General features: G+C 40.4%; 3 protein-coding genes, 4 long non-coding RNA genes, 1 other non-coding gene and 1 pseudogene across 17 annotated transcripts, besides 26 other annotated features; 5 read left to right on the forward strand and 4 right to left on the reverse strand.

Moving 5' to 3' along the window:
- Positions 8,336-8,630: a silencer, noted in NCBI's record as "tiled region #4348; K562 Repressive DNase matched - State 5:Enh". NCBI's record gives its function as "represses a minimal TATA promoter and a strong SV40 promoter by Sharpr-MPRA in K562 cells {active_cell/tissue: K562}" and the evidence as "EXISTENCE:reporter gene assay evidence [ECO:0000049][PMID:27701403]".
- Positions 32,192-32,741: a silencer, noted in NCBI's record as "silent region_19389". NCBI's record gives its function as "represses an Ori minimal core promoter by ATAC-STARR-seq in GM12878 lymphoblastoid cells {active_cell/tissue: GM12878}" and the evidence as "EXISTENCE:reporter gene assay evidence [ECO:0000049][PMID:35858748]".
- CPQ (carboxypeptidase Q) lies at positions 32,317-530,576 on the forward strand. Its single transcript, NM_016134.4, has 8 exons — positions 32,317-32,477; positions 171,939-172,405; positions 222,048-222,255; positions 266,873-267,080; positions 353,010-353,121; positions 416,478-416,569; positions 453,084-453,285; positions 530,095-530,576. Exons 2-8 carry the CDS (start codon positions 171,973-171,975, stop codon positions 530,256-530,258), a joined length of 1,419 nt encoding a protein of 472 aa, NP_057218.1. The 5' UTR covers positions 32,317-32,477; positions 171,939-171,972; the 3' UTR covers positions 530,259-530,576.
- Positions 106,488-106,988: an enhancer, noted in NCBI's record as "H3K4me1 hESC enhancer chr8:97731641-97732141 (GRCh37/hg19 assembly coordinates)". NCBI's record gives its function as "activates a minimal SCP1, AML or CMV promoter by ChIP-STARR-seq in naive H9 embryonic stem cells {active_cell/tissue: H9 hESC(naive)}" and the evidence as "EXISTENCE:reporter gene assay evidence [ECO:0000049][PMID:30033119]".
- LOC124901985 (uncharacterized) lies at positions 162,004-180,417 on the reverse strand. The gene is made up of 3 exons (XR_007061019.1): positions 180,382-180,417; positions 178,617-178,934; positions 162,004-162,229 (listed from the first exon to the last, which is right to left on the reverse strand). It is a non-coding gene; the product is annotated as an uncharacterized LOC124901985 (long non-coding RNA).
- LOC101927066 (uncharacterized) lies at positions 338,939-833,572 on the reverse strand. The gene is made up of 3 exons (NR_125390.1): positions 833,201-833,572; positions 806,145-806,243; positions 338,939-340,685 (listed from the first exon to the last, which is right to left on the reverse strand). It is a non-coding gene; the product is annotated as an uncharacterized LOC101927066 (long non-coding RNA).
- On the forward strand, positions 537,574-571,610 carry LOC105375655 (uncharacterized). The gene is made up of 2 exons (XR_928434.3): positions 537,574-537,747; positions 552,956-571,610. It is a non-coding gene; the product is annotated as an uncharacterized LOC105375655 (long non-coding RNA).
- Positions 558,696-558,990: an enhancer, noted in NCBI's record as "tiled region #10694; HepG2 Activating DNase matched - State 6:EnhF". NCBI's record gives its function as "activates a minimal TATA promoter and a strong SV40 promoter by Sharpr-MPRA in HepG2 cells {active_cell/tissue: HepG2}" and the evidence as "EXISTENCE:reporter gene assay evidence [ECO:0000049][PMID:27701403]".
- Positions 592,580-593,379: an enhancer, noted in NCBI's record as "OCT4-NANOG-H3K27ac hESC enhancer chr8:98217733-98218532 (GRCh37/hg19 assembly coordinates)". NCBI's record gives its function as "activates a minimal SCP1, AML or CMV promoter by ChIP-STARR-seq in primed H9 embryonic stem cells {active_cell/tissue: H9 hESC(primed)}" and the evidence as "EXISTENCE:reporter gene assay evidence [ECO:0000049][PMID:30033119]".
- Positions 593,380-594,179: an enhancer, noted in NCBI's record as "OCT4-NANOG-H3K27ac hESC enhancer chr8:98218533-98219332 (GRCh37/hg19 assembly coordinates)". NCBI's record gives its function as "activates a minimal SCP1, AML or CMV promoter by ChIP-STARR-seq in primed H9 embryonic stem cells {active_cell/tissue: H9 hESC(primed)}" and the evidence as "EXISTENCE:reporter gene assay evidence [ECO:0000049][PMID:30033119]".
- Positions 594,976-595,270: a silencer, noted in NCBI's record as "tiled region #2413; K562 Repressive DNase unmatched - State 8:EnhW". NCBI's record gives its function as "represses a minimal TATA promoter and a strong SV40 promoter by Sharpr-MPRA in K562 cells {active_cell/tissue: K562}" and the evidence as "EXISTENCE:reporter gene assay evidence [ECO:0000049][PMID:27701403]".
- Positions 601,835-602,067: a silencer, noted in NCBI's record as "fragment chr8:98226988-98227220 (GRCh37/hg19 assembly coordinates)". NCBI's record gives its function as "represses an EF-1alpha promoter that drives an FKBP-Casp9 reporter gene in an ReSE screen in K562 erythroleukemia cells {active_cell/tissue: K562}" and the evidence as "EXISTENCE:reporter gene assay evidence [ECO:0000049][PMID:32094911]".
- Positions 619,100-619,707: an enhancer, noted in NCBI's record as "OCT4-NANOG hESC enhancer chr8:98244253-98244860 (GRCh37/hg19 assembly coordinates)". NCBI's record gives its function as "activates a minimal SCP1, AML or CMV promoter by ChIP-STARR-seq in naive and primed H9 embryonic stem cells {active_cell/tissue: H9 hESC(naive and primed)}" and the evidence as "EXISTENCE:reporter gene assay evidence [ECO:0000049][PMID:30033119]".
- On the reverse strand, positions 660,563-665,003 carry TSPYL5 (TSPY like 5). Its single transcript, NM_033512.3, has one exon. It carries the CDS (start codon positions 664,917-664,919, stop codon positions 663,666-663,668), a length of 1,254 nt encoding a protein of 417 aa, NP_277047.2. The 5' UTR covers positions 664,920-665,003; the 3' UTR covers positions 660,563-663,665.
- Positions 664,040-664,541: an enhancer, noted in NCBI's record as "H3K27ac-H3K4me1 hESC enhancer chr8:98289193-98289694 (GRCh37/hg19 assembly coordinates)". NCBI's record gives its function as "activates a minimal SCP1, AML or CMV promoter by ChIP-STARR-seq in primed H9 embryonic stem cells {active_cell/tissue: H9 hESC(primed)}" and the evidence as "EXISTENCE:reporter gene assay evidence [ECO:0000049][PMID:30033119]".
- Positions 706,262-706,780: an enhancer, noted in NCBI's record as "OCT4-NANOG hESC enhancer chr8:98331415-98331933 (GRCh37/hg19 assembly coordinates)". NCBI's record gives its function as "activates a minimal SCP1, AML or CMV promoter by ChIP-STARR-seq in naive H9 embryonic stem cells {active_cell/tissue: H9 hESC(naive)}" and the evidence as "EXISTENCE:reporter gene assay evidence [ECO:0000049][PMID:30033119]".
- Positions 711,896-712,190: a silencer, noted in NCBI's record as "tiled region #7239; K562 Repressive non-DNase unmatched - State 22:ReprW". NCBI's record gives its function as "represses a minimal TATA promoter and a strong SV40 promoter by Sharpr-MPRA in K562 cells {active_cell/tissue: K562}" and the evidence as "EXISTENCE:reporter gene assay evidence [ECO:0000049][PMID:27701403]".
- Positions 721,763-722,369: an enhancer, noted in NCBI's record as "H3K27ac-H3K4me1 hESC enhancer chr8:98346916-98347522 (GRCh37/hg19 assembly coordinates)". NCBI's record gives its function as "activates a minimal SCP1, AML or CMV promoter by ChIP-STARR-seq in naive H9 embryonic stem cells {active_cell/tissue: H9 hESC(naive)}" and the evidence as "EXISTENCE:reporter gene assay evidence [ECO:0000049][PMID:30033119]".
- Positions 722,370-722,975: an enhancer, noted in NCBI's record as "H3K27ac-H3K4me1 hESC enhancer chr8:98347523-98348128 (GRCh37/hg19 assembly coordinates)". NCBI's record gives its function as "activates a minimal SCP1, AML or CMV promoter by ChIP-STARR-seq in naive H9 embryonic stem cells {active_cell/tissue: H9 hESC(naive)}" and the evidence as "EXISTENCE:reporter gene assay evidence [ECO:0000049][PMID:30033119]".
- Positions 745,340-745,549, forward strand: SNORD3H (small nucleolar RNA, C/D box 3H). The gene has a single exon (NR_145760.1). It is a non-coding gene; the product is annotated as a small nucleolar RNA, C/D box 3H (small nucleolar RNA).
- Positions 879,462-880,018: an enhancer, noted in NCBI's record as "OCT4-NANOG hESC enhancer chr8:98504615-98505171 (GRCh37/hg19 assembly coordinates)". NCBI's record gives its function as "activates a minimal SCP1, AML or CMV promoter by ChIP-STARR-seq in naive and primed H9 embryonic stem cells {active_cell/tissue: H9 hESC(naive and primed)}" and the evidence as "EXISTENCE:reporter gene assay evidence [ECO:0000049][PMID:30033119]".
- On the forward strand, positions 900,120-906,388 carry LOC105375657 (uncharacterized). The gene is made up of 3 exons (XR_928437.3): positions 900,120-900,239; positions 901,157-901,234; positions 906,115-906,388. It is a non-coding gene; the product is annotated as an uncharacterized LOC105375657 (long non-coding RNA).
- On the reverse strand, positions 1,011,239-1,012,177 carry RPS2P33 (ribosomal protein S2 pseudogene 33; annotated as a pseudogene).
- Positions 1,015,222-1,015,431: an enhancer, noted in NCBI's record as "active region_27666". NCBI's record gives its function as "activates an Ori minimal core promoter by ATAC-STARR-seq in GM12878 lymphoblastoid cells {active_cell/tissue: GM12878}" and the evidence as "EXISTENCE:reporter gene assay evidence [ECO:0000049][PMID:35858748]".
- Positions 1,018,067-1,018,376: an enhancer, noted in NCBI's record as "active region_27667". NCBI's record gives its function as "activates an Ori minimal core promoter by ATAC-STARR-seq in GM12878 lymphoblastoid cells {active_cell/tissue: GM12878}" and the evidence as "EXISTENCE:reporter gene assay evidence [ECO:0000049][PMID:35858748]".
- Positions 1,018,427-1,018,486: an enhancer, noted in NCBI's record as "active region_27668". NCBI's record gives its function as "activates an Ori minimal core promoter by ATAC-STARR-seq in GM12878 lymphoblastoid cells {active_cell/tissue: GM12878}" and the evidence as "EXISTENCE:reporter gene assay evidence [ECO:0000049][PMID:35858748]".
- Positions 1,026,939-1,027,238: an enhancer, noted in NCBI's record as "active region_27669". NCBI's record gives its function as "activates an Ori minimal core promoter by ATAC-STARR-seq in GM12878 lymphoblastoid cells {active_cell/tissue: GM12878}" and the evidence as "EXISTENCE:reporter gene assay evidence [ECO:0000049][PMID:35858748]".
- Positions 1,030,847-1,030,956: a silencer, noted in NCBI's record as "silent region_19390". NCBI's record gives its function as "represses an Ori minimal core promoter by ATAC-STARR-seq in GM12878 lymphoblastoid cells {active_cell/tissue: GM12878}" and the evidence as "EXISTENCE:reporter gene assay evidence [ECO:0000049][PMID:35858748]".
- Positions 1,031,109-1,032,089: an enhancer, noted in NCBI's record as "H3K27ac hESC enhancer chr8:98656262-98657242 (GRCh37/hg19 assembly coordinates)". NCBI's record gives its function as "activates a minimal SCP1, AML or CMV promoter by ChIP-STARR-seq in primed H9 embryonic stem cells {active_cell/tissue: H9 hESC(primed)}" and the evidence as "EXISTENCE:reporter gene assay evidence [ECO:0000049][PMID:30033119]".
- Positions 1,031,137-1,031,596: a silencer, noted in NCBI's record as "silent region_19391". NCBI's record gives its function as "represses an Ori minimal core promoter by ATAC-STARR-seq in GM12878 lymphoblastoid cells {active_cell/tissue: GM12878}" and the evidence as "EXISTENCE:reporter gene assay evidence [ECO:0000049][PMID:35858748]".
- On the forward strand, positions 1,031,259-1,117,335 carry MTDH (metadherin). 10 transcript variants are annotated; one of them, NM_001363137.1, is made up of 13 exons: positions 1,031,259-1,031,962; positions 1,048,147-1,048,248; positions 1,073,743-1,073,827; positions 1,074,504-1,074,680; positions 1,076,113-1,076,178; positions 1,078,027-1,078,263; positions 1,083,279-1,083,368; positions 1,086,829-1,086,927; positions 1,093,701-1,093,825; positions 1,100,737-1,100,844; positions 1,106,124-1,106,264; positions 1,109,954-1,110,110; positions 1,111,675-1,117,335. In NM_001363137.1, exons 1-13 carry the CDS (start codon positions 1,031,582-1,031,584, stop codon positions 1,111,743-1,111,745), a joined length of 1,839 nt encoding a protein of 612 aa, NP_001350066.1. In that variant the 5' UTR covers positions 1,031,259-1,031,581; the 3' UTR covers positions 1,111,746-1,117,335. The 10 variants fall into 10 exon arrangements, with proteins under 10 accessions (NP_001350066.1, XP_011515671.1, NP_848927.2 ...); XM_011517369.4 differs by lacking the exon at positions 1,106,124-1,106,264; NM_178812.4 differs by lacking the exon at positions 1,083,279-1,083,368.
- Positions 1,031,867-1,031,936: a silencer, noted in NCBI's record as "silent region_19392". NCBI's record gives its function as "represses an Ori minimal core promoter by ATAC-STARR-seq in GM12878 lymphoblastoid cells {active_cell/tissue: GM12878}" and the evidence as "EXISTENCE:reporter gene assay evidence [ECO:0000049][PMID:35858748]".
- Positions 1,032,090-1,033,068: an enhancer, noted in NCBI's record as "H3K27ac hESC enhancer chr8:98657243-98658221 (GRCh37/hg19 assembly coordinates)". NCBI's record gives its function as "activates a minimal SCP1, AML or CMV promoter by ChIP-STARR-seq in primed H9 embryonic stem cells {active_cell/tissue: H9 hESC(primed)}" and the evidence as "EXISTENCE:reporter gene assay evidence [ECO:0000049][PMID:30033119]".
- Positions 1,032,220-1,032,388: a silencer, noted in NCBI's record as "fragment chr8:98657373-98657541 (GRCh37/hg19 assembly coordinates)". NCBI's record gives its function as "represses an EF-1alpha promoter that drives an FKBP-Casp9 reporter gene in an ReSE screen in phorbol 12-myristate 13-acetate-treated (for megakaryocytic differentiation) K562 erythroleukemia cells {active_cell/tissue: K562(+PMA)}" and the evidence as "EXISTENCE:reporter gene assay evidence [ECO:0000049][PMID:32094911]".
- Positions 1,065,573-1,065,773: a silencer, noted in NCBI's record as "peak7115 fragment used in MPRA reporter construct". NCBI's record gives its function as "represses an SCP1 promoter by STARR-seq MPRAs in K562 erythroleukemia cells {active_cell/tissue: K562}" and the evidence as "EXISTENCE:reporter gene assay evidence [ECO:0000049][PMID:32103011]".
- Positions 1,117,336-1,147,952: the final 30,617 nt, after the last annotated feature.

Here is a 1,147,952-nt window from a genome sequence, read left to right on the forward strand (position 1 = left end):
AGGGCCTTTTCTGACCATGGAATCGTGGCAACTCTGAGAGCAACTTGGTTTCCTGCGAATTAGCTGGAAGGGTGTAACCCAAGCCGTCAATCCAACCCGCAAATAGCAGAGTGAAATGTTAGGCTTTGGTGCTTCAGAGATGCTGAGTGCAAGATGCATTTATTCCAGTTTTGTTGGCAAAATAGCATTCAAAAAACAAATGCTTGTATGTGCAATCCATCAGAAGTTCAGTCAAATATTTGCCTGACTATGCACTGGAAACTTAAAGAAGCAGAAGGTATGGCGGTGAACTACACAGACAAGGACCCTGCTCACGTGGAGCTTTCATGAACTTGGTGTGGGTTGCAGAGTGGAAATAAAATCAATAAATGAAAGTGACAAATGGAAATTATCAGTTGGTAATTTCCACAATGGACACAATACAATATAAGCTAACGTGTTGGGACTGAAGGGCTGTAACAGTCCAGAGAGGCTAGGTATGCTATGGTAACAATCTGAAAGTCTCAGCAAATTAAAACAGCAAAGATTTCTTTCTTGCTCCACTCTGTGTCCCATTGGTTGGTTGATGGGGAGCTGTGCTCTGGATAATTGTCATCCCCTCTTCAGGGCTCAGGCTGATGGAGTAGCCATTATCTGAAACACTGGTGGTCACTGGTAGAAGGAAAAAGGGTGAAGCACACAGTGGGATCTTAAAGCTTCCACCCATACTTAATTTGCCAAAGCAAGTCATATGGCCACATCTCATGTCCAGGGTGCAGAGAAGTGCAGTCTTACTTTGTGCCCAGAAGGAGAGAGATGGAATATTTGTGAGCAGCCAACATTACTACTATAGCTGAGTCAGCAAAGATCTCTGAGAGGGGAAGGCCTGAATGATGTGTAGCCAGCTGTGCTAAAATCAGGACAAGCATGATTTTAGCTGTGAAAAGATTCTGAAGAGGGAACAAGCTTGGCATGTTGGAGTAACAGGGAGAAGACCAGTAGGTGGTGAGTGGGGAGACAGAGGTAGAAGAGGTGGAAGAAGAGGGCTGAGAAGTACAATCCCCCCTTGACTGGTCTTCTTCCTCTTTTGTTCCTTTGTACTTTATTTCCCACAAGGAAGCTAAACTGATCTCATTAAGGTAGAAATTAGTTTATGTTGCTTTCTCCAATGGCTCCTATAGCACTTAGCTAAGCCCCTGCTTCTTACCCTTGCCCTCAAGGTCTGCAGGAACTGCCCCCTGAACAATGCATTATAAGTGGACACAGTGGCGGTAGCATGGCTAGTTGGGAGGTCATTATAGTCACCTAGGGAAGAAATGGTGGTGGCTTGGCCTAAGGTGGTTATAGTGGAGATGGAAAGGAACTGTTCGGGGAGGAACAATCAGTAGGTCTTTCTAAAAGGTTGGAAGAAGTAGGAAGTAAAGAAAAGAATCAAAGAGGGCATTGCCATTTTTGCCTGAGTAGTGGGTGAATCATGTTCTGAGAAGGAATACCATGGGGAATTGGCTGCTAAACCAAGGTTTTCTATTGGGCCATGTTAAATTAGAGAGGACTATTAGACAACCAAGTGGAGGTGTCAAGTGAACGATTAAATGTCAGAATCGAACTCAGAGAAGAGGTCCTCTCTTGGAACTGGAGATACTAATTTAGGGGTAGTGTTAGTGTTCATTTGCCTGTTGGCACTCTGATTCATTTCCTGCTCTTTCATGCTCTACTCTGTATGGCTTGAGGATGAGGTGCTACCAGGAGAGTGGGGTGTGCAAGGTTGACCCACACAAACTACATCTCCCAAGCTTCCTTGCCAACTGGCCTCTGGGAAAGTTTGGCCAATGGAAGACACTGGCAAAAGACCGCAGTCAGTAGGAGAGGAAAAGCCAGAGTACTTTCCCCTGTCTTTGCTCTGGGCAACATCTCTAGCATGAATGCACTTCCTCTGTAGTTAAGTCACCACCAGGCAAGCCCTCCTGCATGGCCCTAGCTCCCACTATTCCTAAACTCTTATAACTCCACTTTCCTCCTTGGTTTCTCTACTCCTAGGGAGGCATCAACTTCCTGATGTTGGTATTCTCTGAGTTATTTCCCTGTCTCCAGTTTGCCCTTACAACTTTGTCAACATCTTTGCAACTGACTGGTATTAAATTCTCTCTATTGCACTACCAGGTGTGGGTTCTGTTTTCCTTCCTGGACCCCTGGTGATGACACAGGAGTGAACAGCATATAGATGGTATTAAAAGCCATGGGATTAGATGAGATTATTTACACAGGTAAGTACAGTAGCACCCTCGCTTATCCAAAGGGGATACATTCCAAGGCCCCCAGTGGATGCCTAAAACCATGGAGATACCTAGCCCTACACTGTGTGAAAGTTGCTCATACAAACTGGGTCATTTTTTTCATACCCAACCAATTCAGAGTCAAGGAGCCAGAGAGAAAAAGAACGTACGGCATACAACTTTGCTCTGAGAATGTAATTCTCTGCAAGGCTGGCTGCTGAAACTGCCTGTTGTAACCTGAAACTAGTTTTATCAACAGCTACCAAAACAAGCTGCTGTGTCTCTAAGACTAGTTTTACCTACCACAGTCACTCACCAATCAAAGCTTGCCAGCTCCCCAGAACCTTACTGGTGCCAATGAACTTTCTTGAAAAGAAGTAGGTAACATTTCTTCTTTTTATAAAACCTCCAACCTTCTCTTGTTCTTTGGACATACGGAAGACCACCCAGTCTGTGTGCATTCCTTGAATTTCAATTCTTGCTTCCCATATAAAACATTTTATTTTATTTTATTTATTTTATTTTATTTATTTGAGATGGAGTCTCACTCTGTTGCCCAGGCTGGAGTGCCATGGCGAGATCTCGGCTCACTGCAACCTTCGCCTCCTGGGTTCAAGCGATTCTCCTGCCTCAGCCTCTCAAGTAGGTGGGACTACAGGCATGCAGCACCAGGCCTGGCTATTTTTGTGTTTTTAGTAGAGACAAGGTTTCACCATGCTGCCCAGCCTGGTCTCAAACTCCTGACCTCAAGTAATCTGCCCATCTCGACCTCCAAAGTGCTGGGATTACAGGAGTGAGCCACCGAGCCTGGACTAAAACATTTTAAATTTAGAGATTCATCTCTATGTTTTATTTGACTTTGACAACTGTAAAAACTATGTTTTTTCCTACACTTACATACCTATGATAAAGTTTGATTTACAAATTAGACACAGTAAGATATCAGCAACAACAATAATAAAACAGAACAGTCATAACAATATAGTGTTCATGATTTCACAGAAGACTCATTTTGACCTTAGATCTCAGCAACCTCAGTATACAATATTTTTCTTTCCTTATAAAGTTGGCAACTTTCACCTTTTCACTTAAAGGAAGCACTTTATGGCTCTTCTTTGCATCTCTAAATTATCAGCATCACTACTCTTGCACTTTAGGGCCATTATTAACCAAAATAAGAGTTACTTGAGCACAAGCACTGTGATACTGTGTCCGTTGATCTGATAACCAAGATGGCTACTCAGTGACTACGCAGTGGAGAGTGTCTACAGCATGGGGACATGAGACAAAGGGAGGATTCATGTCCCGGGTGGGATGCAGCAAAATGGCAGATTTCATCACACTACTCAGAACTACACATAGTTCAAAACTTATGAATTGTTTATTTCCAGAATCTTGCATTTAATTTTTTTTTTTGAGACAGGGTCTTGCTCTGTTGCCCAGGCTGGAATGCAGTGGTACAATCTCAGCTCACTGCATCCTCTGCCCCCACCAGGTTCAAGCGATTCTCCTGTCTTTGCCTCCCGAGTAGCTGGGATTACAGGCACCCACCACCATGCCGAGCTAATTTTTGTATTTTTAGTAGAGGTGGTGTTTCACCATGTTGGTCAGGCTGGTGTCTAACTCCTGACCTCAGGTGATCCACCCGCCGTGGCCTCCCAAAGTGCTGGGAATACAGGCATGAGCCACCACGCTTGGCCTATTTAATATTTTTGGACAGCAGTTGGCCTCAGGTAACTGAAACTGTGGAAAGTGAAATTGCAGGTGGGGGGACTACTGCAAATAGAGAAGGATGGTCCTGGGTCTGCCTTCTAGCAGTGTGACTATCTTTTTAGGTGAACCAGTACCTGATTCACTGTTGAGCACTGGTTTGCCATGTTGGCAGATGCTTTGCAGATAACACAATCTTTCATTGCAAGGGAGGAAAGTCCCCATAATGCACCACTGACACATTTTTGAGAAAATTAATAGGTAGGTAAAGTATCCTCTTCTACCTGGTCATTAATAACATAAAATCTGAACTGTTTTTAAAATAGAACATAGTAGTTGGGTGGAGGAGTAAGAAGTATTTGAATATCAGGAAGTGCCACTATTATCTGTGTTTACAATGGGAACATATCAGCAAATAAAGCAGTGAGTAATTCTCCCACTTGTAGCTTTGTCCTAAAGTCATTGAAAGCATGATTTTTGCCAACCTTAATTACATTCTGCTTCAGTAAATGCCAGAGTATGCTTGAATTCCTCTGTCGAGATCAATTACAGGGACGAGCAGTAAAGAGGGTAAAAACGTAGACAACTTGGCTCTATGTCAGATCCAGGACTTAGAGATCATGAAGTTTCCTTTTCTGATAACCCCACATCTTAGTCCTTTATGCTTTTAGTATCTGTTACCCGTTTTTTTCACTTAGCTCATTTTTTTCATGTGTAAAATAAAGATAATAATATCCACCACATTGGCTTCTTGGGAATTCAATGAGGCAATGGAAGTGATGCACTTAGCGCTATATCTGGCCTCTGGGAGATGCTCAATACCCACACCTGTAATCCTAGCACTTTGGGAGGCCGAGGTGGGAAGATTGCTTGAGCCCAGAGTTGAGACCAGCCTGGCAACATAGTGAGACCCTGTCTCTACAAAAAACTTTAAAAAAAAATTAGCTGGGCATGGTGTCATGAGCCTATTGTCCTAGCTACTTGGGAGGCTGAGGTGGGACAATCACTGAAGCTTAGGAGATGGAGGCTGCAGTGAGCCATGATGGCACCACTGGACTCCAGCCTGGGCAACAGAGCGAGATTATGTCTAAAAAAAAACGATAATTTATTCTTCTCCCAAATACTTCCTGAGCACTTTGCTGGGCACAATTTCAGTCCCTGGGAAGAGACAGACAATAACAAATAAGTTATATAGTCATGTGCTATGTAACATTGTTTGTGTCAATGATGGATGGCATATATGATGGTGGTCTTATAAGATTATATTACCATATTTTTGCTGTACTCTTTCTAAGTTTATATATCTTTACATACATTAATACGTAATGTTGTGTTACAGTTGCCTACAGTATTCAGTATGGTAACATGCTGTACAGGTTTGTAGCCTAGGAGTCATAGGCTATACCATATAGCTTAGGCATGTAGCAGGCGATGTCATCTAGGTTTATTTAAGTTCACTCTATGCTGTTTGTACAACAACAGAATTGCCCAATTATGCATTTCTCAGACCATATCCTCATCATTAAGTAATGCATGAGTGACTGTGTGTCAGTGAAAAGGTGACATTTGCGCAGAGTTGAAGGTTGGTGAGGGATTGAGCCATGGTGTGTGGGGAAGGGGAACCAGGGCCTTGGGGGATCTGGGAAGCATTGCAGGCAGAAGGAACAGCAATTGCCAAGGCCTAGAGTGTAGCCAAGGAGCAAGTGAGCTAGAGAGTAGAGTGGTGGGTAGTCAGGGCTGTATCCATGAGCCAGACCGCATATGTATGGCCTTGTAGTCATTGTGATGACTTTGAGGAGCAGGATTTTGAGCCAAGATGTGACATGATCTGACCTATGCTTAAAATTGGTTCTCAAACCTCAGCAGGGATCAGAATCATCAGGAGGTCTTGTTAAAATACAGATTTCTGGGCCCCAGCCCTGGAGATTCTGATTCTGAGAAACTCGTGGGTGGAACCTGAGAATGTGCATTTCCAACAAGTTTCTCAGGTGCAGCGGCTGCTGCTCGAGCAGGGACTTCTTTTTGAGAAGCAGTGCGTCAAAGGGATCACTGTGATTTTACTTGGATTACCATGTTGACAATAGGCTAATTGGAGGTGGCAGAGGTGAGCAAAAACACAACAGGGAGACTAGTAAAGCTATTGCAGGACTCAAGGAGAGAGACAATCATGGTGATAGAAGTGGTCAGATTCTAGAGAGCCAGGGTAGCCTCAAAGTCAGGAAATCCAGATGAATACATAATAAATGGTCTGTTGATGTTACATTACAATATCTGATAACATAATATAATCTGTGTTTTCAGGCTTTATGGTCATTCCATTTTTTGAAGATCTAACCAACCAGATTTGCTAACAAATCCTGGGTGACCCTCTCTTCTTCTTCCAGATGGCCACACATTCCATTATCCTCTCCTCTTCTCAGGATATCGGGAACTACTGTCATTATCCATTCCCTCAATCAACCTCACTCCTTTTCCTTCACTCCTTTAGCTTTTAACATTATACCTTGTCTGGCTTTGTGTTGATGGATGATATAGATATAGATGTAGATATAGATGTAGATATAGATATCTACTTTTGCCTTCAGTTCTAATTATACTGAGGACCTAGATTATGTTTGATTCACTTTGCCATCCCCACCCCACATACCCCCAAACCTCCTCACCCCCTTCTGCTTCCCATCCTCACTACCACTACCATTCTTAGTACTAGCCAAGTTCCAAACATTGCATGCATCATCAGATCTCCTCCATTTCTCTGTGAAATTTGGTGGGATCCCATATATTTGGGACATTCAGCCAAGCAAAACAAAACAAACAAATGACCGATGTCCTGTCAAGTCTAAAGAGAGTTGAAGGAACTAGGTGTCCACAGATACTTGTTAAACCCTGGGCTTGTACTTCACCTCCTTAAGGCACAGAAAGTGCTCTGATGAATTTACAGTTTTCTTCCAGATACATTTTAGCATTTGGCAGATAAATATTTAGCATTTAAACAGGGAGCTGATTAGTGTTTTTTTCCCTTTGTTCTTTCAATATTTCCGCCATTGTGCCACATAATCACCACGCTGGATCCAGGCTGTCCCTGAGATCAAAAACTACCCTTTTTATGACCCGTTCTCCCATTTATGTGAAGGAGGCTGGGCTGTAAACATGGTATGAAAAAAATTCTTATATGCCATCTTGATTGCTAACATCTGTTCAAATTTCCATTCATAAATTTAAAATTCAGGCTTCTGTAGCCATCTGTTTTCTCACAACAATCTGAAAAGAAGAAAAGCCCAAGGCAGATGTGCGGTTGGGAGAAGAGCTTCTGCCCGGCTTGGCCAACTTTTGAGAGTTTTTACTTTGTTTTTGTTTTTCCTCCCTAGCAGGGTAGGCATGACTTTTCTCCCTTCAGGGAGATTTCAGTCCCCGTGTCTCAGTTTCCTGTTAGACAGTGGGGTTAGAAAATGGCTTTTATCTCTCTGTCCTTCCTAATTCCCTCTGTCTCCCTCTTCCCCCACTCTCTGTCTTTCTGTCTCTTTCCCACGTGTATGTGCACATGTGTGTGTGCACATACACTCACAAAAATGCCCATCTATGAACAAGAGGTAGGAACTGAAAACTTTCTGCTGACTTTCTTAAAGTTGCCCAACAATCTCAGCACACGCTGGTGAGCTAGAACCCACTGCTTGCCTGGATCATAGGCAATTTTCTGGCTTGGTGGGCCTCTCATTGGGAATTTCTCCACGGATTACTTCGGCATAGCTAATGGATATGATTTGGCAGCTGCAGGATCCAGATGCCAAGCCAGGCAATGGCCCTTTTTTATTTTGCTCTTGGCAGTGTCATCTATGTCTAAGGGACTGGGCTTCTTCTAAAGCCACCTGGCTTTGTTCCAGCAGTGCTGTTGCAACAACTGTGAAATGCCTTCGAAAGCTGACATGACATTTTGGAGGCCTGCTGGGCTACAGTACTCTCCTAAATGGGACCTAGCTTGGGACTCACTTTTAGCATCAAATACTTTTTTTTCCCCCAGTTTATGTTGAGAAACAAGTTCTCAGCAAACCACATTCAAAGTCTATTTTGCATCCTAATGTCCACTCTGAAAACCTCAGCACTATGGATCAAGGCTCCACCCATCCCAAACTTGAGTTTAACAGTTCTGCACGCAAGCTGGTGGTTTGTGGGATCATCTTGCTGGGTTATATGTGCTCATTTTCACTTTACTCTGACATTGCATTTATATATAACTCATGACTGATGTCCTGGGCCTCACTGTGTGACAAGTCGTTTAACCATTCTGAGCCTGACTTTCTAAAATGTCAGTGGAATAGAAGATATTGATACCTTACCTCCCCTTGCTTGCTAATGAGTGGATCACTGGGGTGTAAGGAAGGGCCTGACAGGCATTGATGATGTGGGAATACTTGACTTATAAATTACCCATACTTCTGAACAGCTGTTATCCCCACATCAGAGCTGCCCCAGCCATTGATTTCATCAGGGCCTCCCACACTGTCGCTGAAGCCTCTCTAGTATCTACTTCCCCTCTCTGCTCTCTGTATCGTTCTCCTGTCCTCTTCCCCTACTCCCTAGACTCCTCAGCGCTCAAGATTGAGGAGTACTCAGAGACAGAGACAAGGTCACTGGAGCAGAGATGACAAATATCTGGTTTTTGGTCTTCTTTTCCTATTTCTTCAGACATCATTAATTGATTCTAGTATGCACTCCTTCTAAGGCCAACCTCAGAATTCTTCTCCAGACAGGGATCCCTGCAGCCACAAGTAATCAGTTGGAATTGGGTTGGGAGATTAAACTTATCTACCATCTTCTATCTAGAGGGACACTGGTATTGGGGCCACAGTGGCTCTGAATCAGCCATGTTGTGAGTTAAATAGTTTTGGTCTACTTAGATAGGTTGACCTAAGGAACCAAACCTAACCTTAATACTGTAATACTGTTTTGGGGGGAAACACATTTGGAACTTGAAACATTATCTTAGAAGGGAGCTTTTGGAAAGCCACTGGCACCTAAATCAGAGTTCACCTGTACTTGGTTATGGCATGATGAGAGTGGCACGTGGGTAGAGGCTGAGAGCATGGACTGCTTGGTTGTAATCCTGGCTGTGCCTCTTAACTGGCTGGCTGACTGGGCAAAGTTAAAGTTAACTAACGTCTCTGTGGCTTACTTCTTTTGTCTGTAAAATAGAGATGTTAATAGGATCATCCTCCTCATAGGATTACTGTGATGATTAAAAATACATTATTTGTAAAGCACTTAGAACAATGCCTGGCATACAGAAGGTTTTTTTTAATTTTTATTTTTATTTATTTATTTTTTTTTGAGACAGTCTCGCTCTGTTGCCAAGGCTGGAGTACAGTAGTATGATCTTGGCTCACTGCAACCTCGGCCTCCCAGGTTCAAGGAATTCTCCTGCCTCAGCCTCCTGAGTAGCCGGGCCTACAGGCGCATGCCACCACGGCCGGCTATTTTTTGTACTTTTGGTAGAGATGGGGTTTCTCCATGTTGGTCAGGCAGGTCTTGAACTCCTGACCTCAGGTGATCCACCCGCCTCAGCCTCCTAAAGTGCTGGGATTATAGGCATGAGCCACCGCGCCCAGCCAGACGTTTCTTATATATATTCTTATTTTAAACCCAGAATTTAGCAGCTTATTTTTGACCTCATATATATTCTTATATTGTAGTATAAGAAATTGTGAATAAAAAAACCAAATTCTAATCTGAACTGGAAGGCTATATCTGTTTTCATCTTCTTTATGAAACAAGAAAAACAGAGATGATCACAAATTTTGTATTTGTAGAACATACATGCTGTTGGCATCTATTAAATCATTTATTCCACACTTTCCAGATATATTAACTCATTTAATCCTCCCAATTGCCTTTTGAGGCAGGATATTCATCCTCACTTTACAGGTGAGATTACTGAGGCATTTCTACATGGTATTACAATTTACCAATACAGTCATACAAACGCCTTAGACATCTCTCCAACACCTGTAGCAGAATCGGCAACCCTATGTCAGAGGCAAGGAGATGCTTTTCAGGGACTTTGCCTGAATGTCTTCAGTAACATCCATGTGTCCCAGTTGATAACAATGTAAGTTATTGAAGGTTGTGAATACCCACGCTATGGACTCTTTTTCCCTAATTGTGTTATTTAAATTTTACTTTAAAAGGTATCTTTTACTAGTACAGAAACAGGGCATGTACATTGTCACACATTTGAAAATAAAACAAGCAAAAATAAGAGAATAAAAAAGTATTCCCATTGCTCAGTGAGGACTAGCACTAGGTTACTATGCTAGTACATTGTTTGTGTTTCTTTTTTTTTCCCACAAAATGAGAGCACCTGATACTACTGCTGTTCTATTCTCTGCTTTTTTTTTCAGTCACTGATCCACATTTTTCCATTTCAACACGTTTCATCTCATGTAATAATAAGTCATATATAAATTTCCCAGTTATCTCTAAACTGTGTGTTATAATTGGTTTATGCAAATTTGAATCCCACCCAGGACCACATTTGCACCTGCTTGGTATGCCCCAGATGCCTCTTTTAATCTGTCCCTTTGATATGACACAGATGTGTTGAAGAGACTGGACCAGTTATCCTTCATTCTTGACTTTTTAAAGAAAATTGGAAACAGTCCCAGATTTACAGAAAAGTTGCAGTACAAATAATAATTTTTCTTTCCTGAAGCATGTGAGAGTGTGTTGCTGACATGAAGCCCCATCACTCCTAGATTTTTAAGTATGTATTTCCTACAAAAAGGACATTCTCCTATACAACCACAATACAAGCATGAAATCAGGAAATTAACACTGGTACATCACTACCATCTACTCTTTAGACTTTGTTCAAGTTTCTTTTTTTTTTTTTTTGAGATGGAGTCTCACTCTGTTGCCCAGGCTAGAGTTCAGCGGTGCAATCTCGACTCACTGCAAGCCCTGCCGCCAGAGTTCAAGTGATTCTCCTGCCTCAGCCTCTCGAGTAGCTGGAACTACAGGTGCATGCCACCATGCCCAGCTAATTTTTGTATTTTTAGTAGAGACGGGATTTCACCATGTTGGTCAGGCAGGTCTCGAACTCCTGACCTCATGATCCGCCTGCCTCGGCCTCCCGAAGTGCTGGGATTACAGGTGTGAGCCGCTGCACCCAGCCTGTTCAAGTTTCTTAAGTCGCCCCAGTAATGTCCTTTAGGAGAAGAATCCAGTCTAGAATAGTGTGTTGAGTATTGTTGTCAGGTTTCTTTAGTCTCCTTCAGTATGAAACATTCTTCAGTCTTTCCTTTACTTTCGTGGTCTTGACACCTGTAGAGATAAAAGGCTAAAGGGGGGGTAAAAACATGTCCTTCAATTTCGGTTTGTCTAATGTGTCTTTATGATTAGAATCAGGCTATGCATCTGCCAGAAATGTCACAGAACTGATGCTGTATTCCCATTGCATCCCATTAGGTGGCATAGGATTTAGATTTGTCCCATTACTGATGACGTTAACATTGATCATTGATTAAGGCGGCATTTGTCAGGCATCTTGCCCTTAATAGTTATTATCTTGTGGAAAGATACTTTGAGCCTATGTCCATAACCTGTTTCTTATCGTACTTTCAGTTTGTTATTTGTTTATATCAGTTTGGACTCGTATGCAAACTATTCTATTTTATTTCATGGATCATAACCTATTACTAGCATTATTTATTTTCATGCTTATATTGGTCCATTTTTGGCTAGTGGGAGTCCCTTCAGTCTGGTTTCTATGTCCTTTTGATGTGATATGTCTCTAAATTCTTTGAGCACTTTCTTACTTTCTGGTACAAAAAGAACTTTCAGGTTTGTATTGCAAGTTAACTAGCCCAGCTTTGGAATCAGCCATTTATCCAAGGATCTCTTGTGTCTTTTGGAATGGTGTGTAGAAACCAAAATCTAGACACTCATTATGTTCCTTGGTATTGGAGTGTCACTGCTTCCAGACCCTCTTAGTGCGCAGACCTGGGAAATGTGTATATGTCTCTCTGTGTATACTTTTATATTTATTTTTTATCTATATATATCTATCTACTTAAATCTTGAAAACTATGCATTCACATCCTTAACTCCAATTCTAATGCAACACCACGGGATTCGTTCTAGTTTTCCTTTTGCCATATTTGTAAACCCCTCTCCAACAATAGGACACCTAGCTCTCCTTGTCCTTAATATATTTACTTACTCGTATGTAACAAATCCACCTGTATGTAACAAATCTCTCATCTTCTCTCTTTACATCACTTGGGCTCTAACATGCCCTACTTGGCCAACCTACCATGTAGATGTCCTGTTCACTCTGCCCAAGCACTGCCGTCTCATACCAGGCAGGCCTGTCTGCATGGATGTCCTCCTCAACTGATTGAGGCTCTGATGCTCCATGCCAGCCCCAGCTCACCCCAGTGTGAATGCCTTCCTCACTCCTCTTGTCCTCTGACACAATGCTGAGCCACTCTGCCTGCTGTGTGGGTGTCCTCCTTACGCTGCTCAGGCTGCCACACCCTATACTGGGCTACACTCCTGTGGGGGGAGGGATACCCTCCTCAATCCATTCTGGCTCTGACACCCCACACAGAGCCCTCCTCCCTCACAGAGACCCGTCTCACCCCACTCAGCCCTCAACACCTCACAAGAGGCAGCCCATCCACATAAATGTCCTTCTTACCATTTTTGGATAAGGCTACCTCATGCCAGGCCACCCCCTGTGGACACCCTCTAGGTCCCTGCCCTGGGCCATCATGGCTTACTACCCACTCCCAGCCCAACACACACACACACACACACACACACACACACACACACACACACCCTTGCTCGATCAGCTTCATCTAATGACTTTTGCACAAATTATTCAGGAAGGATAGAGGAAGGGAAAGAAGAAGAGAAGGGAACAGCATTGGCTCTTGAGGAAGGGAACACTGGCTCTTTACCACTAGGCCCCCTCTTCTTTTCAATGACTGAAACCCCAGACCCTTCCCTTAGCCATTGGCCGAATAAGATAATGCTTAGTGATTACCCCACAAATACCATGGGTTTGCTTTCTGTGGGTATTTGAGTAGGGGGAGGTGAGAGGAAGGGAGCCAGAAAAAGATTTCTATTATTCTTTCCCAAAGGATCTGGTGAGAAGAGATGCCAGTTTGCTAATAATTAGTGGGAGACATTATTAATTTTCTAGGGATACCATAAAGAAGTGCCATAGACTGGGTGGCTTGAAAACAGAAATTTATTTCCTTAGAGTTCTGGAAGTTAGAATTCTGAGATCAAGCTGTCAGCAGGGTTGGTTTCTTCTGAGGCCTCTCTCGTTGGCTTGTAGATGGCTGTCTTCTCCCTGTGTCTCCACAGTCTTCCCTCTGTGTATGTCTGTGGCCAGATCTTCTCTTCTAGTAAGGACACCAGTCATATTGGGTTAGCGTCCACCCTAATGACTTCAGTTTAACTTAGTTACTTCCTTAAAGACTATCTCCAAATACAGTCATGTGCTGAGATACTGGGGTTTAGGACCTCAGTGACGGAATCTGTAGTGGGAACATAATTCAGCCCAGAGAAGGGACATCCTCCCCGAGGACACGTTTTACATTCTTTTTTGTGTGGCAAGAGTGCCTTATGCACTGTATATTTTCAGGACTTCCTTATTTGAATGATTAATCTTCTCATAAAATCTTATTCTTTCTTATCCCTTCCTAGCAAAAATTCCTATTACCAAACATGGGAAAAGTCCTGAATAATTTATTGAGATACATAGGAGGTTTTTATCATTGGGTTTCCAAGTCATATGCATTAAAGCTAAGAGAGATGACATCAAAAGAAGGTCTGTATCTATTAAGGGGACCTGGAAGGTTTGCTGCAGGGCCCACTTGAGGAGACAAAATGACTCACTTGTTCTTGCTTATGGAAAGACATCTGACTCAGGGATCCTTGGCTGTGTGCAGAAGTCAGAGATGCTGCCTAGTGGAATAGCAAGTGTGCTGCCCAGGGTTCTTGGAAACACTACAATCAGGGTGAGACTGAAAGAGAAAGCCAGGCTCAAGGTACCATGAAGTGTCAATCTAAAGAGATCCAGTTACCAGGACACAAGACAGAAGTAGAGATAAGGCACCAGAGCAAGAGGGTTTAGCATGGAAAGTACAAAGTGGAACCTGAACCAATTTTCTAAACCAATGGGACATAACTGTAGGAGCTGTTTACAGGACTTCAGCAGCTTTAGCCATGGGTGATGAGGGAGTTGTTAGACTGACCAAATCAATTCTGATTGATACGATTTGGCTTTGTCCCCCCCAAATCTTATCCTGAACTGCAGTTCCCATAATCCCCACATATTGTGGGAGAGACTTTGTGCAAGGTGATTGAATCATGGAGGTGGTTACCCCCATGCTGTTCTCATGATAGTGAGTGAGTTCTCATGAGATCTGCTGATTTTATAAGGGGATTTTCCCTCTTTGCTCAGCACTTCTTCCTGCCTCCATGTGAAGAAGGACGTGTTTGCTCCCCTTTCGGCCATGACTGTAAGTTTCCTGAGGCTTCCCCAGCCGTGCAGAAGTGTGAGTCAATTAAACCTCTTTCCTTTATAAATTATCCAGTCTTGGGCAGTTCTTTATAGCAGGATGAGAACAGACTAATACACCAATACAATAAAAATCAAGACTCTTTTGAAAGCAAATGACAGAAATGCTAACTCAAATAAACCTAAATATAAAATGAATTTATTGGTGCATGTAGCTGAAAAGGAGCAAATTTAGCTTCAGGCACAGCTGGATCTTGGGGTTCAGACGGTAGCAGCACTTTCTATCTGCTCTCTGCTTACCTCTACCTCCCTCCTTGGTTTGGCTACATTTTTTTCACTACGTATGGCTTTTCTGGTGTTGGGAAAGATGTTTGCAAATACAACAACTTCACTTTCCTCACCTGTCTAGAAGAATACACCCTCACTCTTCCAGCATCTATATTAATTTTTTTTGAGACAGAGTCTTACTCTATCACCTAGTTTGGAGTGCAGTGGCCTGATCACTGCTCACTGCAACCTCCACCTCCCAGGCCCAGGTGATCCTCCCCCCTCAGCCTCCTGAGTAGCTGGGGATACAAATGCACACCACCATACCCAGCTATTTTTTTGTGTGTATTTTTTGCAGAGAGGGGGTTTTGCCATGTTGCCCAGGCTGGTCTCCAACTCCTGGACTCAAGTGATCCACCCATCTTGGCCTCCCCAGATCCTGGGATTACAGATGTGAGCCACTGCTCCCAGCCATGTATTAAATTTTAAGGAAGAATCTGGCCCACTTTGGGTCACATACCTATTTGAAACTAATCACATGGTCTGCAAGATGGGCTATTCTGAGTGGTCATTCTGGGTCTGGGGCTGGGGAGGGATGGTATCAGAATCATATGGAAAGAGAGCAGAGGAGCTCTAGAAAGGTACCAAAGTGCTGTTACTAGAAAAATGGAGAATGAGTTCATGGTAGGCAAATGCATTATCCATCACAGACAACTATATCCAAACCAGGGAGTACACACATTTTCCATGCCCAGGACACCTATCCTGACTTATTTTGTGTGCTACCTCATCCCTAACATGTAGGAGAATGACCCTAAAAGAATAACTCTGAAGGCTCCATAAGACATCCTGGAATTTCTTGCTAAGGCACTGGCATCCTTTTAAGTCAGGCCCTGTCTCTACCTGCTACACCAATGTCCACTCTGACCCATGTTTGCTTGTCATTTTAGTATACCTGAAGAAGCCAGTGAGCAGTTAGCTTGACTGCCGCACATGTAGTAGGCAAAGTGCATCCAGGCTCAGCCACACAAAGAAATAAATCTTTGGGTCTCTGGTGAGATGGCTCCTGCCATACATGCCTACTGACTGTTTTTGCCTCTGGTAGAAAATGTTATAATCTACTCATGAATAAGGGGAGAAAATGTCAACTTGTCTTTCATTGCCCTTCCTTCCTTCCTTCCTTCTTTCCTTCCCCCTTCCTTCCCTCCCTCCCTGCCTTCCTCCCTCCTCCCTTCAAACTATCCATCCATTCATGCGTATGTATCTACCCATCTATCTTCCTTCTAAAGTCTTTGACACTTACATAGCATTCACTGTGTGCCAGGCACCATTCTAAGTGCTTTTTTTAAAAAAAAATTATTTTTGCCAGGTGCAGTGGCTCACACCTGTAATCCCAGCACTTTGGGAGATTAAGGCGGGTAGATCACTTGAGATCAGGAGTTTGAGACCAGCCTGGCCAACATGGTGAAAACTTGTCTCTACTAAGAATACAAAAATTAGCCGAGTGTGGTGGTGGGCACCTATAATCCCAGCTACTAGGGAGGCTGAGGCATGAGAATCGCTTGAACCCGGGAGGCAGATGTTGCAGCGAGCCGAGATCATACCACTGCACTCCAGCCTGGATGACAGAACAAGACCCTGTCTCAAAAAAATTTTTTTTTTTACAAATATCAACTATTTTTTCTACATAATCTTCATATCCTAACAGTTCCCTTTGTGTCCCAGTTGAGGACAGGAGTTTTCTTCTGCAGGTTTATGAAAGTCCACAGGTTGATCTTGAAGATTTGAAGAGTCAACGTAATCAACAATTAAAACTAACAAGGAGAAACTTAGCTTAGAAAAAATCAAGACTACCGTAGAAGAAGAAGGGGTTGGGGGGAAGAAGGAGGAGGAGGAAAAGAGGAAAAAGAGAAAATGTTACGTACATACTCACTGAAGTGTTTAGCCTCTGAGTCTTTTGAAAATCGTAATTCAAGACACTCTTCTGGATTACTTGAATTGGATATAAATAGATTGAATTCAATCAATGTTATTAAGGGTCTTCTATGTGATAAATACTGTGCTAAAAAATGTACCCAACTTATTTGTGCTTAGTGAATGACACAGTTCCTGCTATTATAAAATATACTGTCTAGTGAGGCTGGGCATGGTGGCTTATGCCTGTAATCCCAGCACTTTGGGAGGCCAAGGCAGGAGGATTTCTTGGGCCCATAAGTTCAAGACCAGCCTGGGCAACATAATGAGACCTCGTTGTTACAAATAATAATAATAATAATAGCCAGGCATGATGGTGCACGCCTGTAGTCCCAGCTACTTATAGGGAGCTGAGGTGGGAGGATGATTTCAGCCCAGGAGGCAGAGGCTGCAATGAGACATGGTTGCACCACTGTACTCTAGCCTGGGCAACAGAGTGAGACCCTGTCTAAAAAGGAAAAAAAAGTACTGTCTGGTGAATAATAGTCATATGTGACAGACTGATAAATATCTTCTGTTTATTCCATCTTTCTTCCTGTTAGTAATAAAATATCTAAAAGTTTTAGCTGGGTATATGGTTGTCAAGATAGAAATGACTTTTTCAAGTATCCTTTGTGACTAGGTTTTGCTATGAAATTATGTTTTGGCCAATCAGGTTTAAGTAGAAGTAATGCATGCAATTCTCAGGTCATTTTTTTTAAAGAGTCTCCCTGATTTCACTTCTTCTCTCCCCCATACCATATATTGTGGGTATATGGTGCTGGGGTCCATCTTCCACCACGTGATAAGAACCACACTCTAGCAGCCTTTCTCAACTGGGGTTCCTGTAAGAGAATTAAACCTTCCAGAGAATGATTTCAGTAATTCTTATCTACACTATTCCAAGGAACCATCCTTGGAATATAGTAAAGCTATACTATTCTAGATGCATAGAGGGAAAGTTAATTTATAATTATAATGGAAGCCTTAAAGCATTAAAGCTTAATTCTCTCAAGAAAATTCCACTGGAAAAGGCTTATTGAGAACATACGAGCAAGAAGATGGGAGGAAAGTGGAATTGTGCAGCAACATAGGACTCAAGAGGCTTGAGATTCAAAGAGCTGTGAGATGTTGGGCAGGTTGGGTTCAATCTGAAAAGATAAATAAGAATGCTCTGGTTATTGTCTCTGGCACAATTTTTCTGCTAAGAGAGGCCATTTGGACGGAGCAGCAGCTGCAGACCCGGGGAGAACACACTCTCAAGCAATGCCAGGGGGCGCTTCTCCCATGTGCCTCCTGCCCAGTGTTGGCCCTGACCCTTCTGGATTAAATACCCCTCTTATCCGTGAACCAAAAATTCAGACTGCCATGGAATCAAGTGTATGTAGAAAAGAACTGCCAGATCAAATACATATTAGCAAATGACTGGCCTTTCTTATGGGAGACACATCTTTTCCCCAAAGACAAATAGCTGTAGTTACCAGCAGAGTGAGTGTTGATAGATATCTTGGGAAAATGCTGTATCTGGGTCCTATTGGATTTTTGTTTCTTTCCAGTATGGTAATTTTACAGCACCACAGTCCAACCGCTGATCTCCCTTCCATAGTTCTTACTAATAGAGACAGGACACACTAGATGTAGCTAGCAGTCAGAGGGTCTTAATTAGCATTGGTGCCTGAAGTACAAAGCCCCAATATCACATGCAGTTCTTATAATCTCTTATAAGGTGAGGAGGTATCAAAACAGATTTTTATGGATGAGAAAAGTGATGGCCAGAAAATTTTAAATAACTTGGAGAGAGGCACAGAGCTATTAAGTGATAGTCCGTGTGACTCCACAGCTAGTACTCCTTCTATTACACCATGCAGTCTCTAAGTACTGAATAAAAATGGTCTCTATGGTAGATTAAATTCTTGTCCCCAAGTTTTCACCACTCCTTCTATCCACACTCTTTACAAGTGAGTTTATAGTTTGTCCCACTAAAGGCATAATGGACTTCCCTGCCTATTGACTCTGAACTCAGCTACATGACTTGCTTTAACCAATGAATGTGGGTGGAAGTTACTATGCACCTACTCTGAGCCTAGGACTTAAGGTGAACCCCAATTTCTGCTGCCCTCTGGGGCCTCGGCCATTGCCATGAGAAGAGCATGCCCTGGATAGTCACTTGCTCAAAAACGATGAGAATGCCCCTTAGGCATCTGCTTTCCCTTTAGCTTGGGCCCCTGAATGAACCTACACGGAAAAGACCCAAGCCCAGCCTACAGGAAGGAACTGAGACCAGACAGTCCTGCAGATTGAAGCAGAGCAGCCCAGCCAAGTCCAGTCTAGATCAATCCTGGCCAACATACAGACATGTAAGCAAGAATAAATAAGTATAGTTTTAAGACACTGAGTTTTTGGGGTGGTTTGTTATATACCAACAGCTGGTTGAGATCATCTCTGAAAAAATTTTAGCCACTGTGGAAATATATTGGACTGTCCTGAAATTGGAGGAGAGATAATACTATTCTGCTTATAATTCTTAAGTGGCTCCCTATATGACTCCTTTGTGATAGTCTGTACCCTAATTGATCTCCAATAAACTTTCTTGGACCTGATCCCTGCCTGACTGTCCACTTCATCTCCTCCTCTATATATCCATTACTTTAAGCCCCACATGGGTCATGCTGTTTTACACCTCCAGGTCTTTGTGTACTCAGTTCTGTCTTCCTAGAATGTCTTGTCACCTTCTCTGTCTAATTAATTCTAATCTTTCCTCAAGATGAAGCTGAAACATCCCCTCCTCCAGGAAACTTTCTCTGCCCTCCATTGTGACTTAGATGTCCCCTTAGATGTGCTTCCCTATACTGTAGCCCTTATCACACCATATTAAAACCAAATACTTGAAATTCTGGATTTATTTTGAAGGTACAGCCAGCATTATTGGTTGATGCCTTGGATGTAGGTGTGAGAGAAAGAGAGGAGTCAAAATGTTACCATAGTTTTTGGCCTGGGCATCTAGAAGGTTGGAGTTGCCAACAGATATGAAGAAGGCTGCAGGTGAGACATATTTGGACATGATAAGTTGGAGGAGATGCCTATTAGATATCTGTTTTAATTTGTTTAGTGTTACTATCACAGAATACCTGAGGCTAACTTACGAAGAGCTTTACTTGGCTCGTAATTCTGGTAGTTGGAAGATTCAAGATTGGGCAACTGCATCTGGTGAGGGCCTCAGGCTGTTCCAACTCAGGGCAGAAAGCATAAGGGGAGCAAATGTGTGCAAAAAGATCACATGGTGAGAGACGAAGCAAGAGCACTGAACTGAGGAAGCTCTTTTTAATAACCGGCTGTCTCAGGAACTAATCCATTCCTAAGAGCAAGAACTCACTCGCCCCAGATGGCGGGCGTTAATCTATCCATGGGAGATCTGTCCCCATGACCCAAACACCTCCCACTAGTCCCCACCTCCCAACACTGCCATGTTGGGGATCAAATTTCAACATGAGTTCCAGAGGAGACAAACTATATTCAAACCACAGCAATATCCAAATGGAGAAGTGAAGTCAGCAGTTGGATATACAAGCCTGGAGATGGGATGGAGAAGAATACATGAACTTGTTCAAGGTATTAATACATCATAAATGCTCTGTGAATGCCTTCCAAACCCTAAAAATCTGGTGGATTTTTATTTTCCTCATTTTAAAATGCAAACTAGATACTTCCCAAATGCCCATCAACAGTAGAATGGATAAATAAATGGTGGTATATGTGTACAATGTAGTAATACTGTATAGCAATGAGAATGAATGAACCACAGGTGTGCACGATAATATGAGTGAATCTCCCAAACATATTTTTAAAATGATAAAATTTTTATAGCCAATCACAGTGGCATCAGCCTGTAATTCCAGCTACTTGGAGGCTGAAGTAGCATGATCACTTTAGTCCAGGAGTTTGAAACCAACCTGGGCAACAGAGTGAGACCCTGTCTCAAAAAAATTAAAAAAAATTTGTTTTTCTTTTTTTTTTTTTTTTGAGAGACAGAGTCTTTCTCTGATGCCAAGGCTAGAATACAGTGGCATGATCATAGCTCACTGCAGCCTCCAACTCCTGGAATCAAGGGCTCCTCCTGTCTCAGCCTTCCAAGTAGCTAGGACTACAGGTGTGCAGCACCATGCACAGCTAACTTTTTTTTTTTTTTTTTTTTTTTTGGTAGAGATGGGATTTCACTATGTTGCCCAGGCTGGTCTCAAACTCCTGGCTTCAAATGATTCTCCTGCTTTGGCCCCCCAAAGTGCTGAAATTACAGGCATGAGCTACTGTGCTTGGCTTAATTTTTTAAAATTGTAGTAAAAAACCATGTAACAAAATTTACCATCTTAACCATTTTTAGGCGTATAGTTTAGTAAAGCATATTCACATTGTTGTAAAGTGGAACTCCAAATCTTTTTCATCTTGTAAAACTGAAACTCTATATCCATTACATAAGAACTCTTCATTTCCTACTTCCTCCAACCCTAGGCAACCATCATTTTGTTTCTATGAATTTAACTACTTTAGATAGCTCATACAAGTGGAATTATACAGTATTTGTCTTTTTGTGACTGGCTTATTTTACTTCCCATAATGTCTTCAATGTTTAGTGCCATCCCCTTGAGAGTGTCCTCCTGATAGTGAGTGAGTTCTCATGAGATCTGGTCATGTAAAAGTGTGTGGTACCTTCCTCCCACTCTCTTGCTCCTGATTTTGCCACGTGATGTGCCTGCTCGCTCTTTGACTTCTGCCTTGATTGGAACCTTCCTGAGGCCTCCCCAGAAGCAGAAGCTGCTATGCTTTCTGTATAGCCTGCAGAACCATGAGCCAATTAAACCCGTTTTCTTTGTAAATTACCCAATCTCAGGTATTTTTCTTTATAGCAATGTGAGAACAAACTAATACATGTAGCATGTGACAGGATTTCCTTCCTTTTCAAGGTTGAATAATATTGAGATATAATATGTATATGCTACAACTTGTTTATTCATTCATCTATAAGTGAAATGTCCATTTGGGTTGCTTCCTTCTGCTGGCTATTGTGAACCATGTTATTATGAACACAGGTGTGAAAATCTCTCTGAGATCCTGCTTTCAATTATTTTGCATATACACCCAGAAATGGGGTTGCTGGATCATATGGTAATTATATTTTTCACATTATGAGGAATTGCCATACTGTTTTCCATAGTGCTGTACCATTTCCTTGCCAACACTTGTTATTTTCTGTTGTTTTTTTAATGTAGCCATCATAACGAGTGTGAGGTGGCATCTTATTGTGGTTTTGATTTGCATTTCTCTAATGATTAGTGATGTTGAACATCTTTTCATATGCTTGTTATCCATTTGCATATCATTTTTGGAGAAATGTCCATTCCAGTCTTTTGCCCATTTTTTGTTTTTAATTTTTAAAAATTTTAATTTTAAAAAGATAGGGTCTTGCTATTTTTCCTAGGGTGGACACAAACTCCTAGGCTCAAGTGATTCTCCTACCTCAGCCTTTCTCCCAAGTAGCTGGGACTAGCAGCGTGAGCCACTTTTTGTGTTATTATTTATTTATTTATTTATTTATTTATTTATTTTGCTGTTGCATTGTAGTTCTTTATATATTCTGGCCATTAACCACTTATTGGATATAGAATTTACACATACCTTCTCTCACTCTGCAGGGAGAAATTTTTACTCTGTTGGTTGTATCCTTTGATGCATAGAAGTTTTTAAGTTTGATATAGTCCCATAGGTCTATTATTGCTTTTGTTGCCTATGCCTTTAGTGTAATATTCAAGAAATTATTGCCAAGCCCAATGTCATGAAGGTTTTCTTCAATGTTTTTTTCCCTAGGAGTTTTATGGTTTTAGCTCTATATTTAGGTCTTTAATCCATTTTGAGTTAATTTTCATATATGGTATAATAATGTCAGAGTCTGACCTCATTATTTTACATGTGGACATCTAGTTTTCTCACATCATTTGTTGAAGACATTGTCCTTTCCCCATTGAGTGGTCTTGGTATCCTTGTCGAAGATCATTTGACCATATATGTGAGGGTTTATTTCAGAGCTCTCTATTCTATTCTGTTGGTCTATATTTCTGTCATTATGCCATCGAACATATTTTTGAATAAACGAATCCAGACACAAAATGACACTGTATGATTCAATTTATATAACATTTAAAAATATTTAAATCTAATCGATGGTATTAGAAGTCAGGCTGAGGGATAGCCTTGTGGGTGTAGGTGATGACTAATAGGCAGTATGAGGGAGACTTTGGGGGGCACTGGTACTATTCTGTTTCTTGATCTGCATGCTAATTATATGAGTGTGTTAACTTCGTGAAAATACACAGATATAGTCATGTACTGCATAATGCTATTTCAGTCAGCAACAGACCTCATATGGATGGTCAACTTCTAAGATTATAATGGAGCTGGAAAATTTCTAATTCCTAGAGACACTGCAGTCATCATATTACTCAAATGTTTGTGGTGATCCAGGTGTAAGCAAACCTATTGCACTGCCAGTCATATAAAAGCATGGCACACAATTATGTACAATACATAATTTTGATAGCAATAGTAAAAGAGTATGTTACTGGTTTATGTATTTACTATACTATACTTTTTATCATTATTTTAGAGTGTACTCCTTCTACTTACAAAAAAAACAGCTTTAGGCAAGTCCTTCAGGAGGCATTACAGAAGAAGGCATTGTTATCATAGGTCCATGCATGTTATTGCCCCTGAGGACCTTCCAGTGGGACAATATGTAGAGGTAGAAGGCAGTGATATGGATGATCCTGAACCTGCATAGGTAAAAAAAGTTAGCTATTATTAACATTTATTGAGTAACTAGCATGTGCCAAGCTTGCTAGTAACTTTTATAAGGTTAATTAAATCTAATCCTTGAAGTAGGTTTTGTTATTTCCCATTTTATAGATAAGAAAATGAATGCTCAGAGAGGTTAAGTGATTTGCCCGTGGCAACACAGCTAATAAATGGCAGAGCCAGAGTTTAACTTCCAAGTTGTCTATTGTAAAGCCCTGGTTTTCAAAATGCTTTGGCTAATATACTCCTTGGCACATTTTTGTAACATTAAAAAAAATAAAATTTCCAACATCTTATAAATATTGACATTTCAACATAAAACTGTTACATCTCTCTTCTAAATGTATCTAATGGAATTTAGATTCTGCAATAACCAGATACTCCCCATGGTACACTTAAAAAATACCTGAAAAAAGCTCTTTAATTGTCAGAAATTTTATGCTGTTCCTTTTCTTCCATAAAGTTGTTTTTCTATTCCAGTGCTCTCCATTCTGGGTTTTATCTCCCCAGTTTTTATGCTTCACAATATTTTGTTGATTTCCCTATCATAGTTCTCCACAACAAAAAAATACACATTAAAATATAATTTAAAAATTTTTTGTCCAGGTCCTGAATGTTAAAAATTTTGCTGAATTGAATTATCATTACGATTACTAGTATTATATGATTTATTACAACAATATAAATACATTACATATTTAATAAATACGTATTGAATACAAGAAGTAAGATATTGGAAGTGAATCTTCCTGAGGCAGATGAGGGTCACGGGTACTGATGGAACTTAGATTAATGGAATTATCGAAGTGTCCCTTGGCTTGACACATCTTTTCTTCCACCAGACAATGCACCTCAGAGAGATAGAGGATGTGTGAGAAGAATTCTTTCTTTTGAGAAGTGGAAGAAAGGTAATCATGAAAGGTACCTTGTAGGCAAATTTGTTTTGGAAAGAGGTAATATGGTGTTCGAGGTTCTGGATCTTGAAACTGATTCTTTACAACTGTCTCTGCCTGGCTGCTCCTTGGGAAGTTCTTAAGCACTACCACGACCACACATCCCTCTTTCATGCCTCTCGTCTCTCTGTTACTCTCTGTCTCAGTTTCAGTGGTAAATTATTGGTCATCCCAGTGAGTACCCCTTGTCATTCCCCTTCTCATTCCCAAGGTGAACATATATTTAGATTTGAAGATGACGCTTGAAAACCAAGGAGTGCCTATGTCCTATTTCTTTTTTTCCTATTAAGATTTTAAAATATTCATTGCATACCTACTATGTGCCACACACTATATTAGGTACTTCGATATATATCTCATTATCAAAATTATCATGTGAGATATTTTTATTATACCCTCCCCCTTTTAAAACATTTTTAAAAATCCTGAAAACCTAGAAGGTTTAATTGACTAGTGATGGCTAATAAGTGGCTGAACCAGAGCCCAAACCTGGGTCTCCCTGTTTCTAAAGCCTTTTTTTTTTTTTTTTGAGACAGAGTCTTGCTCTGTCGCCCAGGCTGGAGTGCAGTGGCGCGATCTCCACTCACTGCAAGCTCCGCCTCCCAGGTTCACAACATTCTCCTGCCTCAGCCTCCCAAGTAGCTGGAACTACAGGTGCCCACCACCACGCCCGACTAGTTTTTTGTATTTTTTAGTAGAGACGCGGTTTCACCGTGTTTGCCAGGATGGTCTCCATCTCCTGACCTCGTGATCTGCCCGCCTTGGCCTCCCAAAGTGATGAAATTACAGGCGTGAGCCACCACGCACCGCCTAATTTATTTTTTTAGATGGAGTCTCGCTCTGTCGCCCAGGCTAGAGTGCATGGTGTGATCTCGGCTCACACCAACCTCTGCCTCCCAGGTTCAAGCGATTCTCCTGCCTCAGCCTCCCAACCAGCTGGGACTACAGGCACACACCACCATGCCCAGCTAATTTTTTTTTGTATTTTTAGCAGAGATAGGGTTTCACCATGTTGGCCAGGATGGTCTCGATCTCTTGACCTCATGATCTGCCCACCTTGGCCTCCAAAAGTGCTAGGATTACATGCATGAGCCACTGCACCCGGTTTTTTTTTTTTTTTTTTTTTTTTTTTGAGACAGGATCTCACTCTCTCATCCAAGTTGGAGTGCAGTGGTGTGATCTCAGGTCACGGCAGCGTTGACTTCCTGGGCTCAGGTGATCCTCCCACCTCAGCCTTTCAAGTAGCTGGGATTACAGGCATACATCACTGTGCCCTGGAGACCCAGGGACTAGACCTGGATTTCAAGAAAAGCCTATTGTTGAAATCCAGATCTAGTCCCTGGGTCTCCAGGGCAGGCAATGCCTTGCATTGGTGTCCTTTCCTGGGGCAGGAGGTCTTACCTCATGAAACTTGGGTTGTGGCTCAGTCCTCCTCACTGCCAGACTGCTCTTTTGCCTATCAGGCTCCCTTTAACAAATGTTTGTACTTTCTCGTAATCCTGGTTCTGTTCACCAGCATCTCTTTCCTGGGTGACAGCACAGTGCCAAACTATTCAGTGATGGCAGCCAGAGCAATTTCTCCAAATGCTAAATTAAATGCACTGGATGTAAGCCAGTCCAGTGTTTTCTATAAGGATAAAGCCTTAACCTCGAAACAAGATTGATACGGCCCTTTTTTCAAATGCACACTTCAGCCCTACTAAACTTTCTTCTCCTTCCTTGTCCACACCCCGACTCCTCTCATCTTGCCTATTGTTGCCCCACACACGTCTCCACCTTCCGGAATCATTTTTGATTCATGCTTCAGATCTTAGATCTCTGAAAAGTTCCCTGGGTTTTGTGCACCACTCTCTGCCCCACTAACTTTGATGCCCTTCCAGTGGTGTGCTGAAGCCGGCTGGTACAGGCTCTCGAAGCCGACTGTGCATATCACTTCCCAGCTCCAGTGTTGCATGACATCACTTTGGCATCTGGAAATTGGCCATGATGGAAGTATTGATAGCATGGAAATCAACAAATGGTACAAATGAGGGTTTTATTAAAAAAAAAAACAACTTGTTGGTAAGCATTTACAAGCACACCACCATGCCCCTCTTATATTTTCATAACACTCTGAGCACTGTGTATTTCTTCATTTGTTCAGTGAATATTTACTGACTGTGTATTATGTGCCAGGCACTGCCCTCTATACTGAGGATATAAATGTGGGTAAATAATATCGTTCTTGCCATAAAGGAGCTTAGAGTTAAAAGGCGGAGACTGCCCTTAGTCAAGTAAGTAAGTAAATAAATAAATATTCAGTGATAATTACGTTAAGAACTAAAAATGCTTTCAAAATATATAATAGGGTATTTGACCTCATCTAGGAAGGTTTTCCTGAGCTAAAATCTGAAGGACAATTTTGAGTTGAGGAAGGAACAAGGTGAGGGAACAGCATTCCAGGCCAAGGGAACCGCATGTGCTATGGTTGGAGGGAGCATGCCTCCTAGGAGCAAGGAGATAAGACAAGTTTGGCTAGAAGGGAGTCAGAGAGTTTCGTGTGAGATGCAGCTGAAGAGTTAACCAGGAAGCAAGCCATGCAGAGTTTTGTAGGCCCTACTAAGGAGTTTTGTCCTATCCTAAAAGCAGTGAAGTGTTTTTTGTTTTCTTTTCTTCAACTTTTAAGTTCAGGGGTACCCATTACTGGGTATATACCCAAAAGAATATAAACCATTCTATTATAAAGATACATGCACGCATATGTTCATTGCAGCAGTATTCACAATAGCAAAGACATGGAATCAACCCAAATGTCCATCAATGATAGACCAGATAAAGAATATGTGGTACATATACACCATGGAGTACTATGCAGCCATAAAAGGGAATGAGATCATGTCCTTTGCAGGGACATGGAGCTCCTTTAGGAGCTCTTGAAAGGCAGGCCTGGTGGTGATGAATTCCCTTAGCATATGCTTGTCTGAAAAGGATCTTATTTCTCCTTCACTTATGAAGCTTAGTTTGGCTGGATATAAAATTCTGTATTGAGAATTCTTTTCTTTAAGAATGTTGAATATTGGCCCCCAATCTCTTCTGGCTTGTAGGGTTTCCACTGATAGGTCCACCGTTAGTCTGATGGGTTTCACTTTGTAAGTAACTTGGCCCTTCTTTCTGAGTGCCTTTAACATTTTTTCTTTCATTTAGGCCTTGGAGAATCTGATGATTAGGTGTCTTTGGATTGATCTTCTTGTGGAGTATCTTACTGCAGTTCTCTGGATTTCCTGAATTTGAATGTTGGCCTGTCTTGCTAGGTTGGAGAAGTTCTCCTGGATGATATCCTGAACTATGTTTTTCAACTTGGTTTCATCCTCTTTGTCTCTTTCAGGTACCCCAATCAGTTGTAGGTTGTCTTTTTACATAATCCCATATTCTTGGATGTTTTGTTCATTCTTTTTTATTCTTTTTTGCTCTATTCTTGTCTGCTGGTCTTATTTCAGAAAGATAGTCTTCAAGCTCTGAGATTCTTTCCGCCACTTGGTCTATTCTGCTATTGATACTTGTGATTGCATTGTGAAGCTCTTGTGTTGTGTTTTTCAGCTCCATCAGGTCAGTTATATTCCTTTCTCACCTATTCTTGTTATCTGGCTATCAGCTCCAGTATTGTTTTATTATGTTTCTTAGCTTCTTTGCATTGGGTTACAACATGCTTCTTTAGCTCAGGAAAGTTCGTTGTTACCCACCTTCTGAAGCATACTTCTGTCAGTTCAGCCATCTCAGCCTCAGTCCAGTTCTGTGCCCTTGCTGGGGAGGGGTTGTGGTCATTTGCAGGAGAAAACGCACTCTGGCTTTTTGGGTTTTCAGCATTTTTGCGTTGATTCTTTCTCATCTTTGTGGGCTTATCTACCTTTAATCTTTGAGGTTGTTGACTTTGAATGAGGTTTTTGTGGGGTCTTTTTTGTTGATGGTGTTGTTGTTGTTTTGTTTGTTTTTCTCTTAACAGTCAGGCCACTTGACTGCTGCAGTTTGCTGGAGATCCGCTCCAGACCCCAGTTGCCTCACTTTTTCCTGTATCTGGAGGTATCACTAGTGAAGGCCACAAAACAGCAAAGATGGCAGCCAGCTTCTTCCTCTGGAAGCTTCATCTTGGGTGGTTTCTGATCTGTTGCCAGCCCTCATACACCTGCAGCAGGTGGTTAGAGACCCCCATTGGGAGGTTTCACCCAGTCAGGAGGAACGGGATTAGGGACCCACCCAAAGAAGTAGTCTGGCTGCTTTTTGTAGAGCAGGTGTGCTGTACTGGGAGTGGGGGTGGGTGGGGCCCTCATAGTCTGGACCACCTGTATTCTCCACAGCTGGTAGGCTGGATCAGCTGAGTCCACTGAACCATAAAGATGGTGGTTGTCCCTCTCCAAGGCAACCTGTCCCAGGGAGATATCAGAGCTCTCTCCATAGCGCCCTGGCTGGAGTGACTGAAGCTCCTGCAGGGAGGACCCACCCATGAGGAGGAATGGATTGGGGTCCCACTTAAAGAAGCAGTCTGGCTGCAATTTGGCAAGGCAGCTGTGCTACATTGTGGGGGACCCTTCCTTGTATGGTCCATCTGTATTATCCACAGCTGGCAGGCTTGAATGGCTGAGTCTACTGAACTGCAGAGATGATGGCCTCCCCTCCCTCCAGGAGCTCTGTCCCAGGGAGAGATCAGAGCTCTGTTCATAAAACAGTTGCTGGAGGGGCTTAAGGAGGTCCTCTCTAGCGAGGAGGAATGACTTGGGGTCCCGCTTACAGAAGCAGTCTGGCTGCTTTTTGGTAGGGCAGGTGTGCTGCATTGTAGCAGAGGGAACCCTTCCTAGTTTAGACCGTCTGTATTCTCCACATCCAGGAGGCTGCAGCAGCTGAGTCGGCTGAATCACAGAGACGGCAGCTGCCCCACCTGCTGGGAACTCAAACCTGTCTCAGGCAGACTCCTATCCACTGCCATTGGCTGGCTGGGATTCCAAGCTGGTGGGTCTTAACTTGTGGGGTGTCATGTAAGTGGGGCCTGAAGAATGGTATTGCTTGGCTCCCTGGATTCAGCCCCCTTCCTACAGATGGATTTCCTGCCTTGCTGATGATTGTGGCCAGAGTATGTAAAACTTCTGGGCCTCTTTGTATGTGCCTGAGTGGCTGCTCTGTCAAGACAACACACAGCTCTGTGTATCAGACTCAAGGCCCTGGTGGTGTGGAGTCATGAGGGGGTCTCTTGATCCACAGGTTGCAAAGATTCATGGGAGAAGCATGGTTTCCTGGGTTGCACAATCACTCACCACTTCCCTTGGCTGAGGGTGGAGGTTCCTTTGGCTCTGTGCTGCTCCGAGGTGGGCTCCCCACCCTGCCCAACTTTTCTTCATTCTCCATGGGCCGGTGGTTTGCCTAGTCAGTCCCAATGAGAGAACCTGGATATTTCAGTTGAAGGTACTGAATTCACTTGCCCCTTCTCATTCCTCCCTGAGTGCTGCGGGCAGGGGCTTCTAATTGGCCATTATGGATTGATCTCCCTGCAGTGAAGTGTTCTAAGTAGGAAGAACACATGGTATTGTGGAAAATCAACATAGCATGGTGGCTCAGAAATAGATTCTGGAGCCAGGCAGGTTGCTTGGTTTGGAATTCTGGTCCTGCAACTTACTGCAACCTCTCTATGCCTTAGTTTCCTCACAGTTTAAAGAGGGATAAAATAATATCTATAGGTCTATTTGCGAGGTTTTAAAATTCTTGGAATAGTACCTGGCTCATTATACATGCTATAGAAATGCTTATTCAATTAAATAAATAAAAGCATCTTTGGTAAGATAACTCTGAACATTGTATGGTTTAGTAGAGGATGCTGACAAGAATAAATAATTAAAACATATCATGAAGTAAGCATAAAAGATAGTGGTAATGCAAAGATGCGAATGAGCTCTGCTTCCTGTGATTAGTGTGAGCAGACAAATTCACTGTACTCAGAAGCTTAAAGCCTAGCGTGGGAAGCTGACATGAATGAAAACCAACGGGAAAAAATGTTAGAGTAGAGGTGTAAGCAAGAGTGATTAATTTCAACTTGAAAGCAAATGGGGGAGGTTTCACAGAGAGGGGCCCAGCATGTTGGTTGATTGCTTGGGCTCCAGAATCAGGCCAGCTCAGTTTAATGCTGACTTTGTACCTCACTGGTTTTGTGACTTGACCTCTCTAATCCTCCATCTCCTTATCTGTACAGTGGGGGGAAATAATAATGATAATAATAGGTAGCTCATAGGACAAATAAGAATTCACAGTTAATGCATCAAAAATCTTAGCACAAGGCACTCAATAAATGTGAAGCTTTTATTGTTATTACGAGTTGAAACTTGAGTGGGAAAGAACTTCGTTCACATTAAACATGAGAAAAGGCCCAGAAGTTGAAAAGCATTTGACATAATTAAAGAACAGCAAGTCAGTGCCACTTAAACGGTAATCCAACCACCGCCAGTCAGTGAACAGCTTTTTACTGCTCCATGAACAGGTAAGTATAGAAATTGTGAGTAAGCATTTAGAAATAAAAACAACAACAACAACCAATAATTGAAAAACTAATTTTATACTTTTTGGCATACTCATTGTACACTTGTAATAAAAACTGGGCTTGTAGTTTTTGTCTCTTTTCTTATTTGCTAGCAGGTTTTGATTTGTATTTTACAGAAATAATGGTCCATGTCAGATTGGAAATAATAAAAACTTGTCTTTTACCCTTGATAGTTTGAGAAAAAAGTAATTCAGTGGGGTTAGATATGGCATCCGAGAGATGATTCGGGAAAGGTGGGCCAGGGCCATGTTTATGTGGACCCTCCAATGCCTCAGAGTTCACACTTGTTTCAGTGGGCAACAGGACTAGTAAGGTTTAGAGGGACTGTTAACCGAAGGTGAGTGGACTTTGCACATTTTATGGTATTTTTTTTTTCCCAGTAGGCATGTGCTTATTCTTTCTTTTCTTTTCTAATTAAAAGTTCTGTTTGGTTTTTTTAGTTAAGAGGAGAGACTGGAACTGCTCAGTGTTTCACAAAGATAACTGTTTGTATTTGATAAGAGTTTCGTTAAACAAAGGAATTTGCACTTATCAAAACATAAAGCATTGAAAACACTGAGCACATACTCTGTGACCAGAATGCGTGTGACTTGTTGAGATAAGCCACACCGGGTAATCAGATGAGTCTCCTTTCTTCTTGGGCACCCTCATATAATTCAGGCACAAACGAAAGAGAAAACGCTTTTTCTGATCTCTCAGTTCGGGTCATCTCTGCCTTCCATCATCACCGCCTAACAATCCTACACCTGGCAGGGTGGGAAAACGGTTTAATAATCTCTTCCCTTTGGGAGGCGTTTGACAGCTCAGAAAGCATGGCCTTTACTCAGGCTCAGAGACACACAAAAACCTTTCACGTTTTCCTTTCAGCTTCGCAGCCCCGTCCTTCTCCACCTGCACGGGCACCCACTGAAGCACAGGACCCTTCTGCCAAGCCATGAGCCTTCTCAGGCCCCTGCCGCCCGCCTCGCCTGAGGCTGCGCTTCTGAAAAGCACGCGGCCCTGGCCTGCGCACCACCCAGTCTGAAGGCGACGCCCCTGCACGAAGGAGTCAGGCCTAGGGGCTCGGGACCCAGGGCGACACTCAATTTTCTAACAGGAGCCACAGCCCAGAAGCTGAGAAGCCTTCCGGCCGATCTGTGGCCCTGAGGTCGCCCTTGGAGGGCGAGTGAGAACCCCCCAGGCGTTCCGGAGGTGGCCCCCAGCCCGAACCCGGCGCCCGCCCCGGCTTCCCGAGTCAGGTCTTTGCCCCGCCTCTCGGCCCCGCGGCCTGGCCGGCAAGCAGGGCTGCAGTCACGGGGCGGCGCGGAGGGCCCCAGCCCAGTCAGGGGTGTGGCCGCCGCCACCGTAAGGCTAGGCCGCGAGCTTAGTCCTGGGAGCCGCCTCCGTCGCCGCCGTCAGAGCCGCCCTATCAGGTGTGTTTGCAGCCGAACTGGCAGTGCCCGCGGGCGGCTGGGCCGAGGCCTTGGCTCCTACCCGCGGGGGTCGGGCGGGCTGAGGCTGGAGCAGGCCAGGGGCGGGGGCAGAGGGGGACGGACTTCCAGCATCGCTCATTCGGGGGCGTGACGGGAGGACCTGGCTGGGGAGCGGCGGGTTGGGAGCCTGTGGCTGCCCCTTCGGTGACAGTGGAGTCACCGAGCCTAGAAATGGGGAAGCTGTGACGTGGGGGTGGTGGAGGGTGCTGCGGGACAGCAGCGAGCACGGCCCTCAGCCGTCCTTCCCAACACGGTTTCACTTCCCCTCAGCTCCAGGGCTCAGCCCCAAGCCGCCCCCTTCATCCCCCATCTGCAAACAATCCTGGTCCCCCTGAGCCTCCAATATGCCTTATGCAGTTCTTTTGGGGTTCCTTTCGCATTTTACCGTGTACTTTCGCTTTTGATGCGTCTAGTTTCTGCTACTGGACTCTCCTAGAATCGAAGTTCCATGAGGGCAAAGTCCCATCTGACTTAGGACTCAGAGCTACTCAATAAGTAATTGAATGAGTACCTATGCCGTAGAACTGAGTGAATTAACAAATGAGTAAGTGAATAAATGAGTGCATACGAGATACAGCTGAATCAATCAGTGCATGAGTGAAAATAAAGATGTATGAAGTGGAAGCAGTGGAGACGCAGGCTTACAACTCCTGTTTTTTGATAGCTTTCCAAAAAGTTGTGTGAATGTCGCACTTTTGCAAATGGAGGCATTCTGATTGGGACCACTTAAAAAGAGTTCTATGCTGTTCAAATGGTCTCTGGAAACGCCCCCTGGTATTTCCATTTTTGTTGGACTTGGCTATATGTGTTTGCTTAAAACAAAATATGCCTAGGTTTTTTCTTGCTTGTGTTTTGTTCACTTCTACTTTGGACGTTTAAAGAATCATTGTCACTATAATATTATTTCATGTATTTCTTAAAGATAAGGGTGACTCTGAAGGCAGAACCATATGACTCTGACTTGTTTGTAAAACCAGGCTTTTCTTTTGAATTCAGAGTTGTTAAGAATCTTGTCTGTTTTCCTGAGACAGGTGCTGGCTGATTTGCAGGTGACTGAAGAAGGCTACATAAGGCCCAGAAAGACGCTTATCTGTTTGTAAACAAATAGGCTTAGCACATAGCTTTAATACAGTTGGTCACTGCAGCCGTTCTTACTTGCCAGGTCCAGGTTCCAGAAGAGCTGGATGACCTTGGACTTGCCACTTGATCTCTTTAGGTTTTAATTTCTTAATCTCCAAAATGAAGATGTTTAGCTAGGAACCCTGCCTGAGTTAAACCTCTGGGATTCTTTTGTATCAGGGTTAGAAGGTGAAATTACAGATGATTTCATGGAGTTCTGCTTACTTCACCTCCCATAGCATTTTGTCTCTGCTCTCTTCTTTGCTGTTTACAGCTCATTTCCTTTCTTCTCCACATCTGCAACAAGAAAGCCTGGGAGCTCAAGATAAGTGTAATAAACCCTAGGCTGGTGGGGAGAAAGGAGGGTAAGATTTTCTTCTACATTGTCACAGGCTCCTGGTCCTGGGTCTGACTTTTTTCCAGTGCAACCCAGTCTGACAATGCCATATATTCCCAGTATATCTGGGGAACTGCATCACTATTTCTTCGCATGCATTTGAGATTAGTTATCATAGATCACATTTTGGAGCTGGAAGGACCTTGGAGATTTTTTAAAGGCACTTCAAAAGTCATTATACATACATATTTAAATATTTTTGCATGCTACATTTAACAAACACAAAGTTCCAAATGTGTTAAGTAAAATGAAATTAATGTTACCTACTTCAGTGAATTCAAGTTTATAAGGAGAAGTGGAATACACATGTTGCTTGGTGAAAAGGGCCAACTTTCTCACACTGTTTTCCCAATGAGGTCATGTGTCATACAGGCATGGAATGTTACAAAGCTGATATTTATGGGGCACTGACCATACACCAGGCACTGTTATATTTAACCTTTTTACTTATATTGCCCCATTTAATCATCACTATATATCTAAGAGCTAGATACTATGGTAAGTCCTATTTGATCTTCTTAACTAGAAACAGTACATGGAAAATGGGAGAGTTAGGACTCAAAACTCAAGCAGATGGAAACAGGGTTTCTCCCAGAAACAAGACAATCCTGCCAGGAAAAACTGTGTGACTTTGAAGAATGTGGTCTCTGTGTGTGTTCAAGCATATATACAAACCCTGGGTTATTTGGGTAAATGAATTTAGAATGAGAGCACAGGGTGAAATGATGAAGACTGAATTATAGGGGAGTTGGTTGTTTTATCATTTTGAAAATTATTGAATTCCATTGAGATTCCAGGAGACTCTGATACTTTGACCTAGGTGCCCATGCATCTTAATTTTAAATGTGTTCAGACTTACCAATTTAGGGAATATAAAATGAGTGACATCGACAGCTGCCATCAGTGAATGGCACTTAAGGGCTTTGAACCATGAGTGCTAAGCAGTGTTGTTTCTTGGACTAGCTTTGTGCCCTTGGTAAGGCACTGCCTCCCAACCTCTTTCTTTATAAGACCAACAACCCCTAGTATAGACAAAGAACAATGCCTACATCTGTGTAATCCAGAGACAAGAATGCAGGATGGGTTTCCAGAACCCTTATAATTAATTGAAGAGAGCAAAAGACGAAAAGAGAGGCCCATAAAATAAATGGGAAATTATTTTGTTTCTTTTTCGTCAGCCAAGTTTAGCCCCATGGAAAGCAGAGACCAGTTGTGGCCGCCTGAAAAACTAAGAGCTGATGCCAGTTTGATTTAGCTCAGGAGGCTGAAACTTTCTGCCCCGAAGGCTGGTGTGATGGAATAGACCTTCCCATTGCTCACAATATTATGAAAAAAACATTAAAGCAACAATTTTTATTACTTGCCCTGCAGCTAGAGCTTTAAAATGTACTTTCTTCTCCCCTACCCTCCCTAAACCACTTAGCTTTTAAAAACAAACAACCCATTCATGTGTTTGTTACAGTCACATTATTAGTTCTTTCTCTTTATTCCTGGGCCCTTTTCTTTAATGCAGCAAAGTATTTGGAGGGATGTACTTGTGGATCTGTGGAATTTTACTTTATTTTATTCAGAAAATATTAATTTCAATAACCATTTATTGAGTGTATACTATGTGACAGGTAAAGATGAATGAGAACAAATCTAAATAGGAGAGTGACCCATCTGCAAACAATTGCACCACAGGGTAATGTGGAAGTAGTGGCCACTCACTCTTCCAGGAAAGAGGTATGATTGGAACTCAGGAAGACTTTGCAGAGAAGGTGAATTTTGAACTGTGTTTTAAAGCCTAAAGACCAAGCAGAGGGAGAAGGGTATTCCAAGAATGGAGAACAACAAGAGCAAGGAAAAGGAGGCAAGTATGAACATGGCATTCTTCAGGAGATGGGAGTTCAGTGTGGCTGTGGTAGGGAGGTGTGGTAAGGTTAGGGCCAGACAGTGATGGTCCTTGAATGTCATGTTATTTAAACTTTATCACAGTCTAGATAATCCTTTTCAGCATTATTTTTGTTTTGTTTTGTTTTGAGGCAAGGCCTCTCTCTGTCACCCAGGCTGGAGTGCCGTGGCAAGATCTCACTGCGACTTCCGCCTCCCGGTTCAAGTGATTCTCCTGCCTCAGCCTCCCAAGTAGCTGGGACTACAGGCACACACCACTACAGCCTGGCTAATTTTTTTATTTTTAGTAGAGACGGGACTTTGCCATGTGGGCCAGGTTGATCTCGACCTTCTGGCTTCAAGCTATCTGCCTGCCTTGGCCTCCCAAAGTGTTGGGATTACAGGCATGAGCCACTGTGCCTGGCTCTTTTCAGCATTTTTAAGCTGAATTTTAAACAGAGGAATGATATGATTGGATTTTCCTTAGAAAATAGCTACAGTAATAATGTTTCAGAAGAATTGGGGAAGGAAGAGCCAGAAGGCCACAGGAAAATGAAGATGCTATTGCCATAGGTCTAATGAAATAGGATAAGGATCTAAACTAAGATAGGTTTGAGAGACTATTTGAAGACAGAGCAGGATTAATGACTAGCTGGAGCTGGATATGGGAAATATGTTTGAAAATAATCTGAGGTTTTGGAATTGCTTAACTGGGTGAGTGGAGATGCCACTAATGAGGGTAAGAAATATAAGGTGAGGAAGAAGTTTCGGGAGAAAGACGGTGAGTGAGCAGAGGTAGCTGTGGAACATCTGGGTGGAGATCCCAGGATATAGCCTTTTCTGTAGCTGTGCTGTGATGTCACACAGTCAAGACCTTGGCCAAACATTACAATAGGGCCTCAGTCTAAAAAGACACATCAATTTAATAACTCACTTAAAAAATACATCATACTTATCTAATGACCATTACATTATATTTCAGGCAAGTTATTAGAGAACTCTGATTCTTATGTAAGTGCCAGTGAAGGAAAAAAGATTGGAGACTCAAACAATGAGGAGTTATTATAAGCTGCCAGGAGAAACTGAAAAAGAGAAATACAGACCAGAGTCATTCAAAGGAACAAAGATAAGGAAATGGCAGGAGTGTTGCAGAAAGCAGTGGTTTCTGAAGACACAGGTATAGGCAGATATGAAATACAGAGAAGAAATTTGAGCTGGCGCTTCCAAATAACTGTACTTCTTTAATGGTAAGATATCCCAAGCTTTGATTTCTCATCTTATTCAGTTTGTCAGGAAGAGACAAACAGGTGTGGGTGCTGGGCAGAGGGCTTGATCTCATTTTGCAGAGAAAGTGTTTGGAGACTTTGAACTAAGCAAAGAGTAACAGGGAAAATAAGATAAAAATGAAAAGGGTAATGATTCGGAGAAATTTTTCAGAGAATTTAAGGAATTCTATGACAAACAGGTGTTAAAGAAAAAGGCAGATCAACGCAGTGTTCTCTTGATATAGTGGTATTAGACTTCCTTGGAAAAAAGATTCGCATAGCGCCTTATATTTAAAAAGCAATTTTATATTTGATTGTTACAAGAACCTAGGAAGCAGGTGCAGCCAGGCATTATTATCTTTCTTTTATAAACTTAAAATCTGGCATGAAGGAGGCTGCAGTTTGTTTCATGGCTCAGACGGCTCAGATCCCATGGCTGGCAGGGACTCAGAGCCTTCTGACTTTGGGTCCATTGCTTTGTCCATTGTATCAACGCCTTGCCTTACCTTGGAACCTTGGCCTTCTGCAGTGTGCCTCCTTCCCTTATCATATCATATCACATAAATGTAAAAGTAAAGCAGATGGTATTTGAAGACCAAAAGAGCCAAGATCTCTGGGGAGACAGGCAGTGATGTGAAAGGATCCTTAGCACTGATTATGCTATATACAATAGGGATGTTCATGAAGAGTTGTGCATAGAGTGTTATCTACGTAAATCAAATGACACTTTCAGTGCAGTAGGGGAGTCCACAATATCCAAAGTGTTATGATTAAATTTTTTATGAGGCAAATAATCCCTTTATAAAATGAACAATCAGTCACTCCTTGATATATTATCTGAATAAATCCAGATTTTCAAATATGGGGTTGACTTAAAGCAAGATACATCTCTAGTAGCCTACATCTATATTTATCATATATGAAGATTTTTCTGACTTGGGTATTGAATATGAAGATGGGGATCTGGAGCTGGATCCTCTAATTGTTAGAGACCATTTAAAATACAATGGACATCATGACTTGCAGCTAAATCCATTCAGCTACCTTTACTGTTTACCAAGCACCTAACAGGTATGCCATTGGATGGGGCAAAACTCAGCTGGGAAATGGAGAGAGAAGCCCAGCACTGGCACTGCCTTGAGTCTGACAGTTAGACCACAAGAAAGTCATAAATGTAAATTCACCAATATAGTGAGCCAGGGTAAGAAAACTAGAAACTCTTATGGTCCTTGAATTCTACATCAGTATTAAAATGAAACCAAGTATATTTCAAAGCAAAGACTGTTATATTAGACCCAGAGTTATTCTGTACTGACAAAAGATAATCTTTGTAAGGAAGAAGAGGTAGTTGTGACTCTTTATGCATCAAACATTTAAAAATGCATATCTTTAAAACATGTAAAACTAATGATTAGATCTATGAGAAATAAGCGAAGCTATTTGTAGGACACTTTAGATCTGTTGTTTTACATGACAAATCAAGTAGACAAAGTCAAATGGTAATACACAAGATTTGAATAATATAACTAATGAGGTTGAATAATATAATTTATGAGTGAATAGGGATATGGAACATTTAATAGTATATTTTATTATTAATCAAAAAATTATGTTATGTATGAATATATATGTACATGATATATATTGGGATATATATGGGGTATATGTATGTATATATGTCTCCTTTTTTGCATTAATAAGTTCTTTTTTATTTTACTGTAAATTGGCAAATTATGGTTGTATATATTTATGAAATACAAAGTAATGTTGATATATGTCATAATACAACCTTCCATACAATGTGGAATGATTAAATCAAGCTAATAAACATACCCATCACCTTAAATACTTATCATTTTTGTGGTGAAAATATTTGAAATTTGCTCTCTTAGCAATTTTGAAATATACAACACAGTATAATTAACTATAGTCATCATGCTGACAATATAATCTCAAAAAATTTATTCCTCTTGTTTAATTGAAACTTTGAACCCTTTGGCATTCCCCATTTTCCCCAACCCCTCAGACTTTGGTAAGCACCATTCTACTCTACGCTTCTTAGTTCTGTTGTTTAGATTCCACGTAGAAGTGAGATCATGTGGTATTTGTCTTTCTGTGCCTATGTCTGGCTTATTGCATTTAGCATAATGTCCTGCAGCTTCATCCATGTTGTCACAAATGACAGAATTTCCTCATTTTTAAAGGCAGAATAGTATTTCATTGTGCATATGTGCCACCTATTCTTTAGCCATTTATCTGTTGATGGACACTTCGGTTGATTCTATAATTTGGCTATTGTGAATAGTGCTGCAGTGAACATGGGATTGCATATGTCTCTTTAATATAATTATTTCAAATCTTTGGCTATGTACTTAGAAGTGGGATTGGTGGATCATATGATAGTTCTATCTTTAGTTTTTTTGAGGACCCTCCATGAAGTTTTCTGTAATGGCTATACTAATTTACATTCCCATCAACAATGTATAAGAGTTTCCTTTACTTCACATTGTCACCAGAATTTTTTTTTGTTTGTTTGAGACGGAGTCTTGCTCTATCGCCCAAGCTGGAGTGCAGTGGCGCCATCTCTGCTCACTGCAAGCTCCGCCTCCCGGGTTCACGCCATTCTCCTGCCTCAGCCTCCTGAGTAGCTGGGACTACCGGCGCCCGCCACCATGCCCGGCTAATTTTTTTTGTATTTTTACTAGAGACGGGGTTTCACTTTGTTAGCCAGGATTGTCTCGATCTCCTGACCTCGTGATCCGCCCGCCTCAGCCTCCCAAAGTACTGGGATTACAGGCGTGAGCCACCGCACCCGGCCCCAGAATTTTGTTTTTGAGGCAGGATCTGGTTCTTTTGCTCAGGCTGGAGTACAGGGGCGTGATCTTGGCTCACTGCAACCTCTGCCTCCCAGGCTCAAGCCATCCTCCCTCCTCAGCCTCCTAGGTGACTGGGACTACAGGTGTGCCACTGGGCCTGGCTAATTTTTGTATATTTGTAGAGAAGGAGTTTCGCCATGTTGCCCAGACTGGTCTCAAACTCCTGAGCTCAAGCAATCTACTCTCCTTGGCCTCCCAAAGTGCTGGATTACAGGAGTGAGCCACAGTGCCTAGTACATTTGTCATTTTCTGTCTTTTTCATAATAGCCATTCTAACTGGGGTGAGATAGTCTCATTGCAGTTTTGATTTGCATTTCTTTGATAATTAATGATGTTGAGCATTTTTTAATATATCTGTTGGCCATTTATATGTCTTTTGAGAATTGTCTGTTCAGGCTCTTTGTCCATTTTTTAATCAGGTTGCTTGTTTTCTTGCTATTGAGTTGTTTGAGTTCCTTATACAGTTCATCCTTGAGCAATGCGGGGCTTAGCGGTGCTGACTCCCTCTACAGTTGAAAATTCTAGTATAACTTTTGATTCCCCCAGAACTTAACTACTAATAGCCAACTGTTGACTGGAAGCCTTACCAGTAACATAAATAGCCAATTAACACATATTTTGTATGTTACATGTAATATATACTATCTGCTTACAATAGAGTAAGGTAGAGAAAAGAAAATTTTATTGAGAAAATCCTAAGGGAGAGAAAATATATTTACTATTTATTAAGTGGAAGTGAATCACCATAAAGGTCTTCACTCTTGTCATCTTTATGTTGAGTAGGCGGAGGAGGAGGAGGAAGAGAAGGGATTGGTCTTGCTGTCTTAGGGGTGGCAGAGGTGGAAGAAGCGAGGAGGTGAAAGGCGAGGGAGGAGAGGCAGGCCCACTTGGTGTAACTGTCTGGAAATACATAATAATTTCTGTATGGCTACTTTTCTCTTTCTAAAAATGTTGTAAAGTTTATCTTAAAATGTTTCTATACAGTATCAGTCTTTCTTCTGCTATTTGCATTAGCTTCAGTGCCCATATCATAGAAGCGTTCATGTCATAAAAGAAGTCAAATGCAGTCTTAAATAATCAGAACGCTTCTGCCAGATTGTCTGATGTTAATTTGCTTTTTGGTACTTTTATATCCTCCTCATCATCATAAGGCACTGGTTCAGAAGCACTCCGTCAAGTTGTCTTCTGTCAATTCCTCTGGTGTGTAGTGTCTATTAGCTCTTGAATTTCTCCAAGATTCATATCTTGACACCTTCATTCACCACCTTTTTTCCCACTATATTTACAATCGCTTTCATTATTTCCTTGAATTGGCTTTGTCATAAACCCTGTGAAGTCATACACAACAGCTGGGCACAGTTTTCTCCTGCAGGAACTTATTGTTGGCTTGATGGCTTTCACAGCTTTTTCTATAACAATGATGGTGTCTTCAATGGGGTAATCCTTCTAGGCTTTCATGATGTTCTCTCTATCGGGGTTCTCTAACATAGCACTGACATCCTTTCCATAGAGTACTGTGTATAATGAGCCTTCAAGGTCCTTATGATCCCCTAATCTAGAGGATGATTAGAGATGTTGCGTTTGGGGGCAAGTAGGACACTTGGATGTCTTTGATGTTGAACTCATGGGGTTCTAGGTGGCCAGGGGCATTGTCTAATATGAAAATAATTTTAAAAGGCATTCCCTTACCAGCAAGATACTTTCTGACTTCAGAGAAAAAGCATCAGTGGAACCAATCCAGAAAAATAGTTCTTGTTTAAGCCAAAAGACTGGTAGCTGATGTTTATCTTTTTCCATCAAGGCTTGGAGGTTAGCAGCTTTATAGATGACAGTCCTGACCATAAACCTGACTGCATTTGCATGAAACAGTAGTTAGCCTATGCCTTCCTACCTTAAATCTTGGTGCTCACTTCTCTTCCTTACTAATAAATGTCCTTTGTGGCTTTTTTTTTTTTTCCAGAATACAGCATGTTCAGCTGCATTAAAACCCTGTTTAGGCAGGTATCCTTTCTCCTCAATGATTTTTTAATGGCTTTGCAATATAGTTTGATATCAGGCAGTGTGATGCCTCCAGTTTTGTTTGTTTTATTTAAGATCATCTTGGTGATTTTTTTTAATTCCCTATGAATTTTAGGGTTATTTTTTCTGTTTCCTTTTAAAATATACTTTCTGGCCATTTTTCTCTCTCTTCGTCTTCTGAAATTATGTGAAGATTAGTTCCCTTGACTGTGATTGTGTCACATAATTCTTGTAGGTTTTCTTCATCTTTTCCATTCTTTTTTCTTTTTGCTCCTCTGATGAATAATTTCAAATATTCTGTATTTAGCTCATTGATTGTGCTGCTTAATTGAGTCTGCTGTTGAAGATTTCTATTGCATTTTTCAATTAAGTCATTGTATTCTTTATCTCTTGGGTTTCTTTTTTATTGTTTCTACTTCTTCTATATTCTCATTTTGTGTATTGTTTCTCAAATTTCATTTAATTTTATATCCATATATTCTTGTAGTTCACTGAACTGCTTTACAAGGATTTTTCTGAATCTTTTTTCTGCCACTTTATAGATCTTCATTTTTTAGTCTGTTATTGGAACTTTGTTAGTTTCTTTTGATGATTACAGATGCTCTTTGACTTACAATGGGCTTATGTCCTATTAAACCCATAGTAATTTCAAAACTTTGTAAGTAAGAAATGTGTTTAATACCCCAGTAAACCAATTGTAATGTCAAAAAATTATGAGTTGAACCATCATAAGTGCAGATGCTCCTTGACTTACAATGGGGTTATATCCTGATAAGTCCGTTGTAAAGTTGTATAGTTGTAAGTTGAACCATCATAAATTGGGGACCGTCTATATTTGTAATCCTTGTGTTCTAGCATTGGTGTCTGCACATTTGAAGAGACAGCTTCCTCCTGAGTGCAGTGGTATAATGACAGCTCACTGCAGCCTTGACCTCCTGGGCTCATAAGATTCTCCCACCTCAGCCTCTTGAGTAGTTGGGACCACAGGTGTTTGCCACCATGCCTGGCTACTTTTTGTATTTTTTGTAGAGAGGGGTTTCACCATGTTGTCCAGGCTGGTCTTGAACTCCTGGGCTCAAGTGATCTACTTACCTTGGCCTCCCAAAATGCTGGAATAACAGGCATAAGCCACTGCATCCAGCCCCAACAGCTTGCTCTTCTGGTCTTTACAGGTATTCTTTGTCAGGGATTGACCTTTACTTCTTAGTCTAGGCTGTGATTCTAGTTGGGTCAGGTGGTAATGACCCCATGCAGGCAGAGCTCGCTATAGTTGGCTGGGTGCTGCCTTTGCTCTGAGGTCTGATGGGGCTGCTGGCTCGGCTCCCATGCTTCGGGGAGACCACTGGCTGAGCTCTGCTATAATTTCTGATTGGACAAGGTTGTAGGGTGTACTTCCTGGCTGGGTGGTACTACTTTTTTGGTTCAACAGTTGAGCAGGGCTGCAGGCTGGACTCTGAGTTTAGGTGGAGTTGCTGCTCAGGATGGATGGGGTCTGGAGTATATGCTGCATAGAACTGCACAGTTGAGGATTGCCTGTCTCTGGGCAGGGCCTTAGAGTGGGCTCTGAGTCTGGATTGAGTCACTCTTTGGATTTCTGCGTCAGGCAATTCCAACCCCTATGATCCACAGAAATGCCCTGTGATGGTCATCTCCACATCTCCCGCCTGGGTAAGGCATTGAGGTCGCCTCTGAGGCTGGCCGTCTAAAGACTCAAAGCAGGCTGACCTTCTCATCATGTTTCTGTGAACAGTGAACTTGGCTTTGCAAGTGAGCCATACCATTGGCTGGTATCTCTGATTGTGCACCACCACTGGGAGGAACATAGAGCCATCACCAAAATTTGCACACTGGTCCCTGTGAGCTCTGCCTCCTTTCTTTGTTTATACCTAACCCAGGAGGTCTAGCCATGTCATTACTGCCAGTATTCCCCATGAGGTCAGATGGGAGTGGGCTTTCTGGGAAGTGTCTCAGAATGCTAGGGAGCTGGATGTCTAGAAACTCTGGTTACCTTTTTTTTTTTTTTACTGTATGGGCCCAGTTAAAAAGATCCTCTTGGCTGGGCACAGTGGCTCACGCCTGTAATCCCAGCACTTTGGGAGGCCGAGGTGGGTGGATCACGAGGTCAGGAGATTGAGACCATCCTGGCAAACATGGTGAAACCCCGTCTCTACTAAAAATACAAAAATTAGCTGGACGTGGTGGTGTGCGTCTGTAATCCCAGCTACTCAGGAGGCTGAGGCAGGAGAATCACTTGAACCCAGGAGGCAGAGGTTGCAGTGAGCTGAGATTGTGCCACTGCACTTCAGCTGGGGCAACAGAGTGGGACTCTGTCTCAAAAAAAAATCCTCTCTCTGTGTGTCACCATGCTGATCTGGGGGAGCAGGAGGGGCAGTGTAGTCAACGTGAGATTGTTCCTCTTCTAATGTGGTTTTTATTTGATTCAGTGGCCTATTCATTCAGCTGTCTCCGTTTCTTTCTCAAGTTTGTAAGTTTTCACAAAAGTGTTCTTGTCTTTGGATTGTTGCTTGTTGGACTTTCTGTAGAGGGAAGTGAAGCCAAGTGAAGCCTGGGACTTCCTATTCTGCCATCTTGCTGATGTCATGCCTACATGTTTACAGAAAATTCACATCCTCTTATAACATTTATGAGACATTGTAAAAAACAAAACAAAACAACAACGACAACAAAACCCAAAAGCCTTAAATGAAGACTTTAGTGAATTCCAGAGTCCTTCTTACTCTTACTGGCCTTGTGCCTTAGCCCTCTGGTTTAGCCCCTGTTTCCAGCTAGCTTTTAACAGGTTGAGATGATGAAAAGAAAACATACCTCTCTCCTTTCATAATGCTGTGAAGTAGCTCATATAATTCATCTTCCACGTTTATATACGTATGTCTCTTTTGTGCCCAGAGCATCATTTTGAGATTCTTTTTTCATTATCAAAATACATTGGATCTATGTTATTCATAACTAATCTGAGGCTGTATTTGTTACATTTGAGTATTTTAAATCATTAATGCCATATGTATTGTATACCAAAATTTACCATCTAAAACACCTGGCTATTCTTTTGTAGGGTTTTTCTTTTCATTAGCTTTTTTGAGCTAAAGCTTAAAGAAAATCAGGGACCAAAGGAAGGTTAGAAAGTGGCTGGAGGTATCATAAACACCAACTAAGTTCTTTGAGAAGCAGAAGGTGCATCATGGAAATCAGCATTATTCTGACTTCATTTCATTGCCTACTCAGTCCAAATTTTAGGGTTTACAACTTAAACTAATAACTCACTGGCACCTTGCATTTCCTGTGGCTTAATGGTTAAGAACATGGGCTTTGAAGTCATTGTCCTGAGTTCAAATTTGAGGTCTACCACCATCACCTATGTGACTTTGGGCCAAACACATATACTCTTTATACCTCCATTTCTTCATCCATAAAATTGGGATAAAAATTATAACTGTCTGCAGTGGGCAGAATACTGTCTTCCCTACCACCCCCTACGGTGTCCATATCTTAATCCCTGAAACTGTGCATGTTAGATTACATTGCAAAGGGGAATTAAGGTTGCAGATAGAATTAACATTATTAATCATCTGGCCTTAAAATAGGAAATTATGCTGGATTATCCTGGTGGGCCCAATGTAATCACAAAGGTCTTTAAAAGTGGAAGAGTGAAGCAGAAGAAGTCAGAGAGTTAGGAAGATGTGATTATGGAAGAATGTTCAAAGAGAGACAGTGCCACTGGCTTTGAAGATGGAGGAAGGGGGCCATGAGCCAAGGAATGTGGGTGGCCACGAGCCAAGGAATGTGGGTGGCCACTAGAAACTGAGGAAAGCAAGGAAATAGATTCTCTCCTAAAGCTTCCAGAAAGGGATGCAGTCCTGCCGATACCTTGCTTTTACGTGATGCATACAGTGTCAGACTTCTGACCTAAAGAACTGCAAAATAATAAATTTGTATTCAGATACCAAATTTGTGGTATTTTGTTACAGCAGAAATAGGAAATAAATGCACCGCCATATGGGGTTGTTGTAAGGGTTAGGAAATGTAAACCTTTAAGATAGACCTGCCACATGGTAAATGCTCAGTTAGTATTAGCCACTATTATTATCCATTGGTACTTTAGTTTCCCTTCTGTCTTTGCTCTTTTGTGGTAGTTGTCTTGTAATTACCCAAATTTGTGGTTATCTTCCCTACAAAGACTATGGCCCTAGGTGTTTTTCACTCTCATTTTAGTCTATACTCAGCCTCCAGTAATTTGTCAAAATTACCATTTCAGAGTTCCTACCATTTTGTGGTTCCAGCAGCTTCTGTTCCAGGTGAGTAGATCTTGGCTGTGACTCTCTGGATTTGCCTGTCTCTCCAGATTTTAGGGTGGTAGTTTGCCCTGCAACTTCAGTTCTGTGGGGCATCCAAGGAAAGTCGCTGGTTTTCACTTTGTTTTGTTTCATTATTGTAAGGACATGAGTGCTGACTTCCGAGTTCTTTACATGTTGGTACTGAAATTGGAAGTGTGGGCAGTGCTCTTTACCCTACGGCTTTAATAATCTTTCTATACACATGAGATCTTCATCTCTACACTTTACTTCTTTCTGATTTCCATTATCTGGTTTTCACTTCATTCATTTCATTTCCAAACATGCTTTTTCTGTATTTTCTATTTAGGTTAGTGGCATCTCAATCCAAGGGATAGTAGTTAATTTGATGTGTCTGAAATACAGGGTACAAAACAGGCTCATAGTCGGGGAGATTGCCCTTAACTCTCCACCTTTCCTGAATCCTTTTCTTCAGAATTAGTAAGTCGCCAAGGGCTGTTGTGTCTATGAATTTTGCCCACATCCTTGCTGTCATTACGCTAGTCCTAACTCTTGACTCGGCCATGCAGAATATTTTAAACCACTTTATCCTCTACACTGCCTCAGAGTTAGATCATAAGTTGGATCATGTTACTTCCTCTCTCAGAAGACCTACATTTTGAAAAATTGCTTGTGGAATAAATCCCAAACTCCTAATTTGGCATTTAAGGTTCTTAAAGATCTGTAATTAAGGTATATTTCTAGGTGGATTCATAGTGCATGTACCTACTGTATTTGCTAGTGCTACCACAACAAAATCCTGCAGACTGGGTAGGTTAAACAACAGAAATGAATTTTCTCATGGTTGTGGGGGCTGGAAGTCCAAGATCAAAGTGTCTGCATGTTTGGTTTCTTCTGAGGCCTCTCTTTTTGGCTTGCACGTGGCCATCTTTTCTCGAGGTACTTACATAGTCTTCTCTCTGTGCATGCACACCCCTGATATCGCTCTGTGTATTCCAGTTTCCTCTTCTTATATGGACACCAGTCAGATTCTTTTAGGGCCCACCCTGATAGTCTCATTTTACCTTAACACCTCTTTCAAAGCCCCATTTTCAAATAGTCACAGTCCAAAGCCCTGGGGGTTAGGGCTTTAACGTATGAATTTTGGGGAACACAATTTAGCCCATAACACCGACTGTATCCCTCTATGTATTCTGTACTCATGAATGTATAATGGATCACCTAGGAAGATTTAGAAAATACTGATTTGGGGGTCTCACCCAACTTCTTGTAGGTTCTGAATCAGTAGGTCTGAAATGGGGCTGAGAATACATTTGGTGTGTGTGTGTGTGTGTGTGTGTGTGTTTATACTTCTCCCTAGTGCTTTCCCAGCTTTCCTAGACTCTTTAACATTATTGGTGAACATACTATAAATGTTCATACCTTTGCTCATATTTGTTTTTTAACTGAAAATTCTCTTCCTACCATACCTATGAAATTTAATATCTATGAAAATTAATTCAGCCTTCTAGGCTGATCTGAAATATCATCTTTTCTGTTATCTTTTTCTTATTCTCTCCAGAGATAATCCTGCAATACTTTGTTGTGATTTTATTTTACTTTATATAAGTACTGAAGAATTTATTTTGTTTTATATGATAGTCATTTGCCTTCTTCTTTCACTAGCTTTCTGAGACCAAAGAGGACATATTCTTTATTTCTGTATATATGAAACAGTGGCAGTTGCTCTGAACATAGTAGATAATTAATCAATCTTTGCAGTGTGAAAAATGAACTAGTTAAGAAATGCTAATATTTTTATTGTGACTTTTTATAAAATGGAGATCATTGGGTAAAAAATGAACATATCAAATGTAAAACAAGTGGCAGACTTTTTTTTAAAAAAGACTTTACTTTTTTTTGAAAAGCAGTTTTAGATTGAGAAGGTGTAGAAATATCCCATACACTACCTGCCCCTCACATGTGCATTCCCTACCAGAGTGGTACATTCGTTGCAATTGATGAACCCATATAGACATATCATCATCGCCCAAAGCCCATGGTTTGTATTAGCGTTCACTCTTGGTGGTGTGCTTTCTATGGGTTTGGATTGCCCTAAAAATCCCCTGTACTCTACTTGTTCATCCCTCCCTTCCCCTCACTCCTGGCAACTACTGATCTTTTCTCTGTGTTCGTAGTTTTGCCCTTTCCAAGATGTCATATAGTTGGAATCATACAGTATGTAGTCTTTTCAGATTCGCTTCTTTCACTGAGTAATATGCATTTACTTCTCCTCCCTGTCTCTTTATGGCTTGATAGCACATTTCTTTTTAGCTCTGAATAATATTCCATTGTCTGGGTGTGCTACAGTTTATTTATCCGTTCACCTACTGAAGATCATCTTGGTTGCTTCCAAATTTTGGCAATTATGAATAAAGCTGCTCTTTACATCCATGTGCAGGTTTTTGTGTTTACATGTTTTCAATCCTTTTGGGAAAATATTAAAGAATGCCATTGCTGGATTGTATGTTAAGAGTATGTTTAGTTTTTTAAGAAACTGTCAAACTATTTTCCAAAGTGGGTGCACCATTTTACATTCTCACCAGCAATGAGTGAGCATTCCTGTTGCTCCACATCCTCACCAGCATTTGGTGTTGTCAGTATTATGGTTTTGGGCCATTCTGCTAGGTCTGTAGTGGTATCTTGTTTTCTTTTCCATTTCCCTGCTTACATATGATGTGAAGTATCTTTTCACATGTTTATTTTCCACTTTATATCTTCTTTGGTAAGGTGTCTGTTAAGGTCTTTGGGTCATTTTTTAATTGGGTTGTTTGTTTTCTTGTTGCTGAGTTTTTAAGAGTTCTTTGTATATTTTGGATAATAGTCCTTATATTTAATATGTCTTTTGCAAGAGTGGCAGAATTTTTGTTCATTATTTTTTTCTTGAATTAAATATCCTTAACATTACACATAAACAGTATTTTTAATGTGTATTTTCAATTTGGAACTTTTAACATTTAAAAATTTCTCTTGATGAAGATATGTGATAATAAAATGGGGGGCAAAGTGAAGACATTGTAACAATTTTTGATAATCGCATCTTCTTCTGCATTGCATTTTTCAGGGCAGAGTATTAATGGTCCAGTTCTTAAAGATAAATGGATTCCTCAATGTTTATTTGTAGTATATCCTTGTTTATTCTCCTAATGAAGAACTGCATCCTTAAAGCTGGCATAATTAGGTAGACTTGTCTATTAGCTGAGCTACTAAGCTTTATTTTCCTGGGCCAATGAATAACAGAAACAATTCTCAAAATAATTAAATCTGTTAAGACCCAGTTTTGGGGTAAGGAGCTGGGGTCTGGCATTTCCTTTTTGTTGGTTTTTCAAAAATTATTAAAACTTCAATGCTTGGCCAGGTGTGGTGGCTCATGCATACAATCCCAGCACTTTGAGTGGCAGGCAGATCGCTTGAGCCCGGGAGTTCAACACTAACCTGGGCAACATGGCAAAACCTCAACTGTACAAAAAATATGAGAATTAGTTGGGTGTGGTGTGGCACTCCTGTGGTCCCAGCTACTTGAGAGGCTGAGGCGGCAGGATTACCTGAGCCCTGTAAGGGTGAGGCTGCAGTGAGCCAAGATCGCACCAGCACTCCAGCCTGAGCTACAGAGCAAAGCCCTGTCTCAAACAAAACAAAACAAAATCTCAACGTTAAACTTTCTAGAGAATGGGTAATCACCTTTCAAGTCATTTTTCCAAACCCATTTCTGAACCAGGACAGGCAATAACAGAGATTGGCAGGGGAAGGACTGATGTCTCCTCACAAGGGAAAAAGGACTCTGCATTGAAAACACAGATGAGCCTTTGGATGTGGAAATTTACAAGGCTCAGAGAGCCCCGAAACATCTTCAGAAGTGGAGCCCAGCAGAATAATGGGAGGCTGTGTGCTGGCTTGGCACTGGAGACTGTCTGGCACAAACTACACTGTAAACAACTCCTCAAACATTTTCATCTGCATACATGACATTAGATTCTCCAAATGTCCAATTAAACACTTGTCAATGGAAGAAATGTTTGTTTCCTCAGCTGACCTGTTGTCAGCCTTGGCCTTCCTGATGGGGAAGCAGTTTCAGCTGATACTGTTGTATGCTCTTCCTTTCTGGGCCTGATCTTGTCCCTGTTGAGAACTGTGGAGACTGTGCCAAGCTGTGGACCATGGGATTAGGTTAGGTAACTAAAGAAAATATCCAGGCTGTGAGCACTTTTCAAACCTAAGAAAATCTTTAGTTTCTTTTGCACAGTTGTAAACCGTTTGTGCTTAAAAAATTATAAAAGTGATTGCAGTTGAGATAGAGAAAAGAGCAGTGCTGATATGTGTTTATATACTTCTAAGGGCTGACTTCATTTTTTTCAACATCTTAAACTTCTATTGAACAAATATTGTGTGTGTAGGTGTGTGTTTGTGTGTGTGTGTGTCATCATCTCTGTTGACAGAAATGCTCAATGATAAGTCTCTGTGACTGGAAGAGCAGTGAAGGACTTGGACACATGCTGTAGAAACATAAAGGAAGTGAGGAAGGCAATATTGGAGAAGAATCAAAGGAGTTTAAATTATTCTTTGGAAAAGTTGGAGTTTATAAATTAAAAAAAAACTGTATGACCTTGAGCAAATTTCTATTTTTACTAGTGTCAGTTTCCTAATCCATAAAATAGGGAATATAATGTCAAGAACATCGAAGGTTATTATTAAAATTAAATAAAATGATCTATGTAAAATGCAGCAACACTTGCCACATTGTAAATTCTCAAGAAATGCTAGCTAATATTGAAATATGAAATAATACTTCTTTGGTCCAAAGATGTTTAAGCATTCCTATTTGGTAAAGAGAAGGAGCAAAAGAACAAGAGAAAAATTAGATAATTGGTACAGTATGAACAGAGTATTTGGCTTTGGAAAGGAGGGTGGGCAGTTCTTTCACTGGGACAGGAGCTCAGAATGACTCTATAGGTAAAGGGATAGAAGAACTTTAAGGTGAGGATGAAGAAAGACAAAGCATGTCATGGTCATTCTATTGTCTCTTCAGTTACGTAGAAGAGGAGAGCTTTTTCTGAGCATGAGGGGGAATAGGAGTGAAATTTGAGGCTTAAAGAGAATGGAAAAGTTTCATAGCAGCTGCTGTGGAGAATTTGATACGTGTCAACTGAAGATAAATATAAGGGTTGTGCAGCAATGCAGAGGATATGGCTGAGGTCAGACAGCCTTAGTTTATAGTGGCATGATTTTGGGAATGTAGATGATGGCATTATGTACCCTGGAGCAAACACAGAGAAAATTCAAAATTACCTTTGAGGAATAAGAAAGGAGGTGAGGAGTAAGGGTAAAGGCGTCCTAAGGTGCTAATGAAAATGCTGTTGAAATCATTAACCACCAAGTAAAGTTGTGAGCCAAGATTAATCTGAAATGGTGATTTGTGTGGATAGAAGTACAAATAGACTGGAGGTGGGGAGGCCCTTCACTGGACAGGCAACATTAATCTAGCTGCCATTGTACCGCACACATGCTGAATGATGATGATACAGGAATGAAGGAAACATAATTCACTTGGGCAGCTCAAGAGCATTTTTTTAAGCTCTTAGTATATACTGGCTAGATCATCCATATGACAGCAATGCTTCCCTTGAAAAGCTTTAAGTCTAGTGATATGCTCTGGATAATTTAAACTCAGACTGTGGGGTACTTTGAAGGAGGTAAGCAGAGGGTCCGAGGAAACAATAGAAGAGGACATTCAACATGACCTGTGAAAAGAAAGGGCAGGTCAGTAAAAGTATCCTGGAAAATATCTTGCTTGAGCTGAATCGATTGTAGAGAGCCAGGGTAAAGAATGGCAGAAAGGGAGAGGCAAAAGCAAGGGAGAAAAAGCAAGGAAAAAACAGAGCAAGGGAGTGATTTGGCTAGGGCAGACAAAAGATTTCAGAGAAGGGATAATTAAGATGAGTTACATATGATACTATTACTAAGTGAGAGAAATAAGGAAGACATGAATGAAAGTGATAAACAATGTGTTGGTAGGAACAGAAGAAAGAATGTCAAGAGAACAGAATGATGAGATTTAATGACTGATTGAATACGTGGGGAATGAATGGGTGATTTTACACTCTTGATCCTGAATTATAGGGACAATTATGGTTTCCTTAACAGAAAGAGGGAAATCCCGAGTTAGGGAAGATTTAGGGGAAGGTGATGAGTTTGGAGATGTTGAATCAGAACATATGGTTTCAAGTGAAAGTAATTCAACCAAGATGGGATTAAACCAAATGAGAGAATTTGTGATGTTCATAATTAGTAAGTTCATAGGTGCTTCTGGATTTAGGCATACCTGGCTCTCCAGGGTTCAAATATGATATGGGCTTATCTCTATTCCTATGATCTCTGTCTCTTAGATTAGCTTGTCTTGCTTGTTTTCATTCCAAAGACAGGCTCTCAGTATATGGTAGGCAAATGGGTACCTCCAGGTTCACATTCCAGCGATCCCGGTGGAAATAACTTTTATTTGCAACATCCATATATTTTAAATGTAGGTTTTATTATTATTCAGATATGGTGAGGCCAGGAGATTAGGAGAAAATTGCCAATGGAAAATATAATTTGTTACTCATATCTCCTATGATATGGGGGCACACAATGACATGCAGACCACACAGGGAAGCACCAGGGTCAGTTAGGAAGCAGAAGGAGTGAGGGAAAGAGCCTTTATTGTGGGGTTTGTGGGAAGGAATGGATGAGTCAAAGCAAGTAGGCTTAGGTTTGGCTAGTTTGAATGATTTTCGTGGGCTCTGGGTTGTAGAGTTCTTTAGCAAGACGTCTGGTACCTAGCCCTGTGGTTATAAAGGCAGGAGAATATTGGCTAGGTGTATGAGGATTTGATAAGGGAGGTCATGCTGGTGGGATGGGCTTTGGATTGGCTAGTTTCTGTATGAAAGGCATGCTTACAGGGGTGTTATTTGCTATCACTAGCAATTAGCTAATGCTGTGAGGGACAGTCCCTCCTGGTCCATTGAGTCCCTGGATGCCAGAACATTAAGAATACAGAAAATAAGAGAATATAGTTAATACATTGTATACCAACGCCAGGAAAGATTCTGATTTGCCTTACTTGAGTCATTCCAGCTCTGTAGTTTAGGTGCAGAGTACAGGGTGAGGAATGGTATTGTGATTGACAGTCAACCTAGACCAGAGTGTAGGGATCAGGGAGGACTACCCTAAAGAAAATAAAGCCAGAACATGGGAAAGTATGCTGGTAAATCAAAAACTGTATCGACTGGTCTATCACAAGGTGGCTAGAGCCGTCTTGGTTGAGATGACCAGGTGGCCATTCAAATATGGCTCTTGGCCTCTAGACTTCGAAGAGGCTAAGGATTTTTATTTTTGTTTTAGCAGCTCTCGTACACCATGTATTGCTCCCGGGCTTGATGGCCCTCTTCTGTCCTGCTTTTCTAAAGCCTATATAGTTCCTGAGCTCAGTGTTAAAAACCAAACTGGAGTTTTAGGCATCATTTAGGTTTTCTGATTCTCTTGGTGAGGTACCAGTGTTTTCCTCAATGCCTACCTCAGAAACCTTAGCTTTGACTCCCTTCCTTTCCCTTCTATCAAGTCATTTATCTTCTTCTGAAATAGCTCCCAGATTTACTTCTTCCTTACTCATATTAGCTGTTGCCTTTCTAGTCTCTCTTTTTTAATACGGCTTTCTGAATATTGCCAGAGTTATCTCACTGGGGAAACATCATCCCCACTTCTCCCACAAAAAAATCTACCCCGCCATTTGGACATTACAGAGAGTAAATGGTGTGTACATATTACATGGGTGAGTGTCTGAAGACCTAGATTCAAGTCACTTCACGTTCCTCCTCTGCATTTTATTAAAGATATTTGGTAGCTTACATAAGAAAATGCATGTTTTAAAACTTTTTATAAATCATAATGTAGTTCAGATGATGGTGATTTTTTGATTTCTCTAATTTTGAAATTCTAATTTTCAGGCTTATCTTTTTCTTTTTTTTTTTTTTTTTGAGAAAGTCTCACACTGTCACCTGGGCTGAAGTGCAGTGGCACGATCTCGGCTCACTGCAACCTCCGCCTCCCGGGTTCAAGCAATTCTGCTGCCTCAGCCTCCCATGTAGCTGGGATTACAGGTGTGTGCCACCACGCCTGGCTAATTTTTTTATATTTCTAGTAGAGACAGGGTTTCACTATGTTGGCCAGGCTGATCTCAAACTCCTGACCTCGTGATCTGCCCGCCTCGGCTTCCCAAAGTGCTAGGATTACAGGTGTGAGCCACCGCACCTGGCCTTATCTCCTTTTCTAAATGAACCTCTCCGTCGCCACACTTAGGCCAAGTTTGTTTCTATCTTTATATCTTTCTATATTGTTCCCAACCCGAAATCCCCTTCTTTGCTCTACTGTCTGCCAACTAAATATTAGCTATCCTTCAAAGTGTGTCTGAAGTCCTGTCTCTTATATGAAGTCTTGTCTAATTATCTAGATCACCTGTATTCTCTATTTTTCTTACACTTCAATTTCACTACTGATTATTTACCTTTAATTATTATATATCTTTTATTCTCCACAATATGTTTGATGCTTCTGAGGGCAGGGATCCTGACTTTTACTTATTTTGTATCATGGACAGTTCTGGGCATAAATTTAAAAAAAAGTTGCTAATGATTAATTATTAATTGGGGAAAAGTACTAATTTGCAATAATCACACTTTGGATATAGTTTGTGAGCTTCCCTTTTCCTCATGGGGAGAAATAAGTTTGGATTGATTGGACTGACAGATGTTGAAACAATTTGGTTCAGTTAGACAAATTCTTATTGAGTTCTAGGACATATGGGTAACTGCTGAATAAATATTCATTTGTTCATTTATTCAGTCAACAAATATTTATTGGATATCCATTGTCTGCCCCACACTGTGCAAGTTACCATAATATATGTCTGCAATCAGACATTTAGATATTGAAAATCTAAACATGAATCTTACATGGTTCTCATCTTCAATTTGCTTTATTACATGACCAAGGATGAGATCATTGGGTGATTATAAAGCATTGCAGAAAAGTAAATGATATGCTTGTGGACATTTGAAGAAGGGAGTAATTTATTCTGACTCGGGTAGCTCAGAAGAGGATTCAAAGAGACCATATTCAGGAAAAAATGAAACATGTAGAAAGGAAATATTAACACTCATGTTTGCTTTGTGAAAATTTTGCATTTTACACAGTGTGTTGTTAAAAATTAACGTGTTGGAGAGTTTCCATTTCCAGGAAGATGGAGTAAATGTAGTTTTTCCTATTTGTCTCCTAAGTGCAACTAAAAACCCTTGACATTATATATATAAAACAAATATAAGAAGACTCTGAAAGGTGGAGAGAATAAGGCAAACCAGCTGGAGACCTCAGGACCTGAGGAATGACACATTACTGAGTTCCCTGGGTTTTTCTTTTTGCCTTGTATATCTCAGACTTAGAGCTGAACAAATGGGTAACTTGGAGATGCCAATGGTGCAGACAAAAAAAAAAAATCTCCAGCAAAAGCCTGTTTTCTCTAACAAAGGACCCAAAAAGGGATAATCCAGCAAAACAAAACTTTTAAAAAGTAACCACTCTATTGCAAACAAACAGAAAAAATTGTGGCCCCACCCTTATGTATTCAGCAAAGACTGAGTGGATATCTTAGATGTCTACTCTAATAAGGCTGTGATGAGGTATCTGAATATCCCTGCCAGGGTAGGGTCAGAGAAGACCAAGTAGAGGTACTTTCCTTCCCATCAACCAGTAATGAGCCTCCTGCTGCCCCCACCACATCCCCACTTGTGATGTCAGCGGGGATCTTGGACTTGTGGCCTAATTGACAATAATGCACCTCTCCCTTGCCCTGCTGGCATGATGTCAGAGGAGATCTAGTGGACTTTTACCGTTTCCCAGAAGTATTGAGGCCATCTTACCACAGTGTCAGTGGATACCACATGGAGGATCTACAACTCTCACTTTCACTCAGAATGTATGAGGAGACCCTGCCCCTCCTTGAGTGTCAATGGAACCTGGACTTGTACCTCTATCTGGCATTGATGAGGCAGTGACACCTCCCACTCTCCATTGCCCCTGCAGTAGTGTCAGAGAAATCCAACTAAAATGGATGTGGAGTCTCATAACATAATATAAATATCTGGGTTTCAATTGAAAATTACTTGTCACAGAAAGACAGGAGGAAAAAAAACCTAGAGAAACAAAAAACAGAGAAGAAAAATAGAAAATAAGAAATAAAATTGTGGACAAGTTCTAATATATCAACAATTACATTAAATGTTAATGGCGTAAATGTAACAATTTAAAACAGATTGCCAGAATGGATTGAAAAACATGATCAACTCTATGCTATGTACAAGAAACTTACTTCATATGTAAACATATAGGCAATTTGGAAAGGAGAGAAAAACATATGTAATTGATTCTTGTTAATCATGGTAGTTATGTTCTGTAAAACTGCTGTGAATGCTGAATTTGTAAATACTAAACTGCTGTTCCTAGGGGAAATACAGAGCTAGATTCCTGCAAGCCTCTGGTCACATTTTTCTCAACTGGTCAATGAATAATTTTATTTTATGTGTTCTGTTTAAAGACACCTTACTGAGTATATATTATCGATTCATTAACTTTGAACTCATTGCCAAGAGCTCTAGAACTCATATCTGAACAAAGCTTATCGCACACACATGTTTTCTCTGTAAGGTACATCAGAGCTTTCATTTGCTTAGGAACAATAGGGCTTTAGTACTATGCTTGAGGCCATTTTAAACAGTAAAATCACCAACAAAAAGTACAAACATATCAAAACCGTGGCACTAAATAAACTGTGAGAACAGTTGTTTACAGCATGAGAGCTAAAACAAGAAGGCAAAGTATTTACTTGTTTGACCTAGGCTAGGAACATGTGTATGGAGTGACTCAATTTTTTTTTTTTTTTTTTTTTTTTTTTGGCTGTACTGCACTTGTGCACAAATGACTGCAAAAGCAATGCAAGTATGATTTTGGGGTTACAAATAAATTTTAGTGAGTAGGCAAATTAGCAAATATGGAATCCACAAATAATGAGGATAGATGGTGTCATGCAAAGATCAATCAAAGGAAAGCAGATATATTAATATCAGATAAAGTAGACTTCAGATGAAAGAAAATTAACAGAGACAGACATTATCTAATGATAAAAGCCTTATGCTAATGTTTATAACAGCTTTATTTGTAATAGCCAAAATGGAAAGAATCCAGTTGTCCTTAAATTGATGAATGGTTAAACAAACTGTGATATATCCATACTATGGAATACTACTCAGCAATAAAGAGGAAAAGATTATTTATATAGGCAATGACCTGGAAGAATCTTTAGGGAATTCTGCTGAGAAAAAAATCAATCATAAAGGTTATATACACGTTTCTATTTATATAACAATCTTTAAATGACAGAATTATAGAAATGAACAACAAATTAGTGGTTGCCAGGATTTAAGGAGTTTGGGTGGGGGTGGGAGTAGAGGGATGCGTGGGTGTAGCTGTAAAAGAGCAACAGGACGGACGGATCCTTGTGGTGATAGACATGCTCTATGTCTGGACTGTCTCAATGGCAGTATCCTGCTTCTGATAAAGTACTGTAGTTTTGTAGGATGCTGCACTGGGGAAACTGGGGAAAGTTTACATAGGATCTCTCTGTATTCTTTCTTATAACTCAATGTGAATCTACAGTGATCCCAACATAAAAACTGTAATTTAAAAAACTTAGCGTACTTTACTGTATGTAGCTCCTTTCCTTGTACTTGATAACCTTAAGTCTTTTTGTCAACCAGTGATACACTGGTCTACAAATATTTATTTTGAATTCCTGCTTCGTTCTCAGCATTATGGTGGCTGGAACTATTAGGAATACAATTACAGAAGCATAAGATTTAGAGTACATATAAAAAAGCGTGTGTGTGTGTAAAGCATATGCAAGTATGTCTGAGAGAGTAAACATAATTCTCATCTTTCAAAATTTTAGTGTTCCACTGTAAATTGTAAAAGCTATAGTGTAAAGTAGCATTTGTAATCCTATTCAGCTCTTAACTTGCCAAGAATATCCTCTCAGGATGTGTTGCTTCACTACAGTACCAACCATTGTGTTGTCAAATCCATGTGAATTATGCAAAACAAAAGAAAAACAAATGGCCTACCTAAGGTTTGGCAGCTGCAACAAGGAAACTATCAATTTGAGGTTTATTGTAATACATTAAATTTGAAAGAATATTCTTCCAAGTAATTCTAGGGCTTGGAATGAATGAAGGATCATTTGAAAAATCTGCAACTCATTTCTAAAAGATTAGGAAAAAAGAGAAAAGAACATAGTTGCCAACTTCTCCTTGGTTTGTATTTATGGAATATATGAAGGTTTAGCATTTTAGATTCTTTCCTAATTCTCAGTTAATTTACCTGTAGAATCTCTTTGAAGAACTACTTTTACATTTCTTTCATTTTGATGAGAAAATTGAAAACTTGGGGCAACTAAAAAGAAGTGTTTAGCTTGAGTGATAGTTCATTAATATGATTTTTAGGGGCCTGGCAGAAACAAATAGATCCTAGCAGGTCTTGTGATTTAGAGGATTATTAGAGATTTGGGTGAAATAGATAAGTATTTCTCCTTTGATAGAATCAGATAATTGTCTCTCTGTGCAATGTCCAACACCAGCTTTCTATGTAATAAAAATAAACTATGAAAACAAACAGGAGGCAAAAATAAAGCTTCATGGGCTTCTTAAACTGTTTGTGAAAGTTGTTGTTCTAGAGATCATAAGGTAGGGAGTTAATAAATACTTTGTTCCTTGACAGGGCTACCCCATTGTACCACTCCAAAACCATGGGAATGGTGTCCTGTGAGGTTGTATAGTACACAGTCAGCCTTGTTCTGTGCAGCATCCCTGGGACCTGCCATGTACTAGACACTGTTCTAGGTACTGGGGATATAGCAGTGAACAAAACAGATGAGAAATATCCCTGCCTTGATGGAATTTCCATTCTAGACTGGAAATTGAGACAATGAGCCAAATGGATAAATTAATTTTATAGCATGCTTGGAGGTGGCATATTCTATGCCAAAAAATAAAGCAAAGGAGTTGGAAAACAATTGCTAGGATTGGGGAGTTGTTTCAGTTTTAAATAGGGTGGTCAGATCACTTGAGTGCAGGAGTTCGAGACCAGCCTGGCCAAGATGGCGAAACCCCATCTCTACTAAAAATACAAAAATTAGCTGGGCTTGGTGGTGCGTGCCTGTAATCCTAGATACTCTGGAGGCTGAGGCATGAAAATTCCTTTAACTTGGGAGGCAGAGGCTGCAGTGAGCTGAGCTTGCATCACTTTACTCCAGCCTGGGAGACAGAGCAAGACTCTGTCTCAATTTAAAAAAAATGGGGTGGTCAAGGAGTGCTTCTTTGAGAAGTGAATGTTGTTTCTTTAAAATTTTTTTTTAAAATGTTAGATTCAGGGGGTACATGTGTGGGTTTGTTACATGCATATAGTGTTTAATGGTGAGGTTTGGGCTTCAAGCATAGCCATCACCCAAATAGCAAACATTTTCAACCAAGATGAAGGTGTACTGTTCACTCTGGGTAAGAGTGTGCCAGGCAGAAGGAACAGTTACTACCAAGGTACTGAGGTGGGAATATTGCCCTTCAGCAAAGAGGCTAGAGTGACTGGAGCAGAGAAGGGGAATGGTAGATGTTACCAGTGGAGTCTTGACTAGGAGTCATCCAGGTTCTTGGCAGTTTGAACAAAGAATTGGACAAAACACACACAAAGCAATGAAAGAATGCAGCAACGGAAGTACAGATTTATTGACGTGAAAGTACACTCCACAGAATGAGAGTGGACTTGGGCAAGCAGCTCAGGAGCAGTGGTTACAGAATTTTCTGGGGTTTAAATACCATCTAGAGGTTTCCCATTGGTTACTTGGTTACATCCTACATAAATGAGGTAGTGGGCCATGACCAGTCTGATTAGTCGCCTTTCATGATCAGTCAGAGACTGAAGTGGTTACAAAGTTACACCCCTATGCAAATGAAGACTAGGCCTGTGACCAGCCTGATTGGTGGTGGGAGGGGACAAATCAGAGGTACTTTCCATTTTTCATCTGATACCGGAAGGGGTGTGTTGTAAAGGGAGTAGCCTCTGATACTTTTGTTACATGGGCTTGGAAAGTTGGGGTTTTCCTTATGATTTAGTTCTAGGAAGTCAGTGTGAATTGGCCTTAGGGTCCCTGCCTCCTGGCGCTATTCTCCTGCCTCAGTAGAGATGAGATCTGAACATAAGATGGGACTTGTGGGACATCCATAAGACTTCAGCTTTTATTCTGAGCAAGATAGGGTGCAATCTGAGGGCTCTAAGCTGGGAGGTGACATTAGCTGACTAGATAGCTGTGGGTAGTGTGAACACTATATTGTCTGGCTAGTTGGGAAGTGGCTCAAATATCATATTGAATAAATCGCAATAAAATGCTAAAGTTGGAGCTGTAACTGAGGAAAATGGTGGTTAGAAAAGAGAAATGAAAAACAAATAAACCCGTGACAAGACTTTTCTATTACTTGTAAGAAAGTGGAAGTGGAGGAGGGGGGATACTGTCTTGTAATAAAAACTTAGTCTTATTTCTAAAAAGTAATTGTTCAACTAGAAGCAACAAAACTAATCATAGGGAATCTGTTTTAGTAGGTAATGCAGTATGTCAACCATTTTTAGAGTATCTCAAAATTTTCAACATTGGCAAAATACCCAAAGCTGGCATTACAGCTTGGATTCTTCCCAGTGGAAAACCAAGTTGGACACAAAGTTCTGAAGAGGAAAGGAGTCTGAGAAATAGAAAGAACTGAGATGCGTGTATTTCCTGAACCTTTTTTCCCCCTGTCCTTAATGATGTTGTGGTTAAAACACTTTTGTGGGTTTATTGAGACTGATAAATACGCTCATTTACATCTCATTAATGTCAAATTGATGTGGCTGAATAGCATAGTTTGGTAGTCTCTAATGTGTGAGACTTCATGACTTAAGTAAACTTTTCTATTACTCTGAATTAGTGTCACCAAGGGCATAGGTTTTTTAAAGAAATGCTTGTAGAGACTTTAAAATAATGAAAAATATTCAACACACCTGGCTAAGAGTGATTGTATTACATTCCTGTTTCTTTAGATAAAGGTCTGTCAGCACATCCATTACAGGCACATCTTTTCAGGTTGAAACTTGGCATAGCAGTTCTAAAGAGGAAAGAGATTCAAACAAAATGTGAACAAAATGTTTCTTTTGCTTGAAGAAGACATTCCCTTCATACCCTGATGCAGCTACATCCCATAAAACTTTGAGAATCTTATTTTCGTTTTGTTTTTGGTAAAATAAGAAGCGCCTTTGAAAAACAGTTTATCTTTGGACACGAAGGTAAAGAAAAACCTTTTGATGTTTGGCAACAGATTTGCTTAAGAACAAAAATGATTTAAAGGACTTTTTGAAAAGAGTTAGTGTTGTCTATTTTTATTTTCTCAGACAGACCATAATCACAATGACTATTGAAACACCGATACCCTTAAGGGCTAAATTTATCCCGCCTGTCCCTGGAACAAAACAAGAATATCCACAAACATGACACCCTCTTTGGCAGAATAGACACTAAGTGCATATTTGTTGAGAATTGAGAAGATGCATAAGTCAGAGAAAAGAAATTATATTTAAAAAGGCTTTACAAATTTTTAGTTTTTGAGGTAATATATACAAGTGGAACACAACTCAAAAAGAGTATGTAGTGAAATGTAAGTTTCCTTCTTCCTCCTTGCTCTAAGCCACCACTGGGTTACCCTCCACAGAGACAAGCACTGTTATCAGTGTCTTATGTGTCATTTAAGAGAGCATATTCTTTTTTCTTTTTAGTTAATTGGTAGCTTTACATTTTATTCTGCACCTTGCTTTGTTCTCCTGACATTTCATTTTGGAGGCTGTTCAATATATGTATGTAGAGAGCTACTTCTACTGCATTCTTTTTAATTAGCTTCATGTTCTAATTGGTACGTTACATGTACCAATACACATAGATGTACCATGATTTACTTAGTCTATACATAAACATTTAAACTATTCCTAACTTTTCCTATTACAAACAGTGTAACACAACATCCTCGTGCACAGATCATTTTGTGTGAGTGTATCTGCAGGATAATTTCTAGAAGAGGAATATTTATGTTAAAAGTATATGCATGTATGTAGACTCTTCTCCATAGAAATTGTACACGCCCAGCAGCAATATGGAAGTGTGCCTATTTCTCCATTCCCTTTCCATCACAATGTATATCAAAAACTTAGTAATGTGATGGAGGGGAACAGCACTCTGTTTTAGTTTGTGTTTTTATCATGAGTAATGTTGAGCATCTTTTTATAAGTTTAAGAATCATTTGTATTTTCTATGAACTGTTTATATATTTTCTTGCTTTTAGAAAATATTATTGATCCTTTTCTTATTGATATGTGAAAACTCTTTTTTAAAATAAGTGTTTTCTCAACACACACTAGTGCATTTTTGGTGTATGTAAGTTCCAATTGGCTTTTTATCATACCAAAAATGTTTATTTTTTCCTATTTTTATAGATTAATAATAATTGTACATACTTATGGAGTATGTGTGATATTTTGATACATGCATACAATGTGTAACAATCAAATTGGGATATTTAGGATATCTATTACCTCAAACATTTATCATTTCTTTGCTTTGGGAACATTTCAATTCTTTTAGCAATTTTGAAATAATAAATTATTATTACTATGTCACCTTACTATGCTGTCCAACACTAGGACTTATTCCTTCTACGTTTCTGTATATAACCAATCTCTCTTCATCCCTCCCACTGCCTCACACCCTTCCCAGTTTCTGGTAACCATCATTCTACTCTCTATCTCCATGAGATAAACTTTTTTAGCTACCACATGTAAGTAAGAGCGTGCAATATTTTTTCTTTATGTGAATTTATTCCTGGGTTTTCTATTCTATTCCATTGGTCTATGTGCCTGACTTATTTCACTTAACATAACGACCTCCATTTCCATCCATGTTGCTGCAAATGACAGTATATCATTCTTTTTTATGGCTGAGTAGTATTCCATTGTGTATATATATGCCACATTTTCTTTATCCAGTCTTCTGTTGATAGACACTTGGGATGATTGCATATCTTGGTTATTGTGAATAGTGCTACAATAAACATGAAAATGTAGGTATCCCTTCGATATACTGATTTCTTTGTTTTGTATTTGCTTTTTTAAAAGTAATTTTTATTTCAATAGTTTTTGGGGTGCAGTTGGTGTTTGGCTACATGGATAGGCTGTTTAGTGGTGATTTCTGAGATTTTGGTGTACCCATCACCCAAGTAGTGTTCACTGTACCCAATATGAAGTCTTTTATCCCTCATCCCCTTTCCAACCTTCCCTACTGAGTCCCCAAAGTCCAGTATATCATTCTTATGCCTTTGCATCCTCATAGCTTAGCTCCCACTTATAAATGAGGACATACAATACTGGTTTTCCATTCCTGAGTTATTTTACTTAGAATAATGGCCTCCAGCTCCATCTAACTTGCTGCAAAGACCTGATTTTGTTCATTTTTATGGCTGAGTAGTATTCCATGGTCTGTATCTACCACATTTTCTTTATTTACTTGTTGTTTGATGGGCACTTTGGTTGGTTCCATATCTTTGCAATTGCAAATTGTGCTGCTGTAAAAATGCATATGCATGTGTCTTTTTCCTACGTGACTTCTTTTCCTCTTGGTAGATATTCAGTAGCGGGATTGCTGGATCAAATGGTAGTTCTACTTTTTGTTCTTTAAGGAATCTCCATACTGTTTTCCACAGTGGTTGTACCAGTTTACATTCCCACCAACAGTTCTAAAAATGTTCCCTTTTCACCACATACACACCAACATTTATTGTTCTTTGAATTTTTAATTATGGTCATTCTTGCAGGAGTAAGGTGGTATCTCATTGTGGTTTTGATTTGCATTTCCCTGATCATTAGTGATGTTGAGCATCTTTGCATGTGTTTGGTGGCTGTTTGTATGTCTTCTTTTGAAAATTGTCTATATGTCCTTTGTGCACTTTTTGATGGGATTTGGATTTTTTTTGATGGTTTGTTTGAGTTCCTTTTAGATTCTGTATATTAGTCCTTTGTCAGATGCATAGTTTGTGAATATTTTCTCCCATTCTGTGGGTTGTCTGTTTGCTCTGCTGATTATTTCTTTTGCTGTGCAGAAGCTTTTTAGTTTAATTGGGTCCCATTTATTTATTTTTGTTTTTGTTACATTTGCTTTTGCAGTCTTATTCATGAATTCTTTGCCTAAGCCAATGTCTAGAATAAGTTTTCCAATGTTATCTTCTAGAATATTTATGGTTTCAGGTCTTAGGTTTAAGTTTTTGATCCATTTGAGGTGATTTTTATATAATGTGAGAAATGAGGATCCAGTTTCATTCTTCTACATGTGACTTGCCAGTTTTCTCAGCACCATTTGTTGAATAGGGTGCCCTTTCCTCAATTTATGTTTTTGTATGCTTTGTTGCGGATCAGCACTTACTTAATATATTTGGCTTTCTTTCTGGGTTCTCTATTCTGTTCCGTCGGTCTACATGCCTATTTTTATACCCCTACCCTGCTGTTTTAGTAACTATAGCCTTGTAGGATAATTTGAAGTTGGGTAATGGGATGCTTCCAGATTTGTTCTTTTTGCTTATCTTGCGTTAGCTGTGAGGCCCCTTTTTTGGTTCCATGTGAATTTTAGGATTATTTTTTCTAATTCTGTGAAGAATGATGATGGTATTTTGATGGGAATTGCATTGAATCCGTATATTGCTTTGGGCAGTATGGTCGTTTTCACAATATTGGTTCCACCTATCCATGAGCATGGGATGTGTTTTTATTTGTTTGTGTCATCTATGATTTCTTTCATCAGTGTTTTGCAGTTTTCCTTGTAGAGATCTTTTACCTCTTTGGTTGATATACTGATTTCCTTTCCTTTGGATAAACACCCAATAGTGGGATTGCTGGAGTGTATAGTAGTTATATTTTTAGCTTTTTGAGAAACCTCCATGATGTGTTTCATCATGGCTGCACTAATTTAGATTCCCACCAACAGTATATAAGCGTTCCCTTTTCTTTGCATCCTTGCCAGCATTTGTTATTTTATGTCCTTTTGAAAATAGCCATTCCAACTAGGGTGAGCTATCTTTTATTTGCATTTCCTTCATGATTAGTGATGCAAAGCATTTTTTCATATACATGTTTTCCACTTGTGTATCTTATTTTAAGAAATGTCTCTTCAGACCCTTTGCCCACTTTTTAATGGGATTATTTGGGCTTTTTTTTTTTTTTTTAGCTGTTGAGTTGTTTGATTTCCTGTTATGTTCTGGATATTAGTTCCTTGTTGGATAAATAGTCCGCAAATATTTTCTCTCATACTGCAGGTTGTCTCTTCACTCTGTTGATTGTTTTCTTTGTTCTGCAGAAGATGTTTAGTTTACTGTGACCCCGTTTGTCTATTTTTGTTTTTGTTGCCTGTTTTTGAAGTCTTAGCCATAAAAATCTAATGTCCTGAATTGCTTCTCCTATGTATTCTTCTAGTAGTTTTATACTTTTGGGTCTTATGTTTTAGTATTTAATCCGTTTTGAGTTTATTTTTGTATATGTAGTAGGGGTCTACTCTCATTCTTCTGCATGGATATTCAGTTTTCCCATTTGTTGAAGAACTGAATGCTTTTTCTATGTCTACTGAGATGATTCATATGGTCTTTGTCCCTCATTCTGTTGATGTGATGTATCATATTTATTGTTGGTGTTGAACAATCCTTGCATCCCTGGGATAAATTCCACTTGATTGTGGTGTATTGTCTTTTTAATGTGTTGTTGGATTTGGTTAGCTAGTATTTTGTTGAGAATTTTTGCATCTGTGTTCATCAGGGATATTGGCTTTTAGTTTTCTTTTTATTTTTTAGTGTGTCCTTGTCTTGTTTTGATTTCAGGGTAATTTTGGCCTCATAGAATGAATTAGGAATAATTCCCTCTTCTCCAATTTTTTTGAATAGTTTGAGAAGAATTTTTGTTAGTTCTTCTTCATGAGTTTAGTAGAATTCAGCAGTAAAGCCATCTGCTCCTGGTCTTTTCTTAACTTGAGACATTTTATTAATGATTATTACTAATTTTTATTCTGCTCAGGCTTTCTGTTTCTTCCTGGCTCATTCTTTGTAGGTTTTATGTGACCAGGAGTTATCCATTTTCTCTAAGTTTTTCCATTTGTTAAAATATAGCTGTTTATAATAGTCTCCAGTGATTCTTTGTATTTCTGTGGTACCAGTTGCAATGTCTCCTTTTTTTTTTTGTTTCTGATTTTATTTACTTGAATCTTTTCTTTCTTTTTCTTGGTTACTATAGCTAGCAGTTTGTCAATTTTACTTATATTTTCAAAAACCAACTTTTCATTTCATCGATCCTTTGTACTTTTTCAAGTCTTGATTTCCTTTAGTTTTGTTCTAATGTTATTACTTCTTTCCTTCTGTTAATATTAGGTTTGATTTGTTCTTGCTTTTCTAGTTCCCTGAAATACATCATTAAGTTGTTTATTTGAAATCTTTCTACTTTTTTGAGGTAAGCATTTATTGCTATAAACTTCCCTCTTGGCACTGCTTTTGCTGTATCGAATAGGTTCTGGTATGTTGTATTCACATCTTCATTTGTTTCCAGAAATATTTTAATTTCCTTCTTTATTTCCTCATTGATGCAATAGTCATTCAGGGGCATGTGGTTTAACCTTCATATATTTGTACAGTTTCCAAAGTTCCTCTTGTTACTGATATATAGTTTTAGTTCATTGTTGAAATTCCCAACTGATATGGTTTGGCTGTGTCCCCACCCAAATCTCATCTTGAATTCACACGTGTTGTGGGAGGGACTCAGTGGGAGGTAATTGAATCATGGGGGCTTGTCTTTCTCATGCTATTCTCATGATAGTGAATAAGTCTCATGGGATCTTATGGTTTTAAAAACAGGAGTTTCCCTACACAAGCTCTTTGCCTGCTGCCATCCATGTAAGACATGACTTGCTCCTCCTTCCTTTCCACCATTATTATGAGGCCTCCCAGCCCTGTGTAACTGTAAGTCCATTAAACCTCTTTATTTTGTAAATTTTCCAGTCTTGGGTATATCCTTATCAGCAGCGTGAAAACAGACTAATTACAGTAAATTGGTACCAGGAGTGGGGTGCTGCTGAAAAGATACCCCAAAATGTGGAAGTGGCTTTGGGACTGGGTAACATGCAGAGGTTGGAACAGTTTAGAGGGCTCAGAAGAAGATAGGAAAGTGTGGGAAAGTGTGGAACTCCCTAGAGACTTGTTGAATAGCCTTGACCAAAATGCTGATAATGATATGGACAATGAAATCCAGACTGAGGTGGTCTTGGATGGAGATGAGGAACTTGTTGGGAACTGAAGCAAAGGTTATGTTTTAGAAAAGAGACTGGTGGCATTTTGCCCCTGCCCGAGAGATCTGTGGAACTTTGAACTTGAAAGAGATGATTTAGGGTATCTAGTAGAAGAAATTTCTAAGCAGCAAAACATTCAAGAAGTGACTTCAGTGCTGTTAAAGGCATTCAGTTTTAAAAGGGAAACAGAGCATAAAAGTTTGGAAATTTTGCAGCCTGACAATGCAATAGAAAAGATAATCTCATTTTCTGAGGAGAAATTCAAGCTGGCTGTAGAAATTTACATAAATAATGAGGATCCTAATGTTAATCCCCAAAACAATGGAGAAAATGACTCCAGGGCAGGTCAGAAGTCTTCATGGTAGCCCCTCCCATCACAGGACCAGAGGCCTAGGAGGAAAAGGTGTTTTTTTTGGCCAGGCCCAGGTCCCTCTGCTCTGTGCAGCCTAGGGACTTGGTACCCTGCATTTCAGCAGCTCCAGCCATGGCTAAAAGGGGCCAAGGTACAGCTTGGGCTGTTGCTTCGCAGGGTGAAAGCCCCAAGCCTTGGCATCTTCCACATAGTGTTGAGTCTGTAGGTACACAGAAGTCAAGAACTGAGGTTTGGGAACCTCTTCCTAGATTTCAGAGGATGTATAGAAATGCCTGGCTGCACAGGCAGAAGTTTGCTACAGGGGTGAGGCTGTCATAGAGAACTTCTGCCATGGCAGTGTGGAAAAAAATGTGGGGTTGGAACCCAACACAGAAACCCTACTTCAGCATTGTCTAGTTTAGCTGTGAGAAGAGGACCACCATCCTCCAGACTGATAGATCCACTGATAGCTTGCACCATGCACCTGGAAAAGCTGCAGACACTCAATGCCAGCCCATGAAAGCAGCCAGGAGGGGGGCTATACCCTGCAAAGCCACAGAGGCAGAGCTGCCCAAGGCCATGGGAGCCCACTTCTTACATCAGCATGACCTGGATGTGAGACATGGAGTCAAAGGGCACCATTTTGGAATGCCCTGCTGGATTTCGGACTTGCATGGGGCCTGCAGCTTCTTTGTTTTGGCCAATGTCTCCCATTTGGAATGACTGTATTTACCCAATGCTTGTACCCCCATTGTATCTAGGAAGTAACTAACTTGCTTTTGATTTTACAGGCTCATAGGTGAAAAGGACTTGCCTTCACTAAGATGAAACTTTGGACTATGGAATTTTGGGTAAATGCTGAAATGAGTTAAGATTTTGGGGGACTGTTGGGAAGGCATGATTTGTTTTGAAATATGAGGACATGAGATTTGGGAGGGGCCAGGGCAGAATGATATGGTTTGGCTGTGTTCCCCACCCAAATCTCATGTTGAATTCTCATGTGTTGTGGGGGGGACCCAGTGGGAGGTAATTGAATCACGAGAGTGGATTTTTCTTGTGCTATTCTTGTGATAGTAAGTCTCACTTACTCACTCGTGATAGTGAGTAAGATCTGATGGTTTTAAAAAGAGAAGTTTCCCTATACAAGCTCTCTCTCTTGGCCTGCTGCCATCCACGTAAAACGTGACTTGCTTCTCCTTGCCTTCTGCCATGATGGTGAGGCCTCCCAGCCATGTGGAACTGTAAGGCCATTAAGCATCTTTCTTTTGTAAGTTGCCTAGTCTTGGGTATGTCTTTATCAGCAGCATGAAAATGGGCTAATACACCAACTATTGTTGTACTGGAGTCTGTCTCTCCCTTTATATCTGATAATATTTGTTTTATATATCTAGGTGCTCTGCTGTTGGGTGCTTGTATGTTTGGAATTGTTATATTCTCTTTCTGAATTGATCCCTTCATCATTATATAATGACTTTCTTTGTCTCTTTTTACAGGTTTTAACTTAAAGTCTGTTTTATCTGATATAACTATCACTATTCCTGCTTGCTTTTGGTTTCATTTGCATGGAATATATTTTTCCATCCCTTTACTTTCATTCTATATGTGTCCTTACAGATGAGATGAGTTTCTTGGAGACAGCATAAAATTGGGTCATGCTTTTTATCCATTCAGCTTGATTATATCTTTTAAGTGAAGACTTTAATCTGTTTACATTCAAGGTTATTATTGATAAATGAGGAAATATTCCTGTCACTTTGTAATATGATTTTTGGTTGTTTTATATATCATTTGTCTCTTTCTTCCTTTTTTATTTTTTATCATTGTGGTTTAGTGGTTTTCTTTAGCGGTAATGTTTCACTTCTTTGTCTTTCTCATTTGTGTATCTTACTTTTATACTTTCATGTGTTTTTATGATGGTAGAGATTATCCATTTGCTTTCAGATGTAGGATTCCGTTAAGTATTTCCTGCAGGGCTGATCTAGTGGTGATGAATTCCCTGTTTTTGATTGTCTGGGAAATACTTTATTTCTTTCATTTCTGAAGGACAGATTTGCTAGGTATGGTATTCTTAGATGGCAGGGTTTTTTCTTTTGGCACTTTGAATATATCATTCCATTCTCTTCTGGACTGTAATTTTTTGCTGAGAAATTTACTGTTAGTCCTAATCAGACTTGTATATGATAATCCCCTTGTATATGACTTGGCACTTTTTCTGTTTTTAGAATTCTCTCTTTGTCTTTGGCTTTTGGCAGTTTGCTTATAATGTAATTTAGAGAAGACCTTTTTGGATTATGTCTATTTGTGAGTTTTTGTGCTTCTTGTACCTGGATGCCTAAATCTCTTGCAAGATTTGGGAAGTTTTTAAGTATTATTCTGTTAAACAGGTTTTCTATGTTGTTATCTATCTCTTGCCCTTCTGGAACTGCCAGAATTAGAATTTTTTTCTTTTTATGGTGTCCCATATATTATCTAGGCTTCCTTCATTCTTTTAAATCCATTTTTTCTATTTTTTTCTTTTCTCTTTTGTCTGACTGAGTTATTAAAAAAAAAAAACCTGTCTTCATGTTCAGCAGTTCTTTTCTGTGCTTGGTATACTCTATTGTAGAAGCTCTTGATTGTATTTTTTATTTCATTTATTGAATTCATCAGTTCCAGGCCTTTGGTTTTGTTCTCTTTGGATATCTGTCTCTGGTATTTATCATTCAGCTCATGAATTATTTTTGATTTCTCTGTATTATTTATCTGTGTTTTCTTGTATCTCACTGTGTTTCTGTAATATTATTCTCTGGAATTCTTTTTTAGGCATTTTATAAATTTCCTTTACTTTGGGATCTCTTACTGGATAATTATTGTGTTTCTTTTGAAGTGTCATGTTTCTTTGCTTTTTTGTGTTTTTTGTATCCTTACATTGATTTCAGTGCATCTGACATAACAATTGCTTCTGATTTTATGCATTGGCTTTCATGGAGAAAGACTTTTTCCTGTAGATAATCTATAGTGTTGGTTGGGTAAAGTGCTTTGGTTTTGATTCTGGTTGGGCACGGTAGTATAGTCTGCATGATTTCTTTGGCTGTAATTAGCATCAGTGTTTTCTCTGAGTTCCTCAGTGGCTTAGACTGCAGTTGTTAATGGATGTTGTGGTGAGGCTTTGCTGGAGATGGGCATGCCATGCAGGCTGGTCCTTGGGTACCAGTGGTGTTGGTGAGGCATGCCTGTCCTCAAGTCCCTGATGGTGGATGCAGGTGTTAGCTGTGGCAGGTACGGTTAGGACTGATCCTTAGACCCCCACACAGTATGCTCGGGTGCAAGCAATCATGGTGGTGGGTGGGATCGGCTTGTCTTTAGGCCCCAGATGATGTACTTGGGTGCCATCAGTGGTGGCAGTGGATAGGGTAGCCCTGTCTTCAGGCCCCTGGATGGAACATGTGGGTGCCAGTGGCAGCAAGAGGGATGGGTTGATTTCCAGGTTCTTGGATTATGTGCACAGATACCAGCAGCAGGGAAAGTGAGCCTGTCCTCAGGCCCCCTGATAGTGTGGGGAGGTACGAGCAACAGCAGGTGGAGCAGATTGATTTAAGAGTTAGCTCAGTGTTGGCCAGACTTGGTGGCTCACGCCTGTCTCCCAGCACTTTGGGAGGCTGAGGTGGGTGTATCACGAGGTCTGGAGTTCGAGACCAGCCTGGTCAACATGGTAAAACTCCATCTCTACTAAAAAAAAAAATACAAAAATTAGCCAGGCATGGTGGCGCTTGCCTGTAGTCCTAGCTACTTGGGAGGCTGAGGCAGGAGAATCACTTGAACCTGGGAGGCGGAGGTTGCAGTGAGCTGAGCTCGTGCCACTGCATTCCAGCCTGGGGTGATAGAGTGAAACTCCATCTCAAAAACAAACAAACAACAAAAAAACAAAAAACAAAAAACAGAGTTAGCTCAGTGTTTTATGATTTATAAATATTTTCTTAATTTTCTAGGCATTTGTGTTTTGATTTTTTGTTATGAAATACTTTTTATTTCTATTTTTATTAGTCAAATTTATCAATTTTAATGGGTTCTGAGTTTTTTGACAGAATTAGAAAATCTTTATTGCTCTGAGATCTTTTTTATAAACCATCTCATTTTTTAATGGTACTTTAAGGGTTCTTATGTTTAAATCTTTAATCTGTCTCAGATTTATTTTGGTGTAAGGTGTGTTATATATATCTAGCTTAATTTTTCTTCGATTAGTTATCAAGGTTTTTTTGTTTTTATATCACTTTTTGAAGTTCATTTTTTCCGATGGGATTCAAATATACTTATGACATTAAAATTTTCTAACTATATTTGTGTCTATTTCTGGGTTCTCTGTTCTGTTTCATTGATCTATTTTTCTGTTTACAAACCAGCAACTCACCATTTTAAATAATAGCTTTACAACAGGTTTTTATATCTTGCATTGCTAATCCCGATCATTTGTGTTCTTTTTCAGAATGTTTCTTGTTATTCTTATTTTTCCTGTGAACTTCAGAATCAAATCAATTTCTTTTGTTTCAAATAGTGTTAATTGTGTGTGTGTGAATATGTGTGAACATATTAAATTTATAGAATAAGTCAGGTAGAACTGACATCTTTAACATTTAGAGTTTTCTTATCCATCAATATCCCTCACTTTTCCATTTGTTTAATTCTTGTGGGTCCATCAGTAACATTAAAAGTTTTATTCACATATTTCTTGTTATACATTTTTCTAGTTACTCTATAATTTTGGTTGCTACTTTTAATGCAATCTATTCTTACTTTGGATCTCCTATTTGCGTTGTTTGTATGTATGAAAAGTAGTGGTGTCACAATATTATTTTTGTATTCATTCACTTAACTGAATTCTGTCATTATTTATAGTTTTCCAGTTGATTCTCTTGTGCTGTCCAGGTAAATAATCATATAGTTTCCAAATAATGATATTTTAGTTTTATCTCTTAAAATTTTACCTGCATTTTACTGTCTAGTTATGTTATTCAGGACCTCCAAAAAATTAATGGTGGTCATAGTAGACACTCTTGTCTTCAACTTATTGTTAATAAGAATACTAATAATAGAGTTTTCATTAAGCATGACATGCTGGCTTTTGAGATGCAACAGAGATATTTTGTCATATTAAGAGAGGAAACCCTTTTTTCTTGGTATAGTACATGATAAGGATTTTTGTCAAAAATAACGTTGAATTTTATCAAAAGCCTTTTCATAATTTATTGAGATGGTATTTTAGTTTTCTCTTTTTATTATTAACATGGTAAATTATATTAATAGATTTATTGTTATACATTATTCTTTTATTTGGTGCATAAACACCACTTAGTAATGGTATATTATACTTTAATGTGATCCTGGATTCTATTTGCAAATACTCACTTAGGGTCTTTTTTCATGATATTCACAAGTGAGTTTAGGCTATATTTTTATTTTTTTTCTGTGCTTTTTATTGTGGATTTATATGTTATAAATATACATTTGAAGATTTTCTTTTTTTTTCCTATGCTCTACAACACTTTGAATGGCATTAAAGTTAGGTGTTTCTTAAAAATTTGTCAGTATTCCGCTAGTGAAACCAACTATGTGTTGAACTATTTTGTTGGGAGTAAATTGACAATTTGTCCTCCTTTTAAAACAGATAGTGATATGTTAGATTTTCAAATTTATCTGGGATGTGATTTCTTAGAAAAGCATCTTAATTCTCAAATTTACTCACACTGAATTGATCAAACTGGTGTTATAGGAGTCTTTTAATTTTTTTTGTTTCTGGGATCTTCCTCATTGTTTCTTGTTCTTTGTATTTGTATTTTCTATCCTTATAATTAAAAATGTTTTGGCGAGTTAAAGGTTTTGTTTCGTGTTATTTCTCCTCCTCCACCCATGAAACATCTGTTGGGTTTACTTATTCTTTCACATTCCATTTTTCTTTTCTTTTCTTTTCTTTTCTTTCTCTTCTCTTCTCTTCTCTTCTTTTCTTTTTTTCTTTTTCTTTTTCTTTTTTTGAGACAGAGTCTTGCTTTGTCACCCAGGCTGGAGTGCAATGGTGCAATCTTAGCTCATCGCAACCTCCGCCTCATAGATTAAAGTGATTCTCCTGCCTCAGTCTCCTGAGTAGCTGGGATTACAGACGCACACCACCACTCCTGGCTAATTTTTGTATTTTTAGTAGAGATGGGGTTTCACCATATTGACCAGGCTGGTCTCGAACTTCGCCTCATGATCTGCCTGCCTCGGCCTCCCAAAGTGCTGGGATTACAGGTGTGAGCCACTGCACCTGGCCACATGCCATTTTTCTAATTCATTATTTCACTTTTTATGTTTATTAATTTCTTTTTTTCTATTTTCCTGTTTTTCATTTTATTCTAACTTCTTGAGTGCTTATATTATCTCTTTCATTCTTTCTTGTTTATTAATATTTCAGCTATATCACCTAGATAATTGTATATTGTTCTTTCTTCGATTGTTATTTCCCAGATATCCTATAATTTCAGTTTTGATTTTATATTTGATGCAAAACTTAACAGAATTTTAAAATATCCTGATAGTAGATTATTTTCATTTTCTGGGTTTGTTATTTTTAAGTTTTATTACATTATGAGCACAGATGTATACATTGTTTTTCCTTTTTGAAAACTGTCAAAGTTTTTTTTTGTTTGCAAATGGGCAGTTTTGTGAATGTTCCATGGAAACTTGGAAAGAAGGTGTAGTCTCTATTTTTAGAGTAATGTATATCACTTAATTTTATTTAGGTTTTCCATATTCTGAAAAAAATTTTTTTTTGCTTATTCTGTCATGTCCTGAGAGAAAAGAAAGTTTCCTATTGCTGAGATTTTATTTTCTAATTTAAGACTTCTGTTTTCTGTAGGTTTTTCTTTATTGATATTGCTTCTGTATTACTGGGTAATTAGATAGTCATAACATTTAATCTACATTTTGTATTGTGCCCTTTAGCATTACAAGGTGTTTATCTTTTTTCATTGAACATATACTATGCTGCATTAAAACCCATCTGATATTAATACCATGAACGTTATTTTCTTTTTACTTGCTCTTGCCTGTTGTAATCTTTGCCTTTCCTTTTATTTTCAACCCTTCTTGGTTACTTATTGATTTGTCGTATTCTTGTGTGCAGCAGATATTTGGATTTTGCTTTGAGGCCCACCTCATTTTTCTTTTAATGAGTATGTTTAGGCCATGTGTAGTTGTAGAAATAAGTGTTTACTTTTAATTCTGTCATTATATCTTATCACACTTTGTTCACAGTATGGACTATTTCTGCTTTGTGGGGCGTGTGTGTATTTTCTGATTTGGAAGATTTGTAATTTTATGCTACCAGTTACTTTATAATTATATCTTTATGTGACTCTCTATTTCCTACTATTAGCATAGATGAACTTGGCAATTTCCATTTTCTTCCTTCTACTCCTACTGCAAAATTGACGGTACTATATTTCTTCATGTATGCCTCTTTATATTTCAATGTACTGTAATTCTGTTGCTTGACTTACCAGTTTTAAATGATCTCTTTTGATTGCTAGTATATCAATTAGAATATTTTCATTGATAAGTAACTGAAAAGCCATCTAGTGGTTGCTTAATCAATTAAGACAATTGCTACCTTAATAATAATGTTAATAAGTCCAGAAGTAGGATAGTTCTAGTATCTCAACAATGTTTTTAGAATCCAGTTTTTCCATATTTTTCTTGACCATTCTCAGCATGTAGGCTCTTAACCTCATTGTTGTTTCTTCTTGGTTACATTTATAGGCATGAATTTATCCTATAGCAGCATAAGAGACAGAGAAAAATGCTGTTTATCTTCTCAAATTTCTTCATAAGAACTGAGAAACAAATGTCTGCTCATGACTCATTGGACAGAATTGAATCACATGTTCATGCTAAAACCAGCCAACGTTAAGAGAAATAGATTTCCCAAGACTAGCTTATGCTAATCACAAATCATTCTGTGGAGCTGGGGAGAACCTCCTAGTTCTACAATACAGAAGCAGAAAAGGATAAATTTGTGTAGGTCTCCAGTGGTGTCTGCTACCTCTGTCTCTATAAAATGAAGAAATCAGCAGAAATATACTGCCACCAATTTTCTTGCCCCCTTGCTGTGTCAAGTTTTGTTAATTACACATTGTTACATGTCAAGGCTTCTAACCTATTCATTCTATCCTGTAACCATAATGTATTTGTTTTGGTCTTCGTTATAGAGAATTCAGTACAACTATTAGTCATTTTGCCAGAGATTTATCATGCATTTCTTGATTGACTGAAGTTAATGCACTAGCAATTTCTTCCAGAAATGGAAAAAGGGAAGAAGGGAACCAAATTCTGTGGATTATTGCATGTTAAAAAAAGTTTGTCAGCAGTCATTGTACTTCAGCAACAGTTCGATTGGATATAAAATTTTTTCTTATTTCCTTGAGGACTTTTCTCTAGATGGGAAAAATTATGTATTGAAACCTGTTCCTTCCATTGTTTTGATTACACTTTTTGGGGACACTAGTTGTACATATGCTTGATTTCCATTTTCTCTCTCTTCCTGGCCTTTTGGCTAACATCAAGTGTAATTGATTTCCATTTTCTGTATATATCCTTTTTTCTATAATCATTAAAAAATTTTACTTTTGCTATAATCCTTTTTAACTTGGTTATTTACATTTTATTCTGATCACTTTTTAAATTTGTGTCCTTCATAATTCTTACTTTGTTTTCAGCAGCATTTACTCTGTTTGGATTGTCTCCAATATGACCTTCATTTCTCTGATGGTTTTATTTTTCTCTCCTGTTTATGAGCTCTGCCAGTCCAATCATCATCTCCTTGTATTGCCTTGCCTTATTTTACTTGGGCTCTTGTATACTTAGTTTGCATTTTTAATTTATAGAGGTATGTGCTTATTTTTTTGTTTATATCATTATATTTGGTCACAATTTTTATCTGTTCTGTGGCAATATTTTTTGGATGCCACTTTCCTCTGTTCCCTATTTTCTCCTTTTGTGGCTCTTATGCAAGTTATTCCTTTTAAAAAATAATCATCTCTAACTGAGGCACATTTTTTCTGGATCAGCTACCTGTAAAAGGTTTGTGTGAGAGGGGCACCCCATTGTGTTCTAGGCTAATAACAATTGTCCTTATGATTTAATGAGTATTTTTTTTAATTTAGCTTTTACTCTCTTCCCCATTGCCTTGCCTTCAGACAGATTTCTGAAAATATAGCTTATACATGTGATTTGTTATTCAGTCTCAGTTACTTGCTTTCTTTAGTGCCAAGTTGTGTCCAGGAAATCTATTGCCAAGTTATGCAACTACTATCATTATTCCTAACAAGGGATTGTTAGTTTTTCTGTTAGGATGTGATGCTTACTTTGGAAGATTGTTTTCTGCTGTAGCCATATGTAGTTTCTTTTGACATCTTCTTGCAACTCCGTTTGAGCTGTGATACAAAGTTTACATGCCCAGTGCAGGGGAAATGATGTGTGTCTGCCACTTTTGAGTGCTATGATTGTTCACTTCTTTAGATTCTCATAGTCTGTCCTGATAATTGCAGGAATTAGAAAAGGCTGGCCTAGAGTCCTTTCCTCACCTATGACTTTAGGGCCACATTATGGCTTCCTTTTCCCATTTCATGAAAATATGACTACATCTATGGTCTTTTATGAAAAACAAAGTAAAATGCCCTGCTAGCAACTGGCAACCCAAATCCAAGAGGTAACCAGATTTTCTTTAGGAATATAAGTTTTTCCAAGGCAATATCCATGTGTGAGACATCTTTGGAAGAATAAATGTACAGAAATTGGTTGTATTAGTTTCCTAGGGCTGCTTTAACAATTTACCATAAAACCAGTGGCTTAAAAGAACAGATATTTATTCTTTCACAGTTCTGAAAAGCTGAAGTTCTAAATGAAGGTAACAGCAGGGATGCTGTTCCTTCAGAGGTTCTAGGGGAAGAATTCTTCCTTGCCTCTTCCAGGTTCTAGTGGCTCCAGATGTTTCTTGGCTTGTTGCTGCATAACTCTAATCTCTGCCTCAGTCTTTATATGGCTTTCTTCCTTATGTTCTGTCTTCTCTTCTGTCTCTTATAAGGATACTTATCATTGAATTTAGGGCCCATCCAGGATGATCTCATCTCAAGATCTTTAACTTAATTATATCTGTAAAGTCCCTTTTTTTGAATAAGGTTATACTCATCAAAAGTACTAGGGGTTAGGACATGGATGTATATTTTGGGGGACCATTACTCAACCCACTCCACTAGTGTTTCTGTGTCATCTCTCTTCATACATTTAACAGTTATATATATAGCAATGTCTTTGTGAGTAACACTGTTCTGGGGGTTTCAGAGTATTGACTATCTTTTCCTTAAAATGTTTATAATTTACTTGAGGACTCAAGATCTACATTTGGACAATAATATAAGTTAAAACAAAAAATAAAGCGGAGTCATTTTGGTAACTGGTGTGAGAATTCCATTGCTGGGAAATATGTTCTTGATATGATACTTTGATAAGCTTGGGTAGAAGTTAGCCTCCAAAGCCCAGCTAGTCCTCAGGTTTCTTTGATGCTGGTATGAGAAGTGGCTTTTCGGTAGAGGCAAGCCTAATGGGGATTTCCATGTAAAATGCTGTTCTGTGCACTCTGACCCTTCCTTATTACTCCAAAATATGTCCAAAACCATATAAATAACAGTGAAAATAGGTTGAGTGTATTTCTTTTGGAAATCACTGAACACCCTGGGCATTATCAAAACATACAATTACATATAATTAAATAAGACAATAATACTATTAATAAGTCATACAGTTCTGGAAAACAGTAAGGTCTCTCTGGTTGGAGTTGTCTCTGGAAAATGAATCTTGAGTTGAATGTTAAAATTGGGTGGAATATGATTGAGAAAGGGTATTCTAGAAAGGAGAATGATATTGGTAAGTGCAGGAGTGTACCTAAGACAAGCTTGAGACACCAAGTGAGTGGTCTGATCCTGCTGAATTACAGTAGGCTTTCAGTAGAAGTGCAAGATTGTACCTTGCTTGTAGGTGTGTAATAGAACTATTGTGAATAAAGTTGTGGTTCATAATAATTATTGAACCCTAGGGCATTAAGCAAACATAGGCAGTGGTCAGGTAGTTACAGCAGGCCTTGGGTGAGACCCAGTGCTATGCTGGCTTCAGGTCTGACCCAGCACAGTCCCAGTGTTGGTGACTGCAGGGTTGCTTGTGCCACCCCTCTCCCAGCTCCAGGCAGCTCAGCATAGACAGACTCTGTTTGTTTGAGAGAAAGTAAGGAAACAGAGCAAGAGTCTTCCTGGTAATCCAGAGAATTCTTCCGGATCTTATCCAAGACCATGAAGGCGATAACTCTACAAGTCCACAGGAGCCACAGTTTTACTAAGCTTTAGGTGTCCCCTAATGCAGATACAGCTGCAATGACCAAAAACTTAGACCACAACACCCAAGTCCTTTCAAATATTTGAAAAGCCTTCCTAAGAAGGACAGGTACAAATAAGTCCAGGCTGCAAAGACAACAATAAATATTCAATTCTTCAACAGCCAGAGACCAATGAACATTCACAAGGATCAAGACCGTCCAGAAAACATAATCTCACCAAATGAACTCAATAAGGTGCCAGGGACCAATTCTGGAGATACAGAGATAGGTGACCTTTCAGAAAATTCAAAATAGCTGTGTTGAGGAAACTCAAAGAAATTCATTGATAAGGAATTCAGAATCCTATCAGATAAACTTAACAAAGAGATTGAAATAATTAAAAAGAATCAAGCAGAAATTCTGGAGTCCAAAAAGGCAATTGACACTCTGAAGAATGCATTAGAGTATCTTAACAGCAAGAATAGATCAAGCAGAAGAAAGAATTAGTGAGCTTGAAGACAGGCATTTTGAAAATACGCAAAGTAGACAAAAGAAGAAAGAATAAAAAAGATTGAAGCATGCCTACAGGATCTAGAAAATGGCCTCAGAAGTGCAAATCCAAGAGTTATTAGCCTTAGAAAGGAGGAAGGGTAGGGAGGGGGGAGAGAGGGAGAGAGAGAGAGTAGGGTAGAAAGTTCATTGAAAGAGATAATAACAGAGAACTTTCCAAACCTAGAGAAAGATATCAATATTCAAGTACAAGAAGGTTATAGAACACCAAGATTTAACCCAAAGAAGACTACCTCAAGGCATTTAATAGTCAATCTCCCAAAGGTCAAGTATAAAGAAAGGATCCTAAAAGCAAGAAAAAAGAAACAAATAACATACAATGGATCTCCAATACATCTGGCAGCAGACTTCAGTGAAAACTTTACAGGCCAGGAGAGAGTGGCATGACATATTAAAAGTGCCAAAAGAAAAAATCTTTTACCATGGAATAGTATATCCAGCAAAAATATTCTTTGATCATGAAGGAGACATAAAGACTTTTCCAGACCAAAAAAAAGGCTGAGGGATTTCATCAACATCAGACCTGTCCTACAAGAAATGTTAAAGGGAATTCTTCAATCAGAAAGAAAAGGATGTTAATGAGGAATAAGAAATCATCTGAAGGCAAAGGACTCAGTGGTTATAGTAAGTACACAGAAAAAAATGGAATATTATAACACTGTAATTGTGGTTTGTAAATTACCCATATCTTAAGTAGAAAGATGAAAACATGAGGTGATGAAAAATAATAAACTGCAACTCTTCAAGATGTAGGCAATACAATAAGATATAAATAGAACAATAAAAAGTTAAGAAGCAGGGAGACGAAGTAAAAGTGTAGAGTTCTCTTTTTGCTTGCTTGTTAGTTTGTTAATGCAGTGTTAAGTCACCAGTTTAAAATAATGGGTTATAAGATGGTATTTGCAAGCCTCATGGTAACCTCAAATCAAGAAACATAAACAAATACACTAAAATTAAAAAGCAAAAAATTAAAACATAGCACCAGATAAAATGACCTTCACAAAAAGGAAGACAGAAAGGAAAGAAGGGAGGAAGGAAGAGAAGACCACAAAACAACCAGAAAACAAATAATAAAATGGCAGGCATAAGACCTTACTTATCAGTAATAACGTTTAATGTAAATGGACAGAACTCTCCAATCAAAGGACATGGAGTAACTGAATGGTTTAAAAAAAAAAAAGACCCAATTATCTGTTACCTGCTGGAAACACAATAAAGAAATATCAGACTTAATCTGCACAGTAGATCAAATGGACCTAATAGAAATTTACAGAACATTTTATCCAATGGCTGGATAAGACACATTCTTCTCCTCAGCATATGGCTCATTCATAAGGATAGACTATATGTTAGGCCACAAGACAAGTCTTAAAACCTTTGAAAGAACAGAAATTATGTCAAATATCTTCTCTGACTACAGTGGAATAAAACTAGAAGTCAATAACAAGAGGAACTTTGGAAACAACAAACACACAGAAGTTAAACAATGTGCTCCTGAATGACCAGTGGGTCATTGAAAAAATTAGGAAATTAAAAAAAAATTGAAGCAAATAATAATGGAAACACAACATACCAAAACCTATAGGATACAGTGAAAGCAGTACTAAGAGGAAATTTATGTGTATAAGCAGCTACATAAAAAAGAGGAAAAACTTCAAATAAACAAACTAATGGTGTATCTTAAAGAACTAGAAAAGCAGTTTTTTCCAATTCTGTGAAGAAAGTCATTGGTAGCTTGATGAGGATGGCATTGAATCTGTAAATTACTACTTTACAGTGCATATGGAACCAAAAAAGAGCCCGCATTGCCAAGTCAATCCTGAGCCAAAAGAACAAAGCTGGAGGCATCACACTACCTGACTTCAAACTATACTACAAGGCTACAGTAACCAAAACAGCATGGTACTGGTACCAAAACAGAGATATAGATCAATGGAACAGAACAGAGCCCTCAGAAATAATGCCACATATCTACAACTATCTGATCTTTGACAAACCTGAGAAAAACAAGCAATGGGGAAAGGATTCCCTATTTAATATATGGTGCTGGGAAAACTGGCTAGCCATATGTAGAAAGCTGAAACTGGATCCCTTCCTTACACCTTATACAAAAATCAATTCAAGATGGATTAAAGACTTAAACGTTAGACCTAAAACCATAAAAACCCTAGAAGAAAACCTAGGCATTACCATTCAGGACATAGGCATGGGCAAGGACTTCATGTCTAAAACACCAAAAGCAATGGCAACAAAAGCCAAAATTGACAAATGGGATCTAATTAAACTAAAGAGCTTCTGCACAGCAAAAGAAACTACCATCAGAGTGAACAGGCAACCTACAAAATGAGAGAAAATTTTCGCAACCTACTCTTCTGACAAAGGGCTAACATCCAGAATCTACAATGAACTCAAACAAATTTACAAGAAAAAAACAAACAACCCCATCAAAAAGTGGGCAAAGGACATGAACAGACACTTCTCAAAGGAAGACATTTATGCAGCCAAAAAACACATGAAAAAATGCTCATCATCACTGGCCATCAGAGAAATGCAAATTAAAACCACAATGAGATACCATTTCACACCAGTTAGAATGGCGATCATTAAAAAGTCAGGGAACAACAGGTGCTGGAGAGGATGTGGAGAAATAGGAACACTTTTACACTGTTGATGGGACTGTAAACTAGTTCAACCATTGTGGAAGTCAGTGTGGCGATTCCTCAGGGATCTAGAACTAGAAATATCATTTGACCCAGCCATCCCATTACTGGGTATATACCCAAAGGACTATAAATCATGCTGCTATAAAGACACATGCACACGTATGTTTATTGTGGCATTATTCACAATAGCAAAGACTTGGAACCAACCCAAATGTCCAACAATGATAGACTGGATTAAGAAAATGTGGCACATATACATCATGGAATACTATGCAGCCATAAAAAATGATGAGTTTATGTCCTTTGTAGGGACATGGATGAAATTGGAAATCATCATTCTCAGTAAACTATCGCAAGAACAAAAAACCAAACACCGCATATTCTCACTCATAGGTGGGAATTGAACAATGAGAACACATGGACACAGGAAGGGGAACATCACACTCTGGGGACTGTTGTGGGGTGGGGGGAGTGGGGAGGGATAGCATTGGGAGATATACCTAATGGTAGATGACGAGTTAGTGGGTGCAGTGCACCAGCATGGCACATGTGTACGTATGTAACTAACCTGCACATTGTGCACATGTACCCTAAAACTTGAAGTATAATAATAATAAATTAAAAAAAAAGAACTAGAAAAGCAAGAGCAAACTGAACCCAAAATTAGTAGAAGAAAATAAATAATAAAGATCAGAGCAGAAATAAATAAAATTAAAATTAAAAAATAGTACAAAAGATCAATGAAGTGAAAAGTTGGTTTTGTGAAAAGATAAACAAAATTTACAAACTTTAGTCAGGCTAAGAAAAAAAGAGAGACTACCCAAATAAATAAAATAAGAGATGAAAAGGAGACATTACAACCAATACCACAGAAATTCAAAGGATCATTAGAGGCTGTGATGAGCAAATATGTGCCAATAAACTTGAAAACCTAGGAGAAATGGATCTCATTCTAGATACAAACAACCACAAGATTGAACTATGGAGGAATCCAAAACTTAATCAGATCAATAACAAGTAACGAGATGGAAGCCATAATGGAAAGTCTCCCAGCAAACCAAAGCCTGGGACTTGATGGTTCCATGGCTGAATTCTAACAAATGTTTAAGGAAAAACTAATACCAGTGCTACTCAAACTAGTCCAAAAAATAGAGGAGGAAAGAATACTTCCAAACTGGCCTTCTATGAGACCAATATTACCCTGATACAAAAACCAAACAATGACACATTGAAAGACAAAAACAAAAAATTACAGGCCAATCTCCCTAATGAACACTGATGCCAAAATTCTTAACAAAACATTAGCAAACTAAATTCAATGATACACTAAAAAGATTCATCATGACCAAGGGGAATTTATCCCAGGGATGCAAGTATCCTCAACATATGCAAACCAATTCATGTGATACATCATATAAACAGATTGAAAAACAAAAAATCATATGGTTATTTCAACTGATGCTGAAAATGTATTTGATAAAATTCAGCATCCCTTCATGATAAAAACTCTGAAAAACTGGATATAGAATGAACATAGTTCAATGTAATAAAAGCCATATATGACAGATCTATAGCTAGTATCTTACTGATGAGGAAAATCTGAAAGCCTTTTCTCTAAGATCTAGAACATGACAAGGATGCCCACCTTCACTACTGTTATTCAACAGTCCTAGCAAGAGCAATTAGACAAGAGAAAGAAATAAAGGGCATCCAGATTGGAATGGAAGAAGTCAAATTATCTTTGTTTGGAAATGATGTGATCTTATATTTGGAAAAACCTGAAGACTCCACCAAAAAAGTATGAGAACTGTTCAACAAATTCAGTAAGGTGGCAGGATACAAAATCAACATATAAAAATGAGTAGTATTTCTATATGCCAACAACAAACAATCTAAAAAGAAATTTAAAAAGTAATCCCACTTACAGTAGCTACAAATAAAATTAAATACCTAGGAATTAACCAAACAAGTGAAAGATCTCTACAATGAAAATGATAAAATGCTGATGAAGGAAATTGAAGAGGACACAAAAAATGGAAAGATATTCCATGTCCATGGATTGGAAGAATCAATACTGTTAAAATTTCCATACTGTCCAAAGCAATCTGCAGAATTAATGCAATCCCTATCATGATACCAATGACTTTCTTCACAGAAATAGAAAAAACAATCCTAAAATTAATATGGAACCACTAAAGGCCCAGAATAGCCAAAGCTATCCTGAACAAAAGGAAAAAAATGAGGAATCACATTATCTGACTTCAAATTATACTACTGAGCCATAGTAACCAAAACAGTATGGCACTGGCATAAAAACAGTTAGACCAATGGAACAAAATAGAGAACCTAGAAATAAATCTATACATCTATGGTGAATTTATTTTTAGCAGAGGAACCAAGAACATATATTGGGGAAAGAACAGTCTCTTCAATAAGTGGTGCTGGGAAAACTGGATGTCCATATGCAAAAGAATGAAACTAGACCCCCATCTTTCATGATATACAAAAATCAAATCAAAATGGATTAAAGACTTAAATCTAAGACCTAAAACCATGAAACTACTATAAGAAAATATTGGGTGAAACTCTCTAGGACATTGGACTGGGCAAATATTTCTTCAGTAATACCCCACAAGCACAGGCAACCACCGCAAAAATTGACAGATGGAATCACAGTAAGTCAAAATGCTTGTGCATAGCAAAGGATACAACAAAGTGAAGAGACAATCCACAGAATGGGAGAAAATATTTGGAAACTATCCATCTGACAAGGGATTAATAGCCATAATATGTAAGCAGCTCAAACAGCTCTATAGGAAAAAATATAATAATATTATGAAAAATGGGCAAAAGATGAATAGATATTTCTCAAAAGAAGGCAAACAAGTGTTGCAAAGGTGCTCAACATCACTGATCATCACAATATGCAAATAAAAACTACAGTGAGATATCATCTCACCCCAGTTACAATGGCTTTTATCCAAATGACAGGCAATAACAAATGCTGGCAAGGATGTGGAGAAAAGGGAACCCTTGTACACTATTGGTGGGAATGTAAATTAGTACAACCACTATGGACAACAGTTTGGAGTTTTCTCAAAAACCTAAAAATAGAGCTACCATAAGATCCAGCAATCCCACTGCCAGCTATATACCCAAAAGGAAGGAACTCAGTATATTGAAGAGATATCTATGCTCCCATGTTTGTTGCAGCAGTTTTTCACAATAAGCAATATTTGGGAGCAAACTAAGTGTCCATCAACAGATGAATGGATAAAGAAAATGTGGTACATGTACACAATGGAGTACTATTCAACCACAAAAAGAATGAGATCCTCTCATTTGCAACATGGATGGAAGTGGAGGTCATTTATGTTGAGTGAAACAAGCCAGGTACAGAAAGACAAACATCACATATTTCCACTTATTTGTGGGAGTTAAAAAGTAAGACAATTGAATTCATGGACATAGAGAGTGGGATGAAGGTTACCAGAGGCTGAGAAAGGTAGTAGGGGGCTGGTGGGAAGTGAGAATGGTTAATTGCTACAAAAATATGTTTAGAAAGCATGAATAAGACCTAGCATTTGATCGTACAACAGGGTGACTATAGTCAATAATAATTTAATTATACATTTAAAAATAACTAAAAGAGTATAATTGGATTACTTGTTACACAAAGGATAAATGCTTGAGGTGATAGATACTCCACTTACCCTGAAGTGATTATACACATTGTATGCCTTTATCAAAATATTTTATGTAACGCATATATATATATACCTACTATGTACCCACAAAAATTAAAACTAAAATCCCAAAATAATATAAACCACAGTGTCATATTTGTGCTTCACTGCATTCAAACAAATTTTGAAACATATGGTACTGAGGGCCCAAGCTGAGGACAAAGAGACATCAAGCACACCTATTCTAAAGTGAACTATAAATAACTGGGGTCAGACACCTCCCCCAGAGATCAGTGAGAGGTGGCCAAACTGTCCTTATCACTCTAAACTGTCACCCAAGGCCTTTCCTATCATTTCCCAATTGATAAAAGAAGATGTGGGGTAGAGAGGAGAAAGAAGATGACATTGTTACATTTGTGAGTTTCTTGCCAAATGTTGTGTTTCCCTCCCTTTCCCGTGGGGGCTTCCTGCCTACTTCAAAGCCCTGTGAAAAGTGGACTACTAGACAAGAGCCTGGGAGTGTCAACAGGAGACTGGCTTCTCACTCCTGGCTAGATGTTGCATGAGGTGAGGCAGCAGAGGCTTAGCTTGGTGAGGTTGTTAGCATGAAGTGAAGTATGGTGAAGGAAGAAAAGGACCTACCATGGGTCCTTGATGTGTGGGGGCATGTATGTACTTGGAAATTGATGCCTTCTGCTTGCGTGGCTGCACTACTCTGCCAAGGCTGATAGACAATGGACCGCAGGTAAGATGTCTAAGAAGAAGACAGAGAAAATCCCCCAGCTCACTTAGAAGGTCTGGAGGAGGATTTTCATGGTTCCTATGGCTTGTCAGAATAAGTCTAGCAGGTAGAATGCAAGGCATGAGTTTGGGAACTGATCAAGTGGCATCTAGTTATGAGATACCCCATTTGGTGAGAGGGTTGAGTGCGTGGACCAGTGACTGAGACACAAAATGGAGATGCAGTTGTCTCTTGTTTTGAGGGCATTCTCAGTCATGTATAGTGCTGGCTTGAAGCAGAACATCTCTCCAAGTAAACTGCATGCACCTTCTGGGTAGATAGCACCACATTGGTAAAGACCACCAGCATCAGAAAGAACCAGACCTAGCTAGAAGGGAACTCGAAACAGCTGCCCACTTCTTCCAGACAGCCAGTCTCATATGTCAACCTCTGCCACATCTGAAATTTCTCTCCCACTGCTCTAATGCGTGGGTGGACTTACAGCCTGGAAGCTGGAGGAGGGAGGAGGTACAGAGGACACAGAGAACATCTCTTTCCTTCCTGAAGGATGGAGGGAGAAGAACTTTCCCCCTGTCTGCTCCAGGCCTGACCTGAAGCTTGGCTGGCCCCAGGGAGAGCAAAGAAGAGCTTTATACTAGCTATGAAACTGGAATTTAAAATATATTTGAGTCTTAAATACTGGAATTAGACTCTTCTAATAACTGAAAGTGATTGGAATTTTGTGGAATATTCCCAGATGTTACTAAGGGATAGTGAAATATGATTCAATGTAGGACAGCTGTCAGCAGGGATTGGGAAAATGAAACCATTTTAAGTTTATTTTACATCAAATACAGACTGTACAATAACCTGGTTATATACAATATAGTGGAAAGAAAATAGATTAAGTCAGACTGACTTGGGTTTGAATCCTTGCTCAGCAACTTACTTTCCACATGATTTTTGGCAAATTACTTTCAATAGTTTTCTTAACTGTGAAATGGGGATAGGCAGTAACATCATTCTTCCAAGGATTTGGGAGAAGATTAAATGAAATAAATTCTAGGAAGCGTCTAGTGTGATGCCTGAGACATATAGACCTCTGAAATGGGGATTGATTATTACAGCTGGAGACAAATCTGGTAAATCAAGGACTAATGGCTGATGTAGCTATCAAATGTAATTTGAAGTAGTTAGATGGGTGGGATCTGATGAGTATTTGATGTTTTCTAAATCCCAAACTATCTTTTTCAATGAAGTCAATGCATTTTCAAAGCATTTTTCTGCTTAATTTGGAAGATTAAATGTATCTAACTGGAAGCGCATACTAGAAAAGCATGAGAAAGGGCTTCTTGTCCTGATCAGAAAGATGAGGAGGCTCCGAAGAGATCTGAGGTAGGACTTCTGCCAGCCTCAAAATGTGCCACACACATTTAACTGGGAAGATGCTCTGAATAACATACTCTTGGCCATGTGAATGCGTTCCTTGGCAGCCCTGGCCCTGCAAAGTTTGGCAGGAGGGGATTTTCGGGTTGCCAGCTAAAGCCCTGACACTCAGAGCAGGCCTCAGTGTCTCTGTTCCCAACCCTGTCCCCATCCCTAACTGAAGGAACTTTTGTTTGTGCAATAGCTGTTGTATCTCACTCATCCCTTCTACTAATTGGCTCTGACCCTAACTTTCCATATTCTCCAGCTTGGAGATGCCTGTGGGAGGTTTGCTTTGAGAAGGCCCCAGCTTTGGCATTGTCAGTTTTTCATCTGGCTCCTAATCTATTTCACTTTGTCTCAAGCTTCCCTTCTTTGGTGACCCACTAAAAACTGAAGTTGTGCTGGCAAGATGGTGCTTTGTTGTCATGGAAAGAGGCTGTTTGCAGAACTGCGGGGTTAACAAGAAGGCTTCTTTGGCCTGTGGACGGTTGGTTTGTCTTTGGCAGTAGCCAGTTGGAGTACAGCAGGGAGGCATGTTCATTCCAGAAGCCGTCTAGTCTTCAGTTGAAGGAAGTGCCATCTTAATTTTGAAGTGAGAGCAACTTACATCTAGAGCAAACTCTTTGAAGGAGGGGGATCTTCCAATATCCCGTGTGGGCCTCCCGAAGGCCCGAGGCATAGACAACAAGGAAGCAAGGAAGATGAGGAAGAAAAGGGGTGGGTAGAGAAAGGGAGAATAAGAGAGAGAAAGGTGAACGAAAGCTACAGCTGCTGAATCCTCTTCTGTATCCATCACATGTTTTTACTGAAAGTTTAAGATAATATCCCATTGCCTTATGTTTATTTGTTTATTTTGATAGCTAACACTTAAATAGTGCTTACTACCTACCAGGTGCTGCATTAACACTATATATATTAAGTCTTTTAAGCTTCACCACAAACTCATGAGGTAGGCGATGGTACTATGTTTATTTCAAGATGGTAAACTGAGACATGGAGCCATTAAGTAACTTTTCTAAGATCACACAGCTAGTAAGTGGTAGAGCCAGGTTTCAAATGCAGGATTTATATTTTCTCTTCCCTTTCCTTCCTGTCCCTCCCTCCCCTTTCTCCTTCTGTAAACAAGTGTCTTCTTTGAGGTGTATTTAGTGTCACATATTTTGCATTTTTGTGCTTTTTTTGGGGGGGTTGTGATTTTGCTGTTTAAAATGGCCCCCAAGTGTAGTGCTGAAGTGTTGTCTAGTGCTTCTACATGCAGGAAGATTGTGATGTGCCTTATAGAAAAAATGTGTGTGTTAGATAACCTTCATTCAGGCTTTAGTTGCAGTTCTGTTGGTTGTGAGTACAATGTTAATGAATCAATAGATAGATATTAAATATGATATTTAAAAGAAGCATACATAAAACAAGGTTATGTCTTCATAAGTTGATGAAAGTGTTATGACCAGAGGCTCACAAGAACCTAACTCTGTATTTCCCAAGAAGCCATGATTCAATAATCTCTAATTCAGTGTTTGTGACAACTTTATAGAACATAACTCCATGAATAATGAGACTTTGCCATATTTTTTTTGGCAAAGATTATAATAAATATGTCTTGCCACCTAAGTTTAGCTTGATGCACAGTCTTCTAAGCTATGTGGCCATTTGCTAAGAAATACCACTATATATGTTTTGTTTCTTCAGTTCATAAAATCTCATGCACAATATCTTATGTGGTGCCTGAGAAATAGTCAGTGCTCCATAAATGCTTATTGAATGAATGATTAAATGAATGAAAAAAGTAACACTCAAAATTTACAAGATAATCTAGTCTAGTACTTTACATTTTAAGAAATACATGAATGGACCTGGAACTAATGTGTGTGTGTGTTTTTCTTTTTAAGTAAGCCATATAACCTATGAGGCAAGCAAGTTGTTCTAATTGCCTTCTGGTTGATTACATACTATTTGTTGAGTACTAGCTACTGGGATTTTCAAAATGGAATTTTGCATAGTTTATTTCCCTCAATCCTACCTAATAAGATTAAGGTCCATCTGTTTTGTATAAGAGTCCACTGTTTACTTATCAAGAGTGCTTTGATAAACGAAGAGGTTATCAGCCACTTGTATGGGTATCCTATACTCTGTTTGGCTATAGTGAGGTTAAAAGGTCAAGAATCTGTAAGGGGATTCTTATCCATGAGGATATTATGTATGCCTAGGGACCATGGAAGTGAAGTTTTGTTTCATTTATTCATCTATTCAACAAATATTTTGAAGACGTGCTGGTGATATAATTTGGAATACAAAAATATGATGTCCCTGAGATTGTTCTTTGGCATCTTGGAAAATAGTCCTATGTAGAAAGCAACATCCTTCATACTTTCAGTTCTTAAGTATTCATCAAGCACCTATTATGTCCCAGGCACTGGGGATATAGCAGTAAGACAAAGCCCCTACCCTTTGAAACTTATATTCCTTCAGGAAGACCAAGCACTGAACAACCCATTTGAGGTAATACTCTCCCCTTTGGCCCGGATTCTGATTCAGCTGCTCTTTATTTATTATCTCCATATTATGTGAAATTATCTTGCCTTTTTGCTCATTTGCTTATTGTCTGTCTCCCCTCATGACAAATGTAGCTCTAAAAGAGCAGAAACTTCGTCTTTCCTATTGCTGAATGTCCATCACTGAGAATAGTGTTTGATCCAACAGTAGATGCTTAATAAATGTTCGTTCTTATTTAATTATAGTTATGGTAATGCTAGGAAGTGTATTTCTGGAGATTTTGAATTAGTATGGACAATCAGGAATACTCCTTTAAGGAAATATGGATTGAGTTGAACTTTGAAGGAGTAAGCAGCAACTAAATGGAGCAAAGAGTATATATTCTAGGCAGAGGGATCAGGTCAAAGAATGGAACATTAGAATGTGTGATATAAAATTGATATATCTGGAGTTCAAGAGTAGGAGAGTATATTAGGTGAGTCTAGAGAGGTAGGAGAGGGCAGGATAGTCAGGGATTAGGAGGCTATATAGGGATTTGGAGTTTTATCCTAAGAGCATTGGGAAGTTATTAAAGAACTACAAACAGGAAATCAATCTGTTGTTCTGTGGATGGGAGAGAGACTACTGAGTGGATAGTGCAACCATTCATGGTCTTGAAGATTAGGTGTTCAGTCTGGGAAATCTTTGATTCAAAGTACCTGTGAAACATCCATTTGGAGGTATTAAGTAGACAATTGGCTATACATATTTTTGGGTTCAGAGAAGGAGGTCTGAAATGAATACACTCATTTGAGTGACAACACTGTGAATGGTGTTTGAAGTCAAGAGGACTGATGAAATTGTCTAGGGGGAGAGTGTAGAGTAACAAAAACAGAGGGCTTCATTCAGGCTAATCTTTGAGGAACTTCCTCTTTTAAAGATGATAAAGAAGGGTGAACAGGAAAGAATCTTAAAAGCAGAAAAGTTTAAACTAAACTATCTATGCTTATTTATATGGCCTTTCTGAGTGGTTTTATTGTCAATTGCCCAAGCATATCTCTCTAATAAGACTCTATTTAATTTACCATATTTTAATCACTTATTTTCTTGTCTTTTTCTTCTATTGTCCTTGAGAGTAGAGATTTTGTTCTTTAAAATCATGCTTGAAACCCTAGTGCCTAGCATGCTTCCAGCTTAATAGGCATGAAATATATCTGTTATTGAGTGGGAATACAGAGCTTTCTTAGGAAAGATGAGCAAGAGCGGAAAGCAGATTTTTCCTCACAGCCTCTTCTATGTGGGACACCATAAACATTTTATTTTAAGCCTTTTGTCTATAACTGTGAAATGGTGATTTAGGTATCAGGAAGCAGATGGGAAACTTTTTGAGGGGTAGAGGCATTTAAATTCTGCATCTGTGGTTTCTTTGCATGGATTTGCTCCTACCCCTAGACCTGTGGCTGCTAAAAGTTATTTCCAGAAGCTGTTGCAGCCAAGAGTCTGGTGTCTACTTCATCACTTTGGAGGTTGGCCTGCCTAGGTCTCCCAATAGTCCCTTTCCTTCTATTCCCTCTCTCTTGACTATCTGTTTCCCATTTCCTCTAACTTTATCCCAATTCCTCTTTGTCCAAAGAATCCCAGGGCATGTTTCATAATTATAGGCATTATTTTACTCAGGATTTATTAACATTTTGTACAGTTATCACCTTTCCCCATTTTTCCATTATGAAATACATTTTTTTATCTCATATAATTTTTACCTTTGATAATGAAGTGTGTATATTCTCTTTGATAATGGATCTAATGATAATGTGACCAGTGTGTGAAGATCAGTGGGCCTTCCTCTCCTCCCAGTTACTCCACATTCTGGCTAGGTGCCTCTGCTACTAATAGCTTAGCCTGCTGTTCCCATGTTTGAGGATTGATTCTTTTTCCTAGGCTGAGGCAAACAGTTGTAATGTTAAAGGCTTGCTGACAGCCTGTCTTTGTTGCCTGGACCGTGTTTTAATACGTGATCTTTGCTGCCTGAATTTTCTTTTTTCTAGACTACTTGATTTTTCTTGACCTGTGGAATTTTATGATTACTTGATTTGTGAATTTATCTCAAGCCCCTGGTTTTGAACCAATGACTCTATTATTTTAAGCCAGGTGTATTGTTTTTTTAGCCTGTGTCTATTATACTGTGTGTTGCTTCTTATATTCCCTATATCTAAGTAACTTGGCTGACTGGGCATTTTGTTAACTTTGGGGAGGAAAAGCATCAACATGACCTGCATAGGGCTGGAGAAGAGTGCAGTTAGCCCTTGAGGGTTGGGGGTGAATGTGTTAAGGGTATTAAGGGTGGGGAGATACTGCTAAGTTGGAGAAAAACTTTCAGCGAATTTCACTGATTTCAAATCAAGCTGAATTTGAAGTTCTTGTCTACATGAGTGAACAATTTTTAAAACATTTGAAGGCATGCATTTAAAGTGACAGCTTAATGTTAAAATGGGAAGTTATGATTCATAAGCAGTAGTAAAATTTTGAATAACATGACTTTATTCATTGACAGTAACTGCTTTACATTTTCCGGTTTCATTATATCAGTACTGTGAATAAAATCCAGAAAAGTTATAGAGGAGGAAATGACTTTGAGTTTTTATTCAATAGTCATTACTTACGTCTTTCCACATTTTTTTGCAAATTTTAAGTTTCAGTAATGATCTTGCTATTCAAATTTTCTATTTCTTACAACCATAATCTTCTAGAATAGCCACAAAGGTAGGAGTAAGCTGAAGTAAAAAGCCTGTAGGTCAGTGTAAATGCCTTTCATAAAGCCCACAGCTTGATTCAGTAAAACCCAGATTGACGTCTCTTTTCTTATGATAGGCCCAGAATTTATTTGATTTAGTTATATCTATGACATTTTATTTATTTTCTCCTGGCAACATATAGTTTCCACTTTTGATCTAGGGGAAAAAAAGGAGGCTTATAGCTGTAAAAATAGCCCTGTACAAAGTAATAGACCCTAAAGTATAACTGTGCAGAGACAATGAAGAAACAGATCACTGTTGCTTAGTAGGAATTTCTGCAATGACAGAAGTTTTTCTATGCACTGCCCAATACAGTGGTCACTAGCCACAAGGAGCTGATGAGCACTGGAAATGTGGCTATTGAACCTAAGATACTGAAATTTAATTTTAATTTCAATTTAACTAACTTAGTCACATGTGGATAGGAGCTACTACACTGGCCTAGTGCAAGTATCTACTTCAAGCTTGTCCAACCTGTGGCCCAGGACAGCTTTGAATGCCCACACAAATTCGTTAACTTTCTTAAAACATTATGAGATTTTTTTTTTCCTAACTCATCAGCTATCCTTAGTGTTAGCATATTTTATGTGTGGCCCAAGACAATTCTTCTTCCAGTGTGGCCCAGGGAAGCCGAAAGTTGAGGCACCCCTGATCTAGATCATTGTATTAACTTTCTACTGGTATTACAAAAAAATTACCATGGACTTACTGGCTTAAACAACACAATTTCATTTTAATGAATGAATGAATGAATGAATGAATGATTTTTTTTTTTGGCTTAGGACAACACAGATTTATTATTTTGTAGTTCTGGGAGTCAGAAGTCCAAAATGGGTTTTACTTGGCAAAAAATAAAGTGCCAGTAGAGCTGCATTCCTTCTGGAGGCTCTAGGGGAGAATCTGTGTCCTTGCCCCTTCCAGCTTCTGAATGCTGTCTATGTTTTTGGCTTGTGGCTCTTTCCTCCATATTTAAAGGCAGCAATGACCAGTCAAGTATTGTCATATTGTGTCACTCTGACACTCAAGTTAGAAATCTAGCACTGTTCTCACTGGGCTAAAATCAAGGTGCCCTCAGGGCTGCTTTATTTTCTGGAGGATTTAGGAGAGAGTCCATTTTCTTTTCCTTTCTAGCATTTAATGGCTGCCCATATTCCTTAGTTCATGGCCCCCTTCCTCCATCTTCCAAGCCATCAATGTTGCATCTCTCTGTCCCCTTCTTCTATAGTTCCATCTTCCTTTGCCTCTCTTCTTCTGCCTCTCCCTTACACTTATAAGGATTCTTGTGATTACACTGAGCACACCTTGATAATCCAAGATAGTCTCCTTATTTTAAAGTCAGCTGACTAGCAATCTTAAATCCCTTTTGCTATAGAACCTAATATATCCGTAGGTTCCAAGAATTAAGACTGGATATTTTTGTGTGGGCCATTATTCTGCCTACCACAGCTTCTAAATTTGGAGCCATTTAATGAAAAGACAAGGTAAGCCATATGTGTGTGTGTGTGTGTGTATATATATATATATATATATACATTGTTTGTTGGGCCTATACCTATATTTCATCCAACACAGTATAGGGTCTCAAAATAATTTAAGAACAATAGAAACTTAATTTTAAAAGAGGACTGATATGATATCTGCTCCAATCTTCTATCCCTTGTAGTTTTATTCTCTTCTATAATAGAATCTCTAGTTTATTAATTTTCTGTCATTAGTTTCCTGTGAAGGATACTCCCTACTTAACAACAAAATCAGCTGCATTGTTGTATAGCTATGGTTGTTCTAGATCATCCTATCACCTAGCCTTTACAATCACCACAGAGTAGCACGTTGGTTTCTGACTTTTGGAACAATGTTAACCTGCTTTTTCGCAGAGTTACGTATCTCAATAAATGGAATTACTACCTACATAGTTGTCTCGGCAAAATCTTGGGAATTCTTCTTTATCACCCACCATTCACCACTGTTGAATATTCTTAATATATAACTCCTAAAATATCTTTCAGATCTGTCTACTTCTTTTAAGTATTTTACTTTTCAGTTTTAGAATTTAATTTTTTTATAGTTTCAATTTATTTGCTGAGATTCTCATTTGTTTATGAATCAAGACCATGTTTTCTTTTTCTGTCATTGTTCTTTATGTATGTTCATTTTTTAGTTTTTAAATTTATCTATATTTAACTCATTTCCATAGCTTTTGAGGTACAAGTGGTTTTGTTTACATGAATAAATTGTACAGTAGTAAAGCCTACGATTCTAGTGTACCTGTCCCTGGACATTGTACCCAATATGTGGTTTTTTTAATCCCTCACCCCTCTCCCACCCTCTCCGCTTCTGAGTCTCCAAAATCCATTATACCAAGCTGTATGCCTTTGCATACCTACAGCTTAGCTCCCACTTATAAGTGAGATCATACAGTATTTGGTTTTCTATTCCTGAGTTACTTTACTTGGAATAATGGCCTCCAGCTCTGTCCATGTTGCTTCAAAGTACATTAGTTCATTCCTTTTTATGGCTGAGTTGTATTCCATGGTGTATAAATACCACATTTTCTTTATCCGCTTATCTGTTGATGAACACTTAGGTTGGTTTTATACCTTTACAATTTTGAACCGTGCTGCGATAAACATATGCATGCAAGTGTCTTTTTGATATAATGACTTCTTTTCCTTTGGGTAGATACCTAGTAGTGGGATTGCTGGGTATCTACTTTACTGCATACTCATTTATTCTGAGTACACATAAATGTGGTTGTGTATTAACTTGTGAATGCAAAACCATCTCTGCATCCTTGGGATAAAACCCACTTGATCATGGTGAATTATCTTTTTGATGTGCTGTTGGATTCGATTTGCTAGTACTTTGTTGAGGATTTTTGCATTAATGTTCATCAGGAATATTGGTCTGTAGTTTTCTTTTTTTGTTCTGTTCTTTCCCGGTTTGGGTATCATGGTGACACTGGCTTCATAGAATGAGTTAGGGAGGATTCCTTCTTTCTCAATCTTTTGGAATAGTTTCAGTAGAATTGGTACCAATTTTTCTTAGAATGTCTGATGGATTTCCCCTATGAATCTCTCTGGCCCTGGGCTTTTTCTTTTGTTGTTGGCAATTTTTAAAAATTACTGATTCGATGTTACTGCTTGTTATTTGTTTATTCAGGGTTTCTATTTCTTACTTATTCAAGCTAGGAGGGTTGTATATTTCTAAGAACTTATCCATTTCCTCTAGATTTTCTAGTTTATGTGCATAGAAGTGTTCATAGTAGTCTCGAAATTTTTTTTGTATTTCCGTGCTATTGGTTGTAATGTCTCCATTTTTATTTCTAATTGAGCTTATTTGAATCTTCTCTCTTCTGTTTTGTTTATATTTTTAAAGAACCAACTTTTTGGTTTATTGGTTTTTTGGTTTCAATTTCATTTAGTTATGTTCTGATCTTTGTTATTTCTTTTCTTCTGCTAGCTTTGGGTTTGGTTTGTTCTTGTTTCTCTAGTTCCTTCAGATGTGACATTAGGTTATTAATTTGTAATCTTTCAGGCTATTTGATGCAAGCATTTAGACCTATAATTTTCCTCTTAGCACTGCTCTTGCTGTATTCTGAGGTTTTGAAACCTTGTGTCACTATTATTATTCATTTTGAATCATTTTTATATTTCCATTTTGATTTCATTGCTACCGCAAAAATCATTCAGGAGCTGATTGCTTAATTTCCATGTATTTGTGTAGTTTTGAGGGTTCCATTTGAAGTTGATTTCTAGTTTTATTCCATTGTGGTCTGAGAAGATACTTGATTTGATTTCAGTTTTAAAAAACTTAATGAGATTTGTTTTGTGGCATGTCATATGGTCTATCTTGGAGAATGTTCCATGTGTTAATGAGAAGAATGTATATTCTGCAATTCTTGGGTAGAATATTCTGTAAATATTATTAGGTCAATTTTTTTTATAGTGTAGATTAAGTCCGGTGTTTCTTTGTTGACTTTCTGCCTCTATGATCTGTCTAGTGCTGTCAGTGGAGCATTGAAGTTCCCCACTATTATTGTGTTGCTATCTATCTGTTTTCTTAGGTCTAGTGGTAACTGTTTTATGAATGTGGGAGCGCCAGAGTTAGGTGCACATATATTTAGGATTATAATGTCTTCTTGTGACCTTTTTTGCCCCCCCTTTTTTTCTTACTATTATTGCTTTAGTCTGTTTTATCTGACATCAGAATAGCTACTCCTGCTTGCATTTAGCTTCCATTTGCATGGATTAACTTTTTCCACCCCTTTACCTTGAGTTTATTAGAACCCTTACATTTAAGGTGATCTCTTGAAGACAGCAGATATTTGGCTGTGATTTTTTTAAAATCCATTCTGCCAATCTGTATCTTTTAAGTGGAGCGTTTAGACAATTTACATTCAATGTTAATACTGAGATGTGTGTACTGTTCAGTCATCATGTTGATGTTGCCCAGATGCTTTGCTTTCTCCACTGTGCGGTTGTTTTATAGGTCTGTATTAGTCTGTTCTCACACTGCTAATAAAGACATACCTGTGACTGGGTAGTTTATAAAGGAAAGAGGTTTAATTGACTCACAGTTCAGCATGGCTGGGGAGGCCTCAGGAAGCTTACAGTCATGGGAGAAGGAAAAGAAAACATGTCCTTCCTCACATGGTGGCAACAAGGAGAAGTGCTGAGGATAATAGGGAAAAACACCTTATAAAACCATCAGATCTGGTAAGAACTGACTCACTATCATAAGAACAGCAGCATGGGGGTAACTGCCCCCATGATTCAATTACTTCCCACTGGGTCCCTCCCATGACACATAGGGATTATGGGAACTATAACTCGGGATTTGTGTGGAGACACAGCCAAACCATATCATTCTGCCTCTAGCCCCTCCCAAATCTCATGTCCACATATTTCAAAACACAATCATGCCATCCTAACAGTCCCCCAAAGTCTTAACTCATTCCAACATTAACCCAAAAGTCCAAGTCCAAAGTCTCATCTGACAAGGCAAGTCCCTTCTGCCTATTAGCCTGTAAAATTGAAAGCAAGTTAATTACTTACTAGATACAATGGGGATACAGACATTGGGTAAATACAACTATTCCAGATGGGAGAAATTGACCAAAACAAAGGGGATACAACCCCTTTCAAGTCTGAAATCTAATAGGGCAGTCATTAAACCTTAAAGTTACAAAATGATCTCCTTTGACTCCATGTCTCACATCCAGGTCATGCTGATGCAGAAGGTGGACATCCATGGTCTTGGGCATCTCCACCCCTGTGACTTTGCAGGGTACAGCCCCTCTCCCAGCTGCTTTCACAGCTGGTGATGAGTGTCTGTGGTTTTCTAGGCGCATGGTGTAAGCTGTTGGTGAATCTAGCATTCTGGTATCTGGAGGACAGTGGCCCTCTTCTCACAGCTCCACTAGGCAGTGCTCCAGTGGGGCCTCTGTGTGGGGGCTATGACACCACATTTCCCTTCCACATCACCCTAGCAGAGGTTCTCCATGAGGGCTCCATTCAAGCAGCAAACGTCTGCCTGGATATCCAGGTGTTTCCATACATCCTCTGAAATCTAGGCAGAGCTTCCCAAACCCCAGTTCTTGACTTCTGTGCACCCGCAGGCCCAACACCACATGTAAGCCACCAGGGCTTTGTGCTTGCACTCTCTGAAGCAACAGCCTGAGCTGTACTTAGCCTCCTTTTAGCCATAGCTGGAGCTGAAGCAGCTGGGATGCAGGGCATCATGTCTTGAGGCTGCATAGAGCATGGGGGCCCTGTACATGGCCCACAGAATCATTTTTCCCTCCTAGGCCTCTGGGCTTGTAATAGTAGGGGCTGCCATGAAGGTCTCTGACATGCCCTGGAGACATTTTTCCCGTTGTCTTGATGGTTGACATTTGGCCCCTTGTTACTTTTGCAAGTTTCTGCAGCTGGCTTGAATTTCTCCCACAAATTTTTTTTTCTATTGCATCATTAGGCTGTAAATTTTCCAAACTTTTATGCTCTGCTTCCTCTTGATCGCTTTGCCCCTTAGGAGTTTTTTCTGCCAAGTACGCTAGATCATCTCTCTCAAGTTCAAAGTTACACAGATCTCTGGGGCAGGGGCAAAATGCCACCAGTCTCTTTGTGTACCAAGAGCCACCATTACTCCAGTTCCCAACAAGTTCTTCATCTCCATCTGAGACCACCTCAGCCTGCACTTCATTGTTTATATCAGCATTTTGGTCAAAGCCATTCAACAAGTCCTAAAATATTCCAAACTTCTCCACATCTTCCTGTCTTCTAAGCCCTCCAAATCTCTAGGAAGTTTTAAACTTTTCCACATTTTCCTGTCTTCTTCTGAGCTCTCAAAACTGTTCCAACCTCTGCCTGTTACCTAGTTCCAAAGTCGCTTCCACATTTTCAGGTATCTTTACAGCAGCGCCCCATTCCCGTTACCAATTTACTGTATTAGTCCATTCTTGTGCTGCTAATAAAGACATACCCAAGACTGGGTAATTTATAAAGGAAAGAGATTTAATTGAGTCACAGTTCAGTGTGGCTGGGGAGGCCTCAGGAAACTGACAGTAAGCAAACACATCCTTCTTCACATGGTGCCAGCAAGAAGTGCAGAGTGAAGTGGGGAAAACCTCCCTAGAAAACCATCAGATCTTGTGAGAACTCACTCACTATCATGAGAATAGAAGCATGGGGGTAACTGCCCCCATGATTCAAATACCTCCCACTGGGTTCCTTCCACAGTGCATGGGGATTATGGGAACTACAACTCAAGATGAGATTTGGATGGGGACACAGCCAAACCATACCAAGGTCCTTGAGTTTTATGCTTTCAAGAGGTCTATTATGGAGCATATTGACCTATTGTTTCAAGATTTAGAACTCCTTTTATCATTTGTTGTAGGGCTGGTGTGGTAGTGACAAACTCCTTCAGAATTTGGTTGTTTGAAAAAGACTATTTCTCCTTAATTTATGAAACTTAGTTTTGCTGGATACAAAATTCTTGGTTGATAGTTATTCTTTTTAAGAGGCTAAAGCGGACACCAACTCCTTCTGGCTTGTAAGGTTTCTGCTGAGAAGTCTCCTATTAGTCTGATAGGTTTTCCTTTATAAGTTTTCTGATACTGTTGTCTCACTGCTCTTAGAATTCTTTCCTTCATGTCTACTTCTGAAGCCTGTTGGCCATATGCCTTGGTCATGCCCTTTTTTCAGTGACTCTCTTAGGAGTTCTTTGAGATTCTTGTATTTGGATACCTAAATCTCTAGCAAGGCCAAGGAACTTTTCCGCAATTATTCCATCAAATAAGTTTTCCAAACTTTTTGCTTTCTCTTCTCCCTCAGGAACACCAGTGATTCTTAGGTTTGGCCATTTTACATAATCCCATATTTCCTAGAGACTTTGTTCATTTCTTTTAATTCTTTTTTATTTCTATTTTTGTCTGATTGGGTTAATTCAAAAGCCTTGTCTTCAAGCTCTAAAATTCTTCTACTTGGTCTATTCTACTTTTTAAACTTTCCTCTGCATTTTGTAATTCCCCAAATGTGTCTTTAATTTCCAGAAGTTTTGATTGGTTTTCCTTTAAAATATCTATTTCTTTAGAGAATTTTTCATTCACATCCTGATTTTTTAAATAAAAAAATTATGTTGGTTTTTATCTTTCTCTTATATCTCCTCAAGTAGCTTAATAATCAACCTTTTGATTTTTTTTATCTGGTATTTCAAAGATTACTTCTTGGTTTGGATTCATTGCTGGAGAGCTACTGTGACCTTTTGGGGGTTGTTATAGAACCCTGTTTCGTATTTCCAGAATCATTTTCTGGTTTCTTCTCTTTTGGATAGATAATTTTTTCTAATTATTCTTGAATTTATTTTTGATTCTACTGTGTTTTCTTTTTTTTCCCTCTTGATGATGCGACTTTAGTATTTACAGTTTATTCTAGCCTAATGAAGCTCTTGGTGCTTTCAGGGGTGAAGACTCTGTATGAAATTCGTTGATTATAGATAGTCTTTGTATTATGGCTTTCTCAGATGTTGATTGTAGTAGCAATGTGTTCAGTGTGTGAGCAGGTTCATAGTCTCTTGTGGGGTTGAAATGGCAGAGGTCTCTTGAAGCTTATCTTATTCCCCAGTGATGTGCACATTTTAATTTATTTTTTTCCCCAGTATTTTACTTACTGGGTTGAAGAATTCAGGCTTCAGGCCAGTAGGGGAGGTGTCTGTGGGTAAAAAACCAGTGTGGCCAAAGCAGGTGGGTAAATGCAATACCCAGTGGTGGGCAGAGGTCCTAGCCTTGATAGAGGAGGCTGGGGGAGCTCTCAGTGAAACACAGTGAGTTCTCTGCAGGGGAAATTTAGGCAGCCACATTAGCTTCCCAGCCAGGCCAGCAGGAAAGCAATCTACCTCCCAGTCATACTCCTGACCCAGTGTTCTAGCTATTCACATCAGACAGGTGCCTCTTTCCATCTCCAAGAATGTTGATTCTCTAAGTAGATAGGGATTGTGACTCTACTCCTTGTGCAAGCCTGAACCTGGAGGGCACTCCTCCTGTGAGGAAGGAGTTACTCTGAACCATTTCAGAAAGGCTGTCTATAGGTGTACCCACACGAAGCTCCCATGAAAGAATCCCCAGCTGTATCTGCAATGGTGGATGAGGGGGAGAAGAAGTCCCCTTCTCCAAGACCCTTCATGAGTACCAGGGCTGCCCAAGTATTGGATAGAGCTGCAGACTTTCCCTGTGGAGTGCAGCACTTCACTTTTGCCTCTGCTGAAAGAAACTTCCCACAAGCAGAAAGTTCTGGGACTCAAGACCTGCCATCTGGATTCTTTTGTCCCATGGGGTGCTCCCTTGATGTGGTGCAGTCCCCCTTTCTGCAGGAATAGGAGTCCCTGAGGGCCAGATTACTGTGAATGATGCTGCTCCTCTTAGTTTAGCCACCCAGTGGGGCTGTCACACTCCAAGCTGGTGCTAGGGAATGTCTGCAAGGGTTCCAGTGATGTGAACTGTCCTCAAGTCTCTGAGCAGCAGGTACCAGCACTAGCTCTGATGCAGGTGGCAGGGGAGTGACATAGACTCTGTGAGATCCTTTGGGTATACATAGCCTTAGTGTGTTGGCTTTCTCAAATGTTGGCTGTAGTAGTAATGAACTGGTCATGTGGACAGACCAGGACCTTCTCATTAGCTAGGGTGATGCAGGCAATGGTGAAAGCTGAGGTCATGCACAAGTTTTCTCTGGCCTGGGCGCTGTGTCATTTTAACTGCAGATGGTGTAATGGACTGTGTTGGTTGGCTTCTAGTAGGTGGTGGCACTTGCAAAAGAGTGCCAGCTGTGGTGGTAGCAGTGGATTTTTTGTTGTTGTTGTTTCCATGAGCAAATATACAGATTTATTTTTTATTTATTTTTAAATTTTAAATTTTTATTTTAATAGATTTTAAGGGAACAGGTGGTGTTTTGTTACATGGATATGTTCTTTAGTGGTGATATCTGAGATTTTGGTGCATCCATCACCCAAGCAGTATACACTACTACACTGAATGTGTATTCTTATTTCTCATCCCACTTCCACCCTTTCCTTGGAGTTCCCAAAGTCCACTATATCACTCTTAGGCCTTTGCATCCTCATAGCTTTGCTCCCACTTATGAGTGAGAACGTACGATGTTTGCTTTTTTATTCCTGAGTTACTTAACTTAGAATAATGATCTCCAGCTAGGTGCAGTGGCTCATGCTTGTAATCCTAGCACTTTGGGAGGCTGAGATGGGCAGATCACCTGAGGTCAGGAGTTTGAGACCAGCCTGGCCAACATGGTGAAACCCCGTCTCTACTAAAAATACAACATTAGCTGGGTGTGTTGGCGTGGGCCTGTAATCCCAGCTACTTGGGAGGCTGAGGGAAAAGAATTGCTTGAACCTGGGAGGCAGAAGTTGCAGTGAGCTGAGATCACACCATTGTAGTCCAGCCTGGGCAAAAAAGAGCAAAACTCCGTCACACACACACACATACACACACACACACGCAAGAATAATAATCTTCAATTCCATCCATGTTGCTGTGAATGTCATTATTCCGTTCCTTTTTATGGCTGAGCAGTATTCCATGATATAAATATATATATATATATATATATATATATATATATATATATATATATATATATACGTATATATACACACACACACACACCACATTTTCTTTATCCACTCATTGATTAATGGGCGTTGGGGCTGTTACATATTTTTGCAATTGTGAGTTGTGCTGCCATAAACATGTGTGTGCATGTATCTTTTTCATATAATGACTTCTTTTTCTTTGGGTAGATAGCCAGTAATGGGATTGCTAGATCAAATGGTAGATCTACTTTTAGTTCTTTAAGGAATCTCCACACTGTTTTCCATAGTGGTTTTACTAGTTTACATTCCCACCAGCAGTGTAAAATTGCTCCTTTTTCACCACATCCATGCCAACATCTATTATTGGCACATAGCCACTGGTCTATGTGCCTATTTTTATACCAGTACCGTGCTGTTTTGGTGACTATGGCCTTATAGTATAGTCTGAAGCTGGGTAATTTGATGCCTCAAGAACAATATGATTTATTCTTTTCGCTTAGCCTTGCTTTGGCTATGTAGGCTCTTTTTTGGTCCCATATAAATTTTAGGATTTTTTTTTCTAGTTTTGTGAAGAATGATGATAGTATTTTTCTTTGCTTTATGTTACCCAGGGGAGGTACTCAGACAATGGATTGGGACATAGAGCTCCCCAAAAGTTCCATCATTTGTGTTAAGCTACTAGGACACATGGAGGGGCAAAGCCAAGTCGTGGGCGCTGGGTCAGGCAAGTATGTGTTCTGGCTCTCCACGTGTGGGCACAAGCAGTGGCTCCAGAGGGGATTGTAGGGCAGTTCTCTAGCTGCTGGGGTAATGTTCCAGGGAGGAGCACAACTGCCTCTGTTGTACAGAAGAGTCTTCATGGGGAGTGGGGAGTAGCAGGTGACAGTAAGCCCTACTTAGCTCCTATGCACTTGGCAAGGCTGTTTTCACACTTGCAGTGTTCCACTAGCAGCAGCTAGCTAGTTTCCAGGCAGTCTGCATCAGGACTCAAAACTTCCCCAGGCCATAAGCTTTCTCCATGGAGACAGAAACCACTGTGCCCAGGCCATGCCCCTCCCAGCCTGCCCTAGAAGCAGGGGCACACTGCTTCTGTGCTTGTGGCTTCAGCCCACTTCCCACTCACCCCTCAGTTCTGGCCAAGGGAGTTCATCCGTACTTGAGATTATATTGTGAATCTTAACTGGGGGCTTCTCCCAACCTGTTGTGTCCGGAATTGGTGGGTTCTTGGTCTCACTGACTTCAAGAATGAAGCCGCGGACCCTCACAGTGAGTGTTACAGCTCTTAAGGTGGTGTGTCTGGAGTTTTTTCCTTCTGATGTTCGGAGTTTCTTCCTTCTGGTGGGTTCGTGGTCTCACTGGCTCAGGAGTGAAGCTGCAGACCTTCGCGGTGAGTGTTACAGCTCTTAAGGCAGCGCGTCTGGAGTTGTTCGTTCCCCCCAGTGGGCTTGTGGTCTCGCTGGCTTCAGGAGTGAAGCTGCAGACCTTCGTGGTGAGTGTTACAGCTCATAAAAGCAGTGTGGACCCAAAGAGTGAGCAGTGGCAAGATTTATTGCAAAGAGCGAAAGAACAAAGCTTCCACAGCGTGGAAGGGGACCCAAGTGGGTTGCCACTGCTGGCTCGGGCAGCCTGCTTTTATTCTCTTATCTGGCCCCACCCACATCCTGCTGATTGGTAGAGCCGAGTGGTCTGTTTTGACAGGGCGCTGATTGGTGCGTTTACAATCCCTGAGCTAGACACAAAGGTTCTCCATGTCCCCACTAGATTAACTAGATACAGAGTGTCAATACAAAGGTTCTCCAAGGCCCCACCAGAGTAGCTAGATACAGAGTGTCAATTGGTGCATTCACAAACCCTGAGCTAGACACGGGTGCTGATTGGTGTGTTTACAAACCTTGAGCTAGATACAGAGTGCCGATTGCTGTATTTACAATCCCTGAGCTAGACATAAAGGTTCTCCATGTCCCCACCAGACTCAGAAGCCCAGCTGGCTTCACCCAGTAGATCCCGCACCGGGGCTGCAGGTGGAGCTGCCTGCCAGTCCTGTGCTGTGCGCTCGCACTCCTCAGCCCTTGGGTGGTCGATAGGACTGGGTGCCGTGGAGCAAGGGGTGGCACTCATTGGGGAGGCTCAGGCCACACAGGAGCCCATGGAGGGGGTGGGAGGCTCAGGCATGGCGGGCTGCAGGTCCCGAGCCCTGCCCCGCAGGAAGGCAGCTAAGGCTTGGTGAGAAATCGAGCGCAGCGCTGGTGGGCTGGCACTTTTGGGGGACCAAGTACACCCTCCGCAGCCACTGGCCTGGGTGCTAAGTTCCTCATTGCCCAGGGCTGGCAGGGCTGGCCGGCTGCTCCAAGTGCGGGCCCGCCAAGCCCACGCCCACCCGGAACTCCAGCTGTTCCGCAAGCACCGCACGCAGTCCCGGTTGCCACTCGCGCCTCTCCCTCCACACCTCCCTGCAAGCTGAGGGAGTGGGCTCTGGCCTTGGCCAGCCCAGAAAGGGGCTCCCACAGTGCAGCGGTGGGCTGAAGGGCTCCTCAAGTGCCGCCAAAGTGGGAGCCCAGGCAGAGGAGGCACTGAGAGCGAGTGAGGGCTGTGAAGACTGCCAACATGCTGTCACCTCTCACTGTGACCACTGCCTGTGTCAGCTGGCAGACTTCTGTGAGGTCCCTCCCCTGTGAGGTAGGATCAGGAATGGCTTCCCTCTATCTCTCCTGGAGACTGGGAATGCACACAAAGCATGTCTCAATGTTACTCTTTCTCATATACTCCCTACTGCTCCCTATAACAGCTCCAGTGCTGTATAGGGTTAAGGCCTTCCCCTGTGCTTGGGTTGCCAGGTTCCCCAGTAGGAGTGTATATCCTGGAGGTAGTTTATCCCTCTCTCACATTCAGGGGACTTACGGTTTTCTGCCTGGCTCATGGTGTAGGCTGAAGCCTGCCACTTCATTCAAAGGGTCTGTGGTTTCTTTTAGTTTTCCTGTTAAGTTCCTGTATTGCTTCTTGGAGAAAAGTTCACAGTGTGAATCTCTGTGCACTATTTTGTCTTTCCAAATGGAAGAAGCATGCCACCAATAACTCCAATCTGCCATCTTGGAAAAAAATGTACATATATCAAGACGATATTTTCATTTCATTCTTTGAACATATTTTCTCTTAATTCCTTGAACATATTTAAAATAGCTGTCTGAAAGTCTTCTGTAAATCCAACACTTGCGGCATCTTGGGATTGGTTTCTATTGATTACTTTTTTAAAAAAAACTGTGGATCACGTGTTCCTTTTTTCTTTGTGGATCTAGTCATTTTTTTATTGTATGAGGGACATTGTAGACAATATATTGCAGACACTCAAATCTGTTATTTTTCTCTGAAGAGTTTCATGTGTGTGTGTTTTGTTTGTTTAGAAGGCAGTAGAATTATTGGCTGATCACATTGAACTTAGATAGGCATGGTTTTATGCTTTGCTGGAATGGTTCTGTGGAAAGCTCTAGGTGCTGCCTAAGCCCCTATAAATTACTAGGACTTAACTTACAAATTACTTCCTCTGAAGATCTTGTCAAGACTTAGTTCTAGGCTTTTCTTGGACTAGTTTAGTCTGTATTCATAGGGCAGTGTTTCTCTATCTTTTTTTTCATTACTATAAAAGAGATTTTTAAGACATTTTTTTCCCAGTTTTGCTCCCCCCTCCTCCATGAAGTTTTAATACCACAGATATAACTCTATATCTGTTTATGTACTGTGGTTCTTTGAAGAGGTACAAAGCATTGTAATATCTAAGATTCTTTTTGCTCCCCGCCTCCCTGCCAAGAACTAATTTTCATCCGTTGGGGATGATATTCCCCTTGTTGCGAATGCATTTTCTATGGTGTGGTCCTAAGGTAAAGCCTTTCTGATATCTCTGCTGGATGCTCCAAAGATTAATAAGGTGTTCATGGGTTTTTTTTTTTTCTTCCCTGGCTGTGCCAGAATGCCAGTATCTTCCAACAATGCTCAAAATCTCATACATCTTTTATGTTTTTAATCCTATAGCAGCCACTCTATAAGCTTTGGGTAGTGCTGTCCTGCCCACGTACAGCCCATCTCTCAGCAATGTACTTGCAGGGGGCTCCTACACGGACTTTGAGGACCCCATGTTGCATGGTTTCTTCCTCTCTGGTGCCCTGCCCTGCATGTTTTAACTTTTAGCACTTTGAATTCTGCCTTCTTATCTCAGTAAGACTGCTGTCCTCTGCTTGGACTCTAGCTCACTTTACTGTGGTTGGGAGTTGTCCTGGCACAAAGAGATGGGAAATTGGGATTACTTTGTGAGTTTTTATTCTCTCAGAGATTGCAGTCTTACACTGCCCCCTTCCCAATGCCTGAAAATAGTTGCCTGTTTTGCCCAGTTTTATGGTTCTGTGGTCATTTATGGAGGGACAGTACACCTATACCAATAACTACAGTTTCTCTGACTTCTTTTGGAAGCAGAAGTCCTCCTTCTACTACTTTCAATTCTCATCTGCACCTAGTACAGGTGATAAGCATTCTATCAGAATTAGGACAATAATTTTCTAACAGGTCTTCTGATCTCCTTACTTTCAGCCTCCATACTACCTCCAGAGTGAACTTTTTGAAACACAAAAACACAAATCTCCTGTCATTCTCCTGTTTGGAACCCTTATTAGGCACTCCTTTATCCTTAGGATAAAGTTCAGTCCTTTAAAGTAGCTCACAGGTCCCCCTCTATGATCTTTCTTCCAGCTCTCTCTCCAGCCTTGGCTTTCACTCTCGACCTTGAACCTTTGTGCATGTCATACTACTTTTTTCAGTTTGTCATATGTGCAGTGGTTTTACTTGCCTCCTTGCCTTTGCACATTTATTTTTCTTTTTCCGGAATTCCTACTCTGTCTCCCCACTTTACTTGGCTAACTCTTGCTAATCCTTTAGGTTGCAGCACAGATTTAACTTCTTCTGGTAGTCCTATACCAGGATAGAGGCCCTGTTTTATGTTTCATACACTACCCTGGTGTCATTATTAACAGTTCTTTTTTTCTTTTCCTTACTTCCACAAGAAATAAGCTCTATAAAGGCAGGGATTTTATTTGTCTTGTCCAGTGCTATATCCATAGTGCTTAGTACAATGCATGGTTCACAAGTAGGTATTCCATTAATATTTATTTATTGAATGAATAAATAGAGATAGTGTTTATTCCCTTTTTCATATGATTGCTCTTTAAATATATAGGATAACTCTTGTGGGTTCCTTATGTCTTTACTTTTTGAGGCTACATATTCAGAGATCATAAAGGAAAGGTTTAAATATCTATAGCAGGAGTTGGCAAACTATGGCCCTGGGACCAGATCTGGCCTGCTCTCTGCTTTTGTAAATAAGGTTTTATTGAAATATAACCATACCAGTTTTTTTTTTCACATATTATCTATCTATGGCTGCTTTTGAACTACCATGGCAGAATTGCGTAGTTAGGATAGAGACATATGACCTAAAATATTTACTTTCTAGTCCTTTACAGAGAAAGTTTGCTGACCACTGGTCTACATGAAGTTTCCTATGCATCCTCAATTTATTTAAATGAAGAAGCATAGGAAAGTATGCTAGAGTATATGTTGTAAGTGATATACTAGGCTAGTCTGAGGTCAGCAACTAACCTTAAAATCTTAGTGGCTTAACACAACACAGATTTATTTCTCTCTCATGCAAATTTCTTTGATGCTTGGACAATTTTCCAGTGTACTCCTCTCCGTATAGTGACTTAGAGATCCAGGCAGCTTCCATTTTGTGTTCCATCAAATCATCTATTTTCTTGATTTCCCTGGCGCAGGAAGAGGAAGCTAGAGGGCCTGCAATTCTTGGGACTGAAAGTGACACATAGAGCTTCTTCTCATAGCTCATTGGCCAGAAGTAGTCATATGGCCCTGCTTAGTGAAAGTTGGTTGGAAAGTAAGGAAAGACATATAAATATTTAATGAGCGATGAGCATCTCTGCCATAGAAAGATTGCCTTAAAATGATTAAATGCTTGTTTTTTGGGGAAAGTTTTCAACTTAACATTTTCAGCTTCAGTTATCTTGAACATGCAATCCTTCCAAGTAACACATTATAATTATGTTTTTATTTTACAGATACCATACCCCGAATAGTAAAATATTATCAAAAGTAAATAGGACAAGGATTTTTTTCTTAAAAAATTGGGTCTACTGGTTTTTAAAAATTGGATTTTATTTAAAAAAATTCACTGACATAATTTTCTAAGAATATATCAATTAAGCAAATTAAATAAAATACAGTAATGGTTGAAATGGCCTGAAGGATCTCCCTGACACAAGGGGATCCTTTTATAAACACTTACATGGAGACTGAAAATTTATCCTGCTAATGGAGTATTGTTATTTAGAGTGGTGGTTTTTCACTACTCCCTCCACCCCTTTGGTTTGTTTTATGTGATAGAACCCTCTTAGGAGAGAGCCCAATTTATAAAACATACAAAAAGGAGCTATTGTGTCTGAAGAAGGCTTGCGTTGGATTCTGTCTACTCAATCTCTCTTTTATTACCCCCATCTCTCCCTCCCTAAATGAGTACCTTTTTAGTATCCTTGAGGACTGAAAAACACTGCTTTAAGCATCTATAGGACATAATTTCGAGCTGTAGAACCACAGATTTTAGAACTCAAAGGGAATTTAGAGACCATGTACTCTAATTTTACTATGATTTAGTAGATGTTGGTTAGCAACTGTGGAGCTGCAGGACAACAACCAACTTGTGTGCCTGATTTTCTAAAAAACTAGGGGCATCTCAAACAAAACTAACTCTAAAGTGATTATTTATTCCCAAGAGACCTCTTATATTAGGGGAAGACTACCAATTTACATCAAACTAGATTCCGAAGGGCATTTTCAGGATCTGTACTTTTCATTTTAATATAATATAATTTTTAATATATAAGTACCCAAGAACCTACCCTAAACAAAATCTGGGATCTTGACAGTAATCTGTCTTTATACCTCACCAACCTATCTCTCTGCCTACCCCTATTTGAACTAATCATCATTCTGGACCCTATGTTTCTATTTGCTTGCTTTTCTTTTTATATAGTTTTATTGCATCTGTATGCATTCTCTCTCTCTCTCTCCCTGCCCCCTTGCTGTTTTTAACTAAAAAATAGGGGATTGTGTTGTTTATAATCTTTTGAAGTACATTTTTAAAATTCAGTATTATACTGCTCAGAATCATCCATATTGTTGCATATTATAGTCATTCATACCTTTTGACTGCTCTGTAATATTCAATGTGTGAATATAACAGCTTGCTATGGCTTGAATATTTGTTCTTTCCAAAACTCATATTGAAATTTAATCCCCAATGTGGTGGTATTTAGAGGTGGGGCCTTTAGGAGGTGATTTGCAGTAGTATTTCTGTGCATAACATTCAAGCTGAGAGCCAAGTCAAGAATGCAGTCCCATTTAGAGTAGACACACACACACACACACACACACACACACACACACCCCTAGGAATACATCTAACAAAGGAGGTGAAAGATCTCTATAAGGAGAACCACAAAACACTGCTGAAAGAAATCATAGATAACATAAGCATATGAAAAAGCATTCCATGCTCATGAATTGGAAGAATCAATATCTTTAAAATGTCCACACTGGCCCCAAGAAACTTATGGATTCAACATTATTCCTATCAAACTACCAGTGTCATTTCTCACAGAATTAGATAAAAACAATTCTAAAATTCATATGGAACCAGAAAGGAGCCTGAATAAACAAAGCAATCTTAAGTAAAAAGAATGAAGCTAGAGGCATCACATTATCCAACTTGTTTATACTATAAGGTAGTGGTACAAAAACAGACACATACACCAATGAAACAGAATAGAGATCCCAGAAATAAAGCTGCACAACTACAACCATCTGATCTTTGAGAAAGTCAACAGAAATAAACAACGGGGAAAGAACTTCCTATTCGATAAGTGGTGCTGAGATAACTGGTTAGCCATATGCAGAGAATGAAACTGGATCCCTGCCTTTCACCACATACAAAAATTAACCAAAAATGGATTAAAGACTTAAATATAAGGCCTCAAACTGTAAAAGTCTTAGAAGAAAACCTAGGATGTACCATTCTGGACATTGGCTTTGGCAAATAATTTTTGGCTAAGTCCTCAAAAACAATTGCAACAAAAACAAAAATTGACAAGTGGTACCTAGTTAAACTAAAGAGCTTCTGCATAGCCAAAGAAACTATCAACAGATTAAATAGACAACCTACAGAAAGGGAGAAAGTATTCATAAACTATGTATCCAACAAAAGTCTAATATCCAGACTCTATAAGGAACTTAAGCAATTCAACAAACCAAAAACTAATAACCTCATTAAAACGTGGGCAAAGGACGTGAACAGACACTTATCAAAAGAAGACAGACAAGTAGCCAATAAACATATGAAAGAAATGCTCAACATCATTAATCATCAGAGAAATGCAAATCAAAAGCACGATGAAATACCATCTCACACTAGTCAGAATTGCCATTATTAAAAGACAAAAAATAACAGATGCTGGTGAGGCTGAGGAGAAAAGGGAATGCTTATATGCTGGTGGTGGAAATGTAAATTGGTTCAGCCACTGTGGAAAGCAGTTTGGAAATTTCCCAAGAAACTTAAAACAGAACTGCCATTCAACCCAGCAATCCCATTATTTGGTATATACCCAAAAGAAAATAAATCATTTTACCAAAAAAGACACATGCACTCATATGTTTACCATAGCACTATTCACAATAGCAAAGACATGGAATCAACCTAGGTGCCCATCATTGGTGGATTGTATAAAGAAAATGTGGTACATAAACATCATGGAATACTACACAGCCATAAAAAATAAATAATGAAATTGTGTTATTTGGAGCAACATGGATGCAGCTGGAGGCCATTATCCTAAGTGAATTGACACAGGAACAGAAAACCAAATACCACATGTTCTCACTTATAAGTAGGAACTAACCATTTGGTACACATGGACATAAAGATGGGAAAAATAGACACTGGGGACTAGTAAAGTGGGTAGAGAGGCAGGGGGTCAAGGGGTGAAAAATTACCTGTTGGGTACTCTGCTCACTACCTGGATAATGGGATCATTCGTACCCCAAACCCATGTAACAAACCCACACATATGCCCTCTGAATCTAAAATAAAAGAAGAAATTATAGAAAAAGAAGTGATTGGGTCATGAGGGTTCTGTGCTCATTATGGATTAATTCATTCATGAATTAATGGATTAATGGTATAACAGATTGATTGCTTATCATGCATATTAGTCTATTCTTGCATTGCTATAAAGAAATAACTGAAACTGGGTAATTTATAAAGAAAAGAGGTTTAATTTGCTCATGGTTCTGAAGGCTCTACAGGAGGCATGATGCTAATATCTGCTTGGCTTCTGAGGAGGCCTCAGGAAACATACAATCATAGTGGAAGGCAAACAGCGAGCAGGCATCTTACATGGCAGGAACAGGAGCAAGAGGGCGAGGGGTAGGTGCTACACACTCTTAAATGACCCATGAGAACTCACTCACTATCTTAAGGACAGTGCCAAGAGGGATAGTGCTAAACCATTCACGAGAAATCCACCTCCATAATCCAATCACCTCCCACCAGGCCCCACCTCCAACAATAGCGATTACAACTGAACATGAGATTGGGTGTGGACATAGATCCAAACCACATCATCATGGGAGTGGGACTGGTGGCTTTTTGAGAAGAGAAAGGGAGACCTGAGCAAACACTTTTGACCTCCTTACCAAGTGATGCCCTTTGCTGCCTTGGGACTATGCAGAGAGTCCACACCAGATGTGACCTCTTGACTTTGGACTTCTCAGCCTCCAGAACTATAAGAAATACATTTATTTTCTTTATAAATTACCCAGTTTCAGGTTTTCTGTTATAAGCATCAGCAAATGGACTAGTACATAGTTTATTCATCCTCTTTTCTGTTGATGGGAAATTGGGTTATTTCTAGGTTATTGCTGTTGAGTACAGTGATGGCTATGAACATTCTTGTGCATATCTCTTTTTGTACATGTGCAAGAGGTTCTTTTGGGTATACACTTAGTGACTAAATTACTGGGTCATAGAGTATGTGAGTTTTCCACTTTAGGGAGTAATACCAAATCATTTTCTAGCCCTTTAGCCAATATATAATGGAAGCAACAGCATTTTTTTTCTTTTCTTATGAAAGAGCAAGCAGCTATTTAGTCCTGTCCCTACAGTTCCCATTTCGTTTTCACTGGGACCTGCATTAAAACACATCTGAGGGTGTCTCACTTTGAAAACAGGTGTGTTCAATCATCTACTTTCACCTTAGGTCATCCTCAGTCTAGTTAGCAGTCCTTGCTCCTGACATAAGGTATAAAAACACTCTCAGGACCACTTCAGGTTTTATCTCATCTCACTGCTATGTTCTGTGGCAGTACCACCTTGATTTTCCTAGCTGCTTTAGTCCTTATGGTTCTTTTACATCTCACCTAGCTTTCTGGCTTTAAAATCCCTAGCTTGCACCTACATGTTGAGGAAAGATAACTCTTAGGCCTCCCTGACTTCCAGATTCCGGATTTTTTTTCTCACCTTTGACAGCTGAGAGCTCCTTAAACGATGGGTGACACATTCAAATGCTTATATAGGCCAGGGTGGGAGCACTAATGAGTGACTCAGGATTCCAGGATTAATATAACACTATCAGGAGCAGTGGGACTGTGGTGGCCTGATGATGGGGGTAGCTTCTCCTTATGGGGTTGCTCCCAGGACTTCTGATTTTTCCAGAGAAAAATAGTTATCTAGATTTTTAACTGAAATCTCTTGACCTTTGAGTGTCAACAATAGATTTAATATTTAGAAACACTATGCAGGCCAAATGAAATATTTCTGACCTGGATTCAACCCATAGGTCGCCCGTTGGTGAACTTTGCCTCAAACTTTGGCTTATCTGCCTTTTGCTTTGGCCATTGCCTCACCTGCCTGTTCCTGCCAAGGTGTGCCCCTCTCTCTGGAGGAGACCTCATTGTGACATCTCTCAGGTTTACCTTGACTTCCAAGTGACCTGATACTGACAGCAGGCAGGGCAATGTCTGATTACTTACCCTTTCCTTTCTCTCACTGCTTGCCTTAAATGCTTCTATCAAATTCTGGTTCTTGGAGGCCTGACTTGTTTTGATAATTTTTAGAAGAGAAATGTTATATGGAATGATATTTTTTTAACTTGAAAAAAGTATGACAAGAGGCCAGGATTTTATTATTTAATGGCTCTCAAACTTATTTGCAGTTTTAGGGCTTCTCTGCTTGATCTTGCTCTGGTGTTGATCAGGTGGCCCTGACTTCACTGGATGCTGGATTTGTCCCTACTCTTGTCCTAATGGATTGGTGAACTAAAACAGCAGTTTTTTGATTTAGGAAAATAAGGTCTTTGACTTTCCCCCGTCTTAGAAACGGTCACAATATTTTGATTTGAGATTCTAGGCTTTTGAGCATTTGAGAATATCCTTCTCAAAACAGAAAACCTTTGCTTTCTTTGCAATTATTTGGCACATTCTAAGGGTGGATATGGTCAGTATCCAGTTGGGAAATAAAGAAAGTGCTTCATAAATCACACAACTTTTTCTGTTGCTGAGTCAGTATCAGACACAGATATTTTCTGAGTCAAGCCTGCTGTTCTGTCAGGTGGGAGATTATGGGTAAGGTCTGAGATTGAGTGGAGTTCGTTAGAGCAAGATGCTAATGAGCACAGGGTCATGGGTTTGATCCCCATACAAGTCGATTAGCTTAAACCATAAAGGGACTCCTGGCTCATCCATCCTGGCAAATATGTGGTCACAGGCCTAAGGAAGACTAGGTTAGAGAGTGAGAAAAATCCTTCATCATCAAGAGGAAAAAAAACAAACAAACCTCAAAGCCCATGTCCTATTGGATGTAGTAAGTGATATCATCTGTGGTTGTAGTCAGTGCCTATATTACTTATATGTAGGGAGAAGATTTGCATCCCATTAAATCTCCCAAAATATGTAATATAGCATGCATGAGGTTAAATAACCAATGGGAACTATAGTGACATCCAAAAACTCTCGCAAGAGAAGTCTTATAGCTAACTGAGATGGGGTGGAACCTCCATGGCCATGGTGGAACTCTGTGACTGTGCTGAAGACCTCTTGTGCAATTAATTCCTTGTTGGGCATGAAGCCATGCACATATACCCTAAGACAATGCTGTCTTCTCCTGGAGGATGGATAAAAGGGCAGAGAGGATTGTGTGAGGGCCTAGGATTGTAGCCACTTGTCCTATGGCTGTCTTATTCACTCTGTATATTTGCACACCCTGGTTTCACATTATCTGAGTGTTTTCCTATGGAAAGAGGTTTTCCTATCTTCATTATAAGAAGGACAGTATTTTCTAGCCATACCCATTTTTCAAGGATGATCTATTTAAAAATTATTTTTCCCAATGAAAAATTTCAAATGAAGTAATCAGAATAGAATAATGAATGTCCATATACACATCATCTGGATTTAACAATTGTCAACATTTTGCCATATTTGCTTCATTATTTTGTGTTTTTTTGCTAGTGTTATCTCACCTTTACATATTTTTCTTAAAAATGACAATTTTCTGCATAACTGTAATACTATTATCACTCCCATTAAAATTAACTATATAATTTCTTAATGTCCTGTAGTACTGCAAATTCAAATTGCTCAATTGTCCCCAAATTGTCTTTTGCAGCCAGTTTGTTCAGTCAGGATCTAATCAAGGATAGTGAATTTCTTATGTGTGTGTGTTTGTGTGTGTGTGTATGGGCATGTGACATGGAGCTGTGGAAGAGACAAGCCAGTTGGTCTGTACAATGTCTCATCTTTTGGATTTGTCTGAGTTTTCAGGATGAGTTTTGAAGATTTGTATTTAGTGTTGAAAATGGGCTTGGGTCTGGAGATTGGCAGTGGCCAGGACACCCTGTACAGGGAGGACCTTCGAAAATGAGGGAGGTAAACACAAAGGCAGTAGGAATGTTCCATATTTTTGTGTCTTGCTTCCCAGCAGGGCTGACAGACACAAACTCATGTGAACACACAGGGACATAGACCTTTATAAAAGAACTGGGTAATGTTTTTCTCTTTGCCAGGCCATAGATAGCACAGAACTTGAGGATATGATAATCCTATTGGCTGTATATTTTGAATAGTGTATCCTGAATAAACAAGATAAAACCAAGAGGCAGAAAAATGAATAGAAATTAAAGCTATGAGAAAGTCATAGAAAATTCTTAGTGGTCTGACATTTTGAGTTTGTTCTTCTTTGGTTAAGTTCACTCATCTCTCTTGGGAGTAGAGAGAACCCATATTTGGGATAAACAACTGCAGAGGACCAAGAGTCTTGGGAGAAGCTGATGACAGGCATTCAGAGGTAAGACTTGGGAAGAAAATAGCCACAGAAGGAAAGTACAGGGAGGCAAACAGTGGGAGGGGCCAGCTCATCTCTTTTCTCCTTCCCCCCAAAGACTGCTGGTTGTCAGTGGGCCTATAAAATCTTTTATGATCTTAAAGGTATTTTGGAAGACTAAGTCAATCTTTAGCATTCTTAACCTGGAGCAGGGGTTCTGAAACTTGAACTGGCACATTGGCATCACCTGGGAACTCTAAAACACACTGATGTCTGGGTACCACCCTCAGAAATTCTGATAGAATTTGTCTCAGGTGTGGCCAGGGCAACGGGCTTTTTAAAAGACTTTCCAAGTAATTCTAATGAGTATCTAAGTTTGAGGACCACTGATCTAGATCAATTAACCATACATACATATATATATATATATATATATATATGCATTTTTTTTTAAAAAGATACATTTAACACCTCCCCCCACCCAATAAACCTTATGGAAACCCAATGCATAAAAAAGATTAAAGTGGAGGTGCTTTACATAAGGTGCTCTTGAAACCTGGCTGAGTAGGCACCATTTGCTACACCCACTCCCCGTTTCTTTCAAACCCTCTCATCTTCCTACAGCAGTGTCTTCAAAGAATTAGGGTCTGAAGAGTAGGACTATTTGAAAAATAACTGGTCCAGAGTTTAAAGGGTTTTAACCATCTACATCTAGAACTCTGGCTCTTTCAATTAACTTATTAACTGTATGACTTTGGACAACTATAAACTCTCTGAACCTCAGTTCTCTTATATCTTAATTAGAGATGATACCTATCTCACAGGTTGTAATGAAGACTAAAGTTGGATATATGCTAGTGTACTGTCAGTAGAGATTAGTTCCTTCAGTAGTTCAGGCTTTCCTCCAGGCTACTGCAAGCTTTCAGGTCTGTCCTGGGATGGGACTGATGGTTTGGTTTAATCTGGGAACTTCAGTTACCTTCATATTATACTCATATGGTAGGGTGTACACAGATTCCCTTTACTCATGAGGGGTCTAAAATTCCTGATTGACTTGCAGCATCATAGGAATAAATGGAGGTGGGATGGGGGTGGAGTTTGTTCACTGCTGAATGCTAAGGGAGAAGCCAGGAGCTTCCATGAAATGACTCAGGAAATGCTCTATAATTCAGATAAACTGTTAATCAATGGGGAGGGAACCAGGCAAAGTCCATTTTAAAATGAAAAAGGTATTAAGATCCATAATAGGCATAGTGGAAGGGCTGGGGGTGTTGAGGTGGGAAGGAGTTCTCTATGGACCAGAGGAGCAGGTTCATGACTGAGGGAGGAGTTATTGATTTTTTTTGTAAACAATAGATTTTTAAGCAGGAATGAAGAAACATGAACATATTCTTCCCTATTTTTTTGTTCCAATATGGTTAAACAAAACTCCCAGATAATATAGAAACCTTGCTTATTCCCCTTATGAATATTTTACCAGTATTGCTAAGAAGTGAAATTGATTGATATTAATTTAACTTCCTCCTCTTCCCACCCAGACATTAGTAAATAGTGAAATGGTTGTAAGTGTTCAGGGAGATGACAAAAGAGAAGTCTGAGGCTTGAGGAATTACGAAGTCAGATGATCTGTAATTGAATAATATTGAGTAGAATACACAAATCAAAAGTGGTGTAAAATCTATTACAGGAAAAACTCATTTGAGTCTGGCCCTGTCACAGTCATTGAACTAGTGATTCAAGTCTGAACATGGCCAGCAGTGGTATTTCCTGTTTATCTTTCACAAAGCTGGCAACAATTTCCACATTATGTTCTCTGCACATCTCCAACCTCTACGGAATGAAAAATGCATTTTAGTTTCCTCAGCATTCACAATGTAGAACCTTCCAGAGAAGCTTTCTTTTCTTTCTGGCATCTGGATAAATGGAGGAATAGCACGAAGCGGTAGGTGCTTAGGCCAATTAAGATGTTTGGTGGGCTCAGTGGGGATGACCCTTAGTCTTTAAAACATTTTTTTGTAATTATCTTATTCACATATTATTATCCAAAATACCATGACTGTGGTTTTGGTTGCTACTGCACTTTAATATAGTAGATGTATTTTTACTTTCTATTTTTCTTTTTTTTTCTTTAAAGATTTCCATTCTTAATAGATGAGAAAAAAAATTCCTAAGAAGTAAAATGTTAAAGATGCTTATTTGGGATCATAGGATCTCTTTTAGCAATTTGCAATCTGAAGCGGAGACCACACAATTTCTGGCCACATTGGGATACTGTCTATACTGCTGCCTCTTTCTCACATTATCTTCCTGCTATCTGACATACCTATGCTCACATCCAGGTACTGAACAGGGGCCCTACATGGCTCTGAGGTAATCAGAGTTCACTTGTCCACAACTTGCCATTGAAAGGCTATGCCCTTTAGAATTTCGTATTCTGAAGAAAATTTCTATTTTTTTTAAATGTTTCAATGTTAGTGAGTTGCCTGAGGAAAGAATGTGATAAAGGTAGTTCTAATCAAGGTATATGTGAGAGACTAATTAATGGTAGGACTCAATGTTTTATCCTGATATGAGTATACTCATTTCAAAAGGAGTCTCCTGTAAACTCCAGCTAAACAAACACAAAGGCATTTTCAGGATTTCAGGTATACATTTGATGGCTGGGGCAGAGTGGTGTATAGAGTTTTTCATGTAGACCCTCCTCAAATCTCAACACATGACTTCTATTTCAAATCTATTTTAAAGACCAGAACTATTTAAATTTTACCCTAACATGACTAAATTTACTTTCCTTTATACCTCCACATTGCCAGGACATTTAAAAGCCTCTTCCAATCCTACCAAAGATAAGACACTGATGACATCTCATCTCCTGCCTAACTTGTGACTATTCTCAGTATTGGTGAAGAGGTGAAATTTGTAGATGAGGGATTTTAATCCTTCACTTTGTATTTGATACATGACTTTATGTATTATGGTGCTGATTTTTCAGCACATCTTTATTTTCCCTTTTCCAGTTTTAACAATGAACTTTTCCAATCTATCGTTACTTAGTGAAGACGGTTAATAGTGAATACATGGTTCAGGTATTTCTTTTAACAGCCCTGCAAATAGAAATACAGTGTAAGTCCCATATATGATTATATATTTTCCTATAATCACATTAAGAAAAGAAACAGGTAAAGTAAAATTTTAATAATACATTTAATCCAATATGTCAGAAACATTATCATTTTAACATGTAATCGTGTAAATAATGAGGTATCTCATTTTTTTCCTGAAAAAAAATCTTTGAAATCTGGGATTTCTTTGAAATCTAGGAGGTATTTTACAATTACAGCCTATCTCAATTTGCAGGCCATATTGAAGTGCTCAATAGCTGAGTGTGGCTACCATATTCACAGCCTTAGAAAATTTTGAGTAAGATGAATATAAGCTGTGAACCCGTACTTAGTTTCAGTTAGACTATCTTCTTTATGAAAATGTTTAAATCTAAACTAATTTTTCTCCCCACATATGCTTCTCTGCTAGTGTTCTCCAATTCAGTAGTTGGCCCTGACATGCCTGTCATATGTGGTTTTAAAGGCAGAACATGGTAGACCTCTAAGAGGCATTAATTACAGTGCGCACAGCTGTATGTAGCAGTATGGGCTCAATAACACTACTTAGTTGTCCATGCCAGAAAAAGAGTTATTTGAGACACATCATCTTCCTCATTTCTACACTCCATCTTCCAAAATTGTCTTTCACTAAGTCCTTTCAGTTCCACCTCCAGAGTACATCTGGGACCGGATCACATTACTCCATCTCTACAATCTTCTCTTTAAGTAGGCTGCTACCTCCTAGATGGCTGCAATAGCCTCTAACAGGCTTCCCACATCCTCTTTGGATATTCTCCAGTCCATTCTCCATGTTGCAACCTGTTTTGTGAAAGGCAAATCTGAGCATGCCACACTCCCACTTAAAATCCTCTGACAGGCTGGGCGCGGTGGGTCACGCCTGTAATCCCAGCACTTTGGGAGGCCCAGGCGGACGGATCACAAGGTCAGGAGATCGAGACCATCCTGGCTAAAACGGTGAAACTCCATCTCTACTAAAAATACAAAAAATTAGCTGGGCGTGGTGGCAGGCGCATGGAGTCCCAGCTACTCGGGAGGCTGAGGCAGGGGAATGGCATGAAGCTGGGAGGCGGAGGTTGCAGTGAGCCGAGATCGCCCCACTGCACTCCAGCCTGGATGACAGAGCGAGACTCCATCTCAAAAATAAAATAAAATAAAATAAAATAAATAAAATAAAATAAAATAAAATAAAAAAATAAAATATCCTCTGACAACTTCCCAGGCTTTTATACTTGAGTCCAAAATCCTATGGTGACCTACAAGGTCTTTGTGATCTGGCTCTATTTATCTACTACTCCTTCCTTCTTTATTTTGCTATGCTACTCGCTCTTCCTGTGTGAGGATTTTCACATACTCTCTTACTTTTATCTGCAGTGCTTGTTTGCATGCTCTCTCTCTTTCTCTCTCTTTCTGTTTCTCTCTCTCTGCCTGGCTAACCTCTTTTTGCTGTTCTGCTTAAATGTGACTTTTTCAGGAACACCTTCTCTAACTTCCTTGACTTTTGGGCCCCATCCTGTATGTTTTTATATCAAACAGGACCACTATGTTTTTTTCAGGACACTTATCACAATTTTATCTATATGATTATTTGTGTAATTTTAGTATATTATCTGTCTCCACTGATGTAAGCTTCATACAAATAGAGAACCAAATCTCCCTTGTTTATTCCTTTTATGTCTGTAGTACTAGCCTAGGGCCTGGCATATATTAAGCCTTCAATAACTTCCAGCTGAATCTGCGAATGCATGTGCTCAGCCCATTGTCTGTAGCAGCTTGGTAGTTTTAAGAGGCTTCTCAAGCTTGCAGAAACCCTTGTGGGTATGACTAAGTGTTCCAGCTTCTGTTTCATTGTGAAGATTTTAGAAGTGTAGCCTTTAAGAGGCATACTACAATCCTTCCAAAAACAAAGAAAGTCTGAAAATAAATTTGGGAGAGGATGTGGAACAAAGTAATTTCTACACTAATAGGAAAAATGCAAATTGGTGTAACTTCTTTGGACTGTGTCCCCAAACAAAAGCTGGGTCATGTCAACTGGCTGTTATTCTGTCTTCTTGGTTATTGGGTGTTTCTTTGTGGGGGTATTCCTTCTAGTGGGTCATAACATATGCCATAAAAATCCACATTGTGGCCACTTCCATAGACCCATCTGCAGACAGGCCTTTACTCAGATCTTCTTGTCCCAGATCTTTCAATCTTTCTTCTTTCAGGTGCCTGCCCAATTAGCCAGGGTATTCTTCACTGTTTATTAATCCTTATATCTTCTAACAGCAAGTCACTTCTTGTCCACACAAAGAGGATGATTTAGTATACTGCCTTCGTCCATTGGGAAGATTTTCCCCTCTTCGCTGTCTTTCGAGGCCATCCCTAAGGGAGGGTTGTTATGCAACAGCAGTCCATTTTTGGGTCACACCGAGATACTGAGCTGATTCATTTATGAGCTAGTTTTCCCTCTTTCAGCTGGCCATTAGGGACTCAACACAGGGCTACAGGTATCGTTTGAAGAGAAATGGATGATATGGGTTTGACAGTCATGCAATTTGCTTGTGCCCCCTGGCCCTGCCTTTGTCCAATCCTGGAAGTATCATTTCCATCTTATGATGGAGTACTACCAGACCTGCCTAATCATATGAATTATTGCATTTGTTAGAACTCAGCTTAATGTGGTTATTTCTTATTGTAGGGTAACTTGAGGTTCTATGGTCAGATGCTCAGTCTCTACTAGGGCTCAGTAGTATTCCAAGAGCTGCTGTTTGAATGTTATATAGTTCCTGGCTGAAGATGGCATGCTTTGTTTTAGAATCCTGGGGAACTGCTTATGTTATGATTCTACTATTTCTTTCTATAAAATCCACATGGTGTCTTTTCAAACCACAGAAACCCCAAGAACCAAAAGTTTTGCCGTATCATATTGCATAAGTCATAGGGTCACTTTTATGACAACCTGAACCTGCTGGAGAGCCCTTTGGTGTTTTGAGCTCCACTCACAGCTGGTAAATGTGTATTGTTGCCTAACCTATGTAAATGGGTACTGCTTCTGATCTTCTTACTGATAGGGATGGAAAAGAATGCATTTGCCAGATAAATGGCTGCATACTACATGTCATATATTGTGTTAATCTGCTGTAATGAAGCTATCATATCTGGCCCAGCAATTGCAACTGTGGCTACTACTTGGTTATTATAGAATGTTGTAGATTTTATTTCTTTAATAATTAATGGACATTAGAGATTTTCTAAATCTTTAATTTCTAAATTAGAGATTTTCTGAATCTCTCTGAGCCCATATTGGTAGTTCATACTTTCCTAGGAATATGTCTATTTCACCTAAGGAATTTAGTAAATTTCTCTTATTACCTTTTTAATATCTGCTACATCTGTAGTTGTGTCCCTTTTTGATTCATAATATTATTTGTGCCCTCTTTCTGTATTTCTCATTCACTTTTGCCAGAGGTATGCCAATTTTATTAGTTTTTGCAAAGAACCAATATTTGGCTCTGTTGTTTCCTTCTAGTCTATCTTTGCTTTCTGTTTTATTAATTTCTTCCTCTTGTCTTTATCTTCTCAATTTTTATATTATTCCTATTTGCTCTTTTCTTAACTTTTCTAAGTTGAAGGTTGTATTAGTCAGGGTTCTCTTAGAGGGACAGAACTAATAAGATACACACACACACACACACACACACAAAAAAAAACTAATAGGATATATATATGTATATATACACATACAAAACTAATAGGATATATATATATATATATACACACACTCACACAGAACTAATAGGAGATATATATATATATGAGTTTATTAAGTATTAACTTACATGATTACAAGGTCCCACAATAGGCTGTCTGCAAGGGGAGGAGAAAGGAGACCCTGTCCAAGTCCCAAAACTGAAGAACTTGTAGTCCATTGTTTGAGGGCAGGAAGCATCCAGCTCGAGAAAAAGATGTAGGCTGGGAGACTAGGCATGTCTCACCTTTTTCACGTTTTTCTGCCTGCTTTATATTTGCTGGAAGCTCATTAGATAGTGCCCACCAGATTAAGGGTGGATCTGCCTTCCCCAGCCCACTGACTCAAATGTTAATCACTTTTGGCAACACCCACACAGACACACTCAGGATTAATACTTTGTATCCCTCAGTCCAATCAAGTTGACACTCATTATTAACCATCACAGAGGTTTAGCACATTAATTTTTCACCCTTTCTTGTTTCTTATTATAAGTATTTAAGGCTATAAATCTTCTTTTACTTTGGATTTAAAAATTATGTATATTTAAGTTGTAAATGGCTCTAAATCTGTCTCTATCTGCATCTCACAATTCTTGATTTGTAGTTCTTTTGTTATCTTTCAGTTGTATGTATTTTCTATTTTTTAGTATTTTCTAATTTTTATTCTTCTATAGCCCATGAGTAATTTAGAAGTATGTTTTTGAATTTTCTAATGTGTAATTTTGTTTGATAGTTCGTTTTGCTGCTGATTGTTAATTTAACTTTTTTGTCAGATATTGCAATGTATGAGATATAGATTCTCTGAAATTTGTCAATATCTATTTTATGGCCTGAAATGTGGTTAATTTTTATAAACCGTGTGTGCTTGAAAAGAATGTGTATTCTCAAGTTGTTGGATGCATTGTTTCATAGACACACATTAAATTAACCTTGTGCTGTTCAAATTTTTATATCATTATTGATTTGTTGCTGTTTGACATATCAGTTAGTGAGGAGGTATGTTAAAATCTTCCATTTATGTGGATTTGTCCATTTCTCTGTAGTCCAGATATTTTTTGCCTTATACTTTGAAATGTGTTATTAAGTGCATATATATGTAAATTGTTTTTTTTTCCAGGTAGTTATTCATTTTTATTTTTTATTTTTTTATTTTTTATTTATTTATTTTTATTATACTTTAAGTTTTAGGGTACATGTGCACAATGTGCAGGTTAGTTACATATGTATACATGTGCCATGCTGGTGCACTGCACCCACAAACTTGTCATCTAGCATTAGGTATATCTCCCAATGCTATCCCTCCCCACTCCCCCCAACCCACAACAGTCCCCAGAGTGTGATGTTCCCCTTCCTGTGTCCATGTGTTCTTATTGTTCAATTCCCACCTATGAGTGAGAATATGCAGTGTTTGGTTTTTTGTTCTTGTGATAGTTTACTGAGAATGATGATTTCCAATTTCATCCGTGTCCCTACAAAGGACATGAACTCACCATTTTTTATGGCTGCATAGTATTCCATGGTGTATATGTGCCACATTTTCTTAATCCAGTCTATCATTGTTGGACATTTGGGTTGGTTCCAAGTCTTTGCTATTGTGAATAATGCCGCAATAAACATAGGTGTGCATGTGTCTTTATAGCAGCATGATTTATAGTCCTTTGGGTATATACCCAGTAATGGGATGGCTGGGTCAAATGGTATTTCTAGTTCTAGATCCCTGAGGAATCGCCACACTGACTTCCACAATGGTTGAACTAGTCTACAGTCCCACCAACAGTGTAAAAGTGTTCCTATTTCTCCACATCCTCTCCAGCACCTGTTGTTTCCTGACTTTTTAATGATTGCCATTCTAACTGGTGTGAGATGGTATCTCATTGTGGTTTTGATTTGCATTTCTCTGATGGCCAGTGATGGTGAGCATTTTTTCATGTGTTTTTTGGCTGCATAAATGTCTTCCTTTGAGAAGTGTCTGTTCATGTCCTTTGCCCACTTTTTGATGGGGTTGTTTGTTTTTTTCTTGTAAATTTGTTTGAGTTCATTGTAGATTCTGGATATTAGCCCTTTGTCAGATGAGTAGGTTGTGAAAATTTTCTCCCATTTTGTAGGTTGCCTGTTCACTCTGATGGTAGTTTCTTTTGCTGTGCAGAAGCTCTTTAGTTTAATTAGATCCCATTTGTCAATTTTGGCTTTTGTTGCCATTGCTTTTGGTGTTTTAGACATGAAGTCCTTGCCCATGCCTATGTCCTGAATGGTAATGCCTAGGTTTTCTTCTAGGGTTTTTATGGTTTTAGGTCTAACGTTTAAGTCTTTAATCCATCTTGAATTGATTTTTGTATAAGGTGTAAGGAAGGGATCCAGTTTCAGCTTTCTACATATGGCTAGCCAGTTTTCCCAGCACCATGTATTAAATAGGGAATCCTTTCCCCATTGCTTGTTTTTCTCAGGTTTGTCAAAGATCAGATAGTTGTAGATATGTGGCATTATTTCTGAGGGCTCTGTTCTGTTCCATTGATCTATATCTCTGTTTTGGTACCAGTACCATGCTGTTTTGGTTACTGTAGCCTAGTAGTATAGTTTGAAGTCAGGTAGTGTGATGCCTCCAGCTTTGTTCTTTTGGCTCAGGATTGACTTGATGATGCGGGCTCTTTTTTGGTTCCATATGAACTTTAAAGTAGTTTTTTCCAATTCTGTGAAGAAAGTCATTGGTAGCTTCATGGGGATGGCATTGAATCTATAAATTACCTTGGGCAGTATGGCCATTTTCATGATATTGATTCTTCCTACCCATGAGCATGGAATGTTCTTCCATTTGTTTGTATCCTCTTTTATTTCCTTGAGCAGTGGTTTGTAGTTCTCCTTGAAGAGGTCCTTCACATCCCTTGTAAGTTGGATTCCTAGGTATTTTATTCTTTTTAAAGCAATTGTGAATGGGAGTTCACTCATGATTTGGCTCTCTGTTTGTCTGTTGTTGGTGTATAAGAATGCTTGTGATTTTTGTACCTTGATTTTTTATCCTGAGACTTTGCTGAAGTTGCTTATCAGCTTAAGGAGGTTTTGGGCTGAGAAGATGGGGTTTTCTAGATATACAATCATGTCATCTGCAAACAGGGACAATTTGACTTCCTCTTTTCCTAATTGAATACCCTTTATTTCCTTCTCCTGCCTAATTGCCCTGGCCAGAACTTCCAACACTATGTTGAATAGGAGTGGTGAGAGAGGGCATCCCTGTCTTATGCCAGTTTTCAAAGGGAATGCTTCCAGTTTTTGCCCATTCAGTATGATATTGGCTGTGGGTTTGTCATAGATAGCTCTTATTATTTTGAGATACGTCCCATCAATACCTAATTTATTGAGAGTTTTTAGCATGAAGGGTTGTTGAATTTTGTCAAAGGCCTTTTATGCATCTATTGAGATAATCATGTGGTTTTTGTCTTTGGTTCTGTTTATATGCTGGATTACATTTATAGATTTATGTATATTGAACCAGTCTTGCATCCCAGGGATGAAGCCCACTTGATCATGGTGGATAAGCTTTTTGAGGTGCTGCTGGATTCGGTTTGCTAGTATTTTATTGAGGATTTTTGCATCAATGTTCATCAAGGATATTGGTCTAAAATTCTCTTTTTTGGTTGTGTCTCTGCCCATCTTTGGTATCAGGATGATGTCAGGATGATGCTGGCCTCATAAAATGAGTTAGGAAGGATTCCCTCTTTTTCTATTGATTGGAATAGTTTCAGAAGGAATGGTACCAGTTCCTCCTTGTACCTCTGGTAGAATTCGGCTGTGAATCCATCTGGTCCTGGACTCTTTTTCGTTGGTAAGCTATTGATTATTGCCACAATTTCAGCTCCTGTTATTGGTCTATTCAGAGATTCAGCTTCTTCCTGGTTTAGTCTTGGGAAGGTGTATGTGTCAAGGAATTTATACATTTCTTCTAGATTTTCTAGTTTATTTGCATAGAGGTGTTTGTAGTATTCTCTGATGGTAGTTTGCATTTCTGTGGGATGGGTGGTGATATCCCCTTTAACATTTTTTATTGCGTCTGTTTGATTCTTCTCTCTTTTTTTCTTTATTAGTCTTGCTAGCGGTCTATCAATTTTGTTGATCCTTTCAAAAAACTAGCTCCCGGATTCGTTAATTTTTTGAAGGGTTTTTTGTGTCTCTATTTCCTTCAGTTCTGCTCTGATTTTAGTTATTTCTTGCCTTCTGCTAGCTTTTGAATGTGTTTGTTGTTGCTTTTCTAATTCTTTTAATTGTGATGTTAGGGTGTCAATTTTGGATCTTTCCTGCTTTCTCTTGTGGGCGTTTAGTGCTATAAATTTCCCTCTACACACTGCTTTGGATGCGTCCCAGAGATTCTGGTATGTTGTGTCTTTGTTCTCGTTGGTTTCAAACAACATCTTTATTTCTGCCTTCATTTCGTTATGTACCCAGTAGTCATTCAGGAGCAGGTTGTTCAGTTTTCATGTAGTTGAGCGGTTTTGAGTGAGATTCTTAATCCTGAGTTCTAGTTTGATTGCACTGTGGTCTGAGAGATAGTTTGTTATAATTTCTGTTCTTTTACATTTGCTGAGGAGAGCTTTACTTCCAACTATGTGGTCAATTTTGGAATAGGTGTGGTGTGGTGCTGAAAAAAATGTATATTCTGTTGATTTGGGGTGGAGAGTTCTGTAGATGTCTATTAGGTCCGCTTGGTGCAGAGCTGAGTTCAATTCCTGGGTATCCTTGTTGACTTTCTGTCTCATTGATCTGTCTAATGTTGACAGTGGGGTGTTAAAGTCTCCCATTATTAATGTGTGGGAGTCTAAGTCTCTTTGTAGGTCACTCAGGACTTGCTTTATGAATCTGGGTGCTCCTGTATTGGGTGCATATATATTTAGGATAGTTAGCTCTTCTTGTTGAATTGATCCCTTTACCATTAAGTAATGTCCTTCTTTGTCTCTTTTGATCTTTGTTGGTTTAAAGTCTGTTTTATTAGAGACTAGGATTGCAACCCCTGCCTTTTTTTGTTTTCCATTTGCTTGGTAGATCTTTCTCCATCCTTTTATTTTGAGCCTATGTGTGTCTCTGTCCATGAGATGGGTTTCCTGAATACAGCACACTGATGGGTCTTGACTCTTTATCCAATTTGCCAGTCTGTGTCTTTTAATTGGAGCATTTAGTGCATTTACATTTAAAGTTAATATTGTTATGTGTGAGTTTGATCCTGTCATTATGATGTTAGCTGGTTATTTTGCTCCTTAGTTGATGCAGTTTCTTCCTAGTCTCGATGGTCTTTACATTTTGGCATGATTTTGCAGTGGCTGGTACCGGTTGTTCCTTTCCATATTTAGCACTTCCTTCAGGAGCTCTTTTAGGGCAGGCCTGGTGGTGACAAAATCTCTCAGCATTTGCTTGTCTGTAAAGTATTTTATTTCTCCTTAACTTATGAAGCTTAGTTTGGCTGGATATGAAATTCTGGGTTGAAAATTCTTTTCTTTAAGAATGTTGAATATTGGCCCTCACTCTCTTCTGGCTTGTAGAGTTTCTGCCGAGAGATCTGCTGTTAGTCTGATGGGCTTCCCTTTGAGGGTAACCCGACCTTTCTCTCTGGCTGCCCTTAACATTTTTTCCTTCATTTCAACTTTGGTGAATTTGACAATTATGTGTCTTGGTGTTGCTCTTCTCGAGGAGTATCTTTGTGGTGTTCTCTGTATTTCCTGATTCTGAATGTTGGCCTGCCTTGCTAGATTGGGGAAGTTCTCCTGGATAATATCCTGCAGAGTGTTTTCCAACTTGGTTCCATTCTCCCGGTCACTTTCAGGCACACCAATCAGACGTAGATTTGGTCTTTTCACGTAGTCCCATATTTCTTGGAGGCTTTGCTCGTTTCTTTTTATTCTTTTTTCTCTAAACTTCCCTTCTCGCTTCATTTCATTCATTTCATCTTCCATCGTTGATACCCTTTCTTCCAGTTGATCGCATCGGCTCCTGAGGCTTCTGCATTCTTCACGTAGTTCTCGAGCCTTGGTTTTCAGCTCCATCAGCTCCTTTAAGCACTTCTCTGTATTGGTTATTCTAGTTATACATTCTTCTAAATTTTTTTCAAAGTTTTCAACTTCTTTGCCTTTGGTTTGAATGTCCTCCCATAGCTTGGAGTAATTTGATCATCTGAAGCCTTCTTCTCTCAGCTCGTCAAAGTCATTCTCCATCCAGCTTTGTTCCGTTGCTGGTGAGGAACTGCATTCCTTTGGAGGAGGAGAGGCACTCTGCTTTTTAGAGTTTCCAGTTTTTCTGTTCTGTTTTTTCCCCATCTTTGTGGTTTTATCTACTTTTGGTCTTTGATGATGGTGATGTACAGATGGGTTTTTGGTGTGGATGTCCTTTCTGTTTCTTAGTTTTCTTTCTAACGGACAGGACCCTCAGCTGCAGGTCTGTTGGAATACCCTGCCATGTGAGGTGTCAGTGTGCCCCTGCTGGGGGGTGCCTCCCAGTTAGGCTGCTCAGGGGTCAGGGGTCAGGGACCCACTTGCGGAGGCAGTCTGCCCATTCTCAGATCTCCAGCTGCGTGCTGGGAGAACCACTGCTCTCTTCAAAGCTGTCAGACAGGGACATTTAAGTCTGCAGAGGTTACTGCTGTCTTTTTGTTTGTCTGTGCCCTGCCCCCAGAGGTGGAGCCTACAGAGGCAGGCAGGCCTCCTTGAGCTGTGGTGGGCTCCACCCAGTTCGAGCTTCCTGGCTCCTTTGTTTACCCAAGCAAGCCTGGGCAATGGCGGGCGCCCCTCCCCCAGCCTCACTGCCACCTTGCAGTTTGATCTCAGACTGCTGTGCTAGCAATCAGCAAGACTCTGTGGGTGTAGGACCCTCTGAGCCAGGTGCGGGATATAATCTCCTGGTTCGCCGTTTTTTAAGCCAGTCGGAAAAGCGCAGTATTAGGGTGGGAGTGACCCGATTTTCCAGATGCCGTCTGTCACCACTTTCTTTGACTAGGAAAGGGAACTCCCTGACCCCTTGTGCTTCCCGAGTGAGGCAATGCCTCGCCCTGCTTCTGCTCTCGCACAGTGCGCGCACCCACTGACCTGTGCCCACTGTCTGGCACTCCCTAATGAGATGAACCCGGTACCTGAGATGGAAATGCAGAAATCACCTGTCTTCTGCGTCGGTCATGCTGGGAGCTGTAGACCGGAGGTGTTCCTATTCGGCCATCTTGGCTCCTCCTCCTAGTTATTCCATATGTAAATTGTTATATCTTCTTGATGAATTGAGATTTTTATGTAGTCATCTTTTTTTATCAATAATCCTTTTGCCTTGAAGTCTATTTTGTCTCATACTAATAAAACTGTACCAGTTTTTAAATTAGTGTTTTCTTGATTTTTCTATAAATTTGACATTAAATTTTTGTTTTATTTTAAATTTTTGTATGTTAAGCTTTAGATGGTGTCTCTTGCAATAACTTAGAGTTGTATTTTCTTTTTAATCCAGTCTGACAATATTTGTCTTTTAACCAGGTAATCTAGGCAGTTTACATTGATCATGATTAATATTATATTTGGATTCATTTCTATCATCTTATAATGGTTTGGACTGAAGTGTTGATCTGGATTGTTGCACATCCCTTGGTTGAAAGATGTTACAGCCACTGAATCACCCAATCACTGATCCACATCCTATTATTTTGAACTATCCCTATGGCCCCCAATAGCATAGTGACTTAGGGTTAAATGGCAGTGTAAAAGGATACAGGAGGCTGGGTGCAGTGGCTCACGCCTGTAATCCCAGCACTTTGGGAAGCCAACGTGGGTAGATCACAAGGTCAGGAGTTCGAGACTAGCCTGACCAACATGGTGAAATCCCGTCTCTACTAAAAATACAAAAATTAGCTGGGCATGGTGGCTCATGCCTGTAATCCCAGCTACTCAGGAGGCTGAGACAGGAGAATCACTTGAACCCAGGAGGTGGAGGTTGCCGTGAGCTGAGATCACACCATTGCACTCCAGCCTGGGCGACAGAGCAAGACTCCATCTCAAAAAAAAAAATGTATACGGGAACTGGAGATGGTAAGTGGGCTGAAGAGCAGTTTCAGGAAAGAAGTTCATCATCATCCTATATTTAAAGGACTATGATATGTGTATAAAAGAGGGATTAAAACATGAGCAGCAAATGACAGAACTAGAGCAAATGAGTGGAATAATACCTTATTCCTTGAGCAGCTGTTATGTGCCAGGAAAATTGCTAAATACTTTTCACATATAGCTTAATTCATACAACAAACCACTGAGGGAAGGGCTCATCATCCTTATTTCATAGGTGAGAAAAATGAGGCTCAGAGAGATTAAAGAAGATACTTGAAGTCAAACAACTAGTAACTGGCAGAATTGGGAATCATACTCAATTTTGTATGACTCTAAAACCCTTGTTCTTTTTACTGAATTACATCACAGAGAGGTGAACTGGTAAATACCAAATGAAGGAAGAATACTTTTTATAATTAAAATTCATAAAAAAGTAATGAACTATCATTTGAAATGGTAAGCATCCCATCACTGGGCATTTCTAAACAGAGGTAATGTGGTCATGTGTCAGGACTGTTATAGTGAGAGTTTTACTTTGAGTGGGAAGTTGTACTTTAGAACAGACGCTTGGATTAGATGGTCATTAATTATGGTCTATTTCAGTTTCCATGAGGTTATTGAAACTGTGCCAGAGCTTAACAAATGCATGATTTTCAAAACTCTCCCTACCTTCTGAAACTAGCCGCAATGTGAACTTGTCCTTTCTTCACTTAGCCTCCTTAACTCACTGCAGTGTTATGTGATGTGTACAGGTGGGGACTTTAATAAAACCCTATTTGATGATGACTTGATGAAAGTCTATTTGGCCTGTTTAGATAGGAGAAAAACAAGTCATGTGTATAAGTGCAGTGTAAGGTTCTTTAATTTGAAATACTGGAGCCAAGCAATGCAAAAGCTGAGAGACTCCATTTAATAGCATGTTAATATATTAAAACCCTTAATAATAAATTCATAGCACTTAAAATACAAATATTTCTACAATGTAATATTATTTTACAGATGGTATTTAGTAAATAGCCAGTATTTACTGGGAAGTGGGGAATTCATTGTCCTTTGTGCCTTGCTTTGTTGACACATTCTACCATGTGAAGGCCAAGAGCCCGTAAGAATAGAAAAACCTTTCTGTCAGCAGCAGCCTCATCAAGCTGGTCCCTCTGTAGACTCTGCTCTGTCCACTTATTTTCTTTATCCTTACTGCTAATCCATCAAGTAACCATTTCGCCTTCTTTTAAAGCCCAGCCACAAGCATTATTTCTTCCCGGAGCTTTCATTGACCTGTGCCTCTCCCTGCACTGTACCTCTCGAGGTATCCAGTAGTGGCAGTTGAAGTATATGAAGAAGGATTTTATACATTATTTACTTTTGTTCTGAGTAGTTCTTTTAAACCTTGTGAAAGCAATTTCACAAGTGTTTCCTATAGTATTGCTCTGATGTGGATAGGAAAGACCTCATTATAGCCTTTGGACATGAAGAAACTGAGACATCAGGAGGCTGAGAATTGCCAAATAGTGGTAGAGTTTTAGCATCTTTCAGCTCCACAGCTCTACTAGCCAAATGTGCGTTCCAAAATATTTCCCACAGGTTTCTGACTCTTGGATTTTAAGTAGTATGTTATGGCTGGTACCTGGGATTTGGTGTATTTAAAATTTGTTTGGGCCAGTCGCAGTGGCTCACGCCTGTAATCCCAGCACTTTGGGAGGCTGAGGCGGGTGGATCACCTGAGGTTGGGAGTTCGAGACCAGCCTGGCCAACATGTTGAAACGCTGTCTCTACTAAAAATACAAAAATTAGCCAGGCATGGTGGTGCACACCTGTAATTCCAGCTACTCTGGAGGCCAAGGCAGGAGAATCGCTTGAACCCAGGAGGTGGAGGTTGCAGTGAGCAGAGATCCTCTCACTGCACTCCAGCCTGGGTGACAGAGCGAATCTTTGTCTCAAAAAAAAAAAAAAAAAACACTGTTTGACTCATTATTTGAATGGGCCAAGCAAGGGCTGACCAATGCATAGAGAGAAGTATGGTTATTGAATCCCTACTAGAATGTGAACAAATTTTGAGAAAGGCCTACCATTGAGGTGAGTGTGCTGTAACCTGAGCACGTGAGACCAAAAAAACACCTGAGAAAAATTTTTGCTTTCAAAATTCATCCATGTGACTCTATAGATTGGATATTCTGGTTTCATCCATTTAGCCCCAAACTGACAGAGGGTTGTCTTGGGCAGTCAGAGATGTGTAGTGTAAAGATTATTGGGCACTACTTAGGAGCCAAAGGTTCTAATTATGGAGCGTCTTAAGATTAGATTCATCTTTTTTACTTTCCTGGCCTCAGCTCTCTCTTATGGCAAGTGAGGGGTTTGCAATGAGGTCAGTGGTTCTCAGACCATAGCCTTTGGAGTACATGGACCAGAATCGCCAGGTTATTTGTTAAAAGTTGAGATGCTGGACTCCATCTAGGCCTACTGAATTGGAATCTCTGGAGTGGCACTTGTTTATCTGCCTTTTGACAAGCTGACCAAATATGCACACTAAAGTTTGAGTACCTCTGGATGATGTAGATTCTAAGGTTCCTTCCAGCTCTATGATACTTTGAATGAGAAAGACAAAGACAGACAGCAATTACGGATTTCATTTCAGGTTTCTTTACTATTCTTTAATGTCAGAGCCTTTAGTGATTTTAAATTTGCCAGAAATCACCTAATTAGCATGTGATGACAATATACTATTTTCATTTTTTATGTCTGCCTCCCCCAGCTTATTATCAGCATTGTTTCTATTTCTTTTGTGCATTACTACAGTAATCATCAATCTCTTCTTATTCACTTCCATCCTTTGTATCATCATCAGAGATTTTTGGTGTTGTTTTTGTCCATAAAACAACAAACACAAAAAATGTCCCTCACATGATTAATAAGTTGCTTTTTTTTCTGGCAATAAAAACCCTTAATTTCTCAGCATGGCTTACTAGACCTTTCCAAGTATTATTTATCTTTGTAGTTTTATCTCCCAAATTTTTACCCACATCCAGCCAGGAATCCTTTAATTCTCAAACTAGTTTAGGTAGCTGATTACCTAGAGTCATCTTGTTTCTTTCTTTCTTATTAAATATGAAATAGCTTTATAGTTAACTTCATTGTACGATCTGGTACAATTTTATTCATAGAAAATATTACTATATGATAACATTTTAGACCGTAAGCATTTATTAATAATAAAAAAAAACCAAGCACTGGATTTAGTTTGGCTCTCTCTGAGTTTTTTACCTAATATATTTTCTATCTTTTTTAACTGTTTGCTACCTCTTTCTGTTAGAAAAGTGAAGAAAAATACCAAAGAAATATTTTTGTAAGAATAACTTAAAATTAAGAGTATTCCACATATCAATTTAAAAACAAAATTTCAACAGATTGCTACAGATTGCTTTTATATGGTTTAAATAATAAATTACTTTGATTCCATTTATGGAGCACTGGTGTTTTTTGTGAACGCTGTTAGGTAACAGGACCTGTGTCCCTGTGGTTCTCTTTCTGGAATGCCTTTCTGAAGCTTCTCCTCTTAAAGAATTCCTGCTCATTTTTCAAGACCCAGTAGATTTGTCACCAATTGCAAAGCCTTTTCTGACCCTCATAGAAATAACTATCAACTCTCTCCTCTATATTTTCCAGATTTCTTGGTATGTTCATCTCTACTTAAAAAACTAATATCTAACATCATTATAATAATAATGATTATTCTGTTTATCTCCTCTCTTCCTCTCTTGCCTCTATGGGTCCTGGCACAAAGTTTATGTTCCATAATTGATGTTAAATGAATGTCTTGTTTTGACTAAGATATTTGTTCCTTAAGAACCTTATCCGTCTTACCTTTATTCTGTAGGACCAAGAACACAAGATCTTATGTGTACCCATTTAGCGATGACAGACTGACCAAGTGATCTGGCTTTTCTCCACGCTCTGGGAAATAGTTTAACTCTGTCAAAGAGCAGTCAAGAAAAGTTCATATATTGAGAGTGATGTGATGATGGCTGTTTGAAAAGCTTGGAACTACCTTTTTAGATCAAATAGGCTTGGTTCTGTCTCAAATCTGGATTAGGGCCAATACTTTGATAACCCAGTCAGCAAAGATCAGAAGTCAAGAATTCACAATCTTTCATCGTGCTCTGAAATCATTTGTCAATAAACAACAAAGACCTTCTAGGGCTGGATATTAGAGAGGGAAGTAGCCGAGAGCTTGGAAGGGGAGCTTTTCTATCAGCTGAGGACTCTGGATGGGAAAAAGGCTTAGTTCAGGTCTGGTAAAGAATTTGAGAATAAGCGAAATTCAAGGACACAGTAGTCAAGAAAGTGTTTAGTACTGGGTGTTGGCTCGGATGTGAGGAAAAAGGCACTTTACACTGTTAGTGAGGACAGAAGTAGAAATTGGTACAGCCTTTCTGGAGTGCAGTTCTGCAAGGTGTATTAAAAATGTTAAAGGTGTTTATACTTTTTTTCCCACCAATTCTACTTCTAAGAATTTTTCCTAATGACATACTCTAATAAGTATACCAGGATTTTTGTATAAAGAAATTTATTTAGAACAACTATAAAGGTCCCAAAATAGGGAACTGATTAAACAAATTGATTAATCTATACAAGGTAATATCACACAGGCATTCAAATAATGATGTAGAGATATATTTATAGAAAAGGAAAGGGGTATATGATGTATTATCAGATTTAAGAATCTATTTATGAAATAATAGGTAGATTATGATTATTTTTTGTAAAACAGATATATACATGTATATATATATTTTATATATACACACACATATGCTACACAATTTATGGAAGTTGTCAATGAGAGATTTTTTTTAGTTTACCTTGATGTTACAAATTTTCTACAGATAATATATAATACTCAAATTATAAAGAAATAATTTTTTCAAACTATATTTTTCAAAATATTTCAAAAATTTCAAAAATAATTATTTTTCAAAATAATTTTGAAAAAGTTATTTCTTATAGAAGGGATAATTCTTTCAGATTGGTATTCTCCAGGTTGACTGAATAGTGCTTGGAACAGAGTACATGTGTGATATGTATTAGCAAATTTAATGACTGAGTGAATAGGCAAATGACTTTACTCCAAACTTGGTAGTGTAGGTTTTATTGGTGAGAATTTTCTAAATTTTATCCATTCATCTTCCACTGGAACTGCATCTGTAGGATAGCTGATTTTTGATTCCTGAGATCTTTTCTTTTTTTTTTTTTCCTGGTTTTCACTTTTTTTTTTCTCTCTTCAACTTTTATTTTAAGTTCTGGGTTACTAGTGCAGGATGTACAGATTTGTTACGTAGGTAAACATGTGCCATGGTGGTTTGCTGCACAGATCAACCCATCACCTAGGTATAAAGCTCAGCATCCATTAGCTTTTCTTCCTGATGCTCTTCCTCCCCTGAACCGCTCTCCCAATAGGCCCCAATATGTGTTGTTTCCCCCAGTGTGTCCATGTGCTCTCATCATTCAGCTCCCACTTATAAGTGAGAACATGTGGTGTTTGGTTTTCTGTTCCTGGATTAGTTTGCTGAGGATAATGGCTTCCAGCTCCATCCATGTCCCTGCACAGGACATGATCTTATTCCTTTTTATGGTTGCATAGTATTCCATTATGTATATGTACCACATTTTCTTTATCCAGTCTATCCTGGATGGTCATTTGGGTTGATTCCATGTCTTTGCTGTTGTGAATAGTGCTGCAATGAACATATATGTGCATGTATCTTTATAATGGAATGATTTATATTCCTTTGGTTATATACCCAGTAATGGGATTGCCGGATCAAATGGCATTTCTGCTTCTAGATCTTTGAGGAATTTCCACACTGTCTTCCACAATTGTTGAACTAATTTACACTCCCACCAACAGTGTAACAGCATTCCTTTTTCTTCACAAACTTGCCAGCATCAGTTGTTTCTTGACTTTTCAATGAACCACCATTCTGATTGCATAAGATGGTATTTCACTGTGGTTTTGATTTGCATTTCTCTAATGACCAGTGATGAAAAGCTTTTTTTAATATACTTGTTGGTTGCATGAATGTCTTCTTTTGAGAAGTGTCTGTTCATGTCCCTTGCCCACTTTTTAATGGGGTTGTTTAATTTTTTCTTGTAAATTTGTTTAAGTTCTTTGTAGATTCTAGATATTAGACCTCTCTCAGATTATTAGATTGCAAACATTTTCTCCCATTCTGTAGGTTGTCTGTTCACTCTGATGATAGTTTCTTTTGCTGTGCAGAAGCTCTTTAGTTTAATTAGATCCCATTTGTCAAGTTTTGCTTTTGTTGCAATTGCTTTTGGTGTTTTCATAATTAAATCTTTGCCCATGCCTCTGTCCTGAATGGTATTGCCTAGATTTTGTTCTAGGTTTTTTATAGTTTTGGGTTTTACATTTACATCTTTAATCCATCTTGAGTTAATTTTTGTATAAGGTATAAGTAAGGGGTCCAGTTTCAATTTTCTGCATATGGCTAGCCAGTTCTCCCAGCACCATTTATTATAAAGAGAATCCTTTCCACATTGTTTGTTTTTGTCAGGTTTGTTGAAGATGAGATGTTTGTAGGTGTGTGGTCTTATTTTTGAGTTCTCTATTCTGTTCCATTCTATGTGTCTGTTTTTTGTACCACTACCATGCTGTTTTGGTTACTTTAGACTTGTAGTATAGTTTTAAGGTGGGTAGCATGATGGCTCCAACTTTGTTCTTTTTGCTTAGGATTGTCTTGACTATTCAGCCTCTTTGTTCCATACAAGCTTTAAAATTTTTTGTTCTAATTCTGTGAAGAATGTCGGTAGTTTAATGGAAATAGCATTGAATCTTTAAATTAGTTTGGGCAGTATGACCATTTTGATGATATTGATTCCTCCTATCCATGAGCATGGAATGTTTCTCCATTTGTTTGTGTCCTCTCTGATTTATTTGATCAGTGGTTTGTAATTCTCCTTGGAGGGGTCCTTCACTTCCCTTGTTAGCTGTATTCCTAGGCATTTTATTCTTTTTGTAGGAATTGTGAATGGGAGTTCATTCATGATTTGGCTCTGCTTGCCTGTTGTTGGTGTATAGTAATGCTAGTGATTTTTGCATATTGATTTTGTATCCTGAGCCTTTGCTGAAGTTTCTTATCAGCTTAAGATGCTTTTGGGCTGAGACGATGGGGTTTTCTAGATATAAGATCATGTCATCTGCAAACAAAGATAATTTGACTTCCTCTCCTCCTATTTCAGTAATCTTTATTTCTTTCTCTTGCCTGATTGCCCTGGCCAGAACTTCCAACACTATGTTGAACAGGAGTGGTGAGAGAGGGCATCCTTGTCTTGTACCAGTTTTCAAGGGGAATGCTTTCAGCTTTTGCCCACTCAGTGTGATATTGCCTGTGGGTTTGTCATATATGGCTCTGATTATATCATGATATGAGGTTACATCCCTTCCTTGGTATGAGTTTGTGCCCCTTCCTGTGTCTGAGTGTTGACGATATATTTCTGACTGGTCATTAGTTGTTTTTGTTCATTTCATTAAGGGTTTTGAGAGTCAGGTTCCATTAACCAGTGTCATTCCACCATTTTATTCTGTGACTTCTTTTGGTGCTATTACATTTAGAAAATTCTTCCTCTCTAAAATGTGGTAAATATTTACCTACTTAGCTTTTAAAATATATTTTCATTTAATTCTAAAATGTATTTGAAATTAATTTTTATATGATGTGAAGTGAGACCACAAGTTGATATTTTTCTTTTGAAATACATAACCAGTTTTACACAAACCGTTTATAGAGTAGTCCATTTTTTCCATATTGGTTTATGATGTATGTTCTGTCACATATTAAGTTATAATGTGTACAAGGCTCTATTTCAGGCCTGTTTGTTTTGTTGTGTTAATTCGTCTGTTGATTCTTATACCACCATTACACTATTTTGTATGTGTTATAAAAGGCAGTTTAATATTGAGTTTGGGTACATTTCCACTGATTTTACTTTTTTAAACAGTTGAACTATTTTCACACACAATATTTGCCAAATGCAATGCTTGACATTATATCAAAAATATAAATTAATTTTGGAATAATTAACATGTTTTATTATGTAGTCTACCTCTCCGGGAGCATATTTTATCTTTCCATTTGTTTAAGTTTTCTTCTATCTTGCATCCCTCAAGGTTTTACTTAAGAAATTTATAGTTTGTAAGTATTATGTATTGACCTTTCCCTCATTACATTTTCTAATTATTGTTAGTATATAGAAAATTGAATCTTGAATATGTATTTTATAATTAGTGATTTTCTTGAGTATTATTATTGATTTTGGTTCTTTTTGTATCTTTTAGAAAAGCAATCATACCTTCTGCAAATAATTATAACTTCTATTCTCTTTTGAAATAGTTGTATCTTGTTTCTTTTCTTGCATGTTAGTATGATCTTGGACATCCTTACCTTCCTCCTGATTTTAATGAGAGCAGCTTTAATAATTTGCAGCTAAGAGGTAACTGGCCTAAAAGAAATTAGGAAATACACTTAGCTTCCTAGTGAGGCTTAAAAATCAGAAAAAAAAACAGTGTTGAATTTTATCAAATGATCTTTTGTTCTTTTTTTAAAATAATTATGTCCTCTTATTTGACCTAGTGATGCAATGTGTTATATTAATATATTTCTAATATTAAACAATCCTTGCATTTCTGAGGTAATCCCTACTTGATTATGCTGGGTTATTGTTTTAATATACTTTGACTTAATTTTCCAGATTTGTTATTTAGAATTTTCACAACTGTATTCATAAATAAAACTTGTTTGGAAGAACATTTCTTGAAATGCATTCTAAGAAGGAATGTTATGAGGAAGAAATGGTTCCGTGGTCAAATACACTTGAGAAAGGCAGATTAAAACATTTTAACAAATTTCTTTGCTTTAGGTTTCTCAGAGACTTTAATATGCTAATACATGCTGTAATCTCTGAGGGAGTGCTTTTCAAGCACACTCACAATAGATTCCATTCCCCCCTCAGAAAGTGACACTAATTTCCACAGAACCCTCTTTGGAATATTAATCATTGTCATATTTTGTTATGAGGGTTATGTCAACGTCATAAAGTGAGTTAGGATAGCTTTTCCTACTTTAACCTACCCTGGAATGGATTATATAATGCGGGTCTCATAAGTTTCTTGAAAACGTGAAAGGCCTAGAACCAGTTTTGCAAATTATCCCTTAATAACATTTGCTAAATTTTCCATGGCTATTCAGCTTTCTTATAATATTGAATCAATGTTATTAATTCATATTTCTAGAAAATGGTTCACTTTATTGAAATTTTTAAATTTGTTAAAACGTGATTGTGAGTGGAATTCTCTTTTAATTCTTAAAATATGTTTCATTTACCTGTTGGTAAATACAATGAAATGAAATGATCTGTGCCAAATACTTGAAACAGTGCATGGCACATGGTAAATGGTAAATGTTTTATTTCCTCCCCCTTTTTCTTATTCTGTATCTTTCTTTTTCAAAAAATTTAGATTTGTCAGAACTTTGTTGATTTAAAAACTTTGTTTCCCAGATAATAACCTCTTCTGCTTATCTTTTAATCTACTTATCTCTTCCATCTATTTATTTGATTGTTTAAAAATTCATCACTGTTCACCCTAGATTTATATTTTATTCTTCCTGCTTTTTTATAGTTTTTTTCTTTCTTTTCTAGCTAGCTTCTTGAATTGATTGAATAATTCTTTTAAAACAAAATTCTTGATTAGTAATGAAAATATTCAAGTCTATCAATTTGATTTAAAAATAGTTCTGTATTTTGTGGTCCTTTATGCACATTGTACAAAACTCAAAGCATACAAAAGGGCTTACAGATAATAGTGAATTTTCTTCATTCTCCTGCCTTAGTCTTCTTGTTCCTCACCAGGAGGTAACCACAATTATGATGTTCTTGTGTTTCCTTCCAGAGGTATTCTAAGTGGATTTGGCTATTGAGTACAGCTTTGTCAGAACTATATATATTTTTATTTAATTATTACTTTCATTATTTTAAAATAGAATTTGCTATTAATTTAAATTTCTCACTTGATACAATAATTAGGAGGGTCAAATTAAAATACTTATTCATAGGACATTTTTTGTTATTAATTTCTAGTTTTGCTGCATTGTGATTAAAGAATGTAGTCTATAATTTCTGCTACTTTGAAAGTCCTGAGGTTAATCATGTGAACAATTACAAGGTCAAATCTTATAAATATTTTATGAAATATTTTAAAATTTATAATCTTCAAAGGGCACAAAGTATATAATTAATTCAAAATAATTTTTATTTATTGTGGTTTACTTGATCTATTACAGACAGCAATAAATTTATTTCCTTCTCAAATCGAAATTTTGTTGTTTTATTTATCCTTATAATAACTTAAAAATTTGTATGCCATAATATTTTGCATAAATTATGATTATGATAAATTATGATGCTATGAGAATAAACACAAGCATAAAAGCAAACTCTGGCTTGTAAATTTTATTAAATAAATAAGTCCTGAAAGTAACACCTATGCCAGGATATAAACATTCAATTAGTGCAGCAGGATATCAAATTAGAAGTAAAATTTTTGTTCAGACTCCCCATTTCTAATCTCACATTTCAGTCATAATTACTTTTGAATGCTTTGTATTTCTTCTAATAGTTACCTCCATAACTCTAAATAATGTGTTTAGATCTTTCATTCTTAATTAGTAACTATAGACTTTATCTATTGATTCTTCGATATGAAAGAGTAAGGCTCAAGTTATTTATACTACCCTAAGCTTTCCTTTTCAAATTCTTCCCAATTGTAATTTTTTTCTTAGATGAATAACTTTTGTAATTTTTAAAAATACTTAAGCTTCAACTTCTTGATTCATCAACTTTAAACATTTTTTGGACTCTTGGTTATTTTTTGACTCTTGGGGAATGAATTTCCCAATTTAGCATTCTCTATGTCTTCCTTTCTCTACTGTCTGACTCCTGTTAGCTATGTTATCACTTTATGTGGGGAATGTTTAGAGCATTCTGTTCTCTAATTCTAATTAAATTTTCTATACTTTGTAGGTTAATTCTGAAAGTCAAATACTGGTGGAATTTTAATATAATAGTTATATAAATATTCATTTCATGTTTGAGGAATATTGGGTATGTAGAGAAAGCAATGCAACTCAACACCTACGCCCCTTTAAGGAGAATTTTCTAAAGGTCAAGATTAAATGGATTTTCTCTTTCTATTTTAATATTTCATCCATTATTCAGACTATTGTCATGATTTAACTTGTTTCATATTTGGACCATTCTTGGGAAATGTTTTGGGTTTAATTGCCTTTTTTCTTGAGAAAAGAAACACATATCTTTTTACCATATTGCCAATATCTTGCAATTGTTTAATGCTTTAGTAAGTATCACTCTATTTCTAGGTCTGTTTCAAAGCTGTCACCCTGATATTTCTCTTTATTCCACTTCTAGATTAGTTTCACTATTTCTTAGATCCTGTGTACTCCCTTTTAAGAACATTTCTTTTTCCTCCCCTTCAGGACATTTATTCAAGTGATTTTTTTTCCATAAAGGGTGCATGGGAGGTAAACTTCCTGGGTCCTTGTTTTTCTGAAAATGTATTTATTTTTCCCTAATCCTTGACTGATAGTTTTGGTAGGTACAGAATTCTAGATTTAAAATGATTTCCAGCTGAGCGTGGTGACTCATGGCGTAATACCAGCACTTTGGGAGGCTGAGGTGGTAGATCACTTGAGATCAGGAGTTTGAGACCAGACTGGCCACCATGGTGAAACCCCGTCTGTGCTAGAAATACAAAAATACTTAGCTGGGCGTCGTGGCGCATGCCTCTAATCCAAGCTACTTGGGAGGCTGAGGCACAAGAATCACTTGAACCTGGGAGGCAGAGGTTGCAGTGAGCCGAGATCACGCCACTGTACTCCAGCATGGGCAACAGAGCAAGACTCCATCTCAATGATAATAATAATAATAATAATAATAATAATAATAATAATAATAATAATTTCTTATTAGTAATTTGAAGGCATTGCTTCTTTGTCTTTCAGCATTGACTGTTCCTAATAAAAAGCCTGAGGCCAAGTTTATTCTCTTTACTTTCTAGGTAACCTGAAGTGCTCTATCACAAATTATATTTTCTTCAGTTTCATTCTGTTCTTCATTATTGTCAATATGCTTTTAAACTCTTGATTTTGTTTTGGGTTTCCTTATATTTTCATATTTTAGCCAATTATTTTTTTCAGCTTGTTCTCTATTTATTGTGTTCTGACCTTGTTTCATAGAGATGATGACCTTTTACATATTTATGAAGACAGCAAAACTGGTTTAAATTTTCACTGAGAAAACTCTTTTTAGAAGTTTCTCTTTCTTTGAGGTTTTAGAGAGTTATCTATTTTTTCTGTTGTTGAAGTATCTTTTTTTCCATAATCCCATTGTTGGCTCTTTTTCTACTTTTTCATTCTTGAATTGTGTGAGATTTATCCAGGCTTTGTCTTTATTAACAAAAATAATAGGTGAATTATTTTTTGCTTCACTTGCCGTTCACACATTTTGCCCAGATTTAAACTAAAATTTTAATTTGATGGTTTTTTCAAATGTCTAACGGGCTTTCATCTGTCATGGATTTAGGTGAATTAATACAACTCTTGCATTTTTTAAACTGTAAGGTTACATGTAATTTGAAGTTGTTTGAATAGTGTAAAACATTAATTAGTTTTTTCTAAATAACTGTGCTTCCACTCATGCTGATTATTTTGCTAAGTTAAGAGATCTGAGGTCTTTTAGCAAAAGTAAAATAAGTAGAGCTCATAGAATGGGAAGACTGGTTTGTGTAGGAGCCCATGACTGCAGTAAAGAAAGTTCCCATAAGACTGATTGCTGCTCACTATATTTCTCACCACTGTAGCCCCTGTCTTCTGAAACATGGTGTAAACTCTATGGGTAATCAACATCTTTTCTTATATTTTTTTGAGACCAGAATGGAAGGAAGCACCCATTTTATGTGGTTGTAAAAATAAAATATGTGATGTATGGTCTAAAACTACACCTGCCAACCTATTACTGATGATACATTAAATGGAATTTTTATACTCATAGTAATTCTGATCTTTGGCTTTCTGTACTTTGCCAGTCAATGAAGGTGTGTGCATGTGTGCATGTACATATGCGTGCATGATTTTTTCATAATGGGAGATGGGGGAGGCCCTATCATACATAATAGCCTGCTGCCTGCTGCCATGTTAAGAAGTCCAACCATTAGTCTGTTTTGATAAGCTAGGCATCTCAAGTAGCCCTATTGATTTTTCTTTAGTTCTTCTTCTTTTTTGTTTTCTGTTCATTTTTGTGTTTTTAATTTATCCTAGGCAGTTGAATTAAATTGTCTTCCACTTAATTCATCTCAGCTTCCCTCCCAGTCTTTTTATGTCCAAAGTCCTTCACCAGTCTTCCTATTGCCTCCAGATTGTGAGCCAATTTCTTGAAGGTGGAGCCAAGTCTCACTCTTTATATCTCCGTATAATACATGTTTCATACATACCTACTGATAAGCTGATCAGCTTAATGATGGGGATAGAAGTGAGCTCCTACTCCTGTTTTTTCCGTCAAAGGTAAACCCTGGAAAAGGACAAAGTTCGAGTAATATTTTCTACGGAGAGCTTGGAACTCAGACGTCTTCTATGGAGTTCTCATCTTCTTGCTCCCTTGCCTTTTGGTGAGGGAAAGAATATGCCACCTGTCTTGTCTCCTGGGACCATGCCAATAAGTGTGCTGCCCCAGGGGCTCTGCAGGATGGGTTTGTTCTCCTGCTCACCTTGCTCCATCCCTGCCCTACCTTTCATCTGCTTTCAGGAGGCTCAAATTGTTTTCTTGTTTCCTTCTTTCCCTTTCCCCCAAACCTCCAGTAAAGAAGAGATTTTGGTATTAAGAAAATGGGCTGTTGAATTCCAAAATCAGAAATAGACCACATAAATATGTATGAAGCATTAAAACCCTTCTTCGAAGTGTGATTTCCTGGCTAATGGATGCTTCTGGGATGATTATTATATATATTTTTGTACTCAATTAAGCCCTATTCAGACCAACTTATTTTTTGGTGAACTTAAGGACCTTATGATTAGCATCCATTAGCATTTCCATTACATCTATATTGTAATAATACCATCTAAAATTTCTATGCTGTATCTCTCACAGAGTGCTTTTATGCCATTATTTTATTTGATACTCCCAACAACACCATGAAGAATGTTGAGATTCTCTTAACATTTTTGTTTTATAGATGAGGAGACTGAGGTGCAGAACATTTAAGCGACTTGTCCAAAGTCATGCAGTGAGTAAGGGAGTGGAATGCTGACTAGGAGCCATGTCCTCAGCTAGTATGGCAAGGGCATGCTCCCTATCACTGCTAGTAATAGCAAATGATCACTACCACTGAGTATTTGCATCATGCCAGCTACTATATTAGGCTCTCTGTATATATTTTCTCATTTAATACTCCTCATAACCCTGCAAAGTAGGAATTGTTATTATTCCCCCCGTTACATAGAGGGGAACTGCAATTTAGAGAGGTTACGTAACTTGGTCCAAGTCACACAGCTAGTCCTAGTATACCTAGGACTATACTGCAGTTGGAACCCAGGTTTCCCTGATTTCAGGCCTCAGCCCTAGCCACGTGGGTCCCTCATGGTTTTACTGGACTGAGCTATGAAGATATTCAACATAGCATAGCTCATAAAGGCTGTTCCAGTTCTCATGATTCCCTGAGCTGTGATTACGAGCTCTCCTTGTGACTCCTATGGCTCTGGGGCATATTGCCAGAGGTAAAATTGGGAGCTGTATGGATCAGAAAGGCAGAGAAAGTGAAGGGACTAATATTTACTGAATGCTTACTATATGCCCAGTGGCCATTAAAACCCATATCACAGGAACCTTGTAAGTCTGGTATTATCATTTCCACTTTATGGAGGAGGAAACACAGGTTCAGAGAGGTAAAGAAACGTATGCAAGATTGTAAGTGGAAGAGTCAGGATTTTTAGTCAGGTCTGTCAGACCTTATAGCCCATGTTTTCTCCTCTATGCCTAAGTAGGAGTGGGCTCAGTGGTGATGTTTTAAGGGCTAATGTTGATGTTTTAAGGGCTAATGAGAAGGAGCAGTATTTCTAAAGGGCTTAAGGAGGATTATAAGGAACAGAGATGAATTTAGACCCTGGTGGTTATAATGCATTATAATCAGTACTCTGGAGCCCTATAAAGGAACTCATAAGAGAACCCAAAGAGAAGAAAAACTGTGGCAAGTTTTAGGCTACATTGCCTAGCTTATATCACAATGCCAGCAGCCTTCAACTGCAATACGTAGGAACTGGGACTTAAAAACCAGCAGAAACACATTGGTAAACATCATAATGACACGCATATTTAGGAAAATGATGTTTTTAATTTCAAAATCTATGCAGCCTTGCCTTATATAGTCAGTGCTAGGAAGTTGTGGTGTACCAGGAAATGATTTACATTTTAGCCTTAGGCAAAAATATGGAACTTGTAATTATGTCAGAGAGAGGCAAAACCTTCCAGATTTTACAGCTTTAAAGCTGTAAAAGTCTCAGTTAGGATGTGTGTTGATTAAACTGTGGTGTGGCTGAGCATTTTGCCTGAAACTTCATAGGGAATAAGCATCTGTTAATGACTTTCAGGTAAAAACCTTCCTTCTAAACCTTTAATGCAGTATTGTCAAAATGTGGAAGTGGTGGGTGACAAGCATTTTCTTGTTCCTTCTAAGGCCTTCCTGATCCAAGGTAGTTTTGAGCACAAACGGCTGTGCTGGTTAAGCTTTTGGCTTGTGGGAAGAAAGCCGCACATCAACTCCTGATACGCACGAGCTAGCCTGAACTCTGTGATGACCATCAGATGCAGATAAACTGCCAGACAGAGAAGCTGTCTTGTAGATGTGACTTTGCTGCCTTCAAGAGCAGGGCTTTCTGCACCTATGCTCTAAGCGCCCTTAGTGTTCCTCTCCCAGTGGTCCTGGATTGATTTCTCTAATGGGGAGCCTCCTCTGTAGGGTCTACAAGGTGACTGGTGGATTGATTGCCCTACTCCACGTAATGTGAGTAGGCGATTGTAAAGGGGAGGCTGAAGAGCTTGCCTGTTTTCTTTGTTATTCTTCTTACTGAGAGAGGTGGACTAGAGTGGTAGTTCAAAGATCTGGCTCTGCAGTCACAGATCTGGGTACCAATCAAGGTTCTGTCCCTGATTTTCTGTGTGACCTTGAGCACATCATTTATCATCTCTAAGCCTCTTTCTCATCTTTTAATGCTTTATTCACAATACCTGGTTCACAGGATTGTTGTGGGAATTAAATGAGATAATGTGATATTAAGTCCTTAGGACTTTTAAAGTTGACATAGTATTATAACTGTTACCTCCGCTAATAGCGTCAAACCTTGGGTCTAATCAGGGCTCAGTCTCTTTACTATTTGTGTGACCTTCCTAACCATTTTGCCATTCTGTCTCCCTTCTGAACATAGCAAATATAACTAGCTTGCTTTGGCCTTCAAATTAATAGAATTCATCAGCCACAGATCTCTGTGAGCCACTTGCTCTGTAACAGGGAAGGAGTATGTGTGTCTGGCATGGGAGCTTGCCAAGAATATTTGCTCAATAGCTATGCTATTATACCATCACGTGCTGCTGTGGCTTTATAGGAAGTATATCCTGGATGGTTATTACATATTTAGCTGGAATTTAGTTTCCTAGGGAAATAAAAGTTTCATATTTTAAGAATAGACAATTATTTTGAACAAGTGGTTTATGTCCACAGAAAGTTCATGTTCTTATCTTTTATGTTTGAATGAAGGCACTGTGTATGAGGTGTCCCTGAACATTGGAAGTCTAAAGAGCATGGATTTGGATGTCAAAACTGGGTCCAGATTGAAGTTATGACATGGACCACCTGTGAGAGCCTTAATTTCTTCCTGTGTGAATGTAAATAATACCTACCTCATGGGATTAAAAGAGAAAATAATATAAGAAAGCATATATCATATTATGTAACACATAGTAGCCTCTCAATAAAAGTTACTGGTTACTATTTTGGGCAGATCCAAACATTATGTTAATAAATTTCAATGGCTCCCACATTTTATTCTTTGGGGTGGCACATTCTGTAGAGATATCTTAGGGGCTACAGAGGGACAGTGATGGAGGGACTAAGGAAATAGTATCCAGGCTCTCTGCCCCACTTCCCAAGAAGCTCTGCTTATGTCTGTTTTATATCTAGGGCATCTGAGATTGTTTTACGGGGGAGAAAGAAGGCTTTATAAGTGCTTTCAGTTCAATTTATTAATTTTTCCCTCAATGAACCGTAGTTTTAGTGTTGTATCTAAGAAATCTTTGTATATCCCAAGGTCACAAAGGTTTTCTTCTAGAAGTTTTTATGATTTAGAGTTTTAAATTTAGGCGTATGATCAATTTTTTAGTCCATTTTTGTTTATGGTAAGAGGTGTGGTGTATTAGTTTGCTAGGACTGCCATAAAGCATCACAGATTAAGTGGCTTAAAAAATAGAAATATATTTTTTCACAATTCTTGAGGCTGGAAGTCTGAGATCTAGGTGTAAGCAGGGTTGGTTTCTTCTGAGGCCTCTCTTCTTGCCTTATAGATGGCCATCTTCTCCTTATGTCTTCATGTGGTCTCTTCTCTCTGCCTGTCCCTGTCCAACTTTCCTCTTCTTATAAAGACATCAGCCATATTGGGTTAGGACCTACCCAAATGAACTCATTTTAACTTAATTACTTCTTTAAAGACTATTTCCAAATGCAGTCATATTCTGAGGTACTGGAAGTCAGGACTTTAACATATGAATTTGGGGGGTACATAACTGAGCTTATAATTCATGGATGAAAGTGTTTTTTTCCCATATGGATATTCAATTGTACTAGTGTGGTTTGCTGCAAAGAACCTCCTTTTTCACTGAATTGCCTTTGTACCTTTCTCAAGAAACAGCTGTCCATATAAATATGGGTTGATTTCTGCACTCCCTGTTTCGTTCCACTGAACTATTTGTCTATCTTTGCTCTAATATCATACTGTCTGGATTACTTCCATTTTATAATATGTTTTAGAATTGACAAACTGGACTTCCTCAAAATGAAACATTTCTGCTCTTCAAAAGACACTGTTAAGGGAATGAAAGGACAAGTCACAGACAGGGAGAATATATATATATACACATACACATCTGCAAAAAGTAGAGCTGATATGGGACTACTCATATCCAGAATATATAAAAAACTCTAAGATATAAATAATAAGAAGGTAACCTAATAAAAAAGGACAAAAGATTTGAACAGATACTTCACCAAAAAAGATATGTGACTAGCAAATAAGCACATGAAAATATACTCAACATTATTAGTCATTAGAGAAATGTAAAATAAAACCACAATGAGACACCAATACACACATATTAGGAATATAAAAAGACTGACCATATCAAGTGTTGGTGAACATACAGAGGAACTAGAACTCTCATATACTTTTGGTGGGAATGTAAACTGGTACAACCACTTTGAAAAACAACTTGGCAGTTTAAAAAAGTTAAACATACACTTACATGGTCCAGCCATTCTATTACTAGAAATGAAAGCATATGCCCATATAAAGAGTACAAATAAATGTTTTACTTGTTATAGCCCTCCTTGTTATAGGAGTTTTACTTGTTATAGCCCCAAACTGGAAGCAACCCAAATCTCCATCAATAAGTGATTGGATAAATGAACTGTGTTATATCTATATTATTCAGCAATAAAAAAGAATGAACTATTAGTGAATGCTACCACATGAGTGATTGCAAAATAAATATGCTGGATGATAGAAGCCAGGTATAAGACGCAAACATGCTAAATGATTCCATTTGTATCAAACTCTAAAACATGCAAACTAATGTACAATAACAGAAAACAGATCAGTGCCAGTGGTAGAAGGGTAGGAGGAAAGGAACACCAAGGAGCCTGAAGAACCTTCTGGGAGTGTTCCTTATAATACGTTCATTATCTTAACATATATTCATTCAGTTAAGGAACACATGTTCATTATTTTAACTGTGATAATGGTCTTATGGATGTAAACATATGTCAAAACTTATTAAATTATATATGTTAAATATGTGCAGTCTATTATATGTTAATTATATTTCAGTACAGCTGCTAAAAAAGTGATAAAAAACATTTGGGCCAAATATGAAAAACCCAAGACTAAAGTGAAAAATTACAAGACTGTTACTGATCAATGTTCAGGCCTATTAAAATTTCCCCTATCCCAATGGCACTTGGGCAACTACTTTTCTTGTATACTTTAGGAAGTATCTAATTCAGACAGGGGACTAAGAAGAGACTCTTCACAGTGCTTGCTGATAGCCCCAAAATGCAGCATGAAACCACCCAAATGCCAAGACAAATTGAGAAAGGTTGACCTTTAAAATATGTAGAGTTCAGTACCTTTGAATTAAATTGCATGTTCAGCTTTGGTTCTAGTTGCTAGAGGCTACTTTTTTCAAGTCCACAATTGGCTCCCCCAACTGCGTTTGAAATTCAGTAAAACCAGCCTTTGCACCTGCCTTTGTTAAAATCTGTACCTAAATTGTTTGGAACAAGAAAGAATAGTAACTAGAAGCAGATTTACTGCAGTCTGGACTTAGTTGTTTGGGTGACCTCTTTTTGCTGGTTTTCTGGGTTGATTAGACTTTGCTAATTGACAGAGTGTTTGGCGCAATAGCCCAGGCAGAGCCATTCTGCTCTGGACTTGGATTTGGTACAAGTATTCCTGGTGGTCAAGTCATGTATTTTCTAGTTTGGAAACAGACGTTGGAACAGGACTGCTGGAGCAGGTTTGCAGGATTCTATGGTGGAGAAACTATAATGACTTTCAAAAACATGGGCCAAGGTAATTTGGCTGTCTTTTCATTCCCATCTCTAAAAGAAAGAACCCACCAAAGTTCAGAGCATCTTAAACATTTTGAAGTTGTGACAGTGAATGTGAATAATTGGTGTCTGTGGGACTCTAAGGGTAGAAAGCAGGGCTTACTAGTGCTTCTTCTTATTTAACAGAGAAGAGCCTGGAAAAAAAAAAACCTATAGTCAGACATAAACATTTCAGCCTTATTTATTTTCAACCAGGGAATAGCTAATACCACGATGCTGTAAAGTTCTTGCATTTAAATGTCCTATTTCACAGGTCCAAACCCATGTTCCACATAGTAGTATTATAATAGCACCATGGAGACTATCCAGTAGGATCCTGAAAGTCTTCTTACCCACTCTTTTCCATTTTGCTAAGCACCTGGTTAAATTAAAATTCCAAACAGTATTATTCAGAGACAGCATGGAACAGCGGATTCTTAATTCTGGCCCCCCCATTCATCAAGCACACATAGGCCAGGCAATGCATTTAGCACTGGAGATACTGAAGTAAGGGATTGCCTCTGCCTTCAATGAACCTTTGGTCTAGAGATGGAGACTGAGAAATAAACAGGAAATTCTAAGCAGAGTGCTGTGTACGATGGAGAAAGTCCTAAACAGAGTAATATTGGGACCTGTAGGAGGCCCTCCCACTCCAAACCATGAGGGTCAGGCAAGGCTTCCCAAAAGGTAAGAGTTACCTCCTCAAAGAAGCGGGGGAAATTGTCTCTTACTACTCTATGACAATGAGCAAATCACTCAAATTCTCTGACTCTCTCTTTTGGAAGAAATAACATTTACTGGTTGCTTTTGAGGATTGAATCAGATGAGATATAGAAAAGCCCTTAGCCCAGTGCTTGCTAGGGGAAAGATCAATATTGGTTTTCATCTTTCCTTTCTTTTTTCCTCCCCTCCTACCTCCATCAGGTGGGGAGTGTGACTTCCGGAGCACACTACACAGAGGAGACTTTTGGAGGGTTTTTAGTTGTCATCTCTGTCACTTGGTGTTTATCTTCCTGCTTCTAGTTCATTAGGGCCTTTTTCTTCTGATGCTGGCTTGGGCTGTGTTTATGTCTTTCATGTGCTTCTGTGACACTTCATCAGGGGAAGTGGCTGGCCCTCTGAGCAACTGCTGGAGGCGTTGGGAAGATGGGAATCAAATGCAGCCTCTGTAGGTGGGTGTGGAACAGAACAGCAGTGTGGCCCTGTGCATGTGTCAGGGGCAGGCAGCAGCCATCATCTGTCCTCATGTCCTGCCTGTGGGGTCTGATGAGAAAAGAATGAGTTAGTAATGAAGTAGAGAGGAGAGAGAGCTGAGTGCTAAGTGGAGAATAAAATCATCTTCAAGTATAACTCAGGTTTACTCTGGAGCTGTGTATCCTGCAAATAGTACAGTATTCCCACTCTTGGCCAGGCACTAACAGCTGTGGAAGCAAATGGTGTAACTGCCTTTAGGGGGCGTTCTGACTGGCCAGCAGGCATTACTGATGCAGGGAAGCAATGCAGAAAACTCCACGGCAAGCTGGGCACACTTTGCTCTCTGTTGCTCTGTGTGTCCTTTGGTTTATTTTTCTGTGTACTCTCCCCTCCTAAGAAGACTGTGCTCTTTCCAAACCCAAATCACCTTCTTATGTTGCAAATCCACCTAACCGTCAGAATTTTTTCCTGCACAGCTGTCACAACAAACTTCCCCTCATCTGCTACTAAATGTATCAGACACTGTTGTGCAGTCTGTGAGCTGCCGACTCATTATCCGAGGGCTTTCCAATAGAATCTGATGTTATCCAAAGCTTCTCATCTGTTTCAAAGGGAACAATTTCCTGCGTTCTCTGGAGGGAAATCAAACGCACTACGTTTAGGAAGTAGGACGGTCCTTCACAGATTTAGTAGATCGCAAGGCAATTATGGGCTGATTATTCCCAACTTAGTGTTTCCTCACCTCATTTCCCATAACAGCGACTAGAGTGACCTGAAGATGGGCTTTTTGTCTTTCCAGTGAGACATCGGGAAATAAATCACAAAAATCAAGATAAGTTGTGGTACCTTTGATTTCCCTCTGTCCTCTTCCCAAGCCGTTTTTGGCACTCCCTAGAGGAAACCAGTTCTCCTCTCCTCTTTTACTTCTGCAGTGGGCACTTGGGCTCCAAGTATCTTTTTTTTTTTTAAGTTCATCTTCATCATCCTTTAAATTAAACACCTACTCCCCTGATAAATATGATGCTCTTTTTAACAATTAGTCTTTGGATATAGAAGTTGCTGATGAGGAAAAATCCCTTTCAGCTGGTTACCTATGCTTTTTTTTTTTTTTTTTTTTTTTTTTGAGACGGACTCTCACTCCGTTGCCCAGGCTGGAGTGCAATGGTGCGATATCAGCTCACTGCTGCCGATGCTTCCCAGATTCAAGCGATTCTCCTGCCTCAGCTTCCCAAGTAGCTGGGATTACAGGCATGCGCCACCATGCTCGGCTAATTTATGGTATTTTTAGTAGAGACAGGGTTTCACATGTTGGCCAGGCTGGTCTCGAACCCCTAACCTCAGATGATCCACCCACCTCGGCCTTCCAAAGTCCTGGGATTTCAGGTGTGAGCCACCGTGCCCGGCCCCATGCTTCTTTATACTAGTTCTTTCCTCCCTTCTCACCTCCAGCCTGGGATGTGGTCTCCACTATGGTCTTTATTCCATACTCCAAATTTGTCTCTTTCCAAGTATCTTCCTAATTCCTTTTTTTAAAGTTACCTTTTTAATTTCCTGCCGTGAAACATCTGCTGTATCATCTTGCTTCCGCCACTTCCTAGAAAACTTGTTTTATGAATGTTCTTTCTCCTCAGTATAATTTTCCTGGCTGTGCCCTGATGTAGTGCTACAATAGTTTTATTTTACATTGACTGATTAAGCACTTTGAATAATTGTTTTAGCTCCATTATGGCAAATCTATTTGGCTTAACACTTTTTTTTTTTTTTGCAACCTTTGATTAATGCCTGACCATTGGGACAGAAAGGAATTGGCGCATTAATTTCCCCTTGACGCCACGGAGAGCTGCTCTTTTTCCTGTGCAAGAGCCTGAAGCAACAGATGCTCTGTGTTCGTATTGCAGGGGAGAGCACACACTGTTGCAAATAAGTATGTGTGTGTTCCCGGTCAGTGTTTGCTAATGGTGCTGTGTGGCAGCCATTTCATAGCAGAGAGCAAATGTTAGGATTTAGGGAAAATTGTACCAGCATATCAGATTTTAAAACGGAATGGTGAATTTTTGTTGAGTTAACAGTGTGTAGCTAGACGATGTTTTCTTTCTAAGCTCATGAAACTTAACAGCTGTTTAGTGAAGCAGTATTTTCATATATGCCTGTTTGACAGGTTTAATAGCAAATTTTGCAGTAAGTGACTTGCTGAACAGGACTTCTGGCTTGGGCTGTAACAAGAACTGTATTTGCAGCAAGATTCATTGAGGGTCTTTGTGCTTTAGTGTTTACGGGAAGGGGAAGCCTGGCTAAAGTGAGGAAAACTGAAAGGCATAATCCAAAGGAAATTACTAATATCTCTACCAGAGTATTCCTCAGAACTTGTTATTAACTAGTTTAGAGGAAGATAACATGGGGAAAACATGCTGTTTAGCAATAAAAACACATGAGTACAATCAGCTTACTGTAACCCATTATTGCTGCATAGTAATTAAATCTATATATCTCCAACTTTATAGTTTTCTGCAGCAGAATCTCTGAAAGACTTCTGCACTTCATCTGATTCAAGGAAGCCTATATTCTCTCCCCTGTCTCTGGAAAGGCTACTGTGCCTTGTAATAGCTTTTTAATATTGCCAGATCGAAGACAAATGCTTCACTGGTTTTACTGGGAGAAATAAAGCACTTCCTATTACACTTATAGGGGGGATCCAAGTCTTGGGAAACTAGCACTTTATGAGGTTAGAATCCCTTTTCCTTTCTTCCCATTTTTGAGTTCTCTCAGATCGTAGGACCTCAGAATCACTCATTCCTAGGGCTACCCACTTTGTATTTGGCTCCTAAGTGCATTTTTCAGGATTTATCTGTGCTTTTATTGATTGCATGTGCTTAGTTATACCTGCTGATTGTGGGTGTGTGCATGTATGACAGAATCACAGATCATAGACCCCTGTTCTCCAGGGCAGCCACCCTCATGGTCAGCCCAGCATCCTCAGCTAACAAAAGGACCAAGAGCTGTCTTACATCCTCTTTGGATTTCCGCATAGATTTTGCAAGCCGTAAATACAAAATTTGTCTAGAGTTCATAGTTGGTTCTGTTTACTGGATTTTTTTTTTTTTTTTTTTTTTTGAGACAGGGTCTGGCTCTGTTGCCCATGGTGGAATGCAGTGGTGCAATATTGACTCTGTGCAGCCTTCGCCTCCTGGGCTCAAACAATTCTCACACCTCAGCCTCCAGAGTAGTGGGGACTACAGACACGTGCCACCATGCCTGCCTAATTTTTGCATTTTTGTGGGGGGTGGGTAGAGATGGGGTTTCACCACTGTTTCTTAAGCAGCATGTAAGGGAGCTTCATATTTGTTTGTCTCAGTCCCATCATGATGTAGGTCAAAAGCAAGTTACATTCAGCTAGCTGTATGACAAAGATGCCTCCTTTTGAACAGTAAGAATTTAGGCTTTGTTGTTTTATACACTCAGGCAACTTGAAAAGGATAAAAGAAAGGTGGAGAAAAGAATAGTAAAGTGAGCTCAATTAATTTTCTAAGAAGGCAAACTAAAAACTTCTCACATGTAAACAGTAAGATGTCAGGGACACAAAATGAGTTAGCCCGTGTTGCTGGGATGAGGAGGGATAGCAGAGAAATGGCCATATGATGTCTGAGAGTGTGGCCAGTGGGAGGAGAGGGGTCTACTGGTGGACTTCTCTCAGCAGGTTGTCACCTCCACACTTTCTCATCCAGAGCTCCTGGGATTCCCTCTAGGAAGGAATCATTATACCATTTGCCCTGCTCCCATCATCTCACTAACCTGCTATCACTGTAGTAACTCCAAGAACCAGTGAGACAAGAAAGAGGGATGTCATGAGCTGCCTCTGCACAACTGTTGAATTCAATTTTCTTTCTTCAAGACTCCTTCCCCCATGTTTCTCTAATGCCCACACTTTATTCAGGATGTTGTGTTCAGTAGCAGAGACATTTGAAATGAAGCTTCCTTATCATGGCTTTTAGGAAAAATAATGGCAAAACTATTGGATACAGGTGAATTCTAGTCCAATATGGTAGGAGAGGTGAGCCTGGAATTGCCCTTTTTACATATCCTGCAGTCTGATTCTAATAAAAGTAGACACAGTTCTGGTACACTACTATGTGGTTATTTCCAGAAATATAAATGAGTGTTATTTTATATATATATATTATATATATATAAAATATATAATATGTACATATATAGTATTGAACCGACAGTAGGTACTTATGCCTTCTAAAAATGTAGTAGTAAGTGAACATAGGCAGGCAATATAGGAGGTGATACCTGAATTAGTTTTGAAAGGCTCTAGCACAGCCACCAGGCATACAATTAGGGAGGAGAAGTGGATGTACATTCTATACCGAAGAATAGTTCCCTCCTTATAACCCAAAGAACAGTGCTGAATACATCTTACATGCTTTGTAAATAGGTACTGTCTTGAGCTGTTGTAACAAAGAGAACATATTGGAGAAGAGGAGGCTGGAGGCAGGGAGATCAGTTAGGAGATTATTGTGGTAGTTCAGGTTGAAGCAATATATATATATTATATATATATAAATATATATATTTATATATTTTAATGTTTATAAATATATAAATATATAAAACATTATATTTTAATGTTTAAACTTTTAAAAAATCAGATAGGTAGGACTTCCTTTTTCTTTTTTAAATAATAACTATGGAAGTGCAGAAATAATAGAGATTCTATTGTGCTCTTTACCTGGCTTCCCCATTGGAACATCTCTACAACTCTAGTAGAATGTCAAAACCAGGAAATTGCCATTGGTACAATCTATAGACTTTATTTAGGTTTCAGGAGCTGTTTCTAGGTGGGACTTTCTAAGGATTGCAAACCCCATGGCTTTTTCTTTTTAAGCAGGTAGAATTGAGGGTGCAGTGGAAGCAAAGGCTCATGTCTGGTCTCTTCCTTTCTTTCTGTATTGCCCTCCTATCCCCCATCATGTGAAAAATAGATACTAGAAAACTCATATCAAAAAGTACAGTCTGGATGCTTACTTTGCAGGGTAGTATGTTAGGTGCCCAGGAGGACATGAATGACTATAAGAAGAAATGGTTCTGTAATTTGGAATCGTTTGTTTATACAGAAAGATTCAGCTCAAGACAGTACCTATTTACAAAGCATGTAAGATGTATTCAGCACTGTTCTTTGGGTTATAAAGAGGGAACTATTATTCGGTGTAGAATGTACATCCACTTCTCCTCCCTAATTTTATGCCTGGTGGCTGTGCTAGAGCCTTTCAAAACTAATTCAGGTATCACCTCCTATATTGCCTGCCTATGTTCACTTACTACTACATTTTTAGCAGGCATGAGTACCTACTAACTGTCGGTTCAATACTAGATCCCAGGGGTTCAAACATGGATTCTACACATTCTCTACCCACAATGAGTTCACAGTTTAGTGGAAGAGAGAGACATTTAAGGAGGAAAATGCAGTAGAGTGTTATCAGAGGTATAAGTAGAGGTATGAGTAGGGTATATCTTGAATGCTGTGGGGTTTGAACAAAGGAGGAAAAAATGAATTTCTTTAGAAGAGAGATAACTGTTGTAACAAAGAGAACATATTGGAGAAGAGGAGGCTGGAGGCAGGGAGATCAGTTAGGAGATTATTGTGGTAGTTCAGGTTGAAGAAAGATAACTGAAACCAAGGTGGAGAGGAAGACCTAGGGGAAGGGATGGGTTTGGGGGCTACTTAGGAGCTAAATTTAAGAGCACTTACTGATTAACTGACTATAGAGTTGAAAAGAGTGAGGTGTCCAAAATGGTCCCAGATGATGGGGTGGTGGAAGTGCCATGCACCAAGAGGGAGAGTCTGGGAGAAGATCAGACTCTGGAAGAAAACTCTTGACGGGGTATGGATGTATTGAGTTTGGGGTGTCTGTGGGATGTCCAAACTGAGAGAGCTCACTCAGTTATAGATGAGCTCAAATGATATATGGTGCCTTGATGTGAATGACTTTGCCAGTTAAAGTATGTAGTAGGACAAGAAGATCAAGGAGAAGCCTTAGGAATCACTAAAATTTAAAGGACAGATGGGGGAAGGGACCCTGCAGGAGAGATTAAGAAGGAGAGCAGAGTGAGAGGAAGAAGAGTGTTTGGAAAACGAGAGGCAGTCAACAATATAAAATGTTTTAGATGTCAGATATGATAGAAATTGAAATGTTTTCATTGGAGTTAGGGACAAAGGACATTCTTATTGACCTGTGTGAGTTCAATTTCAGCTGGCTGGTTGCAGGAGACAGCAAAACAGTAGATCAAGTAGTGATTTTTAACTATGAAACAATTAAGAGTTTGGTATAAGGCAATTTAGTTAAGTGCTAACATGGAGTGTAAAGAAAAGTGTAATTGATATTAATTATTTAAGAAAATCCATAATAGAATGTTAGAGCAGAAATGCCACCCCATTTTTAAATATAAAGAGAGATTTCAAGTAAATTGTTCAAGGTCATGCATCTAAAGAGGAACAGCCAGGACCAGGTCCCAGGTCTGTTTACTCCCTTTATAAAAGAAAATTCTGGATAGACTAGTTTAAAGGAGCAAATGAATGTCTGTTGCAGGAAAAGTGATTGTTAAAATGATGAATCAGAGCTGTATACTTCTATTGTGAAATATAACTACTTGTTTGATGAATTTATTCATGTATTCTATAAATATTAATAGATATTGTGCTATTTGTTTAATATGCAAAGACAAATAAACAATTAGTTGTAGAGAACATGCTTGGTGAATTTTATAAAAGTAAAATATTATCGCCATTAAGTGATATAGTCTAGCAGGGTGACAGACACAAAAATGGTATCATACAATGTGCAATTGAAAAGGCAGGAAATAGTTTTGCCTAGGAGTTGGAGACTAGTGAGCTGAATCTTGCATCATGATTGTGATTTCTCCAAATGGAGAAAGGATTAAAGGGAACTTTCAACAAAGGGAACAGTATGAACAAAATCAGACCAGTATAAAGAAAGTCTATAACTTCACAGACTGTTAAACAGCCTGGTGGGGATACGATATAAAGGTAGGGAAATAACAAAGAATTATTTTGAAGACTAGAAAAGTATTAGTTTGTTTGTGCTGCTATAACAAAATACCTGAGACTGAGTAATTTACAAAGAACAGAAATTTGTTTTCTCACAGTTCTGCAGTCTGGGAAGTTTAAGATCAAGGCACCAGCATTCGGTGTCTGATGAGGGCTGCTTTCAGCCTCTAGGATGGCACCCTGTGGCTGCATCCTTTGGAGGGGATGAATCCTACATCCTCACACATGGAAGGGACAGAAGAGCAAGAGAGTGCTTCCTTCAACTTCTAGCCTTTTTATAAGGCTGTTAATCCCAGGCATGAGGACAAAGCCCTCATGACTTAATTATCTCCCAAAGGCCACACCTCTTAATACTGTTGCAGGGGATTACATTTCAACATGGGCCAGGTATGATGGCTCAGACCTCTAATCACAGCACTTTGGGAGGCCGAGGTGGGCAGATCACCTGAGGTCAGGAGTTCAAGACCAGCCTTGCCAACATGGTAAAATCCCATCTCTACTAAAAATAGAAAAATTAGCCGGGCACAGTGGTGCATGCCTGTAATCCCAGCTACTCAGGAGACTGAGACAGGGGAATTGCTTGAACCCAGGAGGCAGAGATTGCAGTGACCCAAGACTGTGCCATTGCACTCCAGCCTGGGTGACAGAGCGAGACTCAGTCTCAAAAAAAAAAAAAAAGTTTCAACATGAATTTTGGAGGGGACACCATCTCAAACCATAGCAAAATTCATAACCATAATACTGAACAGTAAATAGTGGGGAAACAGATGTTTTAAGCCAAGGTGTCCTTTGATCTGGGCTTAAGATAAATCTGGTGGCAATGTGGAAGATGAGTTGGAAAGGGACCTCTGTTTAAGGCAGTGAGATGTGTGCAGAAATGTGTCACATGAGTGATAATGAGGTTGTGAGCTAGGGAAGTGATGGTAAGAGTGAAGAGGAGGGAAGTTAGTCAAGAAAGAATTTGAAGGCAGAATTACAGGCAGGGTTTGGCAAGTGTTCACCTGTTCTTCCTGAGGGAAAAAGAAGAATCCGAAAAAACCCCACAGTCATTTCTAACTTATTGACTAGGGTGGGGAATAAAGGGAGAGCAAGTTTGGAAAGGAAGATTCTGAGTTTGGTGTTGGATATTTAGAATTTCAAGTACTTTGGGAAATCTAGGTTAACCATACATGAGATCCTAAACACAGCATAGTCATAGGTCTTGCTTATGGTGTTAAGTAGTGTAAACAATATATTTAATTATGGATCCCCAAGAAGCACTTAAAAGTAGTTTATAAGTTGGAAATGTATTCAGATACACGGCACAGAAAATCTGACTAAGTGGCTAAAAGAAATAGAGTTTATTTTTCTCATATACAGGAAAGTTGGTGATGCTGGTATTGGTTCAACTGCTCAGTGATGGCAAGACCAGTTCTCTGGGACTTGCCATCATGGTTATAAATAGCTGATGCAGCTCTAGAAACATAACCACTTTCTTGTCAGGTGCTTCTGTTTGGGTCTGTTTGGGTAGAACTGGGTCACGAGGCCTCCTCTGGCTGGAAGGTTGGCTGGAAGAGCGGGAAGAAAATTGTTGAATTCACTTAAATACATACTTTCCCATCCTATTAGACACAATTCCTCTTTTTTAAAAACAAATAATTTGTAATGCCTTCTTTATTATCCTGAAATAAACATCATAGACAATCTGCTTGTGTACATTTTTAAATAAATATATTATCCTAACTGTAATATAAAGGAACAATTAAAGGAAAATAATTTATAATTATTTCAAAATGTGAATTCTAAGGCATGACTGCACTAGAAGACATAATGAAGAAGTCAGATTCTTGCACGGTGAATGTGACAGCAACATATGCAAGTGATACAAGGGTATGGTAATGGTGTTTCCAGTACCACAGGCAGCATATTCATTTGTGTTTTACTTAAAAGATGACCAATTTTGGGTCAAGTTCTGCACAAAACACAGCATAGTCTTCTCTTGATATACAAGATAGTTGTTTCTTGAAAGAGTCAACTTGCATGAAAACTGTGCAACAACAATTTTGTATTCGTATACACAATAGAGTTACATTCAAGGCCAAGGTAATAGGTTTTTCACATTTGGAAAGCTATTTGGAATGTAGGAGAGTTCTTAGTACACAGATTGTCCCCCACATAGCTGTCTGTCTAGTGTCCCCGGCCTCTGCCAACTAGTTACCAGTAGAATCTCCATACCATGGTGACAAGTAAAAGTGCTCCCCCCACATATTCAAAATGGCCCCTAGGGGCAGCATCATCCATATTAAAAACAACTGGCTTAGATTAATGGGACTGGACACTTTGTACTCCAAACAAAATGGAGGTTGGTTAGCAAGGAAAAGGGGGAATGGATATTGAATAGGGAATTAAGTGTCTACCAATAGTAGGAACTGGGTTTTCCTTATGTTTGTATCTTTTCCCAAATTCTTGCAGAATTCCTTGCATATAGTGAGTTCTCAATAAGCTTTCTTGAATGACTGAATAAATAACTGGAATGTAAGCTATGGGAAATGGAAACCCAGTATTATATGAGCTTTGAATAAAGGCAAAAATCTTCCTTAAGATACTTAAAGGGCTAACTACCGTAAATCCAGGAATATTGTCAGAAGTTGGGAAGTGAACTTTGGTGTGCCAGTGTCTGTGCTAGGATTTAGCACTTCTGGACTTTCTGTCTGTTACACATTCTAGACTGAAGACTGAGGGTTAAATTTATATCAGTGAATCCTGTTCAGGAATGGAGGGTTTAGGGGAAATATTTAAGTTTTCATGTAAGTAGTATAGAAGAAAAAGTAACTGTCACAATAAAAGATCAATAAATCTCAGGCTTTAAATCTTAGTCTCTCTATCTTTTAGCACATTCTCTTTCCACTGTGTTCTTTTCCACTTCTGTTTGTCTATTCGCTCTGGCATTTTTATCATAGCCTGAGACATTTTCGAATGATAATTTTTAGGAGAAATATTTAGAAACAGAATCAAAGGGCTTTGTTTTGTTTCCTCGAAATATAAACCTATTATTAGAATATAATTCACAGTATGAGAAATGTAGGTTTTGCTTGAGTTTGCTTCCAGATTTAAGTAGAAAAGAAAGAAAATGACATTATAAAGAATTTTATCTCTTTTTTTGTGAAAAAGATAATCTGTAACTATGGATTGTGAAGACAATATATGAAAAGCAAATCTTTTTCAAACAGTGCTCCAAAGTTGCCTTTGAATATATAACTTCTGAATTCAAAAGCATGATACAGCATGGGTTTTTAAAAAAATAGTTGTTTAACATTTTGAAGGGTATAACATTTGATAACTCCATACTTTGAATTCAAGTGAAGGAACAATAACTTCAACCTTTTGTTTATAAGAATAAGGAACACTAAAAAATGTTGTGTAGTTTAAGTTTAGACATTTCAAATAGTCCTATAATTGCTTGAGAGAGCAGTAGAGTTTTTTTTTCAATTAGTTTATTAGTATTTCAGGGATTTTAAATGGAAGAAAATCTTGAGTGTCTTTGTAAATGAATTGCATCTTTTATAGGCACAGATGTTTTTCGCAGCATTATTTTCATCCCCATGGCTGCTTTACAATATGTGGCCTATGGAGAAAATGACAAGTAGGTAGATGATGAGTAGGGGAAAATGGTGGAAGGTACAGCAGCAATAGGAAGGAAGTATTCCCCAAGGTTTGCCTGAAAACATCTACTTTGTGAAGCTCCAACATTTATGGAGCAAAATGCCCTAGAGTGCTGCAACAGGAGACACAACTTACCACCCCTCATACGGAAGGATGGGAGGGAGAAATGGAAGGGGAAAGGGAAGGAGGGAGAATTCCTGTGATCTTCACTACCCGCTGTCTCCTTAGCACAGAGAATTCATCCATTGCCACATCAGCACAAGGACAACATATGAAGTTCCTCAAAATTTCCAAATAAGCCATTACTTATTACCTATACGGTTATTCCCTAAAAGTTTCACACTGAAGTAAACAAGTGTTTTTGGTCATTTCATGCCAACAAACTGATGGCCCTTGATCATCATCCTTTGAACTGACTCCAGGTCTAGAATGAATTTTCCTATGTATGGTGACCCTAAGTCTGTGTCTTAGAAAATATATATATATATATATATATATATATATATATATATTTTTTTTTTTTTTTTTTTTTTTTTTTTTTTTTTCTGGACTCACTGCAAACTCTGCCTCCCTGGTTCACACCATTCTCCTGCCTCAGCCTTCCGAGTAGCTGGGACTACAGGCGCCCTCCACCACGCCCAGCTAATTTTTTGTATTTTTAGTAGAGACAGGGTTTCACCGTGTTAGCCAGGATGGTCTCGATATCCTGACTTTGTGATCCGCATGCCTTGGACTCCCAAAGTGCTGGGATTACAGGAGTGAGCCACCGTGCCCGGCCAGGAAAGAACTTTTTAAGGTTGCCCTTGAATACCGGTCTTGATTAAGTTTTATTCTGTCTATATATTTCATTATTTTAATTTTATAATACATTTCTATTTCTTGCTTAGAATTTATAAATTATATATCAGATTATGATTTCTGTGTTTTAAAAATACCTATTATATCTTATGCTGGTTTTCTTAAGTGGAATGTGATATATTAATATCTTGTTCCATTTTTGTTACTTCTCCAAATATAGACGATTAGTAATATTCTACTATTTATTAATGAAAAACTACCTTAGTTGGCCTAATGTAACTATCTAAAAACAATAATAATAAAATTCTGTAGTGCTGTTAGAGAGATATATGATTATGCATTCCAGCCAGGAATTACATCAGTAATTTTTAGATTATATTCCAGGGAAAACCAGGTTTTGGGTCAACTAACACCTATTTATTGTTCACTTATGTTGAAGGTTCTAGGTGATTTCTCATATAGCTCATTGTTTTGTGCCTTCAATCTTAGTAAATCTTCTAAAGTGCTACCGATATACTCAGGGAAAACTAACTTTGTTAAAAGAATATCTTTTAAATTAACCTACTTTTAAAAATAAGCATTATTATGTTTGTGGAATTTGAAAATACAGTCTAGTTAAGGTATTTAGAATAACACTCAGTTTCTGTTTCAAAGTGATTATATCATTTTAGTATCAAAATTAATTTAATTGACCATATAAGGAGACATTAAGTATTATTATAAAAATGGCATGTTATGGCAAAGTGTGGTGGCTCACGCCTGTAATCCCAGCACTTTGGGAGGCTGATGGGGGTGGATCACAAGGTCAGGAGATCGAGATCAGCCTGGCCAATATGGTGAAAAGCTGTCTCTACTGAAAATACAAAAATTAGCTGAGCATGGTGACAGGCACCTGTAATCTCAGCTTCTCGGGAGGCATAGGCAGGAGAATTGCTTGAAACCAGAAGGTGGAGATTGCAGTGAGCTGAGATTGTGCCATTGCACTCCAGCCTGAACAAGAGTAAAACTCCATCTCCAAAAAAAAAAAAAAAAAGGCATGTTATTTATTAATACGAGTGACATACATGCAAAAGGATGTCTGACTTAGGCAATGTTATTTTCTGGACATATTTTTTAAATAGACTGTGACCTAAGTTCTGGTGGTCCCTCTAGAAAGGGTACCATTCCCTCTTCTCTGCCTGCTGAGCCATTTCCTAAGACTGTCTTCAGATGTTATGTCTTCTCTAGAGCTTTTCAGCATTCCTTTTATTCTTTTTTTTGTTCTCATGGTACTCTATGCATGAGAATGTTTGAGTATATATATATTATTACAGTTATTTGCCTCTTAGACTGCATTTGGGTATTCCTCTTTGAGTTTCTATTTCGTGTAAATGCATATAGTTTCCTATAAAAAACACAATTTATAATCCTCCAGGAAGTCTGTGTAAGTCAGTCAGTCAAATTACCTGGTTGATTATAGTTTCAGGTTTATCTGCTGCCTGGGAATCAAAACACAGGTCTTGATTAACTTTCTATAAAGCAAGGATATGGACTAGGGATCACTAAGCTCTCTTTTATCTCTACAATGGTGTCATTATATGATTCTAATCCATCACTAGAAATGTATTGTGAAATAGTTAATTAATGTTTGCAGAATGCTTAGAGAACTTTTAATGAGAAGTAGATATTTGTGGTTAGTGCTAATGAATAGATGTCTTATGAACCTTTTTTTTGCACCAACAACACATTGGAAAAATGTACTTTCAAGAATAAATTGCAATCTGGTGAAATTTTTTTATTAGTTAACAAAATTTAGCTTTTAAAAACAAGTATCAGTATAGTGGCTTTAGTGGCTTTAGAAACCAGGACCCTATGCATATAAATAGTTGTAATAAAAAGGGAAGCAGCAACAGTGTATAGTTTTCATAATTTTTCAAAATAGTTTAAATATGATAGCAACTTTTTACTCTTACAGCTTAGTTGTGAAGGAGGCAAGGCCAGTACTCTTATACTCTGGGAAGCTAAGACCTAGAGAGATTAAATGCTCATTTATTTCTTAAATAAAAATGTATTGAGTGCCTGTATTTGAGTATAACAATTGAAGGTGCAGTGGTGAATAATTTACCCTACTTGACTTTGATAGTAAGGGAGACAGGTTTATAAACAAACATATTAGCTGATAGCATAGTTAATTATGGTAGAAACACAGAAGATGGTGCAAATAACTCTGGGGTGTTGTTTAGTGAGCCTTTACAGAAAAGGTAGTTTTTAAAGCATTTTCATTAAACTGTAAGTGGAGGCATTTGCCAGATGAAGGGGAGGAGGTGAGGAGAAGGGTCTTTCAATAAAAGAGAATGAACATATGTAAAGACCCAGAGTTATGAAAGAGCCTGTGCGTTTGAAGAACAGCGTGAAGTTCAATGCAGCTAGAGCAATATTGTCCAATATAAATATGAACACAAATGTGCAATTTAAATTTTTCTAATAGCCATAGTACAGAGTAAAAAGAGACAGGTAAAATCAATAATAACACATTTTATTTAACCCAATTTATCTGAAATATTTATTTATTTTTCAACTTAAGTCATTAAAATCAAATCAGGTGAATATTTTACACTTACAAAACATTTCAATTTGTCTTCCTTCCTTCCTTTCTTTTCTTTTCTTTCTTTCTTTTTCTTTACTTTTTTTTTTTTTTTTAGGGACTGGATCTTGCTATATTGCCCAGGCTGGTCTTCCTGCCTCAGTCTCCCAAAGTGCTGGGATTACAGGCATGAGCCACTGCCCTCAGCCTAAGACATCTCAGTTTGGACTCAACACATTTCAAGGGCTCAATATATAGAAGCTTAGCAATGCATGTATATGTATGTGTGTGTCGGAGAGAGAAAGAGAGTGAGAATGAAAATCTGTGTGCTCTAGAGGGGGAGGAGGTTAGATAAGGTTGAAGTAGTTGTTGGAGTCATATTTTTAAAGGCTCTGCATGCTGGCTTATTTTAGAATTTTTTCTTATAATTTAGTAGTTTATGATTGTGCTTCTCATATTATCTGTGGTGAAGGAACAATTTTGAAAATTTTGCATTTGTTATAGACTAATGCTTTCGCAAAATAATAATAAATTAGAAAGGTGAAAGTAAAAAGACATACAAAGAGAAGCACCATTTTTTAATCATTAAAGTTGACAAGATGTTGTCTTAGTCTATTTTGTGCTGCTATAACGGAATACCATGGACTGGATAGTTTATAACTAACAGAAATTAATTGGTTTACAATTCTAGAGCCTAGAAAGTCCAAGATTGAGGGGCCACATCTGGTGAGGGCCTTTTAGCTGCATCAAAACTTTGCAAAAGGCATCACATAGTGGAAGGGCAAGAGAGGGAGAGAGAAAAAGCAAGAGGGGGTAAACTCACTCCCATGATAAATAACCCATTCCCTCAATAAAGGCATTTGTCCATTCACGAGGGCAAATCCATCATGATCTAAACATCTCTTAAAGGTCCTACCTTCCAAGACCATTACAAAGGCAATTAAATTTCAACATGAATTTGGAGGGACAAAAGTTAAACCCATAGTATTCCTCCTGTCATGTTTTTCTTACATACAAAACACATTTATTTCATCCCAATAGCTCCAAAGTCTTAATTCCTTCCAGCACCAACTCAAAAGTCCGAAGTCTTGTCTAAATCAGATATGGGTGAGACATAACACAATTCATTCTGAGGCAAATTCCCCTCTAGCTGTGAGCCTGTGAAATTATACAAGTTATCTATTTCCACAATACAATGGTGGGACAGGTATAGGATAGACATTCCCATTCCAAAATGGATAAATAGGCAAGGAAGGGGTAACTGGTTCCAAGTAAGTCCAAAACCCAATGGGGACAACAACAGTAAATCTTAAGCCTCAGAAATAATTTTCTTTGACTCCATGCTGCCCTGCTTCCTGGACACACTGGGGAAGGGGTTGAGCCCCCAAGGACTTGGAGAGCCCTGCACCTATGGCTTTGCTGGAACGTTGGAGTCTTATGCTTACAGCTCTCCTGGGCTGGCTTTGTGTGCTGGTATCTACAGTTCAGGAGTCTCAGGTGTGGTTCTGCCCCTGCAGCTTCACTAGACATTGCTTTAGTGGGGACTGTTTGTGGCAGCTCTGCTCCTGCAGCAGATTTCTACCTGGATCCCCAGGCTGTCTGATACATTCTTTAAAATCTAGGTGAAGGTAGCCATGCCTCCACAGCTTGTGAACTCTGTGTGCCTGCAGAATTGGCACCGTGTGGATACCACCAGGACTTACTGCTTGTGCACTCAGGAGCAGAGGCCTTAGCTGCACATGTGCCTGCTCAAGCTATGGCTGGAGCAGCTTAAGGGCACTGCACCAGAATGTGGGGAACAGACATTTGGGTAGGTGAGGTGCAGGGCAGTTAATTCTGAGGTCCCCTGGGTGCCTCTTTGGAAACTTTGCCCTCAAGATTCTAGCTTGCCTCAGAGATCCCTGAAGTGCCTTTGCGGTCATTTTCTTATTGTCTTGATGAATAGCACCTGGCTCTTTACTAGCCATACAAACCTTTCTAGCAAATGGTTGTGTGGCCACATCTTTTGTTTGCACTCCTAAGCACACATTTTTATTCTTTACATGGCCAGGCTGTGAATTTTCATAATTTTTATGTTCTATTTCCCCTTAAATTATGAATACTGTCTTTAAATTATTTCTTTCCCCTCACATTCTATTATATACATTTAAAAGAAGCCACACAGCTCCTTCAGTATTTTGCTTAGAAATTTCTTCCATCAGATATTCTAGTTTATCACTCTTAAATTCTGCCTTCTGTTAAAGCCCTCAGGCATGGACACACTTTAGCCAAGTTTTTTGCCACTTAATAACAAGGATAGCCTTTACTACAGTTTCCAATACGTTGTTCTTCATTTCCATCTGAGACCTCATCAGAATTGCCTGTACTGTCCATATTTCTGTCAGCATTCTGGTCATGAATCTCTAAGAAGAATCACTCAAGTAATCTCTAAGAAGTTCCCGACTTTCTCTCTGGCTCATCTGCTCTTCTGAGCCCTTTCCAGAACTTCCCTTAATACTGCATTCATTGTAATCTAGGCTTTTCCTAGGCTGCTCTTCCAAATTCTTCCGGCCTCTCCCCGTTACCCAATTTCAAAGCTGCGTTCACATTTTTCGGGTATTTGTTATAACAACCCACCTCTCTGGTACCAATTTTTGTCTTAGTTGTGTGAGTGTGTGTGTGTGTGTGTGTGTGTGCTGCTTTAACAGAATACCACAGACGGAGTAATTTATAAAGAATGAAAATTTATTAGCTCGTGGTTCTGCAGGCTAAACAGTCCAAGAATGAGGGGCCACATCTGGTGAGGGTCTTCTTGCCACATCATAACATGGCAGAAGGCATCGCACAGAAGAAGGGCAAAGAGGGGATGAGAGAGATCAAAGGAGACACAAACCCCTTCCTGCAATAAACATTAGTTTATTCATAAAGGTGGAGCCCTCATGTCCTGAATACATTTTGAAAGTCCAACCTTATAATACCGTCACAAGCGCAATTACATTTCAACATGAGTTTTGAAGGGGACAAACATTCAAACAATAGCAGACATATAGTTTATAAAAAAGTGTCTAAACCAGTGCTATCCAATAGAACTTTCTGTCATGATAGGAATGTTCTGTCTGTGCTGCTTAATATAATAGCCACTAGCCACACGTATCTATTGAGTACTTGAAATGTGGCTAGTGTGACTGAGAAAATAAATCTTTAGTTTAATTTAATTTTAGTTAATTTAAATTGAAGTGACCATATGAGACAATTGATTACTATATTGGACAGCATTGAATACATTTACTCATAATCTCTGTATTTACCTATTGTGCATTAGTAAAAAACAGTTTGTGGACTGGTATGGCCCACAAACCCATGCTTTGAGTAGCACTGTTTAAAGCATGGACTCTAGAGCTAGAAAGCCTTTGTGTATCTTTGGCAAACTGCTTAATCGCTTGGTGCCTCAGTTTCCTCATTTGTAAAATAAAGGTAATAATAAACTACCTTATAGAGTTGTTGTGAGGATTAAATGCATTAATGAGTGTAGCATACTTAGTACAAGGTCTGACACACAGCATGCACTATATAAATGCTTCCTGTTATTGTTATTATTATTTATTATGTAGGTGGTGGATATCAAACAGTTAATTGGTAACAAAGCCCAGTCTTTTTATTAATTCTCTGCTTTTTGCAGTAGCTTAGACTTTTTCCTTTTAAAAACATACCACAGTTTGTGGCATCTAGTGGCTTCCAATAAATACCTTTTGAACATAAGCATAAAGTACTTTTCAAGCACAGATGAAGAAGCAATTATTGTTCTGAGGTGGGGGGGGGGTTGGTAAAATTATCAAAAACAGATGACAGCTGAGAAGGCCTCAATGGAGGAGTCTGACAGGCAAAGAGGAGAGAACACACCTGGTGGAGGGAGCAAGGACACCCATTTGGATTATACTCTATTTAGGAGACTATACAGCAGGTAACACTGACTTAGCCCTATCACTGCTACCACCACTTCTTTCTCTCCTTCCCAGCTCTTTTCTTGATTTATCCTTTTAGCATATTTTAAACAGGATTAATAGGTAACACGTGATTCTACAGTTTTAAGGGAGGTCAATCGTTGCCTCTTTACTTGTTCATTCCTCAGAGTAACAGTGCCTGAATTTGATGGTGGATGTTGGGCAGTGGTTGGGAAGGGAAGGGGAATGCTGCTTGAAAAGCAATCCCTGGGTTATGGGCAGATAGCTGTGAGATTCTTTTCCCCTAAAACATAATGTTTCTTATTTATGTAGATTATCTTAACAAGAAAACCAACTGGAAAAAAAAATGAAATTCCTTATCTTCGCATTTTTCGGTGGTGTTCACCTTTTATCCCTGTGCTCTGGGAAAGCTATATGCAAGAATGGCATCTCTAAGAGGACTTTTGAAGAAATAAAAGAAGAAATAGCCAGCTGTGGAGATGTTGCTAAAGCAATCATCAACCTAGCTGTTTATGGTAAAGCCCAGAACAGATCCTATGAGCGATTGGCACTTCTGGTTGATACTGTTGGACCCAGACTGAGTGGCTCCAAGAACCTAGAAAAAGCCATCCAAATTATGTACCAAAACCTGCAGCAAGATGGGCTGGAGAAAGTTCACCTGGAGCCAGTGAGAATACCCCACTGGGAGAGGGGAGAAGAATCAGCTGTGATGCTGGAGCCAAGAATTCATAAGATAGCCATCCTGGGTCTTGGCAGCAGCATTGGGACTCCTCCAGAAGGTATTGTTTGTCTTTTCAGTTTGATTTGTATTTTATAAAACTAATGTCCCTTGGTGTAATTGAGTACAATATGCATGATTCATATTATAATTTGGATAATTTCCTATTCCATTGGCTTAATGAGTTCTCTACCCTTTTTTGTCCTCCCATTTTTTACTTCTGTTTCTTTTGTGAAAGGGAACTGATCATGTTGGATCGCTTTTTAAATGTAGAATCTGTAGCTACTGGTCCATGATACTTACCAGCCCTATCACTTTGTAATTGCTATCTAGTTAAACATTAGCATGGTTCTATAGATAATTGAAATATACATAAACAGGATACAAAAACGATGACTTCTTCCAAGTGGCCTCAGTGTGAATAATTTTTTAGAATTAATGAAATAGAGAATAGAACTTTGCACTCTGAATTGATTTAATTATTTTTATAGAACTGAGGCTTCTCCTGCAAGGAATTATCCAAGGTTGAGTTCTACCTTTACTTATAAGCACCCTGGATCAGCTTTATCAGATAATATACAGTAAATGCCCAGATCAGGGATGTATAGCCAGTCATCAGGGAGCTATCAGTTAGCCTTGAATATATCCATGGGCTAATTTCCGGTGGCAGAAGAACGAGTTTCTATTCTTTTGACTTTTTTGAATGCCAAGAGAAAGGCCTAGTGAAGTACATTGTCAGTTTAAAACATTATTTATTGAGATATAATTCACATACTATGATGTTCATGCATTTAGAATGTACAAGCGATTTTTAATATATTCACAGAGTTGTGCAGCCACCACAATCTAATTATAGAACATCTTCATCACCACAAAAAGAAACTCTGTGACTATTAGCTGTCATTCTCCAGTCTACCTATATCCCAGCCCTAGGAAACCACTAATCTGCTTTCTGTCTTTATGGATTTGCTTATTCTGGGCATTTTACATGAATGGAATAATAAATTATGTGATCTTTCATGAATTCTTTTTTTCATGTAGCATACTGTTTTCCAGGTTCATCTATGTTGTCACATGTTTCAGTATTTCATTCTTTTTATTGCTCAATAATATTCCATTTTATGGATGTACCACATTTTTATTTATCCATGCATCAGTTGATGGACATTGAGATTGTTTTCACCTTTTAGATATTATGAATAGTGCTGCTATGAACATTCATGCACAAGTTTTTCATGTGAACATTTGTTTTCATTTCTCTTGGGCATATACCAAGAAGTAGAATTGCTGGGTCATATACCAGCTCTATGTTTAACTTTATGAGGTATTGCCAAACTGTTTTCTGAAGTGGCTGCACAGTTTTATGTACCCACTGACAATGTATTATAATTTTTCCATATGCTTGCCAACACTTGTTATTATCTGTCTTCTTGGTTATAGCTATTCTAGTGGGTGTGGAGTGGTATCTCATTGTGGTTTTGATTTGCATTTCCCTAATGACAAGTGATGTTGAGCATCCTTCCATGTTCTTACTCGCCATTTGTTTATCTTCTTTGGAGAAATGTGTATCCAAATTCATTGCCCAGTTTTTAATCGGACTATGAGATTTTTATTATAGAGTTTTAAAAGCTTTTTTAATGTATTGTATATACAAGTCCCTTTTCATATATTTGATTTACTAATGTTCTCTCCCATTCTGAGGACTGTCTTTTCTTTTTTTTTGATGGCAATATTTGCTACAGAAATATTTAATTTTTGATTAGTCCAACTAATTTATTTTATTTCTTTTGTTGCCTGTGCTTTTGGTATCATATCAAACCATTGCCTACACCATGGTCACAAACATTTACTACTACTACTGTAATGTATCTAGGTATGTATATCTTTACTCTCATCTCATATTTTCTTCTAAGAATTTTATGGCTGCCATTCTTACATTTATATCTGTGAATTAATTGTGTTAATTTTTGTATATGGTATAAGATAAGGCTTCAGCTTTCTTCTTTTGAATGTGGTCATTCAGTTGTCTCAGCTTCATTTGTTGAAAAGACTATTCTTTCTCCTTTAATTCGGTGCATTACATTAATTGATTTTCAAATGTTAAACAAACCTTGCATTACTGGGATAAACCCCACTTGATTACAATACATAATCTTTTTTATATGGTGCTGAATTCAGTTTGGTGGTATTTTGCTTAATATTTTGCATTTACATCCATAGGGATATTGGCTTGTAGTTTCATTTTCTTATAATGTCTTTTTTTTTTTTTTTTTTTTTTTTTTTTTTGTATCAGAGTAAGACTGGCCTCATGAAATCAGTGGCAAAGTGTCACCTCACCTTCCATTCTTTGGAAGAGATTACAACTGACTGCTATTAATTCTTTAAATTTCTGGTAGAATTCACCAGTGAAGCAATCTCATTCACGCTTTTCTTTGTGGGAAGATTTTTAATTATTAATTCAGTTTCTTTACTTGTCTAATCAGATTTTCAGTTTCTTCTTGAGTCAGTTTTAGTAGTTTGTGTCTTTTGAGAAATGTATCTGTTTTATCTAAGTCATGTAATTTGTTGGTATACAGTTATTTATAGTATCTTATTATAATTTTTTTATGTTTGTAAGGATGGGGTCTAAATCACTGCTGTCACTTGCTTTTGGGCAGAACAACTGTTTAGATTTTTCTAGCAACAAATTCTCTGAGCCTTTATTCATCTTTATCTCTTTGCTTAACCTTCAGTTTTGAAAGATAGTTTTACTAGACATGAGATTCTTAGTTGAGGGGTTTGTTTTTCTTTTCTTTTTTTCTTTTCTTTCTTTCTTTTTTTTTTATTTTCAGCACTTTGAATACATTATCGATCCCATTGCCTTCTGGACTCCATTGTTTCTTTTTCTTTCTTCCTTTTTTTTTTTTGAGATGGAGTTTCACTCTTGTTGCCTAGGCTGGAGTGCAATGGCACAATCTCAGCTCACTGCAACCTCCATTTCCCCAGTTCAAGTGATTCTCCTGCCTCAGCCTCCCAAGTAGCTGGGATTACAGGTGCACACCACCATGCCCAGCTAATTTTTTGTATTTTTAGTAGAGATGCAGTTTCACCATTTTGGACAGGCTTGTCTCAAACTCCTGGATTCAGGTGATCCACCTGCCTAGGCTTCCCAAAGTGATGGGATTACAGGCTTGAGCCACCATGCCCGGCCTGGACTCCATTGTTTTGATGAGATGTCAGCTGTTACAGTTTTGGAGGTTTCCTTGTATGTGCTGAGTCATGTCTTCTTTATTGCTTTCAAGGTTTTCTTTTTCTTTTGATTTTTATTATTTTGACTCTAATGTATCTAGGTATATATATCTTTATTCTCATCTTACTTGGAGGTTGTTGATTTTCTTGCATGTGTAGATTGAAGTTTTTCATCAAATTTGAGAAGTTTTCAGCTATCATTTTCACAAATTCTTTTTCTTCCTTTTTTTCTTTTTCCTCTCCTTCTGGTACTTCCATTTACAGTGTGTTGGTGATTTAATGATGTCCCATATTTCTCTTATGCTCTGCTCATTTTTCTTTATTCTTTATTTTCTTTGTTCTTCAGATTGTATGACCTCTATCAATCTGTCATCAAGCTTACTGATTCTTTCTTCTATTAGCTTAAAGCTACTATTGAGCCTCTATACTGAATTTGTCTTTTTAGTTACTATACATTTAAACTCCAGAACTTCTCTTTGGTCTTTTTAAAAAATAATTTCTGTGTCTTTATTGATATTTTTTATTTGATGAGATGTTGTCATCATATCTGCCTTTAGTTCTTTAAGTATGGTTTCTTTTAGTTCCTTGAATATTTCAATAATAGCTTCTTTGAAGTGTTTGCTATATCCTACATCTGGGCCCCCTAAAAGACAGTTTCTACTGCCTACTTCTTTTTTTTCATGTGTATGGGTTGTACTTTATTGTATCTTTTTATGCCATAGTTTTAAAAACAGAAAACCTGAATATTTAAAATAATAATTTAAAATAATATTTTATGGCAACTCTGGATGCTGACTTGTCTTCCTCCCTTTCCCCCATCCATTTACCTGGTCATTCATTTGTTTAATCGCTTGACTGTACTAACTCTGTGATGTCTATTTCTCCTACACTGTTCAGCTTCTGATGTTCCTGTTTAGATTGTTTTTCTGTTTTATTTTTTGTTTTTCTTTTGGCTGGGTTCCCTATGAGTCACCCGTAGGTCTGCATAAGCCACTTATTGGTCAAAGGTTATGCTTAGGTTCCTTTAGACAGTTATATTTTTACTCTTTGCCATTTGATGTTTTTATGGCTTGGAGTCTGTTATTACAACTTAAGAAGTTTGTTTTTTCCCCCAACTTTGGCCAAGGCCAAATGCCTTGGAAGTTCCTTTTCTAATCACTTCTGAGAGGGTGCGGCCTTGAGCATGCACACAGCCTTCCAGATTACCAGAATGCAAATAATTTTATTTTTAAGCGTGGCTTAATAGTATTTTCTCCAGGGTCAGAATAGCTTATTTTTTAGCCAGTGTTTGCTCAGAGGTTGTCCTTAAACACCTTGAGTGAGTGAGATTTCTGCCCTTTGTTGACGGATCTGTGTGCAGCTTGGGAAATGTTTTCAAGTCTGACCCATGTGTTGTTTTGATTGTTCCTGAGTAGGTATGACCTAGGACATGTGTGTAGCTTTTCAACCCCCAGGGTTTACTGGGATCCCAGGAAGGCCCTTCTTGGTTGTTTCTTTCCTTGGTTCTTTCTGTTAAAGCTATGGTTGTTCTGCCATTTTGCTTGTTGCTAGCAGTATCGTGAAGCTACCAGCACCCCCTTAATTGTTCTTCACCAAGCTCTCCATTATTTTCAGCAACACCCTTAAGTAGGGAATTCTCCGTTCTCTGCACTAAATGAAGTCACTAACATCAATAAGAACTATGGAGCTCTTCATCCTTATGGCTTCTCTCTTCCCCCAGGAGAACATTCGTGCTACTGCAAGGGAGCTAGATGCAGTGATAGTGGCACCTCCCAGTGTCACCCAGAATGATATCCCTAGTGGATGATAAGAAGGGAGGAGGTAGTTCTCAGCCTTGTTGGCTTGCAGCTTCCAGTATGGGACCACCTCCTATGAGTGAGCTGAGAAAGGGGTGATCAGAGTCTTAGTATTCTTGATGGCTACTTAGGGTAGAGTTTCCACCCTATGAGTAGGACTTGGGTAGAGGAATGGCACCTCAGTTCTCTTGGCATTGCTTGACTAGAACAGAGGTTCTACCACAAGGTAATGGGGTTGGGGAATGAGAAACACTGGTAGTCTGTCCTTCCAAAGGTGAAACTGTAGCCCTAAACTGAGAATTGGGTGGAGAGAAAGCTCTTACGTTCTTGTCTGCACTTGGTCAGAATACGGTACCTGTAGTAGAGTTTCTGTAACATGGGGCTGGGGGTGGGAGAGGAAAGCAGATCATGACCCAGATGCCACAGACTCTTACTGTTCTCATCAAGACTTGGTAAATTTTCTTGGATGAATGTTGTCCTTTGCTGTATGCCCTTAGGGGAGTTTTGAGAGACATTAAATTATTTTTTAAATAATTTTTCCCACTAAATATTTTGTGGGGTGAAGATCTGCTGAGTTACTCATGCTGCCATGCTGGAAGAATCACTGGGATAGCCAGTTTTGATCTCTCTAAGGCTGCATGAATAGGTGGTAGAATTCTCCAAGGTATTAGGGAGCTCCTTAGCTTGGGTTCTATAGTGTTAGTCAGTTTTCTTCAGTTGCCTTCTGTTAAATGCTAATCTATGTTAGACACCAACTTAAATCCTCCTTTTTAAGCTCTCTCAATTGTCCAGTTATCTGAAAAGGATTAGCACTTTTTTTCCCAGATGAGAGAACCAGACTCCAAGAGGTTATGTAATTTACCAAGGGTTGCACAACTGGTAAGAGGCCTTGTTTGGGCATGAACAACTGTCAAACTCCAGAGTTTGTGCTTTTAGTCATTAGACTATATTGCCTCACATACAAATATTTTAATGTTGTTTCATTTATAAGATTACTATTTTTAGCCATCTAGCTGAAGCAGATCTGTTTCAAAAGCCGTTGATACCTGTACTGTGACAGCAGAATATATTGGTTTTTGTGTGTTTTTTTAAAGAAAGTTTTCTTATTCCCATTTCTTTCTCATTGTCATTTCTGATTCTACAACTGGGCCTCCTCTTTCCTGGCTACCTGCCTGGTATTGAAAACTAAGCCAAGTTACTGATTGCTCCTGAGACCTTCAAAACCCAGAGGATATGAATTTTACTCACCGGAATCTATTCTGTTTTCCAAGACTCACTTTCACCCCACTCCTCGTTCCATGGGGCTCAAAGTAGATAAACAGTTGTCTGGCAACTGGACTATTTTAAGCTCTGAAGAGACTGGAGAGTTAGGCTGGACCAGGTGTGGAAAAGTCCCACAGGAGACAGTGTAAAGTTGGCGTAACAGGATCTCTAATCCAGGCAGAGTGGTGCAGAGCTTATCTTCTAGCCTCTCTCTCAGGAAACCTGTCTTCTCACTTTGGCTTACCACTAACTAGTTGTGTGACCTTGGTTGCCATTTAATCATCATGGCCTTGATTTCGTGACCTGTGAAATGAGAGATGGTTGGAATGTTGAATCTGTAAGGTCTCCTCTAGATTGGAAAGGGTAATTTTTATGAGACTCCATAAGGGATCACTGAAGCTAGAATTTACAGGAGCTGGATTCTGCCAACTATATGTGATGGAGTAGATTCTTTGTTTAACCAGATTTTTTAACTTTTTAATTCTAGACTTGAATATTACAGTATGTATGTTAGTTTATGCACTCTTCTCAACTTCAGTATTACAGTAGGTATGTTAGTTTATTCACATGGCAGGATTGAGAGCTCTGCAAGTTATCTGTGGAGAGTTTGAAGAAGGCAGATATACAAGCAGGCCAAGTCCGAAGAGATGAAGGACAAACTTACAAGACAGGAGAAAGCACAATCTCCAATCAGTCCTGAGATAACATAGCATACATCAGATTTGAATGGACCAAGTAAAAGAATGAGAATCAACAGTCACATCTGGGACAGGCTGACATATGTTCAAGAAAGAGGAACTTGGGCAGACTATGCGGTTCTTTCCCAGCAGACATAACTCTGGGTCTTCATGGTTTATGGTCTCTGAGCCCAACACAGCAGGTCATTGAGTATTTATTAATCCTCATTGGAGACTGACATCTCTACCGAAATACAGGGCTTTCTTAAAATTTTAGGATTGTATGTTTTTATTATGTTTGGTGTATGTTTTATTATGTTTGTATGCCATATTATGTTATGTTTTATTGTATGTTTTATATTAGTTAGGGGGCTCCTGGCGGCCTGGACTGAGTCTTATCCATTTCTATATTCTCAACATCTAGCATCATACTCAGTAAATAGTTACTCATTTAGTTTACTCATTTATTTGAGAAACAGTGGATTTTTAAGGTAGTTCTTTCCTTGGGGTATTATTCACTTGTACTAAAATAAGGCCTTCTTCTACATTGTATTAGTCTGTTCTCATGCTGCTATGAAGTAATACTAAGACAGGATAATTTATAGACGAAAGAGGTTTAATTGAATCACAGTTCCACATGGCTGGGGAGGCCTCAGGAAAGTTACAATCATGGCGGAAGACACTCCTTCACAGGGCGGAAGGAGAGAATGAGTGGCAAGCGAAGGGGAAAGATGGTTATACAACCATCAGATCTTGTGAGAATTCACTCACTATCACAAGAACAGCATGGGGGTTACTGCCCCCCATGATTCAGTTACATCCCACTGAGTCCCTCAATAAGATTTGGGTGGGACACAGCCAAGCCATATACATAATGAATGATGATACTGTTGAGCCATCATCATTTACTCAGAATTTCCCTGATTATAAAATTAATACTTGCTTATTATAGAAAGCATGTACATAAATATAAAAATAATAAAAATCACCTGTATTGGTCCATTTTCACGCTGCTTATAAAGACATACCCAAGACTGGGCAATTTACAAAAGAAAGAGGTTTATTAGACTTACAGTTCCACGTGGCTTGAGAGGCCTCACAATCGTGGCAGAAAGTGAAAGGCATATCTCACATGGTGGCAGACAAGAGAAGAGAGCTTGTGCAGGGAACTCCCCTTTTTAAAACCATGAGATCTTGTGAGACTTATTCACTATCATGAGAACAGCATGGGAAGGACCTGCCCCCATGATTCAATTACCTCCCACTGGGTCCTTCCCACAACATGTGGAAATTCAAGATCAGAGTTGGGTTGGGACATAGTCAAACTATATCATTCTGACTTGGCCCCTCCAAAATCTATGTCCTCACATTTCAAAACCAATCATGCTTTCCCAACAGTTTGCCAAAATCTTAACTCATTTCAGCATTAACTCAAAAGTCCACAGTCCAAAGTCTCATCCGAGACAAGGCAAGTCCTGTCCACTTATAAGCCTGCAAAATCAAAAGCAAGCTAGTTACTTCCTAGATACAATGGGGGTACAGGCATTGGGTAAATACAGCCATTCCTTGTGGGAGAAATTGGCCAAAACAAAGGGGCTACAGGTCCCATGCAAGTCCAAAATCCAGCAGGGCAGCCAAATCTTAAAGCTTCAAAATGATCTCCTTTAACTCCATGTCTCACATCTAGGTCATGCCAATGCAAAATGTGGGTTGCCACGGTCTTGGGCAGCTCCATCCTTCCAGGCTGCTTTCATGGGCTGGTCTTGAGTGTCTGCAGTTTTTCCAGGTGCACGGTGCAAGCTGTTGGTGGATCTATCATTCTGGGGTCTTGAGGACAGTGGCCCTCTTCTCACAGCTCCACTACGTGGTGCCACAGTAGGGACTCTGTGTGGGGGCTCTGATCCTACTTTTCCCTTCTGCACTGCCCTAGGGGAGGTTCTCCATGAGAGCAATGCCCCTACAGCAAACTTCTACCTGGACATCCAGATGTTTCCATACATCCTCTGAAATCTAGGTGGAGGTTCCCAAACCCCAATTCTTGACTCCTGTGCACTGGCAGGCTCAACATCATGTGGAAGATGCCAAGGCGTGAGGCTTGTGCCCTCTGAAGCCGTGGTTCAGATTCTACATTGGCCCCTTTCAGCCACAACTAGAGCGACTGGAACGCAGGTCACCAATTCCCTAGATGGCACACAGTATGAGGATCCTGGGCCCAGCCCATGAAACCACTTTTTCCTCCTAGGCCTTCAGGCCTGTAATGGGAGGAGCTGCCTGAAGACCTCTGACATGCCCTGGAGACATTTTCCCCATTGTCTTGGGGATTAACATTCAGCTCCTCATTATTTATGCAAATTTCTTCAGCCAGCTTGGATTTCTCCTCAGAAAATGGGATTCTCTTTACTATCACATTGTCAGGCTGCAAATTTTCCGAACTTTTATGCTCTGCTTCCCTTATAAAACTGAATGCCTTTAACAGCACCCAAGTCACATCTTGAATGCTTTGCTGCTTAGAAATTTCTTCTGCCAGATACCCTAAATCATCTCTCTCAAGTTCAAAGTTCCACAAATTGCTAGGGTGGGGGTAAAATGCCACCACTCTCTTTGCTAAAACACAGCAAGAATCACCTTTGCTCCATTTCCCAACAAGTTCCTCATCTCCATCTGAGAACACCTCAGCCTGCACTTCATTGTCCATATTATTATGAGCATTTTGGTCAAAGCCATTTCAACAAGTCTCCAGGGAGTTCCACACTTTCCCACATTTTCCTGTCTTCTTCTGAGCCCTTCATACTATTCCAACCTCTGCCTGTTACCCAGTTCCAAAGTTGCTTCCACATTTTTGGGTATCTTTTCAGCAGCGCCCCAGTCTACTGGTACCAATTTACTGTATTAGTCCATTTTTGTGCTTCTGATGAAGACATACCCAAAACTGGGCAATTTACAAAAGAAAGAGATTTACTAGACTTACAGTTCCACATGGCTGGGGAAGTCTCACAATCATGGTGGAAGGTGAAAGGCATTTCTCACACGGTGGCAGACAAGAGAAGAGAACTTGTGCAGGAAATTCCCCCTTTTAAAACGATGAGATCTTGTGAGACTTTTTCACTACCACCAGAAGAGCACAGGAAGCCCTGCCCCCATGATTCAATTACCTCTCACCAGATCCCTCCCACAACACATGGAAATTCAAGATGAAATTTGGGTGGGGACACAGCCAAACCATATAATCACCTATGATATTTTCCTCTAGAGAGTCATTGCTATCATTTCTATTTTTCCTTTTGATATTTCTATATGCATATGTATTTTATTTTATAAACTTGTGTTCACACTGCATATAGTTTGTGTCCTTTTATCTTATATATCATGAACATTTACCACATACTAGTAAATATCTTTTTAAATAAGTTTTAATGGCTACCAAATTTAAATATGCAATAATTAATATAATGCCTTGTTATTGGAAACTAGATTATTTTCTTATTTTTTTCTCTTCTTTTAAATAGCATGGGTATAAAATCTTTTAATGTAGAAAGAAGTATAGACTTTTAAAGGAAATTTTATGTTTTTAATAAATGACATATAAAGGAGGAATCATTGGTATATTCTAGGAAGTTGTAGGAGAGTAGAAACAATTAGTTTTGAAACTGCTTGTATAGATGTAAAAAATGCCAATAAAGTTCTTAGAAGCTGTTTTATTTTTTAGTGGTTTTAGTTGTTTAAAAATGTTAACACAATAGATATGTAAACATTATATATAATGTACATTTTAATGATACAACGTAAATATATATTTTAATTACTTTAAATTATTAATGTACATATTGATACATTTATATTCTTGATATATTTTGTTAAATTGTTTTCCAGATTGTACACACCTATTCTCTTATTAGCAGTGTATCTTCAAAACCCTGCACCTTCACCTGCATGGGTATTTTTTCCTAATCTTTGCCAATTTGATGAACCAAAAGTGATATTTCCCTATTATTTTACTTTGCATACCTTTGCTTATTGTTCAAGTTAATATTTTCATATGTTTACTGGAAGCATATTTTTCTTCTTTAAATTATTTGAGCATATCTCTTGCCTATTTTTCTACTGGTGCTTTAATGATATTCTAATTGATGAATAATAATTCATTATTAATGAATTATTTTAATAAATCAATTGTAATTGATTGTCCTATTTTATTCAAATTGAGTGTTTTAAAAGATATTAAGATGGTTTGCATTGATATATCACCTTCTTTTTCATTTTTTCTTAAAAGCATATTTCTTTCTGTATTTTGAGGATGACTTAGAATGTAGTTAATAGACTGCAAAATAGCAAAGTTGACTAATTTCCACTCCCTCTCCCCTATCAAAGTGCTCTAAGGAACAGTTCTTTAGGTTAGCTTACACATACTTTGGAACATCAGTGTCATTATTCGAAGATTGGTGAATGCCATGCTTTTGAATATGTACCAGCAAACTTAAGGTCTCAGTGTAGCTAGACTTGGATTTTTGAGCTGTGTATATGGATTGGTACTTCTGCTGGTTTATGTCAAACTGTGTGTACCTTATGACTTTTCCTTTTGGGAATAATATAGGAGTGAGAGGAAGGACAGGTAAAGAGCACTAGATTGAGCTCAATGTGCAGAGTTGACTGGATAGTTAATGTTGAGCTGTGGAGATTAGCATCTCCTCTAACTGGTTTAACCAGCTATGAATATCTTACAGGATTTTAAATGGTTTACAGAATCACTGGGTAAGCTAATGATGCAGATTTTAAATTGAGCTTCTCAGGAATGAATTTGAGAATAATTCTGTAGAACCAGGCTACCATGATTCCTGTTGCCTTTCCTAGATTAAGCAATGGCCTTTGTCAGAAAACTGCCACAGAAAATCTAGAGATTTTCACAATGGTGCTTGTCTCTGAAACAGCAGAAAACAGTCTCTGTCTAATTCCTGCTTTCCAGATCTTGTTCAAGTGCAAAAAATTGGTGACACTTAAATTACTTCTAGAACCCTAACTGTAGAAAATCCCAGGAATGTAGTTCTTAGGTGTTCAGTCTTTGTGACTCAGAAAAGCACATTTGAAGGACCTTGAATGGATGTTGAATGCCAACTCTCCATATCTAACACAATACTCCTTTCATTATGTCCCTTAATCAACAATATGATATGGACTTTTTTGCATAAATAAACAAGAACAGATTGCCATTGGTTATATAGTACAAGTAACACTACCAATAGCATTGTGGTCCTCTGTGGTTATAGGATTAGAATGAATTTAATAGGACAAAAAGGAATATAGAGCATAATCATGAAAGGAGGTATCTCCAAGGGCATTCTGATGGATTGAAGGGAAATTGCTTTAGGCTGTTTGTCACATTTGCCATATAAGTTAAAGTAGGTTTGGCTGGGTGCGGTGGCTCACGCTTTTAATCTCAGTGCTTTGGGAGGCCGAGGCAGATGGATCACCTGAGGTTAGGAGTTTGAGACCAGCCCGAGCAACGTAGTGAAACTCCCTCACTACTAAAAACTACAAAAATTGCCAGGTGCGGTGGCTCACACCTGTAATCCCAGCACTTTGGGAGGCCGAGGCAGGTGGATCACGAGGTCAGGAGATCAAGACCATCCTGGCTAGTGTGGTGAAACCCAGTCTCTACTAAAAATACAAAAAATTAGCCAGGCGTTGTGGCAGGTGCCTGTAGTCCCAGCTACTCAGGAGGCTAAGGCAGGAGAATTGCTTGAACCTGGGAGGTGGAGTTTGCAGTGAGCCTAGATTGTGCCACTGCACTCCAGCCTGGGCGGCAGAGCAAGACTCCATCTCAAAAAAAAAAAAAGTTAAAGTAGGTTCTCCTTCATTTTTTATACCCTTTCCCTTTATCTGTTTTGTATGCTTCTCTTTCCTAGGCCATATATATATATATTTCTGGTCTTACTCTGTTGCCCAGGCTGGAGTGCAGCAGCACAATCATGGTTCACTGCAGCCTGAGCCTCCCAGGCTCAAGCAGTCCTCCCATCTCCATCTCTCAAGTACCTGGGCCCACAGGTGCATGCCACCACACCTGGCTAATTTTTCGATTTTTTTTAATAAAGATGAGGTCTTACTATGTTGCCCAGGCTGGTCTTGAACTCGAACTCCCAGCTCAAGTGATCTTCCTGACTTGGCCTCTCAAAGTGCTGGGATTACAAGCATAAGCCACCATGCCCAGCCCCTAGACCTCATCTTAAAGACTGGCATTTCAAAGGTTTCTATCTTTTGTTTATAAACATTCTCCTTAAGTGATATGATGCAGTTCCATGGCCGTAAGTACCACCTTGTGCTTCAGCCACATGGGGTCTATTTGCCTTTCCCTCAACATGTGAGTACCCCTTGCCTTAAAAGCTGCTTCTTGGACCTCTGTCTAACCTAACCCTAACCCTGACCTTAACCCAACTCAACCCCTCTCTGCTTGGAGAATTTATACTAGTTTTTAAAGACTCATTTTTTTCTTTGAAGTCTTTCTGGAACCCCAACCTAAATAAATTTAATTGTTCTTTCATCTCTACTTTTGTAGCACTGTCTGTTTTATACAATGGTCAGATTTTATTGTAGTTGAGTGTTCACATGGTTATCTCCTCTGAAAAACTGACCTTCTCCATGGTAAAAGCCACACCTTATTTATCTTTCCATCTCCTGTAGCACTAGGCCCAGGGCCTGGTATGTCATAGATACATATTAGATATCTGCATGTTAAATCATGAGTGGATTGTGAAAGGTCACAAATTTAAAAAGGATATTTGAAAACTCATTCATACTAAAACAAGCTTCATTTTAGCACTGTGTGATTCTCATAGGTCTTTTGTGTCCATGTCATATCCAAATAACAAGAAATTTTGGTTGGCATCTCAGTGAAAGCAGATGAGAAAGAGAAGGATAAATAAACATCAATCAAATGGTGATTAGGTTGTTCACCATGGCCTATTCTTTCTGGAAACTTAAGCAGCACAGATAAAGTCTGGGAAGCTACAGCCTAAACTTATTTCCAAACTCTTGTCTCATAGGAACCTAAAATAGCCTTCCTGCATACTTCAAGCACATCTAGCAAAAGAAGGCTTTCTATAGCCAATAAGTTCAGTCCATTTGTTAGTGAGATGCTAATTTACCTGCAAAGTCCCATCATCAGATAAGTAATTATTTGCACATGACCTCATCTCCTCTTTTGATCTCATCAAGGAAACAGCATTTTCAGTATTTTTTTTTTAGGGCTTAATCTTTGTCTGATATCTAATTGCAGAATGAGCAGAAGTGCTCTAGACAGCCTGTATCCACAGATGATACTTTAAAATTGGCGGTATGGGATCAGTTGACGGATCTGACTACAAAGTGTCAGAGGTTGCAAATTCCTTCTCTCTGTATCAAATTAGGGATGGAAATGAGGAAGTAGGGGGCCAAGGAATTTACATTGATCAAGTGTTTATCATATTCTAGTCTAGTCATTGTGCAGATTCTTTTATGTATTTTGTCTGTGACTATAGGGGTTGTTCCCACTTTACAAATGATAAGCTCTGGGAGGTTCATCATCTTGTCCAAGGTCACACAGCTAATACATGGCAGGGTCTTGCCCCAACATCATGCCTTCCCAGTAGCCTTCCCTCTTCACCTTGCCTCATGGTAGATCTTTTTGCCCATATCTTTTAAGTATTTCCACTTCCCTCTTGACTGTTTCTGTAAGAATAAGCACACCTATCTCCTATGCACACAAACATGACCTAAGAAGCATAAATTAAAAGACAAAAATATTGCTGAATTTGATTGCGTCAGAACTTAGAATTTCTGTTCCGTGAAGGATACCATGAACAAAGCCATTAGAAGGCAAAATGAGAGAAGATATTAGCACTGTCTAAAATGTTAAGGAATAAATATGTGGGCCTAGAGAATACTGGAAATCAACATGAAGAAGGCAGTAGTCCTAATAGAAAAATGGGTAAAAGTTCTGAATTGGCAACTTAAAGAAGAGGAAGCCTAAAAGCTAGCAAGTATGTAAAGAAATGTTCAACTCATTAGTAATAAGTACAATGCAAATTTTAAAAACAATGAGATCACTTTGTAGCAGGGATGTATTAATAAAATGTGTTGGCAGGGCTGTGAAGACGTAGGCACCCTCATGCACTGATTGGTGGGTGTGAAGCATGGTGCTGCCATTCTGGAGAACAATCTCTAGCCAAATTAAATATATTTTCATATTCTATGACCCAGTAATTCACTTTTCTGGTATATTTCCCAGAGAAATTATTGTACAGACCCCTAAAGGTACATATTCAAGGATGATTATTATAGCAGTATTTATGGGGGCAAGATCTATGTGGGAGAGTGGACATATAAAATATGATGGATGGCCCCAGGGACTATGACAAAACAGTTGGAAGCAATAGACTAATGTATGTATTGCAACATGAATGGCTCTTATAAACATAAAGCTGGGCTTTAAAAAAGTAAAAAATAGAATGATATATAATACAATTGCATATGTATACATACAATTTTACATGCACACAGAATAATATTTTATATTTTGCAAGAAGATATACAATCAAAAAACATCTTAGAAGAGTTTTCTACTTAGGACATTGTGGGAGGGAGTGAGAAATGGGGATAAAAGAGAACAAATAGTTTTTTAAAAGCAAATAGGACAAAGAGACTTGCGATGAATAGGCTAATGATTTTGTACCATGAATTGAGGCACATAATTAACTGAACACTCTGAATTTGATTTTTTTTTTTTTTTTTGAGACAGGGTCTCACTCTGTCACCCTGGCTGGAGTGCAGTGGCATGATCTTGGCTCACTGCAACCTCTGACTCATGGGTTAAACCAATTCTCATGCCTCAGCCTCCCGAGTAGCTGGGATTACAGGCGTACACCACAACGCCCAGCTATTTTTTGTATTTTTTGGTAGAGATGGGGTTTTGCCATGTTGGCCAGGCTGGTCTCGAACTCCCGACATCAGGTGATCCACCCACCTTGACCTCCCAAAGTGCTGGGATTAAATGTGTGAGCCACCATGCTGGCCTGAATCTGATCTTAAAAACAAAAATCCACTCACCTGTGAGGCATGAGGTTAAGATAGATATATGGATAATTTATTACTTACTTCAAGCATAAAGGAGGCCACTTCTCTTTTACTCTTTCAATGCTTATCCAGTTCCCTTTTCACTCACTATTTTATGACATTCAATTAGATTTTTGCTTTTGATTTTATATAATGTAAATACAATGTAAATTATTCACTTTTTAAAAATATGTTTTTGGTTTTTATGTCATACATCTTTGCCATTGTTTTCTTCTTCATTTCTAAGCTTTTAAGGGCAGGGATGATATTTCTTTTCACTTGTTATTATATAGTCCCTAGCATGGTGATAATCCCAGTGTTCAATTTTATGAAAAATCTTCTAGGAGGAGGTTTTCCTTTTTAAATTCTAAAAGTGTGGATAATGTTCCTAGGAGAGTAGATGACTAAATAATGTAGGCTGATAGCATCAGGTATCCTTTTTAATAAACACCCCATTCCATCTTAACACCTCCTCTCTGCCTCCTCTCTGCCTTCTCTTTAGCAAATCTGTCTGCCTTTTTTCCTGATAGAAAGTATCATTGGTTAATAACTGTAGATTCTTGATAATTGTTATTGTGAATGAATTGCAAAATCGTGGTCAATAATTAATAGGTTATAATAAGTATTGAGCTTAATCAAGTAGAAGTAGTAAATTTAGATATTTCTTCTTGATAGTTATGATTCCATCTCTTTGTCTTTGTGTTTATTTTTTCAGCTTCTCTCTGTGTGTCTTTTTCTATATCTCTCTACTAATCACCTCTTTCTTTCTCTTTATCTCCCTCTCCCTTTCTTTCTCTTTGTCTCTTTCTTTATTTTTGACTGTGTCTCTTTGTTTTTATCTCTTTTTTTCCCCTCTCCTAGTTTCTGGTTCATGGCCTCACCAACAGTGTAGTCCAAGGCTGATGCATTTGCAGCTATGTCAGGTTAGTGCTCTAGAATTAATTAGAGCTTCTATCTTTTTTTTGAGTCTGTAAAAGCTTTCTTTGACAGGCTCATTGTAGTCTTGGAATTATAGTCACTTGAATCAAGCTGGTGAGTACATATTTTGTAGCTTCATAACAGTAAAGAAACATTTTGTGATGCATTTCACATTGAAAGTGGCTCCAAAAGAGTCAGTGCCATTTTGATGGCACTTGGGAAAATGCATCAGTAATATCATTTAGCTGAAGGCACTTTGATTTCTCCAGGAGAGCTGAATAGACCAAGGCCTTGTGAGACTCTTTACAGTCCTGATTTTCTTTTCCTTGAAAAATTTCATGGCAATTTCCAGGAAGTTTCAGAACTTTATGTCATCAAACTGAAACTTTTTTTCTTAGAAAAACATTAAGATTTTTCTTCTTTAGTAGTAGATGGCTTAAAGGTTTTAGGTCTGCTATTGGTAAATGCATTGGATGTTCAAAGCTTGATTGACTAAGTGGGTAATAAATAAACCACTGGGACCAGATGACATCAACCCAGTATTTTTGAAGAAAGTAGAAGGTAATATTGTCAAAACTTGGTTCAATTATTTTTAACCCTTGTTAGTTGGCACTGAACACAAGAACTATCAGATTTTTTTGAGCTTACCCTTCATAAGAATTATCCTACGAAGACTTAAGCAGTACATTTTGTTGGTGATTATTATCTCTTTATTTCATCCTTGTATTAATCAAGGTTCTCAAAAGAAACAGAAGCATACACACACACACACACACACACACACACACATGGCCTCTTTGGAGGCCAAGAAGTCTCATGATTTACCATCTACCAGATGGAGACCCAGGAAAGCCAGTGGTGTAGTTTGAAGGACTGAGAGCTGGAGAACCAATAGTATACATTCCAGTCTGGGTGTGAGGACCTGAGAACCAAAAAATGCTGAGGGCAGGACAAGATTGATGTCCCAGTTCAAATGATCAGGCAGAGTTATTCCAGCCTTCTTTTGCCTTTCTGCTCTATTCAGCCTCTTAATGGTTGGATGATGTTAACCCACATTGGGGAGGGCCATTTGCTTTATTCAGTCCACCAATTCAAATGCTGGATGGAATAAGAGAAAGACTGAAGACAGAGTCCAGATTTGAGGGATGAATGGTTTGATTTAATGGCTTCAGAAGTGGAGAAGCAAAAATGTTAAAGATCTATTAATACCTTTTGTATATGAGAGATGAAGGAATTGGAGGAATCAAAGATTATAAAGCTTTCAAGTTTGGATTGGTGAGAAAACCATAATGGTATTAGAGAGAAAAAGAAGAGGGTTGTGGAGGTAAGTTAGCTGAAGCCAGTAATGAGTTTGGTTTTCAATACACTGAACCTTTTGAGGTTGATTCCATAAAAGGTAGTCATGTCCTCATATGCAATGCTCCCAAGTGTCACAGAGTGATAACAATGGACCAGTGTAGTCACTGATCCCACCCATGTAGCATTTCTTATTTTCTTCAGTTAAATTCTACAAACTCATCAGTATCTCCTACTAATACTGCCACAACAGTGATCTCTGCTTAGTTATCTGTCAGGTCAACATACTGTGAGCCTGATTATGGCAAGGGCTGCCTGTAATCTGTCTCCCAAGTCCTGAAGATAGCACCTGCCACTTGGTAGGTGATCAGTAATTGGTTGTTGCATTGGCATCCACAGTGTGCCCAGGTCAAGGTGATGATGATACACAGATGAGTCAAATGAGGAGATAGCACTGGTGTAATGTGGGAACATGGAGAAGAGGAGGAGTGATAATTCTGTTTGGGGGTTGAACAAGCCTTCAAAGAGATGTGACATTGAAGGATAAAGGATTTACTGGGGCTAAGGAGGGAAAAAAGATATTTTTAGGACAGGAAACTAGAAGAGCAAAGGCATGCAGGTGTGAGAGTATAAGATGTGTTTGCTCAATGACTGGAGGAGCAAGTTCACAGAGAGGAGAAATAAGTGGATGGTGCTAGAACTGGAAACGTATGCAGGTGGACTATAGAAAACCTTGCTAAGGCTCTTATGTGCTCTCACACTTCTTAGGACAGAAATTATTTTTAGAGTGAGGAAAGAAGGGGAGGGAGGTTGTTAGATGGTAATTTAATCTGGTATCTTTTAGTAGAAGCACAGAGAACTGGGAATGAAGAGTTTTGAGTTTTAATTTTTGTTGCTAACTAATGTGATTAGGACAAAGTTATAAAAATTCTCTGAACTATCTAGGGTTAGTTTCTGTTATTTATAAATACTATTATTAGTAGTATAATTTTTATTTGATACAAGAATTCCTAAAAGTTTTTTTTTTCAGGAAAATATCTAGTTTTTTTAATTTTAAAAAATCTAATAAACCAAACAACAGTTCATACTCTTTTGGTCACATAGGCATCAATGAAATAATTTCTATTCTGACTGTCATGGAGAATCATTAGCCTGTTACCTGCTAATGTTCCCTTTGTCTTTTACACTGTGGTTTTTTGTAAACTATGTCAGTCTTACTATGATTCAAAGGACATTAAAGCAAATGGGGTGTTTAGTGACAAAAGTATTTACAAAAAGCTTTTTTTTTTTTAAGTTCACACTGCCGTATTGTACTCTCCTCAACCTTACTTTTAAGTACATTTTCTATACTTAATTTGGGAGAAATTACCATAAAACATTTAGTGCTTTGTTTTCTGATATGGTTTGGTTTTGTCCCTTAGTTCATGGAATTGAACATTTGCCTTCAGACTGTATTTATGTATTACTTTCATCTGAAGAACATTTATTAAGCACCTGTTTGTGGGCATTGCCAGTGATATAACTGGTCTGAACAAAAATATAGCTAATGATGTGCAAGCAGAAAGTGTAAGTTTCCTGCAGCCTTTTAAAATAATATTTTACTGATCATAAAAGCAATGTGCTTAGAATGTAATATATGTAGAACTTTGAAAAATAAAGAAAAGCACAATTAGGAAAATAAAATTCCATGAAATTCTACTGCCTGAAGATAAGAGCTGTGAATATTTTGGTCTGTTTGCATGCTCTGGTTTTTTTCCCTATGCATTTAAATATTTATGTACATTTACAATATCTTGTGAATGCTTCCCCTCTTTTAAATGAGAGTATAGTGTGATTGTTCAGGACTTGGCTTTCCTCATCCAATTAATAATGACAGTGTGACCTTTATCAACTTATTTCGCCTTTCAAAGGCTCTGTTTTATTTTCTGCAAAAAGGGAATAATACTAGTGTCTACTTCACAGGTTTGGAGTCAGGGCAAAATGAGATAATGCATTTACCGCACTCAGAGCCTGGCTCATTACAGGAGTTCTTTATTATTGGATATTGCAGTTATTTCATTTTTTTCATGTATGTAATGTTTGCTAAGCTATGCACAGTCAGTGCCATCAGTTTCCTTACCATTCAGTTGTTAATCACAGAGTTTGATTCCATTACAATAATAATCGCTGAGTCAGACTTTCACCCCACTGTAACTTGTCCCTAGTGGAAATTTTTCCATTAGTTTCTGAAACTTGGGACCTCTCTGTTGTTTCCCTCATGCAGATTTGGTCACACTAGATGACCTCATTTGGTTGTCGTGGGGTTTATTTCTGTAGTGATGATAGCCTCTTACATTCCCTCCACCATAGAACTTGGTAGGGATGAGAACTAGCTGGACGGGGCCAGTAACGGGGTTGCATATGACCTTCTGGGTGGTTCTAGAGTCTGGATCTGAGTCACTTCTGGCAATGGATCAGCCATAGGATTTCATAAGAGTGGCCATTAGAGCCCTTTTAAGCAGAATACTGAAGTCTGGGGATGGAACCAACCTAGGATTAAGAGTTGGGGAATCAGCTATCACCAGCATGAGGTGGGATGGAGAAGGGGATGAGGCTAGCACAACATTAGGGAATTTTGCTGCTGTTTTGGTGGGCAATATAGGTTTGGCTGTGTGTTTGTCTTCTTGTGTCTTGGTGACATCTTAGAGCCTCACACTACTCCCTTCCTCAACTTATTTATTTATTGGAAAATATAATAAAATTGAGATAATTTTTACCTTTAACATAAAAGTTCGGCTCTAAAAAATGTTTGGCAAAGCAGAAACTCTAAGTACTAATGAGGATATGAGTTGCTCCTACAGCCACTTTAGAGAGCTACTAAATGCAAATAAGCATGACCTGATTCTAGGCTCACACCCTAAAAAATCTCTCCCACAGTACTAAGACAGACTTGTACAAGCATATTTATAGCAGTGTTGTTTGTAAAAATATGAAATTATTATTAAGGAAGAGTAGTAAACCAGGTCAGATTTATACAAGGAAATACTAGAAAGCAGTTAAAATGGATGAACTGTAGTTACATATGTCAGCCTGAATTAAACAACGTTGAATTTAATAGGTGTGTTGAGAATTACAGGTACAGTATCATACAATTTAAATGATATTAAAGAACATGCAAATGATACTGTATTTATGCATTTATGTATAGTGAAAGTATAAATGCATTCATTCACATGTTGAATACTGTATTTAGATAACAAGTGCTATGTCTAGAGAAGGAAGAGAATGAGATGGGGGAGATAAAGCATCAGAGATTTGTATTCTATGGATATGTATTTAAGTTAAAAAATGACAGCAAAAACAAATATTTGAGGGGGTGGATACCACGTTTTCCATGATGTGATTATTATACATTGCATGCCTATATCAAATATCTCATGTACCCTATAAATGTATATACCTATTATGTACCCACAAAAATTAAAAGTAAAAAATTTAAAAGGACAAAATATTAAGTTTTAAGGAGACTGAAGTATGTTTTATATTCTCTATTTGTTATCTGATTAACGTATTTCACCATTTTCTTAAATGGGGAAATAAGGACAGAGGAAATTAACATATAACCACAACAAATTCTAGCAGTGCAAGGGAAAGTAAGCCTTTATCACACTGCTGATCCCTGATCCCTTGTTCCTGTGGCCAGAGAAAACTGCTGTTTTTTTTTTAATTTTTATTTTTTATTTTTTGAGACGGAGTCTCGCTCTGTCTCCCAGGCTGGAGTGCAGTGGTGCAATCTCCTCACTGCAAGCTCTGCCTCCCAGGTTCACGCCATTCTCCTGCCTCAGCCTCCTGAATAGCTGGGACTACAGGCACCCACCACCATGCCCGGCTGATTTTTTGTATTTTTAGTAGAGACGGGGTTTCACCGTGTTAGCCAGGATGGTCTCGATCTCCTGACCTCGTGATCCACCCGCCTGGACCTCCCAAAGTGCTGGGATTACAGGCTTGAGCCACCGCGCCCGGCTGAAAACTACTCTTAATAGTTACCCATGAATCCTCATGACAGCCGGTGATATAGAAGCATATTGTATGCACATTCCTTTTACACCTGCATGGTAAATGCTCTTTGCTCCTTTCACTACACTATGTATACCTTGGAGGTCATTTATCCTGCAATATCTGACCTTTTCTTCTAAAGAAACTTTTGCTTCATGAAGGTAAGTACAACTACAGTTTCTCTAAAGCTCAGTTTTGAAATCAGTGATATAAAATACATAGGGTCAGTTTTACATAGTAAGTTGTCAAGACAGATTGCACTCAGACTCAAACCAACCTTGAAAACAAAGTACTGTATATCTGTATTTACATTTGAAAGGCTCTTTTCCCACTTCAGTTTGTCAAACAGTTGAATATGTTAAGCTTGAGACTAGAGACAATGTCAGGGTGAACATATGTGAGGGATTCACACTTCTCAAAGAAAAGCACGCTTTTTGTGGCCTTGGACAAAGCTGGGATTCCGTGCTGTTGTTATTTTCACAAGTCCCTCTACTGAGATCATGACTGCATCTTAGAGTTGCTGTTGAATACAGATGATGTTAATTTTGTTCTCATTCATATTCTATTTAGTTTTTACCAAACTAAATGTTTATTAGTTGGTGATATTTAGGAAGTTTGATAGGATTGTGACTATATAGCTATATTTTATGAAAAATGGAGGAAAAGTTCCCTTTAAAATACCTAAATTTTTTTTGAGTTAAAGAAAGAAAAATAAAATTCATGAAATAGTGACGTGAAGCTTGGTAGTTTAGCTGCAGCTGCCAGGTGTCTAGGCTGGCTCTTGGGAGAGATTATTATGGGATCACAGTGAGCCTGGCTACACAGAGCATGGAAAGTCCCCTCGTCCTTGTCATCACAGAGTTTGGCTTACAGACCTCTCCTCTCAAAGATGGAGGCTTCTGGTCTTTCTGATATTGTTTTCTCTTCCTGTCCCTCCTTATAGAGAGAAATCCAAAATATTTTTGCTAAAATTCTCTAGAGTTGAATTTGGGAACACCAGGGGATAAAACCCCTCATGTTAAGGCATGTAGGAGGAAAGGTATCCTCTTATCAATCGAATTGTAGTTCAAATATGCTGTAAACCCACCTGTTTACTCCTTCGTGGTGGCCGTAAGATGTGAAAAGGCAGGGGCTCCAGAAGTTCTAGGTAGGAGTCCTTTGTTCTTATGTTTTTCAAGGGTCTCATGGTGACCAACATTGTTAACTTCTTTTAGCCTCTGTTTCCTCACCCTCAAATGAGGTCAATAGTATCTACTTTCAGAAGTGATATTCAAAATATCTGATATGGGAGTGGGACTTGGCTGTTATCAGACAGATGGCATATGCATCCCGTAATGTTGTGCCTGGTGCTGTAAGGTTGTGCCTGGTGAATGTCAACTAGGACTGTTTTACAGGGTTGCTATAAGGGTAAGATAAGATCATGCACATGAATGTGCTTTGAAAACTGCAAGGGGATACATAAATTTGTACTATTAATGCAAAATACATGCAATGGGCAGGAAGTTTGAGAAGTGCTTTGAGCTGTTTGACCAGAAGATTCTTTAATGAGAATAAGGAATTATTGCCCTGTGATGTCAATGTATTTAAATATATGCTTATTATACATATATTGAACTATATATATAATATACATATATTACACATATATTGAACTCAGCAATTGAATGCTTAGGTATTTACCTAAGAAAAATGAAAACACAATTCTACTCAAAGGCTTATAGGTGAATATTCACCGTAGTTTTATTCATCATAGCTAAAAACTGGCAACAATTTCTTATGTTGATCACCTGCTGAATGAGTAAACATGCTGTGATGCCTCCATACAATGGAACACTACCCAGCAATAAAATGGAACACATGCCTGATGGACACAGTAATGTAGACAAGTCTCAAGTGCATTATGCTAACTGAAAGAAGACAGACACAAAACATTACGCACCATATGATTCTATTTCTATGAAATTCTATCAAAGGCAAAACTTTAGCAACAGAAATCAGATAGTGGTTTTCAGGGGCCGGGGTCAGGGGAGAGATTGGCTGTAAGAGGTATGAGGAAACTTTCTGAAGTAATGGAAATATTCTATCTCTTGATTGTGGTGGTGGTTACATGATTCTATATGTATTTGTCAAAATCTATGGAATTGTATACTGAAAAATTGATCAATTTCATTATACATAAATTATACTTCAAAAAAATGGAACTGGGTAAAAATAGTTCCCTCATGAAAAAAATAGAAAATGCAATGTTGAAAGAGAAAGGAGGAACATTCTTTACAAAACAAAATGTTTCTTCTTTATAGGCTATATATTTCAGTTTCAGCTTCGAGTAATGAATTTTATGGCTTCGTCTCTTGCATTGAGCATTACACTCTAGTGAACACCCAACTTGCTAAGTCGTCCCCCATACACACCTTACTGTTTCTCTCTTTGTTATCATTTCCTTATGCTGAGCACTTGCCTGGAGTAGCTCCCTCCCCCAGCCTTCCCTGGGGCTCTCATTTCCTCCCTCACTCATTTGGTTAACTCTTATTTACCATTGAAGATTCAGTTTGGAATTCACCTTCTCCAAGAGCCTTCCCCTGGTTTCTCCCCATCCCTTTCACATTGGGGCTCATTTGGGTATCCCTGGCCATTAGCTTTGTCAGTATACTCACCAGATTTCACTATAAGTAGCTCTTTATGGGTTTGTCTTCCCCAAAAGAGGTTAAGGACTATATCTTACACACTTTTATACCCTGGTGCCCAGCATGTTGCTGATGGTCAATAGATGTTTGTAGAATTAGTGATTGGGAGTGCCAAAGGGAGTGGTGAGGACATGTGAGATTGTGGAAAGAATGCAAGGGAAGGAAGATTATTTGAATCCCAGTCTCTCACTTAGTGGTTAGAGTAACTTTGGACAAGTTGGTTAATGTGTCTCAGATAGAAGATGGAGATCTAGACCCATCTACTGGATAGGATTACCATAAGATCTACATAAAACTATGATGTGAAAGCACTCTGTACCTAGTAAAGCAGTTCACACACATAAGTTATTATTATGTCATTGGAAGAGTGTTGTTTCTCAGCTCTTGGATATAGCAATGTAAACCAAACCAAACGGATAAAATATATTCACCTTCAACTTTAAGGGTAGTGTCTGCATTGCATTGATATGTTCACCTGACTCCTTATAGCATCTAGTTAGAACTTCCTCTGCTCATAAGAGACAGCTATAGTCTTGTCAGTCCTTTCACTCTGTTATTTCTCATTGAAGCAATTGCTAACCAGTGTATATAATTTTTGAAAACATGGATCTTGTTTTATTTAGCTTTGGGTCCTCTATAGCACTTACTAGAGTTCATTGCATCTAGAAATGTTAAAATGGCAAGCCAAGTAGAGGTTAACATAGACATCTAGAGAAATGTTATCCAGTTTTCCAGAGAAGGCTAAATATCAAAATAGTGTTGTAATTAAATCTTATTTTTAGAATCTGATAAAGTAATTTTGGGTTACCACAGAAATCTTTCAAGTTTAAGCTAATAAAATATTAATGTCCTGGATCTTTGGAAATCTACTAATGTCTTCATTTGGAACTTCATAAGAATCAAGAATTTCACTGCATCTAAGATCCGTTTTCCACAAGTCTTAAAATCTGAACTACAGCACGTTATCTATGTGATATTCTTTCTAGCATTTCATAAACGTATTCTTTTAAAAAAATAATTATTTTATCTTGATTATAGAAGAATGGAGTCTATACCTTATTTGTAGGTGATAGAGCAAGCACCAGGCCCTTGACCCACTCTTACTGCCTCCGTTCATCATTATTTTTAGTTTCTACTAACCTTTATTGTATTATTTGGAACAAAATGGAAGAAAACCTAACTGGGTGTATAAATTTTGATGTACATTAACAATTCATCAAAGTGATATTATAGATAATGTGACTGTTTTCATAAACAAAACAGGACTAAAATAAATGAATATGCAGAAGAAAGTGTGAGAGATACTGAAATATTTTGCTGGTATAGTATATTATGCAGATGTTTGCATTTATGAGGTAGAACTAGAAAACAAAAAAACTCTATGTTATAATCATTTTTAATAAATGAATTTTTATTTCCAGGTAATTTATACCTATATTCAAGTCTTGGTAAGCAATTTAAAATAATTTGCTGACTTGTTGATCTCACCTTTCAAATAATATGCCAAGGGCCAATAACTTCTTGCAACATGTATAGATATTTATCCAAATGTGTTTTTGATAAGGATATGAAAATATTTGGGGAATAAATCCAATACTTATGCTTATTTATGGTACATAAATCGGAGTTTCCCATGAGTGACCGTAAAAATTGGAGGAAGTGGAAAGAAAGAGGAACTGAAATATAAACCAAATGTTTGTTTATGGGCTTTATTTAGAAATCCACATTAGTGATTCTGACATTGGGATATTAATCCAAAATTTCCTTTCTTTGTGGATTATTTTCACACAAAATTGTACATTCTCATGAGGCAATTCTCTTTGGAGTACCCATAGAGAATTATTACATTTTTACCAGATAGGTTCTTTTTAATATTCTAATCTAGCAAATTTGCATTTAAGAAAACTACTTTATTCCAGGATAGCTTTTTTGCACAAGTTATTGTTCTGCCCACCTCCCCTCAAATAAAACCAGCATCATAACTTCTCAGAGCTTTGTCTGCTTTCAAGATTCTTTGGCACCTGCACTGGGTTATATGCCATACCAAAAATGTTTCCCAGCCATTCATGTTTAAATACATTTAAGTTTACATTAATTTTTAAAAGGATTAAAAGCACCTTCAAAAATGAAGCATGTATTCTCTAAGCAGCAAGTATTAATTTATAGGGGCTGTTCATGGAAAAAAATGCTGTTATTGTATGTCTCTTGCCCCATGCATAATAAAGAACTTTTCTTTTTGAAAGTAATTGCTGTAAAATATTCCTTGAGGGATCAAAATATTAGTATGACTGGGAAGTAGGATCTCTGTTCTTAGGCAGATTGTTTTGTTACTTAGTTCCAAATATAAAACTGGACAAAAGTAGGTGAGGTAAGGGAATGATAGAGTGGTTAGAAGAGATCTTTAGATAAGAACATCTTTGGCAACAGGGATAGGGCCTTCACGATCTTTCTTAAAATCCTGGAGCGGCAGGCTTCACGTGGGAGGAAACCAGGGGTTGCCACTAGATCAGCTAAGAGACAAGCAAATAAGAGGCTGGGTGCAGAAAATGCTGAGTCTCTCCGAAGGTTTTTCCCTCAAGCTGAGCTGGTGTCTGGTTTTCTGACCACATGTTGTTTCTTCTCTTTATAAGAGTGAAACAACATTCCTGTTTAAAAAAAAAAAGCCAAAATGTTTGTCATCAAGCCTGACAGTGATATGGGTCCTCACTCAAATACAGTGAGACTTCTTCCTACGATATTGGTCCTGTGGAGTTAGGTCAGAAGGATGTGGTTATAAAATAAAGTGATTTCATTTTGTTTATCTCCTACTCAGAAACTTTCAGTGTTCCCCCTTTCCCGCAGTGACAACAGGAAAAGGCCCAAAAGCTTCAGCATGGCAGGTGGAGGCCTTCTAGAACCTGGTTCCAATCTTAGCATAACTTTTACCACTTCCTAACTCAAGCCTCAACTCTAGCTCAACCATTCTTCTATGTAATCAAGAGATATTCTAGGCACTTCTGGTGGGAAGTAGAGAATAAGCCAAGGCTGGGAGGGGTGAGGCCTGGGGAACTTTAACAGAGATTAGTACCCAGATCACTAAATTTGGGGTTGGAGGGTGAGGCAAAGAACTCTGGTACTGTCTACACTGACAGTCTTTCTAAGGTACCTTTCCAAGAAGAGAAGACAGTGCTTGCCTAGTGACTGTGATGGTTCAGGGATAATGTGACAATTCTTGACACCCTGCTGTTACTTTACTTATAGATCAGAACATATTCTGTGAGCTGATATATTAGATTTTAGAAGGAGAAGCCAATCCCAAAAGACAGGTAGGAATTAAATGGGGAACTCAGGATACCCAACTATCAGTTTGGTGGCCAGAGCTGGACTTGCTTTCTTGAGGAAATTATGATGAAAACCAGGGCCTGAGTCTTGCAGTCAAACTGGCCTCTGAAAGAGAGGGCTGGAGGTGGGAATGGGTGGGAAAATGGCAGCTCACTCTGCTGCCTAGGACTCATAACGCCTGGTATATCAGATACCAGAAAACAAGTATTATACTATTCCAGAGATTATCTGTCTTACTAATAGGGCCCTGGGTAGGGCAGAGCCTATAGGCTTTTAATTTTGACACCTGGGCAGGACAAGTTCTTTCAGTGACGGACACTTATCTTCCAGCACTATAATAGGCCTCATTATGGTACATATGATAAATTATCTTGTCCAATTAATTTATGCCACTTTAGACTAAGGACTGTCATATATATACATATATATACACACATATATATACACACATACATATATATGCACATATATATATATAGTTTCTTTAGGTCTTACCAAAGTATTAAATACTTTTTGAACAAATAACGTATTTTGGGGGGCATTATTCTGTCCACTTACCTAAATCAAGGATGATATAAACAATAAATACAATTTCAATAAATTAGATTTTAATTTTTTTTTAATGAACAGAAAGCCAATTGATTGGTTTCCTGAAGCTCTATTGTTTCCTCCTGTCAATGGAATACAAAATCACAGGAACTCTTTATCACTTAGATTGGAGATTACGAATGCCGTGAAGGCAAGTAACTGCCTTTCTTCTTCTAATTATTTTGGAAAGAACATATTTTTCACTAGAAAGACCAGAAGCTGGAAAGCCAAAGGCTTTGGCCACAAAACTGTGAAGGGACTCTGGATGGATGGAGGCTCCACAAGAGCTTCATTCCAAATTAAGATGTTCAGGCTACATTGAAGAAAGCAATCTATTTGCCTTGGAAAAATTTATTAGTGCTAAGAGCTAATATATGAAATATACAATCTGTATCTGGATGTTTGCATTTCTCTAAATCTTGCCCTCAACATATATATCATTTTCAATAAATGGTTTTGAGCCATAATTTTTTCATTCATTCTATATGCCAGTTGGTGTGCAGGTGGTGTTGATATAGAAATGAGTAAGGCACAGGTGCTAACATCAGGGGCTCACAGTCCTCACTGGCATCAGGTGAAGCACTGCATGCAATACAAGGACAAGTCCTCAAGCAACTGATGCATAGATTTTTAAAAAGTGGTATAGCCATACAACAGAATAGTCTTTGGCAATAAAAATGAATGAAGTACTGGTGCATGCTAAAAACCTCAGAAACATTAGGATAAATGAAAAATGCCAATCACAAAAGACCACATTTTATATGATTCCATTTATATAAAATGTATAGAATAGGCAAAGACATGGAAATAGAAAGTACATTGGTAGTTGCCAGGGGTTTGGCAACCCCACTTTGCCAGCGGAGGGTGCAGATGGGGAGTGATTATTAATGGTACTGTGTTTGTCGTAGAGGTGATTAAAACCTTTCAAAATTGATTGTGGTGATGGCTGCATAACTCTGTGAAATACTAAGAACCTTTAAATGAACGCTTCAAATGAGTGAATTGTATGACATGTGAATTTAACCTGAACAAAGGTATTATAAAAAGAGAGAGAGAGAAATGGTAGGAGGAGATAGATCTTTCAAAAAATTGTGAATTAGGGGAAGTAGAGAAAAGGGAAGGTGTTAAAAGAAGATGTTTTAATCTACATTGGTTATCAAATGTACACAACAGTTTTAAGTACACATTCTCATTTCATCCAAACAACATTGCTGTGATTTTGCTGTTATTTAGATAAGGAAATGGAAGCTTGGAGAGCTTAAGCGATTTGCCAAAATACATACAACTTAACAAGCAGAATGGGCTATTAAGGTCAGACCTGAGGAAAGCAGATCACAGTTGAGGGGGTTGGAGGAAAAAAAGAAAGAAAGAAAGAGAAAGAAAGACAAGATGAAGATACAGGGATTTTGAATTCTCTGATCCCAGAAGCTCTCATTGGCTAAATCACAGTTTTAGCACTGTTCACTTTTATTCTTTTGTAGGCTAATGTACTAAGCTAATTATGTATTTACATTTTAAATTCCTTGAGGACTAGGCAATGTCTCTATCATTTAGATTCTTCTAGGTACAGGCATCCCTCGGAGATATTGTGGGTTTTGATTCTGGACCACCACAGTAAAGTAAATATCACAATAAAATTTTTTGGTTTCCCAGTACATATAAAAGTTATGTAGTCTATTAAGTGTGTAATAGCATTATGGCTAAAAGAATGTACATACTTTAATTTATAAATACTATTAATATATTGCTAAAAATGCTAACTGTCATCTGTGCCTTCAGCAAGTTGTAATCTTTTTGCTGGTGGTGGTCTTGCCTTGATGTTGACGGCTGCCGACTGATGAGGGTGGTGGTTGCTGAAGGCTAGGGTGGCTGTGGCAATTTCTTAAAATAAGACAACAATGAAGTTTGCTGCAATGAATGATATTTCTTTCATGAAAGATTCTTCTGGAGTATGTGATGGTGTTTGGTAGCATTTTTCCCACAGTAGGACTTCCAAAATTGGAGCCAGTTCTCTCAAATCCTGCCATTGCCTTATCAGCTAAGTTTATGGAACATTCTAAATCCTTTGTTGTCATTTCAACAATGTTCACACACCTTCACCAGGAGTAGATTCCATCTCAGGAAACTCGTTTATTTGCTCATCCATAAAAAGCAACTCCTCATCTGTTAAAGCTTTATTGTGAGATTGCAGTAATTTAGTCATATCTTCAGGCTCCACTTCTAATTCTAGTTCTTTTGTTATTTCTCCTACATCTGCAGGTACTTCCTCCTCTGAAGTCTTGAACCCCTCAAAGTCATCCATGAGGGTTGGAATCAACTTCTTCCAAACTCCTGTTAATGTTGATATTTTTACCTCCTTCCATAAATCATGAATATTCTTAATGGAATCTAGAATGGTGAATCTTTTCCAGAAGGTTGTTGATTTACTTTGCTTAGATACATCAGAGGAATCACAATCTATGGCAGCCATAGCCTTATGAAATGTATTTGTTAAATAATAAGACTTGAAGGTTGAAATTGCTATTTGATCCATGGGCTTCAGATTGGATGTTGTATTAGCAGGCAAGAAAACAACATTAATTTTCTTGTATATCTTCATCAGAACTCCTGAGTGAACAGGTGCCATGCCAATTAGCAGTAATATTTTGAAAGGATTTTTTTTCTGAGCAGTACATCTCAAGAGTGGGCTTAAAATATTTACTAAACCATACTGTTTAATAAACCATATCTGTTCTATAAACAGATACGCTGTCATCCAGGCTTTGTTGTTTCATTTATAGAGCACTGTTAGAGTAGATTTAGCATAACTTTTAAAAGCCCTATGATTTTTGGAAAGGTAAATGAATATTGGCTTCAACAAAGTCATAGCTACATTAGTTTCCAACAAGAAGGTCAGCCTGTCCATTTGAAGCTTTGAATCCAGGCATTGACTTCTCTCTAGCTATGAAAGTTCTAGATCTTCTAATAGAAGGCTGTTTTGTCTACATTGAAAATCTGTTGTTCAGCGTAGTGACATACCTCAATGGTCTTAACTGGGTTTTCTGGATAACTAGCTATAGCTTCTACATTAGCACTTGCTGCTTCACCTTGCATTTTCATGTTATGGGCCCTCTTTCCTTAAATGAACCAACCTCTGCTAGCTTATATGGGTGCAGTTCATGGTGCTCCAAAACAATTATGATAGTAAATCAGAACTCACTGCTCACAGGTTATCATAACAGATATAGTAAAAATGAAAAAGCTTGAAATATTGCAATAACTTTTCTTTTGTAGCTTCCTTACTTCTTTCAGCCATCATAGAATTGAAGAGAGTTAGGGCTTTCCTCTGGATTAGGCTTTGGCTTAAGGGAATGTTGTAGGGGGTTTGATCTTCTGTCCAGACAGCCAGAACTTTCACCCTATCAGCAATAAGACTATTTTGCTTTCTTATCACTCACGTGTTCGCTGGACTAGCACTTTTTTTTTTTTTATTATTGAGACAGAGTCTTGCTCTGTCACACAGGCTGCACTGCTTTGGTGCAATCCTGGCTCACTGCAGCCTTGATCTCCCAGGCTCAAGCAATCCTCCCACCTCAGCCTTCTGAGTAGCTGGGACTATAGGTACATGCCACCATGCCCAGTTAATTTTAAAATTTTTTTGTGGAGACAGGGTCTCACTATGTTGCCCAAGCTGGTCTCCAACTACTGGATTCAAGCAATTCTCCTACCTTGGCTTCCCAAATTGCTGGGATTACAGCAATGGGCCACCACACCTAGCCAGCACTCATAATTTCCTTCAAGAACTTTTCCTTTGCATTCACAACTTAGCTAACTGTTTGGCACAAGAGGCCTAGCTTTTGCCCTATCTTGGCTATTGACATGCCTTCCTCACTAAGCCTAACCATTTCTTGTTTTTGATTTAAAGTGAGAAATGTGTGACTCCTTTCACATGAACACTAAGAGGCCATCGTAGGTTATTAATTGGCCTAATTTCAATGGTGTTGTATCTTAGGGAATAGGGAAGCCTGAGGAGAGGGAGAGAGCACCATGTACTGCACCCATATAAGAAGAGAAACCTAATCAATAAACTTTGTGTTCTGACTGCTCCATCAACCTTCCGGACAAGTCAGAACACAAGCAACATTTATTGATTAGGTTTCTCTTCTTACATGGGTGTAGTTCGTGGTGCTCCAAAACAATTACAATAGCAATATCAGAGCTCACTGATCATAGATCATCATAACAGATATAGTAAAAATGAAAATTCTTGAAATATTGCAAGAATTACCTAAATGTGACACAGAGACATGAAGTGAACAACTGCTCTTGGAAAAATGGTATGGATAGACTTGCTTGATGTGGGGTTGCAACAAACTCGATTTGTAAAAAACGCATTCATCTGTGAAGCACAAAAAGGCAAAGCAAATAAAATGAGGTATGCTTGAATATTTGGGGACCTGACTACCCATTTGCCTGTTTTGGGCAACTGTATTCTGAGAAAAATCTGAGCTCATTGGCAACCAATCAGTAGAAGTAGGGTGGCCACAGATACAGACATATGTCCTTGTTAGTTGTTATTATTTTGTAAGAGAGTATCACCTGTAGTGTCAATATGTATTACCCTGCCCTGAACTGATAACATGGAACACACATTAGCTCCAAGTTTTTGGCAGAGATGCTGTCCTTTAACTCTTTGTTATTCAATCCTCATCAAATCCTTCTTTCCTTTTTCTAATTGCACTCCTTTTATACTCCCGTATCAAATCCTTCAATGTAAACTGTTAATTCTATTTCTAAAATATATTGCAAATTCAGCCACTTCTTTTTCTCTTCTGTGAAATCAGGCCTGGCCATCTCCATCATCTTTGTTTAGGTCTTTCTTTTCAGCTGGTTACATTACTTTCAAGTCTGTCTCTCCTCTACTCCGTAACTGAAAAACTATATTTTTTTTCTATGGAAATTCCATCACATAGCTCCCTGAAGGTCCTCCTGCCTAGAAAAATTATCATCACACAATTACCTTTTAAAACACATCTTAAAAACCCAATCAGCAAATGTTTGAGGGGCTAATATGAGGGAGCTTCAAAAAGTTTGTGGAAAAAGTGAATTAAAAATAAAAATGAAAAATATAACCTTTATTTCTCAACATAAGCTCCATCAAGTTCAAAACACTTTTGTAAGTGATGATATCAGCCATTTAGTTTATCCCTAAATAACTGGGCACTCTAGGTATATAACCATATCATTGCAGTCTTTTTTACATTATTAACTAAAGAAAAATGGGTGCCCTTTACAGATTTTTAAGATTAGGAAACAAAAAAAAATCAAAAGGAGTTAAATCAGGACTTTCAGGTGGATGCCTAATAACTTTCCCTTGAAACTTTTGTAAAATTGCCCTTGTTTGATGAGCAGAATGAGCAGGAGCATCATTGTGGTGGAGAAGGATTTTCTGGTGAAGCTCTCCTGGGCATTTTTCTGCTAAAGATTTGGCTATGTTTCTCAAAACACTGTTATAATAAGCAGATATTATTGTTCTTTCACCTGCAGAAAGACAATAAGCAAAATGCCTTGATCATCCCAAAAAACTGTTGCCATGACCTTTGCTCTTCATTGGTCAGCTTTTGCTTTCACAGGACCACTTCCACCTCTTGGTAGCCATGGCTTTGCTTGTGCTTTGTCTTCAGGATCATACCGGAAAGCCATGTTTCATCTCCTGTTACAGTTATTTAAAGAAATGCTATAGAATCTTGATTCCACTTGTTTAAAATTTTCATTGAAACCTCTGCTCTTCTCTGCAGCTGATCTGGGCACAATGGTTTTGGCACCCATCAAGTGGAAAGTTTGCCCAACTTTGATATTTTAGTCAGAATTGCATAAGCTGACAAATCAAGATATCTATGGTGTTGGTTATTGTTTCTGCTGTTAATTGTCACTCTTCTTCAATTAGGACATGAACAAAGTGAATTTTTTTCCTCACAGATTGATGTGGATGGTCTGCCACTGCAAGCTTCATTTTCAACATTGTCTTGTCCCTTCTTAAAATGAGTTATCGATCTGTAGGCTGCTGATTCCTTTGAGGCATTGTCCCTGTAAACTTTTCATAAAGCAGCAGTGATTTCACCATTCTTCTTCCCAAGCTTCACCTTAAATGTGATGTTTGTTCTTGTTTCAATTTTAGCAGAATTCATGTTGCACTGATGGGGGCTCTTTTTCAAAAAAATATTTTTTATTGTACTAAAATATACATATATAATTTACCATCTTTATCTTTTTTAAGTGTGTAGTTCAGTGGTAATAAATGCATTTATATTCTATTTGTTTCTTTGACTCTTCTCCCCTCTCCCCTTCCTGGCCTCTGATAACTACCAATCTCTATCTTTATGAGATCTACTTTTTTAGCTCCCACATGTGAGTGAGACTATATGATATTTGTCTTTCTGTGCTTGGACTTTTTCACTTAACATAATGGTCTTCAATTCCATCTATGTTGCTGCAAATGACAGGATTTCATTCATTTTTATGGCTGAATGATATTTCATTGTGTATATATATGGCGTTTTCTTTCTTCATTCATCTGTTGATGGGTACTTAGCTTGATTCCGTATTTTCACTATTGTTAGCAGTGCTGAAATAAACACGGGAGTGCAGATATCTCTTTGATGTATTGATTTCCTTTCTTTTTGATATATACCAAGTAGTAGAATTACTGGATCATATGGTGGTTCTACTTTTAGTTTTTTGAGGAACCTTCATACTGTACATTAGGCTGTACTAATTTGCATTCCCACCAACAGTGTATGAAGGTTCCCCTTTCTCCACATCCTCACCAGCATCTGTTATTGTGTGTGGTGAGATGCTGTCTCATTGTGGTTTTCATTTGCATTTCTCTGATGATTAGGGATATTGAGCATTTTTTTCATGTACTTCTTGGCCATTTGTATGTCTTTTGAGAAATGTCTGTTCAAACCTTTTGCCCAATATTTAATCTGAATTTTTTTTTTTTTTTTTTTTTTTTTGCTATTGAGTTGTTTGAACTCCTTATATGTTCTGGTTATTAATCCCTTGTCAGATGGATAGTTTGCAAATATTTTCTCTCATTCTGTGTGTTGTCTTTTCACTTTGTCGATTGTTTGCTGTGCAGAAGCTTTTTAGGTTGATATAATCCCAATTATATATTTTTGCTTGGGTTGCCTGTGCTTTTCAGGTCTTAAACAAAAAATATTTGCCCAGACCAATGTTCTGGGACATTTCTCCAAAGTTTTATTCTAGTGGTTTCATTGTTTTAGGACTTCTATTGAAATATTTTATCCATTTTGATTTGATTTTTGTGTATAGTGGGAAATAGAGGTCCAATTTCATTCTTTTGCATATAGCTATCCAGTTTTTGATAGGGGCTCTTTTAAAACTGATGTCTTATCCTTCTTAGTGCCTCAAACTAGATTCTGTTCAGATATGTTATAATAAATTAGTATGAGTTTATTTTGATGCAAAAAAGTTGAAATCTATTTTTTTATAATACACATTTTTCATGAACTTCTTGAAGACCCCTCCTATTTGCCAGACACTGTTCTTTCATTGACTAATAAATAAATTCTCTCTCCTTTCTTTTTTCATTTTTCAGCTCTTGGGTTTTACAGTTTTAAAAATTAATTTTTAATTAGACAAGTAAAAATTATATGATTTGTACTGTACAAGTGTGATGTTTTGATATGTATGTACACTGTGTAATGGCCAAATCAGGCATATCCATTACCTCACATACTTAACATTTTTTTGTGGTGATAACACTTAGAATCTATCCTCTTAGCAATTTTCAAGTATACAATCTATTGTTATTAACTATAGTCAGCATGATGTACAACATATCTCTTGAACTTTTTCTAACTGAAAATTTGTGTCCTTTGACCAACTTCTTCCCAATCTCTACATTCCCTCATCTCTGGTAATCATTATTTTACTCTCTGTTTCTATGAATTTGAGTTTTCTAGATTCCACGTATAAGTAAGCTCAGATGGCATTTTTCTTTGTGTGCCTGGCCTATTTTACTTAACATAATGGCCTTCAAGTTCATCCAAGTTGTTGCAAATGACAATATTTCTTTTTTTGGTAAGGCCGAATAGTAATTCCATTGTGCCTATATACCACATTTCCTTTATCCATTCATTCACTGATGGACACTTAGGTTGATTCCATATCTTGGGTATTGTCAATAATGTTGTAATGAACATAGGAGTGCAGGTATCTCTTTGACATACTGATTTCATATTCTTTGGATATGTGTACCCAGTAGTGGGATTGCTGGGTCATATGGTAGCCCTATTTTTAATTTTTTAGCTCTATTTTTAATTTTTTGAGGAGCCTCTACACTGTTTTTCATAATGGCATTCTCAATTTACATTCTCTTCAACAGTGTACAAGGATTCCCTTTTCTACTTATCCCTGCCAACACAAATTCTAACTCTTCACCATGGCCCAGGAGGTCCTGCATGATATGGTTCCTGCCTTTTTGTCAGATTTTGTCTCATGTTTCTCTTTGCCCTTTCTCACTGCACTCCAGCCACAAAAATCCTCTTTCAGCTTCTTGTGAAGGTTTTCCTGCCTAGAGGCTTTTGTAGGTACAGTGACCTCTGCAATGAGTATTCTTGTCTCCATTCTTCTTGTCCATAGTTCGTTAGCATAAAATCCTTCAGTTTTTCAGCTTAAATATCTCCTCAGAGAAGTCTTCCCTGATCACCTAATACAAAGAAGTTTTCTGTCCCCCTCATTCTTCAGTTAGCTAAAAATAATAGAAAACCCAAAACAATAGTTGCTTACACACCATAGAAGTTTCTTTCTCTGTCATATGAAATTATAGATAACTATGCACCAGAGTGTTAGCAACCCAGATTCCACTGTCCAGATGTTCCTTTCCAAGCCTACCTCGTCATCCAGGATGGCTTCTTCCATCTGCATTTGAGTGACCAGGATAAAGACATGCCACCCCCTTTAAGTAACATGGCCACATCTAGCTACAGGGAAGCTAGAAAATGGGGTCTTTTTAAAACTCTAGACAGTCATCTTCCCAGCAAAATTAAAACTGTTATTACTAAGGGAGAGGGAGAAAATGGAAATGGAGGGATGAAGAGGAGTTACATTCCACATTTTATACTCATGGTAGAAATGGACTTTTGTACATTATTGTATCACATGGCATTTTTAATTATATAATTTTCTTGTAGGCAAATAACTTTCTTATGGGAAATTTGTGCTACTCTTAAGCAACTGGCTTGTTTTCCTATTATGGACATTGTGAATCTTCTGCCTGATTATGTTTTGCTTTTTGATTTGTTTGCCAGGAAGTTTGTAGCTAAATTTATGGTCCTCTCCAGCAACTACACAAATCCTATGATGGATATTTTTTCTGATAATATTATCTGTAGCGTTATTTTATTTTACTATACTTTCTTCCTTTCTTTCTTTACCTTCTTCCTTTCTTTTTATTTTCTTCAATGTAATTTTGCAAGTCTCTTCAAATTCCTTTGGTAATAAGTCAGGAAATAAGTAAAACACAAGTATAAATAAATAAAGTATTTTATATTTAATGAAGGTGATAAAAGTGCCTACATTATAGGGCTGTCGAGAGAATCCACTGAGTTAATGTAAGTAAAACATTTAGAGCAGTGCCTGGCATATTGTAAGACCTATAGAAATGCTAGTTCGTTATTATTATTATTTTAATTAAATCTTTCCTGAAGTGACTGTCAGATAAATCTGCTTGATAAGACAGTTTTACTTTAACTTTTGTTCTAGGTTAAACAAAGAGGGAAAGATTAAAATATACATTTAAGGACCACTCAGCAACAATCATTCTATGTCTTCATATTCTAATCTACATGGCAGCTAGTAAATGCATTGTGCTGTGTAAGATAATGTGCTAAAACTCTTAGTGGAGATGGCCTCTAAATTTTTTATGTTTAGTATTTAGGCATCTTGTAGATAAAATGTATGGATGAATAATCAGATGAGGATTCAATGACCAGAAGTACTGTTGCTCTCTCTCCATCTCTTTCTGTTAGAAATAGATCTCCATCAGATAGGTCTGTGTTTGAATTTTAGATGTACTACCAACCACACTATGTGACCTAGGTCAAGTCTCAGCTTTCATGTCAATATATTTACCGATGGGTGGCAGTAATACCTATCATATAGGGACATAAGGATTACATTAAATAATACATGTTAAGATCTTTGCATGGTTCCTGGCCAGAGTACACATACAATAGCTATTTCTGATATCATTATTTTCACTCAAGTCTTTTAAATTGAAGAATTATCACCTTTTAGCACTTGAATTTATATTGAATCTATACACACATCATTTTTTTATTTAAATATTTGAAATCCTTACCCTACAATCCAATGGAAATTCTGCAAATGTTTAAAGTTTTGGACTCCATGACAAAATTGTATAGATAGAATAGTGGTTTTAAATATGGCTCGGGGATTACAAATGGTCCACATGGATCCTTGGGAATGAATCAAGCTACGAGCTCCTATAGCAATAATATTTCTATTACCATAGCGTATGTGCCTAAGTTTCTGGTGTGGATTAATAAATTATTACTGTTGTTAAATGGATGCCTGGTTTTCTTAATTGGTAGCTCATCAAAAGCTTATTAAAAACTTCCTATTCATTTTGTTGATTTCAGTGGTTGGGGATAAATGGCCCAGGAGGCTCTTTGCCCTGCTAAAGTGGATCATGAACAATGTGGGATATTTAATTCAATTCAATTCAGCAAACATATTGAATTCAAAATATGCAAAAAGCATTGTGCTACAAATTGTGACAATATCAAGGGACATCCCCTGTGGTGGCCTTCTGTTATTTGGTACCCAGGATCCATTTTTATTCTATTTGGGAACTACAGCCTTGGCCCACTCCAAGCTATGTGGTTTGGGTAGGATTGGCCCCTTACCCAGGTCTGGGGGTGGAATGGCCTTGCTTGGCTTAAGGTAGTCAGCATAACCCTTTCCTATGGCCATGGTATTAGATTTATGAGTGGGCATATAACTCATGAATCTTTAAAAGACTTGTGCCTGGGGCTTCTGAAAAAAAATGAAGTCTCCTCTGTCTTTGCAGTGGGAACTTCTGGAAAAGATACTTTCTCTTTCCCTGGGCCTATAGTTAGGATGTAAGGTATAGGAGAGCCTGCAGATGTTTTGGGGGAGAACACCACACAGATTTTGAATATGAAGCTAACACCATGGGTTTGGAGTCGGTCTGACCTGGATTCAAATCCAAGCACTGTCACTTTCTAGTTTGGTAAGGTATTTGAGCTTCGTTGTGCCTCCATTTTGTCACCTATAAAATGTGGCTAATGCCCTTACTCTCTCCTCCTTAAAACTATTTGGTACTGGCTTTTAATTGTAACAGAATTAACATCAATAATTGGATTTGTGCCCATCAAGCCAATGAACTTTCATAAAATGAAATCCAGAAAATTTTCATGTAATTCATAGAGTTCTTATATTTAACCCATGTCTCTAGAATCTTCTTCTAGTGACAAATTATGTTGTATTGAATCATGTGAAACTGAGCCAAGTTTATCATTATTTAGGGTAGAAATTCTGTTTTGTTACAGTAGTTTCACTCAAGTTTTACTTCTCTAAGAAGAACATAAGACACACTTAAAATTTTAAGCATATCTACATAAAAAAGCCCAGTTTGTTATACCATTTTCATAGAGTTATTTTAGCCCTCTAATATAGCACTGTAATAACATTTTGTACTTGCTACAAACATAAGCACACTAGTTTCTATCATTTTTGCCCTTGGTTTATAAAGATGGAATTTAGAAAGCAAATACATTTAGGGATGAAATAGTGAAATCTGCTGAATGTGTGTAGAATTATTAAAGAGTATAACATGGCTGCTTGTTTTATTTAGAAATGACATTGGGTGGGTTAGCTAACCAAAGCTGCCAATACTGTATTTTAATGATCTTGAGTTTATCTCCTATTTACAATTCTTTGTCATTTAGTCTACAGGTGTTAGATCACTTAACACTTGCTGAATTCTTCAGATTTGTTTGTTTCCTGCCGTTTGGTGTTGATCATTTTGATGTGTGATAGGAGGAGGAAGTAGTTATCTAATTTTCACTGAACAATCTTCCCTAAGGTATCACATATATTCATTCTATATCTTCTATCAGTCAGCCATAGATTGTGAAAAACTTTGATAGAAACTTTAAATTCAGAGCCCCTGAATTAGTCAGTTTTCACTCAGTAATGCTATGATAACAAACAACCTCCAAAATCTCAGTGGTTCACAAAAACCAAGCTTTAATTCTTGTTCTGTATATATATATACATATATCTGCCGATTAGTAGTGCCTTTGCTCCTGCCTCAGGTATCTTTTTTTACCCCAGAATGCAGACAGAAGGAGCAGCTTCCATCTGGGACATGCCATTCTCCTGGCTGAGGGCAATGATCTCTCTTTTTCTTTTTTCTTTTACTTTTTAAGTTCTGGGGTACATATGCAGGATGTGCAGGTTTGTTAACATAGGTAAACGTGTGCCATGGTGGTTTGTTGCACCCATCAGCCCATTACCTAGGTATTAAGTCAAGCATGCATTAGCTGTTTTTGCCAATGCTCTCCCTCCCCGTACTCCACTCCTCAACAGGCCTCAGTGTGTGTTGTTCCCCTCCCTGTGTCCGTGTGTTTTCATTGTTCAGCTCCCACTTATAAGCGAGAACATGCAGTATTTGATTTACTGTTTCTGCATTAGTTTGCTGAGGATAATGGCTTCCAGCTCCACCCATGACCCTGCAAAGGACATGATCTTGTTCCTTTTTATGGCTGCATAGTATTCCACGGTGTATATGTACCACATTTTCTTAGAGACAATGCCAAATCTTGCAATGGTCCTTAAAGCTCCTGCTCAATTATGACTGTATATCATGCGTATTCATATTCCATTGGCCAGAGAAAGTCTCTTGGCCAAGTCCAAGCTCAGTGTCTTTGACTGAGATATCGCAGTTTACAAGGCAATGGGTGGGCATGAGTTTTAAGAGGAAATAATGGAACATATGTCATAGGTCTGTTTTGGACAGGGCTACTGGTGTATTTTTCTCTTATGTCCTATTCTTCTGCTGTTTTTTTCTCCAAAAACTCCCTTCCTTGGTTCTCTCATCCACCCCTCCATCACTTCCTCTGTACTCTTGGCTGCCAAGTAGACCCATGGAGCCTACTCCACTTTTCTGTCCAGCCTGATGTAGAATCTTTAGGATATAGGACCTAAATTATTGCTTTAGTAAAAACTGGAGCTGTCTGATGTTATAAGGAATAGCTCTACTCTGAGCCAAGTAGGCTTGGTATTTACTGAAGTCATATCCACTTTGTTTTATTCCTGGTAATTTGGCTTGAAGTGAAATTTTAAATAAACCAGATACTTATTGCTTATGCCCACTAAATATATGTCCACAGCCCTTAAATAACTACCTTTGTCTTATAGTGCTTTATGGAACATAGAGCAATTTTACCACCATTATCTCATATGATGGTCACAAGAAGCCTGGTGATGCCAATATTATTGTGATTCCCATTTCACAGGATAAAAAAAAGTTAAGTAGCTTATTCAGGATCAAAAGGCTGGTGAGCTTTATAGCCAGCATTCAAGCCAGGGTATATAGTGATAGGCATTTCTTGTTATTGACAAAGAAATCCTCTGCTTTAAGCATATATCGAATAATGCATAATGTAATAAATACCCTGTTTTTTCAAAAAAAAGTTACAGAGTAAGATGTTGGCTTGTTTCACTGAAAATATTCAACTTAAAATTTTTAGAAATGTCTTATTAGTTTTGAATGATCTGATGACTAAATTTCAGTTTATATAAAACTTTCCCTCATAAAACAATCATTACACAGTTTGGGCACTATGCTTGCTGGAGTATAAAACCCCATTGCAGTAAACAGTGTGTCATCATGCTGTTACTGAAAGTGGCCTACTATGCTTTATCTCCACTGCCCTGTCCCAATCTAAGCCACTGTCACCTCTTACCCAGAATGTGGCAGTAGTCCTTTCAACAGTCCTCTATACCTTTTCTGACTTCCTCCAAGCTTTTCCTCAAGCTGAGCCTAGTGATATTTTTAACTGTGAATGTGAATTTGTCTGACTTCCCTATCCTTACCCAAAGTCCTTAATACAAGTCTCCCATGTGATATCACCCTGCAAACGTGGCCAGCCTTCTATCGTCATTCTCTCCCTCAATTTCTGCTTACTTTCTCATCTTAGTCCTCTCTCCTACCCACCCTCCAGCCAGTGTCTCCTAGTCAATTGGCACTCATTTTTCCCATCCCAGCTTCCCAGGGAAGCTAGCCATGACCCCCAGACCATGATAACTAGCCCATTTTAGTCTACTGTAGCTGGCAACTCACCTCCATATCCCACCCATTGCCACACCTGGATTTTCCTCTGTAAATACTGCTTGAACCTGACTGAGGTGCATTATGCTTCCTGCTGCTCACTTTACCAGGTTAGATGACAGCGGTTTTCATGAAAGCCGTCCCTCACTCACGCACATTAGTCACCTTTACAAGGAAACACCCAGTGATTAGAGAGAAAGCAACCACCATGTCAGCCATGCTTCAAAGCAACCATATTCAAAACAAGTTGTTTTTGGAAAAGAGTATATTTCATGTTTTAGAGTATAAATGTTCCCTGTGATAATTACTATAAGAAATCAAGATACTCCAGTCTGAGTGCCTGTTCATGCTGCTGCAAAAACAATGGGAAAAGTTTGGATTTTAAGGCAATCCAATTTCTAAGGACCAGAAGCAGTCTATGCTTATGGCTGCTTATTGCTAGTTGGGTTCTTATAAACCTGGAGTGTCCTACATTTCATGTTGAATTGAACATAATGGGCCTGTGATAGGCACCTCTCCACAAAATAACAAAAGTCTCTGTATAAACTCAATATTTTAGAAGTCAAAGTAGACAGGATACTTTGCTTGTGGCTTGTCCTCAGGTATCAGTACAGCAAGTGGCTCTCAGCACACCACCAAACAGGGCAGGCAGCTGGCTCTCTAGAGATAATTATAATTTATTGTGCCCATGGATTTTGATGCAGTGGGGTCTGGGCTCTCTCACAAGGCCAACAGAGCAGGTCTAATTTGAGCCAGATCTCAGGAGACACAGTCCGGAGAGGATGGGTCATGTGCCTTCAGTTATCACTTGGAGTTGCACTTTGCCCCTTGTTCCTCTTTCTCTCAACTAGTAGCTGAGTTTTAATTTTTTTCCCTGAAAATTTATTCAGAGAGACTGTTTTCCTTTTCTTCCTGGAATTCACAGAATGAAGATGGAGGTCCATAAATACCTTGGTTAAAAGTTGGAAGATCATAGAGTGTCCCACTGTCTGTTTTGGGGCCTGGCAGGAATACTCCTAATCACTGTAAATGAATAGGTGTTTCATCTATTTTTGTCTTCTCTTCTTTGTTCTCTACCTGAAAATGTCCTTCCCTCATTTTCAGGCTACTGAAATCTTCTAAAGCCTTCTTAAAGTTTCTTCTTTATAGGAAACTTCCTAGATTTCTTCCTTTAGTCAGAATTAATGCTGATTTATGTTCTCTCATGAAATTGTACTTTGTACTTTCATTTAGTGCTGTGACTGTTCTTTTTAAAGTTATTGTTTACTTATTTTTTTCTCCTCCAGATTATACAATCCTTAAGGATAGTACTGGAATTTCCTCATCTTCCTATTGTCCACATTGCCCAGCGTGAAATTTTGGCCCAGTAGGAAGGCTATACATTTGTTGAATTAATTTTGATCTGTAAGGCATATTCTTCCACGAAAAGGACATTGCACAATCACAATATTCTCCATAAACAAATGGACACTCAGAAAGAACTGTTGTGTTCTTTTATCTGCCTTCCATGAATGTGCAGTTTCCTTACCACTTCTCCATGGACCTAGTTATCTTGCATAGTGCACACATTAGAAGATTATGTGATAAGAGTAGAAAGCTAGGTTTCCTTTGGGTAGGGCTAGACTATTTCCTGTTCAGAGGTGAAGACTTCTGAAATCAGAATCAATTTTCTAAAACATACCACATTAAAATAAGACCATAGACACGTTTTTCTGTCTATAAGTCTTTTTATTTTGATGGTAGAAAATGTTGTAAGATTATTTCATTATCTTCTTATTGTTAACTGTTTTGGGGAAGAATCAAATCAGGAGAGACTGAGATTGGAGTCTTTTTATCAAATTCTCTATAGACTACATGATCCGTGCCAATACCACAGCAGTCAGCAGCTGTTGTCTGTGCTAGGAGACCACAGTAGTAATTACACACAGGTTAAGTGGCTTAAAAAAATTGATCGGTTTTGAAAATTAGGTGTGGAAGATAGAAAGGAACCTGAGGATTTTTATAATATTTTTGTGATATAATAGACTATAGCCAAAAGAGTTACTTTATAGTGAGTATTTTTAGCTTCAGTCCCACATTCTCTTCAGAAATTAGTATTATAATCCTTTTCATTACTCTAACCGAGTCTGATGACTCCTGTCCTAGGATGAAACACCCCTCCCAACTCCCTTATTAAGAGATTGGGACCTAGTGTGATTAACAGCACCCTGATCGATGAGCAAGATTCTTACAGATTAAGGAAAAGAATTGCTGACAACTTAGGCTGACTTTTATATACCTATTTGTTTTCCTTCCTAATTCCTCTTAAAATGAAAATGCCAAGCTTTTCTTTTGATATTTGTTACATTTGTGAAATAATATAACAATGCAGTTAATGGGAAGAGCATGACCCCTGGATTCAGATATCCAATAGTTACAAATCTCAGCTTCAGCACCTAGCAGTTATGTGAACTTTCTTCTCTGCACCTCAGTCTCTTCATAATAACTACTTTGCAGAGTTGCTGTGAATATTAGTGTAAATAATGGACATTCAAATATAGCTATTACTGTTATTATCATCATCAATTATTCTACCTATAGAAATATGCAAGTTCCTTGGAAGTATACATTTCTGGAGAGTGATCAGGGATGGGGTATTATACTTTTATTTTTTCGGTTTCTCTTCATTCATTCAGTGGGTTATGGGTATGTGTGTGTGTGTGTGTGTGTTTCACACATTATGTGCTAGGCACTATTTCAGGCACTTGGAACTTACATTATTGTAGGGGTACAACTGGAAACTGATAAATGCTGTAAAAAAAATTAAACAAGCTAAGAGGTACAGGAGGTTGGGAGAGAGTTGCAATTATTAATAGGGACATTAGGGTAGGCCTTACTGTGAATATGACACAGGTTTTGTGTTCTTAGAGGTTTTCATGAACTATCTTTTGGAATGGGAGGATGGGAAGAAGGGAGATGAGAGTAAAGAGTAAGAGCTTGCTGATTTGTAGGCAGGCATGAATATTCCCTTTGGTATAAGGTGTCAAAACACAAACTAATATGGAAGGGTAAAATTTTCTAGGTGGTCTAGTTTTATTTTATTCCATTTGAGCAAAAATCTTCCTAAAGTATTTTGTACACACCCTGCCTTCCCAAACAATGGCTACTGAATACAGTGGCCCACCTTGTCTGTGACTGCTGGAGGAGGTCATCACCATGGCTCACATCTGTTATTGGACTTTCATGAAACAAGTCCCTCAGGGCCAGAAGAGATGCTGTCATCTGTTTGTCCTATGCAATGGCCTGAGCCTGCAGTCATTGTGAGTTCTACCCACATGTGGCTATTTAAATGTACGTATAAATTAATTGAAATTAAATGACATTAAAAATTCAGATTCTTAGTCAGTCTAGTCACATTTCAAGTGGTCAATAGCCACATGTGGCTAATGGCTACTGTGTTAGCACAGATATCAAACATTTCTGTCACTGTAGAAAGTTCTCTTAGTGTTAGTTATTTTATATGTTTCTGACTCCAACATTGTTTTTTGTGGTACTGTTGTCAGTTTTCAGACCTTATTTCCTCTTTTTGATTTGTTGTTTCTCATAGCTGATAGGTTTAAATGCCAGATGTAGAATTTTGTGTAAAGTAAGGGTAACCAGGCTCTAAGAGATCAGAAGAGCTTTCTTGTGTTCAAGTTTTTGTACTTGGAATTTTTATTTCTATTCTGAGTGCCCCAAGGCCTCTTTTGCTTGGTTATTGTTCTGCAGCTGTACTGTAGGTGTAAGGGAATCAGACTGCTGAGTTCCTATGGGAGAAGGGCTATCAAACTTTAAAGGTAAAACTGAACATTCATGGAAATGCTTTAGATCCAGTCAGCAGTCTCTTATTTGGAGCAGCACAACTCCAGGGGTGCTTAATGACCAACTGGCTACATGTACGCCAGGCACTGGGTTAGTCCCTTGACACACAAACAAGAATGAACATGGACCCAAATGGAGGAAATTACAGTTTAAGGGGTAGAGAGAGTTTCATTAAGTCAATTCCCAGATATGTCCCAGGTACTCTGAAAGTCCAGAGAAGGGCGGTACCTGATCCAGGCTTCCCTGATGTTACAGGAGACAAGAGGCCAGGGAATGCTCCCTAAAGAAGTGATTCTTGAGTGGAATCTTGAGGGATGCATAGGTACTGGTCACATGATGAAGGTGGGAAAAGGTGTCTGTATAGGTAGGTGTCTATACAGGGAAAAGTGTCTGTATAGGTAGGCAGACTTTGGATGTTGAAATGATGGGTTTTCGGCAGAAGTGGAAATGGGGAAGAGGGGTTGGGGATGCTGCCTGGGGCAGATCTGACTCTTCAGTAGTTTGACTTGTTCACTCTGGCAGCTCTGTGAAGGTAAAAAGGAGCCAGGCTGGAGGCTGGCACACCGGTGGTATGGGAGGGCCAGGGAGTAGAGACCTGTAATAGTTCAAAAGAGAGGTAATGAGGGCCTGCTGTGAGAGTGTAAGGGGGTTGAACAGAGTTCATGATTTCAATTGGTATTGATTTCTAAGGAGTAAAATTATCAGTATTGGGGGATTGATTACATATGGGGGATAAAGGAGACAGAGGAATCAGAGATGACTGTGAGTTTTCAGAAAAACAGATTAATTTAAACTCTTCTTCCAAGTTCACAGTGATAGGTTTTGACCTGTAGCTGCTACTAGTGATTTGCATTGGCAACTGTGGTGTCTAGATTAGGTTTTGGCACTTTAGGACTCCACTCTCTTGTTTGTTAAAAACAAAACAAAACAAAACAAAAAAAAACTTGAATGGAAGCATAGACCATAATGAAGTACCACCCTCGTGTGACTTTAATTTCACAGTGGCCTATGAAAATTTATAGAAATTTGGCTTCATTTCTAGTGGCTCCAATCCGGATGCCAAAATTGCCCTATTGTTGCGACATCCCTTGAGTGGACTATCGAACCTGTTATTCATTAGGAGCAGCTGCAAACCATCAGCCAAGTTCCCATACTATGCCAACAATAACGCCAGTCAAATTTCAAGGTAACTCCAGGTTTCAGAAATGTATGAATCTCAAAATCTGTCTAGCCAAACTCTTATTTGTATTTTTATGTATGCATATTATATGAAAAAAGCTGGTGGTTTCCTTAGTTTCCATAATTATACATTGCTTCTTTTAGACTATAAATTGAGTTCTCAGTGTTGGTGAAGGCATACCTATAGATCTTAGCCAATCACTTTAAAGTGAAAATAGAAATTCAGTCTGGATCATGGTACCAGGGGTAGCCAGCCCAAAGGGCCCATTATGATGAGGCCTATATTGAAAGCAAAAATTCTTGCATACCTGTAGTGCATTTTAAAAGGATTTTCCAAGTAACAGTTAACATTTGTTAAGCTTTCAGAAAAACTTATTTCTCTAGTTTTTAATATTAAGGAAATATGGAAATATATGTTGATACTTTGTTTTTTACTGACATACTTCATGACTGCATGGCTAAAGCCACAAAACACTAGGCACTTACCACTTTCTTTCTTTTAGATATATTTAGCCACTGCATCTGGCCTTTGTTGCCAAATATTTTTTCCCTTTTACTCTAACTACTCCATCAATTTGGATCTTTAATGGTCAGGCAAATTTTGAATGATTTCTTGGAAGATGTGAAACCCTGTTCCCTAATCAGGAAAATGTGGGCAAGTCTTATGGTATGAGAAAAGAAGGGACATCTCTTCTAACAAAGACAACAGGATTATAGCGCCATTACACAACATCTTCAAAGTTTTTATTTGAAAAATAATGATGTGTTTGGTGATGAACAAGTACCGTAAATGGGAAGCATGGGAAGTTTCCACTCTTTAAGAATGTTTCTATGCAAAGGAGGAAGGAAAGCTTACTTTTTGTGGTTCTTCAGAGAGATTACATTAACCATTTGTTGAAAGTTTCATTTATGAACAACATTGGCTTCTAAGAGTATTCTTCACACACTGGCATCCTTTGTATGATGTTGTTGTAGGTTGTTTAGCAACATATCAAAATAGTTATATAAAAAGATTAATATGTGTTTCATTAATCCTAAGGAGAGCTTTCTGAAATTCATTTTTAAAAATAAATGATTAGCATCATTCTTTGAAATTTGTGACTTCTGAGGGTGGGAAAGAATTAAAAAAGAAGCTATCTTTTCAAGCAGTTTGTGATTTAATACCAGCTGGTCAAGTGAGTTGAAAAACCTTATGATTTTTATGTTATATTATTTTGAATGCCTTTTCACTCTCTTGGGAAGTTGGCTAACCCCACAGTCCTTTTCCCATGGTAAATGGCTCTAAAACTTTGATCTTCTTATACCAGTTTGCCAGATGTAGCAGAAAGAGCATGTATGTGACCTTTCCTGTGCCAATTCAACCCAGCTGATGGGAAACTGTAAGTTAATCTTGCATGACTTTTATTTCTAGGCATTACAGCAGAAGTTCTGGTGGTGACCTCTTTCGATGAACTGCAGAGAAGGGCCTCAGAAGCAAGAGGGAAGATTGTTGTTTATAACCAACCTTACATCAACTACTCAAGGACGGTGCAATACCGAACGCAGGGGGCGGTGGAAGCTGCCAAGGTGGGGGCTTTGGCATCTCTCATTCGATCCGTGGCCTCCTTCTCCATCTACAGGTTTGTCACAATGTTCATTTGAATTCCTTTCAAAAACAAGGGTTTTCCGTGAAGGAAAAGTCCTTATGAAGTAAAAACAAACCATTCAAATGAAAATACTTATTGTTCATGGAGTTTCCCCCCCAAACACACACACCCATTCCACATTTGGTCATTTGTTTGTAATATCTTCTTTGGCTTTTCTGGATTCCAAGCATCACTTGTGCATTCCTTTAAAAAGCTTTAAGGCTTTTCACATCCACAGTGATCCCATTACATTCCTTATATAACTAATATATTATGTATTTTCATTGGAGGAAGAACTGCGTTCATGTCTGCATTTCATCAAAGATTCCTAATGACTTCAGAGGGAGCCAGCCTGTTTTCCATGTTGCTAGAGAAGTGGAGTAAAAAGAGAGTGGGTGACATGATGGGGGCCATCTATGGTATAGTGAAGAGTTAGGGAATTAGAGGAACTTGGATACAGACTTGGCTCTGCTCCCAAACAACTAGGTGGTCTTAGGAATGTTTCTTAAACTTCTCTAGGCCTCATAATTTTCTTCTGTTAACCAGGGGTAAAGAATAATAATAAATGTACAAAATAATTTTGAGATTAAATGAGGTCAACTTGAAAAAGATACTTAATTATCTGTAAATGATTATCTACAAAGGTCCATATAAATATTTGGTAATATTGTTTGAGAGTAACATAGGACTTGTCTTTTTCTTTGTAGTTTTGATTGAGGTAATGCCAAATAACTTTATTGGCCCTCAGTCCTAGGATGAAATTCAGTATTACAGTGGATAAAAAGTCTAAAAACTGAGATGTAGATGTTCAGCCTAGTTTAATAGCTATTATGGCAGTGTCATACGTTAAGGATAAAATATTTGAGAAACATGGGGAAAAGAAGCATAACTTTAGTGTGATAGCCTGGCCTAAGATTTTTTTAAAATGCAAAAATAATAGCAGATAGGGTTTATTTGGGTCTCCGGATTGGATTTTTAATATCTATTGGAAAGGGAAGTTTATTTATTCTGCACAATTGCTATTTGGAACTGGAGACACAGCTGCTTGACCTTAATTAGCACCCTACACCCCTGAAAATAAAAATAACTGGGGAACATATGTCAGCAGCTAGGAAATCCAGTCAGAGGAAAGTTGTACAAAAGTGCAGGGAAAAGGAAAGAGACATTTTCCTTATACAGGGATAAGATATCTTCCCAGGGGAGGAGGATGGGGCATGTTAAAACTACATGTTAGAAAGTTATACGACTAGTTACATTGATGTCATAGTGCTAAAAATAATGTTCTTTGCGGGGTCTTTAGAGGTTTCAAGACTAGTGAAATAATGATTGCACCATATTCTTTTGGATGATTAAGCTTCCCAGGAGGGAAGTCCTAAAATGGCTAGCTTACTTCCCATAATACCTCCATCACCCCTTGGAATAACATATTCAGCAAGCTGTGGCCATTCACCATGATTTCACGGTCATGAGACTTAAATTATGGAGCTGGTCTGTTGCTTTGTGAAACTGGGTGATTGCCAGAAACCTTTATTTAAGAACTACTACTCATAAGACTAATAAATTCCCAAATGATTTAATGCACAGTAATTTGTCAGGATTCACTGGCATTTTTTTTTTTTTTTCTGGCATAATGAAGACATCTGGAAACCCAAGCTACAACTTAGGAGTACCAGTAGAATTGTCCAGCAAGGGACTTCAGAATCTGTTGCTAGCCTCTAAGACTGATTATAATGTTTCACTGATTTTATAGCCAATCCATATTTCACTGGACTCTTAACTTGTATAATTCTATTCTTTCAACATTTATAAATACATAATAACATTGGACTTTACATAGCACTTTAGAATCTTTCCCATGTTACTTTATTTGCTCTGACAACAATTCAGTGGCTCATGCAGAAGGGTCATTATTAGCCCTATTTTATTGATAGGGAAATAAAAGTTCAGACAATTAGACATATTAACATGTTTAAGTTTTGCATCCTAAGAAATAAAAACGAAAATAAAATGAGATAAACTATGTTTGTCTACTTCTAGCTTATTGTTTTTAGAACCAAATTTCTTTGATGAGTATTCTATATTCCTACCTCTAATTCCTCACCTTTCATTTGCTCTTCAGACTATTATAGCCTGGCTTTTGCCAATACTGAAACAGGACTTGTTAAGGTCGCAAATAACTGCCTACGTGTCAAATTTAATGGACATTTTTCAGGCCATCATCTTACTTCACTTTTATGAAGCACTTGCCTCCATCAACTGCATTTTCAGTGTTTCTTCTCTTTGGCTTCCATGACTTCTTTCTCATGTTTTCTCTCTCTTTCTTGCTTGCTGTCACTCTCACTCTCTTCTCTATTCCTTCCCTATATCTCTGGCTTCTCACTGTGACTGTTTGACCTGTGTATCCTCATCATGCTCCTATGAATGCGGTTCATACTTGTGAAGATGTGACTTGAACCACAATCTACATTGTGGCCATTTCCAAACCCCTCTCTCCCATCCATACCACTGCCGCCAGCTCTAGGCCTATATATTCACCTGCCTGTGGATTCTTCTCTGGGATGTTCCATAGCTATTTCAGTTTCAATTTTTTTCAAAATTGACCTCATCCTTCATCTTCTAAGTCACATGGTCCTTTATTGCTTTTTTCTCTTTCTGTGTCCATCATTTCTAACAGACACTGAGTCTCTTAGGTTCTGCTCCTTATCAGTCATTTCAACAATTACACACGGAACAGCTCCATTTCCCAGCATGACTCCACATTCCAGCAGTCAGCAATCACTAACACTTTTCCCACGCACCACGTTTCCTCAAAGTGTTGTGACTTTGCATATGCTTTCTCCTCTGCAACCCTCCATTTCCCTTCTCACTGCCACACACTTATGAGTTTCTTCCTCTGGGGATCCCTCCCTGATATCCACTTGTAGCCCAGGTGAGTTACCTCTTTTTTGGTATTTCCACATACATCGTTCTGTGCATGCTCTGTATCATAATGTCTTGGAAGTATTGATAGTTTTGGTTCGTGCTTTGGTAGAGTAGACTAACTGTTGTAACAAACAGCTTCAAATCTCAGTCACTTCACACAATAGGAGTCTTTTGCATGTTCACATAATGGTTTCAAGGGGGTGGTCAGAATGTGGCCTTCTGCTCCTTTCCATCTGTGGCTCTATCATTTTTGAGATCTGAGTTCTCTGCAGAGTCTTCTGCATTCATCTGACGCATAAGGGGATAGAGAGAGAAAGTCGATAACCTAGAGGGAGATTTTCCATGGTTATCCATATCTAGGCCTGGATATGGCACACCTCACTTCTGCTGACATTCTATTGGGCAGAATGCTATTACATGGAGGCTAGGAAATTTGGCCTATCTTTATGTCCAGGGTGAAAGGAAAGTGAATTTGGTGAAATACTGCCCAGTCTGCCCCAATTGCCTGTCTCCACACTAGACTCTAAGTTCCAGAAAGACATTGATTACGTGTATTTTTTAACCTCTGGATTCCTATCATCTAGTATAATGTTTGAAACATGGTAATAACTTAGGAAATGTCTACGGAAGGAATGAATTTGTCTGAGGATGTAGAGTAAATCATGGCAGGGCTCTCGTAACAAACCAGCTGACCCGGTTCCTGGTGCTCTTTGTCCGAACTATGTAACCCATGTATAGTAAGTTTGAAACAACTTGAACTTTTAGGGTACTTTGCTCTGCATTTGGAGGAAAATATTCAGATGCCCAATATGCCAGATTATACATTTTTTCTGCCACTACACTTATGAACAAAGATGTTTTGAGTTGCTGATTAAGGAAAATAGCTCCCTTCTCTCTGAAAAGCATTTCACCTCTATGGGAGTGGGTGATACTGGATTTCATCTAAAAATATTATAGAGGTCAGCAACACTAGAGAACATTATATTATATATATATATATATATTATGATTTGTTGCTGTTGGATTCAAAATTTGAGAATCCCCTGGAGGGTAGTTTGATTTGACCAGTTTGATTGGACACTTTGTGGTGTAATCATCAATATCATCAGCCATTTTGGGTCTGCAGTGGTCACACAGTTGCATGACAGATGTCCTGAAAAAATGTCCATTGCTTGTTGTCAGCATCGTCTCCAGGTTCATTATTGTTATTCTCTGTGTTGCCATTATTAGTGTTCTTGGGCTCAACTTTACTTCTAGGAGATATTCCCTTTATTAATGCTTTTCTAATGACACTTCTTTCCATCACCATTATCAACTGAGACCCCCCCATTAGAGCTTTTTTAGTTTTTCTGATGGTAAAATACCTTTCTTTGCTTTTGTCCTGGGAAATATGTTTTAAGAATAAATGCAATTAATTAGAGATTTAAGTCCCACAGAGGAAAGCTTCTCTATGGAACAATTTGTCTTGCATTATTTCTCTAATTTATCATATTGTTTAGTACATATTTCTTGAGAGCTTCCTAGTTGCTCAGAAATTTCCGAGTACTAGGATTACTAAGGTGAATTCCATGTGTTTTTTGTCCTCAAGAAATATTTTTATGTAGCCAAAAGAGAAGGGGGTAAGAACATGTAAGTGATTAGTGTTATTTATTTTATATTTAGTGCTAAGTGAATGATTGGGGGAAAGGGATAAAGAAAGGAAATTACTATTTATTAAGCACCAACTTTGTACTATTCTAAAGGGTTAAAGAGTTTGTCTCAATTAATTCTTTATGTAACCCAATAGAAGTAGATACTGTATTGGTATCTCTTTTACTGAAGGAGAGACAGGTTCAGAATGATTAATGGCTTATCATGCTACACATCTAATGAAAGAACTAGGATTCAAACTCAGTCTCTGGCTCTAACTTCCATGCTGTTAGATTGTACCAAGCAACCTGGAGAGCTAATGCTATAGGAATCTAGAGGAGATAACAGAAATCTGATTGGGGTTGGTTGCACTGACAATGTGGATTTGGGGTGTGTTCAATAAAAAGGCAGAATTGACCAAGAGAAAGGAGGTGGAAAGACTCTCTGTAAATATCAAAGCAAGGTGGGACTGCATGATATATTTGGGTAAAACACAAGCAGATCAGTTTAGCTGGAGCCAGGCCTCCTAGGGGGTCAGAGAAATGCAATTCTGGGGTGAGAGGAAGAGACCAGGCTTGAAGAATTCAGGGTAGCAGATTAGGCAGTTTTAAGTCTAATGTGGAGGAAATGGAGAACCATGGAATGTGTTAAAGATATGGGGTGAATTTTACAGCAGTGGTTCTTGAAGTGTGGTCCCTGGAATAGCAACATCAACCTATCTAGGAGCTTATTGATGTGCAAATTATTAGGCCCCACCTAATACCCGTTGTATCAGAAAAGCTAAGGGTGGGGTCCAGCAATCTGGTTTAACAAGCCCTCCAGGTGATTCTGATACACATTAAAGTTTAAGAACTACTGTTTTAGAAAGATCAATTTGGCCATTGTGCATAGCATGCATTAGACAGGGAAGGACAGGTTACTCCTCTAATAATGCAGATATGAAGTAATGAGGGCATAGATGATGGCAATTGGAATGGAAAGAAATCAGCAGGAGGCATAGTATGAGAACATTAGAACTTGGGGATTGATTGTATTCAAAGGGGGAAGGAGTAGGGGTCCAAGTTGATAGGCAAGGATTAAAATCTATGGGATGAATCTGTATTTAGTTCAGCCCAAAATTTAAAAATCTTAAGTTTCAAATAACAATAAGGATTTGTGGTTTTAGAGAAAAACCAGATTTGGTGATATATCTTGTATGTTCCATTGGGCAAACTTCAGCTGAGCAGATTAGCCATCAAATTCTTCTTGTTGATGGGATGTCCCCCCTCTTATCTGCCAAGTTTTCCCCTCTTTTTTTATATACTTTATTCATTTATGTTGCCTATTCGAGTCCTGTAGATATTTGAGCTGATGATCCCTGCTCTAAGGATCCCAGCTTGGGGACAGGAGAATAAGAAATGTAGGGGTCGGGAGAGGGAGCTGGCTTGGAGGGAAACCAGCCAGTTTGGTTTCTAGACATTTTGAGTCCGAGGCAACTGTAAGATAGTCCCATTAATCTGGTCTTTATATTTTGCAAGAAAAACAGTTCAGCATTTCCATTTCTCTGTTGTCCGCTTTTTAGATCACCCAAGGCAGTTTAAAATTCTAGGCTGGCTTTCTTGCAATACCTTGGGACTTCTGCCTCCTGCTTTCTTAGCATGCGAGCTCAAGAATGCAAAGTAATTTTTATATTAGCCCATGTAAAATATAATTCAAAAGGTAACTCTACTGAGGCCAAACTGTTTGTTGTATTCCCACTGCCACACATACATTTTTTCCTAGTTATTTTCTCCATTGCCCCAGATAGTTGAACAGGGACTGCGACTTTTAATCAGCTAAGGAAGCAAAAGACTTTCTCTTCACTTTACTGTGAAAATTGCATCACCACACTGGGTATGAACTCATTGAGGTGGGAATGAGTTGTTGATAGGGCTTGGCTTTGGAAATACTACTGGCTGATGTTTTATATCACTTGGCCTTTGTGTACTGTATTGACAGAGTATAGTGAAGAGGAGGAGGAAGAGGAGCAATTTAGTTTGAAGATGACTAAGAGCTGATTAAACATTCAGCTGGGGAGAGAGATGAGTGAATCCAGGTGATGTTTATGGAGTGTCAGAGAGGGAGAATGCTATACCATCTGGTGAGAGAGACATGAAAAAGTACATAAATCAATCTCTATAATGATACTTAATTAATACAGAGTTGATAAATGACATAATTGAAGCAATGGGTGGGCTACATCATAGAGTTAAATAGCTTCAAAGAGGGTGCTGATTAAAGCCATTACAATTTATAAAACATTCTTCATGTTAAGAAAGCATCTTGATGAGATTTCACATGAACATTTTGTAATCAGAGGGCCAGCTTAAAACACTCAGAGCAGAGGTGAAATGTCTTAAGAGGTCTATTTTGGATGATTTTTGAAAACCAGTTATTCTCAGGGAATAAAAAAGCTTGCTTTCCCCACTCCCTTTGTTTTTTAATGGGAAAAAAATTAATGTTGCATTCTTCACCTTTAGACAATCTCAGATTTTTGATGTCCTGGTGGTTTGGTTCTTAAGCATGACCTTAAGATAATTAGCTATCAAGCTTCATTTAAATTGTTTTGAAATATCATTGCAATTTGGGGAGCATATGTGCCTGCTGGTGAAAAATAAGGAAAATACCACTGGGACTCAAAAACTGTACAAGTGACTCACCTCGATTAGTAGGCTTATTTTGTTTTTGCTTAACTCACTCTGAAGCTCATAACAGATGCACAGTAATCAAGCAGAATGCCAATTCTCATCATTCATGCAGGTGGGGCCACTGTGCTCCCAAGGGGGAACCAGAGAAGACCCACAACAAACACTGCGTTTTTTCTTCTCATCATCCTTTCTTTTCCCCCTTTCTGATTTTTGGAAGGTACATTCTTTGTTTGGAAAGCCTTTGTTAGAAATTCCAAAATGTTCTTTAATCACTGGATTCTTATTATTGTATCAGGTAGTGTGACAGGCATGCTTCCTCATAATGGATAGAGCCAGGCAATGTATTTTGGAGCCCGCATTCTGGAGACTCCATGCCTGTGTCTTTGTTCAGCCACTTGCCAGATGTGCCTCATTGGTGCCTCAGTTTCATCTGTAAAATGGGGGAAATATCTTCTTTGTTTTTCTTCCTGGAGTTTTGAGGGTTTTCTTTTTTTGTTTCATTTTGTTTTTGTTTTTCTGAGGCAGAGTTTTGCTCTTGTTGCCCAGGCTGCAGTGCAAATGGCATGAGTTCGGCTAACTGCTACCTCCGCCTCCCGGGTTCAAGCGATTCTCCGGTCTCAGCCTCCTGAGTGGCTGGGATTACAGGCACCCGCCACCACGTCCAGCTAATTTTTTGTATTTTTGGTAGAGATGGAGAGTCACCATGTTGGCCAGGCTGGTCTTGAACTCTCGACCTCAGGTGATCTGCCCGCCTTGGCTCCCAAAGTACTGAGATTACAGGTGTGAGCCACTGAGCCTGGCCTTTTGTGGGGTTTAAAAGCAGTAATGTTATTAATGCCTGACCTATAGTAAGTTTTAAGTACATGTAAAGTTGCTACTATTATACAGTCTTATTAACTATTGACTGGACATAGTTATTGAATGAAAAGGAGGAAGGGAGGGAAGCAGGTAATCAGGGAGGGATTGAGGGAAGGAAGAAAGAGAAGAAAGGAAAGAAAGAAGAAGGAAGGAAGGAAGAAGAAAGAAGAGCTTGATTTAGTTAATGTCACTGTTGTAATTGGTGGATTATAATTGAAGCTGTCTGGTTGGGAGACAAACCCTATGCCATTTAGATCTCTGTCTGTTCAGTTTGTCCAAACTCTGCTGGGGTTATGTATTTACTAGTCTGTCTCCCTTTTTGGATTGGCAATTCTGCAGACAGACTGTGTGTCTTACTCATCTGGGTATCGCCAGGGCTGTGCTCTATACCTGGCACACAGTAGTGCTGGAATAAATAAAGAGCTGGAAGCAGCACATCCCTTTCTCTAACATGTAAATTCAAGGTGTCACCATTTCACATTCATAGACATTGAATAATAATGTAGATGAGGTGACTAACCTTTTGAATTGCTACTCATCAAAAATGGAATCTCTGGAATCTGAGAGGAGACTATATAGTTATGTAAATTTCGGCAAAGTATTGCAAACTCCATATTACTATGGTGCTTTGTGGGGCTGCTATAATTAATGGTCTGTTTGCATTTCTAGTACAGGCTGTCATTTTTCATCTGCTTATAACCTTGATATAAACATTTATTCTTGGCTGCTATTTTGCATTCATAATTGTAAAATATATATAAACGTTAACCTTCTGTTTTTCAGCTTTTTTATTTATCAAAAGCACAGCTCAAGAATCACATCATTGTGGCATGTTTTTCTGAATCTCTAGTGGCAAAAAGAAATGAATGCATTTTGAATTCAGGCTTCAGGATTAAGGCAATGTTGTTTGCTTATGCAGTGCCCTTTGAAAAATGTGTAATGTAGCATATGAACCAAAAGAATCCTGAGAAACTTTTTCCAGCCGGTCTTTTTCTATTACTTATGCCTTTTTTATCCCTCTGTGTTCCTCCCCACCTCTGTCATCAGTTCAAGATGACTCTTAAAGTCCTCTTGCATCCATCCAAATGACCCATTGGCCTCTTTAGGTGCCTGGAGAAAGTACCAGCAAAGGTATTTGTTGGAGTCTATCAAAGGTAACAATACATAGAGTGGGTTTCAAAATCAGACAGGCTGGGTTCTATTGTTGGCTCTCCCATTTAGATGCTGTGTGACCTTATGTACATTAAACAACCAGTGTGAGCCTGTTTTCTCATCTGTAACATGTGGAGAACAATGTTTACCTCATAGAGTTGTTGAGAGAATTAAATGAAATCAAGCCCTTGACACAGACTGAAACATGGGAAGTGATTGATGAAATATAACTGACGTCTTATCTTGGCCATGGTCATTATTATCACTGTCATCATTAGATAGTGATGGGACTAAGCTAGGTAGGTTGACATGAGCTGACTTATCTTAAAAGGCACCAGCTCTAGATAGAGCCCTCCTCAGTGTTCAAAGACTCAAAAGACTTGGGTTCTGTTTATCTCCCGATTTCGGGAGCCCACTCTCCTTAGTCTCCCTCAGTCATTGACTAAAAACTATGCACTTGTCTTTTCCATTCTCTCTATCCTCATGTTAAATGCTTGATATTGTTCTTGCAAGCTGTACCAAAGTTGTGGTGGCCCAAATCAGTATCAGTGGCCAGCTTACCCAAAATGCAGCAAATATTCTATTTCAAACAATACCCAAGATATTTTCCACCTCAGGGCCTTTGCACTCACTGTCCCCTTTGTCTGGAATGCTGTTTCCCTGCTTTGTGTATGGTTGGCTCTGTTTCAATCTTTACATTTTAACTGAAAGGTTCTTTTTGTGAAAAGCCTTTCCTGACTATACTAAGTAGAGTAGCACTCTCCCTCAAACTCTCTCACACATAATCTCCTCTGTATGCACAGAATCCTAATTATATTTGGTAATTTATGTCTATCTACCTACCTACCTATCTAGTTTTCAGCATGTACTTCTGCATAAAAATATAAATTGCATGAGGACTGGAACTGTGTCTTTCGTGTACCTCATTGTATTCTCAGTACCTAGGAGATTGCTGGCACAGGGCAGGTACTTAAGAGATATTGATTGAATAAATAACTATTTTAAAAATCATCTAAGACAATAGAGAACCAATTAAACAGATACATACTGTATTATAGCTATTTTTCTGAAGCCACATTCTAAAGCACCACAGATTTTTTTCTCAATTTTTTGTTTTGTTTTGTTTTGAGACAGGGTCTTGCTCTGTTGCCCAGGCTGGAGTACAGTGGCATGATCATGGCTCACTGCATCCTTCACCCCCTGGGACCACAGACACAAGGCACAATGCCTGTCTATTTTTTAAAAAAAATTTTAGTAGAGATTTTTGTGGAAAAATATAAATCTATAGTAAGGCTGAAAGAATAGTAAATGACTCATTTACTCTTCTGAGATCAGACAAGATCTCAGTGTGGTATGGCCATAGATGTGACTCATATACTCTTTATAAGAAATTGCCTAACTTTTTATTTTTATTTTTATTTTTTGAGACGGAGTTTCACTCTTGTTGCCTAGGCAGGAGTAAATGGCGCGATCTCGGCTCACTGCAACCTCCGCCTCCTGGATTCAAGCGATTCTCCTGCTTTAGCCTCCTGAGTAGCTGGGATTACAGTCATGCACCACCACACCTGGCTATTTTGTATTTTTAGTAGAGATAGGGTTTCTCCATGTTGGTCAGGCTGGTCTCGAACTCCTGACCTCAAGTGATCCACCCACCTCAGCTTCCCAAAATGCTGGGATTGCAGGCATGAGCCACGGCGCCCAGCCTCCTAACTTTTTTTAAGGAAGTTGTACCATTTTATATTTTCGGCAGTCATGTGTGACACTTCAGGCTGCTCCACATTCTTGCCAAAATTTAATTTTAGCCTTTTTGGCAGATATGTATTGGTATATCACTGAAGTTTTGATTTACATCTCCCTGATTTCTGAATCCCTCTTTGTGAAAAGTCTACTCCAGGCTTTTGCCCATCTATAATTTTTTTAAAAATTACTGAGTGGTAGGAGTTCTTTATATAATTTAGATACAGATCCGTAGTCAGATATATGTTTTGCAAATATTTTCTCCCAGCTGATGTCTTTCCCATCTTTTGTGTCATAGAGTCTTTTCTTAATAGTGCCTTTTGATGAGTAGAAGTTTTAAATTTTGAAGTCTAATTTATCCACTTTTAGTTGCTTTCTTTTATATGCATCTACATTCATTACTCAATATTTTGCCACATTTGCTTTCTCTCTCTCTCTCTCTGTTTCTGGATCATTTGAAAGTAAGGTTGTTATAACACTGAAAACATTTCACCCATAAATATATAAGCATGTATTCATAAGAGCAAGGACCACCTCTAACATAACTGTAATATCTTTGTCATGCCTAAGAAATTTAGCATTGCTATAGAAATATTATTTAATTTAAAATTCATCCATATTCAGATTTTCCCAATTGTTTCCCCCAGTAATGTTGTTGATCTTTTCTTTCTGAATTCCATAATCCAATCAAGGACATACATTACATTTAGTTGTCATAAAGCTTTAGTCTCCTTATATCTAAAATTGCTCCCTAGTCTTTTTAGTATTTTATGACACTAACATTTTCAAAGAATATAAGGGAGTTATTTTGCACAATGACTCTCAGTTTGGAGTTGTTCCTCATTATTAGATTCACGTTAAATATATTTGGCAAGGGTTCTATATGGATAATGTCATGCCCCTCATTGCATCACATAAGGAAACAAATAATGTCACTTTTCCTTATTGGTGAGACCAAATTTGATCACTTGTCTAAGGCATTATCTCTGGATTTCTTTATCGAAAGGTAGCATTCCACCTTTGTAGAGGAAATACATTGCAATTATTGTGGGATGCTCTTGAGACTTTGTGAATCTTAAGTTCTTTAACAAAATTTCACCCAGTGAGATTTTAACATCCGTTGATGACCCCTGCCTGAATCAATCATTGTACTGGAAGTTGCAAATGTTTTTCTAATTCAATTATTTCTATTACAATTATTTGCTGTGTGCTTTTGTAATAAAGAGCATCTGCCTCCTTTTCCTTCTTTTTGTTTCTGATGATCACTTCATGGGTTTTTAAAAAATGTATGTGATAAAATTCATTACTATCATCATTCTTTTTGATAAAGCATCAAAAATTTCAAAATAATTAATGTAAAAGTTAGCATTACATGATAAGCTTGAATATTTGAAGCACTGGAAGGAATACTCTTTTTATTCATCCAAAGTTACCCAGACTACCACAGATAAGTCAACTAATTAGGAGTGTGTAATCAATATCATTTCCTCTGAACTTTTTATTAACAGCATGAGCTTTGGGGTAATAATCCTGAAGTTATTTTTAGTTTACAATTGCCAATGTATAGAATATGCAAATAAAGATCCTTCATCCCATACATAATTGCTGTTAATTGTTAAAATAAGTGAGCAAAATCTCAGGTCCAGCAATTGCTTCTGAGTTTCTGCAGACTGATATTTGTTTTCCTTTTTTTTTTTTTTTTTTAAACTATGCAGCTCTGATGTTGAGGAGTATGAAAAGAGCTTTTTTTTTTTTTTTTTTTTGCAAGAGAAATAAGGATCTCAATATAGGTTTGCAGAGGCCAGCAGGGATGTATCTTTAGGATGGGTTTACCTCATATCTGTGTAATACAGAGAACTATAAATTATCCACCCACTCCAACCTCCCCATGTCATCAGTGGTTGTGAAGGGGTAACTAGCCTCTGCCTGGGTGTCAACAGTAATAGTTTAATAGCTCAGTGAATGTCTGTTGCCTCACTGGTTACTGCTCCGTAGAGTAAATATTTGACATCAAGGACAAGAATTTAATTTTTAACTTTCTCAACTTAATTTTATTCAGTAAACATTTATTATGTGTCTTCTATATTTCAAGCCAGGAGAAGACCCAATTTTTGTAGGGGTAGGAACTTACATAATTTGGGGGCCTCTTTAAGAAAAACAATACAAAGTTACTTCTACACATTTAGATATAAAATCAACATTTATTTACAATAGGGAAGAAATTATAACAATTTATGAATTTAAGAGAGCCACCAAATACTACAAACGTGACACAATTCAGAAAAATATCTTGTTTTGATTAAATAACTACCTATCAAGCTGCTGTACTTTGTCTGCATTTTTTATTTGCACATTCTTTGATTGCTCTTTGTATGACAGTGCTTTTGTGTTGTAGTTTCTAAAACAAGAATAAAAAAGGAATTCAGTCTTTCCTGTAGTATGGTTGATCATAATTTAGCTTTTATTATTGATAGTTTGGAAAAGTTTATTTCAGCTTTATAGCTTTTTTATTGGTAGTATCATTATACAATTTTAGGATTGTTGTCAAATTTGGGAAAATGTTATCAAGTTTTGTTCATGTATGGGCTGTAAGATTTCAGGACATTTTATGTTTTTGTATAGTGACAATGAATGAACATCATTCCATTTAGTTTGCTGTCTAGATCCTCGTTTTTAGTGGCATTTTATGAATTTTTGTTATGTTTGTATTTGTCAGCATTTTGTGTCAAACCAACAAGAAATTTCAATCTTTTCTCAAGGTGATGTACTTTTTCATTATTTGGCTTATTGAGTGATCTGTGAGACTACTCATCCCAAATACCCAAAGTATGTCTCTTTCTGTCAATAAACTGTAGTTTTGTATGGCTTTTGTCTGGGAATGCCATACTTTGTCAGAATAAGATGTGGTGTATATTTTAACATGTAATCCAATATGTTAACACAAATAAAACTGTGACTTCATACATAGATGCATTTGCTCTTTGAGCTCTACAATCACAGGAATTCTGATAAATTCTATTTTGCATGACTTCCTTAAAAATATAAAATTAGAGGTTGTGTTCGCAATAGCATACTCTGAATTACTGAACCTATTCTTGATAGGAGAGAACTTCCATTTTAAGTAGGAATTAATGAGGATTGGATACCTCGACTGCAGTTCTGCATATCTGATAACTGGAAGCATTTTCCAGTGACTGGCTTCTGGATCTCCACCACTGTCTCCATGCTTTCACTGCCAGATGTTGCAGGATGCATTCTTGTTACAATATGACCTCTGACCCTGTGTCTTTGTATTATGACACTAGTAGTCCCGGGACACATTCCTGTACCAAGATGGAAACAACTGTGAATCACCTAAGCACATCCCTGTAAACCCAAGCCAATATATCTCCAGGTCAGCTTCTCCTAGCTGGATCCTCAATGCCTATAGTCAATCCAGTGCTGCTCCATATGTTGGGAAGTATGACAGAAAGGAAGTCAGAGTGGATTAAAAGATTCCACACCTTTGGTGTGCATGGATTGGTGCAGCCCTTCTAGTGAGACATCCCCAGATGTTAGCTGATAACATCCTCACCCTCATCCTCCCCACCATCACTTCTCTATGTTTTACTGGCCTGATCCAGTTTTTGGTGGCTTGGCACTTGGAATTCTTTACAAGCACTTTCTTTCTATATTGACTTACTATCATTTTTAGAACCCAGATTTTTTAAATGTTCAAGCTGGATGAACCCTTATACATTTGCTCTACTCTTTCATTTTATAAATGAGGAGCTTGGGGCTGAAGGTCATTCAGCTAAGTAGAAGAACAAGGACACATTATTTTTTAGCTCTTTATGCCATCTTTCTTTTCTTTCAAGTCTCCATCAGACTACACCCAGCCTTCCAGGATTAAAGTAAGTTAATTAGGCATGCATTGATTTGATCTCCGTAGGTCCCCCCTAAATTGATATTTTTAGGAGTTAGAATATTCAATGTGCTCCCCAAATGCTACGTAATAGTGGTTTTTTGCTCATTTTGATAGGGCTTTTAGCAGAGTGAACTGTTTCGTGGACACTGTCACAGGAAGTGGAAACTCACCTTGTGAAAAGGTAAGCTTTCCATGGGCTTTGAGTTTTCCTTTCCTCAGCAGGGGAAGGGCCTATATGTGTTAGTGTTAGCTGCCTGGCCTTCCTCTGGGGCTTGGTTTTTAATCTCCAGGGAGGCAAGGCTGACAAAATGTCATCTATTTGCCTACTAAGGAAAGAAGCTGTGAAATAGATCTCCATTGCTTATGCACCTCAAGTCGCTTAGTTCCAGCTGTATCCATAATATCATGGTGTATTTAAAATACTGCTCATTGCAATCCTTTTGAAAAGAGATTCTGATGCTCGTAAATACTCCAAAAAGGCATTAAGGTGTTACACTGATTTTTATTTTTATTTTATTTTATTTTATTTTATTTATTTATTTATTTATTTATTTATTTATTTATTTATTGAGATGCAGTTTTGCTCTTGTTGCCCAGGCTAGAGTGCAGCAGTGAGATCTTGGCTCACCACAACCTCTGTCTCCAGGGTTCAAGCGATTCTCCTGCCTCAACCTCCCTAGTAGCTGGGATTACAGGCATGTGCCACCACACCTGGCTAATTTTATATTTTTAGTAGAGACAGGGTTGCTCCAAGTTGGTCAGGCTGGTCTGGAACTCCTGACCTCAGGTCATCCACTCAGCCTCCCAAAGTGCTGGGATTACAGGCATGAGCCACTGCACCTGGCCGCTTTTTATCTTTAATTGGATTTATTCCCTTTAGAAAACTTAAGTTTGTGGATTCATATCCAAATATTGCCCTTTACTGATCTAGCTTTTTCTGCTGTAAGTTCTAGGAACCTTTTAATTCAGAGAGGGGTAAAGAAAAGAGCTAGCATACACTCAATAGCTTTTATGTTTTGGATGCTTCATAAATATCACCTCATTTGGACCCTTACAAGAGCTTTGGGAGGCAGGGAGCTTTAGACACATTTTACACCTGAGTAACTTGATCAGGACATTTTGAAAAAAAGGTTTTTGATTATCTGTTTTTCAACTTGAGAGAGTCGTGAGATAACTAAACTACAAATGAAAAATACGTAGGTAAGTCTCTTTGTAAGGTCATATTCGTAAAGGTTGCAAAAGAGACCAAACAATGTATTCCAATTGAGAAGTCCAGGTAGAGTATTTGGTTCATTTGTGCTGCTATAACAGAATACCATAGACTGGGTAATTTATAAAGAATAGATCTTTATTTCTCACAGTTCTGGATCCTGGGAGGTCAAAAAACAAGGCACTGGCAGCTTCTGTTGTCTGGCAAGGGCTGTTCTCTGCTTCCAAGATGGCACCTTATTTCTTCATCCTCCAGAGGGGAGGAACGCTGTGTCCTCACATGTGGAAGAACAGAGGGACAAGTGAACCAAATCTTTGTGTGAAACCTCTTTTATAAAAGCCTTAATCCCATTTATGAGGGGAGGAGCCCTCTTAAAGGCCCCACCACTTAATATCATCACATTGGCCATTATAAGTGTCAACACCTGTATTTTGGAGGGGACACTTTCAAACCATAGAATAAAGAAAACGAAAGGGGGAAAACTGCAAACAAATGTGCTATGAGATTAGATGGATTTGAAGGGGACTCGACAGTCTTGGGCCCTTTGTTTTGGAAGATGGATTTTGAAAGTTATCTTTTATTGTATTCCTGTGAGGCCCATTTGTTTCCTACCCTTTTCTCTTGTCCCCCTCTTCCTTCTCTTTATTCAGTATCTTCCTCTGGCAAATAGCAGTTACTAAATTTGGTTCTCTGTTATCTTCCAACTCGAAAGGCAAAAGGCACAGGCAGTACCCTCCTGGTAATTATTTATGATATTTCTCCTTCCAGAGATTTGCCCTATGGCAGCTTCAATCCGTTACCATCACTTTTTATTTTTTTGCCCATATTGGCAGCTTCCCAAGACTTTGGGAGGAAAAAGCAGATCTGCAGATACGCAAACCTCAAAATCAAGACTTGGTTAATGAAATCACTCCTCCACTTGCCCTTGCCTGTTACTGAATCCTGTTCCAGCTGGGATGGAAAAAGTGCATTGGTCATGCTGTCAAAAGCATATCACATTTCTCCACTGCTATTTCCTTCCTTCTTAACTAAAAACAAAACAAAACACCATAGACAACAAATAGACACACACACAAAAAAAAAGACACTAGGTGAGAGTGAAGGTAGTTTGTACTATTTTCATTTTTCGTGTGTTCAATCGTATTTCTCTCAGCAAATATGATTGGAAGTGGTGCTTTTCCTTCCTTCCCCACCTTCCAGCATTAGGTTTGTAGGTGAACATAAAAATACACTGACACTCAAAGAAAGAGCTCTTTCTGCTCTGCACACATCCCATCTCGCCCTCTTCCTTGCTCCTGCTTATTTCTCTCTCTTTCTGCCTCCTTACCTCCTTCAGTTTAGAGCTTAGAGAAGTTTTTCACTCTTCTTTTGACAGGTGTCAGATAGACAGTATGAGCTCATTTAAGCTGAACTGTCTGGGGGAAACTAAATTTGTTCAGGAGAATAGCAATTTGGATGACAAGTGCCAGGACATACCAGATGGCACGGCTGGAGAAATTCTTATCGGGCTCCCAGCTCACGTTCCAGGCGGCCTCTCTGTCTCTCTCCTCTATTCTTATTTGTTCATGGTTGACCCAGATGGAAACTTGAAATGCAAATGTATTTCTTCTTGGAAGTTTCCAAGTAAAAAAGGTGATAGTGACTCAGCATAAGATGCTTACATGCCCCCAAAAGAATAGCCAGTACTTGTTATTTATGCTTATTACTACTGATGCTTCCCAGACCCCTGTGGGCACATATTTGAAGAAGTCTTAATTGTGAGCCCTAAACTGATTGTGTAATTCCAGTTGTTTACTAAAATAGGACTGTTACCTAAGCTGCAAAATATTTGATGTTCTTGTCAGGATGTGAATGGAAGTGTTCTTAAACATTCTTCCTCAGTTGCCACACAGTTTGACTGATTTTGTTGGCCCTCACTTTCCAGAAAGGGAACCGTGGACATAAATGTCATGGGAAGGTATTTAGTAGAAGGTGTGATTTTTGGGGGCGCATATGAAACATTCTAAAATTCAAGGCCAGGGCGCTGTGACAGGCTCTAATCTATGAATCATTATATTCTTAACATATTCTGAGAACAGGAAGAGAAAGCTCAACCTTTATAGACACAGATGGAATTTCTCCTGTGAAGACTGGTAATTCATGTGACATTTGCTGTTTGCTTTTGTTTGCAGTCAAATTCTTTCTCTCAACCTTGCACTGTGCTGTTACTGGTCACTTAACAGACCTTCTGAAAGAGCAATATAAGTTTATATTTTAGGTACACAAACAAAGCAGATGTTTATAATACTGGGCATGATTTTTTTTTTTTTTGGTCAATATTTGGTTCACATGAGAAGATCAACTTTTTCTAGCCTGTATACTTTGGCTCTGAATTTACGTGTTTTGAAAGGTTTGTTGTTGTTGATAATTTAGTGATGAAACTTACTCGTGGAAAAGGCTTATTGTGAGTGAATAAATAAATAGTATAGGCTAAAGTGTGTGTAGCCTACATTATTTGGTAGTGTAGTGTACACTCCACATACTTTTATCATTTTAATTTTCTACTAAATTATGCATGTCCTGGTATTAGGATTCCCATAGTCATGGCAAAACCAATGATGGTAACGCCATACTTATCTGGAGGTTAAAGTTTCATTAACAATTTAAGGTGGAAATCAGAGAAGAAGGCCTCTGAGCCAGCCTAATAGCTATTCTAACCCCACACAGCAAGGTAGTATATTGTATTGCTGCTCTTCTCACCAAGAGCTTCTGGGCCTTTAGCACATTATTTTTAACATGTTTAAATTTCTGGGTTTTGTGGACACATCACATTAGCAGATGTGGGAATGATAGAGGTTATTTTGACATACAGAGAGGAGACAAGAAAACGGAAGTGTAACCACAAAGCTGGGTTGCCACATCCTATGGAGGTGTAAATTCATAAGGATAACATTGAGTCACCCAGAAAAGTTGTATTGTGTCTTCCTTTTAAGAAACAATGTGGGCCGGGCGCGGTGGCTCACGCCTGTAATCCCAGCACTTTGGGAGGCCGAGGCGGGCGGATCACGAGGTCAGGAGATCGAGACCATCCCGGCTAAAACGGTGAAACCCCGTCTCTACTAAAAATACAAAAAATTAGCAGGGCGTAGTGGCGGGCGCCTGTAGTCCCAGCTACTTGGGAGGCTGAGGCAGGAGAATGGCGTGAACCCGGGAGGCGGAGCTTGCAGTGAGCCGAGATTGCGCCACTGCACTCCAGCCTGGGCGACAGAGCGAGACTCCGTCTCAAAAAAAAAAAAAAAAAAAAAAAAAAAAATGTGGTGGAACTAAAAGCCCAGTAAAAGTGTAACATGAAAGGAAAGGCTATGTTATATTCATCCAATAGGGTGTGTGTTTGTGTATGTGAATATGAAGAAATTTATCATAAAGAATTGGTTCATATGATTACAGAGGCTGACAAGTCCCAAAATCTTCAGGGTGAGTCAGCAAGCTGGAGACCCAAGTGAGCTAATGCTTTAGTTACAGTCTGAGTTTGAAGCCTGAGACAGGAGAACTGATTGTGTAATTCCAATCCTAAAGCTAGCAGACTGGAGACCAAGGAAGAGTTGACGTTTTACTTCAAATGCAAAGGCAGGAAACATTCTTCCTCAATTGCCACACAGTCTGACTGATTTTGCTGGCTCTCACTTTCCAGAAAGGGAACCATGGCCATAAATGTCATGGGAAGGTATTTAGTGGAAAATGCAATTTTTGGGGTCCATATAAAACATTCTGAAATTCAAGGCTTGATATCCCAGTTTGAGGGCAGCAGGGCAGGAGGAATTCTCTCTTCCTTGGGGAGGGTCAGCCTTTTTGTTCTATTTGGGCTTTCAGCTGCTTGAATAGGGTCCACTCACATTGGGAAAGGCAATGTGCTTTGCTCAGTTTACAAGTTTAAATGATAATCTCTTCCAAAAATGCCCTCACAGAAACATCCAGAATAAAGTTTGACCAAATATATGAGCACCCTGTGGCCCAGTCAAGTTGATACATAACAATCACAGCCATCCTTCCAGTTAGTCACAGAAAGATACCTTCCTGCATCTAGACAACAGGCAGCTGCTGAGGAGGGCTGGGAACAGCAGTTCATGATCTGGTATCAGATCATGAACCCAGGGGTCCAGCACAAAGACGTAGATCCAGCCCTGATAGGAGAATGCCTGGTTTTTAGAAATAGGGGGATTAGCTTCCAAACTATAGAAAGAATTCATTCATCCATTCATTCATTCATTTTAAAATTCAGGTCTTAATTCAAATATCACTTCCCCAGGGAGGCCTTTCTGATACATTGTCTACAGAAGTCCTTTCAGCCGCTCTCATTTATTCATTCACGAAAATGTATCAGGCCTACCCTGTGAAAGGCACTGGGAATCCAATAGTGACTGTGAATAACAAGCAAGGTCCCTTCCCTCACGCATCTTACTTACTAGTGGGGACAGACAGAAACTAAGTAAGCAAATAAAGAAGGTAATTTCAGATAGTGATAAATGCCATAAAAGATAAAATAGGGTAATGCATTAGAGTGTTGATTTGAGGACAGGGGGAAGTTACACTAGATACACCCGTTAGGGAAGACTTCTCCAGAAGAGCAGTCAGCTTGGATTGAAGGATGAAAAGTAAAAGCTCCATTCAGAGCTCTTGGGGAAGAGCCTCTTAGGCAAAAAACAGCTGGTGCAACAGATCAACGGACAGAACCATTTGGCCAGTTCTGGGACTGAAAGAAAGCCAGTGTGACTGGAATACACTGAGCAAGGGAGAGAAAGGTCAGAGAGGTGAGCAGAGAGGTTGGCAGGGCAAGATCTTCATGGAAGGTCATATAGGCCCTGATTCAGAGCTTGCATTTTATCCTGATTGGAAATAAGTTTTAAGCAGAGGAGTGATATGATCTAATCTGTGCTTTGGGAAGATCACTGCCCAGCGGGACACAGATTGTGTGGAGCAGGAATGTTGTAAGAAGTACAGACATGTAGGAGGCTATTCCAATAGTCCAGGTGAGAAATTACGATAGCTGGGCTAGGGTGGTAGCTGTGGAGACAGTGGGCAGTGGGCAAGCTTGGCTGTTCTGTGAAAAAGTCTTCAGGAATTGCTGATGGTTTGGATATAAGGGGTGAGAAAAATAAAGGACTCAAGAGTGACTGCTAGGTTTTATTTTCTTAATGGCACATATTTTTATTTGAAATTATCTTGTTTATTTGTGTACTTCTTTACTGTTGATCTCCCTCATCAGGCTGTAGGTACAGTGAGAGAAGGAATCTTGCTTATCGTGTTCACTGCCTCAGCCTCAGTATCCAGAAGAGCACCTGTTCCTTGAATGTATGTGTATATAAATATTGATTGAGTACTTAGTATGGACCAGGCCTGTACTAAGGCTGAGATACAGAGGAGAACAAGACAGAGATGACCCATACGATCATGGAGGCTGCATTCTGGCAGAGGAGATAGACAATAAACACATGAACTGAGTTGTTTCAGGTTTTCATAAATGCTGTGTTGACAAAAGGATGAAGAGAGTGGTTAAGGAAAAACCTCTTCTCTAGTGGTTCTGTTATTCTACATGTATTCACTAGACTCTAACATCTGTGAAAGCAAGGACTAGGTCTTATATTCTTCGTGTAGTGCTAAGAAGATAGTATGTGCCCAGGAAATAAAAGTGGGCTTGTCAAGCCTGGAAGCCATGCTCAGTTCCTGGAGCATCCTCAGTACCTGTTTTGTTATCTATGTGATGTGACCTGCTAGGGAAATTGTCCGAGTCTCTCCTTTCTTGTGTAGGTTGACAATGCCTAGACCCATCAGTCTCTGCCTGGACAGGCCTGTAATTTAACTGCCTGCCTGGCTCTGATTGCTAATAGGCATGGGTAGCCACCTATGGATTTGCACAGCCACACACGGCCTTGCTGCAAATTTAGCAGCAGATAGTGCCTCAAGGTCACTAGAGAAGAAATGAATCTGTAAGGTGAATAAACTAAGGCCAATAAGCATAGAGTGCCAGAAAGTAGTGCCCAGAGGGATCCGAGGGGCATCTGCATGTTTATTAATAAACAAACACACAAAAACCCCCGCCTCCTCCTCTACTTAAGGAACACAGTGAGATCTCCTCTTATGAAGTCATTTCTCCCATGACTTCTGCTTTGAACAGAAGATTTTCAAAAGAGCTTTGTTTGCCCTTAAGCAGTCTTATCCTCAGATAAGGATAAACGATCAGAGGAAAATTTCACTGGGTTGTTGGTCAGCTATCAAAATGAAAAATGAAAAATCTTTCTTAACTGGAGTAAGTGTGGAATGCTTGAATAGTGCAGCAGCTTTTAGTCATTCTTTTACAACTGCTGTACACATTGCAGCCAGAAAAGACATTTTAGTTGTCAGGTAGTCAATAAATATTTATTACCTGCTTCCTGTATACTGGTTCTCCACTGGGAACTGTTCCTAAAGGTTTGTTTTCTTGTTACTTTTCTTGTCCCTGTGTTCCTCATAACTCAAAACTGCTGACCCATTTAGGAGGTATGGGAAAGCAAGATTGATCAGAAAGCAGACTGGGAAGAGACAAGTCATGATAATTCTTATGCTGTCAAAAACTGAGTTTAGCATCATGCTAAGCAGGCAGTATTCAATTCATAATTCAAAACTGAGTGTCGCAGTGAATGGGGCCCTGCAAAGTCAATGTCTGATTGTTTTCTTGCTGATAAGCACCATGATCAGAGGTCTCTTCACTTTGGCTTAAATCATAAACATGTTTGGAGCACCTACCATGTATGGCCACTCTCCTAAGAGTGAGGTAGGATATTGAGGTACTCCCAGTGTAGTGTCTGGCTTCTGGGGACTCAGTGTTAAATGAGTGTGGAGAAGATGTGTATATGAAGACTGTGTCTTAAGGGAGAATGTACTAAGGGAAATATGAAGTCTGGTAGGTACACAGGAGAAGGAGATATTAATACTTCCTGGGGGGAATCCAGGCCTTACTAGAGATCCTTCTGCACACTGTCCCCCAGCTCCTCACTTTGAGTGTTTCTTTTGGATTATTCATTTTCTCTATCTTGTGGCAGGCCTCATCAAGACTGGTATGTGCATCTGTGTTTGCTTTTATCAGATAATCTTCTACCTACTTTGAGTTTACCTTCTATTTCTAATTCCTTGCTTAACTTCTGGGTTCCTTGCACAGCAGCGTCTGATATCCTGCATGTTAGTTCTTTGTTTTCCCTACCCAACTGAAAATTACTAATGCAAAATTATATTAGCAAAATGGGCATAACCAGAATCACCACTGCTGGGGTAGTTAATGAGCAGAGGTCTCCCATTTGCTTCCTGCCCACCAGTCTCTCTCCTGCCCTTTCAAGGCAGACGGGTTGCTGGCTCACTAATTTCCCACATATTGCAATCTTTTCCTGTGATGCAGAAAGCTATGTGTATTTCCCCACTCCTGAGGTGACTGAACTGTTTAAGTAGTTTTGATAATTCGTTGCTTTAAAAAATACACAAAGATTTGAATAATATAGATAAATGTTTTCCTTGACTACCCACACCACCCTATTGAGGTCAGTATTCTTAGATATAACGAACAATGTGAGTTTGATCTATATTCTTCCAGACTTTGTTCCCATGCACTGACATATGTATATGTGTGTGTGTATGTGTGTTTGTGTAGTTTTGTGCTTTTTTCTAACAACTCAGCTGCCAAATGATCAGTGCATATAGCACTACTTCATTGTTTTTATTCTCTTGAGTGTCATTCATGTATTTCTAACTCTTTGTATGCCTAATATTTTTTTGTTTGAATGCCAGGCATTGTTTTAAAAAGCTATTGATGCTCCATAGGTTTACCTTTCCTCTACTAGGCAGATCAGGTTGAAAGACTGATTGCCTTAATCCAACAACTGACTAAGTTGCATCAGAACAGGTTGCAATTTTGTTAAATTACTTTTTGTTCTCCCTATTTCAGAAGCATGGCCCTCCAGGGCTTTTGATTGTAATTCTTTGTCTCCTCAGCACTAAGAGACTGCAGAATATCTTGTCTGCTTTTGAGAGATTTGGGCTTAGCTCTTTAGTCTTCTGTACTGTGCAGCTTCTGAACATGACAAATAACTTGACAGGGAGACCAACTCTGTGTTCAAGTCTCCTCAAATCTTCAATTTAACCACTGAAGCCGTACATGGTTTCCAGAGGATCTGCTGGTTTCTTTGTCCCAGCAGCTTCCCTCTGCCTGAACCTACCCTAGATTCCATTCTCTAGAATGAGCCAGCTTAGGGTGGCAAGTGTCCCTGAAGTTGGCTGCATGTCCTCAGATCACCTCTGAAATCTTTCCTTTCTATAATTTTACTGTTGTTAGAACTTTTGGCTTCATTAACTTTCTAATGTCCTTAAATATGTGATTTTTATAATTTATTTAACTTTTCTAGTTGTTTTTAGTGGGCATGTTGGCCTGCCATGAACAACTTCATTATACTTAGAAGTAGAACTTCTCCCTCATTGCTTTTAACTCCTTCAGATTCTTTCATTGCATGATGTCTGTGGCTTATTTGGCCATTTCCCTGTTGATAGACATGCTGATTTTTATTTGTCACTGTTACAGTCTTATAATTTAAAATGAAGTACATACATTTTGTGTACTTATTTATAGCAATTACTAATATCTGGAATTTCTGGATTTAAAATATGGATTTTTAATTTTAATAGAGATTACCAAATTGTTCTCCAAAAAGACTTAAATTTAAATCTCAGGGGCTGAGGCTTCCCTTTAAATAAACCAGGTCTATCTCTGATCTTATAGGTTGGCCCTAGTACCAAACAGTTCTACTAGTAACATTGAGAGTTCTATGAACTCTTTTAGAGACTCTGAGCACACTGAAAGCTTACCTGCTGTGTTGTCCTTGCCACTCTTACCTCAGTGCTCTCCTGTGGGTACATTTAGTACCTTTACAACGTGTGCAGTGATCATGCCATGGATTACAAGAGTTTAACACATTTTCTAAGACACCAAGTGAGTAATGTAGATACTGAGGAGATATTCAGTAGAAAAAGCCAAATCACTAATAATAGCATATTTTCAATATACAGGCAATTTCTCAGTTGAAAAGCTTAGCTATTATTGCTATGGCCATGGCTTCAAAGCTGTGAGGTTCGCTTTTTATTTATATTGGCAATTTTCCCATGTGCTTATAAAAATCAGTCCTTTGGATGGTTCACTCAGTGTATTTGAATACCTTTTCCAATTCTCTGAAGCTCCTTGATCCAGTAACAGTTTCTTTCCTTGGCAGACCATGAGGAGTGGGAAAGTAGCTTTTTCTAAGTAGGCATTGATTGGCATTGAGCAGTGGGAAAGATTGGAGCTGGTGAACATGGGGTGTGCAAATGTATTCAGCCAACAGGAGCTCTTCCAGTTCATAGGGTGGATCTGCTGGAATAGTTGCCTTGGTTCTCCTTTCACTTCAGGGTGGAATTAAGCTCCTGGCTCAATAGGGAGGAAGCAGGATAAGTCTTAGCCTCTGGACACTTAACCTAAAATTCTAAAGAAAAATTCCTTATTCCTTTTTTCCTTTTCAATGGCTTACCTTTAAACAGCATTAATATCCTGCCTGTTGTACTGAAGCAAGAAACTGTAGTATCTATTTTCAAAACTAGTACATGGATTTTCAATGTGAGTGTCTTGGTAATAAATGCTGGTTTATTTTGAATTTAAAAATGTATTTTGATTTTGTACTGACAGTTTAACTCTTTGAAATATAACGGAGGAAGGGTCAGAAATAAAGCAATCTTTCTTTCTTCTGGACTTATTTATTCACTCTTCTTTAAACAGTTGTTAAATCTCTCTTATGCATTTGACATTGGGCTTTGCACTAGTGATAGAAAAATGAATAAGACTGTGACATCTTTTGGTACTACATCATATAAATTGTCTAGATTGTACTTCTAAGCCAGCATGAGCATTTTAGAATATAAGAAATAGAAACCAAACCAAGAAACTCTAGTTCGGAGCAAAATTATATGCCCAGTTGTCTAAGAAAGGGCTTTGCTTTTTACCAGTAATTTAGAATTTTATGACTAAGACAAAGCAGAAAATTGGGAAGAACAGTGAAAAGGGCAAGAAGTTAATGGAGTGCGGTCAGAGCTGAGAGGACAAAATCTAAATGAAAGGGGGAAAAGCAATAAGGATTGAGGAAGGTTGTTTAGGTCATTAAGCTTACAAGATCTTCTATTTCCCAATTAGTACATTCTGACCCTGAAGACGTTTAAGTACATGACGAGGATGTCACTGGAGTGTGACAAATTCTTCACATTCTCACTTCCCTTTGCTAATTCTGGCGTCAGAAGTTATTGCAGAGAACATAGTCAACCGTCTGTGGAGATACATCTAAAACAGATGTGCCTATTGTTAAACAAACATGGTATGTTTAAATCCATATTTATTTATTAAACAAAAATTAGATAATTACTCCGATTATCTGGTACCCACAGGGATCATACAAATGACAAACACAAAGGGCCAGCACTCTGAGAATGAGAAGCCTAGAGAGAGGCCAGGCTGGGATAGTGCCAACCCTGACATAAGATAGAATATAATTAGGACTTTAAAGGAAATACAAACAAATATTGTGGGCACTCAGGAAGAAAAGCACTTTTGGTGGTTGTGGATACAGGTAGAGGGAGAAAGCACAAACAACTCAGAGAAACTTTCTTGAAGGAGATAGTATGCTAACTGGCCATGGAAAATTGTTTGAATATCAACAAGTGATGGGATCTCAACAGGGATAAAGGATACAGGTGTCATAGGTAAGGTAGTGGCATAAGCAAAGCCATGAAGGAGGACAGCTTGTTTGATGACTAGCAGTGTGTGTTATAGGAGATGGGGTGGAGGATGCAGAGAAACAATGTATTTTGAGACCACACAACTATGCCTTTAAATCCCAGCCCTTCCGCTTATGCATACGGGACCATGCCTAGGTTGCTTAACCTTTCTAAATCTCAGATTACTCATCTTTAATATGGGGACAATAATATTGATTTTTGCATTTGTGTGTGTGTGTGTGTGTGTGTGTGTGTGTGTGTGTCTGGGAGAGAGAGAAAGGAGAGAGAGAGGAGAGAAAGACTGGTTATAATCTATGTAAACCTTCTGGTGCTCAATAAATGGTAGTAATTATTATGGCAAGTAGTTAGGCTATCTCAATTTTGGACAATGTGTTAGATAAAATAAAAAAAATAATTTGTGATCAAATTTTGGGTGATCTTAAGGAGCTAGTTTAGGAATATGGAGTTACTTTGATAGGCATTGGAAAGCCATTGAAGACTTTTGACCAGGGAATGATGTGATTAGGGCTTAGAATTGCAGTGCTGATTCTAGATATATTGTAGAGCTACGACATAAAGGATTAGACAATTAGATATGAACCATGGTGTCAGACACCTACATATCTGTTCTTTACTCTCTTGCAGTTATAAAAACCCTGATTTTTAGCTGGAAACATGACTGTCTAAAATGAAGACCCTATTTACCTGTTTTGCTTGTGGCTAAGTGTGCCTATGTGACGATGTTCTGGCCAGAAGTATCATGCAGTAGCATACCTAAAAGATGGCTGGCCCACCTTCTTCTTTATCACTTCCTCCATCCTGCTTCTTAGATTACCTGCCATCTTGGTCTAGGTCCAGCTGCTAATTTGGACCCTAGCAATATTGGAGGGATGAACTGGCAGGAGACTGAGTCCCAAAGAACTTCATGGAACAGAATTCTGCCATACCATCCCTTGACTAAATTTCACTAGCCTTCTACATGAGAAAAGAATGAACTACCTTGTTGAAGCCTCTGAGATTTTGAGATTCTGTTACATGCAGTTGATCTTACAATCTGATTCTAACCAATTCAGATATGGAGGAAATAAATGAATAAGAACTTAGTTTCTAGGATTTCAAGCCAGTAGCCATTATAGGAATATAAGGAAACATGTTTGGAGCAGGGGGAGGATGATGGTTTTGGTTTGGGATTCAATCCAGGTGGAGATGTCAGGTAATTGGAAACAAATGTCAGGAGCTTGGAAGAGAGGCCAGAGTTGGAGGTTTAGACTTGGGGTGGGAAGCAGGACTTTAAATAGCTCTGATAGTTGAATGTATGATAGGGGAAGACATTTTCAAGGGATAAAAGTATAAAAAGAGTGCAAAAACCTGAAGGCTGACCCTGGACTAAGTGTCTGCTTATACAGGTGAGGAGGCAATAGAGATAGTGAAATTGGGCAGGAAGAGGTGTGGTGAAGGTGAGGGTAAAGGGAAGAAGAGTTGAGGCTGAATTAATGAGCTTATTTCTTTTGCATATGGCATGTAGGAGAGGAAAAGGATTCCTAGGTTTCTCATAGTCAAGAATGTACTGATTATATGCATTTGCTTCATTAATGAATACAGTGCTATTTTGTTTAGTGTTTCAGGAAATGCTTTGATTCCAGCATTGTTTTCCGCTTTTAATGCTTGGAAACAGCTTTGCTAGGCTCTTCTCAGGTGAGTAGCTGCACGCCAAAGTGTCTCAGTGACAGCATTGCTAAGGAGTTTTATGGAGAATGGATGGTCTTGACTGGAAAGTCACTTAATGGCTTTTAAAGTTGTGAGCAGATGATCATACTGTATAAGTGACAGACTGTGAAGTCTGAGACCTCATGAATGGTTTTGATGTTGGCATCAGATAAAATTACTAACAAATTAGATCTGACATATTTTAATGGTATGTATAATTATTATTGGTCTTTGTGATTATAGGCTACATAGTAACTGCTATCACTGGTAATAGCCAGTATTACTTTTGTCTGGACACACACCAGACATTTACGGAAATAGCTGGAAGAAGAATGATATTGAGAATTGAGGGAGAGGGTGGTTTGTGCCAAAAGGAAGGTTTGGAAGAGGTGGACACTATTCCTCTCTCACTTCCTAACTGGCTTATTCTGGAGTTGGAGGCCTGCAGTGCCTCACCCTGTCAAGCTGACCTAGGCACCTAGTATGTTTAGCTGTTCCAGTCCCCACTCTCCAGATTTGGCCACATTCTCCCAGTTGGAAATGATGGAAGATATTGCCATCTGGAGTTCTCTGATTTCCTGTAAGTTCTTGGAGACTTTATGCATGGCCCCACCCAAAGCTTTTCCTTCACCCCAACAGGAGAGAAGGAGGCTGCAGACCACAGAAACTTCAGAGATGATGATTTATGTGGACTCATCAGAAGTCTAAAGGGGCATGTCTGTGTTCTTAAAGGGTACGGGAACCTCAGAGAGCCAATTGGCCCAAGAAGCAGTATGTAGAATGGCTACATATTCTATATTTTCAAAGATCAAACAGTGCAGAGTGCAAGATTATAGGAAACCCAAAAGGGTCACAAACCAGGATAAGAAAATATCCCATTCACTGCCATATTTTCCAAACCTAAAAGAGTGCCTCAATCAATGTTTGTTGAGTTTTAAATAAATATCTTTATTTCAGTAATATTTAAAAATGTATCCTAAATCTACTTGTTGTCTGTATTTTCAAACATAGGGAAATAAGCACCAATAGCTAATTGGAGGAATAGGATGGGGGATGGGGCACAGCATGAGGAGAGGAGTGAGAGTATGTCTCTCCCAGAAAACATTTATTGTAGGTATTGATTCAAATTCCAGTTCCTTTCATTCCTAGCTGTGTGATACTGGACAAGTTACTTAAATTTGAGCCAGAGTGTCTCCACTGTTAAACTAAGTAACAATATCTACTTTATAAGATTATTGTGTAAAGTAGGTAAAATTTATGAGAACATGCTTAATAAATTCTAAGTGACAAAATGTTAGGTGTTATTACTGACATTTATAACAATAATAATAATAATAAAATAATAAAGATTGGAACATGGCCAGGGAGTGGTGAGGGGTCATAGCATTGGTGTGAAAGTTGGATTTGAATGTCAGTTTCTCTGGCTCATATGGTAACTCTGCCTATCCAGGATTTAACTTAGAATCAACAGCTCCCCAAACAACAGCAGAGCTCTATCCAGTTTGAACACTTGAACTAGTTCTTTTACTCAGTGAGAACCTGTGAGTCTGTCTGGAGTAGAGAGGCGGGTGTTGAGATTAAACCACCACAGTGGGCTGTCTCTGTCTTAGGGAAGAATAACAGAGAAGGAGTTTCTGCACACCAGTCTGACTTAGAGCTGAGCAGCACATAGACGTGTACCCAGGTATCTCATGCCTTATGCCCAGCGGGACCCTTCCTGGTGTGTATGGTCGATATGCTACCCTGTGGAGGGTGGCTATTTATTGAATTCCTATTCCACTCAACTTCAGTTTATCTGACTTTGGAGGGGTTGCAACACGGCCTTGCCTCTTATGCTGAGCTTTCTTTGGAATTGCTATGTGACTGTTTCTTTGACAGACTTAGTTAGAAATTCAGATGATACTGATTTAAAATAGACCCGTGGGGTTTGAGAACAGTTAGAGAGAGCACAGATGAGAAGGAGAGGTTAAATTTTTTCTAAACTCAAGTTGTCAGTACTAAATTCATTATCCCCCATTAACAGGCATAATAATGAAAATAATAATGTATAACTTTTTCACTCCATTCACTCATTTATTCATGAAATATTTATTAAGTGCCTATGTACTAGAGTGTATACTAAATGCTAGACATATATAGATAAATAGATAAACCATGCCTGTCTTAGGGAGTAAGGTGGAAAGCCTGAGGGTGGCATGTAGGTTAGTCTGGCATATAATCTCAACAAGCTTTTGGAAAGATGAAATGGTTGTACTTAGAGGCAGAAATTGCATTGGTTTTGGTCACAGATGTAGCCTACCTCCATTGCCTGCCACAGAACCTGGCTCAGCTAAGTACCCAATAGATGTTTTTTGAATTGGCTTAATATTTCTAATTGCATGATTAAGTGGCCAGAATCAGTTAATTTAACCCATGAGTCCTTTTCACTCCTTTTACAGAGCTAGAAACTTTTTGTGGCCAGTCAACCTGGTAACCAAACATTTAAATTCTGGTAATTGGTAAATATGCCTCGTCACAGGTTTGTTGAATGATTTATTTTTCATAAAAGCAGGAGGTTCATGACAAGCTCAGCAAATCTGTTGGCAGTTTTAAGACATTATACCGGGTAGTTTAGGGAAATTTCTCAGCACATGAGACCCTTTAGATTATGTAATATTCTTGCAAGGCAACTAGGAAAAATAGTTTTTAAAATTATGTCTATTTTGCTATATTTAAAAGCAGAAATTATCTTATTACGGAGAATTGATTAAATATTTGATAGCATTTTTGTATGATTTAACATATTTATAGGTGTTAATTTCTCACAAAATTTAAGTTATAGCTCTAAGTGTAGAATTAATAGTTTCCCTTTGATTACAGTTTTTTTGGTGTTAACGTTCATCTATTTTTGGATGATTTGACTTACCCTTCCTTTTTAAAATTCAGACTCTAAATTTAAGGCTATACATCACCATAGTGTTTATGAAGTGAATTAAATCTTACAGAATGTTCCAGTGCAATCTGAAACTACAGCAACTACTTGAGGTTTTATGTCTGAAAAGTGTTTTAATCAGTGATGGATTTGGAATTATTGCAGCTGATTCCTGAATTCTTAGGCCTAGGCCTTAGGAACACACTATCCAGATGTTTATAAAATGCCATTTTACCAATGTCCTGTTTATACTTTGACTTTGTGGTTCAAAAAAAATACATTTGCCTACTTCAAAGTACCAGATGAAAGTATTTTACATCAACTAAATACTGCATTTGAGCTGCCCAACAGTCCCTAACACTGACTCCTTCTGCCTTAAAGGCATTTATTTCCTATCATCACCTGTTTTCTCCAAGACATGTGAGAAGAATAAAGCCTGTATTGTGGCATTTTGTGTGAATGCTAAGATCTTGGCAATGTTTCTTATACCTTCCCTAGCTCTTCTATTTTCCCTAAAAAGTATTCTCTTTTTGAAAGAAAAATTTAATTTCTCAATTTCTTAAACCAGATTATTAATTAAAACTGCAAAATGAAGGAAGGAACACCCACTAATTCTTCAAAGCTCAGCAACAGAATCAAATCCTTTGAAGATCTGTCTGCTTAACTCATCACTATTAATCAGTTTAAGACTATTTAGAAAAGGTACTGAGAGAAAGAAATGAATAAAAATGGGTGAATAAGGCAATATTAAGCTGACACTTTATAGTCCGGTTGGTAGAGTAAAAAAGCAATCAAACTTAACAGCTTTTTAAAAAATTAAGAATGTTATATAGGTTGATGTTATTTTTATTATTATAAATATAATATTTACTCCTTTTGCCAACTTGGAAAATGTAGAAAAGTCAAGAAAAACATAACATTCATCCATGATCCCACCACCCAGACAAAACCACTTTTACCTTTCCCCTATTTTTTAAGTCATTTTTTGCTATGTAATTAATCAATTTGCATAAATACAAAATTGAGGTAACGGTATATGCACAATTTTGAAACATGTTTTAATCACTTTCTTGTGGCATTAAATATTCTTCAAAATATGTTTTTAGTGGCTGCAGAGTTATGTTATGACTTTCTCATCCTTTAGTTGGTCTTTAGTGTGTTTTTATGGTGTCCAGTTTCAGTATTCATGTTGATCTCCTTTCACCCTTTGTCTTCACTGAGTCACTCTTGGCTCACTATGGTAATCATTAGCACTGGTTTCTAGATATTTCTGGCTCTTCACCTGCACATAAAACAGGGCTGTACATCTCAGTCCCTTGGAGTTTGGGTGAGGACATGTGACTTTTTCTAACCAATGAGATGTGAGTAGAGCATTTAATTACTGATGAGAGAGACCTTTCAGAGTGCTGTCCTCTTTGCCACAGTGACTGGCAGCTTTCCAGAGAGTGGCTGCTCCATTAGCGTGGATCCCAGAGTGAGGTTGAGGCCAACATAAACACCTAATTGGCCTGGGATGGATAGGTAATGTGAGAAGAAAATGAAACTTTGTTTTAGTGAGTGAAATCTTAGGGGCTGTTTGTTATCAGTGAATAAGTTTGCCTGTCTTAACTGATAACACCAATCATTTGTATCTAGATTGGGAATCTGATTTAGACCTTGTGGTCATCTTATAGACTCATGTTCACCTTCACATCTGTAAATTATGTGGCAGGTCATCATATACACTTTCTCAAACAATTGGGGAATCTTTGCCCCTATGCATCTGTTTTCAGGGTGTTTCTTTAGTTGACTTCAGGCGTATTCAATAACTCATATCATATACATACATAAACACTCATACCTTCATTCTCACAATGTTTATGATTAGCCTTGTTCATACTTTTCTGTTGCCTAGGAAAATGTCAATAGAAATTTTAAAGTAAAGACTGATTTTTTTTAAAGTATAAACTTAGTAGTTATATGAAAATGAGAAAATTCATAAGGAAAAAATCCTGTCATTTCCCCTGCCATTCAAACCTATTTTTATTATCCCATATTTCCTCTATTCCCTGTGTATAAAACTTTATATTGCTTATCATAGTTTACATACAACTTGACATTTTCTATATATATAAAAATTTTCATGTTTTTCCTACACTTCATAATTAACATTTTAATGGCTGCAAAATATTCCACTGAAATTGAACACCGTAATTTATACTACAATTTCCTTATTACTGGTTTTTTAGTTTGCTGCAATTTTTTTGAAATTCTGTTGGAATAAATAATTTTTAGAGCATTTTAAAACAAATATACTAGAATGTATACATCTAATCAGTATTATCATATAAATAACTTCTAAGTCTAAACACATATTCTAATGCAGGTGCCATTGATATAAACATTTCTAATCTCTTTTAAAATGGTCTTTATGGCCAATTGATGAGCTACAAATTAAAAATTAGTCTCATTATTTTATAATATATCTTGATTTGGACCCCAAATCATTCATTCATTTTGTTAATCATATTTTGGCTGTTTTCAAAAGTTAATTCTAATTTTAAAGCACCAAATTTTGCCTTCATTTAGACCATTTGGAAGGCTGCCAAATGCTCTAAAGGCAATTTCAGAGGAAAAGTTCCAAAACTGTTAACAGCACTGGGCAATTGCTGCGATAACTGAGCAGCCTACCATAGTGATGGTTTTAGAGAAAAAAACACTCCTTTTTAAATGTGAGTTTGAGTGGATTTGTTACTGTAATCATTAAATCCACAACTCTATAGTCACACTGGGCATGGATGTAATATTGTTCAAAATAAATGCCAGTTGCTTGATAGCAGGGACTGATTCTTTCATGACATCTACATTAGTGCCTTGCACATGGTAACTACTTAGGTATATTTGTGATCGAGTCTGTGAAAGTGATCCCTGTTGAGATCACACTTTTTCCATTGGCAAGGACCTATCTTTGAATAAATCCTTTCTGCTGGTGAAGTCTTGAAGTCTCCAGCACTCTAGACTTACAGCATTAGCATTATGTGGGAATTTGTTAGAAATGAAAGTTCTCTGGCCTCACCCTGGACCTACTAAATCAGAAATTCTAGAGATTGGGCCAGCAATCTGTTTTAGCAAGACTTCCATGTTATTCTGACACATAATAACTAAATGGTAAAGTTAGCCTGAAGAAAAACTGAAAATAAAGGTCAAAGAGGTGATTCTATAATGAAAGAAAGTTGGTGTTAGAAGCCACAGACTAGCAAAATTCAATAAACATCTTCAGAGCACCTACTGTGGTCCAGAAATTGAGCTTGTAGATACTAGGTATGCAAAAGCAAAATAGATAGTGTCTATACAGAAGACATAAATGTGCGTAAATGGGTATAAAATAAATACAATGCTGAGTGATACTTCGATATAGAAGAATATACAAAATATGGGTGGTGATGATCATAACTACCATTTATAAACCACATGTTGTCTGTCAGGCACAGTACAGTGCTTTATATATATATTTTTTTGGTATGATTATCAGAAGGAATATAAAGATTAAAAGGTGCTGCATTACTTAAATAGGTTCCCTTAAACCTGGAAAGAATAAAATCCTGGTCACAAAGTTCATTTCTTGCCCAGAGCACTTGACCCATTCAGGGATCCTGTGTTTGTCATTTCTCTTCAGAAATGATTATATTGGCACCTATCTCAGAATTGATATACAGATTAAATACGGTCATGGATGAAATTATTTAGCCCACTATGTATCATCAATATTCATTAGATAGTAATCATTTTTATTGCTACTAATAGTAATCATCATCATCATTAGAGGGGTGAGCGGCAATATAAGATAGATTCTATAGAGGTTAAAAGCATGACTCCAGCCAGATTCAGATTGCCAGGGTTCAGTTCTGTCTTTGTCAGCTTCTAGCTGTGAGACTATGGGCTTAGCCTCTCTGTTTCAATTTTGTCATCTGTACAATGGGGACAGTAAGAGTCCTTCACAGGGTTGTAATAACTGGTAAATGAATTAATGTGTGAAAAGCACACAGCACACTGGCAGGCACAGGGCAAATGCTCAGTAAGTGCTAGCTTGGAGTGTTCTGTCAAAAAGCCTAACATCTCTTTGTGGTATTTTGTGATTTTTGACAGAATGGTGTATGCTTTAGGCATCTATGGAACAAAAATATCACCCTTCCTTAAATCTGTGGCGTTGAGGGATCACTACATATTTGAATAAAGGCCTTTCTCTGATGTCTAACAGGAAGAAGAAAACCACTGATACCAAACTAAGGTTTAAAAAAGGCCAAGGGGAAGAAAATTTTAAATCAAAAGTCATCCATTCTTATTTCATGGAAATACGTTATTTAAGCAAATATACTGATAATGATGCACAGATGCTGTTTGTATACATTACTTTCCTCCTTTGAATTCACTAAGTACTGATTTCTTATTGGTGCCAGCGATCTTCAGAATTAGTTCTGTCCCCTTCTGTATCATTGTGTGAGACAAATATCTCATATACAACTTTTCTAAAGATTAGAAGACTAAAATATGTGTCTATTGCCTCAAAGGCAGAGAAGAGGTACACAAATGTGAATAAACAGTTAAAACATTAACAGATGTATTGGAAGAGTCCTTGAATACACATGTGATTGATATCAAGAAAACATTAGCTTTGTAATTCTGCCTAGATCGAACACTGATGGGCTGGCACTACAGAAAGATTCAGCTGCAAGTATTTCATGTAACTGATGGTGTAACGCAAAAACATTTCAGTAGATATCTTTCTAATAATTTGCCACAGGTGCTCAAATGCCTGGGAGCTAGAATTTCAAGGATTCAAATTGCTACTGTGATAGCTTCAGGCTTTGCTTCCAGGTTTTTTTTTTTTTTTTTTTTTTTTTAAGCAGGCTGTGGCACATGTTTTTAAGAATTTAAGTCTGTTTATTGGTGATGCTGCAGTTTGCTTGATTACAGTTTAAGAGGGTGACTGTAGTTTCTCAAAGAACCCAATGAATATGAACTCAGTTTACATCATTGAAAACTCATGTTCAATCTCTATCCTGTGTGTACTGTGTTCAGTTATTTTCTTTGAACTTAACATTATTTCATCTACATTTCTATGTACTGCTTTCGACCCATTTACGTGTCATAGATGTCTTCTCTTTTGCCACTTCCTCTCCTGAAGTTTCTGTCCTGGGTTTCTTCTAGAGTTCAACGTATATATAGAGATGCAGAGAACATCTTAGTACAAATTATTTTTTCTTTTTTTACGATATTGGCGATGAGTTTGTTCTCCAAAGCAAAATAACCAAAACAAAATCAGAATTTTTATAGGTTTGCTGCATTTTGGGAGATCACACTCTAGAAAGATCAAACTAATTTAAGTGCCACCAGCATTGGTTATACAGATTGATCATCCCTTATCCAAAATACTTGGGATCAGAAATGTTTTGGATTTTGAATTTTTTCAGATTTTGGAATACTTACATGTACATAATGAGATATCACAGGGATGGGACCCAAGTCTTAAACATACAGTTCACTTGTGTTTGAGATACACCTTATATACATAACCTAAAGGTAATTTTATGAAATATTTCTGATAATTCTGTGCATGAAACAAAATTTTAACTGCATTTTTGACTGCCACTGGCCACAGAAGTCATGTGGAATTTTCCATTTGTGGCATCGTGTTGGTGCTCAAAAAGTTTCAGAGCATTTGGGATTTTGGATTTTTGGATTAGGGATGCTTAAACTGTATGTGTAATTTTCCCATAGCTTATACGGTACCAGATTTTTATTATAATTTAGGTGTGTAATAACTTCTTACAGTAATTTTAATTTAGATTTACTTAGTTGGTAGGAAGTTATATATCTGTGAGAGAAAATTCTTAATATTTATAATTTGAAAATATATAATGCACTGATTTATCATTTTGGTCATGGCAAACATTGGGATATATTTGTCTGCAAATAAAAGAAAACTCGACTAATGGTGGTTGTATTAGTCAGGACTATCCAGAGAAACAAAACCAATAGGATGTGCAAGTAAGCAGAAATTTTAACATACGGTAGAATTAAATTGGAAAGGAAACAAGGAAACTCATATATTTTGTGATGTTTACTATGGGTTACAGAATGTACAGTAAACACAAAAGCTAATATTTATTCAATACTTTCTAGCTCACAAAACATTAAGTGTAAAATTTTAGCTATTTTAACTTTTCTTTTATCTTTATTTCACAGGCACTTACCTCCTGTATCTTTGAATCTTCTTTATATTTTTATGTTTAAGAGAAAAAAGCCAAAAGTCCTTCCTGTATGGTGTGGATGTTAAATACCAAACAGTTTTATTCCCCTTAACATTTTGACCATCTTCCTTCTTCCTTGCACTCTTGTGGAGTTGGCTGCTTTCCTTTACTTTGGAAGAAGCTACGTTTTTCTGACCCTGTAATGGTGTTCTTCTGAGATTTGCGGATGAACATAAGATATTAAACATATCGGTTGAGTTTTGTTCATGTGGAGTCTGTCATCAATATGGAATAGAATTCAATAATTTGACTTTTTCTTGCCTCTCTTCTGCCATTTCAAATGAATCATAAAAATTAGGAAGGAAATTTAGTCCCATCTCCTCTCTCTTGAGCAGATTTCTTTTCCTTCTCTTTTTTTTTTAAACCTGTGGGAGTTGGGAATATTTTAGTGCTCCCCCTTTGTGAATTATGGTGTAAATGAAACTTTTTGCTTTTGTGTTATTAATGACAGTTTAAAAGTCTGAGATGGATTTTCTCTTATTGTTGTTAATGACAGTATAAAAGTCTTAGGTAAATTTACTCTTAAGGTGCTAAATTAAAAAAAATTAATAAAGTCAATTGAAAATTTTCCAAGAGTTATTTTAAAGTTGATTTTTAAATCAAATAAGCTTTTCTATTAAGCAAAATAAGTGCTCTTTTAATTAGAAGCTTTAAAAAAAACTCTATGGAAACAAAAGACTATACCTTCAAAAGCTCACAATCTTTACAATTCCCACTTCCAGACCTTTTTTTAGGAAACATTCCAAGGCTTTAAACTATTTGTGAATAATTTTTATCTTAGTCAATGTGTTATATGCCCCTGCACAGACTTATATATTCTTCATTGAGATATATAATTGTCCTCTTGTTGGATATTTAACCTATAAGCTGACACTCACTTTCAAGGATTGATTTGAGCTTTGCAAATTTTGAAATGCTCAGAAACATAAAGTGCTTGGTATCTTTTATAAGAAGCTAGTCAGAACTGCCTGACATGAAGGGAGTTTGATTGATGTGTGATAATCAGGTGGGAAATTTCAAACTTATTTATTTAAGCACTGCATTTATTTTATGTAGATCAAAGGAAAATATTCAGCTGGCTTCAAATGATGTCACTTTTCATAAGATACACAAGAAATTTGATGAAATTTGAAAAACTGATTAAGACTTATATTTGTTCATGTTCATTTTATATTTTGGGTGTACTATCTTGCAAGCACAAACACCAGCAGGCTTTGCTTTTACACATCTCATAAGCCAAGTCCATGGAAGTATAAATTTTTAATGAGATAGATACTAGGATTCTCTCCTTAAAGGAAAATTGGAAACTTAGGATTCTTATTTTGACTTTTATAATAGAAGTTCTATTTGGGATATAATTCAGACACAATAAAATACACTCCTTTAACTTGCACAACTCTATGGATTTAGTATATTCACAGAGTTGTGCAACCACCACAACTAATTTTAGGACATTTCATCATCCCAAAAAGAAACCTCATACCTATTAATATTCCACTCTCCCCTGCCAGTCCTGGGCAACCTAAAATTTACTTTCTATCTAAAACCTAAAATTTCCTTTATTGAATTTACATTCTATCTAGATCTGCCTGTTCTGGACATTTCATACAAATGGAATCTTGCAATATATGGTCTTTTTTGACTAGCTTCTTTCACTTAGAATAATGTTTTCAAGGTTCATCCATGTTGTAGCATGTACCAAATGTCATTTTGTATTGCTGAGTAATTTCATCATATGGCTATACTGCATTTTGTTTACACATTTATCATTTGATAGGTATTAAGGTTGTTTCTACCTTTTGACTATTAAAAATAATGCTGCTATGAATATTTGTGTGTAATATTTCTTCATGTGGGCATATATTTTCATTTCGTTATAATATATACCAAGGGGTAGAATTGCTGGGCCATGTGATAAGTACATGTTTAACTTTTTGAAGAACTGTCAAATTGTTTTCCAGAGTAACTATGCCATTTCACATGCAATGTACAAGGATTCAAATTTCTCCACATCCTCCCCAATGCTTGTTTTTATCTCTTTTTGGTAATAGCCATCCTATTAGATGGAAAGTGACATCTCATTGAGGTTTTGATTTGCATTTCCTTTATAGCTAATCATGTTCAGCATCTTTTCATGTAATTATAGTCCATTTATGTATCTTCTTTGGAGAAATGTCTATTCAAATTATTTTCCCGTTTTCATAATTGGATTTTAAAATTATTGAATTGTTAAATATCTTTATATATTTTAGATACAAGTGCCTTATCAGATATATGCTTTGTAAAAGTTTTCTCCCATTCTATGGGTTGCCTTTTTACTTTTTGATGGTGTCCTCTAAAGCACAAAAGTTTAACATTTTGATGGTTCCATTTATCTATTTTTTATTTTGTTGCTTGTGATTTTGGTGTTGTCTCTAAGAAACAATTTCCTTTCCCAAAGTCATGAAGTTTTGTAGTTTTAGCTATTACATGTAAGGCTATGATTCATTTTGAAATTGTTTTGTCTATGGCATGATTTAAGAATGTAACTTTATTCTTTTGCATGTGGATATCTGGTTTGCCTAGAACCATTTGTTGAAAAAACTGTTCTATTCTTGTTGAACTGTCTGGGTATCTTTGTTGAAAATGAATTGGCCATTCCTAGAAGGGTTTATTTCTGGACTCTCAATTCTACTCTATTGGTTTATGTATCTATCCTTATACCAGTACCATGCTATCTTGGTTACTATAGTTTTATGGTAAGTTTTTAAATATGGAAGTATGAGTTCTCCAACTTTGTTCTTTTTTTAAAATTCTAACTTGTTTTGTTTATTTTGAATGATTTCCATATGAATTTTATAATCAGCTTGTCAATTTCTTTTTTTAAAAAAAGCAGCTGGAATTTTGATATGGATTGCGTTAAATCCATAAATCAACTTGAGGGGCATTGCCATGTTAACAATATTAAGTATTCTACTTTATAGACATGAACATCTTTCCATTTATTTAGATCTTTAATTTATTTTAACAATATGTTATAGTTTTCAGTGTACAGGTTTCACATGTTGGTTAAATTTATTTGTTCTATTTTATTGTTTTTATTATGAATTACATGGATTGCTTAGTTAATTTAATTTTCAGATTACTCTTTGCTATTGTTTTGCTTTTGCATCGTTCATTGCTGCTGCACAATTGATTTTTGTATGCTGATCTTTTATCTGCTAACCTTGATGAACTTCTTAATTAGTTCTAATCGTTTTGTGTGTGTATGTGTGTTCCTTAGGATTTTCTATATGTAAGATCATGTCACTCTTTCTAGAAATTTGGCTTTGATATTAAAAATACATTAATATAAAACTAAAGAATTAGTTAGAATAAGATTTTGTTAAAAATATTAACTTACTCAAAAAAAAAGATCATGTCATCTGTGAAAAGAGATACTTTTACTTCTTCTTTTCCAATATGGAATTTAAAAAATTTTTTTATTATTTGATTCCTCTGGTTAGAATCTCCAGTAAAATGTTTAATAGGAGTGGGGAGACAAACATCCTTGGCTTATTTCTGATCTCAGGGGAAAAGCATTCATTCTTTTCCCATTACATATGATGTTAGCTGTGGGATATTTGTAGATGCTTTTTATCAGATTGAGGAAGTTCTCTTTCATTAGTTTGATTAGTGATTTTATCATAAAAAAGTGCTAGATTTTGTGAAATACTTTTTCAGCATCTGCTGGGATAATCATGTGGTATTGTCCTTTATTATATTAAAATAGTATATTACATCAATTGATTTTTGGATGTTAAATCAACTTTGTGTTCCTGGGATAAATCCCATTTGTTTGTGGTATATAATCCTTTTTATATGTTGCCGGTTCTCTTTGCTGGTATTTTGTTAAGGATGTTTTGCATTTATATTTATAAGGGATTTTTGGTCTGTAGTTTTCTTTTCTTGTGTTGTGATGCCTTTGTCTGGTTTTGATGACAGTAATGGTGGCCTTGTAGAATGAGTTGAGAAGGGTTCCCTCCTCTTCTATTTTTTGTAAGAATTTATAGAGGATTGTTATTAATCTTTAAATCTTATTTAGATTAGTTATGGCTTCCTTGGTAGTTTACCCTTTGCTTTTATAAATTGCAGAAGGGGCTTGTAAATGGGGACAGGACGGTGGTGTTTGTGCTGATTGGTCCCTTTACAATAATTTTACTACAGTGAAAGTAGAGGATTTTAAATAAAACTGAGTCTTCATTTTGCCTCCTTCTATAAAACAATGATAGATGCTCCACCATTGGAAGACATGCTTAGTTGCAGAAACAAATTCAAAGGTTTTTATATCTTAAATTAAAATTAGAAGATGCCTTTCAGTGCCGTCTCCTCAGCTGAGCCATGGGTGCATGCCCGGCTCACTGTCCCCACTTTAAGAAGTCTTACCAGTAACCTATAAGTACAAATCTGTCTAGAAACACTACTTAAAAGAGCCTGTTAAGAAGTGTTATACTGACCTTCTCTTGGGTAAGAGCCTAAGAACAAGGAGAGTTTGTTGAATCCCAGACATCACGTAAGGTAATATGAATAATAAATATTTAGATTGTCTTCCTACATGTTGCAAGGTAATTTTTGGTCATTAATCACTCCACTAGCTCAGTGGGAAAAATTAACACCAAAGAAGTAATAACAACTAATTTTTACTAAGTAATTACTATGTGCCAAACACTGTCTTAAATCCTTTATGTATACTATCTCTTTTATTTTTCATAGCAATATTATGAGGTCAATGCTAACATTATTCTCCACTTTACAAATGCGGAAATTTAGAAACAAAGAGGTAATCTTAGTTGCAAAGAATGCTGGAGCTGGGATCCGACCTAGGTTAAGTGACCCCAGAACCTGAACCAGAATTTGGAATAGATTATATGCATCCCAGGGATTTAGACTCAGGGTCTCTGTATTCCAAGTTCTGGGTTTGGAAGATAAGTCTTTGTACTCCTTTTGATGAATAATAAAATTTGCAGTCCACCTTTTCTTTTCTTTTTTTTTTTCTGAGACGGAGTCTCGCTCTGTCGCCCAGGCTGGAGTGCAGTGGCATGATCTCGGCTCACTGCAAGCTCCACCTCCTGGGTTCAAGTGATTCTCCTTCCTCGCTATACCTGTAATCTCTGGGGATTACAGGCATGTGCCACCACACCTGGCTAATTTTTCTGTATTTTTAGTAGAGATGGGGTTTCCCCATGTTGGCCAGGATGGTCTTGATATCTTGACCTCATGATCCACCTGCCTCAGCCTCCCAATGTGCTGGGACTACAGGCATGAGCCACCATGCCCGGCTTGCAGTCTACTTTTTAGAAATGTTCATAGAGGGTATACTCAGATGGTACTAATCACTTGAGATTAGACAGTCTCTGCAGGGATAATTGAATAAGCAAGTTAATAAAATAAATATTTAAAATGCATTGAGTGATTAATGTGTTTGAGGGTAAGTGATTTAGTTGTATAATTAATTATTTCTGCAAAATAACTCTATGAAATGGTATTATTATCACTTCCATTTGTAGAAGACACCCCTGAAACAAAGATGTGGGTAACTTGCCCTGGGCCAGTTAGCAATAAGCCCAGATTTGAACCCAAGCAGTCTTGTTCCAGACCTTCTGTTTTTAACAATTCTACATTGCAGTTTCTCTAAGTAAATAGTCACCTGAAATATGGCTACAACAATACAGTCACACCAAGAATGTAGTTAGAGATAAGAATGCATCATTGTGTTTGTGCATGTGGAGACTGGAGCTGCTTCTATAGGAGATAAGCACCAAGCTATCATCTGTTGGAGAGAAATGTGTTGTGGGTGAAAGGAGGAGGAGGGCTGTTCTGTAAATATGAGACAAGCTGAAACAAATATAGAAATATGAAAAGAAAATCTGATTTTCAAAAGTGAAGTTTTTAGCCTATGCTTTAACAGAAGATAGGAATAGACTGTGGCACGCACTTGGAAGCTGTGACAGTTTGGTCCTGAGAGCACTGTGGTGTGGGAGGGTTAGGAGCCACACCTCAGGGGTGAAAAGGAACAGTTTGAAAGGGCAATTTTAGAAAATGACTTTGATAAGCTCCATTAGTAGATACAGAGGTTGAATCAACAGATTAATATAGGCTTCAATTATAAGTGTTTCTATGAATATAAGAAGCATCTAGAAATTAACAGGAAAATATCTGACCAGTTGGGATGGTATTTCTCCTTTAGTGCCAAAAGTATAATAGTTTTTTTTTCTCTTGTGGCAGTAAAATTAAAGGCCTGGATTTATTCAGCAACTTTTCTTTATGAGAATAGGAATATATTCCCAGACATTGTTCTACACTTTTCCTGCGTGGTGTTCTACCACCAATGTGGAGTTATAGATTTAGACCTCTGTGTTTGGGTGGGAAGAGAGTAGGCCCACTGGCAGGCAGTAACCACAGAACTACATGTATCTGGGCCAGTTTTATTCCAGACATGTGGATCTTCTGGTCTGCAGCCTTGACAAACTTCAGAGTTCCCTTGTCTCCTTGTACAGATGTGTGTACCTTTTGATCATGAAGGCACTATTAATGTCCTTCAGAGTTTGTGTCAATTTGCAACTTTGAAGGATATCCAAATTATCAAATAATTTACATATGATGATTATTAAATTGAAGTTTCTAATTTATTCTTAACAAAAAATAAAAATTACATTCACATCAAAAGCAAGTAAATCAATACTTCCCACATTTCCTGTTTCCCAGATGCAAACAAAGATAAGTGGAAGTTAAATATCAATATACAGGTGCTTTCAAAAAAGTCTTTTGGTCTATTTCCACTTTCAAGGTAACCTGGTGGCTTCTTCTCTCAAGTCCTCACACAGGTATTCAGGAATACCAGGATGGCGTGCCCAAGATTCCAACAGCCTGTATTACGGTGGAAGATGCAGAAATGATGTCAAGAATGGCTTCTCATGGGATCAAAATTGTCATTCAGCTAAAGATGGGGGCAAAGACCTACCCAGATACTGATTCCTTCAACACTGTAGCAGAGATCACTGGGAGCAAATATCCAGAACAGGTGAGTGAAGGAGAAGGCTGGCCTAAGAATACAGTTTCCTGGTCTAGTTTGAGTTATTAGAGATAGTTTGGGAAAGAGAGAACGTGAAACCACCTAGATGGTCCTCATAGATTCGTTGAAGGCAGAAGCTTTATATATATTTTTTCTCATCAAAATTTTACCATGTTTACCATCTCACACCAGTCAGAATGGGTATTACTAAAAAGTCAAAGAATAATAGATGTTGGTGAGGTTGTGGAGAAAAAGGAACACTTATATGTTGTTGGAGGGACTGTAAATTACTTCAACCCCTGTGAAAAGCAGTTTGGAGATTTCTCAAATAACTGAAAACAGAATTAGCGTTTGACCCAGCCATCTCACTACTGTGTATTGTAACCAAAGGAAAGTAAATTGTTCTACTAAAATGATACCTGCACTCACATGTTTATTGCAGCACTATTCACAATAGCAAAGACATGGAATCAACCTAGGTGCCCATCAATGGTGGGCTGGCTAAAAAACAAATATATGGTCATATATATATATATATATATATATATATATATATATATATATATATATATATATATATACCATGGAATACTACCCAGCCATAGAAAAGAATGAAATCATGTCCTTTGCAGCAAGATGGGCACAACTGAAGGCCATTATCCTAAGTGAATTAATACAGAAAGAAAAACAAAAAGCATGTTCTCACTTACAAGTGGGAGCTAATCATTGGGTACATGTGTACATAAATACTGGAAGAATAGGCAATGGGGGCTCCAAAATCGGGGAGGGAGAGAGGGAAGCAAGGTTTAAAAAAACTACCTGTTGGGTACTACATTACTCTTTGGGTGACGGGTTCAACTGAAGCCAAAACTTTAGCCTCACACAATATGTCCATATACCCCCTGAATCTAAAGTTTAAAAAATAAAAAAATAAAAATTTTAGCACATTGACTGAAGAAGGGCAGGAGTAATTGAAGGACAGAATGGTATTCGTGATGTGGAAATTCAACCTCGGAACAATTGAGAGTGGTATTTGTCCACGTGTTGTATTTATTCCATTTGAAGCTAGCCTGGCATTTGAGATAAAACCAATAGTTAATACTTATTGTGTTAATTATCTTATTTAATCCTTTCAAAGCTTAGTGAATTTGCATATATTTTCTGTATTAGTCCATTCTCACATTGCTATAAAGAAATACCTAAGACTGGGTAATTTATAAGAAAAGAGGTTTAATTGGTTCACAGTTCTGCAGGCTGTACAGGAAGCATGGCGGCATCTGCTTCTGGGAAGGCTTCACAGAGCATTCAATCATGGCAGAAGGCAAAGGGGGAGTGAGGTGTCTTAGATGGCAGGAGCAGGAGCAAAGGGGAGGGGAGATGCCACACACTTTTAAACAACCAGATCTCATGAGAACTCGCTAACACAAGAACAGCACCAGGGGGATGGTGCTAAATCATTCATGAGAAACAGCCTGTATAATCCAATCACCTCTCACCAGGCCTCACCTCCGACATTCGAATTACAATTCCACATGAGATTTGGGCAGGGACACAGATCTAAATCATATGAAGTTTCTTCATTTTATAGGTGAGAAAACAAACCTAGAAGGAAACTCAATTACCCAAGGTCCACACAGCTAAGTAGGCAGCTAAGAAGGAATTCAGACCCAGGATCTTGTGAATATTAAACCAAGCTTTAAACCACAGTTTATGTGCAGTTTCCAGAGTTCATGAATTTATCTGCAAATAAAGGGATGGTATGCAAGTAATTAACAGAATTATTGTGAGGACTAGATTAGGTAAGGCACATCAAATAGCTTTGTTGAGTGTTTGGCACATCACAGCTCACTGAATGTAAGTTTCCTTTGTATGGCATCAAGTGTGCAATAAACACTTTTTATAAGGTTTCTGGTGCAAATCTCATGCATTTGTTATTGAAATTCTAGAAATGGAACTTAAAAATGTTATTTAGAAATTTCAGACTTGTATTTTATTTGACAGCATCAGTGGGATGAAGGAAAGGGTGAAGAGTGATGGCATTTGGTGATGGAGAAACAAGTCTTATGCACATGACTTCTCCCAGACTAAGGACTGGGAGACTCAGGACTCAGGACTTCTCCCAGACTTGAGGGCTGTACTGCAGTAAAGATTCATTTTAAGCTCAGGACTCTTTTCCCTCTTCTAAAATCATCTGCTTCAAGGACCTGGGCATCAACCATGGCTTTTGCCACAGGGATGATGGAAAACAAGAACTCAGTAGAATCACAGGGAGTCAGACAGCTGTAGAGAAACGGTGGTTTCAAATAGACAAGCCCAGCCCCTTGTCCCTTTAAGAAACTGATAACAACAGAAGAGCCAAGAGTCTATATTTCAGATGCTAAATAGTCAGATGCCTTAAAGTGTAATCCTTCCCAGGTATTTTCCCCAGTCAGTAGTTCCAGGGTAAAGTTATGTCATCATCAGGTAGCTAGCCCAGGGCTTGAAGGGTTTAGGATTATAATACTATCGCTGTTTGGTCGAGCAGGCTGGGTGAGCTGGCCTAAGGTTGTGGGCAGGTGGGTGGCAGGGTGAGAGTGAGTTATTGGGATCCTTAGTCTGTAGCAGCTATGGAGTCTCAGAATCTGAGGCTGAAGTATTTAGGCAGAGGAGTTCTTGAGAGCCAGAGGGCTGAGATAGTGCTGGCTCTGACAGCTTCATGAGGGACATTAACATCTTCTGGCTAGGAGGGCTTGGGCCTATTTGTCAGCTCAGCCTGACTCATTCTTTTATTTTTTAAAATCAGCTGAATTGAGGTATAACTTATATAAAATAAATCAACCAATCTAATGTACAATTTGATGAGTTTGGAAAATGTATAATGTAACCACTACTACAATTATAATATATAATATTTCCACCACCCAAAGTTTCCCTTGAGTTCCTTTGTAGTCCATCTCCGACTCTACCACCCTGCCCTGGCAGCCAGTGATCTCCTTTCTAGAGCTATAGTTGTTTTTTAAATTATTATTTCATATATAAGTGAAATAATATAATTTGTAGTCATTTTCTGTGAGGCTTATTTCACTCAGCATAATGCTTTTGAGATGTATCCATGTTGTTGATTCAGTTGTTTCTTCCTTTATATCCCCGAGTAATATTTCATTGTACAGATATATGACAATTCGTTTATCCATTCAGCAATTGATGGATATGTGGGTGGTTTCTAGTTTTTGATTATTGTGTATAAAGCTTTTGTGAACATTCTTGTACTAGTCTTTCTGTGGACTTAATGTTTTCCTTTCTTCTGAGTAAATATCTTGGAGTGGAATTGCTGGACTGGCCTAAATTTAAGTACCCTTCTCTCTGTCAAGATGCTTCACTCTGTATTTTGTCGGGGTAGCACCTTCTCCCAGAAGGTAGATGGACAATTTCAGAGCAATCATGAGATTTAGGATGTTGCCTAGAATTCCAAGAGTTGATCATAAATACTTTGTTACCAAGATGTAAAAGGTAGAAGTTTAACAAAACTTCTTCCACAAAGAAGTAACAGCATTACTTTCACAGAAAAAAATGAAAATGAGGACAGTAAAGTCAAGTCTGTGGTTGCGTTTTGTGGAGGGAATCTGCATTCTAGCTGGCCTGGAACCGCAGGGGACATACAGACTATGAAGGCAAGCAAGAAGCATGAAGTCCCTCTGCAGGTGTTAAGTTGACTAATGAGCCTGAAAAAGAATGGCCTTATCCCCAATAAATGTCGCTTCTTCCATGAAGACTGCTTTGATAACATTCCCCTCATCCCAACACTTCATGCCACTGTTATGGTGTCATCTCCTAGCAGAACTTGCAAATGCCCTGAGAGCAGGCACTCTGTTCACTCTATTTCCTTTCTTTTCCTTTTTCCCGCCCTAATGGCTATTTCAGGAACTTGGCATGCAGTGGCTTCTCAACACATGTTTTATTTTGGTAAAATGAAGGAGTAAGTAAGAAAAAAATGGTTGGAGGATGTTACTAATCTTGATCCTCTTTAAATCTGGAAGTTTTACTGCCCTTTTAGAATACCAATTGTTCATTGGCACATTGAACCTCATCCCTGAATGTAGTGCAACATGTCCAAATATGAACACATTGGCTCCCTCATACCTGATTTTTTGTCTTTGTTTCTTGTTTCTATTAAATGAACCATATTTATCTAACAGCAAAGTTATAAAACTTCAAGTTAATTTTCATTCCCTCTCCTTTATCACTGTCCTACAGTCAGGTATCACATCCTATTCAGTCTATTTTCAGCATATTAAAAAAAAATTCTGTTCCTACCTTGCCTTTACTGCTACTACTGCCTTAATTCAGGCCCTCACTATTTCCCCCCGATTTTTTTTCTTCTGGTCTTTTCCATACTTCTTTGCAATGAGGCTCAAAGTTATTTTAAAACATTTGATCTCAACATGGTGATTCCCTGCTTTCAGGTCCCTCTCTCCTGTTTCTTATAAGATAAAGGTTGTGATGAAGATAAATGCTGAGGTGAGTAATCAGAGGTGAGCAGAAGACAGAGAAAAAAAGACAAAGAGAGAGGGGAGTCAGGGTTAGATAAGAGGCAGTTATAGTAAGAAGAAATTATATGGTACCATTCATAAATGAACAGAAAATGAGAATGAAGAAAGGGGAAAAGGAAATGTATGATGGTGAAAGGCAATGTCTGGTGGAGATTCAAGGTCAACTGAGAACTGATCTTTCATAGGCCAGGGAAGGAGTTCAGTTCCAAAGTCTAGCAGACTTTCCTAAAATCATTCATTTTTAAGTTATCAGTAATGCTAACAGTAACTTAAAAGTTGGTTTTTATAATTTAGGTTGACTAACTTCTGCCTGACACAACCTTGCTACTTTGCTCCATAGCATACTAAAGAATAGTGGTGCTAAATAACTTATAAAATTAGCTGCAGTGGAAATTATCTCTATAAAAGGAGAAGGTCTGTTGAAACTATCATTATTCTGCCTGCAGAATAATGCAAATATCTTTGGAGACTTGAAAGTAGGCAGAGGGGAGGAAAGTGGGTATCTTAGTCTGTTTTATGCTGCTATTGAAGAATATCATAGAATGGGTAATTTATAATGAACAGAAATTAGATCAGAGTTCTGGAGACAGGGAAGTTCAAGAGCATGGCACCAGCAATTTGCAAGGAACTAAGGAACTTCATGCTGCATCATCCCATGGCAGAAGGTGGAAGGGCAAGAGATGGTGAGAGCAAGAGAGCAGGAGGGGACCAAACTCCTTTTTATAACAAACTCATTTTTGAGATAATTAACCCATTCCTTTGATAATCATATTAATCCATTCCTGATGGCAGAACCCTCATGATTTAATTACCTCATATTAGGCCCCACCTTCCAGCAATGTTGCATTGGGGATTAAGTTCTCAACACATGAACTTTCGGGTGACATATGCAAAACATTGCATGGACTAACACTAGGCAGTGGCTAATAGATATTGTTCAGTAATAACACCCAGTATAGTTCCTTACATCTCATCAACCATGCAGAGAACCTTAATAAAAGTAAAGCAGTTAGCATGTAAATAATCCTTCCATTTTGGCCCAAAACCCATGGGCAAAATGTGGTAAATATCAGCTTTAGAAAAGTGTATATGTGATTGATAAAGTATTAGTACATTTCAAAACCCTGTTGCATAATTCATCCATAAGCCTGGACCGAATTAACCACAGGCTTTAAAAAGATGCCAATAGGCCAGGCGTGGTGGCTCACGCCTGTAATCTCAGGGAGGCCGAGGCGGGCAGATAACTAGGTCAGGAGATGGAGACCATCCTGGCTAACACAGTGAAACCCCATCTCTACTAAAAAATACAAAAAAAAGTTAGCCGGGTGTGGTGGCGGGCGCCTGTAGCCCCAGCTACTGGAGAGGCTGAGGCAGAAGAATGGCATGAACCTGGGAGGCGGAGATCGCACCACTGCACTCCAGCCTGGGCAACACAGTGGGACTCCATCTCAACAGAAAAAAAAAAGCCAATAATGAAAATACTTTATTGGGTTTCACTTTGTGAAAATAGCAGAATAGGGGTAATATATACCTAAAATCTACCCTCTTTCCAAAAAACCGATGGTGGCACATTCTGGCTCCTCTAAGCCCAGAATTCTCTCTCCACTCTGACTTCCTCAGAAACTGTACTCTTCTGTGATTTGGGCATGTTTTGCAGGACCCAGAAGATCTTGGACAGTGTGCATGAGTGCACTTCACTGGGGCTAAAGCAGTCCTCTGGAAGCTCTGACATTAGCCTCAGAACTGCATTCTCTCAAGACAGCTTTATCCCTGGGAAATCATGGTATATTTAAGACCCATCTATGGTTGAGAATAAATCCGAGTAGGTGAAAATGAGCGCTTTTTGATTTCTGAGCTGATACTTCATGGTACTAAAATAGCAATATTATTTCTACCCCCACTTATCAAGGAACTACTTTGCATTTGAAAATTCAGAGGAAACTTCTTACCATCTGTGAATAGGTTTTATTTTTTGTTAACTCTATAGAGGTTATCCTAACAATTAAAATAGTCTTAGAGGCAGAGACAGAGAGTAGGGATCCTAGAGATTTAGTACAAACTCTATGACTTTCAGATTAGGAAAATTGACCAAGGAGAACTTGTCCAAGGGGACACAGCAAATATGTGGTACAAACACATCTGGAACATAACTCTAGATTTCTGGACTCCCATTTCTTTTAACCTCTAAGAGATTCCATTATGCCTGGGCATGCCTTAGTTGAATGGTGTATAAATTTGAGGGCTATACATTGATTCAGGATATAGGCAGTTCCATCCTTACCAAGTCATTTTTATAGGAGAAATTGTACCTTTCTCTCATGCTTTTTCTCCTGACATCTTTTCCCTAAGCACAAAGAGTTCTCATATCTACCGTCCTTTGTCGTCTCAGAGTTTCCTTAGAGCACCCCTGAAGGAGTTTCACCTGGGAAAGTCGCCTGTGCTTGATCCATTGATTTTATGTATCCTCCCTCTAAGTCCTCCTTGGGTCATTTCTTTTTAGCTCCTTGTCACTTTGGAAGAGGATCTGATGAATGCATCACTTCTGGGGTGTTAATGACTCTTTATGACGCCTTGTTCCCCTGTGCCTCTTTTCACACCCCTTCACCAATCAGCTACTCAGGTCCATCTTTATCAGAGGGCAACAGAAAAAGCCAAAATAGATGCACTACTAATCATATTATATTGTAAAATAAATTTTTTAGAAATAATTTTAGACTCACAGCTATTGTAAAAATAGTGCGGAAAGTTCAAATGTATGCTTTGACCAGGCTAACATGATCAGTGATAACATCTTACGTAACCATAGTACATTAACCTGTTGAGGACACTGGTGAGAGGAGACTCCTGAGAGCGAGCTGCTTTCTTGGAAAGCGAGGGCTGTCTTGTGGGCATCTCTGTGTAGCACCCAGTGCAGGGTGGACCTGCTCTGACTTTAGCCCCCTTAGTCTTTTTCCAGTTTTAATTTATGATGCTTTCATGATTTTCCACAAACAGATGAACAAATAAACACAGAAGGAAGGTTGTGCTTGAATTGACCTGACCAGAGGACAAACTGATCCTAAACTGGACTCTCTCTCACCAGTAATGGATTCTCTAATGTTGACTCTTGGGGCTGGCCCATTTCTTTTGATCCCCAGCAATTTCCTAGGTCTTATTTTGAGGTTTGCTTAGTAAAGGCAATATTTTTAAAATGTTAATATATTCATGAATTATTCTGAAGTTATTGTATGGAAAGGAAAGTGTTTGGGATTTTGGAGTGGTTGGCGGTTGATGGTATTCAAACCCATTTTGATAAGGCCTTGATGCAGTGAATTTTTTTTTTAACATGCCTTTTTCTTACAGCAGTTATTTTCATGCATTCAAAGAACAAATTCAGTTTTATATGCCAGTATTATTTTAAATATAGTACAGTACTGTGAAGGCTAGTGGGGAACATTGAAATGAAAACTCTAGTTTGTTAACTGAACACTTCACTTTCTTTTTTCAGTGTGGGGCAGGATTTCTCAACATCATCTCTGTTGGCTCTTTGGATCAGATAATTCTTTGTTGTAGGGGGCTGTCCCGTGCATTGTGGGGTGTTTAGCAACATTCTTGGCCACTAACCACTAATGTCACTTCCTACCCCACACCACACCTCCTGCAGTCTCGAGCATCAGAAATGTCTCCAGACATTGCCAAATGTCCCTTGGGGGACAAAAGCCACCCCAAGTTGAGAGTCACTGATGTGGAGTAATGGAAGGAAGACTAGATGGGTGTTGTGAGGCTTTGGTTCTGGTTTTATTTCTGGCACAAATAAGCTGAGTGGCTTAATCCTTCATCTATAGAAGGAGGAACTTTGTCTGAAAAAGCTTGAAGGTCATTGCCAGCCCTAAAATTCCTTTATTAAAAAAATACTGAAAGATGAAAAAAAATACTTAAAGATGAAATTTATCATCACACTAATGGTAAATTCTGTGTACTGTTAAATAGCAACAAGACGTCATGGAAGCCCTTTCTAAAGCTGGTGCTGGAGAAAAGCATTATTTACAGAGTAAGGGTGTTGCTGTTTTGTTTTGTTTTTAAATTCTGTGTTCGAATACAGTTGGGAACTTTCCTATTCAAAAAGTTAAACAGGCTCCCTTTTTCTGTGGTACTTCTTAAGCCTTTAATGTGCTGATGTGCACTGGGAATCTTTAAGAGGTAGCTTTGCAGTATTCTGCAAATTTTTGATCATGGAACACTGTTTTCACAGAGTATCTTAACATAAAACATTTTGTGAAACAGTAGGATGAGGCATGAGTTTTGCTGGGTAGATTATGTTTTAGTGTTTTTTATTATATTCTTTTTAAATTGCTCTTACATTAATTCAGCATCTATTTACTTATTGGGTATTGGTATGTGTGAGGCACTAAGGTTATAGCAATAGCATGGGGTGGGCAGTATGCTCTGAGCATAACCTGTAAAATTTGCATCCTGTCTCTTATATTTTGTTGGTAGACTATTTTGCCTTTCTGGATGTAAACATCAGCCTTTCCTGAAGATGGGAGAACTTATGCAGAAGTTGAGAAATAGGAGAGGCCCATTAGGAGGGACAGCCCACGGTGGGTCTGACATGCCATGTGAAGGGCCAGGGCTTTGTCCTGTAGGCAGCGCGAAGGCACTGTAGAGTTTTAGCAGTGGATTTGCGTTTTAGCAGTGGATTTTCATTTTAGCTTACTCTGGCCACTGCATACTTTTGAGTAGGCAAAGACTGAAATTCAGCCAGAAGATAATAGAGTTTAAACCAAGACAGTTGAAATAGTGTTGGAAAAGAGGAGAAGGATTCAGAAAATGTTTGGAAATAAAGTTGGCAGGAGTTGTTGAAGTTTGGGTATATGAGAGAAAAAGAGGTAGAAGTGCAGTTTGGGTGAGTAGGAGAATTCATCCATTAATTCTACAGGAATTTATTGAGCTCCTACTTTGCTGGGTGTATTAGGGTTCTCTAGAGGGACAGAACTAATAGGATATATGTGTATATGAACAAGAGTTTATTAAGGAGAATTGACTCACACGATCACAAGGTAAAGTCCCATGATAGGCAATCTGCAAGTTGAGGAACAAGGAAGCCAGCAGTGGATCATCCCGAGTCCCAAAACCTCAAAAGTAGGGAAGCTGACAGTGCAGCCTTCAGTCTGTGGCCAAAGGCCCGAGAGCCCTTGGCAAACCACTACTCTGAGTCCAAGGGTCCAAAAGCTGAAGAACATGGAGTCTGATATTCGAGGGCAGGAAGCATCCAGTACAGAAGAAAGGTGGAGGTCAGAAGACTTAGCAAGTCTGCTTTATCCTAGCCTCACTGGCCATTGCTTAGATGGTGCCCACCCAGATTGAGGGTGGGTCTGCCTCTTCCCGTCCACTGACTCAAATGTTAATCTCCTTTGGCAACACCCTCAAAGACACATCCAAGAATAATACTTTGCATCCTTCAATCCAATCAAGTTGACACTTAATATTAACCATGACAAGTTCACCCCTTGTCAACTTGAACCCATACACATCTCCTGAAATCGTATATAATCTCCAAATAAAGACAATAATTATGCCTAATATAATACAGCTATCTCTTGTGCAACCCGGAGCACACTAATTGTTAACCTAAATGCTATTACATAAAGTTAACAATACTTAAATACTGATATGAAGTCAATAACTCTTACGTCACATGACAAAGGAAAAAGAAAATGAAGATATTTTCTTAGTGCAAGTGTATACATCTACATATTCTTAACAAAATTAGGAGGAAATATTCACAACAATTACAGTCCTCTTTCTGTAGCTGGTCACGTGGTTGTAGCTGGTATTGATGACTACCTTTTTCTACTACCTATTCTGTATTCCCTTTGCCTTCAGCAAGCACCTCAGTGGGTCGTAGTTTTTTACTTGGTGTAGTGACCCAAACCTTCACTCCTGAAGGGTCTGGGCCATTTGTAGTCATGCCTGGATTGGGTTGTTGTAGTTTCCCATTGACCATAATCACAAGGCATGGTAATACTAAGAGATGCCGTAAGGATCTCCTGTATTCCATGCATACTCTTCCTTACCTCCATTATGGGATAATAGACTAATTTTATCTTGATAATCCGGATCAGTTGCCCCGGCCAACACTGTAACTCCCTTCTTAGCCTGTTGACTTAGAGGTAGGCAGAGCCCAAAGTGTCCAGATGGCAACCTTAACTTCCAATTTAATAGAATCATTGTTGTGCCTCCTGGCAACATTCCTCCCTCTGGAACTAAGACTTCTAAGCCAGCAGAATATAATGTAGCAGGAACAGAAAACAAGAATTTTGCTAGTGGGTCACTAGGGGTGATGGTGAGTGATGCCACTTCCATTTCCACCCCTTGTTTTTTGGACCTGTGAATCCTGGCTATGGGAGAAACAGTACCATGTATTGGATGCTGATTCAGATCATACACAGCCTTCTGGAGAACTTCACTCGAGCCCTGCAAAGCCCTGCAAAGTATTGTCGCCTAGTTGGCATTGTAATTGTGACTTCAAAAGTCATTCCACCATTCTATCAATCCAGCTGCTTCAGGATGATGGGTAACATAGTAAGACCAGTGAATTCCATGAGCATGCACACATTGCCACACTTTTTTAGCCATAGAGTGAGTGTCTTGGTCAGAGGCAATGCTGTGTGGAATACCATGACGGTGGATAAGACATTCCATGAATCCATGGATGGTAGTCTTGGCAGAAGCATTGCGTGCAGAATGGGCAAACCCATATGTCTATTCCGGTGCAGACAAACTGCTGCCCTTTCCATGATGGAAAAGGTCCAATATAATCGACCTGCCACCAAGTAGCTGGCTGATCTCCCTGAGGAATGGTGCCATATCGAGGGCTCAGTGTTGGTCCCGGCTGCTGGCAAATTAGGCACTCAGCAGTGGCTGTAGCCGGGTCAGCTTGGTGAGTGGAAGCCCATGTTGCTGAGCCCATGTGTAACCTCCATCTCTGCCACCATGGCCACTTTGTTCATGGGCCCATTGAGCAATGACAGGGGTGGCTGGGGAAAGAGGCTGAGTGGTGTCCATAGAATGAGTTATCCTGTCCACTTGATTATTAAAATCCCCCTCTGCTGAGGTCACCCTTTGGTGAGCACTCACATTGGATACAAATATTTTCACAGTTTTTGACCACTCAGAGGTCCATCCTTAAAATTTTGTATATACATATTATCCCATTATCAAATATTGTCAAATTGCCCTCATAGCACCATAGCTGCATGGTAAGATGGGCAATTAAACAAGCAACAGTGATAGAAGGTGGTAAGTGCCACAGTATGGCAGCTACATGCTTCTATAGGGGCTCATTTGAGGGCAACCGTCCTGGTCTAGGAAGCCAAGGATGGCTTTCTGGAGAGATTCAGTTTATTCCTACTAAAAAGAAGATTAACTGCATGCTAGAGATTATAAGGATGGGGTTGGGATGAGGTATATTACAAGCTGAGGAAGTACATGTGAAAGCCTGAAGAGTAGTGTTACTCTTTTTTTTAAGAAACGTGATGTGACTTCCTTTAACTTCTGAATTCATTTGCTAATGAATCCTGTTTTTATGGAGTTATCCTGTAAAATAACCCAAAGACAAAGACATGGCTTTTTTAATGTATATGTGTTTTTAGAAATAAATCATTGAAAAGCTCAGTAATCCCTTTGGAGAACAGCTTTAGCATTGATGCTGTCAAGACCCTTGTCAAAAGAATAAACCAAACCTGATTGGCCTGGTGGATAAACTCATTCCATACATAACTGAATAGTTAGAGACTGTACAGAAATGCAGTTTTGCCTTTCATCTTAATATGTAGTCTGATGATTTGTAAAAACCTTCTTAGTGGGAACAGCAGGTTATTCTGCCTGGGTGGGAGCCTTTTTACTAGCTTAAGCAGCTGTTTAAACTTTCATAAGCAAAGTAATTATTAAATGTTTCATGAACATATTGGTTGGAACGTTTGTTCACATTTTAACCTTGAGTTGGAAAGTTTCAGGGGGGTGGGGTTAAAGAGTTTTAAGCTGGCAAATTCATTCTTTTTTTCTTTCTTATTATAAACTTTTTATGGCTTAGAACCAGCCAACCTAAATCATGGAAGGAAAAATACATGTGTGGCAAGCATGAGACATTTCATTGTTTATTTTTCAAATTTCTGAAATGTGCTCATAGCTGTGCATGCCTCTGGGCTCATAAAGACAGCAAATGGAAATAGCTGAAGCCAGACAGACTGTTTTAGATAGATAGCCACCCAGGTAGGCAAGGAAAACCTTGTAGGTTACTCTTTCCTCCAATCAAGTCATATTAATTTGCCAAAATGGGATTTTCAAGCAGGAGGATGTGATCTTTCATAGGTCTGAACACCTTGCCTTTTTCAATGATGGAGCCATTTAATAATAATCATAATCAGAAGATGAGGAATAATATACATTTATAGAATACTTAGTACATGGCAAGTGTATATGACACATAGTAGTCTACGTGTTTCTCATACATTATCTCCTTTAATGTTCACCACAACCTTGTCAAACAAGCAATGCTGTTATATCCATATAACAGATGAAGAAACGAAGGCTTAGAGAGGTCACAGAATTTGCAAAGCTTCTGAGTGGCTGAGCTGGGATTTAAATTCATCTGTCCTATCCAAGAACAATTCATTATCCTGTACTTCTTAGTGCCTTTTTATTCTAGTTTGTGAAGTGCTGCTACCTAAAGAGTTTCCCATTTTACTCTAAATGAAAAAGAAAACCAGGACAACCATCAGCATCAACAGCAACTAATGCTTGTTGAACAACTACTATGTGCAGGACGCTATGTTATAAGCTTGGGAAATATTCTGGGATGAGAATAAAGAAGATAAAAGGGTCCTTGCCCGTGGCTGGTGAGGAAAATAGGCAGTAAGTTCTAGAGCTCACACTGTGCAGCACTAGTGCAGGGCCTGCAGCACTGTGTCCTTGCTGGCCCAGTACTAATGTCTGCATATAGTACTTTACAATTTGTAATGTGCCCTCACTGATATTGTCCCACATAATCCCAACAATAGGACTGATAATAATGATTCCCACTTTAAAGATGAGGAAGCTGAGATTCAGAGGGACAAAATAATTGGACTAAGGTCAGGCACACACCAAAATAAGTGGAAAATACGATTCAAAATGTGGTTCTCTATAACTTGCTGTAGTCATTACCTAGAGCCCTGCAATTTTATATAGCATAAAATAAATGCTTTAAGGATTACCTGAAACACAACCTTAAAAAATGAAAGCCTTTAAATAATAATAATTACAATATAGTGAAGTAATGAGAGCAATTTTAGTAGTTTTAAAATATGTCCACATTTTTTTTTAAAATTTCTGTTTAAAAGGTGGAGCCGAATTCTCTTCCCCTGCATGTGTACTGTACTTAGTGTCTGACTTCTAGTGAACAGAATATTGCAGAAGTGCTGGGTTATGGCAGCCAAGATTAGAACATAAAATGCAGTGTAGCTTCCTCCTTGCTCTTTCTCTTGCATCACTTGCTCTGGGAGAAGCCAGCTGCCACGCTGGGAGGAGCACTTGGAGAGGTCCAGGTGGTAAGACACTGACTTCTTCTGCTATTAACCAGTACAAACTAGCTAACAAGTAAATCCAACAGGTCCAGTCTAGGCTTCAGATGACTTCAACCCTGGCCAATATTTTGACCACAACCTTATCAGAGACCCTAAGCCAGAACCACCCAGCTATGCCACTCCCAGATTCTTGACTCACAAGAACAGTGTGAGATAATAACTGTTTATTGTTTTAAGCCACTAAGTTTTGGGGTAAACTAATACAGCAATTAAAGGGCACAAGATACACAGAAAGGAATAACTGTGTCTAAGCTGTCACAAAAGATGGGTACTAAAATGTGACAAATATGAGTAGGAACTTATAGGTGGACAAGGAATTTATTGGGAGGTGTTCTGGGCAAAGAGGCAAGTGTATGCAAAAAAGTGTGGAAGTGTGCCACAGCAAGGTACATTTATGAAACTGCACAGTACAGCACAAGATAAAAATCACACCAAGAAATGTAATATATCATAATATAACAACAAATGTTCTTAAGAGTGACTTTGAGTCTGCAAGAAATTTAGTTCTATATGGACTATTTTAAAAGATAGGAAAGCAATTAAAACATTGTTTGAAATATTTACTTCAAAATTTTTTTAAAGTACTGTATAAATTTTTAGTTAGAGTCTAAGCTATCCAGAAAAGCCACTTCCCTGTTTTCTTACTTCACTAGAACTGTCTGGTTCCATGTTTTGAAAACTTTAGTTTAAATGTAGAGCCAAGAATTAACTAATGAAGAACACCTGGATTTTCTGCAGGATTTCACTGCACCAATTCTGTTACAACAATCAGGTAGAAATTAACATTTTATAACCAATTATATGTTTTACTTGGCATCATGCTAACCAACTGAATTTTTACAAAAGAGAATTGGCCAAATTGACTCATTATTCTCCACCATACCTCACTCATTGACTGACTATTTATTGAGTGCCGTCCGTGTGTTACCCACTGTGATAGGCCCATAAAACAACCCTTTATGGTTGCAAAAATCACTTTGCATCCCAGTTGCAGCTCTACTGTTTTCTAGAGTTAATAGAAGTTCCTGGTGAAAAAAACTATGCTTAGTTTTTTTCTAAGCATGTTTAACTTGGGTTTTTAATTAAAATTAATACCTACTCATTTGAAATAAAGAGAAAAGTGAAAAGAAGTTTTACTTGGAAATACATTAATTGAAAGACAGTTGCTGTTAGCATCTTGCTGCACTTCTTTCACTCTATTTTCTTCTATGAGTATCTTTATAAAGTTATAATATTTTATAGATACTGTCAAATCTAGTTGTTGTTTAACATCAGGCAAAATATCCCTTGAAACAGAATTTTTAATGTATTTAAGTTATTCTAACAAATGGATATCCTGCAATTTACTTAACCTGGTATTAGATGTTTTGATTATACATGAATCTTTCAGGAAAAATGATGTCATAGTTAAATAAATATGTAGCTAGTGAATTTTGAATGTGTCTTTTGAACTGTTTATGGGCTTTGTGATAATTGGGTAATTTTAAATGATAATCAGTAGGAAGCTTAGGAAGAGGTTAACATGGTTTCTCTCCCTTCCAAGAGAACTGCCTTTGTAAGATTCTGAGATGACCACTGTGGCCATGTGCCCAAGTGTGCTGTCACAGTTATACTGTCAGTTAAATTAAGCATGAATGATTGGATGGAGAACATTATTATTCTCTGCACATTCTTGATTCTTAATTTAAGGTTAAACTAATTTAATGTCATGTGAATTTTTAGCAGCAATTATGGACAGTTAATGCATGTTCTTCCTTAGTTATGCCTCATCTCTTTGCAAAATTACAATATTTCATTCCAAATTTCTTCTGACCAGATTTGGAAGTAGCTCTCTCTTCTCTTTTCCCTCAATGTTTATATCAGAAGGGTTTTGAGTTTATACTGTAAATCTCCATTTGTGTATTTTCATAATAAGACTCTAAGAACCTTGACTGGTTATGAGGGCACTGGAATCAAAGCAAATGAGGGCACTGGAATCAAAGCACTGGACCCAGTGCTTTCTCCATCCTTCAGGGGATATTGTACAGACAATAGAGATGCTATCTTAACATCTCTGTTTGAGTTTTTCCCTCTCCACCTGTCTTGCATACCACCCTAACCAATACTCCTTAAGTATGGCTCTATATTACTATGCCCCTATCAACACTCTATTTTAAAAAGGCATGGCTTCACACTTCCTGTAAGATAATAGCCAGTAGTCCTTGAATCTGGCATTCAAAGCTTTAAATCTACAAGATGATATACTGGTCATACCTTTTCCTGCCTATTTTCTAGAGTCTTTTCCCAGAAGACTCTGTTCCATGTATTTGGTGTCACTTTCCTGTCTCTGTGCCTTCCTCATACTGACCCCCTTTTCTAACCTGACTGTTGAAATCTTACCTACTCAGTCTTTTTTCATTTATTTGTTGATTGTTTCAATAAAATTAATTTACTTAATAAGTATTTACTGAGCACTGATTGCTCATCAGACAACATTCAAGAGCCTACTGAAATGGCACCTTCCCTGAGAAGCCTCTCTTAATTACACACCCATATACAATGTTTCTCTCTTCAGAACTTCCATAGGTCTCTTTTTTATGCTTTCCATAAAATTTGTCACAAATCCCATACCTTATTTATGTGCATATAGGAGCATCTAATGGGAACTCAAAATTGCTTTAAAGAACATAAATGAATGAATGAACATGAATGAGCTAATGAATGAAAGAAAAGTTATGCCTTCTGCACCAGCAGAAGCTAATGACTAAAATAAAATGGTTAAACTGGACTAGAAATTTAAGATTGTTATGGGTTTCTAGTCTAGGAAACACCCTCAATGTGGTTTCCATATTGGATTATCCCAACAGAGAAAGATATGGAATCCCCATCTTCTGATTCCCACACCATTACTCTTTCTGCACCATGTTATCACATGCTACTCTATTAAAATTGAGGCAGTATTATCATACTTTGTTATTGCTTTTCATTATTAGACATAGTGTTTTAAGGACAGTATTGAATAGGAAGATTGTTTTTTCAGAGTGCTGTAACCTATTTTAGCATTCAAAGGGGCAAATGTATAAACCTGAGTGGTGAGAAAAACGTAGCAGATTAACTAATTTTGAAAGATAATTTATTTTGAACTTGAGTAGGGGCTAGGGACCTTCATTAGTTCCTAAGAAAAGTAGACCACAAACTCAACCTCTATGCTCTTTTTTATCTAGTCATGATATTAGAGTATGTGTGGACTTTGACAGTGACACCTAAATGGTTTTTACTTGCCTCATTGTTTCCTTACTAACTGTATGAAAGAAGAACACGTGTTGAGCCCCTCCAATCTAAAAATACAAACTCTGGAATGCTCCAAAATTTGAAACTTTTTGAGTACCAACATGACTCCACAAGTGGAAAATCCTGACCTCACATGTTGGGTCACAGTCAAAAGGTAGTAAAACAATTGTTTCATGTACAAAATAATTAAAAATTTGTATGAAATTATCTTCAGACTATGTGTATAAGGTGTATAAGAAACATAAATTAATTTTGTGTTTACACTTGGTCCCATCCTCATGATATCTCATTATGTATATGCAAATATTCCAAAATCTGAAAATTCCAAAATCCAAACATTTCTGGTCCCAAGCATTTCAGACAAGGAATACTCAACATGTGAGACTCTGGAGGTGAATTTTTGTTTGTTTGTTTGGTTGGTTGGTTTTTGCAGTAAATTGTTGAAGTCTTAGAAGGGGCGCATTCAGCAGTTAGAGCTTCCCTTTTAATTTGCATACCATGCCGAAGAAGAGGAGGTGTGATTCTCCTTCTGGAGATGATCATTCTTTCAAAAAGAATTATGGTGAATTGTGTTTTTTAAAAATAGACTTCTAGGGCAGAGTAGGGGAAAAACATAGGGAACCGTTAATTAAGGTATCAGGGCTTGAGAACGTTGTTTTTGTCTGCCCAAGACCCTTCCTTTGGAAACAGCACCTCTCCCAACATTTGTGCTCCTAGTGGACTGGTAACTTGCACTCCTAAGAACTGGAATCTTGAGGAAGACACAGAGCGATAGATGAGATTGGGGCTGAGTCATCCATGATGGTATCCTGGGCAGTTCAGAATCTCTGAGCCTCAGTTTTTCTTCCCCCCAAAATGGGATTCTATGTCTCACTGAGTTATTTGAGGATTCAGTGAGATGATGTCTCTGCAAGCTTTGGCACAGAGTTGTTATTCAAGTGAATATTAGCTACCACTCTTTGAGGTTAGTAGTCCTGGGGACAATTCTTTTCTCCCCCTAAAGAAGGAAAGGGAAAGGAAACTTTCTACTGAGGAGGTAGCAAATGCAGAATCACTGAAAGTGCTTGCGAAGAATATCCAACTATTCAAATTATGAATTAGCAAAAGATAATCAGGTGATTGTGAACTGTGGGTTGCTGCTGCTTTGTTGTAATACTGCTGTTAAAACCCACGTTAGAGATCACATGGACACAGGAAGGGGAATATCACACTCTGGGGACTGTGGTGGGGTCGGGGGAGGGGGGAGGGATAGCATTGGGAGATATACCTAATGCTAGATGACACATTAGTGGGTGCAGCACACCAGCATGGCACATGTATATATATGTAACTAACCTGCACAATGTGCACATGTACCCTAAAACTTAGGGTATAATAAAAAAAAAAAAAAAAAGTCAATAGTACTGCAGAAACTCAGGCTTCTTGTTGGGTCGGGGAGTGGCGAAATGTAAAGGGAGTAAAAAGGGTGGTAGTCTATAAAGGAACTAGCCATCCAGCCACCCAGAAACCAAGTCCCTCTTTTAATTAATAGAGTTATGGAGAGGCTCCAGCATATTAATAAATGTCCCCCTATGGGTGGTGAGAACGTCAAATGTGAAACAGAGCATATTGGATTTTGTAATAAAAATACAGAGAATTATAAATGAGATGTCCAGGAGGCATCTAAGTTAAGGACACCTAAGATCAAGAATTTATATTCTAGTTGATAAAAAGTTGTGGATAAAATTAGGGTGCTGAGATGGAAAAAGAAAGGCTCCTGTTGGCAGGAGGAACACTGATATGAAGTGATGGGAGAGTTTTGATCAAGCCTGTATCTTTGGTATTTAATATGGGGATGCGTAGAGAGTATTAGAAGCCATAGGTACAGCCACATACATTGTTAAAATGTGACTTTTTGTATATTATTTCACGTTTGAGCAATTACCAACTTACTAGCAGTTGTACAAAAAGTAAGCCATTGTGAATTTGGGATGCATTTTCACATATACATTGTATTAGACCATTCTTGCATTGCTATTAAGAAATACATCAGACTGTGTAATTTATAAAGAAGAGGTTTAATTGGCTCATGACTCTGGAGGCTTTATAGGAAGCATGGTGCTGACATCTGCTCGGCTTCTGGGGAGGACTTAGGAAGCTTACAATCATGGTGAAGGTGAAGGAGAAGCAGGCAACTCACGTGGCGGGAGTGGGAGCAAGAGAGAGAGAGTGGGAGGAGAGGTGCCACACACTTTTAAACAACCAGATCTCATGAAAACTCACTCACTATTGCAAAGGCAGCACCAAGCCATGAGGAATCTTCCCCCATGATCCAAACACCTCCCACCAGGCCCCACCTCCAGCACTAGGGATTACAATTCAAAAGGAGATTTGACTGGGGATAAATATCGAAACTATATTAGACATGAAGCTGCAAATTATTATTTAATTCATATTCTAGCATTAGGTATACCAGAACAAGGTATCTGGGTAAGAGAAAGTCGATATGAAGGGCACAAGATAATGGAGGAAGACAGTTTCTTCTATCGTCTAGGGACTTTGAGCCAATTCTTGGGAAAAAAAATAGATGATGTTGTCTTTGATGGTCCTTTTGTTGTTGTTTTGATCCTCTTCTTCAAATTCCTGGTACCTTTTCTTTCTGACTAACAGAACTCTCTTGTTGTAAAACAGCCCAGTGAAATAGGTATTATCCCAATGTTACAGTTGAGAAAAGGGGGCTCAGAAAGGTTTTGTTAACTTGCTCATGCCAGTATAATAAATAGGAAAAGCCAGTTTCATAATCAAGTATGTCTGGCTCTAAAGCTCACCAAGTCCAACATTTTTGCCTTGGAATGTGTAAGTTAACAATGCCCCCACTAACAACATGAAGCAATACAGAAGGAATGGGTTGAGATGGGGTTTGGGCAAAGAAAAGATGAGCTTGGTTTTAGGTATGTTGATTTTGAGCTACCTTGGAAAGCCATTTTCTGTTTTGTGGTTGCAAGAGAAATCGTGGTTTGTTGCCCTGTGTTAGACATGGGTAAACTTAGAGTGTTCCATTTGCTGTAGAATTAGTGGAGGATAGATAGATGGGATATATAGGCAGAGATCGATAGATAGTTGTTTGTACATTGGTTGTTTGAAAGTTGAGCAATGTCTGCAGTCACTAGTCAGTATTTCTATTGCTTAGCAACTCTATTTCCTCATGTAGCCATAACAAATGGAACTTTTATATTTATTTTTTATGCTTAAGGGTACATAGTGCTGCTTATAAATGATGCATAAGTGACAATTTTATACTGTGAGCATTACTCTGACTCTTGGAATCATAGAATCTCAAGGTTGGACGGGAACTTAATAGTTGGATTTGTTCTATATTCAGACTGCTTTACACCTCCATGAGGTCCTGACTGACACATACTACTCATTTAGATAGTGCTCCCTATCTGAAAAGTCTTGGTTTTCAGATAACATTTTCTTTCCTTTAGGCAAATTATTCCTGTTTTACCCATGAAGGACAAATCCAAATATCTTGTCTTCATGAGAACTCATTGCACATTTAGAAATAGGCCCCATGTCTCTGCCAATTTTCTCTTTCCTGGGCTGAGCTTCTTCTCCATCTTTTCAGTGGCTCCTTGGAGAGATATATTCCTTGAGCGCAGGACTCTTTAGCCCAGGTTCTGGGAATGCACCTCACAGAAGGCTCCAGTGTCATCCCCTGCAGGCATTGTCTCACTGGCAGAGAGCCACTCATCCATGGCCATAGCCTTTTCCGGTGTAGTCCCCATCTAATGATCAATTCAGATGGGGTATAAAAGCTCAGTTATTTCAGTCCAATATGTGACAACTCTGACAAGCCATTTTAGTCTCAGAGCTGCTCATGGGGTCAGCTGAGTCTATTGTTGGGCTGCATTGCAACTTGATTTGTTTTCTGTTCCTTCTTGAGTCCTTCCCCTCCCTTTCTCAGGTGTTCATTCCCAGGGCATAAACATTCTGCCTGCCAACTCTGATGCAGAGTCTGCCTCCTGGGGAACCAAGCCTGCAATGTATGACTTCAAGTCTTCTTATGAAACCATTCCAATTTGTTTATGGACTTAGACTTCTGGAGTGGATAGATACCTCTAGGTGTAATCTCCTGTGTAATCAGAATACATTTTGCTTTGAAGAATATTTTAAATTAAGTAAGATTCCACAAATCTAATGTGTAAAGCTCATGCAGTAGAAAGTTTTCAGTGTGGATGTCTTAGCTTAGGTTCCCCCTCAAAAGCAGAGTGTGAAACAAGGACTTACATGTGAGTAGTTTATTTGAGGAAATTATCCCAAGGAACAGAAGTGGGAGACTGGAAATGATTGTTCACAATAATCTCTGTCATTTCATAGCCATAGTTTTTCATCAACACTTTCCTAATGAGCTCATCTTTGGGATGCCAAGTGACATTGCTGTGTGCTTTCTTCAAGAGATCTGAGCAATGTAGTCAGACAGCCAATTAACATTTTTATTTACTTTGGGAAAGCTTTGAGTCCTGAGACCTGCATGAGATTTTTCTGGTAGTATTTCCAACTGTCTAACAAAACATGTCAAAAATTTCATATTTGTCGTTCCAGGAATTCAGCTTAATAAGACTACACAGACCAGGACTGAGAGGTTGGTGGCAAAGGAAGGAGCTACTGAGAGCCACACATCAATAAAATGAGATATCCAAAGCATGGAAGGAGGGTCAGTCAAGGCAATGAGGGATAGACTGGGATCAGTTCAGGAGGCTCCTCCCAGAACCAGGAATCTAATTAGGAGACTGAAAAGAAAGGAAGTGAAGGGGCCCCAAGCCAGAGAGCCCTATGTATAAAATTATACATGATTTTATATATGTAAGTCGTAATTTAATTCTCACAGAAATATTGTGAAGAATGTGCCAATATTATTATCAAAACTATTTAGCAGATGAAGTAACTGAGGCACAAAGAGGCCAAATAAATTGTCCGATGTTGCATAGGTAGTAAGTGGCTGAGCCTGACTTCAAACCTCGATAGACTTTTCCCAAAGTTCATGCTCTTCTGAATATTACTTATTTCTCATGTACCTGTTTCTGAGGCAGAGGTTCTCATGTATTATAAATTTCCTTGATGAAAGACCAGGACTGGTTCAGAATGTGTGTGTTGGAGAAGAGGGGTGTAACAGATACACATTTTATAGACCTCCTTCCATCCCATCCATCTGGGCCCACTGCATCTTGCACTGCACCACTCAGGGAACTTCCCCCTTGCCCTTGTCTGCTACTATGTATCTCGGTCAGCAAGTTCCAACTTGGAGTTTCTGGCTCTTCTTGCCACTTCAGGACTTGGATGAGATACTAAGCCATGGGGCACGCAATGTGGCCCCACATGTGTTGGAAGAAGCCAGATGATACACCCTGGACATGAAGGAGAGTTAACTCCTTGTAGGGTGAAATTTGACCAGAGGAGGGCAATGGACAGGAGGGAAGTGGCTAAATTCCCTCATCTTGCACTGTCCAATCGACTTCTCTGAGGCATGAGTTTTTCTTCTAGCTCATTCTTTCCCTTGTCAAGTGGACACACCAGCAAAGGACCTGTTGCGTCTCTTTGTGGCTTAGTGTGAAGTGATAGGCAGGATAGTGATCCTTCAGTTGGCATTGCTTGGCATCTTTTCTTGCCTCAATTTCCTTCTAGCTCATTCTTTCCCTTGTCAAGTGGATGCACCAGCAAAGGACCTGTTGCGTCCCTTTGTGGCTTAGTGTGAAGTGATAGGCAGCATAGTGATACTTCAGTTGGCGTTGCTTGGCATCTTTTCTTGCCTCACTTTCCTTCTTTCTAATCCTTGTACCCTGGGTTTACCCCTTTCAAAGAAAGCATTAAAGGCCAAGCTAAGAAAATGGGTCTGGACTAAAAAGTGGAAACAAATAGAGTAGTAGGCATAGTTCTTAACAGCACTTCACTGTTCAGAGACAAGAAAGGACATAGATTCTTTGAAAAATAAGTGTAGAACAAGTTAGATGTTGATATTATGACTAATGTGTAAGTTCCAGTACTTAACAAGAAGTTGTTGTAAGGTGAGTATTTATGAAGAAGGGGGAGAAGGGAAGAACTCCCTGATCAGGCTGATTTTAAGTCAGATCTATTTACTGCCTGTTATGCCTGTCTCCTCTTCCTCTTCATGTTGCTAATAGCAAAAATAGCCGCTATTTTCTGAACACTTAAATATATGTCTGAGACCATGCTAAGTGCTTTATGTATATTTTCTCATTTATTCCTTTGAGGTAGAAAATTGAGACTCAGAGAAGAGAAGTAGCTGTCAAGCAGCTAATGAGTGCTAGCACCAGATTTCAAACCCAGGGCTGACTAACTCTGAAGCCCATACTAAAAATGGATTTGTTCTGCTGTCTTCTGCAAAGTTCCTTATCAAAGGAAGTTATCTAGAGCAGAGGAAAGCCATATGGAGAAAAAAATATGGCATGAGAGCATCTTATTCATTTTGTTCTTATTTGCTCCGAAAGCAACTTCTGGTGGAGCCAGCTGCTGGTGTTTGGAGTGTCTTTGCCTTCTAGGAGGAAATACTCTTTCCTAGGTGCCACACTGTTGATACTTCTCAAGACCAAAATACCACAGGCCTCCAGCTCCTTGATAAAGCTTTAATGTGTTGAATTGGCATAAATCAATTCCCTAAGTCTGCCTAGCAGAACCAAACTCTGAATATGGTGACCTCACAGGGTCACCTAGCTCAAGGCAGCCAGCAGGCTTCCTACTTGATACTTTCTTTGATAGATGTCTTTAGGGGAGCCAACTTTTCTTTAACATCTTTCCTTTGACTCTAAAGCTCTCCTCTCCCAACATTTCCTCTCCTCAGTTTAACCCGAGTTATGTGTTCATGACATAAATAGGGCCACGTTTGCCGCTGAATGATGTCACAGTGCAGGTGATCCACAGATAGAGAATACAAATAGCATTTGACATTTGCCTTTGGGATGCCTTATACTACTTTTTATCCTCCCAGTAATGTTTACATTGTTGTTTTGTTTTTGTTTTTTGTTATTTAAATGATAATGGCAAAAGACCCTTGTTAAGAGTCATGAGATCTGGGATCTGATTGCAGCTCTGACTTATCATCTGGATGTGACTTTGATCTGTCACCTGGTCCTCTGACGACTCAGTTCATTCACCTGCAAAATGGGAGAGTTGGGAGAGATTATTTATTCTTAAACCATGCTGATCATCAGAATCACCACAGATGCTTTTTAAAAAGGGCCCATCTCAGAGTCCTGAATCACACTTCAGGTGAAGGGAGGAGAAAGGAGATTGGGGAGAGGAGCAAAGGTCCAGAATCCATAATTGCAACAAGCTGCCTGGGTCATTCTGATGCACAGTTTAGGACAACTTTATGCAATACTGCCAGTTGCACAACTCCAAGGGGTGCCACTTGCATTCTACAGACTCCATGGGCACAGTTCACATGAAATAGAATCTGAACAGCCCCTCTTGGTATTGTGTAATACAGCAGCCCTGTATGAGCTGATTACTGTATAGGGTCATTTGTAAGCATGGATATTCTTTGATTGGATGACAGTAGAGTGCTTTGAGGTCCTCAGTAGACAGTAGCCCTGTATTAGTTCATTTTCACTCTGCTATAAAGAACTACCTGAGACTGGGTAATTTATAGAGAAAAGAAGTTTAATGGACTCTTAGTTCTGCATGGCTAGGGAGGCCTCAGGAAACATACAATCATGGCACAAGGCCAAGGGGAAGCAAGGCACATCTTACATGGTGACAGGAGAAAGAGAGAGAGAGAGTGAGGGGGGAAGTGCCACACTTTAAAACCATCAGATCTTGTGAGACCTCACTCACTATCATGAGAATAACAAGGGAGAAATCCACCCCCATGATCCAATCACCTCCCACCAGGCCCTTCCTCTAACATGTGGGGATTACAGTTTGAGATGAGATTTGAATGGGGACACAGAGCCACACCATATCAGACCCATAAGCATGTGGTTACAGATGAAGGCACAGTAGCTGTGACCAATAGGATAGGAAAGTGGATGGCTTAAGAACAGCTGATGAACACTGCCCCATACAAAGCTGACTCTCAGATTGTCTCCCACATTATAGCATTACAGCTGGTGCCCATCTGACAAGAGGGAGAGGTGTGTGAAGAAAGCAGGATGTTGAGAGCAGCGTGAGCCAAACAGCAGGACCTCGGGTCATGGTTTCCCCAATAGGGTTGAATTGAGGAAAAGAAACAAGGCTTTCTCCCAGCTAAGAAAAGCTTTTAGTTGCCTACTAATTTCTGTGCTTTGGGGTTTCTTTGACTTTGTTTTCCCTTTACACATGGTGAAATTCCTTTTGAAAATAAATTCAGCCCTGTCTTAACCAAAAAAAAAAAAAAAAAAAAAAAGACTGGTAAACCTGTATGGAGATATTACTTGAGTTCCTAGAAGCCAGGTTTTGTTAGTAAAAAATTGGATAAGTTTGGGTACTTGGGCAGACAGAAAGTTGAAAATCTGGGGAAAGACTGTTAGCATGCAGTTGTGATTACATTAAATGTTATAAATGAATTTTTATCAGAAGCTATTGAGATGCTGCTGAGCTGACTTGAGGTATTCCATTGTCTAGAATAATACTCTGCTTAATTTGCATGAGAATCAGTTGAGGCATTTGTCAAAAATGCAGATTCCTGCCACAGCCCCAGGCAATTCTGAGTCACCGGGTATGGAGGGGGCATCTGGGCTGTGCATTTTACATGAGCATCCAAAAATCATGCTTTGAGAATGCTGCCCTAGACAACTGATGGAAAGACAGGGAACTTTGTTCCAGAATACATCCTGTGTTCCTTGGAAATTATATTAACTCCTCTCAGCCTTAGTTTTCCCTCATGTAATGTGGATAAGGATACTTACCCTTTCCAAAATCAGAGGTCTTAGAAAAGTATTTTAAAAAATAAACTGGATAAAAGAGGTAATGCTAGTTACTTAGAATAGGAATTTATGTGAATAAAAGTCTATGTCTTGGGCTTCTGTAAACTCACCTCTCAACCCCAGCATACAGCACAAGAATATGGAAATAGAAGGAAGTATGTATGCATATATGTGTATAAATATGATTGAGATTGTGTAGGAGCCTGTCTTAGTCCATTTGTGCTGCTATAACAAAATTATAATAAAATACCACCAACTACATAGCTTATATACAACAGAAACTTATTTCTCACAGTTTTGGTGGCTGGGAGGCCCAAGACCAAGGAGCTAGCTGACTCAGTGTCTGATGAAGGCTCACTTTCTCATAGATGGGGCTTTTTTGCTATGTGTCCTCCTGTGGTGGAAGGGGCAAGGCAGCTCTCTGGGGCCTCTTTTATAAGGACACTAATTCCATTCATGAGGACTCTGCCCTCATGACCTAATCACCTTCCAAACACCCTGCTTCCTGTCACATCACATATGAATTTTGGGAGGACACAAATGCTCAGACCATAGGAGAACCTTGGAAAGATTTCTAGAAAGTCAAACAATAGATTTTTAAGAAGTCTATTTTCTAATAAGCTATTAGTTAGTGCTTATTAGAAAATAGAATCTGCCAAAGTAATGTAGGAGGAGCATTTATCAAGGCAGATTGATAGAGACAGCTCAGTAGATAAGGCAAACAAATGTTGACCAGTGAATTATATTCATAATATATTTTGTATTTGTAATATATTTTGTTCTTATTTAGAGAATGTACTAATTAGGGTAAAGTATAGCTGCTGTAACAGAGAACCAACAATCTAGTGGCTCAAATAACAAAGAAGTTTATTTACTGCTCATGTAGCAATCCTGGTATGAGTAGTCATTGCCTGATGAGTAACTTTGCTCTGCATGGTCATTCGGTGAGAGGTTCCTTCTATCTTGTTGCCCTGCTGTCACGTAGGACACTGCCATCATTTACTTTGCAGAAGCTGGCTTGTCACCTGGAAAAGGGACAGAGAACATGGATCATCATAAAGCTCAGACCTGGAAATGGCACATAGAACTTCCATTCACAAACCACTAGTGAGCTTAAAAACACCAGGATGCCTAAGTGAAGGGGAGGCTGGGGAATGTAGCCTATCAAAATAGCCATACCCAACCATAACTCTATTGTTACTGCTGTTGAAGAACGGGAGAATGGGGTTGGTGACTAACTAGCAGTCTCTGCCATGGGAAGGTATACAGAACTTTGAAAATGGAGCCAATTACTACTTTTTATGGCTTCACTAATTGGCCAGAGCTACTACTGTGCTGTGGAGTATCAGTGTTTCCTTTGATGTGTTGTTCCTAGCCTCTCTATGGGCTTATATCTAGCATCCCAGGTAAACCTGAGAGTTATCCTGGGCAATGTGGATGCTGGTATTCCATTTTCTCAATTTTAGGGTTCTCCTCCTGTATCCTGTACAGGTCATGAGAAAAGACTTGTTGAGTCCTATCCTACTGTTAATAAATGTGCTGTTGATAGGAAAATGTTGGCAGAAGTGCCAATATGAATAGTCTTCTAGTTGCTTTTCTGATGGTTGTGACATAATGAATCTCAAATGTGACTTTTGTCATATAATTGGAGGCTCTGAACATTAAGAACATTTTCTTAAGGATCATCCAGGCAGAAAATGAGTTCACAGGTTTTTAACATTTTTACTGATGGTTCCCAAGGCTCCACCTGTCCCTTCATTCTATTCTATACTGCCTCTTTATTGGATTTCTCCCCCACTGCAACGTGTGTGTGTGTGTGTGTGTGTGTGTGTGTGTGTGTCTGTGTGTGTGAGGAGAGAGAGACGAGAGAGAGAGGAGAGAGGGAGAAGAGAGAGAGAAGAGAGAGACAGAAAGAGAAAAGATTGACAATATATTTCAGAATTCTTAAGGTTTGCTCCTCATTATTCTGTGATGTGCAGTACTATTCATAACAGAAAGGTCTGATAATTAGCTGCCTTGGGATGTTCTAAAGGTGAAGCCACTCTCCTGCAATGCATCTTGCAAGAGAGATTAGTGATGTAGACTGGAGGTTGGCATGTGACAGAGACTGTTAAGGACAAAAGCAGATTGATAACAGTGAAAGCTGCTGCTTGGACAGGTTCATGGATTTAGAGAGCGACCTCCCCGCCATGGGAACTGGATCCCTATGAAACTGTGGCATGAACTACAATGAGATGAAATTACCTCAGAGAAAAATCTGAAGGCACATTTGAGGGTTGGGACATTGCTTAGGAAGCTGATTACCAAAGACAAAAACATTCATGTGTATAGTGGGAGAATGGGAGATAGGTTACTCTTTAAATAGCTAGTTGGCATTGTCATTGAAGTTTGCCTTACTGGAAAAATTATGCAGCTATTTCTCTTTTCAGTTTTATACACATGCGCACACACACACACACACACACACACACACACCATATATTCTGGGGAAGAGGTGTTTTATTTTCCTTTTGTATCATGATTTCATAGACCCTTATATTCTCTAAGAGATCTGGGCTTTCAGCCACATTCCCATAGGATTCTGGAATTTTTCCCTCTACCCTCAGCCTGCCCCATCACCCAAGTGTGATTTTTGTGATTCTTGTGTTTCTCTAGTGTCTCACCAACTGTATTTCTAAAGCTTGGTCAGTGTTCCATCTTGGATTTCTTGTTTTGCCACTTGTGATGGCAATTTATAATAAAACCAAGATATGACCTGTTTTGTATCCAGCAATGAAACAAGTTGGAATCTGCCTGTGATGTGCAATGTGCCTTCAATGAAGGGGCAGCTGTGATGTGAATGGATCTTGGGGGAGAGAAAGGACCTTAATTTCTCTTCTCTTTTCCCATGGATATAAAACTTTGTTATGGTAAACTAAACCTCTGATATCATATGCAACCGCTGGCATTCTAGATTGTTTTAATGGCCACTCCTTATTGCTTCATGCTAAGCGTTACCATCTGTTTCTTTCTTAATTATAAATGCAGCAGGAATTCACAATTACATCAGTAACGGTGGAAATAAAATGGAGTTAGAGGCTTTCTACTTAACACAAGGCAGCCTTCCTCTAATATTTTTCTTCTGTTACAGGCATTGGTCAGAGAGGAGACTTTTTCAGTGGTTTTCTTTTCCCTCTCTTCAGTATACTTACCATGAGAATGTCATGCTATAAATTCAGCAATTTCCTTTTAATGAGAGGGAGAGCTGTGTTTATTTTCTGTCCATGGAGCTGGGGATGTGTGGGCAGCTCTTTCTCACAGTATTGGAAACCAGTGGTGTGACTGTCCTGCTGTTATTGGCCTCTGTTTTTGTGAAAACAGATGAGTTATAATAGCCCAATGACATGAGTCATGTCATCCCCCAGAGGAGAGCTGGGAGTGGACATCTAAGAAACTCTGGTAGCCAGCCTGCCTGTCTGTGAATATATGGGAACATTTATACAGGGAGGTGATATAAAAGCTGAAGACATGTTTAACCCAGATTACTTAGGCTTTTATTTTTCATTAAGTGGAAAAACTAATCAAATTTCAGACTCATGAAATTTTAGTGCTAAAAGAAACCCTTATAAATCACCTTGATCAAAGCTGTAGTGACTGCCCTTTCCTTTGTGTAGTGCTCGACCAGGTTGAGCACGGGATTTGGAGTCAGCAGAACAGGTTTGATTCTGAAGCCACCACCATGGACTTTGAGTCCTCTTCACTGAGTTTTTAGTGTCAGTTCTCTTTATCCATGACAGGAGACATGATGCTTCTTATGAAGCCTATGTTTGGATTAAATGAGAGGGAACAAGTAAATCCTAGCCATTGTGTGGCCGGTCTGTGGGGTTTTTTTCCCCTTCTTTCCATTCACATTTATGATAGATGAAGAGATATTGGTCCAGAGAGGTTAAATGCCTTGCCCAATATGATACATCTAGTTCAGGGTGGACCTGAAGTAGAAGTAGTTTTAAAACTCTATTTCAAGGCTTTTGCTTACTATGTCATATCTAGACCCTTTGCTACCTTTCTCCATCCTTGTCACCATTGTACAAGGATATGTACTTTTGCACAATGAATAACCACAATGGTTATCATGTGTATGATACTTTTTAAATCTGTAAAGTACCTTTTAAAATGTATATTCCCATTTAACATGAAGTAGGTGAAATAGTGTTATAATCTTTTTTTTCTCTCTCTCTTTGAGACGGAGTCTCACTCTGTCGCCCAGGCTGGAGTACAGTGGTGTGATGTCAGCTCACTGCAAGCTCCGCCTCCTGGGTTCATGCCATTCTCCTGCCTCAGCCTCCTGAGTAGCTGGGACTACAGGGGCCTGCCACCACGCCTGGCTAATTTTTTGTATATTTAGTAGAGACGGGGTTTCACCGTGTTAGCCAGGATGGTCTTGATCTCCTGACCTCATGATCTGCCTGCCTTGGCCTCCCAAAGTGCTGGGATTACAGGCGTGAGCCACCGCGCCCGGCTGAAGTAGTGTTATAATCTTATCCTTCCTCTTATTTTAAGTTGGAAATTCTGAAAGGTCAAGTATCTTGTTGAAGTCACACAGAAGGCTGAGTCAGGACTTGAACCAGGTTTTTAAGACTTTCCATATATGGGCTTCACTCTATACTAGATGGACTCTTACTGTTACACCAGTACATGTAGGAGAGGACTGAAAGATGCAGTAAAAAGAAATCGATATTATTATCTATAATTTAATAGTTGTAGTTAGGACTTTTTATGATGTGAATACTATAAGACCAAAACCATTTTCTTGAATTATATTAATATTTTAGCGATCCACGTGCTTTTTACCCACCAGAAGGTTCCCCTGGGTAAGTAAAGAGGTGGAGCAGGAGAGAGCAGGTTTGCACCGAAAGTAGTTACAAAACAAAACAAAACATATAAGACATCAACCACAAGAAGCCCTTGCTCCAAAATGCAAATGACTTATTTGCTACTTCAAAAATGCACCTCATCAATGAAGGGATCATTTGATCATTTGTTCCTGCCAAGTTTATGTTTAGTCCAGGAAGGGTCAGGCTGGTGCATATTCTCACCCAGGGGTCTGAGAGCACAGTGGCAGGTGTGAAAAGAGTCTTTGGGCCTTGCACTTGCCTTTTCATGCCAATGCCCTCATCCAAATAAGAAGTCCCCTTTGCACTTTCCCAGCTTCTAGGCCATATGTTATGTCTGTTTCTTAGAGGGTGATTCAATGATTCCTGGTGATAATGACATCACACTGAGTTTTACTTACATCCTGTTTCTCTTGTATAATGCCCATGCTCCTCTTGTCATGCGGTCCTGAGCCATCAGGGCCCACTCTATAAAGCTTCCTGAAAATCAGGCCTTCCTGGCAACAAAACTAAATCTTTTAATCTCAGAAACCCTACTACTGACCATGTATAGAAAACCATGCAAATTTAAAGAATGTAAATATTGACATTCTCAGGTTTTCCCATGTAACCTGATTTAGTCTGATTTCCCTATTATTTCTGCCATTTCTGTGGGCATTTTACTGAAGCCAGGTTTTATAAAGCAGCCCAGAAGCAGCATCGTTCATAAGGTAAGGGCACAGGCTGTAGTATCGGCCAGACCTTTGGTCGAGTTCTGGCTGTGCAGCTTGACTGTGTGATGTCAAGTAAGTTCTCAGAGCCTCCCTTTCCCCATCTGTAAAGTGATGATAACGGTGCCCACCCATTAGCTGGTGCTGTGAGGATCGGATGAGCTACCGCATGCAAAGTGCTTAATTACAGGACAATGTTTTGCCTTTCTGACCCCCCAGAACCAGATGAATGATTCATTTGTGATGTTTTTCTCTTATTAGGAAGCTTTAGCTGGACAAAGGTCATTCAGGATTATTTTAACATATGAAATGCATTTGTTTTATTGAAAGAGATTAGAAATGTTATTTTGAAAGTTTTATACCTTACTTTAGAAGTCAAGTCTTATAACATTAGTAGGTTTTCACTTCAGGTTACTTTCATGTTCTGTCTTTTCACTGTGAGCAAGGTGGTAAGAAAGCCATTCTTTCTATTGTCTTGTATGCGAATGTGAATATATCCTCTATGTGCCAAATACAACTTCGTGAGCATATTGTTTGTTTTAATGTAGCCTTTTAATGTCAGAAAAAAAGTCTCAAAGTTCTAGTATAATAATAATGATTAAAATGCTTATTAAAGAGCACATTAAAAGATAAGGCTATTTTGAGGACTCAGGGGCATATAAACAGGTTATTATTTTTTCATAGATGTATTAAATCAGACATGTGCTAGCCAAATGTCTGACCTTATATAGGTTTTCTTCAGAGTTTTACAGAAATAATGCTAAAATAAAGGAATGTGAATTCCTTTGCCAGTTCTTTGAAGGAAATGGTAGAGTCTGACCTACCTCGAAGGAGTATTAAGAGAAACAACCTGGTTATATTGCTGGAGGCTTAGAGTCTTTAAATAGTCTCAGAGATCAAATCTCCCTCGGCTACATAGAATGATTCCATACGCTTTCTTCTGAAACTTCCTCTCTATCTCTAAATGGGGCCATTTTGAGCCCCTCATGAGGAGGCGCAGTGGAAGAAAAATGTTCTGCTGAGCAGAATCTGCAAGCCATGCCACATGCAGACATCTCATCTGATAATGACATTCTCACTCTGTAGAGGCCAGGACCAACTGTGTTATCCTCTTTCTCCTGCTCCTCTCCTCCCACCTCACACATGCACAAGCACCTGTCAACCAACATCCTCATACCCCTTCTTCTCTTAGAAAGGAGGGGCTTCAAATAATATTCTAGGGGGAAAGGTCCCATGACTCTCTGATAAGAAGAGGAATCCTTTAATTCTACTAAACATGCAAAAGCATTGAGCAAGCAATTAGGCAACCATGTATATAGCTCCAGATGTCCCATACATATGGACAATTGTCCACACTGCTGGTGGGGCTGGCAGCATTTTAAAAACTGGTTACAACACATATGGTCCTTTGCTTTTTGCTCTGGCATCTGAAGTCTTGCTAATCCAAACACATCATCGCTGTGGTACTTCCAGCACAGTAAATACCTATCTGCTCTCAAGTTACAAATGCGGTGTGCTTCCCTAGCTCAAGGTTGTGGGTAAATTAATTCTTAAATGAAAGTGAGAGGCAGGGAGCTTTGCAAAGAGAAGAAGCATGTTAGGTGTAGGAAGAGGAAATTAAATGGATTGGACTCTCCTCTATCTTTTCAGTGTTTTGGCCCTCCACCCATTAAAAGCTTTCAAGCTTTATTGGATGATAGTTTCTAATTCCCCTTCTAGCCAAGGCTCCAAGGTATGATTTCAGGATGGAGAGTAAATTCTTTGTGTTTCCCATCTCTCAGAAAAATTGCTTATCAGCTAAAGTTTTCGAAGAGTCAGTTTATGGGAAGCTATTTTGGTTGTCTAGCTACTTATGTTATCATTATTCAGTCTAAAGTCTTGCCTATTGCTGAAAACTTTATGCAAAACAAGATATTGTGGTTATTTATTTCTTAGCCATTGCTTTGTTGTTTACACACCCACATAATTACCTTGAACACCACAGGAAAAAAATTGCAAAATAATATTTCCTAAACACACTTTGGGTTTACAAAGTGATTATAAATGGCTTTTAAAGAAAGTAATTCTTGTTCATTTCATTGTATTCAAGCTTCTCTACTTAATTGTGCTGTGTGTGTTGGAGGATTGTGGTGGTAAGTTGAGATATGTAGACAAAACAGATTTTGTCATTTTTTTCAGTAGACAAAATTATAATAGTGTGGAGATACTGTCATTTTAAAATTAATCTGAAAAACATTTATTGAGTACTTTCAATATGTCATCAGACAACTTCACCTGTCTTTGCGTATGAAGTTTTTGTTTGTGTTTTGCTTCGATTAGTTTTGTAAAAGGAGACAGCAACCCAAGGACTTTATAGCTATAAAAAGGCAAGGGTGGTTACTACAAGCTAAATATGAGAAAAAAACAGTTTTGATTCATTCCTTGAATGCCTCCATCACAGAGCAGTTTTTAGCAATGGAAGTAAGATTGTGAAAGGAAAAGAACAGGGCCCTTTACAGAGCTCCAGGAATCCTTTTGTGGTACTTTCAGCAAGTATTGGTGGTAGAAAATTAATAGATATAATAAACACTGTGAGGTTGGCTGGCATTTTATCTATCCCTTGAACAGGTTTAGGAAATATAATTGACTTGTGTCCACAAATCTGAAATACAATTTTTTTGTGTGTAATAGTAATTTTCCCTGCAGCTTTGGCATTCTTTTTTCCATTAAACGTCTCAGTTTTCAGTGAGGGGAATACATCCTTGGTCCTACTTTGTCATTTTGGGATGATTTATTTTAAAATTACAGTAAGGGACTTTGTTCGGAATTCCACTAGGCTAATTTCAAACCCAGTTTGCTGACTCCAACTCGCCATAATGTTCCCCACCTCCAGCACACCGAACAGGAAGTGGCATACTCAGATGCCAGGAACAAGGCGATTGCTCAGATGGAATAACACTTGGCAGTTTGGAAAAATTTGTTGATGTAAGCTGAAATTGTAGGTTAGATACTGACTTGTGGGATACATTTCTGCCAATTATGGTCCATTGTACAGTCAAAAATGGGAAAAATTACTTACTGCAGCTGGCTTTTTGGCATTGAAATCACTGATGGAATAATCAGAGGGAAATCTTCTAAGTTATCATAAAAGATGGATTGTGACACAGGATGTCAGTTTCCAGGGTTATCCGTTTTACCTGCCTCACATGACTGGAAAGCTTTTTGTTTAAGGAAAGAATCAAAGAGCCAGAGAACTGTTGAGCACTCCTTGACACTGACTTGCCCAATGATAACTGATTCCTACAACTAGCCTTCCTGTCCTGCTACTTCAGGGGCCTATGTTTTTAAGAGCTGCAGCCTTGGGAAGATTTTTTTTCCGTGCCTCTCCTGTGTCCAAAGCTCCTGAAGCATCTGTAACTTCCTATTCCAGGAGTGTACACATTCTGTAACTAGAAGCCTACAGCTGTAATGCTGAACACCAAAATAACTACAGTTGATCACTGGAAACATGCCTAAGGCTGAACATAATTTTTCATTTTCATTCATGGATTTGTACATATTCTAAAAAAAAGTTCACTCTGAAAATAATATTTGCATAAAAGGAAATAAGAGAAAACATACTACCCACCCATGTAGAGCAAATGAGCTACATCTCTTTATTGATGAATTTTAAGTCATTTGGGTTTTTCCATACTTATTTCTCATTGAATGCTCCTTTTCCAGAAGACCTCACAGTTGTCTGACTGTGTCCTCCATCACAGTCCTCCCAGTATTCAGGACAGATCTTAGGATTCCTCTCTTGAGGGTCACGTATCCCTGCTTTGTAATTCACCTCCTCTGTCCTCTATTTCAGGATGCTCGGCTCTAAATACACTGCTTGCCTCAACCTTCCCTTTGGATTGTAAGTTCCTTAAAGGAACTTAGGCAGCCGATGTTTCAGCCTCCCCAGAATCTGCCTCCTCTTTTTCTGGAAATAGTACCTTAATTACTCAAGAGAACCTCCTCTCCCACTTTGCATACAGGCCAAGTGGCATCCCAATTAAGATTTTCTTCTCGTTTCTGCCTGGAGGTGATCACATGATTCAGTTGAGGCTATCCAGATTATCTCTGCCCTGAGAATTTGAGCTTTGAGTAGAATCCCTGTAAGAATGGAAAAGAGAGAGATCTGATTCCTCTTAGGAGAGTTTTCTGAAGAGAAGGCAGGATATCCTGCTGCTTGCCTTGACTTGCCTACTTCCCTTCCTTTATAAGCCCCGGTTGAGTAGCTTCACTTTAGAGTATGCGAGTTGACGCATATCTTGCCAATACATCTTTTAATTTTGTCCCAGTTGGCCCAAATTGGTTGGTTTTTGTTGACAAAGTATCCTAATACAGCCTCCATCTTCCAGTTCCTATTTATGTGTCATGATGATCTGAAGCATTTCAAAAGAATAGTGAAGGTTATTGCATAAGATTCAGAAAGTTCCAGTATTCAATGGGATCATAGATATGAATTAAACCAAAAAATATTCTTTATTATACAACTTTATTTCTTCCCAGAGTTTTAGAAATGTGTGAGTTTAAAATGGAGAGTTCGAGCAGGAAATAACTGGAAATTCATGACCATTATCTTTAAAAATGATTTTTTAAAAATTTTAGAATAGTTTTAAATTTACTGAATTTTTGTAAAATAGTACAGAGTTTCCATATAGCCCACACCCAGTTCTCCCACTATTAACATTTTACATCAGTATGGTAGATTTGTCACAATTAATGAACAAATATTGAATATTTTTAACTGAAGTCCATAGCTTATTTAGATTCCTCTGTTTTTCCTTAATATCCTTTTCCTGTTCCAGGATCTTATACAGGGTACCACACTACATTTGAAGTCACATCCTTTAGGCTCCTTTTGGTGTGATAGTTTCTTAGAATTTTCTTGTTTTTGATGGCCTTTACAGTTTGGAAGAGCATGGTCAGATATTTTGTACCATGCTTCCGATTGAGATTTGTCATATGTTTTTCAAAAGTTTAGACTGGGGTAATGTGTTTTAGGGAGGAAGACCACAGAGGTAAATTGCCATTCTCATCATCACATCAAGGGTGCAAACTATCAAAATGCTTATTGCTGTTGATGGTAACTTTGATCACCTGGCTGAGGTAGTGTTCATCAGGGTTCTCTTTCTTTTTTTTCCTCCTTTTACACATTGCACTCTTTGGAAGGAAATCACTACACTGTGTGTAGCCCACACTAAAGAGTTGTAAGGTGAGAGACAGACAGGTACAAAGAAAGAGGCAGTTATTAATTCCAGGATTTAAAAAAACAAGATGGCATTATACTCCACCTCTTTAAGGGTGTAGTTTGTATATATATATTATCCATAATTCTTCCACACAGGAGATTTATCTATTTTCCTTTTTTATTTTATAGCTTATTTATATTAATGTAGATACATGAATACTTATTCTATAAGTACTGGTTATAATCTAGTACTAGTTTATTTATTATGTTGCTCAAATTGTTACAGCCTTGGCCATGGCCATTGGGAACTCTTTCAGTGGCTCTTGTGTCCCTTTGGCATACTCCCATTGTTGTGGGGTTTTTTGGTTTTTGGTCTTTTTTAGCCCTTCCTTACTTTCTGGCAACACAAAATGCTCTTGGCTTATCTCTCATACTTCCTGCTCCAGTCCTAGAATCAGCCATTTCTCCAAGGAACCCTGGTTCTTTTTAGTGGAGAATGGCATTAAAAATATGTATCTGGTGTTAGTTATGCTCATTACACCTAGAGTGTCATTGCTTCTAGGTCTTCTCAGCTGAAAGAACAAGAAGATGTATGTGTGTATACTAACCCATCTGTATACACATATCTATAAGTATTTCTCTGTGTAATCATTTGTATCTATTAAGATAAACATGAACACATACTGATATCTCCAACTCTAATCTTTCACCACATTCTAACTTTGTCCTCTTGCTTTTCTGTAAGATCCCAATAGTGAAAATCTGGTTCCCTTCACCCACCATTCATTGTCCAGTTCCAGCATAGATGTATTGTTTCAGAATTGTTAACTCATACTCCTGTGGAGAACAGCTGTATCAACTAGAGTACAGTGCTTATAGTGCAGTTACTGTTACCTTTAGCCGTATAGAGTGTACTCTTAGTGTACCTTATTCCAACCCCCTGCAGTGACGTTGTTTCATACTGTTCTCTTTAAAATTATGTTTTAAATTTATCCAGGGGATAATGCATAGCTAAAGATGACAATTCGTGCTGATAGGCTTATAATAAAAACTAGCAGCCCCTTTCTCTCACTCCTTGTGCACCTTTACCTGTTCCCCAAGAACAACACTTTCAACTCTTTTAGCTGTTCACATCAATTTGTCTAAAATCTAAATAATGTACTTTACAGCTTGAGATATCAATTTTAAACATTATACATTGATTTCCTATTATTGTAGGTAAGGATTTAGCTTTATTGTACCTCCTTTCCCTGACCTATTTCTTTACAACATAGTTATTTCACATTTTTTATTAAATCAACATTTAGTGTTTACATTGCTTTCCTGTTTGTTTTTTTAAATCCTGGGACCAATAATTGACTCTTTCTTTGTACCCATTTCTCACCCTATAAGACTTTTCCCACATGATCAAACTTACCAGACAGTATCCAGTTTCTTCTTACTCCTAGTTCTTACTTCCCAGGACCCTCTGTTTACTCAGGCTGCTTCATTGAGTGTATTTATGCATAGCTAGGAATAGGGCTGCTGGTGTCTGGGAACTGAATGGGGAAGGAGACTAGGTGGGTGGGGGGTTCTCATTGTCTTCTATGTAGGCTTTCATTTCACCTCCTTGTTCTTAGATTGATGTCTCACCTCACCTCACCTTCCACTGTGCCCAGGTCACTAAGTCACAAGCCTTTCTGAGTCACTTACAGTGAGACTGATACTACTATCTCCTGGCATTGGAAGGATGTGGGTTTCAGTTGCCTCATTGGGCATGAAGGGCTTAGGGACCTAAGGGTGTATATGCTTTTCATACTGCTTTCTAAAAAACTTTCTGCTTTCAACCCTATGACTTACCCTGCTTTAGTGGTATGTGGTACCTCTAATTCCTGCACCTTCCTAAGGTTCTTCGCAGTAATGCATTTGTTTCTCTCAGGTATACCCTAAGATTGCCCCATGGGTACATAAGTTACTCTAGCTTTACTGTGCTGAGTCAGTAAGAATTCCTGTATCTGCTTGACATCTTCATTTTGTGTGGTTCAGTGTTACAGATGTCTTTCGCCTTTTTTTTTGTGCTGTTGGTTGTTGTGAGAGGTGATTGTGGAAAGAAAAGGGTGTGCCAAGTTAAACCTGAAGTCCCATACCTGGTCTACATTTTGTATGACCACACTAAACTCAGCTCATGCGACCTCTTTGGAGAAGGTACTCCTGAATCTTCCAAAGTAAGTTTCTTTGTCTTTGGCTTCCACGTCATTCTGTCTGTGGCACATGCCATACTCTTGTCATTTTCCCCACTAGACAATAAACACATCTAGGGCAGGAATCATATCTAACTAACTAACGTATGTGTACTGTGAACTCTGTGCTGCTGACTCTACTAGATATCCTCAATGTGTACTTACTTAAATCTAAGAATTTGCTACATTAATTGTAAACTAAAACCTCTGAGATATATTATGTTGCTCAGGTACCATCTGAGAAGTTATGTGTCAATGTTGGGCTGAAACTAGAATTTCACGTTTTAAAGCCTTAAACTGGTTTTATGTCCCACAACTATGCGGCCCCTGGAAGGTATTCTTGTGTGACCTAGAAAAGATTGGAAGAAATTGAGGATACTTCAATTAGGGAGGTTCCCCAAATAACTTGATTTTTCTAATTAGATAGAGATATCTTTCATATTTAAAATTTTATTTCTGTGCAGATTTGCTGTGACTTTGGTGTGGCCTAATCTTTAGCAGTAATCACTTTATCAGTGAAATTTAACTTAGAAGTCCAGTTAGGGTTAAGATAAAAAGGCCACATGAGGTAACAAATGAGAATATGTACTCTGGAGTTATACAGATCTGAGTTTGAACTTTAGCTCCTTCACTTACCAAATAAATAAGTCATCAACTTCTTTCAGCCTCAATTCATCTATGTTAAAATTGGGATAATAGCAATACAAACATTATTGGTCTGTATGAAGATTAAACAATATAAAATATGTAAAACAGCATAATGCCTGGTATGTGGTAAGCTTTCAATAAGTGTTACCTTCATTTGTTATATATATCATGACAGTTAATACAATGCTGAGCGAATATTTGATGATTGTCTGAAATAACTTGAAAAAGTTTAGTGAAAAAATTGGGGGATGGAGGGGTTGGGAACTGGGCACAGACAATTCAGCCATCTAAGGAAGCAGTGGCACTTTCTTCACTGAGCCCTATTAAATTGAAAGATTGTGTTCTAGCACCAGGGAAGAGTAGCTATATGAATCATTTCTTATGATCTAAAGTCCATTAGCTACTCCATTTAGCTGTTAATGTTGCGAGGCCATTGGCGGAAATAAATATGTTATTTGGTAATGGACTTGTTTTCTTAACAATTATAATATATTCTTTCCAAATGCTGTAATTTAATTCTGCCATTGTGCTAATTAGTCAGCCGATCAGCCTTCAGCATTGTTTCAATATCCCACCCACCACATTTTTATATTAAAGCTCATTTAATTGGTGTTGTGGGTTGAATTCTGTTCCTCCCCAAATTCACACATACCCTAACCCCTAGTACCTCAGAAGGTGATCGTATTTAGAGATATTTCATCTTGAAAAGATTAAAATTAGGCCATTAAGCTATTAGGGTGGGGTCTGCTTCAATGTGACTTATCAGAAGAAGAAATTTGGACACACAAAGGGACACTAGGGGCATGCAGAGGGGGACCACCTTGTGAAGAGACAGAGAACAGGCGGCCATCTGCAAGCCACAGAAAGAGACCTCAGAAGAAATCAGCCCTGCCAACAGTTTGATCTTCAACTTGAAGCCTCCAAACTGTGAGAAATACATTTCTGTTGTTTAAGCCACCCTGTCTGTGGGATTTTGTTACAGCAGCTAAGCAAACTAATGTGGTTGGCATTGAGGAGCAAAATTTAGACTGGAATTTCTGATTTATTTTATTCTGTATAGCTTATAAAGCACTTATCACACACGCCATTTGAACTTCACCCAATCCTATAAAGTAAGTGTTATTATTAACTCCCGTTTTACAGATGAAGCCATTGAGGCTCTGAGAGTCTACACAAACACATAGCTGCTCAGGGGGCAGGTGGAAATTGAACCTGGGCTATTTGATTTCAATCCCCCTTTCTTTTTATGTTTCTCATTTCTCTCCCCCTTTACTGTGAATGTAGAGCATGCACCTGTTCTTTTCTATTGCAGTTCATTCATTTGTGCAACTGACAGGTTACCACTGGTGACTGTGGATTGCTGCCTAATGCTGGGCTGAAGAAAACAACAAATTTGCCAATCTCAAAAGAGAGCATTTTTATTTATTGCTCAGCTTCCAGAACCTAATGCCTTTCAATTTTCTGTCATTGTTCCACTGAAAGTGAAGAATGTAATGTTGATATACCTCTTGTTTTTTCTGCTTTTATGCCACTCCATGTGGTTAGACCACCTTTTAGGTGTTCATTCATTCCACAAATATATACTGAGCACCTGTTTTGAGCCCCGAGTTTGGATGTCATGTTTTTGAGGCAGGAGTTAATGTGCTCAGCATGAAGAGCTGGGTCTGCACAGAAAACTGCTGCTTCTTGAGCCAGGGAGGTCTTCCCATGATACTATATTGCAGCTTCTTTGCTGTAATGAAAATACAGTACACCTTTCCCCAACTCCCAAATTAAGCTTTCAGTGTTCTTCATTCTCTGAAAAACTTTTATAGAAATTCTAAGAAGTGTGCCTCAAAATAATATAGTAAGCAACCTGATATTACTGGTTTTATATAATCTTAGTGCACTATCTTATTCATAATTAAAGTTACAACGGTGACTATGTGGAAGTATCTTGGAGGAGAAAGTGAATAGATGAGGTGGGGGGACATTTGAGTAATAACTTTGATTTTGGATGTCTTCTCTACTATTTTTAGATTATAATTTAAATAAGTTCATGTGTATTATATTATTTCACCAAAAATTTTACTTTAAGATATGGAGAATGCTCCATTTTTCCCCGTAAGAGTAGCAATAATTTTTAAAATTGTCTTTTAAAATTAGATTAAATTACTTAATTCCAGAGACCTGTGTTGTTCTTGTGTGACAACACAGAGTATGCAACTTTAAGTTACTGGCCGTCTAATTAAAAAGATGTTTCCAAAGTATGACCAGCATTGGAATTTGTTCAGACCCATATTTATAAACAGTAACTATGACAACTCATTCCTCCCAACCATGCTCAACCCCTCATACTTTCCCAACTGTCTGTTTTACAAGATGACATAAGTAGAGGGTTTGGAAAAAAGAAAAAAAAATCTTTGGATGATAAACGCTTTTTGCAAACAGAGCCTATAAAGCTGTTTGTTCAGCAGCATGTGAATCGGACAGTGGGAGTTCATCAGACAGCAAGGATTAACCCCCTAATTTGTTTCTCTCTTTTGGAAGAGAACAGACTGCTGTGAATTCCGTGTACTCAGCCTGAGCTGCCAAACATGATTGAAAACTATTTGACTGACTGGTGGCCAAAACATGAGGCAGGGACCATTCATCATTTTCCTGCTCTTCACTACCCCATATAATAAGTTTTGTTTTGTTTGAAAGGAGTAAATGTATGTTACAGTTTTCAAACCAATGTCTCCGACAACCTAAAAGCATTTCAATATTGTACCCTTTTCCAATAGAATGGAAAGATGCTACATATCTGTAGCAATTTTAACCAAATTCCTTCTAGTTACCTCCATTTCCAATGCAGAAACTCCTCTCAAGTGAATACATACACAGGTTATAATATACTTGATGAGCCAGTTTCTTTAGGATGAGTACATACATGACTGGTTTTGATTTGACCATTGTGGTGTGCAGTGGGCTTACTGTGTCCATACCAGTGTCAGAATAGTCAGTCCTCTGGTGCTTGATTGGGTGGCATAGCCCATAAGATTAGCTGACTTTTAAAATCAAAGTAATAGGAGGACTATGCAATGGAGACAACTCCTCAACATTGACCCATCCCCTCAGTCCAGTTCCATATGTTCCATTGGGAATTAATTTCCTGCAGGCATAGAGGAGTCGTAAGAGTTGCCTCTGCCAGAGAAGCCCCATCTTTCCTTGAGCCAGGAGTCAGTAGAAGATAGTAGGCTACAAACCATTTGACTATACCTCTATGATCTCTTGCCACTGAATATAGAAAAGGAGTATAAAGAAGCAGTATAAAATATGAAATTGAATTGTCAGTGGCTAGATAGTTAGACATATAGTCTGGGTATTCAAAGGGAGTGCCTTTTAAAAATGTGCTCAACCCCCATTAGCCCATGAAATGCCTCCTTTCCGTTCCTACACTGGCATATCTTTCACCAGAAGCATTTAACCAGATTCTAGAACCTGTCCATTGGGAATAATTTAGTCACCTTCTTCAACTTATTTTTCTCTTTTTCCCCTCTCAAATGTCATTTTTTTTCACATGGCTCCAGTCTCAATTCTCCTCTTATTTTATCCATTGTCCCCAGTAACACACTCTTCTTTGTCCATCTAGTCATACATCAATCCACCTATCTATTCATCCAATCAACTATTATTGAGCCCCAATTACATGCATGTGAAGCATATTCTCAAAGCACCATTTCCCTGGCCAAGCTAGGATGATAATGAGAGATAAGATGCTCTGTTTCAGTTTGGTTATTCAAAGCAGACCCTATAATAAGGAATTGGGAGCAAGTAGTTTATTTGTTAGGTAATTCCAGGAAGCAACAGTGAGGTAAAGAAGGAGAGGAAAGGGGGAAAAAAAACAACAAAATAATAAAGGTGCATTAAGATGTGAGAAACTGCTTATAGGCAACTGGGTTTAGTCCTGCTGGGAATTTTTTGAGAAACTTTGTAGAACGTGCCTCAGAATTGTGCCCCTGAAGGATGAGAAAGCTGAGATGTTTATCCATTTACTTCAGTCCTCACTGGCTAAGAGTTATCTTGGGGGCATTAAATCCCTGGCATTTTCAGGATGCCCTCCCAGTAGGCTTTGCAAGCCTTAGTACTGGAGAGAGCCTTCAGGCAGAAAAGCAGAAGACAAGGGCATGCATAGTTTCTGTTCACCTAGGCTGCAGGTGAACTCAAAAGTGGATGCAGAGGTTTTGGTTGGGGTGGGGGTAGGGGTGATGGTGGTGATTCCATAGCATCTGCTTCAACCTCTGTGTTACCACCCCCAACTGCCTTAAATGGAAGCATATCAGAGTTTTTCATTTTCTGGTAAAGAGTACCAGGGTGGGCATTTACTCTATGTAATGTGCAGAAACACAGCACTGTGTTTAGAATTGGACTTACTCATTTCCTGAGTATATGTATAGCTTCCCTTTCTCTACAACCTCTTTTCAGCAGATTTATGCAGACAAGAAAAATATTGTAACCCAAAGCGCCACTGCAAATTTCCCTGTGCTGACATTAATCATGCCCATTTGATTTATTATCTATCATTTGAAAAGAATATTTTGCAACTCTTGTGCATTGATTTTTTTTTACCAAGAATGATTACATCCATGCAGCATAACTCTTCTAAAGGCTAATGCAGTTTGCTTTTATCACCCATTCACTCCCTAATTATGGTGTTTTCGAAAGCAGACACTATACCTGGAAAGTTGGGAGAGAAATATTTGATTCACCCATCTTTCAGAGAAGAGGAGATGGATTTAAACCAGGCTAGATACTGTAACTGATTATTGAGTATTTGGCTTGGGGGGCTTAATTTACCAGCTACCATTGAATTAATTGAAATATAAACTTCTGTGGATATTAATACTTTCAAGAGTCAAAGTTTAAATGCCATCTACTTTGGATCCGTTCAAAATATTTTCACTAACCCTTTATAATTTAATTGACTTTTTAACTTTTTTGTTCTGTTTTGTTTTAACACAGCGATCTACCCTTTTATGTAACCCCTTCTGCTCCACATATCACTGGGCTGGGGCCAAAAGTAACTGAGTGACTAATATCTGGGAAATATTTATTGAATGAGTGAAAGAAATCCACTTGGGATTTATACCCAAGAACAAATGCTCATTAACTGTAAATTCTCCTTCTTTTGAGGTTCATATATAGATGCTCTATATGTGTTTATCAAACACCTATCAGGTTATGAAAAGAATGCAAGAATGCCTCTCTTTTCTCTCCATTTATCCAAATCTATCATTTAAGGCCCTGGCATAATTTCTCCTTCTTTAATGAAGCTGCTTCAATTTCTTCCAATTCAGTGCTTCATATACTTGGCTGCAGTTGGGGAGCTGTAAAAAATCCTGTTGACTAGGCTACACCCTAGAACCCTAGATGATTTAAACCAGAGCCTTTGGGTGTGGAATTCAGGCCTCTGCTTTTTTTTTTTTTTTGAGACAGAGTCTCACTCCATCCCCCAGGCTGGAGTGCATTGGTGTGATCTTGGCTCACTGCAACCCCGTCTCCTAGGCTCAAGCGATTCTCGTGTCTCAGCCTCCTGAGTAGTTGGGATTATAGGTGCCTGTCACCACACCCAGCTAATATTTGTATTTTTAGTAGAAACAGGGTTTTGCCAGGTTAGCCAGGCTGGTCTCGACCTCCTGACCTCAAGTGATCTGCCCGCCTTGGCCTCCCAAAGTGCTGGGATTACAGGCATGAGCCACCGTGCCTGGCAAGGCCTCTGCACTTTTTTTTTTTTTTGAGACGGAGTCTTGCTCTGTCGCCAGGCTGGAGTGCAGTGGCGCGATCTCAGCTCACTGCAACCTCTGCTTCTTGGGTTCAAGTGATTCCCCTGCTTCAGCCTCCTGAGTAGCTGGGACTACAGGTGTGCACCACAACGCCCAGCTAATTTTTTGTATTTTAGTAGAGATGGGGTTTCAACATGTTAGCCAGGATGGTCTCAATCTCCTGACCTCGTGATCTGCCCGCCTTGGCCTCCCAAAGTGCTGATATTACAGGCATGAGCCACCGCGCCCGGCTGGCATCTGCATTTTTAAAAGCTCAAGTTATTACAATGTGCAGCCAAGGTTGAGAACACCACTGTACCTGGATGTGATTGCTCTCTTCTCTGAAAACCTAGGAAACCTCGATATTAAAAGCCACCTCTTAAGGACAGTTGTAATTGGCCTAGTATTCTGGCTTAAGTTACTCTGAAGATCAACTAGCCTAACCACCCTTCCAATTCCAAGATACCTCTGACAGCCTTCTGGTTGTCCAGTTCAAATCCTTAATACTGACATGGAACTTATTCCCAGTGCAGCCTTGCCCATCTTTGGGCAGCTCTGACCAGTCCAGATATAAGTCTGTCTCTTTGTAGCTTCAAGCTATTCTTCCTGTCTCTATCACTTTGGGGTGGGGCTGGGAGTGAGGGAATCTTTCTAACAAGTGTTTTAAATGTCTGAATAATCTATTTATTCAATAAACGTTTATGGAATGCCTCCTATGTATTGGACACTGGGCTACCTCATTGAAAAGCGATGTACAAATTCCTAGGAGGATTTGCAAGCCAGTCCTCCTTTCTTCTTTTTCTTCTTCTTCCTCTTCCTCTTCCTCTTCCTCTTCCTCTTCCTCTTCTTCTTCTTCTTCTTCTTCTTCTTCTTCTTCTTCTTCTTCTTCTCCTCCTTCTCCTTCTTCTTCTTCTCCTTCTCCTTCTCCCTATTCTTCTTCTTCTTCTTCTCTTTTTATTGTACTTTAAGTTCTGGGGTACATGTGCAGAACGTCCAGGTTTATTACATAGGTATACACGTGCCATGGTGGTTTGCTGCACCCATCAACCTGTCATCTACATTAGGTATTTCTCCTAATGCTATCCCTCCTCTAGCCCCCAAGCCCCGGAGAGGCCCCAGTGTGTGATGTTCCCCTCCCTGTGTCCATGTGTTCTCATTGTTCAACTCCCACTCATGAGTGAGAACTTGCATTCTGTTTGTTGTTATTTTGTTATTAAGCTGCCACATTTCTGACATAAAAGAATATCTTTGGCTGCAATAGTGAAAGAGAAAATGGGCGTAAGCTGCAACATGAGAAATTTAGGTAGCAGAGCGATGACTATTAAACTTTGAGAAGTTTTCTGTTTAACGTTGTGAAATCTTTCCTTGAAGCTTTAAATATGACATACTTTCATGTGATTCTATTTATATACTGCCTTGAGGGCAGAGGGCAATGCCCTGTGTTCCTTCTGAGGGTTCCTTCTGAGTGACTCTAAGTCTCTAGATGAGGTAGCCCTGAGGAAGCAAGAATGAATGATTAAGATACTTCCTGATGATGTTTTTAGGGGAAAGATAAACAAGGTTGCTTCCCCTGCTGGCTGGTGTTCCCCATCGTGCATGCATCCAGATGAGGTCTCCAAGGAAAATCTTGGTCCAGCAATGCTTGACTGTGCCAGTTCCCTGATGCTGATGGCTTTGCTGGGAAACAAAGCACATTAAGGGTGGATCTAGGTCACTCTGGACTTCATACCTTTCCAAGGCAAGGAAAGGCCAAGCCCCAGGGGCTCCATTCACATTATTGTGCTCCTGAGGGGTTGCGCTCCTAGACTTCATCAGTGTCACTGGAAATGATACCTCCCACAGTCATTTAATGAGGTAGTCCTGGGCATATAGCACAGTGGAGATAGGCACCTTGTCAAACAACTGGTGCTGCAGAAGTGCTGAAAACCCTATGCTGTCTCATTGGAGGGAAGGTAAGGGGTCTCAGAGACTCTCTCCTAGGAATTAGAACATGGTTCCACTTACTCCAACCTAGAAACACATCAGAGAGGAATTTTATACTCCAGGAACCAAGCTAACTAAGATGTTTCCACCACCTTTTTTTGCCTGCTTAGATTTCAGATCCTTCTTTCTTTCTAATACACCAAGCCCTGAGATGACATGGGTTCCTTCTAATCTCAGAGTGTGAAATTTTCTCTCTGGAATTTAATTCTGGTTTATTCCTCCACCTTGCCCTGCTTTATCCTGTGGCATATGTGATGCCACAATGCAGTTGTGACTTCCCTGGATGCATCAGCGTTAAAGCAGACACAAGCACTGAAAATATGCAGGGCCAGACCAGCAGGTCCCGTACAGCTGAAGTTCATCATGGTGTTTTACAACCAACCAATTACTCAATTCATTTTATGGGTTGACTGTGCCCATCTTTTACTCTCATGAAGCATTTTCTATCGTAAGACAGAAAGCGAGGGAAAAGTGCTCTTTCAGTTCCAAACCCTGGGGCATTTATGCACTAATAACCTTCCTCCTTTGTGCTTTTCCAAAGAATGTAAACCAAAGCAATTAAATTAAATGGAGTTAACATTGGCATGGTAGCATAAATCAAACGTCAGGAAATTCATTATTAAGGGGTTATCGTTCCTTTCTTATGAGCTATCTAGTATCTGCCTTCTCTGAGGTAAAAATAAGCCAAAAATTTGGTCCTGATATAAATGAGGGGACTGCATGAGAGAGAGACAGACAGGGAGAGAGAGACCTTGTGTTTAGCAGCAGATAGGCAGACTTGTGATTTGTGGGCGAAACATGTTTATCAGATGCTTGTCTCTTTGCCTCTTAATCAGGTTCTTCTTCCCATGGCATGCTAAGCAGGCAAACACAGTTAAGCAGTTTACCTCTGTACTCAACAGTTCCAGAACTGAAAGTAAACAGCCTTGTGTGTTTAGGCTGCAGCCACCGGGCTGTGCTCTGTAGAGCTGCCAGATTTCTCCACATCACTGATTCTCCCAGTGAAAAGCAAAGGCTTCCTCTTCATTGTGTTCACAGACTGAAAGTTGCTTGCAGGATTGGCTTCCGAAGTTCAGACCCTGATGAAGGAAAATGATACTCCGAGTCTGAGGGTGGCAAATCAGAAGAAATAATTTGTTTGGATTCGGGTCTGATTTTAATTTCAGGAGTCTGGGGCCTGAAAGCTTTCTGCTGAGTCTGAACACAAACCCCAAACTTCTCAACTCAGGTTGCTTTTAAGGAATTGTAAACTATTTAAAACCTATATATTTAAAAAATTATAATTTATTCCCAATGAGAGGATCCTCTCCCCAGCCAACGTCTATTTTGCACATGACTTTCTAATGAACTGTTAACAAGCATTTATATTAAGAGCTTGCTCGGGCTTTTGAATGATGGAAGATAATTCTGATTTACATGAGTGATAGTTTAAAATTCCAGGTGCTTTATTTCTGTTTATTGGGGTGGGACAGGGGAAGGACTAAAACTGCCTACAAAGACCCTTTCAAAGGCAAAGGAATAGAATGTATAACATTCCATTTTGTCAGCATGAGGAAGGTCTTATTTAAGACTCTCTGAACAGATGTGACCAATTGTATTGGTGAGGAGGAATGTTGGAAGATAAGATGTTCTGCTCTGTTTGAATGTGTATTTTTAGCAGTGTCCTATTGTAAAGAAGTTATGCCCATTATCTTTTGACTTGCTTTATCAGATTAAACAAAGATGCTCATCTTTCTAGGCTTTCTAATATGCTCCCTCAATGCAAGTCTCTCAGCTCCAATGCTGTGTGTTAGAGTGTGATACCCCCTCCTGTTACTCCTATTTGGCTGAATTTCAGAAATCCATTTAGATACTCTCACGGTTTTGTTCAGCATTGCTCAAAACATGGCTTCTCACCAATTCTGACTGTCTCTCTGAAACATGATTAATTTTTTCTATGTCTATCTTTACACTGTAGAGTTTAGGTTGAAAATATACTTTTACTGTAGTCTCTTATTTTCAGGAATGTGTACGTAAGCACCCAAATGAATTCTACTCTGAGATACAATTACCCATGTATGCTTCCAACTGAAAGCATCCACTGAAAAAATATAGATAGAGAATTCAGTAGCTCTGACTGTTAGAGCATCTCAGTAGGCAAAAGTTTCCTTACAGTAATTGCTATGCTTTGGAAACAGCATTTTCTGTGTACTAAGAACTCAAGGGAGAGCTGTGTTCAGGTCAAAGCTTGGGTGAGGTATAATAAGAAAGAACCCCAGCTGGAGCAGTGAAAAAACCAAGAGGCGAGAATTTTGTCCTCTCTGAACTTCTCGGTTAGAAGATTAAGAGGGAGATATAGGTTCCCTGAGACATATTCAGAAACTATAGGGGTTTCTATGGCAACAGAAATGAAAAATGAAAATACAGTCTCATCTTCTCTTGTTAAGATCCCTCAGTTTCACATGAGCCCAAGATCAAGGAGTCAAATACAGAGAAAGTCACAGAGCAAAGAGGGAGCCATGTTTCTTTTCGTCCAGCAGATGGCTAGCAACAAGAACTGCTTAGAAGACCTTCACTTGTTGAGGAATTGAGAGAACTGTTGAATTTCCTTTTTTCCAGGTGATTTTTGGGAAAGATTGAAAAGTTAATCCAAAGAGTTGGTTGAGATAGAGCATTTATCTCACTTGGTAGCTCCCCCAGTGGAATTGAAGTCCACAGAATTGCTGTCTCAGAAGTTTCATTCTTTGGTTAGCTGTTTCCAAAGTGTAAGTGAGTCCTTCACAAACATGATTACCAAAAGTAATAAATAAATACATATCTGGCAGTGAGGATGATTTTTTTTGGAGATTTTTAGTTTTAAACCACGTATTTTACTGGAAGTATAATGCACCCATTTCCCAGTGGTTACATGGAAAGACTTCGTTCCTCTTCTGGTTCTCCCAGCAATGACTTTTCAGTCACTGAAGAATTCAGAGGACAATGACAACTCCCTTCACAGGATCATACAGACACCTGTCATTTGAATGCCTGGGAAAAGGATAGGAATGGAGATGTATCTGGTTGGACTCCAAGATAAGGAAAAACTTTTGATGGGCAATTGGAATGTCAGCAGATTTATATCTCCTTGAACTTGGGTCTGTCAACACTGCCATGAGAAGGAAGATGTTTTTCCCACAGAGAGACATTTATGGGGCAAAGACAGACATCAGTGTGCTAAATCTTATAAAATTCCTTTGCATCATCCACCTTGACAGATGGTCTTCAGGAATGTGCTGAACCTCCAAAACAGAGGGTTGGGAGGAAACTCAAGAGTGTTCTTCCCCTGTCTTCTGTCAATGACTACGACACACTGAAGGCCACATTGACCTTCCATCAAACATACATGCAGGCTTCAAGCCACCCTTCCTTCTTCCCCGTAAGGGACAGGTTGAAGCAAAGATCATGCTATTAGGTATTAGGTAACAAGCCTCCACTTACAGAGTATCCTAGGGATGAAAACCTTTTTGCCTTATAGCCATGCTAGCTTCAAACATGAGATAGGTAAAATCGTTTTGTTTTCAACTTTCTTTCCATTTACTTCCCTTTAACTTTTCTATTATGCCACAAAGGACAAGTATGTGTTTTCCTTATAAAAAGAAGTTTTGGCAAAAAATGAAGTTTTGGTCCTATAGTTCATAGTGGCCCCAGAAAAAATTGCCTTACTATTTCCACAACACCATTGCTTGTTTTTTGTTTTTGTTTTTTTATATAGTCCCACACTTTCTTTTGCTCCTGTTTCATTTACTAACTTGGAATGCTCACGCTCCTGGGCCTGATACACTCCTAGGATCACCTAGGCTGGGTGAAGCTTGGCCTTCAGAGGAGTAGACAGAGCAGGAAGGATGACCACTATGGTCTTAGCTTCCTTTAGTATGACTTCCCTTTCTTCAGCTGGAGTCCCTTCCCTAAACACCTGCAGCCATCCTGTGGCTTTGCATAGTGGAGCCCAGGGACTAACACGACAGTGGTCTGAGTGTCTCAGACTTCGAGACTATTGCTTTCTCCTCTGTTCCAATCTCCAAAAAGAGTTCTATGAGAATAATTGCCCAAAGAGAAGGTACTTCATTTGGTAGGGCTGGGAAAAGAGGCATCAGATAGCATCTTGATATGGTGAAAGATTTGAACAGACAAAGATCTATCTGGTGCTAGTTTAGTTGCCTTGAATCATCATTACAGATCCCTCTGGACTATTTCCCTTTAGCCAATCAGCAACTTCCCCAGGGAGAAACTTGAGATCTTTTATTCTAGATTTCTGGATCCCTAACTTGTTCCAATGTTCCTTTCTTTTTAAAATTATTTTTAGTTTTCAATTTAAAATTTTTTCAAACATATTTTTTAAAAATGCAGAAAATCAGAGAAAGGGCAGCATGTATATATTCACTACCCAGATTGAACGGTTGTTAACACTTTGCTATGTTTTCATCAGATAACTTGGGAAGAAAGGAAGGAAGGAAGGAAGGAAGGAAATAGTGCAAATATAGTTGAAGTTTTACTCAGTATTTCCTGCTCTCTTCCCTTTCTTCCCTATATAATTTACTTAAAAGTTTGTATATATTATTCCTATGTGCATTTTGATTATTTTTATTACATATACATGTTCTCATAAACCACATAGTTATTGATTTTTAATATTATAACTTTAAACAAGCAGCATCATAAAGTATGTATCCTTTTTCAACTTGATTTTTATTCAACATTATTATTACATTTTTAAAGACTCATCCACATTGATATATCTAGCTCTAGTTCATCCATTTTAATTATACGAACTAGAGTTCGTTAAATGGTATAGTTGCTCTAAATGCCACTTTACTATACAAAGCTGATTATGTTTCTTGCCTACTCATAACAACCCAGCCCCAAACTGCCTTTCCAGTCATCGTGAATTACATGTTCTTGGACCCTTTCCCCTTGGTCCTCCTGTCTTTCAAAAGATGTGCTACATTATGTGATGAATTAATTGTCTGTGCTTTGACCCCAGTGAGTACAAACAGCTTTGTGAGCAGCCTCTTTCAGGTAAGAGAGTTCATTTGAGATATGAGATTTTGTTTGTTCACCATTATCTTTCCAGCATCTAGGAGAGTGCTTGATTCTTAATAGGTGTGCAATAGATATTTGTTGGACAAATGTCTGCATGAGTGAGTAGACGGCTGTGGAATTGGGTTTAATGCTGTGATTCCAATGCATATAATAAGGAATTAAGTTCTTTCCTAAAATACTCACATCACACTCTAGCAACCATTGGCTTCTTGCTAGTTGATTTATTCTCTAAGAATTGCCACAATAGATTAAAGAGATGATGTTTGTCAACTCTTTCAGATGGTAGAATCCTTGCTTGCCTCAGAGAGGACCACTGAATGTTTGCAAAGAACTACCACAAGCCCTCACCATGGGGAATTGGTGATTTGAAAGGCCTGGCAGATGTTACACTCTTTTGCCATCTGTCTCTTGGAAGTAGCTTCAATTTGGCTTTCAGTAGGCCCCAGCAAGGTCATGAATATCAGATTTGGTGAGAAAACGCCAAGTGTGTAGCTTCAGTCAAAGGGAGACAGCTTTTCCCTTATGCTGCTCTTCTCAGCAGCCCAGGCCCATTTGTTCTTCCTCTGTGTGGAACTGGATGCTCCCTCCTGTAGTAAATGGTTAGAGGGTCCAGAATGAAATGGAAAGTGGTCCTGTATCATCAGCAGTAGCTTCTTGTGGACTTTGTCACCCTCATTCATTCAACAATTGTTTACTGAACAAGTAATTGACAAGACATTCTAACACCGACAAGTTGTGTTTAATTCAGAGGAGGAGACTGAACGCTGGTGTTTCCAAGGCACTAAATAAATGCTAAAACAGGGAGAGGAAGCACACAGGGCAGAGGAACACTTAGGAGGAGCACCATACTATTCTATGGTGTGGTGGTCAGCAAAAGCTTCCTGGGGGAAGTGACCTTATCTGTAAAATGAAATGGGATTAATACCCATGTTGCAAGATGGAGCCAATGTAAGGTAATGTCTTTAAGTTTCCTGCTGCTTGCTTAGTAATAGCAGTGATGACCATGTGGTATTGATGGTGATGACAGTGATAGAGAAGAAAAAAAAATGGCTTCACAACCAGATAGTCCGGTTTCAAATCCTAGCTCTTCTTGTCCTTAGCTCTGTGGCCTTGAGCAAATCACTTGGCTTCTCTGTGCCTCATCTATAAAATGCGAATAGTGCTACGTACCGCTACCACAACTGTAATGATTGCAGAAAATGTTCACAAGGAACCTAACAGTGCCTAGCACCTGGAAGGCATTCAGTAAGAGGTGAAAATGCAACAGGAGCTTGAAGAGAAGGTAGCAGTAGGAGCCATCAGTGGATATGGAGGGAAGAGCTCTGCATGTGGAGTCTAGGGACCTAGATTCTCATCTGACTATCACTGAGAAGCTGGGTGCCCTTGGGCATGTCATGTCTGGCATTCTCTGGAGTCTCCCATCAGTGCAGAGAGGCCCATCCATGAATCAGGTAATTTTTAAGTGAGAGAAACACACAACAAGCCTAGGATTAAGGATGGTAGAGAGATTACTGTGTGTTGCTATGGCATGGGAAGACTTTGTGGAGGAGAAAGCCCTCGGGCTGGATGCTGAAGGCCAAGTAGGTGTTAGACTGGGGGAGCTAAGTGAAGAGGGCATTCCAGGCAGGGGCATGATTGAGCAAAAGGGGCCAAGTCACGCATTAAGTATGTCAGCCGCTTCCCTCATCTCCTCACCTCTGGGGCAGCCTTACTCGTGGAGAAGAATGGATAATAGGAAGGTCTTGACTTCAGCTCAGAAGTTTGTTTCTTTGATAGTCAGGACTGGTTCTGGGAAAATTGTCAAGTCATTGAAGTTAGTCTGTGCGACCATTCATCTTAATGTGAGCAACCCACGTTTTTTGCCTGCACATTGCTGCCACCTGGGCTAAACAAGCCCCCCACTCCCACCCCACTTTGCAAGCCTACAAAATATGCCCTGTAGAGCAGCTCCTTTTTGATTCTTATTTCCACCCTCCAAAGCATACCCAGAAGCACAGTATGTCAAAGCTTAGAGGGAGCTCGGAGTTCATTATTTTAAGCCCCCTTATTTTATTATGAAGGGCCATACCCAAAGATAAGCACTTACGGGCAGAAAAGGAACAGAGACAGATCATCACGGTCTCCCAGTTGTGTTCTTTCTTCCACTATGCAGCCTACATTTCTCTCTACCATACATTTTGATTACTTAACCTAGGACATCAATACCTATGTATTAATCAGGACTCTTGGGATTTTAAACGTCAAACACCTAGAGAAACTTGTTTGATAAGCAGGGAAGTTATTGGCTTGTGTAACTGAAGAGTTTTGGTAGGGCTGAATCCAGGTTTCCAGAAGATGTCAGGTGTTTGCCTCTCCTTCACAAGGCTTAACTTTTCTCAGTGTGGCTTCATTCTCAGGCAAGCTGCCTACAAATAGTGTCCAAAAGGCCTTAATGGCAACAGGCTTATATCCTACAAATAGTGTCCAAAAGGCCTTAATGGCAACAGGCGTATATCCTACCATCTTGGCATCCCAAGAAACATAGAGAAATGTCTCTGGCATAGGTCCTAGATAGGGTTTTCATTAATTTGGCTTGAGACATGTGCCTACTTTCATTGTGATGGGGTTATAGAACTGTGATAGTCTTAAACTAGGTCAGGTACCCACCACTGAAACCAAGACTCAAGGTCAGTCTCACCCAAACCATGGATGACTGTGGGGAAGAGGAGGTTCCCAAGAGGTTACCAGGTTTCTGTTTCCAAAAGAGAGGGAAATAGATGTTAAGCTAGTATGTGTTCACTCACCCACACATCACCCTCACACAACCCACCACAAGCTGATAACAGTTTAAGGTATTGTATTCCTGATAGCATTAGCCTTTTGTGAAGGACTGTACGTGTTTTAGTTGAGTATAACATGGAAATTTGGGGTACCATGGAAAGGCCAGTGAGGGGGTTAGAGAAGGTGGAGATTTTGTATTTCAGGGTTTTTTAGGCTCCCTCAAATTATAGCACAAAATATCTACTTTGTGGCATAGCATAAAATACTTTACTTATAAATTCTGTCCTGATGATAGCCAGGAACTCAGCCTGAGATGAAAAGGTTTCCATTAGTGAACCACATGTAGACAATTGTAAGTTAATGCTAATTCATTATCCTCACACCTGGGCTTTCCAAATTTGTCTACCTCTTTTTTTTTTCTTAACCATGTATTGCTTATCTTTCTCATGAACATAACCAATGTCTTATGAGCCCAAGTCAAGTAGTGAACATCAGATAGGAAATTATAATTTTGTGTATATTCTTTCCCTCATTTTTGTGGCCTTTTTGTGTAGTTCTCTTGTGCCTGGAGAAAACTCAGGGTTTGTGTGTTAAGAATGAAGTGCTTGCATTCCCTCACCCAGATGCAGTGCAGCAATGGGGTACAGTGGGACCACATTGGAAGGAGGTAAGATTGGTGGCAGGTAGTTAAAAGGTAGCATTGTTTACTGTGGGTCTAATGCAGTATTTCTGGACTGAATGGAATGGAAGTTTTGCCTAACATCTTTTAGAAATTGTTTTCAGGTCTGTTTCAATTCCTAATGTTCTTTTATATAATTTCTGACTCATTTGCTTAATGGTTTCATTTGTGTTTAAAAAAGCAACATCAAACCTTCATTATTTACTTTCCGTGATGCTTTAAATACCACAGAATTCAGTAAGGCCATCAAAGAGACAGAGAGGCCAACATTAAACATTAATTTTTATTACTTTGGCAAAGAATTCTTGAGATAATTCAGCACAGAGGAACCAGTACAGGTCTCTGATAGCTGTACCAAGTGCTGATTAACTCAACCTCACAAAATCTCTTGCCTGTCAACAATTAGTGGAAACATACAGAAATATCTAAATATCCCAAAGATATTGGGGAGATATTTGGAAAGTATATGAAAACATTTAGAAACATCAGAAGTTTGAAAAACAAAGTTTTCCACATATATGAATGAGACTGGGGAAGGGAGTATGGTCTGTTTTCTTCTCACAATTTTATCACCCTGGCAGTTATTGGTGGAGAGAAGGTTCTCAGTAAGCATATGACGTATCTATTACTTTATCTTTACCTTGATTTCTCCATTCCCATAGCTTTAAAAGTCATTAGAGGAGATAAAACAGGGTCATTTATTTTGTATTGTCATATGTATGGATTTAGCAGCATGTGATATCTTTCCTTCCTTCCTTCCTTCCTCCCTCTCTCCTCCCTCTCTGGGTATTCCCTCCTTTCCTTCCTCCCTTTTTCTTTCCAGTATTTAATGACTCCTACTCTATGTCATTGTCTCTTATGACTGAGAGATGCATAAGGCTTAGTCTTGCCCTCAAAAAGCTTACAGTTTTTTGAGAGGTTACACACAAGTAAATGGGCAATTTCAATATAGTATAATAAATATTATGATAGAGGAAGTACACAGTGCCTTTGGGTCATTTAAGGAGAGCACTTAAACTCAGGGAATCAGGAAAGCCTTGTCAGGGGAAGTGCCATCTAATCTGAGTTTTGAAGGACAAGTTGAGTTAGCCAGAGCTAGTTTTCTATGGCTGAGTGGGCCAGATGGGAGGAGCCTGGACCTGAATTTAATCTCCCTGCTGGGGTAAGGCAGGTGTCGGTGGCCACCCCCAGCTTCAGGTGCTCAGATAGAGTCCAGTCCAGTAGTCATAGCATGGTAGCCAAAGGATTTTGCCTTGAGTTCATAATCAAGAAACGCCTCCAGGCCCTGGGGAGCAAGAGAGGAGATAGTAGTACTGGAAGTCTGCCAGACCTTAGACCTTAGGAGAGACACTTGTATGAACATGGTCAAGTGAAATTCTAGTGTCTGGAGACCATGACACAGCTCAGCCTGCACAGGGCTTGGGACGTGAGCTTTGTATGCACAGTGCAGTCCAGGATCCAGCCGACAGTCCAGTTGTTGCCTATACCCGCAGTCAATTGCCATGTTTTTTAGGAAGCCTCTGTCGAGCGACTCTAGAGGTGTTTCTCCCTTCCCTCTTATTACTAAACCTTACAGAAGCTAAGCTTGCTTCTAAGATATCTTTTAGGTTTAATATTCACAGGATTACAGTGTCTGCATTCCTTAGACGCTCCTATCATGCTGTGCTAGTCGGGCACTGTGCTAGGCACAGGGAATGTTGAGATAAAAGGAAGTTGGTTTGTTGTTTAAACTACCCAGATTGTGCATTGTTAAAAATTATTATTTTTTTGGAACTCTTAAAATTTTGTTTTGCCCAAAAAATTACATGACACTTTCCTCTTAGAAATAAGTTAGTTATATAATACAGAAATGTAAAGGCCAAAACATTAATATTTTCCTTCTTTAAATTCTAGCTTCTTTCACCAGCGTTAACAACTGATAACCTTCTCTTGTGTATCTTTTTAGTCCATTTTCTATGCTTGCATATCCATATATAATTGTATCAGTTGAGATTCCAGTAGGAAACAGATGGTACATTCAAATTAGAATAATTTAGACCGGGTGTGGTGGCTTATACCTGTAATTCCAGCACTTTGGAAGGCCAAGGTGGAAGAATCGCTTGAGGCTAGGAGTTTGAGGCTGCAATGAACTAGCATGGTGCCATTACACTCCAGTCTAGGTGACAGAGCAGGACCCTGGTCTCTAAACAACAACAGCAACAAAACCAAATTAGGATAATTGAGGTTTAGTTTAATAAAGGGACTATTTATATGATGTAGAGAGGGTATAGGGAAAGCACAGGGGATCATGATTATCAACCCTAAATCTGAAGGGGCACAGAGAGGAAGTGGTCATGGAAACCTGGACACAGAAAGGGTGCTGCAGAAAGGACCCTCTAATGGGCACTGAGACCTGTGATGGAGGGATGCAGCCAGTTCTTAGCAACCACAGGAAAGGGGCTGGGAATAAATGCACTCCTTCCTCTCTGCTTCTAAGCGCCCCCATTGACTGAACCCTATGGGAAGCCAAGGGAACAAGAAAACCTATTGATGTAGTCCATATAGGTCAGCCCCCTTAGCCAGAGAGCTGAGTGGAGAAAGGTGGAGAGTGGATCAGAGGGGCAAACAGAAGGTCTCCAGTACAAATACATACATAGCATATAGTTTTAGGAGCTTTTACTTTCTGTGCTTCCTTGTTACAGAAATGAGATTGTGCTGTAGTACGATTCTGGGACTTTTTGTTAACACAATTTGTCTTGAAGCCTTTTTGCATCAGTATGTATGGATCTAATTTAATTATTTTATTCATTGGCTGCTTAGTATTTCGTCATACAAGGTATCTGAACTTTTTAAAATTATGTATATGTAATAGTTGGTATATACAACAGAATATGTACCACCTATGTGAGTTATGAAGCCTAGCAATAAAACAGTCATCTGTAAATTTATCTCTCAACCTAAGATCACTAATACCATCGACCTTAGTCAATCAAACTACTTGACCTCAGATCATCAGGCAATCAGGCATTAGTTAGAATTACCTAAGGAGCATGCATGTGCAGTTCACAATAGGGTTTGGGTTTCTATGAGAATCTAATGCTGCCACTAATCTAACTGACAGGAGGCAGAGCTCAGGCAGTAATGCTCACTTCCTGTTGTGCGGCCATATTCCTAACAGGCCACAGACTGGTACCAGTATGCTAGCTGGGGGTTGGGGACCCCTGCTATACAGTCTTCCTGTGTCCCCTCACCCCGCCAATGCTAGTCTGAAGTTTTTTGTGTTAATTCTCTTATACTTTTTAAAAATAGTTTTTCCATATTATGAGTATGTTGAAACAATATATTATATAGTTACTTTTTAAAAAGCTTTATAAAATTGCCGTTTTAGTTGTACATAGTCTTTTACAATTTGCTTTTTTAACATAGCATTCATATTGCAGTGTGCAGCTGTGCTTCATTTATTTTCATAGCTTATAACACTCCATTGTGTGAATATGCCGCAATTCACCTCTCCATTCTACTGTTGATGGACTTTTGGGTCATTTCCAGTTTTTGCTGTTTCAAACAGTGCTGCTTATGAACATTTTTGTCCGTGTCTCCTGGCACATACATACAAGAGTTGCTCTAGGGTATATACCTAGGAGTGGAATTTCTGGGTCACGAGGTTTACACATACTTGGCTTTGCTAGGTAATGCCAAATTGTTTTCAATGGGATTATGCCAATTTACATTCCCATTAGAAGTATGTAAGAATTCTGGTTGTTCCTTTTCCTCCTTAGTGCATGGTATTTGCAGAAGGCTTAACTTTTTACCATCAATACTCTTTTCAGGGATACCAAGCAAAAACTTAATGAGAGTCTGACTCTGTTATCATAATAAATATTTTTCTACTTTTCTCTGTAAAAATGATTTTCTCTTTCTTGCCCTATTTTTTTTGCCTCATTGTTCCCTAAGTTTATGTCATCTACTAATAAATTATATTTAAAAATAATTAATACATTAAAACAAATCTGCCAAATGGGCCTTTCAATTCTTTCCAACTCTAAAATAAATGTAATTCTAGTAGAAATCCATATACAAATCATGGTTCATAAAACTGAAGGTTAACATTGCTACCATATGGAGAAGTTAGCTCACATACAAAAAGAGAAAACCATCAGTTCTCCAAATATTTCTTTTTACCAAATTTGACTTTAACAGCAAACTGGATTGTGTGTACTCTTGAAAGGAATAGTGCTCCATCTTGCTCTCCCTCTCTTTCTTCATCCTTCCTTAGTTTTGTTCTTTCTTTCTTTGCTTCTTTTATGTATTCATTCACTGATTCACTAAAACCCAGTGGAGAAGACAAATGAATTATTACTGTGTAGCCTGCAAATGGGATGATGAGGAATGGACAGATGTCTTTTGGAGTGAGAGAAGGAAACTTGACTTCTGTATTTCTTGAGTTCACTTCAGTTCTTAAGATAAAGTAGGTTCTACTGAGTATTTGCTAAATGAATGAACAAATCAATACTCTAAAATGTTTTCAGCTTTTTACTCATTGTAGTGTAGGAAGAGCTACATGGAGTTGAATTTCTATCAACTAGCCCATCTTTTATTACTGGAGTTAGTCTTCTTTGGTAATTTAATACTCAGAGTACCTCATATGATCTCTTTATCGATGCCTTCAGGAGACATTAAACGTTCTATCAATTAATTATACTTAAAAAGAATACCTTTTGGATTCATTCAAGCACTTCATCTTCTTTCCCCAAATCTTGGGAACTGGTGTCAGCTCCTTAAAATGAGCCAGCATGCTTTTTCACCCTCCCATATAAGTAAGAGCTTGTAATCACCCAGTGTTTCTCTGACCTAGAAAAGCTGAGAAATTCACATAAATGAAAACACAGGGGCTTACAAAATTGCTTTCGGCCCTCTCCCTTAGAAGCATATCTGGCACTTGGTAACTGGCTGGATGGAATGTGGGTACTACATGGAGTGCCCTGGTGCTGCTGCTGCTGCTGCTGCTGCTAGGCTTATATAACTTTGAAATCAGAAAGCAGATTCAGTGGGGTAGGGGAGAACTGCTTTTAACAAGCTGCTGGGATTGGCTGAACTTGTGCTGGCCTTGCACTCTTACTATTATAAACTTGATGTCTTTCTCATTTGTAAACTTTATTTGCATGCCAGAGCTCAGCTGAATTTGCCTGGGTTCCTAGTTTCTTTAATCTTTTGTCCTGACTGGCTTGCATGTAAATCAGCTTCAGACTTTCAGCTGCCCATATATTGCCCTAGTTTGCACTCTATAAAGAGTTCTTTCTTTGTAGGCTCCTGTCCAAAGCATGGCAGTATGTCTTAAAACTGTACAATATGGTTACTATTAGTAGTAATGAGTTGTTATTGAGTGTCAGTATGAGGTTGAGTAGATGGAGCAACCAAGGCAGCTTAGAACTGAGGGTTTCCCAGCTAACATGCTGTGGAACCCTGGAAAATTTGCCAAGCTCCTCCAGGTCTCCTATTCCATCCTGCCAGAGGTGATGTTTTTCTTTCCTGCTAGGTATGTCATGAATATAACTGAGAACCATGATTCTAAAACAATTAGAATGAAACTTTGTGATTTTATTTGATGAGATAAGCACTGTTTTCATATCTTTACATACATACTGCGTTGTTAAGTCCTATTGTCATAACCATGAATTAAATGTAGTCATTTTTATATTTTTAAATATAGCAATGCAAGAAAACTGAACTGATAGAGTGATAATAAGGCAGATAAGTGAAAGAGGAAGGTGTTTAGCCATTCAAGCTACTGCTGAAATAGTGAATCTCTTTAATGGTAATATATGAGCTGGAATGTTTATCCTTATCCTTTCCTCTAGAGAAGATTAATTTATTTGGCAATATCTAAATAACTGAGAATGGTATATTCCTCATTCATAACTTAGAGAAACAATTTGGCTACTTTTGTTGGCAGAACCTGAAATAGCATTGCCCTTCCAAAGACTGTTTAACTTGATTTCACAAGTAAACCACAAAATGCAATTATTTGATATTTTACCATATCCCATTCCCTTCTTTCATCCCCATAATGCAGGGGGCTGAGTTTGGATTTGCAAACCTTACTCCTTAGCCTAAGCCCTTACAATTGTTTGTATGTAATGCCAGATGCATGTTAAGGAAGGAATCCTATAGAGGCAGGTTACTTGGAGCGAAGTTTTCAGGGTGGCCAGCTCTGCCCAGTTGCCTTCTTTGGTCCCAGCGAGATTTGTAGTTTTGGTTTCTCTGTTTGAGGCTGGGTTGGGTGCAGGGACCAAGCAAATGAAAAACAGACCCTTGGGGTATAAAAGAGGTGAGACATAGGTCAAACAACCTATGGCTCCTCTAGCTGATACAGAAGATCCATCACCAACAACATAGGTTTATGGCTCAGTCCCATGACCTGGGTGGAATATCCGGAGCAGTTCTGGAAATATACCATCCATTATAATCATCTGAGTGCTTGATTAAAATGTATATTCCTTTAAACACAAACAACAAAAACAAAAACATGTAGATTCCTGGGACCCATGCTCAGATTCTGATTCACTAGATCTGGGGCGGGACCCAGGAGTCTGCACTGATGCAGATGTCACAGACAATTCTGATGCTGGTGCTCTAAGAGCCACACTTGGAAAAATTCAGTTTAGTGCCTCTTTGTCATTCTTCCCTTTGGCTCCTTGCCTTTATTTCAGGAAATAACTATGAATATGACTTTCAATGTCACCTCTAGGAGCTGCAGCCAGACATTCCTATGATGTACTTATAGCTAATCTAGTTGAGCTCCATTTGAGAGGATTCTAGATATATTACTTACTAGAGATCTGGCTTTCTAGAAGGCTCCCACTGGATCCAGGTAATGTCCAGTGGCTTGAACGATAGAAAGCTGGAGTCAGCAGCTGGCCTTCCAGACCCATACAAATCCTCTTTCTTTGGAAAGCCTCTAGCACTTCACTGTAAAATAACAGATAATCCCAGGCCAGAATTTTAATTAGAAAAGCTGAATGACCTGTAAGTAAATTATTAAGAATTTCAATATCAGCTAAGATCAATGGAACAGAACAGACAGCCCTGAGGTGCATCTGTAGATGCGTGTACACAATAATTAAGTTTGTTATAAAGATCCTATATACTATTTTCTCTGTATGTAATGGTGGGACCTATTTTCATACAATCCATAGATACAATTGAAATAATACAAATAATACAAATCATTGATAACTGACTACCATGGGTCAGGCCTTGTTCTGCACGATTTCTATATATTCTGCTAATACTCATAATAAGCAGCACTTTAAGTATTATTACTCTTCTCCTTTTATAGTTAAGAAACCAAGGCACAGGGAAGCTAAGTAACTTGCATAATGTTGCACAGCAAGAAAGTAGCAGGCTGGTCCTCTTGGTTTATTTAAGTTAAAATGAAATAATGGAGGAAATTAGGAATCTGAAGAAACCTCCATTTTCAAAAGAGTAGAAAAATAGATACCTGAAGGGCATCGTGGGGTCATAACATAACAACTGTGAGAAGTGTTGTAGCTTTTTGTATGTTTGTGAAATTTTTCAAAAATGTGTCTAGGTACAGTAGTTGAAGCTTCTAATGCATATTGGGGTTAATTCCAGGACTCTTATCGTCACTCAGGGTTTGACAAAGTAATAGTTATTTGTATTACTAAACCTTTTAGGCTGGAAGGTTTTGTACATTAATAGATGTTAAAGATCTTACTGCAGAAATTACTGTCATGATTTTGGAAGCCCTAGTTTAACCCACATTGATCATAATATGTCTCTGGCATGGTCAAGAAGTTCTTTTTTCCTGATTCAAGTACTTTATAAAGCATATTTAAAGGCTGGCTTCAATCTCTCTGGAGTTATACAGCCCTTCTGTTAGTCCTGGTACAATCCCTCTTGAGAATTTTTTCTTTTTTTTAGTGTTATCAAAAACACAGTAAGACGATTGATATTGCTTAGTACTGAATCCCGGAGTTCTGTCTATGATCAAAATATCCTCTGGCCCACCAGCCAAGATTCCAAAAGTGGTCTCATTATGGTTCATACCCAGTTTTCCATCCTACAGCCTTGGGTTGAGAGCTGCAGCCTCCCTCCAAAGTCCCCTCCAGGCAGTTCTGGGAGTTCTGAGGTGTTTCTAGTCTGTTCAGTCCATTTGTTCATGACCCCCTGCTTCTGTCGTCTCGTTAGTATATCCTGATATAATAAAAGTTTGAAAATATAATCAATGCTAGTAAGGAACAGAGTCCTATGCTGTACCATTTCTTTCTGAAGTGTAGCTTTGTTATTAAAAACAATAATAAAAAAAGGACTGGTACAAAATTTCCTGTTCTGGAGGTGTGGAGTTTTTCATATGTCAACCAGCTTTAACCTTTTGAAGGTTTAATGAAATCAGCAAATATAATCCACTGTACGAGAGTGGATATGAATCAAGTCTATCATTGTTGAACAAACGGCATTAATTTCCAGTGCACATGTGGATCTGAGTTTTAAAATATTGGTTTGAAAAATGTCAAGCTGCTCATTGTTTTAGAATATTTGAGCAGCTTGCTAGTATACTCTTTTTAAACAGTTGTACTTCTAAAAGGTTACAGTGTTTGCATATTTATTCCTTTCAATTTAAAAAATTCTTCCAGTGGCCTGGGTAGTAGGGAAATACCTCGAATTCCTTTTTTTATGGATTGTACTTCCTAGAGGGTATTAAAAAAAACTCCCTTTCACTTTTAGCAGTAGCTGAAGCTACAGGACTCACTTTACACCCCAGCGCTCATCATCATGTCTCCGGGTGAAGTTCTCTTCAGTGTCCCCAGAAGCTGTAGAATTAGATTGCTTAAAGCTCGTGGAAAAGCTTATATCTCCTATGTCCAGTGTCAGCCCCCTAGGAAGAAAAGAGCTCTGGGGGAACTAATGCTTGTTGAGTGCTCTAAGGAACCAGGGATTGGATGATGAGCAGGACGGCCATGGGCCCTGCTCTCCTGGAGATCATGGTTGCTGTTCAGCCAGGGTCAGTGGGGCAGAGAGCACAGTCGTCTCAAAAGTGGGTGTGGGGAGATCCATGAGGATGTTGGAAGCAAATATAAAACTGAGGGTTTTCTCATTTTGAATTTCCATTGTTGCAGATGTTTCATAATGCAGATAGTATATTGGTATTTTGGTGCATCTTTTACAACAAACTTAATTATTTTGTATACACATACACAGATGTGCTTCAGGGCTGTCTGTTGTGTTCCATTGATCTTAGCTGATATCTTTAAGAAGGATTGACAACTATATTTTAAAAATCTAATCTATCTAATCAGGAAATTGATTTAAACAAAGCACTCCATGCCATACAAGATTTGATTGAGCTGTTTTTTCTTTTTTCCCAAGATGAAAGAGTGCCTAGGAGCGTGGTTATTTTTGCCCCTATATCCAATTTAGCACCTCTTTCAAGTTAGGTTTGAAGTTGGAAGAATTACAACATATTTCTATAAAATAATCTGTTTAATGATATGATGTTTCATTTCTTACTAAAACAAAACCCTTCCCATTAACTTGTTCGCTTGTCCCCATTTTATCATATATGCCTAGGGAGAAGTCTCCATTAACTGGTTTCTTCCTGCTCCTAAACTGTATCCTCTTTCTTAAGCAAGTTCTCCACACTATTAGTTTGCTTTCAGGTTCCCCTGTGTTTGCTCTCTGTTCAAAACTGGTGATGCTGTGAATTGTAGTCAGCTCAAGTGACTTCCAGGTGACTTGCCTTCAGCAGTGGCTGCTCATTTCATGCACTGCAGAATCCCTGGGTCATGCTGACCTGTTGATGATACCAGCATCACAGACTGCACATATCAGGCCTGCTTTCTATGATGCTGGTTTTCCAATTAACTTTGTGAAAAGGTATATCCCTGCTTATGTCTTCCTGGTTATCCAGCTCCTCTTGCATTTGATTTCATCTTCAGCACTCGTCTGTTTGCCAGTTTTCCATAGTAGAAAGATAGATTTTTTTTCAAAAACGACTCTTCCCTTTTAGTTCCATTCCATAGGACTTCTAAAACAGATACTTGCATTGCTTTCATTTCCAAAACAAAATTATTTGATAATTACAAAAATAATTCTAGAAAATAATTGTCATGTTAGTTTGCTATATTGAATATTTTTTGGGACTTCTAGATTTAATGTATCACATTTCACTAATTGAAAGAAAATTATTATCAGCAAGATAAATCTGTTTGGGAGTGTTTACTTATTTCTTTAATTTTCTATTTTTTTATTATACTTTAAGTTTTAGGGTACATGTGCACATTGTGCAGGTTAGTTACATATGTATACATGTGCCATGCTGGTGCGCTGCACCCACTAACTCTAGTTATATCTCCCAATGCTATCCCTCCCCCTCCCCCCACCCCACAACAGTCCCCATAATTTTCTAAATTAACATGCCCCTCCATAATTCTGAAATCCAAATTAAACTAGTATTTCTGGTACCTCAAGATTCCCTAAATGGAGCTTCCTGGGTCAGTACGCCACTTAATCTAACTTGTGAAGAAAGACTTCAGCACTCAAACTCATTCTGACCCTGTGGACTTTGCTTCAGCTGCTCCCTTTGGCTGTAGTTCTCTTTCTCAGAGCTTCATGTGGCCAGCTCTTATCACTCAAGTCTCAACTCAAACCTTACTTTCTTGGAAAGACCGTTTTCTGGCCGCTGAGGTCTCTGCCACTATCTGTCATAGAATTTGATTTTATTTTTTCACATCATGTGTCAGTCCCTGGAATTATTTTTGTTAACTTGTACATCTACTGTCCTCCAATTAGAATGTAAGTTGAGAAGAACAGAGCCATTGTCTGTCAAGTTCATTGCTGTATCCCCAGTACATAGTATGGTGGCCAGCACACAGTGGTTTGATAAATTCTTGGTGAATGCATGGATATAACATTTGAGAAATGCTGCATAAAATATCATTCAATGGGTTTCTCTAGAGTGAGATATATTGGTACAGCATTTTCCAAATATATTTGACTAAGAACATGTATATATGCCATGTGCCACATAATGCAGTTTTGATCAATGACTGGCCACATGTATGAAAGTGGTCTCACAAAATTATAATGGAGTAGGCTATATCATCTAGGTTTGTTATGTACACCCTATGGTGCTTGCACAACAAAGAAATTGCCTAAATGACACATTTTTCAAATGTATCCCCATTGTCTCCTACTATTGGTCTGTATGACTGTCATTATGTCAGTACCATATTGTTTTGATTACTGTAGCTTTGTAATACATGTTGAAATCAGGAAGTGTGATGTTTCCAGCTTTGTTGTTTTTTCTTATAATTGATTTGGCTATTTGTGGCCTTTTGTGGTTCCATATAAATTTTAGAATTGTGTTTTCTATGCCTGTAAAAAAACAAACAAACAAACAAACAAACAAAAAACTGCTATTGGGATTTTGATAGGGATTGTAGCCAAGCAGCTTGGCTTCAAAAATGCATTTTAAAACTTTTTTTCTCCTTTCTCTTTTCTCCTTAATCTCAAGATGTAACCTTGAAGCTAACTGCAGAAGCATTTCCCCTTAACCTTAAAATAAGACTTCATGTCCCTCTCTTTCCCATCATTATCTAACTGTATGCTAGTATCTAATTATGTGCTTACTTAAAGTTCTGGGACTTAATCTTGAGACAGGCAGACCAAACCCGGAAACCCTGCTTCAAAATTTCAGATAACCTCAAGGTAGCTAGTCAACAACTTGGCCATTGTTGAGATGATGCCAGCCCATGCTCCAGGTGGACCAAGACCCAATATAGCAACCAAAACAAGACACGCAGATCTAGTACTTAGCGCGACTCCTGCTTGCCTTCCATATCAAGTCTCCCCTTTTTAAATACTTAGCTTCTTCCTAGAAATTCAAAGTGGTTACTTTGGATAGGGAATCTGGCCACTTCCCCATTACTAGTTTTGGTTAATAAAGTCACTTTCTTTCTACCAGATCTCTCTCTTGTTAATTGGACTCTGTAAGCAGTGAGTGGCCAGACCTGTGTTCAGTTACAAGATGACATTGAATCTTTAGGTTGCTTTGGATAGTATGAACATTTTAACAGTATTAATTTTTCCAATTTGTGAACTGCAGCCTGTAAGTTTTGATATATTGTGTTTTCATTTGTTTATATTGAGGTATTTCTAATTTCCTTTTTGATTTCATTTTGACACAATGGTTGTTTAAAAGTGTGTTCTTTAATTTCCATGTATCTATAGATTTTTCAGTTTTTCTTTTGCTATTGATTTCTGTGTCATTCCATTGTGGTCAGAAAAAATACTTGGTATGATTTCTACCTTCTTAAGTTGGTTAGGACTTTTTTTGTAACCTAGCATGTTACCTACCTTGGAGAAAAATTTGGGGGCACTTAAGAAAAATGTGTATTCTGCCACTGCTGGGTGAAATGCTCCGTATGTATCTGTTAGGTCTGTTTGATCTATAATATTATTCATGTCCTCTGTTTCCTTACTTATCTTCCGTATTGATGTCCTCTTCATTATTGAAAGTGTGGTATCGAAGTTTCCTACTATTACTGTATTGCTATCTATTTCTTCCTTCAGTTCTGTTAATGTTTGCTTTACATATCTAGGTGCTCTGATGTTGGATGCATATATATTTATAATTCTTATATCTTCCTGATGGATTGACCTTTTTAATCATTGTATATGTCCTTCTTTGTCTCTTGTGATAGTTTTTGACTTAGAGTATGTTTTGTCTAAGGATAGCCACCCATGCATTCTTTTGGTTACCATTTGCTTAGAATACCTTTTTCTAGCCCTTCACTTTCACCCTGTATGTCTCACTAAGTCTAAAGTGAGTTTCCTGTGGAGTGCATGTAGTTGGGTATTTTGTTTGTTTTCCATTCAGCTACTCTATGTCTTTGGATTGGGAATTAATTCATTAAAATTCAGTGTAATAATTGGGAAGGGGAGGATTTAATATTGCGGTTTCATTAGTTGTTTTCTTTTAGTCCTATAGTCCTTTTGTCAGTCTTTTCCTTTCTTACTGTCCTCGTTTATGTTTTCTTGATTTTTTTTTTTTGTATTCATATGCTTTAATTCTTGTTGACATTTTTAGTATTATACCTTTTCATGGGTTTTGGAATTTTCGTTTGCTGACTCATTTTGAGTGGGATGTTTTTACATTCACTTTTTATTACATTTTTTCCCTTTCTCTGGGCTTACTCTTGTTTTCCTTGAGGTTTTGTGATCACTTTTATCTGGTCTGAAAGACTTCCAGTCCAGACCCAGGTTTTATTATGTTCTATCAGCCACCCTTGCCAATGGTGATATTGGGGATATCACATACTCTGTTATCAAGCGAGCAGGTGGTTTGATTCTGTGCCTGGGTCTGAATCACATCTTTGTCAACTTTTCCCTCACAGGCTTAAATTTTTATAAAACTGCTTCTCTTAGTGTGTCGTGTTTTTTGTTGTTGTAGTTGTAGTTTTGTTTTTAGCTTCTTCTTATTAGCCCAACCTCCTTGTTTGGCTTTACAGTTAACCTGGCTTAGGTCTCCTTATCTCCAGTGAGCCAATTTTAGATTCTCTTATCCTGTAGGAGCAGAATGCCCAGCAGTCAGTGCTGGCTTCTAAATCTGGAGCCTTGCAGGTTCCCTGACTTCAGACTTACTCACTGCTTGTGATTCTAATGCGTTTCTAGTCCACAGAGATGTTTATCTGGTTCTTGGAAACAAACTATAAACATTTTTATGTTTACTTTTTATGTTTCATCTTTAATTATCACGTTTGGAATAGGAGGAGTTTTATAATGGTGTGAATTTGCTGAATCATGTTGACCAGAAGTCTCACCATTACTTCTGAAGCATTTTAAAGCATATTTCTGTCCTAATTTCTTGTCCATAGCTCTGTATGATTCTGACCTTTGAAGACTATAATAAAGGTTCATCATTTTTTAATGTACTTATTGTTTATACTCATCACTGAGAGAAAATAAGTTACATTACACAGTAGTCGAGAATAAACTTCTTTAATGGGTTTATGTGACTAAAATTGTAAAGGTCAGGGGAATTAATGGGAAATTTGTTTTAATTATGCATTGATCACAAAACATAATATTGTTTTCTTTAAGGAACTGAACTTGCTGGATTCTGAATCATATTTTATTACTAAACAGAAACAAATAAACTCAGATTGATTTATTGACCCTGCTGTATGCCAGGCCTTGTGAGGAATACATGGGAAGGAAATAAAAAGGTCTCTGTCATTAGAAAGGCTGGTGTTTCTCAGCTGAAGGCTGAGGTTGGAGGGTCTCCTCCTCCCCTCTCCCCAGTAGAAATCTGTGAGAATCTGAAATAGGAGGCTTTTTAATTTTCAAACTATGCACCCTATCTCCATTTCCCAGCCCCCTACCACCAGGGGAGTGTGTCTGTTGCCCCTCAACTGCTTCAGAACTACTATCAGAGCCACTTTTACCAAGAACATACACCATAGCAATTGGACATTATGAAAACAATAAAATATGTAATTAAATTCTAAAATGAATTAGGATGCTAGATGGATTGAGCATACACTGGATACTAGGCAATGCATTAGGACCTTCCTTACAATTGCTGTTACATCAACTCTGTGGACAGATGTTAACATCCATTTTTAGATACACAAAAGAGGGAGCGCAGAGAGCTCAAGCAGCTTGCTGAGGTTCCTAGTAAGTGGCAGAGGTGGACTTCAAATCCCGGCCTGCTTGCCTCTGAAACCCAGATCTTAATTACTGTGTTGTAATAAGAGGGAGAAAGACAAGGTTAAAATATGTCCTACTGTATTGTGGTTTACTGAAGGAATTTATGGAGATTAAAATTCATAAATTGTTATAGAGTTAAAACAGATGAAATAATGCTTCTTTGACAGACCATTTAGTTTTTTCTTTCATCTTTAAACAACGCTGCACTAAAATTTGTCTGTAATGGCATAAAAAAAACCCTGATATTTGCCTTTTCTTCTCCATTCCCCATGCTTGTCAATCGTTACAGAGATTATGCTCAAATGTGATATCAGGAAATACTTTTAGTCCCCAGCTTAAGCTTCTCATTTCTATGTGAAATATGGCAGACTTTTGATGCTTTCTCTAAGGTCCCGTTCTGGATATTCTCCCTGTGTTCAAGGCCCTTTTAGGGAGAGAGCCAGTCTATGGCCAGTCTTGCCAACTCTGTAAATGCAATTTACATTCTTAAAATTCGCTATCACCAGGTCAAAACTAGCCCCTGGTGCATTTTGGGAAGCTTCAGTTCAAACACCTGAATTCATTTTCACCAATGCTACCTGGTTACCTTGTAACTCCAGAGTTTTTTAGAGAGGTTTTGTATATGATTGCTTGAGCTATAGCTTTTTCCCTTTTTGTAAGCTATTATTGAAATAAAAACGTAACTTACCTATTTCACGGTGTATGGATGTTTTTAAGTGGAATAAGTTCATGCTGTTTTAACTTAGGTTCACCAAACAACATTTTTAGAATATTTTCACCTTTCTAAATAATGTGCTTTTGATTGATACTCCCTCTAATTCAAACTGGCAGTGCATAGTACCCTAAACCAGTGCCCGCATAAGCAGTCTGTATAAAACATGCTTATGCTTTTCAGCTTCCCAAGTGAATCTTTCCTAGAGAGAATTGTTTTTTTTTTGAATGTTTGAGGTCATCTTACAATAATTATGCATAATCAGTAATGGAAACAATTTAAAGAGTTTACACTATGTGCCCGGAATATGATCATGATAAACAAGTCATCTCATTTATTTCTTACAACACACTTTTTAAGGGTAGGTTCGTATTATCATTCCCACTTTACAGAGAGAGAAACAAAGGTTAGAGAGATTAAGTAACTTGCTCATGTCAAGGTGGTAGTGAGAAATTATTGAAAGCACCCATTATGCCATGTGAGTAAGCAAAAACTGGCAGATTAATTTTTAGCATACTCAAATAAAAGGTCATGCATTAGAAAAAAAGCAGTCAAAAGTAGCTTCTGCCCCATCTTTAGTGAAGCATACAGAGGGATATGATTGAAATAGTCCTCAGCTCTGGGTCAAACTCTCTGGCTTCTATTTTCAGGCCCTGCCACTTGGGCAAACATTCCTTCTCTGTGGAAAAGTAGAATGTTGGCCACAATCTCCTAAAGTCATTCTAGCTTTGATAGGGTGTGATTGTAGGAGCCTGCAAAGGAATCTAGAATCATTGTAGGTTTCCTAATGTCTGTAGCTCTATGCAATTAAAAAGATTGAGTAAATCTTGGGAGCTGTCAAGAAGGTTCTTACAGTTTATATATAACATACAAAAAAATGTATAGGATATATCATAGTTTTGCTTGCTACATCTCCAAAATCTAGTGGAATTCAAGAAAGTTTCAGAAGGAACCACCAAAATGGCATGATGAGACTATTATAAGGGGTATAGCAATCTTTAGCCTGCAAATAGAGAAAAAAGTCTTATTTAGAAATGTCTACAAAATTATGATTGTTATGTATTTCATACTTAAGAAAGTAATTTTAGTTGAGATAAAATGAAGTACTGTTTTACACAGTGGATGATAATTTTGTGGAACTTTCCATCTGTAGAATCAAAACATAAAAAATAAATGTGAAAACAGGCAAATGTAGAAATAACAGTCCATCATGGATTATCAAAGGACACTATAAAGTATGGAGTTCTCCCCTAAAAGCTGGTATTGATAGGGATCTTAGTTATTATGCCTTCCTACTGTATGTGCCAGGGTTCCAATGGAAGTTGTCAATACAGCATAGCTCCAATTCAGGAAGGCAAATTTTAAGTCATAAAAGGTTCTGTTTAGGATGGCAGATTTCCTTAATCATTAATTTTATTAGTAGTATAATATAATGTTAAATTTTTGTTTTGGTTCCAGTTGAAGAGCAGCATGATGATAGGAATTTGCACTAGAAAACAATACTAATATCACAGGAAAACATTAAGAGTTTCTTCTCTCTGAATAGTGGTCATAATAAGCCCATCCTTCCTTTTCATAGAGGTTGATGGTGTCTTTGGAGATGATCTATCTCACGGCCTCCTCAGGGCAGGTGTCCATTGTTTACCTGGCAGGTGTTCCTTGCACCTCTGCTTGAACACTGCCCATATTTGGCAGCTTATCCTCTGGGGAGTACTGTTCCCTTGTGGGACTGCTCAGGTTTATTCTTTACTGAGCTCAAATCTATGTGCATATGCTCTTTCTCACTGGCCTGATTATTCCTTCAGGGCAAGTCTACTCTTCTTGCAGATGAAGCATCTAGCCCCTTACAGTCTTCTCTTCTCCAGTGTAATATATTCTGCTGCTCTTCAAGCAGTGCATTTCTAGACACTGGAAAATCCTGTCAGTTCTTTTCTGACCACTGTCTCTTTTCCAAACTCTTTCCTCAGGTGTCCTGGACGGAAACAAAAGGGAGTAAAAAAGTGTTGGATTTATTTAGAATAAAAAGGGAGTATTACTTCACATAATCAACAGCATTATTTTATTTTTATCAATGAACCTTAAAATCTTTAAAAACATTTTCCCATGACTGAGATACTGTTAGCTCAATATGCTTGTGGCCACCACCTGAGTTTCCTGATTGTTGCCAGACAGACCGCTATCAACTCACCCTCTCAAAGTGCAGTGTGTGCTTCAGATTTATCCCCACTGAATTATCTTGTCAGTTTTAAGCTATTATTTGTGCTTCAGGATATTTTACAATCTTGATTATTTGGTCCAACATATTAATGATTCATCTTATATTTTTATCATCTTAAAATTCATAAGAATATCTCCAAGGTATTGATGGAAATGTTAAACAAGATTGTATCAAGGGCCGAGTTAAGTTAAGCAATGCTAACATTCAAAACTTAATGAGAAATATAATTTAGTAAGAATGGTACTTTGATGCTTGTATTTCCTTTAATCTTGCTCTAATTTATAGCCTATTAAAATATACTGTTTATGCTAATAAATACAAATTAAATTTTAAAATACATGTTTTTGTTTGTATTGTTTTTTCAAAAAATGCACAATTGAGAAAAAAAGTCCACTTTTCTTTCTTTTTTTTTAAGGTTTTCCACAGGTTGTGATTATTCAACACATGGCTACAATCGACTAATGAGATTTAACTGATTTAATGTATGATAATATAATCTAATGACAAGTCAAAATAATTAGGGGGACAGGGACAACCTCATGAGTGTTGACTTTAAAAATCTAAATCCACAACATGACAATAATGTCACAGTGTCCATTGATGAAGAAAGTGAACAGTCTTTTTTTAATGATGTTCTTTTATTTTAGTTGATTGCATTTAGAGAGAGGACAACTAAACTATTCATTCTCCTTTGTGGTATCTATTAAGTTTTAAAAATTACCTTGTCTTTCTGTTATTTTTTTTATTTATTTATTATACTTTAAGTTTTAGGGTACATGTGCACAACATGCAGGTTTGTCACATATGTATACCTGTGCCATGTTGGTGTGCTGCACCCATTAACTCGTCATTTAACATTAGGTATATCTCCTAATGCTATCCCTCCCCACTCCCCCAACCCCACAACAGGCCCCGGTGTGTGATGTTCCCCTTCCTGTGTCCAAGTGTTCTCATTGTTCAATTCCCACCTATGAGTGAGAACATGCGGTGTTTGGTTTTTTTGTCCTTGTGATAGTTTGCTGAGAATGATGGTTTCCAGCTTCATCCATGTCCCTACAAAGGACATGAACTCATCATTTTTTATGGCTGCATAGTATTCCATGATGTATATGTGCCACATTTTCTTAATCCAGTCTATCATTGTTGGACATTTGGGTTGGTTCCAAGTCTTTGATATTGTGAATAGTGCCACAATAAACATACATCTACATGTGTCTTTATAGCAGCATGATTTATAATCTTTTGGGTATATACTCAGTAATGGGATGGCTGGGTCAAATGGTATTTCTGGTTCTAGATCCCTGAGGAATCGCCACACTGTCTTCCACAATGGTTGAACTAGTTTACAGTCCCACCAACAGTGTAAAAGTGTTCCTCTTTCTCCACATCCTCTCCAGAACCTGTTGTTTCCTGACTTTTTAATGATCACCATTCTAACTGGTGTGAGATGGTATCTCATTGTGGTTTTGATTTGCATTTCTCTGATGGCCAGTGATGATGAGCATTTTTTCATCTGTCTTTTGGCTGCATAAATGTCTTCCTTTGAGAAGTGTCTGTTCATATCCTTCTACCACTTGTATGGCCATACTGCCCAAGGTAATTTACAGATTCAATGCCATCCCCATCAAGCTACCAATGACTTTCTTCACAGAATTGGAAAAAACTACTTTAAAGTTCATATAGAACCAAAAAAGAGCCTGCATTGCCAAGTCAATCCTAAGCCAAAAGAACAAAGCTGGAGGCATCACGCTACCTGACTTCAAACTATACTACAAGGCTACAGTAACCAAAACAGCATGGTACTGGTACCAAAACAGAGAAATAGACCAATGGAACAGAACAGAGCCCTCAGAAACAATGCCACATATCTACAGCTATCTGGTCTTTGACAAACCTGACAAAAACAAGACATGGGGAAAGGATTCCCTATTTAATGAATGGTGCTGGGAAAACTGGCTAGCCATGTGCAGAAAGCTGAAACTGGATCCCTTCCTTACACCTTATACAAAAATTAATTCAAGATGGATGAAAGACTTAAATGTTAGACCCAAAACCATAAAAACCCTAGGAGAAAACCTAGGCAATACTGTTCAGGACATAGGCATGGGCAAGGACTTCATGTCTAAAACACCAAAAGCAATGGCAACAAAAGCCAAAATCGACAAATGGGATCTAATTAAACTAAAGAGCTTCTGCACAGCAAAAGAAACTACCATCAGAGTGAACAGGCAACCTACAGAATGGGAGAAAATTTTTGCAATCTACTTATCTGACAAAGGGCTAATATCCAGAATCTACAATGAATTCTGTTATGTTTTTAAAATAATTATTCCTTATGGACTTTCAGTCTAAGCTAATTTTTATTTGTTCTCTCCAGCAGGTCTATCTTTATAACATTCAAGCTCCCCCTACTCCTTATCCTTGGAGTTCACTTTTATGGGGACAAAAGATGAGTTTTCTGTGCTTTGGAAAGCATGATTATGCTTCATGTTAGCTTTGGAATTAGAAGAAATCATTTTCGGACCATTTTTTTTGAGTTGTGATACACAAACATTATAAGGTTAATCAGCATTTTGGCTTATTAGTGGCCCTTGATTCTTAGGAAACTAAGATAATTCTCTTTTTCCTGCAGATGTGACATTTGACTATGAATATTGAAGTTAAACTTCAATTCATTGTATTGTAAATGGAAAAGAAGAGTTTTTCATTTTAGGTATATATACATAATACATATATTCTTTTCCTTGGCTCTCATCATGTTTATATTAGATACAAAACTAGTTAACATGTCTAGTCTGGCATTTTTCCTCCAAGATATATAAATTCTAATAAAAAATAAGACAAGATTGGGGAATGGGGATAATAGTATTCTTTTAAACAAGGATGCAAGAAAATGAAATGTTTAATTTTTGCAACATCTCCTTTCTAAAACAAAATATACTGATGGAAATTTGGCTTGTTTCCTAGAGTCTCAACACAGGAGTTATTAACTGCGATGACCGGGCTAATACTATGTGAGGTGGAGTATGATAAAAGGATTAAAAGCTAGAGGTACTGTGCTTGGATAGCAAGCTGGATGCTTGTGCAGGCATGGAGCCTTTCAAAGTAAAGTTGGCTCCTTGACACTCTGTCCTGCAGCTTGCGCTGATTTTTAAGATCATTGAAAATCAGGTCATTGAGAAGTCTTCTTTTAGGGATGTCTGTAACATTCTTTGACTGTCTTATGTTTAAGCTAGAATTTAAGCATCCAAATAAAAGTTGTTCTCAGGTGTCATCATCATAGGAAGCCATTCAGCTACCCTAAAGTTCACTAAAAAGTCCTGGAACTTGAGGTGATTGACTTCTGACTCCCCATTGTCAGTGTGGTCCAGGGACATGGCAGGCAGGAGCCAACTGCTTAAGGTAGAAATGCTTTGAGTAACTTTCATTTAAACTGCACAGACTATCATGGCTGGGTATTTTTCAAAGCTACATAGGGTTCTGGAATTTTAGAAACCATTAGGGGCCAAGAAGAATCTGTCAGCTTATAGATCTAAATGTTCAAAATTTAAGTTAAAGCCTGTTTCTTTTGGTAGGAAGCACCTTGACTCCCATTTTTTATAATGAAAGATTGATGATATCTCTATTAGCCTGTTTAAACTGAGCCATAAAAGAGTCTGTAGGAGGCCAGGTACAGTGGCTCATGCCTTTAATCTCAGCACTTTGGGAGGCTGAGGCAGGCAGATCACTTGAAGTCAGGAGTTCCAGACCAGGCCAACATGGTGAAAACCGGTATCTACTGAGAGTACAAAAATTAGCCAGGCCTGGTGGCACGTGCCTGTAATCCCAGCTACTCAGGAGGATGAGGCATGAGAATCACTTGAACCTGGGAGACAGAGGTTGCTGTGAGCCAAGATCACACCTCTGCACTCCGGCCTGGGTGACTGAGTGAAACTGTGTCTCAAAAAAACAAAAAAAAAAAAGTCTGTAGGGTACCAAATGCTTTTTTTTTTTTGGAGACAGGATCTGGCTCTGTGGTACATACTGGAGTGTAGTGGTGTGTTCATGGCTCACTGTAGCCACAGTCTTCTGGACTCAAGTATCCTCCTACCTCAGTCCACCTTCCCCTCTCCAGTAGCTGGGACTATAGACGTGCACCACTACACCCGGCTATTTTTTTTTTTCAATAGAGATGAGTTCTCACTACATTGTACAGGCTGGTCTTGAACTCCTGGCCTCAATTGATCCTCCCTCCTTGACTTCCCAAAGTGCTCAGATTACATGTGTGAGCCACCATGCTCGGCCTTCTTCTTTTCTAAAATCCCACCCACTTAGCATGACAAAGGCCTGGGACATAATGGTAAGTGAATAGTTGTAAGGAATGAGAAGTTTTAGCTGTGCACTGTACCATGCTTGGATTTGATTATGGGAAAGATGATCAATATTAACATAGAAGTTACCTAAACTCTCTGTGTCTTTTCCCTTACCTCAGGAAGTTCAAATACAATGTTGTAATTCAGCTCTTCTACTCTTCCTGTCCTCTCAAATGAGACAACTTATACTGTGGTTGCTGAGGCTAAATAGAGGAGGAATTCAAATACATGGTTCTTCTACTTAAGATCATCTCCAGTTGCATCAAATCATGACTTCTGGATGCAACCCAGTTGCCTCCATTTCATGAGAATGGTTTCCTTCCATAGACATTCTCTGCTGTTCCCCTATCATTGTCAAATCAATGTTTAATCAATTCCAGCCATTTCTTGCAAATCCACTGCAATCACATTTTATAAATCTACCTAGTGCTTGGTTTTCATGCGCCGCAGATAAATTAGGTCCTTCTTGTTTTATCCTGAGCTATCAGTCTAGTAACATGCTCACAGCATGCAACCAGGAATAGGCATGATCTCCTTTTTGTGAGTCTAATCTGAGTGTCCTTTACAAGTAAGAGGGGATAGTCTGAGAGTGGAAACAGCTCTTTTCAGGACCAGCTGGGTGATCCATGAGCATTTGAACAGATGGCCCATTTTTGTGGGAAAGGATTCTGTATCCTACAAGCTAACACCCAACAGCTTCACTGAAAAAAAAAAAAAAAGCTTGAAGATAAGAAATCAATTCAAGAGGAACCCACATGTTTGCTGTGTTGCCTCTGAACACACCCTGTATGTCAAGAGCTTAGCTTTATTCTGTAGACCACCTAGTCAGAATCATTGGGGAGGAAAATATTTGTTCAAACATAGTCCCTTTTGTCTGTGCTGGGCAATAGCACAATACATTCAGCAACCACCCTCTGAAAGCCAAGGCTTTGTCTCCAGTGGGGATTATGAAAACATGGATTTCTTGAGAAGTGCCTGCCCACCTGTGTTTAGATTTTAAATTTTAGGAAGATGCTTGACAGCCAGAAAAGAGGTGCTCAGGGAAAAGTCTGTTGAGATTATAGAGACTTTTTGAAAGACCATTACCTCCTTTAAAATGATTAGAATAGAAGAGGAATTCTTGAAAACTGGCATGGAATATCGTATTAGATGGAACCTTGGAAGGTTTTATTTATCCCTTCTCTTTTAGCTTTCTGTCTAAGGCCTCAGAATGTAGTCTATTTTAGAAAATCTCCAAGGCAGGAAATTTTTCATAACCTTTCCCCTGTTAGTCATTTTTTTTAACTTCAACAAAAGCCTGCATCAGAAGCTTCTTGCTCGCTTATATGACCCTAACGCTCACTGCTGCAGTCCAAGCCTGGCTTCCTTTGCACTTTCTTTTGCTGTTCATATTCTTCACAGTGGGACCTGTCTTAGCTGAAGCCCATTATTAGGTCACTCCTTGGCCTCTTCTCTAAGGCTAAATAATGAGTTATTTTTTTTTCTCCTTTTTTGGTACATCATATTTTTTCAACCATTTAATGATTTTTGTTGTTGAAAATTTGGGGATTTCCTGTGTCTGGAAATGCATTAGGCCTCAAACTTTGTACCCCTAAGACTTTTCCTGCTACCTTTTAAAAGACACCAAGTAAAATTAAGACTAGGAGAAGACAGCTGCTGCAATTTTTAAAAAATCACAAAAGCAAAAAAAAAAAAAAAAAAACCAAAAACACCGAGTAGCTGTCTTTCTGGTTTTTGATTGAGCAAGATATTTGTAAAATGAAGCATACTTTATTGTCAGATGGGCCTGTTGTTTACTGACAATTGACCAACATGAATGTGGTCAGGTTTAGATGAATATCTATACAACTCACATAATTTTTAATGAAGGGAGTTAAAAGCTAAGCATGCCAAGAAAATAAGTATGACTCAAAAGTGGCCCTTTCTTAGTATATTGGATGTATTATGGCTTCTAGTTACCAAGGGCCTTTGAAGATGACTGGGCCATTATTTTAATACTTTTTAATATGCTTCTGGATTCAATTATTGCAGATTTTTACAATTATATTTGATCTCTAGTTAGTTTATAAGGAGGACACTATCTTTGTCAGGTTTTAATATCAAGATTGTGATAGCTTTGTAAGTAAATGTAGATATTTTCTATACTTTTTCTTTGCTTTAGAACAGTTGAAATAGAACAAGATCAATCTGACATCTAATGTTTGGTTGAACTCACTTGTAAAACTGTCTGAGCCCCTTGACTTCCAAAGGTAGGTTTTTGATAATTCTTGCTATAGTTTAACATATCACACATATGGAAGACTTTATTTATCTATGTTCAATCTAGAGAATAGTAATGGAAGGATTACACATGTTCTCACCACTGAGTTGCAGAAACAGAACACTATCAGTGTCTTTGAAGGTCACTGTGTTCCCGTACCTGATCACCTCCTCCTCTCTGCCCTAACCCCCATTTGACATAAACACAATGCTAACTTTGGTATACCATTGCTTTGCTTTTCTTCATAGTTATACCATCTTTGTATATATTATTACTGAAGATTATATTATTTAGTTTAGTTGAAATTTATATTATAGAATCATAATCTTCTACTTCTTTTGTCTTTTTTGGGTTTTTGTTTTTTGTTGCCTATTTTTGTTTTGAGATTCATTTATATTTAATAATGCATCACTAGGTCATTTTCAGTTCACTTTACTACTTTGTAATAGTCCATTGTATGACTATTCCACAATGTATCGATTCTACTGATGATGGACATTTGTGTGTTTTCAGTTTGAGAACTTCTGAATGTGTCTGTATGACCGTTTTGGTCCATGTCTCCTGGTATTAGAATTCCTCTAATGTTTACACCAAGAGTGGAATTGTTGGATTGTGGAATGCCCATATGTTCAACTTTATAAGGATATGTCCAATTGTTTTCCCTTAATTATTTTAACAATTTTCTGCTTCTACCAGGAGTGGATAAGAATTCCTATTGCTCAGCCTCCTTGCCAAGATCTCATTTGTGTGATTTTAAATTTTTTGCCAGATAGTTGTAAAGTGGTATCTTATTAAGGATTTAATTTACATTTACATTTCCCTGATTGGTAATGAAATTGGTCACCTTTTCAAATGCTTGCTGTCATTCATAATTTCTTTTCTGTGAAATGCCTCTTTATGTGTTTTGCCTATTTGCTTTTTGGGTTGCTTGGCTTTTTTATTGATTTGTAAGAATTCTTTACCCATTTTGAATATAAATCATTTTGAGTTATATATATTGTAAATGTCTTCTTCTAATTTCTAGCAACTCCTCTCATTCTATGATTTCTCTTGATGAACATAAAGCCTTCATTTTATGATAGTTAAATTTATACATCTACTATTCATGCTTTGAATTTTTATTCTATTTTTAAAATCTCCACACTGAAGATATAAAGATATTTTTCTCTGTTGCACTTAAAACTATCATTATATTGTGTTTATTTATTTTCCATCTTCCCACCAGAATCTAAATTCAATTAAGGCTAGAATATTTGCTTGTTTTACTCATTTCGGTATCTCTAGCACATAGTGGGAACTCAATAAAAATTGTTGAAGGAAACCATGACTGAATGCCAGAGAGGGTGAAATGTTCTTCAGTATCTTGCATTAGCTCATTTTCCTAAGAATGCACATCCTCTGAGGCTATTTCCTCTCCCTAGTCCTGCCATATTTTTCATATGTCTCATTTTCATCTCATAATCAGGTGGATCCATTTGGACTCAGTGTCTTCATATGCACCAGTAACAGAGGGGCTTGTCCTCAGGCTGCTGTCTGCACATCTTTGATTTCGTCCATCTCCACTCTCAGACCTACAGCTGGCCTGCAGGTGGATGTATGCCGTTGTCATTCTGGTTCCTTCTCCTAGCAGGCTTTCATCCAGTGCATTTCTGTTCGACTGCGGTGTATTCTTCCCCTATTCCCAAGGCCCTCATTCCCAAGGTAGTCAGGGCTAATTTAGTCTGCCTCGCAAATAACAAACCCTACATTTCAAAGAACTAGAGTTCCCATTCTGCCTTTCTAGTTGTTTTGTTACAGCTGCTACTGCTGTTGTTGTTTTCAGAGTAACTTTTTACTCTATACTGCATTTGGAAAAGATGATGGTGAAAAGGAAGTTGGGGGAAAGGAATTGGTCAGTGCCTTGAGTGCCTCAGGATGCAGAACACAAGGGGTAGATGGGCAGGTGCCCACTTCTCTGTTGATTCTAGGCCATGCTTTTGCTCAAAGGAATCCAGATCTGGCAACAGAGGCAGTGAAGGGACTGTGCATTTTCCTAGCATTTATCAGGTGATATTTTTCATGAAACTGCAGTTTACTGCATTTCTGGGTAGTCTGTTTTTGTTTGTTTGTCTAACTCAGATCCAAGTTTATTATAACTAATGTTCTTTTATGCCTGACCCTGACATAAGGGAGATTTTCAGTAGCCTTGTGCATTGGTATATTTTTCTGGGTTATCTTTTGTGAGGTAACATTAAGGAATGCTAGCCACATTCCATTTTGAGTGAAACCTCCTGCACTGCTATTTTCTAAGTGTATGCAGAAGCTCATATATTTGGAAAATTCAAGTTCATTCAAATTGCTACTGAATTAGAAGTATCTTTTTGTCATTACCTAGTTTTAAATCAATAGATATTAAAATTACTACTACTATTTCATTGTTGCCCCAGTTTTTTTTTCTGATTTAAAAAAATATACTAAAACAAGCTCTCATAATCCAGAGAATATGTAATCATTCTTCTATAGCACTATACCAAAGACCTTATCCTATGGGATATCGCTTAGTTTCCTATCATTCAAAAACCATCTTTCCAATTTTTTAACTACCAGTTTAAGTAACAGTAAGTAGATTACAGAATGGAGAAAACATAAAGAAGTATGATCGTAAACAACTTCAATTTTTCTGAAAGAAATCTGAAGGATAAAATAATAGCTTCCTTGACTTAGTTGTTCCTATATATTATCTGAGAAAAAGTTTATTGAAGCACATTTTTACACTTTTAATCCACTGGAACGTCACTGAGAAAATGTTCTGAGAGTCATAAGAATGTTGACTAATTGGGCTGTTTGTCCCACATGGGATTACACCACTACTTTCTGAATCAGAAGTTCCTGCTATTGCAACATGAATTATTCTTTATTTTTTATTTTTCCCTCTTAGAAACAATCCATTTGGGTTCATTACATAGCCATTTGTTAGTTTGGGGGATTGTGCTTGTTTGTAACTACAATGAAGTCATACTAGACTGGGTCCGTATGTAAGTCAGTGGGAGATCGTGCAGCTGCTCAGTGAATCATTCAGTGCAAAGGGTCACCCTAATATTTTAACCCCAAAGTCCTGCTTTCCCAAAGTCATGGGTAATTTTTATTTTAATCATCAAGAAGATTGGTTCAACTTTGGTTTACTTAGTACATGTTGCACATACATATCAATCTGTAAAACTTCTAAAAAAATTATATTGAAGTATAATATTCTCAGAGAAAGTGCACGAATCCTAAGTGTATATGGTGAACTTTTACAAACTGAGTACACCTGTGTAACTGCTACCCAGATCAGAAAACAGAACATGACCAGCACCCCAAAAGGTTTCCTCTACCCCCTTTTTGTCACAAACCCTCCTCACCAAGAGTAATCACTCTCCTGTTTTGCGTGTTTTTATACTTTATATAAATGGATTTATACATCATGTGTTATTTTGTATCTGGCTTCTTTCATTCTTCATTATGTTTATGAGACTCATACAATTTTATCATGAATTGTGTTTTTTCATTTTCCATTTCTATATTATTGCTATGGAGTGTCCTATTGATAAATACAACACAGTTTATTCATTCTATTGTCAGCAGACATTTCATGAGTTTTCTTTCTTTTTTTTTTTTTAGAAGGGTTAGGCCTATTATGAATACTCTGTTATGAACATTCCAGTACATCTTTTTTGGTTAAAGTATACACACACACACACACACACACACACACACACACACACACACACATCCTGTTGGATATATAACGAGGAGTAGCATTGCTGGGTCATAGTTTTGTGTATGTTCAGATTTAATAGATAAGCCAGTTTTTCCAGGTGGTTGAATGTACTTACACTAGCAATGTACAAGAGTTCCAGTTGCTCTACCTCCTCACCAATATTTGGCATATTTTGTCTTTTTCATTTTAGCCATCTGGTTCAATATGTATTGAATGTGGTTTAATTTATATTTCCCTAATGATAATGAAGCTGAGTATCGTTTTTATGATTATTAGTAATTTGCATATCTTTCTTTGTGAATTGTCTGTTCATATACATATATATATATGCTGAATATTTTCTGTTTTTCCGTGGGTTACCTTTTCACTCTCTTAGTGGGGTCTTTTGATGACTAGCTTTCCTAGTTTAAAAAAAAACACTCTCACATATTAAAGATCTTAGTAAATATTTAGAAAATTGTTAACCAATGTGTGAGGATCTCAGTAGTGACATGTTTAACTCAAAATGTAATTTATTATTTTTTTCTTTTATGGCTTATAATTTTTGTGTCCAGTTTAAGATATCTTTGCCTACTCCAAATTGGTGAAGTTATTCTATGCCTTCCTCTAAAATCTGTGTTTAGATATGTAATTCATCTGACTACATATTTGTATGTTTTATAATGATCAAGATACATTTTTTTTCAAACCAATATTCTATATACCCCAGCATCACTTTACTTGGTTTATAACTTGTTTGAAATGTGTCCACAAAATTTAGTTTCAGTGAATTTTTAAATATTTTCTTATAATTACTAATATTTCCTAAGAAGAATTTTAAACCTGTGATGATTTCAAATGTGTAATATAATTTCTAGATTTATTTAATACTAATGTCAGTTGAAATTTCCCTTAAAAGTTCTCCTGTTCAATTGGATCTAGTTTTGAAATCCAGCTATTTATTTATTCAACATCAATCTATAATGCATAAAACAATTTTTTAAATAAATTATTGTTCTCATTTTCTCATTTAAATCAATTCAACACATGTTTATTACGTTTCTTCTAGAATTTGGGACAGTTACGAATGTGGTTGAAGTTTCAAGCTTCATTTTTATATCCTTTAGGTTTTAAGCCATATAATAAATTTATCAAATATCTGTCAGTAATAAGCCAATTTCTTTTCTTTTTTTTTTTTTTTTTTTGAGATGGAGTCTTGCTCTGCCACCCCGGAGTGCAGTGGCGCAATCTCAGCTCACTGCAAGCTCCACCTCCCGAGTTCACACCATTCTCCTGCCTCAGCCTCCCAAGTAGCTGGGACTACAGGCGCCTGCCACCACACCCAGCTAATTTTTTGTATTTTTAGTAGAGACAGGGTTTCACCGTGTTAACCAGGATGGTCTTGATCTCCTGACCTCGTGATCCACCCGCCTCGGCCTCCCAAAGTGCTGGGATTAGAGGCGTGAGCCACCGCACCCGGCCAAGCCAATTTCTTTAGTAGTCAAAATTATATTAATAAAGAAAGGTACAAAGTGAGGATTTTTATTACTATTAGGATAGACTTAGACCCCTTATACAATTCCTCAATACCAAGTTTTCCACTAATAATGACACATATCTTTAAAGACATAAAAATAGGAAAGAAAATATAAAAGTTTCATTTTTATATTTTGAATACCTATAAATGTTTACTCTTTGATGTCATTTTTGCTTAGTTTTATTTTTTAACTTTTTATTATTTGTTCTAGGTTGTACTGGTCAGTGGACATCTGGACAGCTGGGATGTTGGGCAGGGTGCCATGGATGATGGCGGTGGAGCCTTTATATCATGGGAAGCACTCTCACTTATTAAAGATCTTGGTAAATATTTAGAAAATTGTTAACTAATGTGTGAGGATCTCAGTGACATGTTTAACTCAAAACACAAAATACTTAACAGATTAGTTACTATGGTATGTTCAAAGATCCTCTTGAGGTCAGTTGATTCCCAGAAAAGAAACAACTTATGCTCTTAAAGAAATTTTTATTCATGTGTACGCCAGACATCTAAAGTGTCAAATGTTATTATCAGCCACTGGGGAAAATGAACAAGCAAATAAAACTGAAGCAAATGTAACCACACCAGCTAAAGAATATGCAAGGAAAATATGATGAAATGCAAAGAAAAATCAGCAGCACCTCCTACTTCCTTTCCCTTATTCATCTTAACACATTATCAGACTATTAGGACAATGGATAAAGGCTGGTCGTCTTTCCATCATAGAAATAAAAGAGTAACCTAGATAGAAAGAATGATTTCCATAGCCACAATAAGGAATCCAGGCAGATAATTCTTTGTTGCAAGGTCTGTCCCATGCATGATAGGATGTTTTGCAGCATCCCTGACCTCTTCCCACTAGAAGCCAGTAGCACCCTCCCCTAACCTCAAGTTATGATAACAAAAATGTCTCCAGACATTGCCAGATGTCCCCTGGGGGGCCAGGGAAGCAGTTGCCCCATTTTGAGAACCACTAATATAAACTAATAAAAATATCTAGGTAACCTGAATACAGGGTCATTTTGTTAAAGAAAACAAACTAATTGGAAATCTTACATTGTATATACACTTTTACCATAATTACCATACATGACAGAAAATATTTTGACCACCTACTTTGCTTTTTATAAAGCACTTTGTAAAAGCTGGGCATATAGGTTTAAAGGATGTCCCCTGTTCTTAAGACTCTTAGAATGGAGTGGGTAACCTTCACACATACATACACACATAGTTATCAATATAGACATAATTTCAACATCTAATTTTAGAATTGGGGAAGGTTTGAGAGAGAAGTTATCCAGCAAATAAAACTGAAAATCACACATTCCTTCACAGAAAATCTGGGAGACGCTATGTTAATTCTCTCCTCCTCTTCTCTTAAAAATATTCCCTTGGCTATCTCTTCTTTCTGTTTCTCATATCATTCCAGAAAGAAGTGGGTTCTAGAGGAAAGCAGGAAAAAGTCGAACATTTTTCCTCTTCAAAAATCACCGATAATGATTTTGGACATTAATTTTATTTCAGTATGTTCAATCAGCTTGATTGGAAGCACAGTGGTGGAGTAAAAAGAGAAATTTTCTTTAGACCCATTTGAATTGGACTTTAGGTCACTTTACTATATTTTGGTCCTTAAGCAAGTCATTTGAATGCTCTGGACTTCATTTTTCTCATCTCTATTAAACTGTAAGCTTCAGAGTATTTCATTTGCTCTAGATTGGAATAAAAATTGTATCTTCTTTAAGCTTTGAATCTTACTTCTTCGGTATTCAGCATGGGACCCTAAATCACTGTTAATTGAATTGAATTCAGTTGCATGGACAAATGTTAAATACCATGCAAAAGTGAATTGAGTATCTTTTACCAGTTCTCAAAGTACATCGACTTCAGTTGCTTTTGATAGCTAGTGACCAGTCTCTTTAATTTGGGACTTAAATCTCCAAAAGATTTCTGAAAGTCTATGTAAAGATATGAATAGAACTCTAAAATAAAGAGTAATATTTCTTTTGAGTAGGCATTATGAGGCACCATAGTATACTGTTAAAAACATAGGATTCTGGAGCCAGACTGCCAGGGTTCAAATCTCAGCTCTGCAGTCTGCTAGGTGTGTGGCCTTAGGCAAGTTACTTTGCCTCTCTGTGCCTCAATTTTCTCATCTGTGAAATGGGATAATAATAGTTCCTATCTCATAAAGTTGCTTTGAAAATTAAATAAGCAGAGTATACTTAGAACATGGGCTGGCCCAACCCAAGTTATCAATAAATGTTAACTTTTATAACTTAACTTAATAAGCATGATTCTGACAGTACCATTTTTTTAATATAAGAGAAGATGATAATTTAGTTTACCTCCATCCCCATTAGTGATTGCTTTGCCTCCTAACTTTTAGTATATTAGCTATACTAATGTAACTTTAGGGCCAGTTGCTATGTATCCCTAAAATATCCTTTCCCTTTACTACTTAAGTCACCATCCCTTGTATGATAGAAACCCAGTGACCCCTCCACTTTTTTTCATTTCACACTAAATTTTTAGAAGTCTTAAATTTCTCCTGGTTACTTCTATATCCTGCTTATGTTTAATGCCCAGTATCTACTCTGCACCTCACTTTCCATGATTGCACCCATTGAGTCTTACTCTTTAATTTTGAAATTGTGGATTTCTATTTGTAGATTGCCTATGTATTTTAACATGAAGAGCTAGGTTCAGCATGTGATGTGTATGAATTCTGGATGAAAATTGCTGATATACTTGAACTAGAAATATGCCCTTGGGCTTGAGGCCAAGAAATAGGTTCATAATTATATTACTTAATTACATGGAATCCAATCTGTTTAATTGGTAAAATGTGAAAGCTCTGTGGCAATCTCTTTTTCCAAGAAAAATGAGACTCCTTTTGGATGCTATTCCTTGGATGATGTGTCATGCAGCATGTCAGAGTCCCTCAGTGGAGCGTGTTAACTTGAAGAGCTGGTCCAGTGGGGATCTCTGATATTTGGAAATATTTTTCTAAGATTCATCCTTCTGGTATCTTCTTCTTTGTCTTCCCCTCTCACCACTCTTATAGATTCACTTTTTTGCTCAAGCCTTCAGCTTAAATTATATTCAATTAATCTAACAGAAGAGTTATTTGTGCTTTGTAAATATAATCAGTCTTTCCCGAGTAACTGTCTACAGAAGGCTGTTTGCTGTGAAGCGTCGTTGAATACTTTTCTGTGTCTGTGGTTTACTGGACTTGAAACTGTTTATTTGAAATGTTATTTTCTGGAATGTTCTGGTGTCAGTGGACAAAGCCTATGGCCAATGATGCTCCAAAATGCTCATTTGGCACTTAGAAAATAAACTACCATCCATCCCAAATTCTTCCAACTGTATCATTTTCTATGAAGTTAGAATTTTGAGTTTCCAGGTCTAAAGAAATGAAAGATATGAGAATTAACAGTATTACCTGGTTGTTGGAATGTGGAATATATAAGAAACATTTTTCCAGAAAAAATGTAAATGTTGAGCCTCCTGACTGTGATTACTATAGAGCTTGAAAGTCTATGTCTTAGAAAAATATTTTATTGGTATGTTTCTTCATTCATTCACTCAACAAATACTTGTGCATTGACTGCTGGTTCATGTATCAGATGCCTTGCACTAAAGAGGAAAGAGAAATGGCCCTTTAAGTCCTTGAAGTAGGAGAGACATTTAATTCAAAAATTGCAATGAAATTGTGGTAAGTTCTCTGAATGTAGGATGTACAAATTACTTTGGGCACCTGGTAAAGAAACAGACCAACATGGCTTGGCTGGGTCAGAGCAACTTCACTAAGATGTTATTTGAACTTTCTTTCATAAAGATAAATAGAAATTCCTGAGATGAACAGTGCAGAATGAAGTATTCCCAGCAGAGTACAGAGCTTCCAGTTCTGTGTGTCATTAAAAATGAGAAGAAAATTGTTGACAGTAGCAGTCTTGGGATTATAGGGGGAGACAGGAGTTGTGGAATTACAGGAGAGGTTCACTTTTTACCTGATATATTTGTATAATGTTAGATTTTTGTGTAATAAGTATGTGTTACTTCAGTAATCAAGAAAAAGCTATCAAATACTCCTCTACCCCTACTCCCAAAAAAGAAATTAAAAAGAAAAGAAAGAGTTTTGGTATTGTCATTATCATAAACACCCTGTTAACAGAAACAACACAGCAGAGGTAAGGAGTTGGAAGAGTTGTCCAGGAGTCACCAAGCCTCCCTGGCCCAGAATACAACCATGAAGACAGCCAAAGGCATGCCAGGGCTTTGATGCAAGTTCCACTGTAGCTAGAGCCTTATGCAGCCATTTCCAATGCAGTGGGTTCTCTCTTAGAAATGGGGACCCATCTGGGAAGAAGGTTTTCTTCCCTAAGGCTCTGGTCAAGACTGTCTTGGAAAAGCCCCAGGAAATGTAATTCAGAGTAACAGAGAAGAAAATGAACAGCCTCCAGTGAAATGGAAGCCTAAAGGGTAGAGCTAGAGATGGCTGGTGTCCTGAAACGAATCTGGGACTAGCCCAGACCTACAAAAGATATCTCCTTTGGAAAGGACCTCCCCACTGGGTTTAGCCATACCGCTGGGTATAATAAAAATATTGAGAGCTAGCATTGACTGAAGATTACTATTGTAAGCATTGTGCTAAGCACTCCACTGAGTACATATTCTCCTTTATTCCTGAAAATAAACCCAAGCAGTAGGTAACTCGTGTTATATTCATTTTACAGAAGAGGAAACCAAAGCAGAGAAAAGCTAAGTACCTTGCCCAAGATCACCAGCTATTATGTGAAAAATTTAAATCTAGGCAGCCTGACGCCATGCCCAACACTCTTTTTTTTTTTTTTTTGAGACGGAGTCTCGCTCTGTCGCCCAGGCTGGAGTGCAGTGGTGCGATCTCGGCTCACTGCAAGCTCCGCCTCCCGGGTTCACGCCATTCTCCTGCCTCAGCCTCACGAGTAGCTGGGACTACAGGCGCCCGCTACCACGCCCGGCTAATTTTTTGTATTTTTAGTAGAGACGGGGTTTCACCGTGTTAGCCAGGATGGTCTCTATCTCCTGACCTCGTGATCCGCCCGCCTCGGCCTCCCAAAGTGCTGGGATTACAGGCGTGAGCCACCGCGCCCGGCCACTCTTAAGTACTTTATAATATTGTTTTAATGGAAAAACACTGCCAGTCTGTTTCTAGGAACACTCATCCTCAGGATAAAAAGAGATATTATAAAGAAAGGGGGGAAAAGTGTCCTATGGTCAGATAAGTTTGGGAACTCCCTCTTGGTAATTTCTTTATTTGTAAATAACATTTGTTGGGAGAGTATTCACTCCGTGGGTATAGCGTACTTTGGAACACAATGCCCTGCGGCATTTTTTGAGGTGGCAGAACTGAGTAAGGATACAAGAATCCTTACACAGATGCACTTCTGGAAGTGAGTACAAATAGCCTTGGATTTGTTTTCATTCTAGATTTTCTAGGCTACCTTTGGGAGCCTGAGATTGCCAGAATATTGACAAGCTAGAACCATATGATGATTCCTTAATTGGCATGATAGAGCCTATTGTTGTGTCTCTCCCTGAAGAACATTTGTATCCACCCAAGTGCAAACTCTAGCTGACAACTAACTTTTTATCCACACTATCTGAGTCTATTTTTTCAAAATGAACGTAGTATTATTGGAAATATTTGAAATATGCTAATGACTCTATCAGGTTTTTCATGGCCCCAGATGAATCAGAATTTGTAAGATTTTTATTTTCTAGAAGGAATTTTTATTTTAAAACATTCCATGAACTCTCCCTATTGCCATGTTGGATACGCTTTCTGCACAATTATTTGGGAACAAAGGAAGGGAGACTAATGGCCCTGGGAAAGGTATCCTATTAAAATCACTGGTCCTCAATATGTTTAGTGAATAATACATCTGCTTGTGAAGCTGTCCAGTCTGAAGCTGTGTTTTAAGTCTTAAATATTTCCCCCAACATTAAATTTTATTTTTATTAATTTAAATGTTAATGCGTAGATGCTGCTTGCTTCTTTGGTTCTGAATTTTGGTCTTGATGTTTTATAATTGCACTTATCGATGAAAGTACCTAAACCAGTAGAAGAATTAGAAACTTGAAGAAATTGTGAAGAAGGATTAAAATGGCAGATAGGAGGCAGGACTAGTTTGCAGCTCCCATTCGAACAGACAGAGCAGTGTTTGGAGACTCACATAGTGAACTTTTGCTCTAAGAACTACCTCAAGAACATATCAGGAAAGCCAAGAGAATCCACAGACCCTTTGAAGGAACTGGATCACCACTGCAGGCTTCCTGAGATGCCAAAAAAAACTATGAGTCTGTTTGCTTTCTCAAAGGAGAGGCTCTTGGTCTGGGGCAAGTTCTCAGCCCTAGTTACCTGTTGCCTGGAAATAGATTCAGTGCTGTTATGGGGGCACTGTGGGAGTGAGACCGGCCTTCAGGATTGCAGGCTGCATGGGAGCAGGGTAAGGCCTGTGACTGCCAGCTTTCCTCCACCTCCCTGGCAACTTGTATGACTCAGTAGAGACAGCCATAATCCCCCTGGGAATATAACTCCATTGGACTGGGATCCACACCCTCATAGCCCACAGCAGCTGCAGCAAGCCCTGCCAAAGGAGAGGCTGAACTCAGACATGCTTACCCCTTCCCCCACCTGGTAGTCTTTCTCTACCTGCCCTGGTAGCCAAAGACAAAGGTCATAATCTTTTGGGAGCTCTATGGCCCTACCTATCACCTGAGAAACCACTTAACCAAGTGTTCCTAGGGCAACTAGGAACACAGCTGATACACTCTTGTCAGTGCCACCTCCTGGCTGGAGGCCAACCAACACAAAACCAACACTCTAAACAAAAACACAACCAAGGACCCTCGCAGAGACGACTTCACTCCCCTGCTAATTCCATCAGAGCAGGTGCTGGCATCCATGGCTGCAAGACCTGAAGACAGATCACATCACAGGACTCTTTGCAGACACTCTCCAGTACCAGCCTGAAGCCCAGTAGCTCCTCTGGGTGGCTAGACCCAGAAGAGCAAAAACAATCACTACAGTTCAGCTCTCAGGAAGCCCCATTCCTAGGGGAAGGGAAAGAACATCACATCAAGGGAGCATCCCGTGGGACAAAAGAATCTGATTAGCAGCCCTGAATCCCAGACCTTCCCTCTGACCTAGTCTACCCAAATGAGAAGGAACCAGAAAAACATCTGGGTAATATGAGAAAACAAGTTTCTTTTACATCCCCCAAAAGATGATACCAGTTCACCAGCAATGGATCCAAACCAAGATGAAATCTCCAAATTGCCAGAAATAGAATTCAGAAAGTTGATTATTAAGTTAATCAAGGAGGCACCAGAGAAAGGTGAAGTCCAACTAAAAGAAATAAAAATTATGGGATATGAAACAAAAAGTCTTCAGTGAAATAGACAGCATAAATGTAAAACAATCACAACTTCTAGAAGGCAAGAAATGCAAAATGCACTGGAAAGTCTCAGCAATGGAATGGAACAAGCAGAAGAAAGAAATTCAGAGTTCAAAGACAAGGCTTTCAAATTAACCTAATCTGTCAAAGACAAAGAAAAAAGAATGAAAAAATTGAACAAAGCCTCCAAGAAGTTTGGGATTATGTTAAACATCCAAACCTAAAAATAATCGGCGTTCTCAAGGAAGAAGAGAAATCTAAAAGTCTGAAAAACATATTTGTTAGAATCATCAAGGAAAACTTCCCTGGCCTTCCTAGAGATCTAGACATCCAAATACAAGAAACTCAAAGAACTCCTGGGAAATTCATTGCCAAAAGATCATCACCTAGGCACATAGTCATCAGGTTAACTAAAGTCAAGATAAAGGAAGGAATCTTAAGAGCTCTGAGGCAAAAGCATCAGGTAACCTATAAAGGGAAAACCCCATCAGATTAACAGCAGATTTCTCAGCAGAAACCCTACCAGCTAGATGGGATTGGGGTCCTCTTTTTAGCCTCCTTAAACAAAACAATTATCAGCCAAGAATTTTGTATCCAGCAAAACTAAGCTTCATAAATGAAGGAAAGATAGTCTTTTCCAGACAAACAAATGCTGAGAGAATTCACCACTACCGAGCCAGTACTACAAAAACTGCTAAAAGGAGCTCTAAATCTTGAAACAAATCCTTGAAATATACCAAAATAGAATCTCCTTAAAGCATAAATCTCACAGAAACTACAGAACAATAACACAGTGGAAAAAAAGGTAATCAGGCAACAAATAGCATGATGAATAAAATAGTACCTCACATGTCAATACTAACATTGATTGTAAATGGCCTAAATTCTCCACTTAAAAGATAACAGAATGACAGAATGGATAAGAATGCACCAACCAAGTTTCTGCTGTCTTCAGGAGACTACTCTCACACATAAGGACTCACGTAAACTTAAGATGAAGGGGTGGAAAAAGATACTCCATGCAAATGGACACCAAAAGCGAGCAGGTGTAGCTATTCTTATACCAGAAAAAACAAACTTTAAATCAACAGCAGTTTAAAAAGATGAAGAGAGACATTATATAATGATAAAAGGACTAGTCCAACAGGAAAATATCACAATTCTAAATATATATGCACCTAACACTGGAGATCCCAAATTTATGAAACAATTACTATTAGACCTAAGTAGTGAGATAGACAGCAACACAATAATATGGGGGACTTTAATACACCACTGATAGCACTAAACAGGTCATCAAGACAGAAAGTCAACAAAGAAAAACTCTACCTAAATGATACCCTACAAGTGAACTTAACAGATATTTACATGACATTCTACCCAGCAACTGCAGAATATACATTCTATTCATCAGCACATGGAACATTCTCCTAGACCATATGATAGGCCACAAAACAAGTCTCAGTAAATTTAAGAAAATCAAAATTATATCTAGTACTTTCTCAGACCACAGTGGAATAAAATTCGAAATCAACTCCAAGAGGAACCCTTAAAACCATGTAAATACATGGAAATTAAATAATCTGTTCTTGAATGATCATTGGGTCAACAATGAAATCAAGATGGAAATTTAAAAATTTTTTGAACTGAATAATAATAGTGACGCAGCCTATCAAAACCTCTGGGATACAGCAAAACTGGTGCTAAGAGGAAAGTTCATAGCATTAAATGCCTAAACCAAAAATCTGAAAGAGAACCAATAGACAACCTAAGGTCATGCCTCATGGAGCTGGAGAAACAAGAACAATCGAAACCCAAACCCAGCAGAAGAAAATGACGAAGATCAGAGCAGAACTAAATGAAATTTAAAAAGAAAAAAGATAAATGAAACAAAAGCTGGTTCTTTGAAAAGATAAATGAAACAGATAGACCAACGAGATTAACCAAGAAAAGAAGAGAGAAGATACAAATATGCTCAATTAGAAATGAAATGGGAGATATTACAACTGGTACCACAGAAATACAAAAGATTATTCAAGGATACTGTGAACACCTTTACACACATAAACTAGAAAATCTAGAGGAGATGGATATATTGAAAGTATACAATCCTCCTAGATTAAACCAAGAAGATACAGAATCTCTGAACAGGCAGTGAGATTGAAATGGTAATTAAAAAAAATTCCAAACAAAAAAATTCCAGGACCAGATAGATTCATGGCTGAATTCTATCAGATGTTCAAAAAAGAACTGGTACCAATTCTACTATTTCAAAGGATAAGGAAATAGAGAATCATCCCTAACTCATTCTATGAAGCCAGTATCACCCTAATACCAAAACCAAGGGAGGACATAACAAAAAAAAAAGAGAGAGAGAGAGAAAACTACAGACCAATATCCCTGATGAACGTAGATGCTAAAATCCTCAACAAAATACTAGCAAACTGAATCCAACAGCATATCAAAAAGATACTTCACCATGATCAAGTGGGTTTCATACTAGGGATGCAGGGTTGATTTAAGAGACATAAGTCAATAAATATGATACATCACATAAACAGAATTAAAAACAAAAATCACATGATCATCTTAATAGATGCAGAAGAAGCATTTGACAAAATCCAGCATCGCTTTATGATTAAAACCCTGAGCAAAATTGGCATAGAAGGGACATACCTTGAGGTAATAATAGCCATCTACAACAAACAGATAACATTATACTGAATAGGGAAAGTTGAAAGCATTCCCCCTGAGAACTGGAACAAGACAAGGATTCCCATTTTCACCACTTCTATTCAACATAGAATTGGAAGTCCTAGCTAGAGTCATCAGACAAGAAAAAGATATCAAGTGCATCCCAATCAGTAAAGAGGAAGTCAAACTGTCACTGTTTGCTGATGATATGATTGTATATGTAGAAAACCCTAAAGACTCATCCAAAAAGCTCCTAAAACTAGCAAATGAATTCAGCAAAGGTTCAGGATACAAAATTAATGTACACAAATCACTAGCTCTTCTATATACCAACAGCAACCAAGCTGAGAATCAAATTAAGAACTCAACCCCTTTCACAATAGCTGACAAAAAAAAAAAAAAAAAAAAAAAAACCTTAGGATTATACCTAACCAAGGACGTGAAAGACCTCTACGAGTAAAACTAAAAAGCTCTGCTGAAAGAAATCATAGATGACACAAGCAAATGGAAACACATCCCATGCTCATGGATGGGTAGCATCAATATTATGAAAATGACCATACTGCCAAAAGCAATCTACAAATTCATTGCAATTCCCATCAAAATACCACCATCATTCTTCAAGAAGTAGAAAAAACATCCTAAAATTAATATGGAACCAAAAAAGAGCCCGCATAGCCAAAGCAAGACCAAGCAAAAAGAACAAATCTGGAAGCATCACATTACCCTACTTCAAACTAAACTATAAGGCCTTAGACACCAAAACAGCATGGTACTGGTATAAAAATAGGCATATAGACCAATGGAAGAGAAGAAAGAACCCAGAAATAAAGCCAAATACTTACAGCCAACTGATCTTTGACAAAGCAAACAAAAACATAAAGTGGAGAAAAGACGCCTATTCAATAAATGGTGCTGGGATAATTGGCAAGCCACATGTAGGAGAATGAAACTGGATCCTCATCTCTTACCTTACATAAAAATTAACTCAAGATGGAACAAAAACTTAAATCTAAGACCTGAAACCACACAGATTCTAGAAGATAAAATTGGAAAAAGTCTTCTAGACATTGGCTTAGGCAAAGACTTCATGACCAGGAACCCAAAAGCAAATGCAACAAAAACAAAGATAGACATATGGGACTCAATTAAACTAAAAAGCTTCTGCACAACAAAAGAAATCATCAGCAGAGTTAACAGATAACCACAGAGTGGGAGAAAATCTTTACAATCTATACATCTTACAAAGGACTAATATCCAGAATCTAAGAACTCAAATAAGCAAGAGAATAACAAATAATCCCATCAAAAAAGGGCTAAGGACATGAATAGACAATTCTCAAAAGAAGATATACAAATGGCCAACAAGCGTATGGAAGAATGCTCAACATCACTAATAATGAGGGAAATGCAAATCAAAAACACAATGCAATACCACCTCACACCTGCAAGAATATCCGTAATCAAAAAAAAAAAAAAATAGATGTTGGCAGGGATGCAGTAAAAAGGGAACACTTTTACACTGATGGTGGGAATGTAAACTGGTACAAGCACTGCGGAAAACAGTGTGGATAATCTTTAAAGAACTGAAAGCAGATCTACATTTAATCCAGCCATCTCACTACTAGGTATCTACCCAGAGGAAAAGAAGTCAGTATATGAAAAAGATGCTTGCCCACTCATGTTTATAGCAGCATGATTTGCAATTGCAAAACCATGGAAGCAGCCCAAATGACCATCAATCAATGATGGGTATATATATATCATGGAATATTACTCAGCCACAAAAAGGAACAAAATAATGGCATTCACAGCAACCTGGATGTAATTGCAGACCATCATTCTAAATGAATTAACTCAGGAATGGAAAATCAAACATCGTATGTTCTCATCCACATGTGGGAGCTAAGCTATGAGGATGCAAATGCATAAGAATGATACATTGGACTTTGGGGACTCAAGGGAAAGGATGGGGGACAGCAAAGGATAAAAGACTGCACATTGGGTGCAGTGTATACTTCTCAGTTGATGAGTGCACCAGAATCTCAGAAATTACCACTAAATAACTTACTCATGTAACCAAACACCACCTGTTCCCCAAAAACCTATTGAAATAAAAAAAAATTTTTTAAAAGAATTTGTTCCTTTCCTTTTTTTAATTACATGTAAAACTAGGTTTATGGCCATGGGGCATCTGTGACTCCTCCTCTTTTTCTTTAGAGATGATCTTCTCATTTTTTATTCTGATATGTTATTTCCTCTAGCGGCAACTTATGTTAGTGAATGGCTTTTCTGTAAGACCCATGGCAGATACATATTTTTTTTTCTGCTGGGAATTGCTGAGAGCTTTTCCTAAGGTTTGAACACATTTAGAAGCTTCACTAACACACTCAACAACCTTATGTCTCATCAGTTTACATAGACATTTCTACTAGGATGTGTAAAAAGACAAATTGTGTGTAAATTGATTTGCAAAATACATCTGTGAGATAAAGCAAGATTTGTTTACAATGAGTCACTTAGAATGTGGTCTACCTTTTAGTCTGGATTTGGTATGAGAGATTCCATAGTCATTTTAGAGCCTTAGGCTACATGAATATTGCTGTTGTTATTGTATCATTTAGTTAGAATATACAATTTCTGTGCAAAAGTAGACACCACCCAGGGTATACAGCATAATAATGACCAGTTCTTTTCTATCTGACAGTCTGGAAGGGTGGCAGATGAATGCTATGAGAGGGCCCCCTTTTCTACAGCATGCTTAGCTTCCTCCCCGATGTATGCTTTGATTTGGCCTTAGAAAGTGAAGGCATGTGGTTGTAAAGGAAGCGGAAGCTTAAGAAATTGGTATCATTTATCCTGGAGAATAAGGGCCATAGAAAATCTTACTAATGGTATCCTTAGTGCCCCAGTGGATTTCCTCCCACCCAAGAATGGAATACATACAAATCCATGGTAGGGCTGTCTGGAAAACCTAGGCTACCTTATTGCAATGGTATCATCACTGTATCACACACTTGGCTCACAAGGAGACGTCTTATTTCAATAAGAAGCTTTGACTGCCCACTTCATGTCAGGCAAATAATATGGACAGGACACAGTTCCTTGCGTCAAGGAGCTCATAGTCAGGCAACAATGGCTTCACATGGATAGAGGCATTTAAACCAGGCCTTGAAAAGTTAGGAAGTGGTAAAAAAAAAAAAGAACAAATTAGAACTCATGAAAGTACATAGTTTGAGGAGTAGAAGATGTCTTCATAAATCTAGAGTAATGGGTGAGTGAGGAGGGGGTGGGAAACGAGTAAAGTGAAGGATGAGAGTTTGTGAAGGGTACTGGATGCAAAGCTAAAGGTTGGAGTTGGTGCTATAGGCAGCAGGCACCACTGAGGATTTTAAGCATGATAGGACTTCTTTCTAAAATAGGGATATCACATTGACTATTTTAACTGCTAAAGTACTATGATAAATAGAATAGAGATACAGAAAAACAGAGTAGGGAGATCCCAGTTATACTGAGCCTAGAGAACTACAGCTTTGGAGTTGCTTAGCAAATTTTATTTGCTGTGGTGGATGAGCCAGCTTCTACTTCTCTATGTTAAATATACCAAAGAGGAAGTGATGGGGTTTCCAGGGATGCTGTGTTCTTCGCCTACACGCTTCTCTGCATCATGCTAATGCTGCATTTTGCAAAAGCTGTGGTTTACCCAGCTTCCAATGAATTTTGTTCCAGTAAACTTGCCTAAAAACAGAAGTCTGCAAAAAATAAGAAAATATGCTATGAACATCTGATCGGACCTTTATGGTTAACTGGGTTTTTTTAATTGCCGTGGAACGTAAGGGTTTAGTTAGTCTATTCTTAGGCTCCTCGACTCCTGCAAACATTCTCAAAAATAAGCACTAGGAAAAGAACGTTTCTACTGGGTATGTGACAGGATAAAGAAAGTATTGAGGGAAGTTGATTATTATAAGAGTACTTATTTATAATCCTGCTCGTGCCCTCCTCATATTAGATAATCATTATCGATGAGCTGATGCTTGGCCCATGTGCTTGCCTGACACTAGCATTTTCAGACTACATGTGACCCAGATCTCACTGATTTTTCAACCTTTAAGTCCTCCTTTCTTAATCCTTAAATAATTCAAAATCTCTAGGTAAGTGAGAGGCAGCATGGATAGTAGAATAAGCATGTGCTCTATGTTAGAACATCTTGGATTCCAATCCTTCTGTGCTATCTAGTAGTTGTATTTTCCTGGACAAATTATTTAACATTCTATCATTATATATAGATTTTGAAACAGAGTCTCGCTCTGTTGCCCAGGCTGGAGTGCAGTGGCACAATCTTGGCTCACTGCAACCTCCGCCTCCTGGGTTCAAGTGATTCTTGTACCTCAGCCTCCAGAGTAGCTGGGATTTCAGGCACACACCACTATGCCCAACTAATTTTTGTATTTTTGGTAGAGACGGGGTTTCACCCTGTTGGCCAGGCTGGTCTCAAACTCCTGGTCTCAAGTGATCTGCCCACCTCGGCCTCCCAAAGTGCTGGGATTACAGGCATTAGCCACCGTGCCCAGCCTAAATTATTTAACATTTTAAATCTCAGTTTTCTCTTTTTACAATGGGAACAATTTATCTTCAGTTCTTGATAGGATAATTTGAAATAATATACACAGTAACTGGCCCCTGCTAAGCCATCAATAATAGTAACTATTATTATCAGATTCTAATTGCCAAAACAGCAGGTTGGATGTTCCAGGAGAGGTTATAATCCCAGTATCAACTCTCAGCTCTCGAGTCTTCATGTCTGTATCCCATTGCAAAGTTCAGCTTGGTCAGGGGAATCCTCACAGTGAGGAGGCCCTCATAATAAAGCCCACATGTGAGTTTGGCCTGGATAAGTTAACTCACAAACCTTCACCCCAGTGTAGCCACCATCCATGAGTATACATGAGGCTAGTGTATAAGGCTAATTCTCTCCTCACTGTTGTAGTGAAGAGCACTTAATAGATGTGTCATAAATGTTATGCAGACTTAACACTCTGAGGACATGGGGATGCACAGATCATTTTTCCCATCCCTTTTGCTCTCTCTGTGATGTCCTTAACCTAAATAACAGTGTGTAGAGAAAAATTTATAATATTCCTGAGGAAAAGAATAGTAGAAACAGTAAATAGCTGTTAAGGTCAATATAATTTACTACAAAATAAGTTGTTTGAGATACAGAAAAAAATCAAGGCAGAGAAAACACAACCAAATCTAGTGCTTACTATTTACAATTTACCCTGGGGCCTGAATTTTCAAGAAATCTTTCTGTTTTTTAATATAGTCACAACACCACAATTTTTAAGCATTTTCAGAAGATCCTCATGCATAAAAAACCAAGGATGGTGACCACTGATGCTTGTATTATTTTCCTTTCTCTGAAATAATGGCATCTTTTAAAAGGAATATATTTAAAATGTAATTGAAATTATTGAGTTGTTGCTCTGATTAATGTATGTGGGAAAATAGAAGTCAGGAAATGTTTCAAAAGCTATATTTCTGTTCTCATCGCCAATCACCATAGACCCTAGATCCATTTAGCCATCCCATATTCACTTGTTTTAGGCAGGATGTTAGAATAAAGAAATATTTTATGAAGTGCTTCATACTGGAATTTACTCCTTTTCTGAAAGAGGGAAGTGTGAATTTATCTTTTATAGTGAAATAATTTTACCTGAAGTCATTTCAATGTCATTTTTGGTCATAAATGAAGAGTTTGGTAGAGGAATCTTTGAACTAATTACCTTTCTGAAACCTTACAGTATTTTGTTGCAAAAAACAATGGTTAAACTTATAAAGCAGAGGTTTTTGGTAAAGATGCAAAACATCTACCTAAGAAAGCCCCATGTCCTATATTTTCATTTTTATAATCTATAAACATTAATTGAACACCTGGGAGAATGGAGGAGAGAACCAATATTTACCTCCTATGTGACAGTTACTTACCATGATCTTTTTAAATCCTCAAAGCCGCCCTGTAAGGCATGTATTATTACCACTGGCAGGTCATTGGGCCTGTCTGGGACTCAGTTCCTTATCAGTAAACTAGATGGTAACATGCTTGCAGGACTGTTATATGGATCAAACATAATCTAGGAAAAACACATGTCTATTAGAGTTGCAAAGATGGAAAATACATGGCACATGATGTTAAAGAAAACTGTAGTGGCAGTGCTGCTACTAATGGTGATCATCTCATGGCTTGAATTGAAACAGAGCACTTTGGTGGAGCAGTGATGTGGGATATAGAGTGACAAGGCAATGTTCATAGTGGTTGTGATAAGGAAGAACTTCAATAATGTCCTACAGCGTTTTATAACAGAAGCATCATTTTACTAATCACAAATATATAACATTTCCCGATTTTTTTAAATAAAAGAATTGGCAGTGAATACTCTTGCTTTAGGACTTAAATGAAGTAGAGTCAAATAAGATTTCTCATCCAGGTCTTTTATTTTTTTTCTTTGATATGGAGTCTTGTCTCCCAGGCTACAGTGCAATGGCACATCAGCTCACTGCTGCCTCAAATTCCCTGGCTCAAATGATCCTCCCACCTCGGCCTCCTGAGTAGCTGGGACTACAGGCATGCACCACCATACCCGGCTAATTATTAAAATTCTTTTTTATAGAGACAGGGTCTCACTGTGTTGCCCAGGCTGGCCTCAAACTCCTGGACTCAAGCAACCTTCCTGCCTTGACCTCCCAAAGTGCTGGGATTACAGGTGTGAGCTACTGTACCTGGCCTCATCCCAGTCTTCTTAAATTGATGTGAAGATGGTAGTAGATTATTTCAGATTTTAGGATGAACTAATAATAGCAGTTAGCATGCTTGAACAGACTGTATCTAGTTCTGAGCTAAATGCTGGATATGTGATTCTCATTGAGTCCAGGAGGTAGGAACCACTATTACTCCTTTGACAGATGAAGGGACTAAGACTGATAATCTCACAACTTGCAAAACTAGAAAATCTCATATTTCTTTTTTGTAAGGTTGTTTTTTATTCTTTGCCCTTTTTTAAACTAAGAAATATTTCAAATATTGAAAAATAACATTGAATATCCTCCACCTAGATTTCATAAATGTTAACGAATCTGGATATTTGTTTCAGATCCTTAGTTCAGAAGAAATTAAAAGTTACCAATACAGTTGAAACCTGTTTTCTACCTCTCCACAATCCATTTCCTTCTCCCTCTGCAGATGTAACCAGTGTTCTGAGATTGTTTTAAACTCACTCTAGAATATGTATATAAAAAATGGTATCATATAGTTTTTGTGATTTTGAATTTACATAACTGGTATTTTCTTCCATATTCAGGTTTATCCTTTTGTTTATTTCTTCTATCTTTTTGAGGTAAATATTTAGTCTATTAATTTTCAGTCTTTCTTATTTTCTAATGTATACACTTAAGGCCATGCATTACCCTCTAAGTACTAGTTTAGCTGCATTTTGCAAGTTTGAAATAGTGCCTTAAAGTTTCCAAAATAGAGAGTTATTACTGCGTTACTGAGCTCCAATTTTGTTGCATATGAGTTGTAGTGTGGTCTATAGAATACCAACTTTTTGTTATTTATTGAGAGTTAACTTTGGCTCATTACTGGTCAATATTTTTTTAAATGATTATATTGACTTGAAAAGAAGATATAGCCTCCCTTTGCTGGGAATAGAGTTCTACATAGTTCATTAGAGCAAACTTACTAACTATTCAAAAGTACTGTGTCATTTGAAAGAAGTATATTAAAAGGCCCCATTAGGATTGTGATTTTATAAATTTCTCCTTTAATTTCTATCAGCTTAGCTCTATGTAGTTTGGGGTTTTATTGCTTTATACAGTTTAGCCAAAAGACCTTCTTTATCCTTAATGATGAATTTTCTCTGCAAGTCTATTTTATCAAATATTAATATCATAGAACCAATTCTTTTTTGGTTACTTTTTTTTTTTTTTACTATTCCTTTTCTGACTTACCTCGGTTGTTGTGTTTTAGTTGATTCTGGTATATTTTAAAATATCCAATCTGACAATAGCAGTTAACAGGGAAGTTTGTCATGTTTATTGTGATTACTTACATTTTGTGATTTTCTAACATTTTCTATTAAAGTTGCTATTTTGCTCCTTTTTTTCTCCTTGTTTGCTTTCTATTGGATTCAGTGGTTTTTCTTACCCTCTCTCCTCATTTTCTCTCCACTATTTAGAAACTTATACATTCCCTTTCTTTTTTTTAGTGGTTACTATTAAATATCACATGTATATTTGTCTTAATTAAATAATATAGTAACCACAGATTGCTTCAATATATCCCCTTCCATCATATATATTATTGTTGATTAGTGTTTTAGTTATGCCTTGTTTATAAACTGTCCCCAGATTTGTTATAACATGGTCATTATTATCTGCTGTGGTCTGAATGTGTCTCCCAAGTTTCCTATGTTGGAAATGTTGGAAATCCTCAATGCAACAGTGTGGGGAGGTGAAGTCTCTGGGAGCTGTTTAGGTCATGAGGGATCTGCCCACATGAATGGATTGATGCCATTATAAAAGGGCTGGAAGGAGGGAGTTCACCCCATTTTTCCCTTCTGTCTTCTATGTGAGGACAGTTTCTCCCCTCTGGAAGATGAATTGTTCAATGTGCCATTTTGGAAGCAGAGACTGGATCTTAACCTACAGTGCCTTGATCTTGAACTTGTCAGGCTTTAGAACTGTGAGAAAATAAATTCCTGTTCTTTATAAATTACTCAGTCTCAGGAATTATGTTGTGGTAGCACAAAATGGACTAAGACATTATTTGTTTGGCTTTGCCACTTACTGGCTGTATTACTTTGCAAGTTTTTTAGATGTGTGATGCCTAGTTTCCTCATGGATATACTGGGGATCATAATAGTATCTAATTATAGGTTTATTGTGATAATTAGATGAGCTTCATCAGTTCCTGGCACATAACTGCTCAGTGAATTTCAGCTGTTATGATTTAGTTAGTACTTATTAGATTGTCAACATGTTCACTGATATGTTTATGAACTATTATTTCTTTCTCCTGGTTCAGTTACCTTCTTCCTGAAGTAGGACTCATAGTAGTTCCTTTAATAGAGTTCTGTGAGTAATAAACTATCAGTTTTATTTGAAAACACGTTTACTTTGTTCCATCTTTGAATGATGTTAGTTGAATGTGAAATTGTAGATAGCAGTTATTTTTTTCCCAGAATTTGGAAGATATTATTTTATTTTTTCTGGCTCTTATAGTTGTTCTTGAGGAATCTAGTTGTATCAGTGATGATCTGCATTTTCACCATGATTTGTTTAGGGACACTTTAAAAAAATATTTCCTTGCTCTTACTTTTTTTTCTTCTTCAATCTGAGAACTGGGAGCTCTTATGTTTTTTTTTTTAATTCAGTAATGTCATAAGCTATTATTGCCTCAAATATTGCCTTCCTGCATTCTATTCTGTCCTTCTGTAATCCATACAGAATAAATCTATCATTTTGTCTCCCATGTCTCTCAATCTCACTCTCAGGTTTTCCATCTCTTCAACTTGCTTTACAACTTTCTGTGTGATTTTCTCAGGATTCATCCTTTCAATTTATTTCTCTTTGGTTGTGTTTTTAATTCTATTTAATCCTTCCATTTAGTTTTTTAGCCTGATGCTTGGCATCTGGAGAAGACAAGAACAGGAAAATCAGGACAATGACCTGACTGTGTCACCCATTGGCATGAAATAATGAGGAAGGGGTGAGGAGAACTATGAAAAGCATGAATGGCATGTTCAGTGATCCTCAATCAGTTTACCAACAAGTTTTCTTGGTATTTTAACCTTTTGTGTGTGTTTTCAAAGGCGTTGTAAAAAACAAAACAACATATAAATTTGTTAAATAATAATAATGTATCTCCAGATTTTGCTTATCACAAAAATTTATAACAACCATACTTTAATTTAAATGACCAGTGTTACTGTATCAAATTGGTATTCTTTCAACTAAGAGAAAAGAAATTAAATTTGCCAATTTAGTTTATTTGGGGTACCATCTCACCCATAAAGATATAATTTTTCTATGTTTTTTAGAATACTTGAAACTGGTTCATAGAGTCCCTTTCGTGATCATAGGTTTGTAAACACTGGCATAACATTACTGATTGGAGCTCTAGAAAGCGGGAAGTCATTCTTGCCTACCATCTTTTATTCAGCATTTAGCTACTGGCTGATCTAGAAACTGCATCTACAGCCACTGCTCATTACCTTCTTGACCCAAGTTGCAGCATCTACAGAAGATGGAGATGCAGTTTGTAAGTGGTCCAGGAATGAGTGTTGGTTAGCTTTTAGAGGATGTTGCTTGGACTAGCACAAGGAGTATCATACAAAACTCTCTTGTTGCCACCCTTGACAAATGACCCTAATTTTCATATCGGATTAGAAAATTCGATTGGACCATCAAAGCAAATGTGTTCTTTTATGGTTTATTAGTGATTCTTCCCAGCTTTGGTAAGTGCAATTTATATAATCAGCTCTCAAAGATTTTCACTATGGGTTTTTATTTATTCTTGCAGAATAGTGCCTTAGAAAATTTTATACGGATTTTTTTTTGCAACTATTAAGCAGTTTTCCCTTATTCCCACTCTCTCAAACCCCAATGCCCAGCATGAAGAAGAAACAAATCTCTATTTTCAAATCTAAGCCACTCATGACACACCCAGCTGGGCTTACTCTGAAATTGGATTTCCATTGAAGGACAGTGGGCAGAACACTAATCACTTGGGGGCCTGGGGAAACAGTGGGAGGGTGAATCAGGAAGCCATCAGGAGATGCAGCCCTCTTGCTGCTTTATGTAGTTAGAGAGAGAGCATATTTTTAGAATGGACTTTGCTAGGAGGATAAATAATACAGTTCTATTATTTGGACGTTTGAATCACACACGTCTAGCCCTTTAACTCATCTGATATACCCCTATGTACTATTATTTTTCCATAGGGAGAAAAAGGCATTAAGTGAGGGATAGGTATATTAATGAATATACTTAGAGTTACTATATTGAAATCTGGGGAATATAGATACAGAGACCAAAATGGGGAGTGGTGTTGATCATTGTTGGCTAGTGGCCCTGAATGGAGCAGGGAGTAGGTTCCTGAATGGGCACAGGTAGGAATCATGTGGGAAATGGGCACGTGTGCATCTTTCAAATCCCTCCATAGGGCTGCTGCCTACTGCTTGTATTAAAAGGCATTTTATGTTGCATCTACTTGAAGATGCCTAAATATGCTATACTTTCACCTCTCCTCATTCAACATATGTCCATATGTTATGTATACTTCCATTGTCAGATTTGAGCTCTTGAAGCATGATTTTTAATCTGTGCATGCCCACATCCAGTGCAAAGTAAAAACCAATAGTGTCTTTCAGGTTTAGAACTGACCACAGTCAAGTACTTTAGGACAGGAAAGTGAGAGGGCCAGAGGGAAGCTTCGCTTTGGGGAGTAAAAGAACCAATCTACAGAGGCCCTTGGTCTCCCACAGAAACACAGAAATGATAAGGAAGTATAACTATGACTAAAGAGAAAGGAAAGAAGAGAGAGAGAAAGTGAAGAAACACAGCCAAGTAGAAGCAGAGCCTGCTCAGGGAAGCATAGATGGGTTAGAGGAGGGACATTTGGGATGCACATCAGAAAATCAGATGAGAAGTCCGCGTTTGTCTGTTTTGTCTGGTCACCATAATTGTGCTGGCTCTGAGTTTCAACCTTTGTTAATCATACAGCCTTGTTTAAATATGGAATCATTTTTCTTTTGTCCTTCCTTGACTCCATCTTAAACATCACATTACTGATAACTCAGAGAACTTTTAACCTAGGCAATCTTCATGTGAGTTCCATTCAGTTCCTTTTGATATACACATATTTAAAGTGACAGTTATTTCCTCTTATGGAAGATAGATTTTATTTAATAATTTTTTCAAGCGGAGAGATTAGTTGTGGTCACAGTAGAAAATTTTTCATAATTCTCCAAGTACTATAAAAAGTAACTTGATGGCATAAAGTGAATTCCCATGATGAGAGTCATCCTGTCACTGTGAATTGCTGTGATCATCTTTAAAGTGATATATCTTTCCACACTGTCTGTCAGCAACTATGTAGGGTTTGTTTTAGATTCAAAAATGTGTGAGATTAGTTGATCTATATCCAAAGAATTCAGACACTTTTTGTTGTTTTTGGATCTAGTCACTGTTCACTAGTTCAGTTGTGGGGTAGTTTTCTTATGTTTATCTGTCCTGAAGTTTTATATTCAGAGGCAGTTTTTACATGCTCTTTTTTTCTTACCCTTCACTTAATGAAGCAGGGTTATAGGAGAAAAATAACCTTTTATCTTTCCTCAGTGATATTAACTTCATTGCATTTAACTTTTTAATAAATCGTATGCCTACTAATTTACAGAAGCCTTATTTCTAAAAAATGTAATATATATGACTTAAGACTGATCAACATCTTCCCCTTTCTACTACATACATATTCGGAGTTTTTATTTTGTTTTCTTTCTGTATATTTCAGACTGGGAAAAAATGTACTATTTGTAAGCAGATGATTTAATTTCAGTAAATGTTTTTTTATTTCTCTCTCCCTTTGATTTATTGCTTGGAAACCATGAGAAACATCCAAGTGCAGATGCTGTTTTCCCACTCTGACAAAACATTGCTTGTTGACCTCGCAAACTTAGAAAGATTTATCTCCTGTGATTCAATGGTGGAAGTAATAATATTAGCAGTTAAAATTTTCTAAGACACGATCAGGAAAAGGAGACTTCGGTCGTTCTGCTTCTTGTTAAGAACAGCTGGCAATTTAAAAAGCAGAGACTTGCTAAGGGGGAAGGAGGTAAAGAAGATCAAACAGAAATGCCTCCCCCTTTAGTGAAGTATGAACTGAGGGTGCTGCATAGTAGCAATAAAATCAGATTCTTAAATGCTTTCCCTTGTTTAGTGTGTATATGTGCTTATTTTTATTTAGTCTTCAAAGATGACTTTCCTTATATATTTATTCTCTTCGCAGGAAATACATCTTGACCAAATATTTTTTGCCAAATACTTGTTGTATATTAAAGCCAGCTTAAAATGTCATATTTGCTGTGGCTATGTTGAGACTCTGACAAGATTATCTGCAGTGTGAGTGATGTCTGCAAGAGTGGCCTCTCACCATGCCTTCTGCACATTGATTCCACTAATCTGCCAGGAGGCAGAGGTGATTCCTATCATTCTGAGAGCTTCCTATAGAAGGCAGGGCCTCTGCAGTCTCTAGAACTGAGGAACTAAATGAAGGCCACCAAAGTGACCATTAAGTTCCTTAATTGTGAGGAAGCATCTTTAAGAGGAAATGATTCTACAGCCAGAAATATGCGTGACCAGTTCTACAGGATGTGATGTCATGTGACTGGTGGAGCTTGTCTTTCTATCAAAGGCTTGTACAGAAAAGGGAAAAGAAATGGGCATGTTTCAGGTCAGTTCTGAATAATGGAAGAAAGAATGAAAGGAAGGAGAGGGGAGGGGAGGGGACAGGAGCGGAGGGAAGGGGAGGGGAGGGGAGGGGACAGGAGCAGAGCGGAGGGGAGGGGAGGAGAGGGGAGTGGAGGAGAGGAGAGGAGAGGAGCGGAGAGGAGAGGAGAGAGGAGAGGGGCATGTGAGCTGGATTTCTTCAAACCCCACCAACCTGGACAGTGAGTCCTGGAATCAAAATAATGGTGAGCCTCAGCATCTAACATCAAACACCCAGACTTCCTTCTGGTTTAAGAAATTCCAAAGGCTCTCAGCTGTGATAAAATTAAAAGGACATATTCCTATTTGTTCTTTTTGTTATTGGTTCTCTGTCTCCCCCTGAACCTTTAGCCAGAAATAGAGATGCACCCTTTCTTCTTCAGTAGCTTTGAGGATCAAAGAATCTTAGTTGCCAGAGCTGGGAGGGGAATCTCAAAGATTGCCTAGTGGAACAATATGATTGTTCATGTGAATAAACTGAAACTCAGAGAGAATGTGGTCTATGCAAGACATGGCCCATAGTCTGTGTCAAAAGCCAGGTTTTCTGACTTGTGGCCCAGGGCTCTCTGTAGTATTCTGGGCCAGCAAAATCCCGTGTCTCTCCAGACACATCTTCTCTTGCACCAAATGGGCCTCCTTGCTGTGTCCTCCTCAAACCACCCTCACTCCCACCTCTGAACCTTTGCTGATGTTCACACCCTGCACAGAGTGCCCTTCTCCTCCAACTCCTCTGCTCAGCACATCACATCCCCTAATGCTCAGCCCGATCTCATTTCCAAAGTTAAGGCTCTGCTACTCTTCCAGCCCAAATTGATGTCTCCTCTCCCTAGACCCCTTCAGGTCTTTTTTCATTCCCTGTTTCATGTTTGATTTTAACTTCTCAACCAGATGATACTTTCCCAAGCCTATGTTTTTGTCTTTTCCACAGCAGTCCTCCCAGCACCTACTGCCAGGCCAAGTGCTTTTCTCTACTTCAGTCTTCTTCTCTGTTAAATGTGAATAATAACACCTGCTCTAAATCTAAGCCTAGTGGACTCCCAGCTTGTTGAAGGGCATGTTGAATAGTCTTATGTACTGGAAGTTTGAGCTTTTGGGAGGGTAAAAGAAGGGACAGGGATGCCTAGGCACACAGAACTCAAATGCAGTTATTTGGGTTTTCCTCTAACTTAGCCTCCACTGGTCAAATGTTTTTAGCACCTGCACCAGCAGCCATTTCCATGTATCCCTTCTCCCTGGAGACAGTACAAACAAGAGATAATTCCTATCATTGTTGGGACAGAAGTCTCTCAAAGCCCTTACCAATATTATAGTTTTGAGATTCACAGTTTCCTCTGAAACTTCCCCTTTAGGAGGGATGGAAACCACAGGATGGGCATTCTGGTAAATGCTCAACATAGATACCTATGGACTGGGTAGCAGGTGACCCCTAGGAAAACCTCAAATATCCTATAAGGTCCTAATAAGGGCCAGTTATTCTAAGCAAAGGAGCTTCTGTGAGTCATAGTGCAATCCATAGATATGCTTGTTAGCTCCTTATTTAAACCCTTCCTGAAACAACAGCCAAGAAAGGAAAGGACTCAAGGTCACCTCTGGAATCAGAATCTACTCAGTCTTTTCCCATCCTAGTTTGTATTCACCATATTCAGCCCTCAGCCAACTTGAGGCAGAGTGCCTTGGTAGAAAGTGGTTCTTAGAGACAGGCATCCAGGCAATGTAGCAAAGTAGAAAGAGCCCTAGACTAGAAGTATAAAGACCCAGGTTTGAGGCCTGACTCTGCCACCTGCTGTCTCAAAAACTGCAATAATATAAAGTCTCTTACCAATTCTAGCTTCAGTCTTCTCCTTTGTTAAATGTGAATAACAATAATGCCTTCCCTGCCAGTCATGGTGGCTCACACCTCTAATCCCCCCTACTTTGGGAGACCGAGGTGGGCCAATCACTCGAGGCCAGGAGTTCAAGACTAGTGTGGCCAACATGGCAAAACCCCATCCTACTAAACATACACAAATTAGCTGGGCGTGGTGGCAGGTGCCTCTTGTCCTGGCTACTCTAGAGGCTGAGGCACAAGAATCACTTGAACCTGGGAGGCAGAGCTTGCAGTGAGCCAAAATTGCACCACTGCACTCCAGCCTGGGAGACAGAACAAGAGTCTGTCATAATAATAATAATAATAATAATAATAATAATAATAATAATAATAATAATGCTTTCCCTACATCTAGCTATAATTATTTCTTTAACATTTCCTTCCCTGCTACATTGTCAGCTGCATAAGAGCAGGGTCTATGTGTATCTTGTTTAACACTGTATCCCCAGAACCCTAGTAGGACATGTACTGTATTAACTGGTTGGTTGACTGAGCAATAGGGAGAAGTTTAGAGCAAGTGCAAGCTATTATTATGATCCTTATTATGTTTGATGTTGTTGTTATGTCTCCCTAGAGTTTGGTGGATTTTGGTTTGGATTTCCATTCCACTCTCCATCATTGAGAAGGAACTGAGTCAAAAGACCCATAGTGGATCAGCAGAGACCAACCACTCACCATGGTCATAAGTAATTTCAGAGCCCATAGTATCTCTCTGTAGATTCTTCCCTAGTCTCAGTACTTGGCCACAGAGTGGATGGCTTTGATCTTACACAGATTGATTCTATATCCCTTGATGGGTGTGTGGCAGCAATCATCAACAGCAAGGTGACCTTCTCTGCTTATCATGACTGGCCCCTTTTCTTCTATAATTTTCTTCTTTGGTTTTTGATGTATGAGTATTTTTAGTGACAAAGATAATTAGGTACTTTAGTGACAAAGATAATTCCAATGGTACTGTACTAAATGTGGCTTCTGCCTGAGGATGCACTTGTGTCTGAGGAGGATCTAGACTGTCCAAGTGAGCTCTTATTTTAAAGCCCCTCTTACAGGTTGGCTCTTAAGGACTGAGGAGAAAGCAGGGCCTTTAGCATCAGACAGGTCTACTTTTGGAAGCCCATGTAGTTGACAATCTAGCTACATGGGACAATGTAGCTACAGGGAAGGAAATGTTAAAGAAATAATTATATGTGTGAAGAATACCTAGATGTAGGGCAGATATTATTATTATCATTTAACATGAGGAAAACTTAGTCTGAGAGAAGCAAGAAGCTTTGCTCCAAGTTTTTGAGACAGTGACACAGATAAGGTGTCTCTCCTTATTGTATAATAGGGACAATAATAAAGCCATCTTCAAGGGATGTTGTGATGAATCAGTCAGAAAATGTATGTGAAGTTAATGAGCAAAGAGTCTGGCCATAGTATTAATTAGTATTAATACTATTAATAAGTATTCAATAAAGGAGAGTCTCCCACTTTCTTTCCTTCCACTCTGTTTTCCATAAATTAACCAGAGATAAAAGTGGTGGAATTAGACTTCAGTCCTGTAATGGTGCACCTGAAGTGCTTCCTCTCAATTCATATCCATCTTCCAGATTGCTTGTTGTACCCATATTTTCTGTTAACACAAATTGGAGGGAGTATCATGACTTTCATTTGTTGACAGATACACAAATGGGCAGAACACAATGATGAATGTCTCAATTCAGACAGGAATTGAATGTTGCCTGTGGGGTAGGCTGGCTCTGCCACCTGCACTGACAATACATCATCCCTGGAAATTAACCCATCTTCACCATAGCCATTGAAATGGAAAGAAGTGCTTGTTCATTAAAAACACCTTCAAATGGAAAGGATGAAGGTCTAGCGTAGTATATATGGTGCATTAATATCTATAATCATGTTTAATTTGCATTAGTCTAACTCTGCCACTTGGAAACTGTTTTTAAGATATTGTGTTGCCTGAATGGGTTTGTGTATGCATTATTTGCTTCTTGAATAAGAGCTGAACAGAAGCTAATAGCTTTATATAAAATATAGTGATTACCAAATTCAAGAGTCAATGTCCTGTTTCACATTCATTCTTGCTCACTTTTAGTACAAGCTTATGCATCATCAGGCATGTTGTATACAAAAATAATGATGTGGGTCCTGGTCTTTATAGGTCTAATGGGTGGTAGTTCCATATTTCTGTAAATTTTAAAAGCATTATTACTCACTAAATATGGATCATTTTAAAATAATTAGATATATGTATGAATAGGCTTCATATCACAAAGTTTTATTTTCTTTGTTAAGGATATGAATCCTAATGTCTTTACTATTGAATCTGCTAATTCAAATAATATCTATCAGTAGGTAGATGAGCTAAACACTAAGCCTGTATGTCAAATTTTATACACGATATTATGCTTAGATGCATACATAGCAAAACCAATATTTACAATATATTGGTGTACAAACAATATATTGGTGTAAAAAAATGATTAGTGCTTCATCAAGTTAATACATTCAGGTATCATAATTATGTATTATTTCATAGTGTATCAACAAGGAGAAGAGAAACTAGTTATTTCAAGCAGGAAGTGATTTAATTTAGGGAAATAGATTCTATAACAGAAAGAATTAATGTTTACCAAACACTATATTGTTCTCCCGTTCTCTCTTGCTGTTAATTGGGACCCTGTGATAGTCCTGGCTGAAGGACTGTGAAGGGGAGGGAAGAATTAATATCCCAGGGCCTAACTGGTTAAGAGCTTGTGTGCCTCTTTCAACCCTCACTTTCCCTGGAATAAACCTTGGAGCTATATGTTGAAATAGAAAATAAAAATATGGATGAATCTTGGTCGTCTGAGTCACCAGATAGAGGAGATCTCTTGCCAATCTGCACGGGATTTTGCATGAACAAAAAGTCACCTTTTACTGGGATAAGCCACAGAAATTTCAGAGTTTTGTCTATTGAGACAGCTAGGGTTAGTTACTGTAAAAATACTAGGGCCTGGAAAAATGTTGGAAGGATTGAGAGAGGGAAGATCAGGTTGCAACTACTAGTATGCAGAAAATCATAAAGCATAGGAACTGCAGGAAACTGTCACCAATGATCTCAGCTGTCTACAGCACCAAAGTGAGTGGTCAGTAGGAAGATACTTGGAAGCTGTTAGCAAAAGCTCACATCTGGGGTCTACCCAAGTCCATGTGACTGCCTGTCTCAAAAGAGTAATAATAGTTCTATTTATCTTTTGTCTTTGAAACCTTGCATGAATGAGTCTAATTGTCTTAATTTAAACCATAACCCTGCTGGCAGAGATTCTAAGAAATGTAGTTCTCATGCTTCCAATCCCTATAATACTAAGGAGAGCGTAGAAGGAGAAAATGGTGTCAAATTGCCAAAAAAAAGAACCTGGCATATAGAAGTAGCCCAATTATTAGGTGATGACATGCCCCAGTTTGTCTGGGACAGTCCCAATTTATTCCTGTTGACCTAGAGTAATTTTTGATAGTACCCCGTTTCAATCTCAACATGTTCCCTGCTTGGACACTAAATTATATGGACATCGACCTATTAATAACATGATAAAAATACTTTATTTCATCAAAAAACACTTATTCAGGATATGCTAAGTGCTAATCATTGTGTGGGACATTGGTCAACAGAGGCATTTATGACCTTGGCATTCATGAAACTTAGAGTCGAATCTAGTGAATGATGGGAGCCTAAACAAGGCAATAGCTATGAGGATGGAGCAGAGGAGGCATACTCGAAAGAGGTTGAAGAACTAAATCATACAGGTCTTGATAACTAGCATACTGGTTAAGACCCTTAGGCTCTTACGTCAGACTATCCAGGTTTGAACACCAGCTCTATCACTTGTTGGGTATTTTAACTTGGGAATTTACCAACTAATCTCTGCCTCAACTTACAACTCTGTTAAATGGGAATTATAATAATACTTATAAGATTGTTGTGAAAATTAAATGAGATAAAAATTTATAAAGTTTATAAGAGGGCCTAAAATATAGTAAATGCTCAAGAAATATCATTATAGTGAAGAAATTGTGGTGGTTGTTGTTTTATAATGGCTGAATATGAGAGAACTGTTAAGAAAATCCTAGGTTTCTGACTTGAATATCTTGATGGATGGTTATGTAAAATAATAAATGCAGAAGAAGCTGATTTATGTGGGGGAAAATAGTGCATATAGTTTGAATGGATTGCTAGAAGAGTAAACAGAGGAATTGGCATTCTAATTTAAGTGGGGGAAGTAATGCATTTGGTTTGATTATGCTGAGTTTGAGGGACTGGTGGGAAATCCAAATGGCAAGGTCTGATAGCAGCTGAATAGTTAGAATTGGGGCTCAGATAAAGATCTGAGCTGAAATTTAGACTTGTGAGGTTTTTTTTTTTTTAAAAAAAAAACACTTCTATTTTAAGTTTAGGTGTGCAAGTACAGGTTTGTTACACAGGTAAACTTGTGTCATGGGGGTTTGTTATACAGATTATTTCATCACCCAGGTATTAAGCCTAGTACCCATTAGTTGTATTTCTGGATCCTCTCCCTCTTTCCACCATCTCACACCAGTCAGAATGGCTGTTATTAAAAAGTCAAAAGATTTGTGACTTTCTAGATGGTAGCTGAAGCCAAGGAAATTTGGGAGATGAATTAGAGAAGGTATTCAGAGTAGACCAGAACTTTAAAGGGCAGAGGAAAAGAAACATATGAGAAAGACAAGAAGGAATTGCCAGAAAAATAGAAGAGAAGCAGGCAAGTGATGTGAAGGAAGGCGAGGAAGGAGAGAAAGCCAGAAAGAACAGGGTGGACGATGGTGTTAAGTGTCAAGCACAAATCAAGAAGATGAGAACAGAAATGATTTCCACAGATTCAGCAATTGAGGGCTTTTGCTGATTTTAGTAAGAATAGATTCAGTGGAGTAGGGAAGGTGGAAGTCTTCTCAGGTCACCAAGGGTAGAGGTAAGAATGAGAAGAGAGAACATATAGATCATGAAATATTAATCTTCAGGGTGCTTGGCTGTGAAGGAAAGGAAAGGGTCAACTGGTGGCTAGAGGCTTTTTAAAAGCACAGCCTACAAGATCCTTTGGTCCTAGAGTTGCACAAAGGATTTGCAGACCAGGAAAGGTTTAGATAACATGACCACCAAAGTCTTCCCCATTTCAAAGTGTTTATTATTTCATGATTCTCTGCTTAATAAGTACCAAGGTTCAGCTTTTATTTTCACAGGTTGTTACCTGTAAAGAGGGTACAAAATCTGTTTTATCCTAACAAATTTAAGTTAGAATTTAGTTTGATCTTACGAGTCTTTAGGGAAATATATTTTAGGAGTCAAAATGTGTATCTGTACATAGTATATTTATGAATATTGTTCTTAATTTTTAATTCAGTACCTTTACAAATTATTTTATAATTGGTTCCTGTTTTCAACCAGTTGCTTGTGCTTATATATGCAATTTGTCTATTTTTTTCATATCTGTTTTCAGCTTCTCCCAAAGAATTATCATTAGGTCATAACACTGGGGGAGGTTTACTGAATGATCATTCTTTTCAAAGACTTTACCATTTCCCCCAGAGCCTTGGTTGGTTTATTGACTAGAGCAAAGCAGTTAGTTTGCTATTAGTGGAATAAGGTAGGCAAAGCATCTGGAAATGTTCTACCAGGAGGAGCCAGTGGCCTTGTTTTCGAAAAGTCCCAGGTCTCCCATCACTCCCTCCAGTCTTGCTAGGGCATGAAAGAATCAGAATTTATAACTGCATCATAATTCTGTACTACAGCCTTTCATCTGGGATCTTCTGTTTGGAAAGTCTCTTCAAATGTTTTCTTAGCCTCAAGGGAAAAATTTCTCCCAGAGATACCTCAATTTTGATCAAAAGCATTCACAAGTCCACTTTTAGTTTTTTCTCTACCAATTAAAGTCCTCTTAGCTTGGTAGATTAAAGCTCATAAAACTGGTTCCACTGGTTTATTAGAAAACTCACTTTAGCTAGAAGAGTCGAAGTTTTGATATACACAGACCCTAGAGAGCTAGGAAAATCTTACTTTTCTCCAAAGGATTCAAGTCCTATTATTTAATTTTCATCTGATTTTGGCCAAGTTCAGATTTTTGCTGACTGTGTAACATAGCCTATTCATTTCAGCTACAAATAGTTCTCTTTTGTTTCCATTTACTTAGAAATTAACAAAATATTGCCATCATTTTATGTGTTTTCATAAATGTATTTAAAGCCTTTTATAATTATGATATTTAAATATTCTGTTTTTAAATTCCAAATAACATTAGTTGAGAGATGCATCTTTGACATAAAAAAAAATTTCAGGAGAAAAATTTCTTGTAAAAGCTTCTCAATGAGTGTATACATTGATCATAAGACCATTCTAATTCTAGAAACATTAAATATGAAAAAGTATACTTTTGGAATTGAAAAGATATGGCATTAATGGTCATTTCACTTGACTTGAGGCTTCCCATGTGTGGGATTCATCATTACTTCATATGCATCTATCTAATCTTCATTTATCCATTCAGCTCACAGTTATTGAGAACAATATTAAGTCTTAAGCTCTTTTGCTAAGCAACGGACAATGAACACTCCCTGGTGCTAGTTAGCATCCGAATTTGTAAAGTGAGCCATTTGTTGTATGTTTTAACCTTTTAAAAAATTCAGCATTTTTCTCTAAATATTTTGAAATCTAACTCAAGAAAAATAAAAATCACCCAGTGGCTTTTTCACATAATTTTAATCACCTTTATTCTTCTGCTTATCCTGTCTCCTCAGTCTTACATTCCCCTACACTATGCAGCAACCTGAGTTGATAGCTATCATACCACGCCATGCTACTCTCATCATCATACGGTGGCATGATTAAGACAGAGAAGACTTGAAAATAAGTATGCTTAAAATCTTCAGAAAATAAAATGTGAATAACATCCACTAAAAAATAAAAACAGGAGTTTATGAAATAACAATTAAGTGGTAATCAAATTAGAACATGCAGATTCAAAAGACAACCGATTGAAATGATTAGAAATAAAAATGTATAGTCATTTAGAATTTCTAGAAAAAAATCTAAATAAAAGGAATAAATAAAGAGAATGCTGTCAAAGGGAGACTTTATAAATTGGATCACGGAAATTAGAAATTACCAAACTGTGCAAAACAGAGAAAAGAGAACTGAAAATATAAAAGATTTTGTAATGCAAGAAGTTCTATTATATATAAGTAAATAGTTCCAGTGGGAGAAAATAGAGAAAATTGCTGAACAGTTTCTAGAATTAAGGCAAGATGTGAGTATTCATATTCCAAAAAGGACAAATCATGCCAAGCAAGATGAAAATTTTAAAACCTCTTTCTATATTTACATTATAATGAAGCTAAAGAACATCAAGGGCAGAATATTTGCTTTTCTGAATGGGGAGATATGAAATATCATTGAAGCTTTCCTTGATTACTAGAGGTTTATTCCTGCATTCTGTTGTGATAACACTTTCTTCTATGTTGATTTAGTTATTTGCCTGCTGTAACTTCTCATGCAGTCATTGTACTGGCCTCCAGCTCACTTTTGTTTACTGCTGTTCTATGCTATTTGCTGGACAAACCAAAAAACTGCCTTTGTTAAAAGACTTACAATAAACAACAATAGCTTATTAAACGAAGAATTGGCTTTAAAGAAGGTACATGATACTAGCGTAGCAAAAGCTAACATTAATCAGGTGTTTTCTATCTACTAGACATTTTTACAAGATTTTTCTCACTTAACCCTCACAATGTCCCCATGAGGCTGGTATTACTCTATCACCCCCATTTTACAGATGAGGAACCTGAGGCTTAGTTAGAGAAACTGATTCACTTGCCCAAGATCATGTGGCTTTAGCAAGTATGTTAAGTGGTGCCTCCTAGATTTTAACAAAGTCAAATTCTAAGCCCAAAATTTTTAAATACTCCTTTTTCTTATCCTTTTTTTTTTTTTAACTTTTATTTTAAGGTCAGTGGTACAGGTGCAGGTTTGTTACCTAAGTAAACCTCTGTCATGGGGTTTGTTGTACAGGTTATTTCATCACCCAGCTATTAAGCCTAGAACCCATTAGTTATTTTTCCTTGTCCTCTCCCTCTTCCCAGCCCTCATCCTCCAAAAAGCCCTAGTGTATTTTGTTCCCCTCTACATGTTCATGTGTTCTCATCATTTAGCTCCCACTTATAAGTGAGAAGATGTAGTATTTGTTTTTCTGTTTCTGTGTTAATTTGCTAAGGATAATGGCCTCCAGCTCCTTCCATGTCCCTGCAAAGAACATGATCTCGTTCTTTTTTATGGCTGCCTAGTATTCCATGGTGGGTATGTACCACATTTTCTTTATCGAGCCTAACATTGATGGGCATTTAAGTTGATCCCATGTCTTTGCTATTGTGAATAGTGCTGCAGTGAACATATGTGTATGTGTCTTTATAATAGAATGATTTATATTCTTTTGGGTGTATACCCAGTAATGACATTGCTTGGTTGAATGGCATTTCTGTCTTTAGGTCTTTGAGTAATTGCCATGCTGTCTTCCACAATGGCTGAACTAACTTACACTCCCACCAAAAGTGTATAAGTGTTCCTTTTTCTCCACAACCTTATCAGCATCTGTTATTTTTGACTTTTTAATAACAGACATTCTGACTGGTGTGAGATGGTATCTCATTGCAGTTTTGATTTGCATTTCTCTAATGATCAGTGCTGCTGAGCTTTTTTTTTTTTGTATGATTGTTGGCTTCATGTATGTCTTCTTTTGAGAAGTGTCTGTTCATGTCCTTTGCCCACTTTTTAATAGGGTTGTTTGTTTTCTTTCTGTAAATTTAAGTTCCTTATAGATGCTGGATATTAGACCTTTGTCAGATGCAAGTTTGCAAAAATTTTCTCCCATTCTGCAGGTTGTCTGTTTACTCTGTTGATAGTTTCTTTGGCTGTGCAGAAGCTCTTAAGCTTAATTAGATCCCATTTGTCAAATTTTGCTTCTGTGGCAGTTGCTTTTCATGAATCTTCATCATGAAATCTTTGCCCTTGCCTCTTTCCAGAATAGTATTGCCCAGGTTGTCTTCCAGGGTTTTTATAGTTTTGGGTTTTACATTGAAGTTTTTAATCCATCTTGAGTTAATTTTCATATACGGTATAAGGAAGGGGTCCAGTTTCAGTTTTCTGCATATGGCTAGCCAGTTATTCCAGCACCATTTATTAAATAGGGAAACCTTTCCCCATTGCTTGTTTTTGTCAGCTTCGTTGAAGATCAGATGATTGTAGGTGCATGGCCTTATTTCTGGGCTCTCTATTCTGTTCCATTGATCTATGTGTCTGTTTTTGTACCAGTACCATGCTGTTTTGGTTACTGTAGCCTGTAGCATAGTTTGAAGTCAGGTAGCATGATGCCTCCAGCTTTGTTCTTTTTGCTTAGGATTGCCTTGGCTATTTGGGCTCTTTTTTGGTTCCATGTGAATTTTAAAATAAATTGTTTTAGTTCTGTGAAGAATGTCAATGGTAGTTTAATAGGCATAGCATTGAATCTATAAATTACTTTGGGCAGTATGGCCATTTTAAAGATATTAATTATTTGTATCCATGAGCATGGAATGTTTTTCCATTTGTTTGTATCATCTCTGATCTCTTTGAACAGTGGTTTGTAGTTCTCCTTGTAGAGATCTTTCAGTTCCCTAGTTAGCTGTATTCCTAGGTATTTTATTCTTTTTGTGGCAATTGTGAATGGAAGTTTATTTATGATTTGGTTCTCTGCTTGCTTATTGGTGGTATATAGGAAGGTTAGCGATTTTTACACATTGATTTTGTATCCTGAGACTTTGCTGAAGTTGCTTATCAGCTTAAGAAGCTTTTGGGCTGAGACAATGGAGTTTTCTAGATATAGGATCACGTTATCTGCAAATAAAGATAATTTGACTTCCTCTCTTTCTATTTGAATACACTTTATTTCTTTCTACTGCCTGATTGCCCTGGCCTGAGCTTCCAATATTATGTTGAATAGGAGTGGTGAGAGAGGGAATCCTTGTCTAGTGAAATCTGATTTTCAAGGGGAATGCTTCCAGCTTTTACTTATTCAGTATGATGTTGGCTGTGGGTTTGCCATATATGGCTCTTATTATTTTGAGATATGTTCCTTCAATACCTAGTTTATTGAGATTTTTTAACATGAATCGTTGTTGAATTTTATAGAAAGCCCTTTCTGCATCTATTGAGATTATCATGCGGTTTTTGACGTTAGCTCTGTTTATGTGATGAATCACATTTCTTGATTTGCATATGTTGAACCAAACTTGCATCTTGGGGTTGAAGCCTACTTGATTGTGGTGGATAAACTTTTTGACGTGCTACTGGATTCAGTTTGATAGTCTTTTGTTGAGAATTTTTGCATCAATGTTTATTAAGGATACTGGCCTGAAGTTTTCTTTCTTTCTTTCTTTCTTTTTTTTTTTTTTTTTTTTTTTGTATTTCTGCCAGGCTTTGTTATCAGGATAACACTGGCCTATAGAATGAGTTAGTGAGTAGTCCCTCTTCAATTTTTTGGAATAGCTCCAGTAAGAATGGTACCAGCTCTTTGTACATCTGGTAGAATTCAGCTGTGAATCCATCTGGCCTTGAGCTTTTTTTGGTTGGTAGGCTATTTATTACTACCTCAATTTCAGAACTCATTATTGTTCTATTCAGAGATCCAGTTTATTCCTGGTTCAGTCTTGGGAGGGTGTATGTATCCAGGAATTTATTCATTTCTTCTAGATTTTTTAGTTTATGCGCATAGAAGGTTCATAATATTCTCTGATGGTTGTTTGTATTTCTGTGGAGTCAGGGGTAATATCCCCCTTATCGTTTTTGATTATGTTTATTTGAACCTTCTCTCTTTTCTCCTTTGTTAGTCTAGCTAGCAATCTATTTTATTAATTTCTTCAAAGAATCAACTCTTGGACTTGTTGATCTTTTTAATGGCTTTTTGTGTCTCTATCTCCTTCAATTCAGCTCAGATTTTGGTTATTTCTTGTCTTCTGCTACCTTTGGGATTTGCTTGCTCTTGGTTCTCTAGTTCTTGTAGTGGTGATGTTAGGTTGTTAACTTGAGATCTTTCTATCTTTTGGATGTGGGCATTTAGTGCTATAGATCTCCCTCTTAACACTGCCTTGTCTGTGTCCCAGAGATTCTGGTACGTTGCATCTTTGTTCACATTAGTTTCAAAGAACTTCTTGATTTCTGCCTTAATTTCATTGTTTACCCAAAGGTCATTCAGGAGCAAGTTATTCAATTTCCATGTAATTGTATGGTTTTGAGTGAATTTCTTAGTCTTTATTTCAATTTTGATTGTGTTGTGGTCCAAGAGACTGTTAATATTTCCGTTCTTTTACATTTGCTGAGGAGTGTTTTACTTTATGTGATTTATTTTAAAGAAAGTGCCATGTGGCGATGAGAAGAATGTATATTCTGTTATTTTTGGGTGGAGAGTTCTGTAGATATCTATTTGATCTAGGTCCATTTGATCCAGGGCTGAGTTCAGATCCTGAATATCTTTGTTAATTTTCTGTCTTAGTGATCTGTCTAATATTGTCAGTGGGGTATTAAACTCTCCAGCTATTATTGTGGTGCAGTCTAAGTCTCCTTGAAGTTCTCTAGGAACTTGCTTTATGAATCTGGGTACTCCTGTGTTGGGTGCATATATATTTAGGACAGTTAGATTTTCTTGTTGTACTGAACAATTTACTATTATATAATGCCCTTCTGTGTCTTTTTGTTTATCTTTGTTGGTTTAAAGTCTCCTTCGTCAGAAGTTAGAATTGCAACCCCTGCTTCTTTCTGTTTCCTATTTGGTAGATTTTCCTCCATCCCTTTATTTTGAGCCTGTGTGTGTCATTGCATGTGACATTGGTCTCTTAAAGACAGCATACCAATAGGTCTTGGTTCTTTATCCATCTTGTCACTCTGTGTCTTCTATTTGGGGCATTTAACCCATTTACATTTAAGGTTAGTATTTATATCTATGGATTTGATCCTGTCATCATGTTAGCTGATTATTTTGCAGACTTGTTTATGTGGTTGCTTTATAGTGTCACTGGTCTGTGTATTTCAGTGTGTTTTTGTAGTTCTAAACCCAAATTCTTAATGACTACTCTATATCTTTTTTAGTGGAAAAAAAGACTTTATTTCTTAGGACCCCACACACTATAAGCCCCTATATATTTCTCTTGAAGCCTGAAAGTCTTGACTTATTCTTCAGCTGTAATCAGCTGTGGTGTACTTTGGGGACCCATCACTAGATTTGCACTGTGAGGTTACCTATGCTCCATTTCTCCAGTGGCCTGGTGCTATCTGACTCAATCTGGAGTAATATGCATGCTTTGCCAAGTGAATTTGATGACTGAAGGGTTCCATAAGGGTCTAAGATAAGCATAGATGCATATTGGCATCATCTGCTTGGAAGGGGCCTTTAAAATGTCACCATTCCTCACTATGCTACACCAAGGAAGGGGGGATAATTATCATTGCTTGTGGTAGGTGAGGCAGGATGGTCAGAGCACGTACTTTGAACCTCATCATTCTGCTAAGTACTACTATACGTTATTTTTTTGACTATCATTATCACTGACATCTAGGATATAAGCACCTGTCTTTACTAATCAGACTTAGTAAGACATTTTGGTATGTGTTGAGAAACAGTAATATTGAACATATAACCTTACAGATGGAATTACATTTTGGATTTAACTATCCTGACATCTTTTTCTTTAACTCTCCTAATTGATTTCCATTATGTTGAAATCCAAGTCCATCCTTTGAAATGTTAGCGGGAAGACTGAGGATTGAAATGTGTAGATAGAAAAATCACAGAATTTAACTTAAAGTACATGAAAAAATTCCAATGAAATTATAACCATTAATATCCTTAATACATAAAATATTCATACAAATCAATAATAAAGAATCCCCATGACTGCAATAAATAAATAAGTAAAGGTCCAAAATAAATAATTTGTAAAAAAAAAAAAAAGTTTAAAATGTTAAATCCCAGTAGCAATCAAATACATATAATTCAATTCAAAACACTGAAATGACACTTGTAGTCTTTTAAATTAGTGATTTTAAAAAAACAAAACAACAAAAAAACAGAATATTGGTAAGAGAGCAATGAAAAATGAGTTTTCATACACTGTGGGAAAATAATTTGGTACCAACTATTTAAAAAGCAATTTGGCAATACTGTATACATCAAGAGCTACAAAATTACCCTTTGACTAATTTTACTTCTCATAAATTATCCTGAAAAAAATTCAAATATCTGGAAAAGCTTTAGTTCAAAGCTAATCATTACAATGTTATTTGTAATGTTAAATATCAGAAATAAATGAAAATTACTAAAATTGAAAAACAGTTAAAGTTTACTTCATCCTTAAAAGGAATATTTCACAGAGAATACAAATAGAAATACAGAGAGACTGTGAAATAGCACAGATAAATGTCTAAGCTTTAATGTAAAATGAAGAATATACATATGTAATGGATCAACTATAAGAAACTTAAAAATATGATTAAGAAAGAAAGATTAAACAAAAATACCAAAATTTCAACAAAGATTATCTCTTGTTAATGGGGTTTGACTATTTCTTTTCTGTGTTTCCCAAATTTTTATGATGAATGTGATTTATTCTATTTTAAGAGGGAAAGAAAATTTTTTTATGAAGAAAAATTGAATTAAAATAAATTTTTATGGGGCTGAAGAAAAGGCCTCTATAAATGTGACTTGATTGGGAAGCTTGTGAATTTTTTCTGTAGGAACTGAGTATTTATGATCTTTTTTTTTTTGAGATGGAGTCTCACTCTGTTGCCCAGGCTGGAGTGTGGTGGTGTGATCTCGGCTCACTGCAACCTCCGCCTCCCGGGTTCAAGCGGTTCTTCTGCCTCAGCCTCACAAGTAGCTGGGACTACAGGTGTGTGCCACCACACCTGGCTAATTTTTGTACTTTTAGTAGAGACAGGATTTCACCATATTGGCCAAGATGGTCTCAATCGCCTGACTTCATGATCTGCCCACCTCAGCCTCCCAAAATGCTGGGATTACAGGCATGAGGCACCGCTCCTGGCCTATGATCATTTTATATGGACTGATTTAAAATCTGTTTTGAAGCCAGGTGCAGTGGCTCACGCCTGTAATCCCAGAACTTTGGGAGGCTGAGGTGGGATAATTGCTTGAGCCCAGGAGTTCGAGACTACCCAGGACAACATAGGGAAATTCTGTCTCTATAAAAAATAAAAATACATTTAAAAAATCAAATAAAATCTGTTTTGAATAGCCATCAAAAACAACTTCTCCTACACTAACATTTAAGAGCGTGAAAGGTGGCAAGAAAAGTTCTATCATAGCTTAGATCCTAAACTATTCTACGCAAGTTTTTGATGGGCTCTAACATGTTAATAGCATATATGTAACACTAATTACAAAGAAACCTCATTTCTTCATTGAAAAGGTTATCAGTTTAATGCAGTGAAATCTGACTATGTGAGTGTGAGTATATACAGTTGTGCTAATATCAGTTTGTAGTCGTTCAAGGCTAATCTTCCCACTCCAGAGGAAATTTTTTTATCATATATGCATACATTGCTGCACTGAATAATGGGAACCTAAAATAAAAAAGATCATTGCCTATTTTATATGCTCCATAAAATTCACTGACAGTAACCACCAACATCCCAGGTATCGTCTGCAGTTTAGAATCCTGAATATTTTCCCCAAAAATGTCCGATAAGGGAAGCAATTTAAGCAAGGCAGACAGTGCTGCTAACAGAGACCATACAGTTTCAGCCAGCGAGTCTGCTGACTGAAATGAAGTCCTTGGACCTGTGGTTTTTTTGTGGGGTTATTTGCTCTTGTAGAATAAGGCTCTCAGAATTTCAATAAAAGGGTGAAAACAGTTTTGAAACTGAGAAGACTGTTACACTGCCTAAGAGGAATAGAGGTGTGATTGAGATGTGGTGAAAGAATCTGAAAGTTGAGTTGTTTTTTTTTAAGTCTCTTCCCGTGTCTATGTCCTGCCATTTCTTAGATTTATACAAACCCGACCCAAAAAAGGGTGTCAGGGGCTTGAATCCAGCAGGCACTCTCATACAGGTCTGTTATACCACTTCACCTTTTATAGTCAGTCGACAGGACAGGGGGAATTACTTAGTATACAAAGAAGTGCAAGGGAAATAAAACCTATGCAAATCACATTTGTAGCCTTCTAAATATTTGACCTATATGAAAAATTCCAGCTTTGATTTCTTAGTCCAAATTGCAAATCAGCCAAACGTAGCTGATTCTGTCCTATATGAATTGGTTATTACTGTCTTTCCCTTTCTTAGAACCCCTGGGAACAAACAAGAAAAAGTAAGGAAAACAAAATACTTATTAAAATGTAAATACAGTGGCTGGTTCCCTGATATGTTATGCTGACAACCCTTGCTGGCAACCCAGGAGGACCCAGGTGCACCAGGAACCGACTTATCTGGTCACAGAACATCGGGGGCTGGAAATTGACAGCCTCTGAAGGGGGCCTTTTGTTACTTGACTTCTGTGGCAGGTTGCTGGCTCATTCTCCTGCATGGAAGAGTTGAAACTCGTCTTTCAACTAAATGGAGTACATGAGGGCAGAGATTCTTTTTTGGTTTGGCAACCCAAGTATATTAGGAAAAAATAGGCACTGCAAAATAGCAGGAAAGCATGAAGAATGCTTTATGAAGAAACATAAAAGAAAACCAGAGGAAAGCATATTCAGCCTCAGTCATTAAAAAGCACACTACTGTTCCCAGTCTTGCCTTCTCCAAAAGTTTGTTTGTTTGAAGTTTCTTCTGCAGAACTCTAAGCAGGTCTCCAATATACCGACATCTTTAACAGCATTCTGGAATGAGAGGAGTGTCTATTAAGGGAGACATACTCCTCTATTTCATTTGGAATTTTACACAACAGTTTTCTGTGTGGCTTAATTTTTGGCATCAAATTGTTTTAACAGAAGCTGTGCTTTTCAGTTAGATCTTTATCTTTGAGTTCTAGTGTCCTCCCACGATGCCCCTAGGAGCCTATCAAAGCAGGCCAACCCTGCAGAAATGCCTAGAATAAAATAACATGCAAATGCCACTAAGAACTTGCTTCCCTCCTGACTCATATTTTAGTTTCTATAAAGTGTCTGTTTTCAAAACTGACAGTGTCTGTAGCCTGTTAATGGAAGATAATGATTTGCACACCAAAATGGGAGTAATCACAGGGCTATTTGACACTGTCCTTAGAAAAATTCCTTACTTACTCAAAAGCCAAAGCAAAGAACTATTTCTAAAATGACAAATGTGTGTAAATTTTCAAAGTGGATTGTGATTTCACCCAGGAAAACACAGGCAGCCAGAACACAGTTATGCTTTAGTGTATATGGTGATCTAATTCTTGAAATAAAACTTTATTCTGGGCAATAGCATGCATTTCTAGATGAGAGGAGAAATTGTTATTGCTCATAATAAAGGACGAAATGTTTTTCTTATTTGGGAACTTCAGGGGGATGAAGTAAGGAAGTGGGCTGCAGAACACTGGGATAAATCTTATTTATTTAACATTTAATGCTATAGTCTGTTAGGAAACAAACTCACTGCGGTATAATTATTTAATACTGGACAGTAAAATCATCTGCTAAGATTAGATTAAGTAGTTGACTCAAAGTACTCCCCAGGTTCAAGGCTCAAAAATGAATAAATCAACATGCTTACTGTACAGAGCCCTTGAACATTATGTGTGCTGGGATGGTGGCTTCCTGAACTATCGCCTCTTGTTTGGGTCTGTTGTGAAGTCAAGGCTTGAGGACATGACCTGACCTCTTTATTTAAAAAAAAAAATCCATTTAATATCAGTTATCACTTGAAGAATTTAAAGACAGAATTATTTGCTCAGAAAAATTTGATGCTTTGTGCTATTAAACCCTCAGTACACAGAAATAGATTTAAGCAACATGGTGGTGAATCAAGCCAAGGAGAGCTGGGAAGCTGGAATTGATGGCTCAGTATTCTCTGTAATAATGTGTCAATTTATGCCTGGACATTTTAGGATGTCTGTTTATACAAATGTGAACAAATGTACCTTTGACTTGTAGCCAGGGTGAACCCAGTGCCAAAAGAATAGCTCTTCTCTTAGACTGGGTTTCTCATTTTTTTCAGTTTTGTGACTGGCCTAGGGTGTATTTTCCTTATTGGAGCCTTGTGTTGTTGTCACCTTCATCCATGCCAGGTTCTCATAGGACTAATCCCCAAGGAAGTCATCCCCAGTCTACTGGGCACACTGAGGGAATCCACGTGTACAATGGAGGCTTAAGCTGTGAGCTTTGCTATCAGGAGAACCTGGCTTTAAGTCCTGTTTCTGCCCATTATTATATATGTGACCATAAGTGAGTTGCTTAACCTCTCTAAGCCTCAGCTTCCTGATCCATACAACAGGAAAAGTACTAGTACCTGCATCCTGTGTTACTGTGAGGTTCAAAAAGTAAAGGAACTAATGCACATAAAGTGTTTAGCATATTGCCTGGCACAGGATAGGGACTCCATAAATGCCAGCTTTCTTTATACAAAGAAAAACGTCTTTGCCCTTTAGTTAATGTTCTCCTGTCCATGTCAAGGTCAGCATGACACCATGGTAGTCTGTCTAGCTTGTATTTGTGTCTGCTGCTCACATAATTGTTTCTTCACTTGCTGACCTGGTTGGCTGAAGTTTTGGCCATGGGCCACCCTGTCTGTGCCCCCTGGCTTTGGATCCCATCTCGTCCTATCCACAATGTCAGGAGCAAAGCCACTTCTTTACATACGTGGCAGAATCCAGCCAGACACTCTGCATCAGCAACGTCTCCACAGCCAGTTGCTTGGTCTTCAGCCTGTCAGGCGCTGAGCACTTGTTCTCCATCTGAACCAGCTCTGTGCTGGCCTCTAGCAATTATAATGCACCTGCTGATGCCTCAGAGAGCCAGGCCAGACTGACACTTTCCTCTCGGTATTCTTTAATTCTATGCTTGACCAGTTCCAGCATTCTTTCTTCTTGGTCCCAGACACTTTCCACCTCATCTCCTACATGTCACATCTGATTTGTCCTTATTGTAGAAGGTAGGTGTAAGGCCTAAAGAGTGAGTGTGGTTTGTTGTCAGCTGCTCCAAATGGGGCAGCATTGGCAGGAGGTGCAGGAACTGATAGAATAAGATTTCTATATCTTTTCTTGAGTTTGTGACAGTGCTGTTTATGGTCACCAGTTTTTATTTGAGGAATTATCCATTTATGCAAAAAATGTTTTTTATTCTATATATCCTTTAAAAAGACATACAGGTTGCCCTCTGGAAATGAGTCTTAAGCATGTCTATAGTATAGCTATATCATCCACATCTTGAGTCATTTTGCTCAGTGGATTTTCTTAATTCTCAATTAATTTGTATTCTGTCAGACAGTCTAGTGAGGGAGTAACGAGTGGTAAGTTAGAAGGTGACAATTTTATCCGAGGTCTGTGCATAGGGTACAGTGGAAGAATGGAGACGGTGATGCCTCATGGCCTCAGCTTACAGTGTGATTTGTACATTTTCTGTGATTTCTATAAGTAACAGGCTGACAGTGTTGGATTTGCTGTGTTGTGCTTTGTATCTACCTTTGTACTGCCTCTTTTTTCCCCTCCCACGCTGACTTTATCTCATTCCTTGTTTTCCTTGAGAAGATTGCACTGGAAAACTTGAAGAGGGGTTAGAAGGTGGGGCCATAGTAGATACCAGTAGGAAGACTTCAGAACAGACCCTGTCCCCTGCTGTGATGATGCCTTGTGACTTAACACTGATGACCTTACATGGAGGATTTAGTGAAAGTTATATTAGAAAGCAATTCAGTTACTTCCAGATTGTTATTGAAGTCCAGCCTCTGTGGTCTACCTATGCCATTAGTATTTGTCCTAGGTTATTTTTGCTTTCGTATGTCAGAGAATGGTCTCAACGTAAGGGGGTCTGAGTCAGGGTGGTCTAGTTGAAAAGGTATGGGCATTGGAGTAAAAATATAAAAAATCTGGATTCATATCCAGCCTCTAGCACTGAATAGCTCTGTGACATTGTGCAAATTGCTTACATTCTTTTAACTTTTGTTTCCTTATCTGTAACTTGGGGATCCAGATATAATAATACTGTCAGGTATTATAGAATTATTGTGAAAATTAAATGAGATAATGTCTGGAAAGAACTTAGCACAGCGTCTGGCATAGTGTTAAGTACCCAGTAAATCCTGATTCTTTCTCTCCCCCAGCCTCACTGCCTCACCAGCTGCCCAGCTGTCTCTAAACACAGCATCAGTGGAACTGTAAATACTTTCACAGTTATGTAATCGCTCTCCACAAATTCACTCTTTGATCACCTTTCTGCCCTCCCTCCAGATCTATTCCTAAACTCAATTTTGACTCTCCCTCTGGTATAATCTCCTTCTCTCTGCAGAGAACAGTAAGACCTTAATGTTTAAAAAAATCATTTCTTCTTAAAACTTAAAGGCCCTAAAACATCATTTTGAGTTTTTGTCTCCAGCAGGGTTTATTTCTGACAACAAAATTAATATATTTATATTTAATATTTGGAGCTTTTATTTTACAATCATCTTGACAGTAATATTTTTCTGATATTTGAAAAGCCCCATGATTTTTCTGTGCAGAGAATGCATTTTGTTAATTTATCTAAGTGGCTGCTAGGCTTTTAAGGTTTTAGGTTCATTTTTTATTTTTCTGGAGCTCAGTCCCCTAAAATGCAAATGAGTCTTGAGCAGCTCTTCCAGAAGATAAATTATTCTTCTTTTCTGTCTCCTACTGTTCAAAGTTAGTGATAATTTTTAGACCCAGCAGTTGAAGATTTTGACATTCCTGTTGATATAAATGTGGACATTCCAATGTTGTTCAACTTCTGACTGTCTTAGGGACTGATTGCTTATCTCTATCAGCCAAGAAAATGCCCTTTGCATTGGTCTCATCTCTCACCCACACCAACCAAACACATATATGCAATCTAATGTCTATAGGTCACATTCTTGCCACTTTATCTCTTTAAAATTGGATAGTTTTAGATGGAATTTGCAGGTGCTAATATGGACCACTGGGTAACAGGGATAGATACAGTAGCATTGTTAGATTATATTCTCTAAGTTGAGATTTTTCACCTAAAAAGAGACAGAAGAAGATGGAGGTTGCACAGTACTGGTCAGATCTTCCCATGCAGTTTATCTTTTGGAAGGGCAACAGTATAAAGCAGTTAAGAGCATTAATTGGACATTAGGCAGTCCTAGGTTTGAATCCTGGCTCTGACACTTATTGGCTGTATAATACTGGTCAAGTGACTTAATTTCTCTACCTCTCAGTTTTATTATTTGTGAAACAGGATGACAATATTACTTGCTTTGCAGAATTAAATGAGGTAATATTTTGAAAATTATATGAGCTATTATCTAAAAACATTTAGCACAGTGACTGGCACAGCATAGAGTGCCCAGTCAATCTTGGTCCCTTCTCCCCAGTTTTGCCCTGAATGTTGGCCAGCTTTGCTGCAGATGCTTTCTCCACTATGCCATTACTCTCATCCAATCCTTTCCTTTATTAGCTTTCTTCCCTAGCCCTCACTTCTTCTCTTGGACCCAGTGTGCGCGCTCTCTCTCTCCAGAAAAATAATAATTTTAAAAAAATCAGTTCTTCACATGAATGCAAAACACCTACTACAATGATGTGGGTGATGGTGATGATGATAAGAATAATGTGGGAACTTTTTACCCTTTTTGTCCTCTGGATTGTAAGTTTCATGAGTTCAAAGATAATGATTTCTTCAGCACCAAATGCCTTGGTTCCTGGACCAGGAATAGTTGGTGAATGGATGAATCTGATATTCAGAGTTGCAATGATTGCGGCATTTAATCTTTTTTATTTCTGCACAGTTAATCCAAATGAGTATTTATTGATTTGTATATATATTTACTACTTCTATTGCAAAATTTTAGTTTCTTCTTTTATGAAATAGAATTCTTAAATGCATGCTTGTGCATCCAAGAAGGACAGTGATGATGTGTTTCAATGTATTAAATGTTGAAATTTAAATGTTGGGGCATGTTCTTGAAATGGTGACTACACAGGGGAAAAAAATTTAATAGATTGGTTTTAAGGTTTGAGGACGGGGGTCCTGGGAAAGTGCTGAGAATGGAGGCATAGCATTCCTTCCCACACTCAGCACATAACTCTGCATGGATTTGGTTTCATTTCAAAAACGGAGTGTTCACAGACTGAATACACCTCTGTACACTTGACCCTAGGAGGGCAGCAGATAAACTTGGGGAGTCTTTTTTAGACAATATTCCCCTGAGGTTTTAAGTAAATTTTTACAAGCTCCTAGAAATACTTTTAAGAATCTATATAAAATTTCTCCCTTACCTTAACAGCTTTTACTTAGAAGATATATCAAAATGACCCCAAAAAGCAAAAGCTCTATAAGGTCAGCTAATCCATTACCTTAGCAATGTGAGGTGCATAAAATGTGAACCACTGAAATTTCATGTAAACACCTCGCAGTTTGCTCTAAATTTTCTTTTATCTCAAGGATGCAAATGTGTCTTGTGCTTCCCATAATTGAAGAATGAAAATGTTTGAGATAAATAGCCCTTCCCCTGAGAGGCCAAATACTTTCCTTGAAGAAATGCCAGTCCTATGTCCCTGTGGGTAGGGTTCAGTATTTGTAGAGTCGCCAATTATAATGGCCCAGATCTAATAGGAACTCAAGGATTCCAGCCTATTTCCACCTACCCCACCTGCCCAAGACCAGCCTTATTTCCAGGCTTTACTCTCCCTTAGGCATATGTGGTGGCAGGCACCTGTAACCCCAGCTACTCAAGAGGCTGAGGCAGGAGAATCGCTTGAACCTGGGGGGCAGAGGTTGCAGAAAGCCGAGACCATGCCACAGCACTCCAGGCTGGGCAACAGAGCAAGACTCCATCTCAAAAAACAAGTAATAACAATAATAATAATAATAATATTAATGATTTAATGTTCAAAAATATCCTATGTCCAAAAGTTCTTTTTATAAATCTGATCCATATCGCTATTGTTGCAGCTTAAAATTCTGTTACACGTGGTAATACATACATTAACAAATACGTATAGGGCTCCTTGATTTACCAGGGGCTGTGTGTGAAAACTACATTAATCATAATTAACTGCCAAATGGTTAGAACAGAAAATAACAGCTTTGAAGTCCAGAGAAAGGAGAGAGTGGAGCAGGAGGAATTGGAGCTGGATCTTGTAAGATAGTTGAGATATGCATAAGTTGAGAGAAAAAGAAAGGACAAACCAGATGGCATAAATGGTGTGAGGAAAATCACAGAAATGGAAAGAAAGTGAGGAGGCCAATTTACATGGAAATGAGGCTTTTGGAAAAGGGAGTAGTTGGAGGTAACTCTTGGAGGCAGATCGGAATCTATCTACATAGGGCCTTGAATGCTATACTAAAGAGGATGGTCTATCCCATAGACCAGTGGTGTCCAAAGTTAGGAAGTGTGTAGGAAAATACATTTGTATATAGAAAAAGATGTATTCTTTATATAGAAAAAGAAATATATTTTACTAATAATTTCTTGTATTGACAATGTTGTATATGTGTCATTTATATGTAAATATGCTATGTGGTGATCCACACTCAAAATTGTTTTATTGATAGAGATACATGTTCAAAAGAGGTTGGAGGCAGATGACTGCTATAGGTGATAAGGGATGATTAAAGGTTTTCATGCAGCCAGTGACATGTTCAAAGCAGTATTCTAAGAAGATGAATCTGGCAGCAGTTATACCGAGAGGATTGGTGGAAGCAGTTAGTTGGCGATTGCAACAATTCAAAGGGCTTAAATTATGATAGCCACAGTAGGAATGTAAAGGAGGGGGAGAGTTCCAGGGATGTTCGGATAATCTTATTATTTGCATGGTGAGATTTTCCTTTAGCAAGAGTATTCAGCAATCTCTTTGGGGGCTGAGAATAGAGCAGTGCTCAAGAAGGTGAGTTTTTGTTTGAAACTGATTTCAAAAGTGGGTTAGTGGTCAGGCGCAGTGGCTCACACCTGTAATCCCAGCAATTTGGGAGGCCGAGGCGGGCAGATCACTTGAGGTCAGGAGTTCAAGACAAGCCTGGCAAACATGACAAAGCCCCATCTCTACTAAAAATATAAAACTAGCTGGGCATGGTGACAAATGCCTGTAATCTCTGGAGGCAGAGGCATGAGAATCACTTGAACCCAGGAGTCGGAGGTTGCAGTGAGCTGAGATTGCGCCACTGTACACCAACCTGGGTGACAGAGGGAGACTCCATCTCAAAAAAAAAAAAAAAAAAGGATTAGTACTACCCCAAATGTACTATGGTCTGAAAACCTAAACTTAAATGTGACCAATAATTAAAAATTACATTAATTACTGGTCAAAAACAATATAGGATTAATCCTTTAATTGAGTATAGATAACTTCATAACTAATTTTATACACAAGGAAAATCTTTGAAAATGTAGATAACATCTTCTCCACCATAATCATAAAAAGGAGCATGATAACAGAAGTAGCTTAATAATGGTTCCTGCATTATATTAAAAAAAACTTATGCTTCATATTTGCTGTTTGGTGTTGAAAAGGGATCCCAGAAATTTTCTCATCTCAGTTGCTTGTTGGAGATGCATTACTTTTTTATAATACATGATTCAAGTACAAACAGTTGTTTTTCCTCACACAGCTTGATCTTCACAAAAAATAAAATTTAAAAAACCATTTTGGTAAATGTAAATTTGTAAAAGGAGGTTTTGGTACTTGTACTTGATTTACCATCATTTTCTTTAAAATTGTACTGTTGTTTAACTTCTCACCAGTTGATGTTTTTGTAAGGTAGAACTCTTAACAAAAGTGTGATTCAGAGTTCAAATCTATTATTAGCCAGGCTTCTCAATTTCTCCTTGCACATAAAAACATGGTAAATAATGATAGAGAAAAAGAAATAGCATGTTTGAAAATGCCAACTAGATCAGGCTTGTGATTCCTACATGATACTAGCATTATCTTAGACATGTGTTGATAAAAGAGCCCTACTATCAGGCAATTTAAATTAAAAAAAAAAACAAATTCACATATTTTAACTCTTGCCAGGCATCGGATATAAACTTAACAATTATCTCAATCAAGGTAAAATAGACTATAGATTGTGTGTGCATATGTGTGAAAATGAACAGAATATAGTGTAGAAAAATAGATACAATATGACACATAAAAAAGAAGATAAGATTTTAAAGTTCTACATTAAGCAAAAGTAACTTTTCTCAGGCATTGCTGGTAGAAATATAAATTGGTAACCTTTCTTTAGGGCATTGGTGGCATGTGTCAAGAGCCTTAAGAATGTTTATACTGTTTAAACTCAGTTCTATATTTCTATTTTTAAGAACTTGTCCCAAGAATAAAATCCTTAAATGCCCAATAATAAGGGAGTAGCTAAAATAAGTGAAGAACCATTTTTGAACATTATTGATTATAATAAGGACCATATGTGCCCTGACTTTAAGTGGAAAGGGCAGTAGAAAACTACTATTGTTTACATACATTTATAATTTTTGTACGTACATATTTGTATACATACATTTGTTTACAAAAAATGTAAAGAAGTATAACAATATTCTTACAAGTTGTTTTGGTTTCTAATTTTTTGTTTCTCTCAATTTTAAATTTTAAAAAAGATATGTTGCTATATATTGTATTTATATTCAGAAAAATTATCAAAATAATTTTAAAAATAAAATAATTAAAGAGAGCTCCCAGAGTTTAAAATGTAAATACCTATCATTTAATTCAGTTAGCTGATGGAAAATTTTGGTGACCATTACATATTTATTTAATGACTTAGTCAACAAGAGCTGTTGATGTATTAAATTTTGAGTAGACCCAGCTGTGCTACAAAAGTAGGTAATGTAATGGCAACTAAAGCAAATGTCAAAGCTGAAGCACATTTAATTATCTTGGCTACTGGGGTGTTTTAACCTGTGTTACTTGTGCTTTGGTCTCACAAAAATGGCATCTTTTACCAACTTTCTAAACTGAGTAGGCAATGCATGCTTTAGATTAAATGAAAAGGTGGTCCCTTTTATTTATATTTATACAAATATATTCATTCAGTCAATCAAATAAACAAACATTTATTCAGCAATTGTCAAATGTCAGGTATTGGGCCAGATTATGAAAAAGGGAAATGAGTATCAGAAAATTAATGGTCTAATGGGAAGATCAACATTTAAGGGTGGCTGAAAATGAAAATAGAGTTATGCATGCAGTTCTAGAGGAACATTGAGAAAGGGGCAGCCAACTCTGCCTTTGAGTTAGGGGAGCCTTCCCAGAGAAAGTATTATAGAGATAGGCTTTGTTCAATGAATAGGAGTTTCCTAGATGGAAAAGGTGAAGAGGTATTCTAGATAGGAAGAAGAGCATATACAAAATGTCAAAACTCTGAGATAACATGGCCTGTTCAGGGACTGGTAGGAAATATGGTATAGCTAGAGCTTAGGATGAGAAGCAGAAGCAGATCATGATGGCAGACCAGAAGCAAGACTAGATTGCAGCTGTCACTCGGATGGACAGAACAGTGTGTGGAGACTTGCATTGTGAACTTTTACTCAACAATGACTGCAGGAATACATTAGGAAAGCCAAGAGAACCCATAGACCCTCTGAAGGAAGCAGATTACTCCTGCAGGACCTGGGAGACACCCCAAATACTGTAAGACACCCCAAAAAACTGTAGAAGTGGGAAAAGGAGATCATCTGCCCCTGAACATATATCCCCACTGGAGAGGGAACCTGAAGTTCTAGAGTACGGGAGAAGATTCCGACCTTACATGCAGCTGAGTCAATGTAGAGGGCCGAGCAAAATATGGGGTTAGAGGAAGCAGGAGAAAAGTCCCTGTGGGCTCGCTGGCTCCCCTAGCAAGCCACTTCTGCCTCACCTCACAGGGGTCCTTGAGGAGGGGTGCTAGAGGCACTGGGAAAAGGCCACAGGGAGAAGGAAACCTCCAGCTGAACTTTGTAACAATTTGAGCTGATCAAAAAGTCTCCTGGCCAGAACTGGGGGGAGGGCATGAATCCAGTGTGCAGACTCCACAGGCAAGGGAAGAAGGAAAGCCCTACTTACTTTTGCAGCTGGGAGGCAAGTAGCCTGGGGCAAGTTCTCAGCCCTGCTCACCCACCACCTGGAAACAGACTTGGTGCTGTTGGGAGGGGCACAGTGAGAGTGAGATCAGCCCTTTGGGTTGCCTGGGAGCTGGATGAGGCCTGTGACTGCCGGCTTTCCCCTACTTCCCTGACAACCTGCATTACACAGCAGAGAGAGCCATAATCCTTCTAGGAACATAACTCCATTGACCTAGAAACTTCAACCCCATCCTCCACAGCAGCCATAGCAAGAGTCTGACATGCCTAGCCCTGCCCCCACCTGGTGGTCCTTCCCTACATACCCTGGTGGCTGAAGACAAAGGGCATATACTCTTGGCAGTTCTAGGGACCCACCCACCACCTGTTCCTCCCCATATTACCACAGATGATGCTCTCTTGAATGTGCCACCTCCCAGCAGGAGGATAACCAGCTCAAAAATAGTGCACTAATCAATCAAAGCTAAGGTATCCTCACAGAGTCCATTTCACCTCCTTGCCGCCTCCACCAGAGCAGATGCTAATATCCATGGCTGAGAGACCCATAGACAGTTCATCACAGGACTCTGTGCAGATGACCCCAGTACCAGCCCAGACCTGGTAGACTTGCTGGGAGGCTAGATCCAGAAGAGAGATAACAATCACTACAGCTCAGCTCTTAGGAAGCCACATCCCTAGGAAAAGGGGGAGAGTACTACATCAAGGAAACACCCTGTGAGACAAAAGGAACTGAACACCAGCGTTGAGCCTTAGACCTTCCCTCTGACAGAGCTGACCCAAATGAGAAGGAACCAGAAAACCAACTCTGGTAATATAACAAAACAGCGTTCTTTAACATCCCCCCAAAAAATCACACTAGCTCACCAACAATGGATCCAAACCAAGAAGAAATCCCTGATCTACCTGAAAAAGAATTCAGAAGGTTAGTTGTTAAGCTAATCAGGGAGGTACCAGAGAGAAACAAAGCCCAGTGTAAGGAAATCCAAAAAAATGATACAAGAAGTGAAGGGAGAAATATTCAGTGAAATAGATAGCATAAATAAAAAACAATCAAAACTTCAGGAAACAATGGACACACTTATAGAAATGCAAAATGCTCTGGAAAGTCTCAGCAATAGAATTGAACAAGCAAAAGAAAGAACTTCAGAGCTTGAAGACAAAGTTTTCGAATTAAGCAAAGACAAAGAAAAAAGAATAAGAAAATATAAACAAAGCCTCCAAGAAGTCTGGGATTATGTTAAACTACAAAACCTAAGAATAATTGGCATTGCTGAGGAAGAAGAGAAATCTAAAAGTTTGGAAAATATATTTAGAGGAATAATTGAGGAAAACTTCCCCAGCCTTGGTAAAGAACTAGTCATCCAAATACAAGAAACTCAAAGAACACTGGGAAATTCATCACAAAAAGATCACCACCTAGGCACATTGTCCTCAGGTTATCTAAAGTTAAGATGAAGGAAAGAATCTTAACAGCTGTGAGGCAAAAACACCAGGTAAACTATAAAGGAAAACCTATCAGATTAACAGCAGATTTCTGAGCAGAAACCCTGCAAGCTAGAAGGGATTGGGGCCCTATCTTCAGCCCCCTCAAAACATTTTATCAGCCAAGAATTTTGTACCCGGCGAAATTAAGCTTCATAAATGAAAGAAAGATACAGCCTTTTTCAGACAAACAAATGCTGAGAGAATTTGCCACTACCAAGCCACCACTACAAGAACCGCTAAAAGGAGCTCTAAATCTTGAAACAAATCCTGGAAACACATCAAAACAGAACCTCTTTAAAGCATAAATCACACAAAAATACAATTTAAAAACAAAAAGCAAAAAACCAAAGTATACAGGCAACAAATAGCATGATGAATGGAATGGTACCTCACACCTCAATACTAATGATGAATGTAAATGGCCTAAATGCTCCACTTAAAAGATACAGAAATGCAGAATGGATAAGAATTCACCAACCATCTGCTGCCTTCAGAGACACACCTAACACTTAAGTGCTCACATAAACTTAAGGTAAACGGATAGAAAAAGAGATTCCATGCAAATGGACATGAAAGTGAGCAGGAGTAGCTATTCTTTTATCAGACAAAACAAACTTTAAGGCTCTAGCAGTTAAAAAAGACAGAGGGTCATTATATAATGATAAAAGGCCTTGTCCAACAGGAAAATATCACAATTCTAAATATATATGCACCTAACACTGGAGCTCCCAAATTTATAAAACAATTAGTAATTGACCTGAGAAGTAAGATAGACAGCACCACAGTAATAGTGGGGGACTTCAGTACTCTACTGACAGCACTAGACAGTTCATCAACACAGAAAGTCAACAAAGAAACAATGGATTTAAACTACACCCTGGAATAAATAGACTTAACAGATATTTACAGAACATTCTACCCAAGAACTGCAGAATATACATATTCTATTCATCAGCACATGGAACTTTCTCCAAGATAGACCATATGATAGGCCACAAAACGAGTCTTGATAAATTCAAGAAAATTGAAATTATATCAAGTACTCTCTCAGACCACAGTGGAATAAAACTGGAAATCAACTCCAGAAGGAACCTTCAAAACCAGGCAAATACATGGAAATTAAATAAACTGCTCCTGAATGATCATTGGGTCAAAATTGAAATCAAGATGAAAATTAAAAAATTCTTTGAACTGAGTGACAGTAGTGACATAACCTATCAAAACCTCTGGGATACAACAAACGCGGTGCTAAGAGGAAAGTTCATAGCATTAAATGCCTACATCAAAAAGTCTGAAAGAGCACAAATTGAGATTCTAAGGTCACATCTCAAGGAACTAGAGAAACAAAAACAAACCAAACCCAAACCCAGCAGAAGAAAGGAAATAACTAAGATCAGAGCATAACTAAATGAAATTGAAACAAGAAAATACAAAAGATAAATGAAACAAAAAGCTGGTTTTTTGGAAAGATAGATAAAATTGATAGACCATTAGCAAGATTAAACAAGGAAAGAAGAGAGAAAAGCAACATAAGCTCAATTAGAAATGAAAGGGACATATTACAACTGACACCACAGAAATGCAAAAGGTCATTCAAGGGTACTATGAACACCTTTATGTGCATAAACTAGAAAACCTACAGGAGATGGATACATTCCTGAAAAGATACAACCTTCCTAGCTTAGATCGGAAAGAATTAGATATTCTGAACAGACCAAAAACAAGCAGCAAGATTGAAATGATAATTAAAAAATTACCAACAAAAAAAGCCCAACACCAGATGGATTCACCCAGAATTCTACCAGACATTCAAAGAAGAATTGGTACCAATTCTATTGACACTATTCCACAAGATAGAGAAAAAGGGAACAGTCCCTAAATCATTCTATAAAGCCAGTACCACCCTAATACCAAAACCAGGAAAGGACATAACCAAAAAAGAAAACTAAAGACCAATATCCCTGGTGAATATAGATGCTAAAATCCTTAATAAAATACTAGCTAACCAAATCCAACAACGTATCAAAAAGATAATCCACCATGATCAAGTGGGTTTCATACCAGGGACGCAGGAATGGTTTAACATACACAAGTCAATAAATGTGATACACCACATAAGCAGAATCAAAAACAAAAATTACATGATCATCTCAATAGATGCAGAAAAAGCATTCCACAAAATCTAGCTTCCCTTTATGATTAAAACTCTCAGCAAAATCGGCATATAAGGGACATACCTCAATGTAATGAAAGCCATCTATGACAAACCCACAGCCAACATAATACTGAATGGGGAAAAGTTGAAAGCATTCCCTCTGAGAACTGGGACAAGACAAGGATGCCCACTCTCACCACTCCTCTTCAACATAGAACTGGAAGTCCTAGCCAGAGCAGTCAGACAAGAGAAAGAAATAAAGGGCATCCAAATTGGGACTCCCGCTGTCTGCTGATGATATGATTGTTTGCCTAGAAAACCCTAAAGACTCCTCCAGAAAGCTCCTAGAACTGATACAAGAATTCAGAAAAGTTTCCGGATACAAAATTAACGTACAGAAATCAGTAGGTCTTCTATATACCAATAGTGACCAAACTGAGAATCAAATCAAGAACTCAACCCCTTTTAAAATAGCTGCAAAAAGATAATATAATAAAATACTTAGGAATATACCTAACCAAGGATGTGAAAGACTTGAACAAGGATACAAAACACTGCTGAAAGAAATCATAGACAACGCAAACAAATGGAAACACATCCCATGCTTGTGAATAGGTAGAATCAATATTGTGAAAATGACCATACTGCCAAAAGCAATCTATAAATTCAGTGCAATTCCTATCAAAATACCACCATCATTCTTCACAGAATTTAAAAGCAAACAAACAAACAAACAAAACCAGTCCTAAAATACATACAGAACCAAAAAAAGAGCCCACATAGCTGAAGCGAGACTAAGCAAGAAGAATAAATCTGGAGGTGTCACATTACCTGATTACAAACCATATTATAAGGCCATAGTCACCAAAACAGCATGGTACTGACATGAAATTAGGCACATAGACCAATGGAACAGAATAGAGAACCCAGAAATAAACCCAAATACTTACAGCCAACTGATCTTCAACAAAGCCAACAAAAACGTAAAGTTGGGAAAGGACACCCTATTCAACAAATGGTGCTGGGATAATTGGCAAGCCACATGTAGGAGAATGAAACTGGATCCTCATCTCTCACCTTATACAAAAATCAACTCAAGATGGATCAAGGATTTAAATCTAAGACCTGAAACTATAAAAATTCCAGAAGATAACATTGGAAAAACCCTTCTAGACATTGGCTTAGGCAAGGATTTCATGATCAACAACCCAAAAGTAAATGCAATAAAAACAAAGATAAATACTGGGATTTAATTAAACTTAAGAGATTTTGCGTGGCAAAAGGAACAGTCAGCAGAGTTAACAGACAACCCAGAGTGGGAGAACATCTTCACAATCTATACATCTGACAAAGGACTAATATCCAGAATCTACAGTGAACTCAAACAAATCAGCAAGAAAATAAACAATCCCATCAAAAAGTGGGCTAAAGACATGAATAGACAATTCTCAAAAGAAGATATACAAATGGCCAACAAACATATGAAAAAATGCTCAACATCACTAATGATCAGGGAAATGCAAATCAAAACCACAATGCGATACTACCTTACTCCCGCAAGAATGACCATAATCAAAAAATCAAAAAATAATTGATGTTGGCAGGGATGCAGTGAATAGGGAACACTTCTGCACTGCTGGTGGGAATGTAAACTAGTACAACCACTATGGAAAACAGTGGGGAGATTCCTTAAAGAACTAAAAGTAGAACTACCATTTGATCCAGCAATCCCACCACTGGCTACGTACCCAGTGGAAAAGAAGTCATTAAATGAAAAAGATACTTGCACACACGTTTATAGCAGCACAATTTGCAATTCCAAAAACATATATATATACTGTATATAGTATATATATACAGTATATATATACTATATATAGTATATATATACAGTATATATACAGTATATATACTGTATATATAGAAACTGTAGTGTATATATATACACTATGTATATACTATATATATACACACTATATATATATACTATATATGTTACTCAACCATAAAAACGAATGAATTAATGGCATTCGCAGTGACCTGGATGAGACTGGAGACTATTATTCTAAGTGAAGTAATTCAGGAATGGAAAAACAAACATTGTATGTTCTCACTCATATGTGGGAGCCAAGCTATGAGGATGCAAAGGCATAAGAAAGACACAATGGACTTTGGGGACTCAGAGGGAAAGGGTGGGAAGGAGTTGAGGGATAAAAGACCACAAATTGGGTGCAGTGTATACTGCTCAGGTGATGGGTGCACCAAAATCTCACAAATCACCACCAAAGAACTTACTCATGTAACCAAACACCACCTGTACCCCAATAACCTATGGAAATAAAAAAATAAAAAATATAATAAGCAGAAGCAGAGGATGAGAGTGGAAAACTGGGCTAGGCCAGAAATGGCCTTTATGCACTTGGAGTCATAATGTTTCTGCTTCACCAATGATTAACAGTGATTTTCCTGGCTAATAGAATCTTAATCATTATAATGAGGTAGGACTGTTGCCTTTGAATTATGGAAATTATAGCTGTTAAGACCTGTTCCACAAACACAGGTTATACATATTATCACATCTCTTTAATCTTCTTTACAGTTAATCACCCAAGTCTCCACAGGGCTTATTAGCAGGAAGGCTATTATCTCCTCTTGAGATCCCTCCCACTGCCCCTGAATTGTCCATGAATCCTGACTTTACTCAGGCCAAATGGGTCAGTCCTCCTGCAGAAGCCCATAGCTGGATCTGTCTGTGACTGCTGCCCTCTCTGGTGTCTGCTATATGGCACCATTTGCACATCCGTGTCACAGGGTACCCATTTTGGGTGACAAGGTTACAACTCTCTTTGTTTACATTTCCATCCTCAGCCATTGTTCCCTAAATCATAACCACTGTGCCAGGCTGGCTGGTCTGGAGGCGCTTCTGGAGTTGGCCTCATGCTAGTCTGAAATTAGTCCTTCTCCTAGAATCTGAGGCCATTTTGTTGAGCCCAGATCAACAGCCCAGATTCCGCCCTTCTTTAGGATCACTTTATTTCCATGGCTTCCAGGACCTTCCCTGCTCCGGGACCTTAGTCAGTGTCATCCTGACCCAATAGATCTCTCATCCCCGGCCTCCAGTTCGAGGAAACGGGGATGAAGACACTAGGGCTTCCCTCCAGAAGGCCCTGGGCTCCTTTTTCCACACAGATTCTCCTCCTGCCAAGTGTGCAGATTGTTTCTCGGGGTGGCTCAAAAGGTAGCAGTTTGCAAGATGGAGTTTAAAAAACAGTTTGTTGCCCTGCCCTAATGCTCCCCCAAAATGCCTAATTGCTTTATATTTACATAACTAAGAAAGACACCAAGGGATTCTTCCAAAAACAAAGATCTTCTTCAAGGTGATCTTCTGTTCTGCCTTTAAAGAGAAGTAGTTGCAGTTTACTTCACTAAAATAATTAATTTTTGTCTAACCATGTCCCTATTTTATCAGTGATAATGTGCTCATAAATTATACGACAGATTATGTAATTTGCCCAAAGCAGAAAGAGGTCTCAGACCCCAAACCCATGCATTTAACCACTCTGCTTTACTACCTCTTGTCATTCAATTCACATGCTACCATGTCATTATTTACTTTTATGTCTCGGATACTGTACTCTTATTAGTTAAGTTTATTGCAGGAATATAAATCTCTTTAAGTGTAGGCACTCTCTTCTGGGCTGTTGCTGAAAGAGAGTGGGACAACAGGTGTATTTGTGAACTAGTAGAAAATGAGTATATTTACTGCAGAAGGAAGTTGTGTTTTCTCTGCAAAGTTAGATCACAGAAGGGAGAATGATACTTATCTATAGTTCTGGAGGGTTGAAACCGAATAGTAAATGGGTGTTAGGATCAATACATATTGTTAAGAAACAGTGTTCTATAAATTTCATGATTTAGGAAAGCTGTCTACAAAGCTGGATTAATCTTTTTCTGCTGAGGGCCAAGTTTACTTTGCTCTGCCCCTCTCTGTGCAAGTGTAAGACAGTCAACTGACCTTTCAGATTATCAGCTTAATGATAGTTCTCTCTCAGAATTCTTTAAATTTAAGAATAATGAAAAAAAAGTCCAAAGAGATCTTTTTCATCATTTCTCTTCTCCCTATTATTATTACTCTCCTCAATGAAATGAAAATGAAATGCCTGTGTATCCTATTTCATAAACCAAAACCAAGTTCTGACACATTATTGGAAGTTTATGTTGCTTTAGAGGAAAACCATGTTGGCTATAAACTGTTGCATTATCTGGAAATCATACTGTAGATTCCAGGAGGTCAAGGCGTCTCTGGCAACTTCTATATATTTATAGGAGAACCGACTGCCTCTCCTCTAACAAAACCTCAATGAGACCTGACTCCTAGCCAGCTAAGACTCGGCATGGTCCTCCCTGCGTCTTCAAATTCTAGGACTTTCCCTCATGTGCTTGCCTTGGACTGGAGCTGCAAGCTACCAAGCCAGTGCCAGACTGGGGGCCAGGCTTACAGCAGAGCTTCCACTTACCCCAAATCTGCCACAGAATTAATTCCCTACGTTTGACCTCATATTACTTTGTTTTGTTACTATCATTGTTACTGCTTTAGTATTGTTGTTGTCGTTGCTTTCCTGTATATATTTAAGACTTGTGGCTTTTAAAACTAGTTTGGATTTAAGATACACAATAAGTTCTATCATTTGAAAATGATAAATATAGATGTCCTTACATCAATTGTCTTCAGATTTCGGATATATTTAGCCTTTTGACTTTATCCAAAAACTAAACATTCTGATTGGCCCTCATTTTAAAAGGGAAGAACCTGTTTCTATTTATTTAGATTTGTATATGCTCTATATTGGGATGAGGGAGCTTTTTGTACTGAAAGAAGTTATGTATTTTCCTACAGGTTAGATAAAATCTGTGTTTTCCCTTGGCTAGGTTTATGCATGCTGTATAAACAAAGGTGTTCTGGGGCTCCTAAGGAAGCGGTCTGAGGACCATGTGTCTCACCTAGTTCTCCCACATGCTCTCCCTGGTGACTGTTGGCACTGACCAGAAAGGTCTAGAGTGGTGGAGAGAGAAGCTAATAAACAATTCTTGAAAACCTACTATGTGCCAGGACTATGCTTGATATACATTTGCTTTGTTTTATTTAACTTTCATAACAATCCCAGCAGGCAATTACCATTTTCCTTATTATATAGATGAAGAGATTAGGTATTATAATTAATCTAATCTCACAGAGCCAGAAGTGGCAGAGCCAGGAGTAAAACACAGCTCAGACTCCACAGCCAATGCCTTTCTGTACCCTACACCGTCCATCATGGATTTAGGTAGCCTGGGGACCTGAACTCCCCACTAGGTTTAAGGTCTAATTCTTGAATGAAACCTCACGCATTTCTCTTAGGTTCAGGGACAATCAGATTGTCAGAGTAGAAAGAGACTTTGGATTCAACATTTGCTAACCCACTGGCTTCCTAACTTCTTCCTAAGGCCTTCACTCTGTGAAGTAGGTGCTAGGGTTCCCTGCTAATGAGTACTAAGCTTCTCAAGGGCTTGAGCAGGCTTGTTAGTCTTTTTAGGGCCAGCTGTGCACCAACTATGCTGTTGTTGTGTTGAGGCCTTAGCATTCCTCACTTCAAATCAATTACTTCTTTATTACCTTAATACATCACTGGCCATGTGGCTGATTTGGAATGTAAAGGAGACTAACCCTGTAGGATAATAACTTTCACTTGGCACACAAAATCTATACGGATATTCAGAGCATTTGCTTTTAAAAAATGAATATTCTGTAGCCTGTGCTGCCTGTTTATTCTTATTTAGAGAATTTCGTCATTTTAATAATTTGGTAATATTTTACTGGTAGGTGCGGAGATATGTAAAAAAAAGTGTATTTTTTTCTTTTCTTGTGGATTTAAAAAATGTTTAGAATTTTTATTTGCAGCCTATAAACAATAATAGTACTTTATCCTTTCTTATTTTTGCCTATATTACAAGCAAGTAATTTCATTTAAATTGACTTTAAGCACATTCCTTTGAAAGAAACCGAAGATTGTTATCTTTGGCAATCCTGATTAGATTTCTTCCTCAGACAACAGTTTATTAAGTTTGTGCTATGAATGTGGGCAGGTGGTTTGACTCGGTGGAGCAAGTAGTGGGCACTCTAGAATTCTTTTTCTCCAAGTACTCAAAGGCCTTTGGAAGAATTTCCTCTCTGAGCATTTAGATGTTCCTTCTACTCTGTGAGGTGAAAGTGTGTTATGTGGTTTTATTTTTCACTTATTGAATGCCAATTACATGCCAGCCCCAGGGTTGTCTTACATGTGTTATCATATCTCATTTAATCTGAAAAAGGATTATGGCATAGGCACATAATATTATCTTCATCTTTCAGATAAAGAGGCATAAGTTCAGGTAAATACATATCCCAGTAGTTACACAGCTAGTGCCTAATGATAGCAGGATTTACCAGATCTGTCTGCCTTTTTCAAATATAACACCTTGCCTGGGAATGAGCTAGCAGAAGACTTTTAGAAGATGAGACTGGAGAAGTGGCTTCAAATTTCATTCTAATCAAGACACTAAGCTTTGCATTTATTTATTCCTTCATTACCATTTATTGGGCACCTAATGTGTGTCAAACAATCTAGGAATTGGCGACATTACAATGAATAAAAAGCATAGATCCCTGTCTTCCAGAAGTTTACTTCTGGTTATTGGAGGTTTTGAGCCAAGAAATGACATGATCTGGCTTAGCTTTTACAAAGACCCTCCTGGCTACAGTGTGAAGCATCACCTGAAGAGAGGTGAGGGCTTCAGCAGCAAGCCCAGTTAGGAGGCCACTGCAGCAATCCAGACAACTGCGGGGCTTGGACCACAGTAGTGGCCAAGATGAGAATTTGGATTTTATATGGACTTAGATGGAAACACCAATGGGATTGCTGAGGAACTGAATGTAGAAATTGCTTGTCCATGTTTTAACTGCAACTATGGTCAGCCTGCATCCTAAACCTATGCTTTTTAAGTTATGTTAACATGCTGAAGTACAAAGTGACTTCACAACTATATTCAATTTCATGAAAAACTGTAGCTCCTCCTTTTCAGCTCCTTAGGCTTAGGAAAGGAGAGTGCCTCTTGGAGCCTGGAAGAGGCAGGAGAGAGCTCTGTGTCCCAGAAGCATTTGTCATCCAGGCTGCAGTTAGCCAGCTGGCTCCTTCAAAAGCCACACACCTGGGTGGCAGCACATATGTGGTTATACCTGAGATATGTGGTGTGTCCATCTCAGAGCCACTCAAAGTCCATTTTAACCCTTCCCTATGGCTCCCCATGAGGAGGTGGGAAAACGAATCCTCTTAATAAGATTTAAGCACAGCTTCACATTTTTCTGTCTTTGTTATTTCTCAGAAATGCCATTATCAGTCTGAGTCAGAACAGATATTAATTCTTGGTCACAAAGTAGCACTTTTGGCATACTCTCACCATTTTTTTAACTTCAGAAACAGCTTCCTTGTAGGTAACTTTCACTGAGCTGACATTGTCAGCCAAAAATGGTTCTGGAGCCACTTCATCTGCCATAAAATTTAATAAGTCCAGGATACAAATTTGTGTATCACAAGTCAATAAAATTGCCACCAAGCTGTTTGTGTAGTAATAAGGTCAATAAATGTCATCCTCATTCAATTAATTTTCATTGACCTTAAGGAAATGACCTTCTATTTCCAAGTAGGAGAAGAAATTGGCCATGGAGAAGCATAACTGTTGCATCTGCTTTTCAGTTATTACATTACTGAAGATAGCATGGGCATCTAGCTATGCTTGTATATTCAGACTAAAAAGTAATCTACATGGCTTATCCTGAAGTAGACCCAAATGATTTAATTACAATTAAGATCATTGAAAGACCCCACAATATGCTTGGGGTCATCCTAACTGCATCTTCCAGATATGATCTAATATCTCACTGATCTTGGCCATCCATTGGGTTCTGCTGGGCAGGATATCAAGTTAAGGATGTGATGAGAGGCTCTCACTTTCTGGCCTGCAAACTGCATTTGTCACAACCCCTTTCTCCATTAACCTGGCCTGGAGATCAGCCCTGAAGTTGCTCCTTTGCTGTGCTGGCCATACCCTGAAGGAGACAACCACACCAGTGAGAGTTGAATGCCTCTGATTTCCTCCTTCCTCCACAAGGCAGATGAGGGACCCTGCCATTTTTTTATAAAATTCAAAATCAACTAAAGTATCACTTTTTTATTTTATTATTTTCCCAGGGCTGCGTCCAAAGAGGACTCTGCGGCTGGTGCTCTGGACTGCAGAAGAACAAGGTGGAGTTGGTGCCTTCCAGTATTATCAGTTACACAAGGTAAAAACCCAGCTGTGGATTGCTAAGCATTTGTACATGTAATATACAAAAATCCCTCTCATTGTCCATTTAAGACTTCAATAATACTTTCTGGTCAACTGGCCCTAGGAAACACCCTTGTATGAGCCTTCTCCCTCCAGCCCTGTGAATGAGAATGCACTGGTAAACCAATGATGCTGTGGTGTAGAGCTGAGGGCTTTTCTTCTTCTACACCACAGTCTGAGGCCAAAGAAAAATTCCAATTGCCATGCTGCCATTTTTTTCAAGTCTACCTAGTTCTGCTGTATTCATGTATGTCAGAGAAATAGTTATAGGCAAACATTCCCTCTCCCCACCGAGCCTATCCCCATACCTCAATGCCCGCCATATTCCCAGAAGCCTTGGCATTTGAGAGCCAGGTTCCAAGTCATTGAGTCTGCCAAGAGCATTGCCATGATGGTGGTGGAAATGGCAGCAGCCACAGGCCTCTGTCCCAGGAATGTGGAGGACAGCTTGGTTTGACACCAGCTGTCATTACACAAGTGTGAAGCTTGAAGCAGGAAGGTTATTGTGGATGGTCATGATTAGAAATACAAGACCACATGGAAGAGAGGGGATAGGGAGATTAATATCAAGAGCAAATTTTGAGACAGCAAAATATACAAGCTGAGAAATACTCTAGATCAAGTCAAATGTTAGTTCAAAGAGGAACTCCAAAATCAACGCGCATATGCTGGCAAGCAGTGATGGTTGCCCAGAGAGGAGCATTTGGTCTGCTGCTGCTGCTGGATGGTTTCCCCTGAATGTCCAGATGAGAAGAAGCAGATCTTGCAAGCTTAAATTATCCAAATCGGAGAAGGGTTTCTTTTGTGAATTGTGTGTATGTTATTTTTGACCTTTTTTTTTTTTCAAAGTCAGTCTCTATTACCCTATTTCAGTCAGTTAGAGTATAATGAGTTCAAAGTCATGAATTTGGTCACTGAATACAATTATTTACTGTACAAAGGACAACTTATGACCTATGCCCTACTCTTTCACCACTTTAGTTCTTTTGGCCTCAGGTGATCCTGGGGATAACATAATTCAAGACAAGTGTCCTTTGGTTGGTAGGTCAGTAACATCATTTTCTATGTGTTGTGGTAGACCACAACATCATATAAGGGTTGTTCTAGATTCAGCAACATTCAATTAATATTTTCTGAACATGTACTATGTTCCATACACTATGTTATGCATTAATGTTAGCATCAAAAAGATCTACCCTGACCTTACAAAGCCTACATTCTAAAGGACACTGACGATTAACTTGAATTATAAGGTGTTAAGTCTTTCTGGGAAAGAAATTACATCTAAGCTGAGACCTGAAGACTGAGTGGAAGTAAGCTAAGGAAAATGGAGAGGGAGGGAGGAGGTGGGTACTGCACCTTGGCAGAGGGACCTGTGTGTGCAAAGGCAGGAGATGAGACAGAGGAAAGCACACCAGAGAAATGGAAAGGAATTCAGAGTGGCTGCTGCATAGAATGCAAGATGCACAGTGGTAGGAGGGTGGAACAGAGACGTAAACAAGAGCCTGAACAAGAAGAACATATGAATCATATTTAGACGTGCGGACTTTATCCTCGAGGCAAGAGAGTAACTTATTTTTAAGAAGAAGCTCTAAAATTCTATACATATTGGACTTTATATAAAAAAAAGAATAGTTAAAAGAACTATTCTTTTTTTTTTTTTTTTGAGATGGAGTCTCACTTTGTTGCCCAGGCTGGAGTGGAGTGGCACCATCTTGGCTCACTGCAACCTCCGCCTCCTGGGTTCAAGTGATTCTCCTGCCTCAGCCTCCCAAGTAGCTGGGACTCCAGGCGTGTGCCACCACGCCCAGCTAATTTTTTGTACTTTTAGTGGAGATGGGGTTTCACCGTGTTAGCCAGGACAGTCTCGATCTCCTGACCTTGTGATCTGCCCGCCTCGGCCTCCCAAAGTGCTGGGATTACAGGTGTGAGCCACCGTGCCCTCTTTTATTCTCAGTAATACACTCTACTCCAAGAAAAATATTGGATTTAAATTGCAATTGATCTGGCTAAAAATTTTATCATCACTGAAATTCCTAGAATGTGAAAAAAGAAGGTTTATTTTTCTGTAATGTGAGTTTCACTGTAGCCTATCAAAGCACATGGATGAAATCGGAAATGCCTAAAATTCTGAGGTTGGCAGAAATACACACACTCAAAGGACATGCAATCACATAAACAGAACTACTTTATCTTGACAGCATCCAGGCTGCCTCCATACAAATGTAGCTTCATGTTGGTGGCTAGTCTGCATTGCATTTTCAGAGATAGAAAGAAGAAATTCCAGAAAGGGAAAACATTGGCATTTTGTTTTACAGTAACTCTTTACCTCGCCTTTAAAAAGACATTGTGCATGCTTTACATGATACAGCCAATTTCAAAGGACTTATTCTGGATTCTTATGATTAGCATATTGATATTGACATTACTAAGACTATAATCATTTCAAAAGTGGCTGAGTTTAACTTAAAAGTTAATATAATAAGCAAGTCACAAACCACAAGGGTAAATTAGATTGTCTTTAGACTTCTCTGTGGCATTACTGAATGCCAGCAGACAGTCCAACAATATCCAGTTCACTCCAGTCACAACAGAGAGATCATCTGTTCCAAATAAGGTTATGCTAACTGCTGAAACAAATAATAGGTCAAATTTCAATGACCTAACATAACCCAGAAATATATTCCTTGCTCACTTAACATCCAATCTACAGTAGGGCTCTGCTTTATACAGGTATTCAGTGATCCAAGCTGACATACCCTTTAAAAACATGGCTTTAATATGCCTTTGAGTATTGACATCCAGCTGGCAGGCAGGGGGATAGTAGGAGGTTTTTATGGGACAGTTCTAGAAGTGGCTGACGTCATTTCTACTCACACTCCATTGGCAAGAACTAGTCATGTAGTCCAACTGTGTGAGAGGCTAGGGCATACAGGCACTGGCTGAGCAGCCACTTCCCAACAACAGCTCTATACTGTAGGCTGGGAGCATTCTATAGCTATATTCTCTATCTTTGGCAGAAAGCTGACCCACTCTAGGGTCTTCCTTTCACTTCGTTCTGGCTTTCTAAACACTTTAGCTGCACAAGAGGCCAACTGCCCTGAGGTCTTTACCTCCCATGGTGCTCAAAGTTGAGATCAGCTCTGTGAGCTGCCTAAAAGTACTCATCTTCACCACTACCAGGATGCCTTTGTCTAGCAACACACAAAAAGAAAAGGAGTCACAGTCTTTGACCAGAAGGACCTTACATTTTACTTCAAAAATAACTTTAAATGCACACATAAGAAAGTTAGTATAACAAACCATATATAATGAAGTTTTAAATAATGTACTAAAAGTATTTTATTTTTATGGATGATGCTATCATTGACAAAGTGCCAAATGGTGTAAAGGCTGAACAGAGTAAATGGAAAGGATTTAGAAAAGGGAGAAATCACTATGGCATGTTAGTCGTGAGGAAGGAGGCAACACCTAATCCTTGCAGAGCAAGTGGATTTCAGCCAGTGATCAAGAGGGGAGAGAAGGGACAGCAGCTCCCCTTTAGATGGATGATAATGGAGTCTCGAGGTCTGCCTTTGGCATTGGTGTGGGTGATACCAAATAAGAACAGAACTTTTATGGCGGGGGTGGGGAGATCTATTTTAGTGATTGTAGAAATAAAAGGTGTGAACTTTTTAAATGACTCTGCTAACATTTTTATGATACAGTTATGGTTATTAGTGATCTATGTCAGGAATCAGAAAATTATAGCTGATGGACCAAATCCAGCCTGCCACTTGTTTATGTACAGACTTCAAGCTAAGAAGTTTTTTCATATGTTTAGCTGATTATGCTACAGAGATTGTATGTGGCCCACAAAACTTAAAATATTAACTATCTGGGTCTTTACAGAAAAAGCTTACCTACTTCTGGTCTATAATGATAAAAGTCATAAAATATCATCACATTATTTGTATACAATGATCTCTTTCTCGTTTGTATGACCTAAAATATAATTTTGTAAATTTTGTTTCGAGCCTAATATTAGCCTATGTAAGTATATTGTAGGAAGATATTATTGTAATGATAAAAGCTTGCATGCACAATCTTTTTTTTTTTTTGCATTCTTATCTGGCAGTCTTTAATAATAAAGTTGGCTAAACCTACATGGCACTAGCTAGGGAGAAAAACAATACGTAGATTATTATTTCTTCTTTTTGTTTTTCTGAATGTAACATTCTTTCTTCCCCCTCACAAAGTCTTTTCAACAGCGAAAGTTCTACAAAGGCTATTTTAATAATAAATCAGTTTGTGGAATAATGAATTATTAATATTCATTATCCTTTCCTTAGTAAATATATCTTTGTTTACACTGTACTCTAATTAATATATGCAGAAAATATAAAATAGTTATTTTAAATTGTGGGTAAAATGTATTGCTGAACTAATTTTCAAAATTGTAGTTGGATTAAAAGCTACCTTTACTTCATAATTATGCTTTCTTATGACATATCAGCTCAATTATTATAATACGTGCTAGAATTTACTAAATTTACTAAACAATTTATTAAATTATAAAGGATGTGAGGCTATTTATAGCTTGTGTATACATTTTGAAATTCATATGCAACTTTATTATAATGTCTAAAACACTTCAAGGAAACAAACTTTGGCAAAAATGGTCTATAAGCATTTTAGTAGCAGTTACTAAGTAAATAACTCAAACAGGAAGTGTTGAATATCTCACTGTAGTACTATACACTAGAATATAAATCATTCCTGAGATCCATTCAGCATGCCTCTAACAGTTCATAGCGGAAAGTCCCATAAAAGATTTCTCTTCTTAAGAAAATGCAAGTTCACATGTTTCAATAAGTTGTTAAATTTTCTCTCCTTATTTTAAAGTCCTTTTCACCATGTCTTTGATTGTCTTGGTATTAGCACATAAGCTTGAGAATGACTTATATGGACAGTATATTGTTTGTGCTTTATTTAGAAGCTTCTTTTAGAAGCAACTCATTTTTCTTGCTGTTTTATTGAAGTTTAATTAGCATTTGGTAAATGCACATATCTTAAGTACACAGCAAAATAAATTTGGAAAATGTATACCCCTATGTAATCATCCCCCAGATCAAGGTATATAGCATTCCTATTACCCTAGTAAGTTTCCTTATGTCCCCTTCAAATCAACTTCTGACTCTACCAAAGACAACTACTATGCTCCTTTGTAACTCCAGATTGGTTATGTCTGTTCTTAAACTTCATATAAATGGAACCATACAGTACATAATCCTGAGTCTGACGTCTTTCACTAAACAGTATGGTTTTGCAGTTTATCCATGTTGTTGCATTAACAGTAGTTTGTCCCTTTCTATTTTTTTTTTTTTTTTCGAGATGGAGTCGTGCTCTGTCCCCCAGGCTGGAATGCAGTGTGGCACGATCTCAGCTCACTGCAACCTCCGCCTCCCGGGTTCAAGCGATTCTTCTGCCTCAGCCTCCCAAGTAGCTGAGACTACAGGCGTGTGCCACCACACCCGGCTAATTTTTGTATTTTTAGTAGAGACAGGGTTTCACCATGTTGGTCAAGATGGTCTCGATCTCTCGACCTCGTGATCCACCTGCCTCGGCCTCCTAAAGTGCTGGGATTACAGGTGTGAGCCACCACGCCCAGCCATCCCTTTCTATTACTGGGTAGTTTTCTATTGTGTGAATATACCACAGTCTCTTTATTCTCCAGAACGAATGAAGCAAGAATATTCTGTTGATGGACATGTGAGTTGTTTCCAGTTTTAGCTATTATAAATGAAGTTACCATGAACATTTATGTACAAATCTCTGGGTGGACCTATGCATTTATTTTCTTTTCTGGGAGTATAATTGCTGGGTCATATGATAGGTGATGTTTAACTTTACCAGAAACTGCTGAAGAGGTGGGAAGTTGTACCATTTTACATTTCCACCAACAACATGTGGGAGTCCTAGTTGCTCCCTATCTTTCCCAGTATGTGGTATCATTAGCCTTTTTATTTTTAGCCATTCTTATAGGTGTTATGTGTTTATATTTTTCAAAGTACAGTTCTGAAGAGTTACAAGAAAAATCCTGACTCCTCTCCTAATGGCCACTATTCTTTTGCCCTCCCTGCTTCTTCTTGCCTTAAGACTTTTTGTTTGTTTGTTTGTTTGTATTGTTTTGTTTTCTTTTGTATTTGAGACAGAGTCTCGCTCTGTCGCCCAGGCTGGAGTGCAGTGGCGCGATCTCGGCTCACTGCAACCTCCGCCTCCAGGGTTCACGCCATTCTCCTGCCTTAGCCTCCTGAGTAGCTGGGACTACAGGCGCCCGCCACCACACCCGGCTAATTTTTTGTATTTTTAGTAGAGACCGGGTTTCACCGTGTTAGCCAAGATGGTCTCTATCTCCTGACCTCATGATCCGCCCACCACGGCCTCCCAAAGTGCTGGGATTACAGGCGTGAGCCACCATGCCCGGCCGCCTTAAGACTATCTTCATTTCGGTGTTCTGCTTTATGATTTCAGGGAGACCAAAGGCCTTTTTACCCTGCATGAGGTTTGTGGGGCTGTTCATGGTTGGAGGGACCTTATTTCAATTTAGAGAAACATCTTGGCAAGAGGAGGACATAGAAATGCCGTCCTGCTCATAACCACGGCCGACTCCCAAGAACACATGGGGGCTGTTGAAACTCAACTGGAGCCCAAAGGGGAGGACGATTCCCTCAAAGGGCATGAGGAGGAAGATTTCTCTTTTATGCCCAGAAAAGAGGTTATTCTAGGGAGAGGGGAAAAGTCCAGAAAATGCCTTTATGTTATTCTTTATTGATAAATTACATTTTTTAAAAATATGAACTCTATTGGTTAAATTTAACTGGCATTCACTTAAAAGGAAACTTTACCACATAGAGAAGCATGTTATTGCACTCTAGTGAATAAGAGTTTCATTATAGGAGTGGAATTTGACTTTGAAATTTGAAAATATAGATGAGTTTATTGAATTTTCAAATCAGTGAATAAAGTGAGGGTTGTCCAGGTACCATTTGCCTAATCTGCTTTTCATGGGAATAATGTTGCTGTCTTCTCTTCTCTTCTCTTGGAAGGAGAACAGGATGTCATTTCTCATGTCCTGAAATGGACAAAGGAGAAAAAACATACCTAGCTTCAACTGGATTTCTGGCATTTGTTAATCTTTTCCATTTTAAGGAAAAATATGATCTGGCATAATTATAATGAGTAAGGTAATCTGGCCTTGAGAAAGCCTCATTACACAAGGTAATCAAATAAAATAGATTGATATGTCTTATTCTGGCATGAAAAATATTTTAACCTTTTCCTGATTTATTGCACAAACTTCTGGCAATTGAATTACAGGGATAATGAACACTGTTGTGTTCTGGTAGTCATTAATAAGGGCAATATTTTAAATAGGCTTTATTAAATGAGGGATGGGATGTATGGTCATTCCAAATACACGAATTTATCTGAACTCTAGCCAACTCTAAAACTGAAAAAGCAAAATTGAATATTTTGTCACAATTTCCTGTTTTGTCATACTGAGGAACAAAAATTCCTCTTTATGTATAGAAATACACTAAAGTGTTAGCTTCTTTTAGCAGTGAAGTTCTTGCCAGCTTCCCAACCTGCATTAGGTTTCATGTTTCACTCTAAAATAAAAGAATATGTTAGAAATGCTTTTGAGACTTCTTCGTGCTATCTGGGCAAATGTGTTTCTTTGGCATTTTTATTTTACTAACTCTATTTCCTCTATATGATGCTAATTTAGATAGAGTGACACTGCTAGAGTAAGGGTATTATACTCATGTTGAGCTCTGGTTATACAAATAATAGAGCTGATGTACTCATTCAGCATAATTGTGTCCGGACTATGTCTCCAGCACAGCCTTTCTTATATCTTTAATGTTCTGTGCAGTATAGACGTACTAATCAGAGGTGATTGTCTCAATCATTACTGCTGGGCCTTTATGCATCCTGTATTTTTCTTTCAGTGCCTAGATATTGCATTAGTCTCTCAAGCACATCACAAAACTGGTTTAAATTTCATTTGTCTCAGTGTTTTCTTGGTCTGGAGCCTTTGTAGTTCCTATATTCACATGATTTATACTGCACACCTGGGAGCTCTTAAGGGTCTTATTAGAATTTGTGGATTTTATTTTTGTAAAAAAAGGAAAGGATTGTCTTTTGAGTTTGCTTTCTCCTGTGTAGAATTCCATTATGACTAGGGGACTTCTGAATCTTATGTACATATGGTAATTATATATCAATGTATGCCAGTCTAGGCAGAGCTATCAAAATATCCCCTTTGATACTAGGAGAATCATATACCACCTTGCGAATAAACATGAGTAGGTTTCAACTCATCTCTTTGCTTTATCGCTCTTTAGAAGGGATCCTTCTTAACTGGCTTTTATTATATTTTTCTATATAAGAGAAAACAGTTTAAAGTAAAAAGACTATGACAACTAGAATGGAATTTTTTCATGTTTCTGGGAGAGCAAGACCTTGCCTACCATTCTGAGATAATTTTGTTTAATTCAATGCCTTATGGTTTCAGATTATAGTGAAGTTTGACTTGAGTGTTGGTTTTAGCCCAGTACCTTTAAAGAAAAGAGAAATATCCCAACTTTTCTGCTACCATTACTAACCTAAGTAAAACAATTGCCTTTTAAAGTTACTCCTAAGAATGTTGTGCCAAAACTTTGAGGTTTCTTGTCAATTATTTGGCTGGCATTTATTCTCCCCTCCTGAAACCGTGAAGAATGGCTTCAGCTTGTATCTAGTCTGTTTTACCAGCTTACAGGAGAGTGCCTTCTGGCACAAATAGTTTCTGCCTCAGTGCCTCCCTACTCCTAACCAGGTCATGACCTGACCCAGAAGGACCCATAGGATATCTAGTGCATGAACTTCCTGAGGAAATCAAGTTGGCACACCAGGATGCACAAATCTGAACTGAGGCATCATGCCTTGGGCTCACAAGTGAACTGCATGGGTCAGAGGCTTTGGGACTAAATTATCTCATTACATGTACTGGGGCCTTACTAAGTTACAGAGTCAGCAAACCACTTTTCAATCACCAGCACTATTTTATTTGGCCTGAAGTTGTCTTCTGCCCTTTTGTTTTCTAAATCAGGGGTTGGCAAACTTTTTTTTTTTAACAGTCCAGATAGGAAAGATTTTAGGACTGCAGGTCATATGGTTTCTCTACTCAACTCTCATTGTAGGCAGTCATGGGCAAAACTAGACAAATGAGTATGGCTGTATTCCAAAAAAACCGTATTTACAAAAAAAAAAAAAAAAAAAAAAAAGAATAAAGGCAGGTCAGATAGTTTACTGACGCCTGTTCTAAACTGTTACAAGGCAGAAGTTTAGAAAACTTTCTTCTGAAGCCTTTTCTTATATCACGGTCACAGCTTTTAGTGAAAGAGATTTGTAGCACATAGTGGAATTCTAACGTTTAGAGATTATGTCTTGGTAGGCTAATAATAGGACTGTTGGTAAGCTTAGCATTTACAAGGTTGCAGTTGTTTCCCTGTAGGTATTTGGCCAACAGAGGCCAACAGAACACACCATCACCAGATCAGTCTAGTGCCTTACTTATATCCCACTGAGCCACACAACAGGCATAATTACCTTGTTGGAGGAAGAAGTTAATGTACTTCCCGAGTATTTCTAAAAGCAAGAACAGAACCCTTTATAAAGATAGCTAAATGTGTACTGGAAAATATATTTTAAAGGATATCTATTTTAAATGTTTACACATATAGAAGGGTCTTTTAGAGAAATGAACATTCCAATACATTTTGGCAATTTCACTGTTTAACCACATCCTAGTTTTGTCCATTGGTTTGCTTACACTATTTCTTTTTTATTTTTTTTAATATTTCCTTTCCTTTTTAATATTAAACAATTGTGATTCTTTTTTTTTTGAGTGACTTCTTTTATTATTATTATTATTATACTTTAAGTTTAGGGTACATGTGCACAATGTGCAGGTTAGTTACATATGTACACATGTGCCATGCTGGTGTGCTGCACCCATTAACTCGTCATTTAGCATTAGGTATATCTCCTAATGCTATCCCTCCCCACTCCCCCCACCCCACAACAGTCCCCAGAGTGTGATGTTCCCCTTCCTGTGTCCATGTGTTCTCATTGTTCAATTCCCACCTATGAGTAAGAACATGTGGTGTTTGGTTTTTTGTCCTTGCGATAGTTTACTGAGAATGATGATTTCCAGCTTCATCCATGTCCCTACAAAGGACATGAACTCATCATTTTTATGGCTGCATAGTATTCCATGGTGTATATGTGCCACATTTTCTTAATCCAGTCTATCATTGTTGGACATTTGGGTTGGTTCCAAGTCTTTGCTATTGTGAATAGTGCCACAATAAACATACATGTGCATGTGTCTTTATAGCAGCATGATTTGTAGTCCTTTGGGTATATACCCAGTAATGGGATGGCTGGGTCAAATGGTATTTCTAGTTCTAGATCCCTGAGGAATCGCCACACTGACTTCCACAATGGTTGAACTAGTTTACAGTCCCACCAACAGTGTAAAAGTGTTCCTATTTCTCCACATCCTCTCCAGCACCTGTTGTTTCCTGACTTTTTAATGATTGCCATTCTAACTGGTGTGAGATGGTATCTCATTGTGGTTTTGATTTGCATTTCTCTGATGGCCACTGATGGTGAGCATTTTTTCATGTGTCTGTTTTCTGCATAAATGTCTTCTTTTGAGAAGTGTCTGTTCATGTCCTTCGCCCACTTTTTGATGGGGTTGTTTGTTTTTTTCTTGTAAATTTGTTGGAGTTCATTGTAGATTCTGGATATTAGCCCTTTGTCAGATGAGTAGGTTGTGAAAATTTTCTCCCATTTTGTAGGTTGCCTGTTCACTCTGATGGTAGTTTCTTTTGCTGTGCAGAAGCTCTTTAGTTTAATTAGATCCTATTTGTCAATTTTGGCTTTTGTTGCCATCGCTTTTGGTGTTTTAGACATGAAGGCCTTGCCCATGCCTATGTCCTGAATGGTAATGCCTAGGTTTTCTTCTAGGGTTGTTATGGTTTTAGTTCTAACGTTTAAGTCTTTAATCCATCTTGAATTAATTTTTGTATAAGGTGTAAGGAAAGGATCCAGTTTCAGCTTTCTACATATGGCTAGCCAGTTTTCCCAGCACCATTTATTAAATAGGGAATCCTTTCCCCATTGCTTGTTTTTCTCAGGTTTGTCAAAGATCAGATAGTTGAAGATACGTGGCATTATTTCTGAGGGCTCTGTTCTGTTCCATTGATCTATATCTCTGTTTTGGTACCAGTACCATGCTGTTTGGGTTACTGTAGCCTTGTAGTATAGTTTGAAGTCAGGTAGTGTGATGCCTCCAGCTTTGTTCTTTTGGCTTAGGATTGACTTGGTGATGCGGGCTCTTTTTTGGTTCCATATGAACTTTAAAGTAGTTTTTTCCAATTCTGTGAAGAAAGTCATTGGTAGCTTGATGGGGATGGCATTGAATCTATAAATTGCCTTGGGCAGTATGGACATTTTCATGATATTGATTCTTCCTACCCATGAGCATGGGATGTTCTTCCATTTCTTTGTATCCTCTTTTATTTCATTGAGCAGGGGTTTGTAGTTCTCCTTGAAGAGGTCCTTCACATCCCTTGTAAGTTGGATTCCTAGGTATTTTATTCTCTTTAAAGCAATTGTGAATGGGAGTTCACTCATGATTTGGCTCTCTGTTTGTCTGTTATTGGTGTATAAGAATGCTTGTGATTTTTGTACATTGATTTTGTATCCTGAGACTTTGCTGAAGTTGCTTATCAGCTTAAGGAGATTTTGGGCTGAGACAATGGGGTTTTCTAGATATACAATCATATCACCTGCAAACAGGGACAATTTGACTTCCTCTTTTCCTAATTGAATACCCTTTATTTTCTTCCCCTGTCTAATTGCCCTGGCCAGAACTTCCAACACTATGCTGAATAGGAGTGGTGAGAGAGGGCATCCCTGTCTTGTGCCAGTTTTCAAAGGGAATGCTTCCAGTTTTTGCCCATTCAGTATGATATTGGCTGTGGGTTTGTCATAGATTGCTCTTATTATTTTGAGTTACGTCCCCTCAATACCTAATTTATTGAGAGTTTTTAGCATGGAGGGTTGTTGAATTTTGTCAAAGGCCTTTTCTGCGTCTATTGAGATAATCATGTGGTTTTTGTCTTTGGTTCTGTTTATATGCTGGATTACATTTATAGATTTGCGTATATTGAACCAGCCTTGCATCCCAGGGATGAAGCCCACTTGATCATGGTGGATAAGCTTTTTGATGTGCTGCTGGATTCAGTTTGCCAGTATTTTATTGAGGATTTTTGCATCAATGTTCATCAAGGATATTAGTCTAAAATTCTCTTTTTTGGATGTGTCTCTGCCAGGCTTTGGTATCAGGATGATGCTGGCCTCATAAAATGAGTTAGGGAGGATTCCCTCTTTTTCTATTGATTGGAATAGTTTCAGAAGGAATGGTACCAGTTCCTCCTTGTACCTCTGGTAGAATTCAGCTGTGAATCCATCTGGTCCTGGACTCTTTTTGGTTGGTAAGCTATTGATTACTGCCACAATTTCAGAGCCTGTTATTGGTCTATTCAGAGATTCAACTTCTTCCTGGTTTAGTCTTGGGAGGGTGTATGTGTCGAGGAATTTATCCATTTCTTCTAGATTTTCTAGTTTATTTGCGTAAAGGTGTTTGTAGTATTCTCTGATGGTAGTTTGTATTTCTGTGGGATCGGTGGTGATATCCCCTTTATCATTTTTTATTGTGTCTATTTGATTCTTCTCTCTTTTCTTCTTTATTAGTCTTGCTAGCAGTCTATCAATTTTGTTGATCCTTTCAAAAAACCAGCTCCTGGATTCATTAATTTTTTGAAGGGTTTTTTGTGTCTCTATTTCCTTCAGTTCTCCTCCGATTTTAGTTATTTCTTGCCTTCTGCTAGCTTTTGAATGTGTTTGCTCTTGCTTTTCTAGTTCTTTTAATTGTGATGTTAGGGTGTCAATTTTGGATCTTTCCTGCTTTCTCTTGTGGGCATTTAGTGCTATAAATTTCCCTCTACACACTGCTTTGGATGTGTCCCAGAGATTCTGGTATGTTGTGTCTTTGTTCTCGTTGGTTTCAAAGAACATCTTTATTTCTGCCTTCATTTCGTTATGTACCCAGTAGTCATTCAGGAGCAGGTTGTTCAGTTTCCATGTAGTTGAGCGGTTTTGAGTGAGTTTCTTAATCCTGAGTTCCAGTTTGATTGCACTGTGGTCTGAGAGACAGTTTGTTATAATTTCTGTTCTTTTACATTTGCTGAGGAGAGCTTTACTTCCAACTATGTGGTCAATTTTTGAATCGGTGTGGTGTGGTGCTGAAAAAAATGTATATTCTGTTGATTTGGGGTGGAGAGTTCTGTAGATGTCTATTAGGTCCGCTTGGTGCAGAGCTGAGTTCAATTCCTGGGTATCCTTGTTAACTTTCTGTCTCGTTGATCTGTCTAATGTTGACAGTGGGGTGTTAAAGTCTCCCATTATTAATGTGTGGGAGTCTAAGTCTCTTTGTAAGTCACTCAGGGCTTGCTTTATGAATCTGGGTGCTCCTGTATTGGGTGCATATATATTTAGGATAGTTAGCTCTTCCTGTTGAATTGATCCCTTTACCATTATGTAATGGCCTTCTTTGTCTCTTTTGATCTTTGTTGGTTTAAAGTCTGTTTTATCAGAGACTAGGATTGCAACCCCTGCCTTTTTTTGTTTTCCATTTGCTTGGTAGATCTTCCTCCATCCTTTTATTTTGAGCCTATGTGTGTCTCTGCACGTGAGATGGGTTTCCTGAATACAGCACACTGATGGGTCTTGACTCTTTATCCAGTTTGCCAGTCTGTGTCTTTTAATTGGAGAATTTAGTCCATTTACATTTAAAGATAATATTGTTATGTGTCAATTTGATCCTGTCATTATGATGTTAGCTGGTTATTTTGATCGTTAGTTGATGCAGTTTCTTCCTAGCCTCGATGGTCTTTACAATTTGGCATGATTTTGCAGTGGCTGCTACCGGTTGTTCCTTTCCATGTTTAGTGCTTCCTTCAGGAGCTCTTTTAGGGCAGGCCTGGTGGTGACAAAATCTCTCATTTGCTTGTCTGTAAAGTATTTTATTTCTCCTTAACTTATGAAGCTTAGTTTGGCTGGATATGAAATTCTGGTTTGAAAATTCTTTCCTTTAAGAATGTTGAATATTGGCCCCCACTCTCTTCTGGCTTGTAGAGTTTCTGCCGAGAGATCCGCTGTTAGTCTTATGGGCTTCCCTTTGTGGGTAACCCGACCTTTCTCTCTGGCTGCCCTTAACATTTTTTCCTTCATTTCAACTTTGGTGAATTTGACAATTATATGTCTTGGAGTTGCTCTTCTCAAGGAGTATCTTTGTGGCGTTCTCTATATTTCCTGAATCTGAATGTTGGCCTGCCTTGCTAGATTGGGGAAGTTCTCCTGGATAATATCCTGCAGAGTGTTTTCCAACTTGGTTCCATTCTGCCTGTCACTTTCAGGTACACCAATCAGACGTAGATTTGGTCTTTTCACATAGTCCCCTATTTCTTGGAGGCTTTGTTTGTTTCTTTTTATTCTTTTTTCTCTAAAAATCCCTTCTCGCTTCATTTCATTCATTTCATCTTCCATCACTGATACCCTTTCTTCCAGTTGATTGCATCGGCTCCTGAGGCTTCTGCATTCTTCACGTAGTTCTTGAGCCTTGGCTTTCAGCTCCATCAGCTCCTTTAAGCACTTCTCTGTATTGGTCATTCTAGTTATACATTCGTCTAAATTTTTTTCAAAGTTTTTAGCTTCTTTGCCTTTGGTTTGAATTTCCTCCTGTAGCTCGGAGTAGTTTGATTGTCTGAAGCCTTCTTCTCTCAACTTGTCAAAGTCATTCTCCATCCAGCTTTGTTCCGTTGCTGGTGAGGAACTGCCTTCCTTTGGAGGACGAGAGGTGCTTTGCTTTTTAGAGTTTCCAGTTTTTCTGCTCTGTTTTTTCCCCATCTTTGTGGTTTTATCTACTTTTGTTCTTTGATGATGGTGATGTACAGATGGGTTTTTGGTGTGGATGTCCTTTCTGTTTGTTAGTTTTCCTTCTAACAGACAGGACCCTCAGCTGCAGGTCTGTTGGAGTTTGCTAGAGGTCCACTCCCGACCCTGTTTGCCTGGGTATCAGCAGCGGTGGCTGCAGAACAGCGGATTTTCGTGAACTGCGAATGCTGCTGTCTGATCCTTCCTCTGGAATTTTTGTCTCAGAGGAGTACCCGGCTGTGTGAGGTGTCAGTCTGCCCCTACTGGGGGGTGCCTCCCAGTTAGGCTGCTGGGGGGTCAGGGGTCAGGGACCCACTTGAGGAGGCAGTCTGCCCATTCTCAGATCTCCAGCTGCGTGCTGGGAGAACCACTGCTCTCTTCAAAGCTGTCAGACAGGGACATTTAAGTCTGCAGAGGTTACTGCTGTCTTTTTGTTTGTCTGTGCCCTGCCCCCAGAGGTGGAGCCTACAGAGGCAGGCAGGGCTCCTTGAGCTGTGGTGGGCTCCACCCAGTTCGAGCTTCCCGGCTGCTTTTTTTACCTAAGCAAGCCTGGGCAATGGTGGGCGCCCCTCCCCCAGCCTCGCTGCCGCCTTGCAGTTTGATCTCAGACTGCTGTGCTAGCAATCAGTGAGACTCCGTGGGCATAGTACCTTCCAAGCCATGTGCGGGATATAATCTCCTGGTGCGCCATTTTTTAAGCCCGTCGGAAAAGCGCAGCATTAGAGTGGGAGTGACCCGATTTTCCAGGTGCCGTCTGTCACCCCTTTCTTTGACTAGGAAAGGGAACTCCCTGACCCCTTGTGCTTCCCGAGTGAGGCAATGCCTCGCCCTCCTTCAGCTCGCGCACGACGCACTGCACCCACTGTCCTGCGCCCACTGTCTGGCACTCCCTAGTGAGATGAACCTGGTACCTCAGATGGAAATGCAGAAATCACCTGTCTTCTGCGTCGCTCATGCTGGGAGCTGTAGACCAGAGCTGTTCCTATTCAGCCATCTTGGCTCAGTATTTCTTTTTTAAACCTGAATTATTTTCTGGGAGAGAGGCTCTTCCCAAGTGACCCAAAGATCATTAGGTCTTTGGGTATTCAGTAGCCCTTCTGGAAGTTCATCTTCTACTTCTGGTTACTGTGATTTTCTGTGCTTCCACGACACTAACACGTAAACATCAAAGAGTGGTCTCTCTAAGACAGCTTGAGGAGTGCACGAGCAGAAGTACTGGCAGGGCTGTTCATAAAGCCAATGCCAGAAAGCAGCTCCTCGCTGGCACATCCACTTTGTACTTTGAGACGCAGTATCCAGAAGCCAGGATGGGCAATACCCAAACTATGTTACTTTAAGGGCTGAAGATCAGGCAGGGAACTGAGCCCCAGAATTGTTAGACATTGTTGTGAGTGCAAAGTGAGCACTTTTGTCTTTCTTTCTGCTACTCATCTTACTTGATCATTCCTGAGTATATTAACCAAATCCTGTGGTGTCTTAAAGATACCATGTGTGCCCTGAGAGGCTGGTCTCGGTCTAGCTTTCTGATTTCCTTATCAATTGGGTCACATCTGTATTTTCTGCTGACTCACTTATGTGTGTAAAAAACACAAAGGCATACTTTTTTTTTTCCTAAGCAGATCGGAACTTCTATTCCTTTTTTTTTTTTCCAGAAGACCTCTCTCGTGTACTCTCATCAAATGCTTGTCCTACATTTGTAATTATTCATTCTAGAAGCTGAGGTTGCCCCTAGCAACCAGCAGTTTTGTCTAAACTGTTTTGGTTTCAGGGTTGTCTTAAAGGAGAGTTTCTCAAAATCCATTTCCAAAGAGCTTTTATACCCCACACAGCAAAACATGTATAAACAACAATTCAAATTTAGGGAGCTTAACAAGGCCTTTCAACAAAGGTTTAAAGTGGTTTCATCATATGATTTATTTAAGATTAAACAGAATTTCTGTTACTAGTTAAAACGGGAGTGTAATTTGCTTTTATGGATTCCTATAGTTTCATTTAATAAAACTCATCCAATCAGATGCACTCCCTCCCCTGTGAAATCAGAGGCAGTGCCATATTTGTAAATGTGTTTCAGGCAACTCTCCAGGTAGTAACTGAGGGCTGGAAGAACGTACAGCATCCACCTGCCCTCACTGCCATAGCTGGCAGTGTTTTTTCCCCTCCAAAGCTCTGGAAAATACTTTATTATAACTCACAGAGCCAAATGAGAGGCAATCAAACTGTTTTGTCATTTGAATTAGGAAAGGTCAAAGGGAAAGGAACATAATAGTAGACAGACAGAAAAGTGCTTTGTGAAAATTACCCATTTTTTCCACGTAAGGAAAAGTAATTTGTTTTTTTTCAGTGCTAGAGATTTTTGTTTTGATAGATTTACAGAGAGAAAAGAAACCACCAAGAATTTTGAAAGGTCCCATTTCCCAAACAAATATGTAACAAGTTCTTACCATTTAAAAGATGGCATTATAATCTCTTGCATCTATGTGATCATTTATAAATTACGCTTTCGTGGACATCAAGTCATTGATGATAGTAATGACCCTGGTGGTTGCCAGACCATGTACTGTTTTCCTTATTTCACACATGAAGAAACAGAGGCTCAAAGAAGTGAAGAATGTACCCAAGTTTGCATAGCACAGCCCATAAGGTGCAGAGCCTGAACTTGGACTTCAGCCATGACTTCTATGACCACATACTTCTCTGTCACCATCTTAAATGTAGATATCTACTAATTTGTCATAAACTGAAGGACATACATAGCAGCATATTTAGGAATGCTGGATAATCAGTAACATATAAATAGATGAAAGGAGAAGTTGCTTCAAGGTGCTTAGTTTAAAACACATATAGCATGGTATCAATTCTATACAATGGCCAAAGGATATTGTGTAACCATGCAGACATCAGTTGTCACTAGTAATTCTCAATGTTTTATATTCACACTTTCTTGGTATAAAAATAAATATTTGTATTTGTTCACGAAGTTAATTCTATAAATCCTGCTACAATGAGTTTTAAAAAAATAACCAACAACACTTCACTTCAGTCATCTGTGTAATTTTCCTTTAGTTTGGGGCATTTTCTAGGTAAAGTTTTAGCTAAACAATACAGAAAAATTAAAAAGTTCAGAGATCTTTTAATGATATGAAAAACTGTTTCTAATAATAATAAATGTTAAAATCATTTCACTATTCAAAAGACTGCGTTCAGAGCGGAGGCACCCTAACATACTACTCTAGGACATTTCTCACTGCCTTCATCTTCAAATAAAAGTGAGAATAGAACCCTAACCTTTGAGAGATGGAAATAATGCATGTATATGTCTGTTTTTATATCTTTCCCATGTGTATAGAGCTTAGACACTCTATATGTGAAGACCCTCCAAAAATCAAGTCTGGCTTTCTTCTTTCAGGATAACCATTCCCGAAACACCAAGGACAGGGATACATCAGAATGGACCCCTACCTGTGCTATATTTAAAGATCTCCAAGGATAGAGATTTTACGTATGTCAGTATTTTTTAACACTATCAGACAATGAGAATATTCCTGGCCAGGTCCACTTAGTGATTTCTTCATTGAAGGATACAATTTAGAAGATTGGAGGAGCAATTATAAAAGAAAGTAATACAATTTAGAAGATTGGGGGAGCAATTATAAAGGAAAGTAGCTGTAGGTCTCCAAAAGTTAAAGTCCCTTAATCCCAGTTGCCTTAGTAGTTCTTGCATGAAAGCACTAAGGAAGGATCAATGACTGGGAGATGGGATGAATTCTGAATTGCAAAAGAGACATTTAAATATTACTTGCAAACTAAACTCAAAGCACAAATAATTTAACACTGTTTTGTTTTAGTTTCTAAAAAAGTGGACTCTAATTCATTCTTTCCTTGTTCAGGAGATAAAACTATTTGTAACCTTTAACATGTTCTTTTCTTCACAGTTGAGAGCTCAGTTTGTTAATACTTTCTTTCCCAAACTGTTTTCTGAATGTATTGGAAAACTGCACCTGCCAGAATGGATTGGTGTTTGTTCTTCTTCAATGAAAGGTGGCTGTGATCAGGAGCTGCCCCTTTTAGAGAGCTTAAGCTGCCAAAGCCTAATACAACAGAGGTGGAACGGAAAATGAGAATGAAGGACATATTCAAAAATTTAACAAATTGTTGGTGCCTCAGGCATGAAGCCCATTGGTTTCCAAAGAATTTGGCAGAAAGATTTCTATCTTCTCATCTTGTAGGCAATTACCTTAATATGGCACACTTTTGTGATGGCTTTCATTGAAAGGCTCTGTTTAAACATCTTTTTCTGAATCACCAAGATAAGAATGGAGCAAATGAAGGGAAAAAAAATATTCACTTGTACACAAAGCTGCTACCTTCAATTCTCTGAAATTGTAGTTAATGCCTAATTATACTGACATTCCTATTGTACAAAAGTGTTGAGAATGCAAATATAATTTCCCAGCTAATTATTTCATTACATGGAAGTGACATGAGTGAAGTAATAAATTAGCATCGTCTTTATAAGAACCAGCAATTCTGGACTTTATAATATTGAAATTTTCAAGTGGAGTGAAGTGCTTTTTTCTTATGACTACTCTGATTAGGTGAAAAATGCCTTTTAAATTTATGTGTATAATACACCTCCTTCCTTCAGCAGATATTTTACCATTAATATAGGACAGTGATATTTATGTGAGTACATTATTACTGAGAAGGAGACCCAAAGGATGTCAAAGGGCAGAGCTGCCAGCTGCGACAGTCTGGCTTGTACTGCTTTTCTTAAATGTGGTTCAAAGCAATCAGATTATGAATTGCAGTGAAATAAACTTACTTTTATTTTTAAAATACAACCACCATTAACAGCTCCCCAGTTAGAACAACTGAATGTCAAATAATTGCATTCTCAAATTTAAACTAGAAAATAGTAGAGCTTGAGGAAGGGGAGTGGAAACTCAATAGTGACACATTGAGATGGGTTAGAAGGTATTCAGTTCTCCATTTCTTTGATTTAAGGATCGTCAATTGTTAGTGGTGCGATTAAAATTAATACAAATTTTCAGGAAAAATAAAACTACATTAAATGCACAGGGGTTTTTAAACTGACAATATCATACAGTGCCCAACACTTTTGTTTTTAGAATCAATCCATGTCTAAAATACCTTCAATCCAGAGTCTGCAGATGTCTCTGAACCCTTTGGTCATTAGCAGTGAAGCATTGGCATTAAGGTGCCAGGCCACTTTGTGTCACCCATGCTCCTTGTTTTGACAAGGTGCTAAAGGTGTACCCTTGTGGTTGGCAGCCTATTACAAGGCATATTGAACACGTTTTTCCTCTGTACTTTCAATTTGGCCAAGTTTTTTACACTTAATTTTTAATTTTAATATTTCTGTAAGCCATATAGCTTCTCCTGAAACTCTAAGGGAGCTTTTGGCAAATTGCTTAGTACCTGAGTGGGAGGCCTCCATGATTCATGGCTGGCTACACCAGTCTTTGCTCACCTTGAACACTCTAGAGTCTATTCTGAAGATTTGGCGATTTCTATTGTTTTTCATTGTTTTGCCTCACACATGAAAATCAATCTTCTGTGTACATCAAAATATAATGAAGAATTTTAATCAATAATTATGGACTGTAATTTAAAATTTAATGATCTGTGTTGATACCAGTGTAAATAAGTGAAGTGTAAAATACATTATCCAGGGCCCTTTCTGTGTGATGAAGTTTGCATGTGGACAAACAATGACAATGAATATATGAATACAATACAATGAATATGTTTGTTTATTTGCCTAGAATTTGGTAACTTTCTTATGGAATGCATCAATAACAAGATACATTCCAATTTCCAAAATGCTAAAAAAGGAGAATACTGTGATTCTTACATTTAGGGAAATATGGTATTTTATCTTTTGAATTTTATACTGGCAGAAACAGGAGATGCAAAAAATCAGAAAAACAAGCCAGACGTGGTGGTGCACATCTGTAATCCCAGCTACTTGGGAGGCTGAGGCAGAAGGATTGCGTGAGCCCAGGGTTTGTGATCAGCCTGAGCAACGTAGCAAGACCCCATTTCAAAAAAATTAGAAAAATTGTGCTTAAGTAGCCTTTTGGTCCTGATTTGCTTGAGAGTCCAGCTTGTACCCATTGTCCTGACATAATCATTAATAGAATCCCTTTTCACTCTCAAAAGTTTCCTGGCCTACATAGCAACTTAAGTAATGGTTACTCTACTTATTAGTCACTTTTGTTGGTAATAACAATGCCTCGAGAGAACAGAATAGCTTGGTATATTATAGCCCTTCAAATAAATATATTAAATTTATATAATCCTCAGAACAACCCTATTAAATAGCCCTTTCTTTTTGATGAGGATATGAAGCTCAGTGAGATTAATGGTTGCCAGGGTCATTTAGCTATTATGTGACAGAACCAGTACTCCAACCCACAGGTCCAGGGCAAATTAATTCCATTGAGTTTAATAATAATAACACTATGAATGATCATCATAATCACCATTACTACCTTACTAATAAAGCTACCATTTGCCCAACAGAGGTTCTTGACCATTGCTGTGCCACAGGCCACTTTGGTAATCTGGTGAAACCTATGGACCTCTTTTCAAATAATATTTTTGAATGCATAAAATAAAATGCATAGTATTACAAGGATATGAATTTTATTAAAATATAGTTACCAAAAATTTTAAGCTAAATTTGCAATATAGTTATATATGTGGTTTTCCAAATGAATTAAACAAGATCTTGAAGGATTATTTAATTATGACTATGATATCAAAGTAATGATGAACATAAAGAATACTTAGAGATTTCTGCAACAAGTCTAATGTGATATGAAAAGATCTATGATTTCTACCAGCAACAAAGTGACAGGTTTTGCTAATACTACTGAAGTTTGTTGCTTACATTCATAAGTAAAGAAAATTCTAAATTTTACATAGAGGTTAGTAAAAATAAAGATGTAATTTTTTCCCATTCAAGTTCACAGAGCTCATCCAAGTGTATCAACCCCCAAGGGACCCCGATTAGGACTTGCTGCCTTGGAATAAACCTGCAAAACAACTATTATTCCCATTTTACAAATGAGTAAACTGAGGCTCAGAGTAATTAAGTAACTTGCCTAATATTATTTACCTTATGGCTGAGAAGTGCATCAAATGGCATTGGCACTTGTACATCACCTCCTTTTGCTCCCCAGTGGCAAGCACTATAGAGGTGGGTATTGTAGTGTCCACCCCTCTCTGAGACTGACAACCTTTTCAGCATGGTTGCCCTAGTCACTTGCACATCCTTTAAACACCAATGATGCCCTTGATGGAGAACACAGATATCCAAAGAGAAACTGGAGGAGAGGTCTGAGTGTCTGACTAATGCTTTTTATTCAACCCTCCTTGAGGATTTCTAGTGTTCAGTATCCCGTCAGTGGTCCTCACATGGCTCCCCAGAATGATCATTATTCCCGACATATTTGCTGCTATTTTCTACCATAGCTATTTTCCTCTTCTACCTTTAGGTGATTATTGCTGCTACTTATTACTATTCTCAGATGAAGGAAATTGTTTTTCTTCACCTCCCTTAGTTCAATACAGGTACCTATTTGGATTTTTTCAGTAATTGCTATAATTCCTTAGCCTCTCTTTATCTAAACTATACCCATTAAATTATGTTAACTCTTCTCAAAGCTAAATTGCCTCATCTGTTTATTATTTTCCTCATCTTGCCTGAATATTTTAAAACTTACAAAATATGTGAAGCGATTGTTAAAAATCTAAGTAGTCCCAGGACACATTTATTAGTTACTGTAATTGAGTCTTACTGATTACACATGCATTATAAGCCTCATGATGTGCTAACTTTAGCACAACAAAGATACAGTTTTAAAATATTATATATTTAATATTTTTTAAATTCTATGTTGTCAGTTCAGTTACTGTTGCTCATCTCCTTCTCCTCCTGAGTAATGGCCAAGTTATTTTGGTGAGTCTAACATATGGGAGTCTCATCTTTGATAGCAAAATGATGATGACATATAGTCTACTGAGAATATATTCAGCCCTGTTTTCACCTGAGAAGGAGGAGATTTTGCCACCTAGCCTCCAAAATAAGAGCATCTTATTCCATTATTGAAGGGACCTTTGAAGTTTCACTTGTATTTTGATAATTTATGGCCACTTCTTAAAAAATCACTATCACTCTATATATCCTCCTGGAAAGCATTTGTTTTAGCACTTATAATGGATGTTGTAAACATTTGTATATTATTAAGTGCTTTATAACATACACAGTAAAGATTCAGCTAATAACTTTAATTGTGGAACTGTAGGTTTTCTTGAGAACATTTTTTTAAAAAGGAAAACAGATTCTGAAAAACTGATGTTATTTTATCACCAACATGAGTAACCACATCATCATCATCAACATAATCATTATCTTCACCACCACCACCATCATCCAAAATGGCATCTAGTTACATGCTCGCATGGGTTCACATATACAAATATACACACATATGTGTTTAAACACACACATACATGCATATATTTATTCATTCAGTCAGCACATGTTTACTGAGAGCCTACTAAGTGCCAGGCAGTGTTTTGAGGTCTGCCCTCATCTTGCTTCCATTCTAGTGAATCAAGACTGATAATAAATTGGATAAATAAGTAAAATTGTATGTTAGATGAAAATAACTGCTAAGGAGAAAAATAAAACAGGGAGCAGAGATAGAGTACATGAGGAGGGGGCTGTTTTAATTTTTGATAGAGGGGAACAAGGCAGACTTTATGGAGGTGGTAATATTTGGTTAAGACCTGAAAGGATGAAGAGGAGAGCCACGTGGATACCTGGAGGAGAGCATTCTAGCGAAGATGGAGAGTTGTTCCAAAGGTGCTGCTGGAGGCCATGCTTGACATTCAGGGGATAGGGAGGAAGCCAATGTGCTTGAAATGGAGCAGTGAAAGGAAAGCAGTAGGACAAGAAGTCAATATAAAGAAGCCCAGGCAGAGTCAAGCCCCATGGGCCATTTTCTCTGAGTGAGGTTGGAACTATGGGAGGCTTTTGAGCATAGGAGAAACATGATCTGAATCAACTTTCTAAAATAATCATTCTGGCTGCTTGGTTGAGAACAGACTAAAGGGGAACCAGAATGGAAGAAAGATAATAGCCTAGGCAAGACAAGAGTGTAGTTTGGAACAAGATGATAGCTGTGGAAGGCATAGCAAGTTGTCAGGCTGCAGATAATATTTTAAGGAAGGAGCGAACAGAATCTGATGGTGGATTGCATATGGAGTATGAGAGAAATAGAGGAGTCAAGCATAAACTGACAGTTTGGGGCCCAAACAACTGAAATGAGGGGAGTTAGGCAGGGGGAAAAGGGGGAGATAAGGAGTATGGGTTTGAACCTGTTAAGTTTGAGATATCAGACTTTCATGTGGAGAGGTCAAGTAGGCAGTTTGGTAAAAAGTATAGAGTTCAATGAATTGACATTTCTCAAAAGAAGATATACAAATGGCCAACAAACATATGAAAAAATGTTCAACATCACTAATCATCAGGGAAATGCAAATAAAAACCACAATGAGATACCACCTTACCCCTGGGAGAATGGCCATTATTAAAAAATCAGAAAACAATAGATGTTGTCGTGGATGTGGTGAAAAGGGAACTCATACACTGCTGGTGGGAACGTAAATTAGTATAGCCTCTATGGAAAACAGTATGGAGATTCCTCAAAGAACTAAAAGTATATCTACCATTCTATCCAGCAATCCCACTACTAGGTATCTGCCCAAAGGAAAAGAAGTCATTATATCAAAAAGACACCTGCACATGTACATTTATCACAGCATGGTTCACAATTGCAAAGATATGGAATAAACCTAACTGTCCATCAATAGATAAGTGGATAAAGAAAATGTGTTACATACATACCACGGAATACCACTCAGCCATAAAAGAGTGAAATAATATCTTCTGCAGCAACTTGGATGGAACTGGAGGCCATTATTCTAAGTGAAGTAATTCAGGAATGGAAAACCAAATACCACATGTCCTCACTTATAAGTTGGAGCTAAGCCATGGGTATGCAAAGACAAACAGGGTGGTATAATGGACACTGGAGACTTAGAAAGGGGGAGAATGGCAGGTGAATGAAGGATGAAAAACTACCTATTGGGTATAATGTATACTATTCGGGTTACGGGTGCACTAAAATCCCAGGCTTCACTGCTATACAGTGCATCCATGTGACCAAAAAACCACTGTACCCCTAAAGTTATTGAAATAACAAAATGTTTTAAGTATAGAGTTCAGGGGGGAAGTCTACAGATAGCCATAGGCATGGAGTTTTCTTCATATAAATGCTCCATCTGAATGGAAAATAATAGTTACCCTCTCACAACACCCCTGTCCCCCTGTCCAATGGAAGCTCAGCTTCTATGTTTTCAATGCTGTGATTGTTGGTTTTGCTCTCCAGGGAATATAGTGCCCTTAGAGGCTCTGTCTCTTCATCTTGAAGATCCCCTGGTCCTAGGGTCTGGATTCTCCACAAGCCTCCTTTATCACATCATCATGATCCTCACTGGAATCAGTCTCTCTGAACTGTTTTCTTCCTCCTCCTGATGTCTCACTCCCCTCTCTCCTTTCTCCAGGGCTATTGTTGCCACCAGTTCCTAAAGCCATTGGTTGCACCACCTTTCCTTCAATAAGTCAGCTGATGTAATTGGATAGAGATGGTTTTGTGGCTAACTTTTTCAGCCTTTTGAGGTTCAAGTCCATATTCTGTAGACAACTTGAGGCTTCTTTAGTCATAAAGCCAAATAAATAATAACTCAACTCTCACCTTCAGATTCTCCCTGACCAAGATCATTTCTCCCATTTTCTAAATAGGCTGAAGGAAGGCAAGGGCTGAAACGGAGACAGGATGCTACTGCAGTACTCCACGTGAAGGCTGGTGGTCGCTTGGACTGAGTCAGAACAGGGAAACTGATGGGAAGTTGTCGGAGAGTAAGTCTATGTTGAAAATAGAGCCAACAAGATTTGTTGATAGATTGCATTTTGGGTGTACAAGCAAGAGAGGAGTTCCAGAAGAAACCAACTCTACCAGCACCTTGATTTTAGCCCTGTAAGGCTTATTTCAGACTTACAACCTCCAGAACTGTTAGAGAATAAATTTTTAGGCCGGGCACAGTGGCTCATGCCTATAATCCTAGCACTTTAGGAGGCCAAAGTGGGTGGATCACCTGAGCCCAAAAGTTCAAGACCAGCCTGGGCAACCTGGCGAGACTTTTCCTCTATAAAAACACAAAAAAATTAGCTGGGCGTGGTGGTGCACCTGTAGTCCCAGCTACTCAGGAGACTGAGGTGGGAGGATTGCTTGAGCCTGGGAAGCCAAAGCTGCAGTGAGCCAAGATCATGCCACTGCACTCCAGGCTTGGTGACAGAGTGAGACCCTATCTCAAAACACACACACACACACACACACACACACACAAATTGTGTTGTTCAAGTCAGTGACTTTGTGGTAATTTGTGACAGCAGCAATAGGAAACTAATACACAATTAGACATCTAAGTGGAGGTACTGAGTAGCTGTGGGATATGAGTGTAGAATTCAGGAGATGCATGAAAATATGAATTTGGAACTCATCACCATACAGATTTATTTAAAACCATGAGCCTAAATAAGGGTTCCAACACAGTAAGTGTGATAGAGAAAAGAAGAGGCCTTTAGTCTGTTTCTGAGCACCCCAATTTCTATTGGTCAGGAGGATGAGAAAACCAGCCAAGAAAAATGAGAAGGATCATCCAGTAAAGCATAAAAAGAGCCAAGAGTCTGAGGTTCCAGAAGCCAAGGCAAGAATGCATTTCCAGGAGTAAACAAATGTCAAGTGCAGCTCCATCACAGGTTTGAAATTTGGTGCTCACTAATGGTTTCCACTTTAAATTTTTTGCTAATGCCTACAAAAATTCTAGGAGGGACAACCAATGTTTGAGAGTGAGATACTCTACAGAACATGCTTATATTTATCCTTTTAGAGATTGCCTAAGCTCTGATCCTCTCTTGGAAAGCTACATTCTGGACATTAGTTGGATGCTTAGAATAAAGTCATCTGTTCATTTGACAAGTATTTTCAAGTGCCCGTTAGCTAGGTTCTGAGAATATGCTGATGAACTAACAAGATCCCTGCTCTCATGGGAACACTTTCAGTCTAGGGTATTTGCTGAGGCCAAACATCACCTCTTTTATCAAGCTTTTGCCAACATTTTTCAGTAGTTGCTTTCCCTTCTTTGTACATATTCATAGAACTCATCACATTTAATGTATTAGCCAGTTATTGCCTCTGCTGGTAAACTCTCCCCTCCTTTAGGAAAGCAACCCTATCTTAGTCATCTTCATATATAGATACCCTCATATGTAGGTTGGAAATATGATTTATTATTAAAACCAGGAAATGTCTGCAAGAGAAAGGAGGCTCTGTTAATTAACACCAAGACAGGGGATGTAAACTGGGACTTCCTAGGGCAAACAAAAATGTATAGTCACCCTATCACTCAAGTTTACGTCAAAATAACTGTTGAATAAATACATTTTGCTTCCTGAAAAAACACATTTACTGAAATGTGACTTAATATTTTGCTTTTGGCTTTAATTGAGGATCAATATGTAAGAAATAGTGTTAGGAAAAGTGTTTCTGCATCTTTTGTAAAACTGTTATTGGAGACTGTGTCCATTATTTTGTCCAGCGTTCCTCATATAAAGAGCCATGTAATTACTCCCCTTAGAACTGAGCGCTAGAAAAAAATATTGCTTTTTTCAAGGAGATGGTGGTGCACTTTCTCTTCCTAGATAATGAGAGCTCAGTAATACATCAATCACGCTCTCACATTGGCAGCCACAAGCTAGAGCTAAATTATATCCTCAAGTTGCTTTTAAGGCTGTGTCAAAATGTTCCAAATTGTGACTTTTCCTTTGCCTTAAACATTTATTGTTCACCTACTATGTGCTTAGTTCTGTTATTTAATCTAGAGATATGGCAGAGATCCACACACGTGATTCCTGTGTTCATGGCATTTTCTTGGTTCTAGCACATTTACCTACTCTTTTAGTACAGTATTTGGACATTTTCTTGTAGAGAGCCTTAAATTTTTGCAGGAGCAAGGCAGGCATTTAAAAAAAATTGAATGAAGTGCAATAGGCCAACAAATTAGGGAGGGGTATGGACGGTAGTCACAGAAGGCTTGGGCAGAAGTAGGGCATGAAGTCACTTGAGCAGACCAAGGAGCCCTGAAGTTCATATTTTGGTACTTTTGTTTTTCATAAGGTTTCAAACCTGCTAATTTTCTTTTGAAAAAGAAGAAGGAAAGGCCCGCCTAAGAAAATATAATTATTTCTAAAGTTGTGGTTAGCATCTTTACTAATATTTGTAAAGAGTACTTGATCAAATAAGGCATATGGGGATACTGTCACAATCCAGAAATGCTGAAAGTGCTTGTCTGTAGGCTAGAGAAAGAAAAACCCACAAATTGGGTTTTAATATGATACACCCTATACACCCTAGGATTGAGTAAATATTTGGGTTCTAGAGTATAGCGTAGTCTATTTTTGCAGGACAAGAAAATGATGAGTACTATTTTTTTAAAAAATAACCTGTCTACTTATGGGTAGATGAACTTAGCGGTCCATTATAACCTTAGAAAGGGACTTGAAGAAGCTGCTGCAGTCTTCCCAACCAAGAGAAGGACATTAGAGGTCAACCAGAAAGCACTATCTTGGCTGGAACAACAATGCCATCAAAAACAAGAAACACATCTTTATGTGTTGGTTTATTTAGCATGTCACAGTGTTAAGGGAAAATGGTCAAATGAAGGAAAGGTTCTTCAGGCAGGCAATTTAGTTGTTACCTTTTGAACCTGGAGAAGAATAGTAGTGTGGTGGGTATAACAGGAAAGACTGACAGATAACCTGTTAGAAGAGGGGACTGAGAGGGATAGAGAATGAAAAAGGCAGGGAAGTCTGCTCCTACAAACCCAGCTATGTTGGCACTTTCTCTTCTACAACTGCATACTGAAATGAACGTGAAACCAGTAGCATGAAACACTTGACCAATACATAGCATTAAAGGAATCAAAATTTAATTGTGAGCTCTTGAGTCCCACTACTTCTATTATTATTATATTGCTTCCACATGAAAGAATAAAATTAGAAGCTGAAATAGATATCAATTTGCTATGTAAGCCTTTTTTTAAGTCATATCTACCGAATATCCTGGATATTGCATTTTTTAAAAAAGCATATCAAATGCAGTCAGATTTGCTATATAATACAAATAAAATTACTCTTTTTAGCTAATGTTTATGCCACATTTTTAGCCTTCTGGCTCACTGTTATGACCGTAGTGTCATTTATGCAGGGTTCGTGTGTTTTTGGTAAGCTTAAGAGTTATCCACGGACCTTAACAAGCACAAGAGGAGAATTCACTAAGATCTAGAGTGCTTCAAATGACATTGCAAACATTGGACTGCCTGAAAACATAGGTTTGTCTCAGAACAGAATACCTCTGTGCACACACACAGAATGATAGGTCTGGAAAGGGATCTCCAGTGGCTACTCATTCTGTTCCTGTCTCCAGGTACGATGGTGGCTAAACCATAGTAGGAGTGCAGTGACAAGATGGTTAGATCCACAGAGGCTCCTGCATGTGTTAGGTTTCCCGCTCTGTCTGCAATTTTGGTACTAATGTAACTTACCCAAGACTGCCCATTTCCCCAAGCTGCAGCCAGTTGAGCTATCAAATAAAATAATTTATGTTATCATCCCTTTCCTGGCTCTCCCTTGGGTGCCCAAAGCTGTTCAAAACTGAGTGCTGGAGACTGAAAGTAAAGGTCAAAAGGAAAAGTCTGAACTTCAGGGTAGATCTGACCAGAAAATAAAGGCTGTCTTTCTACCTTGCACAGCAGAGGAACCTTCTTTACCTATCATCCAATCATGTTAGTTGTTTGAGCTGAAGCTCTGTAAAGAAATCACCTTCATCCACAGAAACTGGGAATTCCAGGGTCACTGGCAGAACTGCAAAACAGGATTGCAGCAACTCAGCACACACATTGTAAGATGATTTGCTTTTGAGAACTTGTTTTGAGCCTACCACCTGACCAAACAGCATCACCACCATTATCTGTAAAATATTTACATTTACAGGGCAAGAAAGAGTTACTAAAATTGATTGCCCTGTGTCAGTGTGGAGTTTACTTCTTTGAAGAATAAATTGAGGAGGCTACATGATTAATTCAAATAGTTAGGAGTCTCTTTTCTTTCCACTTGATCTTGAGACTTCAATGTCACTTTAAGTCAAATTCAAAGACATGTTGAGAAACATGAGAAAATACGTTTATTTCATTTATTTTTCCATGGTGGTCTCATAAGTTATTTTTTCTAGGTTATGAGAAGATAAAAAACTTTTAAACAAAGAAGCCAAATTTGGAGAGAAAGGAGCTATTATTGAACTTGGGTCTATGTTTCTGAAAAGTAGCCTAGAATTTTATAAAAGCAAAAAACAAAAACATCATCCTTGTGTTTATATTAGGAAGTATTTTAAAACATGCAATATGTATTTTAAACACTTTTCTTTTGAATCTTGCGTTGCACCCAAAGAATGCTAATGGTAACCAAATTGTTCTTTGGCAGAGTAGCCTGACCCTTAAAAAAAGGAACAGAAGTGTTACAGCATGTGATTGTAGCACAAGACAATTATGAATCCTCAACCCTGAGCAGATATTAACTAATCCTATGATCTGACCATAAGAGGTTACCTTGGAGCATTCCTCTACATTGCATTATGTATATTACATGGTAATGAATGACAGTTTTCATGGCTCCTAATAATGAGCAGCTTCTCTTTATTTAGAGAACAAAATAGGGGGTTTACAGATAATATCTGAGTTTATCATTGAGCTGCTCAGCCTCCTCTTCTATGTGCCTCAGCTTGTCTCAATCAGTGCTGGTTATCTCAGCAATAAAGCATTCAGCCTCTAGAAGTTGGTTTCTTCCTACACCCTATAAACAAGAGGATGAATATCTTGTTACATGTGCTAAAATGAGTTGGGTGAAATGAGCATTACTCTGCTCCCTGTCACTAGCTATAATCAGCTTTTCAAATCTATACTGAGTGTGTCCCCACACATAGCACACTAAGGAATAAGGATGTTCGTGACAATATATTCCTGAGAAGCAGCAGTTCTAACATCCCAGTGACAGCTATTCATTCCAGTTTCTTTGTGCAGAGACATTGTCCCAACTCCTTCACCATGTGCTAACAATTAGATAATGACTCCATAAATGTAGAGAAAAAGCAGTGTCATGGACGGTGGGTAGTTTGTTTTCTTAGTTCTTTATTGAAAACATATGGAGATGTTTATATATAAATAGAAAACAATAAAACGCTGCCATCATGTAAGCAGCAACTTAAAAAGTTCTACACGAATAGAAATCAAACATTTCTATACCTATGCCAGAATTCTGGTTTACTGATATCTACACATCCTGTCTTATTTGGCTTGAAAAGATGTTTTATTATTTTAGGCTTTTTATTTATAGTTGGAAGCAAATTGTGGAGCAAGAGATTTTTGTTTTTGTTTTCATTTCTTTCTTGGCTTAAACAAATTACTTTTTTAGCAGGAACAACAACTTCTGTCCAAGTATACCTTGTGTTATGATCATGAAAAAAAGTTTTTAATGTATACATTTAACTACGGTCTTTGTATTTCTGAATTAAAAGTGAGGACTTGTGGCCTGACAGAAGTGACTTTCAGGAGACCCAGCAGTGGAGAGGTTGAGAGCACTGCTTAGGAGGTAGAAGCAATTCCTCTGGGTTGGAATTCTGGCTGCACCACTTAACTAGCTAGGTAACCGTGGGAAAGTTAGTCAACCTGACTAAACCTCAGTTACTTCATCTGTCAGATGAGAAATATAAGAGCACTTAAAGAATGATCATGCACACTCATGGGATGAGCTGTAAGACGTTACACATAGTGTCTGGCTCGTAGGAAACATCACAGAAATGCTGCCTAGCATCGTTGTAATCAGCTAACAGAAGGGCTTATATTGAGACCATCCTTGAAAATCTGAGAAGTGTTGATGCTCAGTGCCAAGAACAGTAACAACAGTAATGCTACTGTTTACCAAGTGCTAGTTATGCCCTAGCCTTTACAATGTACTGTTTTTGACAATTCCATGAGCTGGGTACCATTATCATCCCCATTACAGCTAAAGATTGGTTGATGTGAGGGTCAAACCCAGTCTGGATCATTCAGAAGCCCACACTCTTGATCTCTCTGCTAAAATGGCTGCCACATATATAGCCTAGGGCACCTTTGAAACCTTCTTTATTTACACTATTCTCTATGTTCCTGTCAACATCCTGTGACATTGCACAATGGCATTCACAAACTGTGAAGTCCCCTGTCCCTAGGACATCTGTTCATTTGTAGTTAAAGAGGACCAGGAAACACTTAATGAACACATTATTAGAAGCCCTGGTTTTCAATTCATGCAACCATTTTTGCTTTGGTTTAAAGGCCTTTTCTTTAAAGGTGCTTGAAGCTTCATATGGACAGGCTCATTATTCAAGCTTTTGTCCCAACCTACAGATGCAGAAGCCAAGGACCAAAGTAACATGACTTGGGGACAGAGGGAGAGGCCATTCACCTGCCTTGGTAGCCCAGTGTATCAGTTGCTGAATCAGGAATACAACAGACTGAGCCCAGGGCAGTGTCCAACTCATCAGGCTGCTCATTAATGTTGGGTCTAACAGCCAAACTGCTAACTAGCTCCACTTTTTAAAAACTTCTATTTTAAGTTCAGGGGTACATGTGCAGGTTTGTTACATAGGGAAACTTGCCTCCTGAGAGTTTGTTGTACAGATTATTTTCTCTCCCAGGTGTTAAGCCTAGTACCCATTAGTTATTTTTCCTGATCTTCTCCCTCCTTCCACCATCCACCCTCTGGTAGGTTCCAGTGTGTGTTGTTCCTCTCTATCTGTCCATGTGTTCTCACCATTTAACTCCCACTTATAAGTGAGAACATGTGGTATTTGGTTTTCCATTTCTGACTTAGTTTGCTAAGGATAATGGCCTCCAGCTCCATCCATGTCCCTGCAAAGGACATGATCTCATTATTTTTGTGGTTGCATAGTATTTCCTGGTATATATGTACCACATTTCCTTTATCCAGTCTATCACTGATGAGCATTTAGGTTGATTCCATGTCTCTGTTATTGTGAATAGTGCTGCAGTAAACATACACATGCATGTGTCTTTATAATATAGAATGATTTCTATTTCCCCTTAACTGGTATATACCCAGTAATGGGCTTGCTGGGTTGAATGGTAATTCTGTCTCTAGGTCTTTGAGGAGTCGCCACACTGCTTTCCACAATGGTTGAACTAATTTACACTCCCATCAACATTGTATAAGTGTTCCCTTTTCTCCTCAACCTCACCAGCATGTACTTTTTTTAGTTTTTAATAGTTGCCATTCTGACTGGTGTGAGATGGTATCTCATTGTGGTTTTGATTTGCATTTCTCTAATGGTCAGTAATATTGAGCTTTTTTTCATATGCTTGTTGGCCACACGTATGTCTTCTTTTGAGAAGCCTCTGTTCATGTCCTTTGCCCACTTTTTAATGGGGTTGTTTTTCTCTTGTAAATTTGTTTAAGTTCCTTATAGATGCTGTATATTAGACCTTTGTCAGATGCATAGCTTGCAAAACTTTTCTCCTGTTCTGCAGGTTGTCTGTTTACTCTGTTGATAGTTTCTTTTGCTGTACAGAAACTCTTAATTAGGTTCCATCTGTCAACTTTTGCTTTTGTTGCGATTGCTTTTGGCATCTTTGTCATGAAAACTTTGCTAGTTCCTATGTCCAGAATGGTATGCCTAGGTTGTCTTCTGGGTTTTTATAGTTTTGGGCTTCACATTTAAGTCTTTAATCAATCTTTAGTTGATTTTTGTATGGTGTAAAGAAGGGGTCAAGTTTCAACTTCTGCATGTGGCTAGTCAGTTATCCCATCATCCTTTATTAAATGGGGAACCGTTTCCCCATTGCTTTTTTTTTGTCAGCTTTGTCAAAGATCAGATATTTGTAGGTGTTCAGCCTTATTTCTGGGCTCCCTACTCTGTTCCATTGGTCTTGTGTCTATTTTTGTACCAATACCATGCTGTTTTGATTACCGTAATCCTGTAGTATAATTTGAAGTTGGGTAACGTGATGCCTCCAGCTTTGTTCTTCTTGCTTAGGATTGCCTTGGCTATTTGGGCTATTTTGGGGTTCCATATGAATTTAAAATAGTTTTTCTAGTTCTGTGAAGAATGTCATTGGTAGTTTAATAGGAAGAGCATTGAATCTGTAAATTGCTTTGGGCAGTATGACCATTTTAATGATATTGATTCTTCCTATCATGTAGCTCCAATTTTAACCTACACAGTACATGACTAGAAGCACTTTGCCTGATTTTCTTGTTGGAAGAATGGGATCTGCCTGCAATATGGAAACCCTCACAAACAAGATGACTCAATTCTGTTTTCATTTGCAAGATATATTGTGAATGTTCTTTTCTCCTTTTTGCAGGAGAGGGAAAGGGTTTAGGGTTGTGGGTGTGGCAGGGCATAGAAGGGAAGAGGCTTAGGACTGCCAAATTACATGTCAACCTGCTGACTTAGCATCAGTGTACTAGTTAAATGAGCCCTGAATGTAAGACATTAATGCAAATATTTTGCATATTATTAACTCTAATGATGCTACCATAATGCAGTATCCTCAGCTGAAAGCTGAGGTGGCATTTTTTATTATAAATGCCCTGGGTCTTTCACTGAAAATCACCATGAAGACAAGTCCCTTAGAAGTGAGAGCAGAAATATGAACAGAGTTCTGCATCGTTAACCTTCTCATCATTAACAATAACAAAAAATATTGGTGTCCCAGGGCCCTGCATTCAGTAAATGCCGGCAACATCTTTCTTTAGAAACTATCACTGCTCTTGCCCTTATAACTACAATATACTTCCAAAGCAAAAGGTTAGGCAATCATTGTAAAATGGAATCTGTTTTAGAAAAAAATACTATGCAATCCCCAAATTGTTATGTAGGTGGAAAATCATTCTAAATGCAGAACAAGTATTGCTTACCCTCCAGTGCCATGCTAGTGATGGTAGTGTGGAGTCTTGGAAAGCAGAGGGTTTCAGAGCCAGCGCTACCATTTGCCAGCTGTATGACATTGAGCAAATCGCTTGACCTCCCTGATTGTCAGATCCTTTCCTATAAAACAGCAACATTAATAATACTGCTTTGTCTATTTTATGAGTTGCCAAAGAACACCAAAGGAGATTGCAAATGTGAAAGCTCTCTGGACGCAATGTACAAATGTTATTATTGATTTTTTACTAGGTGAGTAATGAGGAATGAGTAGCAGTGTTTGTCCAAGGATAGCTTGGGAATAAGTCAACCAAGGTGGCAGTTGGTAGGTCTTGAAGATGTGGTTGGCTCCTGGGAAACAGATGAGCTGGCCAGTTTGAAGGATCTTAAAGTTGCAAGTTTTCGGGCTGGGTAGCAATTTAACTGTGCAACCTGTCAAGAGCCTATTATATTCTAAATTTGTGCCGTGACAATATTGGCTACATGAAATAACTGTGTGCTTTCTTACCAGACTTTATTTGGAAAGAGTTTATGAACTAGTGGCCTGGCAGCGTTGCCTGGAATTAACAGTGCTGTGGTTTTACACCAGGGAGAGAAGTGTTTCATGCCTTGTTCTATTACCTCCCTCCCTGGAGATTCAACAGATGGAACAACAACAAAATCAGAACCCCAAGACAAACCTGTCAGCTTGATGCCTTTAAGCTTCGGCAGAACTCACAATTAAGATAAGATAGAATATCCATTTAGAGGAAAGAGGTGCAAAGAAATAAGTTCACAGAGCATACCTTCTTTTGTCTGAGCATGGCTAATACTATCTGGAGATCCCTGCCACATAGGAGGAATTGTATACTGGAACACAGTGAACACTTAAGAAAATTAGTTGAAAGAATATTATTGCTAGTAGAAATAACTGAACATCTTTAATATGGGGCTTTATATTTCCCTTCATTATATTTTTTTAATCCTTTCAAGCCAACTCTTGAGTTTGGCAAATCCTAGGCTGAGTAATTGTGCATCTCAGAATGGTTAGATAATATGCAGAGCAGACCTTAAGTCAGGCACAGCAACATGTGTTTTGGCACAGCCGTAAGGAGGTAAAGTATTTGGTAATTGTTGTTTGATAGTTCCCAAGGAGAAAGCACTGAAGCAACAGATAAGAACCAAACAATTTTCTCTTGTGTTTAGGTAAATATTTCCAACTACAGTCTGGTGATGGAGTCTGACGCAGGAACCTTCTTACCCACTGGGCTGCAATTCACTGGCAGTGAAAAGGCCAGGGCCATCATGGAGGAGGTTATGAGCCTGCTGCAGCCCCTCAATATCACTCAGGTCCTGAGCCATGGAGAAGGGACAGACATCAACTTTTGGATCCAAGCTGGAGTGCCTGGTAAGACCAAAAGATGAAGTTGTGTTCCTTATATATTGCCAACAATTTAAAATAAAATTTCTGTTTTAATAGAGCACAATGAATACTAGTAGGCCAGGTTGTCCACGGAAACCTTAAGCTTTTGTTCAAGGTATAATCTGATGATTTCTAAAACTGGGATAATAGTCCTCACCTTGTATTTGTTTACCCATCTGTATCCCTCCACTCTTTCTAAATTATAAGCTCCTCACTCCCAGAGATTCTGATTTAGTCATTCTGGAATTGGGCCTAAAAATCCATTGTTTTGTTTTGTTTTTTAAGGAGGTATCTTTGGTGATTATAGCACAAATGATCTCATAACCAAAATTTGAGAAATAGAGTAGAAGGCAAATATTACTACTAATATCCTTCTAGTTCTAGTCCTGTGCTAGAAAAACTTCCTTGATCCAAATAATTCCCTATTAAAACACTGTGGTATCTGAAATTTTACCATTAGAGATAGATTCCTTGAGGGTGGGGTACTTTCTTTTAATCATGTTTTACCTTAATGCAAAGACTCCTGTGCAAGAGGTTGAGCATAAACTAATTTACCCTGGGCAGTGATTTATCATGTGAATATCCTGAAGAGAAGTCCTAAGTCCCTGGGGTTCAGGGATGAAATTATGAAATGGGAGCGGACATGAGGAGGTTACTTACAGAAATACAAGCTGGAACAGCTGGAACAGTCTTTTTTTTTTTTTTTTTTTTTTTTTTTTTAGACAGGGTCTCACTCTGTCACCTGGGCTGGAGTGCAGTGACATGATCACAGCTCACTGTAACCTCCACCTCCTGGCCTTAAGCAATCTTCCTGTCTCAGCCTCCCGAGTAGCTGGGATTATGAGTGTGCACCACCATGCCTGGCTAACTTTTGTATTTTTTACAGAGACAGAGTTTCGCCATGTTGCCCAGGCTGGTCTCCAACTCCTGGGCTCAAGTGATCTGCCTGCCTTGGCTTCCCAAAATGCTGGGATTATAGGCATGAGCGACCATGCCTGGCCTCTAGAACAGTCTTAAAGAAGACAAATGTATACTACTTCACAAAGTTACCTAAGCCTGGCCATTGAAAAAGTTTACTGATATTGTTTGTGACCCGAGGTTGCTTCCTCAACACCATTATATCCATAATCCAAAAAAGTTAAAGGATCCATCTGCAAATTGTTCTGTATTTGTACTATACACATAGGATGCCTAACATTTGAACAGTTTTAACATTGCTGTATTCAGAAATATTTCTGTGGCTACAAACATTTCAGAGGTACTAAAACAGTGTCTCTGGACCTACTCCACTCCAGATTTTTTTTTCCAGGCTGCAAAGTAGATTTTACCAATAGTAACATACTACATAGATTTAAGATTTTTAAAAAGCTTATTCTTGCAATACTGCAGATTTTTAAGGCATATTTTAAGTTTTAAGGTTTATAATAATCTTTCATAACTAAAAATAAAAGGAGCTTTTCTGTACTCTAATAGAAAGACCAAAATTATTTTCCTTTGTTCTTTGTTCTGTGTATGTTAACATATTTTGAAATCTCTTAAAGCAACATTTCCATTTACAATGCTGTACTTCTCTGGACAGATCCAATACTATCTACATATGTGTCATTGATAAACATGATCTAAGTGTAGGGGAGAGAGTCTGCCCTTTAAATTATATAGAATCATTTGTATGAAATTCTAGATTTTTTCTGAGCCTGAAATATTTCAACAAGAACTTCTTAAAAATTGAGAAACCCTGAATAAGCTGCTGTGTGGTAGCTGTGAGGAAAAGACTGGTAGACTGTGGGTGAATGAGAGTGCAGACGGGGGGTGGTTCAAGGTGAGGTAAGGAGCTGAAACCTAAGACAGAATTGGGAACAAAAACTTGTCCCTCCCCATCCCAGGTATTTCTTTTTTGTTGTGTTTGATCATTGAGACTTGGCTCTAGCTTTTTTCCTTCACATGTACGTGTTGTATAAGAATGGTTCTGTTTGGAGTGATCAGGTTAATTTGATTCTTTTCACCTAAAATAAGAAAGCATTTTCTGTCTTTGCCATGGTTTAAGATGAGGTCAGATTTGATTTCTACCTAATAGAATGGAGTGGGGAGACTGAGCCCATTATGGTTGTATAAGAATTAATAAGAGGCCGGGTGCAGTGGCTCATGCCTGTAATCCCAGCATTTTGGGAGGCCGAGGTGGGTAAATCACTTGAAGTCAGGGGTTCGAGACCAGCCTGACCAACATGGTGAAACCCCAGCTCTACTAAAAAAATACAAAGTTAGCCGGATGTGGTGGTGCAAGCCTGTAATCCCAGCTAACTGGGAGGCTGAGGCAGGAGAATTGCTTGAACCCAGGAGGCGGCAGTTGCAGTGAGCTGAGATCATGCCACTGCACTCCAGCCTGAGCTACAAGAGTGAAACTCCATCTGAAAACAAACAAACAAACAAAAAAGAATTAATAAGAGTTAAAATGTGTTGAACTCCTAATGTGTAGGAAGTACCTAGGCTTTTTGCAGACACTGTTTTATCCATACAACCATCCTATGAAGGAGGTACAATTATCATGATCCCTATTTTGCAGATGAAGAAACAGACTCATAAGGGTTAAATGACTTGCCCAAGACTATACTGCCCTTAGGGCAGGAGTCACCCTGAGAACAGGCCATTTTGGCTTCAAGGCTGGTGGCCCTTTTCTCACAATATGCAACAACACTGAGGGGTCTGGAATGCTGAGAAGCCTCCAAATCTCCGGCAGTGTCTAAAATGTTTATCTTACTCAGCTCTTGCTTATGCAAAGGATTTCAGTCCATTCCTGCTCCACAGTGATTTACCCCTGGGAGAAAGGAGTTTGTTATTGTAAATAACTACTTATATCTTCTCACATTCTTTGTTCTACTCCCTTCTTTAACTCTGAAAGATCAGAAAGGTTTACATAAAGTCAGTAGCTCATTTAGATGACTCTAAATGTTTCCTTGAATGCTGTTTTATTTCCTTTAGAGCATTAGAAGACAGAACCAAATTACTGCTGTCTTCCTTTTATTACTTTTGAGTTATCCTTTGATATTTCAAATTTGGGCTATTCCTGGAAGAAACAATGGTACTGGTTATAACTCTTGTCACCTATTGAAAATTTCAGGTACCTCACTGTGTGCAGTGGCTTACCCCTGTAATCCCAGCACTTTGGGAGGCTGCAAGGTGGGAGAATTGCTTGAGGCCAGGAGTTTAAGATCAGCCTGGGCAACACAGCAAGACCCCCATCTGTCTCTAAAAAAAAAAAAAAAAGAAAAGGATGAAGAACCATATTTGGGTTCTTCATCTTTTTTCTAAAAGATGAAAATGAATTTGTCTGAAAAAGAAAAAAGTAAAAATATATCAGTTGTGTACCCTATATTTGTGAAGGCCTGACAAATTATAGCTTAAAGCTAAGGGTAGGATTCTAAATACTAATTAAGTTATCATTTAAATAACTGCTCACCTAACTTCTAAAAAATTAATGCTAAATAATATTTCTAAACTCCATCCTTTTTTCTTTCTTTTTTTCTTTCACGGATTCAATAAACATTTATTGAGTCCCTACCATGTTCTAGGCCTATTAAATTTCTATAATTTGAGGTGACTGTATGATGACTAGACCCCAATATTCCATGTATACTATTTACCAAAATACTGATAGAACTGTATATCTATCACACAGATAGAATTAAAATTCAACATTGCTTTCATTAATTATAGAAGACAAAAGGATCAATTTATAATACGGCCATCTTTGGGAGAGAAAAGATGATATCCTTTACCCATCTAGATGATATCTATAATGGACAGAATAACTGTCAACATTAATATAAGGCTTTGGGGAAAAAAGATTTTCTTTAAAAGTATCTTGGATGTACTTTCCGCATAAACTCTTTGTTCTAGATCTTCAGATTCCAGCCTTCTCCCATGTCCACCTCCTTCCATATTCCTATTCTTTCTCTCTAAATCCTCAGTGCTCTTTAAGGCTCATTCTGTATTCACTGGTGTTCATGAATCCTTCCTGAGTCCGTAGTGCTCTATTGCTTTTCCAAATTTCTAACGCGCTTCAAGTCTTTGTCCCACAACCTGGCATGTGAATTACAAACTATGATATTGTTCTTGGAACACTAGGGGCTTATGTGCATCCTGCTGCCTATATGCAGTGATCAGTTCTTTGAGGTTAAGGTCAATAATTTCTCATTCTTTGCCTGTTCCAGAGCTGTCGGTTTAATTTTAGGAGACATTTAAATTCTTATAAATCTGACTTAGCAGAAACAAAAACATTGAAATAATTATTGTCTAGACAAGCTTTTAGATACTTCAGTTTAAGAATATGAAGAAAATAAAGGATACTAAGAGCCAAAAATGTATAAAAAATATTGGGAGAATGATATAAATTGGGAAGCCTAGAGCAATAAGGATTATTTCTCTTAAAGGAGCAAAGACTGAGAGAAGATGTATCTTTCAATACTTTAGTGATTCTCACACATAAAATGGTGAATTGCTCTTCCCTGACAATTTGAAAGACAATACATGACTTAAAGTGACCTAAGAGGGATTTAAGCTAGTCTCTAGTCACTCCAGATAATAGAGAGGCTTTAAATCTCAAGTTTTTGCCTGATTCTCCTATATGAGCTCCAGGTTAGGATGAAAGGAGTCTATTTCATTCTGAGTATGTCACCAATGAGGTATAATCCATGGTTCTTAGATGTCCCTAAGTGCATCCTTCTTGAATATATTTCTTCTTTAGAAACTCTTTCACAAAATATACATTAATGAAAGAAAATTAAATACCCTCTTACTGTGACCTGAGAGAATGAGCCCACTCTTACTCTATATCTGCCAAGAAGAGTTTACTCCTCTGCTTCAGAATCTGAAATTCAACTTTTTGTTGTTGTTGTTTTTAGTGTGGTGGCTTGTGGTAGACGGTGTATTGCAAGGAGTTAGAGGACTTGAGTGTATATTCTGACTTCAAAACTTCTAACTATGTAGGCAAACAGTGTAATTTTTCTAAGCCTCATTTATTTGTTATTAAGCATCCTTATTAATCAACTATTGTATGGTACTGGAGAATCAGTAGTAAGAAAAGACAGATAAGATCCATGCTCTCACAGACAACACAGACTAGTAATGAGACCTGGTTATTTCATCTGCAAAATAAGTCTGGTAACCTATGAGTCATTATTTCTACCAGGCCTCCACTTGTGTTCTCCTCCTCCTCTGTCCCCTATCTCATTAGCAGGCACTATAATTCAGAAACCTCAAAAGCACCCAGGACATAAAGCCAAATGTTTACAAGTCCTGTTTACTCCAAATCCCTGCTATTTCTTAAACCCATTCCCTCCTCTCCACCCCACAGACCTTGTCTCACCAAAACTCACTGATTCCTACAGCAGCCTCCTAGTAATATCCCAACCTGTGTTTTTAATCTTCTTTCACCTAATTGGCTCACTGCTTCTAGAATGAACTTTCTAAAGTGAAAATCAGTATATCAACCTGGATGCTTTTGGCTGCAAAATGAAACAGAAGACCCAGTCAGAATGGCAGTAAGGGGATGATGTTTTTAAATTCGCTTAAAAAGAACTTTGCAGCAGGTGTTACAGAGTGCATAATTTGGCCATTTGACCACTTCAGGGACGTTGGTTCTTTACATCTTTCCATGTTGCCATTCTCAGCATGTAGACTTTTGTCAGGCCTGTCTCTTTGTGGTCCCAGGATGGCTGCAGTTGCTCTAAGCAGCACATTCTCATACATTGTGCAGTAGTGGAAGAGAGAATGTCTGTAACAGATATCCCTTTTGAAGAGTGAGGAAATGTTTTCTAGAAGCCCTAAAACAAGTTTCTTAAACTCCATATTATTGGCCAAAATTGTGACATATGTCTGTGGCTAAATCATGCAGAGGCGATAGAGTGGAATTACCTAGATTGGCTTATACTGATCAAATTTTACTTCCTAGGCATAGGGTGGGGCCCAGTATTCACTGAAAAACAACTTCTTGAGAAGCTGTTTGAGAAAAATTGGGATTCTTTAGGGAAAAGATGATGATATCTATTGGGTAAATAATTAAAAGTAGCTGCAATATCTGATCATCCCTGCTCCTTGCTTCCAATCCTCCAGCATCTCCCTGCTGTCTCCAGAGTATGTATGAATAAAGTGTTCACCAAGTATGGCATTCAAGGCCCCAAATCTCAGAAATCACCGCTAAATAACTTACTCATGTAACCAAACACCACCTGTTCCTCAATAACGTATGGAAACAAACAAATGAAAACGGTAATTTAAAAAAAAGAAATCGGGGCATCCAAATCGGTAAAGAGGAAGTCAAACTGTCGCTGTTTGCTGATGATATGACCGTATACCTAGAAAACCCTAAAGACTCCTCCACTCCTTTCTATCCATCTCTCAGTCATACAAGTCTAATTGAAGTTCCAGGCACACCCTGCTGCTCTCATACTTCCTTGCCACTGGACCTGCCCTATTCTGTCTTTTTCACCAGTTAATTTCTACTCACTCATGATGCAGCTCCTTGTTCTCCTCCTTCTCAAACCTTCTGCAATCTGCTACAGTCTGAGTAAATGTCCCCTGGGTACACTCGTACAATGCCCTGTGTTCACCTCTCCTCTTAGTACTTATCTTGTTCTCCTAATTGTGATCAATTGTGAATTCCTCAGAATTCTCAGTGCCTACAAGTGCCTGGCCCTCGACAAAATGTCCATGACTCAAATGCTGAATAAGCAGGATCCATGTCTGTAGGAAGAGTAAGATAATGCCAATGAGGTTTATTAACTATAATGCAAGACACAACTGTAAGTTATGATTAATTTAGTAACGACATCACTCATTGAGCTGTCCTCTTTCATTGCATATTGTGTTGTTTTAAAAATCATATTTTAGTTTATGTCATCTTTTCTATAATAGTTCAGACTCCACGTTGAAGTACCAAATACACAGATTACTCAGAATTTCACGTATTTTCCATCTTGCTTATTTCTGCCCAATACCTCATATGGCATTAAGAAGAACTAAATTAAAACTTTCCATTTCTACATTTGCAAAGGCCTTTCCTCTAAAATGTTCTAAGAAAGGAGACCTCAGGACACAAGTAGAAATGGTACTGTAAAGTAAATTGAAGGTTCAGCCTCTGGACCCAGGACTCCTGCGTTTTCCAATCACCAGATGGAATAGCGCAGCCCAGCGGCTCTATATCCCCTGTTGTCCCTAATTTAATGGTGCCTCCCTTATGGTGAAAACACTGTACAGTGATGTTTGAAGGGATTGATGCTCCATGGTAAGCAGACTTCGCCCTACTGGGAACATGAAAAGGAACCTCTCTGATTTGTGGCTGTAATCCTCAAGCCCTCGTTTAAATAGCCAGGGCAGTTTCATTTAATCAACAAGCATGTGTTGAGTGCCTGCTGTAAACCAAACGCTGAGACACTGAGGAGAGAGGATGAAAAAGACTCAACAGGTCTCTGATCTTGTGGAGTTTACATTGTGATGGAGGGGTGGGACACTGGGAAGATACAGACTATAACTAAGAAATAGATTAAGAATAGAGAAAAACAGTAGACATTGATAAAGGCTATACAGAGAATTATAGTAGGTGGTTACCTCTTACCTCTTTAATTCAGATGAGTCAAAGCTCTTGCTATTCACTGACTGCTATTTGCTTGACAGCAGTGTATGACATCCTCATCAATATTGCATTCCTGGAAATTGTTCATCAGAACATCTTATAAGCTTCTTCTGCTCTTCCCTCTTGCAGTAGATCTGCTTCAGCTCAAACAGAAACCACTGGGTATCTTGCCCAAAGCAGACCTGGCTCATGCCTTCTAGGATAATTACCAAGTAGGAGAAGAGCAAATTGTTATACCATTGGGCAGTTAGTCATGCACTGCTTTATGAAGTCTCTTCTATTGTTGCCTTGAACTGTTTTTTAAAGCACACACTTTAACTTTAAAGTTAATATACTTTGTACTTTATCTCCTTAACTGGATTGAGGATGAAGAGACTATTTTCTTCTTGTTCATATACCCACGACACCCATTATTACTTGGCATATAAAATGTATCCAGTAAATGTTTACTGATTAGATGTATTGATTTAAAGATGAAAATAAGCTAAGGAACAATAAAAGGAAGTTTTTGGTATAGTACCAAGATAAATAACACATGCAGAATAACTGCAGGGGCACATAGGTCAGAAGACAAGAAAGACGTGGAAGAGAGGAGCTTGAGCTGGACATTGAAAGATATGTAGTATAAGAATGGACAGGCCAGGCACGGTGGCCCACGCCTGTAATCCCAGGACTTTGGGAGGCTAAGGCAGGCAGATCACCTGAGGTCAGGAGTTCAAGACCAGCCTGACCAACATGGTGAAACCCCCTCTCTACTAAAAATACAAAATTAGCCAGATGTAGTAGCGGGTGCCTGTAATCCTAGCTACCCGGGAGGCTGAGGCAGGAGAATCGCTTGAATCCGGGAGGCAGAGGTTGCAGTGAGCCAAGATTGTGCCACTGCACTACAGCCTGGGTGACAAGAGTGAGACTCTGTCTCAAAAAAAAGAATGGACAGAAGAGGGTAGAGAAGGACATTCCTGATGAGATAATAATATGAAAAAGGCAGGTGTCCCTGTGGGGCCGGAAAGGAAAGTGACACCACTTTCCTAATTCATCTTGCAGGGCAGTGGGCAATGAGAATAGGTGAGTACCTCTAGGCCAGATGAAAAAGAGTCATAAATGTCAGGTGAAAACTCTCATAGCTGATGCGAAGATACCGGAACGCTTTACAAGGAGAGGGATTAATCAAAGCAGTGTTTTAGAATGTAAATCCCTAAAGCTTGTGCATGCCTAGAGCATCCAGGTCACACTCAAGTAGAAGGCTCAAAGTAAGAACACTTAAAGGGAACGAGGAGCTTGAGGAAGTAGCAAAGGGTTGAAAACAATTGCTTTAGAAAATCAGATAATGACATTATGATGTTGCTCCATTGTATGTACTATAATGACCCATAAAACACTATTACTTAAGTCTCTGTACCATTTTCCGTGCCTTCTAATGACATAGCCTAGAAAAGTTTTCCTTTTCTATCTTCCCCTTTTAGGGTCTCAAGATTAGCTCTTCTGAGTTCCCCTTCTTATCCATAGGACTTTCCATCCATTTCACTTTACAAGTTCTCTAATTTATTTCTTATGTTACACTTTAATCAATGGGTAGCTACAGTGTATATAAATTATGGAGGATACAAAAATGAGATATGGACCCTTCTCTCCTGGAGCTCACAATTGAAAACTGATTTTGGTTAGCTTAATAATCGTGAAGATAAGAATAAAGACTTCATCACAGAAAACTAAATAAAGCTACATTAAAATTTCTAAGAAAAATATCTAAAATTACTTGAAAAGCCAGTGGAGTATAAAGAAGAAGGATTTCAAAATATGTTTTCTCCTTGTCAGCCATGTGAGATTTTTCTCTCTCTGCTTTAAATAATTAGGAAATGTAGAATTTATTTTGACTTGTTTTAATATATGAAGTGATTTTAAAGTGTGATTTTTTAAAAATGCTATTACCAAAACTTTCAAATGTATACAAAACTAAAATAATATCATGAACCCCCATGCACCCACCACTCAGCTTAAGGAGTTTTTCACTCATGGTCAGTCCTATTTCAGCCACACAGCAGCTACTCTCCTACACCCAGTTTATTTTGAAGCAGATCTCCAAAATCACATCATTTCATTTATAAATATTTTAATTTGTATTTCTAAAAGGTAAGGACTTGGTTTTATTTGTTTTTGTTTTTGTTGTTTGTTTGTTTGTTTTTTGTTTTTTGAGATGGAATCTTGCTCTGTTGCTCAGGCTGGAGTGCAGTAGCACGATCTCAGCTCACTGCAACCTCCGCCTCCCGGGTTCAAGTGATCCTCCTGCCTCAGCCTCCTGAGTACGTGGGATTACAGGCACACACCACCATGCCAGGCTAATTTTTGTATTTTTAGTAGAGATGGGGTTTTACCATGTTGGTCAGGCTGGTCTCGAACACCTGACGTCGTGATCCTCCTGCCTCAGCCTCCCAAAGTGCTGGGATTACAGTCATGAGCCACTGAGCCCTGCCAAGGACTCATTTTTATTTATATAACTACAATACTATTATTCTACCTAAAATATTTTACAGTGATTTCTTAATATCATATCCAATATATGGCCAGTTTTCAAATATTCCCAATTGTCTTCATACTTCTTTAAAAATAGTTTTCTAATGTAAACCAGGATTCCAATAAGGTTCAAACAATGCAGTTGGCTGATATATCCCAAGTTTCTTGTAATCTGTAGGTTCTACTTCCATCTTTTTTCTTCTTACCACTTATGTGTTACAGATGCCAAGTATTTGTCCTAACTCCATTTCCACGGCATCATTTGTCATGTTCCCCTATCCCTTGTATTTCCTGTGGATTGAGTTAAATCTAGAGGCTTGCCCTAAGTTTGATTTTTTTTAGCGGGGGAGAGGGAGTGGGCTAAAATGCTTTCTAGATGTTGCTGCTTGTTTTCATAGGCATAATGTCTAATTATCTCCCTTTTTATGACATTAGCAGCCTAGATACATTTGAAGTTGACCCTTGAACAACAGGGAGTTTAGGGGTGCTGAGCCCTGCACACAAAAATCTGCATATAACTTTTGACTCCCCAAAAACTTAACTACTAATGAGCTACTGTTGATCAGAAGTCTTTATGATAACATAGTCAATTAACACATATTTTGTAAATGTATTATATACTGTATTCTTATAATAAAGTAAGCTAGAGAAGAGAAAACTGTTAAGAAAAGCATAAGGAAGAGATACATTTATAGTACCGTACTCTATTTATCAATACCATCTGTTTACAAGATGAATTTTCTGAAATGGCAACCACGGTGGCACACCTCAATCTGTGGTACATATCAAGCAATTCAACTTTTTCTTGTAAAGTCACGACTTTTCCCTGCTTCTTGGGAGCACTTCCAACATCACTAGTTGCACATTGTATGAGTCCTATGGTGTTAGTCAAGGTCTACAGTATTACACTAAATGTGATGAAAAGTATGTGAGAGCCATCACTTCTTCCTGTGATATGCAATTTACTGGAGAGATGAACTGCTCACATAGAGGTGATTAGCATCCGCAGCATTTTACCAGATACTGGCAACACTTGAGCTCACCACAATAGCAACAGGAGGTAGCTATGAAATTACTACAGTAGTACAGTATGTACTACAGATAATGTTCTGCAGTTATGATTTAATACTACATCTTTACATTTGTTTACATTTCTCTCATCTGCAAAGGGAGCCATGTACAATCTGTGTTTATGTGCATATGTTTTGACAAATTTTAACTTTTTATAATAGATCTGTGTATACTTTGTGGTAGTAAATGCTAAAATAAACTAGCATCCACATATATTTATGCATTCATAACATACCTTTTTCTTAATTATTTTGATATTTCCAGACTATGTGGTTCATTGTAGAATTTTTTTAAATTGTCACAAATCTCCAAAAAATTTGTGGAAAAAAATATTTGAAAAAGTGGATCCACACACTTCAAACTCATGTTGTTCAAAGGCCAACTAGATTTAATTTCAGTATATTCTGAATGGTACAGTCTAATCATGTAATTCCTTCTTTATTAATTTAAATAAATCTATGCAAACAGAACTTTCCCCTTATCAGCTATTCAGTTACTCTGAGATACTTTTGTATAAGAAGGTAGGATAAATGCCTCATTCTTTCTCTTTATTTACCTATTTTTAAACCATCAGTTTGTTTACTAGTATCACCCAAAGATGATTTATTTATTTTTTGTGTCATTATTAACTGATGGATTTAAAAATATTTGATGTGTTTCATTCCATTGTAGTAGCTATTTTATTGATGCTCAAATTGTCCCATCTTTGGCCAATTGAAACATCTTTAAACTGGTTCTGAGTCCTTTTGACATGACCCTCATAGTTGTTGATATCATCCTGGCTTTCTGATAGGACAAATTGTTTCAGGCTATCTTGTACATGTCCTGCCCTAGATCTGAAATCAGCTATCTCTTCAAAGAATCCAATTTATTTTCCTAGGTCATAGTATTTAGAGGCCACAGTCTGAACAGTAAGTGTGTGTGTTGCTACTGGATTGTTCATTGTTTCTAGGTCTTTTCAGCAGACAGGACTAGGAAACACTTTTTTTCTCCAACATGAAATTATATTACTAATTATATGATATTTCCAATTTAAGTTGAGGACTATAAAATTGCACTTTACCTCACTGATGTTACATCTGCATTTTCTTTTTCCCCTGCCTACAATCCTGGCTCTCAGTGGAACAACATAATCACTCATTTGCTTTATCCCACAATACACACCCAGTAGTCTCAGAAAAACAGTATCAACACGATCACCAACAGTATAACTATTGAAAAGAGTTTTCTGTAGTTCTTTTTGTTTTTAGTATGTATATTCTACTAGAGATGTACAAATTTCTGTTAACCTATGATGCATATTACTCTAAATATGATATCATTTCCATTTCTCTCTCTCTCTCTCTCTCTCTCTCTCTCTCTCTCTCTCTCTCCCTCTCTCCTTTTTTAGAGATGGGATCTCACCCAGGCTGGAGTGCAAAAGTACATTCATAGCTCACTGCAACCTCAAACTCCTGTGCTCAAGCAATCTTCCCACCTCAGCCTCCCGAGTAGCTAGGACTACAGGCTGGCGCCATTGTGCCCAGCTAATTTTTTTAAAATTTTTATTTTTAGAGATGAGGTCTCACTATGTTGCTTAGGCTGGTCTTGAATTCCTGGGCTCAAGCAGTCCTCCCACCTCGGCTGCCCAAAGTGCTGAGATTATAGGCAGGAGCCACTGCACCTGGCCATTTTTATTATTTTTGTTTTAAAACCTCCACTATTGATTTCTAAAATGTTTAAATGCTTATTTTCTAATTTTTCTTTATAATGTGGGGAAGAGAATATGAGTAGGAATCATTATATGATTTATGAATTACCTTGGAGTGTCATAGTTAGATCCTCAGGATACTATTGCCTGTTCTTTCTTCTTAGACCTGACTCAATTTCACAATTTCATTCACTCATTCATTTAAGAAACCCAAGTAAATGCTATGAAGCAATTGGAAAAGAGGCTTAAGGAGAGAATTTAACATATATTTGTTGTTTACTATGTGTCAAAATTATGATAGATGCTTTACTTATCTCATAATTTCATAAGAACATTTTGAAGTATAAATTATTATTATGTGACCAATTTTCAAATGAGGCAGTTGGGAATCAGGGAGTTTCCTTTGCCCAAAGTCATAAAGATATTAAGTAGAGAAGCTAGAATTAACATATACAGTCTGTTTTACTCCCGTGTCACATATAAGATGCAGTCCCTGTCCTTAAGGAGTTAATGGAGGGTTGAGACCCAAGAAGAACAGAGTACAATAGGAGTTCAGGCCAAAAGAAAGGTATTAAACTGCCGGGGCCTCACAAAGAGGTGGCATTTCACCTGATTATCAGGAAATAATAAAATGTGCTGGATGTAGAGGGAATGCATCCCATGTCAAAAATTGGAGATGAGCAACATTCTGTAGGTAAGAAAATGTGAGGGGTATTTAAAATGATAACCAGTCGGGTTGGACCAAAGTTTAGTTAATATAGGGAAATAGAAAACTAAAAGCGTTGCCTGGAATCTCAGTTGGGATCTGAAGGTCATTCTGAGGATTCAGGACAGCTAGAAACTTTTGAAGGTTTGAGCAGGAGTGAAATATGCTAGGGCACAATCCTAGCCACTGGGCAGGCTCCGGCTAACCCAGATCCTTCTCCTTGGAAGGACTCCAGACAAAACCCACCCTCATAGATCCACAAGTCTTGCTGATTGACTGCATGTCTTCTAGCAATTTCCTAGAAAAGTTGCATTTTCTTCGATGTTTTGCTACTGGAAGTTTTGCCAAATTAAGTCTTCCAGTTGAAGAGAGATGGAGTAGCCCCACATAGCATTGCATTGCGATTGGCAGTGGTTTTCTGAAGTCTCAGATGTGAGCAAATAAAGTCTGACTCTAATTAGACATACTTAATCTGCTCGTTGAAACTTGGAGTCAAATAAGTCTTAGAGTGACATTTCAGTCTTAGAGTAACATTTCACTGATTTCTTATAAGAGCTTTGCTAAAAAATATGCTTATCAATTTAATCAATTATAGGATTCTAGAAATCACAGGAAAAACATCACAATTAAAGAGATTTTGGTAAAACTGAGTTAAAATTGGGTAGGACTTTTTACTATAAAAATAAGTTATATCTAATGTTATACAATAAACTGCCTAGTTTGGATAATTTCATTAGCTTAAACTCTTCCCTTTGCTCAGTATTAAAGTTCAGAAGTGGCCACCTAACCTAACATTCTTACATATCCCCCTCATGGGGACTTTTAACACAGTGAATTAAGTGTCCCCTTTATTCCATTTTTTTATAAGAATGTATGAGATTGCATAATTCATGATAACTAAACTTACTTTTAAAATATGACATTTGCTGTCTTAATTCTTTCCAGTTCATAATCTATAAATCAAATATGGTCGAGCTCTGTGAAATCTATTAGTTATGCATCTTTTGAGACCTGAGTGATCCGTTGCCTATCATAGGACGAGATATGAAGTGTGTCCTCAGTATTCTTAGTACCCACCCTTCTTTCCTTCCTTCCTTCCTTCTTTCCTTCCTTCCTTCCTTCTATACATGTATTTTTTGTAATAGCTTGAATAGTTTACTGTCATGTAAGAGAATAGTATCTTATGTAGAAACATAGCGTGGACTTCACCAATACTCATTTTTGGAAGTTTAAACCTAAGAGAAAAATGTTTGCTGGATACATCTTTATAAAATCTACATTTTTACAGAAATAGTTCATTGATTATTATAAATATCATGTTTGAAAAACTTTTAAAAATGAAGTTACACACAGATATTGTTTAATACCTTTAGCACTATACTGCGAAGTGCACTGCAGAAATAAAGCCATTGTTTATTTAGATGGGTCAGTGATTCCAGACTCACTACTCCTCACACAAGATTTTATCTGAGATACCCTGATCATTGTAGTCATTTGGCTTGTGAGCTTCAGTTGCCCCCCCATACGCTTAAATTTTTCATTTTGTGCTAGTGTAGACCAAGTCAAAGCCCACATAAACCCAATATATGTGTTAAGGTTAGAGTTGTGCTTCACACTCTTGACTGTACTTTAAAATCACCTGGGGAGCTTTTAAAATTATCTCAGTGCTGGGGCCCCACTCCCAGAGAGTCAGAGCTAATTGGTCAGGCTGCAAGGCCACAACAGTTGCACAAATGCAGGTGGCACCTCTTACCAAGAACCTCTTCATCTCCCTGGCCTTCCAACTTCCTGGAGCACAACTCCACTGTTTTCCATGTGAATAGCACCCCTGTACTTGTGCAAACTTGGAAGCCCTAGCGATAGTGGCTGAGCACCCATGTTTTCAGAAGGCCCCCAGGTGTTCTAATATGCAGCCAGAATTGAGAACCACTGACATATAACTTTGACATTAGGTGTATGGATTAAGGAGCTGTGTAGAAATAGATTCAAGATCTAGCTCTACTACTTTTTAGCTGTGTGACCTTAGGAAAGTCATTTCACTCCTTGGAACCTCAATTTCTTCCTAAATAAAATAGTAATACTAATACCTACCTCATGAGATTATATAAAAGAAAAATAAGATGGTCAAAGTGAAATGCTTGGCACAAAGTTAACACTTAATAAGCCACTTTTATTATTTTAGCTATTAAAGCAAGATTTCTATATTAGTCTAGATTCCTACAGTACTAAGTTACAGAGGTCTATCTCAGATGATCTGAAACAAAAATGGGGAAATTAAGCAAGCCACGGAAGGATAGAGTTTGATTTGGCCTCAGATTTTGGCATTTGAATGCTGTTAGGACACATATTCTCTCTCTCTTTCTCTCTCTGGGGCTTATTCCAGCTTCTCTTTTCATGGTGCTTGCATTCTCTCAGCCCAACTTCCCCCCTTGGGGTAAACCATGACCATGGGCAGCTCAAGACATATCTTTTCAGCCTCTTTAGCACAGAACAGGCAAAAAATTCATCCTATCTGACCCGGTTGGAAAAGTTACAGTGACCCAGCCTGGCTCCATCCCTGTGGTCAAGAGCTGTAGTCATTAAAACGGGGAGAAGGAGTGCTGTGCAGGTAAATACAATAACCAGCTTTGTTTCATTGTTGAGACCTGATTCAAAATAAATAAAATACATAAAACTCCTGCCATTCTAGGATCTATTGGCAGACAAGGAAAGTCAGCAGTAAGATCCCAAGAGCAAGAACTTCCCTGAAATTAAAACACCTAGTCTCTCCACTCTCCATGATCTATGCACAATAATCACCCCTTAAGGTGAATTTAAGATCACAGAAGTGTGCCTTATCCCCTCTGGTCCAGTTTACTTGAGACGCTCAAACTCACAGGCAAATGAGGAGTTGAATCACTTCATACCAAGCTCCCAGCAATCTGCATTATTGAATACCTGAAGTGTTCTGTCCTCCCACTCCCACCCCATGGTATTTCCTTACCCATACAAGTGAGAAGACTAGGCAGAGTTATTTATTTATGTAAGTGTTATTTATAGGAACACTCTCTACAGCTACTCTAACGTGTATGTTATCCAAGAATAAGGCAATGAGGTAAAACAACCACAAAAGGCCCAGAAACATCCTTTAACATTTGGATTGTTCTAACCACTTACCTGACACTTGTGGTGGAGAGGCAACAAGTGTCATGAAAGAGCAACAAGATTCATCACTTATAGCAGTGTGCTTTTGACAAGTTACTTAACTTCCTGGAGCTTCAGTTTCCTGATCTGTAAAATGAGGGCAATAATATTTCAAAGGACTATTGTGAGAATTGAATGTATTTGATAAGTGATAATGTATTTGAATGTCAATTACACTCTGTACAGTTGACATTAAATAAGTGGTTTTCCAAGGGGGGTGAATAATTTTATATTTAAAGCATTATTGAAAAAGCTTTGCTATGAACATGTTCTCATGTATTTGGACCCAGTAGAGAGGATGACTGGGCATGTACTCGACTATCCTAAGAAACATTGCAAAAGAGGCACAAGTACTATTGGTACTCACCAGCCATTGGGTTCTTAGCATACTTACTTTGTGGTTACAAAAAAGAGTGATGGAGCTACTAGCATACACTATAACCACCCTGCTACTATACTGGTTCAGTGTCCTTGTTTAGGAAAGCAGCCTGACTCATTTCACTGTAACATGGTACAACACTGCAGAGAATAATGCCAAGAAGAAAAATGTCAAATATTAATAACATTACTAGCTCTTCTATTTCAAAGAATGCCTCTAGGGATTTTGAGGTCTCTTTATAGTTCCTATTCAGCCAAAGTAAATTGATTGATTATAGGTGATAAGAGTCGGTGGAGGATTATATGAGTGAATGTATAAAAGCACCTGGCCAAAGGCACAGAATAGCACTTGGACTGACTCTCACAGGCGACATCAAGTTCTAGTTTGTCTGCTATGGACTGACTGGGTATTCTTCACTGTAAAGGAGCCTCATCCCTAATGGTGATGTGAAGATAGTATGTATCCCAAAATATACATAGGGTATGCATTTTCTGTGACCTGGAAATGGGACAAGTACCTCTGTAAGCCTCACTTATTTTATTTTTTTTCACACTGCCATGAGAAAGTAAATGTAAGCCTCTTTTAGCATTAAAACTCTATAACCCAAACCCCACATTTTTCCAGAAGTGAAAATTGCTTACAATGTAAAAGATGAACATTTTGAATGAAGGAGCAGTCTACTCATAAACTTTTAGGAGCAAGAGATGAAATAGCACAAAACTGCCTATATCAAAGAAACACGAATAAAGTTCAGACGTGGATTTTAAGTTGTTCAAAAGATTGGTACTTCAACCTACTAAAATACTGGGGACAAACTGATGAGAATATCTTGGAAGTGAAGGAACATATTTCCTTAATTTTCAACATGTAGTCTTGGAACCAGTTTTATTTCAAATTTTTTCTAATATAAATATATAAATATCTGATTTATACAGTTTATGTATCCCGTGGCAATGTGATCTTTTGCTTCTTTTATTTTCTTCCTACCCCTCCCCCATCTTTTTCTTGAGGGAATCAGGAAAAGGTGTCCTATTTCTCAACTGTTGAATCTATTTATGAAAATTAGAACTAAACAGTTTAGCACAATTAAGCAGAATGCCACATTCATCAAATCTTCATTTTTCTAAGACTTCAATTCTGTCAGTCACTAGAAAGCATGTGCTAAGTGGAAGCTGTGTTTCCGGTCTTTTGGCATCCCACATCTGTTGACAATTACAGAGGCACATACAGTGCCATTCATAGAATGGCATGTGTCTCCCTATGCCTTGGTTCACAGGCCCTCGGGGACATTTACAAAGTGTGTACTTTTTAACTGTCCTAGAACTAAGGAGTTTAATTTTGCCTGAGAATGTGTTTATGTGCCTTGTAAAGGAGCTAGTCATTCCCTTTTGCTTTCCTTTATTATGATGTGTGTATACTCTGTGTGTGTGTGTGTGTGTGTGTGTCTCTCTGTGTGTATGTACACCAAAGAAGAACCACACCAGGAATTGAGCATAAAGGCTTTCTCTTACCCATCTACACACCTTTCTTGTAAGTTGCTGCTTTTATTTTTTATTTATTCTTTTGTTAATAGTGTATTTCTTGGCTTCTGCTGGATTTTTTTTCTGTTTCTAAACACTATTTAGTTCTGATTTCATATCCTTATGTTCTTCAGTCAAGACTGGGGTCAGACTTCTTTATATTATATATGTAATTATTACAATAAAAGTCACCATGTGTGGTGGCCCACACCTGTAATACCAGCAATTTGAGAGGCTGATGAGGGAAGATTGCCTGAGCCTAGGAGTTCAAGACCAGCCTGGGCAACATAGCAAGACCCTGTCTCTACATAAAATTTAAAAATTAGCCAGGCGCAGTGGTGCATTCCTGTAGTTCTAACTACTTGGGAGGCTGAGGGAGGAGGATCACTTGATCCCAGAAGGTGGAGGCTACAGTGAGCCATGATCATGCCACTGCACTCCAGCCTGGATGACAAAGTGAAACCCTGGCTCTAAAAAAAAAAAACCAAAAACAAGTCCCTGGACCCTCTCTGGAGCTATGCCCTCTTTCTTTTGGATCTCTTCCTGACCCATAAGCAAACCATATTCTTCAGGAAGTATCTAGTACCTAGAAAACTGAAGCTGAATCTACATGTCATCTATCCAGGAACTTCATCTCGCTAGTCTTAACACCTCAGATATTTGGCAATACCCAGAATATTGACCATTTTTCCTATTTTCATCCAAATATTTAATATTGGGTATGCATGACCATAGTAACATTAATTTTTTTCATTTAAAAGATAGGTACTGCCTTTGGACATTGTAAGCATCTCTTGTTAATACCATGAATAGTTAAATAAATTCTAGTATAGGAGCCACCTAGAGGAGTTGTTTAACGGCTGAAAGAAGAATTAGGTGAAAAAGAAGTTGAGACTGAGGCTAAAGCCAATTGTGGTTTCATCCACAGTGGTTAATGGTGTTTCTTAATCTTTAAATATCAAATGTGTTGTAATGCTTAATTATCCTTAATACATAAAGGAAGTGACCTACAAATTCTTTACTGTTTATTGAAAAGTAGCATATTTGGAGGCTTTGACAATTCTACAGAAGAGAGGAAGCTGTTAAATTCTAGGCTACCATGTCCTTCAAATGGGAAAAAACAAAATGCCTGAGCATGTCTCTTCTCCAGCATTAAATTTTTCATCAGTTTCCTATTAAACTCAAGGATATGGGAAGGGAGCAATTTTAATTGCTTGGCACTTAAAAAGCCTCCTCCACTGTTCAATGAGTTAGAAATATTTTGAAAATTTGATTGCATTTAGAACCACACAAATTTACCTGTAATAAAATTTTTGCTGCACGCTTAAATAATGTCTTCTAGAAATGAACATTTAAATGAACTATAGAATGCTCAGGGGGTAAAGGGAAGCTAATATTTATTGAAGACCATAAGGTGCCAAATACAGTATATTCATTATTTTATTTGCTCTTCTTAACATCCATGTGAATGGGTATTGCTGTTTCTGTTTTACGAATAAGAATTGGGGCTAAAACCAGCTGAGGGGGTTACCTAAATGGTACAAGGTGCAGGGCAGATCTGAAATCTGCTCTGTTTGATTGCAGAGTCTGTTTTCCTTCTCTGTTGTCTTTACATTCTCAGGATTATGTTGAAAACAGCAAAGAGTGCCATCTTATTAGCTCATATAGGCTTTACAGTCAGTGCAGCCTGATTCACCAAAGCTACACACCCACCCTCACACACAGAAAACCACTTGGGGGCTGACTTACCTGGATTTGTGTCTAAATTATCCCATATATCAAATAATACTAGATCTCCTCTTCAGTTTCTGCTTTGTAGTTAGCTTAAAATATCTCAAAACTCACATTGTCCCAGAGGAATACCAAGAATGTCATCTTACGTTAAGTAAGTATGTACTGTACTGTCTCATATTAATTAAATTTATGGTACCTAAATCAAGAATCCTTCAGATTGGCTTTTGAAGTGCACTCTATCTCTGCCATGGGAAGAGCCCATTTTGAGGTTTTCCTACACAAAAGAAAAGAAAGCCACCTCCAGGTATCCTTAGGGTCCTTTCAACTGATCCCCAAACAGAGGAATCTAGTTTCAATGGAAGTTTTTAATAAACCTCATTATTTGACAATTAGTCAAGTGTCTGGCATTCCTTCTTTCTTTATTTTTCCACTTCTGCTTATGCTTTCAGGCTCCTTTGATGTTGTTTGCCCCTCCGGTGGTGGTAAATGACCACAATGGCTAATAGGCTGGCTTCCACAGGTGCCTGTTAACAACCACTTCATAAATATTCAACAGGAGCATTCTGTGCGAAAGACTGGGGAATTAGGTGACCTGCCAAATCTTTCCACATCCAATATCTATGATAATGGATACACAAATTACGCGGGACAGAAGGAATGGCCTTGCACTGTGAAAAACCGAAGGGGAATCAATACAGCCTGTGGCTCCCAGCTCAGGCAGGCAGCCTCGCCCAGTATACTTCTCCCAGGTGCCGACTTGGGGGGTCAAGGGCTTTCCCCTCTGCCTAATGAGCAGTTCTTCCATAGCAAGTCATCACCACCCCAGAGTGGTGGGCTCTTATCTGTATTTTAATTTTTTGTTATAATGGTAATTAGCATTACATCTTGAATAGTAAATTAAGAAACCCAAAACAGAATTTTAAATTTAAAAAGCTTTTCCATTAGGAATCCAGTTGCATTAATTTTGTGGATGGAAGGTGAGCTAAATTAGCCAAGTTTGTGCATTCATTACCTCGTTCTAATCCTCAACATCACAAATGCAAAAGACTGTCATTAGATTTGAGAACTGACAAGAACTGGGATTTCACAGTATGAATGTTGAAAGATTAATTTGAAAAGATCTCACTAAAAAACACAAAAGGTTATTGCTAACATGGAATATTTTATATTCATAGTCTGTACCTAGTTTTAAAATGCCTATTTACAGTTATCTGGCTTAAAAATAAATGGTACATTTACAGTACTTGATCAAATTGGAATATTTCTAGGTATCTTGTTTTGATGATAGAGAAGTGTAGGTATCCAATATTATATGATAATATTGGAAATGCTTTTTTTATCAAGAGATATTTGACTTTCAATTATTATATCCAAAGAGAGGTTAAAAATAAAGAGAAACAAGAAAGAGAATGGGCTTTTTCACCCTTTTACTTCATAGTATGTTGTCAAAAAAGAAAGTTATTCTTTTGCAATATTTCACCCTTTGTGTTTGCCCTGAAAATATTAATGGTGAAGTAGAAATCACAGTGATGAAAGCAGTGTCATACATTTCATGAAAGTACAGTTAATTTTCACCAAATGAGTTGCCAAGCTGGTAGTGGGTAAAAATGTAAATGTTCATCTTTGATCAATTGAATTTTAATGTTGTGAATAGCTGTATGCCTTGATTTATACATCTGTAGCACATTTTAAACATCTGTGTTCAAGATGACCATTTGGGAAAAGATTCATTGGCTTCACTTAGTTCATGTTGTTTGGTTCTATATACTATATTCAAGTCCCAAATGAGACTTTTCTAAAAAGAAATTTTACACAAATTGCTTACTTTATTATAGACTGCGCAACCTAGAATGGCATTTTAAAAACCAGCATGGGTGATTTCACCATGAGTTTTCAAAGGTTATACAATTGTTGAAGAATGAAAATGTATCCGTTTCAACAGTGAAAATGAGAATAATTGATATTTAAATGCTACAGTAGCTGAGGCTAATGTTTCTCTTAGGAGCTCTGTTACCACAGGACCCTCACTCTCTGTGTTGTCTTTATTAGTTTCTAGGAGATTTTTGCATTTAGAACCTATAGCCTAGCTTTTAAAAAATGCTACTTTAAGGTCATAGACTGGAGTGTAGCATTATTTTTCATCAAACTTGATTAATTTTAACCATAGGTAGCTCAAAAGAACAGCTCAATTAAAACTACCACATATACAGGAAGAAAAGAAATAGATTGCCTGTAGCTTAGCTCTAAAATAGGAAGTCCAAGCTATACTCGAAATAACTTTTACAGGTGACCCTTCTATTTTTAAGACAATTATAAGCTGGGCATGGTGGCTCATACCTGTAATCCCAGCACTTTGGAAGGCCAAGGCGGGTGGATCACCTGAGGTTGGGAGTTTGAGACGAACCTGACCAACATGGAGAAACCCCATCTCTACCAAAAATACAAAATTAGCCAGGTGTGGTGGCACACGCCTGTAGTCCCAGCTACTCAGGAGGCTGAGACAAGAGAATCACCTGAACCCGGGAGGCGGAGGTTGTGGTGAGCCGAGATCGTGCCATTACACTCCAGCCTGGGCAACAAGAGCAAAGCTCAGTCTCAAAAAAAAAAAAAAAAGAGAAAAGAAAAGAAAAGAAAATTATAGTATTACCATTTCTAAAATGTCTAGGCAGCCATTGCTATTAAGAAAGTTGCATTGCTTCTATTTACCTTACAATGTGTTTGCATCTTTCCTAAAAGCACAGGCCTAGAAGTAATTCCAATGATCCAGGGGGTAGTCCATAGTCTCCCCTTCGAGACCAGAGCTACAGCTGCAGATTTTGCTAACATCAGAATAGTCCGCTAGTTCTTCTTCATTTTCTATTAGTACAGGAATCCCCCCATGGGCTTAAAAGCAGCAGCTTTGTTATAAGAGGATCTTTTAAAAAAAATTACTCTTGAGATCCCTTTCTGCTGGAGATATATTTATTTTGTAGTCAATAAAAACTTACAGGACCCCTTCTGAAAGTTTTGCTTGGTAACTCATAATTTAAACATCTGTCATTTTTTCCTTTTTAACACTACCCTTTATGTGTATTGAACTCAACCTAGGATGGGGTAGGGAGTACTGATCCTTTCTTTAATTTTGAGTGGCCTTTTGGAAACACTTACCCCTGGACCAGTAGTATTCAATGTGGTTAACAATCTCCTGTACAGCTTATTACAAGCGCAAAGACTCCTGAGCCCAATACCCCAAAATACTAATGTAGTAAGTGTGGGGTGAGACTCAGAATTTTCATTTTTCTTAAGTTCCCCTGCGGGCTAAGAAGGGCATCTGGGAACCATCCTTTGAGGAGTAAGATGGTCTCTGAGTCCTTGTTTATCTGTTTACACAGAAACTACCTATTGTAACCACCTAAGAATTATGTGATCTAGGCAGTGTTTTCCCAGGTATACTAATGTTAACAGTTGCAGAAGCAAAAGGATAACACTGAGGTTACTTCACACGAATGGATGTTTGATGGATTCTGAGAGTTCCCTGGAGTAGGGAGACCTGGGTGAGTTCCAGGGCCCTGATGCTGATGCTCTGGCATTGTGCAACTTAAATGACTCAGTTTTCTAGTGTGTGAGTGGAGATAATCATCTTTCCCTCCTACCCACATAATTCCAATGCTCTGACAAATGTCGAGGCACTACCTGTAAAAATAATCTAATTTCTACATGATGGTGTAGTTATATAAGTAAAAGTTTTCCAGAACAAAATACCAATTGAAAACCTAGCATTTTTTAATGTTTTATAATTTCCCCCCATTTTAGATGATAGCTTGTAAAACTACTTCCTCACAGACTTTCCCCATAACTTTCTACTTTACCTTTAACCTGTGCTAATTCATTTCTATAAAGACATTGAGATACCAGATTACATGTCATGTTTCTAAACCACTCTCTAACTGGTGTCCTTGGAAATTTCACATTTCCCACACTCAGAACCTAGGAGATCAACCATATTTGACTCACCGAAAATAATAACCAGTCTGGGATATGGTATGGGAAAAAAATTAGGTTAAACCACAAAACTCTTCCCAATAATGAGTCAGTGTGTGAGTGCCTCTGTGTAAGACCTCATTTAAGAGCAGCAGGAGCTGAGTGGGGGACAGTTCTCAAGCGGTTCTTTGGAATTAGCATTTTTGCAAGGAAGCTTTCTTACCCACCCCAACTAGAGAAACCTCTCATTGTTTTACCCACCTCATCCTCTCCAAACATTATGATGCAACTTCACATCATAACAGGATGCTGCAAGAGTCCATGCCCCTTTAACTTCTGCTTTGTCTAAGACCAAGAACACATCTATGGCTGGACAAATTGGGTTTATCATTCATTGCAGTGAGGGAGAACTCATGTCATGGGGACCCACGATGCATCTCAATAAAAGGGTGTTAGAAGGGCTTGGAGGAGGATTGAGATTTTGTGTAGAGGAGAGTTTGGTAAGAGTCCAAGAAAGTGGCGTTCGCTCTAGACTGGGCGCTGTTGGGAAGTGGGGACCATCCTATGACTGTGTATCTTAATAAACTGTGTCTACAGGGACAGAAGCCCAGAAGGAGACTAAAGCTTTAATTAGTAAAGATGCAGCCATCACTTATATTTCTCAGAAGAGGGGATGTCTGATATTTTGTGGTTTGCCAGTGACTTTGTTTTTTCTGGGCTTAAATGAAATTATGAACTGGCTAGTTTTGACTGACTTCAGTACAGTCACAGAGTGACCTTGTCTGTTGCTGGCGTTCCATGAGATTAGTTATTTGTTCATGAGGAGAACAGATGGCATGGTTTCTTTAACAGCACTGATACCTACTTGTAATTGTCAGGCCAGTTCCCAGATGTCAGAGGCTACTTCTTTTTTAGATCAGATACCTTTGTAGCATAAAATCAGTTTTAGGGCAGTATGATTTTTCATGGTGAACATTTTAGGTTCTCTTTGTAGGTGCTGGTTTTTAAATTAATCTTTAGTTTTGCCATTGTCCATTTATGATCAGTTGATCTGATTTCAAAATGCAAATCCCTAGCATTTAGGAACTTATACATTGGGAACATTTAGGGATTTAGGAAAAGTGGGAAGAGTGAAGAAAGGTTTCTCCCATGAAGCAGTGGGTCAGTAGGGAAATTATAAGGAAGACCAAAGAGAATGAAATGGTTACCAAAGTGTACTAATGTGAGAGATACAAAGATGGATGGATAGATGGATGGATGGATGGATGGATGGATGGCAGAGAGAGAGAGAGAGAGGATGAAAATGTCATGCTCATCTGAACCTCATTCTTATCACCCCAGGGAAACTGCAGTTATCCTAAATGCCTCTGGTACCAATAACTGACAAAACACATGATTCCTACCATTTAGTTATTCGTCTGTTTGTATGTATGTACATACGTACATATGCATTGCATCTGTTTGACACATAATACTGAAACCGTATACTGCTAAAATTATGATAAAGAGCAGCTAATGTTCCAATAGGCTTTTCTTGCTTCATAGCTAAGGGGAAAATGTATGGGATGAAAACTCCAGTAGAAAACTGTGTGCGGCATTTAGTTTTAACACCCACTACCTTTGAAATCTGTCAAAAATCCATTGTCCGCTGTGGTTAGCCTCAGAATCATAAGGTTTAAAGGCTATAAAATGTTCAGTTTCATATAAACATAGAATGGATTCAGGATTTGAGGTGATGCATTCCTTTTCCAATAGGTACTTCTGCATAACTACCCAGTAGAGAAGGATCCTTTCACAAAAGGTGTGGGAAAACTATACTACAAGCCTGCAGTAACCAAAATGGCATGTTACGGGTACAAAAACAGACACATAGGCCAATGGAACAGGTTAGAGAAGCCAGAAATAAAGCCACACACCTACAACCATCTGATCTTTGGCAAAGCCAACAGTAAAAAACAATGGGGAAAGGACTCCCAATTCAATAAATGCTGCTGGGATAACTGACTAGCCATATGCAGAAGATTGAAACTGGACTCCTTCCTCTCACCATACATAAAAATCAACCCAAGATTGATTAAAGACTTAAGTGTAAAACCTAAAATTATAAAAATCCTACAAGAAAACCTTGGAAATAACATTCTGGACATTGGCCCTGGCAAAGACTTCATGATGAAGACTCCAAAAGCAATTGTAACAAAAACAAAAATCGACAAGTGGGACCTAATTAAAGAGTTTCTGCACAGTAAAAGAAACTGTCAACAGAGTAAATAGACAACCTACAGAATGGAAGAAAATATTTGCAAACTACGTATCTGACAAAGGTCTAATATCTAGAATCTATAAGGAACTTAAGCAATTCAACAAACTAAAAACAAACAATCCCATTAAAAAGTGGGCAAAAGACATGAACAGACACTTCTCAAACGAAGACAGACAAGCAGCCAACAAACATATGAAAAAATGCTCAACATCATTAATCATCAGAGAAATGCAAATCAAAACCACAATGAGATACCGTCTCACACCAGTCAGAGTGGCTATTACTACAATGTCAAAAAATAACAGATGCTGGCAAAGTTGCAGAGAAAAAAGAATACTTACACACTGCTGGTGGGAATGTAAATTAGTTCAGCCACTGTGGAAAGTACTTTTGGAGATTTTTCAAAGAACTTAAAACAGGACCTACCACTTGACCCAGCAAATGCTGTGTGTATACTCAGAGGAACATAAATTGTTCTACCATAAAGACACATGCTCACATATTTTCATCGCAGCACTATTCACAATAGCAAAACATGGAATTAACCCAAATGCCTTTCAATGGTAGAGTGGATAAAGAAAATACATTCATTACCTGGGTGACAAAATAATTTATAAACCAAACCCCAATGACACACAATTTACCCATGTAACAAACCTGCATATATACCCCCTAAACCAAAAATAAAAGTTGGATAGAAAAAAGAAAGAGGTGTGAGAAAAGACCCCACTGTGACACATAAGTGGCATAGATAACAGTGGAGATTCACTCACATTTGTTGAGTATTACCTAGACAGTGGAGATTCACTCACATTTGATGCGTATTACCTAGACAAGGAGGACAATGGCCCCTCTTCCTTTCTGTATTCTTTGTAAAGGGTAGGCCTTCTGAGAGGTTAAACCACCAATCAGAATTTGAAATCTTTAAAGTAATCAATTTATCCGCTATTCATTTGCCTTCTACTTTAAATCTAAAGTTTTGTCACAGCCAATATTTATAGTCTCTGACATCACTGGGATCAGAATGGAAATACTAAAATCTGTTTTGTGGTATCCTAAATTCACTGAATTAGTATTTATTGTAGGACTCCCATAGGGTGTGAGTCTTTACAAATAAAGGTAGGGAATGCCCTTTATTTGTAAGGGCAAATAAGTTCCTCCTTCTCTTGTCAAGGGGATGTGAAAACCTCCTTGCACATTTTTTCTTTTCTTTTTTTCTCTTTGCAGAATGAGTGTTCTGAGAAGAACAAAACTCTTTTCTGACAACTCTTATAAAACACTTTTGTGTTTGATTCTCCAACGACTAAGATTTGGACACACAATTCTCCATTCATTTCTCAAGTGTCAAGAAAGAATTGAGTTTAAAGGCTCCAATTCCCTTGCAGGTTACACTGTCTATCTAGATGAATTAGTATTCAGCACAGCTTTGGGAAAATCTCAAATGATTTGCAGGTTTGCAAATTGTTCAAACTCATAATGAAATTTCAGGCTGAGGAAATCACTAAACAGTTCATGGCATGAGTTTTTCCCTCTGAGATCTGGACATCTTAGATCAATTCACTCCTCTACCTTCGCTGCCCCATCCATGCCAGACAGCCCAGGGCTGCTTGAGAAAGTCACACACACCTGTCACCACTGAGGTTATTCTCCTATCCCCATGTCCTCCCCTGCTCAGCAAACCAGCCCACTCTCCATCCATTTTCATTCTTTATTTTCTGTTCCTATAGCATGTGTTCCTCTTCTTATCCAGGGCTATGTTCTGAGTCCGGTCCCCCTCTATGCCCTCAAGCAACTCAAACTGGCAATTATTTATATCCTATTGCTTCAATTCTCTCTCTTCTCTAAACTTTTCCCATCAGAATATAAATATTTCAAGTATTCGCCATTAAAATATATATATATATACAGCTTTACCCAACTTTATGAACCTCCAGCTCTTTCTTTTCTTTGCAGCCAAGCTTTTTGTCCTCTCACTCATTCCTCCTTCCAGTGCATCCTGAATTCCACTTGGAACTGTCCACCAGGATTACCTTCCCAAGGACACAAAGGTCCTCCTTTTGGCCAAATTGAACTGGTGCATTCTAGTCCTTTTCTTGTTTGATTTTTCTGAAGCATTGACATAGTTGACCACCACTTACATCTTGAAACTCTGTATGTCCTTAGCTTCTCTTAACTCCTCTTTTCATTCCTTTTTCGCTTCCCTTCCTTGTGCCAGTCCCTTACGTGTTAGTATATGCTAGGATCTCATCCTTGGACTCTATTTATTCAGGTCACTGTTCCTGGAAGATAACTCTATAGATTCTCAAATCTATATCTACAGATTTTGGAAGCCATGTGGCCAATGTTACCACTTGGGTATCCTGTAGGTATTTAAATTCAACATGTCTGAAGCCAAACTTCTATCTCACCCTTACCACAACCCATCTCTAGGAATAGAAATTATCGTCCAAGTCGCTCAAACCTGAAAACTTGGCATTGACTTAGACTTATTTTCCTCATTCACTCTCCCTTATTCAGTCAATCCTTAAGATAATGCCATTTCTACCCTTTAAATGTAGCCTCTCCTTTATTCATTGTACTGCTGCCTTAGTTAAGGCACTCAAAATTCCTCATTACTGCATTGCTCCCAGTTGTCTTCCCAAAATGTGGCTTCCCATTCTTTCAAGGCCAACTCTTGAGCATGACATATTGGTATATAAAGGCCTACATGACTTGACACTTGCCAAACTCTCCAGCCTGGTCTCTCATGGGTTTTTCATGTGGACTTAACTCTGGCCATAGCATCCTGCTGGAAATTATTTAAAAACACCAAATTATTTCACAATTCCTTATTTCATATGCTATTATTCCCTTTGCTACTTATCTTTTAAGGCTTAGCACAGAGAGCGTCTTAACACATATTACTCAAGAGATGTTAGCAATCACTATTGTTGTTTTTGTTGTCATGTCTCCCTTTAGTATCTAAGGCTGTTTGGTACTCCTCCTCTGTTTTCATAGTAAACTTAAAACATAGCCTTAATCATACTATATCATAGTTGGCTACTTGTTTTTCTTGTCACCAAATTCTGAATTTTACTTTTCTCACTTACATTGCCTTCCTGGAACCTAAAAGCATTTGGGCTTGTTATTTCTGTTTAAAATAACAAAGACCATCAACAAATTTCCAGTGAAATTATAGTTGTGGTGGGGATGATGATGATGATGATGATGATGATAGCTACATTTATTGAACTCTATGTCCTAGGCACTTGCTAAATGTTTTTAAATGTTTTCCATTATAATCTTATTAATGATTTCATTTAATGGGTAAGGAAACTAACACTGAGAGAGGTAAGTACCTTGGCCAATTCATATAAGTTATGAGTGGTAGAGCCAGGATTTAAGCACATAGAGTAGTATTCCAGAGACCAAAAAATAAAGAAATCATTATCTATGTCCTGATACTAACCTTATCCTTATTACTTTATGAGAAAGAGAGCCTGGAAAGTCAATTCAAAATATTTGTTACATGTCTACTTTATGTTGGATTGAATTAGGTCTTTGAATAAAACAGCTCTTCTTTGAACTTTATCTCCTAGAAAGGGAAATAAGATATGAACCTCCCTAAATAACTAGGCAAAATATTATAAATGCTAAAACGTACAACTACTATAAAAATGGAAAGAGAGAAAGTTTAAACTGGTTGAGGAAAACTCAGGAAAGTCATCTTGGAGAAGGCGGCATTTGATATGTGCCTGAACAGTTGAGTCCTAATGCGTGAAGATGGCAGAGGATTGAAGAGTGCATGAGATTTGAAGGGTACTTGTAAGGAATGGAACAACCACCTCTTATTACTCTGCTTTATGGCAAAGGAGTAAGATGAAGGCAAGAGGCCTTCATAGAGCTTTCTCCCTGCAGAGAGGGGAAGAGTATAGTCCCTCATGACTCAGAATCTCTTGGTTGCTGCCATGCAGGCATCTATGGAATCACAAAAGCAAGGCCCAGGAAACTTTAAACTAACCTATGCTTCCCGCCCAGAATTCAGTCTATTTCCATATTAGTGGGTGCCTTCTGTCCGTACCTATTTCTGTGTGCAATGTGTTGAGTCTTTTGAGTGGTGGCTTAACAGCCCAGGAGAGAATTGAGCTATACTGAGGCTTCATATATGAACACAGTATGGTTCTATTCTTGAAAAGGTTTCCAGCGTCCTTTTCCAAAACTATAGAGTTGTGCTGCTCCTGTCTAGAAAGCAGCTCAGTGAACTTGACCTTGACCCTTCTGCTGTATGAACTTCTCAGAAGATTGCAGATACTTTTATTCAATAAGTCTATTCCCCCTTTTTTTGTTTAGTCAAGTAGGTAACTATTTTGTGGGTATATTTTCTAAGGTCAAATTCCTAATGATAATAGACAACCTGAAGTTGATAGTGGCCAACTCCGTGACATTGCTACTTGATAAATATACCAATCTTAGGATCTCTTCTTTTTTTTGAGTACACAAAAATCATTTTGAAATGCCTGACTTGCTAGTTTTTTGATGCCTTACATATGGAATATGCTTAATAAATTACATTTGTTATTTACTATATGTGACTCAATATATACATATGCAAGTACGTATGTGATTGTAACCCCCATTCTTTAGTCCTACTCTCTGTCAAGAATAAGAAGCTTAAAGGTCCCTATAACCAACACAGAATTCAATGGCCTCTGTCGTGTAAGTAATGCTGGCAGCTACAACAAGCAATCCCATCTCAGTGGCTTAACAAAACAAACATTTAGTTCTTGCTCATGTTATAGGCCAGTGGGGAACAGTTTGTGGGAGGGGTTTGGGGAGGAATATTGTGCGCCATGCAGGTATTCAGGTATCCAGACTTCTATCTACTGACCTGGCTGTGCCCTAAGGTCTCAGAGCCTTGAAGTTCTCCACTGGAACCTCTGCAACTGGTTGCCCAGACAAGGAGAGAGAGAGAGAGAGAAAGAAAGAACATGTAAATTTACAAGAGAGGTTTCTGGAAGTACCACACATGACTTCTGCCCAAATTCCATTGGCTAGAACAAGTTACATGTTACATGGCCCTAACTAAGTGCAAGGGGAGCCAGGAAATGTTGCCTTCCTATGTATCCAGAAGAAAAATAAAATGATTTGTTGAACATACAGCATTGTCTCTATCACAGCCTTTATCCCCTTCATTATTCCACTCATTTCTAGTATTTTGAAAGTTTCAAGGTCTCCCCCAACCCTCAGATGTCAAGAGGGCCTCCTAGTAGATTGATGGAGAGAGTTGGGGATACATAAAGAATGCAGTCTTCCCAACTTTACACTACTCTCTTTTTCCTGGATCATGGCTTTCTGCAGCTGCTTCTCATTTAGTTCAGTCCAAAAACATTAATTGAAATCCCACCATGAACCAAGCACTGTTGTAGGATCTGGGGAGTCAATGATGCACAAGACAGTCTCTGCCCTCAAGATGCTGAGTCTAGTGGGGTCCTCTACTACTGTGGCATGTTCTTTCATCAACTCCAAAGGGCTTTCTCCAGTGCTTTTCCCCCTCCCAAACTTCTGGGTTCTTCAGAGAGAGGTCATACTCCCCTTCCAACTCTAGACAGCAACTCTCAGCAGAAGCCCTGCTGGTCCTTACAGGAATAGTCTGTGTTTCCAAAAACCTTCTTTGAACACCCTAGAATTAATTTTGAGGGATAAGTCTAGAAAACATAACCCAGAGCCATATTCCTGCTTATTATTAAGGTCCTCTTTAGATTATGTCCTCAAGCATGGCACACATTCACTGATGTTCTCTGGCACAAGGAAAACTCTCATCCTCTCTGAGTGGATTGGTTGTCTTAATGGTCACAGTACAGGTCATCATACACCTCTGGAGGAAGTCTGTTCTCCAGTATTGAGAAAAATTAGCAGTAGAATCAAATTCCCCTTCACAGGGGAATTTATTCAATTGGGTCCTGGAAACAGCCATTGATATCCCATGATTCCCAAACAGAGACATGCAAATAGAATTCTACAATAGCCTGAGGTTGTATGTGTGTGTGTTCACTCACACCCCCACACACACATACATAAACACACAGATATGTGTATAAAATTAAATTTAGAAAGCCATTTTGTAGAAGAGACTGACTTAGGCCTGTTAAATAAAAGTTTAATTTAACAAAGCAACCCGGTATTTTTTTCACCAAGTTTTTAAAGCATTCAAGATGCTAAATTTTCCAAGATGAGTTTTCTGGAAGAAGTCCCAAAACTCCCTTCTCTCTCTTTTTTTTTTTTTTTTTTTTTTTTTTTGTGATGAAGTCTCACTCCGTTGCCCACTACCAGGCTGGAGTGCAGTGGCACGATCTCAGCTCACTGCAACATCCACCTCCCAGATTCAAGGGATCCTCCTGCCTCTGCCTCCTGAGTAACTGGGACTACAGGCTCACACCACCAAACCTGGCTAATTTTTGTATTTTTAGTAGAAACAGGGTTTCACCATGTTGGCCAGGCTGGTCTCGAACTCCTGACCTCAGGCGATCCATCCACCTTGGCCTCCCAAAATGCTGGGATTACAGGCGTGAGCCACCATGCCTGGCCCCAAAACTCCCTTTCTGATCACATCCTATCAGGCTTAGAAGGGGCAGGTATTTTCTTTTGGTGGGTTCAACTCCACCTTTGTTCATTTTGATTATAGGAAAAATTCTTAAGATATGTGTGTTTTTTTTTTTTCTGACTACGTGGTTTCTCCTAGTGCTAAATTCTCACCATGCTTGAAATATTGTAGAGCAAAGCAGCTCTAGTTATCCTCAAGAAAAGGATCAAAGAAGGGAAAATATATTAATGAGCACAATAATTCAAAACCTCTTAAAATGCTGTTCCCAAGTGTGCTGGGACTTTCTGGTCATGTCTCTGCGAAATGGATATTTTGGATCTTGCTTTAGCATACACAGGAAACCAATCTCCAGGCAGTTCTTCCTTATAATTTCTTTACAAGTTTCCCCTTAAAGAATTCCTAATGTACTTTCCTCAATAGTAACATAGATTTTTCTAGAGTTAGAAAATTATGAGAAAATAGAGTGAGCGGCTATCTCAAGTGTGTTTACTTGTCTAGTCCCCTGATATTAACTAGCTATGTACCTCTAACACCAAGGCAACCACATTATTGATTTAATGATAAGCTGTACAGCAGTGAAATCACATTGTTTCTTCATAGACACAGAGAAAGCAGAAGCATAGCTACTGTTGTCAAGGAGGTTAAAATTTAGATGTGAACACTAAAAGTGGGAACCCCAACTGGAACATAAGTTCCACGAGAGGCAGCCTTATTCACTGCTGAATCTCTAGTGTCTTGAGTAGTATCTGGAATATGATACAGTTCTCCAGAATTATTTGTTGAACGAATGGAGATCCAACAGCATAGAGCAATATATCACCAAGTATTAAAACTGTAAGAATGGCAGGAGTTCACTGAGAAAAGTGAAGACTTTATGAAGACAGTGGAGTTGAGCAGAGCCATAGAGCTATAGACTTCCAATAGGTGGAGGAGAGAGGAGCGGGCAAACCAGGCAAAGAGAGATGAGAGAAGTAACACAGGAGGTAATGAGCATGTTGCAGTGGGAAAGTGGGCTTGGCTCTGGTCAGAGGAATCATGCAATGGATTAATAGAATCCAGGCAGGTCAGGGATAGGGATAAGGACTTAGACATCTATCTGGTTTTGTGTCCTAGCTTCGTCATTTATTCAATAGCTGAATAAATCACCCCTTTTAGTCTCATTTAATATCTAAATTTGAGAATAATACATAGAACATATATTTTTAAAATTCAAGAAGAATTTATAGGTTAAAAATGGTAAACTTGAAGAGCTTTTTTAAAACATGGTATTATCATTGTTATTATTTATGACAACAGTGTTCTGGTTGACCTTTTGATTGTGGTTTTCTTAGTGGGAAAATAGCTCATATAATGGCCCCCGAATGTATGCCTGGGAAGAAATATGTTAAAAAATGAAATCTAGTGATTGATTGTTTATTGGATAATTTCAAAATAGTACAAGGGAAAAAATTATTTTAGTACTCCTAAGTATTAGAAATAATTTTACAGTTCAATTTGTGTGATTAAATTATTGTATATTATATACAGTCATTTCACAAAATTGTTATGCGGGAAGTAAAGATCCGTTCAGTCACTGAGTTAGCAAAGGAACTTGATTAGAATAATACTCAACCACGTTTGTATTGTCAGGAAATGTTAGAGAAAGCTTTAGTGTTGTTAATGACTCTTGGCATATATAATACTCCTCGTCCTTAAAGAACTTGACAAACATTGATTTAAGCCTCTTTTCAAATATATTCCAAAACTAAAGTCATTGTTTCTGAGTATGCCATAAAAGATAAAGTACGATTTGGTGGTTCTCACATTAAAAAAACTGTTGAAGAAGCAGAAGTGAAAACTGCATATTCATAGAGTAATGATAGTTTGGGAGATGATAGTGTTGGCTTAAAACAAATTGGGTGGTATGTTCTGCCCACAATTGATCAAATTGTGGTCAATTATATAGACAGATTCAGCAAATATATAGTATTTCTGCCGTACTATATATATATATATGATATACTATATATGTAGAAGATATACTATCTCTCTCTCTCTCTGTTTCTCTCCTTAGAGACTCTGAGTCTAAAGCAGACATCACTAATCAATCACAGATTCTTTCCAACTGAGTCTTTTTTTCTTTTTTCTTTTTTTTTTTTTTTTTTTGCCTTTTGACCAGGAAAAGGAATCCAACTGAGTTTTGATTTGGCCATTATGTCTCTTTGAGATATAGGGCTCTAAGTAGCCAATACCAGAGATCAGAGTTGGCACAGGCAAAATGGAACCTACTTACTATCCTAGAATCAAGGATAGTTCTACGAAAGTTTCAAAGAGCCTCCCTTATCATTAATGGCTGCAAATATATAAGGGCATATAATTAATAATACATAAATGCAGGACTTAAATGACAGTAATATCTCAATCTCCCTTCCCACGTGTTGCTTTCTTCATTCATTTGGCCCTTCATTTTTATTCATTAGATTGGTGGCTCTCTCTCTCTCTCTCTCTCTCTCTCTCCCTCCCTCCCTCTCTCTCTCTCTCTCTCTCTCTCTCCTGATAGCTCACCTTATGTTAAGTGCTAAAGAGAAAAGATATAAGACCTGCTTGCTGCTCTGAAAGAGCATGCAATATGGTACAGTTAGGGAGATAAGATCTAGCTGTGAGAAGCAGTCACACATCCTGCTTCTTTTTAAAATGAATGTGATTACTTGAGTTGTTTGTTTGTTTTGAAAATAAAAATGCACTCAAACTGAAAAAAAGGAAAACGGATGTATTTCTTCCTGGGTTTGCAAAGCCACTTCTGATTTCAAAGAAAGCTGCTCGATAATTTCTTACGGGCTCAACTCTGAAAGAAGCTCTTAGAAACCAAAGTACCTAATTACTAAGTCACCCCCATCCAACCATCACTACTGTTTGAGTTAAACTGCCTTTTTCCAGAAGTAGAGAGAGGAATAGGGGAGAGGTTCTGTGATGGGAAAAGAATGAGGACCAGAGTGATTGTATATGTTGCTGTTTCTCGCTATTCAACAGGCAATTGAAGGCGGCTGCTTTACAACATTGGCAATAGTGCCTTTTCACTTACCTTCTTTTACTCGCAGTTTCAAGGATTCAGATTTGGTGTTTTGATTAGGAACATGGTCCAAAAGGCCTGAGTTCAGGTATCAGCTGTGCGATTTCAGCCAAGTTCTTAACCTATCTACATGTCAGTAAAATGACATTACTGACATTTTTCATCTGTAAAATGAGATTAAAAACAGTGTCACTGAGGGAATTATGGTGCACTAAACCACCCAGCACTACACCCAGACTTTGCATGGGCTGAAAAAATCTTGTCTAGTATTATCACTGGTGATGCTTAGTTGACTATATTAGTTTCCTTTTGCCACTGTAAGAAATCACCACAAAGTTAAGATGACTTAAAACAACAACAACAAAAAAGTGTCTTTTTTTACGTTCTAGAGGTCAAAAGTCAGAAATCTGCTTCACTGGGCTAAAGTTAGGGTGTTAGTAGAGATGGTTCTTTACAGAGTGTCTGAGGGGAGAATCTATTTCCTTGCCTTCTAGTGCCTTGGGGCCCCTTCTTCCATCTTCAAAGTATATCACTCCAATCATCTCTGCTTCCACCATTGCGTTGTCCTCTTCTCCAACTACCTCCTGGTTTCCTCTTGTAGGGATCATTATGGTTACATTGGACCCACCCAGATAACTCAGGATAATCAACCATCTTAAAATCCTTAATTTAAGCACACCTGCAAAGTTCCTTTTTGCCATATAAGGAAAAGGTGACACTCACGGGCCCTAGGAATTAGGATGTGGCCAGCCATCTTTGGGGATCATTATTCAACTTAACCACATTGACTAATCAGATTATTCAACATCATTGAGACAGTCTGCTTCATAGTGCTATAACGCAGAGTGGTGACTGTGAACCTTGAGGCCATGAGGGTTTGAGATGCTAATCAAACAAATCACTTTAGAAAACTAGTATTTTTTAAACTCTAGTGTTATTTCTGTAACACCCATCTATCCTTCCACTCCTGTCTTATCTCTACTTGCTCAGAAAGAAAGATGAAATCTGATAAAGCAGAACAGAAGAGCATAATCCTAAAACTCAGATAGACCTGAGTTCATGTTCCAACTGCAACCTGATGGCTAGCTGGGTTACCTTGGGAAAATTACATGATTGCATTGGGTGCATTCCTCAAAAGCATTCCCTGAGACAAAGATTTGAGGTAGGACTTTATCTGAAAGATGATCCCAGGAAAGATGGATGGAAAGTGAGGAAATGAGTCAGAGAATGGAAAGAAGCTAATAAACAGTATATTATCAAGCAGGTTACTCCTGTGGGCCACTGGGTGACCTGTGGGAAGTCACAGGCAGACAGTGTAGAACATCAGAGGTATCCTAGCTGTGGAAAAGAAGCTTTCATCATTGGCTGAGGACTGATCCCTGGCACATTATCTTCCGCACTTCCAGGCTGCTCCTGAAGCAGGCTGAGAAAGCCCTGGGGAGACTGCATAGGATGGCCTACCTCTAGTGAGAAACACTGAGTGCCACACTGGTTGTAAATGGGGTACTAGAAAGGCCTCTCTGAACTTCAAGGATGATAGTACTCAGCTTGCAGGGATTTTCTGAGAATTAGGGATTTTCTGAGAATCACATGCTAAAGCACCTACTAGTATGCATGGCACATAATAATCGCTCAACAAGTGGTAGCTTCTAAATAATGATCATATCAAAGGTTTGCCTTTGGTTTCTGCTTATGAAATTAGTTTGCACATGAGAAGATCACTCGACATTTTTGTGCCCAGTCGTTTTTTAATCTCTAAAATCAGGGAGGAGAGTAAACTAAACCATCCCAAAGTGTATTCTTAGGACTAATAATCTAAGTCGTCATGGCTTAGTTTCTCATGTCCTTTGGCACTATAATTTCGCTCTGGCTTCTATGCTGATGATTGTAAACTGACCTCAGCTGATTTGGTCATGTATGACTCTTAGGATCTTTTTGGTAAATCATAGTAGCCTCTGATGAAGTTTTGAGGTAAGAGTTGCCTGCTCAACTGGCAACTTCACTACTAGGTTATAATGAACAGAAATTCCAGACAAATACTGTCACAATAAAACATCCATCAAGTAAACATTTATTAGCAAGTAAACACACAGTTACACACACACAATTTATATGACCTGTTTTGTAAACTTGAGCATGTGTCAGCTGTTATTTTTAGCTCCTCTGACCCCCATCTTGCACAAAATATTCCCTGAAGGCCATCACAAAGATTCCACAGTCAGGAATTTGTCACTCTTTGGCTAGCATCAGGGATCTAGAATCCCTCAGTGTTCCTGGCTGGGCATAGGACTATTTAGAGATTTAGTCTAGGTCATCATCCCTGAGGGTGAAGTCTACAGGACTAATTGGATTCTTGTGCCCTTGTGAAGCAGGTGTGGGAAGTGTTTCTAAAATATTTCTGCCGATCCACATGTAAGGAATACTTTTAATTTCACTGAGAGTCTTTTCCTAACATTCACTGGCCTACATAACAAACTACCAATTTCATCAACAGAAAATCTGTTTCTGACTTTCAGTATGTTAATTAGCAAAGCATTGCTTGTGGGTTGAGATACAGGTAACAAAAACTTGTGGTAGCTAATTGAAAAGACCACCCCGGCATTGTGCCTTCTTGATTAGCATGCAGACAGCTCTCGGGTTATAGCTTAACCTAAGTAATGGTCACGTGGTATCACACAGCACATGCTGAAGTTTGGGGATTTTTTTAGATTATAGTAAAATAGACATAAAATTCCACTCAGCCCTTGACAACCAACATTCTACCTTCTGCCTCTGAATTTGACAACTCTGGATACCTCATCTAAGTGGAATAATACAATATTTGTCCTTTTGTGACTGGCTTATTTCACTTAGCATAATGTCTTCAAGGTTTATCCAGGTTGTAGCATGTGTCAGAATTTCATCTCTTTTTAAGGCTAAATAATATTCCATTGTATGTGTATACCATGTTTTGTCTGGTTTTTTATTCAGCAGTGGACATTTGAGTCGTTTCTACCTTTTGGTTATTGTGAATAATGTTGCTATAAACATTGGTATACAAATAAATGCCAAAAGCATTTTGACATAAATTACAGATATAACAATCTGCTCCTTTTACTAGGAACCTAAGGAACATGCAAACTATTGCTTAATCCTTAGTATTGTTGCAGTTTAGTAAAACACTTGTAGCTTCTTAGTACCTTAGTATATCTAAAAGCATTGGTCACGTGGATCTTCAAAATAAGATTTTAGAAGGAAACAGTTTTAAACTCTTTATTTGTTATCATAAGCCTGATTTCATATTTCATTCCCCAAACAGCTTTTAAAAATATCATTTACCCTATAGTCATTTAATTTCCTATACAGTACTTTCATTCTGCAAAAATCAGTTACATTTCTACAGCTATTTGGTAATTCTGCTTTGTTTCTAGGATGCAGTTGCATAAAACATTATATTCTGTGACCTCAACCTCTTCATCTGTGAATGCTGAAATGTGCCTTCATCTTCCTTTCCATTGGGAGGTCCCGATACTTTACAGAATTTTAATAACTTCCCTCTGTAAGACCATGAATGTGGATAGTATCTGCTCTGAATTCTGATGATGGCCACGAATGAATCAAGTGGATTACATACCAGCAGAGATTGGAGGGCTTGGATTCTGTGCAGGATGGATTGTTTGTTTCCTTAATTTATATGTGAGAATGAATGTGTTTGTAAAATCAGGAAAACCCAGGACCAGGCACTGTTCTTACCTACAGGTATGCTGTCAGAAAGCCCCTGCCCAGACTTCTGGATATTTCCTTAACATGCTTGGAAAGAAGTGTGTTTCCTGAGTGATGAGTTCCCGGGTTCTGACCCTATCTTTGCAAGTGATAGACTGCAAGTTCTTAGAAAAGTTGACCTTGGACTTTGATCACACATCTGTTAACACATTTTTATTGAGCACCTACTATGTGTCAGGCACTCTGCCAGGTGCTTAGGATACCTCAGTGAGGAAACAGTGCTCCCTGCTCTTGCGGCACGGCGTCTAGAGCTGCTCCTTGGGAGCCACTGGCCACATGTGGCTAATAAAATATGTTTAAGTTTAGGAAAATTAGGTAAAATTTAAAATTAAATTCTTCAGTTGCACTAGCCACATTTCAAGTACTAGACATCCAAATGGAGATGTCAGGTAGAGAGTATGATGCTAAGAAAGAGGTGAAGGCTACAGAAATCATTTGAGAATCAATAGCAGGAGAGCCTTGGGCCAGATGGATCGCAAGTGAGTGAGCATAGAGAAGAGAAGAGCCCTGGCAGTTCCATCATTAAGAGCTTGGGGATAAAGAGAGAGAATCAGCAAAGAGCCGAGAAAGAGAGGCCAGTATAGGAAGAAAACGAAAGAGAGTGGAATACTAGAAGCCAGTGAAAAAGCGTATTGGGATAGAGGGAGTGATTCTCGTGTCACATGCTGCAGGAATATAAAGTAAAATGAGGATAGAAAACAAATCATTGGATTTAATATATTGGTGACCTTGACAAGAACAATTCTATTAGAAGGTGAAGAGCAAAAGCCAAACAGGAAAGAACAGAAGGGAAGGAATGGGAGCTACTGACTCTAATAGCAGAAATTTGCTACAAAGGATCTTTTTTTCAAAAAGGCTTAATAGGTAGTGCACTAACATTTATGGGATCCAGGCCAAAATGGAGGCCTATATACAATATTTGTAAATAGGTAAAAGTTATTTATCAAGCTAACAAACTATTAAACAAATATGTGCTTTGCATTATATTGACAAATATAACTTCATAAGAATCTGGAAAAGCAGATTCCAATTTAGAATTATTGGACTTTGGAGTTCTGTTCTATAACTTGGTGGCACAGGGAAAGGGCCTGAGGCCCACATGCCTTGGCTTCCAAACCCCAGCACCATCCCATACTCTGAAGGGTGTGCTTGTGAGGGGCCTGCATGCCCTGGCCTGCATATCCCAGCCCTGTCCACACTTCTTCAAACAACGATCCCCTGAATATCTCTTGAGTCCAGGAGTGTGTAAATCAGCAAGTCCACCCTAAGGAAGATGGACCCAGAGAAGAGGACTATGAACACCCTGTAAGGGGCTAAGGACCATGTGGGCAGAGAATTCTGAGGTGCAGAGTACCCATGATCTAGATGGCAGGAAGCATCAGCTCTGACTAAGCACTTCTCCTTGGCCTAGCAAATGCTCACCCAGAGAGAGATGTATGGCTGGAGAAGGGCCAGAATACAGACCTTAAGGCACAGAGCCAAGGGCAGCTCTCTGAGGTGGTGGGGAAATGGGGCAAAGAAAAAGATTTTTAAGATAAGAGAAATAACATGTTTGCTCATGAGAACAATCCAGTAGAGTGGGAAATAGATGATGTGGAAAAGAAAAGGATAGCCAAAGCCATTATCTGAGTAGGCAAAAGGGAAGAGGCTGTGGTGTGCAAGTGTAGAAATGGGCTTTGGATATAAGCTTGAACAGTTCCTCTACAGCAGCAAATAAGAAGGCAGAGCATGTGGATGCTGATGCAGGTGAGGAAGTGGATGTGGTGGTGGGACGATGTGGAAGTTCCCTTCTGATTAATCAGCACATGTTTCTGGAAGATTTCTGATTAAGAATGCCTTGCCAGTGCTGTTTCAGGTCAAAGTTGATTATTTTTGTTAATTTAATTTCTATGTAAGTCTCACTAATAATGCACTGTTTTTAAGTATATAAAGTACTAATATTCCATGTTGTATAGCTCTTTCACTGGCATAGTTTCTCCATGAGGAAACTGAGGCACAGAGAGACAATCATTTGTCAAGGGACACATAACAACTCTGCTGCCATTTTCTCCTGACTTATGATATAACAGGCAGCTCCTACTGGCCTTTTGAATGTTTTTCTTGATTTAGGAGTCTGGGGGTTCCCAAATAAGAGATTTTATTTTTAAAGACTTGATGGGATTATGTCAATTTTAAAAATCAATAAAAGAACTAGAAAGATGAATAAGAAGAATATAACTCCTTTCTTCTCATAAATTTTATTTTTAAGTGTCAAAACACGCAATTTCTTTTCAGATACTGAAACCTGTGATATTATGTGCCCTTTGCCTACTGCAATCGCTTTCTGAATAGTCAAGTGATTCAGCGATTACCTCTGTGCACCCAAATCCTACCTGATTGGAAGGAAGTCACCGGGGAGGGGATGGTGAGATGACGCACTAAAGTAAAACTCCTTGTTTGTAAAAGGTGAATAAAAACCACTTTTGTGTTACTCATAGAGACTGAATTGAGATCAACTTTAAAACATATTTTGAAGAATTTCCAGCTTCATAGAATTAAAGTGGTTAATTATAGACAATAACATAAGAGAAAGAGAAGCTTGTTGAGTGAGGATTCTCCACCACATTTTCTCAAGGACTTCAACCTTTGGCTCACTCTTCCTCCATACCCATATTCTGCCATGATCCTTAGTGACTCCAACGTCCAACACAAAATGTCACCACCGTTCAGCTCATCCCTCAGCATAGCTTGTAACTCATCAGCATTCAGAGATGCTCTCCTTCAAATATCTTGAGCATTAAATTTACCTTAGTTGATCCACATTGCCTCATACTTACCAACTTTCTTGTACATCCTGAACCTACTTCTCTTCTTCCTGACTTCCAGACCCTTGACCCTTCCCCACCCTTCACTGGCCCTGCTCCATCCCATTCCTGCTTCTAGCCATAATCCATTTCAAGGGTGTTCTTAATAGCTACGGTGCACTTTCATTCTCCATGCTCTGCTAGTTTCCCACATTGGCAATGATCTCCACTGTTGGTCTATGCCATACAACTCAGAATTGCTTCATTCATCTCAGGCAAACCCCCTTTCAGATTCTCTATAGTGCTGTGTTCTGAACCCTTAACATGCTCTTGAGACCACAGTTCTACCTTTCACTGAAGGTCTTTTCTCCACTATGTTGAGACATTGGAGGATGTCTGTCAGGGGTTCTCATTCTTTTCTTCCCCTCACCCTTCACAGCTTTACCCAGCCCTCCATCTTCCTTCCTGACCCAGAAGGTTCCCCTCCTTTCTAAGGGTGAGCCATCAAGGTCTACCAGAACCTTGCTCTGTGAACGATCTCCTCTCTTCAATGTCTCTTCCTCAGTGATTCCCCCTTTGGCCTGCAAACATGCTACACACAAATGATTTTTTTTTCAGTTATCTAGACTTTTCAGACTCCTTGAATGATTATTCCCCTTCTCTTTCTTGGTGAATCCTATGGAATATGTACTCAGCGCTTTTGGCTCCTACTGCCTTACCCGCTGTTTTATGACCTCCGCCTCCCTTTCTGGCTTTACCTCCATTCCCCACATGACTCGTCCTCAGGCCAATGCACATCCCCAGCTCCCTACCTTCTATCTCCATTTCTTCCTCCTTCTTTGCCTTCCCCCCAAAAAATTCTTTAAGGGTTATTCTCCATGGAGCCTTCTTGAGGCAGCACTTCTACAAATCCATGCTATCTTTCTACCCAACTCTTATTTTTTTCTATTTTTACTGAGATACAATTGACATATGGTAAAATGCACCCAGCTTGATGAGTTTGGATAATTATGTAACCTGGGTGACCACCACCCAAATAAAGACAGAACATTTCCAGCACCCCAGACATTTTCCCAGTTCTACTTTTCAGTCAACTGCCAACTTCACCAAGAGACAACACTATTCTGATTTCTATTACCAGATATTAGTTTTTCCTGTGCTTGAACTTCATATAAATGGACTCACACACGGGTATGTATCATATTTAGCACTGCATACTGTTTCTGAGATTCATCCACGCTGTTGCATTTATCAATAATTCATTCTTTTTGATTGCTGAGTACTATTCCATTATATAAATACACCACAGTTTGTTTATCCATTTTCCTGTTAAATGCATATTTAACTTTTTTTCAGTTTTTGGCATTTATGAGTAGAGCTACTATGTACGTACTTATACAAGTGTGCAAGTTTTATTTTCTTTCTTGGAAAAATATCTAGGAGTGGGATTGCCAGGTCACAGGTTAAATATATGTTTAACTTTCTAAGAAGCTGTCAAACTATTTTCCAAAGTGGTTTTTACCCCTTTTCATTCTTCACATCCCACCAGCAGTGTGCATGGAGTCTGGTTGCTCCACATCCATCCCCTACTTCTGTGTCCTCCTTCTTGGCTTTTTTTGGCATCACTGCCTATATTCTTAGAGCATCTTATCTCATCTCCCCTCCACTTGAGCTTCTGAGGGACTGCAGTTGTGCCTTCATCATCTCTGCACCCCCACACTCTAGCCTTCCTTAAAGCTCTAAATTTGTACAGAATAGGATAATATGGAATCCAGCGAAGGAGCCAGGGATTCGGGAGTTCTGTACAAACAACCAAGTGGCCCAACCAAATCAATATGATCCGACTCACCCAGCAGTGTATTACAGTATTGCAGCTTGAATGTGGGGCTCCTGCGGCCATTTGTCACAGTCTTCAGGAAAGGCTTTTTATCAGATTCATAGTGGCAAGTGATACAAATTATTGGATTTCTTTTCCAACATAAAAAATAGCTATTTGCAGCCTTTTGAAGCTGGGTAAATGAGCCATTGATCTTACCTGTGGAACACCGCAGGGTATTTTTGTCCATCCTAACTTTCAATATTCTATGATGGGAGCCCACCCCTCCAGCCAAGCTGGTCTAATCATTATTCCTTGGGTGTGCCTGATCTGTATCCTCCTCCATACCTTTTCCCACAATGTAGAGAAAATTTTTAGTGGAAATGTCCTCCCTTTTCCTCCTCCTAGAAGCTGTCTTCAAGGCCTGGCACAAATGCCAGTACGTCTATGAAGGCTTCCCAGCTGCATCATCCTGTAGTAACTCTTCTCTCCCATGAATTATTACAACCTTCCCAGGATGAGATGACGGCCTCCCTCATAGCTTCCTGGACTTCTAAATAGAAAGAGGAATCTGAGAACAGAAGAGAGCTCCCTAAATGACAAGTGTACCCCAGATGTCTGTGGCCATGTCCCAGAGGGCCAGCTGCAATGCAGGGCCTCTCTTTTGATGTCCCTTGTTCACAACGAGCCATTTCACTTCTAGTCAGGACTATCTGCCTCCTACCATCATCTTGAAGCAATAAATTGCTTCAGACTGTGTTTCATCACTTACCAGTCAGTCAAGAGCTTGGGTTGCATTCAAGAGCACATGTTAGAGCATTCTGTCTGCTGAGTGTGTGGGAAGGCACAGAGTAACATGGCCCTGCCTCATGTCGTCAGTGCAGGATGCTCATTTCCAAGGGGGACAAGAAACATTCAGCTTAAATTTGGTAAATATCTTGAACAAAACAAGAGGAGTCTAAAAACCCTCCAGGTTTCTTTTCTCTTATTCTGTCTCACTCTCTGTCAAAGCAAACCAGCACCTGGTCTGTTTCTTCATATGCTCTGGGATATCTTCCTGAAGAACAGCCTGAAAAGCAGAGTCTTCTCTTGCCATTGTCCACACTGATCTCCAGGAAATCCTTCATCTTTAACCCTGGAAAATGGCAGCTGGAGAACCAAGGAATACCACCCTCCCATGCTTCCTTATTTTCCCTTTCCAGCTTTGGTACTCCACTCTGTCCTCACCTCCCATTTCCTATAAAATATGTTTATTCATTAAAAAGTATTTAATGCCTTATTTTTTATTATTTTTATTTTTTTTTTATTTTTTTTTTTGCTAAGACACTGTGGTAAGAATTAGAAGTCCAACAACAGACAAGATGAAAACAGTGTCTACTTCTGGGGCTTATATTTTACTAGGAGATATAGACACTCAACGAGTCATCTACAAAAGAGTATCCTGACTGCCATCTTAGTAAAAGTACAAGGACTGTGGGCATATGAGAGGGGCAAAGAGGCCAAGCTCAGGACATCTGGGAAGGCCTCAGAGAAGAACTGACCCATAAGCTGATGAGAGTTACCCAGAAGTCAGCTGGAAGCCATGAGGGTGGCATGGCACAGAGGACATGGGTGGGGGCACCCAGCAACTGAGAGCATGGCACAATAAGGAAGCAGTGGCAGGTATGAGAGGGAGTGGTGAAGACAAAGCTGAAAAGGGCAGCAAGGATATTCCCATCACAGGCCTTTCTTGTACGTTCTAAGAAAGAGTAGGGACTTATAGCAAAGGGGAGCCATTTATAAGCTCACACAGGGGAATGAGGGCATCCCTTTTGTGTTTGCAAAGGCCGTGCTGCAGCAGCACTGACAGCATGGATCAGAGGGCAACACTGGACAGGCGGGAAGACAGAGGAGACATGACAATGGCTTCCATGAGGGGAGGGGCAGTGCTGATGGCGTACATGGAGGCACTAGTGATGTCACGGAGAGGAAGGAGTAAAGGATGGGGCTCTGGTTTCAGGCTTGCGCCTCTGGGATAATCGTAGCACACCCACAGAAGTTGGGAAGACTAGAAGCTGCAGATCTAGGGACAGAGGGAAGCCATTTCGGGGATAGTTTGCTGTGTATCTGGGCCTCAGGAGAGGCCTGGACCATTGGGGTCACAAATCATCAAAACTTTGCTAGTCATGCTGCCCTGGGAGTGGGTTAGACAGCCCAGGAGAAGAGGAGGGATGCTAAGGAGCAGGCAGGTAAAGAGAAGCCCATGGAGAAGACTGCGGGGCCATCAGCGAGTGGGGGCAACCAGGAGAGAGGCTACCATGACAGGGCTTGGGGAAGAGTTTTGCAAGGAAGGCAGATGATCAAGCAGGTCCAGTGTCCCAGAAAGACCTTTTTTTGTTTTTGAGACAAGTCCTGTGCTGTCGCCCAGGCTGGAACCTCAAGAGGCTTGGCTCTGAAGGGAGGAGACAGAGAGAGCAGCAGCAGGAGAAGGGTGTGGGGTAAAAGAATGGGTTGGTTTAAGACAGGAGGAACATAAACAGGACTTTAATGTGTTTTAGAATGAAGAGGATGAGTGAATGAATGTTTGGTGAGAAGCAATTACAGGATATAAAGCAAATAATTAGAATATAGGCACAGTGTTTACTGACTTAAACACTTAACAACAAAATTATATGATAGTGGACTGAATCCTCAGTTTGCAAAACAGAGAATTCAGTTCCATGTGGTGGAGGCAGCATAGTGAGCAGGTTCTGGAGCAAACCTCTGTGGTGCATTCCCAGTTGAGGGTGGCTAAGGGCAAGTGACCTAATCTCTCTACCAGAAATGGAGATAATCACACCCATCTCTCAGGCAACAACAACTGAGCTCAGTTAGAGCGCAACAAATGTCAGCTCTAATCAGCTACTGAAACCTAACATTAAGGGAATAAAACGTATCTGGTGGATACTCACCCAGTCTGCTAAAGGTACAGAAAAATGTGTTCATGTGCTGTTGATTTCTAAACTGCTGAAACTCAGACCAGTCCTCAAGAGCTGGGCCTGTTCCAACTGTGGAAACACTTAGGGTTTGTATTGTTTGGCTACAACGTGGGCAGCAGAGTGTCCATCACGAAGGCCATGTGTGCACAGCCAAGAAAACTCTTTTAGGTTCCTACCTGTCTCTTTCCAGAGCCATCCCTCTGGATTTCAGATGAGATTTCCCTATTAAGGAGGGATGCCAAATGCTGGGGATTTCATAATACTCCCAACCCCAGGCACCAGATTTGTGTAATTGCAGTGGTGGAGATTTAATTGTCCTTTGAAGAGGCCCCATACTGTTTGTCTGTCAAATTGTCTGCATGTTGGTGCAGTTGAAATTATAGGAGAAGAGGAAACCAGGGGTATGTTTCAAAGTAGTTGGCACGTGGTTGGTGATCCATAGTGCAGGTTTCCTTTCTGGAAGGTAACAGGACTGTGTTCTCATAAGGCAGCATGGCAGGGTGGAAGCCATATGGGATTTGCCCTCGAATTTCAGCGCTGCCGTTGAGCAGCTGTATGAACTTGAGCTATTTGCATATCTTCTTGAACTTTTTTGCTCCTCTGTGAATGAAGCCATTGCACCAGCATGTTTTCAGGATTAAGTGAGACAATATGTGGAAGTGCCTGGCACACAGTAGGTGTTCAGTATTTTTTTATTTTCCATTCTCTGTGTCCTTGTTTTGACTACCAGGTAACTATGTTTACCCTCAGAGATCTGATGTATTTCTTCATATCAAGTATATATCAAGAATTTCATCCCTCATCCTAATGCATTAAACTCACTGCATGGAAGTTATACCATTACCTAGACTCACCACGGTCTTGTCAGACACCAGCAGAGTTTTGTGTGGCTGCAATAGAGATGTTATTGCCAGTTGTCAGTATTGAAATGAGGCACTCCTTCATCCTTCAGTGAAATCTGTGCAGGCATTTTCCTTTCTCTGGTTAAACATTTTATAGTCTCCTTTAAAAACAATGCCCTCATTTCATTTCCTCTCTCTGGCTGGACTCTTCTCCTCCCTCCTGCTTTCCTAAAATCCATCTTGTTTCCCTGTATTGTTTGCTGAATGGGCAGTTTAATGAATACAGCATTTCCATTTTGAAATGTACAGAGCACAAGGCAGAAACTGAATTTCCTCCTGGACAGTTTCCATCCACAGTCCTCATTTCCAGTTTTCTCCCTTCTTTTCTTTTCTACAACACAACTGAAATTTGCTGAACCAGAAAGGGGAGGAAGGAGGTGTGACAGGAGAGGCAATATGCCTTCTCATTGTTTCAGCAAAAGCTTATTAGCATCCTGCTCCCTAGAAGAGACCAAGTGCCCTAAAGATGCCCTGGGTGCCTCTTCTATTGCACAAAGCTCAAGGTCCAGAGTATACAGTGCATGACAGAATCTAATTACCAAGATAATTACTGTTACCTGCACTACCTAACTGTTGTGTTTTGTAATCAAAAGCTATATTGGCAGGGGTGAGTGTGAGCCTGCTGAAAACTCAGGGAAACTGTTGAAGGTTTATCAACCCGAAGCAATTTTACTCTAGTTAGTGGGCCTGTGTTGCTCAGTTAGCAGAATGTTTGGGGATCAGAAGAATACCCCAGAGCACTTCAGCCATTGCATAGACATTAGTTACCGGGTAGGAATATCCTCAGCTGACTCAGGTATTCATGTTGTTGAAACCAGACTTCATGGCAATTTGAAAACGTCTGTGCCATTTTTAAATTTGTTCTCGAAATAGTTGATCAGTACCTGACTTAGCCTTCATTTGGCATTCGGTGAAGGAGAAATTGATTTCCTTTGGGCATGGCTGTATGTACCTGATGGGTACAGCGTGTGCTAAGCTGGATGTAGGTATGTATTCATACTATCACCACCTGCTTCATATTCATTATGGCACAAGGTTACAAATTGGCTTTCTGTTTCCCATCTCAGCCAGCTCTAGTTAATTTATGTCTTTACCTCTGTGCTTCACACACTAAAGAAATGGAGTTTCTACTTTAAAAATCAGGTGTATTGAAAAAATGGTTATAATTGTTTTTTTAAATTTTTAAAGAAATTCCAAGTGGAAAACAAGGAATAAGTTGCAAAAGAGTATGAAAAGTTTGGTAATAAAGGCAAGGACACTTAAAAGGAGGGAGTAAAATAACAAAGCAAAATGGGTGAGGCTGACAGGCTATAAATTGAAAAGGGAGAAGGGGTCAAGGAAAATGCAGACAGGAAGAAAAGAGACAGAAAAAGAAATGATAGGGCCTTGAGTAATGGACTCAGAAAAGGAAATAGGAAAAGTTAAGACCAAAGTAAGAATTATGGAGACAAAAGTCAAAGACATCCAGGTCTCAAGAATTACAGGTTATTGGTGGCCTGGGAGGTAGTGAAGAGGGGCTAGGCATATCCCTCATGAAGTTAGATGTCTGAATTCCTCAGGACAGTGTGACAGTCAGGGAGAATGTCCCCTGAATATGCTAATTCAGACTCTAAAATAAGAGCCAGCCAGATTCATTACCATGGTTGGCCAGCCTGTAATGGCAACAGAATTCACTGATGCATATTAAACTGAATTTTTCTAACCAAGGTCTTAAATAAACAGACACCAGCTATAACTGAAAATTAGAATAAGGCCTTCAGTGGTGACTATTTCTGTAGGGAAAGTCTGAAAACCCTTAACATGGTTTTTTTCCAAATTTTTAGAAATTTGTGGTTCTTAAGGCTGCTTAGTATGTTAGCAATTGCTCCAGTGCAGGACTGTGTGGATCCCTCTGGTATTTTCTTTTAACTTTCTGCAAGGCAGAGAGTGTGGCTGACCTGTGATATAAATGAAACCCCGTGGCAGGAACATTAACTCCATCTACAACAAAGGAACATGTAGAGATTTGGATTCTAATGAAAATAATAGAAGCTCCTTCTCCCAAAGTTGGGAAATACAGAGGAGGTCTTCTCAGCCAGTCCAAATTTGCAAAACCAGAATCATCACAGAAAGGTAGATAATAGGAGGCCTAAGAGAAAGCTCAGTTGTCCTTTGGCCTATGGCCTTTGGGCTTGCTGTAGATCCTCTGTTGGCAACTGGATGCTCTGTTGGGTCCAGGAATTGATGATAACCAGTAGTTTGTGGGTAGATTTCCATGTTGAGCACTGCCTTCAGCTAAGTGCTTTCAGTTGCCTCTTGTTATGGTTGGAGCTGAATGACCTTTGTTTACGTGTGTTTCAGGCTAACTGATGAATTACAAGATTTTCACCAATGAGTGGGAAATGTAGCGATAATTATTCAGACTGATTTATATTTGTCTTTGGGCTGGTTTTTCATGTATATTTTTAGACATTTTAATATATTTGGATCTGATTTTTTATAAAATCATGAGGTTCTCTTTATGCTCAAGTGCTGCCAAGAAGTTGGACAGCCCTCCTGTTCTTCTCCCAGTTCCCCAGTCCCTATTCCAGATGAGGGGATGCAGAGTTAGTTGTCAATTCATTCAACAAACATTTATTCAGCAGTTAGAGTGACTATCTCATCTCAGTTTCCCTGAGACTTTTCTGGTTTGAGCACTGAAAAGTTCTATATTCTAGGAAACTCCTCAACCTCAGGCCAGCCAAGACAGTTGGTTACCTTATCATCTACCATGTTCCAATAGAGCTAGGAGAGACCCTAGAAATCATGACAATTTCTTTATTATTATTAATTACTTTTTAATATTCTTCTTTTTTTTGAGACAGGATCTTGCCCTGTACCCAGGCTTGAGTACAGTGGTGCAACCACATCTCATTACAGTCTCCACCTCCCAGGCTCAAGCAATCCCCCTGCCTCAGCCTCCCAAGTAGCTTGGACTACAGGCATGTGCCATCACACCTGGCTAATTTTTTATTTTTATTTTTTTGTAGAGACGAGGTCTCATCATGTTGCCCAGGCTGGTCTCAAACTTCCAGTCTCAAGCAATTATCCTGTCTTGATGATTTAAATTCAAAGAAACCTAGCTTCCCAAAGTGCCAGGATTACAGGCACGAGCCACAGTGCCCAGCCCATTCTGATTTCTACACACCCATTTTAAAGTGCCAGTTAAAGCCAAGGAGACCTCTTTATCAATTTGTTTTCCTTCTGATTCACACATTCCCTGGATTGGAAGAGATAATTAAGTTCTATGGTTGAAGATGTTATCTTCAGGCTGCATTAAAGAATAAAATTAAATAAAAGGTCATGCAGTGTGCCAATAAGAGTTTTACAAGCCAGTTGGAATTTGAAAATTAGAGAGTCAAAAAGATAAAGTGAATCAAAAATCATTTATTTAGTATTGAGGTACCTTTTGGTACATCAAAGAGATCATTTATAAAATAGTATAATGTAAGGAAGTTGAAAGAATGAACTACAGTGGAATACTATTATTATATCTACTTATGCCTTTTTTTCTGGAAAATGTTCACAATGATGTGAAAGGATCTAAGACCAGCCTGGCAGCCACCAGATGGTGATTCTAGTCCTGGCTCAGTCAGTAATAGGTCACTGACCCCAGAGAAATCAATTCAGCCTCCCCAGGTCCTTGGATTTCTTTCTGTGAAAATGAAAGCATAGGTAGGAATTTCCCATGGAACAGCTAGCAGAGGAGAAATATTAAAAGTCAGGAGACTCATGCTATAGTTTTCATACTTCATTACAACAATGTTGTTTAGGACAAGTGAGTTAACCTGTTAGCTTCCTCTATATAAAATGGAAAGTCATTAAAAACCTACATAGCAGGGTTCTTGTGAAGATCAAGTGATAATGTAGGAAGCATGTACAAATGTCACATTCTGCCGTCACGTAATGGTCCTCACAGCTTGAGGTAGCATTTAGCATGTGTCATGATTTAGTACAAGGGTTGGCAAACTGTTGCTCTTGGATTAAGTCTGGCTCATTGCCTGTTTTTCAAAGAAAAAAATTGTATATGTGTGTATATATGTTATATATAGGTACACACACATATGTGCTATATATAGCATATATACACACATAATATATAAACATGTACATATATAGCATTATATATATACGTGTATAATATCTCCAGTCCTCATGACCAGCCATGCTTGTTCATTTACATTTGCATACTCTATGATTGCTTTCATGCAACAATGGCAGAGTTGAGTGATTGTTTTGCAACAGAGACTGTATGGCCCACTAAACCTAAAATATTTAGTCTCTGACCCTGAAATGTAAGATTGATAGCCCAGGACCAGGCGTGGTGGCTCACACTTGTAATCCTAGCACTTTGGCAGGCCAAGGAGGGTGGATCACCTGAGGTCAGGAGTTAAAGACCAGCCTGGCCAACATGGTGAAACCCTGACTCTACTAAAAATACAGAAATTAGCTGGGCGTGGTAATGGGTGCCTGCAATCCAAGCTACTCTGGAGGCTGAGGCAGGAGAATCACTTGAACCCAGGAGGCAGAAGTTACAGTGAGCTGAGATGGTGCCACTGCACTCCAGCCTGGACGACAGAGTGAGACTCCATCTCAAAAAAAAAAAAAAAAAAAAAAGATAGTCCAAGATCCAGGATTCTTTTAGGTTCTGTGTCACTATGTGATCTCAGGTTAATGATTTATTGTTTCTGATTCTGTTTCTTACACTGTAAAAAAAAAAAAAATGGTGGGGGGGAATACAAATCCAGCCCCTTCTTTCCTCACAGAAATGTTGTTAAGATAGATAAGAAAACAAAATCATTGATCTCTTCTGGAGGAAAGATGATTTAAATTCAAAGTATTACTCATAAGGTGGATGCTGTTAGATGACTCAGAAATGATGACTGATGTGTTATTATTATTCTCTGAAATTAGTTCCCTCATGTACCTCAGTGGGGGATTACTTAGAACAGCGATAGCATACAGACCCCTGCATCGTGACACTACATCAAAAGCTAAGATACTGCACCAGAATCTAATTTAATCACAGTACCCAGTCAGGAGTGAGTTTTAATTGTTTCTTTATCCCTTTATCCTCTGAAGACTGTCATTAACATTTACAAGACATGAACTTCAGATCATGCCAACATCTCTGCTGAGGTCACCTGGCAGCTAGCCATTTTAGTCCATGATCAAGACAGAGGGGCCTTCTGGGCACATGAGGAGGGACAAGACAGAACAGTAGTGGTGGTAGCACATAAGCTGGTTTACAGAGCAAATACCAAAGATAGGCTTGTTTCTGTTAAAACTTGAATTTATATTTTATTCTTGGACACATGACTGATATCCAGGCTGACTAAGAACATACACAAGTAAATAACAAAACTTTGTCTAACACGTATAAATATTAGGACCTCCTTTTTCCCCAAGAATCCCCTCAAACCTCTAGGGAGGATCTCCCTAAAGGAGCAGCTCTTCATGTGGCTGAAAGCAGCCACATAAGGAGGCTAAGGCTGGCCTCTGAAAGTTACCTCGGCCCAGGTGCAGCCCATTTATAGACCCTCTATACCCAACTCCAGATTTATGGCATAGATAAATTAGTGGGCAATCATTTGCTCTATAAAATGATTCTTCATTTTACAAGCTTATTCACTGCCGCATTCCTTTACTGATCTATTCCTTTACTGATCTATTCCTTTACTGATCCCTCTATACACAACTCCAGATTTATGGCACAGATAAATTAGTGGGCAATCATTTGCTCTATAAAATGATTCTTCATTTTACAAGTTTATTCACTGCCACATTCCTTTACTGATCTATTGCCACTAGTGCAGTTCCAATAAAATCTCATTGTTAGAAATCCAGTACACAAATGCTTTTTCACTGCTAACCTGGATGGAAAGATGAAGAATACAATGCACTTATAATCCCCTTAGATCTTATGATGTGGCTTTGGTCAAAGTCTTCTGTTCTCAGTTTAGGAGCTTAATGTTCCTTGGTACTTACAATTGACAGGGAGAGACAGGACAAAAGATTCTTTAAAATAACAATGAAACAATATGTGATTTCATTAACTAACTTGCTCTAATTATCTGCATGAGATTTTTAATAAAAGGATCAGTCATACAGAAATAAGCTAACTGGCCTTTTGATGATGAGTAATAATGATACTGACAATAGCTACCATATTGAGCATTACCATGTGCCCCATAGCATTCTAACTCATTAACTCATTGAAGCTAAAACCTAAAAGGTAAGTATAATTATTTTCATTTCTGTATTACAGATGAAGAAATTAAGGCACAGAGAAGTAAAATATCCTACCTCATGTCACAAGCTGCTATATTTGGAGTCAATATTCAAACTCAGTGGCACTGACTTTATAATTTTGCTACTAAATAGTTACAGTGCTGTATTGACAAGTAAAGCAACTGTCAGGTGCTGAAATGTAGGAGCAAGAGCAATACATAACATGTGTTCTACCTTCAAGAAACTAATAAGAATTTCTGCCTCAGGCCATTAGAGAAAAACTGGTTTGGGACTTGTCCTTTGCCATAAAATGAAAGAAAAAAGGAAAACTGGACAAAATATATCAAACAACTAATTTCATACCTTGGACAACAGGAAGGTTGTTGTTGGACAACAGGAAGCCAAAGTGGAAAGAACTTGTTGGGTATATAGTAAATTGAACAGAGACCCTAGAAGGGCCTTGGTGTAATAGTAAGGCTAAACTAGCCCTAGAATCAAGATTATTTTAGACTCACTCTGGTAAAACTTAAAAACAAGACTTGAAAGGATCAAGTACATCTAGAGCTGCCAAAACAATAGCCAACACTTTTTAAAGGAAAAAAAGACAATCTAGACAGACACTCAACATGTAAAATTTATTATATCTATCATTCAATCAAAAATTACTAGACATGTAAAGAAGCAAGAAAATATGACCCACAACTAGAACACCCACTGAAGAGAAGCAGACCTAGAAATGATAGTGATGATGAAATTTGTAGACAGGCACTATAAGCAACTATTATACATATATTCAAGGATTTAAGAGAAATCAGAAACATAATGAAAAGAGAAATGGAAACTATAGAAAAGGAATCAAATGTAATTCTATAACTGAAAAATACAATATATGAAATAAAAAAATTCACCTTATGGGCTCAACAGTAGATTAGATACTGCCAAATAAAAGATACATGAACTCGAAAAGATAGTGATAGAAGCAATTCAAACTGAAGATAAAATGAGGCTGAAGATAAAAAGGCTCTTGTAAAAATAAGAACAGAGTCTCATTTTTAAATAAAAATAAACAGAGTCTCCATGACCTGTGGGACAACATCAAGCAGACTAACATATATGTAAATGGAGTCCCAGAAAATGTCAGGGTAATGGCAAAAAAACCTGAGGAATTAATGACTACAATTTTTCCAAATGTAATAACAACTATAAACTGACATATCCAAGAAACTCAATAAAACCCAAGCATGATAAGCGACAAGAAAATCATTACAATCAACTAGTCAGAAAGCAGCAATACAAAAAAAACTTAAAAGCCTCCAGAGAGTTGAAACACATTATATAAAAAAGAAAAAGATGAGAATAATCACTGATGTTTTTTGAGAAAATGCAATGTCTTGTAGAAGACAATGGGTGACATCTTTAAAGTGCGTGAACAAAAATCTGCCCACCTAGAATTCTATAATCAGCAAAAATATTCCTCAAAAATAAGAATGAAATTAAGAATTTTTTAGACAAACAAAATTTGATGAGCAATTTTTTCACCACTCTAAGAAATGTCGAAGGGAATTTATCAAGTCAAAATAAAATAATGGGAACTCAGATTTGCACAAAAGAGAAAAGTTTCTAAATTAATAAATATGTAAGCTGGGTGTGGTGGCTTATGCCTGTAATCCCAGCACTTTGGGAGGCCAAGGCACGCGGATCATTGAGGTCCGGAGTTTGAGAACAGGCTGACCAACAAGCTGAAATCGCATCTCTACTAAAGATACATAAATTAGCCGGACATGGTGGCGTGCACCTGTAATCCCAGCTTCTCAGCAGCCTGAGGCAGGAGAATCGCTTGAACCCAGGAGGCAGAGGTTTCAGTGAGCCAATATCACACCACTGTACTCCAGCCTGGGCAACAGAGTGAAACTCTGTCTCAATAAAATAAAATAAAATAAAATAAAATAAAATAAAATAAAATAAATAAAATAAAATAAAATAAAATAAAATAAAATAAAATAAAATAAAATAAAATTAAAATAAAATAAAATAAAATATAAAATAAAATAAAATAAAATAAATAAAATAAAATAAAATAAATAAAATAAAATAAAATAAAAAAAATAAAATAAAATAAATAAAATAAAATAAAATAAATAAAATAAAATAAAATAAAATAAATAAAATAAAATAAAATAAAATAAATAAAATAAAATAAAATAAAATAAAATATAAAATAAAATAAAATAAAATAAAATAAAAAATAAAATAAAATAAAATAAAATAAAATAAATAAAATAAAATAAAAATAAAATAAAATAAAATAGTGAGTAAATATAAAAGGCATTTTGGTTTTTAAAATAGCTTGAAAAGTAAATGGACTGTTCAAATAAAAAATAATAAAGATATAATAATGATATAATAGGAAAAAATATATGATAATAGCATAAAAGAAAAGAGAATAAGTGGAAGTATACTATTGTAGAATTCTTAAATATATGAAGTACATATCTAATGAAGACTGTGATAGTTAAAATGCATATTGTAAATGCTAGAGCAACCATTTTTAAAAAATGGTATAGCCAATAAGCCATAGAAAAGATGAGATGGAATTTGAAAAGAAAAACCTCATATGAAATGAAAGGAAGAAAGGAACAGTGAAAGAATAAAGAATAAGGTACAAAAAAATCAAGATGATATAATACAAACTCAATATATCAGTAATTACATTAGGCATAAATAGACTAACCATGCCCCATTAAAAGACAGAAATCGTCAAACTGAATAAAAAAAGCAAGATTCAGTTATATGCTATTTACAAAAAAAATATTTTAAATATAAAAATAGCTAGGTTAGATATAAATGGATAGAAAAAGATATACAGCAAATTCTGTATACGTGAAGGCTGTCATAATTGTACTATCTGAAAAAGTTGGCTTCAAAATAGAGAACATTATTAGAGAGGAGGAGGGACATTTTATAATGGTAAAATAATCTATTCATCAATAAGACACAGTGATCTTAAAAGTAAATTCACTCGCCGAGGTGGGCAGATCACAACAAGGTCAGGAGTTTGAGACCAGCCTGGCCAACATGGTGAAACCCCATCTCTACTAAAGAAAAACAAAAATTAGATGGACTTGGTGGTGGACACCTGTAATCCCAGCTGCTCTGGAGGCTGAGGCAGGAGAATCGTTTGAGCTGGGGAGGTGGAGGTTGCAGTGAGCCGAGATTGCACCATTGCACTCCAGCCTGGGCGACAGAGCAAGACTCCGTCTCAAAAAAAAAAAAAAAAAAAAAAAAAAGTAAATTCATTCAATTACAAGCTTTGAAAACTACATGAAGAAAAAACTGACAGAATTGAAAGAATACACACATCTATAGTTGTGGCTGGAAATTTCAACACTTCTCAGCAGTTGTTAGAACAAGTAGCTGGAAAGTCTGGATATGGAAGATTCAAACAATACTATCAATCAACTTGATCAAATTGATATTACAGAACACTGCATTCAACAACAGCAGGGTGTACATTCTTTTTAAGTGCACATGGGGTATTCACCATGATAGACTATATGCTGGGTTATAAAAGCTTCTCAACAAATTTAAAAGGATTAAAATTATATGAGGTCTGTTTGTTGACCACCATGGAATTGGGTAAGAAGTCAAAAGCATTAAGATATCAAGAAAATTCCCAAATACTTGGAAATTAAATATCACACTTCTAAATAAGCCATAGATCAAAGAAGAAATCACCAGGAAATTAGAATTTATTTGAACCTTATTGATAATAAAAACACAATATATCCCAGTGTATGGGATGAAGCTAAAGCAGTGCTTAGATGGAAATGTGTAGGTTAAATGCTTATGTTAGAAAAGAAGAAAGTTCTAAAATCAGTGATCTAGCTTCCACATTAAGAAGCTAACAACAACAACAAAAATACTAACCTTAAGTACGTAGAAAAAAGTAGAAATCAATGAAATAGAAAATAATAAATAATAGAGAAAATCAATGAATTTTAAAACGGACTTTTTGAAACAAAGCTATAAAACTGATAAACTATCAAGCTGGTCAAGAAAAAAGAGAAGATGCAAACTGGCAATCTCAGGTGTGAAACAGGACACATGACTACACATACGTCATTAAAAGGGCACTAAAGGACTCTAATGAACAAACATATACAAAAAATTCAACAACGCAGATGACATGCATAAATTCCTTAAAAGACAAATTGCTAATACTGATTCAAGAAGAAATAAAAAACCTAAATACTCCTATAAATTAAATGAATTGAATTCATAAGTAAAAGCCTTTACTCAAAGAAAACCCCAGGCCCAGGTAGTTCCCTAATTAATTCTGTGAACCATTTAAAGGATAAATAATAACATGACTATGCAAACTTTAAGAAAACAGAGAAAGAGGTAAATACTTCCCAACTCATTTTATAAGGCGTGTATGACACTGATATCAAAACCAAAGATATGGTAAGAAAACTATAGACCAATATCCTTCATAAATATAGACACAAAAATTCTTAACAAAATATAAGCAAATTAAATTCAGCCATATGTAAACTGGATAATATACTATGTTCAAGTGGCATTTATCTTAGAAATTTAAGGTTGGTTTAATATTTTTAAATCGATCAATATAATTTACCACATTAACATAATAAAGGAAAGAGTATGATCATTTCAGGAGGTGCATAAAAAGCATTGCACAAAATTCAACACCCATTCATAATAATGACTTTTGGAAAATTAGGAATAGTGACAGCTTCCTCGACCTGTTAAAAGGCAGTGATGTCAAATCTTCAGTTTAATTATGAAAGAGTGAATGCTTTCCTACTACGATGGGGAATAAGACAAAGATTCCCGTTCTCACCACTTCTATTTAAACATCATATTGCAAGTACCAACTAGTATAATTAGACAAGATAAAGAAATCAAAGATTACAGATTGCAAAGGAAGTAGTAAAATTATTATTATGAATAAACAACAGAATTGTGTACTGTCAACCTAAATAACTAAAAGAGAGGGGCTCTGTGAAAGAAAGATGTTTATCTGGGAATAGAGCTTTGCAATGGAAATACCTAGGCTGTAGTTAACTATGTGTGTATTCAGGGAGGTAAAGGAAGACAAAGCTTTTTCAAGGAAAAAATGAGGAAGATTACATAATTGTTTTAAAATAATTATCCTTGACTACAAAGATCAATAAGAAGGGTGCGATGGGTACGCTAAAAGCCCAGACCTCACAACTGCACAATATATACACGTCTTCTGCACTTGTACCCACTAACCCTATAATTTAAAAAAATAATAATAAAAAATAGCAAGAGTGACACCTTCTGAGGTTGGACAGGTAGCTGCTGGGCAGATGTACTTACAGAAGTAAGTTTTATGCAAAGTCTTGATGGTCTCTGTGCAAAGTTGTGGTTTTAGCGGTCTTTTTTGTTATCAGGCATGCAAGCATGAGAACCCTCTCTTCGTGACCTTCCCTAGCTGTATTTGTTTGGGTTTTCATAACATTTATGCCTTCATTTTTATTCTGATAACTTTCACAGTACATAGAAAATCCTAAGAAAACTACAAACATATGCTGCTAGAAGCAAGAAGTAAACTTAGCAAGGTCACAATATACAAAATTAAAGTTTATGTCTGTATACTAAAAACTAGCAAATAATATTTTAAAAAATAACATCAAAGAACATGAAATACTCAAGAATAATTTTAATAAAATACATGTAAAATTTAGGAGATTTTTAAGCAGACTTAAATAAATGAAAGAAAAATTTTGAAAAGGAGAAAAAAAATTTGAGGACTTACTCTGATTTCAAAAACTTTCATCTACAATAATCAAAGTCATGTGGTATTGGCATATTGGCATAAGAATAGACAGATCAGTGGAATAGAATAGGTCTATGCGTATATGGTCACTTAATTTTTTACAAAAGTACAAGGTTATTCAACGGGAAAAGGATAGTCTTTACAACAAATAGTGTTAAAACAGATATCCTTAAGGGGAAAAAAATGAACCTTAGCCCTTATCTCATACCCTGCACAAAAATTAACTCAAAATGGATCATAAACCTAAATGTAAAATCTTAAACTATGATAATTATAGAAGAAAATATAGGAGAAAAATCTTTTGACCTCAGGTTAGGTAAAGATTTCTTAGATTACTAAAGGAACTAACCATTTAAAGAAATTGATAAGTTGGACATCATCGTAAGTAAAATTTCCACTCTTTGGAAGATATCATTAAGAAAATGAAAGGCAAGCCACAGAGGAGAAAATACAATACATACGTCTGACAAAGGACTTGTAACTCTCACAACTCAATTAAAAGGAGACTAACAAGAAAAAATGAGCAAAATATTTTAACAAACATTTCACAAACAAGATACACCAATCCCCAGTAAGTACATGAAAAGGTGCTTGAGATCATTAGTCATCATTGAAATACAAATTAAGGCTAGGTGTGGTGGCTCCCAACACTTTGGGAGGCCAAGGCCAGCAGATCACTTGAGGTCAGGAGTTTGAGACCAGCCTGGCCAACATGGTGAAACCCCCATCTCTACAAAAAATACAAAAATTAGCCAGGCGTGGTGGCACGCACCTGTAGTCCCAGCTACTCAGGAGGCTGAGGCACGGGAATTACTTGAACCTGGGAAGTGAAGGCTGCAGTAAGCCGAGATTTCGCCACTGCACTCCAGCGTGGGTGACAGAGCAAGACTCCATCCCAAAAAAAATGAAAAAAAGAAAAAGAAATACAAATTAAAACCAAGACAAGACATTGCTAACATTCACTAAAATGTCCAAAACAAACAAACTATGCAATAATGTGGATGAATTCCCAAATCATTATGCTGAGCAAAAGAAGCCAGACACAAGAGATCACACTGTATGATTCCTTTCAGGCAAAAGTATAGGAAAGGCAAGCCTAATCAATAGTGACAGGAATCAAACCAATGGTTGCCCGAGACGGGGGTGGGAAGGAATGGACTGAAAAGGACCATGAGTGAATTTTTAGGAGTGATGGAAATGTTCTGTGTCTTATTGCTGTAGTAGTCACACAGGTGTGTTCATTCGCCAAAACTTGTCAAATATACACTTAGAATGAGTATTTTCTATTCTATTCAAATTTTGCATAAAAAGAAGCAGCTATTTTGTTGTTCATGATAGAAGCAATATTAGCACTTACTGTTCTCTAGCTCTTTCCCAAGGTTTTGCAGCACTATGAATTCCTTTAGTCACTCAGAGAATTAGGAAATTAGCATGGGTTGTTTTGATCTGATTGGGCATCACAATAGGAACTGACCTTTCTGTCTTCTGAGCTCTAACTTTGGATCTCATGTTTTGCTCCTGGTGTGTAAGTCCTAGCTCTCCTATTTGGGCCTCCTTAAGGGTGGGTGCTTGGTGCAACTGTCATAGTCCTTTGCTTAAAACTTTCTCCTTGGCCAGGCACAGTGGCTCAAGCCTGTAATCCCAGCACTTTGGGAGGCCAAGGCAGGTGGATCACCTGAGGTTAGGAGTTCAAGACCAGCCTGGCCAACTCGGTGAAACCTCGTTTCTACTAAAAATACAAAAATTAGCCAGGTGTGGTAGCAGGCACCTGTAATCCCAGCTACTCAGGAGGCTGAGGCAGGAGAATCGCTTGAACCTGGGAGGTGGAGGTTGCAGTGAGCCGAGATGGTGCCGTTGCACTCCAGCCTGGGCAACAGAGCGAAACTCTGTCTCAAAAAAACAAACAAACAAACAGAAAAAACTTTCTCCTCAGCTTATTTTACGAACATAGTTGTAAGTTGAATGAATGCACGCCTGGAGAGCAATTGGGATGCACTACTGTGGAAAGTAGAGGTATTCAGAAAAGGCTCAACAGCCATATATTAGGGATATTATGAAGTGATTTAAACATTAGATGATGGTTGGACTAGAGAAGTTCTTTCCCAGTCCTGATTATGTGAAAAGAAAGCTTCCAAGGGCAGGAGACATTTCTCCACAGGGGGAAGTGAGTCTAAATATTAGGAGGGTCAGTAGCCATTCTGACAACCTACCCACCATAGACAGAGTGGGATTCACCCCTAAACCAGCAGAGTGGTTAGATGTCTGTCACCAGGCATGTGGGTCTGAATCAGAAGAAAGAGAAGGATATCATTTTGGAAATTTACAAGTGAGACATGAAATCTAATAGAAGGGATTTCAAAAAGCACAGATTCATATGAGAAGTTCCCTGGAAAGAAAAGATGGGTGCTGATGTGGGCAGGGGCCATCTGAGGATGGCAGCTTCACAGAATTGCCCTCTCACTCCACTCTGGGGCCAGGACTCCCCACTCCTGTAGTCTTCTCCCTAAGATGAGTAAATATGAATTCAGCACCAAGTAAAACGGCCTACACATCCTCTCACCAGACTCTTTTGCTTATAATCATCATTATTACCTTAAAGCCAAAGTTTACTCATCTGTAAAATGAGGATAATAATAATTATAGAATCATTGTGAGGCTTTGATAAGATAATGCCTGTAAGTGTTTAGTACAGGCTCATAGAAAGTACTTAGTAAATCCTGGCTATGATTGTGGTTATGATTTTGTTACTTGTTTCATCATTAAACCATGTATCATTTACTCCGGAAACAAAAAGTAGGAATGCTATTTCCCAATCTCTGTACCACGCTCACAGCGAAACAGCCTGTGCCATCCACTAACATACCCATAAACAATCTCCACTGCATTACAATCAGGAACTTAGGGAAAATGAGGCTTTTTTCTTGTTAAGCTTTATCTGCAGAATCTCAAGTAGTTTTTAGCTGTGCTCTTTTATATTCCAGTCAACCTCATTTCCACAGATGTACTCCCCTAGATTGAAAGTTCCGTGAGAGCAGGCATCTGGTAAATTATGCCCACCACTCTTTCCCCAGGGCCTAGCAAGGTACTTGGCACTTAGTGGGAGCTCAGTAGATATAAGATGAATGAATATGGTGCCCTTTCCAAAATCCTTCTACGCAAGTCCTGCTGCACTAGTCGCTGCCCTGCTATGGATGCAAAAATGAGTGAAAGGTTGATACATTGTAAACGTAACTGTGATCATTCTGAGTAGTCATTTAACCTCTTTACAGCAGCTGGATGATTATTTCTCAGCTATACGAAATTATTAAATAAGAAATAATTCATGCTTCATGTTCCATGTCCTCCATCATGAGGCCTTTTTACCAGTTTAATTAGTTAGTAAAGGACAGCACGCTTTCCTCTCCACCTTTTATCAAGAATTCTAAAGGCTTTAGAGAAAAAATGACTCAGGAGGTGAAACAGCAGGACTCCTGGTGTTATTTATAAACTCGTCCCTGGCATCTGCAGCAGCAAATCTCAAGCATCGTTTACCTTGCCCCGTAATTCTGGAGTTTGAGTATAAATGATGAAACAGCTAATGGCATGTTACCCGACAAAGTAGCATTAGCTTCCTCTATCATCGTCAGCTGTTTTTTTTTTTTTTTTTTTTTTCCACAAAAATGTGTAAATTGCAGTTTATCTCACCAGAGAAGCATTTGATCAAATGTACTTTAATTATATTTTGTGTGGCTACTGAGAATAATCACTGTTTCTTCATCATAAGGATTGTCCTAAAAAATTATATTAACGTGGGTCAACCATAAACAGCAGTGGGAATTTAGCTACCTTTAAATGCTAAATTTACCTCTCAGCTTGTAGATTTCCTACAAATGAATTTCTTTGGGTCAAGATTTTTTCATGAGCATTGGCAATTAGTGGATATTCCTTGAACCAACCTTTTACTTTAAGTGAAATGTATTTGCATTAAGAGCATATTCATTTCCCAGGCTGCTTCTTAACACATTTGTTTCCCTTTGTTTTGGAATTCACAAAGCTTTTCATGGTTTGCCTATTCATTCCCTCACTGCATAATGATTTATAGTAGGTTATATTTTAGAAGGTTTTGTGTCAAAAAAAAAAATTTGCATCTCTTCATCAGGTAGTCAGTTAAAGAGGCTGCGTTGAGCTGCCAAATGGGACGCTGCCAGGTGACCAAGAAAGAAAAGCCTACTTGCATAAATAAAACGAAAGCATATTAGAACATTTAGCTAACATTCACCCAATTTTTCATAGTTGGCAACTTCTAACTTTGTTTCATCTTCAAGGATTATGGTTTGAAGCAAGGGTAATTCGCCTTGTGTCTTCCTTTTAGTTCTTCCCTCAGAACCTGGTTTGGGAAAAACCTCACTAATATTTTGTAGCATCAGCCAAGTAGTTGTCATCTTTTTTGTAACCAACTGCCTTATACAAAAGCATAGACACACTTATTTTGGATAAATCCATACTGTCTGACACATAAGCAAATATGGAAAATATAAAGGAATCCAAAGGCTCTCACACAGATCAATTTTCTTCATTGGCCAGAGCTGCCTCTAAAGAAATTCACATGACACCGTCTTCATTTTTCTGAACATGATACATATTATTCATTAGCATTTAAGCTTATATCTAATGCACATTTTTAGATAGGATTTTTTAGTAGTAAGACTTTTTTATATGTCTACCTATTATTATCCATGGTAGAGTTTCTTGTGACCTTGACCCTGTGATATCTGGAAATGAAAAAAGCCCATTTTGTTTCAGACTCTTGGTCCCTCTAGCTATAATTCTACTTCTGACAGTGGCCCCCAGAGGCATTTTGTGGAGGGCTGCTGCCACTTTGACATCACCCCTAAAATTGTTGGGCACACCCTCTCTAAAATAATTTTATTTCTCATTATAGCTTAATCACTATGAATTTCTACTAGAGTCATTTAAAAGAACAATTTTAGCCTGCCCTACTTGTTGGGAAGAATAGGGGAAATTAACAGCATCTTGTAACTGGAAGGACCCTTATAGGTTCCTAAGACTGATTCCAATTCCAAACAATAATACCAGTCCGTAAGTGGATCTGCTTATAGAGAAACACCTGTTGCTTCTGTTTTTTGTCTCATATCCAGTTAGTTTCCCATTCACAGCAAAACATTCCCTTCAATGCCAAGGAAACTCAACCTTTTTGATTATTAGTATAGTTTCATCAAAGTTTCTTTGAAAGGTAAAATATCCCCTTTTTCTTGCCTATAATTTTTAAACCTTTTTAAAGGTTGTAAAGAATTAGTTAGTCAAGGCTTCTTCTCATAAAGCCAGGGTTTCTTTTTTCCTAGACTCTATGTGCTTAAGTGCTCTATGATAAAATGTGGATGTTATAAACTCATCAGCTTGGCCATGTGGAAGTGAAAACCACTGGTCAGAGGTGTGTGGATTCTCCCTTGTGACCTATCTCATATTACTGTGAACCAGCTGGCCCCCAATACCATAAGCATTAACAATGGCTGACAAAATTGGGACTCCAGCTCCATTGTGTCACCTGGGCATCTGTGCAGCACTCCTGCCAAACAGTCCTGCTAAACTATTCCGATTTCAGATGGGAATTTGGTCAGAAACAGCATTTTCTTGTAATACTTCCCACTTTTCTAATTCCCTTGTTTCTGGTTGCCAAAAGAATGGGAGGTAGACAGGAAGAGGTGGGGAAAAATGTTTAAGTTCAAATGTCATCTCTGCTAAAACCTGACTTCCACTGCACTGTGGCTTTGTAACCTCCTTGTGTTTGTAGCCAGCTATCAAAAATCTGTCCATTTGAACATGATTATACTAAAGCATGATTATTTTAAAGCTTTCATTATAAACTCTACACTGGAAATAATCTTTAGGGTGTTTTCAGGTTTGAAAACCCATATGCACTGAATGTTCTCATGGTGTGCTCTGTCAGAAACAATTTTTAATGATGTTTCCTCAGTGAGCATCATTCCCTAGATGTGGACAGAGCTGCAGAAAGGCATTTACAAGGAGTCATGCTGGCTCAGATGGGTGAAGAGGGAACTTTATTGACGTCAGACCATGAAAAGAGAGTGGGCAATAAATTCTGTATAGACAAAGGTGAACACAATAAACTGAGACTGACATATAAACACGAGTACAATTCAAAATACAGTGGTAAGGAGGTGTGGATGTTTCTTTATAGCTGTATATGTTTTTGACACACCCGCACACACAGAAAATTATAAAGTCAAAGATAATGAACCTAGAGTCATGTGGAAGGTGTGAGGTGGGTCAAGGGAGAAATAGAGGTTATTAAGGAGTATAGGTAGGTATTGAAGAAGAGCCTCATTTTATACACATACAGACACATGCACACATATATACCTATATATACTCTCTCTCCATATATACATATATTTATATTTATGCACATGTAAATACATATATGTAATTTATATTTATTTTCCCCCAATACTCCTCATACCTAGAGACCATGAACTACATACAGAGGGAAGGCACACTTTCTACCTGAAGGCCAGCCCTTATATTGGTGATCAGTTTGTTCAGTGCTCTTAATCATTAGAGTAATTGTGTATAAAATCATGAATGGGGACTTTGTGAGTCACTTAACATTTGCAAGAAGCATATGAACGTGATTGTTCTTTTAGAGTTTGTTAGGTGGGTGGTGGTAAAGTAATACAATTTTCTAAATGGTAAAATCATGAATCTCATGCATGTCAAAAAATTTATTCAATTCATTAATTAATGAGAATATCAGTAAGATGTTACACCATTTTAAAGAGCATTTGAGAAACCAAGTCTGTGCAACTTAATAAATATATATTAGGATAAAATTGCTGGGTTAGATAAAAACTGGTTAATGTCTTAGAAGCCAATAAACTGTAACATTTGAGATATCTGTTCTATGGGACAAAATTCATTTTCATCTCTTTTAGACATCTTTAAGTTGACATGTAACTTCACTAAATCTGGGACCTTTAATCAACAGTAAGCAGTGAGTCAAAATAAGTACATTCTAATAAATAATCTTTGGGTGGACTTGGCCCCTGAATGACATTGAAAGAATGTACTGCCTACCTTTTTGCTTTATTTTTAAGTCATGAATAATTTTTATAAGAGTGGTGAAAGGTATAAGAACATACTGAGTTCTACATAATAGTGTTTGGATCTCAACTTGTATACTGCTATATGTTCACATGGTTTTGGTAAGGAGAACTGACTTGTCATTCTCCAAGGCAGAAGCTGAGAGTAGAACTCCCAGAAAGTGGGATTTACTTACCATAAGTTGCTGTAGAAAAGGAGGATGGAGTCAATCTTTATTTCTGCTTTTGTCCCACTACATGTTAAGAATTTTTTCATTTACCCATTCAGTGATTCAACAAATATCTGTTAAGCATCCACTAAGTGCCAGGCATTGAGGATTGGGGTGAAAAAGCCCCTGCTCTTAAGGAGCTTACATTCTAGCAGAAAAGACAGACAACAATAATAAAACCATGATAATATTGTTTCAACTGGTAGATAGTGCTATGAAAAAGAAAAAGAAGCAGCAGCATGAAGGTAAGGGAGATAATGAGTGACCACATGGAGGGGTGGACTTTAGACTGAACGATCAGGGAGTCCCAGGAGGACTGGCAGGCCTGCAGAGTGTGGCCCGGCCACAGCGATGGGCTTGGTGTCAGGTAGGGCTGCCATTCATCTTCTGCCCACTGTATGAATGTAATTCAAGTCTTTACTCTATTTCATGGTCCAGGATACCTCCGACCCAAGTTTCCATCTCTTTGTCATAAAGTAGAATAGGGGTGGGAGATCAGAGCTGCAAATGAAGCAAGTCATGCAAATGGTTTCCCACTGGAGAAAAGGCACATTTTTTCCCGAGATAGGGCAGTGAAGAAGGTACAGAGCATGGATTTCAGATCAGAGACACCTGGGTTTGAATTCTATTTCTACCACTTACTACTGTATGACATCAGACAAGTTACTAAAATCTATTTTCCATCTGTTAAAGACACATGAAGATCTCTCCCTCATAGGGCCAATTCAATGAAATCATCTCCAGAAAGCCCTCAGTACACAGAAAGCACTCAACAAGCAGTGACTATTATTCTTGTAATTCCCCTATTTGGGGAGTCTGTAGCATCATCTTCATGTAGTACTGATTAACTAGTCTTAGTTATTGCTGCCACACAGTTTTACCACCTTACAGAGATGACTCATTATCACACAGTTCAGATACTGTGGGACCTGCAAGTCCACCAGAGGTGTTGGTGTTGACCTAAACTATTTGGTCAAAATTATGCCCATAGCCAAGCCAAGGTTTCCAAAGAGATAGAAGGTACATGGGCTTAGTGGCGCACCTAAAACTTTTTAGCCCAAGTTTGGAGATTCTTGGGTAGCTTGAGAGTTAGAAACTAAAAGTAGAATACTTTTAATGGATTTGTGATTGAGGATTTTTTTTGTTTTTACTTTCTGGTCCTGTCCTGTCCTTTGTTTTCCTTTCATTTTTTCCCCCTCTTATGAGTTGAGTTGCTTTCTCTTCTAGGGAGCTATGTGTTAGGAAGCTGCTAATGAACTGCTTTTGAGTCTAATTTTCAATAAGATTTAATACAGTAGGGATTAAACTGCCCCCTTGAAAAGAGAGATTAAGTGTCTGCAAATCCCATGAATTGATTTTCTAATTGTTTTGGTAATAATGTGTATGTGTTTTTCATTTGCTAATGTTGCTGAAAATAATAATAATTTTAATTAAATTTTAAATGTATTTTTAGTATTTTAAGGATTCTAGAGGGACTAAGTTTTCTTGCAAGGAATATGTTAAGACCATAACATTCTTCCCTCACCCCATAATTATTATGATCAGGGAATATCTATAATATATTCCATGGCAATTAAATTGCATACCCCAGACTGTTCAAGATGTGTTTATAAAAGGAGAAATGGATTTCCCACAGCTGCTCGCCTGTGAATGCATCCTTCACACAGAACCACAGTAGCCAGTATATGCACTAAAATAACAGACTTGAATTTAAACTTTCAGTGCTTTCAAACGTCTTTCAAAAACTTCTCATAACACAAATTGCTTAATTTGTGTACATGAAAACTCACTGATTACATATGAATGAGAGTCAACCTATAATAATGGTGACTTTGAGAATCTTTGTGTATGTGCCCACCCATCTCTTCAGGAATTAGCAGGTATTCAGTCTTGTTCCAACATTCTGCACAAGCCACAGTCATTAGTGAGAGCACCCTGTGAAGGCTGAAATCTGCTGTGAACAGTATGGGGCAGCTCAGGTATTTTTTATAATATTCATCAGATGGTCTTCACCCAGTCACGTAGCTGGAAAATGTTTTCTGTGAGATGAGTGTTTACAAAAAAAAAAGATTCATAGAGAAGGAGCAAGGGAAGGAGGAAGAGGGAAAATAATCCAAACCAGGGTCAAGGCAGTCATATAGACTAGAATCACAGACCAGGTGTTCCGTCTTTAAAAAGCGATCGTCACAACTTTGATTTATTAAATTGGAATTTAAATCTTCCAAGCTGTAATGAATTGATCATGATACTGTTGATATAGATTGGCTCATCTTTGTGGCTGTATAACAACTATAATAAAGAATTAATTGAGTACCTATTAATCCTCACAAGCATCTTGGAAGTTGGATATCATTAGCCCTGTTTGCTGATTGAGGAAACTAAAGTTGAATGGCTTTACATCATTCTTTCAAAGTCACCCAGGTTTTAAGCAGAAGAATTTGAATTTGAACCCAGCCCTACCTGCCTCTAAACCCCATATTCTCTCAGCTGTATCTCCCTCCTAGGTGCAATGGCTCCTTGGCTGACATGCTGAAGGATATGTCTTCACATTCTTAAACTCCAAACCTCCCTTGGAAATAATTTCCTAACAGTGAAACTGCCCTAATAATGCTGTAGTTTGTTTCCAGGGGAGAATATTTGCCTTCAGAGCAGGCTCCTTCTGCCAGCTTTCCATTTCATAAATGCATTTTATGACTCCCTCTTCAGAGCTCATATACCTGTCAGAAGATCCTATGCAATTTATCCCTGGGGATAGTTAACATTCCCCCTGACCCACCCACCCTGCAATGTCAGGTGCTCTCAGAAATGGAAGTGCAGGATCTCCCTCAGTGCCCATCTTTTAGATCAGTAGCTGTCACTGATAAAATGTCTCCTTGGAACTACAGAGACAAAGTTGCAAGCCAGCCAGCGGGCCCACCCTGGTATCTCCTGCAGTTATCAGCATTCTCACTAGTGATTGATAGAACACGTTTTGGAGTTGTTTTAGTTTTGTAGAATGTTCATGGGAACTTAGATGATATCTGAGGAAATGCCTTCTTCAAGTCACTAGTTCTAAAGGAAGGCAGCCAAATTCCTTCAGTCTGAGAATTTTGGAGCTCTGAAGAGGGCATGGACAAATATTTCTTGCCTCTCTTTTTTAAATATGGAATTTGGAGGCTTTGTCTGTCGACCACCATGCCGTGTCTTTAAGAAGCTCTGACTGGGAAGGAAACAGCCCCAAGTGTTCCAAGCTCTGTCTGCTGGAATTAAATGTCCCTTCCTGTTTCCTGACATCCACAATTCTAATTCATCCTCCATTCACCCTCAGTGACTTCTGTTCTTTGAAGGTTTTGACTCTGTCCTTGTACATGAATTTGACATTCACCTGATACTCTGTGGGGTCCAGAGAGCATGTACTCCCCACCAGCTTCAACTAACTCTAAAATGTCACAGTTTCTGTTAAAGTGCTTTCTAGCTACTACCAGAGTAAACATACAGATTTGTCTCCCCTGGGTGTGCTGTGAGTTCATGGCATAAAGTATTTTCTGGTTTTAAAATGGACTTCTGGCCTGTAATCCCAGCACTTTGGGAGGCCGAGGCGGGCGGATCATGAGGTCAGGAAATCGAGACCATCGTGGTTAACACGGTGAAACTCCTTCTCTACTAAAAATACAAAAAATTAGCTGGGCGTGGTGGCAGGCGCCTGTAGTCCCGGGAGGCGGAGCTTGCAGTGAGCCAAGTTCACGCCACTGCACTCCAGCCTGGGCGAAGAGCAAGACTCCGTCTCAAAAAAAAAAAAGGACTTCTGGCTTTTCTACTGGGAAATGTGGTTATCTGTGCCTTCTGGAGGTCAAGATGTCATCATCTGGCCCTGGTCCCTCTCACTTCTCCTCAGACTGGACCTCTTCTCCAGCTGTTTACTCACCTTCGTAGTTGTTCACACAATTTCTCCTTCATGTTTTTTGGAGCATCTCCCTAAGGTGCATCTCTAGTCACCCCACCTTCTCATTCATCCTCCCAACCACCATGGCTCCACATTTATGAACTACATTCAGTCTATTTTCAGCCTGACATTTAGGACCTTCCACAGGTAGTTGCCAACTTTATCTGCCAATAATTAGCCCAAGTTACCCCCCAGTGTCAACCAAACTGGAACGCTCACATGTTCTGTTCATCTGGAATACCTGTGCCTATATCTGTCTGTTGACATCCTAAGTACTCCACCCCAGAGCAAGGGGTTTATGGGAGTAGATAGGGGAAAACTCTGGTACAAAGTTGTAAGAACGTGGGTTGGGCTTGGAGAAAATCTAGATGGCATCCTGGGGCAATGGAGGGCTCAAGAACAATGGCAATGTCCAGTCCACAAGACAGGAGGTAGGGGATTTGAAGAGGGAAATCCTAGCAATGTGGTTACCAGAAACACATAGAAACATACCTCCCCTTCCCTAAAATAGTTATTGGATATAATAATAATTGCCTTTTAATAATACATGACTTAGCAAGAGGCAAAATAAGGGAATTCCTCAGAGGTGAGAAATAATAGAAATAATGAAAATCTATAGAAGTAAGAAAACCCTGGGGCCTGGCATTTGTCTGCTAATCCCTGTTTGCCTAGAGCATGGGTTTTAATGAGCAGTGGGTGCATCTAGGACAAGTACAAAACTTGGGGCCACTAGTGTACTTTATAAGATATTGATTAACTTTAGACTTATTAAGATGAATATGTAACCTATAATTTCCAAGGTCTCCACTGACAGAATTGAAATAAAGCATGTAGCTTCCAAACTATAGAGTTGGAGGGAAAAGGAATGAGAGAAGGGAAAAAAATCAACCCAAAAGAAGGCAAGAAAGAAAGAAAAAAAAGAAACCTAGAAAACATAATAAACAGATAGAAGCAAAAAAATTCAACTCTAAACTATTCATAAGAGAAACTCCTAAAAGTATGAGATAGAGAAAGGCTGCCAGTAAAACGATGGGAAAGGACATACCAGGGTAATACTCTGCAAAAAGAACTAGGTGTGCCTATCTTAATTATTAGGAAAAACTGGACTTCCAGAACAAAAAGCAACATTACAGATGAGTTTTCAATTTACCAGGGATACATAATTTTAAATTTGTATACCCCTAACAGCATAACTTTGAAATATATTTTAAAAAATTACTGGAACTACGGAATATTCAAAATCACAAAGGGACATTTTCACACATCTCACAGAGGGACATTTTCACACATCTCTCTCAAAATTGATGGGTCAAATAGACAATAAATCAGTAAGGAGTTAAAAGGTTTGAAGAACACAATTAAGAAGCTTGATCTAATGGACTTACACAGAGCACTGAAAGCACATTCTCTTCAAATACACATGGAATATTTACAAAAATGCATCACATACTAGGCCATAGAGCAAACATCAACAAAATTCAAAGAATCTATATCATACAGCCAACATTCTCTAACAGTTAAATTAGAAATCAATAATGAAAAAAATAACTCAGAAAACTTCATACTTTTGAAAATTAAAAAAATGCATTCTAACTCATGAGTCAAGGAAAAAGTAAAACTAGAAATTAATAAATATTTAGAACTGAATTGTCATGAAACTACTAATGGGAACTGGTGAGATACAGCTAAAGCAGTATTGAGGGAAGATTATAGCCTTACTGCTTATGCTAGAGACAAAGTACGTCTGCAGAGTAATAAACTGAGTGTTTAACTCCAAAAATTAGAAAAAGAAAAGCAAATAAATCCAAAGAAAGGAGGAGTAAAATAATATAAGCATAATATAAACTTAGGAGCAGAAATCAATGGAAGAACAACTACTAAATAATAGAAAGTATCCAAAAAATGAAAGTCATCATTTTTTCTTTTTCTTCAAATTATTAATAAAACTGACAAACTGCAAGCAAGATTTAAAAAAAAAACAGAGAAGACACTGATAATCAACATCAAGAATGAAAAAGAGGGCATCACTATAGATGCTGCAGACATCAACTAAAATTAAAAACAGGATATTACTGACAACTTCATGCCAATTATTTTGAGCATTTAGACAAAACTCACAAATTCCTAGACAAATGTAATTTCCATAGTTAATTCAAGAATAAGTACAAAACCTGAATAAGCCAATAACCATGAAAGAAATTGAATCATTAGTTAAAATTGTTATCATAAAGAAAACATCAGACTTTGATGGCTTTGTTAAAAGTTCTACAAAATAACCAGGAAATAAATAATTCTAATCTTACACAAACTATCCCAGAATGTATAAAAAAAAGAAGGAAAACCATGTTATGCATCAGATACATCCTTGATACTAAAACTGGAGAGCCACAAACAGAAAATGTAGGTTTTTCAAAATGAAAATTTACAATAGCAACAAAATATATAAGCCATCAAAGAAAGAAAATGAACAAAAGGGATGTAAAACTGTTATAAAACTTTAAAGACATTAAGAAGACAAATAGAAACATATATAAACACACCATTTTCATGGATAAGAACACAATATTCTAATAAAAAGATGTTCGGTTCCCCCCAATTTAAAATAGATATTACCACAATTCTGATCAAAATCCAAAAATACTTTTGGAGTATATTTAAATGATTCTAAAATTTATCTGAAAGAGCAAATGGTTCTGAATAATCAAAACACTCCTGAAGAAGAAGGAAGAGAAAGTGAGGGAATTTGCCCTAACAGATATCAAGGATTCTAAAGTAATAGCAATTAAGATAGTGTGGCATTGTTGCAGAGATAGACAAATAGATCACTGAAACAATTAGAAAGCCCCAAAATAAACATATAAGGAAACTTAATATGGCACAATCCGTACCGCAGATCAGTGGAGAAAGAGGATGTACTACTAATGAATAAATGTTTCTAGGCAATGGAAAACTGAAAATAGAATCCTACCTCACACCCAACACAAAAATCATTTCCTATTCTGGATGGGTAGAGAACTTAAAAATGAAAATAAAATATTTTTAAAATTTAGAATAGAATTTCAGAGAATATCTTTGTAATATTAGGGTAAGGAAGGACTTCTTAAGACATAAACAGTATGGATCTTACAGGAAAATATTCATAAATCCAACTACATTGAAAGTAAAAACACTTATTCATCAAAACACACACTAAACAGGGTAAAGAGATGAGCCACAAACTGGGAAATGATATATACAAACTTACTAACAGAAGTGTCTAAATTATGCCAAGAACTCTTACAAGTCAATAAGAAAAAGACAAATCCATTGAAAAATGGGCAAAATGCATGAACAAGAACTTCACAAAAGAGAAAACACACATAAATGACAAAAAAATCCACATGTAAAAACATACTTAATCTCACAATTAGTTTCTTTTAAAACTGAAAATGAAATGTTAGCATTTCACACTCACCAAATTTACAAAAATTAGTTTGACAATATCAAGTGCTGTAGACTATGTGAAGCAAGAGAATGACTCATATACTAACAGTGTAAGTGTAAATTGAAAAGGAAAACATTTTGGAATTGCACGGTAAAATTGAACACACACATACTCTATAGCCCAGCAAACCACTCCTACATTCAAAGCCTTGATAGTGTTGGTAGCAGCACGTAATAGAAAACTGGAAACCACCTAAATGACCATTGTTGGTAAAATGGATAAATAAATACAAAGAGGTAATATACTGCAATAAAACATGAAAATACTAGAGCTATACACAACAGCATAGATAAATCTTATATATGTTTGAATGGAAAAAGCAAGCTAAAGAAATATATCTGGAGGATATGGTTCAAAAGTAGGCAATATTAAACTGTATATCTGTACACGTATAATTGTTATATATAGTCATATACATATATGTGGTAAAGTATGAAGTGGTAAAACTGTAGAAAAGCAAGGAGTAATTAAGAGGCAAGACAGGCTAGTGGGTACCTCTGGAGGGAGGAAAAGATCTGCAGTGGGCAGGGGTGTCATAAATGGGTTTCCAAGATACTGGTGATATCATTCTTGCATTAAATTATGGACATATATGTACTTATTATTTTCACCCTTTATAATATACATTTATGTTCTGTACAATCTTATGTGTGTATGGTATATTTCACAATAAAACAGTCAACCAACCAATCAATCAAGCTAGCTAGAGGCTAAAGAACTGAAACTAGAATCCATAAGATGGGTCTAGTAGGTTTTCAAGGATAAATAAGAGACAATGAAGTTTCCCTGAGGCTATGATCCATGACTGAAACTAGCAAAAAGCTTCACACTTGAATGAGAAGAAAGCTTTGAAGCAGGGCAGAGACTCCTGCTGGTGCCCTTGGAGGTTGCTGGGGATGTTATAACTCTAGGAAGTAAATGGATGATTTGAGAAGGAAAACTTGAACAAAGGGGTATTGGCTTTCTTTTGTAACCAGGAAGGTACATAATTTGCAAACGTGCAGATACAAAGAAGATACTGTCTTTTTATAAATATGAGGCATTTGTCTCAGTTACTTATACAAATAAAAGTTTATTTTCCCTTATATCACAGGAAATCCAGAAGAAGGCAGTGCAGAGCTTGTTGAGAGAGTTAGCAATATTTTCCAAATGTAGGCTACTTCCACTCTGCCATTTTTAGTTTAGGGGCTTTTTGCCCCATGCAGCTCCAAAGTTCTCATCTGCCTTGAATGCAGCATTAGGGATATTTTCCCAACTCTTTGTCAACGAAGTTAAAGGCTTTTCTAGAACTCATCCACAGCCGGCTACTCACATCATAGTCATCTGAATGGTGACACATGGACATTTCTTGCAGCAAGAGAGCCTGGAAAAGTAATTATTTTGCTATTGCAGACTGTATAATAGGAGCAGGCAAAAGTGAAGGGGGAGAGGTGTGTATTCAGCAGTGTCTGTCAAAATACTCCACTAAGAATTCTTCCTCTTTTATCCCCAGGAGCCAGTCTACTTGATGACTTATACAAGTATTTCTTCTTCCATCACTCCCACGGAGACACCATGACTGTCATGGATCCAAAGCAGATGAATGTTGCTGCTGCTGTTTGGGCTGTTGTTTCTTATGTTGTTGCAGACATGGAAGAAATGCTGCCTAGGTCCTAGAAACAGTAAGAAAGAAACGTTTTCATGCTTCTGGCCAGGAATCCTGGGTCTGCAACTTTGGAAAACTCCTCTTCACATAACAATTTCATCCAATTCATCTTCAAAGCACAACTCTATTTCATGCTTTCTGTTATTATCTTTCTTGATACTTTCCAAATTCTCTGATTCTAGAAAAAGGAATCATTCTCCCCTCCCTCCCACCACATAGAATCAACATATGGTAGGGATTACAGTGGGGGCATTTCTTTATATCACCTCTTAAAAACATTGTTTCCACTTTAAAAGTAAACACTTAATAAATTTTTGGAAGATCTCTGATTTTTATGTGTTCATTTATGAACATTAAATACGAAAATATTATGGTTTATATTATTTATTGAAGGAGTAGAGGAATTACTCAACTTTAGTATGCTCTTAATTGAATATATGGAGGCATTTGACTTTCTAATTTGTATATTTTTATATTATGTGAATTTTAAAAATGAGCTTTGGAATTTTTTAATTTATAGAAAAAAAGGATATCATTTGGGGAAAAAATCAAGAATGTATAATTCAATTGCCTTATTAAAGGTAAATACTAGGGTCTGTCACTAGATAAATAATAATGCTATTTTGCATTTATGTTTTGTTATTTTACACAACATTTCCATGAAGTTGGGGCTTATTCACAATTTGCTGATGACATGGTTGGAGCTCAGAGAGGCTCAATAATATTTACAGAGTCGTCTAGAGCAAAAACATTAATCCCCATCCTCTCTGGAGCCAATTTCTACTATTCTGCCTCACACAACATCCAATATTCAATAAAAAATTACAAGACACACCGAAAAAAGAAGAAGAAATAAACTTATTGTCAAGAGATAAAGCAATTAAGAGAACAAGACTAAGAGATGACCCAGAAGTTTGAACGATCAGAGGAGTTTAACCTAACTATGATGATTATGTTAAAGGTCTAGTAAGAAAAATGGACTACACACATGAACAGAAGGGGAATTTCAGCAGAGCTGGAAACCATAAAATGGAGTCAAATACAAATGTTAAAAAATGCAATGTCAGAGATATAAAATTTTTTTGTCAGACTCATCAGCCAATTGGACAAGGCTGCAGAGAGCATTAGTGGACTTGTATGTAGGCCAATGGAAATTATCCAAAAAGAGAAGAAAGAGTAAAAAAAAAAAAAATGCCAGAGTGAATCATCCAAGAATTGTGATACAATATCAAGTTGTCTAATATGTGTGTAACTGGATTTTCAGAAGGAGAGGACAAAGCATCAATTGTATTAATGATAAAAAAATGATTGAAAGAGTGGGATCTTTCATTTCTGACGAAGTAGCACACCAGTACTCTGACCCTTACACTGAAGATGACTAAAAATGCTAGATAATATTTGAGAAACATCTTATTAAATATATGAATGAACTGATTAACAAGAATATTAGACAAAAGACTAAGTATCGAAAGACTATATACCAAGAGATACATAGAATATTTTTTGCTTTTAAAAGGTTTTTAAACTTTTAAATATATATATATACATATGTGTGTGTGTGCGTGTGTGTGTGTGTACTCTGTTGCCCAGGCTGGAGTGCAGTGGTGCGATCTTGGTTCACTGCAACCTCCACCTCCCAGGCTCAGGTGATCCTCCCACTTCAGCCTCCTGAGTAGCTGGGACCAAAGGGTGCTAAATTTTTTTGTGTTTTTTGTTTGTTTGTTTGTTTGTAGAGATGGGGTTTCGCCACATTGCCCAGGCTGGTCTTGAACTCCTGGACTCAAGCGATCAGCCTGCCTCAGCCTCCCAAAGTGCTGGGATTACATGCATGAGCCACTGCGCTCAGCCTTAAAAACATACATATTTTTTAATTCCAATAGCTTTTTAGGTACAAATGGTTTTTGTTACACGGATGAATTGTATAGTGGTAAAGCCTGAGATTTTAGTGCACCCCTCACCCAACTAGCGTGCATTGTATCCAATATATAGTTTTTTTATCCCTCACCTCCCTCTCATCCTCCCTGCTTCTGAGTCTCCAATGTCCATTATAGCACTCTGTATGCCTTTGTATACCCATAGCTTAGCTCCCACTTATAAGTGAGAACATACAGTATTCAGTTTTCCATTCCTGAGTTACTTCACTTAGAATAATGGCCTCTAGCTCCATCCAAGTTGCTGCAAAAAACATTTCATTCTTGTTTATAGCTTACTCAGCAGTGTTCCATGGTGTATATATACCACATTTTCTTCATCCACTCATCACTTGATGGGCAGTTAGATTGGTTCTATACCTATTCAACTGTGAATTGTGTTGCGATAAACATATGTATGCCAGTGTCTTTTGATATAATGACTTATTTTCCTTTGGGTAGATACCCAGTAATGGGGTTGTTGGATAGCATGGTAGATATACTTTTGGTTCTTTGGGAAATCTCTATACTGTTTTCCGTAGAGGTTGTACTAATTTACATTCCCACCAATAGTGTATAAGCAGTCCCTTCTTACCACATCCAGTCAACATCTATTGTTTTTTGACTTTATAATAATGGGCATTCTGGGGCCAGGCATGGTGGCTCGTGCCTGTAATCCCAGAACTTTTGGAATGCAGGAGGATTGCTTCAGTTCAGGAGTTCAAGACTAGCCTGGACAATATTGTGAGACCTTTACTGTACAAAAAATAAACATAAAAATAAATTAGCCAGGCATGGTGGCATGCATCTGTGGTCCCAGCTACTTGGGAAGCTGAGGTGGGAGGATCTCTTGAGCCCAGGAGGTCAAGGTTGCAGTGACCTGTGATCATGCCACTGCACTCCAGCCTGGGTGACAGCAAGACCCTGTCTCAAAAATAATAATAATGGCCATTCTGACTGCAGTAAGGTGGTATCTCATTGTGGTTTCGATTTGCATTTTCTTGATAATTAGTGATGTTGAGCATGTTTTTATAAGTTTGTTGGTCATTTGGAGATACATAAAACATTGAACAAGCTTTCTCTTTGAGAAAGTTTAAGGAATGTGGTAAACTTAAATTCCATTCAGAGATCAGGAGATTGTAGACAAATTCCAGATTCTGCCACATTAAGGATACTATAGAACTCCAACAAAAATGAGACCCCAAAATATTATACCTCAATACAGTGGTGAACAAAAATAACTCTCAGGTCTGCAAGGAAAGTTACCATGATTGAGTAAAAGCTAAGTAGAGGGTCTGAAGAAATTCCCACTTATAAAGTTAGATAAAATATTAACTCACAACAAAAAGGGGAAAAAAAGAATCACAGCATTCTGAGCAAGAGCAAACAAAAAAAGATCAAGAATTAACCCACAGTGTCCTCTGATATTGGAATTTTTTGGTTAAAATTATTTAAGCTATGTCCATTATTTCAAGGAAGTCAAAGAAGAGTTTGAAAGTAGAATAGAGAGCATGGGACCATAAAAAAAAATGACCAAGCATATTGTAGAAAGAACCAAATAGAACTTTAGGGAATATAAATTATACTCAGTGAAATTTTAAAATTCGGGGACAAATTTAACCAATTTAATGAGAGTTAGTAAACTGCAAGACAATAGTGATGAAATTTATGAGAATTTAGCACAGAAAGACAAAGAATGGAAAATATAAATGAAAGGTTAAGAAATATGAAGGATAGAGTTATATTGTCTAATGTGTTTAATCAGGGTTTCAGAAAAAAGAAAATGGGACAAAGAATTATCTGAAGACATAATAAATCAAAATTTTCCAGAATTTAGATACACAAAATCAAGAAACCCAGTGAATCCCAGACAGAATAAATAAAAAGACATATTTTAGAGAAACTACAGACCAGAAGAGACAAAAGAAGCTCTTTGAAGTAAGAGAGAAGAGATGGACTATCTTGAAAAAAGCAACAATTGGACTTTTAGCTAACTTCTTAACAGCAACAATGCAAGCCAGAAGATCTTCCACATGCTGAGAGACAACAATTATCAACCTAACAACTCTGTGCTCAGGGAAAATATCTTTTGAAAACAAGGACAAAGTAAGGATATTTTTCAGATTAAAAAGTGAAAGAGTTGGCCAGCCATGGTGGCTCATGCCTGTAATTCCAGCACTTTGGAGGGTGAGGCGGGTGGATCACCTGAGGTCAGGAGTTCAAGACCAGCCAAGCCAACATGGCAAAACCCCATCTCTACTAAAAAAAAATACAAAAATTAGCTGGGTATAGTGGCACGTGCCTGTAATCCCAGCTACTAGGGGGCTGAGGCAGGAGAATCGCTTGAACCTGGGAGGCAGAGGTTGCAGCGAGCCAAGATCATGTCACTGCACTCCAGTCTGGGCAACAGAGTGAGACTCTGTCTCAGAAAAAAAAAAAAAAAAAAGTGAAAGAGTTTACTACCAGCAGGTCTTCACTACAGGAAATTAGAAAAAGTGTCCTTTAGGCAAAATTAAATGATTATAGAGTGGACACTAATATACAAGAAGTGAGGAGATTGGCTCCAGGCCAAAATCAAAATCTGTATGTGACTTTCCAGGCCTGACTTTAGGCATTACAAAGGCTTTGCCTGGCAGGCGCTACTGGGAGAAAGCTGCCCCCTTGATGTGGTTTGATTGTGTCCCCACCCAAATGTCATCCTCAATTCCCATGTGTTGTGGGAGGGACCTGGTGGGAGGTAATTTAATCATGGGGGCAGGTCTTTCCTGTGCTGTTCTCATGATAGTGAATAAGTCTCATGAGATCTGATGGTTTTATAAAGGGGAGCTTCCCTGCACAAGCTCTCATTTGTCTGCCACCATGTGAGACGTGCCTTTCACCTTCTGCTGTGATTATGAGGCCTCCCCAGCCATGTGGAACTGTGAGTCTATTAAACCTCCTTTTCCTTATACATTACCCAGTTTCAGGTATGTCTTTATCAGCAGCCTGAAAACAGACTAATACACCTCCCCACAGCTGACTTAGTGCTCTGCCAGTGGGTTACAGTTTTCCAGAAGGAGCTGCAGTCAAGGACTCAGGCCGCCTAGGGCAGCCACCCATTCCTCACCCAAACACCTCCATTCAAGGCCTCCTTATCTTATGACCAAGATACTTTCATCCACTCTGACCCAGTACTTTTCTAGTCCTAGACTTCCCCTACTCCCTTCTGTCAGTCCCCTGGACCATAAAATGTCAGGAGTCATTTGTTCAGGGCTCTTTGGTAGTGAGATGATTTTCCCTGTCTGAGCTGATTCATCTGACCCTTGCCTACTGCCATTCCCTGGGGAAAAAATGGAATGTTAGGAAGCTGGTGCTTATTTTTGCCTCTTGTTTACACTATTTCTGTAAGTGATTAAGGCTTGATTGTTAACTTTCAGTTTGGCTTATTGTTCTGACTGACCACCTAATCCTGGCCACTGGACAGAAATTAAGAGCAAAGAAAGTGATAACCGTTTTAAACAAACATAGAATAAATAAAAACCACAATAATAAGGTGGTATTTGAAAAGAAAACAAGATGGAAAGAATATATTTCACTGGAATAGCATGTGAATAAGACGTGAAGTTACTGGAATTAGTGTTCTAAGGTCCTTTTGAAACTGCCTTTGCAAAATTATAACAGTAAGAAAAATCTGACCTAGTTGACTCCATCTTACTTCTAACCCCAAGCTGTCCTTGGTCATTCCTGGACATAGGCCAAGATAACTTTGAGAGGAATTTAGTTTACAGTTTAACTTAGAAGCAAGAATGATAATAGTCCCTCCCTGAAACTAACCCTCTCCCTGTTCAATGGCTGAAACTGCCTTTGTAAGACTAATGAAAGGCCACAAGATTAGGATTATGGGAGAGGCCCAAGTTCTGCTAAAATGTAGGCATAGTTTCTATAATTTCTTACTGCTCAGGAGTCATGTGGCCAGAGGTCCCAAGATTTATAACTTCCCCAATTGCTTCTATAGGTATCACTGTTGTAGAACCTAAGACTGGGGAGTTTTTTTTTTTTTAGATGTTTTTCAGACTGATCCCATCTGGACTCATGACTCAGCTGGTCCTGTGGCTCTGCCCACAGGTGGCCTCACTGCACAAGGACAGTCTTCCAGTGATGTGATGGCATTCCCAACCAATCAGCTGCACCCATTCCCTAGTCCCCTGCCCACAAAACTGTCCATAAAAACCCTAACCTCTGACCCTTCAGGGAGACTGATTTGAGTGATAACTCCAGTTCTTCTGCATAGCTGGCCTCATGTCAGTTAAACTCTTTCTTTACTGCAATGCCATGGTCTCAGGCAATTGATTTTGTCTGTGCAGTGGGCAGAAAGAATAAATTTAGGAGCTCATATGGGATCCACCCTTGTGGGTGCCTGCTTGCAGTTCATTGGTTCCCCACAGGTCCGACTGACCTGGAGGTGAGCTCTGACGGCCACTTATTTCTCCAGAACTGAGGGTCTCTGCTGATGTCCCTCTGCAGCTGTCCTGCCAGTGAGGCACTGTTGACCCATCGTGCCTGGGCCTAACTGTCATGTAGAAATAGTTTCTGGAAGTCATCTTTAAACTGGTCTGGTGAGTATTCTAAGTGCGACCAACATCCCCTTCCTTCTCCTGACCTAGTTGGCCCCTTCTGTGGGTTCCAGATAGCCTTTTTCTGTGAGTTCATTTGTATTGCTCTAGAACAGGATAAAGATATTGTCTAACTTTAGGCTTTGCTAAGTTAAATATGAAAGTTAAATTTTCTGGCCAGGCGCCTTGGCTCATGCCTGTAATCCCAGTACTTTAGGAGGCTGAGGTGGGCGGATCGCTTGAGGTCAGGAGTTTTTAAGACCAGCCTGGCCAACATGGCCAAACCCTGTCTCTACTAAAAATACACACACAAAAATTAGTCAGGCATGGTGGTGTGCACCTGTAGTCCCAGCTACTTGGGAGGCTGAAGCACGCAATCATTTGAACCCAGGAGGTAGAGGTTGCAGTGAGCTGAGATCATGCCACTGCACTCCAGCCTGGGCGACAGTGGGAGACTCCATCTCAAAAAAAAAGAAAAAAAAGAAAGTTAAATTTTCTCAGGTAACCACAAAAAAGAGAGGTAAAGTGTGTAACAACAAAACAACCTCCCCCACCAAATGGAATGAGAAAAAAAGGCTTAACAAATTTGATATCATATTCTGTGACCACAATGCCACTAATCAACTAAAAACATATATAAGTTTGAAAAATTAGAAACATGACTCATTGAAATAAATAAATGACTTAGTAAATAAAGAAATTATTTAGTAGTTTATGAGTCTGATATGGTTTGGCTGTGTGCTCACCCAATCTCATCTTGAATTGTAGCTTCCATAATTCCCACATGTCATGGGAGGGACCCAGTGGGAGGTAATTGAATCATGGGGGAAGGTCTTTCCCATGCTGTTCTCATGATAGTGAATAAGTCTCATCTGATGGTTTTATAAAGGGGAGTTCCCTTACACAAGCTCTCTCGCCTGCCGCCACGCAAGACATGACTCTTTGCTCCTCATTCGCCTTCAGCCATGATTGTGAGGCCTTCCCAGCCATGTGAAACTGTGAGTCAATTAAACCTCTTTTATGAATTACCCAATCTTGGGTATGTGTTTATTTGCAGTGTGAGAACAGACTAATACGGAGTTACAGAAAGAATTATAATTAAAATTAAAACATATGTACAACTGAATAACAGCTCACACACAGACAACACTTTCATATCAAAACTTGTAGGATGCAGGTAGGCAGTTTCTTAGAGGCAAAGTTACAGTTCAAAATGATAAAAATTTTAAAATAAGCTAATAAACCCAAAGAAAGAATTAGGGATTATTGTTTATTCCCTAATTATTTGGTTTATTCTGCTATACTTTTTTTCCTCCAATTAAGAAATAGCAGAATAAACCCAAATAAAGAATTAAGGCATAAACAATAAATATGAGTAGAAGTGTGTGAAATAGATCACAAGCCTTCAGTAGAAAGGATCAACAAAGCCAAAGATTTGGCTCTTTGAAAATACTGAAAATTACTGATTAAAAGCTTTATGCCAATAATTTGGAATCTTGAATAAATGCACCAATGTTTAGAAAAAAATGTGATTACTTAAATGAGTTGATGAATAAACTTCATATTTTAATAGCTCTAGAAACATTAAATAAATTGAATCACTAGTTTAAAATGTACCCCCCACCACATAAATTCTTTAGTTTTATAAGTAAGTTCTCCCAAACTTTAAATAAATAATTTCAATTTTACAAAATTATTTTACAGTATAGAAGAAGGACTAATTAATTCTAAGCTCATTTTATGAGACTAGTACAATCTTAACACCAAAATCTAATTAAGGACCGTTTGGAAAAATCACAAGCCAACTTCACTCATGATTATAAATGAAAAAATTGAACAAAATATTAACAAACTGCATCTATTAGTGAAAGAAAAAGAGAATAAATGATGACAAAGTTGAGTTTCTGCCAGATATGCAAGATTGGTTTATCATTAGAATATCAGTTAATTTAATTCATCACATTAACAAATTTAAAAGAGAAAAGTTATCCAATCATCTCTAGATGCAGAAAAAGAGTCACATAAAACCTGGAATCCATTTATGGTAAAAATTAAAGAAGACATTCTTACCCAGATAAAAAGCGTCTACAAAAAAAGCTAAAGAAATATCATAATTAACATGAAATGCTGAAAATATTTCTTTTAAGGTAAGAAATAAACTAAGGGTGTTCACAGTAACTACTTCTATTTGGTAGTACTTGGATATTCTAGCTTCCACAGACGGGAGAAAATGTATAAGCAATGGAAAGGAAGAAAGAAAACTGTTTCTACTTGTAGACAAATATGATTGCCTACATTGAAAATTCAAAAGAATCTACCAAAAAAGTATCATAATTAAAAATGGGGCTTAAGAAGTTTGCTCAAGAAAAGAAATTTTAAAAAATGAAAAATATTTCTAGACAAATACTTAGAAAACGCAACTAAAAAGATATCATTTACGTTTGCATCAAATAATATAAAATGTTAGCTGTGTTCATTGGCACACACCAACATTCCTGTAGTTCCAGCTACTAGGGAGGGATGAGGCAGGAGAATCACTTGAGTCTAAGAGTTCGAGGCCAGCCTCTGCAACATAGGAAGACCCTGTCTCTAAAAATAATAATAATGTAAAGAGTCTAGAAAAAAATTTTATGATGAGAGATTGTTTTATGGATAAAAATTATCAAACTTTATTAAAATATATTAAAGTAGAGCTAAATAGTTAGAGAAATATGACATTCATGTTTTGGAAGACTCCATAGCAAAGATGTTCATTTTCCCCAGATTTATCTATGGAGTCAATACAATCTCTATCAAAATTTTACAATGGAGTGTTTTGGCTTTGAGTTCTTGATTTTGGTTTGTTGGTTTGTTTATTTAATGTGTCAAGCTGAATCTAAAGTGTAATTGGACTACTAAGGGCTAATAACAGCCAACTATTTCTGAAAAAAAAACAATAAAAGTAGGGGATCATAGCCCCTTATTCCACTTTCCTTCAAGGCAAGATTGTACTTTCCTGATTTCTTGTAATTTGGTATTACTATGTACTTTTGGCAAATGAATATAAGCAAAAATCAGCAGGTGTTTTGTTTTGGACTTAACTGTTGGGTGTTCAATGAGAAGAGCTTCTACACAGGACTTACAGAAAAAGAGCAAAGCCCAAATATTAAGCAACTAAAACTCATGTTTCAAAGAGATCATACACCTCTGAGTGGAAATTGTAAAATTCCCTGTATGGTTTGCCATACTGTCTCTTTCTCCAAGGCAAATGGCAATGTTTCAGATAATGCCTGCTCCACAAGCTTGGATCCAGAGTGATAAGAAGGAATGACAGAGCTTCCAGTTTATTCACAATGGATGTGAAGCATGACTAAGAAATAAATTTCTGTTGTGTTAAGCCACTAATAATTTTGTGGAGGTTTTGTTGCCACAACATAATGTAGCCTATTCTGATTTTTTATCTTGTCTTGCCAGATGTCAAGACTTAACTTATTGTCTTTAAGATGGCATAGCATTAGCAAAACGATAAGTGAGTAGTCCAATGGGACAGACTAGAGTTCAGATCCAGAACCACATATGCAAAAACTTGATTTATGACAGGTTGGTATAGATGATCTGTAAAAAAAAGGTGGACTTTTCAATAAATGTTACAACAGTTATCTATAAGTAAACGTTTAAATTGGACTGCTACCTCATACCTCCTCTGCAGTCTTTTGTTAAGAACAGTTGGAAAACAAGTGGTTGTTTCCCTAATTTAAGGGCACCAAGAACAGTGCCCAGTACATAGTAGGTCCACAATATGTGTCCCCTGATTGAGGAATGTTAGCTGCTTCTATTTTACAGCAAATTCATTTCTCAGTTCCATTCCTCCTTCCTTCCCTTTTTTGAAGTAATGGTGGAGACAAAATGAAAATTTCCATCAAGAAGCCCTGTCAAGAGAGAGCTAGCCTGAGTGCCTTTCCAGGAAAGTCCTGGAATTGTCTTAAGAGAGAAGAAACTCTTAGGAAGGAAATATGGAAACTACCAAAGAGGGAGGTCATTATCACAATTGTGCTTTAGGTGGTATCATTCATATCCTATCTTCACGAAAGGAAACAAGTGGTCAGAAATGGAGATTTGTATTGGAGACACCACTCAGTAACCCACATGAGTAATAATTTCTATCACAGTGGCCCTTGATGACACAAGGAAATATTTTGAGTGATTAATATTGGTCATGTAGCATACAAGATGGTGTCTTTCAGCTCAATCCAAAAGACAGTCAGTCACTCTCAGGTTCATGCGGGATTTAGATATGTAGCATGTCCTGATTCTTTAACCAAGCTCAATGAGGTGAAACTAGAGCAACATTTAGTCTAGGGCTAATTTTGCCCCACTACTAAAGCTCAACCCTTCTAAGTACTCTTGATGCTCTATAGATTATGATGTTTTTTCTCTATGACTGAAGGAACAGGAGTTCCTAGTATTATTTTCTATATTCCTTCCAGATTGTTCGTTCCCCAGTTTCTGATCATTTCCGCAAATGCATGAACTGATCAGTACTCACCTGAAGTTGTGGGAAGGTGGGACCCTCTGCAGCTCCCTGGCCTTCTCTCTGTGTGTGGAACTATCCTCCGTGACACTGTGTCCTGTGAATTCTAGCTGCCTCAGCCTCTCTGGACATTCACATTCCTCTTTTCAACTCATGGTGGTTCCTGGGCTCTGCCTGGGTTTCCCTTCCCCACAGTGTAACTGGAAACTCTATTAAGGAAGTAAGCTAGGGCCATCATAGTGCTCACCTCATTCGTTTTCTGCCTGTTGGGCATCATTGCTCCTCATTTCCTGGTGTCTGGTGTCTTGAACACTGTTATTTAATACATTGTATTCGGATTTTTTAATTGTTTCATGCATAAAGGTAAGTCTGGTCCCTGTTACTCCTACTTGGTTGGAAGTGGGTGTCAGACCACTAATTTTTGTCTGACGAATATACTTATATTCCTTTTACATTTAATGCATTTTGATTCATTTTTTTCACAACTTGATTCCAATCTGTGTATGTAGATTCACATAAATTTTCTGAACTGTCCAAAGTCTGCTCAAATATGCAAGATTGGTTTATCATTAGAATATCAGTTAATTTAATCCATCACATTAACAAATTTAAAAGGGCAAAATTATCCAATCATCTGTAGATGAAGAAAAAGAGTCACATAAAACCTAAAATCCATTTATGGTAAAAATTAAAGACGACATCCTTAACCAGATAAAAAGCATCTACAAAAAAAACTAAAGAAATACAATAATTAACATGAAATGCTGAAAACATTTCTTTTAAGGTAAGAAATAAGCTAAGGGTGTTCACAGTAACTACTTCTATTTGGTAGTACTTGGATGTTCTTGGTATCTATGAATTACCACAGTTCAAGGATAATCTGTAGTTTATCTAGTCATCATTATTGGATTTCAGAGTTATTTTCTAGAAAAGTTATATCCAGTTTTATAATTAGCATTAAAAATTCACAGGCTGACTGATTGCCTCCTTTTTGCTTTCTAAGATGGACATTTATGTCCTATTGGACTAAATTTCTTCCCTTTCCTTCAGTAATAGCAAAGAGTAACTTCTTATAGGAACACTGCCACACCAATGAGCTCCACCTCCCTTTGACTTGGGGCTGCTGTGCTTTCTGCTTATCAGCTCTGAGCAACATCTTAGATTATCCCCATAGATGGTGGAGCCCAGAGTAAGTTAAATTCTGTATTCTCCACTCACTGCTACCACCACCTACCCCAGTCACTCCAGAATTTTAGGTTTCAGAGCAACTTTAGAAGAGAGAAACTCACAAAGTTGTATTATAGTCTCAAAGTTCCACCAGCTGCTGGCAAGATCGTCATTTCCTCCCCCACTGCCTCCTGAGTCACTGTACCATTCTAGTTCCTCCAGGGAACTAGACCCTTTCTCCACCTCCACCTTTGGCATAGGGTTAGGGATTGTACCCCCATTGCCTTATCCTACAAGTGGCTCTGAAGAAATGGATCTTATTCATTCTCTCCGTAAAATTGTCTGTTTGCTTAGCAACAACAACAACAAAAAATTATATGGGGCCAAATGATAACATAAACGGCCCATTTTCTAGCTGGGCCCCTTTACTGCTGCCTTATTAGAGGAGTACGGAGGGTCTGGGTAGGGGCGACAATGTGACTGTGTGCAGGTAGGGGAGTGTGCTGATGAGTGTGGTTATCGATAGCAATAAGAGTAGGGGAGGTATGAAGAAGTATGTGGGAGTTAGAACAAGAGAGGGTGGAAGAAAGATGATATAGTTTGGATGTTTGTCCCCTCCAGACCTCATGTTGAGATGTAATCCCCAATGCTGGAAGTGGGGCCTGGCATGAGGTATTCGGGTCATGAGAGCAGATCCCTCATGAATGGCTTGGTGCTATCCTCACAATAGTGAGTTTCCACAATATCTGGTTGTTTAAAGGTGTGTGGCACTTATCCCATCTCTCTCTTGCTCCTACACTTGCCATGTGAGACATCTGCTCCCCTTTCCCCTTCCACCATGATTATAAGCTTCCTGAGGTCCTCATCAGAAGCAGATTCTAGCGCCATGCTTCTTGTACAGTCTGCAGAACCATGAGCCAATTAAACCTCTTTTCTTTATGAATTACCCAGTCTTAGGTATTCCTTTGTAGCAAAGCAAAAAGCCTAATACAAGAGTGGTCTGTAGAATTATTTTCCTCTCATGAAAACTCTACCTGCACATCATAATTGCTAGGGTGTACCAGGCAATCTTGCAGCCTGGCACAAGCTATTGAGTAACTATCGCTATAGGCATTTTTAAGTACGATTCTCTTGTTTTCCATAAATTTAAAAAGAACTGTTTATCTGCTGAGAAATGGTATATCATTTGTGTGGTGGCCTATTTTCTATGCATGCAGCCACCTTCCAATTTGACTTTAGGGTCAAGTTGCTTTTCTGATTCATTTAGCTGAGTAGACTTAAGAGCAAATTGAGAAGAGAAACCCATTTAAATATTGTATCATGTGAAAAGGGTGAAATCTGTCACTGAAAAAAAAGGAGGAAGCTAGAGGGAAAGGAGGTCGATTGCTGATTTTGCCCTTGACATTGTTAAGATGTGGTTTTGAGGGTTCTGCTGTGTCTGTGGATAATTTGGAGTTTATGTTCCCCAGAGTGTTCCACCCTCCTCACAATAATTACAGTAATGACACCAAGAGCGTCTTAAAAATTCTCATGCATCTACACTGCATACATTACATTGCCACACACAGTCCTATTTGCTCAGTATGCTCCTTTCATAATAATTTAAGATGCTTCTCATTTACGTTGAGTAAATATCAAACGGATCTTGATATCTATATCTGTCTCATGAAATATACATCCTCTCTAACTGTGCCCAAATGATTAATTTACAGCTATGTGATGATTAGCATAAAAAGCTCATCACAACAAGAGATAGAAATGTTATCACTAATTGCTATTTGAAGTGAAGAATGTTTTCTGCGTAGAAATTAATGATGCATGCTTACTTCTCAATTCTCTGTTAAACCAGAAAACCCAAGACTGTTTTTGGAGAAGAAAGAAATTACCTTTGAAGTTGTGTGGGGTTTTTTCGTCTCCCTTAGATGACCCACAGTTAACCAAAGGAATTGTGGAAGGCAATGGCTAATGAAGTTCCATGCATAAATTAGACAGATGTACTCAGCCCTTATCAAATCAAGTCTTGCTATCAATCCATGACTGAACTATTCAACTGCAGGCAAAGACATTTTCCCCTGGGCATGAGAGCCTCCCTGTAGCCTTGAAACTTGTCTCATAAATATTCTTATGTTTACAGCATATCCTAAGAGTGTCCAGGTTCTTCACAGAACCTGACGGTCTTAATATCATTGGTGATTATTCTGGGCCTGCTCAAGCAGCCACACAACTACCTATGAGTTGGATGGTACCTCAGAAAGCCTTGCTTTATTTTCCAGATTTAAAGAACATTGAGCTGTGACTTAGATTTTGACAATAAAGTCACGCCCTGGTCCAGTTAGTTATCTTAATTCTAAGTACCAGCCAGTCCATCCCAGAGATTGCAATGGAACATGAATTTTCCCCAAGCTAAGCTTGTCTCTGAGATTCTGCCTTGCCATCCAAATCATCATCATCATTATCAGTAATACCTATCCTGGGCCAATCATGCCGCTAAAAACTTAATGCGCATTTTCTCAGTTAATGCTCACCCAATGCAATGAGGTAGGTCCTATTTTAATCCCCATTTTAGAGTTGAAGATTCCTGGGTATAGAGCTTGTAAGTAACTTTTCCAAGATCACAGAACTGACCAAATTTGACTAAAATCTAGATGATTCAAAACTGTTTATCTTCCTCAAACATACTTCTCTGAATAGTGAGCCTTCTAATGTTCCCAGAGTGAATATATCCAATCTAACCGGTGCATTTTCATTTTAAGGAATAGAAAGTGGGGTTTGAACAGTGCCATGCTTCAGCCCACGAAAGAGGGGACCCCTGCCCTGAGCCCTGTGCTTTAGAGGATCCCATGTATCACAAAAACACACCAACAGTAAATTTACTGAAGGATATATGGATGCTTCTATCACCAGGGATCTGACACTCAGGGCTGGCACAGCGTGACTCTGCATGACTCAAAGTGTTCACCTCCAAGCTAATGCCATTTAGGCCCCAAAGAAAGGTGGTTCTCAGGTCCTGCCTTGGAGGGAAGACTGTGTCTGAATGTTGTGAAGACAGACACTGCTTTAGAGCATGAATATTTGAGGAACAAAAGTATTCAAGAAGAAAAGACAAATTCATCAACTTGTCAAATCTTTCCTCTCAGGGAGCATAAAATCAATAGGTTCTCACATAAGGGAGTATTGTTTCCCAGAAGTGAAGAGCATCTATTCTTTGGATTCTTGTTATGCTCCAATTCGTGGTTCCAAGGGAACTTGTGAGTTGGCATGGCATTTGCAATAGTTGTACATGGTGGCTTTTTGCATTGTTTAATATTTGCAATGTTAAATAATTTGTACTTATAAATTTGATGTGTTCGTCTAGGTATAACACTTCTGAAATGCAATATCCATAATTTACACTGGCAACAAGATGGGCATTTTCATACTGGAATTGCAAAGTTTTACTTTGTAAAATTAATAATATTCAGCAAACATTTTAAAATCCAAGTAGAAAAAGATTGCTTTATTTAAATATCTTTATTTAAAAATTTGATGTGTTAATTATAGTTAATAACTCCCCTTCATTCAATAGCTAACTTTAAATTATTGTGTTAAAAATTTTGTGTTAAATTTGTCTAAGCTTTTTGTTACAAAGCTACAGTAATCAAAACAATATAGTACTGATATAAACATAGATATATAGAACAATGGAGTAGAACAAAGAACCCAGATATAAACCCTTACATATGTGGTCAAATGATTATATTTTTGCAACTAAAAAGCTTACATAAAATTTAATGCAACACAAAATTTACTATCTTAACCATTTTCGTTGTACAGTTCAGTGGTACATCACATTGTACATTCACATTGTTATGCAGCCATCACCACCATCCATCTCTAAAACTCTTTTCATCTTGCAAAATTGAAATTCTACTCCTCCAACATAACTCCTCATTCCTGACTCCACCCAGCTCCTAACAACTACCATTTCACCTTCTGTCTCTATGAATTTGACTCTTCTAGATACTTCCTGTAAGTAGAATCATATAGTATTTGTCTTTTTTCCAACTGGCTTATTTCACTTAGCATAATGTCCTCAAGTTTCAACCATGTAATAGCATGTGTCAGAGTTTCCTTCTTTTTAAGGCTTAATAATATTCCTTTGTCTATATACACCACGTTGTGCTTATCCATTCATCTACTGATGGACACCTGGGTTGCTTTCCCTTTTTAGCTTTTGGTTATTATGCTGGTACAATGCTGGTATATGGGTGTACAAGCTTCTTTTTGAGACCCTGCTTTCAATTCCTTTGGGTACATACTCACAAGTAGGATTTCTGGATCACATGGTAATTCTATTGTTAATTTTCTCAGGAACTTTTATACTCTTTTTCATAGCAGCTTCACCATTTTACACTCCCACCAATAGTGCACAAAGCTTCTAATTTCTACACATCCTAGCCAACACTTATCATTTTCTCTTGTTGTTTTTTTTTTTTTCATAGTCGCCATCCTAATGGGTGTGAGGTGTGTGAAGTGGTATCTCATTGTGGTTTTGATTTACATTTCCCTAATGATTAGTGATGCTGAGCATCTTTCAGGTGTGCTTATTGGCTAGTTGTATATCTTCTTTGGAGAAATGTCTATTCAAGTCCTTTGCCCATTTTTTAATTGAGTTGTTTGGTTTTTTGTTGTTGAGCTGTAGGAGTTCTTTACAGATTCTGGCTATTAACCCCTTACCAGAGATATGGTTTGTAAATACATCCTCTGATTTCATAAGTTGCCTTTTTACTCTGCTGATTGTGTCCTTTGATTCACAGAAATTTGTAATTTTGGTGTAGTCAAAGTTATTTTTTCTTTTTTTGGCCATGCTTTTGATGTCATATCTAAGAAATCATTGACAAATCTAATGTCATGAAGCTTTTCCCATATATTTTCTTCTAAGGGTTTTATAGTTTTAACTCTTACATTAGGTCTTTGATCCATTTTGAGTTAATTTTTCTATATGGCATAAGGTTAGGATCCAACTTCATTCTTTTGCATGTGGATATCCAGTTTGCCTAATAACATTTATTGAAAAGACCGTTCTTTCCCCATTGAATGGTCTTGATACCCTTGTCAAAAATCATTTGACCATATACGCAAGGGCTTATTTCTGGGTTCTGTATTCTATTCCATTGGTCTGTATGTCTTTATGCCAGTACTATACTGTTTTGATTACTGTGGCTTTGTAAGAAGTTTTGAAATCAGGAAATGTCAGATATCTGTTCTTTTTCAAGATTCTTTTGGATGTTTGGAGTTTCTTGAGATTTCATGTGAATTTCAGGATGAATTTTTCTCTCTTCAGTTTTGATAGGGATTGTATTACTCTGCAGCTCACTTTGAGTAGCATTAACATCTTAATTACTGTTAAGTCTTCAATCCATGAATAAGGGATATTCCTCATTTATTTGTGTCTTCTTTAATTTCTTTCATCAATGTTTCATAGTTTTCAGTGTATAAGTAGTCTTTTTCCTCCTTGGTTAATTTATCCCTAAGTATTTTTTTGATGCTATTGTAAATGTAATTGTTTTCTTGATTTCCTTTTCAGATATTCGCTGTTAGTATATATAAATGCAACTGCTTTTTTGTATGTTGGTTTTGAATCCTTCAACTTTGCTGAATTTGTTTATTAGTTCTAACAGTTTTTTGATGGAATCTTCAGACTTTTCTACATGTAAGACCCATGTCATCTGCAAATAGAGATCATTTTACTTCTTCCTATCCAATCTGGATGCCTTTTATATCTTTTTCTTGACTAATTTCTCTGGCTTCAATAATTCTGAATATTTTAGAAGAAAAATAACCTTTTGGAAAGCATAAAAATGTACAAAAATGTTTTTAATTGTTTACACTCACTTTAATTTATATTTCTATTAAATATATTCAAAATTTTCTACATTAGAATTCAAATACTTTTTAATCTTTTAGAGCATTATTTTAAACAGACTACAGCTATATAATTATAAATTTATAATGACATAGAATATAATTGTGTTCTGGATTATAAGACCACAATTCATGATTTTGCTGAAAAGAAGGCAAGAAAAATAAATTTTATAGAATACATATGTAATAATTTGTGAATTATGTGTGTCTTTATTATTCATCCAAACATTACTAGCCCATCAATAGAATATCAGACATGGGCAATAATGATTAAATTCAACTATCTTTGGTATTTTTTTGACTTTTAGTCATTATGAGTGTGTATTTGTCAAAGTACTTAGTTTAACAGTTTGTTAGTCTTCATGTATAACTTTTAAATATTTAGGTATATTTAAAAGTTTCTCTGTAACAGTCAAGAATCCCAGAAATAGCCAGTTTGGGCTGATCTGTAGCTCAATGCTCTCCTTGCCAGAGTCCCACCAACATGAGGGACAGGCTTGGGTTTGCAAGTACACTCTTACAGTACGTTTCTCATTTACAGAAGTTATTCTGATGGGATAACTGCCCCCTCAACATTGCAGCCAGGATGGTGTTTATGTGTTACAAATCTGTCCATGCACTCCCCTACTTGGAGCCCTTTGGTAGCTCCCCTTCCCACTTGGGATGAGTTCATGATATCAGCCTTTTCCTTTCTAGATTCACTTTATACTGCTCCTCCTCTCTTCAGCCAACTCAGACCATGTTGGCTTTTTACCAGTTTTTCCAACATTTCCCCTCCTGTCCCAAGACCTTTGGCCATGTGGTTCCCTCTCCCCATAATGCTGTCCCTTTACCCCTTCCTTTGCCTAGCTTACTCCTGCCTATCCATGGAACTCATCTCCAAGGTCTCTCTCTCTGGGAAGCCTCCTTTGAATCTTTCCACGAGATAGATATCAATAATAGCAAAAATAATTATTATGCTGGTCATGTGTAAAAGCTAACACTGACTGTTTGCTGTACAATGAAGTAGTACGCACTTCATGTGTATTAACTCTTTTAATTCTGGCAAAAGTCTCCCCTCCAATTTTATAAATTAGTAAGTTAAGACTTAGACCTAAGTTAAGTCACTTGCCCAGGGTCACATTGTTAATTAGAGGTGGGGCCAAGATTTTAATCAAGACTGTCTAACTCCCAAGCTTATATACTTAGTCACAGTGCCATATTGGTTTTCTCTGGCAAGGGTCCTCATTCATAATCTGGTCATTCATCCCAAATGTTCATTAAGTTTCTACCATGTACAGGCACTGTGAGGCACTGGGAGTATGGTGTTGAGCAGCAAAGTAGATAAGGTCCCTGCACTCAAGGAACTTTGTTCTAGTGGGGGAAGAAAGACCACAAAAAGTAAAAATAATCAAATAAACAAACAAGATTATTCCCATGCTGGAGCTGGACAGGTTCTGTGGTAGAGAGTAAGTAGGGGAAACTTACTATTGACAGAATAGATGCAGGTGGTCTCTCTAAATAGGGGTCGTTTGAGCTGAGTCCTCAAGGATGATGAAGTAGAGGGAGATTATTGTTTTTCAAAAAATTACCCTTTTTATGGTAATAGAGGCCCTAAATTTTAGCTGGAGTAAAGATATTATATTCCCCTGCCCCAGTTTGTAATCAGGTGTAGCCACGTGGGTCATTCCTGGAAGTGGTATGAAAAACTTCCAGGAGTTTTCCTTAAGAAGAGCTAAAGGAATGGGAGTGCTCTCCTCCTCCCCATCTTCCTTCTTGCTAGAAAGTTGTAGCATCAGCAGCAGATTTAGACTATGAAGTGAACTTGGGAATGGGAGTCACACATAGCAGAAACAAACAGAAAGAAGTGTAGGTCCCTGATACTCTGAAATACCACACCAGCTCTGGACTGACTACCTCAGATAAACTTTATTAAAAGAGTGCTTCCTACTGCAAGACGACTTCTTTATCCTTCTGAAGATTTAATGCTGCCACTTGTGAAGTGTAGGGAATAAGCATCATGCACAAGCTTTCACTCACAGTAGTGATAAATTAAACATCCTCAGAAAGTCATTATAGACCCCCTTTAGTTGCCTCTGACTCCCAATCACAGGAAATGGCTGGGTTCTCTTTCTCTCTGGAATGTGTTTGGAAGGTGTTTGGCATGCTGGGAGGGCTACTCGATCAGATGGCACCTGCCAAACTAACATAGATAAAAACCTCCACAAAGTAGATCTCTGAGAAGCGCCTCCATGACATATTAGTGATTTCACAAACACATTCGAATGCTCAGATAAATCTTTTGATGTCCCTGATCTTTGCACCTCCAGATGGTGGTTGAACAAACAGAAATCGGTCTTCTTTGAAACCCTTCAAAGCAGTGAAATTGCCTAAATCAGTCTGTTGACTATTCTTTGACTTCCAAAGGTCAGGAAGGCTTTCTGTTTGTTCATCTTTCCAAAGACACGTTCACATTCTCTTCTAGGTACCTCTGTTCTGGGAAATTTAAATCCATAACTGATCTGTTTGATATACAACTTTAAATTCCACATGAAGACTTGGCTAGTTTTTCTAAAGACCAAACATGATTATTTTCAAAACAGTTGTACAAATATTCTATTAAGAAATGGTAAACTGAACTTATCAGCATGGAGGTAAATAATTAAGAGGAGAAACTGATTGTTTTACCAACATATTTAAAGCTCATGAAATCACAAATGTGTCATTGTCATTTACTAGAATATTCTGTGTAAAATCCAATGTGCTGAGGTTATTATGTTACCATCTATGTGAACTGGGCCTGGCAGGAAGAAGACTATGTGGTTTGTGTTTGTTTTTCTTTCTTTTTTTTTTTTTTTGAGACGGAGTCTCGCTCTGTCGCCCAGGCTGGAGTGCAGTGGCACAATCTCGGCTCACTGCAATCTCCGCCTCCCGGGTTCACGCCATTCTCCTACCTCAGCCTCCCAAGTAGCTGGGACCACAGGCGCCTGCCACCAGGCCCGGCTAATTTTTTTTTTTTTTTTTTTTTTTTTGCATTTTTAGTAGAGACGGGGTTTCACCATGTTAGCCAGGATGGTCTCAATCTGCTGACCTCGTGATCTGCCCGCCCCGGCCTCCCAAAGTGCTGGGATTACAGGCATGAGCCACCGTGCCCGGCCTGTACTTGTTTTTCAACAATTGTGAACTAAATAATCAGCTCTTGAGGATGACTCTCACCAGGTAGAAAACACCATGAAAATTACCATGTGCAGAGATGAACTAAGAGGCTGATACTTTACGGTTTTCTCTGTCATTATGACCCTCGTAATCAGGACTCTATAGGTAAGAGACAAAATACATTTAAACTAACTCCATAAGAAAGAGGAGATACTGAGGTATCACGTGAACTCAAGGTCTCGGATATAGTGAGGCTGAGGCTTCAGGAATTGAACTGGAGACTGCTGCCTGCTCAGCAGTGCTTTTCGACCTGCTTCACCTCACAAATATTACATAAAATGATGATATTCCTATGGCTCATGGGGATAAAATAATGAGACTGCTCCAATGCAATCGAAAGTGACTTACTCCTTGTCATACTGATCAGCCAACCAGATTCCAGATAAAGCCGTTTATTCTCCCAGTTCCCAAGCTCTCAGGAAAGCCATGGCAGATATTTATGGAGACCCTGTTGTGTGGCAAGCACTGTTTTAAGCACTATACCTGCATTTCATCACTCAACAAATCCTCACACAATCCTTTAAGTCAGCTATTATATTTTTCCATTTTATAGATAAGAAACCTCAATTACTTAGGGGCTAAGCAATGTGCCCAAAGTTGTGGGACTAGTGATGGAGACTGAATTTGAATCAGTTAGGCTCCTGTTTCCCCTTAACCCTCAGTTTCAGTGCCCCAGCAATGGAAGGTAATAAAGCTTTCTATAACAGGGAGGGAACTGATTGGCTGAGCTTGAGTTAGGTGCCCACTCCTTGACCAATCAGCCATGAGAAGGGGATGGTCTCACACTGTAGATGGCAACTAGGTGCTCCTGCTAAGCTCTGTGGAAGTGGATAGGGACAAGTCCTAGCAAAAGAGTGCTTAACGGTCACTCATAGGGGTCCTCTTCTTTCTCTCCCTCCTGAGTCCCTCAGGGACTAAGGTTGACTTAATCATTCTCATCAGTTCACAGCAAGCTGTCATTCCAATGCATCTCTTGCTTTATTTCATCCTATTTCTATTTTCCATTCCCATTCTCCTCCCAACCCCAAAGGCAACCATCCTACTTTGTTTGATAGGAATCATTTTATTTTTATGTGTTCTTACATAATGTGTCAATATATATTGTTTTGTGTGCATACATTATTCATTTACATACATGACACTGGGCTACAGGTCCTACTGTGTGTCTTCCTTTTGTCACCCGGTGTTATGTTCATAAAATCTATCCGTGTTGCTGTGTGCACGTCCAGCCTATTGCTTCTGACCACAGCATGGACTCTATGATGCGCCAGCAACACGTTTTGCTTTATCCAACACATGTCCTGTTAAGTCACGGACTAGTGTGGTCTATGGGCTGGCAGAGGTGAAAAGATCTCCCTTTTCATGTAGCTTGCCCACCTACTTACAGCGTTGCATCACAGGGTCAAGTGTTTCTCCTCCACTTCACGCAGCTCGGGAGCCCTCTTGTCTGGAAAGGCTCTTCCCTGCTGGTGCCTCCAGGCTGGGCTGGTTGTTGCTCCTCTATGCTCCCGAGGTCCTCAGTGCCTGCCTTTATCAGAACAGAGGCCACAGCGCACCTTGGTTAAATGTACAGTCTCTGGGACCAGACTGCCTGGACTCACAACTCTGGCTCCGCCATTTACAGGTGAGTCACATAACCTCTCGGTGCCCCCACTTCCTTGCCTGCAAAGTATCATTTACCACAACTACTCATTGGATTGGTGTGAGGGTTCAATGAGAAAAATCTATGAGAAGTGCTAAGAATAGTACCCGCCATCAATTAAATTCTATTTGTGCCTATAAAAATAACATTTGTTGTATGTAATGAAATTGTGTTTACTTGTGTGTCTCCACCATCAGGCTAAGACATCCTCAAGTCTAAGGACCTTGGTGTTTTCATCCCAGAGCCCCACACCTTGCAAGTGTCCAGAGCATAGTCATTGGATGATGCTGTTTCCCACTTACCCTCTGGTTTGACATGGCTGCAGGATTGGCATATGGAAACTGACTGGGTTGAGAAGAGACTCAAATAGGGACAGACTGGAGATGTAGGCTTAGAAAGGAGAGATTTCCTGAAGCTTTAATGCTGTGCAATAGAAATATACAGCATCAACTTCCTTATACAACTAGGCGGGTCAGCAGGTCACCTGTGGCGGACCCAGGGAGGATGTCCTCACACCGAACAGGTGAGCTTGGCTCGGAGCATGGCCAGGAGCCAGCCCATAGCCACATGCCACCACTTTCTGGCCTTCACTGTGTTTGCCTTAGTGTCCTCGTCTGTAAAACAGGACTAATGGCATCTACCTCACAAGGCTGATGTTAGAACTTTGTGAGGAAACAGTTTTCAAAAGCTTAGAACAGTGTCTGGCATGTCCTCAATTGGCAAGAAATGTCAGCTCCTCTTGGTGTGATGATCACCAAACCCACTTTTTTTTACAAACAGAGTGGGGAGACACCACGTCATTTTCATTCTTGTTTCAGGATCTTGGGAATTTCTGTTTGTCCATTTATGCATTTGTTTTTGTCTTTATTTATTTATTTAGAGTTCTGGTGGAGATAATTTGTTAGCAGGTTTTCTGTTGGAAGGTGCAAGCCTTCTTCCCTAGCCTCAATAAGTGTGTCCCTGTAGGCAGAGGGGGGCAATATAGCTTCTCAATCTTCGAAGACTTCCTAAGGACAACATCACTCTCAGGTTGGAAATTCTCCGAAATCCCAGCTTCCAGCAACCCACAGTCAAGTATTCCTAGGGATATGAGAGGGTTTTGTTCGCAGTCACAGAACACGTATAAATGGGGATAAACTCAAATGGTTTGTTGTTTTGGTTAAAGTCAATAAAAGGGAAGAAGAACAAGGAAATCAAATACGGGTCCAGTGGGACCATCCTCAGTGTAATAACAGCCTTTCCCATTAGCTTTCTAAGCAACTTTTAGGCTGCTGATTTGCCGCAGAAAGACTTTTTAAAAATGCTTTAGTTTCATACATGGAAAGAAGCCCTCAGGGTGAATTGCTGGCTGCCCTACATTAGAGGCCTAGCAGTAAGAACCATTAGCTCTAAAGAGAGGTTAATTACGAGGAGAACTCCCTGGCCTAAGCTGAGGGAGTTACAGTGATTCCCAGTGAGAGGCTAATCAGGAGGCAGCGTTGGGTGGCAACAGCCCTCTCCTGGACAAGGGCTTAATGGGAGTGTCTAATACCATTTGCAGTGTTTGGGTTTATGTGGGGACCAGGGGTCCTTTTGTGTTTGGGTTCATTAGCTTCAGGGATTATTGCCTATGGGGATTCACTAACAAGTAGCAGGGGAAGGCGGGAAGAGGCAAGATGAGCTGGAGAGATTCAGCAAGACCTCTTATTCTATAAAATTAAGATCTTGATGAAACCCCAGACTTTGTCCAGGGCTGGCTCCTTGGTCTATCTGGATTGGCAAATAGGTGTAGACAACATATTACAGGATCTTACACCCCATGTCATCTATTCCAGATGATTCTGCAATCAGCTGTGCCTTAAAACATGTTCATGAAAGCTACTCTTGATTTCCAAGAAACTGCATGAGATTTCGTTTAGAAGCCCTTGAAAACAAAGTTTGTATTTTGTCAAGAAAAGTTTGTTTAGAGCCAGCAACACAATTTCCAACCCATTCACCACCCTCCACCAACATTCTGAGGGCAAATAGGAATCCAGGATGTGCAAAATTTAGGAACTTTTCTCCAAAAGAGAAAAGTTTTCTCCAAAAGAGACAAAATATATATAAGCATCAGATTCCACAGTTACTAACTGAGCACCTACTATGTGCTTGACACTGTGCAGAGTACTTTGCTTTGCTCCACGATTCCCACAATGCTCATTACTCCACGGGACAGGGGTATGGTTATCAGTTCTGCAGATGGTGAGACTGAGGCCTACAGACTCACAAAAGGCCACACAATGAGAGCAGAGCCAGCCTCTGTCTTCCAGTCCTTTAACTTTGGTCATTTTTCCTGTCCTCTGCCCTGCCTCAACAGAATAACCCAAATAGTTACCTGTAATGGAAATTAGAACCATTGTAACAAGTATTCACAAGTATTTAGCTTAAGGGAAGAAATGTTAAAATGTCTCTCCCTGTGGGTTACTGAGTGTGACACCCCCTGACCTCACCCACCCTCTACAAGTGGGGGCCAGGAGCCCTGTTGTGTGTTGTTGTTGTTTGTCTTCCCAACTTTGGAGTGAATAAGTATGCAGATAAACCCTGTGACAAATATCAGGTAAATCTGAAGTGGCTGTGTGTGTTGACATTTCATTTTTATTATGTTTTCAATATCTGCGAAAATTTTCAATAAATAAATTTTTCTTATGACACCTTCAAATTGAATTATATTTTAAGAATATCTACTTCGCTGTGCTGGCACTGGATGAAATTCTACCATTTTGAACTTCTGCTCTTCATGCCCATGTGACAATTAAGGTAATTATATAACATCTTACTGAATGATGATCTTGTCACAGGTTAATAAAAATTAATGTATTTCTATTCTTCACTCTTTAGTTTCTTATCAACATTCAGCTTAAGCATTTTTAGCTTTTAAATATTGTACATTTGGCAATGTCTATAAGACATTTCCACTTGAGTTCAGCCAAGGCGGTATGCAAATGAGGAGCTGACACTGTTCTGTAAGTCAGCAGAATGCGGTGGGTAACAGTCTGGTTTCTGGAGCCAGCTTGCCTGAGTTTGGTTCCTGGTATACCATCATTTCTGCTGTTGATCTTGGGCAAGTTACTGCACCCAGCTCCATCTTATGTTCTCTGTAAAAATAAGATTAAACATGCCCCTGCCCCACTTGGTTCCTGTAAAACCATTATTTATGGAAAGTGTTTAGAACGATGCCTGGAATATAGTAACTCTATATAACTAATTGCTGTTATTATCATTATGTAGGAAAAACAATGAATAAGACCTAAAAAATTTGGAAGGCAGCTACTGGGACATCAGGAATCAGGACTTGTGTATGCTGGGCCTCACCACCATGACCTTCCAGAACTGAAGAACTTGCAGTACTAAAGCACTTAATGATTACCTTAGTCCATCTGTGCTGCCATCACAAAATGCCACAGATGGAGTAATTGATCAAGAACACAACTTTATTTCTTGCAGTTCTGGAGGCTAGGGAATCCAAAACCAAGCTTCCTGGCATTGGCGTCTAGTGAGGGCTGCCCTCTGCTTTCAAGGCGGCGCCTTGTTGCTGTGTCTTCACATAGCAGATGGAAGGGCAAGAGGGCTGAACACTGTATGAAGCCTCTTTTATAAGGGCCCTAATCTGATTCATTAGATCTCCACTCTCATGACTTAATCACCTCCTAAAGGCCCCCTCTTAACACTGTCACATTGGTGATTAAGTTTCAACATATGAATTTTGGAGGGGACACAAACATTCAAGCCATAGCAGTGATATAGTCATGACTCTTCTCCCCTAACTCACCTCTCAGGCCTGTAATGTTCATGCTTTTTTCAGTCTATTAAATAAATCAGCTCGTAGTTCACAAAATATAGGCAAACAATCTTAAGATGTGAAAGTATAAATAAGTAGCCACTTAGCAAAAAGTTTGATTCTCGTAGGCAGAATTTATGGGATGTGTTAAGCATAAGATAAGCAGATAGCAAGTAGAACGTGTGTGTTATACCGAGATTGAGTAGGATGAAAGGACCGAGAAATAGCTAATATTTATGATGCAGTTGAGTATTAAATATTTGTAACGTACTAGATAGACATTTAGACATAAGGCTAAACACCAAGAGGTACCAAATAGACATGAGCATTTTATATACATGATCTCCTAATTTGGCAACCTATTGGCTATATCTTTCTGGTCCAATGTGTCCTCTGCCTCCAAAAACAAATAGAACTTATGGCTGCTCATCTTGCTAACTGGCAAGCTATAGCTGTCACCAGGCATACTTGTCCTTATATCTCTAGTAGAACAGGGATGTGATATCAACCCAGCAAATCCATCCCTATCTATCTATATCAGGGATTCCCAAGGCCACCCTCATATTCAATGATTTTCTGGAAGGACTCACAAAAATCAGAAAAGCAGTTATACTCATGATTACAGTTGATTATAGCAAAGGCTATAGATGAAACTTGGCAAAGGAAAATACGCAAAGGGTGGAGTCCAGGAAAGACAAAGTCCAAGCTTCTAGTTGTCCTCTCCCAATGGGGTTGTATGAACAACACTTAATTCTCCCAGAAATGATGTGTGATACTACATACAAAGTACTGCCAACCAGGAAGTTTAACCATGCTTTAAACTTGGTGTCCTGGGTTCTTACTGGAGTTTAGCCACATAGGCATAGAGTGCCCATGTAGCTTATCTTAGCTACTCAAACCCTAGGCCCCCGCTGCCCCCTAGAGGTCAAACTGATAGCATATGGCCCAAGTCTACCACCTAAATCACATTTTTAGCATAAACTATCTGGTATGGCCCAGGGCACTGGGCAAACGGTAGCACTCTTATCAGTAAGGATATTCCAAAGGCTCAGGAATTATCTCCCTGAACTAGTCCAAGGGCCAGTCCTTTCTTTGGGATGTACAGGTTTGAACACCCCAGACCCACTGAGTTAACCCTTTCCTGCACAGTGGGGTCCTTCCACTCCACTTGTGTCTGATCCTAAGTGCATTAACTTACCCCGTCTCTCTCCTCTTGCGTCTCACTTTGTGTTTTAAATTGACTTAATAACTTTGCTATTTGCAAATTTTAATCTGCCTTTTAATGAGCCCTTCTGGGATAGCTTGCTTGATAGTGTATTTGTAGACTATCATTTCAGACTATCATTTCATGTACTTTGAGCTAACTTCTCACCAGACATGTCCAGCCTTCATCATTTGCTTTACCCACCCATCATTAGGTGGGTAAAGAGAGGTGGTATATTAGTGTGCTTTTCCTGAGCTATGCCATGGAGGCAAACAATACCAATGCTTACAGTGACCATGGTTATAAATTAGGAATCTGTACAACCTACCACAGTGGGATAGAGAGGAGGAGAAAGCTAAAAAAGCAGATTTTTGAGAGTATTATTATAGGCTTGGTCTTGTTCATTGCTTCTGGGCACTGCTGACCACAATTTGCCTACAAGTCACATTTAGTGAATGCCCACTACAGACCAGGCACCATGCTAACCACTCTAGATGAATTAGCTTATCCTCACAAAAACCTATGAAGTAGGTATTATTTATATCTTCACCATTTTATAGATGGGTAGATGGAGGTACAAAGGAACTTTGAGCTTGTGTGCTTTGTCAACAGTGGAGCCAGAATTCAAAGGCTGGTGACAAAGTTCACACTCTTAACCACTCTGCTAGGCTGTTTGGGCTCTCTCATTGGTTTGTCTCGGCTACCTGGCATACAGTAGACATAACTCTTTTAACTATGAGTGACAGAAACTCAACTCAAAATGACTTAATTGAAAAGGAATACTTAACTCCACAAGCTTGAAAATTTCCAGAGCTAGAACTGAAACAGTTGGATCCAGGAGCTCAATCAGGAAGTCTGGATTTGACTGCCCTCTTGCCATCTCTCAGTTCTGTCTCTTCTTATTGGGTCTCACTTTTCTCTCGTGGCTGTTGGCAACTCGAAGCTGACATTCCCAAAGTTTGGCAATCCCAGCTCTATGAGAGACATTCTCTTCCCCAAGAATTCTAACCACAAACCAAGGAGTTGGAGTGGCTTTGGTTTCCCTAATCAATCCAGTCACTGGGGTAGAGCAGTGGCCTGGTGTGGGTGATGTGTCCATTCTTGGTGCTAGGTGCTGTGGTCAATCCCACTTGAACCACATGGATTTAACATGAAAGAGAACATTGGCCCAAAGGAAGAGGAAACAGCTCCAGGCAGGCAAAAATAATCAATCCTCTTATTGGGTTCAGAAAATATATGAATATTGGAAGATGGATGAATAGATGGATGGATGGGTGGCTGAGTGGATGAATGGATGGATGGATGGATGGATGGATGGGTAGACAGATGCGTATATGGGTAAATGAATGCAAAAGGTAATGCCCAAGACAAGGGCCTCTATGATGAGAAACGCATAAGAAAAATACTTCTTATGCACCCAAACAGTAAGAGGAGTCAAGGTTAGGTTAAGTCAGTCAAGGTTAAAGAAACTTTGCTTCTCTTCCACAAAAAGAGACACCAGGATATTTGGGGGAAATGGTAGAGAAAGACTATTGAAAAAAGGTATATGAAACAAAGAATGAGAACATGAGGAGGAATTTCTCTAATGGAGACAATCACAGTTTTAATAGGACATCTGCTTCGAGCAGTATGAGTTTCTGGGTGCTGCTATTGTTGGTATATCTCTTTTTCTTGGTGCAGTAACTAGGCTACAGTTGTCATGGGCAATTACAGCCCAGTGTGCAAAGTCACACATCCCATCTGGAGAGACCGGTCACCTCAACTGGCACAAGCCAGCAGGATCCTCAGGAAATATGAGCTCACTCCACAGGGCTTCACAGATTCTCTTTAACTTCCTAACTCAAACTGTTCCTTTAGGTTGCTCTCTAGTTTTCAGCCTTGTTTGTGTCCCCTTAAAGCTGCCATTTGGAAAGCTGAATTTTCAGAATGGGATTTGGCAAGGCAAATGGAGCCTCAGTTGGGAGAGACTATCTGTCCTGCAGAGAAGGTTATGAAAAAGGACAGGATGGTGGATTCCAGCAGCAGGTTTAGAGAAAGAAAAAAAGAGCGATGTACATACTCACATACATAAGCATCTTGAACTGCTTTTATGCAGAGCTTGGGTTCAGCAAGTCCTTAGCATATTTCAGCCCAAAACCCTTGTCTTATTTTATTTTTCACCCTACGATATGTTTCAGAAAAAAATGTAATCTGCATCTTTCTAGTTCTTCTGACTTCAATTTTGTCCTTCAAATTTATTAGCCCATCTTTTAAACTCATACAGCTATTCTTATATAACAACTCCACTCTTCTATAGCTAAGTAGATGTTTATGTCTTTTGTGTTTATGTCAGGGATTTGTTGTGAGAAAGTAGGGGGAAGGTTGCTTCCAAGAATTTGAAATTTCTTTTTCAACCCAGAAGTTTCTAAGAGTCACGAGCATCTGCTCTGCTAGTCTAGAGGGCTCAAGTCTAGGGCGCCTTTTGAGGTATGATGCTTCATTCCTTGGGCTCTGATGTGGGACTGAGTTTGCTTGCAATCTAGGACCTAATATCCTAACTATTTCCTTCAGCATCAGGACTGGTTATGCCCATCTCAAGCCAACTTAGGGTTAAATGTAAGAAAACGTTTTCATTGTAGAATGCAATTTGCCAACCAAAACTTATGCCAAAACTGAAATCTGAAGGGAGAGAGAACAAAATGGGGTCACTTTTACGAACTTTTGCCAACCTGGCTGGGCTAAATGCAGCACAAAGCAAGAGAACTGGTTTTCTAACTGCACCTCGGGCAAGCACAGTGACAGAAGTCCTTTAGGAACCACACATCACCTGCAAGACATGGAGAAAGTGGAGATTCAGCAAGGAGCTGGATTCTTTGCACAGATAATTTCAAACTTGTCCTTTCCCTGCTCTTTCAACTGGTGAGATACTCTGCAAGATTTTCTGCCTCATCCTATTTTGTTGCCAACCTATCTCCACTCAATCCAGTTTTGCCCAGATATAATTAATGGCAACAAGAGCTTTCCAGCCTACAAAATTAATGTGGAAATGGCTGAAACAGTGTCTTGATGGCAGAAGGAAGAAACATTTCCTTATAATTTGCCATGCAAACAATCCGCTACATCCGTAACTGTGCCTTTTCACATGCAAATGAAGGAGCCAACCTGATATATGATCTTAATTGGGCCTCTTTAGGAAAGGAAGTCACATCTGAACTTGGCTTCAGGAACTTCTACCCGCATTCACCTTAGTACATAAGGTCAAATGAATATTTTTTAAATGAATGCCTCACTGTATTTCTTTCCCTGCCTCCCTAGGCTATTTCATTCAGATTCAAATCTCATAGTCCAGGCATTAATACTGACAATTCATCTGACTGTTTAACAAAAAAGGGAGATAATTTCTTACATACAGAAACAGATAAGCCACTTCCTCAGATTTGATGAATTTAAATGCCTAACTTCATCTTAGAAAGAATAAAGCCAGTAATAGTGAGAGGAAGTCAGAAGTGGGCAGGGCAGACCAGGTAGGCCCTTATAAGCCTTGCTAAGACTTTGGATTGGAGGGTTGAAAGCGGGACATGACATGATTTGAATTAATATTTCCTCTTTTTATTTTATTATTATTTTTTATAAAGTTAGGATTCAAATTCTATTTAGGATGCTATTTTAAAAAGAGAAAATGCAAGACCTGAGAGAACCAGAAATCACCAGTCAGGAGCTGCCATATTATTTTCAAATATTCTCCTCTAAAAGTGGAACTGCCCACACAACACGAGCATACTCATTGGTCTTGCCACACAAGGAAGAATTTGTGAGAAAAGTCAAAATTCAGTTTATAACATTCTTTCTCCATAAATGATCAGAGGATATCAACTTTTTCTTTATGATATGACTTAGGCTAAGAACTGTGATCCTGGATGAAACTTAGCTTCCTTGGCCTCCCTGGCTTCTGCCTATTGTCAGGCCTCTGAGCCCAAGCCAAGCCATCGCATCCCCTGTGACTTGCACGTATGCCCCCAGATGGCCTGAAGTAACTGAAGAATCACAAAAGAAGTAAAAAGGCCCTGCCCCACCTTAACTGATGACATTCCACCATTGTGATTTGTTCCTGCCCCACCTTAACTGAGTGATTAACCCTGTGAATTTCCTTCTCCTGGCTCAGAAGCTCCCCCACTGAGCACCTTGTGACCCCCCGCCCCTGCCCACCAGAGAACAACCCCCTTTGACTGTAATTTTCCATTACCTTCCCAAATCCTATAAAACGGCCCCACCCCTATCTCCCTTCGCTGACTCTCTTTTTGGACTCAGCCCACCTGCACCCAGGTGAAACAACCAGCCATGTTGCTCACACAAAGCCTGTTTGGTGGTCTCTTCACACAGACGCGCATGAAATTTGGTGGATCAGGGGACCTCCCTTGGGAGATCAATCCCCTGTCCTCCTGCTCTTTGCTCCATGAGAAAGCTCCACCTACCACCTCAGGTCCTCAGACTGACCAGCCCAAGAAACATCTCACCAATTTCAAATCCGGTAAGTGGCCTCTTTTTACTCTCTTCTCCAACCTCCCTCACTATCCCTCAACCTCTTTCTCCTTTCAATCTTGGTGCCACACTTCAATCTCTCCCTTCTCTTAATTTCAATTCCTTTCATTTTCTGGTAGAGACAAAGAAGACACGTTTTATCCGTGGACCCAAAACTCCAGCACTGGTCATGGACTGGGAAGACAGACTTCCCTTGGTGTTTAATCATTGCAGAGACACCTCTCTGATTATTCACCCACATTTCAAAGGTGTCAGACCACATAGGGAGGCCTGCCTTGGTCCTCCACCCTTAGCGGCAAGTCCCGCTTTTCTGGGGGAGGGGCAAGTATCCCAACCCCTTCTCTCCATGTCTCTACCCCTTCTCTGCTTTTCTGGGGGAGGGGCAAGTACCCCTCAACCCCTTCTCCTTCACCCTTAGCGGCAAGTCCTGCTTTTCTGGGGGAGGGGCAAGTACCCCAACCCCTTCTTCAGTGTCTCTACCCCTTCTCTGCTTTTCTGGGGGAGGGGCAAGTACCCCTCAACCCCTTCTCCTTCACCTTTAGTGGCAAGTCCCGCTTTTCTAGGGGGCAAGAACCCCCAATCCCTTATTTCTGTACCCCAACCTCTTATCTCTGTGCCCCAATCCCTTATTTCCATGCCCCACCCCCCCTTCCCACTTTTCTGGAGGGTAAGAACCCCCAAAACCCTTCCCTCCGTGTCTCTACACCCTCTTTTCTCTGGGTTTGCCTCCTTCACTATGGGCAACCTTCCATCCTCCATTCCTCCTTCTTCTCCCTTAGCCTGTGTTCTCAAGAACTTAAAACCTCTTCAACTCACACCTGACCTAAAACCTAAATGCCTTATTTTCTTCTGCAATGACGCTTAACCCCAATACAAACTCGACATAGTTCCAAATAGCCAGAAAACGGCACTTTCAATTTTTCCATCCTACAAGATCTAAATAATTCTTGTCGTAAAATGGGCAAATGGCCTGAGGTGCCTGACGTCCAGGCATTCTTTTACACATCAGTCCCTTCCTAGTCTCTGTGCCCAGTGCAACTCATCCCAAATCTTCCTTCTTTCCCTCCCGCCTGTCCCCTCAGTCCCAACCCCAAGCATCGCTGAGTCTTTCTAATCTTCCTTTTCTACAGACCCATCTGACCTCTCCCCTCCTCGCCAGGCCGAGCTAGGTCCCAATTCTTCCTCAGCCTCCGCTCCTCTACCCTATAATCTTTTTATCGCCTCCCCTCCTCACACCTGGTCCGGCTTACAGTTTCGTTCCGTGACTAGCCCTCCCCCACCTGCCCAGCAATTTATTCTTAAAAAGGTGGCTGGAGCCAAAGGCATAGTCAAGGTTAATGCTCCTTTTTCTTTATCCCAAATCAGAAGCGTTTAGGCTGTTTTTCATCAAATATAAAAATCCAGCCCAGTTCACGGCTCGTTTGGCAGCAACCCTGAGACGCTTTACAGCCCTAGACCCTAAAAGGTCAAAAGGCCATCTTATTCTCAATATACATTTTACTACCCAATCTGCTCTGGACATTAAACTCCAAAAATTAGAATCTGGCCCCCAAACCCCACAACAGGGCTTAAATAACCTCACCTTCAAGGTGTACAATAATAGAAAAAAGTTGCAATTCCTTGCCTCCACTGTGAGACAAACCCCAGCCACATCTCCAGCACACAAGAACTTCCAAACGCCTGAACCGCAGCGGCCAGGCGTTCCTCCAGAACCTCCTCCCCCAGGAGCTTGCTACATGTGCCGGAAATCTGGCCACTGGGCCAAGGAATGCCCGCAGCCTGGGATTCCTCCTAAGCCATGTCCCATCTGTGTGGGACCCCACTGAAAATCGGACTGTTCAACTCACCTGGCAGCCACTCCCAGAGCCCCTGGAACTCTGGCCCAAGGCTCTCTGACTGACTCCTTCCCAGATCTTCTCAGCTTAGCGGCTGAAGACTGACACTGCCTGATCGCCTCGGAAGCCCCCTAGACCATCAAGGACGCCGAGCTTCAGGTAACTCTCACAGTGGAAGGTAAGCCCATCCCCTTCTTAATCAATACGGAGGCTACCCACTCCACATTACCTTCTTTTCAATGGCCTGTTTCCCTTGCCTCCATAACTGTTGTGGGTATTGATGGCCAGGCTTCTAAACCTCTTAAAACTCCCCAGCTCTGGTGCCAACTTAGATAATACTCTTTTAAGCATTCCTTTTTAGTTATCCCCACCTGCCCTGTTCCCTTATTAGGCTGAGACACTTTAACTAAATTATCTGCTTCCCTGACTATTCCTGGACTACAGCTATATCTCATTGCCGCCCTTCTCCCCAATCCAAAGCCTCCTTTGCGTCCTCCTCTTGTATTCCCCCACCTTAACCCTCAAGTATAAGATACCTCTACTCCCTCCTTGGCGACCGATCATGCACCCCTTACCATCTCATTAAAACCTAATCACCCTTACCCTGCTCAATGTCAGGATCCCATCCCACAGCATGCTTTAAAAGGATTAAAGCCTGTTATCACTCACCTGCTATAGCATGGCCTTTTAAAGCCTATAAACTCTCCTTACAATTCCCCCATTTTACCTGTCTAAAACCAGACAAGCCTTACAAGTTAGTTCAGGATCTGCGCCTTATCAACCAAATTGTTTTGCCTATCCACCCCATGGTGCCAAACCCATATACTCTCCTATCCTCAATACCTCCCTCTACTACCCATTATTCTGTTCTGGATCTCAAACATGCTTTTTTTTACTATTCCTTTGCACCCTTCATCCCAGCCTCTCTTTGCTTTCACTTAGACTGACCCTGACACCAGTTAGGCTCAGCAAATTACCTGGGCTGTACTGCTGCAAGGCTTCACAGACAGCCCCCATTACTTCAATCAAGCCAAAATTTCATCCTCATCTGTTACCTATCTCAGCATAATTCTCATAAAAACACATGTGCTCTCCCTGCTGATCGTGTCCGATTAATCTCCCAAACCTCAATCCCTTACAAAGCAACTCCTTTCCTTCCTAGGCATGGTTAGCGCGGTCAGAATTCTTACACAAGAGCCAGGACCGCACCCTGTAGCCTTTCTGTCCAAACAACTTGACCTTACTGTTTTAGCCTAGCCCTCATGTCTGCGTGGAGCGGCTGCCGCTGCTTTAATATTTTTTGAGGCCCTAAAAATCACAAACTATACTCAACTCACTCTCTACATTTCTCATAACTTCCAAAATCTATTTTCTTCCTCATACCTGACGCATGTACTTTCTGCTCCCCGGCTCCTTCAGCTGTACTCACTCTTTGTTAAGTCCCACAATTACCATTGTTCCTGGCCCGGACTTCAATCTGGCCTCCCGCATTATTCCTGATACCACACCTGACCCCCATGACTGTATCTCTCTGATCCACCTGACATTCACCCCATTTCCCCATATTTCCTTCTTTCCTGTTCCTCACCCTGATCACGCTTGATTTATTGATGGCAGTTCCACCAGGCCTAATCGCCACACACCAGCAAAGGCAGGCTATGCTATAGTACAAGCCACTAGCCCGCCTCTTAAAACCTCTCATTTTCTTTCCATCATAGAAATCTATCCTCAAGGAAATAACTTCTCAGTGTTCCATCTGCTATTCTACTACTCCTGAAGGATTATTCAGGCCCCCTCCCTTCCCTACACATCAAGCTCGAGGATTTGCCCCCGCCCAGTACTGGCAAATTAGCTTTACTCAACATGCCCCGAGTCACAAAAACTAAAATACCTCTTAGTCTAAGTAGACACTTTCACTAGATAAGTAGAGGCCTTTCCTACAGGGTCTGAGAAGGCCACCACAGTCATTTCTTCCCTTCTGTCAGACATAATTCCTCAGTTTAGCCTTCCCACCTCTATACAGTCTGATAACAGACCAGCCTTTATTAGTCAAATCAGCCAAGCATTTTTTCAGGCTCTTAGTATTCAGTGACAGACTAATGGTCTATTAAAAACACACTTCACCAAGCTCAGCCACCAACTTAAAAAGGACTGGACAATACTTTTACCACTTTCCCTTCTCAGAAGTCAGACCTGTCCTCAGAATCCTACAAGGTACAGCCCATTTAAGCTCCTGTATATACGCTCCTTTTTATTAGGCCCCAGTCTCATTCCAGACACCAGACCAACTTAGACTGTGCCCCAAAAAACTTGTCATCCCTACTATCTTCTGTCTAGTCATACTCCTATTCTCCGTTCTCAACTACTCATACATGCCCTGCTCTTGTTTACACTGCCAGTTTACACTGTTTCTCCAAGCCATCACAGCTGATATCTCCTTGTGCTATCCCCAAACTGCCACTCTTAACTCTTGAAGTAAATAAATAATCTTTGCTGGCAGGACTATGCTGAATCTCCTTAGGCACTCTAATCAGATGTCCTAGGTCCTCCCAATTCTTAGACCTTTTCCATTTAGTTTTTCAATTCATACAAAACATATCCAGGCCATCACCAATCATTCTACACGACAAATGTTTCTTCTAACAACCCCACAATATCACCCCTTACCACAAGATCTTCCATTCAGCTTAATCTCTCCCACTCTAGGTTCCCACGCCGCCCCTAATCCCGCTTGAAGCAGCCCTGAGAAACATCGCCCATTCTCTCTCCATACCACCCCCCAAAAATTTTTGCCGCCCCAACACTTCAACACTATTTTGTTTTATTTTTCTTATTAATATAAGAAGGCAGGAATGTCTGGCCTCTGAGCCCAAGCCAAGCCATCACGTCCCCTGTGACTTGCACCTATATGCCCAGATGGCCTGAAGTAACTGAAGAATCACAAAAGAAGTGAAAAGGCCCTGCCCCGCCTTAACTGATGACATTCCACCATTGTGATTTGTTCCTGCCCCACCTTAACTGAGTGATTAACCCTGTGAATTTCTTTCTCCTGGCTCAGAAGCTCCCCCACTGAGCACCTTGTGACCCCCCCCCACCTCCCCTGCCCACCAGAGAACAACCCCCTTTGACTGTAATTTTCCATTACCTTCCCAAATCCTATAAAACGGCCCCACCCCCATCTCCCTTCGCTGACTCTCTTTTCGGACTCAGCCCACCTGCACCCAGGTGAAATAAACAGCCATGTTGCTCACACAAAGCCTGTTTGGTGGTCTCTTCACATGGACGCGCATGAAACCTACGACTTGTTATGCTTTGTCATTGAAAGGTCCTGGCTGATCTTGGTCAAGTCACCCACTCTTGCTGGCCTCACTTTTCCTCTTTTGTACCATGAGCCCAGAGAGGACGATCTCTGAGGCATTTCTATCTGCCTCCTCATAGTTCTAAGTCTCCACTTTTAATCTACATTTCCAATTAAGTGAGCAATCTGTGAATGATTCAGAAGCAACATTCTAAAGGAGTGGTTCTAACCCTGCCCTGCCCTATTCTCCAGAAGGTATCACACCAGTTGCCTCCTTTAAATATAATTCTATGGAAGTGTTTGCTTACTTGCGTGTTTCCTTCCCTGCCTTCCTCTTGTGCCTTCCATTACAATTATCTTTTCCTCCCAGCCCCCACACTCAATTGTAGCAATCGCTCATTTGCTGGGTAGACGTCTCTAGAGCACCTCTAGGTACAAAGCACAAGGCCCCCGTTTCTGACCATCAGAGAAGGGAAAGTTAGTGACCAAAGGCGGAAATGCAAGATAGAAAGTTCAAAGGAAAACGAGGTCACACAGCAAAGATTTCCTGGGGAAACAAACAGAAGGAGGAGGAAAGGAAGCTGACAGAAATAGCCTCAGGACATTTGCACATGAAAGGCTCTGGAAGCCTATCTATGCTGCTCAGTCCCAGCTTTGGTTTCATAAGAGGTAACTGGTAAAACTGAGAGGCTTGTAAAACCAGATTTCAAAGCATCTCTCTCTCCCTGCTTCTAAGAAACAAGCTTCTAGGCCTCCACACACAGAAACACTTTCCACAAGTCTTTGCCTTTTGGGGTTCAGAAGAGAAACAAGATACAACAGGCCATTTGGAAGGGAAGGGTAGCAGGAAAGAGGGGGACAACTAGTGGAATAATAACCAATCATCATAAATTAATATTGAGCCCTAAACATGCAGACCTGCATTTAGAGCACAAAACAATTAGTTCCCACATAGACTGAGTCTTTACAAATATTTAAGTTGGAAAGAGAGAAAAGAAACAAATCCTCATTTTGGTATTTGCAGGAAATACATGAGTTTCAGCTTGGGAGGCAATGGGGTGCTCTAGGGTGGGAAATGATGTCTTGAACAATTAAGGTGCCTACTCCTGCCCTTTATCCAAGCAGACTTCCTTCCCATCCATCCCGTAGCTATCACTGGGGTGTCTACCCACTGTGTTCACTTCTGCAAACTTCTCTGACAGAAGAAAGGGGGACTTGCAGCTGGACGCTGCTCCCTGGCTCTTTGGAGTGGGTTCTTTTACATTGTACTTCTCCACAGCATGGACCATAGATTAATTGCAGGCATGACTCAGGGAGAGCTTGCTAAAGAAGCAGGGTCCTGGCCTCCACCCAAAACTTCTGACTCTGAATCAGTGTCTAACATTTCTTTATTTATGTACTTACTTATCGGTTTTGTTCACTGCTATATCTTAAGCTCCTAGAAAAGTATTGAGCATGGTAGATGCTCAATAATTATGTACTGAATAAATGCATGAATTCACATATTACATTCACTTGGCCACAGTGGTTGGCTTTAGGAAACACAATCAGTATGACACAAGAAGACCCAGTTCGAGGGCTCTTGTTGGGAATGAGAGCCATTCTTTTATTTGCAGGGATGGATTAAAAAAACAGTGGGGTGATTTTTGCCTGAGAATAAAGTCAACAGAGAGAAAAGTGGAGCCAAGAGATTGAGTGAGAAAGACTGGGTCCCGATGACACTAAACTTCTAGAGCCAGCTGTGATTTCCTTTGGGATGAGAGGCAATAAATTCCTTTCTGCTGAAGCTGTGCTGACTGGGGTCTCCATCACTCACTGAGACCTGCCAGGCTTCCTGGTGCTTCCCTGTCAGGATCACACACTCAGGCTGAGTGACAGCTTTTCAGAGCAGACTTGATGCCTTTTCGTGTTTCCTATATCTCTCCTTTTCCAACCTCCTGCTCTTGAGGGTCTTTAATGTAGGGCAGGGCTTTCTAGGCATGGTTACCATTGTTATGATTATTGTAAGAAACTTATTTTTGAAAATGACTTAAGAATTTGCAAATCATTTTGTATTTATTACCTCATTTGATCCTCTCAAGGACCCATAAATCAGCAGTGGACGTGTAATCCTCGTCCAGTTCATTGATGAGAAAATGGACACTCGAGGAGATAAAGGCTCCAGTCCTGGGGTCAGATGACTCGTATGCAGCAGGGTCTGACCTGGATTCTCACCCAGGCCCTCTAATCACATAGCCCTTGCTTTTTCGCTTTGTCTTTATGTCTCCTTTTCAAGAAAAAAATAATAGGCCTAAGATTCAGTGAGTTTTCCCTAATGAATTTATAGACTCGAGCCATAAAGAACACTTGAGATTCCTTGGACCTTGCAGGAATGTTTCTGTGTCCCACTGTTGGATTTTGTAAATGGAGCAAGTCTCCAACAGGATGATACTCAGGCCATGGCTGCTTTCTGGAGCTTCCAGATACTTTATGATGAGAAATTAGTTGAGTTCATGTCAGTAGCATCTTTGCAGCCCATTTCCTGATACAGATGGTGTGGACTGAAACACAAGAGTGGGATGGAAATCCATCCTGGTAGAGTTCAGCAGATAAATGACATATTTTAGAACTTGTGTCCAGACAACATCCCAAGGTACAAGACACCATTTTCCCTTCACCAATACCTAATGCTCACTGTTGAGAAGCCAGTGCAGACTTCAGCCTAGACACACACACACACACACACACACACACACACACACACATTTATAATTTATTTATTGGGTGTTTTAAAACTGTACGCTCTAGGAAATGACTATGGATGAAAGCCTAGAACTTATATACCAGTAAAAAACAAATACAAATATGATACTAATTAAAACTATAGCAAGATATAAAGTTCACCCAGAAAACATCACCTTGTTGAGAAGAGACTGTTTAAAGATACAAGTCAGAATACAAAGGCTGGCACCTTGTCCTTAGTGAATTAAAAATTCCAGAGTCCTTCATGGATTTGAAACTTGCCATTGGAATTATAAATATTGCCATATTGATAGATATACCTTGACAGTTATGAATAGTAGCAGTAATAATAATGATGATAAATGTTATCTGAAATAAACAATAGCTAATACTTTATTGTTAGCCAAGAACTCACTCTCCACGTATCATCTCATTTGATAGAACAGTCCTGATGACAATATAGAGCTCATCACAGGCAGTTCAGAAACAATCCCATGCATTATTAACGGATGTCCCGAAGCATCGGCTCTCAGAACAAGAGCGACTCATTGAGTCCAGCTGGATCATTCTACAGATGATAACAATAGTCAACATTTGTTAAGCCAGGCCCAGTGCTACACATTTTACATTCATTATCTCATTTAATCCTCATCCCCAGTTTGTTGGTCAGGAAACTGAGACTTAGCAATGTTAAGCAATTTATGATGGTTACTCAACTAGCAAATGAGAGAGCCAGGCTGTGTGGTTGAAAGGTGTTATCCTTGTGGCTCAAGATACACTTCTAGTTCGGTCCTACACAACTTCATGTTCTTTACTAGCAGAGCTAAGATATGACAAACTTTCTGCCTTGGAGCAAAGGGTCCAAAAGAAGACAAATGAAAGAGAACCTATACTAACTAGCCATTTGCCCTTTGGAAAATCAGCATCCCCCAGCCTTGTCTTCTGCAAAACAAGACCCTTAGACTGAATGCTCTCTAAAGAATCATTCAGCTCTAACATTTGATGATACCATAAAATATATCATGCGTGGTAATAGGCAAGTGTGTTGGGAAGGGAAATTTTGCTATTTAACAAAAAAAAAAAAAAAAAGAAAGGAAGACAGGAATAAGCATAGCTACTTCTGAATTCTAGAGAAGCAGCAGAATTCCTCCCAGGGGACTCTTAAAATGCATCCTATTAGGCCTTTTGGTTGTTAGTATATTTCTTATAAAAGAGTTTTAAAAGCCCTCTGGTGCCCATAAGTAAGTGATTTCTGTACTTCAGAATCCTTCTCAACACAGGGCCCCAGGCAGCCACCAATAAATGATCAAAGTGGGCTTGCAAGATAAAATGCATTTTATATCCTTCCTACAAAAGGATATCTTGGTTTTAAAAAAGCATATGCCTTGCAGACATCTCATGGTTATACTGTAGTGGTCAAATAAATGGTGAATGGGTGACAGCCTGTTGGACAAGTGCAAGTCCTGCTAAATGCATTGCCAAGGACAAGGTTAAAATGCATCTGGAAATGAGGTAGTCCAATGACCACAGTCCAAGTTGTGGTCATTGGTTGGCTTTGACAGTGACATTCATAAACTCTCAGTATTACAGCCTAACACCTCTGGGATAGAAATTGATGTATCCACTTTCAGCCAGGAGAGAAAGAGAGAAGCTTCTCGGGGAGAGTCCACACTCCCCACCATGGGGCTCCCTCTCTGGGAAGACAGTAGCTACTCTCAGCATGCCAGCTCCCACAGGGCTCACAGACAAAACATCATACAGATGAAAGCACCCTATCAATCTAGTTTACTTCTCTCTCCTTTGGGAGTGAAGATGAGCTTGTGGGATCATAGCAACAAACTGTAAATAATGGTTGCAGGGACAAATGGAGGACGAGAGCATCTGGGCAGGCTCCTGGCTGCTGCTGCATTCCAGGTCCGCCTGCTTCAGTCACCACCACGCCCAACTCAGAGACACCTCCCGAAGGCAGTGTGTGTCCTCCTGGATTTTATTTCTGCTGCACTTTGCCTTCCTATTCCTGCCAACTTCTGTTTGTTAAAAGTTGAATGATACAACCATAGCTGAGTGAAAACACGGCCGGCAAATCTAGCTTTCTTCTCAAAACTGGGCACTCCCATGAGGTCCTTTGATTCTCTGTGAGAAGGGAAAATGATATCTCCTGAGGTATCCAGCTGGGTAGTTAGTCAAATATGTACATGGAGTGGCCACTGAGTGCCAGGCTCCGGGGATGCAAGTGAATACAAGGGGTGGGGAGGGCATGGGTCTTATTTCATGGTCCTAGCGGTTTAGATGGGAAGACGACTGAAATAACTAACTACCAATAACAAATGAAAATATGGCTAAGTGCCAAGTGCTGTGAGGGAGGACAGTGGGCAATGGGAGCTCCAGATGGGGACCAACCGGGTGTGGGTTCTATGTGGTGAAAGTTCACACACACTCACTGACGTGTGAATATCCACGGAGCTTTATAGCCATAGCTACACCCTTACCGTCACTCCCTCTCTGCATCAATCTCAGGCATTTCCCTAAAAATGCACTCCCAAGTCCAGGGTTAAGCCATGTTTTCCAGCTCCTAGAAGCAGTGCTGGCAGCAGCAGTGGTTGGGTCCATAGTGGTGGTCAAGGCAGGACCCACAGCAGGAAGACTCTGGTGCTACAGCAGCAGCAGCAACGTGGTTCTAATGGCAGCAGCCTCTGTGATGAACTGAACTCCCTGGGTGCATCATTTTGCCTTTTTCTCCATGGCCTGAGGAGCAGTAGCAACTCTCCGCAGTTACTAATCTGTGGTTTCCCTTACTGTTCTCCTTATGCCATCTAGATTTTTCAGTCAACTCCCCAAATAGAATTCTCTCTGATTGAAATATGCCATCTAGATTTTTCAGTCAATTACCCAAATAGAATTCTCTCTGATTGAAATCTCTGGCATGTTTCAGTTTTCCTGACTGGACACTGACAGACACAGGGTGCAAAGATGTCTAAGAGGTGGCCGTGCCTTCATGGTCTGCTGAGGACACACCCTCGGCCTTCCCAGTGGTGACATTTGAGTTCTCTTCTCACTTCGCTGAGAGCGACGGGGTAAAGAAGAGAAACCCCTTCACTATCCCCAACTAAATGTGTCCTAGCTTGACTCATTGTGGGGACTAAGAGCTTTCTCTCACTAAATGTAGGTATCCCAAAGCTTTGTGAATTGCTAGAAGTAACTTGAGAAAAATAGAAAGCAGTGGAAAGCATGTGCTGAAGGAAACTTAGCCAGGGAACAGAGAAGTACGAAGGACAGAAGGCGACCTACAGAGAGGACTCAGAAGGTTAAGAGTGAGCAGTAAGTAGGAAGAAGCAGAATTCAGGTTTGTCAAGGCCACCTCAGCCTGTTGGCCAGACTGGGTGTGATGAAGGAGGAATGAGTTTCCAATCTGCTCAGGGAATTGGGATATTTCTGCACAGCCAATTTCAGTCTAAAGCTGGGTTTATATCTGCAACCTCTCTATAACATGGTGGCTAAGGCATGGCTTGTGTGTCAAATCACACACTAGCTACACGATTTTGAGCAGGTTTTTATACTTTTCTGAGCCTCAGTTTTCTCATCTGTTTAACAAAAAAATAGTAGAATGGGGGGAATATGATGGTCAATTTTAGGTATCAATTTAGCTGGACCATGGCATCTAGATGTTTGGCCAAACACATCTGGATGTTGCTGTGAAGGTAATTTTTTTAAATTTGAGGTTAATGTTTAAATCAGTAGATTTTGAATAAAGCAGATTATCTCCATAAAATGGTGGGTCTCATCCAAGCAGTTGAAAGCCTTGAGAAAAAGACTGACCTCTCTTGAGGAAGAGGGAGTTCTTAGCCTTCAGACTTGAGCGGCTTCATCAACTCTTCCTTGGGTTTCCAGCCTGTCTTGTAGATTTTGAACTTACCAGGCCTCCTCCAATTGCAGAAGCCAATTCCAATTCTTGAAATTAATCTAAATTAATCTCTTTCTCTCTCCCTCTCTCCCCTCCCTGGAGAACTACTATAGAGAGTAATCATTTCTACATTGCCAAACATGGAAGCCTCATAGCTTTGGAAGCCATTACTCAGCCTCCTACAACTTGGTTCCCTGGGCTGGGCTGATGCCCTGAGTTCAGAGGCGTTTACATTATGCCCTAAGTAACAGCAAAAATCAAAGCCCCACTGATAGGAAGAGAGGTCATACCATGAGCCCCCAAGACAGCCCACTTCAAGACCCAAGGGATGAATAGGGCATGTTTGCTGAAGGGAGACCCCGTAATCCTGCCAAAGACTGACTCCTTGGCTGCCTTCCAGAAGCTTAGCTTGAATCAGAAGAGGCCTTGGCTGGGCTCATTCTTCTGAGGGGAATGGGTAAGGGGAGGAATGGCAGAGTCAGCCCCAGCAGAAGTTTATACTGGCCCAGGAATTCATTTGGGAAAAACAGTCTGACTACTAGACCGATTAAAAGGAGGACTCACGGCCGGGCGCGGTGGCTCACGCCTGTAATCCCAGCACTTTGGGAGGCCGAGGCGGGTGGATCATGAGGTCAGGAGATCGAGACCATCCTGGCTAACAAGGTGAAACCCCGTCTCTACTAAAAATACAAAAAATTAGCCAGGCGCGGTGGCGGGCGCCTGTAGTCCCAGCTACTCGGGAGGCTGAGGCAGGAGAATGGCGTGAACCCGGGAAGCGGAGCTTGCAGTGAGCCGAGATTGCGCCACTGCAGTCCACAGTCCGGCCTGGGTGACAGAGCGAGACTCCGTCTCAAAAAAAAAAAAAAAAAAAAAAAGGAGGACTCACAAATCCTTTTTTCCCTAATCTGTGGAACTTTCTGTGCCAAGAAAAGCAGCTTAATTTTTTTGACATAGCAAACTTTTTCTCCCATGTCCAGCTCCAATCTCAAGGAGGAGAAAACCATCTATCTTCATCTGTGCTAGCAGGCTGCTCAGTATGAGAACATGGAGGACTGAAATGATTAAGCCTGACAGGCAAGTACAGTTTTCTTTTTGCACAGGGAACGGGAGCAGCAGGCAGGAAAATTCTCAACTTTAGCTCTCTTGCTCTCTGGTCCTCACTCTGACATCATTGGCCCCTCACTGAATCTGCTTTCTTCTCTGTAGCTGCTGTATTCTTGGTCTACAGCTTTAGTCTCTCCTTTTCTCCCACAGCCCCTGCTTGTTTAGCCCGGAGTGTGCGCAGATGTAAAACCATTACTCTTCAATCTTTACTTCCCTGGTGATTCTTCTGAGAGGTGCCCTGCACAGATGTTGGCAATGCCCAACTCTATCCCCTCTGCATTTACCATCACTGTAAATGTAGCCCAACTCTCACCTGCCAATCAGCACCCATGATGCTTTTCCCACAGCCTCGCTCTAACTGTTACAGCTCCCTCTACCCACTGTGCCCTCTGGGGCCCACCCAGCTCCCTCTGCCCTCAGATAGGATGACTCCAAGGCCTGTGCTCTATGCTGGCTCCCAGCATTCCTCAGTGTCCACAGCAACAACTTGCCTGATGAGGGGCTTTACTTGGCTGCCTTCCCATCTCAGTCTTACTGCCCCACTCCTCACCAGTGCTTCCTGCAATCACCTCCCAAAAACTACAGTAGTCCCCTCGTATCTACAGTTTTGCTTACCAAAGTTTCAGTTACCCGCAGTCAATCCAGTCCAAAACTATCACATCACTATTCTTGTGCTTTGGGGCCAGTCTTAAGTAAAATAAAGGGGACTTGGACACAAGCAATACCATGACAATTTGATAACTGAGAGGGTGTATTAGTCTGTTTTCACTCTGCTATAAAGAACTGCTCGTGACTGGGTAATTTATAAAGGAAAGAGGTTTAATTGACTCACAGTTCAGCATGCCTGGGGAGGCCTCAGGAAACTTACAATCATGCAATCATGGCAGAAGGCCAAGGGGAAGCAAGGCACCTTCATAAGGCTGCAGGGAGGAGACGCACCAAGGAAGGGATAAGAGCCCCCTTATAAAACCATCAGATCTTGTGAGAACTCACTCACTATGAGGAGAACAGCATGGGGGAGACTGCCCCCATGATCCAATTACCTCTGCCTGGTCTCTCCCTTGACACATGGGGGGTTATGGGGATTACAATTCAAGATGAGATTTGGGTGGGGACACAAAGCCCAATCATATCAGAGGGCTACTAGGTGACTCAAGGTGAGCAGTGCCACAATGTGGAGATGCTGGACACAGGGAAGACTCATGTCCTGGGTGGGATGGTGCGATATTTTGTCATAGTACTCAGAACTGAGCCCTATTCAAAACTTATGCATTGTCTATTTCCGGAATTTTACATTTACATCACAATGCCTACATCATTCACCTCACTTCATCTCATCACGTAGGCATTTTATCATCTCACATCATCATAAGAAGGGCGAATACTGTACAATAAGATATTTTGAGAGAAAGACTACATTCACATAACTTTTATTATAGTATATTTTTATACTTGTTCTATTTTATTATTAGTTATTATTGTTAATCTCTTACTGTGCCTAATTTATAAATTAACCTTTATCATGTATAGGTATCTATAGAAAAAAACATTTTATATATATATATATATATATATATATATATATATATATATATATATATATATGTATAGGATTCTGTACTCTCTGCAGGTTTCAGGCATTCACCAGGGAACGTATCACCCATAGATAAGGGGGCTGCCATATTTGCACTTGGATTCTTGCCTCAGGGTCTGCTTCTGGGAGAAATGTGAGCTGGAACATCCTCCTGTCATCTCTGGCACTCCCTGTGTTCCCCACATGCCCATGGGCATGAGCCTTGGAGCAAACTTTCCTATCTACTATTATGGCTTCATACCTTGAAATCTGCTCACTTTGGTAATAATGGGAGAAAGCAGATAGGGCCCAGCATTTCCTTGCTGTTCGTTGTCAGCCAAGATTGTTCGCTCCTGTTTGCTTATTATCTCATTTTTACACCCTACTTTAGCTTCTCCCACAATAAACACACACAGGCTTCCTTCTAGAAGCTATCCCAATGTTGGTCTATGGTAAGCTTCAAGTTTTTCTTGCTATTTTGCTTCTTTCTCATTTTTTAACCCATCTCTCTCTCTCTCTGTTTAAAAGAGATTGGTTCACGACCTCTGGAACAATTCAAACCCATCACGTGACCTCCTTCTTCTACTCCCAAGCCAAGTGCAGGCAAATGGCTCTCCTAAGGAATCTTCAGTCATCACTTGCCCCCATTGCAACTCTGTCAAATCAGAAACTGACCTTCCTGAGTCAGCCCCTTTCAAAGCTATTATTATTTATCTTTCTGGTCTCCAAATGCCCTCAATCTAGTTGACATCATTTTAATGCAGACAGGCTTGAACTATACCCAGGGTGGCTCGGCATCCATTGACTTGCATCCTGTCATTTCCAGCAGTGACAGGACCCCTAAGTCAGCTTTGCCCCGAAGTGAGGTCGATGACCTCAGTAATTATTGCTTCACTCCTGGGTGTCTCTCGCTGTGTGTGGCCATTAATTCCTGGCTGATAGTAATGCTTGTTCAGTGTGATTTAAAAAACAAAACCTAATACAAATAACTATTCCTGTTGCTGGTAATTGGATCAAACTTCCTCAATGTTATCCCTAACAGAACCCAACTCTCTGGAGAAACCCTTGATTGGGATTTGGAAGATTGAAAGGTCAGTGTTCAACTCTGTCCCTACCTCTCCAGGTCTTCCTTTTTGCCTATCCCATAAGTTTCTAAATGACTTTGAGGTTGGTGGGTGCGGGGAAGCCATGAAGGTCAATGCAAATCTCCTGGGCTTTGAAATCCTGACATCCGGGTTATATCTCAGTTCTATCATTTGCTCGGCATGTGGCCCCTAAACAAGTTAACCACCACTCTGAGCCTCAGTTTCCTCAAGTGTAAAATAGGAAAGATAAAATCTACCTGCACATTAAAAGTGACACAGTGTATCTAATTCATGGGTCAATTATGGAGAGGAGTGTGTTGAAATATTTCACTATGATGGTGGATTGGTTGATTTCTTCTTGAAGTTCTGATAATGTATACGGAGAACTTAGCACAGGGCAGGCATGGTCGGCACTAAATAAACACACACATTTAACCGGCGGAAAGCTAACGTAGGGTGATAGATACAACATTTTATTTTTCACAGCCATAAAAAAGAAAGAAATCATGTCCTTTGCAGCAACATGGATGCAGCTGGAGGCCATTATCCTAAGCGAATTAACACAGGAACAGAAAACCAAATATTGCATATTCTGACTTACAAGCGGGAGCTAAACACTGGGTACTCGTGGACATAAAGTTGGCAACAATAGACAGTGGGGACTACTAAAGGGAAGAGGCGGAAGGAGGGAAAGGCAGAAAAACTAACTGCAGGGTACTATGCTCAGTACCAGGATGATAGATCATTCGTACTTCAAACCTCGGCATCATGCAATACACCCATGTAACAAACCAGCACGTGTACCTCGTGAATCTAAAATAAAAGTTGAAAAAAAGTCATATGTGCTATGTTTGAATTCCAGCTTATGCATCTATTAGCTGTGTGAGCTTTGAAAAAAAAAAAAAAAACACTTAAATGAGTACTAGTTCTTCATTTGTAGAATGGTGGTAACAATTCTAGATATATGGTGGGCATTCAGCATTTCCTATTTTTCCTGTATTTCTTTTCAACTACTTCAAAGTTGAGGTAGTCAATAGTGTGGACTCAGTATAATCGATTAGGGCGAAATGTGTTTGTCATTTGTTGTTGCTTTGTTATTATTTTGCCCCATGTCTTCTAATGTTAAACTTTCCAATTAAACAAAATATGGCAAAGCCTGAGACCACGCTTAGTTAACAAAAAGGTAAAATCTAAAGGTCTTACTGTCCTGTATGCCCCAGGTGGGGATTAAGCCACATATAAAAGTGTGAACCTTATCTCCTAAGATTCAATAAATGTATTTTATTTTGTTAGAAAGCAATTTCCTTCAGGCTTAGGTCAGAATTTCTCTGAAATAAAATGGCAACATATCACTACTTTGTCACAATTCTCAGTAAATCATTAGAGCTGTGAAAAATAAATTTCATTTTTAACAAAACATCTTTCTAGATCAGGGTCAGCAAACTATATGGCCCGTGGGCTAAATCTAGTACACTGCCTATTTTTGTATTTTTTACATTTTAAAATGTCCTTTTAGAAAAATTAAAAGAAGAAGAATATTTTACAACACAAGAAAATGATGTGAAATTCACATTTCTGTGCCCATAAATAAAATTTTATTGGAACTCAGCCACACCTATTCATTTATGTATTATCTTTGACTGCCTTCATGCTACGAGAATCGAATAGTTGCAGCAGAGACCATATGGGCCACAAAGCCTAAAATATTTTCTACCTGGCCCTTTATATAAAAAGTTTTCCATCTTCTGATCTAGATTCGAGATCGATGGTTTATTTAAACTATGTTAACTCTAAAAAACTGCCTCCAAGTTACCTCAAGTAAGAGGGATTTATCATCAGGCTCCAGGTTTCCACAGAAAGAGCTGGGGCAATCCTAGAGCAAGGTGCTGGCGTGCAGTAGGCTGCCGTCCTTGAGCGGATGCCTCACTGACAGCGACGGAGTTCCAGCCATGCTGCACTTGCTCCAGCCACTGACTTAGAGACAGCAACCTGTACAGGCACCAAGCAAAAGAAGAAATCTGGAGATCTCAATGAGACCAGGAAAATCTCTCTTCAATATTTCAAACCTTTCAAAAGCCAGGTTGGTTTTCATTTCCTTATCTTCCTACTGTTGACTGAGTTCTAGCTACGAGGTGCTGTGCTGAACACTTAGATCCATTGTGTCCTTGACTCTTCTTAAGAGTTCTGTGAGGTCAGTGTGATTATCTCCATTTGACGGCTGAATAATCTGAGACTGAGAGAAATTAAACAATATGTCTGCTTTCGTTTGTCCCCTCCAAAACTCATGTTGAAGTTTGATTCTCAGTGTGGCAGTATTGGGAGGTGGGGGCTAGTGGAGATGTTTGGATCATGGGGGCAGATTTCTCATGAATAGATTAGGGCCCTTCTTCTGGGCTGAGTTCTCGCTCTCAGGAATGGATTAGTTCTGGAGAGAGCAGGTTGCTAAGAAGAATCTGGCTTCTTCAGTCAGCGCTCTTGCTTCCTATCTCTCCATGTGATCTCTGCACAGACCCACTGCCCTTCTACTTTCCACCATGAGTTGAAGCAGCCTGATGCCCTCAGCAGATGCAGCTGCCCAATCTTGAACCTTCCAGCCACCAAAATTATAAGCCAAATAAATCTTTTCTGTATAAACTACCCAGTCTCAAGTATTCTGTTATAGCAACACCAAACAAAGTAAGACAATGTCCAAGGCCACCCACCTACAAAGTGTGGATTTGAGGTTTTAAACTCAATTTTTCTGACTTCAAGAGCCCCTGGTTCTACTCATTATACTCTACTATCTCATCTATGCATTTTTTTTCTAAGAAATGGAAAGCAAAAGCATGTACATTTTAAAATAAAGTCTGAGCTCTTGTCTGTTTTTCACTTTATTAAGGCTATGGAGTTGGGTACAAATCCATCACTGTGGGATCCCAGATGCAGTTAGTTGATTATACCTGAAAGGTGTAATAACTTGCTTAAATGAAGCTTCATTCATAACCACCAGTGTTCACTCTATCTCCCGAGATGTCCAGTGATTAATTTCTCACACACTCGGGATTTGGAAACTTAAACGTGAAAGTGAGTGGCTCGGCAACCCTCCAAACTGGACTATGATGTGACTTTTCCCCTGGAGGTGCCACCACTATTGTGAAAAGCATCACTAAGACTCAATCTCCATGTAGGAATATAGTCCATTTGGATTGCATAAGAAACACACAGTCTAGGATGCAGGGGTGTCCTGGATGTCCATTTGGTGCAGACTCCTGTGCAGTCCCCCTGAGAACTCAGGAACTTAGCCTGTTGCAGAACATATGATGGGCCCCAGGGAGAGGGCAGAGGGATCTTCCCAACATCCCTCAAAAGATCTGAAAGGAGACATTGAGTTTTATAAAGAATGATTGTCTTCAGGTAGCAACTAAAAGCTAAATTTTGCGTCCCCAGGAGATCCTGATAAGGATTCTGTCTTAAAATCCTAAAAGCTGTCTTTTGGCAGAAATGCTCCAAGCAATATTTTTTTAAGTTTCAAGTGTAAAATATGAGTGGCATATGTATGCTCATTTATATTAATGTTATAAAACTCATCAAACATAAAAAGATGAAGTATATGACCAGTATTAGCAATGGGCCTAATCTATTTTTTAAAGAAGGAGAATACAATATATGTCTAACACAAATATCAAAAATAGACCCCCCAAAACCCTGTAAAATAACTAACTAGCACAAATGGTTACAGGATGCTGATCTATGCCCAGTGGCCAATGTGAGGTGCAATCACAGATCAGGTTGGGGATAAACAGTTTATGTCAGTGAGGCTGCTTTGGGTGTCTGGGAAATAGACCAAGCTGACAGAGGGCAGAGGACTCTATGGAAGGAAGGCCCTGGGGATCTAGAGTCAGGAAAATCAAGAATGAAAGCATAAATGACAGAAAAGAAAAAGCACCTCCCATCCTCCTGTCAATGGTAGATGGCAGACTGGGTCATGCATTTCTCTGTTCTCCCCTCCCATTCCCTCCCTGTCTCCCTCCCCTGTCCCCAGTAACAACCTCTCCAAACAGTATCAGGACTTGAGTCATCAAAACCATCTTTGTGGATCTTGTACTTACAGTCCTCTCTCTTTGATTTAAAAAGAGATATTGCCCCCACTTCCTATGACCTGCCGTTTCTTGGTGACATGCTCTCCTAGCACAGCTCCCAGGATTCTGTCCATAGTGGTGCCAGGAAGTGGGCACACTTTGGCCTTTCTGGATGTGACAAGACACCGTCTTTACCGGGAAAGCAAGCCAGTTGTGGGGGAAGAAGTTGACTATTCAGGTAATTGTTCTGATTGCATCTGAATCTCTGGACACAGAGTGAGGCTGGGAGGTCAGGAAGTGATGAGGAGTTCTGAGGTGGGGTGGAATGGGGGAATATTACCTCTCTTCCAAGCAGTGACATCACATGAAGAAATACCACCTGCGAGTAGTGAGAAAAAGCCCAGGATGATTCAATAACACTGTAGCAGAGGGCGAGTCTCCCATGCTAAGGACAGGCTATGTGGCCATCTTCAATAACTCCATCCCACCCATCCCCCATGCTTTAGCACTTGCCATTTCCCAGCACCATGCTCAGCAGAGTACATATAACGAATGCAAAGACAAGTCACGCAGCACATAATAGGCACTTAGCAAATATTTGTTGAATGGATATGAATGAATAACTAAAGACAGTCTCTGCTCTCAAAGTTTTCACACTCCAATAGAGGAGACGCAAGCATGGAAAATGTAGTGCTAAAACAAAGGTGTGAACTGGAAACCATACCAGAACACAGGGGTGACTAATTACTTCTATTTGGGTGGGTCAAAGAGGATTGAGTCTGGGTTTTGAAAGAAGAGTAGAAGTTTTTCAGTTGCAACCCAGGCAGAGAAAATACCATATGCAAAAGTACAGAGGCTAGTATATGCAAAAGTATAAAATAGAATATGCAAAAGTATGACATAGTTGGGGAGCTGGAGCTGTTCAATATGGCTGGAGAGGTAAGTATAGTACTCGGGATGAGGGGAGGATCACGACTGAAAAGGTCAAGAATTGAATCATAGAAGGCTTGACGTGTTTTCCCAAGAAGTATGAAATACCATCCTGTATGGGATGGATATATCAGCATCCTGTAACCATTCACTTTAGTTAGTTATTTGTTTTACAGGGTTTTTGGCATATTTTTTAGTATTTGTGTTTAACATATATTTTATGCTACTTCTTTAAAAAAAGATTGGCCGGGTGCTGTGGCTCACACCTGTAATCCCAACACTTTGGGAGTCCGAGGTGGGCAGATGACCTGAGGTCGGGAGTTCAAGACCAGCCTGACCAACATGGAGAAACCCTGTCTGTACTAAAAATACAAAATTATCTGGGCATGGTGGCACATGCCTGTAATCCCAGATACTCAGGAGGTTGAAGCAGGAGAATAAGTTGAACCCAGGAGGCGGAGGTTGCAGTGAGCTGAGATCACGCCATTGCACTTCAGCCTGGGCAACAAGAGCAAAACTCTGTCTCAAAATAAATAAATAAATAAATAAAAGATTAAGCCCATTGTTAATATCCGAATATATACTTCACCTTTTAATGTTTTATGAGTTTTATAACCTTAAAATATGCTGCTCATTTTTTTATGAATGATTTCATTTTTCAAGAACTAGTAATTCAATTGATTGGATTGGGTGGACTACGGTTATTCATTGGATGAGGAGAAATTGAATTTAGGCAAAATCTTCCTGTCAGGTTTGGGTAGGCACACACTCAGCCAGCCCTATCATTTCAGCCTGAAAGAACCTGTCCTGCAGCGTGCTGTGACTAAGGTGCCTATCCCCTCTGGGGGTTCCAACGTGGGGGTGTGCGTAGACTCTGGACCCCGCACGCCGGGCAGTGTGTGGACAGTGGTGGCTGGTGCCTGATGCTGCCATGCTGTTCTTCGCACTGGCTCCAGGTTTCCTCTCACATTCAGTCTTGCCTCAAGACATAGGACAAATGGAAATAAACTGTCGCAGTTGGCCCCTTTCCCAGAGAAATTATATTTAGCCTCCAAAAGCAGCAGGCTTCAAAATGGCATGGTTGTCTCAACTAAAAATGGCCATCCGGAAGGAGCTGGATTATGGGAAGCCATCCAGAGATGAAGAACAGGCCACTTTGAGGCAATGATTATTATGTGCTTCAAGGAGTCCTGTTCTCAAGTCCTCATGGACTGGGCCAAATTAAAACAGATGGGCACATGACATTTAGAAGCAACCATAAAAAGGGCTTATCTGGAGGGTCCTAGGCCCAGAGCCAAGGCTGGCCAAGGCAAATTTCAGCCAACTTCAAATTTATGCTCCACAACATAGATAGCATTTACTATGTCATAATATTGAAGGCCTTTTAGGGCAAAAGACGCAAACAGACATCATACAAAGGGAATGATAAAAGTGTCAAACGTATGTTTTTTAAAGCTCAATCTTTGCCAAGAAACAAAATATAAAATACCATTTTTCAAAAATGTTTTAAAAATAATTATAGATAGTAAAGTTTTGGGAAATAGGTATTCTCTTACAATGCTAATAAGAATATAAATTAGTTGAGCTATTTAGAGTTTTGTTTTAGAAAAAGCACTTTGACTAAGGGGTGGAGAATGGATTGGAAGGGCTCAAAATTTAAGGCAAGGAGACCACTTAGGAGATAGGACAAAAGCAGAGGGGAGAGTAGCCTGAATAGGGCAGTGGCAGAGGGGTGCAGGAAGTGAACAAAATCAAGAAGTATAACTCACAAGTCTTGAGAATTGATTGGATTGAGTACCTGGGTGGACAATGGCCATTCATTGAAAGAGGAGACATCATCATCACCATCACCATCAGTGCAAACTTTTATAGACCGCTGAGTAGGGTGAAGCACTGTTTTGAACACTTTAAAAGTATTAATGTGTAAGGAAAATACCTAATGCATGAGAGCTTAAAACCTAGATGACGGGTTGATGGGTGCAACAAACCACCATGGCACGTGTATACCTATGTAACAAACCTGCACATTCTGCAAATGTATCCCAAAACTTAAAGTAAAATAAAAATAAATAAATAAATAAAAGTATTAATGTGCTCAATCCTCACAGTAGCCCTATGAGGTTTGTCCATTCTTGTCCCCACCTGATCAGATAAGGAAACTGAGGCACAAGAATTGAAAACTTGCCCAACGTTCATACATTGGCATTATTCTCTTCCTTCACCTTTGTTTATGGTATTGTTAAAAATGGAAACAACTTCAAAATATCACAATAGTATATTGATTATATAAATTATGGCCCAGTCACATGATGGAGTTCATGTTTTAGAAGAATATTTAATGAATGGAAAAAGACATAGAACATAAGTTAAAAAGTGAGTTATAGAATTCCAGGTGGGGGTGGCTGGTTGCAATGGCTCACACCTGTAATCCCAGCACTTTGGGAGGCCAAGGCAGGCAGATCACGAGGTCAGAAGTTCAAGACCAGCCTGGCCAACATAGTGAAACCCCATCTCTACTAAATACAAAAAAATTAGCCGTGCATGGTGGTGGGTGCCTGTAATCCCAGCTACTTGGGAGGCTGAGGCAAGGAGAATCACTTGAACCTGAGAGGCAGACGTTACAGTGAGCCGAGATTGCACCACTGCACTCCAGCCCCAGCGACACTGCAAGACTCCATCTCAAAAAAAAAATTGGGCCAGGCGCGGTGGCTCATGCCTGTACTCCCAGCACTTTGGGAGGCCGGGGTAGGAGGATCACCTGAGGTCGGGAGTTCAAGACCAGCCTGACCAACATGGAGAAACCCCATCTCTACTAAAAATACAAAATTAGCCAGGCATGGTGGCACATGCCTGTAATTTCAGCTACTCAGAAGGCTGAGGCAGGAGAATCGCTTGAACCTGGGAGGCAGAGGTTGTGTTGAGCCAAGATCTTGCCATTGCACTCCAGCCTGGGCAATGAGAGCAAAACTCCAACTCAAAAAAAAAAAATTCCAGATGGGAGTATTCCATATATATATATATGGCTCCCATTTTCTGACAGGAAAAGATCATTTAAAGTAAATCCACTTAAAATATTAAAAAAGTGTTATAATGAATAAGCAAGAAAAGATTTGATTAGGGTTGTGTCTTTAAAAATTAAGCTAAAAATTATGAAAATTTTTATTTTATCTTACATTTAACACTATATAGATTACTATTAAAACTTTGAGCTAATTCTTGGAACCCAGACTGAAAGGAGGCTTAGATATGAGCTTTCTGAGAAACTATATGATGACTTGAGTACCCCCTAAAGTGAATCCCGAGTCAAGGACTTGTGTGCTGCTGGTTGACTCAGCAGGAGATCCAAGTAGCATGGCTGAGGAACCAAGGAGAGGGAGGAGAGGAAGAAATGCAATGCAGGGTGCATTATTATCAAGGTCACTCCTGTTGACAGCTAGGATGTAGCCTCACCAGTAACCTCTGAGGAGGGCATAGAATGCATCTCAGAGTTATCCACCTGGGGACTGACTGGAGGACTATTTCTCCATCAGCTCCTTGCCCACATTGCTTATGGGTTGTTCCTGGGGCCATTATTGCTCCCAGCACTTCTGGGCTACTTGTGTCTGTTTGGGAAGCAGTGCTGGTGTCTACAGCATAGAGAAACCCAGGAGGGAAGTGAAAAGCAGGAGTCCTGAGTGTGGAAGCCCACAGGGAACTGCCTTCCATCCTGCAGCCTTGGCTGTGATGAGAGGAAAGAGCATGAGCACATGAATCTGGCCATCAGAGGTGGGTGACTGACACGATAGCACACATCATAGCATTCTCATTTGAATCACAACATGATCATACTGAGGACCTCTGCAAAAGCGTTGCATAGAAGTCTTCATCAGTTTTCCCAAAGGCCTTTTGTATCCTTTAATATTCAACTCTTTTAAACCACCTTCCATGCTGTGCTGTTTCTCTTCTTTAATTGTTAACTGTCCCATCCCTGCCAAACAATGTTTGTTGATGACTTGGTATGTGTTTTCTGCAGTTCTCCAACTCACTTGAATCAGCTTCACAAAACAATGCATCTTTTGCAAGATTTGAGATTTCTCTTTGCAGTGAACTTGCAATGCATTTGCAATGAGCAGGCTAACCAACAAAAATATTCATGTGAGAGTGGGAGTATATACAGGGAGGGCTGGCTGTTAAGAGTGAGAATTAATTTACTCAGTGGTCAGTTTATTACTTCTAGTTAGTGTCCTTAACCCACATCCATACCCTTACCTTCTCCCAGTTGGTTGCCTAATGAATATATCCCTTGGAAAGCAGAGGTCAATGCCTAAAGCATTGGAAATTCCTACCACACAACTGTATATTTCCCTCACAGCCACTCCCAGAAGAGAAAAGCAATGCAGGGTGTGTCCTCTCAAGCATCTCTGCACCTTCCCTACCACCTAGTCATGCCTGACTTCATCCTTGCCGGACAATTTCCCAACATGGGCTTCCTCTGCCAAGGATGTGAACTAGAATTTCTTTTCATGTCACCTTAGTAATATCTCACTGATATACTGAGACCTCCAGACCCTTAACACTAACTTCACTCTTACCCTCAAAGCCTCCTGACCCCATGCTTCATTTTCTTTCACATTAGGCAGGAAAATGTTGGTATTATAAAAACATGGATTGGAAGTGTCAGGCCTCTGAGCCCAAGCCAAGTCATCGCATCCCCTGTGACTTGCACGTATACACCCAGATGGCCTGAAGTAACTGAAGAATCACCAAAGAAGTGAATATGCCCTGCCCCACCTTAACTGATGACATTCCACCACAAAAGAAGTGAAAATGGCCAGTCCTTGCCTTAAGTGATGACATTCCCTTGTGAAAGTCCTTTTCCTGGCTCATCCTGGCTCAAAAAGCTCCCCCACTGAGCACCTTGCGACCCCCACTCCAGCCCGCCAGAGAACAAACCCCCTTTGACTGTAATTTTCCTTTACCTACCCAAATCCTATAAAACGGCCCCACCCTTATCTCCCTTCGCTGACTATCTTTTCGGACTCAGCCTGCCTGCAACCAGGTGAAATAAACAGCCATGTTGCTCACACAAAGCCTGTTTGGTGGTCTCTTCACATGGACGTGCATGAAATTTGGTGCTGTGACTCGGATCGGGGGACCTCCCTTGGGAGATCAATCCCCTGTCCTCCTGTTCTTTGCTCCGTGAGAAAGATCCACCTACGACCTCAGGTCCTCCGACCGACCAGCCCAAGAAACATCTCACCAATTTCAAATCCGGTAAGTGGCCTCTTCTTACTCTCTTCTCCAACCTCTCTCACTGTCCCTCAACCACTTTCTTCTTTCCATTCTTCAATCTCTCCCTTCTCTTAATTTCAATTCCTTTCATTTTCAGGGAGAGACAAAGGAGACACGTTTTATCCGTGGACCCAAAACTCCGGCGCCGGTCACGGACTGGGAAGGCAGCCTTCCCTTGGTGTTTAATCATTGCAGGGACGCCTCTCTGATTATACACCCACGTTTCAAGGGTGTCAGACCACGCAGGGATGCCTGCCTTGGTCCTTCACCCTTAGCGGCAAGTCCCACTTTTCTGGGGAAGGGGCAAGTACCTCAACCCCTTTTCTCCTTGTCTCTACCCCTTCTCTGCTTTTCTGGGAGAGGGGCAAGTACCCCTCAACCCCTTCTCTCCTTGTCTCTACCCCTTCTCTGCTTTCCTGGGGCAGGGGCAAGTACCCCTCAACCCCTTCTCCTTCACCCTTAGCGGCAAGTCCTGCTTTCCTGGGGCAGGGGCAAGTACCCCTCAAACCCTTCTCTTTCACCCTTAGTGGCAAGTCCCGCTTTTCTAGGGGGCAAGAACCCCCAATCCCTTATTTCCGCACCCCAACCTCGTATCTCTGTGCCCCAATACCTTATTTCTGTGCCCCGACCTCTTATTTCCATGCCCCAACCCCTTATTTCTGTGCCCCATCCCTTATTTCCATGCCCTGACCTCTTATCTCTGCGCCCCAACCCCTTTTCCCACTTTTCTGGAAGGTAAGAACCCCCGAACCCCTTCCCTCCGTTTCTCTACTCTCTCTTTTCTCTAGGCTTGCTTCCTTCACTATAGGCAACTTTCCACCCTCCATTCCTCTTTCTACTCCCTTGGCCTGTGTTCTCAAAAACTTAAAACCTCTTCAACTCACACCTGACCTAAAACCTAAATGCCTTATTTTCTTCTGCAATGCCACTTGACCCCAATACAAACTCAACAGTAGTTCCAAATAGCCAGAAAACGGCACTTTGAATTTTTCCATCCTACAAGATCTAAATAATTCTTGTCGTAAAATAGGCAAACGGTCTGAGGTGCCTGACGTCCAGGCATCCTTTACACATCAGTCCCTTCCTAGTCTCTGTGCCCAGTGCAACCCGTCCCAAATCTTCCTTCTTTCCCTCCTGCCTGTCCCCTCAGTACCAACACCAAGCGTCGCTGAGTCTTTCTAATCTTCCTTTTCTACAGACCCATCTGACCTCTCCCCTCCTCGCCAGGCCGAGCTAGGTCCCAATTCTTCCTCAGCCTCCGCTCCTCCACCCTATAATCTTTTTATCACCTCCCCTCCTCACACCTGGTCCGGCTTACAGTTTCGTTCCGTGACTAGCCCTCCCCCACCTGCCCAGCAATTTACTCTTAAAAAGGTGGCTGGAGCCAAAGGCATAGTCAAGGTTAATGCTCCTTTTTCTTTATCCCAAATCAGATAGCGTTTAGGCTCTTTTTCATCAAATATAAAAATGCAGCCCAGTTCATGATTTGTTTGGCAGCAACCCTGAGACGCTTTACAGCCCTAGACCCTAAAAAGCCAAAAGGCCGTCTTATTCTCAAAATACATTGTATTACCCATTCTGCTCCGAAATAAAACTCCAAAAATTAAATTCCAGCCCTCAAACCCCACAACAGTATTTAATTAACCTCGCCTTTAAGGTGTACAATAATAGAAAAAAGTTGCAATTCCTTGCCTCCACTGTGAGACAAACCCCAGCCACATCTCCAGCACAAGAGAACTTCCAAACGCCTGAACCGCAGCAGCCAGGCGTTCCTCCAGAACCTCCTCCCCCAGGAGCTTGCTACACATGCCGGAAATCTGGCCACTGGGCCAAGGAATGCCCGCAGCCTGGGATTCCTCCTAAGCCGCGTCCCATCTGTGTGGGACCCCACTGAAAATCGGACTGTTCAACTCACCTGGCAGCCACTCCCAGAGCCCCTGGAACTCTGGCCCAAGGCTCTCTGACTCCTTCCCAGATCTTCTCGGCTTAGCGGCTGAAGACTGACACTGCCCGATTGCCTCGGAAGCCCCCTAGACCATCAAGGACGCTGAGCTTCAGGTAACTCTCACAGTGGAAGGTAGGCCCGTCCCCTTCTTAATCAATACGGAGGCTACCCACTCCACATTACCTTCTTTTCAAGGGCTTGTTTCCCTTGCCTCCATAACTGTTGTGGGTATTGACGGCCAGGCTTCTAAACCTCTTAAAACTCCCCAACTCTGGTGCCAACTTAGACAATACTCTTTTAAGCACTCCTTTTCAGTTATCCCCACCTGCCCAGTTCCCTTATTAGGCTGAGACACTTTAACTAAATTATCTGCTTCCCTGACTATCCCTGGACTACAGCTATATCTCATTGCCACCCTTCTTCCCAATCCAAAGCCTCCTTTGCGTCCTCCTCTTGTATCCCCCCACCTTAACCCACAAATATGAGATACCTCTACTCCCTCCTTGGCGACCGATCATGCACCCCTTACCATCTCATTAAAACCTAATCACCATTACCCCACTCAGCGCCAATATCCAATCCCGCAGCACGCTTGAAAAAGATTAAAGCCTGTTATCACTCGCCTGCTACAGCATGGCCTTTTAAAACCTATAAACTCTCCTTACAATTTCCCCATTTTACCTGTCCTAAAACCAGAAGAGCCTTACAACTTAGTTCAGAATCTGTGCTTTATCAACCAAATTGTTTTGCCTATCCACCCCGTGGTGCCAAACCCATATACTCTCCTATCCTCAATACCTGCCTCTACAACCCATTATTCTGTTCTAGATCTCAAACATGCTTTCTTTACTATTCCTTTGCACCCTTAATCCCAGCCTCTCTTCGCTTTCACTTGGACTGACCCTGACACCCATCAAGCTCAGCAAATTACCTAGGCTGTACTGCCGCAAAGCTTCACAGACAGCCCCCATTACTTCAATCAAGCCCAAATTTCCTCCTCATCTGTTACCTATCTTGGCATAATTCTCATAAAAACACACGTGCTCTCCCTGCCAATCGTGTCTGACTGATCACTCAAACCCCAGCACCTTCTACAAAACAACAACTCCTTTCCTTCCTAGGCATGGTTAGCGCGGTCAGAATTCTTACACAAGAGCCAGGACCGCACCCTGTAGCTTTTCTGTCCAAATAACTTGACATTACTGTTTTAGCCTAGCCCTCATGTCTGCGTGCAGCGGCTGCCGCTGCATTAATACTTTTAGAGGCCCTCAAAATCGCAAACTGTGCTCAACTCACTCTCTATAGTTCTCATAACTTCCAAAATCTATTTTCTTCCTCATACCTGACGCATATACTTTCTGCTTCCTGGCTCCTTCAGCTATACTCACTCTTTGTTGAGTCTCCCACAATTACCGTTGTTCCTGGCCCGGACTTCAATCTGGCCTCCCACATTATTCCTGATACCACACCTGACCCCCATGACTGTATCTCTCTGATCCACCTGACATTCACCCCATTTCCCCAAATTTCCTTCTTTCCTGTTCCTCACCCTGCTCACACTTGATTTATTGATGGCAGTTCCACCAGGCCTAATCGCCACACACCAGCAAAGGCAGGTTATGCTATAGTACAAGCCACTAGCCCGCCTCTTAGAACCTCTCATTTCCTTTCCATCGTGGAAATCTATCCTCAAGGAAATAACTTCTCAGTGTTCCATCTGCTATTCTACTACTCCTCAGGGATTATTCAGGCCCCCTCCCTTCCCTACACATCAAGCTCGAGGATTTGCCCCCGCCCAGGACTGGCAAATTAGCTTTACTCAACATGCCCTGAGTCAGATAACTAAAATACCTCTTAGTCTAGGTAGATACTTTCACTGGATAGGTAGAGGCCTTTCCTACAGGGTCTGAGAAGGCCACCGCAGTCATTTCTTCCCTTCTGTCGGACATAATTCCTCAGTTTAGGCTTCCCACCTCTATACAGTCTGATAACAGACGAGCCTTTATTAGTCAAATCAGCCAAGCAGTTTTTCAGGCTCTTAGTATTCAGTGAAACCTTTATATCCCTTACGGTCCTCCGTCTTCAAGAAAAGTAGAATGGACTAAAGGTCTTTTAAAAACACACCTCACCAAGCCAGCCACCAACTTAAAAAGGACCGGACAATACTTTTACCACTTTCCCTTCTCAGAATTCAGGCCTGTCCTCGGAATGCTACAGGGTACAGCCCATTTGAGCTCCTGTATAGATGCTCTTTTTATTAGGCCCCAGTCTCATTCCAGACACCAGACCAACTTAGACTGTGCCCCCAAAAAAACTTGGCATCCCTACTATCTTCTGTCTAGTCATACATACTCCTATTCACCGTTCTCAACTACTCATACATGCCCTGCTCTTGATTACACTGCCAGTTTACACTGTTTTTCCAAGCCATCACAGCTGATATCTCCTGATGCTATCCCCAAACTGCCACACTTAACTCTTGAAGTAAATAAATAATCTTTGCTGGCAGGACTATGCTGAATCTCCTTAGGCACTCTCTAATCAGATATCCTGAGTCATCCCAATTCTTAGACGTTTTATACCTGTTTTTCTCCTTCCGTTATTCCATTTAGTTTCTCAATTCATCCAAAACCGTATCCAGGCCATCACCAAATGTTTCTTCTAACAACCCCACAATATCACCCCTTACCACAAGACCTCCCTTCAGCTTAATCTCTCCCACTCTAGGTTCCCACACCGCCCCTAATCCCGCTTGAAGCAGCCCTGAGAAACATCGCCCATTCTCTCTCCATACCACCCCCCAAAAATTTTTGCCGCGCCAACACTTCAACATCGTTTTGTTTTATTTTTCTTATTAATATAAGAAGGCAGGAATGTCAGGCCTCTGAGCCCAAGCCAAGCCATCGCATCCCCTGTGACTTGCACGTATACACCCAGATGGCCTGAAGTAACTGAAGAATCACAAAAGAAGTGAATATGCCCTGCCCCACCTTAACTGATGACATTCCACCACAAAAGAAGTGAAAATGGCCAGTCCTTGCCTTAAGTGATGACATTCCCTTGTGAAAGTCCTTTTCCTGGCTCATCCTGGCTCAAAAAGCACCCCCACTGAGCACCTTGTGACCCCCACTCCTGCCCGCCAGAGAACAAACCCCCTTTGACTGTAACTTTCCTTTACCTACCCAAATCCTATAAAACGGCCCCACCCTTATCTCCCTTCGCTGACTCTCTTTTCGGACTCAGCCTGCCTGCACCCAGGTGAAATAAACAGCCATGTTGCTCACACAAAGCCTGTTTGGTGGTCTCTTCACAGGGACGTGCATGAAAGGAAGGGCTTTAGCACATCAGACAACTACCCCCATTCATTGACATGTATGTTCGTCTGTTTTCTGCTGCTATAACGGAATACCTGAGACTGGATAATATGTTGAAGAAAAGAAATTTATTTGGCTCATGGTTCTGGAGGCTGGGAAGTCCAAGATAGAGGGGCTGCATTTGGTGAGGGCCTTCTTGCTGTGTCAGCCCACGGCAAAGGCAGAAGGGCTAGAGAGCATGTGTCCACATGAGAGAAAATGAGGTCAATCTCATCCTTTTATCTCTCACAACAGCTAACCCACTCATGTAACAACAGCATTAATTCATTCATGGAGGCAGAACCCTTATGACCTAATCACCTTCCTTTTAAAGGTCCCACCTCTAAACACTTTTGCACTAGGGATTAAGTTTCCAACACATGAACTTTGGGGAACACATTCAAACCATAGCAATGTGGGTCATGAACATGTTCTCAGTTTTATGTAAATTGTGAAAAAGCAGCTTTAGGGCAAGCCTCTTAGTCATCCCCTTTACCCCACAGTTGCCTCTAGCTCTGCCTAAGTGGAAATTCTGGCCCTACTCCTGACAGGGAGGGGCTTTATATTACTTGGTCATCGTTAAATCCCAAGCAATAATGATTGGCAGCTCAGTGCTCTAGGTAAAAGCATGAGTTCTCGTGTTTGAGCACCTGGCTTTGGGACCTGGTAGCACCATTTACAAGTCATGTTACTCAACTGCTCTGTGCCTCATTCCTCCATCTGCAAAGCAAATATAATTATATCAGCTACCTCTGGGCAGATGAGGATTAGTGAGTTCATTCATGAGAAGCACTTAGACCAGCACCTGACTTTGAACAAACACTCAAACATTAGCCAAAGCTATTCTCCTCCCTCCAGTTTGAGATAGAGAAATAATACTTTTCATGTGGACCACATGTGATGAAAGAAGTCTGAAAGAAGCTAAGAGGATGACCATCAATTAACAACCTTCTTGGAGGGCACAACTTTCCTCTATCATGTCTGAGAATGTAGAGAGGGCTTATCCCAGCTCCCCTGGTTAGCTGAGCCTGACTCAACTGAGCCTCCTTAAGAAGATGAATAGATCATGGAAATTTATTAGCAAGCACCAGAACCATCATTGTGGAAGCATTTCTCCAAAAGCCATAATTGAAGGCTAGAATGTATGACATGGGGAAGTGGCAAGGGCCTGAATTAAACAGGGACTTTGTCACTTCATTTTTCAAGAGGGATGTGAAATCTGCACAGCCTCAGAGATCTGTATCCAGAGTTCAGTGGGTATTCATCCATAACCTGAGACCAGAAGCGTTTGGCTGAGTCAGGCTGTCATTAAGGGTCACTGGGGGTGCTGACTGCAGCTTATCAAAGGCATCCTACTAAACTGAGAAAGCCACAGATGAAATAAACAGGACCTTGGCCCCACTGGAAATGGAGCTTTCTTTGCAGGGGGCTGACCTTGTTTTTGTAAAGGGCTTTGATTATCAGTTGATCTGACTCCAACAGGGTCATTCTAGGGCAGAGGGAACCACCTCCAAGGGAACCAATGCTGGTGCCAACACACGTAGGTGGGTACTGCCCACTTTTGCTTATGTAACCCTTCACCTGCCAACTTCCTTCCCACCTCTGCCACTATGGGAAGGTGGCATAAACTCACTGACATACCCATTTCCAAGGCCTAGCAGGCCAGCCTTGTGTCCTAACTAACATAAGACAATGTTTAAGCACAGTTGCGGGGAGCACCTTTTGGCTATCAAATGACAAGTAACAATTTGTGTCTTTCAAAAGCAGCAGCCAAGCCCAGGTCACTTCAGGAGGGTGCAGCATACAGACCCTCTTCTCCCACCATGTGAAATAAGAACTGCTGTTCACTGAGAGCTTATCCAGGACCACACCCCTTGATCCACATGGGGATCCTGTGAGATAAGACAATCTCCACCTACAAATGAGAATTAAGGTTCAGAGAGATTAAGTAACTAGCACAAAGCAGCCCAGCAAGGAAGTATGAGTGGGGATTCATACTTGGGGTGTTGAATATAACCCAGAGGTGTCTTACACATGCTATGTCTGAAGATCCCCAGAAGCCTTATTAGTCTTTGGTAAAACTGAGAGGCAGCGAAGTTTATTTTTGGTTGTCTCCTGCTTGGCATTCAGTGTTTCTCCCCCAAAATTAACAGAGCACCTCTCTTTGTTGGGTGACCCCCTTGCCCAAACACGTGTATTCCCCTTTGTCTTCTTCCCACCTCCATTGTCCAATCCACATGCTCTTCGTGTTTCTGCCTTAGCTTCCATCTGGAACAAAGAACACTGATGAATGAAACACATCAACTCAACCAACCGAGGTTGATGATGACTGCTGCCCACCTCACTCAGGGTTACTCATGCATTCAAAACTTAACTCCAAATAATGAATTGTGATGGTTCTGAAAAGTACCCAGTATGGCCTAGAGAAGGGGACCTCCAAGCTGTGTCTAAAATAATCCAGGCCTTGGGTTGGCCATGGTGGCTCATGCCTGTAATCCCAGCACTTTGGGAGGCTGAGGTGGGCAGATCACCTGAGGTCGGGAGTTTGAGACCAGCCTGACCAACATGGAGAAACCCTGTCTCTAGTAAAAATATAAACAAATTAGCCAGCCATTGTGGCACATGCCTGTAATCCCAGCTACTCCGGAGGCTGAAGCAGAAGAATTGCTTGAACCCGGAAGGCAGAGGTTGCGGTGAACCGAGATCACGCCATTGCACTTCAGCCTGGGCAACAAGAGCAAAACTCCGTCTCAAAAATAAATAAATAAATAAATAAATTCGAGGCCAAAGGGCTATGTGTGCTTTCTTTCCTCTCCTCCATATGGTTCTTGAGACGCCATGAATAATCCAGCTATACCCAGCGATTCCGGGGGGTTCAGACCAGAGCTCCCCTGGCCATAGGCCTTTGAGTTATATCCATTTCAGGGGTTCCGGAGCTGATTCCTAGGCTCAGCGTAAAAAGTCACTAGGCACAGTGGCTAAGCATCAGATGCCTGAGTCAGGCGGCCCAGTTCATAACATGCTCTGCCATTAACTAGCTCGTTCGCCCTGTACACATTACTTAACTGCTCTGAGCTTCAGCTTCCTTATCTGTGGGGAGGGGCCAGCACATAGGAGGCACTCTATAAATTGATGGACAAATGGCAATAATAAAATGACCTTCTTCATATTCTTCATAGGATTGTTGTGGAGGATATATGTGTGTGTGTGTGTGTGTGTGTGTGTGTGATTTATATGTGATATATATAAAGGCAGTGTTTGACTCCTAGTAAGTACTCAATAGATAACCATTATACTGTCCAAAGGTGTGACTTGCCCCTGACCCTGGAGATCTGAATCATATAAGGGGTCAAAAGGCATGAATTCGAATGGTGGGTGAGACTCAGAAGTGGCCTGCTATAGTTCTGGGCCATTACATTCCTGTTAGGTGCCCAGGTTATGGTCTAGTGAGCAGGAGAAGATCCAGTTGCCCCCAACTCCCTCTCAGTGAGGGGATGGAAGTTAGTGAGCCAGGCCCTGTCCTTTGATATGCATGGCAGGGCTTCAGTCCGAATGGGGAAACAGGGAAACTTGTTGTTGGTTGATGTGCCTCCTGGTCCTCATTCCTCAACACCAGACTCATTCCAGACCCCTGCTGGTGCACCGTGCACCATGAGGCTCAGCAGGGCCCTACACCCAGGATGGGTCAGGCTGGCTCAGGAAGTGAACTGGACTAAGCTGCCATGGGAGACATCGCTGCTTTAGCTGAGATTCTGGGCTACTCTGGGGTCCTGACCCCAGGGGGTTCTGGGGACTTTTGCCATAGCCCTGATCACATGGCTGAAGGAATCAGTCACTCCCATCTGCTGAGGGATGGAAGCAGGGAAAATTGTCAGACCATCTAAGTCACTTATTTCTTACTCATGCCTTTATCTGTCCATCCAAAAATAATTACTAAATTACTACCTATTCCAGCTCCTGTACCAGAGACAGTGAAAATAAAAAGCCCCTTGGAATTTACAATCTGTTAGGAGAGGCCCAACTAAATGAACAATTACAGCAAAACATGATTAATGGAGCAAAAGCAGGTGCCATGGGAACATAGCAGGGCAGCTTACCTAGGCTGAGCCAGAGAGGCTTCCTGGAGGAAGAGGCACTTCCATTATGGTTAGTGATTATTAATAATATTCCCTCATTCTTAAATATGAAATACTATATATACCCCCAAATAAAGTGAGCTCTTTTTCCCAAAAAAATTATCTTTTTAAAGAAAAAGGAGAGAGGAGTTGCCTTTTTCTGAGTTTTTACAGTCACATTTTTCATAGCAATGAATCTCTCTGTAAGATTTTACCTAGAGTAACAAAGTTCTAGTAGGAGGAAGTATGTTAGGCTACATGACCTCAGTCAATACTAGTTTGGGATTGTTTAAACAGATGACCATATAAATTTGGCTGCAAATAAAGAAGGCAAAAGAGCATAAAACAAATGTAGTGATTATTCCTGCAGCTGTGTCCTCACTGTTGTGTTAGATATTGTAAGCAAGCATGCCAAAGACACTTATGATACAGTGATAAGTTATTTCCTTGAAATATTTCCATGTATGCTGTCTTAGTCTTTTGGGGCTGCTATAACAAAATATCATAGGCTGAATAGCTTATAGAGAGCAGAAATTTGTTCCTCCTAGTTTTAAAGGCTTGGAAGTCCAAAATCAAGGTACTGGCAGATTCAGTGTCTGTTAAGGGCTTTCTGGTTCATAAATGATACCTTCTTGCTTGTCCTCACATGGTGGAAGAGGCAAACAAGCTCTTTCAGTCCTCTTTTATAATGGCACTAATCCCACTCATGCGGGCTCCATCCTCATGACCTAATCACCTCCCAAAGACCCCACCTCCTAATACCATCACCTTGGGGGCTACAATTTCAACCTGTGAATTTGAGGGTGAACACAAACATTCAGACCATAGCATATGCAATGGTAGTTTGCTATCAGTGTCATATATGGATTCAAAAAGGCTCTAGCTCAACAGTGCTCTGAAAAACCACTGCAAATGCAGCTCTGGTAAGAAAAAGACAGTGATGTCAAAGACACCTGCAGTGTAATGAAGTATTTTAGTAAAGTGTACTCCAAAATAAAATGCTTTATGTACTATGTGATTTTTAAATACATCTGTATTCCTAAATTAATAGATTAAGTACTTAAGTAGACATTTGACTAGTTGACCTATGAAGAGACTTCAAAAAGTTCATGGGAAAATGGAATTAAAAGATAAAAATAAAAAACATAAACTTTATTTCTCAACATAATCTCCATCAAGTTTAAGACACTTTTGTAAGCAATGATACCAGTCATTTATTCCATCCCTAAAGAACTTAGGGTCCTGGAATTTAACCATGTCCATGCAGACTTTCTTACATTTTTAACTGAAGAAAAATGGATGCCCTTTACAGATGTTTTTAAGATTAGGAAACAAAAATAAGTCAGAGGAACCAACTCAGGACTGTAAAGTGGATGCCCAATGACTTCTCATCTAAACTCTCACAAAGTTGCCCTTGTTTGATGAGAGTAATGAGCACAAACATTGTCATGGTGAAGAAGAACCCTCTGTTGAAGATTTCCTGGGTGTTTTTCTGTTAAAGCTTTGGCTAGCTTTCTTAAGACACTCTAATAATAGGTAGATGTTACTGTTCTTTGGCCCTCCAGAAGGTCAATAAACAAAATGCCTTGAGCATCCCACAAAACTATTGCCATCACTTTGCTCTTGACCCGTATGCTTTTGCATTGACTGGACTCCTTCAACCTCTTGGTAGTCATTGCTTTGATCGTACTTTGTCTTCAGGATTGTATCGGTAAACCCATGTTTTATCTCCTATTACAATTCTTCAAAGAAATGCTTCAGACTCTTGATCCCACTTGTTTAAAATTTCCATTGAAATCTTTCTTCTGGTCTGTAGCTGATCTGGGTGCAGTGGTTTGGCACCCATCAAGTGGAAAGTTTGCTCAATTTTAACTTTTCAGTCAGAATTGTGTAAGCTGAATCAATTGAGGTGTCTGTGGTGTTGGCTATTGTTCCTACTGTTAATTGTCAGTCCTCTTCAATTAGGACATGAACAGGATGATCTGCTGCTGCAGGCTTTATCTTCAATATCATCTTCTCCTCTTAAAACAAGTTATCCGCTTGTAAACTGCTGATTTCTTTGGGGCCCTTGTCCCCATAAACTTTTCATAAAGCATCAGTGATTCCATCAAACTTCACCATAAATTTAATGTTTGTTCTTGTTTCAATTTTAGTAGAATTCATGTTGCTTTGATAGGATCTCTTTTTAAAGTGATATCTTATCCTTCTTAGTGCCTCAAACTAGATCCTCCTCAGACATGTTATAACATGGTAGTACAAGTTTATCTCGGTGCAAAAAAATTTTTGAAATCCATGCCTAGTTTTTTCATAAGATACATTTTCCATGAACTTTTTGAAAGCCACTTGCATATCCTAGACTTTGTACAATCAGATTGACAAGGGAAAAAAAACACTTTGGGAAAAATCTTATTGAGGAAATGAAGACTGTCTTAACTTCTAGCTTGTCTCCTATTTGGGCAAGATGAGAGTTCTCTTCAGTCACTTGGTCAACCAACAAGAATGTGTTGAGTGCCTACCTGAGTATTATGGGGGCTACTAAAGGGAAAACAGAGGTCTCCCTGTCCAAGAGTTTGCCCTCTTGCTGGGGAGACAGGACACAGTGATGGGAAAGGATCAGAGAACAGGACACAGTGTGGGGTGGGGAGGGGGAATCCCCTGTAGAACTGGCATGACCCATTTGTGAAAGCACATTCTCCAAATGCAGGTCCACTGTGTCTTGAACGTGGAAGCACCCCATGTCCTTAGATACTTGTCAACAGGGGCTACAGCCCAGGCAAAAGGAGAAAATTAACCCTGAAGTGTCCTCTATTACCAATGTGGCCCCCAAAGACATGGAGAAGGTTCATGCAGGGGCCCTCGATAAGCCAATGTGTGGCAGACAAGGCAAGGAATCACAGGGAGCCACCCACCATGCGACCCCATCTGCCATATCGCCAGCCCCTAGCCATCCTCTAGGTTCCTCTGAGGTGCATGAGGTTCTCTCTCATGTCATTCTGAGAGAGACATGTCATGAGGTTCTCTCTCATGTCATTCTGAGAGTGTCATTCTGACACTCTTCAAGCAGTCTGACAGTGCCAGTCCCCTGCCTGTGCTATGGCTCCTGGCGCTTCTGCGGCTGCATAAATGCCATACCCAAAGCAAAGCCCAAGGTGCAGATAAGCTGTGCCTTGTGCCTGTACCCACAGAGCACCTTTGACCAGGTCCAGACCCTGCCAGTGGCCCTCTAACACCACAATGCTTCATCGTGAGTTCACCAGCGGGCACAGACATTATCCCCCGGCCATCAGAGGCAAGTGCCTGGGCAGAGCAGGCAGAAACAAATTGCTTTACAGCCACTACCTTGAATCTGACACACATCCCTTTTCCAAAGTGTGCACCTCACTGGCAACTTCTAAGTGAAATTCATGGGAAAGTATTTAGCAAATCACATGCTGACACATTTATCTTGTTAGCTGTCAAAATGAGTAAGTATGCACGTTGAATGCCATCATTCAGCCTGAACTGAGAAAGGCTACTAATCAAGAAATCTGACAAAATAAATATGTTTTCTAACCTGATTTGTCAGATTTATATTAATCCTTTGTTCAGACCTTGTCCTAATTGACCTTAAATAGACCTATGATGACCCAGGTGACTAGAGACCACGAGCCATCATGTGCCCTACATATTAAAGCGACATGCTGCCCACAGGGCCCTGCAGAGGGTGTGATGGAGCAGCTATCCACCCAGCACCCCATATTTTACTGCCTTTTAGTACCTAATTAGCCCGAAAAATCTATCAAAAACCATATGTTCAGGCCTTGCCACAAATGCAAGCAAAAAAGCCATGGGGTAGGTGAGGTCATGGTCACATTCTCAGGGGTTCTGTCCACCCTTCCGACAGCCAGGGCAGAGCCTTGAAGTGAGTTCAATGTGGAGGAAATGGTAAGAGCATGGACTCTGGGGTGGAAATACTTCAGAGCACTAACAGACTTCAGAGCAGAGAAATGTCGGTAACTGCCCACATCCTCCCCTGCCCTATCAACCCTGGCCTGGCCTGAGGCAGCAGATTAATTGCTGACTCATCTGTACAGGTTTAGGAGTTCCAGGGAGGACAAGCCCCTGCCCCCTCCTTTTTCTAAGCCTTCCTTGAGGACAGCCTTCTGAGTGCCTACCTTCCTCTGGTAACTTGAGATTAGGGGCCTAGGAATCTGTATGTGTTAAAGCTCCATGGCACTGGGGCCCGGTGTGCAGATGTAAAGACCCCCCCAGTTGGAGGACAGTGGGCTTCCAGCTATGTTCAGAAAGGGCAAAGCAGACATTAAAAGCACAATTTTATTTTCTCTGAAAGCTCTTGTTTTATTTTTAAATGTATTTTCTTAAATGCATAATGTTCTTGCTCTATTAAGATAATCAAAATTCAAAACTCTTCCCCAACTCAAACTGATCTCCCAAAATGTAACCTATTTATCCTGTGGTCTTATGTACTAGTAATAGCTAGAATTTCTGGAGCACTTATTAAACACTTGGGAACATCCTAAGAGCTTTACCTGTCCTAGCTCATTTAACTCTCACGATTGCACTATGAGGAAAATAGCATTATCTGTATTTTGCCAATGAGGAAGCAGAGGCTTGGGGAGATTATGTGAAATCTCACCCAGCCAGAAAGAAGCAGAGCTGGGATTTGTGTCTAGGTTTGTTTGAACCCCAAACTGGCACCTTTAATCATTGTGATTGGCAGTCTTCTGGTATAAGATGCACAATCCTAGACCAGAGGCTATTTTCTTCCCCAGTTGAGGATGGACTTTTAATAACACTCCTCCTCCTCAAAGGAACAATTATAACAGCAATAACAAACAATGGTATGTGCAAGGCCACTAAGTGAGTGTGTGGAAGGACTAGAACTCAGTTCTCTACCATTCTTTACAGGGAAGGTGTGAGAGGTTCAGTGTGAGATGCTATTCAAGAGACATGGAAGGAGGCTTATAAAAGTCCCCTACGCCCCAGCCTCTCTTCCTACAGGGCACTGACAGAGGGGGCTGGCAGGGGAATCCACGATGGGAGGGCTACACACAGATGTGGTCTAGAAGGGTCTACGCCTGGAAGCTACCAGGTTTCAAGGGTTTGATTTTGCATCTGAAAATGTGTATGCTTTCAAAGGGCACATCTCAAAGGAGGTTTCAGTGCCTGCCGTCACCAAACATTTTTCTTCAAATTATATTTCCTTGCAGGTTCTGTCTGAGGAGATAATGTCTGAGAAAAAGCCTCTGGTCACCCTGAAAAGGGAAGTTCCATAAAGGCCCTTCACAAAATGCTGACTTGAATGTGTAGCTCAGCTGACAACATGAAAAATGCAAGTTAGCCAAAATAGATTGCAGTAAACAGGGACTATGCCTCCTTGATTTAGACTGTATCTTGCCCTTCATTCATTCTTTCACCCATGGGATATTTATTGAGCACCTGCTAGGTAGATGCCATGCACTATGGTAGATGCTGTGCATACATAGATAGATATGCCTTTTATGATTTCAAAGTCAAATAAAAAAAGACATAAATATCTGTCTACACTTAGAATGAGGAATATAAGAACTAATGGTTGCATGGCAATAAATAACAAGAGCCAGTAGTAATTGAGCACCTACTATACATCAGAGGCTTACTAAACCATTGCTGTGTACTAATGTGTTGAAAATTTACAGACCCTTTAGGATAGATCCAATTAGCATCCCATTTTACAGATGAGGGTATCAAGCCTTAGCAATATTAAATAACTTGCCTAGCATCTATAGCTGGGGCATTTAAAACCAAGCTCCTCAGGCTTTGGTTTAGAGCTGTTTAGCTCCAGAGCTATGATCTAAAGGGGCCTGGGTTTGATCCTAGCCTGGTCACTTAGCAGCCATAACACAGGTTGCAGTGAGGACTAAAGGCAAAATGCATGTGAGGTGTTGTCACCCACTCTAGTCATCTAGCCATGAACTTGAAGGTCTTTGTGTTTTCTGTAGAGGTCTGGACTACATGCCTCTTCATCTAGCTGTAGTTCTGGTGATAGGCAGACAGGCAAGGAAAGCATCAGGGAGGTGACCTTAAACAGGATTTTGAAGGAGCTGTACGAGTTTGCCAGACAATGTGTTGTGGGGAACAGAGAAGAGAGGACACAAGAAAGGATACTCTAGGCATGGAAATGACATGAGTAGAAGCAATTAGATATGGCTGGAGCCTATCTCAGGGCTGGGCTGGGGGCATAAAAAGAAGAGGCCAAAGAGGCAGACAGGCCACAGGTCAGGAGACCATGGGTGTTGTGCTACCAGGTTACACCTGACCAAAGGTGACAGCGGGGCAGTGGAAAGGTCACTCTGCAACAACATGCAACAAGGTGGAAAGTGATCACAGGGGGAGACCTGGGTGGCAGCCAGAAGCCCAGTTAAAGAAGTATTGACATAATTCAATGAGAGCTTCATTCATTCATTCAATCTATTAGCCAGGTAGTAGGCAAATATTTGAAGATTGTCTTACAGCAATTCTCAAATTATGATATGGGGACCCTTGGGAGTCCTGAAGACCCTTTCAGGGGTATCAAAGAGGTCAAAACTATGTTCTAATACTACTAAGACAGTATCTGTCTCTTTTACTCTCATTATCTCACAAGTGTCCTGTGGAGATTCCCAGAGGCTGCACAACCACAGATAAAAGAACATATTGAAGGCAGGAGCAGATAGAAGAATCCCTAGCCTTTTATTAAGTCAAACAGTTAAAGAGATTTGCAAAAATGTAAAACAAGGCCACTCTTCTTAATACATGTTTTCGTTTTCAAAAATATAGTCATTTTTTCATAAAAATAGGTTCTTTATGTTAGCATGTAATGGGTGTGATTTTTAAATGAACTATTGATTTAAGAGTATAATAAATATTTATATATTTTAAATAAGTATTTTTAGACGTTATGCTTTAATTTCTAATATGAAAATCTTGATAGATATAATCCACCAAAAAAAAATTTTGAGAGTGTAAAAAGGGTTTCTGAAACAAAATGTTTGAGAGCCACGGGTATAGTACATACGGGGTACTGTCTAGGACACTAGGAGTAAAGCAGTGAACAGGCCTCAGTCAGTTCCTGCCCTGTAGGGGCTGTCATTCTAGTTAGTGGAGGTCCATAAATAAACAGTGAACAGCAAAGAGCTGGGTAATGGGTGAAGAGCAGTGAGCCAGGCTCGCCTTGCTGTCTTTGTTTGCTGGCAGCAAAGCCCTGGTCCCACCCTCTTCTCTTGCTCTCACTGAATGCCACAGTCCCCAGGGGCATCCATCCTCTGAGGGCATATTAGTCCATTTTCACACTGCTATAAAGAACTACCTTAGACTGGGTAATTTATTTTAAAAAGAGGTTTAATTGGCTCACAGTTCCGCAGGCGTACAGGAAGCATGGCTGGGGAGGCCTCAGGAGACTTACAATCATGGTGGAAGGTGAAGAGGAAGCAGGCATGTCCTACATGGCTGGAGAAGGAGGAAGAACAAAGGGGGAGATGCCACACACTTTTAAGCAACCAGAACTCATGAAAACTCACTATCACGAGAAGCAAGGGGGAAGTCCACGCTCATGATCGAATCACCTCCCACCAAGCCCCTCCTGCAACACTGGGGACTACAATTTGACATGAGATTTGGACGGGGACACAAATCCAAACTATATCAGAGGGCCTCTCACATGATGGCAGTTTCCCTCCCATGCCCCTCACAGCACAACCAGCCCTGGCGTTGGGGAAAGGGTTCTTCATGTTCCCACTGCCTCCTCCAGTCCCTCTCCCTCTTTCCTGCTCAGGCATTGATGTGTTGTTAGAAGCTTCCCAGAGCCAGAGTTCAAAATGATTCCCCTGATATACTCACACCATTCATCTCATAGATGAATTCTTCACACTCTCCTCCTCAAAAACCTCTTCCCTGTCCTTACTCACAGCTTCCTAATCCATGGGGAAAATGGAAAAAATCCAAGAAGAACATGCACCTCACTCCTCACCCCGTCTACCCTAGTGCATCTACTCTCAGACGTTCTGGCTTCCCTCCCCCACCACTCTGTTACCAAGAATGAACTCTCCTGCTCCTGCCACCCTCCCTGCTGGGCATCCCACTGGCTCCTACATTCTCCACTTGCCCCTTCACTCTCTCCTGCATCATTCATGTTTCACTCTTTACCAGAAATTTCCTATTGGCAAAATAATACAATATTACTTCCACTAAAAAAAAGAAAAAAAAATCTTTACCCCACATCCCTCTCTATTGCCCCAAGTCTGTATTCTCTCTTTTAAAGCAAAATTCTTTAAAAGGATTGTCTTTACTAGCTCTCTCCAATTCCTCTATTCTCATCCATTCCTGAACCCATTCCAGTCATAATTTCTCTCCCACCATCCCATTGAAACTGTTTCCCAATGACACCCAAGTCACTAAATCCAAGGTCAATTTAAGTCCTCATCCTGCTTGACTCTTTCAACAGCACCTCACCCAGTTGATCATGGTCTCCTCTGAAGCACTTTCATTTTCTTCCCTTTCTTGGGAAGGAAAACCCAAGAGTGGGACTTCCAGAATGTCCCACTCTCGGATTTTCCTTCCTTCATGAGCTACTCATTCTTGGTCTCCTTTGCTGGTTCCTCTTTGTCTCCCTGAATTCTGTTAGGGTTTAGTTCTCAGAACTCTTCTCTATACTATAGTCACCCCCTGGATAATTTCAGTCAGTGTCAGTGCTTTAAATACTCTTGGCCAGGTCCATGGATCAGCAGTCTCCAGCAGTCTAGCAGTAAGAACAGTGTTTTTCTCCCAAGAATAATTTCTTGGGAATACGTTGTTGTTTTGGGATTGGGAGAATGTCTCTCTAAAATTCCAAGTAAGCACCATGCTTTGCTGAATTTCAGCAAATGGAGCCTGTACTGCCTTTTTAGTGAGGATTTTGCCTTACTAAGCTGGATTCCTGCTGGTTCTTTTTCATTATTGCAGCAGAACTGGTTCACATGGAGGACTTTCTTCCATGTAACATTGATCTCTTAAAGACCGAATCTAATGTGCAACCACTTGACATAATGACCACAGGAGAAGCACAGAAAGCAAATGGAGAGCTTTGCATTCCTGCTGTCACTGGTCATCATCATCCAGGCTGCCTAAGCCTCCTTGGAAAACAGAGAGACATCACCCCATCACAGCCCCCATCACTGGTCAAAACTTGAGTTCATGCTGTCAGACCATTCTCATTCATTCTCTCACAAGCCTGAGTTTATTACAGCCCACATCTCAGAGGAAATATTCCATATCTTGAGTTTATCACTATCTTTATTCAGCCTCCCAACAATTTTAGCTAAAGCTACCCACCAAGCCTTCTCTTAAATTCTGCAATTTGAAAAAAAAAAGAGATACCATTCAAGGTATTAACTCCATTCTTCATTATTCATTCACTCATTCATTTCTGTACAAAGCTCAGTACACATGGTCAAACAGGGAAGCAGAGATGTAAAGCAACTGAAAAACTGCTGGAATGGAGGCAATACAAGGTTAAGTAGAGTATCTTCTCTTTCATGCCAGTGTTTTCGTACATGTTTTTCTCCTTGTTTGAAATAATAATAGCTAAGGTCTAAAGAGCACTTAGTAATATGTCAAGAACCATGTACAATTTATTTTTCCTCAACTGAATGGAATAGCTATTTAACATCTTTTTGCCTTAGTTTCTCTTCTCAAAGATTGTGGAAGAGTCTCAAGTTGACAGGCACGAACCTAACATAATTTTATTTTTTTAGGACCTGAAAGCAGCTATATATACTCTGTCATTTTAGCTATTAGAGAGTGTTTGTCTTCTCACTCAGGACTCTGTGCCATTTATTTTAAAACTGCAAGCTTCTATTTGCTTCAAGGTTCTCCCCCTGACCATCCCGCACTGACTGGATTTATAGCTCCTCTAGTCCCGGATCATGGGCAGGGGTGGGTTAGGATCTGCATTTTTACCACCTCCCCTCTGCTGTCTCTTTCAGGGATTCACCTTCTGGTGTTGGGCAGGAAGAAGAAAGGGGCAAGGCACCTCCTTATGTGAGTGCTCATGCTGAGGTTGTTGTCCTATTTTAATGTTCATCCAACTCCAATCCAGCTCATGGTCTCCAGCCTTGGGAAGTAATATGGTGGTCTCACACACTCTACTGACAGGCCTTCATCTCATGTGACTCCTTAGGCATCAATGGTCACTTTCCTTTTTTTGTTTTTGTTTTTGTTTTTTTTTTGGCAGAACTCTCACTGCCTTCCTCTGGTGCATGAAACTTTTTGTCCCATTCTGGAGCAGCCTCCACAGTGCAGCAGCCTCATCCCATCAATCCTCTGCAGGATGACTGGGGTTTCCCTTTCGACATGACTGTGCCCTCTGACTTCTCTTCCCAGTCCTCTGATGAGTTGGAGGAGCAAATCATGAGCCCCAGCTGGATTGGACAGGGACCAGGCCACGAAGGGCTGGTAATGGAGTAAAGCGTTTATGCTTTAGGCCAGGTGGAGCCACCAAAGAATTTTGAACAGGGGAGTGATATGATTAGATTTATTACAATCCTTCTTAGAACACAGCAGAGAATGGACAGGAGAGTGTCAGACTAGCAGCAGGGAGACTAATAGAGCCAAATGCCATGCTTTTCCACTTGCATATTGTCTGCAAACATGGCCAATCTTGATCACCCTTTTTGCTTATGACGTAATCTAGAAGGTGATTCAACATGCCTTGGGTGAGTCGGTCCTTTCTGTCTATGGAAGGCTGTAGTGGGTTGAATTACATCCCCCTCAAAGGTATACTGAAATCCTAACCCCTGGTACCTGTGCCTGTGGCCATAGTTGAAAATAAGATATTTGCAGATGTAATGAAATTAAGGTCATGATGGATTAGGGTGGGCTCTAAATCCAGTGACTGGTGTCCTTTTAAGGACAGGGGAGGTTTGAAGACACACAATGAAGAAGGCTGTGTGAGGAGAGAAGCAGACATTGGAAAGATGCAGCTATAAGTCAAAGAATTCCAAGGACTGCTGGCAACCACCAAAAGCCAGGAAAGACAAGGAAGGATTCTTTCTAGAGTCTCAGAGGCAGTGTGGCCCTGCTGATACTTTGATTTCCACAATGATGAGAACATTACTGTTTTTTTTTAAGTCACCAAGTTTGTGGTAATTTATTATAGCATCCCTAGGAAACGAACACAGGGCCAAATAATTACAGAACATTAGAACCATCTCCATGATCAGATGAGAAAGCTCAGGCCCAGAGATGTGACGTGGATTCCCGAAGTCCCCAGAGGATTCACGGCAAGTCCCGTAGATAAGGAAGGTATACTTGGGGAAGCAGGGACCGTTTACCCTGGTGGTAGTTTCTGACACTTCTTTGGCTGCCCGCATTTGACTTCAGACCCTCAGCTCTTTGCCTAACCAGACCCTTCTTCTCATCCCCTACCCAAGCCTCCCTCAGTCCTCTCTCCCTGATCATCCAGTTTGCAAACTGTCTGCCCACCCAGGACCTAGCTGGAGTCAGCTCTGGGGATCTGACTCAACACCTGTCTGAGCCTGACCCATCCCTGCTGCCAAGTGCAGCCACTGGGGTCTCCAAGTCATCTCGTGAGCTGACCCTGAGGGATCTCTCCAGCTCCTAGACCCAAACATTTATTACACTAAAGGCAAGGCCACATCATTTTCATGAGTCTCTTTCCCACTAGACTATAAGCTCCTTGAGGAAAGAGACCATTTACTTTTACAAATCTTTCTTTTTTATACCCAGCACAATACCTGATCCATGGTGAGCTCTCAAGAATACTGAATGATGTTGTTAATTGAGTCATTTCTTTACAAGCTGTCTAACATGCCTCAGCCCTATGGAGAGAGATTGGAGGGGCCCCAGGGTCAGTTCACATGGGAAGTTCCCACCCCATGAAAAAGAATATGTGCAAAGAGATCAGGCAGAGTTACCAGCAGTTAACAAGTATTCCACAAAAAAAGAATATTGCATGTGCAAATAAGTTTGGGGAAGGCTATGTCATAAAGAGTTAAACCTCTGTCTTTACTATAGGACCTGGAGGGATCTTGAATATGCTAATATGCAGCTCTCCAAGATGAGTATCAATAGGAATCACTCTTCTCCACACAACACCTGACTTGCACCCCGCGTCCCTTCTTTTCTGCTGAAGAATATTTGGATTTCTAGTGAATTTCTGTTTTGTTTTTAAGAGGAACATGAGCCAAAGGCGGAACATGAGCCAAAGGAATCCTCTTGTGAGCTGTAAGTCTGCCCGCTCGGTTTGAAGATGCTGACATGGCCCTAAATGTCACCACATGGATATTAAAATCTTTGGCTTCTCCCCACTCCACAGTGCCTCTGGGCTCTTTTGCCAGAGTGCTTTACGGGGGAAAATAGGCAGAGGAAATAGATGACCGCAGTGTTGCGTGGCAGTCACCTAGGAGACCAGCTGTGCCTCTCAATTCTGAGTGCAGCCCCAAATAAATGAGGCTCTGATGTGTGCGAGCTGAGCAGATCGCTCCTTGAGCATGGGGGACTGTTGCGAATGGAAACACTTTGAGCCTCCACTATGTTAGAGAGGAAGAAAGTGGAGCCCAGAGAAGTGACATAGCTTCCACAGCATCACGGAGCCAATGCTTGTCTCGTCAAATGTAACTCTCAACCTGGTTAAAACTGTAACTCAACCACCAACCATTATAAGGTGCTGTATTTTTAAAACTTGCTTCAGAAATAAATATATGCAGTCTGGGGTCCTAGCGTGGGCGTAGTAGGAAGGCCAGAAGACAAAGGCAGCCATCATCAGCCATTAGGATAGCAAGGGATTCCTAGGTAGAGGTGATGCAGGTGTGATTTGTCTCCTCCAGTTCTCAGCTGCACTTATTCCCACCTTTTGCTCACTCCCAGGCAACCACAGGGGATCTGGGAAGGAATCCTCCTCAGGTTCCCCAGGAGATTCTGCCCCAGTTTCCTGAGCATTCACGGCTAACAATTCCAAGGAGAAAGAGGCACCCGGCCTTCTCTCTAAGGGCATCCCTCTTCCCTGTGTTAAACCTGCAGCAGCAAGCCCAGCTGAGCACCTCCCACACCCCCTGACCCTCCAGGGGACTCTGCATCAGGGACAGAAGGGGAAGGGAGAAAGTGTGGTGGCTTTGTTGTCCCCTTCACACCCCACTCAGCATCCATTCACCTTCTCTAAGAGCACCCTGATCCCTGATTTCCTCCTGGTTTGAGTTGTAGTGGGATGGTAAGCCCAGGCACCTGCCCTCCAAATAAAGCAATCAAAATCTCCTTCCCCCAGAGCCTCCCTCAGTATCCCAGTGTTACAGGGGACAGGCATGGGACCACACTCAGTAGCAGGGGCTTTCTCATCTCTGCATCTTGAGTCCGTGTCCCTAGGAATGGTGATATGTCCAGAGTCCTACTCCCCTGTGGTGGCACCCTGGGCATGCAGTCCTGCTAGAATTCTACTCCTGGGGCTTTGCTTCCTCATCCTCTAGGGCTTTCTCACCTTTTGCTTGTCTCCTAGCCTAGTTTTCCAACATTCCCTCTGATTCTACAGGCACCTGATCTACCTCCCCATAACCCCATTCCCCTGGCCAACCAGAGTCACTTTATGTTGCTTGCAATCAAAGACCCCTAAGGATACAAATTTGTGCACCAATAATCCTCAGCAGATGTAGTAAATACTTAAACTCTCACCAAGTCCCAGAAAGAGGAAAATGTTTGGGGAGAAGTGGGAATGGCAGGGGAAGAAATCCAGGAAGTCTTTGAAAAGGAGGAGATGTCTAGGGATTGGAAAGATCCCCTACAGGGTCAGGAATGGCCTAAACACTTAAGCAAGTGCAGACAGGGACGCTTGTGCACAGGTGGAGCAGCTGCAGGGAGGGGAGAAAGCAGAGTGTGTCCCAGGCGCCCCCTCTGCCGCTGCTTCTGCAGGACAGCCACAGCTGGGTCCCCCCACTGCACCTTCTCCCCAGAACTGAGATGCAAATGCAGCCACAAAAAAGCTGGCACCCACCCCTTCCTTCCACCTCTGGGCAGGGGCCAAGGGGAAAGGGGCTGGGGTTTCTCAGTGGTGACAACAAAGCCAAGCCAAGGAGGCATATGTGGCAACCTTGCATCCTCATAAGGGTCTTTCCTGAATGCCCAAGCCCAGAGCTTCCTCTGAGCGTACCTGGGGGCCATTGCAGCATTGGGTTCTAGTAACTTCTCCCCCTCTCTGCCGCTCCCTCCCCGAGCTTACTGGAAAAGTTCCCTCTTCATGTTTACAATTCTCCATTTCCCACTGGGCCATAATGGCCCATGCTCCATAAGCATGGAGACTATGCTTATAATGCTCTGCATTAGTCATTTCCACAGAGATTCAAGCAAAACAGCAAATCCAAGTGAATTAATTCTGACAAAACTCTGGCAAAGAAAAAAAAAAGGAAAAAGGGCCAATTGCTTATTATAGTCCTCAAAGTCAAAACGAGGGGTTACGGCAACTTATCTTGTGTTCCCCAGTGTCAAGGACAAAGGTGAGATAAGACTGATCCTCCCTTATGCCTGCCTCTTTCTTCACAAGGAGATTGGAAATAAGGAAGGTCTGGGAACAATTTGTTCAAGGTTTGAGCTGTTGGCTCCTAAACAAGGAGTGTTCTTGGGGAAAAACATTATAATGCAATTGTGACGAAAATCTCTTTTCAGTAGATTTGCAGAACATTAAATCCACAGACGGTCTCAGATGCAGTCCCTAGTTGATGAGAACAGAGCGGCTTTTGAATCTGAGTTTTCTCCCTGCCGTACCTGAGAACCCTCTCTTTCCATTTGGGGTGCTATGTTTGAGGTTTGGCAATGAAGTGGCATTTCCTTAAAAGGAAAAGAAAATACATATTTTGGTGGCTACGGCTCAGGTAGCACACGTTTCCAGAGGAAATGAAAGTCTTTGAAAGGAACGTTTGCCTCCTTCAGTATAAATAATGTTGATCTGTCAATGTCTTAACCTCTGTTTGGTGTTTAATGAGCAAAAATATATCTTTTCAGACATGGAGCACACTGGATCCTTTTTAGTGGGCCACACTGGGGTGAATAAAGATGAAAAGAAAAGCGTTATTGTGACTCCAGTGGAATACAGTGTTCTTTACGCAATTATTCTGAAGTTTGGATCCAGGCTGTTCCTAGGGAAATACCAGCTCCTTCACCGGTATTTTTCTTTTTCTTTTTTTCTTTTTCTGCCTGCAAATCGTAACCCCTAGAAATTTTAAATTACTTCTTCGTGCTTAACAAATTAACTAATTAGATGATTTCATTTGGACATTGCATAATATGGTAGAGTTGGGGATTGGTCAAGTTCCTTGATTTGATTTGAGAACCAGTTCCAGGAGTTACTGGCTGATGGACCTCCTGAAAGCCATTTTTCCCTTCAAAGCCTCAGTTACCACAGGCATGAAGGGGGGTGATAATACCCACCTCACCCCCTTCAGCTGTTATGAAGATCAAATGAAATAATGAATTGAAAGTGCTATAATGCAGATCAAATAAAATAACAAATTGAAAGTGCTTTGGGAAGTACAAAGCATGTCACGATTAGAAGAGAGGGAAGGAAAAGGGAGTCATGGTTTATTGGGCACCCAATGCGTACCAAGTCTTCTGCAAACTGACTCTCGCAATAGCCTCCTAAGCCCTCTCTACATCTCCAATCTTACCATGCTCGCCCCAATCCAACCCGAATGGCATCCAAAATGACAGAAATCAGATCATGTCATTTCCAGCTCTAAAATCCTCCTGTCTCCCATTGCAATTATAATAGTATCCAAGCTCCTTGCCATGGCTTTATGAGGCTCTACCTGACTGCCTCCTCTCTCCCCAGTGCCTACTTCTCTACTTGGTCATACTGGTTCTTCCCATTACTGGACCATGTTCAGCTTCTTTCTGTTTTGGGGCCTTTGCACATGTCTTAACCTCGCCAATCCTCTTCCTCCTTTGCAATTTGCATGTCATTTGCTTCCTCTCAGCTAGAACTGCCATATTGACCAGACCTGTTAAGTAATATACATCTCCAGGGGGTGCCATTCACATAGACTACAGTCTGCACGACAGCACATGGTGGCCCTGTTCTCAGCCTCCAGCACCACTCCTGTTATACCCTTGACTTGCACTACACTTCTCCTTCACAGCAATTTACACATTCAGAATCATTTATTTGTTAAATGTCTATTTTCTCCACTAGTCCATCAGGGTAGGGACCATGACTTCCCTGTTCACCTAGAATCCTCAGCACCTACAACAGAAGGTACTCAGTAAATGTGTATGGACTGACTTTCCATGAAGTACAGATGAGTACATATCATGCTGTCTCAACACAAGGTCACTAAATAGGCATGAGCATTGAGGCTTGGCAAGTATCTCAGCAGCTTCCCATCATCCATCTCCATCCCCAGTGCCAGCATTGACCTGGAAGCTAAGAAGTCCTCCTATACCACAGACCAGGTGTAGAGGACCTCAGAGGAAGAAGGGCAAAGGGCCACTGGGAACTGAGTCCTGCCTTCTGCTGCTAAGAGACACATCACTGCCCACTAGAAGTATTTAGTGTCTCTCTCCAGAAATGAACTATTCCAAGGAAAAGTATATGAGAACAGACTCTCAAGTTCTGAAGAGCTGAATTTTAATCTTGCCCTATAATGGGTGAGCTGATGATTATTGGCAAGTAATTATAAAATGTTCTATCCTTTATCCTTGCTAGGATTTTTTTAATTAAACAAGTCACTTTATAAGTAGAACCCTGAGCTCTAAGGCAGAATGACTCTAATAATGTGATGCAGCAGTGTTGTTATACAGTCGATTAATAAACCTCTCAAAGTATGTGGTTGCCATTGCTTCCCTCTCACCTGGGTCTTAGCTGTAGCTAGCTTCAGTAATAACTTGTTGATTAATCAATCACAAAGGATTTAGAAACAGAAGGTGATGTCTGCTCTGTGTTTTGCATAATATTAAAATAAATAACCCTAGCAAACTCAGTGCTCTTTTTTGGTGAGACCTCATTCATTGATTCTTAGAGCAAACATTTATCAAATGTCTTCTCTGCACCAGGGATTGTGTTATGTGTTGGGAAAGATGCGTTTCCTGCCTTTAAGAACCTCACCAGCTAGTGCAGGGGGTGGGGGGAAAGAGCGAACCAACGTGCAAGCAAACAATTGCAAGCAGAAGGTCAAGTCTGTTCTGATGGAGGTATGCACAGCATCCCACGGCAGCACAGCGGGGAAGCCAATCAACTCTGCCTGAGTGAGAAGACAATTCTCAGGGATACCATCTTAGACAAAGCTACTCTGCATCTCATGTAGACACTCAAGGGAGAAGAAGGTGGGAAGGCTTTCTGGAATGTATTAGTCCGTTTTCAGGCTGCTAATAAAGACATACCTGAGACTGGATAGTTTATAAAGAAAAAGAGGTTTAATGAATTCACAGTTCCTTGTGGCTAGGGAGGCCTCACAATCATGGCAGAAGGCAAAAGGCATGTCTTACATGGCAGCAGTCAAGACAGAATGAGAGCCAACTGAAAGGGGAAACCCCTTATAAAACCACCCTATCTCCTGAGACTTATTCACTACCATGAGAACAGTATGGGGGAAACCACCCCCATGATTCAATTATCTCCCACCAGGTCTTTCCCAGAACATGTGGGAATTATGGGAGCTAAAATTCAAAATGAGATTTGGGTAGGGGCACAGCCAAACCATATCATGGAGCTACTCCTGGGCAGTGAGAACCAATCAGATTCCTTCCAACTTCTAGTTATCCATTTAAATCTGATTCCCATCATCTGAGTGCACACAGACCCACAGGAAGGAGAACAAACAAGGAACTGTTTGCAGAATACCAGCCCAGGCCCTCTCCAGGTAGACAGGAGGTTTATGGGCAGCAACATCACTCCAAATTCCTCTTGAATGAGTGAGGTTTGGCAGGGGGCACTCTGCCTAGTGCATTTTTCTTCTTCTTCTTCTTCTTTTTTTTTTTTTTTTTTTTGTAAATTTGTGTATTTCTGACGAAATTTAATTCTTAGGAGTCTCACTTGCTTACATTCCAAAATGCCATTTTTTATTCAAGGTATAAGAAGCCTCTATACACCCTTTCTTTCCAAAAATGTTAGATTTTTAAATTCCCAAAGTCCAGAATGTAGGCTCCAGATTTAAGCCTGGAAAATCAGTGAAAGTTTGAGTTACAAGTGCTCTCATCTCTGACTCTCTGGGACTTCCACAGGGCTGGTGGTGACATGGTATAAGGCCGTGCAGTGGACAGCAAGCTTGAGCTGGCTGTGACCATCGCATCTAGATTGGAGTTGGGGGCTGGCTTTTGTTGACCAACTAAAGTTCCATGGAGCTTTAGAAGGGCTGGATAGATCAGAAAATATTTTGATAAATTTCCTGGAGGAAAGATGAGAGCCAAGGAAACAAAGGAAATAGCTAAAGTGGTCCACACTAGAAACATAAGTGACCAACAAACATATTTAAAAATGCTCATCATCACTAATCAGAGAAATGCAAATCAAAACCACAATGAGATACCATCTCATACCAGTTAGAATGGCTATCACTAAGAAGTCAAAAAACAACAGATGCTGGCAAAGCTATGGAGAAGAAGGAACACTTACACACTGTTGGTGGAAATGTAAACTAGTTCAGTCGCTATGGAAAGCAGTTTAGAGATTTCTCAAAAAACTTAGAGCTACCATTTGATTCAGCAATCACATTTCTGGGTATACACCCCTCCAGAATAGATAATTCTGCCAAAAGACACATGCACTCCTATGTCTATCACCTAGCTATTCACAATAGCAAAGACATGGAATCAACCTAGGTGCCCATCAGTGGTGGATTGGATAAAGAAAATGTAGTACATATATACCATGAAATACTATGCAGCCACAAAAAAGGATGAAATCATGTCCTTTCAGCAACATGGATGGAGCTGGAGGCCATAATCCTAACTAATTAATGCAGGAGCAGAAAACAAAATACTGCATGTTCTCACTTATAAGTGGGAGCTAAACATTGAGCACACATGGACACAAACGTGGGAACAATAGACACTGCAGACTACTACAGATGGGAGGGAGGGAGGGGGTATGGGTTGAAAAACTACTTATTGAGTACTATGCTCCCTACCTGGGTGCATTATACCTATATAACAAACCTGCACATGTACCCCCTGTATCTAAAATAAAAGTCAACATTAAAAAAAGAGAAAGAAAGAAATGGGCAGAAACCAGGGGGCGGGGGAGTGAATGAAAAAGACAGGAGGGAAGATGGGAACAGAAGAGTTGAGGACCAAGCAACATGAAGGGGTCCAAGGAACCTTTCGAAGCAGAATTGGATGACACTGTGTTTGAGTCAGTTTCTGATGCTATGGTACAATTCCTTTCATCTTTCCAAGCCTTCAGTAATGTCACCTACACACAAAAAATGCCTGTGGGAGAGGTTTGTTTCAGGAAAGTTAGCAACTGAGTTACTTGGCAAATGTAGTGCAAGGTCAAACATAGACTGAAATAAACAGACCTACCGAATCCCTCAGCCTCCTCCTCTGTCCTTGTGGCATTTATCTCTTTGCTGCTTGGGCACCATATTTGGGTGAGACAATACGTAAATTGATTAATTTAGTGGAAGAAGGAGCTCAAAACCCAAGGTGACCGACCACAAGCATGTAATTTACCCCAAAATTCCTGTGACTCTGGAGGAAGTAGTTGGAAGTTCCATAACCTGTAGTTCAAGGGTGCAATAGTTTGAATGTTTTTATCCCCTCCAAAACTCATGTTGAAACTTAATCCCCAATGGAACAGCATTGGGAGGTGGGGCCTTTTGGGAGACGTTTAGGCCATGAAAGCTCTGTCTTTGTGAATGGATTAATCCCACCATAAAAAGGGTTTGCACAATATATCCACATCACGTAATGGGACTAGCTTACCACCCCCCCCACCATACCAAACAAAGACTGCCAGCACTACAACCAACACCTGCATTCGTCAAGCACCAACTGTGTTGTGTACCCAGCACCATTCCAGGCAATATGCAGATATCCACTACTTTGAGGTAGTTATTCTTACATGAGCACAGGGGTGCTTAGAGAGCAGACATAACCATATATAGAGGTCACTCAACAATTCTCATAAACTTAACTTTTGTTTGGTCTGTTCTTTTGATAGCAAAAACTGTTTATTAGTTCTGCCATCTGTAGCCTGAAGTATGGAAAAAACATAGGTTTTGGAGCCTACCTCTGACACTTTCTGTGTTAATTTGGGCAAATTCCTCAACCTCTCTGAGCCTCAGTTTCCATCACAGATCTAACACTTTCTTCCTTGCAAGATTAATGTGATATATGTAAGGAACCTAACACAGCTGTTGCCATGTAATCAGCACTCAATAAATCATAGCTACCATTTTAAAAAGACAGTGGCTGGGGAGTCTTGAGGGAGTTGAGAAAGTGTGTTGGCTCTCTTCCACTCTTCTACCAGGTGAGGAACAGCGTTTATCCCTCCTGAAGGATGCAGAATTCAAGGTACCATGTTGGAAATGGAGACCAGGTCCTTAGCAGATACCAACCCTACTGGTTCCTTGATTTTGGACTTCTCAGCTTCCAGAACTGTGAGAACTGAATTTCTTTTCTTTACAAATTACCTATTCTCAGGAATTCTGTTATAGCAGCAGAAAATGGACTCAGAGAGTTTGAACAATCTCCTTTTACCCCTTAAGGGGCAAAGAGACCCCAGCTAAATCTAGGTCTAGAATTTTATTTTCTCATTTGATCATGTAATAAATAGAAATAATTGTCCTATCTTCCAAAGGAAAAGGCCCAGAGGGTCTTTTATTTCCCTAAGTCCCATACCTAATAAGTAACAATCCAGAATTTGAATTCAAGTCTTCAGCTGCAATTTTTAAAAATGTTTTGTTTAGAAATTTTTATAGACTTACAGGAAGTTGCAAAAACAGTGCAGAGAGGTCCAGTGAACGCTTTATCCAGCTTCCCCAATTTTGGGGAATTCTTCTGCAATTTAATATTCTTCCCTTCACCCACTGAATTTAGGGATGAAGAGCTGAGCTGCAAAGATGAGTTTTGTGCTACAGCAGCCTTTTTAGGTTTACAGATCATCAGGCCCTGGGTCTCTAGCTGAGAATCAGAAAGTAAACAGACAAAGAGTTCAGCCTAAAGAAGTTCAAGTCCCAGAGCAGTGGATCTCAACCCTAGCTGCACATAATCATTATCTGGAGAGCTGTTTAAAATACAGGTTCCAATATAATCAATTAGTTCTGGGAATTAGGCTTCCATGTTTTCTGAAGCTCCTTAGGAGTTTCTAACAGGCAGATAGGGTTGAGCTGTGCCATTGGTACTAATAGGCTCTAAAGTGAGCCCACCCTCTCATCAGAGCATGGTGTCAAGCGACTCTCCTTCCTAAGATCCCATCGCTGACACCAAGATACCTATAAGAGGATCCTGTGAGTGGAGAGGCTCCTGGGGTAACCTGGCAGGGAAATTTGTCTATTGTGTTTACTGAAAGGCATTGTAGTACTGCCACTCAGAGCTGTGCTTCCCTTTCTGAAACAGTCAAGCAGTTCCGGGCACATCAAAGGAGATTATCATTCCTCTGGCACCGGCTTTGTTTTTCGCTGCCTCTAAAAGAAACAGGTCCACTTATCTCCAGAATGCTTTCCCAGAAAGCTCAGTCCCTGCTGGGTGAGGTCACCGGTCCACAATTTGCGTCCATCACACCTTGTAGGAAGTGAGGAGAAACTGACTTGCTTTGTTTTCCAGCACCGGGGAAACAGATTTCTTCTTAAGCTTCACACAATAAATTGTATTAAATCCTTTCAGCAGGGTTTCCATGGCTATGTGAAAGGAAAATCATACAGTAATTGTTTTAAATAATACAGCAAGGCAAGCTGGAGAGTACATCTTAATTTTTGTCATCTGTGCTGTGTTCCTGTTTGTACGGAAATGTTCCCGAGGCAGAGGAAAGGTTTCTGCATTCACTGGGAGTTGCTTGGTGAATGTAATGCAAGGTCAAATACAAACCAAAATAAACAGACTTACTGAATCCCTCAGCTTCCTCCTGTCCATGTGAGCCCCAGGGCTTGTCTGCTTACTTTAAGTGGGAATTAGGATGGCATTTATCTCTTTGCTGCTTGGGCACTAAAACTGAGCCTTCGACTGCATAAGCCTGATTCCTGCTTCTCCCTCAGTCCTCCATAAGGAGACAGAGTTAGACGTCTGCCCTAGACAAAGGCGATGCCTGAGAGGAACCTTGAGTATAAATTTGTCCCCCAGCTGCCTGGTACCTGGGGAATTCTGCAGGGTTAGGTCTTTCCACCAGTGTTAGCGCAGTCATTTACAACAAAACATCACGCATAACAGTCAAGGTCCTGTAATCCCAGCACTTTGGGAGGCTGAGGCGGGTGGATCACCTGAGGTCGGGAGTTCAAGACCAGCCTGACCAACCTGGAGAAACCCCATCTCTAGTAAAAATACAAAATTAGCCAGGTGTGGTGGCGCATGCCTGTAATCCCAGCTACTCGGGAGGCTGAAGCAGGAGAATCGCTTGAACCCGGGAGGTGGAGGTTGCAGTGAGCCAAGATCATGCCATTGCACTCCAGCCTGGGCCACAAGAGTAAAACTCCGTCTCAAAAAAAGCAAAAATAAAAAAGAGTCAGGGTCTTCATAATGGACTGTCCAAGATTCTGAGCCCCAACAACCAGGCTGTTGCAAACTGCCTACCCTCTCTGAGATTTCATTTCTTCATCAGTAAAACGAGGACGGTGAAACCTATACACCCAGAGATTCTGGCTCTCAAATCAGGTAAAGGATATAAAGTGCCTATCCTAGTATCTGACAAAGCATCAGGGCTCAATAAATAGTAATAGTGTTTTGTTACCATTATCATTATTAGTATTTGGTTGTAGAAGAGACTGCCTCTCTCATAATAAGGTGAACCAGAGGGTTGTTGCCTGCCTGGGTGGTATCCAGATTAAATTCAACAACTGCCACTGAGCCCCTTCCAGATGTCACAGAGCTGGCTAGTGTTGGGAAATTGGCAAAAGTCTGCTTCCTCCCCTGAAGGAGCTCTCAGTCTAGAACTAGGACCCTCACCAACTGATGCTGATGAACATTACACTCAGATTGTACTTGACCATGGCTGGCCCATGTTGTGCGATTACTCCAGGGAGAAAGCAGTTCCTAACTTAGTCCTAAACAATCAGTTGGATAAGGAAATAGAGAGCTCTATACTGTCACTGACAGAAAATGTCATGTTGGGTCCCAATCCTCTGTAGGCAATTCAGCTTCTAAAGCAGGATACAAGTAAATTCCCTCAGCCAAGCCCCAAAGAGAGTCAGGGCAGACTGCACCCCAGGGCCTAGTCCTTTGACCACAATGATGCTGATGAGAACCTCATGTGGCCGGGAATGGGGAGGTGGAGGAAAGAGAAGATAGGAGTCGAGGAGGCAGAGCCTCACCAAGCAAGTATGAGATCACTTGGCAGACAAACCAACATTGGAAGGAAAAGGACATTGGCCCTAGTCACAGTCTGCCATTTTGAACTCTGGAAGTTTATTTTAGCTTTTTTTTTTTTTTTTTTAACGTTTTACAGCATGGACAATAAAAAGTAAGAGAACACATTAAGAAGATTCGCCCACACAGAAGTCATCTGTGGAGCCAAAACCAAGACATAGTTGAGATGTTTTGCTTTAATCTGTGCCTGTGAGAGACACTTGCTCTGCAGGCCCCATGGGAGTTGTGGAACAGACTCACCAGATTCCAGGGCTGCCTGAGAGTGTGCCAGTCTATGGCCCCTAGATGCCAGTGTGGCCCTGTCCTTCGGTGCCTCTGGTCGGTGGCTTTTGCCTACAGTTCACTAGGTCAATCCCAAGCCTATCCCTTTTTCCAGATGCAGCTCATGACTCACTCGCTTCCCTGTTTAGAACTTTTTCCCAAGGTGGAGTAGGTTGATGCCAGAGTTGGAGCCCCTCCTCTGCACTCCCATGTCGCCCTCTACTATGGTACTTACCCCCTAGCCATACTTCCTGTTTACCTGTCTGTCTCCCCTGCTGGTTCATGAGCCCCTCATGATCACAGGGGAGGAACCGTCTCTTAAGTGTCGTGCGTCCCCAGAGCATAGCACAGGGCCTGGTGCATAGAGGCATGCAATAAATGGTTGTTGAATGAGTGAATGCCTATATAAATAAATGAATGGGTGACAAAGCTCACTGAGCACATCAGTATGGTGATGTGCTGAACATCAAGACATTCCTTTAAACCTCTCAGCTGGGGTCTAGCCTCTTTAAGTTTGCCCTCACCCCATGTGGAATTCCAGCACCCACTCACCAATCCACATGCACATACAGTGGACAGCAGCAGCATCTTAGGCCTCCAGGGGGCTTCAGAGCCCCTGCTCCTTCTCTCTAGGCTAGTGCCTCTGGTCTCACTGTAACAAGGGCTGGGTCTGCTCACCTGCTCACTATGACCTTAGTGAGCTAGGCCTGCTCAGCGCATGTGGAGGTGGTACGTGCCGTCTATGGAACCATAACAGCCCCATTTTAAAAGGCCAAGTGTTTCTATTTCTTTTGAGCCCAGGATTTTTTCAGAACATTTCCCCCATGAATCAAAATCCCCTATAGTCCATTATAGAAAAATGGACAGCAAATACAAAGATGCTAATGACCTAACCTTACTCTCAGGTCCTTAGTAAAATGACCAGATTCTTAAATTAATTCTTCCCACATGGCCACAAGCATCTCATCTACCTTTCAACAAAAGCAGATGACTCACACTGGTTTACTAACCATAGTAACTACCTACTGACCCACTTTCTGTCACTATATTGTCGCTTTTCATACATTCTCTCTTTTAATTCCCATAACAAACCCATTAGGTGGGTTCTGTTTTGATTCCCATTTTATAGATGAGGAAAATGAAGCTCAGATATTTTAGGTGACTTGCCCACAATCACATAGTTGATAAATGATGAACTTGAGATTTGAAACCATGACTGTTGACCTCTAAGATTTAACCTTATCTGGTTATCTCTTGTTACATAACAAACCATCATCAAAATTTAATGGCTTAAAACAATTTACTATGATCTCTCATGGTTCTGTGGATTGACTGGGTCAGGTGGGAAGTTTTCACCTATAGTCTCTCACGCAGATGCAGTCAGATGGCAGCTGGGGCTGCAGTCACCTGAAAGCTGAACTGGGCTGGATGTCCGAGATGACAAATCATATGGCCACCAGTCAATGTTCACTGAGGACTGGGAGTTCTTCTGGGGCTACTGATTGAGCATTTATATGTAGTCTGTGTGGTTTGTGCTTCTCACAGAATTTAGAATCCACAGGATAGTGGGATTCTAAAAAGGAGTATTCTAAGAGAAAACTTTTCAAGAGATCCAGGCAGGAACTGCAAGGCTTCTAATGCCCTAGTCTCACAAGTCCCAAACTTCACTTCCTGTGTATTCTATTGGTCAAGCAATTCCGCAGGGCCAGCTTGGATTCAAGAGGAGGGAGATAAGACAATAACTCTTAATAGGAAGAGGGTCAAAGAATTTGCAGTCATCTTTGTCACTGTCTGCTCTCTGATTGCATATTATTTACATTCCTCCCACATGGTAAATACACGTGTCTCCTCCTAAGACCCAAAAGTCTCATCCCATTATGGCATCCACTCAAGCTTGAGGTCCAGGATTTTATCATCTAAGTCAGATCTTGATGCAGATGAGCCTCCTTGGGGTATAGTTCCCTGAGTACAGCTCTGTCAATCTGAAGACCTGTTAGATGAAGAGACAAGTTATCTGTCCCACACACATAAATACAGTGGTGATACAGAGATAGGATAACTTCACTAAAGCTTTCATTCGAAAGGGAAAGAAACTGGAGGCACATCGCAGTCACTGATCCATAGCAATTCTAAACTGCTGCCAGGTGCATGTTGCCAGATCCTTGATTAGTGAGTTCCCAGTTGTGCCTCCCTGGGAATGATTGTAGCTCTTGGCTCCCCACTCCTAGTGGGATTTTGATTCTGCTCTCTGAATCATTCTTCCTTTTCCATAAGAAATGGCCATGTTTGCAGCTTAGTAGCCTTCTTGTCCTACTTCCTACCCATATAAGGCTCTCTGCAGTTTGAACTGTCTCTTTCCTGTTTAGTTCAGGCTGATGGTGCTTTCGCATGTACAATTCTCTTAAATTTTTTGTAAGTTTCCTAAAGACTGTTTCAGGTTCACTCCATTAGTCAAATACATACCTACAAATCTCTTTAAGGTATGCCACTTTCTGCCTTGGGCTGACAGTTAGGTGCTATGGAACAATGCCCTTCAGAATTCTTCAAAGTCTGTGAAGTAGACTTTCGCCTCTCCGTGTGGCCTGGGCTTCTTACAGTATGTCACCTTAAAGGTTTCTAAAATCTTAGCAAGCGTCTTAGAGCCATATCTCTGAGATGATCATTACCTTATACCATGTCTTACTTTGAGAACTTTTTTTCCAACTGGAGAGGCTTGGAATGGAAAACAGCTTTATTTCTAAACCCAGCAAGTCTGGCTTCTTATATTCCATCTAAGTTTTGCTTGAAACCGAATAGTTCATTATGGAAGAGGGGAGTTCACTTCCCTATATTCATACTTTACCATACTTGCCTAAGAGAAACCATTAGGCATGTTTAGCATTCTGCCTGGAAGTCTCCTTAGCCAAATCTGCCATTTCCTAGATATATTTTCTGTTTTTCACATTACCAAAAGCAACAGTATACCAAATTATCCATCATTACAAAACAAAGGATGCCTTTTTCCAACTTCCAATAACAATGTCCTCATTTTCCCTCTAGTTCTCAGTAATAGTTTCCTCAGGGACCTCACAGCTTCTTCCTGCTGCTTGGTCCCCAAAGCCAACATCCCACATTTTAAGTTTTCATTATGGCAGCACTCCAGGTACCAAATTCTGTTCTAAGTATCCACAGTTCCACAGAATGCCACCCAAAACATAATTGTTTAAAACTGCAATTTATTATTTATCATGGTTTTATGGGTTGACTTCATTCAGCTGGGTGATTCTTATCTGGGCTTTCTCCTACAGTTGCAGTCAGATGTTAGCTGGGGCTGCACTCAGCTGAAGGCTTGATTGGGATCCGTGTCTATATGGCACACTCAGATAGCTGGCAGCTGATACTGGCTGTGGGAGGGAAGCTCAGTTGGAGCACCTACTTATGGCCTCTCCATGTGGCCTGGGCTTCTTACAGTATGCCACCTGGTTCCAAGATGGACCATTCTGAGAGTGAACGTTCCAGGAGACCCAGGCAGAAACTACAACACTTCCTCTGACCTAAACACAGAAGTCCCAGAACATCATTTTCACTGTATTTTATTAGTCAAGCAAGTCACTATGGCCAGCTTAGATTCAAAAAGGGAGGAATTAAGGAAAGAAGAAGACATAGAGACTTGTCTCTCATTAAGAATCCATCTCTTAATGAGAAGCAAGCCTGTGTCCTCTCCTTTCATACTATTCTATACAAATTATGGGTCAGCTCTGCATATCTGGTAACTCATTCCTTTAAATATTGATGCTGATTCTGCTCCCAAGGCCATCTTGTCTCTTACCATAAAAAAATACACATATCCTACTAATATATAGACTCAATTTGACATTCTTCTGAGCTTTATATTTGTAAAATATGTTAACTTTTAGTAACTTTAGGACATATGAAAGCTAAAATTGACAATGGCTCTGTCAAACAGCCATCCATGGAGAACCTAGATCAAGAATATTGCCTCTCAATCCCCAGAGCTCTCTCACTCCACTTGATGGGGCCCCACGGGGCCAGGTACTGAGGGGACTCCCCTCTCTGTATCCCACCCAACACTAGTTTCCCCCTGTGCCCTGGGGGAGCCCTAAACTGGGCACTGGCTCATTCTCACAAATATTTTAAGGGGGAGTGGAAAGGGAGGGGGTCATAGCTGTTTTGTTTAACTGGAACTAGAACAGGGATCATGTCCTATTTTAGGACAGAAAGGGGGAAAGATATCAGGATCTCACTTATGCACTGGCCACCACCACTGTCACTCATCACTTTGAGTGTACGTCCCTCAAGAGTCTGTATAAATTCAAGTCAGAGCTGCAGCTACACAGCCATCCAGTGTCATAGAAAAGCAATTCATGGATGACTGATCTCTCCATTCGGAAGGATGCAGTCTTCACATACAATGATGAGAAACTGTTATTTTATAATCTTTTTATTAAAAGCTTGGCTGAAAACCAAAAAAAAAAAAAAAAGAAAGAAATATTGCCTCTCTTTAGGCAATTTATTCATGAGCAATTAGCTGCCTGAAACAAAGAAGAAAACACCCGAATCAAACATCCTTATAACCTTCAATTAATTACCACTGCTAAGTGGCAGACCAAAGTGTAAGTCTATGTCCAATTACACACCTTATGGGCCATTGCTTTTGTTGGTGTAATAAGCCTTCAGCCCCCTTTTGCTATCTTCATCCTTCAGAATGGCTATCTGATGTGGGTAAAAGTGAGTGGTCATTCTCCACTTGTGCTTCCTCTACCTCTGTCAACAAGCATGACACGGGGAGGAGGCTGTTAGGCAAGAGGGGAGGAGGAATGGAATGCAGCAAGGGCCTCTGCAATTTTATAACTATGACAAAGAATATACGCTCTCTTGCTCAAATGACCATTTGGCAGTATCTCTCACCTTGCCGAGAGCCAGTATAGCTTGGAGAGAATGGGCACAAGCTCTGGAGTCAGGGAGCTCGTATCTGGTTCCTGGCCCTTCCATTTAATGTGCAACAATGGACAAGTTATTAACCCTCTTTGTGCCTTATTTCCTCAGTTCTCAATACTCGTCCTGCTTCTCCTGTTAGTCACATGTAATTACCTGATCACTCCCTCCTTTTGAAAACACCCAGAGTGACCGAAGGGTCAGGGAGAGCTGACTTAACACTGGGCAATCAGGTGAGCACATCTGAGGAGGTGGCATTTAACCTGAGCCTTGAATGACAAGAAGAACCCAGCAGGCTTGTAACAGTCATGGCAGGTGTATTAGTTTCCTGCAGCTGCTGTAACAAATTACCACAAATTGGGCAGCTTAAAACAACAGAAATGTATTCTCTCCTAGATCTGGAAGCCAGAAATCTGAAATCAAGGTGACAAGGCTGCCCTCCCTCCAAAGGCTCCAGGGGAGAACCCGTTCCTTGCCTCTGCTGGTGGCTCAGAAATTCTTTGACTGTGACCACATCTCTCCAGTCTCTACCTCTGTGGTCACATTGCCTCCTCCTCTTCTCTGTGTGTCTTCTTCTCTGTGTGTCTGTCCTACAAGGTTGCTTGTGATTGCATTTAGAGCTACCTGAATAATCCAGGATAAGTGCCTCTTGTCAAGATTCTTATTTTAATCACATATTTTTGCTATGTAGGGTAATATTCACAGGTTCCAGGGATTTGTAGGTGGACATATATTTTTGGGGCCACCATTCAACCCGCTGCAGTGTGGTCAAAAAATAAAAAGAAAATCAGACTGGATGGGGACTTTTCAGCCTAGTAAGGGGTTTAGTTTTACTAGCAATGAGAAGCCATTAGAGATCTCAGGCAGAGTTTATACTGAGATGTGTGTGTGTGTGTTTGTGTGTGTGTATGTATGTGTGTGTGTGTGGTTTTTTTTTTTTTTTTTAGAGGCAGTATCTTGCTCTGTAACCCAGGCTGGAGCACAGTGGTGCAATCCTAGCTCACTGTAACCTTGAACCCCTGGGTTCAAGCAATCCTCCTGTACCTGAAACTACAAGCACACACCACTGATAGCTAATTTTTACATTTTTAATAGAGTCGGGGTCTTGATATGTTGTCCTGGCTGGTCTCAAACTGCTGGCCTCAAGTGATCCTCCTGCCTTGGTGTCTCAAAGTCCTGGGATAACAGGCGTGAACCACTGTGCCCATCCTATACTGAGATATGTCTTATGATGATCACTGATCACTCTTGCTGCTTTGTGAAGAATGGATTTGGAGGGAGAGTAGAAGTAGAAAGACCAGTTCAGAGGCCATTGCCAATCTGAAAACTTGAGTAGGGGGCAGATCTGATATTATCCATGTAGATTACAGGCAAATAATCCTTCATCAAAGCCTGTAACACAATATTGCTCATAAGAACAATTTTTTTGATAAGGCAACTTCTCATTCTAAATCCTACAAAATAGGACTATGTCCTGGCCCCACTTTATTTTACCTTTAACCCAAATAATTTACTTCTGCTATTAACTAAAATGAACTCATGCTCTGTTTTCCACAGCATTTGGGGACTTCCTCCATTATACCAATGACATGGTTTTAGAGTGAGGAACTCAGAGCAGCCTTGAGAAGAAGCTAAAACATTTGGTAACAACAATCAGAAAGAACAATGTCAGGTCTGCCATACAAAAGTGAAAATATTTGCAGTGGGGAGCAAGTGGGTAAGTAATAGACTGAATACTTCCTGTCTTAGGCTGATCAGGTGCCATAACAAAGTACTGTAGACTGGGTGACTTATCAACAACATAAATGTATTTTTTACAGTTTTAGAGGCTGGAGGTCTGAGATAGATCAGGGTGCCAACATGGTTGGGCTCTGATGAGGGCCTTCTTCTGGGTTGCAGATGGCTGTCTTCTTTTTGTATTCTCACATGGAGGAAAGAGAGCAAGCTAGTTCCCTGGACTCTTCTTATAAGGGCATTAATCTCATTCCTGAGGGCTCCATCCTCAAGACTTAATTACCTCCCAAAGGTTCCACCTCCTAATATAATCATATTTGGATTAGGGGTTTCAATATATGAATTTTGGGGGAACACAAATAGTCAGTCCATTGCACCCCGGCCATGCCCCGCAGGCCTTTCTTTCACGACATGAAGATTTCCTTACAACCAACTCAGTTGATGGGTCCATTAGCTTACAGGATGTGTTCAGAAACAGACTTTCTGCAGAGATGAGACTAAGCATTTTTGTGATTAAAAAGAAGCAGTGCTTTTATTAATGTTGCTTTTCAGGCCACAGTTGTCTCTTTCATGCATACAGCAGAGATCTCTGAGGTCTTAACCAAGTACATGCATCTCATGTGATTAAACTAGCCATTAAAATAGAACATTGGTTCTATTTCAAAAACAGATGTTGGCTCTACCAGCAGTTATCCCTGCAGCCACCCTCTGGTTTTGCCTTGCCTTACAGGGAAAGGGAAGAGAGGACCAACATTTATTGCCACCCACTTTGAGGGGTCTCACTTTGTGGCAGAGACTTCTGATTGTCCTTCAGTGGTCACCCTTCCTCCCTGTGCCCCTTCACCCTCGATTAGTAATAGGATCCTTGACTGTTAACTAGTTAGTGTTGCCAGATAAAATATAGGACATCCAGTTAAATTTGAATCCCAAATGAACAATGAAAAAAAAATGTATGTTTCAAATATTGCATGAGACATACTTATGCTCAAAAAATTATTCATTATTTATCTTAAAATTCTGATTTAACTGGGTGTCCCATATTTAACTGGGTTGTACTGAACAAAGATGATGTTTCTCACCTTTCCCTGAGGCTAAGTGAGACCTTGTGACAAAATTCTGGCCAAAGGGATGTAAATAAAAGTGTTCTTAAAAGAAAATAACGTGCCCTCTCCCTTTCTTCTTCCTGCCTGTGTGCTGGGATGTGAAGGTAATCCGGGAACTCCAGCAGCCATTTTGGACCATGAAGTGATCTTGGGAATGGAAGCCATTCGTGGTACAACAAGAAGCTAGAAGGAGTCTGGTCCCTGGTCTAGAAGATGAGTGAAAAATATACTTCTACCTTATTGAAGTCACTGTTATTTTGTTTTTTCCTGCTACTTGCAGCTGAAGCTAATAGTACCTACTACACTATGTCTTCTAATTCTCAGTTAACCTTGAAAGGCACATTATTCACATTTTGGCAAATAGAATCCTGAGGCTGAGAGAAGTAACTTGGCCAAGGTGGTCACATAGTAATCATTGAGTCAGATTTTGAAACCCAGTCTATGCGAAAGGTATCCTGGGCTCTTATTTTTCTACAATACATTCCTTCTCTGGGTAATAATTTTTATCAAATTCCTAAGGTTTTGTAGTATAATATTAAATTTGCTTCTGCATGTCTGCTCTCTAAAGCATTTAGCTTTCTCCCTCACCAAAAATACAGAACAAGACATTTCTGCTGTCAATGTTATAGGATCTAAAACTCCATCCCTAGATCTGATATTTGAGAGATCTGCACCAAACGACACATTATTTATTTACTTGTTTCCTTTGGGGTTGCTAAAGAAATGTTTCTAGTCTGTATTATAATAGTTCCCTGCAAAAATGTCTTAAGTGAGTTATGATTCAATATGAAGTGCTCGCTTTTATAGAGAATCGGTATTAAAAGGTCTATTTGTCTATATCTTTTGAAACTTACTGGGTTGTTTGTTGTTCCTTGTAAAATAGAATTTTCATGCAATAAATTTCACACTGAATTTAATGCCAGAAAAAAATATTTTCAATATCTATTCAGGCATAATTCTATGTTTTTTTGTTTGTTTGTTTATATTTTTGTCAAATATCAAGAGAATAGGAGACCTTAACAGTTACTTTTTTGCTTTGGTTTCTAGGAATCTTGGAGTTAAATCTCATGTTTATTTGTGGTCATTCAATCATTCCAGATACTAAAATATTTATTTCTGATTTTTTCTTTTTTAAAATCCATTTTTTCTTTTTCTCCAACAGTTTTTTTCTTTTTCTTGTCTCTACATTTCCATTTTAGGATACATTTTTATTATTATTGACTACCTCAAATTTGCCTTCATTTATTTCACAAATGCTTATTCATTGCCTCCTTTGCATACCATACTTGCCTGAAAGAAGGTAAGCTGCAAGCTATAAATTCCTAACTGAGCCTTTGCTTGTAACTCATGAATACTATTTTCTTTCAAAATGGCCCTACAAATCTCTACCAAATAACTTATTCCAGAATTAGATGAAGATCAACAGTAAACCCAATATTTTCCAAAATTTACATTCTTTCTTCTGTTTTAAAAACCAAAATATTAGCCCCACCATTCTAGCCTTCTGACAGAAAGCACGTAGCAGTCACAAATTTCAGGTGCTATTAATAGGACCAAACCTAGAGAAAATTGTGGAGGGAGTAGCGTTTTGACAGCAGCATTTCTGCTGCCATCTCTTTTGCAATTGGGGCTTTGCTCTGGGTTCCCGAACACTGAGTACTTCTGGGCCCTCTTTTCACCCACTTCTAGCTACCAACCCTCTTCTCAAAGGATATCACAGACATCATTATAGCTTTGTGTGGATGCCACTCTTTTCTCCCCCAGGGGGAATGGCATCTTCGCCCTTATAGCAAATTAGGAAATGAAGGGCTTCATCCCCGTTAGAGGAAACGTATACGCTGTTGAATAGGTTTTAAGAAGGGGGAGGAGCCAGGCGCGGTGGCTCACGCCTGTAATCCCAGCGCTTTGGGAGGCTGAGATGGGCAGATCACAAGGTCAAGAGATCGAGACCATCCTGGCCAACATGGTGAAAGCCCATCTCTACTAAAAATACAAAAAATTAGCCTGGTGTGGTGGCAGGTGCCTGTAGTCTCAGCTACTCAGGAGGCTGAGGTAGGAGAATTGCTTGAACCCAGGAGGCAGAGGTTGCGGTGAGCTGAGATCGCGCCACTGCACTCCAGCCTGGGCGACAGAGTGAGACTCCACCTCAAACAAAAAACAAACAAAAAAAAAATGGGGAGGGAGGGTGAAAAGCAAGACCTGAGGGCCTTGGAGACAGTAAGAAGCTGGGGCCTTCCTGGTGTCTCTGAAGTGGCCGTGCAGTCAGCATCCATATGCCTGCTTGTCTTGCCCAGCAAAGCACCTGGCAGGTGCATGTCTCCATGGTGATGCAGCCCGTTCTGTCAAATATTACTGAGCTTTCAAAGGGTGGAAAAACCAGCTAAGCAGAAAATTTGAGCCTTTCTGCTAGACCAGGGAGGCTGAATTGGAATTTTGATTTTCTTGCCCCCCGCCCACCGTTAGAAATGGTTGACCCCATCATCTAGGATAGCCTGAGCTTTCTGCCCTTTCAAGCTGAAAAGAGAGACCAGCAACGGCCCATATACCTAAAGAATCTGTTTGGCTCCTCCATGACATTCCCCTCCCTCACACCTGGGGTTTCCCCCTCTGCCCACAGTCTGTTCTTGGAGGAGGCTCCTGATGCAGTCCTCTCCGGCCTCACAGAGGGAAATCATGTGCAGTGATTCACAGACATTATGGTTCACAAACCCCTTTCACATGCTCTGTGAGGTAGGTTTATGACCTCTGCATTCCTGCTGAGGAAACAAGCTCAGGAAAATTTAGTGGCTTGTATAAGATTTACAAAAAATGAGAAAGCAGAGCTGGGACTAAGAGGTCATAGCTCTCACTCCAAGACAAGAGTTATTTTCAGTTCTCTTCAGCGAATGTGTCTGCTGAGAGCCAAGCAGGTTGGCCTCCTCTCGGAAGCCTCCTGCTAGCAGATGCTCGGCCCCCTTCCCTTCATTCCCCCAGCGCTTTGCTCACACCTCTCACGCTCTAGGCGGCTGTTGATGTGACTCTGTTCCTAGGCTGTGAGTCTGTCAATGGCAGGGACAATGTCTGATTCAACTCCAACTACCACATGCCTACCACCATAAATGTCAAATGAAGGAATGAACTCGGGGCTAGACCCTTACTGCTGTCATACCAGCATAAGGAGAGTACTCTAGTCCTTGTGGCACTCCGTATAGAAAAAAAACAACAACATCATTTTCTTGACACATTATCCCCACTGCACACTTGCTGTGTTCAATGAAAAAAGAAGCAGGCTTTAGGTGTTGTAGGACATTTTAGTGGGAAAGATTTAATGCCCTGGAATAATATCTGCCTCATCAAGTTCACATCAGAAAATCAGACAAACCAGAATATGGTCTTTTTTCTGTTTTTGTCTTAACGGCTTTGGAATTGTGGTCAGTGGAAACAGCATAGTTTGTAGTAAAAATATTCCTGGCTAGCCAAGTGACACATCTGGTTAGTCAAGGACAAGGAAGAGAACAAACTCTTTCATTCCTCAGCAGCTCAGGAGAAGGCATCTGGGTGGGTCTGCCCATGAGAATGTTTGTGAAGTGTCATTTGAGAAACTCTAGCAGAGCAAGGATGATGAATTTCATAACTGAAATCAGGAATCAGGTCCAGAATAAAGTTTGGACAATTTTATAAAATTGTGGAGTAGACGAGATCCTACATGAGGACAATTATTCTATCCCTCCCCTGCTCTTTAGGACAAGACTGAAATTATCCTAGAAAATTTACTCACTTTAAAAATCTCTAGAATAGGAATTTCTTAAAACTTTCCTGGATGAGCCTTTTAAATACCTCACAAACTTTATGGGAAGAAAAGTTTTCCTTCTTTCTAACCCAAATCCTTCTTGCTGAAATTCAAATCCATTCCCTCTTGTTTGAGGATCAGCCAAGGATTTAATGCCTTGATCAATTTGCATCAAAACATGCAATAAACTTATTGGTTTTTTAAGACGTGTAAAGTACACCTGTTAGCACTCCTTGTTGCAAATAAATACCCAACTCACAGTAACTAAAACCATAAAAGAAACTCTTTGATACCCATAAGTGAAAAATACAGAAGTAAGCTGAGCCTTGGCATCTTAATAATGTCAATAAGGGCCTGTCTTATTTCCTATTATCTGCTCTGCTTACCATAGTGTCAGAGTCATCCTGAAGCTATTTCCCTCATAGTGGCAAAATAGCTGCAGCAGTTCCACACCTCACAGGCTTATACCACACCATCCCTTCTGCGATAGTGTGGATGTTTGTCCCCTCCAAGCCTCATGTTGAAATTTGATCCACAATGCTAGAGGTGGGGGCTAATAGGAGGTGCTGCAATCATGGGGGCAGATCCCTTATGAATAGATTAATGCCCTCCCTCAAGGGCAAGTGTATTCTTACTCTATTAGTTCCCTCAAGAGCTGGTTGTTTAAAAAGGACCCAGCACCTCCCCATATTCTCTCTTATTTCCTCTCTCATTATGAGATCTCTGCACAGGCCAGGTCCCCTTTACCTTCCAACATGAGTAGAAGCTGCCTGAGGCCCTCGTCATATGCCCATGCCCAATCTTTAATTTTCCAGCCATCAGAATCATAAACCAAATAAACCTTTTTTTCTATATAAATTACCTAGCCTCAAATACTCTGTTATCACAACACAAATGGACTAAGACACCTTCTAAGCAACAGGTGCTAAAACTCCCCCGATGAGACTTGCTTGGGTTATGTACCCACACTTGACCCAGGAAATGTAATATACCCGATTGGTTTGATTTAATCAGGGCTCACCCTGGACCTGGTAATAGGGGGTCAGCTTTCCAGCAGCACTTGGGCTTAGTGGGAAAGAAGACGAAAATGGAATTGAAATCTTGGTACTGTTGCAAAGGGGATGGGTAAGATGGACAATTGAATACTCGGTAATTGTGCAAACAGAAATGCACCTAAGGTTAAAAAGCATGGTATGATTTGTTTTGCATATAAGACATCTCCCCAGACCTGTGGCTTGTCCACTTAGAGATGGGTTTTATAATCCTCATGTATCAGTGTTTCCTACCCTTCCCTGATGATGAGAATCACTTGGAGCATTTGTTAAAGCCATAGCTTCTTAGGTTCCTCCCTTGGAGCTTCTATTCGATGGGTCTTGGATAGGGCCTGGGAATTTTTAATTGGAAACATTCTCCAAGTGATGCTTATGAGACAACGTCCCATACACAACCAACTCCAGTGCATGCTCTTTCTACTCCTAAAAGCAGGCAGGTACACTGTGGCTGCAAAGATCTTTGGGATGAGGAGGGGCATGCTCAAATCATGACAGTTCAGTCTAAAAAAGACTTTAGGAAGGTCTTTTCAGACTTGGTCATTGTGAGTATTGGTCTGAGTCTGTAAGTGGTGAAGAAAACAATTGCTAATCCTTATTGAGTACTTAATCTGTGAAGGATGCTGAGCTGAGTGCTTTGCATGAATTATCTTCTGTAACTGATGCATTTCCTTTTCTGGAGGATTTTTAGGTAAAGCAGGGACTCTCAACCTTCTAAAACATTCTTATTAAGCACTGACACCCTTATCATGTATAAAAATCAAAATCTCCCACAATAACCATTTACATATCCATTATTGAGAAAATATATAATATCAAGAAGTGACTTTTGTCAAAGTTTTCTTTTGTTGAAATTATGGAAACCAGCATGAGCTACCATGATCAATTTTTAATGTATTGGAAAGACTTCTAGGATACTCAGAGGCAATTCTGGGAGGTAAAAAGCCAGAGCTGGAGAGCAGTTAGAGTCTGACTGTGCATTGCCTCAGTTTCTACTTCATGTACTTGCAACACTCTTTTCCCCCTGCATCCCCACTTCCCATGCTGAAATTGGGGTGAGCAGGAGGTGGTGCCATCCCGCAGTTCCCAGTTACATATTATCACAGGGCCACTCACCTGCACCCAAAAGCTATCTTTGAATTCCAATTTCAAGTTTCTAAAAGGGAGGCTGTAGTTGGCTGAGATTAGGCAAGGCGTCTGCCTTGGATCCAATTCACTGAGACTGGGGAGAAGGGGCTCATGTGGCAAAAACATGGGCCAGGAACCAGGGGCCAGTTTCTATTGGGGGGACGAGCTTAGTTCTCACAGAAAAGAAGTCTTTGAAAGCTGAAGAGAAGCCTCCCACAAGGCTATTGATACAATGAGAGTGAATCAATAGCTCTTGGATTTTTATTTTATTCATCCCAGAAGCATCTGGAAACATTTGAAAAATTGTGGTGCTGGATGTGCTCGTGGCTTCCTAGACCTACTGCAGTAACCCTTCAGCCCTCCCAGGGTCCAAGGCCAGCACGTGGGAGCCAGCGTGTTAGAGGAACAGGAATAAACCAGGTGATTCTTAGGAGTCCTTGACCTCTCTGGTTACATCCTTGGAAAGAAATGGGGCAGATAATGCTTCACCTGCTAGAAGTGATTGGATGAAGGGCAACAGATTTCCTCCCTGGCCTCTCCCAGGGCCCTCCCAAAGGCCTACCTCCTCCCTCCCTGGCCTGCCTCAGAGCAGGCCCAGCCACTGAGCCTGCCTAGCTGGTAGTAACATTTCAGTCTCACTGGCAGCTGACTGCCCACTTCCTGGCAGCTCCAAACTGCAGGAGACTAATAAAACAAGACCTAACGAATGGATGGCACTGCAGTAATAGTGAACGCTCAGATTTATTCTTGTTAATAATTTCAGTGGAGTAGGCCAAAGGGACTCTCATCAGTATAACTAGGAGATAAAATTCTGATGAATGAAGCAATACCTTGTTGCTTAAGGAATAGTGCATAATTAAGAGGATTGTTGACCCTAATTGAAATGATGTTGCCAAGGTAAGCCAAATAGCACTTCTGGACCAGAGAGGGAGTTTTCTGCCCAGGACAGACTCTCCTACAAGCAGAGCAGCTAACTTTGATTCTGGTAACGTTAAGAAATGAGCTTTGGGCCAGGCGCGGTGGCTCACACCTGTAATCCCAGCACTTTGGGAGGCCGAGGCGGGCGGATCACGAGGTCAGGAGATCGAGACCATCCCGGCTAAAACGGTGAAACCCCGTCTCTACTAAAAATACAAAAAATTAGCCGGGCGTAGTGGCGGGCGCCTGAAGTCCCAGCTACTTGGGAGGCTGAGGCAGGAGAATGGCGTGAACCCGGGAGGCGGAGCTTGCAGTGAGCCGAGATCCCGCCACTGCACTCCAGCCTGGGCCACAGAGCGAGACTCCGTCTCAAAAAAAAAAAAAAAAATAAATAACCTGCCCACAATAAGTAATTTAAAATATAGTAGCAAATCTTAAAATTCAAGGAATGCTAAGATGTACTGATTTTTTTCCACCATGAGGACTTTGACGTATCTTTTAGAAATATCTAATTCTTTTAAAGGTCTGGGGCACATCTTAAGCATATTTCAGGGCTCCTCTTGGGTAAACTGTGATGAGTCAGAGAAAGAGGCAGGACCGACAACCAACACACCTGAGTTCCAACCCTGGCTCTGCGTCTCAAGCAGCTCTGGAACCTTGGGCAAGTCACTTAACCTTTCTGGCTCTCAGAAAAGTCATTTGGAAAATGGTGGTTCCTCAATAGGCAGCAGTAAGAATCAAATGAAATGTCAAAGTGCTTTGTAAACTTAGAAACACTGTACAAATATAAAAGGAAGGCCCTGTCACTGGAGCATTCATTATGCAAGGGCCTGAAATATGGTATGGCACAAGATGGTGAAGGTTTCATATCGCAAAAATACTCACACATTGGTCCCTACTCCAAACCTCCTTTCAATTAACACAAGCACTCCTTCTTGCCAGAAGCACAGGTCTGTACCTTCCTGATGGTCTGATACCCACAATATCTGACCTTATTTGCAAATGCTGTGCAAATATATGGCAAAATGAAATTGCAAATCTGGTAATTAATGAGGGATTTCATGAGGTCAGTGAAAGTGATGTTGGAGGCTGCATTAATTCAGGCAGCTAAGCCACTGACCAAGAAGTATGGGCAGAGGTAGCCAATTCCCAAATAATGAAAGAAAAAAAGTAAGGTTAGTGATGCTTCAAAAAAAAATGATTTTAATGTCAAAGACTTAAAAGAAGCTCTTGCAGAAAATGATAAAAATTCAAAAATACTTGAATTTTATAAAAATTATTCTTTCAGGGATTGTGCTACAAAAGTTAAATGCGAAGAATTTGGTATAGACAATCATAATTTTGTTGGAAAATTTTCACATATAAAGTTTATTGTATTCATTCTTTAAGAATTAGCTGATAGTTGATATTACAACTTAAATTTTGTTCAACATAAAATAAGCTTATTTTATAGTTTTTAGTTTTATTTTCTAGGCAAAATCATAAACAAAACATTTGTTGTGCTTGTTTGTTTATTTTTTGCTTTTGGGTTTTGTCGTTGTTTTCGCTATTTACCACAGTCTTTTTGGTCAATGTTTTAGGTGGAATCACTTCCGATGTGAAGCAGTCTCAGATAATGAGGAACTTTTATAGTTATTTAATTATTATTGCTGATTTTATTATTTCCCAGTACCCTTCAATGGAAATGGTGTTGACAGTCTCCTCAAGCCCAAGAGAGGGAAAGGAGTGAACTCCCAAGCCTTTTGGAAATGGGAAGGTACAAGAGCTGCTCTTTCAGAGAGAAAGCCAACATGGCTTGGAAACCATACAGTGAGAAATGAGCCCAATTTTCTAGGCAGGTCTGAATTTTCTAGGCAGCCCAATTTTCTTGGCATGCCAGGCCGGTGCAGTGTGTTGTGGGAGAGGAGCATGGCAGAGACTGGACTGCAGGGCCTCTGTACCTCACCGACCACAGGCTGGACTAGGCCACTCCGACTTGCCAGGCACAACGCACATCCCCGTCCTCTCCAATGGCTCCATTTCTCCCTCCCCAAAACTGAGGGGGACCAAACCTTAATCAAAAGAGTTGAAGTTTCAGAACACCCTTGATAGAACCTTCACAGAGAACACAGATGCTGTTGTCAGTGCCCTTAGAAACAATAGGGCCCACCTTACCAGCAGGTTGCTTGAGGAATTCAACATGCCAGAGTCCTTTGTACTCTGTCCCTCCAGGTGCTGGGCCACCATTCAGAGAAAATGGGCAGCTGGAAGATAAGATTGCAGGGTGCTGCTAGGCAGACCTGGGTTCAAATCATAATTCTGCCACCTTACTTGTTATGCAACCTCAGGTAAGTTACCCAAACCGTCTAAGCTTGTTTTCCCTTCTGTAAAATGGAAAAGGGTTCCCTATAGGTCTACCTCATGGAGCTTGGGGTGTGTCCTAGGTCAGATTCCTCAGAAGAAGATCCTGAGATGAGGATTCAAATGCATGGGGTTTATTTAGGACATGCTCCTGCTAAGGGAGTTGGGGAAGTGGGCAGGGACCGAATGAAACCAAGCACGATACAGCTTCCCAGCCTGAGGCCACGGGGCACTCTGGAGAATGTTATTCCTCAGAGTTTGTCCTGACTCACACAAGCGAGCTTGGCTTCCAAACTCCTGCACTGGTCGTTTATTGGCTGACGGCTAGGATGACCCAGATACTCTGGCTGGCTGGCTGCATGGTGGGCAAAGAGGCCCAAGAAGCGCTCAAACAAAATCACAGGTGTGAACCATTAGGAGCATTATTATGGTAAAAAAGACCCAAGGATCTGGGCAGAGCAGGAATGGTGTCTGCTACAGCACTGGTTAAATGACATAATGGTAAACCACTCAGCACAGTGCCTAGTGCAGAGGAGGCATGGCATGTGTGCCATGCCAGCTCTTATTGCTGCTGGAATTATTAATAATACGATTGTCATCCTTCTAGGCCCTCTGCATCAGGGAATCTGTACTATGGGCCACAGCCAAGGAGCTGGCAGTCGAAGCCTCCACGTGGGTAGATCGCACACTTTAACGGACAGCAAAGAAGGGGCACTAACATTTATTGAACACTTACTGTTCAAATGTCAGGCACTGTGCTGAGCACTTTACAAGAGCTGTCTTATCTAATCCTTATAACAGCCCCATAAGATGGAATTATTATTTTTATTGTTATAGCTAAAGAAACTCATCCAGAAAATCAAAATAAATTGCCCAAACACAGCTAAAAAGCAATAGAGCCAGGATTCAACTGCAGTCATGTCTAGGTTCTAAAGCAATATTCCTTCTGCATAAGCTTCAGAGGCTGCCTCTAAAAGATGATGTGGCAGAGCCTGCCTGTTGCCTGCCCAGCATATTCTGCACAGCAATGTGCCTAGCTCAAATAATACATACATCAGCTTCCCTTGCAATTAAGGATGGCCAATAAAAGAAAGTAAAGTCATCTGGTGGGGCTCCTTTAAATAAAATGGATTCCATCAGGAGGCATTCTTTTTGTTCTTCCCCATCCTTCTCCTGCTTAGAAGACAGATGTGATGGCTGGTGCACCAAAAGCCATCATGGGCCATGGAAGCTAGAAACCTATGGATGAGGTCTGAATTTATCTAAGACTTATTTATATGAGAGAAAACAAACCTTTATATTACTATTACTTAAGCCTATTATTTCTGGTTTCTGCTTCTAGCAGCTAGACCTAATCCTAACAGACACAGATCACATGATATTTATGATCTCCTTTAAGGACTTTACTATCTTGAATCAAAGTAAATTATCCACTTGCCCCTGGCCCTCTGTCCTGGAAACATGTTGATGTATCTCCATGCTACAAAATTGAACCCATAACGTCCCAACGTGTTGCTTTATAAACATCAACAGATAATAACAATAATAAACTATGAGTGGTCTGGGCTTTCAGAATTTCCAGGGCAGGTATGATTTCTTACCTTTTGAAACTGAAGAAACTGGGACACATGCTGAGAGACAAAGCCCTGATCTGACAGTGTTCTCTGAGACCCCGGAATCACTACGACTGGCACTTTGACATCCATGCCTCCCCACACATTCCTCAAAGGAGCTGCGCCTGCCTTCTCATCTGGGAAGCAATGGCATTTTGCCCTGTATCTTGTAGCCCTTTAAGTGTCCCACTATTCGGTGACTTGTTTTTCTAACTGCAGTCCCAGGAAACAGTGCATGACTGAAAGCCTGACAAGGACTTCAATCTATTTCTTGCCACTTGCAGGAAGAGTTGATGAGAAGCTTCAATCGATAGCAGAATCTCCCAGTCTGGAGCACAGCAGAGGACTTACATAGCCAGGGATGGTTTGTCAAAGCAAATTTCACATGCAACTGATTCCATCACCCTGGGACTCTGGCGGAATAAATAATCACCATACACATTTTGTTAGCTATGCCTCGTTAGAGATGGATTTTAGGAAGTGGCATCCTGAAGGCTGCTTATCTGTCAGTGCTCCTTTAAGCATGGTAAGCTTTCCAGATTGGCTTTTCTAGAAAATTAGACCATTGCCATGGCCAGGTGCCACCTGTCATGGTTACTGGCATTGTGGGAGCCAAAGGGAGGGATATAAAGGCCTGAGCTCACCTTCAGAAAAAGTGCTGGCAGAATGCTGGGAAGACATTTCCTTGCAGAGTGAAAACTTGATCAGATCTCTTGCCAAGAAGGCTCTTGACTTGAGCATCAAAGAATTCCAGCTTCAAGTCACAGTGTATTTCTACAACTGTCTCCCACATCTCTCTTACCACACTTATTCTATCTTGAGTTGGATCCCACTGAATGGAATGTTGGATGGACCATCCCTATGATTCTGCCCGGTTTTCTGTGTTTCTATGATTACAAGGGATGTGGCCTGGCCACCATGGATGTTCCAATTGCATGTGATGTTCCAATTGCATTGAATTTGCGTACCAAGTGTATTGTGTACCAGGTGCTGTATTTTGTCTGGGAAATAGAGGGCTCAGTGACCAGTCCCTGTCCTTGAGTGGTGGGACCCTAGGGACAACAGGGCCCCTAACAACATCCATTCACACAAAGGTCCCAGGGTGTGGTTTGGGGATTTTATTTTTAATCTAATTTGGCACCTAGCATATCATGGAGCCACAATCTGCATTCTTAATTTTAAAGCCTATATCTCTTTTATCTCTGTGTACTCCTTAACATTTTTTCTGCTCTAATTCTTATATCTTATACAGTCTTGTTTCCGAGGCCACACAAGCCTCAAGAAAAATAAAGCTCTGGGACTAATTAATAAGGTTGCTGACTCTGGACTCCACCCAATTTTGTTAACAGGCTAACTACCCCTTACCTCACATTCATGTCACATGCCCCACATCTACTTTGTGTCACACGGACACCTCTGTAGGCCCTAAACCACTCCTATATCATGTCAACCATATTTAAATATGCCCATAGCCTTCATTTAGAGACACATAGGCAGAAGAAGAGAGTTACAGAGTTCTATACATACTTATCTATATTATATATTATTCTACATTGTTTTGCTATAAATTTTTTGAAAGGATGTTCAATTTTCATACAATTGAGTTTGTGAAGAATAAATTATTTTATTTTTATGATCCAAGCATTTCATATTTACCTATAGCTATATGAGACCTATACATAATCCATTATTACATGAATGGCCTAATGTTACATTTTGAAAACACCTAATTATTCATTTATTAATTTTGGCTTTGAAATTTTCTTTATGTATTAATAGTTAATAAATATTTTTACAATACCTGAAAAATTTATAGGCATCTGATATGTTGACCTACGAATAAACAACTCTGTTCTTCTCCCTCTACTCCCAGCATTACCTCAGTCAATCCCAAATTCCCTTTGTAATGGATCCCAAAAACTTCCTGCTCCCATATCCTTGCAACTAGCTAGATATTGCTCCTGGGTTCCTATTTCTGTTGCACTGGGTTCAGTGGTTACTTGAGATGACCACACCCCCAGTGAGCTCTTTATTCTCTTAAGGAGTAAGGCTCCCTCTTACGGAGTTTCTATCAAGTTTCCTAACCATTAGGCCACAAGATTACTCTTGTGGCTTCTCCATGTGCCATTTTACCCCCTGCCATAGAACATGTGTCTCAAAAGGGACACCAGGACCTAACTCTCCCCTACACTGGGATGAATTCCTGACCCCCACAGGACAGCCTTCACCTCCTTACCTTGCATCATAAGTCAAGCCCAGCATCTCGTGGTCTGACTCCAAATACCAATGCACTTATTCTCCAAAGAGTCTGGAATCTTACAAATCTGTCTTGGCATCCCAGAGTGACCCCATACTCACCTTCTGATAACACTTTACACCCTCCAAAGAATCTTTATGCAAGATAAAAGATGTTTGACTCAGAAAGATGTTCTCTCCTAAGGATATTTTGACTCCTAAGAATAATACCATTAAAACCAAAATTATGTCATAATGAATACATTTTTGTACTGAAAGGATTTTCTGGAAAAAACTCCATTAAGTCCATTTGACTCCTTGATCAACCTTCTTAAAATAGCCTAGTTAAATCCTCTTTAATTTTTCCCATTTTCATTCATATTTTATTTCACAGAAGTTATTTGATTGGGATTAATTTTTTCCTGTGTCAGTTTTATATAAAGCTTTGATGCATTACTCAATTGGTTTATTTATATCAAATATTATGGTTGTAACTTTTGCCCTTGAAAACTTACTATATAGACATTGTTCTACAAAGTTCAATATTCCCAAGTCAGACTGCACAGATTAGATTTTAACTACTAAAGGCTTTAAATTCTGTTGATCATTTCTACCAGTGATATTCACTATATAAAAAAGCTGAGAATGGTGTCTCTTTCACAGCAAAGCTACACACTCATGTCCTTAGTTAGATCTTCCAGAGTAGGCCTTTCATTTATGGCTGGATTGTAGTACAGCGAGTGAATAAGGCATGAGCTCTGGAATTGAACTGTCTGGGTTAACTTGGGCAAATATTTAATTTCTCAGTTTTCCCATTTGTGAACTGGGGTCAATATTAGTACCTAAACCACAGGGTTCTTGTGAGGATTAAAGCAGAATTCACACAAAGTGCTTCACATAGTACATTGCATGCAGTGTAAGATGTGATAGCTCTTGTTATTACTCCAACCACCTTAAAAATTCTCTGTTATCTATTACTACAGTTAACAAACCAGCCCAAAACCTGATGGCTTAAAATAACAGCAATTTATCACTCAATAATATTTAATTGTATGGGTACAACACATTTTGCTTATCTGTTCATCAGTTAATGGACATTTAGATTGTTTTCACCTTTTGGCTATAGTGAATAGTGCTTCTATGAACATTGCATACATGTATTTGAGTGCAAAAAGAAATGAAGTAGCGATATATGCTACAACATGGATGAACACTGAAGACATTATGCTAAGTGAAGGAAGCCAGTCACAAAAGTGTCTCCATAGAGACAGGAAGCAGATGGGTGGTTGCCAGGAGTTAGAGGGGGCAGGGAATGAGAAGTGACTGCTTACTGGATACAGGGTTTGCTTTTGGAGTGATGAAAACGTTTTAGAACTAGAAAGAGGTGGTGGTTGCACAACATTATAAAGATACTAAATGCCATGAATTGCATACCTTAAAATAGTGAATTTTCTGTTATGGTGTATTTCACCTCAATTTTAAAAATCATCATAACAGCAATTTATTATTTCTCGTGACTCTGTAGGACAGCTGGGAGGCTCTGCTGGCTTCACCTAGGCTCCATTCAGCAGGAGAATTGGCTGGGAGGGCAGGTCCTCTCTTTCACCTGGTCTCTCATCCTCAAGAAGGCCAGTTGGAGCTTCAAGCAAATCCCTGTGAGCAAGCACTTACCAAGTCTCTGCTTGGGTTATGTTAGCTGATGTCACATGGACCAAAACAGGACACATGGCTAGGCCCAGAGTCAGTGTGGAAGAACACTACACAAGGGCATGGTATCAGAAAGTATGATTCATTGGGGGCCATTATTGTGATAATCTCTACAAGCATCATTCTAATCATCTACCCCAACCTGACTTGGTCTGAAATGACTCCTACATCCTGACTAACATGGAATAGAAAGCTTGGGCTGCATGGCTTTAGAAGAGTAAGATGCAAGTCTCAAATGTATTCAGAGTCCTCAGAATGAAAGGAAACTCAGCTTCTTTCAGCATTCCTTTTTTTCCAGAGTTCCCCCCGTATTTAAGTTCAATGTTTTTGATCAGAGACCTCTTGTTATGATGAATTTAATCTGAAACAACTGAATGAAGGGCAGTGGTGATGCAACACAATGATCATCTTCACAGTGTCCAATTGTAAGTGCTCCGGAGTCACCACCCTGACATTCCTGGGGAGTTAGTCCTATCAGAAAGGGCTGGTGGCAGCTCTATTGGGAGGGGCTCCCACAGCCAGAGCTGCCTGGTAGACAGAGTACCCACAGTGCCCTTAAAGACAACTGTTGTTTATGGAAGACACCTGCACCCACTACCTTACTTTAACCCTGCAAGCTGGTACTATCATGATCCCCATTTTGCAGATGAAGAAAGTGGTAGGACAGGAGATGCACTGCCCAAATGCCCTTTCTGGAGGGAAGGACTTGCCTCCAGCTGTCAGCTCCTTCAGAGTGTGCTTGCCATAGACAGCTGCTTTGCCCAAGGGCATCTCTTTCCTTTCCGGGTAGCCCAAATGCAACAGCTAACAGTGGCAGGGGTACAAAGACCCATGACAGGACACCTCTGAGGGCTGCGTATGCTCCACAGCTCCCAATAGGGTTTGCTGATCAACTTCTCCCTCTGTCCCATTCTACCCCCTCCCCCTACAGTTTACACATGTTGATCCATAATAAACACTCGCCACTTCCCAGTTGGTGAATCTGGGCAAGTCGCTTTGTCTTCCTGTATAAAGGGTGTGGTGGAGGCTGTCCTGCCCACTTCACAAAGTGTCAACAAGATGTAGAAATGCTGGTGAGATTAAGGCAAAATATGCTGACCCCAATATCTGCTTTTTGATCCACCAACGTGCCAATATCTTTTCTTGGATTCTCAGATACACTCACCCCTGGTTTCTTCAAATGGTTATAGCTATTGATCACTATGCGCTAGTCACTGTGGTGATAGTATTACCATGTGCTAGTCACTGTGGTGATAGTATTACTCATAAAAATGCTATGAAGTAGGCACTATCAGTAGTAGATTTGTTATTTTCTATTCCACTGTTTTTAGAGACATTTAGATCTGGTGAAATCTGTTAAGCAATTCTAGAAGTGTTGGTGTGCAATATTGGGAGTAGGACATGGGGAGAGCTGAATTGCCCTGTGCATAGAGGGGAAAGAATTTGGCAGTCTGAGAAATCTAGGAGGACAGGAGTAAAGAAAGATGAGGAAAAAGAACAGTGAATGAGATAATAAGCTGCTTGTTCAGTATCCCCAGATTGTCTGTAAGGTATATTAAGCTTGCAAAGTGCTTGCTATGAGTGGGTTTTGTGGAAATCGGGGCAGGAGCTGAGTTTTGAGTGTGGGCTGATGGAGGCAAAACAGGCTACAGCACCAATTGGTAGCTGGGACAGAGGACTCCACATGAGCATAAGCCCTATTGCTGGAGAAGGATTTGGGTTCCCCTAAACTATGGCCTATAGGTCTGAGTCCGAGGCATTGCTTTCAAAATCACACGATATTTTGTGTGACACAAGAGGTCCTGAGCCTTTATCTGGGGTAGGTATGATTATGGCCGTATTAAAGATCAAGAAACTGGCCCTCAGAAAGGTCAAGCTATTTACCCAAAGTCATCAGCAATCAGTGCTGGGGCCAAGATTCAAACCCGTATCTGTCTTGTTACAAAGCTGGCGTTCCCATGGCTACCCCAACACCATCCTTTTCGTTCCTCTGCCACCACCACCACTCTGCCCCAGGCCCACCATACTCTGCCATTCTCACACAGCCAAGCATGGTTTTCCTGCCAGGTCCCAGCACAGACCAAAAGGTGGAGCCACCAGCCCGCAAGAGACCGTCACTGGGGTTCAGAGGCAGGAGGGCCAAGAAGACAAGTGCCACGGCACCTCCTGTGGCTTCACCCTTCACCTCCACTTCTAGTCAGCCCCTTGCCCTCCCCACCTACAGCCACATGCCTCCCATGCAAGCAGGCAGAAAATCCCCCCAGAAAAGAGGCAGGTGGAAAGGGTGGCACCTTCTTCCACGACAAAGGAATCTCATGGTGGGCACCCCGGATGCACTGCAGCAGGAATCCTTTAACAATGGAACCAAGAGCAAGGGCTCCATGGTGGGCCAGACTCCCAAACAGAAGACGGAGAGCCCAGGCACTGCCAAAACCACACGCCACAAGAGGGACCACTCTCCACCACTTCCTCTCAAATAAACAGCAGCGCAGCACTGCCCAGGGCCGGGGCTACAGCACAAGGGCTGCCAAAGCTTCCATTAGGAAGCCCCTCTTTTCTGTGCTGAAAATATAGCTTTCAGAGTTTATTCTGGGTTCAGACCCCTGCGTCATCTTGGGAGCCGGTTTCAAACTGACTTTTCCTTCATTTAGATTCTCCAGGGATAAAGAACTCCCTCACTACCCACTCCCCCAGCACACAGCCTTCGCCAAATAACCGAACAAAACTCCTAATTGTTTAAAGTGGTTTTACTTTTCGTTTTGGATTTTTTTTTCTTTTTTTATTTTTTCTGTGTTATGGAAATCAGAGAACAAATCGCTCCTCTAGGTAGGGCTGGAGACTGGACTGCTCCATTGTTTACAGGTGTGTATGTGGTTGGGGTGAGACGCGGGAGGACCTCACAGTGCCCCTCCTGCACGGCAGGAAACAGGACACAAATGCCCTAGCCATGGGGCCAGCTGAGCCCCCTCAACCAGCTGAAGGGGCCTATAGCTTTCTGTAATGCTGCCTGTTGGTTCTCCAGCTAACTCCCAGCAGGAGAAGGAGGAGGGGGAGGGGGAAGGGGAGGGGAGGGGGAGGGAGAGGGGAGGGGGAGGGGAGGGGGAGGGGGAGACTTCTCTGTTGAAGGCCTCAGTCCAGAGTCCTGGGCTGCCCCTGCTGGCCCCACATTCTCTTTGAGCATCACTTTGTCACCCCATCCTCCCACAGCTGGCTGGAATACAGAGCTAGGCTTGACCACAGACAAGGGAAACGGAGGCGCTCAAAGGGCCGAGATAACTGTGCACAGTCCCCTGGGTCTCCGCCTTGGCACAGGAAAAGTCTCCCTTTTCTGGGTGGTCTCTGTTTCCTTCTGCTCTAAACCTCATCCTCAGAGCAAAGCTTTCCCTCTTCCTTTCTCCCTCTGGCCCAAGGCTGGGCACCCCCTCTGGACTCCTTTGATTGCTAAAGGAGGAAACTGTCTTTTCTGCTTGGACCCAGGCTCCCCACTTGGACTTGTGGGTGGAATTATCTGGACACCCACTTCTCCCAACCTGATTAACCCATTTATGTCCCGCCGTGAGGGCTCTCCTTTTCTCTTATCCCACATCAAAGTCTGGACACACCAAGCCCCTAAATTTTGAGCAATGCATCTAAAATTCTCATAATTCCCTTGTACCCATCTCCTCTGTCACCACAGCCCAGCCCAACCCGGAGGGAAGTGCACCGAACCACCACCACCAAGCACAGTCCATCTCTTTCTCTCACTCATGTTCTTGGAATGTGTTTGTGTGGAGCATTTCTCACTAACAATCTTTTCCCCGGTGTTATACATTCATTCTAGTTCTGTCCTGCTCTGTCCAGAGGTGAACCCTGCCATCTCTCTGAGCCTCGGACACTTCACCTATATGGCCAGTCTTACATCCATCCCTCATGTGGCACCGTCCAGGGCTGGAAGATGCCCCTGCACCTGTGTGTCCCTCTGCCACCCACATTCACAAGGCATATCTTGTCGTGGGTTATCCCCAGGGGAACAGACCCATTATGCAGAGAGTGAAAAACTCCCAAGCCTCCCTCAAGTATGAACCCTGTGGCTCCCAGGAAAATCCCATCCCTGATTCTCGAGGTGCCAGCCTGTATCACCGGACACTGTGCCTCTGCCCCTGAGGAAGCCCCTTCATCTGTCAGTAGTGGCCGTTAGCCTCACTTTTTGGACTTCCCTGCCTCACATGCCCACAGACAGCAACCACTATCTGGATTATCTGTAGCCAAGAGGCACATCAGAAATACAGAGGGAAAATACCAAAACCTTAAGAAAAGAATAATAGTAATTAAACAAGGTTTGATGCCTTGAGAGTTGAAAGCATGTGTATGTCACATTGAAGCTGCAACCAAATTTCTATCATATAAAGACTGTGCTACTGTGTAGAAAGGCAGGGTAGGGAGTTGCTGATGCTCGATGCCTGACCCTGGCCCGGATCCTCATAAATAAGTGTTTTTGGTTCCTGTCCCTCCCACTTCCTTATTAACAAGGATGACCTGGGAATGGAGTGCTTCTTCAGTGGGCATCTATTGTTTTGGCCTGCCCAGCATCCATCCCCCCTTCCTCTGGTACTAGCACCATGATTTATTTTCATTTGGAAAAAAATCATCCCTTTCCTATTGCCTGTTCCTGTAGCTCGGGTGGGGCTGACCCCTTTCCTGGCTCCAGGGCTGGGCAGTGACCCAGTTCTTAGCAATTGACTCAAGTGTTTATAATCAACTAATAAGCCAAGAGTCAACCTCAGGACTTTTTTTTTTTTTCGCTGGTACTGGCAAGGAAGAAATACTTTCATGCTTTATTAGGGTTACTGAAAGGGTAAGATTTGCAGGCCTAGAGCACCAAGACGCCATCTTGCCACAGGGAGGAAAGGGTCTGCCCCTGGATCAAGTCGTATCTGAAACCCAGACTGCTCCTGGACTTTTCAATTCTATACATAATTTGAGCCTTGTTTTTTTTTTTTTTTTATAACTTCCATCTAACTCCAAACTTTTATTCCTCTTTTACAGATTAAAAAAAAAAAACTTAGAGAAGCTAAGTAACCTTCCAGGTTCCACACGCTAGCTAGTAGCTCTGAGTTTTGATATGAACACAATCCAAACTTTTTTTTTTTTTTTTTTTTTTTTGAGATGGAGTCTCACTCTGTCACCTGGGCTGGAGTGCAGTGGCGCAATCTCGGCTCACTGTAACCTCTGCCTCCTGGGTTCAAGCAATTCTCCTGACTCAGCCTCCCAAGTAGCTGGGATTACAGGCACCTGCCACTACACCCAGCTAAATTTTTGTATTTTTAGTACAGACAGGGTTTCACTGTGTTAGCCAGGCTGGTCTCAAACTTCTGACCTCATGATTCACCCACCTCGGTCTCCCAAAGTGCTGGGATTACAGGTGTGAACCACCGCACCCGGCCTGATTCCAAGTCTTAGCTGTCATACTCTACAACCTTCCATTATATTCCTTCCCTTCACTCTATGCTCCAGACCCAACTCTAGTAAACATTTAACAGACAACCATTCTGGAACATGTGGTGTCACCATCAGGTACCCAAAGCCAGTGACTCCAGCCAGGCTTACTTGTACCACTGTCCATATCCACTGTGCTTTCTTGGTTCCAACTGGAGTTTCAGTTTGGGTTGTGAAGGCCAGGGCTTTCAAACACAGACTTCAAGCCAGCTATAAGGTGAGCATGTTCTGCAATCTGCATTTTACCATTTTTCCTTAGCCAAGAGATCCACATCATTTTCCACCAATTGCATGTTGACCCAGAAGCTACTGGAGCACTCAGGGAATGTGGACTACCTATGGATGACTGTTTGGCAGAACTGTCTCTTTTTAAGCTGGCTTGGGTCACCATGGTTCCAGCTCAACTAGGGCCGAGGAGCATTTAAAAATACCAAACAAGTTGAGGTGAGACATCAAAACCCTTACATCCAACTCCAATTAGAACAATCCCATGAAAAGAGAACCTGAGAAATGCACAGGCCATACCATGTTGGGAATGACTCTCCCTGTTTTCCCCTAGCCCGCAACCAAGAAGAGGCTGAGATAAATAAGGTAAGCTTTTCTGGGAGGATAATATAACAGAAGTCCAATAACAAAAAGAACAGCCTTCCAAATGGTGATCTTTAGCAAAGTTACTGGGCTATGGGGAAAGTTCTCCATCTGGAGGTCTAGAGCAATCACTATTTGGGGGGATTTTTGGTTTCAAATGAGGACAACTACTCCTAGCCAAATTGTTATAGAATCAACACACAATTATCAGCAAAGTACGTGCTTGTGTTTAATCCTCTCACAGGATTATTCTAGAAACTGGGGCTAGATTGAGAAGACTGTCTTTAATCAGAGGCCAAACTAAAGTTTTGGCTGCTGCTGTAGCATTTTGCATTATTCAGATGCCTCAAATGTAACTGTTGAAATAAATGTTCATGCTTAATTTGAATGCAAGGTGACACCACTTGATTTTCATGCTGCTTAGATCCACAGGGAATCCATCAAAAAAGTCAATCATACATGGTAAAACTACCAGCGCTGATACTTAAATTCATAGCTGGTTCACATCTCTTGCCGAAGCACCAAATACTTTTTCTAGGAAGCCAACAATATAGATTTAACACCTAAAAATAATTTTCTTGGCCAAAAACAGCCTCCAAATCATTGCGAAATATTAATAGATGTATTTTATTTGGAAAGAAATAACAGAAAATATAAAATTAATCCCATTGATCAAAAAGAATTTAAAGTGCTTCCACTGAATCATGAGTAAGACAAAGAAACTCACAAAATCTTCCAAGAAGAATCTACTGTATTGCCCTATGACCTCTTGGTCATATGCTGGTTTTTGTTAAATTTTTATTTCATGTTTTCATTGAACTGTTCGTATATACATATATGTATATACATATATATATACTTACACATATCTATATATTAATCTATCTATCTATCTATCTATCTACCTATTCTATCTATCTACTCTTCCCATTTAGATGAAATAGTAAGTGCAAGCCTGTATTCTACAGGTCCTTTGACCCTATGGTGCCTAACGCATGCCTGAGATCACAGAAGGTACTAAACAAGCAAGCTGTCTGAATCGATGAATAAATGTTGACTTCTCCCTTCTCCAAGGTATTCTAGCAATGGTGGTCATGGAGTCTGATGAACCCCTGGCCTTAGAATTGTGTGGTGAGTGCTTATCTAACAGCAATGTTCCTTCTTCCTTGCAGTTCCCAGGGAAACAGTCCTGGTCAGCCCAAGCCAGTCATGGCAATAACAGTCCCCTTTGCCAGCAATTTGTCTAAGGGTGAAGACTCATTTCTGGCCAAAAAGATAGAAAGCAAAGTCCATTGGGAGGCTTCAGGAAATATTTTCCTCCCCAGTAAAAGAGATAGGGTTCTAGGGGAGAAGTCCTTGTTTGCTCCCTTTCCTAACTTTCCTGTTTTAAACACTGTATTTGGGGATATGATGCCTGGAACAGAAGCAGTCATCTCAGGGACATGAGACAAGTTTGAGGACAAAAAGTCTTTGCCAAATCCAAAGATGTTGGAGGGGAAGGACTGGAAGGATGGAAAGAATCTGGAAGCTTGATAAGTGAGCAGCTAAAACAAAGCATGGGATCACCTACCTCCAGATTCCTTATTACAAAAATAGTGTCTGTCCTTATTTCTGGGCCTAAGTCAGGGTTTCTGTTACTTGCAACTGAAAGCATTCTAACTGAATCATACACCCTTGTTAAAAACAGGAGTAATTGTGTCTCCCCTCTTCTAGGTATGTTATAATTGAGAGAACAGAGGTTTGGGAGCCAAACAGACTCCAGTCAGACAGAATTCTGGCTGAGTAACCCTGAGCAAGTTCCTTAATCTTCAAAGCTTCAGTGTAATTAACTATAAAATGTAGGTAACAATGAAGACTTCATAAGCTTGCTATTGTAAAAAAATAAAATAACAACTGTATATAAGTCACTTAGGCATGCAGTAGCTGCTCAGTGTTAACTCCTTACTTTTTTACTTTCCATATAATCCCTGTGTGGAGTAGAAGGGTCAATTTTTTGTGAAGGGGAAAGCACACTCCCATGGTAATATCAAGAAACCTTGATTTTATTTTTCATCATCTTTCTTATTCCAAGACAAGACAAATGATAGGGACTGCTGTCCATGTGGGAGGCTGGAGTTCAAAGAACAGCTTCTAATCAGCAGGCCTGCCTACGTGGCCTGTACACAAACAAATCCCTCATTTAGGAGCTGTTCTTGCCTTTTGTTGAGCCTGATGCTATCTGTGACTCAGCCTGATCAAACCATCTACTTAATGCCTCTATTCAGAAAGGCCTCCACCTGCTGGGCTGCTTTGGGCCAGGAGGGTCTCTGTTTCCCACAGGCTGCCCGCAGCTGGGAGCCTTTAAAATGTGGACCCAATTACCTCAGTGGGCAGTGATCCCCAAGTGAGTGTGCATCATACCCCGGCAGCCTCAGGATGGTGTGGGTCTGAGGACAAGCAGCAGGCAGTCAAAGCTGGCTTGCTGGCCACTCTCATGGCCTTCCTGGACACACACCTAGATATGGCCCATGCACACACACACCCTTTCCACACTTTCCTCCCTGGTGATTAGGCACAGTGATCGTCACCCCCTGGAGAGCTGAGAACCTATCTATAGTCACACACTGTCCTTCCTCCTTCCTGAAGGCATGAGGACGATGTTAGCCTAACTCACAAACTCATACTGCAAACCTCCACCAGAGAGGCAGTGCACAATAATGGTTAAGAGCCTCTACCCCTAGTTCCAGGAATTACAACTTACATAACCTTGGGCAAGTCACCTAAACCCTCTTGGGCTCTTTTATCTCATCTGGAAAATGAGTATGAAAATATATTTGTTTTGATAATGTGTATAACGTGCTTAGCACTGTCCTTAGCATGTGGTACCCACTCAATAAAATGGACTCTCCCAGTCCCCTTGTATATTAGGAAGGGATCATCTCCTCCTGCCAAAGGACAACCCCAAGGCATGGCCCACCCAACCTGCCATCTTAATTGGCTCATAAGATCAACATTTGCACTAGTCCAAAATATTTGTCAGATACCTCCTATGTGTGAGCATTTGGGATCCAGCAGCAAGGATCTTTCAGAGGTTACAGTCTAAGGGAAGAAACAAACTCAGAGACAAAGTCATAGTCATGAATCATAAATCCTATCAAGGAAAAGAGGGAGCTGTGAGAAGGAGTACAAAGCGAGCAGCAGGAGTGGGAGTATCATTTTACTGAAAGTCAGATAAGACCTCTTGCTGAGAGAATGGCATGTAAGCTTATAGGGACTCAGTGTCCCTCACATAAATGCTAGAAGGATAATAAATTGTCCTCAGGCCAGAGGTGGCACTAGTAGCAAGACAGGTTCTCAAAGCACAAGATGAAGAGATCTCCTGATATGGTGGGGCCCCACAACCTTGCTTCCTTAGGGACAATCTGCCCTGTAATCATAACCTCCTCCAGAATGTGCCTGGGTTCAAATGCCTCACCTTGCACCCTCGTCCCCCTCTTAATGCCCTGAATTATCTCATAAATCATCTAGTCCCACAGCACTTGGCAAAGCAGCACCAGGCTTTGATGACCATATTTTCCACATAGTCTTGGAATTCAGGCTATTTAGTATTGAAGCTCAAAGTAATTTTCCCCTAGATTTATTCACTCTGTTCCACTCTGCAGGTTTAACCTCCTGTCCAGGTTGCTTTTCAGCGAAACCACTTTTAGAGATTGTTTTTGTTCTACCCCAATTTTCTGGAGTCATTTAAATTCAAGGGACCTCTTAGGAGATTGCAGATTATATATACATGTCTACGTATAAAGACAGAGAAAGATCCCTGGGAAAGTCATTGTCCAGAATCACACTGGCTTTGCTTTTCCTTGCTTTCAATTACAGACTCAGGTGCTGTGGAACATTACTAAAGCACAGTGTACATGGTACATTTCCAACATTTTTCATTTGCTTTCCTGCTCTCTTCCATTTCCCTACTTGATTTCCAATGTGAGAGTGATTTGGTGCCACTGTTTTTTGCCCAAAGCTTTCTGCAGGTAATAGCTTCCCTCTCCCACCCCTTTTAATCCATTTCTATTAGGTTCATGCTTCTCCTTCACTTGAAGTTATTCCCAATCTCTGCTCCTGAGCTCTTCTAACCTCTCTGTAGTTTGTCACTGATACCTTCATCAATTTCTAAGGACCATTCATTTGCATTCATTCAGTGCTTAATGAGCACCTACTATGTGTAGGCCACTGGGCTGTGGGAATACAAAAATGATTAACACATACTGTTTTATTCTTCTGTGATCTAAGGATCACATAATCTCTGGTGGGAGCAGGCAGGTAAACAGGTAAGTACAAGTCATTACATCAGTTACTGTAGATTGAAGTGTGGACAAAATATTGCAGAAATAAAGAAAAAGGGAAGGATTAATTCAGCCTTGAAAGATTAAAAATAACAGCACAGAACAAGTATATCTGAGCTGTATGTGAAAGGGCTTTCTTGCTGAGTAAACAGCTTGTGTAAATATGAGTGTTCAGAGAACCAGATATGGTTCACACTGGCTGGAGCACAGTACAGGGTGGCAAGGGGAGATAGTTAGAGACAAAGATGAGAGGAGTTTGGTATAGGTTGGTTAGGGCCAAAATACAGGTCAACTGAACAGTTGACTGTAACTTACTGTAAATATTAAATAAATAAAAATCCACACACTTGTAGTGACAGTAAAGAAATCATGCCCTTATTTGAGACCAGTGGAGGTTATTATACCGACTTCTGATGCTGAAAATTGGTGATTAAAGGGAACGTATTAAGTCTTTACACTGCCTTTTTAGGAGAAAACGTAGTTCTTTGCCAGAAGATGAGGGAAAGACCTCCCTTATACCAGAATGCCAACTAAAGTACGTAAAAAGAATGACAGGATTATAAAATCACCATTTTGCAACCAACGGTGAAATACCTGACTTGGGCAAAAACCATCAATGGCTGCTAAAACCTTGGGATGAAGTTTTGGGGAACATAATATTCTCTCAGTAACAGAGTACCATCTAGAAATTACCAGCTAACTGGAAAGGGAAAATGCATCTTTACAAAAGAGAGACATGGTGATCACCATCTTAACCAAAAGATCAAACTTTTGGCACAACCGTAGGACAACCTCTCATTGTGCACCTTCTGATGTGACATATATAAAGTACACAGCTTCACTTAGGTAGTATCTTCGGTGTTTCAACTGCATCTTTAGTTACAAAAAAAAAAGGGGATAGAGGAAAAAGTTAAAACCAAGAAGAAGCAATTGGACAAATCTAGAGTATGGGGCATCCTACAAGACAACTGCCCTAACTTCTTCAGAAAGTTAATGTCACGAGTGGGAAAATTTAAAAAGACTAAAGAGATATAACAGTCAAATGGAATGCCTGAATATTATTAAATCCTGATTGTAAAACTAACATGGTAAGATAAACTTGGAAACAATAGAGACATTTAAAGACATTTAAATATGGACTGGATACTAGATGGTATTTGGGAACCAATTTCTAGTCTTATAATGATCTTGTGATTATGTGGGAAAATATCTTTTTTTTTTTTTTTGAGACAGAGTCTCGCTCTGTCACCCAGGCTGGAGTGCAGCAGCATGATCTCAGCATACTGCAACCCCTGCCTCTCGGGTTCAAGTGATTGTCCTGCCTCAGCCTCCCAAGTAGCTGGGATTACAGGCGTCCACCACCACGCCCCGCTAGTATCCTTATTTTTAATGAGATGCACACTGAGTATTTAGGGATGAAGCATCACGCAACTAATTCAAATGGTTCAGCAAAATAAACATATATACACACACATAGACAAACTAAATATGTCTGAAAGTTCACAATCACTGAACTTAAGTTGTAGGTATACAGGTGGATTGTACTTTTCTGAATATTTGTAAGTTTTCATAATAAGGAAGTCTGGAAGAAACAAAAGGAAAGGGCACATAATGGAGGGCTTGTTATGAGCTCCTTGGGATTCTGGATCCTACTGCTGAAGGTTTTAACCAGTGCTTGACATGATCAAATTGACATTTTAGAAAGCTCATTGATGTATTGCATTTACTCAACTAGCATTTATTGATCACCCACATCCAATGTTGAGTGAACCCTGAGGTAGGTGCTGTGGGAGACATGAAAACCAAAAAGGCATCGTCTGGCCAGAAAAGCACTTACCATGCAATAGAGGAGATGAGACACAAAACACTGAGCACAAGGTAAAGCTTTCTTGTCACAAGGGGTAACTGGGAGACCTGGGGGGAAAAGGCAGATGCACGGTGCCTCCAGGTGTTAGCTGGTGTTCCACGCCCACAAAATTATCTCAGAAAGCATAAAACTACAGGTGACTGAAAATCACCTGTCAGCTCTAGCCCCTTGAACTTTCCTTATTTCTAGATGGCAGAACCATAACCCCGAGAGATACTGGAAAATGCAAGATTTCCTTGAGGTAGGGTGTAGGAACGTGACTCATTTCTGGCCCAAGGGACCTGACTTAGGTCTCCTGAAATCCACCAGGGACTACTGACAAAGATCTTCTTTCCTGATAAAAACAGAGACATGTAAGAAGGACCCCTCCTCCCCCTTTCTTCCTGCCTCTGAGTGCATGTGGGTGAGGTTGTGATGCTTGGAGCTGGGGAATTGTGAGGGGAAAGCCAAGGGAAAGAAAGAAAAGATGGCAGACTCAGATCCCTAATATCATTGAGCCGCTGAAGCCTACAACCTGACAACCTCCCATTACCAGACTTCTTCTTATAGAAGCAAAATTTCCCCCTTTCCAACGAATTTATCAGCAGTTGTTGATATATATGGCCCAAAACCGCACTCAGCCCTCATCTGCAAGCATACTGTGTCTAGAGCCAATCCTAACCTTTGAACAACGCAGTTGAAGGAAGCCTCACCCACCAATGAGTCAAGTCGGTCCTGCTCCTAGTTGTTATGACCACATGCATGCTGTAGTTCAGGATGGTAAAGAAGTTTCACATTCATATGCCAACTCAGATTGATGGGCAGCAACTGGATAATCCGCTGTGCAGAAAGTTAAATACAGGTTCTGTGCAAAGAAGTGTCTAGATTCATAGTGCCAGACATCTGCCCTGGGCCACATGCTTACCGTCCCATGGATGGATGGAACTTGGAATCAGAAGACCCAAGTTTGAGTCCTGGCTCTACTACTTTTGTGATTTTGGTCATTTAACCTCTTTGAGCCTTCTTATGGCATAGTAGTTATAATCAAGATAATATAAGTGAATGTGCTTTGTAAACCATGAAGTGTTGGTCACACAGATGATAGCTACTGTCTTATATTTGTCAAACCTCAGCTGAGGACCAGGTTGACAGGATGGAGGAAGAGGAGGAATTCAAGACTCGAGCGCTGGATGGCCAGTAGCTGGACACCTGACAGGAGGTTCTAAGGCCAGAGTTTCAGGTGAAAGTGAATGAGTAGTAGTGAGTTGTGGCCCTGAACAGTGAAATATAGTTGGAGAAGATTCCAAAAGCAGGAGTGAAGACACTAAGGGCAAATAAAGATAGAAATCATGGACTGGATAGCCTACGCTGTACTTTTTTATTGTTCTAACACCTGAGGGATATGACCCTACCCATCAGTTATAGTGGCTCCCCATGGCTGGGGACTTTTCTGAATCTTCAGAGGAGCAAGCGAATTTGCCAAATTTCCCTCCCTAGGTGGTTCTAACGTGCCTCCTTAGGGCAGTGTTTCTCTTTCCTCTGTTGCAAACCACTAAAGTAGACTAGAATGAAGAAGCCCAAAGTGCAAGAAGAAATAGACAGTCCAAAGCTGGTAGAGATCTTTGGTAAGCTCAGGGTGGCAGGACCATTTTATTTTTCTCTCCTCCCTCACCTATGGCCTAGCACAAACCTACCACATTTCCAAAAAGCCCAGGAGGTAACAGTGAAAAAATCAGAAGAGGGCTTTTTATAATAAAAGTCAAAGCTAAAAGGGGGGCCAAGGACTCTTGACTAGAATGACCCAAGAGGCCCTCCCTCTCCAGGTTATGGAAGGCCTGAGTCCCTTGTGAAGTCTGACCTAAAGGCCAAAGGTGAGGGAGGCTTCCTTTAGCCCCCTCTTCAACCCACATGGACACCTAAAGCATTCACCAGCCCCATGCAGGAAAATGGAAAAAAAGATTGACTGTCAACCCCAGGTGAAAGCTAAGAAGAGACTGAAGCCTATGGCAGGTGGGTGGCGGGGTGGAGTGCAGGTGGGGGAAGAAAAATTCAAAGTTGTATTTGTCCATAGCTGTATCTCCAATGTCTACACCAAGGACTGGTTCATATAAGAGGCAATGAGTGAATGAGCCCATGGAGAAGTAGTAAATCCCAGATTGAATGGGTTGTCCAAGGAACTGAAGAGAGGTATTTGAAAGAGGGCCTGGACAACAGAGGCTCTGCACCCACAGAGAAGCAAGTGCATAAATGAAATTGAACTGGGCAGAGAGCCCCTCCCAATTCATAATCCAAGCAGACTCTGAGTGAATCCTGAGAGGAAGATCAGGCCTGGAGATGCTGCTCTCCATCCCTTCTGCATTCCACATATCAGAAAAACTCCAAGGGTTTAAATTATGTTTAACATGCAAAATTAGGAGATTCTACATAAAGATACTGTTGATAAACTGAAGATTATTCCTACTCAAGTCAAGAGCTATATGTGAGCTGGTGCATTCTTGAACCAGACTGCCTGAATTTAAAGCCTGGCTCATTCATTACCAGCATGATCCTGAACAATTTACTCAACCTCTTTTTACCCCATTTCTTCAACCCATCCCCTCATTAAGAGATAATTATCACTTGTTATAAGGACTTAATATATTAATCCTTGTATAACGCCTGCAACAGTGCCTGGCACATGATATGCCTCAATACAATTAACTACCATAACATGTGAGGCACATATGTGTCAAAAGAATACAAGTTAAGATGTTGTGAGGGGTTAAATTGCTCCTGCCCTCACACCAAATTCATATGTGGAAGTCATAATCCCTAATACTTCATAATGTAGCTGAATTTAGAGACAGGGTCTTTAAAGGGTAATTAAAGTTAAATGAGGTCATTAGAGGGGCCCCAATTCAAGATGACTAGTATCCTTATAAGAGATTAGGATATATATACACACAGAGACACACACACACACACACACACACACACACACACACACACACACACAGAGACCATGTAAAGACAGAGAGAGAAGAAAGCTATCTATAAGCTGAGTGAGGCCCTCAGAAGAAACCAACCCTGCTGATACCTTGATCTTGAATTTCTAGCCTCCAGAACTGAGAAAATAAATTTGTTGTTTAAGCTACTCAGTCTGTGGTACTTTGTTATGGCAGCCCCAGAAAACTGATAAGATCTTCTTATGAAACAAATGTGGCCCACTTCACAAATTACCAAATTCAAATGCCCTCAGGCATCTGAATATAAACTGCTTTAAATTCATTCATTCATTCAACACTGTAGCACCTACTATGCCCTGAACACTGCATGTTTATTAAAACCCTTCGTCATATAAGCCAATTTTATTTTCTTGTCAGTAACCACCCACTTCTAATTTTGTCCATTTTCTGCTGGGCAGCTTAGTGTGCCACTTGGTTGTCTGCCACTGCTTCTCCTGATTAATGGGAAATGATCCTTGTTATGGATCTGAAATGAACAGCATCAGAGTATGTAGTTCTCAGCTCTGGCTAAACACTAGAATCACCTGGGAAGTTTTAAAAATACCTACACCCAGACCTATCCCTTACCCCATTCTGATTTAGTTGGTCTTCGTGTGGAGCTCTGGCAGTGTTTCTGTAAGCTTCCCAGACAATTCTAGTGTGCAACCAAAGTTGAGAACCACTACTTAAGTTTAAAAGGGACTTCAAGGTCACCCCCCCTTTCCACTCAAAGTACAGTTCACAGATCACCAGCACTGTCATCATCTGGAAACTCGTTAGAAATGCAGAATCTCAGGTTCCATCCCAAACTACTAAATCAGAATGCATATTTTAACACGATTCACCACACAATTCAGATGTACTCTAAAATTTAAGAAGCACTGTATTCCTACTAGAATCTAGATGATTCATAGAATCTAGATTATTCTAATGGGAGTTCACCGCTTCTGAATCAACTAGAAAGCATGTTAAAAACTAAGCTACCTGGCTTCCTCTCAGATTCATAGAATCTCAATCTTTGGGTAAAAGGCCTAGAAATCAAAATTTTATGTATTTTTGTGTAGCTAGTCAGGGTCTGCGGTTTGGGAATCACTTATCTAGGGCAATGTATATATTCTCTCAGCTGCCCAGCCTCTGTTTAAAAACCTTCCAATTCTTTTTTGAAAATCAGAAATATAACAGAGATACAGGTTTTTATTTTTCCATCATGCATGCAAACTTACAACTATTTATACTGTTTAAGAACACAGAAATAATTGCGTTATTAACAGGGTGTCAAATTACCAAGTAGAACAACCAGTTACTAATTATTTTGGGGAGGTTATTTTCACAGAACACAGCAACAATTTCCAAATTATTCTTCCAAAACCAGAGTTATGAGACCAGTACAAGCTGATAACAATGCTAATGGTCACACAAGTTTCCATGTTACACAGAAAAAAAGATTGACATTCTGGTGAAGGGTCTCAAGTACCTTACCATATCAGAATTTTTGAAAGAGTTTTACAACAGAACAGTCTCTCTCTTGTTTTGTAGATGCAAGGGAAAGGAAGCATCCCTCTCATTTCTTTTTGAGACTCCTTGTTAATTCTTAAAACACATTTCTAAGGCCCATCTCTGGAACTTCATTAGTTAACATTAAAAGCAAAAAGCAGACCTGATGTGATTATGATAGTGCACCCCATCACTATCACCATCAAAAGAGACTACCAATCTCCCAAAGTAGTCACGGTTGCATTGGCATAGTGTCTTGGATTTTCAATAAACAATACAGGTGAAAAGAGAGAGATACAGATGAAACCAGGTTGACCATAGCTGATAAGTGATGCAGCTAGGTGATGGACACATGGGGTCCAAGGACCATCCTCTCCACTTCTGTGCATGTCTGAAAATGTCCATAACACAGAGCAAAAAAAAAAAAATAATAACAAAAAACAAAAAAGCAGACTTGCACATCTGTATCTTCCCATTAGACTAAAATGGGGAAAGTCGTAAGACTTTAAAGGCAAAATGTGCAGCATATAGCATTCTTCTGCATGTACAAAGCCACACCTAGAACAAAAAAATAAAGCATCCAAAGTAACATTATTCCGTTTCTGGTTTGTCTCTGTGGCTTATAAAATCTACTAATGATAAGATTGGACAAAACTTTGGGAACATCCTCAACTAGGCATCCTATTTGTTCATAACCCCTTCAATTCTCATTTTCCAAGCTAGGGAGGTCCCTCCCATACTCTATCACTGAGAGACAGGCATGCTCCCCCTGCGGCTTCTCAAGCCATTTCTGTCTGATTTTGCAGGCCCACTCCATACCAGTATCATGCCTACTCGACGGTTTTGCTCCAAATCCCCCACCTAGCACACCCTTGCTACAGCTTTAAGCCAAGGACTCTCTTGAGGAACTTAGAATGAGGCCTCCCTAACAAAAGAGAAGGTAGGGAAGAACAGGTGTAGATACAGTCCTTCTTACCCACCCTCAGGGATAAGAGAGGGAAAGGCCCAGCTCTGCTTTTACACCCACTGGAAATAACCCGGAGATCCAAAACAGATTCTGCCCATCCCAATCCCCATCCCCCAGGAGAAGCTTGAGATGCTCCATATTGGAGACTAAAGCCCACTCCTGGGGCTATTTGAGGTAGAAGCAAAGAGAGCAAAGGACTGCTGAAAGTGGGAAAGCTGGGGATTGAGGTCCAGATGGCCAGAGGCTACCACAAAGGAGGAAACAGCAGGAGGCACTTGGGTCTTAGGAAGCATTAAAACAAAGTCAAAACAAGAGTAAACACTAGTCTATGACATGGCTGCCTTGGGGTTTATAACTCAAGCAGATGCTAGGCATGAAAAGGATTTTCAACTTCAGAACTGTAGAGCAAGCGCAGGAGACAGGTTCAGGGTTTGCCAGCAGATCCACTTGGCCTTCTGGTTTCCTCAACTCTCTTTCAACCTAGTATGTGTGCGCAGTGCCAAGTTCTCAGCTACCTCCCCAGCTGTATGTAGAAAAATGTGGTTTTTCAGTTGTTTTCTCTGTGGTACTATTTAAACAAAATAAAAAAGAATAAGGAAAGAAGGAAGGGGAAGGCAGAAGGGGAGGAAAGGAGGCTACCAGGAAAGGGAGGGAGGAAAGAAGAATGAGAGGGAGGAAATGAGGGATGAAGGCAGGCAAGCAAAATAAGAAGTATAAGTGACCTGAAGTCAAGCAAGCAGAGGCCCACAAATCAGAAATACCTCTTCCCAGAACCCCTACTATGGCACTCTGCTCACATCTTAGACGGGAATAAGGGAAGTTGACAATGGTATCTGGATTCTATATAGGCCCAGTCCTCACCCTCACCTGGAGCCACAGCATAATGACAGTGAACACATGTCCACACATACCAGCCCGCCCATCAGTCTGGCAGCCAGTAGGGTTCCTGGAAAGCTGGGGAGGGTAGGTGTGTGTCTCATGCACTGGTAGGGGGCCTCGGTCCACAGGCAGTTCTTGAGGTCCTTGTTGACCAGGAAGCCAACTGGGGCTGACAGCAACCCAGACAAAACTTAATGGCTTGATAGTGACACGGCATGGCGCAGATCTTGATGAAAGTTCACCAGTAGAAGGGCCCAGAAGCAAGAAGAGACACATGATGGTACAGAACACATGGCATACTGTTTCTTGCCCTTAACTTCATGCATGCCCAGCAGTCAAGTGCCATTCTGCAGAACATCAAGCAGGATGGGTATCACAGACCACAGGCCAAAGCCAGAAATAAAGCAGGTGACATCTCAGCTGGTGACCCCAGACCCACAGAACAGGAAGTTCTGGCTGATGACTAATACCATGTGCACTGGCTTCATTCTGCAGTGGCAATGGAAACGCTTGCATAGATGACATGCATGGCCAGCATGAACACGAAGCCCAGCAAGTCACTGGCCCTGAAGGAGCAGAGCTTGAGGATGCACTGGTCGTCCTGGAGGATGACTCATGAGTGTCCATGTTAAAGACAAGTAGGAAAGGCCAGAGCCAAGAACAAGGTCCAGGCAATGTAGATAACAGGGAGCACACATCTAAAGTATGTGTGCTTAACATATGAACAGTCCGGGTGCGATCACATAACATGTGACACTAACGTAGAAAAGCAAGAGGCTATGGGAGGCAAAAGAACATGATCATAAATGCCATATTCTTGTAACTAAAGTCCAAAGGGTCTATAGTACACAGAGGCCAACATGAAGAGAAGGCAGAGAGCCAAATATGTAGTCAACCAGGAGCAGCCCAGCAGGAGGTAGCAGGGAGACTTGTGCAGGATCAGTTGGATTGGCTCACCCCAGGCTGAGTAGTCTCCATTGGCTGCTTTCCTGGACCTTGCCTGCCTTCTTTTTCCTTTCCTTTCTCTACACGAGCCCCTTCACTCAAAAGGTAGAACTGCAAGGGATTGGGCCACAATTCTTCGTTGATTATCTCCACAATCTTGTCAGACTCAATGGAGCTGTGGTTTGAAAACCACCCAAAGAAACTACGGTTGTTTTCTGGGTTTCCCTGGCTTAGGGACTGGAGATCATGCCCTGGGAGCCACTGGATTGGAGTAGAACGAGACACCACCTGGCCAGAAGGACCACACCCATATTCCTTGATGAGCACCTTATTTTGGAAATACGGGTTGCGATCGAAGTAGAACTTGATTTTGTAGCCCAATCTGGCAAGGCCGAGCTCTTCCACTTCCAAGCTGTTTAAGTAGCTCAGTACCTCTTTCTCTTGGCTATTCAGAAAGGATGCTAGCTGGGGATGGTTCTGAAATGCTTGCCCCCAGAAGCCCGGGATATTTTGGATGAGGTGGTTCCTGCGCTCCAAGTGCTGCAGTCGCAACTGCCCAAACTTCCTGGAGAGCCGAAGGTAGGCCCTGTCCGCCTGGGCGTTCATGTTCTCCAGCTTCAGCTGCACGTTCTCCAGCGTATCCATGCTGCCTTCCGTCGCTGGGGGCCCCGACCCTGCATCCCTCTCTTCCTTCTTTTCCTCCCCAGCTGACACCGAGGTATTCTCCCCTGCCGCCCCTTTCTTCTGCCTCCCACCAGCTATGACCTGAGGCCCCCTCCCCGCGGTGCTACAGGTTTCTGGGGCCTTCTTCCCGGCAGGGCCACGCCGGTTTCCAACGCGGGGGGCATTTTTCGGCCTTCCCACGGTTCCCGCTGTTCCCACGAAGACAGTGTCTGCGGCCAGGCGCTCCGAGAGAGATGCGGCCTTCCCCGGGCCGGGCCTGGCCGCGGCCTGCCCGTGGTCCCCCGCAGCTCGGGCCCGCAGCGCGAGGCCACAGTCCAGGGGGAGCCGGCAGGCGGCCTCCTCCCCGAGCCGGAGGAGCTGCGCGGACGCAGCGGCTTCCAGGCCACCCCACCCCGCGCCAGCCTGCACCTGTGCCGCCTGGGTGTCTTCCCCGAGACTCTGGTACTGTGAAGGGTCCGGGTCGCGCGGGGCGTCGTCCGGAGCAGGGCGGACTCGGGCTTTGGCGCGGCCTTTGCCCCGGTTTTTGGCGCGGGAGGACTTTCGACCCCGACTTCGGCCGCTCATGGTGGCGGCGGAGGCAGCTTCAAAGACACGCTGTGACCCTGCGGCTCCTGACGCCAGCTCTCGGTCGGGACCGAGCGGGTCTCTCCACGGCAACCGCCGACGTCACGAACGTACAACTGTACCGTCGCGAGAGGACGTGATGCGCCCGGTGATTGGCGCCGCCGCTGCGGCTGCGCAGGAGACGACCCCCGCGGGCGCTCCCACCCCCATCTCGCGCGGACTCGCTTTAGGTCTCGGCGAGTTTCTCTGATATGCGCTCGCGGGGGTGCTGCCATTTCATCTCTTCCGCGCGGGCTCATCGTGCTCTCAGGGTCTCGTTGAACAAGGCAACGCTAAGAGCCATCACCACCTGTCCCCCATCACCTGTTTTCTAAACTAAACATCTTCAGCTCCTCCAGTTATCTCTTGTGGCATCTGTCATGAAGAAAGTGCTCGGGCGTGTGTGTCTCTCTTTGAACACCTTTGCTGAGGGATTTGCTCTGGTACCTTAACTCCAGAGAACGTAAAGGTGGATGCTATAATGCCGGGCGTCAAAGCGATTTGGTACGCAGTAAGATGATAGTAGAAATTATAAAAATAATGGCAACTAGTATTTTGTATCATTTGTGCCAGGCACTTTACTAGGTGCTTTAAATGCATTATCTCAATTTACAAAGGAGGTGTTGATATCATTCCCATTTTCGAGATAAGAAAACTGCATCTCAGAGACACCCGGGCACATTCCCCAGGTTACACAGTAAGGGATGGAAGCACAATTCAAACTCAAGCCCATGGGACTCCGTATCCTATGCCTTATATTTGGAAATGGCAAGTCCTTCCAGACTTGTTCCACTGTCAATTACTGGGCTGGCTCTTAAGAAATCAGCCTTGCTCCTTAACAAACAGGCTTCCGTGGACCACCTGACCACCTCTTCTGCCTGGGAACATCACCCGAGTCCCCCAGCTGCCTCAGTTTACAGATCTGGACTATCACTCTAGGTATAGGACCAGAAGTGAAGACCTGTATTAGAGCTCCTGTAATTGGAGTAAGACAAGAATGTGGTGAGAGGTGAAATTATTATTCAGGGAGCAGATTGAGGTTCAGAAGCAGAGCCTCCACGTGGCACTGCAGAAGCCCTAGAAACTTCTTACACTGTGCATGGAAACAGCCGGACAACCTCCCCCACAGTCCCGGAGGCAGCCCTGGACCACGCTCTTACTAGTGAGGTAATAGGACCATGAACAGTGAGGGGACCTGTGGCTAATGTAAAAATATAAAGAAAAACCTTTTGAGGTGGTCTTTTCAGGCTCAAAGGGAACAAAAAGGCCCTTGTAACCAGCTAGTGGAGAGATAAGCCCAAAAGCCCCGGGACCTCATTACTCAAAGTGTGGTTGTGGACCAGCAGCCTGATATCACCTGAAAGCTTGTTAAAGATGCAGAATCTCAGGCCTTTCCCCAGACCTACTAAGTCAGAATTTGAATTTTAACAAGATCCTGGGTGATTTGTATACACCCCTAAGTTTAAGGAAACAATTTAAAGAGGAATTATTTTTATACAGATGGCCCTATTTTAAGCCGGCCTAATACAAGTGATTCCTCATTTTCTCAAAAGCTCTAGAATAGCCTGCAAGGCCCTGTATGATCTGGCAAGTCTTCTATCTGCCACTACATGAGTTACCTCTCTGACCTCATCTTCTCTCTCCTCTCTCCCACCTCTAGCTACACTGGCTTCCTTGCTGTTCTTAAACTCACTAGGTAAACTCCTGCCTCAGAGCCTTTGCACTGGCTCTTCCTTCTACCTTAAATGCTCTTTCCCAATGTGGTTGGTGGCCTTGGCCAGCTGCCTTCACACTTTGCTTAAATGTCACCTTCTCAATGACCATCCTATTTAGAATTGCCACCCACCCCATCCCTTTATCCTATGGTACTTTTTCTTTATTCCAACACACTATACCAATTATTTATTATGCTTATTAACTATCTCTTCTCTCTAGAATGTCAGCTCCATGAGGGAAGAGATTTTTGTTTTGTTCACTGATGTATCCTCAGTGCCTGCAACAGTGTCTGACATATCAAGAGCACTTAATAAATACTTGTTGAAAGAAAGAACCAATCAAAGCAGAGTTTTCAAAAATGGGTTTGTAAATGATTGTCTGAAGTTCAGAATAGCTCCCCTTTTCCCACAGAAGCAATGCTATGGATGCTGTATTCTCAGATCAACTCATGGAAACCTACTAAACTCATAATTTAGCCAAAAAATTATCTTTTGTTACAGAGCACCATTCAGGGACAGTCTGTAAGTAAGAATTTAGAGTGACAAATTTAAAAATTAAGTTGGGAGATTTAATATTTGACTTAAAAGGGATTAATTAGTGCAAGGATTATCTTAAATTCTTGTTGAAGGCCCTTTCATAATAATTTCTTCCCAAGGCCTTCTGTGATCACCCCAGACCACAATAAGCAGCCTTGTCCTTGATCTCACAGAGTACTTGTTAACTATAGTATTCATTTGGCAGTGGGGCACACCCTGTTTTGTACCAGTTCTTTTACAAAATTACCTCTTAAGCTAGATAATCACAGCCTGAAACTCTCCGTAAACCTCAGAAAAAAAATTAAAAAATCATCTGACGCATTTGCCAACCCTCTATAGACTTTAGACATTGATGGGTTGGCCCACTTCTTAGAACACTCACAGATCAACCCATCTCTGTTGTCAAGAGTCTTAATCCAGCGTCAGCATCTGCGTCATGTAGCAGTCACCAATGGCTAAACCACTGTAGGATTAACACAGGGCTGGGCCATTGCAATGTGTTTATTATACAATCTGCCTTGAGCCTTTTTTCATCATGTCAAAGAGATAAGCATCAGATGAAGGGAAATAATTTAAAAAAATACCCCTCTGCTCTAAGCCACCCAGTTCCCCATGGCTTTTGTATTTAAGAGTTTGGTCTGTGCTGCTGAACTGGACTGTGTTTTCTTCTTGGGTCTTAATATTTAACTTTATGTGGAACTGTAGTTTGTGTTCCTAATTGGATAGTAAACTGTGTAAGTGTGGAGACTGTGTCTCTTTTTACTTTTATCTCTCAGAGTACCTAGCATGGGGCCTTGCACATACCAGTAATTATAATGAAAGTTTACATTTATTTCATACTTTTATATAGTGCTATGCCTTAACTCATTTAATCTCTGCAATCACCCCATGGGGCAGGTGCAATTATTGTTCTCGTCTTGGAGGAGGTTACTGCCACACAAAATGGTTCCATAACTTGCCCAAGGTCACACAGTTAATAAATGTTTTTTGCCCAAGCGATGCGACTCCAGCACCGTGCTCTTAATTAAAAATACATAATGTAAAATTATGGCTTAAGAGATTAAAACTCTCTCCAGTGGGTAAAAATACCTTTTAATGTTAAAAAAATTATATATATTAAAAATATATATACACACACATATGCAGATGCATACATATACACATAATACATACATCATTTAGTTATGAGTCATTTATTTATGGGGTATACAATATACCTGGCATAGCAATACTCAACATAAATTTAGTTTCAACAGCCCATGATGAGAACGAAGCATCTCTATTTGCACTGCATTTATCATAAGCATCCTGTTAATATTATGAAAGAAATGCAAGTTTACTGTCATGAACTCAGAGATCCTGGAGTGTTGTGAACTTCTTGCAATATCTGCAGGCTTAAGTTGATGGTAATATAAGCATTTAATTGATTATTTCTAATGTAATATTTATTAGCAAATATTTATTAGAAATTCATAAAATATTTTTCAAATGTTTATGTGTATTATGTCTATATGTATGTATATGCATATGTACTTGTGTGTATGTAATTCAAAATATTAGAATAAAAAATCTTCACTTTTGTTTTCTGCATATTGTGCTTTCTCCGTTCCTTTTGATATGTTTTCTTTGAATCACAGAAATTTACAAGCTGGGAAAAAGACATTTGTCATCCAGCCTATTCCTCAGCCAAGGGAACAATATTCCCCATCATTTCTCTCGTAGAGCTTTAGGATCCCAGACTTGACATTTTTAGCCACAGCACTTTTCTATTCTTCCCCAAGGAGAAAGTTTAAGTCTGTTAGATAGCAGTGAGTATTGCTTACTGTGTGGAATTTTGCCAACCAACCCTCCCAGGTTACCAAAGGGTATGGAAAAGAAGGCAGTGTCCTAAGAAATATTTTCATAGTCAAGGAGGGAGGGAGAGAAAAATCTGCCTCTTATGATAAATTTCAAGACTATTTGAGCTTAACATCTTGAGAAATTTGCCTAGCTTCTTGCCAGTTCCTCGCCAAAGAGGAAAATTTTATGGTAGACCACGTCACTTATTTCAGATCATATCCTATAAGTAGCTATAAAATATTTTAAAGTATTGCCTGACGTATTCTTTCTTCTTGGCATTTCCTTTTTATCCTGCAGCATCTTAACCATTAAAAAAGATCTTAGGCTAAGGCTTTTGTTCTAGAAAAGGGAAAAAAAAAGCAAAGAACCCAGCAAGCAGAATTTCAGCCAGTCAAATTCTTCACTTTGAATTTCAAAATTGGCTCTTAAGAGGGTAAGACACAATATCATGGAAAGAGAAAGATATATATATTTGATATATATTTGAAGAGCTAAATGTGCGCACGCACACACTGCCTCTACTCTCACTGTGTGTGAGAGAGAGAGAGAGACGTGTGTGTGTGTGTGTGTGTGTGTGTGTGTGTGTGTGTGTGTATTTAGCTCTCCAAAGATAAGTCCTGGAGCACTAATAGCATAGAGTTTATAACATTAACCGTAGAAGAGGAAAAACATGATGATATACAAGCCATTTCTCTGCTACACAAAGAGGAGCTAAGAACCTTTTCTGGTCTGGAGTCGAGGAACTTGGAAAAGATTCAGAGAGTGAATAGTTGGTGTAGGGTCTTGAGAAATGCTTCTCACGGTGACCACACAGTGACCACCACATGGGTCAATACCCTTGGAGCATTGGTAAAGACAACCTTCTCTGGACAAGACAGAGGTATGGGAATAGGGAGAATTAGTTCCTAACTTGACAATTGAAACTCACACAAGAAAGGGCTTTTCTCAGAGGGCTCCATACCATCAAAGGGCAGCCAAGACAGTATAAAAGTATGTATAGGGTAACAAAGAAAGTTCTGAAATGGCTTCTCTCACCCTGTATGCCCCCCACTCCCAATCTCTGGCAGCCCTAGAATGAAGTGGAAGGGCAGCCATATGTTCCTCAGGCTTGCTAAGAGAGGTCCAGAGGTTGGCTAAGAGCAGATGGAGTTCAACTGGGTCTTGCAAGCTAGGCCCAGAAGTTGCAGAGTAAAGGGCTTGGTCATCAGATACCATGAGGATGTGCCGCATCAACGTACACAATAAAAGTAGAGGAAGATCCCAAAGATTAGGCAGGGCCAGCTAAGCTTCAGCAGAGGCCAGCAAAGACAGAAGATGAGATGCACACCAGAAACCTTTTCACCAGTTATGGGATGGATAACCCTTGGCTCCTGAGAAGATGGAGAAAAGAAACAGGGAACACCCTAAATGAGTACATATTTACCTCAAAGAAACTTGAATTTCAAGTAGTACGTTACCAAGTTGCCTGAATTGCCATGGTTACATTCATCTGGATTTTATAAATTGTTATAACTATAAAAAATTATATTCACTACAATAGTATTTTCTGGACCAGACCCAGTATCTAACAGATGTAGCCATATAACACTAAGGCAGAAGAAACTCAAGAAACAAGTGACTTTAAAACTCCCTGGAATATAAGTCACATTAATAATTTTAGAAAATAGCAAAAGGTATTAAAAAAAGACTTCATAAAATATGTTATGATCGCAAAAATCAAGAAATCCATGAAACTCGAAATATGAGCATTTTTTACAACAGTTAAGAGTAACTTCTAAAGCAAAACTGAGTGCTCTCCAAGAAAGTCTTTCATTCATTGCTTATGAGTTAAATTTAGAATGGTGGGTACACTCCATTTATTGCAGTTATTGCTTTTAATACATAATTTAGTAATTTATCATACACTTGAATTCTTCTCCAGTTGGGTTACATATGCAAGCCTTTTGCCTCCAACCAGACCAGAAGCTTCAAGTTGCAGAAACTGAACTTGCTTTATGTAAGCTGCATGGTGCCTTCTCCCTGAATTACTCCAAAGCCATTCCTGCACCAAACAAACCTCATCAATTTCCAAACCAAAAATAAGTTGTTCTCAGTCAACACCACCACGTGTTTTCTAGTGCAGAAAACAGCAAGGATGCAAGGTCTTTCTCTTCCCTACCATCTCTTTTTATGCCACTCAATAATGCTGATATCATACTTGTTTATATCTTTACGGTTATACATACATACAGACACACTCTTAACTTCCTTACCCCTCTTTTTTTTTCTCCAAATACAACACATCAATTACTGGTGTAGAAATATACTAAAGAAAAAAGTAAAGTTGCAAATTTTTCACTTGGAAGATTAATTAAGAGGAAAAGATCCCAACAGAACCTGGATATGCCAGATGTTGTTGAGAAACAGCAAGATGGAAAACAGAAACTGGAATCATATCCACCTCATGTACTCTTAAGGTCCTGGATGGTTTTGAGAGTGAAGAAAGCATACTGCTTCAGAGAATGGCCAGGACCAGCACGGAGTTAGGGTCCTGGGGTAAGGTGGGGGAGTTGTCTCAGATAACCTGGCACACCTCAGACACCAGCCAAGCAGCTTTGGTGGTGAGAGAAACCAACTAGAAGACCCTCCCCCACTTTATCAAACAAGTCATCGTTTTCATGGAGCTAGGAGTTTGTACCTAGGACATAAGAGATATGAACAAAGATAAAATTAAGTTAAATTTTAAATGAATGGGGAAGCATTGTGTTCAATCATATGTTGTAATCAATTAGAGTCCATAAGTATGGGGTTTCATTGTTCCAATTTATTTTACCTGGGCTAATTTAATTGAAGATACTCCTTGGCTTCTGGAATGCCCACTTTAGTTATTTATTTTGTATTTGTATAACACTTGGTAGCAATAAGACATTTTTAAAAGCACTTAAAAATGAATATTCAAGAAGAAGGACAAAGGAAAATTAAGGGCTGGGAAGAAAAGAACAAAACAGAGTAAATTACCCAAGTGCATTCAATTTTATTGTGTTTGATATACTTGCTAAAGGCAGGCCACAGATTGGACTCTGACCTTTTATCCATCAGTGCAAAGAGAGAAATCAGATGTGGTATAACATTTATAATGTTTGTAATATTAAGAAAGAAAGAAAAAAACAGATTCTCAGGGAAAACACATTTATTTACAATACTTAACCCAGAGAAGAATGTCAAGATTGAAAGTCCCAGGAGAATCCTGACACTGAATCCAGCACTGTGGGCCCGTCCTGTGGCACTCGCCTTAGGCTGGTGAGCAGAACAGAGAGACACTTCATAAAAGCAGTTCCATGGTGGTTTAGGTCCAAAACTAGAATGACTCAATCCAAGGAAACAGTTCATAGAATTTAGAGGAGACAGTGGACATGTATCTCAAAGTCAGCCTCTGCAAACACCGCCTTCTTCAATTGACATTATTCTCCCTGACAAGAGCCTGGAGCCTGGGTATTGTCTGTGGTAGACAACATCACATGAGGAATGGACTGTGTTGAATTTCATTCTGTTTCCTGCACCAAATGGGTACAGAACTTTCCTGAGAGCCATGCCTTCTGTTGCTTTCAAAAATGTTTTCCCACTTCAAGTCCTCCCCACCTCACATTCAGACTAAGTTAGGTCCCAGTGGAGTTAAACATTTTTCTTCTCAGAGTGACTCTGCACCTTGGTTTCTCCATAGTGTCAGAGATGGTTGTTCAGGTCAGGGTTCAGGTACAGGGTCATGCAGGTGGTGGAATGAATAGTGACCCAGTGCAGTCCTCAGGAAGTCACAGGGGCTGGGAGGGAGTGCGGGTTATGCCTCATCTCAGGCTGACAGTTGCCACTCAACTCCAACTGCGCGCTGCCGTGAAGAACTCTGCATTTTTATGTGAAATTTCTTACTTTTTAAAATCCCATGAGAACCAAATGAAACCATTCTGCTTGTGGGCTCCACGGTGCAACCCCTGTTCCATGCCCATGTTCTTTAAAAACTATGTTTTTCAGTGAAAGCATGAACAAATGTCTGGAAATTATTTGAATTCCCCTAAAGAACAGAGATTTTTATTCCTGTCACTCCAGAGACACTTTTGAAAATAAATAGCAGTAATATGATTCAAGGTAGGACTCCACCTTGTGTGGTTAAAGAGGAAGGAATTGATGGCAACTGGAAGACAGCTTTTACAAGTAAGGGATATTTTTGTTAAGCAAGATTTTTATTCTTTTTCATTTTAAACATCAAAGATGATGATTGTGTGGGTTTTTTTAATTTTTTCCTTTTTTTTTTTTTTTTTGAGATGAAGTTTCGCTCTGCTGCCCAGGCTGGAGTGCAGTGGTATGATGTCAGTTAACTGCAACCTCTGCCTCCCAGGCTCAAGCGATTCTCCTGCCTCAACCTCCCGAGTAGCTGGGTTTACAGGCTCCCACCACCACGCCTGGCTAATTTTGTGTGTGTGTGTTTTCAGTAGAGATAGAGTTTCACTATGTTGGCCAGGCTGGTCTTGAACACCTGACCTCAAGTGATCCACCTACCTTGACCTCTCAAAGTGCTGGGATTACAGGCATGAGCCACTGTGTCTGGCCTTATTTTTTACTTTTGTAGAGACAGAGTCTTGCTTTGTTGCCCAGGCTTGTCTCTAACTCCCAGGTTCAAGTGATCCTTCTGCATCATCCTCCCAAACTGCTGAGATTGCAGAAATGAGCCCATGCTTACCCGTGATTATTTTTAATTGGTTTTACTTTTTCATACATAGGGTTCTGTGCTACCTCTGTTTTCTTTTTCTTGCTTGCTTTTTTTTTTTTTTTTTTTTTGCGACAGAGTCTCGCTGTTGCCCAGGCTGGAGTGTGGTGGTGCGATCTTGGCTCGCTGCAACCTCCACCTCCCAAGTTCAAGCAATCTTTGTGTCTCAGCCTCCTGAGTAAATGGGATTACATGCGCCCACCACCATGCCCAGCTAATTTTTTGTATTTTTTTGTAGAGACAGGGTTTCACCACGTTGGCCAGGCTGATCTTAAACACCTGACCTCAGGTGATCCGCCTGCCTTGGCCTCCCAAAGTGCTGGGATTACAGGCGTGAGCCACCATGCCCGGCCTGTTTTCTTAAATATGTAGTTTAGATTCCCCAAACATGTTCTTCTCCCTACAATATGAAGGCTTTACCAGACCATCTCAGACACATTCATGCTGCTTGCAGCCCTTAGCAGTGGGATCCACAGATCTTTATTGAGCAACTAACACGCTCCTGACAGGAACGGCAGACTGAGTGACTAACTCTGCCTCTTTGGATGATTTTTTCCTCCCCATCTTAATCAATATCTACATAATTGATCAGGTGAGCCAGATGGCCCTTCCGCTTCACAGATTAAGACAATTAGGACACCAGACAGGTGTTCAAGCTGGCATTTTTCATAACTAAGACAAGAAAACCTAACACTTTATCTTCCTTGGAAAAAGGCAAGCTCCATCTGGTCCTGGGCATGAATCAGTACTAATTCATACGCTATCTAGCTAAAAATGGGTACAACCATATTTAGACAAAATACGGTATAAAAGGGAATTATGTGTCAGTAAGTTTGTAAGAGCTCCCACCACAGAATCTGGATTGAAATATCATAGTAAAAACCTAATAGAATACTGAGAACACTGTGTGTACCAACATTTTACAGACACTCTTAAGAGAAAGAGGCTGGTTCTAGAAAGCAACTAGACTCCCTTCTCTAGGACCAAATCTCAGAGAGACGAAGAGCTCTGAGACCGGGGGAGCCTCACAGCTCTGAGCTCTGAAATGACTGGGGGGAACAAAAAGACCTAGAAACACAAGGCGAGTTATAAGGAAAGATTAAAGATCTATTTCTGGAACCTAGACTTACAGAGGGTACTCTTCCCATGCCACATGCTATTTCAATGGGAGAAAAAATGCAAAACAAGTCGCAGTTTGAACATGGAATGGTTACTTTATTTAGAACGAGAAGAATGTTTACCATTCTGTAGCTAAACATAGGACTTGCATTTCAAGAGGCCAGGGGATTTATGCTTCCCTCTATGACATGTTCTCTTAACTCCAAGCCCCAGTGTTCCATTGCAAGAGTAGCAGAGGGACTCAGCTGTAGTGGAGGGACCCCACTGTAGCAGGGATCATCCTAGAAATGACACTGAACACCAAGCAGGCCCCTGCAGAAGATTTATAAACATAAGAGCCACTCCAAAGTACCTGGGCACCCTACCCGCCACACGAAGGAGAACTGAAAAATAACAGAAGTGCCTCTGGGAAGGAAATGACAAATATTCCTCCTGTCTCTTGCCTTCCATCACTCATACCAATTAAAAAGTAAAACGAACATCGCCAGTGACAACAATCAATTTTCCCAGTTTATAATCAAACAAGATTTCAGCAACCAAGAATGTTGCAAAAAAAATTATTACCATAGGCCCTGCATATTTCTATAGTAAATAAATTCATTAATCATCAAGAGCGCTTATATGATATTCTCTTGATGATGAATTAATTCACTTATGAGAAGAGAATTCTGGAAAAAGTCATGTTAAGAATCCTGCAGGTGGAGAATAGCTAATGGATGCTGGGCTCAATACCTAGATAATGTGTTGATCTGTGCAGCAAACCACCATGGCACACAAAGATTATCTATGTAACAAACCTGCATATCTGGCACATGTACCCCTGAAGTTAAAATAAAAGTTAGAAATTTTAAAAAATTAAAAATTAAAAAAAAGAATCCCTGGCTGGGCGCGGTGGCTCACGCCTGTAATCCCAGCACTTTGGGAGGCCGAGGCGGGCGGATCACGAGGTCAGGAGATCGAGACCATCCTGGCTAACACGGTGAAACCCCGTCTCTACTAAAAATACAAAAAATTAGCCGGGCGTGGTGGCGGGCGCCTGTAGTCCCAGCTACTCGGGAGGCTGAGGCAGGAGAATGGCGTGAACCCGGGAGGCGGAGCTTGCAGTGAGCCGAGATCGCGCCACTGCACTCCAGCCTGGGCGACAGAGCGAGACTCCGTCTCAAAAAAAAAAAAAAAAAGAATCCCTCAGGCATAATTCAGTCTGGCCTTCTGGCCTCGATTTTACCATTCAAGAGTAACTGGAAAATATCATGCATGACAAACCACCCCCAAAATTACACACAATTAACAAAGTAAAATGTCATTTTAAAATTAAAATAGAAAATATGTTGATGTTTTTAGGATGATGTTTGCTGAACGGGATAGGTGGGACCATGTGGGATGGAGGAGGGGGCTGGCAGGAAAGAGTGGCCACAGGCAGGGTGCTAATTTATGAGTCAGTATGCATGAGGATCTAAAGAAATCTAATCCAGGTTTTTATGATTTTTAACTCAGAAAAACGCAGTTACCTGCTGACAAGAAGCAGCAATGCTGAAATAAGAGAAAAGGGAATTGGGACCTGAATTTGTTTCCTATTGCTGGTTTAACAAATCACTACAAATTCTGTAGCTTAAAACAACATAAACTTATTATTTCACAGTTCTGGAGGTAAGAAGTCCAAAACGGTCACACTGGACTAAAATCAAGTTGTCGGCAGCTCTGTTCCTGTTGGAGGCTCTAGAGGAGAATCCGTTCCCTTGGCTCCTCTCTCTTCTAGAGTCTGTCTGCCTTCCTTGGCTCTTCCAGTCAGCAGTTACATCGCTCCTACTTCTGCTTCCATCATCACAACCCCTTCTTTCACTCAGACCCCCCCTGCCTCCCATTTTCACTAATAAGGACCCTCATGATAACACTGGGCCCACTCGGGTAACCCAGTATCATCTCCCCATCGCAAGAACTTTAACTCACATTTGGAAAGTTCCTTTCTCTATATAAGGTAACACATTGACAGGTTTCTGGGGATTCGGATTTGGACATGTTTGGAGACCATTATTCTGCCTAACACAATGCCATAAATTATTGAGCTTTATTGCTAACAGAGAAGTGTCAGAAGAAAATGAATGATCAATTGTCATGTTTTATAATTATTCGTCCCCCTCTCATACACACTCAAACCTTTTTATTCCTGTGCCCTATATCTATTTTATATTAGAAATGGCTAGAATTTGCTGGGTGTTTGTAAGTATCAGGTACTGTGCTAGGCAACTTACTTGCATTTTCATATTTAATTGTCTCAACAATCCAGTGAGGTAAGTGCCATCCTCATCCCCATGTTGTGAATGGGAAAACTGAGGCTTACAGAAGGTAAGTCATTTGTCTGAGCTTTTACAGCTGAAATTCAAACCTACGTCTGTTTGAATTGAGCTAGGGCTCCTAACCAATAAGAAAAAAAAAACAGAATATATTGAGGCTTACAACAAACAAAGGTGTATTCTTCCTTATGCTCCATATTGGACACCACGTATTCATCTGGGGCCTGCTGCAGCCTGCACATCATCATCATTCTGAGACCCTGGCTGAAGAGGCAGCCCCTGCCTGGGAGATTGCCCTTCTCAGATGTTGCTCTTCGTCAGCAGTGGGGAAAGACAGGGATGGGGGGGATCTTCTTGGCGGCTTTTAGGGTGTTAATTTGGAAGTGATGTGCCCCACTTCTGTTCACATCTCATTGGCCAAAACAAACTCAATGACCAAGCCTGATATCCATGTAGCTGGGACGAATCATTCTGTCACCATGCAGGGCAGCAAATATTTGGAAATGATACCACACTCTGCTATGGCTCTTAGCTTCTGTGCTCACTGAGATGAGAGGAAAAACAATAAACTATTATTATCACAGAGAGTCAAGATGACTTTGGACTTTCCTTAGTGGCACAGCACTCACCTCCAGGCCAGATGGACTCCTGGATCTATGTAGAAGAGGCCACCTGTATAAAGGGAGATTCTGAGAACCTGAAATTTTCCTTCATCCAGATGCCCAAAGTATCTGACACTCCACCAGTAGAGATAAAGTTGTGCTGCCTGAGGATAGCTATGTGCTACTAGGAGTTATGACGTGTTCTTCAAGGAGGCTTTCTCCCAGCTGGTAGGACTCTTGGTATGGAGCTCCCTCAAAGCAGCAGATGAGAAAGAGTAAGGGTCTCCTAGTCTGAAGGCTTTGTAGAATTCTAATCCAGATGAAGAACACTCTTCTCTGAGGACAGTTCTTAGGACTCAAAGATTGGGAATGATGATTACATCTTGTCCAGTATTTCTGAAACAAGGAGCCCTTGGTGTGCTATAAAGGTGTCTCAGAAATAGCAAGAGAGATACACATAACCCCTACATGCCCTTATGCCCTGGGGGCTTGACATACACAGAAGCTAAGGCTAGGATAAGAAATGGGGCTTTCAGTCCATCAGCAAACAAATGGATAAAGAAAATGTGGTATATGTACACAATGAAATATTATTCAGCCTTGAAAAAAGAGACCCTGCCATTTGCCACAACATGGATGGACTTGGAGGACATTATGCTTGCTAAGTGAAATTAGCCAGACATAGAAAAAGAAATATTGCATGGTTTTACATATTGTGGAATCTACTTTTTAAAACCTCAAATACACAGAGAAAATGAAACAGTAGTTATCACAGGTGGGAGTGGGGAGAGGAAATGGGGTGATGTAGGTCAAAGGATACAATATGGCAGACATGTACGATGGACAAGTCTAGAGATCTGATGTACAACATGAGGACTGAAATTAATAAAATTGTATTGTATTAGCAATTTTTGTGAAACAAGTAGATTTTAGCTGCTCTTATCACCAAAAAAGTAACATGTGAGAGGACAGATATTAATCTGCTTCACTATTGTAACCATTTTACTATCTACACGTATCTCATATCATCATGTTGTAAACCTCAAATATACACAATAATATTTATTTTTTTAAAACAAGAAATGGTGCTTTCAGGACTGAGACTTAAAGTAGATTAACAGAGAGAAGTGTTCTTTTTGATATAAAAATACAAGACTGTCTGCTAAGAGTGGCTCCATCTTAGGGGGCTAGAAGTTCTGTCTGTCAGGTATACCTGTGGTTCTGAATGGCTCTGCATGGCCCATCCATAGAGGATGGAGCTGAATGACCATCTGGCAGTGTATTAGTCTGTCCTCCCGCTGCTAATAAAGACACACCCCAGACTGGGTAGTTTATAAAGAAAAAGCAGTTTAAGGGACTCACAGTTCCATGTGGCTGGGGAAGCCTCACAATCATGGCAGAAGGTAAAGGAGGAACAAAGGCTCATCTTACATGGTGGCAGGCAAGAGACCATGTGCAGGGGAACTGCCCTTTATAAAAACATCAGATCTCGTGAGACTTATTCACTATCATAAGAACAGCATGGGGAAAAACCCACCCCCATGATTCAATTACCTCCCACTCGGTCCCTCCCATGGCACATGGGGATTATGGGAGCTACAATTCAAGATGAGTTTTGGGTGAGGACACAGCCAAACCATATCAAGCAGGAAGCAAAGAAGAAGAGGGTGATCATAAAGGGCAGGGGGATGGCAGGGACGGGGAGGCAGGGTGGTGAAGGAAGCTCAAGGGCTGGTTCCAGGGGAGGAACAAGGAAGAGAGAGGGTCAAAAGGGGAGGTTTGTTCTCTGTGACTCCGAGAAGGGCTATGTGGGTGAGCTCCATAACTCCTGGGGTGCAGAAGGTTGCATGGAGGAAAGTCACGCCTCTGATGCCCCTACCTCCTTTTGAATTCCTTGGGATGGACATGTGAGCTGAAATGGCCACCAGCAAGGCTGCTTAAAAACACTTATTATATTTTTACTTTTTTCTGTCACAAAAGCATTGAGTGCACAAACATAAAAGGCTTCCACTTAAGATTTTGTTTGAATGTTTAAAAACAAAGAGTGAAATGCCACAATTTAATCCAGTGTTCTTATCTCATGAAAAAGGAAATGGGAGCACAGATTAAAAGACTAGTCTAAGGTCAGGAGAAAAACAGGTAGAAAGTTGAAGCCACAACCAAGACTTGGGGCTCCCAGTCCAGTGCTCCCTCCCCTACAGCCATATATCCCTCAGCTCCTGGGTTCCCATTGTTGGTGCCCACAGCCTCCTAAGTGAGGGGAGGCAACCCTTTGCTTTCCCTGGGTAACTTGTTGAGGCAGGGTAAGTTATTTACTTGGATTCTGCAGCAGCACCACCCGGCTTTGAAAGCAACCAAACCCTCATCTTCCTGAGTTACTAGGCTCATCTGTACCCATAAGAGCCACAGCATAGGAGAATGTGACCTGGCTTCACCCGGGTTCCCACTGTCTTGTCACATCTGTTCTCTTGGCCTCCTCTTATGGACCCTGGAAAGACCTCTCCTGCTTGCCAGGTTGGGGCATCCTGTTAGCTGGCTACCAGTTGGATTTTTCACAAGTTTGCCACGTTGCAGTGACAGGACTGTGTTGAGGCCCAGATGCCTCAGCATAAATAAATAACACATCTGGGATGTGGAAGGGGTCCAACTGCATATTATAGAAGAAGCTGGGGTGGAAACAGAGCCAAAGGATACACATCTGGAAACAGTTAAGTCAGGAGTAAGTGGGGAGGAGGATGTAGTAGAAAAAGAGAGAAGAAAGGTTGAGGGGAAAGATCAAACTAGGAATTACTGTTGTCTGGAAGGATCTGAATTAAAATTGCTAAGAAACAGAACCATGGTTTATATAACAGCTGAATTAAGAGCATTCCTATAAAAATGATAGTTTATAATAATTGACCTCAATGCAGAGAGGCTGAGCAGGACCGAGCAGCTGGAATCCTGGACGTCTGATTGCTTTGGATGTAGCTAGGAGGGGTGGTTCCCTCCTAGCTATTTGAATCTATAAATGGCTTCGCAGTGAGCAGGGTGAAGGAGTTCAACCCTGCGCAGATGAGAACCCCAGGGCTCCCTGCCCAGGATCACCAGGCACTTGGGAGGCTTAGTGAGTTCCCAGGTTCCTGGGCAGCCTCCGCTTAACATGCCTGTTGTGAATATACAGAGCATTAAAGAGGAGGCCTGGGAAGAGGGGGACGTGCAGTGACACCGCTTCCTCCCAGCCAGAGACCCAAGCAGATGATTCACCTAGATGAATCAGGAATGGCTGCAGAGGGAACTGCTCACACCCATGCCCCCAGCCAGCAACCGAAAGCTACAGTGACATCACTACACAGAGGACAGAAGTCTAAGTAACGGGGAACTTAGGACAAAAAGAAGAGAGAAAAAAATATCCTTTTCTCTCCCTCTCAATGGAATTCAAGTGTATGGATTACCTTCTTAATGGATGGCCTGATTTAATCTCCTGGCATAAAAATATTCCAAATTAATCCATCATTAAGAGAAGACAGAATGCAGGCATTCCAAGCAAAACACAGAAGCACAGGGCAAGGCTTTTCTCATTTCTTCCAGCCCCCTTTCACTGAGTCTCTGTTTTATGACAGGTAATACAGGCTGGATCCTAAGAGAGGCTCCAGCTGACTTGGGGCTGAACTTTGATGGTGGTAAAATGTAGGCTTGTCATTGTTTAAATAAAAGCAGATGACTCAGCAAAATGGACCTACCACCATGGCAACTTTTACACCTGGTTTGGTTGAGATTCCAGGTTTTCTACATGTGCAGGGAATCTGAAAGAATAAATGGCTTTCTTCGGGTCTTGGTTAGAAACAGTTTCCAATTGGCGATAATTGTACTTTAGAGAACCCTCAAAATGATCAAACCATAATGCTACTCTCAAATACTAATCCTTAGTTTGTAGGTTCTCAGTATTCTAGTGGAGGGGAGAAACCAGTCCATCTTCCAATATCATATGCCTTGTGATTCTGAAATCTTTTAATAAAACATAATTAGGGAATATGATTAGAACTTGGTATGATTCAGTTTTAGATCTGTGCGTAATATTAAAAGCTTTGTTCATTCAAGAAATATTTACTGAGTCTTCTAAGAGCCTGGCATTATGCTGGGAGCTGATGGGTACATTGCTGAATGAGACAGAGCCCCTGCTCTCAAGGAGCTTATAATCTGGCCACCAGAGTTTCTGCAACCATCGTAACAGTAAAAACACAGCTGTTAATTCTGTTCAAGTTAATTTTCCAGAGCACCAGTGAATTTGAGGGCAAAAGAAGGCTGCATAGCTCTACAAGTATTCCATCCTCAAAATAAAAATAGAACTATATTTAGAAAATCTTAATTTTGTGGCATTTCAAGAGCACAGAAACTACATAAAGAGAGATAAGCCAAAATTCTTTCTGTAGCCTGGTTATTAATTTGCGGCTTAAAATCTGCTGCAGGAGACTCCAAACCAAAGTGATATTTTGTGGAAGAACTGGGGAGGTTGAAAATAATGGTTGAATATAACGTCTCCTAAAAGTATCTCCTTATTCAAAATCCACACAATTCAGGAGCAATTCTGACCAATGTGAGATAGTTTAGGTGCTGTTTACCAGCTAAAATGGCACTGCCATGTGGCCATAGCATAAACACCATTTATAATATATCCTGCCTGTCTGTTTGAAATTATATGATTTGGGGCTCATTGTTTGGTTAGTTTCGGGGTAAGCTGGATTTTTTCTGTTTGTTCCTCCAGATCCTTCTCTACTCTGCTCTGTATTCCCAGGAAGTCCATCTATATGGACTGCATCAACAGGTTCTCTAGCCTTCTGGCTTCCAGGAATGTTTCACCGATGGCTGGCACTTGCAAGAAATCAGGGAGATGGGGTCGGAGGAGGAGCCAAGATGGCCGAATAGGAACAGGTCGGGTCTACAGCTCCCAGCGTGAGCGACGCAGAAGACGGGTGATTTCTGCATTTCCATCTGAGGTACCGGGTTCATCTCACCAGGGAGTGCCAGACAGTGGGCGCAGGCCGGTGGGTGCGCGCACCGTGCGCGAGCCGAAGCAGGGTGAGGCATTGCCTCACCTGGGAAGTGCAAGGGGTCAGGGAGTTCCCTTTCCGAGTCAAAGAAAGGGGTGACGGACGCACCTGGAAAATCGGGTCACTCCCACCCGAATACTGACCTTTTCAGACCGGCTTAAAAAACGGCGCACCACGAGACTATATCCCACACCTGGCTCAGAGGGTCCTACGCCCACGGAATCTCGCTGATTGCTAGCACAGCAGTCTGAGATCAAACTGCAAGGCGGCAGCGAGGCTGGGGGAGGGGCGCCCGCCATTGCCCAGGCTTGCTTAGGTAAACAAAGCAGCCTGGAAGCTCGAACTGGGTGGAGCCCACCACAGCTCAAGGAGGCCTGCCTGCCTCTGTAGGCTCCACCTCTGGGGGCAGGGCACAGACAAACAAAAAGACAGCAGTAACCTCTGCAGACTTAAATGTCCCTGTCTGACAGCTTTGAAGAGAGCAGTGGTTCTCCCAGCACGCAGCTGGAGATCTGAGAACGGGCAGACTGCCTCCTCAAGTGGGTCCCTGACCCCTGACCCCCGAGCAGCCTAACTGGGAGGCACCCCCCAGCAGGGGCACACTGACACCTCACACGGCAGGGTATTCCAACAGACCTGCAGCTGAGGGTCCTGTCTGTTAGAAGGAAAACTAACAACCAGAAAGGACATCTACACCAAAAACCCATCTGTACGTCACCATCATCAAAGACCAAAAGTAGATAAAACCACAAAGATGGGGAAAAAACAGAACAGAAAAACTGGAAACTCTAAAACGCAGAGCGCCTCTCCTCCTCCAAAGGAACGCAGTTCCTCACCAGCAACGGAACAAAGCTGGATGGAGAATGACTTTGACGAGCTGAGAGAAGAAGGTTTCAGACGATCAAATTACTCTGAGCTACGGGAGGACATTCAAACCAAAGGCAAAGAAGTTGAAAACTTTGAAAAAAATTTAGAAGAATGTATAACTAGAATAACCAATACAGAGAAGTGCTTAAAGGAGCTGATGGAGCTGAAAACCAAGGCTCGAGAACTACGTGAAGAATGCAGAAGCCGCAGGAGCCGATGCGATCAACTGGAAGAAAGGGTATCAGCAATGGAAGATGAAATGAATGAAATGAAGCGAGAAGGGAAGGTTAGAGAAAAAAGAATAAAAAGAAATGAGCAAAGCCTCCAAGAAATATGGGACTATGTGAAAAGACCAAATCTACGTCTGATTGGTGTACCTGAAAGTGATGCGGAGAATGGAACCAAGTTGGAAAACACTCTGCAGGATATTATCCAGGAGAACTTCCCCAACCTAGCAAGGCAGGCCAACGTTCAGATTCAGGAAATACAGAGAACGCCACAAAGATACTCCTCAAGAAGAGCAACTCCAAGACACATAATTGTCAGATTCACCAAAGTTGAAATGAAGGAAAAAATGTTAAGGGCAGCCAGAGAGAAAGGTCGGGTTACCCTCAAAGGGAAGCCCATCAGACTAACAGCAGATCTCTCGGCAGAAACCCTACAAGCCAGAAGAGAGTGGGGGCCAATATTCAACATTCTTAAAGAAAAGAATTTTCAACCCAGAATTTCATATCCAGCCAAACTAAGCTTCATAAGTGAAGGAGAAATAAAATACTTTACAGACAAGCAAATGCTGAGAGATTTTGTCACCACCAGGCCTGCCCTAAAAGAGCTCCTGAAGGAAGCGCTAAACATGGAAAGGAACAACCGGTACCAGCCGCTGCAAAATCATGCCAAAATGTAAAGACCATCGAGACTAGGAAGAAACTGCATCAACTAACGAGCAAAATAACCAGCTAACATCATAATGACAGGATCAAATTCACACATAACAATATTAACTTTAAATGTAAATGGACTAAATTCTCCAATTAAAAGACACAGACTGGCAAGTTGGATAAAGAGTCAAGACCCATCAGTGTGCTGTATTCAGGAAACCCATCTCACGTGCAGAGACATACATAGGCTCAAAATAAAAGGATGGAGGAAGATCTACCAAGCAAATGGAAAACAAAAAAAGGCAGGGGTTGCAATCCTAGTCTCTGATAAAACAGACTTTAAACCAACAAAGATCAAAAGAGAAAAAGAAGGCCATTACATAATGGTAAAGGGATCAATTCAACAAGAAGAGCTAACTATCCTAAATATATATGCACCCAATACAGGAGCACCCAGATTCATAAAGCAAGTCCTGAGTGACCTACAAAGAGACTTAGACTCCCACACATTAATAATGGGAGACTTTAACACCCCACTGTCAACATTAGACAGATCAACGAGACAGAAAGTCAACAAGGATACCCAGGAATTGAACTCAGCTCTGCACCAAGCGGACCTAATAGACATCTACAGAACTCTCCACCCCAAATCAACAGAATATACATTTTTTTCAGCACCACACCACACCTATTCCAAAATTGACCACATAGTTGGAAGTAAAGCTCTCCTCAGCAAATGTAAAAGAACAGAAATTATAACAAACTATCTCTCAGACCACAGTGCAATCAAACTAGAACTCAGGATTAAGAATCTCACTCAAAGCCGCTCAACTACATGGAAACTGAACAACCTGCTCCTGAATGACTACTGGGTACATAACGAAATGAAGGCAGAAATAAAGATGTTCTTTGAAACCAACGAGAACAAAGACACAACATACCAGAATCTCTGGGACACATCCAAAGCAGTGTGTAGAGGGAAATTTATAGCACTAAATGCCCACAAGAGAAAGCAGGAAAGATCCAAAATTGACACCCTAACATCACAATTAAAAGAACTAGAAAAGCAAGAGCAAACACATTCAAAAGCTAGCAGAAGGCAAGAAATAACTAAAATCAGAGCAGAACTGAAGGAAATACAGACACAAAAAACCCTTCAAAAAATCAATGAATCCAGGAGCTGGTTTTTTGAAAGGATCAGCAAAATTGATAGACCGCTAGCAAGACTAATAAAGAAAAAAAGAGAGAAGAATCAAATAGACACAATAAAAAATGATAAAGGGGATATCACCACCGATCCCACAGAAATACAAACTACCATCAGAGAATACTACAAACACCACTACGCAAATAAACTAGAAAATCTAGAAGAAATGGATAAATTCCTCGACACATACACCCTCCCAAGACTAAACCAGGAAGAAGTTGAATCTCTGAATAGACCAATAACAGGAGCTGAAATTGTGGCAATAATCAATAGTTTACCAACCAAAAAGAGTCCAGGACCAGATGGATTCACAGCCGAATTCTACCAGAGGTACAAGGAGGAACTGGTACCATTCCTTCTGAAACTATTCCAATCAATAGAAAAAGAGGGAATCCTCTCTAACTCTTTTTATGAGGCCAGCATCATTCTGATACCAAAGCCGGGCAGAGACACAACCAAAAAAGAGAATTTTAGACCAATATCCTTGATGAACATTGATGCAAAAATCCTCAATAAAATACTGGCAAACCGAATCCAGCAGCATATCAAAAAGCTTATCCACCATGATCAAGTGGGCTTCATCCCTGGGATGCAAGGCTGGTTCAATATATGCAAATCAATAAATGTAATCCAGCATATAAACAGAGCCAAAGACAAAAACCACATGATTATCTCAATAGATGCAGAAAAAGCCTTTGACAAAATTCAACAACCCTTCATGCTAAAAACTCTCAATAAATTAGGTATTGATGGGACGTATTTCAAAATAATAAGAGCTATCTATGACAAACCCACAGCCAATATCATACTGAATGGGCAAAAACTGGAAGCATTCCCTTTGAAAACTGGCACAAGACAGGGATGCCCTCTCTCACCACTCCTATTCAACATAGTGTTGGAAGTTCTGGCCAGGGCAATCAGGCAGGAGAAGGAAATAAAGGGTATTCAATTAGGAAAAGAGGAAGTCAAATTGTCCCTGTTTGCAGATGACATGATTGTTTATCTAGAAAACCCCATCGTCTCAGCCCAAAATCTCCTTAAGCTGATAAGCAAATTCAGCAAAGTCTCAGGATACAAAATCAATGTACAAAAATCACAAGCATTCTTATACACCAACAACAGACAAACAGAGAGCCAAATCATGAGTGAACTCCCATTCACAATTGCTTCAAAGAGAATAAAATACCTAGGAATCCAACTTACAAGGGATGTGAAGGACCTCTTCAAGGAGAACTACAAACCACTGCTCAAGGAAATAAAAGAGGATACAAACAAATGGAAGAACATTCCATGCTCATGGGTAGGAAGAATCAATATCGTGAAAATGGCCATACTGCCCAAGGTAATTTATAGATTCAATGCCATCCCCATCAAGCTACCAATGACTTTCTTCACAGAATTGGAAAAAACTACTTTAAAGTTCATATGGAACCAAAAAAGAGCCCGCATCGCCAAGTCAATCCTGAGCCAAAAGAACAAAGCTGGAGGCATCACACTACCTGACTTCAAACTATACTACAAGGCTACAGTAACCAAAACAGCATGGTACTGGTACCAAAACAGAGATATAGATCAATGGAACAGAACAGAGCCCTCAGAAATAACGCCGCATATCTACAACTATCTGATCTTTGACAAACCTGAGAAAAACAAGCAATGGGGAAAGGATTCCCTATTTAATAAATGGTGCTGGGAAAACTGGCTAGCCATATGTAGAAAGATGAAACTGGATCCCTTCCTTACACCTTATACAAAAATTAATTCAAGATGGATTAAAGATTTAAACGTTAGACCTAAAACCATAAAAACCCTAGAAGAAAACCTAGGCATTACCATTCAGGACATAGGCGTGGGCAAGGACTTCATGTCCAAAACACCAAAAGCAATGGCAACAAAAGCCAAAATTGACAAATGAGATCTAATTAAACTAAAGAGCTTCTGCACAGCAAAAGAAACTACCATCAGAGTGAACAGGCAACCTACAACATGGGAGAAAATTTTCGCAACCTACTCATCTGACAAAGGGCTAATATCCAGAATCTAAAATGAACTCAAACAAATTTACAAGAAAAAAACAAACAACCCCATCAAAAAGTGGGCGAAGGACATGAACAGATGCTTCTCAAAAGAAGACATTTATGCAGCCAAAAAACACATGAAAAAATGCTCATCATCACTGGCCATCAGAGAAATGCAAATCAAAACCACTATGAGATATCATCTCACACCAGTTAGAATGGCAATCATTAAAAAGTCAGGAAACAACAGGTGCTGGAGAGGATGTGGAGAAACAGGAACACTTTTACACTGTTGGTGGGACTGTAAACTAGTTCAACCATTGTGGAAGTCAGTGTGGCGATTCCTCAGGGATCTAGAACTAGAAATACCATTTGACCCAGCCATCCCATTACTGAGTATATACCCAAAGGACTATAAATCATGCTGCTATAAAGACACATGCACACGTACGTTTATTGCGGCATTATTCACAATAGCAAAGACTTGGAACCAACCCAAATGTCCAACAATGATAGACTGGATTAAGAAAATGTGGCACATATACACCATGGAATACTATGCAGCCATAAAAAATGATGAGTTCATGTCCTTTGTAGGGACATGGATGAAATTGGAAACCATCATTGTCAGTAAACTATCGCAAGAACAAAAAACCAAACACCGCATATTCTCACTCATAGGTGGGAATTGAACAATGAGATCACATGGACACAGGAAGGGGAATATCACACTCTGGGGACTGTGGTGGGGTGGGGGGAGGGGGGAGGGATAGCATTGGGAGATATACCTAATGCTAGATGACGAGTTAGTGGGTGCAGCGCACCAGCATGGCACATGTATACATATGTAACTAACCTGCACAATGTGCACATGTACCCTAAAACTTAAAGTATAATAAAAATAATAATAATAATAAAATAAAATAAAAAAAAGAAAAGAAATCAGGGAGATGGAGGAGAGAGGTCAGGCTGTCTATGCCCAGGGCTCCCTCTCTGCCAAGTCACTGTGGGTCAGTTGCGTCTTGTCCAGAAGTCCCCAGCTTCTGTCAGGTGGCCCTCTTCACAACCACTCTCCCAGGGGCTCATTAATGACTCATTGCCTTGTCCTTTCAGAACTGAAGGGGGTACAAGTACTATTCCGTGTAGTTTCCCTACATCCTCCTCACACCTTTATAAACAGTCATTTTGTCCAATTAAAGTGTGCCATATATTTCCTGCTGGAACCATGACAGATACAGGGGATTTCACATTATTTCAAGTGTTGTACCTAAAGGAAGGCTTTATTATTATTTTCATATTACAGGGTTTCAAATTTCCATAGTAAAATTTGCATGAAAAAGCATTAATTTCAACAGATCCCCATGCCCATCTGTATCAGTAACGGTAGAAAATTGTTTACAATAACCTGCCTTAGATTTTCCTTTCTGGCTTAAACTATTCTCATTTATGACTTTGGGCTTTCCTTTTCCACTTTACTTAATTTAGCTTAAATAGTAGATGTAAGGTTGTCCAATAACTATTCCCTCCACCCTGGCTTCATTCATTCCTTGGCAAAAGGACAAACAGAGTTTACAGTGGACACATTAAGGCAATCATCCCTCTGCCTTTCTAGTCATTGGAAATCCATTCTCAGGCAACGTAAGCTCTGAAATATTTAGAACAAGCATGTGACATCTCTCCTTCCACTGCAGCACAGGGTTTAATTTTTGTTTTGCTTGATTTCATCATTGCAGCCCTTCTTGCTGGGTCACTGATTCAGCAGTATATGGTTTGGCTTCCACTACAGCTCAGCAAAGCCAAGGCACACAGTTTGGCCATGGGGCAAATGGGTGTCTGTTACCAAAAGCTGTGGTACATCTGCTAATTTATGGGCATAACCCATCATTTCAGCATTTCCCACCTCCATCTGGAACTCCCCATCCATCCATTCATTCTTTTTCACTGATGCCATTTCCACTTCATCATTTGCAAGGAAATGCATTCTGGAAGCATAGTGGGAACGGGCAGGCAATAACTTCCTGAGATGCATGTCCAAGGAACATACATTTAAATGAAAAGGCAAGGATGGACAGTGACCCACCTTCGGATGGGCAGATGATCAGCATACTGGCTGACAGCATTGACTTTAGAATCAAATCTGGATCTTCTGCTTTGTATTAGCTATGTAACATGGGCCAGTTGCTTAACCTTCTTCTCTATTAATACCTACCTCAATGGCCATTGTGGAAAGTAAATGAAGTAATAGCATAAAGCTCTTAGCACAGTGGGTGACACAGTGGGCCTTCAATAAATGGTAGCTAGTCTCAAACAGTGAGCCCCTTGGTGGCTTCCCACCCTCTTTTTCTTTTTAGACGGAGTCTCACTCTGTCACCCAGGCTGGAGTGCAGTCACACTATCTCGGCTCACTGCAAGCTCCGCCTCCCGGGTTCCCGCCATTCTCCTGCCTCAGCCTCCCGAGTAGCTGGGACTACTGGTGCCCACCACCACGCCCGGCTAATTTTTTTTTTGTATTTTTTAAGTAGAGATGGGGTTTCATCGTGTTAGCCAGGATGGTCTCGATCTCCTGACCTCGTGATCCCCCCGCCTCGGCCTCCCAAAGTGCTGGGATTACAGGCATGAGCCACCGCGCCAGGCCAGCTTCCCTCCCTCTTAATTCTTTCAGATTAAGCACACCCTCTACCTTCCATTGCATGGTTACGACACATAGGAACAGAGAGAATTTTCCTTTTATTGCTATGTTTAGATTTGCTAATCACTTTTAGTCACATTTTCCTGTCCCATACAGACCTCAGCTCTACAAACCCACGATTATGAAAAAGGGCAGCGTCATAGGCACATAAGGTTTTCCCCTTTTAACCTCTTTTAAGTCATTGTTTTTGGGGTGAAGGGTTAGGCTGAGCTGTACTTCTCTGATGCCTCTCTCCGAATAATAAAAGGCCAGAAAAACACCATTTAGCCCATAAAACGACCTAGCAGCTAACCCTTCCGATTTTCCTATCTGCTTACAACTCCTCTATTGGAATTGTTTTTATTTTCTACTCCTTCCTTTCCTAAATCTATGAAATTCAAATTTAATTCCTCCGGTGAATAGATATCACTGAAGAATTTTAAGCAAAGAGATTTAGACTTAGATCCTCAAAAGATCCTTCTGGGGGTGTATAAAGAATAGGGAGGGAGGGCTCATCTATCTCAGTGCTGATGGAACATTAACATGCATCTAATCACTGTAAAAATGCAAGTCCTCATTTGCAGTAGGCTTGGGGTAGAGCCTGGAATTCTGCACTTCTAATCAATACTGCTGGTCCATGGGGTGTACTTGCGTTCCAAGGAGCCAAACCACCTAATAATACAAGCTCTGATAGTCCAAGTTCTGATTTAGGACCATTGCCCATATCTTGCCCCATATAACTCCTAGTATAGTGTTCATTATAGTTAACATGTTTAATAATTGCTTTCTGACAATGCTGATGTCGATTGCTGACAGTCAAAAAATGAAGAGAAATTAAATTATTGAAAATGTGCCCGGAAGATTTCTAAATGCTTGGTTTTTGTTTGAGGGTAGAGAAAAATAACCCTGAGTTTACCTACCTTAGTTTAGGTTTTGCCAAACAATTCAACAATTTCAGATGAATTTTTCAGTTCAATAAAATAATGGGTCAATTCAGAAAAAAAAAAAAAAATCTGTCACTATGGTTCTCTGGTAGCACTGACAGGTTAACTTAATGCCCCTTGTAGAGAAGGACTGAGTGTCCGAATGCCTAAAGTCCTTTTCTCAGTCAACTCTTCTTCCTTTCCCTGGTCTGATGTGGAGACAAAGTCACTGGGGCTGCATTGCCCGTTCTGTCACTCACACTTCTCTAAGCCACTCAAATCACAAACGGTTTGCTTGTTCCGGCAAAGAGTGAACGATCTACCTCAGGGACCCTCATTTTCCCAGATCAGAGGTTCTCAAAGTGAGGTCCTGCACCAGCAACATTAGCATTACCTGGGGACTTGGGAGAAATGCAAATTCTCAGCCTGGACTTCAGCCCTATTGGATCAGTGATTCCGGGATAGGCCCAGCACTCTGTGTTTTAACAAGCCCTCCAGCTGATCAAGTTAGAGAACTATTGCCCTCAACTTGGGTTTCCTGGTGGAGGAACTTCAGCTAAGCAACCCACCTGATAATTTTTCCCCACCATAAAGAGAAGATCTATGTATAATTGCTGAGTGCGCAAGAAGAGATTAGACATTCTAAGCTTGGCACCTCCTGGGATCTCTGATTCTGATCTTCCTTTCCCCGGGGAGGATCCACTCTGCCTGCTTCCAGCCATACTGGAGGTGGTCTGCCCCACTAGGGGAGGCCTGTGTCTGTCCAACTGTGCCTGAGACAGGGTGCAGAAGTTTAATTCTAAGAAAAGTGTCAGGAGACCCACTGTGGATAATGTTCACTTCTCCAGGGAACATTATCCATGATAAAGCTGATATGTGATCTCCATCTCTTTGCTTCCTGTGTGTTATTTCTCAAAGGATCCCAAATTTGGAAGGTGAAAAAGGATGCTCTTTATTGAACCTCTAAAACTCCAACATATTGTTGTCTGAATAAAAAAACCCACGAGAAATAATAACAGTTAACACGATTTACTATGTGCCTATTTTCTAAGCCTTCTCCATGTAGTAATTCACTTGTGTCCCCACAATTCTCTGAGAAACACCCTGTTATTATCATGACATTTTACAGATGAGGAAACTTTGGCAGGGAAAGATTTAAAAACTTGTCTGAGGTTTTGTAGTCTAGACCTGTGAGAACTGTGACTTAACCCCAGACAGTCTGGTCCCAGGGTCCTCCCTGCTATATTGATGAGGATTGCTACTTTGGTTGAAAAGAATTGCTTCTTGGGGAGAAAATATCTCACGTAAGTGACTGAAGCCAAGAAGTCTTGATTCAAGGCTGGAAGCTTTGGGCTTTTTGACTTAGTCCATTCAGGCTGCTATAATAAGATACCATAAACTGGGTGGCTTATAAACAACAGAAATTTATTTCTCACAGTTCTAGAGATGGGAAGTCCTAGATCAAGGTGCTGGCAGATTCAGTGTCTGGTGAGAGCTCAGTGTATTGTTCACAGATAGCCATCTTCTTGCTGTGTCTTCACATCATGAAGGATGAGGGAGCTCTCTAGGGCCTATTTTACAAGGGCACTGATCCCATTCATGGTGGCTCCACCTTCTAAAACTGTCACCTTGGGATTAGGATTTCAACCAATGAATTTGGAGGGGACACAAACATTCAGATCATAGCAGCTTTGTAAGTGTTCAAGTAAAAAGAGAACATGCAAGTTTTTTAACTTGGAAGTTAACAGCAGCCTTTGCTGTAGCTAGGGGACTGCCTCATGTAGTATTCGCTTTCTATTGCGGCATAAAAAATTAACACAAACTTAGTGGCTTAAAACACCAAACATTTATTATCTCACCATTCCCGTGGTTCAGAAGTCCTGGCATAGCTATACTTGGTCCTTTGTTCAAGGCCTCACAGAGCCACAATCAAAGCATTGGCCAGGGCTGTGGTCTCATCAGAGGCTTAGAGTCCTCTTCCATGCTCACATGGTTGCTGGCAATATTCAGTTCCTCGTGGGCATATGACTGAGGCCCATGCTCCTAGAGGCTGCCCCTTTCTATAGGCCATTCATAGCAGGGCTGTTTGCTTTTCCTAGACTAGCAGGAGACTCTTGCTTTTAAGGCTTTCACTTGATTAAGTCAAGCCCACCCAGGATCATCTCCTTTTTGTTTAGTTCGAAGTCAACTGATTGAGAACCCAGTCACAGATGTGACATGACATCATATTCACAGGTACCTCCCACACTTCAGGGGTGAGGATTATACAGCTCATGTATACTAGGGGGCAGGAATTTGGGGGGCAGAACCTTAGAATTCTACCTACCACAATAAACAATGACTGTGATGTCCTTTGAGGTTGTCTTTGGTGTGACCTTGCAGGAGCACTTTATGCCTGAGCAGGCATGGCTGCAGCAAGAATTTGATTTTAGGGAAAATAGAAACTTTTGGACTTACTCAAGAAATCCTAAAATCAACAGAGCTATAGTACACAAGCTGTTTGGACACTAGGGTATGAAACAATTGCTTTTCTGCTTATGTTACGTTTCTTAGACATTTCTAGAGGCGAGGCCTTTAAACTACAAAGGCAGCTATATTATTCCTGGATGCAGAGCACCAACGTTCATTTTATGCCAGTCATGCATAGACAGTGCTAAGTCAGCTACACAACATGCAGTTCTCCGTATGTTGTTTAGAACTGTATTCAGGCACAAGGGGGGGAAATGTGGAAATAGGTGGCAAATCCACAGACTCAACTCACCCACAAGCTTCAGTCTCCAGTTCGTTCTGAACTTGCTAACTACATACATTCTGGCCCTCACTTTACATTCCAGGGTCCTTAACTTTGGTGACACTCCAAAAGGGTAATAGATTTCACCAACAAATGTACCAATAGGAATAGGAGCCATCAATTTATAGAGAATATTCCAACTCTTTGGGTTTAAATAAAGAAAAACAGACCAAAAAAAAAATACCCTCAAAAAGCTCAGTGAAATTATTACAAACTCAAAGCTAAGAGAGCAATTTAGGCAGTCTGAGCCTGAAAGAGTGTTTCTGAAAGCAGATTTGTTCAGAAATTCAGGGAGGAACTGGAATGATTGTCCAAATATGCTTCTGTCTCACTATCTAAACAAGGGCAGAAAGAAAATTAAAGACAAATAAAAGCAGATGGGCTGAGTAAGCCTAGGGAAGAGAAAAATTTCCTTAAAAGAAAGATTGGACTTTAAAAGACAAGATAAATGGGTATAGAGGAGATAAAGAGGCACACCCAGCTCTAACTGCTCATAAAGAGAAGATTAAGAAGAAGATCCACCAATCTAACACAGCCAGCTGCAACAACCCCTCCTCTGCCCTCACCCTCAAGGGAATCCCTAGTTCGGGACCCCACTGGGAGGCATGCTCTTGCAGCTATAGGAAGAGAGTTCATCATGAGAGCAACTGCAGAAATCACACACGGGAGACTGCACTGCTCTGCCAGGTGATCACAGAAATTTTAGACAGATTGAAGAGGGAAAGATCCAACTAAAATATTCAAAAGAATTACTGGGTGAGTTTCAAGGTAGAACCATTATTGTAAGTAAAGGTGAAGTATTACCTCTGATCTAAAAGAAGATGCCGAGAAATCCATGGAATTTGGACAAAGAAAGCCCCAGTGAAGATGAGACCTTCTGAAAGGAAGCAAAGCAGGAAGAAAATAGTTGCAGGCCTCAGGTTACATATTGGTCTGATGGGACTATACCTCCTAGGCTGGAGTATCCCATATATGGAAGTGAAGGTGGAAAACTTGTGTTTGAACAATGAATGCTGGGAAGATCCAGAAATCTTTGACTCCTTAGCTCTCAGCATGAAGAACCCCAGAGACAAAATCTAGAGGGGTATAAAAAAGACAAACACAATCCTAAAATTTCAAAGTTATGGTCAGGGAATGGTGGCTCAAGCCTATAATCCCAGCACTTTGGGAGGGCAAGGCAGGAGGATCACTTGAGCCTAGGAGTTTGAGACCAGCATGGGCAACATAGAGAGACCCTGTCTCTATGAGGCAAAAAAAAAATTAGCTGGGTGTGGTGGTGCATGCCTGTAGTCCCAGCTAACTGGGAGGCTGAGGTGACAGGATCGCTTGAGCCTGGGAGGTCAAGGCTATAATGAGCTGTGATTGCACCACTGCACTCCAGCCTGGGCTACAGAGCAAAACCCTGCCTAAAAAAATAAAATAACATAACATTTTAAAGCTTTAGTTTGCTTTACAGGAGAGAAATAAGACCCTGAATTAGGCTTGGTGACTAGGGCTGCCACTGCTGTGAATTTCTTTCTTTCTTTTTTTTTTTCCTTTGAGATGGAGTTTCGCTCTTATTGACCAGGCTGGAGTGCAGTGGCGTGATCTTGGCTCACCGAAACATCTTCCTCCTGGGTTCAAGCAATTCTCCTGCCTCAGCCTCTCGGGTAGCTGGGATTACAGACATGTGCCACCATGCCCAGCTAATTTTTGTATTTTTAATAGAGACAGGGTTTTTCCATGTTGGTCAGGCTGGTCTCTAACTCCCAACCTCAGGTGATCTGCCCACCTCGGTCTCCCAAAGTGCTGGGATTACAGGCGTGAGCCACCACACCCGGCTGTGAATTTCTAAATTTGGCAAGAAAGCAGGAACACATCAACATTCAGTCCCTAACGAAGAAAATGGTTTTCAGGTGTGGCTTCTACACTCGCCTCCAATATGGTTAACCAGTGCGATGTCACCTCTTTATGGAAGATGTCTCCCAGCTGAGTTTAAATTAAAAGGTTATAGGCTATGGACAAGTATCTTAGATAGAATGGTTGGCATTTTGATAAAGATGAAACTGAAAATTCCTCTTTCTCATTGCCTCTGCTACAGTCTCCATGGCATTAAATCTAGACTTATGGGGATATAGTTTGGCCAGATATACCTGCTCTAGAACATGGGTCCCCAACCCCCACGGTACTGGTCCATGGCCCGTGAGTAACCTGGTTGCACAGCAGAAAGTGAGTGGCATGAAGGTTGGGCGAGCATTACTGACTGAACTCCGCCTCCTGTCAGATCAGTGGTGGCATTAGATTGTCACAGAAGTGTAAACTCTATTGTGAACTGTGCATGTGAGGGATCTAAGTTGCACACTCCTTATGATAATCTAATGCCTGACCTAAGGTGAACAGTTTCACCTCAAAACCATCCCCCACCACCACTATCCATGGAAAAATTGTCTTCCATGAAACCAGTCCCTGGTGCCAAAAAAGGTTGGGGACTGCTGCTCTAGAAGATGATAATTTGCTTATGGTCCTCTAGGAGGTGGTAATTTGTTCCAGAAGAAAATAATTGATAATTTTGGGTATCCTATTAATTATTGGGACTTATTAAACTAAGAGACTTTGTGTTGAATTAATTCACTTCAAAGGCACCAAAGGAAACACACATCTTCCACTCAAAGGAACTGTACACTCAGGCCCTGAGAATCCTCCTGGTCCAGCCTGAGCCAAACATGCCTGAGAATGGTTCCGGCCATCAGACCAAAGATGTCCCAGTAAACTTACAAATCACATCCTTGATGCCTTTCTCACCCCAGCTGTCCTCCAGCATCTCCTTCTCCTGCTCCTGACTCCCATCTCCCCAACTGCCATGCCCCACTCCCTCCCTCTTGTTCCCTCTCTGACAATGAGCCTTCTAGAGCCATGCTGTCCACTGTGATAGCCACACATGGCTATTAAGCTCTTGAAATGCAGCTCTTCAAAATTCAAATGTGCTGTAAGATTAAAATACATGCTGGATTTTGAGGACTTGGTATGAAAAGAAATAAAATATCTCAGTAGTTTTTGTAGTAATTAGATGTTCAAATGATAATTTGGGGGGTTAAACATAACATACTAAAATTAATTTTATTTATTTCTTTTGCCATTTTTTTCTCTTTTATTAAGTTGGTGCAAAAATAATTGCAGTTTTTGCCATTGAAAGTAATGCCAAAGGCAGTAATAACTTTTGCACCAACATAATACCTTTTCTAAATTAAAAGATTTAAAATTACCTATGTGGTTCACATTTCCTTCCTTCCTTCCTTCCTTTCCTTTTTTTTTTTTTTTTTTTATTTTTTGGACACAGTTTTACTCTGTTGCCCAAGCTGGAGTGCAGTGGCACTATCTCAGCTCACTGCAACCTCCGCTTCCTGGGTTCAAGCGATGCTCATGCCTCACTCTCCTAAGTAGCTGGGATTACAGGCGTGTGCCACCATGCTGAGCTAATTTTTATATTTTTATTAGAGACAGGGTTTCGCCATGTTGGCCAGGCTGGTCTCGAACTCCTGACCTCAAGTGATCCACTCACCTCAGCCTCCAAGTGCTGGGATTACAAGCGTGAGCCTCCACGCCCAGACGGTTCACATTATATTTCTATTATAAGTCTGGTGCCCCAGGCCCCAGCCATCTCACTCCATCCTCCCCTACTCCTGGTCTGCTGAGGCACCCAAACCAACCTAACTTTCCTTCTTCTGTATGAGCATAAGATTTTGGTGTTCTTAGTTGGAGAATTATTTAATAAATGAACCATCACACCATGATCATAATGGTTGACTATGCTTACTTTTGTCTCTCCACTTGTACTTTTGAACACCTACCATGTTTATGGATTGTACTTGCTGTCAACGAGGCATACCAAGGAAGATAGGACAGCCCCTGCCATCCAGAAGCTAATAAGCTGGCAGGGTGTCCTCATTTAATTAGAGTAATCCGAAACACTGACATATCCTCCCATAAAGGAATGAATCAAACAGGAATTCTAGGCACCATGGAGGAATTAGGAAAACTATTTGTATTATGGGTTATAAAGAAAGTTTCATGGAGCCCTTCAATTCATACCACGTGTGTCTACATGCTTCCAGCCCACTGCATTGTCAAGCAGTTGCAGGCTTTTGGTTTTTCGAGGGTTTTTGTCCCTGACAAGAATTACGAGGTATCTCTTTCTCTGGTGCAGACAGAGAAGAAAAGTAAATGACTTGAGCCAAGTTAGAGAAATAAAACAAAATGTCAAAATATCTTCTATTCTGTCTCATCCATTTGAAGAGCCAGGTGTCTGGGAGCTGTGCCTTGATGGGTTCACCCTACAACATTTTCTTCCCATTTCTGCTCAAAGCAAAACCAATTAAACAAGAGCCCCACTCAGAGAGGAAATAAGTTCTGAGAGAATGGTTATTTTGTCTCTTTTCTCTTTTCATTGAGGAAGGTAATGGCGCCAGTTCAAGAAGCCAAGGATAATTTTGTTCATAAATTGTATACTTTGACCTCATGGTTTTTAGCACAAATTAAAGATGGGATCCAGTTTCAGTTCTCTTTCTTTTGAATTGGATTATTTTAAAAGAGGGATGTTTTCCCTGAAGTATTTAGTATTTGCAACCCAAACATTTTCTGCTCATGGCTGTCTACAGGGCTGCCTTTTAGATATAAATGTTCCTAATAGATCACAGTTTGAGGCTTAAAATGTCCATGTTTATCCCAACATGTTTATTTCCTTTCTCCTTCTGCAGACACTGTAGTCAATTTCTTTTCCAACCCTTTTTATCTCAAAGAAAACAAGCTTTATCATTTGGAAGTGTATCTCATGCCATAAAACCAGGTCAATATTAAGAGAAGAGTGTAATCACATAGATCAGTATCAGACACCAAATGCAGGATTTAGAGTGGAGAAAGATGAGATTGTAATGACCACAGTAATTAATTGCAAAGAATGGAGAAAATAGAGCCCAAGCTTAACTGTGGAGATCTTATTTATTGGGACCTCAGTCCCTGTGCCCTGGGACTGAGATCCCTCCAGGCAGGAGAAAAAAAACACTCTACTCTGTCTACCTTCAGCTGCCATAGTTAAGTCTGAGTGCCAGGTTCTGGTTATAATCAATCACTGACTTATTTACCATGCTGTACAGACATTCCGGCCCTGAATGCACCCACAGTTTACAAGGTTCATGATTTTCTTTGTGCCTATATGCCTCCCTCCCCTCACACCAGCACCATGCTTATCTCTTTCCTTGCTCATCCATGCCTGCCAACCTATATGTCCTCTCTTCTCCCTACTCAAGAAGAACCTCCTCTGAAACACCTTCTCCTTTTTACTTTCTCCTCCCTTTTGCCTCTAAAGTTTGTGTATTTCCAGAGGCAGGCTTCTCATCTCAGTCTCTAGTATGTACCCAATCGCAAGAGTTCAACAGCATCCCTGGACCCTTCGTCTCTCCTGATGAGGCCCCTTTGCAGCACTTGGTTTCAATCCTACTTATCTAACTCTTCCTGGAAACCCTCAATTTGTCCCTCAGGATTCCTAAACAATATGTTCAAGTTGAGTTTATCATCCCCTTGTCTCCCGACCCATCATATGCTTACCAGCAGTGTCTCCCACTTCAAACCACCTCAACCTGCCCTTCCTTGTTAATTTTCTGTCTCAGTGAGAGAACTTCTGTCCCCCTAGATACCCAACCAGAAATTCTAGAGTTGGCTCTTCCACCTCCCTATGTCTTCCCTGTGATATTCAATAGGACTTCAAGTACTGTGCATTCTGCCTCCTGAACATCTCCCAAACCTGCGTCCTCTGCATCCCCTTCACCACCACCCTTGTCTTTTCATATTGGGATTCTCCTACCTATGCTCTCTGTTTTCATCCCAGACCCCCTGATCTGTCCTCTCTATGGCCACCAGAGTCATCTCTAAAAAGTGCAAATCCAGGAGAAGCCTTTGATGACTCCAGATTATTTTAGGATAAACTCTAAGCTTCTTCTAAGCACACAAGGTCCTGCATTTCTCTCAAACCCCACCTCTTGCTATAACCACAATGAAGTACTTGTGGTTCCCAAAGGTGCTCCTCTCTCTAGGCTCAGTGCCTTTATACCTGTCTTCCAGGAAGGTCCCTTATCCATATCTTTGTCTGGCTAAGTCTTACGTACTCTTCAAGCCTCAGCTCAGAACTTCCTTCAGGGAGACTTCTGTATCAGTTTGGATGTTTTCAGCTCAACTAACAAAATATCCAACTAGATATTTAATAGTATAATAAAGAGGTTTATCTCCCCAGTAAGATGTCTGCAGCAGCAGTTTCACAGCTGGTTAATTTAGCAGCTGGAGGATGTCTGAACTCTGGGCTGCCTTTTTTTTGTCTTGGCTTTCCCGGTACGGACTCAAAATACATGCCTTAACTCTAAACATCAGATCCACACAAAGCCATAGTCAAAACAAGAAAAGAAGTGAGGAATTCCCCTTAGACACCTCTCCTTTTTATCAGAGAGAAAAACTTTCCCAGCAGACTTTGCATCTGGTTCCCTTAAGATCTGGGTCTCCCGTTTACTGTATTCAGACGACTGACAAAGGGAGAAGAGTTGTTGTGGCTTATCTGTGACTGCGGGAAGAAAGGTATCTTCTTTGAGTACACTCTGCCTCATATAGAATAAAATTAGTGTTCTCTTGGCAAAGACAGAGGCAGAGACAGTGACTGGGGGAGGCTACCAACAGTTTTGGCCATGGCTTCTTCACCCAGAGTCCCTTGCTCATGGCTCTCTTACCAGAGTGAGTTAGATGCTTTTCAAGTACTCTGTTATTGTCTTTCCAAAGTACAGTTTAGTTGTTGATTTACTTACCTATTTCCTTACACTAACCTCCTCAAAGTTGGGGACTGTTTTATACATCACAATTCCTTGGAGGACCTAAGACTTGAGACCTAGCTAAGGCCTAAGGCCTAGTGCATAGCAGGTGCTCAATAAAAATAAATCCATAAAAAGCATTGATTGAATGATTGTATCATTGAACTAATTAATTAGTAAATTGTCCAGGACACTTTCCACATAGTCTAGAATTGTAGTGCATTAATGCTAGTAATTTGACCCAATTGATATATGGCCGATTTGTGCTATTTGCTCCATGCAATTTCTATTGTCTTACTGTTTTTATGACTCAGCCCTGTGATTTGTTACCCACTGCAGCAGCAACCAAAGGACCATGTTCTTTTTTAAATAGAGTCAATGTTTTCTGGTCCTTCAAGCGGCCATCCTGGGGTTATTGAGACATCTTTTTTTTCTCTTGGTCCATCAGTGCTCTGCCAAGCCAGCCTGGATCAACATCATCTACCATCCTCCCATCTTTAGGGTAGAACTTCAAAGGCAGGGTTTCTTTTCCTAGGTCAAGTTGACCTGTAACTTCCATCTTCCTCATACTAACTCTCAGTTTGTAGAACTGCATAAGCTCTGCAAAGTGGTCACAAGCTTCTCATCCAGTCAGTGCCTTAACAAATATTTATTGAGGGAATTAATGAATGGATCATTTGACTGACTTGTGTGTAATCTGCAAAAACAGGCATAAGCAGACAAGAGTTCTCATTTAAAAGGTATGTGCCTCAGCTAAAACACCTTTTAAAATAACCAAACCAGCAGCTTTTATCAATGTTGGCATTCTTTCCTCAAACTAATTATCTGCTTATATAACTGACCTTATTAAGGGCTGTTGCCACCTTCTTAAGTTATCTTTGGACACCAAAATCAAACCCAAAGACAATTTATGATCTTGCCAGTTTCAAAGACTGCCATTTTGATGTGACCAGAATTCCCTATTGAATTCAGAAATCCAATGCAAATCTTTGTTGGAAAAGACGAATGTAAATTGAATCAATAAACGAATAATAAATAAAACAGTCGATGATTAACTTAGTCATGAAAATAAAAATAGAAGTGTCAACTGAAGCACCCTCTGCTAATTTTCTATTATAAGATAAACATTAGCTGGTTGATGAAAATTTGTTTTTGACATTTATACAGAAGATGGCTCCTTAGCAAACCAAAGCACTACAGAATACTGTCATGGCAATATCCCGTGTGACAATGAGGACTGTCCCATGGCAGAAATCATAGTCAGGTTCCTCGAGAATCCCCTCAGCACAGAAGAAACATCAAATAGAATGTTCTATTAGAAATTAAGGTCTGTGAAAACAAAGTCATAGAATCGTGCCCCAGACAGCCAGACAGGAATACCTCTTGATGCAGCTCCCCCAAGATGTAAACCAATCCATGAAACAAGGGAACAGAACTGCCAGCAAGCATTGCCCACCACTACGAACCAAAGGCCAATCTTGGCTCACCCAGTCATAAACTCCTAGAGGACAGAAACAGCTAGATGATGATATTATTTGTAAATAATAAGGCTTGAGCTGACTCTGAAATGCACGTTCATAAAATTGCTGAGTGAAGATGAGCTTTAGAACATAGTTAATCCAAATTCCTCTTCTAACTGAAGAAAAAACCAAGTTTTAACGAGGGAAAGGGACATGGCCAATCTCATGTGGCCCTCTCTGGGGAAGTTAAGACTGGACCCCTGGGCCCCTGACTCCTACCCAGGGCTCTTCCCACTTTATACCATAAAGTCCCTACCACATTGCCCTGCCTGCGGCTGGCTTTCAATACAACTTGATGAATAAATCATGTCAATCTTCATTATGTATGAGCATGGTCAGATCCCGGTTATGTGGGACCTATAATTCAGGGGGAGGGCCTTCTTTAAGAAAAAGGATGCAGACTGAGCGCAGTGGCTCATGCCTGTAATCCCAGCACTCTGGGAGGCTGAGGCGGGTGGATCACTTCAGGTCAGGAGTTCAAGACCGGCCTGGCCAACATGGTGAAACCCGTCTCTACTACAAATACAAAACTTAGCCAGGCATGGTGGCACGCACCTGCTGAGGTGGGAGGCTGAGGTGGGAGAATTGCTTGAACCTGGGAGACAGAAGTTGCAGTGAGCAGAGATCATGCCACTGCAGTCTAGCCTGGGTGGCAGAGTGAGACCCTGTCTCAAAATAAAGTAAATAAATAAATAAAATAAAAGTAGGTAGAAAAGTGAATATTTATTTAGACTGTGAGAAGAAAGCATAACAAATTAGAAATATAACAAAGTTGACTATTAAGTATCACAAAATCCAGAAACCTAATATTTCTATTGAATAACTGCTGATATGCTTCTACAATGCTTCCTTCTTTCAGTTCTTGGCTTCATACTATGATTTTCACTCTTCATATCAGAAAAACTGTATAATCTTTTCTGGAGAGAAAACAGTTCAGTCTTCTAGCAAAAAAAAAAAGGTTGTTTTGTATTATTAATCGCACAGAAAAGTTACTTTCTACTTCACAATTTGTTATTGATTATCTTACATAAATTTTTTGGGTGGTTATCAAATTTGGGGAAACTTGTATCTGGTTGCTTTTTTAATCAGCTGTAGGATTTCAGGGCATTTCTTGGCTAATTTTAAGAGTTTTTAGAATTCATGACACACATTCACTAGAGAAAATGTACTTTAAAAGTCCACTATATTATAATGTGCTACATAATTTGTACAACAAATTACTCTTACGATACACAATGATTCAAAGATGAGTACGTGTAGGAGTTTTGTTCAGTAGAACATTTGTTTTTTCAGGCTGTTTCTTGCATGCTGTTTCATCTCGAACCACCAGATTTCATCAGGACAAGATACATTAGATTCACAAAACTATAATGTGATATGCATGCAAAAATATGCAACTTTACATTTTGAATGGAGTCACTGCTTAAAGTACTGTCACAGGTTGGTATCCTACAAATACAAGAATTCAGATAAATTCTATCTTATGAGACTCCCATTATAATAGGAAAAACTGTAAGATGTATGATCAGCGCACACACTACATTACTAAAGTTTATTTATTTATTTTTTTTTTTTTTTGAGGAAACAGAGTCTTGCTCTGTCTCCCAGACTAGAGTGCAGTGGCACAATCATAGCTCACTGCAGCCTCAACCTTCTGGGCTCAAGCAATCCTCCCACCTCGGCCTCCCAAGTAGCTGGGACTACATGCATGTACCACCCTTGGTTGGCTAATTAAAAAATATATATTTTTTTGTAGAAATGGGGTCTTGCTATGTTGCCCAGGCTGGTCTAAAACCCCTGGCCTCAAGCAATCCTCCCACCTCAGCCTCTCAAAGTGCTGGGATTATAGATGTGAGTCACAGTACCTGGCCTAAAGTATATTTCTAACAGAAGAGAACTTCATTTCGACTAAGAGTTGATGCGCATCTAGTTTCCTAATTATAATTTTACACATCTGGTAATAAAAGAAATTTTCACAGGTTAGTGCGAATACACTTCAAACCTTGTTTCTCCCCCGCTATTTTGGGACTAGGCACTGAAGGACACAAGCACACTATGGTCATACTGTGGTGTGGTCTCCAGCCTTGCACTGTTGTGTCACTTCACCCAGTGAGTGAGCACAGTGAGTGAGAGAAGGATTTCAGAAAGTCATCTGCACCGGAGAGCCAGCAGTAATGGAACAATACATGCAAGTAACTGCAAACTATGTAAATATATCCCACTAAGTTAAATTAAATGTCTCTCCAGCTTTACATTACCTTGGCAGGATCCCAGAAAGTTCATAGTCATGTTAGTCACCTGACCCAAGAGAAAGACAGTGCTCTTAATTGATCATGGTTAAAATACCACTTTGCAAATTTTACAAAAATGTATCATCATGTGGACATAAAGCTGGAAACCCACCCATGTCCTTGGAATGGGCTTCCTCAGTGAGGGGCCCTGAAGCTTTTGCTTCATGAGGTTTGTGGTCATTCTTTTCCTATGTAATGGCCTTTCTATGACTGCTGCGCAAAGACAGGAAAACAATCAGCAGTATCATATTTAAATGTGAAGGACAAGGATTGAGCATATGGACTGCTGGAACATGTATTCCTTTTGTAGGGCTGCCATTACAAAGTACCATGAACTAACTGGCTTAAGGCAATGGCAACTGGTTGGCTCTTAGCTCTGGAGGCTAGAAGTCTGAAATCAAGGTGTTGGCAGAGCCATGTTCTCTCCGAAGGCTCTAGGGAAGAATGCTTCCTTGCCTCTTCCACCTTCTGGTGGTTCCTAACAATCCCTGGCATTCCTTGTCTTGTAGATGCAATTCCTTGTCTCCAATCTTTGCCTCCATCATTACATGGTCCTGTCTGAGTGAGTCTGTGTCCCTTCTCCTCTTCCCATAAGGACACTAGTAATACTGGATTGGGGGCCCACTCTAATCCAATATGACCTCATCTTAACTAATTACATCTACAAAAACTCTATTTTCAAATAAGGTGACATTCTGAGATACTGGAGTTAGGACATCAACATATCTTTTTTGAGTGACACAATTCATCTCATAACAGAAAGGAAACAATGCTGTCTTCACTATGTATTGGTTATCTGTATGATCCTAAGCAGCTCAAATTTGTCATTCAACAAACATCAGTTAGCACTAAGTGTGTGCTGGGGATACTGAGAAGAGTATGATCAGGCAGCCACTCTTAGAGAGCTCCCAGTCTGGGAGAGAGATAAGGAAACTAGCAGTGCAATGCAGAGTGGTGGTTGCTAAACTGGAGGCATGTGCACACAGTGAGATAGGCCCACTAAGGACAGAGCCTGAGAGCATGAGGGTTTGAGGGGCTCTACAAAACGTGGCCTGTTTGAACAGAGTCTTTAAGAATGACTAGATGCTCACCAAATAGACAATGGAAGGCAGAAAATTCCAAGTGGGAGTAATAATGCATGAAAAGGCTTGGATTAATGGAAAATTGTTCATTTGAGGAAATTTTGTGTTATTTTGTGCGACTGGAAGGAAAGTGTCCTTTGACATGGCAGATTAGGCCAGAAAAATAGGGGGACTCAGGTGATGAAGACACAGGAAAGTGTGTGGAGGGTGTGTGTGTGTGTGTGTGTGTGAGAGAGAGAGAGTGTGTGTGTGTGAGACAGAGAGAGAGAGAGTGTGTGTGTGTGTGTATCCACATGTGAGCCAGGGGTAGAGCCAACCATGGTTAGAAGTCTGGTCTTTATCTAATAAGGGGGATGGGTACCAAAAGGAAAATAACTTGACTGGGTTTGCATTTCAGAAAGATTGCTGGGGCATCAGCGTGAAAGGTGGATGAGAAGGAAAAGGAGAGCAAAATGGTCTCTCTCTCTGACACCCTCGTTTGGCTAGGCAGGTTCACACAGGCTATCTTCTTTAACCTCTTCAACCACCCTTTCAGATACACTTGAAAGGTGTGGGAACTGGGGCACGCAGCAGAGGAAAATACCCACAGTTCATAATCAGCCAGCTATTGGCTACTCGGTCCATTGGCTCAAGGCATGGCAGTAGTCCATGGAAGAGGCCATCGGAGCCTGACCTAAGGCAAGAAGCAGCGTGATAAGGAGGAGAAGATGGAGGCAAAGAATGCTCAGACTAAATTCCCATCCATGGAGGCATGGAGGGCAAGACAGATGGCCTCACTGGGCCTGTTTCTTCATCTGTCATGTGGGGAAAACAGGCCTTACTAATATTCCCACAGCCTCAGGTCGAGTGATGACCACTATAACAGAACACCTTGAGGAGATGAAACGCACAGGGTCACCTGAGCATTGCCACAGAGGAGAGCTTTGTTTTTGTCACTTTGGCCTCTTTTTCTGGAGTATTCACACTGTAATAAAGCTAAAATCATCCCAGGGATTATCCAGGGAAAAGGAAAATTTCAGGGAGGGAGAATAAGGGCAGGAATTGATCTAGTGCCTCAGACACAGGAAAGTGTGTGGAGGGTGTGTGTGTGTGTGAGAGAGAGAGTGTATATGTGTGTGTGAGAGTGTGAGAGAGTGTGTGTGTGAGAGTGTGTGTGTGTGAGAGAGAGAGAGAGAGAGTGTGTGTGTGTGTGTGTGTGTGTGTGTGTATCCACATGTGAGCCAGGGGTAGAGCCAAGGCTTCTTCTTTGTCTTTTTCTTGTGTTTTTATTTTCCCCTGCCTTTCTCTCTCTTTCTTTCCTTGTCTTTTCCTTGTCTTCATTTTCTTTTCCTCTCTTCTCTTTTCCTTTCTTGGATCTATTCCTTTCTGGGGTATCTCTAAAAGACCCCGAACCCCCTGCAAAAAACAAACACAATTATTCCATGAAATCTCTTATTTGGTTGAGATATTGCTCTTCAAATTTATCCCACCACCTTAAAAATAACTACAATGCTTGCTTTAACTTTGGTAGTCTTATCTCTGCCACTTTGATGTCATTTAGCTTATATAAGGGCAAGATGGCAGAGGTGGTGTTTTGTTTTCTTTTGTTTTGTTTTGTTGTTAAATTCTTCCCTACTTCTATTTCCTAGCTCTCTCTATATTTGGAGTTTAAGTGTAGTGGTGGCTGATTTTGAGTTCCTTTTTAAATCTAATCCAGTATAAATATTAACCTGCTTAATATTTAGACATTTATAGGCTCACTCAGCTTATGTTTGGTACTTATTTTTTGTTTGTTTTGTTTTTATGGAGACAGAGTCTCTCTCTGCCACCTACATTGGAGTGCAGTGGTGTAATCACAACTCACTGCAGCCTCAACCTCCTGGGCTCAAGCAATCCTCCCAACTCAGTCTCATGAGTAGCTGGGCCTACAGGTGTGCCCACTCATGCTTGGCTAATTTTTAAATTTTTTTATAGAGATGAAGTCTTGCTATGTTGCCCAGGCTGGTTTTGAACTCCTAGCCTTGAGACATCCTCCCACCTTAGCTTCCCAAAGTGCTGGGATTACAGGCGTGATCCCACAGATCATGTTTGGTATTTTAAAGTAAAAACAAATGTGAGTTGGAGGACTAAAGAAATTGTTAGCATAAATTTATCTTTATGAGATCATTTGTATTACTTGTGATTATCTTCCCAGACACCAGAGCTTGAGCATGAAAAGTCAGGCTCCCCAGGCCTCATAGGATAGAGAAGCCCTCAGGGAGTGCAGTGGGTCTTCCCCTGACCCCACCTCCAGAAATGCCATGCAGGTGAATTGCTTAACATATATACTATATTAATTTTATATTCTCATAGGCACATCATTGCATGCATCAGATTAACTCTATTAAAAGGCTTATTAAATTGTGATAATAAATTAACTTCACAAATCCTCAATCGTTTATATTTGTTGCTTATTGATACGTTTACTCATACATGTTAAGGATTGAGGAACTTTATGTTCCACCCTACCTTTTCATTCATGCATGCATCCATCAGTCATTCTTCATTTTACAAATGTGTATTAAGAAACTACTATGTGCTATGCTATGAGGATAAAACCATACCATAAAATGATAAAACAAGTGAATTTAGTGAAAAATTCATTGAGATGTTTATGCCCTATATAAATGTGTTATGTATAACTGTGTTTTCTCTTTTATGCGCAAAGATGATCCCTACAGCCTGCCATCAGCAGGACTTGTACCTTAGCTACTTTCTGGTCATGGCATGGGGTGCCCTAAACCATCCCTTCCATACCCCAGGCCCTGTGTGATCCTAGATATGTGCAATGCTTGTATTCTGAGACTCCATTCACTCATACACTCCAGACCTGGGTCTCTACATACACGGGTGCTGAAGATTTTCAAATCATTTAAAAGTTAGGGATGTCTGCTTTTATCCTACAAAAAGTACCTAAACTACCTTTCCTTTAACCACAATGGTCACATTGGTTGTGTGTGCTAAAACCATTGATTTTCCAAATATAGTGCCTGCATTTAGCAAAGAGAGTAAATTCCCCTTAGTTGCCACAAAGCCAAACAATACTGGGAGAAGCCTGCCTATTGAGGTGGAGCTGATGCTGGGGCAGAGGGATGAGCTCTGGCCGCAAGTTCATTGTGGCAGGCAGACTTTCGGCATGTGAGGGACTAAGCCCAGACAACAGGGGAGCCAGCATGCTGATGCATGACCAAAATACAGGGAAAGAGAGTGTAGGAACAGACAATACTCAGAAACACACGGGCAGGCAGCAGGGCCAAGCAAAGTCTGTCGGCAGACACAGAGACCAGGCTAAGCTGCTGGGGCAGGGGGCAGGCATCAGATGAGTGCAAAAGAAGCTTCCCTCAGGAAGACAGAAGAGGGCAATGATAGAGTTGACTCCAGAGGCAGACAGAGGTAGGTGTGAATCCTGATCCAGCTACTGTGTAACTATGGAGGAAACCACTGGTAGATTTCTTTTTTTTTTTTTTAATTATACTTTAAGTTCTAGGGTACATGTGCACAATGTGCAGCTTTGTTACATATGTATACATGTGCCATGTTGGTTTGCTGCACCCATTAACTCCTCATTTACATTAGGTATTTCTCCTAATGCTATCCCTCTCCCTGCCCCCGACCTCATGACAGGCCCCCGTGGGTGATGTTCCCTGTCCTGTGTCCAAGTGTTTTCATTGTTCAATTCCAACCTATGAGTGAGAACATGTGGTGTTTGGTTTTCTGTCCTTGTGATAGTTGCTCAGAATGGTTTCTAGCTTCATCCATGTCCCTGCAAAGGACATGAACTCATCCCTTTTTATGGCTACATAGTATTCCATGGTATATATGTACCACATTTTCTTAATCCAGACTATCATTGATGGACATTTGGGTTGGTTCCAAGTTTTTGCTATTGTTAATAGTGCTGCAGTAAACATATGTGTGCATGTGTCTTTATAGTAGCATGATTCATAATCCTTTGGTTATATACCTAGTAATGGGATGGCTGGGTTAAATGGTATTTCTAGTTCTAGATCCTTGAGGAATCGCCACACTGACTTCCACAATGGTTGAACTAGTTTATACTCCCACCAACAGTGTAAAAGTATTCCTATTTCTCCACAGCCTCTCCAGCATCTGTTGTTTCCTGACTTTTTACTGACTGCCATTCTAACTGGTATGAGACGGTGTCTCGTTGTTTTGATTTGCATTTCTCTGATGACCAGTGATGATGAGCATTTTTTCATGTGTCTGTTGGCTGCATAAATGTCATCTTTTGAAAAGTGTCTGTTCATATCTTTTGCCCACTTTTTGATGGGGTTGTTTGTTTTTTTTCTTGTAAATTTGTTTAAGTTCTTTGTAGATTCTGGATATTAGCCCTTTGTCAGATGGATAGATTGTGAAAATTTTCTCCCATTCTGTAGGTTGCCTGTTCACTCTGATGGTAGTTTCTTTTGCTGTGTAGAAGCTCTTTAGTTTAATTAGATCCCATTTGTCTATTTTGGCTTTTGTTGCTATTGCTTTTGGTGTTTTAGTCATGAAGTCCTTGCCCATGCCAATGTCCTAAATGGTATTGCCTAGGTTTTCTTCTAGGGTTTTTTACGGTTGTAGGTCTAATGTTTAAATCTTTAATCCATCTTGAATTAATTTTTGTATAAGGTGTAAGGAAGGGATCCAGTTTCAGCTTTCTACATATGGCTAGCCAGTTTTCCCAGCACCATTTATTAAATAGGGAATCCTTTCCTCATTTCTTGTTTTTGTCAGGTTTGTCAAAGATCAGATGGTTGTAGATGTGTGGTGTTATTTCTGAGGGCTCTATTCTGTTCCATGGGTCTATTTCTCTGTTTTGGTACCAGTACCATGCTGTTTTGGTTACTGTAGCCTGGTAGTATAGTTTGAAGTCAGCGTGATGCCTCCCTACTGGCAGATTTCACACCTGAATCCTCTTCTTCGTGAACACACATCCCTTGTTGTTAGTTGTGGCAACTAACTAGACATGACTGCATTTTAGCCAATGCATGGTGAGTGGAAGCAATCGGGACTGGTCCTCCACTCAATTCTCCATGCTGCTGCACCATTGGGTTGACCTTGGAGTTGAGAGGTAAAACTATAAGATAGATGGGGCTTGGCCTCTGAATAATCACTGCTTGGAGGAAAGCCCTGGCCACTCAGAAACATCTGCTCTGGATTTCAGGTGAACAATAAATGCATTTCTATTGTGTTGAAACTGAGATTTAGGGGGTTACTGTTACTGTAGCGACTATTACCTTAACTCATACAATAACTTAGACAAATTACATAACCTTGCTAAAGCTCATCTGAAAATTTAGAGGAATATTAATCAAATGATTTCCTATCACTCTTCAGCAACCTGGGATTCTCTTTCCTAGATAGTTTCCTGTTCCATGATATCGCTTCACAGAGGCTCTGCTTTTATATTGCTGATACTTGAGAAAGGAATTCCTTGGCCATTCTCTCTAAAACACTACTCTTCTCTTGCAGCATCCACCATCATTTTTCTTCTAAATTTATCTTCCCCTCAATTTTATTGACATATAATTGGAATACAGTAAAATGTACATATTCAAACCATGAATTTAATTAGTTTTTCCATGTGTGCATACCTTGCCCTGATTTAATTTTCTTCTTAGCATTTATTTCTACCGATTTATTTGTTTGTTTGTTTATAACCTGTCTTTTCCATTAGAATATGTTTCATTAGAATGTAAATACCATACCTTTTGGGCAGCATGGGTGACTTTATGTGGGAGCTATAGTCCTAGGCTGGCTCTCTTCATGGTTTTCCTACATCTAATTCATCCAAGAGCAAAAAAAGCCAAATAGGTTCTCTCCTGCCTGCTAATCCTAGGCAGTTGGATACAGCTGCATGGAGCACCGAGTTGAGGGGAATTCTAAGATTGCATTTATCTGGGCTTAGCAGAAATGAGAATGGTGATCCATTAATGATGCCTACCTCGAGTAGGAAAGTAGGAAGTGTCACAGGCATATTTGCAATTATTTTCCTAGAAACTATTGTGGGGCTGACCCTGCTGGTGGGGGTCAAATCATCTCAGCTGTGGGAGGAAGTGAGCCACAGAGGCTGGGAAAAGGCAGGACCTGACAGTAACATTGCTGAAATGCCATTTACCGCCTGCACTGGCTGTGATTACGCAAAGGCTGGCAGTTGTGTGATTAAATACACTGAGATGAATAGTCTGAATGGGCTTTGGGCTCCTGGCTTTTTTCCTGATGATTTTCAATGGGTAATAATAACATGGTGATAACTTCCACATAGGAAGAGGACACAAGGGCACAAGAGGACTTTCATGCCCACCTTAACCAGGCTTGTGCTTACCCTGACAATGGTTGCATCTCACTAAATTGGTACTTATGCAAGCCCCCTTTTCATTCCAGCAGCATGATTTCTTTCCATGGGATGCCTTAAAGCAAAGCACCTAGAGCCTGATGAAGCCTCGTCTGACAGTAATTGAAGATACAGACTAAACCCTCAAGGTTTGAAGCTCGCCACATGTAATTCAGCCTTGTTCCAGCAAGCCATAAATCTGAGATGTCTCCTTTTATCATAAAGTGTCTCTTGCAAAATCATTTTCTGTTTGTCCAAGACCAAGCTTCAAGAGATCCACTTTACTGCAGCCAGATCTAAAGCCTGGATGCTGCCTAATATTCTCTAAAGCCTTGGAATTTGAATAGCTCAGAGGCTGAAACACAATATACATTAAGTGCTTAACTTCTTCAGGTATCCCCTCAAAAGCCACTGAATCTCGCTGCTGTGCAAGTCTCTCCTTAGTAGAAAGTCAGGAACCCAGTGGTCTTTCCTACCAGTCTTCAGAGTCACTTGTAATTGTAAGGAACATGGCTGTGCTTTCGTCAAGGATAGGCCGAGGTAAACATCCAAAGTGACTCAGCGAGTTTAGAGTGCAGGCATATAACTCCACTTGTTATCACAGCCATGTAGCCATAACATGGGAAGGCTTATCATTTGGCTCTAAGCCACTATTGTCTGTAAAATATATAATTGCCCTGCTGACACTGTACAGGTGCGCTCATGCCCAGAGAGAGACAGAGTTAAGCTACTGACCCTGAAGGCGAGGGAGAGCTGGCCGTACAGCTGTGCATGGGAGTGGCTGGCTCAAGCAGCCAAGACAGAGCAGACAGTGTAAGACAGCTGCTGATAAGAGAGCTGCTGAATGAAGCTGTATTTCAGCTACCTACGGCCCCCCATCGAGTGTTCTTTCAGCTATCTGCCATTCGTCCCCCCACTCCCTTCAGACCTCAGCATGGGCTGGAACCTGAACTTGAACCTAACAGCAACCCTTTAATGTATGCAGTGGCAATGGTTAGGGATTCTATCACCCATCATTGCCAGTATGACACCCACACCCAAGCTAGCGTGTATGTGTGTGTATTCATATCCGTGCTCATTTTTAAGTCTTTTAATTCTTTCAATACACTTTTATTATATTTTCCACCTAATTTTTTGTATTTTTAAAATGTTTTACTAGGTACCTCTTATTTTTGAACACTATTTTGATATTTTACTTCATTATTAAAATGATTGCTGGTATATAAAAATGTATTGTTTTGCTGTTATTCTTGTTTTTATTGGTTGTTTATCCAATCATTTTGCTAAACTTTCTTATTAATCTTAATAATTTGTCTGTAGATTCTTTTAGATTTCCTATATAGAAAATTTTATATTCTGTTACTAATGACTCTTAGGATGCTTCCTTTTCAATCTTCCCTTACTGAACAGGTCAGCATCACTGAAATAGAAGTACATGAAATAGAAGTAGAGATGATAAGCACTTTAGTCTTATTCTGATATTAAAGAAAATATTTTCAATAGTTTTCCTTTTTTTATTTTATTTTATTTATTTTATTTTTTTTGAGACAGAGTCTCCCACTGTCACCCAGGCTGGGGTGTAGCGGCACGATCTCAGCTAACTGCAACCTCTCCATCCCAGTTCAAGCAATTTTTGTGTCTCCGCCTCCTGAGTAGCTGGGATTATAGGCATGTGCCATCACGCCCAGCTAATTTTTTGTAGAGATGGGGTTTCACCATGTTGGCGAGGCCAGTCTCAAACTCCTAACCTCAGGTAATCCACTACCTTGGCCTCCCAAAGTGCTGGGATTACAGGCATGAGCCACCACACCCAGTCAATAGTTCTCCATTTCTTATCATGTTTGCTGTTGGGATACTTTAGCCTGATTTTTGAGGTTAATAAAGTTTCTTCCTATATCTAGTTGCTCAGTGTTTATATTGTGAATATATGGTGAATTTTAGCAATACATTTTTCCATTACTACTGAGATGACTTTGTAGTTTTCCCCTTTAATTTATTAATTGACTTTCTAATGTTAAACTAATCTTAAAAGTCTTTGGGATAAATCCAACTTATCCATGGGGTATTATTCTTTTCATGCATTGCTCAATCCAGCTTGCTGATATTTTGTGTAGAATGATTGCCTCTATGTTCGTAAATGCCACTGAACTGTCATTTGTATTTTTTGTACTGTCTTTGTCAAGTTTTGGTATTAAGAGTATGCTAGACTCATATATTCTACAAGAAATTTTATAAAATTGAGATTATTTGTTCATTGAATGTTTAATAGCGTTTAACAGTAAAATTGTCTGGGCCTGATTATTTTTGGTGGGAATACTTCATAGTACTCATTGAGTATCTTTATTGATTATAAAATTATTCATAGTTTCTATTTTTTCCTGAATCAGTTTGTTGAGTTATATTTTCCTAGAATTTGTCAGTTTCATCTAAATTTTTAAATTGATTGGCATTATTCAAAAGACCTTATTTCCATCTTAATAATTGCAGCATCTGTAATCATATCTTTACATTTATAATATTAATTTGTACCTCCTATCTCTGCCATTAAGTTTTCAGTGTGTCAATTTTATTAGTCTTTTAAAAACACTTTGGCTTTGCTGATCTTTATTACATGTTCATTTTCTGCTTCTATCTTTGTTATTTAATTCCTTCTACTTCCTTTGGGTTTATTTTGCTATTCTTTTTCTAACTTCTTAAGAGGAATACCTAGTTCATTAATTTTCTTCCACGATTCTTGTCTGACTATGCCTTAGACTATAAATTTTTCCCCAAATATAGCTTCAGTGAAAACCTAAAACTTTTCATAAGTAATATTTTCCATTCTATTTCATTCTAAATAGGCTGTAATTCTCCTTGTTATTTCTCCTTTGGCCTTGGAATGTTTAGAATTATGTCTTCAGGTGTCTAAATAAATAAAATTTTTGTCATATTTTTCTTTTTTATTTTTAGCTTAATTATACTATGATTAGAGAATATGACCTATGTGATTAAAATCTTTTAAATGTGTTGAGCCTTGCCTTGTGGACTCATATGTTGTTGATTTTCATAAATGTTTCTTGTGTGCCTCTGAAGTGTGGGTTTCCTGAAACTGATTGCAGTATTTCATTTATGGAACTGATCTATGATTATATGAAACTTGTTAATTGTGTTATGCAAATTTTATCTATCCTTAGTGGTTATTTTCTTAGCCTGCTTGTCTTCTTACTAAGGAGATATATTAAAATCTCAGCTGGGCACAGTGGCTCACACCCGTAATCCCAGAACTTTGGGAGGCTGAGGTGGAGGATAGCTTAAGGCCAGGAGTTTGAGACCAACCTGGGATACATAACAAAACCCTACCCCTACAAAAAATTTTAAAAGATAAAAAAAAAAAAACCTCTCACTGTGATGCTGGATTTGCCTATTTTTCATTGAAGTTCTGTAAATTTTTACTTTATCTATTTCGAGGCAGCATTTTTAAGGTTTGTATAAACTTTATTATTATATCTTTCTATTGAACTTAACCATCTCGAAATGAAGATATTCCTCCACTAGAAATATTTTTCCCTTATGGTTTATTTTGATATTAATAAAGTGAAACCAGTTATCTCCTAATTAGCATTTGCTCATTGTTCCTTTTGCCTAAGCAGTAAATGAATAAACTACATTTTGTTTCCTATTTGATATGGTCATATTTGCCTTTTCATTGGAATGTTTAGTTCATTCTCATGGATTATAACTACTGATATATTTGGATTTATTTCTGGCCATTTTAACTCTATCTGCCATAACTCTTAACCTCTCTTTTATCTTTTCCATCTCTTTTTCTGTTTCTACATTCTGAATAATTTCTTCTCTTATCTTCCAGTTGACTAATTCTGCTTAGCGGTAACTAATAAATTGTTAAAAACAATACATATGTTAATTCAATTATAATACTTATAATTTTATGCAGTTCTGTTTTATTCTATTTCAGATTTGCTTGCCTGATCTTTTTTTGTTATTGTTGTTTTAGTGACATCTTTTTTTTTTAATTAGTGACTTTTTAATTTTTTATTATACTTTAAGTTCTGGGATACATGTGCAGAACGTGCAGGTTTGTTACATAGGTATACACATGCCATGGTGGTTTGCTGCACCCATCAACCTGTCATCTACATGAGGTATTTCTCCTAATGCTATTCCTCCCCTTGCTCCCCATCCCCTGACAGGCCCTGGTGTGTGATGTTCCCCTCCCTGTGCCCGTATGTTCTTATTGTTCAACTCCCACTTATGAGTGAGAACAGGAGGTGTTTGGTTTTCTGTTCCTGTGTTAGTTTGCTGAGAATGGTGGTTTCCAGCTTCATCCATGTCCTTGCAAAGGACATGAACTCCCTCTTTATGGCTGCATAGTATTCCATGGTGTATATGTGCCACATTTCCTTTATCCAGTCTGTCATTGATGGGCATTTGGGTTGCTTCCAAGTCTTTGCTATTGTGAATAGTGCTGCAATAAATAGTGCACACTGTGAATATGTGCATGTGTCTTTATAACAGAATGCTTTATAATCCTTTGGGTATATACCCAGTAATGGGATTCCTGGGTCAAATGGTATTTCTAGTTTTAGATCCTTGAGAAATCGCCATGCTGTCTTCCACAATGGTTGAACCAATGTACACTCCCACCAACAGTGGAAAAGACTTCCTATTTCTCTACATCGTCTCCAGCATCTGTGTTTTCCTGACTTTTTAATGATCATCATTCTAACTGGCATGAGATGGTATCTTCATGTAGTTTTGATTTCATTTCTCTAATGACCAGTGATGATGAGCTTTTTTCATGTGTCTGTTGGCCACATAAATGTCTTCTTTTGAGAAGTGTCTGTTCATATCCTTCGCCCACTTTTTGATGGGGTTGCTTGTTTTCTTTCTAGTAAATTTGTTTAAGTTCCTTGTAGATTCTGGATATTAGCCCTTCCTCAGATGGATAGATTGCAAAAATTTTCTCCCATTCTGTAGGTTGCCTGTTCACTCTGATGATAGTTTATTTTACTGTACAGAAGCTCTTTAGTTTAAGTAAATCCCATTTGTCAATTTTTGCTTTTGTTGCCATTGCTTTTGGTATTTTAGTTATGAAGTCTTGCCCACGTCTATGTCCTGAATGGTATTGCCTAGGTTTTCTTCTAGGGTTTTTATGGTTTTAGGTCTTACATTTAAATCTTTAATCCATCTTGAGTTAATTTTTGTATAAGGTGTAAGGAAGGAGTCCAGTTCCAGTTTCAGTTTTCTGCATATGGCTAGCCAGTTTTCCCAACACTATTTATTAAACACGGAATCCTTTCCCCATTGCTTGTTTTTGTCAGGTTTGTCAAAGATCAGACAGTTGTAGATGTGTCATGTTATTTCTGAGGCCTCTGTTCTGTTCCATTGGTCTATATATCTGTTTTGGGACCAGTAACATGCTGTTTTGGTTATTGTAGCCTTGTAGTATAGTTTGAAGTCAGGTAGCATGATGCTGCCAGCTTAGGATTCTCTTGGCTATACAGGCTCTTTTTTGGTTCCATATGAAATTTAAAGTAGCTTTTTCCAATTCTGTGAAGAAAGTCAATGACAGCTTGATGGGGATAGCATTGAATCTATACATGAGCATGGAATGTTTTTCCATTTGTCTGTGTCCTCTCTTATTCCCTGAGCAGTGCTTTGTAGTTCTCCTTGAAGAGGTCCTTCACATCCCTTGTAAATTATATTCCTAGGTATTTTATTCTCTTCATAGAAATTGTGAATGGGAGTTGATTAGGCTGTCTGTCTATTATTGGTGTATAGGAATGCTTGTGATTTTTGCATATTGATTTTGTATCCTGAGACTTTGCTGGAGTTGCTTATCAACTTAAGTAGTTTTGGGGCTGAGATGGTGGGGTTTTCTAAATATACAATCATGCCTTCTACACACAGAGATAATTTGACTTCCTCTCTTCCTATTCGAATACGCTTTATTTCTTTCTCTTGCCTGATTGCCCTGGTCAGAACTTCCAATACCATGTTGAATAGGAGTGGTGAGAGAGGGCATCCTTGTCTTGTGCCGGTTTTCAAAGGGAATGCTTCCAGCTTTTCCCCATTCAGTATGATATTGGCTGTGGGTTTGTCATAAATAGCTCTTATTTTTTTGAGATACGTTCCATCAATACCTCGTTTATTGAGTGTTTTTAGAATGAAGGGCTGTTGAATTTTGTTGAAGGCCTTTTCTGCATCTATTGAGATAATCATGTGGTTTTTGTCATTGGTTCTGTTTATATGATAGATTACATTTATTGATTTGCATATGTTGAACCAGCCTTGAATCCCAGGGATGAAGTCATCTTGATTGTGGTCGATAAACTTTTTAATGTGCTGCTGGATTCAGTTTGCCAGTATTTTATCAAGGATTTTCGCATCAATGTTCACCAGGGATATTGGCCTGAAATTTTCTTTCTTTTTTTATTTTATTGTGTCTCTGCCAGGTTTTGGTATCAGGATGATGCTGGCCTCATAAAATGAGTTAGGGAGGAGTCCCTCTTTTTCTATTGTTTGGAATAGTTTCAGAAAGAATGGTACCAGCTCCTCTTTGTACCTCTGGTAGAATTTGGCTGTGAATCCATCTGGCCCTGGGCTTTTTTTGGTTGGTAGGCTATTAATTACTGCCTCTATTTCAGAACTTGTTATCGGTCTATTCACAGATTCGACTTCTTCCTGGTTCAGTCTCGGGAGGGTGTATGTGTCCAGGAATTTATCAATTTCTTCTAGATTTTCTAGTTTATTTGCATAGAGGTGTTTATAGTATTCTCTGATGGTAGTTTGTATTTCTGTGGGATCAGTGGTGATCTCCCATTTATCATTTTTTATTGCATCTATTTGATTCTTCTCTCTTTTCTTCTTTATTAGTCGAGCTAGCAGTCTATCTATTTTGTTAATCTTTTCAAAAAGCCAGCTCCTGGATTCATTGATTTTTTGAAGGGTTTTTCATGTCTCTAACTCCTTTCGTTCTGCTCTGATCTTAGCTATGTCTTGCCTTCTGCTAGCTTTTGAATTTGTTTGCTCTTGCTTCTCTAATTCTATCAATTGTGATGTTAGGGTGTCAATTTTAGATCTTTCCTGCTTTCTCTTGTGGGCATTCAGTGCTATAAATTTCCCTCTAAATGCTGCTTTAGCTATGTCCCAGAGATTCTGGTACATTGTGTCTTTGTTGTCATTGGTTGAAAAGAACTTATTTATTTCTGCCTTAATTTCGTTTTGTACCCTGTAGTCATTCAGGAGCAGGTTGTTCAGTTTTTATGTAGTTGTGCAGTTTTGAATGAGTTTCTTAATCCTGAGTTCTAATTTGATTGCACTGTGGTCTCAGAGACTGTTATGATTTCTGTTCTTTTGCATGTGCTAAGGAGTGTTTTACTTCCAATTATGTGGTCAATTTTAGAATAAATTCGAAGTGGTGCTGAGAGGAATGTATATTCTGTTGATTTGGGCAGGAAAGTTCTATAGATGTCTATTAGATCCTCTTGGTTCAGAGCTGAGTTCAAGTCCTGAATATACTTGTTAATTTTCTGTCTCATTGATCTGTCTAATATTGACAGTGGGGTGTTAAAGTCTCCCACTATTATTGTGCAGGACTCTAAGTCTCTTTGTAGTTCTCTAAGAATGTGGTTTATGAACCTGGGTGCTCCTGTATTAGGTCTGTAAATATTTAGGATAGTTAGCTCTTCTTGTTGAATTGATCCCTTTACCATTATGTAATGCCTTTCTTTGTCTTTTTTGATCTTTGTTGCTTTAAAGTCTGTTTTATCAGAGACTAAGATTGCAACTCCTGCTTTTTTTGGCTTTCCATTTGCTTGGTAAATATTTCTCCATCACTTTATTTTGAGCCTATGTGTGTCTTTGCATGTGAGATGGGTCTCTTGAATACAGCACACCAATGGGTCTTGACTGTTTATCCAATTTGCCAGTCTGTCTTTATATTGGGGCATTTAGCCTGTTTACATTTAAGGTTAAAATTGTTATGTGTGAATTTGATCCTGTCATTATGATGCTAGCTGGTTATTTTGCCCATTAGTTGATGCAGTTTCTTCATAGTGTCAATGGTCTTTACATTTTGGTATGTTTTTGCAGTGGCTGGTACCAGTTTTTCCTTTCCATATTTAGTGCTTCCTTCAGGAGCTCTTGTAAGGCAGGCCTGGTGGTGACAAAATCTCTCAGCATTTGCTTGTCTGTAAAGGATTTTATTTCTCCTTCACTTCTGAAACTTAGTTTCATTGGATATGAAATTCTGGGTTGAAAATTCTTTTCTTTAAGAATGTTGAATATTGGCCCCCACTCTCTTCTGGCTTGCAGGGTTTCTGCATTGAGATCCACTGTTAGTCTGATGGGCTTCCCTTTGTGGGTATCCAGACCTTTCTCTCTGGCTGCCCTTAACATTTTTTCCTTCATTTCAACTTTGGTGAATCTGACCGTTATGTGTCTTGAGGTTGCTCTTCTCGAGGAGTATCTTTGTGGTGTTCTCCATATTTCCTGAATTTGAATGTCAGCCTGTCATGCTAGGTTGGGGAAGTTCTCTTGGATAATATCCTGAAGTGTGTTTTCCAACTTGGTTCCATTCTCCCCATCACTTTCAGGTACACCAATCAAATGTAGGTTTTCTCTTTTCACACAGTCCCATATTTCTTGGAGGCTTTGTTCATTCCTTTTCATTCTTTTCTCTTTAATCTTGTCTTCGTGCTTTGTTTCATTAAGTTGATCTTCAATCTCTTATATCCTTTCTTCCACTTGATCAATTCAGCTACTGATACTTGTGTATGCTTCACAAAGTTCTCATGCTGTGTTTTTCAGCTCCATCAGGTCATTTATGTTCTTCTCTAAACTGGTTATTCTAGTTAGCACTTTCTGTAACCTTTTTTCAAGGTTCTTAGCTTCCTTGCATTGGGTTAGAACATGCTCCTTTAGCTTGGAGGAGTTTGTTATTACCCACATTCTGAAGCCTACTTCTGTCAATTTGTCAAACTCATTTTCTGTCCTGTTTTGTTTCCTTGCTAGCGAAGAGTTGTGATTCTTCGGAGGGAAGAGGCTTTCTGGTTTTTGGAATTTTCAGCCTTTTTGCTCTGGTTTTTCCTCATCTTCATGGATTTATATACCTTTGGTCTTTGATGTTGGTGACCTTCGGATGGGGTCTTTGTGCGGTCATCCTTTTTGTTGATGTTGATGCTGTCGCTTTCTGTTAGTTTTCCTTCTAACAGTCAGGCCCCCCTTCTGCAGGTCTGCTGGAGTTTGCTGGAGGTCACTCCACACCCTGTTTACCTGGGTATCACCAGCAGAGGCTGCAGAACATCAAATATTGCTGCCTGCTCCTTCCTCTGGAAGTGCCCCAGAGGGGCACTTGCCAGATGCCAGCAGGAGCTCTCCTGTATGAGGTGTCTGTCGACCCCTGCTGGGAGGTGTCTCCCGATCAGGAGACTCAGGGGTCAGGGACCCACTTGAGGAGGCAGTCTGTCCCTTAGGAGAGCTCAAGCGCTGTGCTGGGAGATCCACTGCTCTCTTTAGAGTCAGCAGGCAGGAATATTTAAGTCTGCTGAAGCTGCACCCAGAGCCGCCCCTTCCCCTGGGTGCTCTGTCCCAGGGAGAGAAGAGTTTTATCTATAAGCCCCTGACTGGGGCTGCTGCCTTTCTTTCAGAGATGCCCTGCCCAGAGAGAAGGAATCTAGAGAGGCAGTCTGGCTACAGTGGCTTTGCTGAGCAGTGGTGGGCTCCACGTAGTCCAAACCTCCCAGTGGCTTTGTTTACACTGTAAGGGGAAAACCGCCTACTCAAGCCTCAGTAATGGTGGACGCCCCTCCCCCCACCAAGCTCAAGTGTCCCAGGTCGACTTCAGACTGCTGTGCTGGCAGCAAGAATTTCATGCCAGTGGATCTTAGCTTGTAGGGCTTCTTGGGGGTGGGATCCACTAAGCAAGACCACTCAGCCCCCTGGTTTCATTCCCCTTTCCAGGCGAGTGAACAGTTCTGTCTCACTGGCTTTCCAGGTGTCACTGGGGTATGAAAATAACTCCTTCACCTAGCTGGGTGTCTGCCCTAATGGCCACCCAGTTTCATGCTTGAAACCCAGGGCCCTGGTGGTGTAGGCTCCCAAAGGAATCTCCTGGTCTGCAGGCTGTGAAGACCACAGGAAAAGTGTAGTATCTGGGCTGGATAGCACCGTCCATCATGGCATAGTCCCCCATGACTTCCCTTGGCTAGGGGAGGGCATTCCCCGACCCCTTGCACTTCCCAGGTGAGGCGACGCCCCACCCTGCTTCTGCTCACCCTCTGTGGGCTGCACCCACTGTCTAACCAGTCCCAGTGAGATGAACTGGATACCTCAGTTGGAAATGCAAAAATCACCCACCCTCTGCATTGGTCTCGCTGGCAGCTGCAGACTGGAGCTCTTCCTATTTGGCCACCTTGCCCAGAAAAAAAATGTTGCCTATTCTTTATAGATTCTTTCCACTGCTCATATTTTCAAGCTTGTCTCTTACTTTATTAAATATGTTTACTATAGCGATCCAGAGTATTTTTAGGTCTGTTTCTGAAGTCTGTTCGTTCTGCTGTTGCTTTCTATCCTTGTGATTTTTTAACTATGAGCTGCTCAGTTTGCTTGAAAATTTATCTCTGGAAATTGCTTAAGGGCCTGGGATGACGATGGGTTCCTCCAGAGATAACCCACATTGGCTTCTGCCACACTCCTGGAGGCCTGTCATTATAAGTCTAACTTTAAATCACATTCATGGCTCAATGTTTTTTGAGCTGCTAATTCCGTTTAAATTCAGACTTCAAATTAGCATGAGGCCCACTGTGTGGCTAAAAATTCTGAGAGGACTTTTCCTCTGATTAGCACCAAGTTTTGAGACAATTAATTTCCTCTGCAGATAGGGGAGAGAGGAAGGATAAAACCAACCCCTTAGGGTCACCGCTTTTTAAAGAGAGGGTCTATTATTAATTTCCCACCTTGTACACACCCTGGGTTTTCTCCTGTTCCCTGTTTTCTATGAGGCCATGAAAAAAAAAAAAGATTAAGTTTATCAGGATCAGCAACTCTACACAAAACATCATAAGCCCAATTGTGGTTCTCAGTAAGTAAAACCAGGTCACCCTCTGCTTTTACAATTACCATATTGTATATCTAAATGTCAAAAATTATCTGACCTACATTTTCAGTTTAGTGATTTGACACAAATCCAAAGATGGTGTGTGTGTTTCAATAATACAGCCACTACTTCAGAGCTTCATAATTCAGTACAAAGGAGAAGGCACTAATGAGAGTCAGGGGCTGGGAAAACATTGTGTGATACATACAGGCAACATTCTCGATAATATCATAGAAGAAAAAAAGCTTAGATCTTAGACATCTCAAGTGCAGCCTCTTCGTTTTACAAATAAGGAAACAATAGATCAGAGATGCAATGTCATATAACATATTACACAGCTAATAAATGTCAGAGCCATGGTCAGAGATCATCTAACTTTCAACTTAGTCTTTCTTCCTCATAAAACTGTGGTTTCTAAACTTGAGTAGGTAGGATAAAACTTCCCCATGAGTCACTCCTCAAAGGTTCTTTGATCAAATAAATTTAGGAAATTCTGCACACCATAACTCCCTCTTAGAGACTTAGAAGCCATACAACATACCTAGGGCTCAGAAACATTGTGAAGTAAAGAATTCTACATAACTATTACTTCACAAAGTAAGTTAACCATAAAAATCTTTTTCTACAGAATACTTGCTAATACTGTACAGGGCACTGGTGTTTCCCAAAGCAAATTAGGAAATGGTCCCTTGAAAAATCATCTCAGCTACTTTCTAAGTAGCATGAAACTCTGCAGTTATTACATCCCCAACAAAACAAAACAAAAAATCCTCCTGCACATATTATTTTATTACATTTGAAGTTGGCATGCCTAGAGGCATAGATCAAAATTTTGCCTCATCAGTTATTTGAACTTTCAATTGTGTAAATAGAAAATTTTAATCTTTTAAAAATGAATTAGAGAGGACTTCCACTTCCAACTATAATGGATTACCTCTTATCAGACCACCTCTCCTACTAAAAACAATTCCCAATGTTGAATAGAATATTAGAAACAGCTGCTTAAAGATATCAGTAATCAGTTAAGGCAGCCAAAAGTTGCTGGGCCAAGACCCCAGGGAGGAGGGAAAGGCATTTCTGTGAGCCTTTCTTCTCTGCCAATTTGTAAATGAAGTAGAGTCAAGAAGCCAACCAAAACGTAACTTCTCAGAGCTTTTTGCAGTTTCATGGAGCTACAGAAACAAAAATTGAAGTTTTAGGTGACAAATAAGTCAGTACCTAAAGTCCTAAGATACTACAGAAAAGGAAACTACAGGTAAGAGGGCCCCATATTCTGTCTGTGTGACTTTTCTCAATGAAGAATTTGCTGATTCTCAAGTTGCACAATAAACAAAACAACAGCTAAGAGGAAAAAGCTAAGCAGAACTCTTAGGATTCTCACGGTGCTAGGAAACAAAAGTAGAGGTTAGGGCCTGACAAGAGAAGGGGCCCTAGTAAGCACAGAAGACTTTCCAATGACAGTCCTGAAGGGTTACTCTCTAGAAGACAAAAACTGGAAATATATTAGCCTTTAAAAAGACTGAAATCCAGCTTGGAATGGTATGATTTGCAACAGGATCAAGGTCATCTGTGACTTCTCTAACTGCTACAAGAAAAGTTAACCCTCTCTGAAAAAAAAAAAAAAAAGCCTCTACAATTTCTCATAGAGATATTCTGGCCTTGAATAAAAAGAAAATTTACAGATATGCCAAGAGAAAGGACTGTATGACTAAAAACCAAAGGGAAAATTAGATAATAGGAATAGACCTACAAATGCTACAGATAATCACCGTCAGATACAGACTTTTAAATCACTATCTTTGATATCTTCAACAAAATAGATGAAAATATAAAAATTTCACTAGAGAACTAGAATCTATAAAAGCATGAAATGAGAATTATAAAACGAAAAAATGCAATTACTAAAAATAAAATCCCCATAGTGAAATTATCAGGAAACTAGATACAGCAAAATACAGGATTAGTAAATAAATGATAGGTCCATAGAAACTGATAGGCCGGTCTGCAGAACAGCAAGGGAAAAGAATGGAAAAATACTGAACAAAGGATAAGAAACATGGAAAGTGGTAGAAGGTCTAACATATTGTAATTCACCTCCCAGAAGGAGAAGATAGAGAGAATAGGGTAAAAGCAATATTTGAAGAGATATTTAGGCTGAGAGCTACCTAAAATAAAGGCATCAAACCACAAATTTTTAAAATTCTACAAATTTTAAGTAGAATAAATACAAAGAAAGCCATACCTAACCACATCATAGAAAAATTGTGATAAACAAAACCAAAAGGATATCTTAAACCCACTTAGGATAAAATATGCATTACTTTCAAAGATAAGGTAATCTTTGCAGTTGACTACCAACAGAAATTATGGAAGCAATGTTGTCTTTAAGTTGTTAAATGAAAATAACTGCCAATATCCAGTGAAAATGTCCTTCAAAAATAAAAACAAAATAGGCTGAGTGCAGTGGCTCACACCTGTAATCCCAGCACTTTGGGAGGCTGAGGTGGGTGGATAACTTGAGGTCAGGAGTTCAAGACTAGCCTGGCCAACGTGGTGAAACCCTGTCTCTACTGAAAATAAAAAAATTAGCTGGGCATGGTAGCACATACCCGTAATTCCTGCTATTGGGGAGGCTGAGACATGAGAATCGCTTGAACCCAGGAGGTGGAGGTTGCAGTGGGCTGAGATCACACCACTGCACTCCAGCCTGGGCAAGAGAGTAACACTCTGTCTCAAAATAAAATAAAAGCAAAATAAAACATTTTCAGGCAGAAAAAGAGATTGAAATTGTCATCAGACCACCTAAAGGAAATACTAAAGCGAATTCTTTAGGCAGAGAAAAATGATCCTACATGGAACATGGAAATACAGGAAAGAATGAAGATCAATGGGAAGAATAACTTTATTGATACACCTAAATAAAAATTGACTGCAAAAAAAATGATAAAGATACTTTGATTTTAAATATATGTATAACAAAAATACGTGACAAAAATAGCAAATTCAGAAAGCAATAAAAACAATTGAAGAATACTAACATTCTTGCATTATTTGATAAATGGTAGCAGTACTAATTTATAATGTGCTCTAATAATTCAAGGTTGTATATCATAGTCTATTGAATAATTTAATAGAACAGTAAAAAAAAAATAGCTATGACTAACAACCTAATGGAGAATAGATGAAATTTTAAAATTTGGTTAGGCCATAGGTAAATTTTAAAAAGGAGAAAAACAGGAAACAAGAATGTATGAGAAGGCCAAGCACACCGGCTCATGCTTGTAATCCCAGCACTTTGGGAAGCAGAGGTGGGTGGATCACTTGACGTCAGGAGTTCAAGACCAGCCTGGCCAACATGACGAAATCCTGTCTCTACTAAAAATACAAAAATTAGCTGGGCTTGGTGGCGCATGCCTGTAGTCCCAGCTACTCAGGAGACTGAGGCCGGGGAATCCCTTGAGTCAAGGAGGCAGAGGTTGCAGTGAACCAAGACTGTGCCACTGCACTCCAGCCTGGGTGACAGAGTGAGACTCTGTCTCAAAAAAAAAAAAAAAAAAAAAGCGATAAGTAGAAAAAAAGGACAGGACAAATATTACAAATACAACAATAATTACATTGTTAATATATGAAATGTACTTTAAAAACAAAGCTTGTTAGATTGTATTGTAGATAACCAATTACATGCTGATGACATTAAATGGGGGAACAAAGTTGATGTAGCTTTAGTAATGTCAAACAATGTAAACTTTAATGCAAGAAGATTATCAGAAATAGAGACATTTTATAATGAAAAAGCATCAATCCACTAAAAAAGACAAAACAATCTCAAATTTGTTTGCATCTAATAGCATTGCCTTAAAACATATAAAACGAAACTTAAAACCTAAGGGAGAAATAGAAAAATTTACGATCACAGTTGGTATTTTAATACATCTCTCTTAGTAACTGAAAGAACAGACAATGAATTAGCAAAGATATGAAAGAGTTCAACAACACAAATAATGAATCTGATCTAAATAGCACATACAGAACGCTCTGCCCAAAAAACTGAAAGATACACTCATTTTTCAAGTGCATATAGAACATTTACTTAAACTGACTATAAACTGGGCTGAAAAGAAAGTCTTAATAAATTTTCTAAAATTAAAATTATATAAAATGTTTTCTGACTTCATTAAAAGAAAGCCATAAATACATAATAAAAATACAGTTAGACTATATACATTTAGAAATTTTAAAATATATTTATAAATGACCCATGGGATCAGAGAGAAATAAAAACAGACATTGGAAAATAACTTTAACTGATTAATAAGATTATAACATATCGAAACTTGTGAGATGCAGCCCAAGGTGTGTTTACAGATAAATATATAGTCTTAAAATCATGTATTAGAAGGGAATTAAGCTTGAAATTTAATGATCTAAATATCCATCTCAGGAAAGTTTTAAAAGACATAAAGATCATGTCTTTCTCAGGGACATGAATGGAGCTAGAAGCCGTTATTCTTGGCAAACTAACTCAGGAACAGAAAAGCAAACACCGTATGTTCTCACTTATAAGTGGGAGCTGAATGATAAGAACACATAGACACATGTTGGAGAACAACACACACTGGGTCCTGTCGGGGGTGGTGGTGGGGAGAGGGAGAGCATCAGGAAGAAGAGCTAATGCATGCTGGGCTTAATACCTAGGTGATGGGTTGATCTGTGCACGTGTTTACCTATGTAACAAGCCCTCACATCCTATACACGTACACCAGAATTTAAAATAAAAGTTGAAGAAAAAAAAGAAATGGAAAAAAAAAGACATAAAGAACAGAAAATTAATGAAACAGAAAACAAATTCAGAGAAAACTTACAGAGACAAAAGTTGGTTCTTTAAATAGAACTTTATAAACTCTATAAACCCCTAGCAAGAATGAAGGAAAAAAAGAGAGAAAACACAAATTACCAATATCAGAAATGAAAACAGAGACATCATTTCAGATCTAATAGATATTTAAAAGGTAATATGTGTATATTACAAACAATTTTATGCCAATACAATTGAAAATTTAGATGAAATGGGCAAAGTCCTTGAAAAACTTAATTTACCAAACTGACTCAAAAAGAAATAGACATATAGCAATAGAAATATGAATAGCCCTATATTTATGAAAGAAATTGAATAATATAGAGCTTCCCACTTTAAAAAACAAGCTCATTTTAAAATGCAAATCTGGATGGCTTCACCAATTTTTCTAAACATTTAAAAAATAATGTTAAATTTATACATATTCTTCCAGATAAAGAAATAAAATAGTCTGTATGTCCCCATTTGTATCATGAAGCCAGGATAAACTTGATACTAAACCTCACAGAAAACAATTAACAACAAAATCCCTCTCATGAAATAAATACAATGTTAGCAAATCCAATTCAACAGTAGGTAAACATATCATACAACACAATCAAGTTGGATTTATTTCAGGAATGGAAGGTTGGTTTAACATTCCAAATCATCTTTCTAATTTTAATCTCAATAGATACAGATAAAGTATTTAATAAAAGTCAACATACATTTACTATAAAAATTCAACAACTAGGCACAGAGGTGAATTTCGTGATAAAGTAAATTTCCTGATTAAGTAAATTTATCTTATGAAGGTGTATACAAAATGCCGACAGCCAGCACCATTATTGTTTTGAGTTATTAAGCCATTGGATAATTGTTAGGTTTGAAGCCCATCCTTGTTTACTTTTCTTTGTTATTGGGGGCCAGGACTCTGCAAATCACATTTTCACTTTGCCAGCAGAATCCATGTTCAGCTGTGCCAATAAGGGGCATAAGAGGGAGGCTCCAAGGCTGGAGGAGGAAAAAGGTTTTCTCCCTCCTGTTTGCTTTCCATTTATGTTTGTATTAATGCACCAGAAGTTCTTCATCCTGACAGCAACAGTTGTTCCTAATAGTGGCTGTTGGTGCCACTCTGCAGTTTTTTCCTACTTTAGAATCTGTCTCACCATGCCCCTCCAGGGATCCCAAGACCAACTCTGGAGTTGCTCCTTCCCAAGACCTAAGACTAGCCCTGGAGTTACTCCCTCCTTCAAGATTGGAACCCCAGCTCCAAGGAACCCTCTTCAAGGTTCCCAAGCACCAGCACCAATCAGGCAGTGAGTGACCTGCACCCAGGGGTCTATGATCTGAATCCATGGAGACCCTCATCTAAGCTTTTAAGTTTTATGACTACCAACCTCTTCTCTTTGTTTTCCCAGCACTGGACTAGTAGCTGTTTCCTGTTGTAACAACAACCTCTGTGATACCTACTGTCCTCTCTGCCTTTTCTCTTCTCTGAAATGTGGTTAACAATTCTTCAAATTAAATTCTCCCTCTTAAAATAACTGGCATGGTTTCTGTGTCTTAACTGATGCTGACTGATATAATGCATAATGGTAAAATTTTGAAATCTCCTCCCAGTGAAAATGAGAATTAGCAAGGACACTGCTGACATCTCTTCTATGAAGCAATATTCTGAGAGACCCAGCCAGGACAGTAAGACCAGAAAAAAAAAGTAAAAGGTAGGAAGATTGGGAAAGAAATAAAATTCTTATGACAATGTGATTGTATGCACACATTGTATACAAAAAGATGTACCTATAAATTATTAAAATAAATAAGTGGACTTAGCAAGATTGATAGATAAACATATCCAGGGCAATATAGAAAAATAAATTGTATTTCCAAATACTAGCAACAAATCATGACAAAATAAAAAAATTTTTAAGGTAATATTTATATTAAAATTATGCAATTGCTATAAATTTAACAAAAGATGAACAAAGAATTATTGACAGAAATTTCAAAAAACCTAAGAAAACAAAAGGATTGCATCCACTGACCAAGAATACCACTTTGTATTTCTGCGAGTAGAAAATAAACTTCAACTGTGCTAAGCCAATGAAATCTAGGGATTTATTTGTTATATGTGGTGTTAGACTCCATACATATATTAAAATCACAAATGTTGTGGCTAAAAATGCAATCCAATATGACATTATTTTCTCAGAGATCAATTATTTGTTTAGCCCCTCAAATGAGGCTGTTATTAGATTTCATTTTAAAGAGTTTTAATTAAAAATCAGTCTTTTTCTTCAGCTTTCACTCTACTCATTTCAACAAACTGAGAGGCTTTCCTATTTGTTAGGCTTCAAGGATAAGTTGAGCCAAACTGGTCCCAACCCCATTCTCATGACCAAGGGAAGAAACCCTGGGAGGAACACCACTTTCATCATCTTTCTTTCCTAAATCTCTTACACAGTTTTATTAAAGGGCAGAGTATCAGAGACAAATTTGCCTCCCTTGCCTACTGGTCCTTTAGAGTATCTGCTCTAATCCTTAGCTTCTGGGCAGATGATCATGTGATCCTCCCCCACCCCACAGCCAGGTGGTGTGTAACCAAAAGCCAGTGATTTATGGGTTCACCAAACAAAAAAGGTTCTTTCTTCTGGGACTGGAAGGTTATTCATATCCATTTTAAGCCACATTCATACCAATAAGAAAGCAAGGAAACCAGTCTACAAAGAGAAGCCAGAGAGTAGTGCTCCTGTCTAGAAAAAAGCAGGAGCATGTAAGCATTTGGAGAGAAAGAACAAGAGAGACCACCTCACAGTTTTCTACCTCCTTTTGAGGCTTAGCTATACTTCCTGAACATGAATCCCATCAGACTTCCCTGTAAGCTTCCAATAAGCCCCTTTCCCCTTGAGCTAATTTGAGTTGGCTTTGGTCGTTTGTAACAAAATAGACCCTGATTAAGGCAGAGAGTGTTATGACAGTATTTAGCCAGGAGTCTAAAGAAGAGATGAATCCTGTCTTCTCTCAGTTATCCTTCTGTCAAAGTACAATTTTCAAAATATTAAAAATCTAATTTTCATGTGGATAGATAAGTGAGCACATGTCAAAGTTTTATTCAACTCATTAATGAGAGAAGCAGGATGACAAAGCCAGTGCGAAAGAAGAGATGAGAAAATAGGACTTCTGCAGTCAGAGGGAAGAAAAGGATTCCAAAGTAAAATTGCAAAGTCAGACACAAAATTAGTTAGTGTCCAAGAGAGCAGTAAAGCCATAATATTTGCAATTGTCTTCTCTACAGGACAGAAAATTAAAATTATCACCACCTTTCTACTATTATAAACAACCGAGCCCAAATCAATGTACAAACTATGTTGTATTCCCCTGGAGTGTAAGAAAACACTTAGGCAAGCTTCTCAAGATCAATGCTTCTCAAACTGAAAATACAGACTCCTAGGCCCTGCCCCCAGAAATTCTGGTTCAGTAGGTCTTGGGCAGGGCCTGGGAATTTGCATTTCAACAAGTTCCCAGGTGACATCATTAGTCAGCAAGCCACACTTGCAGTAACATAGCCTTAGATGACATTGCAAAGTCATACAGTAATCCTTTTGCTTTATTTCCAAGTTTTGCATAATTTTCTTAACACTCCACTCAAGGTCCCCAGGGGAAATCTAAGCCTCCAGATGACAAAAAGCAAAATAAGGCTAAATAACACTTCACTCTTGGCTGAAAATTTGAGTCCAAAACTGAATGAAGAACTTAGATGAACAAAATGAGGTCATAGGGAGGAGTCTGTTCCTACGTTGAACAAATGCAGGTCCTTGACTATTTTCCCCAAAGCTCATATTTGAGATCTTCATGTTACCATTGCAGTGCAAGGAAAAATTGATTCAAGCTACACCACCAAAGAAAAGAAACTAAAGAGAAAGGGAGACAGCAAATTCCTTCCAAAATCAAGAACGAAGCTGGCCTAGGCTGTCTTCCCAGAGGGACCTCAGTTTGGTGTCAAAGTAGAGGATAGCACTTCTAAAGGGGAAGAGAAGAGGCAACAGGCCTTCTCCCAAGGGAGCAGTCTGAGATTATTGTGGCTCCAAGGGATAAAGTCACCGGATAAATTATAGGAGACACAACTAAATTTGAATTTCACATAAACAATAAATAATTTGTTAGTGTAAGTATGTCTCAAATATTGCACAGGATATACTTACGCTAAAAAAAATTACTCACTGTTTATCTGATATTCAAATGTAACTGGGCATCCTGTATGTTTCTTTGCTAAATCTGTCAGCCCTAGCAAGAGAATATCTCAACAGGGCCACATCACGTGCAATGGCCTTGTAGCACAGGATACAAACTCGAATGCCTATGGGTGCCAGGAGGATGGTATAATTCAATCAATTACATTGCAGCAAATCTGGGCCTGCATGCTGCTCAACAGGTGCAGCCACCATACAGTTCCAGCCCATTTCCTGGAAAAGGGTTGTAGGCTCGGTGTTACTGGGTCTGATATTTCAAGATATGCCAAAAATTTAGCTTTATGTAAAATCTTCCAATGTTTGGCTGTTGGGACGTAATTCCATTTTTTAAAACATTGAGCAGAAATAAGAATCTCAACCCCCTATAGATTTCACTCAGTTAGTTTTTTCTCAAATCTCACCAAAGCAGGTCAAAACTTCTCTTCCTGGGTATATATCCTGGTCTTGAGACATTGCCAAGGAGACAGAAAGAGAAAAAGAGGAGGCCAATTTGTCCAAACTTCCCAAGAGGAGAAAATAACCTTAAACTTCTCCCAGATACTAACCCCCCAGTTTTTCTTTCTTGCTTTGGTTAGTCTTTTTTTAAAAAGGTTATTGGACACTTGGTGGTTAGCCCACCCAGCTGTGCTGCTGGCCTTCATTGGTAGCCACTCCTGACACGAGGGTTTCAGTCACATCTTTCTTACACTCCCTATTTACACAACAGGGTTATTGAGATAAGGAAATTACTTACATCTATTTGTGTGCCTAGTACAGTGCTTTGCACAGAGTGGAAGATAATTGATAGTGATGAATTCTTTTAGCTTTTGTATATCTGAAAACATCTTTATTTCACCATCATTATCTAAAAAATAATTTTCATTGGTATAGAATTCCAGGTGGACAGGCTGGGTTTTTTCAGTACTATATTTTAAAAATGTTACCCAACTCTCTACTTACATGCATTGCTTGTGACAATTAATTTGTTGTCATTCTTATTTTTGTACAAAATATGTCATTTTCTCTGTCTGCTTTTATAATTTTCTTTTTATCACTGGTTTTCAGAAGTTTGATAATAATGTCCTTTGGTGTCGTTTATGCTTCTTGTACTTGAGGTTTGTTGAGATTCTTGGATCCTTGGGTTTATAGTTTTCAATAAATTTGGGAATTTTTAAGTTATTATTTCTTAAATAATCTTTCTGTTCCCCTGTGCCTCCATCAGGAACTGCAATTATGCACACATTCAGCCACCTAAAGTTGTCCCACAGCTCAGATGCAATATTCTTTTTTTTAAATTCTTTTCTCTTTGTGTGTTCCATTTTGGGTATTCTCTATTGCTATGGCTTCAAGTTCACTAATCTTTTCTTCTGTGTTTTCTAATCAGGTATTAATATCATTCAGGTATTAATATCATCTTGGATTCTGTTTTCATCTGATATGGAGAAGCATTGGATCTGAGTGGGACACATCCTCTCTAATGCACCCTGCCTTTTCCGCTGCTCCAAATTTCACACAAGCGTCAGAAAAATTCAAGACAATCTAGAAAATCTAAGTACAAATACAAAAAGGAAAGTGTTTTCTTTCAAAGCTGTGAATTATATAAAGTGAGTAAGCTCAATAAACATTTGCAGAAGTGGGAACATGTGTTAGTTCATTCTTGCATTGCTATAAAGAAATACCTGAGACTAGGTAATTTATAAGGAAGAGAAGTTTCTTTTAGTTCATGGGTTCTGCAGTCTGTACAAGAAGCATGATGTCAGTATCTGCTTCTGGGGAGGCCTCAGGAAGCTTACAATCATAGTGGAAGGTAAAGGGGGAACAGATGGTGTCACATGGCAAGAGTAGGAGCAAGAGAGGGAGGAGGAGGATCCAGGCTCCTTTTATTTATTTATTGTATACATAACGTGTGTGTGTGTGTGTGTGTGTGTGTGTGTGTGTGTGTGTGTGTGTGTATATTTTTTTTTTTTTTTTTTTGAGATGGAGTTTCACTTGTTGCCCAGGCTGGAGTGCAATGGCACGATCTTGGCTCACTGCAAACTTCGCCTCCTGGTTTCAAGCGAATCTCCTGCCCCAGCCTCCCAAGTAGCTGGGATTACAGGCGCCCACCAACACGCCAGGCTAATTTTTGTATTTTTAGTAGAGACAGGGTTTCGCCAAGTTGGCGAGGCTGGTCTCAAACTGCTGACCTCAGGTGATCCACCTGCCTTGGCCTCCCAAAGTGCTGGGATTACAGCCGTGAGCCACTGCACCTGGCCCAGGCTCCTTTTAAACCACCAGCTCTCACATGAACTCAGAGTGAGAACTCACTCATCACCAAGGGAATGGCACTAAGCCATTCATGAAAGATCTGCCCCCATGATCCAATCACCTCCTACCAGGCCCCATCTCCAAAACTGGGGATCACATTTCAACATGAGATTTGGAGGGGACAAAACTAAATCAGAGTGGGATGGGCAGAAGGGACCAACATTCCACCTCTTGTTTGGAGGGCTCCTGTTTCATTCCTTCTAGGAGGGTGGAAAACCTTCAAAATGAGATCTGCTGTTCCGCTTTCACTCTGTGCTTCCTTTGTGAGAGGACAGGGAAGGAACTGGAGTGGGGAGCTGGGACAGAATGAAAGGGAAAACCCTTTCTAATCCATCTTCTTGCTCTCAAGCTGCAGGGTCAGGTAGACCTAGGATTGAATCCCAACTGTGCCCCATACCAGTTATTTCACCTTGGCAAGTTATTACCTCTCTAAGCCCCAGATCTTCATCTTCAAAATAGGAATAATATTGCTGGCCTCATGGTACTGTTGAGAAATAAATTAGGTCATGTTGAACAATGCAAGTAACGCAATTAGCACAGTGGTTGACATGGAGAAATTAACATTCCATACATGTTTGTTGTATGGTCATCACCCTCATTTTTGTTACTGTCATCACCAGGACCATGTGATTAAAGATGAAAATCTAAATGAACCGCCAGCACAGATCTAATTTTGGAGGTTGGAATTACAGGTCATTTTTATTTTCTAACTCTATTTAATATGAAGATTTATTTGCTTTTCTAAACAGAAAACAAAAGATAAGTTATTTTTAAAAGTTGACCAGTGTCCTTTTGGGATTCCCTTTATCGTACACTGGTGAAAGCTATCTTTGTATTTCTTACCTCTCTCTGCTCAAAGAAGGAACAGTTATGTAGGCTGCAAGCACCCACAGCAGCCCTATAAAGGTAGCCATGCTTCCTACGAATCTGAGAGCTGCAGAGAATGAAACACCCCTCTCCTGCCCTGATGCATTCCAGATTTGGCCACAGGCTCTCTAGACACCAGAAAGAAACAGAGGCTCCAGACTGGCTTGGTTACTATGAAATGAAGTGCAAGAATACTTGACTCCAACTGGGGCCAGCAGTAGCGTAAGGTGAGTGAGATGCCTAGGGTGCAGAATGGAAGGAGGCGCCGACAGTGCACTCAGGTGACCCTGAGAGTATTGCTTCCTTCCGTTTTGCACCGTAAGTACCTCACTCACTTTACCTTAGTACTGGCCCTAATCCCAACCATGACCATGTCCAGAATAATAGCCAGGATCCCAACCAGCCTCCTACCCCACCTCCCCAGCCCTTGGAAGAGAAAGAGGGTTTATCAGACAGTTCTTTATGGCAGGTGTACTGCCTAGACACCCAGTGGAAAATTTACATCCAGAAATCTGGGGTTGTATACTCTGGAGGGAGCAAGGCAGCCTTAGGCTCCAACCTAGTTGAGATAGCGTTGTCATGTCCTGTCCACCTTCTGGGGTCATGGTGCCCTCTGGTGCAGTCAGCCTGTCCCCCAGACTGTACAGTATGTGCCTTCTCTCTATCCACAAGGTTCTGCAGGAGAACCAAACCAAACAGCTCTCTTAGCCAGAAGCTGAGCTCATCAGCAATTAACTTCCTTCACAAGCAGCTGCTAGGCCCCCATCTGTGTTGGCCTTCTCTTTCCATTTGTCTATAGGAATCCTCCCCTCTCTCAACTGCACCAAGGTCTGTGATACTATTTCCTCCAGAGCATCACAGAACAACTCCCACCCCAGTTGCCGCCCCCTTCTACCTGCCAGAACAGCAGCCTCCTGTCAAGACCCCTCAGGTTTTCTGGCTTTTTTGGGTTGCATAGATCAGCATAATCCTTAGTGTTGAAAGCAGTAGATAATTAATTTCTGCTAATGATTTTCTGCCTTGTCTCCTAGACTCCTTTCAGTAACTCCAACGACAATTTCAGCATTAAATGATTCAGCACTTCCCTTGCTTCCAAAGGAATTCACTGCCTGGTTTATCTATTTGGCCCACTGAAACCTCCCTTTGCCCTTAGCTACAGTTTCCCTCTCTTCTCTGACAGGTAGTGTTTCTGAGTCTCCCGGCCTCCAGCACTGCCCATGTTGCTGCTCCACTTGCCCCTCCACCCTGGAGTCAAAAAACACTGATAATAATACAAAGAAAGTCTGATTCTTCTGTCTTTGGCATGCCTTGCAAATCCCTGTCAATAACTAGAAATTTAACAGGTGTTACTTTTAGTGAAGGTATTGTTGACCAACTCTGCTTCCCCCAGCTGGGTTCCTTGAATGGCCCTTGATAAGTGTGTGCAAGACCATGTTGTTCCTCTTGGGGACTTCTTTTCCTTACTCAGTCATGAATGATGAAACAGACCAGATGTGGCCCCGAGCTGCTCAGGTTGTAGGAAACAGTGGGAAAGATTCCCCCACTATTTCCACTTTCACTAGGGCTCGCACTACAGAATGCAGACCTTTGCCTGAGCTCACTCTGGCGTTTCATCTTGCTAGCCGTGAAAACAACCCAACACAGTCCTGCCTCCTTTCCTTTAGCAATTGTCATGTGTTGGGCATCAGAATTATTGTCTGAAAAGTTATTTTCTTTCTCTTACACTCAGATGCCCAGAAACATGTATCTGGGCTAACTAAAAGACAGAAAATCTTTATTCATAAAATTTATATGGGAGAATTAACACATGATACCATCACACATTCTTCTGACTCTTTAGCCAGTCTAAGTTCTTTCTTCCACTTAAATTTGTCCTTAAAGCAAAGGAAGGCCTGATGAGTCATGTAGAATCTGTGAGTATATTCAAAGCTTCCAATAATTACTTTCTACCCATCACATGAGAGGTGACTGGTGACACAGATGTTTAAACATGGCCTAAGTTAGTATCTGACCAGAGGCTATCAAGGTTATTGTGAGATGATCATCTTATTGATAATTTAAAATTGGCAGTGTATTTGGTTCCATTAACTCCAAATCAAGACAGGCAGTTTCAAAATTGCTTTCCCTGGTAAAAAAAAGCTCTGTCTCCAGAAAAAAAAAAGAAAAAATGGAAGAGGATGTTTGTGGGTGAAGAAATGTCCCCTGGGCAGGAAAGTAGAAACAGACCATGCTTATATGACACTGAATAATAGTTAGAATAAATGGTTCAGAGCAATGACTAAATAGTCAGAGCTGCCTGAAGCAGCTGAACGAAGTAGGATTTTCACCAGTAACTGTTTGATTACAACCCATTAAAAAGCTGACTTGGTGCCGGGTGTGGTGGCTCACATCTGTAATCCCAGCACTTTGGGAGGCTGAGGCGGGCGGATCACTGGAGGTCAGGAGTTCAAGACCAGCCTGGACAACGTGGTGAAACCCTGTCTCTACTAAAAACACAAAAAAAATTAGCCGAGTGTCGGGGTGGGTGCCTGTAATCCCAGCTACTTGGGAGGCTGAGGCAGGAGAATAGCTTGAACTTGGGAGGTAGAGGTTGCAGTGAGCTGAGATAGCGCCACTGCATTCCAGCCTGGATGACAAAGTGAGACTCTGTCTCAAAAAAAAAACAAACCTGACTTGCTTTGCCTCCTTGTTCCCTCGTCTTCTAAGTTCTGCTTTTTTGGCCCACTCTGGATGGTGCAACACTCATTGTTCAACCAGTTTATCCCAAAAACATTTATTGAGCACCTATTCCATTCATAGCACTGTGCTGGGCCCAGGAGAAATACGAAGATGAAAAAGTTATTCTGTACTGTCAATGACATTAGAGTAACCACAGACATATACAAGTAAATAAAAAATTAAAAGTCAGAAAAGAAGGTTATCATTGTTATGAAAGAGATATAAGAAAGAACAAAGAAGGCAATTTGCTCTGAGTAGATAATGTTTATTTTGATTTCAGTCATGTTAAAATTAGTTGTCTAATGGGGCATTATGATTTTCCAAGAAGAAGATAAAGGATGCCTTGTTTCCCAAACTCATGTTCATGGCACAGGGTGCCTTCATTTATGGCAAACTGGTGACTCTCTTACTGAACTCAATCTGGAAAACGCTGGAGAAAGGCATCTATTGTGCAGAGGAAGATGTGTTTGGTAAGGGAGGTTGGGGTGTGATGGAAAGAGGCCTTGAAATTTCCTGCTCAGAGGAAACTGGCTCAGCCTTCTTTGCTGCATTTGTGTTTCTCTGAGGCCAGAATGGTTGTCCAGTCAGTTTCACATGCTGGTGTGTTTCATTCAAGGCGGAACTTGTTCCTCGGGATGAATCTAGCATAGTGAGGGACCCTCTCCAGAGCCTTTGCTTCCTCAAGTCACTCAGTGTGTTTACCCCCGGTCAATGGGCACAAAACAAATGTTCAGAGCTAAAATTAAATGAACCAACAACACATTGTAAAGGCAAAACCAGAGTGCCCCTATTTACACATCTGTAAAATGGTGTTTACCATTTGCAAACCCAAAACATGCTAATTACAAAGATGAATAAAAAGAAACACAAAGCATTGTGTACCCATTGAAAAGAGAACATGCTTCAGAAAATAAAAAGTAAAGTTTGTCAGAATATTGTTTTTTCTATGAAATGAGTTAATGGATTTTGTGTACAATCCTAACACATTTTGTAAATCAGAATTTATAAAATTCAAAACCTGCCTGATGAGTAATAGGCCACTTGAGAAGAATCACCATCTTGGGACCAGATTCCACCAACATTCCTAATGGCTAATAGTTATTTTGTGTTTGCAATTTATGAAGTACTTTTGTGTCTGTGATCTCAATTAATGTTCACAGCAATCCTGTTAAGAAGTTAGGACAACTCTTGCACCCATTTCACACATGAGAAAACTGAGGCTTGGGTAATATCTGCCCAAGAGAGTGTAATGAGCATCAGACTTGGCCCTGACACTCTCACCCCAGAGTGGTCCTTCCACTCCCCTGTGTTCTCTCCTGGGACACGTGGCAGCTGCTTTAAGTACCAGACTTCCCAAAGGGACAAGGAGTTTCCTCACCCTCTTATTAATTCAAATATGTATTCATTCATTTAACAGCCCTCACTGAGTGTTGCTAGGCACAGGAGATATCATGGTGGCAGAATGTAGGTACCCCCATCCTTCTCCAGTTCTTAGTTAGCTGAACAAGACACACAATGAAACAAGCAGTAATAATGGAGTGTGGTTATACTATGACAGGGCAGCCACAGTAGTCACTGGCCTAAACTGAATGTACCCATTGTCTATAGCATTCAACTGTCCCTGGGCTTTGCAGCCTTTTGCATAATAGTAATAACTATCATGTCAAGGCTCAAACTCAGAAGGATCCACTTTCAGGCTCACTCACGTGGGAGCTGGCAGGATTCATTTCCTTGGGGCTGTTGGACTGGGAGCTCAGTTCCATACTACTTAGCTGGAGGCCATCCTCAGTCCCTTGTCACATGGGCCTCTCCTTAGGGCAGCTCATCACATCAGAGTCACAGAGACAGAATGCAAACAAGGTAGTCTTTTACAAGCTGATCTCCAAAATGACAGACCATCACTTCTGCCATAGTCTACTAATTGGAATCACTAGGCCCAGCCCACATAAACACAGAAGGAGAGGGTCATGCAGGGAGCAAACATCAGGAGATGGGATCACTGGAAGCCATCCTGCTACTCTTGCCAACAGCTAATTTGTAGTATATTCAAAACCCAAATCCAAGTCTGTCTGACTTACAGTAGCTGTGCCACGTCCACCAAATGACAGTCTCACAGGTCTCCAATATGTGCAGAGTTCATTATATTACATTTCCAAGGCACTATTACATGTGTGATTTGTTTCATTCAAGGTACACACGGGTAGATATCTTAATTCTCATTTTATAAAGGAAAAAACTGAAAATCACAGAGTGTAAATGACTCATGGACTTCTGTAGGTCATGGTAATTTTTAGTGTTGAAGTTAAATGACTTTTTAGTGATGGAACCTAAATGATACGCCCAAGCTCACACCAGATGGAGCCTGGGTGCAGGTTTTCTGCCTCCAAATTCCAAGAAGTTCAATGCTGTAACTGTATCTTCCATTGATTTCCACCTATTTTCCACAAAGCCCTCCCATGCAGCTCCTAACTCCCACCTGTCTGTAGATAGCAGCGTCAGATCCTAAAGCCACCTAAAGCCCATCAGAGGGCACCTCAGGCTCCCACGACTTTCCAATGTGACTGCACCTCCAAAGCCACCATGACGGGAAGATTGGGAATGAAGCGAGAAGAGGAGGTCTGAGAACTTTGGGATCGTCCCCTGCGTGTTGAAGACAGATCTCACTTCCCTTCTTGGGGATCACAAGGTAACTTTTACAGAGTTAGAAGTGGAAAAATGGCTCATCCAGTACTCAAAGAGCATCCATCTTACTTTCGTTCTTTTGCAGGTAGCTCTGGCAACTCTTCTTCTTCTCTTGCCAGTCATAACCAATCACTGAGAACTCCCAAATCCCCTTCACACCCACCCTCTGCTGCCTGCTCATGCAGCAGCCTCCTTACTGAGTTGTTTTCCTGCCTCTAGTCTCCACCCTGAAATCCATTCTCCATGGCACCCAGAGTGAGCTTCCCAAACTTTGATCTGATCTTAGAACTCTCCTACTTAAAACCTTCCATGGTTCCGCATTGCTTCCAGCATAAGGCTGATATTCCTTATCATAGTGCCAAGGCCCTGCCCATCTGGCCCTCTCCTTTCTCTGCCAGCCTTAGCTCTCATCATTCTCCCATCATCACTTCTGCTCCAGACACACTGACCTGGCATGGCCAGTGTCTCCCATGCGCCCTCCTCTTCCTCATTTTCTGGCTGTCCCTGCTGTCTCCCAACCCCTTTATTCTTAACCTGATCAAGACCTCCAACTCATTCCTCATCTAGATTTGGTATCCTTCCTTTGTCATCCCATAGAATGTCTTGCTGTGCCTGTCACACTGTGTTGTTATTGTATGGTCAGCACCAGAAGGAGCGAGCCTGAGTTTGCCTTGTCAGTGATATCCACTGTGGCCAGCATAGTATCAGGGCCATGGGAATAACTTAGCAAACTTGTTGAACGAATGAGTGAATGAAAGCAATCTCCATTCCCATGTTCCTGGGATTAAAGGCTTCCATGTGCTTACTCACCCACCCACGGGTCACCGAGCTTCCTTTAGTCCTGATGACTCCAGGGGGATTGTCCAGTCATTGGTGGGGCCCCCCACTGCTTGAGGCAACCTATTCATACATTTGTTTTGTCAGCAAACATTTGTGCCAGGCATGTGCTGGGTGCTGGAATAGAGTTGACGATGAGTAAGGAACATAAGAGTCCAGTCCAAAATGAGTTCTCAGTCTGGTGCCTGGAGCTTACGCAATTTCAGAGTTCCTTGGGGAAATAATAGGTTCATCTTTAAAAGTACCTAATAAAGACACTATCTTGGTATTACTATCCTCTTTCAAATATGTCTGATTTTTACTCACTGTAGCATTATCAGCTTATTCTACTCATATTCAGCCTATTCTGTCCACTGTTATATTTTTGTTTCACTTTTTAAGTTTTGGGGGTATGGGGCCAGTGGCTAGCAATGTGGCAGGGCTCAGACCTCCTCTGCATTGATGACAGCCCACACACCAGCTGCAGCTTTATTGTTTGGAATTGTTTTTGAGATGGTAATTATTTTAGGAGTTACTGGTGAAAAGCAATATGGGTCAGCAATATAGTCAGCAATATACTTTAACATTTTATGACCCTTTCTTCATTCCTTTCTAGTTAAAAAATAAAAAATAAAAATCCTTCTTAAGGCTTAGGGGGTTGTAAGCTTCTATAGGATTTGAAGCCATCATCGTTAGAGTTTGCATAGTTCATACTCCAGACTGCTCCAGTCTATGAGAGGAGAGGAATGCTCCAGCAGGATGGACCTGAGTTTTTCTCCTCCAATATAAATAATTATATTATTAAATGTACCTACAAATAAATAGGTACATTTATTTATTCATGTATTTATTTATTCTCTCATTAGTTCTAGTATTTATAATAGTCATAATTATGTAGCATTGACTCAGTACTTACTGTACGCTAGCCACCACATTAAATGGTTTCCATTTATTACCCACCACAGCCTTAAAAAAAACCTTAGTACTCTTGCTATCCCCATTTCATAGATAACAATGAGGATGCTGAGATTTGACAAGGTCAGGTAAGTCACCCTGGATTAAGAGTCACACAAGGATTAAGTGGCAGGACAGGAATTTGACCTCAGGCCAGCCTAACATGGGAATTCACATTTTTAACCACTGCACTCTTCTCAATTCCCTTAATTCCAGAAATATTTGAGGTGGGTTACAAAAACACATTCAGTACACAAGAAGGCAAATCAGTGAAGTAAACAGATAAAGAGGAAAATTCAGGCAGAAACAAGTAAGATGAAGTTAGACTTAATATACTACATATATACCCACAGAGTCCTGTGCACTTTGTAGAAGAACGCAGCAAATTTGATTCTATATTTCTCAAAGAGAGAAATGTATTCATTTACATGTTTTACCATATTCATAAAATCAAAAACAAACTAGGTGCTCAGGGGAAAAAACTCTCCATCTTGATACTGAGACTTACAGAAAACTTCTCACTTGAGCCTCTTAAAAAATTACTGTGTAACATAATAATAGACTGTTGAACTTTACAGCATCCCTACAGCAAAGTCAGCAACCATTCTGTGAGACTGTTTCACAGATCCATTTATAACACATCTCAGTGTAGTGAAACATCAAAGCCTAGGTTAAAAGGGCAAACCTCAGATTTTACAGCTTTCCAATGGCTTGGCTGAATCCCAGGAAGCAGAGCTCCAAAAACACATTTTCTTACACCAAGCCTGGAGATTTACTCCCTGACACCAGTCTGGGGTGCAGGAATTCCACAGCACCAGTCAGATGCAGGCCTGTGTCCTTCCGTAAAGTGTACAGGTGTTGACATCTTCCTGTGAAGAGCAAGGAACGCATACAGGATGAGCATCTGATGTCTGTGCCTCACCCCCACCTTTATGCAGAGCCAGACACTGGCGGGGCTCAGATCCCCTCAGAAGAGGATTCTGGTGGCATCAGGTAATGTGGGTGATGCATTCTCAAAACCTTACTCCATAGAGCATGGCTATGATCATTTCAACCTGGAAAAGTGTTTAGTCAGCTGTTACTAAACTCTAGGCATAGTCATGTAAAAGTCAATCAATCAATACATGGATTAAAGTGTATTTTGACTATATAACACTAAGCAGTATCACATCCTGTGGGAGCCTCCAAGGTAAACCAGTAACAAAATACATGGACTTGTAGAGGGTTGTTAGGACAAGTTAGACGTTGGAAGATGTTGTTGATATGGCCAATGGGACTCAACCTCAGCATCTGGAACAATTGTTTCTTCCCACCTCCTTTAAAGGCAACTGTCAGAGTCCAGACATGGCATCCTAGAGCCACAGAACCAATCTGTCCACCTAAACAGTACATCATCATCCCTGGGCGCAACCAGGAGTCTGCCTACATGTATTAGTCTGTTTTCACACTGCTATAAAGATGCTACCCGAGACTGGGTAATTTGTAAACAAAGGAAAGAGGTTTAATTGACTCACAGTTCCGCGTGGCTGGGGAGTGGCTCAGGAAACTTACAATTATGGCAGAAGGGGAAGCAAGCATGTCTTACATGGCGGCAGGAGAGAGCACATGTGAAGGAGGAACTGTCAAACACTCACAAAAACATCAGATCTCATGAGAATTCCCTCACTATCACGAGAATAGCATGGGGGAAACGACCCCATGATTCAATTACCTCCCACTAGGTCCCTCCCTCGACACATGGGGATTATGGGGAATACAATTCAAAATGAGATTTGTGTGGGGACACAGGGCTGAACCATATGACTACACTCTAAGTGGGAGTGTGAGGCAGGCTGTGCTGCTGTGCCTTAAAGAACTGTGTGGTCACTGAACTTTGGATCCTACACTCCATCAGTAACCATTTTACACATACATATATATAGTAGATTATAAGTATCAGTTACTGTACAGTATTTTATAAGCAATACAAAACATCCATTAAAATAAAGATTGGGAGGAATGAAATATAAAATGAATATAGAGAGAAGTTCTCTGGAAGTTCTATTTTCTTCCCACATTTCTTCGTATCATCCTGCACACTCCTCTTTGGAGAACACTGTCTTAATGTAAGAAGCTGGGCCTTCTCTAAACCACCTCTTGGCACTTCCAGCAAGCTTTTCATCATCCAACCCCAACCCATCTCCCCAGCTGTCCCTGCTGGTGCTCTCCACCCATACTCCACTATCCACCATGACAGCATACACACCATTTCCTGCATGCACAATGTACTCTGCATTTTTTTGTTCATGTCATTCCTTCATCCCAAATGCCTCTCCCTCTTTCTCCAGCTATCAAAATTTTCAGCTTGCAAGACCCAGTTCAAATTCTATCTCTACCCTGTAATTAACCTAGATCCCTTCTCAAATAGAATGAATCACTTTCTTCCATAATATTAACTAAAATTATATTTTCTAATCTTCCCAATATCCCTGCAAAGTATTATTGAGTATTTGACAGATCAGAAAAGGCTCTTTTCTAGTCAGAAAGACTATAGAAGGCTCTTTTTCTAGTCAGAAAGACTATAAATGGCTCTTTTCTAGTCAGAAAGACTATACTCTCAGGAATCATTTCTATAGTTTTTTACTAGAGAAATTTCTCTGAACGTGTAGAGCACTGGAAACCGTGAGGAGAAGCTGCCTTCTCTTCTGAGCATGAAGTGAGCTCTCAGTGTTGCTTCTCTGCAACTGCCATTTGCCATTGATGATCGTTCTTCTCTTCCTCTGGGAGAGTAAAAGGGTACAGGATGCAGTCTGAGTAATTACTGCTTTAAAAAAGAAAAAGAAAAGTCTCTTGGATATTGTGTAATTAACCCATACCCCTAGTGACTGACAGGAGCAGAATTTGAACTCATAACACCCCGGTGGCTATGTTCTTTCCAGTGCACTAAGGTTTCCTTCATGCCTTGGCTTCCCATGACAGAAACTGCACTCTATATATATTCTCTTATGACATCTTCAAGTAGCCCTGTGAATACATATTATCATCTCTAGATTGGAGCTGAAAAAACAAAGCCTTGGAAAGGTGAGGTAGCTTGCCTAACGTCACTTAGTTAGCAAACAGCAGGGATGGTTCCAACCCAGGTTAGTCTGACTGTAGATCCCATATTCTTTCTGTTTTGCCATGCAAGTGGGTCTATTCTTCTCATTACTTGTTACTTTCACCTCACTTTAGCTTTTAGTCATTTTGCCTTGGCTTAAATAGCAACTTTAATACCTCTTTCCTTCAATGCTCTGTGAGGTAACTGAGGACAAGAAAATATGTTTCACTCAAGTCTCTGGTGGCCAGAAACTACATATCAAAAGTATGTTTATAAATGTGAAGTTGAACCCTATAGGAAGAATGATTGCAAAGAAATCTCAATTCACTGTGCTGTCTCTGTCTCTAGAGTTTTTGTACCTATTGGCTTGCCAACACTGCATTCAAAGAATATGGAAAGGAAACTGAAAACGGTGGAAGAGACCACCACCTCTTGCTATCTCCTAAAAGATCATTTTTAATAAACTGCAGCCTACCCTTGAAAACTGTCTATCATAAGCAGAGTGCTGGCAACATCTCCTGAAAGATGATAGAGGTCCAGGTGGCCATCCAGATGCTGGAACATGCCTGAGGACGTGGGGGGATGTTTAAAATAATTGATAATTTTGAAAACAGAAAACAGTTTATTATACAAGGATATAAAGAATAAAATATTTTGTATAGCTGTACAGTGTGTTTGTATTTTGAGCTAAGTATTATTACAAAAGGGTCAAAAAGTTAAGAAAATTTAGAAGTTCATAAAGTTAAAAAGTTATAGCAACCTAAGGTTAATTTATTATTGAAGAAAGAAAAATATTTTTATAAAGTTAGTGTAGCTCAAGGGCACAGTGTTTATAAAGTATACAGTAATGTAGAGTAATGTCCTGGGCCTTCTGAGAATGTATCCCATCACTAAGTGACATGATTGTAGTAAACTCCTTGCAGATGTTGACTAAGTCAAAGATTTTGAGATGAGAAAATTCTCCTGGGTTATCTGGATGGGGCTAAATGCCATCATATGTATCCTGGTAAGGGAGAGGCAGAGGGATATCTGACACAGAAGAGAAGGCAATGTAACCACAGGGACCAAGACTGGAGGAATGTGGCCACAAGCCAAGGAAAGCTGGGAGCCACCAGGAGCTGGAAGAGGCAAGGAACCTACGCTCTTCTAGGGCCTTTGGAGGGAGTGTGGCCCTGCTGACTCTGGTTTCAGCCCAGTGATACTGATTTCAGATTTCTGATTTGTGGTAATTTGTTAGAGCAGCCATCAGGAATTAATATACTAGTAAGAGCTTTAGTGCAAGGGGATAGAAGCGAATGACACACATGACAAGTAATAACTTAGGTACAGTACTCAGCACCTCTCCAGTCTTAAGCATGCTCAAAACCTTGGCTACCGCATTCCAGGGAAACCAGGCTATCCCCCACCACCAAAAACCCATGCTTCTTTGGACATTCTATCAGTTCAGATGGAGGATGATTATTTCTAAGATGACCACTCCACCATCCACCAAAGTCCTGCAAAAAATAACTCTCTGTGGCTTTCCAGTTAGTTAAACCCACCACGATCATGGGCTTCTCTTTATTATTAAATATAAGTTCTAATGGATGCTATCCTCACCTTCATTCTCATCCCTGTACCTCCTTGGATTTTATCTCCTTAGGCCTGAACTCCCACTGGTCCCAAACCTTCCACCAGGCCATTTGGGAATGCTACCCAATTTAAAGCACCTTGCTATATCCTCAATATTTTCCCCATGCCTTTACTGCTCTCACTCCATCTGGGTTTTGCCTATCACATTGAGAACCCCAAGCCATTCATCCCGTCTACTGATCAGTCCTTTCTCTCTTCACTTCCTTGCCCACACGGTCCAGATCCTACAGCTCATTAGTTCAGCCGCTCCTTTGCCAATATCTTCAAATCCCTTACTCCATCTGTCCTCCTGTTGCACCTGCCTGGCAAAATCCCACACCCAAACCAATGCAAACATCTGGCCTTCCTCATCTCTACCTGGGCTTCTGGCATTCCTCATCTCTACCTAAGCTTCTGAGCAGTGGCGAAGAAAATCAAAATATCCATCAAAACTCTAGCTAATCATGGTCTCTGGCCTCACCTGGATCCTTAAGACAGTGTTCGCATTTTTCTAGTTAGCTTTCTCGACAGTGGCTGTATCAAACCTTCTCCACTCTTACCAAAGCCCCTATGACTTCTTTACCCTCTCAGCCTTGTGCATTTATTTATCCATTCATTGTTTCTTTCAACAAATACTGGCTGGGTGTCAACCATGTGTCAGATGCTGCACTAAGCATAAGGACAACACAGTGAAAAGACAGATATGGCCGCTGCTCTAACAGGACTTAACAAGCTACCGGAAAACACTCTCTCAGAAGACCACCTTTCTGAGAGAGGAGACACAGAAGCTATCTGAGGATTATTTCCACCTTCCTGTGTCCAGACTCACATCGTTGCACCTTCCTTCTATCCTCCTTTTTTGTACAAAGAGAATCATGTTTCTCCTGTCAACAACCAGTCCCTTGGCCGATGCTCCAAGGTCCCTTGCGTCCCCACTCCTTGAACTCCTTGTTCTCTAAGTTATCCCTCTATCTTGAATTGCCGCCCTTTCTTTCTCTTTCTAATGTCTTTTCACCACCAGTGTTTAAAAGGTCTTAGGTCTTTTCCATCTAAAAAAATATATAATTACTCTCCCAAGCTGCTGTCTTATTTTTCTCCTATTCACAGGCAAACTCGTTTAAAGAGTTGTCTGCGCCCCTAGTCTCTGCTTCTTGCTTCCCAGTCCCCCACACACCCACTATAATTTGGCATATGCTCCACTCCCAGGCCCCGTCTTTCTTGACGTCTGTATAGGATTTGACACCGTTGATTACTCCCCCCTTTTTGAAACACTACTCCTTTAGTTTCCATAACACTACACTCTTCTGGTTTGTCTTCTGTCTCTCTGTGATAAGCAGAATTCTAAATATGTCCTCTCAAAATTCCCATCTCCCAATTATTCAATTAAACACTAATCTAGTTTTTGCTGTGAGGAGACTTTACAGATGGAGTTCTGGTTACTAATCAGCTGACCTTTAAATAGGGAGAGTGACCTGGATTATTCAAGTGGGACCAATGTAACCACATCTGCCCTGAAAAGCAGAAGAGGAAGGCAGAAGAGTCAGTCAGAGAGATGTGGCAATAGAGAGTCAAAATGTGAAAAGGACTGTGCTGTCACTGCCGGCTTTGAAGGGAGCCATGAGCCAGGGAGTGTGAGTAGCCTCTAGAAGCTGAGGACATCTTCCATTCAGCAAGGAATTTTACCAATAACCTGAGAGAGCCTGGAAATGGATGCTCCCCGCTGGGGCTTCCAGCCAGGACTGCAGCTCTGCTAACTCTTTGATTTCAGCCTGGTGAAACTCTAAGCTAAGAACAAACTAAAAACCAGCTGAGTCATGCTGTGCCCAGACTCCTGACCTACAGAACTGAGATAATAAATGGATATTATTTTTAAATGATGAATTTGTGTTCATTTGTTATGGCCACTATCAAAACTAATACATTTTCTATCTGCTCCCTCTCTGCCTCTTTGGGGACCTGTCTTCCTCTATCTGTCCCTTAAACATCATTTTCTGTTCTACTCATTCTCGTGAGTAGTATTATTAGCTCTATGCTTCCATTTCTATCTATATGCTACTAAATCCATAAGCCATAACTCTTTGTCAGATATCTTTGCTGAGTTCCAAACCAATAAATCCAGCTGTCTGATAGATATTTCCATCCATATGACTCAGACGCACCTAAAACTCAACATATCCAAACTTGAACTCGTTATCTACCCCTATAGCTGCTCTTACTCCTGAGACCTCTATGGCATAATAGTTATCCAGCTGCCAAAGTCTAAACCGGAGCCTCATCCTGGCTTCTTCCTCTTCTTTGATGCTAAATCAAATCCCCACATGCTATCTATTCCAACTCCAATTTCCTCTAATCCTTCTACTTCCCTCAGTTTTTGCAGCACAAGTCACCATCATCTCTCATCCATGCTACTGCAAAAGCTCCTTACTGGTCTCCTTCTCTCCAGTGGTACATCCTCCAGTTCATTCTCCCAGCTGCAGTCAAAATATCACTCCTGAGATAAAAATCACTCTCCTTGAGGGAAATAGAAGAGTAATATGTCTAAAGACCAAGTTACCATTCTGAAGAATGAAGTCAAGAAAATCATCCATAACTAGGGCAAAAAGATAAAAAAAAAATGAAGGAAAAAGTAAGAGACGTGGAGGATTACTTCATGAGGCCCAATATCATCTATGATTTCTTAAATGTGGGACTGGGAAGTAATTTTTAACATAAGAAAATATTCCAAAGTTCTAGAAAGGAATTTCCAAGTGCCCTAGACTATTAATTAAAAAAAGACCCATGCTCAGGCATATCCTAATAAAATTTCTCATCGGATGCCTGAACACCAGGGAGAAATATATTGAATCTACTAATATAAAACAATTTTAAATCTAGAATCCCATTTTCATCCAAACTAACTGACTAATAGAGGTCAAAAAGAAAGTATTTTCAAATATACATAAAGACCACCTCTCTAAATGAATTGTCTATGATGTAAACTGTGCCAGTATTTTAATTAACCTCATACAATTCTAGAAAGTTGTCACCTCTGACAGATATGATTAAAGCAAAACAAAAAATGTCATTCTACCATGACTTGTAAGTAAAGAAACCAGGATCACTTACAGTTAAATCCAAATAAGTTGGTGCATGTTTTGCAGCTGACCAGATTTTAGAATTTTGCTATCTCAGGGATAGATTATACTTTGATTCTTTGAAGCACAATGGGATGAATTTCAGAACACCAAGAGACAGGCTGATCAAAGGATTTCACCACCCTTTATTCACTATCATATGCAATGTTTAAATAATATTTAGACATTGCCCATATTGATTTCAGCTCTCTGCCCAAACATTGGAAACACCAATTATGTAAACAGTCCCAGAATCCAGAGCTAGGGTTGCTTGCATAGTGCTTAAGGGTAGAGTATACAAAGAACGCCAGGAACCTGATGCCAAGCCCTACAGGGAACTTTCAGGTTATAATTCCAGCAAGCCGATTATAGACCTGTGGCTAAATTTACTTAAAACCACCACCCAGGGCGAAATCCATTGTGAACACCAGCCATGGCAAAATCCCATTACAACTTCCTTCTGATACAAAGGCACATAATAAAAGAGCAAGCAATCAAGAGTCCCAACCAAAAGACCTCAAGTGGGGCCTCACAAATATTTTTTCTCCATTTCCCAGATCTTGCAAGATAGGGCTGTAGAGCCCTTGGGCATGCTGCTGAAAAACACTGGTTACCATTAGCAACCACTGTTTATTCCAGGATTTTGTTTTATTATTGGCTATAAGGATAGTTACACCAAAACCTTTCTATGCTACATCAGTGACACAGTGGAAGCTATTTTAATATTATAAACTCATGTGATATTTCAGTTTAACTCTAATTTTATCTTTTCTTTTCTGATTTTATGTAATCATTTACTGATTCATTTTTTTCCAAGAGGCCAGCTTTTCTCCTGTTTTCTGTATAACTGTTCCTAACAATTTTAATACACTCCTACTATATGTTGTCACCAGGTGTTTAAATTACAGTATTCTTCAAAACTTTAAAAATCTTAATTTTTCCACAAAAAAAAATTAACAAATTCACTAAGGCAGAAATAAAACACATTAAAAACTCACAACTAGAGAAGGGTACCTCTGAGGTAGGCTGAATAATGGACCCATAAGTTGTCCACATCCTAGTCACCACAACCTGTGAAGATGTCACTTTATATGGCTAGAAGAACTTTGCAGATGTAATTAAGTTAATGATCTTGTGATGGGGAGAATACGCTGCATTATCTAGGTAGGATGAACGATGAAATCACAAGTATTCTTATAAGAGGAAAGCAGAAGAAAATACTACTATGGAAGAAAGGGCAACGTGGTGACAGAAGCAGAGATTGGAACGGCATGCTTTGAAGGTGAAGAAAGGGTCCACAAGCCAAGGAATCGGGCAGCCACAAGAAGGGGAAAAAGGCAAAGAAATAGTCTCCTCTCAGAGCCTTCAAAATAAACTAGACTTGCCAATACTTTGACTTTAGCCCAGTGAGAACTGATTCCATACTTATGACCTTTGGAACTATAGGAGAAAAAAACTGTATTGTTTTACATCACTGAATTTGTGGTAATTTATTACAGTTTCAGTAGGAAACTAATATAACCACCCACAAAAAAAACCTAATTTATTTGGGAATTCAAAAACACTTTTCAAAAAAACTAGTTAATTAAAAGAGTAATTACAAACTATTTAGAAAGGAAAGGGTGTGTACTACATATTGGAGGTTAAGGGATTTGGCTACTGCAGTAAGAAAAAAAAAAAAGTAGAGAGAGGATTCTGGGAAGACAGCAGAGTAGGAAGCACCAGTAATATGTCCCCCTATCTAGACAAAAATTGCACTGGCAGGATCTGTCTGATTTAACTATTTTCAAACACTGGAGTCCATTAAGTTTTGCAACTTCCAGGGGAAGTTTTGAATAGTAAACTGCATTAATTTTGATCAATTTCAGCTCTTAGCCCAGCAGCAGCTACCCGTCCCTCACCCCTCAGCCCCATGGCAGGTGGTTGTGCATGCGTTCCTAGAGCAATCTGCACACAGCTTGCAGGAGCCAAAGTGAGCAAAAAACATTCTGTCCTCCAGATATCAGAGATCTGTGCTCTGTGCTTTGATTGCTAATTTCTACTTCTGACCAAAGAGGTGCAAAAAAGTGTTGGCAAGCTTTTCCTCTTCTGCCTGAAAAGATGTCCAAGGGATTTATTTATTTATTTGGAGATGGAGTCTCATTCTGTCACCCAGGCTGGAGTGCAGTGGCATGATCTCAGCTCACTGCAACCTCTGCCTCCTGGGTTCAAGCGATTCTCCTGCCTCAGCCTCCCAAATAACTGGGATTGCAGGCACAACAGGTGCCACCACGCCCAGCTAATTTTTTTTTTTTTTTGTATTTTTAGTAGAGATGGGATTTCACTAATGTTGGCCAGTCTGGTCTCAAACTCCTGACCTTGTGATCACCCTGCCTCGGCCTCCCAAAGTGCTAGGATTAGGGCATGAGCCACTGCACCTGACCCCAAGGGATTTAAAGTGAACTTTCCACCCTTTTTTTTTTTTCCCTTTTGGGAGCCAGATATTAGACACTAGAATATTTAAAAATAACTGCATATGCAGGGAGAATTAGAAAGTGACCAAACATGCCCAGAGAAAGGCACAGGCTCAGAAAAGGCTTGAGAAGATGTTGAGTTTACACTTCAGGCTGATCCTTGGCACAGAGACAACCCACAACAATCAAATCCAAAACAATTAAAAATAACAAAAACCAGCAAACCCTCGGAGAAGGGGAGAATTTTATTTCCAAAGTTACCACATTATTAGATTTAAGTGTCTAATTTTTAACAAAAATTCACAAAACCCAAAGGAAGAGCAAAGAAAGGCCCATTCAAAGGAATAAAAAAAATAAATCAACAGAACTGCCCCTGAACAAGATCTGATGGCAGCTCTTCTCATCAAAGACTTTAAAACCACTCTTTTAAAGATGTCCAAAGAACTAAAGGAAAATGTGAAGAAAGTCAAGAAAATGATGTATGAACAAAATGGAAATATCAATAAAGAGAAAAACCTAAAGTGAAACCAAAAAGAAATGCTGGTGCTGAAAAATACAATAACTGAAATGAAGAATTTACTAGAGGGATTTCAAGTCAGATTTGAATAGGCAGGAGAAAGAATCCACAAAAACTTGAAGATAGGACAATAGACATTATTGAGTCTGAGGAGCCGAAAGAAAAAAGATTAAAAGAAAGTGAACAGAATATAAGAGACCTCTGGGATACCATCAAGTGGACCAACATATGCACTGTGGGAGTCTCAGCAGAAGAGAAAGACATAAGGACACAGAGAATGTTTGAATAGATAATGGTTGAAAACTTTGAAAATTTGATAAAAGACATGAACATAAACATCCAAGAAGCTCAATAGACTCCAAGTAAAATGAACTCAGAGACCAACACCAAGGCATGATCCAACTTTCAAAAGACAAAAAGAGAGCAGCAGGAGAGCTCCTGAGAGCAGCACCTAGTCACATACAAGAAATCCTCAGTAAGATTATCAGCCAATTTCTCATTAGAAATTTTGGAGGATGAAAGGTAATGGGCTAATATATTCAAAGTGCTAAAAGTAAAAAAAAAAAAAAAAAAAAGAAAAAGAAAAAAGAAAAGCCAACCAAAAATTCTATATCAGGCACAAATGTTCTTCAAAAACAAGGGAGAAATTAACACATTCCCAGATAAACAGAAGTTATGGGACTTTATTACCACTATGACTTCCCTAAAAGAAAATCATGAGGGAGTCCTGCAAGGTGAAATAAAAGGACAGTAGACAGTAACTTGAAGCCATATGAAAAAATGAAGATCTTAATAAAGGTAAAAAAAAATGGACAATTATAAAAGCTAGTATTTTGTAATAACAGTTTTTATTTTCTACAGAAGTGTAACTACACCTTTTGTTTTCTACCTGATTTATGACTAATACATTTTCTAAAAGATTAGTCTTAAAGCCAGTATAATCATAACTTTGATTTGTAACTTCACATTTTGCTTTCTCCATAATTTAAGAGACTAATAGTTTATTTCTTGGGGGCACACAATGTATAAAGATATAATTTTGTGACATCAACAAATGAAAGGACTGTAAAGTAAAGGAGCAAAGTCTTCGTATGTTATTGAAGTTAAGCTGGTATAAGTTCAAATTACAGTGTTATAACTTTTTTTTTTCTTTGAGATAGAGTCTCACTCTGTTACCCAGGCTGGAGTGCAATGACACGATCTCAGCTCACTACAGCCTCTACCTCCCAGTTCAAACAATTCTTGTGCCTTAGCCTCCCAAGTAGTTGGGACCACCAGCATGTGCCACCGCACCTGGATAATTTTTGTTTTTTTAGTAGAGATGGTGTTTTGCCATGTTGGCCAGGCTGGTCTCAAACTCCTGACCTCAAGTGATCTGCCCTTGTTGCCCTCCCAAAGTGCTGGGACTACAGACCCAGCCAAGAGTGTTATAACTTTATAATGTTAAAAGTAATACCCGTGTTAACCACAAAATAGTTACAGAATATACACAAAAAGAAATGAGAGAAAAATTTAAATATTTTAACTACAAAAAACTGACTAAACACAAAAGACAACAAGGAAGAATATAAGGGATTAAAAAGCTATAAGACATATAGAAAACAAACAGTAAAATGACAAAGGTGTCTCCTTATCAATAATTACGTTAAATGTAAGTGGGACTGAGCGCGTTGCCTCAAGCCTGTAATCCTACGATTTTGGGATGCCAAGGTGGGCAGATCACTTGAGGTCAGGGGTTCAAGACCAGCCTGGCCAATGTGATGAAACCTCGTCTCTACTAAAAATACAAAAAAAATTAGCCAGGAGTGGTGGTGCATGCCTGTAATCCCAGCTACTTGGGAGGCTGAGGCAGGGGAATTGCTTGAACCCAGGGGGCAGAGGTTTCAGTGAGCTGAGATTGTGCCACTGCACTCCTGCCTGGGTGACAGAATGAGTGAGACTTTAACTCCATTTCAAGAAAAAAAAAAAGTAAATGGATTACATTTTCCAATCAAAGGACAGAGATTGCAGAATAGATAAAAACATATGGCCCAGCTATATGCCATCTACGAAAGACTCACATTAAATCTAAAGACACAGGTTGAAAGTAAAACGATGGAAAAAGATATTCAATGCACATAGTAACCAAAAGAGAGCATGGGTGGCTATACTAATATCAGACATAATATATTTAAGCCAAAAAAGTTTATAAGAGATAAAGAAAAACATTATATATTAATAAAAGAATATATTATATATAATAATTATAAACAATAATATGTAATAATTTTAAACATTTACACATACAACACACCATCAAAATACACAAAGCAAAAACTAATGGAAATTAAGGGAGAAATCAATAGTTGTTTAAAAATAGTTGAAATCTCAATACTCCCCTCTCAATGGATAGAACAACCAGACAGAAGATTAGTAAGTAAATAGAGGACTTACACAACACAGTAAACCAACTACATCTAACAAGCATGTACGGAACACTTTACCCAAGAACAACAGGACAACAGGATACATATTCTCCTCAAGTGCACATAGGACTTTTTAAGGATAAACTATACGTTAGGCCACAAATTAAGTCTCAATAAATTTTAAAAGGTAGAGATCATACAAAGTTTCTTTTTTTACCACAATGGATGGAGTTAGAAATCAATAACAATTAAAACTGGAAAATTTGCAAAATTGTGCAAATTAAACATCACACTCTTAAACAACTAATGAATCAAAGAAGAAGTCATGTAGGAAATTAGAAAATATTTAGAGATGAAAGAAAACAAAAATATAACACACCAAAACTTATAGGATATGGGGAAAGCAAGCCGTGCTCAGGGAAAACTCAAACAAATCAGCAAGAAAAAAAAAATCCTATTAAAAAGTCGGCTAAGCCCAGGGCCAGCCCCATCATCATGGTATTGGTAGCCTCACCCCATCCATGTCATCCACGTCACATCAGGATGTGCAATCTTCCTTGTCCTCTGTTAGTGGAATTTGCCTGGGAAAACCTCCACTGAATACTGAAATTGTTGCATGCCCATGGATTTCTTACAACAAATGGGGAACGTGGTGTTTCCCACCTCTTGTGGGTAGAAACAAACTGCAGTCTGCCTTGAGGAGGCAAGAAGGCAAAGCCAGGGCAGAGCCTTGCTGCAGGAAGCATTCAGTGAGAAAGCAGGTTTAGATGCTTAGGAGGGCTGAGGGAGAAGATTCGACCAGCACTATCTTTGCTTCAAGTCTTAGGATGTCTGAACTTTCTGCTTTATGTTTTCAACTATCTTTTTTTTTAATGGCATAACCTACATCTTGCTTTTAAAAGAAGTAGCCTCAAATTAAACTTCTTAAACTCTGATGCTCTGGGGCTAAGAACAACAAGTTTGGATCTCGTGCCGTGTAATCTGATGTTTCATTCTGCTGCCTCCATCACAGAACAGAATCGCTTTCCAGAAAGGCAGTTACTGGAAACAGCAGAGGCTCCCAGCAGTGGGAGGGCTGCTCAACAATGCCTCCTCCCCCAACACCCTTTTTTTCCTCTGAGGGGCCCAAGGGTTATGGCTTTCATGTCTAAGTGTGGGGACAGAGGAGGGAGAGGCAGAGCCTGGGCCCAGAGAGGACAGCCTGGTCTGAATCTGGAATAATTAATGCCACCCAAAGAAAAGGTCCTGCTACGTCCACTGTTGTCTTAGATCTAACGATGCTGCTATATACAAAACACTGATCATCCAAAAGCTTGAATCTGTTCCTCCTTGAATGACCCTGTAGATGCTTGACCTCCACCATACCTCCACATCATTATTTATGTCTTTGTAGGAAAATGTGCACGTGCTCCATGCACTATGGGGAAGGGTGTGTTTTTAAATTAATAAAGTGTGTTACCATCAGCCATATAAAAAAAAAAAGTGGGCTAAGGACATGAACAGACAATTCTCAAAAGAAGATACACAAATGGCCAACAAGCATATGGAAAAATGCTCAACATCACTAATTATCAGGGAAATGCAAATCAAAACTACAATGCAATGCCACCTCACTCCTTCAAGAATGGTCATAATCAAAAAATCAAAAAATAATAGATGTTGGTGTGGATGTGGTGAAAAGGGAACACTTTTACATTCTTGGTGGAAATGTAAACTAGTACAACCACTATGGAAAACTGTGGAGATTCCTTAAAGAACTTAAAAGTAGATCTACCATTTGATTCAGCAATCCCACTACTGGGTATCCACCCAGAGGAAAATAAGTCATTATACAAAAAAGATATTTGCACACGCATGTTTATAGCCACACAATTTGCAATTGCAAAAATATGGAACCAGCCCAAATGCCCATCAATCAATGAGTGGATAAAGCAAATGTGAGATATATATATATATATACATGCACACACACAATGGGATACTACTCAGCCATAAAAAGGAATGAAATAATGGCATTTGTAGCAACCTGGTTGGAATTGGAGACCATTATTCTAAGTGAAGTAACTCAGGAATGGAAAACCAAACATCATATGTTCTCATTCATATGTGGGAGCTAAGCTATGAGGATGCAAAGGCATAAGAATAATACATTGGACTTTGGGAACTCAGGGAAAATAGTGGGGGGAGCAAGGGTTAAACAACTACACATTGGGTACAGTTTACACTACTGGGGTGATGGGTACACCAAAACCTCAGGAGTCACCACTAAAGAACTTATTCATATAATCAAACACCGCCTGTTCCCCAAAAACCTATTGAAATTTAAAAAAAAAAAATTCCCAAAAATAGAAAAGCGCTAGACCTTCTGGCTTCACAGGTGAATTCTATCAAATATTTGTAGAGAATTATTACCAATCCTTCTCAAACTTTTCAAAAAAGTTGTCGAGGAAACAACACTTTCTAACTCACTCTATGAGGTCAGCATTACCCTGATACCAAAGCCAAACAAAGACATCGCAAGAAAAAAAAACTACAGGTCAATATCCTTGATGAACCCAGATACAAAAATCCTCAACAAAATACTAGCAAACCAAATCTGCCAGCACATTAAAAGAATAATACACCATCACCAAGTAGGATTTATTCCTGGAATTTGAGAATGGTTCAACATACAAAAATCAATCAATGTAACACATCACATTAACAGAATGAAAAAATTTACATAATCACCTCAATTGATACTGAAAAGGCATTAGATAAAATTCAACACCTTCTATAATAAAAACAATTAGCAAACTAGGAAAAGAAGTAAACTACCTCACTAATAAAACCATTTATGAAAAACTCACAAGGAAGATTATAATTAACAGTGAAAGACTGAAAGCTTTTTCTTTAAGATGAAGAACAAGGCAACAATGCCCACTTTCACCACTTCTGTTCGACTTAGAACCAGAAGTTCTAGGCAGAGCAATTAGTCTACTAAAAGAAATAAAAGACAACCAAATTATAAAGGAAGAAGTAGAATTAGCTCTGTTCACATATGATTTGATCTTATGTAGAAAGCCCTAAATATTTCACATGCAAAAACTGTGGTAACTAATAAATTAATTTAGCAAAGTAACAGGATGCAAAGCCAACACACACAAATTAGTTGCATCTCTGTATACTAACAATGAACAATCTGAGAGGAAATTTAAAAAATAATTTTATTTACAATAGCATCAAAAAGAATAAAATGCTTAGGAATTAACTTGACCAAGGAAATGAAAGACTTGTACAATGAAAATTATAAAAAATTGCTAAAGAAATTTTAAAAGACATAAGTAAATGAAAACACATGTCATGTTCATGGATTGGAAGACTTAATATTGTTAAGATGTCAATACTACTCAAAGCAATCTACAAATTCAATACAATCCCTATTAAAATTCCAGTGATGTCTTCAACTGGAATAGAAAAACCCATCCTAATATTCATATGGAGTCTCAACCCTGAATAGCCAAAACAATCTTGAAAAGGAATAACAAGGCTGGACGGCTCACATTTCCCAATTTCAAAACTTACTACAAAGCCACAGTTATCAAAACACTGCGATACTGGCATAAAGACAGACATATAGATGAATAGAATAAAATAGAGCCCAGTAATAAGCCCTCCTGAATATAGGGTACCAAGGGTGTCAAGACCATTCAATGGTTAAAGGACAATTTTTTCAACAAATGGTGCTGGGAAAATTGCATATCCACATGCAAAAGAATGAAGTTAGACCCTTACCTAACACCATATACAAAAATTAGCTTAAAATGGATCAAAGACCTAAATGTAAAATCTAAAACAATAAAACTCTTAGAAGAAAACATAGGACAAAAGCTTCATGACAGATCTGGCAATGATTTATTGGACATGATATCAAAGGCACAAGCAACAAAAGAAAAAAATAAATTGAACTTCATGAAAATTTTTAAAATGTATACATCATAATGCCTTTTAAAATATGAGAAATACTTTGTACAACTTCACATTAATAAATGTGAAAGTTCACATGAATTGTATGCTTTTCTATGAATGTGTATGACTTATGAAGAGGAAGGAAAAACTTAATGAACCCATAATCACTTAATAAATTGTTTAGATTGTCAGAGAGTTATCCTGAAAATTATAGTAAGCTCAGATAATTTTAATGGCAAGTTCTGCTAAGCACACAAGCTCTGTGTTATTTAAAATAATACAGAGCATAGCAGGGTGGAGTAGGTGAGCTGTTCATCTCATTATGTGAGGCTGGCATACCCTTGACACCAAGATGGAAAAAAATAATAAAGAAAGAAAACTACGAACCTCACTTAGGAAAATAAATACAAAAGTCATACAATAACAGCAAATAGAATATGGTAGTAAATTTTTTAAATATACATCATGATAGATTGAGTTTATGCTGTTTGCTGCATTTCCCTTTTTCCCACTGTAACATTCTTTAAAGATGGACTTTGTCTTATTCATCAAGTATCTATCAAAAGTAGTGCCTTGCTTGCATATAGCAGGTGATAGCTAAAAGAATGGGGTAGATCTACATGTGCTGAAAAGGAAACAATTTCTAAGATATATGATCATGGGGGAAAATATATTGCAGAAAATACAGTATAACTCAATGTGTGCAAAATATTGATTACATATATGGGCCTGTGTTCTATAAATATATGAAAGGAAACTGCCTGGAAAGATCCATTAAATAGTAAGTAATGATTACCTTTGAGGGGAAGCAATTTATCTGATTACTGAGACATGAAAATGAGAAAGGAACATGTGTGGCTCATGCTGGGCTCTTTTTTGCTGTCAAGTTTAGATCAAGCTATCTGCAGGACACATTTGTTCTTCCCTCCTCCAGGCAACAAGCACCAGGATAGACTCTACTTTGCACAGGGCACAGGGCCATGAGCCTGCCAGTGCCCAGCTGCTCCATTCCCGCCTGGATGGACAAGTTCAACTCAAGATGGGGAAGAAGCATCTTGCCTATTTTGGCCTTAGGTCCAAATAGCATTTTCTAATCCCATTTTGTCAGAGATAAATTTCATATTTTGATTTCAATCTAACTTCTGTGTCTTTTTCTCAGTAAGTTCAGCAATTCAACCAGAGATGGATATGAATAATTGGCCACTTCAAAACTCCAACAATGAAAATGTATTTATATATTAACTTGGAGAGTCTGCACCCATAGTGTGATTTCAAAATACAGAAAATCAAAGTTATTAGTATTGAAAAGAAGCAATTTGTCTTAGATTCCATTCAGTTCAACACAGAGATATTAATTACCTGCTATACTGCAAGCAAAGCACTGCTTTTGATAGATACTTGGTGAATAAGACAAAGCCCAACCTTAAAGGACATTACAGTGGGGAAAGATGGAATGAAGCAAACAACAAATTCTACACAGAGCAGAAGAAAAACAAATGCTCAAATAGAGGGAAAATCAAAGCTCTGGGGGAACAAAGAGATTGGTCACTCAATTCTACTTTAGGAGAATCTGCTCAGACATCACAAAAGAGAAGGCATTTGAGATCACTAGAAGGATGAGTAAAATTGTAATGGTGAAACAAGGGCAGAGAGAATAGTGGAAGCAAAAGCACAAAGCAAAATTCTACACATTCTGAGTTTGTAGAACTCTGAATTGCATGCCGCAGTTGGGACACATTAGAATGGAAGAGGGCCAGAGAGGAAGAGAAAATGGGAAAAGGGGAATGTAGTTATATGAAGGAAGCTGATGAACATTGGGCTCAAGAATTTAACGTTGTGCTGTAGGCAGTGAGAAACCATTGTGGATTTTTGTGTATGGCATGACATGATAAGATCTGTGCTCTAGAAAAATAATTTTGGTGTGAAGAATGGATTGGAGAAAAAAAGAGAGAGCATCCAGTTAGGAATTTACTGCAATACTGGTCCCTGGAAGTGACACTAAGGGTCTGAGCTGCAAGCATTCACATCATTAAACATAAAGGAAAGTAAGAGCAAAGGCAGAGTTCATGAAACATGTTAGATGTGGTGAAAGAGAACTGTTTCAGGCTCCAGCAAGAGACTTTGAAGGGAAGGAAGGAAGAGAGCCCTCTCCAGGTGTAGGCTGGCCACCCAAGAGCAGGAGGCAGTGCCAGGAACCCAGCAGCCAACAGGAAACCCAGTTTCTGGAACAGGCTGAAAAGATGTCACCACAGAGCAAAGTGAAAACTCAGGGAAGTTGCAAAGTGGTCCTGGATCCCAGGAGCGGAATAGATCCTGCTTTTAATTCTTTTCCTTTTTAAACAGAGGGACTCTGGTGCTGTGGCCCCGGGATGGGGTTTCTCATCTCTCCCCCAAGGCCTCAATTGGTCAGTCAGGCTCCTGCTTCCGAGACAGGGGACATGCACATGTCCTGAAGCAGGGGCACAGTGGGGTTTGGGGGTGTGCCTCTCCTCCTGAGCCACATCAGTGCAAGGGGGAGGACCAAGGCCAGCCACACTGGGATAATCGGGGACCAGATAGACACAAAAAACCTGGTTTGTTCCTCCCCGATGTTTCTTCAGTTTCATTGTTCTTAAGTCTGGAGGAAGCAAGCTTCATTTAATTATCTCCAAGATCTCTAGAATGTGCATGCCAAAATCCTTTCTATTTTAAACCCTTCCCGGTTGAGTCTTCTTTGATCCCTAAAAACAACTTTAATTATACAAAGATCTCAATCAACTTGATTAATTTTTAATGTGCATAGAAGACTACAACAAACTTTATTTCCATCGAGCAAAAATACTTTTCAGAAGCCTAAACAGCCTGCCGCTACCTTTGCAATTCACCACCATCATTTTATAACCACTAACTCTGGGGACCCCCCCAACACCAAGATTTTAAAAGTAAGTGCCTGTTTTCTATTTCTTGCCACACCAAGATTCACTCCATAATCCCCCACAACCTGGCCCTCTGGCGGATGAGCAGGGAGCTGGCCAGAGCACAGCTGGGGAGCTTGGCTCCATATGCCTCACCCTGGCAGCTGGGGATGGTGTGGGCTGCTAGGGAAGCTTGTGTCATAATAGCCTCAGTGTCTGAGGAGAACACGCCAGGCAGCAGAGGGCTGAACAAAGGGTCACTTGTATGAGCTGGACCGGGTCTGCTGCTGTTACTGTGACCTGGCTCCCCCAACCATCAGATCCTCCAGCTCTTATTCCATCCCCTTCTCTTTTCTCCCTGGGACTGCTTTAGTGTTGCTCCAGAAATGAGTGCCTCTTCCAAACCCCTGTGGTTCTTAGTGTCAGGGCTGCTTGATCATATCCAGGGCCACCAAGAACAGCAACAACAGAAGCAATGTAAATGTAACAGCTCCTATTGACCGAGTGCTTGCTGTGTATGTGCCACACATGTGTCTTCTCAAGTTATCCTCCCCACAACCCCCAAGGTAAATTTCCCTAGTGTTCACATACTATAGATGAGGAAACTGAGGCTTAGAGAGATCCATTAGCTGGTGCAACATTGCACAGCTGGAAAGTAGTGACTTGAGTCCAGGACTGCCGACTCCAGCCCTGGACCTCGTAATTGCCACTCTACACATCTGAGTTTGTGGAGCTGTGTGTTTCTCCATTTACATTCTCCATGCCACTCACCAAGTCTCAGAGAGGAAAGGGGAAAACATAAGCTACCCTACTATAGGTGCTGAAATTCCATGAACTTTGGGCAGGGTGAGAATTTTGGAAAGACATACAATAGACTGCCTCAATGAGCCAGAGACTAAAATTAGTAGGATAGGGTTAGGATAATAGAAAGACTCCAACAAGATAAAATTTAACAAGGAAAGAGTCCTACCCTGGACTCCACATGGGTAAATCCAGATGCCTGGCAGAACATCATGTGAGAAACATGAAAGGGTTTAGACAACACTGGTACTTGAAACATTACTAATAATTATAATAATTATAATTCTAATACCAGCACTGTGCTATGTGCTTTTGTTGAATTAATAACTTGATTCCCACTTAAAACAAATATATAACATTATAATGGTAGGGTCTTTAGTAGTCCTCATTTACAGAGGAGGAAGCTGAGACTCCAAAAGCTCTTAAAATGATTTCCCGCAGTCCCTCATCAGTAAATACTGGAGCCAAGATTAGAACCCATGCAGTCAGATTTAAAATTCTGCTCTGGCACCCTCTGAGCTGTACACAGGTCCACTCAATAACCTGGTGCCATTGTAGACTGCATGCACTGCAGTTTCTAGAATGAGGCAAGTGCATTCCACACTTCCCTGTGCCACACCAAGCCACAGATAGGGTATCGCCACATCCAACCCGGGAAGCCATGCTTTAAATAAAGATGATCAAGTCTGAAGCATTCAGGACAGCAAAGGAACCTGAACTACATCCCATAAGGAAAGTTAAAGGAATTGGCCATACTTCCTTGAAGAAGACACTTCTTCAGATTCTTTCAGTATACTGGGAGGACTTGCTGGTGCAAAGGGACTGTATTTATTTTAGATGGCCTTAGGGGTGGAGCTAGGACCAGAGGTTGGAAGTAGCAAGGAGACAGCCTTCTGCTCAGCAGTCTAGCATCACTGGCAAATGCGGGAGGGACAGAGATGGCCCTTCACTGGCTTTCACAAGCCAGGCCACCACATGGCAGAATGTTGTCACGGGGGCTCCAAGCAGCAGAATGTAGCTGGCAAGATGACAGTAGCAGACCATGTGTGCAATGATTCTCCCATCTCTGGGGATGCTCTGTCCAACACCTCTCAACTCACAGAGACACCCCGCCTGTAACTGTTACCAAACAAAGGGGCTCCTGCTAGAAGCCAATACTAAGACACCAGGTTTCTGAGAAAAGAAAAGCTTTTTGTTGTAAGTCAGTTCCCAAGAAGACAGGAGTCCAGCTCAAATCTATCTCCCTGTGCTGGATTTAAAGCAGTAATTTTATTAGAAAAGGCATAGGGAATGGATCCCGGGATTAGCAATTGATTGGTGGAAGGAAAGGGGGTCTGGGAAGTCCTCAGTCATGCAGTTATCTCCTCATGCTGCCTCATGGGCCCCATGTGTAAATTTGGAAGGAGCTAGTATGAAGCACATGGTGGAAATTCAGACTGTGACATCAGCAAGCTCCTTCTGTGCAGACTGCACTTAGCCATATTGGTTCCAATCAATTTAAGCCAATTTTTTTTAACTTTAAGTTTGGGGTACATGTGTAGGATGTACAGGTTTGTTACATAGGTAAACATGTGCCATGGTGGTTTGCTGCACCTATCAACCCATTACCTAGGTTTTAAGCCCAGCATGCATTAGCTATTTTTCCTGATGTTCTCCCTCCCCCCAGCTCTGCACCCCCCAACAGGCCCCAGTGTGTTGTTCCCCTCCCTGTGTCCCTGTGTTCTCATTGTTCAGTTCCCACTTATAAGTGAGAACATGCAGTGTTTGGTTTTCTGTTCCTGTGTTAATTTGCTGAGGATAATGGCCTCCAGCTCCATCCATGTCCCTGCAAAGGACATGATCTCATTTATTTTTATGGCTGCACAGTATTCCATGGTGTATATGTACCACATGTGCCTTATCCAGCCTATCATTAATGGGCATTTGGGTTGATTCCATGTCTTTGCTATTATGAATAGTGCTGCAATGAATATACACATGCAGGTATCTTTATAATAGAATTATTTATATTCCTTTGGGTATATACCCAGTAATGGGATTGCTGGGTCAAATGGTATTTCTGGTTCTAGGTCTTTCAGGAATCACCACACTATCTTCCACAATGGTTGAACTAATTTACACTCCCACCAACAGAATAAAAGTGTTCCTATTTCTGTGCAGCCTCACCAACCTCTATTGTTTCTTTATTAAGCCCATTTTTTTAACCTCACAAGTGGAGGGAGTTTCAGAGTTTCAGCAAGTTGTTTATTTTCTTATATGCTCTCCTGTAAACCCAAGAACAGAGTCATTGGCTTTTTAACTCTTTGGGGCATGGTTTTAAAACCATTCTGTATTGTCCAAACCCTCTCTCATCCCTCATTCCTGCCCCAGCCACAGATGATCAAACGGGGGCAGATGCCTGATCCAAACAAAGCCATCAGATACTTCACCCTGGGAATTGAGGCCTGGGAATGGATAGGAGTGGGCAACTCCAAGTGGCTGACCCCATAGCATGTCAATTTGAGGGCTTTATGATAGCTATGTTCTGCCAAGTAGCCACAGGAGCAAAGGAATCAGTCTGCAGAACAAAAAGGACACAAAATAAGAACCTTCCAATTCCTTGGACTGGGCCCTATCTGGGGGTGGCTCTTCTGCCCCTGAGCAGAGGAAGATACCCTTGTATCATTTTTTAAATATTCCCTAGGGAAATTTTGACACCTGTAATTAGAAGAATCTTGATTACGATAGCAGCTGGCCGGTAAGGTCCCATCACTCAGAGGGTGTGTGACTGACGACGGCATATTCCAGTGCAGCCCTTTGAAGTCGGTTCTTGAAAGACAGTACGTATATTGAAATAAGATCCTGAAATATTAATCTTGAAGCTTCCTCTTTCTTCCCTCACTTGCCAACTGTGCAGGAGAAGAAGTCCCTGAGTGGAGCAGAACTTGCAGTCTGTGCCACAACAAGATTAGAGTGCACCCCTTTCCCTAATTGGTCATGGGCATCTACAGGTCCTCGAGCCACAGGGACACTGAAAAAAGGTAACAGGTAATAGTCAGACTCTTTTTACCTCCAAACTAGACTTTTGGAAATCCAAAGAGAAAGCCCTGAGTGGAAGGGAACATAGAGTTTATGACGGAATCAAGACTAGAAAGAAAATGGAGGGAGAGGGAGCAACTGAGCAGCCCTCCCTGGAAGATGAAACAAAGGGCACCAGGATGGGTGAGGGCACTAGCATGGTGGGGCCATGACCTTGGGGGTTCTGTCGACAAGAAGACTAGACATGGCATGGAGTGCAGAAATTACTCTCAGAGAGGGAAGTCTGTGTGGAGAGGCATCTTAGCCCCTCCTAATGAGTCAGTCTAGTGCCTGTGGATCATCCCAACCCTTGGAGGGAGCAGCTCCCTTGCAGAGGCTGCGCTGCAGGGTCTTTGACAGCAGCCTGCACATCTCCCAGCTCATCTGGCTGCCTGGGCTACAGGACTTTGCCAAGCCCCCATCAGAGCTTCCTCTTGTGGACCCCTCCCTTATCAATGGCCCAAAATGCTCTAATGTCCCTGAAATAGAAGGTGATGGCCTTCACCCTGGAGGAGCCACGGTGGTGTGAAAGCAATGAAGGCATGAAGCCTTCATTGAAGTTGATTTCCTTGGGTCACATCAGTATTGTCCTCAGTTTCTGTCATTCTTGGCACCTCCTAAAGTGCAGCCCTTATCACCCCAGGTGCTCTCCTCTCACCATCACATGTGCTCTCTACTACTCCACCTTTTCTTCCCCTCCTTTTGAACCTGCCCTCTCTTATCAACAGAATTCACCCCTCCACAGGATGCCTCAGCAAGGCCCAGACCTCCAACACACACCAATTCCCCATTCATCTTCTCAAATAAGTGTGGCTCTTCTCCCCTTAGCCCAGAACATCCCCAGGCCAGGAGGGACACAGTATTCCCCATGTTGCTTCTAACCTTTTTCATCTGTACTTTCCCCCTTCACTCACCTGTCACTTTCTCCTCAGTCACTTACTCTGGCATCTGGTGCAGCATCTTCATTCTCCATCCACAGCCTGTCCATCTCTCCTAGTGATCTCAGCTTCCTGAAACAATACTTCTGAGTTCCAAGCCTCACATTCCTCAGTTACCTCAATTTCAACTACCTCCACCTCTGAGCACAGCCTGACTCTACCCATAGTCGATTCTCTTCTTTTTTTTTTTTTTTTTCTTGAGACTGAGTCTCACTCTTGTCACCCAGGCTGGAGTGCAGTGGTGTGATCTCAGCTAACTGCAACCTCCACCTCCTGGGTTCAAGTGATTCTCCTGTCTCAGCCTCCCAAGCAGCTGGGATTACAGGCACGCATCCCCATGCTGGGCTAATTTTTGTACTTTTAGTAGAGACGGGGTTTCGCCATGTTGGCCAGGCTGATCTCAAACTCCTGACCTCAGGTAATCCACCCGCCTCGGCTTCCCAAAATGTTGGGATTACAGGCATGAGCCACTGCCCCTGGCCAATTATCTTCTATCTTAAACCCCAGCATTTACAATCTGAAAGTCTTTCCTGCAAATATTTTTAACTCCATCCTTAACCTCCTTGTACCTCAGTTCTGCTGCACCCCCTTTCTTTTTTCTGTCAATGAATAAAGACTTTCCCTGGTCTTGTTTCTCCCCTCTCTCCACTGAGCCCCCTTAAACAGTAACATTTTGTGCACTTGCAACACTCATATCCCCTGTCCTTCCACCTCCCCCAGCCTACAAACTCAACCCTGGATCAACCCAACAATCTGCCTTCTACCCCCTCTGATACTAAAACAACTTGGGGCAGCTGCAGAATATCTCACAACCTCTCTGGCTGGGGCTGTTATCAAAATGCCAGGGTTTTGGTCTAGGTCCCATAGCTCCTCACACAGAATGCCAATCACTGAGACAATGAGTATTGCCAGAGAAGAAGGCTTTAATTGGGTGCGGCAGCCAAGGAGAATGAGAGAGAAGTCTCAAATCTATCTTCCTGACTGGCTAAAATTGAGGGCTTATATAGTGGGAGAGGTGGGAAAACAGAAACTAGGGAGAGATACAGAAGCAATTATGATGGATGAGGGGTCTTGTGGCTCATTTTCTTGATGCCATGAGCTGGTGAGTTTCAGTCGCTTGCCTGAGGGTCGGTTTCCTGAGGAAAGAACTCAGATGAGACAAATGTAAGTTTCAGGTTTTAAGATGGGAGGGTCAACTTCTCTGTGTATTCAAAAAACCCATGAATATCAGTTCTATGGAACAACTGGGCCAGTTCCAGGGTTACTACAATGTGTAGTTCTCAGCTAGCCCTTTGGCACTGCCATCAATCCTTTGATTTATTTTAGATTAACTCCCTTTCTTCAGTAAATACACCCAACTTTGCAATTACCCTACTAGTCTGAGTCAGTGATGTGCCATTATTGGCTTCCTCCCACTGATGTCCAATATCAGTAGGTGCCCCCATAAGATGGGGGTGGGGGTGGGTGAAGTTTAAAGTACTAACCCTCTAGTAATCACCTGTCTGGTTTCCATGGCAATCAGTCCTTTTTAGGAGCCTGCCAGGCCCCCAAGCATGGAAATAAAGGAAAATTTTGAGTTCCTTCAAGGGAAATTCCAGGCATCTAGCTACCCTTCAGAAGACTACAGCATAGTACAAATTATATATATATTTGGTCCCTACACCCAGCCTGCTGCTCATTTTCTGGACACAGCTCCTGAAACTCTTAAAATCTCCCAAGCGATGTTGTCTTTTGTATGCTAATGTGGTGACTGGTGGCTGGGATCCTGGATGCCTCAGGATGGGGACTGGTTGCCATGGAAACTAGAGAGGTGAGTACCAGAGGGTTAGTACTTTAAACTTCACCCACCCCCACCCCCACCCCCTACTCACCTCTAGGGAGAGGAGAGTCTGGGAGTTGAGTTAATCATTAATGGCCAATGAAGTCTTCATAAAAACTCAATGAATAAAGTTGCAAGAGCTTCTAGGTTGATGAAGACATCCACATGCTTGGAGGGCTACTCACCCCAACACTACCAGGACAGAAGCTTCTATGTGCAGGACCCTCCCAGACTTCACCTTATGTGCCTCTTCATCTGTATCCTTTATCAAATGCCCTATGTACCTTTTCATCTGTCACCTTTACCAATTTCTTTCTTCACCTCTATTCCTCTGCATCCTTTATCAAATCCTTTATAACACACCGGTAAATGGTAATGTTTCCCTTAGCTCTGTGAACCATTACAGCAGATCATCCAGCCCAAGGAGGGTGTTGTGGGAACCCCTGATTTATAACCAGTCAGAAGAGAAGATGACAACTTGTACTTGCAATTAGCATCTGTGTTGGACTGTTCTTGCATTGCTATAAAGAAATACCTGAGACTGGGTAATTTATAAGAAAAGAGGTTTCCTTTGCTCATGGTTCTGCAAGCTGTACAGGAAACACAGTGCTGGATTGTGCTTCTGGGGATGCCTCAGGAAGCTTTTACTCGTGGAATAAGGGGAAACAGGAGCAGGCAGCTCACATGGTAAAAGCAGGAACAAGAGCGAGTCAGTGGGAATGTGGTGGGGGAAAATACCACACACTTTTAAATTGCCAGAAATCATAAGAACTCACTCACTATCATGAAGACAGCACCAAGCCACGAGAAATCTGCCCCCATGATCTAAACACCTCACACTAGGCCCCACTTCCAGAATTGGAAATTACAATTCAATATGAGATTGGGCAGGGACAAATATCCAAACTATATCATTATGTTCCTGGCCCCTCCCAAATTTCATGTCCTGCTCATATTGCAAAATACAATCATGCCCCCCCAACAGTCCCCTAAATTCTTAACTCATTCCAACATTAACTCAAAAGTCCAAAGTCTCATCTGAGACAAGGCAAATCTCTTCCAACTATGATCCTATAACGTCAAAACATGTTAGTTACTTCCAAGAAACAATGTGGGTATTGAAGTAGTGTCATTGTCTGTGGTAAATACCCAGGGTTCATTGTCTCATGCCAAGATTAAGGACACGGACACACATGACGAGTGAGTTTAGGAGCAGAGGTTGAATAGGCAAAAGAAAGAGAAAGGAGAACAGCTTTCTCTCTTATGAGAGTGAGGGGTGCCCAGAAGGGAAATCCAGCCCATGGAAGAGCACACTGGATTTTATAGACAGGCTTGAGGAGATGGTGTTTGATTTACATAGGGCCCACAGATTGATTGGACCAGGTGAGATGTCTACATAATGCATGAGGACGGCTGGCCACCCCATTCTAATCTTACGCAAATGGGCTTTCTACTTGCCCAGCGCCATGTTGTCTGCTCCTTACTGTACACGTGGCTGGCAAAGAGAAGAGAACATGGAGCCATCATTTTGACAATGCCTAGGCCCAGGTAGCCTTTTCCTATTGGCACAACTGCCAGCATTCACCAGTGCAAGCTTCTAGCTTGCTTGTCTATGTTTGCAGCTTAATTTTACAGGATGCTCTTTGTTAGAAAAGAAAATGATTTGGGGGCTGCTTTTTATTAAAAGGAAAACCTTACTGAGGACTTTGTTACTCTATCTGCTTAAATGACTTCTTCTTAACTCCTATATCAGTATAGGCATTGGGTAAACATTGCCATTTCAAAAGGGAGAAATTAGCCAAAAGAAAGAGGCTACAGGCCCCATGCAAGTCTGAAACCCAACAGAGCAGTCATTAATTCTTAAAGCTCCAAAATAATCTCATTTGACTCCGTATCCTGCATCCAGAGCACACAGGTGCAAGGGGTGGACTCCCAAGGCCTTGGACAGCTCCACCTCTCTGACTTTATGGGGTTCAGCCTCTACAGCTGCTCTCACAGGTTGTTGAGTGCCTGAGGTTTTTCCAAATGCAGGGTGCAAGCTGCTGGTTGATCTATCATTCTGGAGTCTAGAGCGCGGTTGCCCCCTTCCCACAGCTCCATGAGGCAGTGCCCCACTGAGAACTCTGTGTAGGGGCTCCAACCTCATATTTCCCCTTTATACTGCTCTATTAGAGGTTTTCTGTGGGGCTTCTGCCCCTGCAGCAGGCTTCTGCCTGAGCACCTAGGCCTTCTCATACATCCTCTGAAATCTAGGTGGAGGCTGCTAAGCATTCTTCACTCTTGCATTCTGTGCACCTACAGGCTTAACACTACACGGAAGCTGCCAAGGCTTATGACTTTCATTCTTCAAAATGGCAGCCCAAACTATACCTGAGCCCCTTTGAGCCACAGCTGGAGATGGAGGAAGTATCCCAAGGGTGTGCAGGGCAGCAGCCTGGGCCTGGCCTACAAAACAATTCTGTTCTCTTAGGCCTCCAGGCCTATGATGGGAGGGGCTGCCACAAAGGTCCCCAAAATGTTTATGAGGCCTTTTCCCCATGTCTTGGATATTAGCACTTGGCTCCTTTTTAATTATGCAAATATGTCTGGCAAGTGGTTGCCTCACAACCTGTTTGAATTCCTTTCTTGAAAACACTTTTTCTTTTTTCTGCCACATGGCCAGGCTGCAAATTTTCCAAACTTTTATGCTCTGCTTCCTTTTTAAATATAAATTCCAACTTTAAGTTATTTGTTTGCTCCCACATCTGAGTATAGGCTATTAGAAGCAACCAGGCAACATCTTGAATGCTTTGCTGCTTAGAAATTTATTCTGCCAGATACCCCTATGTCATCACTCTCAAATTCAATCTTCCATAGATCCCCAGGGCATGAACAGAATGCAGCTAAGCTCTTTGCACAGGACCTTTGCTCCAGTTCCCAATAAGTTCCTCATTTCCATCTGAGACTTTGGCAGCTGGGACTTTACTGTCCATATCAGCAGTTTGGTAACAACCATTTAACCAGTCTATAAGAAGTTTTAAACTTTCCCTCATCTTTCTGTCTTCTTCCAAGGCCTCCAAACTCTTCCAATCCCTGCCCATTACCCAGTTTCAAAGTTGCTTTTACATTTTCAAGTACCTTTATAGTAATACCCCACTTCTGGCACCAATTTTCTGTGTTAGGCCATTCTCACATAGCTATAAAGAAATACCCGAGACTAGGTAATTTATAAGAAAAGGGATTTAATTGGCTCATGGTTCTACAGTCTGCATAGGCTGGCATCTGCTTCTGAGGAGGCCTCAGGAAGCTTTTATGGATGGTGAAAAGGGAAGCAGGAGCAGGCACATCACATGGTGAAAGCAGGAGCCAAAAAAAGTTGGGGAGAAGGGGAAGTGCCACAAACTTTTAAATGAATAGATCTTGCAAGAACTCACTATCACAAAGAGCAAGTCATGAGGGATTCACTCCCATGATCCAAACACCTCCCACCAGGCCCCACCTCCAGCATTAGGGATTAAAATTCTGTATGAGATGTGGGTGGGGACAAATATCCAAACTATATCAACATCTGAAGTGGGGGGCAGTCTTGTGGGACTGAGCTCTTAACTTGTGGGATCTGACACTAACTCCAGGTAGATAGTATCAGAATTGAATTAAATTGTAGGACACCCAACTGGTGTCAGAGAATTGGTCAGGGTGAGAAACCAGACCCACACCACCACATCTGGTGTCAGAAGTGAAGTATTGAGGGTAATATTGAATATAGAGAAAGAGAGTTTGCTTTTCCTTTATGCAGACCAAGTTCAAAAAGACCCTCCAATGATTCCCCCTGCTACTCATGAAGAAGTGCTGGTTGACATTCTCTGGTTTGACCCAAGCAAGCTCTTTGATAAAATGGTACTACCCCAACTCCTGGATATTGATGTGCAGTCTCTGAACACAGATTTCTACAGCAGTGGGTAGACTCCGGGGATAGGCCTGATGGGACTTATAGTGTTTCTGAGTAACCTAATGCTAGGAAGCACCATTCATCCACAGAGGCCACTTTTGGATAGAGACTGCAATGACCCTAAGAAACTCCTTCAATTTCTATAGTCTACCTGGGCACAACTTCCCTTGATAATATTTTAAAGCTGATTTTCAATTACTGCATATCACACTTCAAACACTATTCTAAGTGTTAGTACATGTATAGTATATAGTAATTCATTTAATCCTCACAATAATCCCCTGAGCCCAATACTATTATCATCCCCACTTTACAAATGAAAAAACTGAGCCAGAAAAAGGTTAAGTAACCTGCACAAAGCTGGTAAGTGATACAGCCAAGATTCAAACCCAGCAATTATGCCCCAAAGCTCATACATTTGACCACTTCCCTTTACTGTTGCTGAGGTCAAGTGAGTGGCAATCAGGATCACTGGGTTTCTTAAGATCAGCTCAGCTCAAACTTCCATTCACATCCTGGGAAAACACCAGTGCCCTGCTAAAGGTTCTTGAGATGTCTCGAGGGGTCAAGGGTCTCATGGTCACCTCTGGCACCAATTGTGTAACTCCACTAAATGTCTCATGATTCCCATTCTTAACTCCACATCTCATGCATATTAATTTATCTCTACCCTGGCATTGACCCAATGGGGAAATTCTGTCTCTTCCCTTAATTGAGTGTTTTTCAAACTGCAGGTCCCACCCATGGTGGATCATATAATCAATGTAGGAGGTTGAACTAGAATTTTTTTTAATTAACTAGAAAACATAAAAGTTCACAGGGGGAATTGTGGCAATGTAAATGCTGACACAAATATTGTGGCCAACTGTTCCTTACATGTGAGAGAGACAGTGGTAGGTATATAATGAATATACACAGTGGCTAGGAATGGGTCATTTATTCTTTTGCTCAATGACATTTTATTCTGTTCCTCAGCTTATGATGGTCAATTTGACCATCACCATAATGGTAGAGTTAATTTGGTGCACTTTTATTTTCTATTATCATAAATTTGCACTTCCTCTGTCAGCAAAATTATAGAGGCTTTCAACTGAGTTTTGGTGACCAATTTGCAAGGTGGTTTTCAGAAAGGATACTTTCAAGCAGGACTTTTTTTAGTTTCACAACAATTGTTATCTTTTTTATTGAAACAGTGTAACTTGTCCTTCAACTGTCTTACTTTATTATTAGAAGACAAAAGATTGAAGAGGGGGAAAATCCAGAGGCATGTGTGCCAGTTCAACAGCTGAATCTGGAAGTTCAAAATTAATGATATTGAGCAAAATGTTCACTCTAATCAATAAACATGGACTTAATTGAGTTTTATTTTTAAAAAGTAAAAAGTCAATGTAAGCTTTTATAATGAAGATTATTTTAAAATGCATTTTATCTTATATGTAAACTTCTTTGAAAATGACAGAAACCAATGCATCTTTGGTAAGTATATATTTTCACTAAGTTCTTCAAGAATTTTCAAGTAGGGAAAAGAAAAGACATGAATTACTGACACAATTTCTCATTTAAGAGGTAGTTCAATATATTGGTTAAGTACCAAACTTTGAAGTTAGTTGCTTGGGTTTGGATTCCAGAACTTCCTTTTGCCCTCTTGGGCAAGTTACTCTCTATGGCTCAGTTAATATAAAACAAAAATAATGATGATAATTAGTTTATGGCATTGTAAAAAAAAAAAAAAATACAAGCAAAGCCCATGGAAAAGAGCTTGCAGACAGGGACTGCTATTCAGGGGTCTCCAAACCCCAGGCCATGTATTGATACTGGCCTGTGGCCTGTTAGGAACCAGGCCACACAGCATGAGGTGAGCGGCAGGCCAGCAAGCATTATCACCTGAGCTCCGCCTCCTGCCAGATCAGCGGTAGCATTAGATTCCCATAGGAGTGCAAACCCTATTGTGAACTGTGCATGCAAGGGATCTAGGCTGTGCATTCCTTATGTCTGGCAGAAGAAATTTCAAAAATCTAATGTCTGTAATGCCTGATGATCTGAGGTGGAACAGTTTCATCCCAAAACCATCCCCCTCAATCACAGCCTCCAGTCCATGGAAAAATTGTCTTCCATGAAATTGGCCCCTGGTGCCAAAAAGGTTGGGGACTTATGCTACCTATAATACTGTATATAGGTGTTTGCTGCTTGTAGTTTTAGTCACTTTACAGCAGCTAATAAGAAAGCCTTATTCTAATATGTAGTTGTATCTTGGGTGGTAAAAGAGAAAATGGAACACATGGTTCCTAAAATGTATTATTCTTTTAGTACATATGAATATATGGGTGTAATTTTAAATAATAAACCAGCAGATCAAATTAAATCTCTTCGTCTTAGTGAAAACACAATACCACTGTACAGAATGCACAGGCTAGTATAGATTTCAAAATCTGACTTAAGGGCACTAGTTTTCTAAGAGAAGCAATATTTTTATGTCAGATGTATGTGGTTAGATAATTCATGGAGAATTTGCTATATAATTTAAATTTATCTTATTTTATTTATTTATTTTTTTTTTGAGATGGAGTTTCACTCTTTTTGCCCAGGCTGGGGTGCGATGGCACGATCTTGGCTCACTGCAACCTCTGCCTCCCGAGTTCAAGCAGTTCTCCTGCCTCAGCCTCCTGAGTAGCTGGGATTACAGGCGTGCACCACCACACCCAGCTAATTTTTGTATTTTTATAGAAATGCGGTTTCTCCGTGTTGGTCAGGCTGTCTCAAACTGCCAACCACAAGTGATCCACCTGCCTTGGCCTCCCAAAGTGCTGGGATTACAGGCATGAGCCACTGCTCCCGGCCATAATTTAAATTTAATCTCACATAACTGAATTACATACAGTTACAAAATGAGAAGAGTGCATTATTGATCAATATGAATTAAACTAGAGCACTATTAAAAAGCATAGGAGAGTAAATACACCTGGAAAATTTGGTGGAGTTAAATGCTACTAATAACAGTGCATTTGGAATGTTTTATATGTCTTGATATGGGCGTCTAAAGATATTCTACCAAATCTCATGGACAAATAGAAAACTTCATTCTAGACTGTTAATTTTACTGAAGGAATCTCACTGAATAGCTAACTTTTTGGAATATTTTATTGAGAGACTAGAGTTAATCATATCTACTTACTATATCATCCCAAAGTTTACTGGTTGTTACAGGGAAAGTGTTGAACCTTGTATATGAATTCTGGAATGAGATTCATATTTTTCTAGTTAAGCTGCAATATCATTTTGCAATTGTTTCAAAAATGGTGTTTGTTAATAAAATTGGCATATTCAGCTGATATTTTCGGCATTCTTAATGAACTAAATCTGAAACCATAGAGAAAAATCAACAAGATACTCAACATAGGGATTTCAAAAGATTTATTTGCCTACTAAAACTTAAGTGATCACCCTATCTATTAAATGTTCCCAGTATTGTTACAACATATCAGAGAGAACATTACTAATGAACATCGCCCAATTGAAATAGAATTAGAGATATTGTTACAACTTCCTTCTGAACCAAATTTTTCATCTTTAACTTTCCAAAAGAGAAATTGAAACGTTAAAGAAAAATGCTTGGATTACAAATCCATTTGCTTTTCCAAAGCCTGATTCAATAATTAAGCTTCATTGGTGTTGTCCAAAGAACAGAACAAATCATTGCAGTTAAGTCATTCATGCTGAAGAACGATCACAGTGATCACAAGACTTACGTTTATGTCCATCATTTTTTATTAAGATTGAATAAGAATTTCTATAATTAACTAGAAAAAGTATATTGCTATTATCATTCACAGAAGCCCATTTAGGTTAACTAAATCTTCAACTATGACTGCATTAAAAACAAAGAAAAAATGTCATCAACAATTCACCAGATGTGCTAGCAACCTTGTGCACATATGTCTTAGAAAGGATGAAATTATGAACAGGCAAGCACAACTATCTCATCACATCATCTCTGTTTATTTGAAATCATATAGTTCTTATTTATTTGAACTATTTCTATGTTGCATTTAGGGATTAATAATACCATATTTAATATTTAACTTTATGTGTTTACTTTATCACACAAAATAAGGACAAGAATTGTTTTGCGGACGTGTGTGTGTGTGTGTGTGTGTGTGTGTGTGTACAGGTGCGCGTATACTCATTTTGGGTTTAATGAAAATTCATCCCAACAAGATTACCTGAATCAGTCCTCTCAACCTTACTCTAAATCACTCATGAAAACAAGGATGTTGCCAACATCCAAACAGGACCAAGGTCTGCATAACAGAGGGCTTACATGGCCATACATGTAACTATCAACTTGAAGTTGCAATTTATGTTTTAAATTTTATTTATTTATTTATTTATTTATTGGAGAGAGGATCTTGGTCTGTTGTCCAGGCTAGAATGCAGTGGTGCGATCATGGCTCTCTGTGGCCTAAACCTCCTGGGCTCAAGCAATCATTCCACCTCAGCTTCCTAAAGTGCTGGGATTACAGGTGTGAGCCATCATGCCCAGCCAAAATTACAATTCAATTGTCCTTGTTCTTAAGTCATGTCAGCCATCATGGATCACTTTGAGACCTCAGCCTCCTGCTGTGTGCTGGCTCCTCTCTTCCTTTTTCTACCCCTTCCTCTCACTACCCCAAAACCCACCTCCCCAAGTCCCCCAAGAAATTCCAAGTTTGTTTCACTCTATTAAGCACAATATTTCAACTCTCCTCAGCCAGCTCCATGTCCACCTTCCAAAGCCACTTGAAGTGTCCACTAAATAAACTTAGGCCCATTTCCCTCTAGCAGACCTCTCCTCCTTTACATTCTCAGGCCCCAAACCTATCTACCCATCCTACCTTCCTGCACCCTTAGGATTCAGAAAGTCTCTCCTCAAACATAAATCTTCTTGAGACCACCTCTTCCAGTATTCTCAGGCCTTCCTGACTCATCTTTCTTGCTCCAGCCCCTGCCACAATTTCCTTTTGTAATTGTCAGTTTCTTGTGAAAAAAATCTGCCTACAGCCAGGACCACTCTGAGTGATCTCTTTCCTTCATCCACTGAGATCTGAAACTCTCCCTCATGTGGGAGTTGTTCCTTCCTCAGCCTCTCCCAAAATGGCTCTGCAAGTAACACTTCCTGAGCACTTAACTCTCCTGGGTACTATGCCGAGTGCTTTGCATAAATTATCCCCACAACAGCCCAGCTTGGCAGATTCAGTTAGTTCCTGCATTTTACTAGAGATACAACTGAGGTTTACAGAGAAAAGGTAATTTTCCCATTCATTCAGCGTTAAGTGGGGCAGCTGGGATTTGAAAATACTGTCACCCTGGTGTGACAGCCCAGGCTCACTACTCCATCCACCCCTCTCCTGTGTTAAAAATCACTTCTTGCACTCAAACCACACTCTAGTGAAATTAGAGCAAAGCAGGGAAAAAATAGAAAAAGACACCTGATCTTCTGAGAATTCCTGAACTACAGGAAGGAAGGGCTTTGTTTGCTCACTGCTTGATATGATTTGGATCTGTGTCCCCAACCAAATCTTATATCAATCTAATCCCCATTATTGAAGGTGGGGCCTGGTGGGAGGTGATTGAATCATGGGAACAGTTTCTCATGAATGGTTTAACACCATTCCGCTAGCCGCTGTTCTTGTGATAATGAGTTCTCATGAGATCTGGTTGTTTAAAAGTGTATAGCACCTCCCCACTCTCTCTTCCTCCTGTGCTGGCGGTGTGAAGATGCCTCGCTCCCGCTTCTACCATGATTGAAAGCTCCCTGAGGCCTCCCTAGAAGCATAAGCCACTCTGCTTCCGTAAGGCCTGCAGAACCATGAGCCACTTAAACCTCTTTTCTTTACAAATTACTCAGTCTCAGGTATTTCTTTATAGTATTGCAAGAGTGGACTAATATACTGCCGTATCCCCAGAACCCCGACCGCTGAACACAGAACAGATGAGGGGCTCAGAATTAATTGCAGGGTAAATAAATGAATGGAGTTTCAAATTCTATCTCTAACCATTAATTTTTTTTCTTTTCTTTTTTTTTTTTTTTAAACCGTGTCTCACTCTCGTTCTGTCACCCAGGCTGGAGTGCAGTGGTGCGATCTCGGCTCACTGCAAGCTCCCTTTCCCAGGTTCATGCCATTCTCCCGCCTCAGCCTCCCGAGTAGCTGGGACTACAGGCGCCCGCCACCACACCTGGCTAATTTTTTTGTATTTTTAGTAGAGATGGGGTTTCACCATGTTAGCCAGGATGGTCTCGATCTCCTGACCTTGTGATCCGGCCGCCTCGGCCTCCCAAAGTGCTGGGATTATAGGTGTGATCCACCACGCCCGGCCACCTCTAACCTTTAATTTCTTAGCAACAGGAGCAATAGTAAAGGTTTTCGTATGTAGCTCACCAAGCACATGCACATCCGTTACCTGATTCAAGCCTAACAACAGTCCCATGAGTTTAGAGTTACTGTCATCCCCCTTCAGTGAGTACCTACTATGTATGGAGTACCAGGACATAAGCCCAGTGGTATGAAGAAGCATAACCATGCTACCCATTCATTCATCCATTCAACAGGTATTTATTTATTGAGCACCTGATAAATTCCAAATACTGTTCTGGGTTCCAGGAATTGAACAATGAACATGAGGGCAATCTCTGCCCTCATGGAGTTTTAAGACTAGTGGAGAAGGCAGAAAAACAGATATGAAAATATATTTACAGTATAATGCAAAGGAAAAATACATGTTATTGAAAATAGTAAAGTAGGAGGGAAATGAGGGTTATTGCTCTATCTAGGGTGCTCATATTTGAGCAGAGCCCAGGATGATGTGTGCAGGAAGGAAAGCCAAGCACATGCCTGGATGGCAGGGGGAGGCAGCGGGAGAGTGGTGCACCGGCACAGGCAGGTGTGTACGAAGCTCCCCTAAAGAACAGCCAAGACAGGGATGGCCAGAGTTCAGCCTGATGGAGGGAAAGAGTTGTCAGGCTGCAGCCCTGTTCAATAGCCCACAAGATGACTCTGTGAAAACTTGAAAAAGATATTGCTTCCCCTAAACACCTTATTTCAACTGCCAGAAAATTGCCTGGCGTTGTGCCCCTGCCATTGTGCACAGCTAAAGAAGAGAAATTCAAGAAAGAACCCAGGCATAGTCCAGAAGAGAAGGATCCAGTGAATGAAACCGGGACAGAATGGGCAGGGTGGGAACCAGGGGAGTGTAGTATCCTACAAGCCAAGTGAAGGATGCCTCAAGAAGGAAGGAGATGGGTGGGATGCTACTCATCAGTTGAGATAAAAACTCAGAGATTTCCAATAGATGGTCATTGCAGACCTGGAGTTTAGGTGGAGTAGTGAGGACCCAAATCTGATGGAATGGATTAAAGAGAGAACAAAAAGTGAGGAAATTGAGGCAGCTACCAGAGACAACTCCCATAGTTTAGAATAATATTAGAAATAAAGGGGGGAAATGGGGCTGAGCAGGATGTGAGGTTAAAGATAAGTGGTACTGCAGAGTGTTTAAATTTCACTGGAATGACACAGTAGAGAGAGATAGGTGATGCAGAAGGAAGCAAGAAGAGCGGGAATAAAGTGCTGGAGTAGGCGAGAGCAGAAGGGATCCAGCATGCAGGGGGAAAGCCAGCCCTAGGTAGGAACAAGGACTTCTCATTCAAGCAACAGAAGTAGAGATGCAGGAAGGATCGTAGATCTTGTAGTTGAAGCCTACCAAAATTCTCTTTCAATTGCTTTCATTTTCTCAGTGACATAAGAAGCAAGTTTATGAGTGGAGCAGAGAGACCATTGCTGGTCTGAGGAAAGAGAAGACAGGAGTGAAATCACTCTTTGGGAAAGTGGGGATGGATTGACAAGGTGAGTGAAGCCCCTCTGCCAGGAAGGGCTGAGTGCCTACTTCAAGTCCAAGGTCAGGAGTTTAAAGTGAGGCCAATTGACAAGGGTGTGTGCTCTTCACAAGCCATAGGGAGCTTCTTGGGTGAAGGAGGAGAATAGTCCAAGTTGGATTTAACCAGGATTGAAGCTTTGCCAATAAGTACAAAGAAAGATGAGATGAACAAGGGAGGTGAGTGGCATGCAAGAAAATGTATGCAAGCCAGTTCATGAAATCTCAGCTGGATAACGGGGAAAGAGATTGACAGAGAAAAGGAATAAGGTGGATTGGCAGTCTCAGAGGCCCCAAAGAATTGCTGGAGTTGGGATACCAAAGGGAACAGGCTAGAATAGAAAGACAGGATGATCAGAGAGCACATGAAGTGAAGTGGAGACTTTGAGGTGGTGAGGGAATGGTTAATAAAAGTCTAGGGTATGGCCCTGGAATAAAAGACTGACATGGTCCAAGGATAAAATCCTTGCAACTGAGAGGCCAAGTGTTGGATGAATTATCTATGTGGATATTCAGAATACTGAAAATAATGACATAAGTGGCAGTGGAAAGACTGAAATCCAGGTGCTAAAATTCTCAATAAATGAGGGACATGCGGAGGAGGAGCGTAGGTGACACAAAAGGAGGGTGTGGGATATGGCGGAGCCCGGTGGCATGTGCTTCCGATGCACTGCAATTCTTTACAGTGGGTGCAACAAAGGTCTGGAAACAGCAGGGAGAATCAGGGATATCTCACCTGCCTCCAGGCTCTAGATGTGAAGACGGCAGGAGAGAAAAGAAAAGGAAGGAAGCACCACTTGAATGGGCTGCAAAAAGATGAAGAAAGTGTTCAGAAAACAATTTGAGACTAACAGGATTTTGCTGATGACCGTCTGGGAGCCCAGAAAGCTTAGTGCACAGGTTTGAGGACTGGGAAGAGTCAAAGCTTGAGTTAGAGAAGGGGCTGTAAAGGCAGCAAGAGAGGGAACAACATGGGTTGGCCTGAGATGCTGGGTCACTCACAGTGTCCAGGTGAATAGGCCATTCTTGGGTAGGGCACAATGGGAAATGAGACCTAGTGGGTGATTATTCCTAGATGCTGCCTCTTTAGGGACTGGCCTGGGAGTGCTGAGTGTTGAGAGAGAGGAATTGAACGTCTTTCCAGAAGCACTAATGGACACCAAAGCGTTTTGCACTAATGGACACCAAAGCGTTTTACTTCTGATCTAACTTGTTCAGGTTCCCTTATTCCTGATTTCTCTTTGCTGGCTGGGTCCTGATTTCCTGGCCCGATTAAGCCAGTGTGAGCTTCTGAGCATTCTGCTACTTGGATCAACATCCAAACCTGAGCTCATCTCTGCACTAGTGAACATGCCTCTGTAATTCCACCTACAATAAATAGGCTATGGAAGTAAATATTTGGGGACTGTTCTGGTTGCATTCTCTCTAACCTGGCCCAACACTAAGGGCTTTTCATAACATGAGCAGTAAATAAAACTAACTGAGCTTTATTTTCAGTGAAAACACTCAGACACCCCTTCCTGGTAGACAAACACATGGGAGAGAAAGCATGAAATGAGCGAATATAATGGCAGCCAGAGGCCATGGTATTAATTATCTTTTTATTCTCTTCTTGTAGAATATGACAATCCCAGATCATGTCTTTTCACACCTCTCTGTCCTTAAACAAGCTATTCTTGCCCCTTGGGTGTGCTTCTTTCCTTTGTCTACATGTAGAATTCCTACTCAGTCTTCAAGACCCAGTTCAAATGCTATCTCACCTTCAAATTCCTAGATCAGCCTCTCACTTCTCTAGCCAAGCTGCTTCACTGTATTTCCTCGTTAGTTTGTTATAATTTGCCCCATTGGGTCCAACTCATCTTGCAACACTCCAGCTCCTTCCTGGGGCTAAGAGTCACCTCATCCTTCACCTCTTCCACTCATCACCACTCTTTGCTCAATGGCTTATGTCTTCTTATCCTCCAGTTTTGCTTATAAATCATTTCTTCGAAGAGGCTGCCCTGACCCCTTTTTTAGGGGTAGGTCCTTCCTGTTATTTTTTCAGTGGACAAAAGGTCCACTGTTTGTGTCCTTCAGGCCCTGATCATAATTGACCACTGTTTCCGGCTCTCTCTTCCAGACAAACACATAGTCCAGCTGCAGCCATCTCCCGCTTCCCTCCCCATCTTCTGCGAATGCTTCTCCATTAAATCTAGCAATAGACAGCATCTAGAAATGAAGACAATCATTGCCATCCTATCTTATGTCACCCTAACTGCATTTTTTCTTAACATGGAACTGAGTTTTACCTGTTCTCTTTTCATCATCAACAAGCCCTGTGTTGCTGAAGATAACTTAGCATACAATGGAGACTGGGTGGGTGGAGGGAACCATGGCTTCCTACTTCAGCCAGAGCAGAGGCTGGAGAAGAAAGAGGTGCTTCTCCTCTCTCCCTCTCTGGGCCAGGACCACTGGTGCCAGCTCTGCTTGATCTGGGATCTCTTAAAGCCAAGATCTGAGATTTGTTTGGAGTCAGAGGACAGAGGAAGAGTTTCAATCAGAATTTAAATTCTCCCATTTGGAACTCTATGGAGAAACCAGAATGATCTTCTCAAAGGGAAAACCTGATCAGATCCCTCTCCTGCTTATAAATCCCTTCAAAGACATCCAATGCTCATAGGATGAAATCTAAACCTCTTGACAGACCTGTGAAGCTCTGAATGGTTTGAGTCTTGATCATCTCTATGGCATCGACATCAGCCTCCTGGGGTCTTTGAGGGCCCCATAATTAGCACCTTTTTTTCCCACTCAAGTTCTGACCAATGGAGAAATAGGACAAAGGGGTAAGCATCTTTGTCAGTGATAAAGGCAGGTCAGAGGAATGTAGCTTGAATCTGTGCACTGGTGTACCTCGCACTCAGAACCTCAGAATTAGGATGCCCAGGGGAAGATAGTGCTGATCCAAGGCAGGCCACCCTCTTATGGGCAGAGCCCTCCCTGGAGGACCAAAGGGATCTCAAGCTCCCTCCCTGAGAAGAAAAAAAGGCACTGAACTGCTTCTGTCCACTACAGACATCATTCCTACTACACTCCAAGGGAGGTGAGTCAGTAAGGGGTAGAAAGAGGCCAGGAATGCTCTAATGAAGTTACCTCCACATGAGAGAAAACTCAGGAGAGGGGAATAAGGACCCACTCACACAGCCCTCCCTCACTTCTTCACTCTGGCCACATTATCTCCTCTCAGCTCCTCAAACTCACCTCCTTCCACCATAGGGCCACTGAACATAGTGTCCCTCTGCTGGAATGTGCTTCCCTCCCCTTGGGCCCAGTTAACTTCTCCTGATCCCTCAGCTCTCAGCTGCAACATCATGTTCTTTGGAAAGACTTTCCAGCCCCACTCCATTCCCACCCAAGACCAGTCTCTCATGTCTCTCTCATTCGTAGGACTCGTCACGGTTGAAATCTTATAAGGTGTATATGATTGATTGAATAATGTATATCCTCCCTACTAGCCCATAAGCTTCATGAGGGCACAGCCTGGCACAGTTCTTGACACATAGTAGGCATTTCATACTCACTGAATGGAATGCATGAATGAATGAATAAATATATTTTGGAGAGAATTAACAACATACATGTGCACACACACACACAAGCCAGAGATTCCACAGACAGAACTACACATTTCTGCATGCAAGAATGGGACCAGAGAGACAGTTGCAGTCTTTCCCTGGGAAATAGCCTTGGAGGTGAATACTTGCCTACAGAAAGATTGTTGGGGAATGTTCTTAGGATCAACACCCCTGGGGAAGTGAAAGAAGCAGGACTCAGCATAGAGAGCAATTGAAAGTCATAAGAAAGGCCTTGGTGGAACCTATGCAAGCTCTAAAGCTGAACGGCCTTTCAGAGATTTTTTGAGCCAACTCAGGGGGCCTGGCCTTTGTAGCCCCACTGTACTGATGAGTCATTGGAAGTGGGCTTCCCTCGGGAAGGAGCTATGACCTTGAATGAGGTGTCTCTCTTATTCTGAGGACAATTCTCAGAGAAAGATTCAGCTGAGAGTTGTCAACACCCCCAGCAGCTGGGGAATGAGTGCCTCAGCCCTTGGAGAGGAAGGGGGGATCTGGGTGGTAGACAATAGCATCCATTACAAGCACCCATTTGTCACCTGCTTCCTGAGTCACACATGGGCATGGCCTCTGCTTAGAGATCTTATCATTAAATGTTAGGTCACTTATCCAAGATTTCCTTGAGCACCTTTTATATAGCAAGCACTGAGTTTTGTAATGTCTGAAAGAAAAATATAAATTTTCTAAGAGTGTCACTAAAAGGTTTAAGAAGGATATTAATAATAAGAGCTACCAGGTCAACACTTTTCATGTGCCAGGCACTATAGTAAGTACTTTGCAGGCTCATTGAATCCTTGCATCAGTCTGAGATTGATATTACTATCCCCATGTCTTAGTCCATTTTGTGCTTCTGCAACAGAATACTACAGACTGGGTAACTTACAATGAACTTTATTGAATCATGCTTCTGGAGGCTGGAAAATCCAAGACCAAAGGGCCAGCATCTGGTGAAAGCCTTCTTGCTATGTCATACCATGGCAAAAGGTGGAAGGGCGAGAGAGAGAGTAAAATGGGGCTAAACTCCCCCTTTTATAAAAGAACCCACTCTAACAATAATGGCATTAATCCATTCACTCTACCTTCATGGCCTAATCACCTCTCATTAGGCCCTACCTCCCATCACTGTTGCACTGGAGAGTAAGTTTCCAACACATGTTTTTGGGGAGATACATTCAAACCATAGCACCCCATTTTATGAATGCAGAAAATTAAGCTCAGAAAGGTTAGTGACTTGCCTGAGGCCATACAGCTCATGAGCAGCAAATCTCTGATTCCCAAGTCCTTGCCTTTAAACACTATCTTATGCTGCCCACATTTGAAGATAGCAACTTCCTGTCAGAATGCTTTGCATATACTTTTATGTCCACTGGGAATGCATCCTGCTGTAAGTAACAGGCATTCCAACTTACAGTGGCTCAAACAAGTCAAGATTTAACTTTCTCATATTATGAAATATCTGGGGGTAGCCTGCCACTGGTGTTGGTTCAGTGGATGGATTATGTTATGTCTAGCATCTCTGCAAACGTCTTGGCCTTTACCACATGTTTATTGCCTCATGGTTGCAAAATGGCAGTTGACCCTGTAGATACCACACCCATTTCAAGTCAAGAAGAATGGGAAAAAACTTACATTAGTGCTGGCCTTCCTTCTCTTTCCACCAAAAAAAAAAAAAAAAAAAAAAAAGAAAGATAAAAGCTTTCTAAGAAACCATATTACCTTCCTCTTACATCTCATTGGCAAGACTGTTCATATGATCACCTTCCTGCACAGGAAACCAGCAGACTAAGTATTTAGCTTTTTGAACCCCTATGGGGGTGGCAGGCAAGGGGTCTGGGTACGGGCACTAAATTGGCCAGTCAGTCACATCTACCACAACCGCCTAGATGATCAGTCTGCCTTGTAGTCATTGTCTGTGCATGTGTCTGTCTCCCTCACATATCAGGCAAAGGTAGAAATCCCTTCTTACTCATGTTTGCATCTCCAAAGTTCCTGGCACTTAGTAAGTGAGAGTTTAATAAGTAGATGTTCTACAGAATTAATGCTCCATTCCCCAGGTCCTGCTCCAATGCTGAACCTTAGGGAAGAAATTATAACATCTTCTGGATGGCACGCTACCCAGTCTGCAGCCCTGCTGGCCATGAAAAGAAGGCATATCTAGGATTGTCAACAGTGTGTAGGATTCCAGACTCATATTCAGGCTTCAGAGCATCCTCCATAAATCCTGGACAGAAGGTATGGACAGAAGGACAAAGGGTGTGAGAAATTAAAGGGGAGACTTAGAAATTTTAGTGCAGCCCAAGGGTCATTATTTAGCTTTGTTAATAGAAAGAACACAGGTATCTAAGTCAAGGGCCCTAATTTTAGTCCAATATTTTCTCATAAGTAAGTACAGCCTTAAGAAAGTTGCTTCACACACCTCTTTGCCCCAGTGTCCCCACCTGCAAAGTAATAACCATTCAACTATGAAGATAGTTTCTTAGAATTGGAATAAACATTCATCTCTCCTTCTAAGTTTTTATTTGCCATTTTTTACTTTTTAGTTTTTATGGGTATATAGTAGGTGTATATATGTATGGGGTATATGGATATTTTGATCAGAGTAAATGAGGTAATCCATCACCTCAGGCAGTTAATCCTTTGTGTTACCAGCAATCCAATTATACTCTTTTAGTTATTTTTAAATGTACAATTATAAATTATTGGCTTTTGTAGTAGATTTCATATAGCTAGTAAAAAATACCTTTTATTATTGACTATAGTCACCCTGTGTGCTATCCAAACCTAGATATTATTTATTCTTTCTAACTATATTTTTTGTACCCATTAACCATCCCCTCTTCCATCCCATCCCCACCCCACTGCCCTTCTCAGCCTCTGGTAGTCATCATTCTACCCTCTATCTCCATGAGTTCAATTGTTTTAATTTTTAGCTCCACAAATACAGGAGAACATATGAAATTTGTCTTCCTGTGCCTGGCTTATTTCACTTAACATCATGACCTCCAGTTCCATCCATGTTGTGGCAAATGACAGGACTTCTCTCCTTTTTAGCCATTAGAAAATTGGGGCACAGAGGGGGAAAGTGACTGACACAGATTTTCTAGTTAGAATCACATGGAGTTGTCTAAATGAGCATTTACACAGATACAAGAAATATGATGGCAACCAACATAATCACAAACTCTGCCACACTTTTCTATTGGGTGGCTTGCTGCTGACCTGAAAGGGGCTCAAAATACCTCCAGGCTGAGGTACCACTGGCATCCTCACTCAATCAGGCTCAAGGGTGACATTTTCTAGTATCCAACCAGCCAGGTTATATTGAGCCACATGTGTCCTGAAAGAACCTTCTCATTCCTACATACATCAACAACAGCAGACAGGCCAGCCACGCTGGTGTCAAAGCTTGTCTGCAAGCAATCACTGAGCCTTTTAATTAGTCCTGGTGAAAGTCTGGGCTCTTTGCAGCTGCACTGCTTCCTGCACCCCTGAGGTCTCAATCAGTGGTGCCCAACTCCAACGTCACAGCAATTGAGAGAGCATCATCCACTGAGAAAACACAAGGGTCAAAAAGTACTCTGAATCCAACAATGCTTCTAAATAAATTTGTGTTTTACTCATTAAAACAAGCTCTACATATATTTTCAATCAGTCATTTTAAAATATGAATATTTATAATTCATTTAGTCGAGAGAGTTGATACTTGCTCTTAGGCTAGGAACCACTGGTCTAAAAATCAATGAACCAAGTCATCAGTAATGTGTCATCATTATTCATGTGTTTTCATACAGAGTCATGATGGAAATAATCTGGCTGGAAAAGAATAGATGAGAATCATGAGACCTGGTAAACATTCTCTGCCTATAACTATATAACATTTGGTGATTTGCATTATCTCTCAAAGCCTTTGTTTCCTTTTCTGCAGGATTCTCATCTCTAAGTGCACATGGGAATCACCTTGGTCCTACACCCAGATATTCTGGTTTATCTTGGTCCTACACCCAGATAATCGGTCTGAGTGTGGCCTGACATTGGGATTTTTTATGCTCCCCCAAATGGCTGCAGTATACACCCATATTGACAACCACTGTTATAAGGGACTAGATAAGGCACAACAATTACTGATCCATCTTCTGCCATAGCCCTCCTCTCACACCCATTGTGAACATCACTATTGATAGCAGTGCCCAATCTGCTGAGCCCAGATAGATATTGTCTTGCTATCCTTCTCAACACAAGAACCCACCCAACAGCTACCAATAGTTTAACACTGGCACAAGGAATGAGATCATTTTGCCATTCCCAGACTAGATAACTCTTGGGATTCATCTCTAAAATTCTGAGTCTGAGATTTCCTCTAGTACTGAGAAGTGAGAAATGATAATGAATTTCACAGGTTAACTCGTGGAATATTTGATGTGACTCAGAGCTATTTTTTTCCTGTTTCCTTGCTGATGCTCACACATTCTGCAGTGATAATGCTGATGAGTGATGAGTTAACGCACATAGAGATAACCAGTTTGTGCTTCTCCAGACACTTGGCCAAAACATTGTGTTCTATATTCTGGACATCAAGGTCTCAAACACTGTAATTAAATCTTTTTTAATTTTTTTGTTTTTTTTTTTATTTCAATAGGTTTTTGGGGAACAGGTGGTGTTTGGTTACATGAATAAGCTCTTTGGTGGTAATTTGTGAGACTCTGGTGCACCCACCACCCTAGCAGTGTACATTATACCCAATTTATAGTCTTTTATCCCTCCCCACCCCTGACCCTTTCCCCCAAGTCCCCAGAGTCCAATGTATCATTTTTATCCCTTTGCATCCTCATAGCTTAGCTCCCACTTGCAAGTAAGAACACACAATGTTTGGTTTTATTTCTGAGTTACTTCACTTAGAATAATAGTTTCTAATTCCATCCAGGTTGCTGCGAATGCCATTATTTCATTCCATTTTATGGCTGAGTAGTATTCCATTGTATATATATACCACATTTTCTTTATCCACTCATTGCTTGATGGGCATTAGGCTGGTTTCATATTTTTGCAGTTGCAAATTGTGTTGCTATAAACATGCATGTGCAAGTATCTTTTTCATATAATGGCTCCTTTTCCTCTGGGGAGATACCCAGAAGTGGGATCACTGGATCAAATAGTAGGTCTACTTTAGTGCTTTAAGGAATCTCCACACTGTTTTCCATGGTGGTTGTACTATTGTACTAGTTTACACTCCCACCAACAGTGTTAAAGTGTTCTCTTTTTGCTGCACCCACACCAACATCTATTATTTTTTTATTTTTTTAATATGGCCATTCTTGCAGGAGTTAGGTGTATCACAATATGGTTTTGATTTGCATTTCCCTGATAATTAGTGATGCTGAGCATTTTTTCATATGTTTGTTGGCCATTTGTATATCTTCTTTTGAGAATTGTTTATTCATGTCCTTTGCCCACTTTTTGAGGGGATTGTTTTTTTCTTGCTGATTTGTTTGGGTTATTTGTAGATTCTGGATAGTAGTCCTTTGTCAGATGTATCGATTGTGAAGATTTTCTCCCACTATGTGAGTTGTCTGTTTACTCTGCTGATTATCTCTTTTACTGTGCAGAAGCTTTTCAGTTTAATTAAGTCCCATCTATTTATCTTTGTTTTTGTTGCAATTGCTTTTGGTTCTTGGTCATAAAATTTTTGCCTAAGCCAAAGTCTAGAAAGGTTTTTCTGATGTTATCTTCTAGAATTTTCATGGCTTCAGGTCTTAGATTTAAGTTTTTAATCCATCTTGAGTTGGTTTTTGTATAAGGTGAGAGATGAGGATCTGGTTTCATTCTTTTACATGTGGCTTGCCAATTATCCCAGCATCATTTGTTGAATAGGGTGTCCTTTCCCTTCATGTTTTTGTTTGCTTTGTCGAAGATCAGTTGGCTGTAAGTATTTGGGTTTATTTCTGGGTTCTCTATTCTGTTCCATTAGTCTATGTGCCTATTTTTATACCAGTATCATGCTTTTTTGGTGAGTATGGCCTTATAGTATAGTTTGAAGTCAGGTAATGTGATGCCTCCAGATATGTTATTTTTGCTTACTCTTGCTTTGGCTATGTGGGCTCTTTTTTGGTTCCATATGAATTTTAGGGCGTTTTTTCTAGTTCTGTGAAGAATGATGGTGGTATTTTTATGGGAATTGTATTGAATTTGTAGATTGCTTTTGGCAGTATGGTTATTTTCACAACACTGATTCTACCCATCCATGAGCACAGAATGTGTTTCCATTTGTTTGTGCCATCTATGATTTCTTTCAGCAGTGTTTTGTAGTTTTCCTTATAGAGGTTTTTCACGTCCTTGGTTAGGTATATTCCTAAGTTTTTTGTTTTGTTTTGTTGTAGCTATTGTGAAAGGGGATGAGTCCTTGATTTGATTCTCAGCTTGGTCACTGTTGGTATATAGCAGAGCTACTGATTTGTGTACATTAATTTCGTATCCTGAAACTTTGTTGAATTCACTTACCAGTTCAAGGAGCTTTTTGGATGAGTCTTTACAGTTTTCTAGGTATACAATCATATTATCAGCAAACCGCAGCAATTTGACTTCCTTTTTACAGATTTGGATGCTTTTTATTTCTTTCTCTCATCTGATTGCTCTGCTAGGACTTCCAGTACCATGTTGAATAGAAGTGGTGAAAGTGGGCATCCTTTTCTTGTTCCAGTTCTCAAGGGAATGTTTTCAACTTTTCCCCATTCAGTATAATGTTGGCTGTGGGTCTGTCACAGATGTCTTTTATTACCTTAAGGTATGTCTCTTCTAAGCCAATTTTGCTGAAGGTTTTAATCATAAACTGATGCTGGATTTTTGTCAAATGCTTTTTCTCCATCTCTTGAGATGATCATGTGATTTTTGTTTTTAATTCTGTTTATGTGGTATATCACATTTATTGATTTATGTATGTTAAACCATTCCTGTATCCCTGGCATGAAACCCACTTGATCATGTTGGATTATCTTTTTGATATGCTGTTTGATTCAGTTCACTAGTATTTTGTTGAGCATTTTTGCATCTATGTCCATCAGGGATATTGCAGCTTTCTTTTTTTGTTGTGCCTTTCCCTGGTTTTGGTATTAAGGTGATACTGGCTTCATTGAATGATTTAGGGAGGCTTTCCTCTTTCTCCATCTTTTGGAATAGTGTCAGTAGGATTGGTACCAATTCTTTGAATGTCTGATAGAATTCAGCTGTGAATCTGTCTGGTCCTGGATTATTCTGTGTGTGTAATTGTTTTATTACCGTTTTAATCTCACCGCTTGTTATTGGTCTGTTCAGAGATTCTATATCTTTCTGGTTTAATCAAGGAGGGTTGTATATTTCCAGGAATTTATACATCTCCTCTAGGTTTTCTAGTTTATGCACATAAAGGTGGTCATAGTAGCCTTGAATAATCTTTTGTGTTTCTGTGGTATCAGTTCTGATACCTCCAGTTTTGTTTCTAATTGAGCCTATTTGGATCTCTTCTTTTCTTGGTTAATCTCACTAATGATCTGTCAATTTTATTTATCTTTTCAAAAAACCAGATTTTTGTTTCATTTATCTTTTGTTTTGTATTTGTTTGTTTCAATTTCATTTCATTCTGCTCTGATCTTTGTTATTTCTTTTTTTCTCCTGGGATTGGGTTTGGGTTGTTCTTGTTTCTCCAGTTACATCAGGTGTGACCCTAGACTGTCTATTTGTGCTCTTTCAGACTTTTTGATGTAGGCATTTAATGTTATGAACTGTCCTCTTAGCACTGCTTTTGCTGTATCCCAAAGGTTTTGGTAGGTTGTGTCACTATTATTATTCAGTTCAAATAATTTTTTAATTTCCATATTGATTTCATTGTTTACCCAATGATCATTCAGAAGCAGATTATTTAATTTCCATGTATTTGTATGGTTTTGAGGGTTCCTTTTGGAGTTGATTTCCAATTTTATTCCACTGTGTTCTGAAAGAGTACTTGATATAATTTTGATTTTCTTAAATTTACTGAGACTTGTTTTGTAGCCTATTCTATGGTCTATCTTGGAGAATGTTCCATGTGCTGATGAATGGAACGTATATTCTGCAGTTGTTGGGTAGAAGGTTCTGTAAATATCTGTTAAGTTCATTTGTTGTAGGATATAGTCTAGGTCCATTGTCTCTTTGTTGACTTTCTCTCTTGATGACCTGTCTAGTGCTGTCAGTGGAGTATTGAAGTCCCCCACTATTATTGTGTTGCCATCTATCTTATTACTTAGGCCTAGTAGTAATTGTTTTATAAATTTGGAAGCTCCAGTGTTAGGTGCATATGGATTTAGAATTGTGATATTTTCCTACTGGATTAGTCTTTTTATCATTATATAATGTCCCTCTTATCTTTTTTAACTGCTGTTGCTTTAAAATTTGTTTTGTCTGATATAAGAACAGCTAATTCTGCTCACTTTTGGTGTCCATTTGCATGAAATATCTTTTTCCACCCCTTTACTTTAAGTTTATGTGAATCCTTATGTGATAGGTGAGTCTCATGAAGACAGCAGAAATTTGGTTGGTGAATTCTTATCCATTCTCCCATTCTGTATCTTTTAGGTGGAGGATTTAGGCCATTTAAATTCAATGTTAGTATTGAGATCTGAGGTGCTATTCTCTTCATCATGCTATTTGTTGCCTGAATAGCCTGTGGGTTTTTTTTTTCATTGTGTTACTGTTATATAAGTCCTGTGAGATTTATGCTTTAAGAAGGCTCTATTTCATTATATTTGGAGGATTTTCTTCAAGATTTAGAGTTCCTTTTAGCAGTTCTTATAGTGCTGGCTTGGCAGTGGCAAATTCTCTAAGCATTTGTCTGGAAAAGACTTTATCTTTCCTTCATTTATGAAGCTTAGTTTTGCTGGATACAAAATTCTTGGCTGATAATTGTTTTGTTTAAGGAGGCTAAAAATAGGAAGGATCCCAGTCCCATCTAGCTTGTAGGGTTTCTGCTGAGAAATCTGCTGTTAATCTGATAGGTTTTCCTTTATAGGTTACCTGTTGCTTTTGCCTCCCAGCTCTTAAGATTCTTTCCTTTGTCTTGACTTTAGATAACCTTATGACTATGTGCCTAGGCAATGATCTTTTTGTGATGAATTTCCCAGGTGTTCTTTGAGCTTCTTGTATTGGGATGTCTAGATCTCTAGTAAGGCCGGGGACGTTTTCCTCAATTATGCCCTCCAATGTTTTCCAAACTTTTACATTTCTCTTCTTTCTTGGGAACACCAATTATTCCTAGGTTTGGACATTTAACATAGTCCCACACTTCTTGGAGCCTTTATTTTTTTTTAATTCTTTTTTCTTTGTGTCTGATGGACTGGGTTAATTCAGAAGCCTTGTCTTCAAGCTCTGAAGTTCTTTCTTCTGCTTAATTCTATCGCTGAGACTTTCCAGTGCATTTTGCATTTCTCTAAGTGTGTCCTCGATTTTCAGAAGTTGTGATTGTTTTTTATTTATGCTATTTCACTGAAGAATGTTCATTTCATATCCTGTATCACATTTTTTATTTCTTTTAGTTGGACTTCACCTTTCTCTGGTACCTCCTTGATTAACTTAATAATTGACCTTCTGAATTATTTTTCTGGCAATTCAGAGATTTTGTCTTGGTTTAGATCCATTGCTGGTGAGCTAGTATGACCTTTTAGGGGTGTTAAAGAACCTTGTTTTGTCATTTTTCCAGAATTATTCTTTCTGGTTCCTTCTCATTTGGGTAGACTATGTCAGAGGGAAGATCTGGGAATCAAGACCTGCTCTTCAGATTCTTTTGTCCCACAGGTGCTCCTTTGATGTGGAGTTCTCCCCATTCCCTTAGGAATGGGACTCTCTGAGAGCCAATCTGTAGTTATCGTTTTTGGTCTTCTGGGTCTAGCCACCCAGTAGAGCTACTGGACCCCAGGCTGGTACTGTGGATTGTCTGCAAAGGGTCCTGTGATGTAATCCATCTTCAGGTCTTGAAGCCATGAATACCAGCACCTGCCCCAGTGGAGGTAGCAAGGCAATGAAGTGGACCCTGTGAGGGTCCTTGGTTGTGTTTTTGTTTAGTGCACTAGTTTTGTGTTTGTTGGCCTCCAGCCAAGAGGTGGCACTTTCAATAGAGCATCAGCTGCCATCCTATAGCAGGGAGGCAAACTTGCCCTAGGGATACCTGGCTAAGTGTTCAGGTTTCTCAGGTGGTGGGCAGGGCCATAGAGCTCCCAAGAGATTATGACCTTTGTCTTGGGCTACCAGGGAGGGTAGAGAAAGACCGCCAGGTGGGGGCAGGGATAGGCATGTCTAAGTTCAGCCTCTCCTTGGGTGGGGTTTGCTGAGGCTGCTGTGGGGGATAGGGGTGTGGTTCCCAGGCCAATGGAGTTATATTCCCAGGGGGATTATGGCTGCCTCTGCTGAGTCATACAGGTCACCACAGAAGTTGGGGAAAGCTGGCAGTCACAGGCCTCACCCCACTCCCAAGCAGCCTCCAGTCCCAAAGGCCAGGTCTCACTCCCACCATGCCCCCACAACAGTACCGAGTCCATTTCCAGGCAGCCAGTGAACAGGGCTAAGAACTTGCCCCGGACCATGAACCTCCACATTGAGGAAGCAAGCAGACTCACAGTTTTTCGGCATCTCAGGGAGCCTGCAGTGGTGATCCAGTTCCTTCAAAGGGTCTGTGGATTATCTCAGCTTTCCTGGTATGTTCCTGCAGTAGTTCTTGAAGCAAAAGTCTATGATGTGAGTCTTCACATGCTGCTCTGTCCGTTCAAGTGGCAGCTGCAAGCTAGTCCTACCTCCTATCCGCCATCTTAATCCATTGTGATTAAATCTATTACAAGCCTCTTATGGGTAATAACACAGAAATTGGCTATCTGAATGGTGAAAAATCTAATCCAATCACAACAGAAAAAAATAATAATTAACAACATGGCTGCATCTAAGTACATTTGAAATTACCTAATATAAACTTTCTAAACTTGAAATATCATTTCCTGGAATTTTTTTACTTTCCTTATTTTGTTTTTAGTGGGAAGGGGTATGGATTGTAAATGAACTTACAGCAAGCAAATGAATAGGGAAAAGTTTTTACCTTCAGTTTCAGCATCATACTTTATCTTTCACCATTCCCAGGGTATAAATATGAAGAAAATATACCCATAACATAAATTATAATAAACAATATAATTCCATATATGCAAATTAGTTAATAAATGGTTCTTACTGAAGCAATTTCTAAGCAATACTCTATAACCTATAACTATAGCTTTAAATTGTTAATCGGGTGATGAAAAACTGTTGGATCTTTCATTCAAAAAGTCTGCAGTCTTTCTAAGACAGAAAGTTTCTTCAAGAGCAGAGATGCTCAATGTCCAGGCATCAGAAACACCTTGGGTGGTAACATTAGATCCACTATTTTCCAGGTTTGATTTATTTCAGGGAAATTAAAACAGAATTAGTCAATACCTTCCCACCAGCGTACACTAAGGAAGGTTTAAAATCACTCAAATAGTTTTAAGACAGTGGTTCTTAACTTTGGCTGCACCTCAGAGTTAATGGAGAAACTCTGAAAATCACTGATGCTTAGGTCCCACCCTAGAGATTCTGTGTAGTTGATCTTGAGGGCAGCCTGCGCATCAAGAGTTTTAAAGACTCCACCACCAACCCTGCTGTGCTCCTAACGTCAAGCACCACAGCCTCAGAAAACACCATCCACATTAAGCCAGGGGGAGAGTTACATAAACAAAGACATGCAATTCATCCCGTGTCACTAGCTATTCATGCCCACTGCTTTTTGGCTGAACTAAGGGGAACCAGGAGGTAGGAAAGTCTGGAAGTGAAATTGATAAACAAAGAACAAATCCAGAAACCATGAACCAAAGCCAGAAAAGCTACCACCACAGCCCAGAGGCCAGCACTTTGTTGGGACTGTCCTGGCAGAAAGCAAAGGTGCTCTATTAGAGGGCCTGGGAACTAAGCTCCCGGGGATGCAGTGTATACCTATGGATTTAGGAGGGTCAGAAGCCCTTAAAGGGCAAGAACTCTGCTCATCTGCTTGCTCTCTCTGCTCAAGAGGAGCCCCACATGGGAGACAGATTCCTGTAGTGAGATCAGGTGACTGCAATGAAAGCAATAAATGGGAAATTCTGGAAACTGATGACCAGCGTGTTTGTTTATATTTTGCCCCTGGAACAGGGAGACCTTTGAATGTCTCCTCTGCTCAGAGCGTCTGTTTTCCACATGTCCCAACACTGAAAAAAGGGAAAAAGAAAAAACAAAATGGACTTTTTTTGGGATGCAAAGCCTATTGGTCAAACATCCCCTTTGCCTGGTGCCAGACATTTACCTTTCATGTAGTCATAGCAGTTTGGCATGAAAAACATTGGCCTATAAAGATGACTTTTTTTTTTTTTTATTTGAGACAGAGTCTCGCTCTGTCACCCAGGTTGGAGTGCAGTGGCGCGATCTCAGCTCACTGTAAGCTCCAGGTGACCTTGTTGGAATAATTTTGCCATTATCTTTTCCATGTTTTCCAGCCCAGCACTAAGTTAATTTAAAATAAATGACCACTTCAGTGTCTGTGCCATGTAAGATGGGGAGTAATTTCAAGGGAAAGATGCTTAACAGAGCAGTGAAATATACACTGACTGACACCTGTTCTACACAAAAATTCTGAGGCTTTATACAAATGTATCATTAAGTTGCAAATATTTGTTGAGAGCTGAGTTTTTGCTCCGTAAACAATCCCAGCTTATGAAGACCTTTGAGAATTGTCTTGATTTCAAAACGCATTTCATGATCTGTAAAGGGCAGGAAAAAAATGCAGAAAACCACTACAAATAATAATTCCCATGTTCAACATGGGGAAGTAACAATGTATTGGTAATCATTAGGCTTTGTGTTTATCTAGATTCTCTCCAAGGAGGGTGTATGAATCTGCAACAAAGTAGAGAATCATCTGGAAAACACAGTGACTCTCTAAGTTAGCTCTCTGAACAAATGTGGGAGAGGCGGGGGATTTCTGTGTGTGTGCTTACACATCCCTCCTCCAACTGTTTGCTCGCTTTTCTCTTTTCCAATTTTTCTAGACATCGGCTGTTAGGCCCCAGTGCCAGCTAAATTTGGCAAGGATGGCATTTTTTTATTTCCACTTTCTTTTCCTAACTTATTTCTTTCATGTAGCAAATATGCATTGACTGCCATTACTGTCAGTGAAAATCTCAGAATAACCTCTGATTGAGTTCATACAGTGACTTTGGAACCAGAAATGAGCCAAAGATCTCATTGTTGGGCCTGCTTCTGACCCCTTTAAGATTCTGCGAGCCATTAGGTCCCCAAAGTGCCAATTCTTTCATTTACTCTAAATGGCCACATCTCTCAGGCAATCTGGGTTAGCTGAATGCAAACCAATGCAGCATCACTTTTCATTGCTTTCACCTGTTTGGTTTTTGTCATTTCTTCCTTTGTAACATCAGTAAAATCTGTCCTTGTTTCCACATTCAATTGTACAGCTCCAGTTGGTAAGGTAGGTAGACCTATACTTACCTAGACATGTGAGAGGCCTGAGCAATGAATAATTGGGTGACCCTACAGACCAATACTCTTTAAAGATTTGCTCAACATTTATTTCATGAAAGCAGAGAGAAACTGATTTTATATTAATAAAATTGTATTCTTTTCTATTTTCAGTCATGTGGGATTCATTACTAAGGTCTTCAGAATAAAAAAAAAATGTTTTGTAAGCAAATTGAACAATGTAAAGATGTAGACAATAAATCCCTCTAAAATAAATTACTGAGACCCACTAAACAGTAGCATGTCATATATTATTGAATTTCAAAATAAGTTGCAAACACCAGCTTCTCACAACTGTCAACAAGAGCTGGTCTCAGGGTTAATGGAACAGACAGAACATGTAACTTGTACATACATGCATGTTGAAAGATACTCAAAGATGGCAGTCAAGGGCAAATCTTTAATTTCTACTGTACAGCAGGACCTACTTTAGTGGGAGCAGAATCGATTTACATTTGGCCAGTATGGAAGTCATCACATGGAAACCTGAGTTAGTCTGTACTATATTTCTAGGAGGGTTTACAGATTGACATCTGGGAAGCTCCCTACCCCGCCACTCCCTAAAGCTAGTTCTGTTCCCAGTCTAGGGCCTGCCCATCTAACATGAGGACTGCTACTGATTTTTCATCATTTACTTCTATGAATGAATAGGAGTTCCTGCTTCCATTTTCTCTCCCTTCAAATAAGTCCCATTTAATCTGGTTTACCTTGTCCTGGTTGCCATTCAGTCACTAAACCCAAAATAGGCTTTCCTGTGCTTCATACAGTTTGTGAAGAAGTGATGAAGAAAACACAGGCTCCCTGAATTAATACAGCTGCCATATCTATGGGATGTTTCTATGAGTGTACAGTCTGGACTCCCAGAGTTACAATGGAAATTGGCAACCTGTAAATGCCACTTCTGCAGGGCTGCATTGCGCCCCCTCCAGGGATAGTGAGAGGTCCTCACCACTGCAAGGCTTTCTTTTTTTTTCAGTGAAAGCCTGTGTGGCTAGTTCCCTGTACTCCGAAGTGAAAAGATAATTAAGCTGATGAGACAATAATTTCATCCATCATATGTATCTTGGGAGGAGAAGAAATGAACTCTTCCCTTTAAAAATGAGGTAAATCCATTAAAAGCCTCTCTGTGATGAGCCTACTTAGAAACAGGTCACTTGCCTTGAAAGCACACGTGAAAATTGTGCTGCATGAATACCCAAGATCGTGCACACTGGCCAGAACAGCAAGAAGAGAACTGAGACCTAATCCTGCCTCTGACAGCTGACTGATCACCCATGGGCAGGCGCTCAGTCTCCTTGAGTCTGTTTCCTCATTTGTAACATAAGAAGAAGAATCTCTGTCAATTTCAGTATCTTTGAGATGCTTGGTTTAGGGGGAAATATATATATCATAAGCCAACTCTGTTTTCTATAACCTCCCTTATTTCAGATGGGACATCGGTAAGTGAACTAAGTTAATTCTTTTTCAATTAATCACTCCAGGAAAAATGATGTACCTTTAACGCAAAGAGAAACTCCAAAGCTGGTGGTTTTATTGAAAAGAAAAAAAAAGTTTTTACAATATTGAAAAACCTTTGCAAAAAAACAGTGATGATGGCTTAACTTTCTTGTTTGTTGATTTATCATCTCTACCCAATTCACTGTCATCTCCCTTTTTAAAGGAAGTTCTGAGGCTGCCCAAATGTGAATTGGGTAAAGAACCCCTTTTCTATCTTTTCTTCTCAATTTACTTCCCGATTGACTCAGGCATAGGCTTCACTCCCCAGCCCACTCCCAATGCTGAGACACCCCTTATGCCAAGAGCCTTCCTTCTCTCCTGCCTCCCCTTCCCCACCTCTCTGTGGTTTAGGGAAGGATAGGGTGCCATGCAGCATGGTTCCATCAAGCCATGCCCACCTCTGCCCACCTCCCTCCCTCCCAGCTCCCCTCATCACACTCCAAAGGGAAGGTGGATCTTCTAGCCTGATTAGTTCGGCCAGAAGACATTCACTGGGCCATGCTTATTATTTGGATGAGGGAAGGGGGCATTCAATGCCTTAAAAGCAGAAGCCCTTAGCCTCCCTTGTTCCCCTCTCTGTTAGGTCCTACTTCTGGCCTTCATGTGCTCATGAAGCCTAGGAGGGCCTGGCCCTGCAGGACACACTAGCCAGCCTCACTCTCTTCAAGACCAAGAGGCTGAGTAGACAAGGAGGCTCTGGGGCCCAACAAGGCCCAGGAGTCATTCTCTCACTGTGTGTGTCCCCACCTGTCCTTCTCTGTCCCTGCCACACTCCCACCTACCTGCCCCTAAACATCCCCTAGGGCCCTTCTGTACTTCTCTCTCTATGGAGAAGCAGTTTAGCAAAGTAGTTATGAGATCAGGCTCTGGGCTGGGACTTGACTTGACTCATGCCTGTAATCCCAGCATTTTGGGAGGCCAAGGTTGTTGGATCACTTAAACCCAGGAGTTTGAGACCAGCCCGAGCAACATAGTGAGACTCCTGCTTCTGGCTCTACCACTTACCAGTTTTATGAGCTTGACAATATATTCCTCGAGCCTCAGTTTTCTCATCTGGAAAACTGGCACCTGGGTCATTGTTTCTGCTCCATTTAGAACAATGTCTGGCACATAATAGTCCACAAGTGTTAGCTTGTATTCTCATCAGCACTGCTCCTATCATAGGAAAGAAAGAAAGAAAGAGAAAGAGAGAGAGAAAGAAAGAAATAAAGAGAAAGAAAGAAAGAAAGAAAGAGAAAGAGAGAGAAAGAGAGAGAGAAAGAAATAAAGAGAAAGAAAGAAAGAAAGAAAAAGAAAGAAAGAAAGAAAGAAAGAAAGAAAGAAAGAAAGAAAGAAAGAAAGAAAGAAAGAAAGAAAGAAAGAAAGAAAGAAAAAAGATGGGGTCTCACTCTATTGCCCAGGCTGGTCTTGAACTTCTGGCCTCAAGTGATCTGCCTACCTCAGCCTCCCAAAGTGCTGGGATTACAGGCATGAGTCACTGCACCCAGCTTCCTATCATTCTTTTTGAGTCCATGTGGCTGGGTAGGAAAGATGGCTCAGGGCCCCAGAAGAGCAGCATCCCCCACCTTCCTTTTCTACAGCACCCTTACATGCAGATTTAACTTGGTGATAGGTTAAACCAGGGCCTGTTTGCAGACCAACTGGCAGCCTCTTTCTCTCCTAAATGTCCTTCCTCCACACCACAGGCAGAGGGTAGTGTGAACCACGGTCTGAAATGGGGGTCACTAAAAGATATCCCCCATATAGGCTCTGAGCCAAAACTGCATGATCTAACCCAGACTTTACCAGTTTTCTGCTGGGCTTCGGCTGGCACACTTATTATAAAGAGGTCCTTTATTCTCATTCTGCTATTGTTTTCCCAGACACTCTCCAGGTGACAGGAAAAGCATTGTTACTGGGAGCCAGAATGGGGGCCTTCATGGGAATCTGGTCATAAAATTATCAATAAAGCAGCAAATCCACACCTTTATCTGTCATAAGCCAGGCACATACACAGGAACTCTTTTAGATACTGGGGGCACAAAGACCAATCGGGCTTATCATCCCTGACTTTGGGGAGCTGATAGTCTAACAGGTAAGATTATTTCTCGGCAGAGTGGTTCTCAAATGTTAATGAAAACCAGAATCCCCTGGAGGTCTTGTTAAGTTACAGATTTCAGGGCTCCAACTTCACCCTTTCTGATTCAGCAGGTTTTGGTGCTGAGAATTTGCATTTCTGACAGCTTCCAGGAAAGAATGATATTGCTGGGATGGAAACCACAGTCAGACCCACTGCTTCACTGTGCTCTGAGCAAGCACAGAATGTCTGGGATTCTATGGTGCTACAGATTTTTACCTCTAAACTACAGGGCTGTGGGTCCACACCCAAATTATCCAGGGGCTAGGGAATATTTCCTGGAGTACACAAACCTGCACCGGATCCTAAAGGATATGTACGGATTAAGCCTGGAGTGGCTTTTGGGCCAGGTGCTCAGCCAAGTGATCTGAGCATAGGGATTATCATCATTAGAATGACTTGGAATATTAGAGTGCAGCTTCAACAGCCTTTAAGAAAGCCGAAGTCAATAAAACAAACAACCCCATCAAAAAGTGGGCAAAGGATAGCAACAGACACTTCTCAAAAGAAGACATTTATGCAGCCAAAAGACACATGAAAAAAGCTCATCATCACTGGCCATCAGAGAAACGCAAATCAAAACCACAATGAGATACCATCTCACACCAGTTAGAATGGCTATCATTAAAAAGTCAGGAAACAACAGGTGCTGGAGAGGATGTGGAGAAATAGGAACACTTACACTGTTGGTGGGACTGTAAACTAGTTCAACCATTGTGGAAGTCAGTGTGGCGATTCCTCAGAGATCTAGAACTAGAAATACCATTTGACCCAGCCATCCCATTACTGAGTATATACCCAAAGGACTATAAATCATGCTGCTATAAGGACACATGCACACGTATGTTTATTGTGGCACTATTCACAATAGCAAAGACTTGGAACCCAAATGTCCACCAATGATAGACTGGGTTAAGAAAATGTGGCACATATACATCATGGAATACTATGCAGCCATAAAAAATGATGAGTTCATGTCCTTTATAAGGACATGGATGAAGCTGGAAACCATCATTTTCAGCAAACTATCGCAAGGACAAAAAACCAAACACCGCATGTTCTCACTCATAGTTGGGAATTGAACAATGAGAACACATGGACACAGGAAGGGGAACATCACACACCGGGGCCTGTTGTGGGGTGGGGGGAGGGGGGAGGGATATCATTTGGAGATATACTTAATGTTAAATGACGAGTTACTGGGTGCAGCACACCAACATGGCACATGTATACATATGTAACAAACCTGCACGTTGTGCACATGTACCCTAAAACTTAAAGTATAATAATAAAAAAAAAAAGAAAGCCAAAGTCCAATGCTGATTGTGCCATGACAGGCCCCAGAAACAACAAAGGAGATTTAGCTACTCATGAGTGTTTTGTGCCCTCCAGCATCCCAAGGGCCCCTGGTCCATACAGACCCTGACCAAGCCAGGGAATAAACCAGCAATTAGATCAAGAACAGATGAGGCAATCAGGGGAGAAAATGGTCAAGGGAAATAAAAAGTGGAAGATTAGAAGGAAATATCAATAAAGCCAAAGTTGTGAGACAAATCGTGGGAATTTCAGTAGACCTGACATGCAGAGGAGATCCAGTTTAGGGGAATAAGCATAGCCTTTGAAATAGCATAGATCTGAGTTTAAATAGCAGAAGTAACTAGAAAATAGTTAGTGCACAGTGACAGTTGTTGGATTAATTGGTATATGAAAGTATTTTCATATCTTATGAATTCAGTGGCCTTGGGAGAACAATGTACCTACCCTTTAGGGAGGTGGTAGATACCATCTAGAAAAGATGGTCTTTGATAAGCTTTTGGGCTCTAAGCTATGGGTCCTCTTGATCAATGCTTCTCAAACTATCTATGGAGGAGGACCTGTGGGGTTTCTTTTGTTGCTGTTGTTTCCTGTCATTCTAAATCCACATGTGGATCCACTGCACATGATGAGTATCTACAGGTGATTTTTTTTTTTTCGAGACAGGGTCTTGCTCTGTCACCCAGCCTGGAGTGCAGTGGCTTGATATCAGCTCACTGCAGCCTCCACCTCCCAGGATCAAGTGATCCTCCCACCTCAGCCTCCCAAGTAACTGGGACTACAGGCACTCACCACCACACCGAGCTAATGTTTGTATTTTTTGTACAGACTGGGTTTCACCAGGTTGTCCAGGCTGGTCTCGAACTCCTGAACTCAACAATTTCCCCACCTTGGCCTCCCAAAATGCTGGGATTACAGGTGTGTGTCCCTGCTCCCAGCCTTACAGGTGATTTAACACATGAATTTGAAGGCAACCAAACAAATCTATACCTTGTTCAATAAAATGAACCAGCTAATCATGTACTTGGATATTGTAGCTTTGTCAAATTGCTACAGCAGAACTGCTAGATGTCAGATTTTGAAGAAAGCAAGATTCCACACAACTTCCTTTAGATACCAAAAATGAAATTTTGAAGTCTGGGGAGTTTTACTTTGAACCACAGTAAGCTAGAAATCACTCTAAGAAGAATTTCAAGCTCTATTAGAGAGGTTTTTAGTGTGCAGAGAGAAAACAAGAACAAGGAGAAACAAGAAGTCAGACACATCTTAGTCACTTCCCCACTCCCAGCACTGCTATCATCACCATACCCAAAAACCACCAGGCAAAAATCCCAGGGCAGGGAGAGGGCCTTGCTGATTGTAGTAGAAACATGCAGACACACATGGAAAAACCAGAGGGCACCAGGACCAGCGGCCAGATTTCATGACACAGTTGGGTGGGGGCTGCTGCATGCTTCTCCAGAAGCCCCAGGTCCTGCACAGCATCACACCCAGTTTGGCACACTTGCAGATGTGCACCTTGGCAGAGGGAGGAGCAGATGTGGCACCTGGAAAAGAGGTCACCTTCTCTGACCTTCTGACCTAACTCCAGTGTTGTTTGGGTTTTGCTTTCTTTTTTGAGACAGAATCTCACTCTGTTGCCCAGGCTGGAGTGCAGTGGTGCAATCTCAGCTCACTGCAACCTCTGCCTCCCATGTTCAAGGGATTCTCCTGCCTCAGCCACCTGAGTAGCTGGGATTACAGGCACGCACCACCACGCCCAGTTAATTTTTGCATTTTTAGTAGAGACAGGGTTTCACCATGTTGGCCAGGCTGGTCTTGAACTCCTGGTCTCAAGTGATCCACCACCTCAGCCTTCCAGAGTACTGGGATTACAGGCGTGAGTCACCATGCCCAGCCCTAACTCCAGTTTTCTTCCCACTCTTGGCTCCATTCTGCACCACACTGGGGGTCACCCAAATGTCCACAGACTCACTAAACTGTTGCTCCCTGGCCATCCTTGGGCCCAGATAGATATACAGTGGTAGCCCGGGAGATGGCATGCAAGGTTCTGGATGCAGCCTCAGGGACGTTTACACAGGAATTTCAGAGTCCTGACTGCCCGAAGGGTGGTCTAAGAAAAGAGCACAAACTCCTGGCCCCGTGGACTCCTCACTAGAAGGAAGGGGTGCAGCCAGAGGAACAGATAAGGAATGGCCTCCAATGTGCAGGGCCCAGGGCTGCACTCAGTTGGCTGGACTCAGTTGGCTGCACTCAGTTGGCTGCACTCAGTCGCCTCGGGGCAATACAGAGAAAAGTCTAGACAGACAGCCTGAGCTGGCACTGGTGGTTTCTCATGACTGGTGCACTATATTCAGACAGTCTAGAAGTTCCCATGTGCCCTGGTTGGGGACACAGAGGTGGAGGGAGGAATGAGGACTAAGGAGGCCTGAGATGAGGAAGGCAAGCCCATCAAGAGCAGGAACCTTGAGACTGGAGACAAAAGCAAGGTCCAAGGTCAGCGACTGCTGATCCCAGCATGGGACCCAAAGCCAGACAGGACCAGTGACACCAACAGTGAAATCAAGAAGGACAGAGCTGGTATACTCAGTCAAGCAGGCCAAGACCCTTCCATTAAAGCCAGCAAGGATCTAGAAAACACAAGCCGAAGAACGGCACGCCCATACACTGGGAGCCAGCCCGGAATGAAAAAGGGGGAAGGAAAGAAATTTTGAAAATTCAAGCATTTCTGTGGAAGGCAATGAGCTAACTTGAAAAAGGCAGTTTAAACTGGGAAAGACAGAGAAGTCATCATCTCATCAACTGGGAAGCGGATGTACATACCCCTTTTGCCTGGCAGGGTGGGTCCCAAGAGCGAGGTCAGTTTCCAGTAGAGTTTCCCAACCTTTTTCACATGGTAGCACAGATGGAAAATGATAATACCTGTATAGAGCATAAAGGAAAGCAGTCAAGACAACTGGCTAGGGACTCCCAACCCTACCCAGGTTCCAAGAGGCAGAGGACATCAAGGTCTCTGCACCCCTGCAACTCAATTGCACCCCTGTGCCACAGAACATCAGTGAGGGGGCCTGAGTTACAGAAAACAAAGAACCTACATATTCCTCTGCACATACAAGTAATCGCTTGTAAACTTATAGACCCCAACTACAGGATGGATGAATGAATGAATGAAGAAACGAATCCATACCTTATCACTTCTGACTGAGTAACTTCTGTCAAGTTACTTAACTTCCTAGTTTCTCTGGGAAGAGTACAGATAATAATACCTGCCTTGAAAACTAATTTGTGAGGATTAAATGAGGCAATGTTAGCTTTGTCAATCAATGTGAGCTTTTTGGACCACTTCTCCTTATCCACTCTAAGCAGGCCATCCCAGGGAGACTAAATTAGCTAAAGGGACAAAGCTCAGCTTTTTGCCTCTGCCCATTAGGGCCCTTCCCTGGTAGGCCCTGGTACCCACAATTGCCTTGGGGTGATTTGTCTGGCTCTTGAGCTACAAATTGCTCTCACCTCCACCAGCCTATTGTGTACCCATATGTTAAGTTGCTTTTTCTCTTGATTCATTCTCCCTTTGGCCCTCAGACCTTGTCCTCCTTGCCTTCACAGCGAACTGGTTCTCATTTTTCCCTCTCAGAACCTGCAGCCCCCTCTTTCCTTACAGTCTTCAGAGGAAAGGACCCTAACAATATATCCTGGATAGAGGTTCACAGTTTCAGGGAGAAGCTGATATCAGGAGCCTATGAGAATGCCTAGAGAATCCCGGCAGATCTGAAAGAAACTCTGTGACCTGTAAGAACATGACACTTCAATCTCAGCAATTACTTTCCCTAAAAAGTGCTACATCCTTTCCTGAATATTGGTTATAGCACCAAATAAACCAGCAAATCCATCATCCTATCTCCTTGTGGGACATGTTTTTCCCCGATGTCTATGAGTCGTCTCATCAAGTCAGCACTCAGAAAGCTCTGAGACTGAATATCCCCACTTATCCTGCACTTCAGCTATTAATGAGTAACAGCAATATAATTAAGGCTTTTCACTTAACGATGAATCAACCAAAGCACTTGGGAAAGATGTGACACTTACAAGAACATTTACATTTTTTGTGCTAAAATATTATTTTAAAACTGCACACTATATCACCAAAAACAGTTCTGGGTGGAATTAAACACCACATTTCATGTAACTTGGTGCCATATGTTTTGTTAAACCTTGTGCTCTTGAAATGTCTGAGTCTGCACTGGAACCGAGGCAAGAAGGGTGGCTCAATAGGAAGAAATATGTACATACATCAAGTGTGTTTTCAGTTCTTATGTGCCAAGAAAACTGGAACCAGTGTGAATGCATTAGATGACCCAAGTGGGTTGACAGGATGCAATGCCCTGAAGGTAATACATGAGTTCCTAGGAAGAATTGAGAGGCAGAAAAGTTCACCAACTTGACAAGAACATGGCTTAAGATACTGACTACTCAGTGAATTGCTTCTAATCTGCCCTTCCTGACAGCTCATTAGTTTCTTTCCTAAACATGCTATATGCTAGACTGCCTTCTCTGGGGCTGAGGAAAAATGAAGTGAACCTTTTGAAATATAGAGTTGAGCCCCTCCTCTCCACAGATATCCAGAAGTATCATTGCTTAGGGAGCTCATACAGAGACAAATGGTGGCCGAACTCGATAAGGAATGGTATGGGGCTCACCGTCTCAGCCAAAAGTGCTCCCTAGATTTTAACATCTTTCACATTTTGCTCTCTCCTTTGAATTTATGACTTTAGCAAAGCAACTCATGCACGTAATTCAGAAATGCAACCTTTTTTTGTCGTGGGAGACAGGTTGAACAAATAGACTTATTTTAAATAAATGATTCCCCGTGAATTGTGCATGAAACATGGGGATGTCTCCTTTTTGGAAGAGTGTGGCTAACATTTTGTTCTTCTCATTGGAATGGAGTTTGTTTCTGCTGTGTTTCTTTCTTCTACTTAGCTGAGTTTTCCAATATGTCAGAGGCTGACATAGCGCACACCTATGGTTCAGTGACCCCTCTGGAATATTTGATTTTCGGGTGATCCATTTCTCCTTGGCCATATGATAAACTCAAATCAGGCTACTTTCAACAAAATGTTGTTGATTAAATCATTGTGTTGCAAATTAAGTTTTCTTCCCAACTTCCCTTCCTGGGGACAAGTGCCTACCGAATATTTTTGTAATGGTACTTAAGACTCTGAGGGATGGTGTATGAGTTCAAATATGAGTTCAGTTGTGTGTGACAGCAATGCAAAATAACACTGGTATAAACAAGATAGAAATATATTTCTCTCTCACATGAAAGTTGCCCTCAACCACATGACCCCAGATGACTTTTCATTAAGTCCTCATTCCAGCCAGCAGGAAGGGGAGAGAGAAAATATATTCCTTCCTTCTGAGATTGGTGAAATGTTACATTTCATTTCTACTTATGATCCCATTGGCCCATACTTAGTGACATAGCCAGACCTGGCTGCAAGGAAGTCTGGGAAGTGTAGTTTTTATTCTAGCTTGCCTGATAATGTACTTTTCAGGCTACTATAGCTTGCCTGATAAATTACTTTCAGGCTACTAGTTTATCAAGGTAATTTCCCACGTGACAACTGTGAAGTCAAAACAATCTGTGACTTTGGACCAGATTGGTATTGACTTTGGGCTGGTATTTGTGAAGGGTACTCCCTTCAATTTATAACTCTGGGGAGCAGCATAGACATAAAATACGGTGCTCCGTATTTTTGAATATGGATTTCTTAACCCAGGGAAAAGTCTATTTACAGAATGAAGTGCTTGAAGAAATTATCCAGATAATTCAAGGCAAAACATAAAGCTCTTAGAAACCAGACTTCTTGTTTTGAGGGACTTGAACCAGAAGAACCCTATGCAAGGAGTCTGACATTATCTTGAAGGATGCTAAGTAAAACTCTCTTTGGCAGAAAAAAATCTATTTCAAGTAGCTGTGTCAGAGGCGTTCAAAACAAAGTGACTCCATCTTGAGTGAGGGTTATGAAAATGAGGCTGGGGCTGGCTGGGCTGCATTCCCAGAAAGGTATTCTTAGCCTCTAGATGTTTACGGTTAAAGGAACAAATTGATAATGTTTACTAAACAGACCCAGGAAAAGGCATTCCTAATTTTGCCGTAAAGATGATAATATTGATTCTTGCAAAATATAGTAATTAAGAAAATAAATCCTTTATCACAAACCCTTGTAGCACAGCACATCTCCCCATGATCTTTTTTTATCCTATATATACAAGCATTGTACCTAGAATGGACGTGTTCCTCCTCTTACTTTCGGGAACACCGTACTCTCTCTATGCAGTAGCTATTCTTTCACCACTTTACTTTCTTAATAAACTTGCTTTTGCTTTGCACTGCAGACTCACCCTGAATTCTTTCTTGTGTAAGTTCCAGGAACCCTCTCTTAGTGTGGATCAGGACCCCTTTCCTGTAACAGCTGGGATCAGCAATCCCACTTGCCATATCAACATTATGTGTCCAGAGAAGGAAGTGCTGGTTACACTGTGGATTCTGAAGTCATTGTCTTGTAAGACAATGTTGTAGAACAAAAGGCAGGGGTCAATTTGTCAAAAATCACAATCCTGATACTAGCCGGCCTTGGTTCCTATGTTAGGCAAATATGCGATCTCTGTTGTTCTCTCTAGCAAGGGTGCTGGCTGTTACTTATAGATAATGCTTGAATGGGAACTTACACTGAGAAATCAAACTTTGAGTTTTACCCTGACTTCAGGAAAAAGATATCAAAAAGGGAAATGTTAGGCTATTTGACAGGTGTACTTTTTTGTTTCCTGACAGAAATTATCTAAGCAGTGGTTCCAAACTCTCATAGTACATTGGAATCACCAGAGGAATTTCCTAAAAATTAAAAACTAATTAAAACTAATGTCTAATCCCAACTTCAAGGATTCTAATTCAGTTATCCTGAGATGGGGCCAAAGGATCAGAATTTTTAAAACCTTCCTAAGTGATTCTAACATGCAGCCAGGGTTGAGAACCAATAACTTAAGGACCCTCCTCCCTGCCCTGATCCATTCCAATCATTACAGGATTGTGCAATCCAGATTAAAAGATTTCAAATGGGCTGAGCAAGGAATCCCTTTGCCATCAATAGCTGTAGCCAATTATCACACACCCACAGCTCTGATATCAAGCCCTGGGGAAGAGCAGATATAATAAACGGAGGGAAAAATAACAAAGGAAGGAGGTTAGCTTTAGTCATGCTCATTTTGTACAAGAAATCCACCCAAGGTACCCCACAAAAGATGTAGGTTTATTATAACCCTACATAAGTACCTGCAGTAGATGTGAAAAATGGGATAATTCCAGCGACCAGCTCCTCATTGAGTCTCCTTCATGGACCTAATATTGAAGACTGCCTGCAATGTCACCTGAATGACTCATCTTTTCATCCTATTTTGCATTATTTTCCTACAGTCACCCAACTCTCTAGCCAAGCTGGACCACTGTTTGTTCCCAGTGTCCCAACTTCTTCATGAAGTCTCTTTTCTTTTCCCCAACAGGAGGTGATCTAGCCCCCCTTCTTAATCCAACACGTTGTATCGTTGTTAGACATGTGTGTTATTCTGCTTATGCTGTGCTTACTTGTATTCTTTTCCTTCCCAATAATATAAAAACATCTTGCAAACAAGCTCTGCATCTTACTCATGTTTGTACCCCTTTAGTCCCTAACATAGCTCTTTCTGTGTGTTTGGCCCTCAGCAAATATTTACTAAGTGGAAATGAATTTTCAGAAACTTCTCCAGATGGTTCTTTCATATAGTGGATTGGTTCCGAGTATATGTACTTTATACCTTATCTGCTGCTTCTGAACCATGAAAGCCTGAGCAACTCTGTCTTTGAACGAAGGCTCTTCTTAGGTCTACACATGCTAAGAGAAATTGCTCTGGGCATGTCAACTATTATTTATTCAGCAGTTCAGCATCCACTATCTTAAATGGCCCTCTTCCAACTGCAGTGACTCATCTGACATTTTGGAATAAAATAAATATCCCTTTTAGGAAAAAAAAATCCCAAAGTTTCTCTTTAAAAGCTTTGGGGTTACTAGGGGGAAACAAGAATGGAAAGGAAAAATATGGGAGTGGATGCAGTGGTGAACGTGCAAAGAAAGTTCTTCCAATGACAATAGAGCTTTTAAATATTTATGCAGAAGGAAAGAACACTTTTCAGAAGCCAAGTCATTTTTCAGTTAAACAAACCTCTCCATCTCCAGGGAGACATGGGTATTCCCATTTGATCTGCAGGGGGAAAGTGGAGGATTAGCAAAAGGATTTTACTCCTAAGCACATTTCTGTTTTTTAAACTTTAAAAAGCCAGCTAGACACTCTGCCTCCAATACAGGAGTAACTATATCCACAGAATTTGTGAGGATTGACAGATAAATATTGTCATAGTAAAATTAACATAATTGGTATTTATATTTACATGACTCCTTCCAAGTTATAACGTTTTTCACATGTGTTATCTCATTGAAACTCACAACAACCCTGTAAGTAATAGGAATTATAATCCCCATTTTACAGAGCACGAAACTGAGGTGCTGGTTGCTAGAGAAGACAAAGTGCCCAGGCATTCTTTCCAACCACACACCCTGTTAATATGCAGGACAAAGCTAAGCAGATGGAGCCCTGTACAAACAGTTCCCTACTCAAATACATCCAGGGTCAGTGCAGTGATTAAGGGCTTATGCTTTGGAGTCAGACAGAACAGACCAAGAGGCAGAGATTCCAGCTCTGCCTCTCCATAACCCTGGGCAAGGTACTTATTAACTTCACTTGGTAGCAGGCTTCTAATTTGTAAAATGCACATAAAAATAGCCACAGGGGTTTTCTGAGAATTAAATGAGTTCGTGAAGTGCTTACCACAGGGCCAGGTACAAGACAAACCCTTAACGAATGATAGTTATTAATATTAGTATAGGTTCATCTATGAGGAATAACACATTGCACATTGCAAAGTGCTCTATAATTATGACTTCTAATTAAATGCATGGCCTAATGAAAAACACATCTGGGAGTTTTCTCCGGCTGAGAGTAAACACTAATTTCAAATGAAAAATCGGTGCTAAACCATTGTACCTCAAAAGGGACTCCAATATTTTTTCAAGATTATGTATTCTGTTACTGAAAGTGCATACACCAGTCAAAGTTGGGTTTTATTTATTTTAAAATACCCTGTGTTTTAAAATTTTTACCAATAAACCATGTCTACCAGATTACCCCATATTTCACTGCACACTTCAATAATCTTTACACGTTAATCAACCACCTTGACTTTGCACCCTGTATTTATTGTGCCCATATTTTATTATTTCTTTGGTAAACCTTATGTTTCAAAAGCTTTCCAGAAGAACTCAATCACAAAACTATGCTTCTGGGTGACACTTAAGATATAAGGTTTTAACCCAGTGGTGAAATAATTTTAATGATAAAAACAAAACCATGAAATGGAATCCTAGTGACAGTTAAACAAATCTGTAATTATCCAGCCAGTGTGTAAATCCCTTCTCTCCCCTTTCTCATTCAATTTGCAGACCTGGATGTCATCTCATTAAATCAACAGCTCAGATGTGCACACAAACGTCTTACACCAAATACATATTCCTCTTTCCACCTCTCTCCCAACATCTAAGCTTCTCTTACGTAATGGCAACATCAAATTAAATCAGGGGTAAAAAGTAAATGGGAAATCAGGTATCCAAAGCAAATGCAAGCAGCTACAGCTGGTGCTTCACACCAACAATCTCCAGGTGTTGAAAGAAGATTATGTGAATGGGAATGCTGTGTGCGTGTGTGTATGCACGCACACATGCAATTCAACAATTACTGAATTCTTCCCATTTGCATATTTCCAGCACTAAGCCACATGCCTGGCATATGTGAGTCTTAATAACTGTTCATCAGATGAATCTATGAATTACAAACACTCCACTGAAATCACTCTCTGTAATGGTCCTTGCATGACCCTCTGATCCCACTTATTCAGCATCTGTATTTAAGACTTTGTTTTGGTAATTAAAAGTCTTAACAGTTATGCTTTGTTCAAGCCCAAAATACCATTCAGATGAGATGGCGCTTCCTGTAGCAGTTTCTCTATGTCATCCATCTACGCCAAGCTTCACCCTTACCCTCAAGAGCTTGCTAAAGTTTTTGCAAGAGATGGGAATGTCTGTCATCCATAGAAGGAAAAGAGAGGGTGCAGTGCTGCCTGAAGTGCTGAGAAGCACAAGCCAACACTCTTACTTCCAGGAAATCCATGGCCTTATGGACTAAGTTGTTGTCCATGGTCCCCAGCTGTAAGCCTTCACTCCTTTCCAAGCTGGGCCCCAAAAAGGGGACCCGGGGCCCAGGCCTTGAGAATGGCTTGCAATGGCAGGAAGTGATTCAGGAGTATGCTTTTGGAAGTCCTAATCTCCGATGCTCCTGGCACTCATGGGATATCATTGTGGAATAAACTCTCAGTGAGAAAATAAGGAACTGGACCCAACCAAAGTCATTTTAAAAACACATCTGCTATTGGAAAGAGAAGTGAATCTAATATCTTTCTCACAGAACTGACTTGCAGATAAGTGGAAACTCTAAGTGTCATTCCTGGGGATACCGCGTCCTGCTACACAGCTGGAGTGGATCCTTATCCTCCATCTGGGACTCATCCAGAAACCCAAAGCCATCATGTCATCCACTTGTCCATTTAATTACCAGGCTTTTTTACTTTTAATATTCTTTCATTCTCACCATCTGGAATTGGTTTTTGTCAGATGTTAGGATCCATAATATCTTCCTCTGAGTTGCTAAAATTGGATGAATTTCTTTGGGATTAATTTGGGAGGAGGTGTTTTCTTTAATTACAAACTCAAACATCTCAAAATGTTTTAATGAGCAAGGGAATTGTGTTCAAAACCAGAGCAGTCCAGCCAGACTTGGTCCTTTTGACTTCTGGAGAAGAACACAAATAAGTCCTTCCCTCAGTGTCAGGAACCAGATGGGTATTTACTGCTCACAAAAGGAAGAGTTCATATTAATTTAATAACAAACTTTTTTTTAGGAAATTCTCTGTGTCAGTTCTTTAGATATAAACTAAGAAAAAGGAGTCATTCTCATCGTGACAGAGACTGAGATGAGACCTGTAAGTGTGGAGTCCACTGGGAAGGTGGCTCTGTTGGACAGAGGCCCTAGCCATAGGCCAACGGGCAGAGAAAGAAGGTGGCAGGTGATTAAGGAGTTGCAAGAGGAGGCTATGTTGCAGAAGAATTACTCTGCCAACAGTAAATGGGGTGGATAGGAATGGGAGAGGATGGGGCCTGCAGTGGAAAGCCAGGCACCTCTGTATCAGGGACGGGCCAGGAGAGGTGGCAGTAGGAAGGCAAACACCTCCCCCACCTCAGACATTCTAAAGAAATACAATGATTGGGACTTAACTAAATAAGTGATGAGATAAAGGTGAACCTATAAGCAAGCCTGAGTCAATGCTAGAAATGGATGAGGAAGTAGCCGGGTGTCTTGGTCTGTTCCAGCTGCTATAACAAAGTGCCATAGACTGGGTAGCTTATAAACAACATAAATATATTTCTCACAGTTCTGGAGGCTGGAAGTCTGAGATCAGGATGCCAGCATGGCAGGGTTCTGGTGAGGGATCTCTTCCAGCTTGAAAATGGTCTGTTTTATAAAAAGAGGTCCTCATAAGGGTGCTAATCCCATTCATGAGTGCTTCACCCTCATAATCTAATTACTTCCCAAAGGCCCCATCTCCTAAAACCATCACACTGGGGATTAGGATTCCAACATAGGATTTGGCAGCAGGACACATACATTCAGTCCATTGCAGTGGGTTTGAAAAGTTCTGGTGGACTGAGCTCCAGCAAGCACCTGAAAAATGGCAGAGCTCCTGCATGCCAAAACACCTGTGGTTGACTCACTCTTCCCACAGCCCTAGTATAATCGGCTAGCTTCATTTCCCTCCATGATGCTCTGCAGAAGAAACAGCATCCAAACAGGAGAAAGAATGGAGTCCACTGCTTTGATTTTGCATGTAGCAGACACTAAGCTACTCAATTTTTTCAGACCTTCTAGTTCATTTTTTTTAAGATATATTTATTTGACAACATGGAGTTTGCCCAGAGGAAGAAAATCAATGTGGGAAAATGTTTGGAGATGGTGTCAAAAGAAGAAAGGCTATTGTCTATAAACAGCTGTCATATGGATGGAGTAGACTATTCTCTCTGTTGCTTCAGAGGGGCCAAACAAGGAGAAAAGGATAGAAGCTGCAGGGGGATACATATTGATTCACTATAAGAAAGACTTTTTCTTATAATTAGAATTTGCAACCACACCTCTTGGAGGAATGCATTTCCTGGGATTTTTGCATGATCACAGAGTTATTAAGTTGGTAAGAGCTATAGAGCCCAACTTCTTCATTTTATAGAAAGTAAAATTAAAGCCTGAAAATACTGCAGGCTTACCATTGGTTCTGGAGGTTAGAGTAGGGTCTCCTGCATTGAAGAGGGTATTGAGATGACCTTCAAAGCGTATTCCAACTTGTGAGCCCAGGTTCCCAAAACCTAGCTCATAATAGAAGCAGAAAGGCAGAGTATAATGGGAACTAAGAACATTGGCTTAAAATTGACAAATGGGATCTAATTAAACTAAAGAGCTTCTTCACAGCAAAAGAATCTACCACCAGAGTGAACAGGCAACCTACAGAATGGGAGAAAGTTTTTACAATCTACTCATCTGACAAAGGGCTAATATCCAGAATCTATAAAGAACTTAAACAAATTTACAAGAAAAAATCAAACAACCCCATCAAAAAGTGGGCGAAGGATATGAAAAGACACTTCTCAAAAGAAGACATTTATGCAGCCAAAAAACACATGAAAAAATGCTCACCATCACTGGCCATCAGAGAAATGCAAATCAAAACCACAATGAGATACCATCTCACACCAGTTAGAATGGTGATCATTAAAAAGTCAGGAAACAACAGGTGCTGGAGAGGATGTGGAGAAATAGGAACACTTTTACACTGTTGGTGTAAAAGTTCAACCACACTAGTTCAACCAGTGTGGAAGACAGTGTGGCAATTCCTCAAGGATCTAGAACTAGAAATACCATTTGACCCAGCCATCCCATTACTGGGTATATACCCAAAGGATTATAAATCATGCTGCTATAAAGACACATGAACACGTATGTTTATTGCGGCACTATTCACAATAGCAAAGACTTGGAACCAACCCAAATGTCCATCAATGATAGACTGGATTAAGAAAATGTGGCACATATACATCATGGAATACTATGCAGCCATAAAAAAGAATGAGTTCATGTCCTTTGTAAGGACATGGAAGAAGCTGGAAACCACCATTCTCAGCAAACTATCTCAAGGACAGAAAACCAAACACTGGATGTTCTCACTTATAGGTGGGAATTGAACAATGAGAACACTTGGACACAGGATGGGGAACATCACACACCAGGACCTGTCACGGGTTGGGGGAAGGGGGGAGGGATAGCATTAGGAGATATACCTAATGTAAATGACGAGTTAATGGGTGCAGCACACCAGCATGGCACATGTATACATATGTAACAAACCTGCACGTTGTGCACATGTACCCTAGAACTTAAAGTATAATTAAAAAAAAAAAGAACATTGGCTTTGGTATCAGAACTGAGCCAAATCCTGGCTCCACCACCAACCAGCTGTGTGACCTTGGGCCACCCAATATCTCTCTCTCGTACCTATCTTGCTTCTTTACCTAATAAAATGGGACTGATATTTGTAACTACCTCAGAGGGCTCTCATGAGAGTTAACTGAGAGAATGTATGTTAGCTATTATTACCTTTGCCTGGCCCCAATACCTGACTGATGTAGGTGTTTTCATTGGATTCAAAACATAATTTATCTTACTGTCACTATGCTGAGAAATGCGACACAAAACATGAGATTGCTTTGCATGAACTTACTTACCGCCACGTGAATTCCATCCTTATAGAGCCTTTGGCGCTTCCCTGCCATGCCAGGTTTCTCTTGAAGAAAAGTGGTATCTGAATAAGTATTTACAGTCAATTGTTCACTTACTGAGCAACTACATACTGTACCACTATTCTTCAGGAGACACAGGTCTTGCCCTCAGGAAATGCAACCCAGAGAAGAAGACAGAAGACAGATGGATGCTTTTCTTCCCAAAAGGACTCCACTTCATATCGACTCATTAATGAATCCTTTTTGGGAAAATAGTCATTATCATTTGAACTGTGCCCCCAAACAAAAGATATATTGGTGTGTTAACCTCCCAGTACCCTTAGAATGTGCCCTTATTTGGAGATAGGGTCTTTATTGAGGTAATCAAGTTAAAATGGAGTTATTATGGCAGGCCCTAATCCATGACTGGTGTCGATAGATAGATAGATAGATAGATAGATAGATAGATAGATAGATACATACATACATACATACAGAGATAATCATATATAGATATATATTGATATATATATAGATATAGATAGACAGATATATTGATATATAGATATAGATATATAGATATAGATATAGATATAGATATAGATATAGATATAGATATAGATATAGATATAGATATTGAGTCAGAGTTTCGCTCTTGTTGTCCAGGCTGGATTGCAATGGAATGGCGTGATCTCGATTCACTGCAACCTCCACCCCCTGGGTTCAAGCGATTCTCCTGCCTCAGCCTCCCAAGTAGCTGGGATTACAGGCACCCACCACCACGCTAGGCTAATTTTTTTGTATTTTTAGTATAGACAGGGTTTCGCTGTGTTGGCCAGGCTGGTCTCCAACTCCTGATCTCAGATGATCCACCCACCTCGGCCCCCCAAAGTGCTGGGATTACAGGCGTGAGCCACCGCACCCGGCCTGGTCCTTATAAAAAGGAAACATTTGAACAGAGACAGACACAAACACAGGGAGAGCACCACGTGGAGATAAAGGCGGAAATTGAGGTGATATTTCCACAAGCCGACGATGCCAAAGGTTGCAGCAAACTACCAGAAGCCAGGAAAGGGGAGCAGGACAGATTCCGTCTAATGGTCCTCCAGAGGAACCAGCCCTGCCGACACCTCGATCTCAGCCTTCTAGCCTCCAGAAACAGTGAGACAAAAATTTCTGTTTTTTAAGCCACATAGTTATCACAGCCCTAGCAAACTAACACAATACTCTATGCCAAGTCCTCTGCTAGGCACTATGGGAGATAGATGCAAAATAAGAGCTCTAACGGGTTGTAATGTACTGTCATGTTACACCAGCAGGATGAACAAAGTGTTGGAATAGCTTACAAAAGTGATTAATTTTGACTACGGAGGGAAAAAAGCAAAGGAGTTTTTATAAGGGAGGTGACATTTGAGGTAGCTCTGAAAGGATGAGTCTATGATTTCATGAGGTGGGGAAATGGAGAAGGAATCCTTGAGATCAGGGAAACAGCATAAGTGGAGGAAGATTGATGGTATGTTCGGGGAAGTCTGGCGTGGTTAGAGATGGGGTGCAGGGACAAGGAGGGAGTGGTTGCAGAAGAGACTGTGGCCAGTCTGCAAAGAGTGATGGCAATCTGGTGGAGAAGTCTACTTTTATTTTGTCAACAATGGGGTGTCATCAACAGTTGGGGAAGCTGTGTTATAATTGTACAGATTCAAATCTTTTATCTAAGTGCCCTTTGCCTTCAAACTGACACTGGCCTCATGGTGAGTTCAAACATCCTATCCATACAAGGAACTCGTGTAGCTGGAGGTACCACTAGGTGGGTCTGGATCCCCTGATGCTTGCCCAATAGTGGAGATGCACACCTAGCTTAGTGCCAGGTGCATAATACAAGCTTGTTAGACAACAGCTAATAATCATTCATCCATTCCATAAATTGTTTTTAATGAGATAGGGTCTCACTATGCTGACCACGCTGGTCTTGAACTCCTGGCCTCAAGCGGTCCTCCCGTCTTGGCCCCACAATGTGCTGGGATTACAGGTGTGAGCCACCACGTCTGCGTCCGGCCATTCCATAAAACTTTAATAAGCATCTATTATATCCAGGCTCACTGTTCCAGACACCATGTAATGAAAATGACAAAATCTTTGCCTTTCATTCTAGCAAAAGGAGGCATAGAATAAACACAGAAACAAATAAAAATGATTTCAGATAGAGTGATGAGGAAAACAGAACACATTAAGTGGGATGGTGAATAACAGGGCATGGGGAAGGATGCTGATAAAGGAAGGTTGTTCTAAGGAGATGATATTTTTGCTGATTCCAGAAGGATGTGAAGGAGCTAGGTAAGCAAAGATCTGGGGAAGAGACTTCCAAATATAGGGAGCATCATACCTGAGGTGGCAATGAGTTTGGAAGTTCAAGAAACAGAGAAAAGGACATTGTGGCTGGAGGATCATGGTGTGGAGAAAATAGTAGAAAAATCATCAGAGAGGTAAGTAAGGAAAGGCCCGTGTATTTGGGGCCTTGCAAGTTCTCATAAGAAATTTGGATTTTATTCTGACTGCAATTTAAGCCATTGAGAGTGAGTCTAGTCACCAAGAGAGATGTTTGACATGATTTACCCTTAAAATGACAAAAGTAGAAGCAGGAAAATGAGTTAGGAGGTTCCACAATAGTCCAGATGATGAATGGAGGGAACTTGACTAGGTAGAAGCCATGGAGATGGTGAGGAGTGATAGAATTGGGGGTATATTTTCAAGGGAGGATTACAGGGCTTGATGATGGATAGCTCATGGGCATAGAATGTTGCGTTAGTCCGTTCTATGTTGCTATAAAGGAATTCCTGGGACTGGGTAATTTATAAAGAAAATAAGTTTATCGGCCGGGTGCGGTGGCTCATGCCTGTAATCCTAGCACTTTGGGAGGCCAAGGTGGGGGGGATCATCTGAGGTCGGGAGTTCGAGACCAGCCTGGCCAACATGGTGAAACCCCAGCTTTACTAAAAATATAAAAAAAATAGCTGAGTGTGGTGTCAGGTGCCTGTAATCTCAGCTACTCGGGAGGCTGAGGCAGGAGAATCACTTGAACCCAGGAGGCAGAGGTTGCAGCGAGCTGAGATCATGCCATTGCACTCCAGCCTGGGCAACGAGAGCAAAACTCCATCTCAAAAAAAGAAAAGAAAAGAAGTTTATTTGACTCACCGTTCTGCAGACTGTACAAGAAGTGTGGTGCCAGCATCTGCTTCTGGTGAGGGCCCCAGAAGTCTTGTAATCATAGCAAAAGGCAAAGAGGGAGCAGGTGTATCACATAGCAAGAGTGGGAGCAAGAGAGAAAGGGAGGAGGTGGCAGGCTCTTTCAGACCAGATCTTGAGTGAACTCAGAGTGAGAACTCACTCTTACCACAAGGACAGCACCAAGACATTCATGAGGGCTCTTCCTCATCACCCAAACACCTCCCAGGAGGCCCACCTTCAACAATGGAGGTCACATTTCAACATGAGATTTGGAGGGAACAAGGCATCCAAACCATATCAGCCGTTCAGAGGATTGAGGCTGCATATGTGGCAAATGGTGTCACGCACTAGAGGGGAAGGTTGGAAAAGGGCATGTTTGGTGGGAGAGGGGTAAGATCAAGAGTTCTATTTTGAATGTTTAAACGTCAAGGTACCTATTAGCCTTCTAATGGAGATTGCTATTATGCGCAGCCAGGATTAAGAATTATCTTATTGTGTCTATTAAAGTATAATCAGTCTGACCTGAGTGGGGCATGGAAAGCTAAATCATTCCTGAATCTCGAGCAGTCATTATCCCAAGGCCTATGAGATGTTCCCAGTATAATAAACAAAACCCTCTGGGATGCTGGCCCTGTCTGCACATTCCTGCCCTCTCACTCACAGCTTTCCTCTCATCCCTCCTTCAAAGCATCTCAGCTGGATGGCTACCCAGAAAGCCTCCCACTGCTGCAGAATTGGAAATGTGGGTCCTCCACCTAACAGCTGGGTTGGATCCTGGGTCAGCAGCAGATTAAGGCTACACTGCAGGGGCCTGACCCAGGAGTGTATTTAGGAGCTTCTCAAGTCAGGCAGCAGGAAGTGAGTCATCACTCACCATCAGAGATGTAGGACTCCCTGCAGCTGGACACTGCCACAGCCTGTCAAGCCTCCTAAAGGCAGCTGAGTGCGCTGGAAAGCAGAATGGAAAATTACACTCACGGCCACCCCTTTTAAAGAAAGTTTATGAAACTGACCAGTATATGTTGTGGAAAAGTCTGGGCTCACAGAAGAGGAAAAACATAAACCTGGAAGCTGAAAGCAAGGAAAATTGATTAAAGAAGAACATAAAAACTGCCACACCCTTAGCTATTCCACTAAGACTACCCTGGTTTACTAATTCAGCTCTCCTCTTTTTTTTTTTTTTTTTTTTTTTTTTGAGATGGAGTCTTGTTCTGTTGCCCAGGCTGGAGTGCAGTGGCACAATCTCGGCTCACTGCAACCTCCGCCTCCCGGATACAAGCAATTTTCCTGCCTCAACCTCCCGAGTAGCTGGGACTACAGGCGCGTGTCACCATGCCCGGCTAATTTTTTGTATTTTTAGTCAAGACCGGGTTTTGCGGTGTTAGCCAGGATGGTCTCCATCTCTGGACCTCATGATCCGCTCGCCTCGGCCTCCCAAAGTGCTGGGATTACAGGTGTGAGCCACCGAGTCTGGCCAGCTCCCCTCTTTCTAAGACCCTCTTCTCTCCTGCTTTTCCCTTCCTTCCTGCTCTCTTGTATCAATTTGATTTCTCAGGGAGAGCCTTGGTTTATGGACTCAATTAGTTTTCAAGTGTTTGCTGATGAGCCAATCGCATCCTCCCTTCTTATGTCAGATTCTCTGCATCTCAGTGGCAGGAGAGATGAGCACAGCTGCTCAGATGCCCCTCCAGGAGCAGCCTCTGTGCACCCTGTTGGCTTTGGAGGGGCTAATAAACAGCATCCCTATTCCCCACTGGAGTTCTGAAACAGTTCAGAGGTAGACATGGGAACCTGGAGGTTGAAGGTGGAGAGAGCACCCTCAATACAGATGAAAAGCTCTATCGGAGGCCATGGCTTAGTTGTTACTCACCAGTGACAGCTGCAGTTGGAAAATGACAGGCTCCTCCTTGGAGACCAACCCTGTCAGGCTTTCCTCATAACAGAGGACAAAAGAAATCTCGTCTTTACTAAAGGCAGGTAAAGCTAAGCTCCTTCTCCCAGACTCATCAATCAGGTCAAACACTCCTCGTCTGGAGAAGAGTGACACACGACACAGGAGCAGAGGGAGAGCGGAGTGTTCCTCTAGAAAGGATCCTCCACACAGAAGGAACCATGGAGAGTGGAACCAGATCATAAATATTTTAGGCTTTGCAAGCCAAAATCCCAAAATCAAGGCCATTATTTATGTAGTACTCATAAGAAAGGACATAAACTTCTACAATTTTTAATTGGTATGTTTTTAAAATACGATAATAGTAACAATTTGGTATAATTTTGTACTACAGGTCTACTCATAAGAATAAATTTTCAACTTTTGATACAAATGTATATGGTACACGTGCAATTTTGTTACATGTATAGACTGCTTAGTGGTCAAGTCAGGACTGTTAGGGTACCCATCACTCAATTAATGTAGATTACAATGCTTGCTGACACCTCGTCTACCTTTGCTCCCTTCTAATGTTTCTCTACACTCAACAACACGAATATATTTGAAATACTTACCTGCTTAAAATACTTCAAAGGATTCCCACTATCCTTAGGTCTGAGACTGACATCCTTAAAAGACCCTTTATTGCCTTTCGATAATCATTTTGTTTTGTTTTGTTTTATTTTATTTTATTTTATTTATTTATTTATTTATTTATTTATTTATTTATTTATTTATTTATTTTGAGATGGAGTCTTACTCTGTTACCCAGGCTGGAGTGCAGCGGCACAATCTCAGCTCACTGCAACCTCCACCTCCCAGGTTCAAGTGATTCTCCTGACTCAGCCTCCCAAGTGGCTGGGACTACAGGTACACACCACCATGCCGGGATAATTTTTGTATTTTTGGTAGAGATGGGGTTTTGCCATGCTGGCCAGGCTGGTCTCGAACTCCTTACCTCAAGTGATCTTTTCGCCTCGGTCTCCCAAAGTGCTGGGATTAGAGGCGTGAGCCACCGCGCCCAGCCTTCGATAATCATTTTGTACCATATTACTTAGCGCTCACTCCATTTCACTTACACTAGACTTACTTATTCTTAGTCACCATGTTCTAACCTGCCTCAGGGCACTTGTACATACAGGTTCTTTTGCATGAAACACTATTCCCTCTCCTCTTGCTTATTTAATATTATCAGAGTTTAGATCTAAAGTACACTGTTGGCTGGGTGCAGTGGCCCATGCCTGTAATCTCAGCACTTTGGGAGGCCGAGGCAGGAGGACTGCTTGAGCCCATGAGTTCAAGACTAGCCTTGGCAACATGGCAAGACCCTGTTTCTACAAAAAAAAATAATAATAAAATAAATAAAAATTAGCTGGGCATGGTAGCACACGCCTGTGGTCCCAGCTACTCGGGAGGCTGAGGTGGAGGATCACCTGAGCCCAGGAGATTGAGGCTGCATGAACCATGATCGCACCACTGCACTCCAGCCTCAGTGACAGAGTGAGACCCTGTCTCAAAAAAAAAAAGAAAAGAGAAAGAAAATAAATGGTCAGTTCTTTAGAGAATACTTCCCTTATGTCTCTTTGTCAACCACACACACAACCATATACATTGCTTGCTTTCATAATACGAGTGTCTTATTTACATTATCATACTACAATTGAAATTGTAAGGTGGCTCTAGAAGTCATTTAGAACTGAGCATGATCATTTCTTCTCAAAACTCTCTCCAGGTCTCACTATCCTGTGATTTGAAGTCTAAACACTTTAGGCTGGAATGACATAGTCTGCTAACTTTTCCCCAATATCCACTCTCTCCTTACTTTTTTTTAATACAACCCTTGCCCTCCCCCACACACACCTACGTTTTAACTGGGCACAAGGTTTTTCAGCTACAGTCTACATTTTCTATGTTTCCATATGACTACTTTCTAGCTAATGAGACGTGAGGAAAAATACTGTGGGCAATGTCTAGATCATCTTCTTAAAAGAAAATTGCTTGCCCTCTATGTCTTTTTTTTTTTTTTTTTTTTGAAACAGGAACTGGGTCTTGCTCTGTCGCCCAGGCTGGAGTGCAGTAGCATGATCATAGTTCACTGCAGCCTCAAATTCCTGGACTCAAGAGATCCTCCCACCTCCCAAGGTGAAGGGACTACAGTCTCAGCCTCCCGAGTGGCTGGGACTACAGGCACGAGCCATCACACCCAGCTAATTTTTTATACATAATATTTGTAGAGACAGGGTCTCACTATGTTTCCCAGACTGGTTTCAAACTCCTGACCTCAAGCAATCCTCCCTCCTCGGCCTCCCAAAGTGCTGGGATTACAGGTACGAGCTACCATGCTCGGCCTATGTCCTCTTTCTTCCTTTCCATGCACTAGAAGAGAGATGGGGTAGGAATGAACCAGATTCAACCATGCAGAAGATATCTCAGGGGACAGAAGCACAATAAAATGAAGGCACGTGGGACTCTGGATACCTCTGTGAAGCAGAACAAATCACCTCCCTGGGTCACCTACCAGCTTGGACATTTACAGGACTTAGAACTAAATCTTCTACCTTGATTTCTATTAAAGTGACCAAACCGATGTACTAATACCAGTACTCAAGGATCTGTGAGTTCTGCTCCTAGTCATCCTACTTCCCCTTCCAGTCCTGCAGGAACCCACAGTCATGCTCCTGAACTTGCCACCTGCATCCTTGCTCTGGCCTTTGACAAGTTGGTTCTGGAAACATCCTCCTATCCTCCTCACCTATTTTTCATCTGTCCAAGTTTACACATCCATTGACATCCAACTCACACTCATTTCACTAATTTAACAAACTCTTTAATATTAAGCACCTACTATGTGTCCAACACTGAATGATTTCTGCCTATAATCTAAGGGCAGCTATTTCTAAATGTCAGCTGTTACATGCAACTCACCTGCCTCTCTAGTGTCAGGTGTCCATTTGGACTCCCTGCTGTGGGCTCTACCCACCAGATTATATCCCTGGGCACCAACTCTATCCAAATCATTGCTGAAAGCATTTCCCGTGTAATAAAGAACTTGGCCTCTGTCTCCAGGTCCTGGAAGGCAGTGTCTAAATCCTTAAAATTTCCCAAATGATAAGAGTGTCTTTGTTATTCATGGTGGGTCCCCTGATAGTTGTTTAGGCTAATGAGGTGACTCATGGTGGACCGTGACTCATGGTGGACCCCCTAGATAGTTTATAATAGAGAGATAACTCAGGATCGGGACTAGCCATACCAGAAAGAACAATGACGCGATCAGAGGTTTGGTGCTTTGAGCCACACGGTATCAGCCCAGCCTTTAGGAAGAAAAGGAAGGCTGAAGATTGAGTTCAATCATATAGCCAATGATTCAATCAATCCTGTCTACATAATGAAACCTTAATAAAAACTCAGAACACCAAGATCAGGTGAGTTCCCTGGTGGTGATACTCTGTCACACTACAGAGTGTCTGTTGTACTGAAAGGTACTGTTGTATCTGGTGTACTGAAAGGAAAATACTTCCTGACTCCACAGGGAGAGGACACAGAAGCTTTTCTCAGAACTCACCTATGTCTATCTTCTCTGGGCTGGTTCTAAATTGTATTCTTTTTGCTATAACAAAACCCACAGTCATAACTGTGCAATTTCCTGAGTTCTATAAGTCCTTCTAGCAAATTACCAAAACTGAGGGGTATAAGCTTCCAAATTTGTAGCCAGTTTGTCAGATGTAAATGCAGCCTAGAGACCTCCAGATTTGCAGCCAGTATCTGAAGTGAGAGTAGTCTTACGGAGGGCTGAGCCTTTAATCTGTAGTTTGGCTTAACTCTGGGTAGTGTCAGAAGTCATGGCAGTGTTCTTCCTGCTGGGGCTGAGTATCTGGATTACCTAATTATGTGCTTCATTCATTTAATCATCTAGCAAAACTATATTGAGCATCAACAATGTGCTAGGTACTGAATTCAGGGTTGGATAAAACATAGATGAGATAATTCTAATCCCTGCCCTCAAACAGTTTGAAATCTTGTACAAAAGGAAATTACAACAGTATGGTAAATATTCACAGAATTGTGTGTGAAGTTTGCCACAATCAAAGGGAGGATCAACTACAAGGTGTGGGGAGAGGGCACTCCAGGGGACTTCCCAAAGGAGGCCGCCTCTGAGCTGGCTTTTGAAAGATGAATAAGCATTTGCCTCATGGGCAAAGAGAAAGGGCATTGTATTTAGCAGGGATTGCATGTGCAAAGGCACAGCGGTGTGAAAAGGTGCACTGTATTCAGGTACAGTCATCTGTCCTTATCCTTGGAGGACATATCCCAAGACTCCCAATGGATGCCTGAAACCACAGATAGGACCAACCCCTGTATATACTGTGTTTCTTCCTATACATACATACATACATACATACATACATACATGCCTACGATAAAGTTTAATTTATAACTTAGGCACAATAACAGATTAACATCAACAACTAATAATAAAATAGAACAATTATAGCAATATTGCCAACATCACTGCTCTTGTGCTTTGGGGCCATTATTAAGTAAACTAAGGGTCACTTGAACACAAACACTGTGGTACCATCACAGTGAATCTGATAACCAAGCTGGCTGCTAAGTGACTAACAGTCAGGGAGCGTGTCCACAGCATGGGTATGCTGGACAAAGGGAGGATTCACATCTCAGGAAGGACAGTGAGAGGTTTCATCACGCTATTCAGAACAGTGTGCAATTTAAAACTTATGAATTGCTTATTTCTGGAATTTTCCATTTAATATTTTTGGACTACTGTTGAGGAGAGTGAACCTGTGGATAAGGGGGACTACTGTACCTTTAAGTTTATTCATATTTTTGGAACACAGTGTGGGAATGAGAAGTAGGGAGTAGAAGAAGATAGGTCTGGGGAGTAGGAAGAGGCCTTGTTTTCCATGCTGAGCAGCTTGAACTTTGTTCTAGAAGTTTCTCAAAGTGATGCCTAGAGTCCAACTGGAAATAAATAAAGTTTAACAAGCAAGCCTTTTTGAGAATGACAGCAGTGGATAATAAGAAACCTGCACAGACTTGCATTTTGAAAGACCACTCAAGACTTGCAGTGTCTGGAAAAAAACAGCTAGGTTGCTCAGATCAATCTTCCAGCTGAAATCAAAGAAAAATGAAATGTTGTAGAAACAACAACTTAAGGCCAGGTGTGGTGGCTTATACCTATAATCCCAGCACTTTGGGAGGCCAAGGAAGGGAGGATTGTTTGAGGCCAGGAGTTCAAGACCAGCCTGGATGACATAGCAAGACCCCATCTCTACCAGAAACCAGTAAGGGGGCAACTCAAAAATACTGAAGAGCAGAAAAGATAAGAGGAACTTCCCAGGCTAATTTTTGGATGAAAACCCATAACCAGAAAGGTAAGCCAAATCCCTCAGATCATAAGCCTCACTTTCTGAGGCTCTAGGGCAAAATTATTTCCTATTCTGTCAATTGCATTTTGGTAAATTTCCAAGTGGTGAGCTGCCCTTTTACGGAGCATACCTGGTAATAACTACTTTTTCTTCCTCAGAGAGGCTGTGATTCCTGGAATGTTTAATGTGGCGGTTGATTGGACTTATGCCTTTGGTCAGCAGCTCAAAGAATGCTACAATTCACTCTTCTACAAAGCAGACATCCAGCCTTGATACCCAACCCAGAACTCTGAAAGAATGAAAATTTGCCATCTCTAGCAGGTGGAATTATCAGTAGGTACTTTATTAATGCCCAGTAGCTCAATTTCATAATGTTTCCCTTTTTTTATTAAGAACTAACATCCTTTTGTTGGTCCATATCACCAGCATGCTGTGTCTGGGGTGTTGCACTGTTAACAGAAATCAACAATCCTCCTCACAGCTCCATAAAGATAAGTGGGTGAGAGATTGTATGGCACCTGTAGGGCTGGGAAATTTTATCTGAAATTCCCATAAGCAAAACTGCAGTAAAGACCTCTTTGCCCTTTGTTAATTGAAAATAAACTACTCCTTTTTTTGGAGGAGGCCTCTGAAAGCTGCCATGGAAACAAGCTCACTAAAGGCTTCAGCAACTGCTCAGATATTTAATTTCACCCACAGTGAATGTAATCCAGGCAAGAAGTGCTCACAATATGAAAACATTGATTAGCAGGGGACTGCATGTGTACCTTGCTGGGTACAGGCCCCACTTTCTTTCTCTTTGAGGACGCTGAGCTTGAACATCCAAGGGGAAAGACATCCAAAAAGCATCGCCACAAACCAGCTGTGAAGCTGACCAAGAAGATCATGGGTTCTGCCCGCAGGGAGGAAAACACAGGGTAAATTACTGGAGAAGTCAGCTTCTTCTGCCCCTCAGAGAAATGAGGAAGCTCAAGTCAGGATCGGGAGACTAGAAGACTCCAGAAAAAAAAAAAAAAAAAAGGCTTATCTCTGATTCACCCTCTGCTGCAGTAACCAAGCCTTCTATCAGTGGCTGAGATTTCAGAGTCATTTTCCCAGAACGAAAAAATGATATTTCCAAATCAAAGAGAGGACAAAGGACAGGATTAATAAAAGGGGGTTGGCGACCTCTTTGAAAAGGAAGGCAGAGCTCGGCATCTTTTATATTCTCCCAGTTGTCCAGACTCCCACCCCCAAGCCATGTCGTCATAGCATTCCAAGCGGGAAGAAAAATGAGCAACTGTCAGTCTACCATTTTTACATTCTAGAGGAGGAACTGAGATCCAGCAATGTAGATGAGTGATGTGGCCAAAGCAGTGACAAAACCAGACCCAGAACCCAGGCCCTCTGAGTTCACCCCCTGCACTGACCGTTCACTCACTGACCCTTCCTTGCCTCAATTTTTCAGCAGCCATCAATCAGCAAGTTCTACTGAGTCTCATTTTCCCATTTACTTTCTTGCCAGTGCTACTACACAAGCACAAGCCCTTATCATCTTGACCCAAGACAAAAGGAGAATAAGGTCAGGGTTCTGTGCTAAGCCCTTGGCAAACATGCCTTTAAATCCTTACCACAACCTAAGAGGTGAGTAATAATTCCTCTTTTGTAGATGAAGAAACAGGAGCTTGGAGACTGAGAGAGGCTACACAATGACAAGTGACAGAAGCTGGACTCAGACCCCTCATTCCTCTGAGCCCAGGTCCATGCTAATAACCCATCACTCTATTGCCTCAGGAGACTATGTCCATGGCCTCCTAGTTGTGTTCATTCCCTTCCCATTTTAAACTATCTTGTACCCTGAAGCCAGATTGATCTTCTTTAAATTTCCCTTTAATCATGTCACTACCTTCCTCAAAAGCCCTGCCCCTTGTCTTGCGCTTTGATGTGGTCCTACTGACAAGTTCAGCTCTGCCCTCCAAGCTCACACACTGTCCTGTGGATGTTCTCACATGCCTCTTTCCCTCCCCTAGAATGTTTTCCCCTGCCTTTTCCTTCACCCTCAAAGCCCCAGTAATGGCTTCTTTATTTCCTCAATACTAACTGAATGCCTACTAACTCTTCTACAATATTTATTGCTAAGAGGCAGTATTGCTCAGTGGGCAAGGCACAGACTCCGGAACAATTTGCCTGATTTGAATCCTGATTCCACCACTTATTAACCACGCGACCTCAGGCAAGTTTCTCAACCTGTCCATGCTTCAACTTCCCAAAACATAAAATGATGATATTTACGGCTCCTATTTACAAGGTTCTTGGAAGGATTAAATTAGTTAATACATATAACACTTTTGGAATTGTGCAAGGAGCAGACTAATAGCTCCAAAACCATGAGCTAGTCCTAGCAGTAGTGGTAGGTACCAAGCACTGGCCTCATTGCTGGGATCCAGAGATGAGTAAATCACAATCAGTCCCAGCCAAGCACAGTGGCTCACCTGGCCAAGATGACGAAACCTCATCTCTCCTAAAAATACAAAAATTGGCCGGGCGGTAGTGGAGTGCACCTGTAATCCCAGCTACTTAGGAGGCTGAGGCAGGAGAATCACTTGAGCTTGGGAGGCAGAGGTTGCAGTGAGCCGAGATCATGCCACTGCACTCCAGCCTGGGTGACAGAGCGAGGCTCTGCCTGAAAAAAAATAATAATAATCACAATCAGTCCCTTTCCCATACATCTAGTGAGCAAAGTGGACATGTCAACCGATAATCATAGCCCAGTGCCCTAGGTGCTGTAATAAAGGCAGGTACAGAGGGCTGCGGGGAACAGAAGAGATATTAAGTGTCTGGAGTAGGGTAAGATTTCAGAAAAGAAAAAAAAGTTTCATCTCAAAATTAAAGAATAATTGGAGTTCTTCCTAGTGCCCCTGCATGCACATGTCGCTATCATCCAGAGATATCATCCAGAGGTTGCCAGGAGCCCCAGTGGCTGGAACATAGCATTTGTGGGGCTGGCAGTGAAGCTGGCAAGGCAAGCAGGCGCCTGATCTCACAAAAAACCTTGTGCCTTTCAGAGAAGGTTGTCCCTGAGACTGTAAGCAGAGGAAAGCCCACCCCAGACCATCACGATCTCAGCCTCTTCTGGCCTCATCTAGAGTACTAATTGCATATTTTACTAATGCCACACTTATTTGCTATCTTATATTATTATTTCTGAAAATCTTGACTATACCAACCCACCAGCAGCGCCTCTCTGAGGCTTCTTATCCCAGGTTGACACATTTCGTACCAGGTAACTCTGCTACCTTGGTCACAGGTGACTGGACCAGGGATTAGCATCTGACCTAAGGGCAGCTACCCTATGGTTGGCCAGTGCCCTACAGGAGGTGGCCCAGAACAAAGCCCAGCTCATTGGTGCCATTCTATCCTGCACGCTGACTGCCTAGACAGAGTACCTCTCTCAGGGAATTTCAAATGTGAGACACAGAAAGGAAAACAGACACAGGGGCAACAGACGTGGAAAAACTCACTTGGAAGAAAGCAGTAAGCAGAAGACGTGACAAGCTGAGCCTAGAGGTAGAGAACAGAGTGAGTCAGTCATGTCAGAACAGCGACATGGACAGAAGCCGCTAAGACTCAGTGAGACAGAACACTGGCCGAGGGATCCCAGAACGAGATAAACCACGGTATATGGTTTATCTCATATGAGGCCACTGAACTGTGGCCTCATTCCCAAAGATCATTCCTATCATTCCTGTTTTTTGTGAGTTCGGGCAGTGTCACTGACTAAGACAATTTTCTGTTTCTCATGATTTCATGAGCATCCTCGTAATAAACCCCAAAACACCCTGAGCACATTGCTTCTCCTTGCCACATGTCCTTTCTGCTCGATTAAAAAGTGTGTTCTGTCATGGGGGAATGATGGCCGGTGGTGTGAGGGTGAAAGAATTTACCAAGACAGTTGTAGGTAAAGGAAGGCAGATTTATTTGAGAAAGTAGGAAAATACGTGGCCAGAGAGACAACGGGCAAGTCCGCAGAAGCTGACTGTGAAGAAACAAAGGCTGGCTGGAGAGTGTATGGGATGGTGTGTACGCTGTCTGTTGAAGGAGGCTTTGTGCAGCACTGGTAACGCCAAGGTTGGGCTGCAGGGAGCTGACTTGCAGGTGTCTGGTGAGGGTTGGGCACAGGAAAATTGTGAGTTACTTTCACAGGAGGGCTGTGTGTCCTGGACCATGCAGAAAGGTGGACTTGTTGCTCACTTCCTTTCTCTTTTTGCTTTCCCTTCATTCCACCAGCCTGGCTCCCTTTTCCCCATGGAACGCCCATGTTCCATGAGGGCTTTCTTATGGAACAGAGAAACAGCCCATGCGTTAGCAGAAAAGCAAGACCCAGAAGGGCTGATTCTGAGCGATGTCCAGGATTTTCGTGGGAGAGGATGGAGGCAACTTTAGGGGGACTGGGGAGACATGAGGCAAGAGAATTGCAGAGGAAGCAAATCTTACAGGGATCTGGGCTTTCTCCTGAGGTTCTGGGGCCCGTTTAAGGGATTAGGAATGAAAAAATATGATCAGGTTTGGGATTGCTGGATAAAATGTTGCCGCTTCATACAATACACACTGTTATCTCCAATACACATGAGTGTCTCCATGGAAGTAAACATAAGGTATTTGGGGTCTCAGAGCAACTCTCTTCTGTGAAAATGTCTGATTCCTACATGACCAGGAAGGAAATCCATCTCTCCAGGAATATTCACCCAGCCAAAAATGTAAAGCAGAGAAAAAGAAATTTAGACACATCACACATCTAGTGCCTAGATAAAGGACCTCCCCCAACCCCATCCCCCGCAACCCCTGGAAGAACAACATCAACAGTGATTTTCTTAACACAAAACACAACACGCACACAAAGAAGACCCAGAGCTGGTGGGGGCTTTTGTTTTTTTTTTTTTTTTGAGACGGAGTCTCGCTCTGTCACCCAGGCTGGAGTGCAGTGGCGCGATCTCAGCTCACTGCAAGCTCCGCCTCCCGGGTTCAAGTGATTCTCCTGCCTCAGCCTCCAGAGTAGCTGGGACTATGGGCGCACGCCACCACACCCGGCTAATTTTTGTATTTTTAGTACAAATGAGGTTTCACCATATTGGCCAGGCCACTCTCAAACTCCTGACCTCTTGATCTGCCCGCCTCGGCCTCCCAAAGTACTGGAATTACAGGCGTGAGCGACCGCGCCCGGGCTGATGGGGGCTTTTTAAAGACATGTGTAATAGCACACAAATTTCTCTCTCAGGAAAAACAATCTCTAAAGAAAAATTTAATGGAAAATTCACACCATGAGTATCTTACCTACCTTACCTTGGCCCGAGTTTCACAAATACTTGCTTCTACCCCACACAGCCAGGCACTGAGAAGTGTACAGAAAGACTCCAACTGCCCGAGATTCCCAGAGAAGCAGAACACACAGAGCCACGACGAGAACTCAGGATGGAATAAACTTCCAGGTCCATGTGAGCTTCCAGGACCCAGCCCACATCTGCCAACCCACCGTGTCCTCTGCTTCATGTTTACCCTGCATCCTTTTCACTGATGCCTTCAAATATCCGTGTGTGCACGGGAACAGTGGTTATGCTGCCAATTTAAAGAACCAAGGCTTCAGAGGAAAGGAAACTCATGCGTGCCCCCACCACCGACTCCCCGGTTCCTGCTGGTTATTTGTAAAAGTTATTCACAGGAGGAAGAGAAAGAGCCTTCGTGTGTGATTCCCTGCTCACATCACGGTGGGGTGAACCAAGGTTCTCTGTGCAGCTTCCTCCACCATCTGTTCGCACTGCCTTCTATCGGAGACTTGGCAGGGAAACACTCACTGTTTTTCATCCCAACTCAAAGACAGTGAGATTTTTCATACCTGCACAGGAACCATGCAAGTTGTGATTGAAAAGAGCATCATGGGATGCAAACAGAAAGAAAAGCGGTGAAGGCGCCAAGCTGCGGATTCTAACAGCTTCCAGAACGCTTGGCCATAAGTGGCCGTCAGACTGCGGAGTTCCATTTCCTTCTTTTCTTTACAGGTTAAACTCTGTCAAATTTGATCCAACTCCAACCCAAACTTCTGTTGAATGAAATGATTGTTTTCTAAGCTCCAGCTGGTAGCGAACTCATTCTGAGACATATTCAGTATAACTGAACCGCAGTGTAACATAAGGGGGTGCCTTGGCCTGAATTTTCCTTTCCTTCCTCTGGTTCTCAGTCCCCTTCTTCTCTTCCTCCCTTCCTTCTCACCTCTTTCTTTTCAGGGTTTTTTTTTTTTTTAAACCCTTTGTTAAGTTCACTTTTCAGGCCTCATTTCTGCTTCATTTTCTTTTTTTTTTTTTTTTTTGAGATGGACTCTCACTCTGTCACCCAGGCTGTAGTGCAGTGGCACAATCTCGGCTCACTGCAACCTCTGCCTCCCAGATTCAAGCAAATCTCCTGCCTCAGCCTCCTGAGTAGCTGGGATGACAGGTATGTGCCACCATGCCCAGCTAATTTTGTATTTTTAGTAGAGAAGGGGTTTCACCACGTTGGCCAGGCTGGTCTCGAACTCCTGACCTCAGGTGATCCACCCGCCTTAGCCACCACGTCCAGCCTTCTTCATGTTCTAGACGTCTTTCACCCTTTCCTATCTTCACCCTCACTTATTTACACTTCACTCTTTTGCCTTTTGTTTCTCTCTTCTTTCTTCTGTCTTCTTGTCCCTTCTCAATCTTAATGTAGAGAGAAGCTACAAACTCAAAACCAGGTAATGTTGAAAATGTTACCAAACGGGACCACACAGCACTGACTCATCAGAACAGACACTAGCGGTTGAACTGCAGCAAGGTCTAGAAGGTTTCCCGCTCTACCACTAACCAGTGGGTTGTGGGGAGGTCTGGGGGAAGCAGGCACCAGGCAGGGAGATGAGAAAGCCCTCAGAAGGCTCATGGCCATGGCTAAATACTACGCAGTACAGAAGTATTTCTATATTTTAACAATCAATATAGCTGTACAGAGTGTACCAAATTGAGAACAAGAAAAACAGGTCCTAACATCCCAGAAATGGCCTGGTTCTGTCAGCCAGGACTTGGTGCTGCTAGGAGCTGGTGTTGGCACTCATAGTCTTGTTGAACACAGACAATTTCACAGAACCCCAATATCACGCCAGTCCACTCCACAACTGTAATGAATCAAAGCAAAAACAAGAACACTCCATAAACATGCCTGAGCATGGACAAAAATATAAACATTGTTCAACGCACAAAAATGACCGGACATCCCCCTGTTGTGCTAATGAGTGACAGCTGCTGCTTTTTCCTTTTTTCTTTTCTTTTTTTTTTTTTTTTTTGAGACAGAGTTTCACTCTTGTTGCCTAGTCTAGGGTGCAATGGCGCGATCTCGGCTCACCACAACCTCCACCTCCCGGGTTCAAGCGATTCTCCTGCCTCAGCCTCTCGAGTAGCTGTGATTACAGGTATGCGCCACCACGCCCGGCTAATTTTGTATTTTTAGTAGAGACAGGGTTTCTCCATGTTGGTCAGGCTGGTCTCGAACTCCCGACCTCAGGTGATCCGCCTGCCTCGGCCTCCCAAAGTGGTGGGATTACAGATGTGAGCCACCGCGCCCAGCCAGACAGCTGCTTCTTTACCAATCAGAGCTCTGGCCTGATTCCTTACTCCTACCTTATAGAGGCCTGTTTAAGATACCCAACAATAAAATCCCCCTGCTTCCTGAAAGCATCCAGGTCTTAAACGCATCTAATCCTGATTTTCCTTTTTAAAAAAATTTTATTTTAGATTCAGGGGATACATGGGCAGGTTTATTATTTGGGTATGTTGTGTGATGCAGAGGTTTGAGCTTCTAATGATCCCATCGCCAAGTAGGAACACAGTACCTCATAGGTAGTTTTCAATCCTTCCCTCCCTTCCTATTTGAAATCCCCAGTGTTCATTGTTACCATCTTTATGTCCATATGTCATGGACAATGATTAGCTCCTACTTATAAGTGAGAACATGTGGTATTTGGTTTTCTGTTCCTGTGTTAATTTGCTTAGGATAATGGCCTCCAGCTCCACCCATGTTGCTGCAAAGGACATGATTTCATTACTTTTTACAGCTGTGTAGTATTCCATGGTACACATGTATCACATTTTCTTTATTCAAACCAGCATTGATGGACATCTGCAATCCCAAATTTTTTTTTTTTTTTTTTTTTTGAGACAGAGTCTCAGTCTGTCGCCCAGGCTGGAGTGCAGTGGCATGATCTCAGCTCACTGCAAGCTCTGCCTCCCAGGTTTACGCCATTCTCCTGCCACAGCCTCCCAAGTGGCTGGGACTACAGGTGCCCACCACGCCCGGCTATTTTTTTGTATTTTTAGTAGAGATCAGGTTTCACCGTGTTAGCCAGGATGGTCTCCATCTCCTGACCTTGTGATCCATCCGCCTCGGCCTCCCAAAGTGCTGCGATTACAGGCGTGAGCCACTGCGCCCAGCCTATAATCCCAATTTTTTTAACCCTCCCCCAAATCACCAAACACAAGCCGAAACCTTCTAATAGGTCTTTTGAAACATCCTTCTGCTGAGGCTCCCCACAGTTCCCTATGGTGTGGTCTCCCTCATTGCAACCAGCAATAAACTCAACTTGTTCAAACACAGGTGTGTGCCCAGTGGTCTTTGGCTGCAAGGTCATTGAGGAAATATGAATTCACACCCTGCCCAAAGCCTTAAGATCCCTTTGAGGAGGGGATTTGTGGCAAGGAGGACCTGAGCCTTCAATGAGGACTGCTGATTAAGTTTCCCTGTGAGGAAGAGAAAAGGGGGACCTGTTCCCCACCTTGTTTCTCTTCTGGAGTTTTAATCCTGGAAAACTTCCAAGAAGGGAGCATGACAAAGAGGGCAGTCTTCGGTGACAAGAAGAAGAAAATGATGGCTCTTAGATCTAGCAGGTGAAATCCCAGCCTCTTACCTGGGGAGCCCGTTAAGGCAGCAGGAGAAAAGTACACAGTTTGGTAAAGATGAATCCCTTTGCCTGCCCTGCTTGAGGGCGGATTTTTGACCACTTGGGCAGCTCTCTCTGTGTCCCGAAATGGTTCCAGAGCACCTGTATTATTGCTGCTTACCTCCCTGCCACAGCCACTTCCACTCCAGAACTGACTTCCCTTCCCACAGAGTTGGATCATAAGTGCAAGAAAATGGGACAAAACCAGGTGAACAAGCGTGCTCCTTCTTCCTCCCTGTGGCTAGGTTTTCAAGCTTGGTGCAGGAGCTCCAGCAGGCATTTTCCCTTTCATGATTGCTTTCAACTAACACAAGGGAAAGAGCTTAAAGCAAACAGAAAACTTACCAACCCATCAAGGCTAATGTCAAGAGGTAGGACCAACCTCTCTCTTTCAAAATGCAACTTTACTTTCAGAGAAGCACCAGGTTTCCAGGAACCTGATGGGCTACATGGCGTGCCCAAATTCACATAGCAATGTTTTCTTATAAAGCAATTCTTTCCTGCTTTCAGACACAGTGAAATATGCTGCTTCAGGAGGATGTATAATTGCCACACAACAAATTATCCACAAACCAAAATTTAGGATTGCTCTTAAATTATTCAAGATGTTGGAAAAATACATACACAAAACAGATCAATCAAAGAAATCAAATACATACCCCGCAGTTTTGAGAGAATTAGGTGAGAAACATTCTGCAATCGAACACCAGCAATTATTTCTCCCACTGAGCAGTATCAGAAAGCTCGGAAAAAATTAAATGTGGTATCATATCACTAACCCACAAGTAGAAAATGTCATCCTGAGCACTGATATCAGTATACAGAATTACAAAGCCTAATAGAATCACAGAACAAATGCAAACCTGAGGGAATCACCATCTTTAAAATAAAACGATTATCTCCACGTGTGAGCTTTTTGCTGACAGGGGAGCTGCTACCTGATTTAAGGATCTCACTGTGGCTGGACTAGCGCATGGGCATGCCAGGGCGGAGGGGCGTCTCTGCATCCCACCAGCACCTTAGTTGCCCACCTGTGGGACAGTTTAATCCGACAGAACAAAGCAGATGGCAGGTGTTGGGATGAAATCTCAGCATGCTAAGGACGCATTCTCTCTGTGCTCATTAAAAAGGTATAATAATCGGGGTAACTGAGCTGCTATCACAAATAAATCCCAAATTTCCAGGGCCTTAATAAAAAAAAGGTTTCTCACTTAAGTAATTTTCCAGTGTGAGTGTTCCTGGTCTATGGGCAGCTTTCTTCCCCATGATGCTTTCCATGTTATGGCTATAACCCCCCTCTACAGCAACAGTCCTCCTACTTGGTTGTCTCCTAGAATCACTTATGGAGCTTTTCCTGCTGCTCAGACTACACCCCAGCCCAATTAATTAGCATTCCTAGGGGTGGACTCTGAGCACTAGGACTTTTTAAGGATCCCCAGGTGATTCCAATGACTGCAAAGGTTGCAATCACCATGTCAGAGCCCCAGAGTCCTTCACATTGGGCTGGTGGAAGAGGAGAGAGGCAGCAGAGAAGGCACCCCACTCTCTAAAGCCCTGACCCAGAGATGAGATGTTACTCTGCTCACATTCCATCATGGCAAACGTGTATGCAAGCAGGGACAGAAAAGGTAGTCTCTGCCTGGGCTGCCCTCTCCCGGTAACCTTCCCACAACACAGAAGGGAGAGTACATATTTTTGGTGGACAGCTGAATATCTTGATAAAGCGGTGAGCATATGAGAGGGGCTGAACAGAAGCAGACATCAGAAAGGAGAAAGGAGGTGAGGGTTAGGAGTAGAGAGACAGAAGAGGAGAGAACCACAGCAGTTGGAAAGTCGATGTCAATTGGCCCCTCACTCCATCTGGTGCCATTGCTCACCTGGGAATATAAGTGCCACCCTCTGCTCAGTCTCCCACCCTGGACACACTGCTTCACCAGTGTTTTGGTTTGGGTTTGGGTTTGTAGTTTTTTCAAAGTACAATCTCAGTGACCGCCAAATCACTTTTTCTGAAATTGGCATCAAATCAAAAGCAAAACACTGGGAGGCATTCTCATCTCCCCAACTCAGTTGAGGGACCCTGATGAATCAAGATCAAATTATATGACCATATAGGATCAATTCCTCTCCCTACCAAATAAGGAGCATTGCTTTGGGGGTAGTTGGTACTTCGATACACCTGCATACTCCATGCTGAGGGGAAAGACATGGAAAGATAAGCAGTAACATCAAGATTTTTAGCAGCCAGAGGAAGTGCTTGGTAGAGCCCCATTGGCTGGGACATACAATGGCCTGTGTTTAAAGCCAAAATAGAGCCCATCTTCTGCTTGGCTCCAATACAGAAGTCACTCTTTTTACCAAATTAAGCCAAAGCGGAAACTCCTTCCCAATGCCATGGTGTAGCAGAAAACATGGAGGCAGAACCCAGGGGTAGTGGCACACGGCAACTGCTCAGAACAGAGATGAGCAAGCCCTGGAGCCTTGGGAAACGGACACTTCTGACAACTATGCAGCTGTTTTTGCAGAGCATGTTGAGAAACATCAGTCTCCTTTAAATACTATTCACATAGACTCATGCTGAAAATGAACTCAGACCAGTGGCAGAGAGGGACTTAGAATTCTCTAAAAATGCTAATAAGGGCCAGATACAACCAATCAATAGTCCCACAGAGTGGCTGGGGACAAAAACCATGCTGACCACATGGAAATGGTCAGCAGGATGAGGATGGTGTAAGAAAAGATGCCTGGATCAGACCAGGACTGAGATGATTTCTTGGCTACAGTTTGCTGAGGGTTTCCCCAGGAGGTTAGGAAGTGGAAATGAATCTCACAACACCACTGGATAGTATTCATGATTGTTGTAAATAATCAAGCTTGGGTAACCCCTAGAGTAATCTACATAATGTTCTAATTCCATGGTGGGAGTTACATCACACCCAGCATGTCCTGTTTGTTACCTTTACATGGCATGGCATGGCATGGTGTGGCATGGCATAGTAATACCCTTCCAGGTATTAATAGAAATATAGACCTAATCTGGATATGCCCCACTAGACTGACATAGTCATAATCCCAGTGTCCAGAGGGGGGCGCCCAGGCAAGCAGTTTGCTCCACAAGGAATACAGGTGTCAGTAGCATTGGAAAGAAGAAAGAAGAAGGAGAAGGAAGAGGAGGAGGAGGAAGGGATAGAGGGAAGGAGGAAGAGAGAAGGAAGAAAACAGGCCTCACTTCTGGGAGGAAATACAGTATACAGAAAATAATAGATTCAAGCATGATGAAAGCAGAATTCAGTGCAGACTCTGGCAAAAGCTAATGTTTATGACCTTGGACAAGTCCCATATCATCTCTGGGCTTCAGTGGCCTCCTGTAAAATGACAGTATTGGACTAGAAAATCAAAAGGCCCCTTCCAGTTCTGCAATCCTTCCTTCTATTCAATGATAAAGATAATTATAGAAAAATGACTACCTAAAATCAACTTGGTTTCTTGTAAGAAATGACTTCATATAAGTCTCTAGTCATTTCTAAATTATTGATGCAAAAGAACTCAGATTAGAAATTATGCAGGCCTCTGCTTTCTCCTTTTCTGGTTCTGCTACTTGTAGCCATCATCTTGTTCATTGAAGTTACTGTAAGATGAACAGCAGGAAAAAAAAGAGAGAAGGAGCTAAAATGCAATCATTTCATTTTCCTTACTTGGTGAAGAGCAAATATTGAGCAACAACATGCCAGTAGGTACCAGTGGGGACTTGATACATCAAAGAGGAAAAGGAAGGCTGGGTGCAGTGGCTCACACCTGTAATCCCAGCACTTTGGGAGGCCAAGGCAGGTGGATGACTTGAGGTCAGGAGTTGAAGACCAGCCTGGACAACATGGTGAAATCCTGTCTCTACAGAAAATACAAAATTAGCTGGGCGTGGTGGTGCACACCTGTAATCCCAGCTAATAGGGAGGCTGAGGCAGGAGAATTGTTTCAAACCCAGAGGCGGAGGCTGCAGTGAACCAAGATCGCACCACTGCACTCCAGCCTGGGCAACAGAGTGAGACTCTGTCTCAAAATAAATAAATACATTTTTAAAAAAAAAAAAGGAAGAGGAGAAGAAGGAAATGTAAGCCTTGTTTGACATGCCCATGATTTGCTGCCCTGTCGTTGGCATGTAAGGAGAGCTGGCACATAATGACCAGCCTTCTTTGCTGTCTGCTGGGGAGGCCTCTGAATGTATGTGAGCCTTAGATTGGATTTCTCATGGTAACTTAGATCTGATGTATCTTTTCTCATTAAAGCTCTGGTCTTCTCGTTCTTAAAAATTTGTACTTTCATTCTATTTATGCTGTCTCACATCACACATAAAAAGGCAGCAGTAATTGTGTGAATCTGGCCATCTTACATGTACCAAACTCAGTTGTTCAGTGGACACTTGGTGATGAGGTCATCTTTCAGGACTTTTGTGTTCATGAGGTGTTGGGATAAACTCCTGTCTTCTTAGACATATTTACACCAGCACTGTATACCTAAATGTGGCCCACAGCTACAAAGGACAGTCTTAAGCAGAGATCTGTCGTCTCTCAAAAGTCAAACCTCTAGGCTAGGGGAGGGATAGCATTAGGAGAAATACCTAACATAGATGACGGGTTGCTGGGTGCAGCAAACCACCATGGCACATGTATACCTATGTAACAAACCTGCACATTCTGCACATGTATCCCAGAACTTAAAGTATATTTTAAAAAAAAAGAAAGTCAAACCTCTACTTGGTCATTGGATAAGTGAGGATAAGCTTAGTTGTCCTTACAGATAGCCACAAAGATTTAGGTGTCTAAAGAACAAGGAGTTTATTCTTTTTCCTGTAACAGTCCAGGTACCCAGGCTGACAATGGCGCTGCCATCTTCAGAAAGTGGCTACCAAGGCCTCTCTGGGAATTGTCATCCAGTTAGCCATGAGAGGAAAGGAGCATAAAGGAACTCACCAGGGAGGTTTTTATGGGCCAGGCCTGACAGCTATACATATTACTTCCATTCACATTCTGCTAGACAGCACTTAGACACCTGGTTAAATCTCAATGTATAGAAGACTAGGAAATGTAATCTCACTGTGACCAGAGAAAGGGCAAATGGATTCTGATGAATGCCTAGTGGTATTTACCACAGCATTTTTCAATTACAGGTCACAACTCAGTGCATCATAAAATCAATCCAGGAAGTAGAAATTAGCACTTTTAAGATGGAGTGGAAAAGAGCAGAGAAGGGAAGAGAACAGAACTGAATGGAATGGGGAGGATGGAAGGGGAGGAACAGAAGGAGAAGAGAGCAAGGGCCTGGGTGGGGAGGGATCAGAGAATATTGCATGTGTAAGGGTAAGTACTGTTTAATGAAATGTGTGTATCAGTTTTGTGTATGTTAATAAGTTATAAGGCAAAATGAATTTCCTCCTGTGGGTCACAGTCAGAAATGTTTGAACGTCCACTTGCTTAATGTATTAGTCCATTTTCACACTGCCGATAAAGACATACCTGAGACTGGGCAATTTACAAAAAAAAAAGAGGTTTATTGGACTTATAGTTCCACGTGGCTGGGGAGACCTCACAATCATGGTGGAAGGTGAAAGGCACATTTCACATGGCAGCAGACAAGAGAAGAGAGCTTGTGAAGGGAAACTCTCCTGTTTAAAACCATCAGATCTTGTAAGATTCACTCACTATCATGAGAAGAGCACAGGAATGACTCACCCCTATAATTTAATCACCTCCCACCAGCTTCCTCCCACGACAGGTGGGGATTGTGGAAGGTGCAATTCAAGATGAGATTTGGGTGGGGACACATCACTTAGTCTCCGTCTCTTCTTAAGTTTGTTATTTAAAAATCTAGGAAAAATAAAAATAAAAAAATCCCAGAAAAATGTGGGGGTTTTTTCTTCCCTCAGCCTACTATTATAATATGTCTCATTGAACAACAAACTAACACTATTCATTATTCACTATAGGGTGGGATTCTGTCTTGGACACCACTGAGTGGGGGAAATACATTCCTTTATTCATCTATTTATCCATAACAAAACAGAACTAGATGTGGAGTTGGAAAACCTGGATTCAGATCCCTGCTGTTAGGCTACTTCATGTATTCATCCCCTTCACAAATACGTATTGAGTACCCACCATGTGTTAGTCACCATGCTGGATGGTGGAGATAAAGCATTCAGCAAATAGTCAAGGTCTCTGACCTCACTTTTCTTTGGAGAGACAAACAATAAACAAGGAAACAAACCAGGTAACTATAGATTATGAAAGGCATATTCTCTTAACCTCTTAGGGCCTCTGTATTAGTCAGGGTTCTCTAGAGGAACAGAACTAATGGAATAGATATAGAGATGATAGAGATAGAGATAGAGATATAAAGGGGAGTTTATTAAGTATTAACTCACATGATCACAAGGTCTCACAATAGGCTGTCTGTAGGCTGAGGAGCAAAGAGAGCCAGTCCGAGTCCCAAAATTGAAGAACTTGAGGTCTGATGTTCAAGGGCAGGAAGCATCCAGCACAGGAGAAAGATGTAGATTGGGAGGCTAGGCTAGTCTCTTTTTTCACATTTTTCTGCCTGCTTATATTCTAGCTGGGCAGGCAGTTGATTAGAAGATGCCCACCCAGATTAAGGGTGGGTCTGCCTTTCCCACCCTTAAATGTATTTCCCCTACTCAGTGGAGTCCAAGACAGAATCCCATCCTATAGCCCACTGACTCAAATGTTAATCTCCTTTGGTAACACCCTCACAGACACACCCAGGATCAATACTTTGTATCCTTCAATCCAATCAAGTTGACTGTCAGTATTAACCATCACAACCTCCATTTTCAAACTTAGAAAATTAGTATTGTATAATCTATACCTCAAAGGTATGTGAGGGTGCTTTGTAAGTGTCTATACCTAGGTAAGGAATTACTTTACTTATTCAACTATGATTTGCTAAATTCTGACCCCATGCCCAGGAGTGTTCCAGGACCACGGAATTTAGTTATTAAGAAATTAAACAACCTTGTTATGAAGCCGCCTCACCTGGTGTTAGGGATTGAATTGTATCTCCCAGAAAAGATATGTTGAAGCCACAATCCCAGGCACCTCAGAATAGGATCTTATTTAGAAATAGAGCCTTTGCAGATGTAGTCAAGATAAGGTCATTAGAGCAGACCTTAGTCCAATATAACAGGAGTCCTTATGATCAGGGGAAACTTTTGGGCTAAGGACATGCATACACAATTCTCAAAAGAAGAAAGACAAATGGCCAAGAAACATCTAAAAAAAGGTTCAACATTACTAATTATCAGGGAAATGCAAATCAAACCCACAATGTGATACCATCTTACTCCTGCAAGAATGGCCGTAATTTAAAAATCACAAAAGAATAGATATTGGTATGGATGTGGTGAAAAGGGAACACTTTTACACTGCTGGTGGGAATGTAAACTAGTACAACCACTATGGAAAACAGTATGAAGACTCCTTAAAGGACTAAAAGTAGAATGACCATTTGATCCAGTGATCCCACTACTGGGTATCTACCCAGAGGAAAAGAAGTCATTATATGAAAAAGATACTTGCACATCCATGTTTATAGCAGCACAATCTGCAATTGCAAAAATATGGAACCAGCCTAAATGTCCATCAATCAATGAGTGGATAAAGAAAATGGATATGTATATATATATATATATATATATATATATATATATATATACACACACACACACACACACACACCATGGAACACTACCCAACCATAAAAAGAAATGAAATAATGGCATTTGCAGCAACCTGGATGGAGTTGGAGACCATTATTCTAAGTGAAATAACTCAGGAATGAAAAATCAAACATCGTATGTTCTCACTTGCATGTGGGAGCTAAGCTATAAGGACGCAAAGGTATAAGAATGACATAATGGACTCTGGGGATTCAGGGGGAAGGATGGGAGGGGGATAAAAGATTACACATTGGGTACAGTGTACACTGCTCAGGTGATGGATGCACCAAAATCTCAGAAATCACTACTAAAGAACTTATCCATGTAACCGAACACCACCTGCTCCCCAAAAACTACTGAAATAAAAAGTAAAACTCAAACTGAAAAAAAGGAAAGGGGAAACTTTGACACTGGCATGCACACAGGAAGAATGTCATTTGAAGATGAAGGCAGAGATCAGGATGATACGTTTACAAGCCAAAGAACACAAAACCACCAGAAGCTATGAGAGGGGCATGACACTGATTCTCTCTCACAGCCCTTGGGAGGAACCAACGCTGCTGACACATTGATCTCGAACTTCCAGCCTCCAGAAACTGTGAGTGAATAAACTTCTACCCTTTAAGGCATCCAGTTTGTAGTGCTTTGTTAAAACAGCCCTGGCAAACTAATATATCTGGATAGCAAGAGCCAGGACAGCAACAAAAAGAGTCTAGACAGCTCTGCAGCAGGACTTCAGGTCTTTTCTTGATGGATGGATTCTAGGGCTCGAGGCCATCTGCTGAATGCAGAAACTTTGAAAATGAGGGCTATTTTCATTCAAATGCTCCTCATTTTCTTTTTTTCCTTTAGCATTAGGCTAGAATCAGAAGTCAGAAAGTGAATACAATGCCATTATTAACATCATCATTAACAACTCATTTATACAAATCTTAGAATTAGATTTTAATGTTTCCTTACACTGAGTGCCAGTGCTGACTACACCCAGTTAATTCAAGGCGACAAAACTGGTTAAGCCCATGCGTGATTTATTTTTACTCCTATAGAAAGTTGACACTTTATTCATTAAACTACTCCCTTTAACACATTTCTAAATCATTGCTTTCCACTCTGATCCGGTCTAGTTTTCATTTCTGAGTTTCAGCTGGAATGGCTTTCATAATTATTTCTTTTTTTACCTGACAAGGGAAGTTAAAACCTCCCCCTACTGAACATTTAAAAGGGAAATTGGGGGTTTTTGTCAGGCTGTTTATCATATCTTACAAATACTCAAATCTATTTCCTTTGGAAAAGGTTTGTCTTTCTATGACAGGCATATAAAAAGGTTTTATTACAGTGCTCTATTCGCTGGAGCTGCTCTGCCGAAAGATAAAAAGGAATTCATTTTCTGGATTTTCCTTGAATGTCAGCTCTATAGTTTCTTTCTATTATCAGAGTTCTTAACTCAAGAAGAATGAAGGGGAAAGAGAATTCAAGCTGATATACAATATCAAGATCCATTATGGACTAACATGAAAATCAAAAATCCCAAAATAAAATCCAAATCTAAATGAAAGTGGTAAGTAAAAACAGGGAAAAAAAATCTCTGTAGGTTTAATAGCAAGCATGGATTTACTTCAAACATGCAATGCTGCATGGTTCCCCAGATCTGAAAAATCTCCCCAGCATCATTTCCTAAGTACACCCCGATCTGTCAGCTATGGTATCAAGCAGCGCTTCTCAGGCTCTGCTATGTGTGTAAATCACCCAGGGATCTGGATAAAGCGCAGATCTGCATTCAGTAGGTGGGGTGGCGGGCAGCCTGAGCCTCTGCATTGCTAACGAGCTCCCTGGTGACACTGCTGCTGGTCAGGCACAATGCCCTGAGTGCCAGGGGATAGAGCTTAAAAGGCCCAAGCAGCGTGTTCCAGGCCTGATTGGAAACATGAGCTCCACTCCAATCCTTGAGCTGGGTTTGTCGGAATAACAATCTGGATATTACATGAGAGTCTTGGATCCCACTAATTTGTACCCACTCCTGGAATTCACCATTGTCTGGGCATGACGGATGGGTTGATGGAGAGTCCACATCAGATTCTGACCCCAGCCAGCCCCATAGACTCATGTCTGAGGCCTTCGGAGAAGGAAGGGTGCAGACAAGCTGGAAGAGCTGTACGCAGACGGGACTCTGGGAGACTCAGAGACCCATGCAGAGGAGAGCCATTGAGCGTAGCTGGCTTAGGATCTGGAAAAAAATGCAGAGGGGCCAGGACCAAGGCCACTGTTAGGGTTTGCAATGTGGGAAGCATCAGGAGACTATACAGTGGCAGCAACGAGGTGCTCCTGTCAAACCACAGACATTGACAAGAATCCAAAACAGAAACAGAGGCAGTCCCAGAGACTCCCAGCAACAACTTGGAGATCTGAATGGGGCTGGAGATCATTCATTACACAGCTGCAGGAATGAGCAGAGAAACTTGACTTTCCCTATGCATGTAAACACAGGAGGCTTAAGGAAATTTGGATTACACTTCCTTCTAGTCACTGGGGGCTTAGGGCAATGAAACAAGGATGAGTCGTTGCAAGTCTATCTCTATGACCAGGAAAATAACTCCAACACAGTTAGTAAACCTTCAGACAGTAGGGTCACAGACCTCATTTCATAAGTCAGTGAGGTGGCCAATCCCACAGCACAATAACTAAGTATGATATAGGAATTTTAAAATAGAGGGGAAGTAAAGAGGAACCATCAGCTCAATATCTGTAGCATCAAATTTGGGGAGCAATGTAAGTTCAAGAGAAGTCCAACAAGGGATAAATTAAAATCTGCCCTCATTCTTCCTTGCTAAGCCAAAAACATGTTCCTTAAACTTCTGAGCCTGAACCTGGCCACATGTATGAGTTCAGGCCTGAGTCTAAGGTATGGGCATCTTTGCAGCCTTGAAACTTTACTTTAAGCAACTTCTATATTCTATTGGTTGTTGCTCCTGTTTTCTTACCTGAAAAAGAAGAAGAATTATATTGGCAGCAGAAACTGAGTGATAGAGAAAAACCTGAAATTGCCTTCTTCTATTTCTTTATTACAACAAACCAACCAACCGATGACACTGTCTGTCCATCCACCTTTATCCACACCAACAACCAAAAGGCTTTCCACTCCATAGACCTGGAGGGCTGGGCTCTGGGCAGTGAGGTGCTCAGAGCAGCAACAGGCAGGACCTTGCCAAAGGTAATGTGGGCATCAGTTGCTGTGGAAGGCAAGTCCCAACCTCAGTGCTATCCCTGGGTGGCACTATGGCTAAGAGAAATCACATGTTTTTGCATGGTCTGGACATGCTCGTAACCAGTTATGTGAGACCCCAGGGTTGGCCTGTATGAAAACTTGCATGTGTCCCTTGCTAGTGTTTTTACTCACTCTGGTGGTCAGTTATAGCAGCTCAGGGCAAGTTGACGCTTCACCACCACCCCCAGCTCCATTCCACTGATTATATGACATATGCCTCAATTGCTTCTGCTGTCAAATGGGAATACAATGGTACCAACCTCATTGTGTGGTTAAGAATATAAGTGAATAATGCATTTAAGAAACACAGTACAGTGCATGGCATATAGTAGATGCTCAGTAAATGTTTCCTGTTCTGCTGCTGCAGTTTTTGCCCTGTCTTCTACTGCTAAGAGACAGGGCAGCATAATGGTTAGAAGCATGGGCTAAGGCTTCAGACTGCCTCAGTTTGTAATCCTATCTCCACTGCTACTCAATGGCAAGCTATTCAACTTCTCTGTGCCTCAGTTTTCTTGCCTGAAAAATAGGGGTGATTATAAGAGTAACTACCCACAAGGTATGAAAAGACGAAATAGTATAATCCATGGAAAGCATTTAGCATAGAGCACCTAACATACAGTAAGTGCTAGATAAGTTTGGGTGCAGTGTTATTATTACTATTATTACTTCTGACTGACACCTTTAAAGAGAAAGTCACTTCCATTTGAGCTTTGTACAATATGTTACAAACCAACACACTGGCACAAGCTCCTCTGTGCAACTCACTCCCACCTTGACACCATCTCCCTATTCAAATGATTTCTGAAAATGCAAGCAGCATTTTTAGAAATGCAATCCCAGTGGAGAAAAACGTAAAGTCACTTTCTCAAACTGTACTTAAGCTCCTGCTCTTCCCCAGACAGAAAACAGTAGTCAAGAGAAGAGATGCAATTTTCCGAAGCCTTGATAACATCTTTATTTAAACCTTGTCGACACTGTAAAATATTTTTGAGGATTTGGCTTTTTCCCACCTGCCAGCTCCTCACAGCTTGTCTGAGAAACAAAGACATACAGTTAGGTAAATGAAAGAATTTTAATCAAATGATTCTGTCTCTTTTGTTTTTTGGCATAAACAAAAATTCTTTTCCAGAACCCTCTAACAGGCTGTAAAGAAGCCTTCTTTGGGATTCCCTTTCAGTTGAAGCTGGCTTCTCCATGAAGGCTTGGAGGTCAGGGCAGGGGCTAAATAAGCCTCCAAAAAAATGAATCCGATGAACCTAGCCATCAGCACAGAACCTCAAGTCTGGCCTGAGCAGCTTGTCCCATTACAAGTTTGCAGCAATGACAAAAAGTAGGAGTGTTTCAAAAGACCAAACTCATAACATAGCCAGCTTGAGGCCACATTTGTCTCTGCTTCCCTCTGCTCTTCTGTCACTCTCCCTCAATGCCTTTCGGAGACCTCACCTCCCACCACACCCCAACCCTCAGCCTCCAATCCCCAGCATATACCCACACTCCATATCCCTAATATCCTCCAAATGTCCAGGACCCATGGTAGGGAACATCTGCCCTATCCTAGGCCTGGTTCTCTTCCCTTCCTTCATCAAATTTTCCCATGCCAAATCCTAAAAGTCAGCAGGTGCCTGCTCTCTTCTATTGAAAATGAGTTGAACTTACCTTACATGAAGGCAGGAAAGGCAATTGCTTATATGATATGATTTAAAGCACACCACCTAGAATGTTCTCTGCTCCCATACTAAAATTTTCCCCATCCCTCTCCCACAGTGCCTTAAATACCACCTTTGGGAGGTTTTCTGCTTTGGGTTCAATCTTTACTGTTTCCACGGGTCCTCTGTTGAATTACAATGCACCTGGGTTAGAACAACACATGAAGTCATAACCAGGAATAGAGAGCTCATGGAGAAGGAAACAAAAGACAAAGCAGTTGTGATAGAAAAGTAGGAAGGGAAAACTCAGTCTAGAGCACAGGAATTATTTTATTTAGAAAGAATAGATAAGGTCAGTCAGGCGTGGTAGCTCACGCCTGCAATCCCAGCACTTTGGGAGGCTTAGGCGGGCAGATCACGAGGTCAGGAGATCGAGACCATCCTGGCCACATGGTGAAACCCCGTCTCTGCTAAAAGTACAAAAATAAGCTGGGCTTGGTGGCATGCACCTGTAGTCTGAGCTACTCAGGAGGCTGAGGGAGAAGAATCACTTGAACCTGGGAGGCAGAGGTTGCAGTGAACTGAGATTGCACCACTGCACTCCAGCCTGGGTGACAGAACAAGACTCCATCCAAAAAAAAAAAAAAAAATAGATAAGGTCATTGGGTAAACAAGGCACGGCATAAAGGCCCTGGGTGACAGAGAAGAAGCCAAAAAAAAAAAAAAAAGAAAGAAAGGTTAAAAAGAATTGGGAATAAATCTCACCCACTTCCTGGTTCTGCTCAGTTCCAGCACAGTGGTGGATCTGAAGCGGAATAATAATTGGATAAACTAATCATCCTTTCACTGTGTCATCTGCTAATGTGTTACCTCCCACTGTCTTGCGTGTCTCATCAGCTTCTCCTTCTGCCCTACGCAGAAAACTTCTGCCTAGAACCAATCAGAATGTGCACTTTACTTTAAAAATGACATCAATACAGGAATAAGGTACTGCGACAAAACAGCAAGGGACACAATTTGGTGGGAGGTAAGGACTTTTCAACAGGCCTCTCAAATCACTACATTTTTGTGACAGTTTGTTTCATTATACATAAAACGGGGTTGGATAGTTTTATTCCATTTGTGTCCTATAGAGCCTAGTTACAGTCTCTTCATTCATTCATTCATTCATCAAATACGTACTGAGTACCCACCATATGCCAGGAACTGTTAGGCTCCAGAGATCCAAAATGAAAGCCCTATTCCTGACTTCACGAAACTCATGTGCTGACCAACCAGCTCCCCCCACCCAAAAAAAGCTCAACATCACTGATCATTAAAGAAATGCAAGTCAAAAAACCACAATGACATACCATCTTGCACCAGTCAGAATGGTTTGTTACTAAAAAGTCAAAAAATAACAAATGCTAACAAGGTTGCAGAGAAAAAAGAATGCTTATACACTGCTGGTGGGAGTGTAAATTAATTCAACCATTGTGGAAAGCAGTGTGGCGATTCCTCAAAGAACTAAAAACAGAACTACCATTCGACCCAGCAATCCCACTACTGGGTATACACCCAAAGTAAAATAAATTGTTCTGCCATAAAGACACATGCATGCATATGTTCACTGCAGCACTATTCAAAATAGCAAAGACATAGAATCAACCTAAATGTCCATCAACAGTAGACTGGATAAAGAAAATATGGTACATATACAACATGGAATACTATGCAGCCATAAAAAAGAATGAAATCATGTCCTTTGCAGGAACATGGTTGGAGCTGGAGGCCATTGTCCTCAGCAAACTAACACAGGAACAAAAAAGCAAATACTGCATATTCTCACTTACAAGTGGGAGCTAAGTGATGAGAACACATGGACACACAGAGTCAAACAAAAGACACTGGGGCTTACCTCAGGGTGGAGGGTCACAGGAGGGAGAGGATCAGGAAAAATAACTGATGAGGACTAGGCTTAACATCTGAGTGACAAAATAATCTGTACAACAAACCCCATGACACAAATTTATATAATAAATCTGCATATGTACCCCTGAACCTAAAATAAAAAATTAAAATTAAAAATTGAAAAAAAGTCTTAATAATTTTTTTTAAAACCCACAGGTTTGGAGCATTTGCCAAATGCCATGGTGTAAATATCCTCACTATGGCCAATCTCAAGTTACCCATAGTTTAGCAACTGGCTAACATCACTCCTGAACATGTAACAATCAACTCTCCCCAGTTGATACCAGCAGGCTCCAGTACAAACATAGTCAAGCAAGGGAGAGGGGGTAGCCATCAGAATACTGAAGCAGGCACAGGGCTATGGAACCACGAAGGTAAGAGACAAAGTCTACCTACAGAGAGTCAAGGGAAACAGAAGAGAGAGAGATCATGAACTCCAGCCATTGAAGGAGAGAAATTAAATTTTTACAATGCCCCACAAGACTGTGAGCTGAGGGAAGACAGAGACTGCGGTTTCTTTTTTATTGTATCTTTCTGGTAATGTCTTTCAGTGGATTTCTCAGTGTATGACATAGATACACAGTACAGCCATTAACTGAGATTCTGAAGGACACAATTAACATAAGTAGCTTGTCCCTTTTTCCTGGTGGCTGTGCAGTGGTTTTCAGATTTTATAAAAGGAAATCTTGCCATTGCTAAGTGCACCCTGAAAACTCATTTTATTATTTTGACTTCAGTTTTAATTAACTGTACATATGGCTGCTCACTCATTAGGGTCACATGGCCCAGCTGGGGACAGAGCTTCCTGGCATCTGGGCTGAGCTAGCAGGTGCCTTTGGGATTTGGGTCTGTGATGAGAGGTTGTGAAGGAGAAATTCCGGAAAGGTTACAAACTCAGGTGCCAAAAGCAACTGCACAGCTCTTCCAAAGTGAGAGCAAAGAAAAAACGGCTGTAGGAAAATGTTCCAAGGTAACAAATAAAATTCACTGTACAGCAGAGGCTGGCTGGGCGCAGTGGCTCATGCCTGTAATCCCAGCACTTTGGGAGGCCGAGGCAGGCGGATCACCTGAAGTCAGGAGTTCAAGACCAGCCTGGCCAACTTGGTGAAACCCCATCCCTACTAAAAATACAAAAATTAGCCGGGCATCGTAGCATCCCTGTAATCCCAGCCACTCTGGAGGCTGAGATGAGAGAATCACTTGAACCCAAGAGGTGGAGGTTGCAGTGAGCCGAGATCAGGCCATTGCACTCCAGCCTCAAGAAAGAAAGGTAAAAAAAATTCACTCTACAGCATACGTTGGCCAAGGACTATTCAAGCCCACTGGAGGTCTGGAGAGGGGCTAAAATGTCTGCAGACTTTTTAAGTTGGCAAGTTTCAAAATAAAAATTCAATGACATACTACTAAATCCAATAGCAGAAAATACCAGTGACCCAGAAAATATCACTCCACAAAAATGCACGTCAATCTAGCAACCACTTTCATCTGTGCTACAGCTAAATCTCACTTTTTTAATGCAAACCTCAAAGGACACTTAGCAGAAAACAGGTTTGTAACACTGGTAGACCATATGGCTTGCTGACTTCCAGAAAAGAGACTTCCTTTCTGGAAGGCTTATGTTTCCATATGATTATTTAAAATTGACTACTGAAGCCATGTCAAACAATGCCAAAAAAAAACCCAGCCTGCTTGATTATTGTAGATAAAAAAAATAATCTGTCAATCCATTATTAATATTGTGTAGAAAAACAGTCGATACACTAAAGTTTTAACTGGCTGCCTAAAGCACCTAGAATGAAGACACCACTTCAAAAGAAAGCCAGAAAGAAAGAGAAAGGAAATGGTAACTGTGTGAGGTAATGAATGTTAATTAGCTTGATGCAGTCATTATTTCACAATGTATACATATATCAAAACATTGTTGTACACCTTAAATATACACCATTTTATTTGTCAATTAAACCTCAATAAAGATGAAAAAGAGAAAAAAAGGACCCACTCTAGAACAAACATAAGAATTACAAAATAAGAAAAATAAAGTAACTAGCAAAAGCCTCTAGCATCTTAAAACATCAATTATAAAAAGCCAGTTACTATCAAGTTTTCTTTGATTCCTTTATCGAAATGAATAATTCTTCACTAGTGGCCATCAAGCTCAGCCCTTCCCCTTTCAACAAAAATCTTTGTGCAAACTCTATTGAATTCAAATTTTCTACAACAAAAATACATCATCAGATTGCTCCAAGGGCCCTGATGACATTTTCTTAGTAGCACAAGCACAGTGGTAACTAATATCTCATTTACTATATGTTGAGTATAAAAAGTCATTGGTCTGGAGACCCCCTAAAACACCAAATATTTTTCTAAAATCATTAGCATTTTCCCTATGAAATGAGAATATTATATATTGAACCATATTTGTTATTTGTATTCTAGCTACTTGAAAAAAGCACCTGAGGTGGTTGAGACAATAAACATATATACTTCTCAATCATTAAAATATGGATAAAATATCAGCTGGGCTTGTTGGATCATGTGTGTAATCCCAACACTTTGGGAGGCTGAGGCAGGAGGATCACTTGAGCCCAGGCATTCAAGATCAGCCTGGGGAGCAAAAAATAAAAAAATTAGCCAGGCATAGTGGTGCCAGCCTGTACTCCCAGCTACTCAGGAGACTGAGGCAGGAGGATTGCTTGAGTCCAGGAAGTAGAGGCTGTGGTGAGCCATGTTTGTGCCACTGTACTCCAGCCTGGACAACACAGCAAGACCCTGTCTCACAAATAAATAAATAAAATAAGGAGAAAATATCATAAGTATGTACTTGAGAAGAGGAAGATTATTATACTAGAAGCCCAGGCTAAGGGGAGTTACTATAAATGAGTCCTAAATCTTGTTTTAGATTTTTCAGTGGCAAACAGGAAATTTGGTGAACATTATAACTCTCACTTATTAAAACAGAAACAAAGCTTTTTCTTTTGTACTAAAATCTAAGAGAAAATTATTGTATGAATCCTTATATAAAGAACACTAAACAACAATAGGCAACTTTTAAGGCAATTTTAGGGAAGCAAACTTTTTTTCATATGAACATTTCATATAACCTCAAGGGGATCATATTAAATAATCATTTTATGAAGGTTGTTCTCCAGAGAAATAAACTAATATAGTCCAGGTATGTGATTTTTCTGGAGCTGTAATTTGATGAGGAGATATAGCCTGGAAAATCTAAAAGATTAGATTATTAGAAGTTCTGTTAGATAACCTTAGTCAAGTATAAAACACTGTGGCTGTGTCTTTAACAGACAACTAAAGACTGAGCTCCCTTGAGTGTGTCTATTTTCTGGTCAACACCTAAAATCAGACCTGCATGCTTTTGATAACAGAAGTGCAAAGAGCCAGATGCCACTTGGTTAAGATAATCAAAAAGCAGCACAGTGGATCTCAATCATGATACTTGCCCTGCCCAGAGCCCTTGCAGACATCTTTGCTGAAGGGGTTGTACCACATGTACCTAGCCAAAGCTAACTGGACAGGGGCAGTCACCTAACTTAAAGGCCAATAAGCCATAGGCCAATTAGGCCCATGATATGTGTAGGGGAGAAAAAGCAGTATCTTTTACTTATCCATCACAAGGTTCATGGCTGAGGCTCCTATCATAAAAGACAGGTTAACAAGAGAAAAGCACACACATTTATCTAATAGATGTTTTATGTGGCTCCGGCACCTTCAGAAATGAAGACCCAAAGAAATAGGGAAATATGTATTTGTATGCTTACGTTTGATGAAGAGTAGATGGTTGAGGAGAGGTAAGATCGAAGGATAATAGGATATGATCTAATAGCAATAAACTGGGGGAAACTTAGCAAGGCTGTTCAGATACTTCTCTGGGTCCGTGTCTTCGGAGATAAGGATGTTGTTTTCCTTTAGGTATAGGACAGGCACTTCTGGAATGATAATTTTATGACCTCTTTCAGGGAAAGTTTAGCTGGGTTTTATGGCCTGATTCAAGGGAAGAGGAGCAAGGAAAAGGTGAGAGTGACCTCCCTGCTTCTTCTGTTCCTCAAATGACAAGCTGCCATATTTTGGGGTAGCATGTCTTGAGCCCCATCACATGGCTTGGCTTGAAAACATAAACTTGTCCATTCTGATTGGCTCTCTTCATCATTTAAACAAACAAACAAACAAACAAAAAATACTGAGATTGGGACAGAAGCTATGAGAAGCAGAAGATTTGAGGCAGATGAGTGCATGGAGATAAAGATGAGAAATCTGAGCAAAAAGGATCCAAGGGTGTTTTCCAGAGGGGGCTGACCCACGTGCATTTCCAAGCTCTAGAATTCAGATCATTCTGCTTCTCTCCACTCTATGGGTCCTGCCCTTTCCTGTCTGGTTCTTCAGTTTTTCCTAGCTTTCTCTGTGTATGTACCCTTCAAGTAAATGGTGAATTACCTAAAGTAATTTGTCTAAGTCACTTTTTTTGCACCCAAAGCAGATAAATTAAAATATATTATTTTATCTATGGAAAGAGCTTTTCACCTTTACTAGAGATTAGCTAAATCAATCTTTTGGGGCTCTGTTTAGCCAGAGGCAAAATTGTTCTCCAGCAGCATCCTCTTAGGAGCCTGGAAAAACTGAAATCAATTGAAGCCCCTGAGTTTTCACCATGAAGTACAAAAGAAACAGATTTAACCTGAGATAAATATTTAAGGACAAATATTACCAGTTTTCTGTCTTTATGGGGAAAAAGAATGATAGTACAAGTCTCTTGAATATCTGATTTTAAGCAGCATGGCTTCCTGGCCAGGACCAGGGTTGGTTAACTGCAGATGGGTTAGTCCTAGATAATCCAATATATTTTGTGTTACAGTCCATCTAAATATTGAAAAATGTCAATCCCAAGTAACAATTTTGATTTCAAAGTACTAATGAAAGTAAAATAAAAGATAATAAAGTTGACTAAAGACATTTTCTGGGAACAGACAGCCTGGATTTAAATGCTGGCTCCTAAATCTGCTAGATGTGGAAACTTGAACAAGTTTCTGCATCTTCATTTCCTCATCTGTAAAATGGGGACGGTTATAGTACCTTTCCAAGTGAGTGATTATGACTTTCAAACAAAATGATTTATGGAGATCAGTTAGTACAGTGCCTAGCATACAGCAGGCACTCAATAACTGTGAGTTATTACTAACACTCCTTCTGGGTTATCTTCTTTTAGTTACTCCAGTCACTTTATTCAAAGATACTGTACTTGGGAGTCATCTTTAGAAAAGTTTTAAAGAAGCAAAATCAAAAAGCAAAACATACAGAAGGTAGTTTGCATTAATATGGTAACATGAAGCTATTTGGGACTGAAGTGCATGGATTTGAAGAACTAGAGTTCCAAGGGCTCAGTGGAGGATGAAGAAGCCATTTTATGATAGTGAAGATGTAAACATCCATTCAAAGATCTGGCATCCTGGAGGAAAATACCTATATTTTTAAAATAGGTATTTTAAATTGGCTGGGTGTGGTGGCTCACACCTATAATCCCAGCACTTTGGGAGGCCGAGACAGGAGGATCGCTTGAGCCCAGGAATTTGAGATCAGCCTGGACAACATGGCAAGACCGCATCTCTACAAAAAAATATAAAAATTAGCTGGGCATGATGACACACACCTGTAGCCCCAACTACTAGGGAGACTGAGGTGGGAGGATCACTTGAGCCCAGGAGGTTGAGGGTGCAGTGAGCCATGATCATGCCACTGCGCTCCAGCCCAGGCAACAGAGTGAGACCCTGTCTTAAAATAAATAAATACAAAGACAAATTAATTAAAACAACAACAAAACTACTTTTTAAACACCTTCTGTTCTTTTATTATTTTCACACTCACTATTATTGCTGCTAGGTTCTTAAAAGCTTGTGTCAACACAATTTCTTTACCTTCCCAAAATAAAATCCCCAATCTAAGCACCCGTAGTTGACACTATCAATGTCCCACTTTTACTCTTTATCCACAGCCTTCTCACTGCAGGTATCTGCATCTCTGTTCCTGCAGGTTTTTTATAGAACCAAAGTGTTGCTCCCCACCAAGTGGCAGAACAAAAGTGCTAGGAAGAAATACCCTACCCTTGGGAATAGCCTTCAACCAAAGACTTTTGGGAGTCAGTGTATAAATACCCCAGCTCCCTCACTCTTCAGATAGAATTCAAAGACAAGTGTTTTACCCGACTTCTCAGGGATTTCCTGCAGAATTAAGCCCTAGTCACCCACAGTAGTTGCTGAGTTAATAACACACCCTTATTGGCTGTCTTTTCTTCTCAATATTACTTTTCCACTCCCACCCCTAATGTTCCCTGCACCTCTTAAATAAACTACTTGCCTTGAATCCTTGTCTCAGGGTCTGTCTATGAGACAACCCAAATCTCTGCAGACATCTTTTTCTTATTAAGCAATCTAAAGTGTCCATGAGAGCAGTTAAAACTCCCAAGCAGCCTTCTGCGTTGATATTTTTTTGCTCTCTTCCCCACAGATTTGCCAAACTGCAGAGATGTCTGTCAAGATGTCGAGCCTAAGAACTGGGAATGAAAAACACCAATGCAGCTGTGCAAAAGGTAGCCTCACTTTTTCATGGGTAGTATCCCAAGAGACAGAGACAGAACTCGGTGGCTGCTTTTCATCTCCACTCTCCAGTACAAAGTGGCTGGATAGCCTTTGCCAAGGTATCAGTTTTCCCATGGTGAGGACTGCCAGGCAATTAGATTCTTGCTCTCTCCAAATTTCAGGAGGAGCACATAAGTTTTATTTTTAACTGTGCAGGAAGATGTTGCCATAGCAACATAACAAACTACAAGAGCAATTTGATTGATTGATGATGTTGTGGGGAAGGAGGACTGGCATGAAAGACACTGAAAAAAATCATTTAGCTTTATCACCCTGGATTGAGTTTATAGATCTTGGTTATTAGACACAGTATGTGACACATGTTTATCATTATGCAAAAGGAAACATAGACCTTTTTCTGCCTTGGTTCCCCAAAGCAAGATGATGACAAACTAGTGAACTGGCCATCAAGAAAGTGAGCTGGTCTCATGAGTTAAAGAGGCATGATAAACGTGGCTGAAAGAACATAGTATTTGCTAGGCAGGCTAGGCATAGTGGAACATTCATATGCCCCACTCATCAATTAATGGGGAACATTCTGCTATTCCCTGCCCTAAAAACATTTCACTTTCAGCCATCCTCTCCTTTCAATTAATCTTCCTCACCAACTTCCTTCCCTACAGCCCAGGGAAGGCAAGGGAGCATGCCAGTAGGGAAGAAGGGGGATATGACTAAAGAGCGGTTCTCATCAGACAGGAAAGGAATGTGGAAAACCTTTTGGTAGGGCAGGGAGAAAGTTTTAGGGCAGCAGCTCTCAAAGTGGTCTGGATTCTCCTGTGAGTCCCAAGATCCTCTCAGGCGCTGCATAAGGCCAAAACTATTTTCATGATTCTACTAAGACATTATTTGCTTTTTACACTGTGTCTACTTCAGGAAGGTACAGTGGAGTTTTCCAGAGGCTACATATGATTATCATTAACAGTTTAAATGTTGAAGCATATATCTTCCATTAGATATATGCTGAAACAGACACTGTCTTCTGTGAAGCCAAACATAAAAGAGGTTTCCAAAAAATGTAAAATGATGCTACTTTTCTCACTAATTGTTTTGTTTCAGAAATATAGTTATTCATTAAAAATGTAATTTATGTTAATAAGTAATGAGATTTTTTATTTTTAAATAAATCAGTAACAGTTTTAATTTCTAATGTGGTTAATATTAATAGAAATAACCCATTTAAGCGGAAATTCTTTGCAGTTTCAATAATTTTTAAGAGTATAAAGGGGCCTTCAAGCCAAAAATCTTGAGGACCAGTCACAAGAGATCAGATTAAGATAACTACGTTACTGAAGTCCCTGAGAAAGGAGTCAGAATCTCAGCACAAGATGGGCTGGAAGGGATTAAAGAATATCCAGTTTGCCGGACAAAGCCTCTGGGAGAAGTTCCACACTCACTCTGGCACCACCATTAACAAGCTCTGGAGCAGTAGAATAGGCAGCAGCAAGGATAGAAGGGCCTGGGTGAACAGTTCCACTTCCGATTACCCATGGCTGCGCTTGGTGTGAAGGGATTCAGAAGCCCAGTGGGGTCCGGCGGAAGTGATAACTCAAAGAGCTGGAATCGTCGTGGAAGCAAGGCAGGAAGACTGCAGACTGTGGTGCTAATCCCCCAAAGGCTTGGGCAGGGACCATTTACTTCCACTAACAGGCAGGAGCCATCCTTCAGCAACATCAGTATCAGATGTCCTATGACCCAACAGGGCCGGGAAGATTCTCGGCACCAGAAGGCGAGGGTCTCGAGCCACAGGCCCCGGTTCTTGCAGCCCATGAGATATCAGCCTCACCATCTTGAGAAGGAAAAAGGGAAAACACCTTGAGGAGCTGAAAGAGGCCCTCTAGGAAGCTTGTGCTTTCTGTTAACTACATATTTACTCACAAAGGACTATGTTATACCGGAAAACCCCAGTTACTAGATTTAAGCAAATTTAAGGTGACTTTTTTCCTACATCAGTTGAAATTTTTGGTCAGAACAATATGAGCTCAACTAATTTTTTTGTACGTATAAATCATAGTGGTTACATTTTGACATCAGCTCAAAGTTCTCTTTCTCTGTTCCTGTCCTATAGAAAGCTTTCCTTAATAATTTCTTCATCTTTTTCCTTTATCGTTCTCATTTTTTTCCTCCATTTGTTTCCCTCTCCTTATCCATCTGCTTTTATTCTCCCTCCTCTATATTCTTTTTTATTGTTCTCTGCCTCAAGCAAGTTAATCGTAGCCTAAACTTACTGACCCAACAGTATTCAAAGCTGTTTTCAAGAGTTGCTAATTCCTGTGTCATTTACTGTGAGCATACAATAGTACACCAGGAACTTTATACAGAGCATTTCATTTAATCTTCACATCAACCCTATATTTAATGTTTATACTTAATGCTTTATTGCAGCTCAGAGTAATGAAATTTGTCCAGTTTACACAACTGGTTATATATGTCAGGGTAAGGATTTAAACCCACACTCGTCAAACTCCAAGCCCATGACCCTTCCTCTATATCAAGCAGCCTCCACAGGTAGAGTATTTTACAAGTTACAGTCCAAGAGCTATTTGCACCCCAATCTTCCCTGCCCTCTCTTACTCTTCGCTTATGACATATGTTTCTCCTGTGCCCATACTCTTCATGAGTTGAGGTTGTAGACAAACCAAGAAATGGGGAGCAGTCACACACAACATTATACCTAGACCATTATCTAAGAATAAAATGCAGAAGCTTTAGCAGTGGAACTCCAATTTGTATTTTTCTTTAATCACATGTGCCTTGGAAGTTGATGATATGACAGAAGTTATATGATGAAGTCAAAGAATTGCCAAAATTCCCAGAATTTCATTAGATACAATTCTTAAATTATCTTTAATTGAGCACTTGCTATGTACCAGGCACACAACTAGTTAATTTCCATATGTTCTCTAATTCAACTCCTGCAACAACTCTACATGACAAATTTTAATTCCCTTTCACAGATGAGAAAACTGAAGCCTTAAGGGTTTAAAATACTTTCTTATGATATCACAACTAGTAAATTCAAACTCAGGTCTGTCAGATTCAAAGCTGAAGTTCTTTTCGCTCCCTGCAACGATTATGTTTCACTGATATGTTACAATCCCACTGCTAGCATGTGACTTGGAGTTATTAGATTTTTTTTTTTTTTGGTATAAACCTTTTAGGATTCAACGTGCCCCCTCAGGCAGAAAACTGCCACATAGAGATGATGCATTGTCCCAGGAATGTGTTTTTTAAATCAGAAACAAATCCATTTCTCTGCTTTTATATTGCATTGATGTCCTTCCTCCTTTTAAAGTTCTCCTGAATGATAGAGGCATTGAAAATCACATTTTGCCTGCTAGTTTTCTTGTTACCATCTACTACCTTTTGGTGCCACCCTCCTCCTTTTTATATTTTTTGAAGAAAATAGTGAAATAGCTTAGATATTAAACTATAAATTATACTAAGATGTGATTTGGAACTGAAATAAACCTCATGCTTTTTTAATGGGAATTTTCAAATACTGAAAATTTATTACCCAAAGGGAAAGACGAGTCTAGACTTTTCTACTTCTCCCCAGTGCCTGGGTGACAAGTGACCTCAGGTTTCACCGAGGAATCACCAGAGGAAAGGGGATAGATTCAAGAATTTCATAATCAGAATGAACTTTTCAAAGACATACAACCACCCTGTATGCATTCAGGCATGAGCTCCAAAACATTTAAAGTGACTAAAACATGCTACAAAGTTAAGCACAATTTCATCTGTGCTAAAAATAATAATAAAGAGTTCCAGCTAGGTGCAGTGCCTCACAACTGTAATCTCAACTCCTTGAGAAGCAGACAAGGGAAGATTACTTGAGCCCAGGAGTTCAAGATCAGCCTGGGCAATGTAGTGGGACCTCATCTCTACAAAAAATAAAAAAGCATGTGGTGGCACATGCCTGTAGTCCCAGCTACTTGGGAGGCTGAGGCAGGAGGATTGCTTGAGCCTAGGAGGTGGAGGCTACAATAAGCCAAGATTGTGCCACTGCATTCCAGCCTGGGTGACAGAGAGAGACCCTGTTTCAAGAAAATAAAATAATTTTTTAAAAATTTTTTTAATTTAAAAAAAAATTTACACCCATTTTCCAAGATGGCAGATTAGAAGCTTTCAGCATACCTCAGCCACTTGGAAACAGCAAGATAGTATATAAAGATCAACTCTGTGAGCTTTATTCAAGAAAGAAAATGGGAATGCACTGGAATCATGAAGGACACCCCAGATCCCAGAGAGGAGAACATCGGCAAACGGCCCCCATGATGGCATTCAGCTGATAAGTGGATGAGGCCCTAGTACATGAGAGAGGCAGAGAACCGTTCTCTGTGACTTACCTTTCCACTGGGGATCTGAGCAACCCAGGCCAAGGAAGAGCACTTTGCTTCTCCTGAGCCAGAGTTAATATGGGGAAAGTCTTGGAGACACCATGAGGGAAAGACACCAGGAAAAGCTGCAGGCATTTTCCCAGATCCAGGACTAGAAGCAGGACACCATTTTTAATGTGGGCACATACAAAGTCAGTCATTCTTTGGTAACCCAGCAGCAGGGCTGCATAGGCATTTTAATCTCAAGCCAAAGATTGGAGTGCCTGCTGGAGAGTGGAGTAGGGGCCTCCACAGCAAGAACTGTGGAAAGCACCTCAGCAGTAGGTGCTGGGATTCACAGGCTACAGCTGCGGTTTTTCCTGGGCAGTGAGACTTGCAGTCAGGCCAGCTTGGCAACCTGGAACTGATCTGCATGTGCCAATGCTGGTTGCCCCACCCTGCTCCCCTGAGATTTTAGTGCAGTGGGGACTTATCGTCTCTACCCCCAGGCAGAAATCCAGACATTTGGAGCACTCACTTGCCTGGACCAACAGCCTGAGCCGCCCCACCCCTTCTGGACATAAATCTTGGTGCAGTAGGGCTCTCTTTGCTCCATGCTCATGCAAATCTCCAGGCATTCAGAGAACCTGCTCATCTGGATCAGCAGCCTGGCCCACCCCACCATTCCTGTGCAGAGATGCGGGTGTAGGGAGACCCTCTCTGCTACCCAGGTAGATCTCCAGACATTCAGAGCACCTGCTTGCTTGGTTCAGCAGCCTGAGTCACCCCACTCCTCCTGAGCAGAGATTTTGGTGCAGGTGGTGACCTCTGCTCCACACCTAAGCAGATCTCTAGGCATTCAGAGCATCACTCATTAGATTAGCAGCCTGAGACACCCTACCCTTCTTGTTTAGAGGTCCTGTTACAGAGAGATCCTCTCTGCTTCACACCCAGGCAGACAGATCATTAGGCATTCAGAGCACCCACTCATCTGGTTCAGCAACTGGAGCTGCCCCAGTCTTCCTGGACATAGATCATAGTGCAGCAAGACCCTCTACGCTTCACACCTAGGCAGATCTCCAGGTATCTGAAGCCCTGACTCTCCTGGATTAAAAGCTTAGGCTGCCCCTGATCTCTGTGCAGAGAACTCGGAGCCAAGGAAGTTTCTCAGCTCCATGCCTAGGCACACCTCTGGGCATCTGATGGCTACCCACTGGATTCTCCCTTGGCACTGGTGCTTGTGCCTGCCATCAGGGGGCCTGCACATGGACCTGCCCAGTCCAGCCTCACCCTTTGTGTCTCTCCTTGCCCTGGGATGTGCAGAGAGCTCAGATAACTATGCATTCTATGAATCAGCCCACGGCCTGAGGCAACGGACAGCTTCTGCCAGTAACAAGAATCAAGTATATACCCAGCCACATTGGCTGCATCTGGCTCTTACCTAAAAGTGCCAGGCTTGTAGGATGAACTGCATAGGCCCACATAAAACCTGCCAAAAGAAGTGCATAGGGCTATAAAAACAACAAAAGACCCTTCCCAGCATTCTCTACAGTCACATCCCCTAGGAAGGGGGAGGGAAAGGGACAGGGGAAAGAAAAAATAATTTTTTAAATAACAAAATTTTGGGGGAAAAAAGAAAAGAAAAAAAATCCTATCTGCATAAAAATAATTACAAAAATTAGAAGTGCCAGTATCTCCAGAGATGAGAAGCACCCAGAGCAAGAATTCTGGCACCCTGAAAAATCTGAATGTAGTGACACCACCAAACAATTGGCTCTCCAGCAATAGTCTCTAACCAAAATGGAAACTCAGAAATGACAGATACATAATTCAAAGTATGGATTGCAAGGAAACTCAATGAAATTGAAGACAAGATTGAAAATCAACACAAAGAAACCTCTAAAGCAATCCAGGAAATGAATGAAGAGATAAACATCTTAAAAAGAAATCAATTAGAGCTTCTGGAATTGAAAAACTCACTTAAGGAATTTCAAAATACAATTAAAAGCTTTATCACTAAACCAGACCATGCAAAAGAAAGATTTTCAGAGCTTGAAGACCAGTCCTTTGAACTAACCCAGTCTAACAAAAATAAAAATTAGTTTTAAAAAATGAGTAAAGCCTTTGAGAAATATGGGATTTTATAAAGCAACCAAACATACAAATTATTGACATTCCTGAGAGAGAAAGAGAAAAGGCAAACAACCTGTAAAGCATATTTTAGGGAATAATTCAAGAAAACTTCCCTAATCTTGCTGGAGAGGTAGACATCCAGATATAAAAAATCCAGAGGACACCTGCAAGATACTGTACAAAACAAACATCACCAATGCATAGAGTCATCAGACTGTCCAAGATCAATGCTAAAGAAAATATCTTAAAGGCAGCTACAGAAAAAGGACAGATCACATACAAAGGGAACCCCAGCAGGCTAACAGTGGACTTCTCAGTAGAAACCTTACAAGCCAGGAGATATTAGGGGCCTATTTTCAGCGTCCTTAAAGGAAAGAATTTCCAACCAAGATTTTATATCCTGCTGAGCTAAGCCTCATAAGCAAAAGAGAAATAAAATTTTTCCAGACAAGCAAGCACTAAGGGAAGTTGTTAGCACTAGATTATCCTTACAAGAGATCCTTAAGGAAGTTCTAAACATGGAACAAAAGAATCATACCTGCCACCACAAAAACACACTGAAGTACATAACCCTCAGATCCTATAAAGCAAAAACAACAAAAACTACAAAGCAACCAGCTGACAACTTTATGACAGGATCAAAACCTCACATAGCAATATAAACTTACATTCAAATGTAAGTGGTCCAGATGCCCCCACTTAAAAGGCAGAGTGCAAGTTGAATAAAAAAAAAAAAAAAAAAAACCTATCCATCTGCTGTCTTCAAGAGACCCCTCTCACACATAGTGACACCCAAAAACTCAAAGTAAAGAGTTGGAGATAGTTCTACCATGCAAATGGAAAACAAAAAAGAGCAGGGGTCACTATTATTATATCAGATAAAACATACTTTAAACTAACAATAGTTAAAAAAGAAAAAGAAAATAAAGGACAAAGAAGACATTACATAACAATAAAGGGCTCAATTCAATAAGAATACTTAACAATTTTAAATATATATGCTAATAAAACAAGTACTTCCAAGCCTACAAAAAGACTCAGCCACACAATAATAGTGAGGGACTTCAACACCCCACTGATGGCATTAGATCATCAAGGCAGAAAACTAACAAATAAATTTTGGACTTAAACTCAACCTTTGACCAACTGAACCTAATAGACATCTACAGATTATTCCACCCATCAACCACAGAATATACATTCTTTTCATCTGCACACGAAACATACCAAGATTGACCACATGCTTGGCCATAAAGCAAGTCTCAATAAATTTTTAAAAATTGAAATCATACCAACCATACTCTCAGACCACAGTGAAATAAAAATAGGAATTAATACCAGAAGATCTCCCAAAACTATGCAAGTACATAAAAATTAAACAACTTGCTCCTAAATGACTTGGATAAATAATGAAATCATGGTGGAAATCAAAAAATTCTTTGAAATAAATGAAAACAGAGACACAATATACCAAAATCTCTGGGATGCAGCGAAAGCAGTGTTAAGAGGAAAGTTTATAATGCTAAATGCCTATCTCAAAAAGTTAGAAAAATCTCAAATTCATGATCTAACATCACACCTAGAGAAACTAGAAAAACAAGAACAAACTAACCCCAAAGTTAGCAGAAGAAATAATTAAAATCAAAGCACAACTGAATGAAATTGAGACCCAAAAATTCATACAAAGAATCAATGAAACCAAAAGATGGTTATTTGAAATAATAAACAAGACAAATAGACCACTATCTAGATTAGCAAAGAAAAGGAGAGGAGCCAAATAAGCACAATCAGAAATGACAAAGATGACAGTTAGTCCCACAGAAATACAAAAGACCCTCAGAGACTACTATGAACACCTCTATGCACACAAACTAGAAAATCCAGAGAATATAGATAAATGTCTGGATACACACAATCTTCCAACACTGAATCAGGAAGAAGTTGAAACACTGAACAGACCAATATTGAGTTTTGAAATTGAATCAATAATAACAAACCTACCAACCAAAAAAATCCCCAAACCAGATGGATTCACAGCCAAATTCTACCAGATCTTCAAAGATGAACTGGTACAAATCCTACTGAAACTATTTCAAAAAAATCAAGGAGGAGAAATTCCTCCCCAACTCATCACCCTGATACCAAAACCTGGCAAAGACACAAGTGAAAAAGAAAACTATGGGCAAATATCCTTGATGAACATAGATGTAAAAATTCTCAACAAAATACTAGCAAACTGAATTCAACAGCACATCAAAAAGTTAATTCACCATGATCAAGTAAGCTTCATTTCTGGGATTCAAGATTGGCTTAACATATGCAAATCAATAAATGTGATTCATCATCACATAAACAGAATTAAGAACAAAAACCATGTGATTATCTCAATAAATGTGGGAAAAGCTTTCAATAAAATCCAACATCCCTTCATGATAAAAACCCTCAAGAAACTTGACATCAAAGGTATATACCTCAAAATAATAAGAGGCATCTATGACAAATTCATATCTAACACCATACTGAACAGACAAAAACTAGAAGCATTCCCCTTGAGAACTGGAACAAGACAAAGACGTCCACTCTCACCACTCCTATTCAACATAGTACTGGAAGTGCTAGCCAGAGCAATCAGGCAAGAAAAGAAATCGAAGACATCCAAATAGGAAAAGAAGAACTCAAACTATCTCTCTTTGCAGATGATATGATTCTATACCTAGAAAACCTTAAAGACCCCACCAAAAAGCTCCTGGAGCTGATAAATGACTTCAGCAAAGTTTCAAGATACAAAATCAATTTACAAAACTTAGTAGCATTTCTATACACCAATAACATTCAAGCTGAGAGCCAAATCAAGAGCACAATCTCATTTAGACTAGCCACACAAAAAGAAATACTTAGGAATACATCTAACTAAGGTGAAAGATTTCTACAAGGAGAACTATAAAATACTGCCAAAAGGAATAAGAGATGACAGAAACAAATAGGGAAAAATTTCATGTTCATGGATTGGAAGAATCAATATCATTAAAATGTCCATACTGCTCAAAGCAATCTACAGATTTAATGTTATTCCTATCAAGCTCCCAATGTCATTTTTCACAGATTTGGATAAAAAACTATTCTAAAATTCATATGGAACCAAAAACAAGCCCAAATAGCCAAAGAAATGCTAAGCAAAAAGAACAAAGTCGGAGGCATCACATTGCTCACTATACTATAAGGCTACAGTTACCAAAACAGCATGGTACTAGTACAAAAACAGACACATACACCAATGAAACAGAATAAAGAACCAGAAATAAAACCAAACACCTACAGCCATCTAATCTTCAATAAAGTTGACAAAAAATAAGCAACGAGGGAGCAACTGTCCATTAGATAAATAGTGTTAGGATAGCTGGCTAGGCATATGCAGAAGAATGAAACTGGACCCCTACGTTTCACCGTATACAAAAATTAACTCAAGATGGATTAAAGATCTAAATGTAATACTTCAAACTAGATGAATCCTAGAAGAAAACCTTAGAAACACCATTCTGGACATGGGCCTTGGGAAGGAATGTATTACTAAGTCCTGAAAAGCAATTACAACAAAAACAAATTTTGACAAGTGGGCCTAATTAAACTAAAGAGCTTCTGCCCAGCAAAAGAAACTATCAACAGAGTAAACAGACAACCTACAGAATAGGAAGAAATATTTTGCAAACTATGCATCTAACAAAGGTCTAATATCCAGAATCTATAAAGAACTTAAACCATTGAACAAGAAAAAAACAAATAGCCCATTTAAATGTGAGCAAAAGACATAAATAGACACTTCTCAAAAGAAGATATACAAGGTGCCAAGAAACATATGGAAAAATGCTAATCATCACAGAAATGCAAATCAAAACCACTATATCTCACACCAGTCAGAATGGCTATTATTTAAAAAGTCAAAAAACAACATATATTGGCAAGGCTGCAGAGAAAATGGAACACTTATATGCTGTTGGTGACAATGTAAATTAGTTCAGTTCCTGTAGAAAGCAGTTTGGGGATTTCTAAAAGAACTTAGAACTACCATTTAATCCAGCAATCCCATTTCTGAGTACATATCCAAAAGAAAACAAATTGTTCTACCAAAAAGACACATGCACTCACACATTTATTGCAGCAATATTCACAATAGAAAACATGCATGGAATCAACATAGGTGCCCATTAATGATAGATTGGATAAAGAAAATGTGTATATATACATTATGGAATACTACACAGCCATAAAAAAGAATGAAGTCATGTCCTTTGCAGCAACATGGATACAGCTGGAGGCCATTATCCTAAGAGAATTAACACAGAAAGAGAAAACCAAATACTACATGTTCTCACTTGTAAGTGGGAGCTGAACATCAGGTGCTCGTGGACATAAAGATGGCAGCAATAGACTACTAGAAGGAGGGAGGAAAGGTAGGGAGCAAGAGTTGGAAAACTAACTGTTGGGTAGTATTCTCAGTACCTGGGTAATGGGATTATTCGTACCCCAAAACTCAGCATCATGCAATATACCCAGGTAACAAACTTGCACATGTACCCCTGAATCTAAAATAAAAGTTGAAAGATAAATAAATAAACTATACTACATGTCATCTAAATTCTATTTAGCAAAGACTGTTTTTTATTTATTGTACTTTAAGTTCTGGGGTATATGTGCACAACATGCATGTTTGTTACATATGTATACATGTGCCATGTTGGTTTGCTGCACCCATTAACTCATCATTTACATTAGTTATGTCTCCTAATGCTATCCCTCCCCCATCCCCCAACCCCATGACAGGCCCCAGTGTGTGATGTTCCCTGCCCAGTGTCCAAGTGTTCTCTTTGTTCAGTTCCCACCTATGAGTGAGAACAGGCAATGCTTGGTTTTCTGTCCTTGCGATAGTTTGCTCAGAATGATGGTTTCCAGCTTCATCCACATCCCTACAAATGACATGAACTCATCCTTTTTTATGGCTGCATAGTATTCCATAGTGTATATATGCCACATTTTCTTAATCCAGTCTATCTTTGATGGACATTTGGGTTGTTCCCAAGTCTTTGCTATTGTGAATAGTGCCGCAATAAGCATACGTGTGCATGTGTCTTTACAGTAGCAGGATTTATAATCCTTTGGGTATATACCCAGTAATGAGATGGCTGGGTCAAATAGTATTTCCAGTTCTAGATACTTGATGAATTGCCACACTGTCTTCCACAATGGTTGAACTACTTTACATTCCCACCAACAGTATAAAAGCGTTCCTATTTCTCCACATCCTCTCCAGCACCTATTGTTTCCTGACTTTTTAATGATTGCCATTCTAACTGGTGTGAGATGGTATCTCATTGTGATTTTGATTTGCATTTCTCTGATGACCAGTGATGATGAGCATTTTTTCATGTGTCTCTTGGCTGCATAAATGTCTTTTTTGAAAAGTGTCTGTTCATATCCTTTGCCCACTTTTTGATGGGGTTGATTTTTTCGTGTACATTTGTTTAAATTCTTTGTAGATTCTGGATATTAGCCCTTTGTCAGATGGGTAGATTGCAAAAATTTTCTGCCATTCTGTAGGTTGCCTGTTCACTCTGATGATAGTTTCTTTTGCTGTGCAGAAGCTCTTTAGTTTAATTAGATCCCATTTGTCAATTTTGGCTTTTGTTGCCATTGCTTTTGGTGTTTTAGTCATGAAGTCCTTGCCCATGCCTATGTCCTGAATGGTATTGCCTAGGTTTTCTTCTAGGGTTTTTATGGTTTTAGGTCTAACATTTAAGTCTTTAATCCACCTTGAATTGATGTTTATATAAGGTGTAAGGAAAGGATCCAGTTTCAGCTTTTTACATATGGCTAGCCAGTTTTCCCAGCACCATTTATTAAGTAGGGAATCCTTTCCCCATTTTTTTTGTTTTTGTCAGATTTGTCAAAGATCAGATGGTTGTAGATGTGTGGTGTTATTTCTGAGGGCTCTATTCTGTTCCATTGGTCTATATCTCTCTTTTGGTACCAGTACCATGCTGTTTTGGTTACTGTAGCCTTATAGTACAGTTTGAAGTCAGGTAGCGTGATGCCTCCAGCTTTGTTCTTTTTGCTTAGGATTGTCTTAGAAATGCGGCCTTTTTTTTTATTCCATATGAACTTTACAGTAGTTTTTTCCAATTCTGTGAAGAAAGTCATTGGTAGCTTGATGGGGATGGCATTGAATCTATAAATTACCTTGGGTAGTATGGCCATTTCCACGATATTGATTCTTCCTATCCATGAGCATGGAATGTTCTTTCATTTGTTTGTGTCCTCTTTTATTTTGTTGAGCAGTGGTTTGTAGTTCTCCTTGAAGAGGCCCTTCACATCCCTTGTAAGTTGGATTCCTAGGTATTTTATTCTTTTTGTAGTAATTGTGAATGGGAGTTCACTCATGATTTGGCTCTCTGTTTGTCTGTTATTGGTGTATAGCAATGCTTGCGATTTTTGCACATTGATTTTATATCCTGAGACTTTGCTGAAGTTGCTTATCAGCTTAAGGAGATTTTGGGCTGAGACGATGGGGTTTTCTAAATATGCAATCATGTCATCTGCAGACAGGGACAATTTGACTTCCTCTTTTCCTAATTGAATACTTTTATTTTTTTCTGCCTCCTAATTGCCCTGGCCAGAACTTCCAACACTATGTTGAATGCGAGTGGTGAGAGAGGGTATCCCTTTCTTGTGCCAGTTTTCAAAGGGAATGCTTCCAGTTTTTTCCCATTCAGTATGATATTGGCTGTGAGTTTGTCATAAATACCTCTTATTATTTTGAGATACGTCCCATCAATATCTAGTTTATTGAGAGTTTTTAGCATGAAGGGCTGTTGAATTTTGTCGAAGGCCTTTTCTGCATCTATGGAGACAATCATGTGGTTTTGTCTTTGGTTCTGTTTATGTGATGGATTACATTTATTGATTTGCGTGTGTTAAACCAGCCTTGCATCCCAGGGATGAAGCCAACTTGATCGTGGTAGATAAGCTTTTTGATATGCTGCTGGATTTGGTTTGCCAGTATTTTATTGAGAATTTTCACATCAGTGTTCATTAGGGATATTGGTCTAAAATTCTCTTTTTTTTTGTTGTGTCTCTGCCAGGCTTTGGTATCAGGATGATGCTGGCCTCATAAAATGAGTTAGGGAGGATTCCCTCTTTTTCTATTGATTGGAATAGTTTCAGAAGGAATGGTACCAGCTCCTCTTTGTACCTCTGGTAGAATTCGGCTGTGAACCCATCTGGTCCTGGACTTTTTTTGGTTGGTAGGCTATTAATTATTGCCCCAATTTCAGTGCCTGCTATTGGTCTATTCAGAGATTCAGCTTCTTCCTGATTTAGTCCTGGGAGGCTGTATGTGTCCAGGAATTTATCCATTTCTTCTAGATTTTCTAGTTTATTTGCATAGAGTTGTTTATAGTATTCTCTGATGGTAGTTTGTATTTCTGTGGGATTGGTGGTGATATCCCCTTTATAATTTTCTATTGCATCTATTTGATTCTTCTCTCTTTTCTTCTTTATTAGTCTTGCTAGGGGTCTATCAATTTTGTTGATCTTTTCAAAATCCAGATCCTGGATTCATTGATTTTTGGAAGCGTTTTTTTGTGTCTCTATCTCCTTCAGTTCTGCTCTGATCTTAGTTATTTCTTGTCTTCTGCTAGCTTTTGAATTTGTTTGTTCTTGCTTCTCTAGTTCTTTTAATTGTGATGTTAGGGTGTTAATTTTAGATCTTTCCTGCTTTCTCTGGTGGGCATTTAGTGCTATAAATTTCCCTCTACACACTGCCTTAAATGTGTCCCAGAGATTCTGGTGTGTTGTGTCTTTGTTCTCATTGGTTTCAAAGAACATCTTTATTTCTGCCATCATTTCATTATTTACCCAGTAGTCATTCAGGAGCAGGTTGTTCAGTTTCCATGTGGTTGTGCAGTTTTGAATAAGTTTCTTAATCCTGAGTTTCAATTTGATTGCACTGTGGTCTGAGAGAAAGTTTGTTGTGATTTCTCTTCTTTCACATTTGCTGAGGAGTGCTTTATTTCCAACTATGTGGTCAATTTTGGAATAAGTGCAATGTGGTGCTGAGAAGAATGTACATTCTGTTGATTTGGGGTGGAGAGTTCTGTAGATGTCTATTAGGTCTGCTTGGTCCAGAGCTGAATTCAATTCCTGGATATCCTTGTTAACCTTCTGTCTCATTGATCTGTCTAATATTGACAGTGGGGTATTAAAGTCTCCCATTATTATTGTGTGGGAGTCTAAGTCTCTTTGTAGGTCTCAAAGGACTTGCTTTAGGAATCTGTGTGCTCCTGTATTGGGTGCATATGTATTTAGGATAGTTAGCTCTTCTTGTTGAATTGATCCCTTTACCATTATGTAATGGTTTTCTTTGTTTCTTTTTATCTTTGTTCGTTTAAAGTCAATTTTATCAGAGACTAGGATTGCAACCCCTGCTTTTTTTTTTTTTTTTTTTTTTTTTGCTTTACATTTGCTTGGGAAATCTTCTTCCATCCCTTTATTTTGAGCATATGTGTGCCTCTGCACATGAGATGGGTCTCCTGAATACAGCACACTGATGTGTCTTGGCTCCTTATCCAATTTGCCAGTCTGTGTCTTTTAATTGGGACATTTAGCCCATTTACATTTAAGGTTAATATTTTTATGTGTGAATTTGATCCTGTCCTTATGATGTTAGCTGGTTAAGTTGCCCATTAGTTGATGCAGTTTCTTCCTAGCATCGATGGTCTTTACAATTTGGCATGTTTTTGCAGTGACTGGTACCGGTTGTTCCTTTCCATGTTTAGTGCTTCCTTCAGGAGCTCTTGTAAGGCAGGCTGGGTGGTGACAAAAGCTCTCAGTATTTGCTTTTCTGTAAAGGATTTTATTTCTCCTTCACTTCTGAAGCTTAGTTTGACTAGATATGGAATTCTGGGTTTAAAATTCTTTTCTTTAAGAATGTTGAATATTGGCCCCCACTCTCTTCTGGCTTGTAGAGTTTCTGCTGAGAGATCCGCTGTTAGTCTGATGGGCTTCCCTTTCTGGGTAACCCAACCTTTCTCTCCAGCTGGCATTACCATTTTTTCCTCCATTTCAACCTTGGTGAATCTGACAATTATGTGTCTTGGAGTTGCTCTTCTCCAGGAGTATCTTTGTTGTGTTCTCTGTATTTCCTGAATTTGAATGTTGGCCTGCCTTGCTAGGTTGGGGAAGTTCTCCTGGATAATATCCTGAAGAGTGTTTTCCAGCTTGGTTCCATTCTCCCCGTCACTTTCAGGTACACCAATCAAACGTAGATTTGGTCTTTTCACATAGTCCCATATTTCTTGGAGGCTTTGTTCATTTCTTTTTACTCTTTTTTCTCTACACTTCTCTTCTCGTTTCATTTCATTAATTTGATCTTTGATCACTGATACCCTTTCTTCCACTTGATCCGATTGGCTACTGAAGCTTGTGCATGCATCATGTAGTTCTCGTGCCACGGTTTTCACCTCCATCAGGTCATTTAAGGTCTTCTCTATGCTGTTCATTCTAGTTAGCCATTTGTCTAATCTTTTTTCAAGGTTTTTAGCTTCCTTGCGATGGGTTTGAACATTCTTCTTTAGCTTAGAGAAGTTTCTTATTACTGACCTTCTGAAGCCTACTTCTGTCAACTTGTCAAAGTCATTCTCTATCCAGCTTTGTTCCATTGCTGGTGAGGAGCTGTGATCCTTTGGAGGAAAAGAGGTGCTCTGGTTTTTAGGATTTTCAGCTTTTCTGCTCTGGTTCTCCCCATCTTTGTGGTTTTATCTACCTTTGTTCTTTCATGATGGTGACCTACAGATCAGGTTTTGGTGTGGATGTCCTTTTTGCTTATGTTGATGCTACTCCTTTCTGTTTGTCAGCTTTCCTTCTAACAGTCAGGTCCCTTAGCTGCAGGTCTGTTGGAGTTTGTTGGAGGTCCACTCCAGATGCTGTTTGCCTGGGTATTACCAGCGGAGGCTGCAGAATAGCAAATATTGCAGAACGGCAAATATTGCTGCCTGATCCTTTCTGTGGAAGCTTCCTCTCAGAGGGGCACCTGGCTGTATGAGGTGTCAGTCGGCCCCTACTGGGAGGTGTCTCCCAGTTGGGCTACTTGGGGGTCAGGGACCCAATTGTGGCAGTCTGTCCATTCTCAGAGCTCAAACACCACACTGGGAGAATCACTGCTCTCTTCAGAGCTGTCAGACAGGGACGTTTAAGTCTGCAGAAGTTTCTGCTGCCTTTTGTTCAGCTATGCTCTGCCCCCAGAGTGGAGTCTACAGAGGCAAGTAGGCCTCACTGAGCTGCGGTGGGCTCCACCGAGTTTGAACTTCCCAGCCACTTTGTTTACCTACTCAAGCCTCAGCAATGGTGGACTCCCCTCCCCCAGCCAGGCTGCTGCCTCACAGTTCAATCTCAGACTGCTGTGCTAGCAGTGAGCAAGATTCCGTGGGCGTGGGACCTGCTGAGCCATGCTCGGGATATAATCTCCTGGTGTGCCATTTGCTAAGACCATTGGAAAAGCACAGTATTTGGGTCGCAGTGTCCCGATTTTCCCAGTACAGTCTATCATGGCTTCCCTTGGCTAGGAAAGGGAAATTCCTTACCCCTTGTGCTTCCCTGGTGAGGTGATGCCCCGCCCTGCTTCAGCTCACCCTCTGTGGGCTGCACCCACTGTCCAACCAGTCCCAATGAGATGAACCAGGTACCACAGTTGAAAATGCAGAAATCATCCGTCTTCTGCGTCAATCATGTCGGGAGCTGCAGACCGGAGCTGTTCCTATTCTGCCATCTTGCCATCCATTCAGAAATATTTTTTTTGAGACAGAGTCTTGCTCTGTCTCCCAGGCTGGAGTGCAGTGTCATAATTTCGGCTCACTGCAACCTCTGCCTCCTGGACTCAAGTGATTCTCATGCCTCAGCCTCCCGAGTAGCTGGGATTACAGGCATGCCCCACTATACCTGGCTAATTATTGTATTTTTAGTAGAGATTCAGTTTCACCATGTTGGCCGGGCTGGTCTTGAACTCCTGGCCTCAAGTGATCCACCCACCTTGGCCTCCCACAGTGGTGGGATTACAGGCATGAGCTACTGCACCTGGCCTAGTAAAGAAAGATTCAAATATTTAATATATAATACTTAGAGTAAAACAGAAACAGGGAAAGATTAACGACTAATCTATATTTATATTTCTTCAAAATGACAACTTGTATAACTCAACAGTGCTAAATATTTCTCCTAGTGTTTTGCATTTCTTTTCTAATTTGACTCACAGACCATTCCATAGCTCTGATACTCACCTAAATAGTCTAGAGGAAATTTTGACTCAAAACTAGAAACTTTGAATAGAATCTTTTTTTGTAATTTATTTGGTGTTTGCATTTTGAATACAAAATATACATGGTAAAAATTATATATATATAAATTAAAATTTTCATCTGAGCTCAGCACTGGTTCTTATATTATCTCTGTGAAATCTGTTTTCTTTTTATTTGACAGCCCTAGCAACAATAAAGTCATTTTCTACTTGGTTAAAAAAATACAGGGCTAGAAAATATTTGCAAAATACATATCTCCTAAAGGAGAGTTTTCCATAATATACAAAGAACCCTTAAAACTCTACAATAAGAAAACAAACAACCTGATTTAAAAATGAACCAAAGGCCTTAATAGACACCTTACCAAAGAAGACATACAGGTGGCAAATAAGTGTATGAAAAGATGCCCCACATCCTATGTCATCAGGGAAATGCCAATTAAAACAACAATGAGATACTGCTACACACCTACTAGAATGGCCAAAATCCAGAACACTGACAACATTAAATGCTGTCAAAGATATAGAGCAACAGGAACTCTCACTCTTTGCTGGTGGAAATGCAAAATGATATAGCCACTTTGGAAGACCATTTGGTAGTTTCTTGCAAATCTAAACATACTCATCAGCAATCATACTCCTTGGTATTTCCCCAAAGGAGTTGAAAACTTATGTCCCTGCAAAACATCTTTATTCATAATTACCAAAACTTGGAAGCAGCCAAGATACTTTTGGTAAGTGAACAAATAAATAATAATCTCCATTCCGTCTAGGCAATGGAATATTATTCAGCACTAAAAAGAAATGAACTATCAAGCCATGAAAGACATGGAGGAAACTTACATGCATGTTACTAAGTGAAAGAAGCCAATGAGAAAAGGCTACATACTATATTATTCCAACTATATGACACCTGGAAAAGGCAAAACTATGGAGACAGAAAAAAGATTACTCAGGAGGCTGAGGCAAGAGGATTGCTTGAACCCAAGAGTAGAAGTCTAGCCTGGGGAACATAGCAAGACTGTGTCCCTAGGGAAAAAATTCAGTGTTTTCCAGGTTTGGGGGAAGACAGGATGAATAGGAGGAGCACAGAGGGTTTTTAGGGCAGTAAAACTACTCTGTATGATACTTGATATGGTTTGGCTGTGTCCCCACCCAAATCTCATCTTGAATTGTAGTTCCCATAATTCCCACATATTGTGGGAGGGATCTGGTGGGAGATAACTGAATCATGGGGGTGGTTCCCCCATACTGTTCTTGTGGTAGTGAGTAAGTCTCATGAAATCTGATGGCTTTATAAGGGGTTTCCTTTTTCACTTGGGCCTCATTCTCTCTCACCTACCACCACGTAAGACATTCCCTTTGTCTTCCACCATTTGTGAGGCCTCCGCAGCCATGTGGAACTGTGAGTCCATCAAACCTCTTTCCTTTATAAATTATCCAGTCTTGAGTATGTTTTTATCAGCAGTGTGAAAACTGACTAATTCAATGCTATAATGGTGGATATTTGTCATTGTATATTTGTCCACAGAACATACAACATCAAGACTGAACCCTAATGTAAATTGCAGACTTCATGTGATTATGATGTGTCAATGGATGTTCATCTATTGTAACAAGTGCACCACTCTCATGGGGGACGTCGATAATGGGGGAGGCTATGCATATGTGAAGGAAGGGGAAATGGGAAATCTCTATACTTTCCACTCAATTTTGTTGAGGACCTAAAACTGCTCTAAAAAATAATGTATGTACAAAAATAATTATAATAAAAGGTGTAGGATATATATATATATATCCACCCCTGATCTTTTATATACTAGGTAGACTCTGCCCCTGCAGAGTTGAGGAGCAGAGGAAGAACTGTAAAGGGCAAGGACAGATCTTACTTGAGAGGTATTGTAGTATTTTGGTCTTGGTGCTCTTTGGACTCTTGCTGCATTGTATTAGTGGATTCACCAGAGACCTGTTTAGTGACCTCTCACAAAATTCCCTTAACACATCTGATACTCCCACCAGCCAGCCACTTATTACCCATCCTTTAGCCCCTTGTTTCTGAAAGGCCACCCCATAGACCCTCTTTTAGGATCTTAACACCCCCTGCAGGCTATCCTGTTGAGACTATGTAAAATCACTCCAGATCATGATCCACACTGGATCGACTGGAAATTCACACATTTTCTCTCGCAAATTAGGAGTGCAGACTATTCTGTAGGCAACCATTTTTCTTTGCTCTGTCTTCTGGCCATCACAGTCCTCTGGCTTTTAGACTTTTCTAGAGCCTCTAAACCCCACAGTCTCCAGAGCTATCACATGCCTCCCGAGTCTTCTCTTCTACAAGGGCATATTAATAGATGCTTTAACAATTCTTTATATGATGTGCTTTTGAGGCTGTATTAGCTAGCTATTGCTGTGTAACAAACCAATCCAAACTTAGTGGTTTGAAGAACCGTTACTATACCTTGTGAGTCTATAGGCCAGCTGGATGGTTCTGCTTATCTAGGCCAGGCTTAGTTGATCTCAGTTGGACTTATATATGCATTTGCAGCCCCAAGCATCAGGTCAGCTGACTGGTCTAAGATATTCCTCTCCATGTGTGGCAGAGGGCTGCCTTGACTTAGGCAACAGGTATAACTAGGTTATGTGTTTCTCATCATTCAGCAGGCAAGCCTGGGCTTGGTCACATGGCAGAGGCACAATTACAAGAGAAAGTGCAGAAACATGCAAGGACTCATGAAGCCTAACTCAGAACTGCTATCCTGCCATTTTTGCCATTTGCTATACAGGCCAAAGTAAATCATAAGGCTTGATTCAAGGGATGGAGAAATATTCTTCATCTCTTATGGGAGGAGCTGCATGATCAAACTGCAAAAATCTCTAGTATATGGAAAAAGGGGACATTTCTGCAATCAATCTATAATGCAAGCAATTCCTTATTCTGGTCTTTACAATAAGCTCCAGCTCCTATTGACCCCACTTAGCCCTACCTCTATTAGTCTAGCCTAAAATGGACATTAATATATCAAGGAAGTTGCTGTTAAACTAAATTTGGCCTGAGGATGCCTCCATACTTTGAGTCCCTAGTAACAAACTGCAACCTATCTTAGGATGTAAATTAACTAAAAGCCTAATTTAGGAATACAGTTTTGAAACAACTTGAGTCTCATCCAATCACAGCAGCTGAGCCTCAGTCAATCACAGGCAGCCAACTGATCAGACCATGTCCAAATTAGGCAAATGCCAAGTTGTAACCAATCAAAATGTTTCTATACCTCACTTCTACTTTCTATCAATAATTGCTGCCTGCCCACCTTGTGGAGTGGAGGTCTCTGAATCTCTTCTGGTTCTAAGGGCTCCCTGATGTGAATTATCCACATATACAGGGCCCCTCTGACCTGATTTAACACAAAAATGAAGTCAAATCAGGAGCTGTAGTCTCTGCAGTTTGTGGTGGGAGAATTATGATTCCTGTTAGAAAGACCCTTCTTATCCAGAGCAAACCTGGTAAGACCAAGCACAGATGTGTGATGTCAGGTCGGTCCAGCAGTACCTTGTGGATATAAGCCTAATACCATTCAGAAAGCAATAAGAGGGAAAAGAAAGGAAATCAAAGAGCAGGTCAGTGAAGGAATAAATCAAAAGGAAGAATCCAGAAAAAGAAAGAGAGAAATTATACTGTAGTACATTTATTTTTATGGGGAGAAAAAAACATATTGGGATATGAGACGGTAGGCAGGGGAGAGGAAGCGGGACACATCTCTGATGAATTCCCTGCTCATTCTTTAGCATGCAAAAGCTAGTGCCTATTTGGCAGATCACTTTAAAAGGCTCTGCTCATTCCAGTCCCAGCAGGTGGAGATTTAAGGGGTAAGGCTGTCTGATCCACTGAGTGGATGGGCAGTATTTGGAGTTTCTGGGGAGCCATTTTAATCTCTCTTCAAAGGGGCCAGTTACTATTGTATCACCGCAAGAATGCATCGTAATGCCAGTGGTCCTTACCACACTAAACTGGGATTGCTTTTCATAGAGAGCCTCCCTAGAGACCAAAACTTTTGCTCTGAATCTTAGGGATTTCTCTGGTGGAGAAAGTTTTACATATCCTTCACCTATCCCCCCAAAATAAACAAATAATTAAAACTAACAAGGAAACTGGGAAACCCAAAATAGAATACAAAAAGTAAAAATGGACCTCACTGTATTACAAATAAATAACCACACTGAAGAGGATGAAGAAGAAAAAAACTAGCCTAAATAACTTTGGGAAACAGTATCCTAACTGATTATATGGTGGTGGTTGCCTGTAATCCCAGTTACTCAAGAGGCTGAGGCAGAATTGCTTGAGCCCAGGAGGCAGAGGTTGCAGTGAGCCGAGATTGTGCCACTGCACTCCAGCCTGGGTAACACAGCAAGACTCTGTCTCAAAAAATAAATAAAAATAAATAAAATATAAGACTAAGAAAAAAATTAACAGTACACAAGACTAAACAAAAAATTAATAGTATACAAATGCTATAATATAGTTATTAAAGTGTTTCTCCCAAAGGTATGGGTTAGCTAGTCTTTTTTTTTTTTTTTTTTTTTTTTGAGATGGAGTCTCGCTCTGTCGCCAGACTGGAGTGCAGTGGCACAATCTCGGCTCACTGCAATCTCCACCTCCCAGGTTCAAGTGATTCTCCTGCCTCAGCCTCCTGAGTAGCTGGAACTACAGACACACACCATCACTCACAGTTAATTTTTGTATTTTTAGTAGAGGCAGGGTTTCACCATGTTGGCCAGGATGGTCTCGATCTCCTGACCTTGTGATATGCCCATCTCTGCCTCCCAAAGTGCTGGGATTACAGGCATGAGCCACCACACCCAGCCCTGGGTTAGCTATTCTGAAGCACTTTACATGTGTACTAGAATCAAATAATTAAATAGTGTATATTGTAGATAAAGAAAGCTAGACTATTAGGGAAAATTTACAAAGAAAGACTAAAATGGACCTGGCACGGTGGCTCATGCCTGTAATCCCAGCACTTTGGGAGGCTGAGGCAGGTGGATCACCTGAGGTGAGGAGTTCAAGATCAGCCTGGCCAACATGGTGAATCCCCGTCTCTACTAAAAATACAAAATTAGCTGGGCGCGGTGGTGCGACCCTGTAGTTCCAGCTACTTGGGAGGCTGAGGCAGAAGAATTGCTTGAACCTGGGAGGCGAAGGTTGCAGTGAGCCTTGATCGTGCCACTGCACTCCAGCTTGGGTGACAGAGTAAGACTCCATCTCAAAAAAAAAAAAAAAAAAAAAAGAACCCTCTGGTCTTGAACTGGAATCAGAAGTATTAGGATAAACTCATTGTTTTTAATATCTATACAGACAGATACGTGCAGAAATATAAATGTGGGGGTGTTGCTATACATACATGTATTTTCTAGCTCTGTCTGCTGGATAAGCCTAAAAGCAATGACACTCCAGTAGCAATGAGCATGCCTAATTGCCCAGATTTTTATTTCTACTCACTTTTCCCCAATTTCTTAGAGAGTAGGTGATTCTAAGGCTGGGGTGGGAAAAATACAAGACGGATGTCTTGTGGTGGCAGAAAAATGAAAGTACTCAAAAAAGATTGTGAGCTTGCCAGAGAACACGAGCTAACCTGAAAGAGCTCCTAACAACTAAAGATGGAAAAGGTTAAACAACAAAATAAATAATGACAGCATTATATTTTAATCAGTAAAATAAGCTAAATGTCCATGAGTCTACACTGATATAAATAAGCAATGAAATGCATAAAGAAATGGGGAGAAAGGACATATCTTCCCTAAAGAACAATTTCAAGCAATATACAGAGAAAAGAGAAACAAAAAATCACTATTTGGTAAACACCACAGTAAAAACTGTTGCAGACAAGATCTGCTTATGAATCTTAAAATTACTGGAAAAATTTGAGGGGAAATAAATATTTTTATATTCTCAATACACCTACTCAAGATATTTATGAACTACAAAGGGAACGATAACTCTACAGTGGGAAGACTCATCAGGTACCACCTGAAAGAAGTAATCATGGTTAATATCACCAGTAGTAAGACCTACTGACATAATGAACCCCTTAATATGATGCCCTGAGGATACAATATCATTTTTGTTTTGCTCTTAACAAAAACATACAACCGCATTCTAATTGTGAGAAATGATCAGGCAAGCCAAATTGAGAAATATCCTACAAAATAACTGATTAATACTCTTCAAAATAAGTCAGTCCTAAAAGGACAGACTGAGGAATTGTCATGGTTTAGAGGAGATGAAGGAAAAATGACAACAAATAAGATGACAAGCGGGATTCTAATTAAGATCCAGGAACATCTGATAAAGGAATCAAAAAAGGAATTCCATTTACGATAGTCACAAATAAAATTAAATGCCTATGTATTAACCAAAGAAGTGAAAAATCTCTATAATGAAAACTATAAAACACTGATGAAAGAAATTGAAAAGGACATCAAAAAATGGAAAGATATTCCACATTAATGGATTGGAAACATCAATATTATTCAAATGTCCATACTGCCCAAAGCAATCTACAAATTCAATGCAATTCCTATCAAAATTCCAATGACATTCTTCACAGAAATTTTTAAAATCCTAAAATTTATATGGAACCCCAAAAGACCCAAAATAGCCAAAGCTATCCTGAGCAAAAAAGGACAAAACTGGAGGAATCATATTATCTGACTTCAAATTATACTACAGAGTTAAAGTAACCAAAACAGTATGGTACTAGCATAAAAACAGACACATAGGGGCTGGGGTGTTGGCTCATGCCTATAATCCTAGCACTTTGGGAGGCCAAGGCAGGTTGATTGCTTGAGCTCAGGAGTTCAAGACCAGCCTGGGCAACATAGTAAAACTCTATCTCTACAAAAAATACAAAAATTTTCTGGGCATGGTGGCACACACCTGTAGTCCTAGCTACTCAGGAGGCTGAGGTGGGAGGATGGCTTGACCCAGGGGGTGGAGGTTGCAGTGAGACAAGATCATGCCACTGCACTCCAGCCTGGGTGGCAGAGCCAGATGCTGTCTCAAAAAAAAAAAAAGAAAAAAAGACACAGAGCCAATGGGAAACCCAAAAACAAATCCATACACCTATACACCTATAGTGAACTCATTTTTGGCAAAGGTGCCAAGAACATACACTGGGGAAAATGGATTAAAGACTTAAATCTAAGACCTCAAATATAAAACTATTAAAAGAAAACATTGGGGAAAAAAGAAAAAACACTGGGGAAACTCTCCAGGATATTGGATTGGGCAGATTTCTTGAGTAATACCCCACAAGCACAGGCAACCAAAGCAAAAATGGACACATCAAGTTAAAAAGCTGCTGCACAGCAAAGGAAACAATCAACAAAGAGACAACCCACAAAATGGGAGAAAATATTTGTAAATTACCCACCTGACAAGGGATTAATAACCAGAATATATAAGGAGCTCAAACAACTCAATAGAAAAAAAATTGAAAATGGGCAAAATATTTGAATAGACATTTCTCAAAAAAAAAAGACATAAAAATGGCAGGCATTTGAAAAGGTACTCAACATCATTAACCATCAGAGAAATAAAAATCAAAACTACAATGAGGTATAATCTCATCCTAGTTAAAATGGCTTTTATCCAAAAGACAGGCAATAACAAATGCTGGCAAGGATGTGGCGAAAAGGGAACCCTCGTACGCTGTTGGTGGGAATGTAAATTAGTACAACCACTATGAGAATAGTTTGGAGGTTCCTCAAAAAGGTAAAAATAGAGCTACCATATGATCCAGCAATTCCACTGCTGGTTATATTCCTAAAAGAAAGAAAAATCAAGATATTGAAGAGATATCTGAACTCCCATGTTTGTTGCAACACTGTTCACAATAGCCAAGATTTGGAAGCAAATAAGTGTCTATCAGCAGATGAATGGATAAAGAAAATGTGGTACATATAATGGAGTACTATACAGCCATAAAAAAGAATGGGATCCTGCCATTTGCAACAACAAGGATGGAACTGGAGGTCATTGTGTTAAGTGAAATAAGGCAGTCACAAAAAGACAAACTTTTCATGTTCTCACTTATTTGTGGTAAGTAAAAACTAAAACAATTGAACTCATAGAGATAGATAGTAGGACAGTTACCAGAGGCTAGGAAGTACAGTGCTGGGGTAGAGGGCATGGGGGAGAAGTGGAGATGGTTAATGGGTACAAAAAGTAGTTAGAAAGAATGAATAAGACCTAGTATTTGATAACACAACAGGGCAACTATAGTCAATAATAACTTAATTGTACATTTTAAAATAACTAAAATAGTATAATTGGAATGTTTGTAACACAATGTTTGAGAGGATGGATACCCCACTTACCATTATGTGAGTATTACACACTGCATGCCTGTATCAAAGTATCTCATGTACCCTATAAATATACACACCTACTATGTACCCACAAAAATTTTTTTAAAAATTAAAAAAAGATCCAGGAACAGAAAAAGGACATTACTGAAAAAAACTAGGGAAATTAAAATAAGAGCTACAGTTAGTTAATAATATTATAACATTGTTAATTTTTTGGTTTTGATAATTGCAGTATGGTTATATAAGATAAATATTAGATTAAAATTAAAGTGAGAGGTATATGAGAATCCTCTATATTATTTTTGCAATGCTTCTGTAACTCTAAAATTAGTTCAAAAAAGGGTTTTAAAAAGAGAAATTCAATTAAAAATGTGAGCAAAATATTTGAACAGATACTCATTAAAGATGTGTCAAAAGAAGCCAGTGAGAAGATGTTTAACATGATCAATCATTAAGGAAATAAACATTAAAACCACAATGAGATACCACTACATATCTATTAGAATAGCTAAAATTAAAAAAAAAAAAAACTAACAATACCAAGTGCTGGTTTGAGAATGTGCGGCAGCTGCATCTTTCATGCATTGCTGGTGGGAATACAAAATGATAGTGATTTGGGAAAACAGTTGGCAGTTGCTGATAAATTACATACTATATGACTCAAGGATCCCACTCCTAGATATTTACCCAAAAGAAATTAAAACTTATGTCCACCCAAGAACTTAGTTGCAAATATTTATAATGGTCTATTTATAATAGCCTCAACCTGGAAATAAAATGTTTCTTACTAAATGATTAAACAAACTATGGCATATTCCCACCCTTTGATTCTTGGGAAAGGCTGGGAAAGTTGGTTATCTGAAAGTTTTACAAAAATAACGGGAATCAATGATACACGCACCTAGAGGTCAGAGGATGAGAAAACACACAGTATGATTTATCCCACTGAGTCACCTTTTGGGCCCCATGGTGCCCATGTTGAATGGATTCCTGCAAATCTCTTCTCTCTTGGCCACCCTCCCTCTGTCCCATCCCCACTCCCAGGATCTAGCCTCCTCTCTTCCAGCACCTACAAGGTCAAGGGGAGACCTTCCTCCCTGGCGTCATTGAGGATAAACACAGTGTCTTCACAGTTCCCTGGGCTTCACAGGGAAGCCCAGGAAGCCTCGGTTCCCTGGGCTTCACAGTTCCCTGGGCTTCTCGGTTCCCTCCACAGTGTCTGGAGGCTGAGCAATCAATGCTGTTCTTAGCATGATTTTAGATATTTGGCTAGACATTTATTGAGTTCTGACTGTATGCCAGTAATCAGAGAAACAATGACAAAACAGACAAAATTCCTGCCCTAATGAATAGTGATAATAATAATTTAATTTTAAAAGAGAAAAACTAATGGAATCAAGGCTCGAGGTAGACACCTTGAGCAGCAAGAGGTCCTGGAGGGAAGAAGACAAATCTGGGGGGTGGCTTGCCCTTTCCTCAAATACGATGCTTGCTTATCTCCTTAGGGAGCACAAAGATCTTTCCTTCTTTAACTTTCTTTAAATAGCCTCCAGTGGACTCTTCCACATCACAGTTTCTATCAAATATATTTGAGTTTAGAAATTCTCTAACTGATGGTAAGATATAAGTAATATTAATGGTATTGGAATTTAAAAGTACAAGGTAGAAAGAAGACCCATTTTTCCTTAAATATCCTGATATGCTTTGAATTTTTATCATATGTGTATACTATTTTTATCACAAATAATATTAACAAATTTTTATGTGTTCTTCTTTCTGTGGTCCTATGACAGAATGTACTATCACTAGCATTTTCTCCTAAGCTAACAATATATAATCAAATCCTTCAAAAGCCCATGACTTTTTAAGAATTGAGCATCAAGACCGCACAAGCCTCCTGATCAAACCCTGCCTTCTATTTCCATCCCTGCTCCCACTTCACTTCACTGTAATTATATAACTAAGGTGATCCTTCACCCTGATAATAAACACTAATGTCTATGTCATTCCTCTGTTCATAACACTCCCATTGCTCCCTATTAAAAAAAAAAAAAAGAATTGAGCATCAAGTAGCAATTCCATTTCTAGAAAATTATTCTGCAGAGGTAGTGAAGCATATCAATATGGAATGTGGGCTCTGGAATGAGACCTGGATTTAAAACCTAGCTCTGCCACATTCTACCTGTGTGACCCTGAACAAACTACTTAACATTGTTTCTACTAATTCCTGCCTCCAATACCTACCCCATTGGCCTGTTAAGAAGATTAATTGAGATAACACATGTAAAGTTCTTTGCCCACAGCTTAGACCAAAGAAAATACAATTATGCTTCACTTAATGATGGGGATACATTCTGAGAAATGTGTTGTTAGGCAGTTTCTTCAGTACTCAAACATCACAGAGTGAACTTACACAAACCTAGATGGTACAGCCTACTACACACCCAGGGTAGATGGTATAGCCTATTGCTCCTAGGCTACAAACCTGTACAACATGTTACTGTCCTGAATACTGTAGGCAATTGTAACAGAGTGGTATTTGTATACCTAAACACAGAAAAGGTACAGTAAAAATAGGATATAAAAGATTTAAAATGGTACACTTCTTTCTTTTTTTTTTTTTTTTTTTTTTTGAGACAGAGTCTTGCTCTGTCCCCCAGGCTGGAGTGCAGTGGCGAGATCTCGGCTCACTGCAAGCTCTGCCTCCTGGGTTCACACCATTCTCCTGCCTCAGCCTCCCGAGTAGCTGGGACTACAGGCGCCCGCCACTGCGCCTGGCTAATTTTTTGTATTTTTAGTAGAGACGGGGTTTCACCTTGTTGGCCAGGCTGGTCTCGATCTCTTGACCTCGTGATCCACCCACCTCAGCCTCCCAAAGTGCTGGGATTACAGGCGTGAGCCACTGCACCTGGCCGAAAAATATTTCCTTTATGTCCTTATTCTATAAGCTTTTTTCTATTTTTAAAATTTATTATTATTTCTTACTTTTTAAACTTTTTTGTTAAGAACTAAGACACAATAACATTAGCCTAGGGCTATAAAGGATCAGGATCATCAATGTCACTGTCTTCCACATCCACATCCTGTCACAGTGGAAGGTCTTCAGAGGCAATGACACACATGGAGCTGTCACCTCCTTTGATAACAATGCTTCTGGAACACCTCCTGAAGGACTGCCTGAGGCTGTTTTACAGTTAACTTTTTTCTCCTCTTTTTTAAATTTTTTATTTTTATTTTTTTTTTTGTTTCAATAGGTTTTTGGGAGAACACGTGGTGTTCGGTTACATGGATAAGTTCTTTAGTGGTGATTTCTGAGATTTTGGTGCACCCATCACCCGAGCAGTGTACACTGTACCCAATGGGTAGTCTTTTATCCCTTGCCACACCCATCCTTCCCACTGAGTCCCCAGAGTCCACTGTATCATTCTTATGCCTTTGGGTCCTCATAGCTTCGCTCCTACTTATGAATGAGAACATACAATGTTTGGTTTTCCATTCCTGAGTTACTTCACCTAGAATAATGGTCTCCAATTCCAACCAGGTTTTTGCAAATGCTGTTATTTTATTCCTTTTTATGGCTGAGTAGTATTCCATGGTGTGTGTGTGTATATATATATACCACATTTCTGTTATTCACTCATTTATTGATGGGCATTTGAGCTGGTTCTATATTTTTGCAATTGCAAGTTGTGCTGCTATAAACATGTGTATGCTGGTATCTTTTTTTGTATAATGACTCCTTTTCCTCTGGGTAGATACCTAGTAGTGAGGTTGCAGTGTAAAACAGTAGGTCTACTTTTACTTTTACTGTTTGACTTATTTCTTTAAAGACTCTTCACACTGTTTTTCATAGTGGTTTTACTAGTTTACATTCCCACCAACAGAGTAAAATTGTTCCCTTTTCACCACATCCATGCCAACATCTATTTTTTAAAGCTTTTTTGATTATGGCCATTCTTGCAGAAGTGAGGTGATATCACATTGTGGTTTTGATTTGCATTTCCCTGATAATTAGTGATGTTGAGCATTTTTTCATATGTTTGTTGGCCATTTGCATATCTTCTTTTGAGAATTGTCTATTCGTGTCCTTAGCTCACTTTTTGATGGGATTATTTGTTTTGTTCTTGCTGATTTGTTTGAGTTCCTTGTAGATTCTGGGTATTAGTCCTTTGTTGGAAGTATACATTGCAAAGATTTTCCCCCACTCTTTGGGTTTTCTGTTTACTCTGCTGATTATTTCTTTTGCTGTGCAGAAGCTTTTTCGTTTAATTAAGTCCCACCTATTTATCTTTGTTACAGTTAACTTTTTTTAATAAGGAGAAGTACACTCTAAAATAATGATAAAATATAATATAGTAAATACATAAACCAGTAACATAGTTGTTATTATCATTATCAAGTATTATGTACTATACATAGTTGTATATGCTATACTTTTATATTATTAATAGTGTGGTAGGTGTGTTTACACCAGCACCACCACAAATACATGAGTAATCTGTTGTGCTATGATGTTATACCACTAGTTGATAGAAATTTTTCAGTTCCACTATAATCTTTTGGAACCATTGTCATTGACCAAACAGTCATTATGAAATATATGATTGCATATAGTGTATCTGAAGGTAATGGTGCTGTGGGTAAAATAAGCAAGAAACAGGAGGGTAGGGAGTATCAGTTGTTGGAGGGAAGATGTTTGCTGTTTCAATTAAGGTGATCAGGGAAGTCTTCAGTGACAAGAAGGCAGCTGATTGGTGACACCAAGATGGCGAGGGGGCAAGCCAGAAGACACTTGAGAGAAGAGCAGGCCAGATTAAGAGAACAAGTGCTAAGGCTGTGGGCTGGGAGCAGGCTTGCCATGTTCAAGGACCAGCAACCAAATAATTATGGATGAAGTGGCATGAACAAAGGGTGAGAAGTGGGAGAAGGGGTGGGAGAGGTAGCAGAGGCCAGACCATGTAGGGTCTTGGGAGCCATATTGATAGCTTTGGATTTAACTCCAGGTGATATCATAAGCCACTGGATGTTCTGGGCAGAGGAGTGCCATGAGCTGACATATTTAAACTCGTTCATACTGGCTGCTGTGTTAAGAATGCCTGAAGGAAGCAAAAAGATAGATGTATTGATACCAGTTAGAAAAATATTGCAATACTACGAGAGAGATGATAGTGAGTTAGACCATGGTGGTAATAGTAAGAGTAGTGAGAAATATTCAGATTCTAGGTAAATTTTGAAGGTAGAACCAACAGGATTTGCTGACAAATGGGATTTGGGGTAAGAAGAAAAGAAGAGTCAAGGATAAATCACAGGTTTTTAGACTGGACTAGAATGAGAGAATGGCCACTGATTGAGCCAAGGAGATTAGAAGAGGCACAGATTTAGGGGAGAATCTGATTGAAAGAATTTGGTGTTAGACGTTAGATTTAACATGCAAGTGGAGATGTTGAAAAGGCCATTGAATATATATGAGTCTGAAGTTCAGAGGAGTCCATTGCCATGAGGTATGAAAAATATTTAAAGCCGCAAAATTAGATCAATTGTTCAGGTTTCACAGGACACAGTTTGGCCTGTATTGTAGTTTTTATGAATAGTGTCCCCTGGAATTAGACAGTAAGCATACATGGTGAACATACAATGATTCCTTAAATGATGTCCCTAGATAAAAGTCATCTAGAAACTGACTAAGCTTTAAGAGTCTCCAATATTTAGAAGCCAAAGAGGTAAGTTGGAATGAGCAAAGGCTAAGAAAAAGTAGTTACTAAGGTAGAAAGGGAACCAGGAGACTGTGGGGTCCCAAAAGGTACATGAAGAAAATGTTTCCGGAAAGAAGAAGTAATCAATTGTGGCAAATTCTTCTGAAAAGTCAAAGAAGGTGAAGGCAGAAATTGTTCCTTGCAATTACTTCTATTACATGCAAGTAAGTATAGTCCCCACCCCAGACCCCTTGCTCTGGAGTGCTTTCCTCAACTTTTTCTAAGCCCCCCTCCAGTGCTTGAGTCCAGACATAGCCATTAATGCCATCTAGGAAAAGTGACTCAAGTCTGATCCTGGTACCCTGGTAGTCACCAGAAGTACCTCCCTTGAAATTGTCTAAGTCTCCTTTCAATGCCTGGGACTGGCTGGGACCAGCAACACCATCTGAGTGGGAAGTCCCAAGCCTAGACAGTTACAAGCATAGACTCTGGGATCCATTTCTGCCCTCCAAGACACTCTCTATCACTCTATCCCATATGTGGGGTCAACCAGCTGCCCCAAGACACTCCTGGACCCATGTGTATGGAGGAATTTTGAGGCTGCATGGCTGGATCTGAGTTCCAGGAGGCATCCTAGTCAATGTTTCCTTCCGACTCACCACCAGAACAGTATTTCTTTTGTAGGATTGTACAAAACCAGGCCACTAGAATGGTGCTGACCTACTGATTTTTGGTGATTCACATAGGATATTGGATGAATTCTGGGACTGGGGCAACCAATAGTCTGCCACCATCTCTTGGGTGTGAATGCACCTGTATGACAATTCTCACTCAGCTGTATTTTGACTATAATACCACCTCTGGTCCACAGTAGAAGGTGGTGCCAAGAATCCTTTATCCTGTGTGCCCCTGTTCCTAGCACCCAAGGCAGTCACCCACCCCCTCTACAGGCTCCACTCCATGTGTCAGGCAGTACTCCAGAAGGGGCATGCCTATCTCCTCTAAGAACTTTTTAAGACCATTGCTCTGCAATACCAGTGGGCCCTTCCAACTGATGTCCTCTCTTGTGTCCACCTGATGTGGTGATGTCATGCTCTCCCAAGTTGATCTTAAATCATGTTGAAAGGACAGTGAGTGTTCCTGGAGTGAATGGAACCACTCTCCTCATTCCATCCGTGGTCCCCTCTCTTATCCTTCCTTCTTGGTGGCAGTGTGTGCACTTAGATACTTAGAACTAGGAATACAGAGATTACAGCCTAGACACTGTGTTGTTCTACACTCATACAATAAACTTCTGAATGGTTCATCTAACATGACCAAAAAATTAAGCATTTTTCTCATTTTCCTGCATGCTGTGGGTGAGAATTCCATTTGTGGTGGTGAGCAATGAAGCTCAAAGGTTATTTTAGAGAGTCATTGCAAGCTGGCATTCACAAGCAGCATAATAAACGATACAGCATGATGAATAATAAGATAACCAGCATCAAATAATGATATCAGGGAAATGCAGAGGCAAGAAGATCAATATTGTTTTAATGCAAACAGGTTCTGAAGCGCCACTGCAAAGTAATTATAGCCTCACTACCTTTTCTTGTGATAGGAGATGTGAAATTAGTTGGAAACATCACATTGGGCAACAAAGAACACAAAGGCATTGTCCGTGGATCTGAACAGGAGAGTTGTTGCCTGGACACAATGATGAATCTTCACTTCCACTGATGGGATAATAACTAAATACATAAGAACTTCCTCTCCATCCATTATCCTAAATCTTCATCAGTAAATCATTAGACCTCATATGAATTTTGCAATACATCTTTTAATCAAAAACTGTATATGGACAGGACCCACACACATACATGCAAAATTTGTAATGTTCATGAGTAGATGAGAGAGAAGGGGAATTTGTGAAAAACTGGAGGTGCTGCCCATAAATGGAGCATAGATAATTCATCCATAAAGGACAGCAGGCTGAGTATAAAGACCCAGATGCAGTTAGGTGGGTAGATGTGGTGATGGTCACATGTGGATGTTTTCTTTTCTTTTCTTTTTTTTTTTGAGACAGAGTCTCGCTCTGTCACCCAGGCTGGAGTGCAGTGGGGCGATCTCGACTCACTGCTGCAAGCTCTGCCTCCTGGGTTCATGCCATTCTCCTGCCTCAGCCTCCCGAGTAGCTGGGACTACAGGCACCTGCCACCACACCCGGCTAATTTTTTGTATTTTTAGTAGAGATGGGGTTTCACCATGTTAGCCAGGATGGTCTGGATCTCCTGACCTCGTGATCCGCCCACCTCAGCCTCCCAAAGTGCTGGGGTTACAGGCATGAGCCACCACGCCCGGCCAGTGGATGTTTTCTAATGGCTTCTATTTTCTCAGTGACAATAGGCAGCAAGCCTGTCTCATAGTAAGGATTGTGGATGGGGCTTGAGAAGAGAGAAAAAGATGTGAAATAGCTAACCAGAGGGGTGGGAGTGTAAGTGGACTAGGAAAACGTAATGAGATTGCCAGGCAGCAACAAAGGCCCACTTGAAGTTAATGGCCATGAATTTAAAAGAGCTCCAGTCAGCATGACCATGAGAGTTTTTCTCCAGCTGTACTCATTGAACAGACACAGAATCAGCACAGTTGAATTTAAACAGGAATTTGCCAAGAGAATATAATAAAGGGAGAAAAAGAAAGGAAATTAAGAGTATACATGAGGGAGTGATAGAATTTGGACCATGGAATCCAAGTGAAGCAAAAGAGGGAGGGCTTGATGGATTGTGCCTGTCAGTGGTGCTAAAAGTTTCATCATTAGGATACTAGAGGGAGTAAGCTGCAAAGAGTGGTATGCTTCCAGCTGATATTGTGGACATGGCATGGTTATCAGTGATGGTGAGGCCTAGGGTATGACCTTGAAGTGGAGGCTGAGATATGGTGGAGCAAAAGATCATTGGAGGAGAGAGAGTAAAAGAACTGAGAAGCAAGGGTGCTAGCACAGTCATGTATGTGGATATTAAAAACCTCCCAGACTCATATCAAGAGAGGTTGTATCCCTATAGAAAGCATGACACAGAGCACCACTCTTCGAGGGATGAGAGGTGGGGGAAGGTAGAGGTTGGAAGACATTTGCAACAGAAGAAATCATAGGTGCTACCATTTGATTGAGGTTCAAAGCTAGGGTTTCCAGGAAGAAGACAAGGAGAATGATCTGAAAGTGGCAATGAAGAATAAGGAGGACACCAAACCCATCTCTAGGCTTCATGAAGGAATATAGGAGAGAAAGCAGCCCCTGTATCAAAGGGAGGCAGAGGGGGGCCAGGGTTCAGTTGTTAGAGCAAGGAGGAGAAGAAGAATTTCTGAGAAGAGGCTGGAGATACAGGTCAATAGCTGACTGTGGTTCCAGAGGGCACAGTATAACAAATTTGAGAATTCTGGGTGTGAGGGGCAGAGAGAGTAGGTCAGAAAAGGGGATGCACAGAGCCTTACAGGCACTAGAGTCCTGGGGAATAAGGGTGACCAGGAAGATGGAGGTAAACTGACTCCCGGATGATTCATGCTGATGGTTTCAAGTCAGCAATGGTATTAAAGCCATCAATGTTGCAGGGAGGGGGGCAGTAGAAGACAAGTTTGCAGAGTTCTGGGAATCCCTCTGCTCTCCTGCCAGCAGATGAAGATGCAGGGAGAGGGCTGACCTGCTACACGTACATTTCTGGAGCTTTTCATCACTCATTGGATGGGGAGATTATAGACAATTTTAATTTTCTTTTGCTTATCGGATTCTACAATTTATATCATGAAAGCATACCCCTTTTGTGATAAGAATATTTTACCCAATCCCAGAACTTTCCAATACTTCCAGCTATTGTGTGACTTTGAATTAGTCATTTAAAAAATTTAGAGAGTGTCTCCATCTGTTTATTAAAAATGTAAATGGAAGGTTAAAGTATTTCCTGTATGTACAAATATAGGAGAGAGTTCTATCACTTACATAGGAAAAGCTTTCACATTCATGTAAATCTACATTCCAGAATCATCACCAATTGGCCTAGAACCTGATCTTTCCATGCTGTTACTGAAATATTTACCCCTAAGAATGACAGTGCTCTATCTACTTTCTAAGAGTTCTATTTGTTTGTATTAACCCATGGAAGTCAAGACATTATAAGCCAGAACAAGATCACAGAAAGCAGAAATCACCTGCTCTGATTAAATCAACCTTAGGAAAGAGGCTGTGGCAAGCCTCACAGGTGTCTATTTCCAGACACTAGAAGAAATTCATCTGTAAGAAATCCGCAAAAGCCAATTCAAATTATTTTTAAAGCATTATGAGGTGAGGTAGATTATTGCTAATACCAGGAAAAGCTACTCATATAGCCCAAGCCCCTGTTAAAACCAAAGACAGAACATTTCCTTCTCTGCTAATAGTGACAAGGTACATTGTGTTGCCCTGTCCCCTTGTGAATTCCTTCCCACCAAAAGAACCCCAGCAATGCTCCCATAGAATTCATTCCTTTCTAACTAACAGACTATTCAACTCTCCAAATTGCAATAAAGACTTCTAAATGGGTCTTTTAGAATAAAATGTGTTTCCTGAAGAAGAAATTGGAATGGCTGTTTGGAGCACTGAAAGCCTGTATTTATCCAGGGAACGGGAACTTCTTTTGGAGTTACTTTGCCCTGAAATGTTGTCTTGCTATTACATGAAAAACAACAGCTCTCAGCCAGACCAGTACTTGCCAGCCTTCCTGTGCATTTAGTGATCACAGCAATGAGGCCTCTCCCCAGAATGGCCATCCATAATCCAACGATAGTCTCAGGCTGTGAGCCATCTTTAGGAAGACCAACCCGACTTTACCCCAATTGCTTTCTGACCCAAAGCCCATTAAACTAGACTCCTGATCAGGTCCATTTGTGCTTTATGTCTAATTTTAAAGGAGTGTGTTCTGGGTCAAGAGATTATTTCCAATCCTCTTTTAAATTGTCTAAAATTCACAGGCTGATATAGTTAGACACCAGGAAGATCAATGGGGATAGAATAGATGCCCATCTGTCTAATGAGATTTGGATGTTCAATTTTACTGGCCTGTTGATTCTAGCTACCATCCAGTTGGCCAGAGGTTACTTCCACAGTGTGTTTCTATTTTCTTGTTCAGTCAAATTTAAAAGTATTGGAGCGAGGGGCCCCCATTGCTTCCTCAGGAGCAAGAATGAGACAGATCTTTTCATGAAGACATTTTCTTGCACCACCTTAAGAAGTTTTTGTTGCCCTCAGCATTGATGCATTTTTTTTCCTAGATGTTTCCTCTTGGAGCCCAGTAAACTATTTACTCCATCCCTAACATTCATGCTTCAGGTACTTGCAGATGATTTGGATTCTCCCTCCTCAACCCTGTTTGGCTGTATTGTAAACACATCTAACCATCTCATTTCTTATTCGTCCTGACTCCTGCCCTTCCCCTGATAAATCGGACATAACTAGTCGTGGCTTTTCCTAAATATTCTAGTATTTTTCAACCGTTTCCTAGCACTTGGTGAAATGTAATTGTATCGGTTTGCTATTTCTGTGTAACAAAAAAACCACAATATCTTAGAGTTTAACAGTAAGCATTTAACTTTTATATCTGTGGGTTGGCTGGGAGTCAGCTGATCTAGGCTGGGCTCAGCTAGGGTGGTCTGACTGGGAGGGTTCAGCTGGGTTGCATCTGTTCTGTGTACCTCTTTTCCCCCTCCTAGCATCAGAGGCCTAGATGTGTTCTCCTCACAGCAATGGCAGAACATAAAAAGGAAAATGGAAACACATAGACCTCTTGAAAATGAGGCTCAAAAATGATGCACTATTACTTCCACCTCTTTCTCTTGGCCAATGCAAATCACATGGCCCAACCCAAGTCAAGAGACAGGGAAGTATATACTTCCATCCCTTTCATAGGGGGAACTACAAAGTCACATGGCAAGTGGCATGGATATAGGACATAGTGAAGAGCTGGGGCTAAAAATGCAATCTACCATAGTAGCCAATGCATCTGAAGCATCACACAAGTGTCTTTCTAAGACCTGGTATTTTTCATTGTTCTCTTTAAGTACCATGAAACAGCTACATTATTGGTATTTTTAGCAGTATTGCTGATGCTTATCAGAGATTGTGAGTCCTTGAAGGGCATCTAGAACATGATTTCCCTAGCAGAATAGAGATACAGCCTGTTTAAGAGAGAAGCCTTAAGTCCCTCCAGAACCAGATCAGGATGATTGTGGAAGCACTAAAAAGTAACTAGTGTCATTTTAAACTCTGGTGATGAAGTAATAATGATAGGTAGTTTTTATTGAGTATCTAATATGTTCTAGGCCATTGATATATACTCTTTTATTGATAATCTCACTACAAACCTGCACAGTATTATTATCACTACTCTCAAATGAGAAAATTGGCTCTAAAAGATTAAGACATTTGTCCAATATTACATGAGTTTCAAATGCAAAAGGTAAGTTTCAAACCCATGTTGGTCCTAATCGCAGTATCTATATTCTCTCCAATACCTCCCATGAAATAAGATTTAAGAATCCTCTTGATGCCTGTAATATGTACATACATACACAAAATATACACGAGATGGAGTAAAATAACAAAAGCAAGATAAAGAACATTTAGTATAATATACTATCTTTGGGGTTTAAAAAGCAGGGGGCAAGGATAGGTAGGAAGAAAATTAAAATTTGTGTTTGTATTTGCTTGTCTATGCATGAAGAAACTCTAGAACAATACATAAGAAACTAAGAACTGTGATTATATATGAGGAAGTGGAATGAGGACAAGGATGGGAGGGAGAATTTCATGGTGTATCTATTGATACTTCCTGGTTTTTTGAACAATGTGAATGATAGAGCTATCCACAGAATTAAATGTAAAGATAAATAAATAAATACTGGACCAAACTAGGGTAGGACAGAGAAATGAGCTAGGGCTTTGAGGAGTTTAGTGTCTACAAAGCTCCATTAAAAAGAGCAGCAGTTTGTGGGGGAAGGTGAGATTTAGAGATCCAGTGTCCATCTATACCCTACCAGGCTATTATTTGAACAGCAAAAGGTATTGGCATAGACGGTCTCATCCAGAAGAGTGCTACCAGGACAGTGACTCAGAGCTATTAATGGGAAAAACAATTATTCCTCTGTACTAGATGTTAATCAATCCTGGCTGCATTTAGCCCCATGTTGTGCTACTATGTGATTTGCTGCCTGCAATCCCTTTGTATCTCAATGTGACAGATCCTAAGGTCCTTTTCTCCCTACCATGAAATTCTTTTTACTGGATGCCACTGCTTGAATTGTCTTCATTATTATTTATCAGTTTCTCCTATTTATAGGTTCTCTGTTACCAATTCCATTTGAATTATATCTCTTGAATCAGTGACTGTTTTTACCATTTAGAGATCATTGTTAAGCATTTATTTAGTGTGAGGTTTGACTATAAAATAAAGTGAACATTTCTAATACACTATGACTTGCATATACAAATGAGTGTTTTCATTTCAAAGTAGTCACTTCAGGATGTTATTCCCCTAACAATTTAAGAGATTATACTCATAATTGTTTCCTTGCTATTAACTGAAAAACATGCTAACACTTACTCTTGCCAAGTTCATCCTTTAAGACTCAGATTAGGGATCCTCTCCCTCTGACAGCCTTTCTGGAATCTTCAGATATTCATTCTTTATGATCCAATAGTTTCTGATCATGGCAGATTATATTTTCCAAAATGGCTACAATAGCATCTCCCATCCACAGGCTATTCTTCAATAACTTTGATACTTCTTCCAACAAGAGAAGGTCTATATTCCCTCTCCTTAAATATGGGCAGGTTTGTGACCATATCAGAAAGATGTTAAGGCTCTATTATTTGTAGAGCTATATCTTAACAGGTGTTATAATTTCTCCCTGATTCTCTTTGGAGTTTATTCTTGGAACCCAGCCACAAAGCCCAGGCAGCCAAAGGAAGAGGCTGCATGTAAATGGTCAGGCTGACATTCCCAGCTAAGGTCCCAGACAACAGCCAGCATCAACTACCAGACATACAAGTAAACATATCTTCAGATGAGTCTATACTTGAGTCATCAACTCATCCTCAGTCTTCAAGCATCCCCAACTGAGGTCCCAGACATCATGGAACCAAAACAAGATATCTCTACTGGCATGTCTAGAATTCCTGATGCACAGAATCCGCAAACTAACAAAATATTTGCTCTCATATGCCAGTAAGTTTGGGGTAGTTTGTGGTAAATCAATAGTATCTGAAATAGGTTTTGATACCTATTTCAGTATCAAAAAAGAAAAAAAGTATGCTGCCATAGTAAAACCTAAAACATTTAGCATTGACTTGGTGTTGGTTGATTGGTGGAAACCTATAAGGCTTTGAGGGGGCTGTTGGTGAAGTATTAAAGGAACATTTTTTTTTTTCAATGTTATTGAAAGCTGGAGAAGAGGACACCCTTGCTAGTAGAGGCAGAAAGTTTAGCAACACTGTCACTTGCAGTAACGTAGAAAGTAGGGTTGTATCTAATAAACTCAGTGAACTAGATTAGGAGATTTCTAGTCACAATATTGAAAATGACAGCCGGCTTCTTCTTGTATCCTACAAAAAAATGTGAGGAAAGAAATCAGTTAAGGAATGGAGTGTTGAATATAAAGAAGACAGGACTTAGTGGGTTCAAACATAAAACTGTTTTCCATTCTCAGCCTCTTGAGTGGCAAACAATTATTAAATTAACAAAGGATTTCAGGCCAAAAGTCAAATCTAGGCTGGGACACTAAGAACCTTTGTTTGAACCTTGTAGCATCTTTCCAATGAGCAAAAGTTCTGAAGATCTGAAGGGCATACTTCAGAGACATTCTCCATTAAACAATGTGGTTTCTAACAACTACAAGGGTATTGTCCCACAGTAGTCTCACAGAGAGCCTGAGGTAGAAAAGACTTACTGCCAAGAGTTTTGTGGCATGGGTTTTAAGCAATGGAGGGGTTTATAAATAGATACATAGGAAATCTGCAAAGATTTTTTTTTAATTATATCAGCTTTGATTTTAAAAGACAAAGAGCAGAACAGAAACAGGAGTTCTTCTTTGATCCTTAAAGTACTACAAGTAAAGAAACCAGCTGAGAAAACTACTCAGTGGCAAATACTAGCAGTTTCTTATGGAAAAAGAAAGATAACTCAGAGAATAGAAGCAAAAGCCAAGAGAAAACTCCCAGGCAGTAGGACTGAGCCCTAATTAAGGAACTGACAACATACGTCCAGCTCAATTTCAAAATTGCTATGGACTAGTGATAATAGCTGGGAAATCAGTGTGTTTCCTATTTTTTCTCTTTCTAAATGGGAGCGCTATTACAGTTAGTCAAGGCCTATCCCACATTGTATATTTGATGGGTAAGGGGGAAGGCAGATAACTTGTCTCTTTAGTTCACTGGTCTTTAGAGAAACTGCATCAGAGGAGCTACGTGAAGAGTTTCATCACGCTGGACTTGATGTAAGTGATAAGATCCTGGATTTCAAGCTGATGCCATTTTGAGATGAGACTTGGGCTCTTGGAGAAGGGGATGTGTGTATTTTGCATGTGAGAGGTATGTGAACTATTGTGGCCAAAGGGTAGACTGTGGCAGATTGTATTTTCTAATCCCATTACGATCTTCTTACAATATGACTTTGGGACTCCTCACATGAAAAGTGGGGTTTACATCCCCTCCCCTTGAGTCTGGGGTGCAAGTCTGGCTTGGAATTCTGGCAGAAATGACACTGTGTGACTTCCGACCTGTGTGGTTAGATTTTTTAAAGCTATACAGCTTCTGCCTGGTTCTTTTTGGGATTCTCACTCTTAAAACTTAGTCAAAAGAAAAAAAAAAAACTCAGAAACCATGCAGTGAGGAAATTCAATAAGTCACATGGAGAGGCCACATGTGGGTGTTTTGTCTAATGGCCCAAACTAAGGTCCCAGTTGACAGCCATTATCACCACCAGACATGTGAGTAAGTTAGCCCTCCAGTCCTCAGCTGTTGCGTCACCCCAGCCTTTCAGTGTGCCCAGCTGAGATCCAGACATCATGGAACAAGATGTTCCATTTTATGGATACATAGCCCACCAAAACCCATGAGTATAATAAAATTATTATTGTATTATGTCACTAAGTTTGAGGTGACTTATTACTCAGTTATAAAAACTGAACACCTATGAAGTATCTGTCAAGGGCAGAACTCAAGCCTCAGACTCTGGAGACACATCTAGATTTCAGTCTCAATTTCATCCTTTACCAGCTCTACGACTGCAGACAAGTCCGCCAGGTAATTATTACTGTTTTGTGGTTGTTTATAAGGATTTAATGGGATAACACACATCAAGTACAATGCAGAGCACATGACACAGTCATTGAATGCCTGTCTGCTTTGATTGTTCTTCAGATATGCCTTTATTACTATACTTACCATTGAAATTATCTGTTTATGTGCCTGTCTCTTCCACTAGACCATAAGTGCCTTGATACTGGGAACTATATCTTGTTCATCGGAACAGATTAGTGCCTAGCCCAGTTTGCTTAGCTATTTTAAATCTCAAATAATACAACGTATACAAAGTATTTTGTAAGTGGCAATGTGTTTCCGAAGCATACAGTATAATTATAGCTAATTAACTTCGAATTTGATTCATAGCCACAGAGCACTTAATGTGTGGTAAAGCATTTTCATAAGCATCTGACATACTGTTAAAAGTGATCCTCTTAGCAGCATTAGGAAATACTATTTTCATTTTACAAGTGAAGAAACTGAGACTCAGGTCATTTAAAGACTAGCTCAACATCACTCGTGGGGCTGAAATTCACCCACACGCACAGCATTTCCTACTGCACTACAGCTGACATTGCTAAGCCCTCTTGTCCCCCTCTTTCAGAGCCCAACCCTTCAAATATCCCCATCATGAACAAATTTTCATCCTTCAAAAAGGTCAGAAATTATATGGAGATCACACAGATGAATAAAGAAGACATCTATTTGTTTTCTCCAAAACCAGGCATGACAATATAGTAATAAAACTGATTTTCTCCCAAGCTTTAGAAATTCTTCCAAAATAAGAGGTACGACAATGTTTCTAATAACTTTGGAATAAATACTTAAAGGTGAAGATAAATACTTATTTCAATGCATTACTTTATACATTTTCCATCTTCTGAGTGTTCCCTTTAACTATTATGCCTGGCCAAAAGGGAATAGGAAGCTTTAGAAAGATACTTCGCAATCCATACCAGCAGCTTCAAAGAAAGGCGGAAGGCACCAAGTAAAAGGTAAGGAAGATACTTTCAACAACTTGTTGACTCATTTCATAGTCAATGAATAGTCCTGTTATTCCCTTAAGTGATGACTCCATAAAGAAAATGATATTCAAAATATATTCTAAATTGCATTTTAGAGAGGAAAAAGGAGAGGGAGACTTCACACAATTTAAGCAATATTTTTTTCTTACTGTTTCCATCTTGAAAACTATTTCTATAAAAGAAAGCCTAAATTTTTTTTATTACTTTGAAGAAAAATATTATGACTAAGCATGAAAATGCTGGATTTTAAGCTTCCAAGAAAGTAATCCCTTCTTTCAAGTAAAATGAGTTTTAATGAGAAAATTTCTGTTCATAAACTGTTAGCCCCCAGATAATTGTGAAACGCTAGAAATAAAGTTTTAAAATATTATTTACTCATTATTCATTGTTTCATTGAACAAATATTTAAAGAGTGGATGCTGCTGGCAGATACCACCCTGATTGCTGGGAATGCAATGATGAGTCCTAGAAACATAGTCTCTCATTTCAGAGAGTTTCCAATCTAATAGGGAACTCAGCAGTAAGTGCTAAATGTCATAAGGGCAATGAAGGAAACGTTGAGGTGGTAGGTGATCATATAGCAGGAGGATATACCCTAGGCTGTGGGAGGATCTGGAAGGCTTCTCCAAAAGATGACATTTGAACTCAGAGCAGAGGGATGGTACATGAGTTTCCAAGGGCTGTCTAAGAAACCATCACAAACTAGGTGACTTAAAGCCACCGTTTATCCTCTCACCATTCTGGAGGCTGGAAGTCCAAAATTAAGTTGTCAGCAGGGCAATGTTCCCCCTGAGACCCTGGACAGAATCCTTCCTTGCCTCTTCCTTGCTTCTGGTCATGGTCGTCAATCCTAGGCCTTCCTTAGCTTGCAGCTACATCCCTCCAAGGTCTGACTCCTGCCAGATAGTGTTCTCCCTGGGAGTCTTTCATGGCCTTCTTATAGGGACAACAGTCATGTTAGATTAAGGGCTCACCCTACTCCAGAATGGCCTCGTCTTAACTAACAGCACCTGCACCAACCCTATTTCCAAACAAGGTGACATTCTGAGATACTAGGGATCAGGACTTCAACATATCTTTTAGGGGAGCACAATTCAACCCATAACAGAGGGTTAGGAACTAATCTGGAAAAGACAGGTGGGGCAGAGGGAAGGCCCCAGCAAGGCCCTGTGGTAGGAAGGAGCACAGCACATTTGAGGAACAGAGGCAAGGCAGGGTAACTGGCAATGTGTGATCTTGCTTCTTCTCAGCTTATCCAGTTGTGCCTATCTTTCCTCATGACAATTTATCAAAACTATCTTTTTTTTTTTTTTTTGAGACAGAGTTTCGCTCTTGTCCTCCAGGCTGGAATGCAATGGCATGATCTCGGCTCACTGCAACCTCCGCCTTCCGGTTTCAAGCGATTCTCATGCCTCAGCCTCCCAAGTAGCTGGGATTACAGGCATGCACCACCATGCCCAGATAATTTTTGTATTTTTAGTAGAGAGGGGTTTCACCATGTTGGCCAGGCTGGTCTCCAACTCCTGACCTCAAGTGATCTGCCCGTCTCAGCCTCCCAAAGTGCTAGGATTACCAAGGTGAACCACCACACCCAGCCAAAACTATGTTGATAGTTATCTTGATCAGAATCAGAAAGCATGCCATGAGCCTACCATTTCTCTGACTCTGTTTCTGACATCCTCATGGGTAAATCCCTAAAGATGGAACACAGAGATTTCCTGGGCACTATGTCTCTTAGTAACCATGACTGCAACATGATTTAAAATAGTTTGCCCTGTGGAGAGGATGTGGAGAAATAGGAACACTTTTACACTGTTGGTGGGACTGTAAACTAGTTCAACCATTGTGGAAGTCAGTGTGGCGATTCCTCAGGGATCTAGAACTAGAAATACCATTTGACCCAGCCATCCCATTACTGGGTATATACCCAAATGACTATAAATCATGCTGCTATAAAGACACATGCACACGTATGTTTATTGCGGCATTATTCACAATAGCAAAGACTTGGAACCAACCCAAATGTCCAACAATGATAGACTGGATTAAGAAACTGTGGCACATATACACCATGGAATACTATGCAGCCATAAAAAATGAGGAGTTCATGTCCTTTGTAGGGACATGGATGAAATTGGAAACCATCATTGTCAGTAAACTATTGCAAGAACAAAAAACCAAACACCGCATATTCTCACTCATAGGTGGGAATTGAACAATGAGATCACATGGACACAGGAAGGGGAATATCACACTCTGGGGACTGTGGTGGGGTTGGGGGAGGGGGGAGGGATAGCATTGGGAGATATACCTAATGCTAGATGACACGTTAGTGGGTGCAGCGCACCAGCATGGCACATGTATACATATGTAACTAACCTGCACAATGTGCACATGTACCCTAAAACTTAAAGTATAATTAAAAAAAAATAATAAAATAAATAAATAAATAAATAAATAAATAAAATAGTTTGCCCTTCACTCCTTCAGATCCTGGGGGATTTTGCATGCAGTTTGAAGTCTCTGAATAAATTACTAAACCAAGCCTCATTAAAAACAAAAACAAAGAAAAACACCTTGATGGTCTCTTTCATGGTACAAAACAAGTTTGGTTCCCAGAAGGCTGCATCTGAATGAGCATCCACCCTTGTTTTCAAGACCAACCCATATCCTGATGCTGTGGTCATTTGCTTCTTTGAATTCAGATCAACACCATAACCAGTTGTGAGACCACAAATCAAGATGCAATGCCTAGTTAGACAATTCCTGTAAACCCTCCATCTGCTTCCAACATTTAAAGTTGCAACAGATCCCACAAGGTAGCAAAACTAGATAGTTTATGCTGGACTAACTCAACAGCGCTAGAGTGTCAAAGAAACAGTAAACCACAGAGTACCTAAGAGTTGGATCCAATTTTTGGCTACTGTCCCTTGGGAGAGTGGGGTGGGTGCATATGTGTGTACGCGTTTTGCTGTTATCCAGACCACAGTTTACTTTGGAACAGGTTCTTCTAAGAAGTTACATGGGACACTGAGAACATCATGTATTCTCAGGTCAGCTTTTCCTGGAATACAACACAAGTAGCTTGAAATCCATCATGTAATATATTTGTCTCCCTTTCGCAAACTTTATTCAACATCCGTGAACCTGGGCACCAAAGCAGCAACATCAAGACCTGTTGTTGACATGAAAATTCCTCCTGACTCTGTCAGCTTGCTTGTAGTTCAAAGCTCTCAGAGCAAGGCTGGCCAATGCAATACAGAGAGTCACATTATGCCATTTACTTCTACTCGAACCTTCTCTTATCCTACTCATATCATTTGTGAAAAAGGCAAAAAGCCACTCTGGCTCCTTGCATACTAAACAGAAAGTTTCTCCAGAACTGCCCCTCACTAGTTAAGAAGCCAGTAGGGGACAGCTACCAGGTAGAGGAGCTAAGTAAGAGGCTTAATGGTATCCTGGAAAAACATCTGGAGTCAGATGTGGATTTCAATGTGATCCTGCCTACAAGGTACTATTTGGCTGGAGCAAATGATTTGTTTGCAGCTCAATGCCCCTTTCTTTAATTGAGCATACCATGTGCCCCATGCACCTCACAGGGTCATCGAGAGGATTTAATGAGTTAATTATGGGACAAAACTTTGAAAATGATAAAGGGCCATGAGTCCAGGTGCAGTGGCTCATGCCTGTAATCTTAGCACTGTAGGAGGCCAAGGTGGAAGGATCCCTTGAGCCCAGGAGTTTGAGGTTATAGTGAGCCATGATCACGCAGCTGCACTCCAGCCTGGGCAACAGAGTGAGACCCTGTCTCTAGAATTAAAAAAAAAAAAATGAATATTAGAGGTCTGATTATCGATTCCCTTATCTCCAAACCTCTCTCTGAAATCAGTTCCTCTCTGTCCTCACTCCTCACTGTCACCTTCACTCCATGCTCCTCCAGTTGCCCTGTCATGGGAGGCAAAGCATCCCCGTGGGTACCCCCACACTCCCTCTCGGGCATTCTCGCCCACAGCTGCATATTTCATCCCAGTGGCTGTCAACCTGGCTGTACGTTACAGGCAATTTCTTTCTTTTTTTTTTTTTGAGACAGAGTTTCGTTCTTGTTGCCCAGGCTGGAGTGCAGTGGTGTGATCTCGGTTCACCGCAACCTCCGCCTTCCAGGTTCAAGTGATTCTCCTGCCTCAGTCTCCCTAGTGGTTGACATTACAGGCATGCGCCACCACGCCCAACTAATTTTTGTATTTTTAGTAGAGATGGGGTTTTACCATATTGGTCAGGCTGGTTTCGAACTCCTGACCTCAGGTGGTCCACCTGCCTCAGTCTCCCAAAGTGCTGGGATTGCAGGCATGAGCCACTGCACCTGGCCATTAGAAGTAATTTTTTAAATTACCAGTGCCTGGACCCCAGCCCAAAATATTTCATTCAATTCGTCCAGGCTATCCGTAATTCACAATTTTTAAAGCACTCCTGGTGATTCTTGTGGGCCATGAGTGGCTGGTTTTTTTTAAATATCACTGTTTTGAATACAAAAATTAGCCGGGCATGGTGGCGTGCACCTGCAGTCCCAGCTACTTGGGAGGCCAAGACAGCAGAATTGCTTGAACCTGGGCAGCAGAGATTGCAGTGAGCTGAGATCACATCATTGCACTCCATCCCGGGCAACAGAGCAAAACTCCGTCTCAAAACAAAAAAAATTCACTGTTTTGAATCTTACAAACTAAAATCACAATAATAATAAAACTTTTTTGTATATTTACAATGTACTGGGCACTATGATAAATATTTAAATACATTATTTGATCCTCACAGCCACCCATTGAACTAAGTGCCTTTTCTCTCCCCCTTTGCAGAGAGAAACTGAGGCTCACAGAGCTTAGATACCATACTTCCTGACACACAGCTACTAAATGATGCGGTAAGGATTTGGACTCAGCTGTGTCCGACCAGGACACGTGAAGCCACATCACTGGTAAATGAATATGGAGGAACACTGAGAAATCTGATTGTAATTGAGAAAAAGAGGGAAGGTGAAGAAATTTGTCATGCACAATGAATCTTAAAACTCAAACGTCTTCTGAGCCAGCATGGTTAGAGCATTTTTCTCTCTTATATTTCAAATGTCTGGTTGACCCTGGAATACATTAAAATTTGAGGTTAAATTCAATTTTATATTGCATTCCATAAAGCAGCGTTATCTCACTCTCAGATTTCATAGTCCAAATGAAAGCATAAATGATGAGGTTTAGTGGAGGGAAAGGGATTGGGGACTTCCAAATCTTTCCCAGCCAAGAGAGACACCCTTTTCTTTTCCCCTTCTCCACCTCCCTGCAAGTCACAGCAATATGTAATGTGTAATAAGCTTAGGCCATCCACAAGCAATAGAATCTCTGCCTTCTGTGTTTGTTTAGAACAGAGTTCATTCTCATGAAAACGGGTAAGTTCTGCGGTTTTCTAATGGTGCTGGCAGAGCCCTAAGGGTTCCTGGGGTGTCCTGGGTGGAGGAGAGGAAGTCAGACTGAGCTGGGCTGCTGGAGGCAATCGGGCTGCACCAGAGCCACTGAGCTTTTATTCATTCCCTTGACCTTGTAAACGTCACTTAAGTTTCAGTTGTAAGAATGGGCTGCTCCTCTGGTGAAAAGCAAATGCTTGGAAACCACAGTTCTAGTTAGTAAGCTGTGATTCAGACCCTACATGAATTACTAATTTTCAAAGAATAGAATCACAATAAAAAGCACTTAATCCTAAATCTGTGCTGAGCCAATCTGGATGATTCAGAAAGTACCACAAGATCTTACTATAAAAGTAGTGGTTAATAAGATGTTCTGGTTAGTAGAATGATGGTAATGGCATGTGCCACGCTTGGCTCTCCCGATATATCATATGTACACAAAATAAACCCTCAAAATTGCTCTTAGTAGATGTTCAGGAGCTGCTTACAGACCAGTTGGAAAGGATGGATGTCTCCTAATCTCTCCACAGTGTGCAGAAACCTTGTCCAGCCTCCCCATCCTCTACAAAAGCAGCAGCAGCAGCAGCAGCAGCACAAGCCACAGCTCTTTGGAGTCAGTAGCATGGTTTTGCCAAATGGCATTGCAGAATTTTTTTCCATGATGTTTAAAGTGGGAATTTTAGTTGTATTTTTTAATATAAAGCCCAAAACTATAAAAACTCTGGAAGACAACCTAGGCAATACCATCCTGGACATAGGAACGGGCAAAGATTTCATGACAAAGATGCCAAAAGCAATTGAACAAAAGCAAAAATTTACAAATGGGATCTAATTAAACTTAAGAGCTTCTGCCCAGCAAAAGAAACTATCAACAAGGTAAACAGACAACTTACAGAATGTGAGAAAATATTTGCAAACTACGCATGTGACAAAGGTCTAATATCCAACATCTATAACAAACTTAAACAAATTTACAAGCAAAAATCAAACAACCCCATTACAAAGTGGGCAAAAGACATGAACAGACCCTTTTCTAAAGAAGACATACATGCAGCTAACAAGCATTTGAGAAAAAGCTCAATATCACTGATCATTAGAGAAACGCAAATCAAAACCACAAAGAGATACCATCTCACACCAGTCAGAATGGCTATCATTTTAAAAGTCAAAAAATAACAGATGCTGGCAAGGTTGTGGAGAAAAGGGAACACTTATACAATGTTGATGGGAGTGTCAATTAGTTCAACCATTGTGGAAAGTAGTATGGAGATTCCTCAAAGAGCTAAAAACAGAACTACCATTCAACCTAGCAATCTAGCAATCCCATTACTGGGTATATACCCGGAGGAAAATAAATTATTCCACCATAAAGACATATGCACACGAATGTTTGTTGCAGCACTATTCACAATAGCAAAGACATGGAATCAACCTAAATGCCCATCAATGACAGATTGGATACAGAAAAGGTACATATGCACCATGGAATACTGTGCAGCCATTAAAAAAGAACAAGACCATGTCTTTTGCAGCAACATGAATGGAGCTGGAGGCTACCATCCTTAGCAAACTAACACAGGAACAGAAAACCAAATACTGCATGTTCTCACTTATAAGTGGGAGCTAAATTATGAGAACTCATGAACACAAAGAACGAAACAACAGACACTGGGGCCTACCTGAGGGTGGAGAGTGGGAGGAGAAAGAGGAGCAAAAAAAAATAACTACTGGGTAAGCGGCTTAGTACCTGGGTAACAAAATAATCTGTATAATCCCCTGACACAAGTTTACCTATGTAACAACCTGCATATGTACCCTCCAACTTAAAATAAAAGATAAAAAACAATAATAACGTTTCTGTCATTTTCTGGTTACAAAAGTAATATTGTGATAGGTAACTGCCTTCATTCTCTTCTGCTTGCTGCTCAGATCTCTCAGGCCAAGAATTATAAGGCCTGCCTTCTTATTTAAAATAGGGAGGCCAGACACAGTGGCTCACGCCTATAATTCCAGCACTCTGGTAGGCCCAGGCAGGCAGATTACTTGAGTCCAGGAGGTCAAGATGAACCTGGGCAACACAGCCAAATCCTGTTTCTACTAATAATACAAAAAATTAGCTGGGTGTGGTGGTGTGTGCCAGTAGTTCCAGCTACTCCAGAGACTGAAGTGGGAGAATCACCTAAGCCTGGGAGGTCAAGACTGCAAGCCAAGATCATGCCACTGCACTCCAGCCTGGGCAACGGGAGAGAGACCCTGTCTCAAAAAAAAAAAAACAAGGAGAGGCTGGGGTGCAGTGGCTCATGCCTATAATTGCACCACTTTGGGAGGTTGAGAGGCTGAGTGGGGAGGATCGCTCAAGCCCAAGAGTTCCAGACCAGCCTGGGCAGCATAGTGAGACTCTGTTTCTACAAAAAAAAAAAAAAATTTTTAATTTGTCAAAAGGTCTAATATCCAGAATCTTTAAGAAACTCAACATGTCAACAAGTCAAAAACAACCCCGTTAAAAAAAATGGGCAAAGAACATGAATAGACACTTCTCCAAAGAAGATATACTCATGGCCAACAAGCATATGAAAAAATGTTCAATATCACTAATCATTAGGGAAATGCAAATCAAAACCACAATGAGGTACCATCTCATGCCAGTCAGAATGGCTATTATTAAAAAGACAAAAAACAACAGATGCTGGCAAAGTTGCAGAGAAAAGGGAATGCTCATACACTGCTGCTGGGAGTGTAAATTAGTTCAACCATTTTGGAAAGTCATCTGGAGATTTCTCAAAGAACTTAAAATAGAACTACCATTTGACCCAGCAATTCAATTCAATTATTGGGTATACACCCAAAGGAATATCAATCATTCTATCATAAGGACACATGCACACATATGTTCATCACTGCACTATTCACAATAGCAAAGACATGGAATCAACCTAGATGCCTATAAACAGTAGACGGGAGAAAGAAAATGTGGTACATATACACTATGGAATACTATGCAGCTATTTTAAGAAATGAGATCATGGCCTTTGCAGCAACATGGATGGGGCTACAGGCCATAATCTTTTTTTTAATCTTTTTTTTAATTATACTTTAAGTTCTAGGGTACATGTGCACAACATGCAGGTTTGTTACATATGTATACATGTGCCATGATGGTGTGCTGCACCCATTAACTCGTCATTTATATTAGGTATATCTCCTAATGCTATCCCTCCCCCCTCCCCCCACCCCACTACAGGCCCCATTGTGTGATGTTCCCCTTCCTGTGTCCAAGTGTTCTCATTGTTCAATTCCCACCTATGAGTGAGAACATCCGGTGTTTGGTTTTCTGTCCTTGTGATAGTTTGCTGAGAATGATGGTTTCCAGCTTCATCCATGTCCCTATAAAGGACATGAACTCATCCTTTTTTATGGCTGCATAGTATTCCATGTTGTATATGTGCCACATTTTCTTTTGTTTGTTTGTTTTTTTTTTTGAGACAGTCTCTCTCTATCGCCCAGGCTGGAGTGCAGTGGTGTGATCTCGGCTCACTGCAAACTCCACCTCCCAGGTTCACGCCATTCTCCTGCCTCAGCCTCCCGAGTAGCTGGGACTACAGGTGCCCACCATGGCACCCAGCTAATTTTTTGTATTTTTTTTAGTAGGGATGGGGTTTCACCATGATAGCCAGGATGGTCCAATCTCCTGACCTCGTGATCCGTCCGCCTTGGCCTCCCAAAGTGCTGGGATTACAGGCGTCAGCCACCGCGCCAGGCCGTGCCACATTTTCTTAATCCAGTCTATCATTGATGGACATTTGGGTTGGTTCCAAGTCTTTGCTATTGTGAATAGTGCTGCAATAAAAATAGGTGTCCATGTGTCTTTATAGCAGCATGATTTATAACCCTTTGAGTATATACCCAGTAATGGGATAGCTGGATCTAATGGTATTTCTAGTTCTAGATCCTTGAGGAATTGCCACAGTGTCTTCCACAATGGTTGAACAAGTTTACAGTCCCACCAACAGTGTAAAAGTGTTCCTATTTCTCCACATCCTCTCCAGCACCTATTGTTTCCTGACCTTTTAACGACTGCCATTCTAACTGGTGTGAGATGGTATCTCATTGTGGTTTTGATTTGCATTTCTCTGATGACCAGTGATGATGAGCATTTTTTCATGTGTCTATTGGCTGCATAAATGTCATCTTTTGAGAAGTGTCTGTTCAAATCCTTTCCCCACTTTTTGATGGGGTTGTTTGATTTTTTTTCATAAATTTGTATAAGTTCTTTGTAGCTTCTGGATATTAGCCCTTTGTCAGATGGGTAGATTGTAAAAATTTTCTCCCATTCTGTAGGTTGCCTGTTCACTCTGATGGTAGTTTATTTTGCTGTGCAGCTCTTTAGTTTAATTAGATCCCATTTGTCAATTTTGGCTTTTGTTGCCATTGCTTTTGGTGTTTTAGTCATGAAGTCCTTGCCCATGCCAATGTCCTGAATGGTATTGCCTAGGTTTTCTTCTAGGGTTTTTATGGTTTTAGGTCTAACATTTAAGTCTTTAATCCACCTTGAATTAATTTTTGTATAAGGTGTAAGGAAGGGATCCACTTTCAGCTTTCTACATATGGCTAGCCAGTTTTCCCAGCACCATTTATTAAATAGGGAATCCTTTCCCCATTTCTTGTTTTTGTCAGGTTTGTCAAAGATCAGATGGTTGTAGATGTGTGGTATTATTTCTGAGGCCTCTGTTCTGTTCCATTGGTCTCTATTTCTGTTTTGGTACCAGTACCATGCTGTTTTGGTTACTGTATCCTTGCAGTATAGTTTGAAGTCAGGTAGCATGATGCCTCCAGCTTTGTTCTTTTTGCTTAGGATGGTCTTGGCAATGTGGGATTTTTTTGGTTCCATTTGAACTTTAAAGTAGCTTTTTCCAATTCTGTGAAGAAAGCCATTGGTAGCTTGATGGGGATGGCATTGAATCTATAAATTACCTTGGGCAGTATGACCATTTCCACGATATTGATTCTTCCTATCCATGAGCATGGAATGTTCTTCGATTTGTTTGTGTCCTCTTTTATTTCGTTGAGCAGTGGTTTGTAATTCTCCTTGAAGAGGTTCTTCACAGCCCTTGTAAGTTGGATTCCTAGGTATTTTATTCTCTTAGTAGCAATTGTGAATGGGAGTTTACTCATGATTTGGCTGTTTGTCTGTTATTGATGTATAGGAATGCTTGTGGTTTTTGCACATTGATTTTGTATCCTGAGACTTTGCTGAAGTTGCTTATCAGCTTAAGGAGATTTGGGGCTGAGACTATGCGGTTTTCTAAATATACTATCATGTCATCTGCAAACAGGGACAATTTGACTTCCTCTTTTCCTAATTGAATACCCTTTATTTCTTTCTCCTGCCTGACTGCCCTGGCTAGAACTTTCAACACTATGTTGAATAGGAGTGGTGAGAGAGGGCATCTCTGTCTTGTGCCAGGTTTCAAAGGGAATGCTTCCAGTTTTTGCCCATTCAGTATGATATTGGCTGTGGGTTTGTCATAAATAGCTCTTATTATTTTGAGATACATCCCATCAATACTTAGCTTATTTAGAGTTTTTAGCATGAAGGGCTGTTGAATTTTGTCGAAGGCCTTTTCTGCATCTATTGAGATAATCATGTGGTTTTTGTCTTTGGTTCTGTTTATATGATGGATTACATTTATTGATTTGCATATGTTGAACCAGCCTTGCATCCCAGGGATGAAGCCAACTTGATCATGGTGGATAAGCTTTTTTATGTGCTGCTGGATTCGGTTTGCCAGTATTTTATTGAAGAATTTTGCATCAATGTTCACCAGGGATATTGGCCTAAAATTCTCTTTTTTGGTTGTGTCTCTACCAGGCTTTGGTATCAGGATGATGCTGGCCTCATAAAATGAGTTAGGGAGGATTTTCTCTTTTTATATTGATTGGAATACTTTCAGAAGGAATAGTACCAGCTCCTCTTTGTACCTCTGGTAGAATTTGGCTGTGAATCTGTCTGGTCCTGGACTTTTTTTGGTTGGTAGGCTATTAATTATTGCCCCAATTTCAGAGCCTGTTATTGGTCTATTCAGGGATTCAACTTCTTCCTGGTTTAGTCTTGGGAGGGTGTATGTGTCCAGGAATTTATCCATTTCTTCTAGATTTTCTAATTTATTTGCATAGAGGTATTTATAATATGCTCTGATGGTAGTTTCTATTTCTGTGGGATCGGTGGTGATATCCCCTTTATCATTTTTTATTGTGTCCATTTGATTCTTCTCTCTTTTCTTCTTTATTAGTCTTGCTAGCAGTCTATCAATTTTGTTGATCTTTTCAAAATCCAGCTCCTGGATTCATTGATTTTTGGAAGGGTTTTTTGTGTCTCTATCTCCTTCAGTTCTGCTCTGATCTTAGTTATTTCTTGCCTTCTGCTAGCTTTTGAATGTGTTTTCCCTTGCTTCTCTACTTCTTTTAATTGTGATGTTAGGGTGTCAATTTTAGATCTTTCCTGCTTTCTCTGGTGGGCATTTAGTGCTATAATTTTCCCTCTGCACACTGCTTTAAATGTGTCCCAGAGGTTCTGGTATGTTGTGCCTTTGTTCTCATTGGTTTCCAAGAACATCTTTATTTCTGCCTTCATTTCATTATTTACCTAGTAGCCATTCAGGAGCAGGTTGTTCAGTTTCCATGTAGTTGTGCAGTTTTGAGTGAGTTCCTGAGTTCTAGTTTGATTGCACTGTGGTCTGAGAGACAGTTTGTTATAATTTCTGTTCTTCTACATTTTCTGAGGAGTGCTTTATTTCCAACTATGTGGTCAAGTTTGGAATAAGACCACTGTAGTGCTGAGAAGAATGTATATTCTGTTGATTTGGGGTGGCGAGTTCTGTAGATGTCTATTAGGTCCACTTGGTCCAGAGCTGAGTTCAAGTCCTAAATATCCTTGTTAACTTTCTGTCTCATTGATCTGTCTAATGTTGACAGTGGGGTATTAAAGTCTCCCATTATTATTGTGTGGAAGTCAAAGTCTCTTTGTAGGTCTCTAAGGACTTGCTTTATGAATCCAGTGCTTCTGTATTGAGTGCATATATATTTAGGATAGTTAGCTCTTCTTGTTGAATTGATCCCTTTACCATTATGTAATGGCCTTCTTTGTCTCTTTTGATCTTTGTTGGTGTAAAGTCTATTTTATCAGAGACTGGGATTGCAACCGCTGCTTTTTGTTTGTTTGTTTGTTTGTTTTCCATTTGCTTGGTAGATCTTCCTCCATCCCTTTATTTTGAGCCTATTTGTGTCTCTGCACATGAGATGGGTCTCCTGAATACAGCACACTGATGGGTCTTGGCTCTTTATCCAATTTGCCAGTCTGTGTCTTTTAATTGGAGCATTTAGCTCATTTACATTTAAGGTTAATATTGTTATGTGTGAATTTGATCCTGTCATTATGATGTTAGCTGGTTATTTTGCTCATTAGTTGATGCAGTTTCTTCCTAGCACTGATGGTCTTTACAACTTGGCATGTTTTTGCAGTGGCTGGTACCAGTTGTTCCTTTCCATGTTTACTGCTTCCTTCAGGCACTCTTGTAAGGCAGGCCTGGTGGTGACAAAATCTCTCAGCATTTGCTTGTCTGTAAAGGATTGTATTTCTCCTTCACTTCTGAAGCTTAGTTTGGCTGGATATGAAATTCTGGGTTGAAAATTCTTTTCTTTAAGAATGTTGAATATTGGCCCCCACTCACTTCTGGCTTATAGAGTTTCTCTTGGCTGAGAGATCTGCTGTTAGTCTGATAGGCTTCCCTTTGTGGGTAACCCAACCTTTCTCTCTGGCTGCCCTTAACACTTTTTCCTTCATTTCAACTTTGGTGAATCTGACAATTATGTGTCTTGGAGTTGCTCTTCTTGAGGAGTATCTTTGTGGCATTCTCTGTATTTCCTGAATTTGAATGCTGGCCTGCCTTGCTAGATTGGGGAAGTTCTCCTGGATAATATCCTGAAGAGTGTTTTCCAACTTTGTTCCATTCTCCCTGTCACTTTCAGGTACACAATCAGGCATAGATTTGGTCTTTTCACATAGTCCCATATTTCTTGGAAGCTTTGTTTGTTTCTTTTTACTCTTTTTTCTCTAAACTTCTCTTCTCACTTCATTTCATTCATTTGATCTTCAATCACTGATACCCTTTCTTCCAGTTGATCGAATCGGCTACTGAAGCTTGTGCATGCGTCACGTAGTTCTCGTGCCATGGTTTTCAGCTCCATCAGGTCATTTAAGGTCTTCTCTATGCTGTTTATTCTAGTTAACTATTCGTCCAATCTTTTTTCAAGGTTTTTAGCTTCTTTGTGATGGGTTCGAACATCCTCCTTTAGCTCGGAGAAGTTTATTATTACTGATCGTCTGAAGCCTTCCTCTCTCAACTTGTCAAAGTCATTCTCTGTCCAGCTTTGTTCCATTGATGGCCATGAACTGCGTTCCTTGGAGGAGAAGAGGCACTCTGATTTTTAGAATTTTCAGCTTCTCTGCTCTGGTTTCTCCCCATGTTTGTGGTTTTATCTACCTTTGGTCTTTGATGATGGTGATGTACAGATGGGGTTTTGGTGTGTATGTCCTTTATGCTTGTTAGTTTTCCTTCTAACAGCCAGGACCCTCAGCTGCAGGTCTGTTGTAGTTTGCTGGAAGCCCACTCCAGACCCTGTTTGCCTGGGTATCACCAGCGGAGGCTGCAGAACAGCAAATATTACAGAATGGCAAATGTTGCTGCCTGATCCTTCCTCTGGAAGCTTCCTCTCAGAGGGGCACCCAGCTGTATGAGGTGTCAGTCAGCCCCTACTGGGAGGTGTCTCCCAGTTAGGCTACTCAGGAGTCAGGGACCCACTTGAGGAGGCAGTCTGTCCGTTCTCAGATCTCAAACTCCATGCTGGGAGAACCACTACTCTCTTCAAAGCTGTCAGACAGGGACGATTAAGTCTGCAGAAGTTTCTGCTGCCTTTTATTCAGCTATGCCCTGCCCTCAGAGGTGGAGTCTACAGAGGCAGGCAAGCCTCCTTGAGCTGCAGTGGGCTCCACCCAGTTTGAGCTTCCAGGCTGCTTTGTTTACCTACTCAAGCCTCAGCAATGGTAGACGCCCCTCCCCCAGCCTTGCTGCCACCTTGCAGTTCGCTCTCAGACTGCTGTACTAGCAGTGAGCAAGGCTCCTTGGGCGTGGGACCCTCCGAGACAGGTGCGGGATATATTCTCCTGGTGTGCCATTTGCTAAGACCATTGGAAAAGCACAGTATTAGGGTGAGAGTCCCCTGATTTTCCAGGTATCGTCTGTCACGGCTTCCCTTGGCTAGGAAAGGGAATTCCCCGACCCCTTGTGCTTCCCGGGTGAGGCAATGCCCTGCCCTGCTTCAGCTCACACTCTGTGGGCTGCACCCACTGTCCAACAAGCCCCAGTGAGATGCACCTGTACCTCAGTTGGAAGTGCAGAAATCACCCATCTTCTGCTTCACTCATGCTGGGAGCTGCAGACTGGAGCTGTTCCTATTCGGCCATCTTTTAACCCTCTACAGACCATAATCTTAAGCAAATTAACATATAACAGAAAATCAAACACCACATGTTCTTACTTGTAAGTGGGAGCCAAACATTAACTACACATGGACACAAGGGAACAACAGACACTAGGGTCTACTTGAGGGTGGAGGGTGGAAGGAGGGTGAGGACTGAAAAACCACCTATCTGACATTATGCTGGTTGAAGTGAAAAAACTATCCATACCCCAAACCCCCAAGACATGTGATTTACCTGTATAACAAACCTGCACATATACCCCTTGAACCTAAAATAAAAGTTGAAAAAAAATTGTCGGATGTGAGGCATACAACTGTATTCCCAGCTCCTTGGGAAGCTGAGGCAGGAGGTTCACTTGAGCCCAGGAATTTGAGGCTTCAGTGAACCAAAATCATACCAGGGTACTCCAGCCTGAGCTGCAGAGTGAGATCCCATCTCTATAAATACATAAATAATTTTTTAAAATAGGGAGAAGGAAAAATTATATGAAAAAAGCATTATTTACAATGTCAATGAATTGACCTGCAGCAAAATGATTTTTTTGTTTTGTTTGGAGGGATGTGATGGAGCTGTACATACGTCACAAATATTTTCTCACTTCAATAAAAAATTCCAAAAAGCATTGTGTTGATAGTCTATCTACATAGGCACACTGTACTTTATTCAAACATTTTTCTATTGTTGACCTTTAAGATTGATTCCACATTCCCCAGCAAGATGGCAGAATAGGAACAGCTCTGGTCTGCAGCTCCCAGAGAGACCAACGCAGAAGCTGAGGTACCCAGCTCATCTCAATGGGACTGGTTAGACAGTGGGTGCAGCCCACGGAGGGCGAGTACAAGAAGGGCGGGGTGTTGCCTCACCCAGGAAGTGCAAGGAGTTGGGGAACTCCCTCCCCTAGCCAAGGGAAGCCGTAAGGGACAGTGCCATGACAGACAGTGCTATCCAGCCCAGATACTATGCTTTTCCCAGGGTCTTTGCAACCCGCAGACCAGGAGATTCCCTCGGGTGCCTACATCTCCAGGGCCCTGGGTATCAAGCACAAAAGTGGGCAGCCATTTGGGCAGACATTGAGCTAGCCGCAGGAGTTTTTTTTCATACCCCAGTGGCACCTGGTACACCAGCAAGACAAAACCATTCACTCCCCTGGAAAGGGGATTGAAGCCAGGGAGCCAAGTGGTCTTGCTCAGTGGATCCCACCCCTATAGAGTCCGGCAAGCTAAGATCAACTGGCTTGAAATTCTCACTGCCAGCACGGCAGTCGTGCCAGCACAGCAGTCTGAAGACGACCTGGGATGCTTGAGCTTTGTTGGGGGAGGGGCGTCCACCATTTCTGAAGGTTGAGTAGGCAGTTTTCCCCTCACAGTGTAAATAAAGCCTCCAGGAAGTTTAGACAGGGTGGAGTCAACTGCAGCGTCAGAAAGCCTCTGTAGCCAGACTGCCTCTCTAGATTCCTCCTCTCTGGGCAGGGCATCTCTGAAAGAAAGGCAGCATCCCCAGTCAAGGGCTTATAGACAAAACTCCCATCTCCCTGGCACAAAGCACCTGGGGGAAGTGGCAGCTGTGGGTGCAGCTTCAGCAGACTTAAACGGTCCTGGCTGTCAGCTCTGAAGAGAGCAGCAGATCTCCCAGCACAGCACTTGAGCTCTGCTAAGAGACAGACTGCCTCCTCAAGTGGGTCTTGGCCCGCATGCCTCCTGACATCTCCCAGCAGGGGTTGACAGACATCTCATACAGGAGAACGCCGGCTGGTATCTGGTGGGTGCCTCTCTGGAACGAAGCTTCCAGAGGAAGGAGCACGCGGCAATCTTTGCTGTTCTGCAGCCTCCGCTGGTGATACCCAGGCAAACAGGGTCTGGAATGGAACCCCAGCAAACTCGAGCAGACCTGCAGAAGAGGGGCCTGACTGTTAGAAGGAAAACTAACAAACAGAAAGCAATAGCATCAGCATCAACATCAACAAAAAGGATAACCACACAAAAACTCCATCCAAAGGTCACCAACAGCAAAGACCAAAGGTAGATAAGTCCAAGAAGATGAGGAAACACCAGTGCAAAAAGGCTGAAAATTCCAAAAACCAGAATGCCTCTTCTCCTCTATAGGATCACAATTCCTTGCCAGCAAGGGAACAAAACTGGATGGAGAATGAGTTTGACTAATTGACAGAAGTAGGCTTCAGAAGGTGAGAAATAACAAACTCCTCTGAGCTAAAGAAGCATGTTCTATCCCAATGCAAGGAAGCTAAGAAAACCTTGATAAAAGGTTAGAGGAATTGCTAACTAGAATAACCAGTTTAGAGAAGAACATAAATGACCTGATGGAGCTGAAAAACAGCACGAGAACTTCACGAAGCATACACAAGTATCAATAGCCAAATCTATCAAGCAGAAGAAAGGATATCAGAGATTAAAGATCAAGGTAATGAAATAAAGCATGAAAACAAGATTACAGAAAAAAGAATACAAAGGGATGAACAAAGGCTCCAAGAAATATGGGACTATGTGAAAAGACCAAACCTACATTTGATTGCTGTATCTGAAAGTGATGGGGAGAATGGAACCAAGTTGGAAAACACACTTCCGGATATTATCCAGGAGAACTTCCCCAAGTTAGCAAGACAGGCCAACATTCAAATTCAGGAAATAACAGAGAATGCCACAAAGATACTCCTCGAGAAGAGCAACCCCAAGACACATAATTGACAAATTCACCAAGGTTAAAATGAAAGAAAAAATGTTACAGGCAGCCAGAGAGAAAGGTCAGGATACTCACAAAGGAAAGCCCATCAGACTAACAGCAGATCTCTCTGCAGAAACCCTACAAGCAAGAAGAGAGTGGGGGTCAATATTCAACATTCTTAAAGAAAAGAATTTTCAGCCCAGAACTTCATATCCAGCCAAACTAAGCTTCATAAGTGAAGGAGAAGTAAAATCCTTTACAGACAAGCAAATGCTGAGGGATTCTGATACCACCACCTGCCTTACAAGAGCTCCTGAAGGAAGCACGTGGAAAGGAAAAACCAGTACCTGCCACTGCAAAAACAAACCAAAAGTTAAAGACCACTGACAACTATGAAGAAACTGCATCAACTACTGGAAAAAATAACCAGCTAGCATCATAATGACAGGATCAAACTCACACATAACAATATTAACCTTAAATGTAAATGGGCTAAATGCTCCAATTAAAAGACACAGACTGGCAAATTGGATAGAATCAAGACCTATCGGTGTGCTGTATTCAGGAGACCCATCTTATATGCAAAGACACACATAGGCTCAAAATAAAGGGATGGAGGAAGATTTACCAAGCAAATGGAAAGTAAAAAAAAAAAAGCAGGGGTTACATTCCTAGTCTCTGAGAAAACAGACTTTAAACCAACAAAGATTAAAAAAGACAAAGAAGGACATTACATAATGGTAAAGGGATCAATGCAACAAGAAGAGCTAACTATCCTAAATATATATGCACCCAATACGGGAGCACCCAGATTCATAAAGCAAGTTCTTAGAGACCTACAAAGAGACTTAGACTTCCACACAATAATAATGGGAGACTTTAACAACCCACTGTCAATATTAGACAGATCAACGAGACAGAAAATTAACAAGGATATTCAGGACTTGAACTCAGCTCTGGATCAAGCGGACCTAATAGACATCTACAGAACTCTCCACCCCAAATCAATAGCAGAATATACATTCTCAGCACCACATAGCACTTATTCTAAAATCAATCATATAATTGGAAGTAAAACACTCCTCAGCAAATGCAAAAGAATGGAAATCATAACAGTCTCTCAGACCACAGTGCAATCAAATTAGAACTCAGGATTAAGAAACTCACTCAAAACTGCACAACTACATGGAAACTGAACAACCTGCTCCTGAATGACTACTGGGTAAATAACGAAATTAAGGCAAAAATAAATAAGTTCTTTGAAACCAATGAGAACAAAGGCACAATGTACCAGAATCTCTGGGACACAGCTAAAGCAGTGTTTAGAGGGAAATTTACAGCACTAAATGCCCACAGGAGAAAATGGGAAAGATCTAAAATCGACACCCTAACATCATAATTAAAAGAACTAGAGAAGCAAGAGCAAACAAATTCAAAAGCTAGCAGAAGACAAGAAATAACTAAGATCACAGCAGAACTGAAGGAGACAGAGACACAAAAAGTCCTTCAAAAAAATCAGTGATTCCAGGAGCTCGTTTTTTGAAAAGATTAACAAAATAGACCGCTAGCCAGACTAATAAAGAAGAAAAGAGAGAAGAATCAAATAGACACAATAAAAAATGATAAATGGGAGATTACCACTGATCCCACATAAATACAAACTACTGTCAGAGAATACTATAAACTCCTCTATGCAAATAAACTAGAAAATCTAGAAGAAATGGATAAATTCCTGGACACATACAGCTTCCCAAGACTAAACCAGGAAGAAGTTAAATCCGTGAACTGACAAATAACAAGTTCTGAAATTGAGGCAGTATAATTAATAGCCTACCAACCAAAAAAAGTCCAGGACCAGACAGATTCACAGCTGAATTCTACTATAGGTACAAAGAGGAGCTGGTACCATTCCTTCTGAAACTATTCCAAACAATAGAGAAAGAGGGATTCCTCCCTAACTCATTTTATGAGGCCAGCATCATCCTGATACCAAAACCTGGCAGAGACACAAGAAAAAGAGAAAATTTCAGGCCAATATCCCTGAAGAACATCGATGCAAAAACCCTCAATAAAATACTGGCAAACTGAATCCAGCAGCACATCAAAAAGCTTATCCACCATGATCAAGTTGGCTTCATCCCTGGGATGCAAGGCTGGTTCAACATACACAAATCAATAAACATAATCCATCACATAAACAGAACCAATGACAAAAAACACATGATTATCTCAATAGATGCAGAAAAGGCCTTTGATAAAATTCTACACCCTTTCATGCTAAAAACACTCAATAAACTAGGTATTGACAAAATTCAACAGCCCTTCATTCTAAAAACACTCAATAAACTAGGCATTGATGGAACATATCTCAAAATAATAAGAGCTACTTATGACAAACCCAGAGCCAATATCATACTGAATGGGCAAAAGCTGGAAGCACTCCCTTTGAAAACCAGCACAAGACAAGGATGCCCTCTCTCACCACTCCTATTCAACATAGTATTAGAAGTTCTGGCCAGGGCAACCAGGCAAGAGAAAGAAATAAAGCGTATTCAAATAGGAAGAGAGGAAGCCAAATTATCTCTGTTCGTAGATGACATGATTGTATATTTAGAAAACCCCATCATCAGGCTGGGCACAGTGGCTCTCACCTGTAATCCCAGCACTTTGGGAGGCCGAGGCAGGCAGATCACGAGGTCAGGAATTCGAGACCAGCCTGGCCTACATAGTGAAACCTCATCTCTACTAAGATACAAAAAAAACCTCATCTCTACTAAGATACAAAAAATTAGCTGGGCATGGTGGCAGGCACCAGTAGTCCCAGCTACCTGGGAGGCTGAGGCAGGAGAATTGCTTGAACCCAGGAAGCAGAAGTTGCAGTGAGCCGAGATCGCACCATTACACTCCAGCCCAGGCGACAGTGCAAGATTCTGTCTCAAAAAAAAAGAAAAGAAAAGAAAAGAAAAGCCCATCATCTCAGCCCAAAAACTCCTTAAGCTGACAAGCAACTTCAGTGAAGTCTCTGGCTACAAATCAATGTGCAAAAATCACAAGCATTCCATACACCAATAATAGACAAAGAAAGAGCCAAATCATGAGCAAACTCCCAATCACAATTGCTACAAAAAGAATAAAATACCTAGGAATACAACTTACAAGGCAGGTGAAGGACCTCTTCAGGCAGAACTACAAACCACTGCTCAAGGAAATAAGAGAGGACACAAAAAAATGGAAAAACATTCCATGCTCATGGATAGGAAGCATCAATATAGTGAAAATGGCCATACTGCCCAAAGTAACTTACAGATTCAATGTTATTCCCATCAAGCTACCATTGACTTTCTTCACAGAATTAGAAAAAACTACTTTAAATTTCATATGGAACAAAAAAAAGAGCCCACATAGCCAAGATAATCCTAAGCAAAAAGAACAAAGCTGGAGGCATCACACTACCTGACTTCAAACTATACTACAAGGATACAGTAACCAAAACACCCTAGTACTGGTACCAAAACAGATATATAGACTAATGGAACAGAACAGAGCCCTCAGAAATAACACCACACATCTACAACCATCTGATCTTTGACAAACATGACAAAAACAAGAAATGGGGAAAGGATTCCCTATTTAATAAATGATGTTGGGAAAACTGGCTAGCCATATGCAGAAAACTGAAACTGAACCTCTTCCTTACACCATATACAAAAATTAGTTCAAGATGGATTAAAGATTTAAACATAAGACCTAAAACCATAAAAACCCTAGAAGAAAACCTAGGCAATACCATTCAGGACATAGGCATGGGCAAAGCTTCATGACTAAAACACCAAAAGCAACTGCAACAAAAGCCAAAATTGACAAATGGGATCTAATTAAACTAAAGAGCTTCTGCACAGCAAAAGAAACTATCGTCAGAGTGAACAGGCAACCTACAGAGTGGGAGAACATTTTTGCAATCTATCCATCTGACAAAGGGCTAATATCCAGAAGCTACAAAGAACTTAAACAAATTTACACGAAAAAAACCAAACAACCCTATCAAAAAGTGGGCAAAGGATATGAACAGACACTTCTCAAAAGAACACATTTACACAGCCAACAAACATATGAAAAAAAGCTCATCATCACTGGTCATTAGAGAAATGCAAATCAAAACCACAATGAGATACCATCTCACGCCAGTTAGAATGGCGATCATTAAAAAGTCAGGAAACAACAGATGCTGGAGAGGATGTGGAGAAATAGGAACACTTTTACACTGTTGGTGGGAGTGTAAATTAGTTCAACCATTGTGGAAGACAGTGTGGCGATTCCTCAACGATCTGGAGCTAGAAATACCATTTGACCCAGCAATCCCATTACTGGGTATACACCCAAAGGATTATAAATCATTCTGTTGTAAAGACACATGCATACGTATGTTTATTGCAGCACTATTCACAATAGAAAAGACTTGGAACCAACCCAAATGCCCATGAATGTTAGACTGGATTAAGAAAATGTGGCACATATACACCATGGAAAACTGTGCAGCCATAAAAAACAATGAGTCCATGTCCTTTGCAGGGACATGGATGAAGCTGGAAACCATCATTCTCAGCAAACTAACACAGGAACAGAAAACCAAACACCACATGTTCTCACTCATAACTGGGAGTTGAACAATGAGAACATATGGGCACAGGGAGGGGAACATCACACACCGGGGCCTGTTGGGAAGTGGGGGGAAAGTGGAGTGATAGCATTAGGAGAAATACCTAATATAGATGACGGGTTGATGGGTGCAGCAAACCACCATGGCACGTGTATACCCATGTAACAAACCCGCACGTTCTGCACATGTATCCCAGAACTTAAAGTACAATTTTAAAAAAAGATTGTTTCCACGTTTGAGTTATGATAAATAACAATGTGATGAACACTTGAGCATAAATCTTGGCCTGTCCATGAGGTTATTTTATTTGGATAAGTAAGAAAAATACAATAGTACAGTTTTTCACACCATGTTTTAATGAGATACCACTTTCTATTCTCCCCCTTTTTTTGACATTCCATGTCCTTTTATTCTTTGTGACCTTTCTTTACTGGGTGACTTTAGCAATTTCTGGATATGCTTTTGGGCTTCTGTCTTGTCTTATTTTGAAAGATTCTTCTGGGGATTCTATTTTCACTGAGTCATTTCAGTTGTCCTGGCCATTTGATTTGAGCTCTTAATCGAGAACAGCATTCTCTTGGTGCTGATGCAATCTCTTATTATCTTATATCCTATTATACTTTACAAGTCATTCCCCAGGATCTTTCAGTACATAACTTGGATCTTACATTTTCGTCTTCTTCTAATACCCTTGCCTGTTCAAAGCATATATTAAAATGGGTAGAAAACAGCCTTTACAACACAAACCTGCACTTTCTGAACTCTTTTTCCATGGGAAATCCTTCATGCTTAGAGAGAAAGTACAACCTTGTATAATTCTTTTAGATCAGAGTTTCACTGGGGAACATGGCAGAGTTACTGAGATTTGCACTTATTAGCATCCAAGTTGTAGTTAAACACCTTTCTATATTCAATGCTTGAGCAAAACAGGCCCACAGATCTATACCAGCTATCTCCCTATGGCTACGTTAAATGAAGCCAAATTTTAAAGTGTTAGAAAACACAAAAAGATTTCAAACATATCCAAGGGATTTCATTTCTTAAGAATTCACACTTTACTCTGGCATTTTCAGGATCTGAAAAAAAAATCAGTTCAGAGGCTGTTCATTTCTTTGTTTGTTGGTTTGTTTGTTTTAAAACTCTGTGATTTAAGGGTCAGTGTCCTTTAGAAAGCTCCAGGGGGCATTCAGCCCCCAACACTACATGGCTGCCACTGTTTCCACCACAGCTTCCCCATCCATTCTGCATGAGGGCTTACTAAATACCACTACAGGGACAGAGGTCCAGCGTGGTCCACAATCAGTCCCATCAGCCTGGCATTCAGCAGAGTTTTAGACAAAATCAATGTTTCTCTGCCCTGCTATGAAACCTGCATAAAGAGACTTCCCCATGAATAAACATATCTGATAAGATTACATAGATCATTCCACTGGGGGAAATTGAGGCTATTTAAAATGCAACCTTTCTCATCCTGCTGTAAACTCCACAGCATTCATTTTATTGAGAAAATGAACTTGACCAGGGCTAAAATGTGGCCCAAATGTATCTGGATGATTATGGTTGTGTGAAAATATTGAAATATTTACTAACTGGTACTGTCTGTTTACAGTACCAATATCTGTTTCCAGCATACCTGGCCCCGGACATCAGGCCCCTCCCTAGACCCCTACCTCCCCATGATCCAGCAACTGGTAAAGAGTTAGCATCTGGCACAGAAGGAGCCTCTAGCTCCTTAATCTAGCAACACTGGGTCAGGGTCCATTTTGATTGATGATCTAGTTCAGGAGTAATAAATATTTTGAATATCTTCTTGAATGGGACTAATGTGTCAGCTAACCTCAAAAAAATCATGGAATATGTGTTTACTATAGTTTTAGTGGAGTGTTATTTTATTCTCACCTTCAATTATACAACAAATGTTTATTAGGCACCTGCTCGGTGTTGAGCAGGGCACAGTCCTGGATGCTTACAATCTAGTAACAAAGAGAGGTAACTAAATAAATTTCAATCCTGTGTAAGAAGGCTACATAGAAGCAGGTACAGTGTGCTATGATAGCTCAGAGGAGAGGCCTTATACAGGTTTACAGGAGGAAGCAACGGTAAACATGAAACTTCAGGGGCAAGCCTACATAAGCCACGTTAATAGGGGTGGGGACAGGTGTTGTATGGGGAAGGTACAAGCACAGTAAACAGCCTACAGAAAGGCCTAGAAGCCAAAGAGAAGCAGGCAAGTTCAGGGAGCTACAAGGAGTTCCTTGGGGATGGACAGAGGGAAGTGATGAGAAAGAAGCTGTGGCGTTAAGCCGAAGAATGAACTGCTTTTTCCATCTCACAGTTGCATCTAAGCTGAGGATGCACTGTAATTGGCTATTTTCATCCCTGGGTATCTTAGAGTACTTGTGGTAGCAAGCTATATTCAAGCTTGCCAAGGTTCTGCTGAGCATTTGACTCCTAAGACTGCTCTGGAGGTCTACTAAGATCCCCCTGCATGGTAAACCCAACAGCTATGAAGAAGATATGCAGCAAGGGGCTGATAGTTCGTTCCAGGGGGACAGGGCCTCGCCAGGCTGATGGCTCCAGCATGGAGCCTAGCACCACAGGCACCCAGTGAAAATCTGTTGAATTAATACATGAATGGAGGCATGAATGGTAGGTAATAAGTGACAGTGACAGTTTTTAAGATGATGTTCTCAATAAGTGCATCACAAATACTTGACTCAGTGATCACAACAACTCAATAGTCACTGCTTCCATTTCAGAGTGATACTTTGGCCGGGCACAGTGGCTCACATCTGTAATCCCAGCACTTTGGGAGGCCAAGACAGGAGTTTTGAGACAAGCTTGAGCCCAGGAGTTTTGAGACAAGCTTGGGCAACATAAGGAGATCCTGTCTCTACAAAACATTTTAAAATTAGCCAGATATGGTGGCACATACCTGTAGTCCCAGTTAGTCAAGAGGCTGAGGTGGGAGGATTACTTGAGCCCAGGAGTTGGAGGCTGCAGTGAACTATGATCATGCCACTGCACTCTGGCCTGGGTGACAGAGAGAGATCCCATCTCTTAAAACAAAAAAAAGAAGTGATGCTTTTAACATATTTTAAGAGAAAAGATAAACACTTTACTAATTGTCTCTATCTCCAAACTGTCCTCATTGCTTGTTTTTCAAAGCCTGGAATGTGTGATGAGAGCCTTGCCACCATTTCACTCTTTTCTTCATCCATTGCCTCTTGTTCCTCAACCCCCTCTGGCTCCTCTTCCTCCTCATTCTTAAGTGGCTGGCATTCTAGAATTACCAACTCTTCCTAACTTTCCAGAATGTTTGTGGTTTTAGCATTGAAAATCCACATCCCTGGATACTTTTCTTCCCCAGCCCAATCCTGGCAAACTGGAAAGGTTTGTCACCCTTCTGGTAAACAGCTTCTTTTCCAGCTGGATAAACTCTGAAAACAATGGGACACTTCAGTCACCTCAATGGCAGGAAATTATTATGGAGGACAATTTCCAAAGCCTCACATAAATTCACATAAATCTGGCAGTGAACAAGCAGGAAATGGCACTCTAAGAAGGAACAGCATCTGCAAATGTATGGAGGTTATTCTGACTGAGTGAAACAGAAGTCCAAAGAACATCAGGAGGGCTGAAGGGAGGAAATCAAGAGATTTCTAATTTTGAAGACAGATTTTTCAGTAACAAAATACCAGATATTCTTGTGTTAATGTACAACTAATAGCTGCTGAAAAGAAACCCTTTTGAATGCCGGTTTAGATTAGCTGTGCTCTGACTCTCATCTATTGCTGGAAATAATCAGAAATTTGCAGAACTTCCCACTATTCCCAAGGGTGAGTGTGGTCTGGATCCGGTCCTATCTATCACACTCATCCTGTTCATTCCTACTGTTAACGTGAATAAATAAGCAATCTGATGTGACTAAACATCACCATGAGCTGCTTGATATAGCAAAGGGCTAATTTATTTTTGATCTACCACTGATGTATAAACATCTGACTCAGAGCATCTCGCCTTCTCTCCAGGGGCTCAAGCAGCTAAGTTGATGAAACACCTGACTGTTATGCAGCAGAACTTGGATTCATTTTGTCTCTCTTCTTTTCTAACTCTTCACTCTAAACATCTGTTTTCCCCTGTGGAAGCACGAGTTCATCAGCAGAACAACATAGCAGTCCTATATATAACAGTATTCTTGGCTATGATACTTCAATGTGTATGTCAAGGTCTTCTACTCACTATAGCTTCCTTGACTACCCTGATAACCAAGAAACTTCCACTTGTGTTTCTTTGTGTCACCAGAGTCCACCAAAATACTTCCCCATCATTTGCACCACACTGAATTGTGCTGGCTTTGCATAGGGGACATTGTTGCTTGCCTACAAAATCCCATTCCCCCTTCTTCTTTCCTAACAGAACCACAGTTTTGTTCAGGTGCCACACAGCCAAGTGCCTCAAGGGAAGATGACTCATTCCAGCTAAAGGCAATCCTTCTAACGGTGATACTACTCCTGTGGAGTGATTGGCTCAGGCACAGGGATATAACCCAGGGATGGCCAATGAGATGCAAGAGGCTGGAGCTTCTCTCATTCTTAATAAAAAGCCACTGGGAGACCAGATGGGTTGTCTTTCCAGATGTTAACCCTGCCTGAAATTGTTGCAGCCATGTTGCTGCCAGGCAGATGTAGCCAACACTGAAGATGACAGAACAGAGGCAGAAAGAACCAGATACCAGACCATAAGCTTCTGGTCAAGGTTTTTATCCTACAATACTCCTCCTAGACACTTTCCTGAAGGATGATTTTTGGGTGTGGCAGGTAGTGAGTAAATGCCCTAGACTTATTTCTCGGAACTAATTCCACTCAACTAATTTAGTACTAATCTGAAAATTATTTTCACTAATTTGCAGCAGCTAAAGTCATGGTTTACTCCGATATTCTTAGACAATATTCATTATTGGCAGATAATAAGATATTTAAAGGGAAAAATGGGAAAGGAAGTAATAATATCATTGATGAAGATAAAAGGAAAATAGGAGCTGAAAGTGAAAAAGAAAAATATAATAAGTAAAGACCTTTGAGAGTTCTTCTCTCTCGTTAATAGGAGAATTCTGTCATTGGAAACATACACTACAATGGAAAAACCCTAGTGATGGGAATGGAAGTAAACTTGCATAAGAAAGATGGATAGCAGACATGACAGAACCAACTGGGATCCAAAGAATAGTACATGTGGCTGTCATTTAACCCTTGACCAAATGGTAGAATTGTAAAAATAAGAAAATTGGACAGAAGTTACTATAAGTATTCACTGATCATGGATATTAAAAGCCATGAGATATCCTTTGTGTATGAGATTATATTATTGCATCATGATCAACAAGATGATTTTTCAAGCTACTTTTTCAATATGACAGAGAACTGGCACTGAGCCAGCTTCACCTAATTATCCAGTGCCTCTTTGAAAATAGTTGACCAAAGAGGGATGTGCAAGTTTTTGATTGTCTCTAAGTCTCAGGTACCTTACCTGTAATTAGAGACAATACATAATTCAAAGGTCTGTGAAGAGAATGAAAAAGATGGTATATGTGAAGCACTGAGCAAGTGTTTTGCACACTGAAAGGTCTCAAATATTTAAGTTCCCTTTCCTTTGTCCTCCCACTCCTGACACAACTGAAAGGGTCATTGCTCCCTTGGAGTATGTGTGAAGTCTGCCTTCTAATGAGTAATTAGAGGCATAAGGATAGAGACCTATTTGATTTGGGGCTGCCTCCTGGACTCAGCCACTTCCCACAGATGGCTGTAGGCAGAATTGCAATTCACCTCCAGTCTTAGCAGCTTATTTGACTCAGAGTCAAGTGTTCCCCCAAAGAATTACCATTGTATGGCCTAAGAAAGTACTTATCCCACTGACGGCAGCAGCTGCTGCCATCACACTGGCTACAGGAGGGAGGCGTGACTGGGGCTGCACACTCCATGGAGCCGGTGGAAGTCCCACCCCTTCTGGGTGGCGGGTCTACAGCCACCCAAACTGTGGCTGTGGATCCAAGCCTGTGCTCATGTAGGGGGCCAGGAGCAGGCAAAATCTGACCTCCTAGGTGCAGCTGCAGCTTCAGGATCCATGGCTGCAGACCTTGGCCTCTAGCTCCAAGGAGCAGGCAGGAGCCGGGGACAAGCAAAAACCCCACCCCTTCCAAGTTGGCAGGGCAGGAGCTCCCTGGGTACAGCTACGGCCTGCCCTCCCAGGGCCAGGACCTGGACATCTCTGCAGCCTGCATCCTGGGGGAACGGGAAGCCCCTCCCCACAGTCCCTGCTGGCTTGGGGGTATCTGCTCCCACTGCCTGGCCTCACAGTAAGGCTGGGGCCAAGCCCAGGGCCTTGAATGGCAGTGGGAGGCAGAGTCCTGGGTGGAAGCAGTGGGTCCCCCAGAAAGGCTCCACCTTCAGTCCAGGGAAGGCCCGAAGGCTGGGGGCCAGGCTGCCAGTCCTGCCGAGGGGAGTGAGGACTTGTGGGTCTCCTCTGGGCCCACCCATGGCTGCCCATGGACCAATCAGCAGGCACTTCCTCCCCTCTGAGCCCCATAAAAGCCCCAGGCTCAGCCAGAGCAGGGCAGAGGGCAGAGGACAGAGAGACAACAGGTGGACCAGCTGCAGAGAGGAGCTACCCTCTCTGCTGAGAGCTAAACACTTGACGGGATGACCTGCCTACAGAGAGGAGCTACCCATTGCAGGTCTCCTCTGAGCTGTTCTGACACTAAATAAAACTTATCTTCATCTTCTTCACCCTTTACTTGTCTGCATACTTCATTCTTCCTGGACACAGGACAAGAACTCAGGCAAAGGCGCCACCAGCTACAGAGGTTTCCAGGAAGAAAATTGACACCCCAAAGATCCCATAACAACACTATAGTGTAGTCATTTATATGACTTTCTTTACTACTAGACTGGAAATTGCTAGAGGGAATTCCTTTCTGTAACCAAGAGCCTCACACAGAACCTGAACATAGAAGATGCTCAGTAAGAAAGGGAGAAAGGAATGGAAAGAAGGAAGATGGAGGCAACAAACAACAGAATGGGCAATGCTTAGCTTCTAGACCACTGCTGTCTGGTATAAATGTAATGCAAACCCTAAGTGTGAACCATGTGTGTAATTTTATATTTTTTAACAGCCACATTAAAAAGTAAAAAGAAACTAGATTAATATTTAATAATATATTTTACCTAGCAAAATGTATCCAAAATATTATCATATCAATATGTAATCAATATAAAAAATTATTGTGAGATTTTAGAATTTTTGTATTGTCTTCCAAATCTGCCATATATTTTACACTCATTGAACATCTCAATTTGGACTGGACATACTTTAAGTATTTGACAGCCACATGGGGCCAGAGGCTTCCATATTGAACAGTGCAGCTCTAGACTCTACATACCTTCTCACTGTCTTCTCCATTTCAGAAGCCCTGCCTTCCCCAGCTGGAGCTCCACCTACTTAAAGGTGTCCAGCTCCTCCCGACTAGCCACTTAACTATCCAAGTTAAAAACATTCCTAATTCACTCTGACTTACAAAATGTACCATCCCATCTCCCAGATTCCTGCCCTAAAATGCCACTTAGTTTGGTGTTATTAAGTGCCAATCAATTTAAGTAGCTAATATTCCCAAGTAACAGTCTGGTTTTTAACATGTTTTAGGAAGGAAGACATTTTCTTCCCATTAAAGGCTTTACACATATCCTATATTGGAAAAAAAATGTGACTACGAACTTCGATGAAGGCACTTCAGAATGTCCCTGGCACACCCAAAGATGTGGGTGAAATATAATACTTTGGTCCAGGACTCACTGAATACAGAAACTATCATCTGTCTTCATGTCCGCAGTGCCAAGCACTGTGTCTGGCACAAAGAGAGCACACTAAATATTGGTATTATATGTCATTAAAATTAGTTGAGAAACACAAGTGAGAGTTCCATCAGAGCTAGTTAAGGTTACCCAGCAAGGAAAAGAAATTCATGAGGCATGACTAATGGCGTTCTTGGGTTTTTAAGTCAAAGAGTCAGTATTTTATTAGAAAGTGGAAAAAACAAAATGACATAATGGGAAAGAAATAAAATGGCAAAAGTCCCTTAAAGTCCATGGATCAGAGAGCAGAGCATTTATGACTAATCTTCAGGGATTGTGGGGGAGGATATTTACACATTCATTCAACAAATATTTCTTAAACTGCTATGCGCCAGGCTCTGTGCTTGGCAGAAGTCACACAAATGTAAGACATCGTTCCTAACCTAAAGGAGCTCTAGACTTGAGAATAGACAGGCATGAAAAATAAACAGCTTCCTACCTTATGATGTGATGAAAGCTATGCTATAAGGGAGATATTTGCAAAGAGGAATGGGGTCAAAGAGGAAGGAGGGACTGTTTAGGGAGTTTCAGGATAGCTTCATAAAGGAAGGGAAAATAAGACCTTGAGAGATCAGTAGGTTTCTGCAGGCAAATTTAACAACAAGTGCAAAGACAGAGGAAAGAAAATACATACAGAATATTCTAGATAGGAGAGTAATGCAGTGTAACTGGAGCACAGCACTGCATGAAAAGTGGAGAGTAGCAGGAGATGATATTGAAAAAGCAGACTGAGCTCAAATCACAAAGGACCTTGCAATGCTCTGCACAGGGATTTGGACTTTAGCCTAAAGTCAAAGTGGATCCACCCCAAAGTTCTAAGCAGATACACGATAGGAAAGAATTTCTCTGCCTACAGGAAGCCAGAAGTGATCATGTGACTTATTTGGGCCAGTGAAATGTGAATAGAAGTGATGCTACATTCTGGCCAGGCATGGTGGCTCACGCCTATAATTCCAAGACTTTGAAAGGCCAAGGTGGGTGGATCACCTGAGGTCAGGAGTTCAAGACCAGCCTGGCAACATAGTGAAACCCAATCTCTACTAAAAATACAAAATTGGCCAGGTGTGGGGGTGCATGCCTGTATTCCCAGCTACTCAGGAGGCTGAGGCAGGAGAATAGCTTGAACCTATGAGGCAGAGGTTGCAGTGAGCTGAGATCATGCCATTACACTCCAGCCTGGGCAACAAGAGTGAAACTCCATCTCAGAAAAAAAAAAAAAAAAAAAAGAAATCATGACACATTCTATTTTTTTCTAGCCAGTGACTAACAATTTTAAGATAGTGGCTTTTCAGAACTCAAACAAATTTACAAGAAAAAAACAAACATCCCCATCAACAATTGGGCGAAGGATATGAACAGACACTTCTCAAAAGAACACATTTATGCAGCCAACAGACACATGAAAAAATGCTCATCATCACTGGCCATCAGAGAAATGCAAATCAAAACCACAATGAGATACCATCTCACACCAGTTAGAATGGCAATCATTAAAAAGTCAGGGAACAACAGGTGCTGGAGAGGATGTGGAGAAACAGGAACACTTTTACACTGTTGATGGGACTGTAAACTAGTTCAACCATTGTGGAAGACAGTGTGGCGATTCCTCAAGGATCTAGAACTAGAAATACCATTTGACCCAGCCATCCCATTACTGGGTATATACCCAAAGGATTATAAATCATGCTGCTATCAAGACACATGCACATGTATGTTTATTGCGGCACTATTCACAATAGCAAAGACTTGGAACCAACCCATATGTCCATCAATGATAGACTGGATTAAGAAAATGTGGCACGGCTGGGCGCGGTGGCTCACGCCTGTAATCCCAGCACTTTGGGAGGCCGAGGCGGGCGGATCACAAGTTCAGGAGATCAAGACCATCCTGGCTAACACGGTGAAACCCCGTCTCTACTAAAAATACAAAAAATTAGCCGAGCATGGTGGCAGGCGCCAGTAGTCCCAGCTACTCAGGAGGCTGAGACAGGAGAACGGCGTGAACCTGGGAGGCGAAGTTTGCAGTGAGCCAAGATCGGGCCACTGCACACCAGTCTGGGCGATAGAGCGAGGCTCCGTCTCAAAAAAAAAAAAAAAGAAAAGAAAAGAAAATGTGGCACATATACATCATGGAATACTATGCAGCCATAAGAAAGGATGAGTTCATGTCCTTTTTAAGGACATGGATGAAGCTGGAAACCATCATTCTCAGCAAACTATTGCAAGGACAGAAAACCAAACACCGCATGTTCTCACTCATAGGTGGGAATTGAACAATGAGAACACATGGACACAGGATGGGGAACATCACACACTGGAGACTGTTGTCGGGTGGGGGGAGGGTGGAGGGATAGCATTAGGAGATATACCTAATGTAAATGACGAGTTAATGGGTGCAGCACACCAACATGGCACATGTATACATATGTAACAAACCTGCATGTTGTGCACACGTACCCTAAAACTTAAAGTATAATAAAAAAATTAGAAAAAAAAAAAAGATAGTGGCTTTTCTGTCCGCCTGGGTTCCTGAGTGATTACAATTGAGGTAGGAGGCAGGACTCAACTCCAGACCAGATTAAAGACTGACTGAAACATGGAAGTGGCGCTGAAAGCACCTCTCCATAAGATGTGCCCACCAGCACCATGACAGTTTACAATTGCCATGGCAATACACAGAAGTTACCACCTCTTCCCATGGCAACTAGCAGGAAGTTTTCACCCTTTCTCTAGAAATTTCTGAATAACCCACTGCTTAATTGCATATGATTAAAAGTTGGTATAAATATGACTGCAGAACTTCCCTGAGTTGCTGCTCGCAGCACACTGCCTATGAGGTAGTCCTGCTCTGCAGGAGCAGTGACCAAGCTATAACACCACCTCCTCAATAAAGCTGTTTTCTTCTACCACCAGCTTGCTCTTGCATTCTTTCCTGAGCAAAGCCAAGAACTGTCCTGGGCTAAGCCCCAGTGTTAGGGCTCACCTGCCCTGCACTGCAGTGAGCAGAGCCTTCCTGCTGAATGACAGTGGATTTGTAATGGGAGTAAGAATTAAGACTTTGTTGTCTTAGCCACTTTGATTTGCAGGGGCTTTCTTATTACTGCATAAAAGCTGCAGGCTATCTTGACTGATAGAGCAGGAGACCAGCATGATGAGATTTATATTTTTAAAAGATAATTGAGACAATATGGAGGATGGATTAGAAGTAGTAGAGGAAGTTAATTACAGGCACAAAACCAATACAGAGATATTGCAATACTCCAGGAAAGAGATAATAAAGGCCTAAAATAAGAGCAATAACAGTGGAAGTGAAGAAAATGAGTTATATTTAAGAAATATTTACATTGCAATATCAACAATATTACATTGCAATATCAAAGAATATAGTGATTATCAAAATGTGCTATATAGATTTTTTTTCACCTATTCCTATGTAAAAATTACCCCAAAACTTATTGACTTAAAACAATGATAAAAGACATTATCTCACAGTTTCTGTGGGTCAGAAAGTTCAAGAACAGCTTAGCTGGTGGTCCTGGCTCAGGATTTCTCATGAGGTTGCAGTCAAGATTTTGGCCAGGGCTGCAGTCATCTGAAGGTTTGACTGGGGCTGGAGGATCCACTTCCAAAATGGTTCACTTCTATAGCTGGGAAGTTGATGCTAACTGTTAGCAAGAGGCTTCCGTTTCTTATCATATGGACCTTTCCATGAGGCTGCTTGAATGTCCTCATGATGTGGCAGCTGGCTTTACCCAGAGTGAGTGACCCAAAAGAGAATATGGTACAGTGGCAATTTCTCTTATGGCCTAGCCTTAGAAGTCACACACCACGACTGCTTGTATATTCTTTGGCCATAGTGACCAAACATGATGCACTGTAGGAAGGGCCCCTAAAAAGAGGTGAATATAGGAGGTAAGGATCATGAAGGGCCAGCTTGAAGCCTGACTACCACAATGAACAAGATGGAAATAAAGAAGCTGACTGACTCTGAGACTTCTAGCTTAAATGATTCAATGGTCAGATTAAGCAAGATACAGAAAGGAGGTGGGGGGACCAGTTTGGGAAGGGAGAAAGCAGATCATTAGTTCTATTTTGGAACTGACATGGGGAGGAGCCTCGAAGACACGCAAACAGAGATGCCTAATTGTTAAATAAGCAGCTACTAAGAGAGGGCTGATAACTTAGGAATGAATACTATCTGAGTGGTGGGAGGAGCAAAGGCAGAAAATAATATGGCCCAGGAAGTATATACAGAAAAAAGAGGGAAGAAACTAAACAAAACACCAGGAATGGATCCTTATGAAGAGATTCTTATATTTTTAAGGGAAGGGGGAAAGAGGAAAAGTCAGTAAATGGCACAGGGCAGCAGGACTCAGGGAAGGAATCAGAGAATGGGTGTTGTCTGGATCGGGAGGCTATGGTGGACAGTTCTGTGAGTTTCAGCAGCAATGCCACATGACATAAAGCAGTCAAGCAATGTGAAAACTGAGACAAGCCCACTGGATTTCAGAGATACAGTGCGTGGCCATATGGTAAGTATCTCAGTGGAGGTGGGATGGTATTGCTCACCTAAATGCATAATTTCACCATTGAAAGATTAAACTCTTCCTCTCATGCAATAGAGGTGGCTTCCCTCATAACAGGCCCACAGTATAACACCTTGAGGACAGAACAACCACAGCCCACCCATGATGTAAGAACTAGTCCACACAGCAATGGAAAACTCCTTTCATCATGGGTCTGTCATGAGCATATCTATTGTGAATGGAGCATGAATGGGTCAGAGAAAGAACAATTTCTTCTTCCCAAACAACTTTGCCTTCATGAAAAGCTTAGGTTATTGATGAATTTCTTAGGGCAACCATATTGCTTGGTAGCTACTCTATGGATCTAGGGTTATAGGATAGGAAGTCCCAAACCCAGAATCGCAGGATTTGAAAATCGTAAGAAGAGATAATCTTGATGAATCTTCTTATTTTAAAGATAAAAGAAGACCTAGTAAGATTAAGCTATTTGGTCAAGGTAATTTTTTTTTTTTTTTTGCTATGATTGGGTCCTAGCTTTCTGGCTGACTGCTTCTCATCCAGAACCCTTTTAACTCATTCACATTTCTTCACATTATTTTACACACACATACACACACACACACACGTGCACATAGATATAAATCTGATATGAGGAGAAACTGATGTTCAGTAGTTTAATAGGCATCTCCAATTTAACATAGCTAAAACAGATCTCTTGATGTTGTTCCTGAAAATAGATCTCTACCCACCTCCCCCATAACTATAAAGGGTACTCTCACCCATACCCCAGAAACCTTTCTTGATGGCGCTCTCTCTCACCATCGTAGCATTTACCAATATCTGACGTTGTTTTAGATTTTTATCTGCTTATTATCGTTCCATTGAAATTTAAGCTCCATGGTGGCATTTTGTTCAGAGAAAACTCTTCACTGCTTTAAAAGTCCCTGGCACATAGTAGGCGCCCAAAAAATATATGTTGAATGAATCCATTGGTATTAAATCCTGTGGTCAGGAAACACTTATGGCAACATCATTTTTAGCTAAATGGGAACTTAATGTAGGGACTTACCAGAAACTGAAAGCAGAAATGTCACAGTCATTGCTATAGGCCATGTAGTTGCCTTCGATTTTAAAAACAATGAGGCCGGGTACAGTGGCTCACACCTGTAATCCCAGCACTTTGGGAGGCTGAGGCAAGTGGATCAATTGAGGTCAGGGGTTCAAAACCAGCCTGGCCAACATAGTGAAACCTGGTCTTTACTAAAAATACAAAAATCACCTGGGCATAATGGCACACACCTGCAATCCCGCTACTTGGGAGGCTGAGGCAGAGAATTGCTTGAACCCAGGAGGTGGAGGTTGCAGTGAGCCAAAATCACGCCACTGCACACCAGCCTGGGTGACAGAGTGAGAGTCCATCTAAAATAAATTTAAAAAGACAATGACAGTCACAGTACCTCTGAAATCTTTGTATAGGATCAAATACCAGCCTATTAATATGCTCAGGAGCAAGTGACCCTGATACGACAGGAGGTAATATGGCAAAATCAAAACTTACTACTACTCTAAATTAATGACTTTGGCCATATCATTGTCAATATCCACTGAGCCTCCCTCACTTCTAGATATCCTGCCAGGAAATTATAGAAACAAACTCAGTTACAAAGCAATAAAGGACACTGCCGTGAAGGATCCAATTCCACTAATTTATGTATTCATTTATTCTATTTATTCAGCAAACTTTCACTGAGTGGATACCATGTGCTTGACACAACTAGGTGCCAAGACTAAAATCCTGTCTGGAATAGTGTTTACTATTGATTTTGTTGCAGTCATATCTCTGTCGCCATCATCTTATTCATGCAAAGCTGAAGGCATATAAAGGTTACCATGGGAAACTAAAGAAAGGCATCTCGGTGTCCTTTACTTATTTTTCCTACAGTGGGCAGTGATGATGACATTTATCAAGCTGTCTCACCTAAACCACCGACAAGTTGTTGTATCCTAAGAACTGATGTCTCTATCTTGGGACCATATTATCTAAGTTACCTGAGTCATAAGGATGAGGGGAAGCATTCGTTCTTATTTGAGAGGGGAAATTCCATTCCCCTACTTTGACAATATTTTCCCAGTAGTAATTTAATCCTCAGAATCCTGTAATACCCTTAGGATAGTAATGAATAAATGAATGGCTGCAGTACATTAAATCCTTATTTTCATCCTAAGAGCTTGATCTTGGTGGTTACCATTTTTCAGCTCTTCAATCATTTATTGCAACATATCATGCTACAACAGAAACTATTTAGAAGCAAGCAAGATGCTAACTGCTGTTATGTGCATTTAGAAATGGTCAGTTGACGAGAGGAGAAATCAGATGGTTAAACTTCTGCAACATTTTTCAAAGACCTCCAGTAAGGCTTAATACATTGAAATACAAATTACAGGAAAAGAAAGATTTGCCTGTACTAAAATTTTGGCAAAGAAACAACAGAAACATATCTTCGAACCCATCAAACAATTCTCTTCTGTCTGACCCTTACCAAGAACTCTCTTTATCTCCTTGGAATATTGACTTCCTTCCAATATACATAGGACTTTTCTGCATTCCCCAGGTGGGCCTATTGTCACTAAGAGTTTTTAACATGATGCATTAACCTCCTTGGGCTGCTGTAACAAATTAGCCCAAACTGGGTGGCTTAAACCAGCAGAAATTTATTCTCTTACAGTTCCAAAGCCTAGAAGTATGAAATCAAGGTGTCAGCAAGGCCATCCTCTCTCTGAAGGCTCCAGGAAAAAAATCTTCCTTGCCTTTTCCAGTTTCTTCCATTCCAGGTTGCCAGGGGGATCTTTGGCATTTCCTGGTTTGTAACTGCATCACTTAAATTTCTGCATCTGTCTTCACATGGCCATCTTCCCCCTAAGTGTGTCTTTTTTTTTTTTCTTTTGAAACAGGGTCTCACTCTGTCACCCAGACTGGAGTGCAAGTGGCACAATCACAGCTCACTGCAGCCTTGCCTTCCTGGGCTCAAGCAATCCTCCTGCCTCAGCCCCACGGAGTAGCTGAAACTACAGGTGCACCACCACACCCCACTAATTTTTGTCTTTTGTTTTTTGTTTTTTTTTGAAGAGATGGGGTTTCAACATGTTGCCCCAGGCTGGTCTCAAACTCAGGCTCAAGTGGTCTGCCCGCCTTGCCTCCCAAAGTGCCGGGATTACAGGCATGAGCCACCACACCCAGCCCTGTGTGTGTCTTTCTGTCCTAATCTCCCTCTTTTTATAAAGACATCAGTCACTGGCTTTAGGGCCCATTCTAATCCAGTACAACCTCATCTTAACTGGATTACATCTGCAAAGAACCTGTTTCCAGAGGAGGTCACATTCATAGGTACCAGGGCTTAGGACTTCAACTTATTTTGGAGGACACAGTTCAACTCACGACAATGCCCAAACTCTGAGCCTTCTAATCCGAGAAAATTCCACCAAATGGCATCATAAACATGAGGTAGCACTTGGACTCTCTGGGTCTTCTCTGAGAAACTGGAATAATCCTTCTCATCTTCAAAAGCTTGTCACAAGTTATAATGAAACAATTTCCTCCCTTCCTCCTTCTTTCCTTCACTCTTTCCTTCCTTTATTTCCTCCTTTTCCTCTCTCCTTCTTTTCCTTCCTTTCTTCCTCCTTTCTTTCCTTCCTTTTCACAAATACTTATGAGTATTTACTATGAGATAACCCAATGTTTCTGCTTTGGAAGACAGAAAGATGAAGTGAGAGTCCCACATTCAAAATTCAGAATTAGGGCTGGGTGCAGTGACACCTTTATTCCCAGCTACTTGGGAGGTGGAGGCAGGAAGAACGCTTGAGCCCAGGAGTTCGAAGCTGCAGTGCACTATGAAGGAACCTGTGAATAGTCACTCCAGCTTGGGCAATATAGCGAGACCTCATCTGAAAAAAAAAAAATTAGACTTTGTTGGAAGATTCAAAAATCGTAATATAAGGCAGAAGGTGGTAGTTGCCATAAGAGAGTCATAGATCCTGTGGCACAAAAATACAGAGAAAATAGATCAATTCCTGCTGAGAAGAATCCAGCAAGACATTGGAGCTTGACCTTGAAGAATTATCTAGGATTTGGAGTTTCAAAGATATAGAAAAAGAGTTCCCAGTTAAGCTGGGGACAAAAGCAAGACAAGAAGCCAGCGTATTTATAAATTTCTCAATGTGTCAAGGGCCCCTTATGCGTCATTGCTACAATCACATTTCAGAAGTTTTAATAGAAAAGAGATTGGAAACGGAAAAAAGCACCAAAAAAAAAAAAAAAAACTAACAATGGTCATCTTTAAGTGGTTAAGAAAAATTGTGCTTTTATTTATTTTTCAATTTTTTTCTAATGAGCTTGCATTATTTTTAATTAGAAAAATTTTTTAATTTTTCAAGAAAGATTTTTCAAATCACCTCAAAATTGTTGCCTCAAGAAAAGGACAAATCAAATCCTTCCAGACACAGAATGTTTACTGAGTGAGACAACTATCATCATGTCCATTATGACACAGAGGAAGGAACGGCCATGAGAGCTACTTGATCAATCAGCTGGTTCCTGCAGATACAGGCATTTTAGCCTCTACTTGAAGGCAGAGTAGAGCTTGGATTTTTCCTTTAAGTAAGCAATGTCTGCCCTCTGCTGGGCATTTAAAAGTTACCAAACACAACACTTTGCCTTTCCCATGCGGCAAGACAGAGTGATCAAGAGACAAGAAAGGTAAAATCACCATTCTGATCTTAAAGGCATTCGTTTTATTACTTTGACCAGGTTTCCCATTTCTATAAGCATACTCCCACATCAGAGAGGAAAGCCCTTTGTTCACTTTCCCTCAGAGGTCAGTAGCACAGCCCATCCTTGGCTGGGACTCCAAACCACCATCTGAGTCAGAGGCACATGGTTTCAGTTGGCAGAGGGCAGGTATGCTTTGGTTTGTAGGGGATGGGGGCAGGGGTTGGGCCCAGTACCCCAGTGCTTGGGGTTGGCTGGAGGATCTGCCTAAAGCAACATGGACAGTCACGATGCAGAAAGGAATCAGCTGTTTCTCCTAACTCAACACCTTTGAGTGGGGTTTTTTCTGAATTAGGCTACATTCTCAACCTCAACACTATTGACTTTGAGGACAGGCTCATTCTTGGTTATTACATAGAGGACAGTGCAGGCTGTCCTGTGCATTAGAGGATGTTTGGCAGCATCCGTGGCCTCTACCCACTACATGCCATGGCACCCTGCCCTCAGTTGTGACAACCGAAAATATCTCGAGACATTGTCAACTTCCCCTCCTTCCCACCTGGAGGGAGGATGGGGAAAGCTGGGTAGGGGGAATGGCCCCCTGCTGAGAATCACTTCTTGAGCCCCAGCTTCTCTTCCTTTTAACCCCTGACATATATACAAACCATCACTCTCATTGTGTGCAAACAAGCAGCAATGACAAGGACAAACAACTAGAAGTTAAAGACCCTGGCCGGGCACAGTGGCTCACGCCTGTAATCCCAGCACTTTAGGAGGTCGAGGTGGGCAGATCACCTGAGGTCAGGAGCTCGAGACCAGCCTGGTCAACATGGTGAAACCCAGTCTCTACTAATAATACAAAAATTAGCCGGGCATGGTGGCACATGCCTGTAATCCCAGCTACTAGGGAGGCTGAGGCAAGAGAATCGCTTGAACCCAGGAGGCAGAGGTTGCAGTGAGCCAAGATGGCGCCATTGCACTCCAGCCTGGGCGACAAGAGTGAAACTCCGTCTCTAAAAAAAAAAAAAGAAGTTAAAGACCCTGTTTCCCTGTGCCACATCCTGGAGCCTCCTGGCCTTGGTTTCATCAACTGCAAATATAAATATATATCATTACTTTTATTTTGAAAGACTGTTGTGTGTTTAGTTAACAAACACTTACTAAGCCCCTACTATGTGTAAGGCAGTGTACTGATGACTCCATGAGGAACAGTTTCAAGTCTGAAAATGAGATTACTACACAGAGCATGATGCACTATACAGACGTGCTTCTATAGGAAAATTAATAATGAATCATTGGGAGATAGTACTTTAAGAAAGACAACATTGACCAGGTGCAGTGGCTCACACCTGTAATCCCAGCACTTTGGGAGGCTGAGGTGAAAGGACCACTTGAGCCCAGGAGGTCAAGGTTGAAGTGAGCTATGAGTGCCACTGCACTCCAGCCTGGGTGACGGAACAAGACTCTGTCTTCAAAAAAAAAAAAGAAGAAAGAAAGACTGAATACAGGCCCAGAACCTCTTACTCACATTTCTGAAATCCAAAAAATTCTGAGAACCTATTTTTCTTTTAATGTATTTGGCATCAAAATTTATTTGGTGGCAAAGCCTGACCTGAGGTGAATGACACCACCAACAGTCGTCATTGGTCCTGCTGAGTGTGACTATTCATGTTTTTCTACACAAATATTAATGTGTTTGGTGAAAAGGTGCTTGCTCAGGCTGTGCTGGGGGTGTTACATAATATATAACATGTGCACTGTTTTGCCTTTCTGAAACCCAAAATAATCTGAATTCCAAAACGTATATGGCCCTGAGGGTTTTGGATAAGGTATTGTGGACCAGAATATGTAAATTCTCAGGGAATTGAGCAAAACTGGAGCTAACACCTTCACACTATAAGCATTCATTATTCCTCATTTGCATCTTGTACCGTGCCCAGCAAACTGTGAGCTTACGAGATAAATAGGGAAAGATGGGAGTGTGAGTTTGCATGTAGGGCATGTGGATTTTGTCCCTTCAATAGCACAGGTAGCCTCTGTCCAAAGAAACCAGTCACTGTTTACATCCATCTCCCAGAAAGGAAAGAAGAGAAACTTAATCAGAGATGTGGCCCAGTCCCTCTCTGTAGCCCCAGGTACTGGAAGCAGCCCTCCTGCTGGAAATGACACTTCTCTCCAGTTCCAGCGAGCAGGAACCCACTTCAACTCACCCGGTTTGCACGTTCTGTTCTCCAACTTTCTTCATGCCCATTCAGCCCAGCAGGCTCAGACGGAGAGGAACGGCTCCTGCATCCTTGGGTCTAGTCTCCGCCAAGTTGGCGGTGGAGGCAGAGGAAGGCGTGGTGCTCTTACCCTGTTGTTTAATGTGCAGAAGATTTTATGGGAGCCATGGATTAATCGGCTCAAAAAATACGAAGAGATATTTATGGTAAGTTCAAGTTTCACAACCACTCAAGAGGTTTTTCACTTCAAAGGATTTTAGTTCAAACCAGAGCTCGATGTCTCATTACCACAAACTTCGATCTTTTGGCCTTCAAAGGTCTTGTCTCCTTGACTCAATTCTTCACTTCAATTTATTTGTTTGAAAATATATACTGAACCTGTATCACGTGCCAAGTGCTGTGCTGGGTGATGGAAATATACACACAAATAAGACATGGCCCCTGCCTGGGAAAAGTCATGGTCCAATAAGGGAGACACTGTTGGACAACAGGCTGTCTCCAATCACTTTATGAGCAAAAGCTACTTTTCTTTTACCTAAGTTTGTGGCTGAAAGCAGAGGTCAGGGCAGGACGTGATGGCTCACGCCTGTAATCCCAGCATTTTGGAAGGCTGAGGCAGGTGGATTACTTGAGTCCAGGAGTTGAAGACTGGCCTGGCCAACATGGTGAAACCCCCTCTCTACTAAAAATTCAAAACAAATTAGCCAGGTGTGGTGGCTCGTGCCTGTAATCCCAGCTACATGAGGCTGAGGCAGGAGAATCGCTTGAACCCGAGAGGTGGAGGTTGCAGTGAATGGAGATCATGCCACTGAGAGGTGACAACATGCTAGCAGCCCTCGCTCGCTCTGGGCGCCTCCTTGGCCTCGGCGTCCACTCTGGCCGCGCTTGAGGAGCCCTTCAGCCCGCCGCTGCACTGTAGGAGCCCCTCTCTGGGCAGGCTGAGGCCGGAGCCAGCTCCCTCTGCTTGCAGGCCGGTGTAGAGGGAGAGGAGTGGGCGGGAACCGGAGCTGCGCAGGGCGCTAGCGGGCCAGCGCGAGTTCCGGGTGGGCGCGGGATCCGCAGGCCCCACACTCACAGCGGCCCGCCAGCGCTGCTGGCCGCGGGCAGTAAGGGGCTTAGCACCCGGGCCAGCAGCTGCAGAGGGTGCGCCAGGTCCCCCAGTACTGCCCGCCCGCCCGCGCCGCGCTTGAATTCTCGCCGGGCCTCAGCCGCCTCCGCAGGGCAGGGCTCGGCACCTGCAGCCGGACATGCGCGAGCCACCCCTCCTCCCCGGCAATTGGCTCCTGCGCTGCCCTAGCCTCCCGGACACACACCGCCCCTGCTCGGCGGCGCCCGGTCCCATCAACCGCCCAAGGGCCATCTCTGTAAAATGAACCAATCAGCTCTCTGTAAAATGGACCAATCGGCTCTCTGTAAAATGGACCAATCAGCAGGATGTGGGGGGGCGTGGGACGGGGGTGAGTGGTCAGATAAGAGAATAAAAGCAGGCTGTCCTAGCCAGTAGCGGCAACCCACTTGGGTCCCTTTCCACACTGTAGAGACTTTGTTCTTTCACTCTTTGCAATAAATCTTGCAGCTGCTCAGTTTTTGGGTCTGCACTGCCTTTATGAGCTGTAACACCACAAAGGTCTGCAGCTTCACTCCTGAGGCCAGCGAGACCCCTAACCCACGGGGAGGAATGAACAACTCCAGAAGCAACACTCACCGCGAAGGTCTGCAGCTTCACTCCTGAAGCCAGCGAGACCATGAACCCACCAGAATGAAGAAACTCTGAACACGTCCGACCATCAGAAGGAACAAACTCCGGACACACCACCTTTAAGAACTGTTAACACTCACTGCGAGGTTCTGCGGCTTCATTCTTGAAGTCAGTGAGACCAAGAACCCACCAATTCCAGACACACCACCACACTCCAGCCTGGACAACAGAGCAAAACTCTGTCTCAGAGAAAAAAAAGCAGAGGTCAGCAAATGGACCTGCAAGCCAGCTGCATGTTCTTTTTTTTTTTTTTTTTTTTTTTGAGACAGAGTCTCACTCTGTCACCCAGGTTGGAGTGCGGTGGCATGATATGGTCTCGGCTCACTGCAACCTCTGCCTCCCAAGTTCAAGTGATTCTCCCGCCTCAGCCTCCTGAGTAGCTGGGATTACAGGCGCGTGCCACCACACCGGGCTAATTTTGTATTTTTAGCAGACATGGGGTTTCACTATGTTGGCCAGGCTGGTCTCGAACTCCTGACCTCGTGATCTGCCCACATCGGGCTCCCAAAGTGCTGGGATTACAGGCGTGAGCCACCAAGCCCAGCCACATGTTCTTATAAATAAGGTTTTGCTGGAACATAGCCACACATATTTGTTTAGGTATTGTCTGTGGCTGCTTTTGCACTACAATAGCAAGTCGGGTTTGCTCTGAGTATGCAATAGAGATCATACAGCTCCCAAAGCCTGAAACAGTTCATGTGTTGCCCTTAAAGAAAAAGTTCGTCGACCCCTGGACTTAAGGATAGGTGGAGGGCTGGTGGCAGGGAAAGCTATGAAGGAAGGTAAAAGGAAAGAAATTCCTGACAGTCAAGCCCCCGAGAAGAACAATAAAATGACAGTGTATAAGTTGGCATTTGGCTCAGCTGTGCATAACAGAAAATTCTAGGCTTAAACAAAATAAAGATTTTACGTCTCCTACATGAAAGAGGTCAAGAGGTGGACAGCCTAAGTTTGGGTTTGGTGGCTTCATGGTCACCAGGGAGCCAAATTCCTTTTATCTTTCTGCTCCCTGTCATTCCTAGCAGGAGTTTTCCTTCCTCGTTTGTCTCATGGCCCAGTATAGCTGCTGGAGCTCTGGTAATTACATCTGTGTTCCAGATAAACAGCGAAAAATGAAGCAAAAAAGAATCTACCTTTTATCCTAGTCAATTATCTTTAAGAACATGACCTGGAACTCCCACTCTAAAATTTCCATTTCTGACTCATTGGCCACCCCTAGCTACAGGGAAAATGGAGATCTAGTCTTCCACAGCACCCTGTTCATAAACCCTTCACATTTTTTCCCACAGAACCATAGAAGCGCGTATAGATGTTAGCATGTTCATAGCTAGGATGTGAGATCCTCTTAATTGAGTTCCAAAAGGAACACTGTGAACAAGGCTCACTAGAAAAAATAGGAAAACCTCTTCCCCGTCTTGCTATTAATGTATTTGTTCATTTTTTAAATATTTTTGAGCCTGTCCTGTGTTCCAGACACTGTGCTTGCCACTGCAACCCTCTTTCTTTTTTTTTCTTTTTTTTTTTTATGTGTCTTTTTGTTGTTGTCGTTATTTCAGAAAACAGTGGGATAGAAGAAAGCTTTTAAGGTGTCATCTAAACCATTCAGTTATTCCATGATTAATTATGTGAGTTGACTTTCCTTTACATGACATGCATATGTAACTGTTAGCAAGTAGTATATGTCTTTGGATGGTATGTCTTCCCAAATGGTATGGGTTAAAGTTGTTTTGTACTGTTGTTAATGTAAAGGGAATTTACATCTTATAAAAGCACCCATCCATTGTTATATTTGTTTACATTTCTCTCCTCCAATAAATAGACTGTAACTCCTTAAGAACTTTGTGTTTGCTAACTGCAGGCACTTAATAAATGTTCAATGAGGGAATAAAAGAATGGTCTTTCGACCTTCTGGTTGAGTACTCCCTGCCTTTAAAACTGAGCTTAGTGACTGTTTCCTGTTCTCTTGAGACAGATAACAGAGATGAGGATAATGCTTTCGTGTGTGCAGGACTTCAAAATTTTCTAAGAGCTTTTCACATACATTTTTTAATAATTTAAAAATAAATTAACCTAGAAAATATGCCTCAACCATGGGAGTGGTAGCAAGTATCCCTTTTACACTGAATGAAGTTAGGAGGCGTTGTCTTTTTCCTTCCAATTGGTTCTTCCTTCCTTCAGATCCTTTAAAGGCAGGATTTGAAAAATGTGCATTTCAAATGCCAGGAGAAGCGTGACTACCTTCTTCAACTGTAGGAAAACCAAGAAGTAGAGAAGTTAAACAGCAGTGAAAGGAATCCAGGTTAAGACTCGGGAAAATTTTGTTGAACATAAAATATATGAAGCAGGAAAATGCCTTCCTAAAAGAGGTATGGAATCACCACAAAAGTGGCACACACTGTGGTTGCTTCATTCGGAAGGGCTTGGTTCAATTTTCCTTGGGAAAAACATGCATGAAAAAAAATGGCCACCAGAGGGTGCTGTACCAAAATCCAATGGAACTTCTGCGAATTCCCGACAGAGTGCTCACGTGTTGAAGACGTAGCATGGGCCAGTCTCAAAGCTTTCCTGGTTTTCCCAATCAGTTCTCCATAAACTGTGCTTCATGGAAAAGCACCCTGACTTTTGCTCTAGACTTCCAGAGCAGAACACCCTTTCTTAGAAGCGGAGTCACATGGGACCAACACTGCCCTCACCGGGAGAGCTCTATCACCTACAACCCAGTACCCTTACATGAACAGTCCCTTTTCTATTCTTGCATCTGCTCATGAATATAGTAATTTACATATGGTTAATTTATGTCTGCCACTTCCCTTAAGTACACTGGTGATTAATAAATAAGGACAATATGAGAACCTATGAGACTGTTACATTTAATTTCATAATTAATAGTTAAGATTAAGAGACCTATTTGTCATTTAGGAACACCAGGATTCATCCTCTTAATTGCCATCTGGATTTCTTGTCAATTATTTGATTTGTTTAAGCCTTGTTTATTCTCATTCAAAAGCCCTCAGATTTCACTAATTTGACATGCCAGATACTCAGCTAATCGTCTTAGCAGAAAACAAAATATGCAGAAGCTCAACACTTGAACCACCATGGTCATGAAGAAAGCCGGGGGGCGTAGGTGGGGAGATACCTGCTCTCCCATCACGTTAGCCACCAATTACCTGTGGGACCGTGAGCAAGTCACTCTGTACTTCTCGACCTCAGAGAGAGGGTTGGACTAGAGTAGAGGATTTTACCTTTTCAAGTGAACCGCTTCTTCTGTAATGGAAGGGGTATATTCCACCAATGTCCTGGCTCTAAGGAGATGGTAAACAGATTACATTTGGCTTCACTCAAGTTTATAATGTTTTGCCTTTCATTCTACACCACCTCTCCAGGTTTCTAGAGGCTAGGCCCCCCAAAAATCATGTGGGCGGAGCTCATGAGTGCAGGACAGACATTCCAATGCTGGTTGTCTACACAAAGTAAGAGTCGATAGCATCGGGAGATATACCTAATGCTAAATGACGAGTTGATGGGTGCAGCACACCAACATGGCACATGTATACATATGTAACAAACCTGCACGTTGTGCACATGTACCCTAAAACTTAAAGTATAATAATAATTTAAAAAAAAAGAAACTAAAAAAAAAAAAAGAGTCATGGGGCCGGGTGCGGTGGCTCACGCCTATAATCCCAGCACTTTGGGAGGCCAAGGCAGGCAGATCACCTGAGGTCAAGAGTTGAAGACCACCTGGGCAACGGGGTGAAACCCTGTCTCTACTAAAATATATATATATATACACACACATGTATATATACACATTATATATACACATATATATACACATATATGTATATATTTATATATTTTTATATATACACGTATATATATTTATATATTTTTATATATATACACATATACGTGTATATACGTGTGTACATACACGTGCGTATATATACACATACACACATATATACACACAAATACACACACACACACACACACACACACACACACACACACACAAAAATGGTGGTGGGCACCTGTAATCCCGGCTACTTGGGAGGCTGAGGCAGGAGAATCGCTTGAACCCAGGAGGCAGAGGTTGCAGTGAGTTGAGATCGTGCCATTGCACTCCAGCCTGGGCGACAAGAGCAAGACGCTGTATCAAAAAAAAAAAAAGAAGAAGAAGAAGAGTCATGGGGACTTCATAATTGTGCTCAGGTACATGTTTCAGAAGCAAAAATAGTGGATTAAGTGAGGGGTTTATTTCTCTCAGGTAACCAGGAAACCGAGTACTGGGTAAGCCAGCCCTAATGGGGCTGCTCACAGAACAGGCTCCTGCTACCTCCCCACTCTGTCATCTTTGCAAGTGGTCATAAGATGGCTGGGGCATCTTTAGGCATCATGTCACCATTTCAGGCAGGAAGGAGGAGAAAGGAGAAGGCAAAGGGCTCACACCCGCTGAGTCTGCCTAATTTTCCTAGGAAAACAGTAGCTTTCCCAGAACCTCATGGAGTGGAAGATATAAACCTTTCATTCACAGGCATTGGCCAGACTATCCACATGACTTTGAATTGTTGATGGGCCCAACACCATCCCAAAGCAAATTGGAGCTATAACAAGCAAGGGAAACGAGGCGAGTGGAAATTGAGTAGGCCACTGGCTGCATATGTCAAAAGAAGGAGAAAAGTATTAGGACACAGATTCGGAGGTCCTCATGCTAGGGCATGCAGCAGATGGCTGTCTACGAGGAAGTCCTCACCAGACAGCAACAAGAAATCTGCTAACCAACCTCCTCCTTATGGTGGACGCAGCGCTCACTGCAAGGGAGTCTTGGCTTCTTTTGACAGCCTGCATAAGTGAGCCATTCATCAATGGCTGCTGAGCCAGCAGAGCATCACACCCTCTAGGTGCCAACTCTGCACCTGCTGGAGTCTGGTCCCTCATCCCAGCCCCTCTGACCTCCCTCCCAATTCTCTTCCTCTCCATCTTGACCTCTCCTCCAGCTCTGAGAGTCCCTTGCCCTTCCTCACTTCCCAAATCTCTAGTCTGCGCACAGGAATCTGCTCTTTCTGAAGCCTGAGCTTCTGAAACATAGAACCCAAGAATACCCTTCTTTCTTTGTCCCTCTGTTTTCTCTGTCACCTTTCTCTAAGGCAGTGAACACAGAATGCCATACTCACTGAATGCATAAAGGAACCAGGGGTATAAGGAAGTTCCAGGAACAACAACAAATTAGATTTCGGCCAGTGGCAGCTTGGTGGCTCACACCTGTAATCCTAGCACTTTGGGAGGCTGAGGCAAGCAGATCACTTGAGCCCAGGAGTTCGAGACCACCCTGGAAAACATAGTGAAACCCCATCTCTACAAAAAAATACAAAAATTAGCCAGGCATGGTGGCACACACCTGTAGTGCCAGCTACTCAGGAGCTGATGTAGGAGGATCACCTGAGCCTGGGGAGGTTGAGGCTGCAGTGAGCTGTGATCATGCCTCTGCACTCCAGCCTAGGCAACAAGGTGAGACCCTGCCTAGAAAAAGAAAAGAAAAGAGAAAAGTAGATGTTAAAATATCATTCCTCTGCTCTTCATGTGAAATCTTACCCAGAAACCCAAAATGTAAAACATAAAAACCAGAGTATGGTTAAGGGGTGGAAAGAATGGGAGATGAGAGGACCCCAGGGCCCTCCCCCAGAGGCCTGAGAGAAGTCTGCCAAGGAAAGTTTGAAAACTCACCAAACTGGGAAATCTCTGCAGTCTCTTCCAGCTTGAAAGTTCTACAATTCAGTGTTAAGGAGCAAACACTTGGCCTAATTCCCAAACTTGAGAATAGTCACGCATACTAAGTGTGACAGGTGAAGTAAATGATGATTAATGTGGGTGTGTTGCAGGCTTTTTTTTGACCCTGATCCTACTCCTTGGCCTGCTTCAGGCCCTTCAGCTTCCCCACCCTCCAAGCAGGGTTTTTTCTGTGTGTGTGATAAGGAATCAGTATGGAAAGATGAGAAACACAAGAGTCGCCCGGTCAAAAATTAAGCAGAAAAATAATGCATGACAGCAAATCCATACCCACATAAATACCAAAAAGAACTGGAAACAGGGACTCAAACAAACACTTGTACACACATGTTTATAGCAGCACTATCCATGATAGCCAAAAACAAGAAACAACCCAAAAGCCCATCTACAGATGAGTGGATAAACAAACTGTGGTATTTTACATACCGTGGAATATTATTCAGTCATCAAAAGGAAGGAAGTGCTGATACATGCTGGATGAGCCTCAAAAACATTAAGCTGCTTGAAAGAAACAAGACACAAAAGGCCACATATCGTATGGTTCCATTTATAGGAAGTGTCCAGAATAGTTAAATCCAAAGAGAGAGGTGGCAAATTGTTGGTTGCCAGGGGCTCAGGGAGGGGAGAATGAGGAGTAACTGCTTAATGGGCATGGGGTTGTATTTGGGGAGAATAAAATGTTTCAGAACTAGATAGAGGTGATGGTTCTACAATATTAAGAATGTGTTAAATGACACTGAATTTTTCACTTTAAAATGGTTAATTTTAGGTTTTGTGAATTTTATCTCAATTTTTTAAAAATCAGTTGAGCAAAAAGAAAAAGAAGAGATGGCACCAGGGAATGTTTGCAGAGAGAGTGTTTGAGGGCAGTGGCTGTGGAAAGAGCAACTGCAGGTATGAGTGGAGTGGAAGGGGAGGGCACTGTGGGAGATGTTCTGCCCTCTCCCCACGCTGAAGTGCAGGTAAAGAACTCCAGCACTGGCGTGGTTTGGAGCAGAAGCTCTGGAACCAGACTGCCTGGTTTTAAATCCCCATCCTATTACTTATTAACAGTAACCTTCGGCAAGTTGCTTAACCTCTCCATACCTTGTTTCTTCATTTGTAACATGGAGATAATAATAATACATAACTAAGGATTGTTTAAAAGGGTTAAATAAATTCTTTCATATAAATCACTTGGGATAGTGTAGACCATCTCCTCAATATTCGCTTCAGCCTTCAGTGAATGTTACCCAGTGTTCTTTTCTCATGTGGTTTCATAGGTCTTCCTCTTTGACTAGACCATTCCAGAATTGAACCATGTCCACTGTCCACTGTGCTTTGTAAATCTTCTATCAGTGTTTCCCTATTCTGCAGAATGGTTTTTGAGACAGGGTCCCACTCTGTCACCAAGGCTAGAGTACAGTGGCACAGTCACAGCTCACTGCAGCCTCCACCTCCTGGTCTCAGGTGATCCTCCCACCTAAACCTCCTGAGTATCTGAGACTACAGTTGCCTGCCACCACACCCTGTGAATTTTTGTAATTTTTAGAGACGGGGTTTCGCCGCATTGCCCAGGCTGGTCTTGAACTCTGGCACTCAAGCAATCTGCCTGCCTCAGCCTCCCAAAGTGCTAGAATTACAGGCTTGAGCCACTGTACCCAGACTGCAGGTGTTTTAATACAAACTTTGAAATAAGTATAAATAATATCCTTTTCAAGGAAAGCTGCCTTTACATCTCAGGTTCTAAAGAACTAAATCCCCTAGTTTCTTTGACTGCCATAACAAAGTACCACAAACTTGGCTTAGAACAACAGAAATTTCTTCTGCCCCAGTACTTGGGGCTAGAAGTCTGGCTACAGCCACCAGGCTCTTTCCCAGCTGTCACCCAAGGCGTCAGCAGGGTCATGCTCCCTCCAAGCCTCTCGTGGAAAGCCCTTTCTAGTCTCTTCCAGTTTCTGGCAGCCTCCCGGCCTTCCTTGGCTTGTGGCAGCAGAATGTTTGCCTCTGTCCTCACATGGCTGTTATTCTGTCCTCACATGGCCGGGACAGGGGTGCGGCGCAGAGAGCCCCACGTCCTGGGAAACGGGGTGCTGCTGGAAAGGCAGCTGCACCCTCAACCCTCACGTGGGGAACCTGACGCTAAACCATTCGTAGCCCACCTGCTTCTGGGTAGGGGTTTCATACGTAGCAGAGCAGCTACCTGCTGAGATCTATTGAAAGTCAGCCCTTGACACAAGGGTTTGTAAAAGGAAAAATAAATAAATAAATAAATATATAAATAAATAAATAAAATGAAATAAATGAAAAAAGAAAAAAGACTTCAACGAATCTCCTAGGGGACACAATTCAACTCGTAAACTTCCCAATCCCTATAGCTCTCCTAATGCATTCATAAGCTCCACCGCCACACTTCTATGGGCTTCCCAGACTAACCAGCTGCTGGAACAATCTTTTGTTTGGCTTTGTTTTGTTTTTTAGATACAGGTTCTCACTCTATGGTCCAGGTTGGAGTGCAGTGGCACAATCATAGCTCACTGCAGCCTCAATCTCCCTGGCTCAAGTGATCTTCCTGCCTCAGCCTCCTAAGTAGCCGGGACTATGGGCTCATGCCACCATACCAGGCTAATTATTTTATTTTTTGTAGAGACAAGGATCTCACTTTGTTGCCCAGGCTGGTCTCGAACTCCTGAGCTCAAGTGATCCATCCACCTCAGCCACCCAAAGTGCTGGGATTACAGGCACGAGCCACTGTGCCCAGCTGGGAGCAATATATTTTTAATGTTTTAAATGTTTTATTTGGCACACTAAAACCCACATGCTTAACCACTGTACTGCAATGAATGAATGAATGATGAGTGTTGAATCAAAAAATATGTGTTGATCATGTCTAAGAAGGGAGTGAAAACCACAACTGAAACCCACCAGCCTCTAAAAAAGTTATGAGTAAATTGGTGCAAAAAAATATTGTTTATCCACGCCTGTAATTTCAGCACTTTGGGAGGCTGAGATAGGTGGATCACTTGAGGTCAGGAGTTTGAGACCAGCCCGAGGAACATGGTGAAACCCCGTCTCTATAAAAAATTCAAAAATTAGCCGGGTGTGGTGGTGCACTCCTGTGGCCCCAGCTACTTGGGAGGCTGAGGCTCAAGAATCACTTGAGCCCAGGAGATGGAGGCTGCAGTGAACTGTTATCAAGCCACTGCACTCCAGGCTGGGTAACACGGCAAGACTCTTTGTTTCAAAAAAAAAAAAAAAAAAGAAAGAAAGAAAGAGTATGATTGATCTATACATTAACTCCCCACAAAGGCACAGAACAGCAGAAGCTGCCCTGGAGAACTCCTGTCTTCTGGCTTCTTTGTGAGTTAGACAGGAAGTGGGACAGACCTTGGAGACCAAGACTGGGGCTTACCAAAGAGCCAGGCAGCCCCTAGGAGGGAAACTGTGTGTCCCTCAAAGGGTGTAAACTCCTGGAATTTTTTTTTCACTTCCCACTACAAAAACAGAGAATTATTAAAAGAGAAAATAATTAACACATTTACCATGGGCCTGAGCCAATAGGAACCAAGTACCCAAACACAAGATTGCTAATAGACTGCTAATAATAGAACTTAATAAATGAAATAATTTATTTCATTTATTGTTGCTTGGAATACAGAAAGTGCTTAGTAAATATTGAATGAATCAACAAAGTGCCTCCCAATATAGAGAAATCACTTCTGAAAAGGATAAAACCAAGTTGATCCTATTCAATCGAAGGCATCTTTTGGGGCTGTTACAGTTATTTCCTTTATTTGAAGAAGGAATATGATATACCTACTTTGTTCCAAGTCACTGCTTATAATGTGCTAATGGTACTAATGAAGTTCTTAATTATATAAGAAAGACTATGAATGGCCTATTTTTCAAGTGTTCAAAAATGGAGGCATACTTTAAAAACCCATTTTACTCTTCTCTGTTTCTCTTTTAGGGTGGTTATGGCTATTTGTGTTTCCATTTGTGGAAAGGGTAACAGTGAGAACACCTGTGGTAGGGGGGGCAAGGAGAATGAAGAAAAAGTGAGAAAGCTGTTATGTGATGGAGTTCCCACACATAAGCCAAAGAAATGGGGAGAAAAATAAACTCAACTAAGAGAGTCCCAAGAAATCCCTTCCTTCCTCACAGCCATGGAGCTCCTTTCCAGTTCTCATGCCTCTAGGTATCTTCATCTCTGGGACTTGCAAAGAATTACCTACAGGTGAACACATTTTAAGAAAGCCTAATGTATGGACCCCTGTATCAGAACCACCTGGAGCACCAATAAAGAGCACAGACCCCAGGGCTCATTCAAGTAGGATAGGGCCCTGGCCTCCATCTATTTACCAAATTCCTGGAGCGATTCTGACCCACACCCAGGTTTAAAACCCACTGGTGTAGACCACCTAGACCTGGACCAAAATCCAAACAGAAAATAATTATCACTTGATAAGGTAATTCACCATAGGATTCCTATAACTTACAGCTTTTGTTACATTTTTAAAATAAATTTACATCATTATTTCATGTATTTTTAAGTGTCTACTGTGTAACCAGAACTAAGTTGTATGAGAGTTTGGAAATCCTTTCCCTTGCCTCAAATAACTTAAGGTTTCTTAAATAATAGCAAACCAAGAAGACGGTAGATTGGCATCCTAAGGTACCATCTTAAGTCAGTACAAATTTCAGGCTCTTTTTATGTTAAGGGCAGGGAGAAGAGAGAGAGGCTGGGATCAATGACCGCAGGGCTGATCCACAGCCGCAGACATCTGGGCACCAGCGTGTGTCTGAGGACTTCCTTGTCCTTGGTCAGGTCACAATGCTCCTATAAATCTTTAACAACACATAGTTGTTTACATACTTCCCCTTTCATCCCAGAATTAGTTTTTAAAACTACATGATTACTGTTTTTGCATATTACCTCAGTGCTCTAAAATTATCCTAGCGTATATGCAGGAATAGCTCCTTAAACTCAACTGTGCAGCTAACTAAAGGGCTTCGTTGCCAGGCATGGTGGCTTATGCATGTAATCCCAACACTTTGGGAGGCCGAGGCGGGCAGATCACTGGAGGTCAGGAGTTTAAGACCAGCCTGGCCAACATGGTGAAACCCCATCTCTACTAAAACTACAAAAATTAGCCAGGCATGGTGGTGGGCACCTGTAATCCCAGCTACTTAGGAGGCTGAGGCAGGAGAATCACTTGAATCCAGGAGGTGAGGCTGCAGTGAGCCGAGATCGTGCCACTGCACTCCAGCCTGGGCGATAGAGCGGGACTGTCTCAAAAAATAAAAACAAAAAAAAAAGGGCTTTGTTGGTTAGCTCCTTGGCTGTTTCACTGTTACAGAATCAGCAAGGACCATGTCGGGGTCAGGAACATGCCTGGTGTGTTTAAGGAACGTAATAAGGAATTCCTGAGTGGAAATGGAAAGAGGGGAGGGCGTGGTAAGAGACGAGGTCAGAGAGGTAGGGGAGGACAGATTGGGTGGTGCCTGCTAGTTATTGTACTGAGATGGAAGCCATGGAGGGTTTGGGGTAAAGGACTTACATGATCCATTGGTATCTTAGCAGAATCATCTTGCCCGCTGGACTGAGAATACACTGGAGAGGGGCCAGGCAGGAAGATGAGTCAGGAAGCTTTTGTTGCCCTCCTGGAGTAGAAGCCCCCCGCCGCCCCACCCACAGCATTCACCTCCAAAGGTTGGGCCACTTGAAAATGTATCCAGCCTGCTCTTGCAATGTCATCTCACAGCGATCATATTTAATCCCTGCTGTGCAAGAAAATAAAAAAAGAGAAAAGAGAAAATGGGGCTGGACATAAGGGTTACAGTTTCCCAGGAAATAAGGAAAAAATAAGTAAATTGCAATTTGCGTTTTTGACAGTCAGGGAAATTGAGTGGACCAAAGTTGCCTTGGAAAGAAAAAAGCTAACGTTAGTAAGTTAAAAATAACAATGCAATACAGAGTGTGCCTGAATAATTAGCCTTGAAAAGGGGTTTCCCCAGTCATCCCATTATATTTCCTCAGATGACTTTCCCAAGCAGTGGCAGGTGAGGAATAGGAAACCGCTGGATCACCAGACATAATGGTTTGATTTTAAAGCCTATAATTGAATGTTGAAATAAATGGCAGAGTTCAAAAACATCAAGACCAATTAGAGGATAGTTAAGGAAAATGGCATGCACTAGTGTCCTATACACAGCTCTCTTGGGATGTCCTATCATGCTGTGCCCTTCACTGTATGTCAGGACCGTGAGCCATGGTATCCCTGGACACCAGCCAAATACACGTGGGTGGGGGATTGTGTACATTAAATTGTACAGCGCCAATCAGTTTAGAGGCAGAAGGTTGGAAGAATTTTTTCCTAAACTGCACTTACGGAAACCAAGACCCACCATTTGAAGGGCTAATGCTTTGCTGCTGTCAGTGATTTTTTTTTTCTTTTTACCCTGCCTGCCGACTTGGTAAGCTGAAACAAAAACCAATTACTCTCTAAGATCAAAATCTTCAGGTGCCTCAAGAGCTGTTTTAATTTGGTTTTAGAATTATGGGCTGGCTTTCTCCCTCGCCTGTTCATGTCAGATGTGGCCAAATTAAAAACACTGCCAAGTAATGGAAAGTTATTTAAACCTTTCTCTTGTAACTGTTCCATATTTACATTTTAAATGACCATTTTCTGGCTAGCCACAAACACATTTCTTTTAAAATGGAATGCCCTATGGCTCATTTTGAGCTATTTTTCTCACCCTCTTTATTGACCTCTGTCCCTTTATCTCTTTCTATTGGAAGCCTGAACCTCAATTTCGTAAACATGTTAAAAATAAAAACTGACCCCATTTGCAATGAGGTCATGTTGGTGAATTTATTCTCAGATTACATCATGATTGAAACAGTTCTTGTTCACTCTATGATATGATTAGAATTCAAGTGTGGCCAAGCTTAAAACTCTTGGTTTCCATAGTGGTCAAAGTAGAGCTCTTAAGCTATGCTACTCCTTCCCCCATCCCAGCTGATTGCTGCTTTGGCCCTGCCTGTTTTCTAGGATAAATTGTCCTGCCATCTCTCTGCAGTTGGACTAGATAACAAGTAATGAGCAAGTATGATACTGCTTCCTGCCCATGACACCATCTAACTCAACATCTCAGAAACTGGCCTTTGCAGAAAGGTAGTCTCCAACCTTCAATGACATCTTAGTGCTATCCATGAATCCTTCCACATGTCCCTACTTGATATGGTTTGGCTGTGTCCCCACCCAAATCTCATCTTGAGCTGTAGCTCCCATAATCCCCAGGTGTCATGGGAGGGACCCAGTGGGAGGTAATTGAATCATGGGTGTTGGTTTTTCCCATGCTGTTCTTGGGATAATAACTAAGTCTCATGAGATCTGATGGTTTTATAAAGCCTGCACATGCTCTCTTGCCTGCCACCATGTAAGACATGCCTTTGCTCCTCCTTCACCTTCCTCCATGATTGTGAGGCCTCCCCAGTCATGTGAAACTGTGATTCCATTAAACCTCTCTTTCTTTATAAATCACCCAATCTCAGGTATTTCTCCATAGCAGTATGAAAATGCACTAATACACTACTCATTAATTCAATTCATTTTACTGAGCACCTACTCCATGCAAGGCATTGTGTCAGACACAGAGAGCTCATGGTCTGCAAACAGCTCCATCTCCTATTCCTCCTACACCTGTTTCTAACCCCAGGTGTTCTGAAGCCCCCAACTCCAACACCTTTATTTCTCTTAACAATGACCTAGGTTATTTTAGAAAAAGACTCCCTCAACTTTTTTTGTTCTTTTTTTTTTTTTCTGAGACAGAGTCTCACTCTGTTGCCCAGGCTGAAGTGGTGCAGTGGCATGATCTCAGCTCACTGCAAGCTCTGCCTCCCCAGTTCACGCCATTCTCCCACCTCAGCCTCCCAAGTAGCTGGGGCGACAGGCACCCACCACCATACCCGGCTAATTTTTTTGGTTTTGTATTTTTGGTAGAGATGGGGTTTCACTGTGTTAGCCAGGATGGTCTCAATCTCCTGACCTTGTGATCCACCTGCCTTGGCCTCCCAAAGTGCTGGGATTACAGGCATGAGCCATCGTGCCCACTGACCCCCTCAACCTTTTATACCATCCTCACACCTACACACATATCAGCACCTTATTCCTTTTCCCTCACTTCCATGGGAAAGGTATGACTTGGGTCCCATCACTTATTTTCTCAGGAGTTTCACTCCATTAATTTCCCCCCTCTCTCTTCTCTACCCTCAACCTCTTTCTTGTTAGTTGTTCTCTCCCAACAATATTTAAATGTTCAGGTCTATCCCAAATTAAAAATTCATAAATAAATGGCTGCTGTGGCTGGGCGTGGTGGCTCATGCCTGTGATCCCAACACTTTGGGAGGCCAAAGTAGGAGGATCACTTAAGCCCAGAAGTTCGAGACCACTGGGCTCAAGTGATTGTATGACAATGTAGTGATACCTCATCTCTACAAAAAAATTTAAAAATTAGCTGGGCATGGTGGAGTGCATCTCTAGTCCCAGCTACTTGTGAGGTGGGAGGCTCACTTGAGCCCAGGAGATTGAGGCTGTAGTGATTGCACCATTGCAGTCCAGCCTGGTCAACAGAGTGAGATCCCATCTCAAAAAAAAAATGGCTGCTTCCCTAAGTCCTCCTCTAGCATCCAACTTATCTGTGTCTCACCATAGCCAAGTCCCAGAAAGGGAAATCTATACTTTCTATCCTCACTTTATTATCTCAGTATCAACCTCTACCTAAATGGTTTCTAAATGTAAATCAAATCTATGTCCTGGATTCCTCACTATGTAATCAAACCCATGCTGGATACATCACCAAGTCAATGACCCAAGACCATTAAAACTTCATATACCTGAAATTTAACTCATCAATTTCCCCAAGCTATAAGAGTTTAGATACCATCTCTAGCAATTATAGGCCAAGTGACTGTGAAAAAGTTGGGAAACTTTTTGTGTTTCAATTTCCTCTTTTGTGAGCATCAAGCACTGCAAAGTGTTTGCAATGTTATCCTAATAACTAGAAGTTAGTCCGCCACTGTTTCATGGATGCTGGCAGAAGATAGAAAACTCCTGGGTTAGAAGAAAAGAACGGTTTGTTACTGACAACAACTGCAGTAACCAGAGTATCAATACATTTTGCTGTGGTTCCCTGCACCCTAACTTCCACAGGATAATGCAAAAAGGGCCAGATGGCACCCACACATGCAGTGTGGTTACTGGAAAGAAATCCTGAGCTTAGAGGAAGTGTTGTTTGCCCCAAAGGGAGACAATATATCTTTCAAGGCTGTTTTGCTACACAAATGTCTTGAAATGATAGACTAGAACAAAGGGCAATCAGCGCCTAGCTCACAAGATGCACAATAAAATGAGGAAAAGTATATAGCAGCTAACTCACCAGGTTGTGAGTATTAAATGTGTTAATAAATGAAAACCTTTAGAATAGTGTTAGGCAAATAGTAAGCCCTAATAGGATTTCATGACTCTGTCTCTCAATAGCTTGTTGCTTGAGACTGTGTGTTACCCATCTCATAAGCCCATGTTCAGCACAATGCATTGCACAAAGTAGTTGCATGATAAATGTTTACTAAATAGTTGATTGTCAAATATCTGAAGATCTTGAAATATCACATGTACTATTTTACATTCTAGGTGCTTTAGTGATAGAAATCTTAAATACTGACTCATTTTAGGTTTAACAAGTAAATTACAATGTTAATGCTAATTGTGAAAGCTGTCAAGTTAACATGAGTTGTGTGGGAAAGAAAATCATTTTATATCCTGCTTTTAAAAAAAGATTTAATAACATCTAAACGCTTGTTTTTAAACTATACTCCATAAAAAGTAATATTCCTGAGGCCAGGCACAGTAGCTCATGCCTGTAATGCCAACACTTTGGTAGGCCAAGGTGGGTGGATCACTTGAGGTCAGGAGTTCTAGACCAGCCTGGCCAACATGGCAAAACCCTGTCTCTACTAAAAATAAAAAACTAGCCAGGCGTGGTGGCACACACCTGTAGTCCCAGCTACTCAGAAGGCTGAAGCAGGAGAATCGCTTGAACCTGGGAGGCAGAGGTTGTAGTGAGCTGAGATCGTGCCACTGCTCTCCAGCCTGGATGTCAGAGTGAGACTCCATCTCAAAAAAAAAAAAAAAAAGCAACTGTATTAGTTCATTCTCACACTGCTAATAATAGAGATATCCTGGAATGGATAATTTATAAAGGAAAGAGGTTTAACTGACTCACAGTTCAGCATGGCTGGGGAGGCCTCAGGAAACTTACAATCATGACAGAAAGGAAAGCAAACACGTCTTTCTTTACATGGCGGCAGCAAGGAGAAGTGCTGAGCAAAAGGGGGAAAAGCTCCTTAGAAAACCATCAGATCTCCTGAGAACTCACTCACTATCATGAGAACAGCATGGGGATAACCAACCCCATGATTTTATTACCTCCTACCAGGTCTCTTCTGTGACATAATCATGGGAACTACAATTCAAGATGAGATTTTGGTGGGGACACAGCCAAACCATATCAGTAATATTCCTTTAAATAAGTTATAGGTTAATAGGGGCAATTTCAGACAAAAGTTTGCCTTTGCCCTTATGGTTAATTTGACCTATAGCACAGTAAGTCTCCAATGAATTCACAACCAAAACTTCATCAGCTATTGTATTTTGACATAAAATTTATTTATTAAATAAATATTTATTGAATACATTCTTTGTGCCAAACATTATCCTTGGCTGTAGGGATAGCCTAGGCAGAGAAAACGGCCAATACTCTTTCTTCCTTCAAGGACTCACATTCAAAAGGCAAAAGAAACATCAAAAATTTAAATACATAAATGTTGGGGGACTTCAGGGAAACACCAACAAATAGATTCACATTTCCCTGCCCAAGTTCCGAACCAATTAGGAATTAAGACAAAAGAGTCATCATAGGAGACCAAAATATTACCCTCATAACTGACAAGGCTGATATGGAGAATCTGGCAATCTGGATTTAGGTGTGGGAGCCATGTGAGCTTTCAACTCCCAGTTCCCCTAAATTGGGTAGACTCATCAACCCAGTCGTAGAAGATTCCAAATCACCGCAGGCAGTTATCCCCACATGACATAGATACAAGTTCTCTCCTACTTATATATATGACTGAAAACAATTGGGAACAAGTGTTCTCTGCAGGCAGGCAGATCCTGAAAGAGAAGGCAGCAAAAAGAACTTTGCTACTCATATCCAGTTCCTTCTTGCTATGGCTTCAATGTGTTCTCCAAAAATCATGTGTTGGAAACTTAAAGTAACAGTGTTGGGAAATGGGGCCTAATGGGAGGGGTTTAGGTCATGAGGGTTCCACCCTAATGAATGGATTAATGCCAATTATAAAGTCTAGAAGCTGCAAGTGTGATCTCTCGTGCTCTTATGCTCTCTTGCCCTTCCACTTTCCACCATGGGTTGATGCAGCAAGTAGGTCTTCACCAGATGTTGGCACCTTGACATTGGACTTCCCAGCCCCTAGAACTGTGAGAAATAAATTACTTTTTTAAATATAAGCTACCCAGTTTGTGGTATTCTGTTATAGCAACATAAAGCAGACTGGGATACTCCTCAAACTCACTACTCAGATAACCTGCTGTAGGGAGGAGAATTAAGTGGAACAAAACATCAAAAGTGTTGAGGAAAATGCCCTCCTCATGGAAATCAGGGGAGTGGGGATAAAATGTTCCCCTCTAACAATAAATCAGATATTTTTAGGAATAAATAGAGCTATGAAGAACATAATATAAAGCAGTATGAGAATGTGGGGTAGGGGGAGAATCTTCCTTGCCTGGGATGTTCATGGAAGGCCTCTCAGAGGAGAGGTATTCAAGCTGGAGTCAGCTCCCCAGTGCCTTGGGAGAAGGCCATTCTAGCAGAATGAATGCTTAGGGCAAAGGTTCTGAGGTGGGAATAAATCTGATGTCACTGAGAACAGAAAGAAGGCCAGTGGGGGTACAGCTGTGGAGTAGGCTGAATAATGTCCTGCCCCAAAGATGTCCATGTCCTAATCCCTAAGAACTGTGAACATGTTATTTTTATGGCAAAAGGAACTTTGCAGATGTGATTAAGGATCTTGAGATGAGAAAATTATCCTGAATTATCTGCCGGACCCAGTATAATTAATCACAGGGGTCCTTATAAGAGGGAGGCAGGAGAGTCAGAGAGAGAGAATGGAAGATGTCACCCCTGCTGGCTTTGAAGATGGAAGATGAGATCACAAGCCACAAACTACAGATGGCCTTTGAAAGCTGGAAAAGGCAAAGAAACAGATTCCCATCTAGAGCCTCCAGCAAGAACAGAAACCTACCAGCACCTTAATTTTGGGACTCCTTACTTCCAGAACTGCAAGAGAATAGATTTATATTGTTTAGGCCACTATTGGTGGTGGTAATTTGTTGCAGCAGAAATATAAAACTAATACAAGCTTGGCCGGGCGTGGTGGCTCACGCCTGTAATCCCAGCACTTTGGGAGGCCGAGGCAGGTGGATCATGAGGTCAGGAGATCGAGACCATCCTGGCTAACATGGTGAAACCCCATCTCTACTAAAAATACAAAAAATTAGCCAGGGGTGGTGGCAGGCGCCTATAGTCCCAGCTACTCGGGAGGCTGAGGCAGGAGTATCGTCTGAACCCAGGAGGTGGAGCTTGCAGTGAGCCAAGATCGTGCCACTGCACTCTAGCCTGGGCTACAGAGCGAGACTCCGTCTCAAAAAAAAAAAAAAAAAAAAAAAACTAATATAAGCCAAGTGAACAAGAAGAGAGTGGAAAGCCAGGTGTGGTGGCTCACACCTGAAATCCCAGAACATTGGGAGGCAGATCGCTTGAGCCCAGGAGTTCAAGAGCAGCCTGGGCAACATGGTGAAACTCTGTCTCCACAAAAAAATACAAAAGCTGGGGTGGGAGGCTCACCTGAGCCTGGGGAGGTCGAGGCTGCAGTGAGCTGTGATCATGCTGCTGCACTCCAGCCTGTACAAGAAAGTAAGACCCTATCTCAAAAAAAAAAAAAAAAACCACATATACACACACACAAATAAAGAAGAGAGTAGAAAAGATGAGATTCAAGAAGCTGTTAATAGCCAGATTATGTTGCCCTTGTAGGCTGTGATAGTTTGGGCTGGGTGTCATGGCACACACCTGTAGTCCCAGAAGGCTGGGGTGGAGGATCGCTTGAACTCAAGAGTTCAAAGCTGCAGTGAGCTATTATAACTGCACTCTGGATTGCGCAACAGAGTGAGATCCTGTCTCTAAAAAGAATAAATAAATGCAATTTTTAAAAAGAGTTTGAAAAGGGTTTTATTCTGGTTGCTATGGGAAAGAAGCCACAGGGTGTTTTAAGGAGAGGTGTGATCTTTCCCAAACCTATGCTTCAAAAAGATTACTCTGGGTATTGTGTGTAGAAGAAAGAGTAGAGGCCAGAAGACCAATCAGGAGGCTGTTGCAATCATCCAGGTGTCTTGAGCCAGGTTTGCAGCAGTGGAAAGAGAGAAAAATGGTCGCCTTTAGGCTCTTTCTTAAAGGCAAAGATGATAACACGTACTGATGGATTGACTGTGGATTTTAAGGGGGGAAAAAAAGAAAAATCAAAAAGGACTCCAAGGTTTTTAGCCAGAGCTACCAAACTAGAAATAATAGATGTTGGTACTTCTAACTCAAATGAGGAAGGCTTTGTGGAGGAAGAATATGGGTGTGGGGTGAAAGGGAAATCAATAATTCTATATTTGCCATGCTAAGTTTGCTATTCCTATTAGACACCCCAGTGGAGACGTTACTTCAAAATGTGGATATATGAGTTTAGAGACCAGAGGCAAGACCTAAGCTGGCAATCAAAATGTGAATGCCATGAGCACATCGATGGAATATAAAGCCCAGGACTGGAGAACTCTCCTAGCAGGAGGGCAAGGACAGAGCAGAAGGAGGATGGAGCCCTAGAGCATTTTGGCTTTTAATGGTCAGCTCGGGGAGGAGACATCAGTAAAATAAATGAAGACCTAGTGACCAATGAAGAAGGAAAGAAGTCAGGAGAGTGGGTGTCTCAGAAGCCCAGAGGGGGGAAAAAGTGTTTTCAGGTAAAAATGGTCTATCAAGGAATTCTACAAAACAAAGAACTTATTTTCAGCCACCGATTCAGATTCATGATGTCTGATTAGTAAAAGAGGTCTGAGAGTTAGAGTCTACCAAGCTTAAAAAAGGAAAAGGTACACACTTCTCCATAACAGATCCTAGCCAGTTTGAGAGTTTTGTTCAGACAGTGCAGAGTATGAATAAATCGTTTGGCATTTTTAGGGCCACTTTATTACGTTGCATGTTATCATGAAAATTTATATTGGGCAGATACTGACTTCCTTCCCTCATGACTCTTTTCAATTTCTTACAAGTGGAGTCAATATTTTTGTCATTTATCTCACTTTTGAAAAAATAAATGTCTGAACATTTCTTTCATGAATGCATTTTACACTCAGCAATTTTTTTAAATCACGTTCTTTAAGTAATCTTCATAGATAATTATAACAGATATTTGGAGCCTCATCTTTTCAAACCTCCTCTAAGATTGGATTCTAGAATTGGAAAGTTGTAGCACATCACAAGAAGTCAATGACAACACATTTCCCAATGTGTGTCTGAGTGAAAGAGAGAGAGAGAAAGAGACAGAGAACATGTGTGTCTGATGTTTCCCTGTGATTAAATCCAGGTTCTGTGTCATCTTTATCAGGAATATCATGGAAGTGATGCTGAGTTCTTCTCGATGCATTCCATCAGAATCTATTATTGGTGATGTTAACTTCTATCACTTGATTAAGGTGGTATCTACCAGACTTCTCCAGTGTAAATTTACACTTCTCCCCTCTGTAATTAATACATATTTTGTAGGGAGGTACTTTGAGAACATATAGACATCCTGTTCCTCACCAATCTTTCAAGTTAGTCATTTACTTATTTACGTCATATTGAATCATGGTTCTATTTTATTCAGTGGATTTTAATCCATTCCTATCAAGCTGGCTTCTGCATCCTTTGGCACAACAAGATATTTCAGGCTCATCCTGTGCTTCCCTACTCAAACCCTGTATCAGCCACTTCTCCAAGGGGTCCTGGATCCTTTTAGTGGAGAATGGTACTTAAAAATCAAGACCTCAGTGCTAGATTTGCTCATTGCTCTTGATGTGTACTACACTCAGGCCCTCAAAAGGAGCAAAGCTAGGGAGCATACATATGCACACGCATACACACACACACGTACACACACACACACACACATATCTATATTGATTCCCATATCTACCCATCTGTGTATACTGAAAACTATGAACTCACGGTAATATCTCCAATTCCAAACTCTAACAGTAGAGAGCTCATCAGTTTTCTCCCTTTCCATATTTTCACTTCCTTCTGTGACAGTGAGAAACTTTGCTCCTACTCTCCTCCATATCTTGACATATTGGAGCACTACTATATGTAATATCCCACCTTGTAGGCCCTGACACCCCCCTGCCAGGTTGCCCTCCCCTAGGCAGGCCCCTCTCACCCTATTCGGACTCCCACACCCAGCACCAGGCTGCTGATTCCCCTCATCTAAAGCCCTCCTCACCCCACCTGGCCTCTGATGCCACATGCTGGGCTACCATAGGAATGTGCATCCCACCTTGCTTGGTATCTGACACCCGTGCCAGGCCCCCATCAGCCCCTCGTGTGCATGCCTTTCTCACTCTGCATGGCTCCAACACCCCGCCCTGGTCTTCCTCCCTGCATGCCTCCGCACCTGAACTTGTTCAGACACTGATACCCTACCTTTTGTCACTGACCTGCCCAACCCCATCTAATAATGGCTTTTGAAATGGATTGTTCTGGAAGGAAACAGAAGGGAAAACAGATAAGAAAAAAGAATAGGACAACATTCTTCTTTAAATGCTAACTATGATTTCAAAGCTGTTTTTGAAAAATATTCTGTAAAAAGTGGTATGTCCCTTTTAAGTAAAGCTGTTTATAAAAGTTGTGTATTATTTAGGGACAACTCAAACAAACGAAATGCTATCATTTAAATTTAGGAACATGGAAGCAATATATAAGAAACTCAAGATGCAATAGTGGCTGAGAACAGAAATGTTTCCCTTTTTAGGTTATGTAGAAATTGGATTCTTTTTGTTCAGGAGAAAGGAGGTTTTGTTGTCATCAGAGTGAATGTGGGGTTGATCATCTGCAGTCTCTCTTTCTGCTTTGAAGAGAATACAGGGGAATCAGGGAAGGTGGCAGCCTCCCAAGACAGTAAGGAGGCTAGGAGGATACACTTAGGTTTACCTTTTATTAGCTTGGCTAATGCCACATGCAAATGAGGCATCCAGGCAGCTGGGAGAAGTGGAGGTGCCCAAAACTGGCCTGAAGTCCCAAAGTGTGTTCCTTCTTCAGGAGAGTCCTGACTCCAAGATAAGACTTTGAAGTGAATTATAAAGATTAGGACTGGTAGGCTGCGTGTGGTGGCTCATGCCTGTAATCCCAGAGCTTTGGGAAGTCAACACAGACAGACCACCTGAGCTCAAGAGTTCAACACCGGTCTGGGCAACATAGCAATACTCCGTCTCTACAAAAAATACAAAAATTAGCCAGGCACGGTGGTATGCACCTGTAGTCCCAGCTACTCAGGAGGCTGAGATGGGAGGATGGCTTGAACCCTGGAGGCAGAGGTTGCAGTGAGCCGAGATTGTACCATTGCACTCCAGCCTGGGTGACAGAGCGAGACCCTGTATCAAAAAATAAATAAATAAATAAAGAGTAGGACTAGCTATTTTATCAGGGTTACTTTACATCAGAACTGATAAAATATTAAAGACTGAATCCAACTATTAGGAAAGTTACCAAATTATACTATGGTGTTTCTTTTTTTTATGCTAGATATACGTTTAAATTTCTGCTTTCAGCCATGATAGACTAGATTACACCCAACCAACTCTTCTACCAGGAACAACTAGAAAAGTTGGATAAAATACAAAAGTCATTTGTTTAAAAGCATCAGAAAACTACAAAAATAGCCAGGAATTAAGAGCTCAAGATCCTGACTTTGAGTTCCCCCTGAAGCAGATCCCCAGGGAAGGATTTGAACATAAGGAGGTGATGTCAGGAAGCATTATTAGGGAAGTGAGGAAGAGAAACAAGAAAGATAAGACAGCCAAAAAAAGCTGGTTCTTAAACAAACTGCCACTGTGAGTAACTGGAGCTTGAGTCCACTGGGGAAATCAAGGAGACCTTTTTCCTCAGAGTTATCCCACCCAAAGGGCAAGGGGATCTGCGGCATTTATGATCCAATTGCATTTTATTGGGTCTTCTTGACCATGATAGCAAAACTAGATAATGATACTGCAAAAAAGAAAAATTGTAGGCCATTCTCTCTTATGAACATAGATGCAAAAATCTGAAACAAAATATGAGCCAATCAAATATGGCTATATGCTATATATCCCATCGAGACTGGGCTTATTCCAAGAACACAAGACTGGCCAGGCAAGGTGGCTGACGCCTGTAATCCCAATAATTTGGGAGGCTGAGGTGGGTGGATCACTTGAGCCCAGGACTTCAAGACTAGCCTGGGCAAAATAGCGATACTCTGTCTCTACAAATAATACAAAAATCAGCCAGGCATGGTGGTACGTGCCTGTAGTCCCAGCTACTCAGGACACTAAGGTGGGAGGATGGTTTGAGCCTGGGAGGCAGAGGCTGCAGTGAGCCGAGATCGCACCACTGCACTCCAGCCTGGGCAACAAAGCGATACCCTGTCTCAAAAACTAAAATAAAATAAAATTTAATTTAAAAATATATTTTTAAAAAAACAAAAGTGGAGCAAAAGGCTAATTTATACTTAAAAATCAATCAATGTGATTTTACCATATGAATAAAATAAAGGAGAAAATTATATGATCATCTACATAAGATGGTATTTAATATTCAGTGTGGATATTTATTAAATATTTCTCTCTTCTTCTGAGACAGGGTCTCACTCTGTCACCCAGGCTGGGGTACAGTGGTGTGATCTCGGCTCACTGCAGCCAGGACCCTTCAGGCTCAAGAGATCCTCCCATTTCAGCCTCCTGAATAGCTGGGACTACAGGCACATGCCACCACACCTAGTTATTTTTATTTTTTAAAAGAACAATATGTGTTCATTTCCACTCAGCTAATTGCATGGCTTATTTTAAATATAATAGGTAAAATGACCAGGGTACAAAAGTAGCACACATTAATTATAAAATCAAGTTTTAAGGGGCTTGGGTGGCCAGGTGTGGTGGCTCACACACACCTGTAAGCTCAGGAGTTCAAGACCAGCCTGGGCAACATGGCAAAACCTCATCTCTACAAAAAATACAAAAATTAGCCAGGCATCGTGGTGGGTACCTGTAATCCCAGATACTCAGTAGCCTGAGGTAGGAGGATCACTTGAGCCCAGGGAAGTCAAGGCTGCAGTGAGCCGAGATCGTGCCACTGCACTCCAGCCTGGATGACAGAGTGAGACCCTGTCTCAAAATAAATAAATAAATAAAAGGTTTGGGGGGACCTCTTGAACAGACAGATCTACATTGAGAATAATGACAATGACTATGAAAGAAAATGTGTATCTCTTATGAACCAGTGAGTTAAAACCAATTCTCAAGAGGTGACATATTAGAAAAGACTGAGAGAGGGCAAGACTCAGGCCAAATATATAGGTAATTTATAGTATAGCTATGAATGTAGGAACCAACACATAGAAGCTTGAGTCTAGCAGATAAAGGAAACCAACATATGGGTCCAGAAATGGAGAGATGGATACCTTAAGTCATGATCCAAGTAAACCCTTAAATGTCAGTCTAAGTAGAGATGGAGCAAGTGGAAAGTGCATTCCCAGAAATGTGTGCCTTCTCAATTCCTAGCTGTTTGGGTAGCTTTCTGATGCCTTCAAATAGATAATTTTTGTATTTTACCCAACTTTTCTAGGAATGAAGCTAGTCTAGCGGAGAGTCAGGTCTAGTCAGTGGCCTAAAAGTAAAGGCCTAGTCAGCCAGCGGAGGCTCCACTGGTGCACGAGGCAGTTGCCAGTGTCGGAAGGCCCAGTACTAATCATTCATTCAACTGACATTTACAGAGGGCAACCAAATTGCAAACCCATTCCTTTCCCTCAAAGTGGGCGCCATCTGGTGGGGAAATGGGAAAGACAAGAGCAAATGTTAAGAGAAACACAAAATTAGAGCAATGCAAAACGTATTTTATGAGCATGAAAAGGAGAACCCACCTCATTCTAGAGCTGCACTATCCATTATGCTAGCCATTAACCACATGTGGCTATTTAAATTAATTAAAATTAAAAATTCAGCTCCTTAGTCATGCTGGCCACATTTGAAGTTGTCAAAATCACATGTGCCTAATGGCTGCCATATAGAACAACACAGATATAGGATATTTTGTTATGGCAAAAAGTTGCATTAGACAGCATTTCAATTCTAGCAAATTCAGAGAAGGCTTTCTAATGCCTAAATTGACTCTAAAAATGCTTATCATGGCTCATGTCCATAATTTGAGCACTTTAGAAGGCCAAAATGGGAGGATTGCTTGAGCCCAAAAGTTCAAGACCAGCCTGGGCAACATGACAAGACCCCTTTCTACAAAAAAAATAATAAATTTTTTTTTTTTTTTTTTTTTTTTTTTTTTTTTTTTTTTGAGACGGAGTCTCGCTCTGTCGCCCAGGCCGGACTGCGGACTGCAGTGGCGCAATCTCGGCTCACTGCAAGCTCCGCTTCCCGGGTTCACGCCATTCTCCTGCCTCAGCCTCCCGAGTAGCTGGGACTACAGGCGCCCGCCACCGCGCCCGGCTAATTTTTTGTATTTTTAGTAGAGACGGGGTTTCACCTTGTTAGCCAGGATGGTCTCGATCTCCTGACCTCATGATCCACCCGCCTCGGCCTCCCAAAGTGCTGGGATTACAGGCGTGAGCCACCGCGCCCGGCCAAAAATAATAAATTTTTAAATGCATATGAACCAGTGCAAGATGTCACCAAATCACACATAGGTAAAAGACTAATTCAAAGTACAAGACAGGCCAATGGGTTTTATGTAACAGAGCTTGTTACTCTGTTTATTGTGGTTTCAGATTTTATATTGCAACTAACTTTTAAGAAGCTACCATTGGTTTTATCATAATAGCAAAGAATATCCCCCAATTACTTTAAAAGACTATTAAAATACTCCTACTTCCTTCAACTACATAACTGTGAGACTGGGGTTCATCCATTTTTTTAAAATGCATAGAATTTAGGCAAGGAAAAAACAAAAAAAAGTGGGATGACTATTAGTCCAAGAAGAGAAAATGAACATGACAAAAAATAATAAATGAATCTAGAAATTCAGGCAGAAGCAGATCATTCAAGCCTATATGCCAGTAAATGAGCTTAGGTTTCATCCCATATGTAGGAGGGCCCCAGATTAACTCTCAGTTCAACTCAGAATGCAAAGAAACCGCAGGCTTCTTTTAACCATGACTTATGTAATTGTCACAGTGGCAGGGAAAGAAGGTGTCAGAACGGCATCTAGATCCCTTTGCTGCTTTTGGATTCTCCCTGGCCTCTGTGGGGATGGGATCCCTCATCACTGCTTGCCCCCGATAATGGCTCTAGAGCCAGTTCATCCCAGCCATCAACATCTAATTGCACACATCTTTTCTCACATCTGTGTTGGGTAACATGTTGATAGCTTGAAATCAACTACATTAGTAGTTACACCACAGAAATTAGCAAACACTATGAATCTTTTAAACTGGGCTATTTTGGTTTTGTTTTCCTGGAGGGCTAATTTACCAGCACATCACCAATTCCCACTTCCACGATAGCGTAGCTTCTAGGCCGGCCTCTCAGGTGGGACTCCCTGGCTGCTTCGGCCTGGTCTTGGCCTTCACCGGCCTCTGCAGATCCCTCTGAGTCTCCTCCACATCTCCCCAATGATTCTGGGCCAGGATTCAGGATCCCCTTGCATTTTGCTGTGGTAGACCCCAGGGAAACTCCTGGCTCTCGCTTCAGAAGACAATGTGAAGATGGGGCTACACAGGGGGACAGAAGTGACTAATACTGAGCCCTCAGCTCAAGAGGCCTAGATTCAGTCAGTAGTTATTTCACACTTAGCCTGGATTTTTTTTTTTTTTTTTTTTTGCCTAGCAGTTTTGTGATGGTAATTCACTATTTCATAATGTTCAACATTTCTTTTTAGCCTAAAAGGTGCTATAGTCCTCCTTTTTCATTTGGCATATAATTAGGTATTCCCAGATAAGAGGCTTAAGACATGAAATTTCCGGGTTTTTTTTAACTTAAACAAGATTTGTAAAGTTCAAAGTGATGTTTTTGGTCACAAGATCCCTCTGAAAAATTTTGTGGATGCTGTACACCACAAGACATATAGAAGCCCAAAAAAGAGAAGATCACCAAGGGTCCCACGGATGACAAGACCTTGCGAATGGTGGCAAAGGCACCATTTACAAGCCCTCTGAGTCCACCCAGACACTCCTTCCCCTCTGCTGTGTTTGTGAGTTGTAGTTTGTTACGGTGACGGGGAGTAGGCTGAAGTCGGAGGTGCTTTTTGAAAGATTTGTGATATGCAATTTACAGTATAGGTCCTGTCAGCATTTACTCCCCTAAGCCAGCTTTGAGACAGCACATTCCCCACAGACACGTTTCCAGTGGACCCCACATGGTCAGTGATGTGGCCTGGAGGTCTGCAAGGCAAACTTCTGCCTGATGTCAGTTCACTGTCCTGGAACCCAGGGGAGGCTGTGGTTATACTGTGAGAAAAATAATCCCAGCAGAGGACCAGCTAATGATGGGACAAAAGACTGCATCTTGTCTTTCTCCAGAAATGCCTAACCTTATGTCTATAGGAAGAGAGAAGACAGATTTATTGAGGGTTTGAATTATATGGATGAGTGTGACAGAAGGGTAAAGGTGCAAAGGAAGTGGTAGATTACTTTAGTTGAATAACCATGAAATGGCCAGGTAGAGAATGAAGAAAGCCTAGAAGTCTGAAAAGACAGGAAGAAAACTGAGTGATTTAGCATTAGAGATGGTAGAAAGGAGGCCAAGAGGAAAGTAAGGTGGGAGTTAGGCCATAGGAAAGACAGAAAGACAGCTGGTTGGTGGGGAAAAATAGAAAATTAAAGTGAAACTTTTTTTTCTTTTTTTTTAGACAGAGTCTCGCTCTGTTGCCCAGGCTGGAGTGCAGTGGCACAATCTTGGCTCACTGCAACCTCTCCCTCCCAGATTCAAATGATCCTCCCACCTCGGTCTCCCAAGTAGCTAGGACCACAGGCATGCACCACCATGCCCAGCTAATTTTTTTTTTTGAGATGAGTCTTGCTCTGTTGCCCAGGCTGGAGTACAGTGGCACGATCTCGGCTCACCACAACCTCTGCCTCCCGGGTTCAACCGATTCTCCTGCCTCAGCCTCCCAAGTAGCTGGGACTACAGGCGAGCACCACCATGCCCGGCTAATTTTTGTATTTTCAGTAGAGACGGGGTTTCACTATGTTGGCCAGGCTGGTCTCAAACTCCTGACCTTGTGACCTGCCCGCCTCGGCCTCCCAAAAGTGCTGGGATTACAGGCATGAGCCACCGCGCCCAGCCTAATTTTTTGTATTTCTGGTAGAGATGGGGTTTTGCCACATTGCCCAGGCTGGTCTCAAACTCCTGAACTCAAGCAGTCCGCCCACCTCACCTCCCAAAGTGCTGGGATTACAGGCGTGAGCTACCGCACCCAGCCAAACTTTTGGTAGTTGTTTCCAATTTCAACACAATTGACGATGAGGCCCAGGAAGCAGGTGGTTACCAAGGATTAGAAGTGAAAGTCATGGGAAGCTCAAGAACTGCAAGGCCAAGCTCTGGGCTGGGAGATCTACAAGGCATCAAAATATTCTAGCTTGTGGCAGACTTCTTCAACAGGAAGAGTAAGCTCAACTCCCAGGTTTTCAGTGAATGAGGGGGATGAGCTCCAACTTACTAGTGGGTGACCCCCAGCAGAAGGTGAGGAAAATCTACCTGAACACCAGGCCCTCAAAGGAGGATGTTCTTGGACATGAGAACAAATGGTCCACAGCCAAGAAGAGGCTGAGATGAGCCAGGAGGAAGCCAACACCTCCTCCTTCCCTTCCTCCACCAACGGTCCTTGGTGGGGAAGAATAAAAGAGCTACAGAAGAATGTTTTTGGGGATTGAGCCAGATTTTAGTTAAGGCCAGGAGCGGGAGATAGGAGTCTGAAAGTATGGGAGATGTGGAGGAGTTTGCTAACAATGGAATAAGTGCTGCAGACTGTGCAGGGGAAGGAGGCTGAGAAAGTGCAGACCAGGAAGATAGGAAAAGTACAGAGAGGACGAGGGAGCAGAAACCAGGGCGGGGGGTTGGGGGTGGACTTGGCTTTTCCAGTGATCACAGAAAGGAGAGGACCAGTTGGAAGTGACTGACAGAGCTGGGGTTAGGATGAGACAAGGGAGGCACTTGCCTGGGGCACAAAATTTAAAAGTGCCAAAAAAAAACCCTCATTAACCAAAATAAATAGTTTAACACAGGGCCAGGTGCAGTGGCTCACGCCTGTAATCCTAGCACTTTGGGAGACCAAGGTGGGTGGATCACCTGAGGTCAAGTGAGACCAGCCTGGCTGGAACGTGCCTGTAATCCCAGCTACTCAAGAGGCTGAGGCAGGAGAATCGCTTGAACCCAGGGGGCGGAGGTTACAGTGAGCCAAGATCGCGCCACTTCACTCCAGCCTGGGCGAAAAAGCAAAACTCTGTCTCAAAAAAAAAATGTGTGTATATATATATATATATTTATATATATGTATATAAATGTATATATATACATTTATATATATATAAATATATATATACATTTATATATATACATGTATATATATTTATATATATATAAATGTATATATATTTATATTTATATATATATAAATGTATATATATTTATATTTATATATATATTTATATATATATAAATGTGTATATATATACATTTATTTATATATAGTTTAACACAAATATTTAAGAATCAAAGGTAATGCTAAAAAAAATTTCATGATGAACCAAATATCGACATTTTAAACAAAGACAAGCTGTGTGTTTTACTACCTGGTGTTATTGTACAGTGGGAACAGTCATTTCCAATCAGCCCACTGTTCTCAGATCCAGCCCTTCTAGCCTGTTGCATCCCCTAAGAGTTGACAGTGGCACATGAACAGATTGAGCAACACAGGGCTTTATATACAGTTATGTTTAGGGACTGTTCAAAATATGAGAAGAAATTTTGATAAATGTACATAGAGATCCACATTTCTCTTTTTGCCTCAGGCTTCCCTATGGCTTAGCAGGGCACTGGAGACCGACCTCAGATGTCATAACTTTAGCCCAAATCTCTGCGTGCCAAGAGTGATCAAGGGCCCAGGGAGAATTGGCCTGGCCTCAGAGAGGTGAGGAGGATTTCCCGAGACTGTGAGCAGTCTGTCCTTTAAACACACTGAGCCACAAAGTGCAGAGCAGTGGAAGAGCCATGGTTAGTGTCAGGGGTCGCACGCATTTGTGGAGCAGATGTGAGGTGTCCACAGACCCCAGAGACCCTAAGCAACTGCTCTCAAAAGCAAGGCAGTGGGAAGAACAGGCAATGCCAGACAGACCGATAAATCAAGAGCAGAAACCAGCCACAAAGCAGGTGGGTCACTAATGGGAGATGAATCGAGTTGCTAAAAACCTGTGTTCCAAGGAAGCATTTAAGACTCGATTACTTAGGACAGAAACCTGCTCTCAAACACCAGGCCACCAAGGTCAGGGAATATTCAGCAGCAAGACGACTGGATGCTGAGTTCTTGTCCGTACTTCCCAGGTGAGGATCAGGCTCGGGGTAGGCAGAGAGGCCAAGACACTGGGCAAGGGGTGAAGGCGGGTAAGGGGCTTATGGCAGAAAGAGAAAAAGACATGGGCCACACCTGATCTCAGGAAGGTAGACCAGCAAACGCTTTGTAAACTTTGTTCAAGTGAGGTTGGAATTTCAGAATCCAAGTGTTGGTGCCTGGTTTTCACAAATCAGCTCTGTGGTGGTGGGAAGGACATTACATTAGGGGTTAGGAGACTCACCATCCTGAGGTATGACTGAGTTTCAATTGCCTCTTCTATAAAATGACGATATCCATTCAACCACTTGCTAAATAGGTGTCAGGACTGAAGAATGTAATGTAAGTGAAAGAACTTGGGGGAGAAAGCAACCTGTTCTTAATGTATAGTGTCATTTATTTTTTGTTGTTGTTGTTTGTAAAACATATTTACATCTGTTTCTAACTTAGTCCTCAAAGTTGCTCATTCATTCATCCAGGAAATAATTAAGAGTTGATCATCTGCAGAAAGTGTTACACCAGGTGCTATGATATGTGTTGGCTGATCTTTTGGTTGCTAGAAATAAAAAATGAGGATCTTTGCAGATCTGGGCCTCTGGTAAAAACTTCTTTCTTTCTTTCCCTTATTTTCCCAGTATCTCTATAAACAGTCTCTGGTATGAGCCTGTTTGGGTGTACACAGTTAAATCTTCCACAGATAATAGAAAAATTATTTTAAAATGTCTGCCATAAGCTATGGGTTTTTTCTTGTTGTTTTTGTTGGTTTTTTTTTTTTAGATTCACTCTCTGTCACCCAGGCTGGAGTGCAATGGTGCAATTACGGCTCACTGCAACCTGGAACTCCTGGGCTCAAATATAAGCTATTTTTAATTAAACTATTATTTATGAAATTGAACTCCTCTTGCTAAAGAGACCAGTTTAGTAACCTTTTTTTTTTTTGAGGCAGGGTCTCACTTTCTCACTCAGACTGGAGTGCAGTGGCATGAACACAGCTCACTGCAGCCTCAACCTTCTGGACTCAATGGATCGTTTTTTGAGACTCCATCTCAAAATTTTAAAATTTTTTTAAAAATTAAAATAAATGTACTTAAATGGTACCTTTAAATGTAGTTTTTCTGGCTAATGAAATTATAATTCATTTTATTTTTCTTGTACTTTAATGTAATTTTTTTTATTATACTTTAAGTTTTAGGGTACATGTACAAAATGTCCAGGTTAGTTACATATGTATACATGTGCTATGCTGGTGTGCTGCACCCATTAACTCGTCATTTAGCATTAGGTATATCTCCTAATGCTATCCCTCCCCCCTCCCCACACCCCACAACAGTCCCCAGAGTGTGATGTTCCCCGTCCTGTGTCCATGTGTTCTCATTGTTCAATTCCCACCTATGAGTGAGAACATGTGGTGTTCGGTTTTTCGTCCTTGTGATAGTTTACTGAGAATGATTTCCAATTTCATCCATGTCCCTACAAAGGACATGAACTCATCATTTTTTATGGCTGCATAGTATTCCATGGTGTATATGTGCCACATTTTCTTAATCCAGTCTATCATTGTTGGACATTTGGGTTGGTTCCAAGTCTCTGCTATTGTGAATAGTGCCGCAATAAACATACGTGTGCATGTGTCTTTATAGCAGCATGATTTATAGTCCTTTGGGTATATACTCAGTAATGGGATGGCTGGGTCAAATGGTATTTCTAGTTCTAGATCCCTGAGGAATCGCCACACTGACTTCCACCATGGTTGAACTAGTTTACAGTCCCACCAACAGTATAAAAGTGTTCCTATTTCTCCACATCATCTCCAGCACCTGTTGTTTCCTGACTTTTTAATGATTGACATTCTAACTGGTGTGAGATGGTATCTCATTGTGGTTTTGATTTGCATTTCTCTGATGGCCAGTGATGGTGAGCATTTTTTCACGTGTCTGTTGGCTGCATAAATGTCTTCTTTTGAGAAGTGTCTGTTCATGTCCTTTGCCCACTTTTTGATGGGGTTGTTTGTTTTTTTCTTGTAAATTTGTTTGAATTCATTGTAGCTTCTGGATATTAGCCCTTTGTCAGATGAGTAGGTTGCAAAAATTTTCTCCCATTTTGTAGGTTGCCTGTTCACTCTGGTGGTAGTTTCTTTTGCTGTGCAGAAGCTCTTTAGTTTAATTAGATCTCATTTATCAATTTTGGCTTTTGTTGCCATTGCTTTTGGTGTTTTAGACATGAAGGCCTTGCCCATGCCTATGTCCTGAATGGTATTGCCTAGGTTTTCTTCTAGGGTTTTTATGGTTTTAGGTCTAACGTTTAAGTCTTTAATCCATCTTAAATTAATTTTTGTATAAGGTGTAAGGAAGGGATCCACTTTCAGCTTTCTACATATGGCTAGCAACTTTTCCCAGCACCATTTATTAAATAGGGAATCCTTTCCCCATTGCTTGTTTTTCTCAGGTTTGTCAAAGATCAGATAGTTGTAGATATGTGGCGTTATTTCTGAGGGCTCTGTTCTGTTCCATTGATCTATATCTCTGTTTTGGTACCAGTACCATGCTGTTTTGGTTACTGTAGCCTTGTAGTATAGTTTGAAGTCAGGTAGCGTGACGCCTCCAGCTTTGTTCTTTTGGCTTAGGATTGACTTGGCAATGCGGGCTCTATTTTGGTTCCATATGAACTTTAAAGTAGTTTTTTCCAATTCTGTGAAGAAAGTCATTGGTAGCTTGATGGGGATGGCATTGAATCTATAAATTACCTTGGGCAGTATGGCCATTTTCACGATATTGATTCTTCCTACCCATGAGCATGGAATGTTCTTCCATTTCTTTGTATCCTCTTTTATTTCATTGAGCAGTGGTTTGTAGTTCTCCTTGAAGAGGTCCTTCACATCCCTTGTAAGTTGGATTCCTAGGTATTTTATTCTCTTTGAAGCAATTGTGAATGGGAGTTCACTCATGATTTGGCTCTCTGTTTGTCTGTTATTGGTGTATAAGAATGCTTGTGATTTTTGTACATTGATTTTGTATCCTGAGACTTTGCTGAACTTCCTTATCAGCTTAAGGAGATTTTGGGCTGAGACAATGGGGTTTTCTAGATATACAATCATGTCATCTGCAAACAGGGACAATTTGACTTCCTCTTTTCCTAATTGAATACCCTTTATTTCCTTCTCCTGCCTGATTGCCCTGGCCAGAACTTCCAACACTATGTTGAATAGGAGTGGTGAGAGAGGGCATCCCTGTCTTGTGCCAGTTTTCAAAGGGAATGCTTCCAGTTTTTGCCCATTCAATATGATATTGGCTGTGGGTTTGTCATAGATAGCTCTTATTATTTTAAGATACGTCCCATCAATACCTAATTTATTGAGAGTTTTTAGCATGAAGGGTTGTTGAATTTTGTCAAAGGCCTTTTCTGCATCTATTGAGATAATCATGTGGTTTTTGTCTTTGGTTCTGTTTATATGCTGGATTACATTTATTGATTTCCATATGTTGAACCAGCCTTGCATCCCAGGGATGAAGCCAAATTGATCATGGTGGATAAGCTTTTTGAGGTGCTGCTGGATTCGGTTTGCCAGTATTTTATTGAGGATTTTTGCATCAATGTTCATCAAGGATATTGGTCTAAAATTCTCTTTTTTGGTTGTGTCTCTGCCTGGCTTTGGTATCAGGATGATGCTGGCCTCATAAAATGAGTTAGGGAGGATTCCCTCTTTTTCTATTGATTGGAATAGTTTCAGAAGGAATGGTACCAGTTCCTCCCTGTACCTCTGGTAGAATTCGGCTGTGAATCCATCTGGTCCTGTACTCTTTGGTTGGTAAGCTATTGATTATTGCCACAATTTCAGAGCCTGTTATTGGTCTATTCAGAGAGTCAACTTCTTCCTGGTTTAGTCTTGGGAGGGTGTATGTGTCGAGGAATTTATCCATTTCTTCTAGATTTTCTAGTTTATTTGCATAGAGGTGTTTGTAGTATCTCTGATGGTAGTTTGTATTTCTGTGGGATTGGTGGTGATATCCCCTTTATCATTTTTTATTGCGTCTATTTGATTCTTCTCTCTTTTCTTCTTTGTCTTGCTAGCGGTCTATCAATTTTGCTGATCCTTTCAAAAAACCAGCTCCTGGATTCATTAATTTTTTGAAGGGTTTTTTGTGTCTCTATTTCCTTCAGTTCTGCTCTGATTTTAGTTATTTCTTGCCTTCTGCTAGCTTTTGAATGTGTTTGCTCTTGCTTTTCTAGTTCTTTTAATTGTGATGTTAGGGTGTCAATTTTGGATATTTCCTGCTTTCTCTTGTGGGCATTTAGTGCTATAAATTTCCCTCTACACACTGCTTTGAATGTGTCCCAGAGATTCTGGTATGTTGTGTCTTTGTTCTCGTTGGTTTCAAACAACATCTTTATTTCTGCCTTCATTTTGTTATGTACCCAGTAGTCATTCAGGAGCAGGTTGTTCAGTTTCCATGTAGCTGAGCGGTTTTGAGTGAGTTTCTTAATCCTGAGTTCTAGTTTGATTGCACTGTGGTCTGAGAGACAGTTTGTTATAATTTCTGTTCTTTTACATTTGCTGAGGAGAGCTTTACTTCCAACTATGTGGTCAATTTTGGAATAGGTGTGGTGTGGTGCTGAAAAAAATGTATATTCTGTTGATTTGGGGTGGAGAGTTCTGTAGATGTCTATTAGGTCCACTTGGTGCAGAGCTGAGTTCAATTCCTGGGTATCTTTGTTAACTTTCTGTCTCATTGATCTGTCTAATGTTGACAGTGGGGTGTTAAAGTCTCCCATTATTATTGTGTGGGAGTCTAAGTCTCTTTGTAGGTCACTCGGGACTTGCTTTATGAATCTGGGTGCTCCTGTATTGGGTGCATATATATTTAGGATAGTTAGCTCTTCTTGTTGAATTGATCCCTTTACCATTAAGTAATGGCCTTCTTTGTCTCTTTTGATCTTTGTTGGTTTAAAGTCTGTTTTATCAGAGACTAGGATTGCAACCCCTGCCTTTTTTTGTTTTCCATTTGCTTGGTAGATCTTCCTCCATCCTTTTATTTTGAGCCTATGTGTGTCTCTGCACGTGAGATGGGTTTCCTGAATACAGCACACTGATGGGTCTTGACTCTTTATCCAATTTGCCAGTCTGTGTCTTTAATTGGAGAATTTAGTCCATTTACATTTAAAGTTAATATTGTTATGTGTGAATTTGATCCTGTCATGATGATGTTAGCTGGTTATTTTGCTCGTTAGTTGATGCAGTTTCTTCCTAGCCTCGATGGTCTTTACAATTTGGCATGATTTTGCAGTGGCTGGTACTGGTTGTTCCTTTCCATGTTTAGTGCTTCCTTCAGGAGCTCTTTTAGGGCAGGCCTGGTGGTGACAAAATCTCTCAGCATTTGCTTGTCTGTAAAGTATTTTATTTCTCCTTCACTTATGAAGCTTAGTTTGGCTGGACATGCAATTCTGGGTTGAAAATTCTTTTCTTTAAGAATGTTGAATATTGGCCCCCACTCTCTTCTGGCTTGTAGAGTTTCTGCCGAGAGATCCGCTGTTAGTCTGATGGGCTTCCCTTTATGGGTAACCCGACCTTTCTCTCTGGCTGCCCTTAACATTTTTTCCTTCATTTCAACTTTGGTGAATCTGACAATTATGTGTCTTGGAGTTGCTCTTCTCAAGGAGTATCTTTGTGGCGTTCTCTGTATTTCCCGAATCTGAATGTTGGCCTGCCTTGCTAGATTGGGGAAGTTCTCCTGGAAAATATTCTGCATAGTGTTTTCCAACTTGGTTCTATTCTCCCTGTCACTTTCAGGTACACCAATCAGATGTAGATTTGGTCTTTTCACATAGTCCCATATTTCTTGGAGGCTTTGTTCGTTTCTTTTTATTCTTTTTTCTCTAAACTTCCCTTCTCGCTTCATTTCATTCATTTCATCTTCCATCACTGATACCCTTTCTTCCAGTTGATCACATCGGCTCCTGAGGCTTCTGCATTCTTCATGTAGTTCTCGAGCCTTGGCATTCAGCTCCATCAGCTCCTTTAAGCACTTCTCTGTATTGGTTATTCTAGTTATACATTCATCTAAATTTTTTTCAAAGTTTTCAACTTCTTTGCCTTTGGTTTGAATTTCCTCCTGTAGCTCGGGGTAGTTTGATCATCTGAAGCCTTCTTCTCTCAACTCGTCCAAGTCGTTCTCCGTCCAGCTTTGTTCCATTGATGGTTAGGAACTGCGTTCCTTTGGAGGAGGAGAGGCGCTCTGCTTTTTAGAGTTTCCAGTTTTTCTGCTCTGTTGTTTCCCCATCTATGTGGTTTTATCTACTTTTGGTCTTTGATGATGGTGATGTACAGATGGGTTTTTGGTGTGGATGTCCTTTCTGTTTGTTAGTTTTCCTTCTAACAGACAGGACCCTCAGCTGCAGGTCTGTTGGAGTTTGCTAGAGGTCCACTCCAGGCCCTGTTTACCTGGGTACCAGCAGCGGTGGCTGCAGAACAGCGGATTTTCATGAACCGCGAATGCTGCTGTCTGATCGCTCCTCTGGAAGTTTTGTCTCAGAGGAGTACCCGGCCATGTGAGGTGTCAGTCTGCCCCTACTGGGGGGCGCCTCCCAGTTAGGCTGCTTGGGGGTCAGGGGTCAAGGACCCACTTGAGGAGGCAGTCTGCCGTTCTCAGATCTCCAGCTGCATGCTGGGAGAACCACTGCACTCTTCAAAGCTGTCAGACAGGGACATTTAAGTCTGCAGAGGTTACTGCTGTCTTTTTGTTTGTCTGTGCCCTGCCCCCAGAGGTGGAGCCTACAGAGGCAGGCAGGCCTCCTTGAGCTGCGGTGGGCTCCACCCAGTTCCAGCTTCCCAGCTGCTTTGTTTACCTAAGCAAGCCTGGGCAATGGCGGGCGCCCCTCCCCCAGCCTGGTTGCCGCCTTGCAGTTTGATCTCAGACTGCTGTGCTAGCAATCAGTGAGACTCCGTGGGGGTAGGACCCTCCGAGCCAGGTGTGGGATATAATCTCCTAGTGCGCCATTTTTTAAGCCCGTCGGAAAAGGTATTAGGGTGGGAGTGACCTGATTTTCCAGGTGCCGTCTGTCACCCCTTTCTTTGACTAGGAAAGGGAACTCCCTGACCCCTTGCGCTTCCCGAGTGAGGCAATGCCTCGCCCTGCTTCAGCTCGCGCACGGTGTGCTGCACCCACTGTCCTGCGCCCACTGTCTGGCACTCCCTAGTGAGATGAACCCGGTACCTCAGATGGAAATGCAGAAATCACCCGTCTTCTGCATCGCTCACGCTGGGAGCTGTAGACTGGAGCTGTTCCTATTTGGCCATCTTGGCTCGCCCCTCCTAATGTAATTTTATTCTGTATTACATTTGTAATATGTATTATACTTACGAGACAATAATTTTTAATGTTTATACCTTTTGACAACATGATAGCATTTCTAAGAATCTCTCCCCTAAGGAAATAATTTGAAACATGAATATATTTGATGATTGTAGTATTATATATAATAATGGAAAATTGAGACCATTTTGCTCAAGGCAGTTTCCTGAATTGTTTTTGAATGACCTCAAAATGTTGCTACTACAATTTGGAGATGGTGCCACTAGGTGGCACTAGAGAGTCTCTGCCATGAGAGTCCAACTTCAAGGTTAGCTTGCAAACTTTCAGAGCCCAGCCTGACGGAATGTTCATTGAGAATCTTTATCAAAGTGATCTCAAAATGTTACCCAAAAGAACCACAAAAGCCTTTAACCAAGAAACCAGACTTTTAGAGATAAACTACAGAAAATAATAGGACTAAATGAACAAGATGTATGTACATGTATTAGTCTGGGTTCTCCAGAAAAACAGAACCAATATGATATACAGATAGATAGATAGCTAGAAACAGATTTACCATAAGCTGTCAGCTCACATGATTACAGAGGCTGAGAAGTGCCCAAGAGAGCAGATGGTGTAGTTCCAGTCCAAGTCCAAAGGCCCGAGAACCAGGAGAGCTGAGGTAAGCTCCCGCCAGAGTCTGAAGGCAGAAGACCAATGTCCTGGCTGAAAGACAGAAAGAGCAAATTCTTCCTCATGAAGCCTTTTTGTTCTATTCGGACCTATGACAGATTGGATGATGCCCACCTACATTGGGGAAGGCAATCGGCTTTACTCAGCCTACCAATTCAAATGTTCATCTCATCCAAAAGCACTCACGACACTCCCAGGATGTTTTTGTTGTTATTTTTTAAACTTTATTCTTGTTTTTTGTAGAGATGGGGTTTCACAATGTTGCCCAGGTGTTCTCAAACTCCTGGGCTCAAGTGATCTTCCCACCTCAGCCTTCAAAGTGCTAGGATTACAGGTGTGAGCCATCACCCCCAGCCCTTTATTTATCTTTTTATGCTTTAAAATGTGTTTTCAGAATAATGGTTTTTTTCTACTTCTTCTCCTTCTCCTTCTCCTTCTTCTTCTTCTCCTTCTTCTTCTTCTTCTGACAGAGTCTTGCTCTGTCACCCAGGCTGGAGTGCAGCGGCACAATCTCAGCTCACTACAACCTCCTCCTCCTGGATTCAAGCGATTCTCCTGCTTCAGCCTCCCGAGTAGCTGGGATTACAAGAGCATGCCACCACGCCTGGCTAATTTTTGTATTTTCAGTAGAGACAGGGTTTAACAATGTTGGCTAGGCTGGTCTTGAACTCCCAACCTCAGGTGATCTGCCCGCCTCAGCCTCCCCAGAATAATGTTTAACCAAATATCTGCACACCCCATGGCCCAATCAAGTTGACACATAAAATTAACCATCACAGTATACAATAGCAAAAAATGTAAAACAACTTAAATGCCCGTCAGTGGTGGATTGAATGCATACATTACGATACCTTACTAATGACCAAGCTCTATATTTGACATGGAAAGACGTCCATTATACACTGTTGTTAAGTGACTAGAAAGCAGATTAAAGGACACTAACATAGAAGGTAATTTGTTATAACAGCTAAAAGCACACTATCTAGAGCCAAATGGTCTGGGTTCATAGTCCTACTATTAGCTGTGACCTTGGGGAATTTTCTTAACCTCTCTAGGTTAAATGCAAATGATATTACTGTAAAATGAAAGTGATATTACTGCCTCACCACATTGCTGTGGAAATTAAACCGAGTATTACAGGTAAAGTCCAAGAATAGTGTCTGACATACAATAAGCTCTCGGCAACTGTAGCTAGCATTATAATGTAAAGTGTGATCTCATTGTCTTCTTAAACATCCAATATATCTATATTTAGACACATGCATTTTCTAGAAAGACACGTATCAAAATGTTACAATTGTTATATCCCAGTGGTGAGATTGCAGATAGTATTTTGATTAAAGCTTTTAATAATTTGGTGAAAAAAATTCTGATGATGGCTCTATATACTCAAATACAGAGATCTGTAACTATGACTTCCATACCATCTTTCTAATAAAAAATTAAATATGTATGTGTCTGTAATATATATATGTATTCTTTTTTTTTTTTTTTTCCTTTTTGAAAGAGGTGGTCTCACTCTTACCCAGGCTGTAATGCAGTGGCGAGATCATGACTCACTACAGCCTTGATCTCCCCGGCTCAAGAGATCCTCCCACCTCGACCTCCCAAAGCGCTGAGATTACAGGCATGAGCCACCACACCCAGCCCCAGATTAAAGATTTTTATTCAGAAAAATTTTATTTAATAACCAAAAAAAAACATTGTTTTAAAATAAGGTCTAATGTTTTTCCTTTCTAATAATTTTCCTTTTTAAAACAATGTTTGATTCCGTCTCTCATCTCAGCAGAGCCTGTTTGTAATGCTTCTTTACACCGTACCCTAATTGGAGCTTGCGGTGGGGCCGTTCGCCCAGCCTAGAACTGCCCTAACCCCGCAGCGCGGGTCCTCTTACCAGAGCCCTGGCGGGCTAAAATGGGATCCTCCTATTCTACTCCTACTTCTTTCTTCCTACCACAGGGACCCCAAACCATTCCCTGTTTAAGAAAAACTAATTCCTCCAGTTAGATTCCCTCCAGTCAGACCTCTTCTCGGCCTCTGAACCACCGTTTCCCTTTTTGTTCCCTTTAAATAAAGAAGAGCTCCTCTCCTATTCCGCGCACCCCACCCACCCTGTCCAACCTCCTTCCTTTTTCATTGTCTGGTTGCTTTGTGTACAACGTCCCAGCGATGAAACACCCTCCAGCCGCTTCCCTTTTCAACCTTGCCAGTTCCTGCAGAAACCAAGATGAAAGTTTCAAAATCCTGACCTACACCAGAACGTTTTGTTTAGAAAATTGACAGCTAATTAAACTGCTTCTGTCACTGCAATTCATGTCTGCTTTAACTGCACCCCGCTCAATTGCTAACACAAACTTGATGCTGGTTATTGAGTTTTCTCAATTAACTATTTCACCCAATCAATGGCCTTCAAATATTAGCCTCTGCTTTTGAAACTTTGGAAGTAGAAGCCAGCGAATTAATTCTCAGTAGTAGAAAGAAATCAAAACTGAAGTTGACCCCTTCTGCCGATTTAAAAGGGCTGGAGCTCTGCTGACACTGGAATTCGCAGATAACTGACTCTGGCATAACACAATTTTTTGCATTTAGCGATTAATGCAATTAGAAGCAACTGCTACTACAATTTTATCTTATTTTTTAATTGAAGCAAGAAGTAGCTACTACATTTAATTAATGTAAATGTATATTGCAGGTAGGATAATGGTATAATTTTGTAAGGATAAAATACAGTAAATGAAAGTAACTTCTGATTTTACTCCCATCAGCCTTAGACATTTAGATTGGTTCAAGAGTAATTTTTAGCCCTGGTGTGGCTCATACCTATAATCCCAGCACTTCGATAGGCCAAGGCAAAAGGATCACTTGAGCCCAGGAGTTCGAGACAAGCCTGGGCAATATAGCGAGACCTCGTCTTTACTAAAACTTCTAAAAATTAGCCTGGCGTGGTGGTGTACACCTGTGGTCCCAGCCACTGGGGAGCCTAAGGCAGGAGGATCATTTGAGCCCAGGAGTTTGAGGCTTCAGTGAGCCTTGGTGACAAAGTGAGATCCTGTCTCAAAAAATATAAATAAATAAAAAATTTTAAATTAGCTTTATATTGTTTTATATTTAAATCACAAAGTTCTCACAAGGATGGAGGTTGTTTTCTCTTTAATGGAAAACAAAGCTTATTTTGAGGATTTATTCATTCATCAAACATTAACTTGGAATTGATAACTAGCATAGTGTTGGGAGTGTGGTGGGGGAGGGGTTACAGAAAGCAGAAGACAGTTTCCACTTTCAAGTTTATGATCTACTTAGAGAACAAAGTATATACATAAAATCACTCATAGGAAATTTTGATCACCACCATAAGACAGGGGGAGAAAAGCAAAATAAGATAAATAAAAAAGAAAAAAGATTTTAAAGAAAATTTTGAGGCCAGACATGGTGGCTCTTGCCTGTAACCCCAGCACTTCGGGACGCCAAGGCAGGCAGATCGCTTGAGCTCAGGAGTTGGAGACCAGCCTGACCAACATGGTGAAACCCCTTCTCCACCAAAAAAAAAAAAAGAAAAGAAAAGAAAATGTTGAAAGCAACATAATAAACAAGTATAACAATGGGGATTGTTTGTTTTTCATGACCTTTACGACTTGGTTGTCAGGTGAAATACAGGACCACCAGTTAAACTTGAATTTCATAAACAACAAATAATTTTTAGGTTATGTATAGCATGTCTCATGCTAAAAAAGAAAAAAAGTATTCATCATGTATCTGAAATTCAAGTTTAACTGGGCATCTTGTATTATTCTTTGCTAAATTCTGCAGCTCTAAACTTGAGGCATGTGCATTACAAAAAGGATCTTGACAGAGTGGAGTTCATCAAATGAGCTTCCTGGAGAATGTGAGCTTTCAGCCAACTGCTGAGGAAAGCAGTGGCTGGAAACAGAAGACATTCCACATGTGGCCAGTGCATGTTGATGGCACTGAAACCGAGATGAGCAAGTAATTCCTGGCCATGGCAGCAACCAGATCAGCTTTGCAGGAGGGACACAGATGGATAAAAGAACTGAAAACCAGCAATGGGAGTGATCAGTCATCACTGGATTTATTTCTATGGAGTTTGTTTAAAGGCTATTTTCCAATCAATGAGAACTTATTCTTCACTATTTCCTCCATATAAGCAAGGACTACAGGCTTTATTGGTTGGGACTCACAGGATTTAAAGTGTAGAGGGGCCAGGCACGGTGGATCATGCCTGTAATCCCAACACTTTGGGAGGCCAAGGCAGGCAGATCACCTGAGGTCAGGAGTTCGAGACCAGCCTGGCCAACATGGTGAAACCCTGTCCCTACAAAAAAAAAAAAAAAAAAAAAAAAAAATGTATATATATATATATACACACACACACACACAAAAAAAAAATAGCCTGGTGTGGTGTTATGTGCCTGTAATCCCAACTACTCAGGAGGCTGAGGCAGGAGAATAGCTGGAACCCAGGAGGCGGAAGTTGTAGTGAGCTGAGATCGTGCCACTGCACTCCAGGCTGGACAACAGAGCACGACTCTGTCTCAAAAAATAAATAAATAAAGTGTAGAAGTATTTATCTCTAAGGTATGTACATGGGCATTACAAGTGGAGTTTTGTAAGTACACATCTTAAAGATCAAAAATGTCTTTGAGATAGGTACCTTTGGGGAAGAAAAATAAATGTCTTTGAGAGAGAGAGTTATTCCAACTGGCTTCCAACAGTAGGGTTCTGGTATCTGGCAGGTCTTTGTTGCATGGTGCTCAGCAGGGTTGGAGGGAAGAGAATGAGTGAGACTTTACATGCTCTGTACAATGAAAAGAGCAAGCATGAGAGTGAGGAGCTTGTAGTCTAAAGATTGTTCCTGTTGGTGTAGAGAAGGGTTCTGGGGAGAAGTGAAATAATTACAGAAATAATGAAATTAAACTTTTTGTCCTGCTTTCAAATTTTCTGTGTCTAACAGCCCTGTTTCTAGAAATTGATCAAAACCATACACTGGCAAAACTAAAATTAGATATATGCACAAAGCTACTCATTGTAGCACTATTTGCAACAACAACAAACAACTGGGAATAATCTAAATGTCCTTGAATACGGGACTAGGTGAGTAAAACATGGGGCATCCAAACAGTGGAGGACTCCACAGCTGTCAAAGGGAGAGGAGGTCGGGGGAGAAAGGAAAAAAAGCGGGGGAGAGGATACGTTGTTAAGTGAAGAAAGCCAGATCTAGGACAGTGTGTATAGCATGCTCCAGCTACATATAAGAACTGAGTCTAGGCCGGGTGCAGTGGCTCACACCTATAATCCAAGCACTTTGGGAGGCCAAGGCAGGCGGATGACCTGAGGTCAGGAGTTCAAAACCAGCCTGGCCAATATGAAACCCCGTCTCTACTAAAAACACAAAAATTAGCTGGGCATTGTGGCGGGTGCCTGTAATCCCAGTCACTCAGGAGGCTGAGGCAGGAGAATCACGTGAACAGGGAGGTGGAGGTTGCAGTGAGCCGAGCTCATGCTATTGCACTCCAGCCTGGGCGACAAGAGAGAAACTCCGTCTCAAAAAAAAAAAAAAAAAAAAAAAGAACTGAGTCTACAAATTTGTTTATATTTCACACATTTGTATGATTATATTTCTATATTTTTAAAACAAAACTAAAGGATAATTATAAAACAAAAAATCATAACGCTCACCTCTCGGGGAGGGAGGAAATACGGTAGAGAAAAAAGAGACAGAAGGCTGGGCATGGTGGCTCATGCCTGTAATCCCAGCACTTTGGGAGGCCGAGGTGGGAGGATCACCTGAGGTCAGGAGTTCGAGACCAGCCTGAGCAACATGGTGAAACGGGCCTCTGCTAAAAATACCAGAATTAGCTAGGTGTGGTGGTGGGTGCCTATAATCCCAGCTACTCAGGAGGCTGAGGCAGAAGAATCACTTGAACCCAGGAGGTGGAGGTTGCAGTGAGCCAAGATTGCAGCACTGCACTCCAGCCTGGGTGACAGAGCAAGACTCTGTCAGAAAGAAAGACAAAAGAGAAAGAGAGAAAGAGAGAAAGAAAGAAAGGAAGAAAGAAAGAGAGAGAAAGGAAGGAAGGAAGGTAGACTTTGTGTGTGTGTGTGTGTGTGTGTGTGTGTGTGTGTGAGACAGTCTTACTCTATAGCCCAGGCTGGAGTGCAGTGGTGCAATATTGGCTCATTGCAGCCTGTACCTCCCTGGGCTCAAGTGATCCTCCCACCTCAGCCTCTCAAGTAGCTGGGACCACAGGCTCATGCCACGATGCCTGGCTAATTTTTGTATTCTTTATAGGGATGGGGTTTTGCCATAATGCCAGGCTGGTCTCAAACTCCTGGGCTTAAGCAATCCACCCACCTCGGGCTCCCAAAGTGCTGGGATGACAGGTGTGTGCCACCATGCCTGGCTACACTTCTTAAAATGTGCCTCATTGGGTAGATATAACTTTGGGATCATGTAATTATTTAAATAATTTATCATTAAATTATGAAAAAGCAATCCTCAAAATCAAAAAATAAAAGGAAACAAATGAACATGTATATCCAGTTGGTGGCATAACACCAAAGAGGAACCACTTTAAGTGATTTAAAACACAGTAATTTACGGGCATTCCCAATGGGATATACTGTAAGGATAAAAAGAACTGTGAAAAAATAATTTTAAAAATCGTAAAATTATTTCAGAGTTTGTGATGTTGGTATCGGAGATTGATGTATAACTTGGGACAAAGCAAATGAGTAATTATATGATGTTCATTCTCTCATACCCAGAGTCACTGAGACCAGATTCTTGGCATGGGAGGAAGGAAATAAATGATAGAAGAGGTTAACTGAAAATCCTGTAGTCATGAATTTCAGTATGGAGTACCAATATGAACAAATGCAGTATTTTATCTTCAAAACAAAACCAAAAATATTTCCTAGTTCCGTTTGATAAGAAGTCCTAGAAATAACAACAAAAAAGGTAGCAATGAGCACTCTAGTGCCCCAATTGTGACCTTAAATACTATTCCCACTAAAAGAAACAAGACTCTTTAGAAAGAACTAATTCTAGGGGCCAGACAAATACATGACCTTAGAACATCTTGTCATATCAGACAACGAAGGGGCTACCACAGACCACAGGATCATGTCAAAAGGGCTCAGGTGCCAACCTAAAGAGAGCCCCACTGGCAAGAGATGAAACAATTCAAGCATAAATATGAATAATAATAGCAAGAGCTTGAAATATTTCCAATATGTTTACTTTATGAGTTTGCAAAGGCAGTACAGCAAAATATAGCCTAATTGATCACTGTTGCAGGATACTAATGAGCCAGCTTATTATTTTGAAAGCTGATAAAGAGAAAGAATCAAGCATTTATCCTGCCTTCCTATACAAACTATTCCACTGTGTAAACAAATTGTATTCAGCTAGAAAATGAAGAATGAGTGACAGAATTAGAATGTCACCATTCTGCAATCCCTAATGAATTAATGGACCTAGGCATTAACCGTCAATGGCTGCTAGTATCACAGAGAGACAATCACACCTATGGATGGAAGGACTATATAACCTATGAAGTGGTCTCGCTGAAAACTCAAACTTGAAGCTGACAAAGCTTCAAGATCTAACTACCAGGTCACAAGAACCTTAGGAGACAAAGGAACATGCTACACACTATGGGGGTGCAATTAGCAAAATCCACATGACAATGTCATGACATGACAATCTTCGACAATTAAATTGCAAGGGGAAAAAACAAAGAAAGGGTGAGAACAATTATGGATTAAGCCAGACTTAGGAGACACATCAACAATCACAATGTGTGGACATTAATTGCATCCTGAGTCAAACAAGTAAATCAGTTTTTTAAATTATGATCTTTGAGACAATTAGAAACTTGAACAGTGGCTTTAAAAAAAATTTTACCTCTCCCTCTCCCGCTCCCGCTCCCGCTCCCGCTCCCGCTCCCTCTCCCTCTCCCTCTCCAGGGTCTCCCTCTGATGCCGAGCCGAGGCTGGACTGTACTGCCGCCATCTCGGCTCACTGCAGCCTCCCTGCCTGATTCTCCTGCCTCAGCCTGCCCAGTGCCTGGGATTGCAGGCGCGCGCCGCCATGCCTGACTGGTTTTTGTATTTTTTGGTGGAGACAGGGTTTCGCCGTGTTGGCCGGGCTGGTCTCCAGCTCCTGACTGCGAGTGATCTGCCCGCCTCGGCCTCCCGAGGTGCCGGGATTGCAGACGGAGTGTCGCTCACTCAGTGCTCAATGTTGCCCAGGCTGGAGTGCAGTGGCGTGATCTCGGCTCGCTACAACCTCCACCTCCCAGCCGCCTGCCTTGGCTTCCCAAAGTGCCGAAATTGCAGCCTCTGCCCGGCCACCACCCCGTCTGGGAAGTGAGGAGCATCTCTGCCTGGCCGCCCATCGTCTGGGATGTGAGGAGCCCCTCTGCCTGGCCGCCCAGTCTGGGAAGTGAGGAGCGCTTCTTCCCGGCCACCATCCCGTCTAGGAAGTGAGGAGCATCTCTGCCTGGCAGCCCATCGTCTGGGATGTGAGGAGCCCCTCTGCCCGGCCGCCCAGTCTGGGAAGTGAGGAGCGCCTCTTCCCGGCCGCCATCCCGTCTAGGAAGTGAGGAGCGTCTCTGCCCGACCGCCCATCGTCTGAGATGTGAGAAGCGCCTCTGCCCGGCCGCGACCCCCTCTGGGAACTGAGGAGTGTCTCTGCCCGACCGCCACCCCGTCTGGGAGGTGAGGAGCGTCTCTGCCCAGCAGCCGCCCCGTCTGGGAAGTGAGGAGCGTCTCCACCCGGCAGCCACCCGGTCCAGAAGGTAGGGGGCAGCCCCCGCCCGGCCAGCTGCCCCGTCCGGGAGGGAGGTGGGAGGCAGCCCCCTCCCCACCAGCCGCCCCGTCTGGGAGGTGGGGGGCGCCTCTGCCCGGCCGCCCCATCTGGGAAGTGAGGAGCCTCTCTGCCCGGCCGCCACCCCGTCTGGGAGGTGTACCCAACAGCTCATTGAGAACGGGCCATGATGACGATGGCGGTTTTGTCGAATAGAAAAGAGGGAAATGTGGGGAAAAGAAAGAGAGATCAGATTGTTACTGTGTCTGTGTAGAAAGAAGTAGACATGGGAGACTCCATTTTGTTCTGTACTAAGAAAAACTCTTCTGCCTTGGAAAAAAAAAAAAGATTTTAATTTTTTTTCTTGAGACAGGGTCTGTCTCTGTCGCCCAGGCCAAAGTGCAATGGCGAGACCTCGGCTTACTGCAACCTCCACATCCCAGACTCAAGTGATCCTCCCAACTCAGCCTCCCGAGTAGCTGGGAACAGAGGTGCGCATCACCACTCCCGGCTAATTTTTTTTGTATTTTTGTTAGAGACAGGGTTTCATCATGTTGCCCAGGCTGGTGTCAAACTCCTGAGCTCAAGCAATCTGTCCACAGTGGCCTCCCAAAGTGCTGGGATTACAGGTGTGAGCCACGGTGGTGGCCTTTAGGAATTTTTATTAATGTTAATATGTGATAATGGCATTATGGTTATTTTACAACATGAGGCTTTTTTATCTCTCAAAAACATATACTAGGGCTGGGCGCAGTGGCTCACGCTTGTAATCCCAGCACTTTGGGAGGCCGAGGCGGGTGGATTGCTTGTGGTCAGGAGTTCGAGACCAGCCTGACCAACATAGTGAAACCCTGTCTCTACTAAAAGTACAAAAATTAGCCAGGCATGGTGGCAGGCACCTGTAATCTCAGCTACTCAGGAGGCTGAGGCAGGAGGCAGAGGTTGCAGTGAGCCAAGAGCGGCGCCATTGCACTCCAGCCTGGGTGACAGAGTGAGACTCCATCTCAAAAAAATAAATTTTATATATATATATATATATATATACTGAAATATTTATGAGTAAAATTATATGAAATCTGAAATTTGCTTCAAATGGGTAAAGAGTGAGAAATAAGATGAAATAAGATGGTTCATGAACTAATAATCATTGAAGCTGGAAGACCAGTACATGGCAGTTTATTGTACTTTTCTCTTTACTTTTATATACATTAGAAACTTCCCTTAATTTTTAAAAATCTATATTGCAGATTAAAAAACAGCTACAATTTATTGAACAATTAACATAAATCATCATTTTTTTATCTTCACAACACAGTAGTACCTACTGTGAGGTAGGTACTATTACCATAATCTCCATTTTAGAGGTAAGGAAACTGAGGCTTGGAGAGGTTAATTAATGTATCAAAGATCATGTAGCAAAAGACTCAAATCCACATACTAAGTAACCATTGTCTCATAAGTGGGTTTTCTGGAGACTGCATAATGATGCCAAGCCATGTGTCTAGGTTTGCATGAAATGAGAACAGAAGGTGTCCTTGGGGACAGCTGGCATCTGGGTTTCAGCCATTCAAAAACTTTGGCTGGGCATGGTGGCTCACGCCTGTAATCCCAGCACTTTGGGAGGCCGAGGCGGGCAGATCACCTGAGGTCAGGAGTTCGTGACCAGCCTGACCAACATGGTGAAACCCTATTTTTACTAAAAATACAAAAAATATTAGCCGGGCATGGTGGTGCATGCCTTAATCCCAGCTACTCGGGAGGCTGACACAGGAGAATTGCTTGAGGCCGGGAGGTAGAGGTTGCAGTGAGCCAAGATCGCGCCACTGCACTCCAGCCTGGGCAGTGGACAGAGCGAAACTCTGTCTCAAAACAATAAAAATTAAAAAAAACTCTCCAAAATACATAACAAAAATAATTGGGAAAACAATAGCATGTCCAAGCCATGCCAAGGAAAATGTATCACTACTTCTATTCATAGTAAAAAGCCTATTTCAACACTTTACCAAAAAAAGTATTACTGAGCCTTTCAAGGAATGAAAAAGCAGGCAATATACTTGGAGACAGGCAAAAAGACATATGGTCCTCAAGGGAATATGAGTTTGAATGGAAAAATTTGAACAATGGAGAACAGCTTGCCTCTTACTTCCCCTGATGTATGAAGTTTGGTCCATTTCCAATAGCAATCAGAAGCTTCTGGCAGTGGCCCAGCTGGCCTGCCTGTAAGACCATCTGGGAGAAAGGGAAGTGTCCACCACACACTGGTCAGGCTGACACCAGCACTGAACTGTTTGTTCATTTCTGCAGTACCTGCGGAGCTACTATATAAGGCTGGAGTAGTGACATCAACTTCAAATCATCCACGACTCCAAATAAATTAACTTGTCTGATCAAGATATTAAAGGGGACTTTTGGCCAGCCACCGTGGCTCACACCTGTAATCCCAGCATTTTGGAAGGCCGAGGCAGGAGGATTGCTTAAGCCCATGAATTGGAGACCAGCCTGGGCAACATAGCAAGACCTTGTCTCAATTATTAAAAAAAAAAAAAAAAAACTAAAAGGGTCATGCAACGTGGCTCATGCCTGTAATCCCAGCACTTTGGGAGGCCAAGGCAGAAGGATTACTTGAGCCCAAGAGTTCTGGATCAGCCCAGGCATATAGGCAGATCTCCTCTCTACAAAAATACAAAAACTAGGTGTGGTGGCACACACCTGTAGTCCCAGCTACTCAGGAAGCCGAGGTGGGAGGATGACTTGAGCCTGAGAGGTCTAGCCTGAGTGAGCCATGCAGGCCACTGCACTTCAGCCAGGGTGACACAGTTAGACCCTGTCTCCAAAAAAAAAAAAGAAAAGAAAAGAAAAATATAAATAAATAAAGGAGACTTTTCAGAAACGTAATGAATCAAGCTTAGAATAACTTATTACCAAGTTTTTAAAAAATTGGTCTGGAGTTCATCCCTGGTCTAATTAAGACCAATATTATCTTTTCTCCCGAATATAACTCAGGATAGCTATCTTCATTATTCTGCTTGCATCTAATGGCCGAGACATTAAGTCTCTGACTTTAATATATAGCTTTGAGGTTGAAAACTGTTATCTACCCAACACATTCTGTTGTGGGAGGAGATCACTTTTTATGTCATAAGAGATCAGACTAATTCTTTATTCTTTTCTTAGAAACAGAGATAAATATTCACAAGGATTCTTCAAACACCAGAGATAAAATACTGGATCATAAAAACATGATTTTTAAAAATTTTCTGCTAGATTCACAGGTGAAACAAGATGAATTTGAACCATATACAAACAGAGTTGTTTTACCACAAATTTACTGATTCTAAAGGCTTTTACGTAGTAATAAGAGGTAAGAAATTAAAAGAAAGAGTAGAGGCAGGCGTGGTGGTTTATGCCTGTAATCCCAGCACTTTGGGAGGCTGAGTCGGGAGGATTGCTTGAGGCCAGGAATTCGAGACCAGCCTGGGTAACATAGTCAGACTCCGTCTCTATAAAAAATTTAAAAATTAACCGGCTGTGGTGGTGTACACCTGTAGCCCTAGCTACTCAGAAGGCTGAGGCAGCAGGATCACTTGAGCCCAAGAGTTTGAGATCACAGTGAGCTTTGATCACACTACTGCACTCCAGCCTGAGCAACAGAATAAGACTCTGTCTGTTAAAAAAAAAAAAAAAAAGAGAGTAGAGAAAATGCAGAATCAATCACTATAATTAGAAAAATCTAAAATGTTATAGATTTCCTATTTTATCAATTTTTTCCACTGAAGAGAATATGTCAATATTTTGTATGCAATCGGAGAAATAATAGGTGCTCAGTTGTTGAAAAGACATAACTGCAAATCAAGCCCACCACCACACTCTCAGATTACTGATAATGTAGATGCTGTCATCCTCGTTTTCAGTTTTTGAAAGCACTTATTTATCATTCACTTACATAGAAGGGAAACTCTCTTCCCTTCTATAGGTCAAGCAATATAGATTATATGCATATTCATTCATTTAACAAATACAGCAGTAAGTTTGGCAAACTACTGTATTATACGCCAGGCACTGTGCTCAGAACTCGAAATACAACTCTGAATAAAACAGACATGGTCCCTGCCTATATGAAGCTTTGGGAGGGACAAATAACTAAACAGATCATTACAATAGAGAGTAAGAAGATATTAGGAATTAATGTAATCTCAACTATGGTGACTACTAGGAAGGGGAATATAGTGTGCTATGAGAGAATATAAGTGGAGTCTAAATTTGAATGTTTATCATACCAGAAACCTCAATGAAATACTTAATGTTGTTAGAATATCCATATGAACCCTCAAATTTCCCAAACATTCTTCCAAATAGGTAGTCATGTGATTAGTTTGGGCCAATGGGCTGGGTGGAGAAGTGTATCATTTCTAGGAGGAAGCATTTTTTTGTTCTTTTTTTTTTTTTTTTTTGAGACAGAGTCTCACTCTGTCACCCAGGCTGGACTGCAGTGGTGCGATCTTGGCTCACTGCAACCTCTGCCTCCTGGGTTCAAGTGATTCTCCTGCCTCAGCATCCCAAGTAGCTGGGACTACAGGTACACACCACTATGCCCAGCTAATTTTTGTATTTTTCTGTAGAGACAGAGTTTCACCATGTTGGCCAGGCTGGTCTCGAACTCCTGACCTGAAGTGATCCACCTGCCTCCGCCTCCCAAAATGCTGGGATTACATGTGTGAGCCACTGCACCTGGCCAAGGAGGAAGCATTTAAGAGACAGAGCTACTCTCTAGCTCTTTCCGCTTCAGCCACTACAGTCATGGAGGCCACGTATTCGGATGAAGTTTCAAAAGATGGAGACAGCCTAGATTGCTAGGTCACAACAAGGACAGGTACCCTGGAAAGTTGCTGACATTCATCGAATGTCCTGTGAGCAAGAGATGAACTTTGTTGTGCTAAACCACTGAGATTTAGAAGTTATTACCATGACATGGCCTATTCTTCCTTGTCCATACTCTCAAAGGAGTCACATTCACTCTTATGACATCTCTCCATTTTGCCAATGGAGAAATGAAGACAGAAACATTTAGTGAGTTGCCTAAAATTAGTCAGTACTGAAATAGAATATCCTGCCTTCCACGTGAGAGCTCTAGTCAAAAGATCAGTATTTTTCAAAACCAGATTGAGACATACTAACTTTAAAATCAATTTAAGTCACAATTAGGAATTTTTATTTTATTTATTTATGTTTGTTATTCAGTAGGGGTTTTGTGGATATTTTTATTATTATTTTAGGTTCGGGGGTACATGTGCAGGTTTGTTACTTGGTTGTATTATGTAATGCTGAGGCTTGGGCTTCTAGTGAACTCATCACTTGAATAGCAAACACAGTACCCAATAGGTCATTTTTCAGCCTTATACCTCCTCCCTTCCTCCCCCATTTTGGAGTCCCCAGTGTCTATTATTTCCATCTTTGTGCCCATGTGTACCTATCATTTAGCTTCCACTTACAAGGGAGAATGAGTAGTTCTTAATTGTTTATTTCTGAGTTAATTCACTTAGGATAATAACCTCCAGCTCTACCCATGTTGATGTAAGCAACATGATTTCATTCTTTTTTATGGCTGCATAGTATTCCATGGTATATGTGTGCCACATTTTCTTTATCCAAACAACTGTTGATGGGCACTTAGGTTGATTTCATGACTTTGCTATTATGAATAGTGCTGTGATAAACATACAAGTGCAGGTATCTTTTTGATGAAATAATTTATTTTCCTTTGGGTAGATACCCAGTAGTGGGATTGCTGGGTTAAACGGTAGTTCTATTTTTAGTTCTTTGAGAAATCTCCATACTGTTTTCCACAGTGGTTGAACTAACTTACATTCCCACCGACAGTGTGTAACCATTCCCTTTTCTCTGAATCCTCACTAACATCTGTGATTTTTTACTTTTTAACCATAGCCATTCATGTCGGGCGCAGTGGCTCATGCCTGTAATCCCGGCACTTTGGGAGACCGAGGCAGGTGAATCACTTGAGTTCAGGAGTTCGAAACCAGCCTGGCCAACATGGTGAAACTCGTTCTCTACTAAAAATACAAAAATTAGGTGGGCATGGTGGCACACACCTGTAATCCCAGCTACTGCAGAAGCTGAGGCAGGAGAATAACTTGAACCCAGGAGGTGGAGGTTGCAGTGAGCCAAGACTGTGGAGGTTCAGTGAGCCAAGACTGTGCCGCTGCACTCCAGCCTGGGTGACAGAGTGAGACTGTGTCTCAAAACAACAACAACAACAAAAACCATAGCCATTCTGTCTGGTATGAGATGGTATCTCATTTTGGTTTTAATTTGCATCCCTTTGATGATTAGTGATATTGAGGATTTTTTCATGTGTTTGTTGGCTGCTTGTATGCCTTCTTTTAAGGAATGTCTGTTCATGTCCTTTGCCCACTTTTTAATAGAGTTATTTGTTTTTTTCTTGTTGATTTGTTTAAGTTCACCATCAGGAGTTTTTAAAAGATAAATTAGGACACACTAACCTAGGGTAAAAAATACCAGAGTGCATTCCATTAAGTGTTTTGTTTTAGGAAACTTTTGTTAAAAACATATATACATACAAACATATTTATTACATTATACATACATACACATATGTATGCATCAGAGACTTGTCATGTAAAATGTATTTCTTACCGTGTCATAGACAAATAGTTTGAAAAATATTACATTAGACTGCACAATAATTGTTTAAGGAGAGGCATTTAGATAAAGCAATATAAGAATATTAATGAAGTGGCCGGGCGCGGTGGCTCACGCCTGTAATCCCAGCACTTTGGGAGGCCGAGGCGGGTGGATCATGAGGTCAGGAGATCGAGACCATCCTGGCTAACAAGGTGAAACCCCGTCTCTACTAAAAATACAAAAAATTAGCCGGGCGCGGTGGCGGGCGCCTGTAGTCCCAGCTACTCGGGAGGCTGAGGCAGGAGAATGGCGTGAACCCGGGAAGCAGAGCTTGCAGTGAGCCGAGATTGTGCCACTGCAGTCCGCAGTCCGGCCTGGGCGACAGAGCGAGACTCCGTCTCAAAAAAAAAAAAATAAATAAATAAATAAATAAATAAAGTTAAATGTTTAAAATTAAAGTTAAATGTCTCATAATTAATTTAAAATGTAAGAAAATGTTAAGTGGCCAGGCATGGTGGCTCACGCCTGTAATCCCAGCACTTTGGGAGGCCAAGGCAAGTGAATTGCCTGAGCTCAGGAGTTCGAGACCAGCCTGAGCAACATGGCAAAACCCTGTCTTTATTATTTTTTAAAAGTAAATATATATGTATATATATTTATTTATAAGAAAACATTAAATGAATCATTGGCAGCAGGAAAACTAAAGTTAGGATTTGGATTCACTAATTTATCCATCCATTCATCCAAAAAAAATTTATTGAGCACCTGCCAGGTGCCAAATACTGAGCGAGGGTCTGAGAAAATGGCTATGTATAAAACAGAAATGTTTTCTGCCCTTATGGAGCTTATATTCTAAGCAAGGAAGACAAACATTAGATTTTTTTAAATACACATTTAGTTATTGAGCTATGATTGCAGTGAGTGCTAAGGAAGAAAAGAAGACCACGAATGCAGCAGTGTGCTAGTAAATGATTAACAACCTGAGCTCCAAGAAAAAAACTTTTTGTATATCTAGATACATGTGTTTGTTATAAATTTTACTGACATAAAGGATATATAGCACACAATTTTAAAATAACAATAAAACATACAATACTCTATTTTAAATTCAATGCACACAATTGATTCTCATGGAATGTTTTCACAGATTTTTTATGAATTCTTTTATCTGTAGCCAATATATGGTTGCAACTAAGGAAAGATTTAGTTCTAACATAAGTGTTGGTGGATATTTTCATTTATGTTAAAGAGTAAGATGAAAGTGAAACAATACTTCTGTCAGAACTTGACTCAATTGTCAATTAAGTGAGTGACTTTGCAGAATCAGATTAATAGCTTCAAATACTTGAAGGATATTTTCTCAATTTCTCAATCTTTGTGCTAGTCATAAAGGAACTGTTTTAGGCATGAAACACTTTTAGTTTAATCTGCATTACTAACATTTTCTCTATCAGTTGTTTAAGTATAAACAACCAGTAAAACAACAAATCAGATTCCTGCGGCATTTGCAGATTTCCCTGGAGGAAATGTCCATGAGAATACGGTAGCTGATTTCAGCCTCCAAGGTGGCATCACAGGACATGGGAACACAGGGTTTGGAAGAGCTTTCTTTGCGGTAGCACATCATTACATAATGTTTCCATCATACAGATGGAATAAATACAAATAACCTCAAGATCTCAAATAATAGTAACACGTTGTAAAATAATTGGGGAGTGAAGAACTTTGAGTATTTATCTTTGTTTTGAATATAACTTATTTGATTGTAAGGTGTATATAATTTATTTATTATTTATTTATTTATTTGTGGAGACAGGGGGTCTCACTCTGCTGCCCAGGCTGGAGTGCAGTAGTATGCTCTTGGCTCACTGCAGCCTCAACTTCCCAGGTTCAAGTGATCCTCCTACCTCAGCCTCCTGAGTAGCTGGGACCACAGGTGTGCACCACCACACCCAGCTAATTTTTTTGTAAAGACAGAGTTTCGCCATGTTGCCCAAACTGGGAAGGTGTATATAATTTAATTCTTAATTATGGCTGTGTTTGACAACTGCCCCACAAAATTCTTGAAATTTTAACAATAGGTTCTTAAGAACACACCCTGCCTAAACCCCACAAGATTTGAGAAAGAGTAAACTGAAAATGGGGGAGGATCTTTAGGGAGAAGTGCTGCTCTTATGTGTCCTAGGACAGGGAGGGCTGGATATCATGGAAGACATTGGTACAGTAGGACCCAAGCCCACCGATGCCAAGTGTGGCTCCCAGAAATTATTCTCCATCAATAGCAGTAGCCGAGTGAGCTTCTCTCTGGCTTCTCCTCCACAGTAGAGCCAGAGCAAAGACTATGTAGGCAAACAACAAAATATTTTTCTTTTCTTTTTTCTTTTTTTTTTTTTTAACCAGAAGCCCAAACCTCACCAGAACAATGAAATATTTCTAAAATCATTCCTGGCCAGCCGCAGTGGCTCATGCCTGTAGTACCAACACTTTGGGAGGCCGAGCTGCTTGAGCCCAGGAGTTTGAGAGCAGTCTGGGAACATGGTGAAATCCCATCTCTACAAAAAATGAAAAAATTAGTCAGGCATGATGGCATGCCTGTAGTCATAGCTACCCGGGAGGCTGAGGCAAGAGGATCACCTGAGCCTGGGAGGTCGAAGCTGCAGTAAGCCATGATCATGCCACTGCACTCCAGTCCAGGTGACAGAGAGAGACCTTGTCTCAAAAATAAATAAATAGATGCATAAATAAAATCATTCCTCTTTAGCCCCTTCTCATTATCTATTCTCCTTAAAATGGCTGTTGGGTTTTTTAATATGGGGTATATTTCAGATTTTACTTCTCTTACCTCCAACATCTGTCTACCAGCTTGTTGAAATCCCTTTAATGGCACATAAAATATTTTATTCCAAAGTTTAATTTAGGCTGGGTGGGGGGCATGGTGGCTCACGCCTGTAATCCCAGCACTTTGGGGGGCTGAGGCAGGAGGGTCACCTGAACCCAAGAGTTTGAGACCAGCCTGGGCTATAGAGTGAGACCATATCTCTACAGAAAATAAAAACACTAGCCAGGCATGGTGGCAACACACCTGTGGTCCCAGCTACTCAGGAGGTTGAACAGGGAGGATCGCTTGAGGCCAGGAAGTCAAGGCTGCAGTGAGCTATGATCATGCCACTGCACTCCAGCCTGGGCAACAGGGCAAGACCCTGTCTCAAAAAATAAATAAGTAAATAAATAAATAGGCTGGGCACGGTGGCTCACACCTGTAATCCCAGCACTTTGGGAGGCCAAGGCAGGTGGATCACTTAAGGTCAGAAGTTGGAGACCAACCTGGCCAACATGGCAAAATCCCATCTCTAGTAAAAATACAAAAATGCATGTGCCAGGTGTGGTGACTACTCAGGGAGGCTGAAGGACGAGAATCGCTTGAACCTGGGAGGCAGAGGTTGCAGTAAGCCAAGATCGCACCACTACACTCCAACCTGGGCAACAGAGTGAGACCCTATCTCAAAATAATTAATTAATTAATTAAAATAAAATTGAATTTAAAAGACTAAAAGTGTGTTTTTAAGTAACACAGTTATGCAAATAGTCCATACTAAGGGATGGGTCCATCAATAAATAGTGACGCATGAGATCCTTTCCTGTTTGATAGCCTGATGAGAATACTGGGAAATACAAAGACTACTGAGTGGGGTAGGAAGCCAACTCAGAGAGCTAAAGTTGCCACTGTTTATCAACTTACTTGGACCAAATTGAAGATGTTAATGGGGATACTTTTAAATATCATGGCTTGTGGCCAGGCTAAATGGCTCACACCTGTAATCCCAACACTTTGGGAGTCCAAGGCGGGTGGATCACCTGAGGTCAGGAGTTCAAGAACAGCCTGGCCGACATGGTGAAACCCCACCTCTACTAAAAATACAAAAAATAGCTGGGCGTGGTGACATGCACCTATAGTCCCAGCTACTTGGGAGGCTGAGGCAGGAGAATCACTTGAGCCCAGGAGGCGGAGGTTGCAGTGAGCCAAGATCGCTCCACTGCACTCCAGCCTGGGCAACAGAGTGAGGCTCATCTCAATCAATCAATCAATCAATCAATCAATATCATGGCTTGAGACAACACAGCAACATCTCCATAACCCAAGCCTTTGTGTTTTAACATAATCCAGCAAAATAAAGGAGTCTCCTTCTCAGCTGGCAGTAGTAGCTTATGCCTGTAGTCCCAGCTACTCGGGAAGCTGAGGATGAGGATAAGTTGAGCCCAGGAGTTCAAGGCTGCAGTGATCTATGATCATGTCACTGCATTTCATCCTGGAAGAAAGAGTGAGACCCATCTCGAAAAAAAACTAGTCCGTGAATCACTAAAAGGATTCCCTGCAGTAGTTAAGACAAACTTGCATCTCACTAAAAAATTATATGTAATGTTTAAATTACTTTTTAAAACATTACATTGTAATTATTTGTATATATGTTTGCTTCCCCCCAAGAGAAGTAAACTTCTCTTCTAAATTGTGTCTTGGGCTGGGCACGGTGGCTCACGCCTGTAATCCCAGCAGTTGGGGAGGCCAAGGCGGGCAGATCACCTGAGGTCAGGAATTCAAGACCAGCCTGGCCAAAATGGTGAAACCTCATCTCTACTAAAAATACAGAAAATTAGCTGGGCATGGTGGCGGGCGCCTGTAATCCCAGTTACTCTGGAGGCTGAGGCAGGAGAATCCCGGGAGGTGGAGGTTGCAGTGAGCCAAGATCACGCCATTGCACTCCAGCCTGGGCAATAAGAGGAAAACTCTGTCTCAAAATAAATAAATAATAAATTGTGTCTCCCAAAAATTTATATGTTGAAGCCCTAATCAACCCCTAATATGTATGGTTGTATTTGGAGTAAAGAAATAATTGAGGTTAAATGAGATCATAAGAGTGGGGCCCTAATTTGATAGGAGAAACCAGAGGGCTCGCTCAATCTCTCTCCACCATGCGAGAAAATTGAGAAGGCAACTCTCTGCAAGCCAGGAAGACAGCCCACCCCAGGACCCAAATCAGCCAACACCCTGATCTGGACTTCTCAGGCCCCAGAACTGTGAGAAATAGGTTTCTATTGTTTAAGCCCCCCAGTCTATGGTATTTTGTCACAGCAGCTGAGGCTGACTAATCCAGAGGGATTCTATGCTATGTATGTTTCTAGATGTGACACATAGAAGCACCTGGCACAGAGAAGGGACTCACAAAGAGGACCTTGAAATAAGTGAGGAAATGTACATTGTGTCTGTCCTTCATGTTTAAGATCCTCAGACCCTCAGTCCAGCTTGATTCCCTTCTGTCCATAGCACCAGGAAAAATTATCCTTTTCCACTGTTCACAGGAATCTATCTCACCTAGCAAATAACTCAGGACAAATGTTTAAGAGGCCTTCTGTCCTCACTTATTCATTAATCTCCCCGTCAGCCAGATTCACTGTTTCTTGATCCATACCTTCTCTAACACAGCTATATCCCATCCAGCGGTGTGCTGGTAAATGTTTAACAACCAGCTCTTAGGGCAGTGGCGTGGGAGAGAGACCCGATTGGTAGGTAGCACTTGCCAGTTTCAGTGGCATAGATACACTTTCATGAGGGCTGATTTCAAGCTACTAGTGTGACTTCATTAAATGCATATTTGAGAAGAGATGAACACAATAGACTCTCAAAACCCTACTTTAGCTCACCGTTGATTTTCATCTTATCAATAGACAGTGGTTACCAGCATGACCTTGAAGTTGGACAAAGCTGAAATCTAGTCCCAACTCTACTACTGTGTGATGCTGGGCAACTTGTTTAAAGTCTCCAAGCTTCCATTTCCTTATTCATAAACTGGAGATGATAATAGCAACCTTAGTTCATAAGTATTAAATGAGAGAAGGCATATCAAGTGCTTACCACAGTGGCTAGCACATAGTAGGTGCTTTAGAAATATTAGCTACTTCATGTTTAGAAGGCAGATTTTAAAAATAGAGATATTAACTACTATCATCATTATCATCATCATCATCATCATCATCATCTTTATTAACCCCTACCCTCTGAGGTCACCATTCAGCGCTTACTCAGATCCATAGATATCAGCTGCTCATCTGCATGGCTTGGTAGGGGTCACAGGCATCCATACTTCATCTAGTTTATTGTATAAATATTTGCATAAACATTAGCACCCAAAAATCCTGTTATATTTTTGTTACTGAACTTTAAACTAGTAGGACATATGTCTGTAATATTTGCCACTGACCATGAATGAGACTAATTTACTTCCATAACAGGAAGAGAGAAACAGAGCCTGCCATTTGTTAAGTACCTACTTTGTGGCCCACAGGGCCTTGTGCTAGAGATTCTCCCTGTTATCTCAGGTAATCCTCACAACAACCAGGAGATATTAAATCTTCGTCTCATTTATATGGATGAGAAAACTAAAGCTCAAAGAAATTAAGTCACTTGCCTGAGGTCACACAGCTAGTGATACAAACCCAGGACTCTTCTGGCTGATCCCAAAGCCACCCTTGGCAGTGTGCCATGGCACTAACCTCATCAAGAATGCCCAAGTGGTGAGATGACAGGCTAAAGCAATTTAAGAATGCGCTGGCTGCCTGCCACACTGGCCTGTAGAGAAGGTCTTGGACAATTAAGTTCAGATTAAATTGAAGCATTTTTGACAATTATTCTGGTTAGGTTTGAGTTAGCCTGCATGTAACAGAAATTCAATTACAGTGTCTTAAGGAAAGATTTTTCCTATGTAACAAGAAGTCCAGAAGGAGGCTCCTTTCACTTTCTGATCATCCATTTTTTGTGTGTGGCTTTCTTCTTCATGGTCATAGAGAGCTACCCCATCTCCAGGTATTACATTGATGTTCCCGGCAGAAAGAAGGAAAAAGACACCTATTTCTAAATATGCTTTTTTTTCATAAGGGAAATCATCAATCTCCCAGAATTCTCATCTTGTGGATTTTGCTTATATCTCATGGGCTGGAACTAGGTCACAAAGCTGCTCCTAGTTGCAGGGGACCCAGGGAATTATGTCTCCTTAACTGGACATTCTAATTCTCTAAGCACAATTGGAACTCTGTCACAAAGGGAAATGGAGACCACATACAGGAAAAGCAAGCAACAGGGCCTACCCTTGCGTAGATACTCAGAAAAGCCTGGAGTTTTTCAGGGTTCAAAGGAGCATAGAATCATAGGATGAAAATGGAACTTTGTGATTATTGGTCTAGTCCAATTTCTTGCCTAATGAAGGAATTACTTCTTCAACTTCTCTAACAATGATCACCCAGCTTCTGCTGAATACAGATAAAGTAGCAATGTCTGGATGCTTGACTATTATATGCAGGAGAATAGGATTTAGGGACAAAGTGTTAGAGTCACATTTTTCTGTTGTGTCAGTGGAGGCAAGTCGATACATTTTGTCATGTGTCTCCTATGCATCTTTCAGATTTTTATCCTTACTCAATTCATTGCTAAAAAAAAAATTCCAAAATTTTTTTAATTGTTTGTTCCATAAAACTATATTATTAATACTAACATTGATGTGTTTTTGGTTTTTTTTTTCTGAGACAGGGCCTTGCTCTGTCACTCAGGCTGAAGTGCAGTGGTGCAATCACAGCTCACTGCAGCCTTCACCTCCCAGGCTCAAGCAATCCTTCCACATCAGCCTCCCCTGTAGCTGGGACTACAGGCATGTGCCACCACACCCAACTAATTTTCTTAATTTTTTGGAGATGGGGTCTCACTGTGTTGCCCAGGCTACTCTCAAACTCCTGGGCTCAAGCAATCCTCTCACCTCGGCCTCTCAAAGTGCTGGGATTATAGGTGTGAGCCACTGCACCAGGCTTATTATTGTTATTTTTAAATGAATCAATAAAAATATTTTTTAAAATTTCTCAGATTTAATTTCTATTGTAATAAATATCAATAGTTATAACCCATGTAAATAAAAGCTCTTTAGGATTCTCAACAATTTTTTAGGGTAATGGGGTCCTGATGCCTAAAATTTTGAGAACCACTAATCTAATTCAGAATCCAAAGGGGGATTTTGAGAACTAGTAATGCTGGCCTAAGACAGTAAATCTGCTCATTGGATAAGTGACTCTATAACATTAAAATAATAATAAGGATGGTGAAGGCCAGGAGCGGTGGCTCACACCTCTAATCTCAGCACTTTGGGAGGCTGAGGCAGTGGATCACTTGAGGTCAGGAGTTCGAGACCAGCCTGGCCAACATGGTGAAACCCCATCTCTACTATATAAAAATACAAGAATTAGCTAGGATTGGTGACAGCCACCTGTAATCCCAGCTACTTGGGAGGCTGAGGTGGGAGAATCATTTGAACCGGGAGGCAGAGGCTATAGTGAGCCGAGGCTGCAGTCGCGCCACTGCAAGCCTGGGCGACAGCACGAGACTCCATCTAAAAAAAAAGGAAAAAAAAGAATAAGAATGGTGAAAGGATGGTGAAGTAACCAAACCCATGCATTAATTTTGTGCTTAGTAATAAGTTTTATAAACATCAAGAATATCCTCATGAGTTTGCAATTGAAGGTGTTTGGAATTGCTCAAGAGAAACTGACACATTATAGAAACTAACATCATCCTATGATTACTGAAATTTTCCCTTTTTTAACTTATTGCAGAATATGTAACAGAATTTGGTTACATTTATAGACAGTACTTAAATATTTAATATATACTACATTTAGAAATCTATATATTAATTTAAATGCGTTTAGATTCACAAGAGCTGTTTAAATGCTTACAAAGATTTTGCTTGCTTCAAACCTAACATTTGCACTATTTGAGATACCAGCTATATAGTATTTTATCAATTCTAGATGCACATTTCTTCCTCATTTTAGCAAATGTGCAAAATGGATCTGGATATGTCTTACAATCAATATAAGATTGCATTGGTGGCATTTTCCCTTTCTGGTAGTACATAAAATAATGGTGCATCTTACAACTAATGGCAGTTTAGATTTGATGCTGTAGTATGAAACTCGTAAAAGTAGTTTAAAATGTTTAAGAAAACTCAATAAACTACTTTTATTTAGGGAACTTTAATCTGTTAAATTTATAAATTAATGAAACATGGATTTTTTAATGAAAGCAATTTTTCTTAATTTTTACAAAAATGTATAACATTTATTAATAAAATAACAAGTTGCAAATTTGACTAAGAGGCATAAGAAAAACAAAATTCTCCAATTTATAATTCTAATTAGTTGGACATTTATTAAATGTAAGCAAATATAGGCAGCCCTTTCCACGCATAATTTCACCCTCAGATAAAAACTCAAAAGATGTCATAGAATGGCATGCAGAATAGGGGTAACAATCTCCATTGAGAGTTCTTAGTACCAATGGGTTAAGAAACATTATTGGCCGAGTGCCATGGCTCATGCCTGTAATCCCAGCACTTCGGGAAGCTGAGGTGGGTGGATCACTTGAGGTCAGGAGTTCGAGCCCAGCCTGGCCAACATGGTGAAACCTCATCTCTACTAAAAATACAAAAATTAGCTGGGTGTGGTGGTGCACACTTGTAATCCCAGCTACTAGGGAGGCTGAGGTGGGAGGATCGCTTCAACCCAGGAGGTAGAGGTTGCAGTGAGCTGAGATCATGCCACTATACTCCAGCCTGGGCGACAGAGTGAGAATCCATCTCAAAAATAATAATAATAATAATAATAATAATAATAATAAATTAGCTGTGTGTGGTAAGGCACACCTGTAATCCCAGCTACTCAGGGGGCTGAGGCAGAAGGATCATTTAAGCCCAGAAGTTCAAGTGAACTATGATTGTGCCACTGCACTCCAGTCTGGGCAACAGAGCAAGCCCCTGTCTCTAAAAAAAAAAAAAAAAAAAAAAAATATATATATATATATATATATATTTGTCTGTATATGCCTGAATGCCTTAAATATTTTAGTAGCAAACAATTTACCTTTCTCAATGATAAATTTTGAAGTTAATCAATAGGTTAATTATGATTGGCCTTACACAAATTTTTAAACTTTTTTTCCATAACAAAAATGTTATATACAAGGAGTCCAACTGTCCTGGATAATATGTGGTGAGTTTAGAAAGGTTATCCTAGGAGAACACTCATTGTAAGCACTACAAAGACAGAATAAAATCACCTTACTGAGGAAATTCTCTGACTGTAATGATATTACCTGTGAAAGCAAGAAGCAAGCCAATGAGAACACCTTGGTGTGAGCCCCTTGGCTTACCCATAGTTAATAATATTACTGGGGCCAGGTGCAGTGGCTCACACCTGTAATCCCAGCACTTTGTGAGGCTGAGGTGGGTGGATTGCTTGAGGTCAGGAGTTGGAGACCAGCCTGATCAACATGGTGAAATCCTGTCTCTACTAAAAATACAAAATTAGCCAGGCGTGGTGGTGCATGCCTGTAATCCCAGCTACTTGGGAGGCTGAGGCAGGAGAATCACTTGAACCCAGGAGATGGAGGTTGCAGTGAGCCAAGATCGCGCCATTGCACTCCAGCCTGGGCAACAAGAGCCAAACTCTGTCTCAAAAATAATAATAATAATAATATTACCTGCCATTCAGGTAATCAAGCTTGAATCCTTCTCTGTTCTCATATCCAATCAACAACCAAACTTTGGTTCTTTCTTTCACAGAGCTCATCTCTACCCTTCCTATCCCATTCTCACAGCCACCATCACACAATCCAGCCTTTATTCCTTCCCACGAAATGCCTTCTAATTATGGAAACATTTAAAAATTCAAAATCTAAGTGTGACAGGCATCTCTCTCTTGATTATTACAAAATTTAATTTAAATAAAAGGTTTGTTTTGCTTTTTTAAGGCGGTATCTATTTTGTCTTCAGCAGCTCCCTAAAGAACTAATACAGTACCTTTATGTGGAAATACTATCTTAAGAGAGTTCTGCAGTTCTCTTTGCAATGCCCAATCTTTGGTCTCCTGCTGGAATACCAGTCCTTCCAATGTCCATCCGCTGTCCCTTCTAAAGCGTCAGAGCAGACTCAGGCTGCCCTCGCAGTTGCTCTCAGAATGACCAGCTCAGCCTCTCCAGCCAGGGTCAGAACACCCGAACAAGACCTGCACAGCCAATCAGCTGTTTCTTCTGGCTCCCTTTCAGTCCCAATCCTTAGTCTGTTTAAAGGACTGAAAGTTAAATTTGAGCCAAAGAAATAGCTAGAAGGTGACAACAGCTAAGTCCCCAAGGCTTTAAATAGAGTAAGACGTGTAAGGAGAAGCCTCCCCGGAGGCACCTACCCAATGAAAGGGATCTCTCAGGAAAATCACTCTCTGTGCATCACTCATGCGTGCACTGGAGTCAAAGGCCAGGGCACAGCCAATTTAAGAAAAGGATGGAGGCAGCAGTGTCTGGCTTTGCTAGGAGACAGATTACTGTCATTATAATGCACGAGAAACATTCCATTTGTTAAGCCAGAGAAAAAGATATTTCACACAAAAAATAAGAGGAATGTATCTATTGGTCAATTATTTCATCTTACTCCAAGAATTACTGAATTTCAGATAAATGATTCTTCATCATAGAAGATATTAGTTGCCAAAGAGTCCTCTAAAGACAAGGCCGGGCAGGCCCTTCAATGTGTGAAATACAAATGTATAAAATGAAGTTAACAGGCAAGTGCACTCCCACCTAAAGACATTCAGATTTTAAGATATTTGAAAACATTGATCTGGTCATACAAAACCAAAACACAGCTGTATGCAAATCTGGCACACAGATGCTGGCTCTCCTCTCTGGCTCTCAGGTTAAGCAAAGAGATTATTAAAATAATCAAAGATCCGGAAATGTTTTTATTTTTTTCTTAACTACATGGTTTAATTTTAGACAGCATGGGTTGACTCCCTGCTATGAAAGATGAAGTGATTACACTCTTAACAATTTCTCCTACCTACATTTTCCTCCATTTCTCTTCTCATTAATTATAATATATTTTACTTTGCCAGGTTATAAGCCATCACATCATGTTCTGTAATTATGATACCCCTAGTTACTTAGTTTTTGTTCTATTTTTAAAAGCGTCTAATGCTCATTTCCAGTTCTTTTACCACTCCTACATTCTTGATTTTGATTCATTTCTTTGGCTGGATTTCAATGTCCAATGGTTTTGTTCATGAAAGGCTTACTTCTATATCTTTTACACACTAGATTCTAAGTACTACTTTCCCTCTGTCTTTTCATATTTGAGAAAGCTTGCTTGTTGACTTTATAACTGAACAGTTTTGTTGGACTACACTTTTTTTAAACAGGCTTAATTCGCTTTATTTTACTTGTATAAAAACCTTATGTTGTAGCCACAGCTGGAGCCTGGGTCCTCTGCACGTAGACTCTGGCGTGGGTCTTGACAAGGTGGTCAGTGAATTCCTGATAGGGAGACTTGGTGAATACAGTCTCCTTCCAGAGGTCGGGGGTCAGGTAGCTGTAGGTCTTGGAGATGGCATCAAAGGTGGCCTTGGCGAAGTTGCCCAGGGTGGCATTGCAGCTCCCAGCTGAGGTGTGGCAGTCATGGATACCGGCCATCATCAGCAGCTTCTTAGCTACTGGGGTCGAGGCGATGCCAGCGCCCCGGGTGCAGGGATGAGGTGCACCAGCACAGAGCCGCAGCGGCCTGTCACCTTGCAAGGGACCGTGTGGGGCTTGCCGAACTTGTTTCCCCAGTAGCCTCTGCGCACGGGGACAGTGGAGACGTTGGCCAGGATCATGGCCCCTCGGATGGCAGTGGCTACCTCCTCGGAGCACTTAACACCCAGACCGACGTGGCCACTGTAGTCCCCTGTGGCCACCAACGCCTTGAACCTGGTGCACTGGCCAGCACGGGTCTGCTTCTGCACCAGCATAATCTTCAAAACCTCATGCTTGAGAGAGGCCCCCAGGAAAAAGTCAATCATCTCAGACTCCTCCATGGGCAGGGAGAAGAGATAGATCTCCTCCAGGGACTTGATCTTCATGTCTTTGACCAGGCTGGCACGGCTTGGTGATGGGCATCCATTCTTTGTCCTTGGCCTTGCCTCCACTAGCTCTGCGGCCTCAGACACTTCCGCCCCCGCTCATGGCAGCAACCCCGGCCGGGGATGCCACTGCCGCAGCCTCCGCAGAAGACTCCGCGGTTCCCCATCCCAGGGCCCCTTCCTCTCTCGGCTGTCCCAGCGCCATCTACCATTCGGTGTTTTCTCGGAGAAGAAGTGGGCTACACATTTTTGTCCTCAGAAGTTAGTGGATATTGCTCCATTCCCTTCTGTACCACAAGATTTTTCATTAGATTTTTTCATTCGGTTTAGAGGCAGAAGATTTAATCTGACTTTATTTTGCCACTTGCATTCAGAGATTTCTTTGCTTTTTATATTGTCAAACTTTATATACTTATATAAAGTAAGGATGTAAAATACCTAGAGAACTATTACCAATACGTAACTTTTTTAAAAGCAAAAAATCTCCATCCCGCTTATTGCTCTGAAATAAACGTTCCTCAGAACTGCTACTGTATGTTAGTTAAAGAGCCAGCATAGACCTCAGCCCCCAAACTCCAGACCCTGACAGACCTGTATTGGAGATCCCAACTCTGCCACTCACTAGTTGTGGGATACCTGAGCAAGTTACCTAATGCTTAGTTACTTTTAATGGCAAAACACAATTACTTTTGCACCAACCTAATATTAAAAAGGGGATGATAATAATACCTACCTCATCAGTTGTGAGGATTAAATGAAATAATGCACACTAAATGCTTGCCACAGTGCCTGGCATGGAACCCACCTATTTTCTAGGTTTTGCATGCTGCTTCCCCTCTCCGTGACGCAGGCCATGGAAAAGAAATTTTTTGAATTAAAGGAAATTTAAAGGTTATCTTATCCAAGCCTCTCACATCACAAAAGAAGAATTAAGATCATGAGAAATTGCATCAGATATATTATACCTACTCCTCAATACCCTGACACTGGAATTAGATTCTTGATCAATGGGCATGAACATTCTGATCCTTGTGAAGGGGCATTTCTCACTGTAAATTATTAACTAGGTATCCAATTTATTAAAAACACAACAAAATCATTTCAACAGGACCTGTGACAACAACCTGAGACCTCTGAATCTAGGTCCGGTGTACTTTCCACTAATTGACAGCTTCACTTACATTATTAAAGGAACTATCTTCAATCCCATGAAGGATTACAAAAATATTTATATAAAGAAGTGTAAAATTTTAAAAATAAAGAAATAGGCCGGGCACAGTGGCTCACGCCTGTAATCTCAGCACTTTGGGAGGCCAAGGCAGGCGGATCACTTGAGGTCAGGAGTTTGAGACCAGCCTGGCCAACATGGTGAAACTCCATCTCTACTAAAAATACAAAAAGTAGCCAGGCATGGTAGCGTGTGCCTGTAGTCCCAGCTACTCAGGAGGCTGAGGCAAGAGAATCGTTTAAACCTGGGAGACAGAGGTTGCAGTGAGACGAGATCGTGCCACTGCACTCTAGCCTGGACAACAGAGCGAGACTCAGTCTCAAATAAATAAATAAATAGCCAGGTGCAGTGGCTCATTGCCTGTAATCCCAGCAGTTTGGGAGGCTGAGGTGGGAGGACTGCTTGAGTCCGGGAGGACTGCTTGTGCCCGGGAGTTCAAGACCAGCCTGGATAATATAGCGAGACCTTGTCTCTATTAAAAAAAAAAAAAAAAACCTTAAAAACAAAACTTAGCCAAGCGTGGTGGCACCCCGGCAGAAACATGCCTAAGCCCAGGAGGCAGAGGTTGCAGTGAGCAGAGATCATGCCAATGCCCTCCCAGCCTGGGCAACAGAGCAAGCACCCTGCCTCAAAAATAAATAAATAAATAAATAAATAAATAAATAAATAAATAAATAAATAATTTTTTATAAAAAGAAATAAAGAAATGTTATTGGGGTTTTTTAAAACATGTTAAAGTAGATAAGGAGACATATCATTAAATATCCAAACTGTTCAAAAGATACAGGACTCTCACAGAGTTACACTAAGCTTGTGAAGGCTTAGCTACTAAAAAGAAGAAAAAGAAATATATATATATAAAAAGATACACTAAGTAGCCGGGCGCAGTGGCTCACGCCTGTAATGCCAGCACTTTGGGAGGTGGAGATGGGCGGATCACAAGGTCAGCAGATCGAGACCATCCTGGGTAACACAGTGAAATGCCGTCTCTACTAAAAATACAAAAAAATTAGCTGGGCGTGGTGGTGGGCGCCTGTACTCCCAGCTACTCCGGAGGCTGAGGCAGGAGAATGGCATGAACCCAGGAGGTGGAGCTTGCAGTGAGTGAGCCGAGATTGCGCCACTGCACTACAGCCTGGGGGACAGAGTAAGACTCTGTCTAAAAAAAATAAATAAATAAAAAACAAGAAGATACACTAAGGTAATGAAAGTCTTACCTTTGTCCATACCCACTGGTATAAAAGTTTTAATGCAAATTTATAATTCATCATAAGATATGCATTTAAAGGTCACAGTACTAAAAATGTAATGTTGTGATTAGCTCAAAAAAAGTAATGAATCCTTAGAGGAAAAAAATATTTAATATCTTAGACCACAGTGACTTGCACCATCCTAATAATGTACATTGCTTCCAACCCAAACGTTCTTAGCCTAAAAGGCGTTAGAGAAGGAGCAGCCTTGGGGAATACATTTCACTACATAAAGCTCCTGTGCCACTCCAGCTTCTTTGGTGCACCGCCACCAGGCACTCTCCTTCTTGCAACTCAACACCCAAACCCTGCCCTCCTCAGCTCACACCCTAAAAATGGCCCCTGGTCGTTCAGATTGTATTGTTGTTGATATTCTTGTCTCACTATTCCAGCCTGAAATATAGATGCCATTAATTCAAATTTTTCTTACTCCTAATGTGACAACCAGTTAATCAGATAAACAGGTCAGCTTTAAATGGTTAAGAGATAAAGGAAACTAAGGCCAGGCGCGGTGGCTTACCCCTGTAATCCCAACACTTTGGGACCTCAGGTGGATCACCTGAGGTCAGGAGTTCAAGGCCAGCCTGGCCAACATGGAGAAACCTGTCTCTACTAAAAATATAAAAATTAGCTGTAATCCCAGCTACTCAGGAGGCTGGGGCAGGAGAATCACTTGAACCCAGGAGGCGGAGGTTGCAGTGAGCTGAGATTGCACCATTTGCACTCTAGCCTGGGCGACAAGAGCGAAACTTCATCTAAAAAATAAAAAGAGAGAGAGATAAAGGAGACTAGAGATACAACATCCCACTCCCTTCCCCTCTCTGGAAATATATATGAGTAAGACTGAAACTTTCAGAGATGGTGACTTCATCTTTATTGCTTAACCTAAAGAAATGCCTTCAGTGGTTAAAAAAAAAATTATTGCTACAGGAGCCAGAAGAAAGCCATGGCATCCCTTACTTGTTAGAGGTAACTGAGGGCTATAGTAGACTACTACAATAAACACGAGCAGAGCATGGTGGCTCACATCTGCAACCCCAGCACTTTGAGAAGCCATGGTGGGAGGATCCCTTGAGACCATTCTGGGCAACATGGTGAGACCTTGTCTCTACAAAATTAAAAAATTAGCCAGGTATGGTGGCATGCATCTGTGGTCCCAGCTATCAGGAGGCTGAGGTGGGAGGATTGCTTAAGCCTAGGAGGTTGAGGCTGCAGTGATCTGTGACAGCGCCACTGCACTCGAGCCTGGGTGACAAAGTGAGACCCTGTCTCAAAAAAAAAAAAAAAACAAATATAAAGAAATAGAATATGTCTGGGTGAAATTTGGAGTACTCCTCAAAGAAGCCCCAAACATATGGCTACTTAGTCCTGGTCTGTCATCAAACATCCGAAGCCACAGTGGCTCTAGTATTGCAGGAGATGGCCACCCGCAGGCACTCCCTTACCACCTGCTGAGGTTCTGCTGCTCCCAAATGGACCAGAGCAGAGAAGTATCATGTGACATCATTTCCTTGCTGTGCTAGGACCCCTGACATTTCTGATCATCCTTTTCTCTGGGCCACTTGGACCCAGGCTGGGACTCCACGCTTCTTAGCCCTTCACTTGCTCACAGTCTGCACTCTTCTTCCCCTTCCCAGTCAGGGGTGACAATGCTACAACTGAGCATTGGCCAGGAGATTGGAGAATGCTGCTTCCCTCCAGAGCAGCTCTGACTAAGGTGAGCATTGGCATTGCCTGACAGCAATGACTTGCCTGTGCTCAAAGTACTTTCTAAGGCTCAACAGAGATACCCTATTTAGAAAGTATTGAAATCCACTACATTCTACACTTAACTTAAAAGCTGGCCACTCAAAGCCTCTAGCTTTCTCAGAAATGCTGATTCAACCATAAAATTTCAGAACAACAAATAAGCCAGAAATTTCCATACAGATAGGTTGTTCATTACTTTCATATAAAGTTATGTGAATCTTAAGTGAATTCAAAGGCCAAATCTTCGAAAGTCAAGATCCATAAAATAAATAAAACAGTTATTATACTTCATTTACACTTAGTTTTTGACAATATATTTTCAGCATTTGCTGATGATGCATAAGGTTGCTTTTGTTTTCTTCTTCACAATTGAACATGCAGTCAAGCAGCTTAGTCCAACAAGCAGTAATTTGAGACTAAAGAGTCATAACTTTTGGCATGCCAAATTCATACTTCACATATTCCCTTAAGAAATAGAGTTCATAGCCAGGCATGGTGGTGTGCACCTGTAGTCCCAGCTACTCAAGAGGCTGAGGTGGGAAGATGCCTTGAGCCCACGAGGTTGAGGCTGCAGTGAGCCATGATCATGCCACTGCACTCCAGCCTGGGTGACAGAGTAAGACCCTGTCTCAAAAATAAAAATAAATAAAATAAAATAAATAAACAGAACCTGGCTGGGTGTGGTGGCTCACACCTGTAATCCCAACACTTTGGGAGGTCGAGGCAGGAGGACTGCTTGAGGCCAGGGGTTCAAGAACCAGCCTGGGCAACAAAGCAAGACCTCGTCTCAACAAAAAAAAAAAAAAAAAAAATTAATTAGCTGGGCCCACTGGCGAGTACCTGTAGTCCCAGCTACCTGGGAGGCTGAGGCAAAAGGATCCTTTGAGCCCAGGAATTCGAGGTTGCGGTGAGTTATGATTGTACCATTGCACTCCAGTCTATGTGACAGAGTGAGACCCTGTCTCAAAAAGAAGAAAGAAGAAGAAGAAGAGAAAGAAGAAGGAGGAGGAGGAGGAGAAGGAGGAGGAGGAGGAGGAGGGGGAAGAGGAGAGCAGAACTGACATGCAACTTCTGGGTTATGCCCCTTAAATGGATAACATGTCTTTTTATTCTACTTTGCCTTCTCCCATCTTGCTGCCTGGAACTTGGACATGGCAACAAACCATCTAGGACCAAACAGATGAGGCTAATATTTTAGGGACACTTGAACGGCAGCATGGAAGAGCCAACATATCAGCATTATTTGAGAAAGGAATCAGACTATTAAATGAGAAATAAAATTCTTTTTTATTATTTTTAAAACTCTACCCCTGAGTGACATATTAGAGAAATAACATTCTATCCTGTTTAAATTTTTGTTGTCTTTGTTAAAACAGCTAAAACTTTATCATCCTAATTGAAATGTCTTGCAATTTCAATGTCACATTTAGAATTCATGTTTTTGTTACTAATTGCTATTTCATTTTCACTAATTGTTACAGAGTATTTAAGGCAAGGAGCAATAAAACATTCAAAGAATTATACACATTTTTATACAAAGATAGTAACTTTACTAAAATTGATGGGCATTAACATGATGCAGTAGTTCAAAATGGTCATTATATCAGCTAATTATAAAAGTTCTAACCCAGTGAGCAAATCCTTTTCTCAAGGATTTGTGAGTAGGCAGCATTTAAATGCTGCCTACTCATAAAGAACATTAACACAGTCTGGAAGGGGAGTGTGTCTAAACACTGAATTTGGTTTTTGCCCTTTTGGAGCAGCTAGGGCAAAGGCTAGAAGAAAGCATTCCAATCATTCATAATAAGTAATTTCTTGGGGCTAACTCCTATTAGCAGATGTTATCCAGCTACTCTAAATCTATATTTAACAATCTTTTGAGTTTCAGGCTTTGTTTTTTGTTTGTTTTTTGTTTTTGTTTTTGTTTTTTTGAGACAGAGTCTCACTCTGTCACCCAGGCTGGAGTGCAGTGGCTGCGACCTCAGCTCACTGCAACCACCACCTCCCAGGTTCAAGCAATTCTCCTGCCTCAGCTTCCTTAGTAGCTAGGGCTACAGGTGCATGCCACCATTCCTGGTTATTTTTTGTATTTTTAGTATAGAGGAGGTTTCACCATGTTGCCCAGGCTGGTCTTGAACCCCTGACCTCAAGTGATCTACCCGCCTCGGCCTCCCAAAGTGCTGGGATTACAGGCGTGAGACACCACACCTGGCCTTCAGTTTCAGTTTTAAAGTTAGCTAAGAATAGTCTGTTCATAGAGATATGTTCAAAAGAAATGTTCATAAGAGTTATATTCAAAAAGTTCAAGAAAACTGAAATTATTGTAATTATGAGCTCTTTCAGAAAGTAGACTGCCATTAGATGCAAATTTCCATTCATAAATAACTCAGCTAGAGAACTGAGAAAGTTAGTTTTGAGTCATTCTCTCAGGATTATAAATACAAGGAAGAAGTGAAGACAAGAGAAATAATCTTGAAATAAAGAGCACTAGTACCTACAAGTTTCATGTCATTGTGATGCCCAACATGAGCATAATTTCTTTTTCTTTTTCTTTTTTTTTCTTTTTTTTTTTAGACAGAGTCTTGCTCTGTAGCCCAGGTTGGAGTGCAATGGTGCAGTCTTGGCTCACTGCAACTTCACCTTCTGTGTTCAAACAATTCTCCTGCCTCAGCCTCCCGAGTAGCTGGGACAACAGGTGCCCACTACCACGTCCAGCTAAACTTTTGTATTTTTAGTAGAGACAGGGTTTCGCTATGTTGGTCAGGCAGGTCTCAAACTCCTGACCTCAAGTGATCTGACCGCCTTGGCCTCCCAAGTGCTGGGATTACAGGCGTGAGCCACCACGCCCAGCCAATGACCATATTTCTATTTCTACTATAGCTACCACAAATAAAAGAAGTAGTATTACTAGGAGAGGTGGGCGCAGTGTAATCTCACCACTTTGTAATACCTGTAATCTCAACACTTTGGGAGGCTGAGGTGGGAGGACTGGTTGAGCCAAGGAGTTCGAGACCAGCCTGGGAAACATAGGGAGACCTGGTCTCTACAAAAATAAAAAAAATTAGTCAGGCGTCGTGCCATGCACCTGTGGTCCCAGCTACTTGGGCGGCTGAGATAGGAGGATCACTTGGGCCTGGGAGGTCGAGGCTGCTGTGAGCCATGATTGCACCACTGCACTCCAGCCTGGGTGACAGAAGGAGGCCCTCTCTCAAAAAAAAAAAGAAGAAGAAGAAGAAAGAAAAATAAAAAAAGAAATGTGTATTTCTAGCCCTTATAATTTTCTTTGTTGTTGTTGCTTTGAGACAGGATTTTACTCGATTGCTCTATCAGGCTGGAGTGCAGTGGCGCCATCACAGCTCACTGCAGCCTCGATCTCCATGGGCTCAAGTGATCCTCCCATATCAGCCTCCCAAGTAGCAGGGACTACAGGCATGCACCACCTTATCCAGCTAATTTTTTTTTTATTTTGTAGAGACAGGGTTTCACCCTGTTGTCCAGGCTGATCTTGAACTCCTGAGCTCAAGTCATCTGCCCACCTCAGCCTCCCAAAGTGCTGGGATTACAAGTGTGAATCACCTTGCCCAGCCTAGTGCTTATAATTCTCTTTGGGCTACCAAAGTAGGGTAAGAGTGGTGAGAATACAGGGTCCCTGAATGTTGCTGGAGGGGAGAGAAATCACATCTTAGAGAACATTCAGGGAACATCTGGGAGAAGCTATGAGAACATTCAGTTTTACAAATCATGAGTAAGTCCTAAATTAATGACAGTAATCTCATTTCAAAGTGAGGATTAGTAGTAATGAACTAACTTTTCTCAGTTTCTCTATTTTCACTAATAGGACAGTGATCACCAGGTCACTTAGTCACAGAGCATTACACACCCATAGATTCTTCCCTCCACTTTATCCCACTTCTGTCACTACTTATTGCCATTCATTGTCAGCCTTTCTCTTCATTCCCACCACCATTGAATGAATTTAGGTACTTGGGGTACTTCACATCTCAGATCACTGAGATAGCCTTCTTTGCACCCACTTTCCAATACCACATTCACTAATTCATTCATTCAATACATATTTACATGAATAGGCACTGCAGTAAGTGCTGTGAGTACCATATTATACAAGTCAGACACCCTTCCTGCCCCAGTGGAGCATATGTTCTAGCAAGAGATGCTGGCAATCTAGTTTTATTACATACTTGTCCTCAGAGACTATAGAATAGTCCTGGATCTTATCCTATGTTATTAACTGCAGTGTATCCTCCCACTCACAAATTCATATTTTGAAGTCCTAACCCCTCAATGTGACTATATTTAGAGATAGTCTTTAAGCTTAAATGAGTTCATAAGGGTGGGTCCCTAATCTGACACCACTGATGTCCTCACAGGAAGAGGAAGAGACCCCAGGGACCTCTCTGTCTCTCTTTCTCTCCAAGGACACACAAAGGAAAGACCATGTGAGGACATGGTAAGAAGGCCGCCATCTGCAAGCCAAGGAGAGAGGCCAGGAGAAACTAATCCTGGAGGCATCTTGATCTTGGACTTCCAGCTTCCAGAACTGTGAGAAAATCAATGTCTGCTGTTTAAACCACCCAGTCTGTGGTATTCTGTTATGGCAGCCTGAATTAATACATCCTGTTACTCTTGTTCACACCAGACTTAAGCACTATTCTCTATTACCATCCCTCAGCTCCTGTTAAGTAAAATTCTCCAAAGGCAGGCTTTTTCTTCTTCTTCTTCCCCTTCTTCTCCTTCTCCTTCTTCCTCTTCTTTTTTCCTTTTTTTTTTTTTTTTTTTTTTTTGAGACAGCGTCTGGCTCTGTCACCCAGCTGGAGTGCAGTGGCACAATCTTGGCTCACTGCTGCCTTGACCTCCCAGACTAAAGCAATTCTACCACCTCAGCTTCCCAAGTAAGCTGGGACCACAGGTGCACAACACTACCACACCCAACTTAACTTTTTTATTTTTTGTAGAGGCGGGGTTTCGCCCATGTTGCCTAGGCTGGTCCCAGACTCCTGGGCTTAAATGATCCTCCCGCCTCAGCCTCCCAAATATGCTAGGATTCCAGGCATGAGCCACTGTATCAGCCTTTTTTTTTTTTTTTTTTTTTTTTTTTGAGGCAGGGCCTCACTCCATAGCCCAAGCTGGAGTGCAGTGGTGCGATCTCAGCTCACTGCATCCTTGATTTCCCAGGGGCTCAGGTGATCCTCCCACCTCTGCCTCCCCAGTAGCTAGGACTACAGGTGCACACCACCACACCTGGCTAATTTTTTGTATTTTTTGTAAAGACAGAGTCTCCCTATGTTGCCCAGGCTAGTCTCGAGCTCCCGGGTTCAAGTGATCTGCCCTCCTTGGCCTCCCAAAGTGTTGGGATTACAGGTGTAAACCACCATATCCGGTCAATAGGGAGTGTTCTTATTTTAGTTGTAGACAAAGTACACACTACCTGCACTTTGGGAAGCCAAGGAAGGAGAACTGCTCGAGGCCAGGAGTTTGAGACCAGCCTGGGAAACATAGCAAGACTTCGTCTCTACAAAAAATTTAAAAAACTAGCCAGTCCTGGTGGTGCACACCTATAGTCCCAGCTACTCAGGAGGCTACAGCAGAAGGATCACTGGAGCTCAGGAGGTCAAGTCTGCAGTGAGCTGTGATGGCACCATTGCACTCCAGCCTAGGTAAGACCCAGAGTGAGACCCTGTCTCTAAAAAAATAGAAAAAGGAAGGAAATGTGAAGTATAAAGGCCATGGTCCATAGCAATTCTGAAATGCAACTCAGCAAATATTGGAAGTTCTTTGATTAGGTTTCAATGTATGGAAATAATTTTCTGTGGATCTTGGCTCCACCCTCTATGCTCCTGGTTCTGCCTTCTGAGTCTCCCTTCCTTTTTCATGAAAGGTGTAAAGTTTGATGCTCAGTGGTTTTCTTATGCTGCTTCCTGCTAATAGAATTTTGGAAGTTCAATGACTTCTTTTCATTTGCTACTCTTTCTGTCCCTTTCAGTCCAAACTGGCAGTGTTTTTGGTGATGCAATTTTCTTAAAAACTTTGTAGGCCTTCTGTGAATTTCATTGGCATTCACTCCATTGGATAAAAGCCACATCCAAAAATCTCATCTAGGTAAGATCTTTTTCTATCTTGGGCTCCTGTTGATTTTGCTGAGAACAATGTCCTTAAACTTCCTAGAAGACCTGTGGTTTCACTGAAAAGGTCCTTGAGGCACACTCTTAGTCTCTTTCAAGGGCCTTTTATGTAACTGAATACTGATTCGTTCATCTTTCTGAGATTTTAACAAAAGGCTACATAGTCACACCTCCAACATTTCCTCTGCCATTCATTTTTCTTTTTTTCTTTTTTTTTTTTTTTCAGGGTCTCACTCTGTTGCCCAGGCTGGAGGGCAGTGGTGAAATCATAGCTCATCATAGTAATCTCAAACTCCTGGGCTCAAGAGATCCTCCTGCCTTAGCCTCCCAAGTAACTGGGATTACAGATGCTCACTACCATACCCAGCTAATTTTTATTTTTTGTAGAGATGGAGTCTTGCTACGTTGCCCAGGCTAGTCTCAAACTTCTGGGCTCAAGCAATCCTCCCACCTCAGCCTCCCAAAATGCTGGGATTACAGGCATGAGTCACCATGCCCAGCCTCTCTGCCATTTTTCTTGACAGTGCTTGGAAGCCATTTCTTGTTCTAGCATATTCTCCGCTCTGAAGAGACTGAGTATTTTCAAAATCATCAAGTCCTAACTCCTTTTGTTTCATAGTTCTCTCCATTTATTTCTCTCCTCTCATATTTTGCTATAAATATTAAGAAGAAATCTAGTGGGGCCTTCAACACTTTGCTTTGAAATATCCATTCCTACAAAAGCAAACCCAGGACTCACATGTTCTGCTTTCCACATAATTGCAGGAGACATTTGACTACATTTTCTGCCATTACATAACAAAGATATATACCTTCCTCCAGTTTCTAAAAACATGCTCCTCATTTCCTTTTGAACTTGGGAGTGTTTCTAAAGTCCATAAAGTCCTTTAAAGTCTTTAAAGTTTCCATTAACAGTATGTTCAAGCAATTTGGACTTTATCATTCTCCTCAAAATTATTCCACCTTCTTACTATTCCCTGGTTTCAAAGCTACTTCCACATATTTTGGTATTTTTTATAGCAGCATTGCACTCCCAGGTACCATAATACTAAAACCAGTTCTCTCTCACTATGTAACAATGTTACCACAAATTTAGCAGCTTAAAACAAACGCACATTTACTATTTCATAGTTTTTGTGAGTCAGGAATATGGGAACAGCTGTGCCTGCTCCTTTCTTTTCGGGTCTCTCAGAAAGTGTTAGCCAGGACTGGGGAGTCATCTGATGACCAACCAGGTAGTGATCTGTTTCCAAATGCATGAGGTTGCCAGCGGGATTCAGTTCTTTCTGGGTCACTAGGCTGAGGGTCTTTCTTCCTTGCTGGCTGCTGGTAGGAGGTCACCCTCAGTTCTTGCTACATGGGCCTCTTCTGATGGATATTTACTTTGCCAAAGCCAGCAAGGGAAAGAGAAAAATAGTCTACTAGCAAGATAGGAGCACCAATTTTATGTAACATCATGATGGAAGTGACATCCCATCTCCTTTTGCCATATTTTATTGGTTACAGCAAGCCACAGGTTCCTCACCTATGCATGGGGACAGGATTACACAAGGATATAAATACTAGAAGGTAGGGGTAACTGGCAGAAATCCGAGAGTCTTTCTGCCACAAGATACTAACTGATGGCCGGGTACGGTGGCTCAGGCCTGTAATCCCAGCATTTTGGGAGGTTGAGGCTGGAGGATCACCTGAGGTCGGCAGTTCACGACCAGCCTGACCAACATGGTGAAACCCCGTCTCTACTAAAAATACAAAATTAGCTGTGCGTGGTGGCACATGCCTGTAATCCCAGCTACTCGGGAGGCTGAGGCAGGAGAATAGCTTGAACCCGGGAGATGGAGGTTGCAGTGAGCCAAGATCACGCCATTGCACTCCAGCCTGGGCAACAAGAGCTAAACTCCATCTCAAAAAAAAAAAAAAAAAAACTAATTGATGCATTAAATTAGAGAAACAGCTTTACGCCATGTGTAAATAGCTATTAGTCTTTTTTATTCACATTAACATTAATATAAACTATTCTTTCAAATATATTCTGAGCACCTACCAGGTGCTAGGCATTATGCTAAGTATAGGATATGGTACAAAGGTGAGCAAAAACAGACACAGTTCCTGTCCTCATGAAAATTCTAGTCAGAAGGAGAGAGAAAATAGTTACGTGAATAAATGTGAAATTATGATTTTGACAAATACTATGAAAGTTTATGATACTATGAAAATCCATAGGATGAGGAAATGACCTGATCTAGTGGTTGGGCACAGCTTCTGGGAGAAAATGACATTTCATTTGAGATATAAAAAATGAGCAAGAACAAACTAGAAAAAGCAAGGAAATAAATTCCATGCATTCAGAAGATCATGTAGGTACTGCAAGAGGCAGTACCCCCAACTCTGATCACCACTTTGGGGTCTACACACATACATCCATCTGCTTATTTGTACTTCTCAAAATCAATGTGTAGAAAACCAATCTTGGCTTGTAAAACTTAGTTCTTTCCCAACATTCCCTACTTCAGTGAAAGACACCACCATCTGTAAAACTGGAAGTGAGAAACCTAGGAGTTATTCTTGACAGTTCCCTCTTCTTCACTCCCTCACCAAATACTATGCACTTTATTACTAGTTACACAATAGGTCTCTCATAATCCAGACATACCACGTTCTCTCCTGTTCCCCAAGCCTTTGCTTTTGCTGGTCCTATGCTTGGAAATTCCTCTCCATCCTCACCTCCTTCTCTTCTTAGCAATATCCTAATTCATCCTTCAAGACGTAACCCAAACATATTGCACTTGGCATTCTACTACATCCATGCGTAAATAATAACCTCTCTCCTCAGTGATATAATACACTTTTCAAATACCTCATCACCCCTGTTACAGGTTGGTTGTCTGGGAAGCAGACTTTCAGGCAGATCGGCAAGCAGGACAACATTAGGAAGTGCTCCTGGAACCAATGCCAGTGGAAGGAGAAGGAACTAGGATTGGGCAGAGGGAGAGCTGGGTTGAGATGTACCAAAAGTCCTAAGCCAAGCAGTGCTCTGGGCTGGGATGGTCCTTGGGATCTTTCCAAATTGAGTTAAGAAGGCCAGGACTTTAAATCCTCCTCCCCAGGATGATCAGTCCATTGGATGCGAGTTATCCCTGGAAGGAGGCATGACTTTGGCTGAAGAAGTTTTCCTCAGTAATCTCCCCCAAAGTATGACAGCTTAGGGATGTCTTCTGGATGTTTCCCAGAGTTAGAGAATAAGTCTTTCATTCCTGAAGAGGGATCCAGGAGATGCACTGCAGCATCCACTATGATCCCTAGGCTCAAATCAGTTTACTAGAACCACATTCCCTTGTGTTAAGGAAGGCTCCATTGCCCTCACTAGGTATTTTTTTGGTGTGTGTGTGTTTTTGTTTTGTACGTGTGTGTGTGTGTGTGGTTTGTGGTTTGGTTTTCTTTTCCTTTTTCTTTTTTTTTTTTGAGACTAGATCTCACTGTGTTGCCTGGGCTATTCACAGTGGCTATTCATAAGTGCGATCATAGCATACTACGACCTTGAACTCCTGGACTCAAGCATTCCTCCTGCCTCAACTTCCCAAAGAAGCCTAACTAGTTTTTGAGACATTTGCTTCCTTAAAGAGTTGGGATTTAATAGAAATCTGGTAAAGGAATTACTGAATAAATGACCCAAGGCGACTGATTAACCAAAAACACAGGACCTTACTTGAAAAAAACAGAGTAAACCCGGCAGGGGGCTCACACCTGTAATCCCAGCACTTTGGGAGGCCGAGGCAGGTGGATCTCTTGAGGCCAGGAGTTCGAGACCAGCCTGGTCAACATGGTGAAACCCCGTTTCCACTGAAAATACAAAAATTAGCCAGGGGTGGTAGCTCATGCCTGTAATCCCAGCTACTCAGGAGGCTGAAGCAGGAGAATTGCTTGAACCCGGAGGCGGAGGTTGCAGTGAGCTGAGATTGTGCCATTGCACTCCAGCCTGGGCAACAGAGGGAGACTCCATCTCAAAAAAAAAAAAAAAAAAAAAGAAAAGAAAAAGAGAAAACAATGCAAAACAGAGTGCAAATATCCTTTTTTTTTTTCTCCCAGACAAGGTCTCACTCTGTCGCCCAGGCTGGAGTGCAGTGGCAAGATCTTGGCTCACTGTACCCTCGACTTCTCTGGGCTCAGGTGATCCTCCCACCTCAGCCTCCCAAGTAGCTGGGACAACAGGAGTGTACCACCATGCCCAGCTAATTTTTCTACTTCTTATAGAGACGGGGTTTTGCCATGTTGCCCAGGCTGGTCTTGAACTCCTCTGCTCAAGCAATCTGCCTGCCTCAGCCTCCCAAAGTGCTGGGATTACAGGCTTGAGCCACCACACTCAGCTGTCATTTAATTTTTGTCACTTAAATTTAATTACAAAGTATTTTAGGCATACAAAAAGTAGAGATAAGGAGTACCCGTGTATTCATAACTCTTAACCTAGTTTAAGAGATAAAACATTATATATTTGTAGCTCCCTTGTATAGTTTTCACTTATCCCATTTCTCTCCCACTCTTCCTAGAAATAATCACTATCTCAAATTTGGTGTTCATTATTCCCATGCACGGTTTTATATTCTTACCACATATGCATTCTACTGAATGAGTATACCATAACTTTCACTTTTGTTATCACTTTCACAGCCTCCATGCTTCCCCCAGCCCCCACCCTGATGTTCCCTTGAGGTACAATTGATAAAATCTAATTTTTAGTTCCATACAGATTCTTAGCTTATCTTCTGATCTCCTAAAGGAAACATCTTGGCCCTTGCAGCAACACATTTACAAACTAGCTTAGGATTCTGAGCATACTTCTGCAGGCAGCTTAGTTATTTACTAATTCTTCCTTTATTCTGAGAATAACCCTTTCCGGACTGTGTCTTAAAATTCTTGGCACACTCATCTATAGTTCCCTGCTTTACCATAAAATCATTCTCCTAGGTGTGTAACTCTGTGACCTGGTCGTTTACAATGGCAAGAATCTACATTGTGAAGAGACCCAAGCCATCATGTTTCTTTCACCAGCCATCACATAAGCTGTTTCTGCAACCAGGAAGAGGGCTCTCACCAGAACCCAACCAGGCTGCCACGTAGCTTGGACTACCAGCTCCAGAACTGTGAGGAAAAAAACCTTCTGTTGTTTAAATCACCCAGTATGTGGTATTTTGTGATGGCAGCCCCAGCAAACTAATATGCACACTAATCCCAATAACTGACTGCACAGTATACTGAAAAAGAGGAGTGATCAAGTGTCAAGTGCAGTGGGAGGTCTGAGTTCCTGTTTGGGCTCTGTCACTCAGACTCTAGGGCATAACACTTGACCCTTTGAAGCTCACTTTTCCTCATCTATAAAATGAAGGGCATTAAGTAGCACTTCATGTCCCCGAACATTTTCAAACTGAAAGTATTTAATTCACAAATTGTGAGCTATGGCTCAGGCAATTATAGCACAGCACCACTACTCCATCTCAGGAGGTAATCATGGATATTCACAAAGATTTAGTTACAAACATATTCATGACAGAACTGCATTTAATGGCAAAAAAAAATCCTGTCAATAATCTAACTATACAATAAAGTATGTTAAATCAGAGACAGACAATATCTCGCCATTATAAGTGATACTTTAAGTGAATATTGTGCAAACTCATTAAAAAATGTTTTTGTGGCCAGGCGCTGTGGCTCACGCCTGTAATCCCAGCACTCTGGGAGGCCCAGGCAGGCGGATCACCTGAGGTCAGAAGTTCAAGACCAGCCTGGCCATGGTGAAATCCCGTCTCTACTAAAAATACAAAAAATTAGCCGGGCGTGGTGGTGGGCACCTGTAATCCCAGTTACTCGGGAGGCTGAGGCAGGAGAATCGCTCAAACCTGGGAGGCAGAGGTTGCAGTGAGCCAAGATCATGCCATTGCGCTCCAGCCTAGGCAAAAACAGTGAAACTCCATTTCAAAAAAAAAAAAAAGTTTTTGTTAATGAACATCAAGGATATAGTGTTGAGAAACCTTGTTCTTTAAAATCATAGTTTGGCAAAAACTTTGAAATCTCATCATTGAAAATGGAACATCTCACTCTTGTAGGATCTGAGTCCTATGAGTCATTTTATTTTTAAATTTTTTGGGGTACATAGTAGAAGTATATATTATAGGGTACATGAGACATTTTGATACAGGCATACAATTCATAATAGACACATAAAGGTAAATGGAGTATCCATCGCTTCAGCATTTATCCTTTGTGTTACAACCCAATTATATTTTTATTTTTAAATGTACAATAAATTGTTGACTATAGACACTGTTGTGCTATCAGATGCTAGATCTTCACTCTAACTATACATGACTTTTTAAAATCTTTTTTTGAACTGCTTTATTCAAGTATGACAGACACGAATTAAACAATACTTTATATAATTTGATAAATTTTGAAATATATGCCCATAAAACCATTACCACAATCAAAATAATGCACATATCCATCACACCCATGGGTTTCCTGGTACCCTTTAGTAATCCCTCCCTCTCTCCCATTTCTCCTTCCTCCCACCACCCTCCACCCCCATCCCCAAGGAATCACTGATTTGCTTTGTCACTATAGATTAGTTTGCATTTTCAAGTTTTATGTAAATGGAATCATACACCATGTACTCTTTTTTATCTGGCTTCTTTCACTCAGCATAATCCATGTTGTTACATGTATTCATAGTTCATTCCTTTTTATTTCTGGGTCGTATTCCACTGTATGGGTCACTCCCAGAAAAAGCAGTCCTTATTTCCAACCCGGTGCAGAGCTGCAGGTAAACGGTTTCATACACAACAGCTTAACTTTGTCATTTACAAGAAATTAGAATTCCCACTTTAGGCCAGACTTGATTTTAACTTCTTTACATATGGCACCACTTCAATTTAAAGGTTTTTTTGTTTTGTTTTGAGACAGAATCTCCTTCTGTCACCCAGGCTGGAGTGCAGTAGCACGATCTCAGCTCACTGCAGCCTCCACCTTCTGGGTTCAAGTTATTTTCATGCCTCAGCCACCTGAGTAGCTGGGATTACAGGCGTGAGCCACAGCACCAGCCATTATTGTAATAGTTTAATTTGAAAATTCACAGGTGGGCCGGGAGCGGTGGCTCACGCCTGTAATCCCAGCACTTTGGGAGGCCCATGCGCGCGGATCACGAAGTCAGGGCGACTGCAGCCTCGGCAACACAGCGAGACTCCATCTCAAAAAATAAAAAATAAAAAATTCACAGATGTTTATCTAGAATGGTCAGAATAGTCAGTGGAACTTCTTAGGAAAATCATGACCCTTCACATCTCTAGAACCAAAACACGTGCAGAAATCTTATTTCACAAATATAAATGGAATTTGGAAACTTTGAGTTAAAGCAGATCCCAATAACATTTGCTAAGTTTTTGGCCTCCTAATTTAATTTAGTCTTTAATCATAAGTCTTGGCAAGTGTAGTATGCTTTTATTATTTATTATTTACAAAACTCCCTTCCACACATGAATCACAATATGCATTACGACACTGTTGCAAAATAGGTCAAAATACATTTTTGGTATTTGGTGGTTATTAATATTACCCCTGCTGTATTCCTTGAGAAAGCCTGTATTTAGTTCACTTAAGACAGTTGCTTACACGCTAATGATCATTTACCGATAAAATACAGAGTTTCCTTATAGCAAAATATAATCTTAAAACCCTAAGGCAGCCTTCAAGCATTTCCCTTATAATTAAAACCTGAAGGCCTGGCGTGGTGGCTCACGCCTGTAATCCCAGCACTTTGGGAGGCTGAGGTGGGCGGATCACGAGGTCAGGAGATCAAGACCATCCTGGCTAACACGGTGAAACCCCGTCTCTACTAAAAATACAAAAAATTAGCCGGGCGTGGTGGTGGGTGCCTATAGTCCCAGCTGCTCGGGAGGCTGAGGCAGGAGAATGGCTTGAACCCAGGAGGCGGACCTTGCAGTGAGCGGAGATAGTGCCACTGCACTCCAGCCCGGGCGACAGAGCGAGACTCTTGTCTCAAAAAAAAAAAATTTGAAAAGGCAGTTCGTTTCCTTCTATAGCTGCATCCCAGAGATGGTCAACATAGCATATAAAAATGGAATTTTTGCAAACCCCTTTTGCAGTGTTGTAGAAAAGCTTAAAATAAAACGTAACGAGAAAGCTCCCTCCATAAGTAAATACAATCTAATGTGCTTCCCCTTATGTGTTATTAAAGCTACAAATTAGTAGGAAAAGAATAGTGCCGCCCACGGGCTTTCCAACTTTTGAATTCTGGGGACTAACAACAGAGAGCAAGAGTGAATGAGCCAAACGACGCAAACGTGCCCTCGCCAGGCTGGCAACTGGTAGGCACGCAGTGTATTAGTTGCCCTGGAGAGAAACACCCTGGAGAGAAATACCCAATTTGTGAACTAAACCTAGGTCCCGGAAGAACAGTGTTCGGCGTCAGACTCCGTTGAGCTCATTCTGGAAGGATCCAACTGGCGCCACCAGGGAGAAAAAGCGATTCCACCTCAATAACACTCCAGAAAAAGGCATGAAGAGCCCTATACCTGCCAGGGCGACTTTGACCTAGACCCGGTGACCCGGTTCCTAGCGCTGCAGCCCTACCCGCCCCCCGCCCGCCCCCGCCTTGCACGGAGCCCCTCCTCTGTACTCATTCGTTGCGCCACGTCTCCTAACTCTGCGCCACCAGCCACCCCGCGAAGGCGTCCACCAATTAACCCCTCCCAGCTTCTGGTCTACAGTAACGGGTCCCCAACGCCGCGTCTTAACCAGGCCCGAACCGACCACCGCCAACCTTCCCTGACACGCCTTTGCCCCACCCGACCCCGCCCGCCCCCACGTGACGCCCACGCCCCGCCCACTGGCGCCCACGTGACCCACGGTCGTCCCCGCGCGCGGCGTGGATCGCGGCCCAAGCCGCCATTGTTCCGCCGAGGGAGGACAGCGGGGCCTGGCGCTGGCGCCGAGACGCCGCTTAGCGGCCGCCACTGGAGACACTCCCTCCCGCCTCCCGGGTCTCCTGGCGGCGGCGGAGTGAGGCTGACAGCGGGGAACCTGGGAGACCCCTCCGCCCTCCCCGCGGTGGCAGCGGCCGATCCCCGGCTCCGGCGCGAGGGACGGCCGCGATGCGCTCGGCCTGAGGTTACCCGGCCCGGCCCTTCCTCGCTTCCCTCGACTATTCCACTGCGTCTCCGCGCCCCGGCGTCATCCTGCGAGTCCCTCTGACGGGAGGGAAGATGGCTGCACGGAGCTGGCAGGACGAGCTGGCCCAGCAGGCCGAGGAGGGCTCGGCCCGGCTGCGGGAAATGCTCTCGGTCGGCCTAGGCTTTCTGCGCACCGAGCTGGGCCTCGACCTGGGGCTGGAGCCGAAACGGTACCCCGGCTGGGTGATCCTGGTGGGCACTGGCGCGCTCGGGCTGCTGCTGCTGTTTCTGCTGGGCTACGGCTGGGCCGCGGCTTGCGCCGGCGCCCGCAAAAAGCGGAGGAGCCCGCCCCGCAAGCGGGAGGAGGCGGCGGCCGTGCCGGCCGCGGCCCCCGACGACCTGGCCTTGCTGAAGAATCTCCGGAGCGAGGAACAGAAGAAGAAGAACCGGAAGAAACTGTCCGAGAAGCCCAAAGTGAGTATGGGATGAGCGGCAGTAGAGAACGGGCGAAGGGCGGGCGTGGAGACCCTCGAGCTTGGGGGAGGCCGCGCCCCAGCCGGGAAGGAAAAGAGTGCTTAGTCGAAAGCCGAGAGGCAGCACTCCCAAGTGGAGGAGGAGGTGATAGGTGGTCATGTTATTTGGGGAATGGGGGGAACTCAGGAAGTATAGGACGAGTGGGGAAGCCCAGTTTCGAGGAAGGAAGTTAGGAGGTCTGGGGGTCCGTTCAGATAGGCGCCCAGAGGTCAAGCCATCTTTGGGAACCGTCACCGCTAGAATAAGCACAGCATCCTTCCTTGAGGCCTGCAGAGTAGGCTGCATGTGGAGCGTAATGGGACCTTAAGGTGGTGTTAGGAAGTTGTATAAAGACTGCGCTCGGAAGACAGATGTCTATCTCAAGTCACATTGAGACAGTAGGCAGTGGAAGAAGTGCGGTGACCTAGAAATTCTGGGGCTTACACAGGATTAAAGGTGTCCAGGTCTAGACGCGCTTCCATTTTAGTTGGGACTGTTAAAGGGAAATGGTTGCCCATTCTTGTTCTGGCAAATGTGGCCAACAGAGGCCGGAACGGGAGCAAGGCAAGAGGGGGTCGGTTACCTAATACGCTTTGAGGTGTATGGTCCTGTGAGAAAGAGCTAAGGCGAGTTCAACGAACGAGTCTGTTGCACACTCTGTGGCGTGGTAGATTTGTGAAATAGAGTAAAGGGAGATGACAGGGCAGAATGGTGAAAGCCGAGAGAGGAATTCAGGCACCGATTTACTGGGCCACGTGTGGAAGTTGCAGAGGGCATCACGTCTGTCTTAGGCCTTCATGTTTTACGTTTACATTCTTTATTGCCATTCCCATGGTTCTCCCATTATATCTTTCATAGTTTTATGTATTTTTAAAAATATTTTACATTTGAGCAAATTGAGACTATGGAGGGTATGCAGAGTTAGAAACAGCACCTAACCTATTTTTATATCCAGCGAATTAAGATCTTCACCTTTTCAGTACAATTCAGTAAGCCAGTACGAAGGCCCTACCATGTGAAATTTGCACTCTGGTGTTTGGAGGGCAGTGCAAGGTATACACGTAGAGTCAGTGTTGGAGAGTAGTGGAGACAGATTCATAAATAATTAGAATTTTGCATAGACTGATAGGTGTTAAAGAGGTTTTAACTGAGTGTTAATGAGGTTTGGAGGGTAGGAGACATTTCACTGGAGGGCTTTAGGAAAGTTGTTGGAGGAAATGGGGTTTGAGTTCCAACTAACAAGAGTTTTGTTGGTAACAAACTCTAATCTCTAGATTAGAGATGTGACAGGTCACAGTTAGTGCATTATGAGGCCTGGATAGGCCTTCACGTTTTGCCTGCTGATTAAGAGATGCAAGATACATATGAAACCTGGAAAAGGCACAACTTTGTCAATGTGAATACTACCATAAGTTAGGAGAGGAGAAAATAGAACTGATTTGGAACATAAATAATTTAAAAATTTGTGGAGACTATCAAGAATTACCAATTATCAAAGTAATGTTATGGTGAAAATAGAGAACCTTGCTCCAAGGTAAGGAAAGAAGGTGATCTTGAAAGAAACACATTCAGCACAAACCCATGTGGATGAAGCACATTGTGAAAATTTCAAAGCCCTATTTGGGACATCTAGAAATTTCAGATAAACTTGAGTTGAGAGAGACAGGTTCTCCAAGAACCCATCCGACATGCGTTATAACACTCAAATGACTCATCTGAAAGAATACAGATTCCGGCGAATGCTTATACATTACTGTGAAAAATGCTCAGTAGACTTAAAAGACTTACCCCCTCATTTTCATTCGAGTTAAGGAAGTGGGGAGTAAATAAGTAAACCTAGCGTTAGCTTTGAGGAGTGGAGAATGGGAAGACTGTATGGCTGAATGTTAATTGGGTGAGGAAGTATCCTTATCTACCAAATATTGAAGATGTATTCGAGAAGTTTAACCAACATTTACAAAATTGTGACTTTCAAGCTTTTCTGACTGCAACCCACAATAAGAAATACATTTTACATTACATTACACACATAAAACTGTTCTGTTTTTCTTTAATGTTCATGACCCACTAAATTCATTTCACATTTGACTGTGAGGCATGACCCACAGTTATGGGGTAGCTTTACAGGGCAAAGAAGTACAAGCTGCCGTTTGGTACTCATTAGATACCTTTAACTGTGCTAAGTATTGAAGAAAAGCAAGATACTGCTTACAAATTGAAGGCGGTGAAAAGGCATACAATATGGGCATATCTCTCTGTGACAGGGATACAAAGGTTAAAGCTCAGTTTCTCCCCAGGGAGCTTTTTGTTTCAGTCGTGGAAAAAGATATACTTAAGAAATTAATGATACAACTGGATGTGGACCCAGGTGGGCGTGAAAGGCCTTGTCACAGAAGCTGACTTTGAAAGTGGGTAGGAGTCCCCCAGGAATTCAAGAACGACCTGGGCAATATAGTGAGACCTCATCTCTACAAAAAATTTAAAAAATTAGCCCAGTGTGGTGGTGTGCACCTGTAGTCCCAGCTATTCTGGAGGCTGAGGTTGGAGGATTGCTTGAGCCAGGAGGTGGAGGCTGCAGTGAGCCAATTCGAGGCCCTGTCTAAAAAAAGGGGGGAAGGGAGGGCAGTAAGAGCAAGATAATGTGAGAGGCCTGAGAAACAACAAAGGCCCAGGATTGAAAGAAGACAACTCTGTCAGCCTGGCAGGAATGGGAAACTCTAAACTTGAGTAAGGCATTTCACCTTGCTCTGTTCAGTGTATCTTGTTTACAAATTGGAAATCTTAGTTGAGTTAAAACACTGCAGTATTCTTCAAAGTGTTATCCCTGGCTACTTGCAATGAGTCACTTTGAATGCTTGTGGAAATGCTTGGGCCAGGCACAGTGGCTTATGCCTGTAATCCCAGCACTTTGGGAGGCACTGTTGGGAGGATCACTTGAGCCTAGGAGTTTGACGCTGTGATGAGCTATGATCAGGTGACTGCACTCCAGCCTGGGCAACACAGCAAGACTCTGTCTCCTAAAAGAAAAAAAAAAAAAAAGCTTGTAGATTCCTGATCTCTGATCTTTTCGTTCCATTATTTTTAGCTTTCTCTTAAATCACTCCAAATTTTGCGACTCCTGTTTTCAAATTTTTCATTTGTAGAGTAAATAGTGGCGAAATCTGTATTTACCTCAACCTGTTTATAAGCAATTTCTGAAATTATTTTATCAATTTGTTTTTTATCCCCTAATAAAACCATGCCATAGATCTTTTAGGGTATGAATTACAGTTTGTTCCCTAATTAAAAGTGAGGGGGGCCACTTTTTACTGGGCTCAGTTCTTGGCATTTTTTCTTTTCCCCCCCACCCCTGTTCCTGGCATTTTTGGAAATTATTATCTTGTATGTATTTTTCATGACATCTACCTCAAAGTCTGTATTAAATGGGCACTCAAGTATTTTTTCACTTGATTTTTAATCTGAGTAATGACTTAGATTGAAGTGAAGTCTGCGAAAACTGGTCTGTAACAATTGGCTTTGAATTTCAACTGGAAGCACATAATCAGGATTAATATCAAAGAAAATTGTCTTTTTTTTTTTTTTGAAACAGTCTTGCTCTATTGCCCATGCTGGAGTGCAGTGGCGGTTATAGCTCATAGCTCACTGCATCCTCAAACTCCTGGCCTCAAGCCATCCTCCCACTTTGGCCTCCCAAAATGTTGGGATTACAGGCATGAGCAACCTCACCCAGCTCAAAAATTTATTTTAGTGGACAAGTTATTTGCATATTAGTGTAGGAATGTTTATAAAGATTTGCTATAGTGTAATTGCCATATCTCTAAGCTCAATGAATAAAATAATAGTGTTTCCTTTTGTTTGCTACCAGATAGCCTTGCACAGTGCTTGGTACTCAAAAATAATTATTGAATGCATAATATAGTAAGATGTCCAACAAAAGTATTTATACAGCTTACTCCTATTATTCATGCTTGGTAAATACCTATGTGAGCCCCCTTTTTCTCTTTAAGTGGAAAGTGGCTGTTTGCCTCATCTGGCTGTAATTTTGTGAGGTGAAGCACTGCCTATATAATGACCCCATAAGATTATGATATTGTATTTTTACTATACCTTTTCTATGTTTAGATACACAAACACTTACCATTGTGTTACAGTTGCCACAGTATTCAGTACAGCAACATGCTGTACAGGTTTGTAGCCTAGGTTTGTGTCAGTATACTATGTGATGTTTGCACAAAGATGCATTTCTCAGAATGTATTCTCATTAAGCAGTGTATGACTGTATTCTAATAGTATGCAGTGTCTTTTGTAGTCATTACTTCTGTTCCAGTTTCACTGCCACTGCCCTACTTTAGGACTTTATTACCTTTTGTTTAGACTGTTCTAACATCATCCTAACTAGTTTTCCTGCTTCCAGTTTCTTTTTTGCCAATCTTTTCTACCCACTCGTGTGAGTAGAGTCTTTTGAAGCCCAACCCTGATCATGTGACTTTGATGTTCACATCCTTTCAGTAGTTTCCCCATCACCTGTTGAATAAAATGCAAAATTCATGACATGGCACTCGAGTCTCTTCATGATCTAACCCTACCTTAGGCTTGTCTCTCACCATTACTCCTAAGACAAGAAATAATTCTGCTTAGCTAGATTTCTGTGTCTCTTTATTTATGATTATTTTCATTTTTGTTGTTGTTGTTTTTGGAGACCAGAGTCTCACTTTGTCCCAGGCTGGAGTGCAGTGGTGTGAACACAGCTCACTGCAGCTTCCACTTCCCAGACTCAAGCATTCCTCCCACCTCAGCCCCTCGAGTGGCTGGGATTACAGGTGCACGATACCACACCTGGTTATTTTTGTACTTTTTGTAGAGATGGAGTTTCACCATGTTGCCCACGCATGGACTCAAACTCCTGAGCTCAGGCAGTCCACCTGCCTCAGCCTCCCAAAGTGCTGGGATTACAGGCATGAGCCACTGCCCCCGGCCATTATTTTTATCTATTAAAAGACCCTTCTTTCTATCTCTCTACCAATTTCTTTTCTTTTCTTTTCTTTTTGAAACGGAGTGTCACTCTGTCGCCCAGGCTGGAGTGCAGTGGTGCGATCTCAGCTCACTGCAAACTCCACCTCCCGGGTTCACGCACGTTCTCCTGCCTCAGCCTCCTGAGTAGCTGGGACTACAGGCGCCCACCACCATGCCCAGCTAATTTTTTGTATTTTTAGTGGAGATGGGGTTTCACCGTGTTAGCCAGGATGGTCTCGATTTCCTGACCTCGTGATCCGCCTGCCTCAGCCTCCCAAAGTGCTGGGATTACAGGCATGAGCCACCAGGCCCGGCCAGTTTCTTTTCTTATTTTTATTTTTAAATTTCTTTTCGAAACAGGGTCTGGCTGTGTCAACCAGGCTGGAGTGCAGTGGCGTAATCTTGGCTCACTGCAACCTCAACCTCCCAGGCTCAAGCGACTCTCCCACCTCAGCCTCCTGAGTAGCTGGGACTACAGACGCACACCACCATGCCCAGCTAATTTTTGAATTTTTTGTAGAGATGGCGTTTTGCTATGTTGCCTAGACTGGTCTTGAACTGCTAAGCTCAAGTACTCCACCTGCCTAGGCCTCCCAAAGTGCTGGAATTACAAGCGTTAGTCACTGTGCCCAGCCTCTCTCTACCAATTTCCACCTGTCCTTCAAGGCCCAGCTGCAGTGCTGCTTCAACTGTAAAGCCTTCCCTAGCTCCTCAGCTAGAGTTATATATTGTAACACCTAGCATAATGTTTCGTGTTTAGTGGAAACTATGGAATTGCCTTTTAAAAATTTATTTATTTATTTATTTTTTGAGCTGGGGTCTCACTGTCACCCACGCTGGAGTGCAGTGGTGTGATCTTGGCTCTCTGCAACCTCCGCCTCTCAGGCTCAAGCGATCCTCCCACCTCAGCCTCCCGACTACCTGGGACCACAGGCACACACCACCACACCTGGCTATGCCATATTGTTTAGATTAGAATGGTCTAATATCACCATTTCATTTGGTTCTAATAGTCATTCAGCAAGTATCTGAGTGTCTGCCCATTATCCATATTAGGAGCACAAAACGCATTACTAGTGGTCACACACATAAAAGGTATGTTATAAATAGTACTGGAACAGATCAGCATAGTTGATTTTCTTTATCTGCAGAAGTTCTATAAAGTTCCCACTGAATTAGCAAGTACTAAACTAGTGCTCCTAGGGAAAGTGCAAAATTAGGTCCAAGCCTCTGGTCACAATATTTTCACCAATACCATATACAATACATGGTCTTGTTTTATGAGTGTTTCTGTTTAAAGACATTTAATTTAATTGATTCATATCATTGAACTCACGGCCAATAGCACTAGAACTCATGCCTGAACAAAGCTTATCTAATGCATTATTTTCTTTGTAAGGTATATCACAGCCTTCTTATGCTTAGGAATGCTCAGCAGCACTTCAGCACTACAGTTGGGGACCATTATAAACAGCAAAATCACTAACAAAAAGCACCCAAAAAATGCAAAATATGTGACACTAAATAGTCCTCAGAAAGGATACTTATTTACAGTGATGAGAGCTGAAATAAGAAGGTGGAGGCTTGACCTCAGCTGGGAATGTGCCTGCAGAGTGACTTTGCAGCTCTGTGCATGTGCGTGTCCAGAAATGACCGTGAAAGTACCTCAAGTATTGATTTTGGAGTAACAAATAAATTTTAGTGAAAAGATAAATTCACCAATACAGAATCCATTAATAATGGGGAACAACTGTATATTAGTCCCTATCTGTATCTAGACTGTTCTGTCATCTCCAGAACCTCATGTCTACATGTATGCTTGATTTCTCTGATTGGGAGTCTGATACGTATCTCAAACTTTTTAAAAATTATCTCAAACTTTTAACATCTCCAAAACAGAACCTATTATTTCTTGCCTTCTCCCAGTCTTCCCTATTTCTGTAAGTGGTAAATTACTCTACCATCCATTCAGTTATTCAAGCCAAAAATAGAAGAATCATCCTTGATTCTAATCTTTTTCTCACCTCTTCATATCTTCCTCACCTTATATCTAACCCATCAGCAAAGTACCATCAATTTTATCTCCAAAATATATATTCAATCTGACTACTTTTTCTAGTGTCACCTTAGCTCCCCTAACCTGCAGCAGTAGCCTTCCTTTTACTGCATCCAGTCCTTTCTCAACGCACTAGTAATGAGTTTTTTCAAAGCAAATCACTATGCTGCCTAAAACCAACACTTAGTAGCTTTTGCATTTAAAATCTAAATCTCTTTCCATGGCCCGTATGGCCCAGCACCTGCTTTTCATTCTAAGCTGAATTTGTGTGAGTTTCCTGTCATTTGCTGTTCAGTTCTTGAAACTCTTTCACAACCCAGCGCCTTTACATGAGCTATTATTAACACTTTTGGAACAATCTTTCCCCCACTATTCTCCTCAGCCTTTAGTTTTCACCTTAAAAGTCACCTTCCCCGAAAATCCTTTCCTGATCACCCTATGTGAAATAGACATCCCTTTCTATTTTCTGTCTCAACCCCTTAGATGTTTCCTTCATAGTGGTTATTACAGTTTGTACATTATTTGTTTACTTACCCATTTACTTTTTTGGGTTCTCTCCCTCCCCAGATTGTAAACCGGTGGCAAACTGCCTGGCGTATAAGTGCCTTTGGTAATTATTTGTTGAACTAAAAGCTGAACAAAGTGACTAAAATAACATCTCACAGTTAATTGGATAATCTGTTATTGAGTTAAATAAATTTATCTCTTAATATATTCCCAGTAGAATTGTGTTTTTTTATTCTTAGGTAATAGTTTTGCTGGTAATATTAAAAAAGTTATATCACTTGCCACCTATAGAGTTTTCTTTTTACCTTTAAGTCACTCTTTGTCAGTTTTAATTCTTAAGAGAATAATCAGCCAGGTGCGGTGGTTCACACCTGTAATCCCAGTACTTCGGGCGGACCACCAGGTCAGGAGATTGAGACCATCCTGGCCAACATGGTGAAACCCCATCTCTACTAAAACTACAAAAATCAGCCAGGCATGGTGGCGTGCACCTATAGTCCCAGCTACTCAGGAGGCTGAGACAGGGGAATCGCTTGAACCCGGGAGGCGGAGGTTGCAGTGAGCCGAGATCGCACCACTGTACTCTAGCCTGGCGACAGAGCGAGACTCTGTCTCAAAAAAAGAAAAAAAAAAAAAGAATAATCATTTGCTCAAAAAAATCCAAATTATAAGTAAAACAAATATTCATGATTTTACAGAAGAGAAATCTTGAGATTCAGAAAAATTAACTGACTTATTCAAGGTCATAGGACAAAGGAGTTTAAAAGGCAAAACAATATCCTAATTTCTAGTCTAAGAACTTTGTTATTTCCACTCTACCTCTCTGGTTTCGATGGCATGTTCCAGGATATTAAATTGCATTCAGAGAACAAATAGAGTTTTCCCAGTGAGTTATGGCTTTATTGCTTTTAAAATTTCGAGTCAGAAGTTTCTGCTGAAAATTATAATGACCTTACAAAAGCTCCAGAATTTTGGCTCCATTTGTTTGGTTATGTGACAGGATTTTTTCATCTTTTCTTTTCATTCTGCCAGAGGCCTAACGTAAAAGACCTTTAACAGTTCTGACAGAAAAGACCTTTAGTAGTTGTGCCCATCTTAGATACCAAGAACAACAATAAACCCTATGAACATTCATTTTTGTTGTGCTTTGGCATTACTGGTTAGTGTACTATTTCTCAAGGCTGTAAAAGCCTTGAGAGTATTTTTAAATTATTATTCAAGCAAAATTCAGAGATATAAGTGAGGAATTGGTGTTATTTGATCAGTTTTAAAATGCACTTGTTTTTCTCTCCAGCTATGCTAGTAGTTTTCAAACTGCTCCATGGAATGCCAGGCTTCCCAGAAGGCATCCGTCAGAATGTCTTAGACATTTTTCTTCTAAGAAAGAATTATACAGATGTGTATTTGCTGTATCATTTGTAGTCCTTATCATACCCATCAGATGTAAAATATTGAAAACCAATGCTTGTATTTAGTTTTTCAGAAATCATCTTTGGCATATCTTGGCCATGTGACAGTTATTACCATCTCCCCATCTCATAAAGGTAACCCTGAGCATCCCTGCTGTAGTCAACAAGGAGACAGTTTGGAATCCTGAGTTGAATTTTTGGCTGTTTAGAAAGCACAGGGATCTTTACCACTAAAGGAAATATCTCAGTATATAGTGAGATTTTGCAAATTTGAACCATAGGTTATATTTGTAAGATTGTTCTCTCAGTTATTAAGAGTTTGAAATTGGGGTTGAACTGTGTCTAAAGCTATGGTTTATGTGTATGTTTAGTTTATGTAGTTGCTGTGTGCATAACATTTGGCAGGGGAAAATGTTTTTACTTTCAAACAAACTGACAAGAAATTGTTCCATCTTGAATTTGTGTAAGAACGTTTCAGAACTAAAACAAACTTACCAAAACTAGGTCTTGTCCATTAAATGAGATAATGCGTGTAATGTGTCTAGCAAGTACTTGGAAATTATTATTGTTAAGACTGTCTTATAGTCTAACTTATCAACTACAATGATGCCTCTTCTGAATTTCCTAATTTCTTGCCTTTATCTTTTTTTTTTTTTAATTATACTTTAAGTTCTGGGATACATGTGCGGAATGTGCAGGTTTGTTACATAGGTATACATGTGCCATGGTGATTTGCTGCACCCATCAACCTGTCATCTAGGTTTTAAGCCCCACATGCATTAGGTATTTGTCTTAATGCTCTCTTGCCTTTTATCTTTTTTATGATGAGGATTATATATATACACACACACACACAATGCCTCCTGTATGCTCAGTATCACTTTTAGCCAATAAAATTGAGATTCTGGCCAGGCACAGTTGCTCACACCTGTAATCTCAGCATTTTAGGAGGCCAAGGCAGGTGGATTGCTTGAGCTCAGGAGTTTGACACTAGCCTGGGCAACATGGCAAAACCCTGTCTCTACAAAAAATTAACTAGGCATGGTGGTGTGTGCCTGTAGTCCCAGCTACTTGGGAGGCTGAGGTGGGAAGATGGCTTGAGCCTGGGAGGCGGAGGTTGCAGTGAGTCGAGCCGAGATCACACACCACTGCACTCCAGCCTGGGCAACAGAGCCAGACCCTGTCTCAAAAGAAAAAAATAAAAATGAAATTCCAGTGTTTGTCCAGGGTGAAACACATTTGGGATCTCAATCCTGGTCTCCCAGCCTGCTTTCAAAACCTGTACTCTTGAGAGTGTGAGGGAGAGTATACCTTTTGTTTTGTACTTTACTATATGTTATTGTATACCTGTCTTCCTTTACTAGGTTCTAAGCTTCTTGAGTGCAGGCATTGAGCCTTATCTTTGTTTCAAGGTGTTAAGAGTTCTGCATAGCACTCTACTGAGTGAATATTATGTAATTTTCTTGGAAAACAGCAGTTTTTTAAAAAGAAAGATAACATTACAATGCTGCCTCTAGAGCAAGCCTGGACTATTTTAAGCCTCTGAGAGGATATATTTGCTTATTATTTTTAATCCATTAACTTCCCAAAAGAATTTGCATCTGGAGCATTGGACCTGATGGATGCCTGTCCAGGCCCTTTTGACCACCAGGACTTAACATTCATCTGAGCTTGTTAATATAAAAAAATGGCCCAAATGCTTGAACGTGGGAATAAAGGGCATAGGCCATCATAGCTTTGGAGAGAAAAGGGTAGACGGGCCAGGTGCAGTGGCTTATACCTGTAATCCTAGCACTTTGGGAGGCCAAAGAGGGAGGATCACTTGAGCCCAGGAGTTCAAGACCAGCCTGGGCAACATAGCAAGACCTCATCTCTACCAAAAATTTAAGAAAAATTTTAAAAAGAAGGGAAAAACTGTTTCTGGAGCAGGTATGCTTTCACATGCTCTGTCACTTGGTGTAATTCAAATGTAAATGTGTAAGACAAAGTATATATTTTTCTCATATTTACAAATGATGAAATCAAGGGTTAAGTCAAGGAAAATGGTTAAAATCACAGTGATTAAATATGGAAGTTAAGCCTTAATCCCAGGTTTGTCAAACTCCAAAGCCCATAGTCTTCTCATATTCCATTTTTTGGGGGAAGTTGGTAGACTGCCCTTCTAGTTTCTAAACCTAAGAAGTTTCTAGGTCATTTGAATCATGATCTTTACATGTTGTGGCTAGAAATACAGTTTACGTAACTAAGTGAAAGTAGGGTTCTATGTGATTTCATTTTAGAAGTCAGTGTTAAACCTTATATATGCTTACCTCAGATACAGGTTCTTTTGCAAGTTGGAATCAGTTTTAACAAGTTAAGAGTGCTCAAATGACATCTGTTATTAAGCATACTTTTTTTTTTTTTTTTTTTTTTGAGACAGAGACTCGCTCTGTCCCCAGGCTGGAGTGCAGTGGCGCGATCTCAGCTCACTGCAACCTCCGCATCCCAGGTTCAAGTGCTTCTCCTGCCTCAGCCTCCCGAGTCTGGGACTACAGGTGCTTGCCAGCACACCCAGCTAATTTTTGTATTTTTAGTAGAGACGGGGTTTCACCATGTTGGCCAGGATGGTCTCGATCTCTTGACCTCATGATCTGCCTGCCTCAGCCTCCCAAAGTGCTGGGATTACAGGCGTGAGCCACCGTGCCCGGCCTATTAAGCATACTTCTTATTCTGAACTTTAAAACTCCTTGAGGCAGAAACTCCATTCATATGTCCTTGTTCCTACAGTCCTTAGCCTGATGCCTGGTACTTGAGTACCAGGAATTGAGGCCAGGTGCGGTGGCTCACACCCATAATCCCAGCACTTTGGGAGGCTGAGGCAGGCGGGTCACTTGAGGCCAGGAGTTCTAGAACAGCCTGGGCAGCATAGCGGAACCCGCTCTCTACTAAAAATACAAAAATTAGCCAGGCATGATGACATGTGTCTAATGCTGAGACACAGGAATCACTTGAACCTGGGAGGTGGAGGCTGCAGTGAGCCAAGGTCATGCCACTACACTCCAGCCTGGGCGACAGAGCAAGACTGTGTCTCAAAAAAAAAAAAAAGTTATGGAATTGTATGAAATTAATAAATTGAAGATTGACTAGTCTGCTATGTGGCCCCCTCTTACATTCCATTTTCCCCTGATATATAGATATCCTCATTCTGGTTTACTACCACCCCTGCCAGCACATACATACAAAGTGTTCCTTTGTGCATGCATTTTAAAAAAAGAAAGATCCAGGTGTGGGGGTCGAAGAAAATTATAACAAGAAGGTAAACATGGTGATGTCTACAAGGAGTTTATCCATCAAAATAAAATGATTCTATCATTTTTCTGTTACTGGTTGATTTTCAACAAATTTGAAAGATATCTTTGGTCTAACTTAAAACATAGATTGTAAGCTATATATGAAATAACTTTGATTGGCCCTGGTGGGGAAGACCTTAAAGTTCTTGAGAGAATTTTAAACTGGGGTACAATGAGAGGCCCATGTAATTGCTAATCTGTAGAAAGCCACCATATAGATTAAAGTTCCATGATCAGAGAAAACTACTTTTTTTTTCTTTTGTATTTTTTTTTCTTTTCTTGAGACAGGGTCTCACTTTTTTGCCCAGGCTAGAGTACAGTGGTGCAGTCACAGCTCACTGCAGCCTTGACCTCCCAGGCTGAAGTGATCCTCCCATTTCAGTCCCTCGAGTAGCTGGGACTACAGGGGCATGCCACCACACCCGGCTATTTTTTTAAATTATTTTTTGTAGAGACAGGGTCTGTCTATGTTACTTGGGCTGGTCTCGAACTTCTGAGCTCTTGCTGATCCTCTTGCCTTGGCCTCCCAAAGTGCTGGAATTACAGCCGTGAGCCACTGCACCTGACCAACAACACTTTCATGTAAAACCCATATTGACAATCACAAGGGTAGACACATTGGATTTGAAGTTTTGGTTTGTAATTAGTTACTATTCATGTAAGTAGATCTATATAATATGCTCCCATTTAGGGATTTGCTAATTTAAGTATGATTAGTGATTTTCCAGGGCAAGGCCTTCTCGACCAGCTGTTGGCAAAATGAAAGGACACATTGGCTCTGCTGTATGAAGGAGAATCACCTCAGTGTATTCTTTTTTCCAGCAACCCAAGAATTATATTGACTTTACTTTTGGGATAGGAGGCTTATTGTTTCATGGCATCAGGCATGTGTGGGAAGTTGCTGATGACTTCTGGAATCCCAGTAATGATGAAAGCTATATAAATTCTAAGAGTTTAGTGGAAAATTGGGAGATCTACACAGGTCAGAGAGAACAGCTGCGATTAGAGCTATTATGTAGATTGATGTTGCAAAGAAGGAACTAAAATTGGCACAGATAGGAGCGTATGAGCACCTTTGGCTTGCTGATCATTTCAGAGCCTATGGAAATGGGAACTGAATGTTCCTGAATCTGTGGGAATGCAGTTGGTCACTTTCAGACTTTGTGTTGTTTGAAAGAAAAGAATGTTTCATATTTCATTTGGGAGGCTACATCAATATTGTTTGCAGTTGTTCTCACATAAATGGCATTGAACTTGTTGGTGAGTTTTTAAGACAGTTTTTGACCGAATAATTTCTAATCTTCCTAGTATTTAGTAAATAAATCCCAATGACTCAGTGTCATGTAAATGAGTAAAATGAAGGTGGTATATGGCAGTATATAAGTGATTATGATGGAGAGTTTCCTGAAGGGATTAATTAAATGAAGTTTAGCAGATATAAGTTTTGTGAGTTGCCAGTTGAAGAGATAGGAGACTATAGAACTGAAGCTGCAAGATTGTTCAGTTGGTATAAGTCTTACATGGAAAAGTGTGGCCACAAGAAAATCAGAAAAGGCAAGTTTGGCCAGAGAAGATAGCATGAACTAAAAGTAGCATATAAGAATAAGATGATGATATTAGAGGCCGGGTGTGGTGGCTCACACCTGTAATCCCAGCACTTTGGGAGGCTGAGGCGGGCGGATCACGAGGTCAGGAGATCAAGACCATCCTGGCTGACACAGTGAAACCCCGTCTCTACTAAAAATACAAAAAATTAGCTGGGCGTGGTGGCAGGCATCTGTAGTCCCAGCTACTTGGGAAGCTGAGGCAGGAGAATCGCTTGAATCCAGGAGGCAGAGCTTGCAGTGAGCTGAGATTGCGCCACTGCACTCCAGCCTGGGCAACAGAGCGAGACTGCGTCTCAAAAAAAAAAAAAATGATGATATTAGAAAGTAAAATTAAACAAAGTTTTGTATTCCTGATGTAGATACGGCCCTAAGTCCACATTCCATTTTGAGGTTTCTTACCTTTACCCACGTACTACCTCCCTCTTCCTTCCTTCCCCCATATGCATAAATAACAGAAGAGGGATTAGAAGAGGCAACATTAGAAGTGGCAAGACAGCATAGAAGAAAGAAAACCAAATCAAGAGTAAGAAAACCTGGTTTTAGCATTAGCTGTCTGACTTTAACAAGTTGCTTCAGACCCAGCAGATTATATTTGGGTTAATTAGGAATTTAACCAGCTAAAAGACAGCTTTTGTTTTGATTTTCTGCCACAGATCTTTGTAAAGCCTACAAATTGAATTTGAGAATATAAATGGTCTCCTTTTCCAACTTTGTATCCCTGATCATTGTTAACAAATGCATGTTAAGTCATATTATAGAAACTTGGAACACTTTGTATTGTTTTCTTGAGTATAGCTCTGCTGTAATGACTAGGTAGCTGATAAAAGTGTGTTCTGTAAGAACTGAAAATAAAGCCATTGAAACTAGTATATTGACTTACTAACATGTTGAATTTGAGGGGAATGCATAAGTGAAAAGATGTTGTAGGATCCAGAAAGACGGTTAGAGTACAGATACCTAGGCCCCATTCTCCAAACTTCTCAGTCTGGTGATGGGGCTCAGAAATTATTATTTAAAAAGTAAAAAAGAGGCTGGGCACGGTGGCTCACGCCTGTAATCCCAGCACTTTGGGAGGCCAAGATGGGTGGATCACCTGAGGTCAGGAGTTCAAGACCAGCCAGACCAACATGGTGAAACCCTGTCTCTACTAAAAATACAAAAATTAGCCGGGCGTGGTGGCATGCACCTGTAATCTCAGCTACTCAGGAGGCTGAGGCAGGAGAATCACTTGAACCTGGGAGGCAGAGGTTGCAGTGAGCCGAGATCACACCTTGGCAGTCCAGCCTGGGCAACAAGAGCGAAACTCCGTCTCAAAAAAAAGGTAAAAAAAGAATGATTCTGGTTAAAAGCCAGATTTGGGAATCACACACTTGAGTCTACTCATGAGCATCTCTAAGTGCTATCCATCATTTTATTTTAGGAATGTTAGGAAAGCTTTTGTAGCCTTTTGTAGGCTGTGGCAATGGGTCGGAAAGCTTCTTACTCCCAGAACAGTAGAGCCATGAAATTACAGAATTAGAGGTTCCATTAGAGATTGCCTAACATTCATTTGTTTATGTATCATCTATGGCTGCTTTTATGCTACAATGGAGGAATTATGTAGTTGCAACAAAGACATATGGGCCAAAAAATAAAAATAAAGAACAAAGATATATGGCCCATAAAACCTAAAATAGTTTCTGTTTTGTTTTGTTTTTGCTGAGGACTGTTGATGGCAATCAATAAAATATTTTTTTCTGAATTTTATTTTGCCATACACCCTGAATATGTTTATAAATAAAATATTTTCTATCTGGCTGTTTACAGAAAAAGTTTGCTGACTTTTGAGTAGATCATACCTGTCACTTTATAGATGTAGAAATAAGGCTCGGAGACAATGAGTGAAATATTCTGAGATTACACAGTTAATTGGTGGTCAAATTGCAAACACAGTTTTGTTCTCCTTTTAACTGCTTCCATTCCATTATTTTTGTTAGAGGGACTGATACCTTGGTGAGATAAGAAAATCTGTGGTACAGAATTTTGCTTATGAATTTTATATATATATATATATAAACACTAGGGATAATCTATCAACTCTTAGATAACATTGGTGTACAAAAACTTTTTAAATTTAGGTACAGAGGTAGGATTTGATTGTAGTATATATGGTTTCCTGCGTATAAATCTTTGCACTGATCTGCTAAGCAGTTTGATAATATGATACTTTTTGTTGCCTGTGCAGCCAAATGGGCGGACTGTTGAAGTGGCTGAGGGTGAAGCTGTTCGAACACCTCAAAGTGTAACAGCAAAGCAGCCACCAGAGATTGACAAGAAAAATGAAAAGGTAAGTTTGGGAGCATATGAAATTGTATGCAAGACTCTTAATAGAATGACATATAAGGATAATGCTTTTCTGTTTCATAAGATTGTATGTATACCTCTCATTTAAACAAAACTCAGAAAATCTGAATTAACCATAGTGGATGGGTGGTAAAAGTTTAACTGAGTTGTTTTTGTTTTTTTAAAGGAAAGTTGCATCACCAAATATTTTAAACATTGCTGTGGCAATACTAAATATTCATTATACCAAAAACAATTCATTCACAACTTGAACATCTTGTGTAAGTTTTCAGATATATAACATATATACCTTTTATTCAAAAACAGAACTGTGGAATTGTGTTACCTTTGTTAGTAAGACACATCTAGCATGAAAACCTTAGCAAAATCGTTCAGTGATGTTTAGTGTTGAAATAGATTTCTGTTGTGTTGGAAACATAATTGTCTATTTACTAGACATAGATTAACTTCATTTAACAAAAGAAAATGTGGGCCAGGTGCTATGGCTCATGCCTGTAATCCTAGCACTTTGGTAGGCCGAAGTGGGTAGATTGCTTGAGCCCAGGAGTTTGAGATCAGCCTGGGCAACATGGCGAAATTTTGTCATTACAAAAAATACCAAAATTAGCCAGGTGTGGTGGTACGCACCTGTAGTCCTAGCTACTCAGCAGGCTGAGGTGGGAGGATTGGTTTCAGTGAGCCAAGATTGTGCTAATTCACTCCAGCCTGGGCACCCGAGACCCTGTCTCAAAAAAAAAAAAAAAAGAAAAAAGATATAGATGTGCACTTTGATTTGGATGTGAGATTTTCCAAGTAAGACAATCTATCATACCACATAAATGGTACATTCCTGAGATTTTATTAATTTTCCAGTTGCTTGGCATTAGAACCGACTCATTTTTACTTGACTTAATCTAGCTTGGAAGTAGGCAAAATGAATAAGAAATTCTTAACAGTGGTTCCTTCTACTGTGAGAAAAAGACTTTTCATTCAGTTCCCTTTTGTGCATCGAATTACCCTCCCTTTCCTTTTTTTTTTTTAATATAGAGACAGGGGTCTCACTATGTTGCCCACACAACATAGTCTTGAACTTCTAATCTCAAATGATCCTCCTGCCTCGGCCTCCCAAAGTGCTGGGATTACAGGCGTGAGGTACCACATCCAGAGCCCCTCCCCCTTTTTAAAAAAAAATCCTGTCTATGCATAGCCCCTTTTCAGGAAAAAAAAAACAAACAAAAACAAAACAAGACAGTCACTGATCGGTAAGTGGTTTCTGGGAACCACAGTGCAGCAGCTCTAGCTTCTTGGAATAGTGGTATGAAATGGTTGCTGCTGGCTGGGTGTGGTGGCTCACGCCTGTAATCCCAGCACTTTGGGAGCCCAAGGCAGGTGGATCGCCTGAGGTCAGGAATTCGAGACCAGCCTGGCCAACATGATGAAACACTGTCTCTACTAAAAATACAAAAATTAGCCGGATATGGTGGCACATGCCTGTAATCCCAGCTACTCGGGAGGCTGAGGTAGGAGAATCACTTGAACCCAAGAGACAGAGGTTGCAGTAAGCAGGGATTGCGCCACTGCACTCTAGCCAGGGCGAAAGAGCGAGACTCTGTCAAAAAAAAAAAGAAAGAAAGAAAGAAAGAAATGGTTGCTACAGTTTCTTAATGCTTCCAATTTCAAAATGTCTTTGAAGAAGTGGCTAAGTCACTTCTTCAAAGACATTTTGAAATTGGAAGAACCAAGACAGCTGCAGGTAGAATAGCTTAAAATGAAGGATAGTTTTGGGAAATAATTAAATTTATGTCTGACTTTGTCTTTGGCAGAAAAGTAATGACTTGTGTTAACAAGTAAGCATGTAACATAAGGAGTGTGAGTTTATAGAGTGACTAGTTGATATGCCCAATATAGATTTACACATCTCTGACCTAGTGTTTTCTTTTTTCTGGGCTTTCTCTCTATTAGTGAGTAATGTATACTTACTCCTGCTTCTACTCCCTGAATTGCCCTGAAAAATTTGTAGTTGCAGTAATTGAGGAACTACCATTAACCTCTTAGTGATTAATTTATATAAATTGAATGTGACAGGGTATAAAATCACAGTTTAAAGTTTATCATCATTACTTTGAAATGTCTTGTGGTGGGAAATAATTATAATAGTTGACATTTACTTACTTAAGTATAATATGGCAGGCACCATGCAAGGTGAGGTATGTTTGTATGTGTAAATATACTTACATATCTAGTAGGGACAGCTTATTGAGTACTTACTAGATATACTTTTAAGACTTTATGGTTGTTGCTGGGCGCGGTGGCTCACGCCTGTAATCCCAGCACTTTGGGAGGCCGAGGCGGGCAGATCACGAGGTCAGGAGATCGAGACCATCCTGGATAACATGGTGAAACCCCGTCTCTACTAAAAATATAAAAAAATTAGCCAGGCGTGGTAGCGGGCGCCTGTAGTCCCAGCTACTAGGGAGGCTGAGGCAGGAGAATGGCGTGAATCCAGGAAGTGCAGCTTGCAGTAAGTGGAGATCGCGCCACTGCACTCCAGCCTGGGCGACAGAGCAAGACTCTGTCTCAAAAAAAAAAAAAAAAAAAAGACTTTATGGTTGTTTAAAAAAATAATTTATAGATATTATTTCCTTATTTTCACAAGGGCTTTGAGGTGGTAGTATTATATCCATCTTACAAATGAGAAATTTGAGGCTTATGTTACCTGAGCTATTGAAAGTATAGTCAGTTCTAACCCAAATCTATCTGACTTCAAAGTCTTTACTTTTTACTGCCTTGTATTATTTCTAATCCTCTCAGAAACTCTGCCAGGCAGATAGTTATAGCCCCATTTTACAGATAAGGGCTCCAGTGCCTAGAAAAATTTTGTGATTTAATTAATTTGATACAGTTGGCCGGGCACAATGGCTCAAGCCTGTAATCCCAGCACTTTGGGAGGCTGAGGCAGGCAGATCACCTGAGATCGGGAGTTTGAGATCAGCCTGGTCAACATGGTGAAACCCTGTCTCTACTAAAAATACAAAAATTAGCTGGGCATGGTGGCGTGTGCCTGTAGTCCCAGCTACTCGGGAGACTGAGGCAGGAGAATCACTTGAACACAGGAGGTGGAGGTTGTAGGGAGCTGAGATCGTACCATTGCACTCCAGCCTGGGTGACAGAATAAGATTCCATCTCAAAAAAAAAAAAATGGATGCAGTTTCTGGACTAGGATGTGAACGCAGCTTATTCTGATTCGAAAAAGTTCTTTTTATCATTTAACAGTGCCACCTTTCAGTTGCTGTTGCTTTTTCAGTACAAAGTTTCTACCTTTGGTTTCTTGCCTATTCTATTTGACTTTTCAAATAATAATACATGCTACAACTCATGGCTGGTGTTCTGTTTTTGCCATCCCGTTTTGCATTTTGAATTTATGCTTTTTAATGTGGTCAGGTCTAGGTGACTCAGTTAATTTTTTGTGGTATTGCACTATGTGTGTATTGCGCTTTGTGTTTTAAATAGTTGGTGTTTTTTAGACTTATTTTCTTTCTTTCTTTCTTTTCTTTCCCTTCTTTCTTCTTTTCCTTCCTTCCTTCTTTCCTTTCTTTTTTTTCTTTCCTTTCTTTGTTCTTTCACTCTTGTTGCCCGGGCTGGAGTGCAATGGCACGATCTCAGCTCACTGCAACCTCCGCCTCCCAGCTCAAACAATTCTCCTGCCTCAGCCTCCTGAACCACTGGGATTATAGGCACGCACCACCACGCCCAGCTATTTTTTGTATTTTTAGTAGAGACGGGGTTTCACCACATTGACCAAGGCTGGTCGCGAACTCCTGACCTCAGGTGATCTGCCTGCCTCGGCCTCCTAAAGTGCTGGGATTACAGGCGTGAGCCAGTACACCCGGCCTGCCTTTCCTTATAAAGAAATACATCTTTGATCTTATGCACCTTTATATATATTATCATATTTTTGTTTTTGCTCTCGGAGCCATATCTTGGGCACTTTGAGAAGTACAATTTTTGTCTGTAGAGTAATTGTACTCCTAAGCTGTGATATTGATTACCTTGCCATATCACTTGAGTAAGCCTTGTAGATAAAAGTTTGCCTAGAAACTGTATATGACAAGATCTTAGGTCTATAAAGCAGGTTAAACTGCTATAGTTTTCTAGGTCCTTATTTGGGTTTGAAAGTCAGTGTTTCATTAGTACTAGTCTCTAGTAGACTACACATAGGACGATTAGCCAGACTGAATGCATTGTGCTAATAGATGCTAAAGATAATAAAAATGTAAGATGTACTTACCCTCAGATTACAGGCTAGTTAAGGAAAGGCAAGCAAAGAGAAGATATCTAGTAATACAAGGCATTAAGTGCTGGATATTCAGAGGAGAAAGGTTATCCTACTTGGGTAGCCATAAAAAGATTGACTTAATTAGTCTCTTAAGTATAGGAATGGTATTTTCAGTAAGTAGGCATATGGAGACAAGTTTTAGAAGGGAAGAGAAACAAATGAACACAACCTGACATTATTTAGATTAAACAAATGGACATATTCAGACATAAGGGGAAGCCTTAGACAAGTTTGACTGGTCAAGATAGGGTAGGGATGTGATAAAAACTTAGATATTTTCAACTGGCAGCAACATTGATGATTAATGAATCAGTTTTGCATCTCTGATTGTAAAGATCTGGCCGGGCGCGGTGGCTCACGCCTGTAATCCCAGCACTTTGAGAGGCAGAGGCGGGCGGATTACGAGAGGTCAGGAGATCGAGGCCATCCTGGCTAACACAGTGAAACCCCGTCTCTACTAAAAATACAAAAAATTAGCCGGGCATGGTGGCAGGCGCCTGTAGTCCCAGATACTCAGGAGGCTGAGGCAGGAGAATGGCCTGAACCCAGGAGGCGGAGCTTGCAGTGAGCCACGATTGTGCCACTGCACCCCAGCATGGGCGACAGAGCGAGACTCCGTCTCAAAAAAAAAAAAAAAAAAAGATCTGAATTAATGTAGAAATGTAAAGATTGCTAGTGAGAGAAACAACGGAAACAAAATGTGTAAACTTTTGTCACCACCAAGTTGTTAGGATGAAGTCAGCGATATCCACTAAACCCTGATATCATTTATTACAAGTATTAATAAGGTCTTAAATTTTTATGATGCTACACAATATACAAAATATTTGTACAAAACATTTTCATATCTCTTAATCCTGATGAACAACTCTGAGGACATTATCATTTCTTTTACATAGCTCAATAAAGAGTTTTGTGAATTGTCCAGGAACACATAGCTGATAAGGAATGCTCCTTCAGTTTCTCTAAGGCAGCAGTTTTTGAAGCATGGTCAGTGAACCCCTAGGAAGGGACCCTAGTGACCCTTTCATTAGGTCCCTGAAGGCAAAACTATTTTCATAATAATTAAGACATTATTTTCCTTTTTAACTATGTTGATGCTTGCACTGATGGTGCAAAAGCGATAATAGGTAAAACTGCTGGCTCCTTATCATGAACCAAGGCAGTGGAACCAAACTTCCACTCATTATATTCTTGTTTTGTTTTGTTTTTGAGACAGTCTCACTCTGTCGCCCAGGGTGGAGTGCAGTGGCACGATCTCACTCACTGCAGCCTCCACCTCCCAGGTTCAAGCAATTCTCATGCCTCAGTCTCCTGAGTAGCTGGAATTACAGGTACCTGCCACTACCCCCGGCTGATTTTTGTATTTTTAGTAGAGACGGGGTTTCACTGTGTTGGCCAGGCTGGTCTTGAACCCCTGACCTCAGGTGATCCACCTGCCTCCGCCTCCCAAAGTGCTGGGATTATAGGTGAGATCCACCGTACCCTGCCATTTTGTTTTGTTTGAAGAGACTCTCACTCTGTTACCCAGCCTGGAGCGCAGTGGCACAGTCATGCTCACTGCAGCCTCGACCTCCCAGGCTCAAGCAATCCTTCTACCTCAGCCTCCCAAGTAGCTGGGACTGCAGATGCACACTACCATGTGCCCAGCTAATTTTTTGTAGAGACGCTGTCTTACCATGTTGCCCAGGCTGTTCTTGAACTCCTCAGCTCAAAGCAGTCCACCTGCCTTGGCCTCCCAGAGTGCTGGGATCACAGGCATCTCATTGTATTTTTTACTGCCATCTACTCACAGTTAAAAAAAAAATGCTAGTTTCACTTGAGTGTCCTTAATGAAGCAGCAAAAATTATTATTAGCTTTATTAAATCTTTATTAAATCTCAGTTCTTAAACACATGCTTTTTAATCTGTGTGATGAAATGGAATATATGCATAAAGTTTGCTGCAAAATGAAGACTGATGATTGTCTTGAGGAAAAACACTTATGCAATGGCTTGTGTGCCAAATTAGCCACTTATTCATATTACTCTTTTTTTGCTTGAAAGAATGACTGATAGACAAGCCGTGATTATTCAGATTTGCATATTTGCAGACCTTTTCTCAAAAATGAACAAGGCTATCTTGTCGCTTAAAGGAAGCTGGTAGTATTTGTTGCAAATGATAACATGACTTGTTGGCAAGTGAAAATTAGAAATTTGGAAAATTTGCTGGTGCAGTAGCTCACACCTGTAATCCCATCACTTTGGGAGGCCAAGGCAGGAGGATTGCTTGAGCCCATGAGTTCAAGACTAGCCTGGGCAACATAGCGAGACCCTGTCTCTATATTAAAAAAAAAAAAAAAAAAAGGAAGAAATTTGGAAAATTTGTGTCTGCTACCATGAGCTTGACAACTTACCAGTACATAAGGAATTTCTAATGACGTTAGTTGGTATATTAACAAATGTAATTTTAAAAAATATATGTTGTTTAATGGAATGTTTTAACATTTTGGAAGATCTACCGCCAGGCGCGGTGGCTCACGCCTGTAATCCCAGCACTTTGGGAGGCCGAGATCAGTGGATCACAAGGTCAGGAGATCAAGACCATCCTGGCTAACACGGTGAAACCCCGTCTCTACTGAAAATACAAAAAACTAGCCGAGCGAGGTGGCAGGCGTCTGTAATCCCAGCTACTCGGGAGGCTGAGGCAGGAGAATGGCATGAACCCGGGAGGCGGAGCTTGCAGTGAGCCCAAATCGCATCACTATACTCCAGCCTGGGCGACAAAGCTAGACTGCATCTCAAAAAAAAAGAAAAAAATTTTTGGAAGATCTTTATAACTCAGTGAACAAATAATTTTCCAGTGGACCAGTGCTTGCATGTTACAAAATCATGCATAAAAGATTCATGCACATTGCAATATAGGGGCACATGTTCCCAGGATCTCCTGAGGGCTGTGTCATGGGCCAAAAAAAAAGAAAGAAAAGGAAAAAAATTGCAAGATAGACCAATGGATTTTAATGTAATAGAATATGGAAAGTTCATTGATGCAATTTCAGATTCCACACTGTAACAACTTTTTTTTTTTGAGACAGAGTCTAGCTCTTGTCACCCAGGCTGGAGTGCAATGGCACAATCTCGGCTCACTGCAACCTCTGCCTCCCAGGTTCAAGTGATTCTCCTGCCTCAGCCTCCCGAGTAGCTGGGATTACAGGCGCCCACCATGACGCCTGGCTAATTTTTGTATTTTTAATAGAGATGGGATTTCACCATGTTGGCCAGGCTGGTCTCGAACTCCTGACCTCAAATGGCCCGCCCACCTCGGCCTCCCAAAGTGCTGGGATTACAGGCATGAGCCACCGCGCCCGGCCATGTAACAACTTTTATAAAGTTATGATGTGATGAGTTTTGGTGTAATGTTTTTCCCTCCTCTACCTAAAACCCTTCATGCCTTCCCATTGCTCTTAGAAAACACTCCCCAATCTGAAACATGACCTAAAAGCCCCCTGCCTTGTCTCATCTCCCACTTCTTACCCTCTCTGAACTCCAGCCACATTGGTTTTCTTTCCCTTTTGTTAAACAGCTTTATTTTGAGATAAGCCATTAAATTTACTTGTTTTAAATGTGTGATTTAAATGTTTTCACAGAGTTTTACAGCTATCACCACAATCTAATTTTTTTTTGAGACGGAGTCTCGCTCTGTTTCTCAAGCTGGAGTACAGTGGCACGATCTCCGCTCACTGCAACCTCCACCTCCCTGGGTTCAAGCAATTCTCCTGCCTCAGCCTCCCTAGTAGCTGGGATTACAGGCACCTGCCACCACACCCAACTAATTTTTGTATTTAATAGAGACGGGGTTTCACCATGTTAGCCAGGCTGGTCTAGAACTCCTGACCTCAAGCGATCCACCTGCCTCAGCCTTCCAAACTGCTGGGATTACAGGCATGAGCCACTGCGCCTGGCACCACAATATATAATTTTAGAACATTTTCCTCACCCCAAAAAGAAATCTCGTGTCCATTAGCAGTAACTTAATATTTTCCCCTCTCCGCCACTTATCCCCAGTCCCCCTGCAACTACTAATTTCTGCTATAATATCAAGGAGGAGTGAGACCCAGAATTATGTGAAGAAGCTCTTAAAATACTACTCCCGCCAATCACAGTGGCTCATGCCTGTAATCCCAGCACTTTGGGAGGCCGAGGCAGGTGGACCATTTGAGGTCAGGAGTTCGAGACCAGCCTGGCCAACATGGTGAAATCCCGTCTGTACTGAAAATACAAAATTAGCTGGGCATGATGGCACACGCCTGTAATCCCAGCTATTTGGGAGGGTGAGGCAGGAGAATCACTTGAACCTGGGAGACGGAGGTTGCAGGCGGAGTGGAGCAGAGATCGCACCACTGCACTCCAGCCTGATCAACAGAGGGAGACTCCATCTCAAAAAAAAAAAAAAAACTACTCCCTTTTCTACTTGCGTTTCTGTGTATATGTAGCCTGGATTTTTTTGCCTTGTGTTAGCCCTTTCTCTCACCGCTATAAAGAAGTACGTGCCTGGGCGCCGTGGCTCACGCCTGTAGTCCCATCACTTTAGGAGGCTGAGACATGTGGATCACTTGAGGCCAAGAGTTTGAGACCAGCTTGGGCAACATGGCGAAACCTCGTCTCTATTAAAAATACAAAAATTAGCCAGGCACGGTGGCACGCCGCCTGTAGTCCCAGCTATTTGGGAGGCTGAGGTGGGAGAATCACTTGAACTCCGGAGGCGGAGCCTGTAGTGAGCTGAGATCGTGGCACTGCCCTCTAGCCTGGGTGAAGAGTGAGACCCTGTCTAAAAAAAACAAAAACAAAACAAAAGACCAGCTTGGTGGCTCGTGCCTGTAATTCCAGCACTTTGGGAGGCTGAGGTGGATGGATCATGAGGTCAGGAGATTGAGACCATCTTGGCCAACAAGGTGAAGCCCCGTCTCTACTAAAAATACAAAAAGAAAATTAGCTGGGTGTGGTGGCGTGTGCCCGTATAATCCCAGCCACTTGGGAGGCTAAGTCACGAGAATCACTTTAACCCAGGAGGTGGAGGTTGCAGCGAGCTGAGATCGTGCCACTGCACTCCAGCCTGGTGACAGAGCGAGACTCCGTCTCAAAATAAAATAAAAAATAAAAATAAATGCCTGAAACTGGATAATTTATAAAGAAAAGAGGGTTCAGTTGGCTCACAGTACCACAGGCTGTACAGGAAGCATAGCAACATCTGCTTCTCAGGAGGCCTCTGGGAGCAACCCATGGCAGAAGGTAAAGCATGAGCTCTCTCTGTTGCCCAGGCTGGAGTGCAATGGTGCAATCTCGGGTCACTGCAACCTCCGCCACCTGGGTTCGAGTGATTCTCCTGCCTCAGCCCCCCGAGTAACTGGGATTACAGGCGCCCACTGCCACGCCTGGCTAATTTTTTTGTTTTTTTTGTTGTTGTTGTTGTTTTTTTTTTTTTTTTTTTTTTTTGAGACGGAGTCTCGCTCTGTCGCCCAGGCCGGACTGCGGACTGCAGTGGCGCAATCTCGGCTCACTGCAAGCTCCGCTTCCCGGGTTCACGCCATTCTCCTGCCTCAGCCTCCCGAGTAGCTGGGACTACAGGCGCCCACCACCGCGCCCGGCTAATTTTTTGTATTTTTAGTAGAGACGGGGTTTCACCTTGTTGGCCAGGCTGGTCTTGAGCTCCTGACCTCAGGTGATCCTCGTGTCTCGGCCTCCCAAAGTGCTGGGATTACAGGCATGAGCCATAGCACCCGGTGGGGGATAACATTTCAGTATGAGATTTGGGTTCGGACACAGATCCAAACCATATCGTGCCTCAGTCAAAATAATGTGTTGCAGTAAATTGAATACAAACACAGATATATGAATCCAGCTGTCTTAAGGTAGACATTAAAGATATTTGCAGAATATAAAATCTGCCACTGTTCTCGCAAATTTTTTTTTGTTTTGAAAAATATATAGGTATCATTATATAACGTATAATTTATGATTATTTTGTTATAAATTAATATATCTAAACAATTTCTTAAGTTTGTATGATAGATATAACCCACATAAACAAAGGCTCTTGGCCAGGCACAGTGGCTCAGACCTGTAATCCCAGCACTTTAGGAGGCCAAGGTGGGAGTTCAAGACCAGCCTGGCCAACATGAAGAAGCCCCATCTCTACTAAAAATACAAAAATTAGCTTGGCATGGTGGTACGTGCCTGTAGTCCCAGCTACTTGGGAGGCTGAAGCACAAGAATCACTTGAACCCCAGGAGGCAGAGGTTGCAGTGAGCCGAGATCGTGCCACTGCCCTCCAGCCCGGATGGTAGAGCAAGACCCCATCTCAAATAATAATAATAATGGCTCTTAATGACATCCTTAATACATTTTAGGAATCTAAAAGAGTATCGTGTGACCCAGAGGTTTGAGAATTGCTCTGGGAGAGATCAGTGTCTAGAAAGTCAAAAACAAAATAATTTTGAGGTAACATGCATTTAAACAAGTATAAGCTAAAACAGCTCTTAGCAAAACAGAATATCTGCATGCCCAAAGAGTTTATACACATGTGTATTTTCCCTCCATAATGCATCTTAGAAACTATAGTTTAAAACCATAGGTTGGCAAACCATGGCCAAATCTAGTGCTCTGCCTGTTTTGTAAATAAAGTTTTATGGAAACACAGCCACACTTATTTATTTATCATTGGCAGTTTTTTACTATAGCAGTGGAGTTGGATAGTTTCAACAGGAGAGACCTTATGATCTGCAAAGCCTAAAATATTTACTGTCTGGCTCTTTTTTTCCCCCTTCCTGAACCTATTAAATTCTCATTGTAGTCCTTTGGAGTCTTTAAATGTTTTATCTGAGTGCTTTGATATGTTCTCTGAGCCTTGGACTATTAACCTTTTGGGTTCTCTTGTGCCACAGAATTTATAGTTTCATGATTTCTTGGGTTCCCACCCAAGGAATTAGTTTTCAAGTTTCCCTTTAAGGTAAACAAAGCTACAAAACTGTTTTTCTGTAAAAAAGAATACCATACCAGGAAAACCATATTTATCCCTCTAGACTTTTCTGTCTGAACTGCAAATGGCCAAATGGAGACCAGAACCAGGATTTCTGCCCCAGTCAGTCATTTTTCCACTATACCATGGTTTTACCTTACACAGGAAGTGGCAAGAGGGGATTGAAAAACGGTGAAATGGCAAATTTGGTTTTAAACATGCTTAGATTGTGGCGAGAATGGGATCTCATACTGAAATTAATTTATTAGTTTGTTGGGAATGTGAGAACCGTATCTGGGGAAAAGTTCAAAGCTAGATAAAAGGCGTTCTTAAGAGAGGTTTCTTGTAAATGTCTTAGGATTGTGAGTTTAGCCATGTTGCTTGTGCCGTGTGCTATGTCCTATGAGCCCACTCCAGACATATTTAAATAATTTAATGACTTGGACGATGGATCATGTATACAAATATAGTAGCTCAGAGGTTTTATTTGAGTGGAGGGACCGAATAAGAGTTAGGTAGACACGGCTGTATGTAATTCAGTCTAATTTTAGGCTCTTTCATTGGTTACTCATAAATTAACTGAATACCTTCTGCGTACAAGGTACTACTGTAGGCATTAGAAATACAACAGTTGATAAAACAAGAGCCCCTACTCTTGTGAAACTTAGTCGGGAAAACAACTAAAAATATAAGCATATTCTCTACTGTCTGGTGGTAAGTGCTATGAAAGAAAACAATTAGGCCAGGCATGGTGGCTCACATCTGTAATCCCAGCACTTCAGGAGGCCAAGAAGGGAGAATCTCTTGAGGCCAGGAGTTCAAGACGAGCCTGGGCAACATAGTGAGACCCCACCTGTACAAAAAAATTTTTAAATTTAGGCCAGGCACGGTGGTTCACGCCTGTAATCCCAGCACTTTGGGAGGCCAAGGTGGGTGGATCACCTGAGGTCAGGAGTTCAAGACCAGCCTGGCCAATATGGTGAAACCCTGTCTCTACTAAAAATACAAAAAATCAGCAGGGCATGGTGGCTGGCGCCTGTAATCCCAGCTACTTGGGAGGCTGAGGCAGGAGAATCATTTGAACCCAGGAGGTGGAGGTTGCAGTGAGCTGAGATCGCGCTGTTGCACTCCAGCCTGGGCAACAAGAGCAAAACTCTGTCTTGGGCGGGGCGGGGAAGGGGGGGCACAGGAATTGGCCGGGTGCAGTGGCTCACACCTTTAATGCCAGCACTCTGGGAGGCCAAGGCGGGCAGATAGCTTGAGCTCCAGAGTTCAAGACCAGCTTGGGCAACATGGCAAAACCCTGTCTCTACCAAAAATATAAAAATTAGCCAGGCATGGTGGTGCATGCTTGTATTCCCAGCTACTTGGGAGGCTGAGGTAGGAGCATTGCTTGAGCCCAAGAGGCGGAGGTTGCAGTGAACCAAGATCGTACCACTGCACTCCAGCCTGGTCAACAGAGCGAAACCCTATCTCAAAAATCAGTTAATCAAAAAAAATTTTTTTAATTAGCCAGGCATGGTGGCATGCACCTGTAGTCCCAGCTACTCAGGAGGCTGAGGTGGGAGGATCACTTGAGCCCCAGAGTTTGGGACTGTAGCAAGCTGTAATCAAGTCACTGGCACTCCAGCCTGAACAACAGAGACCCTGTCTCTGAAAAGAACAAAAATGAGAAAAAAAATCAAGCACGGTAAGGAGATAGAGATAAAGTGCAGGTTGTGGGCACTTCCCTGCACCTGCAATTCTCCTACTTCTTCCATTTAGGAAAATAACAATAGTACCAAGTGGAATAACCTTGAATCTCCTTTAAGTTAAACCCCACCAAAAGGGGGGAAATCAATTGCAGACTTTTCTACTCTTAAGGAGATTTGTGACAGTTTTCACACTCTCATCCTGATATTGTATCACAAGGTTACTAAGATGGAGAACTGCTGGTATAGGCAAAATAGTGAAATATAACTAGTATGCTTCTTGGATAATCCATGCTTTCCCATTTAACCATGCCCAGTTTGTATATATATTTGGGACAAGTGAGAAAAATAAATAGTGCCAAAATGTGAAGCAATCTAAAGTAGGAACTTGCCATATTTGGCCAGAAAGTGGGTGAAATTGACTCTAAAGCAATTTTAATTTTATCAAGTGCATTTTAAAAAACATTGTTAATATTACAAAAATGAAAATGTTGACACAATAGAAGTAGAAAAAACAAAAATCTCAGAAAATAGAACACTTTTTTCCATGAGGTAGTTGAAAACCTTATACACCAGTCAGTAGTCTGCAGACCAAAACATCATAGCAAGAAAATACTCAGCATTCTTTTTTTTTTTCTTGAGACAGAGTCTTGCTCTGTCACCTAGGCTGAACTGCAGTGGCATGACCAAGGTTCACTGCAACCTTGCCCTCCCGGGCTCAAGTGATTCTCCCACCTCAGCTTCCCAAGTAGCTGGGACTACAGGCATGCACCACCACACCCGACTAATTTTTTATTTTTTGTAGAGATGGGGTCTCACCATGTTGCCCAGGCTGGTCTTGAACTCCTGGGCTCAAGTGATCCACCTGCTACGGCCTCCCAAATTGTTGAGATTACAGATGTGAGCTGTTGTGCCCAGCCAGCATTCCCTTTTATTCATGCTCTCATTCCTTTATCACTTCTGGCATTACCATGAAAATCTTTAGATGTTTATAGGGCTATAAATATTAAAGATGTCAGTTCACCAAATTTTTAAGGACCAGTACATCCAGAATAGAGAATTAATAAATTGAGTAAGAATTACATTCAGGGCTGAGCACAGTGGCTCACACCTGTAATCCCAGCACTTTGGGAGGCTGAGGTGGGTAGATCACCTGAGGTCAGGAGTTTGAGACCAGCCTGGCCGACATGGCGAAACCCAGTCTCTACTAAAAATACAAACATTAGTTGGGTGTGGTGCCATGCACCTGTAGTCCCAGGTACTCGGGAGGCTGAGGCACAAGATTGCTTGAACCCAGGAGGTGGAGGTTGCAGTGAGACGAGATCGTGCCACTGCACTCCAGCCTGGGTGACAGAGCAAGACTCTGTCTCAAAAAAAAAAAAAAAAAAAATTACATTCAGGGCCAGGCAAAGGGGACTCATACCTGTAATCCCAGCACTTGGGAGGCTGAGGTGGGCAAATTGCTTGAGCTCAAGAGTTCGAAACAAGCCTGGGCAACATGGCAAAACCCTGTCTCTTCAAAAAATACAAAAATTAGCCTGGTGTGGTAGCGTATGCCTGTAGTCCCAGCTCCTTCGGAGGCTGAGGTGAGAGGATGGCTTAAGCCCAGGAGGTAGAAGTTGCAGTGAGCCGAGATCATGCCACTGCACTCCAGCCTGGGTAGCAGAGCCAGACCCTGTCTACAAAAAAAAAAGAATTTACATTTAGAACCTGGCTACCTACCTTGTATAAATGGCTAGTTGCAAATAGGTTTTTTTTTTTTTTTTTCTGAGATAGGGTCTCACTCTGTTGCCCAGGCTGAGTGCAGTGGTACAATCATGGCTCACAGCATCCTCAATCTTACGGGCTCAGGTGATCCTCCCATCTCAGCCACCCAAGTAGCTGGGACTACAGGCGTGCACCACCATGCCTGGTTAATTTTTGTATTTTTTGTAAAGACAGGGTCTCACTGTATTGCCCAGGCTGTTCTCGAACTCCTGGATGCATGTGTTCCTCCCACCTCTGTCTCCCAAAGTGCTGGGATTACTGGCTTGAGCCATTGCACCTGGCCACAGAAGGTGTTTTATTTTTATTTACTTATTTTTGCTTTTATGGTTTGTCTCTGGGATGTAGAAAGTATCTTAATGATAAGAATAGTGTCACTTAAAATTTGTACGGTATCCCCCTTGTGATAGTTTTGATACTATACAGATAATAGATTATACTCCTTAAATTGGTCTTTTTGGCATGAATTGTACACTATGCCTTTCTTTGTACTTTGCAATTCTCTGTCAAAATCTGCTAAGGGGGCAGTTAGCCATTTGAATAGCTCTACTCTTGCTGCCAACATGTACTTTTTGCCACTCTAATAAGTGATACCACTTATTGTTTGGGTATTGTCTAATATTAGAAATACTCAGCTGTGTGTGGTGGCTGACGCCTGCAATCCCAGCACTTTGGGAGGCCAAGGTGGGTGGATTGCTTGAGCCTAGGAGTTCGAGACCAGCTTGGGCAACATGGTGAAACCTTGTCTCTACAAAAAATACAAAAATTGGCCAGGTGTGGTGGCTCATGCCTGTAATCCCAGCACTTTGGGAGGCCCATGTGGACAGATCACGAGGTCAGGAGATCAAGACCATCCTGGCTAACATGGTGAAACCCCCTCTCTACTAAAAAATACAAAAAAATTAGCTGGGCGTGGTGGCACATACCCGTAGTCCCAGCTACTCAGGAGGCTGAGACAGGAGTATTGCTTGAACCCAGGAGGTGGATGTTGCAGTGAGCTGAGATTGTGCCATTGCACTCCAGCCTGGGCGACAGAGTGAGACTCTATCTCAAAAAAAAAAAAAAAAAAAAATACAAAAATTAGCCAGGCATGATGACGCATGCCTATAGTCCCAGCTACGTGGGAAGCTGAGGTAGGAGGATCACTTGAGCCCAGGAGGTCAAGGCTGCAGTGAGCCTTGATCACACCACTGCACTCCAGCCTGGGCAACAGTAAAAGCCTGTCTCAAAAAAAAAAAAAAAAAAAAAAAAAAAAAAAGGCCGGGCGCAGTGGCTCATGCCTGTAATCCCAGCACGTTGGGAGGCCGAGGCAGGTGGATCACAAGGTCAAAAGTTCGAGACCAGCCTGGCCAAGATGGTGAAACCCCGTCTCTACTAAAAATAAAAAATTAGCCGGGCATGGTGGCAGGTGCCTGTAGTCCCAGTTACTCGGGAGGCTGAGGCAGGAGAATTCCTTGAACCTGGGAGGCGGAGGTTGCAGTGAGCTGAGATCATGCCACTGCACTCTAGCCTGGGCGACAGAGCGAGACTCCATCTCAAAAAAAAAAAAAAGAAAGAAAGAAAGAAAAGAAAAAGGAAGTGGACACTATTATTTCTAGTAAGAACTCTATCAGCTACATCACCATGAAGTTATGATGATTTAATCAGATGTTATATAAATTGATCCAGATAGTGAAATCATCAAGAAGGGGTTTTGAAATAACAATATGTTTATACTTTTGGTATTTAAAATAAAAACTTTGCCTAATTATACTGTGCCTTGAAATTTTAGCTAATGGTATTCTGAAACTATTCTAATTTAGCAAGATATCTAAGCATTCAGAATGTAAAAACTGGCATTTCTAGTTTTTTTGGAGGTATTTATTTATGCATTATTCTATATGACAAAATTTTACTGAATTTAATTATAAATGACTGGATGCATTTCTTGAGGGTTTCTTATTTAAATAGAGAAAGAAATACTATGGGGAAACACTTGTTCCTCTGCCATGGTAATTAGCAAAAAACAATATTACAGCCAATCAAAATGCATTCATTCATTAGCATATACTGTTTGATGCAGCATAAAAATGTTGCTAATGATATTAAATAAATTAGTACCAGAGCAAATTTCCCAGCCTGGTAGGGATAATGTACAGATGTTTCTAACATTAAAGCTTGGGAGTACTTGCTAGATTCTATTTCAGTAATGAAACACATGAAGAACCACTTTTGTGAGCAATTAAAGAGATATCCACAAAGATATATTCTCAACTGTAAATCACTTATTTAACTTTTTTGAATGTTTGTGGAAAAACTAAACAAAAACCACTGATGGACGGCTTTGACTGGAATTAAAAAAATAAATGGAGAGTTAGGGAGAGATACCACCATGTGTGAAATTTATTTACTACATTATTTCTAGAAAACTATGATGACAAAAGAGATTAATGCCAGATGGCAAATTGGAAGACCTTCAAATTACAGTAAGGGTGAAGGTGATAATCATCTTTTATGATGCAAAGATTTTACAAGAGGATTCATTGACTCTATTATAGCAAAATACTTTGATAAAGCTGAACAACTTTTAAAAGCGAGTCATACATTTTTTCTCCTTTCTCCCTCTTTCTCTCTCTGTTTCCTTTGCTTCCTTCCTTCCTTCTTTTTTTTTTTTTTTTTTTTTTTTGAGAGAGAGACAGAATTGCTTAGTCACCCAGGCTGGTCTCGAACTCCTGGCCTCAAACAATCCTCCCACCTCAGCCTCCCAATATTTCGGGATTACAGGCATGAGCCACCTTGACTGGCCTATTTTTCTTTTATGAAAAATGAAGTGTTCCAAGTCTGTTTATCTTTTTTATAAAGATAAATGGTTGTCTGCTTACCAGATACTTTTACAAAGAATTTATACTGAATCTGCCCCTTCACGCTTAAGGAAAGCTTACTTAACAAGATGTCAGAAAATAGCCAATTTTTGAAAGAAACTCATGCAATGAAGAGTGTATTCTGACAAACTTACATCATTGCATGATTTGTTATTAAAGAGCGTTTGTACGTTAGATGTGAAAATCCTCATATCTGCCCAGCTTGGGAGCAATTTTCTAACAGAAAAATAGCCTAACAGCCCAGATTCCAGAGCACGAGTACATGGGATCCAATTCCAGTTCTAACACTTGACTAATGATGTGATTTGGGGGTTGGTTAGTAATCACTTGTGCCTCCCTTTTCTTATCTACAAAATGGATAGAATAGCATTTACCTAGGGTTACTTTGAGAATTTAAATGGAACTATGTAAGTAATAGCTATAAACCAGATGTAAAATTTTGTCTTTTTAGTGAATTCACTTGTTAAAAATACAAAAAAAAATTATCTCACCCATGGTAATAACAAGAACAAAATGATGATGATGATAATAGTAATAATAATAATAAAGTAGAAAGTACCAAAAACTGTAGAACTTTCTGATCTACAGTTCAATACAGAAACAATGTATTGATGTTAAAGATTAAAATTTACTGGCTGAATTTTCACAAAAACTTTTGCATAGTTGGAGAATTAGGTTGAAAAATTAGTGTCGTATTTCAGTAAGCATGGCCAATCATGTGTCTTCCATTTTGATCTTCTTACTTTTTCAAGTATAACAATATTTAATACCAGATATTAAAATGAATGCATTTAGAAGATATTCGAAAGAATGAAGCATGTGCATTGATATTGCTATCACTAAAAATAGTTATATTTTACAAATGTATACACTATCAGTGTAGTAGAATGTGTATAAAATTTATAAACAAATATCTTGGGGTATATGCTCAATTTTTTCCCATGGAAGTATGAGAACAACAAGCTTATTTAACCCGCTGTTACAAGAGTGATAGCAGACCCCTTTATCTGGCATATTTACTCAGGTATTTAAGTGAGTTACCATATGTTCCATATATTGATTAGCAATTGAGTATTGGCACTGCTTATTTACTTATTTTGAGTAACTCCTAATAAGATACTAGAATTTTTGGAACTTATTCGTCATAATTTCCTAAGGAATTATCAATCTGTCTTATTCAGTATATATCTTTGGCAGTTTTAGAAAGTTGTAATGGTGGATCTAATGATTATTTATCAAAGCCTTTTCGTCATCTAGTTTTTTTGTTTGTTCGTTTGAGACAAGGTCTTGCTCTGTCGCCCAAGCTGGAGTGCAGTGGTGCAATCTTGGCTCACTGCAACCTCGACCTCCTGGGCTCAAGTGATCCTCCCACCTCAGTCTGCCGAGTAGCTAGGACTACAGGTGTGCACCACCATGCCCAGCTAATTTTTTATTTTTTGTAGAGACACAGTTTTGCCGTGTTGCCCAGGCTGGTCTCAAACTCCTGGCCTCAATCGGTCGGCCCACCTCAGCCCCTCCAAAGTGCTGGGATTACAAGCATGTACCACCGCACCCAGCTCATCATCTAGATTTAAAAGAATGGAGCCATTTGCTGTTCCACGTGCAAATATTGTTTGTAGTCCCAATGAATATGTATTCATTGTCATTTAACTCATTCCTCTTTTAGGAGTGTTATGGTGTGTGTATGTATACATGCACATACATGTGCACACATGCCTATACATGTACTTAACATATAACACAAAGATTTTTTTCTAATGGGACTATACTATAGCCTACTTTGTTGGTAATATCTGTATTATGTATATGAGATGGAAAGAAGACATAATGTGAAATTTAGTGAAAGCTAATAGGAAAATTAACATACAGATTTTTTGAGATGACTTCTGATACATTGAGTGATGTCTGTTTTGAATAATTTCAGAGGTTTTGGGTTAAAGGTCGTTAGTTTCATGCAGTATCTGAACCCCTGCTAATTTCAAATGCTAGACAGGCTTCCTCAAAAGCGTATTTCTATCAGTGCTGATCATGAAGCATTCAAATAAAGGGAAGTAGAGATTCTGTTGAGAATATAATGAAATATCTCTTGTTCTTTTGCTTTTAAGAAGCTTATTATTAGAAAACTGGGAACACTTTAACACATGGAAAGGTATAGCCATACTGGAAATGTCCCAAGGAAGTTTGTGACAAATGACCAAATCTTTTTCAGTTTTAAATGTTTTGAGATGCAAGATTATATGTATTTAGGGGAAAGGAAAAGGGGGACAGTGGTAGAGATAAAGCAAATGGAGTGGAACGTGAGCTGGGTCAGAAAAAAAAAATGAGTACAGGCCATTTCAGGCATTGAACATCGGTAGGGGAGCAGATGATTCAGGTGCAAAGAAAATCACTCCAGCACTTTGTTCTGAGAAAAAATCCACAGTCAGTGCAGCTTGGTTAAAAACAGGAATGTTCAAAGAGGTACCAGTCTTGTAGGAATCAAATGCTCATATGTATGAATAAAGGAATGTAAGGTTGAGATCAATTTGTGGAAGACATCATATGTCATGTAAGGAAGTTAGACCTTGTAAAAGGTAGGAAATATCTGCAGCGGTTTTTTTTTTTAAAGTAAGAATGAAAATTAATTGGATTGATAAGATATATTGGGAAGGAAACTCTTGAAGATAAGAATTTTTTCTTTTTTTTTTTTTTTTTTTGAGATGGAATTTCGCTCTTGTTACCCAGTCTGGAGTGCAATGGTGTGATCTCAGCTCACTGCAACCTCCGCCTCCCGGGTTCAAGCGATTCTTCTGCCTCAGCCTCCCGAGTAGCTGTGATTACAGGCATGCACCAGCACGCTTGGCTGATTTTTGTATTTTTAGTAGAGATAGGTTTTGTTATGTTGGCCAGCCTGGTCTCAAACTCCTAACCTCAGGTAATCCGCCCACCTCAGCCTTCCAGGTGCTGGGATTACAGGCATGAGCCACCGTGCCCAGCCAATAAGAATTTTTCCTAATGTCTCACTTGCGTGTCATCCTCCTATTAGATGATAGCGCAGTTGCTATCAGTAAAGACTTGTATTTAGTTATGTATACTCGGCTCCTAAAACAGTGTCTGACACATAGTAGTTATTTTATAAATCTTGGTTGTATGAAGACCATTTAAGAGAAGACCAGTTTAATTATCCACTCAGTTCTGTGGTGGAGCCTGACAACAAGTTAGGGAAAAAAGAACTGTGGTAACAAGGAAGCCAGAGCTTTATGCTACCAGCTTCCTTCAAAAGTCTTAGCTAAAGTGGAGCTGCTAAGAAGTAAGATGTTTGCTTCAGTAGTATGGCCAGGGCAAATAGCAGTATATATCACATATTTATTTTAAAGTTTTTCATAAGCTATTATTTTATTTAATCTTATCGGGATGGGTGTTCTTGTTAATTACTTTATATATATATATATATATATATATATATATATATATATATATATATATATTTTTTTTTTTTTTTTTTTTTTTTTTTTTTTTTTTTGAGATGGAGTCTTGCCCTGTCGCCCAGGCTGGAGTGTAATGGTGTGGTCTTGGCTCACTGCAACCTCCGCCTCCCAGGTTCAAGCGATTCTCCTGCCTCAGCCTCCCGAGTAGCTGGGATTATAGGCGCCCGCCACCACGCCTGGCTAATTTTTATTATTTTTAGTAGAGACAGGGTTTCACCATGTTGGCCAAGGCTGGTTTCAAATTCCTGACCTCAGGTGATCTGCCTGCCTTGGCCTCCCAAAGTGCTGGGATCACAGGCGTGAGCCACCGCACCTGGCCTTTTGTTAATTACTTTTAAAGGCAGTAGTAATATCAAATAATATTTAAGCCTAATCTAAGATAATCTTTTTCTACAGATTTTTAGTTACAAATCCCCAGATATTTCCTTGTAAACATAATTTCTATTATTTTTTCAAAGTCTCCCTTCTTAAAAAAAAATCTTATTTATATATACTACTTTGTCGTTAACAGACTCTTTTCACCTTTTGTTTTAATTCTTAAAATAACCTTATATGAGGTTAGTAGGAATTTTTGTCCATATGACGGGTGGGGAACAGGGTTTAGAATGATTTAGCCCAAAGTCACATAGCTAATGTATGATTAAATTTGTATTTAGAGTTAAATGTGGGGAGACTAAATAAGAGGTTATTTGCAAGGGTAAAGTGGATCAGAACTGGAATTTAGTCCTAGTTTCACCACTTTACCCTATGATGCTCTTAGACACTTTTTTTTTTTTTTTTTTTTTTTTTTTTTTTTTTTTTGAGATGGAGTCTCTCTCTGTCACCCAGGCTGGAGTGCAGTGGAGCGATCTCAGCTCACTGCAACCTCTGCCTCCCAGATTCAAGCGATTCTACTGCCTCAGCCTCCCGAGTAGCTGGGACTACAGGCACGTGCCACCACACCTGGCTAATTTTTTGTATTTTTAGTAGAGATGGGTTTCACCATGTTAGCCAGGATGGTCTCGATCTCCTAAGCTCAGGATCTGCCCGCCTCAGCCTCCCAAAGTGCTGGGGTTACAGGCGTGAGCCACCACGCCCAGCCTCTTAGACACTTTTCTTTGTTTTTTGTTTGTTTGTTTTTTGGAGTTTTTTTGAGACAGGGTCTCACCCCGTTACCCAGGCTGGAATACAGTGACATGATCACAGCTCACTTCAGCCTCAACCTCCCAGGCTTGAGTGATCCTCCCACCTCAGCCTCCCAAGTAGCTGGAACCACAGTTGCATGCCGCCACCCCCACTGATTTTTTTTTTTTAAGAGAGAGAATCTCCCTGTGTGTTGCCCTGGCTGGTCTCATACTCCTGAGCTCAAGTGATCCTCCCACCTCAACCTTCCAAATTGCTGGGATTACAGGTGTAAACCACCGCACTCAGCAATCTTAAACACTTTTTATGGCCTCAGTTTCTATGTGTAAAATGGGGATACCTACTTTAGTTCCTGTGGACCTGCACTGTCCAGTATAGTGGCCACTTGCCACGTGTGGATATTGAGCACTTAAAATGTGACTAGTCCGGCCGGGCGCTGTGGTCACGCCTGTAATCCCAGCATTTTGGGAGGCCGAGGCGGGTGGATCACCTGAGGTTGGAAGTTTGAGACCACTCTGACCAACATGGAAAAACCCCATCTCTACTAAAAATACAAAATTAGCTGGGCATGGTAGCGCATGCCTGTAATCCCAGCTTCTCAGGAGGCTGAGGCAGGAGAATCGCTTGAACCCAGGAGGCAGGAGAATCGCTTGAACCCAGGCGGCAGAGGTTGCGGTGAACTGAGATCGCGCCATTGCACTCCAGCCTGGGCAACAAGAGTGAAAAACTCCTTCTCAAAAAAAAAAAAAAAACGACTAGTCCAAATTGAGATTGCTGTTAAGTGTAAAATACATGCCAGATTTCGAAGACTTACTTTGTTTTCTTTTACATACTATCTTATTGTGTTGCTTTTTTTATATGAGTTCCATGTTGAAATGACAGTATTATAGATACGTTGTGTTAAAATTGTCACCTATTTTAACTTAAAAATGTGTCTACTAGAAATTTTTAAAAATATATATGTGGTTTGCATTATATTTCTGTTGGCCAGCACTGCTCTAGACCAAGGATAGCAAACTCTGACACCCCAAATCCAGACAGATGCCTGTTTTTGTAAATAAAATTTTATTGGAACATAGTCACACCCCTTTGTTTATAAATTGTATGTGGCTGCTTTCATGCTATATGAGCAGAGTTCTGTGGTTGCTCCAAAACCCTGTGGCTTGCAAAGCCTAACATATTTACTATTTGATCCTTTGCAGAAAAAGTTTGCTGCCTCTGCTCAACTGTAGTTGACAGATGTTCAATATGTTACCTTTACTTAAGAGCGGCTATGGTAAAGACAAAGACAGAAAGTAGAATCATGGTTGCCAGTGAGAAAAGAGGAGCTGGGAGTAAACGCTAATCATTACAGAGTTTCTTTTTGGGGATTAAATAATAATTTTGAGGCTGGGAGCAGCTCACGCCTATAATCCCAACACTTTGGGAGGCCAAGGCGGATCACTTAAGGTCAGGAGTTCGAGACCAGCCTGGCTGACATGGTGAAATCCCATCTCTATTAAAAATATAAAAATTATACAGATGTGGTGGTGGGCACCTGTAATCCCAGCTACTCGGGAGGCTGAGGCCGGAGAATTGCTTGAACCTGGGAGGCAGAGGTTGCAGTGAGCTGAGATCATGGCACTGCAGTCCAGCCTGGGTGACAGAGCGAGACTCCGTCTCAAAAAAAACCAAAAAATAATAATTTTGATAGTTGTGCAACTTCAGATATACTAAAAACCACTGAATTGTGTACCTTTAAAAGGGTGACTATTATGGTATGTGGATATCTCCACATATCTTTTTTTTTTAAGTGGATATGAGTCTAGTTTAGTACATGTAATAAAGCAGTATATTAATTATACATACTGTAATAAAACAGTGTATTAAACATACATGTTAATGATAATGAGAACATGCAGCAAAATGAACAATGCAAATCAATTATGAGGTCAGTAAAAAAAATTTATTTTTTTAATGTAATCTCTTGTCAAAGACAATTTTTAATCACTTTGAATAGATCATGTCACTTGAGCATATATGCAGGTTTTTTATTGGTAGGAAAAGCAGTTTTCTGTCATTGCTTACTCACTTGCTCAGATTCATTTACTGCCTTTAAGATAGTGTGCAGTACTTTGAGAGGCCACGGCGGGCAGAGCACAAGGTCAGGAGTTTGAGACCAGCCTGGCCAACATGGTGAAGCCCTGTCTCTACTAAAAATACAAAAATTAGCCAGGCATGGTGGCAGGTGCCTGTAATCCCATCTACTCCTGAGGCTGAGGCAGGAGAATTGCTTGAACCCAGGAGGTGGAAGTTACAGTGAGCCGAGATCACGCCACTGCACTCCAGCCTGGGTGACAGAGCAAGACTCCATCTCAGAAAAAAAAAAAAAGATAGTGTGCAGTAGTATATACATAGCTGATCTCAATAAATAGCTAAATAAGTGAATACAAAGTATAAAAATACTATTTTATAAACGTTAATTCTCTTTTGGAAGCACTTATTGAAATACAGAAATTATGGCTTATTTCGTTTTTAGCAAGCTTTTGAAAGGATAGAATAATATTAGGAGAAGGGAATTGGAATATCATTCGAAAACAGCCATAACTTGTATGCGTATAGGTATTTTATCTGGATTGAAGTATTAAACATCTGTATACAAATCCTAGGTATTTTCACATTGCTTTGAAACTGACAAAATATTACCTGCTATGTACAATTGACTCATTAATTTGTTATACATAGGATACAGCAACAATCTGCTTTATGCAATCCAAAAACTGATAATCACCACATAATTTTTCATCTGAATATGTTGCAATAGGTTTTAATTTTATTGCTTTGAAAACACCGTATTACAGTACTGTATTTATGACGTAACTTATATTAGCATGATGTGGAAGGGCACAGGCTTTGGAGCCAGACAGACCTAGTTCCTAATTATGACTTAGTTTACTAACAATATGATGTGGTAACAATTTAGTTAATATTTAACATCTCTAAGTTTTCATTTCCTCATCTCTAAAATGGGACTAATACCTTCTCCAGCAAGTTTCTTTTAAGGAATAAATAAGAAAATGAGTACAGAATACTTAACACATAGTAACCACTCACTCAATGGTAACCTCATATGATTATTTTTGCCACTTAATATGTTAAGTTTTTTAAATCAAACATTAATTTTTTTTTAGTTGTCAGCATCATACATTTCATTATGTATTTTACTGACTCCTACTTATTCAAAAACATAACAAAATATTAAGTAACATTCTATTTTACTTTCAGTCAAAGAAAAATAAGAAGAAATCAAAGTCAGATGCTAAAGCAGTGCAAAACAGTTCACGCCATGATGGAAAGGAAGTTGATGAAGGTACTTGAGCAAGGGAAAGGACTGTAGAAAATTTTTTAATCCTTTTTTATCAAAGTGTATTATATAAAAGCTGCATTTGTTTTACTTAATTTTGTGTTTAGCTCTTCTTTTTTATTACTGTAGACCTTAATATATAGAGCTGTGACACTGTTAGGAAACGCTTTTGTTAAGGATCCAGTAGTGCTTTTTCTGAAGGGAACTGCCCTGAAATTTAAAGTCAAGCTCAGTATTTTGAGCAATTAAAAAGTCATTCATCTTGTCTTTGTCTCCTGGAATTATGGTTTGTTTGTTTTTCCCCCGTGGTTCTTAAATATACCATTTATTATCACCACCTAATAAACCCATTTATTAGTGATTATATATAATACTCCTGTCACTTCTACCTAGCAAGATAAAAAAAGATAGACAAGATGACTTATATATATCACTTTTTCTAAACCATAGATGACAGATTTGATAAAAATTACCAGAATAAATAATAACAGTTGCCTAAAACAACATAATGAAATTAGAAAACATTCTTAGGATGAGTTAATATAATCAACACTCTTGGTTTTAGCTTAACATCTAAATTTATCATGATATTTTATGTGCTCCACCCCATATTCTCCCCCAAAACTATAACTTTTTTGTCTTCCCCTTACTGAATAACATTTTTTTTCTGGGGCTATGTCAGGAGCCTGGGAAACTAAAATTAGTCACAGAGAGAAACGACAGCAGCGTAAACGTGATAAGGTGCTGACTGATTCTGGTTCATTGGATTCAACTATCCCTGGGATAGAAAATACCATCACAGTTACCACCGAGCAACTTACAACCGCATCATTTCCTGTTGGTTCCAAGAAGAATAAAGGTATATTAGTGGAACATAAGACAGTGGTACATCAAATCAAACTCCTTTTATTCGGATGTACAAAATATCATTATGTCAAAATCTGACTATTTTGAATGCTAACATCATTGTGCTGATATACCCTTCTTCATGAGAGTATTGTGAACCATGTATCGGTTTACCGAATACCAGCAGTGTTACTTGTTACGTATTGCCTAATGACTGGCCTATTAAATTAAAATTTGCCTTTCTGCCTTGAGTCATATGAGAAAATGATGTTGCCACTTTTCTAGTGCGTATCACTTTGCCCCAACTCCCTTGCATCTCTGTTCCTTAGAGTGGATAAGACATTTATTAAATGAAATGATTTATCACCATTTTGCATGTTGAGAGCTTTCATTCCAAGATGAATCATGCATGTTCTGGTGAGTGCAGGTTGTGTCTGGATTTCTTATCACCCCACCTTTTTGAGAATATTATAGATGTTTGATAGAGCTAGACCAGAACTTCAAAGATTGAGCTAATGTTCTTTCTCTCAAGTATTAATATTTCAGATGTTCATACTATCCAATACTGGTGGCTTCTTGGTAGCCCACTCTTTAAATTACCGTCATTTTTACCCTGGAGACACCAGTCTGCAAAGTGATACTGTTCAATTTGCTGGAAGGCATTGGCGTATCTTCCTTGTCTTTTTGTTAATGACCTTCCCACCTCCCCACACCTCAGTTGTTTCCAAACCATTTTCTTAGCCTTGTTACCTTTTATTTTTTGCTTGATAACTTGGTGGAATTTATTGCCATGGTACAGCAATGACTTCTACTTACCCATTTTCACTGTTACATATTAGCTATGCTTTAGTATTTTTGTTGATTCTTTTTCGCTGTCTTGTGCATGCCATCCTTGCTAGCACAATCCTATGTCATGCTGGTTTTTTTAAACATTGTGATCATTATGCTTTTTAGTGTCAGAGAAATAGTATTTTTGTGTTATAATGTGTATTCTCACCTCTTGCCATATTTCCTAAGTCCTGGTCCCAAATACTGGCAAAGTTCTTCATAAGGTGATGTGTTTGCTTCCAGGATTGTTGAAAAGGCAGCGGGTGTTGTTGAGAGGTGGCAAAGTTGAATCCAATTACAGAGCCCAATACTGCAGTTCATACTTAAAATAATCTTGATAACTGTTGTAGAATAGCAAACTCTGTCTGTACATAGGCAGTTTTCCAGGTTCTTTTTGGCATTTTAGTTGACTAAGAATATGGTAACCAGAAAACTCAGTTCCTTACCAACAAGTGAAATGTGTTGTAAAATTGACTTTTTTCCAGTGGAAGAATTTAGCACTTGAAGGAGCAATTTATAATAGATAATAATTAAAAATTAATTTATGTGTTACTCCTAATTTAATGTGCATAGTGCCCTATTTAGTATTAAATAAATTTTATTTCTATTTTAACCAGGTGATTCTCATCTAAATGTTCAAGTTAGCAACTTTAAATCTGGAAAAGGAGATTCTACACTTCAGGGTGAGAGAAATTACATGTAACTTAAATTGAAGGCCCATCAAAATAGAAATTTATATACATACCTCTTTCCTCAAATGAATGACACAGAAGGAAAGAAAAAAGTCTTAAAATGATTTTTAATTAATAAAGTAACATAATCACAGTACAGAGATTTTGGAAAATAAATAAAAAGAAAAATCACACCCACTTCTAACGATCTTTGATATGTTCTAGTCTTTTTCCCCCATATATAAAAACATTCAGTAGTCGCTTATATTGCAACTTTGAACCTTGTCACTTAAGTCAGTAGAGAAGAAAGATTTTTGTTGGGCTTGGGTTTAATATAGCATATATCGGATAAAATACTTGATGCTTGTATGTTAAAAAAAAAAAAAGCTTTAGTTCCTATAATGTTTTAACTGCTTCCTTGACAGTCAAGTATCAAATATTTCACAATGGATTATAGGCTAAAGTTTTTCATTGCTTTATAAATAGAAAATATGTTTTATTTACTCATTTATGATAAAGATTGAATTAAGTAGAGTGTTATGCCTGACCTGAAAACAAAAGTGTTGTAGTAAAATAAAATTGGAAATGAAAAAAGCACCTTCTTCTTTCAGGCCTTTTTTTTTTTTTTTTTGGGAAATGGAATTTCACCCTTGTTGCCCAGGCTGGAGTGTAATGGCATGGTTTTGGCTCACTGCAACCTCCACCTCCCGGGTGCAAGCAATTCTCCTGCCTCAGCCTCCCGAGTAGCAGGGATTACAGGCGCCCACCACCATACCTGGCTAATTTTTTTATTTTTTAGTAGAGATGGGGTTTCACCTTGTTGGCCAGGCTGGTCTCGAACTCCTGACCTCAGGTGATCCACCCACTGCAGCCTCCCAAAGTGCTGGAATTACAGGCATCAGGCTTTTTTTTTTTTTTTTTAAAGACAGAGTTTTGCTTGTTGTCCAGGCTGGAGTGCAATGGCACAATCTCGGCTCACTGCAACCTCCGCCTCCTGGGTTCAAACAATTCTGCTTCAGCCTCCTGAGTAGCTGGGATTACAGGCACTTGCAACTACGCCTGGCTAATTTTGTGTTTTTAGTAGAGGCAGGGTTTCACCATGTTGGCCAGGCTAGTCTTGAACCCTTGACCTCAGGTCATCTGCCTGCCCCCAGCCTCCCAAAGTGCTGGGATTACAAGTGTGAGCCACTGCGCCCAGCCTCATTTCACACTTTTCAGTGCTTGTTCTTAGCACTGTCAGCTTCCTTCATGCCCATGATTCTCAACCCTGGCTACACATTAGTTATCCAGGAAGCTGTAAAAAACAACATGTACACACATATATGTAAAAAGAAACAGGTACTTATCTATACACACACCTATGTGTATTTGTGTGTGTGTACATACATACACTCTACATATATAATGATACCTGGGCTCCACCACAAAGATTCAGATTTTAATTGGTCTGGGCTGAGGCTCCAGGGTCTATTGTTAATAAATTTTTCAGTTAATTTTAATGTGCAGCCAGGTTTTAGAATCATTGCTTGATACATAATGTAATATATATAAATAAGGAAAGAACATGTAACTAAGGAAATGTCTTCATATTCTTAGTGGGTGAGTATTCAGAATATGTGTCATTTTCCTCTTTGCTCTGTTGTACTTTCTTTGAGCAAGTTATTCTGCTGTGAACAACTTTGTTAGTATATATGTTATGTTCAAGCCTCCTGTTTTTAAATTAAGGCAATCCTTGGTGATCAAAGGATAGTAGGGGAAGTGAGTAATAAATATAAGTCAAGCAATCATAGAAATGTGAAAATATCCCAGTTTTAAGAAGTCATGTACCTGTTTTTTAATATTCATTTTCTTTTCTTTAAGTTTCTTCAGGATTGAATGAAAACCTCACTGTCAATGGAGGAGGCTGGAATGAAAAGTCTGTAAAACTCTCCTCACAGATCAGTGCAGGTGAGGAGAAGTGGAACTCCGTTTCACCTGCTTCTGCAGGAAAGAGGAAAACTGAGCCATCTGCCTGGAGTCAAGACACTGGAGATGCTAATACAAATGGAAAAGACTGGGGAAGGAGTTGGAGTGACCGTTCAATATTTTCTGGCATTGGTAAGAAGTGTTAGAAAAATTTAACTTTATTTAAAATTACTAATCTTGTACATTTTTAATTTTTCAGAAATAGAAAAAAAAACTATGAATAGAAAAATAAGTACTGCTCTGCAGAAATAATAGTAATAATTAACTCATCTCACATCCTTTTTGTAGAGCAAGGTGGGAATTAAATAAGTAAATAACATCATTTACTCTTTACATAGTGCTTTCACATACTTTATCACATTTGATTATCAACATAGCTAACTGGTGTAATTATATATTCTTAGTGATGTGATACATGTAATGTGTGGGTAGACTTTTTGATTAATTTCAACAATTCTGTTGAGTCTAAATAAAAATAGTAAATGGAAGTACAGTTGATAACATCCACTTATATTTTACAGTCTGCATGGTGCCTATTTATAATTAAATTTTCCTCCGGATTTTAATATAAAGACCAGTAGTTGAGAAGTTTATTTCTGTTGAGAGCTATCAAGTTAAAAGCAGCTTAATTTGTGTGTGTGTGTGTTTGTGTGTGTGTGTGTGTGTATTATAGAAAAGAAATCCACATTACATGTGGGCAATTGCAAAATGATAAGGAAAATCCCAAAATGCCACCTAGTGACAACTGCTGTTATTTATATTTCTTCTCCCTCCCTTTCTCCTGCCCGCAACTGTATATAGTGTTTTTTGTTGTTTTTTGTTTGTTTGTTTGTTTGTTTTTTTAATGGAGTCTTGCTCTGTCTCCCAGGCTGGAGTGCAGTGGCGCGATCTCAGCTCACTGCAACCTCCACCTCCCGGGTTCAAGCGATTCTCCTACCTCAGCCTCCCGAGTAGCTGGGATTATAGACATGGCATCACCATACCTGGCTAATTTTTCTATTTTTAGTAGGGACGGGGTTTTGCCATGTTGGCGAGGCTGATCGTGAACTCCTGACCTCAGATGATCTGCCAGCCTCGGCCTCCCAAAGTGCTGGGATTTACAGGCGTGCGCCATCGCACCCGGCCTATAGTTTTGCTTTAGTGTTTTTGTTTTTGATGTAATTCAAGTTGAATATGCATGTTTATGTCTCCCCTAGTCCCCACTTAACATTGTAACATAAACATTTTCCTTACTTTTTGTAAGTATATTTAATGGCCCTATAATGTTTAAGGATAGCATAACTTACTTAACTATTCCCATATTATTCAAGAAGTAATTTTCCTTTTTTTTTTGAGATGGAGTCTCACTCTGTCGCTGTCACGCTGGAGTGCAATGGCATGATCTCGGCTCACAACACCCTCTGCCTCCTGGGTTCAAGCAATTCTCTTGCCTCAGCCTCCCAAGTAGCTGGGATTACAGGCATACGCCACCAAACTCAGCTAATTATTTTTTTGTATTTTTAGTAGAGACGGGGTTTCACCATGTTGGCCAGGCTGGTTTCAAACTCCTGACCTCAAGTGATCCACCCACCTCGGCCTTCTAAAGTGTTAGGATTACAGGCCACGGCGCCCAGCCAATTTTCCTTTTTTTAACCATTGTAGATAATGTTTCACGGAATATATTTGTTTGGGATTTTTTTGTTGTGGTTTTTAAGATGGGGTCTCTCTCTGTTACCCAGGCTGGAGTGCAGTGGCATGATTTCAGCTCTCTACAACCTCTGCCTCCTGGGTTCAAGCATTTCTCATGCCTCAGCCACCCGAGTAGTTGGGATTACAGGCGCACACCACCACACTTGGCTAATTTTTGTATTTTTTTAGTAGAGGTGGGGTTTCACCATGTTGGCCACACTGGTCTAGAACTCTTGACCTCAAGTTGTCTTCCTACCCCAGCCTCCCAAAGTGCTGGGATTACAGGTGTGAGCCACCACACCTGGCCATGTTTTGCGGTTATTTCTTAAGGACAGAGTCTTGTGAGTGATATTGGATTAAAGGGAATATGGATGTTTGTAATGCTCTACTACATAGTGCCTAAGTATTTTCTAAGAGAGTTGTTCTAATTTATACTCAAAGCATCAGTATAAGTGCCCATTTATCATATGCTTACCAAGGTTGGGGATTTTTTTTTTCCGCCTTTTCTAATTCGATAAGCAAAAAGTACGTAAATTATTTTGGTTAACTTTTTGAAATCACTGATGAGATTGAAAAGTTTTCCACAACTTTCTTGGTCATTTCTTTTTTTGTTTGCTTGTTTGTTTGTTTGAGACGGAGTCTCGCTCTGTCGCCCAGGCTGGAGTGCAGTGCAATCTCAGCTCACTGCAACCTCCACCTCTCAGGTTCAAGTGATTCTCCTGCCTCAGCCTCCTAAGTAGCTGGGATTACAGGGGCCTGTCACCACAACCGGCTAATTTTTGTACTTTTAGTAGAGACAGGCCATGTTGGCCAGGCTGGTCTCAAACTCCTGACCTCATGATTCACCTACCTTGGCCTCCCAAAGTACTGGGATGACAGGCGTGAGCCACCATGCCCAGCCGTTTCTTGGTCATTTCTATTTCTTTTATGAATTGTCTGTTCTTGTTATTTTCCCATTTGTCTAATGAGCTCTTCATGTTTTTTTGTTTTGTTTTGTTTTTAATTTTTTGAGACAGGGTCGTACTCTGTTGTCCAGGCTGGAGTGCAGTGGTGTGATCATTGCTCACTGCAGCCTCGACTTCCAGGGCTCAAAAGATCTTCCTGCCTTAGCCTTCTTAGTAGCTGGGACCACAGGCATGTGCCACCACACCTGGCTAATTTTGGTATTTTTTTGTAGAGACAGTTTCGCCATGTTGCCCTGGCTGGTCTCAAACTCTTGGGCTCAAGTGATCCACCTGCCTCGGCTTCTCACAGTGCTGGGATTACAGATGTGGGCCACCACATCTGCCTACTATTTTATTTTTTAAATCTAGTTATACTTTCTTGTGCATTAAACATACGATTTTTTCTCTTGTGCTTATGGCAGATATTTTTATCTGCTCTAATTTGAGGGAGCAATAGATACTAGAAACTTTTTAGTTTTAGTATGTAAGTAGAAAAATATTTCTTCCTTTGTTGTTAGGCTTTTTCTGGAACTTTTTTTTTTTTTTGAGATGGAGTTTTGCCCTTGTTGCCTAGGCTGGAGTGCAATGGCACGATCTCGGCTCACCACAACCACCGCCTCTCGGGTTCAAGCAATTCTCCTGCCTCAGCCTCCTGAGTAGCCTGGATTACAGGCGTGCGCCACCACGCCTGGCTAATTTTGTATTTTTAGTAGAGATGGGGTTTCTCCATGTTGGTCAGGCTGGTCTCGAACTCCCAGTCTCAGGTGATCCACCTGCCTTAGCCTCCCAAAGTACTGGGATTACACGTGTGAGCCACCAACACTGGCCCCTCTCTTTTAAAGCTAACACCCTCAAAAATCAAACACCAGATCATTTAATTATATTGTTTTTAAGCTTGCTCTCCCTTCCTCCCCATTATATTGAAAAATTGTGTAGCGGTATCAAAACTTGTTTGAAAGAGACATTCCCTTGCCTGGGCATGGTGGCTCATGTCTGTAATCCTGGCACTTTGCAGGGCTGAGGCTGGCAGATCGCCTGAGCCCAGGAGTTCCAAGACCAGCCTGGGCAACATGGTGAAACCTTGTCTGTACTAAAATACAAAAAAATCGCTGGGCATGGTGGCACGTGCCTGTAATCCCAGCTACTCGGGAGGCCGAGACGGGACAATTGCTTAAACCTGGGAAGCGGAGATTGCAGTGAGCCAAGGTCGAGCCACTGCACTCCAGCCTTGGCAACAGAGCGAGACTCCCTCTCAAAAAGAAAAAAAAAAAGACCTTCCCTAAATTCCCACTCTCATTTTTAGCAGAGAAGAAAGCATTAATTTCTGTGCTATAAAGCATCCTTTCATATTTGGTAAAAGAAATGGTTGAATTTTATGGAGTAATGTTAGGAACCGTGTGACCTTTTGGGATATTTACAATTTGCAATTTGCTGCTGCCTTTTTTTTTTTTTTTCTTTAAGATGGAGGCTTGTTCTGTCACCCAGGCTGGACTGCAGTGGCACAATCTTGGCTCACTGCAACCTCACCTCCCGGGTCCCAGTTCAAGCAATTCTCCTGCCTCAGCCTCCTGAGTAGCTGGGATTACAGGCACGTGTCACCATGCCCAGCTAATTTTTGTATTTTTAGTAGAAATAGGCTCTCACCATGTTGGCCAGGCTGGTCTTGAACTCCTGACCTCATAATCTGCCCGCCTCGGCCCCCCAAAATGCTGGGTTTAGAGGCATGAGCCACTCCGCCCAGCCTACAATTTACTTGTAAAAGTTATATAGCATTTCATAATTAGGACATAAATTAGATGGTATTTGCTTAATGTTGTTACAGATAATATTAAACAGCAAATTAGAGTTCCTGCCTAGATAGACTAGGACTTTTATGGAAAATGAAAGGGAACTATATTAAATTAGATTTGTAATGGGTCACTGGAAAGAGACAGATGTGACTCGTCTCATGGAGGTTTACGTTCTTTAAAATAAGAAATGTCTTGAAAATATTGAGAAAGTAGCATGGTATAGAGGAGTGAACAGGGACTGGTTCAGACAGATCTATTAGGTATGAATCTCTATTCTTCTACATGATAGCTTTTATGGACATTCAGGCTAGTTATTTAACCTGTATGAACCTCATACTTATGTAATTGTGAGGATTTGTTGTAATGAAAGTCAAGTACCAAGTTCAGTGCTATCCCAAAGTAGTTGCTTAATTATGATAAATAATAATGCAGCTTGGTATAGTGGAAAAGAGCATAGGCTTTGGGAATTGACTTAAGCTGCATTCGTGGCTCAGCTGTTTTCTAGCTATCAGCAAGTCACTTAATTGCTCCAAAACTGCCTAGCAAAGTTTCTGTAAGGATTAGAAGTGGTTGGTGTAAGGGGCCCAGCTACGTAATAAATATTCAGTAAATAGTAGCTATTACTATATTAAGTGGTTCTCATTTCTAAGGTTATCTTTAAATAGTCTCATAGTTTTAAATCTTTACATATCTTTCAAGTCTGATGCAAGTTGAAGGTTCCAAGTGATGTTTTTTATTTTAACAGCTGCTTGGTCTAGTGTGGATAGGGGAATGAATACCTCTGAACAGAATTCTGCTTCTTTTGCATCTCTCACACTTAACTCTGCTGTTTCTGGTATGTGAAAAACAGTCTTTTGTTCAGCTAACAAAAACATTTGTTTAATTTTAGTGCTTGTTATTTGAAAAACTAATCAACATCAAGTACTGCTATCAATATAAATAGCAGGTATTATAAAGTGGCAGAGGCCTTTACAACAGGAAGAGAAGACCTAAATTCTTATGTGCAAATGGCTTAATTCCCCTCTCTAGGGGAGTAAGGATTCTGTAGCTTGAGATCACTGACAGTGTATTGGCACACAGACAAATACACATGCAAGGCCTTCCATTCAGGTTCATATTCTTCTGTTGCTAATGTAGTCCTGCCATACTTTTAGTTACAATTTGACATTTTACTTCTGTTCACCGTTACTCATCATGAGTTTAAAACTAACCCTTTCAGGTTATGGATTCCCACATAATAACTATAAGTATCTGTAGATTTATAAAATACATGATTACTAATAAACTACTGTTAATTCTGCATTACTTAAATGGATATATGTTTTATTAATCATATAGAAACTACATGTATTTAACAAATATTACATAAATATGGGAGGCCAGGTGTGGTGGCTCACATCTCTAATCCCAGCACGTAGCGAGGCTGAGGTGGGAAGATCACTTGAGCCTAGGAGTTCAAGACCAGCCTGGGCAACTACATCACCACATAAAGTTAAAGAAAAATTAGCCAGGCATGGTGGTATTTGCCTGTGGTCCCAGCTACTCAGGAGGCTGTGGTGGGAGGATCGCATTAGTCCAGGAGGTTGAAGCTACAATGAGCAATGAGCCATGATTGCTCCACTGCACTCCAGACTGGGTGACAGAGTGAGACTCTGTCTCACAAAAAAAAAAATATATATATATATATATATATTTTTTTTTTGTGGACCCAGTTTACTAATTTTGTAGTTCCGCAGCGTCTGGAATCACTAACCTAGAAAGGGGGTCAGCAAACTTTTTGTATAAAGGGACAGATAGTAAACATTTTAGGCATTGTGGGCCGTGCAGCCTCTATTGCAGTTACTCAACCCTGCTGTTGTAACAGGAAAGCAACCTGAGACAGTAAGCAAATGACTTTCTGGTTCCAAAATATTATTATTTCGGTTTTTTTTTTTTTTTTTTTTTTTGAGACGGAGTCTCGCTTTGTTGCCAGGCTGGAGTGCAGTGGCGCAATCTCGGCTCACGGCAACCTCCGCCTCCCTGGTTCAAACGATTCTCCTGCCTCGGCGTCCCATGTATCTGGTACTGCAGGCACGTGCCACCACACCCGGCTAATTTTTTGTATTTTTAGTAGAGACAGTGTTTTACCGTGTTAGCCAGGATGGTCTGCATCTCTTTACCTCGTGATCCACCTGCCTTGGCCTCCCAAAGTGCTGGGATTACAGGCATGAGCCACCGCACCTGGCCTGATTTTTTTTTTAACCATTTAAAAATGTAAGAACTATTCTTGGCTCATGGACCATATAAAAACCGGATGGTTGGATTTGGTCTGTGAGTCATAGTTTGCTAAACTCTGGTCTCATAGACTACATTTCATTTCCAGAGGTACAAGTTTATTGCTTCCTCATTTGGTGACTCTGTACAACACACATGCTATTCCCTTCATATATGCAGAGAAAGCCGTGTGGGCTGCCAAAGGAATAGCACCAGTGTTACAGTACTGCTTCTAAGCAGCTAATATATTAATACATGTGAATTTTATAGGGTTACTCTGTTTATAGGGTTACTCTGTTAAAGTTTACATTAAAATATACATATTAAACATACATATAGAGAGAGTATATCAAGCAGATAATATATTAGTGGAATGCTGCTGGTAAGATCATCTGTAACCAAGAAGAAATTTATAAATTAGTAGTAAGGACTCACGTGGGAGGACGTGATTGTATGTAACACTTTTATACTAACCAAGTATCTTTTCTTCCTAACCATTTCTTTATACAGTGGCTCTGAATCCAAAATACATATCAGAGTCATCTAAGGACTCCAGTACACATGTAAATTCCAATTCAGAAGGGGTGTATGTGTGTGTGCGCACGCCTGATGGAAAACCACTGCTTTACATTTGCATCCTAAAGTGAATTTATATCTATAAAGCAAGGGGTTTGACCTGGCATCAGTGAACTCATATGCCCCCAAAACTATATGCAGAATTTTGTGTTAAGCTCTGGATAGTAGACTGCCACAGCTTTCATCAGGTTCCTAAAAGACTATGTGAACCCACTCTCACCCGACCTACTACCCTCACCTGAGAAAAAACAAAAACAGACAAAACTTATGAGATAATATTTTGTTTTCTTTAAATGCACTTGAACTTAGTCTCTAGACCTCCTGCAACTCTTCTTGTCTCTTTGGCTTCTCTCTGCCTCACCTCTCTAGATAACCACCTATTTCTCTAATGTTTCTTAGCCAAAAGATGCTAGCTAACTCAGACATTTTCTAGTTCCCTCTTTCAAGGTTCTGAGGATACATAGCCCTGAAACATCCAGGACTAAAATGATCAATGGCAGAGATTTCTATTGTGTTTTATTTTCCATTAAGAAGAAGGAAAAAACAACTTTTTTTGACTTCTTGAAATTTGTAGGCAGGGCACAGTGGTTTATGCCTGTAATCCCAGCACTTTGGGAGGCAGAGGAGGATCCCTGTAGACCAGGAGTTCAGGACCAGCCTGGGCAACACAGGGAAGACCCTATCTCTACGAAAAATTTTTTAAAAATAAGCCAGGAGACCAGGCAAGGTGGCTTATGCCTGTAATCCCAGCACTTTGGGAGGCTGAGGCAGGAGGATCACTTAAGCCTAGGAGTTCAAGACCAGCCTGGGCAACATGGTGTAAAACCCCATCTCTACAAAAAATACAAAAATTAGCTGGGTATGGTAATGTGTGCCTGTAGTCCCAGCTACTTGGGAGGCTGAGGTAGGTGAATTGCTTGAGCTGAGGAGGCAGAAATTGCAGTGAGCCGAGACTGTGCCACTACACTCCGGCCTGGGCAACAAAGTGAGACTCTGTCTCGAAAAAAGAAAAAAAGCCCAGCATGGTGGTACAAGCCTGTGGTTCCAGCTGAGGTAGGAGGATCTCTTGAGCCTGCGAGGTTGAGGCTGCAGTGAGCCACGATCATGCCACTGCACTTCAGCCTGGGTGACAGAGTGAGATCCTGTCTCAAAAAAAAAAAAAGAGAGAAATTTATAGGTAACTTACCAGTTGGTGTATAATACAAAACACAAAATCTAATGGATTGGTGCTAGGGAAAACATAGATTTCTGATCATTGAATTAGATCAAGTGATTATCATAGTTAATCTAAAATTACCCTCAATTCTACTTTTCCTTTTAACTTAATTCTTTTTCTAATGTCTGAATTTTTCCTTTTAGGAGAAATTTTAAAAATAAAGTCTCCGTGTCAAAGTATAGAACTATTGTTATGAAACATCATTAGGAAATTCCATTTTTAATTTTATTGCATTCGTTTTTCATTTAAGGGTCTACTGCTGAGCCAGTTTCTCAGTCTACCACTTCTGATTATCAGTGGGATGTTAGCCGTAATCAACCCTATATCGATGATGAATGGTCTGGGTTAAGTATGTCCTTTTAAAAATTATCAGTTATTTTTTTTCAGAGTTTTCTTTCTAGCACCCTGAATTCATGCTTTATGTTTTAATTTTAATTCTAATTTCTCACCTTTAAAGGTCATAAGAATATAATTTAATACCAAATGTACTACTTGAAACCTGATTATTGAATACCTGTAGAATTAAAACTGAATTTTCGTAATTGAGGCAATATTTAAACAAAGTTTTCTTCTAGTTGCTCTGTAGTATTTCTAGTTTTTAAATTTTTTGTTTTAAATGAATGTCTGTTTCTCCTCCTAGGTAGTATAATAGACTGAATTAAATATACAGAAATGGCTTTGTATTTGTGAAGTATACACACATTTTTGTGCCGGTAGAAAACTACTTTCTTAACCCAGTTGCCAGTAGAAGTTTAGTTAAAGGAAGACATTTTAGAAGGGAAGAATATGGTTTGTATGTTCGGAAAGCTCATGCCGTCTTCATTTAAAAAAAAAAAATTATGAGTTTTTTTTCCTCACAAACCTAAATCTCAAAATGTACTTTGTCTGAATTTTTATTTCACATCCTTTTTTACTATTTACTGTTTTCTACTGTTAGCACTTATATGTTCCCTGTGGGGTTTTCCACCATTTTTAAGCATATGTTTTCCTTCTCCAAGTAGAGTTAAGAACTCTCTGAAAATGGGGACTAGCACTCTTTCATACACTCAGGACCTAGTGCAAGCCTTTATACATAGGTGTTCGGTGGTAATAATAATGACAATAAAAACACTGGACTATGTGCCAGGCACTGGTCTTAGTCTTTTGGATTTTATTATCTCATTTAATGCTTAAAACATTTCTATGTGGTAGGTTTTATTTGTTTCCACACTTTCCAGATGAAAAAGTTGTGACAAGGGAAAGTTATCTAGCTTTTCCCAGGCCACACAGTTAGTTAAATGGAGGAGGGTGGTATTCATACCTTGCTAGTCTGGCTCTAGAGTTCATGCTCTTAACCACTATCTGGTACAGCCTTGGTGATGATAGTAATCATCAAGGTAAGCTGGCGACACAGTGGTTAAAGCACAGTTCTTACAGATTAAGGGAGATGAGGAGAGAAAGATCAGGGAGGACCATATTGTGAAATGCATGCCTTGAATTGCTGGCTAAAGGTTAGGGGGCTGGGGGTTTTCAGTACTAGCTTAGACAGTAGATACGAATTTTAGTCCCGACTCTAAAATGTAGTAGTACCTCATATGGTTAGGGCTTTGTCACTTGTCTGGGAGCTGTAAAATCGAGCAAATAATGTGTCATATCTGTTTTCATAGGTTGTTGTGAGGCTTTAATGAGATAATGGGTGAACATGAAAGCTCTGTAAATTACAGTCATCTCTCAGTATCCATGGGGGGTTGATTCCAGGACCCCCCTCAGGTACCAAAATCCCCAGGTGCTGAAGTCTCCTGTGATAAAATGGCATAGTATTTGCATATAACCTACATATGTCTTCCCATATATTTTAAATTATCTCTTGATTACTTGTAGTAACTAATACAGTGTAAATAGTTGTTATACTGTATTGTTTAGGGAATAATGACAAGAAAAAAAAGTGTGTACATATTCAGTACAGACACAGTTCATTCATTTTTTTTCCTGAATATTTTTGAACCCACAAATGGAAAACCCATGGATACGCAGGGCTGACTGTGTATGAAGTATTTAAATCCAAGGTTTTACAAGGATGTGAAAGCACTATTTTTGGGGAAAAAAATAAACAGTATATTTGTGCTTTAGGAAGAATTATCAGCTATATGCAGAATAGAATTGAGGATGATTATAACAATGATAGGAGTGACTATAGGAAAATAGCAGTAAGGTATCTTGGGCTGCTGTGGGTTGAGGCAGAGGAAAATTGAGTGGACAGGTCTCCAGGCTTTCCTGCTTGGACAGAGTAGATGCACTTTTTATTTTATCCATATTAAGATACTTTGAATATGAAAAACATGATTAGCTGCTAAAATAAAAGATTTTTAAAACATGTATCCACAGGATTCTATACTTAATCAAAGTAATATGTATCAGAAACACCATCTTCCTCAAGTTTGTTATGCTGTATTGGCAGTCTTTTTAAGTCCAGAGTTTCTCTTTAACATTTTCTCTGTAAACTTTATTTTCTGTGTCACCATCTTTAATGCAGCTCTATTTTTGGTGCTCAGTGAATTTAGTTATTACTTCTGAATTTCTAAAATGAATGATTTAGTATTTTAGATTACAAATCCACAAAGTATATTACATTAGATTTACATTTACAGTATGATATAATTAACATATTGGCCCTCCAGTTTGAAGACATACATTAATCTATTACTATCTTGACCATAAAGGAACAGCATTATTGTAACCCATGTAAAAAGTCAGATGTTGAATAGAACTTTTTCTTGGCACACAGGGGTGAATGAATTCGCTTCAGCATAATGGAGTGGTTGAGAGCATGAGCTTTCAGGACAGACTACCTGGGTTTCAATCTTAACTTCCCTGCCTTTGCCCATATGCAGGTTACATGATTATTCTATGCCTCAATTTCCTTCTCTGTAAAAATAACAATTCCTCCCAAACAGTACGGCTGAGAAGATTAAATGAGTTAATACATATAAAGCTCTTAGAACACTGCCTCACATATAGTAAATATGCAGTAAGTACTGCTGTTGGTATCCTTCTAGTGGCAAAATTAGTCTAACCAATGTGGTTAACTAACCCAATGTTGTTAACACTGGAGAATGTCTAACATAATTGTTTTCTTTTATTAAAAAGTTATTAAAGTTTACATTGAATTAAGTTCTGACAAGAAACAGCTGACAACCAAATAAAGACCAGCAATGAGATGCTTAAACCTAAAACATTATTCCATAAGTGAATTAAATGGAGAGACAAATTCTTTACCCTTTTGAAAAGAAAACCAGTATGGCTCTTTGAAAAGAATTAAGTTCTGACAAGAAACAGCTGACAACCAAATAAAGACTAGCGAAGAGATACTTAAACCTAAAATGTTATTCCATAAGCAAATTAAATGAAGAGACAAATTCCTTACCCTTTTGAAAAGAAAACCAGTATGGCTCTTTGAAAAGACATTGGCAGACTAATGGAAAACTTTAGCGATAAGAAATTATAATTGAAGCAAACTATACTGTGAATCATTTTTAAGGGAACTATGTCTAAGAAGTTTTTTGGTACATTAGGCCTATGAATCTTAAGAATTAGTTACCCAGGCCGGTGCCATGGCTCACACTTGTAATCCCAGCACTTTGGGAAGCCAAGGTGCAAGGATTTCTTGAGCCCACGCGTTCAAGACCAGCCTAGGCAGCATAGTGAGACCCCATCTCTACAAAAAAAAATTAGCTGGGCGTGGTTCGCATGCCTGTAGTCCCAGCTACTCAGGAGTCTGAAGTGGAAGATCACTTGAGCCTGAGAAGTCTAGGCTACAGTGTGCCATGATCTTGCCACTGCACTCCAGCCTGGGCAATAGAGCGAGACCCTGTCATAAAAAATACTTTTACTAAGCATTTTACTCGATTTTTATTTTTCACCTCCACCTCCTACCACATGTATTAAGAAAATGGGTGACATGTTGGTATATTGCCCACTCAATTGCCTAAACTTTCTTCTGCTTAATAGTTTCTTTTCTGGCAAGAAGTCTTAGAGACATGGCTTATGGACGGCAATTTTCAAAATCTGGGTTTCTTATCTGTGAGATTTAAGCAAAGCCACTGATAGCTTGGTATGTGAACCTCCTAAAGTATTATTAATGAATGGTTGGTATAAGATGAGTAGTTGGTTCCAGACATCTACTAGACTGAATTGAAGTATATCTTACATATGAAGTATATCTTAATGAGAGGTTCATCAGAATTGTGAGAAATAAATTTTTAACTATACATGCCTTATAGATTAGAAACTGGTTTTAATATCATCAGTGATAATAAAAACAGTAGCTACCATTTATTGAGCGCTTACTGCATTGCCATGAATTGCTTTACATGTATCTCATATAATCCTCTCAGCAATCCTATGAAGTTGATAATAGAGCCCATTAAGAAACTTGACCAAAATCATCTTGTTATTAAGTGGTAGAACAATATTCAAATGTATATTTGTTTGACATGAAGACCCATGCTCTTCGCCTCTGTGCTACTATGTAATACTGACTCCAGATACTTGCTCATGGTGGTGAATTTAGAAATACAGGAAGGAACTTCCTTTTTTATAACACATTTCACACTTGTAATCACCTGTTCCATGTTTTTCCTCCACTAGGCTATAAATTCTTATGTTGTCTCTCCCTGTCCTCCACTAGCTTAGCTCTTCTTTGTTTCCACAGCCCCCATGGCAGAATCTGTCACTCTGTATTTAATAGTTTGTTAAGCTTACCTATCTTCACCCCTGAATAGACAGACTACAAGCTGCACGTGCAGAAGGATTCTATTTTACTTGTTTTTCTATCTCTAGTACCTACCTAGCTCAAGTTCTAGCACATAGTAAGTGCTTAATAAGGATTGGATAGATGTAATTTCACTATTAAAATATATTTATTATTCCAACCTGGGCAATATAGTGAATCCCCTTCTCTACAAAAAGTTTAAAAATTAGCCAGGCATGGTGGCACATGGCTGTGGTCCCAGCTGCTCAGGAGGCTGAGGCAGGAGGATCACTTGAGCCCCAGGAGGTTAAGGCTGCAGTGAACTATGATTATACCACTGCAGTCCAGCCTGGGTGACAGAATAAGACCCTGTCTCTTAAACTAAGAAAATATATATATATTATATACATATAATGTTTTATTTTTTTCTGTCTCTTCCTCATAAATTTGAGATCATACTGTGTAGACAATTTTGTCTATGATTTTTTTTCTGTGAGCGTTTTCCCAGATTATTATATATTCTTCCAAAACCTAGATTTTAAAACTTTCATAAGAATGTATTATATATTCCTGTTAAACAAAAACAATAATAGAGTTCACCTGGAAAAATAAGACTAGCAGAAAGTAAATAGGAGTACTAAATAAGAGTAATGCAAACAAATTTGTCCTTCTAGATATAAAAATGTATTGCAGAGTTATGTATAGCACTGTCCCAGGAATAGATCAGTGGAATAGAATAGAAATTGCAGAAACAGACTGAAGTGCATATAAAAGAATTGAGTAAGGCCGGGCACAGTGGCTCACGCCTGTAATCCCAACACTTTGGGAGGCTGAGGCAGGTGGATCAAGAGGTCAGGAGTTCGAGACCAGCCTGACCAACATGGTGAAACCCTGTTTCTACTAAAAATACAAAAATTAGCCGGGTGTGGTGGTGCACGCCTGTAATCCCAGCTACTTGGGAGGCTGAGGCAGGAGAATCGCTTGAACCCGGGAGGCGGAGGTTGCAGTGAGCCGAGATCGTGCCACTGCACTCTAGCCTGGGTGACAGAGTGAGACTCCATCTCAAAAAAAAAAGAGAATTGAGCATTGCTGGGCGTGGTGCCTCACGCCTATAATCCCAGCACTTTGGGAGGCTGAGTCAGGCAGATCACGAGATCAAGAGTTCGAGACCAGCCTGGCCAACATGGTGAAACCCTGTCTCTACTAAGAATACAAAAATTAGCCAGGTGTGGTGGCGCATGCCTGTAATCCCAGCTACTCGGGAGGCTGAGGCAGGAGAATCACTTGAACCTGGGAGGCAGAGGTTCCAGTTAGCTGAGATCATGCCACTGCACTCCAGCTTGGGCGACAGAGCAAGACTCCGTCTTGGGGAAAAAAATAAAGAAAGAATTGAGTGTTTGATAAGAGTAGCATTAGGTATTAGTGGGAAATGATTGGATTTTTCATTTAAGCATTGTTGGGACAACTTGTTAACCATTTGGAAATAAAGCCTAACCTTTGTCATCTTAAACCATTGTAAATGAAACCTGACTATAAGTAGATTTACAGGAACATATATAGGAGTATATGATGTGCAGGGAGAGAAGGGAAGAATTAACTTTGAGAGCTACTTATTTAATCTGGTTAAAGGCAAAGACTGGTTTCTCCTTTTAGAATAAGTCATTGATAGCTTCCTCAAGGAGTTAAAAATTCAGTGCATCCTATAGTGAAATAAAGGGATCTGGAAGTGTAGAATAAAATTTATTTTTGATAATAAATGATGATTGAAGCCCTGAAAGTTATTCAAATGTTTTTGAAATGATTGGATAAAAAGCACATTGAATGATCTGAAAAATATAAGAAAGTACAGGTTAAGTATTTAAAAAGGGGGAGAAAAATAAGAGGTTGAATATTGTCATGACTTGGTGAATTTGAAGAAACTAATTTTGAAAAGCTCATAAGGATAGGAGAGGTGTAGTATAAAATGACAGGTAGGGATTGTAACTTTGGTACTACTGTTAAGAATTAATTCCAAACCCTAGACAATAAATCAATTACAAAAATGTTATAATAATCAGGGGAGAAAACAACCAGGTCCTAGACCAAGTTAAAAATGGATAGAGAAAAGAAATTCAGGAGATTGATAACAAAGGAAGCACAGAGAGTGGAATCAAATGGCTAATAAATTTTCTGGAATTTCTTAGAAATTCCATTTAACCATATGATATGCTTAGCAGAAATTGAATAAAGATTGTTACCTTCATGTTATTTTTTTTTCTGGCTCTTAAAATGTGCTTGGGAGACAGAACAATAACTTAAAATTACAGCTTAGTTGAACATAAGGAATTTTTAGTTTTTGCCTTTTAATTTATGGCAAAAATGATAGACGCCTAATTCACACTGTTAAATTTTAGATGGTCTGTCTTCTGCTGATCCCAACTCTGATTGGAATGCACCAGCAGAAGAGTGGGGCAATTGGGTAGACGAAGAAAGAGCTTCACTTCTAAAGTCCCAGGAACCAATTCCTGATGATCAAAAGGTGAGTATAAGAGATTCCTGGGTGTTTATTTGTTAATGAAAGAGACAGGCTGGGCACAGTGGCTCACGCCTATGATTCCAGCACTTTGGGAGGTACTGTGGGAGGATTGCTTGAGCCCAGGAGTTCAAGGCCAGCCTGGGCAACATAGCGAGACCCCATCTCTATTTATAAAAATAAAATAAAGCAACTGAAGGAGAATTCTGGGTCACAGAGGCTGACACCAATTGAGAGCCTCAGGGAGACAATAATAGCATCAGAAACAGCAAACCCAAGTTTTGATAGGACTGGAGGAGAGATAGTGGATAATAGCAACACGTGGTATCAGGAATGGTTTTGCTAGGGTTGGGGTGTTGTATTTTAATGATAGGGAGATTTTGGTATAGGGTCAGCAGTCTTTTTTTCTTTTTTTTTTTTTTTCGGAGACAGATTCTTGTTGTGCTGCCCAGGCTGGAGTGCAGTGGCATGATCTCAGCTCACTGCAACCTCTACCTCCTGTGTTCAAGCAGTTTTCCTACCTCAGACTCCTGAGTAGCTGGGATTACTAGCCCGACACTATGCCCGGCTAATTTTTGTGTATTTAGTAGAGATGGGATTTCACCATGTTGGCAAAGCTGGTCTCCAACTCCAGACCTCAGGTGATCCGCTCACCTCAGCCCCCCAAAGTGCTGGGATTACAGGCGTAAGCCACCATGCCTGGCCTTTTTTTTTTTTTTTTTTTTTTTTGAGATGGTGTCCTCAAACTCCTGGCCTCAAGTGACCCTCCTGCCTCAGCCTCTCAAAGTGCTGGGATTACATGTGTAAGCCACTGTGTCTGGCCTGCACAGTCTTTATTAAAAAGCCATACATTCTGATACAGCTAGTCAATTATATAGCAAGTAGCCATAGATGATATGGAAATGAATTTTATTTGTAGGAACTAATGCTGGGCTGTATTTGTAATTTGCCAACCCCTGTTTTAGCATGTCTGTCAATACAAAGGGAAAGGATCCGGAATAAACTAAAAAGTTAAACATAGGCTGGGCACAGTGGCATACACCTGGTAGTCCCAGCTATTCAGGGGGCTGAGGCAGGAGGATTGTTTGAACATAGCAAGACCCCATCTCTTAAAAAAGAAAAAAAAAAAGAAAAAGTTAAATGAGAGGGAAGATTTGACTGATAAAGTAAGGTGCCAGAAGAGGATCAAGAAGCCTTTAACAAGTGGATGGATTGGTCTTTTTTTTTTTTCTTTTTCTTTTTGAGATGGAGTTTTGCTCTGTCACTCAGGCTGGAGTTCAGTGATGCAATCTCAGCTCACTGCAATCTCTGCCTCCTGAGTTCAAGCAATTCTCGTGCCTCAGCCTCCCAGTAGCTGGGATTACAGGCACCTGCCACCATGCCCGGCTAATTTTTGTACTTTTACCATGTTGGTTTCACCATGTTGGTCAGGCTGGTTTCGAACTCCTGACCTCAAGTGATCCACCTGCCTCAGCCTCCCAAAGTGCTGGGATTACAGGCATGAGCCACCATGCCAGGCCTTTTTTTTTTTTTTTTTTTTTTTTTTTTTTTTTTTGAGATGGAGTTTCGCCCTGTCTCCCAGACTGGAGTGCAGTGGCACGATCTCAGCTCTCTGCAACCTCCCCCTCCCAGGTTCAAGTGATTCTCCCTCCTCAGCCTCCTGAGTAGCTGGGATTACAGGCACGCATCACCATGCCCAGCTAATTTTTGTATTTTTAGTAGAGACGGGTTTTTGCCATGTTAGCCAGGCTGGTCTCAAACTCCTGAGCTCAAGTGATCCACCCACCTCGGCCTCCCAAAGTGCTGGGATTACAGGCATGAGCCACCATGCCAGGCCTTTTTTTTTTTTTTTTTTTTTTTTTTTTTTTTTTTTTTGAGATGGAGTTTCCCCGTCTCCCAGGCTGGAGTGCAGTGGCATGATCTCGGCTCTCTGCAACCTCCACCTCCCAGGTTCAAGTGATTCTCCCTCCTCAGCCTCCTGAGTAGCTGGGATTACAGGCATGCATCACCATGCCCAGCTAATTTTTGTGTTTTTAGTACAGACGAGTTTTTGCCATGTTAGCCAGGCTGGTCTCAAACTCCTGACCTCAAGTGATCTGCCCACCTTGGCCCCCCAGAGTGCTGGGATTACAGGCGTGAGCCACTGCCCCCAGCCAGGATTGGTCTTTAAAACAGGATATAGGCCGGGCACAGTGGCTCCCACTTTGCGAGGCCAAGGTGGGTAGATCACAAGGTCAGGAGTTCAAGACCAGCCGGGCCAAGATGGTGAAACCCCGTCTCTGCTGAAAATACAAACATTAGCTGGGCATGGTGGCGGGCACCTGTAATCCCATCTACTCATGAGGCTGACTGAGGCAAAGAATTGCTTGAACCCGGGAGGCAGAGGTTACAGTGAGCCAAGGTTGTGCCACTGCACTCCAGCCTGGACAACATAGCGAGACTCCATCTCAAAAAAAAAAAAAAAACCACCAGATATAATACTAATGGTAGAAGGAGGGGTAAATAAATGTAGAGGAGGACAGTTAACAGGCAATGTGAAAGTCAACAGTGGGGAAAGGGGTTTTAGATTGGACCTACAAAAAGGCTTCTTAGAAGTACAATATCGTAATATATAATACCTTAATACATAGTGATCATTCACATGTTTGTTGGACATTTAACACAATAGAACCCATGAATGGAATAAAGACTTTATCCTACATCATAGGAATTCTTTTTCTGAATATATTCAGAGATTACCTTTTACATTTCTAAGCAAAAGTGAGCTGTCATCAAAATGTTCATCAGTTGGGGAATGGAAAGATGTGATATGTTTATACAATGGCATATTAGAAGTTAAAAATGAACTAAAGCTACATTGTTAGCATTATGAATGGAAACTCAACATGCTGAATGATGAGCAAGTTATAAAAAGATAGAATATGTCATTTATGTAACTTTTTATATGTGGATACAAATAAATTTATAGAAAAATTGATTGGATAGACACAGAAGTTGTTCACAATTTTGGTTACCATTAGGAAGGTACTGTGAAAATGGGATTGGGAAGCGGTATAAAGGAATTTGAAATTTATCAGTAATGTCCTTTTTATTTAAAGATTTAAAATACATTTATCAAAATCTCAACTCTTTCATGGGAGTTAAAAGTTGTAGAGTTGATTTCAGCATCTTCCCATTAACAAAAATAGTATTTTGCCGTGGGAAACTACATTTCTTGTATGATTGGATTATAATGAAGTGATAAGCTGACTGAAGAAAGTCCTTGTGACCTGAGTATCATTCATGGCACGTATCTATTCATATGGCATTTTAATCATTACAAGACCTTGAAACAGCTTGTGGTGAAAACTTCTAGGGATGTTTCTCCACAACTTGTAGCCAACCAGCCTAGACTGAAAATCTCTTAGCTAAGTTTGTGCCAGATTTTGTTTTGTTTTTCCATCTGCTTGTAATTTCTGTAAACTGTCTGGTAGTTCGTGAGACCACCAAAATCATTATAATGACTATAGTGCTGAGCAGAGAAATAGCGGTTACTAGAATCATCTCTTCCTGTAAAGATAGTCTAGGAATCTAGGTTGTCATTTGTGAGAATAAACAAAAAGCATTTTTCCATAGAAAGTTAAACTACAGTGCTTACTTCAGCAGCACATACACTAAAATTGAGGCCAGGCGTGATGGCTCACATTTGTAATCCCAGTACTTTGGGAGGCCGAGGTGGGCGGATCACCCGAGGTCGGGAGTTTGAGACCAGCCTGGCCAACATGGTGAACCCCGTCTCTACTAAAAATACAAAAAAAAAAAAATTTAGCTGGATGTGGCAGTGTGCGCCTGTAATCCCAGCTACTTGGGAGGCTGAGGCACAAGACTCGCTTGAACTGGGAGGCAGAGGTTGCAGTGAGGCACTTCACTCCAGCCTGGGCAACAGAGTGAGACTATCTCAAAAAAAAAAAAAAAAAAAAAAAAAAATAGATAAGGCCGGGCGCGGTGGTTCACGCCTGTAATCCCAGCACTTTGGGAGGCCGAGGCAAGTGGATCACCTGAGGTCAGGAGTTTGAGACCAGCCTGACCAACAAGGTGAAACCCCATCTCTACTGAAAATAGAAAAATTAGCCGGGCATGGTGGTGCACACCTATAATCCTAGCTACTTGGGAGACTGAGGCAGGGGAATTGCTTGAACCTGGGAGGTGGAGGTTGCAGTGAGCCAAGATGGCACCATTGCACTCCAGCCTTGGCAACAGAGCAAGACTCCATCTCAAAAAAATAAATAGATAGATAGATAAGATACAGAGAAGATTGGCATGGCCTCTGCATCATTATGAATACTAACATAACAGTGCTAACTTGATAGGTATATTTTTGTCCTGCAGAATGCTATTTTCAATGACATGACCTCTCAAATTCAGTTTTTTAAATTAAACCTTTTATTTTGAGATAATTGTAGATTCAAATGCAGTTATAAGAAATAATATAGGCCAGGCACGGTGGCTCACGCCTGTAATCCCAGCACTTTGGGAGACTAAGGTAGGAGGATCACTTGAGCCCATGGTGTTTGAGACTAGTCTGTACAACATAGCAAGACCCTATCTCTAATTAAAAAAAAAAAAAAAAGAAAAATCAGCCTGTAGTCCCAGCTCCTCAGGTGGCTAAGGCAAGAGGATCAGGAGGTCAAGGCTGTGCAGTGAGCCTTGATTGCACCACTGTACTCCAGCCTGAGCAACAGAGCGAGACCCTGTCTTGAAAAAAACAAAACAAACAAAACAAGGCAGGAATGAAACAGAGTGATCCCCTGTACCCCTTTTACCCAGTTTTCCCCAGTGGTAACATGTTAAAAAACCATAATACTGTACAGTAGCACAGTAGCCATCCCCACCGCTCCCCACCTCCACTTATACACGGGATACATTCCAAGACTCCCAGTGGATGACTGAAACCACAGATAGTGTCAAACCCTAGGTATACTATGCTTTTTCCTATACATAACCTCTGATAAAGTTTAATTTGTAAATTAGTAAAGGATTAACAACAGTAATCATAAAAGTTATAAAATTTACTGTAATAAAAGTTATGTGAATGTGGTCTCTCTCACTTTCTGTGTCTTTCAAAGTACTTTAATATCAGACTGAGGTTGACCGCAGGTAACTGAAACTGCAGAAAGCAAAACTGCAAATAAGGGGGAACTACCTTTTCACAGCTGGCGTGTTTGCATTGATGCAATCAAGATACAGAACATTTATCGTTTCAAGAATGTTTTATTAATGGAATTATAATATATATAACCTTTTGCTATGGTTCTTGTTTGTTCATTTGATTGAGATGGAGTCTTGCTCTGTTACCCAGGCTGGAGTGCAGTGGCATGATCTCGGCTCACTGCAACCTCCACCTCCCAGGTTCAAGCAGTTCTCCCATCTCAGCCTCCTGAGTAGCTGGGATTACAGGCGCATGCCACCAGGCCCAGCTAATTTTTTTATTTTTAGTAGAGATGGGGTTTCACCATAGTGGTCAGGCTGCTCTTGAACTCCTGACCTTAGGGGATCCACCCGCCTTGGCCTCCAAAGTGCTGGGATTGCAGGCTTCAGCCACTGCTCCTGGCCTTGGTATGTTTTGTTTTTTGTTTTTTTTCACTCCACATAATTCTCTGGAGATTCATCCAGGTTGTTGTATGTGTCAGTAGTTGTACCTTTTTACTGCTGAGTGATATTCCATGGTCTGGATGTACCTCAGTTTCTTTAACCATTTACCTATTGAAGGACATTTGTGTCCTTTCCAGTTTGGGACTATTATGAATAAAGCTGCTAAATGTGTAGGTTTTCAGAAGTCTCTGTCTAAACATAAGCTTTCATTTCTCTAGGATAAATGCCCATATGTACAATCGCTGGGTGTTATGATAGTTGCATATTTTAGTATTCTAAGAAACTGGTTTTTCTGTATCCTCACCTAAATTTGCAGTTGTCACTGTTTTTTATTTTAGCAGTTCTGATAGGTGTACAGTGATAACTCATTGTGGTTTTAATATGCATTTCCCTAATAGCAAATGGAGTTGAGCTTTTTCCCATGGTTTCTTTGGCATCTGTGCATGTTCTTGGGTGAAATGTCTGTTCATGTCTTTTGCATATTTTCTAAGGGGATTTTTTTTTAAACTTGAGTGTTCCTTGTATTATATTGTACAGATACTAGTTCCATGGATGGAACCATATGGCTTGCAAATATATTCCCCCATTGTGTAGCTTGTTATTTCATTCCTTAACAGGGTCAAATAAATTTTAACGCAAATTGCACTACATTTGAACTTCAAAATAAAGTAGAATTACCTATTCAGTGAGTTTTTAATTTTTTATTTTTATTTATTTATTTATTTTTGAGACGGAGTCTCACTCTTTTGCCCAGGCTGGAGTGCAGTGGAGTGATTTCGGCTCACTGCAAGCTCCGCCTCCTGGGTTCACGCCATTCTCCTGCTTTAGCCTCCCGAGTAGCTGGGACTACAGGCGCCTGCCATCACGCCCGGCTAATTTTTTTGTATTTTTAGTAGAGATGGGGTTTCACCATGTTAGCCAGGATGGTCTCGATCTCCTGACCTCGTGATCCGCCCGCCTCGGCCTCCCAAAGTGCTGGGATTACAGGCATGAACCACCGTGCCCAGCCTCAGTGAGTTTTTAAAACACTAAAGTTTACACAGCTCTCTACTTAGGTTGTAGTGAGTGATGGATGACGTAGACACACTGAGAGAATGAGGTTCCATGTATTTTGTTATTTTTTAAATATGTAGTTCTTGATCCATTGTATTACTTATTACTAGTTTTTATTTAGATTTTGGGAAATGAAGACTGTACCTAATGAATGAAATTATTTCATAATAATTTTCTAAATAATGGACACATAACCATTTGGTTCTCTTTAATATTTTTGCTTTTAACCTAAGGTCTCAGATGATGATAAAGAAAAGGGAGAGGGAGCTCTTCCAACTGGGAAATCCAAAAAGAAAAAAAAGAAAAAGAAGAAGCAAGGTGAAGATAACTCTACTGCACAGGTAAAATGTCAGAACAACAAGCATTCATTAAGCGCCTCCGGCTTAAAATGTGAAAAGATTATGTACAGATGTTAAAAATACATAGAGATAAAAGACAGTATGAGACATCATTTATTTGAAAAATCATAGACTGTTTTACATATTCAATACATTATATTGTAATAAAAATGTTATTGCTCAAAAAATTCGTGTTAAAGGTGTTGCTAAACTCAAAAATAAGTAAAATTCCAAATTATTCATGCATTTTTTTATTATATAATGGTGAAATGGGAAAAGAGATACAGTATTTTACACATACAAAAATTCCTTTTGAGTAACTGGAAGGTAACATTTAGCACACATAGAAAAACCATGTGTATAACAAGTGGAGTCTTTCACTTGACTTTGAGTTTGCTGGTTATTTCACTTAGAAGTATCCTTTCCTGCTTTTTTGGCATCTACCCAACAGACATTTTCTCTTTCCATCACTCATACATTTCCTTTTCTTTCTTTTTCTTTGCTCTCCTGTCTGGGGGAAAAAAAGTAAATTATAATAAAAATGAAGTCAGAGTTGAAATTTTAAGCTGGGCACAATGGCTCATGCCTGTAATCCCAGCACATTGGAAGGCTAAGGCAGGAGGATCACTTCAGTCCAGGAGCTTGAGACCAGCCTGGGCAACATGGCAAAACCCTGTCTCTACAAAAATTAGCTAGGCACGGTGGCATACGCTTGTAGCCCCAGCTACTGGGGAAGCTGAGGTGAGAGGATCACTTGAGCCCGGGAGGCAGAACTTGCAGTGAGCCAAAAATCACACTACTGTACTCCAGCCTGGGTCACAGAGTAAGAACCTGTCTCAAAAAAAAAAAAAAGATATTTTAATTTCAGATGTATCAGATTATTAGAAACATGCATAGGTTTTTTTAAAGCACTAATACTGTTACATTACAACTTCTTAAAATATTTGTATTCCTTACTATAACTATGTAATTAATTGTTTAAATGTAGGAGACAGGGAACCGCAATTTCTAGGGTTAGCCCACATAGTAATTTTTCCTACTTATTGTTCTATTTGTTTATCTTTTTTTTTTTTATTTGAGACAGAGTCTTGTTCTGTTGCCCAGGCTGGAGTGCAGTAGTGCGATCTCAGCTCATTGCAGCCTCTGCCTCCCAGGTTCAAGCGATTCTCCTGCCTCAGCTTCCCAAGTAGCTAGGATTACAGGCATGTGCCACCACGCCTGGCTAATTTTTGTATTTTAGTAGAGACAGGCTTTCGCCATGTTAGCCAGGCTGGTCTCAAGTGATGTGGTCTCAAGTGAGCGGCCCAACTCAGCCTCCCAAAGTGCTGGGATTACAGGCGTGAACCACCACGCCCAGCCTTATTTATTTATTTATTTTTGAGACAGAGTCTCACTCTGTCACCCCGGCTGGAGTGCAGTGGCATAGTCTCACCTCACTGTAACCTGCCTCTCCCAGGTTCAAGTGATTCTCCTGCCTGAGCCTTCCAAGTAGCTGGGATTACAGGCATGAGCCACCACACCCAGCTAATTTTTGCATTTTTAGTAGAGAGGGGATTTCACCATGTTGGCCAGGCTGGTCTCAAGTGATCTGGCCTCGAGTGATCTTCCTGCCTCAGCCTCCCAAAGTGCTGGGATTACAGGTGTGAGCCACCACGCCCAGCCACTTACTGTTTTTGAAAGAAGTTTCTACATGGCTTTTTAAGGAAATATGTATTCAGTTATTTTTTATTGTGGGAAGCACAAACCCTCATAAATGATACAAGCTTATTATCAATACTTGCTTGCTTTTTCAGTAGTCAAAATGAATGGGCATTAAGGTTGTAACATAGCTAAGATCAGTGGATATGAACAAACTAACACTCTATAATAGGTATGCTTTTCTTGTTAGCTGGAGCTGGTAGATGAGAAATGTTACATCTATCCTTTGTTAGTAATACTACCTGAAAACCATTTTAGCCAAGTTTTTCTTGAATTTCTTTGACTTTGAGTATTTACTAATAATGATTTAGTGGATTGTGGATTAGTGGAGCTCCTTTTAAAATAAATTTTGTAGGATAGATGTATTCTGAAATGTTTAACGTATTGGCAAAGGTCATTAACATGTGACTGTTTCTTTGGCATTCTGATTATCCTTTTAAAAATGTTCACTGTGTTTTTAAAAATATAATGAATAAGTATTCTAGGTTTAGAGTCAGATCTATATTCTGAATCTTGTTCTGTCATTTTTTTTTTTTACCTTGCACAAGTTACATAATTGCATAGGTTGTTTTGAGAATTTGATATCCATGAAGTTCTATGCTGAGTACATAGCACATATATCCTATTAATAAAAGGTTATGGCTGGGCGCGGTGGCTCACGCCTATAATCCCAGCACTTTGGGAGGCCACGGCGGGTGGATCACCTGAGGTCGGGAGTTCGAGACCAACCTGACCAACATGGAGAAACCCTGTCTCTACTAAAAATACAGCATTAACCGGGCATGGTTGCATGCACCTGTAATCCCAGCTACTCGGGAGGCTGAGGTAGGAGAATCACTTGAACCCGGGAGGCGGAGGTTGCGGTGAGCCAAGATCATGCCATTGCACTCCAGCCTGGGCAACAAGAGTGAAACTCCATCTTAAAAGAAAGAAAAAAAAAGTTAGGCCGGGTGCGGTGGCTCATGCCTGTAATCCCAGCACCTGTGAGGCCGAGGCGGGTGGATCACAAGGTCAGGAGTTTGAGACCATCCTGGCCAACATGGTGAAACCCCGTCTCTACTGAAAATACAAAAATTAGCCGCACGTGGTAGCTGGCGCCTGTAGTCCCAGCTACTTGTGAAGTTGAGGCAGGAGAATCGCAGGTTGCAGTGAGCCAAGATTGTGCCACTACACTCCAGCCTGGACAACAGAGTGAGACTGTCTCAAAAAAAAAAATTATATTGTTTTTTCTCTTTTTGTTTTGTTTTGTTTGTTTGTTTTTTGAGACATTCCACTCTGTGGTCAGGCTGGAATGCAGTGGCTCCATCACAGCTCACTGCAGCCTCAACCTCCTGGGCTGAAGGGATCCTCCTGCTTCAGCCTCCCAAGTAACTAGGACTACAGTTTTTTTATTTTTTTGTAGAGACAGAGTTTCCCTATGTTACCCAGGCTATCCCAAACTCCTGGGCTCAAACAGTCCTCCTGCCTTGGCTCCCAAAGTGCTGGGATTACAGATGCAAGCTACCGCACCAAACCCAAAGTCCTTTTTGGTGTTCGTGTGTGGCTGATGGGGTCTTTCACTGTTGAGTTCAACTTGGGATGGAAATAAATTGATGTCTTCTGACTTTGTAAGATTGCAAAACTTTGAAAAACTTTGTAAGATTACAGACTTCACCCACATACTTCCAAAGCTACCTGCTCAGCCTAAATATATAGAAAATTTTGACTATCTAAACCCACTACTATACTGAATAACTATCATAAAATAGAACATCAGTGTCAGAAGAACATTAAGATCATCTTAGCCATTTGTTAAAAAGAACGGCCATTTTATATGGATGCATTTGCCAAAGAAAAATACAGTAATCCTTCTATTTAATATATTCTAGTTCATGTTTACTTTACATATAATTTACTAAGCATATAATGTGCTCTAGAATTATTTTGCTGAAACTTCATAAAAGTTTGAAAGTCTAAGAATGGAAATCTTGCTGCCCTGATGTCCTGTGGTGTTTGGCATGTGCCCTCCTGTCTCCTGACTAATCAGAGTGGCATGAGGCCCACGCCACCCAAACCTTTCACTTTCCAAAGAGCTAGCCATCCTCCACCCTGTACCATGGTGTCCTAGCCTGTCTGCGTTTGTTAGTGGTGATATTCTTTATGTATAATAAATTTTTATCCCCCCCCCCCCAAAAATGGAAATCTTAAAGCTTATGTGAGTTTTTAGAAATTATTAGGGCAAATTTTACTTTACAGTTGAGGAAACAGGCTTAGGGAAACTAAGTGACTTGTCCCTGAGATTGTTTGTTTGTTTGTTTGTTTTTGAGACAAGGTCTCACTCTGTCACCCAGGCTGGAGTGCAGTGGCACGATCTTGGCTCACTGCAACCTTCATCTCCCAGGTTCAAGCAACTATCATGTATCAGCCTCCCAAGTAGCTGGGATTACAGATGTGTACCACCATTACCAGATAATTTTTGTATTTTTAGTAGAAACAGGGTTTCACCATGTTGGCCAGACTGGTCTTGAACTCCTGACCTCAAGTGATCCACCCACCTCAGCCTCCCAAAGTGCTGGGATTACAGGCATGAGCCACAGCACCCGGCCTAATTTTTGTATTTTTAGTAGAGATAGGGTTTCACCATGTTGCCCAGGCTGGAGTGCAGTGGCGAGATCTGCAACCTCCGCCTTCCAGGTTCAAGTAATTGTCATGCCTCAGCCTCCCAAATAGCTGGGATTACAGGCGTGCGCCACCACACCCAGCTAATTTTTGTATTTTTATTACAGACAGCGTTTCACCATGTTGGCCAGGCTGGTCTCGAACTCCTGACCTCAGGTGATCTGCCTGCCTCAGCCTCCCAAAGTGCTGGGATTACAGGCGTGAGCCACTGCCAAATCTATCCCTGAGATTTTGTAGCTAGACTGTGGCATGGCCAAAATTGGAATTTTCTGTCTATACCCTTTCTACTATGTAAGCTTAATTTATCTAGAAAATTAACTTATGTATAAACATTTTATTCCTTGAAGTTGTTAAGTGAAGTGTTTTTTGTGGGTTTTTTTTTGTTTTTGTTTTTGTTTTTTTTGTTTTTTTTTTGTGAGACAGAGTTTTCCTCTGTTGCCCAGGCTGGAGTGCAATGGTGCGATCTCGGCTCACTGCAACCTTCACCTCCCAGGCTCAAGCAATTCTCATACCTCCTCCTGAGTAGCTGGGATTAAAGGCATGCACCACCATGCCTGGCTAATTTTTGTAGTTTTGTAGTTTTGGGTTTTTTTTTTTTCTTTGAGACAGAATCACCCAGCCTGGAGTACAGTGGTGTGATCACAGTCTACTGCAGCCTCCATCTCTCAGGCTCAAGTAGTCCTCCCTGCTCAGCCTCCTGAGTAACTGGGACTACATGTATACACCACCACATGTGACTAATTTTTGTATTTTTGTAGAGACAGGGTTTCACCATGTTGCCCAGGCTGGTCTCAAATTCCTGAGCTCAAGCAATTCACCCACCTCCGCCTCCCAGAGTGCTGGGATTACAGCCATACACCACCATAGATTTTAATTAATGAAGAATGAATGCTTTATATAATCTAATAGGTTATTTTTCTCTATAGGACACAGAAGAATTAGAAAAAGAGATTAGAGAAGACCTTCCAGTGAATACCTCTAAAACCCGTCCAAAACAGGAAAAAGCTTTTTCCTTGAAGACCATAAGCACTAGTGATCCAGCCGAAGTACTCGTCAAAAATAGCCAGGTAATTTTTAAGAATAATAAAGTTGCCGGGCGCAGTGGCTTACGCCTGTAATCCCAGCACTTTGAGAGGCCAAGGTGGGCAGGTCATGAGGTCAGGAGTTCAAGAGCAGCCTGGCCAACATAGTGAAACCCCGTCTCTACTAAAAATACAAAAATTAGCCGGGCACGGTGATGGGAGCCTGTAACCCCAGCTACTTAGGAGGCTGAGGCAGGAGAATCGCTTGAACCTGAGAGGCGGAGGGTGCAGTGAGCCGAGATCACTCCACTGCACTCCGGCCTAGGCAAGAGAGCAAGACACTGTCTCAAAAAAAAAAAAAAAAAAAAGAATAATAAAGTTTTGTTGACTCAAGTATTTTATCATAAATAATGTTTTAAGCACTGTGCTAAGCATTTAAAATATAATGACTAATTTAGTCTTCAAAACAATCCCGAGAGAAAGGTGAGACGCATTTTATAAATGAAGCTAGAGAAGTTGAATAACTTGCCCAGAGTCATATAACTATCAGTAGTGAAATCAAGAACCACACTGTACTGTATTTTCTCCTGCTAAATATCTAGGCATACAAGGGATAGACAGCTTAGACATAGAGAAAATATGAGTGGTTTCATTTTCCCCCAATATATGTACATAATATGACTATGGTTCAGCCTCCCAAAATGGAACATTTGTTTAAAACTTGGTTATAGGCTCTTGAATGATGTGCCTTCTATGGAAAGTATCTGTATGGCAGAAGGGACCATTTTACAAAAGGCCTAGGTTGGTGACACAAAATCTGATTTCTAATTGGGTAAATTAATTACATCATATAAATTCAGGGCTGGGTGTGGTGGCTCACGCCTGTAATCCCAGCACTTTGGGAGGCCAAGGTGGGTGGATCACAAGGTCAGGAGTTCGAGACCAGCCTGGCCAAGATGGTGAAACCCTGTCTCTACTAAAAATACAAAAATTGGCCAGGTGTGGTGGCAGGCACCTGTAATCCCAGCTACCCAAGAGGCTGAGGCAGGAGAATCACTTGAACCCAGGAGGCAGAGGTTGCAGTGAGCCAAGATCACGCCACTGCACTCCAGCCTGGGCAACAAAGTGAGACTCCATCTCATAAATAAGCAACCAGGTGCAGTGGCTCAGACCTGTAATCCCAACACTTTGGGAGGCCAAGGCAGGAGGATCACTTGAGTCCAGGAGTTTGAGACCAGCCTGGGCAACATGGCTAGACTCAGTATTTACAAAAAGCACAAAAATTAGCTGGGTGTAGTGGTGTGTGCTTGTAGTCCCAGCTACTCGGGAGACTGAGTGGGAAGATCACTTGAGCCCAGGAGGTCGAGGCTGCAGTGAGCTGTAATTGCGCCACTGCACTCCAGCCTGGGCGACAAAGTGAGACTTTGTGAAGAAGAATATATATATATTTATTTATTTATTTATGTGTGTGTGTATAATAAATAGCAAAGGGTCTATTTGACTTTTTTTTTTTTTTTTTGAGACAAGAGTCTTGCTCTATTGCCCAGGCTGGAGTGCAGTGACGCAATCCGCAATCTCGGCTCGCTGCAACCTCTACCTCCTGGGTTCAGGCGATTTTCCTGCCTCAGCCTCCCAAGTAGCTGGGATTACAGGTGCACGCCACCACCCCTGGCTAATTTTTATATTTTTAGTAGAGATGGGGTTTCACCTTGTTGGCCAGGCTAGTCTCGAACTCCTGACCTCAAGTGATCCGCCTGCCTCAGCCTCCCAAAGTACTGGGATTACAGGCACGAGCCACCACGCCCGGCCTCTGTTTGATATTTTTATATTAAATCATTTTCAGAAGCCATCTTATGAAGAAGATTTGATCCGTTCTGTGACTTAATGTAGATAAGTGAGAGAACAAAGGGGAAAAGGAGATTAAAAATAAGTAACAATAAAACTTCTGGATATGAAATAAATACAGGGAACACTAAGAAAGGTAAAGAAACTAGGCAACATAAATACAACCTCAGGGCCAGCCATGGTGGCTCACGCCTGTAATCCCAGCACTTTGGGAGGTTGAGATGGGTAGATCACTTGAGCTCAGGAGTTCAAGACCAGCTGGGCAGAATGATGAAACCCCCGTCTCTACCAAAAATACAAAAAAGTAACTGGATGTGGTGGTGTGCACCTGTGGTCCCAGGTACTTGGGGGACTGAGGTGGGAGGATCATGTGAGCCCAGGAGGCAGAGGTTGCAGTGAATGAAGATCACACCACTACACTCCAGCCTGGGTGACAGAGTGAGACCCTGTCACACACACACACACAAATACAACTTCAGATACCTGGAATAGGAAGAAGGAATCCTAGTAATTACTTGGGCTCACACCATTTCCTCTTGTATCCTTATCCCATTTTGCTTTCTCGAATCTATGGGCCCTGGAAGAATAGGGGCAAGAGAAGCATTACTTACCCTTCTTTCTATGTTCAGGATAATGATCACAGATAGAGCTAATAGGTGAAATGATCTACTCATCTCTCACAACCCGAAGGCACTCCAAATTACTGACGTTCTTATCATTACCAGGTCCTGATCATTTATTAATGGATATGCTTCAGTGAGGCAAATCAGTTAGTTTACCTCCTTTCTGCTTCCAGGCTGTAGAGAAGTAAGGCTCAAGAATCTAGGCTCTGCCTTAAGCATTCCAATTTCACTACCAGACTGGATAAAACACTGAAAATTTGTACCTGAGTGTTACCAGTTGCTTGAGTCAGTAGGACTGGTAACCACAGTGTGCTTGTAGGAAACAGAAGCTGTTGCTGCTGCTATTTGAGAAATTCTTACCTGTTGGGAAGGAGATTAGGAGTTGTCATCTACTGGTAGTTCAGAAGTTAGCTATTTTCCTTCTGTTTTTCACAAAAATTTTTGAAGCGTTCTGAGTTGGTGGAAATGGACAACAACCAATGAATCACTAACAAGTATAAAATCAGCCAGTCTCAGTGGTTCACGCCTATAATCCCAGCTACTCAGGAGGTTGAAGTGGGAGGATTGCTTGAGCCCAGGAGGTCAAGGCTGCAGTGAGCTGTTTTGTGCCTCTGCACTCTAGGCTAGGCCATAGAGCGATACTCTGTCTCAAAAAAGAAAAGCATAAAATCATCTTATTTATATGAAACTTAAGAATATAAAAGTTAGGCCGGGCGTGGTTGCTCATGCCTGTAATCCCAGCACTTTGGGAGGCTGAGGCAGGCGGATCACGAAGTCAAGAGATCGAGACCATCCTGGCTAACACAGTGAAACCTTGTCTCTACTAAAAACACAAAAAAAATAGCTGGGCGTGGTGGCACACGCCTGTAGTCCCAGCTACTCAGGAGGCTGAGGCAGGAGAATCGTTTGAACCCGGGAGGCGGAGGTTGCAGTGAGCCAAGATTGTGCCACTGCACTCCATCCTGGGCAACAGAGTGAGACTCCACCTCAAAAAAAAGTTAATGAAAAATTATTCATTTCTATTTGAAATTCAGTAGACATTTTATAATTTCATACCTTCATTTTTATCTCAACATATATTCATAAATGTTGTAGGTGATGATTGATTTGGCTGTATCACTAGAGGGCAGGTATGAGTTACATTGTTTATCTGGAAACCATATTAGTATTGAATTGCTGCTAAACCACCTCTTGGTATTACTGTGATATTTAAACTTTATTTGAAAATTTCACCAAAAAACCTGAGATGATTTTTTCCTAAAATAGCCTATCAAGACTCTTCCACCTGCTACTTCTACCGAGCCATCTGTAATCTTATCAAAAAGTGATTCTGACAAGAGCTCTTCCCAAGTGCCGCCAATACTACAAGAGACAGATAAATCCAAGTCAAATACCAAGCAAAATAGTGTGCCTCCTTCACAGAGTAAGTAATCCTCATTTTTTGTTCCTTTGTACTGTTTACATTTTTCATGTGTTAAGGTTCTGATCTTAAAAGTCTAATGGAGGCCAGGCGCAGTGGCTCACGCCTGTAATCCCAGCACTTTGGGAGGCCGAGGCGGGCAGATCACGAGGTCAGGACATCAAGACCATCCTGGCTAACATGGTGAAACCCCGTCTCTACTAAAAATACAAAAAATTAGCCAGGTGTGGCGGCGGGTGCCTGTAGTCCCAGCTACTCGGGAGGCTGAGGCAGGAGAATGGCGTGAACCCGGGAGGCAGAGCTTGCAGTGAGCCAAAATCGTGCCACTGCACTCCAGCCTGGGCAACAGAGCGAGACTCCGTCTCAAAAAAAAAAACGTCTAATGGATTAATAAGAGTAGCCCTTTCTTCCTTTGAAAATGCTAAATTCTGCCGGGTGCGGTGGCTCACGCCTGTAATCCCAGCACTTTGAGAGGCTGAGGCGGGCGGATCACTAGGTCAGGAGATCGAGACCATCCTGGCTAACATGGTGAAACCCCGTCTCTACTAAAAATACAACAGATTAGCCGGGCGTGGTGGCAGGCACCTGTAGTCCCAGCTACTCGGGAGGCTGAGGCAGGAGAATGGCGTGAACCCGGGAGGCGGAGCTTGCAGTGAGCCGAGATCATGCCACTGCACTCCAACCTGGGCGACAGAGCAAGACTCTGTCTCAAAAAAAAAAGAGAAAATGCTAAATTTTTTGGACGTTTGTCTACTTAAGTTGTGAAGGCCAAGTTGTTAAAATAACTAAAGGAGGCTGGGTGCCGTGCCTCACACCTGTAATCCGAGCACTTTGGGAGGCTGAGGCGGGTGGATCACTTGAAGTCAGAAGTTCAAGACCAGCGTGGCCAACATGGCGAAACCCCGTCTCTACTAAAAATACAAAAATTAGCTGGGTGTGCTGGCCGAACATCTGTAATCGCAGCTACTCGGGAGGCTGAGGCAGGAGAATCGCTTGAACGCGGGAGGCGGAGGTTGTAGTGAGCCAAGATTGCGCCATTGCACTCCAGCCTGGGTGACAGAGCAAGACTCAATAAATAAATGATCAATCTATCTATCTATCTCTGAAGGAGAGAATACATTGCTGAGAACAGAGAGGGAGAACTTTCATGCCTGCCTGCTTGTCTATGTGGTCCCTCTCCCTTTTTCTCTGCACATGTTCTTGAGGCTACAAATTATTCTATGCTTTTTTTCCTCCTTTACTCTCTTCAGCTACCTTTAGTATCCATTTTACCCATTTTTCTCTTTTATTAGTTAGGTTGAGCCATATTAAATAACAGTTTTTTTGGGTCAAAACTGGTTGAATATCAGCAGTTCCATATAGTTCAACCTAATAATACCATTGAAAGGAAAGGAGGGAAGAAGACATAGAATAACTTAAAATATATAACGAGGGCTTGAAAACTTAAACATAAAATTTGAGTATTTTAAAACATTGTTTCATAGTTACTACTTTTATATTATTGAGACGTAACAGTATTTACCATCCTCCTAATTTTTTTCTTCGTTTTCCCCCTTTTCTTTTTTAGCCAAGTCTGAAACTAGCTGGGAATCTCCCAAACAAATAAAAAAGAAGAAAAAAGCCAGACGAGAAACGTGAAATTTTTTTTCCTGAATTGGACATGTGTTTGCAAACACTTGTCTTGAAGATTATGCTGTTTATGCAATAATTTGTGAACATGTACAGAGTTTTATATAAATTTAAACCAATTTTTAAAACAAAACTGCGGACACCACCATAAAAATGGAATCAAAAGAAAGTTAATTTATGAAATTAAGAGGTCAGCAGAATATACTCAGTGATGGAAGACACTTGGGAAAGTCTTTTTAATAGAACAAGAACGATCTTAATTTAAGAATATTATCCTGGTTTAACAACAGTGCCCTGTTTACAACAGATTGTGCCCTATCTCATCTGCAGCCGAGGAATAAAGGATTCTGATTAGAAAGAGGGTTGCCTACAGATTAGTAAGCAATTCCTTGGATCTTATGCACAGAACTTGTACCATTTGAATCTGTTTTATGCTTAAATCAAAGTGCTTTGATCAAATGCATAACCTGCCATATCTTTACATATTTGTTGGTAGCAATTTGTATTAAAGAAATCACAAGTGCAAATAAAAAGTCATTTATCATTTGTTTAACTAAACTGTCATGGTTTAGTTTACAATTTTTAAAAAGTTCTTAAAATACTGAAAATGCAGTTGACACTTGTGTATGGCTTATGAAGTTATTTTTGATAGTCTTACATTACTTGAATTGTTCAAAGTACAGTATATTTTAAATTAAGAAAAGTGAACTATATGTATTTGTTTTATACATTTAAGGCTTAGACTCATAAATAATGCTATTGTTTATGATTTGAAAACTTTCAGGCAAAATCCAATTTACATTTTTCCCTTCCCTAGCAATTACTTTTTTCCAGCTTCAACTCTTCTTAGTTACTAATACTTTGTTGACTTTAAAAATGAAATCATTCACAAACTTTTGGTATATGATGGAGAATGAAAAACTAGAGTCAGACAGCTTTAATTGACATTGTCAACACCTCCAGTTATCAGGAATACATTTTTTTACTGCCTTAACCTGTAGTGCGTAGAATATGCATCAATTTCTTGAAGGAGATTCATGTTTTTATAAGAATTTTCATGTAATTATTGCAATTGTGGTCAAATAAGGAACGTTTCCTGCTTGAAATTATATTGATTTAAATGATGTGTGAGATGTTTCACCATTTTCAGGCACTGTGTAATTCTATTGTAATAAACTGGCAGGTATCTTTGTAACTATAAATAGTGCATGCTCAGCCATGTACACTGTAAATAGCCTTTACCAAACGTGTTTGACAAGGACCATAATTAACATCACTTAGTGAATTGTGATAAAGAAAAAAAAGCCATGATTTATTCGATGTGATTGGCTTGTTTTTATGTGGCGCCAAGAACGAACCTGTTTAACAGCTGTAACCAATGGTACTGATCTATCCATCCAATGTTGTCATTATATTTGACTGTGGTTCAACAGTATTGCGTTGTCAGACTAGGAAAGCTAAACGAACAAAATGGTTTTAGTTTTGCTGAAGACTGGCCTTATTAATGGACAGCTTTCCTAACAAGAGATTATTAACTTTTATCAGGTGTTAACATCTGTTTCAGGAACATGGCAGTATGTTTACATGTCAGAAGTTTTGTTTAATTCTATGGTATTTCTAAATTGACTTGTTTAAATAAATTCAGCAAATGGATAGCATTGTTTTTTATTTGCTTCAATATGGGGGTAGATAATAGCTAAAGAGCCAAGGATGAATTTCTTCAAATGACTTTATTCTGTTAGCTTTACATAGGTGTTGGAGGATTCCTAAGGTGTCAGCATTTTGTAAAGGTACCACAAAGGAGAAGTTGATAGGGAATCTAATTTTAGAATGTGCCAAATGGTCTGTGCTCAACAATATAATTGAACTCTCTCAACTCTACCTCACCATTTCTTTATCTCAAAATTCTGTTGGCTTTGTCAAACGTTGGATTTTATTTCTGCAGCCTAGTATCTCCCCATTCTACCACCTATGCCAGATGTTAAAGACAGCAGATGTTTTGAGGAGAATGGCATTGTGGAGATGCAGAGATGCGTTGCTAAGTTGAGGTGGATCCAGTATAGAGATACCTCTATTTCTTCTTTATGGCTCAAGAGCTAGGACTTGGATTTTGTTTTAAGAGATGGCAGCTGGCCGGGTGCAGTGGCTCACGTCTGTAATCCCAGCACTTTGGGAGGCCGAGGCAGGTGGATCACGAGGTCAGGAGTTCAAGACCAGCCTGGCCAAGAGGGTGAAACCCCATCTTTACTAAAAATACAAAAAAAAAAATTAGCTGGGTGTGGTGGTGGGCTCCTGTAATCCCAGCTACTCAGGAGGCTAAGGCAGAGAATCATTTGAACCCAGGAGACGGAGTTTGCAAAGCCAAGATCGTGCCACTGCACTCCAGCCTGGGCAACAGAAGGAGACTCCGTCTCAAAAAAAAAAAAAAGATGGCAGCTATATAAATGATAAAATTAATTACATTCTCTTTCACATGCATGAGGTGCAAACTCTGTCACAAAGTATTTTAATTACCTTTTACCTTGTTTCATAGATCTTTATGTGACATAAAAACAGTTTCTGGCACGGTGGCTCACGCCTGTAATCCTAGCACTTTGGGAGGCTGAGGCAGGTGGATCACCTGAGGTCAGGAGTTTGAGACCAGCCTGGCCAATATGGTGAAACCCCATCTCTACAAAATTTGCAAAAAGTAGATGGGTGTGGTAGTGGGCGCCTGTAATCCCAGCTACTCAGGAGGTTGAGGCAGAGAATCGCTTGAACCCGGGGGGTGGAGGTTGCAGTGAGCTGAGATCGCACCACTGCACTCCAGCATGAAAGAGCGAGACTCAATCTCAAAAAAAAAAAAGTTTCTGGCACCTGAACAGGAACTGGTTTCCATCATCAACTCAGAAAGCACTAAAATCTAGGTGGTGATTCAGGGAGGAGCAGGGGAAGACAGCCTCCTATGGTGGCATGAATAAGATGCTTCCAGAACTAGTAGGGAAATAACTAACCTCTTCAGGCTTTATCAGGCCTGGAGGGGAACCTTGCTCATGTTAGCAAGAAAGGTATCCTAGAGAAGCCACTCAAAAGGCTCCCTAATCCAGCCTGTCTCCACATACATACTGAAAATTCTTCCCTACTCTGAGGCAGGGTGTAGTGGTTTAGGGGTTTCTCCAGACTGGAATCCTACCTATCTGTACCGACAATTGAGCAAACAACAGTTGAGAGAGTCCAAAAAAAAAAGTATTAAAATGTGATTGATGTAATTTACCATGTTTACTTTATGCATGCATTTTATTGGGGAGGGGAGGTCAGAATAATTCACCCAAATCTAGTGGTCTTATTTCATAGGCTAATCTGGTTTATATTTGCATTAAAGATACTGGAGGGCAATATTTACAGAGTTTAGTTTTTCTTAATTAAAAACAGTCCTCTATTAATATAGTGTGAAATATCTTTCAAAATTTAGAGTTTAGGTTTAAGATGTCTACTAGATATCTTTAAGATTTTCCTGTAAACTCACTGCACAAACTGGAATTACTTTCCAAAAGACTTAGGGAATGCAAATATGTTACTCATAAGATGCATTGAGTATTGTAAATAAAACAAACCATTTTTGATTTGTTTAAATTGCTCGTTACAGTTCTCTTGTGGGGAGGGACTTTGTCAGTCATTTTGCATCTTAAGCTAGACTAAACTTTTTGTTGTTGTTTTCCTAAAACCATAGGTGCAAGCTTTGCCGCTGGGAAGTCATATTGAATTAAGCACTTTTGAAAATGTCACTGTTTGTGACACACAATGTTCTCTACAGAAAACTTCTTCTATCTTATGTCATTTTAGCAGTAGATGTAGCTGCCTGCCACCAGGTGCAATATGTCATTTGCATCAGCCTTTTCAGTTAAGGAAATTAAAACTTGGCATGCATTAGTTCATATGTATGAGGTTGGCTGTGTCCCCAAACAGCAATTGCTTGTACAAGATAGAAGTTTGCTTCTCAGCTGGGCATGGTGGCTCATGCCTGTAATCCAAGCTCTTTGGGAGGCCAACGCGGGAGGATTGTTTGAGCCCAGGAGTTTGAAACCATCCTGAGCAATAGAGAGACCCCCATCTCGACAAAAAAAAAAAAAAAAAATTAGAAACAAAAAAAAGATTGTTTCTCTTTCATATTAAAGTTTGGGAAGGCAATCCAGAGCCCATATGACATTATGCAGGGTCAGGGATCCGGGTTCTTTCTATATTGTTCCTCCCCATTCTCAACCTGTAGCTTTTTTTTTTTTTCTTTTAATGAGATAGGGTCTCACTCTGTTGCCCAGGCTGGAGTGCAGTGGCACACTTCTGGCTCACTTCAGCCTGGAACTCCCGGGCTCGAGCTATATTCTCCCACTTTAGCCTCAGCCTCCAGAGTACCTGGGACTACAGGTACACACCACCATGCCTGGCTAAATTTTTTTTTTTTTTTTTTGGTAGAGATGAGGTCATTGCTATGTTGCCCAGGCTGGCCTTGAAGTCCAGGGCTTAAGTGATCCTCCTGCCTTGGCCTCCCAAAGTGCTGGTGTTACAGGTGTGAGCCACCACACCTGGCCAACATGTGGCTTTCAGTTCTTACTTGAAGACAGCTGCTCTAGCTAGAAACTTCCTATCGGCATCTGAGCCAGCTGGTAGAGGGCATTACCTCCCCCACCCCCAAGAACACTTCTTGGAAGTTACACACAATACATAAACTTCAATTTCAAACAGTTGCTTGGTCCCACTAGCCATGAAGCTGGATGGGACGTAATATTCTATCTGGGTTGTCATGGGCCAAATTAACATTTTGAGATTCTGTTAGGAAGATGAGAATTGGATAATGGGCACCTCTAACAGTGTCTGTCAGAGTTGACATACATTGTGTATCTCCTGCACCAAAGCATTTTTGAGATCAAGTGTTCTTCCAGCTGAGCAGAAATTTGGAAGGCTATTCAGTGCTGCTTAGTGTAGCAGCTAATAATGTTCCAACTTCTATATGATAGTTTGCTTTTTGTTTTTTGTTTTTTTCTAGAGACAGAGTCTCGTTGCCCAGGCTGGTCTCCAATTCCTGGGTTCAAGCAATCCTCCTGACTCAGCCTCCTAAATGCTGGGATTACAGGCATGAACCACTGTGCCCAGTCTATATATAATAGATTTTAGAAGAAATTTCTGCCACTCAGTGACTGCTTTAAATTCTAGAGACAGAGGCTGAGAGAAACTTAGTAGCCTGCCTGCGCATACTGCAAGTACAGACTATATAACAAGTTGAAAGAGAATCACCCTGGTATATAATATTTTAAAACATGAAAAAGGCATTACTATTGTTCTGGTCTAAGTACTCTAACAGGACGATGATTTCTAACCCTAGCATCATGACATGTATATAGTGTGTTGTAAGACATTTGCCAGCTAATAGTTACAGTACTGAAGCTTGTGAATACGTTAATTGAGAAAACTTTAAGCAGGTTCAAAGTTATCCCATGATAGTGGCATTCTTATTTGTATATATGTGCTTTCCTTTTTTATTTGTATCAAGGCATTTAAAATGAATATATGTAACATGTACCTAAGTTTTAAAAGCATAATAAAATGAACACATCTGAAACCACCATTCTGCTCAAGAAATATAACATTACTCAAGAAATACAGTGTTACAAGGGGATACTGGGAACCAGCTTGACTTGTAACAGGATTAGAGGGGGAAAGGCTTGGGTGAAAATGACTGTTCTCAAGTGCCTCACCTGGCACAGGCCCTTTTTGGTACCAACTGAGGCTTGCAGTCCCAGGAAACATCTAGCCTGATCTCAGAAAGGTTTAATGGCAACTTCATTGCCACTCCTCCCTCAAGACATTTCATGATACCTTGGGAAATTGTTTTAATAAGTACACAGGGGCACAATGACTATGAATGTGAATGGTGCCCCAATTTGTATAGTGCACAACTCTACATGGCAGCCTTTCCCTGAGGAAGGGGGATAGATCACAAGATAGATGTCACTTCTAGACAGCTTTGCCCCACTCAGAAAAGCAGCAAGTGCCCTATAGGCACTTAGAGTGAGGGTTCCTCTGAGGTTTGTTGTGGGGCTGGAGACTCTTGACAGACACCAAAGGAGGTCTTATGGCAAACAGCTATTAGTAACGGGATAGTGAGATTACCAGAATTTTTTTTTTTTTTTTTTTTTTTTTGAGACGAAGTGTCGCTCTGTTGCTCAGGTGCTCAGGCTGGAGTGCAGTGACACGATCTCGGTTCACTGCAACCTCTGTCTCCCAGGTTCAAGTGACTCTCCTGCCTCAGCCTCCCGAGTAGCTGGGGTTACAGGTGCACGCCACCAGGCTTGGCTAATTTTTTGTATTTTTAGTAGAGACGGGGTTTCGCCATGTTGGCCAGTCTGGTCTCAAACTCCTGACCTCAAGTAATCCGGGTGCCTCTGCCTCCCAAAGCGTTGAGATTACAGGCATGAGCCACTGGGTCTGGCCCATTTTTTTTTTTAACAGACAGGAGCTTCCTCTGTCTACCAGGCTGGAGTGCAGTGGCACAATCACGGCTCACTGCAGCCTCAAACTCCTGGGCTCAAGCAATCCTCCTGCCTCAGCCTCCTGAGTAGCTGGGACTACAAGCACCCACCATCACACCTGGATAATCCTATCTTTTATAGAGACAGGGTCTTGCTTTGTTGCCCAGGCCGGTCCCAAACTTCTGGGCTCAAGCAATCCGCCCACCTCAGCCTCAAACTGCTGAGATTAACAGGCATAAGCCACTGTGCGCAGCCTGAATTTTTTAAAAACACCTCAAAGATCATGAAAATAAATAATTTAGGCCAGGAGCGGTGGCTCACACCTGCAATCCTAGCACTTTGGGAGATCAAGGCAGGAGGATCACCTGAGGTCAGGAGTTCAAGACCAGCCTGGCCAACATGGTGTAACTCCATCTCTACTAAAATACAAAAATTAGCTGGGCATGGTGGTGGGTGCCTGTAATCCCAGCTACTCGGGAGGCTGAGACGGGAGAATCGTTTGAACCTGGGAGACAGTGGTTGCAGTGAGCCAAGATGGTGCCACTGCACTCCAGCCTGGGTGGCTGAGCGAGACTTCGTCTCAAAAATAAATAAACAATCTGAGAAAGATCAAGTAAGGAAAAAATAGTGGGCAGTGGTGGGAAGGAGCAGAGGGCTAGACTTAGGAATAAAATAGTGGAATAAAATATAAAACAGCTTGCCTCAGTAAGTATTCTTTGTTCTAAAACCCAGAATCTGCTCTGGCAAGTTCAAGCTGAAAAGGAATCTAGCAGGACCAGAGATCCAGGCCCTTTCACCATCAAGAATAACACCTAAGACCAGGTGCGGTGACTCACTCCTGTAATCCCAGCACTTTGGGAGGCCGAGGCAGGTGGATCACCTGAGGTCAGGATTTCGAGACCAGCCTGGCCGACATGGCGAAACCCCATCTCTACTAAAAATATGAAAATTAGCCAGGTGTCTGGCATATGCCTGTTATCCCAGCTACTCAGGAGCTGAAGCGGGAGAATCACTTGAACCCAGGAGGTGGAGGTCGCAGTGAGCCGAGATCACGCCACTGCACTCCAGCCTGGGCGACAGAGCGAGACTCTGTCTCAAAAAGAAAAAAAAGGAAAGAAAAGATGGGGCCGGGCGCGGTGGCTTACGCCTGTAATCCCAGCACTTTGGGAGGCCGAGGCAGGCAAATCACGAGGTCAGGAGTTCGAGACCAGCCTGGCCAACATGAAACTACCCCTCTACTAAAAATACAAAAAATTAGCTGGGCATAGTGGCAGGCGCCTGTAACCCCAGCTACTCGGGAGGCTGAGGCAGGAGAATCGCTTGAACCTGGGAGGCAGAGGTTGCAGTGAGCCTAAATCTCACCATTACACTCCAGCCTGGGCAACAGAGTGAGACTCTACCTCAAAAAAAAAAAAAAAAAAAAAGAAAAGAAAAGAAAAGAAAAAGAAAAAATGGGCCAGGTGCGGTAGCTCACGCCTGTAATCACAGCACTTTGGGAGGCCAAGGCAGCCAGATCACGAGGTCGGCAGTTTGAGACCAGCCTGGGCAACATGCAAAACCCTGTCTCTACAAAAAATAAAAACATTAGCCAGACGTGGTGGGGTGTGCCTGCAGTCCCAGCCACTCAGGAGGCTGAGGCACGAGAATCACTTGAACCCAGGAGGCGGAGGTTGCGGTGAGCCGAGATCACGCCACTGCATTCCAGCCTGGGTGACAGAGCAAGACTGTCTCAAAAAAAAAAAAAAAAAAGGAAAAGAAAAGATGGCCATATTTAACTGTATACAATTTTTTAATTATTATTATTATTATTTGAGAAGAAGTCTCGCTCTGTCGCCCAGGTTGCAGTGCAGTGGCGCAACCTCGGCTCACTGCAACTTCCACCTCCTGGGTTCAAGGGATTCTCCTGCCTCAGCCTCCTGAGTAGCTGAGATTACAGGTGCCAGCCACCAACACCTGACTAATTCTTGTATTTTAGTAGAGATGGGGTTTCACCATGTTGGCCAGGCTGGTCTCAAACTGCTGGCCTCATGTGATCCACTCACCTTGACCTCCCAAAGTGCTGGGATAATAGGCGTGAGCCACCATGCTTGGCAATTTTTTTTTTTTTTTTTTTGGAGACAGAGTCTCACTCTATCTCCCAGGCTGGAGTGCAGTGGCACGATCTCAGCTTACTGCAACCTCTGCCTCCCGGGTTCAAGCAATTCTCCTGCCTCAGCCTCCTGAGTAGCTGGAATTACAGGCGTGCACTACCACACCCAGCTAATTTTTGTATTTTTAGTAGAGACGGGGTTTCACCATGTTGGTCAGACTGGTCTCGGACACCTGACCTCATGATTTGCCCTCCTCAGCCTCCCAAAGTGCTGGGATTAAGATGTGAGCCACCACGCCCGGCCATGCCCAGCAATTTTTTATAAACTTTTAAAATGTTTTATTTTGAAAACATTAGAGGCCAGGCACTCCATTGCTCTCCAGCCTGGGTGACAGACTAAGACTCTGTCTCAAAAAATAAGTAAGTAAATAACATAAAATAAAATAAATAAAATAGAATGTGCAACACCTTTGATAGATTACAAGCTAATACTTTCTAGAATACATAAAGATAACTGACAAAGGGGAAACAACACAAGAGAAAAATAAGCAGATGAGAATAAGCAGTCCAAGAATAAACAATACAAAATGTTCATCAAACATATTTTTAAATGTTTAAACTTACTAGTACCAAGAAAATACAAATTAAAGTTAGAATGAGCCAGCTACCACTTCATGCCCATCAGACTGGCCAGAGTTTCTAAAAAAAAAAGCTGTAACTCCAGCTGCTAATAGGCATACAGAGAAAGTGTATTCATTCACTGCAAGTGGCAGGATAAATTACTACAATCCTTTGGGAGTGCAATCAGCTACCCTTTTTTTTTTTTTTTTTTTTTTTTTTTTTTTTGTTAAGATGGAGTCTCGCCTGTCGCCCAGGCTGGAGTACAATTGCAAGATCTCAGCTCACTGCAACCTCCACCTCCAGGGTTCAAACGATTCTCCTGCCTCAGCCTCCCGAGTAACTGGGATTACAGGCACCCGCCACCACACCTGGCTAATTTTTGTATTTTTAGTAGAGATGGGGTTTCACCATGTTGGCCAGGCTGGTCTTGAACTCCTGGCCTCAGGTGATCCGCGTGCCTCAGCCTCCCAAAATGCTGGGATTACAGGCGTGAGCCAACGTGCCTGGCCTAATCAGCTACCATTTTAAAAATTAAAAGTAAGGCTGGACACAGTGGCTCACACCTATTATCCCAGTGCTTTGGGAGGCCTAGGCGAGTGGATCACCTGAGGCCAGGAGTTCAAGACCAGCCTGGCCAACATGGAGAAACTCCATCTCTACTAAAATACAATTAGCCGGGTGTGGTGGTGCATGCCTGTACTCCCAGCTACTTTCGAGGCTGAGGCAGGGGCATCACTTAAATCTGGGAGGTAGAGGTTGCAGTGAGCGGAGATCGTGCCATTGCACTCCAGCCTGGTCAACAAGAGTGAGACTCTGTCTCAGAAAAAAAAAAAAAATTAAAAGTAACAGGTCAGCGCAGTGGCTCACACCTGAAATCCAAACACTTTGGGAGGCAGAGGCAGGTGGATCACTGGAGCCCAGGAGTTCAAGACCAGCCTGGCCAACATAGGGAGATGCCGTACCTACCATAATAATAATAAAATTAAATTAAAAATGAGTCAGGCATGGTGGCACAGGCCTGTGGTCACTGATACTCGGGAGGCTGAGGCAGAAGGATTGCTTGAACCTCAGAGGTCAAGGCTGCAGTGAGCTATGATCACCCCCAGTGCACTCCAGCCTGGGCAACAAAGCAAGACCAGGACTCAAAAAGAAAAGGAAAGAAAGAAAATAAAAGGTAATAGGCCGGGCATGGTTCATACCTATAATCCCAGCACTTTGGAAGGCCAAGGCAGGCAGATCACGAGGTGAGGAGTTCGAGACCAGCCTGGCCAACATGGTGAAACCCTGTGTTCTGTGCAGGAAATGTGCAAGAGGAAAGAAAAGACACTCTCTCTCTCTCTCTCTCTCTCTCTCTATATATATATATATAAAAGACACTATATATATATATATAAAAGACATACATATATAAGACACATATATATAATATATAAGACACTATATATATATATATATATACACACACACACACACATACATATATATATATATGCCTCCAGACTGTGGAGGATTCATCACCACATCGGGAAGCAATAGCCTGGGCTCCAGAGTCGGCCACCTGTCTGTGTACGTGTCTCTCCAAATGAGGAGAGGTCTCATGAAGCTTTAGCAAGGTCTGGGACCCTAGCCCTTTTTGTAACAAGTTGTTTGGCATGAGGTCCAGTCACGAGGGCCCTTCATGATTGGGCTCAAGGAACACAAAAAGGTCAACTGTTTTTGCGATTGTCTGTTGTTTGTCAATAACTAATATATAGGAATGGATTGAAATAGAGATTTCTCTGAAACATTGTTCGATGAATGCCTCAAGGGGCTCACGCAACCTGTTCCAGGACTTGGTGACCATTTTTTGTGTCCATGTTCTTTTTAGTTCAAATTTAATATTTAACTTTTCCTCCACACCCTGTCTCTACTAAAAATACAAAAATTAGCCCAGTGTGGTGGCCTGTAATCCCAGCTACTCCAGAGGCCGAGGCAGGAGGATCACTTGAACTGAGGAGGCGAAGGTTGCAGTGAGCCGAGATTGCGCTGCTGTACTCCAGCCTGAGGACAGAGCAAGACTCCGTCTCATTAAAAAAAAAAAAAAAAGAAGAAGAAGAAGAAGAAGAAGGACCAGGTTCAGTGGCTCACACCTGTAATCCCAGCACTTTGGGAGGCCGAGGCCGGTGGATCACAAAGTCAGGAGTTCCAGACCAGCCTGGACAATATGGTGAAACCCTGTCTCTACTAAAAATACAAAAATTAGCCAGGTTTGGCGGCGCGCGCCTGTAGTCCCAGCTACTGGGGAGGCTGAGGCAGAAGAATCGCTTGAACCCAGGAGGCGGAGGTTGCAGTGAACCAAGATCCTGCTACTGCACTCCAGCCTGGGCAACGGAGGGAGACTGGGCGACGGAGGGAGACTGGGCGACAGAGCGAGACTCCGTCTCAAAAGAGGAGGAGAAGGAGGAAGAGGAGAGGGAGGGGGAGAGGGAGGGTGAAGGGAAGGGGGAGGGGGAGGAGGAGAAGGGAGGGGGAGGAGGGGGAGGGGGAGGAGGGGAGGGGAGGAGGGGGAGGGGGAGGAGGGGGAGGAGAAGGAGAAAGGAGAAAGGAGAAACCTTAAGGAGAAATCTGAAACCACCACAAGGTGGCGACTTGAACATGGGCCATTCTCCCCACCTCCCCATCCCCTTACTACCATTTTTCAAATAAGAAAAATGCAAGCTAGAGATTGAGCACCAATTTAAGTTGCACAGCTGACAAGTGGCAGAAACTGTATTTAAAGCCACGTCCCCTGTCCCCGAGTTCAGAGCTCTTTTCACTCTCCCAATCGCTGTATGGCCACGTGCAGATGCCCCTGCCTGCTCCCTGTATACTACCTGTGAATATTTGCCTGTGTTTTTCTCTCTGAGAATCTCTTTCTCTCTACCTCCTTGTACCTTTATGTCTCTTTGTCTCTCTCTGTTTATTGCTGTCCTGTGTATCTTTCCTTTTCTCTTATTCTAATCTCTGTCTCCATTTCCCCAGCCCCCAAATTCATGTTCTCTTTTCTCTCCCTCCCTCTTTCCTCTCCTAGTGACTGGACTAAGCATGCATCTGAAATATAACACTCAAAGAACACTTTTAAGTTGTTTACTAAAATAGAAGGATTTTATTTGTTGTATTTAAATAAATTACTTCTGATTTGTAAATAATAATTGCACAGAACTAGTGTAAGGTTTCCATTATATTATGTCATATATTATATTACACTTCTATCCATACAACAACTCAGTGAGGTGTTACTATTATTCCCATTTTACAGATGAGGAAACTACGAGGTTAAGTAGCTTCCCAGGGTTGAGGAAGCTAACACACTACAGAGTATACCTTTTTTTTTTTTTTTTTTTTTTTTGAGACAGTGTCACTCTGTTACCCAGGCTGGAGTGCAGTGGCATGATCTCAGCTCACTGCAAGCTCCGCCTCCCAGGTTCAAGCGATTCTCATGTCTCAGCCTCCCAAGTAGCTGGGACCAAAGGTGTCTGCTACCATGCCTGGCTAATTTTTGTATTTTTTGGTAGAGATGGGGTTTTGCCATGTTGGCCAGGCTGGTCTCCAACTTCTGACCTCCAGTTATCCACCCACTCAGCCTCCTAATGTGCTGGGGTTACAGGCATGAGCCACCATGCCCAGACCTCATTTTGTATTTAAAAGAAATTACGGCCAGGCGCGGTGGCTCACGCCTGTAATTCCAGCACTTTGGGAGGCTGAGAGGGGCGGATCACCTGAGGGTCGGGAGTTCCAGACCAGCCTGACCAACGTGGAGAAACCCCATCTCTACTAATACAAAAAATTAGCCGGGCGTGGTGGCACACGCCTGTAATCCCAGCTACTCGGGAGGCTGAGGCAGGAGAATCGCTTGAACCCGGGAGATGGAGGTTGCAGTGACCCGAGATCACGCCATTGCACTTCAGCCTGGGCAACAAGAGCGAGACTCCGTCTCAAAAAAAAAAAAAAAAAAAAAAGAAAAGAAAGAACTTACTTTTGCTTAATTTAGCCCCAATAAACTCTTTCCTTGCTACCACGGATCAGAGCTTCGTCAATTAAAAAATAAAAAGAGTTCTGTACTATTACCAGGCTAAACACTGGCAATCATTCAGGTAGGAAATACTCTGGACTAAATCTCATGGATTTACTCTAACAGCAAAATAAGAAGGGAGATAGAGGCTGGGCGCAGTGGCTCATGCCTATAATCCCAGCACTTTGGGAGGCCCAGGCTGGCGGATCACGAGGTCAGGAGTTGGAGACCAGCCTGGCCAATATGGTGAAACGTCGTCTCTACTAAAAATACAAACATTAGCCAGGCGTGGTGGCGGGCGCCTGTAGTCCCACCTACTCGGGAGGCTGAGGCAGGAGAATTACTTGAACCTGGGAGGCGGAGGTTGCAGTGAGCCGAGATCACGCCACTGCACTCCAGCCCGGGCAACAGAGTGAGTCTCCGTCTCAAAAAAAAAAAAAAAAGAAAGAAAAAGAAAGAGAGAGACGGGACGGGAGATAGAATTTACACAGATCAATGGGTTGAGATTAGTAACACTCTAGAAATGCGCAATGAAGGACAGTTCAGAGTCAAACTATATCAAATATGACTCTCTTCATGTCTCTTATTATCATGTATGCATATTTTAACTTAATCCTTTGAGTTGGCAATGCATGTGCTTCAAAATTCAAAATCTATCAAACAGAATACAATAAATATGTCTTCCTCTCTTTTTCTCTTTTTTAAATGTTTCTTTTTGTTGTTTTTGTTTTTTGTTTTTTTTTTTTGAGACAAACTCTCGCTCTCGTACCCCAGGCTGGAGTGCAATGGCGTAATCTCGGCTCACTGTAACCTCCGCCTCCCGGGTTCAAGCGATTCTCCTGCCTCAGCCTCCCCAGTAGCTGGGATTACAGGCACCTGCCACCACACCCGGCTAATTTTTGTATTTTTAGTAGAGACAGGGTTTCGCCATGTTGGCCAGGCTGGTCTGGAACTCCTGACCTCAGGTGATCTGCCCACCTCAGCCTCCCAAAGTGCTGGGATTACAGGTGTGAGCCACCGCGCCTGGCCCCATCACCCCATTTTATCACAACATTGTGCCTCATTAAATGAATATACTGTAATTTACTTAACCATTTCCCTATTGGTGAACATTTAGGTTTACACAAATTTTCTGCGTTACAAGCAATGCTATACTGAATAATAATTCACCTGTTAGTTTTCTTCATGTATGAGTATAGCTGAAGATAAAGTTCTCAGTTATAGACTTGCTAAGTCAAATGATATGCACATTTGTAAATTTGATAAATATTACCAAATTGTCTGAGAGTTTGCACCACGTACACGAATGTCTGTTCTCTTACACCATAGCCTATACAGGTTGTTATCAAACTTCATCTTTGTCAATGATGAAGTCAGTATTTCTCTCATTATAAGTAAGGCCAAGTATCTTTTCCTATGTTTGAGTTATTTACACTTCTATCTGTTCACATACTTTGCTGTTTTTCTATTTGTTTATCCTTTCTTATCAATTTTTTCTCTATTAAGGAAATTATGTTTTCTGTTATGAATTATTGCTATTTTTCTAGGTTTGTTTTGGCCTTCACTTTATTATTTTTGTTTGTTTGTTTCAGACGGAGTCTCGCTGTTGTCACCCAGGCTGGAGTGCAGTGGTCCAATGTTGGCTCACTGCAACCTCCGCCTCTGGGGTTCAAGAGATTCTCCTGCCTCAGTCTCCCAAGTAGCTGGGATTACAGGTGCCCGCCACCATGCCCAGCTAATTTTTGTATTTTTTAGTAAGACGGGGTTTCGCCACCTTGGCCAGGCTGGTCTCGAACTCCCAATCTCAGGTGGTCCACCCGCCTCGGCCTCCCAAAGTGCTGGGATTACAGGTGTGAGCTACTCGCCCAGACTGTTTGTTTGGTTTTTTGAGTCTTGCTCTGTTGCCTAGGCTGGAGTGCAGTGGTTCAATCTGGCTCACTGCAACCTCTGACTCCTAGGTTCAAGCAATTCTCCTGCCTTGGCCTCCAAAGTACTATAGACCTCTGCTGCTGCTTCAGCCTTCCTAGTAGCTGGGAGTACAGGTGCCTACCACAACGCCCAGCTAATTTTTTTGAATTTTTAGTAGAGACGGGGTTTCACCACGTCAGCCTGGCTGGTCTCCAACTCCTGAACTCAGGTGATCCGCCCACCTTGGCCTCCCAAAGAACTAGGATTACGGGCATAAGCCCTTGTGCCTGGCCTATCACCCCTCTCACCCCCCTGCCTTTTTTTTTCTTTTTGAGACGGAGTCTCACTCTGTCGCCCAGGCTGGAATGCAATGGTGAGATCTCAGCTCACTGCAACCTCTGCCTCCCGGATTCAAGCGATTCTCCTGCCTCTGCCTCCACAGTAGCTGAGATTACAGGCACCCGCCACCACACCCAGCTACTTTTTGTATTTTTAGTAGAGACAGGGTTTCACCATGTTAGCCAGGCTGGTCTCGAACTCCTGACCTCAGGTGATCTGCCACCCACCTTGTACCATTACACCCGGCTGAATTTTTTTTTTTTTTTTTTTTGAGATGGAGCTTCGCTCTTGTTGCCCAGGCTAGAGTGCAATGGCACGATCTCAGCTCACTGCAACCTCCGCCTCCCGCGTTCAAGTGATTCCCCTGTCTCAGCCTCCCAAGTAGCTGGGATTACAGGCTCATGGCACCACGCCAGGCTAATTTTTGTATTTTTAGTAGAGATGGGGTTTCATCATATTGGTCAGGCTGGTCTCAAACTCCTGACCTCAGGTGATCCGCCCACCTCAGCCTCCCAAAGTGCTGGGATTACAGGTGTGAGCCACTGCGCCCGGCCTGATTTTTCTTTTTTTTGGTATTTTTTGTTGAAATGGGGTTTTGCTATGTTGGCCCGGCTGGTCTCGAACTCCTGACCTCCAGTGATCTGCGCCCCCCTCGCCTCCCAAAGTGCTGGGATTAACAGGCGTGAACCACCGTGCTGGCCTACTTTATTTAGGATAGTTTTTTTGTTTTGTTTTGTTTTTATCTTGTTTTGTTTTGTTTTTCTCTTGTTTTGTTTTGTTTTACAGATGAGGTCTTACACTGCCACCCAGGCTGGAGTGCAGTGGCACAAACAAGGCTCACTGTAGCCTCAACCTCCTGGGCTTAATTGATCCTCCCACCTCAGCCTCCTGAGATCCTGGGACCACAAGTGTGTGCCACAACGCTTGGCTAATTTTTTCTTTTTTGTAGAGATGGTGCCCAGGTTGGTCTCAAATTCCTGGGTTCAAGCAATCCTCCCACCTCCCAAAGAGCTGAGATTGTAGGTGTGAACCACCAGGCCCAGCAAATTTATAATTTAATTTAATTGTATTGTATTGTATTTAAATCTAATTTTTTTTAAAAAAATTATTTTCTCTTGGCTGGGCGCAGTGGCTCACACCTGTAATCCCAGCACTTTGGGAAGCCAAAGTGGGTAGATCACTTGAGGTCAGGAGTTCGAGATCAGCCTGACCAACATGGCGAAACCCCATCTCTACTAAAAATACAAAATTAGCTGGGTGTTGTGATGGGCGCCTGTAATCCCAGCTACTCTGGAGGCTGAGGCAAGAAAATCGCTTGAACCAAAGAGACAGAGATTGCAGTGAGCCGAGATTGAGCCATTGCACTCCAGGCTGGGCAACAAGAGCAAAATTCCATATCAAAAAAAATATACATATATTTTCTCTTTCCTCTTATTTTCTAGCCATTCTTTAAATATAATAAATCTAGGCTAGGCACGGTGGCTCACACCTGTAATCCCAGTACTTTGGGAGGCCGAGGCAGGTGAATCACCTGAGGTCGGGAGTTCGAGACCAGCCTGACCAACATGGAGAAACCCCCCCCCCCCGTCTCTACTAAAAATATAAAAATTAGCTGGGCATGGTGGTGCATGCCTGTAACCCCACCTACTCAGAAGGCTGAGGCAGGAGAATCACTTGAACCCAGGAGGCGGAGTTTGAGGTGAGCCAAGATGGCACCATTTGCACTCCAGCCCAGGCAACAAGAGTGAAGCTCTGTCTCTCAATAAATAAATAAATAAAATGTAAATTTTTTTTTTTTTTTTTTTTTTTTGGAGACAGAGTCTCACTCTGTCGCCCAGGCTGGAGTGCAGTGGCATGATCTCGGCTCACTGCAAGCTCCACCTCCCGGGTTCATGCCATTCTCCTGCCTCAGCCTCCTGAGTAGCTGGGACTACAGGCACCTGCCACCACGCCCAGCTAATTTTTTTTTTTCCTTTTTTTTTAAAGTGGAGTTTCGTTCTTGTTGCCCAGGGTGGAGTGCAATGGTGCGTCACTGCAACCTCTGCCTCGCGGGTTCAAGCGAATCTCCTGCCACAGGCTCCCGAGGAGCTGGGATTACAGGCATGCACCACCACACCCGGCTAATTTTGTATTTTTAGTAAAGGTGGAGTTTCACCATGTTGGTCAGGCTGGTCTTCAACTCCTGACCTCAGGTGATCCGCCCACCTCAGCCTCCCAAAGTGCTGGGATTACAGGCATGAGCCACTGCGCCCAGCACGCCTGGCTAATTTTTTGTAGTTTTAGTAGATACAGGGTTTCACCGTGTTACCCAGGGTGGTCTCGATCTCCTGACCTCGTGACCCGCCCACCTTGGCCTTCCAAAGTGCTGGGATTACAGGCATGAGCCACTGCGCCCAGACTAAATTTTTTTTTTTTTTTTTTTTGAGATGGAATCTCACTTTGTCGCTCAGGCTGGAGTGCAATCATGTGATCTCGGCTCACCACAACCTCTGCCTCCTGGATTTAAGAGATTCTCCTGCCTCAGCCTCCCGAGTAGCTGGGATTACGGGTATGTGCCACCACGCCCAGCTAATTTTGTATTTTTAGTAGAGACGGGGTTTCTCCACGTTGGTCAGGCTGGTCTGAAACTCCTGACCTCAAGTGATCCGCCCACCTTGGCCTCCCAAAGTGCTGGGATTACAGGTGTGAGCCACCACGCCCGGCCCAATAAATCTAAATTTAAAGAGCCACATAGGCAATCACTTTAAGATCCAACTTAAATACCATCTCCTCCTGGACAATTCCCTTGATCTCCAGTCTTCATTCCTAACTCTTCTACGTGCAGACACACACACAGACATACACACACTCAGAGGCTCCTGCCCCTCTGCACAGCCCTGCCTGCATCTGCTCCTCTCCAAAGATATCTATTGTACTCCATAGTAGGGCAGTAACGCTGCCCTACTTTGCTCAGTATACTCTGTAAATTCCTTAAGGCAGGGTCTGTCATCTTTCCGCAGCACCACAGTGTTCTGCGGTGCCTTTCAACTAGTGGGAATGGAAGAGCTATTTGTTGGGTTTTAAGTGTTACGGCAATATTTGTTAATGTCCAAACAGAAATTGGCCTATGTGCAAATTTTCAGATATACATGTAAATTTGATACTTGCATTAGCATAGAACTCAATTCTGAGCTTAAGAAACAAGAAAGTTAATTGAAAGTTCATTTTTAGAATTTATCGAGAATTTACCTAGGTTATTTTCATTTTATGCTGCACCAATCCTCGCACTGATTTCTGGAGGATGCTGATACCAAATTGTTTTCTGGATAACAGAAGTGATTTTAAAGTTTCTGGGGCTGGGCGCGGTGCTCATGCCTGTAATCCCCAGCATTTTGGGAGGCCGAGGTGAGCACATCACTTGAGACCAGGAGTTCAAGGCCAGCCAGGACAACATGTGGAGACCCCGTCTCCACAAAGAATACAAAAACTTAGCCTGGTGTGGTAGTGCGCACCTGTAGTCCCTAGCTGCTCAGAGGGCCTGGGGCTGGAGGGATCACCTGAGCCCCAGGAGGTTGAGGCTGCAGTGAGCTGTGATCTCACCACTGCACTCCAGCCTGGGCATGGAGTGAGACCTTCTCAAAAAAAAAACAAGTCAAAAAAGAAATCTTTCGGGAAGCCTGCAGTCCTATTTTGCAATGTTTGCCATTTTCCAGCAGGAGCCAATGAAAACTTTTCTTTGCTCTATAATCATCTATCAAGTATAAAGAACTGCTTGCCATGTAGTATCTTCAACTAAAAGCAAAGCCTTTTTTTTTTTTTCTTGAAACAGAGTCTCGCTCTTGTTGCTCAGGCTGGAGTACAACAGCATGATCTTGGCTCACTGCAACCTCTGCCTCCCCGGTTCAGTGATTCTCCTGCCTCAGCCTCCCAAGTAGCTGGGATTACAGGCACCCGCCAAAACACCTGGCTAATTTTTAATACTTTTAGTAGAGACGGAGTTTCACCATGTTGGTCAGGCTGGTCTCAAACTCCTGACCTCAAGTGATCCACCCACCTTGGCCTCCTAAAGTGTTGGGATTACAGGCATGAGCCACTGCGCCCGGCCTTTTTTTAAAAAAAAAAAACAAAAAAAAACAAGAGTGTGTCCCCCAGGCTGGAGTGCAGTAGTGTGATTTTGGCTCACTGTGACCTTTACCTCCTGGATTCAAGCAATTCTCCTGCCTCAGCCTCCCAAGTAGCTGAGATTACAGGTGCCCGCCACCAAGCCCAGCTAAGTTTTGTATATTTAATAGAGACAGAGTTTTAACTATGTTGGCCGAGTTGGTCTCGAACTCCTGACCTCAAGTGATCCGCCTGTCTCAGCCTCCCAAAGTGCTGGGATTACAGATGTGAGCCACCATGGCTGGCCAAAGCAAAGCCTTTTTGAAAAAATAAACTTTTTTTTGGCCAAGAGCGGTGGCTCACGCCTGTGATCCCAGCACTTTGGGAGGCTGAGGCGGGCGGATCACCTGAGGTCAGGAGTTTGAGACCAACCTGACAAACATGAAGAAACCCCGTCTCTACTAAAAATACAAAATTAGCCAGGCGTGGTGGCGGGCACCTGTAATCCCAGCTACTTGGGAGGCTGAGGCAGGAGAATCACTTGAACCCGGGAGACGGAGGTTGCAGTGAGCAGAGATTGCATCGTTGCACTCCAGCCTGGGCAACAAGAGCAAAACTCCATCTCAAAAAAAAAAAAATTTTTTTTAAATAAACGTTTTTTGGGCTGGGCAGGGTGGCTCACGCCTGTAATCTCAGCACTTTGGGAAGCCGAGGCAGGTGGATTACCTGAGGTCAAGACCAGCCTGACCAATGGGGTGAAACCCCGTCTCTACTAAAAGTACAAAAAAAATTAGCCGGGTGTGGTGGTGCATGCCTGTAATCCCAGCTACTCAGGAGGCTGCAGCAGGATAATTGCTTTAACCCAGGAGATGAAGGTTGCTGTGAACTGAGATCACGCCACCGCACTCCAGCCTGGGCAACAAAGGGAGACCCCGTCTCAAAATAATAATAATAAACTTTTTGTCGGGGAGGGATGGGGAGATGTTACTACAAGGATGCAAACTTTCAGCTAAACAGGAAGAACAAGTTTAAGAGATCTATTATATAACATGGTGACAATGGCTAATAACAATATATTGTATTATTTTTATTATTATTATTAGTTGAGACAGTGTCTTGCTCTGTCACCCAGGTTGGAGTGCAGTAGCATGATTACTGCTCACTGCCGCCTCGACCTCCTGGGCTCAAGTCATCCTCCCACCTCAGCCTTCCAAGTGGCTGGGACCACAGGCACATGCCACCATGCCTGACTAATTTATTTTTTAAATTTTTGTAGGCCGGGCATGGTGGCTCACACCTGTAATCCCAACACTTTGGGAGGCCAAGATGGGTGGATCACGAGGTCAGGAGTTTGAGACCAGCCTGGCCAACATGGTGAAACCCCGTCTCTACTAAAGATAAAAAAAATTAGCTGGGCGTGGTGGCGCATGCCTGTAATCCCAGCAACTCGGGAGGCTGAGGCAGGAGAATCGCTTGAGCCTGGGAGGTGGAGGTTGCAGTGAGCTGAGATCATGCCATTGCACTCCAGCCTGGGCGACAGGGTGAGACTCCATCTCAAAAAATAAATAAATAAATAAATTTGTAAAGACAGGGTCTCCCCATGTTGCCCAGGCTAGTCTTGAATTCCTGGGCTCAGGCAATCCTTCTGCCTCAGCCTCCCAAAGTGTTGGAATTACAGGCACGAGCCACTGCGCTCAGCTAATATATTGTATTCTTGAAAATTATAGGTCAGGCACAGTGGCTCACACCTGTAATCCCAACACTTTGGGAGGCCAAGGCAGGCAGATCACCTGAGACCAGCCTGGCAACATAGGGAGACCCCATCTCTACAAAAATACAAAAATTAGCCAGGCATGGTGGCACGAGCCTGTAGTCCCAACGACTCGGAGGTTGAGGTGGGAGGATCACCTGAGCCTGAAAGGCTGAGGCTGCAGTGAGCCATGATTGAACCACTGCACTCTAACCCAGGCATCAGAATGAGACCTTGTCTCCAAAAAAATAATAATAATAACTAAAAAAAAAAAGCCACTGGGGAAATGTACTTACTGACAGTGCCACGAGTAAGGGTTTGATTCTATGTCTATGAACCTCAGATTTTTTCAATGAATAGCTATCATTTATGGAATATCTAGAGTAGATGTTTTATGAGTATTATCTGAGATGCTCACAAAAGCTCAGGAAGTTAAGTTTTAGCCCCATTTCATAGTCCCAAATCCCAGAGAGGCTGTGCAGCTGGAAGGTGGCAAGGAATAGAACCAGGGTCCCAGCTGTCTTTCTAACTCAACATTTTTCAACCTGTATTCCACGACACATTTTTGGGCATTCGTATTACTTGTCTCAAAACTGTGCTCCAGAGTCAAAGAATGCCAGTGAACCATTTCCTCTCACATGAGTTTACCCTTCACATCAGCAAATTTGCATTTTAGAGAAGCCCTGCATCAAAGAAAAGCATTTATTTCATTTAGTTGTTTCCAAATACATTTGGATTTGGAACTATCTGTTCAAGGGATGCCTAGTAGCATCCTGGAAACTTGTACAGATGTTGAGTTGAGTTTTCCCCTTGCTCTGCAACTGAGGCCTTCAGCTGAGGAAAAAGGGGGCATTAAGTACCCCACATTCTAAAGAGAAATACCACCACTGGGGCATCATCCTGGTCCATGCCCTCCCATCTTGTCAATTCCCAACCCCTACCTGAAAAGACTGGGCTGGGGAGATGGGAAGGGAGTCACAAGAGCAGAATGTTGTTGGCCATGCATGGTGGCTCATGTCTGTAATCCCAGCACTTTGGGGGGCCAAGGTGGGCAGATCATTTGAACTCAAGAATTTGAGACCTGTCTGGGAAACAAGGTGAAACCTCATCTCTACTAAAAATACAAAAAAATTAGCCGGGCGTGGTGGTGCGTGCCTGTAGTCTCAGCTACTCAGAAGGCTGAGGGGGAAGGATCACTAGAGTTTGAGCAGTGATCACTTGAGGTTGCAGTGAGTCCAGATTGTGCCACTGTACTCCAGCCTAGGCGACAGAGTGAGACACTGTCACAAAATGAAACAAAACAAAAAAACCCTTCACAGCAACATCTATGTTACAGGAAAGGGGGTCTAGATCCAGACTCCAAGAGAAGGTTTTTGGATCTCACGCAAGAAATTCAGGGCGAGTCCATAGAGTAAAGTGAAAGCAAGTTATTAGGAAAGAAAAGGAATAAAGAATTGGCTGGGCGCAGTGGCTCACGCCTGTAATCCCAGCACTTTGAGAGGCCAAGGTGGGCAGATCACCTGAGGTCGGGAGTTTGAGACCAGCCTGACCAACATGCAGAAACCTTGTCTCTACTAAAAATACAAAATTAGCTGGGCGTGGTGGCACATTCCTGTAATCCCAGCTACTCCGGAGGCTGAGGCAGGAGAACCGCTTGAAACCGGGAGGCAGAGGTCGCCGTAAGCCGAGATCGCACCGTTGCACTCCATCCTGGGCAACAAGAGCAAAACCGGCTCATAATCAATCAATCAATAAATAAATACAAAGAATGGCTACTCCATAGACAGAGCAGCCCCAACAGCTGCTGGTTGCCCATTTTTATGGTTATTTCTTGATATGCTAAACAAGGGGTGGATGATTCATGCCTCCCCTTTCTAGACCATATTTGGTAACTTCCTGACATTGCCATGGCATTTGTAAACCATCATGGTGCAGTGAGGACAACCAGAGGTCACTCTCTTGGCCATCTTGATTTTGATGGGTTTGGGCCGGCTTCTTTACTGCAACCCGTTTTATCAGCAAGGTCTTTATGACCTGTATTTTGTGCCAACCTCCTGTCTCATCCTGTGACTTAGAATGCCTTAACCATCTGGGAATGCAGCCCAGTAGGTCTCAGCCTCATTTTACCCAGCTCCTATTCAAGATGGAGTTGATCTGGTTCACGTGCCTCTGACATCTAGACTGATGTCTGACCGAACAACTGAGTCCCACAGCCTGGCCAAGTTGACACATGAAATTAGCCATCACAACATCCAAGAAGAAAATAACCTTCAAGTTAGAAAAAAGACTCTCCCGCCTGGGTATCCTAACACATCAGAGAAACTGGAGTACAGAAGCGCAGGAGTCCCTATGGTGGATCCCAGGGCTCCCTCCTAACCCTCCCCACACACATGCGCTAAGATGGAATAGGGAGAAAATGGAAGGGCAGAGCAAGCACACCCCCGCCCATGCCCACGCCACAATCCTGGCCAATGCTGCGGGAGGGTTTACTCGGGAGTTATAAACAGGACTGGACTTCTCTTTCTTTACTTCTTTTCTTTTTTCTTTTTTTTTCATTTCCCATTAACTTTCCATAATTAATAGTCCAGTCCAAGCCCAGGAGCAGGGGCTCACGCCTGTAATCCCAGCACTTTGGAAGGCCAAGGTAGGTGGATCACTTGAGCTCTGGAGTTTGAGTCCGTCCTGGGCAACATGGGGAGACCCCATCTCTAAAAAAAAAAAGTACAAAAAATTAGCCTGGTGTGGTGGTGTGCCCCTGTAGTACCAGCTACTTGGGAGGCTGAGGTGGGAGGATCACTTGAGTCTGGGATGTCGAGGCTGCAGTAAGCCATGATTGTGCCACTGCACTCCAGGCTGGGCAATAGAGTGAGACCCTGTCTCAAAAAAAAAAAAAAAAAGTAAATAAAAGAAAAGAGGTTTTTTGGCTCACAGTTCTGCAGGTTGTACAAGAAGCATGGCACCAGTCTCTGCTCAGCTTCTAGTGAGGGCCTGAGGCTACTTCCACTCATGGGGGAAGGTGAAGGGGAGCCAGCATGCGCACAGACTGCCTGGCAAAAGAGAAAGCAAGAAAGAGCGGCGGGGAGGCACCCAGGCTGTTTTCCGCAGCCAGCTCTCGTGGGAACCAGTAACGGCGAGAACTCACTCACCCACCCTCATCCAGGGTGTTAATCTAGTCAAGAGGGATCTGGAAAACTAAATAAATAAAAGAAAAAAAAATAAACGAAAAAAAGAGGAATTTGCTCCCAAGACCCAAACACCTCCCATTAGACCCCACCTCCAACTGGGGATCAAATTTCAACATGAGTTTGTGCGGGGACAAACTACAGCATCATAAAAAAGGCCCGGCACGGTGGCTTATGCCTGTAATCCCAGCACTTTGGGAGGCTGAGGCGGGTGGATCACCTGACCCTAGCAGTTGGAGACCACCAGGCTGACCAACACAAATACAAAATTTAGCCAGGTGTGGTGGCGTGAGCCTGTAATCCCAGCTACTTGGGAGGCTGAGGGAGAATCCCTTGAACCCGGGAGGCGGAGGTTGCGGTGAGCCGAGATGGCACCACTGTGCTCCAGCCTGGGCAACAGAGCGAGACTCCGTCTCAAAACAAACAAAAAAGTGTGTGATTAAAAAGTAGAAAAATATTATTTTTATTCCTATCTCTAATTGGAAATGGACTTTTTTTTTTTTTTTTTTTGAGATGGAATCTCTCCCTGTCACCCAGGCTGGAGTGCAGTGGGCGAGATCTGGGCTCACTGCAACCTCCGCCTCCCGAGTTCAAGATATTCTCTGCCTCAGCCTCCTAAGTAGCTGGAATGATTACAGGAGTTTGTTACCACACCTGGCTAATTTATTAAATTTTTTTGTTTTGTTTTTGAAATGGAGTCTTACTCTGTCGCCCAGGCTGGAGTGCAGTGAAATAATCTTGGCTCACTGCAACCTCCTCCTCCTGGGTTCAAGCAATTCCCTGCCTCAGTCTCCCAAGTAGCTGGGATTACAGGCGTCCGCCATCACGCCCAGGTAATTTTTGTATTTTTAGTAGAGATGGGGTTTCACCATCTTGGCCAGGCTGGTCTCGAACTCCTGACCTCGTGATCCACCCGCCTCGGCCTCCCGAAGTGCTGGAATTACAGGCGTGAGCCATCGTGCCCGGCCTGGAAATGAACTTATTTTCTCAGATATCAAGCTTAGGGAAATACGTCTTTTGAAGAATCTTTACAGAAATTCGTGATGGTAGCTGGGTCTTTCATGTTACACCAGACTTTTAATGCTGCGAACTTGTGACTAGGAAAGATAACTCTACGTGATGCTGTGTATCTCAGCTGGCTCTGAAAGCCTCTTTTGCATAAATTTCTACAACATGCAGAGTTCAAAGGAAAGTAGTATAGAATGTTACAAAGCTACATTCCCGGAAAATGAATTAGAATTTATATCCAACATTTATTAGCCAATTGTTCATTTCCTTGGGGCTATAAAACTTAAAAGGGAAGAATGGCCAAGTGACATTTTTAAAGAGGAAATTGGGATGGTAATGAGGACATTTAAAATCGCTCACTCTGTCCTTATTTCAACCAGTGTCTCAATTGAGATTTATTGAATACTTACTGTAAAAAGCACAAAATTAAAGCTTCTCTGAAGGAAAAAGGAAGGTGAACTCAACAAGGCTTAGATCTGCTGCCAGGAATTTATTCCAAACATAGTACTGTATAAAATAGCCTGCCGTTTGAGTTTACCACTGTATCTCTGGCACCTATAACTAGCCTGATTTAGGTACTAAAAAAATATTTATTTGGCTGGGCCCCAATGGCTCACACATGTAATCCCAGCACTTTGGGATACCGAGGCGGACAGATCACTTGAGGTCAGGAGTTCAGCACCAGCCTGACCAACATGGTGAAACCCTGTCTCTACTAAAAATACAAAAATTAGCCGGACATGGTGGTGCATGCCTGTAATCCCAGCTACTCAGGAAGCTGAGGCAGGAGAATCACTTAAACTACCAGGAGGCGGAGGTTGCAGTGAGCTGAGATTGCACCATTGCATTCCAGCCTAGGCAACAAAAGCGAAACTCCATCTCAAAAAAAAAAAAAAATTATTTAATGAGAACATAGGCCAGGCATGGTGGCTCACACCTGTAATCCCAGCATTTTCGAAAGCCGAGGCAGGCGGATTACCTGAGGTCAGGAGTTCAAGACCAGCCTGGCCAACATGGTGAAACTCCGTCTCTACTAAAAATACAAAAATTAGCTGGGCATGGTGGCACACGCCTGTAATCCCAGCTACTCGAGAGGCTGAGGCAGGAGAATTGCTTGAACCCAGGAGATGGAGGTTGCAGTGAGCTGAGATCGTGCCACTGCACTCCCGCCTAGCTGATAGAGCAAGACTCCATCTCAAAAAAAAAAAAAAATGAGAACATAAATAAATAGATCCATGCCAAATGTGTTGCCCATTTTATAAAGAAGGTGTGCTTGGCCTGTCATGGTGGCTCACACCTGCAATCTCAGCAGTTTGGGAGGCCAAGGTGGGAGGGTCTCTTGAGGTCAGGAGTTTGAGACCAGCCTGGGCAATATAGTGAGATCTTGGCTCTACAAAAAAAAAATTTTTTTATTTTTTAATATATGGTTTATTTATTTATTTATTTATTTGAGACAGAGTTTCGCTCTGTTGCCCGGGCTGGAGTGCAGCAGCGCGATCTCAGCTCACCACAACCTCTGCCTCCCGGGTTCAAGTGATTCTCCTGCCTCAGCCTCCCAAGTAGCTGGGCTTACAGGCATGTGCCACCACGCCCAACTAATTTTGTATTTTTAGTAGAGACGAGGTTTCTCCATGTTGGTCAGGCTGGTCTCGAACTCCTGACCTCAGGTAATCCACCTGCCTCAGCCTCCCAAAGTGCTGGGATTACAGGTGTGAGCCACCGCGCCCAGCCAATATATTCTATTATTTTCAAGACAGGGTCTTGCTCTGTCTCCCAGGCTGGAGTGCTGTGGCAAAATCACCAATCACTGCAGCCTCCACTTCCCCAGCTCAAGCAACTCTCCCACCTCAGCCTCCTGAGTAGTTGGTACTACAAGTACACGCCACCATGCCTGGCTACGTTTTGTACTTTTTGTAGTGATGGGGTCTTCTTGTGCTGCCCAAACTGGTCTTGAACTCCTAGGCTCATGTGATCCTTCTGCGCTGTACTCCCAAAGTGCTGGAATTACAGGCACCAGTCACCACACCCCGCTACGATTTTTTTTTTTTTTTTTTTTAATTAGCAGAAGGTGGTGGCACAAGCCTGTAGTCCCAGCTACTTGGGAGGCTGAGGTGGGAGTATTGCTTGAGCCCAGGAGGTTGATGCTGCAATGAGCTGAGATCATGCCACTGCACTCTAGCCTGGGCAACAGAGCAAGACCTTGCCTGTTTTTTCTTTGCCTCAAGAAAAAAAAAGAGATGTGCTTGATCTAACCTGTTGTGTTGCCTCTGTTCCTAACTTGAAGGCCAAACAGCTACCCTTTCCTTTTCCAGTATTGAGTACCTGCTGTGTTCAAGCTACTGTGTTAGGTGCAGGGATACAACAGTCAACAAGGAAACATGACAAGCCAATCTTTGTACTGACTTGCTCTTAGAGGGGTAAGAAGGTAACTCTGGGAAAGAGGATAAATGCCAGGATAAAGAAGGTAGGATGCCAAGATAGTGAACATTAGGGTCATCACAAGGGAACCCTGACTTATTTGGGTTAACATTGAAGGCTGCTAGCCTCTTCTAGAGCCAGTTGGGAGGAGGAGTCTAGTTATGGCTGGATGCTGCAGACTTGGGATGATGGCCATATGGGAAGGGCTCTAACTCCCTCTGCCTGTGATGTGGAGGTGAGAGTGGATACAGTCAGCCTGGACCATGAGGTGACACACAGAACAGAAGTCTGTGCTTGGGCCGGGCACGGTGGCTCAGGCCTATAATCCCAACACTTTGGGAGGCCGAGGTGGGCAGATCACCTGAGGTCAGGAGTTTAAGACCAGCCTGGGCAACATGGTGAGACTCTCGCTGTTCTTTTTTTTTTTTTTTTTTTTTTGAGATGGAGTTTCCCTCTTGTTGCCCAGGCTGGAGTACAGTGGCACTATCTCAGCTCACTGCAACCTCCGCCTCCTGGGTTCAAGCGATTGTCCTGCCTCAGCCTCCCAAGTAGCTGGGATTACAGGCGCCTGTATTTTTAGTACAGATGACCTCAGGTGATCCACCCACCTCAGCCTCCCAAAGTGCTGGGATTACAAGCATGAGCCACCGCGCCCAGCCTCTGTATTCTTTAAAATAAATAAATAAAATTTTAAAAAAGAAGAAGAAGGAAGAAGGAAGGAGAAGGAGAAGAAGAAGGAGGAGGTCGGTGCCCAGATATGAAAGAAGAAGAAAAGGAGCCAGGACTGTCATGACTGTCAAGCTGTCGTACCACGCTGGACTCTGTTTCCACATTCATTTAACATGAGAAATTCAGTTTCTGTCTTGTTAAGCCACAGTTGTCACTTCTCTGTTATGAGTAGTCAAAAATTTCCCTAAGGGATACCAGCACCTAACTCAAGGGAAGTTGGAGAAGACTTGGCAAAGGACTTCACATCAAAGGTGAGACCTTGGCAGACAAATCAAAGAGGCGGAGAAAAGTGTACAGGTTAGAGGGACCAGCGTGAGCACAGGAGGCCTGGGGATGGAAAGTGTGCAAGGTCTGGAATTCACTGCAGCTGCTCCCTGCAGTGCCGTTGGCTGGGGGAATCAGGCAGCGTGGGAGGAGGAAGATGATGCTGAGTGATGAAGCCAGGAAGGACAGCAAGGACTGAATCTGAAAGAAGACCATGTATGCCGGGCACGGTGGCTCACACCTCTAATCCCAGCACTTTGGGAGGCCAAGGCAGGTGAATCACTTGAAGTCAGGAGTTTGAGACCAGCCTGGCCAACATGGTGAAACCCCATCTCTATTAAAAATACAAAAATTAGCCGGGCATGGTGGTGCGCACCTGTAATCTCAGCCACTTGGGAGATTGAGGCAGGATAATTGCTTGAACCTGGAAGGCAGAGGTTGCAGTGAGCTGAGATTGCGCCACCACTATACTCCAGCTGGGCAATAGAGCCAGACTCCGTCATGAAAAAAAAAAAAAAATCAGAAGAAGAGGGGACCCAAAGATAAACATCCAAATCATGCAAAGTCAATTAGTGAATATTACAGATTATACTTAAGCTGCCAGTCCAATCAGGAAAGCAAGACGTAGAAGTTAGATCAGGGAGCAGCCAGAACCCTATAAAGAGTTGTAAGAAGGACATAAGGTCAAGAGGAGGCAAAGCAAAAAACGAGCAAAGCCAGAGGGTGAGGGGAACACAATTCATGGAGATCTTGCTCCGTTTTGAAAGAAAAATTTGAGCTTCGGATTCCTACATTAATTTTCAAACTAGAGTTGATTTAAACTTTGATCGACAATGTCTATTTGGGGGATATAAAACTAGTTTTTGTGACCTATTTTTGTTTTGTTTGTTTGTTTGAGACACAGTCTTACTCTATTACCCAGGCTGGAATGCAGTCGCGTGATCTTGGCTCACTGCAACCTCCACCTCCCAAGTTCAAGCGATTCTTCTGCCTCAGCCTCCCAAGTAGCTGGGATTATAGGCACCTGCCACCAGGCCCAGCTAATTTTTTGTTTGTTTGTTTGTTTTTTGAGAGGGAGTCTTGCTCTGTCGCCAGGCTGGAGTGCAATAACGAGATCTCAGCTCACTGCAATCTCTGCCTCCCAGTTGCAAGCGATTCCCCTGCCTCAGCCTCCTGAGTAGCCACCTTGCCTGGCCCAATTTCTGTATTTTTTTTTTTTTTTTTGGTATTTTTTTTTTAGTAGAGACAGCGTTTCAGCTGGGTGCGGTGGCTCACTCCTGTAATCCCAGCATTTTGGGAGGCTAAGGTGCGCAGATCACAAGGTCAGGAATTCCAGACTAGCCTGGCCAACGTGGTGAAATCCCACCTCTACTAAAAAAATACAAAAATTAGTTGGGCATGGTGGCATGCACCTGTAATCCCAGCTACTCCGGAGGCTGAGGCAGGAGAATCTTTTGAACCTAGGAGGCAGAAGTTGCAGTGAGCTCAGATCACGCCACTGTACTCCAGCCTGGGTGACAGAGCAAGACTCTGTCTCAAAAAAAAAAAAAAAAAAAAAGTAGAGACAGGGTTTCGCCATGTTGGCCAAGCTAGCCTCGAACTCCTGACCTCAAGTGATCTGCCCACCTCGGTTTCCCAAAGTGCCGGGATTACAGGTGTGAGCCACCATGCCCAGCCAACAATCTGTTTTATCCAGTGTTATGTTTGCACAGTATTGGGAAACAGTATTATCTCAACCTTGAAAGATTTAACATGGTCATGAAATTTCAGGCCAGAGAGAGCTTGGAGCCAACTAGAACTAGTGTCTTCATTTTACACTTGAGAAATTGAGGCAAGAGAGGTGAAGCAACTTGCCCACAGGTACACAGGTAACTAGTGGCAGAGCTACAGCATTACATAGTATTACCTTCTAAAGCCAGTAAGGAAGACGGCCTTTGGAGGGGAGGACCAGCTCTCTATCAGTGCCAAGTCCATAGGCAACTATTGGAAGTGTGAGAAGAATGATCCCGAGGTGTTGCAGGTTGTGGCATGAAAAGGGAGTTGGGCAATCATGTGGAGCTTGGACACCTCAGGAAGTCAGGACATGGTTGGTGACTGTATCCCATCACCGTTACTTAGCTTTATGGTTTTCTGAAAGCAGGTTGCTGCCTGCTGGGATCACCTTGACAACTAAGAGCTTCTCTTGCAGGTGAAACTTGCCTAAGTACTTGGTAAGGTCTGCAGGGAAATTGAGGGCTCCAGGAAGGTGGTAAGGTGCGAGAACACCTTCACTGCCTCTCCTCCCTCTCCCCTTTTTTTTTTTTGAGACAGAGTCTCGCTCTGTCACCCAAGCTGGAGTGGCAGTGTGATCTCGGCTCACTGCAACCTCCACCTCCCAGGTTCAAGCGATTCTCCTGCCTCAGCCTCCCAAGTAGCTGGGATTACAGGCACCCGCCACCATGCCTGGCTAGTTTCTTTCTTTCTTTTTTTGAGACGGAGTTTCACTCTTGTTGCCCAGGCTGGAGTGCAATGGCACAATCTTGGCTCACTGCAACCTCTGCCTCCCAGGTTCAAGCGATTCTCCTGCCTCAGCCTCCTGAGTACCTGGGATTACAGGCATGTACCACCACACCCAGCTAATTTGTATTTTTTAGTAGAGACAGGGTTTCTCCATGTTGGTCAGGCTGGTTTCAAACCCCTGACCTCAGGTGATCCACCCACCTCAGCCTCCCAAAGTGCTGGGATTACAGGCGTGAGCCACCAGGCCCGGACTAATTTTTTTTGGTGTAGACGGGGTTTCTCCATGTTGGCCAGGCTGGTTTCAAACTCCTGACTCAAGTGATCTGCCTGCCTCGGCCTCCCAAAATGATAGGATTACAGGCGTGAGCCACCACACCCTGCTCTCTCCTCTCTCTCTGGGACTAAATCATCCATGAGTATTGTTGTTTGTGTGTGGTGGTGTTGTTGTTGTTATTGTCTAAGGGAGGTTTTCTGTCTGTTTTTTGAATGGGTTCATTTAAATAACAATAAGAAACAAAGAATGCATTTAAATTTTGTTTCCTTCTTGAAATGTGGGATTAGTTTAAGGATATACCGGGAGAAATATTCACAAGGGTATTTTAATCTAGTCAGTCATTTTAGATTACAAGAAGCAATCCCTCCTTACTTGTGCCAAGTCCCTTGCTACACAGAGGATTTAACACATTCCTGGGATGTGCTTTAAACAAGGCTGAGGGCACTTTGTTTATGGAAATGTTTGGCAGCCTTTCCTGTTTTCCCCATGGGGAAATGTTTGCACTTTTAAAAATGAACTTGGCTGGGAGAGGATCACTTGAGCCCAGCAGTTTGAGGTTACAGTGAGCTGTGATTGCACCCTGCATTTTAGCCTAGGTGACAGAGAGAGAGCTTGTCTTAATTTTAAAACAAAAAAAACCTTTTTTTTAACAAAGGGCTCAGTGGCTCACACTTGTAATCCCAGCACTTTGGGATGCTGAGGTTGGAGGATTGCTTGAGCTCAGGAGTTCAAGACCAGCCTGGGCAACATAGTGAAAACCGTCTTAACAAAAAATACAAAAATTAGTCTGGCTTGGTGGCCCCCCATATGGCCCCAGCTACTTAAGAGGCTGAGGTGGGGGGAACACTTGAGTCCAAGAGGTTGAGGGTGCAGTGAGCCAAAATCACAGCACTGTACTCCAGACCCAGTCTCAAAAACAAAAAAGGAACTGGAACTATGTTAACATCCAGAGGTCCTTACTGATACAAATAAAGGATTGAATAAAAACTAAATAAATGCAGGTGAAGAGACAAATCCCCCATGAAGAAAAATTTCAAATAATTAATGTAGACACTTTGTCCTCAAGGAGGGGAAGCACAACTCCTCACTCCTTAGGTGTGGGCTCCCCAAAGTCACTTCCTTCACAGAGCACTGTATATAGTAAGGGAGGATCAAAAGAGCATCTTTACAGTGGGGAAACCTGCTTGCCTTCAAAAATAGGTGAGGGCAGGGCACGGTGGCTCATGGTGGCCTATAATCCCAGCACTTTGGGAGGCTGATATGGGTGGATCACTTGAGGCCAAGGGTTCAAGACCAGCCAGGCCAACATGGCAAAACCCTGTCTTTACTAAAAAAAAAATACAAAAATTAGCTGGGCGTGGTGGCACAAGCCTGTAATCCCAGTTACTTGGGAAGCTGAGGCAGGAGAATCGCTTGAACCTGGGAGCCGGAGGTTGCAGGGAGCCAAGATCACATCACTATACTCCTGCCTGGGTGACAGAGTGAGACTCCATCTCAAAAATAAATAAATAAATAAATAATACAAATACCAAAAAATTAACCAGGCATGGCCGGGCGCAGTGACTCACACCTGTAATCCCAGCACTTTGGGAGGCCAAGGCGGGCGGATCATGAGTTCAGGAAATTGAGACCATCCTGGCTAACACGGTAAAACCCCATCTCTACTAAAAAAATACCAAAAAAAAAAAAATTAGCCGGGCATTGTGGCGGGCGCCTGTAGTCCCAGCTACTCAGGAGGCTGAGGCAGAAGAATGGCATGAACCCGGGAGGCGGAGCTTGCAGTGAGCCGAGATCACGCCACTGCACTCCAGCCTGGGCGACAGAGCGAGACTGCGTCTCAAAAAAAAAAAAAAAAATTAACCAGGCGTGATGGCATGCACCTGTGATCCCAACTACTCCAGAGGCTGAGGCAGGAGAATCACCTGAACCTGGGAGGCGGAGGTTGCAGTGAGCCAAGATCATGCCACTACACTCCAGCCTGGGCAACAGAGTGAGACTCCATCTCAAATACAACAACAACAACAAACCCAGAATGTAGCCACCAAATATTGTCCTGTCTTTCCCTCAATTCCCTCCTCTGACTGGCTGGCATTTCCAATGATTGTCTGACATTTACATGTTGATATAACAAATTGTGATTACAGGCATGTTGGCACGTGCCTGTAATCCCAGCTACTCGGGAGCCTGAGGCAGAAGAATCGCTTGAATCTGGGAGATGGAGGTTGCAGTGAGCCCGGATTGAGTCACTGAACTACAGCCTGGGCGACAGAGCAAGACTCCATCTCAAAAAAAAAAAAAGACTATGAAACAAAAATGGCAAAATCTTAGGATGTGATGAAATCTGAGTAATGGAATAAAAAATATTGTTAATTATATTATTCTCAACATTTTTCAGAGGCAGCACAGAGAAGGAGCCAGATTATCTGGTGAACCTGATTAGTAACGCAATCCACCACACAGTCTTCAGGAGCATTACTTCTGCTGAATTTGAACTTTCATCTCTCAGCTGACAACCATTCTCATATCAACCATCTTACCTGCTGATACTGCCAATTTCAGCAGCATCGCCCTCTTAAGGACTATTTGTACAAGCCTTTAAATATTTCATTGCATTTTAGCCCTTATTAATTTATAACCATGGATGGAAAATGGAAAATTAAAGTGCTGATATGAGTCATAGTCATAAGAAACATAGGTCTCATAAGCCGGGCGCAGTGGCTCACGACTGTAATCCCAGCACTTTGGGAGGCCAAGGCGGGTGGATACCTGAGGTCAGGAGTTTGAGACCAGCCTGGCCAACATGGTGAAACCCCATCTCTACTAAAAATACAAAAATTAGCCAAGCGTGGTGATGCACGTCTGTAATCCCAGCTGCTCAGTAGGCTGAGGCGGGAGAATCGGTTGAACCCAGGAGGCGGAGGTTGCAGTGAGCCGAGATCGCGCCACTGCACTCCAGCCTGCGTGATACAGCGAGACTCCGTCTCAAAAAAAAAACAACAAACAAACATAGGTCTCATAAACTTAAAACACATAAGACGATTCCTTGGACATGCCAGAGGCTGTATCTGTCTCAATCAGAGTTTCCCCAGGCAGTCTAAGCTAATGGACTCTGCTCAGTTGTGAAGGAAGCAAATTAAGAAACTTGTCTTAAAAAAAAAAAAAAAAAGGTAAAAAAAGGCCGGGCGCGGTGGCTCACACCTGTAATCCCAGCACTTTGGGCGGCTGAGGTGGGTGGATCACCTGAGGTCAGGAGTTCGAGACCAGCCTGGCCAACACGGTGAAACCCCGCCTCTACTTAAAATACAAAAATTAGCCGGGCGTTGTGGTATGCACCTGTAATCCTAGCTACTTGGGAGGCTGAGGCAGGAGAATCGCTTGAACCCGGGAGGCAGAGGTTGCAGTGAGCTGAGGTGGTACCATTGCACTCCAGCCTGGGGGATAAGAGTGAGACTTCATCTTTAAAAAAATAAAAGAAAGAAAGAAAGAAACTTGTAGTAGCCACGGTGAGTGCCTGTTGTTCCAGCTATTCAGGAGCCTGAGGCAGGAGGATCACTTGAGCCCAAGAGGTGGAGGCTGCAGTGAGCTGTGATCCCACCACTGCATTCCAGCCTGGGCAACAGAATAAGATCCTGTGTCAAAAAACAAAAACAGAAACACCAGACTGGGCATAGTGGCTCACGCCTGTAATCCCCGAACTTTGGGAGGCCGAGGCAGGCGGATCATCTGAGGTCGGGAGTTCAAGACCAGCCTCACCAACATGGAGAAACCATGTTGAAACTACAAAATTAGCCGGGCATAGTGGCACATGCCTGTAATCTCAGCCACTTGGGAGGCTGACGCAGCAGAATTACTTGAACCTAGGAGGTGGAGGTTGCGGTGAGCTGAGATTGAGCCATTGCACTCCAGCTCGGGTAACAAGAGCGGAACTCCATCTCAAAAAAAAAAAAGAAAGAAACTTGTAGTACCCAAGGTGCGTGCCTGTTGTTCAGGCTATTCAGGAGCCTGAGGCAGGAGGATCACTTGAGCACAGGAGGTGAAGGCTGCAGTGAGCCGTGATCACACCGCTGCATTCCAGCTTGGGCAACAGAATAAGATCCTGTGTCAAAACAAAACAAAACAAAAAAAACAGGTCAGGAGCAGTGGCTCACGCCTGTAATCCCAGGACTTCGGGAGGCCAAGGCCAGCAGATCACCTGAGGTCAGGAGTTCAAGAGCAGCCTGGCCAACATGGTGAAAGCCCATCTCTACTAAAAATACAAAAATTAGCCAGGCGTGGTGGCATGCGCCAGTAGTCCCAGCTACTCCTGGAGGCTGAAGCAGGAGAATTGCTTGAACCTGGGAGATGGAGGTTGCAGTGAGCCGAGATCGTGCTACTGCACTCCAGCTTGGGCAACAGAGTGAGACTCCGTCTCAAAAAAAAAAAAAAAAAAAAAAATTCGGATGTAATTAGAAAGATTTTTAAACTCTCTGGGAACAGAAACTCTGCGGTGTCAACTTGCGGACATTCTGGTTTCATATTTATT

This window comes from Homo sapiens, chromosome 8 (genome assembly GCF_000001405.40).
Source record: "Homo sapiens chromosome 8, GRCh38.p14 Primary Assembly".
Taxonomy (NCBI): domain Eukaryota; kingdom Metazoa; phylum Chordata; class Mammalia; order Primates; family Hominidae; genus Homo; species Homo sapiens.

What these genes read in the sequence shown, in the direction of transcription:
- MTDH (NM_001363137.1), top strand. Translation starts at nt 1,031,582, where the DNA reads ATGGCTGCACGGAGCTGGCAGGACGAGCTGGCCCAGCAGGCCGAGGAG. An exon ending in TTCAATATTTTCTGGCATTG is followed by an intron (nt 1,078,264 to 1,083,278) that starts GTAAGAAGTGTT and finishes TTATTTTAACAG; the next exon opens with CTGCTTGGTCTAGTGTGGAT. An exon ending in TGATGAATGGTCTGGGTTAA is followed by an intron (nt 1,086,928 to 1,093,700) that starts GTATGTCCTTTT and finishes GTTAAATTTTAG; the next exon opens with ATGGTCTGTCTTCTGCTGAT.
- CPQ (NM_016134.4), top strand. Translation starts at nt 171,973, where the DNA reads ATGAAATTCCTTATCTTCGCATTTTTCGGTGGTGTTCACCTTTTATCC. An exon ending in GGAGCAAATATCCAGAACAG is followed by an intron (nt 267,081 to 353,009) that starts GTGAGTGAAGGA and finishes TATTTGTTCTAG; the next exon opens with GTTGTACTGGTCAGTGGACA. An exon ending in AGTATTATCAGTTACACAAG is followed by an intron (nt 416,570 to 453,083) that starts GTAAAAACCCAG and finishes TCTTGTGTTTAG; the next exon opens with GTAAATATTTCCAACTACAG.
- TSPYL5 (NM_033512.3), bottom strand. Translation starts at nt 664,919, where the DNA reads ATGAGCGGCCGAAGTCGGGGTCGAAAGTCCTCCCGCGCCAAAAACCGG.